The sequence below is a fragment of the Lissotriton vulgaris genome, chromosome 9, assembly GCF_964263255.1.
Source record: "Lissotriton vulgaris chromosome 9, aLisVul1.2, whole genome shotgun sequence".
NCBI lineage: Eukaryota > Metazoa > Chordata > Amphibia > Caudata > Salamandridae > Lissotriton > Lissotriton vulgaris.
This window is the reverse complement of record NC_141697.1, coordinates 415,170,963-416,264,321: the sequence shown is the minus strand read 5'-3', so window position 1 is coordinate 416,264,321 and position 1,093,359 is coordinate 415,170,963. Positions and strand designations below refer to the sequence as shown.

The window sequence follows — 1,093,359 nt, the reverse complement described above, 5'->3', positions numbered from 1 at the left end:
CTGACTTGTCTGGTCATTGCGAGGGCGGAGTCCAGGATGAAGCCCAGGTTTCTTGCGTGGTCCGTTGGCTTGGGGGTGGTGCCCAGGGCAGGGGGCCGCGAGGAGTCGTCCCAGTCGGAGGGGGATGATCCCAGGATGAGGACTTCCGTCTTGTCTGAGTTCAGCTTCAGGCGGCTGTTCTTGATCCATTCGGCGACGTCCTTCATTTTCTCGTCTATGCAGGCTCTGGCGTTGGCCGGGTCGTTGGTGAGAGAGAGGATCAGCTGGGTGTCGTCGGCGTATGAGATGATGTTAAGGTTGTGTTGGCATGCGATGGTTGCGAGGGGGCTCATGTAGACGTTTAAGAGGGTGGGGCTGACCGAGGATCCTTGAGGTACGCCGCAGATGACTTCGGTGGCCGCCGATCGGAACAGTGGGAGGCGGACTCTCTGGGTTCTTCCGGCGAGGAACGAGGTGATCCACTCCAGTGCTTTCCCTTGGATTCCGATGTTGCTGAGGCGCTGTGTTAGGGTGCGGTGGCAGACTGTGTCGAATGCTGCAGAGAGGTCCAGGAGAATGAGGGCAGCTGTTTCCCCGTTGTCGAGTAGGGATCTGATGTTATCAGTGGCTGCGATGAGGGCGGTCTCGGTGTGTGGTTGGCTCGGAAGCCGGACTGTGAGGGGTCGAGGGATCCGTTCGTCTCGAGGAAAGCGGTGAGCTGTATGTTGACGGTTTTCTCAATGACTGGCAGGAAAAGGGAGGAGCGAGATGGAGCGGAAGTTCTCGAGGTCGGTGGGGTCCGCTGTCTGTTTCTTCAGGAGGACGCTGAGCTCGGCATGCTTCCAGCTCTCCGGGAAGGTGGTGGTGTTGAAGGAGATGTTGATGATGTTCTGGAGTTGGGGTGCGATGATGGAGCCAGCCTTGTTGAAGACGTGGTGGGGTCAGGGGTCGGTAGGGGATCCGGAGTGGATGGTGTTCATCGTGCGGGTGGTGTCTTCGGTGCTGACCGGGGTCCAGTTGCAGAGGGTGGTGGTCGGGGGCATTGTTTCGGTGGTTGGGTGCGGGGTTTGTGCGTCAAAGCTGTTGTGTATGTCCGCGATCTTGCGGTGGAAGAAGGAGGCGAGTCTGTCACAGAGGTCTTGCGAGGGTGTGATGTCGTTGTTTCCGGCGCTGGGGTTGGAGAGCTCTTTGACGATGCTGAAGAGTTCCTTGCTGTTCCGTCTCCTCACCCACGCACACAAAGCCCTACACAACCAAGGCCCAGGATACCTCAACGTCTACGCTCCCAAACGCCAGCTTTGATCGACCGGCCACGCCCTCGCCGCCATCCCCCGCATCCGAAGAGCCACCACAGGGGTGCGGTCCTTCTCCTACCTCGCCGCCAAGACTTGGAACTCCTTCCCGACCGACCTCCGCCTGACCCAGGACCACCTCGCCTTCAGGAAGCAACTCAAGACCTGGCTGTTCGAGCAGTAGCGGACCCCCCCCACCCCCCCCCTAGCGCCTTGAGACCCTCTGGGTGAGTAGTGCGCTATATAAATGCTTTGATTGATTGATTGAGTGGGTGTTGTTGTCCAGGCGTGTTTTGAATGATGTCCTTTTGGTGGTGCGGATCAGCTGGTGGTGTGAGCGGGTGGCGTTCTTGAGGACGGTCATGTTTTCTGTGGTCTGGTCGTGGCACCAGGCTTTTTCGAGGGTGCGGCAGTTTTTCTTGGATGTTTTGAGGTTTGTTGGTGAACCACAAGGCTTTTTTGCTGCCGTGTCTGCTGGGAGGGTTCTTCAGATGTGCGAGGTGGTCGGCGCAGTTGATGAGCCACTGTGTGAAGATGCGGGCTGCTTCGTTGGGGTCCGTCGTGTTGGTGGGAGGGTTCTGGCTGAGGGAGGTGGTGAGCTGGTCGGCGGTGATCTTGCTCCAGCTCCTGCGGGGAACCTGTTGCGGGTGGTGGTGGTGGGTCGTGGTTCTCTTGAAGCTGAAGTGGACGCAGCTGTGATCGGTCCAGTGAAGTCTAGTGGAGTGGCTGAAGGCGATGTGCTTGCTGGAGGAGAAGACTGGGTCAAGCTTGTGGCCGGGGTAGTGGGTGGGGGTGTTCACCAGTTGCTTGAGTCCGAGGTTGTCCAGCAGGGTAGTGGTGTTGCTGTCGTTGTTGTTCTCCAGATGGAAATTAAGGTCCCCTAGGAGGATGTAGTCAGAGGAGGCGAGGGCGTGCAGGCTGATGAAGTCTGCGATGGCTTCGCTGAATTGTGTGCGTGGTCCCGGGGGTCTGTAGATGAATGCCTCTGAGGGTGGTCTTGGGGTCGGTGTGTATCTGGAAGTGGAGGTGCTCGGCGGCGGTGACGGTGTAAATGCTGTATTTGTTGGAAGTCTGACCGAAGGCAACAAACAGCTTTTCAAAAGAAAATGTTTAGTTTAGTCAATATAAGTGTAAAGAGCTTTCTTCACGCCCATCTGGGTTTAGATATTCCTGATAGAGAGGAGGGCTGTTGACCAAAGTAGGTAAGTTCACCATAGGGATCATATGGATCAAATTTGCGTTTTCCTTCAAGACAACTTGTCTGTCTTACACCTGATGTAAAGCTCTATACCTGAAAACGCATGCAACATACTAATGTTTGCTCATTGATTTCACAGTCATAAAACCGTTACTGACGTGTAACTATTGGTTTGCAGCGTATTATACAATATATTCACAGGCATTGCACACTCATGCCATTTAGTGTTGGGCTTGTAACGTTAAAACGTATTGCTCTTTGAAGAAGTTCTTTGAGTTTTGAGGTGAATGGTGATCCCAACTTCTAAAACCCACAATTCACCAGGACACAAACTCCACTTTGAACGTTTTTTCCTCCTCCTACAGGTAATTGTAAAAGTGGTGATGTGAAGCACTGTAGTGTCTGTGAACTGGAATAATAGAGGAAACTTTGAATTGTTAAATGAATTTGTATCCGCGGATGTGGGTAAGGCGCATATAAATCTAAAGAATTACAAGCTACAGCCTGATTGTTACTGAAACGCAGTACCCACTCCCTAAAGCAGTGGCTTGGAAGCAGGAACCGAATGTCTTTGAAGAAGAGTTTGTCCAACATGACTTTGTTGATGCACCAGAATAGCCGCATAGTAATATTTAGTGGACGTTTGGGTAGTGGACAAAGTATCCACTTTGCAAGTGTCTGGTAAAGGGATTTAGGCTCTTTGTAAAAAAAAAAAAAAATACAAGTAGTTTTTGCCTGAGGCACAAATGGCAATATGTGCTTCACCTTATTGTAAAAGACATGAGTGCATTTTATTATTCACCCGGCTTTACCAGCCTTTGAGATTTGGGTGCTACGGTGGGACTGCATCATTGCACCTGATGGTGGTTTTGTCTTTGGATCTGGTACAGTCAACCTAGCTTATTAGAGTTATCTTAACATTAAAAATTTATAAGCCGCTGAAAAGATGAAGGCAAATGAATAGACCTATTTAACATGAAAAAAGATACGTCTTTTCGTAAGAAACTGGGATGGGTCCTTAGCACAGCCTGATTGTTATGTACTTGAATAAAATATTCTTCCACTGACTGCAAAGGCCAGTGGTGGTTACAAGAAATGCCACCTTCCATGACCGAAATGGTGGACACAAATCAAAGGTCTCAAACAGGTGGCTCATATGTTCGGTATGGACCGTGTTAAGGTTCCATGAAGTAATAGGGGGTAATGAAGGTATGGTCCTCTTTTGGCCTTCCATAAGATCCTTTTTGGCAGGGATCTTGAAAAAAGTTTGAAAACATTTATTTGGGAATTAAGCTGCAAGTGCTGCTGATTGTTGGTGTAACAGTGTTTTGTACTGTCGTGGTACAATACAGTTTTGTACAAAATTATTCCATTTGGTAGCATAACATGCTTGTGTGGCATGTTTCCTAACCTCCCTTAAGATTTGCATGCAGTTCTCCAGGAGCGGCAAATAACACATTTTTAGTATTTCAAGCGCCTAATTACAAGACCGTCGTGATTTGGAATGTGATGTAGCAACTGACCTATCTGGTGCATTAGCATGGCTGTGGATACAAGTACAGCTTCTCGTGAGGGTGAATTGATAGGTTAAGTACTGCTTGCCTTGCCAGGTTTGATCAATGAGTGTCACAGGTCTTAGGATGCAACGTGTATTAGAGGCATAGCAGCCTTTGCAACATCATCACTCTCTCTAGACCATGTTAGGTTTTGAATGTCACTGCATTGAGTGGGGCTCCAAGGAATGTTTGCGTTTTGTTGTGCACAGAGAAGATATATATATTTAATTACCATGAACCCTCACTTAGGGGAACCATCAGCTGCAATCAAGTGGGGGCATTGTTCTTGACTGCCCTTCTCCCCTTCATCAGACACTTGTCCATGTATGTGACTGCTGTAATATGTGCTGCCACAACCACCACGCATTTGGTGAAAACCCTTGGGGCTGTTATGACCAAGAAGGGTAGGACCTTGAATTGGTATTGTACTTCACTTACCTCAGACTGTAGGTACTGGCAGTGAGATGGTTGGATGGGGATTTGGAAACAGGCCTCATTGTGATAGCAGGCTGTCTTGTAGTCCCCTTGTTGACGAAGAGGTATGATGTCCTTGAGGATGGCCATGAAGTGAATGGATAAATTGTAGTAGTTGTTTTCTAAGACTAAGGAGGGACTGCAGAGTTTTATCGTCCTTTAGACTGAGTAAGTAGAGCATGCCCCCCTCCAATCCAAACCCCCACTGTAGGTATGATCATAATGGCACCCATTTGGATTAGCACTTTTACCACGTTTACTTAGTCCAACAGAAGCCTGTGATGCTCTGCAGTCATGCTATATGGGCATGGTCTTATATTGAATGGGCTATTGTAAAACACTAGGTAATAGACCTCTTAGATGAAGGAAAGGATCCACAGGTGTGGGGTTAAACTCTTCCACTGTGGCAATTTGAACCTCAGTAATCCCTGGACTGTTGTTGAAAGTTCTTATGGGATGACTGGTTAGTCGTCGTTTGGCGGCCAAGGAGCTTCTATCTTGGGCACCTCTGCTGTAATGCGCCTGTTTCTACAGAAACCTCCTCTTTGACATTGCCTCTTCATGAACTGCTGACCTTCCTGAAAGGACTGCTGGTGGGACTGATATAAGGAGGGAGGGGCAAGAGAGGCCATCTCGAAGCCCGTATGGGTTTGTGGCCTCGAAAACAAAGTTTTTATCTACTAGTGTTGCAGCACACCCATAGCTTTCAACAATTTGGTGTATTTATCTTCTCCAGCATCTTATCTACCTGGATTCTGTAGATGTTCACCTTTGGAGGGCAAACCAATAATGTACTGTTGCACCTCTGCCCAAAAACCAGAGACCCTAAGCCAAGCATAGTGCCCAAGTAGGATGCTGAGATCAATTTGCTTGGAGGCCATATCTACTGAATCTAATGCGCAGCTGATATCGATATCCAAGATGACTTTTCCTTCTCGTATAATCTCTTTAGCTATGTGCAGTAGATGTCAGTGAAGTGTTCTGATTCATTTTGTCCTACTGATGTCTTTTGTACCAGGCTAGTAACACCACAATTATTATTATGCCATAGTGTGACCGCTCCCAAGGTGACCCTTTTTGACTGTTGCATTGTTTTTTTTACTTTTTGCATGAAGGCGTCATCTCCTGTGCCCGGTGTGAGAGCTATCTTGCATACAGTGTGAACTACCAGGGTGTCTGGTGGGAAGTGGCAATGAATGAATGAATCGAAAGTTTTGTGGAGCCAATTAAATTTTTTAGGCAACCTAGGAGTGACTACCCTTGCAGTGGAAGTGTTGTTGACGTTTTCACTGGAGCATTAAGCACTGTCTTTAAATGGGAAGGAACAAAGTAGATCTCAGTGACCTTTGGACAGTTTCCCATGGAAAATGGACCTCTTCCTCCTCTCCTGCATGTCTCACTGTTCTTTATAGGGACCATGATATGCAGTGCTATGATCTTGTAAAGCCTTGAGAGGCAAAATTCTAGAGACATTTCATTCAGAAGATCCACCTATGCCATGTCAAGTATCCACCTGATCTTTAATGGGCCCGGTCTACTGATAAGATGGCTGTCAATCAGGATTATGTTTTTGGTCAGAATCTGTATGGGAGTTGTCCAATGTCAAATGCGCTTGCGGTGGAAGCAGGAATAGGTCAGCTTTCGTTTCTTGGGAAATAGGGCGGTCCTCCGAAATGGCTTTCTCAAATGTGAGGTTCTTTTTGTGTGGATGAGGCGACTAAGGAGACTGCACAAGTACATGACCACAGTTTGGGGTTCATAAAGGTGATATGCTGTCTGTTTGCCTGTTCACCCTTTTATTCAGAAGTAGCTAGGGTGCTCGGTGCCAGTTCCAGTACTAAATGGATCTTAGAACCCTCTCAGAATTGAGCTTCAAAGCCTCGACTTAATGGGATTTCCAGCATCAAACATCTTTCAGCACTAAACCGTTTCTATATTAGGTGGTGCTGTCTGAGCTTCTTTCAGTGTGGTTTGCTGTCCTCCTTATGGCACCTTGTTCTTTGATGGTTGCTGAAGCTCGTTCAAGGTCAAACCCCGGAGAAGAGGGTTCCTCATTAGGCCATGAAACTATACGTTTCCTAGGCTGTGGGTGATGCACCAAGCCATGTGTCGATATTTTAAACCCAAGGTGTAGACTTAGTTTACGGTTCGGATCTCATTTAGGGCCATGGAGAGTCATCTCCTGATTCAGTCATGAATAGAAACATCCATTAGGCTCCACTCCAGCATGGCTTTCTGGTTACTGGATTTGCCTCTCCTGTCATGGTCTGAGTGCACTTCTTCAACCTCTACAGCAGAGGGTGACTGTAGATTCTTGGCACTGCATCGTGGAGTAATACACCAACCTTTGATCACTAAACTTCCTGTTTACTGCAATTTTCTAAATTACAAAATGTATTTCCTACCTTTGACATAGCGTGCAGGGACCTACTAGCTCAGTTTTACCATACTCACCTGGCCCCATATAACATTCAAACTTTGAACTAGCAGTCCTGCCTAACCAATTACTAATTTAGTCACCCTATCAGTGCCCAGAGGTCCGTTTAGGACTTATACCTGTAAACCGGGACTTACCTATCCTCGTCACCTTACTACAAGTCCTGTGAATCAGAGGTAGTTAGAATAAATAGGCAATATTTAAACACATTTGCTTTCTTATAATAACCACAGACTCTGGGAATGTTTTAAAACCTTTATCTATGATAGATTTTCTGAGTCAAATGAAAAGGGCCACAATCTCGTGACCATAAATTTTACAAGCAAGAATTTAACCTGTAGAACATAAAGTTTGTAAGAAATCACAGTAAAATTTTTAGACATTGGTACCTGGGAAGGGTGAGAAAGGGAAATAGCACAAGGACATACCACATGGATTATATTTACCTAGAGTGATGCAATGACCAATCCTGGCCACGGACTGGGGCAAAAGGACCAGGACCAGGCTCCTGATTAATCAGGGGCCCACGGGACAAGACCGGTGCAGATCAGGACAGGTGACCTCAGCTAAGTGCAACGCCCGCGTCACACCCCTCTCTAGCACCTACAGGGTAATAAATAATTTCCACCAACACCCCGATTCTTCTGACCGAGTGCTCCGCTAGCACCTCTGCTCTCGATCGCCTATTGAGTGTGTTGGGTCAGTTACAGGTCAGCTATTCGGACAAGTCTGACACATTCTATATTTATTTATTTATTTAATTAGTTTAATATAGCGCTGGCTAGACCCGGAGGTACCAGAGCGCTTTACATAAGATTCCACAAAGTTAGAAAATTACATAAGTTACAAGAAAAACTTTTAAAGAACGTAAAAGACGAGACAAGTGGAGCTTAGGAGGGAAAGGGTGTAGAGTAAAGGGGTAGGATTGAAATAGGATTGGTTAGAAAGACGAGGAGAGGTCATCACACCATACTAAGATGAGATCATCTAAATTGACTTGAATTGGTCAAGTTCCCACCCACAATTTATTTTCTCACGTCTTTATTCCGCCTCCCAAAATTATTTCATTTTTGCATACAATGTTGAAATAAATTGTAAGTTTTCTTCCTTTTCACACGTCATGGGGTGAGGTTCTCAGGCACATCGCGGGTAAGATGCTTCTTGACTGAGGTTTAATGCCAATGTTTCAGCAATTTCAGAGTCGGAGTGCGCGTGCGCGGCATCGTCCAGGATGGAGGATGTGATAGTATTCAGGCCCAAAGTATGAGCTAGTAGCAAAGTCAAAAAGGAACATTAGAATACAAAAATAAATGAATGCACTGTAAACCACTTAACTCTACTCTATTCCCATTACTTTATTTCAACTTATGCATTAATAGTCAAGCAAAACGAACAAGCTTAATACAAACGGCAGCATAAGCATTAGCATGTGAGGTTTGAAGCGGCCATTTCTGGCACTAGTGTGCAGAACCAATGACTTCCCACCAAGCAAAAGGTGCTTTATGCCACATAGATGTGACAGACTACTGCGCAAAATGTTTCCCGCGTTTTCGGCGGCCATTTTAATGCATTCGAGCTACTGTTAGTAAAAGCACATAGGCGAGCTTCCCCTAGATACTAGAAATGTTGTGTAGTGCAAATATTAGTGAACAAAAAATGTTGGTTAATATATTACAGGTTATTTAGAGAGGGCTGAGTACACGCAAGTGTCGGTATATGTGAAACCTTGCTCCAACAATCCCCTCTTTGATTATATTATATATCATCACAAATTAAGGAACCAGATGCCAACTTCAACATTCTCCCAGTTCAATTTCTTCAATTACTTTGGGAGTTTTCTTTTCCTTTTTACTTTGATAAACTTTCATTCTCTTATATATGTCCGCCTTTAGCTCTTCCATTTGAATTTCCTCAAATTTTATTTTCTTCATTTTCTCACTCACAGTGTACCTTTCTCTATTTCTGCAGCATTTGCACCAAATCATTATCACCAATATTATTAGTGATTTTCCTATTATTGGCATCCGTACTTTACCTACAATACTTCTACCTAGATTAGATATCCAAGTACCAATAGAGGAGAGACAATCAATAAGTCTCTTCCATGCACTATCAACTTCCAGTGGTTTCAGTTCTTCTTTCAAATGAGTAATGTTCCTTACATACCTACCGATTTCAACACTTTTACCAGGTATATAAGTGCAACAATGTTGCGCTTTCAACATTCTACAGACTCCGAACTCTTTTGCCAATAATATGTCAAGAGCAAGTCGATTTTGTAAAACCATTGATCTGATCGCAACCAATTCGGTATTGATCAATAAAAATCCTCCAGCAGTGTCAGTTGATAAGCGATCCACCACTGTAGACAATTTGCAGATTCTTTAAGTATTCAGAACCATTCCCACTGAAGGTATCAATGCACTAAATATATCACCTACAATTTCTGCAAAACTAGCTCTTTTTATATCGTGTTAGTTCATTTCCGTGTTCATTGCTTCCAGTGATTCTTTTTACATGGTATACCTTTGGGAATACTATTCCAAAATGTCAACTCCCATACCAATGATCAGGCAGCTTAAAATTGGCTTTCTTCCCACAAATGTAATAGACTCCAGGAAATACTGGATCAGTTCCCCCCTTTAGTCCCCATCCCCCAATTAGGAGGACATTGTGTTCACATTCACTGGAACCAATGAATACATTGTTATACTCAGGTTTTCTTTCTATGGAGACAGATTTTCCCCTTCTTTTCAAAGTCCAAAGACATAGCAGCATGAGGTTTGCCAGTTGCCATAAATTCCTCTCTTTCAGCCCACTTGGGTATCTGGGGTTTCGGTTCAGTGGCCTTTCTATGGTAATCTTGTCTCCTCTTCTCCTCTAAATTCAGGAACATTTTCTCTTCATCGTGTAGTCTACATGTTAAATTGTCTTTGTGTGCATCAGCTATATCTATTGTTTCCATTGTTAGAAAATATTCACCCATGAATTGTGAGTCTTTACTACTAAGGACAGGATTCATTCTTCTACGGACAGGAATTTCAGGAAAAATAACATCTGTTAGAATAATAATACTGCAACCTTCCAGTTTTATAAAACAAACTAGTTAATGTGCTACAGGAAATTCCATAGGTCAGGGATAAATGATGGTAGGTAACACCTTCAGCTACAGAAATAGGTAATTTCATACAGCCATAACCATCACTAATCTGCATAGTCTCTACATAATGTACTAATAGACCAGCAAATACATTCATTTCAGTTTTGTTTCTATTTCTAAAGTGATGTAATTCTATCACATCTGGTGCTTCTAAGTCTACTCTATACGCCTGGAATCCGAAAAACACTGGCTGTTCCAGGACCAGGCAGTGGTGGGCAGACAGTTGTAAGGGGTACCCTTCCTCCATAAGCATCACAGACCTCCTAATCTATATGCCTCTTACGTCACGAGCACCATACTAGACTCCTGGGACCGCATTAATGTCTCTAGCCACCTAACCACTTTTCCTTCACCCCTCACGCCGTTATTTAACAACCCTGAGTTTCAGCCTGGCATGGTTCCTCATGCCTTTAGGACATGGCGCACTGCTCCCTGTAGATCGTTGGGTCACCTCTTTGACATGGAGGGCATAATCCTGTCTCACAGCTTAAAGAGGATTACGGCCTCACAGAACTAGAGCGTTTACCATACCTACAAGTCAGACACTGGGTGCTGCACCCCAACATCAAACAACAAGTACAGCGTCTCCTGACCCCATATGAAAAATGTCTTGTAACACGCACCTCTGTCAAGAGACTAATCTCTGATCTCTATAAAATGCTGTTATCCAACACCATGCACACCTATAACGCGGGCCGCTCTAGATGGATAAGAGACCTGGAGAGAACACTGACTCACAAAGAAAGGGATAGCATTTACCACAGGGCAAGACATTCAGCATACCCCATGGGACTCACGGAGACCCTTACCAACAGACCCTTATCAAGATTGCCACTTACTGGTACTACACGCCCAAACGCATTCATCGTTTTGACCCACGCCGGAGCGATCTTTGTTGGAGAGAGGTGGGCACCCTGGAGCATATATTGTGGAGCTGCACTTGTATACAGCCATATTGGACCCAAATCCTTGACGAAATTGACTCTAATTTCGAGACACAAAGCCCACGATTCCCCGCCTATGTCCTCTTGGGTTTGCCCAATCCACTGACATATCCTCTTAAATCAAGGAGGGGCCGATTGATTACTATCGCTATAGGTGCAGTGACACAGAATATCCTAATTCACTGGCGTTCCACCCAACTCCCAACATGTACGGGTTGGCTCCAACGGCTGTGGTAGGTGTTGGGTATGGAAAAACTCACTCTTACATTAGCAGGCAGAGGGTCTGAGTTCCCTGAGTTATGGTGGCCCTTCCTCACTATGCTGGTCTCAGAATTCCAGGAGCTCACATGCCCTAGGTATCTCCGACTCCGCCTTCCAGACACACAGATTCCGAGAGCTGATCCCAAGACCAGCCGTAAAACACGACGCTGAGCTTCATCTGGTCCCATTTCAGTTTTTCCCCCTTTACTCTCTTTTGTTGGTTCAGGTGGACGAGGGAAGGGAGGTGGGTCTTTTATGTTTTTTCTTAGTTATGTTTTGAAGAGCCCGCTCCATGCCTATACCTCCGGGTACTGGTACTTAATACAACCTTGTTGTCTCTTGGGCACTGATTCTGAGGAGTAGGGTGCTTTGTTTTTTCTTCTTGTCTAAAACCAATAAAAAGATTTAAACCTAAGTCTACTTTATCTTGTTTGTGGTGCGCTATCTTTCCGCGTATACTAGTGTCATTTTGCTTAGCAGCCATCAAGTACGGTATTGCTATTGTCAGTCCTAGCCATACTACAAGTACTATCAATACACTACATATGCATATCCTACAGCATGTCTTTATACAACTTATTTTCGAATTTCCAGTAACTCTTTTATCAGCAATTTTGATTAAGGAGGCTTAACCCCGCTTTAAGAATTTACGCAGAATACACCTGTGATGTATCTCAAGTTGGCCTCACTTCTTCAATATCTTGATCAGCAATTAATTCTTCATCACTGATTTCTATATTATCAAAATCTTCAATGATGACGTATGTCCATTCAGGGCCTTTGAATTTATTGTTCAGCTTTTTCAGGCGTGGACTTCTTCTTTGATTGCTTATAGACGGTTCAGTTGGACTGGTTACTTCGTCCACCTGTTCAGGTTCTTCATCTATCGTGACTAGGCGATATTTCAGTCTTTTTAATGAAACCAGACAATTTATCGCCTTTTCTGAGTCTTTTAGCTGGCACTGTGCTTTCTGATTCTTCAAGTGTTCTTTTGTTTTTTTTAAGTTGTGGCACAACTTGATTTTCGTCAACCTCAGGTTTCCTCTCTAACTCACCTACTCCAGGGCTTAATACAGTTGACTCTTCTGCCAGTATTGATCCTTCTATCCTAATCTGACCGGATTCAGGATATGACTGTTGGGCCTGGAATTATTTCTTCGTCCTGAATCCTTTTGACTAATCCTGTCTGGTCCTGCACAGGTCTTGCAGATTCTTGATTGTCTTCCGCCTGTGCGTTTTGACTAGTACCTATCTGTCCGTCCTCAGACAATGGAGTTCTGGTAGGGGTTTCGTTGGTCTGAGTATATTGCTTTCCTTATCTGGTCCGCCTCATGATTACCATTAGCTTGGATTACTGTGATCTGAGTACGTTCTTCTATACCTATCTCATCCTCACTATCAGTCTGACTATCTAAATATGTTTGGCTTCTTGTTCTCACTCTGATTTCTGGTATTTCAACCACTGGGATCCATTCATCCTGACTGGTGCTCAGTTGTTCTTCGTCAACTACTTCAGGATCAACTTCTTGAGACTCTTCAGCTGAACAAACTTCAGCCTCAACTTCGTCAGGTTCTGGTATCCATTTTGTGTGGCTTGCGTGAATCCAGTTGGGTATTCCCTTGCACTTTACAGCTGTGGTGGTGCCCAATATCACTTGTTCTGGCTTTCCCCACCTTGGTGCTAGGCAAGATTCCAGCGTGTGATTCTTTATCACTACCCAATCTCCAGAGTTCAAATCATGTGCTTGAGTTGAATTTCTGGCTTTTGCGTCTTCCCCAACCTGGTTTGAGATAAACCGCACTTGGTCAGCCAACTCTTTGCAGTACTCCAACACTAAATCAGCAGATATAGTTAACAGCTGATGTCCTGGCACACATGCTTGCCCCATTGCCCTTCCCATGAGTATCTCATGGGGACTCAAGCCTGTTTTCTTGTCTGGAATGCTTCTGAGTCCCATCAGGACAAGATGTAAAGCCTCAGGCCATTCTAATTGGGTAGATTCACACATCTTTCCTAATCTTGCTTTAATTGTGCCATTCAATTGTTCTACCACTCCAGAAGCCTCTGGGCGATATGCACAGTGCAGTTTTTGCTCAATTTTGAATGCTTCACAGATTAGACTGTAATTTCATTATTAAAGTGCCTTCCTCGGTCTGATTCAATCGTTACTGGAAAACCGAATCTAGGGATGAGTCCTCTTAAGACTAGTTTGGCTACAGTTATGCTATTGTTCCTGCGAGAAGGGTATGCTACCACCCATTTAGAAAATAGGCAGACTAGGACCAAAACATATTTTAATCCTCGAAAAGCAGGTAACTGAATGAAATCAATTTGTAATCTAATAAAAGGGCCTTCTGCTTTCCCCAGGGCACAGTACAGTTTTCTTACCAGGGTTTAATCGTTGACATGTAAGGCATTTCTGGCAAAGACTCTCTGCTATGTTCCTGAACTTCTGTCACCAAGTGGTTTCCTGGCGCTATTACTCATACCGGTGTGGAACCCTTCCTGGCTTTCCCTGTGAAGTGTCCACTCCTGGACACCCCCAGGGTGAAGCCAGGCATCCTAGCGCTGTTTGGGCCGGTGTGGAGGTTAATCAAGCTATTGCCCAGAGTTGCAGCGTGGGGCCCATGATTAGAATAGGCACCGAGGCGAGAATTGTCAGGTCCGAGGAAATTGAGCCCAAGACCCGCCAAGGCGGGAATTGAACCCTGGTCCCGGGCCAGAACTCTGCATCAGGGTCTGCCGCTCTAACCATTGAGCCACACTCCTCCACATCTTCAGGTCTGACCTGACACCCTATTTTCTGCCAGTCTTCTTTTTCTTTGGGCTCTGCCTCACCTTGTAAATCTCTCACCTCTTCCCATGTATTCACACCACTCAATAGCATAAGTTGGCAGCTGTTTCCACATGCTTCAATTTTCTTGTTTATTGCCATTTTATACTTGGCAAAATGTTGAGCCACTTGGTCAGCATATTGGTTACCGGCTGTCACTCTCTCAGTTCCAGATTGGTGAGCAGCACATTTGACCACGGCCAATTCTTTAGGTAATTTAATTGCTTCAAGTAATTCTTTTACATATTGTCCATTTTTGATGGGAGTTCCTGAAAAAGTCATGAACTCCCTTTGCATCCATAACTGGCCAATGTCATGCACAACCCCGTAACCATACCGTCCATCAGTGTAAATGGTTACTCTCCAATTTTGCACGCTTTTATTAAAGCAATCAATTTGGCTACTTGTGCATACTTGACTCCTAGTAAATAGGATTCTTCGACCATATTCAGTAGAGTGCATACAGCAAAACCAGTGCTTAGTCCTCCTTCCTCATGGCATATACATGAGCCATCTACAAATAACTCCTGTTCTGGGTCTTTTAAAGGTTCTTCCTTTGTCTGCACGAGGTTTAGTACTGAATTCAGTTAAGTCAATACAATCATTTTCGACTTCCTCTCTCACTTCCTCAAAGTGAGATGTGGGCAATAAGGCTGCAGGATTTAGAATAGTGCATCTCACTATTGTCACATTTTCTTAACCAAGGATAATTCTATCATATTTAGTCATCCAACTAGGTGTTAGGTGCCGAGTACGTGTTCTGGTTAGCAGAATCACGACTGAATGTGGAACATACACTGTTACAGGATGTCCCATGATAATGGATTCACTTTGCTCAAGACTCATGCATGTTGCAGCTACTGCTTTTAGACAACCTGGCAGTGCAGATGCTACTGTGTCAAATGTTGCAGAAAAATATGCCGCAGGTCGTCACATTAACCCGTGGGCCTGGGTTAAGACTGAAAGTGCACAATTGTCTCTCGTGTCACAAATTAGCGCAAACTCTTTTGAATAGTCAGGCATCTCTAATGCTGGAGCTTCACACAGACTGTTACTCAATTTTATGGTTTAAATCTTTTTATTATCCTTTTGAACAGAGAAACAAGACAAGGCCCTTCGCTCCGTAAAGGCGGCACATTGGAGACCACTCAGTCATGATATTTAGAGTTAGCAACGGTAATATGCATGGAGCGGACCCCCAGAACATCACAGAGACTAAACATAAAACAAAACACTTAGAAAAAAAACCCCAACCCTCCCTGTTCCCCCCTCCCTCACCCTCGTCCACCGTTAACCAGAAAAAAAAGGGAAAAGGCTTATGGGAAAAGGCAGGCCAATAATCCGCGCCTCGATTTGCGAGCATTTTTAGGAGCGGCACTTGGAATATGTGTGTCTGGGAGGCGCAGGAGTTGGGCAAAACCGGGGGCAAGTGAGTTCCCTGAATTCCGAGACTAGTAGGGTGAGAAAGGGTCGCCAAAGTTCCGGGAATTCAGTCCCTCTACCGGCCACTGTAAGTAAGTAAGCTTCTCCATGCCCAACACCGACCACAAGTGCTGGAGCCAGCCCGTGTGCGTCGGGAGTTGGGAAGAGCGCCAGTGGATCAGAATGTTTTGCCCTCCGCCCCATGCGCTATGGCAATCAGCCGACCTTTCCGTGATTTAAGAGGATATGTCAGCGGATTAGGCAACCCCAGGAGGATGTAAGCTGGGAAGCGTGGAAACTGTGTGTCGAAATGGAGATCCACCTCATCTAGGACTTAGGAGCAGTATGGTTTTACACAGTTGCAGCTCCAGAGGACATGCTCCAGGGTACCCAGCTCCCCGCAATCCCTCCAGCACAGCTTGCTCCGGCGCGGGTCAAAGCGATGTATGCATTTGGGCGTAAGGTACCAATAAGTGGCAATTTTAGTCACGGTCTCGATGAGGCCCATATTATGTGCTGAGTGTCTTGCTCTATAATAGATACTTTCCCGTTCTTTATGACTCAGTGTTCTCCCCAGGTCTCTTTCCCATCTAGAGTGGCCTGCATTATGTGTATATGTGGTGGTGTCAACGAGCATTTTATAAAGATCAGATATGATTTTATTGTCGGAGCTGCGCGTTACGAGCCATTTCTCGTATGGGGTCAAGATGCGCTGTGCCTGTGGTCTAACCGTTGGATGCAGTGCCCAGTGCCTGACTTGTAGATATGGGAAGCGCTTTTGTTCTGTGATACCAAAAAGTTCCTTGAGCTGTGGAAATGGGATTATGCCATCTAAGTCAAAGAGGTGACCCAGAGCCATACACGGAGAAGCACGCCACATCTTGGATGCAGAAGTGAGAGTGCCGGGTTGAAATTCGGGATTATCGTATATCGGGGTGAGGGAAAGGTGGTCAAGTGATTGGAGACATTTGTGCGATCCCAGGAGTCTAATATTGTGCTAGTGACAGATGATGCATATAGGTTCGGAGGTTGGTGCTGTTTACTGAGAAAGGGCACCCCCTGCAGAGGCCTACCTGCCACCGTCTGGTCCTCGAACAGCCAGTGCTTCTCATACTCCAGGCGGTGCCACTCCACCAGGTAACTGAGCTGGGCAGCGAGGAAGTATAACTGAAGGTCAGGGACCCCCACTACCCCCTTTTCTGGTGGGAGAGCCACATCTGGTGACGAAACTGCGGTTTGCGTCCATGCCATATAAAGCGTGACCTGTCTGCCTGAGTCTGTTGGATCTAGCCCTGAGGTACAAGATTTGAGGGAGGATGGTCATTTTGGTGGCTGCAATCCTGCCTAGCCATGAGATCGTGTGACGTTTCTACCTGTTTAATGCTCCACGTATACGAGTGGGGAGTTTTGAGTAATTGATCTCACTGGTGGCCTGTATAGTAGGAGCCAAGTGAACCCCCAGGTAGGGAATCTGGTCTGGGGCCCATACTACTGGGTGCTCCTCTCGGAGGCGGCGAGAGTGTCCGGTGAAAGTGAGATATCGAGGGCTAGGGATTTGTCCATATTTATCCGAAATCCCGACTCTAGTGCAAGCCGTGTAGTTCAATAAAAAGGGATCGTAGGGACGTAATCAGATTAGTAAGAGACGGTAAGATGTCATCTGCATAGAGGCTTACTGTGTGGATATCTCCCCCAAATTTAATCCCAGATATCAAGGAGTGTTGTCTAATTCTACGCACCAGGGGCTCCATATAGAGCGCGAAAAGGAGGGGTGACAGAGGACATCCCTGCTAAGTGCCTCTGTCAATAGGGAACTGCAAAGACGTGTGACAGTTAACCCGCACCGTCGCCTTGGGGAATCGATAACCGTTGAGGATCCGAGTCTGCATTTTTACACCGAGGCCGGCCGCCATCAGGGCCATCTCGAGTTAGGGCCAATGTAACCTATTGAATGCCTTTTCCGCATCGATGGCCAGGAGCATGTATTCTCCCTGGGTTCGAGATGCCCACTCAATAAGGTGTAGGATATGCTTGGTGTTGTCACTAATCTGCCTTTGCGGGATAAAACCCGCCTGGTCCGGTTCGATCAGCTGGGCCATGTAGGGGGCAAGGCAAGCCGCAATGAACTAGTGTAGAGTTTTATATCTACATTTAGAAGCAAGCTAGGCCTGTAAGCACTACAGACAGTCGCATCCTTCCCTGGTTTTGGGATGACAACAATCACTGCCTCTAGCATGTCTCCCAGGATAGCTCCCGACTGCTCAAAGGAGTTAAACAACTCGGTCAGAATGGGGGCCAGTTGACTGCAGAATGCCTTATTAAAGGTGGATGTGTAGTCATCCGGGCCAGGTGATTTGCCCAGTTTGAGCCGTGAGATTGCCGAGATAACCTCTTCCACCCGTATAGCCCTGTCTAGATAATCAGCTTGTGCTTGTGAAAGAGAGGGCATATTGGCTTTAGCTATGTATTCAGCACTAACTTGGGCGTCCCCAGCATAAAGGTCAGCGTAAAAGTCCCGAAACGTTTTGGCGATAGTTGCACCATTGCATACTAGTTCGCCCCGTGGTGTCTGAATAGTATGTACACCTTGCGTCTGTCTGGCTTCCCGTAGTTTGTTGGCCAGTAGCCGGCTCCATCTATCCCCCCCGGTATAGTAGGTATAGTACTCTGCTTTATCCTGGTCTATGGCATGAAGATGCTTGCGTTTTACACATAGCTGCTTCCAGACATGCGATGCACCAGTTCGCTGTTCAAGTTCCGCCCCTCTTTGGGTGAGTTCCGCCCGTTTGTGGCGCCTCTCCTTATTGTGAGCTGAGGATATGGCATTAAGCTCCCCTCAGATGGTTGCCTTCAATGCCCCCCATCGTGTGGCTAGAGATGTCGGGTGTGGCATTAATGGAGATGAAATCTGAAATGGCCTTCTGGATCTGGCCTGCAACAGACTGGTGGTGGAGCAGTGTGTCCCGGAGTCGCCAGTGTCTGACGGGTTGCACTGTGGGCGGCAATTGAAAGGTGGCCATGACTGGGGAATGGTCCGAGAGGGAGGCTGTCAGAATCTCGGTGTTTAGTGCGTGAGCCTGAAGGGAGGAGGAGCTGAGAAAGTAGTCTAACTGTGCGTATGTTTTGTGCGCCCCAGGGTAAAAGGTGTAACTACGAGTGCGTGGGTGAAAATGGCACCAAAGGTCCTGCAACCCCAGATCTTGGAGGTGAGCCCGCCCTGTATGTGTAGGTAGCCCAGTCTGGTGTGTTCTCGGACAGGAGCGGTCCAGGTCGTTGTCAAAAACCATATTTAAATCTCCCCTTGTCCGTCAATAGGTGCATATATAGAGCCTACGGTGAGTGTCACCCCACCCAGGGAGTACCGATGCGTGAGCAGTCGGCCGTTGATCTCCGCCTCCCCCTGGAGAACCCTGCCAGCAAAGGAGCGGGAGACCAGAATCGCTACCCTCGCCGATTTGGTCGTGTTAGAGGAGAACATCTGCATTGGTAAGGCCCTAGACTTTAATCTGTGGTGATCCTTAGCAAGTAGGTGCTTCTCCTGCAGGAGGCAAATGTTCTAAGTAATGGAGAACTGCCCTACATTTGATCGGGTTGTTTAGACCCCTCACGTTAAGCGTGAGGACTTTAAGTGTGTCACATGACATCAAAGGGCTGTAATTTGGTCAGGAAGCTATGTGCATTGTAGGTTGTGGCGAGGGGTGTATGGCCGTGTTGCCGTCTAAGAGTTCAGGGGTTAGGGAGATGCGAACATGCAACAAAGAAAGGTGTACGAGGGAACCCGTACCCAAAAGAAAACCCCCAAATATTAACAGTCCCTTGAAATGTCTTAACCAAAACAGAGTGTGAGGAAACAGGAACAAGGGGAAGGTACCAGGCGGGGTGTCCGCCAACAAGGAGGAAGGAAACCAGGAAAAAAATAAGTTCCAAAAAGAGTGTCCACCATCCTGGAATGACCAGGAGGTCGTCAAAGCGGGGTACATGGTGTAATCAGGAGGAGGGGTCCGGTTCCCCCTGCCGTCCACCATCAATCAGGGAACCAGTGTCTGGAGAATGTAGTTCCCATCAGTCACTCAGAAGGTTGACTTGTTCCTGCCAGGGCTTGAGTCGCAGAGTTTAGAGCATCCTGCTGGCTCTTTGCAATGCCAGTTTTGATTGGCTTCCGAATCCGTCGGCGTCTACCTTATCTCTGCTATCCCGATGGTGAAATGCTGAGCCCTGGGTTGGTGCCCCGGCTGTCCTCTTCCTCGTCGGGAACTTCTAGTCCCAGAAGTTGCAAGGTGACTAGGGCCAGATCCTGGTAGAGGACTGGGGTATGACCCTTGTAGGAAGTAGGATGAAGAGTTCTCGCTTTGGAGAGGATGGACTCCTTAGTTTTAAAGTCTTGTAGGCACACCAAGATATCTGCTGGGGGTGTTGGGCGCTCGTGGAGGGCCCACTCGATGAGCTCTGTCAAGAACAATATCCGTGCTGTTGGGTACCCCCAAAATATGTCTAAATAAGCCCGCAGTGAAGGCAAAGAGGTCTGTGGTGTTGTCCGATGCTTTCACCCCCTGGATCCTGATGTTGTGCCTGCGCGATCGATTGTCCAAATCCTCTAGATGTACCTGAGTTTCTAGGTGCTGATCTTGTAGTCGGATGATTTCCTGTTGCAGCATATTCATCTTGGTCGCTGTGGTATCACTCCTATCCTCCAAAGTGGCCACTCTCTCCCCCACGTTGTCGATATCCCTGCAGACCTCTTTAATCTCAGCCGTCAACTCAACCTTCACCCCCTGTATGTCCGATCTGAGCATGTTGAAGAGCGACTCCAAGAAGGCCTTAGTTATAGGTTCATCAGTAGGGCCAGAAGCTTGCTGAGAGGACGCCATATTGGGTGACACTATCGTCTGGTTGGAGGTTGGTGGAGCTCCACCAAAAATATCTGTCAAGGCCCTCTGTTTCCTTGTTCTGGATGAGGACATACTCATGCGGGCACCCCCAAGGGGTGTGAGGGATCTTCGCAAGGGAAGATAAGACTCCTCCGCTAGCAGCGTCAGTCCCCACCTTCTCTCTCCGAAGGTGCTGAGCTGAAGAAGGCCCCACGCGTGTTTAGGGGCTGCCTACCTCCACAGAGGGGCTTGCAGGGAATCGCCTAGCGTGAGATGTGAGGATTTGTCACCGCCCACAGGATCTTTGTACAGTTAGTTGCTGCAGGCATCTGCCCGGTACTGCGGAGCCCTACTTCAGGAGTGCGGATAATCAGTGGCGGTCACTGAGCTCGGCCCGGGCCCCCCTATGTACCCAAGCGCCGCTCGAGCCTTGCTGCACCGGATTAGTCTTAAAGAAGCACTCGCCGCTTTTCCAGTGACTACAGACTACTACAAGGAGCGAGGGCGGACTATTGCCGTTCCAGGCCAGTGGTGTGTGCCTTCTCCAAAGGGTTTGGGCTGGAGATTCAGGGTTGTTAGCTTTCACGTGGGAAGAATTGTCCGCTAAGTTAAATCTCCAGGTGCTCTTGCAGGTTCTCAGTAGTCCCCTACGCAGGAGTAATCTAGATCCAGGCACCTCATACGGCCGTCAACTATATCTGGCACCACGGGGTACTGTATTTATGGCCTCTACTCCCTCTGAGTTTTCAGCTTCAATAACGGCCAGCCGCCTGGCACACAATCAGGGCAGCGCCGCACCCCAACCTGGTCACACTGGTGTGTCGGTAGAGGTGCCAGAGTCTCCCCACCCGCCGGTGCTGCTGCGCTCCACTTCAGTGATTGCTCACCGTGCTCACTCAAGCAGCACGATGGCCCTCTCAGATGGAGCTCAGGGCGACCTGCTCCCCGACACCATGCCACACCACGAGCTGGCGTTGTCTACGCGGGCCGCCCAGGAGCCGCCGCTGTGCCAGTCCCCTGCCTGCTCTGCCACTGTTCACTAGCTGCCTCCTCCCCGCACCTGCACTGCGCCGCCGGTCCGCCACTCTCCGCTCGGGGAGGGGGAAGAGTTCCTTGGCTTCTATGTCGGGCTCAGCGGGTGGCCGCCCGTCTCCCGCGCCTCTCTAGTGCCTGCGAGGTCTCTGTCCCCCAGGGTAAAGGCTCAAGAAGGTCCTCAGGTCGGTGGTGCCGACTCCAGTATGGGGCTATACGGCCCGTGTGTCCTCCGGGTTCAGCGGCGCGGCCTCTGTGCCCGTGTCTGGCCTCGGCAACCCGTGGCACGGGCTGCCCCTAACTTCAGGCCGCTGCCGCAGCGTGGGCCACGCAGGCTGGGCCGTCCTCTTTCACTCCAACCTAGGCCGCTGTTGCTGAATGTCTGCGGCCACCCGCCACGGGTGTATGGGGTGCAGAGGACGGGGGGAAGTCTCCCGGGACTGCGGTAGGCTTGCCGGACTCCCCCAGAAGCTTTAAGGCGCTAATGTCGGTGGACGGCGAGAAGGAGCTCCGGAAAAAGCGTCCTACCTCGCCGCCATCTTGGCCAGGCCCCCTGTTACGCAATTTTAAAAAGTCAGTCATGCTTTCAGTGTCCCACTCGACTGGATTTGTTGCTCGTTTCTCTGTTATTTGGATCAATGGCTTTGCAAGCACTGCAAATCCCACAATCCACTGCCTGTAGTAACCTACAACTCCGAGAAACATTCTGATTTCTTTCTGAGTTTGGGTAAGTTTCATGTTTTGAATTATTTTGATTCTTTCAGATGTCACTCTCCTCACCCCTCTTTCTATCTGGTGTCCCAGATACTTTCCTGAGGTTGTACAGTATTGCAATTTCTCTGGGGATACTTTATGTCCACCTTTTGCTAAATGGTTCAGCAATGCAATAGAATCAATTACACAGTCATTTCTTGTTCTCAATGCCAACAATAGGTCATCGATATACTGCACCAGGACCGATTTTCCGGGCAGCACCAGTGATTCAAGGCACTTTTTCAGAATCTGATTGAAAATGGATGGACTTTCCGTGTACCCCTGAGGAACACGATTCCAAACGTAAACATGGTCATCAAATTTGCTATCTGGATGCAGCGGGATGGAAAAGAAAGCATGGCATAAATCAATTACAGTGAACCATCCTGCTCCCCATGGTATTTGATACAGAATCCCAGCCGGAATTGGTACTACTGGGCAACATAGGACGACAATTTTATTAATTTTACGGAGGTCTTGGACCACTCTGTACTTTTCGTTTGGTTTCTTTATGCCAATTATAGGTGAATTACAAGGACTGCTCATTATTTCTTCCAGAACACCTTGTTCAACCAAACACCCTATTTCTAGTGCAACTCCTGCTTTTATCCTGGGACTCATTTTGTACTGTTGAATATTTGGGTAAACTGCACACTCTTTCACTGTCACTTTTATGGGATCAACATCTGCCATTCGGCCTACCTCTTTCCCAGTAAAATCCCACACATCAGGATTTAACAAAGTTTTTAGTTCTCCTGGTAAATCTTCTATAGACATCAGAATTTCAACACCATTTGGTGTACAAAAGATTGTGCAGTTCATGTTGCACAGGAGATCCCTTCCTAGTAAGTTTACAGGGCTAGAATCGCGCACTACGAATTTGTGCATTTCTCGGAAGTTGCCAATATAAAGTTCCAATGGTTCTGTGACGGGGGTCCTAATTTGTTTATTAGAAATGCCCACTACTTGGATCGCTTCTCTCGAGAGGGGTAGGTTTGGGATGTCTGCTGTTCTCACTGTAGAACGGGTAGCACCAGTGTCCAACAAAAAACTAACATCATTTCCCTTCACTTTCCCTTCAATGTAAGGACCTGACTGATCTACCGGTAAGGATGCGCCAAGTACGCAATCCTCTTCCACCCTCTCAGGCACTGTCAAATTTCCTCAAATTCAAAAACTGTGTCCTGCAGAAGAAACTGTGGTGGTACCGTATTTTTCTTACCACTTCCCGCCCGAAATCCGGTATCCACACTGTATTTTGGTTGACTCACAAAATCTGGCATAGGGGCTTGAGGCAATTGATTCTGTATTACCTGTTGCAGCTGTCTCATTGACACCTCATTCTGCGTCTGCGGATTTAAATTTTGAGTTTGGACATTATTATTCTATATTAATTTACACTCTTTTATCCAATGCCCGAATTTTCCGCACCCATGACAAAAACATTTTCTTTACCTCTTCTTTACTCATTTTCCCTCTGGGTTTGCCCCCACTTCCTTCACCTTGGTCTTACCCTCTTTTCTGATTATTTGCTTTCTGACTTAATTGAAGTTCCTGTTGTTCTGCCATTTTAACTTGAGCCCACATTACATTTTCTTCTAATTTCTTTAGTTTATTATCAATTCCATCCTCGCAGTATTTTGCATACTTGAGAATTTCGTCAACAGGCTTCGCTTGCCAACACAGTTTATCCTCTTTAATCGTTTGGGAGAATTCAGGTTTTAGTCCAGGCACAAAACGATAAATAAAATGTGTCCTGTTCTTATTATCAATGTTTTCTAAACCACTGTACTGTTTAAATACTTGCAAGAGGCGTTTATAATATGCATCTTTTTTTTGGGTGGTTCTGTCGATTTTAGTCCAATCTATCTACTTTGGGGGTGGCTTAACAAAATGGCCGGCTAGACATGGTTTAGTCCAGCTCCTGCCCGAACGCTTGAAATCCTGCACTATCCTGGCACATTTGGCGCTAAATGTAGGTGCTCCTGAGGTGTGGAGCCCCCCCGGACCTGGTCCGCTGCGGTGTTGGTGTGAAATTCTTACCGGTGGAGGCTGGGGACTCGGCAGTCTGTTCCGTCCCTGATTGTACCTGCGGCCGGCTAATGGCGGCCACCTCACCATGCGGTCGATAGAAGCCTGGAGATCCTTCGCTGTGGCTGAATGCCCCTCTGGGGCCGGCGGGGTGCCAGGAGAGCCCGGACGCGGTGATCCCCTTGTGTGACGGTGCTGCGACGCAGCTGCTGGAGGGGCCGCCGCGGACCCCGGGGCATGCCACTAGGCCTGGAGGAGAGGCCTCGATACCTTCTCGCGCCCCCGGGCGCCGTATGAGCAGCTGGAGGTTTGGCCTGGGGGTGACAGTGTGCGGCATTTCTCCCTCTCCCCCCGGCTGGCGGGGAGAGGATTGGATTCATCCCTGGGGATCCGGTGACGAGCGGCGGCGAGGTGGATCGGGGGAGGGCTCAAGCCCCCTGGCTGCCCTTCGGTGGTGCGAGGCCCCGCGGAGGCACGGATACACAAGCCGCGATCCTCCGGAGGTCTGGGGTGCTGACGGCAGGCGGCGAGAGGCAGCTGACTGTAGGAGCACTGGAGCCCTGGCGGGGGTGCTGTGAGTGGGGCCGGTTGTGACGGAGAGGCCTCCTTGCTTGCTACAAGGATCGGAGGCATTGTGGACACTGCTGCTGGAGGAGTGGGTGCCGGGACTGGGCTTTCCCCCCCCCCTCCTGCGCCCTGGTCGAAGTCTGCTGGGATTGCGGGTGCTCCTGCGGTGGGAAGGACTGGCGGAGCCGCGAGGTGGTCCTGCAGTGTGGGCTGGAACTCCCCACCCCCCCAGCCCCCGTTTTTTGCCTGGTTGAGGGGGGGTGCAGATTGGTGGTGGTGGTGGCCGGCCGGCAAGCAGTGACCTTCTGGCTGGACGAGTAATGCTGGGGCCTCGCCCCCACCCTCCCGCCTAGCCCTTTGGCAGTGTGAGGGCCCGAGAAACCCTGCGGTGATCCCTGAGTGCCCGGCAAACATCAGCAACGTGACCGACCTGAAGCCTATCCTGCGGGTGCCCTGAGGCTAGACTGGCCGGACCCTGGGTTGCAGCGGTCGGGTCCACACTACGGCTTGAAGGGCGACAGCATCTGGTCCATAGATCCCCCCCCGGGTGGGGGCCCGGTTGATATCCCTTGATAACCACAATAATATGGGAAAGGACCGTCCGGCAATGAGGGGCGCGCAGGCAAACAAGATTGTCCCGTATACAGTCCCCGGTCCTACGGCGGTGGAGTACCCTGGCATGGATCGGAGAATGGAGGCCCATGCAGAAGCGGCGGCTCTGGACAAGGCAGACATCCTGGCGGCGATCCGCGACTCCAGGGTAGCGCTGGAAACTAAGATGGATGGAAAGGCCATGGAAATCAACCACTTACGCCTTGACCTTCGAAAGGAGGCAGACAGGGTCACCACCACGGAGGGAGATGTGACTCTGTTGCATACCGAGGTCCGGCAGATGAAGGAGACAATTGCAGCCCTCCAGGATCATAGAGCCCGACTAGAGGAGCGGGCCAAGGATGCATAGGGGCGCTCTAGGAGGAACAACCTCTGCTTTTTAGGTTTTCCGGAGCGCACAGAAGGGCCGGCGGTGGACCTGTTTCTGGAAGATTGGATCGGCAAGGTTTTCCCGGACCTGCGCCTTTCAAAACTGTTCGCAATTGAGAGGGCCCATAGGATCCTGCGACCGCCCCCGAAACCGGGGTCCCCGCCTAAGGCCATTATAGCCCGCTTTTTCAACTTTAGGGACCGTGACCTAATCCTACAACATATCTGCAGGACCGGCCCACCGAGGTTTGACAACCACGACATACATATCTTCCCGGACTACACTAGGAAGGTGCAGGACCTCCGGAATTACTTTCTACAGGTCAAGCGACGGCTGCGGTCTCAAAGTATCAAGTACAGCCTGATGGTTCCCTTCCCGGCTCAGAGTGCTCCATGGTGATAGGACGCATTTCTTCGATAACCCGTCGGCCGCTGAGGACTGGATGGACGCTCTAAGCCTGGCGGGCCAGGATCACACACAGGGATAGCAGGAACAGCGACGACTAAGTGCACGGCGGAGGAGCCGAAGACGCGGTGCGTAGAGACAACCCCAGGGAGAACACGCCATGGCAGACGGTGGTCGCATCACAGTGTGCCCGGATGGCACCCTCCAGACAGACCTGGTGGCGATCCCCTTCCAAAACCAATTCTTCCCCCCTTTGCTTGGTGCAGGAAACCCAATCGGCCTCGGGGGGGAGCAGCCAGTCCAGTCGTCGATTCTGCGCAGGAAAATTGACTGGTAACCGGGTGGTCCTAATGTAATGCGGAGGGTCCTGGACACTGAGTATCTTCCTGCCTTAACTTTGGGGGATAGCTGCAGCCTGGTGCATTAGCAATTGGGCTATTCTCCGGAGTCATAGGAATATCAGGTTGGGGGGACGGGGAGCGATACACCTGTATATCACAGTGACTGTATTATTGTGCCAATTTCATCGTATGTGGCCGATTGTAGTGTGCCGAGTTAGCCAGCTGGGCCTCGGCTGGGCAGGGCTGCACGGCACCAGTCAGTCGGCTGATGGTCCAACCACGAGGGGAAGAGGCTCTTTTAGACGGTTAAGCATTCTATTGTTGTGTTTAGCTTGTTAACTCATTACTTTCAAGTTGAAGGGTGGGGTCTGGGGGGGGGGGGTCGCTTTGGGGCGGAGTTAAGGGTCTCCCGATTGGTTCGAATTGGGGGATGTGGTGCTACTGCCTGTGGGTGGGTGATGTTAGGGTTCTTTGTTTTGGTTGGGGGGGGGGGGCTGCCGGGTCTATTTACACCTTTGTTTTGAAATGTCTGGTTGGTTTACCTGGTGGAGTGTCATGTGCGTGGCAATGTCCAAATGGATACCATATGGAAGGGTCATGTCGCATTGCGCAGGGGGTTCCGAGGGCCGTCAGATGGGGGGTACGAAGTGGGAAACAGCAATACCATGACAGGTGACGCATACAAACACAAATTGATAACATGGAATGTTAGAGGGCTCAATAATAGAATCAAGCGGATCAGGGTGGCCACCTATCTCCGCCGGTACGAGGTCAGTTTCGCTTTCCTTCAGGAGACGCACCTCTGGGGGACTGCCTTAAATATGTCCAGCGTAGATGGCGTGGATAGTACTTGCCACATCTTACTCTGGGTTTGCCAGGGGGGCCCTCATATGGGTGGCCCCGGGGGTTCCCTTTAAAGCTGTTAGCTCCAAGTTGGACCCAGAGGGCAGGTTCGTAATTGTGGTGGGTACTTTGGATGGCCGTCCTGTATGTTTGGTGAATGTGTACGCCCCGAATGTTGATGATGGAGAGTTCTTGGGTCGGATGTTGGGACAACTGGACATAGACCCTGAAAAGGAGCTCCTGGTAGCAGGCGACTTTAACTGTCCACTTGATGGAGATCTAGACAGGAGTCACTCAGTTAGATGTGAAGCCCAAAATGAGGGAAGCGCTAACCCAGATGCTCCATTGCTATGACCTGGTGGATGTCAGGAGGCATCGTAACACGGTTAGCCGGGTTTATTCGTGCTACACGCCTGCTGCCAACACCCACAGTGGACTGGATTATTTATTTCTCCAGGGCGGGGTCACTGACCGGGTGGAAGAGGTCCACTATTTGGCACGTTACCTGTCTGATCACTCTCCGCTCCTGATTATATACTTGGTGGGTGGACCGCGGCCCAAGATCCCGCTCTGGAGACTCAATATAGAGGCTTTTGGTGATCCCACGTATAAGGAGGCTCTTTTGAAAGGGCTTGAGACATATCTCGAAGTCAATTGGTGGTCCGCTAGTACACGGGCGGTTGAATGGGACGCCATGAAGATGGTTATGCAGGGAACTTGCCTGTCCACAGAGGTGGGGGTCAGACGGGTATTGGAAAGGGAACTGAAACAACACGAAGACCGTTTGGCGGAACTGGAGAGAGACTTCCCCACAGACAAGGAACATCGGCCAGAATGGACGACCACGCGGCAACACCTGGGGGACACCTGGGCCTCCCTTGGCAAATTTCTTCGGACAGCTAGTAGGAGGCGATGGTACACAGAGGGTGACAAGGCTGGGAGATTATTGGCTCGTTTGATTCGAGCCGAAACCCAACCCCACCCGATTCTTGCGCTGCAGAACGAAACGGGCCGGCTGGTGTATACCCAGCAGGCGATTAATGAGGTGTTCCGGTCCCATCTTGCTCGAACATACTCTGAAGCGCAGCCCCTAGCGGGAGCTGAGAATATGGAAATCTACCTGGAAGGAATACAACTGCCCAGCATAGATGTGGAGAGTCAGGAGGACTTGGGTGGACCGCTTCGGGAGGAAGAACTACGTGCTGCCATAACCCACTTGCAATCGGCTAAGTCCCCGGGGATGGACTGCCTCGCTGCTGAACTTTATAAAGAGTTCAAGGGCGTTTTGGTCCTGAAACTCCTTGAAGAGGCTATGGAAGCCTATGAACAGGGTCTGCTCCCGGAATCCATGCGGGCGGCAACTATCGTTATGATCCCCAAGCCGGGGAAGGACCCCCTCCTCCTAGGATCCTATAGACCCATTTCCATGTTAAACGTGGATTTGAAAATTATTAGCCAGGTGTTGGGCTCTAGACTCCTCCCCTATCTTCGTCACCTGGTCAATGATGACCAATCAGGATTTATTCCGGGCCGGAACACCCTGCGGAATATCCGTCGCTTCGCCCACGTGATGCAAACCCTGGAGGGTCAAGCCGGGCAAAACACGCTGGTTTTCCTAGATATCGAACAAGTGTTTGACTCGATCCGCTGGCCCTACCTCTGAAAGGTCCTCTTAAAACTGGGACGGGGGAAGGATTTGTACGATGGGTTCAGCTGCTGTATGCTAGACCGGTGGCTAGAGTACGCACGGGTAGACACGTCTCGGAGGAGATAATAATATCAAGAGGCACCCGACAGGGGTGCCCTCTTTCCCCCCTGCTCTTAGCCCTGGTGGTGGAGCCGTTGGCTTACCATCTCCGTGCGGTGCTTAAGGACCGGGGTATTCGAGTGGGGGCGGTGGAGCATGTGGTGTCCCTGTACGCGGACGACGCTTTGATCTACCTAGGCAGGCCGACACAATCACTGCCGATATTGTTGGCCGCACTGGCACGGTTTGCAGCCACCTCAGGCCTGGCGGTCAACAAGGCGAAATCCCAGTTGTATGCACTTGGAGAGCAGGTAGAATGGGTGGGGATCCAGCGCCCGGAGTTGGGACTTCCGTGGGTGGACGACACGCTCCGCTACCTGGGGATCTGGATTGGTCAAAACTCTGCCTCTTTCTTCCAACACAACATGGGACGGATAATCCAGGGTTTAAAGGGAAGGATCGCCTTCTGGAACACCCTTCCGCTTTCCCTGATGGGTAAGATTGTCCTGATTAAGATGTGATCCTCCCTCGCTGTCTATACACTATGCAGGGGTCCTTCTACGAGATACCGCATCGGGTTTTTCGGGAACTGGACTCTCTCCTAGTCCTTTTATTATGGAATGGGAAGAGATGAAGGGTGAGTCTAGAAGTCCTAAAACGCAGGTGGAGTGCGGTAGGTTTAGAGGTCCCTGATCTTGAGCTCTATTATTTTGCTTCACAACTGCAACATGCGATCGCGTGGCTGGATACGGACCCCTCTTGGGAACGGTCCTTACTGGAAGGGACTCTTGGAGATGGACAGTTGGGAGCGCTGCTCTGGCAGACTGGGAGGCAGCGGGGCCCCGCTCCTCTGCTGGCACGATTGACGGCCACGGTTTGGGATCAGGTGGTGCGACGCCTTATCCACAACCAGCCCTTTGCTCCTGACTTGGATCTCTGGCTGTTGCCACCCTTCGCCCGGATTGCGAGGGTCATGTCTATAGACAAGTGGATGGAGGGAGGGTGTCTAATGTTGGCGGATTTGTACCCAAACGACAAGTTTATCACCTATCAGGAGGCAGTCACTGCCTTTGACCTTGGTCCAGGGCAATTTCTTCACTACGCTAAAATAGCGGCGACTGCGCGGCAGCTTTGGCCCTCCTTCCCAGAGGCTCCGGCGCACACTCACACGCAGGTCACAATGTTAGCAATGGCGGGGGGTCGGAAGTTCATGACTCATCTATATCGAGCCTTGAGAGAGGATAGACAGCTGCGGCCCTTAGCGATAGAGGGTAAATTCCAGCAGGCGTGTCCACAGGAGAGTACTCCCCGTGAATGGGAAAAAATACATTAGTGTGCGGAAGGTGTCCGTAAGCAACAGATTCAAACAAATCCAATATAATATTATACATGTGACCTACCTCTCCCCTAAGCGCCTACACACCATAGACAATGCCAGGGATGCCCATTGCCCGAGATGCCCCGACCCTCAGGCGGACTTTGTCCACATGGTATGGACGTGCCCAGTCCTCCAATTGTATTGGTTATCGATACTGGAGGTCTTGGTGAAAGTGTCTTGGTGGGGTCATAGATTTGGACCCGTGTCCCTGCCTCTTAGGCTTAATTCCCCGGGACCCCAAACGGAAGGTGAGCAGATGGTTTTTAATACTCGGCCTGGTTACGGATCGTCGCCGCATTGCAATTCATTGGTTGTCCCCACAGGGTCCGACACTGCATAAATGGAAGGCTGGTCTCAGAGAATGGGCACTGGCGGAGGAGGAGCACATACGGGGCACAAGGAGAGATGGGAAGCTACCAGAGGTCCTCCAGGCCTGGGGGGTGATGTATCAGGAGCTGGTGGGACTGGATACCCCTTTGACCCCAACTGACTCAGACTTGGTAGACTCAGGACAAGATGTGGCGCAGCCTCAAGGCGATGCAACACAGGGTGACCCATTAAAGGGGACAAACAGCAGAAGCCTATGTTTACAGTATCTGACTTACTTTTTGACCATCAAGTAGGAAACCAGACCACACGGGGGGAGTTACAGACTCTGCAGCGGGAGGGGGGGATGGATGGGGAGAGTTGGGGGGGAAGGGTGGGGGATGGGGAATGAGGGGTGGAGGGAGTCTTCATTGAGTTCACTAAAATTTGGGCGACGGGTACCTACACAGTGACCACGTTAGGGACAGCTGGGAATTCCAGTGTCCTCATTCTTGCTCTGCAACTGACCGCTTGTTAGAATTGTTCAGAGGGGTTCTTCTTATGCCTGGAGCGATTACAAGGTGACTGTGTACCTAGTTGGATTTATTGCCCTGAAGATGAACACGGCCCAAAACTAATACATAAAGTTTTCATGAGAGGTCTCTGGGCCTTGTTACCAATGTTGATAGCTGTCACATTGAAACTAGTTTAAGCGCGGCCGGCCTGAAGTGGTTGGAGGCGGCATGCTGTGTTAATACGCATTTCGTTCTGTGTTATGGATTGAGGCCTGATGATTACTCTAAAGCGCTGCCGGCCATTCCTTGGTTGTAGGCACAGAGCTGTGTTCATGCTCACAATTGCAAATAAAGGTTTTGAAAATAAAAAATAAAAAATATATATATATATATATATATATATATATATATATATATATATATATATATTCTTTGGGGGAATTTTTCCCTTTAAGTAAGTTATCACCTGATTGTATTTCTTCATAACTTCCCCGGAAGTGGCTCCTGTCTTTGGATCGCTCAGGTATTCATCATTAGGCCAATCTACTTTGATTTTACACTCTGACCATAAATCAGCTTTAACAACTATGTCAAATAACCCATGTAAGTCTTTTAACAGCACTTTCAACACCTTCACAAACCTTTCAACTTGTCTGTACCATTCTACAGGTTTTTCTCTAACCTTTGGGAAATCATTAGTAAACGATAAAAAATCTTGTCAGGTCCAAAGGACATTTACATAACCTCCTCCTGGACACAACGTTTCGACTTTTTCCGCTTATTTTAATAAATACTCTGAAGACATTTTCTTTGCCTGTGCCTCTTCCTTTTTCTTTGTCCTTCTAACTTTCCATTTGTCTAGATCTCCCCATTTCTGCAACAACGACAACAATTTGTTTATCTGCAATTTTCGACCTGACACATTCATGTTTTCCAAATCTTTATCAGAAATTCAGCTCTATATGGTTTCTGCAATACCTTTGATTTGCCCATGTCAATTCCCATTTCTAAAGTCAAATTCATTAACTTCTCATGATATATCTTTGTATTACGAGTAATGCTTCTGTATATAAACAATAATTTGTCTTCATCAAATGAGTTCAGTCTGTCCAATCCCACATTTCCTGCTACCATTTCTCCAAATTCCACCCTCAATCTGAATTTGTCCGTTATCTTCAACTGTGATTTAGGCTTCTCTATGTTTTGAGTCTATCTATCTAATTCTTCTGGGCTCACTACAGTTGTTTCTTGTATAGGTAAATCCATTAATGAAATTACTGACTCGCATTCAGTTGCTTGATCATCAACTATTAGGGTTTCTTTTCTTGGCTGAACTATGGATGTAGTCTGAACAGGAGTTTGAGAATTTACTTGCTTATCTCCATATATGGGAACTACGGGACCTATTGTTACAGGGATTGTTAAAACTTCAGGACTTGTATTTAATTGAGACATTTTCTGAATTCACTATTCTGTTTATTTAAAGCTTCATTTTCTCTCTCTTGAAGTACCTTTTCTAATGAGGTTTCATGTATAACCTGCGGAACTAAAGGTGGTTGTAAAAATGGAGCACTACTAGGAGTAACTCTCTGAGTTTCTTCTTGGTAAGGTGGCGGATTTTTAATTAACAAATCATCTAAATAATCATCATCCAAGTCACCACTAGTCATTAAATTTCTTTTTTCCCTGTACTTTTATTTTCTGATGGTTCTTCTGTGGTAAAAACAGGATATAATCCTTCCACTAACATGGACTGTCTCCATTTTTTCATTTGCATATCTCTTATCTCTTTCGGAAATCTGGGATAAAACATACTCCAATTCCTGTCACTTCTGGACCTATCTCGCTCAAAAGCTTCTGTCTCCCACTCTTCTAGAGCTTCATATTGCGTTAATCTTGGTCTGGGATCTAATTTATTCATACGATTTCTTAAGGTATACACAATTCTACCATTGAAGGTGCCATGTTCTGGAAATGCCAAAATACTGTCTTCCTTAGTGTACTGTATCCAGTTTTCTAACCACACCCATGTGTGATAGCCCCTTTCTACCATCATGTATGATGCGGGCGTATTAGGTGGTGAAATAATAATCCCTTCTCTAGTTTTAATAAATTTGTCTTTTTTGAAATAATTCTTTATTCTTTTGAAAAGCAACGTCTTTCTCTTTTCTCCGTACATGATATAAGGTCTTCCTCTAATTGGTTGTTTTCTCGCAAATCCTAAATATTTTCTATCAGGACGGTTCCCTATAAATGCTGGATCTAAGTGCCACATATACTGCTATTTAAATTTGTACAAAAATGTAAATAATTAAATTTGTTTATTTTGAAGAAATATTTCTCCAATACCAGCGTGTGTCTTACTTTTATTGAACAATGAGGTTCAGACTTACAAGCAGCTGTGGCCAATGATTGCACGGCTTTCCTGTTACGTGAATCTCACTCTCTGCAATCACGCCACCTTTACAATTTTCTCACGGATACACACCCGCTGGTTCTACCAATCCCAGCGCGGCTCTCTGTGATGTCAGTGCAGCACCGCGACTAACTCCCTCCTTTAAAAGGTAATATGATAATTCAATTTCTTTTCAAAATTCAATTATACATTCCATTAATTGAGAACATAAAAACATTTGCTACTGTGCCTGATTGACAAAATTCAAAGAAAGTTTGTTTCGTTCACGAGTAAATCCTTTTCCGCCTACTCTACAAGTAAAACAACCTTCCGTTTACTCTTCACTTAAGCAAAAAAAGAACCTGCTACTCCTTCAGAATTACCCTTTCTAGGTGATATAAGACCAAAGTTTCACCAGCGAACTCCTTGCTACCAATCACTCTCGCATTTACTTAGGAAAAAATAAACCCTAACTAGTGCTTCAAGTTTTACCTAACTTTACGCACCTATTCCTCAAGGCAAGTAACCTCACTGCAGTGTGGCTTCTATTTTCCAACTGCTTTCTTTTATCCCGGGATACTCCAGACAACATTTAACAACACAAGCGGATATTGGTTAGTACATAAAAATCAACAAGCATTTGCAATGCAATAGGTCTCGCATTAGGAAAGTTTGAGCTATTGGTATTATAAATGACAATTTTGTTTTATTTATGTGTTGGTTTTGAAAATAGTAAAATTAATAGCTTTGTCATTTACAATGCCAATAGTTATAACTTTAACAAATGTGACACCTATAGCATTTGTAATGCAATATGTGTTCTATTTAAGTGACTTAGATGTATTGATATTACAAATAACAATGGCTTTTAATTTTTTTAAATAATTAATACTTCAATAAAAGTTATTGTAATTTATAATAGCAATAGCTTAAACTTTTGTAAATATCTTTTGTGAAGATTATGTTCAGTGTATTTTATTGTGACAAATCCAAGAACAGAAGTGAAATATTAACATCTTTTTGTGACATTTGTAATGAAGCTTGAAACGTTGTGAGAACATATTTGAACCAGTTGTTGTTGAATGGTTGCACAGATTGATGCTGTGGTGGCGACAACGAGTGATGCTGTAGCGACGAGTGATGCTGTAGCGCTCCGTGATGTTGTGGTGGCGACGAGTGATGCTGTAGCGCTCAGTGATGCTTTGGTAGCTCATAGTGATGTTATGGTGCCCCTGAGTGAGGCTGGGGACACTGATGTTCAAGAAAGACAGAGACCTCACCAAAATGGAAGATATATAAATATCGGGTTGCAAATCTTTGCAGACAAGATGGGACCCTGTTCTAATTCTATCATGCAGATGTATACAAATCACAATCAAAAACAGACAATTCCCAGGTGCCTTTCTAGACACCCTATCGGACTTTTCCCCCAAAAAATTAACCTAACTTGTGTCCTTTGAGGCCTAAACCACTCACTGGATAAACCAAAATGCCACAACCGAATACAATCACATCTGGACTAACCACCCTCAATCTCTTCTACATCATCTCTGACTGATTCACCTAACTAGACAAACAGAAGGGGTACTGTCCTCTGCAATCCAAAGCTACTGAACATCACAGAAATTGCTCCTATCCCAAGAAGTAACCATTTCCTCATCTTGATTTCCATAGTATTCTTACACAATCTGTAACCAATGCCTGTAACAAGCGACTACATACTCACATGGTCATGTGTCTTCCTAAAGATCAGCTCCATTAGAAATAATTTCAAAGGTTTATTATTTTTGTGTTTGGCCGACTTGTTTATAAATGTGTTATTAAAACAAATGTGATTTTACGTAAAGCATATGGATGGACCAGATAAACTCAAAAAAGTTATGTTACTCGATAAACACTACCTTCAACCAAGACAGCCCTCGATAACATCAAGACAAACAAAAAAAGGAAACCCAAAAAGCCATGGATAAATAAAGATAAATGCACAAATGTGTATCCTTCCACGATGATAGTACAAACACAACAGCCTATTGGAAAAAAAACGCTACAACTAAGACACAACAGGATGCACAAATCATACATCAATAAAGCAAAGAAGACTTACTAATCAAACGAAATTACAAGAGTCACATCCCTCAAAGAGCTACACAAGATTCTATCATGAATTAATAAAAAGTCAAAAAGAAATAACTCCTCAGTATCAGAGTTTCTACAACCAAACAGCCAATCATTTGATGTCTAAAGCCAAAGCACTAGAATGATACTTATTAAGCAAAAGAAAAGGCATAGTTTCAACAACTCTCACCAAGGGAGCTCAATTGAAAAACACACACCCATTTAGACCTTCTTCTAGGATTCTGTCCCTCACAGAGTCCTATGAGCTGGCGAGCTCCAGTGGTCTAGCCATGAAACCCTCACGCTTGCCCCTCCCAAGAATATTTTATCAACATCAGCAGCAATCCCAACATTGAACAACATAAATGAGTCCCCAGAAACAACCGATAGAAACGTCATCCTTCTCCCAGGTCCCAAAACATCTGGAGGAAAACTCCTTCCCATGTGACCACTAAAAAAGTTACTGGATGAGAAAAGGCACTGAATCTACCACAATCTTCACTTGGGACAAACTGGAAACTACAATGGCTAAAGAGAGAATGGCGATACAAAAGGGGATGATGGACGGAGCGTTTGAGCAAATCAAACACTCACCCCCAGTCAACTGATCTGGGTTTAATCCATCACCATTCTTTAGCTCACTCGGCCACCCCAGTTCAGACATGGCCATATGCAAATTAGTCTGACCCTGTGCCTCATGGGAACATTCCAGCCCGAACTGCCAAGCCATGTCTTCCCTGGACAAGAAACAAACATCCTGGGACCGGTTTCGGATTCATATTCCTCATCAGCCAGGCTATCTTGAACCCAGTGGCCAAGTGAGCAAGGGACTCACGTCTGAGCATACCCTGCCAACTTAGGGCGAACAAAGCGATACAAAAGGGGATGATGGACGAGTGTTTGAGCAAATCAAACACTCACCCCAGTCAACTGATCTGGGTTTAATACATCCCCATCCTTTAGCTCACTCAGCCACCCCAGTTCAGACATGGCCATATGCAAATCAGTCTGACCCTGTGCCTCATGGGAACAGTCCAGCCCGTACTGCCAAGCCATGTCTTCCCAGGACCAGTTTCGGATTCATAATCCTAATCAGCCAGGCTATCTTGAATCCAGTGGCCAAGTGAGCAAGGGACTCGCGTCTGAGCATACCCTGCCAATTTAGGGCGAACAAAGCGATACAAAAGGGGATGATGGACGGAGCGTTTGAGAAAATCAAACACTCACCCCCAGTCAACTGATCTGGGTTTAATCCATCACCATTCTTTAGCTCACTTACCACCCCAGTTCAGACATGGCCATATGCAAATCAGTCTGACCCTGTGCCTCATCGGAACAGTCCAGTCCAGTCCAGCCCTAACTGCCAAGCCATGTCTTCCCTGGACCAGAAACAAGCATCCTGGGACCGGTTTCGGATTCCTAATCAAATTCATAAATTTGGCAGGGTATGCTCAGACGGGAGTCCCTTGCTCACTTGGCCACTGGATTCAAGAAAGCCTGGCTGATGAGGATTATGAATCCGAAACCGGTCCCAGGATACTTGTTTCCGGTCCAGGGAAGACATGGCTTGGCAGTTCGGGCTGGACTGTTCCCATGAGGCACAGGGTCAGACTGATTTGCATATGGACATGTCTGAACTGGGGTGGCTGAGTGAGCTAAAGAATGGTGATGGATTAAACCCAGATCATTTGACGGGGGTGAGTGTTTGATTTGCTCAAACGCTCCGTCCATCATCCCCTTTTGTTTCGCTTTGTTCGCCCTAAGTTGGCAGGCTATGCTCAGACATGAGTCCCTTGCTCACTTGGCCACTGGATTCAAGATAGCCTGGCTGATGAGGATTATGAAACCCGAAACCGGTCCCAGGATACTTGTTTCCGGTCCAGGTAAGACATGGCTTGACAGTTCGGGCTGGACTGTTCCCATGAGGCACAGGGTCAGACTGATTTGCATATGGACATGTCTGAACTGGGGTGGCTGAGTGAGCTAAAGAATGGTGATGGATTAAACCCAAATCATTTGACTGGGGGTGAGTGTTTGATTTGCTCAAACGCTCCGTCCATCATCCCCTTTTGTTTCGCTAAAGAGAGAATGGCAGCATTCTTTCTCTTGGACCTATGAGAAACATTTTACACTGTTCGTCACAAAATCTTGCTCACTAGAAAAAATGATTATGGCTAAAAAAGGAAATACCCTGGGCTGCATTGATACCTGTTTTAAGCGCACGTCAGGTATCAAATCGAACCCACCATTCTGCCTCATAGCCACCATCCAACGGATGATAGAGGGTTTCCTAAAAATCACAGCTCAAAAACAGAAGACCTTAAATGTGAGGATTAAAAAAATCTGAAATCCACTAACAAAGTGGCCTAACGAAGACGAAATACCATCAAAAACGTCCTTAAAGGTAATTTAGAAATTATCAATCATTCTGCCAGCCCATGATTCCACATATCAACCACCTGAACAAAGCCACGTTCCACACCATGAGGACACTCCGGTGTATTTTCCCTTGTCTTGGATACTCACAGAACGTCCAGGAAACCACTTCACTCAGCATATCACGGCTGAGTTATGCCAACAAACTAGACAATGGGGCAGCAATATAACTTAAACAATTCGAAATGCAGCTGAAAGACAACTCTTCAGCTTAAAATTCAAAGCCTCATTTCACCAGCTATGAAGGTTCTGTGTTGGCTATCTGATGCCAGAAGATATATCTTCAAACTACTGTGTATAACGCGCAAAGCATTAAACGGAAAAGAACTGATATGTTTACAGATGAAACTTAAAACATACTCCCAGAAAAGAATGCTAAACTGTAGATTGACCCCTCAACTAAATGCTTTTCTATATAAGAAACAAAACTGACTGTGGTACATCCTTCTGCGTATAAAACTGCCAGACAATGGAATTCACTCCCAGCAAGAGATTAGACCTAGGGTAAATCACCTGAAGTTTAGAAGATGTTAAAAATGTGGATATTCCCAACTCGAACCTCGTATTATAAAACAGAGTAAAGATCTCACTGTCAATGGGAAGAGAGTACTTGGAGTAACACCAAGAAACTGAAAATCGCATACTCCAGACCGTGGCGTAAAAATTACGGTGTAATTACATTAAATCTAACAGATCATCAACAAATAATTCCAAGTTATATCCGGAAATGAGGATAAATGAAATTCCATCAACTTTCAGTATTCACATAATTTGAAGGCTACAGGGGCCATATTATCAAGACCGGTGATAAAAATTATCGCCGCTTTATCGCCAGGAAACTGCTGCTAAAGCGGCGAAAAGGGGCTTGATAATATACCCTAGAGAATTCCCATAGAAGCCCATGTTGTGGTGTTAACATGGGCATCCATGGGAATTATCAAGGGCATATTATCAAGCCCATTATCGCCGTTTTCGCAGCAGTTTCCTGCCGCTAAAACAGCGATAATTGTTATCTCCTGTCTTGATAATATGGCCCTAATTAACTCCTGCAAAACAGACTATAGTGCTTGTCATCCGCAAAGCGCTTCGACAGAGATAGTGAGCTCTATATAAATTCACAATCCAGCACCCCACCAGGTACAAAATGTAGAAGCAGAGCTGTCACGCTGTACAGTTCCATTGGTGGATAAGTGAGCCAATCCAGGTTCCTTTGCATGCTCTTAGCACAGTTTATCCCTTAATAAATTCAGGACCCCGTGTAGCAGAATGCCCTGGAGTGGATGAGAAACTTGTGCATGGACAGTGACAGCTCAGCAAACGTTGCCTGCAGCAGAGCAGGGTGGGGCAACACCACAATACAAAACGTTTTTCCAACACCTAAGAAAGCATGGGATTGAAACCCCGTTAAAACAATTAAAATTAACAAGGCAGGGCTTCTTTTGTCTTGCAGGCGTACGAGGAACAGGTGTGAATTGGCGATCGCCCAGGCAATTCTGTATGAAAACGGGCCTAGACCTTGACACTCCCAGCTCCAGCCGAGTCACTTCCAGCCCCTCGCCTAGGTGTCTCCAAGTGAACTGCAGTCTGCAGTTTTAATAAACACACTCACCCGACAAAAGCATAGCATACAGGGAATGCCGTGCATTGAACGATAAAGGTTATCGGAGCTGTATCCCTTCACCATCCTTTCACTCATGTAAAAAGGCGCAACTTGCATTGGAAGGACTGTTAAGGAGATGTCCTACGAAAGGAATTTTATTGCAATTCAAAGACACAACGTATTTCCTGAAAACGGTGACAGTGTAACATTATCTTAAATGCGTGTTCATACACAAATGCTGACTGTCACCATGCCAAAGTTTGTGTGATTTTGGAGCTTGACCTTTCCAAATGTTGCCATCTTTCGTAAAAAACTCTTTAAAAAGAGCACTCCGCAAGCAGCATTTCTTTTAGTAAAGACTTTCAATGAGCTGGTCTTTGCATGGGAGCCAAAAGGAGCAGGGGACTGAGCGAGTGGGAGGGAAGCCTGGCGACAGGGGGCTGGGAAGGTGATCCCTTTGAAGGCATTGCGCAGAGGGGGGCGGGGGAGAGCTCCTTTGAAATGCGGCTGGGGAGCAAATGGCAAGCTCGTGCACGACCACGTATACTTGCTAAAATCCGGCCGCCTTGTTCAGCTCCTGTTTTGGCCACTTTAGATCTACCATTTGCAACGAGCAAGCGCATTGGCAGAGGTCGACCTAAAAATCAATCAATAGTCTATATACAACTTAACTACCTATTTTTAACTAATCCCTAACCATACTACTGCTACTTAGAAAAGTATACCGATAGAGCGTGCAGGGACCAATTAGCTCAGTTTTACTATACTCACCTGGGCCCATATAACATTCACACTTTGAACTAGCAGTCCTGCCTAACCAATTACTAATTTAGTCACCCTATCAGTGCCCCGAGGTCCGTTTAGGACTTATACCTGTAAACCGGGACTTACCAATCCTCGTCACCTTACTATAAGTCCTGTGAATCAGAGGGAGTTAGAATAAACAGGCAATATTTAAACACATTTACTTTCTTATAATAACCACAGATTTGGGGGAAGTTTTAAAACCTTTATCTATGATAGATTTTCTGAGTCAAATGAAAAGGGCCACAATTTCGTGACCATAAATTTTACAAGTAAGAATATAACCTGTAGAACATAAAGTTTGTTGAGAAAGGGAAATAGCACAAGGACATACCACATGGATTATATTTACCTAGAGTGATGCCATGACCAATCCTGACCACAGGCTGGGGCAAAAAGACCAGGACTAGGCTCCTTACTAATCAGGGGCCCACGGGACAGTCCGGTGCAGATCAGGACAGGTAACCTCAGCTAAGTGCAACTCCAGCGTCACACCCCTCTCTAGCAAATTTGGTACCCCGACTGGGTAATCGATAATTTCCAACGACACCCCGATTTTTCGGATAGAGTGCTCCGCCAGCACATCTGCGCTCGATCGCCTATTGAGTGCGTTGGGTCAGTGACAGGTCAGCTATTTGAACAAGTCGGACAAATTCTCTATCTAAACCTACCTTAGTTATACCATTTAGAGGGCAATGTACCACCCCTAAATGTTGCAAATCTATGTGTTCCCCTTCAGTGATTGGTTGGAAAGACAAGGAGAGGTCATCACACCATACTAAAATGAGATCTAAATTGAATTGATCAAGTTCCCACCCACAATTTATTTTCTCATTTCTTTATTCCGCCCCCCCCCAACATTCTTTCATTTTTGCATACAATGTTCAAATAAATTGTAAGTCTTCTTCCTTTTCCCAGGTCATGGGGTGAGGTTCTCAGGCACATCGCGGGTAAGATGCTTCTTGGCCGAGGTTCAATGCCAATGCTTCAACAATGTCAGAGTGCGCGTGCACGGCATCGTCCAAGATGGAGGATGTGACAGTATTCAGGCCCAAAGTACAAGCTAGAAGCAAAGTCAAAAAGAAACATATTAGAATACAAAAATAAATGAATGCACTGTATACCACTTAACTCTACTCTATTCCCATTACTTTATTTTAACTTGGGAATTAATAGTTGAGCAAAACGAACAAGCTTAATACAAGCGGCAGCATTAGCCTTAGCATGTGAGGTTTGAAGCGGCCATTTCTGGCACTAGTGCGCAGAAGCATAGATTTCTCACCAAGTAACAGGTGCGTCATGGCACATAAATGTGACAGACGCATGCGCAGAAGGTTTCCCCCGTTTTCAGTGGCCATTTGAATGCATTTGAGCTACTCTTAGTAAAAGCACATAGGCGTGCTTCCCCTAGATACTAGAAATGTTGTGTACTGCAAATATTAGTGAACTAAACATGTTCGTTAATATATTACAAGCTATTTAGAGAGAGCTGAGTACAAGCAAGTTTCGGTATATGTGAAACTCTGCTCCATCACCTTCATTAACGCGAAAAGGTGTCCCAGGTGCCTGAAGTGGACAGTATTTAACGCCCTCGCTGGGGTTAGAACTCCTATGGGACCATCTTATGAATCTTTTTGCATTCCTTTGCAAGAAAAATAAGATTGTTCTGGATGCCTCCCATAGTTACAAATGGCTTCCAAGTGCACACTTAAAGAAAAGTACATGAAACTTGAATGGGCCCAATTCACTAGGTAGGGCGAACACCTGATGGAGTTGAATGTACCCTGATTGAGTCATTTCTGTGCCCCGAACTCATGCATAATCCTTTCAACTTTTGGAGCATTGGCCTAGTTAAACGTGCTTTTACATTTTGAAGCATTTTCTTTTCAGGTTTCAGGTTTTAACGTCTTTATTTAGAAGATTTCTTCATAAAAGACAACAGATAAAAATACATACAAATTTACAACATGAATATTACAAGTAAAAAATGGTTTATAAATAGCCATCAAGATACATTTATAACATTTGATTAAATGATATCACAAGACGTTTTCCATAGGGCATTAAAAAGAAGAAAAGGATTTACAAATCACAATACATACATTAAGACAATGAATTACTACACTAGTATATTCCCTCTTGTACAAATACCATCACAGTGGACTTAACTATCTTCCTGACAGATGTCTAACCCTGATGGTCCACGCCCATCCAATATATTTCGCCAAACCTATGGAGATCCATTCAACTGTATTATATCTCAGGGTTGACAGCGCTTCTTCCCACACCCGTGTGTTAATCCTTCTGCAGATGGGTTTTAGCCATTTCCGACGCAGCGCACAGTATGCTGGACAGGCAAAAAGAAAATGACCCATAGTTTCCTTATGCTCGCTACACCAAGGGCAGTGCAAAGGCGGTTTATTGTGCCATTTGTTAGTAAACTCCCTTATTGGCAAAGTGCCAACTCGAAATTGATGGTAGAGTTTCCGATCTGCACTTTTGGTGATCTTGTCCCAGTATATTTCTACGTGGGAAACTACTTTATGCAGCAAAAAGAAACCAGTCAAGTTTTGGTTTTGTGAGAGCAAAACCAAATCTTCTTTAACTGTGGCCCAAAACATAAGTTTAAATTCTTGTTTTGAAGGAAAGACCAGGTTGCCCGGATCTGACCACAGCATGTGAAGACCCATCCTATGGAGTGTTTCATTCACATTTTTAAACCAAGATAAATTCCCTGACCCTGGCATCGATATCACTTCCAGAATTTCATTTGCAAACATAGAAAGTTCTGGGGTGGACCAAATTCGTCTTCAAAGGGCTACCATCCTATATTGAGCCTGATTTTTGATTGATTGGCAGCCCATATCTAACATCAATGGGAGTGATGGAGTCGATAAAGGGAGACCGACCAAGCTACGGAGAAATGTATTCTGGATTTTATCTAGAGAGGCAAGATCTACATAGCCCCACAGATCCGAACCGTAGAGGATGGCAGAACTAATTTTGGCATTAAATATTTTTAGTGCTGGCAAGACTCTTTTGGTTTGGGAGCAACATTGTTCTTTGACTAGGCAACCCGATAAACGGGCACATTTTAAGTAAAGTGCCTCAATCTGCTCCTTCCAGCGCAATCTGTAGTCTATAACCCCTACTTGTTCCAGATTGGTACCATTCATAGTAACCTGACCCCTATGTGATCTATTTTTGGTCAACACCATGAATTTGGTCTTCGAAACATTAATTTCAAGATCATTTTTTGTACAAAACTCCACAAACTTATTTATTGCGGTCTGGAGACCCACCTGTGTTTTTGCCAGGATCAGAGTATCATCGGCAAAAATTAAAAGGGGGAATCTCGTGCCACCCAAAACTGGCGCATCTGTCGGGGTAGAAGAAAGGAATTGTAACACTTGATTAATGAAGAGCAGGAACAAGGTTGGTGCCAGGACACAGCTCTGTCTTACTCCACGGGTCACTGGGAAGGGGTCTGTCACCTGGCCCTGTCGTCCCCATCTAACTCTAGCAAAGTTAGACTCATGAAGCCTGATGGTAAGCTTGAGCAGTTCAGGTGGCATACCCATTCTCTTTAAAGCTTCCCATAATTTTTCTCTAGGAACCAGGTCGAACGCAGATTTAAGATCTACGAACGCTGCATAAATGGTACCTTCTCCTAGATGCACTGTCTTCTAATAGATCATGATAAATCTGAGCACTTGGTCGACAGTGCTAATACTAGCCCTAAAACCAGCTTGTAATGGAGATAGAATATTTTCCTCGCTTATCCAAGACTGGATTCTACCCAGCAGCATTCTGGCAATTACCTTCTGCAGGGCGTCAATAAGGCTTATAGGGCGATAGTTCCCCGCAAGGGTCTTATCACCTTTTTTAAATATAGTGAGAATTTTGGCCCCTTTCCAAGAGTCTGGAATACTAGCTACTCTAGCAATAGCATTGGCTAAAATAGTTATATAAGGGACCCAGTTTATTGTATCCAGCTTGAAGAGATCAGCCGGCACATATTCCATACCTGACGCTTTGCCATTTTGTATCTGTTTTAATGCAATCTCTGTTTCACTTTCTGTAAAAACTATATTCTCACTAGTAGCTATGGAAGTGGGAGATGGGTTTCTCTCCCCTATATTAATATTACCTTTCTCCTTGCCACAGAATTGGGCTGAAAAAGCGGGTTCCGCGAGCAGTAGGCAGAAAGGCAGAGATGAATCCACAAGCGTCAGCACTCGAAAACAGTGTCCAAACAGCAGCCAGGAGAGTGAATTGTTAACAGGCACTGGTGGGGAGGAGCATGCAGGGAGAGCGGCCCAGGTGCTGGCAATTGGGTCTGGCGGGCGCTCCTGGGACTTGGAGTCCTGCGCCCGCTCTCGCTCGCAGCCCCGCACACCAGAGTCACCCACAGAGACTTCCTCAGTTAATGGACGAGGTACTTGGCAGTCCGGACTCGCAAGTTCACGAATGAGCTCCCACACGAAGCGGGTTCCGCGAGCAGTAGGCAGAAAGGCAGAGATGAATCCACAAGCGTCAGCACTCGAAAACAGTGTCCCAACAGCAGCCAGGAGAGTGAATTTTTAACAGGCACTGGTGGGGAGGAGAATGCAGGGAGAGCGGCCCAGGTGCTGGCAATTGGGTCTGGCGGGCGCTCCTGGGACTTGGAGTCCTGCGCCCGCTCTCGCTCGCAGCCCCGCACACCAGAGTCACCCACAGAGACTTCCTCAGTTAATGGACGAGGTACTTGGCAGTCCGGCCTCGCAAGTTCACGAATGAGCTCCCCCGCGAAGCGGGTTCCGCGAGCAGTAGGCAGAAAGGCAGAGATGAATCCACAAGCGTCAGCACTCGAAAACAGTGTGCATTTTCTTTTAATTATTAAATAAATAATCCTCTTGCAGGTCAGGATGTCCAGAATCTGCCTGCTTCAAACCCACTTGGTTGTTGCGTGGTGTGTTTTTCTTTCGGGTCAGAAGACGTAGGTGCGTTTGGAATCTGCATGTATTTTAAACAAACAAGGGTTCAGTTCCTTTACCTATATATGCCTCACTCAAAATGGTACCACCAAGAGCCTTGTACACCTGCTACATTCGTTTTGGCAACTAGTCAGCAAATTAGCTGGGACGGATTAAACATTTACACATCTCTCTAAGGAGTCACGGACTTTCCCGAGTCTACAGACCCTGCCATTAGTGCTTCCACATTTCCCGTACTGCATTGTGACAAACCGAGCTAGTTCTGGTATTTTTTCAGGACACAGATTTTTCCTGTATGAATGTTGTCCACTTCGGATTCATGGCACATTTTCTTATCTTCTCCTTTGATAGATTATTTCCTGTGTGGTAACTATGACTATACGAAATTATTTTAATGTTTTTATAAACCATACATTTTCAAACAATTTGGACTCATGAGACGAGGAGAAAAGGGGATCTATTTTGATAGTTGTCGTGTTGTCTGTAAGTGCTTGTGTAGGCTTGAAGTGCAAAATGCACTGCTCTGAGCTCAAGGACCTTTATGAGCTGATGCTTTTCTTCTCCACAGTTCTTAACCACTTGGCTGCTAAGGCAATATTTTTCTTTTCATTGATTTTCCATTGAAATCAATGGAAAGTCCATGACGAGTTACCCTTGTCATTAGCGGCGAAGAGGCTAAATTGAAAGAGATGCTTGATGTATTCCTCTGCCCCTGAGTGATACATTTGTGACCACAGTTACTGCGTTTGGGAGCCATGGAAGCCTATGTCTACCTGTAGATTCTTTTCATTTTCCCACCGCTGTGGTGTCAGTTTTTGCAACTCCCCACATATTTATTGCTGTTGGGCTTCTCACTACCCCTGAACCTTCTAGCTAGCATTCTTCAAATGAGGTAGGATGCAGTGAAATACGGGTAGACATTGTACAGCATTGAGTTGTACCTACACCTGGAACAATAAAACTGATTTATGTTTTTTTCTAGGCATTTTAGGAGCATAAAGAAAATATACTCTCCTACATTTCAATGGTGTTTTATTTTGCTTTTTTCTTGGTTGTCTCTTTAAAAACATATCGAACTCTTGTTATGTATTTTCTTCTGTGACTCCCATTGACATTCCAACGTACTTGCACGATTCAGAGTAACGCTCATAATTGTCCCTCCTTAGGTTACTTAACACCAGTGACCATTTTCCTCTGCCACTTATTGTTGGAGGTATAGTACTTCCCCTCATATGATAAGACCCTCTGTTTGGGACACAGGCATTTGCCTTCTTCATTGCCCCTGAACTGTGACTTTGGGTTTTTGTTGTGGGTCTCGTGTCTTTTGTCCATGTGTGTACTTCTCTCTTTTTTTGGTTAATTTTGATGTTTGGTCAGTCCACACCTGTATACCATTAGGGTGGAGATGACCTCAGCATGCGCAGTTACAATTGCACAGCATGCCATTGAATGTAAATATTTTGATTTATTTTTCTTATTTCAAGTCTATTTTTAACCCTGAAGGTATACTACATACTATTGTGATCACTGTTTGGTACGGTTTACATATTATGCACCTTTTATCGGATCCAACCGTAAGTAGATTAGGAACTTGGTCCTGATGAATTGCCATGATCAGCATTTACATTAAATAGGAAAGAAACCTGTTGAACTTTTAATTATTACTTATTGAGCCAGTTTGGACCATTGTATCCATTTCTAGCTGTTCAATGTTTTTAACGATCTCAAGGGGACCCAGATATTAAATTGACTTTGGGCATCCCTTAGTTATTTTTAATCTCACATTAATCCAGTGTACTCACACTATCATACCCAACACTGCACCTCACTCTTCACAATGGCAAAACAAGATCTCTAGCAATGTGAGCGCCCATTCTTTACTCTTTAAAGCTGTGTGTTTTTCTTAGTCATGAACAGTTCAATTTCCTTGCTCACATCTAGGAGTCTTGTTTCTGATTCAGAATCACACCTCTCATACCCGAGCCATCTCTATCTTTTTGGCTGTCATTTCACCAGCTGCTTAAGGCCTATGTTGGGAATGTCCTTTGACGTTTCTGGGATAACATGTGTTTTTTCCTTTCAAATGAGTGTTTTCGCATCCACATTCTTGGGTGCTAGCAGATTCTCTAGAAGTGTTGGGTCAGTCCACATCTGCCTTTCATACTGGGCAATAATAACAAGACTGTTCGAAATTTTTTACATGGTGGCCGCAGATGCAGCAACTTTACTGAAGGCATTGAGTCAATCAATCAGGGAATTGTAAGCGCGCTACTCACCCGTGAGGGTCTCAATGCGCTGGGGGGAGGGGTCGCAGATCTGTTTAGCCGAAGAACCTGGTCTTGAGGGTCTTCCTGAAGGTGTTCAGGGAGGGGGCGCATCTGATGTCTCCCAGTAGCTCGTTGAGCTGCTTCCCTTTTGTATATGCAGAAGACTTCTCTATGCAGCTTCTGTAACACCCAAATCATTTTCTGCTGGCCAGTGAGGCACGTAGAAGAGGAATCAATCACCCTATGCTTCTCCATCCTGTCGCCAATAGAAGGAAGAGAGAAAGGTGTTACTGTAGCATGTTAGGCGTTTTCTCACATGTGATCAAGCAACATAATGGTATTACAAATTTCCTAGGTTTTTCCCGGAAGTCTTACTGAAAACAAAATCAGCTGCTGAGGTCAGTCACATTAGAGGTCACCTAGAAGAGATCATAAAAAGAGTCTGTTTCATCAGGGTTAGGATCCTTCTGGTGCTTTTTTTATTCAGGATAACTGTATTCCTCATTGTGAATTCATTGCTCTGATACCAGCAAGTTGCAGAGGATTCAAAGATAAAGAACTACGTGGCAGATCACAAAAACTCAACAGTGTCTTGACGAACTGACGATTTCCTTGGGACAACAAAGCCCTTAAAGTTGTCCTTTTAGTTTACATTTCCTGGGGGACTGATTTATCTCTTGATTCTAAATTCCATATCCCTATGTTTAGGGTTGGGTGGAGAGATTAGCTCTGCTGATGTAGCAAAGACTTGTTGCACTGTTTCGTCATTGCTATTATAGGGCATCCCCCATAAAAGGCACTATGGGAAAAGGAGGTAGAATGCATATTTCAGCATACATTTCCAGAAATTGCTCATGCTTTTTATCCACTGTTTTCTGGAGATGGCAACTCGTGTGCCGAACACATTAACCCTTTCGGTGCTCATGACGGAATGGTTCCGTCATGAGCACCTGTGCTCCGGTGCTCATGACGGAACCATTCCGTCAGGAGGACAAGGTACGAAATCTCTCTGCTGCAGACAGCAGAGGGATTTCTTTTTCTCCTCCAAAGCCTCGAGAGCTGGGGAAGAGCTTTGTCAGCTCCCGAGGCCCCCTGCCATTTCTGTGAACTGACGATCAGCGCGCACGTCGAGCTGACGTCGTCTCACAGAAACCCGACCTGAAATTATCCTTTAGGCTCATTTCAGTTTCACGTTCTACGTGCTCAGAGGGCTATCTCAGCCCCCTGAGCACGTAGAAAGAAGGGAGAGGTATTATTGGAAAGGGGAGAATCCCCCCTTTCCAATGGTACCCCCAATGGGTCCCTGCTTGGTTATCGCCCCAGGAGGGCAGTAGCCCCCATACCGCCCCCCCCACGGGTGGCCAGAAAGCCCACTTGACACCAGGGATTTTTTGGGGCATATATAATTAGGGTGGGGGCTGCCCAAAATGGGCACGCCAATTCCCCCACCCCGCCACCATTACAGCCTTTCTGCCCCACCCCACCCGCCCCGTCCACTTGATGCCAGGGATTTATTTGTTGCATGTGTTATTAGGGTGGGGGCTGCCCAATATGGGCACGCCAATCCCCCCACCTCTCCCCCACATGATTCCAGTGTCTCTGCCCCCCTGTGGGGCAGATGGGGGCACTAGCCCCCAATCTGCCCCCCCCCCCGGGCAGGCAGAAAGCCCACTAGTAACCAGGTGTTTATTTTATTATATAAATTTGGGGTTGGGGCTGCCCATTATGGGCACTTCAAAGCCCCCAACCCCCCTGCACAATAAGTCTGACACAAATTTCCTACCACCCAATGTTCCCCCAGGTCGCCAGATAAAAATGGTGGGTGGTAGGAAATTTGCGTCAGCCCAGTGATGCCGCCACTTTCCCACACAAAAATGTGTGAAAATGTTGTTTTTTTCCAGCAAAATTTCAGGTTTACAGCGGATTCTGGGTAACAAAAGGTTGGGGGATCCACGCAAGCTATACCTCCCTGGAATTCCCTGGGTGTCTAGTTTTCAGAAATGTGTGGGTTTGGTAGGTTTCCCTGAATGGCCACTGAGCACGGGCCAAAAACCCAGGTGGCCCCACTTGCAAAACCAGGTCGTTTTGTGATAGGCAATTGTGATGTTGCCTCAATACGTTTTGGGCCCTTTCTGTTGCGGGTACCTGGACCCCCTACACGAGTGAGGCACTATTTTTATCAGGTGACCCGGGGGAACGCTGGGCGGTAGGAAATGTGTGTCAGCCCGGTGATGCCACAACTTTCACACACAATGTGTGAAAAAAGGGATTTTTTTCAACTAAATCTGAAGTTTGCAGGGGATTCTGGGTAAGAAAATGTTGGAGGATCCAAGCAAGACATACCTCCCTAGAATTCCCCAGGTGTCTAGTCTTCAAAAATGTATAGGTTTGCTAGGTTTCCTTACGTGCCGGCAGAGCTAAGGTTAAAAAACTACAGCTAGGCACTTTGCAAAAAAAGGGTCATTTTCTCTGGGGAAATGTGTGTCCACCTGGAGTTTTAGGCCTACCCACACAAGTGAGGTACCATTTTTCTCGAAAGACTTTGGAGAACGCGGGGTGGGTGGATTTTTGTGGATCCACTCAGATTCCAGAACTTTCAACCACAGAAATGTGAGGAAAATTTGTTTTGTAGACAATTCTTTTGGTTTGCAAGGGATGCTGGGTAACATCCTAGATTCCCCTGGGTGTCTGGTTTTCAAAAATGTATAGGTTTGCTAGGTTTCCCTAGGTGCCGGCAGAGCTAGGGTTAAAAAACTATAGGTAGGCACTTTGCAAAAAAAGGGTCATTTTTAACTGTGAAAATGTGGTATGTCCACCTTGTGTTTTGGGCCATTTCCTGTCGCAGGCACTGTTTTTCTCAGAAGACTTTGGGGAATGCAGGGTGGGTGGATTTTTTTTGTGGATCCACTCAGATTCCAGAACTTTCCACCATAGAAATGTGAGGAAAATGTGTTTTGTTTGACAATTGTTTAGGTTTGCAAGGGAATCTGGGTAATAGAACCTGGTGAGAGCCAGTCAAGTCACCCCATCCTAGATTCCCCTGAGTGTCTAGTTTTTAAAAATGTATAGGTTTGCTAGGTTTCCCTAGGTGCAGGCAGAGCTAGGGTTCAAAAACTACAGCTAGGCACTATGCAAAAAAGGATCATTTTTCATTGTGAAAATGTGGTGTATCTTGAGCCGTTTCCTGCTGTGGGCACAAGGCCTACCCACACACGTGAGTAACCATTTTTATTGGGAGACTTAGGGTAACACAGAATTGTAGAACAACTGTTATTACCTATTAACTTTCGATGCCTTTCTGCCTTCCAAATGAAAGACAATGTGTAAAAATCAAGTCATTTTGAAAAATGACCTATAATTCTCATGCTAGTATGGGTACTCCCAATTTCGGAAATGTGCAAATATCTACTGTTTCTAAACTCTATATTTTGTTCCCATTTCAGAAATACACAGGTGTCTTTCATACCAATTTTTCCATGTACACTTTTCCCAAAATAGTTGCTATATTCCCGGTACATAATGAAAAACCATTGCAAGAAGCTGCTCAGTTATTGGCTCTGGGTTCATCTTGGTTCTTGGTGAACCTACAAGTCCTATATATCCCCACAACCAAAAAGGTCCAGCGAATGTAACGGTATATTGCTTTCAAACAGCTGTCATAATTAGAAGTTTCAGGTGAAAAGTTTGACACAAATAGCTGGTTTTTTTCCAACTAATTTTCAATTTTTCCTATATTTAACTGTTGGTTTTCTGACAAAAGTCTGCTTGTCCCTGAAAGCTGGGAAGATGGTGATTTCAGCCTCACAACCCATTTTTTGATACCATTTGGGGGGGGGGGGGAAACAGACGCTTTCATCTGGAGCTTTTATTCCCCCCATTCTTCCCTCTCCCCCGAAAAAAATTTGCTATATTATGGCTAATTTCTGACTCCCCTCCGAGGGAATCCCCAAATCCTGGTTACCTTTATAATCCCCATGATGATGGAAAAAAAGGACACAAATTTGGCGTAGCTACCTTATTTGGTCAAAAGATTACAGGGGCCTAAGCGCGAACTACCCCAAATAACCCAAAAAAGGCTTGGCACAGGGGGAGGGAGGCCTAGCAGCGGAGGGGTTAAGGTGCTATGGATAGTTATTTTTCGGTATCTGATTTTGCATGTTTCTCCAAAATAACTTACGGCAGAACCAAGACCTTTCAGGTATTATTTGTTTGAATAGATGTAGGCTAAGTGGTAGGAGTTACCTTTCCCAAATCCAGTTGTATTGCATGGTAATTGCATTGGCAAAACGCTCACTTTCCCTGACGAAGCTTTAAAGTGCTCCAAAATTGAAGGTTAGTGTTTAGCCCATTGTTATTGTTAGATATTGGGGGATTAGTCATGTGTTCTCAAGCAAACTATTAATTCCAGCCTCTTTGTGGTAAATTCAATTACTGGAAGTTAAATGTGATCATTAGTGTGGGTGAGTTCATGCAGATGGTATGTGTATTTTGTAGATGAGCTTGGGTATTTTTAGTTTGCACTGGTATCTATGAGGGAGCGTGTGAGACTGTAGATTCCGTGCAAGGTGAAGGAGATCCTTTAGGTGAGGACCAGCTTTGATCTTTTTTAAACACTGGCAAGTGCAGAAATCCCACACCGCTTCATGAATTCTTTAGGCAAGAGACTTCGTTTCTGCGAGGAACGAACAAAGCATACACAAGGAGATTCCCAAATCTATGTCCTGACTAAAATCTCCTGTGAACTGGAACGTATGTTCCTCAACTTAATCTGGAACAAAGGCAGACCCCGGGTTGCATTGTGGAAACTATACGCCCCCACCAGCCAAGGAGGACTGGCTGTCCCAAACTTGGAGTTATACTACTTAGCAGCCCAGTTACAATGGGTGATGAGGTGGTTACGTGGCAGGGGATTAGAAGATCCGGCAACCTTGCAACAGCCATGGACTGAATCTCAGATTTACCATCTGTTCCACCCTGTTGCTAAACTTCCTTGCCCGTCCCAGACACATCTGGAACTGGTGCATAAATGCTACAAGAGGAGCCTACACCTCACCCGTGCAGTAAACCCCTACACCCCGATACTGCCTCTCACAGGGACACCCAGAGGGAGGGTGCACACCTCCGAAGGGATTCTTATACACTGGCACACAGCAGGCATAGACACCCCGGGCAACCTCTATACAGACGGCTCTTTGCTCTCGTTTGAGGCACTAGCAGAAGACCATGCCTTACCGCCAGGACAATTTATTCTGCACACTTCTGTTACAAGATCTCTATTGGCAGCATGGGGGGGACATAACGACCGAACCGGCATTACACCTGCTGCTGCAGTACTTTCACGTAATGGGTGCGGGTTCACAGATAGTACACTGGTTGGTGGAAGCTCTACTTACACATACTCTGAAGCCCATGCTGAGTCTTCGTACACGATGGGACACGGATAGAGGGTGACTGTGGACAGAGAAGGAGTGGGGCGCTGTCCTTGCGGGCTCCACATTCATACTGAGAAGCTCAAAATTTAAACTTATACAAACATATATGATGCAGAGAGAATACATTTCGCCCGATAACATAAATAAGTATTTCAACACTGCCACTTCCGCATGCCCTCGATGTCAGCAGATAAACGCAAACCTTTTACACATGCTCTGGCCCTGCACCTCCCTTCAAATCTACTGCACTGACGAGCCCCTACCACACACGTGGGAGGTCTGTATACTAGGTCTATATGCCAGATCTAAAAAGAATAAAGTCACCTCACGGTTTAGAGACCTGGGAATGATAGTGGCGAAGCGACTTATCACAAAGAGGTGAAAACACAATGCCCCCTTGGAAATAGTCAACTGGGAAAAATCACTTACGGTATGGGCACAGGCAGAAAGTACAACACTACACAGGGAGGGAACTGTAGGACACCGCTAGTACCTGATAGCGCAACATGGGACACCATCCTTACGGCATTCACACATGGGAACAATAACGGTGGCGGCAGTGACCCCCCCTCCCGAAAGCAACTAATAAAAACACCTAAGCCGCAAGTCAATGGGCGCATGTCACCTAATATCTAAGCTGTGATCTATAATGTAATATGCTTATGGCCTGAACCCACTGCCGTGAACTTACCTGGGTCCCCAACCGACCACCTGATGCGACCGGCTCTTAACTGTATGCATGAGTCAAAGTGCCACGCTGGCGAGCTAACATAATATGCATGTACAAGATGTACATACTCAGGCCTGGATGCGATACGTTCTTGATGGCAGTTTGTTTAGCAAGTTACTAGTTTAGCGCATTAAAATATATATATTCTTATTAGCGTATCTCGCAGACTTATTAGTTTTCTACTGAGGTGATCATATATGCATCGCCCCCATGTGCTAAATTATTGTACATTCTACGTGACAATTGAATGCAACCATGTCCGGTGCAACTGCATATGTCACAGACTCTATCATTTGTAGCAAAGGAAAGAAGTGACACAGAACAAGAAAGAAGTAGTATACAACTGTTCATTTTCCTATTATGAATATATAGGCATATACCTGCATGTTCTGTAAATGTACTTATACTATGAACCTCAGCTGCATGTCCTCTTTAACAACTCTTGTCTGTAATGTATGTATACTGTTTTGAACGACCTCAGAATGTTAAAAACTTCAAAAAAATGCACTAAAGATATATAAAAAAAAAAAGCAAACACAAGCAGATGATGGACAGAGTGCTGAAACTTTTCAGACACTCAAATCCAGTCACAGATCTGGGTTGAATCCATCATTGTTCTATAGCTTCATTCACCACCCCAGTTCAGACCCAGCTATATGCAAATCAGTTTTAACCCTGTGCCTCATGGGAACATTCCAGCCCGAACTGCCAAGCCAAGTCTTCCGTGGACCGTAAACAAGCATCCTGGGACTAGTTTCGGAGTAACACCTCTTCAGCCAGGCTAGCTTGAATCTTGTGGCAAAGTGAGCAAGGGACCCACGTCCGGGCATACCCTGCAAACTTAGGGCTAACAAAGCAAACACAAGGAGATGATGGAGGGAGTGATGAAGTTCTTCAGAATATGAATGTTTGATTCGCTCTGCATTCCGTCCATCTGTGTGTCTTTTGCTTTCTCTCCCTAAGTGTGCCGGGTATGTCCAGATGTGGGTCGCGGTCGGACTGTACTACTGGATTCAAGCTAGCCTAGCTGATGAGGGCTGATGCCCCGAAACCGGTCCCAGGATGCTTGTTTCCAGTCCAGGGAGGGCCTGGCTTGGCAGTTTGGGCTGGTCTGTTCCCCTGAGGGACAGGGTCAAAACTGATTTGCATATGGCTGGGTCTAAACTGGGGTGACATGGTGAGCAAAAGAACTATGGATTTAACCCACATCTCTTTACTGGCGGTGAATGATTTCCTCTGCATTCCGTCCATCATCTGTGTGTCTTGCCTTCTGCGAGGGACATCACTACATAAAGGCTATGTCTGGACAGCAGCCAAGAAACGACATTTACATTCTCATACAAGTGGGCTCGCTTTATCAGTTAGAAAAGATGGCTCAAAGTTGCAGTACAAAGGAAACAATAGTATGGAGCACAGTAGAGAATTAACATCGAGATATTTAAAATGCGATCACCTGTGAACGAAAACAATACTAGAACAAAGAAGTATGAAAACGAGTTAGAGAACAGGCATGCCAACCAATTCACTGTGGTTTAAGATGCCATCATTTGAGTTTTAGTGGGTTTCCCTGTAGTGAACAGGGCGTGAGCACAGCTTTAGAGACTGGAATTGACTTAATTGAATGCACATAAGGAGGCTGGATAAGTGAACTGGATTAGAAACAGTTAAAGTCACAAAAGACGAAAGGCAGGAGGATGCAAGGACTAGGACAGGCGCGCTGGTATGATAGGGTGCAATTCTGATAGCATGGCGTGTCCCTGCAGTGAGCAAGACTTCAGCAAAATGTAGGTGTATAGAAAGTCATTCCTTTCTTTGAAGAGAATACAAATTTAGAACCGTTTAACTTTTTTAGTAGCTTAATTTCTTAGTATGTTATTGGAATAATTAAAAAAAATAACTCGATTTTGTAACACTGCGTGTTTAATCGCATTAATGAAAAATCGATTCTATTTTCCAATTAGGACAGTTCACCACACAGATAACTAATGCTAGCCTTCACATTGTCTTATAGGCTCTCTATTTATTGTCCTGACGAAGACCCCAACATGAGGCAAGAATAACCCTTAAGCGTACATGGGGGTCGAAACGTAGACTACGCCAACCTAACACACCATAGGACCTAAAGAAATGAGCATACCCAACCTATCTGTGATGTGATTTGGGAACATTTATAGTACCTTGATTGTAAAGGCGTATTTGATTTCAATGTGATGTTACAAATGTCACACCACCTTTACCCAGTCCCTCACAACTTCTGCACTTCCCTTCCCTTTCTCACTGAGAGCACTTTTAATGTAATGACTTCACAATTACATTGAACTAATGTTGTTGATTCATGAGACATTCCATGCTGAAAAATTTACAGGAGTAAACGATTGCAAGAATAAATGCAATTTGATTTTGAATATAGCATATTTCACTTTTCAATTTGTTCAGTTATATTTAGTGTAATGTATATGTGGTGTTTATCTGTATGGAGTAATACAGAATAACCTGTAAATTAATACATCTGTAACTCAGACCACTCTTTCTTTGTACTTACTCACTGACCCAGGTCCATGAGTTTCAAGGGCCAACCCCTTTATAACTCACATATTCTGAATACAGCATGCCTTGAAGAGACTGCTCAAGCGCTGCCTAGGCGAGACCTAAAAATTATACATACCTAGGTTAGCGACTATAATGAGCTCGAGTGAAGAAACAGCATGAGGGTGTAAAATCTGTGTATGCATTTATTTTCAAACAGTCGATGTGAATCACAGATGAAACTATACAGCATGAAACATATATATGATTCACTTGGCACAGTATATTCTATGATATAAACTTTATCTTTCATAAAACTCAACACTGATCACAGAATAAACATAGTTCCCTATGCTAAATACACATTACACGTCTGTAACGTCCTGGTGGTCTCAGGATCTTTAACAGACAATCACAATGAGGACACAACCACTTTAGTACGTATTGGTACTTTAATGAAGGTAAAAGAAATACAATAAGTCAACGAAAAAGAGTCACTGGAATCCTCCAGCCTTGATACGTTACCAACCCACAGCACGGATGGTCCTGACCGTCCTCTGCAAATACGCCGGTCCCGGCGTACCCCAACAGAGGGCAGAAAATACAATGGCCGAAAATGCCACTCAATATGCTGTGAGGCGCACGAGGAGTCTGTGGGTGAACAGAGGAGTAAGGGAGACACCCAGCTGGGGTCTCTACCTGTAGGGAGCAGCCGCTCGACCTCTTCCTCTGACTGCACCGGGACGCTGAGTCACCTCCTGGTGCTGCGTCACCGATGCCCAAAACAAATGCAGCGATGGGATCGAGAGCAGCCGCTCGATCAACCCTGGGGACCCCGCGGCTGTGACGCGGCAAACACCTCCCGGTGTGCGTTACAGAGGGTATTCCCTGAAACACGGGCCTGGCTGGGAGCTTCGGCTCACACCAACCGTTACCCGTTTGGATAGTTGTAACACCGCAATCACCTCCTGGTGTGCGTGTTAGCGTGAAATGCGGCAAGGTACTTTTAGGATCCACGGCGGCTGGGAGCCACAGCTCCAACCAGCGTATGTGCTACAGGGCTCTGACTCCGCCGAGTCAATGCGGCTGTAAACGAATGCCCGGTAGAGCTTCTGGGACTGAAACATGGCGAGCTTGGCAAGACACAGCCCAGGGAGTAACGACTCGACCTACCTCCGTTCTTGCAGGACGCTCCCGCTGCTTCCCTTCTCTCCGGAACGCTGCTAACAACGATGCAGGGATGTCGGTGGAAAACTCAATATCCGACAGCGTTCCTTTCCCAGGTTCCTCCTTTATGGGCGTGTTTTCCCTGAGTTATGCAACGGCTCTCCCGTTTGCATAACATCTCTCACGCTAAGCATCCTGGAAGTCGTAGTCCGTCTTCGCCGATCACGGCGTTTTCCCCCGCACGACGGGAATTCTTGACAGTACATCCTCCCTCCCTCAGCGTCTCCCCACGGGGCCAGCGCTGGAAGGAAAATGGCGATGAAACAACGAGACCAAGCGCGGAGCGTGTACCCCCTCAGCAGGTTCCCATGATTGCTCCTCAGGGCCATAGCCTTTCCACGCCACCAGGTACCACAGCTTGCCCCTACGCCACTTGGAAGCCAGTATGCCCGATACCTCGTACTCCACCTCCGACTCCACGCATACCGGCCTAGGTGTCTCAGACTTCTTGGAGGTCGCTGGCTTGAGCAGTGAAACGTGAAAAACTGGGTGAATACGCAATGACGGGGGTAAGCACACCTTCACGTTCACTGGACCCATACACTTGGTAATTCGATAGGGGCCCATGAACTTGGGATGGAATACACTGTTCTTTCGAAATCTCATGTTCCTTGTGGATATCCAAACGTAGTCTTCAGTTCGGTACAGTGGCCCCGGTCTCCTCTTCCTGTCAGCCGTTGCCTTGTACTTCTTTTTGGCCTCTATCAGGACAGCCCTCGAACGCAGCAAGATGTCCTTAATGTGTGCCACTCTGTCCGCTGTGGCGGGAATCTTGTACTCTTTGAGAGGATGGAGAAATGGCAAGAACCTAGGATGATGTCCATAGTTGCTGTAGAACGGAGATGACTGGGTGGAGCTGTGTGTGGCGTTGTTATATGCTATCTCCGCAACCCATAGCAAGTTGACCCATTCTTCCCTACCCTGATCCACAAAACAGCGCAGTTACTGCTTGAGCGTTTGGTTCAGGCGCTCCGTCTGGCCGTCCGTTTGAGGGTGGTAGCTGGTGGACAGGGCAGTCTTGACGTGCAGTGCCGTGCACCAGGTTTTCCAAAACTGAGCAGTAAACTGCGACCCTCGGTCTGACACAATCACCCCTGGCAAACCATGCAATCGTACCACATTCTTCAGGAGTAATGACGTTAATTCTCCAGCTGTAGGGACTCTTTTGCAAGGGATAAAGTGCCCCATCTTCGTCAAATAGTCCACCACCACCAGGATCGCCGTCATCCCTTGGTCTACCAGCAGACCTACCACGAAGTCTAGCAATATATTATCCCATGGTCTATCCGGGGTAGGAAGCGGATGGAGGAGCCCTTGGGTTCGGCTGTGATCGGCCTTCATGGTAGCACACGTAGGACATGCCTGTCCCCACCTCCGGACGTCCGCTCTCATGGCTGGCCACCAGAAATGCCGTCCCATGCTAGCCACCGTTTTTTCGAAGCCCAAATGACCTGCACAAGGAGAGTCATGGCACCAGACAAACGCTTGTTTCCTCAGTCTAGGCGTGGGTATCAGCAGGCACCTGCCTTTCAGGGGTATACCATCCCTCACCTGCCATTCCTTGTGACTGAGGAGCCACCTCCTCCATGCGAACGAACGGATCCCTCTCTGGATTCCCCTAAGGAAGGTATCCGGCTGAATAACCCCCAACACCATCTGAGGGGGAATGATGGAATGCTCGGCAACAGGCATCGGTTCCTTAACTGCAGACTGACGCGACAGGGCGTCCGCCTTCCGGTTTTCCGACCCAGGCCGATAAGTGATGTGGAAGTTGAACCCTGCGAAGAATATCATCCACCGCAACTGCCGGGGAGAAAGGTGTCGTGCTGCCGTCATGAACTGCAGGTTCCGATGGTCCGTGTACACCGAAACCACATGCCTGGCCCCCATTAACCAATGCCTCCACTCAGCGAAGGCGTCTTTGATCGCGAGAAGCTCCTTCTCCGCGATGTGATAGTTGCGTTCAGCGTCGTTAAGTTTGCGGGACATGTACGCTACAGGATGAAGCACCCCCGTGTCTTGATCACGTTGGGACAGGATTGCCCCCAGTGCCACATCCGACGTGTCCGCTTCCACCACGTAGGGGAGATCCGGATCAGGGTGAGCCAACACCGGTGCTTTACCAAAAGCGCTTTTCAGGGCTTCAAAGGCTTCCTGCGCTTCCGGGGACCAGACTAACTCCTTGGACTTCCTCAGTAGTTGTGTGATTGGGGCAACCAACCCCGAAAATCCATCTATAAACCGCCTGTAAAAATTGGCGAAGCCTATGAAGCTTTGAAAGTCTTTAACTCCTTGAGGCACCAGCCACTCTTTCACCGCCCTGATCTTGCGTTCCGCCATCTCTTGTCCGTCTGGACTCAGCATCACTCCGAGGAATTCCACAGATGTGACGTGGAAATCACACTTGCTGAGTTTGCAAAACAGCATATTCACCCTCAGCTTCTGGAGTACTGTCTTGACGTGGCTTTCGTGCTCCTCCTCATTGGCCAAATATATGAGAATGTCGTCGATATATACGACTACGTATATATGTAAATGTATGTAAATGTATAGGCATTTATATAGCGCACTACTTACCCGTAGGGTCCCAAGGCGCTTCGACCGCTGCGAAACCCTTCCTGGCTTCCCTGAGAGATGGTCCCTTAATGGGTATCTCCAGGGTGAGACCAGGCATCCCCAGCGGTCTGGTGGGGCCGTTAGTGAAGATGAGGCAAGCTAATGCCCAGAGTTGCCGAGTGTGATCGCTGATCAGAGTGGGCACCGAGGCGAGAGAATTATCGAGTCCGCTGACCCTGGTCCAGAAACCTGCCGCGCCGGGAATCGAACCCTGGTCCCGGGCCGTCCTCTGCTCTCGGGTCTGCCGCCTCTAACCAGTGAGCCACACTACTTCACATCCATCACATCTCTAAATACCTAATTCAGAAAGTACTGAAAGGCCGCCGGGGCGTTGCACAGGCCGAACGGCATGACGAGGTACTCAAAAAGGCCGAACCTGGTCTTAAAGGCGGTCTTCCACTCGTCTCCGTCCCTCATGCGCACAAGATGGTATGCCCCCTTCAGATCCAACTTTGTGTATATACGAGCCTTCTTTACCTGTTCCAGGAGAACACTGATGAGAGGCAAAGGGTAGCGATTCTTTATGGTTATCGCATTCAACTTATACACGAAAAACTTAGGGGTCTAGAAGCTAAACCAGAAGAGTGTTTGCTAATGTAAAACCTATGTCTAATTAGTACTATAGGAATACAAAGAGTAACAGACCAAATCGCCAATAAATGAAACACCTGTAACCGTGAGTCACCCCAGTTGTTTTGGATTCCCATCAAAGTCTTACAAGATCAATATTATCATTTGGTAATCCCTGGGGGGTATTGGTCTTTAAACGTCCCTCTAGCCCTCCCCTACTGTTTGTTTTGTCATGACCTTGAGCAGCGTGCAGCTGCGGGCTACATAGAGTGCTCACATTATTGAGAGCAATTCTATTCTATAAAATAAGAATAGCACCAATCTGTCATACACCTGCGCTTTCCGTACGGTGCTCTTCTAGCTCCGACCCACATAAACACCATGGAAGAACGCCATGGTCTAGCCTATGATGATGCCATGTACAACTCAATACTAGAGAACATGCCAAGTATTCTGGACACTATTCCCGCACCCACAGTCAACAAGACTGATGACTGGACTAAAGTCCTAGCTATGAAGAAATCACACTCCTGGACAGAGACCCACGGGATTATCATGGCGGAATACATGAGAGCAAGCTGTGCACCGCCGGGGCTGATAGTAACCAATGCCCCCCGTCTTTTTCTTAATGACAAGAAGTTTCTTGGTGACTGGTCTTTGATTGCCTGGCGCTGCACCCGTGATTGGCTTATTCTTATAATCAGTACAGCCAAACGGGCAGCAGACGCCATATTGGTAGAGATACAGGTCCTCGAAGGACAGATAAAAACTTCGGTCACTTCCAACTTCAAGAAAAATAAAGACGAGTCTGATAAAATCAATAAAGAATTTGCTGAGTCCATACTACAAACCAAACTTGAGAAATTCAAAAAAGACTTAGCCAAATTCAAATTAGAAACGGTGTACCCTTACACCAGCGACAACTACAAAGCTCCTGACTTCACCAAAAATGGGAGGAGATACGGATCCAATTACTCTGGATCCAGTTCAGACACTGGTAGCGACTCAGACACCACTAACCAGCCACCTAATGCTGGCCCAAATCGGGGTAGAGGGGGTGGAAGATACCAAAACCATAGGGGACAATACAATATGCCAAATCAGCCATGGTGGCCACCAGGACCCTGGGGTTTTCCTGGCACCTTCCAACCACCCATGGCCCCATTTCAAGGTTTCCCCAATTTCAATAGCCAGCCTTTTTTAGCGCGTGGCCCCAGACGGTCACGGGGCAAAAGAAGACCGACACAGGGACAACCTCAGGTCCAATGGGAGGACACAGCAGGTCCACATGCAGGGACCAGGAGCCACACAAGGAGGGGTGCCCAAGAATAACCAGTACTACTAGTGAGAGCCTGGTAGTCAATCTTAGCCAACGCACACTCACTGACTTGGAAGAAGCAGTCCTCAACAAAGGGCTAGGATTTGTAACCACAGACGAGGGAGACCCGTTTTTACTCCAAATCGAGCTAGCTCAGTTTTTTCGGAAACTTAGGCTCCACTACTTTTTCAAATCGAAAAACAGTGATGACACTCGCCTCGAACTTGACAACAACACAGGTCTCAGGAACAAGTCCACCTTCCTTCCTCCCACTCATGCCATACCCCCCCAGCTTCTCGCTTTTGAGATGGCCGTGAAAAATGATATTGATCAAATTCAATACTCGACCCGTTCAGGTTACAACAACTTATCAACAGCTGAAAGAAAAGCACTGAACACACTATGCCAAGATGACACCATAGTTGTGAAGCCCGCCGATAAAGGGGGTTCCATTGTGGTCCAGGATGTGGAATCATACAGAATGGAATGCTCCCGTCAACTGAGCATCCGCACAGCCTATCAGCCACTGACCAGCGACCCCACTCCAGGGCTGATGATTCAAATCAAGAATCTAGTGGAGGAAGCTTTGGCTGAAGGTTGGGTAACTAACCTAGAAGCACAGTTTTTACAGGCCAAAAATCCCACGATGCCGTACTTCTATACCCTGCCCAAAGTACACAAACCGCAAAGACCTCCACCTGGCAGACCGATCATTTCAGGGCAGGGGTCCTTACTAGAGCCTTTATCAGCATTTGCGGATCATTTCCTTAAACCTCTAGTGCACACCATGCCCACATATCTTAAGGACACCACTGATGTCCTGAGGGTAATTCCTGACATTGATTTTTGCCAAGAGACAGACTATCTTGTCTCGCTGGATATTGAGTCGCTATACACCTCTATCCCCCAGGATGCTACTCTAGACACCATCCGGACCATCCTGGAGGAATCACAGCCTGACTCCATCACTCCTGTACCCTTCATCATGGCTCTTGCTACCATAGCAATGAAGGAAAACTTTTTCATGTATGAAGACCAAATATATCATCAAATCTCAGGCACCAGCATGGGAAGTATTTTTGCCCCGTCCCTGGCGAACCTGTATGTTCACAAATTTGAACAAACCACTGTACTACATGTGAGCAACCCACATTTCGCGTCTATTATCTGGTGGAAGAGATACATAGACGATGTCTTGGTAGTGTGGAGAGGGTCTAAGGAATCTATATTACAATTCCATGAATGGCTTAACAATCAAAATGACTACCTCCTGTTTACTATTGAAATAAGCAAAGAACGGGTAGCCTTTCTGGATCTCTCTATCTACTGTACAGCGAACGGCCTACAGAGTGAACTCTACCGCAAACCAATGGCACGGAATTCACTCCTACTATATGAGAGTCAGCATCCCAAGTCCCTAAGGGACAATCTCCCATTTGGCCAGTTCCTACGTGTTCGGAGGAACTGCTCCACTGCAGAAAGCTTTGAACGACATGCAAGCGAACTGTCTAAACAACTTCAGTCAAGACATTACCCCAAAAGACTGGTGAATCGCTCACGCAAAAGAGCAGCTAATAACCACCGGGCTGCTCTACTTGAACCTAAACCTGCTAAACCACCGACTGAACGACTCACTCTTGTGAGCACATATAACACCAAGTCTAATAAGGTTCAGAAAGTCATCAAGAAACATTGGCGCATTTTAAACAGCGGGAAAGACAAACTCGAATTCCCTCTGTTCGCGTTCAAACGCTCAAAAAACTTGAGGGATCGTCTGGTACACACCCGTCCCAAAACCACTGCTAAGAGAGAAGTGGGCACCCTCTGGGACCTGCCGCCTGTTACAGGTCACCACCCCTGTGACAACTGCTCTGTCTGCCCACTCACCTCCAAGATCACGAGTGTGGACATCGGGACAGATCGACCTTGGGAGCTGAGACAATTTTCAAATTGCAACAGCAACAACCTGATTTATCTCCTCACCTGTGTCTGTAACGAACGATATGTTGGCATGACCACCAGAAAGGTTAGAGTGAGAATGCAGGAACATAAAAGCACTTTCCGTTGCAAAAAGGACATCTCTAAACTTACCAAACACTTCATTGAGCACAATCATAGTGAAAATGACTTCAAATGGCATGTTCTTGAAAAACCACACATCCCTGCCCATGTAAGCGATGTGTCTAACTTCCTGTTTCGGAAAGAGCAAAGATGGGTGTACAAATTGGGTACTGATCAACACGGACTGAATGACGACATCCCCTGGTTCAGTCTTTCATAAACTCCCCGTCAGGCAATCTTGACCAGCCACTGAATAATTACGGGGTCCTTTTGTATATCATTAGAACTACCCGTGTGTTGAGTATGACGTCATCGAGTAGTTCAAGCCTCAGTATGAGGTTACGTCGTTGTATCTCTTGCTGATTGGTTGGGAACTTCTTTCCTAACCATTCAAGTAAGAATGACGTACACTGTTCTGTGCCTCTCCCTGACTCAGTCACAGCTCGAGACAACGACGGACAGGTAAGACGATAGCTCCGCTAGCACTCCTGGCGGGCCACGTCTGACACTGATCTGAATAACACCTATAACCTTGTCAACGTAACATTTCTCGAGTCTTTTTGACTCACGGTGGGTGGGTGCGACGAGGTGCACTGACACGGGAGCGCTTCTTGGTGTATGACAGTATACTCTACGTTCAGAACATGTTTGACTTCATGTAGTGTGCACGAGAGTAGATCTATCCCTGATCCCTCCGTAATCATAATCATGAGGTCGGTTTCTGTTCCCGTAGAGCGGGGTCTCACATATCCTGAGCCAGGTCCAGGAAGAGGTGAGGTCCACTCCCCGGAAGCACTGGGTGAGTATCGTAGAATGACACAGTTCTTGACTTCTTGCACTGTTATCTTCAGACCAGAGTTGCTGGAAGTGTTTCACTTGTATGTTTGTCCCCCGACTACAGTAACCAAGTACCTGCTTCCGAAGAGGAGTACGCACAGAAGAAGGAACACTATATCCTTTTCTGGCTCTTTTCACTTGTGTGTTTTTTTGTATAATTTTTCACACTCATTTATACACTTATACAGGCAGTAGCACAACTCAGAACAGAGACCCTGAAGAAAGCCTGAGGTAACTCCCTCAGAGGCTGAAACATGTTGGTCTCCTCGCAGATATTTGTTATCAATGCGATAATTTTGCCAGTCTGTTCTTGTTTTTAATCAGGAAGGGGCCAACGCCTATTAAAAGTTTTTCTGTTATCCTATTTTAAATCACCACTCTTTCTTTTTGCACTGCACTTTTCCCACTGAATCAACAGCATTTGTGATACCTGTGTGATTGTGGTCGCTACCCCGAACCATCCGAGAGGGTATGCATGTGATCTCAATGGTCAGGAGACACAATACCCGCCAGGGATTACCAAATGATAATATTGATCTTGTAAGACTTTGATGGGAATCCAAAACAACTGGGGTGACTCACGGTTACAGGTGTTTCATTTATTGGCGATTTGGTCTGTTACTCTTTGTATTCCTATAGTACTAATTAGACATAGGTTTTACATTAGCAAACACTCTTCTGGTTTAGCTTCTAGACCCCTAAGTTTTTCGTGTATAAGTTAGTCCTTTGGGGGACAATACTTAGGCATTGGTCTTTAAACGTCCCTCTAGCCCTCCCCTACTGTTTGTTTTGTCATATCGCATTCAACTCCCTGAAGTCCACACAGGCTCTCAGCTCCCCGTTGGCCTTTGGGATGAAGAAGAGCGGCGAGGCGGCCGGGGATTTGGACGGACGGATGAAGCCCAGCTTTAGGAGCTTATCCAGGTACCCCCGGAGATGCACATTTTCTGGTTCCGTCAGGGCATACAGTCGGCCACTGGGAACGCTTGCCCCTGGCACCAGGTCGATCTGGCAGTCGAACAGTCTATGAGGAGGGAGCACCTCGGCCTTCACTTCATCAAACACGTCCTCAAAACTGTGATAAGCTCGAGGGAGTGCCACATCCTTTTCTGCCGCTGTAGCCACCGTCTGACTCCCGCTCTCTTCTGCGCAAGGGGGGTCCGGACGCATTCCACAGTGCTGCTTGCAATACGGTGACGTCATCTCAATGCTATGCGTTGGCCAGTCCACTGATGGGTTATGCTTCTGTAGCCAAGGCAGTCCCAATATGACACCGTATTGTGGTGCTCTGATGATGTTGAAATCAATCCGTTCCAGATGGCTCCTTCCGTACTTCACCGGAAGGACCCCCGTGTGCTGCCCGATGGGCCCCGTCACCAGTCGCCTCCCGTCTACTGCGTAGACATCTTCGGGTATGGCCTTGGGAAGAAGCACTAGCCCCAACCTACACGCCTCGTTGTAATCCATGAACATGCCTGTAGTCCCCGAATCCACCATGGCTATAACGGGTATCCACTGGTCGTGCACACCCACATGCACCGTGAGGAATAGGTGTCGTTGTCCTTTGGTGACAGAGTTAGATAGTGAAGGGATGTATGCGTGACTCCAAGATGCCCCTTCATTGGTCTGGGAGTCCTCTAGTTTTCCGCCGGGACATCCACCACGGCTGTTACCGACCGGTTGGCCCGATAACGTGAGGTTTTCGGTTTGGCAGGACACTCACGTACGTAGTGGCCTTTCTTGCCACAGAAACAGGCACAATCCCTGTTTACGGCGGGATTCTTTCTCCGTGGCAGTGAGACTCGCTCTTATCGCGCTGATGTCCATGGGTTCTCCCTTGGCTGCGGTTGAGGTTTCAGGACTTCCCACCGTCACGTAGGATGGAAGGGTTTTCCCTTTTCTCCGATGATCGCCTTTTCGTTCGCTTAGCCGATGTTCCAACCGCAACACCAGGTTGATAAGGCCTTCACATGTCTTGGGTTGAGGGTCGATTTGAGCCACGACATCCTTGAGCTCATCGCACAGCCCTTGGTGAAAGAGCGCCGTTTGTTTCGCGACAGGCCACTTGGTTTCTGCAACCAACCTACGGAACGCGTTGAGGTACTGCACCAGATTGTTAGATCCCTGTCTCAACTCTAATATTTCACGGTCCGCAGTGTACGGATCTGCCCTTCGGTCGAACACCTTCAGGAATTCTTCGCGAAACGCCCCCCAGTCGCATGGGATGGGGTCGTCCCTGCTCACCAGAGGTACGGCCCATTGCGTCGCTTTTCCAGCCAAATAGGAAATAAGGAATGCCACACGGGCTTGGCTTGTAGGGAACGCCTTAGGTTTGCACGATAAATGTAGCGCCACCTGCGTGAGGAACACCTGCACTGTGTTGGGATTCCCACTGTATCTCTCCGGTGTCGCCAAGGGTATGGAAACCGGCATTTCTACCACTACTGCTGGGTTTTGGTTCGTGTGGGAGGTGCTGGGCGTGAGCGGGTCGCTCTGTAGGGCATCCAGCCTGGCCCGTACATCGGCAGTTTCTTGCCTTGAGGCCGTCAACTCTATTTGCATGGTGGCTAAAGCGGCCAGTACGTCTTCCAGTGTTGCCATGTCTGTTATCGACCAGGAGACAGTTAATGTTGTAAGGTCGGATATTTTGTAACGTCCTGGTGGTCTCAGGATCTTTAACAGACAATCACAATGAGGACACAACCACTTTAGTACGTATTGGTACTTTAATGAAGGTAAAAGAAATACAATAAGTCAACGAAAAAGAGTCACTGGAATCCTCCAGCCTTGATAAGTTACCAACCCACAGCACGGATGGTCCTGACCGTCCTCTGCAAATACGCCGGTCCCGGCGTACGCCAACAGAGGGCAGAAAATACAATGGCTGAAAATGCCACTCGATATGCTGTGAGGGGCACGAGGAGTCTATGGGTGAACAGAGGAGTAAGGGAGACACCCAGCCGGGGTCTCTACCTGTAGGGAGCAGCCGCTCGACCTCTTCCTCTGACTGCACCGGGACGCTGAGTCACCTCCTGGTGCTGCGTCACCGATGCCCAAAACAAATGCAGCGATGGGATCGAGAGCAGCAGCTCGATCGACCCTGGGGACCCCGCGGCTGTGACGCGGTAAACACCTCCCGGTGTGCGTCACAGAGGGTATTCCGTGAAACACGGGCCTGGCTGGGAGCTTCGGCTCACACCAACCGTTACCCGTTTGGATAGTCGTAACACCGCAATCCCCTCCTGGTGTGCGTGTTAGCGTGAAATGCGGCAAGGTACTTTTAGGATCCACGGCGACTGGGAGCCACGGCTCCAACCAGCGTATGTGCTACAGGGCTCTGACTCCGCCGAGTCAATGCGGCTGTAAACGAATGCCCGGTAGAGCTTCTGGGACTGAAACAGGGCGAGCTTGGCAAGACACGGCCCAGGGAGTAACGACTCGACCTACCTCCGTTCTTGCAGGACGCTCCCGCTGCTTCCCTTCTCTCCGGAACGCTGCTAACAACGATGCGGGGATGTCGGTGGAAAACTCAATATCCGACAGCGTTCCTTTCCCAGGTTCCTCCTTTATAGGCGTGTTTTCCCGGAGTTATGCAACGGCTCTCCCGTTTGCATAACATCTCTCACGCTAAGCATCCTGGAAGTCGTAGTCCGTCTTCGCCGATCATGGCGTTTTCCACTGCACGACGGGAATTCTTGACAACGTCCAAGCCAATGTTTGTACAGAGTGGATGTTTAAGATATGAGGAATGGAAGTGGATGCAAATATGTTATAAACCAAGCAAAACACCCATACTTACGAGAAGGGCCAACCTTCATTTGTTCATACTTCATCGGTCCCGTAGCCATTGTGTGTGTGAGTGTATATATTTACGCACCACTATATTATGAACATTCCACAACAACGGGCAGCGTTACTTGGAGTAAGATGTGAGTCTGGGACCCTTGTGCCTGATCTAGTACTCCCCAGGGGGCAGCAGCACTCCTTCCAGGTAAGGGGCAGGGCAGTCTCCATACTGTCTGGTTAAGCTCCTAAACTCTTGTCCTCAAAAGATGTTCACTCATTACAACAGATCATTCAGTCATCAACAGACTCATGGACAGACTTATTGGGTAACGTCCACAAGATCAGGGATCAATGAACTTTGGATGGAATACTCATCAGGAACTAAGATAATGATGGTTTTTGCCATGAAGACTGCCTTAACAAAGTGGATGTAGCTATATATATATATATATATATATATATATATATATATATATATATATATATATATATATATATATATATATATATATATTATTCGGGGTCTTTCCTCACAGAAAGAAGTTGAGGCGCACACACTGCAGGTAAGGAAACATCCTTTTATTACACCATTTAGAACCACTCCATTGTCCTTGTCCTAATGCATTTCGGCCGCATCGGCCTTCTTCCGAGGGAGGAGGGAGGGGGAGCTTCTGACATCAATTGGCCTTCCGAACGCACGCAGGCTTAATGCTAACTTCAATGATTGCCCTCAGGTGGGTGTCCGGTTCAGACTAACGTGAAGAGCATGCTGGTCTTTGTAGTGCGTTCTCTGGCCTTACGATTTTGCCTCTCCAGTGAGTGATGTCGTAATTAATGATTTTTGATTGAGGTGATTCCTGTGTCCCCTTAAATCCTATTTTCGAGTCTTCTGAGGCCCATTCCAAGGTCCAGTCCCTGGTGGCTATATATATATACATACACATACAAACAATTTGCTTCGTAAGTGGGAGCCCGTGACCCTACAGGGCAGCCTCGGCAGAACACAGGAACGAAGCAGCCCGTGAATAAGCAAGCAGCATAATGACGGAATAGCCGAGGCACCGGAAGAGTTGCAGAGAGCATTTATTATGCCTTTGGGCGGGAACACATGATTAATTATCATATATATATATATTTTTTTTTCACTGAAAAAACCATAGGTTTCAGACATTTTATAGTCACTGACCATGTCATGAATGATGTAATATGCGACATCATCAACAGTGGATTGCTGGCGCGCAAGTTATACTTAGTACAACTAACTATAACAAAGGAATTTCAGTGGTTTTGTATGAGTGAAATGTCCAGTTAACTATAACACCCCTAAAACCTATGGTTTTTTCAGTGAATTTCTAAGGTTTTTTAAAAGCTAATTTCTAACTATAACACCCCTTAAATCTATGGTTTTTTCAGTGAATTTCAAAAGTTTTTTTAAATGCTAATTCCGAACTATAACATGTCTGAAACCTATTGTTTTTTCAGTGAATTTCAAAGGTTTTTTAAATGCTAATTCCTAACTTTAACATGTCGGAAATCTATCTTTTTGTCAGTGAATTTCAAAGGTTTTGTAAATGACAATTTTTAAATGTATTAATTGGTATATTTATTTTTTTGATACTGATTTACTACATTTTTTTAAACTATTTATTTTGAGATATTTAATTTTTTTAATTGCATTATATAATTACATTATACATTACATTACAAAATATACTTTCTCAGAATGAATTACTTTAGTTTAAATACTTTGGAAATAGGCGATAGACTTTTAAGTACAGTAGTTACAGTTGTTGCAATGGGCAACACAATTTCAAACACAATACAACATTGAGCTCAATAGGGATTTCTAGTTAAATGCAATTAGTTACTTTATTAATTACTTTTCTAAGCACAGTACTGGATCCTAGATTCAGTCCTGGGACATCTCCTGTAAACAGTTGAGTAAAAGCGTTTTGGTTACAGTAGTGATTTTTAAGGAATATTATTGTATTTTAAAAGTTGACACTTGGAAACTTTTTCACACCAATGTTATCCTATGGGAGGAAATTTACTTAGCAAGTAAGTAGTGTTATCATTACTTTTTCTTACTCAGTGGTAGATCCTGGATCCAGCACTGGTGCATCTCCTGTAAACAGTTGAAAGAATGCGTTTAAGTTATACAGGTGATTTTTAAGGAATATTTTTAGTTTGTGAAAATCAATACTTAGAAATTTTTCTGATGAAAACCAGACAATGGATTCCTATGGAAGGAAATACAACTTACTGGTAAGTACGGTTAGAATTACTTTTCAGGGTCAGTGCTGGACTAAAAGATGCAGCACTGGGTTCTCTCCTGATAACAGGTGAGTAAGTCGGAATTCGTAGTTCAGATGATTTTAGGTGAATATTTTAAAGTTCCAAAACTCCACACTTAGAAGAATTTCCAAGTGAAACCAGTCAATGTTAGCCTATGGAAGGAAATTCAAGTTACTGGTAAGTATGATAAGAATTACTTTTCAGGATCAGTACTGGGCTCAAAGATGCAACACTGAGGTCTCTCCTCATAACAGGTGAGTAAGTCGGAATTTGTAGCTCGGCTGATTTTAGATGACTATTTTAAAGTTCCAAAACTCCACACTTAGAAGACTTTCCAAGTGAAACCAGTCAATGTTAGCCTATGGAAGGAAATACAAGTTACTGATGAAAACCAGACAATGGATTCCTATGGAAGGAAATACAACTTACTGTTAAGTACGGTTAGAATTACTTTTCAGGGTCATTGCTGGACTAAAAGATGCAGCACTGGGTTCTCTCCTGATAACAGGTGAGTAAGTCGGAATTCGTAGTTCGGATAATTTTAAGTGAATATTTTAAAGTTCCAAAACTCCACACTTAAAAGAATTTCCAAGTGAAACCAGTCAATGTTAGCCTATGGAAGGAAATTCAAGTTACTGGTAAGTACGGTTAGAATTACTTTTCAGGATCAATACTGGGCTCAAAGATGCAGCACTGAGGTCTCTCCTGATAACAGATGAGTAAATTGGAATTCGGAGTTCGGCTGATTTTAGCGTAGTATTTGTAAGTTTCAAAAATCGACATTGAAACTTTTTCAGCAAAAAGCAGGCAATGATATCCTATGGAAGGAAATTCAAGTTACCGGTAAGTACGGTTAGAATTACTTTTCAGGATCAGTACTGGGCTCAAAGATGCAGCACTGACGTCTCTCCTGATAACAGTTGAGTAAATCAGAATTCGTAGTTCGGCTGGTTTTAGATGAATATTTGTAAGTTCCAAAACTCCACACTTAGAAGAATTTCCAAGTGAAACCAGTCAATGTTAGCATATGGAAGGAAATTCAAGTTACTGGTAAGTACGGTTAGAAATACTTTTCAGGATCAGTACTGGGCTCAAAGATGCAGCACTGACGCCTCTCCTGATAACAGGTGAGTAAATCGGAAATTCGTAGTTCAGCTGATTTTACTTCGGTCCAGTATATATAGAGCCACTTTCCTACACCATCCCCTCCCTTCACCACTGTGCAAACACGCCCTGTGGTACATCCAGTAAGCGTCACAGAGCTGCGCAGCAGAGAGATGCACATGTTTTTTATTTCCTTTCTCAGTCCTGTATTTGTGCACTTGTTAATATTGCCTACTTTTAAATGCCTTTTTTATCACCTTGATCATGTGAGTACAAATCACTGCCTTTGATAATGCCTAGTATATGTTTATAATACTTATAGTATAAAGAAGTAACCTAAGTGTTGTTTTTAAAAAAGGCTGTTTCACAGCCGAAACACGTCTCTCTCTCGCTGGGTCATGAAGGGTCTGGCTCATTAAAAAAACACAGGGGCGGATTCTCAATTAGGTCTCTGGGGCTGTGCCCCCGTGATAGTATTTCTTTCACATTGCTGTATAAATTTTAAATAGATCCATTTATTTAGAGATGCGGTTGTATCTCTAAACAAATCGATTTATTTAAGTATGGGCTGTCTGTCCCAGACTGCCTGCCCTACCTGCTCTGAAGCAGGAAACAGAAGCCAGGTAGTACATCAACTTTCTGAACTGTTATACACAACCTACTGTTCTAAAGCCCTTCATAATGAATGATTGCCTTTGTAGTCTATGGCAGTATCCGGTATAGACCAATGACGCTGTCAGCGTCATGTTTCGGGCGCTGGAGTCTCGTCCCTGTGTGAGAACAGCTATATATCATTCAGAGGCATTGATCCCATTCGTCACACGTAGGAGTGGTGCATTCATGTGTGTTGTGGTTCCATGTCCTCAGTAATTGTCAGTGTTTGAATGCAATTTTTCTGTTATGTTCTAAGACCCCTTGCCATCCTAACCTTCCTCACTGTGACAACCCAAGCCCTGGCTGCACCTCGCTGCCTCTGTTAAAAGTGTAGCTGCTGCATTTGTTCCCCGGCAAAATGGATCCTAAATATGAGCATACCAGGGTTCTTGTTTCCTTGTGAAGTTGATATAAATATCTGAGTCAAGCGTAAAGCGAGAGAAATGTGCTTACAGTAGACAGTTATCTGCTGTGTGACATTAAATCTGGCCCTGAGTACCGAGTTCTGCAGAGAAGTACATGCTGTGCCTCTTAAAGTCTCTCCAGTCCAGCTGAGCTTTTTTGGCTTATTTGATTTAACTGCATTGTAGTTCTAATGCGGTCTGCCGGCAGAGTGTCTTTAAATCAGCTGCATGCCTCACTGCAAGTATTACATCTCGGCCATGCTGCCTAGCCTCCAGACGAGAGAATGCAAAGCAGACTTTAACAATAAAAGGGTATTAATGGCACAGTTTTATGTTGATGAAATAATACTCTGAAAATAAAATCATTGTGTGTAGTTCTTTTAATTTGATTTACAAGATAAAGGTGGCCACTAGCGATCATAGTAGTCTGACCCATGGCCCTCCAGCCCCCATTACCCCAGTCTTGCACGTCAGTAATATGCCCTTAACAACATTAATGCCAAAAACGTGGATTGATGTATGTACTATGACTGTTAAAAAGATTAAGGCAATGCATGTCAGCTATTTAGTTCCTCCCTTATTTCAAGTTTTGCTTAATCTTGCTTCCCTCAGAGGTAGCTATTTAATCATGTTGTGTTCCTTTCTGTATTTTTTTCCAGGCATACTTAACTGTGCAGGTGTCTATGAGGGGCTTTGTTTGAGAGCTCTTTCTCTGAAGCTGAAGCAAAGTGCCTGTCAGTGGGTTGGTCCCTCTCAGAGCACACAGAATGTATTCCAGGGTTCAGAGATGGCAAAATATTTACAAGGCAAAAGTAAATAAATTGCTAAAATGTGAGTTCAGAGTATGTTTGGAAGTGGTGAATTGCAGGAGATGTAAGGAAATGCATTTGGAGAAGAGTGAAAAGTGGGTGCTGAAGAGGAAAGAGAGGTGGTTGAAGATATGACGATGGACGAGATGTGCAGAGAAAAAGGACATACATATCTAACATAAAGCGCACATAACTGAAAGCCAAAACTCCTTCCACAGGCCTTAATACTATTGAAATTTCCGAATTGAAACATTTTGGAGGTTAATTATTTACAATAAATCCCTGTTACTCATTTATGTGAAACAACTAACAACCATTGACAATGCCAATTATATTGACAGGTTTTAGGTGTAGGTCAGTTGTATTATATATCTGGATGCAATTACGTCTCAGAGAGAAACCAAAATACTGGTCAGGTAGCACACTATGGGAATCACTAACATTTATTTTACTTGTTCCCTTGTAGAGAATAAATACATGTTTCAGCCTGTCTTCAAATATTTCCATAAGACTGATTGCAATAAGCTGCTGTGGGTCCTCCCAAAAGTCTGGTTAGAGCATTTTCTTGCAAAGTTGATGCCACATGCCGAGCAAGACACTAGGCAAGCACACACTTTAAAAGACTGAAGTGGTTGCGTTGTACAAATTGCATATTACAGTAACTCTTACACATATGAATGCAGTAAAATATAGGGTAATTTTGTATGTGTTTAATATTTTTAAACTATACGTTCGCACTGATTTATAAGCCTTGGTTTATCACAAAATTAATTTGTTTTAAAATGAACCATTTGGCAATCTTTTTTTGAATTTCTTTCTCCGAAGGTGGATCCAGCCTGGACCCCAAATTTGGTTCATTAAGCTTGCCCATGTCGCTCATTACATAAAATTAATACCAAACTTTTACGCCTCACCACTTCCAAATGTCACCAGCCGCCATAGCGCTCTCCAGGCATTTACTTTTGAACCAATTTCACCAATTAAAATGAAATGGCTTACATTAAAGTTGTATTTCTTGTGGCAATCACTTCAGCCTCAGGAATTGGATAATTAGAGGCTTACTAATGCAAGATACCACAGCTGAGGATACTAGAGGGTTGTATTGCATTGAGAGCTAATCCTGGATTTCTGACTAAGGTTCTGTTGTGCCTGGCCCTTTTTGCAGGGTTATCCCCAAACTTTTAGCCTTCCTCCTGTATTTTTCTGACCTGTTTTTGTTGGCTTTAGGACTCTGGGCACTTTACCACTGCTATTACATGCTAATGTGCATGTGCTCTCTCCTTTAAACATGATATGATTGGTCTAAACTACACCTGTTTGGCATATTTAATTTACATGTTAGTCCCGTGTGCAGTGGTATCCCATATACCCAGGGCCTGTACATTAAATGCTACTAGTGTGCATGCAGTGCTGCTTGTGCCACCCACAGAAGTAGCCTTTCAAACCTGTCTCAGGCCTGCCACTCTAGAGTCTGCATGCCCAGTTTACTGCCACATTGACTTGGAATTTAAAGTTACTTGCCAAGCCCGAAACTCCTGTTTTACTACATGTAAGCCACCCCTAAGGTAGGCCCTAGGTAGCCCTGTAGGTAAAAGGTAGGACATGTGCCTTCATTGTGGGGCATGTCCTGGTACTGACAAACAGCCTATTTGGTTTCTCACTGGTGTGAGGCCTGCTCCTCACATAGGTTTGCATTGGGATATCCCTGATATGTTTTTCAGAGGTAATTTCTGATCTTAAAGGAGTAGCATTGCCATGTTATGAATAGTGGTGATACATCCTGCTTATTGGTTTAAGTTTATTTTTCATTACTATTGTAGAAATGCCACGTTTAGAAGGTAAGCATTCCGAAGTGCTTCTGACTCTGTGCTTTGCAGCCTGACTCAAAACACCTGCTAGGGTAGGGGGACAGCTGGGCTTGTGCCTACTTTCCAGACACCCATCACACAGGAAGGGTTGGTGTAACAGGGTTGCATCTGCATACTGAATGGTTTTCCTGGGCTGGGAGAAAGTGAGGTGGGGCGCACTTACATTTGTAAAGGCTTGGCCCTGCCCACACACAAAGGGCTCGTTTACTGATGTCTGGAGCCAGAGCTGTGATTGAACGGGTATGTTGTGCACTTCTAAAAGTTCTTTTTAAGTTGCCTCCACATCAAAAACATTTTAAGTATAAGTACAAGGGCTCTGACCCCATGATTTTAGACACTACGTGGGACTTGTAACCAGATGCTGCTTGTTCTACATACTGCACCAGAGGTTTGATGTGCTGCCAGGAAAAACTACCACTTGGACTTTGCTTTGTTGTGCTTACCTACTTGCTTTCTGGGCTACTACAGAGACTGTCACTCCCCTAAGAAAACCAGTGTGCTGGCCTGTTGCATGCCTGCCTATTCTTTCTGCCCCCAGGCATCTCCTTGGACAGATGGGCTGCCCCCCTCCTTTCTCAGTTGATCCCAGGAGAGAATTGCTTTTGAGCTAAAGAACACAGTGTATGCTTTCAACTTAGCGAGTAGTGAGTGCTTCACTTGGCCTTTAATCTGTCCTAAGGAGAAGCGGTAGAGAGCGCTCTTGGCAAGGGAAATCAGTGCATGTTGAGCGCTCTTGCTCATTTCAAACCAAGTTGTGGTGCTTTAGTCAAATAAGCTCAGGGTGAACTCTTTGCTTCCACTCAACAGGGCACGCTGAACGCTTAGTGCTACCTCCATGCTGGCTGGCCTCTGCATTCCCAGTGCGTGAGGGCTGGCTCAGGCACATGATTGCCGCCGAACCCGCAAGCAAAGGGAAGTCCTCTGAAGCCGCTGTACCTAAAGAGAGACGCATAACCTGGGAACCAGGAGCGGGCCAGCCACCCGAGAGTTGATAACCTGTTCCGACCTTAGGGCGCGTCGTGAGTGAGGTGAAAAAGAAGGATGCGGCCCTGTCTCCGGGGCTGTCGGCATCGCTGCAGGGGTCTTCCACTCTCACTAAGCGCCTGAAGGTACCGTAGAGAGGCGACAGGGGAAAAACCACCGTCCAGGGCTCATTTGCAAGTGGCCCTTAGTGTTGGCAGCTGCACCGGACGCTCGCGGGCAGTTGCCTGTGCTTATTTGTTGCTCACGGTAGCTGTGCAACTGGAATTCCCCATACCTTCAGGCACTACCGTGGAGGCCCCCAGGTGGGATCCCTGTCCCAAACAATCACCATAAAACCCAAAGTAGTCAAGCAAGGGTTACTCTGGCCTGCATTTCTGTATACTGAGGATAAGGCGGACAGAAGGTCCCTGTGCCCTACGTTTTGCTGGTGAATGGAATTATTGTCATGGGCTCTTCGGATTACCGTAATACGCCTATCGTGAGTGCAGGTGGGATGCACTTCTAGGCGTTATTGGGGAATAGTTCATAAACCCTGCTTGTATTACCCATTGTGATCAATGGAGGTTAATGTTGCATTTCATACTCTGACATTATGTTATAAGTTGTGTTTGCCTTGCATTGTCAGGATAACACGTATTACTTCAGGGCTGCATTTGTTTGCACAGTGATAGTGTTTTCATTACGTGCGCAATATAGAAGCTTATCTTATTGCGCTAACGGTGATGTAATGACAATTGCCTAGTTGCCAAAGTAATTATTTGTTCATGATGGTTTGGTCCATGTTTATATGCAATACAAAAAAATATTTCCATTTAATACTGTGTGGAGTCTTTTTGTGGTGTATTTATTGTGTTACTGGTGTGAGTGTGTTGCACAGGCACTTTACACATTGCCTCTGGTATAAGCCTGACTGCTCGTGCCAAGCTACCAAGGGGGTGAGCAGGGGTTATCTTGGGTGTGTAACTAACTGCCTTACCCTGAATAGAGTGGTGGGTTCTGTCTGGCTTAGATGTATACTCTAGCCACCCAGAAACCCCATTTCTAACAGGATCCTTATTTGTCTCATAGGGAACAGGAAATGTATCTTTCCTCTTTCATTCCCAATCCTACTTCTCATGACAATTTGTTACATACTATGGATGTTAAGGCTGTTTTGTGTTCGCTGTATTACTTTTAGTGGAGTGAACCAACACTTCTAAATGTTCCATACGAAGATGGATTAATTATAGCTATGGTTTGATATAGCCATGGTGCACTATCTGGCAAGATCTTGTGTAGAGCACCAGGAGGTGTAGAAACTTCTTGGATTGAGTGAAAAGGATTCATTTTTATGGAGCTCTGACATGCAGGAACCGGGGCAACTCCTCACACTTTTTTGAACCATTATAGAATTCATGGTTTGGGAATTTCTATTGAGGGTTTTGATCACAACGTTTTGGAATCAGTGATGCCTAAAGGATTCTTTTTTTGTTGATTCATGATTTCAGATTTTCATTTCACTAGTAAATATTTTTTTTTTTTTTTTTTTGAAAAACCTTTATTTGTAGAAAAAGTACACCGCTATTCAGCCATACATCCCAGGGGCCAGGCAGCATTGCAGTAGCAGATAGGTTCATGTACCAAAACAGTGCGCAGAAGCAGTCAGGTTTAATTTTCAAGAACTAACAACTTAAGAAGGAGAACCAAAGAATAGGAGGGCCCCGGAAGGCCTTCAAAGAGCGAAGTGCCTAGGCACGAGGAAAGGTTGGAGAGGAAGAGAGAGGAGAAGAAAGTGGCTGAGGACAGTACAAAAGTATTGAAGGGGCGCAGCGGGAGGGGGCCGGGGGCCGCACATCCAACTCAAATCAGAATATCAAGTGCAGCACAAAGTAATGGGGGGGTATCACAACAGGATGTTCCATCCGGAATTACGGGAAGGGTTGCTGTTTATGGGGAGGGCTGGACTTCCGGGTCCGGCTCCAGCGGGGGTTCGCACAAATCGCCCCGATATGAGTTCCAGGCACCCCACACTGATTTCCACATTTTAGGCTTGCCCCTGGCCACGTACACTGTTTTCTCCCGCAACATGCACCAGTCCATGTTGGTCTCCCAAAGGCTAAGGGAGGGGGGAGCGGACGCACCCCACTTCTGGGCAATGTCCCTCTTAGCCACCATGTTGCCTAAGGTGACCCATCGGGTCTGGGCCACATTGTAATCATTCGGACACCACACATTGAGGAGGCAACGTCGAGCTTCGGCCGGCAGGGCCACACCAGTCACCTCCTCCATCACCTCATGCACTCGCTTCCAGTACCGAGCCACACCAGGACACTCCCAGATAATGTGCAGGAAAGTAGCAAGCATACCACAACCCCGCCGACACAGGCCATCCGTGGAAAGCCCCATGTGGATGAGCCTGGGGCCAGTTACATACACTCTATGGAAGATTTTCAGCTGGACCAGACGGAACCGCGCCGATACGGCCACCTCTCTGGGGGAGGAGGCAGCCGACTGCCATTCCTCATCATCCATTTCAATGCCATCATTCACCCAGTGCATCCTCAGTCGTTCAAGCAAGTCCACCCTCACGTTGATCAGTTTCTTATAAGTCAGGGAAATGGCGCTGTCCGGCATGTAGCCGTCCAGCACCCTATCCTCCAGGGGCGACGATTCGGGAATGGTACCACCATCCGGTACGTGGGGGGAAAGAGCGTGTCTGAGTTGGGCGTGTCGGAAATATTCCGTCGATGCCAGCTGGTACTCGAGCTGCAGCTCGGCAAACGACTTAATCCTGCCCCGCGCAACCATATCTCCCACTTTAGATATTCAGATGGTATCCCACCGGTCAAAACCCTTGGTCTTCCACAGTTTCCCCAACACGTCCGAATCGTACAGGGGAGTGGCCAGAGTAACCTTATCTTTCCAGCCGAGGGTGTCGGTGACCGCACGCCACACGTGCACCGTTGTTCTAGTGGGGCCCGTCAATCTACGATCCAACGACCTGGAGTAAAGAGCTCGGTAATAGTTGCCGTCGTTAACCAGCCACCGATCCATGGCGTAGCCCGGACTGACCGCAGGGCCATAAAGGCCATGGTTAACCGCCGCAAGTTGGGATGCCCAGTAGTACCGCCGCATATCCGGCAGTGCAATACCACCGTCATAGCAGGGAATAGTCAATTTGAGCAGTGAGATTCTTGGCCGCCCATCCCACAGCAGCGTCCGCTGCAGGGACGCGATCTCACCGAAATATTTGGTCGGGATCGGGTCTTGAGAGTTCTGCAATGCGTAGAGGAAGCGGGGCAATGCCATCATTTTAAACAATGCGGCCCTGCCCATCAAAGAGATAGGCAGTTTCTTCCAGATCTCGACATCCCTCCGCAAACGCTCGAGCGGTGGCAGGAGATTACGCGTGTATCGGACGCGGGGATCGCGCGATATATAGATGCCCAGGTACCGGAAGCCCGGCTGGGCCACCTGGATCGAGCACCCACGGGGGAGGCGTGGAGTATCCCCACACAACGTATACAGTGAGGATTTAGACCAATTAATCACCAGTCCCGAATAAGATCCAAAGGTGCCCAGCAGGTCAAAGACCACGATGAGCGAGCGGCAAGGGGAGGTGAGATAAAGGAGGATGTCGTCCGCGTAAAGCGACACGCGGTCCTCAAAGCCAGGCGACCACGTGATCCCCGAAACATCAGGGTGCGTTCTAAGCCTTGCCGCTAGGGGCTCTAGCGCTAGCGCAAACAGGAGCGGCGAGAGCGGGCAGCCTTGTCTGGTGCCTCTGTGCAGCGTAAAGGAGGCCGAAAGCCTACCATTAACAGCCACATTAGCCAGCGGTGCCGAGTATAACAGTCGGACCCAACCAATATAGGAGGGCCCGAAGCCCAGTTTGGCTAATACTGCCCACAAGTAGTTCCACTCTAGGGAGTCGAAAGCCATAGTAGCGTCAAGCGAGGCTAGGACCGCCGGTTCGCTAAGCAAGTGGGCGCGTGCCATAACTGCGTGGAGCCTCCTCAAGTTAAGTGCAGTATTCCGGTGCGGTATGAACCCGGACTGGTCCGGATGTACCAGGTCCGTAATCACGCCCACCAGCCGGTTGGCCAGCAATTTCGCCAAGATCTTGGGTTCAGCGTTGAGCAGCGAAATGGGCCTGTAGGACCGGGGCAAGTTCCGCGGTTTCCCCTCCTTGTGAATCACCACAATAGTGGCAAGTCTCTGGTCGGGGGGGAGTTCCCCCTGCGCGCAGGCCTCGAGGAACATTTTGCGCAGCGGTGCGGCCAGCGCATCCGCCTTCAGTTTGTACAACTCAACCGGGATACCGTTGGGACCCGGTGCTTTGCCAGAACGCAGTGAGCGGATCGCCAAAGCGACCTCGTCGTCCGTCAGGTCGCGATCCATGTCCTCACGCTCAAGATCAGAGAGGCAGGGGAGGTCAATGTCATCCAGAAATGAGGCCGAGGCGGACTCCGGTAGGGGAGTCGCGGAGGTATAAACCCTTTCAAAATATTCAGCGAAGGACCCGGCTATGGCCGCCGGGTCCGTCAAGGTTAAACCATCTTCACCCACCAGCTCCGGGACCACCCGGGACGCCAATTCCCGCTTGTCCAACCAGGCCAGGAGCTTACCGGCCTTGTCGCCGGAATCGTATATTCTGCCCTGCTGTTCCCTGCTCAAGGCCTTCGCTGCGTCAGTGGCGGTGGCGCGGAGTTCAGACTGCTTAAGCGAGATGGCATGGATCAGGTCAGGGGACGGGCCCAGTGCCAGCCGGGCGTTCAAGTCTGCGAGATCGGTTTCCAGCCGCACCACGTCTTCGTCGCGGCGGCGGCGTGCCTCAGCAATCAGGGAGAAGGCCTCGCCACGAAGAACCGTCTTGAAGGCCTCCCAGAGGGAAACGGCAGAGGCAACGGAGCCAGTATTTTCAGCAAAGTACCGGTCCATAGTCTTGGCCAGGAGAGACCGGGTCTTCGGGTCGCGAAAGTACCAGGGGTTAATGGGGGCCACCCGCGAAGACGCAGGGACCTGAACACTAGTAAATATTTAATGGTAGGATAATAGTGCATTTTATTGAATATATTGTTGCTTTGGCCACACAGCTTTGGTATTCTTCACACATAATGACTGGAACGAGGACTCAGGCATATAATTAATGCCCATCTACTCAATGGTAATCTTAATCACCCTTAGGCCTTAACGTCTTTGTCACAATAATTACAGCCCACCCTTCCTCCCTCCCGAGAGCTGCTAGCCCCAGTTGGGGCTCCGTAGTTCGGAAGGATTATGGGTGGACTATGCCTTATAGCACTCCTTAGGTGGGCAGGCCTAAGTCATACCCACTCCAACGTCCTGATTTTGGTCTTATCATGAGGTGGGATTCACCTCACACATAATGACTGTGATAAGGACTTTAAAGTCTAAGGATAATGAAGGTTACCGGTAAGTAAACAGATCATTAGTACTTTGTGATGTACATTTCTTTGTCATGAATTACGTCACTAGTAATTTAGTTGTTGCCGCAATGAAGCCTTCTGTTCAAGTGTCCGAATAGTCCCACTTTAACCCTACTCCAGATGCAAGCATTTCTTTGCTACTGAGAGGACCATGGTTTCCCTTTGAAACCTTGTGGACTTTAAGGCACTTAAGAGTTTAATCTGGTGCCGCAGAGGAACTGGTGTGCAACAAAAAAAGCATTATGCCTATCGTCACTCGAGCTAAGATTAGACTCATCCGACCCTGGGCCATCCATGAGAGAGTAAAATGTATCACCACCTTCAAGTGTAACATCCAAGGCCCTGCCAATAACCAGCTCTGCATTGCCACCGACTGCTTGAGGAGGGCAAGGTTGAGCCCCATCAATGCTTGCAGATATACATGCCTCCTGAAGGTTAATATTTTCTGAGTAATAGCTTTGTATATTTAAAGCAGCCTGGCTAATAGGTTCTAAAGTGAGCGACTGCCCATTCCTGACGTCGAGCCGGTTCCCCCGGGGGTGTTCCAAAGCCCTCTCCTCAATTCGCTGTTCCCTCCCAACCAGGGATATGACCTGATCTGTTGATAAGGTTTCAGTTGATTGATATTGCAGAAGGATTATCTGCTCATTGCCAGATTCCAAACCTGTAGCTTGTTGCCTTTTGTACAACCCTCCAGAGGCTTCTGTTCCCTAAGTAGTTAATGTTTCCAATAAATTTGGTTCAAAAAGGGGGACCTTGATCCTTAACCGTCCCTTTAGCCTGAAAGAACTCGGTGATCACGGGCTGAGGGGCATTCAAGGGGGGTTGTAATTCATTGGGCAATTCAGTCCCTGATAACATTAGTTTCTTTGCTGCAACTCCTAAATGGTCCACTGTAGTTTTTTCTGTGCCCTCCCCCTCCCCCCTCACTCAGGTGATCTGGCAAATACTTAGCCAGGCAAGATTCGGAGCACCTTTCCCGCAGCACTACCAACTTGTTCCTGGGATGAGTCTGGTGGCCCCCTGATGCTCACGTCCCACTGGAGCCAGCATCCCCCTTATCACGAGCAGTTTTAGAGGATTTTGGTGCCATCGCAATAAACCTCCCAGACGAGAGGTTATTCCTTATGTTCTGCTCCCTGCAGCGATGACAGGCAATCCCACCGACGAAATCCACAAGATCTTTGCCGAAGCCTCTCTGCGTCATGACTGTAACAATTAGTACAATGACTTTAGCGAGCCCGCTTAGAGCTCTGTTAACAGTAAGCCACTGGATACTCCGCCTCCGCATTCTGTGCACAAGCGCCCCGCCTCCATGCAGACCGCATCCAGCCGGTGCCTTCGTGGAGTAGGGAGAGGAGCCAGCGAGTCACTCGAGTCCTCTCTCAATCGCCATCTTGCCACTAGAATGATTGACCAACTTGAGGATTCGGAGCCCTCTGGTACATTAAGCCGACATTAGTTGGGCAGCGAGACTGGAGGCCCTTCATTGAAATGATTTACGAATTCATGAAACTGAGGCGGAGACCCGAGCAGAAGGCAGGAGGGCAAGGCTTGCAGCTAAGCAACTTCGGGGAATTAATTTCTAGACTGTCTAATTTAAAGATTGGCACAAGCAGTGTATCTTTGGTGCGGTATTTTTTCGTCGGCTCTATTCAGCCTTATTTAGGAATGATTATGTGGAATGAGAATTTGCCTAGCTTTAGTGCTGGTAAGTTCCAATTCTATTAAGGACTCGGAGGCGAGGATTATGCCTTACTTTCTTCACTTTATTTTTACAGCAGCAAGAAAAAACGTATAAAACTACTTTTCCCATGAACACTTGGGAAAGAAAGAGGAAACTGAGCCATAAGTCCTTTGTTAGTCTCTGTACTCCGGCAGCACCCATCATGCCTTGCAGCTGCTTCCTCTTTCTTCGCGCGAAGCCCATGTTCCGGCAGTCTCACGCATCCTGTTTTGGACCATCATTCCCTGCCAAAAATCCTCCGATCGTCTTGAGAATAACAAGGTACGTAACATCCAATGCATACAGATCAACAGCATTTCAACACCTGGAATTCCGTGAACGGGTTACTTACATTCTGTACGGGGAGGGTCCACTTCGAGGAAGTCCTTGGGGGGGATAATCCTCGCCTCCGAGTCCTTAATAGAATTGGAACTTACCAGCACTAAAGCTAGGCAAATTCTCATTCTATGGCAGGACCGGAGGCTTCAGATTATGCCATTTCAAAGCTTATCGATGACTAGCCGAGCCACTTCTGTTACTGGCTTGAAATAGAACCTCTTAAACGTGGAGTCCGCGGACCAATCTGCGGCCCTCATCAGGTCCTCCAACCGAGCCCCTAGGGCAAAAGCTTTCGAGGCCATAGATCCCCTTGCTGAGTGAGCACCACATTTCTTTATATCAATCCCCACCTCCTGCATCACCCAACACACCCATCTGGCGATTGTTGGGGATGAAACAGCCTTGTACGGTTTCCGTAGGGCATTAAGAAGTTGTCTTTCACCCGGAGGGCGAGTGTCATCAGTCATTTCCTCATATGCACGGAGGCACTGCACTACACACAGCTTGGGGGAATCCGGGAAGGCCGGGTATGAAATAACCCTCGTAAGGGTCTTAGTTCTCCTGCTCACTGTAAAGAACACCCCTTCCGGGGAAAACACCCTGGCCGTAACATCAAGCGCTCGTACATTCGAGACCCGCCTGCAGGAAATCAGGCACAGTAGCATTGCTAACTTAGCCGTAAGCTCTTTTCGAGACAGAAACCTGTTCGGCTGCCAAGAGAGAAACAAATTCAGAACCCTGTTTACGGCCCACAGAACGGAATACCGCGGTTAAGGTGGCAGCGAGAGGCGAATCCCCCTCAAAAGCCTGAAAACCAACTTTGCGCTGCCCCCGGACTGTGAGCCGCGCTTCCTTCGGTGGCTCGCACTGCTATTCTTCTCGCCAGCGATGTCGCCCCCCTCCCTCCATTGTGGGCTCACTGAAGGGGTGGTAATGACGCCTGTTTTTTAAAAATGATATGGTAGCTGCTCCCCTATCCCCAGTACACGCTGTCCTGCCTGTCCTTGAGCTGGAGGCTGATCCGAGGGCGCCGCCGCGCAATGCGGACCGGCTGACATTGCAGAGGGACCTGACATGTGGCGATATCCTGGCTGCCCTTGCCGACTTGAGGGCAACATGGTGGCGAAACACCCGAGAGTTGGAGCGGAGGATTGAGGAAGCTACACCGGATATAGGGCGACCGCGGCCGACTGGCCCCCTGCTGCCTCTAACTACTCCTGCAGTGGATGCAATGTTGCAGCATGAGAGTACAGAGGAGCGACATGATTCTGGCTACAATGTTGGGTGTTTACTTGCCGATGAGGCTACAGTTACAAAGTCTCCCTCCACTCCGATAACTGGAACTTGGGTTCGCTTAACGACTTCCCAGTTGCTGACCCCCCTCGCTGCTTTTGCCTCCGTGGCCTCTTTTCTACATTGGTGGAGTGTGTGTCATCCTGCGATAGAAGGGGCGTTCGTCATTTTGGACACTGAACTTGCTGGTGACTGAGGACACTCATTTCCTCCTCCTTTGCGTCTTCTTTGTCGGTAGCGGCCATCTTGCTCCTTTGTTCTGCCTGAGGGGTGCTTTCAGCGGTGGCCATGCTTGGAGGGATTTCGACGTTCAGGCCAGGGCTGATGGTGTTCCTCTCGTTGGTTTTGCTTGATCGGCTGGCGGTGACCTGGACTGGAACGCTTTCTGATGTATTGGATGCGTTGTGTGTGATGCTTTTCCCCACTTAAGGTTGCAGTTGCTATGTTCTGCTGTTTACTCTTGTTGATGGGGTGGCGGTCCTGTGCGGGGTGGGGGGTCTGGGTGTAAACGATTCTGGCTCTCCTTTGGTGCTATGTCTTCCAAATTTATTGCTACATATGGCGTAGGAGAAATTTTAATGGCTGGAGAGTCCGGGAGGCCTGGTATTTGGTGGGCTCCTCCCCACATTGCCCATTTCATGGGCGTCATAGATTAGTCTATTCTTTTCTTACTCCCTATATTTTAAGTGTTATAATTCTTCCTCTTTCTTATTTCTTTTCTTTCTTCCTTGTTCTATATTTCGGGTTTATTGGGCGACAGACACACTGCTGGGGGGGGGGGGGGGGTAGGCCGTAGCCTCTGCATGCGTGTAGGGTGGGGGGTTGGGGGAGGGGTTTTTCGTTTTCTGATTTCAGTTTCTATGGTGCCTTTATTTTCTTCGTTTTTCGTCTCTTTTTCTTTATTCTTTCTTGGGTCCGTGTCGGGGACAGATGAGGGTGGGAGGCAGTGGGCACTGGGTTTTATGTTAGGTCTGATACTTCTGCTGTAGAAACTTTAAGCCGCCTTCCCGCCTGGGGGAACTAGATTTTTGGGTAATCGGATTACTCGATACAATTGTTGGTATTGTCACGTCTCGCCTGCACGAACTCCTTTTCCTAGTCTGCTGTTTATGTAAACTTAAAATGTCGGACTTTAATAGTTGCAACAAAATATAAAACAAACCTTCACTGTTCCTGGACACGGTATTATGATGATATACAGTGTAACTATAACATGTCTGCCTCACGTCATAATGTGCTACTGTGTCGCCGTATTGCATGCTTTGGTGCTTCAAGTATTTTCGTGGCCGGCCTGACGGTTGTGGGCCCGTATTTGTTCTCTTATTGATGCACAATAAAGGTTTCCAAAAATTTAAAAAAAAAAAAAAAAGCCTGCAAACCAAAGGGTGGTCTCCAATCGGGGAACCCTGCACCAGGTCATGCCCCGCCGAGATGGGCGAGCGGAAGGTAATGATCGACCGATAGGCTAAGCCATCCTCCATCAAGGAGGCCAGGAAGTTGAGGACATGGACTACATCGGCCCCCTCGGGAATGAAACCCCTTCGCACACACCAGCAACGCCATCTGTGCCACGCTGAACGGTATCTCCGGGTGGTGCTATCCGCCCAGGCCTTAGAGAGCAGGTCCTCTGCTTTTCCTGAAAGGCCTGGGAGAGACCAGCGATGCCGGAGATCCTCCATGCCATCAGTCTCAACGAGCCCTCCTGCACCAACCGGTGGGGATTCCCGTCCGTATTCAGGAGAATGTGAGGAAAGTGGGGGAGTAGGATTGGAAAATCCCAGGAAAGTTCCAGAAGAACCCGAAACCAAACTTGAGACCTCCACCATGGCGTGATCATCACCACCTGCGCCGATTGGCGGCGCAGCAACGCTGATACCCGCGTGATCATTGAAAATGGTGGAAACGCATAACCTTGCTCGCCCGACCAGTCCTGGAGGAACGCATCCGTCGCCTCTGCCGACGGGTCTGGGCGTCAACTGAAGTACCTCGGTAACTGGTGGTCCAGCCGGGAGGCGAACAGGTCCACTGAAAACGGACCCCAACGGTCCATCAGCTGGGAGAACACCAGCGGATCCAGCTTCCATACGCTGGCATCCAGGAGGTGCCGGGAGTGCCAGTCGGCCACCTCGTTCTGAAGGCCCGGCAAATACTCCGCCGTGACTGAAACCTGACGGTCCAGGCAGAAGTGCCAAAAATCCCTCGCGAGATCCGCCAGCATCTTGGACCTGGTGCCGCCCAGATGGTTGATGTAGCGGACCGCGGATACGTTGTCTATCCATAGGAGGACACACGACTGGACACGATCCTTGGTCCAACACTGGACCGCAAAGGAACCCGCCAGCAACTCCAAGCAGTTGATATGTAACGACTGCTCGAGGGGAGACCAGGCGCCGCCCGAGGAGAACTCTCCGCACCTGACTCCCCAACCCGAACGACTGGCGTCCGACTCTATCACGATGTCTGGGGCGGAGCCAAATATCGCACGACCATTCCAGGCCTCCATGTGCGTCAGCCACCAACGCATTTCGTCCCTCACTTCTTCCAACAGCGGAATCAGCTGAGAGTACGTCAGACCTTTCCTGAGATGATGCGCTTTCAAGCGTTGCATGGCTCGGTAGTGTAGTGGGCCGGGAAGATGGCCTGAATCGAGGACGACAACAGGCCCACCAACCTTGCCAGATGACGCAGCGATATCAGCGATTTCGCCAGGGTTTGGCGCAACTCGTGCTGAATTTTCAACATCTTCCTGGCTGGGAGACTCAACGAGGCTGAGACTGAGTCGATGCTGAACCTGAGAAAGGTTGCGCACTGAGTCGGAAGTAGGAGAGACTTCTTCTCGTTGATAACGAATCCCAGACCCTGCAACAGGTTCACCGCGAACTGCAGCTGGGATGCTAGGCGCTTCGGACACTGGTCCATGAAGAGCATATCGCCCAAGTACACTATCATTCTGACACCGCGCGCTCGCAAAGCCTCCACCGCCAGGCGCAACACCTTTGTGAAACACCACGGCGCTGAGGAGAGCCCGAAGGGCAGCGTGGTGAACTCGTAAACCTGCCCGTCCCACCTGAACTGGAGGAAACGACAGTGCGGAGGGAAGATAGGGACCGCCATATAGGCGTCTTTTAAGTCGAGCCTGGCCATCCAGTCGGACGGCCGAAGCACATCCCTCAGGAGATGAATTCCCTCCATCTTGAAGTGGCGGTAAACCAGCCACTCGTTATATTCCTTCAGATTGATAACCGGACGGCAGCCTCCGTCGACCTTGTCGACCCAAAAGATATTGCTGAGAGAGCCGTCCGGATGCTCGCATGCGCAACAAATCGCCCCTTTGTGAAGGAGGGCGGAAACCTCTTCGCGCACCAATTCTGCATCGCGCTGAGAGAACGTAATGGGACGCGGACGCTGGGGCTGCTGCGGACGGCCATGGAACTCCAGCTGGAAGCCCTGAACCGTCTGTAGTACCCAGGCGTCGTTGGTAAGGGAAACCCATGCTGGGAGAAACTGCGCCAGGCGCCCCCCTACCCGCAAACTCGCAGAGGGTAGCACACTCACCTCGTCCACCCTGTTGCTGACCTCGGTGTCCCCCACGGCCTCGGATACTCTGACCTCTCGTGTGGTAGAAATTTTTGAAGCGGGAGGTGTCCTGTTCATGCCCGCGACCGGAGCCTTGTCCTCTGTCCGAGGGGTTGCCTCGACCGAACAAGCGGCCCCTGCCTCGTCCGGCCCCTTCAAAAACCCGAGGGGAAAAAACTTTCTTAATATTGGACTGGGCCCTGTCCAAGGACGTGAACGTTGCCACAAATTTACCGAGCTCCTTAATAAAAGGATCTCCGAATAAACCACCGCCTTGTAGATGGAATCATCTACCGCCTGGTAGAAATCGTCATCCCAGGAGGCATAATTTAGAGGGTCCTCCTCCGTGTACTGGCCTGACTCCCTCTGCATACTGAGGTAAATTGGGCTCTACAGGAAGGGAGGTACAGCACAGCCGTTTTCAAACCCCCCAAGGGGCACACTGTGGGACTGGGGCAACCCAGAGGATATGGCGGCACAGAGGCACTAATATCGGGACTAGCACAGGGGACGCAGCAGCCCTCTATGTACTAGGGCACCACCCGGTCAAGCGTCCCCTTGCGCCACACCAGCGCTTATTGCGACCCCTTCGGGGTGTTCGCCACGAAATACAACCCACTCAGGGCGTCCACAATATGGGGAAACCTAAATTACGACCCTGCAGGGTGTCATTACGGCGTGGCCAGGGTCAGTGTGCAAACCTGCGCAAACGCGGTAAAAAACGCGTTTAAAACGCGAGTTCTAGAGCATCTACTGACAGAGAGAACACTACCCCCTTGCCGCACCAGAGGCACACCGCACTCTGCTGGGCAAAAAAATTGCGTTAGGATCGCTAAAGCGGAACCTGTAGGGGTGTAAAATCACCAGCGCTAAGCCACAATGTCAAACGCTACCCACAGACACCCCCAAAACACAGGAGAGAATGAAAAAAGCACTTAACTTGCTGCTGAGCAGCGAAGAAAGAGGAAGAGGAAGCAGCTGCAAGGCATGATGGGTGCTGCCGGAGTACAGAGACTAACAAAGGACTTATGGCTCAGTTTCCTGTTTCTTTCCCAAGTGTTCATGGGAAAAGTAGTTTTATACGTTTTTTCTTGCTGCTGTAAAAATAAAGTGAAGAAATTAAGGCATAATCTGAAGCCTCCGGTCCTGCCATAGAATTGTAAGATGGCAGGTGTTTTGGTATACTCGGTGTGATGGCTAAACTTCATATAGCTACAATTAACATCTGTGGCCTGAACATGTAGCTAAGAGAAGGAGGGTTACTGAAGACCTTAAAACTTTAAGGCTGGATATATACTGTGTTACAAGAAACTCATATCACTCGGGCGATAGGGGCTTGTTGGAAGCAATGGGGGTAAGCCTACTTAGTTGCACCACACAGGATACTAAGACTAAAGGGATGGCCATTCTTGTTAAAAGTAAGATCCCCACTTATGGCTCCAGGGCTACCGACAAAACATGGGAGGTGGGTGCTGGTGGAATGTCAGTACCAAACAGGGTCCTTTACTCTAGGCTCAATATATTCCCCAGTTGCAGATGATCCCCGCCTATTTAATTTTTTGTTAACATAGCTTCCACTTTGTCCGGGTCCGTATGTGCTTTGCGGGGGTTTCAATCTAAACGGTAGTATGAGAATGGTAGGAGATGGGTGAGGTAATTATACTGGGCGCAAACCACAATCTTATAGAGCCCTCAAGAGTCTGCAAGCGGAATTGGGCCTTGTCGATATGTGAACCAAATGAAAGGCTTCTAGTATTGGGTATACTTTTTACTTCAGTGCATCATTGATCTTCTGCAAAACTCTACTATTTGTTTGTGACACCAACATTGGTTAAAGGGAGCTAGCTAGAACTATTTCTGAGGCTAATGTCGGATCATAATCCCTTGGTGTTAGAGCTCTTGCTTGATGGCTTTACAAAGAATATTAGAAGGTAGTCCTTTGAAAAGAGGTTCTTGAGAGACCCAGAATACAACAGAGACAGAAAGGGATGGATTCCAGGCTTGTTTTAAATTATTAGAGGAAGTGACTCCTTAGGAACGGTCTGGGATACTTTTAAAGTTGAAGTCAGCTTCGACCTCTCGGAGGTGGCCTCTGACTTGTTGGACAGCCTGAAGATTTCACCGGAAAGGACCACAGATGACCAGTGAGACGAACACTGTAAACTTAACGAAAGGTGTCCGGATGACTCTGTGCCTGCCTGTTTTCTCCGCCAGATGGACTACGGCTGCGAACATTTGACACATGCAGATATTGGCCTATCCACCGAAGTATCGAACCCCTCGAAATTTGCGGACTGAGTAATCATCATGTACTGCACCTGAATTATGTAACAGTAGGAAAGGGATTAACGGGGCGCTAGAGCCTCCCCGCGTTCTTCTTTTAGTAGTATTGTTGGGCGACAGGCACTCTGCATTTAAAGGACCATGGGCAGTTTTAGGATCGGAGTGCAGGGGAGCAGGGTGGGGGGCAGTTGGCAGAAGTTGTCTTTCTTGGTTTGTTGTTTTAGGAGTTATCTCGACGGTGCAATCCACAAATGTGATGATAAAAATAGTGACCAACCTATTTGTCAATGGGAGTACAGTGTAACAAAGAAGTCAAAATCTTAAGTTGGAATGTTAACGGACTGGGGGATAAAATTAAGGGAAGTGTTGTGTTGCAATATATTAAGAGACCATGACCTGACATAGTGCTTCTCCAAGAAACCCCCCTCATAGGCAGCATGTGCAAAGCAATGCACAGATGGGGTGACTCAATGGTAGCGCATGTGGGCTTTACATCTAGTTCCGATTTCGATTCTATACTATCAGGTTTATTGGACAGACACCCTCCTCGGGAAACCCCTCAAACCGCACGCACCTTCTCCAGCTTTTTGGATGCTATGGGGCTAGTTGACGGGTGGAGGGCATACAATCCGGACAAAATTCAACATACTTTCCACTCCGGGGCGCACAACAGTCTCTCCCGCCTTGACTACATTGTCGTTTTAGCTCCACAAATAGCAGACATTCATGAGGTCCGACACATGGCCAGAGGTATTTCTGATCACTCCCCCCTATGGGTCCACATAGTTTTAGATCGCACACAAGTTGGACGTGTTGCCCCTATCAATCCCTGGTACCTAAAGAACCCAGAAATTCGGAAAGACCTAAATAAATCTATTGACGACTACTTCTTGGAGAACGAACACACAGTTGAATCCCCGCAAATTCTGTGGGAAGCCTTTAAAACAGTGGTCCAGGGACAGGCCCTTTCCCTAATTGCAGGAGCCAAAAAAGACAGGGTATAAGACATCTCTGACATAGAACAAGAGCTTTACCGTCCTGAGCAAGACGTCAACACAGATGCTACACCTGAAGCCCTTCACACACTCCGTCTGCGTCAGGACGAATACCGGGCACTGGTAACTGACCGTGCCAAATTATTGGGACAAGAAAGATTGGGCCGTACATATGACTGGGGTGAGAAAGCTGGCAAATTAATTGCCTTGTTAGATAAAAAGGAACAAGCAAGAAGGCTCGTGCAAGAACATAGAGACGCTGACGGGACGCATGTTACAGAACCGCCAAGATATTGCCAATCACTTTGCAGCGCATTTTCACACAGTATATGGCTTGGTTGCACCATACCCAGAGACAGAATTCTATGACCTTATCAAGGATTTTTCCCTTCCTACGCTCCCGGACGCTGACCAAACGTTTATGGATAGTGCTTTAACCACCGACGAAATAGCCACTGCAATAAGAGCGTTGCCCTCGGGAAAAGCTCTAGGCCCAAACGGTATCCCAATTGAACTTTACAAGCTTCGTCCGGATAAACTGGCTCCTCATCTAAAGTCCATGTTCGAAGATAGCCGCAAACAGGGATCACTGCTGTACGATCAGAGAATAGTTCACATTGTTACAATCCACAAACAAAAAAAGCCCATTTGCAGATGCAAAAATGGTTGATACATGTGGCCCCTAATCAGCAACTGGGAAACGCAGGAGAGCTTGTGGTAGCTGTGTCATCTGGGTTAGAATACTCCTCTGTACTTGGCCAAATAGCTGTAATAAAATCGTCTTTGAATGAAATCACGGCTAAAAAGGGGGCGTGGCTTGAGTGGGCTTTGCCGGCCAAGCGCATTTATCCATTTTAATCCTACTGGCATCACATCATATACTGCACTACGCTGCTGGAATCCGGTCCGGGGACCCACTCTGCACCTACCTGGCTGATCTCGGCGTCCCTGCGTGCTTCCTCGACTGGATTGCCCTCCTCTTGGCCGGCGCCAGGCCCCGGGGCTGCCGTTTGCCTGTGCCTCCACCGGGCCTGCGACTCCCGGCTGAAGACTCGGCTGTGGGGGCCGCTGCGAGACTGCATCAACGGACCCCGACGCCTGCGGTGAGCTGTTCCTTTGGCCGGGGGGGGGGTCGCTGGTTGGGGCTGGGGGCTGCCTGCCGTGAGGTCGGGCCGGGCGGCGCTGCGGCCCTGCGGGGGCCTAGTTCCCTCATCCCTGCCCCGCGTGGGTGCGGCGCTGCCGGGGCTTAGCTTTAGGGGCGGTGGGCCTTCCTTGAATCCCCCGCTGGTGGTGTCCCCCTCTTTTGGTGTTGGTTCCCGCGCTCGGGCAATTTGGGGCCAGCCCGTCACGGGAGTCCTGTTGCTTGAGGCGCCCTGCGGCGAGGCCTTGCCGGGGCCTGCAGCTCTCTTCTGTAGCCTAGATCCGTGCCCCGCTCCTGGGAGGGGACGGAGTCGCTGCCGCTGCTGGCTTGACGAGACGTCCCTGTTGGATACCCTGCCTGACGGGGGGCCTCACGACCTCGGTGGCGCCCTGGTGAACTGCGGCTGCCTCGCTTCTGATTGGCTCCTCGTGGCATTGGCCCCCCCCACCTCCCGCGCTGGTCGCTGCTGGGCCCAATCTAGTGGCTCGTCCACCTTAGTCTACTCCTGATCTCGCCGTCTGCGGGACCTCAACTGGTGAGCCCTCTTTGTTGGTGTCTGGACTAGGCCGGCTGCCGCTTCTTGCCGCCTCCTGCTCAGGCTTTGGGCCTCCCGCTGACTCTGTGGACTGTGCGGGTGCTGCCCCGGCCCCGCGGGGTCTCCGCTACTGCTCTGCCGGCTCTCTCTCCGGGGTCACCTGTGCGGGCCTCTGCTTGGTCGCCGCGGCGGCCCCAGCCTTCCTCTTCCTGGTTGCCGCTCACGTACCTGGCTTGTTGCTGGAGCCATTTACACATAGAGTACCTAGAGGTCAACAGAAGAACATGAAACTCTACTGCGGCAACAATAACTTACATTATATCACAGAAAGTGTGTGGAACAGAGATAAGGAGTGAAAATACAAATTATAAATTTAAGCACTCCACAGGCTGGAAAAAATTCCCATCAGATAGCCACTCTGTACCGCCCTTGTTTACATCATTTGGGTACTCCTTGCCCAGGAGATGGAAAAGAAAGAGGTCAATAAATGTTATTATGACCTATTGTGATGTAAAGAGTTATGTGTTAATGAGGGGGTGCAGAAGTAAATTTAACTCAAAGGTTCTGTGGCTACTGAAAAATAGCAGTGTCGAAGAAAAGAGTAATCGTGGTGAAGATAAAATTGGATACACTAGATGAAAATAAGTTTAATTGTGTCACCTAGTCTCCCAAGGTTAAAAAAGTGCAGATACAGATTTAACAAAATATCTGTAATGAATGGTCAACATGTTTCAGCATGTAAGTGGAATACTTCCAATGCTTTCGTCAGGACCAAAGAGGTGGAATAACTACTGCTTCATGAAATGTGAAAAAGTGACACCTCTATATTTAAGGTGTAGACATACAACCACATACTTTTACCGTATAATGTTTGGAACCACAGGAGTCGCAGGAGTGACATGTAAGACAAAACACACAGACCGTAAGTGACTAAATATATCACATACAGGTTAAAGATGTCATCAATATTGTATCACATCCATATAATTTTTATGTTTCAAAATGAGAATCATTTCGTAGACCACTCACCCATTTGTTGCGGTTATAGCGCTTCACCCCACCTGGCAAGCAGCTCAGGTAAATGAGGAGCACCGCTCTAAATTAAATTATCGAAAATACGTAGCATTATGACACGTGAGGCATTTAAAAACAGCGTGACCAAAAACAGCGTGACCAAATCACATTCGTAATTTATTAAACTCCAGTGCATGTAGACTTTGCAGTCTGTAGACTGTCCCACGCACTGGTTGATGGCTGCTGATCTAAGTAAGACAGCCTACAGCTCCCCACATGCTTTGTTACATGTAGTTTATATATGGATTCGTGGTCATGGCAACGTAAACATGAACCCAGGCTTGTAACACCTCGTTTGAGTTCAACATGCCATATTTAAAACACACAGGGGCAATGTAACCAAGCTCGTCGGAGCTTGCAATCATCCTGGACATCTTGTCACTGTTCATCCGCTACGCACTCGCTCAACAAACGAGTGAGCACCACCGCCAACGGCGGCGCCGCCCATCATCGCAAGCGCATCAACAACCAACACGGTCTGTTGGAACAAACACCATCTCCCGAAAACAGCAAACATTCTCGCCTGTCACCACTCGACGTACCTGTCCGTCGGTGTCTCCTCGCAGTCATCCAAACTGCATGGGGGGGCGCCGAAAGGACGTACCACGCCATTTTTAAAGAATCATGGGTATTGTAGTCACTGGCGTCATCACTCATGGGAATTGTAGTTTTTTCGGTTTTTGTATTTTGCGAAACGCTGATTTTACAAAAGACAACCCAGTTCGAGTCTCTCTTACAGAAGCAGACTGGTAATGCAACGCGAGCCAATAATTATTTTGATAAAATGAGAGTCCGAAATCGACGTGATATTTGTACTCGATATTCGGATTCATATGAAATTATTGTTGCTCATTGTTCCGATATATATGGAATAAATACCTAACGTGGGTATATAGAATGTATTGAAATATAGATATAAAGCCACAAGAGTGAGCAGTGTAGTCATTTTATTTGGCTTCATGGGTAATGTAGTTTATAATCCAGCACTAGTGTCTATTCCAATGGGGCCTTGCTCTTATGTCTGTCATCAAAAGATGTAAAAATCCAGACTATAGAGATTGCTTAATGTTATTATAATGGGCCCACTAGGTACATTTGTACCACGGAATCCCCAGGCCCCCTAAGTTCCTTTGTGCCTTGGAATCTCCAGGTAACGATGTTAGAAAGGAGTGCCCATTGACTATAGAGCAGATTTGTGTTCTGTAAGTGCGTATATGCGGTTATTTCTCTGATATTATTGTGAGTGACGACAGTTCACAACAACAACAGTTCACAATGACATCCACGGGATTGGCTCATTCAGCCCATCTTTATCACTGTTGAGCTTGTAAACCCATCTCTGTTCAATCTTGAACAGAAATTTCCCGATATCAGGACATGCCTCAGGTAGTAGTGGCTGTTCCAAGACCGTCCAGTGAAAATCTCGGGGTCCATGTCCTACCTTGAGAAAATGTGCAGTCAGACGAGTCGCTTGTTTGCGGCACCATATTGTGCTCTGATGTTCTTGTATTCGTGTTCTAATTTTCCTCGTCGTCATGCCCACATATGGTTTTTGGCATGGACATTTAATTAAGTAAATGAGATTGTCGCTATTGCAATTGGTGAATCTGTTTCGTACCCACGGCCTATTTGTACCAATGTCCACTTATGTTGATCTGCTTGTTTGTGAGCAAACTGAGCACGTCCCACATGGATGATGGCCTTGTACAGGTGGCAAATCCCAAAGCGTGCCTACCTGTCTGGGTTCTTTACTCTTTGGGCGTGTATGAACTAGCTGATCTTTTAAGCTCTGACCTCTTTTAAATGCAAACAATGGGGGAGGGATCTGTTCACCACAGGTATTTAGGATCGACCAGTGTTTGCGGATGATTTTTTGTACCTGATTGGACCTGGTGTTAAAGGTATTAACAAATGTCATCCAGTTTGTCTTTTCTTTAGGTGGATTGATTTCAAGTAGGGACTCCCTGTTATTGTTCGATGCCCTCTTTTTGGACTGTCGAATTATCTTTTTCGGATAGTTCTTGGCAAGTAAATGCTTCTCTAGCTGTTTCGAATGAATGTTGAATGTCTCCTTATTGGAGCAATTCCTCTGGATTCTAAGAAACTGTCCGAAAGGCAAGTTGTTCCTCAGCGCCTTCGGATGACAGCTCTCGTAGTTCAGAAGGGCATCCTAAGGTACTGTGTTGTTGGGGGTCCGTGTGACTCCAGGCCCGAAGTAGCGCTCCTCGCGGTCGACGCCGAACCTGTGGATTATCTTTGCCCCAGCGTTGTGTAGCTCCCGTGTGAGTTACCCTGTTGCTAAAGAACTGTGTTTCCAAGAAGAAGAATTGCTTGATACTAAAGACTTTTGTGCTACAGAAGAAACTACCTTTGAACTATCCTTTTTCCTTCCCGAACGTATTTATTCCGATTGTGTACAGTTTTGCCGTTATTTTGGTCTTGTGCTAAGCCTTATATAAAAATACTTATTTTTATAATACTACGGTGTCGTGTCCATTTGTAGTGTATTCACTGTATTACTGTATGTGGTCATAATTGCTTAACACACAGCCTCTAAGATAAGCCTGTTCTGCTCTGCCAAGCTACCAAGGGGGTGAGCAGGGGTTATCGAAGGGTGTGATCCCCTTGCCCTGACTAGAAAAGGAGTGTCCCTATTTGTCAGAAGTATATACCTCTGCCAACTAGAGACAGCCGGTTCTAACATTGGATGCAGCGGTGAGGATTTGGACCTTGCATTTATGACCCATGTACAGTGATTAGTGTGCGCTACGTAGTGAAAGCAGACCATAACGCAGTCACAATCTGATTCGGAAGGATCCTATTTTTGTTCTCCGCTTTCCTGAAACTTGATTTTCTGAACACTGCCAGTTTAACCATGAGTGACAACGGAGTCACTGCCCCTGCTATCGTTGTTGTGGAGGAGTTCGAGAGGAGTAAGCTAAAGAAATACAAGAAAGATGAGCTGAAACACTTTTGCAACCAGTTTGAAGTTCCTACCACCGGCCTCTCGAGAAAAGATGATTTTATAAAGCATTGCAGGCCTGGTGGGAGTCCAGAAATCCCTCTGATGTGGTGGTGGTACCCACAGAGGAAGGGGATGAGGAGGTGCCAGTGAATGGACCTGTGGCCTCTCCCGGAAGCAGTGTTTCCTCCAAAGGTCTTTCCCCTGAAGAAAGAGAAGAAAGGGCGAAAGAGCGAGCTTACAACATGGAGATGGCAAGGCTAAAGATAAATGGGCAGTTGGAGTTAGAAAATGCAAGAGGTAGAAGGGAAGCTGATTTAGAGATCAAAAAGTTGGAGTTTGAACGAGAGAAGTTAGCTTTGGAGCGTGAAGCCAGGTTGAGGGAACTGGATATCCAAGCTAAAAAGTTAGAATTGAATCCCTCTGGTGGCAGCATTCCATCCGAGCCTGCAGAAAGTAAGTTTTACTTCCCGAAAGATGTGATCAAAGATTACAATAAGAATGAAGATATTGGTCAATGGTTTAAAGCATATGAGTTAGCATTGTTGGCCCACCAGGTCCCTGAGAAGAATTGGGGAGCGGGGTTGTGGGGTCGCTTTGTGAATGAGGGAAGAGATACCTTGTTAGACATGCCTGTTGCAGATAGGATGTCGTATGCTCATATGAAAGATGCTTTAATGTTGCGATATGGCTTAACCCCCGAGCAGTACAGACAAGCTTTTAGAGAATGTAAGAAGTTGCCTGGTACGACGTGGGTTGAATATGTGTCTTATTTTTGCAGAGCCATGGATGGTTGGGTAAAGGGCAGCAAAGTGGAAAGTTATGAAGCTCTCTATGATTTGTTTGCGTGGGAGCACTTGTCTAATAACTGTTTTCCAGAGCTGCGCCAGCACCTGATTGATAGCAAGATATCTAACCCTAGAAAACTTGCTGAGGAGGCGGACCGCTGGGTCAGTACCAGGGTCCACAAGGGTCCAGTGGGAGACTCAGCCAAAGGTGGGCAGGGTCCCCAGCAGAAGAGTGGGGGGGACAAGGGTAAACAGAAGGAGTCTCAGAAAGGGCCCCAAAGTAATCCCCAAGGGAACCAAGGGAAGGGTTCCCAGCCTCCCCCTGAGAAGAAGTCAGGGGCCCCGACGGGTAAACCTGTTCATAGGGGCCCCCTAACCTGCTACGGTTGTGGGCAGGTGGGACACCGGTTTTATGACCCCCAGTGTCCCAAGAAGGATTCGAATGCACCACCGCGTGCACCCCCTCGTCAGTTGGCAAGTGTAGCCTTGGGAGGGGAGGAGATGGTTGTCCATGGTGGGAGAGGTCCCGCAGAAATGTCCCTGGTCAGTGGGTGACCATTAATGGCCAGAGAGTGGAAGCTCTCAGAGACACCGGAGCGAGTGTGACAGCTGTCAAGTGTCATTTGGTGTCCAGAGAGCAGGTGGTTCCCCACGCATTCTACCCCGTGATAGCTGCCGATAACTCCCAGAAAGAGTGTGAGGTGGCTCAGGTTTCCTTTGAATGGGGGGGAGTTTCAGGTACTCTTCAAGTTGCTGTGAGGCCCGCCATGCCTGTCGACTGTCTCCTGGGCAATGATTTGGAAGACTCCCCTTGGGCTAAGGTGGAGAGAGCGGCGCACTTGAAAATGTTGGGTGTGCCAGAGTGGGTGTGTGCAACCACTAGATCCATGACAGCGAGTAAGGGTGTTGATGGGGTCCCGGAGCCTGAAAGTACGGCCCAGGACCCAGCTGTGAAGAGAAGAGGCAGGAGGCGCGGGAAACCGGCCCCCGTTGTTCCCGTGGTCCAGAAGGAGGTAGACCCTGAGGGGGATGCCCTGGAGCCCACCGGGGAACAAATTGCCGAACTGGGAGATCTGCCCGAGCTGACCCACTGGCAGCAGGATGGTGGTCCCTCCAGGGAGGAATTCTGTGCGGAGCAGAAAGAGTGCCCTTCTCTTGTGGGCATGAGGCAGCAGGCCTCAGCCCAATCCTCAGGTGATCAGTCAGGGTCACATTTTGTGTACTGGGAGAACGACCTCCTGTATAGCGAGCCTAAGGCTGCTGAGCCTGGGTCAGCCCGTGTGCTGGTGGTACCCCAGCGCTTCAGAGCCTTCCTACTGGGTTTGGCTCATGACGTACCGTTAGCTGGACATCTGGGGCAGGACAAGACCTATGACAGGCTTGTCACCCATTTTTATTGGCCTCAGATGCGTAGGGATGTAGACGTCCATTGCAAGACTTGTCGCACTTGCCAGGCAAGTGGGAAAAGCGGAAGGAAGCAGAAGGCTCCCCTCCAACCTTTTCCGGTGGTCAGCACCCCCTTTGACCGGGTGGGTATTGACATTGTTGGGCCCCTGGACCCCAAGACAGCCCTGGGCAACAGGTTCATCCTGGTCTTGGTGGACCATGCCACAAGGTACCCGGAAGCCATCCCTCTCAGGACAGTGACGGCCCCCGTGGTGGGACGGGCACTGATGGGTGTTTTCTCCCGGATGGGGTTCCCCAGAGAGGTGGTGTCCGACCGAGGCACCAACTTCATTTCGAACTATATGAAGTCTCTGTGGAAGGAGTGTGGGGTAACCTACAAGTTCACCACTCCTTACCACCCTCAAGGAAACGGGCTGGTTGAGAGATTCAACCGGACCCTGAAAGGCATGATTATGGGTCTTGAAGAACCAATGAGGCGGAAATGGGACGTCCTCTTGCCATGCCTGTTGTTTGCTTACCGTGAGGTGCCGCAGAAGGCTCTAGGGTTCAGCCCCTTTGAGCTCTTATACGGTCACCCGGTAAGAGGACCTTTGAGTCTGGTCAAGGAAGGCTGGGAGCAATCTCCCAGGAAACCTCCCCAGGATGTATACAGCTACATGCTGGCCTTTCGGAACCAGACTCGGCGCTTCAGAGAACTTGCTCAGGCAAATCTGGAGGCCAGCCAGGAGGAGATGAAGCGATGGTACGACCGGAATGCCACTCTGGTAGAGCTTCAGCCTGGTCAGGAAGTGTGGGTCATGTCCCCTGTGGAACCTTGTGCGCTCAAGGACAGGTGGACTGGACCGTTTAAGGTTGTGGAGAAGAAGAGCGATGTCACCTACCTGGTGGACTTGAAATCTCCCAGGAACCCCTTGCGGGTCCTGCATGTCAACCGTTTGAAGCCCCACTTAGAAAGGTCCGAAGTGGGCATGCTCCTAGCTACAGATGATGGAACGGAGGAGGAGAGTGAGCCTCTTCCTGACCTCCTGTATGCTAAAGAGCAAGACGGGTCAGTGGATGGTGTGGTCCTCTCTGACACACTGACCCTTGAGCAGAAACAGGATTGTCGCCACCTGTTGGGACAATTCCCGGATCTGTTTTCCTTGGTTCCGGGTGTCACGCATTGGTGTGTCCATGACGTTGACACCGGAGACAGCCCTCCTGTGAAGCACAAGGCTTACAGGGTGACTGACAAGGTCCGAGCGTACATTAAGGAGGAGGTCTCCAAAATGTTCGCGTTAGGGGTGATTGAGTCCTCTAGCAGTCCTTGGGCCAGCCCAGTGGTCTTGGTCCCGAAGGCTGCAGCGCCTGGTGCTTCACCAGAACTCCGGTTCTGCGTGGATTACCGAGGACTCAATTCGGTCACGAAGACTGACGCGCACCCCATCCCCAGAGCTGATGAGCTCATCGATCGGTTGGGGGCTGCCCGGTACCTTAGCACGTTTGACTTAACGTCTGGGTACTGGCAGATCGCCTTGACTGATGGGGCAAAAGAGAGGTCAGCATTCTCCACACCAGATGGGCTATACCAGTTCCGGGTGATGCCCTTTGGGATGAAGAATGCCCCCGCCACCTTCCAGAGGTTGGTCAACCAGGTCTTGGCTGGACTGGAGGAATTCAGCGCCGCCTACCTGGACGACATCGCAGTGTTCAGCGCCAGCTGGGAGGAACACTTGCGTCACCTCCAGGAAGTGTTGTTGGCCCTGCGCGGAGCAGGCCTCACAATCAAGGCCAGTAAGTGCCAGATTGGGCAGGGTTCTGTGGTGTACTTGGGGCACCAAGTAGGGAGTGGTAAGGTGGCCCCCCTGCAACCCAAGATTGATACCATCCTGGCTTGGGCACCGCCCAAAACCCAAACACAGGTGAGAGCCTTCTTAGGACTCACGGGTTATTACAGGAGGTTTGTCAAGGATTACGGTAACATTGTGCACCCCTTGACTTCGCTGACTTCCAGGAAGCAGCCACGAAATGTGATCTGGACTGATGCCTGTCAAACGGCCTTTGACACCCTGAAAACTGCAATGTGCACAGCATCTATACTCCAAGCACCCGACTTTTCGAAAGAATTCATTGTTCAGACGGACGCTTCAGAGCATGGCGTGGGGGCTGTTCTAGCTCAGGTGAATGAAGAGGGCCGAGACTTGCCTGTAGCCTTCATCAGTAGGAGGTTACTTCCCAGGGAAACGAGGTGGAGTGCGATAGAGAGAGAAGCATTTGCTGTGGTCTGGGCGCTGAAGAAGCTAAGACCCTACCTGTTTGGGACTCACTTCCGGGTTCAGACAGACCACAGGCCCCTCAGATGGTTAATGCAAATGAGGGGTGAGAATCCAAAACTGTTGAGGTGGTCCATTGCTCTACAGGGGATGGAATTTACGGTGGAACACCGCCCTGGTACAGATCACGCCAATGCTGATGGTCTGTCCAGATTTTTCCGCCTTAGTGATGAGGACTCCCTAGGTTAAGGGTAGTTCTCCCCACATTTCAGCTGGAGGGGACACGTGTTAGACCTGACATCATTGGCTTGAGTCTCTCCTCCATTTTTTCTGTTTGCCTCTACGGTGTTACGATGTTTTGCTGGTATATGCTTTGGGCGCCGTGTCACTGCTGATCAGTGCCATAGCGCAAGTGCTCCCTCTGTTAAAATGATGTATCTATTGTATCCATGTTTGGCTTATTTGGTTTACTGTCAGTCCCTAGTCTAGTGCACCAGGAGTGCCAGGGCTTGTAAATACAAATGCCGCTCGTGGGCTTGCAGCACGTGTTGTGCCACCCACAGGAGCGGCCTTGTAAAAGAATGTCTACGGGTCAGTCATTGCGAGACCCACGTGCAGTCCTGCACTGTCACGTCGGCTGCGCAGGTATACCTACTTGCCAGCCCCTCCAACCTTCCCTTGGCTTCATGTTAGTCACCCCTATGGTAGGCCCATGGGCAGGGTGCATTGTAAGTGTAAGGTAGGACAAGCCTGACCCAGTTGGCATGTCCTGATAGTGAAGTGCCGCCATCTTAGGGCTTCACTATTGCGAGGTAGCCTGCTCTCCGTTGGATAGAATGGGCCGCCGGGATTATTAACGCTATAATCCTAGCTGGCCCGGGGAGTATGGTGCAATGTCGAGTTTGGTATCCCTGAACTCGGGGTTTAATTACGCATCCGTTGGTGGGGATGGTCTTTGGACTCTGTGTTCGAAAATAGCACTTTTAGAAAGTGTCTATTTTCTTGTCTAACCATATCTGGTCTCTGCTGGTCTTGCTTGTGTGTGACAGGAGCTGGGTGGCTCCAAGAGGTCTGGATGAGTCAGTGTGGGATGAGTGGGACATTACGTTGAGAGTAGGGGGAGAGTAGTTGTTGATAGCCTGCCTTGCCCGATACAATGCTGGCTCCACCTCCTGCCGAGCGACTGATGGCTCTGTACCTGCCATGGACGATCCTAGCCCACCTCCTGCCAGGAGGGCGATAGCTCTGCTCCTGCCAGTGTCAATGCTGGCTCCCCCTCCTGCGGGGCGTCTGAGGACCCGGCCCGGCTCAATGAATAGGCCAGGTGCTACTGCCTAGCTCCACCCACAGCAGACCCAGGGTGTTGGGAAACCCCCGGCCTAGACAAAGGGATCAAAGACGAAAAGGGGTATAAGAGGAGGACCCCTGAACTAGGAAATCAGATCACTTCTGACAAGGAACCCTGTAACCAAGGACAAGAAGCCTGTTGATCTAAAGGACTGCCTACCCCTTCTGCCAGTGTGCTGTTGTTGGGGGAATCCTGCAGTGCTTCTTTATTTTTGCCAAGGAACCAGGAGAGAGGAACTGTGTGTGTACTCTCACGCTTGCTAAGAAAATCTCCAAGGACTGGAAGAGTGCCAGTCTCCTGCCGAAGTCACAGGGCTAAAGGACTTCACCTGCTACAAAGTGCTATCTGCTGGAAGTGTGAATCCAGCATCTCCGAAAGAACCAGCAACCACGACGATCGGACGCTGGGCCCAACCGACGCCAGCAGCAACGCCAGTGAGTAGGAGTACGGCTCTAACTCCAGAGGACCTCGTGTCTGCCCCGCTGCTGATCGCATCAACCGTGTGCCCTTCGACGCCGTGAGCGCTGCTCACTCTGTGCAACCGCATCATCGACAACGTCTGCTGAGGCCTGATCGACACCGAAGACGCGACGCCGGATTGCTCGACGCCGCTGATCATCGTGTGCTTCATTTTCCTAAGGTACTGTGTTGTTGGGGGTCCGTGTGACTCCAGGCCCGACGTAGCGCTCCTCGCGGTCGACGCCGAACCTGTGGATTATCTTTGCCCCAGCGTTGTGTAGCTCCTGTGTGAGTTACCCTGTTGCTAAAGAACTGTGTTTCCAAGAAGAAGAATTGCTTGATACTAAAGACTTTTGTGCTACAGAAGAAACTACCTTTGAACTATCCTTTTTCCTTCCCGAACGTATTTATTCCGATTGTGTACAGTTTTGCCGTTATTTTGGTCTTGTGCTAAGCCTTATATAAAAATACTTATTTTTATAATACTACGGTGTCGTGTCCATTTGTAGTGTATTCACTGTATTACTGTATGTGGTCATAATTGCTTAACACACAGCCTCTAAGATAAGCCTGTTCTGCTCTGCCAAGCTACCAAGGGGGTGAGCAGGGGTTATCGAAGGGTGTGATCCCCTTGCCCTGACTAGAAAAGGAGTGTCCCTATTTGTCAGAAGTATATACCTCTGCCAACTAGAGACAGCCGGTTCTAACAGTAATTCAAAGTGGGGCACGTACTTAGCTGGGGTCATTAAACTTGCCCTTGGACCCTCCTTAAATTTTTTTTGTGTAATGATAATTGTTGCTGGAGCCCCCTGCACTATACTCCACGTTCTCGCCAGTGCTGGGGCCGCATCTACACAGCGTGGTCCCCCTTTCGCGGGGGTTGCTGGCGGCCGTCATTGTTGGAGTGTGGCTGCTCTGATTGCCGGTGGCCTGCTGGGTGGACTGTTTTCCTGGCTTCATGTTTGCATTTACCTCCTGACTATCGCGGCATTGCCCCTTGACGCAGGACCCTGATTCTGAGGGGTGTCGTCCGGCGGTGCACCCCGCTTCCCATCACTGGCTTGCTCACCTGGAATTTGGGGTGGTGCTGCCCCGGCTTGTCACGCTGCCCGCCCGGGCCACTCTGGACGCTCCTGGATGGCTCCAGCTTCCTCATCGCTGCCCCCGCGGGCGCCTCTGAAGCACCTCAGATCGGGGGACTAGCTGTTCCTGCTCCACTGTGCGCTCCCTCCTGCCGCTAGCTGTTTGTGGCTGTGGTGCTGTTGATCTCACTGCCTCTGTAGGGGTCGTCCCGGGCTGGCTGTAACGCTCCATTATGGGGAAGAGCGATTCCCAAACAGCAAAGATCGCCTTTGAGTTGCGCAGATCTTCCCGCTAGGACGTTGCTGGCGCAGAGGGTGACGAGTCTACAGGTTCCATGGAGGTCCCCCAGTCCTGGGACGACGATCTAAGGCCATCATGCTCGATGTCAAATCCAAGCTAATGGGGATCGCCGCTCAGCTCGATCAATTCTCGGACCGCCTGGATACGGTGAAGTCACGGGTGGACTCTCGTGACAATCGCCTTCTACATGTGGAACCCAGGTTCTCTGATTTGGAGGACGCTGCCACTCAGGACCGGCAGTAGTTGCTACAGCTGGACAAGATCCTTGCTGTTTTCCGTGACAAAAATGAGGACTTGGAGGCCCGCTCTTGGAGGTGCAACCTGCGTATCACTGGCCTACCGGAATCCACAAATATTTCCAAGATGGAGGACTTCGTTGAGCAATTGATCAGGGAGTTGTTTGGTGAGGTCCTGTCCACCGTTTTCATCGTCGAGCGGGCTCACCGCTCTCTGGGTCCCCGTCCTCGCCCTGGACTGCCCCCGCGTCCCATTATAGCCAAAATCTTGAACTACTGGGACCGGGACGCCATTCTCCGGGCGGCACGGGACAGGGGGGTCATCACCCATCAGGGCAATGCATTATCCTTTTATCCTGACTACACGCTTGCGGTGCAGGCCGCTCGGAGAGAGTTTCTCCCTGCCAAGCACCTTCTTCTCAAGCATGAGGTCACCTACTCACTGGCCTACCTGGCGAAGCTGAGGGTCCGCCAGGGGTCCAAAATGCTCGTCTTCCCGGATCCTAGAGAGGCCCTGGTGTTTGCAAAGAAACTGGACAAAGAGACCCGCTCTTCTCCCTCCAAGTCTCCATCTGATGGGGCTGGTCGCCTCAGCGATAATGACTGAATAGTGCATTTCTCACTGGTCGGTTGCTTGGGATCCTTGTTTATTATGTCTGACGATTGTTATGCTTGGCCACCCTGCTTTTTTGCAGGGGTGTACGCTTCGCCCTGCCATGCCCCAACAGGATGATTCCCGCTTTCCCTATCATTCCTCTGTTTCTTAGTTGTGGGTTCCTGGGTGAGTGGGGTGGTGTACTCAGCCTGTTTGGGGGGTTGGAGTCGGAGCGGGGTGGGTGGGGAAGGTACATTTGGGGTTGTTCTGCTGGGTTGGGCGGAGGGTGGTGGGGGGTTGTGGGAAAGTTGTTTCCTCTAATGAGGATGCGGCTTCAGGTCGCCGCGGTGTTACTGTACTACTGATTTTAAGTGCTTATCAATCGCTTCTATGCTGGGTTTAAGGTGGTCCTGGGTAGCTGCAGTTTTGCTTGTTGATGTTACTATCAGCTGTTGTTCTATTGACACTGTACTGTGCGTATCGCCATGGTTCTTCTTGTTTAAATTGCGGAGTCAAACTCTTCAGTGCCTCTTACCATATGTTGGCTTTGTTTGCTGTCTGTGGACTGAGGGTATACTTGTTGCTCCACTGACCCTTGTCCCCCTCCATCATGCTTCCTCCTCTCTGTTCTGTCACACACTCTGCTGATTCAAACTATCATGAAGATGGTCCATATAACCCTAATAATGGCCGTAGGAACTAGCGCCAACCTTTTTTAGGGTATCGCGGAGCGAAACGAGGGCGCCAACGAGTACGATTTCAGCCCCAATCGAGAGGCCATTATCAATCCCATCAACCTCATCAATATCCTGCGGAGCCCCAACAATATCTGGAGACCCGCAACAAACAATACCAAAGACAATGGCTATAATACCCATTTTTAACCTTTCTAATTATGTCCTCTCTGAGTCGGATGTATCTATTTTGACAAAAGGTCTCTCATTTGTACCCCACTCAAGTGTCAACTTATTCGAACTTTATCAGGATATACACTCCTTCTTCAGAAAGGTTAGATTACAGAGGTTTTTTGCAAACAAGGAAGAATTACAGCCAGACATAGGCATGAATAACATTGTATCTTTACCATCTACCTTTACCCCCTCCTTAGATCAGCTCGGTCCTGAGATGGCCATATTTGAAAAAGTTGTTATCAACAAATTAAAATCGGCTCTTCAATATGTACCTAAGCCCATATACAATATCTCGAAAGATGAGCATACAGCTCTCCAAAATTTAAAGAATAACAAATCAATCACAATCAAAAGCAGTGATAAGGGAGGGGGAATTGTCTTGATTGATTCCATCAATTATGAAGCAAATATGCTCACGATGTTGAATGACCCGATTTTCTATAAGAAAGTCACAAAAAACCCTACAGAGAGAGTAATTAAATCTATTCAAAAAATAACAACACAAGCCTTGAATAACAATATCATCACTAAAAAAGAGCATGAATTCTTGAATAAATCAGAAAGGAAGGTAGCCTGTATTTATGGGACGCCAAAAATGCATAAAAATGAAGAAAATCCGCCCTACCGTCCAATTGTTTCAACTATTGGTACCCCCACTGAAGCACTATCAAAATATCTAGATAATATCTTAAGGCCATACATCCAGTTCACCCCCTCCTATATAAAAGATACTGGGGCAATTATTTCTAAGGTTGAACATTTACCCTTTGATAATAGAAAAGATCTGCAAGTCACACTGGATGTCGAATCTCTCTATAGCAACATCCCCCAAAGAGGAGCTATAGAGGCTACTAGCTGGTTTATTGACACACATAAGATTCCATGCCATAAACCTTTCATTCTTAACTGTCTATCAGTTGTACTAGAGGAAAATGTGTTCCAATTTGGAGAACACATGTACCAACAAACAAAAGGCGTAAGCATGGGGGCAGCAATGGCCCCGTCCATAGCTAATATCTACATGGCTAGGTTTGAATACCACCACATACATAATGAGATGGCACCTTTCTATGAGTCTGTTTCCCATTGGTACCGGTTCATTGACGATATATTCTTTGTATGGACCAATGGGGAACAGACTCTTAAGGAATTCCTGGAATGGATTAATCTAGCAGATAGTAATCTACGCTTTACTGCACATTTTGACGCTACAAAAGTGGATTTCCTTGACATATACATCAAGAATGAATCCAAGAATCTAACGGTTGACTTATACACCAAGACAACAGCAAGAAACACATTACTCCACTTCAGCAGTTACCATCCGAGAAATCAAAAGGATGGTATACCTTTTTCGCAGTTTCTAAGAGTGCGGAGAAACTGCACAAGTATTAAAGACTATGATAATCAGGCTGAAAAAATGAAGTAGAAATTTCTTGCTCGCGGATACCCTAATCGCTTGATACGCGAAGCATATAAGCGAGCTCGATATTTTGACCGTGATGCACTTCTTAATTCAAACAAACAACAAAAAGAACAAAAGTTGGTATGTATAACAAAACATTCCCCTTTAAATGAGACAGTTAGGCAGATCATTAATTCGAATTGGCACTTATTAAATGTGGAACCAACACTACCTAAAATACCAAAACCTATGTTTGCGCATCGACGCAACAAAAATCTAAAGGACTTAGTGGTTAGATCACGCTTCAGCGGAACTACGAATAATGCCCCTTTTATACAAAAACCAGTAAATGGAGAAAATGCCACTAAGGGCACCTCCAGGTGTGGTTCATGTCAGTCTTGTGATGGCATAATAACAGGTGAGACATTTACGTTCAACAAAGTAGCAATACGAGCCCAAGAGCTATGGACGTGTAATACCACCAACATAGTTTATCTGCTACTATGTCCATGTAACCTAGGTTATGTTGGAGAAACTGCAAGGACTATGAAACTCCGCCTAACAGAGCATAGATCTGCAATTAAAACAAAAAAACTGACCGCGCCACTAGTGTCCCACTTTACTGATTTCCATCATTCCCCGTCACAGATCCGCTGGCGTATTTTAGAAAAGATCCATATGACCAGTAAAAACGGTGGAGATAAAATCAGGAAAAAAAGAGAGGTGTACTGGATCTTCACTCTGAATACATTTACCCATGGGTTAAATAATGACCTTCCATGGATAAATGCCATATTATGAAATAGAATCGAGAGATATCACTGTCTGCTAATTTTTAATTGAGTTAAATAATAAAATTAGGGAATAGACATATAGCCCTTCTGAAATCATGACCCCTACATTTTTGATATTAGTATTATGCAGTCATTCTTTCATTATTTCTTATTCTAATTTTTATTTTTTCCAAGTAATCAGTTTTTTTCATTAATATATTTAATAACTGGATTTAAATAAGAATCAGAAGAAATACTCCAAAAAAGAATTTAGGGACACCTCTATATAATATACTGGAAGACCGAATTCCCGCCATTTATGAAAAACCGGAACATTTAGCCATATAGAACCATGTCTCTTTAAGAAGCATGGACTCTCTCAATGGACCAATTATCTGCCTTAATATAAAGGCCAATAGGAAACTGCCAGACAAATTCCTTGCCGAATTATCAGATACCGCTGCAACGCCGCTATGTGCGGTCCGCTCTGAACAATACGAACACAGGTGAAATTAAATGTAGCCATAGACTAAATGCGCAAAGTTTTAAATAATGTGTAAGAGGTAACGCTAGTGCTACTGTGTCGTTTTAGATTGCAAGAACCGCTCAACTGCTGAAATTACCCGTAGCTATTACTGAAGCAGGTCTTGGAGTGCGAAAGACTAACTTGGTAAATAATGAAGTCAAGCTTATAAAGCAAAAACGATACATATCCTTCGACGACTGGCCAATAGATGCTTAATATTTCTAATAAATGGGCGACTTTAGCCAGTTGTATCGGTAGAAGATATATACTTAACACGGCTCGCAAACAAACGAAAATTAGGATTAAATGTAGCCATAGACTAAATGCGCAAAGCTTTAAACAATGGTTAAGAGGTAACGTTAGCGCTGCTGTATCGTTTTAGATTACAAGAACCGCGCAAACGCTGAAAATACCCGAAGCTATTACGGAAGTAGGCCTTGGACTGCGAAAGATTAATTTGGTAAATAAGAGAGTCGAACTCATGAAGTAAAGACGTTACATATCCTATGGCGCCTAGCCAATATATGCTTAATATTTCTTATAGATGGGCGATTGTAGCCAGTTATATCGGTAGAAGATATATTATGAACACGGCTTGCAAACAAACGAAAATTAGGAATATCCAGAAACATGCGGTAAGAAATATAATGCAAGTAACGTGAACCCAATAGAGTAAACACCATAGATCGTGAGGCATAGCTAATAAAGTTGTGAACTAATGAGATAACCCTGTAATAAATAGATAAGCGCTACTACATTTGCAAGAATAACAACAACATAGAACTTATTAGCGTAACTTATCAAATACGAACAGGTTGCTATTTGAAAGAAATGAAGGCTCTTTCTGAGGGAATTAAATATGCTTAATGCTTACTCCAACAATTCACTATGAAAAATAACATTACTGTTTAAGTAATTGGGTCCACTTTATCCATTCACAGTGACATTTTTATCCAACTTGATTAAAGTAATCCTGTTCTGTGATATGAAGCAGCCCACTGTATCTAGGTGACCATCCGAACTATTCAACTGAAAATCTCGTCAATCTGAGCGCCATTCTAGAATCAGGTAAGCACACTTACCAACATGCGGTGAATCACCTCATTTTGCTAAGTCTTAGACGCTAATCATAGACAAAATGTTTTTACTATGCAGACACGGCTTCTACCAATACTTATATTGACCTAGACGGCACATTGATATCTATCTCCCTCGCATCAATCCGGTTCTCTGTTTATAATAGGTAAGCTCCTCTTCACATTTAGAAATAAAAATGTCTAAATTAGGACAATACTAAAAATACCAATAAATGCAAGGAAAGTATGCTGTAATCTTACCTAGTTAGATTGGTTATGTATCGTTATGCCATATATAAACGATATATAAATGATACTTTCTATGTGGCATCACGAGGATTAGTTCAGAACAACGAGTGGTCAAGATGCAGTTAAAATCTTGAGGATTATCTTCCTTAATATAGTGAATTGAGGCCATACACTCACATTCTTTCTGTTACTTTCTATCTCAATTAGGTCACATATCTGTTTCCTCCTTTTATCTGTCCTTATTCTATTATAGTGAGGCGTTTGAATTATACATATAATGTTATCATGAGAATAAAATGAATAGTATGGAATTTTAAATAAAACAGGATATACTCAATAATTGTTAATGATGTTATAAGGCAAATATGTTGTATCGTATGCAGCTCATGGCAGCTCCGTCCAAGTATTAAGACATTTAAAAGCGGAATTATCATCCATGGAGATAACCAATATTTAGCACATGGTAGAAAAGTCATTGCACTAGTTGTTATGTACATAGCAATATAATATTGTAAAATTTTCCCTTTTTAAAAAAAATCTTTTACAGTGTGATGGTACAGTCCTGAGGAAGGCGCACATGTGTCGAAACGCGTAGACATAAAACAGGAAACCATCTAATCTTTTATACCAATGAATTACTTATATGATTGAAAATATGCATATGTTAAAATGTTATAAATCTTTTTATCCTTTGTGTATAATTATGTACCAATTTTATTGAATATCATGTTATTAAATTTGTATCTTTATATGTACATGCAATAGTGTATTATCATTTCTTTAATGTGTATTGAGCTACTTTACATGTGCTAGTTGGTTCAAAAATGTGCCTGGGTATTTTACTCACACTTACAAACTCTGCTTGTGCCACTTGTGGCAGTGCTGCTCACTCTGGTCCCTGCCTGCCCTCCACTTGTTGGTGCGCCCCCCTTCTCCTTCCCGGGTTGGGCCTACCTCCTTGCTTGGTCCTCTAGCTTCTGTCTCCTTCACATATGTGGGTGGGTCGCTCCCCGGAAATATTTTATCGGTCCCGGGCGTCTGTTCTGCCTCTCTCTGTGGCCCGTTGTTTGGGTGGGTGGTGAGCCTGTCTCTTCTGCTCCCTCATGGCTGAGGTAGTGTGCTGGTCCTGGAATATCCGGGGCTTAAATGATCACTGTAAAGCTCATTTAATCCTCTCCCAACTGCAGTGGCACAGGGTTGATATTTGTCTCTTGCAGGAGACGCGTCTGCTGCCCGGGACTACTTCTAGGCTGCGCTCCCGCTATTGGGGGGAGGCCTATTCCGCCACTTACAAATCCTATGCCTGAGGGGTTTCGGTTTTAGTGAGGCAGGGCCTTCCTTGGCAGACTATTCGGGTGATCCAGGATCCGGAGGGTAGATATGTGATACTTAATGGTGTGCTTTTTGCACAGCCAGTCACACTTGCAGCGGTTTATGGCCCCAATTGTGATGATGCTGCATTTTTTACACACGTTTGGCACCTCATCTCTTCATGTGGGCCCGCTGCTATCCTTTGGGGGGTGATTAAAATGTTGCTATTTCTGCATCCTTAGACAGATCTGGGTCCTCCTCATCCCACCCGCGTGCTACGGCGGCTCTCCTTTCCATCCTCTCTGACAACGCTCTTCACGATGCATGGCGTCACACATACCCCACGGCGAGGGAGGGCACCTGCTTTACTGGAGCCCGGGGTGGCTGGTCGCGCATTGATTTTTGGCTGGCCTCTCCGGACGCCTTGTCCTGGCTCGTAGACGCTGCCCACATGGCTCGGACTTTCTCTGATCATGCGCCGGTCCAGATCCGTATTCGCCCCCAGCACTCCCGTCGGTCCTTCACATGGCGCCTTCCTCCTAATGCCCTTCTCGATACCGTTTTCTGTGCGGACATTCAGACAGCGATTACCACCTATTTTGATCTTAACGTGGGCACCGTGGACTCTGCGTCCACCCTATGGGAGGGATTTAAACAAGTCATTCGGGGGAATGCATTTCTAAGCAGGCTGGGGCGCTTCGCTCTATCCGCGCCACTCTGGCGAGGCTTGAGGTTGAGATTCGTGACTTGGAGGCGGCCCAGGTGGCCTGCCCCAGTTCCGAGACTCTGGCCCTCCTAAGCACAAAGCATACTGAATTTTCGGAGGAGGCTGGCCGTGAACTGTCTTTTCTGGGCAGGGAGGGTGGGGCGCGCCGCTTTGGTGAGGGGGATCGCCCGGGCCGCACACTTGCCAATCTTCTTCGTCCTCAGCGTGCTGCTTCCTATGTTACGGCCCTGTGTGATGGTGGCTCTGGCAGAACCACTTCCCCGGCTGAAATTCAATCTCGCTTTCTTGACTACTACTCCCGACTCTACTCTGCTGGTCCTCCCCCACCGAATGTGGAGTTTGATCAGTATTTCGATTCTATTGCACTAGTCTGGCTTGAGGACTACCACCGCAAATTCCTTGACGAACCGTTCTCTAGGGAGAAGATACTGGCCGCCATCGGTGGACTCCCTGGGGATAAAGCCCCCGGACTTGACGGTCTCCCTGCCTCATTTTATAAAACATAGGCGGACATTTTGCTGCTATGTATAATGATTCTCTTGATAATGGCTCTTTCCCTTCTTCGTTTCGGGAGGCGTTGATAACTGTACTTCTGAAACCCGATAAACCGTCATAAAGTCGGGATTCGTACCGTCCCCTTTCCCTAAATAATATTGACAACAAAATTTTCGCCAAATTGAGCTTCCCGGTTGCTCTTATTGATGCCCACTATCGCCCTTCCCGACCAATCGGGGTTTATTCCTGGCAGAGCCACTTCGCACAACCTCCGCACCATTTTTTCAGCCCTGCATCAAATTAATCCAGAGTTACCGGCCGTCGCCGCCCTACTCGACGCTACAAAGGCGTTCAACGCGCTGGAGTGGCCCTTTTTGTTTTATGTCTTGCCGCGTATGGGCTTCAGTGACCTTTTTCTTTGCAAGGTGAAACTCCGACCCCATCCCCATCGCAGGAGGCACACGCCAGGGGTGTCCGTTGTTGCCCATGCTTTTTGCCGTGGCTATGGAACCCCTGGCCGCCCGATTGCTGCAGCACCACACCCATAGAGGTATAAGGGTTTTCTTCCCGCTCGCTGTTAGTATCTATGTATGCGGACGATGTCACGCTTTACGTCCGCCACCCTCAGGAGAACCTTAGCCCTTTGGTCCGGTAAATCGTTCGTTTCGGTGGTCTGAGCGGGATACAGGTGAACTGGAGCAAGTCGGTTCTGTTTCCCTTGACTGACGCTACTCTCCCCTTCACACCTGACTTTCCTTTTGTGTGGGCCTCTGGCTCCACGCGCTATTTGGGGATTTGGATTGGTAGGGACCTGGACGAGCTTTGGAGATCAAACTTTGGCTGTGCCGTTGACTGGCTGGAATCCAGGATTCCATCATGGAGCCGACTCCCGCTCTCCCTGGCAGGCCGGACGGCAATTGCTAAAATGGTCGTCCTCCTTAAATTCCTCTATCTGTTTCTAAACATTCCCACCCCTCTCACCTCCCATTTTTTCCGAAAACTACGCTCCTTAATAATTTCCTTGGTCTGGGCGGGCAAACAGCCGAGAGTTGCCTATAACATCCTCACTCTTCCCATGGCCGCTGGCGGGATGGGAGCACCTGACTTCCAACTTTACGCCTTGTGTGCTCAGGCTAGTTTTCTGCATTTTTGGATTCACCCCTCTCCCTACCAGCCGCATGTTGCGGTGGAGATAGATGTGGCATCTCCGTGGCCCCTCTCCACGGCCCTGTTTGTGCCGGCGGTGCGTCCCCGGTCTGAGATTGACATGGTAGCAACGCTGCGTTGGGCCTGGTCAGGCCTGTGCCGGTTCTCTGGAGCTCCCAAGCTCTCCACTAACTCTATGCCCATTGTAGATCACCCTGATTTCCCCTCACTCTAGGCGTCCAGCTTGTACGCCAGTGCGAGACGTCTAGGCCTCTTGACACTTGCAGATCTTTACCCAGGGAACACCTTTTACACTCTCCCTGACGATTCGGGGCTATCGGATACGCTTCTCTACTACCAGTTGCGTGCCACCTGTCAGAAGCTGCACTCTACCTATCCTCAGCCCCCTTCCACAATGCCAGCTCTGGATTTCATTTACACTTCCCAGTCCCCGCGTAAACTAGTCACCCACCTTTATGCGCTCACTTTGGTTTCGGCCCCCATTTCCTCGGGTGGCGTGGAGTACCGATCTTGGCACCGACGTGTCGCAGGGAGACTGGCTCTATTGTTGTACCCAGATCAAGAAGCTATCGCTGAATTATCGGCTCCTCTTAATTCATTTTAAATATTTGCACAGGCTGTACCGCACCCCGGTGCAGCTCCACCGGCTCGGATTTCTGGCGGGTGCTAACTGTACACGTTGCTCCTCCCCGGCGGCGGATTTTGCCCATCTTGCTTGGCTCTGCCCTAGGGTGTCGGATTTCTGGCAGTCGGTTTGTTCTGTAATCTCTGACATCACAGGTACGGTGGTGAGTCCGGGTCCCCTTCTTTGCCTCCTCGGCTTCGTCAAGCCCTGCTCTGATGCTTCCCGCCGCCTCATTGCGATGCTGCTGGTGCTGGCCAGGCGCCGGATGGCCATGTGTTGGGGCCGTCGCCCTGCTAACAGGGTTGAGAGTTGGTTGGAGGATACCTCCCGGTGTCCGACCCTCCTGTCGGAATTTTGGGATTTAATGCCTGCTAGGTCCCGGCCTGTAGACATCTGGGGCCCCCTGGTAGCCTATTTGCTCTCCCGTTCCCATTCTAGCAGTGCTGCCTTCCCGCGCTCCCCGCCGGCCCTAAGTCCGCGGTGGCCGCCGGTGTTGGTTAGCTACCTATCCCCCCCCCCCCCTTGCTCTGTCAAATTCATTCTCTTCGCCCTCTCCCCCCACTCCCAGTGGCTATGTGGCCCTCTGGCGTGCCCCCGGGAGCGGGGTTGGAGACACCCAACGGGGTGGAGGTGTGACAAGGTTTCGAACATGTCATTTACAGATGCCTGCAGGTTCCAACTGTTCCCATGATCGTGAATTGTACTGTCTGTCTGGTCTAACTTTGCATGGATAATGGCACTTGGATACTGCATATTGTACTGTGTCTATGCTGAATTTGTTTCAATAAAGATTTTAAAACTTTAAAAAAATCACGGCTAAAAAGACAGCTGTAAAATTTCTTGTTAGAAAACAAGAGTGTTATGAATATAATGAACAAGTGGGGCACATCTTGGCTTTCAGACCAAGGCAGAAAGTGGCTGCAGGCAATATTAACCAAATTATGAATGATCAAGGAGTAGTCGTTTCAGATCCGGATAGTGTACAGGAAGCCTTTCGTACTTACTACAGCACATTATATAAAGCACAGGGTTCTGCAGGATCGGAGGAACTAGAACAATTTCTTGAGCAAACAATCTTAGGCAAAGCAACTCAGGAGAATTGCAAAATATTGGGGGGGAGAATTTTTGGTAGATGAAATTCAACAGGCTCTGCAGAATCTCCCTTCAGAGAAGTCAGTAGGTACTGACCTGATACCCCATGAATTTTATAAAGTATTTTCATTCAAACTAATTGGAGAGTTACATGAGATATTTTCACGGGATAAGAAAGGAGAGAATTCCCCACATTTTTGGGCTACAGCGAATATAATAGTATTGTTAAAGAAAGGGAAGAATTCTAATAATTCTGACTCGTACAGGCCAATTACACCGATAAACCGAAATATTAAACTTTATTCTAAAGTTTTGGCTGATAGCTTGAGCAGTATTATTCACAAATTAGTCTCAGTAAAGCACCACGGATTTATTCTTGGAAGGGGGACTTCTGAACATGTTCATCGTGTAATTACACTTTTTAATGTCACGTATATGGCAGAAGAACCCATGGGGATAGCCCTGTTGGATGCGAAAAGGCATTAAACAGGGTTGCTTGGGATTTTCTCTGGAAGACCGTGGACTCTTTTGGACTTGGTGGATCTTTTATTCAAGCAATACAGGCGATGGACCACAAATCAGTAGCACATCTTCAGATCATGGGTAATGAATCAGGGCCAGTTCTGATTGAAAGAGGAACAGGGCAAAGGTGTCCCTGTTCCACTTTATTATTTGACCTGTATGTAGACCCCTTTGTTCGTAGGCTTGAAGCTACTATTGATATTATGCCAATTAGGATGCAGGGCTGGGATACAAAAATTCTAGCCTATCCAGATGCTATCGCAATAGGTACGAGAGACCCTGATAGAGCCATTTGGACATTTGAAGAGGTCATATAAGATTTTTGGACACTGTGGGGATATCTGCTAAATAGTAATAAAATGCAACTGCTAGTCAATAGTCATGTGGTAGCCCAGGACCATCGGGTGGTGGAACAGACGGCATATCTTGGGGACAATATTACTGCTAAGCTGGAGCAAATTGTAGAGATAAATTTGTCTCCGGTCATTGATAAAGCCAAAAATGATTTCTTAAGATAGGACAAACTGCATTTAGCAGTTATGGGGCGGTGCAACTTAGTTAAGATGTTGTTTCTCCCGAAAGTGCTGTATATCTTTTGAACCATACCTCTTGAATTTGAGAATTTCCATTTAGAGTAATAGACACACTGGTCTCTACGTTTATATGGTCCTATGAGAAAATCAGGAGGGCAAATAAGTTCTTGACTTTATCTAGGGAACGAGGAAGTTGGGCTCTACCTAAATTTAAGTTTTACTACTTAGTGGCTGCTTTGTAGTATAAGTGTCCACTTTTTCGATAACAAAGTATTGGAGTGTGGGACAGAGGATTTTGTTCCACCTATATTTGAGCTTCTGATTGGTAGGCCGCAAAGAGATGTTTGTTAAATATTTTTGAGCCAAATTACTATTAAAAAACATGGTTCAAGACTCTAATGGCTGCTTTTAAAAATTGGGCCAGATTGCGTATGAAATTGGGAATAAGGAGGTATAGTTGGTACACTCCTATTCATAGGAATAGCCAATTACCCAACATTTTCTCATGATGGGTGTTTACTAAATTGGGAGAGACTGGGGCTTGAGCGATTAGGTGATCTTTTTCAAGGGCTTTACTGGGCGTTATTTAATGAACTTTTGGCTAGATTCAATATAGGGATTTCTTACAGAAGAAGGTTGGGGGTTTGGTTGAATTTTCTAGGATATCCTTGTCGGATGTTTTAATAGGCGAGGACGATTGCTCAACTGTATAAATGTCTGAGTGAGGGGACCACATATAATCTTAAAAAACATAATCCAAATAGTAGGAGAGGCTTGACCGGGACTATCTCGGCTTTTTAGAATCCCTGAAATTAGGTTGTACAGTACTTCTAATCTACAATCCCAGCATTATAACACGATTTTTGATTTATATTTGACTCCTTCTAAAATAGCTAAATGGGAGGTGGGGGGAGTCGATGGGATACACTATCCTCACCTCGATGTCGGGAACTAACAGCTGATTTGGTCCACATGATTTGTTCTTGCCCTTGCCTAGATGCACTTAGATCAGATATTGCATTTTTTTTAGAGGGGTTGCTTAATGTAAATACTTCTCTGACCCCACAGAATATGCTGCTTGGGATATGTGATTCGGGATTGAGGACGGGGACTCAGTAAATATTTATAGCGATGACAGTTTGTTTCCTGTGCATAGCTTCAGCTTGGCTGGATCACCAACCCCTGTTACTCCAGCAATGGCAGGGGTGCTCTTTCTATATTTATAATCTCAAAACTGCACTTTAGGAGAGAAAGAAAGCAAACAAAAAGATAGGAAAATTTGGGGGCCCCTGTCGGATTGGATCCAGTCTCATAAATAAACTAATCTTGGGGTTGAATTTTTGGATGGATTTAAGGATTGATTTGATATTGTATTTCCTACTTTTTCATATAGCACAGACACTGTTGAATGTTGTTTGGCTTCATTATAGATCTAACACAATTTATTGTTAATTATTAACGTTTTCAATTGTAATCATGATTAATTTGGAATAGAGATGAATTTGTATTTATGCTTAATTGATGGATTTTTTGACAACTTTTGTAAATGTATATACCTGTCGCCTGTGGTGTGATTAAAGTAAAAGGGTCAAAAATTTCAACAAAATTAATTTAAAAAAAAAAGAAACATATGGCCTTATCTTTTGTATGGTCTTGATGTGATTATATGGTATCATGCATGCCAACCCTCCCGATTCAGGCGAGAGACTACCAATTTCAAGGTTATTCTCTCGCTTCCTGCATTAAAAAACCTGATTCCTCAGCAGGCTACAGCTGACAGGTACTGGTTTTGTGCGTCTTAGAGTATGCACAGCTAGTATTCTACTCCTGCAGGCACGTGCACAACATTTGTCATGCTCTCTCTGCCTGCCATAGCGCTTTCTCCGTGCTCCTTCCCAGTCACAGCTGCTGCCATTGAAAAGTGGCGGGCAGCAAGGATGGCAGGGAGGGTTAATAAAAGGACTTAACTGATGCTGCCGGCCACCACATGCCTTGGTGCTCCTCTGCTCTTCCGCTCCTAGCAGTTTCTTGGGACACCATCACAGACTTCCTATCCAATCCCCGCGCTGCTCCCATGCTATATATACCTAGCATGACAGCAGCACAGAGATTGTCCTGGTCAGGCTGGTTTGATGCTCGCTCAGACACATTGAGTCTATGCCGTTCTGAAACTGGGCTGTGGAACAGAGGTGCGTTGGAGAAACCTAACACATAGATGCCAATAGACCTGTCTGAAATTGCATTCCTATAAAATAAGTCAATGGGGAATTTTCATTCTCCAGATTTTTTGTTTTAAATCTCCCACGTCCCTATCCTAAAATGTTGGCATTTATGCTAACAGCGCATGTCTGTTTGGCCAGCCTAAGACTTGAGGCCAAACTGACTTGTGTACTTATAAATGCACTCCACTCCTCCTCCCTGCCATCAGGGTCGGACTGCGAATCCAGAGCAGCCCAGGCAATTTTGTCGGACCGGCCCCCACAACCTGGGATGCAAATGTGAAACACAGCTGCTTAACAAAATCAGCCCCCAGCACTGCTGCTTTTGTTACTTGGCGCCAGCATTGCTGCAAAACCAACTCCCAGTAACAAAACCAGCCCCCACAGCTCCAAAACTAGCCCCCACCCTTCCAGCCTCCCGGGCAAATGCCCGATGCCCTCTACTGCCAATCCAGCCCTGCCTGCCATGCCCCGGCCCCCCCCACACCCTGCCAAGCAGTTACTGAAAAAAAATGATAAGAAAATATAATTTTATATTTCAGCTGCTGGCTCTGAGCCAGTGTGGCGACGTGCGGTGCTCCTTCCTGACTGGCGTTGAGGAAAAACGTACATTTGCATTTCTCGTATGCCATCCTGCTGCAGCACACGTGCAAGTCCCATACATGCAGTGCTTTAATTGGGCCGGTACTGTCCGGTACAGAGTACCAGCGCTTTTTAGATCTCGCCTGAGCCAGCGCATGTGCTGCTCTTTCAAGACCTTTAGTAAGTGGGCTTTTAAAAGTCCTACCACTTGCTTTTGGTGGCCTCACGCTTGCGGTTACACGCACGTGCACGCGCGCAGCCGCCATCTGGATTTTTGTCATGGCTCATTAAACCTTACAGCACGCAAATCACTTTTATTTTAATGATTCGCCACTCCCTTGCTCTCTGCTCTCACTACCCCCTCCCTTTTCCCCCTCCCTCCCTCTCACTCCCCCCTCCCTTCTCCCCTTTCCTCCTCATCAGTAACTGTGCTGACACAGTTTGTGTGCCAGACCCCTGGAGATGTTGTCAACTGTACTAGAGTAAGGCCTGACTGCATTTTTCTTGCTGAGTTGTGGTCTTCTCCTCAACCGGACAGCCCGCTCTCTGCACCCAGAGCACCTCCACAAACACACTGAGCAAATCGCATTGGCAGACTGTTTTGGTTTTCTTTAAACAGCCGAGATACAAGCAGTGTTGGCCTGCGTCCCAGCGGGCACCTAGAGGAGCAGTGGGGGCGCAGACTCCAGAAGAGGCCAGGCAGGAGGAAGAGGCAGCGGCGGTGCCCAGCCTGCTCAACGTCTCCCACTCTGTTATGTTGTACATCCTTACCTTCCTCCTCCTTCGAGTCTTTATACACTCATGTTCATTTCCATCCTACTTCTCCTTCCACAAAACCTCCAGTGGTCCCGAGATGTGTTGCTAGGCAGCAGTATCCCATGGCAGAAGCTTAAGCACATACCAGCACAGGGGAGCCTCTTCTGTGAGAGCAAGAAGACCAATTTCTTAAACGTAAGTTCTGTCTTCTTTTTGCGCTGACTGGCCTGGCCGCCTTCCCTCCCCCCGCGCCTCATCTCCCACGCACTGCCTTCTCTCGCGTTGTTTGCTACATGCTCGCACCTGTGCTTGTTTACTCTGCTAGGATGGGCTCTGGGAACGCGTGCCGTAGTAACGGTGCTCGTGGTGTGGGGAAGACACCAAAGCAGTGGGCTGTGTTTCTGGCATTGGGAATGTTTGTGTGCACAAGTATTCTGTGGGAGGGTGAGTGCTTGTTTAAACAAAGGCGGTCAGTCAAGTTCAGTGCTCCACTCACAGATTTCGGTACATGAACCTAACGGCTCAGTAACCCGACACTCCTTGCAGAAGTCGTTGCATTGTGAAGAGCATAGAAACTAGTGTGTAGATTTACCTCAAACCACCAAAGGATTTGGTGGTTGAAGCCAGTTCTCGCCGTCTTGTCTCCCAGGTCTGGTTTAACCTTGTCCAGTCATTTAACTTGTCACTTGAGCCAAAATTCCTATGAGACTTTAAATGATAAAGACATATTTTGTGCACTTCATCATGCCCTCTAACTTTTACCTCCTGCACCCGCCCCTACCAATCTGCGGCCTTACATGGGTAGACCCGCCTCTACCAATCTGCGGCCTTACATCGGTAGTAAAACTAACTTTGAATATTTTATAAAACGTTGTGCAGATGTGTTAAACTAGGACGAAGCAGTTAAAAAAATTCATAAGTGGTTTCATATGTACCAGCAGCAGATTTATATTTAGGGACTTGAAGACGAGGCAGGGGTACTGACAGGCATTTGAGGGGAATGAAAAAGTAATCGCAATGTTCTGGTATCATATATTTAGAGGTTCTGTAATAATAATCAAGCACTGGCAAAGCCTGTACGTCCCACCTTTATAATGCAAGTGCCATGCTATTGGCTTTGCCACTGCCTGTTTATAGAGCATTGTTAAAAGAAAAAGAACAAGAAAACACATTTGAAAATACTGGAGTAACAACAAACACAAATCTCAAGATATCACAAAACTGAACATTGAATTGAATATTTTCAATGTTTTTAAACTTGTTTGTTTATTTTTTACATTTCATATAGTAAACTCTAGATAGCACATGATTCTACTTAAAAATTATACAAATGATTGTGCGTGTGTATGTAAGTAAAATGTAACTTATAAGTGACTGGATTGAAGCACCAAATGCTTTATCTGAGTGTGGTCTTTCATAAAGGAGATTCCGCTGCTGAAGTCATTTCATTTGGCGACGAGGTTAAAAAAAGCATAAACTTTATTTGCAAATACAAGAATCAAGCTGTCCTCCAGCTGCAAGCCCCACCCGAACCTTCCTGGCCAGGTGGCTACAACTCCTTACTACACAACCGGTTTGAGTCTTATTCTGCCGAAGAGATAGCGGGGTGCGCCCATCAACAAAAATGGCTTACAGCCATTACCTCGCTACCCCACCTCTCTACCCCGCCACATCATATGGGCAGGAGACAAACTAAAAGGGCAAAGCACAAACAACATGCCCTACCCCTTTCAATGCCTGCAAAGTTTACTCGTAGTTCACTTTTAGCCTGGGTGAGAAAAGCGCCTCTAAATTTATAATGAACCTGCTCGTGTTAACTGAGTATTGGGTTGTTGCAGAGGGGAGACTTTTTTGTTTTTAGGTTTTTATTTGGAGCAGAGCGAAAAATAAAAAATATTTACGAAACGAGCAACAAAGCACAGTTAATCACAAATCAAACAGAAAATCACAAATAAGACAAATATATCAAAAGTATATTATATTTTTCCTTTTTTTGAAAAATTACATCTGCAAATGAAATCAAAATACTTCTACAATAGCTTTTTAAACTTTCCTACACGATTCACCGTGAGGAGGTCCCTCACTGAGCTGAAAATATTCCCCAGATGCTTGGGGTCTACTAAACATGTCATATCTGCTCTCGAAAAAGAGGTATAATATTGATTTCGAGAGGCCCTCCTCCCTCATTTACAAAACATCAAGGGCTAGATGTAGGTAATTCCGATTTACCTACTCTTAAATACCGAATTTTACTGATTCGGTATTTAAGAGTAGGTAAATAGGAAGGAGGCAGTTGTAGGTAATTATTATTTTATAATTACCGAATCTGTAAGATTCGGTATTTACCGATTCGGTAAATACCGAATCGGTATTTCCCATTGATTCCTATGGGCCTTGAAGCCCATAGGAATCAATGGGAAATAACGATTCGGTATTTACCGAATCGGTAAATACCGAATCCTGCAAATGGGGAACGGGGTGTCACTTTGACACCCTGTAGCACCCCAATTCCAGGTTTGTGTGCCATGTGGCACATATACATGCCCTAAGGGCATGTCTGTGTGTCACATGGCACAGGTGTACATGCACAGATGTGCATGTACACCTGAATTCGTTATTTACCATGCAATAGTATTACATGGTAAATACCGAATTCTAAAGTGCCTGTGGCACACTTAAAAGTGCCACCTACATCTGCATTTACAGATTCGGTAATTTTACCGATTCGGTAAATACAGAATCGGTAAAAATACTGATTCTGTGAATGAATGCCCCCTACATAGGAAAAGGCATTTACCGGTCGGCAACGGCCGAACTCGGCCGTTACCGACCGGTAAATGCCTACCTACATCGGGCCCTAAATACATGATTGCAATGTCCAATAATACACAGGATTAGAGACAGTGCTTGATTTGTAAAAAAAAGAAAAATATGTTGGGGTCTCATTAGGAGGCCACTGCAGCTTGCAGCACACATTGCACCTTACAGGGCTGACAGTGACAACAACAACAAGCATTGGCATAGCCAATAGGTCTTGCCTTTGGGACCTTATAAGTGCTGAGCCATGCAACAGTTGATGTTGTTGCACCAAGGATATTGTGCTGCATAACTAAACACTTATAAGGTCCCAAAGGCGTGACCTATTGGCTATGCCAATGCTTGTTTATTTTAGGAGGAGAGTACTGGCACTTCTCAAGAGAAATGCTATACTTTTAATTGGAGAGTAGCAGCACTTCCCAGAAACAAGCAGGTACTCTGCTACAGAGTACCTGCACTTCTATTTTTCCATTTCAAGCACTGCATCCATGCCAATAGTAGAGTTAATCCTGATTCGACACTCAATAGAAGTAAATGGGATTAATACATTCTCCCGATTATGATTTTTAAATCTCCCACTTTACTCTTCTAAAATGTTGGCATGCAAACACTCTCGGGGTGGGGGCGATTCGGTAGCCACAGAAATCTCACTTTCTCCCTCTTAAATCTAGCACCACGTCTAAACAAATGAAAAGGGAATTAACTTACCCCGATTTTTGTCTAATCTACACAGAAAGAATCACGTTTTTGAGTCACTTAATACTCAGAAGCATTGTGTAAAGGATAGCCTACTTGTCACTAAAGTGTCTCTTGTATACTCAAAATGGGTTGACCTGTAATCGAAGTGCTCATGCGAGTACAATGAAAGAACGAAATATTTCCAAGTTTCGTAAAGTGAAGCGGTACAACAAAAGCTCATTTGACAAATAAACGAAAGATATTCACGTGATTTGTGAAAAAAACATGACTTTTATGTTTACAATTTTAAAAACTTGTCATTTAGTTAACTTTATGCACATTATCAATTATTTATTATGTTTTAATATAAATTAATAATAACGCTGACATATAATCGTAACTATTTCACTTGTCAAAATAAATCATTATTAATAAATAATTTGTTCCTAGAAGTAAGGTCGCGAAATGTAGTGTTTGTTACACGGTTAATGCAAAGATGGCAGCTACGTTAGCAGGAACGCTGAAGTCTTACGCAGATGTTATCGCGACTCGTTTCACAAAGTTACCGCGGAGTTAGAGCTCGTGCATGTGTTTCGGTAGTCATGGAGATGGGAATACAACATGGCGGCAAGATACATTCAGACGCAATGACACGATGAGGTGTGCACAGTGCTGAAGTCGGATCGACACTTACCGACTAAGAGCAAAGACCGCTCTGCCCCATGATGAACAGTAAGTACACTACAGATAACAAGCTTTGAGCTGAAGTATTCATTTATTTGAAGGTAACTCCGGGAGGCAGGGATATCTCACAATGAGAGTATTCGTGTAGAAATCCAGCTTAATTACAGGGTGTGCATCCATTGTTAGGACTGCGGCGGCAACAATAATAATATATGACAGTAAGCGCATTTGGAGTTATGTTCTCATCTAATCTTATTGTAAGAACTTCCAAAAAGGAAATGTATAGCATTAGGTGGAACGATGTTGTTTGCCCTTTGTATTATATTGGAGTGTGGACTATTTTATGGAACGTGGGGAAATGGGAGGGATGTCATCAGGCCACCCTAAAAAAAAACAGGAAATGTATTTCTTAAATAGTAATTGGATGCATGCTAAAAAGTTCATCTATCCGTCCTACATGGCACCTCTGAAAGCTGTCTTCCCCAGTCTCCATTATAAACATGCAGACAGTCACCTTCATAACAAAGTGGCTCGCTCCTTAAAGGGTTCCTCCACTAGAATGCTCACACAGTAGATAGACTGCGCTGTTGTGGGAATTGATAAGTATGGCAGTGTGGTGACCACTTCCAAAGTTTCCTTTTTAGGGGTGGCTAATGATTGTTTTTAATTCTGGAAGATCTCATGAAATATTACGAAAACACAATACGCATAGAGAAAGGGCTTTGGGTCAGTGTGATGTTGTGATGTCATGTTGCAGTATCAGACTACAGGAGGTAGCCCATAAACCCTAAAGATACTAGCGCGAACATCTGGAACATGCAACAGTGTCTCTAAGGGTGTTCATTAAAGGTCAGTTTCAGGCAGCACAACTAATTACTCGGAGCGGAAGGAGAAAAACCAGGGAGACAACATTTTTTGCCATAGAATGTACTTTAGTACATATGTTAGAAATGGGATCCCTGGCTGGCCAGGGCTTGCGCCAAAGTCAGTCAGAGACCACCACTCCTAAGTCAGGGCAAGGGAGTTACACGCCAAGATAACCCCTGCTCACCCGCTAGGTAATGTGGCGCGAGCAGCAAGGATTAACTTGGAGGCAATGTGAGTTAAGTATTTGCGCACACACCCCAGCAACAACACCCAAGGCCCACCACAAAGGAAACTCCACACAAGGTTATATATAAAAATAGCCTTTGTAGTATACCAAAACACATTAGATAAAACACACACTTTACAATGTGCCAACAGGCACGGGCAGAATTTACAGGGGATATGTACAAGACAGGGCCACATGGACCACTGTCAGGAATCAGCACTTTTAGAACTTAGCACTTGGTAGAATTAGCACTTAGAACATATCATATAAATCACTGTAGCACTAAATAGAACATAAAGCACACAACCAGTAATCACTGGTAACAGGTAAGTACCCCCTAGGCAACCCTAACCACCTTGGGAACAGGGCACGCAGGGAACCAGGACCTCACTAGCACCACCTGTACTAGCAAGAACAACCACCTAAGTATCACAATACATGTAGGGGTATAAGCACATTACACATGATGCATCACAACACATTCAGAGGTGTAGGGAAGGAAAACACATGATGCAGAACCTACATTCAGCGGTGTAAAAACAAGGCACATGACGCATAAAAACACATTCAGAGGTGCAGCAAAAGAACAATTGCGCCAAACTCACATAAGTCACCACCTGTGACAGTCCCTAGGCCAACTGGCCTCTCTAGGGCTAGGACGCCCTGTGTCCCAATGTCAGGGGCCTACACGTAGCAGCTGCCCACGAAGTGCTGGGCAGCTGTGAGGAGGATGTGGCCAACACTGTGGAGCCTCGCAGGCTCTGGCCAAAAGTACTGTCCCCTTGGAGCCTCGCTGGGCTCTACAACCATGCAATGCTCCTGAGCCTCTCTGGGGCTCTACAACAACAATGGGGCCCTGGAGCCGCTCTGAGCTCGTGAACAACTGCGGCGCCTTCTTGAGCCTCCCTGGGCTCTCAGAAATAGATGCGGCGCTTCGGAGCCTCTCGGGGCTCTGGAAACCAATAGGGCGCCTGGAGCCTCTCAGGCTCTGAAGAAATGCGGGCAGGGAGTCCTTCTCGGGGGACTCGATATCGCAAATGCCCTTCGCAACGTAGGAGCCCCGCTCGGGGGGCCCGAACACAAGGTATGCCCCTGAGCCTTGACTGGCTCTAAGCAAATATGGCGGCTGGAGCCTCTCAGGGCTCGTAAAGAACTCAAGCTGCCCCCGGGATCGGCGGAGCCTCTCAGGCTCTCTGCACCGTTGGAGCGGCCCGCTGTCAACCGGGGCCGCTCCTAGCACACAAGGAAACTGGTGGAGCCTCTCAGGTGCTACGGGTCTGCCTGGAGCTCTCCCCCTGCCCATCCACACTCACCGGGCTCGAGGGCGGAGGCTTTGACGTCACGCTGGCTCTCTGCGACGTCTCTCTGCTGGGCGGCGGCAGGCGCCGCTCTCCCTTTTCACCAGACTTCTCCTTTTCTCGGCAGCAGGCGGGGCTCCTCTTCCACCACGGAGCCCTGCCGGTGTCTTCCGCTGCTTCTCCTCTCTTCGCGCTGCGGCGCCAAGGGTGGGACTTCCGGTCCTTCTCCCGGGCGGTCGCGCTGCAATTGGCCGGCTGGCCAAACACTTCCGGGTCGCTGCGGGCAGCGCGGATGCCCTTCTCAGGCAACGCAGGCGGGGAATCAATTTACTGCGGGGTGGGCTCCCTCGAGGTAAATCAAAAAATAGCTGCAAGGTCCCTGGCAGGTTGGGCACCTGCCAGGGGACAAAATACTCGAAAATAAGCGAGGTGGGCACTCGCCAGGGCAACCACGAGCAGGGTGGGCACCTGCACAGCAATTGACGAGCTCCCAAGCGCTACAAGCCAAATAAAGCGCTAGAAGCAAATCAAAGCGCTCCCAAACGCTAGGGAGCAAGAACAGAGCTCCAGCAAAGTTCTGCAGGTGGGCAGGGGGGGCAAGGCTAGGCCCAGAACCAGCTCACTGGGTCTCCAGGCAGGGAGACAATCCAAGTGGCGGTCCTCCTGGCCCCAGCAACAGCAGCAGCCCCCTCAGGATCCTGGAACAGAACAGAACATTTTGTTAGGGGACACAGCCCCTTCTTATACTGTAAATTCCTTTGTCTGTAGGTGCAGGGTGGGGGGAGAAACCAGTCGCAGCTGGTTTTGGAGCACCCTTGATGGCTCAACCACCCCTTCTATTCACTATGGAGGCTAGGGTCATTAGACGCACCACAGGGGGTGGAGCCAGCATTGTGTGGGGAAAACCCAGCCCCATTCAGGAACCAGGTGCAGCCCCTCCCTCACATCAGCATGCTAATCTCTCCATTCACCACCAGGGCAGACCCACACAGACTTCCTGGAGCCAGGCTTGCTTGCCAGCTCCAGCCAATCAAGCTCCAGCACCCTCACTGCACACACACATATCAATGTCTAGAAGTGGCACTTCCGCACAAGACTCAATCATGCCACATACATCATTGCGAAGCATTCAATCACACGAGTTCGCACATACCAAACTCGAGCATGCACACCTCACGCATCAGGAACTACCAGGGACACGGACATTCCCCATGCATTCCTATGGGAGGGCAGGCCAACCTTACTCAACGCACTCAGAGTGCGCACGCACTTTCCACTGGGACACAGTGAAAGTACGCAGAAACCAAAAATCACTACCTCCAATTCACATTTAAAAAGCAAAAAGTTTAGGGGTGAACCTGCCAGAAGGCCCATGTCCAACAACATACATATATTTGTCATATTTAGCGTCATATATTGAAACATAGGAAAGGGTGACAATGTGTTACATTGAATGGCATGTAATCACTCGGCTACTGTGCACAAGTACTCGTGAAAAATTGTGACGGCTCAAGTGACACGTGAGGAAGTATGTACAGCGACAGGAAGAGGCCAACAAAAAACAAGTGAGAGTGAGATTTACATAGTTGGGATACCCAAACAATAAATGATAATACACACAAAAGGAGTCAAGATAGGTATCCTTGAGGGAATAGCTCTGAAACTTTTGCTGTAAAAGTCGGTGGCATTTCGGCCTGTAGAATTGTTTAGTGAGTTTACAACGGGGTGTGCCCTAAAAACTCTCTGACCTGGGTCAGTTAACGTAGGTACGTGTACAATGGTCAGGGTCTATCGATCAAAAGCAAGAATTTATCATAAAACCTTTGGCAATCGTAAATTATTCAGAAATTACTCCTGTGCAGTACAAAAAAACATTTATTTCAACATTTAGAGAAAAGTGTAATTCGTATTATTCAAGATAAGTACCACAAGCAAAATGACAGGCAAGAGACCAATTACTTCATTGGATCTAGTAAAGAACAGGACATAAGTCTCAATAAGTTCATGTGAAACAATGCTCTTGTGGATACGATTCTCAAGTGTTCGCTACATAGTATACACTTCAAATGCGCTCAAAAGTGACAAGGAAAAGAGACAGTTAGAGGGGATGGGTGTGGTTGGATACAGGTGGGGACTGGGTAAAGGGTGTTGTGACCTTATTACAATCTCAGTGGTTTATGATGCAACCTTTACAGACTAATTTAGTTCATTAGTTCCATTTCCTTCTTTAACATAGGATCAGTGTTAATCAATCGGTTGCTTCCTATGTTAGGAGGGTGAAATACAATCCGGTCTACGTTTCGACCCCCGGAATAAGGGTTGATTGAAGCCTCATGCTGGGGTCTTCTTCAGGACTTAGGGGTACAGGAGCGCCTAAGATAATTATAGACATGAATGTATCAAAAACTGGAGTATGAGGAGCATTAGTACTGCAACTAACTAAATAAAAACGGGGAGCTTCTTACTTATAGCAGGGCCGTCCAGTGGCCTATTGACGTTGGACCATCATCGGTTCCGAAGTAGTAATTGGTGACCTAAAGGTGTTTGAAAAGTGGAGGCATAGGTTTGAGTACTGAGTTAATTAAGTAATCCTATGAGCAACGGCTCGCAGAAATGACAAAGGGGACTTACTGGGGCATCCACGGCTTTCCAATCATCCTAATCATTGGATCATTTCCATTCCTTCGCTCGTCGAGATGCTTTTATTTCTGAAGATTAAAAGAAAAGGTTTCGTATAATGTAAACGAGTCCTATTCCAGTGTAAGGGGGTAATATGTATCAGTACGAATGACATAGATGTGTATTTTATTTCATACTAAAGTCTAGTGACAGCTATGAGACGGGACTGGAAATTAGTTAATTTGTCCAGTGTCTTCAAGTAAGTCTATGGTTAGATATTAAAAACAAGTCTGGCTCGTATATTAAAGCAAGCAGATTTTAATCAATAAGGTAGAGGATACTCGGGGATTATGGGATTCCTTATTGCCGCTTACCGTCAGGACTGCATCTGAGCGAGTACTGTCAACAGCGCTGCCAAGCCGCGAGTGAGCAAGCCGCGAGGTGCAGGCGCTGGATACTGTCTGGAGGCACGTCGTGATCCTCCAATCAGGTTGCGGCATTCGCATCCTGCGCAGGGAGTGTCTACAAAGTTTTGACGAAAACTAAGGTAATCCCTAAGCCCTAAGTAAGGGGATATCCGTCCTGATTTTTGAACCTAACAGGTTCTTGCTGATGGAGAATGTTGTTGAACTGAGGCAAAAGCCCCCTGGATGTCAACTCAAATTGGGCCACAAGCAAAGTTAAATATGACAATAACTGTATAAATCTTGCATTAGTAAGCTTAAAAACAGTAAAACATACTATCATACACATATAGAAAATGTTCTGTAAACAATCGCTGCATCCATTTACACTCTCGTGTGTTCAAAATGGAATCTAAATCCCCACCCCTGGGTCCCAGTGTGATTTTCTCGATAACCACCCATTTCAAGGATTCTGGTGTATGGTTCTTCGCTTGAAAATGGTCCACTAAGGGCGCCCCCATAGTCAGGCATCTTATTCTGCTACAATGCTGCAGGGCCTGTGCGCTCTGCATTGAAACAAAGACTATTACACACAATAACGTTACTATTGATCTGAGAGCACTCACCAATTGTAACAGTAACGGAGTAATATATGCCATTTTTTGTCCATGCGGCCTGATCTACATAGGTCAAACTAAGCAGAAGGTCAAAAACAGGATACTGCAGCATTGTAGCAGAATAAGATGCCTGACTATGGGGACTCAGTACAAAATGGATTGAATGAAACAGATGTAACCTTTTCCCAAATGGCCTTGATTAACTGTGACTAAAAATGCTGACACGTTTACTATGTCTCTTTCATGCTCCTTACATTCTAGCTATGTTTGAACGTCAGATACACCACTGTTTTGTCCAGTCGGACAATGAGCCTTTCAATGTTTACGGAACATTTTCTATATGTGTATGATAATATGTTTTACTGTTTTTAAGCTTACTAATGCAAGATTTATACAGTTATTGTCATATTTAACTTTGCTTGTGGCCCAATTTGACTTGACATCCAGGGGGCTTTTGCCTCAGTTCAACAACATTCTCCATTAGCAAGAACCTGTTAGGTTAAAAAATCAGGACGGATATCCCCTTACTTAGGGCTTAGGGATTACCTTAGTTTTCGTCAACTTTGTAGACACTCCCTGCGCCGGATGCGAATGCCGCAACCTGATTGGAGGACCACGACGTGCCTCCAGACAGTATCCAGCACCTGCACCTCGCGGCTTGCTCACTCGCGGCTTGGCAGCGCTGTTGACAGTACTCGCTCAGATGCAGTCCTGACAGTAAGCGGCAATAAGGAATCCCATACTCCCCGAGTATCCTCTACCTTATTGATTAAAATCTGCTTGCTTTGATATACGAGCCAGACTTGTTTTTAATATCTAACCATAGACTTACTTGAAGACACTGGACCAATTAACTAATTTCCAGTCCCGTCTCATAGATGTCACTAGACTTTAGTATGAACTAAAATACACATCTGTGTCATTCGTACTGATACATATTACCCCCTTACACTGGAATAGGACTCGTTTACATTATACGAAACCTTTTCTTTTAATCTTCAGAAATAAAAGCATCTCGACGAGCGAAGGAATGGAAATGATCCAATGATTAGGATGATTGGAAAGCCGCGGATGCCCCAGTAAGTCCCCTTTGTCATTTCTGTGAGCCGTTGCTCATAGGATTACTTATTTAACTCAGTACTCAAACCTATGCCTCCACTTTTCAAACACCTTTAGGTCACCAATTACTACTTCGGAACCGATGATGGTCCAACGTCAATAGGCCACTGGACGGCCCTGCTATAAGTAAGAAGCTCCCCGTTTTTATTTAGTTAGTTGCAGTACTAATGCTCCTCATACTCCAGTTTTTGATACATTCATGTCTATAATTATCTTTAGGCGCTCCTGTACCCCTAAGTCCTGAAGAAGACCCCAGCATGAGGCTTCAATCAACCCTTATTCCGGGGGTCGAAACGTAGACCGGATTGTATTTCACCCTCCTAACATAGGAAGCAACCGATTGATTAACACTGATCCTATGTTAAAGAAGGAAATGGAACTAATGAACTAAATTAGTCTGTAAAGGTTGCATCATAAACCACTGTGATTGTAATAAGGTCACAACACCCTTTACCCAGTCCCCACCTGTATCCAACCACACCCATCCCCTCTAACTGTCTCTTTTCCTTGTCACTTTTGAGCGCATTTGAAGTGTATACTATGTATCGAACACTTGAGAATCGTATCCACAAGAGCATTGTTTCACATGAACTTATTGAGACTTATGTCCTGTTCTTTACTAGATCCAATGAAGTAATTGGTCTCTTGCCTGTCATTTTGCTTGTGGTACTTATCTTGAATAATACAAATTACACTTTTCTCTAAATGTTGAAATAAATGTTTTTTTGTACTGCACAGGAGTAATTTCTGAATAATTTACGATTGCCAAAGGTTTTATGATAAATTCTTGCTTTTGATCGATAGACCCTGACCATTGTAGAATTGTTTAGGCTACCATCAGGATCAAGTTACTGTTATTTCTATGGCAGTGGTGGCGTACGCAACTGATAGCAAATCGCGATGGCCGAGGGTCCCGGAGAAGTCCGAGTTCCACCTGGGACGTCTCTGCTGGAAGGGACGGTGGGAAGTCCCAGGGGGTAGTCTAGAAAGGTTCAAGAATGATCGCTCTTAGTTGCGATAAGCCAGAAGCTGCTGAGCAGGTTACTTGAGAATGTGAAGTCAGCTGGAGGAACGACAATGCGCAGAAGAAGCAGGCATTATTCAGGCTCTGGTTTTTCTCCTTCCGCTCCCAGCAATTAATGGTGCTGCCTGAAAATGACCTTTAATTAACACCCTTAGAGACATTGTTGCATGTTAGTGATGTCATGTTGCAGCATGTAGTTTGGAATGCTTCATGTGAAGGCATCCAATACTAGATGTGGGAACGGTTGTCGAGAGCAACCGAAACAGTCGTCTACACTGCTCCTCAGGCCAGGGCGGCTGGTACCCTTTGAAAGTGGTGGGGCGAGTTAAGTGCCTCAGCACTTCCCAAAAAACAAAATATAACACACCCTCCCTGCAAAACCTCATGTAAAACACATCTCCCTCCAAAAGCCCAAAATAAAATACCCCCTCTCTCCAAAAGCTCAAAATAAAACTACCCCTCCATCCAAAAGTTTGAAAAACACAGCTAGAATGTCATTTTAAATAAATAACTTGAAAAGTTACTTACCCACAGTTGCACGTCCTCTTTGGTGTTCCACTTGCGAATCTGCTGTGGAAGTCGAGTTCCCCTAACCAATCCAGACAATGTTAATCATCATGAGAGCAGCTTCAGGATTGGATGGAACGGGCTGGCTAGGCACTCTTTCAGGCCCTCGAGGCCTGTGCTTGGTTTACACCCAGCCATCTAAGACACCTGTTTGGAGAGCTTTAAAGTGCGCTTGTCACTTTGGCAGGTGCAAGACAGTCGGCCAAAGTGAAATGCGCACTTTGGAGCATCCAACCAGTCAGCCACTGCCCCTGTTCAATGTTGCCAGTCGGCAGCAGAGGACATGCCAAGCATATCTCTGGGCTCGGGATCGGCTGGTTGCTGCAGTTTGCACATCGGAAAAATAAAATGGCAATTATATCTTTTTTTTTCTTTCATAGATCTTTTTATTCAACATATCAATCAAATAACACAAGTTACATAGGAGAATACTCAGGACCTCGTTCCAATATCTGTTGCTAGTATGAGTCCAGTTTCTCTGGGCGAAAAGTCCCATCACGTCCCGCCCATGTTACATATCATGTCTATTTTATGAAGTCAAACAATGGTGGCAACCCCCAAATTATAACAATAAAGAGACCCCCTAACCAACCCTCCTCCCTTTCTCCGGGGGTGGTAATGTCTGAAACCAACTGTTGGACCTTCGGATGCGCCCAAAAGGAGATGTGTCGCCAGGACAGTTCGAGACCACCCTCAGGACCTTTCCAGAACTGGAATAAATGCATGGCTCGTATGGAGGGTGGGCAGACCGCAGATGGCAAGCCACGAGACAGGTATCAATCAGGAGTTTGTTAAAGCGCGACTACTCACCCGTAAGGGTCTCAAGGCGCTAGGGGTGGGGGTAGTGGGGGGGGGGTGCAGGTTCCATTCCATCAAGGAGGGGGTCTGTCGAAGAGCCAGGTTTTGAGGTTTCTTGCGAAGATGGGGAGCGATGTCTGTCTGAGGTGGAGCGGAAGGGCGTTCCATGCTTTGGCCGCGAGGAAGGAGAAGGAGCGGCCTCCCGATCTGGTTTTTCTGGTGCAGGGGACCACGGCGTAGGAAAGCTGGGCTGGTTGTAGGGTCCTTTGGGGTGCCTGGAATTTGAGTCGGCTGTTCAGGTATGCTGGTCCGGTGCCGTGGAGGGCCTTGTGTGCGTGGGTGAGCATCTTAAGGGTGATTCTCGCCTCGACGGGGAGCCAGTGGAGTGTGCCCAGGTGCTGGGAGATGTGGCAGTGTTTTGGCAGGTTGAGGACCAGTCTTGCGGCGGCGTTCTGGATGTTCTGTAGCTTGCGGATGATGTTTTTGTTTATTCCGGCGTAGAGTCAGTTGCCGTAGTCGAGTCTGCTGGTGACCAGGGCGTGAGTGACTGTCTTTCGGTGTTCGAGGGGGATCCATTTGAAGGTCTTACGAAGGAGGCGGAGGGTGTGGAAGCAGGAAGATGAGACAGAGCTGATCTGGCGGTCCATTTTGAGCTCGGAGTCCAGGATGATTCCCAGGTTGCGTGCGTGGTCTGTGGGGGTTGGCGGGTTTCCGAGGGCGGTGGGCCACCAGGTGTCGCTCCAGGCGTCGGGGTTTGGGCCCATGATGAGTACTTCTGTTTTGTTGGTGTTTAGTTGTAGGCAGCTGTTTTTCATCCATTTGGCGACGGCTCCATGCCTTCTCAAAAGTTGCGTCTGGCGGTGTTGGGCTCGTTGGATAGGGAGAGGATGAGCTGGGTGTCGTCTGCATATGACACGATGTTGAGTCCGTAGGTTCTGACGATGGGGGCAAGTGGAGCCATGTAGACGTTGAAGAGCGTCGGGCTGAGGGAGGAGCCCTGGGGGACTCCACAGGTGGTAGGTGTGGGGTCCGAGAGGAAAGGGGGGAGTCTGACCCGCTGCGTCCTGCCGGAGAGGAAGGAGCAGATCCAGTCAAGGGCCTTGTCCTGGATTCCTGCATCGTAGAGTCTGCGTATTAGGGTGCGGTGGGAGACTGTGTCGAATGCCGCTGATAGGTCGAGGAGGATGAGGGCTACTGTTTCTCCTTTGTCCAGTAAGGTGCGGATGTCGTCTTTTGCGGCGAGGAGGGCGGTTTCCGTACTGTGTTTTTTTCTGAAGCCGGATTGGGAGGAGTCGAGGATGTTGTGTTCTTCAATGAATGTGGCGAGTTGTCTGTTGATGGCTTTCTCGATTACTTTAGCTGGGAACGGGAGCAGGTTACCAATGGGCCCCATTTGTACTCAAAGTTCTTGTACTCATCCCCAAAAGTATTGGCTAACCTTTCCATTGTGAGAAGTCTCCAGAGTGCCACAGCGATACAGCCGGGGTTTCCTTCTTTTTCCAGGCTGCTGCTATTGTTATTTTGGCCGCCCCTAAGCATGCCCACATTATTGCCTTATCCGCTTTTGTCTGGTGTTCTAGATCGGGATCCCTGATGCCCAGGAGAGCTCCCTCTATAGTTGTCGGAATGGGTTAGCCAAGTATGTCTTTATTGTGTGGAAAGATTTCCTCCCAGAAAGCACGAATACCCGGGCAGTCCCGCCATATGTGGCGAAAGTCCTCTTGCAGACCGCAACCCCGCCAATAGAGGCCGGAAGTGTCTGGGAATATTGTTTTGAGCTTAGTGGGGTACAGATACCAGTCAAAAAGCGTCTCCTAGTGGGCCTCCTTCAAGGCACTTGAGTGATTGTGCTTGGTTAGCTCTCCCCATATGTGTTTCCACTCCTCCTCCATAATATCCCTCCCTATCACGTGTTCCCAACAAGACATATATTGTGATTGTGGTTCGTCTACTATTGATAATAGCATGGCATACAGTGAAGAGATTGCCCCTTTCATAGTACCAGCTCTCCGTACCAGCTGTTCTATCTGTGTGCGTTCTCTAGTGGCGCCATCTCTCACTTGTGGCTGAGATACCCCGTGTTTAATTTGGAGGTAATGGAAATGTTCACTTTTTGGAACCTGGAATTCTCTTTAAGAGCTCTCAAACGTGAGCACATCAGGCAGCCCCCTTCTCGCCAACAATCAAAAGGGCCTTCCTATAGCGCTGGTGGGAAGTAAGAGGTGAAATGGATAGGAGTGTAGGGGGAGGGCAGGGACATCAATCCCTCTCTTTTCCTGACCTTGCTCCAGACTTTGAGAGTGGTTCGTGTCGGGGTGCTGAGATATGCATTTACTGGCCTATCTTTTTTAGGTTTCAAAAGAAGGTCCCATATTGATCTGCCCACTATCGCCCTGTCCGTGTGGAGCCAATGCTTATCAGACTCCCTCATGGACCATTCTACCATCACTCTTAGCCGTGCTGCTTGATAATAGAGTGAAAAATTAGGTAACGCCATCCCCCGTCCCTTTTGGAGCGTCGTAATATGTGAACAGGAAGTTTTGCTCTTCCTCCCTGCCAGATAAACTTAATGATAAGAGTGCGTAACTTAGGCAATATATCACGGTCTAAGTCAACTGGCAGCGCCTGAAAAAGGTAGAGGAATTTTGTTAGTACTGTCATTTTAACGGCGTTAATCCGCCCCAGCCAGGAGATATATAAGGGTTTCCAGCGCTTAAGCTTTTGCTGGAGTTGCGACATCAATGAGGGGAATTGGCCCTACATAGGCCTTCTACCTTTAGGGTGTGCTGGATGCCTACGTATAGAAGGGATCGTTTAGCCCATTGTATTGAGGTCTGACCTTGTAGACTTGTTGCCTCACCCTCAGGGAGTGTGAAATTTAGTATAGAGGATTTAGATAAATTGACTTTGAACCCTGCCACTGCTTCAAATTTCCCTAGTTCTTCCTGTACTGCCTGTAATGAGCGGCCCGGAGCAGTGAGCTTCAGCAATATATCATCTAAAAAGAATGACGCTTTGTTCTCTGTTCCACCAAAGCGTATTCCCTTAATCTCTGCATTAGCTCTAAATTGGACAGCCAGGGGTTCGATACTGAGGGCAAATAGAAGGGGAGAGAGCGGACTGCCCTGTCTCATGCCTCTGCAAATGGAAGTGATGGATATCCATTAACATGAACTCGGGAGAATGGGGTTTTATAGTTGGCCCTGACCATGTTAAGTAATCCCCAAAGCCGAACTTTTGCACAGTAAGGAAGATAAATGACCAATCCACCCAGACTTTTTCAATCAGATGTATTGTTCTCCGAATATTGTCATGCGTTTGCCTTCCTTTTATGAAGCCTGATTGATCAGGGTGGATTAGTGTGGGCATTAAGTCTTCTATCCTAGCGGCCAGAATTGCTGAGTAGAGTTTTGCATCTACATTCAGTAGCGTGATTGGCCTATCAGTGACAGAACTTTGGGGGCGTTTTCCCTGATTTAGGGATAACGGTGATCACTGCCTCAGCCATAGAGCTCAAACAGAGGAATTCTCAGCTATCGCGTTGAACAACCTGGTGAGGTGAGGGATAAGCTCCAATGCGTAAGTCTTATTAAAGTGCACCATCAGACCATTTGGCCCTGGGGCTTTATGAAGTTTTAGCTTCGCGATAGCTTTCCCTACTTCTTCGGCCGTAATTGGCCTGTTTAATCGGTCTTTCGCCACTGTTGGGATGCAGGGAAGATCCAAAGAATCTAGATAATGTTTCAAGACTTTATCTGGTGGTGTGCCCGTGTATAAGTCACCATAAAATCTACCAAAGATACAGGCTTTTGTTTCGTCTGAGTGGGTTACTAGACCATCTCCATCCTGTATTCCCCCTATATATTCACACTCCCTCTTTTCCCGCAGCTGTCTTGCTAAATGGGATCCCACCTTGTCTCCATGGGCATAGGATATCTGCCTAAGCTTCAGTAGTGTGTGTATGGCTCTGTTATTGTAAATCGCTTTAATTTTACACTTCAGTAGGCTAAGCTGCCATTGCAGTGCTCGAGATGGTGCTGCCTTGTGGGCTTTCTTCACTTTCTCTAGCTTCCCTTCGAGATCCATTCGTTCCTTAGCCCGTTGTTTGTTCAGGGCAGCATTAAGTTGGATACATTTACCCCGTAGGACCTCTTTGAACGCGGCCCAGTTATTCTGGGAGGAGGTGGCCTGTGGGTGATTTAGTTCAAAGTATTCAGAAATGGAGGCCCTTAATTCGTCCCGAAGGGTTCTGTCCCTAGTGATCGAGATCGGGAAGTACCATCTGGGCGTTCCCAACTTTTTGCTACTCCATGCTTGATTAATGGTCACTAGGCTGTGGTCCAAAATTGGAAGTACACATGCCGCCCATAGTGGGCCCAGCATGGATTGACTGATAAAAATATAGTCTATCCTGGAGCCGGATCGGTGTACATGTGAAAAGAAGGTGTAATCTTTGGTGGTGGGATAGAGTGTGCACCATGCATACCGTAGGCCCAGTGTCTGGAGTTTTTGTTTAAATTCCCTTGGTGAAATTGTTAATAGCCGCCCTATGAGAATGGGTACTGTCTAGTTCGGCATGCCAAGTCAGGTTAAAGCCTCCCAGGAGCACTAAGGGGCCTTCTGCGAATTCACTTATTAAGTACAAAAGGGAAGTCAAGAACAGCACTTGCCCAGTGTTGGGGAAGTAGGTAGAAATAAAAGTGCAGAGTCTTCCCTTCAACTTCCCCTTTACCATAATCACTCTATGTTCCTGATCTACCTTTACGGCTTCAGTTTGGAACTTTGCTTAGTATTGGAAGACGATCTATAAATTAACGGACGGAGCCATAGCTCCTCGGTCTTTTTTGAGGTGTGTTTCCTGCACCGCCACTGCCTCAAACTGGTGGTCATTGAGGTACTTCCATAGTTTTTGCTGTTTGAGCGGTGAGTTCAGACCTTTAACGTTCCATGATCCTATGGAAACCATTGAGAAAAAGGTCCCACGCAACTGTCTCTTCTAACCTCCCCCCTTTGTCTTTGCCCATCGTCTGGAGCCTCCCTCTCTGGATTCCCCTGTGTCCCGAGCGATTCAAGAAAACGTGCCCGCAATCCCCTTACGCACAAGACAGCCGACTGCCCTTTTTTACCACCTCCAGGTCCCCCTCCCCTAAAATAACACTCCCCAAAACATCCTTGAAACCCTTCACTGTCAAGCCAACGGGCTCTCAACGCGTCTCATCTTAATGAAGCATAGAATGGTACCGGGCGATACGGGCAGGGTCCGGACCTTGGACCACCACTTGCCATATGAATAGAGAATCAGTTGAGAATATCAAAAGCATTCATCTGATGTGCCAAAGTTTTCCCCATGGTTGAGCATGTGTACTCACGGCACCATTGTGTACCCTATGGCGAGCGCCCCGGGATAGTGCTGTCCCATCCTCAGGCCAGGCGTCGACTTACGCATGGAACGATTAACCCGACAGTGTCCTCATTTGTGCCTGGTTTTGCCTTTCGTGACCATGTGCAAGGGCCGTCCCTGTCTTCGTGTAACCCCAGGTTTGTCCCGGGCGTCCAAGCTGCCTTCATCCTCGCGGATCGGAAGACCCAGAATGTGAAGGCCCTCTGTTAAGTCTGAGATGTAATTAGGTTTATTACTAAGCTAGAAAGCGAGACCAAAGGGGAATCAATAGTGCACATTGTCTGCCCTGGAAAGAAAGAGGTCTTCTCCTTTTTTCGTGCAGCACTCAGGAACGTTTCTTTCGTCTTGAAGGAATGCATCTTAACAAGAACATCTCAGGTGTGTCTTTGGTCACCTTTCTGTGGAGTCCCTACCCTATGGACCCTGTAGATCTTAAGTTTCATCTGGTGTGGGCTCAGGATCTCAGCAAAGAGGCCCTCCACAAAGGTCTTCATGTCAGGCCCCGCCGCTCCTTCTTCCAGGTCTCGTATTCAAATGTTCTCTATTCGAGACCGGTTTTCTGAATCTTCCACCTTCAAGAGTACCTGGTGAAGTTGTGACTGGAGATCCTATTGCATAATCTGCACCTTGGAGGAGCGGGTGTCCAATTCTGGCGTCTGTTCTTCCACTTACAGTACCCTGGACCCTACGGCATCAACGTCCTGCTGTAGTAATGTGATGCGTTCGGTGAGGTCTGCCTTCAATTGGTCTATGGAGGACCGTAGGTCTTGCTTGATTTCTAGGCAACATTCTGTTTTAAAGTCTCTAAGGGAGGCCACTAGGTCTTCTCTGGTCAGTGCCATTGTGTGTGCCTGTCCCCCGACGTCGAGAGGTTGGTCTTTCTCTGTTGTCGGAAAATAGCTGGAGACCTTGTTTGCCGCTTTTTTAGGTGACATAAGGGCTGCAAGATGAGTCCTCTGCCGCTGTGCCGTGAGTCGCCCCTCTGATTGAGGTTCCGGTGAATGCTGTCGTGGAGTGCTGGCTATGTGTCGCACTGGAGTCTGGCTGTGATGGGGATCAGGCTGTGGGAGCCTTTTTAGGGTCAGGCACCCGGTGTGGTGTCTTGTCTGGCAGCTTGAGGTGCTGGGGTCTTATCTCTTAGCACCAAAGTAGAAGCATGACATGTTGAAGACTCTGCTGGCCTGTGGTGTGGATCAGGCTGTGGGAACCATTTTAAGGTCAGGCCCCTGGTTTGGTGTCATGCCGGACAGCTTGAGGTGCTGGGTCGTATCTCTTAGAGCCAGAGTAAAAGCATAACGTGCTGGAGACTGCTGGATGAGTTCCCTCAAACATTCTTCAGACGAGAGCCCCGGCCTGCCAGTACTGCTCAGAACTCCTCTCCCGATCGGGTGCCATGTTAAGGTCAGGCGTGGCCTCCCATGTACAATCTCAAGTCTGGCCCGGCTGTCACAGACCCAATGGAGCAGTCCACACAGCGGGATAGCTCCCCGGGCCAGCCTTCTTTCTCCTGGCCTCCACTGACTTTGAGCCCCTCTCACCTTTGAGGTGCTTTGTTGCTGCTGAACTGTCTATGTCTCCCGCTCGGCCGCGTCAGGATCCGTCAGTGCTTTACTGTCTCTGGGTGCAATTTTAGTGCGTTAAGGAGCCGCGACCGGCTCCTCCTTGCTCCCACGCTTAGTCGATGAAGCAGTGCATGACTCCACCACCTGTGTCCTGCATCTCGCTGGGATCGCGCTTGTTCATTTCGCCTCTGGCTTTATTGCGGCCGCGATCCTCGGCGCCATCTTGGATCTGCCTCTCGGCCTAAGTCGCGCGGCGGATTCCTCCCTCTACTGTTCCAGTTACATGAAATCGGAGTCTCCTGGCTATCCTTTACTCCACAACTCTTAGCGGCACAGGATAATGTGAGGTACAGTCCTCTATCTGTATATTTAGCGATGTGTGATGGTCTCGGGGCTCCGGAGCTGGTGTGGCTCACAACCACTCAGCCATCTTGCCTCGACCACTCAGCCATCTTGCCTCCAATTATATCTTTTAATTGCGATTTTATGTTTTCCTGCGCAGCTCGCAGCAGGCGGGAGGGGTGACGCTTTCCCGCCTCGTGAAGAAACTTCAGCTGGGGTTATTTTGGGAATAAACGGCAACATATTACAGGCACTGGTACATGTCTTCTTTACAACCGTGGCTACGAGCTGTAACCCCAGCCCACACCACACATGAATACTGCTTTTAGTTTATATATTTTTTAATTCTGTTAATTTAGTTTCAAACCGTACATAGGTATCCAGCATACATCGACCAAGGAGCACGATGATGGCTAAGATTCACAGATAAGAATATATAGAGATAGACATTGTCCTCAATAGTTTGCTGCATAGAGAATAAAGCAGGGGGAGAGGGAAACGGGGGACAAAAGGAGAAACAATCACTCAGTGGAGTCATGCTACAACCTCTACTATCAAGGTGGCTAAATAAGAAGGTCCATATCATGCAGTGAGATACAAAATATGACAATTATTGGACAGTTTAAGGTGGGCATTATTACACAGTACCTAATGGAGCTGAAGGCTCAGTCTCTGCATCGACTCGTCCATTCTCAGCTGCGTCTGCTCGGGAATTAAGGTACATTTCAAGGGGATGCCAGATAGCATTAGATCGGGAGCATATGGGTATGAGTTCCCAGAAGGCAGTTAGCTGTTCATGGCAGTACGCTGCAACTTTAAGCCAATCAGTTGCAAGCGGCATTGCACGTTGACCCCATCGCGTACCAACCCTGCGAGCAGGAGGTGGATTGCCGTCAATTTATGCATTTTGTTCAGCACCTCCTTGACATAGCCCAACAGTGCAACTCTAGGGGAGCGCTCGAGGGGGCGTACTGTGATGTCATCAATCATTGCAAATACTACAGCTCAATAATTAGAGATTCCCGGGCAGGCCTAAGCAAGGTGTTTGAAACCAGCAGTGGGTAAAGAGCAACATATACATCTCACGTCCGTACCCAGGCCCATCCTGAACAGTTTATCAGGAGCGTGGTAAAGTTGGTGGATGAATTTAAAATGAATAAGGCGCAGGCGATAGTTGGGGGAGAGTGTGCAAGCCTGTAGCGCTCCAGATCATCTGGGAGGGGGGGTGTTTTGTCTGCACCCCATGCGCTCCTGCTCATCAGAGTGCGTATGGGCATCGAGTTCTGCATGCCATCCTACAGTCATGTTATGAGCTTGTGGTGAGATATGGGGTAGACAGGGACGCCTCTGGCACTTGAAATGTAGACAGAGCACCTGAGAAGGAGGCATGGGTTGCAGTGTGTAGTTGGTAATACCCAAAAGTGTCAAGCAAGTTAATATCATCACCTTGTAGGGCTTGCTGCGGTGAGAGAAAGGTGCAATCAGGATAAATCGTGCCCATATATGTAAGGTGTAGTTTGCGCAGTCTAGAGCATGTGCCAGGGTCGAGCGTGATGGGGAAAGAAGATTGTCCAGTGAGCGGCACAGATGGAGTAAAGAAATGCTCAAAGTGGGTCCTGTGCCTGAGCTTGTTATGAAGGAAATTGAGGCCTTAACATAGGTACTGTCTAGAAGGCACAAATCCTTTGTGTCACAGAGACAAGCAGGCCCTTTGACCTAGATTAGCCCTCATTTCACAATAACGAGCAACAGAGAGGCTGTCCCCTTATCTGATCACTGTGTGCTCTGTGAACAGAAGACGGTCCATCCTAAATACGTAATCTCCATGTCCAACAGTGACTAACCTACGTCACAACAAATTCTTGGAAACAGACCAAGAACACATCTTCCTCTGACCAACATTACGTCAATCCAAGACACCTTTCCAGTATAAGTATACTTCCCTTTGCCCAAGCAAACCAGAGGAGACAGAGACTTCCAGGCCGACACTCTGCCCGAGGCGCTGCAACCTGCGTCATGCCACAGCTCCAGCTGGCAGAGGTCCATCACCCATCTGTGGGTGTCCAGCTCAAGATCAGGATGAAGTCCCACTAAGGTAAAGGGGTTAGACTAACTCCTAGGGGGATTCTTGGCTCTCTAAAGACCGACACACATGCTAGGTACACTTAGGTACATCTAGTTAGGCATCATAGGAGTATAGGCTTTATCTTAATGCATTCTGTATTTCATGTATTTGTTCATTACTATTGCAAAATGGTATAACTATACAAAGCCTTTTTATTTAACTGCACTGCTGGCCATAATTCTCTGCTACTGTCCAACAGTTGTCGCAGCACATATAACCAGTACTAGAAGAACAACTGTGCAATAAATTTTATTGTAAACACACCCAACTGTTTCTTCTATGTACTTCTCTGAGATGAGTGACTGAATGAAAAGTAGTATATTGTTTCCATGATCCTGAGGGATGTGGGTTTTATGTTATGTGGTTGCCAGAAGCTATTCCCTTCTTGTCTTCAAGAAGTTTCTAGGGGCCTCTGGGCTATCTGGTACACAGTAATTAAGTTTAATATACATAATAGGGGCATACAGACCTCAGTCCTATGCCAAGCCTATAGTGTATGTTATTTCAATGCGCAGAACCTATAAGGGATATAGGAACTACACTACATGGCGCCCAACCGTGATTGCGGCACTTATTTAAAAGTAGAATCTGAGTATTTCAGTCATGCTTATTCTCAGAGACCCCTACTCACAAAATGCCATAGACGTCTGGAGTGAGTAGGCAAACTTCCTATGTAGTGGCTGTTGGTTAAACACGCTTGAAGGAAAAAGTTCCTGAACAACTGTGCCTTTTTAAAACCTTATCTGAAAACCCTTTTTTAGGACATTTTGTTTTCACAACACAATGTCTGCCGAGGCAGCTGCTTCTGTCACTGGGACACAGGTCTCAAACGACGAAGAGGAAGCAAATGCAAAAAATTTTGCACCCAAAGTCAGGCATACACTCACACAAAAACACCTCAGACATGGTTTAACAGACCGAGGAGGTACAGTGATTATTATAGAGGCACACGAAGATTATCAAACAGATGAAAAAGTCCCAGCGGTCTACACTCCTTTTGAGGAGATTAAGATTCCGCTCACTAACCAGGACTACAATTTCTGGTTTAATGGCGCCCTACAACAAATAAATAAAACAAGGCTCAGTCCACTAATCAGGCCAGGAGCTACATGGCCGACATTAATCGGCTACCCACCACATACTGACATTGATAAAATGCCACAAGATGCACTGTTCTTACAACACAAAGAGTTGGTAAAACTATTAGAGCCATGACACAACTCGTCCTGAGGATACTTGGTGTCCAGCCCACAGTAGCTACAAATAATACAGCTCATACACAGATCGCCGCTACTAAAATCACTCCACAAAACTTAAATACAGTAATGGGTAAACTGCCCATGAAATCTGAACAGATTCCTTTCTGGGTAGCTCAGAAAAACACCCAGTTAGAAGCAGTATTTCTAAATACCACACCATTTGAAAGCATATAATGCTAACACTCTGCTTGCCCATGGGGATCACACCACAGTTAGAGGACTGCACCAATTGGGGTACAGTCTTTTTTTTTTTATTTTTTTTTTTAAAACCTTTATTGTATTATTCAAGAAAATACAAGCATGGGCCTACAACCGCGGGGGCTGGCCGCTAGATAGATTAAGACCACCGATATTACGGTACTACACAGCTCATCAGCCGACAACCTAGAGGTTCGGCGGAGATTCAGGACAAAACTGGTATAAGAATGCACAACTAAGTTTCAGAATGAGTCAAAGGTTTCGTTTTATATTATATGAGAGAAGATCAGGTGCCATACAATCAAATCAGACAATGCGGGGGACAGGGTAAGAAACAGGATAGACACATAATAACCACTATGATGGAGAATCGGCGCCAGAGTATACAGATCGATGCAAATGAACACACAATATACATTCCATGTTGCGCCAATTCTCGGAGCCCGCCCACCCGGAAATCGGATATCAGAAAAGCATGAGCACTAGATACAAGCATACGATAAAAGTCCGAATGATTCCTAGCTATACTGATCCTTAAGAAATAAAGGGAAGGAAAAGAAAGGCCATAGAAAATAAAAAAGGCAAAATAAAAAACCCCCGTCCAGCCCCCCACTCTGCACCCCTGCAGATGGCTACAGCCTAACCCCACTAGCAGCGTGCCTGTCGCCCCTAATAACTAAAACCCTAAAGGAAGGAAAAAGAATGGAGGAGGGCATAGACATTCGGGCTCCCAGCCCCTTTAGATCCCCGCCAGATACAGCCACACCCTATCAATAAAATAACACTTATGACAACACTATAGAAGAAAGCAGAGGGTACCGGAAAACACCGCCCAGCCTCTTAGAGCAAGCAGTTACAGGTCGAACACTTGTGAAAGCCATTTCAACCCTTCCCGACCTAGTCAATCCTAACCTTGGCCCTTCCGAACAAGAACACGGACCCCTCCCATCGAGACCCAAAGGCACACAAAGAGGTAATAAAGGAGAAGAGAGTCATCAAAAATCAATCCATGGGGACTCGCAGGCAGTAGGTCCACGGGAACTTTAGACACTGAAGACCTCTCCCTCCTGGATGAACAGTCCCAATGTATCCTGCACAGGAGTCGTAGAGTCACCAAGAAAGGAGAAAATGACCACAAAGTGAAAGGAAAGTCACAAACAAAAGTCTCCGGGAGGGGAACGCCTTTTGATATCTCCAGAGCCGGTAGTTGCGGAAGGTTCGGTGATACCATGACATCCTCGGTAACACCGTCTCCCAGGGCACCATCCGAAGGTTCCAATGCTTGTTTCCTCATGGGGCTCTCGCACGGAGTCAAAATGGCCACGGTTTGAATGGCTGCAGATTCCTGTTTCAACCGTAAGGCCGGGTCCGGGTCTACCAGGAGCATCCCAGATAAGCGTGAGTCCAATTTGCTCAATAAGATATCCACCTGTGATCGGAACGCCCAAATTTCCGCCAGTACTGACCGCAGCGATGGCTCATGCATCGTTTGATCCACGGTCTCATGCCCGATATCAATCCCAATCACCTCCCCGGGTGAATCCGGCATCCTCGGGGGGGGGGGGGGACAAACAGGATCGCGAACGTGCAGATGCGGAGGGTGACCGGTCTTTGTTCGCCGCCACGGTCCACACCGTTAAGGCCGCAGGCCAGAGGCCCCGAACCACGAACCCCGGCGGCCCCGATACCGGGTCCGCGGGACGGGAACCCCCACTCACAGCCAGCAATAAGCAGAATCACTCCTCCATCGATAATGAGCAATTGAAACGATCGCCGCCAAATTCGGGCTTAAACAAAGCCTCCACTCCGGTTGACCGGACCCAGCCTGGTTCTTCTGGCCGATGTTGTTGCACTGCAGCCCGGCTGTGAAAGTACTCGAGGCCCCGGCTTCACCGCTGGAGCAGGCCGCAAACTTCAACACGACAGAACTTCTTCCAACAAGCCGATAAAAGTTTCCGGATTTCACCATCGGAGTGCGGAACAGTTCATGCACACAGAGACCAGGCGTAAAGTCAGGATAATCTACAGGATATTGCGGCGGGTAACGGAGGTCGGCAGAGCCGGGAGCCTAAGCAGCCATCTTGTTTGCTGACGTAGCTCTTCCTCCTGGGGTACAGTCTTGACTGCCATATATACCAGAACTCATGGTATTCCTTCCTTAGCAGTAATTCCATATGTGTTACGACAGATACAGAACAAGTATGAAGCTGAACCAGCTCTGAGCTTAGGTATATAATTACTGGGTAATTATGACCAGGTATCAACAATAATACTAGCTAACATTAAAGGAGAAAAGGCTTCAGTGGCGATCCGCCAACACCTAAGAGAGGTCAGTCTTATAGACCAACCAAAAGACCTTCACAAAAAAATTAAAACGGCATGTGCAGAACTGAGAAGGAACAGTTTGGGTGGAAAAGCTTTTAAAAACCACAGCTAATGGGTAGTCCTGAGAACGACACTTCTAAGCAGACACCTACTTCTTATAAAAAAGAAGTGGGAAAATAATTTTTAAAAAAACAATTTTCAGAAAAGATTCTCAGTCCCAAGGTAGGTCTCCTCAACAGGAGCCCTCTGAAAAGAGGTATAACCTTTGGAATAAAGATAATATTAGGAAAACTGCAGTGCTTAATTTGTAAAAAAAAAAAAAAAGTGTACCGGGGCTTTCGACAGGAGGACACTAGAGCTTGCCCCTGGCAGCACTGCCAATGACAGCACAAACATACTACTAATCATCACACTCTTAAAAGTGTGACAATTCATACTATTACAGGCCCCCAAAGCTATAAGAATGGCTTTGGAGGCAAATACTACCAATTTAAATTTAAATAATGAACAGAAGTTGTGCTTGTACCTAAATTGGCAGACAGCACTACCATGTGGCAGACATTCATAAGCCCCGGCACAAATTAAGCACTGGAAACCTGACAGGTATCAGGATACTGATACACATTCCTCCAGATAAACAACACAGGGAGAGAAGGAAAGTCAGCACACAATGAAGAGCGCAAGCAGTCCAGGGACAAGCACGCTCAGGACTCTTCTTAAACAGAAAAAAGCCACACCTCAATTTAGAAAAATAAAAAAAATGTCTCAAAGTTAGACTTGCACAGAATCCTAAGGACTCAACTTCTGAACGGGGATTGGGCTCAGACAATGCTAAGGCAAAGCGGCAGAAGTAACAATAGCTCACCAGAACCTGAAGGAATTTCTGGACAGCAAAATTGAATGATTACATCACCATAGAAACACCAGACAAAGGGGTGAGCGTCCCACACAAGTTATATGAAATAACACTCCGCATGGAGGAGGACGAACACAGAAAAGTAAAAGGTCTCTTTGCGAAGACCCTATAGTCTGGTTTTGATATACTGTTAGCAGAATAAGATTAGCCATCAGCATTCGTCAGGGAGCGCCCAAAGGGAGAAAGTATATTTTTTCCTGAATTTTCCAACCATGTTTCTGTTCACCTTATACATACATATGCACAGGAGTGGGCAGTAGCCCAAGCTCCAGCAGTGTATAAAAGTCACGATGGTTGGGATGAGGACTCAACCCACCTTGTGATCCTGTTAATAGTTTGACCACATGCTCAAAGACAATATCCTATTAAGCAAGAAGCTAAAATACAGGTCAGTTAGATAATAGATCAACTTGAATCCAAGGGGATCGTTTGAAAATGCACTTCACAATGAACCATCCCTTGCATCACTTATCAAAACCTGATAATACATTTAGTCTGGTTTTCATTTACAGACACTTGAACACTTGCACAAAGACACATGCAATGTCCAACTTGCAGATAGTGCCGCATTAATGAATAACATTATGCGGGAGAAAATACAAATCAACATTTGTTATCTTAAATGGATGTTTCTGTCAGACTTTAGCACCTGAAAACAGGTACCTAACAGCATTTAGTATATTAGAGTCCCAGAGACAATGTTTTGTCATCTCCTCCGTGGGTATAAGAACAGCTCAGGGGTATTTTCTGAAAGAATTACTGAATTGCTAAAGCACTTTGATGAAGAAGTGTTGTCCTATATTCTGTGATATTTATCTAAACGGACAACCTTATGGGGAAACACTTAATAATAATAATAATAATAATCCACATTTGTAAAGCGCACAATCACCCGCAAGGGTCTCTAGGCGCTGGGGGCCGTCGGGAAGATTAAGCAAGCTATTGCCCAGAGTCACATGGTGCTGAGCTAATCTGCAGCCGGTGTCGGGGATCGAACCGTCCTCTGGGGGCTACAAATTTAATTTTGAGAAAATCAGAAATTGCCCACCTCAGTGTCCTATTTTTGGGATAAGAGTTTTAAAGTGAAGGCAAAAGCCTGGCAGCTAACTTTTTAGAAAAATGTGCGCTGCTCCAGCCTCCAAATACATTAAACAACTTCCAATCAGTTCTGGGATTCCAAGATTTTGACAGAACATACATTTTTGATTTCACAAAGAGAGTAAAACCTTTCTAAGACATTTTTCAAACATGACTTTTCAGTCAAACACTGGATATAAGAACGCACCAATATTCTTTGTTCACACCAGGAAGATATTATTGCTTCCAAATACAGACACAGACGTGTACACTAGCACCACTTGGTACTCAGCATCATTTTGGGTCAATTTGGGTACATTTATTTTAACTTTTAATAAAGGTGAAACTGTACCATTCACATATGATTCTCATCTGTACACAAACACTGAAATTAGTTTTAATTCAACAGAAAATAAATAAATTCTGACAACCATTCAGGCTGTAGCAAAAGAAAGAGCACTGGCTAAGGGGAAGAGGCATGATTGTTGTCACCCCAGTACATGGGCTAGCATTCCTAATGCCAAAGCCTTACATCCAGAATGGATACAAAGAGCTATATCTTTTGCTGCATCAGACTTTGAATGCAGACTTGATTCAAGTTCAAAAACACAGGCATTCCTGCAATATGAAAAAGAACACCATCTACCAAATGAAATCTTGCCTCTAGATCAGTATGAATTTTAAAAATCTACACTGATGGGTCTGCCCCACCAGCCGGTTTTGTTAAAGATCAGATGCTGGATGGCAAGTTCTGTCCTCATTGCACCAAAAAACGACCTCTAGGTAATAGCAAGGCTTGGTTGGCAGCTTTAAAAGCCCTGATACTTGCACTTGTAAACACGGATCGAGAATTCCCAACACTCATTGTGTTTGATTCCTTTTACTGTGTGCAATGATATAATAACATTTTACACCATTGGGAACAAAATGGGTTTAAAGATGAAACAAGGTGGCATAATTAAAATACAAAAATTATGGGAACAGGTAGTGGAGTTGAGAAACGACCTACCAAAAACTCATGTGATTAACACACTGAGTCATCAACATGATGGTGTGGACATTGAAAGGAATTCATTGGCTGTTGAAGCCACATGGGGGGGGGGGCTGTTCACACAGCTTCCATAGCTGCGCACACTCGTCCAACAACGAGAATAGATGGTTAGAATATGGTGGCTGTAATTGCTTCACGCAAAAGCAGCAAAGCAGTGCCTAAAATTTCCACTCAAATACTCCTACAAGTTAGATGCAAACAACATTCCATATGCTCAGATTCTTGGAGTGGGGGATAGAGTATTTTCAAAATATGGATAGTAGGCAGGAATTAATCATTTAAAGCACACAAGGGCTTGGGCTCCGCGCATTCAGGAGTAATAGCTACTATTTCTTCATTGCAACAGTGCTATTGGTGGCCTGGGATCAGAAGACAGACTATTGGCTTTGTCTTGAACTGCAACATCAGTAAACAAATGCCAGGCTACACCATCACAAGACCCGCGCAGGTCCCATTGCTAGACATCCTCAGACTGTCCACTTGATCGTGTCGTGTAAAGGACCACTGAGGCCCCTCACATTTTGAGGTGGTTTAAAAATATATCTTAGTGGTAGTAGTGGGTCCTTGCTCAAGTTTCCTATAAGTATGGCCTCAATACTTGGCTGACGCTCAAAACTGTTATAGAAAGATTAGCGAGTCCACAACAGGAGATACGCAATCAACGTTACACCCTGACTGTGGCCCCACACTTGGCTCTCGAGCCTACTGAGAGGCCATGGAAGGGATGGACGTAGTATTGCAGTACTCCTCTCCAACGCCATCCTGAGGGAATTAAGGTAGAGGAGAGGAAGGACTGGGGCATAGAGCAATCCTTAACAGCTAGGGTATTAGGCGGGGTATTAGTGGGGTCAAACACTTATATGGATTCAGGGGGAAATACACACTCAGCCAAGAAGCTCTCTAGGAGGTGTCACCTCATTTACAAATATGGGAATCTGATCATACATGTGAAGGCACAGTGGCGGATGAAAACCATTCTGTATCATTGATCGTTTGGCTGCTTTACAGGAACTAAAGGAAACAAAGAAACAAACAAAGATTCTGTCAAAGTGAAACAGGCCGCCACTGGAAAGTCGAGGTAATCACGCCAAGTCCTGTCTGAATCCAAAAGTCATGGATCTGGGCAGAGAGAGAAAAAGATCGCAGACACAAAAGAATTTGGGCCCTCATACAGAAATACATGTGCCACTCCTTAAAGTGAAAGGAACAAGAACTGAACTTTTGCCGCATCCTGCCGTGATAAAAACACCAGATTCATTTCAAATGAAAGAATCAACCAAAACCTATGTGGCCAATACTGAGCAGTAGGCCTCGTGAATTCCACAATAGTAGACGTCCCTCTCACTACTATTCCAGAAATTCAAACTGAAAGGCTCATCAGGTTTAAGCAATCAAATCCATGGAGTGGGGGACTATGCAACAATGCAATGGAACCAGTTCTCCTTGAACCAACCTTTCAAATTAAAAATAAAAATCAAGTCTACACTCCAGTTGCAATTTGGCCAAAAACAAATGTGTACACCAACGTTTTTTCAACAAAAGCATCTATTAATAAAAGCTTCTACGTTTTCTCAACAAAAACATCAAATAAAAAAGGCTTCAATGTTTTTCAACAGAAGCATCAATTAATAAAAGCTTCAACATTTTTCAACAAAAACATCAAATAATAAATGCTTCAACGTTTTTCAACAAAAACATCAAATAATAAATGTTTCAACGTTTTTCAACAACAGCATCAAATAATAAAAGCTTCAAAGTTTTTCAACAAAAACATCAAATAATAACTTCAACATCTGAACGTTTTTTCAGCAAAGACATCAACTATTAACTTCAACATTTCAAGGTTTTCAATAAAAACAGCAGAAATAACTTCAACTAAATACGATGCAATTTCAACAATTGAACTTACAGCTACTGCCTATTTCATTAACTGTGATACGTTTTCCATGGCTCCACGTGAACAGGAAGCGACAGCCAGCCCAAAAACAAACAACAAACATACAAGTACGAACTTTTGAACCTTTTCCTTTCCAAAAGATACAGACCTGGCTTCACCATGAGTAAAACTATGTGGTATTTCTGGGTTCATCTTTTTCTGTTCTGGCTTTGCTTAGAGCTAGCTTTTAGTATGACTCTTAGTGGACACTTTCTACAATAAAGGATCATCATAAAACTGAAGCCACGTCTATTTTCAATTCAAATGCAAAAGAGACTTATAAATGTATTCGACCTGAACAAACCTTTATTTTCGAAATGATGTACTTAATCATCCAGTTTTTAATTCTGATTAATGTATTTTGAACTTTCATTCATTTTCATTTATTTTTATCATGCATTCAGTGATGTAATTACCTTCAGTAAATTTTTCTGAAAATTGGGTTACGGATACAGTGTATAATATGCTGTCTGTTTTAAGAATAATTGCTACATTTTCAGATCATGAAATGTTAGATTTATTCATATTGCAACGCTTTATACCTGTTACCTTCTTTAAGGTTATCAACTCCTACAGAATTGAAATGCATCTAGTAATGTGGTTGTTTGAACACCAGTAGGAACGTTGCCAAACACCACCATACATACATCAGCAGGGGCAACATTAGATGCTATTTACAACACAACAGGACAGACCCAGTTAGGAAAATATGGGTGGTTTGGCCTTTTGACACAAATACCTGTCGCAGAAATGATTCCTGAACGTCACCAAGGGACTCAGTATACATAGGCCAGACCTACGTTATGTACAGATAACATCCAGAGGTAGTGAAATCCTACAGTGTAGGGAAGCTGTGCCTTTTTTAAAATAAAAGCCCCAACACTGACAGTAGTAAAAACGAAAGTTTCCTTTATAAAATTCAATGCTTAAGGCAATCTGAAAACCATGCTTGTGCAGCATCTTTTAATTTTTAATTTTACATCAGCTAAAGAAATATTTTTTTCCTTTTTGCAAAATGGCACTCTTAAATACAGACTGCCCCTTTTTCCTTTTTGATAAATTCGGTCTTTCACATACAAGCAGTGCGATACACCTTGGGAATACCTCGAACAGGAACTATGCCTCTCATGGTTTCTAATTTAAAAGACCAGTCTGACAAGACTGCAACTTACCTTTTCTTGCAATAGAGAATGTGCATCTGTCTGACACTTCCAAAGGAAAACGCCAGTGGCAATTACCACCATCCAGGGTCTGCTGAAGTCCCATGCTTCCGGAAGGTAAGGCAACCTGGATGCACTCAGTTCAAGCAAATAGTCTGTAGTGGTTATTGCATAGAATCAAATTCTTAACTCAGTATTCAATTGCGTGCAAAAGGCTGAAAGGTCCTGCAAACCTTTTGTCATGAAGTATAAAGATGAACCAGACATGTGTCTGGGTTACCTAATGCACAGCTCGAATCACTCCTGGGAGTGTAGATCAAAGATCTTGAGTAGTAATCAGATACGTTTTTAGCAATTTTGAGAGAAATTAAGCACAATGTTCAACCGTAGATGAAATGAAATAAAACATATAGTTCTTTTTCTTTTTCTTTTGATTATATTTCTTTTATGTAGAAACAAAGAGTTTATCCATGGATAATGTTCAAGTTCACAAAATCCAAGCTTAAGGTGCACAGTTCTTCAAATACAGTTTAGTAACAAATCCCAATGCATTTCGGGCTGTAACGATAGCCCTTCATCAGGAGAATCTAGAAAAATAATGTCACGGTTTAATATTGGGAATTTTTTGGCTGCAGATTATCTATCAACACCAGGCGAGGAAGGGGAACAAAAGATGGGGTGAAGTAAAACAAATCAGAGGACCAGAATGGGAGTAATTCCGAGAAGTAAATATTAAAGGTGAATTACGATGTGCCAGAGTGCAATACAAGGAGTGAAATAGCGATGGAACCAGGAGTGAATGAACCGTTTATATCTGAAACGAACGTGGAGAGTGTTGAGTGTGAAGTGCTCTAGAGTGATCGTCGGCAAGGATTCATAGGTGAAGTGAAAGTTCGGTGAGTGAGGTGACTGTAATATAGAAAAACAGAAACCAAATTTAGTGAATATGCAAATATAGGATTGCACGCAGAATTATGCGGATCACTTACGAAGCTGAGTGAATAACTCAAGCGATATGTGCCATCATGATAGTCACTAGAACCTAAATGGTCAAAAGAGTGTATTTCTATGAGTGACCACGCTTCTCAATAAAGTACGCGTGGAATCGACAACGTTCGTATATGTCTTACCGTGCTGGTTTTCATTAAGGTGTTTGGCGTGCCATAGTCATAAGTGCAACGAAGACTGTAAGAGAGTAAATAAACGGGTGGCTCTTAAAGAATGCAAGCCAAGAGTTGGATTATTTCTGTGCTAGCGTGCTTAATTTAAATCGGCTTACCAGTGTTATAGCGCGAAACGGCATGCCGGAGACCCGGTGGAAACCAAACAGGGAGCGTTAGAATCGTAGGAGCCGAGGGCTCATGTTTGTGGGTGGTAACTGCGAAATAGTGGAGATGAAGATAGGACTGAAGTCTGAAAAAGGGAAGAAAGTGTCAGCCATATTGGAAAGGGGAAATAATCAGTGAATTAAAGTGGGAAAGTAGGTAAAAACATAAAATGTGAGGATCCAGTTAACAACAGATAGGTATTTGATATTTAGGAAAAAGAAAGAAATTCAAGTATTGATTACAGCGTTTGGATCAGTATAAATTTTTATATACAGAACAGTAATTATTTACACAGAGAGTACATATTCAATATAATACACTGAGAATCCACAGTTTTAGAGAAAGCATGCTAATTCAAATTTGTTGTAAAGCCCTAGTGGGGTCAGTGTTTGCATAAACCAGATCCAGTATGTTTCGCGCTGGGATAAATATTTGTTTGTGTCTCTGTCCGGTCGTGGATCTATTATTTCAAGTACTCCACATTTCAATTGCGCTATATTGTGTTTCTTATTGCGCCAGTGTTCTGCTATTGGAGAGCTCGTAGTTTGAGTCCTAATGCGACTTTCATGTTAAGTGACCAAGGATGGAAACTCTGGTAAGCCAGAGCGTTATTGCGATCTGTCCTTTTGGTGAACAGTGAAGTGGTGATTTGCTTTTCTTGAAGGGTGATTAGTACATCCAGAAATGGAATACTCTTAGCTTCAATTTGAAAAGTAAACTGAATGCGTGGATGAATGTTATTCAGTTTAAGAATGTTGTTTTCAAGTAGGGCACGTGAACCTCGCCATATGATTAGAATGTCATCTATATAATGTTTGAATAATAATAATAGATGCTCAGACCATTCGATTTTTGACAAGATGTTTTCTGTTTCGAATTTCATCATGAAGATGTTTGTATAGCTGGGGGCTCCTGGAAATCCCATTGAAGTACCGTTAGATTATTCTTGGTTGCATCAATATCCCACTTGATGAAGAAATCTGGCTAAGCACAGTAGATGTTGTTTCCCTGTACACCTCTATCCCTCATTCAGAAGGTATAGAAGCCATTGAGTGGGCACTACTCAGAACTGATGACCTGACAGCTAAGAGTGTTCTTACTTGAAATCCTACAATTTTGCCTTTTTCACAGCTATTTCCAATGGAAAAATCTCTTTTTCTCACAATCTAACGGTACTTCAATGGGATTTCCAGGAGCCCCCAGCTATGCAAACATCTTCATGATGAAATTCGAAACAGAAAACATCTTGTCAAAAATCTAATGGTCTGAGCATCTATTATTATTCAAACGTTATATAGATGACATTCTAATCATATGGCGAGGTTCACGTGCCCTACTTGAAAACAACATTCTTAAACTGAATAACATTCATCCACGCATTCAGTTTACTTTTCAAATTGAAGCTAAGAGTATTCCATTTCTGGATGTACTAATCACCCTTCAAGAACAGCAAATCACCACTTCACTGTTCACCAAAAAGACAGATCGCAATAACGCTCTGGCTTACCAGAGTTTCCATCCTTGGTCACTCAAACGCCACCTGCCATGCAGCCAATTCTTACGTATCAAGCTGATACACTCTGATGAACGAACTGGCATGCAGACAATAGAGAAATTCAAAGAGAAATACAAGGAAAGAGGGTACCCACCCTCAATCATTCAACAAGCGGAAATCAGAGCCAACACCCTCAAAAGAGAAGAACTACTAACTAAATCCACAAAGGCTGATACTCCAAAAAGAGAAGTGTTTGTTTCCACTTATTCCACGCAATCAAAAATGCTTAAAACCATCATCACAGACAGATGGTCTTTATTGAGATCAGAACCAGATTTCAAAGACATGTTTCACGAAACACCAATGTTTGCTTACAAAAGAGCAAGTAATCTTAACCGCATCGCTGCTGCGGTGATTTTTGCACTGTGCTGCAAATTACCATTTTGCTGTTGTCATGACGAGCTCAGCTCGTCATCAGCACACGACACCCGTGGGTGATGACGAGCTGAGCTCGTCATCAGCATCGAAAGGGTTAAAGAAATTCTCAATAAGTCACCGACTCCTCACGTAACACACAGAGGAATTCTAACCTGTCTGAACTGTTCCAATTGTGGGAATATGATCAAAGGCAACACTATTAACCACCCAAGATCAGGAAAACCAATTCATCTCAAATTTAACGCAACTTGCAACAGTCATCACTTGGTGTATTTTATAAAATGTCCATGCGATCTATTTTACGTAGGCAAAACTGAAAGACCACTAAGAATTCGGATTACTGAACATAAAAGTCGCATTAGGACTCAAACTACGAGCTCTCAAATAGCAGAATACTGGTGCAATAAGAAACACAATATAGCGCAATTGAAATGTGGAGTACTTGAAATAATAGATCCACGACCGGACAGAGACACCAACAAATATTTATCCCAGCGCGAAACATACTGGATCTGGTTTATGCAAACACTGACCCCACTAGGGCTTAACAACAAATTTGAATTAGTATGCTTTCTCTAAAACTGTGGATTCTCAGTGTATTATATTGAATATGTACTCTGTGTGTAAATAATTACTGTTCTGTATATCAAAATTTATACTGATCCAAACGCTGTAATCAATACTTGAATGTCTTTCTTTTTCCTAAATATCAAATACCTATCTGTTGTTAACTGGATCCTCAAATTTTATGTTTTTACCTATTTTCTCACTTTAATTCACTGATTATTTCCCCTTTCTAATATGGCTGACACTTTCTTCCCTTTTTCAAACTTCCGTCCAATCTTCATCTCCACTATTTCGCAGTTACCACCCACAAACATGAGCCCTCGGCTCCTACGATTCTAACGCTCCCTGTTTGGTTTCCACCGGGTCTCCGGCATGCCGTTTCCCGCTATAACACTGGTAAGCCGATTTAAATTAAGCACGCTAGCACGGAAATAATCCAACTCTTGGCTTGCATTGTTTAGGAGCCATCCGTTTATTTACTCTCTTACAGTCTTCGTTGCACTTATGACTGTGGCACGCCAAACACCTTAATGAAAACCAGCACGGTAAGACATATACGAACGTTGTTGATTCCACGCGTACTTTATTGAGAAGCGTGGTCACTCATAGAAATTCACTCTTTTGACCATTTAGGTTCTAGTGACTATCGTGATGACACATATCGCTTGAGTTATTCACTCAGCTTCGTAAGTGATTCGCATAATTCTGCGTGCACCCTATATTTGCATATTCACCAAATTTGGTTTCTGTTTTTCTATATTACAGTCACCTCACTCACCGAACTTTCACTTCACCTATGAATCCTTGCCGATGATCACTCTAGAGCACTTCACACTCAACACTCTCCACGTTCGTTTCAGATATAAACAGTTCATCCACTCCTGGTTCCATCGCTATTTCACTCCTTGTATTGCACTCTGGCACATCGTAATTCACCTTTAATATTCATTTCTAGGAATTACTCCCATTCTGGTCCTCTGATTTGTTTTACTTCACCCCATCTTTTGTTCCCCTTCCTCGCCTCCTTGTTGGTGTTGATAGATAATCTGCAGTCAAAAAATTCCCAATATTAAAACGTGACATTATTTTTCTAGATTCCCCTGATGAAGGGCTATCGTTACACCCCGAAATGCATTGCGATTTGTTACTAAACTGTATTTGAAGAACTGTGCACCTTAAGCTTGGATTTTGTGAACTTGAACATTATCCATGGATACGCTCTTTGTTTCTACATAAAAGAAATATAATCAAAAGAAAAAGAAAAAGAACTATATGTTTTATTTCATTTCATCTACGGTTGAACATTGTGCTTAATTTCTCTCAAAATTGCTGAAAACCTATCTGATTACTACTCAAGATCTTTGATCTACACTCCCAGGAGTGATTCGAGCTGTGCATTAGATAACCCAGACACACGTCTGGTGCATCTTAGAAGTCCCATGCTTGGCTGTGTCCCAAGCGTATTCCCATCAAACCAAAGCATTCCTTGCAAATCAGGTGGGTGCCTTGTGCTTCATTTAGAAACACCAAGGTATGGATTGAGACCTCATCGACGAAAATGGCTGAAGGTGAGGTACGAGTAAATCCAGGCACACATGTACAATCTTCAGCACCGGCTGCCTCAGAACAAGCAACTGGCAGCACTGTCTTTCTGTGCTTCCACAACGACTATGCGAGGTATTAAAAAGGTCTGTTCACTGCAGCAAATGGCTACGAGAAATGTTGTGACTACCAACACTTTTTATCTCTCGTTCTTCAAAACATGTCCTGAAACACATTTTTTCTGTTATTGTTTCAACTTGGAGCCTTCCCTCTAAATTGACTTTTTTAAAGAAAGCATGGTCTTCTGAAAAAAGTATGAAAGAGTTTTCAATTTTATAAACAGAAACTTTTATAAGTAACTACTTACTCTAAAGAGTATATATATATTTTTTAATGACACTATAGATTTTTCCTGTCTCCACAGAGTCTATAGTAATTTTACATATTTTAACAGCTGCTATTTTTTTCAGCTCATAAAACTCTCATGCAACTACCTGCCAATTATATGCAAATGCCTATTTTAGTCACATAGTTTGCTTTTAATGGGTTATTAACTCTTGTCCATAGATTGGAGTGGGTGTTAAGAAGGAAATTGAGGCCTTAACATAGGTACTGTCTCAGAGGCACCAATCCTTTGTGTCACAGAGACAAGCAGGCCCTTTGACCTAGATTAGCCCTCATTTCACAATAACCAGCAACAGAGAGGCTGTTCCCTTATCTGATCACTGTGTGCTCTGTGCACAGAAGACGGTCCATCCTAAATACGTAATCTCCATGTCCAGCAGTGACTAACCTACATCACAACAAATTCTTGGAAACAGACCAAGAACACCTCTTCCTCTGACCAACATTACGTCAATCCAAGACACCTTTCCAGTATAAGTATACTTCCCTTTGCCCAAGCAAACCAGAGGAGACAGAGACTTCCAGGCCGACACTCTGCCCGAGGCGCTGCAACCTGCGTCATGCCACAGCTCCAGCTGGCAGAGGTCCATCACCCATCTGTGGGTGTCCAGCTCAAGATCAGGATGAAGTCCCACTAAGGTAAAGGGGTTAGACTAACTCCTAGGGGGATTCTTGGCTCTCTAAAGACCTACACACATGCTAGGTACACTTAGGTACACCTAGTTAGGCATCATAGGAGTATAGGCTTTATCTTAATGCATTCTGTAGTTCATGTATTTGTTCATTACTATTGCAAAATGGTATAACTATACAAAGCCTTTTTATTTAACTGCACTGCTGGCCATAATTCTCTGCTACTGTCCAACAGTTGTCGCAGCACATATAACCAGTACTAGAAGAACAACTGTGCAATAAATTTTATTGTAAACACACCCAACTGTTTCTTCTATGTACTTCTCTGAGATGAGTGGCTGAATGAAAAGTAGTATATTGTTTCCATGATCCTGAGGGATGTGGGTTTTATGTTATGTGGTTGTCAGAAGCTATTCCCTTCTTGTCTTCAAGAAGTTTCTAGTGGCCTCTGAGCTAGCTGGTACACAGTAATTAAGTTTAATATACATAATAGGGGCATACAGACCTCAGTCCTATGCCAAGCCTATTGTGTATGTTATTCCAAAGCGCAGAACCTGTAAGGGATATAGGAACTACACTACAAGCTCATTCCACGCCCATACTGTCCATGCCACGGTATCAATCTGCACTTGGGGTCCATAAATATCGCCATCTGGAGAGGGCAAGGTGCTGCATGATCAGATTCAGGGGATGAGTAGGGAAGAGCCAGTGATGGACAAAATTGACCTGAGCACTAATATAATTCAAGTCCATATCTGGGGCACCCGTGCCTCCTTGCTTAAAGGGATGTGTCATGATCTCCCAGGCAATGCGCCGCTGTCTAACTGCCCATGCCAAGGAAAGGAGGCGCGCTCCAAGCTGTCTGCAGAAGTTAAGTGACAAGGGGAGCTGTAAGATAATGAAGAGATAGAGGAATTGGCAGGATTATCATTTTTGTAATGGCTAAGCTTCAAAGTCAGGGACAAGGAGAGTCGCTTCCAGCCCTTAACTCTCTCATCTAGCCATGCAAATAGTTGAATACTGTTTTATCGTGCACTGTTACGTGACAAATGAAGAGAAATGGCAGTGAGTGACTTTCCCTGGTTCAGACCGTCAGCTGCAAACCTGTTGGAAATGCGGATCTTTCATCACATCCGACCTTACTGTGATCAGTTCTGCTTGCATGCGCTGATAACTGTTGGCCGAGCAGAGGTTCTTTCGCCGCTTGTCCCTCGCAATTTAAGATTCCATTTGCCCCATAATGCTTTGCGCATGACCTCCCACGTTAGTTACATGACTGTACATCCCGGCCATCTTGGACAAAAGGGGGTGGTTTTGTACCATCTTGGATTGGGCACGAAATACTGGAAAAATAGGAAGTCGAGGATTAGTACGGTTGCAATATACTTCGGAGCATCATCGCTTTGCATGCTACAGAAATAAACGTATTCCAAAGCATAGGGAAGTTACGCATGCACTGTTGTAATTCGGGATTACATTTCTCTTAATCTCTGGTGTTTCAAGTGTAACAATTTGGAAAAAAACACAAAACATTTTGGCATAATTTTCTTCAAATTACAATGCATGCACAAACCTTTTTCTTACCACCTCCTCAACCGTTCTTAGTGTCTCCGGGGGAACCAATAATAAAATGGCACCAATGGAAAGCTAATTTCCTCAATTACATTTCAACAATTGAGGATGACTCTTAGGATGATTTCTCTTTGAGGATGAAATGCAAGATTTAATGCTGGAGGGGGTAAGAATTTATGATCAAATGGAGAAAAAAACAAGATCTGCGGATGACACTGATGTGTTTGCCCATGCATTAGAAGATTTTGACAAATATTTTACGCCATCAGTATGTATTCATGTGGACAAATAAAAAATATTTCTAAGGCATCAAGGGGTTCAGGAATCCATAGATGATTTTGTTGCAGATTTAAAGAGATTGGCAATTCCTGAAAATTTGGAACCCTACATGATGACCTTATAAAAGATCAGATTGTGATGCATGCTAACGGCTGTGGCCAAATGGTGGAACAACTTTGAAGGAGGCCATTACCATTGCAAAAAAAGGTATAACTTTCTAAACGATGTGCCAAGGCAGCTTTAAAGAACACAAGCAAAAAGGATTCTGTGTGTGCTGTCAGGTCATCAAATTTATTGGTTAATGAATGCAAGAAATCTACAGGGACACCTTCAGGAAAAGAGGTCATAAAGTATTGAGATGAAAAGAGAAATTGTCAGACATTAAGTCATGTTCTAGATTTGGAAGTAAAAACGATCTAGCGTGGGGGCAGAGCTTGCCGGACTCCAAGATGGCGGCGAGTTGAAGCAGCTCCGCCGATAGTCCCCAAGCATCTGTCAAAATCCGTCTGCATCACTGGAAAATTGCCCTCCCCTATGGGGTTCTCGCAGTACTGACACCAAGGGCTGTCCGAGAAACCTGTTGATTCCATGATTAGAGGCTGCGAGCTGCTGTAAACATCGGAAGCGATTGCAGCAGCGTGACTGACATTGAGTTCTGCACGAGCGGTGAGGTGGAGTGGCACGCCTCTGTGTGCGCTCGCAGAGCCGGAGACTGGAGGTGGCGTGAAGCAGAGCAACAACTTGAGCCACGGAGCTGCTGAGGAGGAGGCGGAGTGAGGTGCAGTCGCCTGGCCTGGAAAGACTTCGAGGGACCGTGAGGGCCAAGCAGCGACCCGCATTGGAAGCAGACAGGACCGAGTGTGATTGTGGGAGCAGAGCCCCCCTGAGACGCCGTTGGATGGCACAATGAGTTGAGAGTACCAGCGTTAATATAAAATCAGCAAGCATATACTGGCGCACCGGAGCTCTGCTGGAGGGGAGAACTACGGAGCCCGTCGCATAAGCAGGCGCTAGGCTGAGCAACCGCAGGGCCTTATTGGCAGTTGGTGAAAGGAGGAAGCGGTGCAGTGGAATTGTGTAGACTGGCCCGTTCCTGAGTCGTCTGTCTGCGTAAATGGCGGTACGGTAATGGGGGCCTGTGAAAGCGAGCCCTGAGCCAGTTGGGGTGCGCTGGGAGAGCCATGCTCCTTGATTTAACAAGGACCCCCACAGGAGTGATGCTTAGACTGCTCATGTGAATAGTGAATTCTCTCTGCCTCTCTTCAGATTTGCGCATTGTGGGAGTCAAGTAGAACTCAATAGACATTTGTTGGTATATAGAGAGGCTTGGGGGTGTAGACTTGTGGTGCTTGCCCTGCAAACCACACCGTACTTGGAGGCCCTGGACCTGTGATCCCCCTGGAGCGTGGCCCGGGTGACATACTGACGTTCTACCGCTTCTGTTCATAGAGGATCGGAGATCACAGTAACGCAAATTAGTAGCAGGCCCTGGGGACGACTATATCTCATTACAAAGTGGCAATATGGGAAGACGGACAAGCTTCAGCCAAAACTACAATTTGAGCTCCGCAAAACTGACAGATCACGGGAGCATACCCCTACGGACCCTGAAGCCACATCGGATGACCAAGAAGGGTCAACAGATACAGATTTGAAGCAGATATTGTGCACCATGCAGTTAAAAGCCTCTCCAAAATAGACTGCAAAATAGATGCTTTGTCGTTCCGTATGGACAGGATGTCCAAACGTCTTGACAAACATGGCAACAGACTTAACGTGACAGAATGACGAATATCAGACGTGGAGGATATTGTGAGAGTGTACTCGGAGACGGATAAAGCGAGAGATAAGATCCTCCTAGCACTTCAATCCAAAGCAGAAGATCTCGAACCCAGGTTGAGACTGAACAACATCCACATATTGGGGGTAGCGGAGTTGTCTAACATCGGAAACATTGAACAACATGTGGAGAAGCTGCTCATTGTGGAGCGCGCCCACTGCACCCTGGCACCAGACCAGTGCCGGGGATGGCCCCACGACCCATTATAGTGAGAATGCTAAACTACAGGGACCACGCCGCCGCCTTGTGGAGGGCGCGTGAACTGGGTACACTGCGACACGAGGGTGCGAATATATCCTTATTTCCGGACTTTACGCTGCAAGTCCAGGAGGCAAAACGACTCTTCATTCCTACTAAAAAGCAACTCAGGGAGTTGAACCTGGAGTACAGCATGCAATACCCAGCCAAGTTCAGAGTTCGATCGGATGGGAAGGTATATTTTTTCACTGACCTCTAGGCAGCCCTGCACTTCTTAAAAGACAAAGAGCAAGCAACGAGACTGCAGTGTTCGCTTAACAGTTCTCGTCCAAACAAAAATGCCTCCTCAGACACTGAGGATGAACGAGCAGACTGAGGGGAGCCGGAATCCTGTTACACAACAGGCTGCATCGAGTTCAAAAGAAGCGTGTAATCCGTGTGGAGAATAGTCTTCACGCTCCAAGGAGACTGTTGGACTCAGTTGCAGCATGGATTAGTAGCTTTTACTTTTTGCGCCCATTGAATTTAACTCACAATATGAGACTTGTGGGGTTGCTGCATTGGGGAGAGATATACCAGAACCCGCTCCCCCATGTTAGACTATTGTTTCAGTGACATGTAGTATGGTACTGCATGGGGAGGGGGCGCAAATGCTAGGAACCGAGCTGCAGTGAGAATGTTTATGCACCATAGACAAGAGAAGTGATTTATCATGGCCTAGGAGTGTTGGTAACATCTGTCCTCAAGTGTAACACACTATTTCCCATGTTTAGTTGGGGTTCCTTACGTATAAAAAGGCCGAAGGGAGGGGATTTCTGAGGCCATGGAAGTTGTGGGTTCCCATGGCATGGGAGGGATGTTTTTCATTGCATGCAAAGTTTTAGTTAGACCAGACGATAAAATGAATCATAAATGTACCAGGCACACCGCACGCGCAGAGATCCGATTCTCACGTTCGACATGCAGACGTAATGACCCCTCACAGAAATAGGGTGCAATCCTTGCAGTTTATGACCTGGATTGTCCGGGGACTGAACAACATCAGGAAAGTGCTTAGGGTGGCAGCATACTTGAAAAGGCACTCAATAGATGTTGCGGTCTTGCAGGAGACACACCTAAAGGCAGAAAGTAGCGAGGCAGTGCAATGCAAACTGCAGGGCCAGTGCTATGCAGCTGATTACACCTCACATGCCAGGAGAGTACTGTGCTGGGCGGATAAGCGTGCTGGGGTATGCATGAAAGGAATTCTCAGGGACCTGCATGATAGTTTCGCAGCAGCCCTCTGCAGCAAAGGTGACCTCAGGTTCATGCTGGTTGGCATATACGGACCGAATCATGATGACCCTCATTTCTATATCACGCTGGAGGTGAAGCTTGTGCAATGGGCGGGGATCCCCCAAATTTGGGGAGGAGGCTTCTACTGTATCCTGGACCCGGACATTAATCGGTCCAAGGGTCAAGCTCGGCGTCAACCTCCAGCGGCGTTAGCTATAGCCAAAATTATGCACAGAGGTGGTCTTCTAGATATATGGAGACACAGACATCCCTTAGAGACAGGTTACACGAACTACTTCTCCGTTTATGACACACATACTCGCATTGATTTTTGGTTGCTGTCGGGGAAATTGAGCACCAGAGTGTTAGCCTGCACTCATCTTCCCAGAACATATTCTGACCATTTTCTGTCCAGCTCGCACTTCAATGTAACATGCCAAGAATCCCTGCATTCACTTGGCGATTCCCGCCATACTCTATATTAGACGTGGTCTTGAAAGCTTAGTTGACGAAGGTAATAGAAGAGTTCTTTACTAATAATTTAGGCTCTGTCCCAAAATTCGCCACGGTTTAGGAAACCTTTATGGTTTATATGAGGGGTTGGTAATTTCCACATACGCTGGGGTCCTACGCTCAATACGCAGCTGACTAGCGACCTTGGAAAAGGAAATTGAAAGTATGGAAGGGGCACAATCGGGTGCTGATGGGCAACATAATACTGCAGAACATAAACAAAAATGAGCGGAATTCCACGATACAGCAAACAACTAAATTAAACACATGGGAAAGCATGCCACTGCACGCTGTTATGGGGAGCGAGATAGACCAGGAGCCAGGCTGGCGGGGATCTTGAGACCCAAAAGAGACTTAGATAGAATGACAGCCATGACAGGAGGGATGCAATTTAGCCACTCCTGAGGAAATTGCAGCTCACTTCCGCTCCTATTACCAGACACTATACACATCACAAATACCACATGATAACGAGGCGCTCAATGAATACTTGCCATATATTAAAATGCCGTGGTTAGTTACGGAGCGCAGGAAATATTTGATGGCTCCTTTGGAGACAGATTAATTTTGAGATGTGCTGCAAAGTTTGGCAGTCAGTAAAGTACCGGGCTCAGATGGCCTGTCGGTAGTCTTCTATAAAGAGTTCCGGGAACTGTTGATTCCCCACGTTAAAATGCTTTTCAAGGAGATGGTTGAAGTTGGGATCATGCATCCCTCCTTACGAGAGGCAGTGATAGTAACGCTGCTGAAGGCAGGCAACCCACCCACTCATTGTTCCTCGTAAAGGCCATTATCCTAACTTAATGTGGATGCTAAAATCTACGCGGAAATTTTGGCAAATAGACTTGCGCCCTTATTACCAGGCATTATCCGCCCAGAGCAAGCGGGCTTTGTCCCTAGTCGGAACCTATCACAAAATTTGAGGACACTATTTGGCATGGTGCAGGGACTGAATCCAGAGGTCAGGGCTTCCGCTGTATTCCTCGATGCCGAGAAGGCCTTTGACTCTGTGGAATGAGGGTTCATGTTCGCTATCCTGCACAGGATCGGGGTCGGGGAAGTATTTTCACGCTCAATCTTGGTTTTATAAACAGGGCCTACTGCCTGAGTGAGAGTGGGGGATGCAGTTTCTGAAATGTTTACCATCATTCGAGGCACACGACAGGGATGCCCCCTGTCTCCCTTACTATATGCAATCGTAACTGAGCCGTTGGCATGCGCAATCCGTGAGTATCACTCTCACAGGGGGCTGCAGTTCCCAGGGTATACATTGAACATATCTGCGTATGCGAACGACACCCTACTGTATATTTGCAACCCAGAAGATAATCTGTCTCCTATACTACGAGAAGTGGTTCAGTTCGGTGGACATTCGGGGTTGCGGATCATCTGGGATAAGTCCATAATATTCCCTCTCACTCCTGCCACTGTGTCCCCTAACTCGGAGTTCCCGTTGCGGTGGACCACAGACTCAGTAAGATACCTGGGTATAAAAGTCCACACTGACCCAGCAGTGGTAATCCGAGACAATTATGGGATAGCTGCGCAGAGATTAACTGAAGATATAGATAGATGGATTAAGCTCCCACTATTGCTAATGGGAAGGGTGGCCATAGTGAAGATGGTGGTTCTACAGCGATTCATCTTTTTATTCCAAAACATGCCAATCCCATTACCATGCTCTCTGTTCAAGCAATTGCGCATGCAGCGCATTAGGTTGTCGTGAACTGGGAAGCAGCCTTGAATAAGCTGGAACTCTCTCACCTTGCACTATGAGCTGGGAGGGTTGTGGGCCCCAGACCTGGAGAAATATTACTGAGCATCGCAGAGCACATTTGCTCACTACTGGATACATGGTCCACAGGACATACCCTACTTGTACTTGGAAAGGAATGCGGCGGACCCACTCACCCTACCCCAGACATTATTTTACCCACCACCCAGGGGACAACAAATATTTGATTCATTGGCCACCACGTCGCTGGCGTGGCGGATGCTTTTACACATGCAGGCAGGAGCCTTGCTGTACTCACCGGAGAGGCCGGGGCAAGACGGGCGCTGTGGACTGTGGGCATTCAAAAGATGGGAGATTTTTTCACTGATGGGTGGTTAGTAGCTGGGAGGTGCTTCAAAAACCAGAAGTGCAGCCGTCAGGTTCGGCATTGTTTCACTTTTTTAGGGCTCAACACACTTGGCACGCCCTCTTGGGTGACAATATGATCGAACCACAAGCAAATGGCGCCCTCACCACTCATTAAAAATAGTGAACCCCTCAAGCTGATCACCAGGTGTTATTCCAGTATGCAGGAGTCCCGTCGCGCGGAAGTACTGAAGGTCAGACTGGAATGGCAGCGCGAATTGGGCACCCCACTGAGTGACAAAGAATGGCAGTATTGTTGTACCCGCACCAGGACCGTCTCTCTTAATAGAAGGCATAGGCTCATCCACAATAAATTCTTGCATAGGGCCTATTGCACTCCAGAGAGGCAGTATCGATACAGGCTCGCAGAGAACTCCCAATGCAACCGGTGTGGGTGTGATGAGGCGGGATTTTGGCAACTGGCCTGGCAGTGTCCTGGGATCCAGTCATTCTAGGGTGCTGTGTTTCACGAGCAGGGGGTCATTATAAGTGCGGACCTAGAGCCTGACCCTAAGATGGGATTGTTGGGCTGGGACCTAAATGTGGAGAAAGCGATATGCCCATTGGTAGTCATTGGCCTGGTATTGGCCAAACGCCGAGTGGCGAAACGGTGGATGGGCTGGTCCTGTACCGACCTTAAAAGAATGGCACGTGGACATGTTGTATAGAAACACACAAGCTGACATATTCAATTAATTGCTTCCTCCCACCAGTCGGCCCCCAAGAGTTGTTGGGGTCCCTACCAAACATATCTCCTCAGCAAAAACGCATGCGCTGAATCTGGTAACGTTGAAACTGCTGATATGGCTGAGTCGCAAGGGTAGAAGGCATAGACCGCTGCCGGACTAGTGCGGCGAAAGTGCTCCATAAATTCCGGGATGCAGCACGTGGCCGTGAGTATTCGGAATGCCTGCAATGGTATTGGTGTCAGCCTCACTTCAAAGAGTCAATTTTGGATTGTGGACATTATGAGTGTAATTCAAAAGTTCCAGGTGAAGATTCCATGAGCTCGGTTTTCTTATTATGTACGTTTTGCCATATAACTGATAGTAAGCGGTAACATGCACTGTTATGCCAGGTCACGATGTATATTGTTTTCTTTTTTTTTCACTCTGTGTTTTGTTGTTCACTAAAACTCAATAAATGTTTTTTTTTTAAAGAAAAGAGGATTTAACATACTTTAAGCGTTGTCCAGCACTGAAACAACATTGTTCCACAAGTGGCTTAATGGGACATTTTGCTAGAGGTGTCGTAAGAAATGAGTATCTGCATCTGTGAAGAGTGTGGTAAACACTCATTTGTCTGGTGGGGAGGATGAAGAAGCAGAATGTGTTCTTTGGATTGGTTATGATTAAGGCTTACAGTTTTCGATTTTAACTGATTTTTAAAGATAAATACAGACAGAAAACAATGCGTTTCCAGTCTGTATTTATTTTTAAAAGTGGAAAAATACAGAAAATTTTGCACCTTCTCAGTGATTTCTCCTTGTTGTTGTTCATAAAGACCCAGTCAATAGTCTTGCAGATTGAGAGCATATGTAGTTAAAAAACACATAAACTTCCCATAAATTATTCCATATCTTAACATATGTCTGTGGTATTATGCAAATATTTTCACTTTGCTTTAAAGTTTTATTATATTTGGCTGATGTGTCAAAATTGGACAGGCATCAAAGTATGAGTGCACATTTATTTTTTAAATATTTGTAGAAATATATACAAGTTACTACTTGATTTATTCATAAAATAAATATGGATAATTACAGATAAAATGGCACAAAAATAAATATGGATAAATACAGACGGAAACGTTTTAAAAATAAATACCATAAAAGCAGTAGCCATAATTATGATGTACTTAATGATGGTAAGAAAAAGCTGTCTTGCACTGTTCTATTACAGGAATTACACTTGAGATTGTGGCCGATTCAGGCTCACCTTTCACCATAGTATGGGAAGAAAGATTTGGGTGATGTTTTCACAGGGGATCCCATACCCATGGTGGGGTATTGTAAGCTAATTAAATGAAGGGAGGCAGAAGGCAAGCTATACGTGGCAGAAAAAGGTCAATCTGTGCTAGGGTGGATGGATAAGGGACATTTGGGAATCACGTTAAATCCAAACAATCCTGACCAAGTTTTAATTTCAGGTTGCCCCTCAATGTTTTCACAATTGTTATGTGAACAGTATCTTAACGTATTTTCAGGCATGGTGTGGGTTTTGAATGGATTTCATCATAAGATAATTTTAAAGGACAAGTGTACCCCAGTGTCACACAAGGTAATGAATCTTCCTTTCAGCATAAGGGAAGAAGTAAAACTTAAAATGGAGAGACCAGTAGCTAGTGATATTATTGAGAGCATTGAATCAAGTGACTCATTGGCCCTGTTGGTTATAGCACACAAGGCCAATGGAAAAGTAAGATTGTGCAACGATCTTCATGATTTGATCTTGAATATATTGGTAGACAAATTTCCCTTGCCAAAGATGGAGTCATTGTTTGCTATGACTAAATGAATCAAATGGTTCACCTCACTAGATCTAACAGCAGCATAGCATCAGATTCCCTTACCCTCAGACAGCAAACACCTCACAGCATTCATAACACCTTTGGGCTGCTTTCAGTTCAAACGCATGCCATTTGGGCTTACGTCGGCTGCAACTGTATTTCAAAGGTTAATGTATCAGTTGTTCAAGGAATTTAAGGGTGTAGTCCTTTTCCAGGACAATATATTAATCATAGGAAATGATAAACAAGAACATGAGCATAGCCTCAAAGAAGTGCCACGCATGCTTAGTGAGAAGTGTCTTGCAGCAAAGTTTAAAAAAATGCAGAATTGCTGTTAATTCTGAAACTTATCTGGGACTTGAAATCAATAAAAAAGGGATATTCACAAAAGACAAATGTTCGATGCTAATCGCAATGCTCTTTCTCCCACCTCCAAGGATGAAGTGAGATCTTTTTTAGGGTTATCTGAATTTTATAGAAAATTTAAGGAATTTTCTATCAAAACATTTAATTTGAGACAATTATTTAAAAAAACATGTGCCATTTGTTTGGGAAGAGGTCCATCAAATGTGTTTTAACAGCATTAAAGACGATATCTGTAGACGCACGCTGACACTTGCTGGGGGTCACAGGAGAGACCAGGTGGCCCACACATATGAAAATCTGGCTTATGGTAGCCTCGGGGGTAGCGATGCGAAAGATAGCAAGGTCATGGGGGGCACAGGATTCATAGAGGCTTACCAACTGGAAGCAGAACCTAGACTGATGCCGACAGGCAGAAAGAACTGTATATAAAAGTAGAGGTTGCCCCAAAAAATGGGAAATAATTTGGAACCCATGGGAGAAATATAGGACCTAGTTGGGTGGTGGGGCAGAAGCGACGGAACGCCAGAGAAACAATTGTAAGGCGTATTTAGTGCTACGACTGCAACCCTTGCCATGTGCACGCAATATTGTATCTCCTGTCCCTGATGTCGCCAAAATACATCTGATCGTTGCTATCTGAATGTAATGGTGGACCGATTAAATGTTTAATAAAAAGATTATTTTTGAAAAATAAAAAAAAGATGGTATCTGTAATGTCATTCCTATCCAGGGCTTTGACCCCAATGGTATCACCATCATTACTATGGATGCCAGTGTTAAATGCGTTGACGCAGTTTTGTCTTAAAGGAATGAGTACAATGTTAATCTACCATCTCATTTGCTTCTCACACTCTTACCCCTTTGGAAGAAAAACATGCATGTTTGTGTGGGGTATTAGCAAGTTTATGCAATATGTGTGGAGTTCCCAATTTGTTGTCAGAACAGACCACAAACCTCTTATAAAAAAAATTCTACTAGTGTGCATGAATCTCATTATGTCAAGATTGGCACGTATGTCTTTGCTTCTACTTGATTATACTTACCGGCTAGAGTATGTATCCCGAGTGAAGAATCAAGTTGCTGACTTTTTGAGCGGCGCATCACTGGGGACTAATTCTAATGCATTTGAGGACAGATGAAATAATTGCACTGTAGTTGTGTTGGACACATTGAATTGTGAGGGAATATCTAAGGAAGAATGCGTGGAAGTATATTGTCACACGTCACTCACCTTAACTCCAGGCAGTTCCGATGGGGTGTTGACTGGAGCCTATGTCCTCGGACAACTTAGCTCGGTAGCAGTTGCTGAATATTGCACTGGTGGAAGTTCCCAAAGGGAAGGGGGGTTGGGATAGAGAAAGAAGACATACAGCATTGGTCTGGACACGTCTTTTTGTTGGTGTGAGCAGGATCAGGTGCTCTTGGGAAGGTGCAGATATCAGGTACTCTGCACTGGGTTCAGGTATGGAGATCATGTTACTTCTGTGGAGGACAGTTACAATTAGTGCACTCACAGATGGATCAGTTTAAGGCAAAGGTCAACAATTGGCTGCTACCAAGGTTAGTTCTCTGAGGGCATTGGGTCCTGTTGTCACCCTATTGGAACTCCCTGGAGTTCAGGTGAGTGGTTTGTGACCGAAGGCCAAGTCACAAAAAGTAGAGCACTCTTTGGGTGACATGGAAAGTCAAGACCAGATATATACACAGAATCTAGCACAGGCTTTAGTTGCTGAGGAAACTTGGGACCTGACCTGAGTTCTGCGTAACCTACAGATAGAATTGCACAAACTTAGAGAAGAGAATACTGAGTTAAAGAGTGAACTATTAAGGTAAAAACCTAGGGTCAACCCATGAGGGAATCACACAACAAAGGACACTCATCCCGTAATGAATCTGCCCAGATATGGAGACACCTTTGGTAAGATCGCCTCCCAACCACGCACCAATTCAGATCCAACAACCCTTTTACAGGTGACCCTCACCAAACCTAGTCCAGTCCTCTTGACAGTGCCTGGGTGCTTTTATGGCGACAGTGCCAAATATACCGTATTTATAAGTGAATGTAAAACACACTTACTATGTAAACCCAAGGCCTTTCCCAACGATGAAGCAAAAGTTGCATTTGTAATCTCCTATTTGGGAGTGGTGGCAGCAAATTGGTCTATACCATTAATAGAGACTGATGTTCCCATCTTATGTAATGACCCTCCTTGAAGGCTGCCATGACCAGACTGTTTGCCAAACACATGTTTATTCAATCCAATGATAAGTTACTTAACTTGCGGCAGGACACAATAGATCTCTTGACCTATATTACCACCTTTACTCTGCTTATCACCAAGACCCATTGGTTTGGGAAGAAAAGAACATCACTGTGCTATTGAGGGTTGAAGGATGACTTGAAGGACACATTATCCCACATTGCAGTTCTCCGTGATGACTGCTCAGAGTGTATAGACCTGGTGCTCAAACTTGATCACCACCTAGGAGAAAAAACCTCGAGGAGAAATAAGGGTAATTGTAGTTAAGTATGGCAGCAAAGAGTCTGATAAAGGTTCCAATACTAAGCCCATGCAAATAAGTGACATCAAAGGGCCTCTCTATCTGCTGAAGAGGAAGAGTGATGGCACAAGTTAAAGTTATGCCTTAATTGTGGCAAAGCTTGACATTTTGCTGGAAAATGCACTGTTAAGCCGAAGACGACTAGTAAAACAGCACCCTGCCTTGAAGTTCCTGAAAAACAGGAAAACTAGAGTTCTCAACAGGAATGGAGATCGCTTGATTGAGAGAAACTGAACACCAGATCTCCCAGTTTCTGGCAAATAGCATAGTTAGAATTCTGCATCATCTCACTGTTTGAGTAACAGTCATCCTGAGCACACAATAGAGACATGTTCTTTCCTTGCTCGTAAACTCTGAACTTTTTTGATTTAGCCCTGGCTAACAAGTTAGGAATTCTCAGAGTGTTAAAGGACGAGCCAGAACCTGTACGCGGTGTTGACAGGTCAGAATTATCATCAGGTCTTAGCACATTTTGAACTACTCGACCTGAGTGTGTGACAATGGCCATACTGAGCAATTAGTTCCTGAACTGATCGATATACCCATTTGCGATGTCATCCTAGGGATGCGTTGGTTAGAGTGTTACAACCCCAAAATAGATTGGGTGCTCCAAACAGTAACACTAGACTCCCCTCCCCCACACCACCATAGCATAACAACACGCCATCAAGAGGCTGCGCCGGAGGTAATAGCTTTGTTACATTTCACTGCCACTCTAGTGAGTAAGACACCATCTCTAGCAGATACCTATTACACCTTTTAGGATGTTTTTGATCCTTTAAGGCTGCCCAGTTGCCACTGCATAGGTCCATTGACTATTGTATTGATCTTCTTCCGAGAGCCACATTACTGTGTAGTAGGGTGTATGCGCTCACTGAGCCGGAAACACCAAATCTCCACTAGTATCTGGATGAGTTATTTCAATAGGCTTTCATACTCCATTCCACCTAGCCCGTTTACTCCTGACTCTTTGTTGTCCCGAGGAAGAATGGGTAATTATCTGCCTACATAGACTACAGGGCAGTCAACAAGGCCAACATAAAGAACAGGTACCCACTTTCCCATATTCCAGTTTTACTGGACCACATGCAACACTCAACCATCTACACTGAACTGAATCTCCGCGGGGCCTGTCATCTGGTACGGGTCAAAGAAGGTGACGAGTGGAAAACGGCATTCCGAACAGAGTTTGGATTGTTCCAGTACACCATCATGTCCTTTGGCTTATGCAATGCCCCAGCGGCATTTCAGTACTTTATAAATTAAGTGCTTCAAGACTTTCTGGATGTATGCACTGTCATCTACATAGATGACATCTTAATTTACTCAAACAGTGAGACAGAGCATATCCACCATGTTCGTGCAATCCTCCACTGCTTGAGAGAGCCTGCCTTGGTCGCAAAAATAGAAAATGTACCTTTCATGCTCAATCTGTTGAATTTCTTGGGTATCTTCTAGCACCTGCTAATGTTACCAAGAATCCCATGAATGTGTACACCATTCTTGGTTGGCCAGAACTGACCAATGTAAAGGAAATCCGAGTGCTCAGGTACGTTAACTTAAACAGGGTGTTCATTCCAAACTTTTCTGACCAGTAGCAACCCATCACGCAACTCCTACGAATAGGTCAGCCCTTTGGTTGGAATGAAGCAGTCACCTATGCATTTCACACCCTAAAAACCAAATTTATCACTACACTGGTGTGACAACATCAAGATCCAGACCAGCCTATTTTTGAGGAAGCTGACACTTTTCAGGTAGCCATAAGTGGGATGTTATTGCAAAAATATCCAAAGAGAAGACAAGACATATTCATCCCATAGCATTTTACTCAAAAATATTACTCACAGCTGCAAAACATTATACATTGGCCCATAGAGAGCTATTGGCTATCAAGTAGTTTTTTGGGGGAGAGGAGACCTCATCTGATGGGCGCGAAACACACTGTCACTGTTTTTACTGACCACAAAAACCTGCAATTTTTTGGCTCCATCAAAGCACTTACATGACACCAATGCAGTGGTTAAACTTTTTCAGTGACTTTGATTTCCTACTCCCGTATCGCTCGGGACCAAAAGAACTACAATTGGAAATTCTTTTTAGATTAGGAGATACACCCACTAATGCCCAAGAGCCCGATCCACACAACATTATCCCATCCCCATCAAGTAAAATAGTGGATTAGAGCAAGACAGATGATTTCATGACCGAGGTACGAACAATAGCCAGTAAAGAAAACACCTATGAGTGGTTTAAAAATACTAAACAACAGTATTGAAAATGGCTTAGTATCTCATGACAGCCTGTTGTAAATACCCACTAAGTGTTTAGTACAACAAATACTTCAATGGAATCATGATTCCCCTTTAGTTGGGCCCCCGGGAGTACAGAAAAGTCTTGTTAATTGTAAAAAATAATTTTGGTGGGACACCATGTATCAAGATGTTTTGGACTATGTCTCAGCTTGCCCAGTCTGTGCCAGAAATAATCCCCAGCACAAAGCACCATCTGGTCTCTTACAACCACTCCGGATAGGATAGGCGTCTTTGCGCTGGTGTATGTGGAAGTGGTGCAGCCTACGTTACAAGAGCTATATTGAAGCAAACAGCCAGGTCTTCAGATCTTTCCTAAAATATAGTCGGTTTGACTGAAGTCTCATGGCTGTTGGCATTTTATTCCATAACTTTGCTGCACAGTCTGAAAAAGTTCTTCCACCCCATCTCACTCGCCTAATCCTATCAATCTGGAGAAGGGCCAGCTTACTGGATCTTAGGGCGAGAGCGGGGGTATAGGGTATGAAAATTTTTTGGATGTCTTTAGCTCCTACCCTGTAGAATGCTTTATGGACCAGGCATAATGCCTTGAATTCCACACTTTGCTGTACGGGAAGCCAGTGAAGTGCTCTAATTCCAGCAGAGGTTGATTGGCCTCTAGGTACATTTAGAAGCAGCCTCACAGCAGCATTCTGCAATGACTGCAGCCTACTCATCTGGGTTTTGTTAATCCCCAACAGCAAAGCATTGCTAATAATCAAGCTTAGAAAGTAGGAGAGCCACCACCACTGTCTTTTGTAATTCCTGCGCAATGAAAGGAAAAATCTTTCTCAAAGTTCTTAGGAAGAAGCAGGAAGAGGTAATACTATTTACCTGAGCAGAGAAGTTTAGCTGGTTAATAAAGATGACTCTGAGGTTTCTGACCTTGGGTACAGGGCTGGGGCATTCTCGGGCTCTCACTGGCCACCAGGAGTCATTCCACAGGGATCGCCACTGGCCAAACTCAATGACCTCCGTCTTATCTGTATTGATTTTTAGAAAGCTATGGTTCATCCAGGTCATGATCTTAGCCAGGCATGCATGAAACCTGACAGCTGTGTCTTCAGGCTGTTTAGCTATCGAGATTATAAATTGAGAATCATCTGCGTATGACACCAGGGCAAAACCATGCTTCCTGATAAGTCTGGCCAGGGGAATGACATAGATATTAAACATCGTTGGTGATAAGGTTGATCCCTGTGGAACCCCACAGGGCAGATGGAAACTATCTGACTGCATGCCCTCGCAGTACAGGCTCTGCTCCCTCCCCTCCAAAAATGATGAGAGGAGGGACAAAGCTGAGCCCTCGATCCCTACCTCCTGCAGCCGCTGCACTAATACCATGTGATTCCCGGTGTCGAAAGCTGCTGACAGGTCTAATAGTATGAGGACTACTTTGCCCCCTCTATCAACTATTCCTCGGATCTCCTCAGCTGCTACAATCAGAGCAGATTCTGTGGAGTGGTATGATCGAAAACCATGCTGAGTCGAGTCCAGCAGATTGTTGGTGTCAAGGTAGTCAGTCAGTACCTTATTCACTGACTTCTCCAAGATTTTAGCTGCTATAGGCAGACCAGCTATCGGGCGGTAGTACCTCCCACTCCGTGGCATATTGCGTAGATTTCATTTAAGATTTACCAGTAACCAATAAATAAACCACTATTCTTGTGATTTGTTTTTTTTTAATTAAAAAAAACAAACATTTTTATTGTTTTGCAGAAAGAGAAAACATATGGCAAGCATGTCAATATCAAGCAACATCCCCATGTCCCCCAGCACCCCACCCCTCCCACCTCCCTCCTGGTTTAGGATCGCATCGCCTTCATCCAAATGTTCAGCCAGTGAGGGCCTCCAAGTCTTTGTTAACGGCCCCGGACGCTCTCCCTCTCCATGGTATCTATACATCTGAATGTTCATGTCCCTTTAAAGTCCTCCATCTAGTCCATGATAGTGTCGCCACTTACCCCACACTCTACGGAACTTCTTAGGGCACCCTCTAGCTTTATATGTAACTCTTTCTGCCGCCATGTAAAGGTCCATGCGCTTTCTCCATTCCCCCATCTGTGGACTATCTGGTGCTCCCCATTTCCTGGCTATGTCCCTTTTGGCCACCACCAGTGCTAGCACCAGGAAAATTAGCAGTGGGTGGGCTAAATCCACATCATTGGTCATTCCCAAGAGTACGAGCTTCGGGTCAGCCGGGATGTCTGCCCCTAGCACCTCTCCCAACTCAGCAAGGACCTCTCCCCAGTATATTTGAATGTGTGGGCAGGACCAAATAGTGTGTAGGAAGTCTCCCCTCTTGTGCCCGCAACGTAGGCAGCTGGGATCAGCTATCCTCCCCATTCTATACAGTCGTACTCTATCGAAATAGGCCCTATGCAAGATCTTGAATTGGATCAGACGGAGACGCGACTTTATAGCCACCTCCCTGGGGTGCATCAGTACTGTACCCCAATCTACATCATCCATCTCCCCTACTTCCTGTTCCCAAGTGGTCCGTAATCTCTCCAGTTTGTTAGGTCTATTGTTCATAATAGTTTTGTAAGTGAGGGATACAGCCTTTTCGGGGATCCTTTCCTGCAACAGGCGGCCCTCCTAGGAAGCATATTCAGGGAGAGCCTCTAGTAGCGCCCCCTCCGCCTCCACGCATGCCTCAGTTGCACATATTTAAAGAACTGTGAGCGGTGGAGCCCAAAGTCTGCTTGCAGTGATGGGAAGGACTGCAGTGTCCCATGTTTGGTTACGTCCCCCAGGGTGGAGATGCCAATGGTGTCCCAGCCTCGAAACCCTTTCAACTTGCTGAGTTCTTTCAGCCAGGCACAGTCCCACAACGGTGTCTGTTCCGTCGGCCTATGTTCCCAATTAATGGCTTTCGTCGCCGTTTTCCATGCCCCCAGCGTGATTCTAGTAGCCGGCAATAGCCTGGCCTGTACCTTTCCTCCGTAAATATAGTGTAAACATGAATGTATACCCATAGTGTACCTTTCTAATGCGTAGGTGGGGTGTGATGCCGGTGCCTGTATTCATTCATTAATGGGGGCCAGGTGTTCCGCCCAATAGTAGGCTTCTAAATCTGGGAGCAAAATCCATCCATCGTATTGGTATCTCTGTAGGGTCGGCAATGCTGTTCTAGGGTGTTTTCCCAGCCAGAGGTACGACCGCAACTCTGCATGTATTTCCCGAAAGACCTTACTGTGCATGGGGAAGTATTCATTCTGAAATGCGTATAGAAATCTCTGGAGCTATACCATTTTAAACAAGAATCGTTAGGGAGAGCGATTTCCATCTGCTGGCGTCCGCCGTGAAATTGCGTATGACCCGGTTGATGTTTCGTTCGTCGTGATAAATATTCCTAAGTAGGTAAATCCTTCACCAGTTGTCTGCAGTCTCCCAGGCAGCTCGGGCTACCCTTCGCGCCCTGAGGGTCATAGAGTGTTGACTTGTGCCAATTTATTTGGTATCCCGATTGTGTGCCATAGCTGTCTAATTCGGCAAACAAAGCCGGTATTGTGGTCTCTGGTCGTGTAATATAAAGCATGACATCGTCTGCATATAGGGACAGTTTTTCTTCCTGTGCCTCTGCGTACCCTATCCGTAATCCCGTAATCCCTACGTTCTGTCTAACTGCTCATTCCATCACCTCAATTGATAGGGCGAACAGTAGTGGAGACAAGGGGCATCCCTGTCTGGTTCCCCGCTGTATAGGGAAAGCCCTCAACGTCGCTCCGTTAACCCTGACTCTGGCACTCGGGTTTATATATACTAGTCTAACTTTGCGTCTATACCTGGGTCCAAATCCCTTACGTTCCAACACTCCCTCTAAAAAGGGCCAGTGGACCGCGTCAAACGCCTTTTCTGCGTCTAGGGACAAGAACCAATGGGGCTCTGTCCTGTTTCCCACCTCCCTAAGCCAATTATGGGTCCTCTGTATGTTATACCTGGTCGCTCTTTCCGGGATGAACCCCGTTTGGTCAAGGTGGACTAGCCCCGGTATGACCCGTCCCAGTCGTAGCGCCAGAATTGTTGCGTAAAGTTTCGCCTCCACATTTAGGAGAGAAATGGGACGATAGGATGAGCACTCCCCTGCTGGCTTCCCCTGTTTGTAAATTGGGACAATCGTGGCCTGTCTGAGGTCGAGCAGGAACTGGCCCTCCTCTTTCATGTCCTGGGAGAGGCCCATCAAGTGACGTGTCAGGAGGTCCGTCATTTTTTTTAAGAACTCCGCTGGGAACCCGTTTGGCCCGGGGCCTTTCCTGCCCAAAGTTTGGTCAATGCGACCCGGACTTCCTCCCCGGTTATGTCTGCCTCCAGGTCTTCCCGATCAGCTCCCTCAAGTATCGGGAGATTAATATGTGCCATATATTGCAGCGCATCCTCCTTCGTCCCTAAGTCACGTGCTTGATAGAAGGTGGCATTGCAGTCCGCAAATGCGTCTGCTATCTGGGCATACGCACACGCCCAGTCACCACGGCCATTTCGTACCTTTTCCACCCACCTGTCGTCTCTCTCTTTCCTGCTAAGCCACGCCAGGAGTCTTCCCGATTTGTCCCCTACATCATATATATGATGTAAGGTCGCCAGTGCCTGTGACTTCGCCTCCACTGCTACGAGCTGTCTATACTGAGCTTGTAGGTCGGTGAGTTGTCTAAACTTCCCTGATTTTCTGGTAAGCAGAAGCTCACTTTCCAGCGCCAGGATCTGCGCTTCTAGCGCTTGTATTTCGGCCTGGACTTTTTTCCTATCTTCTGCCAATCTACAATGTGCCCTATCTCGTAGGACCACCTTAAGTGCCTCCCAGAGGACTACCCAGGAGTCCACTGAGTCCATATTATCCGCCAGGTACACTTTCACATCCGCTCGTAGTGCCTTCAAGATGTCTGGGTTCTGTAAGTCCCAAGCCGACAGCCTAAGTATTTTGGGCCCCTTCCTTACTTTCCTGCCTATCTTCAGGAGCAATGGTGCGTGGTCAGACACCCCCCGTGCACAGTACTCTGCGACATCAGATACCTGTAGTGTCTGCCGTGCCATGAAAATATAGTCCAGACGAGAGTACACCTTGTGTGCTCGCGAGAAGAAGGAGAATGCCCTGGCATCTGGATGGAGCCAACGCCACACATCTAGGAGACCAAATGCAGTCATGGATTTGGCCAGCGGCGTTACAGTCTGTCATCTGTCACGATCTCCTGTTCTGTCTGCCAAGGGGTTCATTACATCATTGAAGTCACCCCCAATAATTTGAGTCGTGTCGGATGTATTAAGGATTATATCTGAGACCCCCTTTAGCGTCCTGGCCTGTAGTTTGGGTGGTGCGTAGACCGAGACGAACGTGTATTCCTGTCTCCCCCATGTTCCACGAACCCCCATGTATGTGCCCTGTTGATCCGTCCATACTTGTGCCACCCTCATAGGTGGATGCTTTTTTATCAGGATTGCCACCCCTCTAGAGCCTGAGGTAAACCCCGCATGGGCTAGGACTCTGTATTGCCCCCTTGCGAGGAATGCACATTTAGTGCCCTGTAAGTGCGTCTCTTGGAGGAGTACTACGTCTACCCCGGATCTCTTCACATAGTTGTTGACCAGGCCACGTTTGATCTTACAGCCTAGGCCATTTACATTCCAGGTCAGCACCTTAATTCCTCCCCTTTCGGCTGTGTCTCGTTCTGGGCTACCCATAAGCGTACGTTCGAAATGTGATCCAGCGGCTCCTTACGCCCTGTGGTGGGATTTGCTGTGGTGCGCCAGTGTGTGCTTGATTTGACATGTTATAGAACAGTACCCCCCCCTCCCATCCCATTGTACGTGATGTGCCTGTCATGCCCTGAGCCTTTCCCCACCCTCCCTGTACCCCCCCCACCTCCCTCCCAACCCCCAACTCCCAGAAACTGAGAACACCCACAACTGCCCCCCCCCCCCTCCCCCCTCCCCACCACCCCTCCCCCATTCAGCTACAGCTTCCGCAGAACCAGGGCTACTGAGTAGAGGGTCTGTCGCCCAACCTTGGATCCCCCCCACCAAACTTACGAGTGCACCTTACGTAGCGGGCAAGTTTCCCTCCCCCACCCAGTCAACCTGCAAAGGTAAAGTGCATCTCACGGAAATGAGTAATAAACAATAAGTAAAGGGGTGTTTATAACTTGCGGGCCCCCTCCATGATGAGCTGCAGTTTCATATGTCAATCCTGTCCCTTCTTCGGGAATGAGAGTCCTGTGTCCCAGTGTCCAGCTCTTCTGTGATGCCGGTTGCCTCCTGTTCCATCTCGCGTATTGCTGTCACTAAGGGATGCAAGGATTGTTCAACCACCACCTCCTCTTCCGATGTTCGGCCACCAGTGTCGTCGTCTTCCTCCCCCCTTTTCTAAATCGTCGTCTTCCTCTGAGCCATTTTGCCCGGCCAGGCAGCTGAATCTGGACCCCGACGTCGCCGTTTTCCCTGCTGAGATTGTTGTAGTCAGTCTCCTCCGTCCCGACGTGCTAGGGCCGGGATATGCAGTGGTTTGCGTGCGTCTTCTGATCTGTGGTTTCTTGATTCTTTGGGTTTTAGGTGGGCTGCGTCTTAGATTGGCGGTTGCCATCTCGTCTCTGATCCTGCGACCTTCTTCCACTGCCCCCTGAAGAATGGGACGTTCTTCCAGCCACTGCCAGGCTTCTTCCGGGCGGTTAAAAAAGTGTGTCCTGCCCTCATAGATGACTTTAAGTTTCGCCGGAAAGAGCAGCATATATACGTTATGTTTAGAGCTCTCAATTTTGCTTTTATCGTGTCATAAGAACGCCTTTGTTTCTGCACCTCTTGGCTGTAGTCTGGGAAAATCATAATGTTCGTGTTTTCCAGCCGCAGTTCCCCTTTCCTTCTGGCTTCTCTTAATATGAGATCCCTGTCCGCAAATTTGAGGAAGCGTGCGATGATCGGTCTGGGCCGTGCTCCCTCTGGTGGTTTCACCAGCAGCGCCTTATGTGCCCTTTCAATGAGAAAACAGTTCGAAAAATTATCCTGTGGGAACGTCGTCTTCAACCAGGAGTAGAGATGGGCCGCCACGTTCCACCCCTCGATGCCTTCTCTAAAACCTACGAAGCGTAGGTTGTTGCGTCTCGCCCTGTTCGCTGCATCATCCACCTTCCATAGTAATTGCCGGTGCGACGCTTGGAGTTCTGCCATGTCCTTTCGGAGAGTGGTGATACAATCCTCTGCCTCGCCGATCCTCGTTTCCGCAGTCGTCACCCTCTCCGTCAGGTTCCGAAAATCCTGGTGCAGCAGAAGCACCTCCGAGCCTACCTCACCTATCTTGACCTCCAGAGCTGCCCTAGAGTCCTGTATGTCCGTCCTGGATGCTTGTATGTCTTCCAGCAGCATTGCGGTGTCAGAACGTGCGCCAGAGCCACCGGGAGCACCTCCTTCTGTGGACGTGCCGTGGCATAGTTATCCATGGTCTCCTGCCGGGCGGGTTTAACCACCGGATCTCTTTTCCCCATCTCGTCCGCCTTCGGGTGTACCCCTGTACTGAACTGGTCGCTCTCGTATCCCCCACCGACTGCTATCCTTCGTGGGGGGAGGACAGGGTGAGGGGTAGGCTTCCAGTTGGTGGGGTGGGTATGGCGTGGGTGATCCCCTCCGGCTGCACTGCACTGCCCCCCAGAAGTATTGGGGTCTTCGCGTCGCTCAAGCACTTTTCAGGGCTTACTTGCACTACTTGGCGCCACCGTTCCGTGACCTTCAGTGGCGTCGTTTCCCCGCCCTCACCAAGTGCCTCCTTAGGTGACTCCTCTGCATTCGGTGGTACAACGAAGGCCTGGCCCCACCGCTTGCGTCAGATGTGTTGTGCCCTCTACTTCAGGGCGCATGCAGCATGCCGGGTGACTTATAGTGCTGAGTTCGTACACCCCACTGTGGCGCAATCCAGACAATTACCGGCCTTGACCCCCTGGGGACGGATGCTTCGACTCGCTGTCGTGGGTTTACCTTCTGCCAGACGTATTTGGCCTAGTTGTTATCCCCAGCCGGGAATTCCTGTGTTAGGCTTAAGGCGTGGTGCACATGATAGCCTCCGCGCTGTCCCGGCTGCTGTCGATGTCTTACTGCCCCTGCCTTCACCGGTACTGCCGGTAATGCCTTCGGGTCCCGGAGCCCTGGCCCGCCTCACAAGTCCACCTTTCTTCTGTGTCTTTTCTGTTGGTCTTGGCTCCCAGAGCACCTCACCGCCCACGCCGCTGGTCTCCGCACGTCCACGCGGTTTCCGCCGGGTCCCCCGGACCTCCGCCGGCCCCCTTCTGTGTGTGTCAGCTAGTGCCGTGCCCATACCTGCAGTACGGCTTCTGCTCGGCCTAGCTGTCGATCTCTCGGGCAGGATTCAGGCGCTTCTCGGGGGGGGTCCGCCTCCGTCGTCCGAAATCCGCTTCCACAGGACTACTGTAGCGGGGCACAGCTCGTCTCCGGAGCGCTCCTCCTTCCCGCTTGCGTTCACCAGGATCAGACGCTGGCAGCCACAGGGTCCGATACCTGGGCACTATTCCTTCCCGGCCGCCATTTTGGTGAAGGAAGTCCGCTCGGCCATCCCGTCTAAGTCAATTTCCTCAGCTGTAGCGGCAGGAGTCGGAGTTTTCTCTGTCTCTGTGGACATCTCGTCTTTATCGGTCCTGCATCCACCGTTTTAGGGCATCAGGGTTGTCGTATTTTGTCGGATTTGCTGCAGCTCATCAGGAGCTTCTCCTAGGCACGTCTTACCCGGCCATGCTGTTGGCCACGCCCCCTATTCTTGTGATTGTTGATATGCTTTGGCGTATTTTATTCCTCTGACAGGCCTACCACTGGAAAGTGAATTCAGTAACATTTTCATCCAAAATGTAGTTAAACCACATGGGCTCCCGTCCAAAATCATCTCCGATTGTGGAGCCTAATTTACTTCAAAATTTTGAAAAACACTCTGTGCTACCCTTGAGGTGGAAGTGTCTCCCTCATCCGCGTATCATCCTCAAACAGATAGTCAGACAAGACATGTAAATCAATCCTTTGACCAGATCCTACATTGCCTCCTTTCTTCAATCAATACTCAATGGAATCTGGCACCCCCATTAGCAGAATTTGTGTACAATAATAGCGTTCACTCTGCCACAAAATGCACCCCATTTTATTTCTTGACAGGTTACCATCCTAGTGCCCTTCCCATTATCACCAATAGGTCTCTATTTCCTTCAGTTACCCAGCGACTACAACAGCTACACAGTATTCAAGACCACCCCAAACAATGTTTGGCCAAGACAAATGACATTATAAAGATACAAGCTAATTAACAGAGGGCACCAGCTTCCACTTACAAACCAGGTGATCATGTGTCGTTGTCCACATGTAATCTTAAATTGGACGGTCTATGTAAGCTCCTACCACGATTCATTGGCCCCTTCCCCATTGCAGGAATCCTTAATCCTGTCACAATTAAACTACAGTTACCGCCAGAATACACAATTCATCCAGTATTCCATGTTTACTTCATTAAATCCCATCATCCAGACAAACGTAATGTGAGATGTCCCCCTCCCTTCCGTTTGTTATGTGTTGTGTTCTTACGTTGCAAATCCAAATCTTGCCTTAACATTGATGTTATGTATTTTGTCTATGACTGTTTGGATTTGGATTAAGATTTACGGCACTGCTTTTTTTCCCTGGTGGCCGTGGTAGGACTGTGAGAACATTGTAGAAATTGCTTTAAACCTGCAGAGTTTTCCACTGTTAGGGAAAACATGTGTGCCTCATGTGAAAGAGCAGACTGCTTTGGCATACTTCCCTTTATCATCCTGAGGGGAACGGTGCTGTAGAACACTTTTTTAGAGTCATCATGGGCAGAATTCAATGGGTTAAAAGTAATTTTAAGAAATGGGAGAGTGAAGTTAAAAAAATCTTTTGTGGGCCTACTGTACATCACCTGCTGAAACGGAGTATACACCCTTCAAACTGTTGAGAGGGAGAGATCCTTGTCCTAAGAATAATCAAGCCTGGATGTAGAACCAAATTCTTCATAAGTGGTCCTTGGAGAAAGTTAAAGAGAATATCCTTAAGGCTTGAAATTCCTATAAAGTTCACCATGATTTCAAATATGGAGTGAAGTAGGTTAAACTTAACTCTGGTGATTGGGTGATGGTTAAAGATCCATGGAAAACAATCAAGGCCAACAGGAAGTTTGTGAGGCCATTTCAAGTTGTCGAATTATACACAATTCAGCCAAACTGACTGATGGGAATGTGTGACATTTTAGTAAATTGGCCAAGTGTAATGAAGGGACAAAAGGCAACATACAACAGGATTGGAAAAAAAGTAACACGAGTTGGCTGTTCCATGATTCGAAAGAAGTGAATGAAGATGATGTGAGAGAATTTGATGCTTTTGGAAATACAAGTCATGCTGTAAATATGAGTGATTCAAGTGACCTCGGGAATGCATAGTTCTGGCAATTTCAGGAGCAGCAGAGTTTGCGCATACCGGGATCAGAGGCTAATGCCTCTAAAAAGTCAAGGCGGAGTGGTTTCTTCCTAGATACCAACAGTACGCGAAAGAAGGGAATGTCACCAAGTCTGGTAGAAGGGTGTATAAGCCTCAAAGATTTGAAGATTTCTTAGTTGGGATGGTGGGACAGTTTTATGATTGGGTGCTGGGAGCCACTCCCTGTGCCTCCCTTCATGGTGGAATTGAATATAGTTGTTGCTCATTTTAGAATTTTATTGTATTGCACCCGATGTTACCTTATCCTTGCATTTCAATTATATCCTTTGAATGGACTGTCCATCAAGACCGGAGTTGTCCTTGGCACCCACAAAAAGTGGTCCTCATTTGTGGAATATTTTCTCTAAACACTGCTTCAGTGTTTTAAGTAGTATGAAAAGAAGGAGGGGGGGGCTCTCTAAAAGAGGCCTGGCCAAAAGAGCAAAACTGAATTATTTCTGAGAAGCATAGTCCATGTAAATAGGAATTTGGTTTAAAACATATGAAGTAAATTCCTGTGCCTGACCATTTTTGTGTACTTCGCAGTGAGTTTTCTGTTATTGCATCCAGACGGTCTTCCCAAGTTCACCGTTACAAGATAAGCAAATAATCATGAAAACTGTATCAATTAGGAAATCCATAATCATAGAGGGAGCAGTAATCAACTCTCTTTGTAACCCTTATGATGCAGTATCAAAATCCCAGCAGAATTTTTTTTCTCCAAAAAAGCCTCAGAATACCCATCATCTGAATATAGGACTAGGTGCTTGTGACTACGGTTAACATTATTATCACCATGGCATTATGGGGGAACTGAACTGAACCTGTGACCTTTTGTTGATGAACATAATCACATAGTGAGCACATTAGCCAAGAGGGCTGTCAGTCTAACTGTAAAGATCTCCGAAGCACATATTGACAGTTCACGTTTTTTAACTTCACGGAGATAAACAAAATAAGTTAATTGTTGCCAGTCCTTGCGCACATATTAGTTCACACTGGTGAACCATACCTGAATATTAGTGAGGCCACTACTTCTCAGGCTCCCTGCCCCTGCTCAATCTACCTAAATGAATGTGCCTATCGCAGGCCCACTCCAGCTATTTATATCAATGAGCTGGCCCCACGAGGGACTGGGAATGACACCTCCGCCTCCATTGGTGAAAAAGAGGTAACAGAGGCCCATCTGGATTTACAACTTTTGTTGTTTTCCAAGTAAAGCGGTGCTCAGACATAGGCTTTCCTAAAAACTTACCAAAAATACTGATCCTGACTCTCTCCAGCAGGGAGAAGACTCGTAAAAGAATATACCCCATCTACCCTAAGTAACTGAAGATCCCCAAAATTAAGAAAGACCTCAAACAAGCGACTAAACATTACTTTGACGAAAATGTAGCGTCGGTAGCCTCACCCTCAATTCTTTGGGAAGCCTACAAGACGGTCCTTCGGGGCCAAGCAATAGCATCCATCACAGGGTACAAAAAGTCACAGCAGCAAGAACTCTCTGAATTGGAATTATCATTACACACGGCGAATATGGCAGATCCCACAGCAAGCTCTACACACACTCTGCAATTACGCCAGCAGCAATATAAGGAGCATCTTAGACTACGGGTGGTCGACAGTATCTCGGCCACGGCACATAAAGTATATGATGTGGGCGACAAAGCAGGACAAGAAGGGGGAGGGGCAGGGGAGGTATACAACAATTACACACAAGGGGGGGAACCCTTCAGACACACCCACAGGAGATAGTGAGCACCTTGGCGGAGCACTTCGAAGCAGTTAACACCCCAGACAGAGAAGTTACGGAAAGTGCAGCACTGGACTCCCTTGCTCACATCGTGACTCGGACACTTCCACCAGATGCAGTCCAAGACCTAGACACCGACCTCACGGTCGAGGAAATACAACTAGCAATACATGCGATACAATCGGGAAAAGCCCTGGGTCCAAACGGGATCCCCATAGAATGGTATAAGCTCATGTCTGACACGCTTAGCTCTCCGCTGCTGGCAATGTATACGGAGAGCCTGTCGAAAGCGGTACTTCCATTGGATCAAAGAACCGCAACAATAGTAGCAATCGCAAAACCCAGTAAGCCGCCGAGGGATTGCTCGTCTTACCGCCCGATCTCTCTTCTTAATGCAGGAGCAAAAATCCTCGCAAAACTACTAGCTACTAGATCAATGGCCCATCTCCCGCTGCTGATACACCCAGACCAATCGGGCTTCCTAAAAGATGCAAAAAGCAAGACCCAAATATATACCTGCGAGACATCCAATAAAATACACACAACAACTCCCACACCAAAAGGAAGAGTGGTTGGAACTGGTAGGAAGCTTGGACAACACAACACAAGTAGTGCACACAATACAAGTAATACAGTAACATTAAATAATGGAGGTGATACTCCAGAGGCTTTACTAGTTCTCAAGTTACATATATACTTGGAGGAAGACCAAACACTGTATTGTGTTGTGAAATTTATTTATTTATTTTTCATTAATATAAAGCACAGTTTGGTTAGTTGTTCTCATCAGGGTCCATTCCATTGTTCGATGTGGAAGATTGCACCTCTTCAGATAAGATTATTGTGAAGTACGTGTTCTCGTTTTGTAGTGAATGAATAGATATCGTCAATGGTTTTACAGTATGTTTAATATGAAATGATACCATTAGGTGAGGGGTGAGCCAGAAGCTTTAGAGATTTTACCTCAGGTGCTAGTGAAAATGATTCACTCATCTTTTGGATCTCTTGTTACTTCTGTCAGAATTGGTGTTTGAATTTTGTAAATTGTTACTGAACAATTCGTATACTCACATTAGAGTGCTTCAGCAATTCGTAAAGTAATTAGCAGTAGTTCCTCTACTCTAGGGAGTGGTTTAGGTTTGTCCACTCGCCGAATAGCACCTAGGATACCCACAGTAATTAAAATCGAATGCGTATAAACTGGCAGTGCACCCAATTACAACTGATTTAAAAACCTTCCTTTCTCTAACTAGTGAAAATGTGAATTCAGCAGTCTTGAGTTTGGACAACTAACCTTTGTAGTTTATGATGATGCTGGCGTAGGATGATTAAGTTAATTGTTCCAGTTTTCAGCCTCACAAAGTTAAAGTGCAACCTGTTGTGCAGTTTCATTGGGTTGTTTTTCAGAGTGCTGATATCTGGAATTGTTAAGATCTTTAAGTACATTTCTGTAGCATTGCTGGATTGATGAAATACAACCCTTTAGTTATTCATCAACATTATCAGTGGTTCTATATAAATTGTAAAGCCACTGTGGATACTTAGGGGTACCACATATAATCAGGGACTGGTTACGTGATGAGTTGCCAATCCTGACTAGTTGTTTGCAGTTGGTGAGAAAAGATTTGAACCAGTGATGAAACTTTCCTTTAAATTTTAAGTGGTTTTCAAGGACGCAGTTAAGTCTTTTATTATATTTACTGTCAAATATCCTTTATAAATATACAAGGTTAGGTGTCTACTTTGCAAAAGACACACATATCATGGAAGGAATGCAGAACAAATCAAACATTCACCCCTGTCAAGAGATCTAGGTTAAATCCATCATTCTTTTGCTCACCATGCCTCCCCAGTTTGGACCCAGCCGTATGCAAATCAGTCTTGACCCAGCTCCTCAAGGGAACAGTCCACGTTGTCCCTGGACCAGAAACAAGGATCCTGGGACCGGTTTCGGGGTATCACCCCTAATCAGCCAGGCAGATTAATATTGCTGGGTTGTTAGAAGAAAAGATTTCTCATACTCTCTCAATGAGGACTACTAGTTCTCTTTTTGTTTTTCTAAGGTGATGGTGATTTTTTTTTAAATTACCTATCCGTCGGTGTCTCCCGACAGTCATCCGAGCTGTCTGGGGGGGCACCGGTTGTGTGACTCGCGTTGTGTTTTATGCGATTGTTTCTGAAGACTGAGTCACATGACCAACTACAATCACGTGATCACTCTGTTTGCCGGGAGTTGTAGTTCTGGGTGCGGAGTATTGTAGTTCTAGTGAATGACTAGCGCTAGTACCCAATTCGCATGAAATGTGATGTATAAAATGTATTGTGTATATAATACAATGACACCAACAAATATCCTTGGGAAACGCTGCATGTTCCGCACACTGATCAGTGTTTGATATGTATCGCAAGGACTGAGAAGTACGTTGGTTGTTAAAGGGACATCCATGGTATAGGCTCATTGAGTCCCGCTTTGTCGCTGTTCAATCTATATACCCATTTCTGTTCGATTTTGAACAGAAAGCGGCTGGCGTCTGGACAGGATTCTGGAATCGGTGGTTGTTCTAAAACTGTCCAATGGAAATCATTGGGGCTGTGTCCCTTTTCTAGGAAGTGTGCGGTTAGGCGAGTTGCTTGTTTGCGGCACCGCACTGTGCTTTTATGCTCTTGAATTCTCGTCCTAACCTTCCTAGTTGTCATGCCAACGTATCGAAGTTTGCACGTGCAAGTTATCAAGTAGATCAGGTTACTGCTATTGCAATTGGTGAACTTTGTCTGAGTCCATGGTCTATTTGTCCCTATATCTACACTCGTAGATTTGCAAGTCTGGGGACATACGGAGCATGCCCCACAGGGATGATGGCCTTGAACCGGTGGCAAGTCCCAAAGTGTGCCCACCTGTCTGGGTTCCTTATTACGTGGGCGTGTATGGACTAGCTGGTCCTTAAGGTTTTGGCCTCTTTTGAAGGCAAAAAGAGGTAGAGGGATATCATCGCCTCCAGTTTTCAAGATCGACCAATGTTTTTTCACAATCTTTTGGACTTGGTTGGATCTGGTTTTAAAAGTATTGACAAAGGTGATACGGTTAGTTTTTTCTTTAGGTGGATGTATCTCAAGCAGAGATTCCCTGTTGTTGTTTGATGCCCTCTTTTTGGATTGGCGAATGATTTTCTTTGGATAGTTTTTCACACTCAGTTGTTGTTCCAGATTTTGTGAATGACTCTTGAAATCTTCTTTGTTGGAGCAGTTCCTTTTGCACTCTCAGAAACTGGCCAAACGGTAAGTTGTCTCTTAAGGCACGAGGGTGACAACTATCATATCTTAAGAGTGCATTTTGAGCCATAGGCTTGCGGTAGAGTTCAGATTCCAGACCATTGGAAGTTGCATTGATTCTCAAGTCCAGAAAAGCCAGCGTTGTTCGACTGAATTCAATAGTGAATCTCAAGTATGTGTTTCTGGTGTTCAGCCATGCATGGAAGGAAATTAGATCTTCTTCTGTCCCCCGCCATACCACCAGAATATCATCTATATATCGCTTCCACACATGTAGCGATAATAGATAGGGGTTGGCAGGTGTGAGGACCTCCTGTTGTTCGAAGTTATGAACATACAGATTCGCTAGGCTCGGCGCGAAGACACTACCCATGCTAGTCCCAGATGTTTGCAGGTAGGTAGTGTCTTCGAAGCGAAAGTCGTTTTCCTTCATAGCGATTTCTGCAAGGTTCATGATGAACCGTGTTGGCGTAATGGACTGATGGTCACTTTGTTCTAGTAGACTCCCCACAACTTCCAGTGTTTCGGTTTGCGGAATTGAAGTGTAAAGTGACTCGACGTCAAACGATACAAGTATATCAGTGTTGGTATTGAATTGTATGTTTGGAAGGAGTCTTAGAACATCCTTGACCATAGGATTTAAAAAGTGGTCAACAAAGGTCGACAGTGGCTCTAGTATTGACCCAATACCTGAGATGATAGGCCTCCCTGGTGGAGGTCTCTGTGGTTTGTGGACCTTCGGTAGGCAGTAGAAATAAGGTATGGTGGGATGGCTTGTGAGGAGATATTGTCCTTCTTGTGGTGTGATCCAACCCTCAGTGGTCGCTTCTTCCACTAAGTTGCCTATTTTTACTTTTAGTCTTTCAGTTGGATCTTCAGCTAGGGGAAGGTAAGATCTGCGATCGCTCAATCGTCTCAGACATTCGTTTCTGTATGTCTCAGTGTCCAGAATCACAATAGCCCCGCCCTTATCGGCTGGCTTAATGATTATGTGTTCGTTGGATGCTAATGAGCGCAAAGCAGATTGTTCATCTCTTGAAAGATTCATGAAAGGTCTGTTTTCAGTTTGGTAGAGAAGCTTTATATCGTTCTCTACTGCTGTTTCAAAGGTTAAGACCTTTGGGGGCAATCCGACACTTGGTGGGTTGAATGCGGATGGCTTTTTTAGACCCGTGTTCTTATCCACTGTAGGTGATTCCATATTTCCTGGTTTCAAGAAAAAATAATGCAGTCTTATTTTTCTGAATAGTTTGGCTAATTCCACCTGTGCTACGAAAGGATCAACTTTCTGGGTGGCCACAAAGCCAAGGCCTTTGTTCAAGAGGCGTTCCTCATTAGGAGATAGAGTGTATGAGCTGAGGTTCATTACGAGATAGTCGAATTGCTCGTCCCTGCGGTTTCTTGTGGGACTTTCTTCCCGCTGCGAAGATCCATCGTGGATTGCGGCGTGGTGTTCCAGTGGACTTGAGGTGTTGTTCCTTGTCTCCTTCTGCCCCTGCCTCGTCTCGGGCCAAACCCTAAAAAAGGAAAAGCTCCGGGGCCTTGTTGCATTTGGGGGGGACCAAAGGGACCCATTTGTGGGGGGTAAGACGGACCAAACATCCAGGGATTGGCCGGCCACCATGGTTGGTAACTGTTGAAGTTTTGTGGATGTTGTCCACCCCTCCAGTTTCTGCGATTCCCACGCCCTCTAGGAGTGTTGTTTGTTGACCCATTGATTGAAGAGTCTGAGTCACTAGATGCTCCTTCTGAGCTAGATGTTCCATATGTTGAGCCACCTTTTTTACCACCTCGATTGAATGTGGGTGCTGTGTAAGACTCGCTTGTGTAAGGGTATACTCTTTCAGTTGAAAATCTGGCTAGGTCTTTTTTAAATTTTTCTAATTTTGTGAAAAGAATTGAATCTTTGAAATCTTTATTATTCTTGTCACTATCGTCCTGTCCTTTCTTAAAAAGGCTGCTTTTTAGTGTGGTTTTTATCTGGCCCTCAAGTACTTGGATTTCGATGAGTATCTTATCTGCTACTCTTTTTGCAGTTTTAATGATTAGGACCAGCCAGTCCCTTGTGCACCTCCAGGCAATCATCGACCAATCTTTTAGAAATTCCTTGTCATCAAGGAATAGTCGTGGTGCGTTATTAACAATGAGGCCAGAGGGTGCACAGTTGTCACGGAGGTATTGAGCCATGACAATTCCATGGACTGTGGTTCTGGAGTGTGATTTCTTAAGGACTAGGACTTTTGCCCATCCCTCATCATTACTCGTTATTTGGACTGGGACGTTCTCTAAAAGACTCGGGTTCTCGTCTAGGATGTTTTGAACCTCAGCATTCTCGAAAGCCAAGCCCCAGTTAGTGGCCATAGCTAACGTAATGGAGGAGAATCAGCAAAGACAAGAAAGTTCAAAAGAAGGGGGGGCAATGAAAGTCAGCCTCTCAATGAATTCAATGATATAGAAGACCAATGATGATCAACTACTGTTTAAAAGGGGCCCACAGCCTTAGCTGTACTGTTCACATACACAACAAGATTTTTGAAGAGGGCCCAAGGGCAAGTTTAACGACTACCCAGGTACATGCCCCAATAACAATGTCTAAACACCCAGTGGTACCTAGTAGTCAAGAGAGTCAGTTAATCGTCTGGAATCACAACGTAAGTGCAATACAAATAACACCCAAGGGAACACACCATGCACGTTTTTAAATATAGAATTGGCCAAGTCAGGGCTCAAGGACGTTTGGAAAAATTCCCATCAGAAGCCATACTGTACTGCCCTCTTTTGCATCATTTGGGATCTCCTCGCCCAGGAGACAAAACAAGACGGCCGGTCAGATGTTACCGTTGCCGAAATGGAGATGTGAGAGGAGAGTATCACATGATTTAGTGTAGACTGAAAAAAAGCAGTGGAAAGTGGAAAGGGTGAAAAGTGAGTGATTGTAAAATTAGGTGAACTGGGTAGAAAATAAAGAATTTATTAGTGTCTCCCAGTCCCTAAGGAAAATGACATACTCATGTTCTCCCATTTTGTTTGTCTTTGTTTTTCTCTGTGGATCCAATGCTTTGATGCGGTGCGGTAACAGTACTTGGTTGAGCACACAACCTGGTCTTTGCAGGGGATATCTTTTAATAATTATTTTTCACTAAAAGCAGTAGTTTTGAAATATCTGGTCCTGAGGAATGCATGAAAAATCTTTTTCACCAAATGCAGAAACATGTCGACCACTACTGAGTGCGGATATTATTTCTAAACCCGCATTTGCACTTGTCTTTTAACCTTAGGGACTGGGAGACACTAATAAATTCTTTATTTTCTACCCAGTTCACCTAATTTTACAATCACTCACTTTTCACCCTTTCACTTTACACTGCTTTTTTTCAGTCGCCACTAAATCATGTGATACTCTCCTCTCACATCTCCATTTCGGCAACGGTAACATCTGACCGGCCGTCTTGTTTTGTCTCCTGGGCGAGGAGATCCCAAATGATGCAAAAGAGGGCAGTACAGTATGGCTTCTGATGGGAATTTTTCCAAACGTCCTTGAGCCCTGACTTGGCCAATTCTATATTTAAAAACGTGCATGGTGTGTTCCCTTGGGTGTTATTTGTATTGCACTTACGTTGTGATTCCAGACGATTAACTGACTCTCTTGACTACTAGGTACCACTGGGTGTTTAGACATTGTTATTGGGGCATGTACCTGGGTAGTCGTTAAACTTGCCCTTGGCCCTCTTCAAAAATCTTGTTGTGTATGATATGACATGCCACCTTGAGTCCTTGTATCTCACTAGATGGGCAATATACTGAAAGGATTGCAATAAGACTTTTCATCAAGGCCCCCAAACAATTTAGAGTAAGGAAATATTTGAAACGTGTGATCTAGCTTCATGGTTTTGCATTGAGCTTACACTTTGCAGAAACCAGGACCCAACCCATGATTCACTAGTGGGCGGGCCGGAGTGAAGGAGATGACAGGCCTCCAGGATGGAGGCCTGTCATCTCCTTCACTCCGGCCCGCCCAAGATTCTGATCCAATCCCTGATGTTCCTACTCAGAAAGGAAGAATCCAGATCCCAAAATAGAGGTCCAGAGCACTGTAGGGTGAATCCTGCAAAGGAGACAAACTGAGGAAACACTTGACAATAGAGGGAGTTATCTAGCTGAGGTCCCTGTGGATAGATAGCAGCTCCGGCGCACATGGCAGCACCATAGGAATTTATAAATCACAGACCTATGACCCTGGCTATGCAGAGCAAAAGACATGTCGAAGACATCTACACTTTCAAGAGGAACATGACGTAAGGTTTCAGATCAGCCCCAGGGATTGCCTAAGGCCCACAGTATATATGAGATACCCAGAGATCGCCAAGGCTAATCGGGAGGGAATGCCTAAGGCCCACAGTATATATGAGATACCCAGAGACCGCCAAGGCTAATCGGGACTGGCACACACATCCCAGGGTCTGATGAGTACAAGGGCATTGATACACACAGGAACCTTCCCTAAGAATCTGACGCCCAAGCAGGAGGCCCTGAAAAGACTAGCACCATTACTGGGGGGTGGGGGGCACATGGATGATTAGTGAGATGACCAAGAGGGTCCTTAGTCTTTAATAATAGACCCCTAATGTTCCTATGAAGAAGGAAAAAGCACAGACCAAGAGAGATTTCGTAGGGACAGTTTGGCACAAACACTCTGTTTCTAGGAATTAATATACAGCATACTGGAGTCCGTAGCATGTAAACATTTTCAGAGAAGTGACTGACTTGGAAGTGATATTCAGTTCATCTCTAGTGAGTCTTGACTGCAACCCCTGAGATGGAGGCAAAGGGGGAAAACTGATCAGACAGTAAAGGACCTATTCCAAAAACCTGTTTTTTGTAAAGCACACAAAAAAAGAGAAACTAAGGAGGTAGATCTACCTACACCAAAACCCCAGTGACTTGTTTACCTGAAGCAGAAGTATCCATCCCAAAGAGGTTCATGGCCAACTTCTTTCAGGTATATGGGATGGTTTTTCTGCCCTGAAAAATGACCTTAAGAAATTATACATGTGAAATATAGACCACAATGACCAAGACTTCAAGTTCCACAGCAAAGTGGGTTAAAGCAGGAAGCTAGTAGAGACACACTGTAAAGTTAAATAATGGATAGATTTAAACAATGTATCTCGATTGATGTGAGGGATCCAAACAACCCGAGCAAGCTATTTCTGGACCTTCAAGCTGTCCAGCAAAACAAGGGAGACATACGCTTTCTGCAGGAATCTCACCTTCTTTCTCAAGAAACGTGGAGAATACCCTTCCAATTTTAGCCAGCCCAATATCTTTCCTCAGCAGTGATACAAATGAATGTTGTGGACGTTTAGAGTGTTGCAGGGATTCTGCACATATACAGAACTGTGTGCAGGAAACTAGGACCTCAGTGAATAGAGGGTTTACCGACCTACCACATTTGTACCCAAAATTCCAACCCAACTAGCAATAGAGTCTCATTCGTTCTCCGACTAACAGCGAAGCTACCAATGATTAGACAACCCAGAACACAAGACTACCGACCCTTCTCGGAGATCGCGGGAGCCAGACAACTCTTTCGCTCACACACTCACTCACTCATACTTGTCCAAAATTAGAGTAATTAGTGATGCGGTGTAGTTTAAAATGTTTATTTTAACAAACGCGCTCTATGGTACAGGACACATGTCAATATTAGCATAAAAATGCATAAGCACAATATAGTCAGCATTGTCACAATTCCATAGAATACAAACGGGGAAATCATTTTATAAAAACAGTGGAATAGGACTACAGTGCCTGACCACCCTCCACTGGTAAGAAGGAATTTATTATAAAAAGGAAGACCTCTGGGCTTTGTCAGCATACCCCATACCTCAAGGCCTAGATGAAAGCTTTACATCTGAGGACTAGCACAGCTCTTCTCTCTGGAAAGGTGTCTCCAAGTGTCAACCACATGTTTCGCTTGCAATATTAAAGTAAACGATTTTCAGTAGTGCAGCTGTGTGTGTCATGTTATGTCTAGGTGCGAGGGACTGACCAGAACAGAATAACAAGGGGCATTGTTGATTGACCTTGTACATCGTGTGCAGACTAAACCTCAGGGCACAGTAGAGAACGCGAAAGTCAGACAGTTCTCATGTGAAAGGGGCACAAACAGAGTCTTGCAAAATAAACGTGTGTAGTGTCGTGGGCAAAAGCAGCCTCATGGCAGCGAAGATCATGCTAACTTAGAAACATCGACAATAAACCCACCATCTATACTACAAGAGCTCTCCACACATAGACATTTCTCTGCAGGAAACAGTTTCTGGTAGAGGTAGGCGGTGTCTACTTCTGAATGGGCAGATGCAAGAGCAATTTCTTTTGCTGTAGTATATGCACTAATTCAAGGACAGAAAGCATTTATGAAACACATAATCTTGTATCTAAAGCAACAGAACTCTGAATGGTAAGTAGGAGGGGAGGCTGGAACCTAACCACGTATAGGGCACATCATTGAACTAGATACAGAAGAAGGAATACAGTAACGTTCTCCAAAAAATGGCTCATTTGAATAAAGGAAATGGGCTTTCTAGGAGTATGGGGAAAATAAGTGTCAGATATAAGTTACATTCACTACTCCACCCTCATAAATCCTACGCCAGAATAGACTTGTTTATTGTAGATCAGATATTGTCCCTTGTCTTGCGGGTGTGACTTGGAGAATGCTTTCCATGTCAGATGATGCTGCAGTGACCTTCCCTTTGAACTGACATGATAGGGTGTTGACAACGGTCCCTATGTGGCTCTAAAAGGACAGTATTCTTAGAGATATCGTAGCCAAAGAAACCATTCACTTACAAATAATAGTTTCTCCATTTTATTGATATGGGAGAAAGCAAACTTCCTTTGGTATCAAATGCTCTTAAGGCAGTGGTAAGGGGGACAGGCATTGCAGATCGGCTGATGGAAGAGAATTAGAGAAAAGACAATACTGACCCTCCTTAATGAACTTCAAACATTGGAATCCCAACATCAGAAAAGAACGGCCCAGAAAGTATGCCACAAAGTCTTGGCAATATCATGCAACAAAGTGATGCTGTTCCGTGATACTGGCTTTAAACTTGATGAGAAGACAGTGCAGGCCTCAAGGGAGTTGCAGAACCACCACCTGGGTTCCTCAGGCTTTGGAAGTCCATGGAAGGTCAGGAACAGCAGACCATTCAGCTCAGTTGTGGTGCCAGTAGATGCAGGTGAGTGACTCCTTCACTCCAAGGGAGATTACTTCAGGTGTCCGTGATGCCCACAGGCCTGGAGAAGAACCTGGATGAAGAACAGGTACAGATGACACAGAAGACTGGCGGGATGGCGAGACCAGGAGCAGCTGGATTGTTCCCAAAGCGAAGTCCGACGAAGTCCAACATGCCCAGATGGTAGAAGTAGAAGTGGTTTCAGATCCGAATCTTATCCCACAATTAATCTGAAGAGCCACCCACAGATAAGCCCTTAAGTACCCTATGGAAAGGGCTGGGGCGATTCAGGGATCCCTCCTAGAGGAGGGGCTAGACAGAGGGGAGGATACTCCCATGTCCTTTGTCCAGTTTTGCGTCCGAGCGGGAGCATACAGCTCTCTGAACTGGTTCCAACTAAAGTATTCAAGGAGGGCACCAAATGTGCCCTTCAAGAGGTTTCGAGGATGGGATAGCATTGGTGTCTCCACCCTGGGGGATGTAATGCGTGGGCCGGTCCTGAATTCCTTTGAGGACTTACAAAACGATTTCCATATGCAGAGAACCCAATTCTATAAATATCTCCAGTTCCGGCACGCCCTCTCCCCTAGTCTGGAGGGCTTGGGGTCACTGGCGGAGTTCAGTCCGATAGAAGCAAAGGTTTTCATGGGAGACATTTAGGACCATAAGATCTCTAAGATTTTCCAATCCCTGGTTACTCACTGCTTTCCCACACTGCAGAAGCTCAAGGAGGCCTGGGAGGAAAATGTTGGTTCACTTGATGAGCAGGACTGGATGGAGGCCCTGGCCTCTCTGTGGGGGGCGGCTATAGCCGTACGTTTGCGCCTCGTCCAGTTCAAATATCTTCAGCGGGTCTATTATACACAGGCTCGTTCGTGGAGGCTGGGACTGGTTGCCTCCCCTGTATGTCTCAGGTGCGAACGGCAGGAGGGGACCCTGATACATACAGTTTGGTACTGTCTTTCATTGTCTCTGTTCTGGAGAGGGTTTGTGACCTGCCTCTCAGAAGTGCTGGGTTGGGACCTGCCTCACTCGCCGAAGCTGATGTCATGGACGGGATAGGGGGTAATATCTATAAACGTCATCTTATGTTGCTTGGGTTTACTCTGGTGAAAAGAGCCATTGCTAGGGCATGGAAGGTGCCTGAACCACCCTCGGTGTCTGCATGGAAGAGGGATCTGGACTTCTGCATGGGTTTGGAACTCCCAATTTTTACTGCACGAGGGTGCACGCATAAACATTTCAAGGTTTGGAAGCGATGGGCGGACTACCGAGGCTTGTAGCTGGAGCCGGTCTCTGCAGCAGGGCCCCTCAATCCAGTTTAATTGTACCCTGCTGGTGCAAACTGAAGATTATTGTGTATTTGTATATTGCAGTGATATGTTGTGGTGAATATTCCATTCCTGTGTTGCTCCTAGGAGGCTGTTAGTGCGACGGAGGAGGACTGGGGTGGGGTCTTCATATGGTTTCTTTCATTTGTATTGCTCTTCTTTTTTCCTTGATCTTATCACGAAAAAGTAAAGTCATGATGCTATACGTTTATTGTGCAGACGTCTCTGGGTTACAGAGCCCTGCATTATATGTGCCTTTTGACAAATAACATTTGTTTAAAAAAAATATGCGCCCTTTAAAGCAGTCTGGTGGCGCTAGAAAGCGCCCCCACCTCAACCCAATACACTAAGTCCTGTTTGGGAGGTGGTCACACCTCCCTGTGACAGGAAACCTATTGTTCTACCGTCCCCCGCTGGAGCTCAGCTCAGCAGCAGGCAGGCAGAATTGTGTCTGTGATTGGCAGCAGCACTAGCTGGCTGTTAGACCCTGGAATGCAGGTACTGGTAATACCCTAGGGAGCCCCCCAGTACTTGAGATCCTACATCCAACACTAGAATCAGTGTTTGAGTAGGATTCCAACATGTCTGATACCAAAACAACGGCCCCACAACGCTAAGGATGCCTGGCCTTCACCCTGGGGGTGCCCAGGAGTGGACGCCTCACAGGGAAAGCCAGGACGGGTTCCACAGCGGTATTCGTACAAGCGCCTTGAGACCCTTGCGGGTGAGTAGTGCGCTATACAAGTATCAATTTACATTTTTTACCAGCTCACACAGGCTGCAATGGCAGGCCTGTAGTCATCACAGTTTGAGTGGTCTCCCATGGGGGGCATAACACATGCTGCAGCCCATGGGAGACCCCTGGTATACCAATGCCATGGGTACCTTAGTAGCATATACTAAGGACTTAGAAGGGTACACCAGTAGCCAATTGGGAAGGTACCAAAATGCTTATCATAGTCAAATTTAGGGAGAGAGCACAGTGACTAGGGTGCTGATTAGCAGGATCCCTGCAGGCGAGTCGGAAAAACAGAGCAACACCAGGAAAAAAGTGGGAGTAACCATGCTAGAAGGATCCTACCTTCCTACATCCCCTCTCCCTGCGTCCCTGCTTAGTGGGTAGTAAACCTCCCCCTCCCCAACCTGCAGAGTGCCTGTCGCCCAAACCTGTGCATCATGCAATAAGGGGGCGCCACCATCACTTGTGCCTCTAACTCTTGGCACTACACCTTGAACATTTTGCGAATATAATACATAAGGTGAGGGATATCACAGGAATAAAACTAGGGATCAGTGAAGTTAATATAGACCTTTTTCATGGGTGATCGCTTGGTGTCACTATTAAACCCAGTGAGCTCCTTGCAACCTTTGCTCAGAGGCTCTGGGGTTGGCATCTCAGTTGGAGACATGATGTGGGGACAAGCAATTTGCTGTTGAAGTACCTGCTCTACAAGCTTTTTGGGATATATTGGGGGGTGGGGGGGGGGTGGGGTGGAGGTAACTGCACCTGAAGTGTGCTAGTTTTGGACTCCACAGCACCTGCATGCAAATGATGACTGGAACACCAATCAATGCTGATGGGGCGTGGCCAGGTAGACAAGATCTCCCACATATCCGGGGGTGTCCCCCTTATTCCTAGTAACTGGAGAGAGGTACTCGCATCCTTAGAATTCATTTTGGGCTTAAAGATCCCGGAACACCAGAAACCATACTACTGGGGTGGAGGATGCCGGACTTTGTTTGGGAGAAACAGCAAGAGAGCCCGATCTCTAACCAACCTACTTCGACTATCTGCCAAACACCCCCTTTAGCTACACGGATGAAATCCCAGAATCCGCCCATGCGCGACTTTTATAGTCAAATATGATTCATTCCGGGAAAGGAAAAAATTTGTCTTGACTCGCAAGGCATGGACACTGCATTCCGCATCATATGATGTAGGACCCACCTCTTGAGTATTTTGCAACATATTACTATAGCAGGGCGTGGCCAGTGTGTCATGGACCATAGTGCAAGGATGAAAACGTGTCTCTTGACCGCTGTGCGAATTATAAAACACAGAAATAATCAGGCTTCAGAGGGCCCCTCATGTCTCTTGGTCCCGGTGCCACTACACCTGCTGCACCAATGAAAGCTTCACCTTTGGACCATAGAGAACTACTTGTCCGAGATTTGTACGGGCCTGCCACACCATGCCAAATTAGTTTCAGAAGTTAATGAATATCAGAGGACAATTCATACATTTTAAATCAGTTCCGATATTTCAACAGTAGTGGGTACGGTAAATATATGGGATGGAATGGTCCGTAGTGTTAGAGTCTGAGACCTGTTATTTCATTTTATTTCATAATAAGTTTGGTTAAAAATCCTTAATAAAACTGTAGTGAATCATAAAGACACCAGCACGACATGGAACTGTTTCTAATTCCTTAATTTGTGTAATTTAATCGAGCACAGCCATCAAAACGCCTCCAGGGATAAACTCCTCAAAGTTAAAACTGTTTTTTTTGTTCTTCCGTATTTGATATATTTGTTCAATGATAAAGGCTGAGTGGTTTGAAATAAGAAAGCACTCGTGCTGTTGGTAATGCACACACTTGTTTCCAATTGTCCCGATTGTAATAAAAACCATTAGACATTAAAAATCTGTCAGATTCGGAGCTTGCTTTTACCTATTACACCTAGGACATATTGCCACTATGGGTGTGTTTATCTAGTTGCAATATACTTTGCAAATTGACTCGCGTTGCCTATCTGACGTTAAGCTGCTTTAAAGCTTTTGAATGTGTCAAATCGTGTGTTGTTTATTGCACTGTATTTTATGAAAAAAAAAAAAGATTGACAGCCTAACACAGTCAAATTATCATTAAAATGAACTATCCATTTACTTTGACAATATACTCGTAAAGCCCGCGTTAAACTCTAGAGTTAAATTCACAACATAAGTTACGGACCAATCACAATTTTGGGGGCGCACAATGTATGGCATCTGACCCTTATAGGAAGATTATACTTAATGGAAACAAATCAGGGTCGGACTGAACTATAGGACAATCTGGAACTGCCAGAAGGGCTGGTCCGACAGGTATGTGTGTGTGTCGGCCGGTTTTGTGGCTGATATTACTACAAACATTGCCTGCAGCAAGGACAAATGCTTGCTGTTAGACCTGTCTGCTTCTGGGAAGACTCTAACCACCATGATTTATTTTTGTCCCCCTTAGCCTCCCAGACTTTCTATTTTTATTTTACATGTGTCCATCAGGAGTTTTTTTTATGCTGTCAGGGGGCTAGGTGTTCCTTGGCGATGACGCCATTTTTCCCTCATCACTTGTGAGGCCTAGTCACCCCCTTGAAACCTTAGGGATCTCCAGGGACCTAAAATGGTGTCCACCAACTGTCATAACGGACACTACTGGAGGATAGGTCCATAGGATAGCATTAAGGAACTTTCTGGAATCTACTAGAGACTTCTGCAGGTCTGAGGCCAACCTATATAAGGCCAGTGACCAGCAGCCATTTTGTGCTGACCCCAGAGTAGAGGAGTGAGGCAGTGGTGAGAGGAGGTGGACACACTGAGAGCAGCTAGTTTGTCACTGAGGCTGACAGTTACTTCAGAAGATTGTTCCCCCTTCAGCCTTTGACCGATCCCTCTACCAAGACATCAATTATTGACCAATGAATCGAGCTACGTGAGAAGAAAGACCCTTCTGGATCAACATTCCTGTAAAAACTGACAGGACCTGCTTCCTGAAACTCAGTCCCATATCCCCTGCCCAGCGCTGCACCTACCAGGGTGTCGAGTCATCTGTGGACCCCTTGAAGCGCCTTGAGGTGGTTGGGGAACTGCGGAGCCTGAAACACCTGGAGGAGCGAGTGCCCGATCAGGGAGGTACTTCCTCTGGAGCCGGGTGAGGAAAGCGACAGCGTGTGAGGAGCGGCGCTGTGTGGTCCGTCTGCGGGACCCCGGGGGCACCAAGCGCGTCAGGAGAAGCGAGGAAACGCTTTCGCGCATGCCCTGAGCGCGCCCGCTATCAAAAGCAGGAAGGGCCTAGGGTCGGGCAGGCCCAGGAGAGCAGCGGCGACGTGTGGAGTAGCGTCCTTCCTGACAGCGAGTGCGGAGGCGGGAGAGGGACGAGAGCGTCTGCGCATGTCCGGAGGATCAGCGCGACTGCCGGCTTAGCTGAGGAGGCGCCGGAAGATCTTCAAGAGCACCGCCTCGTCTTCATTACCCTTCCCTGCGTGTAAGCGATACCGGCGAAGCCAGCGCACGTGAGAAAGACTGACCGGCCAGCCCTAGCGTCCCAGTGGTAAACGGACCATCGGGCCGATCTACAACAAAGCCTCGGAGGCGGGCACCAAGTAAAGACCGGTGAACTGTGGCATTAGCCGCCAAGACAGTAAGGAGAGAGGGGGGTTAAGAAGGAAGAGAGCTAAAGCTTCCTTGGTGTAGCGCTAGGATCATAAGTCACAGCGCCTGACCAAGTGATCGGTTATCCTAGCAACGGTAAATCTTACACTGTGATAGAATAAGCGAGGGGGGGGGAAAAGAAAAAGAGTTACATAACCCCAACCTCATTTCTGTAGGCTCTGATAAGTGGCTATTAAGCTAGAAATTAGTAGGGAACTTAAATTAATGTCAGAAGAGCGCTGACAGGTCTGGTTAGAAGGGAGCTTCCTTCAGAAACTCCTAACAACTGTTGTGAGAAGCTATAAAACCAGTGGTATTCTTACAGATCCCCCTGTGTGTGTAAGCTAGCACAGAGTTAAGGTGCAGATAAAGAGATCAAGAACATTGTCTGGCAGGTTATAAACTAATCCGTGAATTGGTAAACTGTATTGATGAAATATTGCTGACATGATGTATTAATGTAAGTGATCCTGCATAGGGTGAAACTAATGGGTTTCCCATGAATTATCAAACGAGTTACTTTTATACCTTGCTGAACCCTTGTTAATTGAGGGTGGTTTACTGTCTTTTTCCACAGCTGGAAGAGTGAAAATTAACTTCCATGGTAAAAGTGTATATTCATTCCTACAAGCAATTGATGTTATAACCTGTATGATTTTAAATCCAAAGAGCCATATTATTTTTATAAAAGGTAACGTGTGTCTTTATTTTAGTGGTTCATCACTGTGTTACTGTGGGTAAGCTGTGTAAGTACTTAGCCAACGCCGGGAGTTAGCTGTAGACCACTACTGTGCCAAGCTACCATATGTAGGCTTGGGGAATCTAGGTCCAACATAATTGGTGTTTCAGCGGTGGGATAGCGGATCTGTACTTACACTTACTTATTAGTAACGCAGTGACAACCACGAGACCCCACCTGGAGTTTTCTCCCTGCGGCCTTCCTAATTTACATTTTTGGTTTTTCTAAATTGACTTCTGGCGGTGGGTGGAGGTTGACCTCAGGTCACTCTGTGGATTTCTCCTGTATAGCATTTTATACTTCAAACAAGAATGGAGATAAATGTGGAAGAGCTAGACAATTATACTGTGCCTCAATTGAAAGAATGGTGTCAGCAGCAGGGGGTGTTTTTCAAGAAAGGAGCCAGGAAAGTTGAGCTGCTTACCAGTATTCGGGCATGGGTAGAGGCTCATTCCGGGGAGGAGGTAGACCCTGAAGAGAGTGACAAGGACACTGTCCTGGAGACCACAACACTGTACCAGGCGGGAGGGGAGAACCTTGTAACAGGTCCTAGAACACCTTCTAGAGTGGGCAGTAGTGTGTCAGAGAGGGGCCTGACTGACGCCGAGTTAGAAGACAGGAGGGAGGAGAGGAGGATGAGAATAGAACTAGCCAGGATGGACATGGTGAGGGAGGAAAAGAGGTTGGAGCATGAGCGGACCATCAAGGAGATGGATTTGCAAGCCCTAAACTTACGTACCCCCAAACCAGAGAATGGTGGCAGCGATAACCAAACCAACACCCGAGAACCTAGACCGTACCTACCAAAAGACATTATGGCTTGTTATGTACCCAGCGACGACATTGCTAAATGGCTAGCCGCCTACGAGGTCTCGCTGAGGGCCCATGGGATTCTGGAAGTCCACTGGGGAGGTGGGTTATACAAATACATGCCCCCCACTGGCAGGGATACTTTGTTGGCCCTTGACCAGAGTGAACAGACCTACTATCCGGCTATGAAACTAGCACTGCTTAAGAAGTTTGGGTTGACCCCTGAGAAATATAGACAAAAGTTCCGGGGCAGCTACAAGCTGGGCACACAAAACTGGGTAGATTTCTTGGACTACTCCAGGAAGGCCCTGGAGGGTTGGGTAAGAGGCAGCGATGTAGGGGACTATGAGGGACTATATGACCTCATACTCAAGGAACACCTACTCGAGAAGTGTCTTCCTGAGCTAAGACAGCATCTGGTGGACAGCAAGCTGACCAGCCCCAGGAAGCTTGCTGAGGAGGCGGACATCTGGGTTAGTACCCGGGTGTCGACTAAGGGGACTGGAGGGAATTCCCAGAAGCAAGGACAGGGCGCCCCCCAGAAGAAAGAGGGAGGGGAAACTAAGAGGGAGTTCTCTAAAGGGCCACAAAATACTTCGCAAGGAAGGGGCAGAGGATTCATCCCCAAGAGTAACCCCCCTCGCAACCCTACCCCTGGCCAAAGCCAGCAGCCAAGGGTTGTTCATTGCTTTGAGTGTGGTGGTGTGGGACACTATAAAGGAGATGTGAGATGCCCAAAAAGACCACCCCCTCCCACTGGAGGAAAAGCCCCGGGAATCACTAGTGTAGTGCTCGGGGAGGAGATGCCTTTGGTTAATGGAGGGGAGCGGGCGGGTGTCACTTTAGTGTCCCTGGGAGATAAGGAGATGGTTCCCAAGACCCAGCTGCCCTCCAATACTATTAAGTATGAGCAGTGGGTCACCATCAATGGCCGTAGAGGGGAGGCTCTGAGAGACACAGGAGCCAGCATGACTATGGTAAGGAGTCAGCTGGTGTCTCCAGAGCAGGTCATCCCAGATGTACTCCATCCCGCCGTAATGGCTGACGGCAGATTGGGCCACTACCCGGTGGCTGAGGTTCCCTTTGAGTGGGGAGGGGTTGCAGGTCCACTTCGAGTTGCCGTAAGCCCTGCCGTGCCTGTTGACTGCCTGTTAGGGAATGATATGGAGCACAATGCTTGGAGGAGGGTGGAGTACCAGACTCACTCTGAGATGCTGGGACCCCCTGACTGGACTTGTGTCAGCACAAGGTCAGCAACTGCCCGAAGGGAAAAGTTGCTTACGCTGGAGCCTGGAACAATGGCCCAGCCGGCTGCCAGAGAGGAGAAGGACAAGAGGCCGGAGGACCCTGCCTCGACATCTCCGCCTCGTGAGACAGCTGGACCACCTGCGGAGGTGGATCTGGAGTCCACAGGGGAGAATGTTGCTTCCTTGGAGAACCTACCCATCCCTACAGAGTGGCATGTGGAGGGAGGTCCTTCCAGGGAAGAATTCTGTGCAGCTCAGAAAGAGTGTCCTACTCTCGAGGGGCTGCGGCAACAGGCCAACGCCCAGGCAGCAGGAAACATTGAAGGGAGCTACCGGATTTACTGGGAGGATGGACTCCTCTACAGTGAGCCCAAGGCACCTGGCCACGGTTCAGCCAGAGCCTTGGTGGTCCCTCAATGCTTTAGAGCCTTTCTACTGGAATTGGCTCATGAGATACCATTGGCAGGACATCTAGGACAGGACAAGACCTTTGCCCGGCTTGTCCCCCACTTCTATTGGCCTCGAATGAAAGTGGCGTCTGACACATACTGTCGGACGTGTGTGTCCTGCCAAGCTAGTGGGAAAACAGGAGTGAAGCTTAAAGCTCCCCTGGAACCACTACCTGTCGTTAGCACCCCCTTTGAGAGGGTGGGCATCGACATTGTTGGGCCATTGGATCCACCAACTTCAGCTGGCCACCGGTTCATACTGGTTTTGGTGGATCATGCCACACGGTACCCAGAGGCCATACCTCTGAGGACCATCACTGCACCTATGGTGGCAAGGGCCCTGATGGGGATCTTTACCCGAGTGGGTTTCCCCAAGGAGGTTGTGTCCGACAGGGGGACTAACTTCCTTTCAGCATACATGCGGGCTATGTGGAAGGAGTGTGGAGTTACCTATCGGTTTACCACTCCTTATCACCCACAAACCAATGGTCTTGTGGAAAGGTTTAACAAAACCTTGAAAGGTATGATCAGGAGTCTACCTGAGAGCCTGCGGAGGAAATGGGACATCCTCCTACCCTGTCTCTTGTTTTCTTACAGGGAAGTGCCACAAAAGGGAGTGGGCTTCAGCCCCTTCGAACTTTTGTACGGGCACCCTGTACGGGGACCTCTCAGCCTGGTGAAGGATGGATGGGAACGGACTCCCAGAAAACTTCCCCAGGACGTGGTGAGCTACATGCTGGCCTTCCGGAGCCAAATGGCTAAGTTGTGGAAGCAAGCTTCAGACAACTTGGAGGCCAGCCAAGCGGTGATGAAAGAGTGGTATGACCACAACGCTCACCCAGTGGAACTGGAGCCTGGACAGAAGGTGTGGGTGATGGAACCTGGAGAGCTAAATGCCCTCCAGGACCGTTGGACAGGCCCCTTTGAGGTGTTGGAAAAGAAGGGGAAGTCCACCTACTTGGTGGATCTTAAAGCCCCAAGGCAGCCCCACAGGGTGCTGCATGCCAATCGCCTCAAGCCACATCATGAGAGGCCCGCGGTTGTCTTGATGATGGTAACCGATGGAGCAGAGGAAGAAGAAAGCGAACCTCTCCCTGATCTTCTCTCGTCCCAAGAAAAGGATGGGTCGGTGGAGGGAGTTATTCTCTCGCCATCCCTAACTCCTGAACAGCAGGGTGATTGCCGCCAGATCCTGGGGCAATTTTCTTCTCTGTTCTCCCTTGTCCCAGGTAGGACCCACCTGTGTACCCATGACGTGGACACAGGAGACAGCCCACCTGTGAAGTCTAAAATCTACCGGCTGTCGGACAAGGTGAAGGCCAGCATCAAGGGTGAAGTCGCCAAGATGCTGGAACTGGGAGTGATTGAACCTTCTGGAAGCCCTTGGTCTAGCCCGGTGGTTTTGGTACCAAAGGCTGCCCCACCAGGCACCACACCTGAATTGAGATTCTGTGTGGACTACCGAGGCTTGAACTCAGTGACCAAAACTGATGCCCATCCTATCCCCCGGGCGGATGAGCTGATTGACCGGCTGGGAGCTGCTCAATACTTAAGTACCTTTGACCTAACTTCAGGGTACTGGCAGATTTCCCTTACAGAGGAGGCGAAGGAAAGGTCAGCCTTCTCTACACCTGAGGGACACTACCAATTTCGCGTGATGCCCTTTGGGCTCAAGAATGCCCCTGCCACTTTTCAGCGGCTGGTGAACAGGGTCCTTTCTGGAATGGAAGCTTTTTCTGCTGCATACCTGGACGACATTGCTGTCTTCAGTAGCAGCTGGGAGGACCATTTGCAGCATCTGCAAGCTGTTCTACATGCCCTGCAACAGGCTGGATTGACAATCAAGGCCAGCAAGTGTCAGATCGGACAGGGGTCGGTGGTGTACCTAGGTCACTTGGTGGGCAGAGGGACAGTGCAGCCCCTCCAGGCAAAGATTGAGGCTATCATCGCCTGGGAGCCCCCCAAGACTCAGACAGAGGTCCGAGCCTTCCTGGGCCTCACTGGATATTACCGTCGCTTCGTGAAGGGGTATGGCACTATCGTGGCCCCTCTCACTGAGCTTACTTCCAAGAAGCAACCCCGACGGGTAGTCTGGACGGAGGCTTGCCAGCGAGCCTTCCTGACCTTGAAACAAGCATTGTGTTCCGCTCCCATTCTCAAGGCCCCTGATTTTGCTAGAGAATTCATTGTCCAAACAGATGCGTCAGAACATGGCATTGGGGCAGTGTTATCGCAGCTAAATGATGAGGGCTTGGATCAACCCGTGGTCTTCCTGTCCAGGAGACTACTCCCCCGGGAAAGGAGGTGGAGTACAATTGAGAGAGAAGCCTTTGCGGTGGTTTGGGCTCTGAAGAAGCTACGTCCATACCTGTTTGGTTCGCACTTCCTAGTTCAGACTGACCACCGCCCCCTTCGTTGGCTGATGCAAATGAAGGGGGAGAATCCCAAGTTGCTAAGGTGGTCCATCTCCCTACAGGGAATGGACTTTAGGGTGGAACACCGACCTGGGGCAGACCATGCCAATGCAGACGGTCTATCCAGGTATTTCCGCCTTAGTGATGAGGACTCCCAAGGGGTTGGGTAGTTCTCCCCACTTTCAGCTGGGGGGGACGCGTATTAGACCTGTCTGCTTCTGGGAAGACTCTAACCACCATGATTTATTTTTGTCCCCCTTAGCCTCCCAGACTTTCTATTTTTATTTTACATGTGTCCATCAGGAGTTTTTTTTATGCTGTCAGGGGGCTAGGTGTTCCTTGGCGATGACGCCATTTTTCCCTCATCACTTGTGAGGCCTAGTCACCCCCTTGAAACCTTAGGGATCTCCAGGGACCTAAAATGGTGTCCACCAACTGTCATAACGGACACTACTGGAGGATAGGTCCATAGGATAGCATTAAGGAACTTTCTGGAATCTACTAGAGACTTCTGCAGGTCTGAGGCCAACCTATATAAGGCCAGTGACCAGCAGCCATTTTGTGCTGACCCCAGAGTAGAGGAGTGAGGCAGTGGTGAGAGGAGGTGGACACACTGAGAGCAGCTAGTTTGTCACTGAGGCTGACAGTTACTTCAGAAGATTGTTCCCCCTTCAGCCTTTGACCGATCCCTCTACCAAGACATCAATTATTGACCAATGAATCGAGCTACGTGAGAAGAAAGACCCTTCTGGATCAACATTCCTGTAAAAACTGACAGGACCTGCTTCCTGAAACTCAGTCCCATATCCCCTGCCCAGCGCTGCACCTACCAGGGTGTCGAGTCATCTGTGGACCCCTTGAAGCGCCTTGAGGTGGTTGGGGAACTGCGGAGCCTGAAACACCTGGAGGAGCGAGTGCCCGATCAGGGAGGTACTTCCTCTGGAGCCGGGTGAGGAAAGCGACAGCGTGTGAGGAGCGGCGCTGTGTGGTCCGTCTGCGGGACCCCGGGGGCACCAAGCGCGTCAGGAGAAGCGAGGAAACGCTTTCGCGCATGCCCTGAGCGCGCCCGCTATCAAAAGCAGGAAGGGCCTAGGGTCGGGCAGGCCCAGGAGAGCAGCGGCGACGTGTGGAGTAGCGTCCTTCCTGACAGCGAGTGCGGAGGCGGGAGAGGGACGAGAGCGTCTGCGCATGTCCGGAGGATCAGCGCGACTGCCGGCTTAGCTGAGGAGGCGCCGGAAGATCTTCAAGAGCACCGCCTCGTCTTCATTACCCTTCCCTGCGTGTAAGCGATACCGGCGAAGCCAGCGCACGTGAGAAAGACTGACCGGCCAGCCCTAGCGTCCCAGTGGTAAACGGACCATCGGGCCGATCTACAACAAAGCCTCGGAGGCGGGCACCAAGTAAAGACCGGTGAACTGTGGCATTAGCCGCCAAGACAGTAAGGAGAGAGGGGGGTTAAGAAGGAAGAGAGCTAAAGCTTCCTTGGTGTAGCGCTAGGATCATAAGTCACAGCGCCTGACCAAGTGATCGGTTATCCTAGCAACGGTAAATCTTACACTGTGATAGAATAAGCGAGGGGGGGGGAAAAGAAAAAGAGTTACATAACCCCAACCTCATTTCTGTAGGCTCTGATAAGTGGCTATTAAGCTAGAAATTAGTAGGGAACTTAAATTAATGTCAGAAGAGCGCTGACAGGTCTGGTTAGAAGGGAGCTTCCTTCAGAAACTCCTAACAACTGTTGTGAGAAGCTATAAAACCAGTGGTATTCTTACAGATCCCCCTGTGTGTGTAAGCTAGCACAGAGTTAAGGTGCAGATAAAGAGATCAAGAACATTGTCTGGCAGGTTATAAACTAATCCGTGAATTGGTAAACTGTATTGATGAAATATTGCTGACATGATGTATTAATGTAAGTGATCCTGCATAGGGTGAAACTAATGGGTTTCCCATGAATTATCAAACGAGTTACTTTTATACCTTGCTGAACCCTTGTTAATTGAGGGTGGTTTACTGTCTTTTTCCACAGCTGGAAGAGTGAAAATTAACTTCCATGGTAAAAGTGTATATTCATTCCTACAAGCAATTGATGTTATAACCTGTATGATTTTAAATCCAAAGAGCCATATTATTTTTATAAAAGGTAACGGTATTTTTGCAAACAGAGGTGTTGTGTCTTTATTTTAGTGGTTCATCACTGTGTTACTGTGGGTAAGCTGTGTAAGTACTTAGCCAACGCCGGGAGTTAGCTGTAGACCACTACTGTGCCAAGCTACCATATGTAGGCTTGGGGAATCTAGGTCCAACACTTGCATTCTCTCATACCTTTCAAAACACCTACACAGCGTCTTTCCAAGATGAACGCTGCCCTGATTCGTAAATGTGAGCCACATTTTTCAGCTATCTGATTCTTTAATCGGGGCCACTTTTATATTGATACCTGGGCATATTTTCTGTCCCACTCCGACCCTGAATCCACAGCTCCATCATTTATGCTGGCTAGTGAAATTTAATAGTACAGAAAATCCGAGAGTACAGGGAGTTTTAGAGGTACTACATTTAGCACTTCATTCTGAGTTGAGAGCTAAACCTGGTCCTGTAATTTAAATCCCGAAATAAGCTCAGGATTATGACATATCCCCTGTGTAATGTAGAATTACCAGATACATTGGTGTTGCCACTTTGATTTCCGTGGGTAATTCTCCAGTTCTTAATTTTCACGTGATAGAACCCATCAGGGTGGACATGGGAAATATGTCCCTTTAAACACTGTGGAATAATTCTGCATGTGAAATTGCAGGAAGCAGAATTACTTCATTACACTGAATTCCTGATTCGGCTGGTAATTGTAGTTCTTGGTGAAACAGAGAATTCCACTCAACTGGCTTTAGAAACAAGCATTGGCATAGCCAATAGGTCTCGCTTTTGGGACCTTATAAGTATTTAGTTATGCAGCACAATATCCTTGGTGCAACAACATCAACTGTTGCATGGCTAAACACTTATAAGGTCCCGAAAGCGAGACCTATTCGCTATGCCAATGCTTGTTCAGATTTGCCCAACAAATTGCTTAAGCTTGACCAGATAACATTTTCAAGGATAGTCAATACTATTTAGAATGGCCAGCACTAGTTAAAAGTACTTTTTTAAAGTTTTGTCTGAAATATCTGCAAACTAGATGCGTGTCAAGACTTCGTTGGCGGTTTCTTTAACTGGCTCGGTCTGTGACAATTTCACAATGCCCCCCCCTGCAAAGAATTGATTTCTTCACAACTGGGGGTAACTTTAGTTTTGGAGGGGGCTTATTACTCCCTTTGGCCTTCTTTGGGGGCGGTGAACTGGTGGCATCAATCTGAGTATTCTGACTGTCAGTGGATTAAATCTCCAAGTCGCCATTGAAAACACATGCATTCACGATTTCCACAGAGTTCCTGTCACCACCAGCCAGACACGGAAGTTGTGGAACACGGGGGGCTTGGGGGGGAAGGGGGGGGGGGGCAGCCGACTGAAGGGAGGTCCCCTTCCCCAGGCAGTTTGGGAGGGTCAGATGGGGGGGGGGGGGTTATTGCAGTCTCCCGGGCATTTTTTGATATTGGGCTGTTTTCCTACCAAATGGAGCCCAAGCATAAATGCTTGCGGCTCCTCCCCCTGGCCACCATTTTAGGTTTGGTGACCTGGTGGCCGAGAGGTAGTCTGAGAGAATTTTTCCCTCCCTCCCTCTTTTTGCGGTGCATGTGTGCGTATACGTGTACTTAGGGGTATTATTTTTGTCTTTTTTCCCTGTTTTCTGATTCTTAGGTTTTTCTGTCTTTTTCCTTCCTTTTGGGCGTTTTTGCTGGAACAGGTGGACATGGGGTCTTTTTTCTGTTATATTTGTCGCTTGGAACAGGTACTGTGCGGGGTTTAGTTGTTTTTTGTCAGGCTTGGCAAGTTTGTGGTTGGTTTTTACTTGGTTGGCACATTCGGCAGGGGGAATTGGGCATGATGACTGGTTGGGATGGTTGCATAGGTTGGGGGACCAAGAGGGGTTTGAGGGCAAACGGTGGAGTTTGTTTTATGGTTTGGAGGGTTTGATAAGTTGAAATGTTTATGCGGGGTGTTTGCATTGTTGGATTTGTAATGATGTAATGTTCGGGTGGGGGCGGGGTCAATGACGTTTTAGGGGTGGGGGTGGGGTGTGGAAATTAAGGTAGTTATTATTTAGTGAGGACTAGTTTTGTAAGGCGTTGGCTGAGGTTTTAATTTGTTAATGTGCATCTGTTTCAATAAAGCGGCCTTTTTCACACACATAAACTTGTCTGGTGGTCTGCTCCCCCCCTCAACCCTCCCTCCCAATGGTGCCTCCTTTCAAAGAGCTGATTTGCAGAGCGACTGTGTATATATTGTTCTGCATCCATTTAGCTGCCTGGTCTGCTACAGCTTCTTTCTCACCATACCCTAAGGAGGCTCTCGTGAAAACCCGAATTACTGCTCAGACCTCCCAGTTCCCCCATCGGTGTTCGCTCCATATCTCCGGGGGTTGTACTGGCCGATTGGGAGGTCCATATGGGGCTTGGAGCTGCTAACACCATATCGGACGTTCACGAGGGTTGTCGGGGGTCAGGGATGAGTGTAGCCGTGTCTCTCACTGAGGTAGGTGGGGCACAGGTAGCCCCCAGGGAGGTGAGAGGCACGTCTTCCTCCGGCGCGGAGGCCTGGGGCGCGGCAGTAATCTAAAGAGGTACAGCGGGATATATGTGTTTAGGCGCATACGGTGGGGGAGGTCGTTTATCTAACAAATCCTCTATCTCATCTTGTGCTTCATTTCGTGCCACATAACTTTTATCCACTTGCAACCTAAATTGTCTGTCTGCATACTCAATATTTTGCTCAGTCTTATTTTTATCATGAGCAATGGCTTTCTGAGTTACAGTCTGCCTTTGCTGTATCTTCAGGAGTTTTTCGGACCGTATGCGTCTCCGCTTTGCCTCTTTCTGCCTTTTATTAAGAGCATCAAAGATGGCCTGTCTGCTGCGTTTAGCAAACAGACGTCTTGCAGATAATGGATCTTTTTCTCATCAAAAGACGCTGTCTTTGGCCACTGTAGTTCTACATTATCTTTAGTGTATTTATTCCACAAAGTATTAAAAAGGAGGGGCCTGATTCTGTGCTTGCAATACATATGATGGCTGGGAGTTCCCTCCGGAGGGGCTGGTTGGCTCATCCAACCTCGTGCTCCCTCGGTCAATACAGCCAAAGCATAGTTTACTAAAGCACGGCATCGCCCCCTTTACCAAAATCGAGCTGAAAAGGAATCAAAGTTATTAGTTACAATACTCTCATATTCTTGGCCATGTCTGCACTCGAAATCACTCGCACACAAATAAAGTAACCACAGCACGAAAACAAATCTTCAATTTACGCCAACATAAATGACAAAAACAAAGGTATTGCAACCAAGAGGTGTAGCCCGTCGAACACACCTATGGAGAACCCTTTCCGAAAGATCCAAAGGAACCAAGTCAAAACAGTCTTATCCTTAGACTGCCTAGAGATAGCCACACAGGTTTCTCTAAACCACAGACCAACCTACGAGCCATCCGACAGCATTAATGGTTCACCTCCCGAACTATCCGGGCTAACCCCGCTTTCTCAAGCGCCGCTCCAGATTTGTCCGAGTGCTACCCAATCGCAACCGCCGGCGTTCCCGAGAGCAGTCCGGCCGGGTGAAAACCGCAAGTTATACCAAGGCGTCTGGTCTTAATCTCTAGTTGTTTCCAAAATCCAAAACAGGGGCGTCCGTACGTGCAGTTTCAGTACTGCCCCGTCTGACCCCATTTGTCGAGTTCTCAGTGACCAGAAGTCACCAAATGCCAAGTTCCAAATCCAAAATCCTAAAGATATCCAACACAAGACAAGACAATACACTCACCTGGTGCACTCAGGTCCGATTGTGCGTTCTTCACTGCCAATTCTTGTTAAACCAAAGTGGCTGGTTCTCGGGTTACACCCGAAGGACTCCGGCGTGGGGTCACTAGCAGCTGGGGTTCTCTCGATCGGGAGAGCGGAGCAGACCCCAAATTTTTCGGTCGATCCTTCCCCCGGATCAAGATCGCACTTTTCAATGTCCCGTTTCTATTCTGATTACAGAGGGACGACCCCAACGCGGAGTCCCGGCAGAGTCGCCAACTGAAGTACCGTAAAAATAAATTACAACCCACCTAGAGCCATACTTACAAATAGCCCAATACCAATTACCAATAATCAGTCAGTTGGCAGTGTAGAAGGTCCAATCGTTTATTATAACAAACAAACTCTGACAGAGGTGCTCCTTGCGACCTAACCCCACGAGGTCCGTCAAGAAGACTGCTGGCACATTGTCAGAATATCACATAGTCAAGTCAAGTCAAGTCAAAACCACTTTATTCGATTTAGTTAAAAATCATAAAAGCATTCTACAATCACATCACAGGAAGGGCAGTACAAATTCATAAGCAAATACAAAAAGCATCAATCAGTGATAATTTCATAAAAATACATGATATGAGGAAACAACAATAATAATTAATTTATATACATTATAAAAATATATCATAAAAAGAGTAAATACTCAATAAAATAGACATTTAAAATGAGAACAACATCCATTTCATTTATCTTCACAAAACACTAATATTTACATCTTTAAGTCTTTTCCTCCTGATCCTAACCGCAGCAACAAGGTAATTTGCCACGCTAAACATGGCCAACGTAGAATCCAATAGTTGGAGGTACAGGAGAGCAGGTTTTGCCTGATAAAAAGCTTTTTCCTTCAATAATGGTACAAGGTATTTCTGTCTGGGCTCAATAAAGAAATTACAAAATAGCATAAAGTGCATATTATTTTGTGTAGAAAAACTATCACAGTTGCAGACAGGGGCATCCTCCTTCTTAAACCAACCTTGACTATCACACAAAACTGTGTAAATCTGGTTAAACCGAAGTTTAACCAGGAGCCACCTATGAAAGGGGATAGTGACGATAGTAAGGTACGGTTGGATGGTAAGGTAATGGGCTCTGACCGTGGGCTTGAGTAGTTGGCGTTCTTCCCTCTCCACATTTTTCATTGTTATAAAATTGGCCTTCACCCAAGCTAAATCTGATTTCTTAAGACCCTGCGGGGTAAGAAAAATATCAGGACGACCCAGATCCAAAGAGCACTTTTGTATATGTGAAAGCCAAATAATGTTTTTATAATTGTCTAGTTTTAAACAGTCCGCCAGTATTTTATGATTTAGACCCAAGTTTTTATTGGTCCAAAGCCTTATCCATAACAAGATAGGAGCCATAAGAAGGGTGTCCGATATATAACCAAGCCCAACTTCCTGGTGGGCTGAAAACGTGGCTGTAGATTGGGGAAGCCCTAAGGTGGAACGCAGGAATTTATTTTCTTCCCTTTGAAGTGATTCACTATTTACATAGCCCCACAGACCCGAGCCGTACCTGGCTATTGCCACTGCTTTTGCCCTGTACAAGTTAAGTAAGGCACCTGTTGGCTTCCCGCCCAGTCTCCTAGCAAAACTTAGGATAGCAGTGGCTGAGCTTCTAACCGCTTTGGTTTTAGCTACAATTTGCGGAGCCCAACTCCCCTTGGTGTCAAAAATTACACCCAGGTATGTAAAAATTTTAACATTTGTGATCACGTCACCGTTGCAATAAAACTGTCTGGAGTTGTTTTTACCAACCCCAAAAGCCATGACGTGTGATTTGGAGTTGTTTATCACTAGGTCTAATGATAGCATAAAATCATTAAAAGCATTTAAAAGTTTTTGTAGACCTATGGGAGTCCGAGCTATTAAAGCGGCATCATCCGCGTACAGGAGAACCGGAATACGAGTTTCCCCTGCACGCGGAGTATCCAAGGTAGCAGATAAAAGAGTTTCCTCAAGTGAGTTTATATACAAGGTGAAGAGCATGGGCGCAAGAATGCAGCCCTGCCGCACTCCCCTGCTGGATTTGAACCAGGCGGTACGATTACCTTCTTGATCCATTCTGATTGCAGCTTTCAGATCTTTGTGTAATTCTGCCAAAAAATATACAAGGGGGGGATCAAGACCCAGCTTTAGCAACATGGTCCACAGCCGAGCTCTATTCACCAAATCGAAAGCTGTGGACAGGTCCATAAAAGCAACAAAAATTGACCCTTTTTTAACAGTTGTGTATTTCGAAATTAACAAATGAAGATTTAGGCATTGGTCCGCAGTCCCCCTCCCAGCACGGAACCCATATTGGGCATCTACTAGAATATTATTATCTGTGGACCAGGTGTTAATTCTAGCAAGCAGGACTTTGCCCAAAATCTTCATTGAAGAATCCAATAACGAAATTGGTCGAAAACACTTTGGGTCGCTTCTTAGGCCCTTTTTGAAAATAGGTACTATAATGGCACATGACCAAGTTTTTGGCAAACCCCCCTCATACACACAATTAAAAACATTAGCTAAAATCTCAGCCCACATCTCCGAGTTAAGTTTGTATAGGTCCGGGGGAACCCCATCCGGGCCCGGGGCTTTGTTTGCAGCTGAGCCTAAAATTGCCAGCTCTACTTCTGATTTGGTAAAATCTAAATTAATGGGAGAAGAAGGGGAGTAGGGTATTTTAAACACCTCAGCAATTTCATTGGAACCATATATAATGGAGAAATGATTAATCCAGTCTGCTTCAGATATGTTAATATCAAGATCCAAATTGTTTGTGTGAGAGAACAAAGGATTATTAATTATAGCCCAAAATTTGGAGCTATGTTTAAGGGTTATGGGGTCCATCAAAGAGTCCCAGGCTTCATCTTTGATGGCTTTTTTCCGAAGTTTGACTGCCAAAGCGTACTGTCTTCTTAGATCTGCCACCAATGTCCTGTCTCTAGGCGATTGTTTAAGTCCTTTCAGCAGAGCTGAGTGTGCCTGTGAGCAAGAGTGATCAAACCATCTACACACTGGGACAGAACCCCTCCCTGGTTTGACTCTAAGCTCTTTTTCCACTCTAGCACAGATAGCTTCAAAGGCACTCACAACTTCCCCTCCCCTCATCTCTCTATTCATACATTTCCCAAATTCGACTCTCATATCCTGCACAATACGACCATGAAAATCCTCTGGACAGACTTTACACCATTTGAGGCGTCTGCCTTGGTCCTTACTCCTCACGTCCCTTATAGAGGTAGCCCTTACTACTCCTTTATACAAACCAGAAAGAGCATCCAGAACCAATAACACAGGGTTGTGGTCACTAAATCCACTAACAATTGCGTTATAAAACAATACATAACGAAGGAGCCCTGGGGACATAAAAAAGTAGTCAATAATCGATTCACTGCCCCTTGCATTGTACGTGACCACACGGTTTGTTGTATCTGAGAACCCTGGTTCATATAGGTCATTTGATGAGAGCAAGTTTTCCATCGCCACACCCTTAGAACTGTGTTCAAAGTGTGGCGGTGAAGTGTAATCAGGACCGTTTTCATCAATAATCTGGCAATGGGACTCACACAAATGAACATTAAAATCACCCATCATTATACACTGGACAAAAGTGGTTTGTTTTGACATGTATTTAGTTAAAAAATCAGATAAACCATCTAAAACAAAATTTGGGGGTCCCCCCTGCATGGAGTTGTAACAATTTATTAGTACAATCTTATTCTTATCCGCCAAACAGATTTCCACCAGCTGAAAATAGTGAGAAGAACTAGGAATTTCTCTAACATTACCTGCAATTTTAACTGAGACAAGGAATAGCAAACCCCCTCTGTCCCTACCCGATGTGGAGCTCAGGGCATCAACAAAGAAAGAAATGTATCCTTCTACCCAGAAACCTTTATCTTTCGTCCAAGTTTCTTGTAATGCGACTATATCATGGTTCTTCACTGATTGTAACCAAATAGGGTCATCTTGTTTTGCCCGTAGGCCCGCGATGTTCCATGATACTAACCGTATGTGCCCTTCCCCTAACTGTAATGGGTCATTAATAACAGATTCGACTCTAACAACAGGTAGGGCCACATCAGTATTAACTGGGAGTTGGCAGGTCAGGTTATCCTGTTCGGGTACAGGTGCTAGTCATTCAATGTCTACTCTATCAGCTAATGCTGAAAACATGTTTGACAATGGTAGATCGTTAGAGGGTGTATTCCTTACAACATTTACTACACCATTAGCTTTAATTGGCTTAGTCATCCATACATTGGTAGGCATGGGTGAGATAAGATTGTCCTCTGCCCAAGTGTTATCAATAGACTGTAACATGATGTTCTCATTTGCAACTGGCCTATGAGGACGGGGATAAAAGAAACCCAGAGGCATCGCCCGAACCCCTTTACTTACAGGATCCAGAGGGGAGTCATCCCAGAAAAGTCGACTCGCGACATTCTTAGATTTAAAATTTACAATGACGCAGTCTCCAGATACCTCTTTCTTGCTTCTACCCACCCAGTTTACCCGTCTACTTGTTACAATATTGTCTGCGATGTTACTTTCTCCCGTGCAGTTGGCGTTACACCATTTTTTAACGTGCCTAAGCAGGGACTCATGTTGTTCTATCGCCCCGTCTTCAAGTTTAGGCACGTTAACCAAAATTGCGACAAAGGGTGTAGCATCCGGAGGTAAATTTATTGGAGGTACCCTTTTTTCCGGAGCCCCCCACTGGCCTCTAGGCCTTGTGGAGCAACTTGCACTGTGGCCAGCCTCTGTCGTGGGGATATATATTCCATTATCTACTTTCCCTTTTGGTGGCACAGGTTTGACAATAGGTAAAAGAGGGATATTAACTGGTCTAGTTATGGGTGGGTCACAAACTTTAGGGGCAGTGTTCTGTACAACTGAGGGACATGGAGCCAAAGGCATAGAGAATGCAGGGGCCCGAGTATTAAGAACATCATTGATACGATCACATTTTGCCATAAGGTTCTTAACACAGTCCTTCAGAGTTTCATTAATATCCGAGGCGATCTGGATTAAAGCAGTCTCAAGTCTCTCTGTAAACAGTTTTTCCAATAAGGCCATAATGACTTCCTCCGTCAGAAGGGCTGGCTGGGTAGAACCAGCCACAGTTAAAGCCGACCTTCCAGCACCCCCGGGGTTCATAGGGGAGTTAGGTATCACGATTTCAGGTATGGCCGGACATGGAAGAACTGTAGCAGGAAGTGACAAAGTGGGTCTACAAGCCTCAATAATGACCCGAGGCTCCAATGGTATACAATTTATGGTGGAGGAGTTCGAAGTATCAACAGTCCCAGGACTAGGAGCAAGGCCCAGTTCACGCTCGGACTCAGCAATCTGAGATGATAGTTCCCCCACCTTAGTAGTTAGATATGTGAGTATACTTGTAGTATACTTAGGCACCTTCGCTTTAGCTTCATCAGCCGCTGGTGTTGCCAATTTGCGCTTACCCATTGTGGAAGATGTTAAGGACGTGGCCCGTCCCGTCCCTGGTCGTCCTTGGACGGCCTTAGACGGCCCGCCCTCTGCCCGGGCTCCGCCCGGCGCCACCCGCGCGCGTCCCGCGACGCGGAGGGGTTGGCCCGCCTTTGTAGCGCCTCCGGGCGCGCTGTCTGCGGGGACCGGAAGTACACGCAAAGCCCGCTGGGAGCTGTAGTCTCCAGCCGCCGAGTTGGTGATGGCGGCGAGACCTACAGCGTTCCTGGACCCAGGGGCTGGAGCTGCGTGTGGCGAGATGTGCGTCCAGGTAGGGTTCTGCTGCTGCTGATGCGAAAGCCTCCCGCTCCACCGAGGGGCTGGCCCACCTTTGTAGCGCCTCCGGGCGCGCTGTCTGCGGGGACCGGAAGTACACGCAAAGCCCGCTGGGAGCTGTAGTCTCCAGCCGCCGAGTTGGTGATGGCGGCGAGACCTACAGCGTTCCTGGACCCAGGGGCTGGAGCTGCGTGTGGCGAGATGTGCGTCCAGGTAGGGTTCTGCTGCTGCTGATGCGAAAGCCTCCCGCTCCACCGAGGGGCTGGCCCGCCTTTGTAGCGCCTCCGGGCGCGCTGTCTGCGGGGACCGGAAGTACACGCAAAGCCCGCTGGGAGCTGTAGTCTCCAGCCGCCGAGTTGGTGATGGCGGCGAGACCTACAGCGTTCCTGGACCCAGGGGCTGGGGCTGCGTGTGGCGAGATGTGCGTCCAGGTAGGGTTCTGCTGCTGCTGATGCGAAAGCCTCCCGCTCCACCGAGGGGCTGGCCCGCCTTTGTAGCGCCTCCGGGCGCGCTGTCTGCGGGGACCGGAAGTACACGCAAAGCCCGCTGGGAGCTGTAGTCTCCAGCCGCCGAGTTGGTGATGGCGGCGAGACCTACAGCGTTCCTGGACCCAGGGGCTGGGGCTGCGTGTGGCGAGATGTGCGTCCAGGTAGGGTTCTGCTGCTGCTGATGCGAAAGCCTCACATATATACTGTTACATTTTAAAACCTTTACCCAAGATGGAAAAATACTAGTTGGTACAGGTTGGTGCAGGGGAAAGACCATATATGGGAAACAAAGCGTTCTTGGTTTAGCTCATCTCATTATAGCAAGGTCGTGAGGGTGACTCCCTTCTGCTAACTCCGAGAGAGTCCGCACGGCACCCCTCGGAATGTGCCTATCCAGCCTCCCCCCCTTTACCTACAACCTTGATAGGCCTAACGTGCAGAAAAAGCAGTTTGCAACAGTTGGGCTATTTCTCAGGGGAACGGCTTGGGCAGAATGCAAAGATAGATTTTACTAATGCGGTGAGCGAACGAAGCCACAAAATGGCGTTGGTCGAGTCAAGCGGTACTGTCTGTGATTTAGATACAAAAACGTGTAATATGGTGTATGCTAATTCCTAAATTATTACATTTCGTGTGTGTATTAATGTTTGCATCTCTTCGTTAGTCTTACTAGATGCATCACGCTAATTATTAAAAGCAACTATATATTTCGCTAGGCCCAAATTGAATTCTGCTTCCTCAGGGGGTGGTGGCTGTGGAGGCACTTCCGTGGGGATTATGTTGTCTCTATCCTTCTGCCTTTACATAGCGGTCAGACCACCATGTAAAGAAAGCCGGAAAGAGACTAAGGGGGCCCCTATCAGGGTCCCCATCCCCTGTGGGTCTCCTCTATGGGGCTAGGGGGCACATGTGGTGCCCCCCAAACATCCATGCACCATGTTCCAGGCACCTGGCACACAGTGCATGGATATTTAAAAACTTCCCTTTTTCTATTGCGGCTTGTGCTGCTGCCCTTTTTCCGGCCACAGCACATGCCACAATTGAAAAAGGCACAGCGGTCATATTGTAATTGGGCTGTCAGGACCGCTGACTCCTTGTCAAACGGTCCTGTGCCCAAAACGAAGGCGGTTGGACATCGTAATTAGGCCCTATATGCTTTGATTGAAATTATAGTAACTGCCTTGTAAGGCTGTGTGTGGGTACATTTTTAAAATGTTTGAATCATGGCTTGTTCAAAGTCTATGATCATTTTTTGGGGGTTGTAGTTATTTGATTTTTGTTGTATGTATTTTAAGAGGTCATAGTAAGTGCTGCTTTGTTTATTGGTATCAGGGCATATACAAAAGGTATATTTGTATTCTGATCTTCACCATGTATGATGTATATTTGAGTGAAAAGTTTGGGACACATTTTGAAGGTCCTATCCATCATCCAGCATCTGACACTGGCTACGTTTTAGTAAGTGATATTCTGTGTGGTATATTAGGATGTGTTTCCCATTATTTAGGTTTCATTTAAAAGGAAAGGTTTTTCATTATGTATCATTATTAAATGGTCAGGTATTTCTATGTCTTTATATCTTCTGGAGGCAGGAGGAGTATCACTGGTGACTTTTTTAGTTTGTTCAGTTAAACAATTAAAATGTGAAATACCTTGAGGTGGGCCTGTGGTGTGTTCAGGGAATTTAGACTATCTTTAGGGATTTTGGTTGTGGGTTCCTGGGAACTAGTTCTTGCCTTCATTATATCTTGTAATACCTCCTTACTTCTATTGCTGTCACATTTGGGGAGTGATAGTGCTCTCTTACATTAATTACAACATATTTTTTTTGTAGTTGCCCTACCATGGTACATTTCCATTTGATATTTTCTGTTATTGCACTTTCTTGGCCCATGTGATTTAATAACTGGTACCCTATCTGAGAGGTGATGTTCTTTGTTGACATTGTATCTGAAAGTAGTATAATGGTATAAGTATATACAATAATTTAATGTTTGTATGTTTGTTATATATATATATATATATATATATATATATATATATATATATATATATATATATATATATATATATATATTCAGCAACAACAAAGCTTTATTTCGAGATGTGTAATATCATAAAAGCACATTTACAATTAAAAACACAGTTCATTAAGAATACATTTAAAAGAATTTACATATAAAATACCTTTTATACTACAATAAATAATTAAAAATGCATTAAACTTTAACAGCTTTGTGGATATATGGATATATAAAAAGATATTTTTCTTATGCTTGATTCATCGAATAGCCTTCAGCCTAATCAGCCAAGCCCAACTTAAAAATGTGGCCACCCCACACACTAAGGTTGTGCCAGCATCAGCCTTAAGTATTCTGAGTGCAACAGAGTGGTCCCTGGTTCCAAACAACAGGCACACAGGTTTGAGCCATTTCTGTCTAGGTTTTGTATAGGCTGGGCATACAAAAAACACATGAGCAATATTTTCAATGACACCTTCACAGGTTGGACAGTCAGCGGGAGTTTGATGCGGTGGCTTCCACTTGCTAGTACGGTCGCGAAGAGGAAGAGTGCCCATCCTGAACTGAATAAAAAGAGATCTATCTCTAGGCTTCGTAATAAAATCTAGATAGGGCTCCAGGCGAGGCTTAGGCTTGTGCTGACGGAATACCTCAGTTAGCCTACCTTGATTTGGGTCCCTCTGCTCTGGATTATCGACCCATGTCCAATAAGCTCGCTTAGTTTCTGCCTTAGATAGCAATGCTCCAGACTCCCAAGCAGTTATAAGGCCTGTTGCCAGTAAAAGCTTCTTTATATTAGCTAACCAACTCATTTTATAAGCTCCTGAAGGTTCATGACCTCTTTTAGGCCATCGGCGTACCTTGAGAGCTCCGGGGTACACCATAGCCGGGCCCAGTATAGAAGAGGGCGCAGAGTAGCTAGGTCCTTGATGGAACGGCGACCCAGATCACTCAAGAGTGGCTTAGTTGGGGTACCCTTCGAGAGCGATACAAGCTCCCTAAAGAACTTGTTCTCTGCGATAACTAGGGCATCCACACATTCGAAGCCCCAAAGCTCTGTACCATAGAGGGAATAGCCTACAGCTTTTGCAGCATAAATGTCCAGGGCAGGAGCAATGGGCTTGGAGGTGGAGGTGGAGGCACGGTGTTCGCTCCCCAGTACTCCAACTACCCTCTTATGTTTTAGCGCCATTTTATCAATGTGTGGCTGCCATTTAAGTTTATCGGAAATTCTAATCCCCAAGTAGTCAAACTCTTTTACACATTCAAGAGACAAGGTAGATCTAGACGATCTACTCGGGTTAAAGTAAAGAAGCTTGGTTTTAGAAGTATTTATGGCAAGGCCCCTCAGCTTACAAAACAAACAGAAGCGGTCTAACAGCTTCTGCAATCCTGCAGGAGTTTTTGATACTAGCAATGTATCGTCCGCAAAGAGTAATGCGGGGACTTTATCACCCGCCAGGACCGGGGCGTCAGCATTGATTTCGAGCAGAAAGGAGACTACGCCATTCACAAATAGCGTGAAGAGTGTAGGGGCCAGTACACAACCCTGGCGTACCCCTCTGTTCACAGGGATTTTATCAGTTTTTTGCTCCTGTGATCCCCATCACACGGGCATAATTTCCGTCCTGCATACGAGCCAAGAGATTCAGAATGGGCGAAGGAATCCCCATCTCTTCCAGGACCAGCCATAGGCGGTCTCGTGGGACCAAGTCGAAGGCGGTCTTCAGGTCAATAAATGCCAGATAAAGACCGCCTTTGTGTAGGAGTATCAGCCTAAATGCCTGGTCTATCGTACTTGTGCAAGCCCTAAAGCCCGCCTGAAAGGGTGATATAATACTATTTTCATCCGCCCACAAGAGAATCTTCTCCAAGAGTACCCTGCCAACCAGTTTCTGCCCAGCATCTATAAGACTTATTGGGCGATAGTTGGCAGGGTCCCCCCTGGGGCCCTTCTTGTATATAGGGATCACTTTGGCCCCCTTCCAAGAGTTCGGGACTGGTGAGCCTTCCAACAAGGCATTCGTAAGAATTACAAAGTAGGAGGCCCAACCTTCGGTGTTAGCTTTAAAAAGGTCACCTGGTACACCATCCTGTCCCGGGGCCTTAGCGGGTACAATCTTGGTTAATACAGCCAGCACCTCTTTCTTGTCTACTCTAGTGAATGGAGCCTGGGCAGAATCAGTAGCTATGGCACCATGAAGGGACCCTGGAGTACCCGAATGCTCATCACCCCCGTACAGTTTCCTAAAATGCTCAAACCACTCCCTATCCGTTATATGATTGGGGACTTGATCCGGGTCGCAGCCATTGGATCTTCCGACTAAAGTCCAAAATAGCTCACCATTTTTAGATTTGCTCGCTGCTCTAAGGCTATCCCAATGTGATTCTTCCCACTCCCTCTTAGCTATTGTGATGGCTTGTCTATTATGTAGACTGGCCTGCCGAACAAGAACTGTATTACTAGATTTGATAGCAAGAATCAGACTATTTTTTTTCATTCTGCAATTTCTATCAAACCACTTCTGCACTGGCTTGACATTTGTCGGGCGCTTTTTACTGGGAACTGAAAACAGAATACTAATCTGATCTATAGTGTCAACGTAGATAGTTTCTGCCGCCACAGGCCCAGCCACGTCCTTACATGCTGCAGAAAGCCTTAAAGTCTGCTCACTAAGAATTTCTTCCAATGCACCCAATCTTTGCTTGTCCATAATAAACTTTGGCCACTTGAGAAACCTATTACAATTGGATGGTACAACTGTCTTAGTTAATAATCTCGAGCTAGTGGAGGGGGTGTACTCCTTCCTCTGCCACAGATCCACCATTGTGAGGGACAGGGGGTTATGGTCACTGTCTACTGATGGAATAATGACCATATCCTCCACTGACTTCCACGCCCTCCTGTCCACCATTATATAATCAATTCTACTTTCGCAGGAAACCCTGTTATATGTATTTGCCCCCCGAGCGTCGGAGATAGTGCGCCCATTTACAGCTCTCAGTCCTGATTCTATCATTAGGGCATTCAATTGAATGACAACCGGTGACCATCTCTTCACAGGCATAAGCGACAAAGACGGAATGCCCCATCTGGCATCTTCCTCATAAACTCCAAGGATGTCATCTTCTGCCAGAGGCTCGAACGAACAATTTAGGTCACCAGCAACCAGAACTAGGGAATCAGAAGGACACAACTGGAGCAAATCAGAGAGAACAGAAATGGTGGAAGCTTTTGCCCCCCCCTTGGATGCCTCTAGCGTATACATTAAAACATTCCCAGGAGGTAATACCATTCAGACCCTTGGTGGAAAGTCTTATAACATCTAGTGTTGAACACGTGTGATGAGTAATCTTAAGGGTGAGGTCTACCCTTACCCATGCCATAAGCCCTCCAGAGGGACGACCTCGACCAACCGAGATAGCAGGTACATGAAAACAAGAAAAACCTGGCTTATACAGGGGTTCAAGACACCAAGTTTCCTGAAATAAACACATATCATACCCATCAATAAAATCATTCCAATCCGGTAATAAGAGCTTGTTTCGCAGACCCGCCACATTCCATGAAACAAGTTTAAAATTATTGGTGGGATCATTACAGGAAATTGGAGCACGTGGAGATTGATATAAATCCTGACTAATGATATTAATAGCCCTCAGAGGTGCTGTAACAGGAATTAGTAACTCTGGGCCCGGAAACTGTGGTGGTACAGAAGGAAAGGGGGAGCACCTACCCAGGGGGGAAGAGGAACTAGTCGGTGCTCCTACTCTATCCTGGAGTCAGTCAACAGCCTCCAAACAGTTGAAACGATTTTGGGTGGGGATAGGGTCCAAGGATAAAAAAGGCCCTGGCCAACCCCCCTGGGGTGGCCCTCTCCCATTCCGCTGCACCACTGTCCAGCCATCTGCTAATGAAGTGAAATGACCTGGGGGATAGAAATAAGTCAGTGGAAGGCAGCGGATAGTCGCTCCTGGGCTGGGGTATCTCCAGTTACAAATATACTCGACAGATCTGGGGTCGTTAAAATTAATCAGAATGCAATCCCCCTTATATTTTTGGCCAGATGGCCAACCCATGGCACCCTTCGAACCATAAGTATTTTACACACAATGTGTAAGGGCAGTGGTCTGTTTATGTTTAACCAATGGACAACCCTGTTCCTCAATGTTGTAGGGGACTCCACCTCATGCTTACCCAATTCTGGAACCCCTGCTAGAATGACCACAAATGGACATACTTCCGGGGGTAGATTTATAATATTTTTCCCCTTGGGAATCTGGGCTAAGGGAACCCCTCCACCCTCACTGACCTGAGGTACATTATGCTGGCAAGGTTTACTTACATTGGCAGCTGCTAGATCCTTGTTAAGGGGTGCAACTGGAGCCTTATGGGCAACGTTCAATGCTACCGCGTCCTTCAGGACAACCGGAGCATTTGTTCCACTGGCTTTAACTAGTGATTGGGTAGCCATAGGAGTAGCATCCTTTAATAAGGAGTCAGCGATTCCCTTAAAGTCACGCTCAATTCTTTTTAGGTGATGTTCAATCTTACTCAATCTATCCTCAAGTGGACGTAGGAGAAGTCTAAGTGTATCGTATATAGCAGTTGGCTCGGGGTCCATCACCCCTACCCTGTCGCCTTGACTTAACCTCCTGCTTGCGGCCTGATGCACCAATCTAGTTGGTGTAGGATCAACTATGGATGGAACTAGGCTTGCTGAGTCACCCACAACGGGCTGCTCCAGTGTAGCTGGAATTACTCTAATATTTTTTGGGGCTTTCTTTTTATTTCCACCATTGTTAGTTGACAGCCCTTGCTTATACTTGGGAATTGCCCCTGGGTTTCTCTCACACAGTTGTCTAGTATTGTGTACCTTAACTACATTGAGCACGGTGTGCAACTTGTGGGGAGAAAGCAATAACGATTCAGAAACCGTGGACTGTTCTCCAGAGGAAACATGGGATGTATCACAAGATGGTAACTGTAAAGTGGGGAGTTCTATAATTGGTGATGCACCAATGCCACTATTAAGACCTTGATGGACAGGAGTCCGCGCATTCGCAATATTTCCCATTGAAGACCTTCTTGCATTGGCGAGGTCCTGGGAAACACGTCGCTCCATAATCGTGATCCCTCATCAATAACACAGTTCATCCTTGTTATAAACTGGTCCATGGTTCCTGTGAGGTTAGCAGTGCCCGCTCTCCCCTTGGCCTCCTTAGGGGGCATGAATATAAACCCGGCAAGCCTGTGGCAATAACAAAAAACAATGTACTCACAAGTCAAGGCCACATACGAGCTGAAAGGGGGGTGGCCCGTCCCGTCCTTGTCCTGTCTTGAACGGGCTTAAACGGGCCCGCCCTTGGCCCGGGCTTAGCCCGGCTTATCACGCGCTCGTCCCGCGGTGCGCGGGTCCCGTGGTGATTAAATACACCTGGTCTTCAGTGTGCTGGGCGTGTCTGGAGGCCCCACTGCCTTGTGGGCGCTGTAGTTTCCCCGCAGGCTTCGCCCTTGCGGGAAACGCAAGAGCTTGCCGAAATGTCTTGTGGGGGGGGTTATTTGCTCAGCCCCTGTACGCTTTTCCTGCCCACAAACCGCAAACCGACAACAGAGTTCTTCTATATATATAATTATGCAATCACTTCTATTTTGTATACTAATATGTACGTTATGTTAGGGTGTTCTATTGTAGACCAGGTATTTTCTTTTCTGTTGGTTGGAAAAATGTTAATCTGGTGGTAGTTTTTAGAGGTTGAGTTTGTTAGGTGGATTTTTACTTTCTATTTAGGTGAGTTGATAATTTTACAATAAATTATGTATATTTACTTTATTTTGTCATTTTGTTGGTTTGAGGCAGTTGTGTTTTTTTCTGGCAGTATATATATATATTCCCAACACTTGGTCACAAATCCACAAAGAACCAAGTTCAATAGAGCGCACTCTCAGCCATTTACAATGTCCAAAACGCCGAATTTATTTTGATGCTGCAGTCAAGTTAACAAACGCGTTTCGGCATTGCCGCCTTCGTCAGTGAACACTGACGAAGGCTGCAACGCCGAAACGCCGCGTTGACGAAGGCGGCAACGCGGAAACGCCGCGTTTGTTAACTTGACTGCAGCATCAAAATAAATACGGGGATTTGGACATCGTAAATGGCTGAGAGTGCGCTCTATTGAAATTGGTTCTTTGTGGACTTGTGACCAAGTGTTGGGAAACTATTCACGCACTCCACCGTGCATTGAGCGAGCACCCGCGACATTGTGGAGCAACGGCTGGTGGTTAGGAGTAGTGAAAAAAAAAAAATATATATATATCTATATCTATATCTATATATATATATATATATATATATATATATATATATATATATATATATATATATATATACCTCCAATTCAGCGAAGAAAGCTTTGATGGCCCCTAGCAGCGGCGGGCCGGGACGGGATCGCCACTCCCCCGTATCCAATCGACAGTCGTTCTCACTTACACACAAGAACGATATCCAGGCCACAGTTCCGTTCCAAAGTGTATTTATTTCAAGAACGCACTCCTTGAAATAAATACACTTTGGAACGGAACTGTAGCCTGGATATCGTTCTTGTGTGTAAGTGAGAACGACTGTCGATTGGATATATATATATATATATATATATGTATATCTCTCACAACTCTTCCCCGCTTGGAAAGAAATAGCCACACTCCCAACGGTGATAATTCACAATTTATTTAATAAATGGCACTGACAGTCCTGACGCGTTTCAGTCAATTATGACCTTTCTCAAAGGAGCGCCCAGGCATCATTTGAATCAGCACACACAAGTCGATTGCTTACTTTCATAATTTTTCGCCCTCTGGTGGACGCCCCTATTGGGCCATTTATAAAGCATGCTGGTACTTGTAGTGTGGTATCCAGTTCAATTCAACCCTCCAGTCGGTGATGCAGATAATTTTATTTAATAATGTTCCAGTCACCGTTGCTCCTTCGCATTACCTATTTTGAAAGCTGTAGGAGTCCAAACCGAAGTCAGTCTTCGGTGGCAACCACTGTCCTCATTCGTTTTCACAGGCACAACAAAAGGGTTCATTTCGGGCAGCAATGGTGCTCTTGGTTGGCTGTGTATTGCTTGCGGCAGAACCAAGCTGCTTTTACATCTCACAACTCTTCTCCGCTTGGAAAGAAATAGCTGCACTCCCAACGGTGATAATTCACAATTTATTTAATCAATGGTGCTGACAGTCCTGACACATTTCAGTCAACTATGACCTTTCTCAAAGAAGCGCCCGGGCATCATCTGAAACAGCAGACACAAGCCGATTGCTTACTTTCATAATGTTTTGCCCTCTGGTAGGACGCCCCTATTGGGCTACTTCTAAAGCATGCTGGTACTTGTAGTGTGGTATCCAGTTCAATTTAACCCTCCAGTGGATGAAGCCGATAATTCTATTTAATAATGTTCCAGTCACCGTTGCTCCTTCGCGTTACCTATTTTGAAGGCTGTAGGAGTCCAAACCGAAGCCAGTCTTCGGTGGCAACCACTGTCCACAATCGTTTTCACAGGCACAACAAAAGGGTTAATTTCCGACAGCAATGGCGCTCTTGGTTGGCGGTGCGTCACTGCGGTGGAACCAAGCCGCTTTTACATCTCACAACTCTTCTCCGCTTGGAAAGAAATAGCCACACTCCCAACGGTGATAATTCTCAATTCATTTAATCAATGGCGCTGACAGTCCTTACACGCTTCAGTCAATTATGACCTTTCCCAAAGGAGCGCCCAGGCATCATCTGAATTAGCACACACAAGTGGATTGCTTACATTCATAATTTTTCGCCCTCTGGTGGACGCCCCTATTGAGCCACTTCTAAAGCATGCTGGTACTTGTAGTGTGGTATCCTGTTCAATTCAACCCTTCAGTGGGTAATGCCGATAATTGTATTTAATAATGTTCCAGTCAACGTTGCTCCTTCGCATGACCTATTCGGAAGGTTGTAGGAGTCCAAAACGAAGCCAGTCTTCGGTGGCAACCACTGTCCTCAATCGTTTTTACGGGCACAACAAAAGGGTTAATTTCGGACAGCAATGGCGCTCTTGGTTGGCGGTGCGTCACTTGCGGCGGAACCAAGCCTCTTTTACATCTCACAACTCTTCTCCGCTTGGAAAGAAATAGCAGCACTCCCAACGGTGATAATTCACAATTTATTTAATCAATGGCGCTGACAGTCCTGACAGGCCTGATGCATTTCTGTCAACTATGACCTTTCTCAAAGGATATATATATATATATTTTAGTTTTGTCTTGTAGGAAGTCTATGTAAGGAGATAGGAGTTTGAGAGTATTTTATTCATTATTTATTATTTTATAGTTTTGAGTTTAATGCGAGTACATTTTAGTTTCATTTAAATTTTACTTACTTGGTTAGGTAGTTGTTGAGTTGAATATATATTTCATTTAATGGTTTGGTGGGAGAATCCGGCAGAGTTTCCTTGTGTTGCAGTGTTTGTCATTTTTAAAGTATTATGGGGCCGATAACGATGTCGGTCGGAAAGCATTCCAACGGACTCAGACTCGAAATGGTTTCCAACCGAATCGGATTTGGGGAGTCCAACCGACCGATTTCGATGCTTCTGAACACTGTTCAGTCGAACTTCCATTGACTTCAATAGAAAACTGTGTTCTGACCGACAACACAGGCTCCTATTGAAGAAAGGGGTGGCTGCGGAAAACCTTGCACCCTGTGGCGGGCACTCCATGGTGACTGCCACACCGTGCATGGTTGGAAAGAGGGGACCCGTGGATACCCTCACCGGCCCCAACCGGAGGCCTAAGGGTGAAGGGGGACTTGCAACAGTCCCCCGAAGTCAGATTCCGACAGCTGATCCGGAAAGGCTGTCCGAATCCGACATCGTAATCACTCGGTCGGAAACGTGATCCGTAGAGTTGTACGAGTCGGCTTCGACCAACTCTGTTTCTTCGATTGCTGGCTGGAACCAAGTCAAACAGACTGAACAGTTACCTACTATTGTAATCGGTCTGTCAGAAATGTTTCCAAGTTGGTTGGAAACAAGGCTTCTGACACAAATTCTAACAAACCGAATGCTATTTACTATTGTGCATCATAATTATGGTTACTGTTGAATAACTGTAAACAGATTTTTGTGTGCTGGACCAAATTTTGTCAAAATAACAAACCAAATGCTGTTCAGAGCCTTTCCGACCAACATTGTACTCAGCCCCTTAGTTGTTTAAATGAGTGTGCTTTCTATTTTGATGATGTCATTGTTTGCCTGATTTTAGTGGTTAGAGTTGTTTATACTTTTATTTTATTGGTTGATTTTAGTTTGAGTTTGAGCTTTTTTATTAGTTATGCCCTTCAATGGTAAACACTAAGTGTCTGATTACAATGGTGTTGGGACCGACACCGACGACATCTATATCACCAGTCAGACAGGCACATTGTGATGTGGTCAGTAAGACCGACTGACCGCTTCCGATGGGCTCAAGGCGCCAGTCGAGCATTCCCCACAATGGAGGTGGTGCCTTCTCGGGCAACTCCGTGGGGATTACTATCCACCTTTCCGCCAGCCATTTAACGTTGGTTCTTCTGACGTAAAAAGGCTGGTGCAAAGGATTTATTGGGGCCCCTGGCAGGGCCCCTGTAACACATGGCTCACCTGTGGTGCCCTACTCAACATCCCTGCATTGTGTGCGCCACAGGGTTCAGGGAAGTTTAAAAACAGGCCTTTTGGCTTTTGGGCTTTGGCTGCAGCCTTTTTCCAGAATACAGCACAAGCCTCACTGCAAAGAGGCATGTTTCTGACCGCCTCTACGGAGGTTGAATCCTAAATTGGGGGTCGGGACCCCTGACTATCTGTTGGCCGGTCCCTATACCATAACAAAGCCAGTTGGATGCTCGTCTGACCGGCATCATAATTGGTCCCTAACAAAGGTTTTTGTTTTAATGTATGATATACAGTTTTATAGTTTTGAACATAAATATATATATATATATATATATATATCAAACCCTGATGCCCCAGTCTATAGAGACGCACTCCACAAGGTAGCAGGTTTCAAACCTTTTATTTTCACGAAGCTGCGCATTACAACTGCTTCAATTAAAGTTCCGACGCGTTTCGCAGCTCACGCTGCTTCTTCCTGGGATGGCAGACAAAAATTACTGGTACCTGCAGCCATTATTAGTCCAACGCGCATGCACTCTCTGGTGAGTTGCATGCTGGTGGTTGCAGTATGCTGTTTCCCCCTTCAATGGAGTCCGTCATTTTTGCTTCGATATTTCTGCCTTGATTCTTTTTTCACAGCCCTCCAGTGGGCTACAGGCGTAATGTTCAGCTTCAAATTAACAGCTTCCTTGCGCCGCATTTAGGCTGTCAGATGGCAGCCCAGCAGTCCCGCTTCCATATTTCACGGCGGGTGGTTCATCTCCCGCGGATGAGGCGTTCCGCGTTAAACATCAAACCCTGATGCCCCAGTCTATAGAGACGCACTCCACAAGGTAGCAGGTTTCAAACCTTTTATTTTCACGAAGCTGCGCATTACAACTGCTTCAATTAAAGTTCCGACGCGTTTCGCAGCTCACGCTGCTTCTTCCTGGGATGGCAGACAAAAATGACTGGTACTCCATTGAAGGGGGAAACAGCATACTGCAACCACCAGCATGCAACTCACCAGAGAGTGCATGCGCGTTGGACTAATAATGGCTGCAGGTACCAGTCATTTTTGTCTGCCATCCCAGGAAGAAGCAGCGTGAGCTGCGAAACGCGTCGGAACTTTAATTGAAGCAGTTGTAATGCGCAGCTTCGTGAAAATAAAAGGTTTGAAACCTGCTACCTTGTGGAGTGCGTCTCTATAGACTGGGGCATCAGGGTTTGATGTTTAACGCGGAACGCCTCATCCGCGGGAGATGAACCACCCGCCGTGAAATATGGAAGCGGGACTGCTGGGCTGCCATCTGACAGCCTAAATGCGGCGCAAGGAAGCTGTTAATTTGAAGCTGAACATTACGCCTGTAGCCCACTGGAGGGCTGTGAAAAAAGAATCAAGGCAGAAATATCGAAGCAAAAATGACGGACTCCATTGAAGGGGGAAACAGCATACTGCAACCACCAGCATGCAACTCACCAGAGAGTGCATGCGCGTTGGACTAATAATGGCTGCAGGTACCAGTCATTTTTGTCTGCCATCCCAGGAAGAAGCAGCGTGAGCTGCGAAACGCGTCGGAACTTTAATTGAAGCAGTTGTAATGCGCAGCTTCGTGAAAATAAAAGGTTTGAAACCTGCTACCTTGTGGAGTGCGTCTCTATAGACTGGGGCATCAGGGTTTGATATATATATATATATATATATATATATATATATATATATATATATATATCCAGCTCAAGTCCCTGACTTGCCGATCCACGGCGATATTTCTTCTACTCGTCACTTGTTGTGTTACAGTGCAATGGTTTGTAATTTATTGACAAAACGATTTAATATGCATGAGGTGTGCCACTTTAACATGGCTGACAGATTGCCAGGAAGGTTAGATCCTTATGCCGATACACGGCGAGATACCATGAAATGCGAGATTATTCATGATTTGGATTTATTTAAATCAATTTTGTCAGTAATATGTTCGAAATTATTGAGAGCATATATTGGGGCTGAATGAAGCAGGAAAGCCTTTTTTTCATCATGCATTGATTCATAACGTGACGTATATTGTGAACAACTTCCAATATGGGGTATAGATTTCAGTCCCTTGTTTGTTTCGCCCTTTAATCACGAGTGTACGCTGTTAAAAACATGGCGCCCACCATCAATGTTTGTAACATTGAGGAAGGCGGAGCGCCGAAACGCGTCTGTTGCGAACTTAAAATAAAATAATCGAAAACGACCCCCGGAGTGCGTGGTTTCTTTGGCGAAAACTGGTGGAAACCGTGAGCTGTATATATATATATATATATATAAATATAAATATAAATATATATATATATATATATATATATATATGTATTTCTATTAATATGTAAGCTGTTGTTTAAATGTTTGTAGATAATGGTAATTTTGTTTTAGTTTGTATTAGTATGGTTTAAGGTATATAATTTTTTTGTGTTGTTTGGAAATGATTTTGTTGATCTTATTTATTTATATTTAATTTTAGAATGTGTGTAAACTGTTTTAGGTTTGTTTCCAGTAATTATTTTATGTATAAAGTTTATTTTAATTATATTTAATGAATATTTAAATATTTAGTCAATATTGTGTGTCTCAATATTTTTGACATAATATATATTTATTTAAGGGTAATATTTTTGTTTCCAACGTTTCCGTTTTTGATATAGGTTAAAATCGATATTTTTAACATTGATATTTGTGGTTTTACTAGTCAAGTATAGGAAGTCAAATATTTTGTTTTGGATATTTAATTTCTGATATTTTTGTGTTTTGATATTGTATGCATCGATATTATGTCAGTGATCAGGATATTGGGCCCAAAATGTCATCCATTATCTCCAACTTGGTATAAAGTCTCCCAGGTCATTTAAGGACAGAAGCTAGTACCCCTCTCAACCTTGGCACACATGCTCCTCCACATCCTTGGGGACCTGAAATAAAGGAAATTTGAATTCTGAAAACAAACAAATTCCATGGGATATGATGTAACAAACATACATTTACAGAATTCCCTGAGCCAGATTCCAGCTCTTGATCAATCGCCTCAATACCACTCTGTATAACATCTTGAAATATGAGTATTGGAAAGTCTACAGGAAAACTTTGGAACATGACCTACATAAGTGGTACGCAGTTAAATCATCAATTACTAGAGGTGTCCCTAGCGACACTGCTAATAAACATTTTATTGCCATGAATTTGGATCTTTGCACACGATTGTTGCAAGCTTTGATATCACCAGCGAGCACGAAGTCCCAGGATGATCCAGCTGAGATATTGACTGCTGAATCTCTAAAGCTAGCATTGGGGCTAAATGTGCCTTTAAACGTTATTTCCTCACTCTCAATTAGATAAAGAGAGCAATACCTCACTCTGCATGCTAGAGGACCAATTTAAATTAGACTTGGTTCCAGCCTACACTTCCAAAGGACCTCACAAAATCATGAATATGGGGCAATCAGCTGTGCCTGTTGAATATTGCTTCTTGTGCTATATCCTTCATAGGATTACTGCATGAACCAAAGTAGTTATGAGTAAGAAAACTAGTCTTGGGTAGATATCCAGGGTACCTGGTAAACTCCTTTAAGCCCAGAGGGATAGGCTGAAGAATCTCAAAATGTATGTCTTTAACCCCTTCGATGCTGATGACGGCTGGGAGCCGTCATGGCACACAGTGCTCGTGTGCTGATGACGGCTCCCAGCCGTCATGACCACGCCCGTGATCGGAATGTGCCGCGCGCAAGGGGTTAAGGTGCCAATTAGAAAATATCCTTTAGTATTGAGGAACATTCTAAACCAGATTCTGCAGGCAGAAACGGGGATCAAGTGAGTAGCAGATTAAAGAAAGCAAAAGGATGCAACATTTACTTCGCGGCTACTAATCCTAATATGAAAGTAAATTATGATAGTTACACAGAGCCATAATAGTGACCAAATGCAGAGATGACTTTCAGGATGGAGAGTGGCCAGTTTAGTCAGTTTAATCAGTTTTGCAGTTCTATCCACTGTTTCTAGTGAACCCTTGACCAGGGAGAGCTCTGCAAGTAATGACATCAAAATAAGTTGCATAGATGTGTCTGCTGTTAGAAGAGTTAGCTTAGTCATTCGACATTTAAACACTCCAGTTGAAGGTTTGAAGTCTTGCTGACGTGGGACAGGTGTCTAATTGACCACCAGATTATAAATCATTTGATCTAGAATATTGCATGTCTTGCTCAGAAAGCTGGAATATTTTTCTGATGGGAATGTGTGGCTGACTCAGTTTATAATTTTCTAGAAATGTGAGCCACCACTCCAGGGCACAGATTGGGGTATGCAACTTTCAGCATCCCATTAAAAGGACCTAGAGGTAGGCCGTTTTAGGAGCTTATGATTTGGGCCAGTCCGAAATTAGAGAAATTGCTTCAAGCCATCCAGACATCCAATGCTCAAATCCGATAACCAATTAATGGTTCTTATCATCTGTAACTGAAGGATTAAGCACGCTACTGGATCCCCAACATTGAATTCACTTGATGCGTGTCTCCACATACTTGAAAGCATGACTTGTGGCTGGTGACTCATACACCTCCTATGATCCAACCAGTGATTACAGGGCTGAAGAAAAAGAAATGAAGAAGACCAGTGGTAGGGAATTCTTTGGCTAACAGTGATATTTAGCATTTTTCACTGATAGGCCAACAACTAGCCCACTTAACATTAGCACAATGCCTGTGTAAATCAGATTTGTTAAGCCATCACAGTTTTAATGAGGGTCTCCATAGGAGTGTAATTGATTACATGGTGGTGTATATTTGTAATTGGAGTATTCGGTTCACCCAGAAAGTGACCATAACCATCTAACTTTCCAATGGCTACGTCAAGCCTTGCACAGAAAGCATTACCAATATATATGTTTCTAAGAATAGAAGACGGTTGAAGTGTAAATATTGAGTGCTTGAAACCACTCTAACACCAATAAATACTTTCATAGCTAATGTTCTGGGATCTGGAGAAGTAGCACTGCTAGACCCACGCCAAATCATGAAACTACATATGTTTGTTTTTGTCCACATTATATGCAACTTACTAAACCAGAGCTCTTTAATAAACCAAAAAAACCTGGACACCCCCTAAACTAGTTTGATTAGAATTGCAGATCCAGATGCTAAAAGGTATCATTACTTAGAGCCCTAAAAAGCAATTACAGAGGGGACATTGTATTACATTTTGTTGGCTATTAAGTCCTGCTATGTGTGAAGAGGGCTAATTGTACATGTGTTCTAGCAAAATCATATGAATGCAGTAAGTGTTAAGTATACACACATTTTGTTTGCAAATTGGTACAAGTCATTACACAAATAAAACCAGAGATGTTTATTACTGAGGACCACTGGTTTTCATATATTTTATCTCTGTACTTGAACATTATGACCGTGGTTTGCAGTGAATCTCATTGCATACCCTTATCTAGTAGGACTCTGCAAATTGACTCTTTTATTTTAAAAGAAACATTAAGGGTAATTAAAACATAAAACGGGCAAGCACCTGGCCCTGATAAAATACCAGCTCACTTGATTAAATCAAAGCTCATTTTATGGTGTAGCTACATCACATTTGTGAATAATACCATTCATTGGCCTGCCTCTTTACCTCCCTCGTGGCTTGGAGCAGAAATTGTTCCACTACAAAGAGATAATTAGATATATTCGAGCAAATTATTACCCAATTCACTTTGTAGACAACATACAGAAATGTTTTTCTCTGTTATATTTGCCAGATGTGAAACATAGGCAGAGAACAATGTCTTGTCGCATTGCCAAGCGGGCTTTAGGAAGAAAATTTGAATAATTGACCTGGTTTTCAGGTTTTTTCTCATTTTGGCAATGTATGTTCTACTCAAAAGAGAGCCTTTACATATGGTATTTGTGGCATTGTTGTCCGAATTTGACAGTTTTCAAAGACATCTAAACGGAATTCCATTAATGACTTGGGTATTTCACTGGGCTTTTTGAACATCCTGATATGACTCTAAGACCAGATGTTTGCTATGATCCTGTGAGGAATAGCAGGAGAAACTGCAAACTCTTTCCCTTTTAATAAAAGTATTCGGCAAGGTTGTTCTCTAGCTCTCCTTTTTTTTTTCTTTCGACATAGACGGATCCTTTCGCTATGGGCCATATGTTTTGACCGATAACGGCAGCCTAAGAAAAATCCAAATAGCATTTGACTTTTTCTGGGGCACAGGTACAAAATATAACCTGCTCTGCACCAAAAATGTATATCTCTCTTCCACAGGAAATTTGTAGAATCTCTTCCAAGGAAGCAAAAAGATTCCTCATGAAGAAGTTCTTACCTTAACATGAGGGGCGATTGCCAGCTCTATATCATCCCACATGCTACAGTATTGGTTATTAATCCTATTTATTATTATTGTATTTGCTCCCCTTATGTCATTATGTTTCATCGTCTAGCCCATTCTTCGTTATCCCAGGTTTATAAAGGATCTGTTTGTTTGCACTATTTGATTAATTACCTATTAGATTCCCCATTTGATTCATGTTGTGATTTGTTACCTTCCTTTCCCTCAAATTGTAAAGTGCTCTGATATCCTTCGGGATCAAGTTCGCTCTATATAAAACTTTATAAATAAATTCGGCTCCAGGCTGGAGGGCTGAACTGTGTACCTGTACCCCAGCAGTGAGTGAAACAATGTTTGAATTGTTTCATAGCCCTAGAAAAAATAGACAATCAGCCTCAGAAAAAACAATAAGTGCCTAAATCTTTTTTTCATTTTAGTTTAATTAAAACTTCTTTCTGAAGCATATGGTAGGCCTCAACAAGGAGACAGATACTGTTTGGATGTTTTCGTAAGCTAAGAAAAAACTAAATATTGGGTTGTTCCTTGCTGGGGCACAGAATTGTGGGTAAAAGCTCAATGTACCTTAGGTTTTCAACTGTAAATATTAGCACAGAAAGCATATCCTCGACAATAATATACCATTACAACCGACAGACACTTCCTGTAGCAGACATGTATAGTGTTTGTAGTTCATTCAAATGCCCAGAACCAACAATGAAGTCATGGTTTGCAGTGTTTTTCAGGGTGTACAAAACATTCATCACTTGATAACAAAATGTCTAATGAACAGAAATTGGGGAGTGAAACTTGTTTTTTTTAAGTGTATCCAAGAATCTGAGATGGGGTTGGAGGACGTTTGCACCATCCAAATTCTGAAAGAACCAAAATGCCAAGTGATTCTGAAGAAATGTTTGCAAAAAAGTTATGTTTTTGGACACTGATGTGCAGGAGAAGTCAGAAATCTAGAGGTATTCAAAATTAGAAGATGCCCTGTGTTCCACTTCTCCTAATTACAACGGTACCCACAAGTGTACTACCTACATTAAGACAGACCAAAAACATGCATCCATGAAAAAAGAAAGCTTGGAATTATGTTATTTTTTGGAATGTGGGTAGCTAAATTATTTGGGCCTAGGGTCACTGACACCTAGGAAATCTATCAATACCAGATACTCTTGTAAAATGGCAATGGAGAGAGTCCTGTGTGTCTGGTTTACATAGATGTCACTGCTTTTTCGTACCCAGAATGTCCTGTAAAAGTCAAACATTGGTTCAAAAACACAGAATTTCCTCACGTTTCTATGACAGAAAATCTGAAATTTCCGGTAGCACTAAAGTTCCCATAACCCAGCATTCGCACACTTCTACCAATAAAATAGGGCCTCACCTCTGTTGATGAGCCTATTTGAACAGTCAGAAATAGGCCAACTCCATGACCTTATGAAGTCAATATTGTGTCAATGTGATTTTTACCTCTGTTGTCCTAGTCCTTTCCCCTCCAATAAGCCTACCCACACATGCGGAATACCGTTTTTATCAGGATAAGTGTGGAAATATTGCATGGTTGTACATGTTCTTGAAGTTCTGGGTCTTCTGTAACAGAAAATTGAAGAATTTGTGATTTTTATTATCCATGCTTTGATTTTGCAGGGAATTTTGGGTCATACAGCATTTTGCCATTCACACAAACCAATTCACCTTGGATTCCTTTGGATCTCTCTTTTTCATAAATGTATGGGGTTGATAGGATTTCCTGCGAGGTTTCTGACCCAGGGCCCAAATACTGCAGGCATCCCTATGGAAGCTCCTACCATCAAAATTATCCCTACTGATTAGTGGTTGGATCCCTACTTAAACCCATTGAAACCCACTCGTGTGCAACATCCCCACACTCAGAAAACCCAGGAGAATGCAGATGTTTGTCAAGCGCTGGCAGGGTTATGTTTCTGTATGAGATGGACTGATAACTACAAAGTTTTAGAGAAAAAACACTGAAAATCTGGCAAAACTCATCTACAACGCAACCAATAAGGAAGAGGGAAGTTTGGCATCTAACAATAGAAGCCATAGGGTGAATAGCTATTGCAAATATATGGTTGTAATAGATTTCCTTACAGCGTGATACCTGTAACCAAAATCCAATACCAAAATCCAATACCCTAAATCAGCATTTTGCTTTCAGTTTCTTTCCAAATTTCCCAAATGCACTCCCCTGGTTTATTGCCGGTGGCATCCAGAACCCACAGAAAATACATAAGTGATACCCCCATATTCTGGAGACCTGGGGGAAAACTGATTTGGGTGATGCCTTGGTAGTGGTATGTTTCAGTGCAAGGAAAACTAGAAACATTACCATGTTTTGGAAAAACAAATTGAAACATTTTTTTACACAGCCTGTCTGGGAAACTGGGAAAGGGAGATTTGGGATGCACATCTATATCCCTCAAGTTGTACCGGAATAGAAAATATTTAGTTTTTATACATTCATTGTAGTCCTGACCTGTATATGTCTCGTTGTATGAGCGGTGCACCTTAAACAGTAACTCTGCCATAATTTAGTGATATATGTCAGAAAATACTTTTCGACTTTTGAAAGAGCCATAAAAGATTGCACATACATAATTTTATTTAAAAAAGAGAAAAACCAACAGGTCCACATACACAATAATTACACATTATAATCAGTAGTTAATATTTGCTACCAATCATAAAAGTAGTAAAAAGATAGTTTAAGAGACAGTATATAATTTCAGTTGTTTCTAAGGAGAGTAAATATTTGAATGCCAATTTATGGTTTCTAATCCCAACAGTAAGTAGAAGTGGACGAATAAACCATTTTCCTGACTGGTATAAAAACTGCAAAATAAAATAAAGTGCATAGTGCTTTGGCATGAGCGACTATCACAAGGGCAAACTGGAAGTGAAGCAAACCATGAGCCTTGGGTGGGGAGAGCAACTAGGTAATGGATTGTTTTTAACCGTAACCTAGTCAGAAGAAATTTCCGCCTTTCATTTAAATCAATTTGTAAATAAAGTGCTGGTTCTCTTTGTAGCTGAGAAAGAGACTCCGGATAATTAGTCGTATTACAAGTAATATCTGTCTGCTCATGACTTTGGTAAAAAGTTGATTTAATAGAGGCGGACAAAACATTCTTTAGGGTGTCAGGGTTTGTATAGAATTCTGTTACACCCATTTTAATGAAATTTATTTTGACATATCTAAACCATGGTATATCTAGGCTCTTATCCAGCTCCATACAATCAGTCAGTATTGTCCTACAAAGGGTGGCCTCAGGGTTTTTCCAAATTTTTAACCAAAGCAGCAGCGATTGTAATGCAGTGTTATCTTTCAGGTAACTCATTCTTACTTCATCATGGCAGAAAGCAACAGGGGAGCTCTGAGGCACTGATAGAAGTCTCCTTACAAACTCATTTTCAGTTATTTGCAGTGATTTAGAATTTGCATGTCCCAGCCCCAAAGGTTACCACCGAGAGACTTTTACTCTTATAGATGCATAAAATTTCCTTGGCCTTCCCTGACTCTGGCTAGTGATATATGTTTATATTTTCTGATTGATTGTGCCACCCACATAGGAATATCCACATATATTTGGTATTGCCAGACTTCAGATAGTCACAGCAACATTTCCTTGGTTAGCATTCCGGCACCATTGGCTGTCCATTTGAGAAATTCAACAATATACTAAGAAAATTCATTAAAATGCTAATACCTCTACGTTTTTCACTAAAGATAGAATGAGATCCAATGGGAAATGGAAATGGTCAGAATAATACCTCGGATAGTAATAGCGAAATGTAAAGATAAGAACTGTGTTATACTGTAATCATGTTAACTGTGTTATACTGTTTGGTTCATAAATGTTCAATGAATGGCATGTGACTTCCATATTTACTTGTAGATAAACATGCATGTCCGATTTGTCACTGGACTCTGTCACTATATGGAAATAACTAGAGTGAAATATGTTTAAAACTATGCACAACTGGTCAGTTTATTTAAAAAATAAATGAGATGTTAATTTCAGAATGGAGTAATACATGGGCCAAAATGTTCCAAAAGAATAATTTGTACAACTGCACAGAGACCCAAGAGGTACAAGTGTTTGAAGAACCTTATATTCATTTTTATAATAAAAAGAAAGGTCCATCACAGATGTGCACAAACACCCTTGCAGAAAGAGGATTCATAGGCTCCTGCACTTTTCCAATTCACCTTCTCTTGCAGATTGCCTGGTCTATGGTAATCCACAGTTGTAAGCTTATCGAGTACTTGTTAAATCTTCACTTGTAACAATTACTAAGTATTTTTGTGGGAAATTTTATTTCAGTCCTAAAAAAGTCAGAAATCTACTCACATTATGAAAACACATATAATGCACAGGTTTCCAACATTTTTTTTAAAAAGTGCTTACATGGACCCCATTATAAAGAAGGAGCACCATTCATATTGTATGATAATGTTTGTCAGCATGTTTGCACTTCTTATAACTTGTAAAGTTTGTTTCATTATGTACATAATCCATATTTGTTTACTGTTTATGTAAGCTTAGAGTTATCATATTAGGTGTACTAAGGGTTTAATCTAGCTTTAAATTAAGACAGTTTTAAGGGGACATTATTCAATATTTTTGTTAGAATCATTTAATTGGACTAACAATCACATTCATTTACTTCTAGGATATAGAGTAATATCTAAAATAGGTGAAGGAACATTTTCTGAAGTCATGAAGATTCAATGTCTCAAAGATGGAAACTACTATGCAAGCAAAAAGATGAAGCAGCACTTTGAAAGGTATGCAGTTTATTTATTTGTAAATTGGTAAGTCATAACATATAAATGCCTGAACATTCAGTATTTGTTGTAATAACTGTACACCTATTTTCTTTAATGCACTGGGTTCAACATGGCTTGCAGGCTCTTCAAATTGCTCCAACGTTATTAACACACCAACAATGAATTTTTAGAGCAAAATGAAATCATAACTACAGTCACACTGCCAGTTTTGTAATGTTCATGTGAATGTACACATTTACTGTGAAAATGAATTCACATGGAGGCCATTTACCCCACCATTAGTAGCTTTAACACTCTTCACATGACTCATTCTTCTGGACAACCGCAAGTCTAACAACCATCAACATACAATTGACGGTCACCCACTTCATATTGTCATCCTCATTCCCCGGTGCATAATCATGAATCGTTACATCTGGTTGAGCATTAAAGACTTCGACACACAATCTCCTCTGTAAGTGGAGGAAAACCACATCAAAGATTTAAAACAAGCTGTAAGCATTCTAAAAAATACCATCTAATTTTATAAATCCTCTTATTTTCACAATGTACCCTCTTCACTACACTCTCCCACATCTTGCTCATTCTCCTACCCTTCCCATAGTCTCCTTGAACTCTATACTTTCTCACTCACATCTCCTGCTGAATGCCTACACAAAGTCCAAAAGCTCAGAAAGACATTCCGGATGCTCCGAAAGACATTCAGCAGGATCCCCACAGAATCCAGAAAGACAGTCACCCACGTACTGATCACCAGCAGACTCGACTGCAGTAATGCTCTCTACGCCGGTGTCACCTAGAAACATCTCGAGAAACTACAGAACGTTCAAAACGCTGCAGCCAGACTGGTCCTATACATCCTCCACTACAGCCACAACACGCAACACCTCTGACAACTCCACTGGCTCCCAGTCAACAAGAGAATCACCTTCAAGCTCCTCACACATGCCTACAAAGCTCTCCATGACGAAAGGCCAGCATACCTAAACCACTGCCTCGCATTCCATGTACCCGCCAGACAACTTTGCCCAACTCACCCTAGCCTCCGTCCCCAGGATCCACAAGACCAGAACCGGAGGAAGTTCTTTCTCCTACCTCACCGCCAAGACTTGGAACACCCAGACCCTCCACCTCAGGCAATCAGCGTCGCTGACCCAATTCAAGAAGCACCTCTAGACCTGGCTCTTCGAATAATCCCGACCAAAAGGGACCAGCAGCCCCCCAACCCCCCAGTGCCTTGAGACCCTCATGGGTGAGTAGCCACGCTTTACAAGCCCCTGATTGATTGATTAAAAGTTTTTATCCTGTAATGCACATCTTCTGACCCCCCCACTAAGCCCCCAAATCAATTATCCCCTAGCTCTATCTTCTAAAATTATCCTGCCTGACTTCTTTGTTTAATCGTTGCTTAACCAGGGCACCCACCCATCCAGCTAAAGAATTTCTAGTACAAGTCCATATTTCAGTAGAAAGTAATAAGCATATTCTGTCGCATAGTTGTGCCTATTATCAGATGTTTTGAAATCTGGTCTCCAAGATGCATCTATGACATAATATCGTCGTCAAAAACATTATAGCAAAAATATTGGAGCCCTAAATATCCCCTTTAGATGCTTACAATATAAAGTACAAAAATATTGTCTACAAATTGTTGTGGTCTTGAATATGGATATTATATAGGTATGTTTCTATATTTAAAAGTATTTAAAGTTATAATAAAACAAATATATAAGTAAAAATATATACAATACTAAAACATTGAAAATAAATGTAATATTTAAAAAATATTACTACTTAAAAGTAAGTTTGAACTAATGCATTTATAATAAATAATTTTTTTAATTAAAATACTTATAACAATTTAATAGCACAAAGTATATATATTTATAATAAAAAATGAATACAAATTAAAATTATTCAATATAATTATTGGATCATTAGAATGTTAAAGTTTTTAAATAAAAGTCACAATGCTCAAAACCCGTAATTACAATAAAACTTTACTGTAAAATAAAATCACAAAATATACATATAGAAAATGTATATTTAATACCTAACCAAAATCCAAAAACAGTCATATAAAAAAGCTATACAAAACTATATGAAATATATATAACTTTCACAAAAAGGGAACATATTTACAATTCTACATCCAAATTAATAAACATAAAAATGTGAAATACTTATCAATCAAGTCAAGTCAAAGATAGCTTTATTCGATTTCAAATTTAAAATCATAAAAGCACATATAATATACAATAAGTACATTAGGTAATAATCAAGATCAGTTTAAAAATCTCAATTCATGGTTAATCTACATCTAATTACATTTTTTTAAAACATAGACACTAAATAAATGGACTTCTCATCTTCTAGCATTTGAGCTTTCATTAAAGCAGGTCTGCATTGCCTAAGGCCCCATCTCTTCAACAAGAAACCCAGGTATTTTTTCCTAGTCAACGAATAAAATTTACAAAACAAAATAGAGTGTATCGTCGACTGCTGAGATATATCGTCGCAGGGACAGGGGATTAGGTCCTTTGACCAGCTGTTAATTTCTGGAAAAGTGATTAATCTAAAGAAGCTACCAACCCTAAAATGCGCGAGGAGCATCCGCGTATAACTACTCTGGATAAGGGGCAGATACTGCTAGATGCCCTGGCCCTGCAGCATAAGATGATTCTCCTGAACGGAGACCTTTTTACTTTCTACTTGCCAACGTTTGTTTTCCAGAAAAAAGAGGCAACTTTAATTCAAGTTTTTTTTTAAAATTGTAGCTAAAGTAGTTGGAGAATCAAAATATTCAGGGTGGCCTATCTCTTTAAAAAAAAAACTTGATATATATAAACTAATCGATCTTAATTGCCCACTGAAGCCTTGAACAATCCGTCATTACGTCCCTGTTAAAACCAGTTTCTACTGAAGTCCAAATCTTGTGCTACAACAAGATAGGACTCACTTTTATAAGATCAGTGACATAAACCATGCCTAGCTCCTTATGGCATACAAATGTCGAGGTCGATTTAGGTACTGGTAATAAATATCGAAGAAAGGCATTTTCACATAGTTGTATATCCCGGGTATCTGCAATCCCCCATAGGCCAGCTCCATATATCGCAGTGGAAACACACTTTGAATTATAAATATCCCTCAAAATGTGGACTGGTTGTCCCCCCAGCTTGATTGCAAAATGACGTACTGCTCCAATAGCTCGGGAGAAGGCCAGTTTCCTCGTGTTAACAGCAGAAGACCATGTCCCATTTCTATTAAAATTTACTCCCAAATAAGAGAATGTATTAGTTAATTCTATCCTTGACTGCTCTAAAAAGATATTGCACTGAACCTTTCTCTTAGGTGAACAGCACATACTAAAAGTTTTTCTAACATTTATTTTTAGGCCTCTGTCGCCCATGTACTCTGCAAAAATAGTGAGTGCTCTCTGGAGGCCAACTTGGGTCCTTGCCATAATAACAGCGTCATCCCGTAAAGTAAGATCGGGGCAGGGCAACCATTAACATGGGGGAAATCCAGGTTATAACTAATAAGATGATTTGCCACGCTATTTATATAGAGAAAAAGAGCGCAAGTATGCATCCTTACCGCACCCCTTCTTTTATGGGGAAGGTTGCTGTACATTCGCCCTTACTCCCAAAACGAACTTTAGCGCCGGCCCCCCGATATAAATCTTTTATGAAATGAAGTATATTAATTTCAATGCCCAGTTTTAGCAAAGTATCCCATAGGATTTCATGGCTTTTATAAAAAAAAAAGAAAAAAAAAAAAAGGATTTCATGGCTTAAACAATCGAATGCCGAACTTAAATCAACAAAGGTTAGGAATAAATTTCATTTCCTTTTTTTGCTCCCACGTATTTACCTATGTTTATTGCCAAATTTAGCCCTTGTTCAGCTGTACCTAAACCCGCTTTAAACCCATATTGAAACTTTGAAAGGGCACCTGTATCTTCTGCCCATATGTGCAACCTGTTTAAAGTGATTCTTCCCGCCACCTTCATCAGGGAATCCAGTAGTGAAATTGGCCTATAACATTTCGGGTCGTTTTGGTCCCTCTTTTTAAAAATGGGGACCAAAATTGCCTCTTGCCAAGTACGTATGAATCCTGTTTTGTTGCTACTGTTTAAAACATTAGGCCATTTTTGTATGCATTACAGTGGGACATATAAAATTGTTCATGTTTTTTTCTTTTGCAGAAGTTGTCAACACCTCTTACACTGTGTTGGATTACTTCAATACCACACCATTTTACATCATCTATTGTGTGGTTATGTGCAATCCAGTGTTCCACTAAAAGAGTTGTTCTTTTCTTTGTTCTTATTGATGACTTATGCTCCGTAATTCTAGTCTTTATCTCTCGGGACGTCTCACCTATATAGCCTTTTTTACATGGGCAGACTATTAAGTAAATCAGATCTTTTGTTTTGCAGTTAATAAAGTTCTTGACTTTATGTGTAACTCCACTATACAGGACCAAATCACCCTTCATGACACTATTGCAATTTTTGCACATACTACATGCAAAGTTGCCTACTGGTAAAGGGGCATTATCTATGCTGTGTTGTTTTTGCACTGTTTCTTCCCTGTATGTATGTACCAATCTATTCCGGATGGTACTGTTGCGCCTAAATTGAACATAGGTCTAGGTAGTTCGACATTGTCATTGTCACACAGTAATCACCAATTTCTATTTATGATGTTTTTCACTTGCACAGTTAAAATTTGTCACAAAGATTAATTGCGCATTTCGTTCTGTTTTCTTTTCAGTTTTTGTGGCGAATAGGGATTCTCTATTGTAATACTTTGCTCTTTTTTATGCTTGTCTAATGAGTTTTCTCGGGTATCCTCTATTTTGTAATTTTCTTGTCAGCACATTAGCGTGTCGAATAAAATCTCTCATATTTGTACAATTACGACGTATTCTTAAATACTGCCCAAACGGAATATTATAATTTTAGCAACTAGGATGATTGCTCTTATAGTGGAGCATGGTGTTGCGGTCAGTAGACTTTGTGTAGAGTTCTACTGATTGTTTGCCTGCATCATGTTTAATCTTAATGTCCAGGAAGTCACAACTATCTTTAGCAATATTAGAGGTAAATTTTAAATTGATATTGCCAAGATTAAGCCAGTTTATAAATCCATTAAGATCTTGAGTTGTCCCTGTCCACATAAAAAAAGACATCATCGATGTACCGGGACCAACATGTGATGTTGTATTGAAAATATGTTTATTTTTAAAGGCTGCTACATACATACACAGCCCAGGCTGGGATCACACGAGTTATTTAGCCCATTATTGGTGTGATATTATCCACTAACTGTGATAAAGGTTGACTGTGGGCCTGATTTTGAATTTGGTGGTGTGGGAGCAGGCCGCCACACCTGCGCCCTGCTCCCACTTGAAAGACTCGCTCTGGTGGGCTGTCCGACATTAGTGTCTATTAGAAAGGCATCACAATAAGAGCGCCAAAGACCATTCCTGCAAGGCATGGACTGTGCAGTCCATGCTGTGCTGGAAAGTGGGTATATGCACACTGTGGGGCACACCATGTTCTCTTCTGCATGTATCCCTAGGCCCAGATGCAACAGGGAGTCCTGCAGGGCCCCCTTAGTTTCCTCACTACCAGCATTTGCATGGCATGAGCACTACCATGAGACCGTTGGCGATGAGGAAAATTTAATATGCTTGGCGGTTCCGCAGTAGCACCACCAAGCATATTGCGGCCTCAGACTGGTGGTTGCAGCTGTTCTATGGTGGTCCGACTGCTGTAGTTGTAATATCGTGGCCGGACCGCCGGTGCGGCAGTCCCTGACCTCCACAGCATCTTCAACATGGATTTGGAGGTCCAAACTCAAAATTAGGTATATCTTTCTTGCACTGTCAACAGAGGAATATCATTGGACAGAGCTGGAGTAAATTTTATTTTTCTTTAATAGCGCTTATATATCCTTTTGAAAATTAGGAAAATGATCTGCGGAAGTATCCGAGCCATATGCATTGTTGGCTTGCTATTGGTTCTTTAAATACATTTCTTAATGAGTATATTTGAAATGGACTCAAAGATTTCTCAAAATTCCTTTTCTTCTCCAAAACCCAGGTTGACCAGCTTGTACTCCTTTATGTGACAGTACAAATTGAGAAGTAGCTTTTTCGGATCTACACCCTCTTATTGGTTCTATTCGTATTTGAACCTAATGTTGATAGTGGTTGTCTGAATTAGTAAATGTTTTTCTTGTATTATATCTGCAACCAATGACCTTTGTAACCTTCAAGGTCAAATTTGAAAAAATCTCTGCGAGGGTATCTAAGAAATGATCAAAGTTACTAGTTGAATTTTCCAATAGATTTGAGATGGAAGAAAAGACTCTGTCTAAAGTATGAAGTCATTCAGAATATTGTAAGTAGGCCTCTGGTACACTATATAATACCTGAAAATCAATTTAAGGATTGACAAATAATGAAAAATTTCCTAGTAACCATGACGGAAAGTTTCCATTCAATTAAGGACGCGGAGGTGAGGATTATGCTTTAACTTTCTTTATTCCTATAGCCAGCAGTGTTCAACTCAAACCGCAACAAAAAACTAGCACTCCCAAGGTACTCTGGGCAGTTCATAATGTAGAATAGAATTCAGATATTGAAGCTGATTTCAAACTCGGTGTGCATCTGATCAAATTTATAGGTGTTTTTTGACAATTGATAGAAATTACCCAAGTGGGGTTTACTGCCATTCCTTCAGTATCCGTATGAGTGATAATTGTCAATATCTGGAACAGTAAAATCAGCAACAACCAAAAAAAATGCACTATTAGGGTCCTTTTGTATCCTTTGTGGACATAGTTTCATACAGCTTAAGACATCATTATTCTACATAATATGTCCATTTTGTTTGCTTGGCGATTCCAAATTGATTTTCTCTTCTGTGTTAGAGAAATACGTTGGAATAGATGGCAAGTATTTCAAACCCCCAAATGGCAGCTTTTAATTGCATGGGGTTTGATATATATATTTTTTCATGATCTCATGCTGATTTATTTTCCACATCTGTGTTTTTGGGTAGCCACTTTACCACACCAGCGAGCGATCCAAATAACTGGATTAAGTGAAAGACTGAATCAACTATTGTCTACTGTTCATGCCCACTGCTGGGTCCCGCAAACTGATCATGAAATCATCTTAGCCCAGACTCATCCAGAGCACCAACCACTCTGTGACACCTCTCATACAATAACTTTCACCATACTACCCTGGGGTTTGCACAGCCCTAAGTTAGAGCAGGAAGCCAGCTAATTGATAAAATACAAAATGTATCCATGGTGAACTACGTAAAGGAAAAAATATATTGATCAGTCTTATAGGCAATTAGATTAGAAAAGCGCCCAGAATGAATGAATGAATGAAAGAAAATTTATACCGCGCAACTAAAACCCGAAGGCATCAAGGCGCCCAGCAGGCGAATAAATTGCAAGTACGCAATCAAAAAACCTAGACAGAGTGGAAATTAACTGCGGGCTCTGTGAAACACTCACCACTCACTGTTACTCCTGACGGCTCATAGGCTTACAACTCATCTGTTGCCTTGCCACCTTCCATCCTTTCCATTGCTCCTTTGCCTGTGCTCCCTCAGACAATACCTTTTCCAGACTGTGATCTTGCTGACTTACAATGTATAATTTTTCCTCTATTGACTTCCACTGCTGCTGACCCCCAAGCAGAGCTCTGTAATTTCACAGTGTGGGACCACATGGCTTATATTAAAGCGTGACTGAGCACAGAGGCTCAAGTTGGGCTGTTGCTGGGGCTCATAGTTCAGTGGTATAGGCTTATGGTCTAACACAGTCTAACAAGGGTGCAGGCGCTTGCTCCCCACGCTTCCTCACGCTCCTTGTGTGGCATCTGCAGTGTCTTGCTTCTTATGCTCTCCTTGAACTGCGTCTGCAGGATCTCACTTCCAATCACAACCATGGTACTCACACAGGTTTAATGAAAAATCGATCCTATATACAACTATACTAAAAAATAGATATTGAACTCCAAAAAACACAATATTCTACCATGCATTATTCTGTTTCATGATGTTCGTGTCATAAAGGTATTTGTTGATGATATTTATTTCAGATGATATTTTTGTACACAATAAAAACACCTGCCCACAATGCTCAGACAAAATAGTTGGGTGTCAAATTTTCTGGCAATATTGACAATGTATTGAGTATAAATTCTGATCATTCTGCATGACACCAACTCACGACTATGAAAATGGCCCGATTTACCTCTTTCGATTCTGATTCTGAAACTTTGCCAACATGACAATAGTTACTGGCTTACATTGCCTTATTAGAGCAATATGTTATCTACCTACATTCTGTTTACATCAGACCCATTAGGTCATAACCAAACTTATATAGGCAACAAAGGGTTATCTATGGCCAGGCTTCTTGTCCTTCGATGGGTAGACCCATGATACCAGTTTTCTTACTTTAAGATCACCTTGAACTTGGGGAACCATTTAAACAATCAATGCATTCCGATCTACCAAAATACTCCGCCATCGTCCTTTTATTCAACAATAGTGTAGAATTAGGCCTTGCCATTTTGAAATGTAACAATCTGACATTCTTAAAAATAATCTGTGTGAAGTTGGTGCATGTGCCCCATCAGGAGTTCCTCATAATAGAAACTATGCGTTCTTTTGATAAGTCTCTCTCATTTCGTTATCATTCCTGACAAAGGGAATATGGATCTGGAGGTGTTTGCTGGATCAAGAAAGTAGTTCTCTTACACCTCTCATTGCAGTTGGTCTTCAATTCCGTCACGCCAGTAAGCTTGACCAATTCTGCAAGCCAAATAAAATATTCACTCTCTGCCGGAGAAATAATGTCTGATACGTTTTCTAACACGTCAATTTGCTGTAAAGGGAGCTGCTCTGGTATGTTTGAAGATATCAAGAAAGAAGCATAGACGTTTATATTCTATAAAATTTGGCACAGGCCAATTTATCTTCACTCAGCACTGGCTACATGCCAAACCTCCAAGTTATATGAAATATGGTTATTGACTTCTGTGCCTAAGAGTCCAACATTGCCAATAAGAGATAGGAATTGGACAACCCATATTTGACACAGATAATGTTAGCAAATAACTTAATGAGGTCCAACAGTTGGAATGGGGGACTTGGTGATTTTTATTTTCCTTGCTTTCTTTTCTCATACGTATTTATATATATATATATATATATATATACATATATATATATATATATATATATATATATATATATATATATATATATATATATATATATATATATATATATGATCAAGGCCTCACGTGGCGTCCGAAACGTGTCATATCAACATGTCTCTATAAATAAACTTTTCTTGGTGAAGCACACAACTTAGGAGTCTGTGTCCCTTTCGGTGGAAGGAGTTGCATCTGGGGCGGCGACAGCTCCAGGAACAGGGCATCAACTCACAAGGGTTTAACTGTGTTACCATAATTCAAGAATGAAATGCGCACCCACTGGGGATTATTGGCATACCGACTACAAACACCATGAGGCTGCTGGAGCGCAACGCCCACCAGGGCAGGTGTTTGAAATTTAAACTGTGCATCTGCAGTGCGAACTTTCATTTCTTCTATGCTGCCGCTGATGAAAGGATTTGTGTTCCTGAAACCTGTCTGGCTTTAATATGTGATGGCTGTAGCCTGGCAAGGTGACTGCTGATTAGAGCTTCCTCTGACCTTCCTCTATTGGTGCTTCCTGAGGTTTGGATATATATATATGTGGTGGTCCTTATCTTCTGTGGTCTCAACTGGAAAACAGAGAGATATATATATATATATATATATATATATATATATATATATATATATATATATATATATATATATATATATATATATATATATATATATATATATATATATATATATATATATATATATATATATATATATATATATATATATATATATATATATATATATATATATATATATATATATATATCCCCAACACAGTGAGGGAACCCTTTAGGAAACTGCCACACACAAACTCCATGAAGAACTCTTTATTTTACAAGAACCTGCCAGCAGGAATTCAAAGGCGACGGTCTTCAAGGTAAGTCAGCTGCCAAATGCATTTCGAGAGACGAACTCTCTTCTTCAGTGGCTTGTGCGTCATCTGCCAGAATTCACACCAATTACTTAAGCAGTCCCCGCCCTCAGGGCGTTAGCATCTGTGGCGTTTTTATGGGATCTGTAGTCCGTGTCAGGTGGGGATTTAATCCTGGCGAAATGGATCCAAATTTAAAACCAAGTGGAAGAAGGCACATCACGTTCGTTTCCCTGCCCTGCTTCCAGTTCATGCATAGAGTGTTCAAAAGGGCAGCTACTGCAAATGCCCTTAAGTACGTTCGCGTCCACTTGCCCCCTTGTAGTGAAGAGGGCTGGCTCTGTTACAACAGCGAGCAGTTTCCACGACCGGGCGGCCGTCTAAATCCAACACAGTGAGGGAACCCTTTAGGAAACTGACACACACGAACTCCATGAAGAACTCTTTATTTTACAAGAACCTGCCAGCAGGAATTCAAAGGCGATGGTCTTCAAGGTAAGTCAACTGCCAAATGCATTTCGAGAGACGAACTCTCTTCTTCAGTGGCTTGTGCGTCATCTGCCAGAATTCACACCAATTACTTAAGCAGTCCCCGCCCTCAGGGCGTTAGCATCTGTGGCGTTTTTATGGGATCTGTAGTCCGTGTCAGGTGGGGATTTAATCCTGGCGAAATGGATCCAATTTTAAAACCAAGTGGAAGAAGGCACATCACGTTCGTTTCCCTGCCCTGCTTCCAGTTCATGCATAGAGTGTTCAAGAAGAAACACAGTGCAAGACGGTAAAAACAGAGACTCTCTTCCAACCCACTGTGGCTTTATTATGAACATTTTCACGGCGCTGCAAGCCACTCACTGAAGAATAATTTTGGCACTACCTAGACCAGCAGGCTCAGCGCTGGCCAACGCCCACTGGGGCAGGTGTGTGCCTATTTAATGACTGTTGGAGGCTGCACGCAGTGATTAGTCTGTGCCTCTGAGGAAATGCGAGAGCGCATGAAACGCGTCAGGCACCTGAACTTTTGGGAAAAGAATTCCTTTGTTTGTTTTTCAGCTTCCTTGAAATTAAACGCAAGAAATACAACCTTCCTGTTTGTGGCTCTTCCTACAAGGGTAACCTTTTCGTGTTGGATTTATACCGGCTGTCCCGGTCGGGTGAAGAGCCCTACCAGAACTGAATGGACCAGTGCTGTACTCCACGTGAAACAGCATTTAAAGGGCAGGAAGGTCGTTTTCATGGAAGAAACACAGTGCAAGACGGTAAAAACAGAGACTCTCTTCCAACCCACTGTGGCTTTATTATGAACATTTTCACGGCGCTGCAAGCCACTCACTGAAGAATAATTTTGGCACTACCTAGACCAGCAGGCTCAGCGCTGGCCAACGCCCACTGGGGCAGGTGTGTGCATATTTAATGACTGTTGGAGGCTGCACGCAGTGATTAGTCTGTGCCTCTGAGGAAATGCGAGAGCGCATGAAACACGTCAGGCACGTGAACTTTTGGGAAAAGAATTCCTTTGTTTGTTTTGCAGCTTCCTTGAAATTAAACGCAAGAAATACAACCTTCCTGTTTGTGGCTCTTCCTACAAGGGTAACCTTTTCGTGTTGGATATATATATATATATATATATATATATATATATATATATATATATATATATATATATATATATATATATATATATATATTCACAGAAAAAACCATAGGTTATAGACCATATATAGTTAGGAATTTGCATTTACAAAACCTTGAAAATACACTGAAAAAACCATAGGTTATAGACCATATATAGTTAGGGATTAGCATTTAAAAAACCTTATTTTATTTGCACAAAACCATTGAAATTCCATATATAGTTAGTTGCACTAACTATATATCGCGGACCCGCAATCCACTGCTAATGATGTCACATATTACATCATTCATGACATGGTCAGTGACATCACTGATGACATCACTGATGACATCTCAAATGACATCACTGATGACATCACTGATGACATCTCAAATGACATCACTCATCACTAATGACATCACTGACATCTCATTTGACATTACTGATTACATCACTGATGATATCATTTATGTGATAATACATCTTCAGACTCTAATATAACCTTAGATACACTCAGTGTAAACAGGCACTCACAGACTGTCACACATCCATGGAGTTACGCACACACCTAGTCAGTCATGCAAAGAATCAATCACATCTCCATTTCCTCAACTATACAGTTATACACACCTTACTTATTCAAACATATACTAACACATATTTACTCTCTTATACAATCCTTGATACAAGTTCACAATGATTCATACAGCCACTCTCACATTCACTGGCTCTTATGTTCAGTTATTTATATATGTCAACTCTCACATGGAGTGTGTTTTACATATGTACTTACTTTGACATGTAGCACTGAGATATCCATTCACTCACCAATATACTCATGCACACAGTCAACTGTCCATACAGCTGTTTCTACATGCACTTTTGAACCCATACACCTAGGGAATCAACTGCTCACACATCTATGCACAGAGTTATACACCTCCCAGCCACCCACACACATACTCAGTCTCCCATACAAATACTTGGGCAACCATTCAATAACCCATATAGTTACTGATATAGCTACTGATTTAAACATGCAGCAGTTTACAGAACAACATAAATAATGACAGGGCTCGACAAATCCGAAAAATTGTACTAGTCCTGCTGGTCTAGTACCATGGAAAATCCCCTCGACCTGACTGCAACCCACTTGACCTCCGTCTCTGAAAACGGAGCAAAAGTGACAAGATAACAAGATTTAAAGGCATCTTTATTGCTCATTCCCTTCATGAGCAATAAAAATGCCTTTAAATCATGTTATCTTGTCACTTTTGCTCTGTTTTTAAAGACAGAGGACAAAAGTTAGTTTGACTTCCTACTCGCCAGAAAGGGCGAGTAGGACCTAAAAATAGCTCGTCCTTATCCATTCTCCCTCGCAAATGCGAGCGGGCGAGTGGATTTGTCGAGCCCTGAATGATTGCCAAATTAAGACACTTTAATCACTAACCCATGCACTCAGTGAGACACATTTAATCATTCTCTCATATAGTCAGTCATGCACCTACTAAATCCTTCATCCAGACACTTATACATCCACTCATTCTTCAATATGTAAGACATATTTTAAGTTTACAGAAACATACAGTCACTGGGTGTTGTCATCAGTGATGTCATCAGTGATGTCATTTGAGATGTCATCAGTGATGTCATCAGTGATGTCACTGACCATGTCATGAATGATGTAATATGTGACATCATTAGCAGTGGATTGCGGGTCCGCGATATATAGTTAGTGCAACTAACTATATATGGAATTTCAATGGTTTTGTGCAAATAAAATAAGGTTTTTTAAATGCTAATCCCTAACTATATATGGTCTATAACCTATGGTTTTTTCAGTGAATTTTCAAGGTTTTGTAAATGCAAATTCCTAACTATATATGGTCTATAACCTATGGTTTTTTCTGTGAATTTCATTGGTTTTTTAAAAGCTAATATCTATAGCTGTAAAATATATTCTTTATTAAGTGACGTATCACGTAGCCCGTGAGACGCCTCATGATGCATCGCATAACCGTGACGTATCGTCTCTGCAGCGCAAACCAAACCCAAAACGTAAGCGCGCCAGAACACGCTTAAAGATATATATATATTTTTTTAACCTTAATTAGACAAAATCCACACGTGCACATATCACAAACGTTCAAAAAACACAATATGTCGGACTCCCGTTACGCTGCCGGTTAACTGCCCGGTTAACGTACCAGGACGCACCTTTACCGCGAAAAATCGCAATTTTTTTTTTCTTTTGTCCCGCAAGGAACTTTAATAGCCCCCTCAACAATCCTAGGGGTTCAGGAGGGGTCTGCCTTACCCCTTTCATCCATTTACACCTTTTTTTTTTCCACCTCTTGTCTCTCGATCCCACAGAGAGACAAGATGGCGGCCGCTCCAGACTGTTTACAATGATAACAGCCAATCAGCTTCTCCTCAGACTCCCGTTACACTGCCGGTTAGCTTCCCGGTTAGCTGCCCGGTTAGCTGCCCGGTTCGCGTACCAAGACGCGTCTCTACGGCGAAAAAATCGGATTTTTTTTTTTTTGGCCCCGCGTGGCTTTATAATATCCCCCTCATCAATCCTAGGGGGTCAGAAGGGGTCTACCTTGCCCTCTTTCCTTCATTTCCCCCTTTGTTTTGGCCTCCTCTTGTCTCTCGATCCTACCGAGAGACAAGATGGCGGCCGCTCCGGACTGTTTAGAATGTTGACAGACACCGGACAGCCAATCAGCTTCGCATCGCAAAGTTCCGTTACGCGAAAAGTACGCGAACCGGAGCGCTGTTACAGATATATATCTTATTTTAAACGTTAATTTCTCAAAATCCACTGAAGCACATATATTGAGACCTAGCAAAGGCACATCGGGCTAACAGTCCCTACAATTTTGCCAAGTTTCGTGCAAATCCATTCAGCCGTTCGAGCTAAAAGTGAGGCCAACCGCCGTATGGAAAAATGAATGGGAAAAACGCGTTTTGGGACCCCCCTTTTTTCTCGGCCCCCCCCCCCCTTGACGACCCCCCCCCCAAATTTTCAGGGGCTGCTCAGAAACAAAATGTGCCATTTTCCTGAAAATTTCAGCCAATTCCGTCCACAAACGCCAAAGTTATTAGACATAGAATTTTCAAAAGTTCCATAGAGAAAAAATCCTAACTATATATACCTACTGGCTATCGCCAGTAGGTAATATATATATATATATATATATATATATATATATATATATATATAATATAATTGCTGAAAACCTATCTTTTCGCTCTCTAGCTGCCCCTTTCTCTCCGTCCTCCTATGACTCCCTCTCCACAGCGCGGGGACACGCCGGGAGGCGTCACCAGGCGCTTTACAAACCCCTTTAATAATAATAATAATAATAATTATATATATATGTGTATATATATATATATGTATATATATATATATATATATATATATAATGTATAAAATAATATTGTAACTTAATTCAAAAGTCACAATAAAAAACAACCACTGGGAGGTCTGGCTTGTATTTTAATTGCTAACTATACATTGGAAAATCCTGCTTTGGTGCAAATTAAACCAAACATGAATGCTTTTTGTATAGAATGCATGCAGGTGGTAAAACATTTAATGTGTGATTATACAATGAACTTTTGAGATGCAAAATGGTCCCTCATATGTTACAATTGCAAACTCTCTAAAGGATGCCAAAATGACGAGGTGTAAGAAAAAACTGATCTGAGAGGATTCAAAGCAGACTCTATGTACTCTTTTTAGAATTAGTGATGATGGGCCAGAAATACAAAGCATTTTTACCATCGCAAATACTCAGATTTTGAGTCTGTTTCAACAAAAATGCGTTTTACAATGAAGAAAGCCAATTTTAGGAGTGGCTAACTTTTTTCCGACTCCTAAAATGGGTTTAACTATAGTTAAGTTATTGCTAGGTGGAAGAGGAGTATTGTAGGTCCAGATAGTAATTCCTATCCATTTGTATTAATAGTTTAGAGCTGAAATAGTGGTCATGAACAATTGAAAATGTGCCAACCGCCAGTTTGGGGTGATATCTCCTTCAAAAAAAGATGGATCCCCCTGGAATCAAGGAGGCAGTGGATGGACCATTGCCAACTCTCAAACAAAGTTTAAAGAAAAAAGTAAACTTTTCTTTATAGGAGCTTTCCCTTTTCCTTTAAGGAAAGCAGGCTGCATTTTTTTTCCAAGTGAACTTTGATGAAATACAGACATGTTGGCCTGCTGACCCTTGCAGGCCACTATCCCTGTGATTGTGAGCAATCGGATAGAGCCTCATTTTGAAACCTAATCAATATTAATTATGTAGGTCGGATTGCAACTACTTCTGATACTGTTTTTTACAACCTGACCTAATTGTACATAGATCGGGTGCGTAAAATTATTTTACTGGTCAAAAATTGCTGCAAATATGTCGCGACCATTAGAAAGTACATGTGGCCTAGTACATCTAACAAACAGCTTTGATGTCAAGCCAGACATAAAATGATGCTTGCTTTATCCTGTCGGTCACTGCTAGCCGTATTCCGTCGTAAAGTTATAGACATGTATGTTCAGCAGTTCTTTTCTCTGAGATGTGAACGAAAATATGAACAAGTTGCACTGTAAGCTTAGCAAAATTCGTTCTAGTTAATAGGTAACTATCGCAAATTCCACATCCCCAAGTTCATCACAATAGAATGGATGGATTGCATAATCGGTTGTCTTTTTCTCCGTCCTTGTTATTCGCTGGCTTTCCGTTCACTTCATAAGAGATATGTAGAAAGTATAACTCTGCGGAATTTGTCCCCAATGGCAGGAGCTGTCGCTTCCTGTTTTTTGGTGGCTAGAAACCTTGTTTCCCATCTATGCGTTCACAAAGGATTGTCTCAAGAGGGAATCCATGTTATTGGGATACCTATACTGAACCGCTGCAATTGTGTATGTGTACGCACGCACATACATACATATATATTCACAGACATATATATATATATATATATATATATAAGAATCCACAATCCTGAGGTGCCAGCAACCACGCACAGACACGAACCAGGTACAGACCACAAGCGAGGATTTAAAGGTGAATAAAGTGCTTTATTCCATCGATGGGGACGGCAACATGACGCGTTTCGGCCGGGGAACCCGGACTTGATCACATGACAAACCCAGAGAATCATGTGGTTAAATACTGGTTACAATGACACAAGGCCCCTCCCATGATATAAACAACATAGAAGAAATACCATTTATCACAAACTCGGCTGATAAACAACAAATTGTGAGGTAATACAAAAAGAGTATTTTCTATTTAAATACTAATCAAATCAATTTGTCATCAATAAAGGGCAAGTGCCCAATTCTATGAATCGCCAGTGCAAACTTCGCATATGATAAAATGGCAAATAACGCTGTTATGGGGCCATAGAATAAAACCAGTAGAAAAAGTTAAAACCACATACTAAAACAGTGCAAAGAATAGTGCAAAAATATTATATCCAAACATTGGAAGAGAGCAATATAATATTCAGGCATATAGCCTATAGCAAGATGTTACAATAGTGAAAAAAGTGCAAAGTGCAAAAAGTGCAAATATGGCAAATTTATATATATATATATATATATATATATATATATATATATGTGTATATGTATGTATCTATACAATATTAGCCGTATTTACTCATGGTGTCTTGAGATTTTACTTTTGCTTCACTGTATGCAGTGTTTCCAAGTGCCAGTTTAATATCGGCAATAGTGTAGTTTCAGATCATGTTTGATCATATTTGTGTAGACATGTGTGTGTGTTTTCTGTAATTATAGCCAGTAAACGTGGTACAATCGTAGTAAATACGCACGTTCACGCTGCAGGAGAGTAACAGCAGGGTACACATGGTGCAACGTTCCAAGAGAGTCATACTTATCTTTATATGTAGATACCACTGGTATTAACCTTAGGTAGTGAAAGGCGCTTATAAAGGCATCTAATTGATGTGGTTTAATTAAACTTGAAATATAAATATAAGTATTTGGCGTATTGTATCTGCTGTTTAGATTTTGATAGAGGTTGCTGTCATCCATCCTTAAAGTAACAAGCATCTGCAAAGCCATTTAGTCTTGCACTGACTGTCAGCCTTTTGACTTTGTAAAACTTTATTTAGAAGGAGCTGCTTGGCACTTGTCAATCTAAAATATGAACATTGCCTAAAAGCAACCATATACATTTTAAACTCACAAAGAAAGCTTTGGCATAGCGGTTCCTGGTATTGTATGAACTAATTTGTGTGGATGCATTCTTTATGAAAGAGCAGAATTCCAACACTCAGAAAGAAGTTAGCTAAGGGCTCAAGTGTGCTGACCCATTGCTATCTTGGTCCTGTGGATGGAATTAAAATACAAATGGCAAAACGACAGACCAATGAACGAAGACAGCTGACTGGAAACCCTGTAAGTAAGTATATTAGAAATACCTTTAGTAAAATCAAAAGATTTTGCTCCTGGCAGATCTAAAAAGCACAAAGACTAAGAGAGTGGACTTTGGGCCAAATCTTTAAGCCATTGACTGTCGTGTTTTTTATGGTTTGATATTGCTTGTATGGGTCAAGGCTTTAGAATTTTGTGGCTGGTTAAATCTATCCGTTTGTGTCCCCATTAGGTTTTAGTGCTGGTTAGACTGTAGAGCATGCATGCAACTGAGAAACAGTTTGTGTTCTTTAATGTATTTGTTCATGCAACACCATTTTGAGTTCTTATTAATGACTGCTTAAGATAATGCTATCTTGATATTTTTAGGAAATGGTAGTACATTGTCCTCTTCCCCATTAGCTCGTACATACCCCTTCGGGGATGATTCAGGCGCTTTATAAACTAATTAAATAAATCCCCCTACTGGTAATTGTAATGTAACTGGTCAGAGTGAAAACCCTCCTATTGAGGAATCATCTAACTTAAATAATGATGTACCCTTCCGTCTTTGACCCTTTCTAACTTGTCTAAGTCACTTGAGAGTAATTCACCTCTACCAGATTCTAGACTTAATTCATTACAGACTGCTACTTCACAACAGCTTATACATGTTGACCCACAGAACAAAACTGTTAACATTGCAAAGCACTTTGAAAAATTAATCCAACATAGTTTCTTCACTTCTAATACTAGTTAAACAACATCAAGTCGAAGCGCAATCTTTACCTACACTGAAAACTCCTAACTCTAAATCGCTTTTTATTAATATAATCCTGGTGAGTTTAAGAGCCTCGCTATGCCCTCATCCAATGTTTAATTCTAAACCCAGAAGCTAATGGTTTTTTTATATTATTTCAGACACCTTATTAAAAAACACACATCTTGATTTGATGCCTATTTTCACATTAGAAAGTCCCTATGAAATTTTCTATCATAGTAATATACTGTAATTATTATTAACCTTTCCAGAGTTTAAATCTGTTACATTATCTAACCTCACAGGAGTGCAATCTACACAAGATTCCCTAACTCAGAAGGAAGTGACCAGGACTTTGTGAATTAATAATTTCTGGGTCAGAAAAATAGAGAATATGAGCTTTCACATTGGGGTATCTTGGCCAAACCTGTCTCCCGACCTAAAACCCTTTAGTATTCTTAGTCTTAATTGGATTCCAGTAGCTGTTCTAAAAAAGTCTCCCAGTGAATTACTGAAGTCTTCCAGATCATCCGGAGTCCCAAGTCCTAATTGGAGTCAGATGGTTACTTTAAAAATTCATCCCAGCAAATGGTGTGAAAAGATGAGCCTATTGTTTAGATGTATTTTCAACTCGGGGACCATCCCTTGATCGTAGAAAGGCTCAGCTTTGCAGCCTATTTATAAATGAGGCACAGTTTCTGAATCCAAGAGCTACCGTCTAATTGACTTGCTTGATTCCTACGGTAAATTATTTGCCAAATTAAGTTTGGTTCCTGAAAGAACATTACTAAAATTCTCTCAAACAGACTTTCGGCCAACAATTCCTAATATACAAGCAATACTCATGTGAGCAAATAAAGTGTTTGCAGGCAAGAGTAATAATCTCTTTATTTGTTTTATTGATTATTCCACTGGCTTTGACTGGAGGCTATTCCAATCAAGTTTTCCAAAGTTACATTCATTGGCATTGATCTGCCATTACTTTATTTGCTCATTGAGTTACATTCCTACACATCGGTTTACATAAAATTGTCTGTAGGCTACAATTTTACAGCGAAAATAAAAAATGGTGCATGACTTTAGGTTCGGATGTATCCTGGCTCCTCTGTTATTTTCATTATATATGGCTGTGCTTCCACGTTGCCTGGACCATTTGGTTGCTTTACCTCCAAGGGATAACAAAGGATAGCCCACCTATCATATGCTGATGACCTCATTATTTTATTATTTTTTCAATGGCATAATTGGGCCGTCTGAGAAAAATTAATAGATTGCACCATCATAATGTGAATGATAGTCCCCAAATTATTTTAGCCAGAACTAAAATAATGCCAATTGATACATGTAAACTTGTATTTTAAGTTGGCGATTAACTCTTTCACTAATGAACAGATTACTGAGTACCCAATCCTAGGTGTTATTATTGAGAATAAATTGTAATTTGATACCCAGACCTCTAAAGTAACTACAAAATATACAGATTTTAGCAACACTTAAGACATTAATGTGCAAATCTTGTGGTCGTGCATTATGTCAAAGTTTGAAGGCCATGAATGCAAAACTAACCCATTCATCAGTAAATGGCTAATTTGTTCTTCCTGGTAGAATTATTCCAATGTTAGATAAAACTTTTATTAGATATTTTAAACTATTTTTAATGTGAGATCCTCTACTCCACACTGTAGAATATGCCTTGAATTTGGATTGGTGTTTCTTTCATGCTTTGACACCATCCAGTTTACTAATTATATGATTAATTGTGATATGGGTGAGGAGAATTCACTGAGACTTACTATCCACAAGGAAAAATTGTGAAGGTTACTGATTCGAGGAGCATTAGAAAATACCTAATCAATTTTATTTCAACTTACCAACTGCCTACTTTGAAGATGCAATCAGTTTTGAAAATTGAAAAATCTTACTATCAAGATTTTATGGTGCTTTTCAATGGTACAAGAACTAAAATGATGTATATGAATCTTATGAGTGACAGTAACCCGGAAGCAAAGGTAAATTGTGAATTCTTGAGAATGGGAACATCTACTTCAGTCCTACAGTTTGATGGTGTCATTTGAAAAAACTTTGGGAGAACTTGTGGCATAGGCCATAAAGTGAAGAAACAATAGAACATATAAACAGCCTCTGTCATACTTTATTATATTTAAGAAGGGCGTATTTCTTTATTTTCCCGAAGTGTGATGTTGAAAAACATATGAAGCTGTTGAGCTCTTTTTTTAACGGTGAATCCGATCGATTTATTATGTATGCTGTAAAATGTTTTAGAACAGTTTATTTTCATTTGCAAACTACCAATAAATCAGATTAACAGATTTAACTGCGGTGTAACATTAAAGTCTTATGAAAGATATTGTTCAGATTTGAAATCAGGAAAGAGGCATTATGATTTCATTGTTGAAAGATGTATAGCACTTGAGTTTGCTAATATTTGTTTACATTCGTTTAACTTTTACTTGCATTTTTTAAAGATACTTTAATTAACTCTATTCTAGGCTGTATTGCCCTTTATAGATTTATTGCTTGAAACCATTTTTAGTACTCTTACTTTCTAAATTTGAGATTTATTATTAATGATTTTTAATGTATACAATAAAACCTTAAATATATACAAACATATTTTCAAGCAGTCATAAGGTTTTTCTTTCCTCCTAAAGTCTTTTCAAGAACCAATGGGCTCAGGGTTTCCGTCTTTCATTCTTGCTTTTCAGAGAAGTGCATTCTTCAATCAGTTATTGCATGCAGTCATTATAATTAGCTGTGTAGACATTGATTTGAATTTGAATTTAAAAACATTTATATAGCGCTCTGCTACCATGCGGTTTCTTGGCGCTTTAGGATTGCGAGGGGGATGGCAGGAGCGGAGGGGGATCAGACCTTGTAGGCTTGGGAAAATTGATGACTTGGAATCCTATGGCAGAAAGTCTCTTCTGGGACTTTCTTGCAAGTGTTTTGATATTAATATGTTAGTGTCACAATACAAGACAATTAGATTTTTTTGGGAGATCAAAATGTTTGCATTGGACACAGGTAAGCAAAAAAGGACCCTGAGTTGGTCAGTGCAAGCAACTAAGATGAGGCCATGTATGTGGTTTTTAGACAGTTTTTCATAGAATATTATCTTGAAGCACAGTGAAAAACATATTAAAAGCTGTCATTTGCAATGCCCCAGTGCAGGTTAAAGTCTTCTTGGAAAATGCTGGTCTCCGGGGTAAAGAATTGAGATATAATGTACTGCATATATTCCTTGAGGAATGTGTTACTTTCATCATGGAGGCGATAATTGTCATTTAGTCTGACTGATGAGGTGTTAGTGCAGAGATTACCTGCGATAAAAAGTTAAAGATGGGGAACTGGTCAGTATCTGTCAGTATGACGTTGTCTACAGCAGATTGTGTTCATATAAATAACTGCTAATCCTCTGCCATGACTGTCTTCACAAGCACATTGGATAATAGCGTAGTGAGGTGGGAAGAGGAGATAGAAAAATATTATGTAAACTGTCTTTGAAACAAGTTTCAGTAAGGGCAAATATGCCAATGTTGAACATGGTAATAATGTTGTGGATCTCTTCATGATGTTTCACTGTAGAGCAGCAGTAGTTCAGTAAACACAATGGGGTAGCTAGTAGTTCAACCAGTACTTGGATAAGATTGGAATGATCCACCTTTTTTGGATTTAGGATGCGTGAAATGTGGTCTGTTGTTAGTGATAGTGGCGATGGGGAGGATGGTTTGAGATTTGTTGAGTACAGGGCTCGGAGCCAACAGCTGTTGGTCATAACTTTCAACGAGTTCTTGAAATTCCTTTTTTTCGAGTCAGGGCTTTGCTCTTAAAGGACTACGGTCATGATTGTTTCTTGGTAACCGGCCATGACGAGTAGAATTTTTACAAGCAAGTAGTTAAGTTGAACTGGTGTATGCTGGCTGTCGAGTTTTTTATATGATACTGAATTGACAGTTTGAGTCATGAGGTCAATTCTTTCCACTACTTGGGTCAGAGTTTTCATAAGCACTGGAATGGGAGTAGTGTTTAAGTACCTGCAATAGTCAGTCAGTCCTTCCGGTTTACAGGTGAAGTCTGACTGTAGTATGCAGGGGACGATGTTATGGGTGGTCTTCTTGTTGAACCATTCATGTTTAGGAAGGGGGGGGGTGTAGCGATGTCTATAAATAAGGTTCGGGTTAGGGCTGTTTGGAAGAGAAAAGCCTAGTTCGGGAGAAGAATACTTAGCAAAATGTGCTGAATTTATTGAAAACATTGTGCCACAATACACAAAAAAAAGGCAAATAACACAAAAGATCATCCATGCGAAATACAGAGAATACGATAAGTTCTTGGGAGGCCAGAAAGCCAATACTCACAAGATGATCATGAGAAAATCATTACTTCCACTAAAATGACAATAAACGAAAAGAAAAAAAAACTTATCAAAACATAATTGAGAAGGGAAGAAAAATAAAGGCGAGATCCATTACAAAGAAGATTAATATACATGGCAAAGATGAATTACCATACAGAAGTTGACTGTGCTGAAACGTTGCTGCATGTGCTGGGATGCGGGAGGTCAGTACAAAAACATGGCGAAGAGCTGCTCCCGCCGACTCGTAAGTCAATCTACGTTTGGGGGACCTGTTTGAGTAGAAACATCCAGTGAAGCAAGGAGTGTTCGCTGCAAATGTGTGCGATAAACGCACCAGATGTCCCTGGGCCTGGAGGTTGGGGGTTGAAGTGTAGCGTATATCTCAGATTGTACGCTGAAGTAAGCTAGGCTTCGAAGCCAAGAAGCTTTGGTAGGACAAGACCTTGTCCCCCACAGGACAGCGATCTCGCGTTTGGCCAAGAGTAACGTTATCGCTGCAAAGCGCCTATAGCAAAGTTTGATGCAGTTAACCAGCCGCAGAAGACCCAGTTTCGGAGAGGGTAAAAGAGGAGTATCTATTATTTGTGCAAGTGTTGAAAAGACTTCTTGCCAATATGCGGAAATGTGGAGACAGGCCCAAGCCGTATGCATGAAATCGGCGTCTAATGCATTACATTTGGGGCAGTTTGTGGGTTTGGAAGAGTCAAACTTGGCCAATTGTCGAGGGGTTATGTAAATTCTATGGACAAATTTGAAATGAGGCAATTTATGTCTGTGGTTGGGGGATACTTTGTGAATTTGCTCTAGGCAATAGGGCCATTCTTTATCCGTCAATGGCTGTCCTAAGTCATCTTCCCACCGCTGTCGGGTCCCCCACTCACTCCCCACCCTAAGCACCAAGCATGCTTTATATATTTTTGTGACCAGGTGCGACCCAGTGTTGTCGGCGATGAGGAGGGTGAGCGGGGGGGAATTCCGTGTACGCGAGGGAAAGGTGGAAAACTTGGCTCGTAGTGTCCCCTGAAGCCACATTAAGGGAGTCCACGCCAGTCAGACAATTTACGTGCCTGCCCATTTGGGAATAGGGAGCCAAAGGTATTTAAGCCCAGTTTGGAGAGAGTGACTCGGACCCCCCTTTTCAGTGGTAAGTGGTAGAAACAAATTGTGGGTGAGCACCAGGGCAGGTGAATAAAGAGGACCGGAACCAAATAACAGTTTGCACCAATCCCAAAACGTAGTACCCAAGGGCTGAATATCCTGCGAGTCAAGGGGGATTCCCTTAGGGAGCAACGATGCAAGAGCAGTCGGGCAGCTAGTTCCTTTTACGGTTTCGTGTATGGTATGCGAGCATCTGGTTAAAACCATTGTTCCGCAATTGGGCCTGCGCCACCAAGAAGTATAGTTGACGGTCTAGAACTGCAAACACATCCTGTGCATATGGAAGTGTCCCAGGTGACCCGATGCCTACGGCCAGCCCATATCAACCTGATAAGGATGCCTTGTAGTCGAGCAAAAAAACCATTGGTGATAGGGGTGGGTATGGTGCGAAAAAAGTAAAGAAAAAGAGGTAGCACCTTCATTTTTATAAGTGCGATGCGACCAGCCATGGAGAGAGGTAGTTGTATCTATGCCTCCACCTGCGCATTGAGTTGGTCTACAGCAGGACCGTAGTGTAACTATATAACCCGGCCTTTGTCCCTGTGTAGATGTACTCCAAGGTATTTAGTGGTCTCCCTAGCTACCGGTAAGGGGTATTCCGTCTTGTCCACCAGAGCTGCGTCCGTAATGGGAAACAACACCGATTTCCCGCAGTTGATCTTCAGACCTGACATGGAGCCAAACCATTCGATTTCATCTATTAGCGGTTGCAGGTTATTTTTGGGGTGGTGGACGAAGAGCAGAACGTCATCTGCATACAAGGTCTTTAGTAACGGTCCGTTAGGGAATTGCAGGCTGCGAAACAAGTGTTTTTCTTGGAGATGTCGGACTAATGAGTCCATTGCTATAATACATATTAGCGGGGACAAAGGGCACCCTTGGTGTGTGCCACGTGTACTGGAGATGGTAGTGGACAAGGAGCCATTTACGCAAAGGCGGGCCGTGGGAGAGGAGTATAGCAGGGCGATGTGTCCCGAGGGACCACCAAGAGGAATTGGCTCCCTGTCCGAAGAGGGACCGGGCCTGGCAAGGAGCGGTCGGCGAAAGGCCCAGCTCGCGGCCCCCCAGCCCCCACTCACCGGATGATCTCGCAGGGCGGTTGTCCCCTCTCAAACAGGTGTCAGGTCCTGCCACGCTGCAAGCGGCAGGTGTCCTGCACCACTGCAAGTCGGCGGGGCCCAGCGGAGTCAGGTGACTCAAGCCTCAGGCTCACCCATAGACCATGTCTCTACAGGGCAACCGAGGTGGGCTGGGCCTCACAGCACATCCTCCACAGCGCCCCTCCCGATCCAAGGGAGGGCGATGTGGGTCCTGCACCTTGACCCCCGGCGCCATTGAAGTGCCCCGCAGCTTCTGGCCACTATTGGACGTAGTCTGATGGATGGTGGTGGGCTCAACACACCATTAAACACCGTGTGTGAGCATCGGCGGCCGGAGCTTCAACACTGTGCAGCCAAGCTTGTCGATGGCGTGGCCACGCCCCGGAGTTAAAGTTTTAGGGTAGAAGCAGTGTGAATCAGTTTGGATGGATGTAGAGAGAAGAGTAGTAGTTTGAAGGTACAAGGGTGAGTTGAGGGCTGGTAGGTGTGAATTAAATGGTGTGGGGAGAGAGTAGAGAGGAAATGGGAAATAATATTAGCCCATGAGGGTGATTTGGGGACTAGGAGGGGAAAGGTGGGGTGTAGACAAGCCAGGATGATCAGGTGGGGGTACAGGGTTGTTTGTATGAGAGACCAAAGACCGGGAGTTGTTTGCAGAGGTATGTGGAAATAAGGAGAGAGTATTATCACCAATCACATGCAACATGCCCATAGATACGTGTTTAAAGGTGACCAATGCACAAGTTATGCATGAGTGGTTGATAGATAAAACAGAGGGAGAGAGACAAGTGGGGCTAGTTCTATGACTTTCTAGGCTTGGGGGAATTAATCTAGGCAGGGCATAAGAATGAGAAGGCCTCAGAAAGAAGGAAAGAGAGATTGAAAGACTGAAAGAAACATACCAAGGTTGTCATCTTTCGGTTGGAACATGATCTTGCCATTGTTAAATACGCAGATTGAAAACTACCTCTGAAACTTATAGAAGGGGAAACCGGTTTCTTTCCAAGATACACTTTTTTAAAATAGAGGAGATTTTCAGAGCCTTGTCAAATGTATGCACCCATGGGGCTGTGCTGGACATGAAGATATTTTTAAAATATTTTTAAAATAAGGTCCTGGAATCGAGGATGTGGGGAACGATGGAAGAAACACAATGGTCGAAGTTTGAACTGAAGAGAGTGTAGGTTAAAGAATAAGAAAGGGCTAAGTGAGGCTGTAGAAAAGCTCTTACACCAAATCAGTGATGGAGGTCTGTTAAATGTTAGAATGAAAATTATCTCCTTCCCCAAATCAGTATTGCAGTATTGCAGGGAGTACTAGATGTAAGAGAGTGATATTAGGGTGAATCACAACAAAATGAAAACCGATTGTCGAGGCTTGTGGTGCCAAGAATCACAGTGGGACTAAAAGAAACCCTTGGTGGCTTTACAAATAAAAAATTAAGAGTAAGACATGTGACGAGTGTAGACTCCAAATGAGAGAGTGGTAACTAGTGCTGGGGGCAGGAGACATGCATCTTTAAATAAAAAACGTTTAGTTGAGCCGAAGAACAGAACCGTTTGATTAAACGTAAAAGGATTCAGAGACATCATTTTACAGCAAACTCTAGGTTGGTGGAGCCTTCTTTTTCTGAACTAGCAGAGCTCCACCTAATGTAGCATCCCCCCCTTCATTAAAGGGGTTTCACAACAGCGAATGAAATTGAAACAGGTAAATAACCTAGATAACACATTACATTTTATCAATTCATTTTTACTCGTAATCACTGTTGTTGGACCCGGCCCTTTGGGCAGGTTCACCCGTAGACTTTTTGCTTTTTCCTAGCCTGTTGCTGGAACCTGGTGTTGGTGATTCTAGGCCTCTGCGCACTTTTTCACTGTGGTACAGTGTAAAGTGCTGGAGCTCTCTGTATGAAGGGTGAGTGACCTGCCCTCCCATAGGAATGAATGGGGAATATGTATGCCCATGGTAGTTCCTGATGTGTGGGGAGTGCAGGGGCGAGTTTGGTATGAGCGAACTCGTGAGAATGAATGCTGCAAAATGGTATATGCGGCATGTTTGTGTCTAGTCTAGAAGTACTACTTTTGGAAGTTGGCATATTTGTGTAAGTTGGTGCTAGCGTGTGATTGGCTGGTGAGTCTGCCCAGGAGTGCCTGGGCCTGCTGGTGGATGGACTATCTGGTTTGAGTAGGACAGGGTCTGCAGGGTCTGCAAGGCCCCGGAGGAGGGGGTCTGAGTCAGCCGTAGATGAACGGCCCCATCTGCTGTCAGGGACGGGAGGAAAGAGCGTCTGGTGGTGCCGGGACGTGCCTGCCGCCCACCCTGCTGGCTCTCCATCCTGATGGCCCACTGGCACCTCTGGCCCTGAAGCTGTCAGGAAGACGAAAACCAGAAACATTCCAGTACTCAGGGCCCCTTGCACGAAAACTTCAAAGTACTTCAAAGGCATTTCTGTGTATAAGAAGGGGCTGTGTCTCCTTCCAAAACGTTCTTGTTTTCAACTTGAATCTGCCAGGGGCTGCTGCTGCTTGGGCTCGGGGGAATCCCTGGGCTCTGCCCAGCCCTGGGCACCTGATGGACCTTCCTGGACTCCTGGGGGACCCTCTGCCTTGCCTGGGCTGATGGGGGGGACTTTGCTTTACCCCCTGGGTGTCATGCCTGCCGAACCCGTACTGACGTGGTTGGCAATGACATGGTTGGCAAAAGCTCCGCTAATCATGGAAGAGCGCATGCGCAAGGACTAGCGCATGCGTGAGCAGACTATTTAGTCCTTCCTTGTTTTTGTTAGGACGCTTTGCGTTCGTTGCGGGATTTGAGCATTGCTTCCGGGGTTGTTGGCGTCCGGACCGCGTCGGGGATCGTTTGCTGTACTCAAGACGTCTTCCCGATTGCTTCCTTCGAGTTCAGAGCTAAGTGCTAGGGGTGCTTGTGATTTACAGTATCTGTGAGAAAGTTTACGTCCAGTGCAGGTTGCACTGAAAAGACTGTTTATTTTGGAGCTTTGTTAAACGGAGATGTATCCGTGTTAGTTATACCGGCAGGGGTGATTTATGTTATTGACAGGAGTGACTCACAAAGGGATTCAGCGCTCCAGGACGTTGTTTTTGTATGTTGTTCATAGACACAAAACAGGTACTCCTGATTCATTAAGGGGGCTTCTAAATGTACGGGAAGTTCTACAGTAAAACTAAAATATCTCTATTGTGTTTAGGGAATCATTAGTAGAGGACCAGCGGACTTCTTGTGGAGTAACAGGGAGACATTCTTCTTAAAGCACACTACAAACTTGGTACATTTGTATGCCTTATTCAATCTATACAGTCCCAATTAGTGAAGGCACTACGATCTAATATCTATTCCTTATCTATAGGAGTGTTCTTTTTACTGCATCTTACTATCGACTTCTTCTGTGAAGATAACAGAATCCAGTCACGTTTAGGTAGATGCCTTACACACAGTATCCAGGTAACCCATATAGATGTTTAATGAGATACACATAAGAATAGTTACTTAGATGTTTCCATTAATCAGTCCTCTTACTTACAGGAGAAGATACTGACGACCATAGAGGGGGTTTTCCTGTTCTCTACGCATCCTGGATTCCCGATTCCTGTGTCTCCCCGCCTTTCCTTGTTTTGTTTCCCTGCTTTCCCGGCATTGGCATCATCTCTGTTCACCAGTGTATATATATATATTGGTGTAGAGTGAACCAGTGTAGGGGAGTTGTGGATAAGCTTCATCTCCGTGGTGTTTCCGAGGCAACCAACATCAGGACACGACAGAACGCAAAGCCCTTTAACTACATTGCCGCCCAAACACCATGGAAGTGACGCTCACTGATTTAGCCAATATGATGGGAAACCTCCAGTTAGAAACCCAGGCATTGGCAACTAAACTGGATAGAATGGATAGGGACGGAGCCGGAGCAGCTTCTGGCACACAGGCACAAGTTATACAAGTGGTTACTCCCGCTCCCCCATTACCTCTTGCTCCCCCTGAACGTTTTTCTGGCGATCCTGCACGCTGTGCAGCTTTCATTAGTCAATGTCAACTACACTTTATGTGTAAACCCACGTGTTTCCCTACAGACCAATCCAAAGTAGCTTTCATGATCTCATATTTGGGGGGCTCAGCTTCCAATTGGGCAATCCCCTTAATAGAACGAGATGATCCTTTATTGTTGGATTACGACAGATTCAAAGGAGACCTACGAAAATTATTTGACAAACATACTTTCACTCATGCGGCGGATACAGAGCTGCTTCACTTGAAACAGGGGAACAGAGAATTGTCAGCTTACATAGCAACTTTCAATCGTCTAGTAGTAGAAGCTGGTTGGCCACAGGACAAACGTAGTGCTTTATTTTATAAAGGGTTACGTGATGAGTTAAAAGATGCTTTGGCACATGTGGTAGATCCCCCAGATACTTGCCCGGAATTGATAGATTTAGTGGTGAAATTAGACCACAGATTAGGGGAACGTAGAAAGGATAAAACAAAGTATGAATATAGCAAGACCCTCTATAGAGAAAGAAAGACAGAACCTGAATCTAGTGGGGTGCAGGCATCAGACGGAGTAGAACCAATGCAAATAGGGAGCGTGAAGGGTCCAATTAGTGAAGCAGAAAGACAAAGGAGACGAGATCATAAATTATGTCTGTACTGTGGTAAGGCAGGCCACTTTCTCCGTGAATGCCCTATTAAACCAAAACAGGGTAGGAGGTCGGAAAACTAGAAGACCCGAGGCCGAAAGAGACTGAGGCATCGGGTCATTCCGGATCTATAGTCTCCTCAAACAATCATATGCAGAGTCACTTCTTTGTGCCTTCTTTATTGCAGTGGCAACATTCTCAACAACAAATACCCATAATGATTGACTCCGGAGCCTCCGGTAATTTTATGGATCTAGAGTGGGCTCAAAAACATGACATTCCTATAACACAAAAGGATAGCATAGAAGAGGTGTGTACCATTGACGGGAGCACTCTCAAATCAGGGCCCATAACGCAATCTTCTGAACACATCCTAGTGACATTAGTTGGGGTGCATACAGAAAGCATGTTCTTTGATTTGATTTTGTCACCACAATTTCCTGTGGTTTTGGGCTTACCATGGTTAAGAGCTCACAACCCTGCAATAAACTGGCAAAAGGGTGTTATCGAGTTTGATTCCGAGTTATGTAAAGAACATATCAGACCTTCGGAATTACACACTGAAACGGGAGTAGGAGATGCAGACCACTCCCGAGCATACGAATCAGATGAGACTACTAAGAGTTGTACCGCTATCTCCAGTACAGAATTACCAGTTGACGAACCAGACACTTCTTTACCAGAGGTTTACCTTCCTTTTTCATCCATATTCGATGCCAAGGAGGCTACTAGTTTACCCCCCCATCAGGTATATGACTGCAGGATTGATTTGCAAGCAGGAGCACGTATACCCACTAGCAGAGTGTACGCCTTAACCGAGAAGGAGAATGTATATTTGAGAGAATATCTCGACAAGATGTTGGAACTAGGTTTCATAAGGGTATCCCGATCCCCTGCATCGTCAGCTCTTTTTTTTATACCGAAGAGAGAAGGGGGTCTGCGGTGTTGTATTGACTATCGTTCCCTCAATTCAGTCACCATTAAGAATCGCTATCCACTTCCTCTCATCGCCTCGTTGTTGGATCAAGTGAAGACGGCTAAATTCTTTACGAAGTTGGATCTACGAGGGGCCTACCACCTCGTAAGAGTAAGGGATGGAGATGAATGGAAAACGGCGTTTTGCACAAAATTCGGTTTATTCGAATATTTGGTCATGCCGTTTGGCCTATGCAATGCCCCCTCTGCATTCCAGTTTTTCATTAATGACATTTTGAGAGACATATTGGATCAATACGTTATAGCCTACATTGATGATTTGCTGATTTATTCTGGTACATTACAAGAACATATTCACCATGTTCAATCCGTTTTACAAAGATTGAGGGACAATAATCTGTTCTGCAAGATGGATAAATGTTTTTTCCATAGGTCACGGGTGGCCTTTCTGGGATATATCATCTCTGCTCAGGGATTGGAAATGGATCCACACAAGGTGCGTGCCGTAATGCAATGGACCGCCCCTACTTCCGTTAAGGAAGTGCAACAATTCATTGGCTTTGCCAATTTCTATAGACGCTTCATTTACCGTTTTTCAGATATAGTGACACCCATTACCAGGCTCCTAAAAAAGGGAATCCCTTTCATTTGGACGGTTGAAGCTGATACTGCGTTTCAGGAACTAAAGAAAGCCTTCACTAGCGCTCCTGTTTTGAGACATCCTGATCAGAGTAGTCCCTTTGTAGTAGAGGTGGATGCGTCACAAGTCGCTGTGGGAGGGGTGTTGTCACAAGTCCATCCTGAAACAGGGGAACTACATCCCGTAGCGTTCTACTCACACAAACTAACACCCCCTGAAGTGAATTATGCGATAGGGGAGAGAGAATTGCTGGCAATAAAGAAGGTACTAGAGGAATGGAGATCCTATCTCCTAGGAACTAAATACACGGTGACTATCATCACTGACCATAGAAATCTCCAATACCTTAAGACAACCAGAGCCCTATCTATGAGACAACTACGATGGACCCAGTTTTTCAATGGGTATGATTTTGAAATTCACTTTCGAGCTGGGCGAAAGAATGGGAAAGCAGATGCCCTGTCAAGGTTAGGGTTCGATCCGTTACCTTCAGGAGAGGATCCACCTTCCATTCTAGTTACCAAGAAAATCATAGGTGTAGTAAGCACGGAAGAGAGGTTTCTTAAGGAGATACAGGAGGCACAGCAAACCCCCCAAGCTCTGGAGTATCTGAAGAGTCAGGAAACCGTTTGGAAGGATGGTTTAGGATATGTGATGGGTGGTCTATATATACCAACTGTGCCATTGAGACACAATATTTTACAATGGTGTCATACACAGGGATTGGCGGGTCATCCAGGATGCAAGAGAACAGTGGAAATGGTGAAACGTTATTGTTGGTGGCCCAGTATGTCGCAAGATATACAAGATTTTGTGAAGACCTGTCATGTCTGTGCACAAAGTAAATCCTCTCACATCAAACCAGTAGGATTGTTAAATCCCATCCCGACCCCTCCAGGTCCATGGCATACAGTATCTATGGATTTCATAGTCGGATTACCTCGCACAAGTGCAGGGAACACTACAGTATTAGTTGTAGTAGATCATTTCACTAAAACTGCTCATTTCATTCCCTTAACTGGTTTGCCTACTTCATTGAAACTAGCTCAAATATTTTTAAGGCAGGTAGTTCGTTTGCATGGCATACCTTTTGTTTTGATCACGGATAGGGGTACCCAATTTGTCTCAAGATTTTGGAGACAATTATGTGGGCTATTACAAGTGGAAGTACGTTTGTCATCCAGCCATCACCCCCAAACAGATGGACAAACGGAGAGAGTGAACCAGAGTTTAGAACAGCTGATTAGATGTCAATGTCTTCAGTCTACAAAGGAGTGGGATGAAGTCATCTGGTTAGCGGAACTGGCATATAACAACAGTCATCACTTCCCCACTTTGTTTACTCCTTTTTATGGTTCACATGGGTTCCATCCTCGAGTATTACCTATACCCCTTTCCATTACATGTAACCATCCCTCCGTATCTGCCTTAGTACAACATTTGCAAATGGTACACAATGCTGTTATAGAGAATTTAGATAAAGCCAAGACTCAATACAAGAAGGGTGCGGATGCACATAGAACACCAGAACCTGTATATGCAGAGGGTGATAAAGTGTGGCTGTCGTCTAAATACATTGCCTTGAAAGGGGCTTGTAAATTTCAACCCAAATTCATTGGCCCTTTCGCAATCTCTAAAATCATTAATCCAGTAGCCATGAAGCTTGATCTCCCTGTGTCCATGAGAATTCATCCCGTATTCCATGTCTCGCTCCTTAAGCCTGTCACACCTGGTACACGTTTGCCAGTGGGTACACCACCTGTTGTGGTGGACTCGGAAGATGAATATGAAGTGGAGAGTATTGTGGACGCCCGGAGAAGTAGGGGTAGATTACAATATCTGATACATTGGAAAGGATATGGAATTGAAGAACGCAGTTGGGAGCCTGCAAGTCAAGTGCATGCCCCTAGACTGATACGTCTGTTTCATCGACGCCATCCTAATAAACCCAAACCTGTTGGGGGTGCTTTGGGAGGGGCGTACTGTCATGCCTGCCGAACCCGTACTGACGTGGTTGGCAATGACATGGTTGGCAAAAGCTCCGCTAATCACGGAAGAGCGCATGCGCAAGGACTAGCGCATGCGTGAGCAGACTATTTAGTCCTTCCTTGTTTTTGTTAGGACGCTTTGCGTTCGTTGCGGGATTTGAGCATTGCTTCCGGGGTTGTTGGCGTCCGGACCGCGTCGGGGATCGTTTGCTGTACTCAAGACGTCTTCCCGATTGCTTCCTTCGAGTTCAGAGCTAAGTGCTAGGGGTGCTTGTGATTTACAGTATCTGTGAGGAAGTTTACGTCCAGTGCAGGCTGCCCTGAAAAGACTGTTTATTTTGGAGCTTTGTTAAACGGAGATGTATCCGTGTTAGTTATACCGGCAGGGGTGATTTATGTTATTGACAGGAGTGACTCACAAAGGGATTCAGCGCTCCAGGACGTTGTTTTTGTATGTTGTTCATAGACACAAAACAGGTACTCCTGATTCATTAAGGGGGCTTCTAAATGTACGGGAAGTTCTACAGTAAAACTAAAATATCTCTATTGTGTTTAGGGAATCATTAGTAGAGGACCAGCGGACTTCTTGTGGAGTAACAGGGAGACATTCTTCTTAAAGCACACTACAAACTTGGTACATTTGTATGCCTTATTCAATCTATACAGTCCCAATTAGTGAAGGCACTACGATCTAATATCTATTCCTTATCTATAGGAGTGTTCTTTTTACTGCATCTTACTATCGACTTCTTCTGTGAAGATAACAGAATCCAGTCACGTTTAGGTAGATGCCTTACACACAGTATCCAGGTAACCCATATAGATGTTTAATGAGATACACATAAGAATAGTTACTTAGATGTTTCCATTAATCAGTCCTCTTACTTACAGGAGAAGATACTGAAGACCATAGAGGGGGTTTTCCTGTTCTCTACGCATCCTGGATTTCCGATTCCTGTGTCTCCCCGCCTTTCCTTGTTTTGTTTCCCTGCTTTCCCGGCATTGGCATCATCTCTGTTCACCAGTGTATATATATATTGGTGTAGAGTGAACCAGTGTAGGGGAGTTGTGGATAAGCTTCATCTCCGTGGTGTTTCCGAGGCAACCAACATCAGGACACGACACTGGGACTCTCTGGGACCTTTGTACAGCATGGTGTAGCTGCATTGCTGGAAGGACCTTGATACTTTGTGTTCTAGCGCCTTGGAAGCGCTTTGGTGCTTGCAGCCCTGGAAGAGCGCTTTATTTTGATGATAGCGCTGAGGAGCGCTTTGCCCGCCTGGCGAGTGCCCACCTCGCTTATTCTTAATTTTATTTAACTTCGGCTGCCCACGCCGTGATTGCCGCTGCCCGGGGGCCGGAAGATGCCCAGAAGTTGCCGTTAGTCCGCGGCGAAGATCGAGCCCGCCGCGCTCTGATTGGGTGAGAGAGCCGAGCCCCCTCACCAGAGCCGCGACGGGATTGGCCGGTGGATCGTCGCGTCATCGGCGAGGCCGCGCTGCCATTGGTTGGCGGCCTCGCGTCATGAGGGGCTCGTCGCAGGAGCCGCGACGTGATTGGCTGGGCCGCCCCTGAGGCCGAGGAAGAAAGGAGAAGGCGCAAGAGATGGCGGCCGTTCGCGGGGCTCCTCTCGGCTGAAGGAGCCCCGAGGAGATGAGGCGGCGGGTTAGCAGGGCTCCCGTGTGCCGAGGGAGCCCTGCAGAGGGAGAGAAGCTCGACCGCCCCCGCCGCAAGGCCTCCAAGCTGCAGGAAGAGCCCCGCAGACCAGCGTCCCCCACGGGCAGTCCGGTGAGTGGAGCTACCAGGTGGAGAGGGGGGCGCGAGAGCGAGGCACAGAGTAGGAGTCCCTGGCTATAGCGGGACTCCCACGCGAAGAGAGGACGCTGATGTTGGTGCCGGTCGAGGCACTGAGGAAGGGCGGCCCCGAATGGCAGTGGGTCGCCCCACCGTGGTTGTAGAGCCCGCGAGGGGCTCTTGAGGGCCTGCAGTTGTGCAGAAGTCCCTGTAAGGGGCTTGGGGGCCAGTCTTTGTGTTGAGCCCTGCAAGGCTCCAACGAGGGCGGCAGAAGAGAGGAGGGGCTCTGGGACACGTTGTCGGTGTCCGCCCCCCCCCCCTAGTGGCGCGAGAGCGCACCTGTTGCCAGTGCGAAGCCACGAGGGCTTCAAGGGCGGCCCCAGTTGGCAGTGGGTCGCCCCAACGGGGCACCATTGTTTTAAGAGCCTGTGTGGCTCCAACGTTTGGCTATTTGCAGCAGCAGAGCCTCTGTGGCTCCAACGTCAGGGGCATGTGCGATATGCCCAGAGCCTGTGTGGCTCCAGCAATGGCGCAATTGGCACCTAAGGGCCAGTGAGGGCCCTGGCGCAGTTTTTTGTACACAGTTGCCCAGCACTTTGTGGGCGGCTGCCACGTTTAGGCTTTTTGTACTTTGAGACTGGCACCCTGACACTGAGACTCAGGGCGTCTGAGCCCCAACAAGGCCGTTGGCCTAGGGACTGCCACAGGTGGTGGCTTATGTGAGTTTGTGCGCAATCATATGGTTATTGCACCTCTGAATGTGATCTCTTGCATCATATGTTATTCCTGCACCTCTGAAGGTTTTTAGGCCTCATGTGATCTTAGCGCTATGGTTTTACTCTGGCACCTCTGAATGTTTTTAGGCATCATGTGTCTTTCTTCCATGTGCTTTACTCTTGACACCTCTGAGTGTTTTATGCATTATGTGTCTTTCCTTTCATGCGCTGCACCTCTGAATGTTTAGTCATCGTGTGTCTTCTTGCGCTGCACCCCTGAATGTATTTTATTGCATCATGTGCTCTGTTCTTAAACACCGCTGAATGTGTAGGTTTATGCGTCAGGTGTTTCCCTTTACTACTCCTCTGAATGTATATTTATGCATCATGGGTAATGTGCTCTTTCCTAGACCCCTAAATGCTGTGTGATACTTAGGTGGTTGTCCTTTTTAGTACAGGTGGTCCTAGTGAGGTCCTGGTTCCCTGCGTGACATGCTCCTAAGGGGTGTAGGGTTGCGTAGTGGGTACTTACCTGTTCCCAGTAGTTACTGGATGTGATTTATAACTGTTACTTTGTGCTACAGTGATTTTTATATTCTTTTATTCTAATTTCTGACAAGTATTTCTATTTCGGAAAGTGTTGATTATGACAGTGGCCCATGTGGCCCAGTCTTGTAAATAATCCCAAGTGAATATTACCCTTGCCAGTTGGCACCATGTACATGTCTGATTTTATCTGATGTGTTTTTACAATACAAAAGTTATTTTTACAATAACCTTGTGTGGAGTCTCTTTTGTGGTGTGCCTAGTATGTTGTTGCTGTTGTGCGCTGACGCAAATGCTTTACACATTGCCTCCGAGTTTAGCCTTACTGCTTGTGCCAAGCTACCAAGGGGGTGAGCAGGGGTTATCTTGGCGTGTGACTTCCTTGCCCTGACTAGAATGGTGGTTTCTGCCTGGCTGTGGCGTCAGCCTTAGCCTACCAGAAATAGCCAGTTCTAACAACTGTTTACCCCAGTCAGAGAGACCCACATAATGAAATATTCCCCATTCCCCACCCCCGCATTGAAAGGCCATTCGCTACCTGTGTGATATTTCAGGAGAGTTGGTTCTATGAAAATTATTTCTCAGATTGCTCTTTAACAGTTCATTAATTACACCTTTTTTCTCTGTGTTTGTTAGTATTGAACACGTGAATAATTTACGGGAAGTGCAAGCCCTGAGGCGACTGAGTCCGCATCCAAATATTCTTCACCTCCAAGAAGTTATTTTGTAAGTGTGTTGTTTATTGTCTTTAGTGTTTTAAATATTTGAAAAAGCAATGTATTAGTCGGTTGAAAACTATAAAGAATTACGGCACCAGATTTTACTGTGTTGACATGGACAAGAGTAGCTTGTGATCAGAGGCGCAACTACAGCCAAATTTCGAGGGGGGCTAAGAAAACATTTCGGGGGGGGGCTAAACCTTTAATCAGTAGGCAGAGTGGAGCTGCTGGGGCTCTTAGAAGTGGTGAAACAACTGCAAGGTCTAATTAACATTCAAATGGTCTTTTAAAGACCTGTGAAACGTTCGGGTGCGGCTCTGTGTGTGCCTGGGATCTGTCTCATCCCGGTCTGCCACACACCAGGGGGGGGGGTCGGTGCTGAAACCCGGTGAGTCCAATGGGTGTTGCGCGCCTGCTTGTGATAATACTTGACTTTTATTGTTTTAGATTTGTTACCAACACATTTTTTGTACAGTTTGAGTCATACGTAAAATATATTCAAAGTAACTTCCATTGGGCCATAAATATGCTCGTTCAAAATGCAACAGAAGGCCAAAGTCTATTGCTAATTACAGTAAGTACATTGCAAGTGTTTGCAAGGACTTTCCTTGCACCTTGTGAAGCAAGACATCATTTTTGTGTTGCAAAACTTAGCCTTTAAGGCTATATCACTGACATCCTGCTATGTCTAGCAAAAGTCAAGTGCCATGGTTGCCTTCTGTGCACCTTTAGGAGAATAATGTTGAGTACCTGTTGCATGGCAGAGGTATTGGATGCTTGAGTGGCAACAATTGTGATATCAAGTTATTGGCATATCATGTTGTTGGTGTCAGGCTATTATATGTTTCAGACTGTGGATGAAATACAGACTTTAATATCTTTAAGTATGTTTGCTTTTACATCCCAACTGTCCTTTCTCCAGAAATTATACAGACATTCTTTTTGTAGTGGAGGTAATCAGGTCTCTTCATGACAGCATACCGTAGGATTTTAGCTTGAAGTCCAAGTTTAATTGTTATTTTTTTATTACATTTTTGTACATAATAGAAACGACAACAACCTTGCAGAGGCACGTATAATACACATTCAATGCTTATGTTCAAATGTGCAGCTATCGCAATGCACCATCTTCCGTTGCTAGAAAATGAATTTAAATGAGCAATGCATAACATAATTTATACAAAACCACTCAGTTCTATGATGTATGTCTACTTCAGACAGTTCCCTCCTGTTCCTGTTTACTGGTCAGGTAAGATCAAAGTGGTCCCCATACATCACAGGGTCTGACCTGTGGGACCTGTAGATCTGCAAAGTTTTCAGCCTGCACTTTGCTTGTGGCAGCATACTGGAGCCAATTTGCGATCTTAGGGAGGGGCCCTTCACCCAGGAACACAGCAGCCTTCTCTTCGACAGTATTGACACAAGTCTTCTTCTCGTCTTAGGGAGTAGCTTGACATATCTCAGTAGTACGACTAACGGTGTTCATTTAACTCTGATGCCCACATTTATTTGTGGTCCAACCTGCACACCAGGGTACTGCCATCATAGGTAGTTTAGCTTTCCTTGAATTCAGTATTCCTCTTTGCTAAAGAGGATCTGAGGTTTCTTGAATTTGGCTGATGGAAATGACAGTGTTGTCTTATAAAAACCATTATGGATGATGATACAGGCAAATTTAAATTCAATCATTTTGTTGACTGGGAACCAGTGGAGTTGTCGAAGGTATGTTGAGACATGGTCAAATATTTTTTAGACCAAAAAGGATATTGACCTCTGCATTTTTGATCTTCTGTAGATGGCCACTACTTTTTTAAAGTAATTAAATTTGGATAAATGCACAGCTAGTTCATAAAACTAAAGTTCTGATATTGACTCAATTTTTATGGTGCACCGGAAGGTGGCGTCGAGGGTCTAATGACGTCAAACAACATAACATGAGAAGTGAGACTAGAGGTTCTCTAGGGTCATCCCTCCACGGGCACACGGTTGGTTGTCTTCCCTCCAAAAGAAGACTTTCACTCCAATGTTTCAGTTATTCACTTTTTTTTATTTCATTAAATTTAGGTGATGTTGATCTTAAGCATAACTTAATGTCCTTCGTTCTGTGGTTCACATATACTTATTATTCAGACATTGTCATTGTGGAGCATCCAATGCATTTCGGGCATTATATGGCATGCCCTTCATCAGGGAAATCGACACTCCCGCCTCCCGACGTAGGATCTTTAAAAATCCAACTGCCTCTGCCTTGGTTTCGACTCTAAACGACTTAAAAAAGTAAAGACAGAGTGAGGTACTGGGTAAGCTAGTTGAAATAAAAAAAAGTGAATAACTGAAACATTGGAGTGAAAGTCTTCTTTTGGAGGGAAGACAACCAACTGTGTGCCCGTGGAGGGATGACCCTAGAGAACCTCTAGTCTCACTACTTTTTTAAGGCATTGAAGATTGCTGGCTCTGAAATGTGAGAATCAGGATACTACAACAGGAAGACAGGAACTGCTGATGTTCCCTATTACTGATTACACACCAAGATACTGAGCAGATGATTTAGGTAATGGTTGCTTTTAACAGCAGGAGAACAAAAGTGGTTGCTAAGTTGGGGATTTTATTCATTGTAACCCCTGAGAAGCCCAGACACCATTTTTTGGCACCCAAAAAATCAATTAATAAATATTAAAATGTATTACTTGTCCACACCATTCGTGTAGTAGCTTGGCTGTTCTCCAGTTCAGGTAATTACCCAAGGTGAAGACACAAGACTTCTCCCAATTAATTTTGGCTTCCCACAGTTTGTAATCCTAACCATAGGAATACAGTATAGTAAACATTTACATACACCAGCATAGGCCCAACGTTCATCCTTTCAAGTACAGTGAATAGGAACTCAAAATACTTCTCAGTATTTAATGTCTTAGATTCATCCAGTACATGAAATAGCCTCCTCAAGTCAATTAATCCGACAAGGGCAAAATCTTCTGAATTCTGGCAGCACAGATTTAGCTTTTAACCCTTGCATGCTAATGACGGCCCCCAGCCGCCATGCACTACGGCGCTCGTGTGCTGATGACGGCTGGGGGCCGTCATAAACCCGCCCACTTGCGATTTTGCCGCACAGGCGCAGAATCGCGGCCGCATGCAAGAGGTTAATATGGAACAGTAATGTTTACCATTCACTGCTTCCTTAACCAAAGCCAAAGTGGAGAGGATCTCTAGTTCTTCTTTGAACACTGTATAAACGTTTAGATGGAACCCAACCAGTATCTTGTTTTTCTTTTGGCTTAACTTGTTTCAGGTAAATAGGTACGTTAAGATCCCTTTTTATTTTAGCAATCTATTTGAGAGAGTCAGCTTCTTCCAAGTGCTTAATTGTTTGGGAAGGGGAATGTGACTCCTAAGAGTATATTTTCGTTTAGTGTTTTTTGAAAACTAGATTATTTTCCTTATATGTGCATGTCAGGAATGTGTTTCTGTTCTCTAATAAAGTTAGCTTCCTGTATGGTAACCGTTCCTAGTCCACCAAGTTAATACTCTCTTGCTCTTTTTTTACCCTCCCAACAATGTCTGTCTACATTTGGCAAAATCAGCCTCACACCCATGTACCCATTCACCTCACCGAATTGTAGGCGGCTTTGTAGATCCAAATAAAGTTCTCTTTTGCGAACTGTAATAGTGCACAAAAGAGAGCTTCATTGCAAAGCATTTCAAGTAACCCGTTCTTATGGGCTTTTTTAATTATGAATTAAATCTTTATTAAGGTAATCAACATTTATGCATGAAGTAGTGGTCATAGCAATATAATGTAACTACCAGGTAAGCTGCACAACATAATCTCATAATTGGAAAAACATTCAAGATTTATTTTATCCCTGTATGGAAAGGCATGGATTCGCTGTCTGGATTGTAGGGGTAAAAAAGTAGGTAGTGAAAGAAACAAAGAAAGACACATACAAGATGGCCACGTAAATAATAGGACTCAAAAACTTATTTTGCTGTTTCACAAATGTAATTGTTGTCCAGTAAAGTTGCGTGCCCCTCCAAGCCAGTCTCAGGCTTCCATTTCTTTTTTGAAGGTTTTTAAAGTTGTGTTAACAGCCAAATTAAACAGTTCATCAAGGATAACAATCTTCTAGACTATTTTCCATTAGTTTTCAGAGCAGTGTATAACACTAAATCTATGTTACAGTCTTTGAAGATGTACCAACATCCAGGGCCAAGAAGACGACTTCCTTCTGATCCTGTTAGCTTTACAACAGCATCTCATTATCACTTTAAAAAAAATATTTTTATTATGCGTTTTACAACAGAGTAATAACACAAAAACAAACTTTGCACCCCCATTGTGCCACGGTGGGCAGTAGAACACAAAAATACAGCATAACAGACTTGAATGTGGGATACTGGGGGACATAATGTCAAGTAAATCACGGCTATTCCAGCACCATGCGGCCCCTTCCTCATCCAATGACCAGAGGCCCTTCTGTCCAACCATGGAATGCAGTCAGTGGAATAGAAACAAGCAGTGGGTCTCATACAGCCCAGTGCACTCCTTCAAACTCTCCTGCACTGGCTCCATATCATCTCGTGATTTCAGGGACAACCCTGTGCCTGGTAGATAGGTTCCTCCACCTGCCTACATCCCTCCATATTGGAGCTCCACTCCAGCACCGTAAAGGGATCTTCCCTCCGCTATCTTCTCAATATGTCTCACTTCACCAGTGTGAGGGCCATGTTGCAGAGGGGCCAGTGTATACTGCCAAGAGTCACCTCCCCCAGATCCACAGAGATATCAAGCAGGGGAGAGCGTCAAGGTATTGCCGACAACCTGGGAAAGTCAACTCTGTATGCTTGACCAAAATCCTTGCCGTCTTGGGCAACCCCAAATGGTATGCAGGAGGGTACCCCATTGACCACACCCTCTGACAAAGGTCAAAGTCAGGGACTCCCATTGCTTTAGCTGGACCAGTCCGAATCCCACCTGGATGGCCACCTCCCCGGTATATTGACACGCAGCCCCCCGTTCGTCGTCCGCCGAGACCCGATTCCCATTTCTCCCTCATTGTCTGCAGGGTGGATTAATACTGTGCCAGGAGTGTAGCGGAGATCTGCGACATGTTATGTCTGTGTTGTGGGGAGGCAAATACCCTGTATTCCAAGAGGTTTTCCTCTTCTAGATCGTGGACGATGTCAATCCAGTGGTGAAGGATCACTCCCACCTGCATAAAGCTTACATATTTGCCCCATGCAGTTCCTAAAATGTCAACCATCCCTGCTCCCCTTTCAGGTCCCCAAACATCGAGATATCCAGTATGTCCCACTACAACTGTCCCTCCACCCCTCGTAATTCCGCGAGGGTACTGGACTCCCATACTGGTGTCTCCAGGATCAGCCTATCTGCCCTTTCCATCCTCCGCAGCGCCTACTTCTAGGCCTGGACTACACCTGCAGTGGGCTCTGGAAGGTATGCAACCCTAGATGGCTCAAATATGTTCCCAACATACCCTCTCGAATCTTTTGCCTGTCGAGCCGCCACTCCCTAAGCTCTCCCTGGTCCTCAAAGGACCAGTAATTGACCTCAAATAGTTGGGCTTCCCAATAATAGAGGCGCAAATCAGGGAGTGCAATTCCCCATCTATTGCTCGCCTGGTCAGGGTAGGAAGTATTACCTGGGGGCTGCCACCTTTCTAGAGCAGGAATCTCTCTTGGAACTCCCCTGACTTAAAGAAATAGCCTGGAACCTCAAATAGCACATTTTAGAGAGCAAAGAGAAACTTGGGTTGATAGATCTTTTTAAACAATGCTGCCCTCCCTAGCACTGAGATCAGCAAGGGTCACAATGTTCCACGTCCCTATGGAAGTCTGTCAGGATTCAGCTATTGAAGAGGTCCCTGTCGGTGGTCACAAATATACCCAGGTAGGCAACCTCGCTCTCTTCCCACATCAATGGGTCAAACTACTCTGATCAGAGCTGCCAGGGTCTAAGGGGAAATATTGATTTCCCACAATTAATTCTAATGCCCGAGGAGGAGCCAAAAATCCAGAGAATATCAAGAACCCTCGTAAGGAAGTTATCCGGATCAGCGCGGTAGAGCAAGATGTCATCAACATAGAGAGAGATGACGTCCTTCCGACCGCCATCCCAACGCAGTCCCTCAACAGCGCATCCCCCTGATCCAGTTTGCTAATGGTTCTATAGCCATCGCAAAGAGGAGAGATGACAAAGGGCAGCCCTGACGGGTACCACTGCCCAGTGCAAACTCTTCTGATAATGTCCAGTGGACTCTAACTATTGCTGTCGCCTACAATAGAAAAGACGTACCCACACCAGGTAGCGGTGTCCAAATGCTCACCCTCTCTAGGAGGTGCATGGAATTGGGCAATTCCAGGCAGTTAAAGGCTTTCTCAGCGTCACGCACCAAGACTACCACTGGCTATCTCACTTGGTGTCTGCGGGCCAGACATCCAAGGTTGATCTGCATAGGCCCTTAGGGCATAAAGCCTGACTGATCAGGTGCCACAAGGCGATTATTAACCTGCATTAGGCGGTTCACCTGGATCTTAGTCAATACCTTAGGTTCATTGTTAAGGAGGTATATTGGTCGGTATGAGGTGCATTCCGTCGGCGCCTTACTCAATTTATTAATAAGAACAATATTGGCCTGTTGGAGGTCTCAAGGTAATTCGCTCTGACTCCTGGAGGTACGGAACATGTCCCTCAATGGTTGTGCAACCTTTCTTTTAACACATTTAAAGAATTCTGGTAGGAAACTATTTGGTCCTTGCGATTTCCTGCTTTTAGGTTGGGACAGGGCTTCCACTAGTTCCCCTTCTGTGATATCCTTCTCCAAGGAGCATCTATATGACCTCTTTAGCCTCAGGACTAGAAGATCGGTCACAAATTTATACGTGTCCTTAACTGCCCCCTGAGAGAGGTGTGCGGCATAGAGATCCCGGTAATAGAGTGCAAAAGTTTGCGCTATGTTCTCATCCATGTCTACCAGTACTCCCTGGGACGTGCAGATCCCAGACATCCGCCTATGGCTTTTTTATTTTTGGCCAACAGTTTTCTAGCCTTGTACCCCTGTTCATAAATCCTACTCTGCTAGGCCTTGTATATTGTCCTGGCCTTGTGGTGCAGCAATTTCCTATATTTCTCTCCAAGTTGGAAAAGGGCATCCACCAGGTCCGGAACTGGGGCCTCCACATATGTCACCTCCCCTCGTTGTATCTGTTCCTCCAATTCCACTACCTGTGCCAGTTATTGTGTCTCTTCCCACAGGTCCCCATCATTACAGGACCTCATCTGCAGTCATAGGCGCAGCCACCGGAGGGGATGGCTCTTCCGTGTCTCCTCCAGAGATAACCGTATCAGTGCCTGACTGTCCAGAGTCTCTCTCCAATAGTTCCCAGTGGTTTTGCCAGGGCGTTGGAGAATCTCCCTGCAGTGCTGCCACAACACTTTCCCTTTCCTTTTGCGCTTCGACCTTGGTGGGAGCTGCCTGTATTGGCGGGGCGGAGAGCACCTCTGCCCCTATATTTACCATCCAGAGGAGCAATCTGCATCCAGAGCTGCAGGGAGTGGGTGAACCTGTTGTTCCAGTCAGTTGCACATTTCCCTTGCTGTGTGGGATCCAGATTAGGTCAAAATACGGAGGCGAGCTGGGAATAGCAGGGCATACCTGAGGTTGAGATGGTGCAGGTGCCGCTTCATGGCTAAATAGGTTTCTCACTGGTGCTGCACCACAGTCGTGTAGTCTGGATAAATGTTGACCAGTTGGTTGTCAATCGTTCAGATCTCATGTGAGCCTGCACGCTGAAGGATGTTGTCTCTGCCTCTAAAGTTCAATAAGCGGGCAACAATTGGTCTAGGATGGACTTCCGATACCGGGGGTTTACCAGGTACCCGGTGCACCCATTCTACTGTAAACATAGTCAAGATATTTCCCTCCAATACTGTGGACGCCAACTACTGTTCCACAAACAATTCAGCACATTGCCCTTCCGCACACTCATGCAACCCCACCAGGTGAATGTTGTTGCGCCGAGAGCGACCCTCCACATCCTCTAGCTTAGCTGTGAGAAATTCTACATCCTTCTGCAGATTGCGCAGTTGAGGATCATGATCCATTGCCGTTGGGTGTAGATGTATCAGTTGTGTCTGCCAGCTTTTTATGATCTGCCCTTAGTGAACCCAAATCCACCACCACTGCTTCAATCTTCTGCTCCTGGGTGTCCCAAATAGCTGCAGAAGGGTGGAAGTATTGGCCTCCAAGTCCATGTCTGCGCCCCTCTTTGCAGGGCCGGCAGCAGAGGTCTGGCCCCCATCCCGGCCGGGGCTGCCCCGTTTGTTGCGGACCACCGTGATAGTAGATGGGGTAAGCTCCTCTAACACGGCTGCCTGTCTATTTTCCGGTCCCAAGATAGCCCTCAAAGCCTTCGGAGGGTAGTGGGGCAGGGCGGGATGCCACTGCTCAGGATTGTGAAGCAAAGAGTCCTCGGCTGCCGGGGGGGGGGGCGCCTTCACAACAGCAAGAAACCCGCCACCCTTGCCCCGGGGCGCCTCCAAAAGTCAGGCCTCAGTCCAGCAGATGGGCACTATGGAGGCCGTCTCTTGCCCCACAGAGTTAAGGTCAGCGCACACCCTCTCACTGCCCATCATATTATCAGAAGGCCCAAATCCTCAGGGATCTGAGAGCACCAATAGAATGCCACTTGGGCACAACTCAAAAAGGTGCTGTTGGGCGGCTGCCACATACCCGCGCCACCTTGGTTTCTGTCCCCAACCAGTGTCGGCTCCAAGCACAGCGTGCCACCAAGAACCGTACACCAGCAGACCTACGGGGCAGGGAGCTGGGCTCTATGCATCTGACTCCATTGCTCTCTCATTCTGGGTAAACGAGTCTCCTATGTAAAAATTATTTGAAACTGCGTAAAATGAAATTTTCAAATAAATAATTTAACATGAAATTTAGGAATTATGTGAATTTTATCAGCTAAATTAAAATGATGCCCATTCTTAGTTTCATTTGCCATTGTCAAGGCCATGCTTGGCGTCTTGCTCCCTAACACATCATCTTTCAACCACAAGGACACACTACTGTTTTGGCAGACGTTCGTGGTTTTGAGAAAAGGGGTAAGGACTAGTGTGAAATGAATGACAAGAGCTGTACCCCTGAAGGATCATTTCTCAGTGTACCCTGGTAGCTTCATGAGAGCAGAAATCAAGTTCACGTTTGCCAAGTTTCCTTACTTATGTTTGCAGAGTATTCAAAGTGGTGATTACCTTCTTAAGGTACGATTTTCACAGATATAAGTACAAATAAGCCTATATTTGTAGATATTTATTGGCATTTTGTAGTTTGTATTAATTCGGGTTTCTTTTGTGGGATGTGTGGCATTTTGTGTGACTATAATGTCAATTATACCTAGTTTAATGTGGAATCAGCCGGTCTTAAAATATATATTTTCTTTCTGTTTTAGTGATAGAAAAACGGGAGGTCTTGCTCTAATATGTGAACTTATGGATATGAATATTTATGAGCTGATACGAGGTAGGTATAATTTGGGCTTGTAGATATTGTCAATCAGTGTCCCAATAACAGCTACTTATGTGTTATGGTTCATGCAGTTGTAATATGTTGATGTTTAACTAAATTGAATTTTTTTTTAAGCATAATTGTTTTTTTTATAAGCAGTCTTATACCAAAGATTTGGTTATATATCTGTATAATAATTACATTGATAAAAGTACACTTTCTTTACTGTTACTCTAGAATTTGCTCCACCCAAACATTAAATGGCAATTTTCTAACCTTGCTTCCCATTCTGAATTTCTCTAGAGTGCACTTTGCAAAAAGTGCCTTTTAGGGCGTCTTAGACCATTTGTGCTTCACAATAACACTATTACCACTGTTGTCTTTCCAACGGTTGTATGTTACAATACCGATTACATTCATTTAGACCTGCAAAAATATTGAGTCCACTATTTCAACTCCTGCTATACCGTCAAGGTAAGTGTTTATAGGGTATTAGAAATTGACCATTCCTAATTCACTTGTGCTTACCTTGACAACAATTTTGTGGACTCATTATTTTTGTAGGTCGATTCTTTGCTCATGATATACTGACACCCACTCCCTCTCTGCTCCGGCCCTGATTATAAGTGATGCATTTCAATGTACCGAATCCCCCGCTCGAAATCACTGTTACTGCTGATCCAGGTAATTTCAGAAGGTCCGTGGGGTGGGGGGGGGGATGAGAGATGGGGAGGCAAGTGGGGGAAGTGAAAAAAGTGGGAACTGTACTTCGCCTGCTGACTCGTGCATGCTTTCCCCCACTATTCTACAATGAGACTTTGCCTGCCTGCAACATGTAACATATCTGGGTGGAATATGACACGTTATTTCGCATGCCATTATTTCGTATGCCATTACTACGCGGTTATTACTTAGCAATAACCGTTAGTACGCATGTTTTTAGTTTGCATATAATTACATTGAAAGTGGTAATGTATGCGAATTAAAATCTTGCCTAGGTATGCGGAATAACGTGACATATTAAAAACAGACATGTAACCCCTTTTTTAAAATGTTTGAAACACAACACTAGAATAAATAATAAATCGAAATACACTAGCCTAGACATCTAAAACTCTAAAACACTACCAAAACACTCAAACATTACACTACACTACTAAAACACCACTACATTACCCTAAACCCTAAATCACTATCCCCTGCTCGACCCCCCGACACTACCCAAAACCGTAAAACACTACCCTACACTACACTAACACCACAACACTATCCTAAACCCTAAAACACTACCCCCAGCACGACACTGCTCCTAGCCCCAGTCCTTTCCCTACTCCCGAACACTACCCTGCACGACACCACACCACTACCCTAAACCCCAAAACACTACCCACAACACAACCCTACCCCTAGTCCCAGTTCTGTCCCTACTCTCAAAAACTACCCTGCACGACCCCCCGACACTACCCAAAACCCTAAACACTACCCTACATTACACTAACACCACAACAGTACCCTAAACCCTAAAACAGTACCCCCAGCACGACACTGCGCCTAGCCCCAGTCCTTACCCTACTCCTAAACACTACCCTGAAATGCACCTGACACTACCCTAAACCCTAAAACACTACCCTACACTACACTAACATCTCAACACTACCCTAAACTCTACAACACTACCCCCAGCACGACCCTGCCCCTAGCTCCAGTCCTGTCCCTACTCCCAAACACTACCCTACACGACACCACCCTAAAACAGTACCCTTCACTACACTAACATCAGAACACTACCCTAAACCCTACAACACTACCCCCAGCACGACCTCCAAGAGCGGCGCCCGACGCATGCGTTGTACAACACATGCGATGTAACAGCACCCGTACTAAAGCCTACGCGTTGTTACATCGCATGCGTACTAACGCTTGCGTAGTAATGGTACGCGAACAAATGTCCGTGTACGAATGGATGCTTCCCCAAAAAACTGTTGGACAACAGCTTTTTAGTAGGAATAAACCGGTACAGCAGGTCAAATATAAAGCATTTCCTGGTTGGAGTACAGGCTCATTTCGGCCAATTGGCAGCATGTCCTGCGTCCATTTCCAGCATCCAGCTCTGGCTGGTATGGATGTCGTGTGTGTAATATAGCAATCTATTACTCGTCTGTGTGTTGTGAACCCGGTGTGTGCGCCCCCAACTGCAGGTCTGCGTACATCTGTGTCAGGCAATATTTACTTATGTGCACATTTCACAAGTGGTATTAGCCCAGGTGCAAACTGCCTTCCTTATACTAGTTGCACACAACATTTTGATAAATAGTCCAAAATGTTGAATTGTGCACACTGGTACGTGTGTGAACATTCCAGGTTGTACAAATTAGAACATCTATGCACGTCCTAAGGTGTGCAAATTGAAATTTCACACTATTTTGACAGCAAATTTCTTACCAGGTTTTACCTGCCAAAAACCTGTGATCAAATAGCACGAGATAGGCAATTCGGCCATGAACAAATAACACATGTGCAAATAGAGAATTGGCAAATACAACCTAGAATGTGCATTTGCACCTAAAACAGAATTAGCATGATTGTTGTAATAAGGACCTACTACTTTTTCTACTTCTATTGAAATTATGAGTATGCCCTCAATCCCTTTATGGTCCTCATTATAAGTAGCCTATTATTTGGTGAGTGGATACAAGTGGGCCAGATTATCTGTTCCCGTGCAGTATGCCCACACCAAATAACAGTCATTACAAATTTTTGATCCTGGCATGATTAATAACATGCTAACCTGGGAATACCAAGCCTCTTTCCACATGTCATACCTAATTCCAGGCCCAATAATTGACTCCTTACCGCAGCCATTTACCACCTATTTTGAACGGATGGCAGATGACACCAGGGAGACGTACTGTGGGTTGTGGCCTGGGAGGCAGGGATTGGGTTCAGAGGGAGTACGGGAAACAACGTTTAGATCGCATGATAGATTGCATGCCATTACAACGCAGTGATTACAACGACCTTGTTGTAGCATCGCGAACCATTACATCGCAAGTTGTTACAATGACTTGCGATAGTTGTCACAAGGTGTTGGATTTACAATTCAACACCTTCCCATTTGTTGCACAAACTGAAGTAGGAATAGTAAATAATACTATTCCTAAGTCCAGTGCGCCCCCTACAGCAAGTCGTTGTAACAACTTGCGATGTAATGCTTTGCGATGTAACAATGCGGTCGTTGTAACAACCACGTTATAATGCCATGCGATCTATCACATTCGTAGTAAAGAAAGATTTTCAGGGAGTACACCACAGGGAATGGCCAGTGTTGAGTGAGGGGTTCGTGATCTCGCCAACATTAGCACAGAAAGTGGGGTGGGCCGAACCTGCAGCCACTTACCAGAGGCATCCTTGTTTTTTTTAATGTGCAGACTAGCACCCAAAAAAATCGGCTAGGTGTTTCCAGACCTTAAATTACCAGGCCAGGAACCACCAGGACACTTGTAGTTGCAGAAGCAGTACGGCCCTTGGGGATCCGCTTTGGCCAATTCCTAGTGAAGCCGGACCTCTCAAACCTCTCCCTCTTTTCTGGACATACAACATTCCTTTTATTTCTTCCGAGTTGTTTCAATCTGTAAATTCAGTTCTCCTCCTCTATCTACCACTTTAATCTATTTTGGACCATTGTTTTTTGATAGCAGCTATTTGTGTAGTGTTTCTTCAGTTTCATTGAAAGGAAGGTTCCTCCTGGCACAGTAGGGGTGCCCGAGCCAACAACCTGGAGCCGAGGGGGCCCAGGAAACAGCGTCGGCGCCCCGTTAGTCCTTCGGGCGGTCGGGGGGCCTGAACCGACCGGGGGTGTGCCTCATCGCTCCGCCCTGACAGGGGGGGCGGGAGTAAACCGTAGTAAAGTACTAACGTATTGCACCGTCAAGAGCATCGACTTACCGTGCAAGATGGCTAATTAGGCATGCGGTTTTTTGTGTAAATATTGTTTTTGTTTTTTAATATATGTGTTACATTTTTAGTAGTTATCAATTTTATTTTAATTACATTTTTCATGTTTTACTTCCGTAGTGGGTTATGGGGTTTATAGAGGAATAGGGTGGGATGTAATTTAATTACACTAATGTATTAATGATTATTTTTTATGTAGTAGTATTTATTTAATTTAGATTTTATAGTGTTAATTGTGGGAAGTAATTTATTAATAACTGGTTCTTAATTAATATTAATTAATTAATTGGTAATTAATTAAGGTAATTGTGTTTATTTTTTAGGAGCGAGTTTTGGGGTGTATAGGGGTATAGGGTGGGAATTATTTAATTATCATAAATTAATGATTTTCTTTTAAATGTATTAATATTTATTTAATTTGGATTTTAGAGTGCTAATTGTAGGAAGTAATGTATCATTAAATACATTTATTTTCATTAATTATTAATTAATGCTAATTAACACATTACAATTTAAATATGGTAATTGTGTAATTAATTTTAGATGTGAGTTTTCGGGTTTATAGAGGTAAAGGGTGGGAAGTAATTTATTTTTAATTAATTATTAAGTAGTTGTCAATTGATATTAATTTATTATTTTAAAATAATTATGGAAATTAATTTTTAGGTGTGAGTTGTGGGGTTTATAGGGGTAGAGGGAGGAAAGTAATTTATGTTAAAATAATTAATAATTAGTTAATCATTAACATTAATTAATAAATTGATCATTAATTAGGGTAATTGTTTATTATTTTTGTTTGTGAGTTTTGGGTTTATAGGTGTAACATTTGGGAAGTAAACTAATTTTCATCTATTTTCATTTGTTTTGTAATTAATAATATTTCTTTAATTGATAGTTAATTATGTTAATTATGGGGTATATTTTTTAATTTAGATGTGTGCTGTGAATTTTGTGGTGTTATAGGGTAGGAAATAAAAAAGATTACATTCATGTAATAATGTTTTTGTTTATAAATAATGTTTAAGTAAAAATAGTTATTTGTTTGTAAATTATTTTAAAATGTATTTATTATCATATTTCTAGATATTTGTCATATCTGTTTAACATTATATTATGTTTCTATTTTTTGATTTTTTAAATATTTTTATATATTTTTCATTTTATATATATTTCAATATTTTGTGTTGATGAAATTTTGTTTCTTTGTAATTTTGAACTGACTGTAGTGGGAATATTAATTGTTACCGCTCTGCTATCCAACACTTTTCCTGCTGTTGCACTCACTGGAGTGGGAATAATAATTGTAACCCCTCCGCTATCCAACACTTTCCCTAATGTGGCACTCACTGGAGTGGGAATAGTAATTTTTACCCCTCCGCTATCCAAGACTTTCCCTACAGTTGTACTCACTGGAATGGGATTAGTAATTTCTACCCCTCCGCTATCCAGCACTTTCCCTACTGCTGCACTCACCGGAGTGGGAATAGTCATTTTTATCCCTCCGCTCTCCAACACTTTACCTACTGTTGTACTTACTTCAGTGGAAAATGTAAGTTTAAAGACTTTTAAATAGTTTAATGTATTAATTTCTAATATAATATTTTATTTTTTAATTAGATTTTATGTTATTGGTATATATATATATATATATATATATATATATATATATATATATATATATATATATATATATATATATATATATATATATATATATATATATATATATATATATATATATATATATATATATATATATATATATATATATATTACCTACTGGCGGTCGCCAGTAGGTATATATAGTTAGGATTTTTTCCCTATGGCATTTTGGAAAATTCTATGTCTAATAACTTTGGCGTTTGTGGACGGAATCGGCTGAAATTTTCAGGAAAATGGCACATTTTGTTTCTGAGCAGCTCCTGGAAATTTGGGGGGGGGTCGTCAAGGGGGGGCCGAGAAAAAAGGGGGGTCCCAAAACGCGTTTTTCCCATGTTAATTTCCATAGGGCGGTTGGACTCACTTTTAGCCCGAACGGCTGAATGGATTTTCACGAAACTTGGCAAAATTGTAGGGACTGTTAGCCCGATGTGCCTTTGCTAGGTCTCAATATATGTGCTCCAGTAGTTTTTGAGAAATTAACGTTCAAAACAAGATATATATCTGTAACAGCGCTCCGGGCAGCGATCCGGTCCGCTTACTTTTCGCGAAACGGAACTTTGCGCGCAGAAAGCTGATTGGCTCTCCGGTGTCTGTCAACATTCTAAACAGTCTGGAGCGGCCGCCATCTTCTCTCTCGGTAGGATCGAGAGAGAAGAAGAGGTGAAAAACGAAGGGGGAATTTAATGAAAGGGGGCAAGGTATACCCCTCTTGACCCCTAGGATTGTTGTTGGGGTTATTAAAGGGTCCCGTGGGGAAAATAAAAAAAAATGATTTTTCACGGTAGAAGCGCTTCACGGGCCGCGAACTGGGCCGCAAACTGGTGGCGAAACGGGAATTCGCCATTTTGTGCTTCGTTTTAATTGTTTAGAGACAAAAATTATCGCCGCACATTGGCCACAATGCATGAATATCGCTGAAAAGTCAGCGATATTCATGCATTATCCAGCAAATGCTCTTAGCCATGTTATCCACCTTCCATTGGATAACAGAAAGCTGATTGGCTCTCCGGTGTCTGTCAACATTCTAAACAGTCCGGAGCGGCCGCCATCTTATCTCTCGGTAGGATCGAGAGAGAAGAAGAGGTGAAAAACGAAGGGGGAATTTATTGAAAGGGGGCAAGGTATACCCCTCTTGACCCCCTAGGAATGTTGTTGGGGTTATTAAAGGGTCCCGTGGGGAAAATAAAAAAAAAAAGATTTTTCACGGTAGAAGCGCTTCACGGGCCGCGAACTGGGCCGCAAACTGGTGGCGAAACGGGAATTCGCCATTTTGTGCTTCGTTTTAATTGTTTAGAGACAAAAATTATCGCCGCACATCGGCCACAATGCATGAATATCGCTGAAAAGTCAGCGATATTCATGCATTATCCAGCAAATGCTCTTAGCCATGTTATCCACCTTCCATTGGATAACATGGCTAAAAACTGCTCTGTGCGTGAGCTTTTTTTTTTTTTTTTGCTGCGTGACGTTTGTTAACGTTCGATTCGATGGAAATCAGGAAGTGTTGACCACCATTTTGTCACTGCGAGTAAATATTTTGTTATAAATGAATCCTTATTGATAAACATTGTCTGCGCCATCTTGCGTTTTTGTCCAATGCCACAATTTTGTCGTGCACGGCAGCCATTTTAGATGCCTTGACCAGGGCCACTCTCTGCACGCCGCCGATCCTCAGCATGGCTCCCCACCCTCGCAAGCATCTCCCCCACGCACTGGTCACCCCCGCTCTTTCTCTCATGCATGGGCCATATACTTCCCCCCATCTGCGCTGCTCTTCTCTGAGAATCACACCCTGTGCCCGCCCGACACCTCCCTTTCACCCTATTCACTACCGCACCCTCTGACACTCCTCTTCCTCTGTGTCCGATTGTCCAGGCCGGACCTAGGCTATCACCTAGCCCTGCGGATGTAGTTTATGGCCCCAGCTGTAGAGTATCCAGACATGCCAACCTTCCCGATTCAGGCGTGAGACTACTGATTTCAGTGCTAGTCTCCCGCCTCCCGATTCCTGCAAGCAAAAACCCGGGGGCATATTACCAACAACTAGCGATAATTTTTGTCTCTAACTTGTTTAGAGACAAAAATTATCGCCGCACATCGGCGAATTTTATCGCACATAAACCTCGCTATTAGCAAGGTTTATCGCAAATGCGATAAAAAACGGCCGCAATGCATGAATATCGTTGAAAAGTCCGCGATATTCATGCATTATCCAGCAAATGCTCTTAGCCATGTTATCCACTTCCCATTGGATAACATGGCTAAAACTGCTCAGGGCAGGTGTTAGGTTTTGGAGATATTCGCGCTTAGCGCGAATATCTCCAAAAGTTGGTAATAGGAGATAGCGATGGTTAGGGACTGTTTCCAGTCGCTAAAATCTTGGCACGCCCACTTTGCATGTCATTAGTGATAAATATCACTGATATGCAAAGCGGGGCCCAAGATGGTCGCTATCTCCTTTTAGCTGTCACTAACTGGTGTTAGCGACAGCTTGGTAATAGGGAGATAATTTTATCTCTTTTTTTTTTGGCTTTTAAAGCCAAAAAAGCGGAAATAACCCCCCTTGATAATATGCCCCATGATTTCTCGGGGGTTTCAGCTGACAGGGCTTGGTATTGTGTTATGTGCTAATTCTTCCAGGAAACGTCAGAGGGTCGATGCAGGGGTTCTAGAAGGGGTGATAAACCATTTAAGCCTCATGAACAAGCGCATGGTCTTTTAAAGATTTATGAAGTACTCGGGGCGGCGGTGTGTGTGTGCCCTCTTTCAGGAGCGGGCGGGGGGGGGCACTGCCAGCAACTTGCCAGGCCAGGCAGTGTTCAACACGTGCATCACCCTTTCTCTGCCTGCTATTGCGCTCCATGCTTCGGAAAGGTAAGAAAAAGAACGTGCATTTGAGTTTGAAATGTCCGATCTTGTAGCAGTACACTTGCAAAGCCCACACATGACAATAATCCGATTCAAGGCCCCATTCACCCGATTTTTTAAACATATATAGCACTCCAACAAAGTTAGATTTTAAAACTTTATTAACATTTAACTATAATGAACGGAACAAAAACTGTAAAAACATTTTTCACCCAAAAAAGCAACAATGGTCAGAAGCTGTCTTTTGTGCGAATAGTCCCAAGGCAGCACAACGTGCAGAGTTCTGGACGGCACCCAGGTGATATCGCCTGGGTGCCGCACTGGTTTTGGTATCCTACAATGCTGCTCCGAAAATTGGCGTGGGGCGTCCCGGGTGGTGCGGGGGGAGGCCTCGTCAGTAGCGGTCTGTTGTGCGAATAGTCCCAAGGCAGCAGAACGCGCTGAGATGTTGATGGCACCCAGGTGATGTCCAGTAAACTGCCGCACTGGTTTTGGTATCCTACAATGCTGCTCCGAAAATTTGCGTGCGGCGGCCCGGGGGGGGGGGGGGGGGCGTGGGGGAGGCGGCGTGAACGGGCCTCCCCAGGTGGCGGCCATCCAGCTGAGTTGCGCCCGCTATTGCGGCTACAGCGTCTCGCTCACCATGTTGTTGAGTTGCTCCCACTCTTGCAGTGCAGCGATAGGCGCCTGCCACATGACTCTTAAAATGGCGGACGGCTCTTCGGTTTTGGGCCTGGTCCACTGAAATGGCCCTGGGACACCTTGGAACTCAGACGCTTGCCTGCTAGGGCTTGGGCTCCATTCTCGAAAAGCGTCCCCTCAGCCGTGAAGATTCTACAAAAGTCTTGGGGGCCCCCGACTCCTGCAGGCTTCCGGTGGGGAGCGGCTGCCATGATTGCTCGCGGAATGACCACGACGGAGCCACGAGATGGTGGTGCTCTCATGCTGACGCCAGCTTCAGTCTGAATGATCCAGAAACAAGGTGGGGCTTTCATCGTTTGGGAAAAAAAAAAATTCTAAACCAATGAAAAGTGTTATTTTTAGGTCATATGACCAAGGCTTCCATCTTTAGGAAACCAAAAGTAAAATGATCCAATGAAAAGTTTTATAAACAAGTCACATGACCTGTTATGCGGCATAGGGCTACAAAAAGCGTAGAAAATCCGTTGGCACGTGAGGCGGCGTCAGTAGCGGACCGATGTGCGAATAGGCCGAAGGCAGCACAACGCGCTGAGATCCGGATGGCACCGAGGTGGTGTCAAGCAAATTGCCGCACTGGTGTGGCCATCCTACAATGCTGCGCCGAAAGACGGCGTGTCCAGCTGAGTTCCGGTTACTCTTGCGGTACAGTGAGTCGAACGTGCCGAGATCCGGATGGCACCGAGGTGGTGTCCAGCAAGTTGCCGCACTGGTGTGGCCATCCTACAATGCTGCGCCGAAAGTCGGCGTGGGGTGCCCCGTTGGCTTATGAGGTGATGTCAGTAGTGGACCGATGTGTGAATAAGTCGGAACCAGCACAAGGCGCCAAGATCCGAATGGCAAGTCCTGGATGTTGAGTGCCTCAGTTGAGATTTCTGAGCAGTGTTTGTAAGACTGTCTGAAGCTTATGTGCACCTGCTGCAGCTTCACTATTGCCCTGGTGTGGCCAAAGGTCGCACATGACATAGGCGGCCGGCTCCCGAGGTCCGGCGGAACTTTTTTCCTTTTCCTTTCTGCTTCTTTTCCTACAATCTGTTTCATCTGAAGACACGACCAGGTCCCTGAATGTGTGCAGGGGGACGCTATTGATTGAATGAAAATGGCGGCTTGACACAAAGCTGACTCAAGCGTTGCTGTTGATGCTATACAGACAAAAATTGGTTTTCAGTTTGTACATTCTTCAGGATTTTTTTTTCTATCCAAGTCTGATTGACAGTTTGTAGAAAAATGGCTTCAGATTTTCCACATACTACTCTTCAACATTCTTCCTAAATGTAACAATGTGAAACTCACTAGGAGAATGGCTGTTTCTGTTTCCTTTCAAAATGCTGCCAACAATATTTTCTGAATGGAAGACACCATCTTGTAGCATAAAGGGCCGAAAGGGGTTCTGGTCTGGCCGATGGTTGGTGGAGACATTTTGACTATATCTTGGACCTGCCCGGCCTCGCACAAAATGGCGCCGGTATAAATGGGACTCGTAACTCCTTGCCCGCAAATGTATATCTAGAAAATGTTATTGTAAGTGGCCCTGTCGTATTTTAATTACAAAATGTACGTCCACCGATTCCGCAACTGTTAGACACCTTTGTTCTTGCAACCTAATGGCCCGCTCGTTACGTTCCTCTACAGTGTAAATGTCTCCTCATCATATACGATTTCAGTTTGCTCCGTGGCCGGCCCACGTGGTTATAGGCCCGTATTTGTATACTGATATTTTCACAATAAAGGTTTTTAAAACAAAACACGGTAGTAGTATTTACATTGGTAACGTTTTTACTTTTAGTCACTGTTTTCGAATCAGTAAAAGGCAAGTGAAATAAAGCAGTCCAATTACATGACGGATAAAAGGTATAATATGTAGGAACGCAGTAAAGATAAATGGTCAAGGGCAGTTGTGTTTTTCATTTCTGCAACATAAAGTGATCGATAAGAATCTGATAATCAGGCGTATCGGCGACTAAGACAGCAGGCCGAGTCTCTTTTACTCAACGGCTCCGTCATGGAACGAAGAAACGCCCTTTTTCTCGAAAAAGGAATATATTTTACTTGCAGGACAGTTGTAAATTTTCCGGGAAAGTACATTAGCCTGGAATATTATAACATATATGTTTTAAAAAAAATAAGGTTCGAAAACAATAAAAAGCGTAATTTTTAGGTCATATGACCAAGCTTTTCATCATTAAAATAACAAAAGCAAAATGAACCAATGAAAAGTTTTATTAACAAGTCACATGACCTGTTATGCTTACGTTACGCGCTGCGCGCCGCGCCTCGGATCACTTCCGGGTGCGCTAACGCGGCGTGTCATATAACGCATTACGCGACAACGTAGGTCAAGAATATAGTCAAAATGTCTCCACCAACCAGCGTTCGGAACACAACCCCTTTCAGCAGTCCAAAAAGTTCTGTTAAATGACAACAGAGGGGACAGGCAAGAAGAACCATCAGTCAAAGAGGGGAGGGCAAGTTCTTCTCTTCCGGGTCATGTTGGGGCGCTACCGGAACTGATCGAATTGGTAGTCTAAAGTGTTTCTGGATGTTTCAGACTAAAGCTGGCGTCAGCATGAGAGCACTACCATCTCGTAGCTCCGTCGTGGCCATTCCACGAGCAATCATGGCAGCCGCTCCCCACCAGAAGCCTGCTGGAGTCGGAGGCCCCCAAGACTTTTGTAGAATCTTCACGGCTGAGGGGACGCTTTCGAGAATGGGACCCAAGCCCTATCAGGGAAGCGTCCGAGTTCAAAGGTGTCCCAGGGCCATTTTAGTGGACCAGGTCCAAAACCGAAGAGCCGGCCGCCATTTTGAGAGTCCTGTGGCAGCCGCCTATCGCTGCACCGCAAGAGCGGGAGCAACTCAACTACATGATGAGCGAGACGCTGTAGTCGCAAGAGCGGGCGGTAAACAGCAGAATGGCGGAAGAGGCACAGTGTAGCAAAAGCGGGCGGAATGGTAACTGAAACGGTAAAGGGGCGCCCCACTACAGCGTGTCTTCAGGTCAAACGGATTGTGGGACAAGGTCCAGAATAGAAGAGTCATCAAAAGGCAAAAAGTTCCGCCGGACCCCGGGAGCCGGCCGCCTATGTCGGGGGCGATCTCAGGCTACACCGGTGCTATAAGACTTGGGGAGGGTGTCGGAGCCAAGCGTCTTCTCCGAGTCCATGGCCATCACACCGCCCCTCAGGGGCCTCCGTCAAGCTGTTTAGGAAGGTAACATATCACATTGTTTTCTAATGCAGTCAGGTCCACAAACGACACTCACTTACTTTGAGAATAGTGAAGCTGCAGTAGGTGGAAATAAGCTTCAGACAGTGTTACAAGCACTGCTCAGAACTCTTAACTATGGCACCCAACATCCAGAACTTATGCCATTTGAGAATGGTAGTGACATTGAAGCAACTCAGGGACCAAAACCATTAACGTACTTTCACGTATGAAAAACTTACTTGGGGGGGGGGGCAGGAGCGAAGCGCCCCCTCCCAGTCCGCGCCACCACACCGTATGTTGAAAATCTGAAGCCATCGTTCTACAAAGTCAACCAACCTTGGATTGAAAAATCTAGAAAAATGTACAAACTGAAAACCAGTTTTGGTCTGCATAGCATCAGTAGCAACGCTTGCTATCAGAGTGCATGAGTTTCATGCTCGATCGATTGAGCTAGCCGGATCGGGCAATAAAAAGTATAAAATAGTTATGTAAATAGTTATTTAATAAAATGTTTTACCCTGTTTCTTTGCTGGTGTGTTGTCTATATTTTTAATATTTGCATAGGGTTTGTCGTTATTTTGGGCGGGGTGGGTGACGGAGTCGAGCTGTCTTGCAGCCCTCATGGTGTGGAGCTCAGTTCATCTCACTATTTTCGTATTTCTCATGAAGGGTTGTTCCTAATATTTCTATTTTAGCGAGGTCAAAAAGAGATCCAATTAGTGGCCTACTGATTTTGCTCGATTACTTTTATTTTTTTACACGATTTTTCACTATCTGCAAAGACTAAACAGAGTATTGCGACTTTGTGCTTGTTTGTAAATAGAGAATGATCCAAAGAGAACCAATTCTAAAACAGTAAATGCTTGGATAACAATCAATCAAATGGAGAGACAAGCAGGCACGACGGATTACAACGGGGGCAAAGGCCTGCGTTAACTACCGTTCACTATCTGCAAAGAGAGAGTACTACTAAGAGAAAAGAGGGGAGGGGGGGGGGCAGCGTTCAAAGCACATCAGCGTGCATAAATACGAAAATGTTTTTATCTATCACGTACTTGACATTTTAAAGCTTTTCATATTTGCTAATAAAAAACCAATGAAATTCACAGAAAAAACCATAGGTTATAGTGGATATATAGTTAGGAATTTGCATTTACAAAACCTTGAAAATTCAATGAAAAAACCATTGGTTTTAGGCCATATATAGTTAGGGATTTGCATTTACAAAACCTTTTTTTACTCGCATAAAACCATTGAAATTCCATATATAGTTATAAGCGCTAACTATATATCGTGCACCCGCAATCCACTGCTGATGATGTCACATATTACATCATTCATGACATGGTTAGTGACATCACTGATGACATCACTGATGACTTCTCAAATGACATCACTGATGACATCACTGAAAACATCTCATTTGACATGACTGATAACATCACTGATGATATCATTCATGTGATAATACCATGAACCTCTTCAGACTCTAATATAACCTTAGATACAATCAGTGTAAACAGACAGTCACAGACTGTCACTCATCCATGGAGTTACTCACACACCTAGTCAGTTATGCCAAAAATCAATCACACCTCCATTTTCTCAACTATACAGTTATACACACCTTACTTATTCAAACATATACTAACACATATTTACTTTACTCTCTTATACAATCCCTGATACAAGTTCACAATGATCCATACAGCCACTCACACATTCACTGGCTCTTATGCACAGTTATTTATAGATGTCAACTCTCACATGTACTGTGTTTTACATATGTACTTACTTTGACATGTAGCACTGAGATATCCATTCATTCACCAATACACTCATGCACACAGTCAACCGCCCATACAGCTGTTTCCACATGCACTTTTGAACCCATACATCTAGTGAATCAACTGCTCACACATCTATGCACAGAGTCATACACCTCCCAGCCACCCACACACACACTCAGTCTCCCATACAAATACTTGGGCAACCAATCAATAACCCATATAGTTACTCATATAGCTACTGATCAACACATGCAGCAGTTTACAGAACAACAGACATAATGATGCACAAATTAAGACAGTTTAGTCACTAACCCATGCACTGAGTGAGACACATTTAATCACTCACTCATACAGTCAGACATGCACCTACTAAATCCTTCATCCAGACACTTATACATCCACTCATTCTTCAATATGTAAGACATATTTTTACTTTACAGAAACATACAGTCACTGGATGTTGTCATCAGTGATGTCATCAGTGATGTCATTTGAGATGTCATCAGTGATGTCATCAGTGATGTCACTAACCATGTCATGAATGATGTAATATGTGACATCATCAGCAGTGGATTGCGGGTGCGCGATATATAGTTAGCGCTTATAACTATATATGGAATTTCAATGGTTTTATGCGAGTAAAAAAAGGTTTTGTAAATGCAAATCCCAAACTATATATGGCCTAAAACCAATGGTTTTTTCATTGAATTTTCAAGGTTTTGTAAATGCAAATTCCTAACTATATATCCACTATAACCTATGGTTTTTTCTGTGAAAATATATATATATATATATATATATATATATATATATATATATATATATATATATATATATTCACTGAGAATACCCATTGGTTTTAGGGGTGTTATAGTTAGCTGAACACTCTTACAAAACCATTGAAATTCCTCCATTATAGTTAGTTGTACTAACTATAACTCGCGCGCCCGCAATCTACTGCTGATGATGTCACATATTACATCATTCATGACATGGTCAGTGACATCACTGATGATATCACTGATGACATCTCAAATGACATCACTGATGACATCATCCAGTGAATGTGGTTTGGTTCGATATTTAAATAAGTATTATATATATCAATCTGCATTGAAGACTGAGTGGATATAAAAGTGTTTGGATGGAGGATTTAGTAGCAGTGTGATTGACTGTCTAACTGACTAATTTAAAGTGTCTCACTAAATATATGGGATAGTGATTAAACTGTGAATATCTGTATCCCTCTATCTCTTGTTGTGTAAACTACAACATAAGTTGCTTACTAGCTATGTGAAAGTCTATATTAGTTATTAATTAGTTAAGTGAGTATTTGTATGGAATAGTGAATGTGTGTGTGATTGGGTGGGAGGTGTGTGAATGTCAAAAGATGTGTAAATAGTTGATTTAGTCGGTATATGAGGTTAAGACTGTATGTGGAAACAGTTGTTTGGGTGAGTGAATCTCTTTATGAGTGTGGTGATGAGTAAATATATTTCTCAATGCTACATGTCCAACAAAGTAGAAATATAAAAGGCAGTGTATGTGACCGTTGTTGTATATAAATAAGTATACATAAGAAAACTATTATAAGTAAACTTGTAATAGTGATTTTATAACACACTAAGGGGCCAATTCCGATGTCAGACGGACTCAGGTCCGTCCGACATCGGTTAGGACCTGCAACCGACCGACCTGCTGTGGTCGGTTACGGCCCTGCTAGTACGTATGGTTCACAATGCAAGCATGCATTCCGAGCGGAATGCATGCCTCCATTGAGAAAAGCAGGGGTGCAGTTCATCCCTGCACCCTGTGGCCGGCACCCCAAGGTGCCTGCCACCGGGTGCAAGGATCCACAGAGGGGCACCATAGGTGCCCCCAGGCTGCCATTCGGCGGCCTTGCACCCCCCAAAGACAGTTTCTGACTGCCTTTTCATGCTGGACAGACCCCTGGCATTGCGTTCTGTGACTACCACTTGCTTATTGGGCCGTTTCTCGCATTCCCTTTGGGAGACTGTTGCGCATGTGCTCCCACAAGTCCTGGAGGAGGCACTGGCTGTGCTCACCCAAGCTGTCACGGATGGAGCAAAATTCACCATACGGTGTGGCCTAGATACAACCAATTCATTAGGCAGATCGATTTCAAGAATGGTGGACTTGAGGCGCCATGCCTGGCTTTGTACAACTGGCTTCTCGGGTGATATCCAAGCCAATTTGATGGACATGGCTTTTGACGGAACCTACCTGTTTGGGGAAAAGGCAGACTCCGCTCTGGTCAGGTTCAAGGATTTTAGAGCTACGGCCAATCCTTGGGCCTCTCCCTGTGGCCAGTGTTCCTTTCGTGGCAACGGAATGGTTACCAGTCACGTCAGCCATATCCAACCACCGTCCTGTTTCATCTCTTTTAAATGAATGCCATTGTTGAGTTATGGGTTGTTGGCATGCTCTTGCATGTTTACAAGTTGGGCATACCTGTTAGATTGTTACCCAGACTTCCAAAGCCACAGTGCAGGCTCAGATCCGATTAGTGTTCTCTCTTCAAAAACAACAAAGCACTTCTGAAGTTAACTTTGTGAACAATTGTTTAAAAATTAGTACCGTGTTCGAGGGGTATTTGAAGAGGCTCATCCGGCAGGAGTTTAGCTCCCGTGGCCACTTTTCTAATCCTTTCAATCGTGTATTTTCCCGAGGTAAAAAAAACCATATGGCGTAAGAAAGACACCATACTATGTAAAACTGTTGCTGAAAAAATATCTGTGCAGGTTCAAATATCCAGAAAGAAGAAAAGAATATAGACCAATGAAAATACCTGTGAGGTAATACCCAATGCAATGAGTGCTAAGGTTTGTCAGATTTTCAAAACAGCAAGAGACAATTCAAATGATCTCTATTCAGATCCATTAAATGTAAAATATATCTTATGAATATTAGTTACTGAATTCTTAAATGCCCAGCTTGATTTGCCCTTTGAGTATCATCAGTGAGTACTCTTTCTCTGTCTGTTAGGCCCCTCCTTCTTTACCGTGCTACCTAAAGAGGTTTTAGAGCTAAACAGGGTTTTTTGTGTCCTCTCACCTGGCACTAGCTAGCCTAACAAAGTGGTAACTGCGGTATAAATGTAATTGCTTGCGCTGCAGACGCTGTCATTTTGCGTCTTTTGAAGAAAATTCAGCGGGACCATCTTCATGATGTCACTTGAACATTTTTCTGTCTTACAGTTCGAAGACATCCATTACCTGAAACTAGGATTAAAAACTACATGTTCCAGTTATGCAAATCTCTTGATCACATACACAGGTAACATTTGATTTTCACATTTCAAAACTTTAACGTATTTAAAGAATTCTTTTTAAGTCTGGCTTCCAGTGGAAGTGAGGAATGCATATGATGTTGCATTTCCAGAAGTTATGTAACGTGCAAAATATATTTTATAATCCTTTAAAAAAAAAGAGTTGTTCATGAATTCACATGTTTATATTTTACAGAAATGGTATATTTCACCGTGATGTGAAGCCAGAAAATATTTTAGTTAAGGTGAGTACAATTTAAGCAGTCTTGGAGATTAAAATGTGTAAACATAAGAATGATTCAGCATATTTGTTTCCAATTCCAAATGTACAAGAAGATTACTTTTGTAATTGGCCATTACATCACGTTTTTTTAAAAATATTCTCAGTAAAAGAAAGTGCAGCACTTTGGGAAATCCAAAATAGCTAACATGCGTTTAATGCGCAAATAGCGAGTATGCAGGCAAAAGAGTGCGCGACAATTGTCGTTTTAACTGACCAGAACTTCTGCCCTCAAGCAGTTGACGCATATAATGCTAAAAGCTGTTCATTCTGAGCACATTGGTATACAGTTTAAGTAAATGGAAGCAAGAGAATATGCTCAATAGTGTTACTTAAAAGAAAGTAAATAATGAGCAGTGGGAAGAATCTTTACATGAGAAAGAGTGTGAAAAGTCCTTGAAGACTAGATACTGAAGATTCAAACAAGCGCTAACTCCGCAACCTTCTCAAAAAACGCTTTATAATGCCAGTCCTCAAAAGGAGGCCATGCTTACTACACAGTGCAGAAAATGAGCAATTGTACAAACACTATAAAATGTCTTCGGTGCATCAATACATGAAACTTAGTAGGCCACCCCAATGTACTCTTCAGATCTTTATGAAAATGACATTCAAATTCATTGATAACATGAATCAGTACATGTTAAGGCATGCAAACAGGGTGAAGGAGTTAAGGCACGGAATCAAGTACATTTATAGTCGCATTTCATTTAGTCAGCTTGTTCATTTTTAATTGGTATTATTATCCACACCAATGCTTAACATAGAAAGATCAGTTAATTGCTGTTTACTGGTTTCTGCACAGGCAGCTCAGAATTCCAAAAATGATTGTAGGGAGATTAGGTAGACACATGTGGAATGCTTTTATAAGATTCAACATTACTAGTAACTTATTCCATAATTGTAGGATATGAGGGACAGTAATTTAGGAATAATAGTTGGCAAAGAAAGCACGCAGAGACAGCACTCGGATCTGACTGTGACCAATACTAACTGTATTGCTGCCCATCTTTCTTGTCTGTGTGGTACATGTGTCGTTTTTGGCTGTGGCTCACTTATGGATTTCCATTCTCCATGTGCAGAGGACGACTGGCAGTTCACGCCTATGGACTTTTTAGCCAACAGCAAGTCAAAGCCCATACATTTACTGTTAGACTTATCTACCTTGGGATGGGGTATAAAGCCCAAGCGTCATACACTATGGCTGGAAGGGACATTTCTAGTGTTTAGTGCCAGAATAATTGCATGGTGAGGCATATCCAAACCATGTGGACGTCTTCTATACCAAATCTGGGGCACAAATGTGGTGCCGTAGGTAGCCTACTATTCTTTTGTTTTGGTGTTAAGTAAGTGTGGTGCAGAAAGTTAAACTGCAATAGCCTGAACTTCACATTCCTTGATCTTGACAGTTTGCACCAGAGCTGGATCACCATCCAGCCTGGAAATTCACTGTCGAAATCAAGTTCCCACTTTGCCCTAAGTCTTCTCCAAGTTCAACTGATTTTTCCCTGAAAGATCTATATAAAGTTGTTACCAGTCTTTTGCAGCACCTCAGAATGCGAAGTGTGTGTGGTACCGCGTTGGTCTAAAGTTCTTGGTGTGCAACGCCTTATGTATGGTGGTTTAGCTGTTCTTAATAATGATGCATGAGTAAGAAGTTGCTTCACCAGTACACTACCCTCTGTCGTGATTTCAAAGACTGTGCAGAGCCCTCTAGTGCTGATACCTGTATAAGACCTGCACCAGACCACAAAATGCAAGTATGCTGTTACCATAGCACACTCCTTAAATAACTCATGCTGCTGCATATTTTACTGCTGGATCTTTCCCTTTACTTCAAATCATTCCCAGTTCTTATTCAGTCTATTAACCCGGTTCTTTGTTCCAGTAAGTCTAAAGGCTATTTATCCCAAATGATGTTCCTTATTGGAGATGCTATGATCAGTATTGCCTGCAGTGGTGCTCAAATCTTTCAAAAGTTACAATCAGACCGCTTCCATCTGGGTCATGTTGGTTATCCAGTCATCAAACTCCCGCATCAAGAGGTGCTGAAAAATGTTGGATGGGGGACTACTGTGGATGGAAAACTCCTGTTTGTCCTTGGGCACGTTTTTTTGTGTTCCTTTGGAACTCTCCAGTCCATCTCTCAGCTACTCTCTGAAGTTACTGGGCATGCCTCCTTCACTTTTAGTAGTATTCCTTTAAAAACATCTGAGAACTTGGCTTTTTTCGTCTTTGAGTCCTTTATTTCTTGACTGCTCTGCTCTTGTTGACCTATCTGTCCTGCTACAGTGCTTTGGCACCTGCAGGTTTTAGTGTGATCTATAAATTGTTATCATATACCATATCATATCATAGTATTTTTTGACATGGCAATCAGGCTCCAACCCTCAGATCCCACTACATTTCTGATCCTCTGACTCTCTTTAGTGCCACACAAGCTGGTATGGGCCGGGATGCCCGCCACCCCTCTCAACACCAATTCCCCATGGGAGGAGACAGACACAGATTTGAACTTTTGGAAGGTGGGGGGGCCTCACGACCCCCCCCGGCCGTATTTATTAAAATATGAAACAAATTTAAAACTTTAAATAAAACGTTTCATGGATCATGTACAAATTCAACTTTAATTACATCTTGATGAAGACAGGTTTTCCAGGCTAACCTTAACAAATCTCTAATACAAAGGTTTCCTAGCCGAGTCTAGCATCCTGATAAATACATTACATTCTTGAATTTGTACAACCTAACATTAAGGGCCAACGGCAAGGTCTTAACCGGTGTCAGATCCCTATCACCAACTTCCCGCCCTCACGGTGTGAGTGGCGCATGCGCAGAGGACTTTACCCTTGCAGCCAACTGTAACTTCCCTTGTCGTGGGGGCCCCTTTTCACTCGACGCCATCTTAAGGTCGTCTGAGTTTGTGTGCGAGGTATCCGTAAGAAGGACAGCGTGGACTCTCCCCTTCCCCACACTCTCTTCCGCCGGAGCGGATATCCAGCCCCCGGGAAATTCGTGGGAGGGGCATATAGCCGACTCCCCCTGGGAGGGGCCTATGGCCGTCTTCCCCTGGGCGACCCATCCGTAGTGGGTTCCGCCCCCCGTGGGAGAGGCCAAAGTCCGCCTCCCCCCGGGCGCTCCCATCCATAATGGGTGGCGCCCCCCCCTAGGGACCGTGAAATCACTGCTCACCGATCATGACCTTACCGCCCGACCAAGTATAAATAAGACAATTGTTTTACCTACTAAGGAAAGAAAAAACTATGCCTAAATGTGCAACAGTTTAATAATTCACCGACTTCACTTTGCTACAAAGGGAGAAAGGTCCTAAAGCAAAACACAGACTATTGAATCCATTCCTTTACATCTCTAAAAATGAAAAAATTTTCTATAAGCAAGTGTTCAATTACATGCATACCTCGTCAAATACATTCTCGATGCAAGAAATGACTGTCATACATTTTTATTACATCGAATAACACCAACGATATTTCTTTTATTTCACAACTCTGCAACAAGGGGCTGGTGGGTGGGTCAAAAAAGTGCAGCTTGTTCCCTTGAGGGCTCAGGAGCGACGAGTGGTGCAGCCTTCAGAGCACAGGAACAAGAGGAAGCTTCGTCGGATTCCCGCACTATTTATCCAGCTGCGGGAGGGCGGGCCCCGCCTCCAGCACACCCATCAGTGCACGGACTTCCGGGCAGGTGTTTAGGACAACCCCTCTTGAGCGGGAGGAGCGTGTTCCGGCCACGCCGCTTTGGGCATACCAGCCGGGACACGCCCCCCGCCCACAATGGTTTCCCGGGGGATCGGGGCACCCATCCATACGTTCGGGGGGACCGAGTGGTCTCCCCTTTCCATAGTTGGGGCTAAGTTGCTTGATGCTAGATTGCCAAGAGGTCTTTGACTTATTTAGGTGTGTACAGCAGTACTCCTCTGTACTCGCTCCTTTGGATGTACCACTTTTCAATCAGTTTCTACCTTGCCCACTCAAGATCGCCATGAGCTCGGCTTAGACTGTTCCAGGCACCATTTTGGGGTTTCTTTGGGGAGACTGGGTGTTGTTTTTTAGCCTGGAAAGGCAGGATTTATCCCAAAATTGCCAGTGCTGTGTAACCCTCTCTGGCTCTCTTTTGCCTTCTCCAGTACTTGCAGTCGGATATTCCTCCTCGAATCGGTAGCTCTTCCCCCTGCACTATCCTTTTGATGTATACACACTTAGAAGACGTTACATGTTTAAAGTCTGGTGGAGAGAAGTACATTAGCAAAAGATTTGCAAAATTAGACAATTGCCACAGAAATCCATTTAACTTGCCTTGCGGCGAATAAATGTTGGGCAAATCCTCCTATTGCATTGTGGAACATTAACTTATAAATCTGCCTTCACTCCCTAGGTTTTTTCACTATATTCCCCAAAGATGTGAATCCAATGGCAGCCGAACGGTTGTTCCTGCACTTTCTAGTGCAAAGCATCAACTTTGTTCAAAGTGACAAGCCAAAAACAAGTTTTATTTCGGTTCATTGACTTATAAAACTTTACACATGATTACATTCACTGCTAAATTGATTGTTAATGTAAGTCTTGTTGAAGATGTGTTATTGTTCTTTTTTTATCAATTGTTTTATTCTGCTTTTATGGCTTGCTCTGAAATAAAACTATTTGATTCTTGCCATCCCTCACATATGGTTCAGAGATGATGGCAACCCGGGACTCCACAGCGCTAAACCTCGCCCAATCTCGCCTCTTCAAAAACCTTTTTTCAATCCCGCGCTATATTTCGCAATCTCAAATACGTTTGGAATACGGTCTCACAAATCAGCTCCCGGCAAGACAAGGAGCCCTCGTCAAATACTACTGGCGAATGAGGAATGCAGAAGATCACTCCCTGGCTCATCTGTGCTGGCTGGAAGTAGAAAAACAGGCAGGACTTCCCAAGTCTATATATAAGTCCCTCAGGCAAGCGCTTCAATCATTAGCACTGGAAGAATCCTGGCTTGCACCCATGACTTACACCGCTTTTAAACTGCGAACTAACAACGCAATCAAACAAGCGTCACTATTAATGGACAAAGCTGCAGTGGCAGGCAAAAGCCACGCCTGGATTGTTCTGCCATCATACATCCACATGAAGCCCCATCCATATTTGCAAGACTGCTTCAGGGACCATTACAAAAGGAAATTAAGTTTGTTAAGGTTGGGCTGCTTTGCGAGTATAGATCTCACTCCCAAATGGCTACAGTTGTGGTCAACTTCCGACTGCCGCCTTTGTAACAACGGCGCAGAGTCATTACTGCATCTAATATGTATATGCCCCGCACTTCAGAAACTAAGCAACACTATAAAATTCCTGGAGCATGCTGCTCAAGAGCTGGGAAACAAGGCAGCAACCAAAGAGAAGTCAGGATAACAGGCATGGACACAGTCGGCCATAGATTCACTTTTATTTTCCCAACGGACTCTCTTGTCTCCATCCCATAGCACTTCATTTTATGTCATAAAAGTGTACCCTGATCCAACCCACTTTGCTTTCCCAAGTTTTACTTTCCCCCTTACACCACTTTTTGAAAAGTCTGCGTAATTTCATGTTACAAAAGTGTCCCTTGATCCTAATCATAACACCTTTCTAAATTTAAATTTTTACCTTAGACCACCTTCCTGAAAAGCTTGTGCAATTTTATATTCTCTTTGCTTTTTTTTTATTCTTTTTGTTTTATCTTGACCTGAAGTTGATTTTGTGTTGTTTTAAAGATGTAAACATTGATCAAATGGTGGTAAGCTCCACCCTTTTATGATTTTTATTATAAATCAAATAAAAGTTTTACTCTCTATTTGAATTTGATTACATTCACAGTCAAGAACATACTATTCATAAAAAATAAATATATTCTTTAATAGCATGGTTACTACCATTTGTGCAAACCATGTTATTGGCGGGCACAAAATACAATCTACTTTGATTCCATGCACCGTTTTGATTTTCTCCCACACCCATCCTTCCATTTGCATAACTTTCCTAGGGAATAGTCATTGTGAATATATTTCTCCGATTCAAAGACTCTGGTTATCAAGTAGCCATCACCTTAAGCCACAATTGGAACGCGTTGCTCTTTGTGCGCCCTCCAAGTTTCCAGGTTACAGTAGGTGTAAAGTTCTTGTGAAACTTTATATCCATGAAACACTACCCACGTCTTAACAGGTGAAACACATGAGGCATATTTAAAGTGACAAGACCATACACAGTACATTTAACTACAATATCTATTGAAAAAGCACTGAAACTCATCCTCTATCCGAGTGTAATATATACGTGAATGTCACTCTGACACATCCTAATTGCTTGATCGCCTGGCCACATTTTGTGCATCCAGAATGCGCATGTTGCATTTTATGAATTTTTCCGTCACACTTGTGTCTCACTTTTGCCACTGGTATTACGTGTCCATAGCATTGGGTCAAGTTCTACGTCTACACACAACTTGAGCACAGAGTCTGTTTGTTCCTAGGACATGTATTATAAGCATTATATTCTTTAAGCACCCTCTAACATTTCATTTGTTTGCTACTTTATTAAATGTAAAGAAAGCAGGTTATTTTGCCTTTTTATAGGTGTATGTAATCTGCTCTGAAATAATTTCTTGTGCTTGTTTGACGTGAACACAGTCTGCATCCTACATTCTACTTTTTCATACATTCATGTCAATAGTGATGTCATGTTACAATATATGATCTCATCAGTGATGTTGTCAATGATGTCATGAGCAGTGCATGGCATGGTTGTCAGTTGTGAGTTGCGCCGTTAATCATAACTATCCAGTTTCCGTTTTTTTGATAATGGCTCAAAGCGGGTAGTGGCTGGAATTGTGGCCAATATTACTGATCCTTGAGGGTTTCTAACTCTGCGCCTGTTCGAGTGGATGGCTTTGGTAAGAGGTGGCGATAGAAAAAGCCTAAGTGTGGGGCGTGCAAGGTAGGTTGATGGGTTGATATATATTCCAAGTGCAACAGCTGGAAGCGAACACAGTTGGGGTCTTTCAAGTTGAGAACCTTGTACTGGTGCAAGAAAAATGCAGGCTGTCAATTTGACCATGCGGACAAGATCCTTATGGCCCGTAGGGTGAGTTGTGTTGGTACATCGGCCAAAACTTCGAGGGGGAACTGTGTGGTTCTCAATTTGAAAGACCCTAACTGTGTCCGCTTCCAGCTGTTGCACATGGAATATATATCAACCCATCAAACTAAATTGCTTTGTCTTGGAAGGCACCGCGACCCGATGGGGTCCCTATCGACATGTTTGAGGCATAACCCCGCTTTTTGAGTCCCTTACTAACTTATGTACGGAGAGCTAAAATAAAAGAGGGCCCCATTGATTTCTGGAGGGAATCAATTATAGTGCCGATTTTCAAGCCCAGCTTGCTACCGCCCTATTTCGCTATCAGATTTCTCTGTCAAAATCTTAGGGCATGTCATTTTGGGCAAAATGGATGATTGGGCTGATATGGGTCCCGGCCTGGCCTAGGCACTGTCAAACAGGCACTTAATTTATCTTTAATCCTTGTGAAATATGTCAAAGCCAGGAGAGGTGCCATACATCTGGCATTTATGGACCTCTCCTGTGCTTTTTACGTAGTTGACTGGGGAAATTATGGTAGTTGAAGGATTAATCTTGTATTGACACCCTTCTATTGGACCTTCGGAGGCGCCTTCACTGGTACATAACCACGAAAGTCCATTACACACAAAACGGTGAATATATCCATTCGATAAATCTCACAAGAGAGATAAGGAAAGGCTGTGTTTCGGCACCTTTTCTATTCTTATTTTATTTCAACGCCCGAGTGCGGTTTAGTCTCCCATGTAAAAGATGCTCCTGAAATAGGTCCTCCCCCAGTCCCTGTACTTTTATATGCAGATGATGCAGTTCTTATTGCTTGTACTGCTAATGGGTTACATGTTCTTTTAGATGTTTTTAATGATTTTATGGGGAACTTAAATTTGAAGGTCAATCACCAAAATCTTTTTATACAGACCTGTGGCCCAAAAATACTAGATCTAAAAGTTTTTTTAGTGGGACTACTCCCAACGCCAAGTTATCCAAAGGTTTTATTTTTCCAATCTATTTTATTGATTTTGTATTTTTACAACATACAGAATATATATGCAGGCACTACTTGCATTCCAGCTGTTACATGAGGTATGGTACATGTACATTTGTATGGTCTTATTGAATTCCCAAGGCTGTATAAAAGCTTTTTAAACATGACTTTTAGGTGCAGTTGCAATTCGTGCCCGATAGGTAGGCGAGGGAAGAAAGGGGGCAAGAAGTCCCCTCATTTGCGTATTAGCTTACCTTTCTGATTGTCCTCTGGAGTATATACCTTATTACCTCTGCACGCCTGTACATGCTCTAACATACAGATAAAGTGGTTGTACTGGTACCCATAAACAGTTAGGCGACAGTAATAGATTAACAAGAGAGCAACAAAAAAAAAGGATTTGCGTAAACTGACAGCAAAAAAAAGGGGAAAGGGGAGAAAACTAAACATGTGTAACAATTGCTCAGCCCTCAACCCCTCCCTGTTTCCCTGTGTAGTGTTGTATGTTACTCTTACTGCTGGTAGCTACTAGCTACCACCCCATTTATAAAGTGTGTGGTTGTACACTGATACAGTCAGCGCCTACTTGCCAGTAAAAGGGTGTCATGGTGTATACACTATCTCAGTTTGCATGTATGCTAGCTACCTACAGCCTGTGCATCAGAGGAGTCCCCGGTCGCCGTGTCTGTGTGTCGTTGTAAATCAGTGTAGAGAAAATCCCAGTATGTTGCAATTGGAACCTTACACAGTCCCAGGGTTTCTTCGCGTCTGATGGTGAGGTTTTCTGCCTTTGCCCACGCGAGCATGGAGTTCCACCAGGCCTGTATATGGGGCAGTCTGGGGCTTTCCACCTTTTAGTTATCAGTCTCTTGGCTACTATCATTCCCAAGTCTAAAAATCTGGATGTGACCTTCGTGTTGGGTGTCCTACGGAACTTGTGTAATAAATAGGTGGGCCAATCAAAAGGCAGCTCCTGACCAGTACAAGTGTGCAATATTGCGGCCACTTCACTCCAGTATGTTCCCATCCGGGTGCAGCTCCAGAGCATGTGTATTAAGTCAGCCCCATTCTCAGCGCAGCTTGGCCATTTCGCATCTCCTCGACTGAACTATTGATTCATTTTCGCAGGTGTGAGATATGCCCTATGAACTATGTAAAGCTGTATCTGCCGGAGGTGCATATTCCTGGGAATGCGTGTTGGGCTCTCAAGCACACGGGCCCATTCCATGTCAGTAAACTGGTGACCCAGGTCCCGCTCCCACTTGAGACGGAGTGTATCGAGGCTAAACGCTGCATGAATTCTGAGTGAGGCAGCGAACCAGCGCATTAGATGCCTGCCCTGTCCCATGACGTGTAAGTACCGCATGGTGAGATGCGTCCGTGGCTCTGTAGTGACATAACCCCATTTGGCTGTGAGTAAGGCTACCATCGAGCGATGGACGAGGAATTGCTCTTGTAGAAGCCCCTCTTCTTCTACTAGCGTTGTATATGGTGTGAGCGCCCCCTCGTGGTATATGTCTCCAAGTCTGGATGAAGTTCCCTCTAAGGGTATCGCCGGCGCATAGGGAATCACATTTCATATTATGTATAGACTCCTGCGAAAGCATTTATAGGTCACAGCCAGCAGAAAGGGTTCCGGCGATCTCAGTCTTGCGCCTGGATGGATTAGTCCAACTATTTGCTCCAGTGGGTAGGGCTGCTGGTAGGTGCAGTATCTGCACAGTGATGACCTGACAGCCACCACGCGATCCACTGCAGCTGAGATGCTAGGTAGTAAAGCTCGAAATAAGGAGCCGCCAGCCCACCGTGGTCCGTCGGTAAGTACAGCTTTTTCAGTGCCACTCTATGTCTTGCGTTGCTCCAGATGAAATCCCGGATCTGTTTCTCTAAGGTGGTGAAGAAGAAGGCTGGTATGCATATTGGCAAATTTGTAAAGTAGTATAAAAGCCGCAGGAGGATCACCATTTTAGTGAGTGCTATCCTACCCGTTACAGCCAGTGGCAGCGTGCTCCAAAACCACATCTGCGATTTAATGGACGTCATCGCCCTCCCCAGGTTCCCATCAAAGAGATCATCTGACTGGCGGTAAATCTGGATTCCCAGGTAGCAGAAAGTATCCGACTTCCATTGCATCCATATGTCACTCATGGTAAGACCCGGGTCCGAAGCCCCTCCTTGAATGGATTTGTCTATATTCACTTTTCGCCCAGAGATTACAGCAAAATCTTCCAGCAATTGAGCCATTTGGGCAGGGACTCGGTTAATATCTCTGATTTAAATGAGGAGATCATCCGGATAAAGTGACACCTGATGAGTGGCATCCCATCTCCTAGTCAGATGTGCAGCGCCTCCGCCAGCGGCTCCATTGCGAGCGCAAACAGGAGTGGGGACAAAGAGCACCCCTGCTGTGTACCTCTCTGTAGTCGAAGGGAATCCGATTTGTACAGACGGGCCCACTTTGACTCCGACTGCGGGGTCAGTATAGAGTAGGCATGTTATTTTAATAAAGATTGGGCCTAGATCAAATTTCTCAACTACTACAAACAGGTAGTTCCACTCTAGGGAATTGAAGGCCTTTTCCAGGTCCAATACAAGGCAACCCGCCCTTGGCCATTCCCCTGCCGCATATTTTGCCACCCTAAAGAAACACCGCAGGTTGAGTAAAGTACTGCGGGCTGGCAGAAAGCTATTTTGGTCTGTATGGACCAATGTTGGGACTGCTTGTGCCAATCTGTCTGCTAACACCTTTGCAAGTATCTTATAATCAGTGTTGAGTAGAGCCAAGGGCCTATAGGAGCCCATCTCCAGCGGATATTTGCCGGGCTTCCACAAGGACATAGAGGGAGGTAGATGCTGGGTCTCTAATGCAGTAGTGAACACAGTGTTAAGATGCTGCACAAGTGAGACGAGGTATGCCTTCTAGTACTCTTCCGGTAGCCCATCTGGCCCTGGGGTCTTCCTGGAACCTAGGGATCTTATGGCATCTCTTATCTCTTCCAGCGAGATCTGTTCATTCAACGTCTCCCTGTGTTCCCCTGCCACTGTGGGTAGATGTAAACTGCCAAGAAACCCCACCAGGTCACATTCATCACAGCGTCTACGGGACTGATACAGGCGTGCATAATACTGTGTCAGGGCCTCGTGTATTTCACGCTGCGTAACTAACATCCGCCCCCTCGTTGCCCGTAGCATCCCGATTGGGATGTGAGCATGTTCTTGCAGGATCAGCCAGGCTAGCAATTTGCCTGCTCTTTCTGCTGCAGTGTGTGCGTGGGATGTGTGCGCAGTGTAATTGTGGCAACAAAGCTGCTCCTTGTGGTCTGCATGCTCTGAGCATAGCGTTTCTAGGCGTCACAAGTCTCTACCTGCTCCCTCTCCTTCACGTTCTTATCATAATAGCTGGGTTTCGATTTTGAGCACCGAGTTAAAATCCCCTCCCACCAGCCAGAAGATCCCACTCCATTGAGCTACCACCTCAGAAATGTTTTCGGGAAAGGAGGCCTGGTCTGTCTTAGGGGCATAGAGGGAGTAGAGCAATATCTCTTGGCCGTTCAAGTGTCCCTTCACAAAAGTGTACCTGCCCTCTGCGTCACTTATGTCCTCTTCGCAGACAAATGAGATTCCTGCTGTGAGCCATATCAATGTGCCCCGTGCATGTGCTGAATATGTGGTGCCGAATACCTGGCCCCTCCACCTCCTACGCAAGCGTTCCAGCTCAACCTGTGACATGTGCTTTTCCTGAAGTAATGCTATATCTGCCGTGTGTCTTTGTAAGTACAAGAATATAGAATATCTGCGTGTAGGTGTGTGCATGCCCCATATATTCCACGCGGCCACTTTGACCTGTGTCATGTCTGATTACTGAACTGTTCTGGTTGGTTTGGGGCCAGCTGTGTAACATCACATACGTAATGCATGTGGGGATTCCAGGCTGACCATGGTGAACTAGAACTTGAAACATGAACCTTAACCATGTTAACGATTAGGGCGAACTCCGTGGTGAGGCTCCTCCAAACTACTAGATTGTACTTTAGTCAGTGATCAGTATTATATCCAATCTTCACAAGAAAGTCACTACTTGCGTGTGCAGCCTTCTTCACTGCTCATAGTGTTTTTACATATGATGTCATCTGCGGTCTGTGGAGTAACTTCCGGCATCTGCACCCGGTCAAGGTCCTCAGGTCTAGGGGTAGACAAACCGCTGGCAGTGGCAGACCCAGAGAAGCTTACGCCTCGGCCCTCACGATACATCTGAGTCCCCAATGTGGCAGCTACCTCAAAAGGCATCTCAGCGCTTCACCTGGCTTTGTTCTGAGTTTGGTGCTGCAGTCATTGTGGACGCGCTTCCCATTTTCCTCTGCTTCCCTCGACGGAGGGTCCTCCTACTGCTGGGCATATTTGACTCCGCACTTGAGGGGCGAGGCCCCGACCACAGTTCTGATTCTTCCAGCCAGTCCCACGTCTCTGCAGGTGAATCGAAGAAACTAGCCACACCTTTAGTCACCACCCTTAGCCTGGCAGGGAACAGCAGGGAGTAAGGGAGTTCCAGTTTGCGCAGCTGGCGCTTCACAGCAGCGTAGGTGCTTCTCTGTCTCTGCACCTGTGCCGTATAGTCTGGGAATATCATGACCGTACTCCCACTGACCTTGATTTCTGGGATCCTGAGTTTTGCGCAAAGACAGCATCTCTGTCTCTGTAGTTTAAGAGTTTGAAGAGGAATGGCCTCGGGCGGGGCCCCAGGAGGGGGCTTGTGAGCTGGTACACAGTGCGCCCTCTCTACTACAAAGTGTGATGACAGTGTCCATGGGGGCAGGATGTCTTTAAGCCCGCGTTCCAAATAGAGTTCTGGGGTTCGGCCCTCTTCTCCCGCTGGAAGACCCACCACCCGGACATTGTTGTGGCGAGAGCTCCCTGCTGCATCTTGAATTCTGTCCTCCAATGCGTGCGTGCGATCTTTGATGTCTTGCAAGGCTGCGACATGACTTTGGGTGACGGGTTTCAGCTCCGAAAGGGAATGATCATGCGATTGGACTTTCTCCGCTAGCTTATGGTGGTCAGCCTGTAAGAGAGTAAAGTCTGAGATAACCTTATTGATCCTAGATTTAGGAGATGATCTTGTCTGGTCTAACGTGGTGCTATTTTTTCAACCGCAGCCAGTACCGAGTCCAGTTTAGCTGCAAGCATTGCGCTCGAAGTGTCGCTGGCTGCAACACCTCCCGCGTGCGTTGACTCCTGAATGCCAGCCCGCGCAGCACTTTGCTGCATGTTAGTATGGAGGTTGCCCATGGCTAGTTTTATGGCAGAAAGCATTGACCCCTGTCGTGAAGCGGCTGTGCGACAATGTACTCCGCGCTGCTTTATAGGCGTGAGGTTCCCCTACTGTCTGAGTGCATGCCGGTAGGGCCAGCGCTTAAGTTCACTAGTGTTACGTGTCGCTGACAATGCCTCACTTAGAGCACGGCACGGCCGGAGTCACACCGCCAGGTCAATTTTTAACGATGCGACCCCGCCGTAAAGGATATAGTGGTTGTCACTCTCAATGCAGCATGAAGTATTGCGTTCAGTCGCTTGGTGAAAAAGTCTCTGCTGGGAGGGCAGTGTTGGTGATCTGGTCAAATCAGTATCTGGGCTTGTTTAACTTCACCTTGGCTATATGCTTGCCAGATGGCTGACTGTTAGTCCAGTGCGGGGTTCACCGCAGTTCCGCCACGAGGCTCCACCAGATCATATACTATGGTCTGTTGTGCTCTGGATTTCCTCCTGGTGCTTACCACGTACCAGGTGTATGCTCCCACGGTGGGTGACTCTGTAGGTTCTGCCACTAGTCCACACTATTGCAACTGACTTCTTCCACTGTGATGTATTGAGTGACATGGTCTCCCCTGCTCAGTGGCTGTCGTTGGGAGTCAGAGGGCTGCATCATCGTGTTTGCTGGGGGCCATGCTTGTGGGGTCCGCGGTCGTCTCCGTGTGGGCTGCTTGTGTGTGCCCATAGTATCACCTGCGCTGTCCAGGAATCCCTACCCAAAGGGGCTGTGGTCCTCAGGTGGTTTCCCTGGTGTGTACTACCCCAGGTTCTCAGCGACGGCAGAGGCGCTCATAGTTCCACTGCTATGGTTCATTGGGGGCTTCCGGCATCGACCGTCACTTTCTCACGGGTCTCAGTCGCTTCCGCTTCTCTCAATATGTACCCGCGCATCAAGCCCCTTGCCTTTACTGTCCAGCTGGTCAGGCGGCGAGACGCAGTGCACTCCCTGCCCCGCGCCACCGATTAGCACGGCTATTTGCCGGAGTGCGTGTTCTGTGCCTGTGGAGAGTTCCTCCGGATTGCCTGCTGGGGCAGTCACATGTCTGCAGGCCTGTGCTCGCGGCAGGGAGCTCACATGCGGGTGAGGTCTTCCTGATCCATCCAAACGTGGTTGGCGCTTTACGGATATACGGATCTTGGGGCACAGCTGCCTCACAGTGCGAGCTCAGGTGGCGGCAAGTCATGTACCTCTGTGTTCGGTGCTCCTGGTATGGCCACCAGCCCCTGCAGCTCTGTTATGTCTCAGGTGTTTTCCTGTGGTCTCTGATCTGGCGTAAGGCTGCCGGAGGTTCACTGGTGTGTCAGTCAGCCCACGGGTGGTCGTATGGCATGGCACGGAACCTCGTCTCACCGTGCCTGTACTCGTAGTTGTTCTGTGCAGTCACAGGTTCAGTGGCTAGGCCCTCCGGGAACCGGGTGTAGGTCTCAAAGGTCTCCAGGCCTCTGCCTCTGGTGTGTCAGTGGCAGCATCTATTGAATGCCCTACTCCTGGGGATTGGTGGGTGTTTTCGGCCGTGAAATCACCTCAGCTCGTCCTGGCAGTCGCTACATTCCTGCGGACGCTACCCAGCAAGGCAGGCTGCATGCTTCTTCTGTGGTGTTACACAGCCAGGGTCTCCCACACTGGGCTTCTAGGGAGGCCCGGGGCGCAAGTCTCTGCGAATCTCCGAGTCGGTTCCTCTGGGCAGGGCACCGTCAATCACGATTTGGCGGCCACGTCTCAGAGTGCTGGTGCTCTCGACGGGTACAGCTGTATCTCGCCTGAGCGCCCAATGCCACCTCGGCTCCCACAGGTTCTCAACTGCAGTCGCTGCATTCTCGCGCTCGCCACTCGGCAGTGTAGACCGCAAATCTTTAATCGCCGATATTGCGGGATGCATCTGTTCTCATGCCAGCCGAGGGGCCTCAGTAGCGACCGCAGTCTGGCGCCAGTGAATTTCCACCTTTCTCTTGTGGGGAATGGATCGAATTTAGGGCATAGATCAGGAGAACTGAGGGATTCGTAGCGGAGCTCCAGCAGTTCGCGTCTGCCATGATGGCTCTCTGGCGATGCCCCCGTCAAGGTATCCAATTTTAATTATCTAAGCATATTGTTTGATGCAAATCTGAACTGGGATACACTTATTACTCATAGAACCCAAAAGATGGTAGCATCATGTGAATCAGTTTGTAGGTTTTCAAAAAAGTTAGGCCACCAGCCACTTAGAGAAATGTTCCTGTTATACAGGAGTAAATGCCTTTCAGCTGGTACATATGTAGCGGGTGTATGGGGATACGCAGATCTGGGTAACCTCCAGACAGTAAAAAAATAAATCCTCTGCAGACTCCTGGCTGTTCCCAAAAACACTCCAAGTTTCATTTCACATAATGAACTTGGCCTTGGGTACTTGGAGGATCAAGTAAGATTGGCCCCTCTATTATTCTGGCTGAAATTATGGGTTACCCAGAGACCAGTTTTTCAAGTAAAGTGCTGAAGGGGCCCCGTGGAGCTGACGCCCCGACACCCACACCGCAGGTCTAGTGTTACGCCACTGCTTGATCTATAAATGTACGTTTTCATACCGGACAAAAGACATAAGATATCTTACATTTGTGACTTCTAAGAGGTCTGGTTCGTAAACTGAAAGTTGAGATTTACGTTTTATCAATGCATTTGTAAGCGATTGTATCAATGCATTTGGAAGCTGAAACAAAAATATTAATAGAATCAAGAATTACTGAATTTTCGGAATTCTGGAAAATCTCTCTGTTGGTGAAGTTTCAACTTTAGTAAATGGTGAGAAAATAAGTTTCCAAGTGGATGATTAAGGAAGAGGCTACTATAAATGTTTGAAACACCCACACAATCAGAACAATATGAAAAATTATAAATATTTGTAAAAACATTTGCTACCTAAAATGTGCATGTAATTTTGATGGAAGATGGATGAAAAAAAGAGCTGTAGTCTGGAATATAGCAGAAGGAATATCGAGTGGTTACAATATTACCACTAAATTATTGAAAACCAAGATATCCAAGAGATAGGGGAAATAATAGATATACTATTTTTAAATTCACACGTGCGTACCTTGACTACATATCTTCAAGGTAGGTAGATGTGGAGTTAGGTATGGAAAATCTATACATACTTTCCTGTCGATATTTGGCCATGATATTATGATCACTCACTATTTCTTCCATGATTTTCTAGACCCACACCTGAAAAAAGACAGATGCTGCATATTTAGTAAAAATTTGTGTCAAAGTAGGTATTAGGATTCTTAACCCTTCGTTTGTTCTTGTAAATGAAAACAGAAAAGGCCAACTTGACTTCAGGGAGGACTTCAAGTGTAATGGAACTGCCAAGAATAGAAAGGAGTAGTGTTTTTTGGGCTCAGCCTTGTATGTCAGTGGGAATTTTAGCAATGGAAGTAGTCCGAAAAGGCATAAACAATTCTTTGTGCCTTCATCAGAATCATCATTTTCCAAATTACAAATGCCAGACCAAATATCTAATATATATTTAACAAATAACAAAGTCGTACTTTGATTGCACTACCAAATAAAGTAAGCTTCCATGCATACTGTTTCTGTATCCCACTCGATCGTTTTAAGGCTGTGTTTTAAGAAACTTGACAAAATTGTAAAACAAAATACTTTCTAAGCCTGAAGCATGCTTGTCCTAAACAAAAATATATACAGCCAGTCAAAAAATAAAAGAGAGGATTAAAGTATTAAAACGGAACATTAAATAAAAAAATACAATAAATAAAATAATATTTAGTAGCAAGGACTATGTAAAATGGAATTAAGCAGTAATTCAACATAAGCAAGTGATGCAATATGAGACATTTGGGACAAACTAAAGGACAATTTGAAAAGGTGAATTTTGAAGGGGTGCCGGAATATTAAGAAATTGGGTATGAAATATACGTCCCAGTTTTAGTTTGGAGAATGGAATTTTTTTACTGCTTTAACAGGGTGACATAAGTGGTTTTATCCTCAGGAGTATACTGACGTCGCCAGCGGCGTTCAGCCTGCCGAAGGGCCAGTTTATCCTTTTTCAATTCTTCCGAGAACCATCGCTGAGCATCGTGAGGGCCCTTAGTTTTGATTATTTTCAAGGGAGCGACCTTGTCGCTGGCTGATTCCAACCAGCTAGCTATACTGGACGCTTGGTCAAGGATGGAAGCCTGTTTCTTAGGAGTAGAGGAGATCAGAAGCCCATGAAATTCGTCCTGGTCAGCCTGCTTCCAGTTTCGGGCTAGAAGATTATTAACAGGAATCGGTGGAGCACAGGGAGTCTGAGTAATAGTAAAAGAGATGAAAGAATGATCAGACCAAGGACAAGGGGAGATTATGGGAGAAGTAATTGCGGTGTTGGCAGTCCAAACTTGATCCAGGATGTGCCCCTTAATGTGAGTAGCTTTATTAATATGTTGGGACAAATTCAAGCCAGTTAGGAGGTCAGAGAATTCAACCGACAAGTTGCTTTCGCATGGGTCTGAAGGCCAGTAATTAAAGTCGCCAATGATAATGACCCTGGCATGATTAATGACGAGTTGGGAGATCAATTCTCCAAAAAGCTGGGGAAATAGAGGCATATGGTCAGGGGGACGGTAAAGGAGAGCACAAATAAAAGAAAACTTTGGGGAGGAGAACTTCAGGATGAGACTATCAACTTGAGGGAGACAAACCCTTTCCAAGATGGTAAATTTATGCTTTTGATGGATGATGGCTGCGACTCCGCCGCCTGTTTTACGCTGAGTTCGATTGGATTGAAGTATATAATATCCAGTTGGTATTGCGGCTAAGATGTCAGGTGCTGAGTCGTCTGTTAACCAGGTTTCTGATAAAAGGAGAATGTCGATGGTATTGGCGTCAAGTAGTTAGAAGATCTCCAGTTGATGTTTCACCATCGAGCGTGTATTTAAGTAGGTGATAGTCAAAGGGTTGATTTGGGAGATCTTAGATCAACTCAATCGCTGATTGATTTCAATATTGTAACACAACAGCAGCTCACTAACATTAATGCAAATAATCTGTTACACCTTCCCATGTGAGGTCCTGTTTTGATCCTAAAGGATTTTTTTAATGCACATTGCTTGAAGCATAAACAGATGTCTCTGCAAATTGTCTGTAATAGACTCACATATCATCCTCATTAAAAATAAATTAAAGGAAAACGTATTTAAATCAACCAGGGCAAGATTCTCTGCAGAACAGAACTGGGCCTATCAGGGGCCCCCTGAAAGGCTGTGTTCCTGGGCCACAGCCCACTTTGCCCATGGCTCAAAAAACGTCTCTGCACAATCTTTGGCACCTTTCCTGTTGTTTGAAGCAGTGTACTAGATCGTAAAAGTGCCCCAAACACCGAAAACGCTCCCCTCCCTGGGCATTCACCTCTTTGAGGGGAATACCACCAGATCTCACAGCTCATCTGCTGCCAAAGCTAGAATTGCTCTTACAATGTAAAAAGCTCCCACGCCATAAACCCTGCCATATCAGGTCCTCATCACTATGCACAAGGAAGATATTGCAAGCCCTTCCTTACTCTCCTTGGCAAACAAAGTGCGGGTGTTGGAGCGCACAGGACACAGTCTCTATGGATCCGTAATCCTTTATTTTTTGACTGGCTGTATATATTTTTGTTTAGGACAAGCATGCTTCAGGCTTAGAAAGTATTTTGTTTTACAATTTTGTCAAGTTTCTTAAAACACAGCCTTGAAACGATCGAGTGGGATACAGAAACAGTATGCATGGAAGCTTACTTTATTTGGTACTGCAATCAAAGTACGACTTTGTTATGTGTTAAATATATATTAGATATTTGGTCTGGCATTTGTAATTTGGAAAATGATGATTCTGATGAAGGCACAAAGAATTGTTTATGCCTTCTCGGACTACTTCCGTTGCTACAATTCCCACTGACATACAAGGCTGAGCCCAAAAAACACTACTTCTTTCTATTCTTGGCAGTTCCATTACACTTGAAGTCCTCCCTGAAGTCAAGTTGGCCTTTTCTGTTTTCATTTACAAGAACAAACGAAGGGTTAAGAATCCTAACACCTACTTTGACACAGATTTTTACTAAATATGCAGCATCTGTCTTTTTTCAGGTGTGGGTCTAGAAAATCATGGAAGGAATAGTGAGTGATCATAATATCATGGCCAAATATCGACAGGAAAGTATGTATAGATTTTCCATACCTAACTCGACGTACCTTGAAGATATGTAGTCAAGGAACGTACGTGTGAATTTAACAATAGTATATCTATTTGCGCCCCTATCTCTTGGATATCTTGGTTTTCAATATTTTAGTGGTAATATTAGTAGTAATAATCTTTATTCGGCAAATTTGATCACCATAAAAGAATACATATACATAATACATTTTCAATTCTCCCGCTAAAACTATAAAATGATACGGCGTATAAAAGAAAAGTCCTGGGTTAAGGAATGCACCACAGTCACTAGTTTACTACAAGCGGTTACAAGCATCAGACCGTTGGTAACCTAGAATGCAATTTCAGTAACCGGGAGCGCGTCACCCATGCACTGCCCAGAAATTTTGCCAACCCGCATATCATGATGGTGGAAGATGAATCTGTAGAAAGTACACGTAATGCCTGACTATGACACCTCAACCCCAGCTCCCTACATACAGGTTTCAACCAGATTTTCCGGGCCACTTTGTAGGCGGGGCAGGCAAAGAATAGGTGAGCCACAGTCTCCTTTGGTGCTGCGCAGCCTGGGCACGAACGCAATGGGGCACCGGAGTTGAACCACCTTGTCGTGAAGTCATACACCGGGAGCGTCCCATACCTCAATTTTAGATATAGCGCTCTATCTAGGGGTTTGGTTATCAGGTCGAGGAAGGGTTCCAGTTTTTTCACCCATTTAATTTGTCCTAATTTAATCCTAATACCTACTTTGACACAAATTTTTACTAAATATGCAGCATCTGTCTTTTTTCAGGTGTGGGTCTAGAAAATCATGGAAGAAATAGTGAGTGATCATAATATCATGGCCAAATATCGACAGGAAAGTATGTATAGATTTTCCATACCTAACTCCACATCTACCTACCTTGAAGATATGTAGTCAAGGTACGCACGTGTGAATTTAAAAATAGTATATCTATTATTTCCCCTATCTCTTGGATATCTTGATTTTCAATAATTTAGTGGTAATATTGTAACCACTCGATATTCCTTCTGCTATATTCCAGACTACTGCCCTTTTTTTCATCCATCTTCCATCAAAATACATGCACGTTTTAGGTAGCAAATGTTTTTACAAATATTTATAATTTTTCATATTGTACTGATTGTGTGGGTGTTTCAAACATTTATAATAGCCTCTTCCTTAATCATCCACTTGGAAACTTATTTTCTCACCATTTACTAAAGTTGAAACTTCACCAACAGAGAGATTTTCCAGAATTCCGAAAATTCAGTAATTCTTGATTCTATTAATATTTTTGTTTTGTTTCCAAATGCATTGATACAATTGCTTACAAATGCATTGATAAAACATAAATCTCAACTTTCAGTTTACGAACCAGACCTCTTGGAAGTCACAAATGTAAGATATCTTATGTCTTTTGTCTGGTATGAAAAACGTACATTTATAGATCAAGCAGTGGCGTAACAATAGACCTGCAGTGTGTGTGTGTGGTTGTCGGGGCGTCAGCTCCACGGGGCCCCTTCAGCACTGCTCACTGGTGGTCCGTGAGTGGTCCTCAGCGTGGGGGCCCCCTTCGTGAACAGGGCCGGACTGGGAACCACACCCGACCCTGGCAAAGTGCTCGGTCGGCCCCAATCGGGGGGGATTGGAGGTGCCGCCAAGCTCTTTGCCGGGGCCGGTTTTCGGCCGATTTTGTTACAGGGCTGATAACGGCCCTGTAACAAAAATAGCCCCCAGGGGCCCAAAACCAACCCCCACCCGTGCGGCGCACTGGGGGATTGCCTGGTGCCCGCTATGGCCAGTCCGGCCCTGTTCGTGAACTTTGCAGGGGGGCCCCCTCAAGTTTCGTTACGCCACTGCTTGGCATGTAAACAGGAGCTCTGCACGGCAATAACCGTAGCCCCTCCGGAAGGGGGGGAGGTGATACTAGACCAAGTGCCTTAGGTTACCTACCACCTTTTGCCAATATTAAAAAGGTAATTTGAATTGCAAACATTTACGAGCATCCCAGTGTCTCCTTGAGCGTGCAGGTCTCATTTGAGAGCACCAGATCGATATGAGAAACTTTCGGAGTGCACGATCCAATAAGCTAATCCTCTCACAAACTGGTGCAATTGTCTCCCGCAGAACCTACCGGGCCTATATTTCGTTTTCATTAACTCCCGGCAGGCAGCCGCAGGGCCCCAAGATGGCAGGATTATGATCTCATCCCAGATGCCACCCGACGACCTCTGCTTCGGTCGGACAGACTCACCTGAGGTGGAGGCCTGGCCTGCAGCTTAAGTGGCAGGCAAGCTCGAGCGAGCAGCAATCCAGCAGAAGACAGGGCAATGCTAGCCAGGCAGGGACTAGTAAGAATTAAATTATGGCCGGCGCCGCACCGTCCTTTTCAGTTAGTCTCTAGCTGGGTCCTTGGACGCCTCACCGACACCTCAATTGTCACATAACACGCGCACTTTTAATTGCGCAATGCGCATGCCTGAAAATAGTCACCAACACCCCCCATTCCACCATTTAATTAATGAAGAGGTTGTGGTGTGTGCACACCGGCATGTAATTACTGAAGAGGCCCTGCACACGGTTAATTAATGAAGAGAAGAGGCTTGTGCCTCCGCTGGGTGAGGGGCCCCTGGAGTGCAGGGGCCCCTCGCAACACAGGTGCTACAGGGGCCTTTGTTACGCCCCTGAATATATCTACTTTGCCATTAATTTGGAACTGCAGTCTCGCTGCATTGAGCATTACAGTCCTTGTACCTTTTTTTTTACTGGAAGAAACTTATGTCGAGCTTCATGTACTGCTATTGTGTGATATGGATACCTAGCTAGTTTTGCCCCTTCATAGCAGAGTTTGTTCATGTCACTTGCCAAAGTTAATTGCGAAGTGTATTCGTCACGGCGGGGGACCAGGCATGGTTTGCAGGCTAATGTGTGATTATGAGTCCTCTTGACCACAAACACTGGGGGGCAGTTTCTCTCTTCCAAATATGGAAATCAGCATTTTTTGGGTGTGAAGTCCATCCCCCTCCTCATTACTGTCGATACTCGTAATTTGCATTTTGCATCTAGGGAATCTCTCTTCCAAGTCGTAATTTTTCTGTTTAATTTGTTCACCTGCCATTTTTTCTGTGCCTTGGTCATCTCCTTCAAGGTATCTTTCGATTCCGATATACAGTGTTCAGCAGCTGCTAAGTATTGTTCATGCCCTTCCAGCTTCTCATGCATGGAGTTCAGTGTTTGTGTTAAGGCATCTATTTTGTAATCAATTTTCATGACAATGTAAATAAATAAATAAATAAATACATTTTCAAAAATAAGCTTTCATTACCAGTGGAGTCTGTGGGTAGATCAGCTGTCATACTTGTGTCAAGTTTGCAAAGTTTATTATGGGCATGAGTCCTTTTCCATTTCGAAGGCCAGTTTGTCTTGTTTTGGTTCACCTGTTCTCTTTTCTAGTTCTCGTCTGCAATTCTCTATGTCATCAGACTGATGTTGGAGGGAAATTCTGAGAAAGAAAAACCAAGACACAGTTGGCAAATATAGGTTTACCTAAATACTGTAGGGGAGATCAGTCACCCCTGTGGTGATGCAATCTGATGTCCGAAGTACTGCACGCAGACAGAAACATTTATAGGTAGAAACCACAAAGTAAGTACAAGGTTGCATGACATGTTGACCTTTAGTGATTTTCGTGATGACAAATAGAAACCCACCATGTGGGTGTAGGTTATTGGAATTTAAGCTCTTGCTCCTTATGTGATAACTTTCCTCCTTATTCTTTTGTTTGACCTGCCCCGGGAGCTTTTCGTCTTTGCATACTTTCAGATTGGGTACCTTGTATCCTATTTTGCTGACGTGTGGGGAGCACTATACCAAGTACTCTGGTGTGTGAACAAATGGGGTGTGAGAGAAGGAGGCCTGAAGAGTTAGCAACCTCAGATAGTCAAAAACCTGGAGAGACCTGGGACACAGGTGTGTGAAGAAGAGGAACTGCTACCAAAGGCCTCCATCTCACCTTGAATGTGGACTTGATATGGGCTAAGTTTTGCGTTAGCAGTTCCATCTCTAGGAAGTGCCATCGTCTATTAAATCTGAGAGTGGGGAGTTCTCTCTTTTTCCAAAATAAATGTATTAGCTGTCTCACCGGCCCTACCATTTGTAGTACCATATCCCACTTATGTGAGGTCTTACTCTGTAGCTAGTCTAATTACAGAATAGTGAGCCTTGGGGCCACTGGGATGGAGATGCTTGTGGTACCTTTGATTTGTCCCAAGGCATCCTTCTAAAACATCTGGATGACTGTGCAAGACCACTAGCTGTGAATGAGAGTACCCCTGTGTCTGCTGCATCTCCAGCATGCCTACATGACAGAAGGAACAATTCAGTGAAGACACAAAGTTGTCATGTACTACTGACACATTATCTTCTATGCTGACTCCATCTGGGGGTTGCTTCAATAGGACTTAGGAGTGTCAACTCATAGGCCCACCCCCAAGTTACCTGTGTTTGGTCCCTCAGATCTATTTCCAAGTACTGCTGGTGGGACCACCTCTTACCTGTTTTGCTAACCTGGGATGTCCTATAAATGTTAGAAATTAGGTCCCCGGAGCACGTTTGTTTGCAGACCAGCTTTTCAAAATGAGTCGTACTATATTTGTTTGCAAAGGGCCGACCAGTTGGTCTCCCTCCACATCCCTAGCTTTTGGGCCAATTAAAATATAGGCTATGCTATAAGTGTGTACAGCTGCATGGGGGATGGATAGGTTGAGAGACTGCTGATGTTTAATCCGTTTTTGTGCACTTCCATAATGGTAAATGACCTGCAAAGTTTGAAGGTGTTCACCAAGCTCTTCATGGTCATACCGCTGAGTGCGGCCACCTTCCCACGTTTTTCTTACATTTACAACTGCTTGCAATGCACCATATTGACAGTTTATCCACATTTGTTAGTTCAATCTGCCAGAATTAAGGATTTCAGCCCATGGATAAGTTTTTGTGTTTATGAAAATTTCACATCTTTATGCTAAGACTTGTGAACTTGGCCCAATGTTACCAATTTATATTATTGTCACCTGCATTTAATTTTTTTGTTGTTTTCTGACTAAGCACAGTCAGTGAAGAGTGTAACATGTTCGTAGAAATCCAATACTACTCATTAAAGATAAACTATTTTTATAGTATGTCTTTCTGGAATATTTGTGTGTGCTTCTTCATAAAAATTAGATGGAAATCGGATTTGGTATAATAGGAAAATCAAGCCAGTCTCCTTTCGGTAGTTGTCAGTAATTCAATTTGAATAAGAAATAAGAAACATTAGAACTGATTTAGAGTTTGATGGATGTATTACTCCATCACAAATATGCCACTTGTCTCGTTGGCCTTATTACAAGTGCAATATGTTTCAGCTTCATAAGTCTTTATTTCGGTAAAATTAACCATAAAAGACATCACAAAATAAAACTCACAATTTAAAACACACAATGCATCATTAAAACCAATATAATACATGATTTACATGATACATAGAGCTTCACTGACTGTTCAATATTAAAAGTGATATAGGTAATAATAATAACAATAGACTGTCAGACTAGCTGGTGCTGCGCATATATTTCACTCTAATTAACCAGGACCAGCCTAAGAATTTGGCTACAGATATGGCCACCGGGAGTGTTGTTACCGTCCCTAACAACCTTAAGCTTCCCCTGCCCTTCTCGTCTTAAGCTTCTGACAAATCGGTTTTAGCCATTTTTTCCGTGGGCTAACATAGCAGGGCATACAAAAAAGAAGTGGCTCACAGTTTCCTTCTGTGCTTGACACCATGGACATGAATCCCCTGTACCCCCCCTCCATTTGTATGTAAACGATCTCAAGGGTAACGTTCCTGCTCTAAATTGATGGAAGAGTTTCCTGTCACTGCTTTTTGTTATGGCATCCCAGTAGTTCTCCAAGCTTGTATCCACTTTATGGCTCAAAAATCTGCCAGAGAGGGTTATTTTTTTTTTTTTTTTTTTTTTTGGTGAACCTTTATTTGCAGCAACCACAGGTACAGGTATGGGCCTACAACCACCACGGCCGGCCGCTAGACAAATTCGAAACTTTTCGAGTGAGTGATATAGGTAAAGCAATACGAAGGCAAGGATAATATTACAACAGCACCTGAGTTGGAAGTAGGCACGATAGTGTGGAATCAGAACGTAAGAGGTTCATTTTCAAATAGGGAGAAAAAAGGAAGGAAAAAGACAGACAAACAAAGAAAGGAGACGTACAGTCGCGTCCAGTCTCGTGGCAGAAGACAAATCAGGATATTTGAATCAGCAGCAACACAGGGGGGGGTACCAGGAGATAAATTATATAGAACAGAAGCAGTAGAAGCACGATCCCATCATTAACGGGCCCAAACCCCACCCCTCAACCTCAAACACCCCACAAGGACATGGATGACGACGACATGAAAAGAAAAGAGAGACTAAAACCCGAAATATAGAAAGATAGGGAAAAGGAAGGAAAATAAAAGAGGTAAATAGGCAGGAGGAGGGCCCTCATCGCGCCGCTCAGCTCCGCTCCGCATCCCACATCTCATGAAGTCCCATGAAGGCATTGACACCATAAGAACAGCGAATCCCAAACACTAAAGCAATGAAATTCCTCTGGCTGAAAATCTCGGACACTGCCAACACCTCGGGATCTTTGGTGCTGCTGTTGCCTGCTTCCCCTGTAGCCTGCTCCCGCTGTTGCCGCAACTGCTGGCCGGACCCGCTTCGCGGGTCCCGCTGCGCGGCTAGCAGTGGTCGACACTACAGAATCCTTCACCAGGGACTTTGGCGCTCCCACTGACCGGCAGGGCTGCGAGCTTCCAGCGGGGGACTCCAAGGACCAGGAGTCCCCGCGCGCCCGTCACCACCTGGGCTGCTCTCCCTGCCGGCTCCACCCCCATTTCACCTCTTCAAAGCTGCGCCTGTAAGCCCAGAAAGCGGATTCCTCTGGCTGAAAATCTCGGACACTGCCAACACCTCGGGATCTTTGGTGCTGCTGTTGCCTGCTTCCCCTGTAGCCTGCTCCCGCTGTTGCCGCAACTGCTGGCCGGACCCGCTTCGCGGGTCCCGCTCCGCGGCTAGCAGTGCTCGACACTACAGAATCCTTCACCAGGGACTTGGGCGCTCCCACTGACCGGCAGGGCTGCGAGCTTCCAGCGGGGGACTCCAAGGACCAGGAGTCCCCGCGCGCCCGTCACCACCTGGGCTGCTCTCCCTGCCGGCTCCACCCCCATTTCACCTCTTCAAAGCTGCGCCTGTAAGCCCAGAAAGCGGATTCCTCTGGCTGAAAATCTCGGACACTGCCAACACCTCGGGATCTTTGGTGCTGCTGTTGCCTGCTTCCCCTGTAGCCTGCTCCCGCTGTTGCCGCAACTGCTGGCCGGACCCGCTTCGCGGGTCCCGCTGCGCGGCTAGCAGTGCTCGACACTACAGAATCCTTCACCAGGGACTTGGGCGCTCCCACTGACCGGCAGGGCTGCGAGCTTCCAGCGGGGGACTCCAAGGACCAGGAGTCCCGCGCGCCCGTCACCACCTGGGCTGCTCTCCCTGCCGGCTCCACCCCCATTTCACCTCTTCAAAGCTGCGCCTGTAAGCCCAGAAAGCGGATTCCTCTGGCTGAAAATCTCGGACACTGCCAACACCTCAGGATCTTTGGTGCTGCTGTTGCCTGCTTCCCCTGTAGCCTGCTCCCGCTGTTGCCGCAACTGCTGGCCGGACCCGCTTCGCGGGTCCCGCTGCGCGGCTAGCAGTGGTCGACACTACAGAATCCTTCACCAGGGACTTGGGCGCTCCCACTGACCGGCAGGGCTGCGAGCTTCCAGCGGGGGACTCCAAGGACCAGGAGTCCCCGCGCGCCCGTCACCACCTGGGCTGCTCTCCCTGCCGGCTCCACCCCCATTTCACCTCTTCAAAGCTGCGCCTGTAAGCCCAGAAAGCGGATTCCTCTGGCTGAAAATCTCGGACACTGCCAACACCTCGGGATCTTTGGTGCTGCTGTTGCCTGCTTCCCCTGTAGCCTGCTCCCGCTGTTGCCGCAACTGCTGGCCGGACCCGCTTCGCGGGTCCCGCTGCGCGGCTAGCAGTGCTCGACACTACAGAATCCTTCACCAGGGACTTGGGCGCTCCCACTGACCGGCAGGGCTGCGAGCTTCCAGCGGGGGACTCCAAGGACCAGGAGTCCCCGCGCGCCCGTCACCACCTGGGCTGCTCTCCCTGCCGGCTCCAACCCCATTTCACCTCTTCAAAGCTGCGCCTGTAAGCCCAGAAAGCGGATTCCTCTGGCTGAAAATCTCGGACACTGCCAACACCTCGGGATCTTTGGTGCTGCTGTTGCCTGCTTCCCCTGTAGCCTGCTCCCGCTGTTGCCGCAACTGCTGGCCGGACCCGCTTCGCGGGTCCCGCTGCGCGGCTAGCAGTGCTCGACACTACAGAATCCTTCACCAGGGACTTGGGCGCTCCCACTGACCGGCAGGGCTGCGAGCTTCCAGCGGGGGACTCCAAGGACCAGGAGTCCCCGCGCGCCCGTCACCACCTGGGCTGCTCTCCCTGCCGGCTCCACCCCCTTATTCACCAAACCTATAGGCATAAAAGAGTAACAACATCCCCGCTGCGCGGGAGCGCGCGGGAGGGCGCCGGGAGAAGCCCGGGACAAGGGCGGGACCGTTTGAGGCCGTTCGAGGACTAAGAGGACTGGCCTGGCCCACCCCCCTTGGTTCTTCTCATCGCCATCGTGTCTGGACCTTGAGTTTAGTGAGTACTACATAGAAATCATAACTGTTATACATTATGTGTACTCGGGGGAGCCGCAGTAAGACTGCACTGGGATTAACTAAGCCAAAAGGTACCTTGGACAATTTCCTTGTGAAAACAAACCTGGCAATAGATGCAGAAATCACAAAAATGCAGAAGAGGGTTTCAATCGAGTTAGATGCGGCACGCAGACTTTCCCAAACTTTTGCCAACTCTAAAAAATCTTCCCTGGGAAACATCGCGTCCGCTGCATCACCCCAGCAGGCTGCACGCCCCCCTCCTCTGTTGATTCTCGCCGACGTTCATCACTCCCCCCCTTTTTCTTCACCACCATTAGACTCTTCCCTCATCTTCTCACCCATGACCGTCCAACCTAGTGAGGGTGAACCACCAACTGAACAGGAAAACTTTACCACCTTGCCGGTCATAACTGCCCCTTCCTTCTCTGTAGCAAAAAGTACAAACCCAGGTTGCCATGTTTTGAAGAAGAAAAACAATGCAAAATCTGCCTATGCTCGTAAGAAAGCCAAAGTGGCTAGGCAGCAGTTTTTCAATCATAGAAGAACTCTACCCAAAGTAGGGGACTTCAAACAAACATCACCGCCAGCTACCCAGCCAACAGGGGGTGATAGTAATTTCACTCTTTCTACCCCCCTAATGCCCTTGTTGTAGAGAACCCTACTATCCCTGAAGATAACCTAACACTGGGAGGTCTAAATGAGACAGGGAGGGATACGGATAAATTAGGTGATGATGAAGATTTCCTTCAAACAGTCTGGGTCACGCTAAAACAACTATTGACACCGTTCGAACTCAGACTGTCACGTATAGAGAATCACCTACTTGAAATGGATAAAACATTAGTATCCCTGGCCACACTTAGCCTAAAACAGCTGGAAGCAATACATCCCCATATTAACGAGGGTCTACCCCTGGTTAGAAATGTCGGTATTCAACCTGCTCCAGACTCTAAGACTGGCACTAAAGTAGCTACAGCGTCTAAGGAGGTCCCTCCCGCCCCTTTGATTTTGCCTGCACCCTTACCCCCTCCATTATCCAAACCTACACCAATTCCCAAACCTAGGACACTTGTAAACGTCGCTGCCAACCTTCCAAAAATCGAGGAAAAACCTCCTAAAAAACACGTCCAGCCTAAACCTTCTTCTAGATCCGACCAGAAGGCGAGCAACTCTATCACTCCTCTTTTAGAGCGCTTACCAAATTCACATCCGAACCATCAGAACTTTCGTGGAGGCTATATTGATCTCCCCCCTGAGGCTGGGCCCTACGTGGTTATCTTGGCCGGGGTACCTCCGCTTGCCCCTGACATTGTTGAAACCCAGTGGTCCTTAAAAAATAAAGTGATCCACTGGTTAAATACCAATAGGCAGATCTCTCACACCAACAGGAGCAGGGTCCTTATGGTCAGGAGAGTCCCTTGGGTGGGCCGTACTTACAAATCGATACCAGGAGATTGTATTGTGGTGTCATTTGCAGACCCTCACACAGCCCACCTTATTACCACATGGGATCCATATGTGACCGAACAAACCATTGTCACCAAACCCCTTACCTTTTTCTACCCTCCTAAACAGGTAGCAGAGCATCCTGGGGCTTGGACTACGGTCCACAACCATAGATGGAAGGGTCAAGGACAGGGATGGCAACCCACCAACAACTGGTGGGAAGGTGCACCCACTATGAATAGGTTCGCATGCCTAGACCAGGTGGATTGACTGGAAACTGACGACCAACCACCACGATCAAGTGACCAAAATCAAGCAATGATTGCCAGTAATAGCAATACATTGCCACATATTGCTAGCAACTCGACCCATTCGATGGTGATTCCACCCTCCCTCGCCCACCACCCGCTCCCTGTGCGAGTTATACAACATCTAGACAGGGTACATCCCCAAGACCAGGTAGATGCTATGGAGTGTGTGGGCCATATACACCAGGTAGCCAGGGAACTGAAACACTCACTATTATCCTGGAATGTAGCGGGTCTGGGCAATAAGATCATGCATACACCCTGGCTGGAGACCGTCCAGAAGCATGACATACTTTGCCTGCAAGAAACTTGGCTTGCTGAGGAAAGGCATATCATGGGGTATCGAACATTCCATTCACCCGCTGCTCCCTCCACCCAGGGTCGTAACAAAGGGGGCCTGTGTATATACATTTCGAATATAGGGGATATAAAGGTGTACAATTTCCACTCTGACCAATACTTTCAAATCCTTTCTTTTAAATGGGGCACCACACAAAAGGTCATACTGGTGAACTTTTATAACAACATGCCAGTAAATGAAATGGAATTCATCTTGAATAAAATGTCGAACCATATCCATAAAGTGAGAGATCAAAACACGGGAGACCACACAGTTTTTTGGGTAGGAGACTTTAATTGTGCCGTCTGCCCACTTTCTGAGTTAGGTTTGTGCGGCCTTGCAGATCGAGAGGAGGACGGCCCTTTTCACTTCTCACACACCAAGCTGGGGTCTCTCCTTAACAGTATTGTGTTTACTTTTGACCTCACCTTCATTAACCAGGCATGCTCTCCCCCAGTTCCCTTTGCCCCAACATATAATGGAAGAGGCTGTGAAACCACAATCGACTTTGCACTGATGTCCCCCACCACACCTAATTTTATAACCTTCTGGGAGATAGGGGATGATCCAATGAGTGACCATTACCCTATTACCTTTGGGGTTAGGCTCCCACAGGAGAAAGCAAAGGAATCTAGCGGCCCACTCTATCCACTGGAGGTCACTTTAACGAAGTTAAACGGCTATGTGCTCAAGTGGGAGAAACTGAACCCCACAATTTTCCTCCACAACCTAATATCATCTTGCTTTGCAGACATATCTGTTTGTTTAGAGGAAGATATTGAGCCTAAGGCGATTATGGCAGCGTTCGCTAATATCCAGGAGCACATAAAAAGCCTTTTAACCAAGAGTCACAAAAAGAATGGGAAACGTGCTACCGGGTGGTTTGACTCTAGGTGCACAGCTGCCTTAAAGAACTTGAAGAAAGTTCTAAACGCCATCCCGAAAAACAGGGTCCAAATCTCTGAGGCCAGACGTGAGTACAAGAGAGAAATTAACCTCAGGAAAGCAACCATGAAAAGGGAGGCCTGGGAAGCTCTGGGAGAAGCGGCCAGGAATAAGGATACTAACCTTTTCTGGAAAGTGATAAGATCAGTTTACAACACTAAAGATACTGAGAACTGTATAGATGTAGCAATTACAGCAGAGCTCTGGGTTGAACATTATGGTAAACTCTACACCAACAGTCAGGGGGACAACACGAATAAACAAAAGGCACTCTTACCCTTGAACAAATTCATGCAGGTCTATCAGTCAAGTGATCCCCCAGCTTCCCCTTATCCAATCGACTTGGTCTTTACCACTCTAGAAGTGGAAAATGCAATCAGGGAAAGCCCTTCAGGGAAAGCCCCAGGTCCGGACCACACACCAGTTGATGTCTACAAAACAAATTTGGAACTTTGGACTCCACTCTTAACAAATGTTTTGAACATGGGAAATAAATGTGGCTTAATTAACACCTGGTCAGAGGCCATTGTGGTCCCCATCTTTAAAAAGGGAAATAGGGACGACCCGGCGTGCTATCGCCCTATATCCTTATTAGATGGCCTCATGAAAATTGCGGGAAGGATCATCCTTAAGAGGATTCAGTATTGGGAGACAGAAAACAAGATTATTTCGGAATTCCAATATGGTTTCCGAAAGGGCCTGGGCACTCAGGAACAATGTTTAAACCTGTCCCTATTGATGTCCAAATATACTGAGGCCAAAAAAGGGGAGCTGTTTGTTACCTTTGTTGACCTTAGCTCAGCATTTGATTGTGTGGATCATCTGCAGCTTTGGTCAACATTGGAGCTTATTGGGGTGGATCCTACCATCATTGTATTTATTAAAGAACTGTATAGAGAGGCTGGTGCCAGAGTGAGGTTCGGGACCCAGGGACAATGTACACAGAAATTTCCCATAAATAGAGGGGTTAGGCAAGGATGTATACTTGCGCCCCTTCTATTTAGTTTTTACATCAACTCTGTTGTAGACCACCTAACAAACTTCCAAAATGACTATCCAGCTGTCAATGGTAGGCCTGTACCCATCCTACTATATGCCGACGACGCGGCTATTATGTCTAGGACCATGGTGGGGTTGCAGCGAGCGGTAAGAGAATTTTCATCCTACATGGGGAAAAGAAATTTGAAAGTGAACATCTCAAAAACTTTCTCCATGCCGTGCACCCAAAAGAGTAAAAGGCCACAATGCTCGATATACCTTGACGACCAAAGAATTGAGAGCACAGATACTTTTTGTTATCTAGGTGTTGTCTTTGGGAGAAAAGGAGCCTGGAAGCATGCAGTATCGGCTAGGAGGCTTGCCTTTACGCGTGCTATTGGGGCCCTGAGAACTTTTGCAGCGAAAATTGGGGGTAAACCGACCGCTGAGATGAGACAGATTTACCAAGCAAAGTGTGTAGCGACAGTTACTTATGGAGCAGGCCTATGGGGGTTTGAAGACGTGTCCTCACTCCAAATTTGTGAGAACCTCTTTATCCGTTACTTATTGGGTGTGAGTAAAACTACTTCAACTTTTTTCACTCACATTGAGACTGGCCTCAAATACCTTAGCGACTCCATAAAGCTGTCCCCGTGTTTGCTCTGGCATAAAATCTGGACTACCAAGGAATGCCAACTTAATAGAGAACTCATCACAGATTGTATGAACCTGGACGCCGCATCCAAAATAAAATGGATGCGACATGTCCGGTTGATGTTCTCCAAGATTGGCTGTCCTGAATACTATGACGACCCAGAGTCCTTAGAAAATCTGTCTAGGTCGTCCCTCAGAAAACTTCTAATCACACATCTGGAAGGTATTAGATGGGATGCTGAGAAACTCAAAAATACCACCTTGAGCTACCAAAGAATCACTCCCACCGAAGGTTTGCAACTGTATCTCAGGACCGAAACTGCACCTTATCCCCGTATGCTACTCACCAGACTCCGCATGGGCACTTTTTTCCGTATGGTCACTCTTCCAAAACAAAATGATTGGAGTTCCCCGAACCTAATCTGCCCATGCGATGATCACTCATCATAAAGTAACATTCATATTATGTTCTTTTGCAAACTGTATTCTGCCCCAAGGAAATTGTACCTATTACCTCTCCTCAAACACTGGGGCATAAGAACATGTAAAAACGCTTATTTTAAGTTACTTTTGTTAGATGAGGTGTATGTCATCTTTGTCGTTTCTCGCTTTTTAATGTCAGTGATGACATTTAGAAATTCTATGATGTAACTCTTACATGTTTAAATCTTTGTACATGCTTCTACCCGAGGCCGATTCCTGAAACTTCACCACTGACTTTTGTTCTTATCATGTGAAAATGGTTTTATCGATTCTTATAAAAGTTTCGTTGGGGATAATTTTTAAAATCTGCTGTATAAAATGTATTTGTATGCTTTTATGATTTTATCAAACAAATCGAATAAAGCTAATTTTGAATTTGAATTTGAATTTGCAATGAAATGTCACCCAAAAACACCCACTAAATCATTCGTCAGTGATGAAAACATGTAGAATGGAGGCCACTTCATCCCTGACCTTGTCTGGCAGTAGTCCCACCGGAAGGTCTCTCATTAGCCAATACGACACAAAGTCCCAAGGGTCCGAGCAGAATGAAGGGGCCTAGACGTGCAGAGCCATGAAACAGTGCAATAATACGAATCCATACAAACATAGACAGTGAAAAGCAAGGAGCAGCAACTCCGGTTTCACAAACATCGCAAGGCTGGCAATAAAGAACAGCTTCCAGGAGAGAAGAGACAAACAGCCCGGCCACCGCCTCGATACATCCCGGCCAGGCCAAGGAGTAGGACAACACTCTGTCCCCATCCACCAGCAAAGCGAATGTCCCAAGGATGCAGACAAACGAGCCTTCAGAACAGTCCGCACAGGCACAGGGGCCCGATTACCAGACGACCCAAGGTGCACATGAGGGTCCGGAACCTCTTCCATGGGGACAGCCGGAAGTGCAGCGACCGACTCCTGGGACAGATCCACAACCCCCATAGATGATGAAACGACAATAGCGTCCAGCCTTGTACCTAAATCACAAACAAGGCGGCCAATGTTTTCGTGCAGATCTGTTAGGGCAGCCAACACGTCCCATGGCGTAAACTCCGTCACGCAGTCCGGCCCCATCTCTGGAACAAGCACCCGACCTGGATGCAAACAGTGAAGAAGGGCACCAGCCGCCATTTTGAACCAGGCGATCACGCCCTCCGTCACCACAGTCAGGGACCAGGCCGCACCTTGGAGGCAACGCAGGAGTTTCTCCAGGGCAGACGAACTGTGGGGCAGGGTCCCGAAAGGAGAGCCACCAAAAGGCTATGGTCCCGCCGGGCCCCGGGGCTGCCCGCCAATGTCAGGGGCGATCCTTGGCTATACCCGGGCAGCTCCAATTGGGGAGGGGGAGCGGAAGGCAAAGGCCCCCTCCGACTCCACGCCACAACACGACCCCCACAGGTCCCCGTCAAGCGGCTCAGGATGTTACCGCGGGCAGCGGTCTTTCAGGTCATCGGCCCCCAAAGGCGAGTTCCTGGCCGCCATCAATGGCCGTCGGCGACGCTTCTGTTGCCGGAGGTCCCGCCCAGTCAACGCCCCGGCCTCAGCATCGTGCAGGCCGCGAAATGGCCAGGGACAATTCTCAGGATCGGCGGCACGGAGGAGCTCCAGACGCAGATGGTAGGTGTTCTGTTCCTTTCTTTCATCGAAATATGCCATCATGAGTCAGGATATATAGCAGGATAGTCGCGTTGAGCAAAAGGGCTCACGGAGCCGAGCGGCTATGCGGCCATTTCGGATGCCCGCTTGGCTCCACCTCCCCAGAGAGGGTTATTGAGCCATGTTCCATGATCAGTCTGTTTCTATAAGCGGCCCAGAACTGGTCCTTGAGATCCTTCTTTCCAGGAAACACACTGATCCTGGGGTCGGACCATAGCTGAATAAGGCCCATATCTGCCAGAGTAGTTCTAACCGCTTTGAACCAAGGGAGATTACCACTACCCACTATTCGTCTGAGGTCTTCTATACCCTCAGCAAAGGAAGCCAATTCAGGGGTGACCCAGATTCTCCTCCATAATAGGATTATTTTCAGTTTGGCTATTTCCTCTATTGGATAACAACCCAAGTCCAGCCTAAGAGGAAGCATGGGGGTCGATTGCGGGAGACCCACCAAGTTACGTAAAAATTTATTTTGAATTTTCTCAAGTTGGGACAAATTAGCGTAACCCCATAGATCCGCTCCATAGATAATTGCCGATCTAATCTTAATGTTGTAAATTTTGAGTGCTGGGCTCACTCTTTTAGTTAACGAAGATCTCTGCTCCTTGACCAGTGTCCCACTCAGCTGTGAAAATTTTAGTGACAGTGCGTCTAGTTGAGCAGACCATCTTAATCTATGGTCCAAAACCACCCCCAGGTAAGTCATCTCATATACCTGTTCTAAATTAACACCATTGAGATTAACTTGTCCCAATCTTGGTCTATTTTTTGTAAAAACCATAAACTTGGTTTTGCTTGTATTTACTTGTAAGTCGTTGGCATCACAAAATTCCACGAATTTACTAAGTGCCGATTGTAGCCCCTTTTGGGTTTTTGAAAGTAGAAGCGTATCATCCAGAAAAAATTAAAAGCGGAACCTTCATACCTCCCAAACTAGGTGCGTCTGTAGGGGTGTCCGAAAAATAATCAACAACTCTATTGATAAAGAGAAGAAAAAGGGTGGGGGCAAGGACACATCATTGACGGACTCCTCGGGTCACTGGAAACTTTTTTGTGACTTGGCCCTGCATGCCCCAACGAACCTGTGCATAATTCCTCTCGTGGAGTCTTACAATTAGATCCAACAGATCCATAGGCAGACCCATTTGTGCCAAAGCCTCCCACAGTTTGGTTCGTGGTACCAAGTCGAAGGCGGACTTAAGGTCCACAAAGGCTGCATAAATCACACCTTCATTTAAGACCACCACCTTCCAATAGATTAATAAGAATCGTAGGATCTGATCTATTGTACTTACGCAAGGCCTAAAGCCAGCCTGCAGTGGTGATAGAATAGACTTTTCGTCCATCCACGCTATGATCTTAAATAGCACCATCCGAGAGATGATTTTTTGGATGGCGTCTATAAGACTGATTGGACGATAATTTATGGGTAGGGAGCGATCCCCCTTTTTGAAAATTGGAATGATTTCCGCCCCCTGCCAAGAGTCTGGTATCGGGGCACCACCTGCCACAGCATTGGCAATCTTCAATATGTATGGGACCCAGGCTGCCTGATCTGATTTAAATAGATCAGAGGGAATGCAATCTATGCCGGGAGCTTTCCCACCTTTAGTCTGGTTTAAGGCCAACTCCACATCTAAGCGGTCAAAGAAGGGGTCATGACTCGGGGTTCTTGGGGATGCTTCCGTAAGCTTGCAATAGAGACTACTAGTGGGCCAGGATTGCTAAATTGCGCCCCAAAATGTGCAACCCATCCATCTTCAGCTACATGGTTGGAGGGAAGTTGAGATTCATAAGAATTCCCCCACTTGAGAACATACCAGAACCTCGATTGATTGGAGGATAGGCTCGCCTCATGGAGATCCTGCCAATGTTTGTCGTCCCAGGCCGACTTGGCCTCTTTCTGGCAACTTTTATATTCTTGCCTGAGTTTTCGTATACCGACACTATCTCGCGATTTAAGTGCAGCGAGTAATTTATTATGGGCTTTGCGACAGGATTGGTTGTACCATTTACCCCCTCCCAAGGGTGTTCGGGTTTTTTCCCCAGGTTTGTTTGTTTTTATAAAAAAACGATTTCAAAAAGAGGAAGAGGTTATCGTGTAACCCGCAAATTTCGGCTGTCTCAGTCGTTGACTCCATAGCGTTCAGTTCCTCCACCACTTTTCGTGAGATCAAACTTAAAGTTTCGGGTTCCTCAACCACTCTACTCCACTGTACCCTTCTGGGGTTGTTCTCCAGAAACACGTCTGCTGTGGCACAATTGTGAAGGGCTCCCAAGCGGCAATTACTGTCTAGAGCTAGCCTAAGAACTAGGGGATTATGGTCACTCTCTGGGCGATCCTCCACCATCTTATCGACCAGAGAGGACCAGTGTTCCACTTTGATAAGAAAGTAGTCAATCCTACTCGTCCTATTACCGTTATCAAAGGTGTGCTTCCCTTGTTTATCAGACGCAGTTCGCCCATTTACGGCTCTCAATCCCCGTTCAAGGCAGAATCCCAGCCAATGAAGGGCTGCTTCTGTCCCTTTCTTAATAGGAGGTAATTCTAAGGGCGGGATCTTCCAAAGTTTGTCCTCTTCTGCCTGGAAGTCCAACTCTCTAGCCGAAAAAGGCTCAAAGGTGCAATTAAAGTCACCTGCCAAAATAACAAAGCATTCCCTTTCAATTTGATTAAATATTAGCTCCAGGCATTGAATATACCAATTGGGCTACGACCACCTGGGATGCCCCTGGCGTAAACATTTATAATTACTATCGTATAAGGGCAATATGATATAATTGTAATATGGCACACTGAATATTCACCACCTTTGTGACGCAGTAACCTGTCTATCAGACTCTGAATCCGGCCCATGGTTCTCCTTCTCTATCATTAATATTAGTACATGTTTGTGAAGTATTCTTTGTCCTTATATTGGAAATATTCAGTACATTAATATAATACCAATGCACACAAATATCCCATGTGTAGCCAGTTGATTTTCTGGAGTAATTTAGCTCCCAGTCAGTGGGTGAGTGGACACAAAATGGTAGGGGGTGTATTCACAAACTGGATTTTGTAGTATGTAAATTAGTACTACTTACTGCAAAAGTCATTCCACATACCTATGGGTGGAAATCTCCACCTCTCCTGCCATTCTTTGAGGAGATGTCCACACATGAGGAGTTCACTACTCAGGGCTCAATTCCGATTCCTGTCAAAACACGTTTACACAGGTATTGGAATTACAAGTTGTGTGATAATTATTGAGCGCTCAGTGTCCCCCTGATAAATTCCAACAGGTCAAATCTGATTTTGAATGGTTTTTTTTATAATCAACTTTATTAGAGTTACAACAACAAGGTAAATTCATTGGTTGCAGTTCAATAATCATTGGGGAGATCGTGATAGGATTTGATTGCTGACAGGAAGAGGGGCGGACCATCAGGGTTTAGCATGGCAGTCCATATACTAATCACAGTGATACCTGGAGTAAGAAGACGGCAGATCATCATGGTGGCATCATATTAAACCATTTACCCCACACTTTGCTGAATAAGTCAGGACATCCCCGGGCCTCGAATAGGGCCTCCTCCTGGATCCCACACCAATCCACTCCCCTCCTCCATCTCCGCACCGTAGGCCCCTTGGCCTGGGACCAGTGCGCTGCTATGTCTCTCTTGGCCACCGCCACAGCTGTCCCCAAAGGGCGCTTATACACCCATGTCCCATCCAGGCCATCAAACACCCCCAACAACATACGTATGGGATCATGGGGAACCTCCCATCCCAGGGCCTGCGTAAGCTCACGTTCCACCCCCCTCTAGAACGGCACCAGCGCCGGACAGCACCATACCATGCGATAGAAATCGGCGGGGGCGAAGGCACATCGTGGGCATGCTGGAGAGGGCTTCAGCCGGGCCCGAAAGAGACATGCAGGGGTGAGGTATGCCGTGTGAAGGTAGTACAGTTGGACCAGGCGTAACTTGGAGGACGTGGTCAGGGTTTTGGGCGCCATGAGGGCGTCCCGCCAATCCGCCTCTTCTAGGGGGCCCAGCCAACCCTCCCATTGAGCACGAAGCTGGTCTAGAGAAGCAGGACCATTTTTTACCAGGGACCGGTATATGCGTGACATCCCCCCCCCCCACCGGTTCCATATCATCACCGGCTGAACTCAGGAAGGGAGACAGGAGGTGAAACATGCGTGAGGAGGGCATGTCTGAGTTGCAGGTATCTGTAGAGCTGTGAGAGAGGAAGGGCGTGGCGTTGCTGCAGTTCAGCAAAGGAGCAGATGTGGTCTCCCACCCAAACGTCTCTGAGCACTGAAACCCCGAGAGGTCCCATCGCCGAAACCCCTGCAGGGACGAAACCTCCTGCATCCAGGACCCATGCCAAAGTGGCATCTGTCGAGTGAGTTTTCGGTCCCACCCCACGTGGCGTAGGGCCGTGCGCCAAGCCAGAAACACCGTCCTGGTGACCGGAGCCATAGGCTGCGGCACTGGGCTACCATATAAAAATGCCTGGACCTGCAGGAAGTCCAACATAGTTAGTTCCACACGATAGGTAGGGTCGGACCAGCCGCCCGCATACCAGTCGTGGATGATGATCAGTTTTGTGGCCAGGTAGTAGAGGTGGAGATTGGTCACCCCCATACCCCCGTCGAAGGGGGGGATATGACAGTGTGCCAGGGATAAGCGTGATCTCCCCCCACCCCAGAGAAACCTGGGAGGACGCCATCGAGCTCGCGAAACCAACTACCCGGGAGATGGATAGTAATGTTCTGCAATATGTAAAGGAAACGGGGGAGGACCATCATTTTGAAGAGCGTGCTTCTGCCCAGGGGGTTAAGGGGGAGGGTCTGCCACCTCTTGAGATCCGCCTTCATCCTGTCGACCAAAGGTGCAACATTCAAGGCCCACTCAAGCTCCGGTAGAAGAGCTACTCAGACGGCAAGGTATTTGACTGAATGTCTCCTAAGGGGGATATCCGACTGCCAGTCAAAGTATTCCCTGGAGGGATGCAGTGGGACCAAAGTGGACTTTGCCGCATTGAGGCGTAGCCCAGAGACCCGCTCGAAAGTGGAAAGAACCTCCAGACACCGGGGGCCAGAACTATTCGGGTCCGCCAGGTATAGCAGAACGTCGTCTGCATATAGGGCTATCTTATCCACCTGGCTCGAGTCCCAGGCCCAGGCCCACCCCGGATAAGTGGATCCTGCCGGATGGTCGCCGCCAGGGGCTCCATTGCTAATGCGAACAAGAGGGGTGAAAGGGGACACCCCTGACGCGTGCCCCTCCGGATCGGGAAGGCCTCAGAAAGCTCTCCATTAATGAGTACATGGGCTCTGGGATTAGTTTAGAGAACTTAGATCAGATTGTGGAACGAGGGACCAAAACCCATCCTGTCCATCACATCCTGCAGATAATCCCAATTCACCGTGTCGAAGGCCTTCTCGAAGTCTATAAAAAGCAGTGCTAGGTACGGAGTTTCCCGATCACTGTGGGCCAGAGCCAGGTGGAGGCGGCGGATGCAGTGGCGAGTGCCTCTAGCAGGCATGAACCCACACTGGTCAGGGTGGACCAGGTCATGCAGGAGGGGCCGAAGTCTCTGAGCCAAGACAGTGGCGAAGAGCTTGATCTCCGTGTTGATTAGTGAGATCGGGGGTAGCCTGCACAGCTCAAGGAGGGCGGTTGCGTCTTCGGAATAATCACTATCGTGGCCACGTCCGATTCGGGTGGGAATGTGCCTGTCTCCGCCACATGACAGAAGAGGTCCAGCAAGTGGGGGGCCAGGACATCCCGAAAGGCCGCATAGTACTCCTGAGGGTATCCATCCGGACCGGGCGTTCTGCCGGGGTGTAAGAGCGAGATGGCGTCTTGGATTTACTCCAAGGTGAAGGGACGGTCCAGAGCGTCGGCGGTCTCCTGAGGAAGACAAGGCAATCGGGTATCAGTCCCGTCCAGCCAAGCAGCCAAAGGAGCACCCCGGGAACGAGCAGTATAAAGGGTCGCGTAAAAGGTAGCAAAAGTATGCGCGGTGGCCACGGACGTCACTTGGAGGGTCCCGGTGTCCGAACGGATGTCAGGAACCATTCAGTCAGTTCTCTATACTACACAGGACATTCCCGCACCAAGAAGACATCCAGAGTTTTGGTGAAACCAAGGATGGTGAACTTCTGGGTTAATGTGAATTAGCGGGGGAATTCAAGATGGTCGCCGCCATTGCCGTGGTGACAAATCGGCGACGTTCTAGTCTCTCGCTATCTTGTAGAGCGAGTGCGCTGAGAACTGCGCACTTCAAAATAGACTTTACCGTGAGTGGCCGTAATTCAAGGTGCTCACAGAACTTTGTGTTTTGGTGTTTCCTGAGAGAACAATTCATAGTTTCATTTCTGAATATCTTCGTCCAGAGCCGAAGCTGGTTCTAAGCAGTGAGAACCCAGTCAGTGAGCGATTCTTGTTTCTTCGACGTTGGACTGAAGAGAAGTCCGTCGAGAGCAGGTTGCGCTTGACAGCAGTTCAAGCAAGAGTCGAAGGAGTTTGTGAGAGAGATCTTCTGAACTTTTCCTGAGGAGAATTACCTTCGATTCTCAGTTCCATCTCTTCAGTGTGGACAAGGCTGCAAACATCAGAGGATAGTAAGCTGTCATCCACCGGAGGACCAAGTAAGACTTTTCCAATTGCCTGGAAACAATTCCAGTTCCCCTGAGCTCCCCCGTTGCGCTACCCTATCTCTTTCCTTCCTCTCTTTCCTCCCTGGTTCCTTTTTGCGCGCTTCTATCAAGAGCACAAGACTGTCTCCAAAGACCATATGGCTAACTTCGCACCTTTGAGAACAGACTCCCATTTACAGCAACGTTATCATTGAAGAAGGTAGGCGAGAGAGTACCAAGGGGGTGGTGTCAGGGGACCTTTCCTCTAGTTCTGTCACTAACGGGGTGTTCTCCCTTTTTCAGTAATCTCCACTACTTCATGGTAACCAATCGCAACCACATACAGAGAGGGGCAAGGCTCTAAAGGCAACTGGTAGGATAAACTGGATTTGTGTATTGTATTCCCTGGAAGAGTAGTTGGAGTTGCTGCATTGTTTTTTTTTTTCTCTCTTCCTTCTGTGCATTAGGAACCCCAGAGTAGTCCTGACCACCAGTAGAATATAGAAGGACTAGTGGGTGCCAGTTGTCGTTGGAGTGTCTCTCTTGTCTGTCCACTTCCCATTTCCCTGTCACTGGTGCCGTGGCTCATGAAGCGGCGTCACCGGGGATAGGGCATTGGGAGCCAGCATCAGTTCTGCCTCTGCGAAGAATCTGGGACCTGACAGTTTGAAGTGCCCAAGTGGTTCACTCGCCCAGGCAGAATGGTTGAGGAGTTTAGTTTAAAGTCCCTTGGGGAAATGTTAGCAGGGATTCAGAGAGAGATAGGAGCGGTAAGGGAGGAAAATAAAAATTTGAAACAAGAATTAGTGGTTTCTCGTCAGGAAGCCTTGCTGTTGTCCCGGAAGGTCGATGGGTTGGCAATGAGTAATCCGGCAGGGCCCTCCCCAAGTTCTAGCAAGAGTACCACAGAGTCTGATACCAGAACGGTAGCGCAGGTTATCCATTCAGTTTCTCCCTTAATTCCGTTAGCAGCTCCGGAGCGATTTCATGGGGACCCCCAAAAGGCCCAGTTGTTTCTGACCCAATGTTCGTTACATTTTATGTGTCGTCCTACCCTTTTTCCTGATGCCCAGTCTAGAGTGGCGTTTGTCTTGTCATATCTGGGGGGGGACGCGGCAAATTGGGCTATGCCTCTGGTAACACGAGATGCTCCTTTCCTACATGATTTTGATCAATTTAAAACTGAGTTTCTCCGCATATTTGACAGAAGGAGGATATCTCAGGCTACTGATAATGAATTGCTCGAGCTCAGACAAGGGTCAGGAGATTTGATTACATACCTGGCACAGTTTAACAAACTCATAGTAGAAACTCAATGGCCTGAGGAGAAGAGAGCAGCTTTATTTTACCGAGGACTTCGGGATGAACTGAAGGATTCCCTAGCTCAGATACCTAACCGGCCAACTGAACTCTCGGCTTTGGTGGATTTAGTGTTGGAGCTAGATTTTCGCAGTGTGGAAAGGAAAGGTGAAAATAAAAGGGATTTCCGAGTAAGTGTTCCACGATTTGACAGAATGAAGACAGAAGGGTCTAAGAGTGTCAGTGCTCAGTCGGATGTCGAACCCATGCAGATTGGAGCAGTACGTGGACCCTTGAGTAAGGAAGAGAAAGAACAGAGAAGATTGAAGAGGTTGTGTTTGTATTGTGGAATGCCGGGGCATTTTGTGAAAGAATGCACAAAGCGACCTAAGATTCCGATGAAGGGAAACGCCATGAACCATCAGTAGAAGGGGTCGCTCTGATGGCGGAAACTGAGAAGACGACCCCAGAAGGTCATTCCCTTTCGAATACGTTGCAGACTCAGATGCCTCATCTTATTTTGCAGTTGACTCTGAAGTTTCGAGATCAAGAAATTTCAAGTGTGGCGGTCATGTTAGACTCAGGAGCTACGGGTAACTTTTGTGACATCAAGTACGCAGAGCGAATGGGTATTCAGTCCATCAGAAAGATCAAGAGTGAACCTGTGAGAGCGGTGGATGGAACCAACCTGTCTTCTGGCCCAATCACTTGCCACACCGAACCGGTGGAGCTTTACCAAGCGGATGGTCATCATGAGCAGATGCAATTCAATCTGATTGACGCGCCGCAGTTTCAGCTGATTTTAGGTTTACCATGGTTGACTCTGCACAACCCAACTATTGATTGGGAAAATCGAACTGTGAAGATGCAATCAGATTTCTGTCAAGAGCATTGTTATCGTCAGGATCCACCGAAGCTCAGTCCGACCCCATCGCAATTACTTTCGCATGGGGGGCAGTCGGTTAGTGTAATCACGTCTGTGGAGATTCCAGCGGAATATCAAGAATTCAAGGAAGTTTTTAATGAGAGGGAAGCAGAAGTGTTACCTCTGCATCGCTCTTATGATTGTACCATCGATTTGGAACCTGGAGCAGTGCTTCCTTGTAGCAGAATTTACGCTCTCACGGAAAAAGAGAACCAATATTTGAAAGACTATTTGGATCGCTATCTGGCAAACGGTTTCATTAGACCTTCCCAATCCCCGGTGTCCTCGCCGTTGTTTTTCATTCCTAAGAAGGAAGAGGGAACGTTAAGGACCTGTATTGATTATCGAGCATTAAACCGAGCCACCATCAAGAATCGGTATCCTTTGCCTCTAATTTCGGTCTTGTTGGATCAGATCAAAGATGCTCAGATCTTTACTAAATTGGACCTGCGCGGGGCCTACCATTTGGTGCGGATGAAGGAGGGACACGAATGGAAGACCGCATTTCGAACGAAGTTTGGTTTGTTCGAATATTGCGTGATGCCCTTCGGCCTTTGCAATGCCCCTGCTGTGTTCCAGCATTTTATTAACAATGTCATGGGAGATCTGATAGACAAGATTGCAGTAATTTACCTAGATGACATCTTAATTTTCTCTAGAGACCCTCAAGAACATCCAGAACATGTGAGGACGGTGCTGCATCGTTTACAATCTCATCATCTCTTTGTAAAATTGGAAAAATGCGTATTCAGTTCCAATAGAGTGGAGTTTCTAGGATTTGTGCTATCTCCACAGGGAGTGATGATGGATCCGGGAAAAGTGCGAGCTGTAGAGGATTGGCCGTCGCCCAAGGATGTGAAGGAGATTCAGAGGTTTCTAGGCTTTGCTAATTTTTACCGTCGATTCATCTCCGGTTTTTCACAATTGATTGTTCCCATTACTCGGCTTCTTAAGAAAGGGGTGAAATTCCTGTGGTCCAGTGAGGCCGAGAATGCCTTCGTTACCCTGAAGAAGAGTTTTACGTCCGCCCCACTCTTACGTCATGCTGATCCAGCTGAACCTTTCTTTGTGGAAGCAGACGCTTCAGATCAGGCGATTGGAGGGGTCCTGTCGCAGAGACATCCAGATACTGGGCAATTGCATCCTGTGGCTTTTCGATCACGAAAATTGAATGCAGCAGAGATCAATTACACAATTGCTGAAAAAGAGCTGTTGGCAGTAAAGGATGCCTTCGAAGACTGGAGGCATTATCTTTTGGGAGCTCGACATAAAGTCACTGTGTTCACGGATCACAAGAACCTGCAATTCTTGAAAACGGCAAAGACTCTAACTCCTCGGCAGCTACGCTGGTCTCTCTATTTTTCTGACTTTGATTTTGTTATTACTTATCGGCCAGGTAGCAAGAATGGGAAGGCAGATGCCTTGTCGCGAATTGATACTGTGGAAACGCAGCATTTGGTGGAAATTCAACCAATCATTCCAGAGACTCAAGTTATCTGCACAATCACCTTGGATGGATTCCAAGAAGAAGTCAGGAAAAATTTGTCTGCAGAAGAAATCAAGGCTTGGGTAGCTCAAGACCCAGAACGCAAGTGTCATCAACAATTGCCATATCATAGAGAAGCGCTGTACCTTCCAACCCTGTCTTTGCAAGAAAAGGCCTTGAGGATGTGTCATGATCAACCATTAGCTGGACATAAAGGCATCATGAAAACTCTAGATCTGGTTCAGCGTTATTTTTGGTGGCCTGAGTTGTCTGCCTCTGTCAAGCAGTATGTCTTGTCTTGTGATCTATGTGCCCGAAGCAAAGCTACCCGACAGGTTCCACAGGGCATGTTGCAACCCCTACCTACACTTGCTTCAAACAAGGGTTCCCTGTATACACAAATAAACCATACCCCTAGGTCAGGGAGAATGCACAATTGAGAAAACAACCTAGGCGGAAGTCTTAAAATGCCTACACAATGGTTACAGGACAAAAAAACGGTAGAGAAAAGGGGGGGGGGGGAGAGAACCGAGGGGCAGTTACCAATAAAAAATTATAATACTTATTTATATACTAAATAAATTTTATTTTTAAACAAACAGTGTAAAAATGCATATATTTCAATACAAGGTAAAAATGCAATTCATAAACAGGAGAACGTAATAAAAGACACATAAATTTCTATTACAGATTTCTTTTACAAATTCCAAAAAAGTGGTGTGTCAAGTTGAATGTCAACGCGTTTCGGCGTCCAGCGCCTTTGTCAAGACAGAAAACACTCCCTATAGCTGTAAAACAGCTCGGAAACGACTTGCGATGCTGGTGGTTTCCTTACGGTTCGTTTAAAATAATGAAAGGAATCTATTGTCTATTTAATTTTCATATATTATTCGTCATTGATCTATTTTTTCTTTGTTTTGATCCAACTTTTTGATTTGGTACTCAGTTACTCAATAAACCTGATGTATTAAAGCCATGTGACTCCGCCTCCACGGTAATGTAGCGATTTAAAAAGGGTTAAAAAATGGCGTCTCTCAGTTGCACCTAAAATAATTAGTTTCCTGTATTCGAGTGGCCACGGATAAATGCTCCTCGAGTTGTTAAGTGTTTAACACAATGGCAGCATTGCTCTGCTCACGGTCAAAAAATGGCCAATACTCATACTCATTCCTGAGACCCGTTTGATAGAGACTACCGCCTCCACGCGCTACAATCAGCAAAAACATTAAGCTCGAAGACTCTCCGCCTGAGCATTCGCCAGCTACGGGGCGAAGCTTCAAAAAGCAAAGCGAGGACTTTTCAGCCCGCCCAGCGTTTGTCAACTTCAAAGACTACGCCTCGGAAGCATTTCTGCTCGCGAGTATTGGCCATTTTTTGACCGTGAGCAGAGCAATGCTGCCATTGTGTTAAACACTTAACAACTCGAGGAGCATTTATCCGTGGCCACTCGAATACAGGAAACTAATTATTTTAGGTGCAACTGAGAGACGCCATTTTTTAACCCTTTTTAAATCGCTACATTACCGTGGAGGCGGAGTCACATGGCTTTAATACATCAGGTTTATTGAGTAACTGAGTACCAAATCAAAAAGTTGGATCAAAACAAAGAAAAAATAGATCAATGACGAATAATATATGAAAATTAAATAGACAATAGATTCCTTTCATTATTTTAAACGAACCGTAAGGAAACCACCAGCATCGCAAGTCGTTTCCGAGCTGTTTTACAGCTATAGGGAGTGTTTTCTGTCTTGACAAAGGCGCTGGACGCCGAAACGCGTTGACATTCAACTTGACACACCACTTTTTTGGAATTTGTAAAAGAAATCTGTAATAGAAATTTATGTGTCTTTTATTACGTTCTCCTGTTTATGAATTGCATTTTTACCTTGTATTGAAATATATGCATTTTTACACTGTTTGTTTAAAAATAAAATTTATTTAGTATATAAATAAGTATTATAATTTTTTATTGGTAACTGCCCCTCGGTTCTCTCCCCCCCCCCCCTTTTCTCTACCGTTTTTTTGTCCTGTAACCATTGTGTAGGCATTTTAAGACTTCCGCCTAGGTTGTTTTCTCAATTGTGCAACCCCTACCTACTCCTACCTGTCCGTGGCAAACTGTATCCATGGATCTTATTGTAGATCTGCCCCTTAGCAACGGGTTTAACACCATTTTGGTCTTTGTGGATACCTTTTCCAAGATGTGTCATTTTGTCCCCCTGCCTGGACTCCCATCTGCAAAAGAGTTAGCGAGATTGTTTGGGGAGTATGTAGTGAAGTTACATGGAGTTCCCAAGATAGTGGTTTCTGATCGGGGGGCTCAATTCGTTTCCCACTTTTGGAAGGCTTTTCTTCATGGTTTAGGGGTGGAACCGAGATATTCTACCAGTTATCACCCCGAGACAGACGGTCAAACTGAACGTCAAAATCAGGAGCTTGAACAATATTTAAGACTGTTCCTTATGGATCAGGGAGGAGAGTGGGCTGATCAACTATGGATGGCTGAGTTCGCATGTAATAACGCGAAAAGTGCATCCACAGGCTATTCTCCTTTCTATGTCAATTATGGTAGGCATCCTAACCCTTTTTGTGTTCGGGAGGATTTGGGGGTGCCAGCTGCAGAAGAGTTGTTAAAAGACATGTCTTCCCTTCACAAGTCTGCCGAAGAGAACTTAATTCAGGCTAAAGAGAAGTACAAACAATATGCAGATAGACACCGCAAACCCGCTCCAGAGTATCAGGCAGGTGACAGAGTGTGGTTATCCACCAAACATTTACGTCTTAAGGGGAATAGGAAGTTTCAGCCTCGCTTTGTGGGTCCATACCTAGTTGAAGAGGTCCTAGGTCCGGTCACGGTGAAATTAAAACTTCCTCCTACCATGAGGATCCACCCCGTTTTCCATGTGTCCTTGTTAAAAAAGACTTCCCCTCTGGTTAGAATAGAGAAGCCTCCTCCTCCACTTCTTGTTCGGGGACATTCTGAATATGAGGTCAAGGGTATCCTGGACTCCAAGATCCGTTCCAATCAGTTGTTTTACCTAATTGATTGGAAAGGATATGGTCCGGAGGATCGCTCCTGGGAAAAAGCTGAAGACGTTCATGCTTCTCAGTTAGTCAAACGCTTTCACTCTCAATTCCCATCCAAGCCAGGACCAATGTCTCGGTCTTTGAGAGGGGGTACTGTCAGGAACCATTCAGTCAGTTCTCTATACTACACAGGACATTCCCGCACCAAGAAGACATCCAGAGTTTTGGTGAAACCAAGGATGGTGAACTTCTTGGTTAATGTGAATTAGCGGGGGAATTCAAGATGGTCGCCGCCATTGCTGTGGTGACAAATCGGCGACGTTCTAGTCTCTCGCTATCTTGTAGAGCGAGCGCGCTGAGAACTGCGCACTTCAAAATAGACTTTACCGTGAGTGGCCGTAATTCAAGGTGCTCACAGAACTTTGTGTTTTGGTGTTTCCTGAGAGAACAATTCATAGTTTCATTTCTGAATATCTTCGTCCAGAGCCGAAGCTGGTTCTAAGCAGTGAGAACCCAGTCAGTGAGCGATTCTTGTTTCTTCGACGTTGGACTGAAGAGAAGTCCGTCGAGAGCAGGTTGCGCTTGACAGCAGTTCAAGCAAGAGTCGAAGGAGTTTGTGAGAGAGATCTTCTGAACTTTTCCTGAGGAGAATTACCTTCGATTCTCAGTTCCATCTCTTCAGTGTGGACAAGGCTGCAAACATCAGAGGATAGTAAGCTGTCATCCACCGGAGGACCAAGTAAGACTTTTCCAATTGCCTGGAAACAATTCCAGTTCCCCTGAGCTCCCCCGTTGCGCTACCCTATCTCTTTCCTTCCTCTCTTTCCTCCCTGGTTCCTTTTTGCGCGCTTCTATCAAGAGCACAAGACTGTCTCCAAAGACCATATGGCTAACTTCGCACCTTTGAGAACAGACTCCCATTTACAGCAACGTTATCATTGAAGAAGGTAGGCGAGAGAGTACCAAGGGGGTGGTGTCAGGGGACCTTTCCTCTAGTTCTGTCACTAACGGGGTGTTCTCCCTTTTTCAGTAATCTCCACTACTTCATGGTAACCAATCGCAACCACATACAGAGAGGGGCAAGGCTCTAAAGGCAACTGGTAGGATAAACTGGATTTGTGTATTGTATTCCCTGGAAGAGTAGTTGGAGTTGCTGCATTGTTTTTTTTTTCTCTCTTCCTTCTGTGCATTAGGAACTCCAGAGTAGTCCTGACCACCAGTAGAATATAGAAGGACTAGTGGGTGCCAGTTGTCGTTGGAGTGTCTCTCTTGTCTGTCCACTTCCCCTTTCCCTGTCACTGGTGCCGTGGCTCATGAAGCGGCGTCACCGGGGATAGGGCATTGGGAGCCAGCATCAGTTCTGCCTCTGCGAAGAATCTGGGACCTGACAACGGACCTCAGGGATAATACGGTTGACTTTCGGGTGAATGTATGACATTGTTCTGCATTCTGTCCATCAACTGTGGTTTTTGCATTTGTCACCCCGAGTGGGATGGGTATGCTCAGACGTGAGTCCCATGCACTCCACACCACTGAATTCAAGCAAGCCGGGCTGAAGACGACTGGAATGCCAGAAACCGGTCCTCGGAAGCTTGTTTCCGGTCCAGGGAAGGCATGGCTTGGCAGTTCGGGCTGGACTGTTCCCATGAGGCACAGGGTCAGACTGATTTGCATGTCTGAACTGGGGTGGTGTGGAGTGCAAAAAAACGATGGATTTAGGCCCAGATCTCTGTACTGGGGTGAATGTATGACATTGTTCTGCATTCCGTCCATCAACTGTGGTTTTTGCATTTGACTTTGGGACAGGACACAAGGTTGTGGAGAAGCTTACTGTTCTTGTCTCCCCATCCATAAACGCGAGCCACCGACGAGCGCCAGAGCATCTTAGCTGATTCCAACGAGAAACGGCGGATCTCTTTGCGAACTGCTGCTAGTTGCCGGGAGGAATTCCCCTGACCGAGGGAATTTAGCAGCTTCCAACTGCGCCGCCCGGGATTCCAGCTGCGCAAGCTGGCTCGTCTGCTCTGATCGTTTCGCGTGGACCAACCCTCTGGCCACTCCTCGGACAACGGCCATGCCAGCCTCCCACAGCGTCCCCGGCGAGGGAACCATGCCTGCATTGGTGGAAAAATAGTGACGCAGCTCCTGATCAAGTGACTCCACTAACTTCGAGTCCTGCAAAAGTCAGGCGTTCAGTCGCCAAATCGCCCGTGGACCCGACGGAGGAAAACCTAACCGGAGGGAGCAGGGAGAGTGATCCGAGATCCCCCTGGGTGGTATCTCGGCTCCAGAAACCAGCTGGCAGTCTGTGGCCGGCAGCAGGAGAAGGTCAATTCGGGAGTGGGTATGGTGGGCTGCCGACGTATGGATGTACTGTTCTCCACGGGGGTTCCAAACCCGCCACACGTCGCAGAGACCCAGGGCCGAGGACCAGCTTGAGAGGAGCTTAGCGGAGGTGACGGCATCAGGAGAAGGTCAATTCGGGAGTGGGTATGGTGGGCTGCCGACATATGGGTGTACTGTTCTCCACGGGGGTTCCAAACCCGCCACGCGTCGCAGAGACCCAGGGCCGAGGACCAGCTTGAGAGGAGCTTAGCGGAGGTGACACGGGCCTCGGACGGGGTCCCCCACGTATCGCGCAGTCGCAACCACCGTAATCCCCTGCGGGAGGGAGGAGACCACTTGTGTAAGATGGGGAAGTGTCGGAGGCAGGAGTGCTGGGGGAATGTAAAGACTTAGGAGGCTCAAGAGGTGTCCCTCTATGGTGCCCGAGACTACCACATAGAGGCCTTGTATATCTGTCTCGGCTTTAGCCAGGGTAAAGGGAAGGCCTTTCCTGAGTAAAAAGCCACCCCCGGGATCCCCGTTGTGTACCTAGGAGGTGTGTCTCCTGGAGGAAGAGGATATCCGGTGCATGACGGTGAGCAGCGCGGAGGACAGCCGTAAGTTTGATGCAATCTAGGAGGCCATTAACATTCCAGGAGAGGATGCGGATAGGCCGAGTGAGAGGGGGCTATCTCACCGGGAAAAGCCCGGACGGGTTCCCAAAGGCAAGCGCGGAGATACCCCTTCGGGGGTCGATTCAGGCGCTATATAAGAAACATAATAATAATAATAATAATCGGAGGAAATGGAATGTGGAGGGACGGATAGGTACATGGGACCCCACCCAGCCGGAGAAGGGTGCCCACCCAAATGCAGGTTCAGGAAAGGGGACATGGAAATTGGTGATCAGCTAGTCAGCTGTGAAAACCAGGGAATGAGGAAGCACGACTGCCAATTGCCGCCCCCGATGGCGGCTCGTAGGCGGCCAAAAATAACAAACTGGTGGAAGATGTGACCTGTGTGTCAGCTGTGGACCTATCTGCGAGACATAGCATACAAGAACTGCAACCAGTGGCCCGTATGCGGCTAAACAAAACAAACTGTAGAGGAACAAAGGTCCCCCGTCCCTCCCATCCCCCCCAACGCCCCCACCCTACACTTCGGAAGTGGAAGCATCTGTCGCCCCAAAACCCCAACAACTAACTACCCCACCAAGAGGTGAGTCGCTATTCTAAAACGATTAGCAATTAGCAACAGTCATGGCTAAGGTGGACCCCCCTCCATGTATAAGGATGCATGCCCACAGTAGCAAAACATGGAGTGAATATCAAAGAAAAAACACAGTATGGTACAGATTCAAGATGGCTATGAAAAGGTAATTCCTGGCTGGATCATCCTGAGAAGCCAGGGAAAGGCCCTGTCCGTGGGGCCGGGGACGGCCCGACACTTCAGGCCCCGAAGGGCGTAGTGGAGGTAGGCAGCCTGCAGAACGGGTCACACCGCCTCCTCCCCACCGGAGCCACAGATCACGGGGCTTCCAGACAGGTCTGAGTCCGACATGGCCCTCCATCGAGTGACGTCTGAACATTGGACGCTACCCAGGTCGATAATTGAAGACACCAGGACGGGGAAAGCAGCCCTCTGGCTCGGGGTCCGAATCGGGGAGTTTCGGGACCGTCTTGTGGATCCAGTTCGGTGCCGCTGCGCCCTGGGCTTCTCTTGGCCGGGCCGGGTCGCAGTTTTCCGGACAGGGGAGGGGGCCGTACGAGGTAGGAGGGGCCGCTCCTCCGTTAGCCAGGTCCATGCCGCCTGCGGGTTGTCAAAGAAGAAGGTCTTGTCCTGGAAAAACACCTTAAGGTGAGCCGGGAAAAGGAGTCAATAGCGGAGGCCCATGGCCCTGAGTTTCTGTTTGACCTCGTCATAAGACCGGCGCTGAGTTTGCACTTCTCTAGAGTAATCCGGGATGACCATAATTTTGGAGTTTTGGAAGTGCAGGTTGTTTCTCCGGGCCCTGTTTTCCGCATCCTCGGCTCTTCGATGTAGCTCCGTGGTCTGTGTCGGTAGGCGGGCCACCTGGGATTTGAGAGTGCCCACGTCCTCCTCCACCGTGGAAAGACGAGACTCTGCCTCTGTAATGCGGGCCGTTGCATTGCGAAGGTCCTGCCGAATCAGTGCCACATCGACCCTCACCTGCCCGATCCTGGTTTCCACTGAGGCCTGTGAGGCACTGATTGCCTGTAGGATTGTGGAGAGGTCGCCCCAGGCGCGACCGAAGACCCGACCTTCTGGATCGCGATCAGGCCTGGTATATTGGTCCATTGTTGTTTGGGTGGAGGAGGTGGTGGCCTGAGTAGCGCGGTTTCTGCCCATGATTTCGAAGAGGCAGGCGAAGACACGTGACAGGAGGAGAGGGGGGGGACGCACTGGCGCCTCTGTCGCAGCCTACCGCCACCCGATGTGGTCGATCCTCCGCCCACTCCCCCGCGGTGAAGAGGGGCGGCCGCTTTCCAGGACGCACGACCCCTCGTGGCGATGGCGGCCCTCGGGGCGATCTCAGTGGGCTCACAGCCCCAGGGCCTCCCACAGGCTTCAACCGCTAGGCCCTGGGCCTCCAAGGGAAAGTAAGGGGGGCCAGGCACACCCGTGCGCCACCCGACACAGCAGCCGATCTGCCTCACCCCCAATCGTAGCACCCCTCCCGGCCTACAGCTGCTAGATGAGGAAGGACCTCTCAGACCGCGAGGTCAGGGCGGGCCAGGAAGCCTGCCGGGCCCCCAGAAACAGGCACTCCACCTCTCCAGCCCCGAGGCAGGCAAGGGAGATGGCCCACGTCGCCACGGGCCCCGCCGCCAGCAGACGAATGCCTCAGCCACAGTATGCAGGACAATCCTGGGCATGGCGCCCCCTATCGTCGCAGGTCTCCAGACGCCCACCTCTTCTGCACCCCCAAGGCAGCGAGGGAATGTAAGGAATCACTGCAGGCCAAGAAAGTGGGGGGGGAGAGAGCGCTCCAGCAGGGCATACACTGAGGCCCAATGGGGGGCCCACGCAGGTCTCACAACAAAGTCAGGCCCCAAGGCGGCCCAGCCAGCCCGCCAGCACCGCAGCATACAGTCCCGCCGGTGGCTGCGGCCTCAGTCACACCAGCCCGCATCACCGCGGCCCAACACGGCCGCCGAACGGCCCAGGGAAGCGGAGGCCCACTCGCACCTCCTCACCTCAGCCAGCTGTAGCTCCGGACGTCTCCGGCTCCAGGCCCCTCCGCAGCCGCTCCGTCGGCCGCGCCCCCCGGGGCTTGCGACCACTGCTGTGCCCCAAGGCGGCAAGGCTCTGGCTCGTCTTCCCGGGCCAGCCCAGGCCCCAACGCGGCTCGGCGGCCAGGGAATGCCGCACCCGGCCACAATCTCCACTTCTCAGTGCAGAGCCGGCCCAACCTTCTCCGCAGGCTCGGGGGCAGCTATGGCAGGCAACACGTCCAGGCCACCGCCGAAAGGCCTCAGGGGGGGCTGAGCGGGTGACACCAGCCCGGGCTCCCGGCCCGAGATCAGGCCAAGGGAGCTGCCATTTTGAAGGATGATGAAGGCCACCCAGAGCAGAGGGCCGGCAAGGACGACTCAGGCCTCAGGCAAGACAATAAAAAAGGAAGGAAGCAATGCAGGAGGGATGCGGGATGTTTCTCCGAAGCTCCGGGGCATCGATGGACTGAGAAAGTGGGCCGATGCGAGGCGGATGACAGAGGGGTCCAGAGCACTCTTAGAGTGCGACCGCCATCTTGACGCCTCAAGCCACCCTGATTTTGAATGTTATGTCTCTTTTCCCTGTTGAAAACTCAAATAAGAGGCATTTACCATATGTGCTAAATTCCTCTCTCTGGGGTAATGGCATTTACCCCATGTGGTCAGTTCCACAGCCTATTCCGACAAACTTATAATGAGGGCCTCAGTCGTAAAAGTGGTACGGACAAGGGGATTGGGAAATACTCACTACAAAATAGGAGGGCTATAGGTAGAAACATAATACAAACACCCAACATTTTTTATGATTTTGTTAAGTAGCGTAACAAAACTTACGGGGGCCCCCCTGCAAAGTGCCTGGAGGGGACCCCTTCCGGATTTACTTGTGCACTTACTGCACTCAGTGGACCCCCTGGAGCTCCGGCCCCCACCTGCACTGCGGGGGTTGCAGGGGCCCACCCGCGTAGCTAGAGGGGGGCGGTCCGCCCCAGGCGGCACGTTTATTGAGGCGGCCGCGGTCGCACGGGCCGGCCCGGCACTCACACTGTCACTGACTGGAGCGGAGGCCGAGCCGAGGCCCGTTGCGGCCGCGGTGGCCCCTGTGACTGTGGCGGCGCTTCGCGCTTGAAATAAAATTGCAGCCTGGAATTAAATCGGTTCGACCGACGTCACCGACCGTTGTTGGGGGCCCCGCCACCTCCCAGCCTCGAGTGCGCACACACTACACGAGTCCTCTCAGGGCCGTCAGTCAGCGTGCGCGGTGCGCACGGGCGCAACCAATGATGGCCCTGTAAGGACCGTTGGGCCAGCCCTCGCCGCACCGTAGCCAGCCAGTGTGACGGCGCGTTACGCGCTGCGCTCATCGCCCCTCCCGTCGTCCTGCTGTCGGAGACGGAGTGCGTGGAGAACTGACCACCATCATTCAAGTGTTGTGCGTCGTGCCTGGCCCTGCTGCAGCCAGCCTGTTGCTTTTTAACTGTCTGTGGCTGCGGGCGCCGGGCGGCAGTGGCAGGCACCTATAAAATAAATTCAGCAGGTGAGAGAGAGAAGAATGAAGGTGAGAGAAGAAGAATGAAATGAAATAAAGAACCGTCCGTCCCACCGTCCGGTCCGTCCACCTGAATGATTACAATGATTGTAATCATTCAGGTGGACAGACAATGATTGCACCGCAGCACCAGATAGATTCCTTCATGATGAATCTGTCTGCACATTCAATGCTCTGCCGACTGCCGGAGGGAGTTCATAGTCTCAGACTGACCAGAGGGCCTGCAGCCGACGCTGAAGTTAACAGACTATCTCTGTGCTGTATATCATTTGCACCGAAATAGCGATGGGACAGGCAGCTAAGGCGCTCTTTCAGTAGGAGGGTGGACGGTCACTGTAGTTCAATTCCCATGAGTGTCCAGAGCCTGCCATGCTGCTCTATTTTGGCCTCCTGCAACTGACTCTCTTATATGCTATGCGTGCACATGTGCTAGCCGCTGCTGACATGCACCACACCAGTATTTAAAATGTGCATGCAGCCTCTCGCTAGAGGGCATATGGAAGCACGGCTCTCTTCTGCCCACGGTGGTGTTACTGCCCTGCCTCGCCTCACGCTCCTGGAAGTGATCCCATTCCCATAGGGCTCTTCACACTGTCATCGCTGCAGGGTTTCAGACAGCCATTCAGAGTCTTCACATTGGCTGCATCATCAGTGGAGCAGTGTCGTTGTCGCCCTTTGTGGTCATTCATGGGAGCTCTCGTGGCTCTTTGCACACCAGGGGGCTCCTGCAGCTGCGGTGGCGCATCTCTTCACCTTGCGGGGCTAAGATATACCCCTCGCTTGCGCTTCACGGATGGCGCAGCTCCTTCCTCTCCACACCATGACGACCTAGGCTTCAGTTGTCCCACATGGCGACGATGACCGGTGGAGTCAGGGCTGGCAACTTTCTCCCCTATCCTTTATGTGTTTGGGGTAGAGCGTATCACATTCATTTGCCTATTTTATAAAATATCCATCCCAATTACGACAGTCTATGTAAATGCACAGAAAAAATAGCGTATATATCAACTTATAATACGTCCACTCCAATAACATTCACACTGTGAGTGAAAAAAATGAAGAAGATAAAAATAGGTTTGCATGCTATTCACACTTTTATTCTTTCTTTGCGTGCAACCTATCCAATTAAAAAGATAAGGCTGGCTGCTAAACATGCATACCATTACCATGATGAACCAATGTATGCATGTTTAGCAGCCAGCCTTAGCTTTTTTAATTGGATAGGTTGCACGCAAAGAAAGAATAAAAGTGTGAATAGCTTGCAAACCTATTGATTTTTATCTTCACTTTTTGAATAATGTTTTTCACGTTCTGCACCCTTTTTACTGCACCTTTGGTTTGTTGGACACTTTTTCATTTGACTTAATGACCGCCAATGATGATAACAGGGCTTATCTGGTGAGTACCTATCAGGTATCCCGATGGTGGTTCTCCCGTGAGGGGTCATTTCGCCTTCGCTCATTTTTTTCACTCACAGTGTGAATGTTATTGGGCGTATTAGAAGTTGATATATACGCCATTTTTTCTGTGCATTTACATAGACTGTCGTAATTGGGATGGATATTTTATAAAATAGGCAAATGTAAACATAGTACGAAGATCACCCGACTGGAAGAGCATCCCAGGGCTGTTTATTGGCCGGCGGGATGGACTATGACATGTTTTCAGAGCAGAGAGGAAAGCAAGAAAAAGAGCAGACTTGCATTTAATGGGCTGCATAGGTAACTTTAAGAGTGACTTGTTTACAAAATGGTGGAGAAACACATATTTTGCGCACCTCTTTCTCTGGCTCTTTAGTGACTCTGATGTTGTTGGATGCTGTCTTTTTTGGAAGTCTACGGTGGGATGGGTGGGTACTTTTGGTTCATGTGTCATAGCTATCGCCCTTGGCTCTTTTATCCATTTGCTCTGATGCCCGGTATGGATGTTAAATATCCGTGGTGGCTGAGCCACTGAAACATGACCTCAGGACATATGAATTTCCAAGAACAATGACAATGACGTTACTAGGGGATTAACATATAGATGCACTGAGCAGGCAGCTTAGTTTTAGTTTTTTATTTATTTACAAAGAGGCTAGCCTAGAGCTGCAGTGCCAGGTGCGTTAAGTTGTATGAAAATTCAACATAGTGTTTTCATTTACTTTCCTATACATCATTTTGAGTATTTGTTGTAATTTTGATGTGTAGTAAGAGGGGTTGCAAACTGAAACAATATTTTTTATATTATTACAAGACCTAAGAATAAAGTCATATTAACCTTATGTGTTCTTTGTGCTGAGGGTGCTCTGAAGGAGAGATGCACTATTACAAGCTGGTTTTGTGTCCCAAGAGCACACGTCTTATTATTCCCAGGGAGTTGGTTGCTGCTGCTTATAAGTAATGACAGGGCGCGACCCCTGGTTGTTACCTTTGGGCCAACAGAGTGGGCTGTGTATCCAGTCTGTGTTGGCAAGGTGGAGCTGACTGACCCCTTTGTGCTGTGTTTAGTTCTAAGGGCACACAGTGAGTCAGTCCCTGTGATAAAAATTAATTTGCTGTTTTTGAAATATAAAGAAACACAGGCTTCGACACTGTTAAGTTGGTTTTGGGTCCCCAGAGCACATCACGTTTATGCAGGTCCCCACTGCTTTAATGGGGGGACTATGAGGTACGGTCATTTAATGCCAGCTGTAGATGATGGATCCCTTGAACAGTGTCATGTATGTGCATGTCTGCTTTGTGCTGAGGGGTAATTGTTCACACAGCTTTCTGATGGACGTCACATGTGGTTTTTCTGAGTCCCCAGATAGATCATGCAGTCTGTGTGTTCTCTTTTGTAATGACAGCCACCGTTGTATTCAACTGTCTAGCCTTTGACCTTGTCATGTATGTGCATGTAACTTGCATGCTCGAGGTAACTGTTAGCTACGTGTCTCTCCTCGAGACTCGGACATCTTTCAAGTGCTCACCGACCTTTTTCACCAGCCCCCCCGCCCCCAGGGGGCGGCAATCTGAGGGGTAGCCCCGGGCGCCACAAGCTCTAGCTAAGCCCCTGCAGGGTCCTTTGTTACTCCACTGTGTGTGTTTATATATATCCTAGGGCATACTTATATTTAGGACCATGTTTTCATAGGAAATGTATTTTTTGGTTTGCTAATGACTTCAGTACCATTTGACGAATCCTCACAAAACTTTACCAAAAAAGTTCATTCATCTCCGCTTTTTCCAGAAAAGTTTTGGGGTGATCTGCACCAGGAAAAAGCAGGGTTCCCATAACGCATTCTCCTTATTCGTTAGGAAAATTGAACAGCGATACCTCAAAAACAGCTGAACTGAATCAGTCCCCTCCTTGTAAATGTATTAAAGAATATATAGGGAGGCATGGAATAGATACCCTGACTCACTAAGCCTAGGGGGTGGGGGTTATACGGATCTGCAGCTCCCAGAAAAGAGAGTATAAGTTATAGTTACTTTAGGGCATGAGTTATAGTTACTTGAGATAACTAGAATTGGTGAATTTCTGTGGTTTTGTTAGCTTAAAGCTGTATGTTTTAATTGACATTCTCGCCTAACTATAACGTCCATGTGAACTTTTGTAAAAAAAATACAAAAAAGATGACAAACACACATATAAACATAGATATACACACACACACATATATATATATAAACACATGTATATAACTTTAGAGTTAAAATTAATACATTTAAAATGTAATATTTTAACATCATACAAATGAATGTATTTAATAAAAACAATTTAAAATTAGTTCTGATTAACTAAACACATCAATAAATATATTAAATATGAATTAAGTATTGAAATGCTATATTGTGGGTGATAATTTTAATCCCTTGGCTGCGGCGTGAATTTCGCAGCGGAGCGGGGGTTAGGGGCAGGCGTGGCGCTTCGGCGCTCGTGGCGGAACCATGCCGTTATGAGCCACGGGCGGCGTGTGCTCATGACGGCTTGGTTATGTCACAGACCCGCCCGCACAGGCGGGGAACTATTTGCGCGTGGGCTGAGCGGCTGCAGCATGACGGAACCACGCCGTCATGAGCAGAAGCCGCCCGTGGCTCATGACGGCGTCGTTCCGTCATAAGCAGGCAAGGGGTTAAAAATATTACTTATAAACTAAATTAATATATTTTCATTATTTATATACTTAGTAAACTCTTACTTTGCTGAGTTAATGTGCTAAAACATTTTATTTTATTAGTTCTAAGTTAATCATTTAAAATGAATTTACAATGTTATTTTACATTAAAATATTGTCAATATTTTTATAAAACAAATAATAAAATGGATCATGTTTCCTATACTTTACCATTGAGAGATCTCTACTCCATTGATGGTTATTATAACACCCCCCATTGGTGGAAATCTACGACTATGTTGGAGATTTGGTTTCAGGGTGGAGACATGAAAAGGTGAATAGCAGAAAAGAGTTGCCTAACACCTAGATGCAAGATTAAGTTATCATGTGAGTAAATCTGCTCATGTAAATTTACTATTGCCAATAGTGCCCCAGACGTTCCCTTCTTAATTCCCTTTCTGTAAGGAATGTGTCCTATTAGTGCGCTGCAGTTTCTTTGTCTCCAGTGGCAGCCCGACTCATTTTGATGAATTGAACACCTTTTTAGGTCGAGCTCTCTCGACCTATTGTCGCTGAGTTGCTCCTCAAGGGAGATAGACTGGTGCACGAGCGCCGATTGCACATCGTGGACGCGCTTGCCCAGCCCTCCGGAGCCGTGCACATCTTTTGCTCCACATTCCACATTCACAGTGGCAGCCTCTCACAATCACGCACGCACACAGCCACACGGAAGCAAACACACACACGCGCACACACATGTTGACACACACACACGCTGACTGACACACACACACAGCCACCCCCCACTCTGCCCCCCACCCACTGACCTGGCTCTTTCCGCGTGTCCCTCTCCCTCTGCAGCGGGTCAGTGTAGGCAGCCTCGGAGATCGGCGTGTCTTCTCCGGCGATCCGATGTGCACCCTCACGGCGACGTGCGCTCCCACTGCTTTCGTGCCCGGCTTGTGGTAAACCTGCTTGTGTTCACGCGTGCACTGCTCTGCCCTGGCTGCAGAGCTGCACGAGCGAGCACGTGGTTTTATTGTTGCTGTTTATTGACACGAGCTGTAACCTAAGCTTCTTATGTTCAGCTGAGCGCGTGTGCAGCGCCCAGAAGCCCCGCCGGCCGGCACACAACCTTGACACAAGGCCCTGGTCGCATATTGTTTGCGCGGTAAATTGAACCGCAAACTTCGTTTGCGACAGCTTAGGACCGAGTCACGAAACAAGGCGAAAATGAGTGAACAGGCAGTAAACGGAAGGGATAGGCGTGTGCGTGACACTTTTCCACATGCAAACATTAAATATTTTTTTCTCCAAGTTAGACCGTGCAGGACTGTAAACAGTCTGTGCACGGAGGACGGGTCTCTCAGGTTTCCGACTTTCCGGACATGGAGGAGCGGGGCGGGCCTGCAGGTGGCCCGGCTCCATCCATTGCGGGGTGAGCTCGGCTGGGCGGGTCCCGCGCTGGTGTGGCGGGCCCGGCCTGATCCCTCATCGCTCCCAGCAGCCTCCTGCGCACACGCTGAGGCTCCGAACGGGTGCATCGGAGCCGGTCGGACCTGGGAGCTTCCAGCAGGTAGTGAGAGCCGGTGTGCCTGGGGAGGAGGGCGGGGCCACGGGAGGCTCCAGGGAGCAGTGGCGGAGGGGCAGCAGAAACCTCCAGATTCCTGCAGCACTTATTTGTGTTATTTATCACTGCAGTATAGCGCCTGAAAGTGTGTGTGAGTGTTGTGGCTAGCGCAGTCTCAGTGCTTGGACTCCAGCAGCCCTCCGCCTCCATCCTTCTGACTGGACGTTTCCTCCTGGTGCACATATCTTGCACTGTACATCTATGTATTGTATTGCAATTGTTATATAGTGCTTACTATCCTTATGTGGGGTTCCGAAGCACTTGCTAACATGAGTAGCACGCTACACCGTCTGTGGTGGGTGATTGGAAGGGTCGTGTCTTTCTTGTGATCCCTTGTGGGAAGTGTTTCCTTATCGTGCGTGAAGGCCACCGAGGTTCGGTTGTCATGTTGTGGGACACAGCATTTAGCACAGTGTGAGATGAAAAAGTGTGAGACTGGTGCACCAGTTCTAGAAACCTGGCAGCCTTGAGCAGCTCTGCAAGTCCCTTTATGGCAGAACTCTTTAAACTGTGCTTTCAAAGAATGCCTTGTAGTAATGGGTAATCAGGCTGTACCTAGTGAAAACATTTTAATAAGTCCAGTAAAAGGACACATTCCCATTAGTGAAGGAAACAAAAGTGTGAATGGCCGACTGCATCCCAATTATGACTCTTATTTTACTAAAGATGTATGGGGGCTCGTTTTCTTTGCTCGCATTAGGTCTGATGGCACCCTTATTGCAGAGAGGCTGCAGCGTGTGGGAGATCCTTTCTTTAGGTCGAGCCTGAGGCATGCATTAGTGGAGTACGAAATAGAAGCCCTTCCCACTCTCCGCCCATGTTTGTAATTGGCTTGCGTCATTGTCCTTCGTAAACGCTGGCTTCCAATTCATTATTAGGCTTATTAGTCCCTCCTTGGTACCGCCTTGTCTGTATTTGTAACCTCCCATAACAACAGGACCTTTTAGTGGAGTTGTTACCTGGTCTGCTTTATAAGTTGGTGAGCACTATTTTATTTAATGCTCTTCCCCTATTGCACCCACTACCTCGCAGCATGCTGCCCGCTTTTATTTTAATGTTTACTAAAGGCGGTCCACTTTAACTATAGCAGTCATGTTTCTTTCCTTCTTTCGTTTAGCAGCGCAGTCCGCATTTATCGGGCACACGTATTTATTTAAGCAGTGCAGTCTGCATTTAGCGACTGCGCTTATTTATTTATCTTAGCAGCGCGGTCCCTATTTAGCGTCCGCACTTATTTATTTAATTTGTTTACTGACACCCATGCAGCGCTTACACATTCATAGAAGCTGCACCCCTTTCTTTACACAAACTGCTTCTAAAGAAAGGTATGTGGCCTACATGAAAGGGAAAGAGCGGCTGACCTAGGGCAAGAACCTCAACACCCCCGAAGAGAGGAAGCACAGGTAGCCCACAGCACCTAGTATATCCTGGCGGGCACTCAGTCTGGACAAACCAGGCCCGACCAGGCAGGCCTCCAAGAACAAATGCGCAGGTGTGTACAGGGACAGGCAACAAAGGGCTAAGGAGCCAGAAGGGCCCCAGAGGAATAAAGAGACAGGAGCCGCTGCAATACACCAACTTGACCGGAATCATAAAGGCGGCCACGGACAAGAGACACAAGAAAGGGCAGAGATCCCTGACGGGTCCGATGAAACATAGAGAGCCGCAACCCAGACCAAAACACCGGCCCGGGACCCAACCACCACCGGGCTAAGGACTCAGGAGCCAGAGAAGGCGAGAGCACCACCCTGAGAGAGACATCGGGAAGGGCAGCATCAGAAGGCAGATGACGGAAGATGGAAGAGAAGGGGCACCATGGCCAAGACCTCACTCCCGAAGGGACTGGAAGGATCCCCGCATAAAACGTGGGGAGACCAAAGGCACGCTGCATGAGCCTGTGTCACCAGAGGCACACCTACGAGTAATAGCTCCGTGGGGCTAAGGGCCCGACCCTAAAGAGGATGCAGCAGTGGCGCTACGAGAGGCATCTGCCCTCCCAAGAATATACCATATGGCATGGCCAGCATGTGATAGCAGGACAAAACCAAAGTGGAAGAGACAGAGACAAGAACCACAATGCACTGTGACACAACGAGGCGAAGCCGGCTGCAAAACATGCGACAATGCACAATGAATACAGAAGAAGAAACAGACACCCAGATCCGGACAAACCGGACTGATAACTCACATGCAAACAGCTTACATGGAGCGCAAAGACATCCCGTCTGGGGAATGTGCGCAGCACAAGGCAAAGCAAGGCACAAAGTCAGGCGAGCACAAGTAAAATGTGACAAAGGATGCATAAACATCACAGGCAGGAATCAAACCCATGCCCCGTGAGAAACCCACACCGCAGTAGGACACAGTGGCAGGTGATAGGGAGATAACCCAAGGGTGCATTTAAATTCCGAACGCAGAGTACCCAGGTATTGATGTACAAATGAGTATGACAGGATGTCTAGTGGTCTCGCAGCAACACGAACTGGGAACCCCAGCCCCGAGGATGACGGCACCAGCTGCAATGTCACACGTGAAGGAGAAGGGTCCGTGAGAGGACAAGGAGCCAAGCCAGCATACCACATTCCACAGCAGGAGAGCCGAGGACCCAGGCGCCCAACCCCTGCCCCAAGCAGCCCAGCTGCCTGCGGCGGGACCACAAGACGCCCACCGCGAGGATTAATAAGCAGTGCCTCATGCAGGGTCATCATATGGAAAGCGCAACACATCACTGGGATGCATAAAGCGGAGTTCCCAGCACATAAGACGCGTAGCCGAGACTCGAACCAGGATCATCGGAAACAGCAGCCACTCGCGAGAACACATAAGGTGCAACAACAGAGGACTGTGAAAAAACCACACAGATGCACAGTTAAACATCTCAGAGGAACGGGGAGAGGATCGAACGTTCCCCGCATCGCACATTCCTCATAGTCACTCCTAGGGACATGCAAGCTTCCTGCATGGGAGCAGCAGGAGTGCATCGTACAAGTACTGCGTACAAGCCAACACCGCAATCCATCCTTCAAGAGGAGAAAAACTAAAACGCACCTGATCGCTCAAGGGTAGGTAGCGTAGACGGAAATGTCACAAACCCAGCACCGCCGCATCCCAGACGCTCAGCGTGGGGCGGCGGTGCAAATGCAAATAATATACCGGGCAAAGTGGAGAGGCAGCCGCCCCCATCGCTCAGCGCGGGAGCGGCGCCAAACAAAACCGCCGCCCCCTCCAATTAAAAAAGAAAGAAACACTCACTTCATAATCCAAAAACTCACATCAAGTGAAAGTCATAAGGAGGAGGGGAGCGGCGGCTGTCATACAAACGAGGACGCTAAAGCAGACCCCGGAAAATTATAATAAAATAAAGATACATCACCGAGACCGAACAAACGAACCTTGGACACTGTAGATGGGTGTTCTGCAGGAAAACAGAGAAAAAAACCAGGATGTTTCCTGTGTTGGTCCCGCCCTTATAGGTCAGGTGACAGTCAGGCGGTCATATTGGGTGAAGAACTTTTTAATTTATGGGTAAATGATGTGTCTGGAACATGGGGTGCTCATTAGTAACTGTGACGAGGAAGACGGATGAGGATGGTAATGACTCAGTTACTTACCGGTAATGTTAATTACTTCGAGTCCAATGCAGGGCAGTAACCTGTTTGGCTGTTCCTAACATGTGTAGGATCAGAAGCCAATCAGAAAGTTTAATGCCTTTGAGAGTTTGGAGTCAGATCCCTAGGATAGTTACCTACGATATGTTCGGGATGGGGAACCCCACTGTGTCTTTGATGTGGCTCAGCACCTCCTTCCAAAAAAGAGTTAACATTGGGCAGGACCACCAGATGTGAATGTAAGAGCCTATGTCAGAAACACAACGCCAGCACAAGGGTGAGGAGGTAGGGAACATCTTATGGAGTCAGGCTGGTGTATAATACCAGCAGGTCATCACTTTATAAGCCGTCTCCCGCTGAGAAATGCTTTTGTATGTCTTATGAATGTCCTGCACAGCTGTTTCCATTGCTCTGGAAGGATATCATCTGAGGTGTCAGAGAGCATTGTCGTTGATAAGGATGAAGGGGTAGCGAGTTGGAGTGTTGTAGGAGTTGTTATGTGGGTCTGATCAACCCCCTGGAGTCGCGAAAGGCACGTACCAATGTCCCGAAGGAGATAAGCTGGCATGTGGCCCCAGAGCAAAATGATTCAACAGGGGCGACCTCCTTGAGTCTACCGGGTGGGTGGAACAATGTGAACTCTCTCCATCTCAAGGTGCACCAAAGAGTATCCAGATGAGCACCACATTTTAAGTTTGAGAGGAACCCTCAAGCTCAATGTCCTCCCAAATTGTTGCCAATAAAAAGTAAAAGGACAGGAAAACTGACAGGGTGAAAGGCAGAATGGTGGAGGCGAAATGTCTGCACTGGTGGTCAGGCACTTACCTGATAACAAAGGGTTTTCTTCAGTTAGCAAAATGCACTTTCAGCAGCCTAATAAGTTCATCAGGCTAATGTTGTCCATTCTGGTTTTTCTCAAGCATGACGTAGAGCTAAAGAAAAAATAATACATTTTTGAAGATTTTATTTTATTGTAGTGAAATTTGTATTTTTAGTTTAACAATTACATTTGTTCATATTTTTAAAACATCTGTACAGAACATGTATGTTAATTGAAGAGCTACCAAGTCACTATATAGTAACACAATTTTGTGAATCAAATAGTGATGCAGACTAATTCATTGCTAGCTGGCCGGTGGAAACTTTACTAGCTCTCTTGGTAACTGAGTTTTTTTCATTGACTCTAAAATCAAGATTAGTTTGGCTAACCTTTATTGTTAGATTAATTAAAATCAATAAAATATAAAATACAGTGATGAAAAAAATCATTAAAACAGTAAAAAAGTTCTTCTTGACATATGGCGGCGGAGAGGTCTCAAAGTTCATAAGTCAGTGTCTCCGCAAAAAAATGGTATCCTATTTTGTGCAAATAAGCAAGAAGCGGCTTAACATGTATAAGATGATTCAGAAAAGGGGGTGGTGATGAACAGAGTGTCTGAATTAAGCAGACCACTCTTACCCAGTCCAAAGATCAGGGCTTGATCCATCACCGTTTTTTAGCTCACTGCACCATCCCAGCTCAGAACTTGGCTAAATGCAAATTAGTCTGACCCTGGCCCAGTGCATCATGGGAACAGGGCAGACCAAACTGCCAAGCCAATTCTTATACTGGAAAGGAAACAAGCTACCGGGGACCGGTTTCTGGCATTTCAGCCATCTTCGGCCCGGCTTGCTTGAATCCTGATGGCGCAATGAGCTAGGGACTCACATCTGAGTATACCCTTCCACGCTTATGGTGGACAAAAATGATTCAGAAAAGGGGGTGGTGATGAACAGAGTGTCTGAATTAAGCAGACCACTCCTACCCAGTCCAAAGATCAGGGCTTGATCCTTCACCGTTTTTTAGCTCACTGCACCATCCCAGCTCAGAACTTGGCTATATGCAAATTAGTCTGACCCTGGCCCAGTGCATCATGGGAACAGGGCAGACCAAACTACCAAGCCAATACTTATACTGGGAAGGAAACAAGCTACCGGGGACCGGTTTCTGGCATTTCAGCCGTCTTCGGCCCGGCTTGCTTGAATCCTGATGGTGCAATGAGCTAGGGACTCACATCTGAGTATACCCTTCCACGCTTATGGTGGACAAAAATGATTCAGAAAAGGGGGTGGTGATGAACAGAGTGTCTGAATTAAGCAGACCACTCTTACCCAGTCCAAAGATCAGGGCTTGATCCATCACCGTTTTTGGACTGGGTAAGAGTGGTCTGCTTAATTCAGACACTGTGTTCATCACCACCCCCTTTTCTGAATCGTTTTTGGCCACTATAGGTGTGGCAGGGTATACTCAGACATGAGTCCCTTTCTCACTGCACCATCAGGATTCAAGCAAGCCGGGCCGAAGACGGCTGAAATGCCAGAAACCGGTCCCCAGTAGCTTGTCTCCTTTCTGGTGAAGAATTGGCTTGGTAGTTTAGTCTGCCCTGTTCCCATGATGCACTGGGCCAGGGACAGACTGATTTGCATATAGCCAGGTTCTGAGCTGGGATGGTGCAGTGAGATAAATAACGGTGATGGATCAAGCCCTGATCTTTGGACTGGGTAAGAGTGGTCTGCTTAATTCAGACACTCTGTTCATCACCACCCCCTTTTCTGTAACATGTATAAGAAGTTTGGCGATTAGCTCTGCCTAAGACATGAACAGTTCATGTTGTCCGGATGGAGAAAGTGCTTTGTGCAAGGAAGGAACCTATGCAAGTGATGACTGAGGTACAGCGAGTAAGCTGGAGATTCAGGCCCAGTTGTATGAGGGAGGTACTTTACCCCTATCCCTGGTGAAAACCAGAGATCACGGCTGAGTAAGCTGAGCAGGCTGGCAGAGTGCGTTCTTTGAGGCCTAGTCATCTCCACATAGATATTTTACTACTGTTATTGCTTGTCTGAAGGAGCGCACCCTGGCATGGCTCCAAAAGGTTCTGAGCCAGTGGTGGCACAGATTTAAAGTGGACCTGCAAAGGCAGAAAGTGTGAATAGTAGCTTCTTTTGTTTGGCTACACAACCTGAGGGAAGCTACTCCTGTTACCCTTAGCCAGGGTTCTGCATGCGCATTGGTAGGGAGGATACCAAGGCGATTTTTTAAAAAGGTTCCCTTGAATCTGCTTCTGAAGGCTTCACCCAAATATGATTGTGGCTTTAGCAGTATGTAACTATTTAGTGCCATCCATGTGTGAGTGCCGTTCTCAAGAGAAGCCTTGTCCTCTAAGGATGAGATTAGTTTTGACATTTTGCTGGTTGTCCTTCAAAACGACTCAAAGGGGGCATTGCTGACCAAAGCTGAGCTACTGTGAGCTGATCAGTGGCATCTTTTAGATATCTTCCGGCTGCTGGATGCGGTTTATTGATTTCCAGCCAGATGTTGTGATTTATGGTGTTCCTTTTCCGGACTGGATCCCTGAGCACATTATGGTGAATGCTGCGCTTCTAGCTATCATTTGTTTGGCTAGACCAAGTTCTAGACTCATCTGGGCGGCCAAGGTATATCTGGGTAGATGGAATATTTCACAAGAAAGATTTAGAGGAGGGTCCTGGGGAAAAGTATATAGACCTGCAAAGGATTATATCACCAATTCTATACTTAAATACAACATACAAAATCCTTGGGTCTTTCGTGCAAGAGTGAATGGACATAGACACTGACAAAATCACACAGACCTATCTGTGGGATGATCCCTTTCAGGATGTAAACCCTCGCCCACCAAAGGTGGCATGCTTCATCATCTGGGATTCTCCTCATGGTGAAAAAACTTAGTTCCACCAAGAGCTACAACCCCCTCTCTGAGAGGGAGGAGCTCAGGGATGATGTATTATCCATTCTACAAAGGGTATTCTAAATCCACCAGTTGAGAGAGAGTGGGTTTGGGGGAGGGTGCAGCACAACAAAAAGTAACATGTAGGAAGTGATGTTAAAACTAACTAGTGAGAGCAAATGAGTGCTTTATTTATGTGTTCCCACTGTCAGGATTTAAAACAGTGTATGGATATAAACCGCATGTGTCAGACGAAATATAAGGTCAGCTGTGTTGACCCGCAAGGTGTCAGGGCTTTCACCAGGACCTAAGAAGATGCTGCTGCAAAAGAAAACATGTGAACAGTTAACAAAATATATAAAGTGATACTGAAAGACGGAACCACTTGTGTTTCCGGTTTCAGTTCAAAGAGTGATGATCCTTCCCAGGTGGACATCGGCACGGCTGTTCGATGTCGCCTCAACGTCGTTTATGAAGCTGTGTGCGGCGCTGGTCATTTCTGTGGAAGATCCACAAGACCAATTAGGGGAAGGTTGTGAGGAGATGACCCCCATGGAGCAGCCAGTGGCCCCTTCTTGATTTGACAGCTGGATTGCAGAACAAGCTGAAGAGAGCAGGCTGGATTTGTCCCCGGCTTCCTCCCTTTTGTCACCTCCGTGCCTTGCCCCAGAAGCCAGTTCCACTTTGGCAGAGGTCTTGAGGAGAGTGGCTGTTATCTTGCATCTTACTCTCTCTACTGTGGAGAAGACTATAGACCCTCTTATTGAGGTTCTACATCCCAGTCAATTGGGGGTTGAGCCGCTCCCTTTTTGTGAGGCCCTTACTGACAATTTGTTAGGGGCATGGTCAAAACCTGAGTCAGGTTTGCCAGTGGGCCGCATCATTGCCCACGCATACCGTCCTGCCGGGGGTGACCCCGCTTGGCTGGTTTGGAAGCCGACTCACCACAGCTTCATGGTCCAGGCCATTGCAGTGTTCCCTGAGATGGGGTACCTCCCTCATTTCTGCTGCGGTTCACAATCCGCTCAGCGGATAACCAAATCCTCGGGCGAGAAGAAGGACCTCTACTCTCCCCTAGGGTACCACCAGGTCTGACTGTAACCAGATACTGGCTAGCTACCTGCGGGGAGAGACGAGACAGCTCAGGAACACCATAGAGAAGGGATGTCAAGGTAATCTCAGGAAAGAAGAATATTTCAGGAATACAGGGTATCAACGTGGCGGCTCTTAAAAAGACAAACAAAATAGATTAATTCTATCTGTACACCTGTCTATTCCTAAGCCTAACACCCTTGAGAACTATACCACCCCTCTGTTGTGTGTTCCCCAGACTCACCGTACATAAATAGCGTGCTTTCTTGATGGCCGGAAGAAGACTCCAATCCGGAAAATCCACTAACTCTGTGCAGTAGACATCCACCAACAAAAGGAACATCAATGTTTAAATTAACAGTACTTCGAAAGCCTCCCAGGATTCAGCATTCCAGTAGTCCGATATACAAAATGTTAAATCAAAAAAAAAATTGTTCCACCAAAGGAAAGAACAATGTCCCAGAGCTGCTAAAAAAAATACAACAGAAGGTGCTAAATAAGAAGAAGGAATAAGGAAAACACCAGGCTCGAAAAATGAAGTAACCGCTGCAAGAAGGCGGCAACGTAGAAACGAAGCTCACAACAAAAAAATATTGCGCGTGCAGCACTAATGAAACATGAGTCGGACTAATTAAGTCTCTAACAACTCACGGCCAAAAAGAATAATACAATTGAAGAAAGTGCAAAAACGCGCTAACAGCGCCTAAAACAAAAAGGATAGAAAATAAGGAATTCCAAACAAACACCTCGATGGAATTCCGAAAGTGCCACAAACCAAGAAAAGGGAAATGTTCCCAGCACAGTGAATACAGGAACAAACGATGTGTGCTGGCGTCAGGAAATTGCAAGAAGGCGAGGTCCACAGTAAGTAGGTTGCCAAGCACCTGTGCTTGGGAGCAAGCTTCCTTAAATGACCAAAGGGTCACATGACGGGGTTTGCGAGGGCACACAACAGTTCTCTAATCTAGTGCATTCTGGGAGTTGTAGTGCTCATGTGGAGAAGTGTGGCTCAGGGATTAGAGCGGCAGACCCTGAGGCAGCGGTCTGGTCCGGACCAGGGTTCAATCCCCGTCGCGGCAGGGTCTTGGGCTCAATGTCTTCGGACCCGATAATTCTCACCTCGGTGCCTACTCTAATCATGGGTTCCACTCTGCAACTCTTGGCAATAGCTTGCTTAATCTCCACACCGGCCCTAACAACGCTAGGATGCCTGGCTTCACCTTGAGGGTGCCCAAGAGTGGACACCTCACAGGAACAGGCCAGGAAGGGTTCCACAGCGGTATTCGTACAGCGCTTAGAGACCCCTGGGTGATAGGAGCTATACAAATCCAAATTACATTTACATTGACATTTACATGTCTCAGCCTGCACACCCTAATGAATATCAGTTCTCCCCTATAAAGGCCATTCCTACGGGTCTAGGTTTGGAGGGATGAAGTACATGAAACCTTTTTTTAGTGACGGCGCATGAACGTTTTTGTAGCTAGTTCCCACGTTCTATCCTCAGGGCCGTATCCCAACCAATCCACTAGATACTGTTGACTCCCCTTGTGTCTTCGTGAGTCAACTATGTGCTCCACTTCATATTCTTCCTCACCGTTAACGATAAGAGGAGGTGCAGGACATGAAGGAGATTCATACGTTTTGAGCAGGGAGATATGAAAGACTGGGGGTAGATCTAATTTCACTGATACTGGATTAACAAGTTTCAGTATACTATAAGGACCAATGTATCCAGGTTGCAGCTTTCTAGGACCTGGTAATCTCAAGTTTTTGGTGGCCTACCAGACTTGATCACCTTTCTTATATTCGGGAGCAGGTCGTCTATGAACATCTGCCCGTTTTTTCATTCTTTATTTAGCTTCCTTTAGCTCTTGTTTGATGTGGTTCCATATTTTCATGAGTTGAGTATGGTATTCTGAAACAGCAGGGATTTGTGAGACAGAAGGAGGTAAGTAAAGAGGCAGAAATCTAGGGTGATACCCATAAGAAAGAAAAAAGGAGACACTTTCGAGGAGGAATGAGTTGAATTGTTGTAAGCAAATTCTGCTAATGGGAGTGCTTGCACCCAATCCCCTGTGACCGTGCTTAGGAGGCATCTAAGAAACTGCTCCAAGGTCTGGTTAGTTCTCTCAGTTTGCCCGTCCGTCTGAGGGTGATATTCAGAGGAGAGGCAATGATCCATGCCTTACATGCACCCTGCCAAAACTTTGATACAAATTGGGGGTCTCTATCCGACACTATTGCAGATGGCAAACCATGAAGTCGTATGATGTGTGTTATGAACACCTCTATGAGTTCTTTAGCAGGGGGTAGTTTAATAGGAATTAAATGTGCCATTTTCGAAAGTATGTCTACCACAACTAAAATAGTAGTGAAACCTCTTGATATAGGTAAGTCGGTCATAAAGTCCATACTTATGGTAGACCAAGGGGTGTGTGGGATGGGCAAAGGTTGCAACAGACCAGCGGGCGCACAATGACGAGACTTTTGTCTTGCACATGTAGGGCAGGCCTTGACAAAGTCGTATATATCTTGCTTCATACCCTTCCACCAAAACCATCTCTTGCACGTTTGTAATGGTTTTTCACCTCCTGGATGTCCCGCTAAGAGAAGAGTATGACACCACTCAATGATAATGACCTGTAGATCTTTAGAAGGGATATATAAGAGATTGTCATGATAATAGAGACTGTTTTCTATGGTGTATAAGAGATCCGCTAACCATTCCTTAGGGGCAACAGCTTTGGAAGCCATAAGTAATTTTTCAAAAAATGTTTCGGATTCAGATATTGTGGTTTCTCCCAGTGCCACTATCTTGTCAGCCAGAATTATGGGTAATGGAGTGTCCACTATGAATTTATCTTCTTTCCCTAACCTCGATAACACATCAGCTCTCCCGTGCTGTGCTCTAGGTCGATAAGTGATAACAAAATCATATTCACAAAAAAGGAAACCCATCTCATCTGCCTGGGAGTGAGAGCCTTAGCTGATTTGAAGAACTGAAGATTCCTATGATCCGAATAAATGTTAATAAGATGAGGGGATCCTAAGAGATAATGTTCCCACTCTTGGAATGCTAATTTGATGGCTAAAAGTGCTCGTTCTCCAATGGTATAATTCTGCTCAGCAGTGGAAAGGGTTTTTGAAAAATAAGCCACTGGATGGAGGGTTCCTGTTTTGATGTCTCGTTGTGATAACACCCCATCAACAGTATATTGGGATTTATCTGCTTCAACATATTAGGGTTGGGTTTCATTGGCATGTCTTATGATAGGGGCCGAAATTAACTTGTTTTTTAATTCCTGAAAGGCTTGTTCTGCTGATTCATCCCATTCAAATGTTACCCCCTTTTCAATAATCTGTTTATAGGAGTAATGAGGTCTGAAAAATGGTCTATGAATCTTCTATAAAAATTGGCGAACCGTAAGAACGATTGCACCTCCGTCACTGACGTAGGACTCGACCATTTAGTTATGGCAGATACTTTGGCAGGATCCATGAGAATACCCTCTGGGAAGATTACAAATCCCAGGAATTCTACCTTCTGAGTATGAAAAACGCACTTATCCAATTTGGCAAAAAGGTGATTTGCCTATAGCCGCTGGAGTACTAATTTAACATGAGTGACATGTTCTTGCTTATTCTGTGAATACACTAAGATATCGTCTATGTAGACAATAACAAATACATCGAGATATTCTCTGAATATCTAATTAATGAAGAATTGAAATGCTGCCGGAGCATTCCCCACGCTGCTCCCAGCCCAGAATCTGGTATCGTAGCGCTATCGTGCTAGACAGCTCTTTGACCTTAAATCAATATCGCATTGCTCATGTAATAACTTGTGCCTGATCCCTGAATCGATTTTATCGTAGCGCTATACTGTGAGACTGCGCATTAATTAATTTACTGTTGTGCATTGCTGCCTTTGCCTGCTTACCTATTTGTGCCTGATTGTGCCAGTGCCACTGCCCATTTCATTGCCATTATCATACTTGTGCCCCAATCTCGTCCTGCTTGGCTTTTGGCTTGCTGCCATTTTGTTGTTTGTTGTTGTGCCTATCAGCCCGGCTCTCCACCCCGCTCCCGCCTCCCAGCTGCTCCTCCCTCGCTCCGCCCCCCTCCACTATCCACTTATGACAGATGCTTTTGCACGCAGCGTTCACGCGCAGCGGTCGCGCCCCATGCGCGCCGAAGGCGCGCCAAATGTAAGCCCGTCCGCGCCTGGACCGCGCCCAGCGCCAGACCCCCTGGCCCCCGCAAAACCCACTCCACCCGCATAACGTACAACGCCGCAACCCTCTCAGCACTTAATCCCGGCCGACTCCCAAACTGCAACCAAGCCGCCCCAGGAAAAACCCATGGACCCTTCACCTGCCACTCTTGCAAGTTCGACTGCATCAGGATCCACACCAAATCCACAGACTCCACACAGAACTCCAACACTAACCACCTGAAGTGCATCCTGATCAACACCCGCTCGGTCCACAGACACGCAATTGAACTTTGGAACCTACTCGACACCACATTGCCGGACGTCGCCTTTCTTACGGAAACCTGGATGAACACCTCATCAACGCCCGACATCGCCATAGCCATCCCGGAAGGCTACAAGATCATCCGAAAGGACCGCATCAATCAAACTGGAGGAGGCATCGCCATCGTCCACAAGAACACTATCCGCATCACGACCAGTTCCGATGACAACCTCACATCCGCCGAGCACCTTCACTTCCAGATTCACACCGACCCTAAGACCACACTCAGAGGCACCCTCATCTATAGACCACCTGGACCTCGCACACAATTCAGCGAAGACATCACTGACTTCATCAGCCCTCACGCCCTCCCCTCAGAGGACTACATTCTACTGGGAGACCTCAACTTCCACCTGGAAAAGAACAACGACAGCAACACCACCACCCTTCTGGACAACCTCGCCAATCTTGGACTCAAACAACTTGTTAACACTCCCACCCACAATGCCGGGCACACGCTCGACCCAATCTTCACCTCCAGCAAGCACATCTCCTTTAATCACACCACAGCTCTCCATTGGACGGACCACAGCTGCGTTCACTTCTTCTACAATAAGACTACGACCCACAACCACACACAACCAATTTCCCGGAGAAACTGTAACAAAATTACCACCGACCAGCTCTTCACATCGCTTCACCAAAACCCTCCTGCAAAATCTTCGGACCCAAATCAAGCAGCCACCAACCTCACACAATGGATCACCCACAGCGCTGACGAATTAGCACCCTTGAAAAACCATCACATCAAGCAAGGCAGCAAAAAAGCCCCCTGGTTCAATGATGACCTCAAGAAATCCAAGAAGATCTGTCGCACCCTCGAAAAAGCCTGGCGAAAAAACCCAACCACTGGCAACCTGGCCACCTTCAAGAACGCCACCCGCAAACACCACCAACTTATCCGATCCACCAAGAAATCAGCATTCAAGGATCGACTCGACAACAACGCCCACAACAGCAAGGAACTATTCAACATCGTCAAAGAGTTTACCAACCCCACCGCCGGCACCAACGACATCACTCCCTCCCAAGACCTCTGCGACCCACTAGCCTCTTCTTCTACAACAAAATCGCTGACATACATAACAGCTTTGGAGACCAGTCCACCGCACCCACCTCCGAACTAAAACCCCCCTCCAACAACCTTTACACCTGGAACCCAATCACCACTGAAGACACCATCCGCCTGATGAACAGCATCCACTCAGGTTCACCAACTGACCCATGTCCCCACCATATTTTCAACAAAGCAAACTCCATTATCGCACCCCATCTCCGAGACGTCATCAACTGCTCCCTCAACTCCGCTACCTTCCCGGAAAGCTGGAAACATGCCGAACTCTGCGCCCTCCTGAAGAAGCCCACAGCGGACCCCACTGAACTCAAGAACTACCGCCCTATTTCGCTCCTCCCTTTCCCTGCCAAAGTCATTGAGAAAGCCATCAACAGTCAACTCGCCGCCTTCCTCGAATCCAACAAATCCCTCGACCCCTCACAGTCCGGCTTCCGAGCCAAACACAGCACCGAGACCGCCCTCATCGCAGCAACAGACGACATTCGAACTCTACTGGACAACGGAGAAACAGCTGCCCTCATCCTACTTGACCTCTACGCAGCCTTCGACACAGTCTGTCATAGCACCCTTATACAATGCCTCAGCAACGTCGGAATTCAAGGAAAAGCATTGGACTGGATCATCTCGTTCCTCGCCGGAAGAACCCAGAGAGTCCGCCTCCCCCCTTTTAAATCAGAGGCCACTGAAGTCATCTGCGGCGTACCACAAGGATCTTCACTCAGTCCCACCCTCTTCAACGTATACATGAGTCCCCTCGCATCCATCGCACGCCAACACAACCTCAACATTATCTCCTACGCAGACGACACCCAGCTGATCCTCTCCCTCACCAAAGACCCTAATACCGCCAAAACCAACCTACACGAAGGGATGAAAGAAGTAGCCGAGTGGATGAAGAACAGCCGTTTAAAACTGAACTCGGACAAAACGGTAGTCCTCATCTTAGGATCATCCCCCTCCGCCTGGGACGACTCATGGTGGCCACCGGCCCTGGGAACCGCACCCATTCCTACGGACCACGCACGTAACCTGGGCTTCATCCTGGACTCCTCCCCCACGATGACCAGACAAGTCAACACCGTCTCATCTTCATGCTTCAACATCCTACGTATGCTCAAAAAAATCTTCCGTTGGATCCCCACCGAAACAAGAAAGACGGTCACCCATGCAATGGTCACAAGCCGACTGGACTACGGAAACACCCTTTACGCCGGAACCACAGCCAAATTACAGAAAAAACTCCAACGCATCCAAAACGCCTCAGCCAGACTCATTCTAGACATTCCCCACCAAGCGCACATTTCTGGTCACCTGAAAGACCTCCACTGGCTCCCCGTCAACAAGAGAATAACGTTCCGTCTCCTCACCCACGCACACAAAGCCCTCTACGACCTAGGACCCGAATACCTCAATACGCGCCTGTCCTTTTACATCCCCAGCCGCCAACTACGATCGTCCAATCAAGCCCTCGCCGCAATCCCACGCATCCAAATATCCACCATGGGGGGAAGATCCTTCTCCTACTTAGCGGCCAAGACCTGGAACTTTCTCCCCACCCACCTCCGCCTTACACAGAACCACCTCTCCTTCAGAAAACAACTAAAAACTTGGATATTCGATAAGTAAAGCTCCCCCCTCCTACAAGCGCCTTGAGACCCTCTGGGTGAGTAGTGCGCTATACAAATTCGAACTTGACTTGACACAATACTCGTAAGCCCGAATTTTGTGCGAAAGGCCGTCTTCCACTCGTCCTCCTCTCTAACACAAATCAGATGATAAGCCCCCCGCAGATCAAGTTTGGTTACAAATCTTGGCTTTACGGACCTGATCCAAAAGACTGGAGATGAGAGGGAAGTGGTATTTATTTTTAATAGTCACCTTATTCAATGCTCTATAATCTAGACATGCTCTCAAACCCCCTTCACGTTTAGGTTTTAAAAAAAGAGGGGATGAAACAGGAGAGGTCGAATGGCGAATTGATTTCTTCTTTAACATATCCTGGAGATGCTCGTAGAGGTATCTTGGGTTCAGTTAGCGCATACACACTACTGACTGGTAAGTCTGCTCCCGGTATGATATCAATTCTACAATAACATTTTCTATTGGGGTGGTAGCATCACAGCCTTGACCCCATCAAAAACGTCTGCATATTCCTGATATTCTGAGGGCAGGGTAGAAGGGTCAGCATCTGCGAGAGCACAAATAATATAGGCAATTTATCGTGATAACAATGTAACATGCAATATGGAGAACGAAGGGTAACCCTTCTGGTAACCCAATCAATATGGGGGTTATGCGTCTGTAACCAGGGTACCCCCAGGATGGCGCCAACATTTGGTGTGTCAATTAGATCAAATTGGATCTTGTCGGAATGTCCATTATCGCAGATCATGACAAGAACAGGACTTTGGTAGGTTATAGGGCCAGATGATAACATTTTTTAGTGAGAGGCCAGACACCACCACGGGGACGAACTCGCACAGCCCGGAGGGGGTGGTACAGAAACCAATATACTCCAGGATTTCGGCAAATGAGGAACAATTATTACGAATGGTAGATGAAATAGATACTCTACCAGGTATCATGGCCGACAATCCCTCGTTGGAAGTAGTTCCTATTTTCAATCTATCCAAACATGAGTTGAGTAGACAGGAATTAGAACTCCTAAGCTATGGATTGTCCTTTGTTCCTACGAGCCGAAATGATCATTTTATCACCCAAATGGAAATCCATAGATTTTTCAGGACTCTTCGGCTTAGATACTATTTCAACAAAACCCCTACACAAAATCTGCCCTATAATGTCACAGGCCTTCGATGTCCTTCTACATTCTATCCGAGTAACAATCTTATGCCTAAAGAACTACTGACCTTTGAAAATGTAGTTCTTATCGAACTGGATCAGTTATTCAAAGGGAAAAGAAAATACGTGAAATATAACTTCACTAGAGAGCAACATTTAATACTTGATGCTCTTGCTAAACATGACGATATTTACATTAAACCTGCCGATAAGGGAGGAAGTATAATAGTGCAGGATAGACTTGACTATGACACGGAGGCTTTGTCACAACTGAATAATACCCTATACTATACCAAACTGAGGGGTGACCCCACTGAAAGAATAAGAACAGAAATATTGACTATCAGTAAAGAGGGTCTTGATGGTATGTGGTTAAGCCAAAAAGAATTTGACTATCTGAATAAAAAAGACTTCACGATTCCTGCATTTTATACACTCCCAAAGATCCATAAGAGTGCAGAACACCCCCCTGGGAGACCTATTGTGGCGGGGTGTGGATCTATATTGCAACCCCTGGCAGAGTATGTGGATTATTTAATAAAACCCTTTGTGGCGCTGACCAAATCTTATACTAAGGATAGCATTAGTGTGATCAATGCGTTGGAAGGGGAAGCTTTTGACTCTAACAGTAACATCCTAGTGACAATGGATATTGAGAGTTTATACTCCAATATCCCACAAAACGAAGCCCTACATATCATCGACAAAGTATTGCAGAATCAAGCTCGCCCCATGCAAGTTCCGGTGGAATTTGTGATCAAGTGTGCTAAGATAGCACTGGAACGGAATTACTTTATATTTAATGGAGATTTCTATGGTCAACGTAAAGGGGTGGCTATGGGGGCGATTTTCGCCCCTGATATAGCAAATCTATACGTAGCAGATTTTGAGGAGAAAGTTATTTTCAATAACAACCCTTTTGACAAACAGGTTAAAAAATACCTGAGATATATAGACGATGTCTGTTTAATTTGGGAAGGCCCAGAAGATCATCTCTTATCTTTCCATGCATGGCTCAATGAGCAAAATCCTAACTTACGTTTTACAATTGAGTACAGTAATCAATCCATAAATTTCTTGGATCTGAATATCAAGCATGACAATGGTTCCTTGGTAGTGGACCTATATACGAAGCCCACAGCACGCAACACCTTGCTGAAATACTCGAGCCATCACCCGAGAAATCTAAGAGATAACCTCCCTTTTGGACAATTCTTGCGAATCAAACGCAATTGTACCAAAAGGGAGGATTATTTCAGGGAGGCTAAGATTCTCCAACAGAAATTGAGTGCTAGACAATATCCATATAGGCTAGTTAAACGAGCACTCAAACGTGCGTGGTATTATGACCGCACGGCATTACTGGAGGAAAACAAGAGGAAGGAAGAAACTGAGAACACCATTGCCTGTATAACTACTTTTGGCACAGAGTCCAATCAGATCAAAAAAATTATTTCAAAAAATTGGCATCTGATACAAAAAGTTGAGCCCCAACTAAATCTCCCCAGGTTTGCGTTCAAGCGAGCAAGAAACCTTCGGGACCATTTGGTAAAAACCTATAGGGAACCCAAACCTGTCACTCTACACAACCAATGGGGGCTTCCACCTATTGTAGGACATTATCCGTGTGGACAATGTGCTGCATGTGACACTACTACACCAACTAAAATCTGTGTACTGAATGGAAAACAAATTGTATTCAAACATCATTCGAATTGCCTCACAAAGAATGTCGTCTATTGCATAGAATGCCCATGCAAACTGTTGTACATAGGCAAAACTACCCAAGAAGTGAGGAAAAGAATAATCCAACATCAGTCCCGCATCAGGTGTAAAGCACTAACAGCCCCATTAGTGGAACATTACATACAACAATCCCATGGTCCTAAAGATATGAAATGGTATGTAATAGAGGTGGTCAAAGGTTCTAAAAGAAGGACCAATGTGGATCGTCTACTTACATTAAAAGAGAACAGATGGATTTGGACCAGAAAGACAGTGGGGTATGGTTTAAACCAATGTGTGGAGTGGCATAATTTGGCAACCCTATAAGGATGTAATGCTTGATTATCTGACCTTATTCTATGCAATCTATAGGAATAGTGAGATTTTAGCGAGCTGTGGGTATTCTTTGACTGGTCCTGGTTGTGATATTCACGCTTTCCGTCATTAATTTTAATTTTAATTTTTGTTATTGCTTTTGAGGACCTAAAGCCTTGTATTATTGTATTAGCGTTCAACTAAGTGTGTTATTTGGTGGTTATCGCACTGTATAGGGTGATCGAATCCCTTTTAATATGGGTATTTTAATATATTACACTCCTTTCTAAGATGGCCGCCACGCGCGGTGAATCGAACGCTACCATGTGCGCATGCGCATAGACTCGAGAGTGTGTATTGACGCTCACGAGCGATGCTTACAGACGCCGACGGAGACTTGATTGATACGGTCGCGTCTGTGGAGCTTTCCAAGTAAGTCCCTTGCCCAGAGAGAATCACGGACATGATAGTTGGCTTCCTAATAGATGATCGTTTAAGTGACTCGATATTTTACGTTTGTTCCCCCCCGCAGTTTATATGGTTGGCAGGCTATTTAAAAGCCGAGGTGTGCCCCGGTGCACGTGATTATAAAAAAGACATAAAAGAGTGTCAAGTGGAATCACGGTGGAGGTAAGCTCCGTACTATGTGTATTGTACTATACGATTGCCTATGGGTCAGGACTACATACTGAATCTGTGCAATGTTTACCTAGGAGTGGTGTCAATTACCCTGAGAAGTAGTAGTGGATTGAGGCTTTGGAAGACATCTTGTCTAGTGAGTATAGAGAAACCTGGCATGAGGTGTTAAGGAGTGAAGGGTTGTATATATGTATATATATTTAGTAAGGTTTGTGGACACACTGGGTGTGGTGATGGTATTTTAATGTAAGCAGACGATCAAATATTGGACATAAGTAGCTGGATCCTTTATACTGACTGTGTATATATTGTATATGTTTTTGTAGATTCCATGTGCAACGTTTAGTCCTGAGGATGGTCTCGGTGAAAAGCATACAATAGAGACTGAAACGTCGACGCATATACACCGTTTGGTTCATAATTATCCAAACAAGGATTTGTATATTTTATATTGATGGATTAGCTGACTGCATGTACAGGAGCACCCTATGTATATATCTGTATATTACATACTGTACCAACGGTGTACCACACTACAGGAAATGTACAGGAAATTGTAGTGTTGTTTGTGTTGCCTATCACTTGTACTTCTAGAATCTTGTGAAAAAATTTAAAGGATCATTTTCTAAACAATATAAAAAATTTGGGAGATACCATGTTTCTTATGTTTTCTTTTGAAGTAAAGTACTTGTATAAGACTTAATAGAAAATTATTGAGATATTGGAAATAATTCCTCAAGGAGCCTTCTTCTATTTAACAGATGATAACTCAGCGCCATCCACCGCTCTAACCTTTTCAGGTTGTGCTTTAGGAACAAGATCTATTACCAAGGTTTTAGCCAAGGTGATATCCCAAAAATTGTCTGGCACCCCTGAGTCCAACATTATAGACAAAGCTGTTCTATGCTGGGATCGTAACAAAAATACCACAGAGATTGTCAAATGTTTAGGCACTAAGGATGAGGTATTTGCCAGGAATTGAGAGACCTGTGAAGCATCATGGTGGAACCGATCTCGGAGCTCTCCAAGACTAGCAGTTTTCCGCTTGAGCAGCCGACCACATCTTGACAGCAGGAATTTTGGGTACCATCTTTGATTTGGCGGTGCAATCTCTGCCGTAAAATCCCCCTTTGCCGCAATAAAGACAAAGGTCAAGACGTCTACGCTTCTCACGTTCCTCCTTAGAGAGCGGTCCTCTGACTCCACCTATTTGCATAGGCTCCACATTATCTTTTACCTCTCTTTTTTCACTCCTGGCAAAAAAAAGGTAAGGACACTCCCCTTTTGTTCGCTCTCACTTCCGTTCACTTAACCGATGATCTAGTTTGACGAGTAAGTCAATGAAAGATGAGCAGTCTTCTAAAGGGTCAACTATTTGTGATAATATATCCTTCAACTCATCTCGCAACCCCCTGTAAAACAGGGAAGTTCTTTTTTCTTCTGGCCATTGCGTTTCTGCCGTCAGTCTATTAAATGTGGTGATGTACGATACTAAGTCTTTTGACCCCTGTTTCAGTCCTAAAAGCTCGTTATCGCTCGCCTGCATGTATGAATGATGTGCGAACAAGCTTCTCGTGCTCTCTTTAAAACGCGTTAAGTCATACAGGATGGGATCGTCGTTTTCAACTGGGGGGGACAACCCACAGTGCAGCATTGCTGTTCAAATAAGATATAATGAAGGCTACTTTAGCAGCGTCATCAGGAAAGGAGGCTGATCTACACAAAAACTGTAAATGGCACTGGTTCATAAAAACAGCGTACTTACTGATGTCCCCGTTAAATCTTTCAGGCATAGCTAATGGTGTTTGTTGGGGAGTAACAACTGTGACATTAACAGGAGATGAAGCTACGCCAAAAGAAGGAGGGACAGTAGAAGGGGAAGGTACGTGGAAATGGGCGGGTTGTATTAGGTTTTCTTTTGTTTAACTGCACTATCTGTGACTCTAGCTTCTTATTGTGTTTGTTTTCTCATCAATTCTGAGGTCAGTCTCAAATTATCGCTTTTCACTATTCTAAGTTCATTCTGTAGGCTCGTTACTACTGCCACTAGATCGTTCATTGATAGATCTGGGGTCTCTGCAGGCATGGCCCCACCCATTAATGAGTCGAATGCGTCCCCTTTGTCCATCTTCGCTCGGGGGATTTTTAAGAACGTGGGCTTGGCAATCTGCTGCGCTTCACAATCCGCTCAGCGGATAACCAAATCCTCAGGAGCGAAGAATTACCTTTACTCTCCCCTAGAGTACCACCAGGTCTGACTTTAACCAGATACTGGCTAGCTACCTGCAGGGAGAGACGAGACAGCTCAGGACCACCATGGAGAAGGGACGTCAAGGTAATCTCAGGAAAGAAGAATATTTCAGGAATACAGGGAATCAACCTGGCGGCCTCTAAAAAGGCAAACAAAATGGATTAATACTATCTGTATACCTGTCTATTACTAAGCCTAACACCCTTGAGAACTATACCACCCCTCTGTTGTGTGTTCCCCAGACTCACTGTACATAAATAGCGTGCTTTCTTGATGGCCGGAAGAAGACTCCAATCTGGTAAATCCACTAACTCAGTGCAGTAGACATCCACTAATAAAAAGGGGCATCAATGTTCAAATTAACAGTACTTCGAAGGCTTCCCAGGATTCAGCATTCCAGTAGTCCGATATGAAAAACGTTAAATTAAAAAAAAAAAAGTTCAGCCGAAGGAAAGAACAATGTCCCAGAGCTGCTAAAAAAAATACAACAGAAGGCGCTGAATAAGAAGAAGGAATAAGGGAAACACCAGGCTCCAAAAATTAAGTAACCGCTGCAAGAAGGCGGCAACGTAGAAACGAAGCTCACAACAAAAAAATTGTGCATGTGCAGCACTAATGAAACATGAGTCGAACTAATTAAGTCTCTACCGACTCACAATAAAAAATAATAAAACAATTGAAGGAAGCGCAAAAGGAAAGAAAATAAGGAATTCCAAACAAGCACCTCAATGGAATTCCGAAAGTGCCACAAACCAAGAAAAGGGAAATGTTCCCAGCACGGCGAAGACAGGAACAAACGATGTGTGCTGGCGTCAGGAAATTGCAAGAAGGCAAAGTCCACAGGATGTAGGTTGCCAATTACCTGTGCTTGGAAGCAAGCTTCCTTAAATGATAAAGATAAAGAATACATGGAACAGGATTCTCATGGGAAGCAGATTTTTTCCTCGACAATTGCGGCGTTACGCTTCACTAATACGGTCTCCGTCCTCAGATGTTTTCTCCATACAAATGGGAGTCCTTGAGTCCATTTTTCCCCTTGTTCCCTGAGGCTATTAGGGGTGAGTTACGTCAGTTGGTTTTCGATGGCCTTCAAGCAGCCAAACTGCTCATCAAATGTGGAATGGATTCCACTGACTCCATTGCGATGAGATGCTTGGCTCCGGACGTCTGGATTTTCGGAAGCTGTCCAGTCGGTCTTGATTGACAAGCCACTTGATGGGTCTCATCTTTTTGGAGCTCAGGTGGCTGCGGCCCTATGCAAGTTTCAGGCTAGTCGGGGAGGGTCAGACCCTTAGCCTGTCTCCTCCTTCCTTTTTTTAAATTTGTGTGGATAGGGGACCCCTTTTTGTACAGACTTTCCTCCATTGTACCTGGGTTGACTCCGTCTGTATGATTTTTGCTCCACCAATTCTCTTGATGGTGTTATGGCTTGTTCTGCTGATCTTTGCAAACCCGCTTTGTTGCGGGAGCTGAGCGCTTGCAGTATGGCCTTTCAGGTCTTTTGCTTCTTTTTTCATACAGCCACGTTGGGAACCCTTAAGTTGGGTAAAGGTTTATTTCCTGCCTACCCTGTTGTTGTGCTTATGGTGTTGAAGTATTAAGCACTAGTTCTTTCTTATTGAGAGAGTCTCTAGATGGTCTTTGTAGCTGCATAGCTGTTTTGTTCTTTTATTTTACTCTGATGAGGAGCTTAGTTTCAAGAGTTCATACCATTTTTGGTACACACCTTACTCTATGTGGAGTATTGGTTGGCTATTGTATAGCTTGTATGTGTACCACTTACGTAGTGTACTTGCTTGGTTTTGGATTGGCCCTTCTTGGACTATATTATATGCCCTTTATGGGCCATTATGGTGGGCTCAAAGACATTATTTTTTTTCGATGCTACCTTTCACTCTTGTCTGTTTTTTTTCTTAACCAGGGTATTTTGTGCAGTTTGTTTTCTTTGCTTGAAGCGGACTGCATATGTATTATGAGTGTTTCGATTTTGAACAACCATGATTGTTTTCTTGGAATACAAAGGTTTATAGATCTCTCCTTTCTTGGAAGGCATAGGTAATTTCTTTGTTCAATCTTGGAACACGGTGGTGTAAGCTCAATGCCTTAGACTGTCTGAGAGGGAGTGTCTGAAATGATTAAGGCTGTTTTCAGTCATGTGCTACATAGTGGGAGATCTTTTTAGAATAAGAAGGTCTTCTTCTTACTCTCCTACAATGTTTCTGCATAGGTTTTTCTGTCGAAGGCAAGATATTGTTGGTCTTTTTGAAGTATGTATCTAATTCTCTTTTTGGTACTTAACAGTCATGGAGAATTCATGGGTGGTACTTCTTGAAGAAGGGTAAATGAAATATATATATATTCATTTATATATATATATAAGTACCGGTGGAGTAACAATACCATTTTCTTTTGGGTCACAAGTGTGATCGCATGTGTTTACTGCTGACAACTGTTCAGTTTTACAGGAGGCATTATCTTAATGCCAGGTTATCTGTGGTGGTACATGTGACCTGAGGTGGTTTGTTGTTTGGTACTGTACCTTTTTCAGTAATATTATAAAGTATTTTGAACTGGTTTTTCAATTTTGTTTTGCCATTATGTATACAGTAAATACACAGCTGTGTGCACATGTTTGGTTTAAGGAAAAAAAGAGAAAACCTCCCCTCGTTTCCCTTTTCTGACTCGAGGTGTCATTGACTCGAGGTTATGTTAAAACTGCGAGCCACGGCTCTTAATGCCATGCGGGGACAAACTTATGTAGATCTTTGTGGTCCGACAGGGGACATTGGCCGACTAAATTTCTTGAGTTGTCGGGCCACTTGGAAATACTTGGCACATATTTATTTATATATATATAGCTACATGGGCCCGTATGTATACATCTTTGTGGCAAGATTTTATACATCTGGCACACTGATGGAAGCCTATACCAGATTCTAAGCTGATTTGATGTACGATGTAACCTTCGGGTGGAAATTTGGTCAAGGAAATGTTCTTTATGCCAGGGAGGTATTATTCTTCTCCTTTCAAGGTGGGAGGATTATGTCTTCAGTTTTGTACTGAGGTTCATTCATTTTAGTATAATAGAAATGAGTCATGTGAGTCCTTCTTTGTGGATATTATCAGGCAGTGGCGTAACAAAACATGAAGGGCTCCCCAGCAAGATATTCTGAAGGGCTCCCCCTCACAATGTTCTGCTCCCCTCTCCTTCAGAAAATCATTATTTCTGTGATATTCATGGCGGTATGAAGCACTATATATAAACCAAGTTAACATTATGAGATTAATTTACAAAGCAGGAGGCTGAAAGCATGTCCTTCGCTTTAGAAAGATATGAAGGCCAAAAAAATGGTTCTCTAATCAACAATGGTGATAAATTGGCGAATGTGGATTTCTTAGCCCATAACGTATGCTATTGGACCATATTTATATTCACCGGCATGTATGTTCAGGAGAGTGTCAAACACAAGATTATTGTATGCTCTACAAGCATTTTACTTTGTTTTTAGGAATACAGGTAAGCAAAATTAAACTATAGTATACTTCATTTAAAAAGAATAAGGTTATTTTGTTATTTTAAGCATGAGGCAACTTTAGTGGCAACATATCACTTGAATGTCATTTGATTCCTTTCTGAGCCTAGTCATCTTTTATAATTCCACCTCTCCACTTATTGGTCAATACAGTCTAAAAGAATATGGATAATGTCTTAAATGTCATTACAACACACTGTGCCACACTTTTTGTCCTACAAGCGTGCACATACACAATGGGTATCACAATCATACAAACAAGGAGCTTCAGAGAGAGGAAGTCAAGGAAGAAAAGAGAAAGCTGCAGAAGTATACTCACAAATATGTGAGCCTAGTATCTCTTATTAATCGAAAGGTGTGAGGATAACAGTATGTAAGCTAGACATGTTTATGAACTAGTGTGGGCTCTGTGTGTGACATGGTTAGATGGTACCAAGGTATCTCAAGGGACCAAATGCACAGTGTTTTTGCCACTGTTGGCAAAGATGCATTTTTCCACCTCCATCATTGCCCCTCATGATATCAGAGAAAAATGGAAGCAAAACTGATGCAAAACTTTCACATCTGAGCTTCTGAAGACAAACATCCAGACACTTTTTATGACCCTGTCTCCTATGTGCTGTCAGCTGACCTCATCCAAACAATTTAACACCACAGCATTTTTAATCTTTTTTATGAAATGCTCAAACGAAAGAGATTGGTTTGTGGATGCAACTGTGTGACTGGCACGAGGCATACATATAAATAAACATTCTGTACAGTCACATCCACCATTTACAGTCAATTCCATCAGGCAGAGTCACCTCCCATTAAGCACAGTGACAGTAAACTGGCACACTCATTTATTCAGCAACCCTCCAAACGCCAATCAGATTAGCCAAGGAATGAATGCAAGGGAAAAGAGTGGAGGGGGAAACAAATATTAACAGTCAAGGGAACATAATGAAATATGTATTGCTATGCATGAGTTAGAATCATAGTTAGACCAAAGGCACTCATAAAGAGGAGGCAGCTGTAAGAGAGGTGGAGACAGCTAGGATAGAGTGACTGTCATTGACAAGAAACAATACTGGAGGAGAGAAGCAGCCAGAAAATACGAGTGGTCAAATAGCGAGAGACAGCAGGCCATAATGGATGTATAAATAGAAAGAGAGACTGAAAGAGGATGCAAGGTGATACAGTCAAGGAAAGAGAAAGAAAAGGAGATTGAGAAGAACAGTCCATAACAAAAAGTGGGTTGAGAGAGTTAGTGAATAATGGAGGAACACTCTTGAAGAATGTGTATGAGAGAGAGTAAGAGAAAGAGTTAGAAATAAAGAGCAAGAAAGACTCCTGAGAACGTCAGGACAGTTGGCACAGAGATCTCGCTTCTGGAGACCCTGTACAACCTCCCATCCGAACTTTATGGCACTTACCTGAGATCTTGGGCCATTACAAATGTGGCCACTGCAAAGCATGCAGCCTGACTATTGAGACAAGCCAGCTGAGCTACAAACACACTGTTGAATTCAAAGCACACACGAATTGCAACACTACTGACGTGGTTTATGCCATCATTTTCCCTTGTAATCTGATGGATACAGGACAAACTCACCAGAAAGTGAAGGTTTGCATCTTACAACACTGTAGCAGGGTTAGATGTGGGACCGTTGGGGTACCTCTAGTTGAGCATTTCGAGCAATAAATTCATCGACCTGAGTGTCTGAAATGGGTGATCCTTGAGAAGATCACAATGGGCATCAGGGGTGGGGACATTAACTCAGTGTTCAACATTCGGGAGTGCAAATGGATGCATTCCATGTATACGGTCCGTGATGGGTTGAATGAACTTGATGCATTAACAATGAACAAATTGAATATGACATGCACATGTTTACTACATTGAAAACACCAGGATACGTTTACAATTGTTCATATGTGGCAAGCTCTGTATAACCATTATGCCTTAACAAGGAATTAACTAATTGTGATACACACATGTCTACTTCGTTTACGTTGTTTGAATGTGGCCGCTCTGCTTAACCATTATGCCTCAACATTGTATGAACCTGATTTGATACACGCATCTACTTCATTGTTGACACCAGGATACATTTGCACCTGTTCCGATGTGTTCACATTGTACAATCAAGATTATAAGATACAATGTCCGACCATCTCGGAAACATTAGCACACATTACCAACTATCTTACTGGAGTCTTTTGGTTTTAAGGCTCAGCGATATTTTGTAGACTCACCCCCGCTTAAGGTGGATTAGCAAGAATGAATAGGATTAAGATGTGCACATGTATTGTATCCCATGAAACTGTACCTTTCATCCAGGTGAGATTATGACTGTATTGTATCATCGAATGTGTACCTCCTGCATAAATATTGATGAATCCTGGTCCATCCAAGATATTGTGTCACACATTATATGATTATTATGGAGGATAACATCGAAGGATATGACTCTATTGTCCTCACTAATACTACCCATTGAATTTATACTTATCATACGGGGATGGGATTGCGCCCACCGCTTGGCCATTAACACAGACATTCTTTGTGCGTTATTCATACGTTTTCTATATGGAAACGTCATGCATCACGCTGACAACCGCTACGTCAGGCGGGTTAGGTCAGCATCCAGCGGCGGATCACCTTACATGCTCCCTCACACGCGTGCAGTGGAGGGGGGGGACTCTGTTAGGGCGTTGAATCACACGGTAAAGAGGATCAACAACAAGATAGAGAAATTGTTCCGAACACCTCAATTGCAGAGTATTCCACCTGGATGCATCTGGGGGGATCATTTCTACTTGCAGGATGGGGTCCACCTGACTGAGGCAGGCAATGAGTTACTAACAAAGAATATTTTGGCATGGTTGGAGGGTTTTGCGAGGTAGGTATGACGTTTCAGAATAGGAGATTTGGGGGGGGGGCCAGATAGTCGGTCAACTATGCTAGCCTGTGGCGGTACGGTCATGATTGGTGAGCAGCAATTTAAGGTCCTTAGGGGGCGTCACCATTCTCAAATGGGGTCAAGCAGGGGGAGGGGCCAATGGTGTCGCCTAGAACTTCAAGGGCAGGATAACCACTTGGTTGGAAGGTTGCGGGGGAGGGAGTCACACTTTCCTTGGGCTGTAGCCACCCCGCACGTACACTGTGACGTCCTCAAACGTCGCAGAGTGAAAGGGCCCTCCTTTTGGTTTAATGGAGTTCACGGAGCGTACGGGGTAATCAGGAGAGGGACGTACTCTCCCGGTAACCGGGCCCTGTCGCGCATGCGCATTTATACGTGAGGGCGTGGCTGGATAATAAGGATCTGACACCGGTTAGCGACCTTGCCGTAGGCCCAAAAATGCTAGGATGCAAAATTCATACGTAGGATGTTAGATTCGGTCAGGAAACACGCTGTATTAGACATTTGTTAAGGTTAGCCCTTTCATACCTGTCTACATTGCTGTAAATCTAATGTCAGAATTTTGCATATCGATGATTGTGTAAATAATGTTTTATTTCAACAATTTTTAATTTGTTTTCATATTTTGATAAATACGGCCGGGGGGTCGTGAGACCCCCTGCCTTCCAAAGAAACTCCTCGCATGGCTATTTACTGTAAGGGTTGATGTGGTGGTGCACCGGACAGGGAGGGGGTGGTCGGTAGTCCCAGACCATAAAGTAAGTGGGGGCCGCTCGGCCCCCTCGCACGTATGGCTGGGCCCGGCTTCCCCCCTCCCCCGTACCCTCGGAGGTGGGGCGTGCCCCCCCTTTTTGCCGCGTCCTGATGACGCGGCCGGGGGCACCCCACCAACGATTGGTTCAGGCTCACTGTTGACCCGGAAGCAGTAGAAGTGCTTTCGGGTCAAGGGGAGGGGCCAGGGGAGGCAGGCCAGCGTGAGCTGGCCAGCCCCCCAGTTGTAAAAGGGGATAAAATGCCTGGAGAGCACGGGGGCGCCCTTTTGCCCCCACGCTCTCCACGCCCGATACGCGCCCATCAGCGAGGGGCAGAATAATTTGCCCACCCACCAGCCCTTGGAGCAGGGTTTCAATCGATGCATTGATCGTATTACCGTTAATAGTGCTAGGACATTGTGAATATTGTTTGGTCTGTATTTTTCCTTAGGTCTTTTCTTCCCTTTTGCAGGCGGTAGTATTGGAATGTGAACAATGGGTGTACTTGTTTTTTCCTTAGGCCTTTTTTCCCTGTTCACAGGTGACATTGTCGTATTTATTGTAATCCTTGGTCAGGCGGTAAGGTCATGATCTGTGAGCAGCAATTTAAGGTCCTTAGGGAGCGTCACCATTCTCGAATGGGGTCGCCCAGGGGGAGGGGCCAATGGTCTCTCCTAGAACTTCAGGGGCAGGATATACGCTTGGTTGGAAGGTTGCGGGGGAGGGAGTCATGCTTTCCTTGGGCTGTAGTCACCCCGCACGTACACTGTGACGTCCTCAAACGGCGCAGAGTGAAAGGGCCCTCCTTTTGGTTTAATGGAGTTCACGGATCGTACGGGGTAACCAGGAGAGGGACGTACTCTCCCGGTAACCGGGCCCTGTCGCGCACTCATACGTAAGGGCGTAGCTGGATAATAAGGATCTGACACCGGTTAGCGACCTTGCCATAGGCCCAAAAATGCTAGGATGCAAAATTCATACGTAGGAAGTTAGATTCGGTCAGGAAACAGGCTGTATTAGACATTTGTTAAGGTTAGCCCTTTCATACCTGTCTACATTGCTGTCAATTTTATGTCATAATTTTGCATATCAATGATTGTGTAAATAATGTTTTATTTCAACAATTTTTAATTTGTTTTCATATTTTAATAAATACGGCCGGGGGGTCGTGAGACCCCCTGCCTTCCAAAGAAACTCCTCGCACGCATGGCTATTTACTGTAAGGGTTGATGTGGTGGTGCACAGGACAGGGAGGGGGTGGTCGGTAGTCCCAGACCATATGAATTTTCGAGTACCTGTGATTCTTTCTATTGTCCATCTACAAGACTACAAATACCGAGTAAGTGTGCTGTCGCGTCTCAGGCCCCAATGGGACCTTTTATCATCTCACGCCCAAGGGTGGCACATTTGTTGATATATTTTCACTTTTTTTAATAATTTACAGTGCGTATTTAATACCCCAACTCACAACGCCCTTGCATCCTCGACACTGGAGCCTACAGGCCCAACCTTTTCGATTGGATCCACCAGATTTCTTCTAGGTGTTGCAAAGGGTAACATACACTGCTATTCTCTGAATAATTAAATGTCACCATGTCTTCAGCACCTGAAATAATATGGCCAAGATGTTTTCAACCATCCCTAGATGTCTCCACACGTCCTGATTAATACCCTACTTTAAGGATCTAACTTCCCTTCATACAAGATTGGGGTTGAAATGTCAACGGTCTCATTTGTTACCACGTATAGACAACAGCAATTAATTTACTGTGGCACTGTATTACTATCTGGTCCTATACAGATTTAGCCCTTAATATGGCTGGACAGGCCATTATTATTCTATGATGTAAATATTAAACACTGCCTTTCCCTTTCTGACAAACCTTTACCAGAGCACTCCCTTTTTCTTCTTTTTCTTTCCCTCTGGAGCACCTGAGCATGAATATGTAAATACATTTGCTAAACAAAACATGGTTATGATTATGTTTAAATATAATTAAATGTGTAATTGAACTACTACAGGTGATTTTTTTAATGATTAGTATATTTCCACTGTGTGACCACCTCGTTTTGTACTCTCCCTGGGTTACGCCTACAAAATACCCTGGCTAAAGAAAGTCTGACAGCTCCGCGAATAGATGCAGACCTAAAACAATCAGATATAATCTTGGAGATGTCAAAAGTGGAGCTAAAAAATGAGCTGAGAGACAGATGCAGGGTTGCGAGGGGGGCTATAGAGGAGAGGAAGCTGGCTGTAATTAAGTTGTTGCCTTCTGATATTGCCATCCTCTACAGGGGGATATTCTGTGGACTATTGCAGCACACCTAGGAGGAGAAATCATCCCTGCTCATGGAGCCTGCCATCTAGCCGCTGGGGGAGCCGCCTCCGCTCACTGCTGCTGCTCCTGAGGACTGCAATCCCAGAACCCCTTGCTGGACTCACACTGGACTCATATAAGCGCTATTTAAGTGTGCTGCTGTCTCGCTGCGTGGGGCCTTCTTGCTTTTTGATACTGCCATCCACTGCAGGGGAAGTTCAGTAGAACTCTGAAGCACTCCCAGGAGGAAAAATCATCCCAGCTTATGGACCCTGCCATCTAGCCGCTTGAGGGGCCGCTGCCTTTCACTGCCGCTGGGGACCACAGTCCTTGGACTTCCTTGACTCACACCAGACTCCTATCAGAGTACCTCTATTTAAGTGCACTGCTGTCCCGCTTCTTGGGGCCTTGTTGCTTTCTGCTACTGCGATCCACTGCAGGGGAACGTTCAGTGGACCTTTACAGAATGTCCAGGAGGAGAAAGCATCCCTGCTCATGGAACTTGCCATCTAGCCACTGGGGGACCCACCGTCGCTCACTGCTGCTGCCGCTGCTGGACTGACACCGGACTCCTATTAGACCAGCGCTATTTAAGTGCGCTACTGTCCCACTGTGCGGGATGCATGTGGGCTGCGCCCAGGCCAAGGGCAGGCCCTTCTATGCCAATCAGAGCCCGGAGGAGGCTAGGCTGGGCCTCCTCTCTTGGATTTTGGTTTTGTTACTTTTATGCAAGCTACTGCTATTAAGTATCCACACTGTTGTCCTGTGCCGTATGTCAGTTTTAGGCTATTTATTTGTATATATGTTGTGTTGATTGAATTGCATCTTTTTTCGACATGTATTGATTTGGCGATAGTGGGCTAAGTGGTGGGGGCTGATTGTTTTGGTGTATTTTGTTTTTCACCCTAGTAGTGCACGACCTTTACCCAGGCTCACTCATGGGGAGACGCAAGGCAGCAGAATAAGCCCATGGCACAGCTAAACACCCCCAAAACTGTCCCAAGTCAGACAATTGTACTCTCAAAGAGATAGACCTCTTAATTGATGAGGTCGAATCACTTATTGGCGCAGATTCACCCCTGCCCATATTTATTGAGCCCAGGGTTATTAAAAATAGAAACGGCGTGCACTAATCCAGGATCTGTTGCCCAAAAAAGACCTCTGAGAAAGCATCTCATAATGCAATATTAATATCCAAGCAAAGGAAAAAAGCCAACTCAATCTCAACCCATTTCAAAGGGCAACCCTGTAGAACTCGCAGCCCCAAAGTGTCACTTGCTGCAGATACTTCTGCTACACAGCCCTCACTTGACGCACCTAGCCAATTGATCTGCTCCCCCTCTATCCCCTGTAGCAATTGGTATTTGCTTCTTGCCAAGGAGCCTTGTTCTCTGATACATCTAGAGAAGGACAGAAGGTCTGCATCTCCATCATTTACACCAAGGGAAGATATAGTTCAATTCTCTCAGTACATCAAAGACCTCAGGGGAGAGATTGGGGACCTTAAAGCACTGGTGCTACATCTCTCAACCACACTTAATCAACTATGCAAGGACTTTGTGCACCCTGCAGTTAGAAATACTTGCACTTCACACCTTTTAAAAGAGCAGCCCCTGCTTTCGAACTCAATCTCCAATAAGAATAAGAATACAACGTCTCTCAATGTGCCTGTTCGCACGTCTCTTCCTCAAGAAGCACCTCCAAGAATGGGGAAACTCGATCACATTAAGAAGCAGAGGTTTGCTGGATCTCTTAGTTACTTCCAGTCTTACAACTATTTTAGTAACCATCCTTATGGGAAACTTAAATTGCCGAAGTATTCTCCACCTTCTGAGCAGCATTTAAGTAGACCTGTGAGGCCCCAGTCTCTAACTTCAGCTGTTCCAATTTTCTGACCAATGTTCCTAAACTTGCATTTCCCATACAAACGAAAGCGATGACACACTAATTAATAAGAGCATCAATTGGTTGTGCAAAGTGAGGGGTTGTTGTTCTCTCATTCGAGAGGCTATTCTTGGAGCTAAATGTTTCTTACAAACTGGCACAGTGTTTGACTGTATTGAGCTGATTTATGATAAGAGGGTCTTAGTTGACAACCTTGTGGCCTTTGATGTACGAACCTCGCATCTATTTGATACTAAAATCTGACTTAAATACAGGCACCCTGATTACAGAACACATGGCGATTTGTGTGTTGTTCAGTCCCAAATTTGTGATGGATCTAACATTTGGGACACTGACTAACAATCATCGAGCTTCCCCCGATCAACTTTTTTCCCCTCTGCATGTGTGGAGCATGCAGATTCTGCTTCTTCAATTACTTTAAGCATTGCACCTGAAAATCAGGCTGCAGGTGTCTCTATAGGCATATCTGACACCATGGATAAACCAGCCCTTACAAACCCCTCCTTTTCCCCTACCAGTACTCAGCCTAAACATACTTTGTCTATTGTTTCCTGGAACGTGGCTGGTCTTTGCTCCAAGGCCTCACTTTCGGATTGATTAATTGATGCATATGATATTTGCTTATTTCAAGAAATGTGGTGCACAGAACCTCTTTTTAAACCTGGGTATTTAAATTATTTTAATGCTGAAATATGCAGTCATGCTGGTCGCCCCTCAGGAAGACTGATGATCTGGATTAGACCAGGCATAGTTCAAAATCTTCATGAATTTTGCATCAATAGTCTTAATATTATGGCCATTTGTTTAGAGGCCGATAACACCAATAGCATTGACATTTATTAAGGTTTATGATAGAGGGCTTGGGGGGCTTAAAATCCAAAACAGCCTCCATCCTGGAAGATCAATTAGGAAATGATTATGGTCATCCGCCCTCACATAATATCTTTGGTTTTTAATACAACCTTCAAGCCCTTGGACACTGAAGATATCATCCTAGTGAGAGAAGAAGATGAGGCATGGGGCATTCCATGCTTAGAATTGTCACCTGTAAAAAAACAGACCGAGGCATCCCTTCAGCTTAAGGCTCTTTTGTTGGAGCTAGGGATTAGGGCAGTTAATTGTAGGTCCCTCTCCAATAGGAATGGGGCCAACACATACAGCAACTTGTCGCACTCCAGTTGCACAAACTATATGCCTCTGGATTTGAGACTGTGTGTGTTTTTAGGGACATGTGTATTCTTGAGAGATTGGAGTGATCATAATCCCCTCGGTCTTACTATGGAATGCTTTTGCTCTAAACAGATTCCTAATTCATCACTCCTGATCACCACTAAAGATGTATATTTTACAAACGACTTGCAGTGTATTAAATGGAAGCAGGTTATCGTTTCTCCTGATATTTTGGCTGCCATTAGTAAGTACCTATCATCTTTCCAAGACAAGATGTCCATTGGTTTATCTAGAGTAGGGGCTCCTGGATCAATTACTGATTCACATAACACTTTTTTAGGAAAAATGTCCTTTTTTCTTATTCCTGCACCTTCACTTTGTAAACCTTCCCTTTGTAAACCTTCCCTTTGCAGCAAAAAGCTGGTTCAACAAAGAAAGTGGGCAATCCTGTTCACTACTGGTTAAGGTAATGAACGCCAAAGACACCCAGCAGACCCATTTTTCTAGGAAACTCTATAAAACAACTCAGGCAAAAAGAGGGTAGGATGAGGAGAGATGGCAAGACCTTCAAACTGCTTACTCCTCTAAGGACTCTGCTAGATTCTGGTCCGTAGGTAAATGTAGTAGAGATGGGCAAACACCACCTCTCCATAATTATATCACCCCAGCTGTTTGGGTTGATCAGTTTTCACAATTCTATTATGAGGGCTCCTCCTCTAAGGAAGTGGGTACTGAATTAAACATTCTAATGACTCCATGTCCTGTTGCCCAATTTGGAAACCTATCCGACTCAGCAAATGTTGCTAAAGCCTTAGATGCTGTTACCAGAGGCAGAGCACCAGGACCTGACAGCATTCCCGCAGATATATTCTTACAGGACGAATAAAGTTGACAGAGTAGCTACTTTTTCTAATGACATTTCGAGTGGCACCCTATTCCAGATTTTTGTAAGGGGGTTGAATTAATACCTATCTACAAAAACAGATCAGCGGTTGCCCTGGAGCTATCGGCAAATCAGTTTAATTGATTCTGTAAAACAAAATCCTTGCCCAACTTGGTTTGTTCAAAATCCAGGATTGGATAAATGATAATAACATTCTTATCCCCTTCCTAGTGGGTTTTCACAAGAAGATCAGTACCATCGATCACATTTTTTGTTTCTTTCTGCTATACTAGAGGGTAGTCGAAACTGGTAAAATCAGAATGTTGCCTTCATCGACCTCAAATCGGCATTTGATTTAGTTCCCCCAAGATGCAACGGTCAGTCCTCTCTGACTTTTATATGCTGCCATAGTTGCTTTCTTTAGTTATTCGTTTGCATCAAGGCAACTTCACACAAGTTTGCTGGTGTGGACAGGGTTAACTTACCACCGAAAGGCAAGGGTGTTCGTTAAGACTGTGTTTTGGCCCCCACTCTATTTTCCTTGTTTTTAAACAGCATTGATCAATTTCTGTCTTGTTCTCCGACTGATGCCCCTACGCTAGCTAGAACGAAAACCCCCATACTGTTGTTTCCTGATCAATCAATCAATCAATCACAGAATTTGTAAAGCGCACTGTGAGAAGTTGGCCCGATATGCAGCGTTCGCTATTCTAGCGACCACTATGTATCGTTCCAAACGACCATTATGGTGATTGGTTGTAAGTCAACCTTAGACCAGCTATCCTAGTAGCGTGGATACGAGCAGTCTTCGGGCTAAACTCTAGAGGGCGTGTTAAGCCAGCTGTAATCTTATCTTAAGTGTATGCAACACTTAACCTTAGCGCACTGTTGCTGTATAGCGGAACCCGCTAAAAAATGTAAACACTCTTAAGTACGTTTTCAAATGAATTTTAGTATTTTTACAAATGAATGTTTTCAATGCAATTTGCATATAATCACAACACAATTTAGTTATTTGTTCAACACAAAAACTGTTTTCATCATAACATTTCAAAACTTAAATGTCAGTTTCTTGAAAATTTTAACTTTTCTTCTGTATATGCCCAATGCATTTCGAGCTCTATGGAGCTCTTCGTCGGGGGCCTGTAAAAATGGAATATAAAATACAATCACTCGAAATCTTCTGACACATATAGATTCAATACAATGAGGCACTCGAATGGTTTAGAGAAAACGGTAACCCGAAGGTGCATAAGAATCTTTTAGATCCCCCCCATGCGCCCCATCGTGACCGGGTGTGGCACTGTTTTTGAACCACTCGGTCAGTATATTGACACATTTTTGCAACCATTCGTCCAACAATGGCCATCTTCTACTAAGGACACCAATGATTTCCTTTTGACATTGAAAAATGTCACCATGACCAGTCCTACATTATTATGTACAATTGACGTCAAGTCGTTGTACACTTCCATTCCCCACCAGGCTGGACTGGAAGCCGTGGAATGGGCTTTGCTACAACAAACCCCGGTAAGAGCCAACAAAGTTTTCATTTTAGAACTTTTACACTTCTGTTTATACCATAGTTATTTTCAATGGTCATCTAAGTTCTTTCTCCAACAACATGGAACATCCATGGGATTTGCCGGGGCTCCGGCATATGCCAATACTTTTATGGCTAAATTTGAGGCAGATCACATTTACAATAATAAACTATGGAATGATCATACAACCCTGTATAGGAGGTTTATTGACGACATTTTCCTGATGTGGTCAGGAAGCAGACAAAGTTTGGAATTGGAGATTGAAAGGTTAAATCATTGTTCAGAGCATATTGAATTTACCTACGCCATCAGTGAAAAAGAATTACCTTTCCTGGATGTTCTAGTTAACATCCAAGAGCTACAAATTCATACTACCATATACAGAAAACAGACGGATGTTAACAATTCACTACTGTATCAAAGTTTCCATTCTCAAAATCTCAAAGATAATCTACCGGTATCTCAATACATGAGAATTAAGAGGATCTGTTCTCAGGAGGATGAATATAAAAAGAATCTGGACTTGCAACACCAACGCTATAAAGACAGAGGCTATCCCGAGGAGGTGTTGAAGAAAGCTAGAGATAGAATTGAAACTTACAGCAGAGAAAATTTGCTGATTCAAAAACCCCAAAAACTTCAGGACAGACAAGTGTTTGTATCCAAATTTTCAACTACATCACAGAAGCTGAAAACTATAATATATAAACATTGGGATCTCTTAAAAAATGAAGTGGATTTCAACGGGATATTTAACAACAAGCCCATCTTTGCCTACAAACGATCTAAAAATTTAAAGGAACTGTTAATGACCCCTACCAGGGCGATAGAAGAAACTAACAGAGGCATGAAGAAATGTCAAAATTGTGTACATTGCTCGAATGTGATTGTAGGCAAATCGTTACATCATCCACAAACTGGCAGAGAGATAAAGTTACATTACAATGGAGACTGCAATTCTAAAAACCTGATTTATTACATCAAATGTCCTTGTGGAAAAATTTACACAGGCAAAACAGAAAGAAAACTGAAAACGAGGATTTCAGAACACAAAAGCACTATTAGAAACAAGAATACAAAAAGTAACTTAGCTAAACATTGGAATGACAACAATCACAGCATAGCCCAGATTAGGTTTTCCATTCTGGAGGTAGTTAAAACACACGAGGGGGTTGATCTCACCAGATCCCTCCTCCAGAGAGAAATTCATTGGATCAAATTTTTAGCTTCACAAGAACCAAAGGGTCTTAATGAAAAAGTCGATTTATCATGTTTCTTATGACTCCCCTTTACTCTGTTCCTGTGTCGAGTATGATGTCTGTAATTTCATTGCATTAGGACGACAGAGTATGTTATATTCCACCTCTGGTAACTACCACTGCATGGCTTTGTGCTTTCGTTTGATTTTGCTTCACATTTCCAAATCTTTTTCACAATCACCTTTTGGTCTTTATTTTGCTATTCCAAGATGGCGCTGGTTAGCGACTTTAGTTTTAGATCCACTAGTCCGTTTTTTTTGTGTTGATTGATAGCCCTTCGCGTATAGAACCGAGTGAGGCGAGTTACCTCGCATCCACTGTTCCCAAAGCGTTACGGTTGTGAGCGGGATAGAGAGTTGGTTCGTTTTGGACTTCGAGTTTGAATAAGAAGGTGAGCGTGTTGCGCGAAGTAGCGGTTTCTATATCTTTATATCAGGGTAACTTATCCTGGCTGACAGGCTATGGTTTCTTTGTTATTTTCAGGCAGAAAAGCGAACTATTGGGTACACGATACTGTTGCTTGAATACTGGTTCATTTGTGTTCAAGGTAAGGAAGTTTTCAGTTCAGTGTGTTTATTTTTGGGTTCTGACATACCCCGTAAATAAGGTCAGTTAGATTGGCTTGCGTGTGTGTTTTGTTTTTTCAGAAGGATTAAGCTCTTGAGGAGCGCGACTGTAGTAAGTTTTTTTCGGTATTGTACTCTCACATGCACTAAGGTGTTGGTGAAGGTTTCATTTTGCAGTAATGTTACCGTTTTCTCTAAACCATTCGAGTGCCTCATTGTATTGAATCTATATGTGTCAGAAGATTTCGAGTGATTGTATTTTATATTCCATTTTTACAGGCCCCCGACGAAGAGCTCCATAGAGCTCGAAATGCATTGGGCATATACAGAAGAAAAGTTAAAATTTTCAAGAAACTGACATTTAAGTTTTGAAATGTTATGATGAAAACAGTTTTTGTGTTGAACAAATAACTAAATTGTGTTGTGATTATATGCAAATTGCATTGAAAACATTCATTTGTAAAAATACTAAAATTAATTTGAAAACGTACCTAAGAGTGTTTACATTTTTTAGCGGGTTCCGCTATACAGCAACAGTGCGCTAAGGTTAAGTGTTGCATACACTTAAGATAAGGTTGTTCGAATGTTAGGCACGTTTTAGGGCAGACGTGCTACCTCAGCTGCACGCTTTATGTTTAAACTTAATAAATAGCAAAAAAAAATAAAAATAAGAGATAAGAAGGTAAAACATTGAGTGCTCCTCTCATCACAAAATAAGCCAGCTGTAATACCATCACATACCCCTTGAACACCAAGTGAAAGGACACCACACAAGTGTTATGAAAATACACGGTATATTTATTAGAATCACAACAGCCCTGTACTCTTTATGAGGACAGGGTACTAAGCACAGAACCAAAGCTCTTAGAAAATACTTCAAGTGCACAATTTAAACAAGTGCCCGAGGGCACGGAAAGTTTAGTGGTCTCGGGCGGACCCGATAAGGCAAGTCGGAAGCGAGGGACTCGGGACCCTAGAGTAAGGAGGCTATGCAGGCACCGAAATGCCGAAGTTACCTAGCCACGAGGGCTGCGGCTGCACAAGTCTTACAGGCGTCGGGGGTCTTCGCTGACGAGCCAGGAGTCGGAAGAAAAGGAGTTGCTGGCCGGTGACCAGTGATGAATAGTTCGTAGAGATCCAAGCCTGGATCAGTGATCGTTGATACCTGAAAGCAGAGGGGACCAAGTTCGTACTACTAGCCAGTAGTCAGAGGGTACCAGGAAGGCACCGGATGGCCGTCACCTCGACTAGGTGAGTGGGCGACGCTAGGCTCTGCAGTCTCACGGACCAGGAGGCGTTGTCGGCGACCAGGATGGAGGTGCGAGCTGTCCCACGAAGGTTGATGCTGTCGGCGTCGCTGGGCCCAGGATTGGGGCAACAAGCCTTGGCAGATCTCAGGGCCACGTGGTGGGCCTAAGATGGCGTCTTGAGTGGACCAGGAGGGTCCGGGGTGCTCCTCTCGAAAAAGGGAGCAAGGGCCGGTCTGGAGCAACCAGACCAGCAGCGTTGGTTGTCGGATGTCGTCAAAGAAGGGCACAAGCCAGCGGCTAGTGACCAGACAACGTGCTGAGCAGCGAGCAGAAGGGCCCCACGCAGATCGTGGAGATGCTGGGAGACTGCACTTCGGTGCTGGAGCTACTCAGGGTCGGGGCTTCTCGGACCCCAGAGCACTCACCAGAGAATTGCTTCGATGGTCGTGCTGGTTAAGAAAGCGTGCAGGTTTTGATGATGGCCGGTCCCTCGAGGTCTCGTCGCACCCACAGATCTCAGCTGAGCTGACGACGTGGGTAGAGGTCAGAGGTGCCAGGGAAGCTGGTTCTCGTCGAGCTGCGCCGTCGGATCCTTGAGGAAGGACTTGCAGCAAACCGCAGAGTTCTTAGATGGTGCCTGCGGATGCAGGGTGACTACTCCTTAGCCACAAGGGAGAAATCTTGAGAAGAGTCTCGAAGTCCTTTCGTGGAAAGTATTCTTGATTCAAAGATGATCTAATTTGGAAGGGTCCCCGCTCCGGCCTTTATCCTAAAGAAAGGGGCAGTTACATGACTAGGTCCTGCCCTAAGGGTGGGACCAGGAAGGGGGGTAGTTACACCCCTCTCCCCCTGCTGGACTTTCCCCAGGTCAGGGGCTGCGCGCCCCTGGAACTGGTTCTAGCCGGCAGATGCGTAGTGAGCACCGGGGTGCCACTCCGCAGTCACCTTCTAGCAAAGCCCTACCTACCCAGAATACACAAACTCTGTCTGGGACGGTGCGAACACCGCCCTTGACAGGAAACCCTTTGTCCAAGCTCTCCTCGCTGGAAGGACTCCCAGCAGCAGGAGGTCAGACTTGTGTCTGTGGTGGCAGCGTCCATTTTGTGGAGCTGAGGCTTCAGTTAACTTTAACCGGGGTTCACAGTTACGTACATGTCGTGTCCCTCTAGAAGGGCGGAATGCTAACCTTGTCGCCAGTATTGGTGAGGGGGCAGCATCCCGATTCGTATGACACCTTACTCGACATGTCTTGATAACGCGATACCGAAGTTACCGATATGATACGCGTTACCATGGAACAGCCATTGGGTCTTGGTTCCGCAAGCTGCAACCGGGCTCGGCTCGTGCCAGAGCCCAATTCACACGGTTCCATGCACTCTGCCTTCAGGATTGTCAAGGCCTGCCATAGGAGTGACTGAGAGGAACTCGGGTGTCCATTTTAAGGTTAGGTATAGGGATACTACACCTACAGCAACGGGCGAATACGCCACGTGGCCCCAGCTGTCGTGCAGCCAGTTGTGTCAGATTTAGATGGCCATCCAGGGGTGGCATAATACATGCTTCAGCCCCTGGTAGGCCCTGGGTACACCGATGCCCTGAGTTACAGGGTCTGACAGGGTGGCCCAGTTCCAATTGGGTAATGCACCTAAGGTACACATATCAATTTAGCGAGAGAACAGCTAGGCTGTGGGTCTGATTGGCAGGCCCACAGCCCGAGAAAGTCGTAAACCAGTGAAACAAAAGCAAAAAGTCCGGGTGATCATAGGATTGCAGACCCTACTCTCCTACACGCACTACGTACCCACGAGGGTTTCAAGGCGCTGAAGGGTGGGGGTGGAGGGGGTGGGGTGGGGTTGCTGCCACAGGTCGAAGAGCCGCGTCTTAAGGAGTCTCCTGAAGGTGAGAAGGTCTTGGCTCTGTCGTAGGTTAGTTGGGAGGGTGTTCCAGGTCTTGGCGGCGAGGTAGGAGAAGGATCTGCCACCGGAGGTCTTTTGCTGGATGCGGGGGACGACGGCGAGGGCGAGGCTGGTGGAGCGGAGCTGGCAGGTGGGGGTGTAGAAGCTGAGTCTGTTGTTCTGGTAGGCTGGTCCGGCGTTGTTGAGTGCCTTGTGTGCGTGGGTGAGGAGCTTGAAGGTGATCCTCTTGCCCATGGGAAGCCAGTGGAGGTCTCTCAGGTGGTGGAAGATGTGGCTGTGGCAGGGTACGTCGAGGATCAGATGGGCGGAGGCGTTTTGGATTCGTTGGAGGCGTCGTAGGTCTTTTGCTGGGATGCCTGTGTAGAGTGCGTTGCCGTAGTCTAGTCTGCTGCTGACGAGGGCCTGGGTCACTGTTCTTGTTTCTGTCGGGATCCATTTGTAGATTCTATGGAGCATGCAGAGGTGTTGTAGCAGGAGGAGGAGACTGCGTTGACCTGTTTGGACATGGAGAGGGAGGAGTCGAGGACGAAACCTAGGTTGCGTGCATGGTCGGTTGGTGTTGGTGGGGTTCCTAGTGGGGTGTGCCACCAGGAGTCGTCCCAGACGGAGGGGGTGGGTCAGAGGATGAGGACCTCTGACTTGTCGGAGTTCAATTTCAGATGGCTGATTCTCATCCATTCGGCGATGGATTTTAATCCCTCGTGAAGGTTGGTTTTGGCGGTGCGAGGGTCTTTGGTGAGGGCGAGGATGATCTGGGTGTCCTCGGCGTAGGAGAGAATGTTGAGGTTGTGTTGGCGGGCCACTTGTGCGAGGGGGGGCCATGTATATGTTGAACAGCGTCAGACTGAGGGAGGAGCCTTGGGGGACGCCGCAGATGATGTCGGTGTCTTCGGAGCGAAAGGGTGGGAGGCGCGCTCTCTGGGTCCTGCCGGAGAGAAATGAGATGATCCAGTCCTGGGCTTTTCCTTGTATTCCGGCTTCGTAGAGGCGTGTTTTCAGGGTGCGGTGACAGACCGTGTCGAAGGCGGCGGAGAGGTCCAGGAGGATGAGGGCTGAAATTTCGCCGTTGTCCATTTGGCGTCTGATGTTGTCTGTGGCGGCGAGAAGGGCGGTCTCGGTACTGTGGTTGCGTCTGAAGCCGGACTGGGAATGGTCCAGGATGGAGTTGTCCTCGAGGTGGCGGGTTAGCTGAGCATTGACTATCTTCTCGATGACCTTCGCCGGGAAGGGGAGCAAGGAGATCGGTCGGAAGTTTTTAGGTCGTTGGGGTCTGCTTTGGGGTTCTTAAGGAAGGCGTGTATTTCGGCGTGCTTCCAGCTCTCCGGGAATGTTGCTGTTTCGAAGGAGATGTTTATGACCTTTCGTAGTTGGGGGGCGATGGTAGAGTCGGCTTTGTTGTAGACGAGGTGGGGGCATGGGTCTGACGGAGATCCTGAGTGGATGGAGTTCATGATCCTGCTTGTCTCTGTGCCGTTTACGCTGGTCCATGCGGTTAAGCGATTAACACAGGTGGAGTTTTCGGGGGTGGGGTCTGTCGTGGGTGTGTTGCTGAAGCTGTCGTGGATGTTGGCGATCTTCTGGTAGAAAAAGGTGGACAAGGCGTTGCAGAGTTCTTGGGATGGTAGGATGTCGTTGACATTGGCGCTGGGGTTGGAGAGTTCTTTCAGAAGAGCTCTTTGCTGTCGTGTGCGTTGTTGTCCAGGGGTTCTGTGAAGTGGGCTCGTTTGGCTAGTCTGATTAGTTGGTGGTGCTTGTGGGTGGCGACCTTGTGGGCTGTAAGGCTGTCGGTTGTGCATTCCAGGAGCCATTTCTTTTTTAGTTTCTGGCAGTTTCGTTTGGAGATAAGGAGTTCGTCTGTGAACCAGGTGGCTTTTTTTCTGTCTTGGTTTCAGTGGGTCTCTTGAGGGGTGCGAGGGTGTTGGCGCAGTCGTTGATCCATCGTTTGAGGTTGAGTGCGGCGGTGTCTGTGTCGGTGGGTGGGTTCTGGGCGAGGGTGCTGGTCAGCTGGTCTTCGGTGACTTTACTCCAGCGTCGGCAGGGTGGTAGTTGGGTGCGGTGGTGCTCGGTGTGTTTCTTGAATGTGAAGTGGATGCAGTGGTGGTCTGTCCAGTGGAGTTCGGTGGTGTGGTTGAAGGTGACGTGGGCGATTGCGGAGAAGAAAGGGTCAATCGTGTGGCCGGTGGTGTGGGTGGGTGTGGTGACGAGTTGTCTGAGGCCGAGGTTGGAGAGGTTGTCGATCAGGGTAGCAGTGTTGGCGTCGTTGTTGTTCTCCAGGTGGAAGTTTAGGTCTCCGAGGAGGAAGTTGTCCATTGAGGAGAGTGCGTGGGTGCTGGTGAGGTCCGCGATGGAGTCGCTGAAGGGTGCTCGTGGACCGGGGGGTCTGTAGATGAGCGTTCCTCTGAGAGTGGTGTTGGGGTCGGTGTGGATTCGGAAATGCAGGTGTTTGGCGGTCTTGAGGGTGTCGTCCGTGTGGGTGTGGACTTTGAGGGTGGATTTGTGGGAGATGGCTATTCCTCCTCCGATTCCGTTGGTGCAATCTCTTCTGGTGATTTTTATTTATTTATTATTTTTTTTTTGGTGTAAGATTTTTATTGAAATTTGCCATCAGTACAACATCAGTACATCATGTCTCAGGAAAATGCTACGCAGTCAATCACTGTTTCGTACTGTTACACAGCTATTTAGCCGACAACCTTCCGGTCCGGCAGCAAATGTTTGGCATGATGCAAAGTGCAATGAGGATACAATGACTGGATACGTGAAATCTTACTTTTATGTTATTTTTTGCTATAAATTAACAAGAACAGAAAAAATAGACTCTTTCTTAATGTATAGTCACAGTGAAACATCACAGTCAAGTTCGATGTCAGTTGCCGATTCCAGGTTCCCAGGTTGATACCCTTCCCTCTCCGAGCACCAAACGAAATAAAGTCCCCATCAGACCAATCCTATCCCTCCACCCACCTCTATACAGTTCCCTCTATCTCATTCATCCATCTCCTCTTCATCTTCTGAGCTGTCGCCCTCGTCTTCCGGCAGTGGCTCACATAAATCCCCCCTATATCTGTTCCATGCTTCCCATACCTTGGTCCACTTGTTGGGGTTAGCTCTCAGTTTATACACTGTGCGTTCGGTCAACATCAGTTTATCCATCGTCCTACACCACAGTTCTAGAGTAGGTGTTTCTGCCACCCCCCACCTCTGTGCAGTGTCACGTTTGGCCACCATAGTCCCAATCGTGACCCACTGTTGTTGCCGGAGTGTCAAATCATTCCCATCCCAAATATTCAGCAAGCACATTCGTGGTTCTGGTGTTAAGGAAGTATCAAGGGTCTGGGAAATGGTTCGCATGACTTGCTGCCAGTAACTCAATATGGCCGGACATTCCCACAGTGTATGCAGTAGTGTTCCCTCCTCCCCACACCCCCTAAGACAATATGGGGTTTCCGCCCTGTGCATTTTATGAAGAGAGGTCCTGGTGTAGTACACTCTATGCAGTATTTTTAGTTGTATGAGCCTAAACCGGGCCGAAACCCCTGCCTCCCTTGGTGACGCTAGTGCAGCATTCCAATCCGTCTCGTCCATGGCACCTAATTCAGTTTCCCATTTCTCTTTCAATCGTTGTAAGGGGTCTGAGAGGTTGTTTAGTAACTTGCGATATGTAAGCGAGGTAGCGCGTGTTTGCATGAAGTCTGTGAGAAGTCGGTCTTTTAAGGGTGAGGACTCTGGGACAGATGACCCTGGCTCAAGTACTGCCATTAGTGTGTGTCTTATTTTTATGTATCTGTAGGTTTCAGTGGGGCCTAGTGCATATTGTTGCTGCAGTTGCGGGAAAGGGATCACCCCTGCAGTGGTCCATAGGTCCCCCACCGTTGAGATTCCAATATTATCCCATTGGGTAAAACCTTTACTGGACCTAAGACAGCCTAATTGTTTAATGTCCCATAGTGAAGTAAGCTTGGTAATGACTCCCTTCCATTTGAGCCGTGTGAGCGCCCTATACCATATTGTTACTGTGTGTTTGGTTGGACCGAGCAATCGCTGTAGGAGGCTTGGATTGTACAGTGGGGCCAGTAAACTATGTGTTCCTAATTGCGCCCTATCTGCTAGATATGCCGGGTCGTCATGCGGGGCGTGGATCCATTGATTAATTACTTTGAGCTGTGACGCCCAATAATAAATTTGCATGTTTGGCAAGGCTATCCCTCCGTCATACCACCCACGATTGAGCTTAACATGTGCTATCCTGGGCGGACGTTCTCCCGACAACAGATCGGTCACTACTGCCGTCACTTTTCGGAAGTATGAAGGCGAGATCATATCTGGGGTATTCTCCAGTACATATAAGAGGCGCGGGAGTGCCATCATCTTAAATAATGTTGCGCGCCCCAGCAGCGTGAGAGGCAAGGCTTTCCAGTGACGGACATCTGCCTTCAGGCGAGTGAGCGGGGGTGCCTGTTTCTGATCGTAAAATACACCCGCGTCACCGGTTACGTGTATGCCCAGATATTTAAAGGACGTATCGGCCACTACCAACGGGCAATGTTCGGGGAGGAGCGGCGCAGGACTTTTCAGTAGGTAAAGGACTGACTTTGTCCAATTGATCGTATATCCAGAGGTCAAACCATGCTTATCACAAAGTGCTAACAGTATTGGGACACTCGCCTCTGGGTTAGATAGATAAACCAGCATGTCATCAGCATATAAGGATACTCTATCTTCCCAGGCGTCACCCCACGTTATTCCTTTCAGCAGTGGCGTGGTCCTAATAACAGTAGCAAGCGGTTCCAACACCAGTGCAAATAGTAGAGGGGATAACGGACAACCCTGACGCGTCCCTCTTGCCAGAGGGATCGCTCGGGAGATGTGGCCATTGGCTGCTATATGAGCAACCGGGTCCGTGTACAGGAGCTTAATCCAGGAGAGAAATTTAGGGCCAAAACCCATCCGGGCCAGGACTGCGAATAAATATTGCCACTCTACCATATCAAAAGCCATTCTGGCATCTAGTGACAGAATGGCCGCTGGCTCCTTTAGCAAATGGGCGCGTGCCAATGCTCCATGCACACGCCGGAGGTTTAACGCCGTGCTTCTATGGGGCATGAAGCCTGACTGATCTGGGTGGATCAGGTGTTTTAAGTGCGGGGTCAGTCTATTCGCAATCAGTTTCGCCAGAATTTTTGCTTCTGCGTTGAGAAGCGAGATTGGGCGATACGATGCACAGTCTGTGGGCGGTTTGCCCGGCTTCGGGATGGTCACTATAGTCGCCAGTCGTTGATCCAAGGGCAGAACCCCTGTTTCTCAACATTCTACGAACATGGCCAAGAGCGGCGAGCTCAGGGTGTCTGACATTGCCTGGAACCACTCAATCGGTTAGGGCCCAGCGCCTTACCCGTGTGTAGCGCACCAATTGCCATTCGAAGCTCCTCCTCCGTGAGGTCTGCCTCCAATTCAGACAGCGCCTCTGGCGATAGCGTCTCAACCTCTACATCTTGAAGTGCCATCACTGCCGCTTCAACCGTGACCACCTCTCTTGGAGTGTAGACTGCTTGGAAGTGGCCTGCTAAGATGTCTATGATCTCAGAGGGGCGCGTATGATATGTCCCCTCCGGATCCTGTAATTGTAGAATGTGTCTACTGCCTTCACTATTTTTATCCAACCAGGCCAGCAATTTGTTGGCTTTATCACCTATATCATAGACCCTATGCACCTATTTTCTAGTGTCCTCCGTCTGAGAAGATCGTCATGTTGCTGTTGGCAGAGGTGGAGTGAGTGGCGTGTGTCCTCCGATGGAAGTGCCATATGGGCCGCATTAGCCTGTTCTAGTTTCAACTCTAGTGCTAGTAGTTCCTGTTTCTGTGTGCGTTTATGGTTCGTGATCGTCGCAATCGCCTGCCCTCTCAACACAGTTTTGTATGCTTCCCACAGGGTCGTCGGGGAAGACACTGAGCCGGCATTTTCAATAAAGTAGTGTTTAGTTGCTTTCTTTAAGGCTTTGCGGACAGGAGGAATTTTGAGATAGCCAGGGTAGATTGAATAAATTCTCTTACGCGCTGTCGCTGTGCAGGACATGGTTATGGTCAAGGGGGAATGATCTGATATACCCCGGGGTCTTATCTGTACATCATTGATCGTGAGTCGGCCACCCCCCAGTGTAAGAAAATAATCAATACGGGACAGGCAATCGTGTGTGGCCGAATAGTAAGAGTACTGCCGATCATCGGGGTGTAGGTGCCGCCATATGTCAACCAATCCCTGTGCCTCCATGAATTCACTGAATCTGGTCGGGCCTGTGGAGTTCGTTCGATTTGGGAACCTATCCTGCGTGCCATGAGCCAGTGCATTAAAGTCTCCTCCCACCACTAGGTCTCCGTCCGGGAGTTCTAGAAGGAACTTTCCCAGGTCCGGAAGGGCCGATGAATGTAGTGCTGGCGGGATATACACAGACACCACATTAATGGAGACGCCTTCCCACTGCCCACAGACTGCAGCAAAGCGGCCATGGCCATCTGTCTTAGTAGCCTGTTGTATGAATCATGACGCCTTCTTCACTAAGATGCCTGTCCCTCGGGACCCCGAAGTGAAATCTGAATGTGTGACCATGCGGTATCCTCGCCTATCTAAGGCCCTGCTAGCTGCACCCACTAAATGCGACTCTTGGAGAAGGACCAGGTCGCAATTTAACCTTCTGATACTCTGGAGAACCAACCCTCTCTTCACCTTGTCCCCCAAACCCCTGACATTCCACGACATTATCTGTAGCGGTGGCACAGGCCCCACCTCGGGACCATCCGTAACGTTACTGGGCTGTGGTGGTCCTGCCATCGCGAGATCGCAAATACAAACAAAAACCCATAGGGCGAGGCAGTAGTGTGTTCGATGGAAACCCATCCCCCCATGTGCCTCCAGCCACATGCTGGAACGAGTTCAGTGTCGTCAGATCAGTACCGGTACGCCCGGTGTGTGAAATTCGGCATAATGTGACTATAATGATTGTCATTGTAAACAGTAGAGCCAAACAATACAAACTAACAAACCTTAGAAACCCCCCAATTCCCCGAACTCCCACCCGCCCTGCTTCCCTGCCACACGGACTCAGAACTGCCCGCCACCCCAATTTAGCAGAGTGCTTAAACCCACCCAGATAAAAACACACAGTTACTTGCTCGTTGGGGGTGAGGAATACTCCGGAAACAGCGACCCCTCATACCCTCTGCAGAGGCCCTCAGCCCAGTGTCCATGGCAGTCCCGGCGGTAGTCCCATATCAAGAATGTCTCATATCTGCCGGGTTGTCATATATCCACCTCCTGGTCTGCATCAACATTGTCTCTCATCGACGAGCTTCTGTCGTTGTCTAGGTCTTCCTCCCGGACGTCGTCACGATCCTTCGATTGTTGGCCATTTTTAGTTCGTCCCGGGCGGCGAGATTGAGAGGCAGGACGCCAGCCATCCAGCCAGTCTTGGGCAGTTTCTGGGTTATCAAAAAACCATGTCCTGTTCTCCGCCACCACCCGCAGTTTAGCCGGAAAGATCATGGAGTATTGAATTTCTCGTTTCCTGAGTTCCTTCTTGACGCCCAGAAACGTTTTTCGCCGTCTGGCCACCTCCGCCGTGTAGTCCGGGAAGAATGCCAATGTGGAGTTCTGAATCTTCACAGGTGGGGAAACCCGCGCTGCTTGGAGGATGGCATCCCGATCACGAAAATTAAACAGTCTCGCCAGGATCGGTCTGGGGGATACCCCTGGTTTAGGCTGGCCGCCGGGACTCTGTGTGCCCTTTCGACTGAGAAGAATGCTGATAGTCCTTTGGGTTGAAGGTGCGATTTGATGAGGTCCTCCACGTAAAGATCCGTTGCTCTTGTACCTTCCGATTCCGGAACTCCGAGAATTCGCATATTATTTCTTCTGGAGCGCCCTTCCTGGTCGTCCAGCTTGTCTTTTAGGAGTTTGTTCTCTGCGACGACCGCCTCCATAGCCGTCTGGAGTTCTGACACGTCCTCCACCAGCGATTTCGTGACCAGCTCAAGCGACCCCACTTTCTCGGCCATTTTGTGGAGATCTGCCCGAATGAGAGTTATTTCGGTCGAGATGGAGCCCACTGTCGCCTGGACCTGCGTGAGTGCTCTCATGACATCATCCAGGGTCGCCTTCTTCGTCCCCATGTTGTCCGCCGTTTTCGCGTAGGTGTGCCGTCCATCCGCCGGAGGGGATGTGGTTTTATCATTAGTGTACCGTTCGATACGTGTTTGGGTCGTGCTGCCTTTAGAGCCCTTTCCCGCCATAATGTCCTCTTAGTTGTAGCTCAGGCCCTCGGAACGAAGGGAACAGGAGGAAAGGGAGCGGCCACCAATATGATGCGGCCTGTAGTCCGATCAAGGGAAGAGCCCCAGTGTGGATGGGGGTTATCGCCACAGTATTCTTGTCGTACCGGACGTTCCGCTCTTTCCGGTCGTACACTATCGTCTCGGTATCTCAGGGTTACTGCTGCAAAAGCAGCCACCGGATAGTCCCTCCGCCCCTCCGGCAGTGTACAGCTCCTGTTCTGGCTCACGTCGTTTCCCAGGACAAAGACCCTGCCCGCTGGTCGTTTCGCGGGATTCTTCCCCAGTCCCGACCACTTCCGGTCCTTTGTTGCCGAGCAGGTCGCACTTCCGGTCGGCTTCACTCGTCACTGGTTTCCCCGGATTCAGGCCTGTGTTTCGATCACACCGACACTCGACGGTAACTCCGCCGTCCGGCCTCCGATTTTCATCCGGGTGCTCGCCGCCAGTCCCGCCCGGTCCCGGGCGTTCTGTGCCTCCGTCTGAGGTCTGATTCAGCCACGGATTATAGTACGGATAGTCTGAGAGGCCGCTTCCCTGCCGGAGCTAGTCCTCTATGCTGCCGCCATGTTCGGCCGCTAGCCACGCCCCCCCCTCTTCTGGTGATTTTGTAGCCATCCGGGATGGCTATAGTGATGTCAGGTGCAGAGGAGTTGTTCCACCAGGTTTCGGTCAGGAAGGCTACGTCTGAGGCCGTGGTGTCGAGCTGGTCCCAGAGCTCGATGGCGTGTTTGCGTGCGGAGCGGGTCTTGAGGAGTTTGCAGTGGAGGGGGTTGGTTCTGGTCTGTGCGGGTTTCGTCGTTCTGTCGCAGGGGAAGTTGCAGGGGCGGCAGGATAAGGGTCCGTTGGTGTTCCTAGGTGAAGCTTGGAAGCAAGCTGTGTTGTGGCCACGATTGAGAGCGTTGAGTTCGTTGGCTGTGTAGTGGCGCCTGGTGATGCAGGGGTACCGAGGACCAGGGGGGGTGGCGCTGGGCGCGATCCAGGCGTGGACGGGCGCAGTCAGGCTTGCCTTTGGCGCCCCTCCGTTGCACCAGCGACCGCCATTAAGAAGGGAGGAGGGAGGGAGGAGCAGCTGGGAGGCGGGAGGGAGCGACGAATGGGGGCGCGAGTGGGCGGGCTGCAGGGAGGCAGCGGCAGCGGCAGTGATGCGGCGTGGAGTGAGCCGGCAAGGGGAGCGCATGAGGGGCAAAAGTAGGTAGAAAGGCACAAAAGGAAACGAAAGGCGAAAAACGGCACAATGAGTCAGATCCCAGCAAAAAGGTCACGATAAAGTCACAGTAGAGGCACAATGCACGAGTCTAGCGACGCTTACCAGAAGCCCATTAGACACCAGGGATGAGGCGCAGGCTGATCCTGCGGGTGGAGGTGGGCCTCGAGCACGCGAGAAGCAGCGTGGGCGGGGGTCAAGGGCAGGACACAGCAAAGGTGGTGCCGCGGTCGTGGGGGAGCAAGCTCCTGACCAAAGGCAGGTCAGAGGTCACTGGATTACAATCTGTTGATCTCAAAAACACCAAGCGGGCTGCAGCGTGCCCTATATCGCTTGGAGGAGTTCTACATAGTTCTTGGTCTAGAACTCAATGCCACAAAGACGAAGTATATGTCGTTCAACCAACATAGATCTTATAAGGGAAGAATATTGCTAGGCGAAAAAAGTATATGTCGTTCAACCAACATAGATCTTATAAGGGAAGAATAATGCTAGGGGAAAAGCTGCTTGAGAGGGCAGAAGTTTTTAATGATCTTGGCGTCACCTTGTCCTCGACCATGTCCTGAAAGCTGCAAGTGGATGCCATGGCTCGCAAGAATAGACAGATTACTAAGGCTAGTCAAGTCATAAAATTTGTATAGCGCACTACATACCCAGAGGGTTTCAAGGCGCTTAGGAAGGGGAGGAGGATTATTTGTCAAATATCCACGTTTTAAGCTGCTTTCTGAACGCTAGGTGGTTCTGGGTGAGGCGAAGGTAAGCGGGGAGTGAGTTCCATGTTTTAGCAGCCAGATATGAAAAGGATCTGCCTCCCATGGTGGTCTTGTTGATGCGAGGTACAGTGGCGAAGGCTTGGCTGGAAGAACGTAGTTGGCGGGAGGGGGTGTAGAAGGACAGTCGAGAGTTGAGGCAATCTGGTCCGATGTCGTAGAGTGATTTGTGTGCGTGGGTAAGCAGTCGGAAAGTGATCCTCTTATTGACGGGTAGCCAGTGGAGGTCTTTAAGGTGACCAGAGATGTGTTCGTTGCGTGGGATGTCTAATATGAGCCTGGCTGAGGCGTTTTGGATTCGTTGGAGTTTCTTCTGGAGTTTAGCGGTGGTACCTGCGTAGAGGGTGTTTCCGTAGTCCAGTCGGCTTGTGACCAGAGCGTGGGTGACTGTTTTCCTTGTTTCGGCGGGGATCCAGCGAAATGTTTTTCTGAGCATGCGAAGAATGTTGAAGCAGGAAGAGGATACGGCGCTGACTTGTTTGTTCATTGAGAGTGAAGAATCCAGGATGACGCCAAGGTTCCGTGCGTGGCCTGTCGGGATGGGTGCTTTTCCGAGGGCTTCCGGCCACCAGGAGTCGTCCCAAGCAGAGGGGGATGTACCTAGGATGAGGACTTCTGTTTTGTCTGAGTTCAGTTTCAGACGGCTTTGTTTCATCCATTCTGCGACTTCTTTCATTCCTTCGTGTAGGTTAGTTTTGGCGGTGCTGGGGTCCTTGGTGAGAGAAAGGATCAGTTGAGTGTCATCCGCGTAAGAGATGATGTTGAGGTTGTGTTGGCGGGCGATGGCCGCGAGGGGGCTCATGTATACGTTGAAGAGGGTGGGACTGAGTGAGGATCCTTGAGGTACGCCGCAGATGACTTCAGAGGCCTCGGACTTGAATGGAGGAAGGCGGACTCTCTGGGTTCTTCCGGTGAGGAACGAGGTGATCCATTCAAGTGCTTTTCCTTGGATTCCGAGGTTATTGAGGCGTTGTAAAAGGGTGCTGTGGCAGACTGTGTCGAATGCTGCAGAGAGGTCGAGGAGGATGAGGGCGACTGTGTCTCCATTGTCCAGTAGAGTTCGAATGTCGTCTGTTGCTGCGATGAGGGCGGTCTCAGTGCTGTGTTTTGCTCGGAAGCCAGATTGTGAGGGGTCGAGGGATTTGTTGGCTTCGAGGAAGGCGGCGAGCTGGTTGTTGACGGCTTTCTCGATGACTTTGGCCGGGAATGGAAGAAGCGAGATGGGGCGGTAATTTTTGAGTTCGGTGGGGTCCGCTGTTGGTTTTTTCAGAAGGGCGGTGAGTTCAGCGTGTTTCCAGACTTCTGGGAAGGTAGCGGAGTTGAAGGAGCAGTTGATGACGTCTCGGAGGTGCGGTGCTATGACGGAGTCTGCTTTGTTGAAGATGTGGTGAGGGCATGGGTCTGTGGGGGATCCAGAGTGGATGGAGTTCATCAGGCGGGTGGTTTCCTCAGTGGAGATTGGGTTCCAGGCGTTAAGGGTGTTTACGGGGGGGAGATGGTCAGCAGATGGTGGGGTGGGTTGGTTTCCGGGTTGGTTGTCAAAGCTGTTGTGGATGTCTGCAATCTTGTTGTGGAAGAAAGAGGCTAGGGAGTCGCAGAGGGTTTGAGAGGGGGTGATGTCGTTGGAGTTGGCTGAGGGGTTGGAAAATTCTTTGACGATGTTGAAAAGTTCCTTGCTGTTGTGGGCGTTGTTGTCAAGTCGATCCTTGAATGCTGTTTTCTTGGCTTTTCGGATCAGTTGGTGGTGAGTGCGGGTGGCGCTTTTGAAGGCGTCCTTGGTGCTGGTGGTTGGGTCTTTTTTCCAGGCCTTTTCAAGGGAGCGGCAGAGTTTCTTGGATTTCTTAAGATCATCATTGAACCATGCGGCCTTCTTGTTGCCAGGTTTGCTTTGACGTTTTTTCAGTGGTGCTAAGGTGTCGGCGGTGTTGGATAACCATAGGGTGAGGTTGGCGGCGGCTTCGTTGGCGTTAGAAGAGAGGGCTGGGGAGTTTCGAAGGAGCGATGCAGAGATTTGGTCCGTGGTGATTTTGTTCCAGTTTCTTTGCAGGGTAGGTTGGGAGTGGTTGATGGGTTTCGGCTTGTTGTAGGTGAAGTGAACGCAGCTGTGGTCGGTCCATAGGAGATCCGTAGTGTGGCTGAAGGAGACATGATTGCTGGAAGTGAAGATGGGGTCGAGTGTGTGACCTGCGATGTGGGTGGGGGAAGTGACTAGTTGTTTAAGTCCGAGGTTGGCGAGGTTGTCCACGAGGGTGGCGGTGTTGTGGTCGTTTATCTTTTCAAGGTGAAAGTTGAGGTCTCCCAGAAGAATATAGTCTTTGGAGGGAAGCGCGTGTGGAGAGATGAAGTCTGTGATGTCTTCACTGAATTTTGCGCGGGGTCCTGGTGGTCTGTAGAGGAGAGTGCCTCTGAGTGTGGTGTTGGGGTCGATGTGGATCTGGAAGTGAAGGTGTTCGGAGTTGGCGAGGTTGGTGTCAGAGCTGGTTGAGATGCGGATAGATTTCTTATGGACGATAGCGATTCCTCCTCCTGTGTGGCTGGTACGGTCTTTGCGAGTAATCTTATAGTCTTCAGGGATGGCAATGGTGATGTCTGGTGCGGAGGAAGCATTCATCCATGTTTCCGTAAGGAAGGCGACGTCTGGAGAGAAGGTGTCTAGTAGGTTCCATAGGTCAATGGCGTGCCTGTGCACCGATCGGGTGTTGAGAAGGATGCATTGTAGGTGGTTGGGGTCGGGGATCTGTGGTGTAGTCGTAGCGGAGATCTTGTCGGTGCCGCAAAATTTGCAGGAGTAGCAGGAGAAAGGTCCATGGGTGTGTCCAGGAGCGGCTTGGACGCAGTTGGGGGCGCGGCCGGGGTTAAGGGCTAGGAGGGTGGCGGCATCGTAGGTAATGCGGGGGGGCTGGGCAGCGCGAGGGGCAGGGGGACTGGCGCTGGGCGCGGTCCAGGCGCGGACGGGCGTAGACGGGCTTACCTTTGGCACACCTTCGGCGCGACTGGGGCGCGGTCGCTGCGCGTGAACGCTGCGCGCGGGAACTCCTGTCATATATGGATGGTGGAGGGGGAGGGGCGAGGGCGGCTCAGCTGGGAGGCGGGGCGGGCTCCAGGGATCACAACAACAACAAAATGGAGGCGGAGGGGGGAGCACAGCGTCGCGCTAGTCAGAGCGCGCAAATATAGTGAAAGCGGCACTAATAATTAATTAAATAAGCAAATGAACAACTCGGCAGGCAGGCACACAGCAGGCAAATGCAGTTGAGCAGTAATCAGGGCTAAAGCGGTACAATGATACCGAGTACAGTAAAAGCGGCACTGATAATTAATTAAATAAGCAAATGAACAACTCGGCAGGCAGGCACACAGCAGGCAAATGCAGTTGAGCAGTAATCAGGGCTAAAGCGGTACAATGATACCGAGTACAGTAAAAACGGCACTGATAATTAATTAAATAAGCAAATTAACAACTCGGCAGGCAGGCACACAGCAGGCAAATGCAGTTGAGCAAAAACTATAGTGAAGGAAAACAGCCGCTGCTTTTCTAAACCAGTTGGCCCAACTCTTAACATTTATGACCCTTAAGAATTGGGTTGGCTCTATAAGGCTCTTAACTTTGGGGATTTTCTGACCTTTGGGGATTTTCCAACATCTCCTCTCTTACCCTCTCGGAGAACAAGTTTCGGAGAAGTGTGACCCTACTCTCCCTCAGCACTCCTCTGACACCCTTGATGCTTTATTTAGGTAGGACGACTTTTGCCAACAATGTCAGAATATGTCCAGTATTATACTGGAGAAGAATTTGGTCTACACCTCAACTAGCTCATTATGCTTTGGCTTTGAGGGACGTTATAGATGCTGATCGATTCCACAAAACCAAGTGGGTACAGCAAATTATAAAAATTACTCTTTGAAACTGGTATGAAGGGTCTGTGGGATAATACAATGAGCAAACCTACCCCCTCAACAGAAACATTAAAGGACTACTGGCTATGGATTTGTCATTGTGAAGCTCTCCTAGCGTAAAGCACATCACTGACAAGAAGGTTTCTAGATTTTAAATGTTATTCTATATTGGAATCTTACTGGGACATTATTACTGTGCTACGTGGCAGAAAGCTCTACTTTCAATTCAGGGTTGGTACTTTGCCTTTGTAATTCTTCACCAGCAAATGGGTCACGGGTGAAAATGTTATCTGCACTGGATGTAATGTTTTAACTGTAACTGTGGCTCATGTTTTGTTTTCTTGCTCTGACTACACAAGTCCTCACTGAAAGGGGATCTAACCCCTGTGCAGGCTATTGGGGACCAGAAGCTGCATTATTGCACTCAGAATCTTAAGATCTGACACTCTGCATTGCTTGCAATTTCTGTCACCCAGGGACTCATTATGATGCCAGTTGGAAAAGCTGTCCAACCGGCATGATAGCTGAAAAAATCAAACAGCCATGGACTATCCGATGGCCTCATTACAATACATGCACTAAAAAACTCCGACAGCGGCAGTTGGAAAGAAATCAATTCCGACCGATGAGGTTGGAAAGCTGTCAGCTCCGACCAATTGGGTAGGAAAGCCAGTGATTTCATATATGGCAGGAGTGGTGGGGTCCGTGACTGCATTGGATTTCATAGTAATGGAGTAGGTAGAGCAGCGGCAGAACTTGTAAGGCAGGATCCATGGCGTCCCAGGACATGGAGTTTTTTGTGCCGCCTGGCCCTCTGTTTCCGCCAATTCTGATGAACTGGTTTAACCAGCTCAGTCGGATGGCCTGATAGGTGCATTGTAATAGGGTGGGCAGTGGAGTGGCTTTCCGCCCGGCTGTCTGTCTCCATTGGCCCCTTCCGACTACGGTGCAGTTGTAATTTCCCGTCGGAGTCGGAAGGACCAAGTCGGTCGGAAAACTGCCTATCAGTGCCCATTGTAATATGGCGGTACGGGAGGACAGCTTCCGACTCAACTTCACCGGTCTTTATCCGATTCCAACGGGACCGCGGAGGCCCTTCCAACTGTCATAGTAAAGAGGCCCCAAGTTTCTAGGGCGGATGAGGGTCCTTAGATCTAGAACCCTAACTGCCAGGCCGTCAATTGACCCTCCTGTTTCCTTGGATTAGCTCCAGAGTTTTTTTCTGAAGTCGTCCTTGATTGGCATTTAAAAGACTTGCTCAAAAGATTTACCTGAGGTAAAGAAATTTACAATAATATAACACTTGCTTTTGTGGTCTATGTATGGACTTTGTATTCATTTTTATATATTCAAGCACACATATTAGTTCTAACTTTAATCAAGGTATTATGTAAATAGGTTTTGATTATCACCGTAGAGCATTATTTGGGGACACAGTGTAGGAGAGTAGGGTCTGCTTCCTATGGTCACACCCACTTTTTGCTTTTGCTTCACAGGTTTTTGACTTAGATGTGGCTGTGGACCTGCTAATCAGACCCACAGCCCAGATGCACTCTCTCTAAATTTACTATGTACTCTAGGTACATCCACAATTGGGAATTGGTCCACCTTGTCAGCCCCTGTAGAAGTGTACCATAGGTACTCAGGGCATAGGTGTAACCAAGGCCTACCAGGGGCTGCAGCATGTATTATGCCACCCCTGGATGGCCACTCAAATAGACACAACTGGCTGATCACTCAGCTGGGACAAGGTTGTGTAACCACCCCTTGCTTAGATGTAGTATTCCTATACCTACTTACATATAGACACATAGTAACCTATAAGTCACTCCTATGGCAGGCCTTAACAATCCTGGAGGCAAAGGGATTGGCTATGTGTGAGATGGTGCTCTAGCATGAGCTGAGCCTGTCTACAGCTTTCGAAACCATGTCCTTATAGCTGTTCTATGATATTGCCATACCATATACTCTTAAGTGCATTATGAACCTCGTGGTTTAATGCTAACTTTGGTTTGACTTTATCCAAACATGTTGTGTAAGGTGTCATACGCTTTGGAATACTACCCCCTCACCAATTCTGGCGACGGGGGTAGCATTCCACCCTTCTAGAGGGAGAAGACATGTTAGTTCTGACTATCCCGGTTAAAGTTAACCAGAGCCCCAGCATCACAAAATGGATGCTACTGCCACAGACACAAGTCTGACCTCCTGCTGCTGGGAGTCCTTCCAGTCACGGAGGTTTGGACAATAGGTTTCCTGCTTGGGGAGGTGCAAGCACCACCCCAGACCGGAGGATGTGTATTGGGACAGGGAAGGCTGAATAGATTGAGACACTGCCTGGAGCACACTAGGTGCTTCATGCATACCCCAGTTCAAACCGGTTGCTGGGGCACTCCAGCCCCAGCTCTGGCGCGAAACTGGACAAAGGAAAGGGGGTGTAACCACCCCCTTCCTGGTCCCACCCATAGGAGGGACCTAGTGAGCAAACCAGCTCCCTTTAGTTGTATAAAGGTAGCAGCTGACCCAGGAGACTTTAGATTAATCCTGGAATCGACTTGAGACAAAACGCTGGACCCTTCGACATTCACCTGAGCTGAAGACTGAAGAATCTCCCTTGTGGCCAAGGAGTGACCACCCTGGGCAACCAGGCACCATCCAGCAACTTGATGGCTTGCTTTGTCCCCATTCCCGCTGGAACCCGAGCACAGAGCCTGACAAGACCTCGACTCCCGGACCTCTCTGACCCCACTGCATGACTCCAGCACAGCTGAGCCCCGTGGAAGGCGTCGGAACCCATGGAACCAGGCAACTTGGAAAGCCTTCAACTTGCTAACAGTGCAGCTCCTGAGGCCTCCTCGAAGCTGTGCACTGGGGACTGAGACACCCCGACACCGAGCTCCACCTGCACCGAAGACCAGCCCTCCACACTCCACGAGATCTGCGTGGGGCCCTTCTGCTTGTGTTCTGCTCGACGCGTTGTCCGGTTGCTGGCCCGTTGGCTAGTAGCCCTGTGGCGACGATCCTCTTGAAAATCCATCGCTGGTCTGGTTGCTCCAGGCTGGCCCTTGCTTCCCTGCAAAGGTGAAGTACCTCAGACCCTCCTGGTCGGCACCAGAAGCCTTTTGTGTATCCTGCATGGGTTGCCTTTGCTTAGGCTTGTTGGCTCCGATCTTGAAGCCGACCCCTCCATCTGTGAGAACCTTCGTGGGACAGCTCCTCTCCAGCACCTGGTCGTCCTCGACGCCTCCTAGTCCGCGTGGCTGCAACAACAAGCTTTACGACAGCACCTGATTGCTCCTCGACGACGTCTGGATCCTTCCTGTTCCACCCGGTCACTGGCTAGTGACCCAGACTCTGTCCCCTCTGCTTTCAGGTCCTCTTCAACTCTGATCCACCCTTGGATCCACCCGGACATCTTCCTGCTGGTCGCCTGCAGCATCTTCTTCCAAGGCTCCATAGGAAACAACTAGAAAACCCGACACACTTTGACACCTATGCACCCGCAGCACTTCGGTGCTCCTGTAGGGATTGACTATCCTAGTGTCTAGTTTTGTTAGTTGTGTTTCCTAGTTAGACCGGAAGTGTCCAAAAACTTCATTACTTACCTTTTTAAGGTCCTATTGACTGTCTATTGACTCTCGCGTGAGTGTACTGACACTGCACACGCCGCCTGTGGGCCTCCTACTCCTACCCTAAGGGTCAGATAGTGTAGCCCCAGCGATTCCATAGGCCCTAGGCCTCTTCCTTTCCCAAGTCGTGGTTCTTATACCACTTACTTACTATATGGTTTTACGCGCCCCTAGGGCCTAACTGTAAATTGTGCTATTTACAGTATTTCTAAGTGTAACTTGTTATGTGCTTTTGCCTCTGACCTCATAAAGAGTTCGGAGGAATGTGTGAGTGAATAAATACATACATATTTTATATATATCCTCTGTGGTGTCCTTTCATTTGATATTCAAGGGGTTGCATATAACAGCTGGCTTTACACGCCCTCAAGAGTCTTTTAGCCTAAGACTGGTCTGTCCACGCTACCTCTAGGACAGCTGGTCTGACTTTACAACCATCACCATAAGGGTTGTTTGGACTGGTGCAAGGTGTTCACTAGAATAGTGAACATCATATACCAGGCCAACTTCTCACACACAGGTTATGCTCAGACTAGGTATTTATACTATTTATTCAGTTTATTTTCTGTGATACTCTTACTGTTATTCAAGCATAGTTAGTATGTATGTATTTTGTCTTATGTTTTGAATACTTTTATTATTTTTATATGTAGAATGTCATCTTGCAAAATGCTTTCATGACAAGTATTGTTGAAATAAAGCATATTGAATTGTTGTTGTAACTTTAATATGATACCCTTAGAACAGGGCTTGCAAACCTAACTTTCGATCCTCGCTGATAGGCATAATTGCTTTCTTCTAATAAGATTCAGATTAAACATAGTACATCGTCCGATTGCTTTCTCAAAGATAAGAACAGGACAAATGCCCGAGAGACCTGCCCCTGTGACAAGAAAGCACAGACCACCTGTTTTTTTTGTCCATATTATAGTACCCAAAGAGCCAGCTATTTCAATCCCCATATAGTAGCTTACACACAGCATAAGCCAGCACTATTTGATTTACAGACACTTGGGAGCAGTACTACAGGCGCCACAGTGGTTAGCCTTATTCTTTAGGCATCAAAACAGAGGATTTGCTCCTTAACTTTTATCTTGAGTGAAGATATAAGTTGATTTAGTATGTTTGGGGGATATCAGTAATTACGGCTAACATGGCGGACTCCTCCCCCCCCCTCAGTTTCCCCCGTACGCTCTATTAACTCCATTAAAGGGGGCCCTTGCATCTCTGCCCCGTTTACTGGCGTCATTGTGCATGTGCAGGGTGGCCAACCAGCCTAGAGAACGTGTGACTCCCCCCTCCTCCACACCCATCTAGCCAACAGGCTGTATCTGCCCCTGGAGTTCTAGGAGAGACCACTTGTCCCTCTCCTTGGGCGACCCCATTCATGAATGGCGCCGCCCTCTAAGGACCTTAAATTTACTGCTCACCAATCATGACCTTACCGCCACAGGCCAGCGTAGGTGGCTGACTATCTGCCCCCCCGCCATCCTACACTGAAAGGTCATGCCCTGTCCTTAAAATTCACAACTATACTACAGGCAATTACATTCATAATACCTCTTGTTGACTCGTTTGTGCGGTTATTCTTAACCTAACACCCACTCAAGAGGTTTGCAACAGGGTGTGCCTGTCTTTAAAATGTCCTCATAAAATCTCTGCGTGTCATTCACTATATGTCTACAGTCCCTCTACTCAAGCTATGCTTGTGCAGCCCCGTGTGTGGATGCAGAGAGGGAAGAGTCCAGTTAAATTAAATCAAGATAAGGAAAAAATGTGTGGAAGATGGGAAGGTACCTCACGGGAGCAACCACCAGGGAACTACTGACAGGTTCTCGTCAGTGTGTTCCACTTCTCATCATTGGCTCCTTCCCATCATAAATAAACAAAATGAAAAGTATTGTTTATTTATGATGGGAAGGAGCCAATGATGAGAAGTGGACATTTTAAAGACAGGCACACCCTGTTGCAAACTCCTTGAGTGGGTGTTAGGTTAAGAATAACCGCACAAACGAGTCAACAAGAGGTATTATGAATGTAATTGCCTGTAGTATAGTAGGACCAGGTCTTTGTGTATAAAAATGATGTGAGTGGAGGGTACCTGGGTCTGAAAATTTCCCTCTGTGTTCCTTTTGTGTATGAACTTAAAATTCACAAACCAAGCCATTATATTTTGTGGTCCGACTTTCAGGCCCCCCCTACAAACTCACTGCAAGGTCATCCCTGTCCCTATCCACCACTAACTAGGCAAGAAGATTCTCCGTGAAGGTTTCATCCCCTGATGTGGACAAATGGACGCCGTCTTTAAAGAAGCACGACTCCCCAACGATGCACCCCTGGTCTATAGTCTGTAAATGTCAAGTCCTAGCTACCCTCACCAGTTTGTTACTAGGTATTTGTTTCTAGTGGCCCAATGGCCTCACAGACTCCCTTCCTCCCCATTGGAATCTCTGGAATGTCTGAGCCAGGGTGTAACCCGGGCACAGACATGTCAATCCATCCTTCTACCCAGGTACACCCAGTCCTTCCCCACCCCCTCCCAAGTGCGGGATAGAGATGCTAGGGCTGTCTGACTCAGGGAAAGTAGACATGCTGCCATGGGGCCACTAGATGGGCTCAATCGATGGCATCATGCTGTGCCCGATAAGCCACGGCACCCCAGACACTGCCACTCATTGTTGGTGCAATTGGAAGGCTACCCAGGGAACCACGGGCACCAAGATCTCCCAGAAGCACATCATGAAGTCCGTGAACCACCTACACCTGACTACTATGCTGTGGGAAATGCTCTGTGTATGCCTACCTCCCTACTACGGAATATCCCCACCACGCAGTGTCTGCTACGATGGCACCTGGGAGCATAGGCGCCTTAAAGGCAGAGTACTGCTTCCCGAAATGGGGTGTTGAGGTGTTGCATACACCCATTACCCCTGGCTTTGGTCAAGGTGGCAAGGCACACACCTGTGAAGCAGCGTACTGCTACATTACTACGGCTGGCACCACCAATTGGTAATATACCTATACACAATTAATATAGTGCTGGCACCTCTTGAGCTCTCCCATAAGCATATCATGTACACTGTGAACTATCTGCCCCTGACTTCTATGTTCCTGTGATAAGCTCTGTGCAAGCCTATCATCCTACTACCTAGCATCCCCAACACTGTAGTGTCCCCTATCAAAGGGGCCCGCAAGCACAGGCGCTGTAATGGCAGATCACCGTTCCATGACAAGGGTGTTGATGTGTCGCATCCGCCCGAGTTCTAGTTGAGCTAGCCAGGTGTACACCTGTAAGGCAGCGTACTGCTAACTTACCACAAATGGCAACCCCCAATGGTTGACACTTTTTTACACTTCATTTATAGTGCATTGGCCGCACTGTCTCCTGCTGGTACCGACTGAGCCCTTGAATTGATCGCCCATCACACGTGATGCCGTAGCTTGCCACTCACGTCTCAGATCTACTGGTCCCCTTGGTTGTCCACATCTTGCAGCCCTAGCATTGAGGAGCACTTCCCAGGCATCAGGCGTGGATCCAGTCACACATAAATGAAAATCAAACATCAATGATTAGTGCCTTTTGCATTTAGATGACCAAACACAATTCGCAAGTCAGCGCTACTTCGTGAGACTGTTTCCTCCCCCCCTTTTCACACCCACCCTCAGCTTAGGGTGCCTAGATACTGTCCGCACCTAATGGTTCGCAGGTACTGTCTGACATAGGCATCCAAAGGCCCCAAATCCAGCCCCAGGGGGAGTTGGTCCCATGTGACAACACAGGAATAGCTGACAGGCACCAGGGTGTAGAGATACCGCATGACAAACCCCAGGCATATAATGCCTCCTTGTACATGCACAGGGGTGCGCCGGTACTGTGTGACGCCACACGGATGCATAAAAACTGCGTGATATTACACCCAAATCCAGTCTGTCTGACAACATAAGCACCCAAATGTGCACCAGCCCCAGGTGGAGTTAGTTCAATGCGCCACAACACAGGAATAACCTGCTTAATTGTACAGGCCCAAGGACGTCAGTAATGTGTGACCCCACACGTATATCACATAATGTAAGTGTACAGGCACAAGAGTGCAGAGATACAGCGTGACAAACCCCGGCAACTAATGCCCCATTGTACCGGACATCCATGGTACAAGTGCACAGGCACATGGATGCAGAGGTACTGTGTGATACAATACATTATTGTGCACCATGCGCAGGGATACCCTTGAAGGTGAGACAACAAGGCCTGAGATGTACTGTTTGGCGCCATAAGTGTTGAAAGTATACTTGAGGGACCCTCCCCGAGGCCCGTGCCAAGTAGGCCTGACCTCAAAACCATGCAAATAACTTACATAAATCCTTTAGTAAGTAATTTCACCCAATGTGGAATCCTGGAGCCTACCTTAGAGGTAACATATGGAAAGAAAAGAAGGTTTGGGCCAACATGGCAATTTACCAATTTTGTGCACAGACCCTACAGTGATAGGTCTGATATATTTACATGGCTACCCCTGCGGGTGGCACAACCGGTGGTGCAAACCCACTAGCAGCATTTAGCTTACCGGCCATGACACACACCCATGTAGCTGCAAGAGAGTTATCAGTAAATCCGCAAAGTCTACCATAAGACACTTAGCCACCACCACAATTTCCACAGAGCAATTAACAATTCAAAACTGCCAGGACTGCACCTTTTTGCTTCTTGAAACTTTTGAAAAGCGATGAATGGAACATCTGCCCTCAACAATCACTTTTTCAGTTTGACTGAATCAAAAAACTTTATTCATATTAATTTTCATCAGAGAAAGTAATCTGTTTAGGCTCCCCAGAGTGGGTTGTCTTTTTTTGTCTTTTTCTTTTTGTTTTAGGATGTGAGGTTGAAGTGGTGTATGAATGTGGAAATCAGTGCAATTGAGATGTGAATCAGACAGTGTGTGACATGTGTGAGTCTGTTGACGAATGAGAGAGTGTAACGTTTATTATTATTATTATTTTTTCAAGCGGATGTCCAAGGGCAATTTTGAGGATTTGAAGGAGTTTTGTAATATAATTAAGTATTTTTTTTTAAAAACTGATGAAAATGAATATGAATAAAGTTTTTTGATTCATTCAAACTGAAAATCTGGTTGTTGAGGGCAGATGTTTAATTCATCGCTTTTCAAAAGTTTCAAGAAACAAAAAGGTGCAGTACTAGCAGTCTTGAATTGCTAACTGCTATAGTGGCGTGGCCTTGCTGCGCATAAGCCAAACCCTGTGTTGTTAACACAATTTCCACAGAGGGCATATGCATTAATGTGGTCACTGCAACCATAAAACAATAGATGCTGTGCATCAGGACTTGTCATTTAAGGTACCTCAACCATACCACAGGTACACAACCTGTATTGAGGTGAAGTGACCGTTCACGCCCTGACAAAACCATCTATATCATAATTGCGTATACGATTCTGCAATGCAGTATAAAATGTAATTTCATTCTGTTCAGAGTTTGCCGCACTATTATCTCTTTCTATAATTTGTTACATAATTTGTGCGTCAGGACTTGTCATTTGAGGTAGCTCAACCATATAGGTACATGACCTGTATTGAGTTGAAGTGTCCGTTCAGGCCCTGACAAACCATCTATATCATAATTGCATACACAATTCTGCAATGCAATTATAAAATGTCAATATATCCTATTCCGAATTTCCCGCAACATTATTCTTTATCCATAATTTGTTACCATACGATAGCTTGTTTTATCTTAGTGGGGGACAGTTATCGTAAGACAAATATACCTTAAATAGGCACCCGAAAAATTCAAGGCATTAGATGGTGTAGTACCTTGTACAGTTCTTCTAAAGTCTTTCCTGCGGTGGTGAAAACCCAAACACACATGTATGCCACCAGTGACCCTCAACAGTACGTGAAGCACGTCAGAGGTTAGCCTTTGGACTATAAGGGGTTTCAGAAAGGACTTTCTAGTATCCGTATGCCCCCTTAATATATACACAGGTCGCCACCTTCTAGACCTTTCATTGTTTTTTTTTTTTTTACTTTTTATTCGTGACTGTAACAAGTATTACATGGTACATTTATTCATTTTACATTGTATCAGTCTTTTCCTTTTTCTTTAACTTAACTTTGGCGTATTAGTTGTCATATCCAATTTTTCATCATATCTTACATTTTTCCAAGTATTGTTCTAGTGCATCAGTTATCATTAGCATTCAAGTGGTAGTATCGCCTGTATATGAACTGTCCCTCAACTCCCTCCCTCCCCCACCCCGTCTCCCGGCTATTTCTCCGCACACTTGTATTTTGGATACAGTAGCTTTTAGCTTTTCCAGAGAGTATTACAGTCATCAGGCCTGGTTAACCATTACATTTGTCTAAATACCCGTGTTTGTAGGCAATCCGTATATCTGGCATACAATCGACAGGTACATCACTGTGTCATTTCTAGGTCTACGTCTTCTAGTTCCATCAGCATTTGTTCCCATTCTTGCGCAACAGGATATTTACGTAGGCCCTTCTCTTCCTCCCTACGCAGCGCAGCGGTTTCCGCTTTTCCCCATTTCAGCAGGTCTGATCGCCATAATTCTGCATTTGGGGATCTGGGCGATTTCCACCTCAAGTGATCACTCTAATTGCCAACAAGAGGGCTAAATCCTGAAATTTCAGTTGTGCCTTACAATTCTTAGGTCTCTTCCTGTGTCCTATCAGGCAGGGTAGTGCCCCCGCAGGGATCTGCAGGGCTGTTATAGTGTACAGTATGTTTCTGATCGTCCCCCAGTAGTTGCGTATTCTCGGGCATGTCCACAACATGTGGAGGATGTTTGCTTCGTCTCCCTGACATCTAGGGCAAGTGTGATGGGTGGCAGGGAACATCCTGTGGAGCCTTTGGGGGGTGAGATATGCCCTATGTAGAACCATGGCTTGTATAAATTTGAATTTAACATTTCTGGACACCCTCCTATGATGACCCAGGATGATCTTCCATTCCCCTTCCTCTGTTATGGCCACCCCTGTATCCGTAGCCCAAGTCTCCCTGAGTGCGGTGAGGGGCAAAGCGCATGTTCTCTAATGCCCACATAGGGCCACTTTACTAGATGTCCGCCCGTCCCCATATAATGGAGGAGAAGAACCAATTTGTGCTGATCATGCTTTGTGCGTTGTGGGGCCCAGGTGCGTCTGACATAGTGGGTCACCGAGGCGTGCAGGAGGTACAAGCGTTGTGGGGCACCTGTGTATTGTGCGAAGGAGGCATGATCAAGTAGAGTGTCGTCCCCAAACAGGCCCCCCACTCTGTCCACCCCGGCCGTCAACCAGGGTTGTAATCTGCGTCGTGTCAGGTTCCCATGTGGCGTTGGAAGTCCTAGGAGGGGGATGTTATCTGCGTAGGGAGTGGTTCCTACTGTGTACGACAGCGCCTTTTGCCAGCACTTCAAAGCTACATGCAGTAGGGGGTGGCAGTCTCTGGGGATCTTAGCAGCGGGCAATAAAAGGGAGTGAAGATCTCCGCGTGTCAGTTTGTCTGCCGTGAGAGCAATCTCATGTAAATTCCTGCCCGCCACCCACCGCGAAAGCCATTGGAGTTGGCTTGCGTAGTAGTAGCTTCGTAGGTCTGGTAACCCCAGACCTCCCTGTCTGGTGTTCAGTTGTAATTTCTTGAGGCTTATTCGCCGCCTTCCTGACCCCCATATGAGATTTATTAATAGTGTGTTTAGTGTGGCAAAAATATGTTGTGGGAGTAGTACTGGTAAGTTTACGAAGTAATACAGAATCCGAGGAAGTAGGACCATCTTTGATATCGCCACCCGGCCCATTACAGAGAGGGGCAGGGATGTCCAGAAGTTCACACTGCCCCGAAGGCCATTGATTGCTTTCCGTATATTACCCTCAATCTGGTCCTCCGGACTCCGAAATACATTAATACCGAGGTATTTAAACGTGATTGGTGCTATCTGGATCTCGTGAGTTCCAAATTGTATATGGGTAGGTCGCTGCGCGTCTCGGAAAAAGAAGCCCAGGGACTCTCTCGGGTTTATGGCCAGGCCAGATATTTTCTCAAACCGGTCAAAGATGGCCGCTAGTTGTGAGTGGTCATCCTGCAAACTACGGAGGAACACCAGTATATCGTCGGCGTATATGGAGAGCAAGTTATGAATGTCCCCAACTAATATTCCCAACTCCGCTGCCCTATTTCGGAGTGCAATCGCTAGGGGTTCTAATGTAAGTACAAACAACAATGGCGACAGCCGGCATCCCTGTCGGGTGCCCCTGTGAACATCGTAGCTGTCCGAGGTGTACCTGCCCGTGCGTGCCCTAGCCGTTGGGTTTGTGTATAGTAGACAAATCCATTTAATCAGGGCATCCGGGAAGCCGAAACGGCTTAGAACTTCAAACATAAAGTCCCAGGCCAGGGAATCAAACGCCTGCCTGAGATCTAGGGCTATGCAGCCAGCATGCGGCAGGTCTTGTGGAGTGGTCGTCATGAGGGCATGGAGTCTTCGCGTATTCTGAGAAGTGCTCTTCTCTGGGAGGAAGCCACATTGGTCAGTGTGGATCAGGCCGGGGAGATGGGCTTGTATTCGTAAAGCGATGACTTTACTGAGGATTTTATACTCCGAGGAGAGCATGGAGAGGGGTCTATCGTTGTCCACATCCAGGGTGTCTCTGCCGGGTTTCGGGATGAATATTACCAATGCCTGCATAGTCGTGACTGGTAGATGGCCGGCTTCATAAGCAGTTTTATAAAAAAATTCCAACACAGGTGCCAGTGTCTCGGAGTAGACTTGGTAAAACTCCCCAGGCAATCCATCTATACCCGGAGTCTTGCCCCGATTAAGTGTGTGGATAGCTATTTTTATTTCCTGTTGCGTTATGGGTCCGGCTAGGGCAGTCTGAGTCTCTGGGGTCAGGGCTGGAATTGTCAATTCTCCTAAGAAGTCAGTCACGTCATCTCTAGTAGTTTCAGGGGGAGGAGCATAGAGTTCCTCTAGATGGGACTTGAACACATTGTTGATTTCTAGTTGTGTGTTAACTTGTCTGCCTGTTGCATCCCGGACGCTTGTAATTACCGGGGCTTCAGGGGCATCTCGGATCAGCCGGGCTAGCAATGCGCCGGATCTATCCGCTTCCACCTGCTGTCGTCTCAGGTATTCCCCATAATCAATAACCCTTAAGGTCTCTAGTATTTCTGCATGTTCAATGTTACATAGTTGTAGGTCGCCTTTGCGCGCTGAGTCCAGTCCCACCTCAGTCTCAAGCTCCTTCAGGCGGTTCTCCACTTCACAGAGTTTTCCATGAATTTCTTGTCTGGCTTCTACCAATCTACCAATCGCAGCCCCCCGTATCACAGCCTTCATTGCATCCCACACTACCAAGTTCGAGGACGTGGAGTCCCAGTTTTCCCTGAAATAATTGGTTAATGTGTCGGCAAGGTGTGAGTGGAACGGGCCGTCGTCAAGCAGGGAGGGGTTGAGTCTCCAGGTTGGGACTGGTGAGGGTATCCTACCCCAATGCAGGTCTAGTGTTTGCGGTTTATGGTCCGAAAAGATTTTGGCAAGATAGTCTGAGGACGTGCACTTAGTCATTATGGAGGTGGTGCAGATGAATCTATCTAGTCGGGTATGCAGGTTATGCAATGGGGAGTAGTATGAGTATTCTTTGTGTGCTGGGTGTAGCGAGCGCCATACATCCGTCATGCCCCATCCCTGGAGCCATGTCCTAAAGGAGTCAGACAGTTTGTGTACCCCTGTCGCCTGGAGAGGAGGGTGTGATCTGTCTAGGTCCACATCGAGTATCATGTCTCAGTAACCCCCCAGGATCCAGGGAATGTCTACCCAGTCTGCCAAGGCCCGTCCGATGGTTGTGAGGAATCTGTCCTGATCGAAGTTCGGGGCGTAGACACTACCCAAAACCACCATTATACCATCTAGTGTGCCCTTCACCAGTATGTACCGCTCTTGTTCGTCCACCCTCTTTTCCAGTTCCACAAAAGGGGTACCATATCTCACCCATATCGTGGCCCCCCTGGAGAAAGCAGAGTATGTAGTGGATAAGATGGTACCTCTCCACTTTTTCCGTAATGTGTATGCTTCGGACTGTGGTAGGTGGGATTGCTGTAAGAACACTGTGTGCTTGCTGTCGAATCAAAAAGGCATGTACTCTATGTCTCTTCTGTACCGCTCCTAACCCTCTCACATTCCAGGTAACCAGCCTGTATTTTCCTTTCGCATCAGCCATAGCCATATTCAGGTATTGCCATGAGTATTATTTTACATTTCAGTGTGTACAGCTTCAATACTAGCCAGGAGACGATTCCCTCCCCTTCCCAACCACTAACTCTGCAGGCGCAGCCTCGGAACCTTGCTGTGCCGAACATTGAACTGTAAAACATAACCAAACAATCTGTGTTGCATACGCTTCTGGGGGGTAGGCTAAGCTTGGGCCGTGTCCAAAGAGCCATACTTGTCTGTGCCGCCAGCTCAACAGCGCCGCCGGGAGAGGAACATACAATCGTCTATTTCTGGTAGCCGTGTTTTTGGAGGGGGGGCCCTTGTGTCCTGCTTATACAATGCTATATTCCTGTGTGGTACAGGAGTGCGGGGAGCATGAGGTCTTCGTGTCAGGGACAATAGTTAGAGAGCTCGCCTTGGTCACTACAAGAGTCAACATATCACTATATAATCCCAATCCTGTACCCAGTCTATGGGTCCCCCTCACCCACCATGGTTTGGCTGTACCTTCAGGTTATACTAAAGAAAGGATACCAGTTTGACTTGGGGTTCCACGTCCCATCCATGTTAGGAGTCATTCTTGGGCATTGTCCAGAAGGTCATCCGCCGCTCTGGGTGTTACAGTTGGAAATAACACCATACTGTTTTCCGAGTCCGAATGTACCGTGCTGTCGTCAGTGTCCGTGGTTATTGTTTCATGTTCCTCCCTGAAGGAGCCCAACATTGCTATAGCATCTTCCTGTCCTTGTTTCTGTTGTTGGGCAGTAGGTTTTCGCCATTTCGGTTCTGCGCTACGTGCGCCTGATTTGTCCTCCGCATGATTCAATCCGTCCTTGGATCCGCTGGCCGTTGAGTCTTGGGTCGGGTCCTGGTTCTCCTCAATGTCCATCACTTCCAGCCACTCTTCCAAGTCCGTGGGACTTTCAAAGAAGTGAGTTTTATTGTCGTGGATCACCTTGAGACGCGCAGTGAACAAAAGGGCATAGCGGAGTTTGGCTCTCTGGAGTCTCTTTTTCACCTCATAGTAGGAGGACCTCTGTTTCTGCACCAGGTTGGTATTATCCGGGTATAGTAAGATACGTTTGTTTTCGTACTCCATGATGGATTTCATCCGGGCCTGTCTAAGCAGCGTGTCCCTATCTCTGTAGTTGAGGATCTTTACAATCAGTGGCCGTGGTGGCTGTCCTGGTCTCGGTCGGCCAGTGGGTATCCTGTGTGCTCTCTCCACACAGAAGAACGGCGATAATCCCTCAGCAGCTACGTTATCTCAGAACCACTGCTCCATGAATTACGTCGTGTGGGGCCCTTCACTGCGTTCCGGAAGTCCAATGACGCGTATATTATGGCGTCGATTGTGGCCTTCTGCGTCCTCCACACGTTCCGTAAGAGTTTTCACCTGGTGTTGGATTTGGCGGATTGACGCAGTGTGTTCCGCCACCGTCGGGGTGAGATCCGTCAGCGTCATCCCTTGGTCTTTGACTTTGTCCGCCAGTTTGTTGTGGTCGGCTTTAAGCAGTTAGAGATTAGTGGTAAGAGTGCCCAGTTGCGTCTCCATCGTCCAGCCCGAACTGCCAAGCCATGTCTTCCCTGGACCGGAAACAAGCTTCCGAGCTGGACTGTTCCCATGAGGCACAGGGTCAGACTGATTTGCATATAGCCATGTCTGAACTGGGGTGGCAGAGTGGGCTAAAGAACGGTGATGGATTAAACCCAGATCTTTTGACTGGGTGTGAGTGTTTGATTGATTCAGGTGCTCCATCCATCACCACCCCCTTTTGTACCGCTTTTGGCCACCATAAGTGTGGCAGGGTATGCTCAGACGTGAGTCCCTTGCACACTTTGCCACTGGATTCAAGCAAGCCGGGCTGAAGACGGCTGGAATGCCAGAAACCGGTCCTCGGAAGCTTGTTTCCTGTCCAGGGAAGACATGGCTTGGCAGTTCGGGCTGGACTGTTCCCATGAGGCACAGGGTCAGACTGATTTGCATATAGCCATGTCTGAACTGGGGTGGCAGAGTGGGCTAAAGAACGGTGATGGATTAAGCCCAGATCTTTTGACTGGGTGTGAGTGTTTGATTGATTCAGATGCTCCGTCCATCACCACCCCCTTTTGTACCACACATAGTTTCTCGGCTACTTCAGATCTCTGAACAAGTCGAATTAAACGTGCTGGGTTGACTGCCAGCTGCACTCCCTGCATATCCACCATGTGGTCCCAATCTGACACTCCTCGCTCCCTCCCATCCTACCCTGCTCAGCCCAAGCCATCAGCCACTGCAGCTGTAGGAAAATTGGAAGGCTCACAAATGACGGACTACCCCAGTATGTCTTCACTGCTGTAAGCAAACCTGCTGCTGCCTACATTACATCACTCCCATGGCGCAAGCCAGCACCGCTCCGGGTTCCAAGCAGCCTCAAATTCAAAAAACTGAAGCCCCCTCGGAGCAGCACCCGATGAGACAATGACTCCTGCCGTACAACCACACCCCGAAAAAACTGCACAGAATGCACAAACCCAGACAACCGCACACAAAATGCCCCCCAGAGAGCATCCCAATAGACACGTGTGCTCACACGTTCAAGCTCCGACCCATGTGTCAAATAGGGCACCCTCCCCGCCCATTCCATTCACACCCAAACAGCAAGTACATGACCCGAAAGACACTGGAGTGCTACACATGCGCACACGGGCACACCTCCTCGTTGAAGGCACAGAGGCTCGATCCCCCCAAGTTCAAAAGAATACCAGCCCTGCCACAAGGCCCCTTCCCTGGCGTAGGCCAGCACTCGCTTTTGGTTTCAAAGCCGTCTCTGGGTTCCTAATATTGAGGCCGTGTCAGAGCAGCACCTGATGGCACAATGACAAATGACTCTTGGTGTGTAGCCACTGAGGCTGCATCGGAGCAGCACCCAATGACCCTGCATGCACAACACCAGATGCAAATGCCTCTCAAAGACCACTCCTATATGCAAGTGTGCTCACAAGTCACTCCTCACATTCAGGCTCCGACCTCCGTCCCAAACAAGGCACCTTTCCCTTCGTATTCTCCACCCCCCCATGCCCACCCAAATAGTGAGGACATAACGCGAAAGGTACTAGTGCGCCCCACATGAGCCCCCGGTAAGTTACAGTCGGACACAATTCCTATGTGTAAGCACGGGGCAACCACGCTCCACCTGGGATCAAAACAGGCGAGGACCCGCACGGCCCCGGGACCCCCGCAAACTCGACCAGCATATCATGCCCGGTGCGAGCCGGCACCACAGAACCCACAACCCAACACGCGCCATGCTAATTACAACAGATGCGTGGCGAAACAGCAATACCTGACCCCACAACCACACACATTTGGCCCGCAGCTACATGCACCCCCCAACGTGCCTCGCTAATATGCCACCAATGCGCGCGAAACGGTAACACTCACTGCCCCTGCTCGCTGATGGAGTACATGCAAAATAGCGCAAACTCCCCACAGAGATCTCAGAGTACTTTACCATTGCACCAGTCGCATTACAGAGGCACATATTTAATTTATCGCTTTTAATATGAAAATCGCTCGATGTTTGCGCCTCACCGGACTCGAACCTGGGTCCCCAGCTTCAGAGTCGGCCACCCTAGCCGGTAAACTAACCTCAGAGTCGTCATGCAAAATTGAAAAGGGCAAAGGAATCATACGCTACGGTGGTCCCCCAAACTGCTCCCACACATACCGATCACCTGCACTTGCAATGTCGTGACCACTGTGCACCACCAGGAACCGCCACGAAGACCGCCGATCCGTCGCTGCCAACTGAGGGGCCCCACTGTTGCGCGCAGCACCGCCCGGGAACGATGACAAACCCAACAAATTACAGACCTGATGCCCCTCCTTCTGGGCAGTGAAACAAATTGCGGGCCTCCGATGGCCTGGGTGTTATCTGGGGGGGGGGGGGAGCGAGAGTCACTGATGAAAACCTGCAAAAGTAAAGCACACAGGGTGTTGTAAAACCTCAATTTGAGACCGCCCAACTTTTTGGAAAACTGTTTCCCAGATGATGCGATCGCCGAACCGAGCTCCAACACCTGGAAAATAAACAGAAAAAGAATTACATCCTCCTATAGGCTGGAGGGGCAGGCCGTGGAGCGCGGAGTCAAAGAGGCAAACTCCTGCGCCCCCTGGTCTTTTAACCCCTCACTCGCCAGGCCGGTTCTAACCGGCCTGGCCTTTGCTCCACAGTGACCCGGAAGTGATTCAATTACTTCCGGGTCACTAGGAGACCTGGGGTCCAATCAATGTTGAGGCGGCCTGCTGCGTCATGGTGACGTGACGAGGTGCGCCCCACCACAGAGAGCAGGTGGGGGCCGATGTGCAAGCCATACTTGTGGCGGGGCAGATGCCGGCCCCGCCTTTCTCTACTCCGCGCTGACGCATGATTGGATGTGGACTGTCTAGCTTTTGTGACTTCATTGTTTCCCAAGGGTTATGGGAAATGAAGTTTGTTTTGGTATTAACTGACATGGCTGATGAGCAATAAAAATGAAAAAAGGAAGCATACTATGAGGCTTTTAAGTTTAGCAGCATCAAGTACTTAACTGGAATCAGGAACTTAACATTTTTGGGATGATTACATTACAAGGCAACTCAGATCACTATCCCTTTTGCATAAGAATAGTTGCCTTCTCAGGCTTTCTGATACCATTATATTTTCAGGCCCAAGAGCTCCCTTTCCTGGATGTACACCATCTTCATGCTATGATATCTCCAGTGTCTGCCCACCTATCTCCTCTTAATTTAATTATTGAGGCCCCTGACGTTCGATGTCAGAACTCAAACTGTCCTTCCCATTGTTAACATTATAAGAGCAACAGCTTGATATCTTGGTGGCCTCCACCACATATCAGCCCAGTATACAAATCTCAATCCCACCCTATCAACCCAATGGGCAATGCATCGGATGCCCACCATATGCTCACGAAGACACAATCTTCTGTACATCCAAGATTTACCTCTCTGCTGAATGAAAAGTAGAATATGAAAGCCTCCCACTAACAAACCCAGCGTTAAAAAGCCCCTTCCTCACTTGAACTGGCAAAGCACAATTAAAGTTACAGGTTGCAAAAGGAGCAAGCAGGAAGAATGCTCACTACCCCCACATAACTGACCAGAGCGCATAAGTCCAGAGTTGTGGATCACAGAACCTGTTCAATCCAGCTCTGCTTTCTGTGGATCAATGTACCTTAAACCAATGTACCTTAAACCTCCACCACATACAGCACAATTCAGATTAGAGACTGATACATCAACCCTTGCATCAAGCTTGAAGCACATAGTCATGCCGAACGACTAGGCACTGCCAGCAATCCGGAACAACACAGTAGTCCCATCTGCAGCAAGAGCATTCGGAGCATCACCAGATTCAGTCATCGATAACCCTGTGTTGGGAGTTTTGTGCACATTGCTCTTGCTACGGTTTAATCCCAGAAATTCACCACAAGAGTTGACCTGATGCTAAATGCCTGTCCTTAATGTTAACACATTTTATAAATAAAGCTCACAGCTTTTTATTCTTACTGGTTTTCACACATAAATACAAGATGAAAACAATCATTTTACACGCTCTAATTTTATTTTAAAGTGAGAAATACAGATGTTCTTGTGCGTGTCTTTCCATGCGGTCAGTCAGGACCACCAGGATGATAGCTAGGACTGTTGGCAGGGTAGGTAGTTTTTATTTTTTTAAAAGGTTGATGTGATTTATTAATAAAGCTGACATAGTTACAGAGGTTTGCATGCTGGTGGCAAATTCAAGTATTTTCAGGTTACTACGTTGTTTTATTGTTTAACTACTTAGTATTTTTTTTTGTTGAAAATTCTTTTTATTAAAAATGCTCATGAGACCATTCAGTACAAAATAATATCTATACAGCACATTGGGAGATAACACAAATGTTAATAGGAAAATAAGCGTTGGGGAGCAAAAAGGACAATCCGCAATTCCCATCTCCCTTACCCCTCCATCACTGCCCCAGATTCTCTGTACTTCCACCAGGGCCCCCGCACTTTCTTCCATTTTTTAATACACCCTCTACTTTTGTATACAGTTTCTTCGGCCTTTCGGCACCGGTCAAGGTCCCTCTCCCATTCCTCCCACTGCGGCGGTATCTGCACCCTCAAGCAACATTTCGTTACGCCACTCCCGCTGCCAGGGCCAGCCATATTTCAACATATCTAGACCAATTAATGTCCCCTTTAGTCATCAATAAAAGCCACTTAGGTTCCATCGGAACCGTCTCCCCCACCTCTCTAGACATGGTGCCAGTGACCTTCTTCCAGAAAGGAATGATCTCCGGACACTCCCATCGTATATGAAAGAAAGTGCCCTCCTGTTGACAGCCCCTTACGCATGGCGCCGATTAGCTCCTGCCCCATGCATAAAGTTGCGTTCGGGGATAGTAGGTACGGTGAAGGATTTTTAGCTGCACAAATCTGAACCTCGAAAGAATTGCAATCTCCTCCTGCCAGTCCTCATCGTTGATGCTGTCAAGATCCTTAGCCCAAGCTGCTCTAAGAGTGGTCAGGGGGGTCAGGTATGTTATTTATTAATTACGATAAATCGGAGATATGGATTTCTTCATAATGGGGTCTAGTAACAACCTAGCCACTTAGTGTTGAAATGTGAGTGCACATTTATCATTTAAATAAATCTGGAAGATACAGCTTAAGAATTTTTAAATTGACATAGATAAATATAAAACAAGATGAGAAAGAATATAAATAGGTAAATACTGATGACAATGTAAAAAAAAGAAATACCATGAAGTAGGTAGTCCTACTTATAGTTATAATGCACCAATATCAGGTCAAAACATTGTTTGAGCACAATACTCACAATTTTCACCTCTCAGCTTCTAATTAGGTGTAGACCACATTGAAGCCCCAGCACAAATGCTGGTTGCACCGGGATGTTTTCGGCTACACCTACTACCTTATTCTTATTTTTGTTCCTATGCTAATATGTATTGCATCTCATGCATTCTAGAATAGAGTATTGTGTATGTCATGTAGAATCTAAGTTAGTTAGTGGAGTGCGACATTGAAAAGAAGACTGGTTTACAAGCTGGACATGTAACATGAGCTCTTGACAATAAATGAGTACTTCACTGTATATTGTGTACTGTACTCAACAAATTGGCGACGATCTGTCACGAGGTGAACCCATGAAAGATTCTCCTTGGAAGATTTTCCTCTCTGCATACTTTCAAGGGAAGACTTTTTATCTAATTGAGCACGTCTTACATCTTTTATTCGTAAACTTCAAGGCAAGTCACCGTACTGTTATGCGTCTGACTGATTGAAGCATTGTTTACTTGCCGGAAGAAGTATTCATAAGGAAAATAATCTACTGAACTGCTTTCATGCGGACTTTTGCTTAACTCGGTTGCGTTCAGTACTTCTAACTTACTTGATTTGAATCTGATTTTCTTGTTGAGTTAATTTTACTGCAAGAAATAGCCTTTTACCATTACGACAAAGTTATTTACCTTCAATCGTAACGTCGTCAGTTCAGCGGCCATCATTCCTCGCTCTTTGTACTGCGTGGACGGCACCGGAGAACCTGGAACCATCTCCCGAGCTCCGTGAGTGCTCCAGCCTTGGAACTTCTATCTGGGACCTTTGAACGCCTAGTGAATTTCTTATGCAGTGCGCATCGTGCGTCCTTTAAGGTCATCAACGTGACCTGTGTGCGTACGTGCCTCCATTTTTTTCTATCAATTTTTCATTACAAATACGGAGGCTACTGAGTACATTCACCGCATTATTGACAATATCTGAATATAAATGTAAGGTTATTTTTGTTCCTTATTGTTGCTACCAGTTCTACGGACTTAATACATTGATGTTATTTTGCCAGTCCTAAGGATTTTAAAGTATTGGAATCCTTTTGCGGATTAATATAGGCATCTTGTACTTTGCCTGATGATTATCCTGATTATCATCAATTGCTACAAGGAAGTACTGCTCATGGTTCATTCTTACAAGTTCAATACTTTCTGCTAATATTCAGTGTTTCTACAAGGATTATCTACTGCTACATAGAATAAGTATTGGTATTACTTATTCTACAATTTCAATAATTTCAACTACAGTATTTTTTTTTTCTTTTCTCTTCCTTATCTTCTTTATTATTTTGCGACACTTTACAATGGCAACCCAAAATCTTTCAATTCAAAATCCACATGCTTTCTGGGTTTCTGGTTCAGAACCTCCACTCAAATGGAGTGAGTGGAAACACTATTTTTTAAATTACATTGCAGCGGTTAATGAGTCTGAAAAAATGAGTGCCGCACAGAAGAAACGCTTTTTACTACATCCCTTAGGCCCTTATGGTTTGAAAGTCTACAATCAAATGTCTAAAATGCCTGTTGTTGGTTATACTAACATTTTTCTTGCAGCCTTAAAGGACCTTGATAGTTATTTTGCCCCTAATGTGTGTATTGGCATTATATGTTACAAATTCTTTCAGCGTAAACAACTTGAAGGTGAAACTGTCGACCAGTGTGTAGCTAAACTGAAGAAACTTGCCCTTGATTGTAAATTTGGAAATCTATTAGCGGTTTTAATTAGAGATCAAGTAGTCATGCATTCCAACAATCAAACTGTCAAAGATCGCTTATGGGTGAATGGCGACTCTCCTCTAGTTGATATCATATGTATCGCACGTAAAGGGGAAATGTCGGGCAGGTGTGCTAAAGAGTTAAAAGATGAATGTAAAAATTCAAATATTGTTGCCAAGGTCTTCAACAAATCAATTCAAAAGCCACCGCACAGACCATCATCTAAAACTAAATCTTCAACTATGGGTAAATTCAAATGTTACCGGTACGACAGGAAGGAGCATTTGGCTCATAGTAAGTTGTGTCCCGCCCTTAAACAGAAATGTACAAATTGTGGAATTATGGGACATTATGCAAAGGTATGTAAAAGGAATAAGGTTGGTGTTAAATGCGTAATTTAGGATAGTGTTTTGGATGAAAGTTATGACAGGAATTTGGATGATGATAATACTGACAGGAATTTAGCTGAGAGATGAATTCTCAACATTGATGATAATACTATTATGAACAAACCAGAATGTTTGTTAAATATAGGTGGTGTAGAGAGAAAAATGTTCGCAGACTCTGGTTCACCATATACAATCGTCAATGAGCATTTATGAAATAGTAAATTCGTAAGCAGAGTTGGTGATACCTTACTTGAATCTGATATTTATCCTAAAGGATATTCTGGTGAAATGATCGATATGTTGGGGTACCAATGGCTTACTTTCAGGTTCAAGGGAAGAAGCACTTGTGGCAAGTTATACATTGCAAAAAAAGGGCCACCTGTTTTAGGTTTGTTAGACCAAGGTAAACTTCACATTGTACTAGATCCTAACAGCGAAGATCAAGTTAAAGTAATAGATGATGGTACAGTCACGGCTAGTAATATGTCCACCTTGTTTCCTGAAGTTTTCAGCAAAGTGTTAGGCAATCTTAAAAATTTTGAGCACTGCATTGTTCTGAAGAAGGGTGCCACTCCTAAAGTTCATAAGTGTAGGAATATACCTATAATACTGAAAGAGGAAGTAACTGCTTAACCTAATAAATTGGTTGCCACAGATGTAATAGAGCCTATCTACGGCTCAGAGTGGATTTCTCCATTAGTGGTAGCAAGACGTAGCAATGGAAAAATCCGTTAATGTGTGGATTTGCGCCATCTCAATGATGATATAGTAATTGATTGATTCCCATTGCCCAAGATCAATGAAATGATCAGTAGTCTTAAGGGTGCTAACGTTTTTTCTACAGTCGATTTGTCATCGGCTTATCACCAAATTTCCTGAACACCAGAATCAAGCAAACTAACAGCTTTCATTACTCCCATAGGTTGTTTTCAATTCAAGAGGATGCCATTTGGACTAGCTTCCACTGCTGCAATTTTTCAAATACTAATGTTTCATTTATTTAATAAAACTGCTGGTACCAGTTTTTTTCAAGATGATATTCAATCAATCAATCAAAGACATTTATAGAGCGCACTACTTACCCGTAGGGTCTCAAGGCGCTGGGGGGAGGGGGGTGCCGCTACTGCTCGAACAGTCAGGTCTTCAGCTTCTTCCTGAAGGAGAGGTGGTCTTGGGTCAGGCGCAGGTTGGTCGGGAGGGAGTTCCAGGTCTTGGCGGCCAGATAGGAGAAGGACCTTCCTCCTGTTGTCGCTCTTCGGATGCGGGGGACGGCGGCGAGGGCGTGGTTGGCTGATCGGAGGTGGCGTTTGGGAGCGTAGAAGTTGATTCGGGTGTTGAGGTAGCTCGGGCCTTGGTCGTGTAGGGCTTTGTGTGCGTGGGTGAGGAGGCGGAAGGTGATTCTTTTGTTGACAGGGAGCCAATGCAGGTCTCTCAGATGTCCGGAGATGTGGCTGGTTCGTGGGATGTCGAGGATGAGTCTGGCTGAGGCGTTCTGGATCCGCTGGAGTCTCTTCTGGACCTTGGCGGTGGTACCGGCGTAGAGGGCGTTGCCGTAGTCCAGTCGACTGGTGACGAGGGCCTGGGTGACGGTCTTCCTGGTCTCGGTGGGGATCCACCAGAAGATCTTCCGTAGCATGCGTAGGATGTTGAAGCACGCCGAGGAGACGTTGTTGACTTGCCTGGTCATGGAGAGGGAGGAGTCCAGGATGAAGCCCAGGTTGCGTGCGTGGTCCGTCGGTTTGGGTGCGGTGCCCAGGGCGGGAGGCCACCAGGAGTCGTCCCAGGCGGAGGGCGAAGAGCCCAGGATGAGGACCTCCGTCTTGTCTGAGTTCAGTTTCAGGCGGCTGGTCGTCATCCACTCGGCTACCTCTTTCATCCCTTCGTGCAGGTTGGCTCTGGCGGCGGCAGGGTCGTTGGTCAGGGAGAGTATCAGCTGGGTGTCGTCAGCGTAGGAGATTATGTTGAGGTTGTGTTGGCGTGCGATGGCCACGAGGGGGCTCATGTAGACGTTGAAGAGGGTGGGGCTCAGCGAGGATCCTTGAGGGACGCCGCAGATGACTTCGGTGGCCTCTGACTTGTACGGTGGTAGGCGGACTCTCTGTGTTCTTCCGTCGAGGAAGGAGATGATCCATCCCAGAGCCTTCTCCTGGATTCCGACGTTTCTGAGGCGCTGTACTAGGGTGCGGTGGCAGACAGTGTCGAATGCCGCGGAGAGGTCTAGGAGGATGAGGGCCGCTGTTTCTCCGTTGTCCATCAGGGCTCGGATGTCATCGGTGGCGGCGATGAGGGCGGTCTCGGTGCTGTGGTTGGCTCGGAAGCCAGACTGTGAGGGGTCGAGGGATCCATTCGTCTCAAGGAAGGCTGCCAGCTGCTTGTTGACGGTCTTCTCGATGACTTTGGCTGGAAACGGGAGGAGCGAGATGGGGCGGTAATTCTTGAGTTCGGTGGGGTCCGCTGTGGGTTTCTTGAGTAGAGCGCTGAGTTCGGCGTGCTTCCAGCTCTCAGGGAAGGTGGCGGTGTCGAAGGATGTGTTGATGATGTCTCGCAGGTGGGGTGCGATGACAGCGTCGGCCTTGTTGAAGACGTGGTGAGGGCAGGGGTCGGTCGGAGATCCGGAGTGGACGGAGTTCATCGTGCGGACGGTGTCTTCGGTGCTGATCGGAGTCCAGGCGCGGAGGGTGGTGGTGGGGGGTGGTGGTTCGGTCGTGGTGTGCGTTGGTTGGTTGTTGAAGCTGTTGTGTATGTCCGCGATCTTGTTGTGGAAGTATGAGGCGAGGGAGTTGCAGAGGTCTTCCGATGGGGTGATGTCGTTGTTTCCTGCGCTGGGGTTGGAAAGCTCTTTTACGATGTTGAAGAGTTCCTTGCAGTTGTGTGCGTTGTTGTCCAGCCGGTCCTTGAAGGCAGTTTTCTTGGCGGCGCGGATCATTCGGTGGTGCTTCCGGGTGGCAAGCTTGAAGGTGGTCCTGTTGTCCGGTGTTGGTTCCCTTCTCCAGACTTTCTCGAGGGCTCGGCAGTTCTTCTTGGAGCTCTTGAGTTCGTCGGTGAACCATGGGGCTTTCTTGCTGCCGGGTCTGCTGGGCGGGGTCCTTAGCGGGGCGAGCTCGTCCGCGCAGTCGCCGATCCACTTCGTGAGGTTGTCGGCGGCCTGGTTGGGGTTCGCTGAGCTGGCAGGAGGGTGCTGGTTCAGGGAGGTGGTGAGCTGGTCGGCTGTGATCTTGTTCCAGCTTCTGCGGGCAGCCTGTTGCTGGTGGTGGTGGGTCGTCGTTCTTTTGAAGGTGAAGTGGACGCAGCTGTGGTCCGTCCATTGGAGCTCTGTGGCGTGGCTGAAGGTGATGTCTGTGCTGGATGAGAAGACTGCGTCGAGTGTGTGTCCGGCGAGGTGGGTGGGGGTGGACACCAGCTGCTTGAGTCCAAGATTGGCGAGGTTGTCGAGCAGGGTGCTGGTGTTGCGGTCGTTGTTGTTCTCCAGGTGGAAGTTGAGGTCCCCCAGGAGGATGTAGTCAGCGGAGGGGAGGGCATGCGGGCTGATGAAGTCGGCGATGTCCGCGCTGAATTGGGTGCGTGGTCCCGGAGGTCGGTAGATCAGGGTGCCTCTGAGGGTGGTCTTCGGGTCGGAGTGGATCTGGAAATGCAGGTGTTCGGCGGTGGTAAGGGTGTTGTCGGTGCTGGTCATGATACGGATGGTGTTCCTGTGGATGATGGCGATGCCTCCTCCCATCTGGTTGGCGGTGCGATCTCTCCGGGTGATCTTGTAGCCCTCTGGGATGGCGATGGCGATATCGGGAGCTGAAGAGGCGTTCATCCAGGTCTCTGTGAGGAAGGCAACGTCAGGGGCTGTGATGTCGAGGAGGTTCCAGAGTTCGATGGCGTGTCTGTGGACGGAGCGGGTGTTGAGCAGGATGCACTTGAGGTGGGTGCTGCTGGTGTACGACTTGGCGGGTGCTGGTGCGTGGCAGGTCCGGATGCAGGTGAACTTGCAGGCGTGGCAGCTGAAGGGTCCGTGGGTGCATCGTGGTGTGGCTTGGTAGCATCCTGGGAGTCGACCGGCGTTGAGTGCGCTGAGGGTGGCGGCGGTGCACGTCAGGCGGGTCGGCCGGGGTCTTCGAGGGCCAGGGGTCCTGGCACTGGGCGCGGTCCAGGCGCGGTCGGGCTTAGACGGGCTTACCTTTGGCGCGCCTTCGGCGCACAATCGGCGCGCCCGCTGCGCGTGACCGCTGCGCGTTCGCACGGTCGCCATATATGGCGAAGTGCGCGGGTGGGCGGAGCAGCTGGGAGGCGGGAGCCGGGAGGGTACAGAAAGAAAAAGGGGCGGGGTCAGTGGTGGTGGCGGGAAGCGGGAGCGGGGAGGGATGAGACGGCGGCTGAAAACTAAGGCAAAACAGGCAGAAATGGGGGGACAAAAGTACTAATTAAACGACAAAAACTAATCAGAAACACAATACTGGCAGATACAGTGACACAGGGCAAGAAGCGAGCACAGACCACGCCGCTCGATGTCAGGGGGCGTGGTCACGTGGCGGAGCCGGGGCAGCGAGGCAGAAGGCGGGGAGGCACTGCAGCAGCTGGTTATCTTCGGTGAAAACAAATCTAGTCATCATGCTATACTAAATAAGGTAATGAGCACCTTGAGAGAGAATGGTCTCACAGTGGAATTATCTAAATGCAAATTTGCTGCAAAAAAGTCTCATATCTGGGACATGAAATTAGTTTTGAAGGTGTGAGACCAAAAACAACCTTGGTCAATGCCATTAAAAAAGCACCCACTCCCTTCAATAAAGATGAGTTGAGATCTTTCTTAGGATTAGTGGAATATTGCTCAAAATGTATTCCTCATTTTGCTACAAAATGTTTTAATATGAGGAAATTGTTGAAAAATTTGAATGTTCCAAGGAATGTCACGATGAATTTGTGTTTCTCACTACGGTTATTGATAAAGTTCAAGCATTAGAAGGTTTTGATCCTAATCCTAACAGTTATATAACCACTGATGCTAGCGGTAAAGGACTGGGGGCTGTATTGTCACAAAAGATGCAGCTAGTAAAGAAGTCATTATCTCTTTTGCGTCTAGAGCCTTAACCCCCACTGAGACAATGTATCCAGCCATTGAAAGGGAGGCCTTAGCCTGTGCATGGTCCCTTAATCATGTTAGAGCCTTTGTGTGGGGAAAACCAGTCACAATATTTCATGATCACAAGCTTCTTGTTAAATTATTAACAATGGAAGGTACAGTTAATGCTTCTCCTAGGATTGCCAGGTTATCCGTTCGAATGCAGGATTTTATCCACAAAGTGGTGTACTTACCTGGTAAAGATAAAGTATTAGCAGACTGTTTATCAAGGTTACCTCTTAAGTTGGATGAGTGTGAAGACAACATGTGTGACAATTTTCAAGTGGCATTTGTCCATGATGATGGTGGTTGTGCTGTAAGTAAGGAAGACTAGGCACTTGAGTGTGCTAAGGATGAATTGCTCAAATCAGTTTTGGAATGCATCCGTGATAATTGGCTGGTAAATCTAAACTCAGTGAAAAATTAAGACCTTTTTGGGAAGTAAGATCTGAACTTAGTATTGAGAGTGATACAGTTCTCAGGGGTGAGAGAATTATACCTTCCTCTGGTTTACGAAAATCTATCATTCAATTGTGCCATGAAGGCCATTTCTTGAAATGAATTTATGAGGTGGTGAGATGCACACCATATCATCACGTCTTGTCCCCGTTAACCATTTATCCTTTTCCAGCGTGCATACTTGTCCGCGCTTCGCCTTATTGCGCTGCAATATCACAAACCACAAAGGGGAAACAGCTCTGGTTCCACCAAGTAGCACAGCCAAAAAGACTATGCCTCCAATGAATGAAATCCACTTTTTTCTTCTTCACTTTTTATCCATGCTTATCTTATTTATTCTTTTATTTTTCAACTTGTAATTCAATTCGTTTTATCCATATCCACTGTATGACATCGCAGTTCACAAAAATTCAGGAGCACAAATGGGTTTCCACATGTCAAGATTTATTAAAACACCCAATGCATTTCGGGAAAGCATTCCCTTGTAAGGGGCATCTAAAAAGGTAAATAAATACATTTAATTTTATCCATCATCATTTGCAAAACAATACGCTTCCTGTAATTTCTACTTATATAGTACATGACTTCAAAGAACGATATCCCTCTATTCTGCACGAGACTATTATTGTCCATAAGTCATGGGAAAACATATTTCAATAACATCTAACCAGTAGACGGCATTCTTCCACCAGAGAAAATTACTAAATTATACCCGTCCCTGCTCTGACATGCTAACTATTAACAACCATTGAATATAAATAGGGCTCCCAGTTTTCCGTTTTTACTGATGTTTACAGATAAATACAGACAGAAAACTATTTTTTTCCTGTCTGTATTTATTTTTAAATACAGAAAAATACGGAAAATATGTCTTCTTTGGATTTTTTTTCTACTGTCAATCATGAGTGCCAGGTCAGCTGGTGTACAGATTGAGAGGTAGGTGAGATGAAAAAAGACAATAGATTTCCTAATTAAGCTGAATTAAGTGCAGATCTACAGTTATTGATGCTATTCTACAATGCAAGTGTTTTCAGATAACGCTAGTGAACTGTATACTGCTGAAACCTTTTGGACATTCAAATGTGAGTATACACTTATCAGTCAAATAAATGTGGAAAAATATCCATGGCAGCTTCATTTATACAGAAAACACAACATAAAAATGGATAAATACAGACAAAATGTGCAAAAAATAAATATGGATAAATACAGACGGAAATGTAGAAAAAATAAATACCATAAAACCGGGAGCCCTAAATGTAAACCGGTTTTCCCCAGTCCATCCCACCATTATTACTAATGATTGTAGTCACCAATTCATGAACATTAAAGCTATTCCCAAAGCGTGATTTTACTTAACATGGCATCTGGTTTATAAAAATGATCACATCTTTAAAACGGCATGACGGTTTCTATTGTATCCTGTTCCTATGGTCCAGCGTGACGAAGCACGCATATCTCGTAAGGCAACAAACTGATTTTCAAAACAAAACTGCCTGTTTTTAGGAGGGTGGGAGCATATAAAACCATAGGAACAGGATACAATAGAAACCGTCATGCCGTTTTAAAGATGTGATCATTTTTAGAAACCAGATGTCATGGTAAGTGAAATCAGTTTTTAGACAGGAGGCTATTTATTCGATAGGTTTTGTTTTATATTATAAGAACGGGGATGTGTTGTGTTCTTACTTTTGTTCTTATGCTAATATGTATTGCATCTAATTTAGGGGAGGGGAGTGGGGATGTAGTAATAAGTCATGAGCGAGACTGGCTGCTCATATGCCCTCAATGATAGTCATTGTTCAGCACTTTCAGAGCACTGGACTACTGACCTTGTTTGTGCAACACAAAATGATAATTGATTGTCCCGATTGTCTCTTCCTCACTCCATCTGATTCAATTTTTATTCACTAAAACCCGTCTGATTTCGAATACCAGTTTTCTTTGCTTGGCAATGTAATTGTTACTTAAATGGAAATATATTTATTTATTTGGAGTACCAGATAAGGTAACACAGTGGTGCCTCCCGAATACATGCTCACATCTACAAATCCTTGTTTCCAACTGTGAAGCGTCCCTGAATTTGGGATACCTTTCAGAAAATGTTAAAGTGCACATCCAGTGTAGATAAAAAAAACAGTTGTCATCGCTAAGAGTCACCAACAGTAGGCATTCCAAAATGTTCCTTTGTTTGACGTCTGTGGGGTTTGAGATCAGGTGTGCCATCATCCATTGGATCACCTCTAAGTTCTGGCACGTTAGCGCTTGGTGATGAAAAATACAAGCCTTTTCAAACTCCTGTTGTCCATGTTAAATGTACATTAATTCAAAATCATGTTTTTTACAGCAAGATGTTCTGAAACTAGGAGACTTTGGGTCTTGCAGGAGCGTATATTCCAAGCAGCCTTACACAGAGTATATTTCAACACGCTGGTACCGAGCGCCTGAGTGCCTTCTCACAGATGGATACTACAGCTACAAAATGGACATGTGGAGTGTTGGTTGTGTCTTCTTCGAGATTGCAAGGTATGGTAGTGGAACGGCACTCACATTTTTGTTTATGTTTATCATTTGTATAGGCTGGCTGGTTTTAGAATTATTCATATGTAATTCAACGTGCCTAAAATTATGTAAATTCACAGTTAGCAGCACAACACTATGGGTCTACTGAGCTTTTACAGTTATGACTGGGGTGCCAGGTGCAGACTGCAATCTAGACAGGGGCACAACTAGACTTTAGGGGTGTGTGGGGGGCTAAGAATTTGAATCTAGGGGCAGAGCCAGCATCAAAGTTGAAGTCACAATTACACTCAGGGTCTGCCTCAAGTAATAAATGTTTGATTTTAATACTCATTGGAATGTAGAACATTAAGCTTCTGTTTAGGGGACAATTATTAGCAAACTGTGCTATGTGAACTACTGAGGGTAGTTGAATAGGTCTTAAAAAATCTTTTCAAGATATTTGTAATAACTCCACTGATACATCGGTAATTTCACGATACTTTCTCAGTGCAAAACCTCATCTACCTCTATTTTAGCGCTGAAAAGGTGTTGGGCCCTTGACGCCATGTCAGGAGACTTTACATAAACATGAAAAATCAAAATATAATTATTATTTAAGCCAATGAAGAGAGTTGATGAGTATTTTAAAGGGTTGAATTTCCTTAGTTAAAAGTGAAGTTTTTTCTGACCCTTTATTCATTAGTCAAATATCAATCAGGTTACAGAATTTGGAAATTAGGAAAAATAAAATGAATACAGAACTGTTGGAACTGGGGTCACCAGCTCCCCGAGGGTAGCATGGCACGAGCGGGCAGGCATCCGAAAGCTTATGTGTAAAGCGACCATCCAGCACACGCATCCACTGAGACAGTAAAATGGGCACGCAATGAGTGACACCACTCCAGTTAGTTTGTTTAAAAATTAGATAACTTTTATATAGAGCAGAGTCAGGGTAATCAAGAATTCACAGTATTGTTAGCTTATTAGCTTTCCTTTAAAATACATGTGTGACAACACTTGGAAATAAATACTAGATGAATAAATATTAAATATTAAATAATAATTAACTACAGGCCTGACCTTGGCCTTGCTTCTTATCAGCACCTGTAAGGATTACATTACAAAAGCAACCAAATGACATTGCATCATATTAGTTCTGCAGGTATTTTACCCACTTCTCACCCACTTCTCACCCAGCAAGGGTGAACATTTCCTTAAACCCTTTCAGGAAAAATAACCAGGCACTTAGCCAAGAGTAAGCGGCTCATTTGGCAAGAACCAACATTTCAATAGTACATTTCAGTGTTCCAATCAGGAAAGAAATAACGTTACGCTATACAGCAGTAAACATGTGTATAGGTAACTGTAGGCTCTCAGTAAATGCAGCACTAAGTGGGAGAAAACATTTCATTAAGAATAGCCATCCCCTTGTGCAGGTATAACTCACTCCTTAATCAGGAATAACCATTTTAGGAATCACTCCTAGTATGAATAAGCATTTCATAGATTAAGGCTACACATTTCATAAGCTTTAATACATTTCTGAAGGCCAGAATAAAACATTTCACTGGGAATCAGGCAGGGATAGTAACATTCCCTTACTCAGGAGCCAACAGGGCATTAAGCTGACTGGTTCAGCAGAGGCGGTCATTCCCTTGACCACATTAACCATTTACCCCAGGGGATATCTGTGGGCTTTCATAAACAGGTCAGTAACTTTTTTTTTTTTTGTAAGACCTTTATTCGTAGCAAAAGATTGATACACAGCCAGGAGCCTACAACCCTGGGGCCGGCTGCGTTAGTATGAAGGTGCGTTGCAAAGGTGATATTACACAGCCTTAAAGCCGACAACAACTGTCCGGCGGCGTAAAGCACATAAATTAGGTCTTGTTTTTCATAAATTTTGTTGGTGTATTAGAACATACACAGAAATAAACAGTAAATAACCCTAACAACGAGACCTTCACAGTTCAGTAGTCCACATCAGAAAGTACAGCGCAAACATAGCGTTTCATCCTCCTGGAACACATCGCCAGCCACCCCCCCCCAGCTTTAGAAGTCTCGACTCTTAGAACAGACACCCAACATTGTCAGTCCGTGTCACTCTCCATTGAGTTCAAATAGTCTGTTAGATATAACCAAAAGTCCTTTGGCCTGGAGCGCATTGGTAGGCTCTCCTCGTATGTTAGGAGTTTGTCCCTACAGCTGGACATATCTCGTATCCATCTGATCGTGGTGGGTACCTGTGTAGTGTACCAGCATTGTGATACTTGCCGCTTGGCTAATAGTAATGCGACCGCACAGAATTTACGTTTAGATGATTTGAGCTGCGGTATAATGCCCAACAAGCAAAGTCGGATTGTGCAGTCCACCGCAACTCCCACCATGGCAGATATTTTTGTGATAACCTCTGCCCAGTAGTCCTGAATCCTAGGGCAATACCAGGCTAGATGGATAAAATCAGCCCCCTCCGCACTGCATCTGTTGTCATCCTGCATGCCGTATCTACGCATGCGTGCCGGGGTGTAGTATGCCTGATGTAGATATTTGTAGTGTATGATTTTGAGATTACCATTAGGGGTAAGAATTTGTGTTAGTGCACATGTCTGCTCCCATTCCTTCTCTGTCAAGGGGTCCTCTAAAACCAAGTCCCATCTAGCCTTGGCCCTCTCCGTGGATTGTGGTATCTCAGCTTGTGCAGTGGTGTACATTCATGATGTCAAGTGCGATAGGTCCTGGGTCGTAATAATGAGTTGTAATGTGTCTAGGCTTGCCGGTTCTTCAGGAAAGGTAGGGTATAGTTCCATCATGGCTCTCTTCAGCCTATAATGCGTGAAGTAAAACATCTGTGATTTGTTGTGTATGTACTGGAGGTCCGCAATGTCTACGAATCTGCCCTCACCAAATACGTCTCCCATCTGTGCAATGCCCACCTGCTGTAACAACGACATCCCCACCTTCTCGCGCGTGACTGACAGTGCAGAGTGATCATGTAGTGGCATGTTTTGTGCATAAAGAGGGGTTTTATGCGCCAACCGACCAAGTTTGTGCCATGCATTGACGGTAGTGTCAATTGTATTGATGTCATGATCGTGCAGTGGTGGACGTTTGTATGAGAGGATGGCAGCAAGAGGGACAGGTTTCGCATCGCCTTCTTCAATCGCTGTGTGAGTCAGATAGGGCACTAAGTGATACCAATAAGCTGCATATTGTGCCTGTGCACACAAATAGTACAGTTTAAAATCTGGCACTTCAAACCCTCCCCTGGCATAAGGGAGTGTCAATGTCTGGAGGTCAATCCGCGCTTGTTTGCCTGCCCAAATGAGCTGTAGCACCAATGACTTAATGCGACGGAACACTTCTCCTGGGGGGGTAATGGGGATGTTATTGAAAAGATACAGCAGCCTAGGAAGTACATTCATCTTCACTATTGCGATACGGTCTGCTAGAGACAGCGGTAGCTGTATCCAGCGCTTTACTTTATCCTCCAGTTTGGAGATCGTTGTGCCATAGTTTGTGCGAATTACTATTTCTGGATCTCTGTGGAATAGTACTCCCAAGTACCGCACCGGGTCAGTCTGCCACTCCAAGAGAATACAACAAAAAAATAATCAACTCAAAAAAAGAATTTATCAGAGAAGAGTTGGACAGTGCCAAGAACAGACCACGAAAACTCTTTGAGATTTTAAAACAACAGTCAAATAAACTTGCCAAAACGGTTTTAGAGAATACTAAAACTCCCATAAGCTGCGAGGAATTCTCCTCATTCTTCACGAAAAAATCCAAATTGCTTGAAGATGACCTCACAATTGCAGCAACTAACCTTAAGGCACTGCCTCCATCCATTAACGAGTCCAATTTCTCACCAGAGAGCCTCCAAACTAAAAATAAAGCAAAATGGGTCACATTTGAACTATACGACCAGGAAAAGATAGCAAGAACGCTGGCAGAACTTAGACCGAACAACCACTTTCAAGACCCATTACCAGGAAAGTGTGTAAGAGACATCAGCCACACTCTAGTTCCGATCTGGACCGAGATAATAAACGCCTCACTTGGACAAGGAACCCTCCCTGACTGTCTAAAAACTGGGCAGGTGATGCCCATCCTCAAAAAACCGACAGCTGTTGCTACAGATCCAAACAACTATCGACCAGTGACCAACATCCCGCTACTGGCTAAACTCATTGAGAAATGCGTGCAGGGCCAACAAAGTCAACACATCGCTAAATTCTCGCTACTGGACGATTGCCAATCAGGTTTCAGAACAGGGCACAGTACCAAAACTGCGATCTTACACATTGTTGATGACGCCCTTCAAGCACTGGACCGAAATCAATCTTGCCTACTGATCCTCCTTGACCTATCATCAGCATTTGATACGGTAAAGCACGAAGTGCTTTTGACCAGACTACAAGACAGGATGGGTTTGTCTGGAAACGTGCTGAAATGGTTCAATTCTTTCCTACAGAACAGGACTCAGCGATTCCTGGTTAACCAAGCAATCTCTTCCCCGAGCCCCAACACAATAGGGGTCCCACAAGGCTCTTCGCTGTCCCCAGATCTATTCAACTTATATGTAGAACCTCTCACGGAGATCCTTCAAAAATCACAGGTATCATATCATATGTATGCGGACGACACGCAATTATACATAAAGATCGCCTCCCTTGAGGACATTGACCTAATGAATAAGACACTCAAGAGTACTTTGCGATGGTTAACAATGAACCACCTGAAACTAAACACCCAGAAAACTGAATTCCTGCTAATCTCAACGACTAGAAACCAATCTGAAGTTATAGAGTGGACTAAATTGGTGACAGCACTAAACTGCACCCCGACCCTAGTTGACTCAGCCAAATCACTAGGAATTACACTAGATAAGAACCTCGACATGAAAAACCATATTAACTCAATGGCCAAGAGCGCCCGCTTCCACCTGAACTATTTAAGAAAATTGAAACCCTTTATCACTGAGGCAGATCTAAAACTGGCTATCCAATCACTAGTCATCTCGAGGATCGAATACGGCTGCACCACATTAGCGGGCCTACCAAAAACGTCCACAGCACCACTGAAAGCCTGCCTCAACGCAGCGGCGAGACTCATTACGGGAACGAAGAAATTCGATCACATATCTCCTCACCTGAAAGCACTAAACTGGCTACCATACGAGGCCAGAATTCAAATGAAGATGGCCTGTATTACGCACAAAGCGGTTCACTACAACACACCTAGATATTTAGCTAAGAAACTTAAGATCTCAGGAGGTAACAGAACAACTAGAAGCGCAAAAGACTTGCTATTACGTCCAGCCTTTTTCCACAAGAAAAAGACCTACAACCGAGCATTCTCTGGAGCTGCCCCCAGAATATGGAACTCACTCCCTCCAAACATCAGGAAGATTCAAAATACAGTAACATTCAAACGAGAACTGAAGAGCCACTTGATGAGTAGATACCCTACTTAGAGAAACCCAAGGATCACTGGGATGATCAAGTACGCTAACTGAGGGCCCCCCTCTCCATGAAAATGGGAAAATCATTATCGAACAATGATCTGATGCCGTGCCCAAGCCAAGGCTTGACACATCACTACTACCTCTTATATGTGTGAACTTTTTAACTATATCTCACAGTCATACTTTATAACTTCTACCTCACTTGATTTATTTATCCCTATATGTGGTACCGTAACTATATGTCACAGTCATTATATATACCTTCTACCTCACTTGATTTATCTATACTTATTATCCTTGATATGCACTCGATCGCCTTCTAACCCTACCTCAACGAGCATGGTTTGTTACCATGACACTAGCCAAGCCTTGCTCGCCACATAATGCTAATTGCGCAGCCATTATGAATATATTTATATTTAATCTCGTCCATTCAGTATATTGCCTACCTCACTACTCTCTTGTTGTTTTTATTGTTTTTATTATCTTTATATGTAATTCCTCCCTTGTTAAGCGCTCTGATACCCACGGGTCTTGTCCGCGCTATATAAAACACTATAAATAAATAAATAAATAAATAAGTATTCTGTATCAAAGGGAGTAGTGGTGTCTGTAAGGGGGATAATGTAGGACTTTGACCAATTTATTTGTAGCCCCGAGTGTCCGCCGAATTTGATGTATTCCCTCAAAAGTTGGTTTAGGTGCTCGGCCGGGTCGCGAACGTAGAGCACCATATCATCCACGTACAATGAAATGTGTAACGGCCTAGCGGGAAATTGCAGGGCAGATGATTTATAGTTCTGTCGAATAATGCAGGCTAGGGGTTCCAATGCCAGGGCGAAAATTAGGGGAGAGAGTGGGCAACCTTGTCTGGTACCGCATTCCACTGCAAAGCTGTGGGATAAGTACCCATTTACTCGTACTCTGGCTCGTGGATTAGTGTAGATTAAGGACACCCATTGGACAAACCTCTTGGGGAAGCCCATACGGTGTAGAACCGCAATCAGGTAACTCCATTCAATAGAATCGAACGCCTTTGCAGCGTCCAATAGTACCCCAACAGCCTTCGTGTTGGGTTGGAGATAGTGGGATAAGGCGAACAGTGTCCGGGTATTATGGGACGTTGACCGTGTTGGGACAAATCCTGCCTGGTCAGGTAACACCAAGTTGGTCATCAGTGGTGTCAGTCTCATCGACATGATTTTCGCTAGAATTTTGGAGTCGACATTTATCACTGATAGCGGCCTATAGGAGTCACATTGGGTCGGGTCCTTGGAAGGTTTCAAAAGAGCTATTACCGCTTCTCGGAGCGTTGGGGGAAGTACACCCTGGTCAAACGCGGCCCCATACATCTCCGTCAAACGGGGAGCCAGTATATCCACGTAGTGTTTATAGAATTCGTTCGTGTACCCATCCGGACCCGGCGCCTTACCATTCGGCAATGATTTTATCACATCCGTGACTTCCTCAACTGTGATGGGTGCTGCCAAGTATTCCCTCTGGTTGTCTGACAGCCATGCTATGGCCACCTCCCTGAAGTAGGTGTTAATAGCATCTGTAGAGGCTATTGGTTGCGACGTGTATAGTGCACTATAGGAGTTGACAAAGCTTTGCAGTATGTCAGCTGTTTGTGTCTGTATGGTACCATTCTCCGATTTAATACCAAGTACCTCATTGTGTCTTCTACCCTCACATATTTTTGCAGCCAACAGCCCACCCGGTCTGCCACCCTCCCCAAAAGATCCAGCTGAATGTTTTTTGTCCAGATATTTTATTTCGTCATCAACTAGACTCTGGTGTTCCGTGTGTAGTGTGCGTAGTTTGCCCAGAATAGTGACATCGTGGGTAGCTTCGTATTCCCTCTCCATATCCCTCATTTGTGTGTCGCATTTTTTAATCTGTTGTTGTATGTCGCGAAGTATGCCTATAGTAGTGCTCATACACACCCCACGAACCGTTGCCTTAAAGGCTTCCCACAGTAGACATGGGTCATCAACCACCGGTTCATTCAGAAGAAAATAGTCTTTGATCGCTGTGTGGATGGTATCCGCATAGAGTATGTCTGTGAGAGCACGTGAGTTCAACCTCCACTGATAGGGAGGTGGGATGTGATCTGGCATGGTAAGCTTTAATAAAACCGGATTGTGGTCCGACAGTGTTCTAGGAAGGACGCTAACGTCCATGTCCAGTATGATATCATCAGTGCCTAGCCAGTAGTCTAAACGTGACCAACTATTATGGAACAGGTCAGTAACTTGAATAAACATTCCCACTTTAGTTGTTAAACAACATTCTATCAGGTAAGTATAAAACCTTGCATTAGATGTAAAGCATTTAATTAGGCACTAAATACCATCACATTACCTGATGCCTGAATACGAAGTGCATTCCCCCTATTAATCAGGCCTAACATTTCATTGTATCACTGTAGGCACTCAGGAACTCCTACCTTGAACAGGAGTAAAACAATTCATGGAAAATCTCATTAACAGTAATAAACTTTCCCTTCATCAGGGCTAACCAGGTAATGAGGCTGGGATAACCAAGACATCCAGCACAGGTGAGCAATTCATCTAATTCCCACTAAGCCATACATAAGGCTACAGTGACCGGTACTCAGCTGTACCCCAGGCAGGGGTTAATTGGGGCCAACAGTCCCAGTCACTAGTCTTCCCCAGGGGAGGGGCGAACTCAGGGCCCTCAGCCCTCCTCCCCGGGGGTTACCTTGTTTCTTCGGCCACCCGGGCCCTTGCGGTGAACTCCGGCTGGCAGGGAGGGCTCCGGCCCTCTGGCAGGCTCTACTCGGCCTACCTGTGGATTTCAGGCCCTCTGGGGTCCTGCGCTGACAGGACGGGGGCTCTCGTTCTCTCACGGAGCTCTCTGGCAGTGTGGGGGCTCTCCGGCTCCTCCTGAGCTCTTAGGCAGGTCTTCTTCCTGGTCCCGGGCCGGGGACCAATCAGCAGGCTTCTGTGTGGGGGTGCGCCGTGGCTGCCAAATCGCAGCACGGCCCGCGGGGCGTCCCAGCTCCTCTCCCTGTGATTGCTGCCACGGCGAGCGCGGCCCGTTACGCGGCCAAGCGCCCCCGTCACGTGGTGAGGGAGGTGGTGGCGTCGGGCCTAACGCGGCCTCCTACAACACTACGGCGGCCCTCTCTTCACATCGAGGGCCGCCACGACAAGGCAGGCAACAGCGGGATGACCCCCCCAGTTGAGCCGGGCCCGCGGTGGTGAATAGCGCACCGGGTAACAGCGCTTCTGCTTCACTCTTCTCCCGGTCCGGCAAGGCCCACGGCGACATGGCGGCGGTCCTCTCCTGGCGTAGGGGGGCCGCCGGGGGGCAAATTATTACAGTGTTGACGCCTCCGCAGGGCAACGCCGGTGAGTCTCCGGGTTGCGGCGGTGAGTAGGGCTCGTCAGTGTCTCCAGGGAGGTAGCCCTGCGGGGCACAGGCACAGCGCTAGGCAGTCAGCATAGACAGCGCTTCGTGGGCAACCTTGGTACAGAGGGTCACAGCGCATCTCTGGGGCACACATTAGAGCAGCGCCTGGCAATTCCAGCGCCGGGTCAGTGTCAACAATAGCTCTTCTCAGGCTCAGCGCTTCAGGTCATCAAAGTCTCCAGAACCTCAGCGCTTCGCAAGGGGCACAGTAGATAAGCGCTTGTGGGTCAATACAACGCTTAGGCAGTTTCTTTAATAGCGCTCCACCAGTAGTTTATTTAAGGCGGAGGCAGGGAGCGACACAGCACCACTACCTGGTTGATTTCTTAATAGTCCTGTGGTGATTTGGTTTCTTCTTGGCGCATCTGTTTCTTGCACCCTTGTAGATTTCAGTCTCTTGGTTCCTTAAAAAGGGGAAGGGGGTTGAGTTGATGGCTGTATCCAATCTCCTCAGCCTGTCTCCTCCAGTGGCCCCTGGGTTCCCCTTCCGCCGGGCCAGATCAGGGGGGCAAGTTCAGGATCCCTCAATACTTGATAGGCAGCACCTAGGCCCTGTCTCCACCAGTGTCTTAGGTCCCTGTCTAGGCCCCACTGCCTAAACTCCTGCGTAGGTTCTTCCCCAGGTCCGTGCTCCCTCAGTCTGACTGGAAAGTTTCCCTCCCTTGCCTTATATAGTGCCAGTTGACAGTTGGCAGTGGCAGTTGGTGTCACCTCCCCTGTTCCAGAAGGTTCCAGGAGGTTCTACCATTCTGGCTATGGGCAGGCTGGCAGGCTAGTATAGATACATTGTTTGAGGGTTCTAGCCAGCTCCTGGACTACTAGAATGCACCCACTGCAGTAGCAGTGGTCAGTGGCAGCCATGTTAGGGGAAGAAAGCACCCGCACCTTAACATTAGTTTAACATTACACAGGGCTTTCTCCATTACACAAGGCCTATACCATTTTATTACAATGGGGGACATCCTAAATTAAAGGAATAAAAAGCGAAAAATTCTGGGGAAAGGGTCAAGTCCTACAAGAACATATTATACTCTGCATATCAAGCTTCTCATGTAGAAAAGAAAATGTGGCGCAAAATGTCAGTCAAAACTTTTAAAGGGTTTCTAAGAAAAGAGTGAGTCTTGCAAGGTTAATTAATAAATATTAAATGGCGCAAATCTCCCATAAAGAGAAATAAATGCATAAGACAAATAAATCTTTTCAAAACTAATTAATTAGTCAAAGCATGAGCTTAAAAGTTTTAGCATCTAAAATCTAAACCTGTTCTATCCAGCTCCACTCTCTGCCCTGGTCTGATCAAATTTGAGAGGCTGCTCCTGAAAAGGCTCCTCCTTCACAGACCACGGAGGAATGTGATCTGCCTTGCCACAAATATGACGTGCAAGGACCCTGAAAAATATGAGCAATGGCCCCCCCTTCCCTCTGTCTCTCCACGGACGCAATCTCCACCCAGTCTGCACCCGCGACGATCACGTACCTAACCCATATGATGTCTGGCCTCATTTGCTCCCTCTCAACAGCTCACACGTCCCCCTAAAGCCTAACACGCCTCCAAAGAGGTAATTATTTATACTCTACTTCTTGGCAGACTACTATAATATGTTATGTTATGTAATGTCTCTTTTATAGCGCACGGCTACCCCGAGGGGTGTCCCGGCGCTTTGGCAAAGAGACCTGAGGCAGAAGAACACAACACAGCTACTCGCAGAGGTCAAGAAGAATGAAACGGAAAAAAGCCAAGTCTTCAGCTCCTTTCTGAAAGAAAGGAGACTGTTGGCTTTCCTAAGGGCAACAGGGAGCTCATTCCAGCAACGTGCAGCCAGATAACGGAAGGATCGACCTCCGATCCGGGCAAATCTAATAGGAGGTACCTCAGCTTTGGCCAGCAAGGCCGATCGCAGGGTCCTCGTGGGCGCAAAAAAAGCCATGCGCTTCCTGATGTAAATCGGGCCAATAGAGTGAAGGGCCTTAAACGCCAGGGTCAGGATCTTAAATGTGATTCTTTTAGAGATAGGCAACCAGTGCAATCTCTTGAGCAATTCAGAAGCATTTGCTCTGCGTGGAAGGCCAAAGATGACTCTTGCCGCTGAGTTCTGCACAATTTGCAGGCGAGCCAGCAAATATTTAGGTAGCCCTAAGTAAAGGGCATTGGCATAATCCAGTCGCGATCCTATTAGCGCCTGAACGACAATTTTTTTGTGTTGCATGGACAGCAGCGGAAGAAACTTTCGGAGCATCTTCAAAATTCCGAAACATTTCCCAGCCAGCCCGATGATCTGGGGTCTGAAAGAGAGGCCGTCATCACACAGCACCCCAAGGTTTTTAGCTTGGGTGGAGACCTTATCAGGAGGAAACATGTCCTGAGGCCACCAAGTTTTCCAGCAGGGATCAGGTGGACATCCGAAAAAAAGCAGCTCCGACTTATCGGAGTTGCATTTCAGGCTATGCCGCTGAAACCAGGCGAAGACCGCACTCAGGCAGTCTTTGATCCTGTCACCATCAAAAGCCTCTCCCTTCCTGCATGTAAACAGGAGCTGGGTGTCATCAGCGCATGATATGATCTGGGCACCGAAGGCCTCCGCCACCGCCGCCAGAGGGGCCATGTAGATATTAAAGAGGGTGGGGCTCAGGATAGACCCTTGCGGAACCCCCACCTCTAGCGACGGCATTTCAGCGGAGAAAGGAGGTGCCCAGATCACCTGTCGACAGCCAGACAAAAAAGATTGAAACCTGTCCAACACCGTCCCACGAATCCCGATCTCCCAGAGTCTGAAAAGGAGACCGTCGTGGGGGACCGCGTCGAAGGCTGCTGACAAGTCAAGCATAACTAAGATAGCCTTTCCCCCGCGATCAAGAGTTTCTCTGATGGCATCAGTGATCTCAAGAAGGGCTGTCTCCGTGCTATAATTAGCCCGGAAGCCCGATTGAGAATCATGGAGAATGTTATTGCTCTCGATAATGTTGGTAATCGAATGCTGCACATGTTTCTCAATCACCTTCGCCAGAGCAGGAAGAAGGGAGATCGGCCTGTAGTTAGCGTGCACAAGGGGATCTAAAGTGGGCTTTTTGAGTAGCGGAAAGATCAAAGCATGTTTCCACGCCAAAGGAACCACTCCCGTACTCAGGGAGGGATTAAGCATAGGATTAAGCAAGATGTTAACTGCTGTCGCTACTTTACCCAGGCATTTCGCTGGACAGGGATCCAGTGGTGAGCCAGAATGAAGCCGGCACAAAAGATCGAGAGAGGTGGCACAAGACAAAGGCGGATAAACCGATAATACGGGGCACTTCTCTTCCGATGGTGTGGGGAAGGAAATCGGTTTACCGACCGATGGAAAGCGGTCCACATCCGGGAAAGAGTCCTGGATAGCCTTGATTTTATGTACAAAGAAATCCCCAAGTTGGCTAATCCAAACTTCAGAATGAGAGTGAGATGGCGAACAAGAGGCAGGGGAAGCAAACTCCTTTACTATTCTAAAGAGTTCTTTACTGATGTTTTCCGCTTCATCAATTCTGCGCTCTAGATAAACTTTTTTCCCCTCAGAAATGTGCTTGTGGTAAAGCCTGATTGCATCCCGATATTTTAGTTTATTATCTGGCTCATATTTGCGCCGCCAAACTCTTTCGGCCTTTTTGCAGTCTTGACGCATTTTCCTTAAAAAAGGGGTAAACCAGGGGGCAGAGACATGACTAGTCACAGATTTAGCTGGCTTAGCTGGGGCTAGCTCATCAAATCTGGCTGTCAGCCACTTTTGAACCAAGTCTAGATTTTCTTTCAAGTCATCCGTAAGCATACAAGGGTGTTTGTGGAGGGCATCAGCTAGCATTTCTGCCGTAACTGAATAAAATGATCTTGTTTGTCGTTTCGAGTCTTTCTGCACTCTGTGGCCAGTCATAGCCAAGAAAGGAATACTAAAGTTAATTAAAAAATGATCAGACCATAGCACTGGAAGCGGCATAGACACAGCAATCTGCCTGGTAGAAAAAATGTGATCAATTGTACGGCCTTTGTTGTGGGTTGGGCTATCAATGTACGAAACTAGCCCTAGCAGCGAGGTAATATCGTGCAACTTAATTGTGTCAGGGTCCTCTACAATGTCCATATGAAGGTTCAAATCCCCCAACATAATACAATGCTCTGATCTCAAGCAGGGCACAGAAAGCGCCGCCTGCAAATCGTCAAAGAAAGATCCAATAGGCCCAGGAGTTCTATAAATAAGGAGCCCAGTGCACGTCTGACGCGGCGATAGGCCAAGTGTAAAACCTAAGGCTTCACACCCTGTGATGTTATCAACAGGAAACGTCGTGCACATTAGACCTTTATTCACAATCAGAGCCACACCACCTCCCCTGCCCCCAACTCTATCCTTTCTAAAAATGGTATAGTTCGGAGGTAAGGCACTAGCCAAATCCGGGCCAGAGCTCTCCCCAAGCCAAGTCTCCGTTAAAAATAGGCAGGATATTTTAGAGTCAGACAATAAATTCCAGATGTCCGTGGAATGTCTGCAGAGGGATCTAGTATTGAGGAGAGCACATTGACAGTATACAATGGAAGGATCAAACGCGGTCCCCTTCGAAACACCTGGCCGCCAAACGCATGTCGGGCAGCCTTTCTTAAGGAGGCGGCCTCCAGGAAAAACATACTGGCAGATAGGGGAATGTTTACGCAGAGCAGACAGCTCAGCGGAGCTGTAAGCAACCATCCGAATCTAAAATTTACAATCAACAAGAGACCCTAACAAAAAACTCCGCCAGAGTCCTACCTCGTCCGCCTCCGAGACGCTGATGAGCGCAGACGGGCAGGACTCTACCACGACTCAGGCGCAGGGAAGGTGTGTCACCGCTGCGCGTCAGGAGGCGAGCATTAAACAGCCTGCTCTCAGCGTGGCCGGACGTAGGGACGCCCCAAGATGGCGTCCGCTACTCCCTGCCCAACCCAAGATGTCTCTCCCCACCACAAACCTCCACAGGACCGGACCCGCAAAACTGCGGTGCGATTTCCACAAATTATGATGCAGGTAAGGGACTGGACAGCGTTACTAAAAACAAGGGATAAGAAAAATAAATTAAAATTATATAGAAAAACTGACTGTTTTAAAAATGATGCAGAGCTGCGCACTAAGCGCACAAAACCAACAGCGAGGCGCCGCTGCGACTCTCACCCGCAGGATGCCTTTGCCAGACTGCCTCCTCCGTCAGCTCGCCCTAAATAGCCTGCTCTCAGCGTGGCCGGACGCAGGGACGCTCCAAGATGGCGTCCGCTACTCCCTGCCCAACCCAAGATGTCTCTCCCCACCACAAACCTCCCCAGGACCGGACCCGCAAAACTGCGGTGCGATTTCCACAAATTATGATGCAGGTAAGGGACTGGACAGCGTTACTAAAAACAAGGGATAAGAAAAATAAATTACAATTATATGGAAAAACGGACTGTTTTAAAAATGATGCAGAGCTGCGCACTAAGCGCACGAAACCAACAGCGAGGCGCCGCTGCGACTCACCCGCAGGATGCCTTTGTTTCAAATTCTGAAAAACTCGCACTGTGATTGGTTACCATAGATTACATGAGGGTATCACCATTCTGTTCTCATTGGAAATTCGAAACCATACCGGTTTTAACAAAAGAAGCGTTAATGATTAATACAATTATATGTTTTAGCAACATTTATTAGGAAAAATGTTTCAGTCTCTTTCCTCCTTCCTGTCACATTGCACGCACGACAGGCACATTCCAAAAACACTGATACATTGGCACATTGGCAGATAACAAGAATGTACAATTCACAGCCTTGCTGGATTTCACATGCAACCATTTTATCTTAGGCCCAAAAACAAAACAAACACAAAAATAGTATTAATTTACAAAATAAATCCCATTATGTTTTTCCACCCTTTAGATTACAAGAAAAAGAGCTGGGAAGAGAGAACACATTCCATGATTATCTTCAAAGCTAAAAAGGCCACTGAAATCAGGTTTCTCTACACTGCAAAAACACATGTTAATTCAGCGCAAGCATTTCAGACTGACTAGGCCTCATTTCATGTCTTTCACTTTGCCATGTGTTTTCACTTGCACCAAAATGTGCGTGTCAATTTAAATACAGTCTGTCTGAAGCACAAAAATACAACAATGGTTAATCTTGATGAAATCTAGCTCTATCAACCTCCCTCAGCCACCCTTCCCAGATGTTTTTGAAGATTAGTGGCCGGTGGTGTAGTTTATGTATATTTTTTTAATGATTTACTATTCATACACAATCAACATCAATACCTTTAGAGTATTTGTAAGATGGGATGTTAGGACACAAGATTGTAAAGATGCTTCTCAAGCCAGGTAGTCTTGTAGTAATTCTTTATTCAGCAAATACCCTGACACAGTATCTGAACTATAAGCAGACTGTCCTGACAGACTGTAGCTGATAACCTACATCTATTACATCAACCCCAAGGTTCCACCTTAGAACCTACTGACCTCACAGTGCAATGGGGACATTGCTGTATGGTGCCTCGCAGGATACTAACAGCAAAACATACTCATATATGTGACATCATCACAACAAAGATAACTTTGAGGATGTGGCATTATGTCCAGAGTTGCTGACTTTGGAACTGGGAAACTAAGGGGTCGATTACGATCGCGGACGGATGACCCCAGAGCAGGAGGGAACCTCCGCATGACATGCGGAGTTCCCTCCTGTGCAATTAGGATGTGACCGCCACCCTGGCGGTCACATCCTCTATTTTTAACATTGCCGCGGGTGCAGCTTCAAGCTGCACCCGCGGCAATGTTAAAAAGGCACGCATTGCATTTGCATGCAGAAAGAGGCAGGCACCGCACGGTGCCTGCCGCTTTCTGCATGCAAATGCAGGGGGGTACCATAGGTACCCCCCATGTGCACCCCCACCCCCCCTTCACCTAGGGGGCCCGCAACGGGCCCCCGCAGTGAAGTTCCGTATGCTTTTCCACGGCGGAAAACCCGCCGCGGAAAAGCATACTTTACTGGCCATCCTAATATGGTGGACGGTGTCTGGAAGACACCGTCACCATATTAGAGCTTTTCCGCCGCGGTTGTAATCCGACCGCGGCGGAAAAGCTGCGGACGGAAACCAGGACCCACCAGCCATCCTAATATGGTGGTGGGTCTTTGGTCAGTCCGCTGCGGATTTTCCGCATCCTCAAGGCCGGCGGTGGCTTCCGCCGGCCCCGAGGATGCGGAAAATCCGCTATCATAATGACCCCCTAGGTTTGAGTTTTGGCGTCCGCTCAATATCCTGTGATTTTGGACAAATCACTTCATTTCCCTGTGCCTTAAAAAAAATGAATGTGACCATGTGCTATTGCTCATGTAAAGAGCTCCAATACCTTAATGTTGAGTTTGCGCTATATAAAACTGGAAAAAACAAACTGTCTGTCGTGGACAAGGTGCATTGTGTCCAGGCCCAACAGCACACATAATTCACAAAGTGTACACCTTGGTACTACATGGTAACCCTAAGTTCCAGTTATCATCAAATACTCTTGAATTTGATGTGCTTAGGATTCCAAAAACCTTGAATTCAGCCCTTGTTTGGAAAGATAGTGAACGTAAAACAATACAAAAGGTGAGTATACATGGTTCACCCAGAGTAAAGAATAGATGCCCAAACTTGCAACTTAACCATGAATACTTGCAGTTGCAGAATATAATAGTAGTAGTAGCTGTGAAAATATCTGTTATTGCGCATGAAGAGTAACTCATCTAAAATGTAACCCTTTTTGTTAATGTATGTTTTATGGATGTCATAGTGAGTGTACTTGGTGGGGGCGTGGCTTGGACGCCGATCGGGATGGCGGCGTGAGCTCGCAGCTCCGCGCGGAATCCCGCTAATTCTCCTGTCTTTGGCACCCTGGGCGACCCGAGGTCGACGCTCCTGCCCTCTGGAGGGTGAGGGGACAGTCGGGCACAGACGGAAAGTTGCTGGGGGACTGCTGGCCCCGAGGAGACCGAGTTGGGCGACGGCAGAGGTGTTGCCGAGAGTGAGAAGAAAATGGCGCCGATGAGGACGGGCGGCCCCGGACATCAACTTTGAGCCGAGTTGTCGCCGGCTGGCGGGAGGCCCTACAGTCGCTAGATCGAGACATTGGGGACAGAGGCGCCAGTTCCTGAGGTCGGGGAACAGTGAATCGCCCCGCCCGGACCTTGTGGTCCCTCGCTGGCCGCCATCTCTGACTCCTTCTTTCCCCCCTCAGGCTTCCGAGGGGACCGGCGGAACAGTGCCCGCCACGCTGGCCATTGGTCCTGAGGGCATTGGTGGCGGCGCTTGACCCTGTTCAGCGTCAGGTAGTTCGCGCCGGACTACGAGCGCAGAAGCTGGTCGGCTTGCTGGCCTGTGACGCAGTACCCTGAGATGGCGGCGGCCGGAGGGCTGGTGGCTGAAGAGCGCGCTGAGGGGGACCTGGCGACATCGTCCCGGATGGGCGAGACTACGCCGCCGGAGTTGGATCAGGAGCAGCGGCTGCACCGACGTCTAGACGCCATACTCGATGCGATCACCTCGACCAAGGAGGCGCTGCACCAGGACATTGCACAAGTGGCCACGGGACTGGGGCTACTGCGAGCTGAACATGCGAAGCTGGCAGATTGGGTCAAGGACCATGATCAGCTGCTGTTGGACCTGAAGCCGTCGGTGGTGACCGCAGAACACAGGATCACGGATATATTAGCCCGGTTGGACTCGCTGGAACGACGGGCGGAGGATGCAGAAGGCCGCAACAGGCGAAACAACGTGCGGGTCGTAGGCCTGCCGGAACGAATTGAGGGGGAAGATGCGGTGGCCTATATGGAGAACTGGTTTCGCACAGTGGTGGCACCGGAGGGGCTTACTCCTTTCTTTACTCTGGAGCGAGCCCACAGGGTGCCTGCTCGCCCACCAGGGCTTGGCCGCCACCCCGACCGATGGTGGTGCGGCTCCTCCATTATAAGGACCGGGATCTCCTCATCCAGCGGGCTAGGATGTCGGGTCCGTATGAGGTTGAAAACAGCAAGGTCACGATCTTCCCGGACTACACTCAGGCGGTCCAGAAGAACAGGGCATCGTTCCTAGCGGTGAAGAAGGAGCTCCGGGAGGAAGGCATCCAATATTCCTTGATCTACCCGGCCACGCTGCGGATCATACTGGACGAAACTACGCACTTTTTCCAGACCCCAGACGAAGTTTGGCAATGGCTGGAGTCGTATAGAGCGGGGACGGACAGGTCACATAAAAGTAGGCGAGATCAGCCTAAGCAACCCCGGATTAGACAATCGCAGCGCATCAGGTCCCGCAACAGGCGCCAGCGGGAGAAACGGGAGGCTCAAATGGCTGCGGAAAAGAGAGATGCGCTCGCAGCGACGGCGGCCATCACGGGGTCGCAACAGAACAGTGACCGGGTGGAAACGGATTCGGGCGGAGAAGGCAGCAGAACGGGAGAAGACCTCTCAGAGGCGGAAAGCTCGAAGGGGCCAGTGGTGACCCCCCAGACCTCTGATGGAATATTTTGCGGTTGAGACTGTGTTGGGACTTGCTCGAGACCTAATGGTAGGGCGGTATCCTGTTGGAGATGAGTGGGTTGCCGGGGGGGGGCTGAGCGCGCAGTAGGGGATGAGGGCGCGGGGCGCGGGCTCCGCTAGCTGGGATCGGCGATAACTCACCCCCCTTGGGCCCTTAAGGCCTGCTTTGGTGGAGACCACAGGGTAGGAATATGGGTAGTTGGTTCGAGGTTTGGATTGGGGCTGACATTGGGTTGGTAGGCTCTGTCCTGGGGAGTGGGGTTTGGGGTGTTTTTTTGTTCAGGGTGTGTTTTGGGGGGGGCAACTGCTTTGAGAGGGATGTGAACTTTTGTTCTTTGGATCGGACTGCTCGATGTTGGTATGGGGACATTACCTAACCTGAAATGCCTGACGTGGAATGTCCGGGGGCTGTGAACTATGGTTAAACGCCACAAAGTACACGCATACCTGGTGCGAAGAGGGGTACAGATTGCTATGCTGCAAGAAACCCATCTGACTAAAAAAGAGTGCGCAGCGTTGCAAAAAAGATGGCGGGGCCAGGTGTTTGGCACCACTTACTCGGCATATGCCAGGGGGGTGCTGATTTGGGTGAGAGCGGGGATACCGTTCCAGGTGCTGAATCAAGTGGTGGACCCTGATGGTAGGTTTGTTGCAGTGGAGGGGAGGTTGTATGGAAGGGATGTGGTTCTCTGCTGTGTGTATGCGCCAAATACTGATCAGGCTCGATATTTTGATGGCCTCTCTGGGTCCTTGGCTTCTTTCCTGGCGGCCCCGATAGTGTTAGGGGGGGACTTCAACTCGATTACGGATGTGGCTCTGGATAGGTCCCACCCCCCCCTGGTAGACTCCCCGGTGCGCAAATTGGCCATGCACAGGAAGGATTGGCAGGACAGATGGGGGTTGCTGGATGTATGGCGGGAGCAGCACAGGGACACCAGGGATTATTCCTTTTACTCTGCTCTCCACGCTCTGCATGTGAGGATAGATTCGGTGCTCTGTAGTGGGTCCCTAGCCCCATTGATCTCTCATACGGAGTACTTGGCCAGAACTATTTCAGATCATAACCCCCTATTGGTACACATCCAGTGGCAGCGGGAGCGCTCGGCGATACCAACATGGCGGCTTCGGCCGGAGACGCTAGAGGACTCAGTATTCAATGACGCTGTCCAGCAGGGTATCAGCCGTTATTTTGAGGAGAATGAGGGCACGGCCACGAGTCGGTCCACTGAATGGGATGCAATGAAAGTGGTGGTGAGAGGAGTGTGTCTGGGTAGGTTTTCGAATGCTCGCACGACTGTGTTGAATGCACTTATGAAAGCGGACGAGACCTTGAGAGATTTGGAGCGCCGCAGGCCGGCCAGCCCGGACTTACAGACCCAGTTGTTGGAAGCGAAGGAAGTGGTCGCCACCGAGACGGAACGGTTGAGGTGTTACGACTACAGGCAGTACACCATTAGAGCGCACGCAGAACGGGACAAGGTGGGCACACTCTTGGCCAGACTTGCTAACCCGGAACTTAGGGGTTGCCCGATCCTTAGCATTAGCAACGCACAGGGGGAGATGGTGTATTCCCAGGCAGCGGTGTTGGAGTGCTTTCGGGTGTACTATCAGGAATTGTATCAGAGTCAGTTGGGAGTGGAGGTACAGGACATAGCGGAGTACCTAGGGGCGAGGCAGCTTCCGGTCCTAGATGAAGAGGACGCGAAGGAGTTGGGTGGCCCGATCACGCTCACCGAAATACGGGTGGCTATTAAACATATGGCTCGTAGTAAAACGCCCGGGGTGGACGGGTTACCAATAGAATTCTATCAGCAGTATGTCGACAGTTTGGCCCCCAGGCTCCTGGTGGTGTACACGGAAGCCTTTGAGTCAGGAAGCTTGCCTGGGTCTATGCGCGAGGCCTTGATTGTCCCGCTCCTGAAGCCTGGCAGGGATGCAACGGACGTGAGGTCCTATCGCCCGCTGTCCATGTTGGCGGTGGATTACAAGATCCTGAGCCGGATATTGGCCACCAGATTGGCACCACACATGACGGGCCTGGTGCACAGGGATCAGGCTGGGTTTATCCCCACGAGGAGCACGGCGCTGAATATTCGCCGCCTGGTGGGGATAATGGACGCCATCTTGGATGGGGACGGGGCCCAAGCGGTCCTGTCCGTGGACATCGAGAAGGCCTTTGACAGCTTGGAATGGACCTTCCTGGATGGAGTGCTGGAGAGGTTTGGCATGGGCGAGGGGTTCTGCCGCTGGACGAAGGTATTATATACCTCGGCGACAGCGCAGGTACGTTTGGGTGGACTGGTGTCTGCGTCATACCCGGTGGGTAGGGGCACGAGACAGGGGTGCTCCCTTTCCCCCTTACTGTTTGCACTGGCGATGGAACCCTTGGCGGTCCATGCGAGGTCGGGTGACCAGTATGCGGGAATAACCAGCGGCGGGCAGCAACATCACATATCGCTGTATGCGGACGACCTACTTCTGTATCTCGATGATACGGCGCGGGCCCTGGAAGGAGCGATGGACCTGCTGTCGGAGTTTGTCCGACTGTCGGGACTTAAGGTCAACTGGGCGAAGACCTGTGTGTTCCCGCTGAGAGCGGAGTCGCCCAGCCCTGCTCGTGACTTGGGGGTGCTCTGGGAGCCATCTTGCTTTACCTATCTGGGAGTCCGCATCTACCACGCGACCGCGGACCTATTGGAGGGCAACATCGGTCGGTGCGTTCGGGCGCTGAGGGGCAGCATGGCCTTCTGGTCGACCCTCCCGCTGACAGTTCTAGGTAGGATAGCTCTTTTAAAAATGGTGGCGCTCCCCCGCTTCCTGTATTACTTCCGGACGTTGCCTCTATGGATTCCTCAGGGGATCTTTAGAGATCTGAGGACAATGATTATTGGGTTCCTATGGGGGCATGGCCGCCGTAGAGTGGCGCTGAGCACGCTGCTTCGCCCCAAGGTCGAGGGGGGCATGGCTGTACCCGACTTTGAGCTATATTATTTAGCGGCGCAATTGCAGGTCCTCATGCAGAACGTGGCCAGGGTGTTTAGGGGGCCAGAGGCGGACCGAGAGCAGGGGATACAACGCCATGTGTTGTCCTACATCGTCATGCAGCAGAGACTTGAGTTGCGGGGCCTTACTATGGAGGAACGGACACTCAGGCTGTGTTGGCAGAGGAGCCTTAGGAGAGCAAAGGCGACACGGCCTTATGCGCCGGAGATCCCGATCGGTATGCTGACGGCCTTGCCGCACGGGGGTGACTGGTCCCCATTGCTGGATTGGGAGGAGGCGGGCCTGCAGGTGGTAGGAGACCTATACATTGATGGGGCCCTGGTACCCTTTGAGGTGCTTCGGGAACAGTTCGGGCTGCCTGATGGGGGGTTTCTCCTACACGCGGCGGTGGTGGCGGCTATACAGAAGCACTGGAAAGGGGGGCTCATGGAAACGACCACGACTATGGCGTGCCAGTATGTGGTGATGGCAGCGGGCACGTTCAAGGCTGTGACATGCCTCCATAATAGGATGCTGAACGAGGGACTGGAACCGCTCCAGGGGCTCAAGGCTAAATGGGAGGAAAGTGTGGGCAGACCCATTCCAGACACGGCGTGGAGTCACATCTTGCGGCGCACGTGGAAGGGCACGAGAAATGCGCGCTTCCAGCAAGTGCATTTCTATGTGCTCCATAGGGCCTACCTGACCCCCGAAAAAATACGGCGGTATTTCCAGATACAGGACGCCCGGTGCCCGCGGTGTTCGTCTCTAGGAGCGGACATGGATCATTTGCTCTGGGGGTGCTCGCATTTGGAGGCCTACTGGGCAGAGGTGGGGGACCTCTTAAACGATGTGACCGACAGGGAGGTGGACTTTGATATGGCGGCGTGCTTGCTGCTCTGGTTCCCGCACACCAAACACACCAAGGTGACGAGCAAATTTATTGATCTGGGTCTGATACTGGCGCAAAGAGAAATAACATGGCATTGGAAGTCCAAGGGCGGGCCGTCACTGCGGAGATGGAAGAATGAATTGCTGCGGTGGTCTGAATGCGAGAGTGTGCTCCGGATGAAGCAGGCTGTCAAGCTTGGTAATGAGAAGGCTTTGGATGCAGCGCGTGCGTGGGAGTTGGTGGTGCAGGCTTTGCGTGATTCTTTGGTGGAGGATGAGGACTGAGGGAATGGGACCAGCGGACACTGCGGGGCAAACGAACACAGAGTTGTCATTGACACTGTAGTGGATCCATCCAACACATCAGCACGAAGCACACACCATTAGCAGTTGCCGGGGTGGGGTCGTAGGGGGGTTGTTCAGTGGGAGTTTGGGGTGGGTCGGCAGCCGAGAAGCTGGTTGTCTGCAAGGGTGACTTCGAGTTAAGCTGGCCAGTTAGGCACCGCGCGGGGCTAGAAATGGTGGGGGGGAGCGGCCTGACATGTTAGGCTCTACAGTGCTCGGGGTGGGCCCTGGAACGGACAGTAGCATTGATCACACAAGCGGAATGGCTGACGAAGGTATTGTTGAGGGTGGGGGGGGGTAAAATGCAGATACGTAAAACGATCTTTCGACCATGGTCCCTATGGGACGCTCACCGTGATGTTTTCCTACTGAGTAGAGTATTATGCCGCCCGGCCTCCGGGATACGGGCTGAATGGCTGTGTATGTTATACGCTTTACTGTTGATCGGGGGGATGCCACGAGTGGACTGGTTGACTATTTGTATTCTGTGGTTTCTAATTCTGCAATAAAAACAAATTAAAAAAAAAAAAAAATAGTGAGTGTACTTCAGTAGGACCATGCACTAGTAGAAAATCTGTCCCTTGCATGCAGGAGAACCCCCATTTAGAGTGGTCCAGCTTCAGGTTGGTATCAAAGTAAGTAGTGTCTTCACTCTTATACTCTATTAACGTGTTTCCCCTAATGTCCCCCTGCACCACTGCAGTGCTCCAAGCTCTTAGGGGGTCATTAGGATGACGGGCGGATTGCCCCAGACAGGCTGGCGGTAGCCACCGCCGGCCCGGCGGGGGCAATCCGCACACTATCCTCAGCTAAATGCACCCCCGCCATATTAGTATGGCAGGGGTGACTGCGGCGGATGGAAAGACCATCCGCCGCTTTTCCGCCTCGGTCGTCTTGCGACCGGACGGAAAAGGTCTAACATGGTGGCGGTGTCTATTTGACACCGCCAGCCATATTAGGATGGCCCAGGATAGATGCCTTTCCTTGGCGGCGATGCCGCCACGGAAAGACATGCAGTCTTCACTTCGGGGGCCCCCTGCGGGCCCCCAGAGGGAAGGAGAGGTGGGGGGTGCACAGGGGGGATACCGATGGTACCCCCCTGCATTTGCATTAACAAAGCGGCAGGCACCGCGCGGTGCCTGCCGCTTTATTAATGCAAATGCATTCGTGCATGTTTAGCATTGTGGCGGGCGGTGCTGAGAGCCCCGCCCGCCACAATGCTAAACATGAAGGATGCGCCCACCACAGTGGCGGGCGCATCCCAATGCCCCCCACGGGACCCCCGCCCTTATGGCGGGCGTGCCCAAAGACCGAGTAGATGGCGGGCGGCGCCCGTCGCCATCCTAATGACCCCCTTAGTCTTTTACTGGCAGGAGATATCACTGAGCTTTTTAAGCCATTATGTCTATTAGGTATGCTTCAGGCCTCATGGAAGAAAGATGCATTTACCACTCAACTGAACAAAATTCGATCTGGGTGAATCTGATGTAAAAACAAAATTATCTCTGGGTAAAACTTCTACCAGCCTTAGGAAACACTTTAGAAAACTGGTAGCTAAACAACTATGCCTTGTCCTGGAAGAAGGCAAACTGTTGGATGACTGGCAGATGGGCTTTTGCCATCAGAGAGACGCAAAGCTGGCACTTGTCTCTATGACAGATGACATCAGCTTCAAACTAGATCTAGATGATGCAAGTAGATTGATGCTTCTGGATCTCTCTACTGATTTGGTACATCAAAAGGTGCTGCTAAGAAAACGTTCAGACTCTGGGTTCAAAGGTATGGTGTGTAATTGTTTTAGATACTTCTTCTTTGATGAGGCTCTCTCAACTAATACTCTTGATTAAGTTTTGGTTGCCATGTGACTTAATTAATTTAGGTGTGCTGCAAGGCTCCTCCTTGTCGCTGTTGCAATTTAATCTATGTTCAACCACTGCTGTGCCTTATCCACTCATTTGGATGCCTAGTATTTTTATATATAGATGACACACATATCCTGGTCCAGTAGAACCGAAAAGTACTGGATCTCTGAGCCAACTTGCATGATTGCCTGTACGATGTCCAGAAATTGATGGACCCCATCTTCCTAAACCTTGACACCGACAGCCAGAGCTCTTACTTTTCTGAAGAGAAATTTCGTTGGAACAACTGTTCAAAGGGGGGGGCCTTACGACCCCCCCGCCCGTATTTATTAAAATATGAAACAAAATTTAAAACTTTAAATTAAAACGTTTCATGAATCATGTACAAATTCATCTTCAATTACATCTTGATGAAGACAGGTTTTTCAGGCTAACCTTAACAAATCTCTAATACAAAGGTTTCCTGGCCGAGATTAGCATCCTGATAAATGCATTACATTTGAATTTGTACAACCTAACATTAAGGGCCAACGGCAAGGTCTTAACCGGTGTCAGATCCCTATCACCAACTTCCCGCCCTCACGGTGCGAGTGGCGCATGCGCAGAGGTCTTTACCCTCGCCGCCAATTGTAACTTCCCTTGTCGTGGGGGCTCCCTTTCACTCGACGCCATCTTAAGGTCAGCTGAGTTCGTGTGCGAGGTATCCGTAAGAAGGACAGCGTGGACTCCCCCCCCTTCCCCACACTCTCTTCCGCCGGAGCGGATATTTGGCCCCCGGGAAATTCTTGGGAGGGGCATATAGCCGTCTCCCCCTGGGAGGGGCCTATGGCCGTCTCCGCCTGGGCGACCCATCCGTAGTGGGTTCCGCCCCCCGTGGGAGTGGCCAATGGCCACCTCCCCCCGGGCGCTCCCATCCATAATGGGTGGCGCCCCCCCTAGGGACCTTGAAATCACTGCTCACCGATCATGACCCTACCGCCCGACCAAAAATAAATACGACAATTGTCTTACCTACTAAGGAAAGAAAACTATGACTAATGTTGCAACAGCTTGATAAATTCGCCGACCTCAACATTGCTACAAAGGGAAAAAGGTCCTAAGCAAAGCACAATCTTTATTGAATCCATTACTTTACATTCTACAAAGGAAAAAATGGCCTACAAGCAAGAATTTAATTACATACATACCCTCGTCATACATTTGCATGTTTTATTACATCAAATAACCCCATTCGATATTTCTTTATTTCACAAACTCTGCAACAAGGGGCTGGTGGGTGGGTCAAAAAGTGCAGCTTGTTCCCTTGAGGGCTCACGAGCGACGAGTGGTGCAGCCTTCAGAGCGCCGGAACAAGAGGAAGCTTCGTTGGATTCCCGCACCTTTTATCCAGGTGCGAGGGGGCGGGGCCCCGCCTCAAGCACGCCCATCAGTGCACGGACTTCCGGGCGGGTGTTTAGGACAACCTCTTTTGGGCGGGAGGAGCGTGTTCCGGCCACGCCGCTTCGGGCATACCAGCCGGGACACGCCCCCCGCCCACAATGGTTTCCCGGGGGATCGGGGCACCCATCCATACGTTCGGGGAGACCGAGTGGTCTCCCCTTTCCATATGGGCCGGGATGCCCGCCACCCCTCCCAACACCAATTCCCCATGGGAGGAGACAGACACAGATTTGAACTTTTGGAAGGCGGGGGGGCCTTACGACCCCCCCGCCCGTATTTATTAAAATATGAAACAAAATTTAAAACTTTAAATTAAAACGTTTCATGAATCATGTACAAATTCAACTTCAATTACATCTTGATGAAGACAGGTTTTTCAGGCTAACCTTAACAAATCTCTAATACAAAGGTTTCCTAGCCGAGTCTAGCATCCTGATAAATGCATTACATTTGAATTTGTACAACCTAACATTAAAGGCCAACGGCAAGGTCTTAACCGGTGTCAGATCCCTATCACCAACTTCCCGCCCTCACGGTGTGAGTGGCGCATGCGCAGAGGACTTTACCCTCGCCGCCAATTGTAACTTCCCTTGTCGTGGGGGCCCCCTTTCACTCGACGCCATCTTAAGGTCGTCTGAGTTCGTGTGCGAGGTATCCGTAAGAAGGACAGTGTGGACTCCCCCCCCCCCCCCCCCTTCCCCACACTCTCTTCTGCCGGAGCGGATATCCGGCCCCCGGGAAATTCTTGGGAGGGGCATATAGCCGTCTCCCCCTTGGAGGGGCATATGGCCGTCTCCCCCTGGGCGACCCATCCGTAGTGGGTGCCCCCCCGTGGGAGGGGCCAATGGCCGCCTCCCCCCGGGCGCTCCCATCCATAATGGGTGGCACCCCCGCTAGGGACCTTGAAATCACTGCTCACCGATCATGACCTTACCGCCACAGGCCAGATAGTTGACCTACTATCTGGCCCCCCCACAACTCCTATAGGTCATGTCTCCTCAAGGCCACTAGCCCAGCTACGATGTCTCCTATCAGTAAGTCATTACCAGTCCTGGACAGGTGCACCAAATCATTCGAATAACAGTGATCGCCCCTGATACACCCATGAGAAATGCTTTGGAGATGAGCAGAGCGAACTAGTTTCTCAATTTTATTGTTGACCCTCTTTACCGAGTGGTTCAACGCTGTCATAGACAAACCTCCCCGCCATATCCTCCTGGGAATCATGTGGGACCAGGCAATCGTACATCCCGGGAGCCTTTTGGCTAACCAGCTAACTACAGACAGTATGTGCTCAACTAACCCCCGTCTTCCCAGTCTCACCAAGTCATTGCCCCCCACGTGCACTATGACTACAGATGGCGGTGACCTGTGCCGCCCTAATAGTTCCTCCACAAAACTTTGCAATCGGTCAATACAGAGGCCGCCCTTCCCATGGAAGGTCACTCTGAACCCATATTCCTCAGATGTGTGGATCGCATCACCTGCCTTGAATATGTCCCCGGCACGCCTCACGTATGAATGGCCCACGACCAAGACCACTTGATCTCTATTCCGTGATCCTTTCCCGCTGGTCAGCTGATGCTGGGCCGATCCCAATTTTCGCCCCGCGTCACAGGCTCGCGAAACTGTAATCCAAACAAAAGACAACAAGCGTGAGTGCATTTCATCAGTCTTTTACAACATGTGCAGTCGCACATATCTCTTGAAACAATTCGAGGACCAACGGCCTAATTGTTTCACCTTGTCTGCTTGCAGACCCCGAGCTGTAGCTTCTGTAGCGGCCCCTATTCTAAATAAATGGGTCTCAAAATCACACGGGTTCAAGCCCTCTGCTGCAATCGTAATAGCCAGCACCCTCTGAAATTGAAATCTTGTCAAAGGGGTGCCGTCCATATGCCTAAGCAGCCCCCCCCCCCCCCCCATGTTGTTGACCTTTGTTTCAGGTAGGCCTCCACAAGCCTCACTGGACAATCGGGATTTCCCAGAGCGCGCTGCAACACCACACTATTCCCCAGGGCCTCCTGGTCCGTTTTTGACCTGGCTATCGAAATCAGCAGAGAATCCCCCTTTACTTGGATGTGATCCCTGCGTAGACCTCCTTCCACATCTTTCTTATTCCCTGCCACAAGCTCACTCACCCGCAGGGCCCCATAGAATGCCAATGTGAAAGCTGCTCGGAATAGTATTACCTCGCTGGGCGAGGAGCATGTCTCGTCTAGTTTCGCCAGTAAGGTGGTCAATTTATCAAACCCAATCGGGTGCCTGTTATCCTGTCTGCGACCCTCCAGGCGCCGCCAGCCGCGGAGAGCCTTCCTGACTAAGAAGGAGTTTGTCGGGTCCCTTATCCCGTGCAGCTGTGCCATAAAGGATATGGCGGCCTTATATCTATTGGCGGTTGCCGCCGACCGGCCTTCTTTATGAAGTGCCACCAAAAATTGGAACAAGGACTCCTCCTGCCCCCATCTATGCTCCCCTACCTGCCCCAGAAAGGCGCAGTAGGAACGGAACGCCCCTTCATAAGCTTTCCTCGTCCTGGGCGCTAAACTGGCTGCCACGAGGTTTTGTAGTCCGGGGCACCGATCTGCCATAGTGCTTCGGGGAAAGGTGCCGCCACTAGCTCCGCTGAGGGTAGACAATCCCTGAAAGCCTGCATTTTGGAACGAGAGAACGCATCAGCTGCATTATTTAGTACACCCGGCACATGTTTTGCCCTTAACTGTACGTTCAATCGCATGCATCGCAATACAATCTCTTTCAACAGTCGCAAGATCCATTTGCAGCGTGCTGCCTGCTGGTTAATGCACTCAACCACTGTCATGTTATCTGACCAAAACACCACCGAGCGGTCCCTGAAATCTTCCGGCCATGCCACCAGAGCCACCCAGATGGGGAATAGTTCCAGGAAACCAATGTTACTCGTCAGGCCGCTTGTTCGCCACCACGCCGGCCATTCTTGTGCCGACCACCAGTTTCCGAAGATCGCACCAAACCCCACGCTGCCCGCCGAGTCAGTCCATAAGCCGAGTTCCACCGACGAGGCTGGGGGTTTGCTCCATACTACTCGGCCGTTGAAGTCCGCCAGGAATGCCAGCCAAATGAGCATGTCCTGGCGAACCTCTGCCGACAGTATTGTGCGGTGGTGCCCTTCCCTAAGACCCACCATGGACTGCGCAATGGATCGAGAGAAAGGGCGAGCCATCGGTATCACTCTCAATGCAAAGTTAAGCTGACCCACTGTCTGTTGTAACTGGTGCAGGGTCACCTTCTCCATCCGGAGACACTGTAACAGGGAAGCCCTAAACTTGGCAACCTTCTCCGTCGGCAAACGGAAGCACCCCTCCTCCGAGTCTAGTTCTATACCCAGAAACTCGAGGGAGGTAGTCGGCCCTACCGTCTTACCCGGCGCCAACGGAACCCCGAAACCCCGCATGAGCACGCAGAAGTCCTGCAATGCCCGTGCGCAGTCCTGAGAGCCCGCTGGGCCAAGAAAGAGGAAATCGTCAAGATAATGCATCACATGTTTGTGCCCTGTGGCCTTCGTGAATACCCATTCCAAAAACGAACTAAACATTTCAAAATAGGCACACAAAATTGAACAACCCATTGGCATGCACATATCCATGTAGTATTTTCCCTGAAACGTGAAACCCAGCAGGCGCTGGTCTTGAGGATGTACTGGGAGCAACCTGAATGCAGATTCAATGTCTGATTTAGCTAACAATGCACCGGGGCCCAGGCGATTCAACAGTACTACTGCGTCATTGAACGATGCATACTTTACTGAGCATACCTCGGGATCAATCGCCTCATTTACTGAAGCCCCCCTCGGGGCCGATAGATTGTGAATTAGTCTATACTCCCCCGGGTCCTTCTTCGGAACCACTCCTAATGGGGAACACACAAAATCAGCCACTGGTAGGTCGCCAAATGGTCCTGCCACTCTCCCCAAACTAACCTCTTTTGCTATCTTTTTGGCGGCAACTGTTGGGTTGTGTTGCATGGACAAGTGGGTTTTACAGGAAGTGTTCCCACGAAAATTACCCACCAGGATCCTGAAGCCATATGAGAAGCCATCCCTCAGAGTCCCGGCGGACGCATGATCAGGGTATCCATTTAGCCAAGGGGTCAAAGCCAAAATATCTACGGGCGAAGATGTTTGCTTCCGAGGCATCGTATCAATCCTGCTTGGGCCCCCCCTTCCCTCCTGTGCCATTGGCCTTAGATTGGCAACTGGTTTCCTGGTGTGAGGTGTTTCCACAGCCCGAGCTCGCGTGCCGGAACCTACACGTTCCTTGGGGCCTGTTACGTGTGCCTTTATTGAAGCCCCAACACACCCCTCGCCTGCTTCCGCTCCCGCCCGATCTAGGCTGGGACTCCCCCCCGGGGTTCGCACGAAAGGGCTGTGACTGCCTCTGAGGGAGTACCCCGGAGCCGTTCGTGCTCGACCCTGAACCACTCGCTGATCCTGGCAAGAGCTGTGCATGCCATGATACTGTATCCAGACAATCCCATGTCAAGGCCTCGTTAAACTCCTTCGCTTTTCTAAAAGCCATATCATAGCCTTTCCATTCATCACCTCCGTACTTCGCATTGAAGTTCGTGATCCTGCTCTGATAACATGCCAAGTCACTCAACACATCTGGTGTACGTTCTGCGATAATCGCCACAAAGATAGAAAAGGCCCTGATCCAGTTAATCATTGTCTCATCGACCCTGAACTCCGCCATCTTGGCCCGCCATACACTGGGGTGCCATAAATCCTTCTGGGTCGTTGCATACTCTAACTCTCGGTGATCAGTCAACAGTGAAAACATGTTTATGTACTTGTTGGCCCACACCATCTCTTTCGTAACCATGGGAACATGTTGAGCCAAACTTTCCCGCCTTGAGGGTACCGAGCCCTCCCCCACCATTGGTAACGATCTCTTACCGGCTTCAGCCGCGCTTCCCGCTGCGTCCGTTGCTTTCTCCTGGTTGCCAGCCGTGACCACCTTCACCACCTGCGGGGAAATAGAAGGCATATTCGCTGTCCCGGCATCCCTTGCCTGTCGCAACTGCTCAATAATTATTCTAGCCTCTTCGGCCGGGTCTCCCCTTTAGCCACGGTAACACTGCCGCTAACTGAAGCGCTAATTCCGGGGGCATCTGGTCATCCCCCAATGGTGTGATAACCACGGGGATAGGCAACTCCCCATCCGGTCCCGGTACCGGGCTGGCCGCTGGCGCTACTGGAATTGGTGGAGTCTCTACCGGAACTGGGGCCTCACTTGGACCCGTTTTCCCCTTCCTCTTCTTACCCTTATCCCCTGGCGTGACGTTCGGCAAAGCCGGTCCTATGACCCTCTTAGGTCGTCCCGAGGGGGCATTCTGGTCCTCCACCTGTTTCCTGAGGGCCGCCAAACCGCGGTCTAGCCGGTCTACTTTACCGAATTTTCAGTCCATCACCGTCACTTGGTTCACCAACGTGCGCAGCATCCTTTCCATCTCGGAGCGCTTTCCGGACTTCTTGCCAGGCATCTCTGCGTTCGATCCGCACGACCTGTCTCACGGAAGCGACTCGATTTCCAGCTTCGCCTTGATGACTGAAAGAGAAAAACAAAGATTACAAGTTCTCAAAAAGTGCAGCTTGTTCCCTTGAGGGCTCACGAGCGACGAGTGGTGCAGCCTTCAGAGCGCCGGAACAAGAGGAAGCTTCGTTGGATTCCCGCACCTTTTATCCAGGTGCGAGGGGGCGGGCCCCGCCTCAAGCACACCCATCAGTGCACGGACTTCCGAGCGGGTGTTTAGGACAACCTCTTTTGGGGAAGGTGGAGCGTGTTCCGGCCACGCCGCTTCAGGCATACCAGCCGGGACACGCCCCCCGGCCACAATGGTTTCCCGGGGGATCGGGGCACCCATCCATACGTTCGGGGGGACCGAGTGGTCTACCCTTTCCAGACGGGCGTTTTCAATAAAAGGTATTATTTATTGAACAGTCTTCCTTCCCATGCAAGAGAAATGAATTGCCACAATTGCAAGACTTGTTATTATAAAAAGTGCGTACAGTAAAAGGAGGATTGCGAAATAATACTGTAAAAGCATTGATATGGTTTCTTAGCCATACAATAGTTAAAATGAATAAAATATATACATTCATATATACATTTAGCTAACGTAATCAACTGGTGCTTCTAACTACGCCTACCCCAGTGTACCTGACCTAAGCCTAATACTTGGGAGGGAGTAAGTAAGTAGCAGTTTAAGTTAAGTTGGTTTTGCCAAGGTTTGCTTCAAGAATTCTCTCTAAGGGTTTAGTCATCACCATACGTCTGGAATAGAATGTTGGAGGTCTTGTATCTCCTTTCAGGACTCGATATCCCAGTCACTCGCAAGAGTAGGCTGGAAACGCCGGAGCTGGATTTTCTCGGCAGGAGAAAAGACAGCGTCTTTCTCAGCGCGTCAAGGAGGAGGAGGGGCAGCGTCTGTGGGCTGCTTGCATCTGCTGGGCTCTGCAAGGGACAGCTGTTCTGCTCCTGTATTCTCTATCACCACCGTTGTATTCGCGCCTGCTTAAGGCAACGTTGGTAATATTTATACCTGAAAGGTGCCTTGTTTGACGTAAGTTTTTGGACATAAGACGTCAATAAAGATGTCACTAGGAAGTGATCGTCCTTTCAGTGCTCATTAGAGTTCTATTACTAATCAAAACATAGCAAGCGGGGCTTTCCCAGGTTGCTGGGTTTTATCTTGTTGAAGAACTCGGAGTGTAATCTAGGAATCTAAGATAGTGGCTTCTGCTGTGTCATGTACTGTAATGAGCTGCAGAGGCGAATTTCTGAAATATGGCTGAAATATGGCTCTGATCATTTATGCCATTATAGGGGTATGAATAGATTATAGCCATATAGGGGCATAAGGTCACAGTATTGATCGGGGTCCTAGATCAGAACACGACACCCACTACACGAATTTATGCCCATCAAATTACTAAAAACTAAAGCAATAAGATGCATGTGTAACATTACCCACCCCAAAATACATATTTGCATTTGAAATGGCGTATTTGAAAATACATGAAAATACATGAAAATATAGATACTGTACGTCTTTAAGCATAGAAATCATTCAAAAATTATAGCATATGTAATCAGTGAACGATTTTGCGAAAAAGTTACACATGAAATATCTCTTTATACAGAAAAGAAGGGCGAAATTATTTCATCACATATAAATGCAATTGCTGTAACATGTGCTAGAGGCTGATGTAAAGTTATTATGTCTCTAGATTTACCTAAAAATAGAAGTTCTGTTCTTTATGAATAGTTCTACTTTAAGCAAAGGTTTTCGTGCCAGAAAAAAGGTAAATATTTTGAAAAAAATTTCAAACCAAAAAAAAAAGCTTTTCATGGTGAACGGGGGAATTGAATTCCAACGCTTTTCAATAGTTTTTGTTGATCAAAACTTAAGGCCGAATTCAGAGTTCATGGGAACGCTGTGTGTCGGAATGCTTTTCAAAAATTATTGTTTCTGTTCAAGGGAGAACATCATATCAGACAGGCTCTCAAAGAATTGGTCTACAAAATCAGGTGACAGTTCGACCAAGTTGGATAATGCTGTAACTTGGCAGGTGTGAGAATGATTGCTATCATCGGTGTCTGGATCAGCAATGCTCACAGAAGGTCGTACCTGGGTGATGTTGCTTTTATTTCTTGCTCCACTGTTACCACCTAGTCGTAGCACAGGAGTCTCAACGAATGCCGTCATCAGGATTGGTAGCCGCTGGGGACAACACAATGCGTGAGCCGTTACAGGACTTAGCAAAGTATGGATATCCATTGGTACTGCTGATGGAAGTGCAGGACAGGTGTCCAACACGCATTCATCTCCGTATAGCATACATCGAAGCACAGGTAAGATGCAGGTCTGCCATATAGGTCTGAATGAAAGAAACCAGGTCATGTTCAGATCTCTCAGCCTGGCCAATCCAAGGACTCTAGTTATTCGGTCCCGGTAGCGTATTTCTAGGATCATTTCTTCCATCCCTGCCGGAGTCATGTCTGTATTTTGGCTTGCCATATCGGAGCAGGAGGGTCAAAAAAAAAATGCCTGCTACAAGACCCAAAATCAGGGGTATGCCGCCAAAGACTGAATGGACAAAATTGGGAATGATTCCCAGAATTACTTTGAATGGTGTTAACAGTCCCGAAAAAATGGTCTTAAATACGCCTGGGATGCCAATGGCATTTGACATATTTAGAATTTCGCTAAGCATTTCTGTGAAATGCACAGGGCAATTTGTTGATAAAAAGTCATGAATCTCCGATGCTGTCCTTGCAACTTGGAGGTCAAACGTCTCTTTTGATGACGTGATGCGCATTGTTGTCTGCAAAAGCACAGACTTCATTCTGCTTAAAGTATCAATTCGTATAGAAGAGACATTCAAACGAGGCCATATGGGAGTCTCGGAGTCTCCAGGGCCGTTTGGAAATAATGCTTGCATACAGCATTTGACCATGGAAGTTACTTGTACGAGATATGCTTTCCCTGGCAAAAGGCCACAACAGCTGTGATCCGTTATTAGAATGTAACTCCCGTTAGAGAGCTGCTTAAAGAAAGGCTCTATCTGCGTTGCAGGTGTGACATGTTGGTGGCATGAAAGGTTGTTCGAATTTCCTTTACAGGCCCCGTGTAAACTAATACCCTGGCACAAAAGTATACCGCTTAGTGAATGTTTGCAGTTTTCACCACTAAGAAATAAATTTTTGTTGCTGTCACTATAGCATGTGTGTGTATATGGTAATTTCCATGCTGACTTAATGTACCCTTTACCCAAACGTTCATACTGGCCAGTCGGTATATATTCAAGGCTGTTTTTAAATCGGAAAGTTGTTATCGGAATCGTGATAATCCTGTGTATTATCCATTCAATGACAGGACTTTCTGACATTGTCAATGGTAATCTCACAAGTTTTTTGATGCTCAGGATTGTATAGTCTGCTCCTTTCTGTGCCAAGCTGATTTGTTTATCAGTAAGGTTAAAGATGGAAAACAATGACGTTGTGTTGATTAAACGCCCTGGCACATAGCCTGAACGAAGATTTTGCAGCGTCCAGCCTAACTGTACAATAGAACGCAATTGTGACTGGCCATGCTGTAACATTAGCAAGTCTTTGACTATTATATCTATGGCAGATGATACAATACTGTCCAGTGAATATATTCTGGAGGACAGAGTCATTAACCCATTGTCCACAACAGAAAGTGATTTTTCCAAATTAATACGATCAATTTCTTGTATTTTTTCAGCTGTTGCAATTTGTGTTACTTTCCAAGCCTAGTTGTAAGCCGCATATATACTGGTCGCTATGAAACGTTTTTGACGCTGTTTGCGTGGTCCCAGATTGAAATTCCGCAAATCAGCACCATCTTTAAGTAAAGATAAATGTTGCTTAATTTCTGCCAGTGTGGATGATTCTAGTCATTCAAGGCAGAGTTTCCCTACACTGTATGTTGTTACTATCCCTGGATGTTGTCTCTGGGAGTATCTAGGGTCTGGTCTGGTCACTGTTAACCCCTGTGTTTTATTCAGGAATCTATCTTGACAGTTATTCGTGTCAGTAGGCCAGATTAACCACTTTTTCCAATCAGGATGTGTTCTGTTTAGATGTAAAATGTTTGATACGTCTATTTCAATATCTGTAGTTGCATTATCAGGTATTGGTTTCGGAATAGACGGTTTGTTAAGGTCTTTAATCTTAGCTAGGCCAAGACAGGATGTTTGGTGAATTGTGTCATTTAAGAACATTATTTGTTCTGGGATCATGCAGGCTCGAAATAATGCTTCTAGGCCTTGTACCTGTCAATCTTTTGTACCCCAGATGGTTTTTGTTTCAATGTTATTTTTCCAAAAATCAAAACCAAATGTCATAATTTTTTCATAAAATGCTTTTGAATATATCAATTTAGTATTTGTCAACATTGTTTTCAATCCTGTTTTATCCAACAGTTTATAATAAAACGTTTCTGCATCACTTGTGTTAAACCCTGAGAAGTACTGGAATTTCTCATAGAATGTTTTAGAACTGCTTTTAGGTGGAGTAGCACAATGTTCCCATTGGTTATATTTAAAAACATTTCTAGGTTGTGCAGATTTATGTAAATAATGGTCACCGTAATGTGAGAAGCAGTACATCTGTTCATAATTAGACGAACCTTGTAAATAATCATGTTCTGTAAATCTCGCTGACAACACTAAATCAGTCATCATATTATTAATACTTTCAAAATCCCAATCATCAGAAAATGTACTTGGTTTTACAAAGTCACTTAAGGAAACCTTGAACTGGTGAGGATATTTCAGGATTTCGACCGGACCATATATTTCATAGTCAGTTTTGTCCCATACTACCCCCCCCGGGTATTGGAATGGCTGTGACATTTACTGTTGATTGTTCTCTTTTCTTCACGTGGGATGATTTGTGTGGTTTTAGGACTAAGTTGATGTTCTGATTTGCTGTGTCCATTGAACTGTAATAAACTTTCCTAAAATTAAAACTAAAATTAGGCATAGTAGGAGTATAAGTACCCCTGAGATTATCCAATGCTCAATCAATGGTGCATCCAGATATACTTCTTTGATTTGATGAAAGAGTTCTGTTGCTTTTTCTTTAAAAGTCTTTGTTTCTGGCATCACTTCAGGGTTGCTTAGATCTTCAGAAAAGTTATCAAAATTGATGAAGTAGCCAGAGGCAGTTCTGTCAATTGTTGGAATTGTTTTCTCCATTTGTCTTTCGGTAGCACATTCTGATGCCACATCATTGTAGACTGGTGTTTCTTGACGAACTGATTCAATCTGTGTTTCAAGAGGCACGAGTTCCATGGCATTATTGCGTAGTCCCTCTTTGTGCACTGCAGGTTTATCAAATGTGATTAGTCTTTCAGTTTGAACCTCTTGGATTGTTGCAAATTTGGGTATTCTGTTGTTTCTCTGGAGTCCACTGGGCCTACTGTTGATTATAGGCCACATGCTTGTGGTTTTACCAGGTCGATTGATACAACTCTGTTCTCCTTTTTACCAGCAAGGGGCGGTAGTACTACTGATCTTGTTCCGTTGATTGCCAAGACAGGTACTGCTTTTCTGTAAGAAGGCCCAAATTCCTTCTTCACCGCTATTTTTTCTCTGACTAGATCCCCAATCTTTGGAATCCAGACAGGTCTTGCTGTGGCTGGTGGTGCCTCTTCAGTGGTAGTTGGCTGTTGCTTTAACTTTATGTTGCTTATGGATTTTCTTGTTTCATTCAAGTCCTGTAAAACAGCCAAACGATCTTTGATGTCAAAGTCTTTATTCTTATCTTCTACCACTGATACCTGACTATCTAAGTCCTGAATGTGCATTCTAGTTCCGAACAATAGTTCGTATGGGCTGAAACCTTTTAGAGAATTTCTTGGCAAATTGTTTAGACTAAGTTGGACACTTATTAAATATTTGACCCACCCATCACCCGAACCTAATACCTTCGCTGTTATAGATTGCTTTATGTCCCGGTTTTTTCATTCCACTATACTGTTCCCATCGGGGTGTGATGGACAAGAGTATCGCACCCCAACGCCCATACTGGCCATGGCCTCCTTATAAGCTCGAGAGCTGAAAGCAGGACCCTGGTCAGAATGGAACATGGCAATTGCGTATGTGCAGATAAAGACTCGCAGATCTTTTATAACAGTTTTGGCGTCAGCCGAGCGCTGGGGCCACATTTTTTAAGTGAATATAGTCTTAAATGATATACAATGGGACGCATTTCTCTTGTTTGATTATGCCTATAGATCGCCTTATGCTTTCTATTAGGGTTCCTGACACTACACTGGCCGGTTCTCCACTGCGATCTCTGTTGCAGTCTTCACAATTTTTTGCAAAATAATGATTATCTACGCTCATTCCCGCCCACCAGTACTCTGATCGTAATTCTTTCAGAGATTCCCTGATTGTTTGGTGTCTCAGACCCAACCCCATATGTGCTTCCTGTAATAGGAAGCTTCTCCTGTTCATGTTTGGAATTACCCTATCCCCCACTTCAGGGATTCGAGGAAAAGGAACAGAGTTTGCATCAATTACGTATGCATAATTGAGTGGAAAGTTCACGGGTAGTGCTGCACAGTCGCCTTTTAAGGACGTTTTTACTGCCAGCATGGTTTCCCCGTCTATGTATTTTTCTGAACGCTTTTTTGTGGCTACGGAAGCCGGTTTAGTTGCTTCCGCTGTGGCTGTTTTAGCCAATGAAATCCCTGCAACGTGAACGCCATCACGTTGATGACTCAGAGTGTGTATCACGTGAGTCTTTTGTAGTTCTTTCTATAAAAGAACTACCTGTTTCCAAAGCATTTTATGCTTGATTGTGGCACCTGTGTCATCTTTGTAATCATTTTGAATCCAGCTCTGTAACTTATATTTGTATATTGTAAGAGTTGACGCAAAAATGCGAATCACACACGATTAGTGTCTGGAATTCACGTTCTGCATTTTCAAGCGCCATCTTTAAAGATCTAATTTCAGCTCTCTGAGCCGAACAGTTTCTAACTGATTCAGTTTTTGTTATTTTCGGTCTGAATTTACCGCGCAGCCAGTGACCTTTAACAATCGCGCAGGCTGCATCGTAGGATTTGTTTTCTACGTTGTAATGCTGCACAAATCAATGAGTATTGTTGGAGAGGCAGAATTTCGATTGGCAGAGGATATTCTTGTTCATATTTGAAATGATTCAGTTTTTCGAATTGCGGAGCAAAATACTATTTCACGTCGTCCGCAGCAAGAGAATTTTCCCACTGTATCCATTTCGGATCCAGTGACACTGTAGGCAGGTTTACTGGGCTGAATAGCGCCTCGAAGGCGGATTCTGCTGTGAGGACATTGATCCTTTTGCCGTGTGCTAGTTCTCGTTCATTAGTTATTGCAGTTAGTACTGCTTTCACAGTATTTTCTGTGAGACTGAATGTTTTTTCTGCTTGTGTGTACAAGTAAGATTTGTAAGCTATTGGTACCTTTTCTCCCTCATTAGAGGTCAGGTACGTGAATCCGCATCTTCCTGGGATGACTCGGATTACAAGGTTGCGTGTATTGTCACGTGTATCTAATTTTGTTTTTGCTAACATGTCTGTTTGCAGTGATCTCAAAATTTCTGTGTGTTTTTGAGTCCAGTTGATTGGTTTAAAATCAGGTTTAATTAGTTCGTAGAGAGGTTTAACCCTCTCCGCATAATTTAGAATGTACGTTCTTCCGAAATTCAGGAAGCGTAGAATTGATTGTAAGTTCTTCAGCGTTTTTGGTGCTTGGAGTACAGAGCACTTCTCTAAGAAGTTGTCCGCTAGGCTTTTCCCTTCACTTGGTAATTCGTATCCTAAAAATAATACTGTCAGATGGGCAATTCGGGACTTTTTAAAGTTGAATTTGTAACCCTCTGCTGCGAACCCAAGTATTATGGTGTTCACTCTTTTCAAGTGAGTCTCCATGTCGTCGTCTGTAAGATAGATATCATCCACATAAGATAATGCCTCATCATCATATATTTGTAGTAACTCTGTTACTCTGGCTGAGAATAGTCCTGGGCTGTTCTTGAATCCCTGTGGGAGCCTACAGAAATTATTCTGAGACCCCATTACTGAGAAAGCGGTCAAGTATCTGCTTTCTGGTGCAATATTTTGACAAAAAAAAACATTAGATATGTCTAATGCCGTTTTATATTTTTTCCGAACTATGTTATTTATTAGTGCAGCACTATGCGAATTTTGTACTGCAAATGTTTTGCAACATGAGTTAAGGTGTCTGTAGTCCAAAACTAGACTATATGAATCGTCCGGTTTGGAGACAGGAAACAAAGGATTGATCATTTGAGAGGTGCATGTTTCAATCACCCCCTGGTATTCAAGTTGATCTAAAATCTCCCTGACTTGTTTTTTAGCTTCTTGCTTAATGGGATACTGCCTTTGTGCAGTCGGTTGACTTTTTAATTGGATTTTGTGAGGAGGAGAGTCCTCATCCCATCCTACATGATTTTTATATAGTGCTGGTGCCTGGGCTACTGCCCATTTCCTTGCATATATATATTTAGTGTGAATCGGAATGTGATTCGAGAAGGCAGGCATAATCATTTCTTCGCCACGAGGGCACTCCCTGACAAACTCCGGGGGCCAATCTTTTTCAGCTAACAGGATGTCATAGCCTTTTGAGAGTTTATCCCAAAACAGACCCCTTATTTTCCTAGTCTTATCTCCCTCTATACGCAGTGTTATTTCGTATATCTTATGAGGTTCGCTAACTCTGGTGTCGGCAGTTTCTACTTGAATGTATTAATTCGTGTCCTCTGTCTCCAGATGACTCATCAGGATCTTGCGAGCTATGGTGATTTCTGCTGCACTGTCTATCATTGTCTGTGCCCACTCCCCGTTTTCAGCTGTGTCCTCGGTATTCTCGGCATGTTCGATTACTCTAATACTGGCTACCTTCTTTCTTGGAAATTGAGATATTTTACTTTGAGCAGGTTCCTTGTCTTTGGACTTGGTGTGCTCTCCTGGGTCTGACCGTCCTCTTCTTTCCGATTTCTGCGAAAAAGATCGAGAGGGACATGTATCAATACTTTGATATCTATCAGGCTTCTTCAAGTTATCCCTATTTCTAAGGTTATATCTTTTCTCAGAGGGCTCCCTCTGGGGAGACTGGTGTTCTCGAGTCGGAGTTCTTTCCCTCCGTCGAGGAGACCTTCCTCTGGACTGGAAAACTTTTTCCTTGGGAGTGGATTGTTTATTTCCATCCCAGCTCTTTTTAGGAGTGTTTGAATTATTTTTAATAAATAATATTTCAGGATTTTCGAGTAGTTGGGGTTTTACTGGTTTCCCACCCAAGCTGTCTCTACCTAATTCTTCATAACATTTTTCTATAATTCTGGCAAGCTCAATTGGTTGATCTGTTATATCTGTTTCCTTCAATTTCTGGCGGATCGCCACAGATGCTGCTTCTCCTTTTATATTGGCTAGTAATATAGCCGAGACCTGCTTGAAGTCTTTCAGTAATTTCATACCAAGAGCTAAAGCAGGTTCTGGACCGTATTCATTCTGAATCTGTTTTAGCACATCTGGTATTACCGCCATGGACGGAGCACCATGTGTTTTTGTGTAAATGGAAGCAAAGACTGTACCCCAAGTGTCACAGTCCTCCACGTGTGGTGCGACCCCCATTGGAAGGCAGATGGTCAGAATTCTGTGTTTCTCAATAGGGGTAGTATTCGGAAATACTGCCTCTATTTGAGTAATTTTCTGCGCTAACCAGAAAGGAATTTGTTCCCGTTTTATGGGTGTTTTACCAAGACATGATTGTATGTTCTGTGGTGTAATTTTATTTGTGTTCCCCTGATGAGGGGTCAGCTGTGGAACATTAACAGCTGTTTGGACTGTTGCAGTGCGCATTACATATTGGACTAATTGTCTATGTATTTTAATTAAGGTTTTTATCTGTGTTAACAGCTCTTCTTTCGACATGTTTGCAATGTCCGGGTGTGGTGTGTAGCTGGCTAGAACCGGCCACGTTGCTCCTGGTCTACCTAGTGGACCGAGCGTCGTAATATGATCATTATGTTTTAGGGCGCCTTTAAACCAGAGCAGGTGCTCTTGGTATTTTAATGGGATTTCAATCTCCTCGAAAGGAGCGTACTCTTCCAGTGGATCCCCTATTTTGTAATAGTGGAACTCATTTGTTGCAGGGTTTGCCGCTGGAAATTTTATCCATAAATAGAATACCTCTGTCTGCCGATATTCATGTGCCTCTATCACGAAGACGACTGTGCCACCTTGTGTGGTCAGTCCATTTTCTATAAGTTTTAACGTTATAGTTTTTCTCATGTTGACCGGGATGATTATCGCACCCGGTTCATTAATTGCATCTGGAGCCTGCTGAGTCGCATTTACTGCGGCATCAACGGTTCCATTGTTTTCTTCTTCTGACATTGTATGAAATGCAGCTTTTTGCAGAGTAGGTCTCCAAGGAGACAAAGATTAGGTGCACAATATTTTGGAACACTGTATCCTTCAACGTTGAATAAACCAGAAGCTTTACATAGGAGTCTCTTCCTACTAAGTTCGGGCGGATTTTAACCTTTCACCAACTCCAGACGTCTATTGGAGTATTTACGGGAGAAAGGGTCTGTGTGAAAAATGCACGACTGAGTTACTCTAACGTCTTGCGTTAGTTTTATCGCCTTACCAAACGTTGGGCGCCATGTAGTGTAGTTCCTATTTTCCCTATAGGCCCTGCGCATTGGAATAACATAAACAGCAGTTTAGACGTAGAAGTGCGGTCTTCCAGGTCTCTACTGACTATGCTAAACTTAATTGGGTTTGTTACCAACTAGCTCAGAGGTCACTGGAAACTTTCTTGACTGAATAGGAAGTGATCAGCTCCCCTGGCTCAGACAAGAAGGGATTCAGTTTTCCAACAACCGCATAAACATGACAACTTTGCTCCTTTAGAATAAGAGTCAATCTCTAGAGTCGTGTGAAACAATAGACAGTTATTGTACTCAGTCAGTTGTGCAGATTACTTTCACCAAGATGCAGAGAATAGAGAGACAGGCGTTTTCAATAAAAGGTATTATTTATTGAATAGTCTTCCTTCTCATGCAAGAGAAATGAGTTGCCACAATTGCAAGACTTGTTATTATAAAAAGTGCGTACAGTAAAAGGAGGATTGCGAAATAATACTGTAAAAGCTTTGATATGGTTTCTTAGCCATACAATGGTTAAAATGAATAAAATATATACATTCATATATACATTTAGCTAACGTACTCAACTGGTGCTTCTAACTACGCCTACCCCAGTGTACCTGACCTAAGCCTAATACTTGGGAGGGAGTAAGTAAGTAGCAGTTTAAGTTAAGTTGGTTTTGCCAAGGTTTGCTTCAAGAATTCTCTCTAAGGGTTTAGTCATCACCATACGTCTGGAATAGAATGTTGGAGGTCTTGTATCTCCTTTCAGGACTCGATATCCCAGTCACTCGCAAGAGTCGGCTGGAAACGCCGGAGCTGGATTTTCTCGGCAGGAGAAAAGACAGCGTCTTTCTCAGCGCGTCAAGGAGGAGGAGGGGCAGCGTCCGTGGGCTGCTTGCATCTGCTGGGCTCTGCAAGGGACAGCTGTTCTGCTCCTGTATTCTCTATCACCACCGTTGTATTCGCGCCTGCTTAAGGCAACATTGGTAATATTTATACCTGAAAGGTGCCTTGTTTGACGTAAGTTTTTGGACATAAGACGTCAATAAAGATGTCACAAGGAAGTGATCGTCCTTTCAGTGCTCATTAGAGTTCTATTACTAATCAAAACATAGCAAGCGGGGCTTTCCCAGGTTGCTGGGTTTTATCTTGTTGAAGAACTCGGAGTGTAATCTAGGAATCTAAGATAGTGGCTTCTGCTGTGTCATGTACTGTAATGAGCTGCAGAGGCGAGTTTCTGAAATATGGCTGAAATATGGCTCTGATCGTTTATGCCATTATAGGGGTATGAATGAATTATAGCCGTATAGGGGCATAAGGTCACAGTATTGATCGGGGTCCTAGATTAGAACACAACAATTTTTTACATCGATATTTTTGAGTCAATATTATTGTACTTACCTTTTTAAGCATAGGGAGTCAATATTTTTGTTATCAATATTTTCACATCGATATTTTTTTCATGGATCCCTCTTTGGTCGGGATCTTTTCTTTTCGCCGATGTGCAGTCTGAGGGGTGGAGGGCTATATGTGTAGAGAGTAATATGAGTATAGGTGGGAAAGAGTAAGTGCAGAATAAAAATAGTTATAGGGATCCCACAGGATTCCTTTCTTGACTGGGTTCCTATGCTATAGTAAAAATAAAGGACTTTAGAGTTGTGGCTAGAGAGGGGGAATTTCAGCCTCTCGAGGTCCAATTAGTGTATGTGCAGTGAAGGGGGTCAACATGTGTCATGCCAATTATAGTCCAAGGGATCTTGGCATTTCGTCAGGACCTAGGGATCCTCGTCTACTCAAGTAGGGATGGTATCAGCGTATGTCTGTGAAGTGCTGTTCCCTATAGTTTGGACTCGTGATGTAGTCTAACATAAGCAGATATACAATATACCTACTGGATTTACCTAAAGGAAGGGGGCTAATTGCCCCAGTCATGATGTCCAAGGCCCTTGCGTATTAGCGAAAAAGGAGCTGCATACTAGAGCTCCTGGGGGTGCGGGACCTAAACTGCGACCGTCTGTCACTACATCACGAGTCCAAACTATAGGGCATGGCACATACCCCTGTTCTTGCCATTCATACATAGGGGCGAATATGCTGGACCTGCAAATCCCCAGCCCCTCTCCTTGTGATTCATACTCATTTTGTCAACCTCAGAAGTATGAAAGGCTGAGTTGCTCAACGAAATTCGAACCTGTGACTGTGACACTAAACATAGATCTCTAGAGCGCGTACATTAGCCCACTGGGTTACCATATCTGCATATTGTGGTCTCTGTGCTTTAACCTTAACTTCCATCATTTTTATATAACCAATCAATTATGATCAGTTTTATGCAGCACTTTCTGTAGCAAATGTTGCCATTTTTACTTCTAAAATAACACATTTCCATAAACTCCAATATACCTGTTTTTTTCAGTTTCAGGAGCACAGGTTGAGATGTCCATCCTGTAATTCAGACTCATTTTGGTAGGTGACAGACTGCGGCAGTTGGCAAAAAACTAGCATATCCATTAAACTGTATACAAACACATACATCATCTGCACTAATTTGATGCCAGAATTCACCATTTTATACCTTGCGTTATGAACGCTGTCAAAGCACTATGTACATAAAATAAACTTCCGCTAACATTTTTGTATTTTTTTTTTTTACTTAGTAAAGCAAACTTGTTACTTGCTTTTTAGGTCTCGCCTGAAATTAGCATCCGAAGGATGCGTCCAGGCTGGAGACTTATAGCTAGCTGACTCGGGGGAATGAAGGACAAGAAAGTGCCACGCGCTTCTCTTTTGGATTTCACTGCGTGCACGCGCACCCACATTCACGCATGCACACAGCCACACGCATACACAGCCACACGCATACACAGGCACACACACACACCCCCGTCGCCGCCGCACCTACACACACACTAGCGCACCTACACGCACACACAGAGACCCCCCCACACACACACCATCGCACCTACACTCACGCACGCACGCAAACATACAAAGACCCCCCTCCCCCCGCTGCCGCCACCGCCATCGCACACATACACACACACACACACAAGCGCACCCCCCTCCCCCCTAGAATTAAGCCCCACTTACCGCCATTCGGGACTTCTGTTGCCGGGGCTCTCCCTCGGGCATGGGACTCCGTGGGCGCGTGCGCGGGACTTCCGAAGACGGAAGTCCTGCCCAAAGGAACTTTTGAGATCAACTGTAGCCTGACCTCAACTAACTGAACTAATTTTCACTCACAAGTTTCGTTTTCGTAACTTGGTTAAAGGCTTCCAGTCACAGCTACTGTTTGAGGGATGTTGTTTATTGCGTGATCATGCTGGTCAGATATAGCGCGCGACAATTGTATCTTTTAGGCCATTCATAAATGTTCATGCGTGCCATTCCTTCTGGACTGACCTAGAAATCAGGCTGCAGCTTTAAGTGGGAGGAGAGGAAGGAGGCAGTGCGCAGCGCCCCCCCCTCCGCAGGCTCTTTAATCCGAGCGAGACCCAACCCTCTGCTGGCTGTACATTTCGCGAGACTTGCTTGGCGCCGTGACCCCATGTGAGAGCAGCTCCTAGTAAACACTCCCTGCAGCTCAGCCATGGCTTCCCGGTTGTAAGAGGCGGCGAAGCGGGCTGGCATCCCTTTGCTTCCCGCCCTGCAGATTTCTTTGGACGATCATCGACGGCCATGCCCGGCCTCTGCAAGGCGTTCGTCTGATTGCAGCCCGAGAGCGAGTGGCACCGTTTGTCGCACATACAAAGGGAGGAGGACGTTTTGAATTCTGGATTCACAAAAGGCAACAAAAACTGGAATATTGGCAGGATGTGGATACAGGTCCGAACCATTGATGGCAAAGAGACGCATACTATAGACGATTTGTCCCGTCTCACCAAGATCGAGAGTCTGAGGCTTAAGATCCAGGAGACCTTCAACGTAAACCCGGACCTGCAGAGGCTCTTCTACCGTGGGAAGCAGGTAAACAATGCCCGCCGACGCAAAAAGATGTTTTTCATTCAGGATCTCGGAAGCACCTCCTTTTTAACACTACCGTCCCTGGCATGGCGAGGGTGGTAGTCCACATAAATGCCCACCGCAGACATACGTTCGTATGTGTGGTATTGTTTGGGTGCGATTACATGCAGCCCTCGCATGTACATCCGACATGCTAACATCGCGTGCGTCGACCAGGGGTGGTGCCATGTGTGCTTGGAGTGTTTTTTCCTGTCCGCGGCTGAATCCAGAAAAGCGAGAGTTGGGTAGAGCTTAGAATTCAGCACTACGAAACGGTGTTGTGGGGCCGAGTTCGCCTCTAGTATAAAGTTGTTTCTGTCTTTCGGGTGAAAACTTGGGATCGGGGACATGACTTCCTGATGAATGCACGACATCTCCACGAGATGCGGTGCCCATGGCGATGACCTTTGGCCTGGTTTATAGGCCAGAGTAAAACGTACTCTTTTGCGGTACGCTGACGTTCACCAAGTCTACTTAATATACACATTTCCCTGCCAAACATGGGTTGTTTCTCTCATATATCCAGACTAAATGGCCGGTTTCCTAGAGTGTCCAGTCCTGGTCTTCCACGGTTGCCCCAACCATGGATGCGAATACAGAAAACGGCATTTTTCTTGTGACACCCCGCCTGTTAACACTGTGAGAGCGCGAATGGTTGCCCACACAGTAAGTCTATACCACCGCCTCCATTACGTGCAGCCTCCGGCCATACCTTGAGAGAGACGCCACGCGATCCTGTCTAACGACCCTGGCATTATGTGGGAGTATTTTGGGAACGGGACCCACGATTTTCGCACTCTGGACGTTCCCAACGACGTGCTAGCAGTGGCACGTGAAGCCGCAAAAAGCGCGTTCTAGCATCAAAGAACGGTCAGGTGGCGCGAGATGCCGACGTTAAAAGACCGGTGGGCGGGGTCATAACGATTTCTGGGTTACCTGCTAATTAGAAGCCCTTGAGCAGGGTTTATACGTGTTGTGTATAGCCTAATGTGTCCTATTCTGGATACCGTAGTTTTCCATGTGTGTCCCTCATGAGCTCTTCACAGTACGGTAAATGTCAATGTTTTCAATTGGGCAACTGTCCGGTCTTCTCAACTTCTTTTTGAGGAACACTTTTCAAAGAAGGGGCATGGCGCCCAGGTGCTCATGCAATCATGCGCTCTAAACTCCCTCTTTAATTTGGAGGGCATTTTTCCTGCAGGACGTGACAGGCTCACTGTCATACGGAAATAAAAGTAAAACGATGCAAGTGAAGTTCGTATTTTAAGTTTATTGCAGGAACATGCAGGTTCCTACGGTGCTACGCCATCGTCCTATGCTTTCCGCCAGCCACTGGCCAACAGTGGCATTCGGAAGCCACAGAGTGAGTGAGCAGTCCCGGGCCACATCTCAAATAACAACATGTTCACAACATGCATTGTAAGTACAGTTAAAGCATAACAATTCTCGAGCACATGCATGTTCAGTAAGTGTGGGAAAATAAAGCATAGACTAATACAATGTACTTATCATTACTTCTGCTTTTCCCCTTATAAATAAAAAAACCTTAAACTGAAACTACTACTAGAGAACAAAATCTCTAAACTTCAGTGGTACGACAACATTGTGTGACTGCCTAGATACTGAATGCATTTTATCATGTGAAGTACCTGTAACCATTGTGTCACATGGAATACTCGCACTGTTTCTCCACCAGCTGAAGAACGTGAACTAAGCCTTGCATGAATATGGATGTCAATAATAATGCCGTTCGGTTATGCTAATTGTTTTTGTCCTGAAGGATTACATGGGCGGGTTTGCCACAGCAAGATTAAGATGCATTTACTTTGCCACAAGGGGTGCAGGAGTCTCTCAGCCTTAATAGCCAAGCTGTTTCTGGACTGCTAGTCATGTAGATCTAACTCCCGATGTCTCAGGCTACAAGCTTGTTTTTCTCTCCGAGGATTCGTACTTTCTCTCCCCCCTTCCCTCTTCCTCTTCATCCGCTTTCTTCCTCCCTCCACTTTCTTCCCTCCTTCGTGGTACTTTCCATGGGTGTCTCTCCCGATCTCCGCCTCTTGCTTCTTCCCTCTCTGGCTCTTTCCTTCCTTCCCTCCGCTCCCTGCAGTGCCCCATCCCCCCCCTCTCAGCCTTTCCTATCCTCGTTCAAGCATCCTGGAGCCTCGGAGTGCGAGTGATAAGATGTCCTGTCTGAGCGCGGCCGAAAGCACGAGTGGGAGCGCGGCCTCCAGGCCTCTGGGGGTGGGGGCAGGACCACAGGCTCTGTAGCACAGCCAGAGACAGGCATTGTATCCTAGATAGAGACCGGCACTGTACCCTGGATAGAGACAGGCACTGCACCAGAGCCAGAGACAGGCACTGTACCACAGCCAGGCACTGTACCCCAGCCAGAGACTGGCACTTTACCACAGCTAGAGACATATTTACAACAAGGGGTGGTGAGGGACAGAGTCTCTGAATTAAACAGAATATTCTCACCCAGTCAAGAGATCAGGGCTAGATCCAACACCGTTTTTTAGCTCACTGCACCATCCCAGTTTCAGAACCTGACTGTATGCAAATTAGTCTGTTCCTGTCCCAGTGCATGATGGGAACAGGGCAAACCAAACTACAAAAGCCAATTCTTACACTGGGAAGGAAACAAGCTACCGGGGACCGGTTTCTGGCATTTCAGCCTCTTCGGCCCGGCTTGCTTGAATCCTGATGGTGCAATGAGCAAGGGACTCACATCTGAGTATACCCTTCCACGCTTAGGGTGGACAAAAATATTTACAACAAGGGGTGGTGAGGGACAGAGTCTCTGAATTAAACAGAATACTCTCACCCAGTCAAGAGATCAGGGCTAGATCCAACACCGTTTTTTAGCTCACTGCACCATCCCAGTTTCAGAACCTGACTGTATGCAAATTAGTCTGTTCCTGTCCCAGTGCATGATGGGAACAGGGCAAACCAAACTACAAAAGCCAATTCTTACACTGGGAAGGAAACAAGCTACCGGGGACCGGTTTCTGGCATTTCAGCCTCTTCGGCCCGGCTTGCTTGAATCCTGATGGTGCAATGAGCAAGGGACTCACATCTGAGTATACCCTTCCACGCTTAGGGTGGACAAAAATATTTACAACAAGGGGTGGTGAGGGACAGAGTCTCTGAATTAAACAGAATACTCTCACCCAGTCAAGAGATCAGGGCTAGATCCAACACCGTTTTTTAGCTCACTGCACCATCCCAGTTTCAGAACCTGACTGTATGCAAATTAGTCTGTTCCTGTCCCAGTGCATGATGGGAACAGGGCAAACCAAACTACAAAAGCCAATTCTTACACTGGGAAGGAAACAAGCTACCGGGGACCGGTTTCTGGCATTTCAGCCTCTTCGGCCCGGCTTGCTTGAATCCTGATGGTGCAATGAGCAAGGGACTCACATCTGAGTATACCCTTCCACGCTTAGGGTGGACAAAAATATTTACAACAAGGGGTGGTGAGGGACAGAGTCTCTGAATTAAACAGAATACTCTCACCCAGTCAAGAGATCAGGGCTAGATCCAACACCGTTTTTTAGCTCACTGCACCATCCCAGTTTCAGAACCTGACTGTATGCAAATTAGTCTGTTCCTGTCCCAGTGCATGATGGGAACAGGGCAAACCAAACTACAAAAGCCAATTCTTACACTGGGAAGGAAACAAGCTACCGGGGACCGGTTTCTGGCATTTCAGCCTCTTCGGCCCGGCTTGCTTGAATCCTGATGGTGCAATGAGCAAGGGACTCACATCTGAGTATACCCTTCCACGCTTAGGGTGGACAAAAATATTTACAACAAGGGGTGGTGAGGGACAGAGTCTCTGAATTAAACAGAATACTCTCACCCAGTCAAGAGATCAGGGCTAGATCCAACACCGTTTTTTAGCTCACTGCACCATCCCAGTTTCAGAACCTGACTGTATGCAAATTAGTCTGTTCCTGTCCCAGTGCATGATGGGAACAGGGCAAACCAAACTACAAAAGCCAATTCTTACACTGGGAAGGAAACAAGCTACCGGGGACCGGTTTCTGGCATTTCAGCCTCTTCGGCCCGGCTTGCTTGAATCCTGATGGTGCAATGAGCAAGGGACTCACATCTGAGTATACCCTTCCACGCTTAGGGTGGACAAAAATATTTACAACAAGGGGTGGTGAGGGACAGAGTCTCTGAATTAAACAGAATACTCTCACCCAGTCAAGAGATCAGGGCTAGATCCAACACCGTTTTTTAGCTCACTGCACCATCCCAGTTTCAGAACCTGACTGTATGCAAATTAGTCTGTTCCTGTCCCAGTGCATGATGGGAACAGGGCAAACCAAACTACAAAAGCCAATTCTTACACTGGGAAGGAAACAAGCTACCGGGGACCGGTTTCTGGCATTTCAGCCTCTTCGGCCCGGCTTGCTTGAATCCTGATGGTGCAATGAGCAAGGGACTCACATCTGAGTATACCCTTCCACGCTTAGGGTGGACAAAAATATTTACAACAAGGGGTGGTGAGGGACAGAGTCTCTGAATTAAACAGAATACTCTCACCCAGTCAAGAGATCAGGGCTAGATCCAACACCGTTTTTTATCTCACTGCACCATCCCAGTTTCAGAACCTGACTGTATGCAAATTAGTCTGTTCCTGTCCCAGTGCATGATGGTGAGATAAATAACGGTGATGGATCAAGCCCTGATCTTTGGACTGGGTAAGAGTGGTCTGCTCAATTCAGACACTCTGTTCATCACCACCCCCTTTTGTAAATCGATTTTGGCCACTATAGGTGTGGCAGGGTATGCTCAGACATGAGTCCCTTTCTCACTGCTCCATCAGGATTCAAGCAAGCCGGGCCGAAGAGGCTGAAATGCCAGAAACCGGTCCCCGGTAGCTTGTCTCCTTTCTGGTAAAGAATTGGCTTGGTAGTTTAGTCTGCCCTGTTCCCATGATGCACTGGGCCAGGGACAGACTGATTTGCATATAGCCAGATTCTGAGCTGGGATGGGGCAGTGAGATAAATAACGGTGATGGATCAAGCCCTGATCTTTGGACTGGGTAAGAGTGGTCTGCTCAATTCAGACACTCTGTTCATCACCACCCCCTTTTGTAAATCGACAGCTAGAGACAGGCACTGTACCACAGCCAGAGACAGGCACTGTACCAGAGACAGGCACTGCACCACAGCCAGACACATGCACTTTACCACAGCTAGAGACTGGCACTTAACCACAGCTAGAGAAAGGCACTGTACCCTAGATAGAGACCTATCCCTCACTCCTTTTAGGTCTCGCTGGTACTGCATCCGAAGGATGCGTCCAGCTGGAGACTTATAGCTGCCCGTCCCGTATTTGCAATGCAATAGGTCTCACTTTTGCGAGAGTTTAAGCTATTAGCATTGTAAATGACAATGCCTTTTATTTATGTTTAAAAGCAAAAACATAAATAAAAGGCATTGCCATTTACAATGCCAATAGCTCTAACTTTAATAATGCGAGACCTATTGCATTGCAAATGCTTGTTTAGTAATGTGATGAGTGTTTATATGCCTTGCTTTGGTTGTACTCAGAGCGAGCATGCAGGGCACCCCTCCTGTTGTCTTTAATCATTCCTGTTCTTTCTTGCATATGGTTACCATGCAAGGAGAGTGCTCAGGCCAAGAGTGGAGCGGCAAGAGGCACAGGAAGCAGTGACAACATAAACGCAGGTTCACCCAGCTTTGAGCGGGCTTGAGGAATAATTCACAAGAGGCGATTGCCAGCCTGGCAATCCAGGCCACGGAGGCTGTTGGAGGAAGGGTGGGGCTAAAGCTATTATAGCCCAATGGCTGTTGTGCCCGTGAATCTAGAAATTGTATATTTTTAGGTCTCACCTACGATAGAGCATTCTCTACTTGTTGACAGTTTGTTATTTTGATTGGGCTTGGATCCCGTCCATTACATACCATTGTTTGGCGTTATGGTCACTCATTTGCTGGCTTTTTATTTGATGGCTTGTGGATTTTAATTTTGCGCCACGGGTTTGTCCCTTACCTGGAGTTTGAACGCATTACTTTGTCCTTTTTTGGTGCTACTTTTTTGTTTTTAGGTAAGCACTCTACAATAGTGTGTGAGTTTTTTCAGCTGTCTCCCTCATCTGCTTCTTTTCCCCATCATCTCTGTGATGCTTTTTTGCTGCCAACGCGTCTAAGAGTTGCTCTGTCTCACCATGTGCTTCTGTGCTCCCTATCTCTGTGTTGCTCTGTTTTGCTGTGTGCTTCTCTGCCCTCCACCCGATCTCTATGTTGCTCTGTCTCGCAGTGTGCTTCTGTGCCACCTGCCTCCCCACAGTGTTCTCGTTGCTCTGTTGTGTGCGTCTGGGATGCTGTGCAGCATGACTAAAACCCTTTGGCAAAAACAGTAGATGCCAACGGTGAGGTTTAAAGAATCATCTATTGGTGAAGCAAGGGTGCCATGAGGCATTAAGGAAAATGGGCCTTATACACCTCAGGTCAACAATGAAGGACAGCCATAATTAGAGTGTAGTGCTGTGACACTTGACAACCCTGCCACACAAATAGACATGACCGAAGCCACTGTGACAATAGTCGAGCGGGATCACAATCATCCGGAAGAGGGGGAATGAATAGGTCGCCAACGTTGAAAAGCCAGGGAGCAGAAGGAGGAGTTGAATCATGATTTCGCGCTGTCAGCAACAATGCTGTCAACTAAAAGACTCTACTAAATGGGCACGCCTGGACACTGGCCTGGGGAGCTCGGAGGAGGGCAGGGATGTCACCTGCTCCGGAGGATACTCCACCCCAGCGCGCAAGTACACTGTTAAAGGGATGGGCTAAGCACTCTGCTGTGTTGGGGAGGCGGGTGGTTGAATGTCCGTTAAGCAGGGAGGCAGGGAGGGGTGAGGTGGGGAGGATTTGTTTAGAAGTTGTTGAAGTTCCACCAGTAAGGTCTAACTACATAACAGAATACATGGATGGTCTAGGCCAAGCGATGGGCGGGTACACCCCGAGAATGAGATTCAATGTACAATATCAAAGATATAAGACAGGCAATGGAGGACACACAAACACAGGCAACTAGGGAGGGGCTGCTGAACTCCCGAGTGGTACCTCTTTGACTCATGACATGGAATGTGAGAGGGCTGGGAGATAAGATAAAGAGGGGGTTGGTGATAAATGCGGTGAGAAGGCAGGGTCTGGCTTTGGTGCTCCTCCAGGAGACACACCTCACCGGGAGAGCGACAAAGGCCCTTGACAGGAAAGGCTACAAAATGGCGGTACATTCTGAGTTTACCACGGGATCTAGTGGCACGGGTATATTGGTGAAAAAGTCAGCACAATTCATCACACTAAGCACTAAGATAGACGCACAGGGCTGCTTCACAGCACTCCAGGGACAGTGGGAGGGGAGATTCTTGAATGTGGTATCAGTATATGTACCCCCGGCCCTACACTTGGTCACACTTCCAGCGTTAGGTGAATTTCTATTGGACCTACCTGAGGGAGACATCATAATTGGAGGGGACTTTAACGCAGCAGTAGATTCCCTTATGGATAGGTTCCCGGTCGTGCCCCAAACGGGGGGTCCCTCACAGATTCAGAGATTCTTGACTGCAATGGGACTAATTGACATATGGCGATACTCGCACCCTGCCGCGAGGCAGTACACCTACCACTCTACGGTACACAATAGCCTGTCACGAATTGATCACTTCTTAGCGCTAGGTGATGGACTACAGCATGTAGATACTATTGATATACACCCTAGAGGGATATCAGATCACTCGCCGGTCACACACACATTATCCACGCAGGAGAAAACACGTAGGAGAGTATACCCAATACATGCATCATTTCTCAAGGTTCCCAAGATACGCAAGACGCTTAAAACAACGACATCACACTACTTTGCAGAAAACATCGAGTCAGTACAGTCATCTGCTCTCCTGTGGGAGGCGTACAAGACGGTGTTAAGAGGTCAGGCTATAACCTCCATAGCGGGTCATAAGAGAGAGCGACAACGTGAACTGTCCGAGTTAGAGCTGGCACTACATACCGCCACTGTGGCGCATGAGGCGGCCCCTACACCGGGTACGTCCCTGGCCCTGCTCCTAAAACAACAGCTAAATAGGGAACACGTGAAGCAGCAGGCGGTGTCCCAGATAACAGACACGACCCACAGAATCTACGACGTAGGGGACAAGGCGGGGAAAACGTTGGCCTGGCTAGACAAGAGGGGAGGTAGCGCCAGGGGAATACAGCGCATTTGTGACAAACAAGGGACGGTGCATACGAGTCCGAAGAGATAGTGAAGACCCTAGCTGAGTATTTTGAGGGGGTATACACACCAGAAACTGTAGTGTCGGCGGAGTTGGCACGCATAGTGCTGGGACACGTTCCACTTCAGACACTCACGCCGGAAGCGGCAACGGAACTAGAGGCGGACATCACAGTGGATGAAATCCAAAGGGCGATCCATGATATTAAGCCGCGAAATGCGTCAGGACCGAATAGTATACCGATAGAGTGGTATCAGGCCACGGCGGAAAGACTTAGTGGTCCCCTATTGGCTATGTATACAGATAGTCTGGAAAGGGCCAAACTTCCGTTTGATCAACGGATGGTGACCATCGTTGCAATCCCCAAACCTGGGAAAGAGCCTGAAGAGTGTATGTCGTATCGCCCCATCTCCCTTCTCAATGCTGAGGTTAAAATCTTAGCTAAACTACTTGCCACCCGACTAATGGCCTATCTACCACAACTCATACACCCAGATCAGTCAGGCTTTATGCCACATAGGAACACCACCCTCAACCTACGAAGGGTACACAGCGTGCTTGCTAGAGCGGACAGATTATCAGAAAAAGCGGTCACACTGGCGCTTGACGCTAAGATGGCATTCGCCATTGTGGAGTGGCAGTACCTATTCGAAGTCCTGGTGCATATGGGTATTGGCCCTAAATTCGTGGCCTGGGTCCGTCTATTATACACTGAACCTGTAGCACAGGTGGTAGCAAATGGCCATATTTCTCGAACATTCAGGCTAGGGCGAGGAACCCGTCAAGGCTGCCCCCTGTCGCCATTGCTTTTTGCGATCGCACTGGAACCATTGGCGACCCAGATACGCTCCACCCCACTACTGAAGGGGATCACCTGGACGGAGGGATGGGAATACCGCCTGTCGCTGTACGCGGATGACATGCTGGTGTACCTGACAGGTCCGGAGCGGAGTATACCGGCATTACTGACGCTGTGCGACGAGCAGGGGAAGATATCAGGGTACACTTTGAACTGGAACAAATCAGAAATATATGTGTTGCACGGCCCCACCCCCACACTGTTTGAAAACTGTCCTCTTAAAGTGGCGGGATCCTCTTTCCGATACCTTGGTATACATGTCACGAACGATCCAGCTGAGTTCTTTCACAAGAACCTAATACTGCCGTTTGATAGCCTGAAACAGGACGTTAAATTCTGGGTGGCGCTGCCGCTGACAATGTTAGGCAGAGCGGCACTTTATAAGATGATTTCCTTGCCCCGGTTTTTGTATATTCTAGAAAATACACCATACCCGACCGACACAAGATACTTTGGGAGGGTGTCAGCGTTGCTGTCCGGCCTCATGTGGAACAACCGCCCGGCACGAATATCGCAGGCCAAATTGCACAGGGGGTGGTATGATGGAGGGATTGTGTTGCCGAATCTGCAACTCTATTACTGGGCTGCCCAACTAAAACCCATTAACCAATGGCTACATGCGCCTCAGGAAGACCCTGCCTACAGGGCAGACAGAGAGCAACTAGGAACCAATAATATACTGATACCTCTCTATGACCAAAGAAAAGTGCGCTCACTCATGGGGCCCACAAAGCTTACTGCATCGTTATGGCATACGGCACAAGCAAAACTGGGATGTAAGGGGAAACTCACAAAACTTACCCCACTGTGGGACACAAGGGCCCTAGGAAGCCTGAGGCGTAGCAAGGGGTTCACGTTATGGGACAACATTGGTCTGTCCACAGTCGGAGATCTGTGGGACAAAGACACGGTGATCCTCTTCGATCAGCTGCGGCAGCAGTACGAGCTAGGGCCCACGGAACAGTTTAGATATATACAAGTGCGACACGCTCTGCTGTCAGCCATTCCTAGTGGCACGAAAGTCCCGGAGTCATCCCCCTTGGAAGGCCGCCTCCTCACGGACTATATGCAGGAACGGGCGACGTCACTCACGTATCGCAAACTGATAAATATCCTAGCAGATCCCACGACAAAACTAAAAGCCAAATGGGTGGAGGATGTAGGGGAACTAGACGAGTCTGAATGGAACGAGGCGCTAGCATCGCCTAAGGAGGTGGGCATATCAGCGAAGTTTCGACTCGTACAGCTTAAAATCCTACATAGGGTGTACTACACAAGGAAGATGCTCCACACGATACAGAAGATACAGCATCCATATTGTCTTCGGGGGTGCGGTGAAGAGGGGACATTGTTTCACACTATATGGGAATGCCCTCGCATTCAGGAGTTCTGGAGGTAAATCATGCGTACTATATCGCAAACACTAGGGATGTCCCTAATTTCCGACCCACGGAAATGCCTGCTCAACGTATGGGGGCCCAACGATCTCTCCAAACACGGGCAACAATGGTCTACAATAGGTATGGTGATCGCTAAACGTGACAGCACAGAATTGGGGAGTGGCAAATACCCCAAAACTAATACAGTGGAGCACAAACATGGACAGGGTCATGATAATAGAACGGACGGTATACACTGCTAGAGCATGCCCACGCAAGTGGAACAAGATATGGACCCCATGGAATGTATTTAGGGGAGATATATGTGACCCACTGGAAGAGGAAGACACATTGACATCAGACGAAGAGGGTGAAGATGACTAGAGAGAGAGATGGGGGAGGGTGAAGTAAGGACCTAAACACATGCCTAGACACATAAGTGGGAAGAGGAGGAAGATGGGAGGACTACTTTGTGCCACTTGATTGTCGTGGGGAATTACCCTACAATGGAAGAGAACAGAAACAACAAATTAAATGGTCTTGGATCTGCGTACATAAAACAGACATATGGCATTTAGAGCCGGATTAGAGGTGACACACCCGTTTCACGTAGAATTGATGACCGAATATGGTAACTTCATGTTCATACTGTTTATTGTTATAAAATATAAAATTAGACCTGCACGAATTTGCAATCTGATAGTGAACCACCTGCACACGCGAAAGTATGACGCTGCTGCACCTACGGGTTGGCGGCTAATGGGCTGTGTAATTATTAACATAAAACATACAAGAGGTATGATTGCGGCCGGCCCCAGAGGTTGTAGGCCAGAAGCTGTGTATCGTGTGCAAATGTACAATAAAGGTCTTACAAAAAAAAAAAAAAAAATTACAGATTCGGTAATATTCCTTATTACCGATTCGGTAATCGTGCATGTGTGCACATGTGGTGCACGGGCTTGTATGCTTGCCACATGGCACTTTAAAAAAAGCAAATAATTGCTTTTTTAAAGGTATTCGGTTTTTACCACCAACTCTTAGTTGGTGGTAAATATCGAATCCTTATAAAAGTTGGTGTTAAATACCGAATCCTTATGGCAAAAATGCACTCACTTAAGTGCTACCTACATAGGTTTTAAGGATACGGTAATTTACTGATTCCTTGAAATAAGGATTCAGTATTTTACCGATTCCTTAAAATAAGGAATCTGTAAATTACCGAATCCTTATTTACAGCCTCCTACATTGGAAAGGGCTAAATACCGGTCGGTAACGGGAAATTCACAGATTTTCGGCCGCTACCGACCGGTATTTAGCTACCAACATCTGGCCCATAAAGTCAAAATAAGAGTATAAATACAGGATTATTTAGGTGTGCAAACCTGATCCCCACACGTATATATTTATAACTGCTGATAATGAGCCAGGGACAAGTTCTACATCCAGATCCCAGTTTTCTCAGATTATCAGTCTGACTCCTGAGTCTCAAGAATTTCATATTTTAACAATTCCTTTAAAATGCAGAGACATACTGGCCAGGGCAAGGGCAGACAGGAGCAACAAGACTTACCGCTTGACGATACTGCATTTGTTATCAAACTGCTAAAGTGCCACCCATCCCCTTCCCCAGAAGAGAGTTTACCTTACCTTCTACACCCTACACAAACAGGTTTAGCTCACACTTCCATAAAGGTGCATCTTGCTGCCATTTACGATTTCCGAAGGTCATCCAACACACCATCCATATGGTCTAGCAGGCTTGTTAAGCAATTCGTATAGGGGTCGTTCAGTACATTTCCCACAGTAAGAGCTCCTCCTCCAACATGACAGCTCAACACAGTGCTTGCACAACTAATGTAACATCCTTTAGATCCTATCCTTAAAGCAATCAATACAAAGTTTATATCCTGGAAGGTAGCTCTCCTCCTTGCTCTCACATCTGCAAGGAGGGTCAGTGAAATTCAAGCTTTTACTACCCAGGAACCATTCCTGCAATTTTATGGTTATTCTACGCACATACCCTAAGTTTATTCCTAAAGTCCCCTTGGACTTCCCCCTAAATGAGCCAGTAATACTTAAATAATTTTTTCCAAATCCTCAGACATCGGCCTAACGTGCACTTCACTCTTTCGATGTTAAACAGTGCTTGAATTTTTTTATTTGAGCAGAACTAAATCTTTTCGCAAATCCAACCAACTCTTTGTAGCCTATAGCGCACCAATAAAAGGTTACCCTATCATGAAGCAAAGCATTTCTAGATGGATATTTAGCTCCATTCTCTTCTGTCATCAAAAGGCAGGCCAACCTTTGAACTTTAAGGTCTGTGCTCATTCCACCAGAGCCATGTCCACCTTGTTGTTTGTGGGTGTGTCGTTGCCAGATATCTGCATAGCAGCAACCTAGAAGAGTGCACACACATTCACGCAACATTACTGTTTGGATTTTGAAGTCCCACAAGATACTGCAATAGGACAAGGAGTCCTAAGGCATCTTTTTCAATAAAGGTGAGCCATTTCTTTCTTCCCGCCATCCATTTTCTTCTTATGCGTATTTTGCATACTGTTTATATGTGCATTTGTAATATCTTTTGCATGCAAGAAATGTTGTATGTAAACAAAATGTGCTTATTACTGCTCTTTACTCTGATTCAAGCATGTGAATCTATGAAAATTCCAATCCTTGGGTAAGAAAATAAATTACTTACCTGTAACTGTAGTTCTCCTGTCTTGGAATATTTTATAGATTCACATGCTACTCACTGACCTCCCCTGAAATGCTCACCATTATTCATCTCAGTACAGTACTGCGTATATGCACTAGTGTGTGGAAAATCTGAGGGACAAGAGCTTCTCTCAGGAAAGTCAGGAAAGTTCTAGAGAGCACTGGCGGCTCGTGCATAGGGGCGAAGGGGGCGTTGCCCCACTAGACTCGGGACGAGTCTCGAACACAAATCAATAATGAAAAATGATTCTACCTGTTGTTGTTTTTTACTCGGAAGGGAGTCGGGACGAGGTCACAGCCGGTCAGAGACACCTCCTGCGCATGTGCTGGCCGGGGCGAGGACTATTGCTCGCCCTCGAAGCACATGCGACAGGAGTGATGTCATCCTGAAGGGAGTGGCCAGATTAATGGCAAAATTAATGGTTTCTATTTGGGGCGCCTATGCTTCGCCCCTGGCATCTCCAGCAGCGCGCCACTGAAATTAATGCAAAGGGGCAGGGCAGTGGGTAGCAAAAACCTGAGCACTCCCTCGCCTTCCCGCTAGTCCCAGACCTCCTGATTGGACAGCGGGAGGTGAGGGATTGGGCTGCAGATTGCAGAAGAGCACGCCGACCGCCGCGAGCGCCCAAGGCAGTGTGAAGGAGACAGGCGGGCTGCGAGCGTGAGAGCGCGGGACGGTGACGTTCACAAAATTGTGATGCAGGCGTGACCAACAGTGCCTGTGTGTGTCGCTCTACTCTGTTCTCAGGCCCAGCAGCACAGCAACATTTCCAGCGCCGGGCCGCAGGATTCGGCCAAGATCAAGGCGGTGACCGAGCCTACGTACCTGGGTCCCATGTGTATGGGGCAGGCCGGCTTTTGCTGCTCCTGGAGACCCCCGCTAAGCGCTAGCAACACCCCTGCCTGAGCCTCCTCCTGGTCATCTTGTTAAGGCCCGCCACCTTCATGAGAGCACCTGGCCAACGTGAAAGTGCGACACTGGTACCTGCCGTGGGATTGCCTTGAAGGGCTAGGCTCGTGACGATGCAGAACTAGAGCGGGCACACAAAAGTAAGTTACTTTTTTAAAATGTATTTAAATTAAAACTCCCCACGTGCGACACCCCTCCCCGCACGACATCCTTCCCCGCGTGACCTCCCACCCGTGAGTTATGCCGGCCGCCACTGCTTGAGAGGTGTCAACTGATTGGTTAAGCGAAAAACAGGAAAGAGTTTTCCCGAATAAACCCAGAAAGGACTGGGAAAAAGTGTGACAAAAAAGGGGGGGTTCCTTTCTGTGATTATTTCATTATCATTATTCGATAAATCAGACCAATAGAGCAAGACACCTGTTATGAGACAGATTTAAATTAAAGTATCCTCAATAACACATATACCTTCAGACCATAGATTGTATCAAAAATGTCACATTTATTAAAAAAGAAGAAAAAAGCATTTATATTAAAGGATTCAAACAATTTCACATAAGCATTATCATATCATAGAAATACATGCATATTCTCTTTCTTCCAAATGTTACAATATAAAAACATATAGAGACATGTAAAAAAGCCAGTGTTGTCGACGCGTTTCGGTGCTTAGTTGGGTAGAACACCTTCTTCAGGACTATGATTAAAAACTTCATAAATTCTTAAAGCATTTTCAATTTGCTATGCCAGTCTTGATCCTGGAGTGGAATGTTCCTTAATTTGTATATTCACCTCAGCAAACCCTCATTCCTTTACTGATCAACTGAGATAGTGTGATTAAGACAAGCCACAGCATATTATTAATACTATACATTACATCTACAAAATAGATTTCTGTCCCCAAGTATGAGGGCGCTAAAAAAACTACGCTCACGGACAATCTACATGAGGCGAATGGGGACGGACGCAGCTGTAAGAAAATCTGTAGACAAGTCACTAAAACCAGGACAAATATCAAGCACTCCTGCTATTAGTGAATACTTCTCTACCCTCTCCAAGAAAAAGTTTCTTTCCCCAAACTCTAATGATGATCAAAATAAGTTGGTTGAACCTGATCCGTTACATCTTTCTGACCAGAAATCCAACAAACAAGGTCAAATAACAATAGAGAGTAATTTGGCAAATTACTCTCCTTCGGAAGAATGTCAAAAATCTTGTCTCGTTGTGTCTCAAATAACAACTATAACACCTATAAAAAATCAGGACAACAACTTATTTTTCGACGTATCCGCAAATCATAACTCAAAGACCGAAGAAGAAAATAAAGAAATATTGCTAAGTCAAAGACATCCCCAAACCAGTTCGCCAGAAAAATCACCTAACCTTTTTTCTAATCTGACCAATCTATCAGACCCAAATTTTATAAACCTAAACTCTGGAAATACTGCCTCTCCCATATCAAAAGCACTCTTCTCACTGCAAGAAATTCTGGATTCAGTACTAACACATCTTGGACACATTTTAGCTAACTCAGACGATACTTTAGACGTACAAATAGGAATACTTAAATTCCTGGTTGAAGAAAAAAAGAAAAAAGATCTAACTAAAGTTTCATCAAAACAAACCGGAGAAGTCGAATCACAACAAACAGATGAATTTCATAAAAATGGAAGTGCCACCCCAAAACAACAGGAAGCAAGCACACAAACGAACGACGTACTAATAATCAACAATAAAACTAACGGATCAAAAAACAAAGAAAAATCTCCTATCACATATTCACTTAAAAAACTGTTCAAAGAAGAACTGGAAATCAAAGCTGTGAACAATACCAAACACTATCCGATTTTTTCGAATAAAGTATCCGATAACAATCGCGATCAGATTATCGGAAAAAATAAAACTGAGCTATCAGGAGTTACTGCTGGACAGGATTTCAACCAAAGAGAACAGTCTGAAAAAAGTAATACTAGGGAAAAAGTAAAGGGGAAGAAGAAGAGAAAACCTATGAGGAGAATACAGAGGAAAAAAGGGAATAGGCTCAAATTCCAAAAATGTAATCCTGTAAATCTGGTGAACACTCCAGTAATTCAAAAAACATCATCAGAAAAACCTTTAAATCCTGAAGCAGATGAATTTTGTCCTCCGATAGAAAATAGACCTACATCGCAAAATAACATGGACATAAAAGAACCATATGACAATAATTTCCAATCATGGGAAATAAATCCATCCAAACACATAACTATTGAAGAGCTATTTCCTTCAGATAAGGAGCCGTTTAATCGCGGTAAAATCATCAATCTATTACAAGAAATTCCATCCTTGAATTCTCTGACCAGCAAAGAAATTGACTTAGTTCTGTTTCCAATAAAAGAAAATAACAAACTAGTACAGGTATCCTTTTATTCACCGGTTTTGCCTGGAATAATAATCAGAGAGAAGGAAATTCTTCACAAAAATGGCTATGACGTAATCTCGGTGGAAGATTTTAAAACCAACAACTCAAATAATGGTATATTAGGACAAACCCACAGAAGAAAAGAAAACAACAGTTCTAATTGGGGAGACCTAGCATCAAGTACTATGAGGAAAGATCTACTTAAAATACAAGTAATTCAAGGAGAGAGGTCAGTCTGGTCTCGGAATTCCACCTTTAGCAACACTGAGAACTCAATAAAATCATGGGCATGGTTATCAGAAACCTTAAACAGCAAAAAAATGGTAAATTCACAACAACGCGAAGTTTAGCAAAGGTCTGACGCTATTGTCCTGGAACCTGGCAGGGAAATCTGATATAAAAATGAAACATGCAATTAAAAATTCCCCTGATATCATCGCCCTCCAGGAAACATGGTTAATCAATACCTTTACTCTAAGAGGATACTATGTATACGAAACATTGGCAAGAAGATCAAGAAGGGGACACGCCAAGGGTGGTCTGGCAATATTATTAAAAGAAGAACACTCTTGGTCACAGGAAATAATTAACACAAACACAGACAATCTACAATGTTTAAAAGTATCACTTAGAACCCATGCCTCAGCCAAACTAGAAAAAATATTACTTTTCAATATTTACGCACCTCCCAGCAGTAATAATAATGATTTGCTGTTTGACCGCCTAATGGAAATTATCACTCATATAATTGATGATCAATCTCACTTGCCATACCTCATAATGGGGGACTTGAATGCTAAAATTTCTAACTGCGAGATAAAGAAATGGGCTCGTCTCCTCAAAGAGGAATCTCTGGAATCATCACTCCCTGAATTCCCAAAAGGAACTAAATCGGATAAGAGGGGACGCGCACTACTAGCTTTTCTCTCTGGCATTAATGGGATTATATTAAACGGTAACATCAATGGTGATATACCAGCAACATACACACGGCAAGGAAATGGATCTCCTTCAACTATTGATTACTTTATATGCGGGATCGAAGGAAAAGAACAAATGAGTCAACTTTCGATAATATTCACTGCAGAAAGTGATCACGCTCTTTTAAACCTTTCAACCCACTGGATTGCACCGTCCTCTTTTTATAACCAGCCACTATTTCTTACAGAAAAAACGGAAGTAAACACAACTAGGCGTCGCATTTACTGGGGGACAGAAAATCTGGAATATCTGCGGCAACTAATTACTGAAACCAATATATTGACCAACATATATTCAGATGACCCTGTAAAGAACTTTGAACATCTAACGAATAATCTCAAAAAAGCTCTGCAAAGTAAGCTAGAATACCACAGACCAGCAAAAAGAAAATGGAAAAACAAGAATAAAAACTGGAATCAACCAGTCGTAAAACAAATCAACAGACTGATACGCGCCCAGTATCTGGAATTCTCGTCAGTAAACAAAAAGGAAATCAATAGATTAAAGAATCAAATACGACGAGAAAAAACTAAACAGAAAAAACTGAAGCAGGACTTTAATTGGACTGAAATCCAGCTAGCAGCTAAACATAATAATCAACGTAAATATTGGTCACTGATCGCAACAATGACAGGATCCAAAAAAAAGCTGGAGGCTACACCTGTATCAGAAGAAAACTGGGACATATACCTACGTGAGCTATACAAACAGAATCAATATATTAAAAATGAAGAAGTGGGAGGAGAAAACGTGGAAACTAAAGATATTAAGATCAATAAAACGTCGGCAGTGTCAGTCTCTATGAATATCAGGAAGGCAAGGAGCACAGGTGCATCTGGCCCCGATCAGATACCTGTCAAGGTCTACCAAATTGACCATAAAGAGTGGGGAACGGTGCTCTCGCCGCTATTTAACTATGTATTCGACCGTGGTCAAATGCCAAATTCCTGGAAAGGAAGTATCATAATCCCGATTTTCAAAAAAGGAAAAAGAAACACACCGGGAAATTATAGGCAAATTGCCCTCATGGACGCTGCTGGGAAGATTTTTGCAGCAGAAATCCTGGATAGGCTGAAAAATTGGGCTTTCTCATTAGGTCTAATTCCTAAATTTCAGTCCGGATTTCGCCCACACCATTCTGTCACTGACAATGTAGCAATCTTCCAAACTATTTTAGATAAGTACGCAACAGGGAAAAAACAAACTATCTACGCAGCGTTCATTGATTACTCGACAGCCTTCGATCGAGTGGATAGACCGACCCTGTGGTCAAAATTGAGAATAATGGGGATCCCGGAGCAGCTATTACATCTGATAGTGAATCTACACAGTGACACCTGGTGCCGCGTCCAAATGGGAAGTGACAAGGGCCTATCGAAGGTAATACGAACATCAAATGGCCTGAAACAAGGGTGCCTCTTGGCTCCAATTTTATTCTCACTGTATTTAAGTGACCTACCTTCCCAACTGCAGCAAGGGATATGTACTCCTCCTAAGATTGCCACTGAATATATCCATTCCCTGATGTATGCAGACGATATAGTCATGTTTGACCTAACACCTTTCGGACTACAAAATCTTTTAGATATTTTATATAAGTACTCAAGGAAAAATTACCTAATCCCAAATACGAACAAAACAAAAGTGGTTGCCTTTTCAAATCAGAAGAAAAGGGTACGGTACGAATGGAAGCTGGGAGGTGAGAAACTAGAACAAGTAAAGGAGTATACATATCTGGGTAGAATTTTCTCACAAAACATGAGCAACATCAATCAAATCAACCACCTGAAAAGGAAAAGTGATCTGCATGCTGGGGCCTTGTCACGCTTATATTCGGCCACTGGACATAGACATTTCTCTGCACTCATTCAAGTCTATCGAGCTAAAATCACACCGGTCCTGTCCTATGCATCGGAATATATTCCTCTAAATCAATGGTCATATATGGATTTAACAGAAGGAAGAATATTGAAAAAACTACTGAAGATTTCAACATCTACCCCAGTACAGGCATTGAGACTGGAATGTACCATCACGAGCGCATATGCTACAGCTATAGCGAGCATCATAAGGTGGGCCCATAATCTTCTTCTTTCAAAAGAAGGTACTTTAAGAAGATTGCTAAAAGTAGAGACATTCGAGAGTAGCTCTACTCATATTACCTTTACTAAAAATATGCGAGAGGCTCTACAGCTTGCAAAAGTCAATGTGGAAATTTTGTCTACGTGGTCACCAGCTCAACTCAAACTTTTTCTAAAAAACTTCACTCCCAAACTGAGCTACGAGATTGATCACTCTCATTGTAATAGTCTATCGTCATATAAATTTTATGTAGCCTCGCAGGAATACAAACAACGTCAGCCTTACCTAGAGTATACTCTTCAACATGGCGCAAGGCGTGCAATTATGATGTTGCGCCTTGGAACACTTCCTGTACAAACCTTTACTTCCTCTTGGAGGCCCGACAGCTCTGCCCTTTGTACCCCTTGTCAAGGAGGCAACCAAAATTTGGAACACTTATTTTTTATATGCCCTAATGCAGAAATTGTAAATGCAAGGTCAACATGTCTTAAGCCCATCTACCGGTCCTGCAGGATCACTAGCTCACAAGACTTTTTATCACTATGTAAAAGCCCCCCTAATGAATTCGTTTGTTACAGAATTTTTAAGTTTTTGAAAATCTCATTGAAAATGTATTAATATGGAATGTATAAATGTATATTTTATTTGTGGTCCTCGTAAGAGTACCGTAACAAAAATAAAAAACTTTGAACTTTGAACTTTGAACTCAGCTTGACCATCTAGAGGATTTGATGGTAATGTGCAGATTATGTAGTACTAGATGGAGACTTCTCCAAGCGCCTGCAGTTTGTCAAGGTCGCCTCGAGATATTCATGAACCTTCTTACAAGTTGTTAGAGTTAATTCCAATTGCTTGCTTCTTTGATAGGAATTTAGGCGGGCTTCTCACCTGGATTGATTTCTTTCTGAGCCGTCCGCCTGGTCTCCCCGGTCTCTGGAGACACAGAAAGGAACCCCCCCTTTTTTGTCAACTGATTGGTTGCCTTTTAAGTTTAGGCCTTTTTTAAATAGGGAATAGGATATGTTACTAACCCGAAAGGCCCAAGGTCACTATGTTTTATGTCTATTAGTACATTACTTTTTTAAGGTACCAGGGACTCCCATCTCAACGACTGGAATGATTTAAGCATGCAAATCTATTCAAGCTTGTGAATCTATGAAAGATTCTAATACTGTAGAGCTACAGTTACAGGTATGTAACTTATTTTCTTCTCTTTCCTCTTTCTCTCAGACCTATATCTTGTAATCACTTCCCTATCTTATATCTAATTCCTTTGTACTTTGATTCTACTTCTGTCTTTCCTTTTTCTTCTCCTTTCACACTTTCTCCTCTCTATTTCATCCTTATTGTCTAACTATCCTATCCTCTCTTCTCTAATACCCTCACCCTACTTCCCCGTCCTTCAAAAGTAAAAACAGTGCCCTGTCCCACCCAAACTCTGTATTTAGGTCAATCAGAGCGAGTAGCCTACAAGCTTTTTACAGCTGATACATGGCAAGCTGGTCCCCTCTTCCACCTCTGAGCCCTGGTGCCACGGCAGTGTCTGCACCACTCTGGCCCTATCAAAGTATAAAGCTATCAGAGGTGATCAGTATGACATTGATTAGGATTACACAATAGTTCTGTACGAAATAAACCTACAACAATGCCCCTTGGAAAGGCATCTGATTCTTGAATGTTGAAAATTGAATTACATTAAGGCCTCAATTAAGAGTCTCTCGTAATTGGTTAGTTATTTATTGCATCTGATAAATAATGATAGATAGGTGGTTGATGCACTAAACTAAACTATGGCAATTGTGGGTTTTGTACATAAATTGGTGAATAACGTAGATTCCGCTGCTTACTGCAGAGGGAGCAGCAAAAGCAAGAAAAGAGTACTGGTGGTTAGGGATAATTATAAATGATGGAGTTAGTACCTGTTCCAAGGCACAGCGATAAGCCTTCCCCTTGACAATTCAACTGACGTATGAAGTCCTGGTGCCACAAAGGAACAGGTTGCAAAATTTCTCAAATCCACCACCTCATTATTATTAATGGGGCTGATTATGATGGCGGACGGACTTCAGTCCGTCCGCCATCGTCTCGGGAGTGCTACCGCCTGCCTACGAGGTGACTGTCCCACAAATGGTATTACAATACAGCCACCACCATGGCCGCAAGTGCCATACTTAATATTGCAGCAATGTTATAAATGCAATTTTTACATTTCCCAACACTCCGTGCAGTGCCTGCCACAAGGTTGCAGGAAACATAAGGGGGCACCATATGTGCCCCCAACCAGAAAACCAACGTGCCCGGATGAAAAGGGCCAGCTACGGCCCCCCAAAGTCCATCCCCCCCCATGGAAAGTCTTGCGAGGATGGACGATCATAATCCCAACGGTGGTGCCTGGTAGGCACTGCTGCCATTCATGGTAATACGAGGGCCTCCACAGCACCGGAGGGCTCAAGGAGCCCGTCATATGTGTTGTGGTCGGAAACATTATAATATGGCGGTGGAAAATGGCCTCACGATGGCGGTGAACCCACCACCGACAGGCTGTGGGTGGCTGGTTCACAGCCATTGTTATCAGCCCCTTTGTTGTAAAACCAGAGGTTAGCATTATACATGTCATCGTTTGAAATGCCACTCCTCTGCAACATGCAACTTCAAAGAACTTTTAAACCTCAATATTTAGAAAAGAATTAGAATCCCTGTACAATTTATTGAACAAGGTAACGCCCCAGCATCGTCAACTTATGTATGCTGCTTCTTTAAGAGATAAGTACTCTTTCTAATGGATACTTATAACCACAGATTCCTGACCTTTGGCATACCCACAAGATCCAGATTGAATCCGAAAGATTTTTCAACATAGCACCTGCGCGGCGGTAAGTGGCTTTTTTGAGGCTCTGTGTCAAACTTGCTCTGCCCTGAAAGGGATGACTGAAGCCTAATATATGCTCCACCACAGTGTGCTGACTTCAGTTCTTTTCCTTCCATGCCTTCATATGTGGATCGGGAGATAGATTCCTACTTTTTTTTACCCTTTGACAAAACAATTCCTATAAAAAGTCTCTTGCAGTGTGCAAGGGAGAATGTGCCCGCCGAAAACTACAGGTTTTAAACTTTGTAGGGCCTATCGTAAATAGATGTCTGTGACCGATCCAGACAAACTGTGTCTCTGGTGTGTGGGTTTGGGTCACCACTCCTAGTCTTGTGGGGAGTGTGCCCTGGTGCACCTGAAGGCAATCCTGGAGCACAGATCCAAGCAAGCTATAAGTCACTGAACACCACAGGAAGTCACGTAGGGGGACACTCCCCCTTGAAGTTGAGGATGTGGACCCGTTCCTGCTCTCGGGGTGGCTCCCTCAACAGGTGTCCCTCACAATCTAAGGCTTCAGATAAGTCAAAATCCCTAAAAAGTCATAAGAAGTTCAAGCGGGCCTCGTCCCAGCTTCACCACTCTCCTTCTAATAAGTTGTGAGGATGTCAAGGTACCCCCCTGAATGTCCTAGTTCCCCCACTGAAGAGTAGATTCCACTGCTGATACTGATGCACCCTGAATTTCTCAACCCTCACCAATGCCTCAACAGGTTGATGCATTTAAGAAAGCCATGCTTCAAATTTGTGGCTCTCTGCTGGCTCTCTCCCTGGCATGCGTTTGGGCCCCACGGTTCCATAGAGCCTCTAGTCAGGTGCCTTTGCCTACAAGCCACCCTCCAGTGCTCCAACAGCTTTTTGGGTCAGACTCTGATCAGAGTCAACCAACCTTTTGTGATGATGTTGATGATGAGGATACGTTTTCCCCCATATTATGGTGATGACAATTCTTATTTGGATCTTCATGATATAACACCCTACCCCTGAGGTGTGGCTTGGCGAGCCAAGATGTCGGTCGCACGCTAAGAGTGCTCCGGACCCTTCTAAGATCTGTCTTCTTCTTCACACTCCTCTAGTGCCATCCCCTCAACTGATAAACAATAATCAAAAAATCTAGCTGACCGTTTGGTAGGCTGCCTTCTATTTATGCAGACTCAGACCAAATTATGTGTAAGTTGATTTGTTCATTTAATTAACCACTTTTCAAAATCTCCTTCCCTTTTGTGTACCTTTAAAATGACAGAAATTCAATACACTTGACAAATCACATAACATGACAAAACATTTAAAAACATTTCACAATACCATATATCACAAAAACGAATGACAAAACAACAACATTATTCATGGTATGTCCAGTCAAAGAAAAGCAACCGGTAACCTTCACAAAAAACGTGTACAAACTCAGGTTAACAATCAACAGGGGTAAAGAAACATTTTCAAAAAAACAGCAACGTTTTTCGCTATTTCTGTGTGTCCTTTTGCTGACACTACTTTACTGTGTGTAAACGTCCCCTGGTGGAAAAAGGATGCCAACACGTTTCGAGTCACGGACAATTTCAAGAGACTCTCTTCAGGGCTATGACTGGGTTCTGTACGACAAAAGCATATATAAACACGCATTACAAATGCAATAGGTCTCGCCTTTCATTAAGTTAAAGCCATTTGCTTTGCTATGCAATACCATTAGCAAAGCAAATGGCTTTAACTTAATCAAAGGCGAGACCTATTGCATTTTCAAAGCTTGTTCTCTTTGTTTCCCCTGTGGACTGTTGTCTCTTGTGGTCCTTAATTTTACAGTCTTCGGTCTTTACTTAAGAATTGTGTCTGGTTTGTCACCTTCATTCGTCAAACTCCCATTTTTTTGCAAAACCTTCTGCTTGCTTCCTTTACCTCCATCGCGGTCATAGAAGCACAAGTCTCCTGGCCCAAGAGCCGATTTCAGCTCGTATGGTACTTGCCTATCGAGATTTCCCAATGTCTCACATTTGCAATTACAATGCCTTTTATTTATCTGTTTTCAACATCAACACATACATTGAGCTATTGGCATAGTATATGACAATGCCTTTTATTTATGTGTTGGCTTTAAAACAGATAAATAAAAGGCATAATTACAATGCCAATAGCTCAAACTTTTGCAAAAGCGAGACCTATTGCATTGCACTCTAGAACATTGAGTACAAGAGTATCGGGGCACACATATTGTAGACAAAATATTGAGACCAAATCTAGAAAGGTAAGTGCATATAAGGTAGTACAGATTTGCCATTCTCCACATGGATGTACCTTTAAGGTATAGATAAGTATATATCGTCAAACTGCATATATGTGGCTTTATGTCTAGAAAATCTAAACATATTTACCTTTCGATATTCTGTGTACGATATATTCCATAATGGATATTTATGAGCCACGCCCATCGAGGGCAGCAGTGGTGCACGCCTCCGTCACTTGCATGACAAGTACAGCGAGGGGCGATAGTTGAAGCCCTCTCTATGTGCATGAGAACTCATGATGAGGCAGAGCAGTAGTGCACATATTAATTGTGTACATAGCACATGTATCACGGGCAGGCACTGCATTCTTCCTGTGTGTTCGTAGCAAGCATCTGTTTTATATTTACTTGGAGTTTTGATTGAATGTGAACCTGGCCGCCGGGGGGGGGGGGGGGGGGGGGGTGGGGGGGGATAGGGGAGTTGGATATGAGGAGGGAGAAATATGAAGGTAGTAGCACATTCAGAAAGTATTATACACAGGATTCTGTCGAAAACAAAAGGCCAGGAAAATATATGTCACATTTTGATGAAATGAAGTGAATGTTTACATATTTATTTTGCAGAAGTATATTATGAGCGGAAAAAAAGAGCGACGCTAATCTGCCATTATGAAGTCATCTTGAGGACATAGGGAGAGTGGAGTCGGCTGATCTATGTGTGCACATAGCGAGCATACCGTGTGCAGATACTGCACGTCCTCGTGTGTGTGCACTGCCAATGTACCGCGTGCAGACACTGCACGGACTGTGTGTGTGCGTGCATATGCACTGCCAATATACCATCTCCAGACATTGCACTGCCAATATACCACTTTCAGACACTGCATGGCCTCTGTGTGTGTGCACTGCCAATATACCACGTGCAGACACTGCACGGCCTATGTGTATGTGCACTGCCAATATACATGTCTAGACACTGCACCTCCTCTGTGTGTGTGCACTGCCAACTGCCAATATACCGTCTCCACACAGTGCACGGCCTGTGTGTGTGCACTGCCAAAATACCACGTGCAGACACTGCATGGCTGTTGTGTATGTGCACTGCCAATATACCACGTGCAGACACTGCACGGCCTCTGTGTATATGCACTGCCAATATACTGTGTCCTCGACACTGCAAATCCTCTGTGTGTGTGCACAGCTAATATACCACATGCAGACACTGCTCAGCCTCTGTGTGTGTGCACTGCCAATATACTGTTTTTGGACACTACACCTCATACATGTCTAGACACTGCACCTCCTCTGTGTGTGCGCACTGCCACGTGCAGACACTGCACGGCCTCTGTGTGTATTCACTGCCAATATACCATATCCAGACACTGCACAGCCTCTGTGTGTGTGCACTGCCAATATACCACCTGCCGACACTGCATGGCCTCTGTGTGCGCGCACTGCCAATGTACCACATGCAGACACTGCACAGCATCTCTGTGTGTCTACTGGCAATATATTGTGTGCAGACACTGCACAGCCTCTGTGTGTGTGCACTCCCAATATACCGTGTGCAGACACTGAATGTCCTCTCTGTGTGTGCACTGTCAATATACTGTGTCGAGACACTGCACGTTCTAGTGTGTGGGCACTGCCAATACACCACATGCAGACACTGCACGTTCTTTGTGTGTGCACTGCCAATATACCGTGTCCAGACATTGCATGTCCTAGTGTGTTTGCACTGCCAATGTACTGTGTGCAGACACTGCACAGCCTCGGTGTGTGTGCACTGCCAATATACCATGTGCAAACACTGCACCGCCTCGGTGTGTGTGCACTGCCAATAAACCGCCTGCAGACACTGCACGACCTCGGTGTGTGTGCACTGCCAATATACCACGTGCAGACACTACACGGCCTCAGTGTCTGTGCACTGCCACTATACCACGTGCAGACACTGCAAGTCCTATGTGTGTGTGCGTTGGCAATATCCAATGTGCAGACAATGCACGGCCTCTTTATGTGAGTACCTCTAATATATTGTGTGCAGACAATTCACGTCCTTCGTGTGTGTGCACTGCCAATACCCAAAATACTGTGTGCAGACACTGCACAGCCTCTGTATGTGTGTGTTGCTAATTGCTAGTATGTTGCGGGAAAACAGTGCATGCGGGAGTGTGTGTGTGTAGCTAATTCACTTCGGGCAGACACTGTTTTAGGTGTGAGTGTGTATAGATAGTCCATCACAGCATACACGTCTTCTGGCGTGCCTATGCATAGCTAGTAGCGGTTTAAGTGGTGTACGTCCTCCCCAACACGGGCAGTAAATAGTAACATATATTGAAGCCGGCCTGACCAGGCTCTAAATGTATGTCCTGAACTTTCACCTTTAAAAAAGGATCTCTCTCTACACAAACTGCAAAGAATCCTGAAAGTAATTCAAGTCAGCGCAGACCTCAGGGTGCCTACATCAGTTCGCACTCTGCATGGGTCACGTACGTAGAGAGAGAGCTCCGGAGTTGAACTTGAAAGTGGTCATGTGTTTCACATTGCCAGTCACTGTAATAAAGGTATTCACACTACCTGCTCATCCAGTCCTTGCCTTCTTTGCAGAATCCAAAGAATGATATACAGATGTGCCTACTATGATCACGGCCTCATGGGAAAGTGTGTAAAGTCACAGCTGTTAAAATATTGACAGAGACAAAAAAAGCACGAGCATGCAGCGTGCCTGTCTGTGTGCATGTATGCATTATTAGGGTTGTCAGATACACTGCACTGCTTTAAGGGGAGGCCCAGAGGACGGCCTGTGCTGGACGCCGGGATGCACCACTGAGCACCCACCCCATGGAGCTTTGACCGGCAGCTCCAGCTTTGCTCTCTATAGGGGCAGATGCACAGTCCCAGGGCACAGCACGGGGACCGTGGAGAACAAAGCACAGTGAAAAGTTCAGCAGTGTCCGGTGAAATAATATCGCGGCACTGCGAAAAGCTGAGTAGTGTCCAGTGGTATCTAAACAATCTAAAAAAGATACACATATAGGGAATGGTGTCTTTATTGTCTGAGCCCCAACTTTTCAGTGGGAAAGCAAAACATACCGATGAACGAAGGAGTTTTTAATTGGCGAAAAACTCAAGGTTCAAAAAAGCTTAGCAGTATTGGGTGCTATGTGGGCATCGCACATAATAAGGTAAAGACAAAAAGTGCTTAGAGGCTAACATAATAAGGTAATGACAAAAAGTGCTTAGCAGCTAACATGATAAGGTAAAGACAAAAAGTGCTTAGCGGCTAATTAAGAGCCACTGTCTCCCACCGCAAGTAAAAGATCCAATCCCGGTGGGCAGGGCAAAAAGCGGACAGGGTGGCAACCAGGAGGGATTAAAATGCCTCCGGTGCAATCATTACCCTGTGTTTTGCTTCATCCATGACGCAGAACAACGCGCACCAATCAAAATTGCAGGCGGGGCAGCGACAAGACTTCTGGAATCGTATCGAATGTGCCAAGGATGCAGTCAGCTAAACCGGCCTTAAAGGCACTGCACTGGCTCCCGGTGTGGGAAAGGGTCAAATTTAAGGCTCTTTGCACAGCACATAAAATTCTTCAGGGGAGGGGACCTCCTATCCTGAGGAACATAGCTGTGCCTTATAAAGCAAATAGAGCGTTGCGCTCTGACCAGAAACATCTGCTCCAAATTCCCAGAGTGAAAAGGGTCCGTACCGGTGGGAGAAGATTTTCGGTCAATACAGCCATCTTGTGGAACGCGCTTCCATTGAAGTTGCGCTCAGAGACATGTACTCTTCGGTTTTGCAAACTCCTTAAAACTCATCTGTTTCCTGCTTGGTGGTACTGAACTGGCCTTTTGTTAACTGTTGGCGTCTGGATAAGCGCTGGGATGCCCGAGGGTAACTGTGCGCTATATAAAACTTCAAATAAATAAATAAATAAGATGCGCTTGCATGGCGAGAGCAGCGCATACGCTGCTCACGCCAGGCGAGACCTAAAAACTGTGTTTAGCTATGGCTGCACAATCTAATTTTCCTTACTTGCGCTAACCAAAAAGGGGGGGGGGGTTAAAAAACTCCATACCTTGTAGAGAACTTGAGTCTCCCTTCCAAGTTGTTGGAATTAAATTGAAATGAATTTTCTGAGGGAAAAAAATGATATTTTTAAAGACTACTGAACTTTGTGTCTCTAAAAGTTTTTTGTGAAGGTTACAGGTTGCTTTTCTTTAACTGGACATACTATGAATAATGTTGTTGTTTTGTCATTTGTTTTTTGATATATTGTATCGTGAAATGTTTTGAAACATTTTGTCATGTTATGTGATTTGTCAAGTGTATCAAATTTCTGTCATTGTAAAGGTACACAAACGTGAATGAGATTTTGAAAAGTGGTTAATTAAATTAACAGATCAACTTACTCATAATTTGGTCTGAGTCTGCATAACTAGAAGGCAGCCTACCAAACGGTCAGCTAGATTGTTTACTTATTGGAGCTATCTAGCTGAGTGTAGCAAGGCCCACCTCTAGTTGATTTAAAATCCCCTCAACTGGGGCATCTCCATTCCCAAGGCGCCCGCCCTCGTGGCAGACCAGAGGCTAACAACCGCCTGGGGGATTTAGAAAAGCAGACCGCGGCGAACTCTGAGACAGCCAGACTCGAATCAAGATGGCAGCAGCCGGGCCTACCCCCCTGAGGCTGGATCTGTGAATCTGCCATGGGCCGTCGCTCCTTTGCCCGGGGCGCCACAGACCCTGCCTATCGGGCAGTAGAGACGTGAGAGCTCCCCCACGCTGCTGCCCCACAATGACCCCAGGAGGCAGACAGGGCCGCGTGGGCATGCGAGGTGAGGGAGGGAACCTGGGAGAAATGGCGGGACTCCCGTACTGCTCCCACACTCGCTGTGGAAGTAACGTGGACCCCTGAAGATCCGAGAAGAGCAGCCACGGGTGATCCCCTGGCCCACGCACTGTGAGATACCCAGACGGACCTGTGCTGGGCGAGTGGCTGGGCCCTGTGGCGGGGAATCATCCAGGGGCCAGGATCTGGCGATAGCCACTAGATACTGTACCCTGCTTCCCCTGGACCTGCTGTAGACTGCGGTCTGACCTGCGGGGAGTGACATTGCCCTACGTCTAGCCCTGGTCGCCGGGGGTCTCTTGACATCCAGTGGGGGGCCAGCAGCAAAGGTGTCCTGGTGAGGCCAACAGTGCCACGAAAAGCGAGGAGGAGACTTATGAGAAGCTTCCCGCTGCAGTGTTTCCAGAAAGGGTGGCATTCCCTAGATGTTGAGCTGTACCCGGCGTGATCTACTCCGCGGATGGGTGCAGGTATGCCCTGAGGCCTTGAGGTGGATGCCACCCTCCCCCTGGACACTGCCTCCTCCCGACCCTCTGCCCGCAGAGGGCGAACTGATGAACTGCGGCTGTGGCGTAGTTGAGAGGCCTGGTCGTGCTGTTCGTTCCCTGTTCGACTGCAGGCCTGACCACGGCTCTCGGCCTGTGATCGGAAGGACACCTGCGGGCCACGACGCATGGCCAGACTGATCCTTGTGGGAGGCGACATGTGAGACAGTTGGAGACCCTCGCTGGGCCCTGTGGCAGCGAGACCTGACTCCATCCGGACCTGGCAGAGGGAGCAGGGGCAATTCAACCCACGACCAGCGGGAGCTCTCGTCCGCCTGTCGGGGTTCTCCTCTCTCCTGCCTCACGCCCCCAACGTGCAAAGTCCCGCAAAGGGGGAGTACCTCAGTTCAAAATCACACCAGGCCCACTGCTACCTGCATTGATGGGAGGGGGGGACATTAAAGGACACGGCAACCAAAAAGAGACCTCTCCAGGATTGAGCCATTGCTTAGAAGAAAGAGGCCACATCAGCCCCCCCCAGAGGCGGCGGAAGATGGCGACATCTGGCACACCCCAACCCGTAGCCGACCATCCATAACTGAAGGCTCAACGCAGTTGAGGTTAGCACTATTTACCCATTAGAAGATACCATCTGGGGCAATCTATTACACTCCCTACCTTCTATCCTCCCCCTCACCCTTCCAAGGAGGAGGAGCGGCTTCACCGCCTAGACCCTAAGAGGGCGGTGAGTTTCTACCTCGCTAGGACTAAAGACTACGACGTACGATGTACAAGTTCGATAAACAATGCCCCTTGTTATTCGGTTTTGGTCAGTCCCTCGTACCTAGACATAACATGACACACAGCTGCACTACTGAAAGTTGTATCCTTTAATATGGCAGCGAAGCATGTTGTTCACACACTTGGAGAGAGACCTTTCCTGAGAGAAGAGCTGTGCTTGTCCTGAGCAGTTAACCTTTCATCTAGGCCTTGAGGTATGGGGTCTGCTGACAAAGCCCAGAGGTGTTCTTTTTTATATTAAACTATATCTTATCACGGGGAGGGTGGTTAGGCATTGTATCCCTTTTCCACTGTCTTTATAAAATGATATCCCTGTTTGTATTCTATGGAATTGTGAGTATGCCGACGATGAACAAGTTACTTACCTTTGGTAACGCTTTTTCTGGTAGATACAGTATCTGCCTGTGGATTCCTCACCTTGTGAATATCCCCTGCGCAGCAGCCAATCGGAAACTTTTGTAGCTCTCCACGCCGGCAAGGTCATGGACGACCTCACAGAGGGCACGACTCTGCTGGCGACCCCGCTGACGTCACTGGATCCATAATCGACGTGATGACGTCAGTTCCGCCCTTTTTTCCGTGCCCCCGAGGCACACGGACGGACCGACATAAACAGTAATAGTATACATAGTACACGGTATTCAAAATAACACACACAGTGTGAAATCAATGCAATATGCATGAACATATAAATACATCCAATACATTTTTTTTTGCAAATATACACTTAGCAGGTATAGAAGAGTGGACAACGGGGAGGCTGGTGGGTCAGTGAGGAATCCACAGGCAGATACTATATCTACCAGAAAAAGCGCTTGTGCACCGCTTTTCCTTTTTTACAGCCAGCAAATCCAACAAAAAGCTGGTAGTCTTTAGTCCTATCGAGGTAGAAACTCACCGCCCTCTTAGGGTCTAGGCGGTGAAGCCGCTCCTCCTCCTTGGAAGGGTGAGGGGGAGGATAGAAGGTAGGGAGGGTAATGGATTGCCCCAGATGGAAGGGAGTTACCGCCTTAGGCAGAAAAGCAGCCCTGGTCCTAAGTACTATTCTCTCAGCATGAATGGTCAGGAATGGGGGTTTCGAACTAAGAGCTTGAAGCTCACTTACCCTCCTTGCCGAGGTAATTGCTACAAGAAAAACAGTCTTAAAAGACAGAAGTCTCATGGGACACTTGTGTAAAGGTTCAAAAGGTGAACCCATCAAATAAGTTAAGACAAGATTCAAATCCCATTGTGGCACAATAAATGGAGTTGGAGGGAATTTGTTGGTAAGACCTTTTATAAAACGTAACACAATAGGTGACTTAAATAAAGACGGCTGGTCCGGCAAACAAAGGAATGCCGACAAGGCCGTTAAATAACCTTTTACAGTCACCACAGCAAAACCCTGCTGGGCTAAAGAAAGAGCAAACTGAAGTATGTTGGACAAACGAGCTCTCAATGGGTCAATAGATTTTTCTCCACACCAGGAAACAAATTTGGACCACCTATAGGAATAAATTGACTTGGTGGAAAGACGCCTGGCCGAAAGATTTACGTCCACCACATCTGGCGGGAGTGAAAAAGAATTTGGGTTGCCTCGTTCAATCTCCATGCATGAAGGTGTAAGGTCTGGAGGTGGGGGTGAAGAACCTGCCCCTCCATCTGAGAGAGGAGATCTGCCCTGCGAGGGAGACGGAGCGGCGGGCACGAGGAGAGGTCGAGAAGATCTGTGTACCACACCCTTCTTGGCCAATCCGGGGCGACCAATATAACTTGGGCCCGGTCTTGGCGAATCTTCCTCAGAACGTGAGGAATCAAGGGTATGGGTGGATACGTGTAAAGGAGTTTCGAGCTCCAACTCAACTGAAACGCACCCCCCAAAGCTCCCTGCGACGGATACTGGAGACTGCAGAATAACAGGCAGTGAGCATTCTCGTGAGTGGCGAACAGGCCCACCGGAGGAGTTCCCCACGTCCGGAAAATGTGACAAGCCACCTCTGGGTGAAGTCTCCACTCGTGATCGGCTGAGAACTGCCGACTGAGACTGTCTGCGCGAACGTTCAGAACTCCGGCCAGATGATTTGCCATCAGACAAATCTGGTGGTCCTGAACCCAGGACCAGAGACGCAGAGCTTCTCTGCAGAGAAGATGCGACCCCACTCCTCCCTGCTTGTTGACATACCACATAGCGGTCGTGTTGTCCGTCAGGACCTGAACTGTCTGACCGCGAAGGGAAGGGAGGAAGGCCTTGAGTGCCAAACGAATCGCCCTCAATTCCAGAAGGTTGATGTGAAGCAACCTTTCCTCTGGAGACCAAAGACCCTTGATCTCCAGATCCCCAGATGAGCACCCCACCCTAGAGTGGAGGCGTCCGTTATCACTGTGGCAACCGATGGAGGCAGATGAAAGGGCTTTTCTTGAGACAGATTGCCCTCCACGCTCCACCAAGACAGATCCGCTGCAGTGTCTCTGGAGATCCTCACAGACTCCCTGAGATATCCGTTGTGCTGAAACCACTGCCGGCAGAGACACCACTGGAGCGCCCTCATGTGCCAGCATGCATGGTTTACCAGCAGAATGCAGGAAGCAAACAGACCGAGGAGGCGAAGGACCTTCAGGACTAGAACGACTGCTCCATTGTAAAACAAAGGAATCATTTCCTGAATGTCGAGAATCCTTTGAGGTGGTGCTCGACAAACAATAGTGTCCAGTACCGCCCCTATAAACAGGTTGCGCTGTGAGGGCACCAGGTGAGACTTGGATACATTTATTGAAAAACCCAACCTGTACAACAACTGAGTTGTCTCTTGCAGATGATGGAGCACCTTCTCTGGGGACTCTGCTTTGATCAGCCAGTCGTCCAGATAGGGGAATACAGGAATCCCGCCCTCCTGAGATGGGCTGCCACCATTGCCATCACCTTGGTAAAAACTCGAGGTGCAGTAGTAATTCCAAACGGAAGGACCGCAAACTGATAATGTTGCGACCCCACCGTGAAACGGAGATACTTCCTGTGCGACTCCTGGATTGGGATATGAAAATACGCGTCCTGCAAGTCGAGCGACACCATCCAGTCTTCTTCCAGCAGCGCCTGAAGAACCTGCGCAAGGGTAAGCATCTTGAACTTCTCGTTTCAGATAAAGATTCAAGATCTTGAGATCCAGGATTGAGCGAAGCCTGCCATCCTTCTTGGGAATCAGGAAATACCGGGTGTAGCAGCCCTGACCCCTTTCCTGCTCTGGAACCACCTCTATCGCGCAAGGTCAGAACTTCCTCCTGTAGGAGACGGAGATGTTCCTCTGAGCAAGCCCCTTGACAAGGAGGGTAATTTGGAGAGAATTCCCTGAAGGGAAGAGCATACCCATTTGCCACAAGATTGAGAACCCATTGGTCTGTAGTGACTGATTCCCAATCCCACAGAAAATGGGTAAGCCGACCCCCCACAGGTCCAACATGACTGGGAATGGGGATTCTAGGGCTGCTTTGCTGGGGCGATAGGGGGAGAGGTAGAACAAGAGGAGGAGGCGGGTTGACGACCTCGTGGACGACCTCTGTTTCTTCCTCTAAGATTTATACAGCGTATTTTGTTGCTGCTGCTGCTGCTGTTGACGAGGCTGCCCTTGTGAGCGAAAGGAGGACTTCCCAAATCCTCTGAATCTACGAAAGGAACCTCTGGATTGAGTCTGTAAGCCAAGTGATCTCGATGTGGCCTTACTATCCTTAAATCTTTCAAGTGCGGCATCAGCCTTCTTACCAAACAGACCTGTACCATCAAATGGTAAGTCCAACAAAGTAGCCTGCACATCATGAGAAAAGTCTGAAGACTTCAACCAAGCTCCCCTTCTCGTAGCCACTGCAGAGCCCATAATTCTAGCCACTGAGTCAGCCGTATCCAGGCCACTTTGAATGACCTGGCGCGCAGCAGCTTGGGTATCATCCAAAACCTCCTGAAAGTTCTTCCGGTCTTCATCAGACAGTTTTGGGAGCAACTGTTTAGAGGAATCCATCAGGGCATGGATATACCTTCCCATCAAGCAAGTTGCATTTGTAGATTTCAATGCCATGCTCGCGGATGAAAACACCTTCTTAGCAGACTTGTCAATCCGTTTTGACTCCCTGTCTGTTGGAACCTGAGGGAAAGCCCCTGAAGACTTCTTCGAGCAAGCCGCCTGAACTACAAGTCTCTCAGGCGAAGGATGAGCTGACAAAAATTCTGGATCCTCAAGTGCCACCCTATATCTCTGTACTATTTAAAAGAACAAGGGAACCCACTCGGTAAGCAAGGACCAAGGGTATTAGTATAAATGAGCAACAACGGTCCTTGGCAAAAGGGAGATACACTCTTGAATAATGATAGGCCACAATCTGTGCTATAATGAACAGGAAGTCCAGCCGGACCTCAAAATTTAATCGATAATGTGATGAGTAGAATATCAGTACAACATATAAGCAGTGGGACACAATCATGTATCCAGCAAGGCTAGACAAACAATTTACAATACACACAGGTAGGACATTTCTCAGGCAATTTAAAAAGGGGGGAGCTGCTAGAATTAAGATAGAATCAATTAGCTTCGCTCATGTAGAAAAAACGCAATTTTAGCACATAATAGTGAACTGGTGTTTAGACTACATCAACTGTCGACGGCGTTTCGATCCAGTAAGAATCAAGGATCATCATCAGGACAACCAATGTATTGCCTGAATGTACAAGCCTGTAATTACAAGGGGGAACAAAAGGGACACATAGGACATTGATTAGCAAGCTGACCTCTACCAGGAACACGAAGCAGTAGGGTATCCATGCCATGCTTAAAGTGATACCTGCCATCCGTGCAGGTAAGTGCCAATTGGACAGTGCCTGGCGTACAATGCGCACGTGCATAAAAAAGGTGAGTTGGGCTAGGGCCAGTCATACCTTTGTGATTGTGTCAGACAAGTGTCAGTCATACCCGTGTACACCGCAACGAGAACCTGGGGACAAGGCAAGCTGGGGCAAGGCCAGGGGCATGCATTTACCTTAGATGACAATGCGAGGAGGCAACCGACGTGCCTTGAGAATTTGCTGAGGGTTATTATAAGAGCGTGGAGGTGCCGGGCTCAGGAGCCTAAGGAAGGGATACCAAGGTTTAAAAATTAATCAAACGGAGGGTCGGTAACCCGGTACTGGGGAGTGAGGGAGGGAACTCTTACCTCGGTGTTGCGGGATTCATTGGCAGCGGTGGCCGCTACGGTGATTATGAAGAGACGATTGGAGCAGGGATCATTGTGGAAATTATAAGTGATTAGGGAGGTGAAGGGCAGGTAATGAGATTAATTTAAGGGGGCAGGAAGCGTAGTTATACATGCTATTCTCGCGTTAGATTCTTTTTCTTTAGGACAAAGGAGGACCTCCCTTGGGCAGTACCATGCCCGTTTGACAGCTCTTCTGACCAACCTATTTGGGTAACCCCTATTTTTGAGCTTTTTAGATAAGACTGTGGCCTCCTTGAAATAATCCTCTTTGGCAATGCAATTTCGTCTGATGCGGAGAAATTGGGAGTAGGGCAAAGAATCCCTAAGGGCTCTTGGGTGATTGCTATTATAGCATAACAACTTATTCCTTTCAGTGGGTTTACGGTATAGTCTTGTGTGTAGTGACCCATCAAGTTGGTAGATGGTGAGGTCAAGAAAAGGAACAGACTTGGTGTCAACTGTACTAGTAAATGTGAGTCCGCAACAATTGTTATTGAGCCAATGGATGAATTGGTTCAAACTGTCACCATCGTTATTCCAAATTAAAAAAATGTTGTCGATGTAACGTCTCCAGATGGAGATGGCAGACGAGAATGGATTAGATGGCGTAAGAATGGTGTCAGTCTCAATTTTATCCATGAAGAGTATTGCCAGATTGGGGGCAAAAATAGCCCCCATAGATGTACCCTTCACCTGTTGAAAGTACTGCTGGTCAAAGGAAAAGAAGTTTTTAGTCAGACAGATTTCCAACAATTGGAGGATGAAGACAGAAGGAACACGATGGGGTCTAGGTCTGGTTTCATGGATGCCACGTATGACCAGAAGGGAGGCAGTTTGGGGGATATTTGTGTACAAGGACTCAACGTCCATTGTACACAATAACTAGTCACCCACAGAGAAGGGTGTGTCTTCAATCAGGTTCACCATGGCAATTCTATCCCTGACGTAGCACTGGGTAGCGGGTACAAAGTCTTTAATAAAGAAATTAACGTACTTACCCAAGGGCTCAAGAATTGAACCGCAACCCGATACAATCGGTCGTCCCGGTGGGTTGGAGACGCACTTGTGCACCTTGGGTAGGGTGTAGATTACGGGCATTCTCGGTGATTTAATGTTCAAAAATTGGAACTCTTTCTGGTTAATAATTCCTAATTCGAGAGCCTCTGTAGTGACTTTCGAGATAAGGATCTGTAAGTCCTTAGTGGGATTAGTTGGGAGCCTCATGTAGTGGTCGGTGTTAGCTAATTGTCTAAGGATTTCTGCAGTGTATGCATCTCTATTTTGCGGGACAATACCACCACCTTTGTCCGCACTTTTGATGATTAGTGTGTCCATTTTTTTCAATGATTGGATGACTTTCTTTTCTTCTAATGGCAAGTTGTATGGAATTAATTTTTTAGTTTCCTTCATGGTATTCAGATCTTTCGTAACCATCTTTTCAAAGGTAATAACCTCTGGTGGTACCATCCCTGCAGTGGGAGAGAAGGTGGACGGTGGTCTAAAGGGGGTGTTTGAAACAACCAAAGGTGTGGGGTTCATTTGAAAGAAAGCATCCAGGCGAACCTTCCGGAAAAACCTAAGGATTTCTGTCTGGAGCTCCAAAAAGTCAGTGCGTATGGTAGGCACAAAGGAAAGGCCCTTGCTAAGGAGAGAAGATTCAACACTAGATAGATTGTGTGTGGATAGGTTAAAGATGGGGATGGTCTGTGTGTTCATCGTGTTAGTACCTACCACTGGTAGAACTTCTGCCTGGTTTGGCGTTCCCCGGGGGGATTGTGCCAACGGGGGACTCGTTTGGCTTTCCCTCTGGTTGGTGGGTTGGATTGGCCTCTGTCTAAAAAATTATTCCTGCTTGGAACAGGGTTCCTATTTGAGGGGCCTGAGTTATCACTGGAGTCAGAGTTGTCAGATTGGTCGACAGAGGAGTCAGAAAAACCGATCAAGGTTTGGCGGTGGTTAAACCGACCCCAAGGCCTGGAGGTGCGTGGATTGGAATAGGCACGATTCGTATAAAAATCTTTCTGGAGGTAGGGGTATGCAGTGTCAATATGAAAGGACTTAATATCCTTTTTGACCTTATTTGTTTTTTTATTTTGTTCGTTTCTGTAGAAATCGTCCACTGTTTTCTGCACCTGATCAAGTAGCTTTTTGGCATCAGGGACTAGATTAGTTTTGTTGATCTTTTTCTCAATGTCATCAATCTCAGCTATTAGGGCAGAAAGTGTTTCAGTAGCTATTTCAATACCTAAAACCAACCAATGCCTTGAGCATGTGGTGCCAATATGGCTGAAGCTGGTAACGTATTTAGGGTTATCGGTAAAAATACTGGGAGTATTCCGTACTATAAGACCAACTGGTATAATTTCTGCTTTTAGATACTGTCTTAACATAAGGGTCATTGATTCTAGGCGTACATGCTTTTTCTTTAATTTCTCTAATTGGTCGGGCAGAGTGGATGGTACATTGGATGGGGTACTGTTGGTGGTATCAGAGAACAGAGAGGGGCCTTCGCAAATCTTTTTGATGTATTCAAGTGAGTACACTGGGGCAGGGACAGACATGCTATGTGTTATTAAAGGTAGAGGAAAGGGAGAGGTGTCCGTGACAAAACAACACAAGGGGGTATAGAAAGGGTCCACTACAAAGGGAAGTAGATAGGGAACTAACCCTTGCAATCTGGCGATTGCCCAACATACTATTTAAAAGAACAAGGGAACCCACTCTGTAAGCAAGGACCTAGGGTATAAATGAGCAACAACGGTCCTTGGCAAAAGGGAGATACACTCTTGAATAATTATAGGCCACAATCTGCGCTATAATTAACAGGAAGTCCAGCCGGACCTCAAAATTTAATCGATAATGTGATGAGTAGAATATCAGGACAACATGTAAATGTAAATGTAAATGTATGTATTGGCATTTATATAGCGCACTACTTACCCGTAGGGTCCCAAGGCGCTTCGACCGCTGCGAAACCCTTCCTGGCTTCCCTGAGAGATGGTCCCTTAATGGGTATCTCCAGGGTGAGACCAGGCGGTCTGGTGGGGCCGTTAGTGAAGATGAGGCAAGTTAATGCCCAGAGTTGCCGAGTGTGATCGCTGATCAGAGTGGGCACCGAGGCGAGAGGATTATCGAGTCCGCTGACCCTGGTCCAGAAACCTGCCGCGCCGGGAATCGAACCCTGGTCCCGGGCCGTCCTCTGCTCTCGGGTCTGCCGCCTCTAACCAGTGAGCCACACTACTTCACATATAAGCAGTGGGACACAATCCTGTATCCAGCAAGGCTAGACAAACAATTTACAATACACACAGGTAGGACATTTCTCAGGCAATTTAAAAAGGGGGGAGCAGCTAGAATTAAGATAGAATCAATTAGCTTCGCTCATGTAGAAAAAACGCAATTTTAGCACATAATAGTGAACTGGTGTTTAGACTACATCAACTGTTGACGGCGTTTCGATCCAGTAAGAATCAAGGATCATCATCAGGACAACCAATGTATTGCCTGAATGTACAAGCCTGTAATTACAAGGGGGAACAAAAGGGACACATAGGACATTGATTAGCAAGCTGACCTCTACCAGGAACACAAAGCAGTAGGGTATCCATGCCATGCTTAAAGTGATACCTGCCATCCGTGCAGGTAAGTGCCAATTGGACAGTGCCTGGCGTACAATGCGCACGTGCATAAAAAAGGTGAGTTGGGCTAGGGCCAGTCATACCTTTGTGATTGTGTCAGACAAGTGTCAGTCATACCCGTGTACACCGCAACGAGAACCTGGGGACAAGGCAAGCTGGGGCAAGGCCAGGGGCATGCATTTACCTTAGATGACAATGCGAGGAGGCAACTGACGTGCCTCGAGAATTTGCTGAGGGTTATTATAAGAGCGTGGAGGTGCCGGGCTCAGGAGCCTAAGGAAGGGATACCAAGGTTTAAAAATTAATCAAACGGAGGGTCGGTAACCCGGTACTGGGGAGTGAGGGAGGGAACTCTTACCTCGGTGTTGCGGTATTCATTGGCAGCGGTGGCCGCTACGGTGATTATGAAGAGACGATTGGAGCAGGGATCATTGTGGAAATTATAAGTGATTAAGGAGGTGAAGGGCCGGTAATGAGATTAATTTAAGGGGGCAGGAAGCGTAGTTATACATGCTATTCTAGCGTTAGATTCTTTTTCTTTAGGACAAAGGAGGACCTCCCTTGGGCAGTACCATGCCCGTTTGACAGCTCTTCTGACCAACCTATTTGGGTAACCCCTATTTTTGAGCTTTTTAGATAAGACTGTGGCCTCCTTGAAATAATCCTCTTTGGCAATGCAATTTCGTCTGATGCGGAGAAATTGGGAGTAGGGCAAAGAATCCCTAAGGGCTCTTGGGTGATTGCTATTATAGCATAACAACTTATTCCTTTCAGTGGGTTTACGGTATAGTCTTGTGTGTAGTGACCCAACAAGTTGGTAGATGGTAAGGTCAAGAAAAGGAACAGACTTGGTGTCAACTGTACTAGTAAATGTGAGTCCGCAACAATTGTTATTGAGCCAATGGATGAATTGGTTCAAACTGTCACCATCGTTATTCCAAATTAAAAAAATGTTGTCGATGTAACGTCTCCAGATGGAGATGGCAGACGAGAATGGATTAGATGGCGTAAGAATGGTGTCAGTCTCAATTTTATCCATGAAGAGTATTGCCAGATTGGGGGCAAAAATAGCCCCCATAGATGTACCCTTCACCTGTTGAAAGTACTGCTGGTCAAAGGAAAAGAAGTTTTTAGTCAGACAGATTTCCAACAATTGGAGGATGAAGACAGAAGGAACCCGATGGGGTCTAGGTCTGGTTTCATGGATGTCACGTATGACCAGAAGGGTGGCAGTTTGGGGGATATTTTTGTACAAGGACTCAACGTCCATTGTACACAATAACTAGTCACCCACAGAGAAGGGTGTGTCTTCAATCAGGTTCACCATGGCAATTCTATCCCTGACGTAGCACTGGGTAGCGGGTACAAAGTCTTTAATAAAGAAATTAATGTACTTACCCAAGGGCTCAAGAATTGAACCGCAACCCGATACAATCGGTCGTCCCGGTGGGTTGGAGACGCACTTGTGCACCTTGGGTAGGGTGTAGATTACGGGCATTCTCGGTGATTTAATGTTCAAAAATTGGAACTCTTTCTGGTTAATAATTCCTAATTCGAGAGCCTCTGTAGTGACTTTCGAGATAAGGATCTGTAAGTCCTTAGTGGGATTAGTTGGGAGCCTCATGTAGTGGTCGGTGTTAGCTAATTGTCTAAGGATTTCTGCAGTGTATGCATCTCTATTTTGCAGGACAATACCACCACCTTTGTCCGCACTTTTGATGATTAGTGTGTCCATTTTTTTCAATGATTGGATGGCTTTCTTTTCTTCTAATGGCAAGTTGTATGGAATGAATTTTTTAGTTTCCTTCATGGTATTCAGATCTTTCGTAACCATCTTTTCAAAGGTAATAACCTCTGGTGGTACCATCCCTGCAGTGGGAGAGAAGGTGGACGGTGGTCTAAAGGGGGTGTTTGAAACAACCAAAGGTGTGGGGTTCATTTGAAAGAAAGCATCCAGGCAAACCTTCCGGAAAAACCTAAGGATTTCTGTCTGGAGCTCCAAAAAGTCAGTGCCAGTCATACCTGTGTAAACCGCAACGAGAACCTGGGGACAAGGCAAGCTGGGGCAAGGCCAGGGGCATGCATTTACCTTAGGAGACAATGCGAGGAGGCAACCGACATGCCTCGAGAATTTGCTGAGGGTTATTATAAGAGCGTGGAGGTGCCGGGCTCAGGAGCCTAAGGAAGGGATACCAAGGTTTAAAAATTAATCAAACGAAGGGTCGGTAACCCGGTACTGGGGAGTGAGGGAGGGAACTCTTACCTCGGTGTTGCGGGATTCGTTGGCAGCGGTGGCCGCTACGGTGATTATGAAGAGACGATTGGAGCAGGGATCACTGTGGAAATTATAAATGATTAGGGTGGTGAAGGGCCGGTAATGAGATTAATTTAAGGGGGCAGGAAGCCGCTTACCCAAATTGTCGGATGGTCCCGGATTGAAGGGGATGAATTAAGGGGATAATTCCGCGTGGCGGTGGAAGCCTGCAATGAGGCACCTGTAATAGTGAACAGTTGCGGGTTAGAGGTTAGAGGACCGCTTATCTGTAAAGGAATTCGCGGTGGACGGTTGAACTAGGGGTTCAAGCCACGCTTACCTTGAGTTCACAGTGGAACTCCCGCAGTCGTCTGGGGGGCCCAATCGCGCCGGTCAGACGCTGAGTGCTGGGCGTGCTGCATGAAATAAGCAACCAGCCATATTGGGAAGGGCTGTTAACTGGCGTATGACATAATACGGCGGCCATTTTAGGAGGGGCAGAGGGTTCCGGGTATGGCGGCCATGTTGAAGGGGGTTAGAAAACGGCGTAGTGGAGAAGGTGCAATGCTAAGTGCGAACACACAAGTGGTGATAATGTGAGTGAAACGTGCCAATTGCAATAAGGGTATTTGCTGCTGGCCATGCAAGTGACATTAAAAAGGCAATTCTTTATAATAAAAACATTAACACTTGGGGCCCCATTAGGATGGCGGGCGGATTGCCTCCGCCAGGGTAGCGGTGGCCACCGCCACCCTGGCGGAGGCAATCCGCCCGCCATCCTTCCCTGCATTCCCCCCCGCCATATTACGATGGCGGAGGAGACCGCAGCGGTCGGAAACACCGCCCGCCTGTTTTCCGCCCCGGTCGCCTAGCGGCCGGGGCGGAAAGCCTGTAACATGGTGGCGGTGTCTTGTAGACACCGCCCGCCATATTACTATGTGCATTACACAGTGCATTTCCGTGGCGGCAATGCCGCCACGGAAAGGCATGCGGAGACTCCCTGCGGGGGCCCCTTGCGGGCCCCCTGGGAGTCCGTGGCTTGGGGGGTGCACATGGGGGGTACCTATGGTACCCCCCCGCATGTCAGAGTGCAACATGGCAGGCACCGCGCGGTGCCTGTCGTGTTGCGCGTTGCCAAGCAAAACGTGCACTTTTACCATTGCGGCGGGCGGAGATTCCTGCTCCGCCCGCCGCAATGGTAGACATACAGGATGCACCCGCCTGTGTGGCGGGCGCATCCTAATACATATGTCGGGACCCCCGCACTGTTAGCGGGCGGTCCTCTTCTCCGTTAGGGTGGCGGGCGGGCAAAGCCCGCCCGCCATCCTAATGGACCCCTAAGGATTCAGCTTAGGCAGGTAAAAGGTAACAGAGCGCGGAGGTACATATTCAGAGAAGTGAGGTCCAATCCTCATTACGATTCAGTCCATTCCTTATACTGTCTATAAGTAGAATCATTTTCAATTCCTCTCTGTTCATTAGGAGTCCAATATCTCCTCCACGCGGCGGTAGCTTCACAGATTTCAGAACAGTCCAAGAGTGTATCTCCCTTTTGCCAAGGACCGTTGTTGCTCATTTTTAGCCTATATCTCTGTGCCACAGTCCTGGAGACTGCAAGTGCAGACAAAGGCTTCTTCCAAACCTCCAACACTAGCTCCAGAATTGCCTCATTAAATGGTAACAAAGGTTCAGTCACAGACGACGGAGAATGCAACACTTCAGTCAATAAATTGGACTTAAACTCGATGGAAGGAAGATTAATGTCCAATAATTCAGCAGCCTTTCTCACAACTGTATGATACGGAGTTACCTCCTTCGAAGGAGCATCTGATCCCGGAGAAAAATCCCACTCAGGGGAAACATCAAGACCACTTGCATCTTTTAATTCTGCAAAATAGTCCTCAGAATCAGGAAGTTCACCTTCCTCCATTTCCTGCCGATAGCGTGCCTCTTCCACAGCTCTTTGGGCCTCCCTCATGGAGCGGATCCTCTGGACTGCAGTCGATGGATCCACAACCGACTCCATCGGATTCGGGACCGGCATGGAACGCGGATCCGACAGCGCCATTTGCGCCGAACGAGGGCGAACAGACGGCGCCGGAGATTCTCGGTACGGCGCCGGAGATTCTCGGTACGGCGCCGGAGCCCTCGGCGCCGGAATATTCCAGGACGGCGTCGCTGGAAGAAAGGGGCATAAATGGAGCCTGGGCATATGCCTGAGGAACACCCACATTGTAGGCAAAAGGACCCGTGGGGCCCGCAGGCGCACCAGAGGGGTACTTGGCCCTTGCGAAGACACCATACATAGCGTTAAGATAGTGTGATGGGTCTTGACCTGGAGCTGGGAAAGGAGAATAATTTCCCAGCGCCGCCTCTGAAGCCAGTGTACCTGGAGTCGGGCCCGTCGGCGCCGACAAAGGAACCTCTTCAGGCTGCTCCTGATCTTCTTGCTCTGGCTCGGCTTCACCCGGATCCGAAGAATGGACCGAATCCGAAGGAGCCAACGTCGGTGATCGAGAGACTTCGACTTCAGGAGCCACTTCCTTCTCTGGCGATTCTGAATTTGAATGAGAAGGATCGACCTCACCTCCGGGACGTCGAGGAGAAGATGACTTCGGCGCCGGTTCCTTATCAGAGTGACGCCTCGAAGAGTGCTTCTTTCTCTTATGTCTCTTCGACTTCGAATGTCCCGACTCCGACTTCGAACCCGATCTGGATTGGGAACGAGACCTCAACCTCGACCTCGATCTTCTTTTACTCGCCTTCTTATTCTTCTTCATCTTGGCTATAAACAACTTCGCCTCCCTTTCCTTCAATGCCTTAGAGGTCATCTTCCAGCAACACGCACATCCATCGACGTCGTGATCGGAAGATAAGCACAATACGCAATCCTCGTGCGGGTCAGTGATGGACATCTGCTTACCGCACTCCCTGCAGTGCTTGAAACCAGATTTTCTCCCAGACATCTTCAAAAGGAAACGAGAAGAACAGACAAGAACTACTATAATAACAATGTTTCTACGGAGAGTCCCAAGAAACTGTTGGCTTCAACGGTGCAGAAAAAAGGGAACTGACGTCATCACGCCGACGAGGCCCTATTATGGATCCAGTGACGTCAGCGGGGTGGTGAGCGGAGTCGTACCCTCTGTGACGTCGTCCATTACCTCGCCGGCGTGGAGAGCTACAAAAGTTTCCGATTGGCTGCTGCGCAGGGGATATTCACTAGGTGAGGAATCCACTGGCAGATGTATCTATCAGAAATTGTTTTTATGCATTTTGATGCTTGTAATGGCATGTGTACTGTACCATAGAGCATGTTAGTTAAAATAAACATTTTAAACTACACCGTGACTCTGAATACTCTTATTGTGGACACGTAAGAGTGAGTGAGCGAAAGAGTTGTCTTGCTCCAGCGCAGGGGTCTCCAACCAGTCGATCGCGAGCCACCGGTAGCTCGCCGAGACCCTGTGAGTAGCTCGCAGAGTGCTGCTCAATTTGGTAGCCCATTAGTTTTATTTGGGCTTTTTAGGCTTATTTCCGTGTCTTTTGCCCGCTTTCACCCAATGCAGCTGCTCCAATTAGATTGTACTTAATTAGCTGGGGTGGGGCGGGCCGAAGAGGATGACATTCCTCTCCTGCAGTCTCGTGACTGGGCGACAGAATCTCGTGATGACTGTTACGGCTTTACGCCGGCACGCGCCCCCTGCCTTTTCCTTACTGGCACCGCACTGTCCATTGTGCGAGTGTGGAAGTCAAGCAGGCGTGGCAGGGGGGAGCAATGTGGAGCTGTTTGCAGGCCAAAAGAACTGCCGGGACCCGCGGGTAAAACCTTCCACACCAGATTAGCAGCAGGTAAGCCACAACACTCTTAGTTAGGTCATCCAGGAGGGTCAGCTGAAGCGGAGGAGGGGACTTTGCAGCTGGTTTTGCACCCCTTCCCCCCCTACACACACACACCCTCCTCCCCCTTTGCGCAGGCCGGGCTCGGGCACTATCAGCTCTGAGACCACAGCAACGGCGGGACAGAGCCAGAGAGGGACGGGGGAACCAGAGTGAGACTGGAGCAAAGCAGGTCAGGATCAGGTCTAGAGATCCGTAGTCCACTCTGGACATATTCCGAGCCTAAACCCGCACTGAGTTAATGTTAAGGCGGGACAAGCACTTGTTTACACAGCCGAACCGGAAACACAGCGGCATGCAAGGCATACAAGGCGATGAGAAGGGGAGACTTCTCCAGCGCCAATCCAATAACAAGTGTATTCCCAGCTCTGACCTCTCCACAGTGAGGCCTTGACTGTCCCATGGTGTTGTGTGGCCACTCAGGATGTTATGTATGGTTGTTTTGTGGTCTGTTTGTGTGACGATTTTATTGGTTGCTGGTCTGTGCCAATGCTTGTCTGTGGGCTTTTGGCTATTTGTGTGCCGATTTTATTGGCTGGTGGGCTGCTTTTTATTGTTAATGTTTGTGATAGTACCAAACATTGCCTGCTGCCAGCACAAATAGCCAGGTAGTCTTCCATACCTTGAAAAACACCATCCTCCAGCATGTCTAAGTTTTACTTATTTTGCAAATGTGGCCCACTTTTTTTAGCTATTTGATTTGCTTGCCCTATATTTAATAACATAACAGGTTTAGTTGCAAAGCGCACAATTACCCGAAGGTGTCCTGGGGCAGAATAACAGATGTTTATTGTTACCCAAGTCAATGCTATTTATTATATCGACCTTAAATGGATGAAAGGATGAGTGGACCTGCTGGGATTTAAACCTGTGACCATGAGGTCAAGCACAGGCCCCTGCAGTGGCTGCTTTAGTGCAGTGAGCCACCAGACCCTGCTTATGGGGCTGCTTTTAATTTGGTGCCAGAGCCTCTTTTCTGTCCCATTCTGACAAGCATCGGCCTCCGCTTGCACGGCTTGTGCTTTTGTTGTGTCACTGTTGTGGCTTGCGCTTTAGCTTTTTGTCTCACTGTGCTGCAGAAGGAAGTGCACATGTAAAAAGGAAAAAAAGTTGTTTCTTTCACTGTTATTGTATTGAAACCACAGTATGGGGCCCATGTGCTCTGAACATTAGGCTTAACGGCAATTAAACTGGGCGGGAGAGGTCGCTCGGAAAAATGCGCGAGTTGCTTGGGGTTTAGTAGCTCACAACGATTTTCACTGACCAGAAGTAGCTCTCACTACACAAAAGGTTGGAGACCCCTGCTCCAGCGACTCCTGAGATAGTCAGGAGTGTTATGTTCTGGGTTATCTAATCAATGGTAGCTTCACTGTTAGTCGGAGAACAAATGAGACACTATTGCAAGTCGTTATTTGGGATTGGGGGCATTGAGGTGATAAGTTGGTACACCACTATCCACCGAGGTCCTTTGTTTCCTGCGCATAATTCTGTATATGTGCAGAATCCCTGCAACAGACCCATAAAGCCCTCCTGGGCCCTAGCCCCCTCTCCAGCACGTTTGTGATTCCTCTGTCCCTTACAACCCTCACAGAGCGAAAGACCTGAGTGGGTTGACAAAGTGACGTATGCGCCCCCGCCTCAACACCCTGCTGAGACGTGAGGTCCCCTAGCACAGCGAACCAGATCATCGTCTCTGAAGCCTAAACGCCCAGGGATGGACGTGACTGGGTCACCCCATGGACGAGACCAACCAGCCATGGGGCAGGAGAGTGTACTAAACCTTCATCAACTCATACTTAAATGGAGCAATATGTAGTTAATAGCCCTGGTCATGGAGAGCTAGCACTCCCTACGACAACACACTTGGATGGAGACCTGGCCATTATCCTGCAGTCCATCAAGACCTGCCCAGAGTCGATGGAGGCAAATATCGGGGAGGTGAGAGTAAACATGGCCTTCATCCGGCAAGATCTCTGTAACGCAACCACCCACATCGCCGAAAATGAGTCCTGCATCGCTGAGGTTGAAGATGACATCTCCACCTTGAAGACGCAAGTGAATTAGCTCCTATCCCACACGGCTGACCTCCATAGGCGAGCCGAAGATGCTGAAAACAGATCGTGGTGCAATAATCTGTGTCTGGTGGGCCTTCCAGTGGGGACAGAAACTCTGCAAATGAACACATTAATTGACAACTGGATTAAATCATGGATGCCCCTGCATGACCAGTCAATGTGGTTTGTAGTAAAGAGAGCCCACTGGGCACTCGCGCCCAAACTGCTGCTGGGAGCCCCGCAGTGGCCAATAATAGCGAGGATCCTGAATTTTAAGGACCGCAACGCTTTTCTCCAAGAAGCCCGCTCCCAATCTGAGTTGTTCCAGAACGGTGCCAAGATTATGGTCTTCCCCAACTACACAAGGAAAGTGCAGGCCCTAAGGAGCCAGAAACCAGAAAGGAGATCATACACCCAGGTCAAGCAGAAACTGCGGGCCCTCAACCTGCAGTACAGACTCCTCTTCCCGGCTCTCCTCAAGGTAATGTTCCGGAATAGGACATACTTCTTCGACACGCTGGAGACAGCATGGACCTGGGTGACAGAAGAGCACCTGGCCCTTCCACTGACGGGCATCCCACCATCCGAACTCTGGAGGGGAGAGCGGGCGGGAGCAGGGGTGAACAGCCTTGCGAGGCGCACTGTCTCCTGCAGAAGGCGCTACACCAGCAGCACGAATTCTACCTCACTGGCGGTATCCCCTCCAGAATGGAACAGATCGTCAAGATCACAAGAACAGGCGAGACTCTGGGGGAGCACCCAGGGACCCGTCCCAACACCTGAACTGTGCTCCATGGACCCCACTGGGCCAAGCTCTGAGGACACTGATTTATCACGCAGCCCGCATATCTGAACTTAAGTATTACTTGCATTAATGACTTACAGTGGAGGAATGTGAATCCTTAATTGTAGAGGGGTCTAACACACTGACTTACACCACACTAACGTAGCTACTCACTGTACACTCTTAGTCTCTGTTTAGTGGGGGACAGATGCTTCAATTGGGGAAATATGGGAGGGGAATGCGATTTGAGACAGGGAATGTTCTTTTTGCTTTTGCTTTGGTTTATGTTCATCTGTTTCTCTGTGACACTGTGTACAATATATATGATCCTTCACCATGCAGTCTGAACAATACCACGGGGCGCCCTCAGCCGCCCATTGGGCCTACCCCTTGGGAGCAGCTGAGCAACCCAGACCTCTGGCCACATATGTCACAACCCCAACATAATGTCACAACCCTATAGCGTGAGTGAGCCACTTTGAATCCTCTCATGGAACTTTAACGGAATCTTAGACAAAATTAAACGGACTGCTATCTTAAAATACACACAGAGCGTTCACCCAGATGTCCTGTTACTGCAGGAGACCCACCTGCAGGGTAATTACTGCCCCTTTCTGGCGCATCAGGAATTCAACAGGGTATGGCACTCAGGGTTCACTAGAGGGGCTCACGGTATGACGATCCTGTTGAGGCGCTCCCTCCCCTTCAAACCGTCCAGCATAGCAAGCGACCCTCATGGCTGTTTTGTCACTCTCGCAGGCACCCTCGGGGATACACCGATAAATCTGATGTCTATATATGCTCCACCTGCAAACCTAGGCTCCACCCTCCACGCAGCGGTAGAGGCGATATCCTCCCTCCCCCAAGGCTTGACGGTGATTGGCGGAGACTTCAATGCTGTCCCCGAACCAGACAAAGATGCCACGGGCCCACCATCCTCCCATAGGAAAACAAGGGCTAGATGTCTCGAAGATTGGTCCTCCAAGCTGTGCTTCTGCGACCTCTGGCTAACGTGGCACCCCAGAACACTACACTATACTCATACTCCGGCTGCCCACCATACACATTCTCACATTGATCTCATCTTCATGCCTGCCCCAGACTGTAGGTCAGTGACAGAGATCCACATCTTGGCACAAGGTGTGTCAGACCACTCCCCTCTCCTTCTGCAAATAGGGGGCCCCTTGAGCGCTCTACGTACAGTATGGAGGATAAATGCATGGTTCCTCCAAGACCAAGGATTTAAGCAAGTGATTGAGGGAGAACTAAAGCACTACTTCCAAACTAACAAGGGCACAGTCCAACTCCAGGGTACACTCTGGGAGGCGAGGAAGGCCACAATCCGTGGATATGCCAAAGGGTTTCTCAAGCACAGATGTCAGGTCCAGGACCGTCATCTCTCCCAACTTAAGGCCAGACCCTCTGTTGGAAAAGACGGCTGCTCTGGCGAATGTAGAGGCAGATCGCGGACAACTTCACTTAGTGCAGGAAGAAATATGGACTATCTCTCTTGAATCTGCTAAAATAATCTGGCGGTCGTCACCGGCCCGGATGTATGGTTGGGAGCCAAAAACTGCCTTGCCACTCATCCTCTCGCCAACCAGATAGTTCCAGGGATTCGGAACACTCAAGGCAGGTCCTCCGCGCCCCCCTCTGACAATGCACAGACCTTCGCAAACTATTATGCAGGGCTTTACACAGTAGACCGCCTGTGTATGTCAACCGCCAGCTACCTCTTCCTTCAAAACCTCCCCCTCTCGCAACTCCCTGAGAGGGACGCAAAGGCCCTGGATGAGCCCATTACCCCCCAGGAAATCGGAGAAGTAATCTCAGAACTGGCTTCCAGCAAAACCCCTGGGCCAGATGGGCTCCTGGAGGAATACTATGCGGCGTTCAGGGAAACCCTGATCCACAGCTCGTCATCGTGTTCGACGAGGTGCTGGAGAGTGGCACCTTTTCCCCCACTGACACAGCCACTATTGTGGTGATATTCAAAATGGACCTCCCTCCAGACTCATTCTCCAACTACTGCCTAATTTCGCTGATTAACACTGAGATTAAAATCTATGCTACGGTCCTAGCCTCCCGGTTGAAACGGGTGATACACACCCTCGTACACCCTGATCAATGCGGATTCAAGCCCTCTCGCAGCATGTGGCTCTGCATGAGACGCCTCCACGTGGCCCTTGCTCACCGCCTTCTTCCCACTCCATACTTAGCCTTAGTGTTACTTGACTTTGAAAAGGTGTTTGAAACGGTCGACTGGAGCTACTTGGGGAATGTGCTGGAGAGAATGTGCCTTAGCCCCCACTATCGTAAATTGGTGGGGGTCCTGTACTCCAACCCGGCAGCCAGGGTCCTTGTAAACAGGGCACTATCAAACGTCTTTCCTATCAGAAGATAACCCCTCTCCCCTCTGCTATTCCCCCTATTGATAGAGCCTTTGACCTGTGTCATATGTGCAGATAAGCAGATACGAGAGTGGTGCTGGCACGCCTCCCACGAAGAGCGGATTGCCCTGTATGCAGACGATGTCCTGCTCTTTTTGGCCAATCCGACCCAATGTGGACCGAGGTGCCTCCAGATCCTCCGGTCATTCGGGGAGGCATCCGGCCTGCATCTCAACCCAGTCAAGTCTAATCTAGTGCCCCTGCATGTCTCACATGTGTGTGTGTGGACTGCCAAACAAGCATTACCTTGCGGAGCATTTCCTGGAATGGTGGGTGGAGGGCTACACTGATGGCCCCCAGGACACTGGCTATATCGGCCAGGCTCTGACTTATTCAAATCTATTATTTCCATTGCACATATCTTAACCCAGTGAGGCTACATAAAGCGGGCTTCATCCCATCCCCAAAATGCCCACGCTGTGAGATAGAACCAGCAGACATTTTCCATATGGCCTTGTCTCGCATCACCCTGTCCAAATATTGGAGGTCGATCGTAACACAACTGTGTAGCATAATGGGCTAGGAGATTCCCATCAGTCCCCTTGCCCTTCTCTTCGGGGTGATGGACGGGTTGGATTGCTCCTGCACAGACAAGCTACTCCTGGGAACAGCTGCACTGGTGGCCAAAAAAGACATTGCAGCAGCATGAAAAGACTCAGCAGCTCCCTCTCACACAAAATGGTGCAAGGGTCTGGACTGGTGTGCCATTCAAGAAAAAGCTGTACATGAAGCAGGACGCTGACCAGCCAAACACAGGTGTGAAGAAGCAGCCCTTACCTCCCCGGGGCGACGTCCAAGTGTGGGCTCCCTGACCTCCGAGACCGGTCATGCAGCGTCCCTATCAACCAGGACTCCTCCTCTCTCTTTTCCCCTACAGGAACCGGCTACAACAGCAGAGCGCCAAAGACCGGAAGCGAACTCCCTTGACCCCGGAAGTGAGGCGACATTCGAAGGACCGGAAATGACCGCCTTTGACCCCGGAAGTACTTACCCAGATACCTGCCCGGAACACAGACAATCCGGCGGCAAAGAAGGAGAGGCGTTCCAAGCAGCGGACTCGTGGCAGGAGGCAGCAGCAAGCGAAGAACCAGTACCAGTTAGCGGAGCGGAGCGGAAGAGCCGAGACGAGGACGAGGAGGAGGAAGTCTAGTCCGAAGATTGGTGGCGACCACAGGAGGTGGCTGGAGAGCGGCCGCAACTCGCAGGAGAGTTGCGGCGGGGCACGTGAGTACACTTTAACCTTTCTCCGTGTTTCCCTTGTAGTTAGTTGTAATATAGTGTATATAGGACCGCACGATCACTGAATCACTGTTTATTATATATATTCCTATCACTGACACTGTATAAAAGACCTGAGCACCATTCCCCCACATGCAACACCCTCTTCCCGTTCCATCTCTTGCCTTCCCTTTCCCAACCTGCCCTACCGTCCCTTCCTCACGTTCATTTTCAACTCCTTCACTCCCCGGTGTAGGTGGCAGTACTCAGAAGTCCTTTTCGCCCAGGACTAATCGCCCTGTACTTTTCTCTCCCCTGTATACCTCCGAGGAACACCGGTGCCTCTCCCTGGACAAGACGACCTCGGCCCAGCAGAGGACCTCATCCAGACGACCCCATCTCACCAGACCCTCATCCCGGCGATCCCCGCCCTGCATATCCACCCGGAACTCACCAACCAGCACTTGTTCTTCAAGGACACTTTTTCTGTACTCTTAATAAAACCTTGCTGATCATAGCGCACTTCATCCGGCCTCCCCGCCTGTTATTCCGGTCCGCCCATACCCCTGCTCCACAGTTGGTTTCAGAAGTGTTATCTCCCGGAAGCATGGAGGCCGCAGTCAAACAGCTGGCGGAAAGCCAGGAACACCTAGGGAAAATGATGGAACGATTCTTCAAGACGGCTGAAGACGATCGTGGACAGCTGCATGATGTCCTGAAGGGCCAGGGCACCGCGCAGGATCAGGCCCTTGAGAAACTTACCACCGTCATGGGGCAGCAAAGACCAATGGCCTCTCTACCTTCCGTAGTCTTACAAAAATATGTGTCGGGTGAAGATCCTGATTACTTTTTCACGAATTTCGAGCGCCTAGCCCAGGCCGCCGCCTGGCTGGCCGACCGATGGGGCCACTACCTAGGTCCTCTTTTGACGGGGGAGCTGCATGCAGCCTACCAGCAGGCCAACATACAGGGACAAACCCCTTACAACGACATAAAGGCCTGCATCCTGGAGCGTCTAGGGATTGATGACGAAACGTACAGGGTTCGTCTGCGTCAGGCACGGGAAGGGCCCCAGGAAACTCCCCGGGCTTTGTCGTTCCGTATTCAGGACTTGGCCAATCGATGGTTGAAGCCCGCCATGGCCACCAAGGAAGACATTCTATCAAAGATTTACCTGGAGCAGTACTTATCGTCCTTGCATCCGGCCACCCAGAAATGGGTGGGCCAACACGCTCGCCTGACACTCGACAGTGCAGTGGAAATTGCCAGCGCCTATAGCAGAGCACAGGAATCCCAGCGAACCAAGGAGGAGCATCCTCCCCGCATACCACATGGCAGCCATCTCCGGCCCCAAAGGCCCCCTCCCGTGGCCAGGAAACCTGATCCTGTTCCCTTTTTACCCTACCCTGTCATGTCTCGGCCAACCCAGCCCGGTCCTCAATGCTACCATTGCGGTGGATATGGGCACATAGCTCGCATATGCCCACAGAAGGAGGAACCCATGGACATAGGACTGGCCAAGAACTATGTTTGTCTCACTACTGAAGCAACCTCTCCTCCGTTCCGCTGCCCCGTAAGGATTGATGGCCACCGAATGATGGCGCTCGCCGACATGGGGTGTCGGCATAGCGTTAAACGACCTCAGGAATTGCCACATCCTGTCGGACCAGTGACCATTACCGTGGCCATCAAATGTATCCACGGTGATACTAGGAGTTACCCAACAGCAAGAGTGCGTGTGCAACACCCCACAGACGAAGGAAGCCTGCTAACGGTTGGTCTGGTACCCAATCTACCAGAACAAGCTATCCTAGGTAGCGACTACAGTGGTCTTCCCCACCTCCTTCAGGACACTACAGACTCACTGAAGAGATGGTGGGCGGAAGCCCCATTTTCCCATGTCTCTCCTTCATTGGACTCGCCTTCCAAACCGCTCAAGTCTAAAAACCAAAAGAAGAAAGAAAAAAGGGACTTTACCGTAGTTTACCCCGCTCAGGTGAACACCCGTCCATGGGAAACTGATAGGGAATTCCGCACGGCACAGCAAGAAGACCCTGTGTTACAAGACGCCTGGGGCCGTGCCCTGGACAATGAGGACCCACTGCAAGTAGGTCCTTACTTCTTCATAAAGAACGGACTCCTGTACAGGAAGGGAGGGCCCCAGCAATCCCCCTAGTTGGTTATCCCTGGACTGTTTCGTGACAAAGTACTTTTTCTGGCCCACAGCCACTTACTGGGAGGGCTTTTCAGTGACGAAAAGACGGGACAAACGATACTGGAGAAATGTTATTGGCCTGGTGTGTATGGGCAAATTAAACGATATTGCCGGGAAAGCCCGGTGTGCCAGAAAAACAGCCAATATCGTCCCCCAAGGGTTCCTCTCCAACCCCTCCCTCTCATTGATGTCCCCTTTACCAGAGTAGGGATGGACCTTATAGGCCCCATGCTACCCTCTAGGAGTGGGTGTAGGTATGCTCTTGTGTTGGTAGACTATGCCACCCGCTTCCCGGAAGCAGTACCCCTGCGACAACCCACCACCCAGAACGTAGCAAAAGCCCTCATCTCCATCTTCTCTCGGGTGGGTTCTCCCCGCGAGATCTTGACCGCTCGAGGGACGCCCTTTGTCTCATCCCTCATGCGCCAAGTATGTTCCAATCTGGGTATCAAGCAAATAAGAACCTCGGCTTACCACCCCCAGACTGACGGGTTGGTAGAGCGCTACAACGCTATCTTAAAAACCACCCTTAAGAAGCTTTAAGGCCTTGAGAGCAAAAGGTGGGAAGAGATGCTTCCCCTTGCCCTTTTTGCCATCCGGTGTAAGGTCCAAAGCAGTACCGGTTACTCACCATACGAGCTGTTGTATGGGCGAGCACCCCGGACCCTGTTAGACATGGCTCGGTAGGCCTGGGAAACCGAACCAGCTCGAACCAGGCCTCTACCCGAATATGTAGATAATTTCAAGACCCACTTAGGAGAGATAAGAGAGATCGTGAGGCAGAACTTGGTAGCCACCCTAATCACGCAGAAACATCAGTACGACAAAGGAACCAAGGCCCGTTCCTTTGTCCCTGGAGACCTCGTATTGTTACTCCTGCCATCTTCTGACCATAAGCTGCTAGGGCAGTGGCAGGGACCGTTCCCCATCCTAAGACAAGTGACTCCTGTCACCTACGAGGTCGAAACAGACGCCACCCGAGGGGTCACCCAAATCTACCATGTGAACCTCCTGAAAAAGTGGGAGGTACCCCGTCCTGTCCTGTCCGGTATTCAAACCCTTCCTTTTGATGGTTGCCTTGACCCAGACCTGCCTGAAAGAAACAAACAGGACCTAAGACGGTCCTTGTCCTCTTCGCAAGCGGTGTTTTCGTCCATACCAGGACACACCACCGTAGTGGAACACGCCATCCACACGGAACCCGGAAAAACAGTGAGACAACGACCCTACCGAATCCCTGAAGCACGCAGAGCCATCATTAAAGAAGAGACGAACCAGATGCTGAGAATGGGCATCATAGAAACCTCCAGCAGCAGCTGGAACTCGCCCATCATCCTAGTTTCTAAGCCCGATGGCTCTACTAGATTCTGTATCGATTTCAGAGAGGTGAATAAGATCTCTGCTTTCGACTCCTATCCCCTACCCCGCGTAGACGAGATGGTGAAGCGCATAGGCAAGGCCAAGTATATAAGCACCCTTGACCCATGCAAGGGTTATTGGCAGATCCCCTTAAAAGAAGAAGACAAACAGAAGACTGCGTTCTCAACCCCAGAGGGCTTGTTTCAATTTAAGGTAATGCCCTTCGGGCTGCACGGAGCCCCGGCTACATTTCAGAGGGCCATGAACCTAGTGTTACAACCCCATTCACAATACGCCGGGGCTTACCTAGACGACATCGTCATATGTAGTGACAGTTGGGAACAACATCTACACCATTTGCAGTCCGTTATATCCTCCCTTGGGAAACATGGCTTCACCATCAACCCCTCCAAGACCACGTTAGCGGCACGGAGTGTGAGATATCTGGAATACCTGTTGGGAGAAGGGGTCATCCGTCCTCAGGACAACAAGATCAAGGCCATCCAAGCCATACCCTTCCCACAAACCCGGAAAGACCTCCGGGCCTTCCTCGGTTTGCTGGGCTATAATAGGAGATTTATCCCCAACTTTTCCCAAAACGCGGCCCCATTGACCGATTTGTTGAGAAAAACCACAAAAACAGAAGAGAAGCTACAACATCCCTCTCCTCTGCTGTTATACGCATTTAACCTGCTCAAGCAATCCCTCGTTTCTGAACCTGTATTAATCAGTCCCGATTATACACAGCCATTCATCCTACAGAGTGACGCGTCCGACCAGGGTTTGGGGGCTGTCCTGTCACAGAAGGATCCGAAAGGGGTCGAAAAACCGATCCTATACCTCAGTAGGAAACTCTTCCCACGAGAAATGAACTATGCAGTCGTCGAAAAAGAGGCACTGGCTATTAAATGGGCAGTAGAAAGCCTTTGGTATTACCTGGAGGGACGTGAGTTTCTCTTGTACACTGATCACGCCCCGCTAGAATGGATGTCCCGCAACAGGGGCCACAACGACCGAGTACTCCGGTGGTTTCTCTCTCTGCAACCCTTTCGGTTTAAAACATTACACCGGAAGGGGCTGGAACAGGGTAATGCGGATTACCTCTCCCGTTATCTGCCTCCATCAACCCCTACAAGAAAGACTGCTAGGGAAAGGGGATGTGAAGAAGCAGTCCTTACCTCCCCGGGGCGACGTCCAAGTGTGGGCTCCCTGACCTCCGAGACCGGCCATGCAGCGTCCCTATCAACCAGGACTCCTCCTCTCTCTTTTCCCCTACAGGAACCGGCTGCAACAGCAGAGCGCCAAAGACCGGAAGCGAACTCCCTTGACCCCGGAAGTGAGGCGACATTCGAAGGACCGGAAATGACCGCCTTTGACCCCGGAAGTACTTACCCAGATACCTGCCCGGAACACAGAAAAACCGGCGGCAAGGAAGGAGAGGCGTTCCAAGCAGCGGACTCGTGGCAGGAGGCAGCAACAAGCGAAGAACCAGTACCAGTGAGCGGAGCGGAGAGGAAGAGCCGAGACGAGGACGAGGAGGAGGAAGTCTGGTCCGAAGATTGGTGGCGACTTCAGGAGGTGGCTGGAGAGCGGCCGCAACTCGCAGGAGAGTTGCGGCGGGGCACGTGAGTACACTTTAACCTTTCTCCGTGTTTCCCTTGTAGTTAGTTGTAATATAGTGTATATAGGACCGCACAATCACTGAATCACTGTTTATTATATATATTCCTATCACTGACACTGTATAAAAGACCTGAGCACCATTCCCCCACACGCAACACCCTCTTCCCGTTCCATCTCTTGCCTTTCCTTTCCCAACTTTCCCTACCGTCCCTTCCTCATGTTCATTTTCAACTCCTTCACTCCCCGGTGTAGGTGGCAGTACTCAGAAGTCCTTTTCGCCCAGGACTAATCGCCCTGTACTTTTCTCTCCCCTGTATACCTCCGAGGAACACCGGTCCCTCTTCCTGGACAAGACGACCTCGGCCCAGGAGAGGACCTCATCCAGACGACCCCACCTCACCAGACCCTCATCCTGACGATCCCCGCCCTGCATATCCACCCGGAACTCACCAACCAGCACTTGTTCTTCTAGGACACTTTTTCTGTACCCTTAATAAAACCTCGCTGATCATAGCGCACTTCATCCGGCCTCCCCACCTGTTATTCCGGTCCGCCCATACCCCTGCATCACAACAGGTGAATATGGGGCAAGTGGTTAAGTCTCTCAGACTGATCAATCATGTACTGGGGTGGAAGGGGGTACTGGGGAACAAATCAGCTCTTATACGGGCCTGCTCTGACAGGGGATGGTTATGTGATTATGCTGACACGACCCTTATGGCACAGTGACACTATGTTCAGTTTGTCGATTATAAAACTTCAATAAAATTGTTTATAAAAAACTCCCACCCCCTGAGAGCATGATAGTTCAGGCATCTACTAATTGGGTTAATCCCAGTTTTTTCTCTACGATCCCCAAGACAGCGAGACAAAAATAATTGAGGCATTCGGAAAGGATTTTCTCATCAACTAGACCCAGGTTCTATTGGCCTTGAATGAAGATTGAATGTTAGCATACCTGCAGGACTCTTATTTCCATGTTTCCACTCTGCAGGCCCACAGGCATGACCTGCGGTTCATAGTGGGCCATGAGTTTTCTTAGTTTTCCATGCTCCCTTCCTGCCTCACCAGTGCCCCTTGGGTGTGGATGAAGGTGATGGCTGTGGTTGCTGCATACTTTTGGAGGTTGGGGGTGTACCCTACCTAACGAGTGGCTTTTGAAAGTGAGCTCTATAAGAAATGGAGTATTAGTTGTGTGAGTTGTGTTGCCTGCACAAGTAATGGGTCCATATTTGTACTCCACTGGGAACCAAACACCCCATCACCTTGCCTCTCTGCAGGGTAGCGAGGGAGAGCACTCCAAGGTCTACTGAAGGGAGGTGGTGGGGGCTAGTAATCACAAGTCACAATTACACAATAATAACACTCAATAAATTATTGTCCAGTATGTGCTTTTTCTTTTGAAAAAGGAAAAAGTATATTTATTTCACACACATACTACTCAATACAATGCAGCTATAAACAAATATACATAAGTTGATGGAAATACTTCTTGACATTGCATAATCACCCACCCCTCCCAAAGGGGATCTAGATCAACAAATCACATACCAAAACATTCACTTGTATTAAAATGCAATGATTCAATCTAACTTTGAACGAATGCATTTAATATTTGCAATAAAGCATGGATACTTGTGAAAATAGATGAAAACATTCACAAGAAAACATGTCTATGCACGTCTGAGTGAGTTGTGTACTCAGCATAACTTTTAGCATGGATCATGCAATTAAAACATATCCCCAAAAGGGCATTACCTTTATAATCACAACAATACAATTAAAGACCTTCACCACTAGAGGGTCTCGCTGCAGTATGCACTCTGTTAGAAACGGGTAGGTGGTGCAGGGCGGGCGGGCCAAACTCCGGAGGAAAGGTGTAAAGCATCCACGCAGCACACACAGGCGACTCACCAGTAACACTACAAAAAGAGACTCCACACCAGGTTGCATGAAAAATGACTTGTATATTTACCAAACACAGTAGAATGCAAAACACAGGTGCGAATCTTCTGTGCCAGCCGGCAACGGGTAACTATACACAGGGGACTATTTACAAGGCAGGGCCAATCTGGCCGCTGCCAAAACCATCACAAGGTACAATAGGGTAAAGCTAAGTGCAAAGAATAAATGTAATGTCCCTCAGCTTTAGGACACATTGCATCAGACCTGAAAGGAAAACATGCTTGCAGGCCTGGAGGCCTCACCTTAGACATAAAGACGTTGCCAGGCCTTGGGGGAAAAGCATTAACATGGAATGCAAAACCACCAGTAGTCAGCCTTAGGGGAAAAACATTATCATTAACATAGAGCATTAGGCCGGAACATCTGCAATGAAAACGTCATGGCATCACAATAGGCAACATAACATACAGTAGGCACCGCCATGAGCCCGAACACGCCAGCCTTCATCAGTAGGCAGGAAAACAGTAGGCATAAAGCAGCAGGAATGAAAATTCATTATGCATCAGAACCCATAAGGCCTAGAACATTAGGCATAAAACCATGAGTAGGGGCCACAACCTCATTAGCATAAAGGCATTAGGACAGGCATGAACATTCGCATAAGGCATAAAATCAACAGCATTAATGAAGGTATGAGCCCACCCTAGGCATATAACATATTGTGCATCATATCAGCAGCAACATAAGTACATGGGGCATCTCCTTAGGCATAATCCTATTCAGGTGGGGCACGAACCATAAACCTAAATCACCCAGGGCCTGCACATGTGAGCCTAGGGCCATAATATGGGCAGAATCCTCCTGCATAACATTGAGTACGACCAAATTAGCAGGGCCCCACCCCATAGGGAAAAGCATTAGGCAATAATCAGCAGTAGGGTAGAAATATCATGCCACCAACATTACGAATTAGTCTTTTGGTGCCACTGCGCCTGGGGAGCCCCCTCCTTCCAGGGACTCTAAAAGGAAAGTTGCCCAAACGGTGCAACTGCCCACTGTCCGGTGGGGCAGTTGTGGAAAGCTACAGTCAGCACGGGTCCTCAACAGAATACCCTTGCCACTGTACCTCGCATCAACAAGACCACCATGGGAGGTAGATCCTTCTCCTACCTGGCAGCTAAAATCTGGAACTCTCTTCCCACTTACCTTCGCCTTACCCAGAACCACCTAGCATTCAGAAAGCAACTTAAAACGTGGATATTTGACAAGTAACTCCCCACCCCTTCTTAAGCGCCTTGAGACCCTCTGGGTATGTAGTGCGCTATATAAATTCTTTGACTTGACTTGACTTGACTTGGCCCCGGGGGCGGGCACCGGCTATGTGCCCCGACACACCCCCCAACCACGGGATGACTGAGCCCCACTCCGGGACTCTCATCAAGTATGCCCAAAGTTGCAATATGACGGGGCACTGGTGCACAACACTTGGAAGGCGGCCCCCTCCTTTACTCCCAAATCGGCCCCTGCAGCACTAGCCGTCCAGGCCCACTCACCGGCAGTCCGGGGCCTCTTCTTCTGCTGCTCCGGGGCTCTGCGCGGCACACGGGGCTCCCCTCAGCTCCTGGGAGCCCGCCACAGCAACGCTTCTCCTGGCTTCACTTGGGCCCCTCCTGAGACCCAGGACTTTGGGCAAGGAGCCTGCAAGGTACAGTTGGGCACAGGGGCCAGCACACAGGCCCATGTGGTGGTACCTCCTGGCAGAGGATCCTCACTCCTTCAGGTCCGTGTTCAGACTGAGCACATGGCTGCACAGCCCCCCTATTTATACGGCTCTCACCCCACCTACCAGACAGTGCCGGAAGCTTCTAGAACCATCTGGGGAAACTGGTCCTAACTGGTCTAGGAGGAGGTGTCCAGCACCCTGTCTGCCAGGTTTCCCTCCAAAAGCTGGGGTTGCTGGGAAACAACTAGACTGGCAACCCAGCTTCGGCAGACAGGCACAAGCCCACATCAATGGCATCCATTTTAAAAGTAACCCTTCTGCAAAGGTGTAAATAACTCTGCGCACGCCATTGCGCAGCATGTATCACTGCATCTCGCAACACACAGGGCCTATACATTCACCTACCATTTAACATTTGCATTTGAGAAACATCCACGAGACATGTTGATTCCCACAAAGCGAAAAAATTCAGGGAAAAAGGGCCAAGTCCAACACACTCCTACACGTATACAATGAATACTCACTTTAAACATAGCCCCTAAAGGGCAGCACCTTTATGACATTAGGCATGGCTTCTAAAGTGCATCACATTTATAATCACAACATGTTTAATGACAACCTTTCACCCCTAGAGGGTGTTTGCACAACATGAGAACTTATATTGAGGCTACAAAGAATGCAGTCATACACTTTGTCCCTAGAGGATGCAGCTCTCCCAGCTGTAAAGCAAAAGCTCCAGTCTTGGGAGTGCTTGAAAATACTTAAAAACTCTTGAGGGATTATCTTTTCAGAGTCCCACCTAATTTAGGGTGGAGATCCTGGTAATCCTTTTAGGGGAGGCTGCGCTGCTTCTGCTGCACCTCGATGCGCTAAACTCAGCATTGGGTGCTGCTGTCAGTACACAACTATCAATGCGGCACACATTATTGTTCAGCAGTCAAGCTTTGCAAATGGTTTCAATGAACTGCAGTTCTTATAAGAGTCACTAGATGCCAGTATAAACACATACCTCCAGACTTCGGGAACAGAGGTTCTAGTCGTATCATTTTGATTGCTGATGGGCAAGTTCTAATTATCCGTGTTTCCCCTTTCGTGAGCCACCTCATCCGGACAATAGCACAGTTTTTCAGAAGAATGGTACCCTTGCCCTACACACTCAAGGTGACACAGTTTTATTTTCACTGTTGCACTCAGCTTTGCCGGAATACTGCTGATATTTTACATTAGGACTCTCTTGTAAAGTAGTGAAACATGCTGGTGTTAACATGTTTTTCTACATTCAGTCCTGTGTTCGTAACAGTCAGTCTGGCCTTTAAATCACCATCGTTTCTCAAGCTTACCCCGTAACAAATTGTTTTTTTTTTTTTTTGAAAATTTCTTTATTTGCAAGTTAGGTCACTGCATATAGTAGAAACATTTGTTCAGTAGTTCTCCGCTTTGTGACATATATTTCAACAATCATTATAATCATGCACTTTTTCCGTTTTCTGTTCCAATAACATCCCAGCTCACCCTCATTCCCCCCCTGCGCCCCCCCCCCCGCACTTGGCATTCCACATTACAGTAATACTCTGGCTTTGCGTCAATATGTACATTTCAATCCGTATCCAGTAGGGGCACCGGTCCCCGGTTACAGCATATATGTAGACCATATCATTCCCAGTGTGTCTGCTTCTCGGCTCTTGTGCACGTTTGGACATGGGCGTAGCACCCCCCTGTGAGAGATAATAGACATAGACCTCTTGGTCTTGTACGCCCTGCTCGAATGCTATGAGTAGGGCGTTCCACTCCAGTGAGATGGGATTTTTCCTGAGGCCTCTGCGCTCTTCCCTGCCTAATTCCTGACCCTCGGCCTTGCCCCACCTGGCCACCTCCCCGCTCCAGGTTCCTATGTCTGGCGGCCTTGCCGATTTCCATCTCATCGCCACTGACCTCTTCGCTATCAGCAATGCCATATCATTTTGATTCTCGAATGTAGGCAGTGGGGATTTACATGCATCTGTTGGTGTACAGAAACAACAAGCTGCCTGGATTGCATTTGGCATTTTTATGTAATTTCATTCCCTTCGCTGTGAACTGATGCTGCATTTGCCATTGTTATGTAAGGTCTCTGTTAGAAGACTGATGAATGAGCACTACAGTGCATACTATTCAAGAGCAGAGTGCCATTACTCACAATCAGGTAAATCAGTGGTCCTATCAGTGGGCCTATGTTGTGCCCCATTCCATGTGTTGGGTGTGGTGGGCAGAAGCAAAATGTGAACAAAACCACAGTAGACGAATAATGGAAGAACAGGGCTGACAGAAAGCCCCTGAAAGTATGTAAATTACATATATATATGTTTTATTAAAAAGTTGTACGTAACACCCGACATAAAACATTCCTGGTAGTAACAAAGTAAATACAGCAGTTTTCCTTATCCATGAGAGGTGTCCAGTGCACTGTCATATCCAGATTTAACCTGTTTGTCGCAGCACGAATTTCGCAGCGGCATGGGGGGGTGAGCGCAGCGCTGCTGTGCTCGTGACGGAACCATTTTTTTTTTAAAGTAATTTTTATTGTAAACACACTTTACACAGGCCAATAGTTGCACATATTCAGTATCACTCACAGTGCCTCAGTCCGGTACATCAACATCTCATTTACACAGCCTGCAGGCCCTCATCCCGGGGGCCGGGCGGCAACAGTGGTCCCGCACCCACATGCCTGGTTGTTCTTCCTCAGGAGTATGGTCTCGGATTTGTGTGTGTGTCTACTTTACCGTCCTCACCTAAAGAAACCCTGAACTCCCCCCCCCAACTCTCCCCCCAATCCTAAAATCTAACCCCCCCCCCTGCTCCCCCCCCCCCAACCCACCATCTGCACAGGAGCCTTCCGATGTGTACCTCTAACCTTGGGCTTCAGGCTTTCCCTTCTACCGGTTCTCTTATCTCCAGATTATTGTAATGTGCTGTCCCCGGCCACGTCTAGGTCCTCCCCGTTATCCTCCATTCCACTATCTCTGAGGCCTTGAACCATTACCTCCCAGGCCGTCGCTTGTTCTAGCGCCCTCTCATTAGCAGTTCTACGCGCCATCTGATATCTATGCGTGCTATCGCAGGCCGCCCACTTCAGAAATTCGTTGTACCACCTCCTATGCGTCGGGCTCGTCCTTGCCTTCCAGTTTCTAGTTATCTCACGCTTGGCTATCATCAATCCCATATCTATGAACTTGCTTGAGAGCTTGTTTTTGGGGGTATGTGGGAACCAATGCAGGATGCATGCCGCTGCATCAAAGTCAACAGTCCGGTCCGTCACCTCGTTCATGGATTCGCCCACGGTCCGCCAATAGTCCGATAGGGCCGGGCATGACCAGAGCATATGCACCAGCTCGGCTCCCTCTGCCGCGCAGCGGGGGCACTTCGCATCAGTCGCGCCAAAGTACCGCAGGATTCTCCCAGGGGTCATGTACGCCCTGTGTAGTATGTAATAATGGATAATTTGAAATCGAGCGTTCCTTGTGCTATTACGCGCCCTTCGCACTAGTTGTGCCCACGTCGTGTCCGGGATGGGCTTGCCCAGGTCAGTCTCCCACTTGAGTTTCAGCGCATCGAGGGGCGGCAGGTGTTCGCGGAGCATTCTGTTATATAAGCAAGACACCGCTTTCACCGTTCCCGCCGCCATCATGGTGTATTGGCACGCCATGGCCGTCTCCGGCTCCGCCAGTCCCAGTCCCCAGTGTTTCTGCATTGCTCTTGTTACAGCTGCATGAAGGAGATAGCCCCCGCGTGGGAGATCAAATCGTTCCTGGAGGGCCGAGTACGGGAGGAGCTCCCCGTTTTCGAAAAGATCCCCTACCACCTGTATTCCTTCCTCCTCCCACTGCTGCAGGCAGGACCAATCGCCTCCATGGGGCAGTGCAGTCAACATGCCTAGTGGCATCTCCGGGGCGTAGGGGTGCTTAATCCCTGCTCGCTTCTGTGCTCGGTTCCAGCAGCGCCGAAATGTATCCTGTTCAAGGGATAAGTCCCGGGCGGCAAGTTGCTGTCCTAGAGCGATGTAGGCTAGTATGTGTCGTGGCGTACCCAGCAGTCGCCTATCCTCCGGGCCCCGGTAAACCCGAGCTACCTCTTGCGTAAAGATCTGCAACAGGGCAGCTAGATAATAGAGCTCATAATCTGGGAACGCCAAGCCGCCCTCATCTTTCGGGCGGGTGAGTGTCGCCAGCGCCACTCTACATCTGCCCGTCCCCCATAGGAAGGTAGTGAGCTGGGATCTAAGTCGGCGGAAGAAGGAGCTGGAGATCCAGACCGGGAGCGTTCGAAAGTAATACAGCAGCCGTGGGAGGGCCACCATTTTTAACAGTGCTATCTACCAGCTATGGACAGCGGAAGCGTGGCCCAGAATGCCATGCTACCCTTCAGCCCCCTGACGCATCTCTCCACATTGCCCTCGAACTAAGCCGTCGCTGTGTGGTAGACGTATACTCCTAGATAATGGAGACAAGTCGGCTCCCAATGAAGTAGCGGTCTGTGTTCCGGGCGGGCCGCGTCCTCCTTCAATGGAAAGAGGCACGTTTTCGTCCAATTAACCCTTAGTCCCGAGAGGTCGCCAAAACGTCCCAGCAACTCCTCCGCACCGTCGAGCTCTGTTGCGTCGTTGTCAAGGAACAACAGGAGATCATCGGCGTACAACGAAATAAACTGTCGCCCATCACTAGCTTGCACGCATGCGAAGTACCGCCCCCTGCGGGCTTCCACAGCCAACGGTTCAATCGCCAAAGCGAACAGTAATGGGGATAGGGAGCACCCCTGCCGGGTGCCCCTCTCCACTGGGTACTGTTGGGACACCAGGGATCCAACCCGCACTCTCGCCACCGCCGCTGTGTAAAGCACTTTTGTCCACCGGATATAGTCTACTCCCAGCCCGAAGCGCTCCATGACTGCATATAGATAATCCCACTCTAGGCTATCAAACGCTTTTTCTATATCGACCGAGAGGGCAAGTGGAGTTCCACTCCCCTCCCGCAGTTCTTCCATGAGTCGTATAAGCCTTCTAATATTTAACGTCGTGTTCCGGGTAGGGATAAAGCCGTTCTGGTCCTCGTGGATCAGAGTGGTCATGTGCGGTAGGAGTCTCGATGCTAGTATAGAGCTTAAGATTTTATAGTCAGCTGTGAGCATCGAGAGCGGCCTATAGGAGGCTGGACTACTGCCTTCTCTGCCAGGCTTCAGTAGCGGGATGACTATTGCTTCCCGCATCGATGGGGGGAGTCGACCCGTGGTTCTCGCTTCTTTGTACACAGCCAAAAGCCGCGGCGCTAAGGCGTCTATATATTTGCCGTAAAATTCAATGGGCAGACCATCTATACCCGGCGTCTTATTGCGGGCCATGGACTTAATAGCTTTTCTGATTTCCCCTAAGTCGATGTCCCTCCCCAAATCCTTCGCCTGCTCGTCTTCTAGGCACGGTAGGGTGAGGTCTTCCAGGAAAGCCTCTGCCTCCTTTTCTCGGTCACCCGGGGTGCTACTATAAAGTTTCTCGTAGTATCTCTGAAAGCCGCCCACTATGGCCGACTGGGTGTAGGACAGATTTCCCCCCTCCCCGGCAATTTGCAAGATAGGGGAGCAGCGTTTCGTGGGGTTAGAAAGCCACGCCAACAAAGTGCCCGATCGGTCGCCTTCTACATGAGATCGCAGCGCGTATGCCCGATGATCATAAGCCCGTAGCCTTTCTACTTCAACCGCCACCGCTTCCCTGGCAGAGCTAACCGTTCCCTGCAGCTCCGGCCGGCCTGGTCGGTCCCTCTCCGCTACCCTCAGTTTGGCGTCTGCCCTCTCTAGGTCGGTCAACAGCACCCGCCTCGTGCCTACGAACTGTGTGATGCACTGCCCTCTCATTACCACTTTGAAGGCGTCCCATTCCACTGCCCTAGAGCTCGTGGAACCCTCGTTATTAGCAAAGTATTGTGTCAACCCCTCCTCCAGTGCCGCCCCGAGTATCGGGTCTTCTAAAGTCTCCGGCCGGAGCCTCCAGGTTGGCACCCTAGGCTTTTCCGTCATCCAGTCTAAGTGAATCAAAAGCGGATTGTGGTCCGAGATCGTTCTCGTCAGGTATTCCGACCAGGCAACCTGCGTCAACACTTCTCGTGTGCACAATACCGCGTCCAGTCGAACGTGGAGTTCATGTATCCCGGAGTAAAATGAGTAGTCCCGGTCTGTTGAGTGCTGCGCCCTCCATGCATCAGTTAACCCCCAGCTCTCTTGCCAGTCCTGTCCACCCTTGGCTACGCGGTGCACCGGGGAATCTCTCAGGGGCGGGTGGGACCTATCTAGTTGCACATCCGCCACGGAGTTAAAGTCCCCTCCCATGAGTATCGGACCCACCAGGAAGTGCGCCAGTGTTCCCGATAAGCTCGCATAAAAGGTTAATTGGTCTATATTCGGGGCATATACACTGCATAAAACAATAGCTTTACCCCGCAATCTGCCCTCCACTACTACAAACCTAACCTCTGGATCTATCAGCTGTCTAGTCATTTGAAAAGGCGTCCCCGCCCTCACCCAGATCAGAGCGCCCCTTGCGTAGGCCGAGTAAGAGGTGTGGAAAACCTGCCCCCGCCATCTCCTCTGTAGTGCCACCCCTTCCCGCTTCGTAATATGTGTCTCCTGTAAGAGCGCTATGTGAATCCCTCTCCTCTGTAGGTAGGCATGCACTTTATGTCTGCGCTGCATCGTGTGTAGGCCCCTCACGTTCCAGGTCATGCATTTCAAAACATTCGAGTTAGCCATTGTCCCATAAGTCACGGTTCTTCCCCCCCTCCCTATACACATTCCTGCGGATGATGGTCCCTCCCCGTCCCCAAACAGAACCTCCCAACTGTACAGCCCCTAAGAAAATCAAGGTCTGTGTCTGCAAAACCCCCCCATCACCAAACCCCAACTGTGGTGTTCCCCCTCCCCCCAGAACAGGCCCCAATATCGAGATACCAGACCCCATCCAAACTCCCTTAACTCAGAACCCCCAAGTATTTAGGTCACGGCCGTAGCCGCAACCGCCTTAAGGGCGTGCGGAGCGGGGCTTCGCCCAAGAGGGGGCTGCATGACCCAGGCCCGCTGCCATCCCCCCACTACTGAGAACAGCGCATAGCCAGTCACCCAGCGCCCACGCCTGGAGCCAACTCTCCCGCTAATCGGGTGAACCCCCTCAAGGCCCATTCCCTTTACCCAACAGGCTCAAGTCAGATGTTCAGGATTTCTTCTGCTGTTTGCGGTGTCACCACCGGGTCCTTGGCATCGTGGATCCCCGACAGGTCCGACTCCGAGCCCGAGGCCGATACATGCGTCTCTGTGTCCGTGCCTCGTTTGGATTGAGGGCCTCCCCCTTTTCCAATGGTGACCACTGCTTGCAGCGCGGCCTTGCGCTCAGCCTCCGTTTGCGAAGCGGTCGGTCTCCCGGCGCCGCGACGTCGCTTGCGCAGTCTCTGCGATTTGCGCGGCCCCTCCGGCGCTCTTTCCCGCTCCCTTTCCCGCTCCTCTCGAACCTTGGCGCCATCCGTGCCCGCTTTGTAGGATTCCCACCAGTCCCAAGCGTCTGCAGCCAGGTTGAAAAACATTGTTTTGTCGTCCACCACAATTCAAAGTCTGGCAGGTAACAGCAAGGAGTATTGGATGCCCTCTGTGCGTAGCTCCTTCTTGATCGTCAGAAAGGAAGCCCGCTGCTTCTGCGTTTCGAACGTGAAATCCGGGAACAGCGTAACTCTACTGTTCGCGATTTGGAACGGGCCATCGTCCCGGGCCCTTTGTAGAAGCAGGTCCCTGTCTCTGTAGTGCAGCAGTTTAGCCACAATGGGTCTTGGTGGCAGGCCAGGTTTGGGCGGTCCGGATGGGACCCGATGTGCTCTCTCCAGGGTAAAGAAGGGCGACAGGCCCTCAGGTGCCACCACAGTTCTCAGCCAATTGTCGCAGTAGGCCACCAGGTCCGTCCCCCCTTCGCTCTCCGGCACACCTACGATTCGCACGTTGCTGCGGCGGCTTCTGTTTTCCTCGTCCTCTGCACGGCGCTCTAATATCTGAATCCGGTCAAGAGCCTCCGTGAGTTTTCCCTCAAGAGTTTTGTGGGCAGGAGCCAGGACTTTCATGGCCCCCTCAGTCTCTGTTACTCTGTCTTTCAATTTGTCGTGGTCGGCACGGAGCAGGCCGAGCCCCGACGCCACCTGCGCAATGTCATTATGCAGCGCTTCTCTCGTTGCTGTTATGGCTTCCAGGATTCGATCTTGTAGCCTCTTCAGGTCCGAAGGCTCCCCCACGTCTCCTTCCGCCGTTCCCGAGGCCGCCGCTTCCTCTTGCTTGCCTCTTGGCTTCCCCATAGTGGCCTGCGTGTGTTCTCGGGGCTCAGTCCAGCACTCGCCCTTCTCACTGCCTCTGCAGCGTAGTGCGAACTCTCGCAAAGCAAGGCCACCCACCCTGTGCAGGCGTCCAGCGTTTGCAGTTAGCGTCGCTGGGTAGGGGACAGACACGAGGGGATATGTGCGTAGTGCCCCGGGCCGTGGGTGGTGGGGCTCCGATGTCCTAGCGCCGCCGAGACCAGGTTCACTCCCAGCGGCCGTCCGCCACTATCCGGGGCCGAGGCTCACTAGCCCTCGTGGCGGGAGCCGGCTAGGGCCCCCAGCAGGCAGTCCCAGTCACCCCCTGGCGTGCTCGCCTCCGCCGTGACCAATCCAGATTGCTCCTAATCGTTCGCCGCTCTCTCCCGTGTCGCTCTACCCCCCCTGTGGGCTGCTCAGTGCTATGGCTTACCGCGTAGGTCAGGGGGGGGAGGGGGGAGCGTTCAGGATCCCTCCGGTGCGCCGGGCCCCAGCCGCGCCAGTCTGGTCACAGGGTGTCCGCAGCGCACAGCGCTCTCCCCGCAGCCTTCCCGGGCAGATCACTCTCGGCCGCCTCGCTGCTCCTCGGAGCTTCCAGGAGAGAACTCCCCAGGGCCCCCGGGGGGGAAGGGGCGGCTCTCCACCGGTTCCGATCCTCGGCGGGTGTCGGCTGCACCCCCAGGCGTCAGCACTCGGTCCAAGCAGCCGTACGTCACGAGTCCGTCGCTGCGGCCGCCATGTTGGGTAGTCTTCCGGCTCGGCTCTGGCGTCTCCACGGTTTGGCGGAGGCCGGTCCTCTCAACGGCCCCCTGACCGCTCCGCTATCGCCCCACCAATGCCCGGCTCGATGCTTTCCAGGCGCAGCGCTGGGCTCCCTGCAGCAGGAGACAGGATTAGTGCGGGGAATAGGCGCGGAGCTCCGGGCTCACGCCGCCATCACCCTCGGCGTGCAAGCCACGCCCCACTCGTGACGGAACCATGCCATCATGAGTCACGGGCGGCGTGCGCTCAGAACAGAGTGGTTCCGTCGCAGCCCCGCCCGCTCATTAATTCGCCCGCACAGGCGCGGAATCAATGCCGCGTGGGCGAAGCGGCAGCCGCAAGACGGAACCACGCCGTCATGAGCACACACCGCCCGGGGCTCTTGACGGCGTGGTTCCGTCATGAGCACGCAAGGGGTTAAAGACACCTCTTGATCAAGAATATGGTCTCAAAGCAGAGACTCATCTAGCCATATAACAGCTCTTTTTTTGCAGGTTTATATGGCACAAATTCGACTCCTCCACCACCACAAAAAAGTAATGTAATGGGGAGCCACTGCCAATGGGCATTTGGTCAAGGGACCCGTGGGTCAAAAAAGCTTGGGAACCACTGTCCTAGTTTCTTGGTTTTAAGGGGCAGTCGAGGCCCAGAGCAGCCTTACAGCAGAGCTCCACGCGCTGTGGGATAGTAAAAGTTCAAAGGCCGTTTCTCAGGGTGAGGAAAAGTTCAAATGCCATATCTCAGGGCCCATTGGTGCGATTTATACGGTCATGGTCTCATTTTGCTCCTGGTGGCGAACCTTAGCCACCTGGAGCACTTTCCATAGACCTCCTGGCCTCAAAAGGTGACAAACTTTGGAGGGGCTGATTTCCCTGGCTCCTTGCACGAGCCTTTCTCATTATTTTTATTCTGGGCTTCTCTTCTTTGCGCAGATGTCCAATATTTCCCTAGTTGGACCTCGGCGGGTTCAAGGGGACCATCTTCCCTGGTCCTTGGGAGTGCCCCACTGGTCCTGGGGTCAATCAGAGTCAGAGTGCTTAGGCCAGATAGCAGTCAGGGCGTTCCTCCTTCCAATTGTCCATGTTGGCTGCCTCCAGTTCCAGTGTCCAGCAGAAAAGCACACCCAAGAGAGAGCTCTCTCCCCTGCACAGGACATTTTAAGTGAGGGCGGGAGTGTCCAACATGGATGCCTAATGTGTTGTGCCACATCACCTCTTCGCCCCTGTCCTAGCTTCCCTGCACAGTCTTCTGGGATATTTCAAAATGGTATCACCCAGGAGTCACTCGCCACATCTGCTTTGGCAGTGTCAGCTCCACCCCTCGCTGACATCACTGCCGGGGCCTTCCCCAGCAAAACTTCAAAAGAGCCTCCCTCCTGGTTTGACTCCAGAGGTCTGGGCTCCCACCTTTGTTTAGTGGGCTTGGACATGCCCTCTTCCTGGCACTGGGTAACAGCTGGCTGATGGATGCAGAGCAGTCGTACCCCTTTCCTTCTCAGGTGCTGACTTACTCACCGTTAATTGCTCCCTTTGTGTGGGACGAACTTTCAGCTAGATTCATCATTGTCCCGTTTTGCGAGTCCTTAATAGCGATTATTAAGGAATCGCTATTAAGGACTTGCAAAACGGTATTCATGTAGGAATCGCTAAATAAATTGCAATTCCTACACATTCCTTATTTGCGATTAGCAAATTGCTAATCGCAAATAAGGAATAACTCCCCATTCATTCCTATGGGCCTAAAGGCCCATAGGAATGAATGGGGAGTTATTAAATGTAAATGTAAATTGATACTTGCATAGCGCACTACTCACCCGCAAGGGTCTCAAGGCGCTTGTACGAATACCGCTGTGGAACCCATCCTGGCTTTTCCTGTGAGGCGGCCACTCCTGGGCACCCCCAAGGTGGAGGCCAGGCATCCTTAGCGTTGTGGGGGCCGTTGTGGAGATTAAGCAAGCTATTGCCCAGAGTTGCAGAGTGGGACTCCATGGTTGGAATTGGCACCGAGGCGAGAATTATCAGGTCCATGAAATTTTGAGCGCAAGACCCGCCGAGGCGGGGAATTGAACCCTGGTCCCGGGCTAGACCTCTGCATCAGGGTCTGCCACTCTAATCATTGAGCCACACTTCTCCACCTTTATTTGCGATTAGCAATTTGCTAATCGTAAATAAGGATGCGATTTCAAGGGTGTCAGGGGTGTCCAAAGGACACCCTATAGCACCCCATAAATGTAAATTTAGACTTATGTTGCGCACACACATGTCCAAAGGACATGTGTGTGTGTAACGTACAACTGAGAAAAATGCACAAAAGTGCATTTTTCTCAGTTTTCGCTATTTACCACGAAGTCAGACTTCGCGGTAAATAGCTGCAAAAAATAGCGAAATCGCAATTTTTTAATGGTTTATGAATAGCATTTAAGGAATCTCAAATTGAGATTCCTCAAATGCGATCGCAATTTGAAAAATCACACTTTTTTGCGATTTTTCAAATTGCGAGTTCATGACCCATTGATGAATTCCAAATGCTATTTTTGCGGGCGCAAACGGCCGAATTTAGTGATTCGCACCGTTTGCGCCCGCAAAAATGCTTGATGAATCTAGCTGTTTGTTCCTGCAGCTGGAGAGAAAAGTAATTAAACCAGTCCAGCCGGGTGACAAAAGGCCTGGGCTCTGATCCTGAGCTGAGTCAGAGAAATAGGACATACCTGGATGACCCATATGCTGTACAGATATGTCTTTGGACTTAGCAGAATTGTTCTTTTCACACATATTATGGTGTCTGTAGACCAAGGGGAAGTGGAGCTGCACTCTAAGGCAGCCTTCCCCATGAATGCATAATGGAGTGTCACTGCAGACTGACACTGACTTTCCCTATATGTGTACATCAACATTATAAGGCCTCTCCCAGGTCAATGCCCAACGCTGCAGAGTCCCTTCTGCACCAGGCTACCTGTGTGCAGTTCCTTGGCTGTGCACGACTGGAGTCTCCCATGCGCAGCCCTCACGCATTTGCACATGCATATGCACCTATGTTCAAGTGTAATTAGCTCAGTGCCTTTTACCCTTGCTGAGCCACAGCAGCCTTATCTTAAAAGGCAGGCACTGGTGGTAAACATGCGCTGTCTATTTCCCTTGAATTTACTGTGGGTGAGTCACAGGTTGTAAAAAGGTCACATAGCAGTTGTTCAAAAAGCACAAACTCTGGGTGTATTTGATGGGCCAAACCCATATCTGTACCCGCCGCCGCAAGCTCTTATGTTATGGAGAAGAATCAGCCACTACACATGGGTATTCTTCGGCTAGTCAGAGGTAACAAGAGGCAGGGGTTCTGACTAGACACCCTACTTGCTAGTTGTCCTCTACTGCAGATACCTTACGCTGGCCATCAGCTGCTAAGACAACTATGTTACCCGGCCATGAGGCTACCTTTCCCTACAATGAACCTAGACTGTACTATGAACCTTCCTGGTTCTAGGTTGGATGTATCTAGAGCACTCACTGCCTACATGAACAGAGCAGAACTAGGCCCACCCCTGCCCTGGGTCATGCACACTACACCCACCCCTTTCTTGAACAAGGGTTCAGTGCCTCTACATTGGATAAGGTGTAGAACCCATCCCTTTTGGTCCCTGCTGGTCCCCCATTTTGGAATTACACCACCCAGTACCAGCTTTTTTCTGCGTCTCTACATCCTGAAAATGCAGTCTTCTTTGAGCCTCACCCTCAGCATGAATGCTGGAGTTTTTGGCTGCCACCACTCTTTTGGGATGGCGGTCTTACCTTTAGAAAGAACAGCCCTCTCTTAAGTCTTGGTTCCTCTCCCCTGCGGAGCCGCACCCTTGGCCCCTCTCCCCAGCGGAGACGCACCCTTGGCTCGGCTCTTAGGCTCTGGCCTATGACTCACCACCACACTGGCAGTGTTGTGGGAGGAACACTGAGGGTGCCAAGTCAGACAGCGCTGCAGCACACACCTCCCTATGTAGCTTCACCCAGACACCACCTCAGGAACCTAGATCTCCACCTCGAGAACAGGGCCTGTGCACCCTTCCATAAGAACTCTAAACCCTACTCTTCTGGGAGCCTCAAGCCCTACATTCCCCAAGAATTAACGCTGTCCCTCAGGGTTACTTAGGAGAGCCTATGGGTCTTTGAGTCAGCTTCACCCCGACCTACTGTCTTCAGGCAACTCCTTGGCCTACCAGCAGCTCCACTGGACACCACCTAGTGACCCTAAAGATCCCTTCCTTGGAACTTTACAGGTGACCCTGTAGGCACATGATGTCACCTTCCACCTTAGGATACGTGCCCTATACCTGGTACATCAACTGTGCACCTTTCAGAAGTCCGCCAGGCAAAGTCCTCTGAAGCAGACCCACCCTCTGCACTTCGCTGAGGGCTACACCCACCAGCTATGCCACCTCAAAGAGCCCCTAGGATGCAACCAAAGGCTGGTATACCAGGCAGGAGTCCGCTAAGGCAAAGCCTCTGCAACCTGTCCCACTTTGACAGCTCAGAGCGCAATCCCTAACAGACGTGGTTTCCTGCCCGCTCCTTTGCCTTCGTGTCTGACCCCACAGCACCTACCAGATTGGCCACTCAGCCAGGCACTGTCCCAGCCACCACCGCAGGTTAAAAACCAAAACAGAACACTCTGGGATGAAATCCGTTCACTTCCTTGGGCAGTCACCTACCCTACCCTAACGTCAGAGTCCACTACTAACCATCATCCTGTAATCTGGGAAGCCCACCACCCCTACTCAGATCTCCTAAGGGTCAGCCCTCGAGGGAGCCTAGGGGCTACCGCTACACCTCCTATCTCGGGAACCACCCTCCTTCGGGGCTACCCACCATCATTGGCAACCCCTAGGTAGCTCAACCTCCCCACCAGATTACCTATGGGTATGGTGGAAACCACAACTTTCTCGCCCCCCACCACCACTGTGGGAATATTCTCAGGGTCCCTCACTGTGGGAAATTTCCATGGGGTTCACAACCCCCTAAGGGTGGCACTACTTGTGGAAAAACCTCCCACCTCACCCTCCCAGTGGTATTGACCTATTCTAATAATGGGAAAATCTCTGTGGAGAGAATGACTAGTTTGGGCCTCCCTCTCTGGAAACCTTCCCTGCCCTTGACAGGTGCAGCAATTTCCTGGAGCCACCTAATCCCCTCCTACACCCCAGGAAGTAAGGTCCACCCTTTAACCCAAAATCTGTGGTGTAGCTGTCAGTTGCTGTCCCTAAACCTCTAGTGAAGAAACCCTCCTCATGCAGGCCTAGTGTGTGTGTAGCATTAGGGTTCAAAGGGTACACAATGGCGTAGAGCAACTTTATGGAAACTTTCTTTGAGAGCCCCACCCAGCCATCACATCCGTTGTAAATGTAAAACAATCATAACAGCACAGTTAAAGCATTAAACCATGATATCTTCACATGACATATATATGTGTAGAGCACCCCTTTTCCAAACCTTCAGTTCACATAACCAGTCCTTTGAACACTTCTAAGAGCCTTGCACTCCAATATTTGCTCATAAATGCATAGGAAATGTGTGGCAAAACTGGACTTATCAAAGGCCATAAATGCGCATCGGAACGGAATGGGATACTGTGTTTACGGCCGCTGAACGCCAATGCAAGAAAATGGTTGTTATTTGTGTAGGCCACACAACTAATGACTCATTTTCTAACAGGCTCGTCACAGTCAGTCATAGACCACCTCCAGACACTGGAGAACCTCCTGGCATCATTTGGGTTCACACTCAACATACGAAATACACAACTGACTTCTTTACAGAGGCTCCTTTTCATCTGAGCTATCTTGGATACTGTGCAAATCAGGCCTTCAATGAGTCCAGGACATTCGGGCTATGATCCTGATGTTTCTGCCTCGGTCCTAGATCTCTGGGTGATTTTGAGGCTCTTCAACCTATTGGTTTTGTAAACGAGGGGAGGCCCTTGCAGGCAATCAGTCCAGTAGCCAGTACTGTAGATTGTATAAGAAAGTTTATTCAGTTACAAGTAAGATGGTAAGAATGTTGCCCCACTGGGAACAGCATTCTGCTGCTCAGCCCCACTCATTCCAACTGACCACATATCCAAACCATGCGCTCATGAAAATTCTATCACATCACATTATCACAGGCTTAGCAGCAAGAAACTAGGAGATAGCAGGATATGACATATCTCCTTCCTTCAGGAAACAAAAGAAATTACAGGAAGCTAAGTGGAAGAAAATGCATATTCCACACTTCATGTAAATAGAAGCAACCCATCCCTAAATTACGAAGAAAGATCACATTGCATAAATTATTCCATTCCTTAGGTTGTAAAATAAAATCATGTTGATCACATTCATGAATCATTACACTCCTTGAATTGTAAAGTAAAATCACCTCCTTGGATTGTAAAGGAAGATCACACACATAAAGATCACTTACTGTATATCTTCTGCTCCCGCAGGAGAACACCAGATATATACAAATATTGCAGAACACAACTTGTACATATATTCACATTGCACCTCGTCGGACAAAGGAACCAACACATCCTCGCTTATGCACGCACTGCAGGACAAAGGAAGCTACGCACTCCTCCTCCTGCATAACTTGCAGGACAGAGGACCCCTCACATTCCCACTACTTTTCACACTGTAGGACAAAGGAAACCTCATGTTCCCACTACTGCAAATGAAAGGTATCTCCAACCATAGACATTTCTTCTAACAGGAAATTGTCACTCAGGGTATCTCCTAACTCAACCCATCCCCACTCACAGGGAATCATGCAATGCGTATCTTCCAACCCACTAGCCACACACGGTCACAAAATAAGACCTAACCCAAACACACCCCTACACATAAAGAAATTTCATCGTACATCTCAAATATAATACTCCATACTGCAAATAAACCAAAAAACACATGCCCTCACCCGAAGGTGAAACCACACCCTCTTACTGCCCGCATTAATCACTCACCACAGCAGACAACAGCCCTTAAGCATGCAACGGCAGTCAGCGGCCCAAAAGACTATGGAACCGGGACGTCTGCTGCAAAACATGGCCGGACGATAATACAACAACAGCGGCCATCTATTCTGGGGCGGCGTCGGTCTAATGGAGCGCAGTGCCCATCCGTCAGATTTTCACCGCAGACGTCCTGACTGACAAGCAACGCGGCTGTGGAGCACCCCCGAGGCGGTGGCCTGGTGGAAACTTTATATATACGCGGAGCGCAGATGGTAGCTGCTCCGACGTTGTTTAGGATTCGGTCTGGTGTTCGCGGGCCGCTCCCGAATTTTCCGCTGACGCTGATTCGGAGCTAAGATGACCGCTGCAGGAGACCGTTCCTTGGGGATCTGCCTTCACTGTCTCCGCGAATCAGATAGTGGTCGCATCGAGCTGGACTCGCCGTTGACCGACTCCCAGTCCCCATCTGCGATGGAAACGCCAGAGTGCCGCCTGAAAGTAATGGAGACTGCCATCCTGGCTGCTGAGGTACAGCAAGAGGGGGAGTGTGTACAGTCAAGTGGCGCTGCGGTATGGGAGAAAAGGGCTATGCTGTCCTGCGGTGACATCCTTGCTGCTATTGGTGACTTTCGATCTGCCTGGGAATATGGTTCCCGTGAGCTGGGGACGAAGCTGGATGGTGTCACGCTCATGTTGGGGCACTTACGGTCGGACGACCCCCTGGTGCACGAGGAGCTGTCCCAATCTGTCTCTGACGGGGGTGCCGTGGCCGCCCTTGTATGCGGAGGGGCGCGGGTGATATTAGACTATGCACTGAATTGTGGACAGCTGTCCGTGGACTTGGACTATTCTGATGGTTACCTTTCACAGCAGATGATGGCGGCTTCGTGCTCTGTACCGCTACCGACGTCCTATGCTTTGCCACAGCACCGGCTGGCTCCTGTGCCTGCTTCTCCCGTCATTATCCTCGCATCCCTGATGTGGATTACGTGTTCTGGGACTGCTTTGGGGAAGATGGCCGTATGTGCTGATGACTCTGATGGTGGCCAGCGACGTCCATCTTGTATGCTCATGTGGCTCACCGGCCTTGCTTGGAAACTTTGTTTCCTTATATCGGCTGATGAGGGAATCAATCGTCAGACATGCCTCCGGGGACTTGCAAGGACTGGCCAAGGATAAGTTGTATTCTTAATGTTGACATTTAGGTGGCTGGCGGGGGTGAGGGGCGCGCATTATTCGGATACGCTTATTTGTGCAGTATGTTGATAATTCTCCCCATTACTGCTTGATTTGATCGATTACTGTTGTGGATTATGTGTCTTGGGGAGGAGTGTATTCTGAGGGAGGGAGGGGCCGGGAGCCCGTACGGATGGCCCTCCCCCAGTTTCATATAAAAAAAAAATGTTCTTTCCCTTTTCTGTGACTAAATTTCGGGTACTCTTCATGGGCGACAGGCATGCTGCTAGTGGGGGGGTAGGCCGTAGCCTCCGCAGGGATGCAGGGAGGGGGTTCTGTTTTGTTCTTTTTCAGTTTCTATGGGCCTCCCTTTTTTTGTTTCTTCCCGTCTCCTTCTCTTTGTCTTCCTCTCTTTTCTTTCCTTTTTTGGGTCAGCATGACGGTTAGACATTGCGCCTTTTGCCGTATTTGCTTTTTGTGCCCCCTTTTTTGTAATTATTACTACGGTAGCCTCACGTTCATGGGGTGGGCGATGACTAGTGCGAAATGTGAATATGTGCTCTTTCATCCTGATAAGTATACTTCAGCACTGATACCTTGATTATGATTACCCGTTCTGTTGATATTCTGTTGCGTGCATTGCCCACTCTATGTCCTCGGTTGATTGTACTGCATCTGATCCTTTTTATTTTATAACATTAAAAATGAACCTTATCCAATCCTGTAACTCAATGGTCACGTCAAACTGGAGTGCTATTTTGGAAAAACTTTTGTATTTCGTACTGGGGGGACTGCTGAGTTGCTTTAATACTGACGGATGTGCTATAAATTGCTTTCGAGGCCGGCCAGGGGGGTTGTAGGCCCGTATATGTATGCTATTGATGCACAGTAAAGGTTTTTCAAAAACTTAAAAAAAAAAGAGTATATGGTATAGCGTTATCATGGAAGCAGCTAAAGGACTTGGTTCCGAAAGCTGCAGACAGGCTCAGCTCATGCTAGAGCACCATCTCACATAATTCCAAGCACTCTGCCTTCAGGATTGATAAGGCCTGCCATAGGAGTGACTGATAGGAGGATATGTGTCCATTTTAGGGTTAGATATAGGGATACCATATCTAAAGCAAAGGGTGCTTACACCACCTTGCCCCAGCTGATTGATCAGCCAGTTGTGTCAGATTTGGATGGCCAGCTAGGGGCATATTATATGCTGCAGCCCCTGGTAGGCCCTGGGTGCACCTATGCCCTGGGTACCTAAGGTACACTGTACAGGGGCTGATAAGGTGACTCAGTATCCAATTAGATATGTACCTAGAGTACATGGAATCCATTTTACAGAGAGAGCAGTGGGCCTGGGGTCCTGAATAGCAGGGCCCCAGGTCAACTAAGTCGAAAAACCAGCAAAACACCAGGCAAAAAGTTGGGGGCAACCATAGTCAGATATCCACCTTCCTACAGCGATAACAAAATCTAGGCACATAATAGAACCTCAGGTCCTTCATGCCTCAGAGCCCTTCGCATTGTTTGACGAGACAGATGACTCTTTAGACTTCCAGTACATTCACCCCAAACGTTTTGTTCCTGTTCCACCTGAATAGGAAACCCTGGATCAAACCAACTTTTTGGTACCTTTTAGGGCAGTGTCAACCAAGCATCTCCTTTGTCTATCGCTAGTTGAATCACATCATGCATCACCCAATGCTCTACTGTGTGTGCAGCCCAACCCCCCTATAACTTAAGGACACAATCCACCAAGGATAAGATAGCTTTTGAGGCTTTCTAAAGTTATGTCCCTGTCAGAAAGATATGTCAAGCAACTATGTGGGATACTCCAAACACATTTTGCCAACATTGTGCTCCCAAGACTTTCTGTTGGAGCAATACTAGATTAGACCGAGAGGTTCTGAGAAACGTCTTTGCCTGTACCTAAGCTGCACCGTGATGCCTTCTTTCTCCTCTATTTTTATTCTCAGTTACTGTGGAATCAATCTACATGTGAGAATAGGAAAAAGCCGTCATTTAATAGTAAGGATAGGTTACCCTTATGGTGATATCATGATTATGTCACAGGCTCTTTCTGATTATCGGCACCCTCTTGTGCCATTGGTCAGAACTCACACTCCGACTGGCTCCACTTCCAAATTGAAGGAAACTGACACAGCTACCCATAAGCATATAGATGGGGGTGAGATGCCTATGATTTATGCATGCATATGCAATGCAGGGGGATCCAGTTTGCACCTTTGGGAAATTCAAACAGTGAGAAATCTGCAGTTACAGTATCCACTAGATGGAGCATTACCAGAGGTAAGTACCTTCTTCTTCCCCTTCGCTTTGTTACCAACTGGCCAACAAAGCATTGCTCAGCGAACCGAGAGCTCATTCCACGAGAGGAGCGCAGCAAATATTGCTGCCTATATTGTAAAGCAGCTACTTGGAAGCAAGATGGCTAAAATTGACAGGCTGGTCTCAAATACCTCTGTGGTTAAAGTTTCCTTAGCTGGTATGTGACAAATATTTATTCTGTCGCTGTTTAGACCTAAAGACATTGGGCTGTTTTGTGGGTAAGCGTACTATTCTATTTTACATTTATTATTAACAGTGAAGATCCTACATTGCAGAACTTTTAATCTAGTTCATCATTGAAGGACTTTATGTGCAGGTCATGATCATGAACAACCTCCTGATTCTCGCCCTACTTCTCAACAGCATAGTGTGAAATTAGTGGTCTAGAGGCATGCTAGCAGTGGATAGACTATATGTCAGAGTTTGGTGCCTACCAAAAGTATCCAACATAGGACTTTCTCACATGCGAATAACGTTTTTTTTATCTGCAGTTTTGCATTCTCAAATGGTATGCTATCTCAGAAAGTCTCCTATATATTCCTACATCCTGGCATTAAAAACTGACCTCGACTTAAAACCTCTGACTGTTGCCTCTGCTTTTCTTCCCAATCACTCTCTCCTTCCTTTTCAACCTCTTCATTCTTGCTGTCTGAGCACAGTCTACCATATGTTTGCCTTAATCTATGTTACTGTATTTCTACAAATTGCCCACTCTTCATTTAAAAAATCAGAACCTTCTTCTTTGAACGTAATTTCCTAACAATATGTAATCTCCCCTAGCAAGTTGTCACATGACGGGTTAGACCCGGAAAGAAACACTGCCATTTTTACATACACACATTTCTTAATTTTCCTTCTTTTCTACACAATGTGTGACTTTTGAAACACGCTTGCGTGACAGTTAGTATTGGTTTATCTGAAGCTATATTGCTTTCTTTTGACAGTGCAATATTGTTTTCTCTGAAACTATATTGCTTACATTTCCACTTCGTTGCCATACCTTTAACAATAAAACCAAGGCCTAAACGTCCATGTTGTTGTTTGTTGATTGTCTGTAGGGCGACACAGCTATCACAAGAGGATAAACAATGTAAGCCTGACTGAGGCCTTGGCATGAGAGCATAGATGCTGTTATTATATACACACACGCATTTCCGTGTTGAAACCAGAGGCGCACTCTACTCTCTCTGTGAGGTTGCTATTTGTTGGAGTCTTAGCCCGGCTGATTCCTGTTTTCCCCCTGTGAGGAGGAATGTCCAATTTGTGACCAAAACTTGGAACTGAACACATTCACCCACCGTTAATGGGGAGTTAGATCATCCAGTGATGGATTTTTGCAGATCACCCGTCCTAGGTATCTAGGTTAGGGGGCGCATAGTTGGAGTACAGTATACACAGTACTTACATGCCAGCATATATACACTGCTTTAGCACCATGGTGGAATTGATTATCCCTTTTTACTGTTCTCATAGTGCTAATCACTTTCATCTGCTTCTGTCTGTTAATCATTGCAGCACATATAGTTTACACAAGAATCACAATGGTTCAATAAATATTGAAACACCTATTTGTGTATTTCTTGTGTATCCTTCTGGGTATGCACAAGTGACTGCGAAAAGGTTCTAGATCTGTTACCACGATTTCTTGGGGATACAGGGTTGTCATGTCCTATGGTTGTCCCATCCATTTGTTACCTTCTCAGATTTAGGGGTATTTATGTTGGAAGTGTGAGCTAGCAGGACAATAGGCCAACATATCCTGAGGGGGTGCATAGAATCAGTCTGGCACCATCCCAACATTTATGTTGTCCAACAGATGCACAGTTCCTACTGAGAAAGTAGAAGCCATATGACAAAATCTGTATATCTCACAGGTCATCTGCATAAACTCGCATATTCCCAAAAAGCCCCACTAATGATCACAGCTGGATCCTATTAGTTTAATCTCCCAAAAATAAAATGGAGGAAACATATGGAATTGGTACCTTTAGAGCACAAGAGTAATGACAACAATAACCAATAGACTAGCCACTAACCTGGGTTTGAAGAGCAGCTTGCTGCCCGGCGTAAAGCCCTTCAATGCCCCATCAGGCGTAGCAAGTGCTATATAAATGCAATTACAGTACAGCACTATAAAACCTTGGATATTAAACAGTAGATTCTGATCCCACCACTAGATAGGGGGATAACCACAGATTGGTATTGCAAAAGTTTACAGACTAAGAGTTACATCAAGGTGACATTATACTTTCACCTCTCCACACACTTCCTGTGGTTGTTTTCACTGTTATCATCAGCTTTTGACTGTACTGCAGAAAGGTCTTTAATTCAGGAAGTTCCTAAAAATTCAAAATTTGAATGCCGTAGACATATTTCTGGCTGCTACTGATGATCAAACAAATTTTGCTATATGGATAATCTCTTTGTGGGCAAACCATTGTTCGTATGAAAATCATCCGTTTCATTTAGAGTTTGGTGTAAACCCTATTTATCAACTTTACGGTTCCTTTACCGCATTTAGAGGTAAAGTTTCCATCGGTGGAACCTCTGCTGGCTCTAGCAGCAGAAACCCTTTACTTGATGGCCCATCCACCACTGGATTACCAGATCACAGTGGTAGTCAAAATGCCTTGTTCATTGTGTGACCATAGTCACTAGCTTTCTCTGGTATAAATTGTCACGCAAAGCATGGCGTTCCCTGCCATGGAAGGTAATCAATGGTCCTAATGTGCTTGGATTAACCTCCAAGTGTTTTAGGCCTTTGTATTTTTGTTTTTCTGCTTTAGGAGACTAGCATTCCAAATGAGACAAACATAACAAATAAGAAAACAATAAACTGTGATTGATTTATTATACTCATGCAATCTAGAACTTGAGTTTATAATTTTCTCCTGATTTTGCAAACTTGAGGTCAATGCTACATTGAGTTGTTGATATTCAAAAGATCTTTACCCTGCGCACGATCGAGAGCTTTTTACAATACATTTCCTTTTGGGGTGAAGCCAGTAAGATGCCTAAGACTTTTCTCGGAGATAGAATGTGGCACCTAAGGTATGCTACAATACCTGCCAGTTCTCAAAGAAATTGGAAGGTTAATGTCACTTGGTTCAGAATTTTAACCTATAGTAAATGTGACCTCTTTTTCCTTGTCCTTGGGCTTTTCATAAAGGAGTGGTGAAGTATAGTTCACTCCATTGTAGTTCATTACTGACTGTTCTGAGTAGACCATAAACAGAAAAATGCTTGCAAGAGCAAGATATCTTTGTGTGGAATTTCAACATCGAGTACTCCTGTACTCCTTATTTTGTCAGAACACATTAGTTTGATGAACTCAGATTATTTCTTGCTGAATGCTTAGTTTTTTGTTCAAAGTAACATTAACTGCCACTCTGCAAAGCAACCATTTATAAATGCACCCCTTGTTTTGAAAAGCTACACATTTCTGAATATTATGTCCATTGATAAAGAGTCTTTATTATTTTACAGTCTTCGCCCTCTTTTTCCTGGATCTAATGAACTAGACCAAATTTCCAAAATCCATGATGTCTTGGGCACACCAACTGAGGTCACGCTTAAAAAGTTCAAACAGTAAGTATTTATTCTGTTCATTTTAATTTAAATCAGAAGTTAGCACTTGTATTGGATTCCTTAATACTCATATCAACATTGTCTAATTATTGTCTAATCAAATCCATCATGACACATCGGAACACTTTATCACAATTATTGCTTCATATACCTTTGATAAGGGTAAGCCATCCAAATAACACTTGGGAAAGTGTCTGTATTACTTTGTAGCATTATCTGCCTCAATTCTTCAATATCCATCTTGAACACCTGGTGGATTTCAGCTTTCTTTCATGTCTGTCTTATCACATTGCTTTTATACCAAAGTAGATTGTCATACTGAGGCATGGTATTATGCTTAGGTCAGTTATTTAAGTGCCTTATAGCTATAGAAAAATATATGAGTAGAATTAGTTTCTAGACTAATGTTAAAATATTGAGCTAGAGGGGTGATAGGTGAGATATGTGTGGGGGTGAGATAGAATCTGAGTAAAGTAGATGCATGAGATGTACTATGCAGTGAAGAGGCTGTTTTTCTTTTGAGCTTGTTTGATCTACTATGCTTGTTGGGTATGATGGGTGCAAGCGAGTCAGCGCAGCTCTTGATCCAGTTGTTGATGTCCTTGTCGAGGTTGTCTGTGTGGCTAGGCTGATCAGTGCTGAAGGCTCTGAGCCAGTCTGTATCTGTGATTTTGCCCCAGCTATGGATTGGAATGCTGAACCTGGTAGGGGTGTTGACTTGAGGTGTGTTGATTTGGTAGTGGATGATGGATTGATTGGTCCATGTGAGCTGTGCGGTGGAGTTGTATTTGATTTTGTAGCTTGGGGTGAAGATGGGGTCCAAATGTTTGACTCACAATAAAAGATCAAAATTGAAGTGCACGCATGTTAAAAAGATGACTGTAAATCATCAAAAAATGTCTTAAAGTTTTCTGCACAAGGTATAATGAAAGCTGAGAAGAACCTAGATGGACAAGAGGTTTATAGCTGACACATCCCTACTAAAGCAATTGGCCGTAGTATCTGAGCTGTCTAATCATGGGCACCAGGGCTGGCTTTAGCGCTAGTGTCACCCAGTGCGACAATCTTTTTTTAGCGATGACCCCTTCAGATTCCCTCACTATCACCGGCAAAAGGGCCCCTCATCTCTTCATAACCCCTCTCTCACATACATTTCATTTGATCTAAAGCGCTGGTAAAGGCTGGCTTAACTAATCCACTCAGCTATCCACTTTAAATACAGACCTGTTCTTTGCACCAGGCATAATAACCCTCGGCGCTACTTTATGATGAGTCAGAACTGCTAGTAGGCAAACTCCGATCTCTCCCTCTCTAGCAGGAACATTAATCACAAGAGTTGTCTTCACATTTTTATTGCTGCCTGAAATGTGGAAGCAGGAGGAACTCTTCATCAGCTGCTTTAAAATCATAAATTATCGCTAAACACAGCGCCACCCCCCCCCCTGAGTTCAAGTGCACCCCCCTCCAGGTCTGCGGCTGTACAGGTCGCACTGCCCTAAAGCTGACCGTGACCGGCACAGAGCAACAATTTGAAGAAAAAAATCTTTGTAAGTCTGAAAAAAGAAAAATAAATCAATACTAACCTTGCTTGTTAATTGGACACTGCATTAAACTGGAACTAAAGCAGAAATGTGTGGATTCAGGCACATTCATGGGTGACCGGGTGAATGGTTCTAAGGATACACTCCGAGTACTGGAGGGATGTTATGTTATGAATACACAAAACAAATTGACAACAGAAATATAAATTTAGTATAAAAAGGAGATCATGAGTCTTGAGTGTTGATGCAGAACTTTTCTTTAGTTTATATTTCCAAAGATGCGCAGCCAACGTGTTTCACCTTAAAAAAGGCTTCATCAGGGCCAAAGAACTAAGCTCTGTTAACGCTAGAAAAATTCTAGGTGCACCTTAATCTGTATCGGCGTTATAGAAGGCACATGTAGTTCTAAATTAGTTATAAGCCATTGGTTATGGGATTGTAATGTTTAACTCCTGATTTGACCAACAGCGGCGTAAGTCCAAATGCGTCGTCCAAATGCGTCATATAGTTCACATCGTCCGGCATTTAAGGTGGACAAGTTAACAGTATCAAGATACTGCTAACTTGTCCGCCTTAAACGCTGGATGCTATGGGAGATAGGACACAACTCGTCACACCGTACACAGTCGGAATCAGGAACCACTGGTATGTGAACTATATGACGCATTTGGACTTCTGCCGCCCTCGGTCAATATCTTTTGCCTTAAAACTTATTTTGAACTGCATGTGCCTTCTATCATGTCGATACAGATTAAAGATTAAGAAATCTCTTAAATGCTGGCAGCTAAACAATGAAAAGTGTTTAACCAGGTTGTGCAAGCTAAATTCCATCCATGGTGGTAGCCAAGTTCTTGATAGGAGACCATTCAAGGTGCGACCAATTATCAGGGCAATCATCTTCCTATCAAATTAATCCATATATAGTGAGCTTCCTCTGTAGATGTCTGTAGCACATCACCATGGCAACTGAATCAACAAATAGCTGCAACAGCATCTACTTCTGGATCATCTGATGTCAGTCTACAGAAGAGCGGGATTTAAGAGAACAGAGCCTCCAGCGTATTGTTTTTATGGATTTGTTTAGCTTTTTAATTTATAGATGGTTTTCTTCCTGCTAGGTTTCTATTTTTATGTGCGGATAGGTCATTGGGTGGGTTGATTTTCAGCTAGGGAACAAATTAACCTTACAGAGGTATCCAGGCATATTTACAGGATTTTACTAGTACACATTTAAGACTGTTTAAACATTACATGATGCAGATGTTACGTACTATGAAAATCTTCAAAATTTTGCCCTTGTCACACTGCAATCAACAAGGAAAAGTATAGACTTGACTGGGTATCTTGGCTCCAGCGGTTTGCTCCATAAAGTCTAGGACAGTAAGTGAATCATCTGATTCAATGCAATACTGGTAAGATACCCTCCTCATATTAATACCAGATAATGCGCCCAAATTATGCTCTCGAAAAACACCAGCACTTAATATGTTAATAAGAAAGCATATGGAGGAAAAAAGTTCAAAATGACATAGTAGATATTGTTTTTATCAAAGTGTTAAGAATGAATAATTAAAAAAAAGTCTAACTTCATTTACAAGACAAAAAAATAAGCTATTATTTTCTAATACTGGAATACTCACAATACCAGCCAATGCTTCAGAATTATGCTCTGGAAAAATGTCAGTTCATTAATTTATTTGCTTAGGGCAATGCCTTTTATTTATCCATTTTACAACGCATAAATAAAAGGCATTGTAATTTACAATGGCAATAGCTCAAACTCTCGTGAATGTGAGACCTATTGAATTGTAAATGCTTGTTTCTTTATGGCTCTAATTTGCTGGTGATAGTGTCTAAGTACAGCCTTGTAGGTAGTTCTATCAGTGGTATTGGGGCTGGCTTTCCATTTCCTTTCTAGCTGTTTGCATTGTCGTTTGGTGTCCTGGAGGTCTTCTGAGTACCAGCTGGCTTGCTAGTTTGATCTACTATGCTTGTTGGGTATGATGAGTGCAAGCAAGTCAGCGCAGCTCTTGATCCAGTTGTTGATGTCCTCGTCGAGGTTGTCTGTGTGGCTAGGCTGATCAGTGCTGAAGGCACTGAGCTAGTCTGCATCTGTGATTTTACCCCAGCTATGGATTGGAGTGCTGAACCTGGTAGTGGTGTTGACTTGAGGTGTGTTGATTTGGTAGTGGATGATGGATTGATTGGTCCATGTGAGCTGTGCGATGGAGTTGTATTTGATTTTGTAGCTTGTGCTGAAGATGTGGTAGAAATGTTTGACTGGCAGTGTGGTTTGGTTCTGTGATGAGCTGGGTGGGTCCGATGTTGTTCAAGCTTTCATGGAGTGTTGTAGAGCAGGGTTCGTTTCAGCCTTCCAGGTGAAAGTTGAGGTCACCGAAGTGAATGCAGGCTCTGGAGTTGATGGTGAACGGAGCAACAAAGTCGATGGTGAGGTTGGTAACTGTGGCTCGTAGTCTGGGTGATTGGTAGGCAAGGGTTCTGTTCAGAGTGAATTTTTTGAGATTTGCAGCTTGAAGTATTGGTGTTCCATGAATGGGGTGGCGTTCTGTGTGAATGTTGTGCATTTGATGGATTCCTAGTACTTGATAGCGAGTCTTCCTCCTAGCTTGTGAAGGCAGTCCTGCTGAGCTATTGTGTAGCCCCCTGGGATTGCTGCAGCGATATTGGGAGCCAATTAGGGTTGAGGCAGGTCTCTATGATGAAGAGGATGTTGGGTGAGTCACTTCTCTGAAGGTCCAATATTTCGGTTGTATGTTTGATGAGTGATTATGTGTTTAAAAGCAAGCATGCAAGTGGGTATTGACATACCATGAAAGATCACTCCCTTCTGCCCTCCATCCCACCCGTGGTATAAAGTTTGAGTACTCACCAGCTTCCAGAAAAGGACAAGCCTGAATCGAGCCTGGATGACATGGAGCATCGCCGCATCTCTCTCTGGCTGCGAACTGCTGCCTACTTGTTGAACTGCACCTCTTTGTCTTCGCTCGACCACAGGATACCCCCTCCCGGAACCGCTGGAGCACCGAAAAGAACGACGTTGACACCAGACACAAGTTGCCCCGCAAGCAAGACCACCGGAAGAATACAGCTGGATCGCGGAGTAAACTCCCAACGGGGGACGCATTCGAATCCGCTTCGCCTGGACCAAAAATGGTGGCCCAGCCAGGACAGATTGCCGGATATCCACAGCCGTAAGCACCCAGGAGGCACCCCGAAGTAGGCACAGAGGTAACGAGCCTACCCACAAGCGCAGGGACTGACTCCTACCCCTGGCCTCTCGTTGTGCCGAAACATTCACTCTCCCCATGCCGCCTGTCTCAGCAATGGCGGCCAAACCAACCCAGCCGGCTGGGAATCTCTTGCAGCGAAGCACTCGGGGGGGAAGCCTGAAGCAAGCGCGGGGTGAACAATGCACTGGCACGAGCCCGGACACTGCCTCCCACCTGTGGCCTGTCACTGAGAAGGATACAGCCGAAACTGGAGCGCCTGGCTTAATCTCCCCGGCCCGCCTGCCCTCAAAATGGCAGCTAAACCAAGACAGCTCGCCAGGACACTCCAAGCTGTATTCACACAAGGGGCACTCTGAGGAAAGCACAGGGCGCAGCGCCCGGTTACAAGACCTCAGACTGTCTCCTGCCCCTGGCATCTCTCTGAGGTGCCCAATTTCAGATCTGGAACGCCTTGTTCAATCCTCCTGCTCTGCCTGATTTCAAAATGGCAGCCTAATCAAGACAGCTCGCCGAGCAACTCCGGGTGACAATCACTCGGGGGGACCCTGAAGTGAACGCAAGGGAGCAACGCTTCAACACAAACCCTGAGACGGCCTCCTTCCCCTGGCCCCCAGCGGTGATGTTCACATGCAAAAACGGAGCGCCGTTTCGCTCTCCACATTGCGCCTGACATCAAAATGGAGGAGCAGCCAGGACAGACCGACCCAAAATCCCATGCCCCAACCAATATGGGGTCATCCTGAAGGTGATTCGCACCATGACTCTAACTGGCGGACTACCAGGACGGCACGCTGGATGCTCAACCCAAACCTCAGGTGCATCCAGAAGTAGGCACAGGTGAGCCACTCCGTGTCACTAGACCTGGAGATTACCTCTTGCCCTGGGCCCCTCTCCTAGGTGCTTTCTTGGTGAACTGGATCTCTTCATTTTCCCAATGCTCTCTCCTCCTGTCCACAATTTGGTTACATAGCTATCACCATACTCAGTGACTACTCCCCATCTGCGGAGAGACCGCAGCCCCACGCCATAGCTACCACTAGACCCAGTTACTACACCCCCCTTGGAGATTCCTCAGCCCCACTGACGAACCGCTGTCTTGGGGGGTAAGCGCACCTCGACCCCAAACCGCACTGGTCATCACCAACAACCCACTCCCCTGCAGACTCTAAGCGGTCCCAAGCTCCCCTATTTCCTATCTCCCCCTGACCCCCTTGATCGCGTCTCACTTCCCGCCACTACAGATAGAGAGACCGGTCACCCCTAACAGCCCGCCGGGAAGCACTCCCGCCCCATCCACTAGGTTACTAGAAGAACCCACCTCAAAAGTACCCATCCTCCCAGACACCACAACTAATATGCCTTCACCCACGACAACCACCTCCAACCCCCTCTCATCACCCTACTTAAGACGGCAAACCCCAAACTCCTTCTCAATGTCCCTCCTCTCCAATCTAGCACATAAATCAAAAAAATCCCTTAAACACAAACTGATCAGACAGTTCTCTGAATCCCTCTTTGCTGACATTTATCCCTGTTCCGCGAAAGGTCAAGTAAAAATGGACCTCATCTTCCACACAGCTAGACCCGGCTTTTGGATCTCCACCCTGAGAGCAAAATGCCAAATCACCAAAACCAACAATACGACCCATAGCTGTAAACTCTCATTCTACGCCCCAAACCACCTGCCACTGCACCACCTCGGTGACCATCTACTCCAACCGCACCGTCCTGATCCAAGCCAACAACGACAATCTTGAGGCCTTTGATCTCCTCTTCCCTTCTATACATACCAACACCATCCACGCATCACCCCCCTTCCCTTCGTGCCCCATCCAACCGGGCAACCAGTCCCCCATGCCCATTTCGCCCCACGCATCCACAAGCACCTACACTCAACCCCAAACCTTCGCTTCTTCATGCAGCTCCAAGGACATGGCCCGCCCCCTGATATAGGCCATCCACCAGAACTACCCCCTATGTTTAACATCCCCCAATCAGCTCCTGGCGACCGCAATACATCCCTCATGGCCCCCAACCTCGACCCTCCTCCAAGACTAAATGACCTCCACATCCTGACCCTCTGCATCATACGACCCACTTCAGTACCCTATCCGAAAATGTAATAAACACCAAAAGACGGTACATCTCCAGCAACGCCCTAAGCGGCCGAAGTGACCCCATTCAGAAGCACTCAAGACTAAGCGGATTGCTGCCTCTCCAGTATCGAAAGTCAAGTCGCCTTTATAATACAGAGACTGAATCTCATCCTATCCAACCTCTCGATGCTTCACAACCCCCCTAAACACCCACTCCACTCCCAACGCTCTCCACCCCACACTCACTAGGCCTACAAAGCCCCTAGCCAGGCACCCTGCCCCTCCGCGCACAGTGCCATGAGACCAAGTAGAACCACGGAAGACATGTTCCCGGAGGAAGCACTCGAGCTGGCCTCCTCATACACCACCCCTCGCATTGTGCAATCTACAATCCAGGTAATCACCGGCTTCAGAAGTGAGCAACCCCTCCCGAAAACCCCTAGACCCCCAGCCTTCCTCATCAACATCCCTATTGAACCTAAAGAAGAAAGATCCAACACAAACTGCATGCTTATAAACTGCAGATCTGCCACGAAACATGCCATAGAGCTGGCAGAAACCATACTCAATCATGACATAGACATAGCCTTCATCACCGAGACCTGGCTAAACGACTCCTTTTCTGGATATGCTTGTACCCCCGGCTTCTCTATCATCAACGAAGATAGGAAAGACCAAAAAGGCGGAGGCTTGGCAATTATCCACAACAACAACGTATCGGTTTCAGAAATCGATACCGTCAACCACAACTCCTTTGAATGCCTAACTGCCAACATCAGTACCGCCAACAACAGTACTGCACTGCCACCTCCTGTACCATCCCCCTGGCAACACCGCCACGTTCACGGAGCACCTGTCAGACCTAATTGCCCACTGCTACCTCCGAAACACCAACAACCTCATTTTAGGCGACCTCAACCTCCACTGGAATGATGAGAATAGTGCTCTAGTACAAGTCCTGAACGATCTATTACACTCCAACAAGCTTACCCAGCACTGCTCAAAGGAAACCCACAACAAAGGGGCAACGCCATTATTGCCCAACAGGACGCAATCACTAAAGACCACATCCTTCCAGTCGACTGGTCGGATCATCACTTAATCCTATTCTACCTATCTCAACCAATCATGTGCGCCCCTCCATCAGAGACCCCCCTACGTGGTTTAGGAACCTATTGCAGGTCAACACTACTGACTTAGAAGAAAGAATATCCTCCCTCATGCCCATCTCCCCGGACGGCCTCTCAACTGCAGAACTCGCAGCACATTACAACACAACAATGTCCTCCATCTTAGACCAACTTGCTTCCTTGAAACTGAAAAAAACCAGGAGCATCCCCTCCAGAACCTTGTTCAACAAGGACATCACCGAGGAAAGAAGGCAACTCAGAGCCTCAGAACGGCTCTGGAGAAAGAACCCCTCCTCCAGCCATTGTGAAGAGCTCAAATCAGCAAGAAGAAAGTACAAAAAACATATCAACAACGAAAAAACCAACTTCTTCTGTACCGCGCTGGACAAGGCAAAAAACAGACCAAGAGAACTCTTTGACATCATCAAAAAACAAACGTCCAAGCCATCTAATACCGATGTCCAGCCCTCTAAAGCCTTATGCGCCAACTTCGCCAACTTCTTTAACGAAAAAATCGCCAAGATTAAACTTTCCCTTGACATCAACCCACATCCTCCTGGCAACAACTACACCACAGCAATCAAATCCACCTCTAGCAGGTGACCCGCAATTACCTGGTCCTCCTTCGACCACGTCCCGGAAGCTGAGATCCTCAACTTAATCTCCTCATCCAAGCCCTCATCCCATAACTTGGACCCCATACCCTCCCAAATGGCCAAAGATCTGAAACTCACCCTTACTCCACTCTGGTGCGAAATCATAAACAGCTCCCTAAAAACGGGCACCATACCTGATTGCCTCAAGGCCGGACAAGTCACACCTCTCTTGAAGAAACCAGGCCTATACACTAACGACCTGAATAACTTCAGACCGGTCTCCAATCTTCCCTTCTTGGCCAAAATTCTGGAACAATGCGTTCTCCAGCAACTGAACAAACATATTGACACTAACAACCTACTAGACCAGCACCAATCAGGTTTTAGAAAAGGTTGTTGTAGCACCGAAACCGCAATCCTTAACATTGTGGACGACATCCGCAACTCCCTTGATTCAGACCACTTCTGTCTGCTCATCCTCCTTGACTTGTCAGCAGCCTTCGACACGCTAGATCATAGTCTTCTCATCAAGGCTCTCAAAGAGCGGGTAGGTGCAGATGAACGGGTTCTTCAATGGTTGTCCTCCTTCCTCCAGAATCGCTCCCAGAGAGTCAAAATCAAATCCTATACATCTGACCTTCTGCGTGTGAACAGAGGCGTCCCCCAAGGATCCGTTCCCTCCTCTCAACTGTTCAACATATACTTGGTACCACTCACCACCATTCTGAATAAAGCCAACATCCCCTTCCATCTATACGCAGATGACACCCAGATATACCTGGAATCCTCCTCCCTCAAAGACATTCTAAGACTCAACAATACTCTCAAAGAAGTCCAAGAGTGGCTATCATCAAACCACCTTAAACTCAATCAAGGAAAAACCGAGATCCTCCTCATCTCCAACAAGAAGAAAACCCGCAAATGACGGATTGGCTGAAAGCCAGTGATGCACTCAACGGGAATCTCACCCTGACAAACTCGGTAAAATCACTGGGAATCACCCTTGACCACAAATTATCCATGACTAACCACATCAAGAACTCCGCTAAGAGCGCCTTCCTCAATCTGAAGCTACTCAAAAAAATCAAGCCCTACATTCCACCCTCGGACCTCAAACAAGTCACCCAATCTCTGGTGTTATCTAGACTGGACTACAGGAACGCAATCCTCTCCGGTACACCTCTCTCCCACCTAGCACCCCTAAAAACCACCCTCAATGCAGCAGCCAGAATGGTCTCCGGAGTAAAGAAATTTGACCACATATCTCTCGCACTCAGAGATCTAAAATGGCTCCCAGTGGAAATGCGGGCCAGCTTCAGAACGGGCCGCCTGACACACAAAGCCTTGCACACAGGGAAACCAGAATACCTAGCTTCTAAACTCAAGAAAGCCCCCAGGCTAGAAGTCTCAGAAGCTCCAACTCCCTCCTTCTCATCCCCCTGAAAACACGCAAACAAAAAAACGCAGCACGTTCTTTTGCAGGCAAGGCTCCAAACATCTGGAACGCCATCCCTGTGGACATCAGAACTACCCCCTCATTTCTAAAGTTCAAAAGCCACCTAAAAGCCCTTTACCTCAACTGTGCCTTCCCAAACCCAATTACGTGACTCAAAAGCTCTAACCTGACAGTCATCGGACCTCACGCACCCTCAACCTACCTCATCCCCTCTCACCATCCTATCGCATGGGGTCTCCACCACTAGGAGAATTTCTTAGGATAAAACTTTGCCGCGACCCTGACCACTCTACCTCAACGACGAATTCCGATACCTTGATCCCTATTCCTCAGCCTCGCACCTCAGCCCTCAACTCATGTGTACTCTCCGAACACTTATGTTTGCTTGTATTATGCTCTTTTACTCTGTATTTGAATTCTCCACATCCTGTTGTGAAGCACTCCGATACCCTCAGGTCTGGCCAGCGCTATAGAAAACTCCCCCAAAAAATAAATAAATAAATACTTGTTTTCTTTGGATTGTGGTGTAGGGTAGGAGTATAGGCATTTTTGGTGCTTGGGTGGTGTGTGTGTTGAGAGGGGGTGTTGAGGGTGTTTTTAGTATTTAATTGAGGGGTATGGGTGGGTGGCTGCTGGAGAAGTGGCAGTGGTTACAGGTAAGAGCTTCTGCCATGGTGTGAGGTACAGCGCCGCAGCAGTTGGAGGAAAGATATCTGGGGTCTAGTGACCTAAGGTGTGATGCAGAGTATTGCTGGGCAGTGATCTGACCAGGGTTCCTGGCACCGGGCATGGTCAAGGCACAGACAGGCTTGCGTTTGATGTGCCTTCAGAGTGCCAGCGGCACGCCAACTGCGCACATCTATGTTGCAGCTGTCATTTAGTAGGTCCTGGGAAAGGGTAGGAGTCCAGGGTGCTATGATGTAATTTCCTGTGCTGATGGGTGGTGAGATGAGTAAGGTACTTAACTACGCAACGTTAGATAGTATTTGCAAGGCTAGATGATTGAGATGAGAGCTTGCATAATTAAATGTGGATATTGGAACTGCATGAAACAAGTACCATAGAACAGTGGCGGTGCATCCATTGGGGCGCTCGGGCGTTGCTCCACCTGGCCACATGGCCCCAAGCCGTACCGCACGCAATAGCTAACTAGTACTCTCGTCGCGAGTCATGATTCGCTCCGCTCAGGCAGGTATTGATTCAATCCATCGACCCTGAAGGTGGGTGGGGGCAGGCTGGCTGCAGCAGCAAGGAGGGTGACTGACAGTAGCGCTTACTAAAGAGCTGCTGCAATAGTGCGCATGCTCAATTTTATGCTGGCTATTTTTATGACCAGCCGGACATGCGCACTACAGCCACCTCCTAAGGACCAGGAGAGCGAGAGGGGAGTCGGGACCGAGAGGCCAAGGGTTGCCTCATGCACCAACACCCGGTCTCTAATGGGTGGAGCGTCTCCGTGCCCTAGCTAGTCCTGGCGTTGCTAATGCAGCTAATGCTTGCTGCACAGTGGTAAGTGCTAATGTTAAGCACGTGTTCTATTCAATGTATTCAGGTGGACTGCAGCGGGTGGCATATGTTTGTCAGTAGTGCAGTTATGAGCACAGTGACAACCACCTAGGCAACACAACTGGACTCCGAAGGGTGTATGAACGCTGTTCTGTCTTATGGGATCTTTTAATAGTGAATGTAAGATTCATTGCTGTTTTATGACATCTGTTTAGGTTTCTTGCATGGTCAAAGGCATCTACACATGACATATATAGCCAGACGGGCAGCAGGGCACAAACATAACTTTAGGGCCTGTAATGCAGATGGTAAAATTAGCAGAATCCTGACAGCATTTTAAAGACAGGCACGCTGCCTGCTGCTTTGCATTACACAAAATAAATATGTTAATAATAGTAACAGCAATGAACTTTGTTGAGATTAGCAGAAAGCATACCACTCTTCAAAGCCCCAGATTTCTGCTACTGCTCCTAGGCTGGAACAGGCCATTTTGAGGAGGGTTTGCATCTTAAAATCGCTGATGCTCCTGAAGGCATCTGGAGGTGGTCTATCTCCAGACAGGTGAGTCTGGATCTTCTGTATCCCATGGTCTCGTTAAATGTCTTTACAGTTTCAGTGCTATTGCTGTATACGTGGCCAACTCATTTATTATCAGGATGTGATTTCACGGACACTGCAACACTCAGAAACAACTTAAAAAGCATTGAGAAAGTTGGAAGCTTGGCACTTGTGGTGTACATAGCGCACAGCTGCCACTTGTTGGGGCCTCACAGCACTCTTGCCATATGAGTTTTATTTTCTGAATGCCTAGAAGAACTGAATTTTTAGTCCATTTATTACAGAAATAGTGCTGAAAATCGCACCAAAAAGATGGCAATTTGTAAAAAAATTCTTCGTGCAGGAGAATCCCCAGAACCCCCCTTATTGCCATCAGGCTCGCTCGCAGCACTCGCCCGCATACGTTGATTTAGTATGCATACGCCCACCAGTTCCAAATCCCACCAGCCGCCCCTGCAATACAAGCATTCACTCAAGGTGCAATAAAAAAAAATCCCTTGTACAAGGCTTTGTGAGGTAAGTTTCTTTGAGCCTGCTTGCAGGTTTCTGACCCATAGACTGGTGAATGGTGATGACCTGGGATCCATCATAGTAAGGATTCTGTCTCATTGATATAATAGCACAATTTTGTGTGCATGTACTGAGAAAGGTAACATTCAGCATGATAATTTGGTATTGAAAAAGAAAGATTAGGGGGTGTACTCAAATAAGCTGATAGGCATTCAAAAAAGGGTAGTTAAGGAGAAGAAAGTAAGTAAATATGTTGTGTCGAGTCCAGTGAGGATGTCAATGCAGTCATGAGTCCTGGTGTTGCAACCAAGGGAAACAAATGCCAGCCCACATGCGGGCGCTATCACAACTGTGTCAAATGGGAGAGGTGGAATAATGGCACAACTAGCCTGTCAGTGGATTATAATGTATTACCATGTGGCAAAGTTGGGGAAGCATTGATGTACTTCTGATCTTTCGGAGGATTAAAGTGGAACTGTGTCACAGCGAATAGACTCTTACTGATTTTTGTTCACTAACCTTCAGTTCCAGTCGAAATGGATTATTGTGCTGGGCTCACACTGCTGTTGCAGCCGAACACCCTACTTACCCAATTGAGCAGATCTGTGATATTTACATGCTATCTTGGTTGACGTAGATGAAGGATGGTTTGTTTGTTGCTGCCGCATAGAAGTTTGTACTATTTAGGGTTGTGTGATACTGCCTGTGCATCCCGGGCAGCATGGGTCATGGTGAACATCTGACACCTCTAGAAAAAATAGACTGAAATACATCTGCCAATACAAAGACCATGTCTCCAGCCCTTGAGTTTTTTGTAACACATTTTGAAAAGGGTGTCTACAATTGTGCATGCTGAAAGATATGTACCATTGGAATGTCTGTGATGACGCAAGCTTTGGTGACTAAGGCTGGGGCACATGATTGAAAGTTTAGACTGCTGTGACATAGAATGGAGTGTTGATCGTATTATTTTTAATCATATGCCTGCTTATGTTAGCAAAAATACTGCATCTTAGAGCACGTCGTTAAAATAAACATTTTAAACTTTTCCGTGTCTCTACTTACTCATGTTGTGGACTGGTATGAGAATAAAAACGAAAGAGTGTTTTTGATTCCCACCATTCCTGAGAGTACCCTAAGTCGCTTGTTCTGGGGTGTCTAATCATTGGTAGCTTCGCTATAGGACGGAGAGCTAATGAGACCCTGATGCTAGTCGGTTAAGGGTTCTAGGTACTGAGGTGAGTTTTTTGGTACACCACACTTCACTGAGGTCCTGAGTCTCTGTGCACAGTTCTGTGTATGAGCAGAATCCCTGCAACAGGGCACTGCAAATTCAGTCATTATCATCTGGCTTTGGGATATACAAGTAATCTTTCGGTGTCCATTAGGAGCATTCATGGGGTTGTGGGGTTGGTTCATGAATGGGGCTTCCATATCATCGGCCTCTGTGTCTGGACTTCAAGTTTTCTGGAGACTAAAGCCTACTCTGGGCTAACTAGGAGTTTGGTGTGTGGGCCAAGTGCGTATGTAAGCTTAGATGCCAACAAACAATATTCCTTGGGTTGATAAAATGGTCCTTCCCTAACAATAATGTTTGTCTTATTCGCCATAAAGAGCTGACCACACTTCACAAACTATATCTATGGTGTAAAGTCGTAGTGGTGGGGGACTCAGCTGATTTTTGATACCCTTCTTTTGAGAGTGGGATCTGGTCCCACATTTGGGACCGTTCTCTCCTCCTCTGGTTTCTGTGTATGGGCACGTGTACAGTTCATTATTTAGGGATGACCACTTGACTAGGCTTTCTTCAATCTGTTTGGAGGAACTCTAATGCTGCCTATAGATCCTCCTAGTGAATTCCACTGACAAAAATCAAGAACGCTCTTTTTTTTGCGGTAGCAGGTAGATGGAACAATATAAGAATTTGAGCATATTTGGTCATATGAGTCACTTTTGCAGCATAGCAGTGCTTAATTTGAACCAGTGGTTTATGGTGCTCAGCACAGGCATTTTATTGTCAACACCAACACTTATTACAGCCTGCCACTTCGTGGCCGTGTTAGTCTAATTTAGAGATGAGCAAAACAACGGTTGTTTATTAATTCAATATACATTAAAAATTAATAATACCTGCTGCCCAAGCCATTCTTAGGGATTTGGTGGCCTGAAATAGTCTGAATTGTCACACTTGTAGGAGTGTGATGGTTAGTAGCATCTTTGGCAGCGCTGGAAGAGGCAATGGGCGGTGCAAGCTGCAGCAAAACACTCGTGACGAGGGCTCTGGCACTCTTTATTGTTTTTTTTTAACCTTTTCCATGCTGATGACTGAACCGCTCCGTCATCAGCCGCGGTGGCCCTGTGTTGATGACTGAGCGGTTCCGTCATGGCCCACCCGCCGACCTGCGCAGCACGGATTCCGCGCCTGCGCTGGGCGTTCTATTGATTGGGTGGGGCCATGATGTAACCGCTCCGTCATCAGCACAGCTCAACCGCGGCTGGTGACGGAGCGGTTCCGTCACCAGCATGGACCCGCCGCGTGGCCGCCCGCCCCCTTAGCGCTGCGGCGGAATAGCCGCCACAGCAAAGGGGTTAATTATTTTTTTATACAAATTAAGCACTGCGGCATAGTTATGTTTTGTTGACTTATGTGTTGTTGTTTTGTTTACATACAGATCAAGAGCAATGAGTTTTGATTTTCCTTTCAAGAAAGGGACAGGCATAGCTCGAATTTTACCCAGTGCTTCTCCTGAGAGCCTCTCGCTCTTGTATGCGCTTATACAGTATGACCCCGATGAGAGAATCAGTTCCAAACAAGCGCTGCAGCATTCGTACTTCAAAGAACTGAGGTAAGACTTGGACCAAGTCACATACTGGTTTCAGGAGCAATAAATATGTATGTCTGTTATGAGACTGTATTTTGCATTTTATATCATTATGTTTGTTTCATACATTACCATATTCTTTATTGGTCTGGACGAACTAGAGTTTCTTATAAGGAAAAGTGTTTAAAGACACATACATTTAAAGGTGCAGTTCTTTTGATTCCGATATTTCATGAACGTTTTCTAGCGTAGAGTATGTATTACCTTATAAATAGTTAGTGGCAAGTCTCTTAAAAAATCAAAGTTCATAAGAAAACTTCTAAAACACACTGCCAACAATTTCTTTGCATCAAAATGCTGCAGTACGTGGAAGACTCTGGGTTCCATTTTGGATACCCAGGGCTAACTAGAGGAACATCAGGAGAGGATGTAGAGGAAACCCCCTGAGACAGATTTGTTTATTGCTCATTCCTGTAAGCTGGTTAAGACACACTGGAAGAAAGGAGAGCCAGACTCTTGGTACACTATTAAAGGGTACTCTTTAATTCAGAGAGGAATCATTGGGGAGGGTCCTGAGCACAAGATAATCATAAAGAGTAGGGCTAAGGCCCTGGCCTAACCTTTTGATCACATATCACTGTGGCTGACATCAAGTTGTGAACCTCTAGTCACTCCCATGGCCTGTGTTGTGGAATTATCAGAATTTGAGCCTCTCTTGCTGTGACAGACTGTTTTCTAGAGGAAGAGAGAATAGAGGAGAGGGCACATGAAAAGAAAACAGACACTAAATATAAACTTCAAATACTCCAAATCACATTTGGCGTCTGGAAATGGACTATAAGAAGAGGAGCTTGAGACCCCAAAAATTGTCAACTGTCAAGCACCCGGACTGGGTGTGTGTGGAGGAGACGCTCTGCAAGACTTCTACCTGTAACCAGGATGGGGGCCAAGACCTGCTAGTCTCACAGCTGGGTGAGGGGACATCACCCAGGAAATCCAAGACCACCTGCCCTTTGAGCCTAAAGCACCTTTGCCTGCCTGCTTGCCAAGACCAGTATGCCCTGTGAGGAAGAGGAGAGCATTGGGGGAAGCAAGGTCCAGTGGAGGCTTCCTCGCGAGTGGATCCGCATAGCACAGTGTGAGGAGATGGCTGCTGCACCGATCGGATCATTTTCCGTGTTCAAGGACAAGTTGGTGACCCCTATATGTCAGCGGAGAGCTACTGAGAAGTGAGCCGTGCCCGTTGCTGTACCGAACGGGTCATCGTTCATGTTCAGTCCCAAGTCAGCGACCCTGTGTGCCCGGTGGACTGCCGTTAAGATTGCTGCTGTGCCCATCAGGTATCAAGTCGGGGACCCCGTATGCCAGGTACTGCTGCTGTGGAGATTGCTATTGTGCTGATCGTGCCATTGCCCAAATGTGTGGTATTAAGTCGGTGACACTATGCCAGATGGGGCCACAGTTAAGTTTCCTACTGTACAGATCGGCCATAGCCTGTGTGCAGAGGAGGAATTGTGACCCCCATATGCTGGTGTAGGCCAACTGGACACAGCAAGAAGTGTGGTCTGGTCAAGACTGTCAATAGAGGAAGTAGGCTGCCATGGTGACCCGAACGGACCCAAGTCGTGACTGTGGACCAGCAATAGGATCGTCACCTCTCCTCTTCTCATCATGGGGCAGGAACATGAGGAACTTACCAAGCATCGGAGAAGCATTGAGAACTTCTCCACTGCTGCAGGACCACATGTGAGAAACTCAAGGACATCTGACCACCGGGGGGGCGTGGCTAGCAGCCGACAGGTGTGGCCGCTGCCTGAGCGAGCTCCCGTCTTTCCGTCACTAGTTTTACCGTATCCTGTGCCCTCCGTGACAATTCATCACCCCCAGCTTTGCGGTCCTATTCCTGGACCCCCTACAAGTGCTCTGTGATCTTTGTTTGCAGCCCGCGGAGGTCACGGCCACCCACTCTGAGCACCCGGGTGGAAAGGGCACGGTGGCGCTCGGCAATTGCAACCATTGTTGGCAATCTTAATAAGGCGGCGGAGGCCGATTCGGACGCATACTGGGATTGCACTGCGGAAGAGTTCAGTGGAGAGGTCCTCCGACGCGACCGGCCACACTGCGGATGCGTCTGTGCGAGCCGCAGTGAGTCGCATCCAGTGCAAGTCCCTGTTGCCCCTCAGCGCTATGCAACGCCCCGGCTGCTGGGCCTACTGGAAAGGAGGCGTGGCAAGGCCCGGTCGCTATAGCGAGGAAGCGGCGCAGCTAGATCGCAGCAAGGAGCAACCGGCGAGTGGGGTGCTGGGGGCTATTTGAGACCGGTCCTGGTGTGGGTTAATAACCTGAGTCATTGTGAAGGCCCCCCCTTCCCCGGAGACTGACTGAAGTCGCCGTTTTATCTGCGGCGCATTGGGAGCTGAGACCAGGGTGTGTGCCCGGCCGTGCACGCCAAATCACTGGAAAGCAGTGAACCTTGCTGCTCACGAAGGTGAGCTCCATGTCGGATTACTTACGTCGCATATCTACAGTGGGGACAGAGCTAAGTTTAGCCACATTGAGAGAGGGGAGCTTTCCGGCCCACCCCCTGAGCCCACAGAGGTACTGCCCATTGAACCCCCAGCATTACAAAGTGTGGCCCCAGGACAGACAGACCCCTAACAACTGTGGGAGACACTTAAGCCACCCCCGGCAACATCGACTGCGTGGTAGCATTAGATCCAGGGTCCAAGCTTGGACATACTGAAAGGGTTTAGAAGAGGGGTGGGGCCTACAGCAAGAGTACATCGAGTAGACGACAGGGGGAAGAATATATACTTCACTCTGGGCAGAGGCTGACCACACTCCGACATGGCGACGGGAGGTAAAGGCCTTCGGAGCAACCCGCAGAAACAGTTTGTGAAGTTTGCGCGGTCCAAGTCCGGAGAAAAGGGTGACCCCCCCCTAAAATCGGACAAGGGTGGTGGCGCGATGACACCCACCCAAGACCATGAACCCACCCTACACGACGTCATGGAGGCTATCAATGGGGTGCGTACATCAGTTGATTCAGTTAACATCGAGGTCTCACTCATCAGGGCTGACTTCCACAAGATGGACGAAAAGGTTAAGGAACTCTAAATTTTCACAAGCGCCCTGCAGACGGACACATCGAAATTGCAATCCCAAATGCTTGAGATGCAAAAGAAGCAGGAGAGGATGACGCAGCAACTTGATGACTACGAAGGCCGGGCCCGCCGAAATAACATCCGTCTTTTGGGGATTCCGGAAAAAACAGAGGGGCCTACTGCGGACCTCTATGTGGAAGACCTTATCACGAAACACCTCAAACCCAAGAATCTATCGAGCTATTTTTCTATTGAAAGAGCCCACAGCGTACCAGGAGATAGGCCGAAACCGGGGGCACCCCCAAGGCCCATCATTGCACGAGTCTTTAATTACAGAGACAGAGACATCATCCTACAGACGGCACGCTCCAATCCTCCCCTGAAAATTGACAACTAAGAAGTTGCCTTCTTTCCTGACTTCACCGCTAAGGTTCAGGCTCAACGGCGCAGCTACCAGGTAGTAAAAAAGGAATTGAGAGCCAGGGAGGTCAAGTACACAATGCTTTTTCCCGCTCGGTTGAGAGTCGAGTCCTGGTTTTTTGACTCCCCAGAGGTGGTCTGGGAGTGGATGGAAGGCTGGAGCACGGTTGGGGGTAAGAGGAGAGATCGACTGGACAGATCGGGCCGGCGTCAAGATGTCCGAATAGAGAATGATCGCGACGGTCCAGTAGAAAAGAACAGTCGGCTAGAGGAGCAGGAATGATGGACATGGACGATGAGTGTAACAAGCCCAACAGTGGCGAGATGCGCAAGTAGCGGGACCCGGGGGAAGGGGGAGTAATATTCATTATTCTGATATTGAAAGACAAGCTGTCTCTAAGGTTCAGACTAACTATGTTTGATTTTCAACTGTATAATCAAGAGGAACTATATTAAATCACGATGGAGGGCAAAGTTTCCAGTTATTGTGATGTGAATGGACGGGAGGGGGGATCACTCTACTCCGAGTAGTTTCAGAATTCTAGGGGGGAGAGAAGCACTCTGCCAAGTTCGGGGGTGGGTAGTTTTGAATCCACGGGCAGGGGGGCAGGGGTGCAGGGAGCGGGGAGGAGATGGAGGGGGAAGGGAAGGGAGTTGTTCCAAGGGCAATTTGTTTATTTACATACAGCTTGCGTCTAAAAATATTGTCAGTGTTTTGGACAGGAGAAACCTTATCACAAGGCGAAGAATGGTGAGATATACACGATGTAACGTGAATATGTTGAATGGCGGACAACAAAAGTGGTTAGAGCGGCTATGTGTTCTCTCTTATGCAGCTATGATCCGACTATGGAAAGGGAAAGTGTCACACAACCATGGGGCAGGATAATAAAAGATCCCTGACTGTAATGTCCTGGAACATCAATGGGATGGGAGTCAAGATAAAGAGGGGGATGGTTCAGCAATATCTTAAGATGCACTCGCCTGATGTGGTCCTCCTGCAGGAAATGCATTTGGTGGATCAAAAATCCAACAGCTAGATTCATCAAAGTCCCGTTTTGCGAGTCAGTAATAGCGATTTTTAAGGAATCCCTATTACAGACTCGCAAAGCGGGATTTATGTACAAATCGCAATTTATTTAGCGATTCCTACAGCTTCCTTATTTGCGATTAGCTATTTGCTAATCGCAAATAAGGAATAACTCCCATACGAATGAATGGGAAGACATATCAATGTGCGAATCGCTATTAGCGATTCGCATTTTGAAATTGCGATTTCAAGGGTGCAGGGGTGTCCAAAGGACACCCTGTCGCACCCCTGAAATGACATTGGACGATGGTGATACACACACACATGTCCCAAGGACATGTGTGTGTATAACATACAACTTAGAAAAATGCACTTAAGTGCATTTCTCTAAATTTCCGCTATTTACCACGAGGTGTGACTTTGCGGTAAATAGCGGCCCAAAATTGCGAATTCGCATTTTTTTAAGGTATCATGAATTGCATTTAAGGAATCTCAAATTGAGATTCCTTAAATGCAATTGCTCGCAAATTTGCGAATTCTATTATAGCGATTTTTTCATTTGGGATGATGAATCCCAAATGCAAAAATTCTCAGAATCTGGCCCTTTGCGAGCCAATTTTCGTTTCATGAATCTGGCCAATAGTCCCTTACTAGGTGGGGTTATAAACTCCTGATACATGCCGACTACACTACAGGTTCAAGAGGTACAACAGTTTTAGTGAAAAAGACAACGCCCTTAATTGTTCACAATTTGTGGGCTGATACACGGGGGTAGGTTCGCGGGTGTTGAGGCCCAGTGGGACGGAAGGGGTATAAATGTGATATCTGTATACCTACCGCCCGCTATGGGCAAAACAGCACTGGAAGACCTGGGTATTAAGCTGACGGGACTTCAGGAGGGCACACTGATCATGGGGGGAGATTACAATATAACTCTAGACGACACCGTGTTTCGCCACCCAGCCAGGTCAAAAGAAACAGCCAATGACCTCATGGCCGAATTTGCGCGGGCGTTCGGTCTGGCAGACGTAGGTCACATACTTCACCCAACCGATAAATTGTTTAGTTTCTTTTCCGGCGCTCACCGGAGCCTCTTGCGCATTGATTAATTTCTCACACAAATGTCAGAGATAGGTAACTTTGCCCATTATAGGGTTCTACAAAGAGAGATCTCGGATCATTCCCCAGTTTTGACGGAGTATACACTCTGGGAACATCAGCCTCGCCTCACTATAGTTATTAACCCATGGCTCCTACACATCCCAGATATACGGGACAAACTCCGCACCCACCCAGAAAATTATTTTACTAAAAATGTGGGCTCAGTCACCTCCACACAAACACTTTGGGAAGCATTTAAGGTAGTGCTCAAGGGCCTAGCCCTGTCGTTAAAGACGGGCAATATCGCGAAAAAACATGAACTCCTGACTAAAGTAGAATCCAACTTTCTCGAACTGGAACGCAAACATTCACGAGACCCCTCGCCTGCCTTAAGCCATCGTCTCCTCCTGAAACAAGACGAATACAAGATAAAAACCAGGGAACAGATGGTGGCTAAGCGCCGCTCAACTCAACATTGGGTATACGAGCTTGGGGACAGGGCAGATAAGATGCTGGCATGGCTAGAGAGACGGGAGCAGGGCTCCAGATGGGGGCACAAACTGACGACACCGGCGGGTGACACCGTGGTACACCCAAGGATTGTGGCGGAAAAATTTGCTGACTACTACGAACAGGTGTACTCCCCCTCTACGCACTACACAGCGGAGGACTCTCGCCAGCTCCTCCAGCATCGATGTGCCTAGCCTCTCAGAGGTGGATAGAGACGCCTTGGAGTAAGAGTTAACGAATGAAGAAATAGGTAGGGCCCTGGGTCAGCTGAAATCAGGAAAGGTGATGGGGCCAAACAGCATCCCAGTGGAATTCTTGAAAGCCACCGCCTCCCTAACTATACCGCATTTAAGAACATTAAGAAGACAACGGATGTTTAAGGCAGTGTTCCGGCCTGGCACGAAGCCGAACTGGTCCGTATGAACCAAAGAAGGGATCGTTGAGATCAGGCAAGACGCCAGGAGTTTGGCAAGGATTTTTGCTCCACGTTGATTAATGAAATAGGCCTATAGGATCTGCAGCGGTCAGCGGGTTTCCCCGGTCTTACAAATAACCACAATAGAGGCCAACCATTGGCCCTCCGTTAGAACTCCTTTTTCGTAACTTTTATTGCACATTTCACGTAAGTGGGGCGCAACATGCAGGCCATAATTTTTAGGAATTCCATTGGGATCCCATTGGGCCCCATCGCCTTCCCCGACTGTACACTGTTTATTGCTAGGCGGATTTCATCGTCTGAAAGATCCTCCTCCAGTATATTCCTATCTTCTTTGGACATGGAAGGCATACCGATATCTGCTAGCAATTGGCGGGAGTCTTCTGCCGTAGCAGTGGTAGAGGAGGTGTACACCCTCTCCAGATAATCAGCCAATGCATCCGCGATGACTTGCAGGTCTGAGAGATGTTCCGTATCACTAAGTAGTAATTTGGGTACCCAGCGCTCTTCCTGTTCTGTCTTTTCCAACCACGCCTGCATCTTGCCAGCTCTATCCCCCAGTTTGTAAAGCCTATGACGTGTGTCAAGCAATCAGGCCCTTACCTTCTCTCCAGCTAGGGTTTTTTATTCTAATTGTTTAATGGATAGTTGGTGGGCAATAATTTCGCTCGGTGATTGTACGTGTTCTGTTTCGAGCTGGTGTAGTTTGCTCTCAAACTGTTCTAATTGCGCCTGTTGTTTTTTATTATACTCCACTTTGAACACCAGTGCGTGCCCCATCAGGACTGTTTTAAAGTCCTCCCATATTATTTGTGCTGATTGTGCTGGTTATTAGACCGTCCCTTATGTCTGGAATTTTGAGTAACCAGGATTTAATGACTATTGTGTTACTTTGGTTATAGTATGTAAGCTCCACCCACACCGGAGAATGGTCAGAAATGCTTCGTGGTAGAAAAAGTGGGTTCTGAAAATTGCCAATATCTGCTACGTGTGTCAAGAAATAATCTATGCAAGGTAGACTTTTGTGGGCATTTGAATAATAGTGGGTTTGACCTGGATGGAGCTATCGCCAGATGTCAGTAAGTCCCATGGCCTTTGTAAACTCTGTCATATGCTTGATGGGGCGAACCTGGGGGTGTATTGGTTGTCTATCTATATGGTCGTCAAGGGTCATATTGAAATCTCCACCCAGAATAAGGGTTCCAACCGGGAGATCTATCATCATTTTCCCTAGGTCTGTGAGCGCCACCTTACCTAGAGCTGGCGGAAGGTATGGTGATATTACATTAAGCACCTTCCCCTGCCAACTTGCCTCCAGTACAGCAAATCTACCCTGGGGGTTTGCCCATGTTCGTATCAGGGTGAGTGCTAGATTTCTTTTGATTAAGATTCCAGTTCCCCTAGATCCCGAAGTGTAACCTGCATGAACCAGGAGTTTATAGCCCCACCGCGTCAGGGTTTTACACTTTTTCTCCACCAGATGTGTTTCCTGTAGCAGGACCAGATCTGGGCCTGTCTTTTAAGATATTGTAATACAATGCCCCGTTTTATTTTATCCCCCATTCCGTGAACATTCCAGTTCAGGATGTGTCTACGAGTCTACCTGCAATGTGTCCAGTAGATAGGTGTCATGGGAGCTCAGGTACAAATCATAGGGAGCAGAGACTTCAATAATCGCTATATCTTTCCTGACTCTAAACAGTGAATGACAGGCAATCAAACAGGTTTTGTATAACAACGTGATCTTATCCCCTTCACCTGTGGAGATGTTACGTGTGACTGTTTCCAGTGTGTCAAACCTTGTGACTTGAATACATGAACAAAACATACACCCCTCCTTCCCTTCCATAATTCCCCCCTCCTGCCCCCCCTGCCAGTGGATTTCAAACTAGCCACCCCAATAAGGCAGAGTGCCTGTCGCACTTCCCACCATTTGAAGGTGCCTGGTCTACAGCCCTTAACCCCCACCTAATGCTAACTGTTGCAGTAAATGAATTGCATTGTGTGGATTGACCTTAGTCCCATCCTGTATTCATAGCCCATTATGCATTCATAGCAATCCTCCCAGCCCAGGGAGTGTACACCTAGGTGTACTAAGCATAGCTACTCTATCGACGGCTACCCTGTAATGTCCTAAAGGTACTACACAGCCCCATCAGAGTCACTTAGCTGTGGCTTGCGTTGTTCACGCTATACTCAGGAACTGTGACGCTTCAACTTCGAGCTGTCTAGTCTGTTTCTTTGTTGGCTGAGTCATCCCGCAGCCCATCGCTGTGGTCTGTTCTATTATTCCGTGGTCCCTTATGTCACTCCTTTTGAGGTTTCTCTACTCGACACCAGCCCTCCAGCCAGTCCCATGCTTTGCCATCTGCCTCTACTCTGAGTTTAGTTGGAAAGATCACGGAGTACTTCACTCCGTTTTCTCTCAACGCTTTCTTGACCGCCAGAAAGCTGCGTCTTTGATTTTGGACTCTCGTGGTAAAGTCTGGAAAAAAGGACACCACAATATCCTCAAGTTTGACTGGTGGATTAGAACGCTCCGCTTGAAGTATGACATCGCGATCTCTGAAGTTAAAGACTCTGGCTGTTATTGGTCAATGGGTAGCATCCAGCTTGGGCCTTCCCCCTGGAACTCGGTGAGCCTGTTCAATACAAAAGTAGTTTGAAAGTCTATTAGGTTGCAGATATTTTAAAATTAAGTCCTCTACAAAGAGATCCACTGCAGGGCCTTCTGCTCATTCTGGACCTCCCAAGATGCACACATTATTTCTTCGCGCCCTTCTTTCATATTCGTCAAGTGGTGCTTCCATTCTGGTCTGCTTGTCTTGCAGTTGCGTCACTTGTTGCTTGATCAGGGAGGTATCCTTATTTAGATCTTTTGTGTTGTATTCCACTTACTTAACTCTTGTATTCATTTTGCAGAGGTCTGCCCTTATGAGGTAGACCTCAATATTCACCGAGTCGAGACGGGATTGCAGAGATGTGCGAACCCCAGTGATTGCTGCCTAATATCTTGAAGCATTGGGTCTCTTTGCGCCTGGGGGGGTTGCGGCTTCTCTTGGACCTTTGTGTGAGCGGCGTCTTAGTCATCTCCGGTAGTGTTCTACGCAAATTTTGCCAGTTTATTGTGCATAGCCGCTTTATTCCCTCTTCCTCCTGCCATTGTTAGTAGTCACTGGATGGACAGGTGTTGGATGATATGGAAACAGACCCAGTAAACCCCGCTGCCTGCCCACGGGACACTATCGGCCTGTCCGGTTTCCCGGTACCTGCCCACTGAGTAGCGGGGAGATTAGGACACTCAGTCATACAAGCTGTGAAGCGAGTCTGCTTTGTCCGAATGTCCAACTCATTAGCGCTCCTTCTCCTTATTAGGGTGCTTAGTACAGCAGTTCACCCCAGGTGGAAATGTCTCAGAGGAGGGTAAAAGACAGTAACCCACCCCCACGTTGTGGTGTCGTCTGTTGATTAATCGCCGGTCTGGTGAGCCCCTGATAGGGGGAGATAGGTCAAAGCATGATAAACCGCTCCGTTCACACAGAGGGGGGAAGGGCGCTCCACCACCAGTGATGCACAGAGTCTGCCGCCTCTCTTCGGCCTACAGCTGTCAATCGTGCATCAGATCCGTATGAGCCACCTCAGGGGTGCACCCCCTCCTCAGGGCCTGCTGCCTTCCTCTGGCCTTTTTTCTTTCACCCAGCTGCATGCAGCTATTGAATTTTTCTTTGACCCCACATGGGGTCCAGCAGTCTATGCAGGCACGCACCGTAGTATGGGTCTAGAATGCCACGCTTGCCCCTCGCTTGCAGTCAATTATTGCCCGCTAGGCCCTACCGCCTGGATCCTCCGTAAGATATTTGTGTTCTTGAGTCCAATGTTTACTGGAAAAGTCAGAATTTATTAAGTTATAGAATGGTTTAACACGTCCTGTGTAATCTGGAATGGAAGTACTGACAAAATTTAGAAAGCCCAATATGGATTGTAATCTCTTCAGCCTAGTTGGAGGTTGAAGTAGCGCACACTTCACTAAGAAGTATGTTGCAAAGCTTTTCCCTTCACTTGATATTTCATATTCTAGAAAAAGGACATTGAAATGGGCGACTTTTGATTTTTTTAAAATTCAGTAGCCCATGTGCGCAAACCCCCAAATTATGCGATCTAATCTTGTCAAGAGTTCTAAAAGGTCATCATCCGTCAAGTAGATGTCATTAACATCGGACAATGCCTAGTCATCAAAATGTTTGTAGTAGTTCTGGTTAGTCTGGTTGAAAACAGCCCAGGGCTATTCTTATACCCATAGGGAAATCAAAAGAATTGCCTCCGAGGGACAAGTGCTCTGAGTGAGGTCAGATATCTGCTTACACGTGCTATATTGGCAGAAAAACTTATTTGAGATATCAAGTGTTGTTTTGTATTTCTTCCGCACTATGTTGTTCAATAGTGTGGCACTATGTGCATTTTGTACTGCAAATGTATGAGTATCTGTGATTAAGTGTCTATAGTCTAATACTAGACTGTATGAAAGCTCAGGTTTCATTACAGGAAACAAGGGATTATTCATTGATGAGGTGCAACGTTCTATTATACCTTGGTATTCAAGTTGTTTGAGGATTTCCCTAACTTGTTTTTTAGCTTCATGCTTGATTGGGTGTTGTCTTTGAGGTTGTTTGGTTCTCCTCAGTGATATTTCATGGTAAGGGGAACCGTCATACCACCCCACACATGGTTGTGGTATAGCGCAGGAGCTAGCGCTAATGCCCACTCCTTGATCTATGAGTGTTTAACTGATTCCAAAACAAGGTTGGCAAAAGCAGGTAAAATTACTGTTTCCCCATTTTGGCACTCCATTATGAAATCAGGTCGCCAATCCTTTTCAGTCCAAAGAATATCGTAACTCTGTTTTAAGTTCTCCCAAAAGAGAACATCAATGTTTCTGGGTACGTTCCCCTCCAATTGGAGTTGTATTTCGTATAAATGATGTGGAACACTTACCCTAGAATCCTATGTCTCCACTGTTCAGATAGAGCTACTCCCACCAGACAATCCATCAGGTTCTGGCAAACTGTTGTGACTTCTGCGGCGAAGTCCAGCATTGTCACTGCCCAATCCCGGCTCAGAAGCAGAGTCCTCAATATCTGGGGCATGCCTGACCTTAAGTCTGGCTACCTTCTTTTTGAATTTAGGCTTGGAAGGCTTTGGTTTACCTTCCGTTTTAGTGATGTAGTCAGATGAGCGATGTGAGTCCTTCTTTGGTTTCACATGCTCCTCCAATCTGCGCACTGACCGTCCACTTCTCTCCAAACATTTTTCAGATGTCACCTGACAGGAACGAGATGAATATGTATTAGTACCCCAATACCTGACATGCGGTCTAAAATTATAATGGTTTCGCATGTTATAGCGTTTTTCAGTGGCTTCTTGTTGAGGAGACCCACCCTGTGATTTTATTTTGTCTTTGTTTTTCTTATTCTCCCACTTCTTCTTCGTAGAAGAGTTGGGTGCTTGCTTAGAGTTATTGTTTTCAGAAATACTCTTTAATTGTGGTTTACCATACTTGGCACCCAAATTATCTCTATTCAGTGTAGTATAGGTTTCTTCAATAATTTTAGGTAATTCCCACCCCTGTTGTGCAGTAGCCAATTGCCGTATGCGCTGGCATATAGTCCACGCTGCTGCTTCCCCCTTTATTTTACTCAGTATAATGATGGACACTGCAGTAAAATTGCACATTAGTTTAATCCCCAAGTCCAGGGCAGGTGCTGCCTCATACTCATTCTGGATCTGTTTTAGCACTAGGCAAACAACCAATGAATAGGTACCATTTGTTCTTTTACATACTGCAGAAAAGACTGTACCCCGATTTGTGCAGTCTTCTACAGGGGGAGCCATCCCCATTGACAAGCAAATAGTTAGTATTCTGTGTTTTTCCTGCGAGCCCGTATGGGTAATAGTGCCTCAAGCTGACTTTTTTTTGTGCAACCCAGAACGGAATCTTCTCCCGTCTGATGGAAATTTTATCCATGATTGCATTTAGCATGTGTGGGCTGATGACCGGCGTAGCAAATTGTGGTTGAACACCTTGAGCAGTCAGCGCAGGTTTTGAGTGTTAGAGTTTGCATAATGAACTGTGTGAGAAATCTGTATATTGTTACTAAATCGTTGTATAGTGTCCACACCTTTGCTGCAGATAAATTATCAATGTTAGGATGTCGTGTGTATATGGCTAAGACTGGCCATGTTGCTACCTCGTTGCTAAGGTCACCGAGTCTAACGTTTTATGTTTTGTGTGGTAGAGCACAATTAAACCAATTTATATGCTCTTATTATGTGAGTGGCATTTCTATTTCTGTATATGGTGTATACTTTTTGAGAGAAGTTGGCCTGATATATGATGCTCACTAATTCTAGTGATCACCTTGTATCAGTCCAAACAAACCTTATGGTGATTGGTTGTAAGTCAACCTTATAGACCAGCTATCCTACCACATATAACCCCTTGAATACCAAATGAAAGGACACCACACAGGTAGTTATGAAAATAAACAAGATATTTATTGACTAACAAACACCTCTGAACTCTTTATGAGATCAGAGGGCTAAGCACATGACAAGACTCTTAAGAAAAATACGTTAAGTTGCACAAGTTACAATGTTGCCCTAGGGGCGCAACAAACCATATACTAACAAGTGGTATAAGGAAGTCGATAGAAGGAATGGAGCTGTCCAGAGGCTGTAGGATCGCTGGGACTACACTATCCTAACTTTAGGTAAGTAATAGGAGGCCCACGGAACGCGTGTGCAGAGTGTGAACTCACATGCGAGATGCGTAACAACGTCTATGGACAGTACAGTTCAAGAAAAAGGTGAGTACGGACAATCCTGACTAGTTAGGACTAAAATGACTGTGAAACTGGACACTAGGAGAGTCAATCTACCCTTGAGCACCGAAATGCTCTTGTTACCTCGCCCACGGGCTGCCGGTGCATAGGTGCGAAGTCGTGTCGGGTTTCTGCGTTGAAGTCTATGGAGCCTGAAAGAAAAGATGCTGCAGGCGACCAGGAGGAAGTTGTCCGGTGTGATCCAAGGGTGGATCAGAGATGCTGAAGAGCTGAAAGCAGAGGGGACAATGTTCGAAGTCACTAGCCAGTGACTGGAGTGGAACCAGGAAGGAACCAGATTCTGTTGTCGCGGTCAGGTGAAGAGTGGACGCTTGACTCTGCAGCCACGTGGACCAGGAGGTGTCTTCGACGACCAGGATGGAGGCACGAGCTGTCCCACGCAGGCTCTCGCTGTCGGCGGTGTTGGTTCCGGATTCGGCGTCAACAGGCCTTGGCAAAGGCAACCCACGCGGTGAGTGGAAAAGGCGTCTGGTGCGGACCAGGAGGGTCCGGGGTGCTTCTCCTTTGCAGGGAAGCAAGGGCCAATCTGGAGCAACCAGACCAGCAGTGTTGATGTCGTGGATCGTCATCTAGGAGGCCACTAGCCAGCCGGCAAGTGACCAGACAACGCGTCGAGCAGCAAACAGGCAGAAGGGCCCCATGCAGATCTCGTGGATGCGGAGGGCTGGTCTTCGGTGCAGGAGCTGCTTGGGGCTGGGGTTTCTCAATCCCCAAACCACTTCGTCGAGGTTACCTCAGAAGTCGTGCTGGAAACGAAGTGCAGTTTCTCCAAGAAGGCCGGTCCCACGTGTCTCGTCGCACCCACGGATCTCAGCTGTGCTGCAGATGTGAGTTGAGGTCGGAGAGGTCTGGGAATCCGGGTCTCGTCGGGCTCTGAAGTCTGGATCCCCGAGGGAAAACGACAAAGTGAAGCCGCTGGACGCTTGATGGTGGCTGCTTGTGCAGGGTGGACACTCCTTGCCCACAAGGGAGATTTCTTCAGTCTTCTGTGTAGAAAGTCGAAGTCCAGAGTTCCTTCTTGTAGAGTTTCAGTTCAGGATTAATCTGATTTGGAATGGGACCAGCTCCTACCTTTATCCTGCTAAAGGGGGCTGTACTATGACTAGGTCCTTCCTATGGGTGTGACCAGGAAGGGGGGTGGTTACACCCCCTATCCTTTGTCAGGTCTTGCGCCAGAGCTGGGGCTGGAGTGCCCCAGCAACTGGTTTGAACCGGTGTATGCAAAGGGCACCTTGTGTGCCCCAAGCATGTCTCATTCCTTTCAGCCCTGTCCTACCTAATACATAAAATCCTGTCTGGGATGGTGCTAGCACCTCCCAAGGCAGGAAACCCTTTGTCCAAGCCTCACCAGCTGGAAGGACTCCCAGCAGCAGGAGGTCAGACTTGTGTCTGTGGTGGCAGCATCCATTCTGTGATGCTGAGGCTCGAGTTAACTTTAACCGGGGTTTACAGTTAGGTACATGTCGTGTCCCTCTAGAAGGGTGGAATGCTACCCCCGTCGCCAGAATTGGCGAGGGGGTAGTATTCCAATTCGTATGACACCTTACTCGACATGTTTTGATAATGCTATGCCACAGTTAGAAATAACCGCGAGGTTATAATGCACTTAAGAGTATATGGTATAGCGTTATCATGGAAACAGCTAAAGGACTTGGTTCCGAAAGCTGTAGACAGGCTCAGCTCATGCCAGAGCACTATCTCACATAATTCCAAGCACTCTGCCTCCAGGATTGTTAAGGCCTTCCATAGGAGTGACTTATAGGAGTATATGTGTCCATTTTAGGTTTAGATATAGGTATACTACATCTAAAGCATAGGGTGATTACACCACCTTGCCCCAGCTGATTGACCAGCCAGTTGTGTCAGATTTGGATGGCCAGCCAGGGGTGGCATAATACATGCTGCAGCCCTTGGTAGGCTTTGGGTTCACTTATGCCCTGGGTACCTATGGTACACTGTACAAGGACTTACAAGAGTGACCCAATACCAATCGGTAAATGCACCTAAAGTACATGGATGTCAATTTAGAGAGAGAACAGCTAGGCTGTGGGTCTGATTAGCAGGCCCACAGCCAGGGAAAGTCGTAAACCAGTGAAGAAAAAAGCAAAAATCTGGGGTGACCATAGGATTGCAGACCCTACTCTCCTACATAACCCCCCCCCCCCCCTCCAAACTTATGGACATTAAACTAACCTTGACCAGGTGAGTCGTCTTGTTCTAAGTGGAAATATCTGGAGAGACCATCTGTATTGCCATGGCCAGTCCCTGGTCTGTGCTCCACTGTAAAGTCCATCCCCTGTAGGGAAATGGACCACCTAGGAAGTTTGGGGTTTTCACCCTTCATCTGATTTAGCCACAAGAGGGGCTTATGGTCTGTCTGAATCTTGAAGTGAGTTCCAAACAAGTATGGCCTCAACTTCTTCAGGGCCAAACCACAGCAAAGGCCTCCCTCTCAATAGCTGACCAGCGTTTCTCTCTAGGGGTCAGCCTTCTACTTACAAAAGCAATGGGCTGGTCATGACCATCAATATTCAGTTGAAATAGAACAGCTCCCACACCCAACTCAGAAGCATCTGTTTGGACAATGAAAGGTTTGGAGTAGTCTGGACTCTTGAGAATAGGTGTAGTGCACATGGCCTGCTTTAGGTCATCAAATGCCTTCTGACAGCTAACTGTCCACTGCACTTTCTTTGCCATGTTCTTACTTGTCAGGTCATTAAGAGGGGTCACAATTGTCCCATAATTTCTGACAAATTTCCTGTAGTAACCAGACAGGCCCAAGAAAGCTCTGACCTGTGTCTGGGTGGTTGGAGGAGCCCAGTCCTTTATGGGCTGTATCTTGCTCTCCAATGGTTGAACCTGGCCTCCACCTACAAGGTGGCCTAGGTATACAACTTGACTCTGCCCTATCTGGCACTTGGTAGCCTTGATAGTGAGGACTGCCTTTTGCAGGGCCTCCAAAACGTTTCTCAGATGGATCAGGTGATCTTCCCAGGTGGAACTAAAAACAGCAATATCATCTAGATATGCAGCACAAAAGTCATCCAACCCAGTGAGAACTTGGTTCACCAACCTTTGAAAAGTGGCAGGTGCATTTTTCACACCAAAGGGCATCACCACAAACTGGTAATGACCTCCTGGGGTAGAAAATGCTGTTTTGGCCTTGGCATCCTCAGCTAGCCTGATTTGCCAATAACCAGCTATCAGGTCAAATGTACTCAAGAATTTGGCAGAAGCCAATTTATCAATGAGTGCATCTGCTCTTGGTATTGGATGGGCATCTGTCTTGTGATAGCATTGAGACCCCTGTAGTCTACACAACACCTCATCTCTCTCTTACCATCCTGGGTGTGAGGTTTTGGCACTATAACTACAGGACTAGCCCAAGGGCTCCTCGAGGGTTCAATGACTCCCAATTCCAACATCTTTTGTACTTCTTTCGTTATGCAGTCCCTGACGTGGTCAGGTTACCTGTAGATTTTAGTCTTTATAGGCAGACTGTCACCAGTGTCCACCTCATGGGTGCACCAGTTTGTCTGACTGGGTGTCAGCGAGAACATTTGTCTAAAGGACTGAAGAACTTGTTTGCAATCCTTTTGCTGAGGTTCAGAGAGGCTGTCAGAAAAGACTGCACCATCTACTGACCCATCATCAGGGTTGTGAGTGAGCAGGTCTGGGAGAGGGTCACTCTCTTCCTCCTGTCCCTCATCTGTGGCCATGAGCAAGCCTGTGTCCTCCCTGACAGCAAATGCATTGAGCATGTTCACATGAAGTACTATGTGAGGGCTCCTGGGAGTTCCAAGGTCCACCAGGTAGGTGGCCTTTCTCTTTTGTTCAATGATGGTATGGGGTCCAGACCATTTGTCTTGGAGAGCTGTTGGGTCCACTGGCTGGTAAACAGTAAGGACAGCCTTTTGGTCATGCCAAGCTTTTTGCAGTTCTTGGCTGGCCTCAAGGTTTTTAGATGCCTTCTCCATGTACTCTGCCACCCTGGAGCGGAGACCAAGTACATAGTCCACTATGTCAAGCTTGGGCTTTTTGAGAGGTAACTCCCATCCTTCCTTCACAAGACATAGGGGTCCTCTTACAGGATGCCCAAATAGAAGCTCAAAAGGGCCGTAGCCAACCCCCTTCTGTGGGACCTCTCTGTAAGCAAACAGAAGGCAAGGTAAAAGGATGTCCCATCTTCGCCTAAGCTTTTCTGGTAACCCTTTTATCATCCCTTTTAGGGTCTTGTTGAATCTCTCCACAAGCCCATTGCACTGTGGATGATAGGGGTGGTGAATTTGTAATTGACACCACACTCCTTCCACATTGCAGTCAAGTATCCTGACATAAAGTTTGCACCTCTGTCAGAGACAACCTCCTAAGGAAACCCCCCTCTGGAGAAAACTCCGGGTAGGTCCCTGGCCACAACAGGAGCTGTAGTGGTCCTAAGGGGAATAGCTTCTGAATACCTGGTGGCATGATCCACTACCACCAGTATAAATCTGTGCCCAGATGCTGTTAGGGGGTCCATTGGTCCAACAATGTCAATCCCCACTCTTTCAAATGGCACCCCCACCACAGGTAGTGGTATAAGGGGGGCCTTTGTGGTACCACCTGATTTGCCACTGGCTTAGCAGGTGACACATGAGCGACAAAACTCTTTTGTGTCTTCAGACATATGAGGCCAGTGAAAGTGTGGTACAAGTCTTTCCCAAGTCTTGTTCTGGCCTAAGTGACCTGCAAGGGGAATCTCATGGGCTAAGGTAAGAAGGAAACCTCTCAGAAACAAGGGGATAACCAGCCTCCTGGTAGCACCAGGCTTGGGGTCTCTTGCCTCAGAGTATAGGAGTCTATCATCCCAGTACATCTTGTGGGTACCTGTAGCATTCCCTGCAGCCTCAGCAGCAGCCTGCTGTCTGAGGGGTTCAAGAGAGGAACAGTCTAACTGTGCCTGCCTCAAGTCTGCCCTGGAAGGTCCCCCTGTCCCAAGAAACTCAACCTGTTCAGGTTCAAGCTCTTCTAAAACAGTTCCTTCTGGGGTCTTTGGGTCAGCCTCCTGAGAGGGCTGATCCTCACCTTGAGGCAGGGGGAAAGGCACTGCCTTAACCCTACTGCTCTTACTCTTGGGAAGTGTCTGGTCCATTGTTCCAGGATCCAGCACTTGTTCAGCTGGGCATTTCTTGGCCTGTGACCTGTTCACAGCAAGGACATGTGCTGACAACCCTAACATTTCCACATGAGTCCTATACTCCACATCTGACCATAAGGAGGATTCCAAATCATTGCCCAACAGACAGTCCACTGGGAGGTCTGAACTAGCTACAACCCTTTTGAGGCCAGTTACCCCTCCCCAGGAGAAATTAACAACTGCCATACTGTGATTGGTAGTGACATTGCTAGCATTGGTCACTAGGTAGTCTGAACCTAGTATTACCTGTTCAGAGTCCACAAAGTTAGGTGCACCATAGTGACACTGGCACAAGTGTCGCTGTAGGCCTGAGCCATTTTTCCATTGATCAAAGGCGTTTGCCTGTATTTGCCCAGAGTACTGGGACTTATAGTAGGGGTCATATCCTTGTCCCCAGTACAAACAAGAACAGCCTGAGTGGGTATTCTGACTAATTCAGAATCCACCTCAGTTCCCAGGGTTAACCCAACTATAGCCTTGTGGGGTGCACTGCCACTACTAACTGTACTAGGGGGTGCAGGTGCCTTAGGGGCAGTAGTGGTAGGAGCTGTGCCTTTCTTGGTGTACTCACTAAGCCAGTGAGTCTTACTTTTACAGTATTGGCACCATGGTTTTCTCTGACCATCATTCTTCTTCTTTTGGGAATTCTGGGACCCACCCTCCTTAGATTGTTGGGGCCCTGTTGAAGACTTCTCGTCATTTTGTTGCTTATTCTAATTACCCTTCTGGTCTGCCTTCTTCTGGCCACCACCCTGGTTCTGGTTCTGGTGCTTGACCCTTGTCCTGACCCATCTGTCTGCCTTCTTTCCCAATTCTAGGGGAGAGGTCAGATCTGAGTCAATCAAGTGCTGATGCAACAACTGGTTCTGACAATTATTTAATATTTGCTCTCTCATATTTAGATTATACAATCCTGTGTAATCAGTAACTTTACTTCCCAGTAACCAGCCTTCCAAAGCCTTAGTGGCACAATCAACAAAGTCAGTCCAATCCTGAGCCTGTGTTTTCTGGGTGTCTCTGAACATTAACCTGTACTGTTCAGTTGTTAAGCGAAACCCATCAATCAGTGCAGTTTTCAGGACTTGGTAATCATTAGCATCCTCATCTCTAACAGTGAGGAGCTTATCTCTACCTTTACCTTCAAAGGAGAGCCACAAGATAGCTGCCCACTGACTCTGGGGTACCTGCTGTACTTTGCAGGCTCTCTCCAAAGCAGTCATCCATTTGTGGATGTCATCCCCTACCTTAAAGGGGGGCACTATTTTACTCAGGTTTCTGTTATGAAAACTCCTGTCTTTATCTCTAGGGATAATGCTGCCACCAGTGGGTTCTAACCCACTCAATTTCTGCTCTCTGGCAAAGGCAAGTTTCCCTTTGGCAAGGGCAAGTTCTTCCCTCTCAATCCTCAGATTCACTTCCCTCATCTTAGCTTCATGCTCTCTTCTCTGAGGGGATGTCATCCCTCTCTGAGAAGATGCCTGAGAGACATGGGTGTGAAAAGATCTGTTAGAGCCTCTGGAGCGAGACCTAACTTGTCTATTCCCAAGGTTAGGCCTGCTTGAGGATGGGCCTGGGGCTCCCCCAGTTCCATTCTCATGTAGGCTTAAGTTGGCCCTGGTAAGTCTGCTGACTCCATCCTGACCATTGTCTCCCTCTCCATCAGATGATTCTCCATCCTCCTCCTCCACCTCTTCTGTCTCGGGGAAGTTAGATTCATCTTCTACTGGGTGTATGCTTCCATCTGCTGGATTAGAGGGGCCTGTATTAGAAGCCCTTCTGGCATCATATGTCTCTAAGAGACCTAACAGAAAAGGAAGGGTAGGGTTAGAACCCTGTTTCAGTTGCCTGGAGGTACACAATTGTCTGATCTCCTGGAAGCTGAGTGCTGCATATCTGGAAAGGGGATTGGTGTCAGTACAACGCGTTGTATTACAACGCGTTCCGTTACAACGCAGATTTTACAACGCGGGATCCATTACAACGGATGTCATTACAATGCATGGCATTACATCGCAAATGCTATTACAACGCATGGCATTACATCGTAAGTATAGGTAAGTATACCTTCTTAAAAAAATGTTATTTAGTTTATTGTAATTAATTTATTTAAAATAATTTAATTAAAAGACATTTTAAAATTGTCATTAAATAAATTTAATTAAATAATATTTATTTAATAAATAATAACTATTTAATAAATGTAATTTTATTAAAAATAGTAATTAATTTAATTTAATAAAAAAAGTAATTAGTTTAAAGTACATATTTTTTATAATGAAATGAAATTAAATTAATAATAATTATTTATTTAATTTAATTAATTTAATTTAAAAATGTAATTAGTGGGGGGCGTGGCTTAGCGGGCGATCATGGCGGACGTGGCTTGCTAGAGCTCCCGCCGGCCCGACACTTATCCTGGCATTATCCTGGTCCCTGAACCCTACGGAGTGTACCGCGACCAAGGAGACCCGAGCGGACGTCGCTGGGAGCAGTCCGGTGCCCGACACGAAGCGCGGAGACCATCTGGCGCGAAGAGGCGAGTGGGTGAAGCGGGCGGCCTGGTGCCCGTCGGACAGGCCGGGGCCTCAATTTTGGCGTGCCCGGGCCGGACCCGGGGCAGACGGCGCCGCTCCCGGACGGCGGTCCGGGGCTACCCACTACCAGCGGCCCATCGAGGAGTGCCCTATCTCTCCCCACATTGCCAGCGGTGGGGGCCCGTGCCTCTCTGGGAGCCTTGGTGGTGCTGCGGCCTTCCTGACCTCGGCGGAGCCGGGGCCTCGAGTTTGGCGGCCCCCGCACATCGTGGACCCTTTGATCCTGGGACCCTCCGCTGTTGGCGCCTGCAGCGCCCTACATCCTTTGGCGCATTCTGCTGCTGGTGGGCACGGCGCTCTCCCCTGCGGCCAGCCGCGGTGCCAGGCCATCGGTGCGCGCTGCACCCTCCGCCCTCGTGGACTGAGGCGAGTCGGGCGGGGGCGGCCAGTGCCCGAGACGAGCCGGGGGTGCCGGTGAGACCAGTGTGGACCGGGCGCCGGCCCGCAGTGGGGACCGCCGAACTGTGCAGGAGCAGGTGCAGGTCATTGTGCCCCTACGTACATTGGGGCTCGCTGGTTCCACTGGCATAGATCGGAGGAGTCGGACACCTGGGGAGAGGCTTCCATGCGCTGGGATCTGGCGGGGCTGCACGACCTGAGTCCCTCCCCGTGACCGACGGCTCGGCGACGGCGAGATCCTGAGTGGACTGGTGTGCTTTGTCCGCCCCGGCTGGGGCCTGATTGGGGGACCCTCGAGCGGTGCGACCCCCCTACAGGTGCGTGCTACCGGTAGATCGCCTTTGCCGCCGCCGCCATGACCAGGGGCACGGCCGCCACAAAGACTGGGCCAATCGACAAATTTACCGGCCCCGGTGGTAGTGCTGGAGCGGCTGGTGGGGGCCAGAGTGCTGGACCGGACAACGCGGCGCTGCTGACGGCCATTAACCAGTCCCGTGATATGTTGGATGCGAAAATTGGAGCGGTGGGAGCCGACGTGATGCTGCTGCGCCAGGACCTCCGCAACGCAGTCGCTCGCATAACGGAGACGGAAACCAGGGTCACGACAGTGGAGGGTGATGTTGGCGTCCTTAAGAAGAAGATTGCCGACATGGAACAAACTCAACGAGGCCTGGCACTGCGGGTGGAAGATGCCGAGGGGCGGGCGCGACGGAACAACCTGCGCTTTGTTGGCTTTCCGGAGGACTGTGAGAAGGGGCCCATGGATGTCTTCCTGTCTCGGTGGCTGGAGAGCTGGCTGCCCCCGGACGCCCTGTCGAGCTGCTTTGTGGTGGAGCGCGCGCATCGCACCTTGACGCAGAAACCGCCGGTTGGGGAGCGACCTCGCCCGATCATCGCAAGGCTCCTTAACTTTCACGACAGGGATGTTATTCTCAGGGAAGCGCGGCTCAAGGACACGCTGCTCTATGACAACCACAAGATTATGATATTCCCTGATTACACCAAACTGGTTCACCAGCAGAGGCATTCCTTTCTGGAGGCAAAGGCCAAGTTGCGAGGTCTCAAGATCCAGTATTCGCTGCTATACCCGGCTCGCCTCCGGGTGGTCTTCAACTCAAAGACTCTCTTCTTCGATACACCAGAGGCCGTCTTCAATTGGACTGATGAAACTGTCAGGATTCGCCCGCACGTCCAGCCGGGGTTGCACTCCGGGTCGCCCCGTGGCTCCTCGCCGGACCGGAGCGACCCGCCTGCCAAAGGGAAACGCCATCGCAAATCCCGCTCCCGACGGAGGTCCCTGTCCCGGGATCCCTTGCTGGGGGACACACAACCTGACACAGAATAGCCTGGCGAAGACTCAGGATTGTCGCAGGCCGGGGCTACCTACTGGCGGCCTCTCGTCGATGTCCCTACCCCGTGGCTGCTGAACTCTGGCCGATGGAGCAGCCGTTGACTGGTGCAGTATTGACTCCTTTCCTGGTGGGGGTGTGGACGCTTACGGTCTGACACCCCTTGGTTTGTGGTGCCTTACTACTGATGTTGCTGTTTCCCTGGAGTGGGTTCGGGGTGCACTTTATGGGCTGCCTCCTCCGGATGGGGTTGGGGGGTGGTTCTGGGAGTGTGCCTGGTTGGTTTTAAGGGGGGTCTAGTTGGGATCCATTGGTATGACTGGCTTTAGACGCTGTGTTTTGGGTCTGAAGTACCGTATACCGCGACAGATGCTTCATTGTTTATTGAGGTATTGGGGTGGGGGAGGGGGGTTCTGGGGTGTTTGGTTGTTGGGGGGTCGGGTTGGGACTAGTGGGGTGGCGGGGGTTGGGAATGTGTTCTGTGGGATGCACGTGTTTCGTATGCTGTCGGCGGCTGGTGGGCTGGGAGTTTGGGTTGGGTTGCGGGGATTGTGGACACGGACCCATTGGGACTATGGCTGACGCCCCACGACTTGTGCCATCTACTGCTCTCATGCGTGTACTGAGTTGGAATGTCCGGGGGCTCCTGGACAAGATCAAACGGGGGGCTGTGCTCCGCTGGGCAAAAAGGGACCTGGCTGACGTGCTCCTCCTCCAGGAAACGCACATGCTGGGCACGAAGGCTCTGAGCCTACAGAGGTTTGGCTTCCACCAGGTGTTTCATGCAGGGTTTGCCAGGGGCTCGAGGGGGGTGGCCATCCTGATTCATAAACGACTAGCTTATACCCATGAGCGTCAGTGGCTCGATCCGCAGGGCCGGTTTGTGTTTGTGCAAGGGAAGATTGGTGTGGAGCCCGTAATCCTTGGTAGTGTGTATGCCCCTCCCCCGCTGCAGTGGGCCCTTGCGGAGCGACTGTTTACCCTGTGGGCCGAACTTCCCCGTTCTCTGGCGGTAATTGGTGGCGACTGGAACGATGTGTTGGATGTGGCTCTGGACAGGCAGAGGAGGCAGGGGGTCGCGGCTGCGGCCTCGCCTACGAAGCTGAGTGCAATGATTGATGGCCTTGGATGGGTGGATGTGTGGAGACACCTTCATGCAGAGAGACGAGAATACACCTATGTGTCTGCTGTGCATGGCTCCCTTTCCCGCTTAGACTGTGTATTTGTACCGGGGACTTTCCTTGATAGAGTAAAGGGGGCGGCGATCCGGCCTCGCGGGCTGTCCGACCACTCCCCTGTGGCAGTTCAAATTGACCTTTGCAAGGCGCGCCAACCATTCAGGTGGCGGATGTCTACATGGCACCTGCAGCAACCGGGCTATTCTCGGCATCTGCGCAGTGCGATCGCCCACTATTGGCGGGACAATCTGACGGATGAGGTTGATGCAGTGACAGTGTGGGAAGCCATGAAACCCGCCATGAGGGCTGTCGATATTGCCTGGTGCGCTTCTGCTCGCCGGACCCGACAAGAAAGTATTGCCACTGCGGCGGAGAGTGTGGAAAGGCGGGAGGCACGACACAGGGAGGCGGCCGATGATATGACGCTGCGGCTGCTGTTACAAGCACAACAGTCTTACTCCTCGGTCTTGTTGGATGAGGCCCGCCAGGCGTGGCTGGCTACGCGTAGCAGGGTGTACCAGTGGGGCGACAAGTCCTGCACCATGCTCCACCGGTTGTGTCAGCAGACTTTCCAGCCGATCACTTTACCGGGGCTGGTTGACGGCGCGGGGGTGGCGATAACAGACCCTTCGATCCTTGCTGCGAGCTTCGCGCGCTACTACGAGCGTCAGTATGCCCCCCGTGAGAGCCTCTCCCCCGATGGCATTGAGGCTTACCTCGCGGCGGTTCGCCCGCAAGCGGTACCTGACGAGGTCCGCGATGCCTTGGATCTCCCCCTGACGGCTGAGGAGTTGGGGGACGCGCTGGGTCAACTCAATACGGGTAAAGCACCTGGGCCTAGTGGGTTCCCCAGTGAATTTTACCGGAAATTCCACCTGCAGCTTGGGCCGCATTACAGGCGGGCACGGGAACTGGCTCGGGAGCGGGGCAGCCTCCCCCCGGACTGGCGTCACGCCGAGATTGTGGTGTTTCAAAAGCCGGGCAGGCCTCCCGAGCGCCACGAGTCCTACCGACCCATCTCCCTTATTAATTTTGAAGCCAAACTCCTGGCCAAGGCGCTTGCGAATCGCCTGCTTCCCCACATATCGGCCCTTGTCCACCCGGATCAGGCGGGATTCATGCCGCACCGGGCGACGCGACACAACATTCGGCGGGCGCAGGCGGCGATTGACGCGATCGGGACGACTGGGGACCAGGCGGCGCTGTTGTTGGCTGACATAGATAGTGCCTTTGACTCGGTCAGCTGGGCCTACCTCCTTACCCTCCTGCCACTACTGAACCTGGGTCCGGTTTTCGTCTCCTATGTAAAGCTACTCTATACCGATATCACCGCTTCTGTGCGCGTCTCTGGGGCGATTTCCGCGCGATTCCCCGTGGCCAGGGGCACTCGTCAGGGGTGCCCCCTCTCCCCGTACCTCTTCGCGCTGGCCATGGAACCTATGGCCGCCCGAGTGCGCCAGGACGCGCTCTATCGGGGCTTTGTGTGGGGGTCGGGCCACTCGGACCGCATTGCCCTATATGCGGACGACGTGCTCTTCTTCATGACCGATTTACACCGTACAGGACCTCGTGTTCTCGACATAATGCGGGAGTTCGGCCAGGCGTCGGGGCTCTTTCTTAACCCTCGCAAGTCAACCCTGTGGATTCTGGGGGGTGCCTCGGTGAGTTGCCAGTGGGCTGCGTCTCTTCGGGTGGCGGTCGACAGCATGAAGTACCTGGGCGTTCACCTCTCGGCCTCGCCTGCAGTGGCATGGGATCGTAACATCCAGCCGGTGTGGGACAGGGTCCAGGTTGACGTAAAGACCTGGACGCGTATGCCCCTCAATATCTATGGCCGGTCGGCTATTTTCAAAATGGTGGCCCTGCCTCGGCTCCTCTACCAACTACAGAATCACCCGTATAAAATAGACCCGCAGTGGTTCCGTGGTGTCAACTCGGTGCTGGGCAGGTTTCTGTGGGCCGGGGGTGCCTCTAGGGTGGCGCTGCGTACCTGCTTCCTCTCTACCTACTGTGGCGGCTTGGCGTCCGCGGACCTGCTATCGTATTACCAGGCCTCCCACCTTCTAGTGCTCAACGAGTGGTGGTATGGGGATCGTAGCGATCCGGCCTATGCACTGGAACACTCCTTGATGGGCGGTGCCACTCTCCACACTCTGCTGTACTCGGCCAGGCGGAGGAGGGCCTTGCCAAGGGTCACCCAGGTGGTCTTCGCGATCTGGCGGCAGGCTCTGCGCCGCATGGGGTGGTGGGGCAGGCTGACGGCCGAGACGCCGCTGTGGCATAACGGTCTACTACCAGAGCTGGCCTCCTTGTCCGGGTTCGGCGGCTGGGACGCGATCGGGATTTCGTCCCTCGGTAATGTTCTCAACGGAACCACACTTAAGTCCTTTCAGGACCTTAGCTCCGAGTATAATTTGTCCAGGTCCCAATTCTTTCGATATCTTCAGTTCCGACATGCCCTTGGCCCCAGCCTAGTGGGGTTGGAACAGCTCCCCAACTTTAGTCCTATTGAGGCTAAATTGTTTATGGGCGACCTGGGCGACAAGAAAGTCTCTCAGATATACCGCTCCCTGGTCGTCAACTGCTCCCCCTCCCTTTCGACTTTGAAGGCCTCCTGGGAGAATGATGTTGGCCCCTTGGATGATGACGATTGGCGGGAGGCCCTCGAATCCCCTCGGAGTGCAGCTATAGCCGTCCGTCTTCGGTTCATTCAATTTAAATACCTCCATAGGGCCTATTATACTAGGGAGCGGCTGTGGCGTGCGGGCCTCATAGCTGCCCCTGAATGTCTGAGGTGTGGTGCTGAGAGGGGGACACTTTTCCATACCGTGTGGTCCTGTGAGAGGCTGACCCGATTCTGGGCGGGTGTGTGGGACTGCCTGTCGGAAGTGCTGGGGTGGGATGTTCCCCGTACCCCTAGGCTGGGTCTCCTTCATATTCTGGAAAATGTTGGGGGTAACATTTACAAGCGCCACCTACTGCTGTTGGGACTAGTAGTGGCTAAGCGTGACCTGGCCCAAGCGTGGAAGTGCGAACGTGCCCCCCCCCTGAGTGCGTGGAAGGCAGGTTTAGACTATCTGATGGGTTTAGAATTACCCGTGTTTGAGGCCAGGGGGTGCCCCCGGAAACACTATAAGATCTGGAAGCGGTGGGCAGACTACAGGGGTCTGGACCTCGATCCCCCAGCTGACATTGATGATGTGCTGGCCCTTGATGTGGACCCCGGGCCCTAGGCTATTAGCCAACTCTGACATTGCTTCCGTCTCCTGTTGCTGACTAGCGATCACGTGCACTGGGTTAGGGTGGGATAAGGGGTGGGTAGTCGGAAGGGGTGTTGGGGGATGCTGTTGGGGATGGGTGGGCTGGGGGGTTTAGGGGCGTGCCCCTTTTGTTTCCATAAAACTCTGAGTTCGCTACCATGCTTTTCTCTGTCTGTGTTGCTGACAGTCTCCTCCTGACTGTGGAGGGCTGTCCTGAATCTTGATTGAACTCTTAATAAACACGGTTTTGAAGAAAAAAAAATGTAATTAGTGTAAAATAATTAATTTAATTTATTAAATATATTTTAATCAATTTTAAAATGGTAAATATAATTTAATTATCCCTAAACACAAACCCTGCCCTAAAACCTAAAAACACCCCTGTACCCCAAAACCCAAACCCTGCCCTAAAACCTAAAAACACCCCTGTACCCCAAAACCCAAACCCTGCCCTAAAACCTAAAAACACCCCTGTACCCCAAAACCCAAACCCTGCCCTAAAACCTAAAAACACCCCTGTACCCCAAAACCCAAACCCTGCCCTAAAACCTAAAAACACCCCTGTACCCCAAAACCCAAACCCTGCCCTAAAACCTAAAAACACCCCTGTACCCCAAAACCCAAACCCTACCCTAAAACCTAAAAACACCCCTGTACCCCGAAACCCAAACCCTGCCCTAAAACCTAAAAACACCCCTGTACCCCAAAACCCAAACCCTGCCCTAAAACCTAAAAACACCCCTGTACCCCAAAACCCAAACCCTGCCCTAAAACCTAAAAACACCCCTGTACCCCAAAACCCAAACCCTGCCCTAAAACCTAAAAACACCCCTGTACCCCAAAACCCAAACCCTGCCCTAAAACCTAAAAACACCCCTGTACCCCAAAACCCACACCGTGCCCTAAAACCTAAAAACACCCCTGTACCCCAAAACCCAAACCCTGCCCTAAAACCTAAAAATACCCAAACACCCCAAAACATATACATCAGTACCCCAAAACATATACTCCTATACTCATACTTATTTAAAAAATTACTTAAATTAATATATTTAATTTATAATATTTAAAAACGAAATAAATATTTTTTTATAATTAATAATAATTAAATCAATTATAAAATATTAAATAAAATTAAAAAAAAAATTAAATACTTACCAATACTTACGATGTAATAGTATGCGTTGTAATAGCATCTGCTATGTAATGCCATGCGTTGTAATGGCATGCATTGTAATGGTATTTGCGATGTAATAGCTGCGTTGTAACAGCATTACGTTGTAATAGATGCGTTGTAAGAGTAACACACCCTGGAAAGGACCTGTGGAGGGTCACTAACCACAAGGGGAGTCACTGTGTTCTCTCCTGTGGTAGACATGCTTTCTAGTGAGGTGTAAGTGGTGCACTTACCTACACTATGGGTTTTCCTACTGATCCCTTGCTAAGAGTTGTAGTCAGGGTGTGCTACTCCCTTTCTACTACAACAGCTGGTGCAGTAGAACTCAGAGTATTTCTAAGCTTTGTTATATGTACCTATGGTACCTTATGTGATCTTTCAAATGATATCTCAAGATTATATTTGGTAAAAACAACAGCAAGCTCAAATCCCAACTGCTGCACACCAATGTGAGAAGTTGGCCTGATATATGATGCTCACTAATTCTAGTGATCACCTTGTATCACTTCAAACAACCGTTATGGTGATTGGTTGTAAGTCAACCTTATAGACCAGCTATCCTAATGGTAGCATGGACAAAGCAGTCTTAGGCTAAACTCTTTTGGCATGTGAAGCCAGCTGTTTTACCACATATAACCCCTTGAATACCAAATGAAAGGACACCACACAGGTAGTTATGAAAATAAACAAGATATTTATTAACTAGCAAACACCTCTGAACTCTTTATGCGATCAGAGGGCTAAGCACATAACAAGACTCTTAAGAAAAATACGTTAAGTTTCACAAGTTACAATGTTGCCCTAGGGGCGCAACAAACCATATACTAAACAAGTGGTATAAGGAAGTCGATAGAAGTAATGGAGCTGTCCAGAGGCTGTAGGATCGCTGGGACTACACTACCCTAACTTTAGGTAAGTAATAGGAGGCCCACGGAACGCGTGTGAAGAGTGTGAACTCACACGCGAGATGCGTAACAACGTCTATGGACGGTACAGTTCAAGAAAAAGGTGAGTACGGACAATCCTGACTAGTTAGGACTAAAACGACTGTGAAACTGGACACTAGGAGAGTCAATCTACCCTTGAGCACCGAAATGCTCTTGTTACCTCACCCATGGGCTGCGGGTGCATAGGTGCAAAGTCGTGTCGGGTTTCTGCGTTGAAGTCTATGAAGCCTGAAAGAAAAGATGCTGCAGGCGACCAGGAGGAAGATGTCCGGTGTGATCCAAGGGTGGATCAGAGATGCTGAAGAGCTGAAAGCAGAGGGGACAATGTTCGAAGTCACTAGCCAGTGACTGGAGTGGAACCAGGAAGGAACCAGATGCTGTTGTCGCGGTCTGGTGAAGAGTGGACGCTTGACTCTGCAGCCATGTGGACCAGGAGGTGTCTTCGATGACCAGGATGGAGGCACGAGCTGTCCCACGCAGGCTCTCGCTGTTGGCGGTGTTGGTTCCGGATTCGGCGTCAACAGGCCTTGGCAAAGGCAACACACACGGTGAGTGGAAAAGGCGTGTGGTGCGGACCAGGAGGGTCCGGGGTGCTCCTCCTTTGCAGGGAAGCAATGGCCAGTCTGGAGCAACCAGACCAGCAGTGTTGATGTCGTGGATCGTCGTCTAGGAGGCCACTAGCCAGCCGGCAAGTGACCAGACAACGCGTCGAGCAGCAAACAGGCAGAAGGGCCCCACGCAGATCTCGTGGATGCTGGAGGGCTGGTCTTCGGTGCAGGAGCTGCTCAGGGCTGGGGATTCTCAATCCCCAAATCACTTCGTCGAGGTTACCTCAGAAGTCGTGCTGGAAGCGAAGTGCAGTTTCTCCAAGATGGCCAGTCCCACGTGTCTCGTCGCACCAACGGATCTCAGCTATGCTGCAGATGTGAGTTGAGGTCGGAGAGGTCTGGGAATCCGGGTCTCGTCGGGCTCTGAAGTCTGGATCCTCGAGGGAAGACGACAAAGTGAAGCCGCTGGATGCTTGATGGTGCCTGCTTGTGCAGTGTGGACACTCCTTGCCCACAGGGAGATTTCTTCAGTCTTCTGTGTAGAAAGTCGAAGTCCAGAGTTTCTTCTTGTAGAGTTTCAATTCAGGGTTAATCTGATTTGGAATGGGACCAGCTCCTACCTTTATCCTGCTAAAGGGGGCTGTACTATGACTAGGTCCCTCCTATGGGTGGGACCAGGAAGGGGGGTGGTTACACCCCCTATCCTTTGTCCGGTCTCATGCCAGAGCTGGGGCTGGAGTGCCCCAGCAACTGGTTTGAACCGGTGTATGCACAGGGCACCTTGTGTGCCCCAGGCATGTCTCATTCCTTTCAGCCCTGTCCTACCTAGTACACAAAATCCTGTCTGGGGTGGTGCTAGCACCTCCCAAGGCAGGAAACCCTTTGTCCAAGCCTCCCCCGCTGAAAGGACTCCCAGCAGCAGGAGGTCAGACTTGTGTCTGTGTTGGCAGCATCCATTTTGTGATGCTGAGGCTCGAGTTAACTTTACCCGGGGTTCACAGGTAGGTACATGTCGTGTCCCTTTAGAAGGGTGGAATGCTACCCCCGTCGCCAGAATTGGCGAGGGGGTAGTATTCCAATTCGTATGATACCTTACTCGACGTGTTTTGATAATGCTATGCCAAAGTTAGCAATAACCGCGAGGTTATAATGCACTTAAGAGTATATGGTATGGCGTTATCATGGAAACAGCTAAAGGACTTGGTTCCGAAAGCTGTAGACAGGCTCAGCTCATGCCAGAGCACTATCTCACATAATTCCATAACTCTGCCTCCAGGATTGTTAAGGCATGCCATAGGAGTGACTTATAGGAGTATATGTGTCCATTTTAGGTTTAGATATAGGTATACTATATCTAAAGCAAAGGGTGATTACACCACCTTGCCCCAGCTGATTGACCAGCCAGTTGTGTCAGATTTGGATGGCCAGCCAGGGGTGGCATAATACATGCTGCAGCCCTTGGTAGGCTCCGGGTTCACTTATGCCCTGGGTACCTATGGTACATTGTACAAGGACTTACAAGAGTGACCCAATACCAATTGGTAAATGCACATAAAGTACATGGATGTCAATTTAGAGAGAGAACAGCAAGGCTGTGGGTCTGATTAGCAGGCCCACAGCCAGGGAAAGTCGTAAACCAGTGAAGCAAAAAGCAAAAATCTGGGGTGACCATAGGATTGCAGACCCTACTCTCCTACACTTTTCTGGTATCTCACCCTCTTTGTAAATTTGAAATTCCCATGTGGTGTTATCTGCAGCCGGGAATGTAACCCAAGATTAGAATATCTCTGTCCTATGTGCTTCGTGTGCCTCCACCACGAATGTGACGTCTCCACCCGCATGTGCGAGACCATGTTGTAGTAATTTCTGAGTAATTGCATGTCTGCAGTTCTCAGCAGTGTTAAGTCCTCTATCTTCAGGCATTATTCAAATGAATTACAGAGAAGGTAACAGAGTGGGAAATGGATCCTTTGAAGATTTCAAGCTTGAACAATCTACAGCCAATACATAGGACTTACCTACTCAGGTGAGGAGGATAATCCCTTTCACCATGGACGTCTGCGTTTAGAACGATAGAACTACTCAGGTGATCCATTAAATAAGAACCAATTCTAGAAACGTTGGTGGTGCCATGTCGTATAGTTCCACTTTCCAGTCAAAACTGTTAATTTGTTGAGCAACATAAACTTTAGGATGGTGCCAGAATGATTCCGAGCACCCCGCAGATTATGTTGATCTAAAGGCCAGATAGCTCACAGTGCCAACATGAGCACCTCTAAACCTAGACAGGCAGGAGAAGTGTGGCTCAAGTGGTTGGAGCGGCAGACCCTGATGCAGAGGTCTGGCCCGCACCAGGGTTCAATTCCCCGCCTCGGCGAGTCTTGGGCTCAAATTTCCCCGGACCATGACAATTCTCGCCTCGGTGCCTATTCCAATCATGGAGTCCCACTCTGTAACTCTGGGCAATAGCTTGATTAAGCTCCACAACGGCCCCTCGCAGCGGGATGCCTGGCTTTCACCTTGGGGATGCCCAGTAATGGGTTATCTCGCAGGGGAATACCAGGACGGGTTCCCTAAGCAAGCGCTGGGACGCTTTCGGGCAGCCATGCGCTCTACAAATCAAATTTCATTTCATTCATTCATTTCATTTCATTCATTTCATTTTCATTTCATTCATTTTGGCAATCACAGAACATGACAACGCTGATCCCTTCTAGGAATCGTGGTAACAGATTTATAACCCTTTCGCTCAGTCACTTGTGCTCTCTTTCTCTCAGAGAAATATAAAAGGAATACACAGAAGGGAGTTTTTCGAAATGTATTGAACCATCGTGATTCTTGTATAGAATATACGTGCTACAATGATCGATAGATAGAAGCAGATAAGAGTAATTAGCAGTTAGGACTGTGAACAGAATGAACAGCTCTACCATCTTGCTAAACAATGTATATATGCGAGCATATAAAACAATATATATATATATATATATATATATACACACCACAGCCGTCTCAAAATTGGCTGCAACAAACCTCCGTTTATTTCACTCGGGTCTTTGGCAAGTAGTACTCAACGCGTTTCAGGAACACTCCCTTGTTCACGAATGCCTGATTACGCATTGCTTTCTTTTTTATAACCACGTGATAACAATGTTACAAAGTGAAGAAAGACTATCACTGAAGTAAATCGATATGTATACACATAATGTACATCTTAGTAACATTTTCAAGCAAGTTCTTTTTAAATCGCATATTTACATTTCCAAATGCTGCTTTTCTGAGTAATAATTCTTACTGCAACTCAAATTATGCAATTTCAATTAAAGGCACTGTGTGATACATATTACTTCTTATCAAGGTCAATAAAACTCATTATAGAACTCCTTTTTCTACTGTTGATATCCCAATTAAAGGTAGCCACACCTGAAAAACCGAATATGCTGTGTATGTCCTGACGTGCACTTGCGGCCTTAATTATATAGGCAGTACAAAACAGCAAGTGCACGTCAGGATTCTACAGCATATCAGAGCTATTTTACACAGTGACCAGGCATATCCAGTGGCTCGCCACTTTGAGAGCACCCATAACAAAGACCTTAATTGCCTCTCATACTATGTAGTGGCTTCTGTCCCCAAGCCTAGAAGAGGAGGCAACGGCGAGCTCAAATTGATGCGGCTAGAGTCGAGTTTGATCCTCGAATACGACAGTAAATGGCCTAATGGCCTCAATAATACCGAGGATCTACGCCACTTTCTTTAAATGCTCCCTCTAATATCTATATCGGATTAAGAAAATTTGTCATCCTAAACAGCATCCCATTGGCTCCCTAGATAGGTCAGGTTCCCTGTGATCTAGGGAGTTGACCCATTCTGAGACATTGCACCTATAAAATATTATGTTCGTATATACTGATGTAAGTGGCTGGTCAAGTTCCTTGTCCGCCACTTCTATGCACATTTCATCATGTTCTGCTTCTTCACTGTATATAGTATTCACTTTTATACTTACATATTCATGAGTTTTAGATGTGAGATTTTTTTAGCACTCATTTTACACAGGGTGTCTTTTATCTAATCTTTTTATATGATGATGTATTTATACTGGTATTAAATGTTTTTATGCATGTTTTTAATAAGACAGATAGGAAGATATCAATTCTCCTTTAACGTCTAAATCAGCATTTATGCATTATATACACAGACTAATATCATCATGCACTCACAGCACTTTTTCCTCTTCCCTCTAACTGCATTTTTGCACAGAATACAAGTTACTCCATGAATTGCAGACTGTGATTCAATGAAAATTTGTTATTTGCACTTTCACCACTTTTTTCCCGCTCCCCCATTGTTTACAGGTCGCTAATTTGCACATATGACAATATTTGCACAGGGATTCATCCCAAAATAACTGAATAAGAACTTTTACAAATGTAAATGCTTCTTTAAAAAGAAATGTCTTTTCATTTTCAAAAGTTATTTTCTGTAAATGTAACTCGTGTAGTACATGCAATGTAGCTTGTCATTTATATCGTAGAGTCTTTTCTCTACCTTTATGATCATGTGACCTGATTGTAAAGTGGCGGGGAGGCGGGCTTCACTGCATTATAAAAACAAAAAGAATTCATTGAACCAGTGCATGTGAACAAGGGCTTTGTAAGCCCGAAACGCGTCTTGCCCTTGCATTTTCCAACCTTTTGCATTAAACATCTGTGAATCCTGATTGTGGTCCATCTCCTACTTGCCTCGTGGGTTCTGAATCGCACTAGGACCTGAAGTGGCGTTCTTGGGAGTTTGCGCAGATATATATATATATATATATATATATATATATATATATATATATACATATATATATATATATATATATATATATATATATATATATATATATATATATATATATAATATATATATATATATATATATATATATATATATATATATATACACACCACAGCCGTCTCAAAATTGGCTGCAAAAAACCTCCGTTTATTTCACTCGGGTCTTTGACAAGTAGCACTCAACGCATTTCAGGAACACTCCCTTGTTCACGAGTGCCTGATTACGCATTGCTTTCTTTTTTATAACCACGTGATAACAATGTTACAAAGTGAAGAAAGACTATCACTGAAGTAAATCGATATGTATACACTTAATGTACATCTTAGTAACATTTTCAAGCAAGTTCTTTTTAAATCGCGTATTTACATTTCCAAATGCTGCTTTTCTGAGTAATAATTCTTACTGCAACTCAAATTATGCAATTTCAATTAAAGGCACAGTGTGATACATTTTACTTCTTATCAAGGCAGCGTTTGTGCTAAGATTACATAACATAGGTTTCATTCCCTTGTGGGTGATTCAACGTCTCCTTGAAAAATGGATAGCTAAGGTTTCACTCCCATGTGGGAAATAAAACATTCAACTCATTAACTCATAAGTGCATGAGAAATTATGGAGTTTTCTAACGTGTTCAGCACTTGTAATGCCCAAGAGGGCTGGAGCATAAATTTGACATGGCATTCAGATATTCTACTAAAAATGTTTTTTCTTCTTCAGCTTGCTAAAGTCACATCTAAAAAAAAAAAATAATAAAATATGTGTCACCTCAAAAGAAAACAACTACATACATCAATAAAACACAAAACTTAAACTCACAATAAGCTTGCGGCTAAAAGACTATTACGCACATTGTGTGGATAAGTGCTATTACAGTATTCAAATGAAACAGTCTCAAATGTATATCATCCTTGGTGTACAGCTAGCTCCTCATCAAGATTATGGCCTAATGAGGTCATTGTCTTGTACTGGATAATGAGCTTAGACTCTAGTCTACGTAGTTCTTTTAGCCTATCACCACCTCTCACATCAGCTCTAATGAAATCCAGTACCACAAAGCTCAATAGATTGGTATTTTGTTCATGGTGGCTTTGGAAATGACGCAAGGAAAGAAGAGGATTCCCTTGAGACAAACTAAGTGGAGGTTTAGAATACTAAACCTTACAGTGTCAAAGGTACATACAACAACAACATATGAAAGTTAAAAATTCATTTATTTTGAATAAATTAAAACACACAATAGGGCAAACTAATCTAGATCCCTAAGAATAAAACACAATAAAACAATTCACTCAATAATGACCCGCACTATTGAGAACAGACAGAATGGGTACAACATAAAAATTGTTGGTTACAACTTGTACATTTCTGCTCCGTGGTTAAGCAACCAGAGTTGTACTGCTACGACATCGGCATATCAAATCTGGTGTTGGAGACTTGAATTGTACGGTAAGTAGCGCCTATAGATTTCAGCGACAATCGTCAGCATCCCAGATCAAAGGGACATTTTTCTATATGTTAACAATGTCGTTTGAGTCCCTCTTTACCTTCTTTAATCAGCACTTGACTCTCAGTGGCAGTGCTGGTCTAGCATTCCAAGTCTTCTTGGGGTGGGAGTGAGACCCAGGGACGTGAACACTGGTTCACAACTCAAAATACATGCATCAGCAGCAATAAATGATTGTCCAAAGATCAGGCCCTGCAGCCAACACATGCTGGGAAAGGCTGTGCACAGCGAGGTTGGCTGAATGGAAACAGTTGGATATTGGTCCAATTTAGAATATCGTTAAAAAAACTGAAATGTACTTAAACAAACAAAGGTGAAAGTGACATTATAGTTAGGTTAATTTCTAAGGCTTTAACTTGTGTTTAAAAAAACCTGAAATTCACTGAAAGGTTAAAGTGACGTTATGGTAGGGTATTGGAATGAGACATAAGCTAATGTTAAAAACTACTGAAATACACCAGTTATGATTTAGTCAGCTAACTAAAACCTTCACCCTCATCATGCACTGTTTATGACCTCACATATTACATCACTTTCGACATGTTAAAATTTACAAAAAAAGTTAATTAGGGAGCTTGTGGAGTGAGCATTTGTAAAAGGATGGGTGCAGGGCCTGGCAAGTACCAAACCCTTCTACACACTGAGTTAGTATATAAGGCTGCTGATAAGTTGAGGAGTTATGAGTGCTGCTGTCTTCTTTCTACCCACCTTAGGTTTGTAGGTTGTCTCAGATGGGGGCCAGGGAGAGTTCAGTCTCTCTCCTTGGACGGAAACCTGAATTTCTGAAGCAATGTACCTGGGAACTATATGTGTTTGTGTATCTGTTTTTTATAATGAGTATTAATTTAAAGAGAAATACGGGTTGTGAGAGCAGGGACAAGAGTTGGGGGTTGGGAATGCAATAATATGCAGGAGTTCAACCTCAAGCAAAGTGAGATTGGTTCTCACCCTTAATGGTTGAGGGGGGAGAGAAGCTGTGGACATCCAAGCAACTAAATAGTTGAAATTCTACAATTGGGATGAGTGTGATATGGCTTCAAGGGGTTTAGGTTACTTGTTGAATAAGATGGGTTTAGGTTTGAAGGGTAGAGACAGGGTTATTCAAATGGGAGTGTGGGAACAGTGACTGAGTACTGGGCAGTGAGGAATGTGGCTGGAGTATGAGGTGCAGAATGCTGAGTGCTAACCTTGTATTTTGCGTGGGAGTGCATGGTTGTTAGTTACGTCTGCTATTTCAATCAGAAATGGGAAATGCTGCATGTTGGTTTTGGGTACATCATTGTGTTATGGGTATCAGACGGTGCAGTTGACGTCATAGTACAGTTATAAAGTAATATGACAATTAGTGGCATCTTCTGGATGTAGAAAATCAATTAGTAGTGGCAATCAGTTATCCCACAAAAGGGTGAGATGTATGGAGTTGAAGCTAACAAACGTTTCTACCTAGACATAGTATTGAAGCAAATGAGGGAAAGAATAGCCTGCTTCAGTAGTGGTCCTTGTAAGCAATACTTGGAGCAGAGTTGAGGAAGTCGAGGGAAGACTAGGATACCACAATAGTGGTCCTTGGATGCCAGTAAAATATTTCCAGATTTACCACTCCCTCGAGAAAGCTGAAGATTTTCTATTACGACTCAACTTAAAAATCAGATCATAAATGTTTTCTAGGAATCCTTCATAATAACGAAGGGCTGCATTTATATATAAATGGTATACCATACTACATTCATAAGCATGACTATTGCAGCTTAACAGCAGTCCTTTATTTTGTTGAACTCCTTTTTGCACTCTTACCCTGATTATTTCTCTCCAATAATTTTACTCGAAACATAGTTTCTTCTGTGAATTTTGCATTTTTAAAAAAAATTTCCTCTTGTTCTTGATGACCAATGGTTGCGAAATATTGTATCAGAGTGTAGCATATGTTATATTGCAAAATTTCTAAATGCGTAATGTATAGGTTTAAAGTACTCTCAATTGCAAGTACATGAAGACCTTGGATGAATATGTATGTATGCAATGATTGAATCTGGCCAGAAGTGAGAAAGTGTGGGCCATTCCACCATAGTTTTGAACTGCTGCCAAAAACATAGGAAATCCACTTCACATAATATTTTGCTGTTGACTTAATCAGGATTGTATAATCCATTCCGCAAATTTAGGCAAGGTTTTATTGCATAAAGATCTGCACTAGGTAAAAAATCAAGCTACCCCATTTTACAATATCTATGGTTTGTAAGTAACAAGAAACGAGCAGATGCATTTTGCCCCACTTTTCAAATGTCTAAGTTGGCATTTATTTTTTGAGTAGTTGCAAAAATAGTGCAAACTCCATTTGCACCATTTTTGCGTCGGAGTTAACTGTAACTGATATTGCTCCTGGGCTTTCATATATTCTGGGTGATAAGGGAGTAGAGCAGCAATGCTTATGTGGTCTACAGTATTTAATGAACAGTCTATATATATTACTGTTTTCACATATTAAAATAATTTCATGATTTGTTCTCTTTTAGAGCATTAGAGAAACAGGTTTTTCCAATGCACAGAAAAATTGGAGCTGTGGAAAACTCTGGAACTGCTGGATCAATGAACTATCTCATGCGTATTGCAAGGCAAAGTCGAAGGCAGGTAAAGTTTCGCCAAAAAGGGCCTGAAGCAAGACTTTCCTTATGTCTCCCCATTATATTTAGATACTTTGGATGAGGATTGGAGCTTCTTTGTGGGGCTCACTTACTGCAAAATATTTTGCTGCATGCATATTGTTTATAGAAGCACGCGTAATAACGTCAAGGAAAAAGGTTAACACAAGCTTGACAGATGTTATGAAATCAAACTACAAATATATTTTAAAAACCTAAATCAAAAATGCAACAGTGTCATGTTTTCTATCAGTTAAATGGATCATGAGGCTCTGCAAAGGGTAAAGTTATATATCTACTTGTTCACACAAGATATGGGTGCAAATGGCCTTTTTTCAAAAAAGCATCAGAACAGGCCAGGGCATAGAAAGGAGGGGCCATAAGCCCTTATGCACCCAAGTAACATATGAGCCCTAGCCCGTTGTTAGATAGTAAAAAGATTTTCAAGGTGGAAAGCGATGTGCCTATCACACCCCATGGCCTTGGTGTTATCACTCACTGGCTCTGCTATTAATAGTAAGCCTACGCCCTTGGGCAAGTCGCAATGTACAGCCCCCTCACCTTACTCCTCCCCCTTGTTCCTTTGGTTTCCTTTTGGCAAGAAAAATCCAACATTCAACACAACACAACCACCACTAATCTGGGCAAGGTCTATTCACCATGAATCCCACAGGTCAGGTGGCGTGTTGAAAAGCGCTGAGGGCCCAAGTAACATATGAACGTGCACTATATAACATTAAGTAACTCAGTTGTTGGAGTTGCGCAGACCCCTTCATATGGCAAAGGCACCATTAAAACAAAGTTCTGATCACATTGTACCACTGTCGTCTTCAGTCGGACTGTCTGGTGGTCTGATAGAGCATGCATGTTATTTTCATTTAGTCTATTACAAGATAGAACAACCATGAGAGTTTGAATTCTTAGAACATGAAACTTTACTAAAAAAGCAAAAGTTCATTACACCCCACGATTATGTCCACATTTCCTGCGCGTCGTCCACCAATGTAACTCGCACTTTCTTATGGACAAAGCTGTAGTTTTCTTGTCTGGAACACACTTCACGTCTTCATCGCCCAGTAGGAGCAAAATACACTAAGATATGGCAGTACTCCACGGTACCAGTAATGGGGCTGGGAACACTTATTTGTGTCTACACATTTTAATCAAAATATAGTTTGAAAACTGATAAGCCTATACTTACAAATGTCGTAAACAATTTTATGTGACAAGACTACAGTGCTTGAAAGAAATAGAATTAAAACTATCTTACGCTTTTACTAACTTTGACAATCTATGAATGGTCGAACAGTGTCTAGAGATGGCTTGCAAGATATGTGCTTTTTATATGTATTCTTTAGATGTAGATATTTTCAGATTCTAAATTATGGGGAACTCTTGCCTTCAAGTAGTGGGACTAGAAACTGCTTTCATAGCTATTTAATGTAGTGTAAGTCTACAATATGTGCTACCATTGATGCAGAGTCCTTCCAAATCTTCCTAGCATGCAAGCAGAGCAAGGGTGCACTGATCCCAAAAGAGATGTTCAGTTTCATCACCATGAGGTAAATATAGAGTCTCTGCCATTGAGTGGAGTCATCCTTCCTTCTGGTGAGGTACCGGGGCATGACCTTAATGAATTCTCCCCTCTCATGTGTTGGTCACCATCACTGGCCCTATAGAAGTGGTGTGAATAATCTACTGGAAAGTAACGCACCAGGTCTCAAGACCTTGTCCCCTGCGTACCTAACTTCACACTTTTTTTTATCCATCCAATCCATGTCACATAGCCACGCAGCCACAGTTGGAGGTTCCCTCGCTCCTCATGCACGCGCAATGCTCCTTTTAGCTACCACCCCTGCCAACGCTAGCCATAACTTGGACCACTTCGGCCACGTGATCTCGCCTGTGACACCTAGGATATGTCATCGGGGATCTAGCAGGACATTTATTTATTTATAAACAGTTTTCTATAGTGCGAACTAGACCCTTAGGTATCAGAGCGCTTAACATCACATGGCATAGGTTAAAAACAGCAATGTATATAACAAGCAATAAGTTTGTAAACATTAGTTAATAATACTTCCATACCTAGTCTATAGTTAGATAATATAAAGAAAACGATAAAAGACAGACCGCTACATGATTACAAGACACAAATAAAACTGTTCTGAGGTAGTAGCTGAATGTTTTCTCCCGTCCCCTGGTTTGTCTCTTGCCTTCCGCCGGAGTCCTCTTACTGTGGGTCATTTTCTATATATTTCCTAAGTTGTTATCTAATAAACCCTCACTGTTGAGTTTCAGGTGGCGAATTGCCTACCTATGGGAGGAACTTGCTCATGAGAAAGATCTTAGTTTCCTTCTTAAATGTTGCAGTGTTCGAAATTTTTCTGATGTTCGCAGGAAGAGCATTCCAGATTCTGGGGGCTGCACCAGAGAACGCTCTCTCATAGGTGTTTTTCTTCCTGAAGATAGGAGGTCTCAGCAGCAGAAAATTGGCACTCCGGGCATGTCTATTTCCTCCTGAAATTTCTATTTTCTGGGCAAGATATCTAGGTTTGTTGTGATGAATCGCTTTATGGGTTATACATGCCATTTGTAGCTGTAATCTAGCTTCATAGGGGAGCCAGTTTAAAGCTTTCAGGTGAGGGGAGATGTGGTCAAATTTCCTCGATCCTGTAATAAGTCTTGCCGCTGCATTGAGGCATGCTTTTAGGGGAGCTGTAGAAGTTTTTGGAAGACTTGCTAGCGTTGTGCACCCATATTCAATTCTTGAGATAACCCGTGATTGCACAGCCAGTTTTAGGCCATTCTCCGATAAAAATGACATCATTTTTCTTAAGTAGTTCAGATGAAAGCGTGCGTTTTTTGCCATTACTTTAATGTGGGTTTTCATATCAAGGTGTTCATCCAGTGTGATTCCGAGAGATTTCGCTGAGTCAACTAGAGTAAGGGTGCAGTTTAACGCTGTGATCATTTTGGACCATTCCTTCACTTCTGCTTGATTCTTTTGTGGTGTGATGAGTAAGAATTCTGTTTTATTTGCGTGTAGCTTGAGATGGTTGCTAGTTAGCCATTTTAACGTCATTTTGAGGGCCTCATTCATAGTGGTTGTGTCTTCCAGTGATGCAATCTTGATGTAAAGTTGAGTGTCGTCTGCATACATATGCTAAGATATTTTGGAATTTCGCAGGATTTCTGTAAGGGGTTCGGTGTATAAGTTAAACAGTGAAGGAGATAGAGTAGATCCTTGGGTTACTCCAATTGTGTTTGGGCATGAAGGAGAATGACATTGGTTTACTAGGAATCTCTGAGTTATATTCTGTAAGAATGATTTGAACCATTCCAGTTCAGTGCCAGAAATTCCCATTCTGTCGTGAAGTCTGTTTAGAGGTTTTTCGTGGTTAACTGTATCAAACGCTGAGGACAGGTCTAGGAGGATGAGTAGACAAGATGGGTTGTGATCTATTCCTTGAAGTGCAACATCGACAATGTGAAGGATTGTTGTTTCCGTGCTGTGGCCTGTTCTGAATCCCGCTTGGCAGTCATCCAATAGAGAGAAGTTGTCGATATGTCGGCTTAACTAATTCTGTACACATCTCTCTATTAATTTGGCAAGAAGAGGGATGTTGGTCGCTGAGTGATAGTTATTTGGATCTGCCCGGTCTGCTGTGGGTTTTTTTGATGATCGGGACTGCTTGTCCTGGCTTTAGGCATTCTGGGAGAAACCCCTGGGAAAGTGAGGCGTTTATGATTTCAGTCCATATTGGAATCATAGTATGGCTGATTTCTTTCAGGCATTTTGAGGGTAGCGGGTCGTTATAGTGATTGTTGGGTTTAGTGTCAGCAAGCGTTTTAGCAATCTCAATCTGGTTTAATAATTTGAAAGTGTCCTAGTGTGCCTTGTTTTTTGTCGCAATATTCGCATAGTTCGATGCAGATTGTGATGATGGTGTATTGTAGTCAGGGTTGTCTGCAGCAATCCTAAGTTCTTTTTCCAGTTCGTTGGCTTTGTTATTGAAAAAGGTGGAGAATTCTTCGCAACTTAGTTGTGTTTTATTGACTTCTTGGGCAGATTTTGCCAGCTTATTTCATTGTTGTTTTATAATCTCAAACAGTTTCCGTGGTCTGTTTTTGGCGTTATCCAGTTCAGTCCTGATAAATTCCTTTTTCGAGTTGATGATCTTTTTATTATATTCCTTTCTGATTTTTCTGAGGGATTTCAGCTCAGGGGATGATTAGTGTTGACTCCATTTTCTGTCCGCACGTCTCAATTTTCGCCTATCTTCATTCAATATTCCATTAAACCATGGGTTTTTAATCTTTTCCGTAACTCTTTTTAATTTGAGTGGTATGGTGGACTATTTTCGATATTGTGGTAGTGTAACGGTTCGTTAGCTCATTCACATTCTGCGTGTTGTCAGGTAGGATTATGTCTCTTTTGCAGCTTTTCATTAGAAGATCCATATTGGAGTCTCTGGTTTCTCGTATCCATCTTTTCATTTTGCTAGATTGAGTGTTTTTTATCTTCTCCCGTGACGGTATTAGGAAGGTTATGGCGTGGTGATCTGACTAGTCGCATGGTTCTATTGAGAGGATTGAGATGTCAGTATTCTTCGAGATAATCCAGTCTAATGTTACTCCTTTCGAGTGTGTAGGTTGTAGACATGCTTGGGATAATTTTAGCTCAGTTATAAAGTCTTTAAAGGCGTTGACCTGTTTGTCATTGTTGTCGTTCCAGTGTAGATTAAAATCACCTAAAAAAAAAAATATATTTTTTGTATTCAAATCATTTTTATTTGAAAAATAGAAAGAAAACAAGACAATACAATAAGGTGCAAAAAATACATTAAAGCCAGTAAAAGCAATTCACCAAATACAAGGTTCTGATTATGATGAAAACATGGCAATAGAATCAATAAAATAGCAATCCAAAAGAAAGAAAGAAAAGAAAAAGGAACGTTAACAAATGTGGTGATCTATACATTTACGTATACATATACAGTTGCATAGTCATCCTTTATCTCTGGGAATCAAGGAGCGCGCAGACGGAAGTGTTTTTAGTTTCAGAAAATCGTAGAAGTCTATTGGTGTGAGGGCGTGTGTGGCTTGAAGTGAGGAGAACAGTAGAGGTTCAATACCCTTGAAGAGATCGCTTACCATGTTGATACCTTTCGCGGACCAGTGTTTCCACTGAAGGGGTACCCCGTTGATTTTCAGTAAAGGGTTATACCAAAGGGCTATGGAAGTGGACTTTTTAAGCTTTAGGCCTTTATGGTTTGACTAGTCGAGTTTCAGGAGTGCCCTTCTTGTGTTTAGCAGGATATACTTTGAATGGGGTAGGTGCGCAAGGTCCATGGTGAGTAGGGTCGGGAGTGGAATAGTACCCACTATAGCTTTTTCGATATCCATCCATAGTGGGGTATAATCTGATTCTTTGCTTAGCCACTGGGCGCCCTGTTTGCATTGTGATTCAGAAAAGGGGGTGGTGATGGACCGAGTATCTGAATTAAGCAGAACACTCGTACCCAGTCAACAGATCAGGGCTTGATCCATCACCGTTTTTTAGCTCACTGCACCATCCCAGCTCAGAACCTAGCTACATGCAAATTAGTCTGTCCCTGGCCCAGTGCATCATGGGAACAGGGCAGACCAAACTACCAAGCCAATTCTTTTACTGGGAAGGAAACAAGCTTCCGGGGACCGGTTTCTGGCATTACAGCCGTCTTCGGCCCGGCTTGCTTGAATCCTGATGGTGCAATGAGCAAGGGACTCATGTCTGAGCATACCCTTCCACGCTTATGGTGGACAAAACGATTCAGAAAAGGAGGTGGTGATGCACAGAGTATCTGAATTAAGCAGAACACTCGTACCCAGTCAACAGATCAGGGCTTGATCCATCACCGTTTTTTAGCTCACTGCACCATCCCAGCTCAGAACCTGGCTACATGCAAATTAGTCTGTCCCACCCCCCTTTTCTGAATCGTTTTGTCCACTACAAGCGTGGAAGTGTATGCTCAGATGTGAGTCCCTTGCTCACTGCACCTTCAGGATTCAAGCAAGCCGGGCCGAAGACGGCTGTAATGCCAGAAACCGGTCCCCGGAAGCTTGTTTCCTTTCCAGTAAAAGAATTGGCTTGGTAGTTTGGTCTGCCCTGTTCCCATGATGCACTGGGCCAGGGACAGACTAATTTGCATGTAGCCAGGTTCTGAGCTGGGATGGTGCAGTGAGCTAAAAAACGGTGATGGATCAAGCCCTGATCTGCTGACTGGGTACGAGTATTCTGCTTAATTCAGATGCTCTGTCCATCACCACCCCCCTTTTCTGAATCTGTTTGCATAGTAACGCTGTTTGATAGTGTCGGAAGTTTGGGAGACCCAGGCCGACTTTTTCTTTAGCTAGCTGTAGCTTTTTCAATGATATCCTGGGCTTCTTCCCTTGCCACAGAAACGTACCAAATAGCTTCTCTACTTTATGTATAAAATCGTCAAAGAAGGTCATTGGTAGCATACTTGCCAAGTAATTTACCAGAGGTGTTACCATCATCTTCAGGGTTTCAGCCCTACCCCACCAGGATAAGTATTTAGGCGACCAACCTTTTAGCAGTTTGTTTATTTTAGTCAGAGCTATGTTCTCATTAATTCGTGCTGTGGAGATTAGGTCGCTATCAAAGTCTAAGCCCAAATATTTAAAGCAGCCTGGCTGCCACGTTAATCCCGAGTCTCCTATGATATCTTTGTTCCCTAGGTTATTGAGTAATTTAACTTCTGTCTTGTCTTTGCTTAATTTATAACCGAATACCTTTGAGAACTCATCGATAATGGTGAGGAGGGCCGGTATAGCCTCATCCGCCTTCTCTGAGACAACCAGTACGTCATCCGCATATGCCGTTAGTTTTATAATACAGTCGTTGAAAGGGATTCCTGGTATATTTTTGTTGTGTCTAATATGGTAAAGGAATGGTTCGATAGCCAACAAGAATAGTGACGGAAAAAGGGGGCATCCCTGCCTCGTGCCTTGGTGTAGACTAAAAGGTGACGAGAACGGTCCTCCTGCTCTGACTCTCGCTACAGGGCAGAAATAGAGGGACATGATCATCTTTATAAGTGATGATCCCAGATTAAATTTATTTAATACAGCTTCCAAGTATGCCCAATCTACTTTATCAAATGCTTTTTCAGCATCTAATGTTATCGCTGCTGAAGGAGTGGATAGGAGCTTCTCTTTTTCTACTATATGTGCTAGAGTCCTGGTGTTGTCGCTGGACAACCTGTTCCTCAGAAACCCCGCTTGTGATGGGTGTATGAGTTTTGGTAGTATTTTCTGGAGGCGAGCCGCTAAGATGGAGGCGAAGAGCTTACAGTCAAGATTAATGCGAGAGATGGGCCTATAGTTCTTGGGTAGTGTGGGGTATTTTCTTTCTTCGGGAGGACCGCAATGGTAGCTTCTGATAGTGTACCTTTTGTTTCTCCTGTCTCACTTATCTCTTTGAACATGTGGAGGAGTGGTTGTGTGACCACCGGGGAGAAGCATTTATAAAATCTTGCAGAGAAACCATCCGGTCAGGGGGCTTTTCCGCACTTTAATGATTTGATGGCGTTCTGAACTTCCAGGGACGTAATTGGACTGTTTACGTCTGCTTGTTCTTCCAGGGAGAGAGACGGGAGTTTGCATTTACCCAGGTAGTCATTGATCTTGTGGCCTTCTACGTCTGTGTTCTTGGCATAGAGTTTTTCATAAAAATCTTTAAAAAGATCTGCTATTTTTGTCGGGTCAGAATGAGCTACACCAAGGTTGTCAACTATGGAGTTTATCGTGTTTTTCTGTATTTTGAATTTAAGGTATGCTGCCAGGCTTTTACCTGCTTTGTTCGATTCACATAACTTGAACCTTTTCCTCCTATCTAGCCACACACCAGCCCTTTCACTCATGATTTTATTGTATTCGTACTTTTTGTTGGCCAACTTATTTAGTGAATCCTCTTTCCTGTCTTGCAAGTGTTTGGCTTCGAGAATTGATATTTCATTTTCTAGTTCCTCTAATTTCCTGTTATGGTTTTTATTCACGGCTGACTTAATCTTAATGATGACCCCTCTTATTGAGCTTTTTAATGCCTCCCACCTAGTCGGGTCAGAGGTGTCGCCCGTGGCATTGTAAACCAGATATTCTTTGATGGCGGTTTCAATGGTTGCCCAGTGTTGCTCATGCTCAAGAACCTCATCATTAAGGCGCCATGCGGAATAGCGGGTGGATGGTTTTATATCCGAGATGGTGAGTGTGATGCAGGAGTGGTAGGACACGAGCCTCGGCTCTATTGATGTTTCTTCAATTCTGGGTGTAGCGTTCTGTGTGATAAACAAGTAATCAATTCGTGAGAATGAGTCGTGGGGGAAGAGTAGAACGAGTAATCCCTCCCGTCTGGGTTTTGCAGGCGCAATGAGTCGACTAAGTGGAATCGTTCACAGAGGTTTTTGAAGGCCCTGTGTGACCTATTGCTACGCAAGGGGCATCGGGAGTCTCTGTCCAGGGTCGGGTCTACGGGGAAGTTAAAGTCTCCTGCAAGAATGTGCACTGCCGAGTCCGGGATATTATCAATTTGTTTCGTTAGATCCTACCAGAATTTCAAGTCACATGTGTTTGGGGCATAGACGTTTGTGATATAGAATTCTGTGTCATCTTTTAGTAGTTTGGTTGTAACCCATCTCCCTTTGGTGTCAGTCATGGAGGAGAGGAGATCAATGTTGGATTTTTTGGATATCAGAATTACTACCCCGTTCTTTTTCCCCACCGCTTCTGAACCTGTGACTTCCGTAAAGAATTTATTTCTAAGCGTATTGAATTGTTTAGCATCTAGCTTGGATTCCTGAAGCAGTGTGATGTCCTCTTTCTGTCTACGTTGATAGTCTAGGATGTGTTGACGTTTGACTGGTTTATTAAGGCCTTTGACATTGAGGGAAACTACCTTCAGCTTTCCTACCTGAGTCACCCCAAGAGGTGTATTAACCGTGGGCATAGGCATAATCATGTTTTAAAATGATACATTGCTAGAGGATCAGTGTTGTTGAGTAGAACCCTGTGCATGGTAACCCACTTCTGAGCCGGTCTTTGAGAGAGTACTAGAGAACCATTGGGAACCTGCAGTACAATTATGACCTCCATAGCGCAATTAGGTACTAAGAAGGGAGCTGTACTGGGTTTGAATATGACATCCAGAGTTATGTGCTTTCTGACCAAGATGAGGATTTCACATATAGTAAAATAACCTTCTTCTGTTTCAGTGTGCTGATAGTGCGCATAGTTTGACGATGATATGCAACCACCAAACAATATTAGGACAGCAATCAAAAGAAAATAAAACACCCCACATATACCCTGCCTCATCCCCTTATCCCCCACCCGCCCCTCCCCAAAAGTATGCAATAGGCATGGTGACTTGAGAAAAATAACAGCATTTTCCACCCATGGCTAACACTACACTTTATAAGTGTTGGAACTGGGTCGCCAAGCTGACCTTTAACAATTATAACAATGGATGTGACCGTGCATTACAGCTTTTGGGCAACTGGAAGCTGAAACAGTGACCATTCCAGGTCTAATACAATAACAAGTTAACGTAATACACAAGGCGCATATTAAGCGCTGCAGATAGTAGGGAGGGTGTCAACCTTCCTGACAGTTCTTATATGCGGTGTGCCAGTGCCAGCAACGCCACAAATCTGATGTTCATTCAACAATTTCAACATTTTCAAAATTTTCGCCATTTCTAGTCTATACCTTAATCGTGAAGGAGCGTGAAGCAAAGGAATAATACTTGTTAGCCTACAACTAGTCAGGGAACTTAGGCGAACTGTGTCGTTAAGTATTGTCTTTATGAATAACATGGCTACAACATGCTGACAACATGATGGCAATCTTGCTATGCTGGCTGGTAACAAGCTAATAACAAGGTGTCAGTAGGATATTAGCAAGGCACCAGTAGTATCATTTAAATAGCAGCATCGCTGTATGTGAGTATACACAAAGAGATCTCACGGGTGGCCATCAAAATACTAACATCACATATTAATGTCACATATTAACATCACATTATTAGTGTCTCAGTATTCTAGGCACAGGTATTTTCAGATAGGTAAGTAAGTCAAAGCAAAGCCAGGCAAAAGGATACTCAATTTAGATCGGGTGCCGAAGCAGAGGTAGAAGCAGTCTCGGTGTTTGGCCCGTTGGTGTCTATGTCTTATACGTCCTGACCGCCCAATAACCTTTTGAGTTTTAGTGGATCCGTGAATATCTGTGGAGATCCTTGTATTGTCACTCTGTACTTTGCTGGCCCAACGAATCCGTATTGGTATCCCTTTGATTGAAGCTGTGGACGGAGAGCAAGGAATGCCTTTCGAACTTCGACCGTTTCCTTGCTGTAGTCCTGCGAGATGTAGATTTTTGTATTTTTCCATAGTATGTGATAGCTTTTCCGAATAAATGCAAGTATCTCCTCCACGTGTTGGTATCTTAATGGTTTGCAGACGATGGGTCTGGGGCCTTTTTGGTTTTTGGTGATCCTACCCGGTACTCGATGGGCCCTGTCGAACTCAAGCGGCTGGTGGAAGGTGATGTTGGTGGCCTGTGCGAACCACAACTCCAAAAACTGCACACAAGAGCTGTGAGACTCTTCAGATCTCCCTGGTATTCCGAAAATGCAGAGGTTTCCCTTCCGATTTCTATCCTCCAACTCAGACAGTCTCTTTGTAGTTTGATCTGAGGCTATGGACAGGCCTTTGAGAGCCCCGCAGGTTGTGGTTTGAACATCCTCCAGTCGGCTTATCCTTGAATCCGTCTCGGTAAGTCTTGCATTGGTGTCCCGTATGTCCTGCCTGATGGCTACGACCTCTTCCTTAGTTGACTTTGCTAGGTCCCTTACCTCATCCAATCTGCTCAATATGATATCTATGGCATCACCCTTTTCCTGTCTGCCTTTAACTGGGCTCAGTTGTTCAGCCTTGAGCCTCTTTATGTTCTTTGTATGTTCCTTATCCCCCATAGTGATGCTTCGTATGATGTAGGGGTTGTGTACTCGTTAATGGTTAGGCCCTGGGCAGCAATGGCATGCAAGTCGTGCAGGTCTGGAGATGGTGCCGGTCGTGATAGTGGATAGTGGATATTGTTCATGCGTAATTTGGCCAGGAGCAAGGATCGCTTCTCGTTAGTGCGTCGAAGCGATAGATGAAATGCCCCGCAGTTTTACAGGCAGTGAAGCAGAACCAAGCAAGTGTGTAGATGGCGCGTGGGTGGCTTTGTAACTGCGATTGCTGGCCCTTGATTATCACTCCTCAATTGCCCCAGGAGGTGCTTTGTCGCATTAGACTTCCATCGCTCTCTGACCCTTATACCTTCTCTGTCTGATCGTTGCTCCACGTACCTCGCGCTTTTCAGGTTCTCAGGCACAGCAGATTTTGTTTTCTATGTGAGTCCGTTCTAACCTCAGTGTTTTGAGCACTATAGCCCTTGTTCTCCATGTGGACATGCTCTGTTATTGTGGTGGAGCAGTACTAGGGCATGCGCTGGCCATAGGAGCATAAGCAGATTATTATTATTATCCAGTGCTCAGTTTACATTTGTCAGTTTGTTGTTTGGGCAAAGCGGAGAGCGCGCGCCCGCCATTTTAGTAGACCAGCTCACCGTGTGTGTAGTTGAGTGAACCACAGGGTCGACAAAAATAGCACTGCATCCTCATTAAAAGCGTTCAGGTGCTTGGTGCTTGGCTTGGCTTCTTAAATAACGCTCAGCTTTGTTGTCGATCTGCTGTTCGCCTCATATTGCCCGCATCTCTTTGATAATTACTTGCGTCCACCATTTTGTGTGCGCTCCATGTCGATCGTGGAGACGGGACCTAATACCGGTGCATAGCGCTTAGGGTGGACAAACTGTACTCACTCAGGTGCCCAGAAGCGTCGTAGGTGAGTCCGGTGAGTCCGGTGCGAGACTCGATGCGAATGCAGGCTGCTCCACTGTCTCGACAAGCGCCTCTGGTTATCTGCTCTTTTCCGATGTCGGACACAGTTCGGTCAGGGGTTCCGCATGTTGGATGACTTCTGGTTCGACTACGAACCTGCGAGACCACTCTGTGTGTTCCCCTTGGTTTCCGAAGCACAGATCTGCTGCTAGTGCCGACTTTGGTCCAGTGTAAGGTGTTCCAATGTCGTGATATAAGGCATGTAGGTTGCAAATCTGTTTGTTAGCCGATCTTATATGGAGCCCTAGGTATTCGCATGATTCGAGAGGGTCTGATTGAAGTTAGCCAATTTCTAAGTTTGATCTGTGGATACAGGCAATACCACCTCCAGTCTTTTTTTGTCTGTCAAGTCTCATTATGTTATAGTGCGGGGGCACCAGCAGGTCCAAGACTGGGGACGAGGATTCAGATAGCCATGTTTCGGTAAGGATTGTTATGTCTATTTCCTGATTGATAATGATATCGGCTATGTCAGAAGCATGTTTCGCTGTAGATTGGCAGTTGAGCAATAGGCATTTTAATGATTTTTCTGCTCTAGCTGTGATCCTGTTTGACGGATCGGTGGTTAGTTGGATTTGTTGTAAGTTGTTGAGATTGGGTTTCCTTTCATTCCTCGTGGATGTTCTGTTTGCGTCTATCGGTACTCTTTTGATTTCCTGAAACCTAGTGCGGTCCGTTGGCTCATACTCCCTGAGTAGTGCTAATATTTCTACTTCTGTTAAAGTATTTTTATTCCTCTCCGGTCTGTTTTGTCTGTTTGACAATGGCATCGCTCTCTTCTTGTTTTTATCTTTAGTTGTATTTAATAGCTCTTTGATGCGTTCTACTTCAGTGTCAGTGTTTTCAGTAATATCACTTACTTTTTCTATTCCTTTCAAGGTGTTTAATAATTCCTGCGACAGGTTACTGATTTGTGTTTGGATCTCAATAATTTTTCTCATGAACTTGGGTGACGTAGTGTGATTATTCATCCATATATTTCTTTTTTCTTCACGTTTTCTGTTCCTGAATTTCCGTTGTGACCCATGTATCATTGTCTTCCTATTACTTTCCTTAGGTCGGTTTTCTCCTCTAACCTACGGTACAAAAGTGGGTGGTGATGGACGGAGCATCTGAATCAATCAAACACTCACACCCAGTCAAAAGATCTGGGTTTAATCCATCACCGTTCTTTGGCCCACTCTGCCACCCCAGTTCAGACATGGCTATATGCAAATCAGTCTGACCCTGTGCCTCATGGGAACAGACCAGCCCGAACTGCCAAGCCATGTCTTCCCTGGACCGGAAACAAGCTTCCAAGGACCGGTTTCTGGCATTCCAGCTGTCTTTAGCCCGGCTTGCTTGAATCCAGTGGCAAAGTGAGCAAGGGACTCTCGTCTGAGCATACCCTGCCACACTTATGGCGGCCAAAAGCGGTACAAAAGGGGGTGGTGATGGACGGAGCATCTGAATCAATCAAACACTCACACCCAGTCAAAAGATCTGGGTTTAATCCATCACCGTTCTTTAGCCCACTCTGCCACCCCAGTTCAGACATGGCTATATGCAAATCAGTCTGACCCTGTGCCTCATGGGAACAGTCCAGCCCGAACTGCCAAGCCAAGTCTTCCCTGGACCGGAAACAAGCTTCCGAGGACCGGTTTCTGGCATTCCAGCCGTCTTCAGCCCGGCTTGCTTGAATCCAGTGGCAAAGTGAGCAAGGGACTCACGTCTGAGCATACCCTGCCACACTTATGGCGGCCAAAAGCTATCCCCTCAAAAGCAGAAGGGGAGTCGGCTGGAAGAGGATTTAAAAGTGTAAAGTTACTACTAGTAACCTTTCACCCTTAGGGCTCAATTCCGGTGCGGCTTGGAAGGTCTCCTAAAAGCATTTGCTCCTTCCGAATCGGATTGGGAACGTGTCTTTCCAACCAAATTGGTAAGGTTTCTGATCGACTGAGTATGATGTGAGCTAGGCGTTAGGAATATCCCAATCCGAACCCAACGGCACTCGGAATGACCGAGCCTTACGGAGCAGAATCGTACATGTACGGGCCGCGTTTTAGAACCACTGATTACGTTGCTGGATTCGGACAGCATTTCCAAATTGTGCCGGCCGACTCGAATCGGCAGTCGGAATCATACTTTGGAGTCCTGTAGCGGAGCCCTCTGCACTCGCAGCCTTCCCAATCGTACCCATGCGTCCCCCCTTACCAGTCATGCACAGTGTGACAGGTACTGGGGGGTGCTCACCACAGTGTGCCCGATTTTCCCCAGCCACCCATTTCTTCAGTGGGAGCCTATGCATTCGGTCGGAACATAGGCTCCCATTTAAGTCAATAGGAGTCCAACCAAATCGTATCTGGAAGTATCCGGATGCCTCGGAATCGGTCAGTCGGACTCTCCTGATCCGACTTGGTTGGTAACCATTCCCAAACCGATTCGGTCGGAAAGATTTACAAACCCCTTTGGAATCGGGCCCTTAGTCAGAAGTCTACTCTATGGAGCGGAGATTTCGATTTGGTACAGTTTAGGAAAAAATTATAAAGTTTAATACATTTTTTTTAAAATGTCAATATTTCTATGTAAAATATAAATGTAAATTAACTTTACATTATTTTTTGTTAACCTAGAACTAAAAAATGACACGATTCAACACAGTACCTCAGCAAATTAAAAGTTTAATAAATAATTTCAAAAAGTAAAATTAATTAAATAAGTTATTCATATTTATGATTATTTTAAATAATTTAAACAAAATTCCACCTTCACTACCAATTTTATGTTTAATTATTACTTAGTAAATATTATTTAAGCTTATTTGTTTAATTTATTGACATTATTTTTTATTAAAAGAGTAAAAGGTGCATTTAATTATATTTCAACAAAAACCTTTTATTTAGTCAAAAGAATACATTGAATATAACTTTTACCACTTAAAAGAATATATATATATATATATATATATGTATATATATATATATATATGTGCGTGTGTTTATACTTTTTCTGCTGCCCATTTACCAAGTTTTTCAACACTTTCTACTTAAACATATAGCTAAATGTGCCGAGATCTCCTCACATGTGGCGCAGAGAACACTGCATAGAAAAGGTAGGAGATGTGGAGAAAGAAAGAGGTGTCTGCATGTAGGTTTGTGAACAGCATTTTGTAATATGCAAGTAGTTCTATTTAGTCTACTAAACTTACTACAAAGCGATGTTTGTGAATAGGCCACACAGAGTGGCCTCCTCATCAAAATCAGATCAGATCAAATCAGGTGTTTGTTAAGAGCGACTACTCACCCGTAAGGGTTTCAAGGCGCTGGTGGGTGTGATGGGCGTTCGCATGTTCCAGTCCATCAAGGAGGGGGTCCTCATAGTATGTTAAATCTTATCAAACATCCAAAAGCAATCAATGCGTTACTAAACATTGCTTCCTGAAGTGAGGGATTCTGAAACTGTCCCCCTAGATAGTTATATTTCTGAACAGTTTCCAATTTTACTCTGCCCAGGTAGCAGCCACTGTCCACGATTGCATTGAAATGCACATTAACATGATGTTTTTTCTGAAATGCCAGCAGTATAGTTCAGAGACTTTTGAAATGGGAAACAGGGAGATAAAGCTGAAACCTAGCTATAATATATTTCAGTTTTGCTCCCCATTGTTAAATGTTCATCGTTCAGTAGTTATATCAGAGGTTCCATAAAAACAGGGAGGACTTTTGTGTGACCATTATCTTTCCATTTTATCATTCATTTGTTTTTCAGCAGTACTCCATAGTCGGGATTAATATGTAACCTGCCTGAAAGCCATGTCAATAACATACTATACGTGCCTCTGTAGGATTACCTGTGTATGCTGGTGGTGTTTTCAAAAAGTGGAAGTAGGAAAAAGAACGGAGCGCAATCTACCTTTTCAATTCACACAAAGTTTCGAAAAATATGGGAATAACAACTGAATGAATGCACAGTAAATTGGATCGGTTTATGCATAGGAGCATTAGGATATAAGGGAATTGTAAGGCTGTGCAACTTAGCAAATGTTATTAAATATGACCTTAATTACATAAAGAGGGTGTTCACAATTTTACAATCTGGCTATTTAAGGATTTTTGCGTGGACTTGTTAGGAAAAAACCTAAAGGAGAAGTACAGTTGTAGAGTTAAATTTACTTAACAATTTAGGGATAATTCATACAAATGCTATTTTAAAAGCAACTGTTGCCGCTATCTGTAATTGTATAGATGTTACAATACATATTAAAAGATGTCAACATATATTACAGAGGAGAATAGGAGTTTGCAGAGTAGTGAATTTAAAAGGATGCAAGCTACAAATGTATCTCTAACACAATATTATACCAAGGTTGGAAATCTGTGAAGCATAGAATCTCTGAAGTTATATATATATATATATATATATATATATATGTATATATATATATTCAGCTCAGCCTCGGAAATGTAATATCCAAAGAACCGCACTCGTGGAAACCAAAAGATTGCAGTGCTCACACCAAAAGTTTAATCACACTTGTTGACAGACGCGTTTCAGCAATACGCCTTCCTCAGTGTCAGTTACACTGTGAGGACCTGCCTGGGATATAGCATCAACACAATCATCAACATGGTAGATGGACTACCTCAGTCTAACGGGCGCGCCATCTTGGAACATGTTAATACAGTTCACAGTAAGGTGCATATTACCCAAGGGGAAACAAATTAAATCAAGCACGGCTTGATTTAATTTGTTTCCCCTTGGGTAATATGCACCTTACTGTGAACTGTATTAACTGTTTAACATGTGTAACTGACACTGAGGAAGGCGTATTGCTGAAACGCGTCTGTCAACAAGTGTGATTAAACTTTTGGTGTGAGCACTGCAATCTTTTGGTTTCCACGAGTGCGGTTCTTTGGATATTACATTTCCGAGGCTGAGCTGAATACTATTGCGGGTACCCATTACCGCAAACTGCACCCGCCCGCGAGTGCCCTGACTTTTCAGTGGGACAGGGAGCGCTATATATATATATATATATATATATATATATATATATATATATATATATATATATATATATATATATATATATATATATATATATATATATATATATATATATATATATATATATATATATATATATATATATATATATATATATATATATATATATATATATATATATATATATATATATATATATATATATATATATATATATATATATATATATATATATATATATATATATATATATATATATATATATATATATATATATATATATATATATATATATATATATATATATATATATATATATATATATATATATATATATATATATATATATAAAGTTCCTGGCGCAATCTCCATTTTTTGAAACACCAGAGTCGAAGCCCAAATACAATTTAGGTGCTCAGGTTTATTTGGCGGAAAAACAACCCCTACGCGACCTCAAAACGCGTAGGGGTTGTTTTTCCGCCAAATAAACCTGAGCACTTAAATTGTATTTGGGCTTCGACTCTGGTGTTTCAAAAAATGGAGATTGCGCCAGGAACTTAATATATCTAAGGTTTGGCGACACTGTCGAACGCCCGCTGTAAAAGCGGCAGGAGCACGCCATCTGTGTGTTTTTGGAGATATATGTGTATATATATATATATATATATATTACAATACATTTAAAATCTTAACTTAAAATCTTAGCTGTCGTTGTTTGAGTAAATATAAAAGGGTGCGAGAACTGAACGAACGTTATCGATGCTAGCTTTGTCTGACTCTTGGGTTGGCCTGGACAAAAGGAAGAGTAATTATATTAGAAAAATGGGAAATTAACTTTAAAGGATTCATGAATTTGAAATGTGCCATGTCAGAGGGAGAAAACAAGGAGAATGCAAGGCAATGCCAACCTTTCTCTAACAAAACAAAGACAAAGTATAGAATGTAAGCTCTTCGTGATGGGCATGTTGAAAAGTGCACAGGGTTAATTCTAGCCTGCCTTCGGGTTAGAAAATGTCTTTGGATACATATATTTCAACTTAACATTAGTTCTTATCCATTGTTGATAAATATAGGTATACTTTAACATAAAATTACATTTCACTCCTCTGAAGTTCTCACTGTACTAAGACATTGGGATGCTGGTAGTTATAAGTGTTAAGGAGACTGTACCTTTACCAAGTTATGAACATGAGTGTTGATGTACATGAATAGTAGATGGGTAAAGGGTAAAGAATTTAGTTCATAAAAATAACTTTGCTTAAACACAGAGCTGAGACGTGCTAGATTGTGACACTGCAAAATTAAAAGTTGCTAAGAGGATAAAAGATAAAGAGAGTTATTTTCTAGTAGTAAACCAAAGCTTTGTGTGTGCATTGACGGGAAAGAGTGAACACTTTCCACCTTTTAGTAAGATTTAAACTCTTTGAAAACAATCTATGTCAATTAATCATTGAGACCTAATTCAATCAGTTGCTTGGACGTGGCTCCTCTTTTTAAGCTGCACATATAGTGTGGCAGTCTAGATGGAGTTTTAATTTTTGGGTGTTTTTGGCTTTTACATCTGCCAGTGGTGTGAAAGGAATTCCAGATGCTCAGGGCACATTTTTAAGGTCCAGGACTATTGTGGTTGTGCCTTCTTGTTCCAGTGAACACAATAAACATGAACATGAGTTTATTTGTTTTGCCCACTGGAATGAGTAGACCCAACCACTGCAGCACAAACCTTTTTGGCTGCCAGTTTACAGTCCCACAAGATGTGTCTTTGATCTATGAAAGAGCATTGCTTGTCACTAAAGCAAGATGTGTACTCATATGTATATTTTGTTGAAACTTTAATATATGATTTATTATTACAGAAACCTTTACTATTAAGGTGAGTGCTCTAAGGCGATGCGGCAAGCCGTGAGCTCATCTGCCATCACTGAGAGTGGTTCCAGCACAAAACATGTACAAATGTTTACAACATGTAAAAATGTGAAGATATTTATAATGTTACTGATTATGTGCGAATACATACAGAAACATGAAAGCAAGACTGGTAATTCCTTTCCAATTAAAATGTACACAAAAAAGGCAACTTACAAAAAGGTTTTCCAAAACATTTCTGCTACTTTTAATATAATTTCTCAGAGGCAACATTTCATAAAACATGTTTGATGTATGCCTTGAATAAGTGGGCTGAATTGCTGTCAATATTTCCTGTTCTGTAGGTATTATTGGTCACACTTACCACCTGCTCTAGGTAGGTCAAAAATTCCAGCTTGGGGCTGCTGCGGGTTAAGGGACTGGAGGGAGGGTGGTGAAGAGGGTAGGAATGATGGTGGTGGGTGCCACTGCTGATGGTTCAGCAGAGAGTTGGAAAATGGGTGCAAGCTCTAGTGCAGCCTGTGCCGATAGCGATTTTTACCGGCTGATAAAATGGGGTCCATTGTTCTCGTTCTGGGTAAATCCAGGTGCAGGAACAAGGGCCTGCTCATGATTGTGCATAATTCCGTGGAGGAGTTCTGCTCCACTAAACACATATTAGGAGCATATACAGATTTACAGAAAGTGGCATAGTCGGAATCTTGTTGGAATTTAGACCCGATATAACACATTTCCTGACATGCTGAAATAAGCTATTATTAGTGCGTTTAAATAATGAAAATGCTGCCATAATTTGTCACCACCCTGCATGGCACTAAAAGAAAAAAGTGGATTTCTTTAATGGCAAGTACACTTTGGAAGTATCACATCCCTTGGACAAGTATATATTTTATAAAGTTCCACACCCATGATCGGATATTAATGTATTCAAGTGCTTTGGAAGGATGATTCCCTGGGTCATCTAATATGCCTGTTCATACCTACTTGCATTAAAACAGTAGCATTCGCCTCAGGTTCTAGCAGCTTCATGCTCCTTCAAGTTTCCACATGTCGTTAAGGAATGAGATATTTCTCCATCAGAGAAGTTGCAAAAGGTTAACCTTGCCACCTCAATCATTCCAGGTGTTTGTGGCTCACCTTTTGCACTGGTTCTTTCTTAAATGCTCCGTATTCTCCTGCCTATAGATCCCTTTCCGTATTTAAAAAAATCAATTAACTGTGATAGAGAAGAAGTTGTTTAGTGCCTCATTTGACGGCAAGAAAGTCATGGTCAATTCAGGAAACTGCTCAGCTTCAAGATGGCGTCCACTGTGAGATCCTGCATTCAGAAGATATGAGTTACAACAGTCATGTCCCTTGCAAAAGCTAAGATCTAGACTCAAACCCATGTACTCTCTTCAGGCTGGAGTGCATTAGCGAGGAACAGAGAGTTACTATGTTTTTGATTCTTTGGAGAACACAGCTGGAGGTTGGTGATTGGAGAGATTCAGTTGAGCGCCTAGAAAGATTGATTTTCCATAAAACTGTTCCTACCGTAGATGGCGTATGTACTGCTTGTTGGTTATTTGATAGAAGAAACTTGTGTGAAACTCCAGCTCCTGGTACAGAAGATGCAACTCTCACCATTCCTTTTTGAGACGCCTGAAGTCACACCACCATTCACGTGTTTGCTCTTAGGGTGCTTGCTTTTCTAGGACCAGCTCTGACTCACTCCAGCATTGTTGAAGACTTAATCATTTTATGCCATACGTCTATTATATTAATAATAAAAAAAGATAGTCCTGAATAGTCCAACGATGTTTTATTCCGGCTAGTCAGCCAGTCTTCTTCACTTATGATAAACATGAAATATGCCCTTAATTGAGCTCGGATTTCCAGCAGCACTGGGCATAAAAAGTACGAATCTGATCCTTAATAGAAAAAACTTTGTGTTTTTGACAGTGACGTTACGGATCAGATAACTAGGTTTATTTTCATAGCGGAGTACCTGAGCTCAGACCAGTATGGCTCCCTCAATTGCCATTTCCTTTATTTCTGGAGGGAAAGTCAGTTCTAAAGAAGCTGGGTATTAAATTATGAACTGCACAATAAAACAAGACATTTCTTTAATTTTCACGGACAGAGGACTTGCAATGACTTTTGTCATATCTTTGATGATATACATAGTGATGTCATATCAGATTTATCAATAATGTAATTTTATTTGTGAGTTAATGAACTATGAATTGGCAGTAGTCGATTTGCATAGTTACTCTAAAGTGGTGCATTTTGGGACCTTTTAGGTTAGCAATATAATGTTAGCCTATCTTCAAAAGAATATTTCGCATTGGATTTGTATGTGTTTTTTTATTAACAATGGACGCACTTCTTTTGTTAGAGCAGATATTATAATCCTCTAAGCTAAAGTCTACCATTAGAAATTAAAATTGTACTTCCCATGGAAACGTAGACTGCAGCCTTTCCAGCTTACCTTGCGTAATGCATGTGTATGTTGCGCACCTTTCAGCAGCTGTATTGGTACATTTTGTGTACCACTCAAATACGATTACAATTTTATCTAATTTAGCCTTATTATATAATACTAATTTATTCAGTCATAACGTCCGTCCCATCTTTTTCAAATCCTTCTTAGTAAGCTTTTCAAAGAAAATTAAGCAGGCGATTGAACTTGAGCCTATTACCCTATCGCCATGCTAAAATAGAGCTCATAAAATCCTATCCAGAATCAGCACCAACTGCATGGCAGCAGTGGTACACAAGCTAGTTTATCCTCAGTGATTATCTATAGCCAATACACACTTTCTAGCGGATGCAATGAATTTCTCCTAACAATCTAGTTTTGTGGCTGCTGTCACTTTATTAGACTCAGGGAAGGCATTTGACCTTGTGACTTGGACCTTTTGGATTGTTGTAACTTTGCTTCCTGAGTTTATTCTCTCTCTACCACTTTCTCTCTGTTGCCACTCAGAAGAAAATATAATTATCAATAATCATCTCTCTGGGGCTATTGAACTTGCCAGAGATATCGAGCAGGGCTGCCCAGTGTCCCCCATGTTGTTTGCTTTTTTCATAGAGCCAATTGTAACATAGATTCTAAAATCCCAAAATAGTGCAGCCTGTTAAGGAAATAAGGCTCTTGAACAGAGGTCTGTACTCTGAGGCTTGAAAAGAGATTTGTTGCCACTTGGAAGTAAAGCCAAGGGAATATTATTTTGATGGAAATGCCTATTGATAACGTGGTTGAGGTGTAGTGCTTCAGAAGCATTGATTCAAGCATTTCGGGCACTTTTCAATTGTGTCGTAGAGGTTGAAATACAATCAAGGTTTTAGATGGCTTGGGACACTTTCATGAAAATATAGGTGTGCGCTAAGGAGGACAAAACAAGAGTAAATATACACTGTTGTATTGAGAAATACAGGCATATGAGCTAGGTTGATGGGCCAAGAATTCTTTTGTTACTATTTATGTATATGTTCGTAAATTGTATAAGCGGGCTAACATTTTAGTATATTTGCCTTCTGTTTCTCAATATTGGCTCCCATCAGCCATTGGCAAAGAGGATAATTGTTTAACTGATCTCATTACAGGTTGCAAGTTTTAACAAATCCAGATCTTTGCTTAAGTAAGGCAACTCTGTATAAAACGTATGTTTCCAAGTTTGTGGTCACTTTTGAAAGATATTTAGACCTAAATTGAAAACTGTGTGTGAAGAAATATTGATTGTAAACAAATCTTTATTTTAAAGCAAAACCTGAATCCAGTGAAAGAGGCTGTACTAAGACACAACGTTCCTATTTTCCCATTGGAGCAGCCAAAAGTGAATAACAATGGAGTAAAAAAGTTCACATCATACCCCCCTGTTAAATATCAATCGGTTTTTCCAACGCCTGCGCCAATTGGAACACTTCCCGTACTGCAAACCATGAAATATTTAGAGACGAGGAACAAGGTATTAGGCTTTTACTTTACTCTCTAAATTTAATATTTTTCTTGCATGAATCTGAACATGTGTAATTTCTTTAACAGTCTGATATCCTGCAGGACACGCAGCCTTCCCTACAAAAATTCTATTTGCCTTCCCTACCGAGGAAAGAGGGTCGATTCTAAGCTGAATGATAACAAAAATATCATTACCAAATAAATATGGACAACTGAGAAACGTGCTGACTCAACCACTAGAATGAAGCAACTCCGTCTTCCATGGTATCACACCAAATCTATGAACATAAGAAAATTGTGGGAGCGGTTACCAATACAAAGTGCAAGTTGAAACTTTGCAGAGTTCGTAAATGTGATTCGAGGAAAAAATATCTGCTTGAAAGTCGCGCACATATACAATGTACCTACAGACTCACTGCAAAAAATGATTAATGCCTAGCTGCATGAAATATGAGGATTAGGTCCTTCTGCTCTACATGTCCACTTCCTTAAAATATAGCTCACTCTCTTTTGAATTTTTAAATCTTGGAAGTGGCATAATGGGGAAGTATGAATATATGCAAGCTAGATGATGAGAAGGGAATAGGTGGGATGATGGTTGGATTTCTGGCCTTTTTCAGCTAAATTTAACATTTGCTTTGAATTTGTGAGAATAATATATATTGTGGTGCTTCAGACTGAAAAAGTCCAAGCAACAGCTTGACACCAAATCTACATAATATTCTTTAAGACATAAAGAAAGACTCCTTAATTTTGAAGCACATAAAAATGCACTTTACATGAAGCTCTTGAACATTTTGTTTTTAAAAATCGGTGTTTTTTTAAACTACCAATTGTGTTTTCTACTGTGGCATTTTGTACAATAATTTCAATTAAACAATTTTGTATTTTTTTGTTTTGTATTGAATATCAAAATAAGTGGATAATGGTATCTCATATTATGTTATTTATGACTTGAGTTTGTTTAATTTGACATTGCTCAAAGTATGTTTGTGAGAAATTTTAAATATAGAATTTTCAAGAATCCATAAAACTTTTTCTGTACCATTATTCATAATGTTGTAACCAAAACTGGATCTGTTGCTTTTAGAATTTCCCATCATGACCTATGCTTTGATTTGATATGTTTCCTGTTAGCTGTTGCTCCAAAGCTACTACTTCATGCCGTTTGATTGGGTACCACTCTTCTTGAAAGGCACAGTTCACACTGATCACAAGTAAATAATGTCAGATGTGATGGTCAGAATGTCGTACTTCATATTTAAGATCCAGGTATATGGTTGTTGCAGAAATTGAATACGTAGAACACTGACAAAGTGGGACAGTTTGTCTTTACTGCAAGCCTTCATTTATACTGACATGCTGTATGTCATTGAACCTTATTGACAACATTCACAGTGAATTATTATGTTATGTTCTGTTATGTTTACAGGGCAGTATACATCCATGTTTTCTTTTAGGCTGCATCACAAATACTTGTATTCGTTCTGTAATTGTACATACATCAGAAATTGTTTTTTTTTATCTGACATATTCTTGAAATATGCTTATTTGCAATTTGCTTGTGTGAAAAAATAAATGTGAAAATGTTTCCAATCCTCCTGTATGTAAACTTTCTAACGTTTGGAATTATTGCCAACGTAGGACAGGAATGTTTAATATATCAGCTCAAAAAGCAAAATTCAGTGCAATGAAGAAGAAGCTGCTTCTTTTCGGTTACTGACTTGAGGGCCAGCTCTGCAGACTTGTGACAGTTGCCACTGTGGTTCCAAGTAGGTGATATTGTTCTTTCGCCCCCTTCCGCCTACATTCTGTAAGCATCTCACCCTTCAGTACACCCTTTTCTAATGACAGACATATGCCCTGTTTTGATTTTGTCAGGGACTGCACCATTCTATTTCTGGTACATTGGATATTTTTCCAGTATCATGTTCCTGTGAGAATCTTATGCATGGACTATCCCACAAATGCATGGATTAAATAAATTGGGTAATTTGGTAAAGGGTGATTTATCCTCGTACCCTCTACACTGCGGTAGCTTGCACTACCTGTGGTGCTGCCATCCCGATAGCCGGTAGGCCACTGTCTGAAGAATTGTCTCTAGTCCTGTAGAGGATACTTAGAAGAGGTGGACAAGGTGCCTCCAGCTCCATGATGAAACACCTGACATCTCACATGGGTAGGAAGAACTGGAAAAAATGCAGCAGTGGACTAATGGTGCCTCCCGAAACCCTCATAAACGTCTTCAAATAATAAGCAGAAGAAGTTATTACATATCTAACTGAAGACAACAAACAAAAGTGGGAGGATCTTAAAACAAGGTGGTAAAATGGCCCAGAGAGGGAATTTGTAGAGTTATTATTCTTATTAGGCTGTAAGGTTCTTGGACGTGCTTCGGAAATGGCACAATAAAGAGAGTATGTAATATACCAGCTTCTGCTATTGCCATTAAAGAGTCTTTTTTTGCTGTACATCTTATTGAGAAGTTACATCTTCCAGGTAGAGTGAAGGCATCACGTACATAAGAAGTCTCCAGGGTTAACAGATTTTGCAGATCTAAAATGCTGAAGTGTTCTTCTTTAAGAACTGCTGTGGCAGTTTGAAATTTATTGGCAGCAGTTTTAAGAACAGTGCAATTCTGCCTAGTGTCCGCAAAAAAATTAAAACATTTCTTTTTCAGCAAGACATGAGGGAATTGGATGTACTTCATGTATATGGCCTCTCATTGTATTGCATGTTATTGTGTATTGTACAATTTTCTTCAACACATTTGTTAAAAAAATACACAAATTTAAGGTTAGCATGAGCAAAGAGATATGCAGATCTCACAAAATGTTATCTAGATGTCCTGGATCTTCTTCATAGTGTCTTTTCAAGGTCTTTTTTGGTGCTCTATTTCCTTAGGAGCTGCAGAGGCATCGGGTATCCTTGCTTGGTTATTCGAGCGCTGCAGTACCCAGAAAAATTACAACTCTTCCACGTAGTCCTTTCTGGAACCCTGAATGCACACTAGGCAGGAGTATGTCAAGTCTTCTACAAGCCTCTCTAAAAAAATCTGTATCAGATCAGTCCTTCGGTTAGGTGCTTCCAACTTTTGTCTACTGTAAGAAAAAAAATACAGTGTCCATTTCCTTACCTTCCGAGGTGTTAAGGATGAGGAGAAATTGAACATATTGCTGAACATATTGATAAAAAATACGCAAAGCCTGAGCTCAATGGCAGAACCTAAAATACAAATAGTCTGATAAAGTGTTTGGAGGTAACTGAAAATCCTATAACCTTTAAAGGAAAAGCTAGAGCTTTGGCAGTGCACAGCGCAAGGACCTTAGGAATCCAAACATCAAAATCCTCAACATCCTCACCTCAATATATTATTTATTCCAAACTACGAAGAAAAAACTTCAGCTTCTGAGTTCCTCTGATGTTGACCTAATAGCAGCCAGGCTATGCAAGTCCTTTCAGAAACAAGCATTCAGCTCACGTGCAAGAAGAGCATGAGCTATCACTGGTGGAGGGGAAGGCATAACATTATATGGCTAACATTTTAGAAGTCATTCCACTTTTGTGGATGGTAAAAATACTTATGTTCCTCTAACTTGGGGGCATCATGAGGTCAACAATTCAGCAATTAAATAGGAAGCCAGCATCTGGGAAGGATGTCTGGCAGATCTTCCTTATGTTTGTTTTTAATTTTGAGAGCAAACTAGAAGGCAAATCAGCCAATTGGATTTATGGAAGTGTCAATCTGGATATAAGAAGTGGAGGCAATCTACATGAAAGGTATACCTGTTTGAAAATATTTCCAAGGACCCATGCCTGAAACTCATCAAATAAACATAATGCGCTCTCTAGAATTCAGGATTCTACTTTTGAAGTATTGTTTTAGCTTTTTGTGGACTTTACAAACATCCACTGGAATGTTAAACGAAGCACTGGGTGCAGGGCTCTTTATTGTATTAAAATGTTTATAGAATGCTGGTCCTGTCACTAAGCATTTGAAGCGCTGTACAAAACAGCACGTACATAAATGTGCAGAAAGCATATGCAGAATTACAACTGGAAAGAGGTGCAGCACATAACAAAATATCAATTAGATATATTCAGTGAAGAGTTGTCGTGTAGTTCCTACAAACCTATATAGGATCTGCGCGTTTAGACAACATATACTGTAGGATTGGAGTCAGTCTGATTCTGGACACCGCTACCGAATATGTTAGCCTGTGTACCAGCTAGCTCATAGTGCCACTAGAAATTCCTCTTACCAAGGAGAGAATAGTTCTAGGCAACCATCGAACATGACAACCCTGATCCCTCAGAATCATGGAAACAGTGCCACTTTTTGCTCAGTCACTCGTGCTCACTTCATCTCAGAGAGATACACAGAATAAACGGTGGGGATGTTTCTCAATAAGCAATTATTGAACCAGCGTCATTCTAGTGTAAAATAGGTGTGCTGAAACAACCATTAGACAGTAACAGATATAAATGATAATAAGAACTATCAGAGTAAAAGGATGGTAGATTCCTACCATTGTGCAAAAATAATGAATACAGGTAAGTATAAAAAATACATGACCATAAAATGCGTACTCCTACGATGGGTCCCTAACTGGATTTACCTAAATGTACCTAGCATGTATGTTGGTGTAAAGCCAAGAATCCCTCTAGGATAAAGTGAATCCCATTACCTGAAGTGAGAGACTGTGGGACCCCATCTTGATCTTGAGATGGACACCCCACAAGGGATGTCAGACCACTGCGAGCTGGAGTGTCTGCGTGCAGGAGCCTCAGTGTCTCCCATCAGTATGTCAGCATCTACGTCCTTTTCTCGTCTGACTACCTTAGCAAGTGATGGTGTATATATATATATATATATATATCCAATTTGATACCCCCTGGGATATACCTCACTGTGTCATGTCGGACTGGGATGATGGAAGGATTGACCCATATACATAATTATTATGCAGGAGATGGTAGGCCTGCTGTCTTGCTGTGATTCCAAGAATCCTCATGCATAATGAATGAGGCTTAAGCTTTTCGGAGAAAACCCCATGTCATCTCTGGACATTTCTGTAACTAGGTAAAAGGTGAGTACTAAGAACCGTTATGTAGTGTAATGGTGGGGAGAATGTAGGTGAAGGGTTAGGTGAATACCTGCGCCTATATTAGGGTAACTATATAGAACATAACAGAGTTTCACCTTATGCATAAATAGCAGTCGGTCATGAAGAAAGCTTTTAGAAGCGCAATATTACCGAACATGTATCCTAATGACATAGTTTTTAGTTTCTCACAGAAAAACAACAGAGACATGGCCAGCTGGACAGAGGTGGGCAAAATACTACAAAAAGTTGGGCTGTTTGATTTCGCGGCTGGGGTTTATAACTTTCAGCCATCCTGAGGCAAGCAGCTGACTTTATGTTGTACTTATAGTTCTGAGACTACCAGCAAGATAAAATATGGCGATATGGCATGAATCCTTATGAAACATTTAACATTGCCTTTCCATGCAGTTTCCAGGTTAATAGCAGGAGCCAAGATATTTGATCTTGCTAGTTCAGTGTTTCTCCTCTTTACCCTGAATCCCACTGGATCCATACATTTATTTAAAACATGACTCTAGGGTCATCCAAAAAATATTTGTTCCCCCTGTCCATGTGAGGTAATAAAAAAGGTTTAGGCAGCTGATTCCATATTATAGGGTGTCATATTGTTTGGAAGTCTGGTAAATCCCAATCATGCCCAAAACAGGACCTATTTTAACTGTTTTCACTATTCAACCCGTTACCATCATCATCATCATCAGCATTTGTAGAGCACCTGGTTACACCACCGTGTGTATCCCCGCGCTGAGCAGAAACTCAGAAATGACATGAGATAAGTAGGAGAGCCCTAGATGTAATGTTTCAAGGTCTCTTAAGGTTTATAGGTGGGGAAAAGCCAAGTTTTCAGCCTTTTCCTAAAGGCAGCTTCACTTGCTCTTTTCTCAAATCCATTGGTAATGAATTCCAATGTTTTGCTTTCAGGTATTTGAAGGATCAGCCTCCTGGCCTGGCCTTCCCAAATCTGGGTACTATTACCAATGACTTTCCTTCAGATCTTAAGCTTCTATTAGGGGTGTGGGGTGAATTCATGTCTTGTAAATAACTTGGGCCTTTATTTGCTAGGATACGATGGCAGAAGTACATTGTCTTGAACAGGATCCTCTTGCCCAAAGGCAACCAATGCAATTTGGCCAGGGCCTTTGTGTTGTGTAGGTAGATTCATCACTAGCCGGGCAGCAGCGTTTTGGACTGATTGCAGCTTCATCTGCCTTTTCTTTGCTACACCTAGGTATAAAACATTGCCATAGTCAATCTGAGAGGTGACCACTGCATGTATTATAGTTTTTCTGGCTGGAACCGGTAGTAGGTCAATGACTTTCCATAGGGTTTTCAGCGTTCCGAAACATTTGCCTGTTATTTTCCAGATTTGATTTTCATATGTCAGGTTGGGGTCAAGCCAAACTCCAAGGTTCTTGGCTTTGGTTTTAGGAATTGGGAGCTGGCCAAGTGCTTCCGGCCACCAAGCTGAAGTCCAGATAGAAGGCGCTCTTCCCATTACCATCACTTCAGTCGTACTGCCATTAAGTTTTAATCCATGCTGTTACTTCCTCCATACAATGGGAGAATTGATGCGCATTATGTTCTGGGCTTTGCGATAGTGTGACGATAAGCTGAGTATCGTCAGCGTAAATTACAATACACACTTTGTGGCTTTCTACTATATTAGCAAGGGATACCATATATAGGTTGCACAATGTGGGGCTCAGTATTGACCCCTGGGGAACTCCTTGTAATAGGGGAGATCTCTTGCAAGTTAAAGTGTCTTATGTAACCTGGAAACCCCTTTCCGCCACAAAGGATTTCATCCAGCTCAGAGTTGTACCCCTGATTCCACAAGATTCTAATCTCTGTAGTAGGAGGCCATGGGAGACTGTATCAAATGCTGCACTGAGGTCCAACAGGATCAGTGCAGCTGTGTGTCCTTCGTTCACCCGTTGTCTTAGAGTTTCTGTGGCCAGGAGCAAGGCGGTTTCAGTTGAATGTGCGTCATGGAAACCTGATTGTGAGTAGTGTAGTAGGTCATTACTATCAATGTGTTTTGTGAGCTGTGTTTTAACTATTTTTTCAGCGATTTTAGCAAAGAAAGGTAGGAGCGAGATGGGGCGTAAATTATCTAGTACCTCATAATCTATTTGTGTTTTTTTCCTTAATTGGCGGACCATAGCTTGCTTCCATTCATAGGGAACTTCTCCCAATTGGAATCAGTGATATTAGGGAGATTGATGTGATACCTTTGGGCCCGATTACCTTGATAATAGAATCAAAGAACTCAGTTTAACTTCCCCATGGCACTTTGCCAGTAAAGTCGATTCACAGTTTATTTGTTCTTATAGCCACATGGGCAAACAATGCATTTAGAATAACAAATGGTCGTATTCCAAGTCAGGGTAGGAAAGGCCTCCATTTTCATAAGCAATATAACAGTGCTTAACTTAATCCTGGGGAGAGCCTTTAAGGATACATTGGAAGCATCACTATTTATTTCAGTGCTATTCTGCCTGTCGAAGAAAGCAGGACCATTGTCCAGAATACAGCTATGTCATCAACTAAATTCTGAATGACATGAAGTACCAAGTATTTAAAAAATATATATATGTTATTAGATTTTCAGTGGTACACATCAAAAAGAATAAGTGTTGTACAGGATATTAAACTTATAGTCACAAAGCACCTAAAAGAACCTTGAAAAAAGTGATTGCAATCACCAATGAAGGCCCCCCCACCTCCCAGTTCTAGAACAACCGCCATCTGACATATTTGCCATACAACAGGAAAGTCTACCAACCATGACCACCATACATGTCGTCATGCAACCACATTCTGCTTATATTCCCTCGTGCCTCTGACTCTCATGTGCCCTTGCCAATTTCAAGGAGTAGTTTCAGAGCCATCCACCCCAAACCGTATGAAACTTTAGGGGGCAGCTTCCGCTGCTGTATGTAACTTTTTCTGCCACCATATACATTTCCATGCACCTTTTCCACTCCTGGAGTGTCGGGCTCTCACTGGCCCCCCAGTACCGAGCTATGTCTCTCTTAGCCACCTCCACTCCTGAGCTACCGAATATCAGTTTAGCCCTCAGCAAATCAAAGACATTAGGAATACCCAGAAGGATGAATTTGGGGTCTAGGGCAACAGTTTCTGTGAGTATTGTACTAAGCTCCTCAGTCACCACCACCCAATACGCATGGATTGCTAGGCAGCTCCAGTTAGTATGAAAGAAGGAGCTGTCCCTTTTGTGACACCTCAAACAGTGTGGAAACAGTGCTTTAATCATAACATGTAATTTTTGTCTGTTATAGTAAACTCTATGTATGGCTTTGAATTGGATTAGGCGTACTCTAGTTTTTATTGCAACTTCACATTGTTGCATCAAGGCTGTTTCCCAATCTATATCTTCTAGGGCCCCTACATCATCCAGACATCTCCCTCGCAGTTTATGTAGGGGGTCAAGCATATTATTATTTAGGGTTTTATAGGTGAGGGAGATTGCACCCTTTCCCAGCTCCTCCATTAGCGGACTCCCTTCCAGCGGGACAAACTCTGGTATTCCATCCTTGGGCAACCCTTCTGCCTGCCAGGCATGTCACAGCGGAATGTACTTTAAGAATTGATTATGGTTCATCTTGCACTCGTGATGTAGTGAGGCAAATGGCATCAAGTCTTCTTCTACTAGCAAGTCATCCACCTTGGTAATCCCAAAGAGGTCCCAAGCCCTGAATCCCCTAAGATTCCATTTCTCTAGGAGTCGTGTGCCCTCTCAGAGGTGTGTTTCTCTATAGGGTTTGTCGTGCCATCCGATGCACTTTGTTGCACTGAACTCGGTCTTTATGGGTACTTGGGTGGCCGATAGAAGCCGGTGTGACCCCTTTCCCCATATAGATAATGTAAACAGGACTCTGTTTCCCATTGTGCTCTCTTAAGCCCAAAAGTGCTGTGTTCTCTCGAAGCAAACAACCAGCCATTTACATTAATATGATGGCCTGCCCGGTAATAGGCCTCTAGGTCCAGGAGGGCCAGTCCCTAGTTATAGGGATTACACTGTAGCGTTTTCTTGGCAATTCTGGAATGATTTCCATCCCACAGAAAGGTACGCATGTCGCCTTCCAGCTTAGCAAAAACCTCTGAGGGGAGAGGACAATATGTGTTCTGCATGACATGTAACAATTTAGGGAGTAAAATCATTTTTAACATGGCTGTGTAACCCATTAGCATGAGGGTAAGCCCTCTCCAGTGCTCCATTTCTTCTCGGCAGACCTTCGCCACTCGCCTCGCATTCCGCTCGAAGCAGAGGTTTTTCTGCACCATCATGAAAATGACTAGGTATTTAAAGCTGTCCTCTGCTCGGGTCAGATGATGGGGGATTAGGGACATATCCACTATGCCTTTCTGGAGGTTGAGTACTGACTTTCCCCAGTAAACTCAATAGCCGAAGTAGCTGCAATACTCCTTGAACAAGCAGAAAATCAGAGGGAGCGGTGTGGATGGCAGCGTTAAATGAAGGAGGATGTCATCAGCATAGAGTGAGATTATTTCCCCATTCCTGCCCCCTCATAAGTCGTAAACGTTGGACCGCAGGGTGATCTTGTATGACACAAGCCAGTGATTCCAATGTGTGTGCGAACAGGAGGGGAGACAGAGGACATCCCTGCCTCGTACCCCTAGAGATAGGGAAATTAGAGGACATCTGTCCATTAACTCAAACTCAGCCCTCGGCTCCTGATATAGTAGCCGCATCGACTTACAATATTTGGCACCAAAACCAAACTTCACCATAGTTTGATCTAGGAGCGGGCAATGCACCGCATCGAATGCCTTTTCTGTGTCTAGCGGAAGGCAATACGATTCACAGTGCTCTCTGGGCTTGCCCTCCTTGTGGATTACCATTATGACTGCCCTCCGGAGATCTGGCGGCAGACAACCCTTTCGTACAGCCTCTAGGAACATGTTTAATAAATGAGGACGAAGCAGCCCCACATATTGCTTGAAGAATTCTGCGGGGAGACCATTGGTTCTGGTGTTTTATTGGACCTGATCTTTTCTGTGGCGGCATGGACCTCACCCAACGCTATTTCTGCTTCAAGCGCCACGCAGCCCTCCATGTCTAGCATGGGGTATCAACAGTTGTCAGTTGTCAAGTAGCGCGCAGTCCTCGGTGCACCGTGGAGAGGTTGGGCTGTATAGAATTCTTCATAATAGTGGGCAAGCAGCGGTATTGTAGCTTTCACCTTTAGACCCCACCACCCTCAACACCCATCTAACGTCTGCTTCTCTCCTGCCCAGTTAAGGTAGTAGCTTGCGTCTTTATCACCTGTGTTGTACAATCTATGTAGTGAAGCCTGAATTTGTGTCCATGCCCCATTCTGCGCCAACTCACAGTATTTGGCTCTCAATAGTTCCAACTGTGGAAGCCTAGAGGATTCTAACTCTGGACCCAGGTCTCCCTCAAGTACGAGGAGATTGTGTTCAAGTTGTTTCAGGGCTCCCATCTCCCTCCTCCTCTTCTGGGCTATTGGGTTTTGAGCGCTACCCCATAATACTGCCTTATATGCTTCCCAAAGTGTCACCAGGTCCTTAACTGAGCCTTCATTTTCCTGGAAATATAGTTCTGAGACTACTTGTATCTCTGTGGCCACCTCCCGGTCTCTTAAGTTTTATGCGTTGATCTTCGAGACCATGTCACCCCTCGTGACCTGTCCCCCCAGTTTCACCAGTAAGGGGGAATGATCAGAGAGTCCCCGAGTAGGTATTCTGCCTCATGTATAGCACCCACCTCTTCTGCCGGGATGAAGATTTAGTCTAGTCATAAAAACACTATGTGGGCCCCAAAAAGTACAAATATCTCCTCTCAGTGGGGTGCACACTGCACCATAGGTTCGAAAAGCCAAGGGCTGATGCAAAGCGTGACAATAGGGTTGTCGGGATAGGCGCCCCTGGTATCCTGGGGCAATCTGGTGGCATATTTATCATCTGTTTTTTAGTCGCAAACGCTGCGATTCGCCAAAAAGCAGCATTTGCGACAAAAAATTCGGAAAATGCGATGTATGAGTAAAATCGCATCGCAAAATTAAGGAATTTGCGATTCCTTAATTTTGCATCACCATTTAATGAATCGCAAATTGCGATTCCTTAAATGCTATGTATGAAGCACCCAAGTTGTGCGATTTCACATTAAGAAATCGCAAATTACCACCAACTTGAAGTTGGTGGTAATTTGCAATTTCTTTCACAAATGCCTTTTTTTGGCATTTGTAAAGGTGCAATGTGGCGCACATACATGCCCTTAGGGCATGTATGTCCGCCATATACGCACACATGTACATTTCAGGGGTGCATCAGGGTGTTCTTATGACACCCTTGCACCCTTGAAATTATTCTCAATTTGCGATTCTCAAATTGCGAATCACAAATTGAGAATAACTTCCCATTCATTCCTATGGGCCTCCTGGCCCATAGAAATGAATAGGAAAGTGTTCCTTAATAGCGATTCGCAATTTGCTAATCGTAATTAAGGAATATTAAGAAATCGCTAAAAAATAGCGATTATTTACATACATCCCTTTTTGCAATTCTCAAATAGCAATTTCTAAAAAATCGCTATTTGAGAATCGCAAATGAGGATGTTGATACATATGGCCCCTAGTTCTAGTCCAATGACCTCAATAAAGTCACCTCCCATAATATGTACAGAGGAGTTTGCCTCTAACAGTATTTTAGAAAGTTTCGACATTTTGGGGGCCTAAGGCCTGGGTGGTGCGTAGACACCAAGGGGCCGATTCAGATCTCGCTCAGAAGGCCTTCTTGCGGCATCCGCCAGTAGTGAGTCCAAGTTGTATGCGTAAATTCCATGCGACTCGTACAGCTGTACGAACGAGCAAGTACGACACAAAAATTGCCTCGTGCTCCAATCGGCTCGTACCCGTGAGGTTCCGTGACAATTTTAAGTGGTGTTTTCGCCTCGCCCGAATATGGTCGAGTCTGGTATCTATGAACCGCAAATGACGAGTTTAGTGGGTGTACGCGCTTTCGCTGTGCTAGCCTAAACCGTTCGTCTGTTTCGTGGGTTTCTTCATCTGAACCCACGGGTTCCATTTTAGATACGGCATCCATTTTGTTTCTTGCCCTCAAGTAGCCAGCGAACGGACACTGTCCGCTTCGTGACCCTGGGATTCCCAAACTCTTGCGGGAGACACGTATTCCTTTGAGGGTGTCTTTATGACGAGGGGGATGACACTGTAAGGCAGATGGCCCCGCTCGAGGCTCATCTTGCCGTGCCAGTCTATTATCTCAGTTGTGCATTCATTAGGCACGTCTCCTTTGATCCCTGCAATCGTGTTTCCTGATACCACCCCCTTTACACTCCTTTCGATCTGTTCGCTATCCTCGTCTTCCTTTGCACCTGTTTCTGACTCTTCCTTGATTCGTTTACAGCCGAACGGAATGCACTAATGGTGGGAAGATGTACTTTTACAGTTGGGAACCGGCAAATGCTACTGTAATTATGTTCCGGACCCTGAATACATGAAAGCGACCCCCTATGAAATTTACTGTGGGAACTGGGTTGTAACCTTTTGTTTGCCATGTTATCTTATGACGAGAAACTGTATAAAAAGGAGCGATCCACAGATACAATTTGAAGCAGTCTCCTTGAACATACATGTTATGTACTTCTCGTGACTTCTGTGTTCCCTGCAGTAAATAAACCTCGAATCTTTGACGCCGAAGGAAGTGTCCCGTGTCTCTGTCATTTGTACGCCGGAACAGGTAACTCACGAAGGTTTCAGGTGTTATCCCTGGCACCGCTGGGTCTTAGAAAAACCCAGTCCTTCAGTTGGCGCCCAACGTGGGGCTGCATCAGCGGTACCGGTCCAAAGCCCGACGATCGTGAGGAACTTCGTGTGAAATCTCCGAGGGAAGGTGCACCCCGCTTCATCGATCCTGTTGTTGAAACAAGTGGCCCAAAGACTTTTCCCGCGAAGATCCCCGCCTCCTGACGGCTGCGACTGACTGCTGCCCTGACTGTAGACCTGTTTTGGCGCCTGGCGTAGACCTTGGTACAGCGAGACGATTGACGGGCCTTCCTGGTGACGCCATTGTTCTTTGAGTTAAGTATTTGTGGGTCGCTCCCAAAATCCTTAGTTGTTGTGGGTGCTTAGTTGTTGCATGGTTCCATTGCATTTGTGGTTCTTTGTATTTTGCTCTTAGTTGTTCTATTTGACGTCTGCAGTCGCCAAAAACCGAGGGTTTTGCACTTTTGTGGGGACATTGTAATCCAATAACCCTTGACGTTTGTGAAACTCGGTTAGTGTGCACGATGCCTGGCCGTAGTACTTTGTTCAGTTGCTTTAGAGGTTGTGGTGCGGATTCCCGATTGGAGGACTCGTGTCCGATACCTCCAGTTGGAACTCCAATTTACGAATTATATAGTCGACATGGTATGGGTCCTATCACATTCAATGATTATTGGGTTCGTTACACTAAAAATGACGATGTCCTTAGTTGGCCACCTCATGGTAGTTTTGAGACCCCGATATTAGATAATCTTGAAGCTAAATTGTTTCAAAAGAAAGCAAGGCCGGCCATGTTTGATTCCTTTCGGTTATGGCGTAAAGAAGCCAAGCAGAAAGAAATCAAGCAGCTTAAACGTAATAAGAGAGAAGGTATCGTTACAACGATGGGAAATGCAGAGCAGTTTCAGTGAAACAAAGAAGAGAAGGAAAAGGAAATTTTTGATAGATTGCAACGTATGACAGTGGATAAATGTTATCCCGCTTTACCGACGGGTACGGAAAAGAAGGGAGAGGAAGCAGTAGAGGACCCTTTGTTGTCCTATCTACTGAAGTCGCCACCTCCGTATGCACAGGATACCACAGCTCCCGTGGTTCCTCCTGTTCCTCAACCTGCTGTTCCGGCAGCTGTTAATCAGCCTGTCGTTGGTCCTGCCATTGCGAATCCTCTTGTTCCTATTCCTCTACCTGCTCCTGTTCCTACTGCTCCACCGTCTATACCTTCTCAAGCTGTTGTTTCCGCTACTTCTGCTCTTGTGGCTACTCCTACTGCTCCTGCTGCTCCTGTCTTTAGCCCTCATGTTGTTGCTCCTGTACTTTACTCCTCTTCTCCGTCTGTTCGGCGACGCATTCCTAACACTGTTGCTAATCTTTATTCTCCTTTTGGACCGCTTCTTGGGTCTGATGATTCTGATGCTCCCCAACGACGGAGTCAGCTTCCTGGTGGTAGGGAACATGATACACTAATCAAAATGGCGCGTAATTGGATTAGGTACCCCCTTAAAAATCCTCCGCGCACAATTGTTGAGACCTTCTCTCAATTCAATGTGCCAACACAGAGATTTGTGTTTGACGAAATGTGCAAATTCTTACGTGAAGCGATATCCAATGATGAGGTAAACGAAGTACCGGTTGACGTAACTGAACTTCAGCTTCAGTTTGCGAGTGGTATACTTGTGGGTAGCAATGTTCGACGTGCTCTTGAGTATCTTCTATCTTTTCATCCCACTGTGATACCCCGAGCATTGTTTAAAGACGAAACTGAGGAGTGGATGGCGACGCCTGGTCAGTATCCCATGCGTGAAGTTCCACCAGTGTGGATGCCAGGTGACGCGCAGGCTAATCCTATTATTCTGCCACATTTCCAGAGAGTGTGGATACACCTCCCATGGAAACGATCGGAAGTTTTGCAGGTTAAGCAGACTTTGCCCGACCCTCGCAAAAATCTGGCAGGGTACTATAAAGAATTGTCTCAGCTAGTGGATGCTACGATAATGAATCTTGCCGACATCGATATGTTGTTCGGCAATGTCGTACCGCAACCGGTATGGGCGAAAATACGTCATGAGGATCATGCAGCTGAATTAGGTGGTGATTGGGCTGCGCTTACAGCGGCTGATGTACGTCAGGTTGGTGGGGCTAAGCCTGAACAGCTCATTACCGATCTTCCCCAGAGAATAATTACCCTTATGAAAACGCTTATGCCAGCTATGAAAGTCAACTGGGACAAATTGTCTGCTTGTAAGCAAAAGAAGGACAAGAGTGTCTCCGATTTCTTTACGAGATTTGAGGAGGCATTCATCGATCACAGTGGTCAAGATATGGGCACTGAGGGAGGCCAGAGGTTGTTTGTGGATAAATTTGTGTCGAATCTGTTGCCTGACCTAAGCAACAAATTGAAAAATTCAGAGAGTGCGTGGGCTGTTTCTACTTCTGCCCAGATATTGGCTACGGCTCAATATTATGAAAATAGAGAGAAAGAGGAAAACGATCGTGCAGATAAAAAGACGAAAGAACTCAAAACGAAAGTTTTGTTGCAACAAGCGTATCCTCCGCGCTCGAATCAAAATGATTCACAGCAGCGGAATAGATCGCAATCACAGCCCGCTAGGTCACAGTCGCGAAATGACTCTTCTTCGCAGAGATCTATGCTTGGGTACAATCAGTGTGCCTATTGTAGAGGTGAGGGTCATTTGAAATTTGATTGTCCGGTTTTGCGCGATCGAAATAATGGAAATTCATCTAGAGGAGGTCGTAGTGGTCCTCAACAGGCTTCACGAGGTAGAGGTTGTGGGGTTACTCAGAATCAAAATGAGCGTTCTAATAATTCCTCTGATTCCAGCAATTGTTTTGATCAGCGTGGTTCATCGTCAGGCAGATCTTCACAGTACAATGTGGACGATTATTACGTCGATCAGGGTACTGACGTCGGTAATTACTAGGACAGCCATAGACAAGGAGAGGGAGTAGTATCAGTTCCGGTTGATCAGAGAGGGCCTTACGTCGCAGTTGCCACCTCGGGCGTAGTTGAGCATTTTCTGTTGGACACTGGTGCAGCGAAAAGTTCCATCATGCATTCGAAACTCCCTGGCGCACCTTTGTCTGGCTTAACAAATGTTTCCGTTGGTTTCTCCGGCGCACCTGTTAGCAATCCGGTTTCTCGCCCACTGCCCCTTACAATTGGGCCTCGTGAGCTGAAAGCTCCTTTGATTTTGACTACTGGTTGTGGTGAAAATCTTTTGGGTCTGGATTTGCTGAAACGTTTGTATGCGACTTTGTATTGTTCTCCTGCGGGAGTAAAGCTTACATTGGGTGAGAGAGTAATCTCTCCTATGTACTTGTCCATTGATAAGCTCCCACCGGAATTGAGTTCTCTTCCTGCATCTTTGTGGGCAACAGGTCCCAATGACGTGGGCCTGCTTGACATCTCCCCTTATGTTGTCCAATTGAAATCGAATGTGCGATTACCACGTATTCCCCAGTATCGTATCTCCCTTGATGGTGAGCGAGCGTTGTTAGCGATCATCTATGACTTAATCGAGAAAGATGTTATCGAGGAGACTCGGGGAAACGTGTGTAATAGTCCTGTGCTACCCATTCTGAAACGCACTGATCCATCTAAGCCTCCTGTTTATCGTTTTGTCATTGATTTACGGGAGGTGAACAAAATTGTGGTTCCTCAGTTCCCTGTGGTGCCTGACATTACGGCTTTACTGACTCTGATTCCAGCATCTGCGTCCTGGTTCTCAGTGATCGATCTGAAGAATGCTTTCTTTAGCATTCCGATTGCTGAGGAGAGCAGGGACCTTTTCGGTTTCTCTTTAGGTGGCCGCAGCTTTAGGTTTAAACGCGCTCCTCAGGGCTATTGTGAGAGTCCATCGATATACAGCCAAGCCCTGAAGAGCCAACTTGATGCGTTTGTGTTACCGGCTGGTGCGGCCTTGATCCAATATGTTGATGACTTATTGGTGGCTGCGGACACACGAGACATTTGCAAAACTGCTACGGTGTCTTTGTTGCAACATCTCTGTGACTTACATCACAAGGTGTCACCTTCTAAACTGCAATATTGTTGCCAAGAAGTAACCTATCTAGGTCACTTATTGTCAAAGGAGGGAAGAAGGTTGACCCCAGAGAGAATTGCAGCGATCGCTCGGATGACTGTGCCAACAACTCAGAGAGATGTGCGTGCCTTTCTAGGTATCACGTCATACTGCAGGCAATGGATTCCAAATTTTTCATTGCTAGCGAAACCATTGGTAGCTCTTACGTGCAAGGATGTTTCAACTCCTTTGCCATGGACGGAAGAGTGTCAGACAAGTTTTTCTGAACTGCGTGATGCGTTGTGTTCGGCCCCTGTGTTAGGTACTCCTGACTACAGTAAGCCGTTTACACTATACGTTCACGAGAGGGAAGGTTGTGCGTTGAGTGTTTTGACGCAACAATTTGGCGGTAAGCAGCGTCCATGTGCATATTTTTCCTCGACCTTGGACCCAGTAGCTAGAGCATTGCCGAGCTGTTTAAGAGCGACAGCGGCAGCTGCGGTGTCCATCCGACAATCTGCAGGATTGGTCATGGATAATATGCTTACGGTGATGGTTCCGCATGCAGTTGACACTCTCTTGAATCGTACGAAAACCCAACACTTGACGAGCGCAAGGTTGTCTGGTTATGAGTTGACGCTTTTGGCAAGTCACATTCAAATAAAGCGCTGCAATGTCCTAAACCCGGCGACTTTGTTGCCAATCAATATGGAATCAGACGAGGTACCACCCCACGATTGTTATTTGCGAACTGAGGAAGAAACGAAGGGTCGTGTTGACCTAAAAAACACTCCATTGGAAGACCCCGATGGTACTTTGTATGTGGATGGTTCGTGTTTTAAGTTGCCGAATGGTGATGTGACGACTGCGTATGCTGTGGTAACGTTGAGTACGGTTGTGGAAACTGCAAGACTGAATCAGAATTCTGCACAGGCGGCAGAATTAATTGCGTTGACGAGAGCGTGTGTTTTGTCGAAAGGAAAGCGGGTGAATGTGTTTACCGACAATCAGTATGCTTTTGGCGTCGCCCATAGCTTTGGAGGATTGTGGAGAGAGAGAGGTTTTATGACATTGCATGGTACGAAAATCCAGCATGGACAGCTTGTAAATGATCTTTTAGACGCACTTACATTGCCCAAGCAGGTGGCGATTATTAAATGTAGTGCACACCGTAAGGTGACGGACGATGTTGGTCGTGGCAATGCGTTTGCTGATGAGATTGCTAAGGAGACTGCGAGAAATCTTACAACTAGAATGTATGTGACGAGTTCGGTAAGGTGGCCTGCAGAAACTGGTATGTGTGAGGACACTATTGAAAGTGTGAAAGAGATTCAGAATGAGGCCACCGAAACTGAAAAGACCAAGTTGAAGGAGAGCACAGGAAAGTTGGATACGAATGGCTGCTGGATTGATTTGTCGGAGAATCAAAGGTGGATGTTGCCGGATGCATATGTGCTAGCTGTTGTGACCATGGCACACGGTTTGGCACATATTAGTGCGAAAGGTATTTGTAAGTTGTTGTCTCCCTTATGGAAGAATGATGGTATCGCTAAGTGTGCTGAGAGATTGGTCAAGAATTGTATGATATGTATGATGTACAATCCTGGCAAGGGCACTCCTACACCCCCTGGCCACTTTGCTCCTTCTACATGTCCCTTTGAGGTAATTCAGTTGGACTTCATCCATATGGAGCGATGTAATAACCTAAAATACGTTTTAGTTGTGGTTTGCGCATTCTCCCGATGGATCGAAGCTTACCCTCTCAAAGACAATACTGCCTTGTCCACAGCGAAAGTCCTTCTGAAGGAATACTTTTCTCGGTATGGAATGCCACGGATTGTATGGTCTGATAACGGAAGTGAGTTTGTGGGGAGTGTGATGAAGAGTGTGTGTAAGGGCTTTGGAATTACACAAAAATTCCATAGCGCCAACCATCCCCAGTCAGCAGGTTTGGTTGAGGGGTACAATGGTACTCTAAAACTAAAACTCGCAAAGATTCAGGCTACGACTGGTCTCTCGTGGCCTGACGCTTTGCCCCTAGCTCTTCTGTCAACTAGGGCGACTGTACACTCTCGAGTAGGGCTCAGCCCATATGAGATTGCGTTCGGCCGTCCTGCAAATATTTGGGGGGTTCCTAGACCCAATGCATTCACGAATCTTGAATATCCAATGATGATTGATTACCTTCATGATCTGACTGCTAAACTGAGGTTAATTCATCAACAGGTCTTTGAAGCACTGCCGGCGCAGACGGAGGGTCCAGGCCACCAGCTCCAACCCGGAGACTGGGTGGTTACCAGGAATTTTGGCAGAAAGCGAAACCTTGAGCCGAGGTTCATTGGACCCTTCCAAGTGCTCCTCGCCACGAGAACTGCTGTTCGTTTGGAGGGCCGCAAGCATTGGGTGCACGCCACCCACACCAAAAAGGTACCGATACCTTTACCAGCGGACTCGTGGGTGAGGACAGGCATCGCCTCATCTGAAACCGAAGCTTTGCCGAACTTTGTGCCGTTCAGTGACGCTCAGCCTGTGAGAGATACTCCAATGCAGCCAGACAACGCTGTTGAACATTTGTCATTGGAGAATTCAAGATCTGAACTATCGTCTGACCGACAGGACTCTGTTTCATCATCCAACCAATTGTTTGAAGAGCAGACTCGTCCTGGAAGAAGCAGATATTTTCTTCGTTCCAATACTAGAGACTAATAACATTATTTTTGCTTTTCCTTTTGAAATCCACGTTACCCCATTATAACTCTGAACATTTTCGAACAACTGTGGTTTCTGTTTGAATTTTGAGTTCTTTTCCACATATGTGTGTTTGTTTCCACAGCTAGGAGATTTTGTATATATTGTTTAATTAAAGGAACCTTACATCCGGGTGGACCGTAGGGCCGTGCGGGTACTTCCTTCTGTTTAGTAGGTCCTGACACTAGGTCGGAGACCGTCGATTCCTAGGAACTCCTGGGGATTGACTATTGCTACACAGAACGAAGTGCGTCAAGAACGTTGCGGACGGTTTTAGAGGATGGCATTCTCAAAGTTGTTGGAAGTGGAGAAGACTCAAGCGCAACGATTCGAATTGCATAGGGTTGTACGTACCAAATGCTTTATGTTTCAGGTGTTCCTACTGTTCCTAACTGTTTCCTCGTTACTGGTGGGTGGAGTGTATTATGCGATACAATCACTATTGCCTTCTGCTTCACCTACCCCTTCCTCTGAACTAAAACCTACTTCCATTGTTTCTCCTCATTCTTTTCACATCTTACCGCAACACGAGCAGGTTAGACGTGCGGAATTTATGAACAATTCCTTCGTTCAGCTCCTTCATCAGCATCAGTTGGTGATGAACACTACCAACTGTTGGGTGTGTGGGTTAATGCCACATACCACCGATAGGGGAATTCCGTACTTGGTCCTTCCTTACAGTTCCCAGGGTTCAGCTCGAGCATTTCAAACAATGTTTCGTAGCGCACTAGATTCCTACCCCCATCGAGAGCCACGCACTGCAGATCATGGTCCTGGCCCGTACCACAAGCCTTTGGCAAGAGCGATTGCCGATTTAGATAGGGATATCTTTGACGCATCGCTTATCCCAGAGGAAGAGGTGTGAGCATACAGAGATCTGAGTGAGGCTGAGTATAGTATGTCAGTGGGTGATCGGCAGCTTAAAAGCTCGTCTCCGATCTGGATCGTACCCCACCTCGGTAATTTCTGTCTGAAAGCTCTTGGCCGAAGCCCGCGAGCTCAGCTCGGGAGGAGTGCCTGTACCGAAACGTATGTTTTGCCAACGGCTTCTTCCCCGGTTCTTTGGACTACCAAGGGTACTTACTTTGTTTGTTATGACCGCGCATATACATGGTTGCCTCGTGACTTCTCAGGCACATGTTATATTGCGAATCTGTTGCTGCCGACCTTTACTGTTGGGTCGGATTATCACAAGACCAGAGTTGTGAGAGGCGTAATTAGCGAAGAGGACACTGCCGGTCAAGAAGCAGGAGACTTCTTTAAGGGTTTCTTGCCGTTTTGGGGACCTATGATCAATAGTAGGAACCTGAGACAGTTGACTCGAGTGGTGGAATCGACTGCTAATATCACTGCAAGCGCCCTTGGCACCATTACAGCAGAGCTTCAGGCTGACAGGCTTATGGCGTTACAAAATCGTATGGTTTTAGACGTTGTTCTTGCAGACAGAGGTGGAGTATGTAAAGTGATCCATTCGAGTTGCTGCATTTTCATTCCTGACAACGCTCCAACTGTCTATCAAGCCATCTCGAAGTTGCATAAGATCTCAGAGTCCATACACGTGGACGTAGGTGATTGGACGCTATTAGGATGGTTTTGGGGCCTGATGTCGACGTGGGGTTGGAAAATTCTGATGATCATCGGGGTTGTTGTAGCATTTCTGTTCACATGTTGTCTTTGTGTACAGTGTGGTCCTGCCTTATGTGGCCTTTGTGCTACTACGTGTATAAGACGGCCACCTGTTACCAAGGAAGCATTGATGGATAGGATAATGTTGCAGCAACATCTGGATGGTCTGATGAATATCGAGATCGATTCCGATTACGACTAGTTCTTGCCTACATGAGGGCAAAAGGAGCGTCTGAGGTTCCGTGACAATTGTAAGTGGTGTTTTCGCCTCGCCCGAGTCTGGTATCTATGAACCGCAAATGACGAGTTTAGTGGGTGTACGCGTTTTCGCTGTGCTAGCCTAAACCGTTCGTCAGTTTCGTGGGTTTCTTCATCTGAACCCACGGGTTCCATTTTAGATACGGCATCCATTTTGTTTCTTGCCCTCAAGTAGCCAGCGAACGGACACTGTCCGCTTCGTGACCCTGGGATTCCCAAACTCTTGCGGGAGACACGTGTTCCTTTGAGGGTGTCTTTATGACGAGGGGGATGACACTGTAAGGCAGATGGCCCCGCTCGAGGCTCATCTTGCCGTGCCGGTCTATTGTCTCAGTTGTGCATTCATTAGGCACGTCTCCTTTGATCCCTGCAATCGTGTTTCCTGATACCACCCCCTTTACTCTCCTTTCGATCTGTTCGCTATCCTCGTCTTCCTTTGCACCTGTTTCCGACTCTTCCTTGATTCGTTTACAGCCGAACGGAATGCACTAATGGTGGGAAGATGTACTTTTACAGTTGGGAACCGGCAAATGCTACTGTAATTATGTTCCGGACCCTGAATACATGAAAGCGACCCCCTATGAAATTTACTGTGGGAACTGGGTTGTAACCTTTTGTTTGCCATGTTATCTTATGACGAGAAACTGTATAAAAAGGAGCGATCCACAGATACAATTTGAAGCAGTCTCCTTGAACATACATGTTATGTACTTCTCGTGACTTCTGTGTTCCCTGCAGTAAATAAACCTCGAATCTTTGACGCCGAAGGAAGTGTCCCGTGTCTCTGTCATTTGTACGCCGGAACAGGTAACCCACGAAGGTTTCAGGTGTTATCCCTGGCACCGCTGGGTCTTAGAAAAACCCAATCCTTCACCCATCATCGATGCCTCCCGAGCGACTCAAATGTGTCCGACGTGTACGGCTAAATGCATTTGATTTCCGGCCGGTCAAGTACGGTTCGAGTCGGAGCCTCCAGCTTGAAAAAGCTCCGGAAGCGTACTTTGGGGGTCCGCGCCCGACCCCGTTCACCCGGGACCCTACGACTCGGACTGGGCAGGGACCTAGGGTCCCCCTCACCCATGCATATACGTTGTGGGGGGCACAAACACGCATACACAACATGGGGCGCACATCTCCAAGACGTACGCTTTTCACAATGTAAACCTGCCGTACAACATGCTCCCAATGACTACAATGGGGCTCCGAGCGACCCGAGTCCATTAGCGCTGTAGCGCATCGTACTCTGTCACTCGAAGCCCCAGAGCACGAGTCAGTCGGAAAGCTCTACGGGACAGAGTCGGGTGTAGAGCTTTCTGAGCGAGATCGGAATCGGCCCCTATGTAGGGTAACATTTGTCCGTCCCCAGATTCCTTGTACCCCCACATATCTGCCGGAAGGGTCTATCCATCTATTTTCCACCTAGAAGGGAGGGTTTTTCCTTACTAGGATGGCCACCTCCAGGACCCGGTGATATAGTCCAGTTATGCCAGAACAGTTAGGCACCTCGCCCCAGGAATCTACATTGTGTCCCGTGTAGGAGGGTCTCCTGCAGGAGTACCACGCCTGGCTGCAGCCTTTTAATATACTGACCTTCAAGTCCCCTTTTAACTTTGTCCCCTAATCCTTTTGTGTTCTAGGAAAGAACCAAGCATGCATTAGTGTCAAATATTGGGGTGTGCGCCATGGGACAAACTGCAGGGCAGTGTTGTGTTAGGGAAGGTGTGTCGGCCATAATTCTAGGAACTTAGCAACATGGTGCTAGTGCTCTCATGCTGGACCTTTAAACGGCTGACGTGTCTGGACCCAATCCCCCTGAACCAAAAACACCAGAACCCCAACCTACAACCCTCTCCTCCCCCGCATCCACGCACAAGGACCCCTGTGAGTGTATACCCCCATAACTTAACGAGAAATGACTCAACAGCTTAGATTGAGAGATCTGGAGCCCACCACCTCCACCCACTAACTTTGCCCCAAAAGCAGTTTAAACACTGTCTGAATCTCCTGTTCCAGTAAACAGAGATTCTGCAATTAGGAAGAGAAAAAAAAAGAGGTACCTCCTGTCCAGTTGCATCAATCCGTCCTTGGGGAGGTGTGGAACTGGCGTTCTCGCTAAGTCCCAGCTCCGGATATTTTACCACACCATCCTCTATGGCGCCGCCATTAGTCCTGAGGCCACGTCCTCCAAAGGGGCCACCTCTAGTCCACCCTCAAGAGTGTCAATATCCACCGCAAGAGGGTGAGGGGTGTCCAATCCTTTCTCCCGCTCATTCCCTGTATCCCCCTGGGTCGTGTCCCCTTCCTGTTCACTGGGTCTGCTCTTTTTTGTGTCTGTGGACTGGGTCGAGTCTGATGAGACATCTTGGCGCCCAGTGGATCTCAACCCTCGCCAAAATTTAACATTCCCCCTTTGTGACTGGCACTAACCCCTCCGTCTTGGCTGATGTATGTCTTTCGGATGAGCACCCTCCTCCATGTAGGGGTGCGAAGTCAGCGTACCTCCTCATGCCAGCCGGGGACGCTCGCCTCCTATGGGGATTGAAAAAAGAAGGACTTCCCGTGGAACAGTACTTTAAAATTGGTGGGAAAGAGTAACATATATTAAAGTTTAAGACCCCTTAGCCTGGCTTTTACAGAGTCAAAAGTGTGCTGCTGTTTCTAAACCTCCCTGAAATATTCGAGGAATATAAGTATTTTAGAGCTTGCAAGATGCGCATCACCCAGTTTACGCACTTTGGTAAGGATCATATTGCGATCCTGAAAGTTCAGAAAACCCCAGTTATGGGGCCCTTTCTATGATAAAACATGAGGAGAACTTGTCTTGTGGGAGGAGGCTTCTTAGCTAGTTTTCTAGGAATCGTGACATATCTGGGCCCTCCACTTCCACCTGATGTATAGATTGTTCCTCATGGTGCCATTCCCATCGTCTTCTAGCCTCCAAACCACACCTTTAGCAATAACCGGGGCCTCTGAGACCTCCTTGCGAAGGTCAGAGACCGTATCTTCAAGTTGGGAGATCCTATTTTCTGCTGTTTAGACCCTATCTGCCACATTGCAGAGATTTTGGTGCAGGAGTGACACTTCCAGGTGTACCTCACCAACCTTCCTCTCCTGGGTCTCCTGGGATGACTGGATCGCTAAGAAAAGGGAGACATTTTCAAGTATTCGTTGTCGAGTGACCTCCGGTGGGGGAGTCCCCACCTTTGTGTATCAATCCATTGTCTCCTTAACTCTGAACATTTTCGAACAACTGTGGTTTCTGTTTGAATTTTGAGTTCTTTTCCACATATGTGTGTTTGTTTCCACAGCTAGGAGATTTTGTATATATTGTTTAATTAAAGGAACCTTACATCCGGGTGGACCGTAGGGCCGTGCGGGTACTTCCTTCTGTTTAGTAGGTCCTGACACTAGGTCGGAGACCGTCGATTCCTAGGAACTCCTGGGGATTGACTATTGCTACACAGAACGAAGTGCGTCAAGAACGTTGCGGACGGTTTTAGAGGATGGCATTCTCAAAGTTGTTGGAAGTGGAGAAGACTCAAGCGCAACGATTCGAATTGCATAGGGTTGTACGTACCAAATGCTTTATGTTTCAGGTGTTCCTACTGTTCCTAACTGTTTCCTCGTTACTGGTGGGTGGAGTGTATTATGCGATACAATCACTATTGCCTTCTGCTTCACCTACCCCTTCCTCTGAACTAAAACCTACTTCCATTGTTTCTCCTCATTCTTTTCACATCTTACCGCAACACGAGCAGGTTAGACGTGCGGAATTTATGAACAATTCCTTCGTTCAGCTCCTTCATCAGCATCAGTTGGTGATGAACACTACCAACTGTTGGGTGTGTGGGTTAATGCCACATACCACCGATAGGGGAATTCCGTACTTGGTCCTTCCTTACAGTTCCCAGGGTTCAGCTCGAGCATTTCAAACAATGTTTCGTAGCGCACTAGATTCCTACCCCCATCGAGAGCCACGCACTGCAGATCATGGTCCTGGCCCGTACCACAAGCCTTTGGCAAGAGCGATTGCCGATTTAGATAGGGATATCTTTGACGCATCACTTATCCCAGAGGAAGAGGTGTGAGCATACAGAGATCTGAGTGAGGCTGAGTATAGTATGTCAGTGGGTGATCGGCAGCTTAAAAGCTCGTCTGCGATCTGGATCGTACCCCACCTCGGTAATTTCTGTCTGAAAGCTCTTGGCCGAAGCCCGCGAGCTCAGCTCGGGAGGAGTGCCTGTACCGAAACGTATGTTTTGCCAACGGCTTCTTCCCCGGTTCTTTGGACTACCAAGGGTACTTACTTTGTTTGTTATGACCGCGCATATACATGGTTGCCTCGTGACTTCTCAGGCACATGTTATATTGCGAATCTGTTGCCGCCGACCTTTACTGTTGGGTCGGATTATCACAAGACCAGAGTTGTGAGAGGCGTAATTAGCGAAGAGGACACTGCCGGTCAAGAAGCAGGAGACTTCTTTAAGGGTTTCTTGCCGTTTTGGGGACCTATGATCAATAGTAGGAACCTGAGACAGTTGACTCGAGTGGTGGAATCGACTGCTAATATCACTGCAAGCGCCCTTGGCACCATTACAGCAGAGCTTCAGGCTGACAGGCTTATGACGTTACAAAATCGTATGGTTTTAGACGTTGTTCTTGCAGACAGAGGTGGAGTATGTAAAGTGATCCATTCGAGTTGCTGCATTTTCATTCCTGACAACGCTCCAACTGTCTATCAAGCCATCTCGAAGTTGCATAAGATCTCAGAGTCCATACACGTGGACGTAGGTGATTGGACGCTATTAGGATGGTTTTGGGGCCTGATGTCGACGTGGGGTTGGAAAATTCTGATGATCATCGGGGTTGTTGTAGCATTTCTGTTCACATGTTGTCTTTGTGTACAGTGTGGTCCTGCCTTATGTGGCCTTTGTGCTACTACGTGTATAAGACGGCCACCTGTTACCAAGGAAGCATTGATGGATAGGATAATGTTGCAGCAACATCTGGATGGTCTGATGAATATCGAGATCGATTCCGATTACGACTAGTTCTTGCCTACATGAGGGCAAAAGGAGCGTCTGAGGTTCCGTGACAATTGTAAGTGGTGTTTTCGCCTCGCCCGAGTCTGGTATCTATGAACCGCAAATGACGAGTTTAGTGGGTGTACGCGTTTTCGCTGTGCTAGCCTAAACCGTTCGTCTGTTTCGTGGGTTTCTTCATCTGAACCCACGGGTTCCATTTTAGATACGGCATCCATTTTGTTTCTTGCCCTCAAGTAGCCAGCGAACGGACACTGTCCACTTCGTGACCCTGGGATTCCCAAACTCTTGCGGGAGACACGTGTTCCTTTGAGGGTGTCTTTATGACGAGGGGGATGACACTGTAAGGCAGATGGCCCCGCTCGAGGCTCATCTTGCCGTGCCGGTCTATTGTCTCAGTTGTGCATTCATTAGGCACGTCTCCTTTGATCCCTGCAATCGTGTTTCCTGATACCACCCCCTTTACACTCCTTTCGATCTGTTCGCTATCCTCGTCTTCCTTTGCACCTGTTTCCGACTCTTCCTTGATTCGTTTACAGCCGAACGGAATGCACTAATGGTGGGAAGATGTACTTTTACAGTTGGGAACCGGCAAATGCTACTGTAATTATGTTCCGGACCCTGAATACATGAAAGCGACCCCCTATGAAATTTACTGTGGGAACTGGGTTGTAACCTTTTGTTTGCCATGTTATCTTATGACGAGAAACTGTATAAAAAGGAGCGATCCACAGATACAATTTGAAGCAGTCTCCTTGAACATACATGTTATGTACTTCTCGTGACTTCTGTGTTCCCTGCAGTAAATAAACCTTGAATCTTTGACGCCGAAGGAAGTGTCCCGTGTCTCTGTCATTTGTACGCCGGAACAGGTAACCCACGAAGGTTTCAGGTGTTATCCCTGGCACCGCTGGGTCTTAGAAAAACCCAATCCTTCACCCATCATCGATGCCTCCCGAGCGACTCAAATGTGTCCGACGTGTACGGCTAAATGCATTTGATTTCCGGCCGGTCAAGTACGGTTCGAGTCGGAGCCTCCAGCTTGAAAAAGCTCCGGAAGCGTACTTTGGGGGTCCGCGCCCGACCCCGTTCACCCGGGACCCTACGACTCGGACTGGGCAGGGACCTAGGGTCCCCCTCACCCATGCATATACGTTGTGGGGGGAACAAACACGCATACACAACATGGGGCGCACATCTCCAAGACGTACGCTTTTCACAATGTAAACCTGCCGTACAACATGCTCCCAATGACTACAATGGGGCTCCGAGCGACCCGAGTCCATCAGCGCTGTAGCGCATCGTACTCTGTCACTCGAAGCCCCAGAGCACGAGTCAGTCGGAAAGCTCTACGGGACAGAGTCGGGTGTAGAGCTTTCTGAGCGAGATCGGAATCGGCCCCTATGTAGGGTAACATTTGTCCGTCCCCAGATTCCTTGTACCCCCACATATCTGCCGGAAGGGTCTATCCATCTATTTTCCACCTAGAAGGGAGGGTTTTTCCTTACTAGGATGGCCACCTCCAGGACCCGGTGATATAGTCCAGTTATGCCAGAACAGTTAGGCACCTCGCCCCAGGAATCTACATTGTGTCCCGTGTAGGAGGGTCTCCTGCAGGAGTACCACGCCTGGCTGCAGCCTTTTAATATACTGACCTTCAAGTCCCCTTTTAACTTTGTCCCCTAATCCTTTTGTGTTCTAGGAAAGAACCAAGCATGCATTAGTGTCAAATATTGGGGTGTGCGCCATGGGACAAACTGCAGGGCAGTGTTGTGTTAGGGAAGGTGTGTCGGCCATAATTCTAGGAACTTAGCAACATGGTGCTAGTGCTCTCATGCTGGACCTTTAAATGGCTGACGTGTCTGGACCCAATCCCCCTGAACCAAAAACACCAGAACCCCAACCTACAACCCTCTCCTCCCCCGCATCCACGCACAAGGACCCCTGTGAGTGTATGCCCCCATAACTTAACGAGAAACGACTCAACAGCTTAGATTGAGAGATCTGGAGCCCACCACCTCCACCCACTAACTTTGCCCCAAAAGCAGTTTAAACACTGTCTGAATCTCCTGTTCCAGTAAACAGAGATTCTGCAATTAGGAAGAGAAAAAAAAGAGGTACCTCCTGTCCAGTTGCATCAATCCGTCCTTGGGAAGGTGTGGAACTGGCGTTCTCGCTAAGTCCCAGCTCCGGATATTTTACCACACCATCCTCTATGGCGCCGCCATTAGTCCTGAGGCCACGTCCTCCAAAGGGGCCACCTCTAGTCCACCCTCAAGAGTGTCAATATCCACCGCAAGAGGGTGAGGGGTGTCCAATCCTTTCTCCCGCTCATTCCCTGTATCCCCCTGGGTCGTGTCCCCTTCCTGTTCACTGGGTCTGCTCTTTTTTGTGTCTGTGGACTGGGTCGAGTCTGATGAGACATCTTGGCGCCCAGTGGATCTCAACCCTCGCCAAAATTTAACATTCCCCCTTTGTGACTGGCACTAACCCCTCCATCTTGGCTGATGTATGTCTTTCGGATGAGCACCCTCCTCCATGTAGGGGTGCGAAGTCAGCGTACCTCCTCATGCCAGCCGGGGACGCTCGCCTCCTATGGGGATTGAAAAAAGAAGGACTTCCCGTGGAACAGTACTTTAAAATTGGTGGGAAAGAGTAACATATATTAAAGTTTAAGACCCCTTAGCCTGGCTTTTACAGAGTCAAAAGTGTGCTGCTGTTTCTAAACCTCCCTGAAATATTCGAGGAATATAAGTATTTTAGAGCTTGCAAGATGCGCATCACCCAGTTTACGCACTTTGGTAAGGATCATATTGCGATCCTGAAAGTTCAGAAAACCCCAGTTATGGGGCCCTTTCTATGATAAAACATGAGGAGAACTTGTCTTGTGGGAGGAGGCTTCTTAGCTAGTTTTCTAGGAATCGTGACATATCTGGGCCCTCCACTTCCACCTGATGTATAGATTGTTCCTCATGGTGCCATTCCCATCGTCTTCTAGCCTCCAAACCACACCTTTAGCAATAACCGGGGCCTCTGAGACCTCCTTGCGAAGGTCCGAGACCGTATCTTCAAGTTGGGAGATCCTATTTTCTGCTGTTTAGACCCTATCTGCCACATTGCAGAGATTTTGGTGCAGGAGTGACACTTCCAGGTGTACCTCACCAACCTTCCTCTCCTGGGTCTCCTGGGATGACTGGATCGCTAAGAAAAGGGAGACATTTTCAAGTATTCGTTGTCGAGTGCCCTCCGGTGGGGGAGTCCCCACCTTTGTGTATCAATCCATTGTCTCCTAGCGCTGAGTTTTAGGTTACTTGTCTTTAGCCATCTCCCCAAAAACAGTGTACCACTCAGTGTCATTCATAACACTAGGGTTTGTGCGTAGGTGCGTAGGAGCTTAGTCAGAGACTTGGAGTATTTCTTCAGGCTCTTTCTCCACACGGTGGTGAGGATTCAGCAGGATTAATTGGGGGCCGAAGCGGATTCAGCAGGATTAACTGGAGACCGAAGCGGAGCTCTCTCAAGAAGTGCCCGACTCCAACGCCAGGCACACTTCTGAATTGCCAAGTATTTTAAGGCTTAGTATTTCCAGACTTGATAAGAGAGTCCATTCCTTATAGATGACTATGGTACTGCCGAATCTTCACTATGAAATATCTATCCTTAATGCTGTTTCATACTAATAATCCTTATAGTAATTGGATTAGATAATTTTGGTAATTTAAATTGACAGTCAATCCCAAAATACATTATGGACCGTTTAATGATGTTTGCATTTCTCGTCCCACTCTTTGAATTACTTTCTATTTTCATGCCAGATATTGGTGTCCTTTTATGTTTAATGAAAAGTTGAAAAAAATTCTCTCAAACACTAAAGTCGTAGGTTACAGAATCAACTCTTTGAGCCACATAAAAGGCCATCAACGGAGAATGGGAGCTAAGGAGCCAACTGGATAAATCAGCCACAAAAAAGAGAAAAACTGATTCAGAACCGCAGATCACGTGAGATGCAAGAAACAATGCCAGTCAAAAGTGATCCATACCTGACGAAGTCATGTCTGAAGCACTGAGCAATTCAGTAGCAAAAGCAGTCACCATCATCAAGAGCACATTATCATCCACCTCCTGAAGAATGGTCATTTTGCTATTCCATTGTAGATAGAAGTGATATCGATGTGACCAGAGGAAGTGCTTAGGTTCATAATGTTGTAAACCGTCTTATTACATCCTTGGCAATCTTTTATTGCATGGTCCTTGCCTACTAATGTTCAGTATGTACCAAAGTTAACCTCTGAGTCTCGAGATTTTTCGCTATTAAATGCAGTTTTAGATTGCAGGGTGGTCAACAATCCCACCTTTCCCAGCTCACATATGGTCAAGGGACCATAAAGACCCTCTCAACTCCTGGTTCATTAGCTCGGCCCGCTAAAATTCTGTTTATCTCTCATATGGCGGACCTAGTGAAAAAGACTTTGGAACCCCTTCCACCACCCCTCTTCCGCCAGAAGTCATCAATAGAAGTGCATGTGTACTGATTTTTAGCTGTTTTTAATCATGCCCTATACATTCAAATACAGTAGTTTTTGTTTCAGGGCAGGTGAAGAAACACTGCATCCTACATGCTGGTATTTCTTTTTTACATGAGCAAAGTAATGTTTTTTTCATTGGGGGGGAAAAATGCCAAGTCTAGAAAAAATCCCAAAGCTCACAGGTTGCTGTAGATTCTCCAACAACATCAATCTTTTATGCATGAAATGCGCTGTTGCTCCAAAACAAATGTGTTTTAAAATTAGCTTCACTAGACGACTAGGAATACAAAACTGTGCTTTGGCACTAATGCCTTTCTTAGTCGGACATGACCCTCAACTATTCATATTCATATTCATATTCAAATTTGTATTAGTTCAGCTGTTCGATTTACGATTAACACATAAAAACATTTACTATATATCAATGCAGTTAAAAACCTATAAAACGGTAATCATAAGCCTAAAAACTTATACCTCACCTATTAAAGTGCAAGTGTTATACAGTTCAAGGATCCGTGATTTACGTTTCATCTAAAATACTTCTACTATAAATAGGTTTTGTGAAATTTGCTGATGCAATATTGAAATCCAAGATGGAAATTAAAGTCCATTGACCTGAAATTGCTATTTCTTAGCAAGTTATATTTATTGAGAATTAAACAAAATTGCATTTTTTATATGTACTGCAAGTTAGCTCATCACTAACGACTCAAATTCAAATTAAGTTTTATTTCGATATAAGTTTTTCATATCATAAAAGCATACATTTAAAATACATATAAACACAATACAATACACATATAACTGTAAGTCACAAGAAACCATTGCTATTTCAATTTGGATGAAGTAAAAAGGGGAGATATTAGTCATGTTCATACATAAAGAATACAATAAATGCTTTAAAAAATTTTAAGATTATACGGTTGTCCGAACCCTATGAATTAAAACAATTTGTGGAATATGTACAATCATTGTATTTTTACATCGAGTTTCTGAATTTCACCATTATTTCAAAAATTTGATTAGAGTATAAATTAATTTCGGGGTTTCCATCCTTTGTAGTTTAAAAAACGCCTCTCTGAAAGAACGGAGACCCCACTCCTTAAGAATCGGTCTATGCAAAATTTTTCTGGGAACATAGTAAAATTTACAGAATAAAGTGCAGTGCAAATTTGATTGGGGGGCAACATCGTCACAGGGACAAGGCAACATTTTTCTCGACCAATCATTACAAGATGGAAATGTGATCAATCGAAAAAAGGAACCCATTCTAAATCTAGATAGAAGCATTCTAGCATAGCAATTGGTGTCACTAATAAGATATAATTGAGGACCCCGTTCAGGAGTTATGTGTTGGTTGGCTAGGACAGACTTTTTTAATTTCTCGGTGTTCCATCTTTTGTTCTCTAGGTGGTCCATAACCATTTTGCGTAACCCTTTCCTTGAAATTGATTCCATGGTTGTGGGATGTTTAAAAAACTCCGGATGACCAATATCACTCATTATTTTTTCTACTGCAGTCAACCATGTAATACGCTTTACACCGTCCAGTTGTAGACAGTCAGATATGGTGTTGCGATTAAACGTTGTTTCAGGGGTCAACCAGAGCTTATGCCATAGGAGGATGGGTTCCGTCATTATAAGGTCCGATATATATGAAAGGCCAAGTTCTATATGGATGAAATAATTAGGAGTCAATTTTGGGACCCCTAGGAGGTACCGGAGGAAACGATTCTCAGTTTGTTGTATGCAAAGTGCGGAATCGATCCCCCAAATCCCTGAGCCATAAATGGCCGTAGTCACACATTTGGCCTTAAAAATGACAATCAGCTCCTTGACAGGTCTGCCACCAATTTTAATTGCAAAGTTCTGCAATGCTCCAATGGCCTTGGAAAAGGCTAGATTTCTAGTTAAAATAGTATTTTTCCAAGTGGATTTCCTATAAAAACAAATGCCAAGGTACGGGAATTGGTCAGTTATCTCTATTTTTTTATTCTCTATGAAAATAGGGCAGGGTATTTTCTTAGTTCCCTGACGGCAGGACATAGAGAAGGTTTTTGTAATGTTGACCTTCAGTCCCTTTTTCCTCATAAAAAGAGTGAACTTAGAGACTGCCCTTTGAAGGCCCTGGCTGGTCCGAGATAAGATTGCGGCATCATCCGCATATAAAAGGATGGGAACAGGGCGGCCTTGTACTACGGGGTAGTCATAGCAAAAGTTGTTTAGGTGGTCACCAATTTTGTTTATATAGAGGGAGAAAAGTAGGGGTGCCAAGATACACCCCTGCCTTACTCCCCTTCTGATCGAAAAAAATCTTGATGAACACTCTCCCTGCTGTCCAAAGCGAACCCTCGCTCCAGCATCTTTGTATAGCTCTCTAATAAAATTTAAAATTGGGGGGTCCAGACCAAGACTTTCTAGGGCAGCCCACAGTTGTTTGTGTTCAACACAATCAAAAGCTGAACTTAAATCTATAAAAGTAATAAAAAGGTTCCCTTTTTTTGCTACGGTGTATTTTGAAATTAAAAGGTGTAAATTGAGACTCTGCTCAACCGTCCCCATACCTTGCCGAAAACCATACTGGAAGATCGAGAGGATATTAGCTTCCTCAATCCAATTTTACATTTGTTTTAGTATAATATACCCCGCTACCTTCATTAAGGCGTCAATAAGAGAAATTGGACGGTAGCAGGACAGATCATGCCTGTCCCCTTTTTTAAAAATGGGGACCACTATAGCTTCTGACACTGTTTGTATTAAACCATGGGTATTAGCACAATTCATCACTAAGGCTAACAGTGGTGCCCAGAAGTCTGATTAAGCTTTAAAAACGTCTATTGGTATTAAGTCCTGGCCCTCTGCCTTACCGGATGGGCTTTCTCTGATGGCCAAACTCACCTCTTCACATGAAAAAACAATATCCAACGGGAGATTTTTAGTGGAGGATCCAGAATTTACAAATGGTAAAATACTACCCTCAGAAAGAGTACAGTCTGGCTCTGGACAGTCATACAGATTTTTAAAATGAGCAACCCAAGTGTCCCCCATTGATAGCAATATCTAACATTTCCGGTTGATTGCCTCGTAAAAAGGTGGCCTTTACTGCCTTCCAGAAGGCCGTGGCGTCTTTATTTTTTGAAGCGTAAATTAAGGCTTCAAGAGCCTAGTATTATTAAAGGGTCTTCTGATGGGGATAGACAGATGTTAATCTCCGCTCGTCTTTTAGATAAAAAGTTTTAAAAAAATGTTTCAGGGATCACTTTGTCCCATTTGATGGTGTAACCATTTGTCCTTCCCATGGAGATATGTGGTTGATAGTTAATAATGTTTGGCCTAGTTTGTGACCTCTCTATCTGCTTTCTTAAATTAAACGTTAAAGGGTAATGGTCTCCATAAACACCGTCCAAGGTATTCCATGAGGAAAGCAGGGAGGCATGTGATTTAGAAAAAAGGGTAAAGTCAATCACAGTGTTTGAACCTCTTCAATGGAAGGTAGTTTGAAAGGGTATGGGCGGTGAGCATAGTTCATTTACATAATCCAAATTAAAATAAAAAAGAAAACTTTAAACTGTCCCCTATTTTTTAATGGGTAAAATGATTCAAGCTATCATCCATTGAGAAATCTAAGCCAGAAAGTTCCTTTGGCCCATATTGGCAGGTGTTACAATTAAAGTCACCCAACCAGGCGAGCATACACTCCTTAGAAGTGGATTCTTTTAATGTGACAACAGCATGGGATAAATCATTTAATGTTTGGTTCAGAACTTTGGAGGGTAGATTATTATAAAAATGTACTAAGATAAGATTGAGGAAGTTTCCCCAACCAATAACAACTATCTGGTAACAATCTTTGGGAATGTGTGTCAGCATAGTTAGTCCGCTGTTAATACTAATATATATTGCTAAACCGCCCTTGTTTCTGCCGTGGTTAGTCAACGGGGCCGGGGCGTGGAAGGTCTGGTACCCTAGTAGGTGCACTGGGTTTGAAGCCCAGGTTTCTTGAAAACATAGGATTGAATGGCTATTCACCAGGTCTAACCACGATTGCAAAGCAGTTTTTGACGCGAGACGGCTACGTTCAAACTGAGTATGGGATGTAGAGTGTAAGTAGGTGTGGGTATAGAGGTGGTAAGCAAGACCCCTATTTTTTCCTGACCCATGGGAGCACATTTTTCAGTCAAGGATACAATATCAACAGGTTCTACATTTTCACCAATACCCTCCATATCAATTTCCGGGTGGTTTATAGGGGAACTTAAGCACTTTCCAATATCCGAATTAGTACGGATAGACAACACTGAAGTAACATCGTGCAACAAACCCCCCGCCCCGGCCACTCATCATATGCTTCAGTAGGGGGAAAAAAGGTCTCTATGTCATGCAAGTTCAATGGACAAACAGTGTCATTGCGAATCCCATTCCGCTCAACTAAAGGTACACAGCATTCCTCCCCCAGATCAGTTTCTAGGTCAGTAAAACTACTTGTTAATGCAGGGGTAGCAAAAGGAGGAGCAGTTTTATTTACTACATCTAATGTAACAAAGACACTCATGCGATCTTGGGTGGCCTCTATATCGGAAAGTGGCAGGTCGAGTCATTCATTTGAGTCAAGCCCAGAGAGAGGTTCGTATAAGTTATGTAGCGGGATGTTCCAATACTCGTTGGGATTAATAGGGTGGCAAAAATTATTAGTTGGAGGAAAATATTTAAGGGGACGTTGACGTGAAGGAAAAGGGGAAAAGTTATTTGTATAATTAGCAGAAAAAGAAGAGTGTGAAGCACGGTGGGCTAAGTTTAAAGGGTTAACATTTCGACAGGTTGGTGGGTGGTTAGGGGGTATTAACAAAGCTTCAGGGTAAAAATAACTCAAGTTACGAGTTGAAACTCCCCCCTCACTTCTTCCTGGAAACCAATCGCTAATGTGCATAACCACTCTATGGTCCCTGAAATTTACTATCACGACATCCCCCTCAATATCTTTGGGTCTAGGGCCCACCCATTTAAATCGTCTGACAGAGATTATATCTCCTTTTAGATGTGGAGGAAGGGTCTGTTATTTCGCAACCAGAAAATGACTTTATTTTTAAGATTAGCGTTGTATTCAGTATTTCTAGTAGGAATAAATGGGACTCCACTTAGAATGATCACATAGTTGGCTGACTCTGGGGGTAGTTCCACTATGTTCCTACGATTTGAATTTACTCTCTGAGTTTTTATTGTCCCCGGCTTCGTAGTTGGGAAGTTGGTGGGTGGGGGCAGTTTTTTAGGAGCTGGCGTAACCTTTCCTTTATGTATCTCATGTACAACCGTCGTTTTAATAGAGTTTGGGCGAGCAGTTTTTCTTTTAAGTATTGGGTTTTCTTTCTGTGGTCCACTTGTTTTCGATATTATAGGGGTTGGCTGATTATTTATTAGGGAAGGTTCCTTAGGTTTGATAGGGTTGGAATTAGCACTAAGGCAGGAAGCTGCCAGGATGCAATCAATTTTTTCCCCTAGCCTTTTGACTCTCTCTATGAGTGGGAGCAAAAGAGATTTTAGGAGACGTTCAAACATCTCCATTGTCTCTTTAGATGACAGAGTTTGTTCTCCTAAAATTGGTGTTATTTGGGTCCCTATTAGTGCATCCTTTTCTGGTTGACCAGGTGGTTTATCCATGGGGTCAGCCAGAGGAGGGATGACGCGTGAAATATTTCCCCTTTTTTAACCCCACCTTTTCTCCTTCTTTTCTTTGGCGGAGAGCGATGTGCCATCGGGTGTTTCTTGGAGTTGTCTTTAGACACACTAACAGTGACTGGTGGGAGTGTCTCTGTAGGAGCATCAGTGCCAGTTGGTTGGTTGGGAGAAATTGACTGAAGTTGGGAGACAAGATCCAAGACAACGGGAGAGTTTAAGTCTATTAGACAGTTGGAATTAACAGGAGGGCCATTTGGAGTACCGTCATTAGTAAAATCGATGGGGATTGGAGATGTAATGTGATCTTGAAAAATAAGTGGAATGTTGTCAGTGCTAAATAACTCAGGATCTGCTCCCGGGATAGTTGAGTTATCAGGTTGTAAAGGTGTAGGTACCTTCTGGGGCAAAATCAACGGTTTCTTTTTAAGTAAATCAATGGAGAAGCGGCGCTCCGCACGTTTCTCCGCTAGCATAAGTTCTTTGTCTATTTCTTTGGTTGCCCTTGCAAAATATTTGTTTAAGGGACCAAGTATAGAAACCCCAACAGTAGAAGGTAGGGAGTTAGATATGTCTGTAGACATCCTGAGCACTCGGGGAAAGCAATGGGGGACTCCGTAATCAATAGTCTAGGATCTAAGAGACGTGTCCAGAGTCAATAAGAAAGTGCTACAGCCATGTAGCTACAATGCACCATGTGTCTAATAACACCAATATCACACCACCCCGACTTACTACAAGCTACAAACAGCTGGAGAAATAACACCAAAAAGTAAACGTTAGGGGATGGGCCCAGCCTAGCCTCCTGCAGCCCCTGACGGCCACAGACGGCCTTCCCTCTGCCCGGGCTCAGCCCGGCGACCGCCCGCGCGTGTCCCGCGTCACGGGTGATAGGGCGTTCTTTTTATGCGCCTCCGTGCGCCGACTGCAGGTTTGCGGCGTCGGCCGCAAAGGCTCTTGGGGATTGTAGTCCCCCCCTCTCGGCGGCCGTGACGCTAGTTTCAATGGCATCGCTGGCGGCGGAGGGGGACCGGGGCCGATGCCAGGAGCCCGCTAAAGTCAACCAAGGAGCCGTTGATGTCACCAACAAAAGGAAATCCGCCACGTAAGTTCAGTCACGACTCTTTTTAGCTTCTTTGTGAGGCCGGGTAGTGCCAAACATTTGAGATGCAACTGATATTCATTGCTCACAATCATAAATATATATTGCTCACAACCATACATATCTTAAATTGAATGAGTCTGAACAATTTATTGTTCAAGATGGATCTATAATCTTAGGTGCAGATTTACAAGCCCTGTACGCCACATTTGCTTTAGTGACACAGCGGCGGCGCAAAGCCAGTGCCATGCTGTGAGGTATTTACAACGTGATGCATCTGGGAGATGCATCACGTTGTAAAGACCTGCGCCACATGGGGGCGTTCTGGCACACGGGGGTGGGGGGTGTTCCAGCGCAGGAGCGCCTCTGAAATGTGGCTGAGTGAATTCTACAAGATTTCACTCAGTCACATGCTACGTCAAAACCCTGCGCCTGCTTAAGGATTGACGCAGCATGTTTGGCATAGGGGCACCCCGAGCCTTGCTGGAGCTGCGTCGCGCTTGTGACGCAACACCAGCAATGCGCCGCCGTTCTGCCAGGGGAGCCACATTGTAAATGCGGCGCATCAGTGGTGGCGCACGGGTGGTTTGACGTGTCGCAACTGTTCTGGCGCATCCCTGCTGGTTAGCAGAGATGCGCCAGAGGTTGTAAATCAGCCCCTTACTGTTTACTTTTCTGCCTTTCGTATAGCAGTGTAACCTCTCTGCCTAGTTAGGCAAATTCCAACTTCCCGGGCCTTATAGGTCTTGCTTTTTTCTTCTACATTTTACCTGAAACCAGTTATTACCCGTTTGTTTTTGCAGTTAAACATTAGCAGGGACAGTTTCCACAACCGTTTTTCATCCTTTGTGGTGATCCAGTTGGACCCTGTGTGGGGAGATGCCCACTTTTCGCGCCATCACTGGAACATGATGTGCCTCACTTTTCACGTCAGTTCTTAAATTTCTACCTTTTTGCGGGAGCTGTGAAGCATACAAAATTAGCTTTTTAAAAGAACTCGGGCATCATTTATCATAACAGATTATGATTTATAGTTGTGAGAAAGATGGATTCCCCCCCTTCCACTGGGACATTTTGGTGAGGCCCGTCAATGGTGCATTTTAATTCTTACTGGGCTAGCAACACAACTTAAGTAAAATAGGAAACAGGTACTATTTTACATGAGACGTGTAGTTTCTTCCCAAAAAATACTTACAAAAAGTATGGTGCACTTAAACACTTCAGTCAGTAGCAGTGATCAGAAACTTGTAGTATTTCAGAAACAAAAGCACAAAACAGAAATATTTTTAAATGCACTTAGAAATAGTCTTGTGTTTAACAGTTTGATCTCTTTTAAAGGAGGCAAAGACAGGGCATTAAATTATATGACTGGCAACCATATAATTAAGGTATTCCCTATTGTGATTTACCCTCTCAAATTTCCAGAGACACTACCCGTTTCATCATTATCCATCATGGGGTAAGTTACCACCTTCCCAGTATTTTATCACTGGTATGTATTTTAATGTCTTGTTTGGAAAAGTATTTTTTCTACTTGCTGACTTTAAAGTTAAAACAGCACATACATGAAAATATCCCTTCAAAAGTGCTTTAGAGTTTTCTATACTATTCCAAAGAAATCATTAAACAAAACATAAGTGAAGCGCCAGATTGGAAATACATGCAAATAACTGTATTCATGATATTCAGTCACCAGCTCGGGTAGTTCAGGAATCTCATAAATGGAAGAAATGGTTGCCATTTTTCTCTATCAGCTGGTATCGTATAGATTAAAGTCTGACTCAAACAAACCTGCCCCTTGCTAACATTGAGAGTTCCCTATCGTTGTGAGCTTCTTATGAAAGCATGGAATGTGTTGCAGCAGAAAAGGGTTTTCAGCTCTGCTCTCATGTAAGTGAGGCAATAGACACAGAGAACAGACTGCAGGCACACATGAATTAAAAAAAATAAAAAACACAAATGGACATTATACTGCTTCTGAATTGGCTTATAGGCTCCTTTGGGTGGGCCTAACCCCCCCCGAGTCTCCCTCTAGAACCGGACCTGATTCTGAGCCTCATTTCCTAAACTTCAGACATCTTCAGAATATATGCAGTAGCGTTCCTTTCCTCTCCCACACCCTCAACAAAATCTGTTTTAGTCCCTATTTCGTCTTTGATTCCTAACAGATGTATGGTACCAGTATAGTGCCGTTTTAGGCAATGCTTCCTCCCTTTAGTAAGTCTAGCTGATGTGTGTTTACTGCCCCATATGTCATCCCAGGCCCTACTATCTCGTTTTTTTTCTAATACCCTCTCCCATCTCCTTTGACACTGAAATAACTCTTTCTGCACCCCCTGCAGAAGAAATCTATACATATCAGAGACCAATCGAAAGGTCCTTTCTTCGGTGAGGATCCATTTTTCTAAGCCTGTCAGTGGCCAACATGCCCCCTGCTTGACTGTCAGGTGAAGAGCTCACTGATGACCTAGAAGTAACTGAACCTTTCCAATTCACGGCGGCCCATTTCCTGTTTGAGTTGTTCAAATTGCGATACATATTGCATTTTAATGAACTCTCCTTTTCCAAAAGTATAAATCCATTGTACAGTTTTGCTGATGTCAATCCCAGTTTGATGCAATGAACTTGCATGAGGAAGGGAGCCACCCGCCGCCCTTATGAGGTTTCCTGCAAGCATGTGGTCTGCATAGAACCATTGCTTCTCTATTTTATTGCAGCACCACTCCAGTTACCCTAGCTGCAGTGCTGTAAAATCACAACAGATGTTTGGCACCCCTATTTCTACCCACTTTGGTGGCTGTATTAGCTAATATCATAACACCCTGTGACTTTTACCTCCAGATAAATGTTTGCTCTGTGGAGGGCTTCAAGTATATGACTAGGAATTAGAATCGGAAATGTCTGAAATACATGAAGAATTCCTTGTAAGACGATCATTTTAAATGCTATTTGGCATAACAATGGAGGAGGCCCTTTATACCATGTCTGTAGGTCCTTAACAGTGGCACTCAAATGTTACAGGTAATTAAGTTGCATTATCTGCAATAACTTAGCTGCCAATTCAATATTTAAATAAGTTATATACTCCGCCACCAATCTCAATTGGTATTGGTCCCTTAGAGCTTTTACTCCTTCACCAGGAACTGATAAATTGAGTCTAAATATTGAGTCTGAACCAAGCTTCCTCATTGTAAGCCTGCAGTTCTACTACCAAAGGTAGAAAAGAAACCTCTGGTGTGGAGATAACAAGCATACATTGTCAATTTGAATTAATCTTGCCCAATCTTGACTGCTGCATTCTCACAGTTCTTCCTGATTCTATTGACCAGAGGGTCCATTGCAAGGACAAAGAAGAAGGGGAACAAGGTAAACTCCTGTTGAATATCCCCCATGACTGCAGCAAATGGAGACTTCCAACCATCAGTCAGAGTCCCCTGCACCACCAGGGGTTTTTGCTGTTGAGTCGAATATCCGAGGCTACCGCTGGTCTCCAATTACTACTGGCTACTCTCCGGTTGCTCACAGTGCAGGGGATAAATCCTCCCAAGGGGCATGATTTGGAGCTTGAGGAAGATGGCGGCTTGTGCCTGCAGCTCCTCTCAGGACGACAAGTTTTCTCGGAAAAAGCCATGCATTAAATGCACCTGTAAGGCTATAATAGATTGGGCGACTACCACTTGCTGTAAGGCCTCAATCCATTGCATCAAACCCAACACTCCAACAGCTGAAGGCGCTCTCATGCATTAAGCCCTCACCGAACAAGCCATGCGGTGCTGAACCGCGGGGGTCCCGACGGAACAAGATCAGAACTGCGATAGCAGGTACCAGACAGATTTGATGTCAAACAAGTAAGGTTCCCGTGGTCAATTATCTAAATACGCCTGGTTTTGGAACTATCGGTCCTGCCTGACCGCCTGCCTCACCCTGACATGGTGGATGCTCGTGTTTTCTAGAAAGTCGCCGCTCACTATAACCCATTTGATGTGATACAAACGCATGGCGCAGCCATTTGCAGACTACTGACAGCATTGATATCAAATACGGCAGAAGCTGAAGGAACTCTGCCGCATCAATCTTCAACGAGAGTGCGAAGCTGCACTGAACCTCTGGGTTACCGACGATCAGCACTACAGAACACAGTCAGCATTGACGGCAAACAAGTACGGTTCCCAACAGTCATAGGATTTTCAGAAAAGCAACTGAAAAATAGTCTAATTACGCCAGAATTGGTCCTGCCTGACCACCTGCCTGACCCTAACATGGCAGACGCTCTAACCTTCTAGAAAGCAGCCGCTCACTGTATTCACTTGTAGAGATACAATCACATACAATCAGGGGAATATCTGAAAGCCAACACGAACTCTGCACACCTTAAAGTAATATAATGCCTGGCCTTGAAAAAAGGTATTAACAGTGTTATTATACGTTGTACCCTGCAGGATCCCTAACATGGCGGCTGCTCGTGGGGTCCCTAACATGGCTGCTGTTCGTGGAGTAGAAAATGGCAGCCTTTCACAAAGGTCAGAAAGTTAATGCAACTTAAGAGATATGCTTAAGAGATAGGCCATCTATTAAATTCTGAGTTCCTACATGACTAATGCAAGCTACCAATCAAAGCTTTAAGACAGGTGTATGACAGGTTTGTGTTTGGTTTGGTGACAGACGGTCCATCTTTTAACCAACTCTACAAAGCTGGCTCTATCAAACCAGCAAATGTAGCAGCTCAGGCGACTGCAGAGGAGTCTAACCAGACCTTTTACTAAAATACAAGTATACCTCTTGTAAACACTGTAATAAGTGACTAAACACTGAAATATATAAGCATATTCGCAACTACAATGCTCATATGTTTTCAAATGATGACCTCTGTCTGTCGCCTCCTGTAGGGTGTATATTCTTGCAAACTGCTCTGATCTGCATGCCAGCATAGGTCTCATCGTTGTAAATAAGGCATTCCTAAGCATTACAACAAAGAGAAATGAAATGAAATGAAATAGGCTTTTGTATAGCGCATGGCTACCCGGAGGCATCCCAGCGCTGCAGCGGAAACTAGAGGGGGGAGCCCCTTATGGGAAGAGCCAGGTACAGGAAGATCCTGCCCAACTTCTAGGTCTAGCCTCACATCCATCTGTCAAAAGGTTAACTCTGCCCCTATTAAAGCCTGAAATAAGTATTCCTATTATTTTAAAATGGGGGCTAAAGACAAAAAAACAAGTCTGAAAAGAATCAAAGCTGATCCACCGAACCCTGACTCGCCAACTAAGGGCAAACAAGACCTCAATTCTACCATGGAAACTATACTAATAAAAACTTGCAGATGTCCCAAACCAACGAATGAAAACTCAGATGTAATGCAGAATGAGATCTTTGTAATCCATCAAGACATTAGAGAGACCAACTCAAGAATTGCAGAAGCAGAAAGTAGGATCAGTCACCCGTAGGACTCAGATACTAAAATGACTAGACCTATTCAATCACTCAATAGTACCTCGATCTCTCTAACTAAATAGCTTTCGGACTTGGAAGACAGGAATAGACGTGGAAATGTATGAATATTTGGATTACCGGAAGGGTAAGAAGATTCAGCGAGGTCATGCATCTCCTTTTTGGAGAAATGGTTTACACAAGCTACAAATCTGGTATTCAGTAAACCCCTGGAAATTGACAGGGCTCACAGAGTTATATTTACTGATCACATCGCTCTGTAAACATTTATGGACGAAAAAGAAGAGTCGTGATGGACACCTCAATTCAAAGTTCAACAAGTTCAAGGGCATAACTAACCATCAACGTACAGTAACTTAGAGTTTGAAAGTCAACACGATCAACATGATCTGAACTAGTCATCAGCGCTGGTATAGAGCAATATATAGGTCTCAATCTCATTATACAATTGTGGAAATCTTTTGGTTATAGTTTGACAGTCTTGTTAGTCCTGTTTAGCTAAAATGATAGCATTGTGATATTCCCATGCCACCTGACATACATGTCATCCTTGCATTTTGGAGCCAGTTTCGATTCATTGCTGTTGCTTTCCTTGCTCCACGCTTCCCTAACAGGAAAATCATACTGGACACTTGCTTAATTGGCCAATAGAAATTGTGGTCTTGGTAGTTAAACTGTTCGACTGATATAGTTTGCAGCTTAATCATTTATGGCATAGTGAACCACAGGAATATAAGAATGTAGCTTGTGTAGCAATACTTTACTCTCTAGGTTGGCATCAAGTTTCAAGAATGATGTTGAATAAGCCTTAATTTTACATTGTAATTAGAGATAAAAAGAATTGTTTATACTTGTCTTCCTGGGAAGATAGTTTCCTCCTCCTTTCATCATGACTGTTCATTACTTAGGAGGGTGGCTAGGCGGTGTATGGGAGAGGGCTAGGGTTCTTCTTCTATTTTACCCGCTTTTTCTGCTTAATTTCTTGGTTTCCTTTACTATTATTGTCTCTTTAGTCATTTACAGTTTAATAATATCAAGAAGATGCTTCCTTTAAGGAAACCACGCCATTGCCAATACACCAGAAGATCTCTATTGATCTGTAGGTGTAGTGTAGTTCCTATTTTCCCTATAGGCCCTGCGCATTGGAATAACATAAACAGTAGTATAGACGTAGAAGTGCGGTCTTCCAGGTCTCCACTGACTATGCTAAACTTAATTGGGTTTGTTACCAACTAGCTCAGAGGTCACTGGAAACTTTCTTGACTGAATAGGAAGTGATCAGCTTCCCTGGTACAGACAAGAAGGGATTCAGTTTTCCAACAACCACATAAACATGACAACTTTGCTCCTTAGAATAAGAGTCAATCTCTAGAGTCGTGTGAAACAATAGACAGTTATTTTACTCAGTCAGTTGTGCAGATTACTTTCACCAAGATGCAGAGAATAGAGAGACGGGCGTTTTCAATGAAAGGTATTATTTATTGAACAGTCTTTCTTCTCATGCAAGAGAAATGAATTGCCACAATTGCAAGACTAGTTATTATAAAAAGTGTGTACAGTAAAATGAGGATTGCGAAATAATACTGTAAAAGCATTGATATGGTTTCTTAGCCATACAATGGTTAAAATGAATAAAATATATACATTCATATATACATTAGGCTAACGTACTCAACTGGTGCTTCTAACTACGCCTACCCCTGTGTACCTGACCTAAGCCTAATACTTGGGAGGGAGTAAGTAAGTAGCAGTTTTAGTTAAGTTGGTTTTGCCAAGGTTTGCTTCAAGAATTCTCTCTAAGGGTTTAGTCAACACCATACCTCTGGAATAGAATGTTGGAGGTCTTGTATCTCCTTCCAGGACTCGATATCCCAGTCACTCGCAAGAGTAGGCTGGAAACGCCGGAGCTGGATTTTCTCGGCAAGAGAAAAGACAGCGTCTCTCTCAGCGCGTCAAGGAGGAGGAGGGGCAGCGTCCGTGGGCAGCTTGCATCTGCTGGGCTCTGCAAGGGACAGCTGTTCTGCTCCTGTATTCACCACACCATCGCTATCATCGATGTCGTCGCGGCAGCGTTTGCTTAAGGCAACGTTGGTAATATTTATACCTGAAAGGTGCCTTGTTTGACGTAAGTTTTTGGACATAAGACGTCAATAAAGATGTCACTAGGAAGTGATCGTCTCTCAGTGCTCATTAGAGTTCTATTACTAATCAAAACATAGCAAGCGGGGCTTTCCCAGGTTGCTGAGTTTTATCTTGTTGAAGAACTCGGAGTGTAATCTAGGAATCTGACAATAGTGGCTTCTGCTGTGTCATCTGCTCTAATGAGCTGCAGAGGAAGAGATTCTGAAATGTGGCTCTGATCGTGTTAGGCCAGAGACGAGTTTCTGAAATATCGCTCTTGATTGTTAATGCCATTATAGGGGTATGAATGGATTATAGCCGTATAGGGGCATAAGGTCACAGTATTGATCGGGGTCCTGGATTAGAACACGACACCCACCCCACGAATTTATGTCCATCAAATTACTAAAAACTAAAGCAATAAGATGCATGTGTAACATTGCCCACCCCAAAATACATATCTGCATTTGAAATGGCGTATTTGAAATACATGGAAATATTGGTACTGTACGTCTTTAAGCATAGAAATCATTCAAAATTATAGCATATGTAATCAGTGAACGATTTTGCGAAAAAATTACACATGAAATATCTCTTTATACAGAAAAGAAGGGCGAGATAATTTCATCACATAGAAATGCAATTGCTGTAACATGTGCTAGAGGCTGAGGTAAAGTTATTATGTCTCTAGAAGTACCTAAAAATAGAAGTTCTGTTCTTTATGAATAGGTCTACTTTAAGCAAAGAATTTTGTGCCAGAAAAAAGGTAAATATTTTGAAAAATGTTCAATTCACAAAAAAATTTTCTTGGTGAACGGGGGAATAGAGTTCCAACGCTTTTCAATAGTTTTTGTTGATCAAAACTGAAGGCCGAATCCAGAGTTCATGGGAACGCTGTGTGTCGGAATGCTTTTCAAAAATTATTGTTTCTGTTCAGGGGAGAACATCATATCAGACGGGATCTCAAAAAATTGGTCTACAAAATCAGGTGACAGTTCGACCAAGTTCAATAACGCTGTAACTTGGCAGGTGTGAAAATGATTGCTATCATCAAAGTCTGGATCAGCAATGCTCACAGAAGGTCGTACCTGGGTGATGTTGCTTTTATTTCTCGCTCCACTGTCACCATCTAGTCGTAGCACAGGAGTCTCAACGAATGCCGTCATCAGGATTGGTAGCCGCTGGGGACAACACAATGCGTGAGCCGTTACAGGACTTAGCAAAGTATCGATATCCATTGGTACTGCTGATGGGAGTGCAAGACAGGTGTCTAACACGCATTCATCTCCGCATAGCATACATCGAAGCACAGGTAAGATGCAGGTCTGCCATATATGTCTGAATGAAAGAAACCAGGTCATGTTCAGATCTCTCAGCCTGGCCAATCCAAGGACTCTAGTTATTCGGCCCCGGTAGCGTATTGCTAGGATCGTTTCTTCTATCCTTGCTGGAGTCATGTCTGTATTTTGGCTTGCCATATCTGGGCAGGAGGGTCAAAAATAAAATGCCTGCTACAAGTCCCAAAATCAGGGGTATGCCGCCAAAGACTGAATGGACAAAATTAGGAATGATTCCTAGAATTGCTTTGAATGGTGTTAACAGTCCCGAAAAAATGGTCTTAAATACGCCTGGGATGCCTATGGCACTCGACATATTAAGAATTTGGCTAAGCATTTCTGTGAAATGCACGGGGCAATTTGTTGATAAAAGGTCATGAATCTCTGATGTTGTCCTTGCAACTTGGAGATCATATGTCTCTTTTGATGACGTGATGGCACTGTTGTCTGCAAAAGCACAGACTTCATTCTGCTTAAAGTATCAATTTGTATGGAAGAGACATTTAAACGAGGCCATATGGGAGTCTCGGAGTCTCCAGGGCCGTTTGGAAACAATGCTTGCATACAGCATTTGACCATGGAAGTTACTTGTACGAGATATGCTTTCCCTGGCAAAAGGCCACAACAGCTGTGATCCGTTATTAGAATGTAACTCCCGTTCGAGAGTTGCTTAAAGAAAGGCTCTATCTGCGTTGCAGGTGTGACATGTTGGTGGCATGAAAGGTTGTTTGAATTTCCTTCACAGGCTCCGTGTAAATTAATACCTTGGCACAAAAGTATACCGCTTAGTGAATGTTTGCAGTTTTCACCACCAAGAAATACATTTTTGTTGCTGTCACTATAGCATGTGTGTGTGTATGGTAATTTCCATGCTGACTTAATGTACCCTTTACCCAAACATTCATACTGGCCAGTCGGTATGTATTCAAGGCAATTTTTAAATCGGAAAGTAGTTATCGGAATTGTGATAATCCCGTGTATTATCCATTCAATGACAGGACTTTCTGACATTGTCAAAGGTAATCTCTCAAGTTTTTCGATGCTCAGGATTGTATAGTCTGCTCCTTTCTGTGCCAAGCTGATTTGTTTATCAGTAAGGTTAAAGATGGAAAACAATGGTGTTGTGTTGATTAAACGCCATGGCACATAGCCTGAACGAAGATTTTGCAGCGTCCAGCCTAACTGTACAATAGAACGCAATTGTGACTGGCCATGCTGTAACATTAGCAAGTCTTTGTCTATTATATCTATGGCAGATGATACAATACTGTCCAGTGAATATATTCTGGAGGACAGAGTCATTAACCCATTGTCCACAACAGAAAGTGATTTTTCCAAATTAATACGATCAATGTCTCGTATTTTTTCTGCTGTTTCAATTTGTGTGACTTTCCAAGCCTCTTTGTAAGCCGCATATATACTGGTCACTATGAAACGTTTTTGACGCTGTTTGCGTGGTCCCAGAATGAAATCGCACACATCAGCACCATCTTTAAGTAAAGATAAGTGTTGCTTAATTTCTGCCAGTGTGGTTGATTCTAGCCATTCGAGGCACAGTTTCCCTATTCTGTATGTTACTATCCCTGGATGTTGTCTCTGGGAGTATCTAGGGTCTGGTCTGGTCATTGTTAACCCCTGTGTTTTGTTCAGGAATCTATCTTGACAGTTATTCGTGTCAATAGGCCAGATTAACCACTTTTTCCAATCAGGATGTGTTCTGTTTAGATGTAAAATTTTAGATACGTCTATTTCAATATCTGTGGTTACATTATCAGGCATTTGCTTTGGAATAGACGGTTTGTTAAGGTCTTTGATCTTAGGTAGGCCAAGACAGGTTGTTTGGTGAATTGTGTCATTTAAAAACATTATTTGCTCTGGGATCATGCAGGCTCGAAATAATTCTTCTAGGCCTTGTACCTGCCAATCTTTTGTACCCCAGATGGTTTTCGTTTCAATATTATTTCTCCAGAAATCAAAACCAAATGTCATAATTTTTTCATAAAATGTTTCTGAATATATCAATTTAGTATTTGTCAGCATTGTTTTCAACCCTGTTTTATCCAACAGTTTATAATAAAACGTTTCTGCATCACTGGTGTTAAACCCCGAGAAGTACTGAAATTTCTCATAGAATGTTTCAGAACTGCTTTTAGGTGGAGTAGCACAATGTTCCCATTGGTTATATTTAAAAACGTTTCTAGGTTGTGCAGATTTATGCAAGTAATGATCTCCGTAATGTGAGAAGCAGTACATCTGTTCATAACTAGACGAACCTTGTAAATATTCATGTTCTGTAAATCTTTCTGACAACACTAAATCAGACATCATATTATTAATACTTTCAACATCCCAATCATCAGAAAATGTACTTGGTTTTACAAAGTCACTTAAGGAAACCTTGAACCGGTGAGGATATTTAAGGAATTCAACCGGACCATATATTTCATAGTCCCCGCCGGGTATTGGAATGGCTGTGACATTTACTGTTGGCAGTTCTCTTTTTTTCACGTGGGATGATCTGTGTGGTTTCAGGACTAAGTTGATGTTCTGACTTGCTGTGTCCATTGAACTGTATTTTCCCTCAATGAATTTTCCCAAACAAAGTACCATGATGAGCCAAAGCAGGAGGAAAAATACACCTAGTCCAAACCAGAACTCTAACCATGGAGAAATAAGGTAAATTTCCTTGAGTTGATGAAAGAGTTCTGTTGCTTTTTCTTTAAAAGTCTTTGTTTCTGGCATCACTTCAGGGTCGTTTTGATCTTCAGAAAAGTTGTCGAAGTTGATGAAGTGGCCAGAGGCAGTTCTGTCAATTGTTGGAATTGTTCTCTCAATTTGTCTTTCGGTAGCACATTCTGATGCCACGTCATTGTAGACTGGTGTTTCATGACGAACTGTTTCAATCTGTGTTTCAAGAGGCACGAGTTCCATGGCATTATTGCGTAGTCCCTCTCTGTGCACTGCAGGTTTATCAAATGTGATTAGTCTTTCAGTTTGAACCTCTTGAATTGTTGCAAGTTTGGGTATTCTGTTGTTTCTCTGGAGTCCACTGGGCCTACTGTTGATTATAGGCCACATGCTTGTGGTTTTACCAGGTCGATTGATACAACTCTGTTCTCCTTTTTACCAGCAAGGGGCGGTAGTACTACTGATCTTGTTCCCTTGATTGCCAAGACAGGTACTGCTTTTCTGTAAGAAGGCCCAAATTCCTTATTCACCGCTATTTTTTCTCTGACTAGATCCCCAATCTTTGGAATCCAGACAGGCCTTGCTGGGGCTGGTGGTGCCTCGTCAGTGGTAGCTGGCTGTTTCTTTAACTTTATGTTGCTTAAGGATTTTCTTGTTTCATTCAAGTCCTGTAAAACAGCCAAACGATCTTTGATGTCAAAGTCTTTATTCTTATCTTCTACCACTGATACCTGACTATCTAAGTCCTGAATGTACATTCTAGTTCCGAACAATAGTTCGTATGGGCTGAAACCTTTTAGAGAATTTCTTGGCAAATTGTTAAGACTGAGCTGGACACATATTAAATGTTTAACCCACCCATCACCCGAGCCTAATACCTTCGCTGTTATAGATTGCTTTATGTCCCGGTTTTTTCTTTCCACTACACTGTTCCCTTCGGGGTGTGATGGACAAGAGTATCGCAAGCCAATGCCCATGCTGGCCATGGCCTCCTTATAAGCTCGAGAACTGAAAGCAGGACCCTGGTCAGAATGGAACATGGCAATTGCGTATGTGCCGATAAAGACTCGCAGATCTTTTATAACCGTTTTGGCGTCAGCCGAGCGCTGGGGCCACATTTTTTAAGTGAGTTTTAGTCTTAAATGATATACAATGGGACGCATTTCTCTTGTTTGATTATGCGTATAGATCGCCTTATGCTTTCTATTAGGGTTCCTGACATAACGCTGGCCAGTTCTCCACTGCGATCTCTGTTGCAGTCTTCACAATTTTTTGCAAAATAATGAAAATCTTTGCTCATTCCCGGCCACCAGTACTCTGATTGTAATTCTTTCAGAGAGTCCCTGATTGTTTGGTGTCTCAGACCCAACCCCATATGTGCTTCCTGTGTGAGGAAACCTCTCCGGTTCGTGTTTGGAATTACCCTATCCCCCACTCCAGGGATTCGAGCAAAAGGAACGGAGTTTGCATCAATTACGTATGCATAATTGAGTGGATAGTTCACGGGTAGTGCTGCACAGTCGCCTTTTACGGACGTTTTTACTGCCAGCATGGTTTTCCCGTCTATGTAGTTTTCTGAACGCTTTTTTGTGGCTACGGAAGCCGGTTTAGTTGCTTCTGCTATGGCTGTATTAGCCAATGAATTCCCTGCAACGTGAACGCCATCACGTTGATGACTCAGAGTGTGTATCACGTGAGTCTTTTGTAGTTCTTTCAGTAAAAGAACTACCTGTTTCCAAAGCATTTTATGCTTGATTGTGGTACCTGTGTCATCTTTGTAATCATTTTGAATCCAGGTCTGCAACTTATTATTGTAAGAGTTGATGCAAAAATGCGAATCGCACACGATTAGTGTCGGGAATTCACGTTCTGCATTTTCAAGCGCCATCTTTAAAGATCTGATTTCAGCTCTCTGAGCCGAACAGTTTCTCACTGATTCAGTTTTTGTTATTTTCGGTCTGAATTTACCGCACAGCCAGCAACCTTTAACAATCGCGCAGGCTGCATCGTAGGATTTGTTCTCTACGTTGAAATGCTGTACAAATCTATCTGTATAGATTATACAGGAGTATTGTTGGAGAGGCAGAATTTCGATTGGCAGAGGATATTCTTGTTCATATTTTAAATCATTCAGTCTTTCGAGTTGCGGGGCGAAATAGTATTTCACATCTTCCGCTCCAAGAGAATTTACACACTGTATCCATTTCGGATCCAGTGACACTGTAGGCAGGTTTACTGGGCTGAATAGCGCCTCGAAGGCAGATTCCGCTGTGAGGATATTGATCCTTTTGCCATGTGCTAGTTCTCGTTCATTCGCTAATGCAGTTTCTACTGCTTTCACAGTATTTTCTGTGAGACTGAATGTTTTTTCTGCTTGTGTGTACAAGTGTGATTTGTAAGCTATTGGTACCTTTTCTCCCTCATTAGAGGTCAGGTACGTGAATCCGCATCTTCCTGGGATGACTCGGATTACAAGATTGCGTGTGTTGTCACGTGTATCTAATTTTGTTTTTGCTAACATGTCTGTTTGCAGTGATCTCAACATTTCTGTGTGTTTTTGAGTCCAAGTGATTGGTTTAAAATCAGGTTTAATTATTTCATAGAGAGGTTTAACCCTCTCCGCATAATTTAGGATTTAAGTTCTTCCGAAATTCAGGAAGCCTAGAATCGATTGTAAGTTCTTCAGCGTTTTTGGTGCTTGGAGCACAGCGCACTTCTCTAAGAAGTTGTCCGCTAGGCTTTTTCCTTCACTTGATAATTCGTATCCTAAAAATAATACTGTCAGATGGGCAATTCGGGACTTTTTGAAGTTGAATTTGTAACCCTCTGCTGCGAACCCAAGTATTATGGTGTTCACTCTTTTCAAGTGAGTCTCCAAGTCGTCGTCTGTGAGATAGATGTCATCGACATAAGATAATGCCTCATCATCATATATTTGTAGTAACTCTGTTACTCTTGCTGAAAATAGTCCTGGGCTGTTCTTGAATCCCTGTGGGAGCCTACAGAAATTTTTCTGAGACCCCATTACTGAGAAAGCGGTCAAGTATCTGCTTTCTGGTGCAATATTTTGACAAAAGAAACCATTTGATATGTCTAATGTCGTTTTATATTTTTTCCGAACTATGTTATTCATTAGTGCAGCACTATGCGAATTTTGTACTGCAAATGTTTTGCAACATGAGTTAAGGTGTCTGTAGTCCAAAACTAGACAATATGAATTGTCTGGTTTGGAGACAGGAAACAAAGGATTGTTCATTTGAAAGGTGCATGTTTCAATCACCCCCTGGTATTCAAGTTGATCTAAAATCTCCCTGACTTGTTTTTTAGCTTCTTGCTTAATGGGATACTGCCTTTGTGCAGTTGGTTGACTTTTTAACTGGATTTTGTGAGGAGGAGAGTCCTCATCCCATCCTACATGATTTTTATATAGTGCTGGTGCCTGGGCTACTGCCCATTTCCTTGCATATATATATTTAGTGTGAATCGGAATGTGATTCGAGAAGGCAGGCATAATCATTTCTTCGCCACGAGGGCACTCCCTGACAAACTCTGGGGGCCAATCTTTTTCAGCTAACAGAATGTCATAGCCTTTTGAGAGTTTATCCCAAAATAGACCCCTTATTTTCCTAGTCTTATCACCCTCTATACGCAGTGTTATTTTGTATATCTTATGGGGCTCGCTAACTCTGGTGTCGGCAGTTTCTACTTGAATTTATTCATTCGTGTCCACTGTCTCCAGATGACTCATCAGGATCTTGCGAGCTATGGCGATTTCTGCTGCGCTGTCTAGCATTGTCTGTGCCCACTCCCTGTTTTTCAACTGTGTCCTCAGTATTCTATCTATCAGGCTTCTTCAAATTATCCCTATTTCTAAGGTTATATCTTTTCTCAGAGGGCTCCCTCTGGGGAGACTGGTGTTCTCGAGTCGGAGTTCTTTCTCTCCGTCGAGGAGACCTTCCTCTGGACTGGAAAACTTTTTCCTTGAGAGTGGATTGTTTATTTCCATCCCAGCTCTTTTTAGGAGTGTTTGAATTATTTTTAATAAATAATTTTTCAGGATTTTCGAGCAGTTGGGATTTTACTGGTTTTCCACCCAAGCTGTCTCTACCTAGTTCTTCATAACATTTTTCTATAATTCTGGCAAGCTCAATTGGTTGATCTGTTATATCTGTTTCCTTCAATTTCTGCCGGATCGCCTTATCCTCCATTGCCAATTGAACTAACTCTCTATATGCCTTTGTTAATTCTCTTATTTTAACTAAGAGTTCTTCACTTGAATTTTATCAATGTCTGGATGTGGTGTGTGGCTGGCTAGAACCGGCCATGTTGCTCCTGGTCTACCTAGTGGACCGAGCCTGGTAATATGATCATTATGTTTTAGGGCACCTTTAAACCAGAGCAGATGCTCTTGGAATTTTAATGGGATTTCAATCTCCTCGAAAGGAGCGTACTCTTCCGGTGGATCCCCTATTTTGTAATAGTGGAACTTGTGTGTTGCAGTGTTTGCCGCTGGAAATTTTATCCAAGAATAGAATACCTCTGTCTGCCGATATTCGTGTGCCTCTATCACGAAGATGACTGTGCCACCTTGTGTGGTCAGTCCATTTTCTATAAGTTTTGACATTATAGATTTCTTATGTTGACCTGGATGATTATCGCACCCGGTTCATTAACACCGTCTGGACCCTGCTCAGTCGCAGCGGTTCCGTTTTCAGTGTCTGACATTTTATTGTCAGGAAAGTTTTGCAGAGCAGGTCTCCAAGGAGACAAAGATTAGGTGCACAATATTTTGGAACACTGTATCCTTCAACGTTGAATAAACCAGAGCTTTACATAGGAATCTCTTCCTACTAAGTTCGGGCGGATTTTAACCTTTCACCCACTCCAGACGTCTATTGGAGTATTTACGGTAGAAAGGGGTCTGTGTGAAAAATGCACGACTGAGTTACTCTAACGTCTTGCATTAGTTTTATCTCGTTACAAACATTGGGCGCCATGTAATGTAGTTCCTATTTTCCCTATAGGCCCTGCGCATTGGAATAACATAAACAGTAGTATAGACGTAGAAGTGCGGTCTTCCAGGTCTCCACTGACTATGCTAAACTTAATTGGGTTTGTTACCAACTAGCTCAGAGGTCACTGGAAACTTTCTTGACTGAATAGGAAGTGATCAGCTTCCCTGGTACAGACAAGAAGGGATTCAGTTTTCCAACAACCGCATAAACATGACAACTTTGCTCCTTAGAATAAGAGTCAATCTCTAGAGTCGTGTGAAACAATAGACAGTTATTTTACTCAGTCAGTTGTGCAGATTACTTTCACCAAGATGCAGAGAATAGAGAGACGGGCGTTTTCAATAAAAGGTATTATTTATTGAACAGTCTTTCTTCTCATGCAAGAGAAATGAATTGCCACAATTGCAAGACTAGTTATTATAAAAAGTGCGTACAGTAAAATGTGGATTGCGAAATAATACTGTAAAAGCATTGATATGGTTTCTTAGCCATACAATGGTTAAAATGAATAAAATATATACATTCATATATACATTAGGCTAACGTACTCAACTGGTGCTTCTAACTACGCCTATCCCAGTGTACCTGACCTAAGCCTAATACTTGGGAGGGAGTAAGTAAGTAGCAGTTTTAGTTAAGTTGGTTTTGCCAAGGTTTGCTTCAAGAATTCTCTCTAAGGGCTTAGTCAACACCATACCTCTGGAATAGAATGTTGGAGGTCTTGTATCTCCTTCCAGGACTCGATATCCCAGTCACTCGCAAGAGTAGGCTGGAAACGCCGGAGCTGGATTTTCTCTGCAAGAAAAAAGACAGCGTCTCTCTCAGCGCGTCAAGGAGGAGGAGGGGCAGCGTCCGTGGGCAGCTTGCATCTGCTGGGCTCTGCAAGGGACAGCTGTTCTGCTCCTGTATTCACCACACCATCGCTATCATCGATGTCGTCGCTGCAGCGTTTGCTTAAGGCAACGTTGGTAATATTTATACCTGAAAGGTGCCTTGTTTGACGTAAGTTTTTGGACATAAGACGTCAATAAAGATGTCACTAGGAAGTGATCGTCTCTCAGTGCTCATTAGAGTTCTATCACTAATCAAAACATAGCAAGCGGGGCTTTCCCAGGTTGCTGAGTTTTATCTTGTTGAAGAACTCGGAGTGTAATCTAGGAATCTAAGATAGTGGCTTCTGCTGTGTCATCTGCTCTAATGAGCTGCAGAGGAAGAGATTCTGAAATGTGGCTCTGATCGTGTTAGGCCAGAGACGAGTTTCTGAAATATCGCTCTTGATCGTTTATGCCATTATAGGGGTATGAATGGATTATAGCCGTATAGGGGCATAAGGTCACAGTATTGATCGGGGTCCTGGATTAGAACACGACATAGGGCTATCCCCAAGAGATATTTATATGTAGAAAAACACCCACAATGGATGTACACATACTGTTCAATCTTACGTTGCCACATATAATCATCCCTGATGTCCCGACCCAACAAAATATTAAAATAATATTCCTGAATGTAAAAGGCATCCATCACCCAGTCAAGAGAATGAAGATACTTGATTAAATATATAAACGGAAAAGTTATATTATTCTCTTACAAGAATCAAAGATTGATTCCAAACAATTCAACTCACTTGGAAAGCGAACATCAACCTAGTTACAAGCACAGCAGATTCGCTAGGTAGATCGGTCATTTCGAAATTGAGTAAACACAACACAGAATTTTACATCACAAACATACATGCACCCATCAAAGATGACCCCGGTTTCTGGGAAGATCTCACAAAGCAACTGAAGACAATCCCTGACTCAGCCATGCACATAATTGCGAGAGACTTTAATCTACCTCTAGATCTAGCTCTGTATAGGAACTCACACTGTAATTTCTGAGCCAATAAATCACACAAAATTCCTCGAAACATGTGCGAGCAATTTAACTTGATTGACACCAGGAGATCACAGAATCCCACAGAGAGAGATTATACTTTCTACTCTTTCCCCCGTAACTCACACTCATGCATTGATTACCTTCTCATAACTGGCAACACCATAAATAGGATAGGTCAAACCAGCATTGAGCCAAGATTAATATTGGATCATCCATGCATTGCACTATCCATCTCTGACCAGACTCCTTTTTAAAAAATAGCCCCTTTGGAGATTTAATGATGAAGTTATCTCATCGGAAGCAAATAGGCAAATCATAGAAGACCCAATTAACAATTTTCTTAATGAAAATAAATTAGGTGACACTTCTGACCTCACACAATGGGAGGCACTAAAAAGTACACTGAGAGGAGAGATCCTCAAAATAAGATCTGCCATGAATATAGAAACTAACACCAACCTCATTAGACTAGAAAAAGAAATTACAGAGCTTGAGAAAAAACATATCTCCACCAGAGATGGTCAACTCCTAAACGAAATAGTGAGAAAGAAATAAAAGTATAATGAAATTGTAAGTGCTAGAGCAGGGGTATTGGTTAATAAACAAAAATGTATCAGACTGTGAATCAAATAAAGCTGGAAAGTCGCCAACCTCATACTTGAAATTTAAACTCCAGAAAAACACAATAAGTCCATTATTAGATTCTAACTGCACTGCACACACCAACCCAAACAAAATAGCGGATATATTCAAAGAATTTTATCAAAACTTATATGAAAAAAATCTAGAACTAAATACCTCTAAATGACAAAGCTATTTGGATTCTTGTAAACTGCGCTCTCCTTCCGAATAAGATAGAATTTCAATCAATGGACCATTAACCTCAGAGGAAATAGTTGACACAATTAAAAATCTAAAAACGTGGAAAGCTCCTGGACCAGATGGCTACAATGCCAAATTCTTTAAAACTTTCGCTACTTTTCTAATTCCTCCTCTTCTGAACCTCATTTTACTGACACAGGCCATGTAACGGGGACACCAGCAGAAGCAATCATCACAGTAATTCCCAAAGATGGGAAAGAGGCTTTACAGCGTAAAAATTATAGACCAATTTTGCGGATAAATTTAGACTGTGAGATATATGCAATGATCCTTGTTACCTGGCTACAAAAACATATTTCTAAACTCATACACTTGTCACAAATAAGCTTTTTAGGAAATAGACTCTCCAGCGGCAATACCCGTATCCTGTATCATGCGTTAGAAAAGGCCAAATTAGTAGAATCCCCCACAGTACCTATCACATTGGACGCTGTTAAAGCATTTGACAAAGTTGATTGGACATATGTAAGAGCAACACTTGAGAAATGTAATCTTGGCAAACATCTAATATGCATGATTATTGGCCCTATATCACAAACCGACAGCTAGAGTAAGAGCTGGCGGACGATTTCCTCACCTTTCAACCTAAAACAAGGCACCAGACAGTGCTGCCCACTCTCTCCCTCCCTGATCCTATTAGCTATAGAACCCTTTTTACACCGACTAAGGGAAAATAAAGATATCGCAGGTCTTCGGTTCAATAATTGTACAATCAAGATTTCCGTATATGCAGAGGACGTATTGGTTATCTCGTAACATGCTAACTTCGCTATCCCTGCCTTACTGTTCTCAATACAAGAATTCTCCAATGCCTCTGGATATACGCTCAACAAAGATAAAACAGAGGTTGAACTACTCAACAACATAGGTAGCAAAGAAATCATTGGAAACTTGGGCTTGGCATGGCAACTAAAATGCATCAAATACCTCATATTAGAATTTACAAAAGATCTTATCACTACCCTACAAACTAACAAAAATACCTTAGTCAAAAAAATCCACGCAATCCTAGAGGGGTGGTCATCTAAATTTTTATCATGGTAGGGTAGGGTTGAAACATTAAAAATGATGATTACTCCACTAGTCAACTGCCTAATCTGCATGCTACCTGTGACCCTATCTAACAAATTTATTACGAAATTAGACAAACTTTTCAACTTTTTTCTTTGGCAAGGGAAGAAACCTGGAATCTCCCTTAAAAACTCCATCTAGCTAAAGAGAAAGGCCTCTCCAATTTCAGAAATTGCCAAATGGCATACCTCTTCAAACAATGTTTCAATGGGTTCCTCAGTGACCCAGATCATCTTCCGGTTTGGGTTACTATAGAGAAATCACTCATAAACAACATACCCCTTACAGCATTTTTAACAATGAACATCTCACATCTCCCTCACACTAAGTACATCATCCAGAATACGAGATGAGCACTACTACGCCTAGACTACCAAACTGACGAAAAAATCAGTAGGTCAAATCTATCCTCTATATGGTACAACCCAAGCCTAAAAATAGATGGTGAAAACATTAAGGGCCATATGTAGGTAAATGGCATTTACCGATTCGTAAATACCGAATTTTACCGATTCGGTATTTACGAATCGGTAAATGCTATGCTTGAGGCCCATAGGAACCAATGGCATTTACCGAATCGGTAAATACCGATTCGGTAAAATTACTGATTTTACAAGGGGGACAGGGTGTCACTTTGACACCCTGTTGCACCCCGGATTCAGGCTTGTGTGCCATGTGACACACATACATGCCCTTAGGGCATGTATGTGTGCCACATGGCACAGGTGTACATGCACGGATGTGCATGTACACAGGAATTCGTTATTTACCATCAAATAGAATTTGATGGTAAATAACAAATTATTTAGGGCCTGTGGCACTGTTTTCAGTGCCACCTACATCCCATATTACCGAATCTGTAAATTTACCGAATCAGTAATTTACAAAATCAGTAAAATTACTGATTCGGTAAATTTACAGATTCTGAAATATTTTGGCCCCCTACATCTGAAACTCCAAATACTGGTCAGTAACGGCCGAAATCGGCCGTTACCGACCGGTATTTGGCCTCCTACATATGGCCCATACTGGCATAAATGGTGGTATAATGGTATATACCTTGTCAAAGACCTATATATGAAACAACCTCCCACATCCCTTCTCCAACCTTCAAACATGCTTTAATCTCGACACCATGGACTTTTACAATTTCTTGAAACTGAAAGCCCAATTAACGTCACACCCAATGTTGCCTATAAATTCGACAATCCACTATTGGGTCACCTATAAAAATCGGGACACGTTGTGTCCAAAATCTAAAAGTTGCTACAACCAAAGCAGCGCAAATCTCTTTCTCGTAACGAACTAAAATAGAAATCAGAACCAAATACCAGGAATATTTATTTTGACTGGACAAAGATACATAAAACCCCCTTCTCTAACAAGATCTTACCTCTATTCTCCCAAACAAAATTCATGATAATCAATAGAACATATTGGCTCTGTTGAGAATTTTTAAACTCAATCTAAGTCAAAGCCAGACCTGCTGGAATTGCAAATGACACGAAGGGGACCTAGCACATAGGTTATTCCACTGCCCTACTTAACAAACCGACGTGGACAATGTTTTTAGCTGTACAAAAAACACTTTTAGTATCGAGCCTCCCAGATAATACTCCTACATCCTCTTGGACTTTCGAGACCCCCAAATCCAAAAACAAAATGACGCTTCCTTCTGGACTTAATGCTTACACTTGCATGTAAACTAATTCTTAATAATTATAATACCTCCAAAGCAGTTTCCTTTAAGATTAGGCAAGAATGGCTTTCCTTCCTTAGAGGCGCTGATAATATTGCCCTACAAGTCTTACCTGGCGATACCTCCACAGGAAACTATTCTTCTTTAAATATGAGACCCCGTGAATACACGGAATAAGGACACACCTTGGGAGAACATTATAAAAGTCTCACTAGATAAATGATACTTAGTCAATGCTGTCAGCTTTCCCTTAAGGGGCACACTACACTGTTGCACGTGGTTTCCTTCTCTGTTCCACCACCTGGAGTTTATGTCAAACCGGACATGCTATACACTCCCTAGTAGAGGGTTTCAAACTAAGGTTTTAAGATGGAAAAAACAATGCAATAGGAATGGAATATGTTAAGTTTGCAAATTTGGACATCACATAGAATATATTCATGTATATGATTTGTTTAACTTGTTTACTACAGTGTTCAACACAATGCCATGACGTAATCTTTTTCAGCTGTACTCCTAGGTCGGACATATATCAACATTTATCATCGTCTCCACTTTGTACTTTAAATTTCTCCCTCTTAGCATGTCTGCATAATGGAACCTTCCTTTCCTCCTTGTATTTTGTGTTTGTTTTTTGTTATTTACTACTGGCTTTTCTTTAGCTGTTTTTACTTGTGTTCAATTTTTGAAAATTTCAAAAAAAAGGTTTGAACAAAAAAATAAATCCTCCCAGGGTGCAATGATCTAGTTGAAACACCTGAGTCCTAGTGAGAAGAACTCTATTCTTCTTGCTCTTACTCTAGCACTGTCCATGAGGCCCGCCTGTCATCCTATGTTATTATATTAGCCAGTTCCTTTGGGCCAGCCACCATCCCTTTGTTCAAAGGCCTGGACCATTCCTATGTAGGGCTACTTGCGCCCTCCGCAAATCATTCACCCTCCTCTCAAAGCGGCCTCTCCAGGGAGCTCCCACCCTTGACCTTGTTCTTGCCAGCCAGTGTTGCTGCTCATTGTCAACTGGTTCCCCAGGGGCCTGTCTGCTGTTATCTGCTGTACCCTACTTACGCAAACGGCGTCAGCGGCACTCTGTGGATGTCTCACACCGTGCTCCCTCGCAGTCTGGCAAGCAGCCCGACCAGCTGGTTCGGGTGTTCTCACTCAGCTCCATGTTCAGGCAGGTTCCGGAGTTCCTTCCTACACCGGCCTCGGGTGCCGCAAATTTACCGCCAGCTTCATCTACCTGTCTTTAGGATTCCCACTCTCTGGCTCACAAGCACGTCTAGCATTTTGATGCGGGCCCAACTGTCAGCTTGTTCTGTCTCAATGCAGACTGGACTCTATCCCTGTTGCGCAACGTTCTCCCCTTCCTAGATTGGGGCAGTCTGCGGGATCCCTGTGCTCACAGGGGCTGCATGGAGGGATCAGGGCCACCACAAGGACCCTGATTGGATCAGGATTGCAGGTGTTGTTGTGGAGGCAGCAGGAGCTCCTCTTAGGAGCGGCCATCTTCTCTTATAGAGTGGCCATGCCCCTCACAGCAGAAATGCATCTTATATATAAACACAGCAAAATAACTAGGTATGGGTATCCTCACTCCTTCGGGAGTCCAATTGTATCCATGAAAAGTAACTGTAATAAGAGAATTGTATATTCAGTTTTTAGGAGGAGACATCCATTGTTTTGCACATTTTATTGACATTTTATGAATTCTTCTTCTTCTTGCATCCAACTTCTTATTGAATTCACCCATACAGGATGCACCTTTGCTTGGTCAGAGAAGCACAAAGAACCTTAAAGCAGCTAAAGTTAGACTTTATACAAGTTCCTGTCTTACGCCATCTCGATTCCCAGGAGGCCTATTCTATGGAAACCGATGTACCAGACAAGCTCTAGGTGTCATTCTGTCCCAGGAGGACCTTGAGACCAGCTGTTCGCATTCAGTGGCCTACTATTCTAATTCTTTTACCCCTGCAGGGTAAAATTACACTGCCGTTGATAAGAAACTCCTTATAGAAAAGGTCTCATTCCTAGTGCAAGACTTTGTTCATCTTCTCTTTCCTTATCCAAGTATGCGACTTTGTACTTTTTCCCCTGGCTGTCCTGGTGCAAGAGTTTTCCCTTTTCTCCTACCCTATCCTCGTGCTCGACCATGTCCTTATTCTCCTACTCTGCCCAAGTTTGACATTTTGTCCTTATTCGCCAGTCTCATTCTGGTCCAAGATTTTAGCCACTGATTTGTCTGGGTCACGGACAGTGCTGCTCTGATCCCTCTGCCTCTTATTCAACAATGAGGGCTTTCTCGACTTTCCTCTTGGATAATTAATATGCTGTGGGTATGGGTCGGATCATCCTGGTGGATTTAGTGGGATCGCTAGAGGAGGGGATGATCAGCTCTATTTGCCCTAGCCCTTCCTTGGGCAAGGGTCTTAGAGCCACCAGTCGCAATATTACTAAACAGTCAGAGGTCCGCAGCCACTATCAGTGTCAATGACACAACCTTAACAGACATATTAAAAAAAAATCATCATCCAAGTATATTCTATTTCACATAGTCAAAAATAAGGGGAATAGAAAGAAGACGAAAAATAAGAAGAGATGGGAATTACAAAATGAGCATGGGAAGCAGATCACATACTATAATGTATATAAAACGCCATCTAATATTTCCAAGGCTCATGTATGCATCTATGAAAATAATACATACTTGGGTCTATATACAATGATCCATGGAGTACATACCATTTAGATTCCATATTATTAAGTCATTTGTCAGTTCCTTGATTCTAGATTCCACCATTAGAAAATCCAAATATTCAACTGAAGATCCATTATGGTTCTAGGCAGTCTGCCCTTGTGATTGACACCTAATGGCATAAAGTATAGATGGTGTAAAAAATTCAAATGAAGATGCAAAGAAAAGGCAGGACGTTTATACAAGAAACATAAATTAAGATGAAAAGAGAAACTCAAAAGTTAATGATATGTAATATTCACAGCGTAAGAACCCAGCTGTAAGAATGAGCCCAATAAACATCTGCCTCACAGCGGGATTATTCTTGCCATTAAGTAGCTATGCGTGTTTCTAATGAGTATGCACATTAAGGACCTGGCCACACCACAGCATTGCTTTCTCAACATAATGCAGTGGATCACCACTCCACATCCAGAACATGCTGAAACTTGCAATCATACCACAGCCTGCAGTGTTGTGTCTGAATACACTGGATTTATCCCACTGCCACATCCTATCCGTTTTTACACGGCTGACAGACCCCAATCAAGGGCTGGGTTTGGGTTTTGAGGTACAGGGGTATTTTTAGGTTTCAGGGCTGGGTTTGGTTTATGGGGTACAGGGGTATTTTTAGGGTTCAAGGCTGGGTTTGGGTTATGGGGTACAGGGGTATTTTTAGGGTTCAGGGCTGGGTTTGGGTTTTACAGTAACCGGATTTTAAATATTTTTATACACCTACACTATTTAAAAAAAATATTTAAATATGTTTACAAATATATTATTTAAAAATGTATTTAATATTTCAATTCAATTTCAAGAATCTTTATTCGGTGATTAAAAAACACCATAAAAGCACACATACATATACATAGATAAAAAAGCATTAAATATTAATCAAGATCCTTGTACATAAATAATACAATAAAAGTAGCAACATACAGAGCCGTGAATTTAAAACAGAGAGTCCCAAGTCTTTCATTCCTCTCCCCTCGTCATCCTTAGTCGGACCGCTACCTTGATAAAATTCATGACACAGCACAAGGTTAGCGGGTCAGAAGCTTTTTGCAAATAGACTAATGCATCCCTGGCGTGTTCCAGTTGGGCTTTTTTTAAGATGTTTACTAGGAATCTGCGCCTGGGCATGGAAAAATAGGGGCAAAGTAAGATAAAATGAAGGGAATCCTGCGGAGACCGGTTGTCGCAGCCGCAGGGTCCCTTCTGCTCAATTGACGTAGTGAAACCTGCTGGTGAAGCCAACATAAAAGGAAGTAAGTTCAGTCTAAAACGGCACATAGGAAATCTATCCTGTGTATTATGCACAAGATACAGATAGGGCTCCATACCCTCCACACTCTTCACCAGATTATGAGCCCTCACAGACTTTTTCTCTCCTTCAGCCTCAGCACGGCATTGGGTTTTCCGCTCTAGGAAAATTTCCCCTACTGGTTTCTTGTGCTGTGCTGAGATGGTTGTGGGGTTCCTGAAGAGGTTTCCAAACCCTAGATCCTCAAGAGTGTTACTCACATATTTAAGCCAGGGGATGCGCATGCAATGAGTCCTACCTAAGCAGTCCAATAAAATTTCTCTGCTTAAGTGTGCATCTGGATTTACCCAGATTTTTAGCCACGCTACAATTGGCCTAAGTTTTAACAAATCGACCAGGTATGGCCTCCCTAGCTCCCTGTGAGCTATGAATCCAGCAGTACTGGGTGGTGCCCTCAGGATAGATTTCAGGTGTCTGTTTTCTTCCTGTTCAATTCTAGCGGTGTTCACAAAGCCCCAAACTTCTGCCCCATAGCTTACTTTGGAGCATGTTATGGAGCCGTACAGGTTCATCACCTGTTCCGGACTCCATCTGCCCAGCCTCCTGCCATTAGAGGCAATCATTTTATTACAGCGTTCTGCCACCAAGGAGTTAAACTGAAGAGCACCATCAAAGGTTACTCCGAGATAGGAGAACGTTTTAACCTCCTCTAAACAATGGGTGCCTATTGTGTGAGAGAATTTAGAGGAAGGTTTTTTGCCTGCCAGGAGCACGTATGATTTACCTAGGTTGACAGATAAGTCCAGGTTACTCATGAACTTGACGAACCCATCTATCAGAATTTGTAGGCTTCGGGGTGTGCGTGCAAGCAAGACCGCGTCGTCTGCATAAAGCAGGACCGGGATGTGCCGCGTCCCAACCCTTGGGGAATCTGCCTTTAAGCCCAAAAGAAACTGCTCCAGATTATTAATGTAAAGGGAGAACAAAAAAGGGGCAAGAATACAACCTTGTCTGACTCCACTTTTACATGGAAAGGAGTCAGACAATCCACCCTCCCTGTTAAATCTAACCTTAGCCGTAGTGTCACTATGCAGCTCTCTTAATATGGTGATTAAACCACTCTCGATCCCCATGCCTGCCATCATGTCCCACAACTTCCCTCTGTTGACTTGATCGAATGCTGCTGCCAGGTCCATGAATCCCATATAAATGGGTTCATCACTGGCCAGAGTATATTTGGCAGTCAGCATATATAGGTTCAGGCATTGGTCACTGGTGGACCTCCCTGACCTGAACCCATATTGAGTGTCCGAGAAGATGTTGTTCTCTTCGGTCCACTCGGACAATCTGTTCAGAATTGCCCTTCCCAAAAGTTTAGCCGAGACGTCAATAAGAGAAATGGGCCGATAACACTTAGGGTCGTCCTTGTTGCCCTTTTTAAAGATTGGCACAATGATCGCTTTAGACCATGATGGAGGGAGACCGCAGGTGATAGCAGTATTTAAGACCCTAGTCATCAGGGGGGCCCATAGATCTATATTACTTAGGAAAAGGTCAGGGGGAATTCCATCCGGACCCGGGGCTTTGTTCTTAGTTAGACTCTCCATCCCTGCCGTGATCTCCTTAAGAGTAAATACTACCGGGGGAGCCTGACTTGGGGTTACTGATTGCACTACATGGGTATCCGGTTCATGATTATACAAACTCCTAAAGTGGGTAACCCACTGCTCCGGGAGGATGTTAGCCCCTATCTCCGGAGAATCATTTTCTTGAAAGGTCGGTTTATTGATGATTCTCCAGAACCCCGCTAGGTCCCTTCTTTCCCCTGCCTCTCTCAGATCTGCCCAAGCTTCTGCCTGCAGGGTGAGTTTCCTCCTTTTGGTCTCTTTTTTATATTTTTCTCTGCATGCCCTAATTTTTTGTGGATCCCGTGGTTTTGACTTAAGAGAGCATTTCAATTCCCTCAGTGCCTTAGAACAATCTTTATCAAACCACCGGGGATTGACCAGGTTACGTGTGGGCACACTGGACCTTAGTAGTCCGTCGATTAGGTTAGCAATATAGTCGAACGCTTCTAGTAACCTTGGTCCCTGGACTTCCAGATCCAAACAGTCATTTATGGCCAGCAAACCCTTATCGCTCTAGTTTTTATAAAACTTTACCCCATCTATTTTGGGACCATTTCAGTCTCCTGCCTTGATCGGTGACCCTCTCCTCAATTAAACGATGGACATTGGATCCAATACCCGCCCTATATACGAGCATTAAGACAAGCGGGTTATGGCCACTGAAGCTGTTCCAGTCTATCCCTACACTGATTACTTTGTTAACCAGGGATCTCGAAACCAGAATATAATCTATGATAGATGAGCAGCCCCTGCCCTTAAAGTTGGTGGGAGTGTACCATCCGCCTGTGGGTCTATCATATTAATGGTGTGCTCTAGGTCGTACTTGAGCCGAAGCAACCTAAGAGCCGACCCAGTAGGAGAGTGAGAAAAATGCGGCCCCTCCACAATTGGGCATTGTGCCCAATCTGTATTTGCTTTGACCAGTGCCGGGCAGAGGTGACAATTAAAGTCCCCCACCACAAGCAGCCCGTGAGACGGGCCCTTATTCTGAGATGTAATTTCTTGTCCTAACCATTGGTCGAGTTCAGTTAATACCGGGGTATGGTTATTTGCTATCTCGGTATTATAGATGTTAAAAACAGAGAATCGTAACCCCTTTCCATGGAACCGAACTGCCTGGATCCCATGTGAGAACCAGTCTGGGAATGACCAGGTGCCTGGGAGGTCTAGATCTACATAGAGGGACAAACCGCCCATTGCTCTCCCTGAGCTGGATTTTCGGGCGGGAACAAAAAAGCACTTGTACCCCTGCAGATGGTAGTTATTCTCCACAGCCCATGTCTCCTGTACACATATGATATGAAATTTTCTAATGAAGTCAACCCATTCCTTGTTGTTAAATGTGCCCGCTATGCCTGCTACATTCCATGAGATGAGTCTCACACCCTCTCTACTCCATTCAGCACCCCCCTGGGCCCTTGGTCTTATTTCCCGCATTGACCTTTGCATTACCTGCCCATGTCCCCCTCCTGTACTATCTTTGACTATTGCCTTAGGTACAACACACTTTGGTTCCCCCACACCAACCGCCAAGGTTTGCTGAGCCTTAAAACTTTGCTCCTCCAACATTTCTACCAGGACGCCCTTTTCTGTACAACCCTGGGGGGCATTATCTGTTTGTCAATCAACCCCCTCTAGGCCATTCAGGCAATTGAACCGGTTATAGATATAAAAGGGTTGTTCTGGTCGGCCAAATATCGGCCTAGGGTTAAAGGCCTGGTGTCTCCCCCTCCTACCAACCCTCTCCCAGCTGTCATGAGTTTGGGGTTGCTGAAATGGGACTGGGGTAATGGGAAAAAAGAACGACACATGGAGGGTTTGGATGGTAGATTCCCTAGATCTATTTTTCCCTTGACATATATAGGACACAGTTCCTGTATCCCTAAAACTCTCCAGTATGCAGTCCCCTTTAATGGATTTTTGTGTTCTCCCCACCCATGGTACCCTTCTTACCATTATGATTTCATTATTGAAATGTGTCGGGAGGGGTCTGTTTATGTTTAACCACTTGATTACCCTACTTTTCAGGGCACAAAAATCCTCCGTTTCACCTTCCTCGAGTGGGGGGACACCCGCCATGACTACAGTGAAAGCGTTAGTCTCTGGGGGTAAATTAGGTCTACGTGGTCTCAGGGTGAGCTTCATTAGAGGGGTCGGGGTGGTATTATCTACCGGCTGTGCCGGAGGTACTGGCCCTGGCGGAGGGTTGGGCATGTTGGCATTAAGGGGCTTAGATGATGCAGGCTTTGGTCTTAAGGGTTGTTGTGAGGGCGCCACATTCGCGGCTTGTGGGGGGACTGAGTTGACAACACTATTTGCCGACTGTTGAGGGGCTACAGTAGGGGGAGTGGAATCTGGTTGCCTTCCCTGTCGACCAGCTGGAGTTTTCAGACTACCTAGTGTGGCCTCCAGAATGGTTAGTCTGATCTCAATCTTTTTAATACTCTCGCTGATCGGTAATAACAGAGACCTTAGCAAAAATTCTACGTTTCCAAGCGGGACAACAGACAAGGGAATATTAGCAATACCAGCTCCTGTATCTTTTATCATAACAGGAGCTGGATCCTCATGAGCAATGGGTTTAGGATGTAAATCAGCCATTGGTTTCTCTACTACTGTGGGGGGTTTTAGAAACTTCCCAAAGTCCGAATGGGGAACCTTGGGTTTGCTCCTTCCTTGAGCTCCCTTCGATTTCCTCCTGCGTTTATTTGGAGGAGGTCCAAAAGCTACTTGTATGTTGATTGGCTTAGATTTAGACTTCCTAGTCTTGGGGGCTGGGGGGGGTTGGGACACTAAATCAATAGTCACCCTAGTAGGGCTAGGACTAATAGCTGGAGCTATACTCATGACTGCACCTGGTGAAATGTTAGTGCAATCCCTCAGCAGTAGTGGGACATCATCAATTCGGGACAGCTCCTCCCTGGGTGTAATGAGTTGGTCTCCAAGGGGGGTATTTTTCATGTTGTCTATTGAGCGTCTCCGTTCTGCCCTTAACCTGGACAGGTTACACTCTTTGTCCCCCTCCCCCACTGCCCGGGAGAAATAATTCTCTAGAGTCCTATTTTTAACTCCTCCCGGCTTTAATGGGGTACTCTCCCTTGCCGGGGACGGCATGGTGTTCGTGATGAGTTATACTCGGCGGGGGGCTCTACCAAATAAATGAGACCAGGGGTCGAATGCACGGACCAAGAGGGTAGGCCCTGCCCGGCCTACTCCGGCCTATGACGGCCTTAGACGGTCCCGCCCTTGTCCCGGGCTTCTCCCGGCCCGCTCCCGCGAAGCGGAAGCCCTGTAAACTATTATACACTATACTACCTCGTGATAGGTTGATAGGCGGGGGGCGTGGCCAGCGGGGAGAGCAGCCCAGGTGTAACCAATTGGGCGCGCAGGGACTCCTGGATGCTGGAGTCCCTGGCAAGAAGCTCGCAGCCCCGCCGACTCACTTGCCTGCACCGCGTTCCTCAGCCAAAGTCCCAACACTCAGTCCCAGTTCAGGAAGGACACGAGCGCTACGGGACCCGCGAAGCGGGTCCGGCGAGGCGCTGGCTGACTCCTCAGCGACAAACAGGGTACAGCAATCCACAGGCTTCCTGGGAGCAAGGGTCCACTCCACACGACTCCCAAAAGGATCCCAGGTAACAGCGAGACAGGTCCGGTTTTGCTTCGTTGGCGGGGGCGTGGCCAGCGGGGAGAGCAGCCCAGGTGTAACCAATTGGGCGCGCAGGGACTCCTGGATGCTGGAGTCCCTGGCAAGAAGCTCGCAGCCCCGCCGACTCAGGTTTTCAGGTTTTCAGGTTTTAAAGTCTTTATTTCGATTATTAGCAATCATAAAAGACATATTAAAATACAAAAGAATATAACTAGATCATTTAAAATATCCAAAGAAAATCAATACATTTAAAAATTATTTAGACACTCACAAAAATACATAAGTGAACAAACAAGAGTACTTTTCTTTAACAGGTAAATAAAAACGAGATTAAATTTCATTTGATGGAATAAAGAGACCTGAATATTTTATATAGAATTAAGGAAAGTAAAGAAGAATAATACATTAAAAAGGTTTAGGATTACAGTTCTAAATTGCGAATAATAAATGCAAAAAATGAGACATAGTCGTACGGTGGTTTAACAATTACATGCTCAAACTAGACAGATTATGGCAAATTGCAGAACAACCTTTGTACTTGGCGCTAAGGCGTACGATTTTTTAGCCTAAGGAGCCAAGCCCAGCCCAGGTACTTTGCCAAAGCTACCACAAAGAGCTCTGAGGTGTTGGTCCTGAGCACCTGTATGGCTTCCATCGCTGTTTTGAATGGTAGGTTTTGGAACAAGGGTTTTAGCCATTTTTTCCGAGGTACTCCGTACCTAGGACAGGCAAAAAGGAAGTGGCCTTCTGATTCAATATGACCTGGACAGCAAGTACAATAAGGTGATATCCCTGTGGACCATTTGTTCAGGAGGATGTTTAATGGCAAAGCGCCCACTCTAAACTGATGATACAGTTTCTTATCCAGCTGTCGGGATATAACATCCCAGTATGGCTCTCTCAGTAGGTCAATTTTGAATGTTAAAAACCTGCCTGTGAGGTCATTTTTGTTAGACAACAGCACTCTTTTTAGTCGGATGGTGGCCCAGTATAGAGATTTAAATTCATCTTTGGGTGGGAAAGAATTAGATTGTGGGGATGACCAGAGATGTTCCAAGCCCATGTCTTTCAAAATTGTTTTTACAGCAATGAGCCATGGTATTTTCCCTGAACCCTTGATGGACCTAACTTCCGACAATTCTTTCGCAAAAAGGAATAGGTCTGGGGATGTCCATATTCGTCTCCACAATGCCACTAACCTAAATCTTGCCATTTCATTAATGGGGGGGGAACCAAGATCCAGACAGAGGGGGAGCAAGGGTGTAGACTGTGGAAGGCCCACTAGGTTTCGAAGGAATCTACATTGAGTTTTATACAGATTAGACAAGTCCATATGACCCCATAGATCTGCGCCATATAAGATGGCTGTAGAGATTTTAACATCATAGATCTTAAGGGCCGGCAGGACCCGTTTAGTGATTGATTCCTTCTGCTCTTTAACGAGACAACCAGTCAACCTGGCAAGTTTGAGTTGTTGCATATTGATCTGATCCCTCCATCTTAAGCGGCTATCTAGGGTGACCCCTAGATAGGTCATAGTATCAACCTGCTCAAGGTACACTCCATTCATCTTCACTGAGCTCCGAACTGAGTGGTTTTTTGTGAAGACCATAAATTTTGTTTTCCCCACATTGACTACCAAGTTGTTGATGGCACAGAATTCCTCAAAGCGGTCCAGAGCCCGCTGTAGTCCGCTGCGTGTTTTCGAGAGGATTAGAGTGTCATCTGCGAAGATGAGTAGCGGAAACCTCATCCCTGCCAGCATTGGGGCATCAGTGGGGGTATCCAAGAAAAATTTAACGACTTGATTGATAAAAAGGAGGAACAGGGTAGGGGCCAGGACACACCCCTGGCGAACACCTCGGGTTACGGGGAATGTTTCTGTGACTTGTCCCTGACCCCCCCACCTCACCCTCGCAAAGTTGTCCTCATGGAGTTTTATAATAAGGTCCAATAATTCGGGAGGGCATCCCAAGGTTTTCAGCACACCCCATAACCTGTCCCTAGGCACCAGATCAAAGGCGGACTTCAGATCGATGAATGCAGCATAGATGTTACCACCACCTAACCAAGCCTCCTTCCAATAGATCAGGCAGAATCTAAAAACCTGATCTATGGTGCTCATTCCCGATCTGAAGCCCACCTGCATGGGGGACAGAATATTCTCCATTTCTATCCAACCTTGGACCCTTCCCAAAACCATACGCGCCACTATCTTTTGAATCGAATTGATTAAGCTGATAGGGCGGTAGTTTGCTGGAAGGGATTTATCGCCCTTTTTATAGACTGGAACTATTTCTGCCCCTTTCCAAGATTTCGGGACTGTAGCTCCAAGTGCCAAAGTATTAGCTATTCTAGTGATATACGGGAGCCACAAAGTGGGATTGGATTTAAAAAGATCAGCCGGGATTAGGTCCATACCGGGGGCTTTACCTCGGAGAGTAAGTGCCAATGCCAACTCAACCTCAGCAACCGTAAAGGTGAGTTTTCCGCTTTCTGGGGTCTGCATGAGTCGATTGTCTAAAGGATTTGTAGTCTCATTGTCCCCAGCTCTAAATTGGGCCGAGTAGAATGATACCCAATCCTCAAGTGGCACATTATTTCCCGGGGTACAGGAGTCAATGTTTTTACCCCATTTAACCAGATCCCAAAACCTTTTCTGGTTATTAGAGGATGATGCCTCTAAAAGGTCTGACCAGAACTCATCCTCCCACTCCCGTTTGGCTTTACTAAGGGTTTTTTTGTAATGGAGTCTAGCAGCTCTCACTTTAACCATGTCCCGAGATTTAGTGGCAGAGATGAGAGCTGTATGTGCCTCTCTACAGTCCTTGTTGTACCATTTTTGGGGCAAAGGATTAGTTTTAGTAGCAGCCTTCCCACATGGTTTGGATAGCATTGTTTTTAACCTGCCAAAACACTTAATATGAACACCCATCACACTATTTACAGCTCCAGTGTCCACCCCCGACATATCAATTTGCAACATTTCATTAAGTGCATTTCCCACTACATCGTTGATATTATTTAGTAAGCACTCGTCTTCCATAACCTGGGACCACTTCAGCCTCCTCCTATCATTGGTAAGTTGGACGTCCTCTGTATAGTTTGCAGATGGTTCCAACTGTCTACTTAAATCCGGTGTCTTTAACGATAGGGACAATGGGTTGTGATCACTTTCCGGGCGCTCTAAAACTGTCATGTCAATTAGCAGAGCCCAATGCTCCATGTCCAATAAAATATAGTCAATGCGGCTTTGCCTCTGGCCATTATCAAAAGTGCAATTTCCCTTCACATCAGAGGCAGAGCGGCCATTACATGCCCGGAACCCATTTTGTAAACAAAAGGCCATCCAGGACACTGCAGCCTCTGTAGCTTTGGCCATCTTCTCCACTTGCAAGTCTGGAATGCCCCATACAGAGTCATCTGCCATAGTCCATGTATCTCCCATATCTAGCACTGGTTCTATAGTACAATTTAAATCGCCAGCAAGGATGGTAGTGATACCTCCGTCCATTTTCGTTATCATATGATCAACAAGGTTCAACAGGGGTGGGCTTCGACCGCCAGGAAGGCCTCTAGCATAGATGTTAATAATATTCATGACTTGCTTGTTCCCTTTTTTTAAAATAATGGACAACAGATCCTGATTCTCCACCGGGAATTCCGTTGGGTAGAAGCCCAGAGATTGTTTCACCCAGATTAGCAAGCCGCCTGCGGCCCGCCCTTTACCTCCTTTGGTTGCAGGTTTGAAAAAGTTGATATAGCCCAGCTTATGGACAGGTTCCGTTGCCCATGTTTCCTGCAACAGGATAATATCGTAATTTTCCATAAAATTTAACCAATCTGCAGACGCAAGGCGCGCCTTGATACCCGCTATGTTCCAGGACAAAATTTTCAGATGGTCGTTCAAATTGCCTGTCAGCAGAGAGTGTAGGGGCCGTACAGATCCATGAGCAGCCCCTATATCATCATTAACCACTAGATGCTTATCACAGTCCACCGGGGCAATGATTTTCTCCTTAATCAGGGACCCCTGGGCAGTTTTATGTGGTCTAAGGCTGTTTGGCAGATATGTTCGGCCTCCTTCCCCATCAACTAGATTGGTTAATTGAATTGGGCATACCATGTTATAATCACTGGGCACTTGGACTATCACACTACCAGTCGAAGACTCACTAATGGAATCGCTGAGTCAATCTATAGCTTCCAAGCCAGAAAGGGGGCCAAAATGATTAAAAAGAAAGGGGCGCTGGCAATCAATCGGGGTCAATACCATGGGATGTCTCACAGCAGGACCTTTATGAAACAAAGGATAGGATTGAAAGGGTATATGCCTGTGTGGGTAAAAGTAGGATAAATCTAATGTTTGTACATCCCCCTGCCTTGCAAATCTGGGTACTCGTTTAATAGCATCTACCACCCATGAGTCTTTGAATGATATAAGGATACAGTCTCCTTCTAAATCTTTTGCCTCAGGCCCCACCCAATCTACTCTCCTCACATACAATATCTCCGTAGGAGTGGAGGGGGGTAGCGGGCGATTTTTATTCAGCCAAAAGGTGACTTTGTTACGAAGGTCACCATAAGATTCCCTTGACCCTTGTTTTAGTGGTGCTACGCCTGTCAAGATGATAGTGTGTAAGGCCGCTTCAGGTGGAAGATCAACACTGGGAATGTTTGGCCTTTTACGCCCCCCCTCCCTACGACTGGTGGAAGCAGTATTTTGGGTTCTTGAAGTGCTTGGGGATGGACGATTTAAATTAGGTTGTGTTAGAGGACCCATATGTTGACGCCCAACCATATTTTGTTTAGCCTCTGTTTTCGTTTGAGGCTTTAGTACCTGGGTCTGAGAGCTAGCTCCTGATTTAGAAGAGGTGGTAGAAGAAATGGTGTTAGTTTTTTGACCCCCTTTAGCTATTTGACCCCCTTTAGCTATGGTGTTATTCATTCCTGTCGTTTTATTGGGGAAATTTTTGCCATTTTCCATATTCTTACTGGTAACCTTACTGGTAGCCTTACTGGGTGCCATACTTGATGCTAGTGTATTAACAATACCCTTGTTATTTGAACCACACAATGCTTGTAACATTGTATGGTTTGATTGAATCAGACCCTCCATACTGTCGATTTTAGAGGTCATGAGCCTAGTCCGCTCCAGGACTGGTAGAAGTAGTGTTTTAAACATGGCCTCCATTTTTGCCAGCAAAACCTCATCGCTATTGAGGCACATTGGGCATGTAGTTGAAGAACCCAAAGCCAAAAGTGAGGGGCATAGCATATTGTTGGACACCAAGGGTTTGAGCAGATTTGGTTGGGGCTCAGGCCCCTGGGACCATTCCCCATGAACTGTATTAACTTCACTGGGTTTCAGATTTCTTTCCCCTGACATTCTAGAATCCCGTTTTCTCTTTTTAGTGTTGGGGGCAGAGTTGAATATAGGTGGATTAGCCTTTGCAACTGGATTAGAGATATTGGATTGATTAAGGAGAGGAGTTCCGGATAACTGGCTAAGATCCTGCTCCTCGCTAATTGCAGAATCATTATCCTCCATCCCAATCTCCTGCGTATCTTTGGAATCGTTAATACTGATCCTTTCTTCCGTTATTTTGTCCCTTGTGGTCGGGCTACCCCCAATATTTTCTATATGAACTAATGCGTCCGTAGAGATGGTATGGACACAATTGAAGGCAGCATGGGGTACAGAGGGTGCCGGGGAGATAGATGTAGCTAAAGCCCCCAGTGAGGATCGTTTTCCACTAATCAGGTCTATTGACAGCCTTTTCTCAACCATGGCAATTTCCTTTTCTAAGATACCAGTGGCCCGTGTGATAAAAGCGTCCAAGGGACCAGAAACAACACCATTGGATGTATTGATTTGAACAGTACGTTCCTTCCCTGATCTTAAAGGCATTTTAGATAGTCTTCTAGACGTCCAGGGGGAGTGGGCCTAGGCCGGACTCTGCCGTACTCGAACGGCCTCAAACGGCCCGCTCTTAGCCCGGTCTTTGCCCCGGGCTGCGTCCCGCGCTGCGGGAGTGGCGTCACAATATATAGGAGGGCGTGAGGGGCGGGGGGCGTGGCAGCAGGGAGAGCGGACCGGAAGGTCAAAGATGGTCTTGCAGGGACTCCTGGATACTGGAGTCCCCTGCACGCTCGCAGCCCCGCTGTCCCCACTCACCCGTTGCCCTGCTCTCAGTCCGTCAGCAAATGCCCCAGTGCCTAACGAGGCGAAGCGGCACCCGCGGAGCGGGTGCCGCGAGCAGTGGGTTTGAAGTCCAGAAAATACCGCTGCAGTTCAGGTACAGCAAAGTGCCTCCGTGCTTTTGACCGTGTCCCACAGGTGAAGAGGTGAAGGGAGCCTTTAAAGACCACAGAGGGGCGGGGGGCGTGGCAGCAGGGAGAGCGGACCGGAAGGTCAAAGATGGTCTTGCAGGGACTCCTGGATACTGGAGTCCCCTGCACGCTCGCAGCCCCGCTGTCCCCACTCACCCGTTGCCCTGCTCTCAGTCCGTCAGCAAATGCCCCAGTGCCTAACGAGGCGAGCAGTGGGTTTGAAGTCCAGAAAATACCGCTGCAGTTCAGGTACAGCAAAGTGCCTCCGTGCTTTTGACCGTGTCCCACAGGTGAAGAGGTGAAGGGAGCCTTTAAAGACCACAGAGGGGCGGGGGGCGTGGCAGCAGGGAGAGCGGACCGGAAGGTCAAAGATGGTCTTGCAGGGACTCCTGGATACTGGAGTCCCCTGCACGCTCGCAGCCCCGCTGTCCCCACTCACCCGTTGCCCTGCTCTCAGTCCGTCAGCAAATGCCCCAGTGCCTAACGAGGCGAAGCGGCACCCGCGGAGCGGGTGCGGCGAGCAGTGGGTTTGAAGTCCAGAAAATACCGCTGCAGTTCAGGTACAGCAAAGTGCCTCCGTGCTTTTGACCGTGTCCCACAGGTGAAGAGGTGAAGGGAGCCTTTAAAGACCACAGAGGGGCGGGGGGCGTGGCAGCAGGGAGAGCGGACCGGAAGGTCAAAGATGGTCTTGCAGGGACTCCTGGATACTGGAGTCCCCTGCACGCTCGCAGCCCCGCTGTCCCCACTCACCCGTTGCCCTGCTCTCAGTCCGTCAGCAAATGCCCCAGTGCCTAACGAGGCGAAGCGGCACCCGCGAAGCGGGTGCGGCGAGCAGTGGGTTTGAAGTCCAGAAAATACCGCTGCAGTTCAGGTACAGCAAAGTGCCTCCGTGCTTTTGACCGTGTCCCACAGGTGAAGAGGTGAAGGGAGCCTTTAAAGACCACAGAGGGGCGGGGGCGTGGCAGCAGGGAGAGCGGACCGGAAGGTCAAAGATGGTCTTGCAGGGACTCCTGGATACTGGAGTCCCCTGCACGCTCACAGCCCCGCTGTCCCCACTCACCCGTTGCCCTGCTCTCAGTCCGTCAGCAAATGCCCCAGTGCCTAACGAGGCGAAGCGGCACCCGCGGAGCGGGTGCGGCGAGCAGTGGGTTTGAAGTCCAGAAAATACCGCTGCAGTTCAGGTACAGCAAAGTGCCTCCGTGCTTTTGACCGTGTCCCACAGGTGAAGAGGTGAAGGGAGCCTTTAAAGACCACAGAGGGGCGGGGGGCGTGGCAGCAGGGAGAGCGGACCGGAAGGTCAAAGATGGTCTTGCAGGGACTCCTGGATACTGGAGTCCCCTGCACGCTCGCAGCCCCGCTGTCCCCACTCACCCGTTGCCCTGCTCTCAGTCCGTCAGCAAATGCCCCAGTGCCTAACGGGGCGAAGCGGCACCCGCGGAGCGGGTGCGGCGAGCAGTGGGTTTGAAGTCCAGAAAATACCGCTGCAGTTCAGGTACAGCAAAGTGCCTCTGTGCTTTTGACCGTGTCCCACAGGTGAAGAGGTGAAGGGAGCCTTTAAAGACCACAGAGGGGCGGGGGGCGTGGCAGCAGGGAGAGCGGACCGGAAGGTCAAAGATGGTCTTGCAGGGACTCCTGGATACTGGAGTCCCCTGCACGCTCGCAGCCCCGCTGTCCCCACTCACCCGTTGCCCTGCTCTCAGTCCGTCAGCAAATGCCCCAGTGCCTAACGAGGCGAAGCGGCACCCGCGGAGCGGGTGCGGCGAGCAGTGGGTTTGAAGTCCAGAAAATACCGCTGCAGTTCAGGTACAGCAAAGTGCCTCCGTGCTTTTGACCGTGTCCCACAGGTGAAGAGGTGAAGGGAGCCTTTAAAGACCACAGAGGGGCGGGGGGCGTGGCAGCAGGGAGAGCGGACCGGAAGGTCAAAGATGGTCTTGCAGGGACTCCTGGATACTGGAGTCCCCTGCACGCTCGCAGCCCCGCTGTCCCCACTCACCCGTTGCCCTGCTCTCAGTCCGTCAGCAAATGCCCCAGTGCCTAACGAGGCGAAGCGGCACCCGCGGAGCGGGTGCGGCGAGCAGTGGGTTTGTAGTCCAGAAAATACCGCTGCAGTTCAGGTACAGCAAAGTGCCTCCGTGCTTTTGACCGTGTCCCACAGGTGAAGAGGTGAAAGGAGCCTTTAAAGACCACAGAGGGGCGGGGGGCGTGGCAGCAGGGAGAGCGGACCGGAAGGTCAAAGATGGTCTTGCAGGGACTCCTGGATACTGGAGTCCCCTGCACGCTCGCAGCCCCGCTGTCCCCACTCACCCGTTGCCCTGCTCTCAGTCCGTCAGCAAATGCCCCAGTGCCTAACGATGCGAAGCGGCACCCGCGGAGCGGGTGCGGCGAGCAGTGGGTTTGAAGTCCAGAAAATACCGCTGCAGTTCAGGTACAGCAAAGTGCCTCCGTGCTTTTGACCGTCTCCCACAGGTGAAGAGGTGAAGGGAGCCTTTAAAGACCACAGAGGGGCGGGGGCGTGGCAGCAGGGAGAGCGGACCGGAAGGTCAAAGATGGTCTTGCAGGGACTCCTGGATACTGGAGTCCCCTGCACGCTCGCAGCCCCGCTGTCCCCACTCACCCGTTGCCCTGCTCTCAGTCCGTCAGCAAATGCCCCAGTGCCTAACGAGGCGAAGCGGCACCCGCGGAGCGGGTGCGGCGAGCAGTGGGTTTGAAGTCCAGAAAATACCGCTGCAGTTCAGGTACAGCAAAGTGCCTCCGTGCTTTTGACCGTGTCCCACAGGTGAAGAGGTGAAGGGAGCCTTTAAAGACCACAGAGGGGCGGGGGCGTGGCAGCAGGGAGAGCGGACCGGAAGGTCAAAGATGGTCTTGCAGGGACTCCTGGATACTGGAGTCCCCTGCACGCTCGCAGCCCCGCTGTCCCCACTCACCCGTTGCCCTGCTCTCAGTCCGTCAGCAAATGCCCCAGTGCCTAACGAGGCGAAGCGGCACCCGCGGAGCGGGTGCGGCGAGCAGTGGGTTTGAAGTCCAGAAAATACCGCTGCAGTTCAGGTACAGCAAAGTGCCTCCGTGCTTTTGACCGTGTCCCCGCCGACTCACTTGCCTGCACCGCGTTCCTCAGCCAAAGTCCCAACACTCAGTCCCAGTTCAGAAAGGACACGAGCGCTGCGGGACCCGCGAAGCGGGTCCGGCGAGGCGCTGGCTGACTCCTCAGCGACAAACAGGGTACAGCAATCCACAGGCTTCCTGGGAGCAAGGGTCCACTCCACACGACTCCCAAAAGGTGTATTTAATAAATAAAATTAAGTCAATATATATTAATTAAATTTGTTAAAAAATAATATACTTACCTAGACTTACGTTGTAATGGCATGCGTTGTAATAGCATCTGCTATGTAATGTCATGCGTTGTAAAGGCTTACGTTGTAAAGGATCCTGCGTTGTAAAAATTGCGTTGTAATGGTGTGCGTTGTAATAGTTTGCGATGTAACGTCATACATCCGTCCGGAAGGCCTAAGGAAGGGTAAGGTTGCTATACCATTGGGCCTTGGGATGCCAAATGTTGCAGGGCACTGGGGAGAGCAACAGAGGAGTTGACGGGGTAGTCGCAAAGCAAACATGGCACCTGCTGCCCAGCCACAGCCAGAGGAGCCTACGAGGTCAGGCATCAGTAGCAAGGGAAACCTAGAAGTTGCTGCGCTCAATCCACAGTCTAGTCAAACACTGAGTGACGACACTCCTCAATGACATTCCTCGACTCAACACTCTTCATGACCAAGCAAGTGAACGCCATCTCATCCTCCTGTTTCAACACCCTCCGCATGCTCCAAAAGATCTACAGGTAGATCCCCACCGATACAAGAAGAACGGTCACCCAGGCCCTTGTCAGCAGCAGGCTGGACTACGGAAACGCCCTCTATGCAGGAGCCCCGGCCAAACTGCTGAAACAACTGCAACGCATACAGAACGCCTCCGCACGCCCGATCCTTGACATCCCTCGCCACAGCCGCACCCACCCCACGCGAGAGGCCTGTACTGGCTTCCCGACAACAAGAGGATCACATTTAAGCTCCGAATCCACACACACAAGGCACGCCACAACACCGGACCAACATACCTCAACAGACGACTCACCTTCTACACCCCAAACCGCCAGCTCCGCTCCGCCGCCCTCGCCACCCGCATCCGAAGAACGACCTCCGGTGGCAGATCGTTCTATCTAGCCGCCAAGTCCTGGAACGCCCTGCCCTCCCCATCCTCCTACGGCAGACCTTCTGACCTTCAGGAGGCTACTCAAGACCTTGCTGTTCGAGCAGTAGCATCCCCCCCCCAACAGCACCTTGAGACCTTTACGGGTGAGAGAAGCACGCTCTATAAATGCCTTGATTGATTGATTGATTGATTGACTGAATTGTGATTTACAGGTCTTATCAATGATTTATGATGTGATTAATAAACTTCAGCCTGCTATAGCCAACTAGAGTCTGTGTGCTCACGGACAGAGGATGGTTTGGTTGGTGGACAGTTGAGGCCAAGTGGCACGATTGGGCAGGTTTGGAGGCAGGCAGAGATGGGAGAAGTGCTCTGAATTTTTAGGGGGCCAATGATAGCCTGGCAGCCCCTGTATATTACAATATGGGCTAAAAAACAATAGACTGGAATGCGCCTCTGAGTAATTACCAGTAGCAAAGATCACAACACAATTGATTTTACATTCCAAAAGGTCTCATACCGAGACGTGTTCACAAATAAAGTGTAGTCTGTAGCTGTATGTGATATAAGATAAGTCCTTGCAATGACCGATACATGTACGCTATCACTCTGGAATCCATAAAAAGCACTTGTCTTTATATCCTAAAAAGACGCAGCATGCTGCCATCTTAAGCGGCTTACAATAATATGTCCCTATATGTAATATCCATATTAATGCTCTATTCTAACCATTAGTGCCCAGCTAAGGAGCCCCAAGATGACAAACTTTAAAAAAAATGTATTTTTTAATTTGTTTTTATAATTTTAAAACAACAACACAAAATAACATTGCACTTGTATTAGATATCAATAATATGATCATTGCAGCCTTTTACTGTACATGAACACTGAGTATTTATACCTATGGGGTTTTGCCCCCTCTTCCCATCACAATTCCTGGGGACATCCTCTACTTTTGTAGGTCACTCTTTCTGCCGCAATATATTGGTCCATTCCCCTCTTCCATTCATGTAGAGTCGGCACATCCTGCGTTCCCCATTGTCTTGCTTTATCTCTTTTGGCGACCACAAGACCTAGGGTGCTAAATAATAACTAGGGTCTTCGGACATCTACCTCACTATGTATTCCAAGAAGGATAAATGTTGGTTCTTGGGAAAGAGTGACCTGTTACACCTCATTGAGTTCCTGTATGATTCCCTCTCAATAGATACGTATGGCGGGACAACTCCATACCGTGTAATAGAAATCCCCTTTCTCATGTTGGCATCTCAAACATCCTGGGTTATCTGCCCTCCCTATTCTATGGAGTCTGTCCCTGTCATAATATGCCTGTTGGAGGTTCTTATATTGGATTACCCACAATCCTGCCCTTATTGCCACCTCTCTGGGATGCATTAGGGCGGCCTCCCTGTTCATATCATCCATTATTTCTACCTCTTCCTCCCATTTTCCCAGTAATTTACCTAGTTTCTCAGGCAAGTTGTTGTTTATCGTTCTGTATGTAAGTGAAACCGCTTTGAGCGTGAGTAGTTCTTGTAGCAACTGACATTCTAAGGGGGCATATTTCGGGAGGGTGTCTCCTGTCAGGCTCTCTGCCAACCATGCATATCTTAGTTGCGCATACCTGAGAAATTGGGACTTGTGAATCTGAAAGTCAGTGCAAAGGTCAGTGAATGTTTTGAGGGAGCCCTGTTTCACACTATCCCCGACCGTTGAGATTCTCGGGGTATCCCACGAGCCAAATCCCCTCAGTTGACTTATCTCTTTAGCCAGTTCCCTTCCCAGAGCGGAGTTGCTTTAGGGATCTTGCGTTCCCAGCATAGTGCTTTGGATGCTCTTTCCCAGGCCCGAAGGGCAGTGTGCGTGGACGGAAGAAACCTATGTGTTCCTTTCCCCCATAGATGTAGTGGAGAAATGTGTGAGGTACCAGCGTTTCCCATTCTAGTCTGTACATGAGATGGTCTCCTGTCACGTGTATCCAGTCATTGATGGGCGTTAGGTGCTCTGCCCAATAATACACTTCAATGTCCAGTACCGCCACCCCCATTGTATGGGTATCTTTGCTATGTGCATAGCGTAATCCGTGGGTGCTTCCCCAGCCACAACAATGTGCGTAATTCGGTGTCTGTCTCCCAGAATATAGTATGTGGGAGGGGGTGATATGTATTCTGCAGTGCATAGAGAAATAGAGGTAGGGTAATCATTTTAGACATTGCAGATCGGCCAATATTTGTGAGCGGTAAAGTTTTCCATCTGTCCACCTGCTCTTTGAACTGGCTTAGTATTCGCTGTACATTGCGTTCATGGGACAGTCCCTCATCAGTTGTAAGGAATATACCCAGGTATTTCAATCCTTTCTCTACCACCTGTAGGTCTCTTAGCAGGAGCGGCCAGCTTTTTATAGGTTCGGGCTAGGGGCCAGTGACTTATGCCAATTTATCTTGTAGCCTCAGTGTCGTCCATAGCCTTCTATAGTTTCGTCAGGTTCCTTTATATACAGTAGGATGTCATCCGCATATAGGTATATTTTCTCCTCATATGTGTCTTTCTGTGTGATCCTAAAACCCCAGATCCCTAGATGGTGCTAATGTCTCTATCGTTAGTGCAAACAGCAATGGGGACAGCGGGCAGCCCTGTCTGGTCCTGCTTCCAATAGGGAAGTACTGTGACGTTCTACTATTTACCCTTACTGTCGCTCTAGGAGAGCTGTATAGTGGTGTCAACCACTTTCTGAACTTTGGGTCAAAACCAAACTTGGCCAGGGTGGCTTCCAAGAAGGGCCAGTGAACCGCGGTGAACGCTTTCTCCGTGTCAACGGACAAGAAAATGTGGGGTGTGTAAAAATCTTTGGTCTGCCTTAACCAATTATGGGTTCTGCGAAAATTTCAGCAGGTTGCCCTACCATGCATAAAACCTGATTGGTCACAGTGTACCAGTGTTGTTATGGCCTCCCGTAACCTTGTGGCCAGGATGGTCGCGAGGACCTTCACCTCACATTCAGAAGAGATATTGGATGGTAGGACTCGCAGCAATCCTTCTGTTTGCCCTCCTTTTGGATTGTGGCCATGCGTAAGTCTGTCCGGAGCACTCCTTCATTGTATGCATTGAGAAAGAGGTTCAACAGATGGGGGCTGAGGAGATCTGCACACTTTTTATTAAATTTGGCTGGCAGGCCGTTTGGACCAGGGGTCTTACACAGGTGAAGTTTGGAAATTGCTGCCTTCACTTCTTCCATTGTAAGGTCGGCATCCAATGCCTGTGCATCCGTCTCATCCAGGATGGGGGTTTGTGCTTCAGTCAAGTAATCCTCTATCTTTGGGGTGTCACTAATGGATTAGGCCCTATAGAAGCCTATGAAATATGTTGCTAACCTCACCGCTTTCAGTTCGTCCGTGGACTGTGTCAGGCATTGGGCATCTATTATTGACAGGACCCATCTATTCTCAATTTCATTTTTGCTTAGCCGGGCTAGTAGCTTTCCCGCCTTATCTCCAACATCATACAGACAGTGGAGGTTGGCAACATGTTGATTCCTTAGTGCATCTTGCGCCAGGTCTTTGTATTCCTCTCTTATAGTTTCTAGCTGTCGAGTGGTTTGCGGGTCTTTTCCTCCAACATTTGGTTCTGTTGTTCCAAATCCACCATCTGTTCAGTGTCTTTTTTCTTTGACCATCCTAAACAATTTTGTGCCCTGTCTCTCAGCACTGTTTTATACACAGTGTTGTCCAAGATCTGACTATGCCCTCATTTTCTTTAAAGAAGATCTCTGTGTCTGCCCTTATTGCCTTGTCACAGTCTCCTTTCTGCAAAACCCAGTCTGCAGGTCTCCATCGGGGTTGAGTTATCCTGGCCCTGCCTCCTATTCGTGTCCATAGTGGCGAGTGGTCTGATAAACCCCAGGCTAGGTATTTGGCCTTGCCTTTCTCTCCTAATTCTCCCGCCGGGATGAAAATGTAGTCTAGATGGGAGTAGACTCTATGTGCTCCAGAAAAGTATGAGTAGTAATGGGTGTTTGGGTTTTGTTTCCTCCACACATCAATCAGACCCATTGTGCCTACAAATCATGTCAGTGGGGTGTTAGTGGCTAAGCGGCCTTGATTTCCTGTACAGTCTCTGGACATTTCCATTATATCATTAAAGTCACCTCCCATCACATGAATGGAGTTCGGTGTTTCTAGCAGGATTTCTGTTATTTTAGATAGTGTGCATGCCTGTATCCTTGGTGGTGCGTACACACAGATCAGGGTCAATTTTACTGTACCCCACATGACCAACACCCCTTGCATACGTACTATTGGAATACACCCACAAATGTGATATCTCAAAGGGAAGTGTCTTTTTTATCATGATCACCACTCCTCGTGATTCACTTGTATACCCTGCGTGGGCCAGGACCTTGTATGCCCCTCTCCCTAACAACCCACATCTAGTTCCTTGTAGGTGTGTCTCCTGGAGCATCACCATGTCTGGGTGTAGTCTCTTAATGCAGCGAAATCAGCCCTCTCTGAATCCTGTCTCCCAGGCCGTTCATGTTCCACATTAGGCATGTGAGAGACATTTCATCTAATGGGGTCCCCCTGTGTTGAGGGTGTGTGTCATGTACCTAGGTTTCCCTTACAGGCCACAGTGCCATTGCCCATCGAGTCCGGTGCGATTTATCTGCATCTGAGCTTGCAGAACAATGTTTTCAAATCCCTGCCAATCAAATCCCCACCCCACCCCCCAGCCTTTCTCACATCACTCATCCTTCACAACATTTGATTACTGTGCGTAAGAGGAGAAGGAAGTGTTGGTCACCCCTCTCAAACTATTGGAACGTTATGCTATAAATTCAAATGCCTACTTCATGCAAACTAATTAAATAAAAGGGAAAAGAAAAAAGAAGAAGATCAGCAACTGTGATAGTTCAGCCTTCTGAGATCCTTCTCCAGTGTGATCTCACGTTATTCAATTTTTGGTGTTATGTCCAAGATGACAAATTTAACTTGTGTCCCAGGGTGTCGTACACCAAATTAAATTAACAAGATCGAGCCATAGCCATACGTCGAACCCAAAGCACATACTAGTACTTGCTAGTGAGACATAGCGCGCCGCCAAATTAAGCAGCTTGCAACAGTGTATCCCCATGTGTTTCCTCCATATGCCTTCCTTTTCGATGTGAAGGAGACCCCTTACCAGTGCAACATGCCACCATCTTAAGCATCTTGCAACAATGTATCTCCATGTATCACATCCAAAACGAAGCCACAGTCTATCCATATGTATCTGGCTAATGAGCCTTTTCAATGTTACACTACTTACTAGTTCTTGTGAGGTTTCCATGGGGTCACTACTGACAATTTCATACACACCACAAAACATAAATCCTCCACCCCAGAATTGTAAGCAATTTAAATGACAATTCAAACAGCAGCATGTCTTTACCTTAATTCGTATCTCGAACCGCACACCCAGCGGCACTCACTTCACTTAAGTCTCTGCCAGAGAGAAAAACAACCAGCCCACCAGGGATGGGCATTCTTAAGTAGTCGCTTATCCGTTAAATTCCTCGTACCTGTGACCACTTGGAAAATGTATCTGCCTGAGTATGGTTAACAGGCTGGCCATATTCAAGGGATAATTTGTAACCTATACGGGTATCTCAGTGCTGATTCAGGAATATCATGATGGCATTTTATCGAAAAACCAACTTCACGCATCTACTTACATGATATTTTATATTTAATCAAGTACCAGCCGGTATATAAATGCTCTGCTTCTATGGGAGTTAAAATGAAAACATTTTGTAACGCCCACCCTTTTTTTTTCCATCCCATGATGTATCTGCACAAATCTTGACATGTTGAAACTTAACTATTTTCGCTATTTGATTGGAAAGATGTGTGCAGTTTTGTCAAACAACACCAAAGTTATCAAAGTTATAAGCTAAGCAAAATTGCCTTTTCAACCACGACTAGAGTTGCCATTGCGGACTCTTAAATATATATATATAAACGCCAAAGTATGTCAGAAGCAATTTAAGCAGTCACGTAATTGTGTGGGTATAACTCGTAGTCACCATGGCAACAAACCAATGCCAATTAGGGATGACAATTATGACTCATGTGAAATTTCGAACATGTATAAAAAGCGTTACTTTGTCTGGTCAGATGTTAGTGAGCAAGGCGGAGGTTGCCGCCGAAACGCGTCTGAGCAGAAGTTGATGTAAAATAAACACCCTTGAACTAAGATACACGGAGTCAGCGCCTTCTTGGATGGTGAAGTTTGGTTTGGTGTCAATACTGAGGGCTGGAGTCCTGGAGCCCTACGCTGACCCTCCTCGTTCTGGCTGCACTGTGTCGTAAGGACAAACCTGTGGTAGACTTTTGGAGAAAAGAGACACACAGTGCCCCCCAAGGATCGAAATGCGAAGAGCCCCGAGGAACCTGTGAAAACATCTGAGACTGGCATTCTTGAGATCGACGATCGCTGGAGGGCAGTCGGTGATTTCTGGTAAGCCGTGACTCGGTGCGATTAACGGGAGCGGGCGCAAGGGAGTGATCCAATGGGAGAGTGAGCCCTATTGTGGTGAAGTTCTGAAACCACACGGGCAGTGTATCTGTGCAAGTGCATTTTTTACTAAATCTATCAACATGGCTGCTGAGTGGGAAAAGGAAAGAGAGGAGGCTGCACTGGACATATTTACTGATACAGACACGGGGAAAGGCAATAAGACCAAACAAAATGCTCAAACCCAACCCAAAGAAAAAGATGAAACCAAAATACTGCTAAATGAGTTGGAGAAACTTCGTAAGAAAGAAGCAGCGAAGTGGTGGGAAGTCAAATCGCTATCCAGGTATCTGGATGTGAGTAGAATACCCAGGGGTCTAAGAATATTAGTAGCACCAACCTATGAAGACCCCGACCCTGAAATGCTGCAAATGTGGGCAGAAAACAGTGCTAAATCGTCAGAAAATATGTTGAAAATACTGATAAAATTTGCAGCAAGCGACAGGGCTAAAATGATCACACGGATTGAGGAAATATTGAAGGAACTAGATTCCAAAGAAAACAAAGATGAAATTGCAGAAAAGATGAAAGAAATCCAAACAAGATTAATCAAACATGAGGCGGAAATCAAAGAAAGAAAAGCGATCAAATTTCAGAGGGACAGGAATGACTATCTCAATGGAAGAATATATACTTTTGCGAAAAAATTCGACCAGATAAGAAAGCAACCCCTACAGAAAACGCAAAATGACCAAACAGGGGCCGCTGAACAAAGTGAGAATGAAATCAGTTCCGAGTATGACACAGACAATGAAAACAATCAAGGTGCAGAAATGCTTGGTCCAGCACCAACTCCAGCACAGGAATTAGCTTTTTTACGCCTGCAACACCTCAGAACACTGCGCCCAAGAAATACACTAAACCATGGAGCAGGACCAGGCACGAACAGTCAGACTCAAAAGCAAAAACAAAAAGCAGGAGAAGAAAAGACAGGAGATGGGGGACAACAAGCACAAAAGGAAGAAAAACAAAAACAAAAACAAAAATACAGATACAACAGGCGCCGATGATTAACACACAAAAAGATAATACAGTCATAAACCTAACTAACATGGAGCTAACCAAAGAGGAATTGGAAATTCTATCACTAGGCCCGACCTACTGTAGTGACACAAACTTTGACTACACGCAAACAAGGATTGATTTATTTCTATATGTAAGAAAACTTAAACTGCAAAAATATTTCCACAATGTAAAAGCGAGCACCACGGATGCATCAGTGAGCAAGGACACAACCGAAATGCTTAATGTTGAACATATGGAAGCACTACAAAATCTAATTGACCTGGAAATGGAGAATGAAAGTGCAGATGAGGAAATCACACCGAGTGGAGCAGCCCTGAGGTCAGATATAAACATCTGGCAAACAGTGAAAACAGGCTTTAAACCGAAATCAATATTTGTGCCAGCAATGCCTAAAGATGGTCTGGATCTTTTTGCGGAATATGTAACAAAAGATTTGAAAGAACTCTCCATTCTGAGCACCAAACAGAGATACAAACAGAATGAGGATCACAACAGGAAATGCAAGGCACTGATGGAAAAAATCAAAGCCAGGCCGGACATCGTAGTAAGATGGTCCGACAAAGGAGGCAACATTGTGCTCTGGCCGTTGGAGATGTATAACACAGAGGCACTTGGTCAGTTACAAGACAGAGAGTGTTATACAAGGATAAGCCCAACCCACTTGGTAGGTATCCAAGAAAGATACCATAACGAACTGTACAAATGGAGGGGTAAGGGCTTGCTAAGCAAAAGTGAATTTGAATTTCTTAAAACAGATTATCCGGTGACGGCACAACTGTATTTAATCCCCAAGATACGCAAGAACGACAAAGTGCCACCTGGGAGACCGATAATCTCAACAATAGGAAGCCTTTTCGAAAACACAAGTGTGTTCATTGACCACTTTCTCCAACCTGAAGTCAGGAAACTGCCGGCATACATAAAGGACACAGGAGACTTCCTGAAAAAGGTATGATGTCAGGTGGAAAGAGAACTATGTATTCTTGACATTAGATGTCCAAGGTCTTTATACCAGCATTAGGCATAAGGATGGTCTTAATGCCATAAAACATTTTTTGGGAAAAAGACCGATCGACCAGTATGAACATACCAAAATGCTTCTGGAGATGACTGAGTGGTGCCTCACAAATAACACCTTTATTTTTGATAAACTGTTTTATAAACAAATCCAAGGTTCAGCAATGGGCACTTGCTTCTCCCCCAGCTATGCGAATCTGCATATGGGCTGGTGGGAGGAGCGGGTGCTGATGACCCAACACCAGGAGACAATGGAAAAGAATGTCATTGTTTATAAACGTTTTATTGACGATATTTTTATTTTGTGGGAGGGCAATGTGGAAAGTGCAAACAGCTTCACAGACCAGTTAAATGAAAATTCACTAAATTTAAAATTTACTTGTAATGCCAGCAGGGAGAGCATTCAATTTCTGGATGTGGAGCTATTTGTAGAAGATGATAAAATACAAACACGCACGCACCGCAAGCCCACTGCGGGCAATACAATCCTCCACGCCAACAGTTTTCACCCCACACCACTGAAACAATCCATCCCGTATGCAGAATGTCTCAGGATGACTCGCAACTGCAGCACAAACGAGGGGTTATCACAAGCCAAAAATAATCTCTTCACGAGATTAACACAAAGAGGATACTCTGAAAAAACATGCAAGGCTGCAGAGGCAAAGTGTAGTTCCAAAACCCGCCATGAATTACTATTTCCAAAAGAACCGGAGTCTGGGGCCTCCGCACCAGAAAGACAACCACCCAGGTTAATCACAGGTTTCAATCGCCACCAAGCCAACCTTCGTAAAATACTCAGAAGGCATTGGCCGCTGGTCAGAAATGACACAACCATAGGAAACTTAGTGGGTGAAAGACCACTAGTGTCTTTCAGGAAAGCGAAATCCATGCGGCAGCAATTAGTCTGTAATGCCCCAGCTATACCTAAGCAAAAAGTCTGGTTCCAGTCACAAAAAGGCTTTAGGAAATGCACAAAATGTAAAGCCTGCATCCATGTCAAAAATACTACCAGCATTACAGTACCCTTTCGCAAGCAACCCTACCACTTGAGGGATCACTACACATGCAAAACAGACCATGCTGTATACATGCTGACATGTGTATGTGGCAAAATATATGTAGGGTCGACCATTCACCCAGTGCATGTTAGGGTATTGCAACACCTAAGGGCAATTACAAACAAGGACCCAGCTTACCCTGTAGCGAGGCACATCCACGAAGTACATGGTGGAGATGCCAAAGGTCTAACTTACTGTGTCTTAGACAATGTCCCAAAAAATGTTAGGGGTGGCAATCGCAAAGTTGCATTGCGCCGCCTGGAATCCAGATACATTATTTTGCTGAATTCCAAGATTCCCGCAGGGCTGAATGCCGACGAAGCCCTAAGTGTGCATATCTAGAGCAGCTTACCTCTTCTTTCCCAAGTACCCTGTAACATCGCATTCCAGTTTACGCGATAAATTTTAATTAATCACACTTTCTGTCACATGGTCACACAGCACCCTGAGTAGATGTTAAACACCTCAAAGGTTTTATTGGCACACCTTGTATTCTATATGTGAGAAGTAACCTTCCCATGTAGGAGAGTAAATGCGCACTTGCGCGGGATCGCACCTCTCCATTTGGTTCGATATTGACGATATAGGCAAATTGTCTTTGGAGGCTCACCCTGACAAACAGTGGTTTAACTTACCGGCTGCACGAGGACGAGTGGTACAACTGCAACATGTTCTGCCTCTGCCGCCAGGCCAGCAAACCGATTTCCGATGAAACTGAGCCCATTTGTGTGAACCGTGGTCCGTGAAACCAATCACGGACAGTGGTTTAACACACCTCCCATCTGATACGCCCGATCCTCTATGACGCAGGTTAACATGCAGGGTGTCACGTATCACGGGGGTTTCTTCTTCCAATGATTAAAACTTGCAAATTAATAATGTATGTAAAATACAAGGTTCAGAAACGCAATGAATATGTATATGAACATGATGTAAATGTTTAATTAATACATGCCAAGTAACGTGACATATAGAATGTACTATAAACGCCAAAGTATGTCAGAAGCAATTTAAGCAGTCACGTAATTGTGTGGGTGTAACTCGTAGTCACCATGGCAACAAACCAATGCCAATTAGGGATGACAATTATGACTCATGTGAAATTTTGAACATGTATAAAAAGCGTTACTTTGTCTGGTCAGATGTTAGTGAGCAAGGCGGAGGTTGCCGCTGAAACGCGTCTGAGCAGAAGTTGATGTAAAATAAACACCCTTGAACTAAGATACACGGAGTCAGCGCCTTCTTGGATGGTGAAGTTTGGTTTGGTGTCAATATATATATATATATATATATTCATCACAAATGTTCCCGTAGCAGAGGGAACTGCATTCGTTGGTGCCCGCGTGTGGAGACCGGGAGCGTGTCTCCTTTGTAATTCAAGAACAAAGGCAAAAACGCGGCACTCTTCTTAACACAGTAGATTTATTTTAGGTCTCAAGCAAAAACTCCTACGCGTTTCGAACAAACGTTCTTGGTCACGGCAGTGTTCTACACTGCCTTGACCAAGAACGTTTGTTCGAAACGCGTAGGACAAACGTTCTTGGTCACGGCAGTGTTCTACACTGCCGTGACCGAGAACGTTTGTTCGAAACGCGTAGGAGTTTTTGCTTGAGACCTAAAATAAATCTACTGTGTTAAGAAGAGTGCCGCGTTTTTGCCTTTGTTCTTGAATATATATATATATATATATATATATATAATTATTTGGTTTTTTTTTTACACTGACGAAGCCTGCAGAGGCGAAACGCGTCTGTAAGGGGTGAGGGGGGTTTGGTGTTAATAAATTTGTAAAACGGATACCAGCGTGCCAGCCAATCTTTTTTCTGAAACCTACACTGGGATACAGAAACGTGCAGGAATATATATATATATATATATATATATATATATATATATATATATATATATATATATATATATATATATATATATATATAGATATATATATTCCTGCACGTTTCTGTATCCCAATATATATTTATATATTTTTATATATATATATATATATATATATATATATATATATATATATATATATATATATAGTTCAACAAATGTGTCCCTCCTTCAGGTCAGGAACACTCACGGAGCACTCAATGGGTTTGTGAAATCCTTTATTACACCCAGCTTGACGCGTTTCGTCTGTCCTGACTTCCTCAGATGCTGTCCGGTGGCTAAGGAAATGCATGATTTTACAGTTCGTTTAAAAGCATTGTATGGGCTCCTCCTACCCAGTGTTCAGCAAGGAGGGACTACATTAGAGATGCATCCTCTCCTGATTACTTGCCGCCATCTTTGAGTGTGTGTCCCTTTGTTTTTCATTACCATAGTGATGTTTGTAGCAATGTTTGTTATTTTAAGTAAACTTCCATTTCTTGATGGGAAAAGAGACATGCCTCGTTGATCGCGCTGTGCCACTGGGCGGTTGATTATGGAGCCCCTCTGTTTGCTTTTCAACCCATTTCATCTGCCGCTTCAGGATGTCCTGCATCTGAGAATGCCGATTTGAGTAGAGAGAGAGCAAGGACAACACTGTGCTAGTCCTATGCTTAAAGACTTTGCTGTAGAAATGGCAAAAGACTTTGTTCTTTTCTATCTCTGCGTGGATGGCACTGTGCTAATCCAATGCTTAAAGACTTTGATAGAAAAACAAACATTTGAGGTGAGCAGATCTAGAGTGTCGCTGGTATTGAGAGTGCTCTAACAGGAGCTGCTTTCAACTTAAACTTGAGAACTACCCAGAGTTCTCTCCTTCTTTTGTGCATAATTTATGCATCACTCTATGCCTGAAAGGGTTTTTGTTTTGACTAATACTGGGTGCTCCCTTGTGTCCGGACAAAGCTATACCTCTCTGAAGAGCTCTAATTTGAGCGAAACACTGTGTCTGGGGTTGCTTTAATTCATTTCAGGTTGGCTTGAGTTGGTATTTTACCATTTCAAAGCTGTAATACTGTGCCTGGAGTGATAAATGGCTTTTATCATTTTACAGCTCGGCAAGGACAACACTGTGCTAGTCCTATGCTTAAAGACTTTGCTGTAGAAATGGCAAAAACTTTGTCCTTTTCTATCTCGGCGTGGATGGCTCTGTGCTAAACCAATGCTTTAAGACTTTGATAGAAAAACAGACATTTGAGGTGAGCAGATCTAGAGTGTCGCTGGTGTTGAGAGTGCTCTATATGTCCATCAGTTGCACTCTTGTAGTTCTAATTTAAACTTATATTTAGAAATTTTCTTAACGTTGTGCGACTCCCTCCTGCAGTGTTTTGTCTCGAAACACTGTCTATTTAATTCAACATAGTTGAGGGCAGAAGTACTACACTCTATTTTGAGGTGTGCACATTTACACTTGGACCTAAGGTGGTCCTATTCTTCAGTTCATCATTGTTCAACAAGAATCCATGAAAAAAAGTTTGTTCTGAAGCATCTTCCAATGCAATATTTTATTCAATGTTTTTTCCTCATTAAACTCATGTTTTCAAATATTTGCAGATTTCATTATTTAAAGCATTTCACATCAACCCAATGCATTTCGGGTACAAACGGACCCTTCCTCGGGGATCTCTATGGAAAAACAAAAAAACACAATTTTGAGCCCAAAGCTATGTTCAAAAATTGAATACAAACTAAATATTTACATGGTTCAACACACTACACTGTTTAAACCCAACATTTTAAAGATTTGTGTAGCATACGAATATACGCAAAGCAAAGTGATTACCCATCGATGATTTCAAAACTCTTGGTTGTAAGTTAGTGCACATTGCGTATGATCAGTAAGAAAATTTTTATAGTCTCACTGTAGCAATAAATGATGACAATCCCAGCCTGACTCGATCATTCTGACAAATGAAATACATCACAATAGTCTAAAGAACCTGTCTTTCAAGCATTTTAAGGTCGGAACGACTCGCGTTCCGTGTCAGTTACTTACAGAAATGCTCACTCGCAGACCGCTTCTGGTTTCCACCAATGCCGGTATAGCTAAGATGGCGTGAATGGCTCTTAGCTCTTTTTTACATGCTCATTGGTTGGTTATGCGGTCACATGACCGCAATAGTTCAAAACATATGAGTATACAAACGAAAACTAATGGAAAAGACTAAACTGAGTTATAGTGTACCCATATCACGCAAACGAAAAAACATTAATCCATTATTTAAAATAGCTTGAAACACCTTTAAGAAATTGCTGCAAATAAACATTATATGACAGGTAACTATTATCACGGTGATGACGTGTCGGCCATATTGAAATGGGATGTAACCAAGGTACACAATACATATTATCATGATGGTTAACATGTTGATCGTCTTGTAATAAGATGTGGCCACAGTTCAACAAAGTCAACCGGGGTCAATAAAGGACAAGCAAATGACTTCCTGCTGATTTTATAAAAAACATGCTAATCCTAGTCTGTCATTAAGCCCATCTGGCTGGAGACTCCCCATCTTTCTTATCCAGAAATACTCCGCTCTTAATCTAATTTTATGTGTGTCCATGTCAGGGCGTGTTTCGATCACCTCCAGTATAGTAAAGCGTAACTGAGAAATGTTATGTCCTGTTTCTGCCCAGTGTGCTGCCACTGTGGATTTCAGATTTTTTAGCCGAATGTTGCTCTTATGCTCTGTTATTCTTATCTTAATTTTCCGTTCTGTTTGCCCAACGTATAATTTACCACAAGGGCATTTAATACCATAAATCACACCTTCGGTGTCGCAAGTGCTTGAATGTCGTAATGGAATTAGTTGCCCAGTTCTAGGATGTGTGAAGGACGACCCTGTCATCACATTATTACAATGCGTACAGCTCTCGCACTTTCGCATTCCTTTGTGGATTGTCTTGCTCTGATTCATTTCTTTCTTCTTCAGCAATTCTTTTAAATTTTTACATCTATTGTAGGCAAATGTTATGCGTTCTGCGAACAAAGGTTGAAGATCAGGTTCTTGAATAATGATGGGCCAATGTTTTCTCATGATATTGGTGATTTGAGGTGACTGCATAGAATGTTTTAGAACACACGTGCCTAAAACCTATGTTTTTTTTCAGTGAATATATATATATATATATATATATATATATATATATATATATATATATATATATATATATATATATATATATATATATATATATATATATATATTTTAAAACAAACCCTTTCAGGCATAGAGTGACACATACATTATGCAAAAAAGGAGAGAAATTTGGGTAATTCTCAAGTTAAGTGGAAAGCAGCTCCTGTTAGAGCACTCTCAACTAGGTGAGGGCAGAAGTACTACACTCTATTTTGAGGTGTGCACATTTACACTTGGACCTAAGGTGGTCCTATTCTTCAGTTCATCATTGTTCAACAAGAATCCATGAAAAAAAGTTTGTTCTGAAGCATCTTCCAATGCAATATTTTATTCAATGTTTTTTCCTCATTAAACTCATGTTTTCAAATATTTGCAGATTTCATTATTTAAAGCATTTCACATCAACCCAATGCATTTCGGGTACAAACGGACCCTTCCTCGGGGGTCTCTATGGAAAAACAAAAAAACACAATTTTGAGCCCAAAGCTATGTTCAAAAATGTTTACAAACTAAATAATTACATGGTTCAACACACTACACTGTTTAAACCCAACATTTTAAAGATTTGTGTAGCATACAAATATACGCAAAGCAAACGTGATTACCCATCGATGATTTCAAAACTCTTGGTTGTAAGTTAGTGCGCATTGCGTATGATCAGTAAGAAAATGTTTATAGTCTCACTGTAGCAATAAATGATGACAATCCCAGCCTGACTCGATCATTCTGACAAATGAAATACATCACGATAGTCTAAAGAACCTGTCTTTCAAGCATTTTAAGGTCGGAACGACTCGCTCAGCATGCCCGCCATGACGAGTTTCGCCTGTATCCGCAGGCTTGATCACATATATATATTGACTAACAATAGTTAAAGGTCAGGTATGATTCAGCAAAATACAAACAGAAAAAGCCTTGAAAATCCTCAGTTATGGTGTACAATGCACACCATAACTCATGCTCCCACATTGCTTTAAGGACATTATTTTTACTTGCCAGCAGATGGCCCCTCCTCAGGCTGCATTTTTGTTAAATCCTAAATTTGTCATTATAAAAACACATGACAACAAACAAAAAAACAAAAACAGTAGCAACTGAGCAAAGCAGAGTACACACACTGCAGGGCCAAACAGAGCCACATTAATTGCCAGATTACAGCAAGAAGATACTGTAGAGGAAACAACAAACCATTTTAACGTCATGATTATCATCATGGCATAAACATCCATAAACATCCATTCCTAAACCTCCCGGCCCAACTTTGCTCTTCACCACCAAACTCATCTCTCCCTACCTGAGGAGCCGCCCTCCTCTCCTCCACTCCTCTGACCCAAAATCTTTTGACATAGCATCCCTCTAACTTCTGAACCAACTGGAAGGTTGTCATCAGCTCCAACTTATCACATTTGTATTTCTTCAGCCACAGCCTATTCTGAAACATCTAAACCAGAGCTCCTCCGAAGGAGCCCTAACCCCCATCCAAGTGTTAGCGACTCCCTTCTCGCAATTACAAGTGCCGGCCGCATAAACCGGATTGCCTCTTGGGCATCACTAAAAGACCCAGCAGGAACATCTGAGGCGTGAGCTCACAAGTCAGGGCAGTGGCCCGGTTCAATCTCCCAAAAGTCTCTCACCCGCCTGTAACCCCAAGCTAGATGCTTACAATCTGCCCCCACCCCACCTCACATGCAGGACACATTGAGTAATGCTCAGCATTAATTATGTTCAAGCTCACTAGTGTCACATAAGAGCGATGCATAAAGTTAAAGTGAATTAACCTGAACTGGGCGGTACTGTCTTAAATAATTCACACGTCAAAGACTAATCCACATCTGAGATAGGGCCCCCAGTACTAACTCCCAAACATTCCGCACCCTCAGCATCCGCCAAATTGTATCAGCCTGCAGCACCTTATAAATCAAAGACATTTGGTGCAACCATGTCCCCAGGGTGAATATCATCCCAAGCATAGCTGAGACAGACGGGGCGGCGGTATGATGGCCAAAGCCCCCTCACTGTGTCTAACAGGGCCGTACTGGCCATTGCGTGCACCGGGCGTTTCCCCGGTGTGCCACCAGGGTTGGTGACAGTTTTGGGCCCCTGGTGGCCTTTTTGTTACCAGGGCCGGCAATATCATCCGCCCTGTAACAAAATCAGCCAAAACCGGCCCTAGCAAACAGCTTGGTTGCGCACCCCCCAACCACCCCACCAATCAGCTTGCCAGGGCCGGGGTCAAATCCCACTCCGGCCCTGGTGTCAGATACACCAGCATAATGAAGGAAATGCCCCAGGCCTAGTGCAAACCGATCTTGCGCTTCTTTAAATGAGATAAAAATCTCAGTAGGTTACAGATGCCCCACTAATTTACAGCGACCCTGACACCAAGAATGGAAAGACATGGTATCTTCCTTCTTGCAATCCGGAGCCAAAATCCATATCGATAGCTCTCTATAAAAGGGAGCCCTCCGAATCACCATCATCACCATCTGTGCCACACTGCTGCCATCGGTTGCAACACATAGGGGACATCCCGTGACCCCCCGGAACCTGCCATCAGACATACAGGGAGCTCGTTCCCCTCCTCCCAGTTATCTTCCTCATCCATCCATTTTGCCAGGTGCTGCTTGTGAAAAGCATAATAATATTATTCCAAAGTTGAAACCCCAAGTCCCTCATCCTCATACCCCGAACATCAGAGCCAAACGCCCTACTCTAGTCCGTTTCCCCCAGATAAGCGAGAAGGGAATTCAAATGTTGGAACACCCCCTCGCGCAAGGGGCATAGGGAATTTTGGATGCCATACAAGCATTGAGGCAAAAACACCATTTTGGAAACCACAACTCTTCTCATCAATGATAAAGGCAAACTGTTCCAAAACCGGACCGACTTTCGCAGGGAGTCGATAACCCGCTCAATGCTATATTGTAGCTATTTCTTGAGGCATATGCTCCACCATCGTATCAAGGTCACAAAACTCTTCTGTGTCTCCCATCTCAACCCCAAAGCTGGCAACTGATCCCTGGGCACCCAAGTCAGGGCTGCCAGCGGAAACATCAGAGACTTTCATGTGTTAATTCAGAGGCAGGACACTTTGCCAAATTTCCAGAGCAGCTCCAGCAAAGCTGCTACCAAAATACTAGACTCACTGAGATAAACCGTCCTTGTGAAGTGATATGAAATGCAGTGAATGTCTACTTCATCCCCCCTTTCACTCAAAACCATGCAGACCTTTACCACCAAGGACTTTACAGTCAATGCAAAAAGCAAGGGTGACAGAGGGCCCCCCTGTTGATTGTTCAGTATGCCATCATGCACATCTATGATAGCCCACACTCACCCACGTTCCAGGGCCAGTGTAAAACAATTAAATACATATGAAACTGTGGCCCAAACCCATGGCTCTCATAACTTTCAAAAGGTACCCCCATAACCACCATGTCAAACGCCTTTCCAATGTCAATGGAGGCCAACACCAAGTCCTCATTTCTACCCTTGATCTCATGCATGACATGTGCTAGGCGCCTTAAATTCATCATTGTACTATGACCAGGGATGATTCTGCACTGATTCACATTCACAAGGCCTGACACAACTGGTCCCAGGTGACAGGCTATTAGTTTGCAGATTATTTTAATAACCGGGTTTATCATCTTAAGAGGCCAGTACGATGCAGGATCAGAAGCGTCCTCCCTCCTGGCGTCTGCAGCATACAGATAAGGCCCTCACACATACTAGGAGGAAGCACCCCTTTCTCCTTAGCTTCCAGGAAACCTTCCAATAATGGTTGCATCAACGCTGCTGTTAAGCCCAGATAATACTCCACTGGGAAGCCATCCTAACCCGGTAATTTGTTCCTCAAGAGCATCTGCACGGCATCCCTGACCAAAATAAATTCTGCGTCCAATTCCTCAGTGGCCACTGCACCCAGCCAGGGTAGCTCCAGCGCGGCCAAAAAGACACAAACCTTAGCCACAGAGCTATTTGTGCCCCCCGTACACCCTCTCAAGGTGCAGCTGAAAGGCTGCCACAACCTCTACCCTTGAGGAAGCAGTCCTCCTCGTCTGGCTCTACCAAATGTATCATAGGGGGTGGGTCTCCCTCCCTCCGAAGTAGTCAAGCGAGCATCCTGCTGGAGTTTTCTGGCTCAGCTAGGTAGGGAATGATATCATATGCATACATAAGACAATATACTCCCACTTATGTTCCCAGTGTTGTCCATGCACCATGGCGTCCCTGCAAATCCAGCTCGCTCTTGGTTCTTTGTCTATTGCAAAGAGGATTGGGGACAGAGGGCAGGGCTGCTTCATCCCCCTCTCCAGGGCCAAACCTGCTGAGATCTTGTTGTTGACCCTGACACTGCTGTGCAATGGGAGTACAGTAGTCAAACCCAAGCCCGGAAGGACAGGTCGAAGCCTACCCGCTCCAGTAGGGCTATGAGGTAGGACGATTTCAACAAATAAAACACTCTGGCGGTTTCCAATGCCAGAAGCGTTACAGGTTCCCAGACATGGTCCTCAAAGACCAGACAGACAAAAAGGCATCTGAGGTTATGTCTGGTGGACCTACAGGACATAAAGCTTGATTAGTCCGGGGCCTCAATAGTGTGAATCACCACCGGCAGTAGGCAATTAGCCAGGACCTTAGCTAAAACCTTTGTCTCAATGTTGAGGAGAGAGATCGGCCTGAACCTGGAACATAGTTCCAGGGGCTTACCCTTTGTGTGGCTGACACTGTTGCATGATGTTTGGAGCACAGGGCCTTGATTTTATTTGTCTTCAAGTTCAACACCATGTACCAGTGTCAGCCATCTTGCCAGTAAATTTCCCCTCAGTGTCAGGTAAGCATGGTTTCAGGTGGGTCTGTTGGACTGTGTGGGAGGAGAAGTGTTTGCTGTCACTACAACTCCCATCAGGCATGTGCCCACTCCCACCTTCCCTGCAATCCCAAACAGCCTACCTCTGACTCAGCTTTCCTGAGAGTGTGTGTAAGTATGCTGGCAAGATGGCTTACACGGGTGACTGGTTTCAGAGTTGATCACAAATCCTGTCATGGCCTTGTAGTACAAACACGAGTCCCCAGTGTCAGCCTTCTTGACAGTATTTTTCCACTCATCATCTGGGGCAGCATCGTCCCAGGTGTGTTGTTTGAGTGGGTGGGAAGAGTGTGTGTAGAACAGAGCCTTCTGGGAGATGTAGTCAGGGCTGACACTCCTTCTCTCACCCAGTCCAAACAGCTCACCAGGAACTGTGCTTACCTGACAGTGAGTGGAAATGTACTGACAACATGGCTGACACTGATGCCTGTTGTTTGACTTGACTGCAACACCCAACATGGGCTTCTTCTCCAGACTCTAGTCCCCCATGTCAGCCATCTTGGTAGCGAATCCAGATATCTAGGAGGGGCACTGGAGTTAAGCTGAAGGCAGAGGCCCACGCTGGTGTAATTCTGGGGCTTGCCTAATCAACCACGTTGTGGCACAGGCAGACACGCGAAAACCGTGGATTAACTTACACATCCTGAAAGACAGATAAATCACCAAATACATCCCAGCCATTCTGTGGGGAAAAAACCTATTGCCTGTGCCACACAGCAGAATGCCACATGGGCCGTGCAGAGGGAAAGCAGGCCAAACTACAATCCTCAGCATGGAAGAACTCTTCCAATGGTGCCGAAGGCACTGATCCACAAAGGGAAGAAGATAACCCGGCCTCAACTGCCCCACAGGACACAGATATAAAACCACTTCTCCTTACTTTGCGCCAAAACCTCACATCCATCGAGTACAAAATGGATGCCATGAATATGCGCATGGACTTCATTATACAAGAGCTGGAAAAACACAATGGGCGTATAGCTGAAGTGAAGCAGCGCATATCCACTCTGAAGACAACTCCTCCACGAGCTGTGAAAGACTACAAGGTATGGAGAAATTACTGAAAATCATACCTGTCAAGACTGAGGACCTGGAGGCGCGTTCACGCAGAAATAATGTGCGCATAGTGGAGGTCCCAGAATCCACCGCCACGGGCCGCATTGAGGACTACGTGGAACAAATGCTTAAGGGACTCTTCGGGGCAGAGGCATACTCCAAGGTTTTGGTGGTGGAGAGGGCTCACCAATCACTTGCGGCCAGGCTGCCACAAGGTGTGCCGCCTCGCTCCTTCTGGCACGTTTACTCAACTATAAAGATCGAGACACAGTGCTGAGGTTAGCCAGAGAAAAACAAGAATTGATTCACAAAGGAAATAGACTTTCGATATACCCAGACTTCACCATGGCGGTCCAGGAAGCACGCAAAAAGTTTCTCCTGGTCAAGAGGAAACTCCAACAAGCCATCATATAGTATTCTATGCTCTTGCTTGCAAGACTGCGAGTCCTATACCATAGAAAGACATACATCTTCAATCACCCGTAACAAACTCAGGACTTCCTAGAAACTGCAGAGAGGCTGTCGCCCACGCCACGAGATGGGGATCCAAACTCCAAGCGACCTTCACCGGCTCCTGAAGAGGATTAAAGATAGATTGCGTAAGGTTAAAGATCGCCTATAAAACTGGTAAGACTACACATCTTGTTATACTACACTTCAGTAGAGAATATGTACTGGCCTGCACGGATGCGGCCACGTACAAACCATGATGGAACCTGTGCAGGCGCCACCGCTGGACCTGGTGAGCCTGCCATTTAACAATGACTTCCCGGGTCCCTCGCATATGCGAGATACGCTGATTGTCTCTCTAGCACACTTCTCCAACAGTAATCCCCCTGAATAATGCTCTGTATTGCTCAAATGTCATTTTCTGTTGCTGTATTGCTGTTAATGACCTTTCAAACATTGGTTATCTGTAAGATCCACCCGTTACATACTTCTCTACTATCACTGTGGAGGGTATGCTCTGAGTGGTACCAGCATCTACATTTGAAATGTCTTTTGAATTTGACAAATAGCAGGAAGGTTGGGTGGGGCACTATTCACCTGCTGCTTTGGGCCGTAGGTGTGGGTGGGGGGTGGGAAGGGGTTGTTATAGTTGTACACAGCAGCATTGCATGGAACAAACCTGAATTTCTACAGCTGCAAATGTACATAAAACACTTTATAGAGTTTCAACAAGACAGTTCTCACAAACACCTTCTTCCCCAGGGACAACAAAGAGATCATGGTAAGCCGGGTCCAGATAAAGTCCCCATTGCTACCTTATTGACATGGAACGCGTGAGGGCTCCGGGATCCCCGCAAGAGCAGACAGGTCTTAGGTTATCTGGACAGGCACCATGTCCAGTTGGCAATTTAACAAGAGACGCACCTGGATCCCAAAGCGCCACCCATATTTGGGAGCAAATGGGCGGTACACAGCTGCTTCTCCTCCTACTCAACGCACGCTAGAGGCACAGCAATCCTTATTAGTGCCAAATAGGGGCCATGCAAGATTCACAAGGCAGCTTTTGTGTGATATGGGGCAGATTGGCAGGGCACACAGTGACACTGGTATGCTGCTACGCACCCAACACTGACAACGCCAGTTATTCGGACAAGTTATGGGGCCGTATTTTGGAAATAGGATCCACCTTCATTATATGGGGAGGGGATTTTAATATAGTAATGGACCCACTCATCGACCGTTCGCAAGCTCTCTCGCCCTCACGCCTGCAAGCTACTAAACATCTCTCAGGCATCATGACTGACTAACAACTTTTTGAGCCACCAGCCGGGTCTGGTGGCTCAGTGGACTAATGCGTCCACTTCAGGGGCCTGTGTTCGACCTCATGGTCACAGGTTCAAACCCCGGCGGGTCCACTCAGCCTTTCATCCATCTGAGGTAGATAAAATGAGTACCATTGAGTTGGGTAACAATAAACATCTGTTATTCAGCGCCAAGAAACCGCTGGGTGAACGTGCGCTTTACAAATACACATGTTATGTTATGACGCTTGGAGGTCCCTAAATCCAACACAGCTGGAAGGCACCTTTTTCTCCAGTGTACATTCCAGCTGGTCCCATTTAGACTACTGGCTGCTCTCGAAAGGAATGAACACATTGCTCAGTGAGGTGTTGCATCTGGCACGCACCCTCTCGGACCATTACCCGGTGCACATGAAGCTGTCACCACCAGGCAACGAATCCCCATACTGATCCTGGAGGCTCCAGCCCACAGCCCTGCTGGACAGCACCTTCAGCGAAGAGATACACCAGGAAATTATTGAATTCTTAACTCATAAAAAAGATAGCTTTTCAACACTCGCTTGTGTATGGGAGAGCTTCAAGGTACCTATACGGGGGTCATGTATATCCAATAGCGAAGGGATCCTGCACTCCATTAGAGGAACTCTACTCAGATTGGAAAACAAGTTGAGGAGCAGTTGGCCTCCTTCCCGCCCGCAACAAAAGGCAAAGCTTAAAGAGCCGCCATAATGGGCTTGTGCTCGGGCAAGGCCCCAGGGCTCGATGGGCTGCCTGCGGACTTTTATAAATGTTACATCGATCAGCTAGCCCCCTTCCTTAAGCAGGTCTTTGAAGAAGCTAGGGAAGTTAGGAATCCCCCCATGACCATGCGGCAAGCCATGATCATGTCTTTGCTTCAGCCGGGTAAGGAAGCCAATAAATGTGAGGCATATAGACCCCTGTCACTGATTAATTGTGACAACAAGATCCTAGCTAAAGGTATCGCAAATAGGCTGACCCTGTTGATGGAGGGACTGGCCAACCCTGACTAGGTGGGCTTCATGCCAGGCAGTGCCACCTCTCATAATTTGCATACCTCATTTGCACTACTGCACAACATTGAACCGGAGATCTCTGCGGTTAGAATTTTTTTAGATGCCACAAAAGCCTTTGATTCCCTAGAATGGAACTATATGTTCACAATATTGGGCATAATGGGTCTGCCCCTAGCCCCCAGCCCTTCCTGGCATGGATAAGGCTACTCTTCTCCCAGCATGAGGCCATTGTTCAGGTTAATAGTCTGTACTCCACTCCCATTATGAGAGGCACATGTCAGGGGTGCACCTCTGTCCCCGCTGCTTTGTGCTCTGGCCGTTGAGCCACCTGCTGCCAAAATACGGCAACACCACAGCGAGTATGCCATACAATACCCTTCTCAAACAGATCCTGATATCATTATATGCAGACGACATCACCTTCTACCAAACATTAGTCTCAACCCGATCCTTCGAGTGTTTATCAGGTTTGGTAATCTATAAGGCTCAACTGGGCTCTGTGCTTTGCTGCTGCCGCCCTTGTTCTGCTCTGCTTTCCTCTGTGGCTGGCTCCGGCGCTGGTGCTGGTGCTCTCTGCTCTCCCGGGATCTCCTGGTCTCTTTGCCGTCGAGCCGCCGTGAAGCCGCTGCCGCCCTTGCTTCTGCTCTGTTTTTCACTGCGGCTGGCTCCGGCTGGCTCCGGCGCTGGTGCTGGTGCTCTCTGAAGCACCCGGGAGATCTCCTGATCTCTCCAATGTGTAGCTGCCTGTGCCCGCCCCTGCTCCACGTACCGCCGTCTGCAGCTGCACTGGGAAGTTGCCTGTGCTGGCGGTCGCCCCGTGAGTGCTTGCCTGCCTTTGCCGAGCGCGTCCGCAGTGAGGCCGAGGCGGGCGGGTAGGCAAAAGGAGGCGAGGCGGGGGAGGCAGGAGAGGCGTGACTCGACAGCCTGAGGCCAAGGCGGGCCTCGATCCCCGGGAGCAGCCTGAGGCGTGCTTGAGCCTGAGGTAGTTTGTGTGCTTGTGGACCATAGCACAGCCCCTAGCTGCCAAGCTGCCCTCATTGCTCTCTCCGCTACCATTGGATTTCCACCGTAAGTTCTGGACCAGAGAGCACACAGAACAGCAAATCTGCAGCCTGCAAACCACTGCCATAACAACACGACCTGCAGCAGCAGCAGCTTTGGTAGGGTTGGAGTGGAGGGGGAGCTGGAGCTCTACCCCCAGTCTGGATTCAGCACTAAGCATCTGCCTGGAGTAGGAGCAGGAGCAGGGAGCAGGGGCAGGTGCGTCCACGATTACCGTGACTGTGGGGGACTGTAGGTCTGCAGGAGCCAGCATGGTTCACCCCCGACTATGCTCATGATCTAGTTTACGAAGATTGAAACTAACCAAAGCACGCAAAAAGCAAAAGCATCTGCCACACCTTTGTCTTTGCCTTCATTCCAACAGAGGCTGATGTCATAAATTAGTCCTAACACTACTGCCTCCTCCTACCAGCAGTAACGATCAGTAATCATCAGCGACCCAACAACAAATAGCAAAGCACTCATCAAACCGTGTCCCAGACGGATGTGGAGTTGTAGGTAGGGACGCCCTGCTGTGGACTAGGATTCCTAGAGTTCACTGAAGAATCTGCACGTAGAATTCTGCAGAGGATAACAGTCCTACAGTCCCTCCAGCAGCTTTCTTTCAAGTCAACGCCTGCAGAAGCAGCCTGGAAGGATACGGCTCGCGGCTCCGGGCAATTTTGTGTAGCTGCCCTCACCGCAGTACAGCGGCAGTACACAGTAAACTTCGACTGGTCAGAGCCAGAATCAAAATCAAAATAGACAGCAGCTTACCAAAGCCCACTAAACCCCAAAATAACCATTGCACCGGCCTCTCCAGACTAAGGAGTATGAGATGAGGGCGGGTCTGCGGGATGCTCAAATCGGCAACCAGAGTAAGCAATGTCAGCAGCAACTCAAAAAACGCAACCAAGCGGACAGGAAGCTGAAATCGCTGGATTGCATAGAGGGAGAGGCACAGGTCAAGACCAGATCTGTCACGCAGGCGGAGGGCACTATAATTGAAATAACAGTAGATACAAGGAGTCCCAGCGACACAACGCCAAAGTCTAAAACACCAAACCACTGTTTTTTTCAGCCGAAAATCGACACCAAGTTAGTTTCCTAAAAAATGCAGGTGATATCCTGCTTTCACGCCCCATGGTACCCGTGGGCCTTCAGACACCACTTCTCCCCTGCCAAGAGGACAAAGGGAAGATGGAAGGGAACGATGGGCCTATAGCTCAAGGAGGAGGGGGGATAGAACAAGGATATCTTCATACGATCTAGCATCCGCTGCATCCGCAGCAGGCCGGCATCTTAAAACCCCAGAGACGACCCCCAGAGACCAAGCTTAACGAACTGCACCCAGAGGCATCACAACATTTTCCTCAAGCTGGGAAGGCAACGTACAAGCTCAACAACGCAAGGGAAAAATGGATCAGAAACACGGCTGCTTCAGGTAATTGTAATCCCGCATATACCCACAACATCCCTGTGGCCACATTGTCCAGGCCCCCTATCCGACACAAAAATAATGGAGGCAACTGTTTTATTACTAGAGCCACGGACTATCTATTAGCCAGAAAATACTACAGCCACCCTCAGGCTGGGAACCAAGGTTGACACTTTAGAGGTCAACTGGGAAAGTACCCCTGAGGTATTAATGGCAAAAGGGGGGGTCAATATCTGAAAACCTTGAGGACGAGCCGGACACAGGAAATAAAGCATGCTTCTCACCCTCACATCCTCAATGCAAGCCAGCGCAGTTCCAATCACGTTTACTACTGGATGATTCAGAAGAACTAGACCAATATTCACACTTAGATACGGAGGAGTGGTAAGCACTCCTGGCAGCTTACTGGGGTGTCATGCACAGGAGCGAACCAGTAGAAAACTGATGGATGCAAGGAGACAGAGGAGGGGTCACTTGCACTGCCAACTTGCACAAAAAGTGAAACTAGAGTACACCATGGAAAAACACGAAAAACAGATAATGGTGACAAAACCGGGAACGAGGCTAGCAACCTTAAAGGGGAAGGGCAGGAAACTGCCCAAGGGGATGCATGGGCAAGTCTGTTCAAAACCGTGCAGCTCCTGGTCAAAGCCTTGCAATTCCAGACCGACAAAATGGACTTGCAAATATCCTTACTGAACACCCTGGCAGTATATGTGATATCGATCAACGGCAAATTGGGAAACTTAAATACAATGCTGGAAAGTACTCAGGACCCTACCCTAGCCAACCTCCGCACCTGCGGATGCAGCCCAATTGTGGACAAACTGGCAACCCTTCCAGCAATGCTGACAGACTTATGCGCACAAGTGAAAAAGGCATCAAATAACAAAAATATGCAGCCTTCAAATCAGCAAACACTGCCTGCGCATGGTAATGTCGTATCAACTGGCCATCTTGGGCCAGTCAATGAGGAGCAAATACCAATTCTAATTGAACAACCAGATGGGAACACCAACAGCGACATCAGTAAGCAAACAACAGCATTGTCACCCAGCCACAACAATACGCTAGAACAAACAGAGGTAGCTAAAGGGGAAACAAAACTAAATGCAAAATTAAAAAACGCGCACAAAAACGGAAAGGCTTGAATACAAAACAAAGCCTCTCCAGGACTGGTTTTCAGCGACTCTTTGGGACGTCATTAGCACAAGAAGGAACACCGCCACCGCCCAATGGGACAATGCAACAGAATAGCCCTTCACCAGAAGCAATCAACAGCATCACAATCATGTCTAGCTGTGCCCACGCTCTAACGAGCCGAACGCAAGAAACAAGTGTACCTGAGAACGCACAACAGATTGCGGGAGCTGACCCCCTCCAATTGTGTCCGGTGGGAAATCCCACCGTACACAACATCAGAATCAGAATTGACGGAGAAAAAGGGAAGGGAAAATGAACCCCAGAGACCAACCAGGATCCCAGACATGTCGACATCTTAAAGGATTCAATTACAAATGACGCACTTATTAGTGACCACTTAGCCAAAAGGGAGGTAGAGCTGCCACCGAACAGTCAAGCCTCGCCTTTAGGCAGTCCAGATCCACAAACATTAACTAAAAACTCTACGACAACTCAAATACACAACCGAATCAGCCCCGGGCCAAGGAACCCTAGGCCACACAGAAGTGACTCAAACAGCACCGGTATGCATACAAAACGAGGCCAGTCGGTCCATCTCAAAAAACCATAATGACGTCTCAACCTGGGCAGGGAGGGGGGGGAACAAACGCAAAATATGGTTCAAGCCCGAATACACTTCTAAAGGAAGGCACGACATGCTGATCTGAGGCAACATACTGCGCCTATTATCTCACATAACTTCATTGGCAGACATAACAACGACAGACCTGGTCTCAATAGAATTCATGAACTGCGGGGACTTTAAAGCAGGCGAAAAAACAAGAGCAACATGGTCCTCTTCGACAATAGCACATACAATTCTTAAAGAAAGTGACACTCTAAAATCCTGGTGGATAACTATCACCCCGTACTTTAAACCAGGATACCCAGATCTGTTAATCCCAGAACCCCTGAGGGCCCTTGAGACGGTCGCAGGCAGACCAATTACATCAGGGCACTGTAATGGCAACAAGAGGTAAAAATCTGAGGAACTAAAAAGCCGCAATGACCTCTTCACATCACAAGTCTGGGACGAAGAAACAAGATGGTCCGCGAGAACCATAAATAATACAAGAGATTGACAAGATGCTCACTCATCGACCACAGCAACACATTAGGGACAGTACACATTTGTTCCTGGAATGTGAATGGGCTAGCCAACAAACTAGTGGACTTGGACTTTGTCTCATATGTCAGGGCCTTCGATATAGTGGCACTACAAGAAACGTGGGTGACAGACCTGCCTCACCTTCAAGAATTTCTACGCTTCTTCGTAAATGCTATCAGGGGAGCAAAATTTGGTCATCTGCAAGGAGGCTTGGTCACATATGTTGCCAATTCATTTGCCCATTCTGCCTGCATCTTCGGCTACCCAACACAGACATCTCTAGCAGTCATTGTCTCCTTCTCATCACCATCATCATCAAATAAAAAAGATTCTAATATCACGTTGCTAAATATGTACATTCAACCAAAAAATAAATCAAACTAATCAAGGAAATGTGCAACTTGGTGGAAACATGTATAAGTGAGGGACCCACAACTGACTTAACTGGGGACCTAAATCACAATTTAATGGGATCTTCTGTGGACGAAGAAGTGCTTGTGCAAAACGCAACTTGGAACATCCCGCAGCAAGGGAAACCTCACGTGTGCAGACAAACCAAAATAGGACAAACGACCGTGGAGGTTCTGGAACATCTTCATCTAAGAGCATTAAACGGTAGATCTCCAAGAGACAACCCCCCTGTGATGACATACAGCTCTGCAAAAACAAGTTTGATTCTGGACTATACTTTCGTCACTCTCTTGGTCTCTTCCAAAAAATTACATCGTTTGAGCTGGGTAACAAAGGAGACAGTGATCACCGGCCTCAAGAAATAGCACTAAGAACAGTCATTCCAACATTTGAACGCTGCCGGGAGCCCCAAGGATCAACTGTAACTATCAACTTAAGAAGAATTAAATTTAAGATAGCCGCAGGTAGCTAGATGCTGACAACTGCAAAACAACACTACGCTGCGAGGGTCGGAGAGGGTGAAGGGGAGAAATGGAGAAACGTCCTACAAGCAATGGAAGCACATACGACTAAGATCCAACCACCAAAACTCCAGCGATTCAGTGGCACCAAACCAATATCTTATAGTGCTAAGAAAGAAATTAAGCTTGCAAAAAAAGGACCCAACAATTATTGAGTCACCTTCGACACAAGCCCAGTAATGAACCACACTTACAAGAACTGCGGAAACAGAGGGCAGTCCTCAAAAAATTAAAAAGGGATGCAAATAGAGCTATGGAGGAGGATTTATGGGCTAAACTGCATGACGATGTCAAGCATAACAACAGCACCAGAATTTGGGGCACCATAAACCAGTTAATTTACCATAATCATGATGGCTTCTCTACAAACATCACAGAAGAAGTCTGGGTAAAATATCTTGGGTCTCACTTTCAACAAGGCACTGAACGTAGCAAGAAGCCCCAAGCCTGTCAAATTGAACCTGACTTTCAAACGACACTCGAGGTCAGGGTCAAACTTAATTGCGTCGACCCTTGGAAATCAGGATCAGATCAACCAAGTAATGGCCAACAAATTATTCAAATTGATGCTTTCAAAAGGCAGATAGGAAAGGGGAGAAGAGATGGTGCTCCTGGCCCAAATGGAATTCCACCAGTACGTTATAAACAGGTGGCTACCTTCTGGGCAGAAGCACTAGAAAAACTTTTCAGAGAAATCAATTGCTGAACATCCTGCCCAGCTCATGGAAAAGGATCAATCATTTTCCCTGTCCATAAATCTGGAGAAAAGCTGGAACCTCAAAATTATCGTTTAGTTGCTTTACTAGACAACGAAGCAAAATACTTTGTTGGCTTGTTATTGGAGGACCTTCAGGCTTGGGTGAAGGAAAAATCTGTAATACCTCTCCAACAGACGGGCTTCACAAAATCAGTAGGGACAATAACCAACATATTAAGCATAGCAATGCTTATGGACAAGGCAGCAGCATCTCAATTGACACTTTACCTCTGCTTTATTCAATTCAATTCAATTCAAATAGTGCTTTATTCGAGTAATTACTCATAAAAGCAAGACATACACAAATTATTAACAATATTAAAATGGTATTACATTTACAATCAAGTACATTTACAGAGCACTATTAGATCGATAAAATATATTCAATTAAAAAGATTCTCACAGTATTTGTTAAATGATTAAAAAGAGATTTGATTAACACATTATTATAAAAACCATTGATAGTTTAAAAAGCGATAGTGTCAATTTCATGGGAACAGGAATTGCATACAGAGAATAGTCAATTTAACTAGCAGTCTCTGTATAATTACCAAATTCATTATTAGTCTGAATAAAAAACACTAAAAACAAATTCATAGAGGCGGATTTTACAGACAGAGAATAGTCAATTAACTAGCAGTCTCTGCAATAGTATCTGATAGTAATAGTAATTTCATTACAGAGAATAGTCAATTGCATGATTGCCAATTCATTATTAGTCTCAAAATCAATAGAAACAGGTTCATAAAGGCAGATTTAACAGACAGAGAATAGTTAATTAACTAGCAGTCTCTGCCTGATCGCCCATGCCCAACCAATATATTTTTCTGTAGCTATTAATATCCATGTAAGTGGGCTTGAACATATAATTCGCAGGGCAACAGAACTACAAGAGGTCCCAAGGTTCCTGCACATAGGTGCTAACCAGGCGCGCCTTGGGACACGATATACTTTACAGGAGAACAAGAAATGACCAAGAGTTTCCTTCCCCATTCCACAGGCAGGGCAGGTGTCACACCCCCCTGAGCCCCATTTGGCTGTCAATGATCTTAAGGGTAGGGCTCCAGCTCTCAGTTGAAATAGGAGCTTCCTGTCACCCGGCTTTGAGATAATATCCCAGTACGTCTCCAGAGCCGGGTACAGTTTTACCTCAAGGAAACCCGCAGACATGGACCCGATACTAGAGTTACTCAAACTCCTGCTGGCAACATGTTCCCAATACATATTTTTTAAATCAGACTTAGAAGGAAATAATGCACCTGCTGGATCAAGCCATATAGGACTTAACCCAAGCTCAAACAGTATTGTCTTTAGTGAATTGAGCCAGCTAATTTTATGAAAGCAGTCCGCCTTTATGACATCAATAAAACCTTCGGCATAATGCGCAAGCTCGGGAGTAGTCCAGAGTCTTCGCCAATATAAGATTGGGCGTAGTCTGGCTAGGTCCTTGATTTGATTCCTACCAAGCTCATATCTTAGAGGCAGGAGTGGAGTACTTTTCGGGGTGCCAGTGAGTAGCCTTAAAAATGTGTTCTCCGACCCTTGTAGGGAGTTCAAGTTTTCAAAGTCCCACATCTCCGCACCGTAAAGAGCGGACCCAATAGCCTTTGCTTCGTAAACCAGCAACGCTGGCTTAACAGGTTTGGTCAAAGACTTCCTATGTTCCGAATTAATGGCACCCGATAATTGCTTATGTCGCAGGGAGGCAATATTTATGTGCTGACTCCACCTGTTATTATCTGCAATAAGAATACCCAGGTATGTAAATGAATTTACCACCTCAAGAGGACGCCCACTCATGACAATTTTAGACTTAAAGCTGCGGTGTGGCTTAAAAGTAATGAGTTTAGTTTTAGTGGCGTTCACCTCCAAACCATGTTCCCCACAGAAATTCTCAAAAATGGACAAGGCACGCTGCAAACCACTAGGGGTTTTGGACAGAATAAGCGCATCATCCGCAAACATTAGTATAGGGATTTTTAATCCTGAGAGAGAGGGAGCATCTACTGAAGCTGTTACCATGCGGGGGACAACACCATTTATATACAAAGTGAACAAGGTTGGCGCCATTGAACACCCTTGTCGAACCCCTCTTTCTACAGGAAATTCATCTGTGACCATATCATGGCCACCCCACTGTATTTTAGCAAAAGTAAGCTCGTGCAAACGCATTACCAAGGTCAATAATTCCTCAGAGACCCCAGACTCTGTAAAACTTGCCACAATTTGGCCCGTGGCACCAGGTTGAAGGCAGCCCTCAGATCGACAAATGTCGCATAAAGGCTGCCTCCTCCCAGCACCACAGTCTTCCATTGAAGCAGTTGGAAGCGGAATACTTGGTCCACCGTGCTTGTTGCCCTTCGAAATCCTGCTTGGTAGGGTGATAGGATGTTATTATCCTCTGCCCAATCAAAGGAACCTGTTTACAACCACACGGCCAACTATTTTTTGTACAGTGTCAATAAGGCTTATTGGCCTATAATTACCCGGCTGTCCATCGTCTCCCTTTTTAAACACTGGGATAATAACTGCTCCTCTACAAGAAGCTGGAACCTCAGCACCCTTGGCAATGAAATTGATAAGTAAATAGATATATTTACACCACCGCTCTTTGTCATTTAAAAAAATGTCTGCAGGGACGCCATCCGAACCAGGAGCACGTCCTCTATTCACAGCATTTATAGCAATCATAATTTCTTTATCAGTAAAAAGATTACCTTTAGCGAACAACATAATAATACTGTCTTCACCTGTAATCTGGGTTTTAAGAGCATACTGTGAGCTAAAAAATGATACCCAAGCCTCCTGAGGTACATTGTTATTAGGGGGTTCCTCTACTCTCTCACTACCCCATTTAACAATATTCCAGAACGTTCTGGAATCCTTTCTGTCGCTAGCTTTTTTCAGTTTACACCAATGTAGCTCATTTCAGGCTTTTTTAGCTTTTAATATGCAGGCTTTATAACTCTTTCTGGCTAGGCGGGTAGTTTCGGCCACCCTCTTTTTGATGGCCTGGCCCAGAGCCAGTCGTGCAGCCCTACATTCGGCATTATACCATTTAGCATCTTTACTAACTCTAGCCCCATTACGCCTAGCAGGTTTCAGAAAGTGTTTTTTGATGTTAGCAAAAAGGGTGTCATGGATATTAACCACTTCCCCCAGGCCAGAGGGAGAAACACTAATGGTTTCAAAGGCTACTATAGCTTTGCCAGTTTCATAATTGATATTATCAATAGCCTGTTGATTGGTCACTACACTAGCCCATTTAAGCCTACGCATAATATTTTCTGGGATGACCAAAGATGGAGCAAGAGCATTCAGGCAGGTTGAATTTGTCTCAGCGGACCACCATTTGTGCTCTACACATAGGGGGTTGTGATCACTCTCTGGTCTCATGACAACCTCTATATCACAGACAGATGACCACAACAATAAACTGCAAATAACATAATCTATCCTGCTTTTGTGTCTTCCGTTGTCAAAGGTCATAGAGCCGTTTTTGCCCAATGCTGTTCGTCCGTTCAGAGCTCTCAGACCTTTTTCGAAGCACATGGCATTCAGATCTATAATGTCCTCGGTCCAACGTGTGACTGGCTTCAAATCTAACGCAGGAATACCCCATTGGGAGTCCTCTTCTGCTCCAAGGGAGGCCTCGCACATGACCAAAGGCTCAAAAGTCCGATTAAGGTCGCCTGCTATTACTACTTTGTTATCGGGGGAAAATGTATCAAGGAAGTTACCCAAGGCAGTTAGGACGTCAGATCGACCACCTTTTGCACTCCTAGCATATATGTTGTATATATCAAGCGTCCCCAATACATCACTGGTTATCCTTATCAGCTGGATGTCATTATGACTAGTCTCCACGTTTTTAATGGTAAGTTTAAGGGTCTGACGAACCCAAATTGTGAGACCCCCCATTGGTCTCGCTTTTGGACCCTTTATAGCTGGCACAAAAAATTTTGAATAACCTAGCAGAAAAACAGGTTCACATGCCCAGGTCTCTTGGAATATGCATACGTCGTATAAACTGATAAAGCTCAGCCAGTCCCCACAATCTAGTTTAGAACACAATCCAGCCAAATTCCAGGGGCCTCATTTATGAAGGCGTTGCGCTGCCGGTGCGTCACTTTCAACATGGGAAAAAGTGACGCACCGGTGGCGCAAGGTCTTCATAAATAAGGCCCCAGGAGATTAGGTTCCCCACCCCAGTCGAACAATCAATTTGCGCTTCAGGAGTTAAAATAAAAGAACAAGGCACTCCTGCTACTGATGCTGCTGAGCTTGTCTGAGCTACAATGCTTGGAGCATCGGGTTGGGCAGCCTCATTACCACTATGGGCAGGTAGGGTGCATAAACTCTGATTCGTTATCGCTGATGTTAATAAACTTTTACCCCCAGGGAGTCAATCACAATCACTCAGATTGGAAAGGGCTGAGAACCTATTCTCAAGATTTAGTCCCCACTCAGTGGGTTTAGCAGCACTCCCTCCCTTGGCTGAAACCACATTCCATTTTGTCCTTAATGTACACCGATTAGGACCCCTCCCACTCCGATAGTAAAAAAAGTCTAAGGTAAGTGGGATGATGTCGGTGGATCTTCGCTGAGGCGGTAGAAGGTTGGGTAATATGTTGGTTAGTACCTCAGGATCTGAGAAATTCAGGACAACACAGTCGCCCCTAAATCTTTTCGGACTGCTTCCAATCCACTCCACCCTCCTGGCCATAACTAGTTACTCTGCCAGCTGTTGCTTACCCCAGGGAGTTATTACCATATTATTAGTTAGCCAGTGTAAGGCCTTGGACAACAATGATGAGGTAGTTTCGTCCTGTCCAGGAGCCAGTGTAGGAACATTAGCCAAATCAAGGACTAGAGGAGAAGCCTCAACTATAAGCTCAACCGAGCCTTTCACGGGTTCCGGAGCTATAGGTACAACTGGAGGAACTACCATCCCTTGCTCACCATCCACTACAACTGCTTGGGCAGCCGGAGGATGATTAGGCAATGTTACTGCTCCTCCTCCACCCTCGGATCTAGCGGTTCCCTTCTTTAACTCAACCCTGTTTACAACTTCTGCAGGCAATTTTTCTACTTCATCCAATGTTTTGCTCAAAAGGCCCCCTAGTCGGTTAACCTCATTAGTGAGTTTTTCTATCCTGCCTACCAAAGGCTTTACAATTCCCTTAATCTTGGTATCTATTAAGCCCAACAACTTTTTAAATTGCTCATTGGTTAGAGACATACAGACTTCGTCAATTGATCCTTCTTCCTCCACCACAGTGATACTAGGTGGAGAGGCAGGCTTTTTTCGACTTGAACGGAGCCCTCCACGCTTGGGCTGGCCCTTTCTAACTCCTCTAGTAGTGTGCGGCGCAGGCACTGGGGTAGGGGCTTTTTCCTCATGTGGGTGTTGGTCATCATCATCTTCACTGTCACTAACTTCCAGTACACAGTTAGTCTGGTCCAAAGTAACATTGTCATCTGGATCATGTATTACAGCAGGGCAATTACTGTTAACTGGGTCGGGGAATTGAGCTGGGTCAGGTATCGGCAAAGTGGATGTAGGTGATTTAGGAGATACACCCAACCCAAGTGAGGATCTCCTCTCATTATTAATTTTAGCAACTACCTGTACTAGGTAGTTGTCCATGGTATTCTTTGCCGGGGATAGCTTTTTACTAGACATAGTACCCCTAATACAATACCCTCCCAGAAACACTGTGTAGATACAAAAAGCAACGTGCACCACTAAACCTCAGAACAACCTAGCCACAAATCCTACACAGTCAATGGCAGATAGTTTCCTGGTTCGTTCTCAAGCAATGGGAAAGTCTCACCTTAGAGTCACGGACAGAGTAACTGGCCCAGTCCAGTCTCTATCTGTCTCGGACTGTCTTAGACTGTCCGCCCTTAGTCCGGCGTGTCCCGCGCGCGTCCTCGCGGAACGAGGGACCTGCCGGAGCTTTATGCGCCTCCTGGCGCGCTGGTTGTTCGCGTCGTCGCTGGCCCCCTAGGGATGCTGGGGGATGTAGTCCGGCCGGCGGAGCCAAGCCCGGCCGGTCGGTTTCTGCTGGGGGTTGGCGGAGCAAAGCCCGGCCGCTGTGCAGAAAGGTGAGGTGCCTCAGCAAGACTTCCGTTTAGGCAGCAGGGGTAGAACAAACAAAGACCTCTGCTTTATTGATTACAAGGCCTCTTTTGATCATGTTAACCGCACCAGACTTTGGTCTAAATTAGATCACTGGGGACTTCCTCAGCCCCTACTCAACCTGATCATAAATTTACATACGGACACGTGGCTACAGGTAAAGTTTGGTAATGGAAACTTTCTATCGAAACGCATTCCAACGGACAAAGGCCTGAAACAAGGTTGTGTTTTGGCACCCACTCTCTTTAATCTGTATACAGCCGATTTAGTTCTGTTGCTAATCGGCTGCAACTACCATGCCCCAAAACTTGGAGACATGGCACTCCCCTATCTCCTCTACGCCGATGATATAGTCCTGATTAGCAAAAAAAAATAAGGTTGGGTTACAACATCTCCTAAATACAACACGGGACTATTCACAAGCAAATGAATTAACGATCAACCCAGGCAAAACAAGAACAATGGTTATCGGGAACAAAAGGCAAAAACTGCAGCCTGTTTTTCGGGAGAGACCAGATTAGAAGGTACAACAGAGTACAAATATCTCGGCGTGAAATTGGATTCCGGCGACCACTTCCTGGCGCAGAAGAACAGTATAAGGCAAAAAGGTTTAATAATAGCAACTTCCCTAAAGACCTTAAATTCTAAATTATCTGGACCATCTATCCTGCCACTCGCAGAGGTGGTCCGTGCAAAATTCCTTCCAACAATCACCTATGGCAGTGAGGTACAGAAAGGCAAGTACACGGCAACACTTGACGCTACTGTTACAACCGCATACAGGGTCATTTTTGGGCTGCCAAAATATACCTCACCTGCACAAAATAGACTTGAATTCGGTGTTCTGAAACAAACAATCGCCAGACAAGGGGCATTTGTCACTGCACGGGATAAAGTGCGGAAAAACACCCGAGGAACGTTGAACGAACAGATGTGGAAAGAACTACAAACGCACACTTCACTGCCAGCTGCAAAATATCTTTACAGCAGCTTAGAAAAACTGGGGCTGAACCAACTCTGGGAAACACCGACAACCACAATAATGTAAAAAAAAATAGCGTGGAAGACGGTAAAACTACTGTCATGGCTGGAAGACAAGGCTGCACTTTCACAGAGAGCCCATGGATGGATAACTTTGAATACATACACAAAACCGGGTGCTCAAGCCTACTTTAATCTTGGTTACGGCAAAAATATAAAAATTGCATTCATGAAATATAGACTCGGTCTGCTCCCCTGCACCCAGCATCTACCACCTTGGCTAGGGAATAAAGCAGGCTCAGTGTGCTGATTATGTGGAACAGCTCAGGAAGATCTGCTGCATTTACTATGCTCCTGTAAAGAACTCGTCAAAGAACGAAAGAAACTACTGAAACAACTGTTTAACCAACGAGGGATTCGAACAAGGAGGCAAGCCCTGTTGGCATGCTTCGCACCTAGCGATCTGCAACTGAACTGCAGAGCAGTACATTTTCTGAGACTGTGCGAAATAAAATGTACTTACTTACTATAAGGCTCAACTGGGGTAAATCACAGATCTTCCCGCTCACACCCAACACTGCTAAATTTTCCCTGGAATTCCCACTGAGCTGGTGTAAAACCGAAATAAAGTATTTAGGCATGATAATAACTAGAGACAAAGAGGAAGTACTCCCTGGAAATGAAGGCACTGCAGTCAAAAATGTCAAACCCTGGGTGGACCGGGGGGTCACACTGCCACTTTCACTAGTTGGCAGGGTGGCACTAATGAAGATGGTTATACTATTCAAACTCTTAAACCTATTCACTAACATACCTTACAACCCAGGACGTCCCTTCTTCCATACTCTCTGATCGTTACTTATCAGGCTGGCATGTTAAGCAGCCCAGAGTCAAATGGCAGACTATGAAGCAACCATTCTCTAGTGAGGGGTTCGAGACTCCGGACATGGAACTATATTACCTTAGCACCCAAGCCCACTATGCGATATACTGGCTCCACCCGCTGCCTTTTATGCCACAGGTGGCCATCGAACAGAGATAAATGGCGCTCACGCCCCCAAACTCCTTCTTGGGAACTCGGACTCCTGGGGGGTGGCCCCCCACACGGTAACTTGTACTTACCATGCATGGAAGTGCCTAGCTAGAATAGTGGGTAAACCGGTGCTGTACTCTCCGCTTGTGCGACTTCCGCACCTCCCGCAACCACCGGTCACTCATGATGCTGTATGTCGGGAGATGCTCCGTAAAAGAAGTCTCCATATCTGGGGTGATCGGTACCAGGAGGGCACGTTCAAAGATCGACAGGAGCTCTTGACCGGGGATAATGCCACTCCGCTGGAGGCATTCCTATATATAAGACTGAAACATGAAATCAGGGCTAATATCCCGGATTTCCCTCAGGAACCCCCCATGCTAGATACACTGCACACCTTGTTAAAAATGATAGGGCCAGCACACACTGTGCCCAGTATATACCAAACTGTGCTGCTGGAAAAGCCACATTTGACACATGGGGCCGGGGAGGCATTAGATCATGACCCGGAGATGCCACTGATGGACAAGCAATGGATATGTTGCTGCACACAGACAGAAGACATCACAGCGAGCAGCCGCTTGCGAATCATAAATCTTTAGGTTCTTGCATAGAACCTAATACACACCTATGCGGTTATGCAAGTATAAGTTGTGAAAGGATGATCACTGCGAAAAGTGCCGACAAGAGGGAGCAGGTTTCCCACATCTCACATGGCAATGCTACGAAGTTCATGGGTTCTGGCAGGAGGTGATTGATGCACTGACCAAAATTATCAGCACGCCTCTCCTGGTGACCCCATTGCTTGTGCTCCTGGGCCACACTGATGAAATACAGAAAACACATAGAAAGTTTGCAGCAATGGGACTATTATTGGCCAAACGCAGGGTGGTGTGCAGGTGGGGCAGAGGGCGGGCCCCCAAGTTCAAGGACCGGCTAACAGACTTCATATATTGTAAGGATCAGTTAACGACCTTTGTGGATCCCCTGCCTGCCTCATCTCGCCCCAGGGAAATCTGGGAACCCCTAGTGGAATATCTACAGGATCATTCAGACTTAATTTGTGTGTTTAGCTGGCAGACTGGGTTTGATTCGTGCCCTGCGGCCCTTGGGGGTGGAGTGAAGACCACAATATGTGTGATTACATTATCAACAAGACTCAGCTCATGAAATAGGACGGGGTATTGATCTATACACCATGCTTCACCTGTACGTAGCGGGGCCCCATGTTCACTTAAAATACGGCATGTAAATGTGTGTTTGAGAACTGATGTAGACTTTACAAGATAACATGACATCTAGCTGTACATTTGTCCATCATGTGTAACGTACATTTGTGTGTTATATGTTGCCATGCATTGCATGTACGTGAGATGGAAAAGTTTTGGTTTTCCTCAGTGTAATTCCCCAAGTGCAACAAATGTGACTAGATGTAGGCCCTGTGCTCACTGAACAAGGAACAGAGCACCACCTTTGAGAGCTGTGGTGTTAGGACCCAGGGCCAAGGTGGGCAGTGCCCTCTCAGGTTCTCGCGATGTGATGGAATCATCTTGGAGAGAACTCCTTTCTGTCGTCCATCTCAAGGAATGCAGCGGGAAGCAGAAGGGAGTGTCACTATGAATGCATCACTTCCACCCTCTGCTGCTGCAAATGCCAGGTTATTTAGTTTGGTTCGTCCTTGGCCTCTTCCCTTCAGTAAAGCAACACAAAAGCAGACCGGGCACACAATGGGACAGCGTGGTTCACCCGTCCACCCAGTTTTCAGTTTTCCATATCATACTGGGAAACCTACTGCCAACTCTACCTCTAATCAGCAGAGGAGAACCACCAGTCAGACTTCCCCGAGCAAAAGTGAGGGCAATGTGCAGCAATCCTGATTTGCATAGCGGATGTGGGCTTATGATTTATCAGCACTGGGCTATAGCTCCTGGTCACACAAATTGCAGCTCCTCAGACAGTCTGGTGTTAGAAGGGCAAGACCATGGGATGTGGACAAGGGTACAGTGAGTTGGAACCACCCCATATAGATGAAGGTGGTTCCACCAGTGTGGGCAATGCTGAATTAAAGACTGACAAAATCTTCGTTTTTTAATGTTCTGTTGTGTGGTTACATGGGCACCAGGTACACACACTTCCATTTTGTATGCTCACGTTTAAAGTGGAGATCTCTTTAAGCAATTACTTTTAACACACATTTACTTGTGTGGCCTCATGAGTTAAAATATTCAGAAATGGTTTTGCTCTCAGGTACATTTCTTCGTGGGCATATTATCAGGCCTTAGAACAAACTGTACAAGGACTAAGACACTGAGCAAAATGTCATTGTTTGTTGTTGTCTGTTCGGTGACAGCTCTGGATGGATAGAATCAACAATGACAACAGGACCAGGACTCAGGCATGGAACGAATCAGTGTCGTTTATTATATAAACAACACTGTGCCTCTGTTTAAGCAGGGGGTCATCTCAATGGATTATCAAAGGTCCCCCTATGCCTGAGTTCTAGCCCAGCTAAATTCCAACAACATCCTGAAGAGAATGGCAGCCTCTCCTATACCAAGGATTGCTGCCAGATGACACGCCCACAGGAAAATGGGGAGATTAGCCACACTTATTCTGGCAGACTTCACACTGTATGCTTTACAGGATAGGCAGCTCTAGGTAGGAGTGCAATTATATGCGTGCATATAATCTAATGCAAAGGCACATGGTTACATTATTCATTCTGTTAATCATTGCAGCACAAGTATTTTACACAAGAGTACAATTGCTTCAATACATTTTTGCAATGCCAAAAAAACTGCCCTCTATCTGCATGGTTGCCCCCACTTTTTGCTGAACTGCTGATGTACTTTGACTGAGTGTGTCCTGGGCTCCTGCCAATCAGGTCTCCGTGGCCTATGTTTTTTCCCCTAAAACTGCATTAAAGACGAACCAAATTGACACTCCCTGGCCACAGGTCAGCCCCTGGTAAATGGTAACCCAGGTAACCAGGGCACTGTGACCAGGGAAGGCCTCTAAGGGCTGCATTATTGTGCCAACCTTAGAGGTCCTGTACCTTTAGACTCACACACTGCCTTTGCAGGCTGCTTGTTTTGGTGCAGAACAAAGTGCCGAGTCCCTGTGTGCCATGCCTACAACCCACTGCCCTCGCATAGATCAGTCAACCCTCTAGCTGGGTGCACCATACCAGTGGTGAGGGCACAGGAGCATGAGCTCTGTACCCCTTTAGTGTCTAAGTCCATTCTTAGAAAATTTAAGTACAGAGCTGCTATTAAGAGCATATGGTGCTGAGAGTTTGTCATTACGAACTCCACAGTACCATAATGGCTGCATTGAAAACTGAGAAGTTTGGTATCAAACTTCTCAGCACATTAAACCGACACTGATGCAAGTGTGGGATATGATGAAAAATGCACCCAGAGGGCACCTTAGAGATGTCCCCTGAAAAATGACCTACCACTAGTGTCTAGGATGAGTGGCTGCTTTCAGCTGCCACCACCAGACAGATTTCTGGGCCCCTGGGTTGAAAGCCTGCTGCTCTCGGGGGCCTGGAACAATGCACATCCTTGGACAAGGTACTAAGCCTCCACCCCCAGGATGGGAAGGGTCCACGAAGGGGAAGCTTCTAAGCGGCAGCCTTCACCTAAGGGTCGCCTGCCAAACGTGGAAAGGGTAGTCCGAGGAAGAATCCTTGAGAGACATCACCCCCAGGAAGTGACAATCTGCCCCTGATATCCTTCATTGTGTGCCATGACCCGCAAAATTGCAAAGATGAAACGTTCAATAACACTGGTAGCAAGTCACTTAAAAAAAAGGACTTGTGAGTAAATGTACCTTGATACAGCATTATAGTTAGACAGAACAAGGTTATCACACAACTCGTAGTACACGGTACAGATTCAATGGCAGTCCATTGTCTACAAAACTATCTCCATTTGCCAGCACAATCAACAATCATTGTTAGCAAACCAAATCCTCATGGCCCATTTTGGCAGATAAAATTGTTTGGAGTTGTGTGATAACAGACAAGGTACACCTCAATGTGGAACATAGGTTTATTCTGCAGATACAACCTGACGCATCAACACAAACTAAGGCCACATGACACATGAACAAAATGAACACACATTTAAAAAAAAAACATTTGGTCAGAAGGTAGTGTGCCATGGATTTCCGCAACAGTTCAGTGTTGTAATATGTCACAGCCTGATTGGTTTGGTGAGGACACAATTCTGCTGTTGACATAGCAAAGGACCCTGATAGGGAGAAACATAGAACAGAATCAGTAAATCAGGAATAATTTTGCTTAATTTTGCAAACTATGTCAGCTAAAGCACAAAAACAACAGTGTGAATGCAAGCTAGTATTGAGGGTAGCATTGTGCATGTCAACCGGTAAATTATTTTTAACCAACTAGGGGCCAGATGTAGGTAACACATTTTTACCGACTCTAAAATACCGATTTTTACCGAATCGGTATTTTAGAAAAGGGAAACGAGATGTAGGTCAAAAACCGGTAAAAAATACCGAATCGGTAAAATTCGGTAACCCCGTCTCGGTATTTACCAAATCGGTATTTCCCGATACGGCAAAGACCGAATCAGTAACTCACATGCAATCCTATGGGCCCGGAGGCCCATAGGAATGCATTGAATCTACCGACTCAGTATTTTTTCCGATTCTGTAATTTTACCGAATCGGAAATATTACTGAGTCGGTATATTTACCGAGCCGGCAATCTACCGATTCGGTATTTTTTCCGGATTTGGTCGACCTACATCTCATAGTCGGTAACGGCCGAAAATACCGATTTTCGGCCGTTTCCGACCGGTATTAGGCTACCTACATCTGGCCCTCAGTATAAACCTCATAAAAATTAACATACACTCACCAGCATACATACACATTGTACAACAGCAACACACAAATAAACATTTTGTGGTTGTCACCTCCTCTCATTAAATACTTACATTCAGGTGAAAAAGTTGTGGATAAGTTATTGTTGCAAATCCCCACCATCATCCTCATCATCACTGGCATCATGTCCCAAGTCTGGATCCTCCCTGCTGGCGGCTGCTGGTCTCCTTCATCAAGCAATCAATCAATCAATCATAGCATTTGTAAAGCGCACTACATACCCGTGAGGGTCTCAAGGCGCTGGGGGGGGGGGAGTGAAACTACTGTTCGAAGAGCCAGGTCTTGAGGAGTCTTCTGAAAGTCAGCAGGTTCTGGGTCTGCCGTAGGAGAAGTATGGCTCACTGGTTAGAAGCGCCAGACCCTGATGCAGAGGTCAGGCCCGGGACCAGGGTTCAATTCCCGACGCGGCAGGGTCTTGGGCTCAATGTCCGCGGACTCGATAATTCTCGCCTCGGTGCCTACTCTAATCATGGGTCCCACTCTGCAACTCTGGGCAATAGCTTGCTTAATCTCCACAACGGCCCCAACAGCACTGGGATGCCTGGCTTCACCTTGGGGGTGCCCAGGAAGGGGCATCTCACAGGGAAAGCCAGGAAGGGTTCCACAGCGGTATATAGCGCAAGGATGCCCTGAGATGGGGCGGCATTGCGCTTTACATGTATACACACACACACAGGTGGATGGGGAGGGTGTTCCAGGTCTTGGCGGCAAGGTCCGAGAAGGATCTGCTGCCAGAGGTTGCTCTTCGGATGCCGGGGACAGTGGTGAGGGCGTGGTCGGCAGAGCTGGCGGGTGTGGTTGTAGAAGCTGAGTCGGCTGTTGAGGTACGCTGGTCCGGTGTTTTGGAGTGCTTTGTGTGCGTGGGTGAGGAACTTGAAGGTTATCCTCTTGTTGACGGGGAGCCAGTGCAGATCTCTCAGGTGGGGTGTGATGTGGCTGCGGTGAAGGATGTCGAGGATCAGGCGTATGGAGGCATTCTGGATGCATTGGAGCCGTTTCAGGAGTTTGGCTGAGGCTCCTGCATAGAGGGCGTTTCTGTAGGCGATGACCTTCATTCCTTCGTGGAGGTTGGTTTTGGCGGTGTGGGGGTCCTTGGTGAGAGAGAGGATCAGTTGGGTGTCATCAGCGTAAGAGATGATGTTGAGGTTGTGCAGTCGGGTGACGTGGGCGAGTGGTGCCATGTAGATGTTGAACAGCATTGGGCTGAGGGATGAGTCCTGGGCGTACGCCGCAGATGATCTCGGTGGCTTCGGAGTGGAAGGGGAGGAGGCGGACACTCTGTGTTCTGCTGAGAGGAAGGAGGTGGTCCAGTCCGGGGCCTTCTCCTGGATCCCGGCGCCGTGGAGGCGTGTTCGTAGTGTGTGGTGGCAGACCGTGTCAAAGGCGGCTGACAGGTCCAGGAGGATGGGGGCCACGGTTTCTCCGTTGTTTAGCAGGGTCCTTATGTCATCGGTGGCGGTGATGAGGGCCGTTTCGGTGCTGTGGTTGCTGCGGAACCCAGACTGGGATGGGTCCAGGATGCTGTTCTCCTCATGGAAGCTGGTCAGTGGTTTGTTGACAGCCTTCTTGATGACCTTCGCCGGGAACAGGAGCAGAGAAATGGGTTGTAAGTTCTTGAGGTCCTTCGGGTCCGCCTTGGGTTTCTTGAGTACGGCGTTGATCTCAGCGTGCTTCCAGCTCTTCGGGAAGGTTGCTGTCTCGAAGGAGATGATGATGGCTTTCCGGAGATGGGGTGCAATGTGGTGCTGGCTTTGTTGAAGATGTGGTGTGGGCATGGGTCCGACCGGAACCTGGAGTGGACGGTGTTCATGATCTTGATGGTGTTGTCGTCGTTGATGTTGGTCCAGGAGAGCAGGCGGTTGGTGCGGGTGGTTGTCGTGTGGGCGGAGGTCTCTGGTTGCCGGGGCGGTCACGGCATCGAAGATGTTGTGGATGTCTGCGCTCTTACGGTGGAAGAAGGTGGCCAGTGAGTCGCACAGGCCCTGCGAAGGTGTGATGTCGTTGGTGTTGGAGCTGGGGTTGGGGCTGGAGAGTTCCTTTACGATGTTGAAGAGCTCTTTGCTGTTGTGTGCGTTGTTGTGTAGGCTGCCTTTGAAGGAGGCCCTTTTGGCGGATCTGATGAGGTGATGGTGTCTACGGGTGGTGTTCTTGTGGGCTGTGTAGCTTTCTGGTGTTCATTCATGGATCCAGTCCTTCTCTAGCTTTCGGCAGGTTTGCTTGGAGGCCTGGAGGGCTTCAGTGAAGCAGCTGGCTTTCTTTCTGGTGTGGCTGTTGGAGGGTTTCTTCAGTGGGGCGAGGGTGTTGGCGCAGTCGTCGATCCACTGTATGAGGTTGCGGGCGGCGCGTCGAGGTCGGTCGGGTCTTTGGGTGGGCTCTGGGCGAGGGTGGTGGTTAGCTGGTCTTCGGTGACTTTGCTCCAGCAGTGGCGAGGCATCTGTTGGGTGCGGTGGTGCGTGGTGGGTTTCCGGAAGATGAAGTGGATGCAATAGTGGTCGGTCCAGTGGAGTTCGGTGGTGTGGTTGAAGGAGACGTGGGAGCTTGCAGAGAAGATGGGGTCGAGGGTTTGGCCAGCAGAGTGGGTGGGTGTAGTGACGAGTTGTCTGAGTCCGAGGTTGGCGATCAGGGTGGTGGAGTTGGTGTTGTTGTTGTTCTCAAGGTGGAAGTTCAGGTCCCTGAGGAGGATGTAGTCTGTGGAGGCGAAGGCGTGTGTGCTAATGAAGTCGGCGATGGAGACACTGAACTGTGGTCGGGGCCCGGGGGGTCTGTATACGAGGGTTCCTCTGAGGGTGGTATTGGGGTCGGTGTGGATCTCGAAGTGTAGATGTTCGGCGGTGCTGAAGGTGTTGTCGATGTTTGTCGAGACTTTGAGAGTGTTCCTGTGGATGATGGCGATTCCCCCTCCTACTCCGTTGGTGCGGTCCCTGCAGGTGATCTTGTAGCCTTCCGTGATGGCTATAGCGATGTCGGGTGCCAAGTAGGGGTTCAGCCAGGTCTCTGTCAGGAAAGCGACATCTGGGGTGTTGGAGTCGAGTAGGTCCCAGAGTTCCCCGGCGTGTTTGCGGGCAGAGCAGGTGTTGAGAAGGATGCATCTGAGGTAGTTGGGTTCTTTGGTAGGTGGGTTGGCGAGCCAGAAGCTGGTAAAGCTGCAGTACTGGCAGGAGAAGGGTCCTTGGGTGCGCCTTGGGGTGGCCAGACAGCAGGTGGGTGCTCGTCCAACATTAAGGCATGGAGGGTGCTGGAGTCGTAGCAGAGGCGGGCGTCATGGCGTTCGCGGGGGGGGCTCAGACGGGCTTGCCTTAGGCGCATCTTCGGGGCGCCCGCTGCGCAAGGCCGCCAGAAGAATGGGAGGTGGGAGGGAATAGCAGCTGGGATGGGGAGCGGGCTAATGGGTGAGCTGGGGTCAGGGCTGCAGAGGAAGCAGTGGCAGGAAAGCGGGAGTGAGGAACGGCGAAAAAGGAAACAGAAGGCAAAAATGCAAATGACAAAAGAGGCACAAAGGGAGGAGAAGAAAAGCAATAAACGATCACAGAAGCAGAAACAGAAACAAATTTAGGCAAACCTACGGAGGCGGGCCTCAAACTCCAGGCAGCCGGGGGCAGCTGGACACAGAGCACGGTGTTGTAATCTAAGTAATTGCTAAGATATCTTTAATGGCACATTCCGCTCACCCCTCCAGATTTTCACCTGTTGGTATGTTCCCCTGGAGGCAGCCTTGGAATGTTGGAATTCACATGACAGTTCGGAGAGTTGGGTGACATAATAAAGACTTGTTCTTACCGTCTTCTGCGTTAAGAGTCTTCTTTTCAACACTGGCGACGAGGGTGGGATCCTGGTGCAGGGGGCCTGGATGTCACCTCCCCTTTCAGTGCTCTCTCCATCCTGTGAACATGTGCTGTGGTGTTCGTTCTTAGGGGGCCCTCATGTCACCCAACTCTGAGCTCCTGTTTTGCTCGTCTTAAATTTCTGCATGGGGGTGGTGTTATTATGTCCTCCATATGTTAAGATGTGGTGTTCATCCCATTTTACCCCATGCCTTCTCTGTCCCTCCAGTCCCTGGAGTTCCCTGGTGTTGGTTATAGCCTTCCCGTAGCGGGTGCCTGCTGGTGAAGTGTTTTCATCTGTGTATCTCCACCGGGGGGTTCACATGCATTCTTTCCAGCCTTCCTTTCTTATCCCCTTTCTTCCCCCCACTTTCTATCCCTCCTTCTCTTTTCTTTTTTTTTCCTATCTGTTCGAAGGGAGATTGTGTTGTAATCTAAGTAATTGCTAAGATATCTTTAATGGCACATTCCGCTCACCCCTCCAGATTTTCACCTGTTGGTATGTTCCCCTGGAGGCAGCCTTGGAATGTTGGAATTCACATGACAGTTCGGAGAGTTGGGTGACATAATAAAGACTTGTTCTTACCGTCTTCTGCGTTAAGAGTCTTCTTTTCAACACACGGGCACAGGCAGGTGGAGCTGCGCGGCGTGGGGAGCGACTGACCTGCCTAGACAAACAGGGTCAAGGGTCGCTCCCTTCACCGCGCAGCGGCTGCCATAAGAAGGGGAGGTGGAAGGGAGGAGTAGCTCGGAGGGGGGAGCGGGCCAATGGGTGAGCGAGGGGGCGGGCCGCAGGGGATGCAGCAGCGCTAAAACAGGAGTGAGGAACGGCCAAAAAGGAAGCAGAAAGCAAAAAGGCAAATGGCAAAAGGGGCACAAAGGGAGGGGAAGAAAAGCAAAAAACAATCACAGAAGCAGAAACAGAAACAAATCCAGAATACAGTGCAATTTAGTCAAACAGTAGTACAGTAACAGTAGAGGCAAGCCTACGGAGGGGGGCCTCGAACTCCAGGCAGCCGAAGGGGCAGCTGGACACAGAGCATGGACGGGCACAGGCAGGTGGAGCTGAGTGGCGTGGGGAGAGACCTGCCTGGAACAGGGTCAAGGGTCATCCAGTATTAGTGGAATTAACTTCCGGATTACAAGGTTGCGGAACATGCATGATGGTTTGATTATCTTGCACACCTTGAAGAGGTCATATTGTAGTGCTCCGCCTGTGCTATCCACACACCAGAACCTTGTTTTCAGTAGACCAAATGCCCACTCTACAACTCACCAGCTATGACCATGTGCCTCTTTGAACCGCACTTCTGCAGGGGTGACTGGGTTGGGCAGAGATGTCAGCAACTAGGGAAAGTTTGGGTATCCAGAGTCACCGACATAGAACACATGTCCACCAAATCCACCAAACACACCACCTGGACATTGATGGAGTGGAAGTGCTTACTGTTTCTATACACATGTTCATTGGTCTGTGGTGGTACTAACGCAACATGGGTTCCATCAATTGCACCAATGACGTGGGGTATATGTCCCAAGTCATAGAATTCACCCTTGATGTTAGAAAAGTCACCTGGTGTTGGTAACTTGGTGTACTGTTCTAGCTGATGGAGCAATGCCTCCAACACATCACACAAGACATGGCTGGGCATCACTTGTGACATTTCACCAGATGTTGCCACAGTATACTGGAAGGAACCAGTGGCAAAGAAATGTAAGGCAACCATTACCTTCACCTTGGGGGTTAGTGCAGTTGGATTTGTGCGACCAGGCATCAAATGTGGTGTCAACTTCTCAGCCAACTGTTCAATTATTGGCCTGGTGATACAGTATTTTTGTATTGGGTCATGTTCTTCCATGGTCTACAGGTCTTTGAAGGGCATGTAGACTGGCTGTCGTCTGCGATACCTATGTGTAGTGTGTAAACGCAATTGTTGTTAGTTACAAATATACAAAATAACATGCATTAAGACAAACAGAACATGAAACATGAGGACAAATATACTATAGAACATTTGTAATACATGTTTAAATGAATATGGTTGAACTTAGATACATACCACAGCATTAAGACCTTTGCCAGATCTGTTACCACGGTATGGTCACACAGCAATTTGAGTGCCATAGTGACAGATTCACTAGTGTCTGTCACTGTTCATGTTAATCAAGCATCACATACTAAACAACTGCCAACCAAATAAGCTGGGATATTGGTTTGTGAGAACCATTATATGGGTTAAATGTACCCACATAAGGATCAAGAAATGACAGATATGGGGGGAGGAGCCAAGCAGGCATTCGAAATGGCCGCATAGTCGCTCGGCTCCTTTCGCCCCACACTTCTATCCTGCCGAATATCCTGACCCACGGAGGCATACTTTGATAAAGGAAAGAAAACGAGCACCTACCGTTTGCTTCCGGAGCTCCTGCGTGCCGCCGATCCTGGGAATTCTCCCCGACTGCTCTGCGGCCCATGCGATGGTGAGACCGGGGTGTTGATTAGGCGGGGCCTTCGGCCGCAGCTGCAGCACCAACGGCCGTTGATGGCGGCGGGGAGCCTGCCGGTGGGGACCGATGATATGAAGGACCGCTGCCAGCGGTGAAGACCCGACCCGCTTGTCGGGGACCCTTGAGGGGCAGTGTGGTGGCGCAGGATCGAAGGGGGCGCTTGACTTCTGCCCCCTCCCCAAATTTTGTTGCTCGGGCATAGCCAAAGATTGCCCCCGACATAGGCGGGCGACTCCCGGGGCCCTGCGGGACTTTAGCCTTTTGGTGGCTCTCCTTTCTGGACCCTGCCCCACAGTTCGTTTGCCCTGGGGACGCATCCCGCGGTGCCCTCACAGTAAGACCTGGTCCCTGAATATGGTGAAGAGGGACACGGCCGACTGGCTTAAGATGGCGGCTGGTGCCCCTCTCTGCGGTTCATGTCCAGGTTGGGCGGCTGTTGCAAGGATGGGGCCGGGATGCCCGCAACGCACGACGGAGTTCACACCCTGGGACGTGTTGGCTGCCCTAAAAGTTTTGCACGAGACTATTGATTGCCATGTCCGAGACCTGGGTGCAAGGATGGACGCCATTGCTGTTTCGTCATCTATGGCGGCCACGGTCCTATCCCAGGGGTCGACCGATGGACTTGCTGCTGTGTCCATAGAGGAGGTTTTGGATCCTCGGGGGCACCTTGGGTCACTTGAAGACCGGGCTCCCATGCCCGCGCGGACTGTCTAGGTTGCTCGTATGGAGGTATCCTTGGGACACATGTCCGGCTGGCGGCTGGGGGTGGAGCGCTGTTTTCCTCCTTGGACTGGCCTGGTTGTGTTGCGGTGGTGGCCAGAATATTTGACTCTCCTCTCCTGGATGATGTTATTATTTGCCAGCTTTGGGAGGTTCATGGGACCGGCGTTGTTGTTGCCTGATCTTTGCTATCTATATTTGGACAGATTTGGATTACTATGCTCTTTTATGGCTTCACCCCGTCCGGGCTTATCGATACAGTTTGGACCCTCAGGACTGTGCTTTACATTGATTAACGAGAGGACTTCGGGCGGTACTACTGCCAGACAGGATCAGGGATGAGGTGACTTACAATCGATCTGCTTTATTGCTGACAGACGGTACAGTGGGTATCTTCGATCGATATTTCATTGTTTTTGTGCTCGGGATTTGCTATTTTTCCTTATGGTATTGTTTCCTTTTTGGGATTTCCGAAGTGTAGGGGTGAAGGGCGGGGCCGGGCGGCGCGATGAGGGCCCTCCTCCGCTTATTTTCTCTTTTTTTTTCTTCCTTTTCCCTATCTTTCTATATTTCGGGTTCTATTAGGGCGACAGGCACGCGGCTGGGGGGTAGGCCATGACCTTCTGCGGGTGTGCAGGGTGGGGGGTTGCGGGATGAGTGTTAGATTAGTATTTCTTTCTATGGCCCTTTAGTCTTTCTTCCTTTTTAGTGGCGCCGTCGCCCAGGTTCCTTGCGGTGTGTTTGGAGTTGAGGGGCGGGGTTTAGACTTGTTATACGATGGGGTTGAGCTTCCACTTCTCCTGTTATGTATATCTTATCCCCTGATGCCCCCCCGTATTGCTACTGTTCCTGATATCCTGATTCGCACACTATCGCGGGACTGGCTGCGACTGTGCGGCACTTCTCCTTAGTTCTTTATTTAAAAATGAACCTTTTAAATCCTGATTCAAGCTGTTGTGTCCGCTCACAAACTATGTACCGTTATTTTATTATCCTGGGCTCCGAACTGTCACAACTGTGCGTATTGCTTGCAATGTTTTGGTTTTGTCTAGCGGCCGGCCGTGATGGTTGTAGGCCCATACCTGTAATCATATGTGCTACGAATAAAGGTTCACAAAAAAAAAAAAAAAATGACAGATATGTGGAACATCATATACATACATCGTCCAACTCTGAAAATTATGCACAGTACTGTCACAGGGTAGACACTGTCATTTTGTCAGGTCTAAACCACACACACAATTACAAACACAAACCATTAACTATGTAGGAGTTGAATATATGACGCCGTCATACACTTGAGTCTAGGACACAAATGTACACTAGTAAATCACTCAACAAACACAATCTGATGTGGCTGCATAATGTCACGGTCTAGTCATTCAAAGAGAAATACTTTAACCATGAATTACACACAAAACATTTATAGTCAGACGTTCGCGATTGCCCACTGGGTCACAGTACCCAAATGCAGTGAATATGTATAGAATGGACTTGTACATCCCCATAAAGTCATTGGCACTCTGAGCAAGCCTAGGAGGGTATATGGAAAACGTATGAATCATGTTGGTATTAACCACAAATTCAGTGTGTCAGGTGCCACCTCAAGGTTAGCTCCTCATGGGAATGTGAGCTATTCATTTGAAGGTCCATTTCCTCTTGAGAAACCTGCCTCCACGCATATCATCCTAAAAAATAAAACCATTACAAATTATTGAAAGGATGCGGTAGCCGCATCCGAACCGATTCTGACACAACCATAGGCTACAAGTTGTTACGGTGACAGGAGCGGTGAGTTTGCAAATGACGTGGTAGCCACATCCGAACCGATTCTGATACAGCCATTGGCTGCAGGTTATTATGGTGACCGGCGCGGGTGAGTTTTCAAAGGACGCGGTAGCCACATCTGAACGGATTATGACACAGCCATTGGCTGCAAGTTGTTATGGTGACAGACGCGGGTGAATTTTCAAATGACGCCGTAGACGCATCCGAACCGATTCTGACACAGCCATTGGTGACAGACGAGCATTTTGGCTTGTGTCCTCATCACGTGGAAACCGAATCGATAACCTCCCATCACTAATGTATCAAAGTCACCTGCGGTCCGATGATGAATTTTTGAACATCACAGTAGTCTGCAAGCAATTTAATGCATTGCAAGCCTATCACTTTGGACACATGGAATTGAAACTAATTCTACTGTTTGGATATAAGTCTGTCCGTTCCCTTGAGACTTTACTTGCCTACACTACCTGTATCATTCCTGCACAGCCCAATCTCTCTGCTGTCGTGTCCTCATCCTCTGGGAGCTACTACAGCACGTACCCTGGTCAGGGCCCCAGCATTCACAGAAGAGGTGAACCAGGCCCTTCTGGACACCCCATTGCCAGTGTACAGCCAGCTGTATGGAAAACCAGAGGAGCAGGTGAGTGATGATCACACTGCATCATTGAACATGTGCGATTAGTATGCACTACTAGCATTAGGAATCTCATTGGCAAGCATGTGAACACGCTTTTTTTAAATTCAATTAGTGTAGATAACTGTTCTAGGCAGGTACACTGCTGTAGAAGTGTGTGTACTGGGATAAACATCTTATCACTGTTTGCATGGGACGGAGTCATAATTGAATAGAGGACAAGTGCACATAATTCCACTTTCCTATCACTTAGACATTGTTGCCAATCTGACCATGACCTATGTGTACAAGTGTTTGACTCAGAAACATGTTGAATGTGAACTAAGGGTCTGTCACCATTTCTTCCTTCCAGGTCAACTCCCAAGAGAAGGCCAAGCTGTGGAGGACCATCACCCGGAAGGTGCGCTCCGTGGGGTTGGAAACTCGGCGTGTCCGTCATTGCCGCAAGAGGTGGCAGGATCTTCATGGCTGGACCAAGAAGATTGCTGAAGACCAGCTGGGCTGTCACTTCCAGGCAAGAGGGGCAGATGCCGTACCCTGACCCTCCACATGCTCTGCATCCTAGCAGTGGTCTTCCCTGGCCGGGATGCGAAGTTGAAAGCCACACAGCAGCATCCAGGGGGTGAGTATGTGCCTTGTCGCACAACTTTCTTTAAACATGCATGTTTTAGTTTGTTAGTCTGCTGCCCGTTTTACAGGTCGGAAGTCAGCCAAAAACACTGTTCATTTTTAAAAGATGCATATGCACAAAGATTATTAGATGCCTGATTATGCTCCTTTCATCATAGACATTGGAGGAAGTTATGTTCAGGGTAGTGACAGTAGTGCCATGCTCATGTGATAAGCACAAATTTCAAAAACATGTGCATGAAGATAAGGTTCAGGAGTCATGCGATTGCTCAACATATGTCAGCAGATTGACTAATGCATGAACTGTTCTCAGTGTGGCCACAACAAATCTGTGAAGAAGGTTTTGTTTGGAGCACTCAAGTGTGACATGCCCATGCTAGAAATCTCAGCAGCAGGTGACATCAATGTTTAGGCCTTGGTTAGTTTTGCTTGGTCAGTGTGCCAATGTCAGAGTAATACAATGTATCCGATGGGCCAATTACAGGTATGCTAGCTCTGGTCACCTGTCACACTGGCCTTTCACATGATTGTGTGGAAGATAACAGTCTCCATCAAAAGAGTGAGTCCATGTGTCTGATGATGTCACAGTGACAACACATGACAATCACTGACAAACACAGCTAATCACTGATTGAAACATGGATGAAATTGTAAGATATGATGTGAGATACACATTCACAATGGTTGACATGTGTGTAAATGCTTTTGACTATTCATACTTGAGTGTTTTGTAAACCATGTGCATGATGCGTCACTGTCAGATTGAGAGAAGTTAAATGTGCATCATTTTTGAGAAAGTTAACAAAATGAGATGGAAAATGAGAGTAATGAAAGCTGTACAAAGTATGCAATATGTGTAGTCGAAGTGAGGGACATTCAGACTTGGCCCATACAAATGGGGACTTGTGCAGTCTAGACAGGATTGGTACACAGTATTGACTGGACTCGTGAAGAATAGAGATTCAGTACTAATAGTCGGTACAGACAATGCACCCAGACGGGCCAATGGCATGGGTTTCCACCTGAAGCAGTGTGAAGATGAAGTCATCTGCCTTGTAAGTGTGTTGACTATTGTTCACATCTGAAAATGGTGAGCTATTTACAATGTGCACAACATTCTGAATCATCTTCATGACACTGTGCATAGATCACACAAGACAGTGTGCCATATGCCTTTCACCTTAGCTATGCCTAATACCTTGGTGTCTTTCCGCAATTAGTGTCAGATGTGTGACCTGACAGTAGTGTAACTACGGTACTGGACAAATGAGCGCAATCACTGTTATCTGTGTGACATGACTCATGCAATGAGTACGCAAGCCTAAACTGTAACGAGGAAGTCATTTGACCTGTAACATTTGATGACTAGGGATTGCAGAATGGATACCATGTATCCATTCAATTGTGCAACTCCTATTTCCATTGTGAGCTATAGACTCCCTTGCAGTAAATGGGTTAGGTATATCAGGGCACAAGACCGTCAGGAGCAAAAGACGATACATCCCCTGCTACATAGTGAAGTAGCTAACATTGTGGTTGTGGCATTGATGTTGATACTCCCAATGTTGCAGATAACATCATGTGTGAGGGAGCAATGGTTAACTGGCAGACTAACAAGTGCCATATAATGAACAATATTAAACTGTAAAAGCACAAGTCCAAATGATGTATTTCTTTGATCTGTGAAGATTTGTGATGTTACCTATGTATCAAGTACATATGGATGACCTATGTGATTCATTTTCATTCTTGTTCATAGCATCAGCACCAGCCAACGGAGGAGAGTGCCACAAATGAAGGGGGAGCAGTTCCCCAGTCTGGGTCCAGTGCTTACTCAGAGGAAGAGGGACCCAGTAGCGTGGAGGGTGAGGAGAGTCACACTGAGGGCAGGTCAGAGACAACATCTGCCGGATCTGAGGCCAACTTCAGCTCCAGTGATGACTCCCTTGTGGTGGTGGAGGAGACAGGAACTGAATCCTCAACATTGGAATGGACCACCACTACCATCTCCACACTCCCAGCTGCTCCCAGCCCAGTGTCTGTGGCCACTCCCCTAGAAGGGGACCCGTCTTCTTCACGCCAGGCACCTGATCCACTGCCCCGGTCACCCTGCTGCCCTGAGTGTGTAGGCCATTGACATCCTCAGGCAGATCTCTGTGGGGCAGACATCAGTGCTGAATGTCCTCCAGGTGCATACCAACCATTTGGCACAAATGGTATAATTCCTGGAGGGCATTCACGCGGACATGTCTGCCCTACACAGATCCAATGCAGCTCTGGCCTCCAAACTGATGGCAGCGGTGTCCCAGCTCCAGGAATCCCTCCCCCCTCCTGCCTCTTCTCCATCCACACTCCCAACTACGCTCCTTGACCCAAGAACATGCAAACACACACTTGCACACACCTTATCAGCCACACGCAGCACACAAACACACAGACACAAAGAGAAACCCACACACGCACACTCAGGAGAAAGACAGCACACCCACCCCCACAGGCACACCAGCAGATGACAAACATGCATCCACAGACACTCTTCAGACCTCAGAACCCTCTGTCTCCACATCCCCTACCTGTGCCTCTCCTGTTCACCCTCTGCCCAGACACTCTACCTCTGTGACCCTGGCCTCTTCTCCTACTGACACCTCTATACCCCCTCCCAAGAAGAAGAGGCAATCCACCCCCAACCGTGGCATCTAAACCTACCGCCCACCACTACCCTGAGAAAAAAAAGCAACCACCCCCCAAATATCCACCTGATCTCCCAAGCCCAAACCCCTCCACCCATACTTGCCCAGCCCAGTACCTCCAGCACCCAAAAAAAACCTCACAAAAAGTCAGAGTCCCTTCTTAACCCTGGCCACACCATAGACTATTACACCATTTCCCCCTCATTCAAGTGCTCACACTACAGCTGCACCCCCCCCTCAGTCTGAGCCTACCACTGCAATGGTCCCAACGCCCCCTCAATCTGACCCAACCACTGCAGTGGACCCAGCCACCCCTCCTGATCCCATCTCTCCCAAAACCCAACCCAGTCCCCCCAAGTTTTGTCCCTTTGGTGCCTGGCATGCCCCTTAGATGCCCCTCCCAGGGAAGGTGTACCTTTGTCAGATAAGTGCAGGCAAGCTGTGTGGGCTAATACATTTGTGGCCCACAAAGCCATTGACTGAAATTGGACTGGCCATCGGCCTTTTTTTCTTAAACATTGAAATGACATGTTTGCTGAATAAAGCATTTTCTATTTATTTTTTCAAATTTCTGTGTCCTCCAAATGGATTTCTGCTTAACTGGTATTCATGTGTATTATGTGGTGTAAGTATGTAATGATGTAGGTATAGTGTGGCTTGCATATGGTCCATGGGGTACAAGTACTTGATCAGTATGTATCCTATACTTTTTTCACTGACACCGGGCTGAGGAGGGGAGCAGGCACACGCACTTTCCTTCACCTGCTGCTGGGGCCCTGACGCTGCTCGTTCCCCCTGCCGCCGTAGTTTCCAGCCCCACGGCCGCAGTTGGGGGGAACTACAGCTCCCAGCAAGCCTTGGGAGAACTTCCGGTCCCGCCCACACAGCCACAGGAACAGCGCGCCCGAAGGCGCTCAAATTGAGGAAGCTCCCTCCGCGTCGCGGACGCGCGCGGACGCCGGGCGAAGCCAGGGCAAAGGGCGGGCCCTCTGTGGCCCTCAGAGGCACGAGGAGGACGGGACGGGCCACTTCTCTTGGCTTCAACGCTAAAGAAGGTATAGTACTGCATACCACCCACAAGACTATTTACGGACTTCTAGGCTTCCCCTTCACTGTCACAATTTTTTTGAATATACGTTATTAACAGTGATACATAAGGGGGCATACAAACTTTCTATACTACAGCCAGAGTATGGAAAAGCTTATTCTGAGCTATGCATCACCTACCACTATCTGTGAAATGGATATTGATGATCGTCGTCAACTGCTATCCCCGTCACACACCCCTGTTAATCTGCCAAACTTGTCCTATTGGGAGGAACTAAATGCACTGTGCGGGACTAACTTTATTCCAGTAACATCCCCCTCCCCCATAAAAGGCCTTAGCATTAACACTCCCCCTGACAGACCATGTGAACTTTCCGTACTACCCAATAAGGATAACATCGAGGCAACTGCTCTATCGCTGGGCCAAAGTGTGAAAAGGAAACATGAAGGGGCAATTGATTACGAACTCCAACCTAAAATACAAAAACGCTGTATTGATCCCCCATCGCCTGTTATAAACTCCATCACACCCAGGGGGGTCAGTGAATATTTGGATGTTAAAGTACCATCGCTTCAATTGCAACTACTGCCCCAGCTCGAACAGTTGTTAAATTCTGTAATAGCACCCCTGCTAGAACAAATTTCTGCTTTAGGTGATAGGCTGACAAGTATAGAGTCCGCCATGAAAGCCAACTCTTTACCTGTTATAAAGATGACAACACCCAATTGCTCTATTCCACGAACTGTACCTGAAGTGCCTTTGTTAATTGACACAAAAAAAAGTTTCAGCTCCAAGCAAGTTACCTCCAACTGCTATTAAAACCGCGCACAAACCTTTGGTTAATACAAAAAAGGTCCGGATTGATAGACAGCCTCCTAAGAGTCAACCCCCACCGGTCACTAAAGTTGCCCCCAATCCTTTGTTAACAAATTACTCTGCTATTAGAGCAGAGCCTAACAGAACTGCACATATAGACCTACCTCCAGAAGCTGCCCCCTTTGTGCTAGTTCTTTCGGGAGTTCCAGCTCCCGCTCACAGGAAACCCGAGAGATATCAGGACCTATTATACAAGGTCATTTTCTGGCTAGCTAAAAATAGACCCCTGCCACCAAATATGGATGGTGGTATCCTGAGTGTTAGAAGGGTGGGCTGGTTAGGGTCACTACCGAAGGGCATTCCGGGGGACCTAATCCTTGTTAAATTTAGGAATAGGAACATCGTCCCCTACCTACGATCCTCACAGCCCCACGAAGGTGACGGTCCCATCTCCATTTGGGATTTGTATGATTTTTATCCGTGTACCCCACACATCCCCTTATTAAGATCTACAGCAGTATACAATTGTTTGCTAGAAAGGGGTGATATTAGATCACCAGCCCCCCATAGACACGACATACCCTATTAATACTGCAATGGTTGAATAGCTGTTATTAAGGGTCTAGTTTATATTTTAACCCAGTCAGTAATGTGGTTTCATGTAGTATGTTCTTAGACTAGGTATAGGCTCCTATAGATTGGGCATATGTCTCTTTTTAACTTGTATTATATGTAATTACGAAGTGCCAATAGCTAAGTGTCAAATCTGTTAACCTATTTTTCCCGGGAAGCATTCCTGAATAGACCATTTATATCTGTATTAACATTGACACAAACGTCTTTCTATGCGATTTAATTGTTTTTTTAAACAAGATTCTTGAAGGAATTTTTTAATTGTTTGTATAAATCTGTACATATTAGTTGTGTGTTTTGTGTATGTATTTTATATGCCTGTCTTTTATGAAGAAGAACTTCGAAATAAAGACGTTAAAAACTGAAAACTGTATCCTATATTGTTATGGCTACTTTGGTTAGATGTCAATGTCAACATTTGTTTTGTCTATGACTGTGACATGCAGTCACAATTTTTTTCTTTCAGAAACCATAGTTCAATATGGTTCATGCTCTCAGATGTCAACATAGTGCAATTGTTGCAAAGTACAACAGTTTGTGTCAAACATGCTGTATATGTTTGTAATGTGCAGTAAGACCACTGTCTCATAAATGCACCTGGATAGATATGGAGTTTGAAAACATGGGAGTGAGTTTGGACACAACCATGTGCACAAAGTAATGGCACAAATTTTACCCGTGACTTCATTGGGATAGACAAAGTCAAGTCCTGTTCGTATTTTCTGTGTGTACAACATTTGTCTGTGCTTGGTGATTAGAAGAACCCTCAGGCCCCCTCATTTGACACAGCTGAAGGTATATCTATTCAGCAAGACTATGCACAGCAACAATCCCCTTCTTGGGGCAGGTCATGCAAACAGGCTGACCCTCAGCTGTTGGTACTAGAAGTGGTGTAGAGTTTGTTAGTTCAAGGTGAATGCTGTGTGCCAGTCCTGGCTCACACTGCCCATGTTCAGCTGCACAGGGCCTCACAAATGCTAATGACTACAGAGCCCAGCAACAGAGCACTGGCTTTAGTGTGCTGTCACTGTTACAAAGCTACAGGTGTTGACAGTGCATTGTATGGGCTATACATGCACCCCTACTCTGAATGCATGGTGGACTTTGCCTGATTCATGCTTGGTTTGAAGCTACCTGAACTTGATCTGGCAGCACATGCAGTGATCGACACCCCGCTGGCTGGTACAAGAGATACTCCGAGTGATTCTGCACACTGCCACGTTGTCCATTAATGTGCTGGAAAGCCAAACACAGTCTCGATGATGCATATGAGCTTTTAATTGGACACAGGTGACCTCTATATCTCATGGGCCACCTTGACAGTGCATTGTATGGGCTATACATGCACCCCTACTCTGAGTTGCATGGTGGATTTTTCCTGATTCATGCTTGGTTTGAAGCTACCTGATCTTGATCTGGCAGCACATGCAGTGATAGACACCCCCCGCTGGCTAGTACAAGAGATACTCAGAGTGCCACATTGTCCATTAATGTGCTGGAAAGCCACCCGCACAGTCTCGATGATGCATATGAGCTTTTAATTGGACACAGCTGACCTCTATATCTCTTGGGCTACCTTGAGTGATTGGAGACACACACAAACCATGTGGCAATTTCTTCACTGTGCATTAGTAATAGACAACAGTGCCCTGCTGGCTGGCCTGAGTGAACAGTGGTGGTTGAATGCCACAGTTCCCCCAGGGGCGTGTCGACCTGGCCTGGCAAAGCATTGTGTGCCCCAAGATAGTAGAGTCCTTTATGTATTTGAGTGCATTGTGCGTGCTATCTGACCTGTGTGCATGTTAGTGATTGTATGTAAGGGATCAATCTGTCCTAGTCCTGCTGTGGATCTGTGCTGGGTCCCTCTCCATGTTCTTCTTCCTGACACATCCAGCATCCCTTTCTGGTTGTGTCTCCCTATGATGACCTGTTCTGACACTGGTGTACTCATCATGACACAGGATGTGGGACTGTATGATTTGTCTGATGGGGGAGTGGTGGTCCAAGTTGGCCTGATGTAGTCAATTTGTTGTTTTTGTCATGTACTGATCTGTCAACAGTTTGTGCATTGTGTAAAGTAAGGTACGAGATGGTAAATTACTAAATAAGCTTGGTTTAGGTTATCCATCTTATTGGGTGGATGTATCGTCTTGTACTTGGTAGATCAGCTAATGATTTTGACTTCACTCTTCTGTGTGAGTTATACATGTATTTTCTTTGACAGCTATCCTGAGTACACCATGTACTTCTTCTTGTGTGTTTATAAAATGGCAAGGTAATATAGATGAATGATGTCACTTCCTGCAATGAGACTTCCTATGACATGCGATGTAATGGTCTTTGTATGTGTTTCAGAGCTTAGGATTTAGCCTATGTCACAGATGGATGTAGGTGCGGGCATAGTGCCAGTGAAAAAGTCTCTATGGACATACTTTTGGGAGATGATTGGAGTTCTGTTGTCATGCTAAGTTTCGCTGTGTGTTGTGGTGGACTCATGGAATAACTTTGTGATACATACATAAATGTGACTATGGGCATTCCTGTTCCAACGTCAAATGTGTGTTTCTCCTAGTATTTAGCAGACTGACTGTACCTACCTGATGATGACATTCCCTGATTTGACATGCAGCACATGCTAGGGAACCAGTGTCGGATTGAGATCCCAATGATGCTTAGGCACTCTGCGAGTCACTGGTACACATTCCGTAACCATCCCTTTCATTGTAGCCTCTGTGCATTTACCTGACAAGGGAAATGCACACTGCTGCTGATGAAGGGGGTGTGGGGTAGGTTAGACTGGCAAAATGTGCATTGCCTCCCTGCAAGGCCCCGACATACAATGCAACCTCCCTGCACCTTCCACGACCTGAAAGTGATGGGCAGGTAGGGGAGTTAACACTGATTCTGGCAAGACACGCGAGGCAGTGTGCCAAGGTGAGCATGTCCCAAAGGCTGCCCCCCAGCCTCAATTTACAGCACAGCTGTTGAGCGGATACCATATTGGCACCACATTGCAATGGCCTGGTGGTGACTGTGGAAGTAAGTCAATCTGGTTGTGTGGTTTATAAAGGCCTGAAAACAGTGTCCCACAGGTGACCCTGGTGCACCGGCCCATTGGCAAATGCACAATTGTCCTCATTCCCAGTCCAAGACCATACAGAACACTTTCTGAAGAAACTCATCGCCCATAGGGCTCTATTGGCTTTAGCCCCCCCCGTTGTGTGTGTAAGACAGCTTCCCCACACACAGACAGTTCTTGAGCTGCTGTGAGTGGCTGGTGTGTTGTCTTTGCACATCAGCACATAAGTATTTCATATATTTTTAATGGACCATTTAGTAGGTGATGTGTCTTTGTTGGTTTTTGAACAGTCCCTAGTGCACCAGCATCTCCACTCTGCCCATTCCGTATAGTTAGCACTTACAATTGCTGCCACAGCGTGATAATTTATTTTCTTGCCAAGTAACCTTAGACTTTGTTTTTTGCTGTTTTCTACAGCTTGTACTCCACCCAGAGGTATTGAGCCACTTTGTATGAGCACAAGATACATTAGTGAGGGACACATTGCCCCCGAACCCCATATTGACTCTACATTGCTGGTGGCATTTACCCCAAACCCAATATTGATTCTACATTGCTGTGGGTTTTTGCTCCCACCTTCCATCTTGTCTGGATTGCAGTGGGTATTTGCCCCCAAACCTCATATTGACTCTACATTGTTGGGGGTATTTGCCCCCAGCCCCCATATTGACTCTACATGGCTGTGCGTATTTATCACCAACTTGTCTCTGGATTACTGTGAGTCTTTGCCCCCCAAACCCCCACCTTGTCTCTGGGTTGCTGTCGGTGTTTGCCCCTAACCCCTATATTGACTCTACATTGCTGTGGGTATTTGCCCCTCTCTCCCCAACTTCTCTCTGGATTGCTGTGGGCATTAGCCCCCAAACCCCCTATTGACTCTACATTGCTGTGGGTATTTGCCCCCCAACCCCCCAATTGTCTCAGGATTTCTGTGTGTATTTGCCCCCAACTTGTCTCTGGATTGCTGCGGGTATTTGTCCTAAAACCCCATATTGACTCTACATTGCTGTGTGTATTTGCACCCCAACTTGTCTTTACATTGCTGTGGGTATTTGCCCCCCATCTCTAAAATTGACTACATTGCTGGTAGTATTCTCACCCCCCATTTGTCTGTAGTTGCGTCCCTGATTTCTCTTGTATTGTTTTTTGTGGGTTAGTAGCGTGATTGTGTAGAGGTAGGTGTCTAATTTACTGTCTGCGACTAACGTGTTGGTTGCGGATGTAGTATTCATCGTAGATCTAGAGGATAGGGATGACGTGCTTGATGGGACACATGGCTGCACAGTCTCGATCACAGGAATTGTGTTGTGATGCGATTCAGAGCTGAAATACTCCCTTTCCGGATGCTCTGATGTGTTGGTTGTGACGACAGATCTGGCGCATAGAAATTACGCATCGTACTTGTAAAGTCAGATTTGGCCTGTGAAATGCTTCCGAACGACTCCATTCTGCGTTTCCGGAGGCTTCCTGTTAAGGCTATCCAGTCGGATTTGGAGTGACCAAGTTGTTCGGTAAGTAATGGGTTTTGGGCATTGTAATGGGTCGTTTGGGAAAACTGTATCCCAGAACGAGTCGTTCGGAAGGTCCGACTCCGGACGGCTATGGGAGGCCTTCCTAATGAGATCGTAATTGGGCCCTTAGTAGTAAATTTGGTAAGAATCAGGGGGAGTGGTGGGCAGATGGAAATTATCGATTGGAGGGGTTTATGAGTTTAAGGATTGGCAGGCTACCACAAACACACACCCAGAAAAGAGTAAGCCATTTCTATTCACAAACTACACTTCTAAAGCCCTAAAGGTGACAAAATAGTACTAAATGTACTCCAGCCCAGCTTTGAAGTAAGTCAAGCACCATACATGGCTAATTACAGGCACTGCAACACAGTTTGAGAGAAAAGTTTGTGTGTGTGTGTGTACACATGAAATCCAAAGCGGTGTGAAAGGTTTGACGGCGCACTCCAATTTGGTACTAGCGGTGGGGATAGACCAGTTCCCCTAATATTTGTACATCCACTTTATGAAAAAAGGCTGCTGCGCACCAGTCTCCGATAGATTTCACAGATTTATTTCCACGTAGTAAACACCAATGCATTTCAACTCATATGAGTCTTGCTTACGGTTAGTGAGTCCTTTGTCAGTTTCCTCTCTATATGCATGTTAGCCTGTCCTGCCTATTATTGGGCATTCTATACACATGTATTCTCTCACTGACATGCAATATTATCAAAAAATAATTTTACATACAATTATTTACATTAGAAGTGTACAGTTGGCAATGATTGTAATGCTGCTCTAGGTTGTTTCTCGTTACACGTTTTAATGTTTGTCCATAATTGTCTGTTTGTTTGTATGTGGGTTTTTATGGTGCTTTAAAATTAAGGTGTTTATTTAAATGCCATGGCTTTGGTGCCATTCACCTTTTTTATATGTCCGTGTCCAGCCCCGTTTCCGCATTTGAGGCTGAGGGCCTCTTTATTAGCAGTTTAAAAAAATTCCTCTTGTGTCTGTCTGTCATTTATTTTTATTTTTTTGAACCTTTATTTGTAGTACATGCAGTTACAAGTATGGGCCTACAACCATCCCGGCCGGCTGCTAAACAGAATTGAAGTAAAGCAAGCATTATGCATAGTTAAAGCAGTACGGCCCCCGGGGGAAGAGATAACAGTACGCAACTTGTAATCATACACTACAGCTGAAAATCAGGATTCGAGAGGTTCATTTTTCAAATAAGAAACTAAGAAAGTGTTGCACAATCGTACACAGTCCCGCAATATTGTGCAAATCAGGATATCAGCAAACAATAGTGATACGAAGGAGTCATCGGGGGGGGGGCAAGATATACAAAGCAGGAGAAAGGTGGGCACAGCCCCATCGGGTAGCAAGCCTAACCCCCGCCCCTCAACACCAAACATACCGCAAAGAGCATGAGCGACGACGACACTAAAAAAGGGAAAGAAAGACTAAAGGGCCATAGAAACAAATATCAAGCAAACACCCATCCCGCGACCCCCACCCTGCACACCCGCAGAAGGCCATGGCCTACCCCCCCAGCAGCGTGCCTGTCGCCCTAATAGAGACCCGAAATATAGAAAGATAGAAGAGGAAAGCGAAGAAAGTAAGCGGAGGAGGGCCCTCATCGTGTCGCCCGGCCCCGCCCTTCACCCCTACACCACGGAAATCCCAGAATGGAAGCAATACTGTACTGGAGAATAACAAACCCCAAGTAAGACACGATATAATATCGATCGAACATACCCACTGCACCGTCCAACAATAATAGCACCAATAGACATGACCCACATCATCCCTGACCCTGTCTGGCAGTAGCACCGCCAGAAGTCCTCTCGTAGATCAATTTAGAGCACAATCCTGATGGTCCAAACAGTACAAGTGGGTCCGCCTGGGACGCAACCATGGAAGAGTACAATAATCCAAGCCCACCAAAGTGTAAACAGCCAAGAACAGATAAGATCAACGCCGGTCCCGGAAGACTCCCAAAGCTCACCACCAACAACGCCATCCAGGAGATGAAAGTCACACAGTCCAGCCACCGCTGCGACACGACCATGCCAGTCCGAAAGGAAAAACAGCGCTCCACCCCCAGCTGCCAGCCATGCAAATGTCCTAAGGAGACATCCAGATAAGCAATCGAGTCGACCAGCACGGGCACGGGAGCCCGGTCCTGAGGCGGCTCCCAGTGCCTCCGTGGAGCCGAAACTTCCTCCATTGGGTCAGCAGCAAGTTCACTGGCAGTCCCATGGAATCGGGGCGTGGCCGCCAAGGACGGCGAAACCGCAATGGCGTCCATTCTTCCGCCCAAGTCTCGGGCATGGCAAAGCATAGTCTCGTGCAAAACTGCTGGAGCGGCTATCACTTCTCGGGAAATGAACTCCTTTGTGTGCTGCGAGCATCCCGGCCCCATCCGTAAATCAGCCGTCCGATCTGGACTCGGGTCATAGAAGAGTGCACCAGCCGCCATCTTGATCCAGCCGGCCCCGTCCCTCTTCACCACCCTCAGGGACTAGGCCTCACCACAAGGGCGCCACGGAAAGCGTCTCCAGGGCAAACAAACTGTGGGAGAGGCCCCAGAAAGGAGAGCCACCAAAAGGCTAGGGTTCCAGCAGGGCCCCGGGAGCCGCCCGCCTATATTGGGGGCAGACCTTGGTTATGCCCGGGCAACAATTTTGGGGAGGGGGGGGCAAGAGTCAAGCGCCCCCTCCGGTCCAATGTCTCCCCACTGCTCCTCAAGGGTCGCCGACAAGCGGACCGGGTCTTCACCGCCAGAAGCGGTCTTTCACGTCAACGGCACCCATCTCATCGCCATCAACGGGCGTTGACGCTGCGGCCGGAGGCCCCGCCGAGTCAACGCCCCGGTCTCATCACCGCTTAGGCCGCGGAGCAGACGGGGACAATTCACAGGATCCGCTGCACACCGGAGCTCCGGGAACACACGGTAGGTGTTCGTATTCCTTCTCCTATCAGAGTATGCCTTCTCAGCTCAGGATAGACGCCAGGATAGACGTGTGGGGCGAAAGGGCTCACGGAGCCGAGCGACTATGCGGCCATTTCGAATGCCTGCTTGGCTCCTCCTTGTCTGTCATTTATTGAAGTGTGACTACTAATGACTAAGTGCCCATCTGTTTGTTAGGTGGCAGGGGACTGATGTTATATTCCACTGTCTAAGAGGAATTTATTAGCCTTGCTAAAGATACTTGCCTTGATGATGTATGTTCTTAGAGCCAAAACTATTGCTGTTGATTCTGCTTGCTATATGTTTGATGTTCATCTTAAGTCAACTAATTTTAAGCACCTGTTTTGTGCTGGTTTTCCTCTGTGTATTTATAGGCCTCTGTTTCTGTGCCGCCTGAGTGCCTTATTATTACACGCTTTTGTCCTCTCTTCAATGTTCTTGTATCAGTCACTTTAACTAACATTTTGCCACCATATTGAATATGTTGGATAAGTGCAACTTTACTTAGGTTTTTATGGTGGTTGACTGATAACACATTTAGGGCCAGATCTAGGTAAATCTAAATTTCTGACTCTTAAATACCGACTCATACCGAATCGGCAATCAAGAATCGGAAAACCTGATGTAGCAAAAAACATTTTACCGATTCGGTATCATTCGGAATATCCAATCGGTATTTACCGAATCGGTATTTACCGATTCAGAAAATCCCAATTCGGTAAATCACATTCATTCCTATGGACCAACTGGCCCATAGAAATGAATGGGATTTACCGAATCTGCACATTCCGGATCGGTAAATACCAATTCAGTAAATACTGATTCGGTAAATACCGATTCGGCAGTTTGAAAATCAACATGTGACCCTGCCAACCAATCAGGGACACCCTACACACCCCACAACCAAGGCCCAGAGCATCCAACCAATCAGAATGAAGCACCCCTCCCCAGTACCTGGGAGTGGCCACACCCATGCAGGTGCACAGCAACTGAAATAACAACTGAGCTGAGGTGAGAGGAGCTGACTATCCAGAGCCAAGCTGTTCAACCGAATGGAGTCTCAGGAAGGGCAAAAGGATGGTGGAGATCGCAAAAGAAAGATCAAGTTCAGCCCAGCAGAACTGCAGGTGGTTGTAGAAGAAATTGTGAGCCACTACAACCACATTTTTGTAAAACAGTCTCTGCATGTTGCAGAGTCTGTGAAGAGAAACATATGGCTTGGCATACAGGGCAAAGTCAATGCCATTGGTGTGACGCACAGGGAGATCGACGACATTAAAAAACGATGGTATGACCTGCGCATCGTTACAATAAAGAAGATTGCTGCCCAAAAAAAGGATGCTGGTGTGACAGGAGGTGGTAGGGGCAAAGCAACAAAACTGACTGAGATGGAGGAGCTTGTAGAATCAACCCTGGAGCCTGAATGCATCCATGGGATTGGAGACCTGGACAGTACTGCAAGAGCAACTAAGAAACAAGGTAAGATGCATGGACCCTAATCCACAACCATTACCCTGAACTCGTACCCCACTGTGTATATTCATTACACTGCAGAACAGCTCATACTTGGGGCCAGCAACGCATCATGGTAGACGTAGTCATGATTACATACATGCAATGCATACACCACAAGACTCAGCAAGGCATGCCACACACATCTCCAAACACACAATGTACACTGGGCAAAGGTGTGTAAACAATTTATTTAAGAACTACACACAGGTGAACAACACCATTGACCCTATGTCCATATGTTTCCACAGGAGAATCATCACGCAGTACAGCACCAGCAAGGGAGGAGAGGGCACCAGCAACTAACAGAAAAGAAAAAGAGAAACAAAGCACAGGTCATAGCACTGTACAAGGAGGCAACAACAAAACCCAGGAAGCCTCAACACCAGAGCGAGCCTCAACACCTGTCCCGCTATCACCTCTTTTGTTGGATCACCTGAATTGGAAAGCACACCGCTTACACCAAAACCAACATCCAGGTCGTCCATGCAGGGAAGGGCTAGTAGGCATGGTGTGCCCCCTCAGAGGATCCTGCAAACCTCAGATGAGGAGGATGAGGATGTTGAAAACCAATCAATTACACCTGTGGCTGACAAGGCCAGACCACAGATTTCAGCAGGCACTGCGCGGACTAGTGTCCTTGGCAGGAGGGCACGTGAGGGAGGTGATGGGCAGGAAGGTGGGAGCGTATTCTGTGGCCTGGAGGCCACAATGGTCAAAGTACAGTGCATGCAGGCCAAGGCACTGTTGGCCGTGCATAGGCAGGTGCGCAGCATGAACAATGAAATGTCACACATTGACAAGGGAATAGGCCACATTGCTTGTAGTCTTGAGTCAATTTCCAAGGGGATGTCAGACATCTCTACATACATGGGTGTACTGTCTGATAAGTTGGACAGGGACCAACTAGAGCGTCGCAGGAGGCGGCAGTATATGCGGCAGCAGTCCAAGGCACTATACAGATTTGCTACAGCTACATCACTACTGTGCCGCCGCTCAATATCCATGCAGGATGCTATTGTGCACTGCTGCACAGACTCGACACGGGGCATGGGAAGAGTGACCTCTGCGATGGAGCAGATGCTCACCACTCAAACAGGCACTGCTAGTGACACGGGTGTGGAGGAGACAGAGGGGTCCACCAGCAGGAGTGGCTCCAGCACACCTGTACCAGAGGTGCGCAGGAGCGTCAGGGACAGCAATGCTGAGTCAGGCCCCAGCCAAGATATGGAAACCCTGTCACGTAAATCCCGCAATGTAGTGCGTAGGCGTAAGCATTGAACATTGCCTAAAATTCACAGGACTGCTCACAGTCACGGCAACTGAGCACACGCAGTCATGGACATGGTCATTAATGGACAATGGCTTTTCTATTTTAATCCTGATGTAGTGAATATTAAACTACACTTGTCAAACACTATACCTGTCTGTGTGTCATACATTACCTAGAAATATCGACGTGTAATCTCTGTCCATCTCAATCTTCCATCTGTTGCTGCTGCTCCTGTTGCTTGGGGGTCTACATGTTCTTGGTCATCATCAATGTCCTTGTGATGTGTCACCTCCACCTCTGTGCCTTCTTTGGTGGCAAGATTGTGCAACATGGCACAGGTCACTATCATCTTGCAACACAGGATGGGGGTGTACTGTCGTGCTCCTCCACTCTTGTGGAGGCAGCGGAACCTGCTCTTGAGGAGTCCAAATGTGCGCTCCACTACGTTGCGAGTTGACCTGTGGGCCACAATATAACGCCTTTTGCCTCTGTTAGTTGGATTGAGGTACGGTGTGAGTACAAAGGAACGCAGGGCATATACACTATCGCCTAGGAGGGAATGAGAGGTTCATGAGTTACATACACATGACACAAACATCTGCCATTCATATCAGGGTGTGTTACACTTATTTACCTAGCAGATATCCATCACCAAAATCTCCAGCAACAAGAACGTGTGTATATTCCGCTGTTCTGGAAAATCTAGGAGTCGTGCGTGCTCCCTGGAAATTTGGCCACTATGTCTGTGATGATGTTGCCAGCATTGCATATCACCTGCACATTGATGGAGTGCGTCGACTTACGATTTCTGTAGATGTGTTCAGTGGCTGCAGGTGGGCATAGTGGAATGTGGGTGCCATCTATGCAGCCTATCACATGCGGGAAGTTTGCCAGTTCATAGAAGTCAGTTTTAGTTTTTGCAAGTTCTGCAGGTGTGTCAGGGAACTGGATGTAATGTTCCATTCTCTGCGTCATGGCATCCACGAACTTCCTGAAAAAACGAGACAGGCAGCTCTGGGATACACCACCAACTGCAGCAATCACACTCTGGGAGCTCCCAGAGGCAAGCAGGTGTAGGCTACACAGCACCTGCACATGGGGTGGGATGGTGTGGGCCTTGGGTGTTGGGTGATCCAGGTATGGGTGGAGGTCCCTAATTAGGTCCAGGATGGTTCTGTGGTGTAGCCTGTACCTCTGCAGTATCTCAGGCTCAGTCAGTTGGAATAGGGTGATCCTCTGTCTGTAGACCTGCTCCTCCCTTAGCCAGACCCTCTCTCCTGCTGCCTGTAGCCTTTGCCGCCTCGCAATCACATAGAATGCCGCCATTCTTGCAACACTGTTGCATTTTGGGCCCTTTTTTTTATAGCCTGCACCTGGTTACAACCTGCTTTCAGTCCATGGTAAATACCGACTCTTAAATACCGAATTTCATGGAATTCAGAATTTTTAACCTTTCCTATATCTCGATGGGCCTTTTTTTCTGTTTCTTAATTACCGAATCGGTAAATAAGAACTCGGTAAATAAGGAATCAGTAAATACCGAATCGGATTTTTACCGATTCATATTTTCCGATTCGGTACATTTTTGACACCTACATCTCATTTTCCAAATACCGGTCGGTAACGGCCGAAATTACCGATTTTCGGCCGTTACCGACCGGTATTTGGCGACCTACATCGGGCCCTTAATGCCATGGGAGGATTTTAGGCTAAGTTGCCAATTGCTTATGTTGGTAGCATTGTATCTTTTAAAGAAGTTGTGTCTACTGTCTATACTCAGTAGTATTGTGGTAATTGCACCTTTGATCCAAAGGACTATGGAGGATATTTACAAAGAAGTGGCGGAGTTAGCCGTCATGGCCTAACGCCTCACTCTGCCACTTCAGAAACGCAAGGCTGCACCATATTTAAAAGGATATGGTGCAGCCTTGCGTTTCACCCTGCGTTGGCGCTACACTTAGCAGTGTAGTACCAATGCAGGCACCCTTGCACCAAGTGCAAGTGTGTCTGTGTGCAGGTGACGATTGTTTATGTACAGGAAGGTCCCCCTTCCTGCACTTAAACAATCTTGAAATGTCATTTTCTCACTTCTATGTGTGCTGCTTAATGCAAAGGGGGCCTTATTTACAAGGCATCGTTGAGCCACGTTAAGTGGCTTAACGCTGCCTTGTATATAAGGCAAAGCCCCTATCACAACGGAAACTTCAGAAAAAGTGACGTTTCCGTGGTGATAGGGGCTTGTAAATATGCTCCTATGTGTCTTATATTTAGAAGAGTAATCTTGTAGCACTACTTACTGTATCCATAAATAGTTTTGGAGAGCTGTGCTGCACCTTTTGTGGCAACATAAACGTGATCAGGATGATAAGGCGGATCTGTCATTGGCTTCTAAAAGGAATATTGGCTGTGTAGAATTGGGAAGCTTGTGCAGGGGTCTGGAGAGTGCTGGATTGTTTTCTGACTTTTTGCGAACAAAGCTCAGTAGTTTTACTTAGAACTTAATGGTGGGAAAAATTGTTGTGAGAACCCCGGATGTTATACTGTTGTATATAAATCTCGGACCCTAGTGTAATTTTCCCGATTCACCCCCATATATAGGTATAAATCACCCTATCCTTAGATAGGCATAGAAATCTTAACCGTATTTAGAATTAGCCGATGCAGTCCAAATACCGCATGGCTACTTCCACTAGTTCCGAGAATCCTCAACGATTTCTTGGAAAAACCCGCTTTCAGCAGTCAGGGACTTCCCCTTGCTTGAGTGTTGATTTATCCAAGAACTCATGGAGTTTTCAAAGAACTGAGTTTTTGATGACGTTATTATGTCCAACCTTATGCCAAACTCAGCACCTATTAGGTATAAATATGCCCACATTTGCCCAGGCAAACACACAGTGGTTTGGAGCAGTTCGACTAACTACTTGCCCGACGCCCTGCTGCAGCAAGTGCTGAAGGAAGCCAACCCTCCAGCTGACACACTGAGATAGACGCTGTCTTTTCTCCTGCCGAGAAATCCAGCTCCAGTGTTTCCAGGCTACCCTTGCGGGTTGCTGGGAAATCAAGTCCTGAGAGAGAGATACAAGACATCCTTCATTCTAAACCAAGGTACGGAGCTGATTAGACCCTTAGAGAATTCTTGGAATAGATTCTTGGCAAAAAGAATACTAAACTTAAGATACACCTCACTTACTTCTTCCCTCGTACTAGACCTAGGTGAGGTACACCGGGGTAGGCGTATTTTAAAAGCACCAGTTGAGTACTTTTAGTCTTAATTTATTAATGTATGTAATTTATGGTATTTTATATGGCTTAGAAACCAGATCATGCTTTTACAGTATTACTTTATAATGCTCTTCATACTGTACGCTTTGTACTTTATAACCAGTATTACGATTATAACAGTTCACTTCTTATGCTTGCGAAAGAAGACTGTTCAATAAATACTTTTTATTGAAAACCCCCGTCTCTCTATTTCTCAGCACCTCTGGTGAAACGAAGCATGCACGATTGACTGAGTGAAATAACTATCTATAAATTCTGCGACTCTAGAGATTGATTTCTTATTCTTGGGAAACAAAGTTGTCATGTTTATGCGGTTGTCAGAAACTAATCCCTTCTTGTGAATTCGAGAAAGTTTCTAGTGACCTCTGAGCTAGCTGGCACTCACAATTAAGTCTAATATGTTCAATAGAGACCTAGTCGACCTCAGTCCTACGTCTAAACTATAGTATATGTTATTCCAATGCGCAGAGCCTATTGGGAATATAGGAACTACACTACAATACTCCTCACTGTAACATAGCTGAAGTTTTGAGTACCTTCTATCCTGGCAGTGATTAATGCCTTCTCCTCTTTTGTCATGAACCCCTGAACACAAATAACTGTATTGTGGGAAAGGTATGTTTCTTCACCCAGGGCAATAGTAAACTATAGACGTCTGTCCTAGCCATAAAGAAGGTAAATCCCACTTGCACATTTTTATCATACATTCATCACAGGTTATTATGCAATGAACCTTAGACACTTAAGCCAATATTGGTTTTATGTGGAGTTATTCATTACCATCCCTTGTGGAAATTCTAGGAAATATCAGCAACACCATCTGATGCATCATAATAACAGACATGATACAAATTATACTTGCTATTCTACAAAATAAAAAGGAAGACAATATATTTGACATTAACTAAAATAAAAACCATTGCAATGTAACTGGACCGTCTTCTAGTTAGGTGTTAATAACATTACCCCAAGGCATGGAAGACAGTAGTAAGTAACACATATTTACACACATCTATACCCACCTTGGAAATTGCAGGTGTACAGTATGTCAGTCTGAGGCCTATTGTTTTAGATCTTTCAGATCTCATAAGAGAGGTGCTCTACTGAAATGTCCATCTAAATCTTAGGCTTGGGGTGTACATTCAGGTGAACTAAAAGATGCAAATGTCCGCTCCAGAATTCATCTTCTTTTCGCATTGGTCTACCATTTCATACAGCCTTCAAGATCTCTCTGATTTCAAAAGCAAGAGCTTATAAAGAAGACCAAACCTCTCCTCCTGGTTAAATTGAACACATACAGGCATCCTATTGGCTTATATACAATTACAGTTATCTTAACTTTAGATGTGAGCAAATTGGATCACTGACAGAACATCGACAGTCAAAATATTGAGAAGACAAAATATCGAGGTAAAAATATCGACTGCAAGAATATCGACTTCCTATCTTCAAACAGGTAAGTACAAAAATATCGACTCCAAAATATCGAGTGTAAAAAATATAGACTGTCAAAATATCGAATTTTTTAAATGTCTTAAAAGTAAATTAAAAGTAATATAATAATAAATTAAATTAATGTAAACATATTTAAAGTACTTGAATAAACGAACATTTGAGAAATAATTAATGTAACTGAAAAATATATATTTTTAATACATATATATATATACATACATATTATTTACAAAACATATACAATATTTTTAACGTAGGATAGGAAATGGGTTACATTTATTGTAACGACTCCAGTGAGTTCAACAGTAGAGAAAGCATTGGATAGCATAGGGGTAAAAATTACTATTCCCACTCCAGCGAGTGCAACAGTAGGGAAAGCGTTGGATAGCGTAGGGGTAAAAATTACTATTCACACTCCAGAGAGTGCAACAGTAGGGAAAGCGTTGGATAGCGTAGGGGTAAAAATTACTATTCCCACTCCAGAGAGTGCAACTGTAGGGAAAGCGTTGTATAGCGTAGGGGTAAAAATTACTATTCCCACTCCAGAGAGTGCAACAGTAGGGAAAGCGTTGGATAGCGTAGGGGTAAAAATTACTATTCCTACTCCAAAGAGTGCAACAGTAGGGAAAACGTTGGATAGCGTAGGGATAAAAATTACTATTCCCACTCCAGTGAGTGCGACAGTAGGGAAAGTGTTGGATAGCGTAGGGGTTAAAATTACTATTCCAACTCAAGTGAGTGCAACAGTAGGGAAAGCGTTGGATAGCGTAGGGGTAAAAATTATTATTCCCACTCCAGCGAGTGCAACAGTAGGGAAAACATTGGATAGCGTAGGGGTAAAAATTACTATTACCACTCCAGAGAGTGCAACAGTATGAAAAGTGTTGGATAGCGTAGGGGTAAAAATTACTATTCCCACTTCAGTGAGTGCAACAGTAGGGAAAGCATTGGATAGCGTAGGGGTTTAAATTACTATTCCAACTCCAGTGAGTGTAACAGTAGGGTAAGCTTTGGATTGTGTAGGGGTAAAAATTACTATTCCAACTCCAGAGAGTGCAACAGTAAGGAAAACATTGGATAGCGTAGGGGTTTCAATTACTATTACAACTCCAGCGAGTGCAACAGTAGGGAAAGCGTTGGATAGCGTAAGGGTAAAAATTACTATTCACACTCCAGAGAGTGCAACAGTAGGGAAAGCATTGGATAGCGTAGGGGTAAAAATTACTATTCCCACTCCAGAGAGTGCAACAGTAGGGAAAGCGTTGGATAGCGTAGGGGTAAAAATTACTATTCCTACTCCAAAGAGTGCAACAGTAGGGAAAACGTTGGATAGCGTAGGGGTAAAAATTACTATTCCCACTCCAGTGTTTGCAACAGTAGGGAAAGCGTTGAATAGCATAGGGGTTAAAATTACTATTCCAACTGCAGTGGGTGCAACAGTAGGGAAAGCGTTGGATAGCGTAGGGGTAAAAATGATTATTCCCACTCCAGCGAGTGCAAAAGTAGGGAAAACATTGGATAGCGTAGGGGTAAAAATTACTATTCCCACTCCAGCGAGTGCAACAGTAGGGAAAGCGTTGGATAGCATAGGGGTAAAAATTACTATTCACACTCCAGAGAGTGCAACAGTAGGGAAAGCGTTGGATAGCGTAGGGGTAAAAATTACTATTCCAACTCCAGTGAGTGCACCAGTAGAGAAAGCTTTGGATAGCGTAGGGGTAAAAATTATTATTCCCACTCCAGCGAGTGCAACAGTAGGGAAAACATTGGATAGCGCAGGGGTAAAAATTACTATTACCACTACAGAGAGTGCAACAGTATGAAAAGCGTTGGATAGCAAAGGGGTAAAAATTACTATTCCCACTCCAGTGAGTGCAACAGTAGGGAAAGCATTGGATAGCGTAGGGGTAAAAATTACTATTACCACTACAGAGAGTGCAACAGTATGAAAAGCGTTGGATAGCATAGGGGTAAAAATTACTATTCCCACTCCAGTGAGTGCAACATTAGGGAAAGCATTGGATAGCGTAGGGGTTTAAATTACTATTCCAACTCCAGTGAGTGTAACAGTAGGGTAAGCGTTGGTTAGCGTAGGGGTAAATATTACTATTCCAACTCCAGAGAGTGCAACAGTAGGGAAAACATTGGATAGCGTAGGGGTTTCAATTACTATTCCAACTCCAGTGAGTGAAACAGTAGGGTAAGCGTTGGATAGCGTAGGGGTTAAAATTACTATTCCAACTCCAGAGAGTGCAACAGTAGGGAAAACATTGGATAGCGTAGGGGTTTCAATTACTATTCCAACTCCAGTGAGTGAAACAGTAGGGTAAGCGTTGGATAGCGTAGGGGTACAATTTACTATTCCCACTCCAGAGAGTGCAACAGTAGGGAAAGCATCGGATAGCGTAGGGGTTTAAATTACTATTCCAACTTCAGTGAGTGCAACAGTAGGGTAAGCGTTGGATAGCGTAGGGTTAAATTTACTATTCCCACTCCAGAGAGTGCAACAGTAGGGAAAGCGTTGGATAGCGTAGGGGTAAAAATAACTATTCCCACTCCAGTGAGTGCAACAGTAGGGAAAGCGTTGGATAGTGTAGGGGTAAAAATTACTATTCCATCTCCAGTGAGTGTAACAGTAGGGAAAGCGTTGGATAGCGTAGGGGTAAAATTACTATTCCAAGTACAGTAAGTGCAATAGTAGGGCAAGTAAATACTTCTTATTTAAATATATATAATATAAATAGTAACACCAATTCCAAATTAATTAAAATATTTTACAATTGTGTAAAATATATTAAATAATCAATTTAAAATAAAAATAAAAATTATTTAATATTAAAAATTACATACTAATACTAATTATTTACCTATTAATAATCAATAATTAAGAATTTTAACATATTTTGAAAAATTAACTCAATAAATTTTTTATTCAAAAATGTAAAGACTTACAATTAAATTACTTCACAAGCTATTCCCCTAAAAAAAACACACAACCCACTACAGAAATTAATTTAATAAATATAACATAATTATCAATTAATCAATTACAATAAATTACACATTATATTTACATTAATTGCCAATTAATAATTAATTAACAGTTAATTCTAAATAAATACCCAAAAATTAAATTACATATTTAATTAATTATAATAAAATTACTTCCCACCCTATTCCCCTATAAACCCACAACCCGCTACAGAAAATAAATTACTAAAAATAAAATATTTATCAATTAATCAATTAAAATTAATTGGCATTTATATTTTAATTATTAACCAATTAATAATAATTTACCAATTAATTCTAAATAAATACCAATAAATAAAATAACATATTTAATTAATTATAATTAAATTACTTCCCACCCTATCGCCCTATAAACCCACAACCCGCTACAGAATTATATTACACAAAAATTAAGTATTAATATTAACTTACCTTAAATTCGATATTTTTGTTGTCTATATTCGGTCTAGTCGATATTATGTCCATGCTATATTTTTGATTCGATATTTTTGCTATTCTAGTCGATATTAATTTTTTTAACTCGATATTTTTGGAGTCTATATTATTTCTAGTCGATATTATGTCTATTCTATATTTTTAACTCGATATTATGTCTAGTCGGAATTAAAAACTCGATATTTTGACTAGTTACCGAGCAAATTAGCTTAAGGATATATCAGATTCAGATCACAGTTCAGCACAAACAAGAAAAGATGACCTATCATTACCTTCTCTCTTCTGATATTTAGACTAAGTTGGACTACTTGATCAATAAGAGTTTGTGGAACTGTGGCAGACCTAGCCTCAGTACCTCAACACTTAATGCTACCATGATATTGAGGTCTGGGATTGCCACACTTGCAGTTATAATATTTAGCACTCTGGCTGATTTTGCTCACATCATCGTTGTCAACTTGTACTCATAAGTCAGTTTTGGTTAGAATATAAAACACCTGCAGTGCTTGTAAGGTGACTAAGAATTCCTTTGCTGTGACACTGAGAGAGACAGAAGGCTATAATTCAATGATCCACTTCACCACCCTTGTGTGGCATAGCGTACACACACAACTTGGATTTGTACTCCATTTCATTAGGAGGCACAAGTGGGGAGTAATAGAAGACTCTTTATTGCTGACCATCTCTTATACTGTATAGCATGGCATGAAGCTAGAATTAACAGTAAAAGAGATTTACTGAGTAATGGGCAATTAAAATCTAGGGGTATCTGTGCGCTGAGAGTGCCAATTCTCTGTCGAAAAGCCTGGTCTTGAGTTTCTTTCTGAAGCCTGTCAGGGAGGGTGCTGTTCAGAGTTGGAGGTCATTCCAGATCTCGGCAGCGATGTAGGAGAAGGAGTGTCTTCCGCTGAGGCTGCGACGAATTGGGGGTGTGCGAGGGCGAGAGCAGGTGTCTTGTGGTTAGGTGGAAATTGCGATTCTCCTATTAACATGCGTAGAGAATCTAGATTTCATTAAAGACACGGAGGCTACATTATGAAATGACTTTTAATTGCAGTGAGTCCTAATACAAAGGCTCCAAAAGAACACTGAGATAAACTAAGAGACATAACATAGCAACCATCTGCCTCTTATAAATCAGGCGAAGAGAAGATCCAGTAGAAAGGAGAAAATTCGAAATGAAATCCAAAGGAGAGCTGAAGAAGGCAACCAGCCAATGAGAAATCCGGCAACGTAGCTCAGGTAGAAGGATTATCTGTAAAGAAAGAAGGCAATGAAAAATGTGTCCAAAGGGACAAAGTAATCACAAAAACATGGCAAGAGAAGCAAATTGAACAATATTAAATAACATGTCAATGCAAATGTATTAGAAAAAACATGTCAATTAGAAAAACATGAACAATCAGGTTATAAGTGAGAATAATAATGAGACACCAAATACCAAACAGGGAATGGGATGGACGGGATAATGTGAGCTTCTGTGTCTTTAATGAAATCTAGATTCTCTAGGCTTGTTAATAGGAGAATTGCAATTTCATTAAAAGAACGGAGGCTACATTATGCATGTTGGTAGCCTTGTAGAACTACATTAGACATGTGTTCAATTGGTTTACAATAGTGTCTTGCGAAGGTACTAGCATTAGACCAGTCGGCAGCTTTAAGAATATAATCCAACTTACCTCCGGACGAAAGTGACTTACTCGCCATAGCACCTCTGAGAGAATGAGCTTGAAACTTGTTTATATCGATACCTGCTAGAGACATAGCGGATTTAACCCATCTAGCAATTGAAGTGGAGGAAATGGCCTTATGAGGCTTAACGAAGGAAATGAGCTGATTCTTATCAATAGGTCGCAGGTTAGACATTGTCTGATCATAAGCTTTCATACATTCAACTACACAAAGTTTCGGACAAGGGTCGAAACGAGGATAAAAGATTGAGTCAGACATGGTCTTGGTTCTTCTGTAAACCTCAAATTTGACTCCAAACAAAATATAGGACCTGTTAGAGATCTCCAGAGCTTTAACGTCAGAAACTCTACGACAAGAGATAAGGCAAAGAAGAGTGGCGAGTTTAATAGAGAGAAATTTTCTATTCAAAAGAAAATTATCGGGCCAAGAAGTGAAAAGATCTAGAATCAAATTCACATCCCTGAGTGTATCATATTTCGGCTTCGGGGGTCTTTTGAGACGAATACTCTTCATGACCCTACAAACAATGACGTTTTTACCGACCGTCTTGCCATTAACAAAAACATGACCCGCAGAGATAGCGGATCTATAACAATTGATCGATCTATAACTCAAACCTTTGTCAAAAAGTTCAGCCAGAAAGTTCACTACATCAACGATAGGTGCCTGTGTGGGATCCAAATCCCTCTCCAGGCACCAATGAAACCAAGATTTCCATATATTATTGTATCTGTAGTGAGTTCCCGGCGCCCATGACTCTCTGAGGAGAGTAGAAGCTGATGTCGAAAGTCCTGTGACTTCATTGAATATCCTGACACTCTCCAAGCAAGAAGGTTCAAATTCCGGGATAGGGTCATGAGGTGAGGATCTCCGTTTACGTCTGTAAGGAGATCTTCTAGAGAAGGTATCAGAAAGGGAAGCTCGTAAGTTAGCCCTAGAACTGTGGGGAACCATGCTTGTGATGGCCAGAAGGGAGCTATCAGGACTAGAGAGCATCGGTCTTGCCTCACTTTCTTCAAGACTCTCTGGATCATTGCAAATGGTGGAAAGGCATATGCATTGATCCCTGACCAGGGTTGTAGGAATTCGTTCACTGCTCGAGCACCGGGATCTGGCATCCAGCTGAAGTAACGCTCTAGTTGAGAGGTGAGACGGCTCGCAAAGGGGTCTATTTCGAAGGGACCCCAGCAAAAATTCAACGAGTCGAAGACAGCGACATTGAGTTTCCAGTCGCTGAAATCCAAAAGGAATCTGGAATTCCAATCGGCAGAAATGTTCGATTTCCCTGGGTAGTATTCCGCTTTGAGGCCAATTTTGTGATCTAAGCAGAACATTCAGAGTCTCTTGGCCAGGTTGGAAAGGTCGGCAGATTTTGTACCTCCAAACCGATTGATGTAGGCCACTGCGCAAATTCAGTCGATGGTTGATATAAGATGGTCCTTGATTGCATAGATCTTTGTAGGCGTGCATGAGGATCTTGAACTGGCATCTCTTCTCTCATTTCTAAGCTTTCAACTCATAATGTAGAGCCAGGTGTACAAAACATTTTTAGGGATCACAAACCTGGCAATTTGCTACAATTGTGGCGAACGCTAAAAGTTTTTTCCCTATGTATTAAACCCATTTTAGTAGTTGTTAAAATATTGCAAACTGCTAAAATGGGTTTAGAAATGGCTCAACAAGTGCTATTGCAAAGGGCGTGTTGTGGATGTCCCTCAAATGACTCTCAAATGTGGAGATATCATGGAATGACATACTTTCTGCAATGTAGATGGGGAGCTTTTCGTTATGAAATTGCGTCATCACTGATAGAGAGAACCTGCTCCTTTGGGACTGACCAATGTGTGGTTTTTGGACTGCATCACTCCATAGTGAATCCCGTTTATTCCATCAAAACCTATTTATTGCTCTGGAAGTGCTGGCAAGAGCATTCGATGACACAAGTTGCTGAGGAGGAATGGTTGGATCTCTTCAACCTGTATGATCGAGGCCTTTGAAAAACTCGACTCAAATTCCACTATTAAGAGATACTGCACTATTGACAGTGGTCCATGAATAGACTTAGGTGTGCCAACCTCAGTACTGAATAGAACATTCCCTCTTAGAGATATGTTTTTTGTTTTGGATACTGTTGTGTTTAGAATTGCTCTGTTGGACTTATATGATATGGGACATTGTTATGTGTTAGTTCCTCAGAATGCTTACTTGAACTATGCCCTGCACAAGTATGAAAATGTACATTGATATTTTTCAAGTATGCACTTTTTAAAGGCAATCACTTTTTGTATATAAAAGAATATTAAATGGAAAATATAAATATGACTTTATTGTAAAATAACACGTGAGAAATCTATTTATAGTGCAAACATAGCCTGGAGCAACAGCACTGTATAACCCATAAGAATATAATCTGAATTGAAGAAGGGTTTGCAGGTCCTGATGAATACAAGAATGATGTTCCAGTTCCTGGCGATGTATATGTAGAAGTCCTTCTACTGTTTACTTTTAATTTTTACATTTTGTCTCCAGTGTTGCTGTGCCCTGGCTGCGTGTTTTTGGAAGCTACATTAGAAGGTATGCTTCTTCAAATTCGCGCGAGCGCGTGATTCAAGATGGCTGCCACGTGAGAGTCTCCGCACGTTTTTGGCCCTTTTTACATCATTGAACGACGATTTTCAGGCAGGAAGTTTTACTTAAGGAGGTCACTGCAATAATATACATATATCCTCACCTGTGGAGCGTTTTTTCAGCTTTCTGCACAACGGAAGTGGGTTTCTTCGTCCTTTGGTTCCTGCTTCCAGCACAGCTCTAAGGTGCAGCCAGGAAGTCAGTCAAGGGGGCTGGGTGATTTGTCAGGAAAGGGCCTGGCTTGGGCCTAGCCACCCCCCCCCCATCCCATTTTAGCTGCTGCACCAGTCATTTTTTTGGACTCTTTCCACAGCTTTTGCTAATCTTTTACAATCTTTTCCTGCTGAAATTATAATTTTGGTTCTTTTTACTTCATAATGGAAAATAAAAGTGCTATTAATAATAAAAGAAGACAACAAGTTTCCCCTCCTCCTGCTAAATTTATTTATTTATTTATTTATTTACTTATTTATTTGATTTATATAGCGCATTATAACCCAGGGGTCTCTAAGCGCTTTGTCAGGGTCCGCTAAGAGATTCAGAAGGATACAGCTGGTCACAGATTAAAGGCAGCCCCACGCTTGCAGCACAGTTTTTAGTTTCTTCCGGAAAGGCAGCAGCTTAGTTTCTTTCCGCATTTCCAGTGGCAATTTATTCCAGAGAGCTGGGAGTATGTGTGAGAAAGCACGACCTCCCACAGTAGCCAGTCTATAATGTGGTTGAACAAGGAGGGTAGCTTCTGCAGATCTTAGCGACCTCCCCGGCCTGTAGAGAGTCAGGCGTGATTTCATGTAGCTTGGTGCCCTACCATAAAGGGCTTTATGGACAATACATAGCCCCTTGAACATTAGCCTCTGCTTGACTGGCAGCAAATGTAGTTCACGCAAGAGGGGGGATGCATGAGTGTTCCTCGGCTTTTTAAAGATGAGTCTGGCAGCGTCGTTCATGACAACCTGCATTTTATTTAGAAGTCTTTGCGGTAGTCCTATATACAACGAGTTGCCATAATCCAGCCTGGCTAAAATCATAGCAGAGACCGCACTCCTCAAGGTGGAAAAGGACAACAACAAGGAGACTTTCCTGAGTTGTCGGAGGAGGCCAACGCAGGTGCCCACTACAGCCGTAACTTGTTTTTTCATGGACAGTTTACCGTCCACATGGATGCCCAGGCTTTTGATCACTGCCGCCGGTTCCGGGGGCATACCCAGCTCCCTAGGCCAAAATTGATCATTCCATGGGTTGCCAGTGATGGTAATTGGCAACACCTCGGTCTTATCCAGGTTAATCTTTAGGGAGTTCCTGGACATCCAGTTAGCTGTGCTTCTCAAAATATTTTGCAATCTAGCGAAGGCATCCTGGCTATCATCCAGTTGGATGATGATTTGAGTGTTGTCCGCATAGTTATACACCTGGCAGTCCATTTGGTTGAGCATTAGAATCAGAGGCTGTAGATATACATTGAACAAAAGGGGTGACAGAGCAGACCCTTGCGGCACTCCGCAGGTGATCGATGTTGCGGTGGAAATCAGGTCACCAAGTTGCACTCTCTGCATCCTCCCTTGAAGAAAGGATGTGAACCATGCAAGTGCTGTGCCCTGAATGCCGAACTCCCTCATCCGCGACAATAGTTGTTCATGACACACGGTATCAAATGCCGCGGAGAGGTCCAACAGCACCAGGGCACCCAGAGTTTTCTTGTCTGCTCTGTTCCTCAGTTCATCTACAATCGACAGCATGACAAGCTCCGTGCTGTGATTCGCACGAAAACCTGCCTGATTCGGCTTTAACAGCATGTTACTTTCCAGGTGTTTCGACAGAGTGGTGAGAACGTGTTGCTCCAGCACTTTCGCCAGGAACGGCAGCTGGGAGATTGGTCTGAAATTCTTCAGACATTTCACGTCCGCCCCCGTTTTTTTTAGCAGGGGGATCAGCCGGGCTTCCTTAAAGGAGGCAGGCACTTGTCCTACCTGTAAAGATACATTTAGGAGGCTCAGCACATCTTCCTCTATGCCAGGGAGTGCTAGTTTAAACACTTCAGGTGGGCACGGTTCAGACCTGGAGCCCGACTTGACCCGCCCCATGAGAGAAGACAACCTCTCCTTTGTAATCAAGGGTAAGGTAGTTAATGGGGTTATCACTGGCATTCTAACTGGCATGACCTGCAGCGGGCAGTCAATCTTGGGGGTCGCCGTGATTTCAGTAACAAGGTCAATAATTTTAATAAATTTAAAGTAGTAGAGTCGTCGGAGCCCTCATTATCTTTAATATTAGAGGAAATTCAGGCTCTTCGAGTCAGTACAGATACTATTCCTTCTGAAATCAAAAATGTGCGTAAAGAAATGGCTAGCCAGTCAATGAAAATTTCGGATAACTCCATTAAAATACAGGATAATAAGATCAAACTTGACACTTTTTCCCCACTTGTTGCCAAAATTTCACCTATGAGTTTAGCATTATTGGACTTGGAAAATCATAACAGACAATATAATTTATGCATAATTAATTTGCCGGAGGCTGTTGAGGGAAATAACTGCAGATTATATTTGGAGAACGTATTGCCTAGTCTTTTGCAAATTAAATTTTCTGAAAAATTTGAGATTGATAAGGCTCAAAGGATTCCCTCTCACAGGAACCCTATGCACACCAAACCACGACAAATGATTTTTAAAGTTCTCCGACACCACCATTCAGTGCTAATCAGAAAAGCAGCTAGAGAAATACCTTCACTGATGGTAAATGGAAACACAATTTTCATTCATCAAGACTTTGCCAAGGAAACTGTTTCCATTCACAAAGAATTCACTGCTATTCGTCCTCAATTGCGGAGTTTAGGCTACAAATATGGTCTTTTTGATCCGACAACGATGCACATTTGGAAGGATAACTTTTCTAAATCTTTTCATCGTCCAGAAAATGTGAGAATATTTTGGGATCAGCAGACGCAGCACTCAATGGATACCAATGACTCTACGTGACTTTTACCAGTTATGTATTTTCTGACTCAATTCTGATTTTTCTTTAGAAAGGGCTCCAGTGGTTCTGGTCATGCTTCTAAAGCGTGTGCACGTTTCACATTTATGTGTTTTGTTTGTCATTTTGTCCTTACTTTTTCCTTTATCCTTTCCTTTTTTCTCATCTTCGGAGCCACCTTTTTCTCATTCTCTTGATCTACCATTACTTTCCTCTTCTTGATTTCTTTTTCTTCTTTCCTCTGTTATGGCTAATTTACTCAATCTTAAAGTAGTTTCATTAAATGTCAAAGGTTTACGCCATCCAATTAAACGTACAAAAATTCTTCATTATCTCAATAGTTGCAAAGCGGATGTTTGTTTTATACAAGAGACTCATATCGATGATACAATTTTAGATTATATGAAGAAGAAATGGGCAGATGCTATTGTCTCTTCTCCTGCGAATGGTAAGAAAAATGGTGTAGCCATTTTATTTGCAAAAAAATTGCATTGTCAAATTTTAAGTAAAACTTCTGATAAGGATGGTAGATACGCTATCGTTAAAATTAAAGTTCATGACACATGTCTATTTTTATTGAATGTTTATGGTCCTATAGCAATTTTGTGGACTAATCTTACTACAGAGGTTCTAAAGATTGGTAATGCCCCTTTGATTGTTGGAGGAGACTTTAATGGTATTTTTGACACTTTATTGGATAGATTATCTATGACTAAGTTTCACCCTTCCAAAGTTTATTTTGCTTTCACGTCATTTATTCAAGTCACCAAGTTAGCTGATATTTGGAGGTTACATTTTCCTACGGAAAAACCTTTTACGTTTTTCCCAAATCCTCACAAATCCCATTCTAGAATTGATTGCTTCTTGGTTTCCAGGCAACTCATCAGTTCAATAACTACTCCTACTATTGGTAACATTGATATATCAGATCATGCTATGATTTCTTTGGTTTTGAATTTGGACTAAAATTTTATTAAACAAATTAAACAATCTAGATGGAGAATGAACACTGGTATAATTTTAAATGAATATAATAAACCTAAACTGTTATTGGCCATTCAAGAATATTTTATACTCAACCCTGAAGGTTCTACATCTATGATCACTAGATGTGATGATTTTAAAGCTTATATTAGGGGTGTAACTATATCTATTATGGCCCATGAAAATCAAAGCTTTCACGCAAAAACTAAATTATTACAGACACAGATTGCAAAATTTGAGCGACTTTTTATTACATCCAACAATCCTAAATATAAATTTAAGTTACAAAAATTACGATATGAATTTAATTTTCTCCCTAGTAAAAGAGCTGGGGTCCAAATTCCGAATGCTAAGGCCAGATTTAGTTTTAATGCTAACAAATCTGGAAAACTATTAGCTAATTATTTGCGTATAAAAAAAGATAAAACTCATATCACCTCCATTCATAGTCCCAATGATAACATTGCTCTTTCTCACAATGTCATTGTTAATGAATTTTTGAATTGCTATTCTGCATTATATAATAAACCCGATTTTCAGGATGATTCTTTAATTGATTCCTTCTTAACCACATGTAAGTTGCCCAAGATTTCACAAACAGATAAAAATGGGTTAGATGCTCCTATTACAAAAGACGAAATACTACCAGCTATAAAATCCCTTAAAAATAATAAATCTCCTGGTCCTGATGGGATTCCAGCGGGATTCTACAAAGAATTTCAGTCACACCTATTGCCTTTTTTATATGAACTTTTTACGTTTTTTGGCTCCATAGGTACTACCTCTGGATCATTTATAGAAGCTTTAATTATAGTACTTCCAAAACCAGATAAAGATCCCACTCTTGTGTCTAATTATCGTCCTATTTCTTTAATTATTCAAGATTGCAAATTATATGCTAAAATACTTGCTTCTAGACTAGCCCCCATATTAGATTCTATTATACATCCTGACCAATCTGGATTTGTGAAGAATAGGTACTCTACTAATAATACTAGAACTCCATTCCAGACCTTGAGATCGGAATACGGCCTGCACCGCACTCAGTACCTGATATATGCGCAACTGCATCATGCATGGAGAGCGGAGAAGGAGCTCGCCTCTCCACTGCCAGAGTATGCCCCGCTTGAGGGTCGTTTACTGTAGGAGCAAATCCCTTGCAAAGTACTTTCCCTGACTTATAAAAACTCTGATCAATAATATGCCTGATGGACTAGTGAAGCTTATGGAGACATGGGAACAAAACTTAGGGGAGATGGATACCGTGGACTGGGAGACAGCCCTGATGCATCCAAGGGAGGTCGCAATTAAGTCCCGTCTCCGGTTCATCCAATATAAAATCCTGCATAGAGTATATTACGACACACTTCGGCTGCACTGTATGGGGTGTTCTAGTGACACTAACTGCCTGAGGTGTGGTTGGGTGCAGGGGGATTTTTATCATATTATCTGGATGTGCCCTATAATTCAGAAATTCTGGGCAAAGATTCTGAGGGAATTAAGTGAGGTGCTGGAGGTGGTTCTCCCGGTGGACCCCAAACTGGTGCTGCTGGGCATAACTAATGATGTGGACTTGAATCGTCCTCTCCTGATTTTTGTAGCACTGGCTTTAGTGGTGGCTAAGAAGGACGTGGCCCGGGCGTGGGTTGCTCCCATGCCTCATCAGATAGACGAGTGGAGAAGGGGCATGGATATGTATATGGCGGCGGAGAGGGTCACATACAAAGCGAGGGGTTGCCCCAAGAAATTTTTTAGAGTATGGTGGAAGTGGAGACAATACCATGGAATGGAAGGGGGACTGTGAATCGAAGAGGAAGGGGTACTTGGTTCATCAGGTTGCATGAGGGGCAGCTTCTGAACAATTCTTGCACTTTACAGAGTTGTGGGGCACTATTATGTAGCTTTGTTGTGACACTATTGGGTGTGTGGGTTTGGCGGGGGGAGGGAGGAGGGAGGAGGATGGAGGGGAGACGGGGTATGGGAGACGGTTATATGTGACTTGCCTGTTATGTTTATGCACTTTACAAAAGCAAATAAAAATATAAATAAACAATAATAATACTAGAACTCTTTTGCATATTATTGAACAAAGCTCTACCCTTTCCTTACCCTCTGGAATTTTAGCTTTGGATGCTGAAAAGGTGTTTGATAAAATTCATCTGCAATTTTCTTTTTCTGCATTATCATCATTTCATTTTGGAGATACTTTTATACGCATGATTTCAGCTTTATATTTTGCCCCGACGGCCTGTTTATTTATTAATGGCCAAGTGTCAAATCAATTTTCGCTTTTTAGAGGTACAAGACAGGGATGTCCTCTTTCTCCTCTGGTATTTTTGATTGGTATTGAACCTTTTCTTATTTCTATAAGAAATTGTGATAATATTAAAGGGATCAATATTAAGGATGTTATTGTAAAATCTCTTGCTTATGTGGATTTTTTTATTTTTTGAAAACATATTTTATTGAAGATTTATCATCATACTACGTCACATGCAACACCTCATCATAATTTACTAAATATGTCTTCTTTTACACCCCAACATTTCTTTATGCCCCCCCCCCACTCCCCCTGGCTGGTGCGGGCATGTAACTTCCAAATCTCAATAACACATGTTACTCAGTTAGCAGTGGTACATTCTCTACTTGTTGTAAGGTCTAAGCATTACACTGAAATTCTATGCGCCCTATCCCTCATCATCTTGTTGGAGGTCTATCAAGGCCTGAACTAAGGCCTCCCACGCCCTTGCTTGATCTAAGGCCCTCTCCTGATTCGCTCGTTGGGCTTGTTGCATCTGGGCCGTACTCTCACTCCTTGCCCATTTCAAAAGTTCCGCCCACCAGCGCCTATGTGATGGTCCCTCCCTCGACTTCCAATGCAAGGTGATTTCTCTCTTCGCTAAAATAAGCCCCAGATCTATAAATTTGCTTGTTATCTTCGTCTTGGGTGTGTGGGGGAACCAGAGCAGCACACACGTGGCCATATCATAAGACAATTCCCTGCCCGTAACTTCATTCAAAAGTGTACCCACTTCCGTCCAATAACTCCCAAGGCTCGGACAGTCCCACAGCATATGCTCCAGTTCCGCCCCTTCTGTCAAGCATCTGGGGCATGCAGCATTTTGCACCTGGAAGTGCCTCTGAATTCTTCCCGGAGTCAAATAGGCTTGGTGCACTATGTAAAGCTTAATAAATTGAAGCCGTGCGTTTCGAGTGCCTTTCCAGGCCCTTTTGAGGATTTGTCCCCCATGTAGTATCTGGCAGTGGTCGACCTGTGCTTGTTTCCCACTTCGATTTTAGAGCAGTTAAAGGCGGTAACCCCTCGTGCAGCATCCGCGACTGGAGTCACGTGACCGCTTTAATGGTCCCCGCTGCCATCACCACATATTGGCATGCCATTGTAGTCTGAGGTTCTATTAGCCCCTTCTTCCAATGTTTCCTAATTGCGCTTGTTACCGCCGCATGAATCAAGAAGTCCCCTTTTGGGAGGTCATATCTTTCCTGTAGGGCCTGAAAAGACAACAGTTTGCCCTCTTCATACAGGTCCCCCACCATCTGGACTCCTAGGTGCTCCCATTCTTTGAGAACAGCCCAGTCACCCCCATGTGGAAGTGCCATCAGCATTCCCAGTGGGATCTCAGGAGCATATGGGTGCAAGACTCCCGCTTTACGTTGGCTACGGTTCCAACATGACCTCAAAGTGCCTTCTTCCAGCGATAGGTCTCTGGAGAGAAGTGCTTGTTGTAGGCCTATATAGGCAAGGATATGTCTTTGAATCCCTGTGCCTCTCCCTTGTTCAGGGCCCCGAAACTCAGCGGCCACCGCCTGCGTAAGAACCTGCAGCTGTACTGCTAGATAGTAAAGTTCAAAATCCGGAACTGCTAGACCCCCCTCCAGTCTCGGCCGCATAAGTGTTCCCAATGCTATTCGCTTCCTACCAGTACCCCATAAAAAAACAACAACCATTGATCTCAATTCTTTAAACAACGATGTTGGGACCCAAATGGGTAGTGTCCTAAAGTTATAGAGCAGCCTCGGTAACGCCACCATTTTAAGTAACGCTATCCTCCCCATTACTGACAACGGAAGCGTGGACCAAATTGCCATGCACCCCTTCAAGGCCCTCACTCAGCGTCCTATGTTACCATCTAGGATGTCGGTAGCAGCATGGTAGATCCGAACCCCAAGATACTTGAGGCACTTCGGCTCCCATTTTATCCCCTGGGGGAGAGCTGGAACCATCTTGCTTGGTCGTACCGGATATAAGCATGTCTTACGTCAATTCACCTTGAGTCCCGATAAGTTTCCAAATCTCGTTAGCAGCGTGATTGCTCCTTGCAGTGCCCCCTCCGTGTCTTCCAGATATAAGATTAAATCATCTGCATACAACAACATGCGTTGCGGCAGTGCACTATACCTCAGTCCGTCATAGCGTAGTCCCGCTTATGTGGATGATGTGCTTCTATTTGTAAGTGATCCTTTAGTTTCATTCCCATCTTTAATGGATATTATAAAAAATTTGTCTGACGTTTCTGGTTATACTTTAAATACCAACAAAACAGATTTTTTTCCCTTAGATGTCTATTGCACTCCTGATATGCTTCCCATGCGTGAAATTATTTGACAAAAAAATAAGTTAAAATATCTTGGAATCTTATTTTCTTCTTCTATTAAATCAACAATAAATTTAAATTGTGATTTTATTTTAAATTATATTAAAAACAAGACGTCTAAATGGGCGTCATTACATCTTACATGGTGGGGCAGAATGGATTCCATAAAAATAAATATTGCTCCCAAAATCTTTTAAACTCTTGCTATGATCCCTACTCAATTTCCATTAAAGTTTTATAAAGATATTGATACATTTTTGTAAAAGTTTTTATGGAGCAACAAATCTCTTATTAGTTATAAAAAATTAAAAGTGCCTAAGCGTAATGCTGGTTTTGGTATCCCAGATTTTTTCCTTTCTCGTAAAGCTTTTATTTTAAAACAACGTTCATTATGGTGTAATCACTCTTCTTTAAATAATCCTCCTGCGTAGTTCTGTATTGAGAGGTCAATAGTATATCTTGACTTCATACAGGTTCCCAAGGATAGGACCCTATATATGAAGATGAGATTAGGGACCCTGCCACTTAATAATGTGACAGCATCATGGAAGGGGCCTAATTCAGTGCCTGCACCTTGCCCATGTTGTGCACACTCCACTGAGTCCATTGCCACTTTTTTCTGGCATGCCCGGCTTACGGGAGGGCCAGAGCTAAGTGGCTCTAACCAGTATGTAAAATGTTGGGCCTTACGGATTACTGTGCTGCATTACGCATCCTGAAAACTGACATATCCTCCTTGACATTAATATGTGGAGTAGCTAAATTTCTGGGTTGCGCCTGGTTGTTGCGAAGAAAGTACCAGGAAAGAATGCAATAGGTTTCAGCACTTGATGGACTCTTGGGTGAAAGACCTGTAACACGAATGTCAACCAACATTAATGATGTAAAAGCTGCTATTCTATTCCTTTCTTTTTTAAATATATGTTTATTATTTTTCAACAATTTTATTTAACCCCCACCCCCAAGCACTGTATGAAAAAAAAACAATAAAGGAAGATATGCAAACATAACGGAAAAAAAAAACATACTACAACATTCGAGAATACCAAAGCTTTCTTATACATTTGCCCCAGGCCTGAAGTGACAAGGGATTAATAAATAAAACACAAACAAAAACAAAAACAAAAACTCAGCTACCTAAGCCCTTTCCTTCCACTTAGTGAGTGGACTCCATATCCGTTGCCCTAGCGCTCTTCCTTTTTTCCCTTTCCGGGAATAGATCGCCTTTTCCAAATTATAGGAGCTTAGTAGCCTAGCTATCCATTGGTGCTCTGTAGGTGGTAACTGGTCGCGCCACGCTGAAGCAATACAAATTCGGAGCACTGCCATGGCTACAAAAAGGAAATACTCATACTGGCGATCGCATGGGTCCTGCCCTACCCCTAATAGAAGAATATCTGGTGTTAACTTAACGTCTATTCTTAAAGACCTTTTTCAAGAATGTTTCGATAGTTCCAAAAAAAGGTTGTAGGTTAGGGCAGGTAGCGAATATGTGTAATATATCTCCTTCTGTGCTATCGCAGCATAGATATGTGATCCTTTGTGTACCCCCCAGTGTGCAATTCTTGCAGGTGTGTAATATAACATATATATAGTTTTAAAATGCTGAGCTTGTAGGGCTGCAGAACAAAGAACATTCGGACTTAATTGTAGTGATTTCTGGAATACCTCTTGTTCTATTCCTATCTTATTTCTCCATTTGTTTTCACATTTTTCTAGATCATCGTCTCTATTTACAATAAACTCCGCATACAACCTTTTATTGTACACCCCTGTTCCCCCTCAATAATCCCCAAAATTGTGTTAGCTTCAAAGCCTCTTGAACCCCCTTTTTTGCTGGACAAAAAACTTCTAACTTGTAAGTACTTAAAGAAGTTCCTTGAGCTAATGCCAAATGTACCTTGTATTTCCGAAAATTGCCGAATTCCTCCTGACCCTATCATATCGCCCATTTTCAACATTCCCAACCTTCCCCACTCCAAAAAGGTTGTGTCTGCGAAAATCTCCTGGGGAAGCGCGGGGTTCTGGTATAACCTAGTGTAGCCATTAAATCTCCCTGACCCAAAACTTCCACTGTTTTAAACCTAGTCCTCTTAAAGTAGCTGGGTTCCGTATACTTCAGAAATACATTCTCTACATCATCGCCTAGCACCAATCCATAGATAGAAACTGACCCGGATTGCCTCCCTGATTCCGCCTCTGCCCCTCCTATAAGGCCCGCCATTTGCTGTAGGGTCGCTGCCCAGTAGTATAACCTCAGATCCGGCAATGACCAACCTCCTTTATTCCTAGGAAGTGACATGTATCTCAGCGCTCTTCTTGTTTTACCATGAGCCCAAATGAAACGATTTATTATTTGCTCTATTGTACAAAACCAGCTAGTGTTAAACAAAAGGGGGATTGACCTAAATAAGTATAAACATTTTGGTAACAGGGTAATTTTAGGGGCGTGGCCAGGCGCCGACTGAAATGGCCGCCTAACTCCGAGCTCCCGCCGGGACCGTGACTGTCCCCTGAAATCCGGCCACTATACCCTCGCTGGGGCGTACTGCCAAAGACGCCCCAGCTTCCTCAGGCATGTGCCGACAGCATCGCCTTTGAAGCGGATCCGCGGGACCCCCCAGGAAAGCAGCGCCGCGGCCGGAGCTCCAGCGGACCGGCCCTGTGAGGGTGTGGAACCCGAGCGCCGCTAGCCGCCAAAATCGAGGCCCAGGACTGCGGCCTGTGCGGAGAGCCGGGCCGGCAGCGGGGCCGGTGCAGGTGGCGCTTTGAAGTAAAGTAAAGTGAGTGCGGTGCCGAGACAGCGGCCCATCTGGAGGGGGGGCCACACGCAAAACGGCGCAGAGGGTTCCACGCAACTGAAGGGTCCAAAGGAAGGGCCGGGACCCGGCCAACCGCCAATATCAAGGCCCAGGACTGCGGCCTAGATAACGAGTGGGGCTGACGTGTGGCGGCGCCGGCGCGGGTGGAACCTGCACAGTGAGTCTGGGCACTGAGATCGTCTGACTGGAAGGGGGCACAGCGCCTAACACGAGGACAGGAAGCTGGCAGTAGCCTGGGATTCGGGGACGGGCTGAGACTCAACGCTACTCCCCCGAGGTGGCCATCGGGCTAATTACAGGCCGCGCGCGACTGTGCCCTAGGGTTGTCCGGTCCCCACAGACTGTGAGCGGGGTGGCGAGACCCCCTGCTGACACACGGACTTTAACTGAGGGCCAACTGAACCCAGACGGATCTCCTGGTGGAGAGAGGCGGAGGAGGCCGCAATCAGAGGAGGACGAGGGCCCGAAACGCCGGTGAGTGCTGCTGCTCGCCGGAGTACGGACATCTTAAGTAACTGAGTGCCTTGCCCGCGTGAATCAGACACCAAGCGAAGCGGGACAACAGTGGTTAGGCCAGAGCCCGGAATTACGCCAGTGAAAGGGTGAGGCAAGGTAGTCGCTGGCCAACGTACGGACCGAACCCTGAGCCAGCACAGGCCCGCGGAAGGTACTATCCCAGACAGGAGACGCGGACGCCTAATGCCAAAAGGCCCTGCTCCGTCATGCGACCTAAAGGGGGAATGGTGACCCAAACCAACAAGCTGGACCAATATGCAGTGACAAGAACGCAACAGCAGTCCGCCGGGGCGGCAAAGGACAGTAAAGACCAGGCGGAACCGTCCCTGACTTCCATTATGACCGCAATCCAGACCCTGGGCGCTAACCTCAAGACAAAAATAGATAAGATCTCCATCGAGGTAAATTTGCTGTGCGAGGACTTGGGGAAAACCACAGAGCGGTCCAAGACTAACGAAGGGAACATAAAGACTCTACAGGCCTCTGAAAAACGGCTGAAGGACAGGGTAAACGAGCTCGTTCACCAACAACGACAAATGGGGATGAAGCTCGAGGATCAGGAAGGGAGGGCCCGAAGGAGCAACATCCGCGTGGTAGGTGTACCGGAAGGACTGGAGGGGGACAGCACGGAGCTGTTTCTGAAAGACCTAATCCTCCGCCACCTAAAGCCCAAGAGACTATCAAACATCTTCACCATCGAACGGGCCCACCGAGCTCCGATCCCCAAGCCTAAACCAGGGGCCCCACCGAGAACAATCATCGCTAAAGTCCTTAACTATAGGGACCGCGACGCGATCCTCCAGGTCGCCAGACAACAGGGAGACCTGCAGTACGAGGGGGCTACGGTCCGCTTCTTCCCGGACTTCACGTTGCAGGTCCAGCAAGAACGGCGCTCCTTCCAAGGGGTTAAGGCGACGCTTCGTGAACGAGGATTAAAATGCATGATGTTCTTCCCAGCTAAGCTAAAAATAATTTCTGGAGGTAAATCACTCTTCTTCACTTCGCCGGTGGCTGTTCAGGAATGGTTGGATGCCACGGAGCCGGAGGCGCAGGCAGGTGGAGACATCGACAACTGGAGGGAGCCCGGGGTTTCCTCCCCTGGTTCGGAGACTGGGCGCATGGAAGGCGACGAACAGAGCCAGCGATCTTGGCGTTCCAGGTCGAACAGTCCCCGTTGGGACTCGCCACGGGACAACTCAGCGAGATGAGGACACAGACACTTGATGCAGTGATTCTTCGAATTGTAACGTATACCATAGACATTGCACTGTTGGGGCTGATGTAAGTGAGTAATTGTGTGTCTGACCTGAAACTCTAAGACTTCATACTGAATGTTTACATTTTTTCAGTCCTGAGGAAATAACGCACTGGGGCAGCGCGGGAAGGGCGGCCATGGAGGGGGCCGGCTTACGTTTTTCCCGCAAGACGTTCCTCGGAGAGGGCTCGCCTCTCTCCGGGGTAGGGTTGGGTGACAGGCGCTCTGCTAATTGGGGTGGTGGGTAGTTTGGAACCCACAGAGTAGGGAGCAGGGTGGGGGGCACTGTTTCACGGGGAAGGGAAGGTACAATGTATGAAGGTGGGGGGAAGGGAATTGAAGACTCCACAAATGCGGTGATGATCAATGTTTGCATTCAGCAGGAATGTTGGGGGGGTAGCTGGGAGGGCAGGGAAGTTGGGAAGGTTTTACGGTCAAGTGCACTTAGCAATGTCAGAATCGACCCGAGCACCATAATGCATGTACAAGTCATCTCACATAGCAACGGTTATGGCTAGGAGGTGGGAAAAAAGGCTCAAAGTTCTGAGCTGGAACGTCAACGGGCTAGGAGACAGACTCAAACGCACCATAGTCCTGCAATTCATTAAAAGGTACCAGCCGAACGCAGTCCTACTACAAGAAACGCACCTCATGGGGAACACATGTCAGGCCCTCAACAGATGGGGGTATACCCTTGCAGTCCACTCAGGCTTCACCTCAGGCTCCAGGGGTGTGGGGATCCTGTTGCACCACTCATTGCCCCTTCACATAGATCACACGGAGTCAGACCCTCAGGGCCGCTTTGGAATAGTGTCCGGCAGATGGTAGGGATATCGTCTGAACCTCCTCTCGGTCAGCATGCCCACCTGACATCCAAAGTCAAGCATACACAGATCTGGGCAAACTGCTACTCTCCCTCCCTGATGGGCAGTTGGTAATGGGAGGAGATTACAATGCGGTAGTGTCAGGCACCCTGGACAGGCACTCTCCCAGAGACATAACACAAGGGCAGAAATGGCAGGCGGACTTCCTAGAAGCCTTTGGGCTCACAGACGTATGGCAACTGCTACATCCAATTGATACTCACTTCACCTTCTTTTCCGGGCCGCATCGCTCATTCTCCCGCCTCGACTACATCCTCACTATACTACAACATGACACAATGATACAAGAAGCAAAACATCTTACCCGCGGCATATCTGACCACTCGGCGGTCTTTACACATATAATATTCGGGACTCGGCGTGAGGGCTGCATTACACCAATAAGCGCCTGGCACCTACACAATGAGGAGACTAGGAAGAAACTAATTAAGGCAATCACTCAATACTTTGACACTAACATAGGGTCGGTGAACTCCCCAGTTACCCTATGGGAGGCGTTTAAAACAGTGATCAGGGGGGAGGTGCTATCGGTCATTGCAGTAAAGCGAAAAGATAAAGAACACCAGGTAGCCGCCATGGAAACAGATCTTGCGAAGCTGGAGAGGGAAGTGCGGGACACTGGGGCGCCGGACGTACAACATAGACTACAGCTCAAAACAGCAGAATATAAGGAGCTAGTTACGCAGGAAGCTCAAGCAGTAGCCAGACACAAGATGGGGAAACTATATGATCAGGGCGACAAAGCTGGGAAGCTTATAGCATGGCTCGATAAAAAACAACAGGCTAGTAGAGTAGTACCAGAAATCCGAACCGACACAGGGACTGTTATAACCGAACCCCGGGAGATAGTGGCTGAATTTGCACGACATTACAAAAAGGTTTACAGCAGGGAGTCGGACTGTCCAAAGGAGGACTCTGTAGCCCTCCTGGCGGACAGCCGAATGCCTTGCCTGTAGGAAGAAGACCGAGGGGCCCTCGAGAGCCTGCTCGAAGTCACTGAGCTGCAACGTGCAATCACTGACCTCCGCCCAGGCAAAGCCTTAGGACCCAACGGCCTCCCAATAGAGCTCTACAAACTGAAGCCGGATGCACTTAGTAGACACCTGAAACACATGTTCGATAGAAGCAAAGAGGCAGGAAGGTTGCCATGAGACCAACGCATAGCCACTATTGTGGCAATACCTAAAGAGGGGAAACCTAAAGAGTCTTGTGCCTCATACAGGCCAATCTCGCTGCTCAACGCGGAGCCAAAAATCCTGGCCAAAACACTGGCAAATCGACTCCAGTCGGTCCTCCCTACCTTGGTCCACCCGGATCAATCAGGGTTCATGCCTCACCGCAACACCGCACTCAACATACGATGCCTTCACGGGGTGCTCGGGCAACGACACAGGTTGCGAGAAGATGTGGTGGTGGTCTCTCTCGATGCCACTATGGCATTCGACACCTTAGAGTGGCCCTACATGATCGCGGTACTTCGTAAACTGGGCTTTGGGCCTAATTTTATATCATGGATCCGTCTCCTCTACACTGAGCCGCTGGTCCAGGTAGTAGTGAATGGTAAAGCTTCCGAGATCTTCACCCTAGAGAAGGGGACTAGACAGGGATGCCCTCTCTCACCTCTCTTATTTGCACTCTCCCTTGAACCGCTCGCGGCCTGGATAAGGCAAGATGTCTATCTTAAAGGAATAGCCTGGACAGAAGGATGGGAGGACAAGATCTCCCTATACGCCAATGACATCCTACTGTACCTCACCAGGCCGCGTAGATCTATAATAGCGGCGCTCGACATCTTCACGAGCTTTGGCCGAAACTCTGGATTTCGGATAAACTGGAGCAAATCCCACTTGTATGTACTCCACGGGGCCCCTCCGAGGCTCCCTGACAAATGTCCCATAACAGTGGCGGAAGACGGCTTTCGATACCTAGGAGTCTTTGTCTCCACAGACAAGACTCTGCTGCACGAGAGAAATCTACTGCCGCCTTTACGACGGCTCCAGCGAGACGCTAAATCCTGGCAGCAACTCCCATTATCATTGCTGGGCCGTGCGGCCCTCTTCAAGATGATGGCGTTGCCAAGATTTCTCTATGCATTGCAGAACTACCCTGACCTAGTACCCAAATCGTACTTTGCAGCAGTTGAAGTGGCACAACGTGACCTCCTATGGGCAGGGGCGCCTAGAATCGCACTGCGTAAACTCACATTGGGGTGGTATGACGGTGGAATCGCCCTCCCCGACATCCGCACACCTCGCGGCGATTAACCAAGGAACATATAGTGACGGGAACAAACCCGGGTACGGGATGGATAGATGGCTGTTACCTGGGGGTAACTACAAGATTGCACTCTACTCTAAGCCAGGTAAACTAAAACTTACGGGCCCGACACAACAGATATGGCACATTGCTCAGCGGGAATTGGGGTGGTCGGATGTCCTTACAATTTCAACTCCACTCTGGGCCTCCGAAAAGCTTGGCAACTTGGGGCACACCAAGGAGTTCCGTAACTGGGACCTGTTAGGAATCTCACAAATAAGAGACGTCTGGGGCCCTAAAGGAATCCACACCTTCACCCACCTACGGGAAACATACGACCTAGCCCATACCGAACACTTCCGATGCATACAAGTGCGGCACTCCCTACAGGCGAACATTCCACCAGATACGACACTGCCACAGACCTCTCCACTAGAGGACAGATTATTGGACAGACTCATCCCAGAGCACGCCATCTCCCTTACTTACAAAAAATGGATAAATAATCCCCCCGACACGCTCCTTTCCCTAAAAGAGAAATGGGTCACTGACGGATTAGAGATAGATGAGGAGGAATGGATGTTGGCTCTTGCCTCCCCTAGGGAGGTGGCGATATCGGCCAGATTGCGATTAGTCCAACTAAAAATCCTTCACAGAGTGTATATCTCCTGTACAAGCGATGGGGAGGGGAGGAGACGGGCTCTGTAGGCGGGAATGTGGAGGGACAGGGACCTTTTTTCACATATTATGGGACTGTCCGATAGTGCAAAAATATTGGAGAAGAGTGGTGCGGTGTATGCGGGAGGTTTGGGAAGTCGAGATTCGTCTTGAGGCTGAAAGATGTCTCCTGAACATTTGGGAACCCACGGACCTATCTCCGAAAGGGAGAATCTGGGTGACACTTGGGCAGATGATAGAAAGAGGAACATTGCTAGACTGTGGGGAGCCTCTAATCCACTGAAACTGATGGACTGGCAAAGCGACATGGATTGGTGCATGCTGCAAGAAAAGACTGTATATATAGCAAGAGGGTGTCCCCGCAAATGGGGAGAAGTATGGACAAGATGGAACGACTTCAGGGGCAACATATGTGAGCCTCCTCCTGTCCCACAGTTCGGCCCAGAAGACATAGACTAAACTGTTTCCCAAACGGCTATAATCGTAGAAATGTATACATTTTAGATGCATTATTGGTGCTGAAGCGGAGTCGAGATTAATGTAATTCACTGACTGTGATTGTTTCTTTTTTTACCAGACATAATTTTTGAACACTTCCAAAAAACAGTTTAATATTATAAAATATAAAATCGGACCTACATGAATCCGCATCCTGAACGACAACCCAAACACGCACATTGATATACAACGCCGCCGTACCCCCGGGATGTCGGCACATGGACTGTGTGATTTGGTTATGATTGCAAACATAATAACATGCTGCTGTCGGCCCCAGGGTTGTAGGCGAAAAGCTGTGTAATTCCTAATGGTACAATAAAGGTCTTCAAAAAAACAAAAAAACAAAAAAAAAAACAGGGTCATTTTAACGAAGTTGACCCTTCCTACTAATGACATATGAAGATTATGAACCCTGTCCAGGTCTTTCTTCGCCTTGTTAATTACGGGACTTATATTTATCTCTACCAGTTTATCAAGGTCCGCCATTATAGTCACTCCCAAATACACCCCAGCCTAAACCACCCTTGAATCAGAGCATATTGCCTGCGTGTTTTTAATAATTTGAGTTTTTGCTTTATTCAGGGCATATCCTGCAACTTGCCCGAACTGCTCTGCTTCCTCCTCTATAGCCCTAATGGCCTCAGTGGGCGATGGTGTAATAATCGCCACATCATCTACATAGGCTAGCACCTTACACGTACCCCTTTTGGTTATCAGGGGGGGAATCCGGTTATTTTGCTCCAATTTGTGGATCAGCGGGTCAATGTACATTGCAAACAGCAATGGTGAACATGGACATCTCTGCCGAGTGCCGTGCGTGATCTCAAAGGGAGCTGTGCGGCCAGCATTCACCCTGATACATGCTGTAGGAGCGACATACAATGTCCGGATGGCTTTAATAAAACCCTCCCCGCATCCTCCTCGTCTTAACACTGCCCACAGGAAATCCCAGGAAACTCAATCAAATGCCTTTTCGGCAACCAGAAGCAAAACTGCCATTGGGTTTCCTGGGACCTCTTGTGCATCAAACAATGTAATCACCCTCCTAATGTGTTGTGTGGTGCCCCTCTGTGGAATAAACCTGTGTTGATTAGTGCTTACCAATGTGTCTATGATCCTAAAAAACCTTGCTGCCAATGCTTTTGAGAAAATCTTCACATCCGAATTTATCAGAGTGATTGGCCGGTAGGAACCCGGGTCAGTAGGTGGTTTCCCTTTTTAAGAATGACTATAATGTCTGCCCCCGCCCAACTTGCTGGAATGGAGTCCCCTAACTGCACTTCTTTAATTGTCCTGACTAAATCAGTTTTTAGTGTCTTGAAAAATACCTTCTAAAACTCTCCCGGGATCTGGTCCGGTCCGGCCGCTTTAACTGAGCGTAGGGTGAGCATGGCAGCCATGATCTCCCCCTCCTCTAGAGGCCCCTCCAATGACTCCCTTTCTACATCTAATAAGATATTGCTGGGTAAATCCTGTAAGTATCTATACATTTCTACAGGGTCCCTATCCTGCTCCTCTTTATACAGTTTACAATAGAACTGACGAAAGACCTCCTGAATATCCTCTGTGTCTGACACCAGGTTTCCCATAGGATCCTTTATCTCTTTAATTTCCCCCAGTGCTACCTTCTGCCTTGTCCGTATAGCTAGTGTGTGACCCACCCTCTCGCTATATTCGGAGCATTTTTCCTTTTGTGTTGTGGTGATTCTTTCCTCTGCTTCTGCTTTTGCTAATGCAACCTCAATCAAACTCTGCTCAATATGAGCTCCCGTTATTGTAGCCTGTGCCAACCTATGCTCTGCTTTTAATAGAGCTGTATTTAGTTGTTCTATTCTTGTTCGCTCTTTTTTTTGTTTAGACAAGCTAAAACTGAGTGTCTCCTCACGCACCCCCACCTTAAAGTCGTCCCATGCATTCCCTGATGCCGTGCTACCCCAGTTAATTTCCCAGAAAGCTTCTATCCATGTGTGCATGTGTTCAACATACTCCGTGTCCATCAAAAGCCCCCTCTCAAATGTCCATCTCGTCTCCTGTCTGCATATTCCCCTCCCCTTAAGTGTAATTATCAGTGGGTTGGGGTCAGAAACAAGTCGTGGCAATCTTTCTACCTGCAAGCTAGACAGTAAGGAGCTTGAAACAAAAAAGTAATCTAGCCTGACACACCGTTTGTGCGGGGCCGAGTAATAGGTGAATCCTGGATCATCTGGATTTAGCTTACCCCACACATCCAACAGTGCATTGTTGCTGGCCATACTCAAGATTGCTTTGCAAACTTTCTTTTTCCGGCCTTGATAGCGCCCTCTAGCATCCATACCAAGACCAGCTGCGCCATTAATATTAAAATCTCCTGCTAAATAGCCCTTGGGGCCCATGTGGCCAACTCTAAATCTAAAAAGACAAATATTTCTGGATCGTCTTCAGTGGACCCATATATTGAAGCCAAAGTGACCCAGTCTCCCCCTATCAAACTATTCCTTATTGCTTATATGCACAGTGTTTTCTCATTACTTACTGTATATAACTTTTACTTTTAACATGTATATATTGTAGTTTTTAATGGGTCAGAACCTATTTTATATTAGATGTTTTTTAAATGACAAATGTTAATATGGATATAAAATTGATCCTTTTTGCTATGCTTTTATGATAAATTGTTTATCGAATGAAGCTTATCTACTACTACTACTATATCTATTCCCTTTACCTACTCTGGTGTCCATGTCTAATAACACCTAATCTTTCCAAAAATCTGTTATTAATAAATCCACTAAAATGTTATATAATGATCTTGATTTATTTTCTCTTGTTCCCATGAATAATACTGATGAATACCTCTTTGGTATAGTAGCATTATCAAATTGAATAGAAATATTAGTTTCTGGTTTTCATGGATAAAAGCTGGTATTTTCTATCTTAAGGATGTTTATTTCAATAATACCTTTATTTCTTTTGAATCGTTGCAGACAAAATGTGGTTTATGTAAGTCTGATTGTATTAAATACCAATATTTATGTAATTCAATCTTAGATTCCTTTCCCAATGATATTCCTTCTAATGTTAAAGCTCATTTGCCAATATATATTCAAACAATCTCTATTTCATATCATGGGGTTTTTATTCTATATATAAATGTGTATGGTACTTTAGGTAGCAATTTCGAAATGATTTAACATTTTTGGAATACCGAACTTTCACTTTCTTTATCTATTGATACATGGAGGGATATTTGGCTTAATCGTATATGTGGTTGGCTGCCTGTTTCAATTTACCAAACAATTCTTATATCCTATGCAATCATTTATGGACACCATCATAATTATATATGGCAAAACCTCTTCCCTCTGCAGACTGCTGGCATTGTAAATTACATACAGGTACATTGCAACATATGCTTTTTGATTGCCCTTTAGTACGTAAATTTTGGTCAGAAGTCTGGGACGTTATAAAAAAGATTTTTAACCTACACATTGACGTCTCTTATCAATTAATATGTAAATCTATTAATATTTCACTGAATTTACAAGATTTGGATTGCAAACTTTTCAATTTCCTGATCTCAGGAGCAATAAAATCCGTTACTTTTTGTTGGAAAGATATATCTACATTACCCGTTCATGCTTGGTGGTCATGGGTTATTTTTACCAGAAGAGGTGCTCAATTATCCATGAATGGGACTACTCATAACTCAATTTCTTATCAGTCTTGTTGGTCACCAGTAGATGTATATTTATCCTCTTAAAGTTGTATTTATTACTTTATTTGTGATTATTAATCCAAAAAAGTGTATTCTTACTGTATATTATAGTAGCTCTCTGTATGTATGATGATTAATTGTTATATTTATCCCCTCCTTCCTTCCCTTCCATTCCCTCCTTTTTGTTCCATATATATGTATTTTATCTAATTATCTATTGTACTTTTTTATTATTGATGACTGATTTATACTTTGGAGGAGACTTAGAGGTTCATTAGGGTGAGGGTGACATTGTTAGATTTCTGTAGGCGCTTGAAGAGGCGTGCTGCAGCACGTATGGGTATTATTGTTCATTTACATAATAATGATCATGTTTCTAGTAAGCATTTGAATATCATGCAGATTGTATTTATTTGAATGAAGAAAGCCTTCTTTTCAAGATGACATCTGTGCGCAGCAGATAGTCCATATCCGGTGCTGAAAACAATGTACTTCATACATTGCTATAGAAATACTCCCTACAGGGGGGAATATTATACCTTGCAGCCAATAGCATGACAATGCAAAAGGGCACTGACTACTTGCCCACTCAATGTGCTTTATTTACAGACAGATAAACTTGTCAAGACAGACCTAACACATTGTTCTCTAAAGGGCACATAAATCTGAGAAAGGGGGAGTCCCAAGCCACTTCTGAGAAGAAGGGAGATGGATACCAGGAGAAGAATCCCTTTAAACCCTCTTAGATGGGGTTTTACTTTGACTGTAAGTGGCCTGACATAAGAGAGGAGACCCTACTTATTCTAAGAAGCCACCCAGTGGAACTATTTGGGGGAACTAAGTCCTCTTTCCTTCACTGGCTTTGAATTTAATGTTATCATGAAACCCAATATTGATAGAAAGCTACCTAGCGTTGGCTGTTGTTTGGTGTCTTCCAGAGCCTTGATAGACCTAAATGTCCGCCTGGACTTCACAGACGTGTGGCCCTCTTGACATGTGGTTGCTTCCTATTGCTACCTCTTACCATACTCAAATTCTTTGGAGGTAGCACACTACCTGAGCCCCCATATAGTTTACGACAAAGGTAGCGCCATCTCAGATGGTCCAATATAAAGATTTCATTGAGTATATCATAAGGGATATAGAATAATATTATAGCCTCAACTGTACTCCCTAGTTTCTTTGCAGGCCTTTTGGGATGCTTTTAAAGCTTTAATGCATGGCTCTTCCATGGCATATTTGTTAGGGAAACTGAAACGGTAAAGGGAATCGAAGAGTTTGTTGTCTAGGGAATTGAAGAAGCTAGAATTAAGTCATAAACGAATGGGCTCTCCAAAAGTCTTGCGTAACAGAGAAGATTAGGGCTCAGATGAAAGAGAGCACATTGACCAGGTCAGAGAAATGCGTTGTGAAGTCCCATCAGTCCTTTTTTGAGGCGTGCAAGAACCCAGTAAGACAGGTGATCTACTCTATTAAATGTCGATCATGCTATAACCTGATCAGAAATATCCAGGCTCCAGACTCCACTCTCACCACAGAGCCCTAGGTTGTCAATGCTCCTGTCTAGTCTTTTAAAAATATTTATACCCTAAACCTGAGGAGTTCTACCTGATGTTATAAAAAATATTTTGATTGCATTGTTATTCGGATTGTTTCCATTTAAGAATTTGTAGCTCTGGATGTCCCTAAAATGGCTGAAGAAATAGTACATGCCATTTAGTGTTTATGTCAGGGCTATGCATTGGGGCCAAAAAATATCCTTATTGATTTTTATTATTAGTTCTCTGGTCTACTTGCAACAAAGATGGAAGTAATGTTTGCCACGACCATCTCTTCTGGTGCTTTACTCCTTATGATGTATGTTTTTACTGTTGTGCTTTTCCCAAAACCATGTAAAGAGCTGTGTGGGCCTTTCCAACCAATATCCCAATATTGCTGTTAAATGTTGACATAAAATGTTTTGCTAAATACCAGGTTATCAGTCATAAAACTGAACGTGGATAGACCAAGATCCCCATTCTGGAAGAGAAGAGAGACTTTTTCAATATAGGAGGAATGGGGTTCACTCTCCCTAGTCAAACTCTCACTCACAAAAACGATTCCGTTCCTAGTTTATTTGTTCTGAGGTAAAGAATCAACCTCTATTAAAGCACCCTACTGGCACAAGAAGAAAACAAATAATGTTTCTGTGTTAGAAACCTAAAAAGCTAGGACCATTATATCTTTACCCCCTTGTAAATAATCTTTTTAACCATACGCAAATATCCACAAATAAAGTTTGAGGCATTTTTACCTATATCAACACCCGTGCAGGAAAAATATTCAAAGTGCTCCCTGAAACACAATCAAGCCCATCCTGGTTTTTAGCGATCAGGATGAGACCTGATGATGAAGCATGCCGCTATTAGAGTGGATGAGGGTCTAACAAAGAATTGTTTGTTTTTTCGTATGCTAGTAGGGTGTTTAAATAGAGGTTGATTCTTTACCTCAGAACAAATATTAGGTATGGGATACTTTTTGCGAGTGTGATTACCAGGTTGGATCTGCTAATACTGGAACATTATGACCAAACTGGCTTTCTGAGAACGACACTCAAACAATAAAAGGCCTAGACCTATTCTTACCATCTCTGCATCTTCAGATTTTACGGGTGATTGTTGACTGTGAATGCTGAAACAGCCTTTGTGGAGTTAATTCAGACTTCATGTATGCTGCACTACTTGCGTTTGGTGTTGGGAGCCATTCCTGAAGATGATCCGTCTACTCCACAGCCATCCAAAGGCCACTGTGTTCACTAATGGCCATATTTCCCATCTGTTCCCACTCCACTGGGGAACCAAATAGATGGTTGCTTTGGGGATTGAAACCCTTGTCATGATTGCGCGATTGAGAAACAATATTAAAGGGATCATAACTGAATTTATAGCATAAAATGTTACCTTTAGAGGATGGTGTCCTGTTATACTTGAACGACCCTGACACCCCAATTCCAGTGATGATGTGCCTTATTCAGCAACGTTGTTGCCTTTTGACTTTAATGTGAACTATAACAATTGCAAATTCATGTCACCTAATGTACAGCAAATCAGTCATTATCAGGGATGGACTGTTCAGGCTTTAGAAATCCCATATTAGGTTTCTGGTGATTATTGCCACTACCACTGCAGCAACTTGAAAAACTTAGCCTGGATGGATATTCTGGGAATTGAGGATGAACCGAAATGTTGGGATATTACACCCATCCCTCTGTCTGAATATATCAATGATCTCAAGATGAATGAAAATTATTCCTAACTAACGAATAGGAAAGTTTGAATTCTGTTAAGGACATGGAGGTGCGGACTATGCTTTTCTTGCTTTACGTTTGTATTATAGCAGCCATTTATTTAACAAAACTTTTTCCCAATAGTATGCACAAAAAAACAACAACTCCCATGAGTCCTTGGGAATAACTCCACAAACTGCCCAATCATCGCAGATAACATTTCCAACAATGAGCTAATCAGGCTCGGCCAGGTCTTCCATAGTCCTTCCTTTGTATTAGGTCAGCCTCTTTCGTAGCGGGAACCCGCTTCATAACTTTTCTCACTGGTCCTATTTAGCGGTCTCCGATCCTATTAACAAAGAGGGTCATAAAAATGGATGTCCACGAAAGCACATAAATTGCGTCCTAACAACTTCAACTTAACTCATGAATACCAGTAAAGAGGCCAATTGAAACAGTCATGATATAACTTCACATAAAATCAAAAAACTCTATAACTACCTACCAGTACTAGGGCGGGCTCCATAAAGAGAAAACATCTCGCTGGGTGAGATAATCATCACCTCCGTGTCCTTCATAGAAGTTACACTTTCCTATATGTTAGGAATACATTTCATTCAATTTCAGGATGCAAGGCTTATGTTGGTTCAAAACTTGCTCACCACCAAATGATCCATATCCAGCACTGGCTTAAAGTAGAACCTTTTGAAAGTAGAGTCAGAGGACCAATCTGCTGCAGTGATGATGTCCTTGAGGTGTGCTCCCAGGGACAAAGTATTAGAGGTCATAGCTTCTCTAGCTGAATGGGCTCCAAAAGCTGTTAAATCAATACCAACTTCCGGCATCACCCAACTGACCCACCTAGCACTAGTTAGCAAAGAGACTGCCTTATGCCGTTTTCACAATGCACTAAGTAGTTGTCGGATTCTGCAGACATCTTTTCATACGTCTTTAAGCATAGTACCATACATAACTTTGGGGAATCCTGAAACGCAGGATAAGAGACAGTTCTGGTATTGGACTTCATAAGTGACACTCAAGACAGAGAAATCATTCTGCCTGTGATATCCATGGAATAACGTCCAACACTTGTCATAACAACATGGCCAATTTAGCGGAAAGGTTCCGCACTAAGAACCTATTGGGTTGCCAAGACAAGAACAGGTTCAGTACCTGCTTAACATCACACAACACCAAATAACATGGTAAGGGAGGGAGAGACATCCAAATTCAACACACAAAAGAATATTCCCCCACAGGAGATTCATCTACGGAGGTATGGCTCGCCGAGATAGCTGAACGGAAGCTATTGATGAAACGGTAAGCCAAACCATCAGTTGCCAAGTGTGCTAAGAAATTGAGGATCTGGACAATGTCGGTGATCACAGGATCCACACCCCTTCACAGGCACCAATGGTTCCATCTGGTCGAAGCTGGCCTACACTGTTTAACTGTACTATCTGCCCATGCTCTTGACTAGTGGGCCTCAGTCTGTTTTAAAAGTCCCAGGACCAACCAACGTCCCCTGTAATCCGCCATGCCATCAGCGTGAGCTAGCCTTCTAACACCAGTTGGTGCGGCAGGCGATCCGGATTGAGAAGAAGTTGAGGAAACAGGAGGAGCGGGATTGAAGAATTCCAGGAAAGTTCCAAAAGAACCAGAAACTAAATGTGAGATCTCCATGTTGGTGTAATCATCACCTTGTCCTCTCTCCGTCTCTGGGCCGAGGCCCGGGTGATTATTACTAGTGAGGAAATGTATATCCCTGCACCAGAGCCTAGTCTTGCATGAAGGCATCCGTCCGCAACACTTGTGCTTCCGGCCTCCAGCTAAGGAACCTAGGAAGTTGGTGATCCAGCTACAATGTGAATAGGTCCACTGAAAATAGAGCCCAGCATTCCTGGAGGGCAGCAAACACCTCTGGATGAAGCTTCCACAAGCTCTAGTGTGAGAGCTGATGCAAATGCCAATCTGCCACCACGTTTACAAGACCCGACTGGTACTCCACTGTCGCTGAGACCTGATGGTTCAGGCAGTTTTGCCAAAAATGTATGTCCAGGTTGAAGAGGAGCTTGAAACTCATGTCCCCCAGATGATTGATGTATTGGACTGCTGAGTAGGCATGGGCGGAAAATCCGTTCCGCTCGCGGATTTTGCGGATTTTCGGGAAATCCGCAATCCGCGAGATTTGCGAATTTCCTGAAAAATCCGCAAATCCGCGAGCAGCGGATTTTGCTCGCACTGCTCGCACTGTTCGCGTGAGTTCGCGCCCCGCGAATAAGTGCGAAATTGCAGAAATACGATTTTAGCAAAACTGAAAGTAACTACTTACCAGGTTCAAAAGTTCAGGCTCATCATTAGTAGCCATTTCCTGTAGTGCTTCCTGAGGGGCCCCTCCAGAGTTCAGTTGCCAGTTGCAACTATTATGTGACCCTGCTCTGAACCTCAGAATAGTTACACATATGCCACAAAGGTCCTGAATTACAGCTAAGGGAGACAAGCAGGAGCCAGGCTGGAAGTTAAAATCCATTAATCAGCCCCTAATTCATTATTGTCAGTTGGGGCAGGGCAGGTGTTGTAACTAATTTTGCAACAATGAAAGCACTTAGCAAGTGCAAAAGATCACTAATCAGGGCGCACTAAGGAAGCAGGTGCCAGCTAAAAAAATATTCTGTGACACATTAATCAGCCCCAAATTAATTCAGGTCACTTGAGGCAGGGAAGGTGTGCTTTGCTTTGCCAAAAATAATGTACACTGGACAACCAGAGGGTGTGGTGATGAAACAGAGGGTGGCATGGGTGGGCCAGAGGGTGGCATGAGTAGTCAGAGAGTGGCAGTGGTGACAGAGAGTGGCAGTGATGAAGAAGAGTGTCCCAAACAGGTTGGACACGTAGAAACAACAAGTTCGCAAAACTTGCGACCCGACAGGTAAGTTCGCAAATTGCGAAATTGTAAAAACCCTCGCGAACTGGCAGAAACACGGGCGAACACAAAAAAAAAAAAAAATCCGCAAATTCGCGGGAATTCGCGGATTTTGCGGATTGCGAGTTTGCAAATCCGCAAATTCGCGGATTGCCAATCCGCAAAATCCGCTCATGCTTACTGCTGAGACAGTGTCCATTTTGAGGAGAACACAAGACTGAATCCTATCCTTTGTCCGACACCAGACTGCGAATCACCTTGCGAGAAGCTCTAAGCAGTTTATATGCAGGGTTTGCTCCTGTGGGGACCAAGAATCTCCTGCCTGACCTGCTGGCATCGGACTCGATGACGAGTTCTGGGACCGAACCAAAAATCGCTCCCCATTCCAGGCTTCCATGTGCAAAAGCCACCACAAGATTTCTTCCTTCGCCTCTTCCAAGAGGCATACTGCCTGTGAGAATAAGAGAACCTGGCACAAATTAGAGGCCTTGAGTCTTTGAAGAGACCTATAATGTAGGCGTCCAGGAAAAATGGCCTGGATGGAGGAAGAGAGAAGTCCGACAAGGTGGGCAATTTGATGTAATGACGTGGGGGGCCTTCGCCAGAGTCCTTTTCAATTTGTGTCTGATCTTCACGATCCTCCGAGATGGAAGGCTCAGGATGGATGTGGTTGAATCAATGACAAACTCCAAGGAGGTCACTCTCTGGGAAGGGACCAAAAGGGACTTTGTGTCATTGACCACGAATCCCAAGACCTCCAGAAGGTCTATCGTCATTTGTAGTTGAAGCGACGACTGTTGCTGGCTCTGAGCCATAAGAAGCTTATCAATCTAGATAGATAATGAGGTGCATCCCATGCGCCTGCAGGTGTTCCACCAATGGTTTGAGAATCTTGGTGAAACACCAAGAGGCTGAGGAAAGTACGAACGGAAGGCGGGCAAACTCAAACTCCTGATAGCGCCAAACAAACTGAAGAAACCTCTGGTGAGGAGAGAAGATGGAGATTGCCAGATAGGCGTCCATGAGGTTCAAACGGACCATCCAGTCACCCACACGCAACACATCCCACAGGAGGTGGATGCCCTCCATCTTGAAAGCGTGGTAAACCAGCCATTCGTTGAACTTTTGCAGATTGATAACAGGATGTCGACCTCCATCGGTTTTGTCAACCAGACATAGGTTGCTGAGAAACACATGGGGGTGGATGACCGTTGGACTAATTGCGCCTTTATCCAAGAGTGATTGAAGCTCTGCATCCATAAGCGCAGCTTCCTGAGAAGAGAATTAGATCAGTTGAGGGCCAGTGGATTGGAACGCAGTGCCATAGAATTCTATTTGGAACCCATGCACTGTTTGCAGGACCCACACATCTGTTCTTAGTGCCCCTACCACCGGCGGCCCCATGGAAAACCCGGGTGGAGAAAACCCTGTTGATAGATGTTTGAGCTTTGTTTAATGAGGTGAACGTGATGACAGATTTTCAGAGCTCTTTAATAAAAAGCACCTCAAATAACCATCCTTGGGTCACTGGCCATGCCTCTGAGGTGGGAAGGTTCCCACGCTTTGGGTCCACCTTTATCAAAAGGGAGCAATGTTGCTACTAGCGATAGCCAGTAGGTTGTTATAGTTAGGACCAAAGTTTCCATAGGAAAGGCTTTTTTTGTTTTGTCAATAACTTTGGTACTGCTTGAAAAACCTTCAGGAAATTTTCCACAAACATCCCCTTTTAGGTTCAGCAACTGTGCTGAATTTTCAGGGTGATCAGTCAAGTAGGGGGCTAGAAAAAAAGGGGTCCAGAAACGCGTTTTTTCCCATGATATGCCACTGAGGATTTTTAATTTGTTTAACACTACTACAGCCCGAACCACTTAACAGAATTACACCAAATTTTGCAGAAAGCTATATGTTGTTGTAAATCCATTCAGTAGTTACAGAGATATTTAAGTTTAAAAAATATAGATATCTGTGAATATGAGTCCTTGCAATGGACTTGTGGATCCTACCGAAATTCGATTTGCCTCCAACACTTCAACCAAGAAGTGTTGGCAGCCATCTTGGGACTCAACTTCAAACCTAGTCCAACAAAAAGGTAAAAGGTGGAAATGAAGGAATACCCTGACCCCCCAGATATGTTGGGAGGTCCCCACTGGGATCCCGCAATGCATTACAAAGAATTAATTCTTTGCAATTTAAAAGGGTGGATCAGCGGATTCACTGTAAAATTGAAAAAAATGGGTGGGACGTAGCCCCGGGTGGGCTAAGTTCCAGGGTCATATGAAAAAAAAAAGGGGGTGCATGGAGTCCCACTCCTAGGGAGCAATCAAACCCGGGGACCACCACTTTCTCAGGGTTTTTTATTTAAATTATGCTGGGGGTGCCCACACGTACCCTCGGGCCCTAGGGACCACCACCTCCCCGGGGCTTGTTTAACTAATAAATGGGGGTCCTCTCGGACCACCCCCAGCTCTAGGGAAGGCCACCTCCCTGGGCTTTACAAGTAAAAATGTGGGGCCAGGTGGATCACCCCAGCCCCTGCCACCTCTCCAGGGCTTTAACTTTTAATAATGTGGGGCCATGCAGATCCCCCAGCCCCAGGGACTGCCACCTACCCTAGGCTTTTTGTTTAAAGAATGCGGGGAGGCCGCATGACCCCCCTCCCCGCAGCACTGGGGTCTGCCACCTCCTTTAAATTTGATTAATGTAAGGGGGCCACCTGGGACCGCCACATCCCCAGGGCTATTGACAAATTAAAGACGGAGGGGTCCACATAGGGCTTTTTGTTTAAAGAATGCAGGAAGGCCACAGGCCCCTCCGCTTCCCCGGGGACCATTATCTACCTCCCTGGGGGAAATTTAAAGAAAGGAGGGGGTACATTGTCCCCATCCTAGAGCCATAGATGGCCCTGGGGACCGCCATCCCCCAGGGCCGGCTCTTACTATGTCTTGGGGTGCCCACATCCAGGACATAGCTGTTTGCTATGTCTCGGCGGGAGCTTTACATCTTCCGCCAAGCCATCGCAAATGCTGATCCACTTTCAGTAAACAAGAGCATAAAAAAATGCTTTCGCTTGCTGAAAGCAGAGCAGAGTTGCTTTTTGACAGAAGGAGTTGCATGTTCAGCAGCTCCAATTCTGGCTCCCTCAGGACGCAGAAGCCTTGTCTCTCCCCAAGGTGGGACCAGGCCACCCACAACAGAGGCCTGGCCTCAGGAGATGGGGTCACTGGGGTCAAAATTGTCCACAAGGCCCCCTCCCATTATTATTATCTTTTTAAATTTAAAAAAAGAGGCTGGACCCTGGGCATGGGGTCCCCAGGCCAAAATCGGCTTGGTAGGGAGGCCACTTGGCCCCCTTCCTTTTTTTTTAAAGGCTGGGGGCTGGAGGTTGGGGTCTCTGAGGCTAGAATTGGCATGATAAGAGGGCCACACTGCCTGCCTCCCCATTGAAAAAAGGGCAGGACCTGGTGGATGGGGTTCCTGGGGCCCAAAAAAGGGAAGTAAGGGAAAGTAAAAAAAAAAAAAAACTGGCCAGTTGCTGGAGGCCCACCATCTTTCTCCAGTACTCTACAAACATGCCTCCTGGTGCACTACTGGTTGGGGGATGAAAAAAGAACAATTGATGGACAGAATGCAGAACAGTGTCATACATTCACCCCAGTCCAGAGATCTGGGCCTCAATTCATTGTTTTTTTGCTCACCATGCCATTCCAGTTTGGATCCAGCCATATGCAAATCAGTCTTGACCCTGTGCCCAATGGGAACAGTCCAGCCCGAACTGCCAGGCCAGGTCCTCCCTCGACTGGAAACAAGCATCCTAGGACGGGTTTCGGCCTTTCAGCCTTCATCAGCCAAGATAGCTTGACTCCAGTGGCATGGAGAGCACAGGACTCACGTCTGAGCATACCCGTCCCACTCGGGGTGACCAACGCAAAGTCCCCTTGGCTCCAGAGAGTCCTTTGGAGCCAACTACCCCTCCTGTTATCTCTAATAAGTTCCACAGAGCGTGATTGCTGTGAGGTCTTCGGAGGCCAAGCCCCCTTTCACCACCATTCTGAAAATGCAGCTCCTGGTGCAATACTGGCTGGGGGATGAAGTTCTCCCAGATACTTAGTTGCCAAGAAACCGTCCTGTTACCTCCAGTAAGTCCCTTACAGCAGAATTCCTGAGAGCTGGTCGGAGGCCTTGCCCCCTTACTCCACCACACTGCAAACACGTCTACCAGTTAATAAACCATAGAAATTCAGTTAAAAAACCAAAGGTTACTGGTACATTACATTTAGGCAATAGATTTTGAAAAACCTTAAACATTTACTGAAAAAACATAAAGGTTACAGGGACGTTACAGTTAGGCTCAGGTTTCCCGCATACAAAACCAGTGACATTCAGCAGTTATAGGTACCTGGGCTAACTATAACTTATGCCCCCACATTACATTGCTTGTGACCTCACATATTACATTACTAATGACGCAGATGATTCCAAACATAACATTACCTATCACATCCCCAGTTAAATCACTGATTATAAAACTTTAGTTGCTCAAGCACACTGCTTCCCAGATTCCACTGAGGTCAGTCTTTGGCTGTGTTTGGCAGGTCCCACTGGCGTCTGGGATGTTGTCTCACCCCTTGAAGATGACTGGATCTACAGAAGTTAATTGACATCTCCATGGTTTTAAGAGCACCACACTCAACTCACGGTACAGGCTCTCAGTTCCTGTTCACCTTTGTGTTCAATAGTCTCCTTGCTCAGTAATCCAGACTGACACAACCATTGAGGCTAGTGATATTGTACCTCCAAAGGTTTATTGAGTGTTCAGCTCTAATCCTTTCTTCAGTTGTCAGCTTCCCAGAGCGACAGATGGCTCACCCTGCCATTTCTTTTGATATACTACAAGTAGCAAATTGTCTGGATCATGTCAAACAGTGAAGAGGGTCACTTACCCAAGTGCTTGAAACTCTATACTTTAAAGCGTGGCACCATTCAAAAGTTAATATCTTGTTATGCACCTTTCTCTGCCTGTTTTATCAGATAAGCAACATTTTGAGCATGAGGAGAGGAATCCTATAGCTCACCATTTATCTTTGATGACCAGGATACATCAGGACAGCTCCATATCAACTAAGATATGGTCTTGATGCTGTTATTCTCTGCACTGGTGTACCGTAGACTGCCTTGCATCGGTTGTATGTTCTTACAACGATCTCCGTTGTAACGCATGCCTTTACCACGCATGCGTTACAACGGAATGGTAGTTCCACGCTAATCCTTCTCCACGTATTTTTCTGTGGTGACGTCATACGTCGTAAAGAGGAAGCGGTTTCTTTTTCCGTTTCCTCTTATACGACGCCGATTGCCAGCCCATTTTGACTTGAGGTTAGTTTTAGGTTTTTTTGTGGGGGAGATTCCCCCCCTAACCCCCCCCCTTTTTTAATAGTACCCTTTACCACACATGCCTTTACTACGTAACTCGTAGTAAAGGCATGCGTGGTAAAGGCTTTCGTTGTAACCACGCATGCGGTGTAATGCATGCGTGGTTAAGGTTTTCGTGGAAACGGCCTCGTTGTAGTGGCCGTTTCCCCCTTGCATCACAAACATACCCTTGCATCATCGTGCAAGAGTGCGCGTGTTATGTCTAGCATAGGTTCTGTACTGGAAGGGTATCTTTCCATTAAGAAATGCTACATTTAGACATAGATCGAAACTGATCTCACACACACTTAATACAGATTACAGTTATTCTTCCACCATGCACTGTGCCTCCGCATATGGCCCGAAGTTAGACCCTGATTGATGAACATATAGCACATACTTTGACTGGTGCAAAACATTGATGCAATGATTTGTCTGTAGCACATAGTTGTGCAGATCAGTAAAGGACTGTGAAGACTGCCCTTCCAAGCAAATGTTAAAATTCGCATGGACAGACTAAAACAATTAAATTATCAATTCAATCTACATTGTATATATATTTATGCAGGTGCACTTACTCCCAGCTCAAGCACTTTTTTTTTCTTACTGTGCACAGTGCACAAGTGAAATTAACTAATGTAACGCAATATATCGTTATGGGCGTATACTTTTAGATTCTTGTGTGCATTTGAACCATTCGTATTTTGATTGATATTCTTTGAGGAATAATTAGATTTGTGTTTACCTCTCCTTATTATTTACATTTACCATATTAATTGTAACAGACCCACTATTTGTTCCTTATACTGGAGTGAACCAGGTTCTGAGGAACACAGGGTTACTCCGTATGCAGTAATGAGTTTTGATAGAAAGTGCTCACAAGTGGTTTCCCTGTGTCTCTTTTGTGTTAAAGTGGTATTTCCGGGGGGGCGTGGCCAAGATGGCGGGCTGAGAGGTCGCACTTGCCGAGAGCTCCCGGGCCCCTGAAACTCTGCACCGCTCGCAGCCGCTGATTCCCCCCCGGATCGAGCGGTGACTGAGCCTGGTGACCCCCGTGGTGGTGTGGAGCGATCGTTGAGCCCTGGGTGCCCCGCCAGGGGTGCGATTCCGACCGAGATAGCCTGGGGCGGAGCCCGCTGGTCGGCTTGTGTGCAGCCCGGAGGCCGCGAGACCTTCAGGCTTGGGGTCTCGACGGTGTGATCTGCCGACTGTGAGTGGCCTGCCGGAGTGCCTGCACCGCGGTGTTCGAGTGGGTGCCGAGGAGGACTTCGCCGGCGGAGCGGAGCCGAACGGAGGAGGGCGACGGAAGCTGAGCCGGCCTCCGACTACTACGCAAGTCCGGGGCTCGAGAACGCTCGCCTCGCGCGGCCGCTCCGGCCTTACCCTGGTCGTGGCGGAGTGGTGTCGCGCCTCCGGAGCATTTATTCATCCAGACGAGCCGGCCCCGGCTGCCTTCGCCCCACGAGCCTGCCCTCCGGCTGTGTTTATCGCCACTGGACTCGCGACGGAGGTAGGCCTCATTCCCTGGGCGTTGGCCCATTGACTGTAACGGGCGGCCATTTTGGGAACCTCGGACCGGCCGCCGGCCTTGATCAGGGCCTCTGTGTGGCGGTGCTTCCTGGCTGGCGAATAGCTGCCCTGACCCTGGTGGCCTCTTCGCTGCACGACGGCCATCGGTGGCTCCCGCGCCGCCGGGATGTCGAATGCCAGGGGTCAAAGGAGAGGCGATCGGACTTTGCCGGACATGTTGGGACGCGGTGCCCTACGCAGCGGAGGGAGCCAAGCCGCCCCGAACTCCCCGGCCCCTTCTAGAGGCGCTGACGGCGGGGAGCCCCCGGTGACACGATCGTTCCTGGAGTCGCTGTTTAGCTCCTTAAGGGAGGATTTTCAGACTTTGAAGCAGGAGGTGGCCGGGGAGGTCCGTGAGGTACGGAGAGAGGTGGACTCCCTGGGGGAGCGAGTCAACACTGTGGAGGAAGCTGGTCATTCCAGGGACGAAGACATCGCCCACCTGCAGCAGGAGGTCCTGCGGCTGCGGGAGCAACAGATTGAGCTGCAGGCCCACGCCGAAGACCTCGAAAACCGGTCCAGGCGGAACAACATCAGGGTCCGGGTCGTCCCGTCCGGCCAAGAGGGTGAAGACGTGACCGCCTACCTAGAGGCCCTCTTCCGTGCAATTTTGGGGGAGTCAGAGGATTTTCAAGTCTGCATCGACAGGGCGCACCGGGTGGGCCGCCCTCGCAGAGCCACGGCGCCCCCCCCGGACATTTTGGCTTTCCTCCCGGACTTCCCCCTGAAGGAGCGGATCCTCCGCGAGGCGCGGCGGCAGCAGCCTTTCCGCTTCAGAGACCACCCGGTAGCCCTCTATCAGGACTTATCTATGGTCACACTGCTGAAGAGAAAATCCTTTAAAATCGCTACGGACTTCCTCCGGGAGCAGGGAACGCAGTACTCTTGGGGGCACCCCTTCCGCCTGATTTTCCGATGGAACGGAACATTGCACCAGCTCCGGTCCCTCCAGGATGTCTGCGCGGTATTGGGCATCACGGCATCGGATACAGACACCCCGGCGCCGCGCCGCAGACGAAGCACTCGAGATGGTTGGCAGCAAGCTGGGGAGAGGCGCTGCCCGCCACCGGAGCGGCCTGACTCGCCCACGATTCGGGCGGACATGTCGAGCGCCATCCAGGAGGCCTCCAGAGCAACAGCGATCAGTGAAGTGGCCTTGACGGCCTGAACTTACTCCTGGGTTCTGGGGGTGGGGAGGGACGGGAAGGCGAGCGCAGGTGGTGGTGGCTGGACGTCCACTAGATTGACTTTCCACGGCCTTGTCCGATAAGGACCGGACTGGGACAATGACTTCTTTGAATGACTTGAAAAGCGGGGAGTGGGAATGGGAATTGCAGGGGGGTGTTTTGAGTTTGGGGGTTTGCAGGGGGGCTGGGAGTTGGGAGCGGTATGGGGTAGGGTGTGTGAAGTTCCAGGGGAAGGGGGGGGTCCACTTAGTTTGGGGGTTTTGGGGTTTGGGGACTGTACTGTGCCGTAGGGATGTCTGCGTTTGCTGTGCGCTGAGGTTTCGTGAGGTGGCCTCTATGTTCGCCTGCTGGGCTTTGCCCACCTTCATGTGCGTTTCAAGGGTTCCCCTCCTTGATGGCTCTTTAAGTTGTTACTCTGAATGTGAAAGGGCTGAATAACCCGGTTAAAAGGCGGGCAGTACTGTCTCTGTTAGAGAACTCTCAGGCTGACATCTGCCTACTACAGGAGACCCATCTGCTGGCCAAAGATTGTCCCAGAATGCGTACCCCCAAGTTCCCCACGCAGCTTTTTTCCTCCAGCGCTTCTAAAACGGCAGGGGTGGCACTTCTGTTCTCCAGGGGGTTCAGGGGGGAAATCTTACAAAAGGTAGCGGAACAGAAAGGGAGGCTCTTAGCATACAGGATTAGGGTGGGGGGCTTGGTGATGACTGTAGGCTCTATCTACGGCCCCAATGACCATCAAGATCAATTTTTGCACAGGGCACTGGAAGACGTGGCGTCCACCTCTGATAGGCACATAGTGTTAGGGGGAGATTTGAATCTGGTCTTCGACGCTGCTCTGGACAGGTCTGTGCAACGGCGCCACCAGTTGGGAGAGCTTTCGGGCTCGGTTCGCACCCGACTTGAGGAGCTGGACTTGCATGACATGTGGCGCCGCCTCCACCCTGCGACCCGCGCGTACTCCTATTTCTCACACGCACACAAGTCCTACGCGCGACTGGACCATCTACTTGTGACTGGCCCGATGCTCGCTCTGGCCTCGAATGCCGACATAGGGGTCCTCTCTCTTTCCGACCATGCGCCGGTGGAGGGTACCTTCAATTTACCCCCGGTGGCTCGACCGAGAGGGGTCTGGCGACTCCGGGACACACTATTGCACAGACGGTCGACGGTGCAACAGATTCGCGCGGCCATTGCGGACTTCCAGCGCGTAAACGATAATGACGACACCTCCCGCGCGACGCAATGGGCCGCCCTGAAGGCTGTGCTCCGGGGCGAATTTATCGCTATCTCCTCGGCGGAGAACAAGGATCGCCAGCTCAAAAGGGATGAGCTTACCCGGCAGGTGCGGGAGCTGGAGCAGGTCCATCATAGAACGGGAGCCCCCAGAGTCTGGAGACAACTGAAAGCCGCCAGGAAACTCTTGTCTGCCCTTGACATGGACCGGGCTGAGTACGCGATGCTTCGTCTGAAGCACAAGTATTACACCGGTGGCGACAGGTGTGGACGGCTCTTGGCCAACAAGCTTAGGGTGCAACACCAACAGCACCGGGTGAAGGAGCTGGTTACCCCTGCCGGAGGTTTAGTCACGGAAGACGAGCAAATTGCGGACGTTTTCCGTAGTTTTTACGCTGACCTCTACACTGGCGAGGCCCCCTCCGCCCGGGCGGAGGCGGACTATCTGGAGTCGGTGCCGCTCCCGTCGTTGACGCCGGATCAGGCCCAGTATCTGGAGCGGGAGATCCGTATCGAGGAGGTGGTCACGGCGATCTCCCGGCTTAAACCGGGCAAGGCCCCGGGCCCGGATGGCTTCATCCCTCTTTTTTATAAGACCTTCTGTCAGGAGCTGGCGCCTCTGTTGACCCGCCTCTTCAACACATTCTCCCCGAATTTCTCCAGGCCACGGTCTCCGTGATCCCGAAGCCGGGCAAGGACCGGACTGCCTGTGGACCCTACCGTCCTATCTCGCTACTGAACGCGGACCTGAAAGTGTTCACTAGCATACTGGCGGCACGTTTGGCACTTCATCTCCCGGGCATGGTCGACTTGGATCAAGCCGGCTTCGTGCCAGGCAGGCAGACGGTGGACAACACAAAGAGGGTGACTCATATTCTGGAGAAGGCCTCCAGGATCCCCGGGGAAAGAATGCTCCTCTCCATAGACGCGGAGAAGGCTTTTGACAGAGTGCACTGGCCCTACCTAGAGAAGGTCCTGGGCAAGTTCGGGATAGGCGAGAAGTTCCGGCACCTGATCTTCAACTGCTACCGGTTTCCGTCCGCGGTGGTCCGAGTGAACGGGGGCAGCTCCCGACCCTTTCCTATAGAACGGGGTACGCGGCAGGGATGTCCACTGTCCCCTTTGCTCTTTGCTCTTTATATGGAGCTGTTTGCTCAAAGGGTTCGACAGAACACCGATATCATCGGGGTCAAGATGGGAGAGTTTCACCACGCGATTAGCCTCTATGCGGATGACGTCATTTTGACGCTCGATGACCCACGGAGGTCGCTGCCGGCTTGTATCGCGGAATCGGATCTCTTCGCCGCGGTGGCGGGCTTTAAGGTGAACCTCGGGAAATCTGCTGCCCTCGATATTTCGCTAACCGGCGCCACCAGGGCGGAATTGCAGAGGCTTTTCCCTTTGAGCTGGTCCGGGGACCGGATTCCGTATCTGGGGATCCTTTTGGCACCCTCCCTCCCAGCGATGGTCACGGCCAATTACGCAGCTTTGAGTACGAAAATCAGAGAGGAACTGGCTCGGTGGGATAAGGGCACGTTATCGCTGCTGGGTAGGGTGGCCGCAGTGAAGATGACCCTTCTACCTCAGGTACTATACCTGTTTAGGGCGCTGCCGCTGCAGCCCCCCACAGGGTGGCTCGCAGAGACTCAATCGGCCATTGCACGTTTTGTGTGGCAGGGCCGTAGACCACGGATCAAAAGGAACATTGCTACGTTGGCGCCTGAATCTGGAGGGCTAGGGATACCAGATTTACGGAAATATTTCCAGGCCGCCCAACTGCGCTATCTGGTGGAGTGGAGCCGGTGGGAGTCAGACAAACACTGGCTGTTTCAGGACCAGGCGGTAGCAGGCAGAACGCTACAGGAGGTGCCGTTCTTGAGACGGGCTCATCGACCCCCTAACCTTTACGCCTCTTTTGTGACGCGTGTCCCACTTCGGGTGTGGGACTCTGTGGCCACTAGGCATGAACTCACTACCTTCCCCTCTCCCTTCACGCCGCTAATTGGCAATCCGGACTTTGGTCCGGGAACGGAGCCTGGCGCTTACGACTGCTGGCAGGCGGCCCGCTGTTGTACTTTGTACCACCTGTACGGCCCAGAGGGTGTCATCCCCTTCCAGGACTTACGGCGGGATTATGGCCTCCCTGAAACGGAGCGCATGCGGTATATGCAGGCGCGCCACTGGGCGCTACAGTCCCACGTGCGCGAAAAGGCGGACCGGGAGATCACGGTGTACGAGCGCTGGCTAGTCACTCGCACGTCGGACGCTAAGCTTATCTCCGATTTGCACAAGATGCTGCAGCCCCCCCCCTTTCACATTCACAACCCGGGTCGGGAGCGCTGGGAACGGGAGCTCGGACGAGTGTTGAGTCATACAGAATGGGACCACATCTCCTACCGCTCACGCCACTCTGCCTATCACACGGGGCTCACGGAGACCTTCACCAAAATTTCGACCTATTGGTATCGCACTCCTGAGAAATTACATGAGATGGATAGGTCAATACCAGGGACGTGCTGGCGTAACTGTGGCCAAACTGGCACGCTTACACATATTTTGTGGGATTGTCCCCTTTTGGCTTCCTACTGGGAGGAGGTCCTTAGCGAGGTTGACAAATGTTTCGAGATAGAGCTGCCACGGTTCCCTGCCTACGTCCTATTGGGATTGCCGAATGGGTTGATGTACCCCCTCAGGTCTAAAAGGGGTAGACAGATTGCGATAGCTCTTGGGTCAGCGGTGCAAAACATTCTCATACACTGGCGCTCCACCACGCTCCCCACCGTTGTCGGCTGGCTGCATAGATTGTGGCATGTTCTTGGCATGGAAAAAATGTCCTTAGTGGCAGTGGGGGATGTAGATGCTTTTGAGGAGCTGTGGGCGCCTTTCCATAGTCTGTTGTGTTCTGAGTTCAGGGAGATCACCTGCCCTAGGTATCTCAGGCTGTTACGGCTGACACCGCCGCCGGATCCGCCTGTTTGATTGGTCGGAGTCGGCGTCTAGTAGCAGAGTCAACCGGAGGGTCGCTACGAGGGGAGAGCAGATGGTCATTGGCACAGTACAGGGGGTGGGTTGGGGTGCAGGAGTTGGGGGGTTTGTTGGTTGGGTAGGATATGGAGCAGGGTTGTTTCCCCGCCCTTTTTCCCTTTTTCCTTTTTCCCTTCCCCCCCTTCCCTCTCCCCCTCCCCCCCCCCCCTTTTTTTGTCTTTAACCACAGGCGCGCAAGCTGTGTTTCCATGCTGGATGGTGCCCACTGAGGAGACAGAAATGCTTTGATGTATCTAATGTACCGTACGCATTGATTGTGGGGCACCTGTGGTTTTTCTTTTTCATGTCCTTGTTGTTTCCTTCCTTACCCTGCTTCAATAAAATACTTTAAACCTAAAGTGGTATTTCCTATGCCTCATTTAAATCCTTACAGCTTTTGTAAATGTTTTGTGTGCACGGCCAGTCTCTGAAAAAAAAATCTTACCTTTCCGTGGAGGCTATATAAAGAAATTAATATAAGGTCCTTCTACATCTGTATTTTTGGAAACCAAGCCCATTCAAATCAGCAAAGGCTTACAAGAGAAATTAAGTAAAATTGAAAAGCTTGAAAACTAATTAGTTAGAACTCAGTTACATAGGAGTTTACTTACAACAGACTGCATTGTTAGTAAAAGATCCCAAAGTCTGATTGATATATCTGCCTGTGGATTCCTCACCTTATGAATTACCCCCATGCGCAACCTTCCATTGATATTTTTCTCTTCAGATCTCCTACGTCGACAAGGACGTCACAATGGTACTACTCCACACGGGACTTCATGTGACGTCAACTGAGCCATAAGAAAACCTCGTTGGCATGCTGAAGTCAGTTCCCTTCTTTCCGCGCTGTCGATATACAACGGTTTTTTCCAGGGCTCACCATTTCTGAGAGTTTCTTTGCTGCAAGTCATAGTGTCTTTGTAGCAGCGACTATGGCTACTCAGAGAAAATCTGGTTTCAAGCCATGCACCATGAGGGTCAAATGTCTATCACTGACCCTCATGATGACAGTTTGTGGTATCTTTTGTTGGTCCACAATGTTGAACAGTGTTCATCTTGCAGGTGCATGAATCCCAAACCGCTGAAGGAGAGGAAGACCAAATTGTTTATGGCCAAAGCCAAGAAACAAAAAAGGGGTCGAAGAAGATCGAGTTCCTGCTCCAAGTCGCCAACTCTGCATACTTCGAGGTCGTCGACGAACACAAGAAGAAGCAAAGCCATGGGTCTCGGCATTGTTCATCGAAGGATGCAACACCTATGTTGGTGTCCCCTGGTTTACAGGTGTCATCGGAAGGAAGAAATCTCTCCAACTTCTACTGAGGTGACTCTGGCCCCGTTTCTGGCTCCAAGAGAAGTGACGCCTACACAGTTGCTTCGCCGACCACTCTACCTCAGCTCCAGGGTCTCAGGCGCCACAGCCGGAGCTTATTGTGCTGCCTTCTCATGTGGCCTCAGAGCCTATATCCTGCCTTCCCGACTTCGGGTACGGATCCTTCGCATTTTTAAATGCAATGTTCGGTTTGTTCATCAGGGTGGCAAACCCTACTGGTGCGACTGTTGGCCACATGGGTCTGATCACAAATTCCCTGGGAGGCTTGCCACCTCATTTCCTTCAGGCACCCATTGTGCCTTTTATGCCGATGGCTTCAGGGAATTGTCCTCTCCCAACGCCGAGATATTCAACGCCTTTAGGGGCTAGTGCCACTGGATGAAAATTCCCTGGTACTGTCTGGTTCTGAACCAGCGGCAACTTGACCTTGGCTGGCCCTCTACTACTGTTCCAGTAAATCTCCCTTCGATGCCGATCCCGAAGTCACCGGCACTGCATCTGGTGCCACCAATGCCTATTCCGAGGATGAGATCTCAGAGAGAGGCACGGAGATTGATAGAAGAGGAAGAATATCAAGAGGAGCAGGAAGAGGCTGAGGAAGGAGATATTGTTGATCCTGATCAGGATTTTGAAGGTCTGCAGGAGGCTGGTGGTTTGGATACCTCTCCTAAATGGGAGTACTGAAAGGTCTCCCAAGGCAGGAGGTAATGAGATCTGCTGGAATTGCCTCTTCCCACAGCAGAATTAAAGTCTAACATCTTGACTGAGGTGCTCCATTCTCCTTCCTCTATCTCGGAGACTTTGCTCCCTTTTAACGAGACTTTGATTGAGCCCATCCTTAATGTATGGCAGGAGCATATGACTTCTCCAGCGGTGTCCAAGTCTGTGGTAAGGAAGTATAAGGTGCCTCCGATGGATCTTGCTTTCCTGTCCACTCTTCCATCACCAGAATGTTTGGCCATCCAGGCTTCATGCTCTTCGAATCAGTCTGCAGGGTCATTTCCATCTATATCTGCAGATAGGGAATCAAAAAGTATGGAGCAATCTGAAAAAAAGTATTTTCATCAGACAGTATGGCTATTAAATCAACAAATGTTATGTGCCTTTTGGGATGTTACATCCACGCCCATATGGATTCTGCCAAAGAGGAGCTTCCGAAACTGCCGGAGGAGGTTCAGGGACATTTTTCAGAGCTGTAAACAGATGCCCAGGCTGTGGCCTGTCAGGTCATACAGTCTGGTCTAGACACTGCTGATTCGGTAGACAGGCAGATGAGATCATCTGTGGCTACCAGGAGGCACACTTGGTTACGGGGTACAGGGTTCCTTTTGACGTCCAAGCCACCTTGATAGATTTGTCATTCGGTGGTTCTCGCCTGTTTGGGGCAAAAGCGGACTCATCACTGCAATGCTTTAAAGACAGTAGAGCCATGGCAAGGTCTTTGGGTCTCCAGTCTCAGTCCAGGGGCTTTGGATATCGCAAGTTTCATGGATATGGGAGGAGCTTGTCCTTTCGTGCCAGGCAGTAGCCGCAGCAGCAGCAGCAGGCAAATCCCCTGTACAGATCTTGCAGGGGAAGGGGCAGAGGTTGTCTGTGGGGTGCATCACGCCAGTCTCCTCCTTCTCTCTTTCTCCTCTTCTGTCACTCCAGCTGGTACAGCAGAGAAGCAGCTCTAGCTCCTCCATCCTAGAGCATGATTGTCCCGTGGAAGGACAGGTGTCCCATTTTCTACAACATTGGAGGTCTGTTAATACAGATCTCTGTGTGTTGGACCTCCTAGAGAATGGGTACGCCCTACCATTCCCGGAGGTTCGCCCTTCTTTTCCTCCCTACCAGGGCTCATGTTCAGAGGAGCACCTTCTGCTTCTCCAGCAGGAGGTTCAGTCATGATTGCAAAAAAGATGCGATCAAGATATTTTTGTAGCAGGAAAGGGGTCAAGGATGCTACTCTGGGTACTTTCTGATTCCCAAAAAGGACTGTCGCTTGTAGTTGATCCTAGACCTCATGGTTTTGAATTTTTACCTCAAACAGGAGAAATTCAAGATGTTGACCCTGTCTCGGGTCCTTTTTGCCCTGCAAAAGGAAGACTAGATGGTGTTGATCCATTTACAGAATGCCTATTTTCAAATACCCATCCTGAAGTCGCATCGGAAGTATCTTTGTTTTACAGTGGGTGTCTCAACACTACCAGTTTGCAGTTCTTCCGTTCGGCCTTACTTCCGCCCAAGTCACATTGATCACTCCGGATTGGCCGAGAAGGATGTGGTACAGAGACTTCCTTTACCTCTCATCGTACCCTCAGCTCCGACTCCCTCTCAGCCCAGAACTCCTCTCACAGTCGCATGTTCTACACCCCCACCTTCAGAGCCTGCACCTGCATGCCTAGAGATTGAACCAGCAACCTGACCTCTTTCTCTCTCCCACCGGATGAGGTGGATGTTATTTTATCGTCCAGGAGACATTCACCAAATCTGTCTATTCTGGTAGGTGGGCCAATGTTTGTTAAATGGTGTGGAGAGAGATTGATTGATCCTTTACAGTCCCATTTGTCTGATATTCTGAGTTTATCTCTTTCCCTAGCACAGCAGGATTGTGCAGTACAGTGGTGGCTGGTGAACTTTCAAATAGGTGAGGCGTAAATGCCAATACTGGATGGTACCAAGTTACCATAATAAGGAAGCCCAAAGTCCCTGGGATTAGTTCGCCCCTTCCCCAAGAAAGGTTAGTAAAAAACGTGGATGTCAACCACTGCATTAATGACATATTCTTAAATTATCAAAAACCCCAATGGTTCAGCAAGTCGATATGAGGAGGAACTGTTGAAATATACTAAAAGGTCAGCCAGCAAGAGCAGAAACTATGTAATTCAGACAGCTGTAATTTAATTGCAAGGAGAGGACAGTGCTTTTATCACAGCATTTTTATATGCCTATGCTTCGACAGTCGTGACTCACTGATATTTGACAATACACAAAGAGAAGAGACGAGGAATACTACAAACTGCATCCGGAACATGACCTGTACAGACAGGACCATAGTGTTAACCTAATTTACAAAATATTGAAGCAGACTGGCATAGTAAAGCCACCTTGAGCCCAAATGCAAGCAAGAATATGTGGCCTCCCTGCCCAGAAATGGGGTAAAGAGGATCCATTACGTGACAGGGTGCTGGTGCAACTGCACTTGTTGTACTATTGGTAGCTATACTCATTTAACCTCAAGTGCTAGCAGCTCCTTTGTTTCACAAATTTGTTTGCATTCTGGTTTGTGTGGTAGTGATAGTGGTAGAAATAAACAGGATTATCATCCGAACCAAAAATTCTAGTCGCTTGGATTCATAAAAACCAGAAAGCTCTATTAATTCTCCAGTCAGAATATTTCACCAATGTAGAAGATAGTGTTTTTCAAAGACCTTTATTTACACAGCCTGGATTATTTCGCTAGTTTTACTGACAGGTGAAATTGCAGGCTACCGTCCTCGCTATCCACTGGGCACAAGACCTCCCACCCCAGGAGCTTTCGTACGGTATGTGCTACTGCATATAAACATATACAATCCCAAGCACGCATTCAATGACAATCGTACTGACTTACATACACAGTCACGGCACGCAGACAAACAAACAAGGACACCCATACTCATACAAAGTAAAACTGCAACACAAATAAGATACCTGAGGCAGACCTCTTCACCACGAGCTGGCATGCTTTTCCAGCAGGGCCCACGTTTTCTGAGTGGCATTACTCTGGCAAGCAGCTCATCAGAGCTAGGTCGAAGAGCTTCTACGCAATCAGAAGCTGGGATAGGGTTAAAGATAAACTCCTTTTCTCTATTCCGACTTCTGATAGGATAAAAGGGCGCATGATGGACAAGCCATGAAGCTCCATTATCTGACATGCTGCACTGCGTGACCCTAGTACAGCATGTCAGATATGTATTATAATTGTGTGAGGCCGGGCTGTAACAGCCCTGCCTGACACATGCACAATACAATTAGTGAAGCCCTCTTCTGCTGCCAAGTGGACATTACAGCTTTTATGTGCAAAAAAACGATCTGAGATCGTTTGTTCTCACGTAAAAGCTGTATGCCACACCTGAAACAATTATCTGCTGACAGAGGCAGTGGGTCGACGCCCTGGCATTCCTATGGAGGAGCCGCTAATGGTGCATTAGATACTGTTAAAGGCTACTTGTCTGCCATGTCAGCTTTTCTCTGTTTACCAGATCAACCCTCATTGTTTAAATCTCCCATAGTTATTAGATTCATTAAGGGTCTCACAAATAGGTTCCCTGCCACTCCTTTTACCATGCCTCAGTGGGATTTGAATTTGGTTCTCACTTTCTTGATGATGGGTTCACCTTTTCAACCATTTCATAGTTGTCCCTTTAGGGTCCTAGCGTTTAAAACAATATTCGTAGTTACAATCACTTCTGCCAGGAGGGTGAGTAGTTGCAAGCTCTTAGCTCCAAACCTCCATTCACATCATTCTATTCGGATACGACTGTTCTTAGGATAAGAGCTGCTTTCCTGCCTAAGGTAGTCACACCTTTCCACCTAGGGCATTCCATCACTTTACCCACTTTCTACCCTCCCCTCAACCTTCTAAGGAGGAGAGACTTCATCGCCTGGACCCCAAAAGGGCTGTCAGCTTCTACCTTGACAAGACCAAGGACTTCAGTTTGGATTACCAACTCTTCATCAGATATGTGGGCAAGATGAAAGACACGGTAGTCTACAAGAGAACGCTGTCCAGGTGGATCATCCTGTGTAACAGGATCTGCTACGCCTTGGCCAAGAAGGAGACTGCTGGAGGCATTCAAGCTCCTTCTACCAGAGCTAACTCTTCTTCGACTTTAGCTAGAGGTGTCCCTGTGGTAGACCCTTGCAAGGCGGCAATTTGCAAAGCACTATTGCTTGGATTCAGAGGTGAGGAGGGGCAGCCATTTTGCAAGTTCTTTGCTGCAGTCTTTTTTGGTATAGGGGGCAGGTACCCCCCGCCAGGAGTGAGACTACTTGGGGATGCAATACATCAGGTGAGGAATCCACAGGCAGATGTAGCCATCAGAAGAACAAGTTATTTACCTTCGGTAACGCTTTTTCTGGTGGATACAGTATCTGCCTATGGATTCCTCACTGACCCACCTGCCTCCACTTTGCCTGTCTGCTTATACAGAAAAATAATCTGTGTTTTTTTAATTGATTTATTTTTGGAATCATGTGATGTTTAGCAATAGGAAATGTCTGTTTGTATACTGTGTATACTTGTGAAAATGTTGTCAGGTCACCTGTTTGCCTTGAAGGCACGGAAAAAATGGGTGGAACTAATGTCAACATGCTGATGAAGTCTTCTTATGGCTCTGGTGATGTCACGTGGAGTCGTGTGCGGAACCGTTCCATTATGATGTTCTTGTTGACATGGGAGAGCTGAGGAGAAAAGTTTCAGTGGAATACTGTGCATGGGGGTATTTCATAAGGTGAGGAATCATATGGTGAGGAATTCACAGGCAGATACTGTATCCGCCAGAAAAAGCGTTACTGGAGGTAAGTAACAGGGAAACGTTTAGCTACATAGCAAATTACTGCTCCAGGCACTGGATGGTGCTTGGTATTGACAATGCACTGGAGTATGTTAAAAAACTGAGTAAGGAGATTGCTGACTTAAAAAAGAATTATTAGATGACTTTACCCCCAGATGCATCAAGCATCCATTTTGCGATTCCTTATTAGCGAAAAATAAGGAATCGCTAATAAGGAATAGCAACATGCTATGCAAGAAAAAATCACTTTAAAAATAGCGATTTCTTAAAATTCCTTAATTGCGACTCACAAATTGCGAGTCGCAATTAACCCCATGGCTGCTAGGCGTTTTCCCGTCCTGCGCTGGGGATTATTGTTCTACATTATTTTATGACGAGCTGGCCTTGTCATCCGCGCACGGCAGGTAAGCGCCATGACGAGCCCAGCTCGTCATTAGCCTCGAAGGGGTTAAGGAATACCTCCCCATTCATTCCTATGGGCCTAGAGGCCCATAGGAATGAATGGGAAGACATTCTCAATTTGCGAATTGCAATTAGCGAATCGCAAAATGAGAATGCGATTTCAAGTGTGCAGGGGTGTCCAAAGGACACCCTGTTGCACCCCTGAAATTGATCTGTGCACATATGTTGCGCACACACATGCCCTCATGAAACGTTGAAAAATGCACTTTAGTAAATGCACTTTTTGCAAATTACCATGAAGTTGAACTTCATGGTAATTTGCTAGCCCTCTTAGCGAAATCGCTATTTTTTAAACTTTAATGCATTGCATTTAAGGAATCTCAATTTGCGATTCCTTAAATGCAAGTAATCGCAATTTAGCGAATTCTTAATTTGCGATTTTTGCATTTGGGATGATGCATCCCAAATGCAAAAATACTGGTCGCAAAGGGGCAGATTCTGAGAATCTGCCCCTTTGCGAGCCGTTTTTAGCTTCATTCATCTGGGCCAAAGTTTTGACTAATGCCAAGGAAGCATTCGACAAATTAGAGAAGACTGAGCAGGACTTCAGAGTATACACCTAAGAAATAAATGGACAAACTACCTAAAGACATCGAAAAGAAGATCTGTAACATTTTCAGACTCCTTTATATCCAGTGGCTCTGACATTGACAACAAGCAGCCGGACACAAATGCATCCAACTACCAATCAAACCATCAATACACTGATTTACAATAAAGTTCTCCTTTTTTAGAAGAAGCAGGAGAAAATCCAATATGGGCAGGGCCCGGAACAGAGGACAAGGCAGAGGGAGAGATGGGAGATTTCCCAAGCAGGAGGTGCAAGGGCAGAGAGAAACAAAACGTCAGTACTGCATATGGAAGAAGCCACAAATAGTGCAGCTGTCAACAATCTCATCATCAGTCTCTCTAAATACAATCTTAGCGCAACTGAGATGCAAATATTAGCTATGGGGCTCTTCGTTGTTCCCACTAATGTCCCTAACAAATCCAACATAACAATGGAACGCCATCAATTCTCTAGAAAACTCACATTAAAGCATTACTTCAACAAACTCCGATGTGAAGCAAATTAGTATGCCACAGGAGAAAGGCCCCACTCCTCCCTCACCCAACCATTGCACAGGATATTCCAGAAAGTCTTTGCCTTTGAGCAAGTGGTCTTAGGAGATGTTCTCACACTGCTGACCAAACAAGCATTTGCAATGCAGTAGATCTCGCATTACTGAAAGCTTGAGCTATTGGCGTTGCATTATTATTTGCAACACCAATAGGTTAAACTTTCAGTAATGCAAGACCTATTGCATTGCAAATGCTTGTTTAATCTTGATCTTACATCTCGGATCCCATGACATTCTTCAACAGCAGGCCAGTGGCCTGTAGAAAAGTAGCCTAAACGATCCCCCTACAGATAACAACATGGATAGATGCTGCATTTGCATGTGACGATAGGGGAGGAGGGTGTGCGAGACAGGAGTCAAGAACTAGCTATAGCTGGCCTACCAAAAGAATCAATTGGTTATGTCTGCTGGGAATGAACCAAGCACTGTAAGGCGGGACAGATGCTCAATATTAACCAACCAGGGAAAAGGAATTTTAAAAAAGCAAGCCAACTAACGACCAAAAGCTGTGGCCATGTCCAAAGTCCCTGCTGTCCATTATCAACCTAAAAATAGTACATTAAGTTCAAAGCCAAGAAGATGAAATGCAGGCCTTAGACTCAATCAGGAACAATACCCCATACTTATTAAACCAGATGACAAAGGGGAAGCCATGGTCATACAGGACATCAATGACTATGGAAAGGAGATATTACTCCAACTAGTTGTAAAGGAACACTACGCCAAACTAAGGGCCTGATTAGGATGGCGGATGGACTTCGTCAGTCGGATGGGGACAGCACGACTATAAGGCAGCGGTCCACATATCAAATTACAATGTGGCCGCCACCACAGCAGCTCCAAAAGGCATTGTTTCCGTTGCAGCAATGGATAAAAGACAGGTTTTGCTTTTCCCTGCACTACCTGCCACATGGTGCAGGGAAATGTAGTGGGCACCACAGGTGCCCCCCCAAACCCAAAACCACAGTGCCCGGTAGAAAGAGATGCTCGCTACGGGCCTCAAAAGTCCATCCCCGCCAGCCTTTCCATGGTGGGTGAACCGCTACGGAAAGGCTGGTGGGGATGGACCATCGTAATCCCTGCGGCGGTGCCTGGTAAGTACTGCCGCTATTTTAGGGATAGGGAGGCCCTACGCCGCACCGGCGGCCTCTAGGAGCCCTTCGGATGCGCCTAGGTCGGAGTTTCCGACCGCCAAAGTACCACCCATCATAATAATATGGCAGGCGGAAAATGGCATCACGATGGCGGTGAACCCGCCACCGACAGCCAGTCAGTGCTGAAGTCACGGTCATTGTAATCAGCCCCTAAGTAACAATTCCACCCTGGAATTAAGTCATTCAGTCAGAACCATCACTGACACAGAACTCGAATGCTCTTTCCTAAACAATCAAATCCCACGGATACAGATAATCTGTACTTTGCTCAAAATACACAAACAGCTGGCAATCCGCCAGGGCTTCCAATAATATTAAGATGTGGTTTAATTCTTGAATCCCCTTTGCAAATACATAGATGTATTCCTAAAACCATTCGTAGAAAAAACCAGAGCCCATGTAAGAGGGACTATTGATATTATTGTGCTCATACATGTATACCCACACTTTTAATCCAGATGACCAACTACTGGGTACCTTGGATGTAACATCATTGTATACAATATCAGACAGTTTGAAGTACTCGATATGAATAAGTCTATACTTGACACCAGAGAGAGGCTTAGGTATGTACTAACAGAATTCATTATAAAAACTATATGAAATGCCATTACCTAGAACTTCTTAATTTTTCAGAATGACTACTATTTTCAATCTAAGGGAGTGGCTGTGGGAGATGGAATTGCTCCAGACTTGGCAAAATCTATATATGGACAATGATGAATACAAGTTTCTCTCTCACAAGTCCAGCCCCTTTGCTCACAATATAACATCATGGAAAAGGAACACAGACGATGTCTTGATAACATGGGCAGGTGACATCACATTGTTAGAAACATTCTTGCCTTGGTAGAACAGTAGATCAGATGACATTCCGTTTACAATGACGTAGAGCAGTGAATAAACTAACTTTCTGAATATTTCCATTAAGGTCCTGGACAATAAGCTATATACCAAATGATATCGCAAATCCACTGAAAGAAAAAAATCTTCAAGTCACCATCTAAGAAGCCCGAGTGACGATCTGCCCTAGGGCCAATTTTTAAGAATTCGTGGGACCTGTGCCCTTAGGTCAGATTATTTTAAAGAATTGAATATCTTCATTGACAAAATGTGGGATAGAGGTTATCCCCAACAGATTGCTCAGGTGGGCTAGAAAAAGAGTTTGGTATTGTCCAAGGGATGAACTGCTAGAAGCTAGAGAACTTGATAATGGTAGCACTAGCAGGCTGGTATGTCTTACTACATTTTGCACCCAGAGCAATGAAATAAAAAGCGTCATCAGCAGGCACTGGGTCCTAGTAAAAGACGAGTTGGAACAGCACAGAAACCATTATTTGCTTTTAGGAGAGGCAGAAACAGAGACAGAGTAAATTGAAACACTTCTTGTTGCGATAAAGGGGAATCCACTCAGATACCCCATTGGGTGATTAGCTGCGCTTTATAAATCCTGATTGTTTAATTGATTGACCATATGAAACACACATGAGTGAGCTCTCCTGGCAGTCATGAGTCTATGCAGACCCCAGCGAATTTAAAGAACATATTAAATGCGCTTTAGTTAACGTATGTTCATTGATAGCCCATGCAGCGAAATACGTATGTGATAGGAGGAATACATGCTAGACTGCTTTTTTGTGACGGAAACTTGACTAAGTGAAGATTGTGCAGTAAAAATCTTGTTTTTCTACAGACCACCAGCTTCTGCCAAAAATATTTTAAGTTCACTTGAAGAGTCAATATCAGCAGCTTACCTTGAGACTAACTTTGTAGTCGTGCTAGATGATTTAAATATTCACTATGATAATATGACGGATATTAATACCTTACAGTGTCATGGAACAAAATACTATAAACAGATTTAAACAAAAAAAAACGGTATTTGTATTAATTTTTACTGACATTTTTTGTTTCAATTATGATTATTACGATTGAATTGATACCCCAGGGTAAATATCGCCCATTCAGGGCACGATAACATATTAAGCTACGCCGCACATGACCTATTTACATTTGCACAGTGCGCGGTATATGGCCCATTCAGGGTACAATTGTTTATTTAATGGGCAGTGGTGAGCAATCTTGCTTGTGGATACACTGTACAATATTATATAGAATGTGTTATGAATAGATGTTTCACACCCATCCAGGGCGTGACAACATATGAAGCCACGCTCCATATGAACTATGGAATTCTTTTCTCAATAGCACAGTGATAGGGGCCCATCTAGGGAGCAATCATTAATTTAATGGGTAGTGGCGAGCAATCTTGCTTGGGGATGGAGTGCGCGATACAAATGAATTATGGGTAGATGCTTCACTATCTGTATCTCACAGATTCGTAGGTTACACCATGGCGATCATAAGCAATATTAATGTGTTAAATTATGTTTTGGTAACATCGATTCCATCAAATATTGTTGAATGACACCATGCCAAGATGGCGACTATAAGCATCACTATGTATGCACAAGAGTCGGTTGTTTAATATTAAGCATTATTTATGTTAAATACTGCTCGTTTCCGGCGCGCCTGATTACATTGAGAAAGGCGACTGCCGAAACGCGTCTGTGTTGCTGATTCTGCCGAGTTCTAAATACATTTCCAAGAACTCACCCCTTTGAGTGCATTCCCTTGTTTTGAAGAGACGAAGTTAGGGAGCTGATGTATATATGACATACACAAAAAACATAAAAATACAAACAATTCAATAACAAAAATATATTAATTTACACAATAAATTAAAGATTTTAAAAGTAAAACCCCAAGAAACACATTTACTAAAACTACTAGAAAGATTAAGAAAAGCATTGGACTGCGGAGGAATTAAATTTAGTATTCCCACTCTAGTTTGTAGAACAGTAGGGAAAGCATTAGACTTCGGAGGGATTAACATTATTATTCCCATTTTAGTCTATATAACAATAGGGAAAGTGTTAGACTTTGGAGGGGTAAGATTTACTTTTCCCTCTCCAGTCTGTGTTACAGTAGAGAAAGTGTTGGATTTCTGAGGGGTAAGATTTACTATTCCCACTTCAGTCTGTGCTACAGTAGGGAAAGCGCCAGACTTCGAAGGGGTAAGGCTTACAAATCCCACTCCAGTCTGTATGCGAGTAGGAAAAGCGCCAGACTTTGAAGGGGTAAGGCTTACTATTCACAGGCAGGTTCACTTGAGGTTCCGTGGCAATTGTAAGTGGTGTTTTCGACTCGCACGAATATGGTCGAGTCTGGTATCTACGAACCGCAAATGACGAGTTTAGTAAGTGTGCGCAGTTTCGCTGTGCTAACTTAAACCGTTTGTTTGTTACGTGGGTTTTTCATCTGTACCCACGGGTTCCATCTTAGATACGGCATCCATTTTGTCTCTTGCCCTCAAGTAGCCAGCGAACGGACGTTGTCCGCTTCGCGACCCTTGGATTCCCAAGATATCTGCGGAAGACACATGTCCTTTGAAAGTGTCTTTATGACGAGGGGGATGATACTGTAAGGCAGATGGCCCCGCTCGAGGCTCATCTTGCCGTGCCGGTTTATTGTCTCAGCCGTGCATCTCATTAGGCACGTCCCTTTGATGCCTGTAGCTCGTGTTTCCCGATACCTCCCCTTTTACACCCTTTCCAATCTCCCCACTGTCTCCATCTTCCTCCACACCTGTTCTTGTTCCTTCTTCGATCTGTTTTACTGCTGATTGGAATGTACTAATGGTGGGAAGATGGGTTTTTACAGTTGGGAACCGCCAAATGTTTCCGCACTTATATTCCGGACCTTGAATGTATCAAAGTGACCAAAGCGATCCCTCTCGGGGATAATTGTGGGAACCAAGTCGTAAACCTTTGTGTACTATGTAAACCTATGGGAGAATCGTGTATAAAAGGAGCGATCCACAGAACCAATTTGAAGCAGTCTCCCCGAACTACACTCGTTGTACTTCCTGTGACTTCTGTGTTTCCCTGCAGTAAATAAACCTTGAATCTTTGACGCCGAAGGAAGTGTCCCGTGTCTCTGTCATTCGTACGCCGGAGCAGGTTACCCACGAAGGTTTCAGGTGTTGTCCCCTGGCACCGCTGGGTCTTAAAGAACCCAGTCCTTCAGTTGGCGCCCAATGTGGGGCTGCATCAGTGGTACCGGTCCAAGCCCGACGATCGTGAGGAACTTCGTGTGAAATCTCCGAGGGAAGGTGCACTCCGCTTCATCGATCCTGTTGTCGAAACAAGTGGCCCGAAGACTTTTCCCGCGAAGATTCCCGCCTCCTGACGGCTGCGACGGACTGCTGCCCTGACTGTAGACCTGTTTTGGCGCCTGGCGTAGACCTTGGTATAGCGAGACGATTGACGGGCCTTCCTGGTGACGCCATCGATCTTTGAGTTAAGTATTTGTGGGTCGCTCCCAGAGTTCTTGGTTGTGGTTGCTTAGTTGTTGCATGGTTCCATTGCATTTGTAGTTCTTGGTACTTTGTTGTGATATTTGACGTCTGCAGTCGCCAAAAACCGAGGGTTTTTGCTCTTTGCTGGGACTTGGTAAATCCCGTAACCCTTGACGTTTGTGAAACTCGGCTAGTGTGCAAGATGCCTGGTCGCAGTACTTTGTTTAGTTGTTTCAGACGTTGTGGTACGGATTCCCGACTGGAGGACTCGTGTCCGATACCTCCGGTTGGAACTCCAAATTATGAGCTGTACAGCAAACACGGGCTAGGCCCCATTACTTTTAATGATTACTGGATCCGTTACACTAAGAAAGATGGTGCCCTTAGTTGGCCACCTCATGGTAGTTTTGAGACAACGATCTTAGATAATCTTGAGACTAAATTGTTTGAGAGAAAGTCAAGGCCGGCCATGTTTGATGCCTTTCGGTTGTGGCGTAAAGAAGCCCGACAGAAAGAGATCAGACAGACTAAACGTAATCAGAGAGATGGTGTTGCCACCATTGTAAAGAAAGCAGAGCAGTTTCAGCGTGATAAGGAGGTTAAGGAAAAGGAAGTGTTTGACAGGCTACAGCGTATGTCCATAGATAAGTGCTATCCTGCTTTGCCAACGGAGTCGGATAAGAAGGACGAATCAGTTGAGGATCCTCTAATGTCTTATCTTATGAAGTCACCACCTCCGTATGTACAGGGTACCGCAGCTCCTGTGGTTCCCCCTGTACCTGTTCCTCAACCTGTTCCTCAACCTGCACCCGTCCTTCCGACTGTTCCCGCTCCTTTGCCTATTGCTATTCCTACTGCTCCTTCGCTTCCACATCCTCCTGCTCCCGCTACTGCTCCTGCTCTACTTACTCCTGTTGCTTCTTCTGTTTCTACCTCTTCTCTTGTTAGTCCCTTGTGCTATACTTCTCCGTCTACTCGTAGTCGTACTTCTCCTGTTGCGGCTAGTTTTTTCCATTCTCTCGGACCTGTTTTTGGGTCCGCTGGTTCAGATGGTCCTCAGAGACGTAGTCAGCTTCCCGGTAACAGGGAGCGTGCTTCGCTATACAATATGGCGATGGGTTGGATGACGCACCCTCTTAGAAATCCTCCACGTGTTGTACTTGATACGTTTTGCCAATTCAATGAACCGACACAAAGATACGTGTTTGAAGAAATGTGCAAGGTACTGCGTGATCAGATATCGGCCGATGCACCTGACGAGGTGTTGACCGCTTTGTCTGATCTACAGCTTCAGTTCTCGAATGGACTGATAGTGGATACTAATGTTCGACGTGCTGTTGAACGGTTGTTATCTTTCCGTCCCGCTCCTATACCTCAAGCTTTGTTTGTTGAGGACGTTGAGAGGCAGTTAGATGCGTCCGGTCAATTTCCTATGCGGGAAGTTCCACCAGTGTGGATGCCAGGTAATCCTGCAGCTCAACCTCCGATCTTGCCGTTCTTTCAGAGAGTATGGATACATCTCCCATGGAAACGATCAGAAGTTTTACAGGTGAAGCAATCTTTGCCTGACCCTCGCAAAAATCCTGCAGGGTATTATAAAGAATTATCGCAGCTTGTAGACGCTACGGTGATGAATCTTGCCGATATCGATATGCTGTTCGGCAATATCGTACCGCAACCGGTATGGGCTAAGATTCGGCACGAAGATCACGCAAACGAATTAGGTGGCGATTGGGCTACTCTTACTGCGGCCGATACGCGACAAGTTGGCGGGGCTAAGCCTGAACAACTCATTACTGCTCTCCCTCAAAGAATAATTACCCTAATGAAAACACTTATGCCAGCTATGAGGGTGAACTGGGACAAATTGTCAGCTTGTAAACAGAAAAAGGACGAGAGTGTCTCTGATTTCTTTACGAGATTTGAGGAGGCATTCATCGATCACAGTGGTCAGGATATGAGCACTGAGGGTGGTCAACGGTTGTTCGTGGACAAATTTGTCTCTAACTTATTGCCCGATTTGAGCAATAAATTGAAAAATTCTGAGAGTGCGTGGGCCGTTTCTACCTCGGCTCAAATATTGGCTACGGCACAGTATTATGAGAACAGAGAAAAAGAGGAGAACGACCGCGCTGATAAGAAGACGAAAGAACTTAAAACTAAAGTGTTGTTACAGCAGGCCTATCCTCCGCGCACGAATCAGAATACTTCGCAGCAAAATAGACCGCAGTCGCAATCAAATAGGTCACAACCTCGAAATGACTCCTCTTCCCAAAGATCTTCGTTAGGGTACAATCAATGTGCCTATTGTAGACAAGAGGGTCATTTAAAATTTAACTGTCCCGTTTTAAACGATCGTAACAGTGGTAACTCATCTAGAGGAGGTTGTGGTGGTTCTCAGCAGGCACCACGTGGTAGAGGTCGTGGTGTTCAAAATGACCGTTCAGATAACTCATCAAATTCCGATAATTGTTTTGATCAACGTGGATTGTCGCAAGGACGATCTGCGCAGTACAATGTAGACGATTATTACGTCGATCAGGGAACTGACGACAGCAATTACTAGGACAGCCATAGACAAGGAGAGGGAGTGGTATCAGTTCCGGTTGATCAGAGAGGGCCTTACGTCGCAGTTGCTACATCGGGCGTCGTTGAGCCTTTTCTGTTGGACACTGGTGCAGCGAAAAGTTCCATAATGCATTTGAAACTCCCTGGCGCACCTTTGTCTGGCTTAACAAATGTTTCCGTTGGATTCTCTGGCGCCCCCGTTAGCAATCCAGTTTCACGCCCTTTGCCCCTTACAATTGGGCCTCGTGAGCTTCAAGCTCCGTTGATTTTGACTACGGGTTGTGGTGAAAATCTTTTGGGCCTGGATTTGCTAAAACGTTTGTATGCAACTCTGTATTGTTCTCCTGCGGGTGTAAAGCTTACTTTAGGAGAGAGGGTTGTCTCTCCTATGTACTTGTCTCTCGATAAGCTTCCACCGGAATTGAGTTCTCTTCCTGCATCTTTGTGGGCAACAGGTCCCAATGATGTGGGCCTGCTTGACATCTCCCCTTATGTTGTTCAGTTGAAATCTAATGTGCGGTTGCCACGTATTCCCCAGTATCGTATCTCTCTTGATGGTGAACGAGCATTGTTAGCGATCATTTATGATTTGATCGAGAAAGACGTTATTGAAGAAACACGGGGAAACGTGTGCAACAGCCCTGTACTGCCCATTCTAAAACGTACTGATCCTTCGAAACCACCTGTTTATCGTTTTGTTATCGATTTACGGGAGGTAAATAAAATTGTGATTCCTCAGTTTCCTGTTGTGCCTGACATCACGGCGCTACTGACTCTGATTCCAGCTTCTGCATCATGGTTTTCGGTGATCGATTTGAAGAATGCGTTCTTCAGCATTCCCATTGCAGAAGAGAGCAGAGACCTTTTCGATTTCTCTCTTGGTGGACGCAGCTTCCGGTTTAAACGCGCTCCTCAGGGCTACTGTGAGAGTCCATCGATTTACAGTCAAGCCTTGAAGGGTCAACTGGATGCGTTTTCGTGGCCGGCTGGTGCGGCCTTAATCCAATATGTCGATGACTTATTGGTAGCCGCAGATACTCAGGACATTTGCAAAATTGCTACGGTGTCGTTGCTGCAACATCTCTGTGACTTACATCACAAGGTGTCACCTTCTAAACTCCAATATTGTTGTCAAGAAGTAACCTATCTAGGTCACTTATTGTCAAAGGAGGGAAGACGGTTGACCCCAGAGAGAATTGCAGCAATTGCGCGAATGGCTGTGCCAACAACCCAAAGAGATGTGCGTGCCTTTCTAGGTATCACGTCGTATTGCAGGCAATGGATTCCAAATTTTTCATTGCTAGCGAAACCATTGGTAGCTCTTACGTGCAAGGATGTTTCAACTCCTTTACCATGGACGGAAGAATGTCAGAAAAGTTTTTCTGAATTACGTGACTCATTGTGTTCGGCTCCTGTGTTAGGTACCCCTGACTACAGCAAGCCGTTTACACTATATGTTCACGAGAGGGAAGGTTGTGCTTTGAGCGTCTTAACGCAACCTTTTGGTGGTAAGCAACATCCATGTGCATATTTTTCCTCGACCTTGGACCCGGTAGCTAGAGCATTGCCGAGTTGTTTGAGAGCAACAGCGGCAGCTGCGCTGTCCATCCGACAATCAGCAGGATTGGTCATGGATAATATGCTTACGGTGATGGTTCCGCATGCAGTCGATACTCTTTTGAATCGTACGAAAACTCAGCACTTGACGAGTGCGAGGTTGTCTGGGTACGAGTTGACGCTGTTGGCAAGCCACATTCAGATAAAACGTTGTAATGTTCTGAACCCGGCAACTTTGTTACCCATTAGCACAGAGTCAGATGAAATAGCAGCCCATGACTGCTATCTGAGAACTGAAGAGGAAACAAAAGGTCGAGTGGACCTTAAAAACACTCCTTTGGAAAATCCAGACGGAACGTTGTATGTGGATGGTTCATGTTTTAAATTGCCGAATGGTGATGTGACTACTGCGTATGCTGTTGTGACTTTGAATACTGTTGTGGAAACTGCGAGATTGAATCAGAACTCTGCCCAGGCTGCAGAGCTGATCGCTCTAACTAGAGCGTGTGTGTTAGCGAAAGGGAAACGTTTAAATGTGTTTACCGACAGCCAATACGCTTTTGGCGTCGCCCATAGCTTTGGACGGTTGTGGAGAGAGAGAGGTTTTATGACATCGCATGGTACGAAGATTCAGCATGGACAACTTGTGAATGATCTTTTGGATGCACTTACGTTGCCTAAGCAGGTAGCGATTGTTAAATGTAGTGCGCATCGTAAGGTGACGGATGATGTTGGTCGTGGTAATGCCTTTGCGGATGAGATTGCTAAGGAGACTGCACGGAATCTTAGCACTAGAATGTATGTGATGAGTTCGGTTAGGTGGCCTACCGAATCGAGTATGCGTGAGGACACTATCGAGAGTGTGAAAGCAATTCAGAATGAGGCCACCGAGACTGAAAAGACGAAGTGGAAAGAAAGTACGGGAAAGTTGGATGTGAATGGTTGTTGGGTTGATCTGTCGGAACACAAGAGATGGATGCTACCGGATGCGTATGTGTTGGCTGTTGTGACAATGGCGCATGGGTTAGCACATATTAGCGTGAAAGGTATTTGTAAGTTGCTGTCCCCTGTGTGGAAGAATGATGGTATCACGAAATGTGCTGAACGATTGGTTAAGAACTGTATGGTATGTATGTTGTACAATCCTGGTAAGGGAACCCCAACTCCTCCTGGTAGTTTTGCTCCCCCTTCATGTCCCTTTGAGGTGATCCAATTAGACTTCATCCATATGGAGCGATGCAATAACCTGAAATACGTTTTAGTTGTGGTTTGCGCGTTCTCCCGATGGATTGAAGCCTATCCCCTCAAAGACAACACTGCTTTGTCTACTGCGAAAAATCCTACTGAAGGAATACTTTCCTCGGTATGGAATGCCTCGGATTGTATGATCGGATAACGGAAGTGAGTTTGTGGGGAGTGTGATGAAGAGTGTGTGTAAGGGCCTTGGAATTAATCAAAAATTCCATAGCGCCAATCATCCCCAGTCAGCTGGTTTGGTTGAAGGGTATAATGGCACCCTTAAATAGAAACTAGCGAAGATTCAGGCTACGACTGGTCTTTCGTGGCCTGATGCTTTACCCTTAGCTTTGTTATCAACTAGGGCAACCGTACACTCCCGAGTAGGGCTTAGCCCCTATGAAATAGTGTTCGGTCGTCCTGCGAATGTGTGGGGGGTCCCTAGACCGGGTGTGTTCTCCAGTCTCGAATACCCAATGTTGATTGACTATCTTCATGATCTGACTGCTAAACTGAGGTTAATTCACCAACAGGTTTACGAAGCATTGCCGACGCAGACGGAGGGTCCAGGCCACCAGCTCCAGCCCGGAGACTGGGTGGTCACCAGAAATTTTGCCCGCAAGAAGAACTTGGAACCCCGGTTTACTGGACCCTACCAGGTCCTCCTTGCCACGAGAACTGCCGTTCGTTTAGAGGGCCGGAAAAATTGGGTGCATGCCACCCATACGAAGAAAGTTCCTATTCCTTTGCCGGCAGACTCGTGGGTGAGGAGGGGCATTGCTTCATCTGAATCCGAAGGATTGCCGGCGTTTGTACCTTTCAGTGACGCACAACCTGTCGGAGAATCCTCAGTGCAGCAGAAAGACACTGTTGAACATTTGTCATCAAAAGACTCGAGACCAGAACATTCGGCTGATCAACAGGACTCTGTTCCCTCATCGGATCCTTTGTTTGATGAACATACACGTCCTGGGAAAACTCGATACTTTTTGCGTTCCAGCACTAAGGACAAATAAAATTATCCCGTTCTGCCCCTTGATAATTGCATTATCCCGTTTTCCACGATCAGTCCGAACACCCGTATTATTGTAATTATTTTTGTATATATATATATTGAGTTTCGTTCCATATGTGTTTTTGCTTCCACAGCTGAGAGACATTTTTTTTTGCATATACATTGTGAATAAAGGCCGTAGGGCCGCGCGTGTACTTCCTTCTGGTTAGCAGGTCTTGACGCTAGGTTAAAGACCGTCGGTTCCTGGGAACTCCTAAGGATTGACTACTGCTACACAGAACGAAGTGCGTCAAGAAACGTTGCGGACGGTCATAGGGGATGGCGTTTTCGAAGCTGATGGACTTGGAAGAAGCTCAGGCGCAAAGGTTCAAGTTACAACAACTTACTCGTACCAAATGTTTTATGTTTCAAATATTCGTACTGCTTCTGATTGTTTCTGCACTATTGGCGGGTGGGGTGTATTACACGATGTCTTACTTCTTACCTTCTGCTATACCTACTCCTACTTCTGACCCTACACTTACCTCCACTACATCTCCTCATTCCTTTCATATCTTACCCGAACACGAGCAGGCTAGACGTGCAGAATTCCGCAATAATTCCTTTATTCAGCTCCTTCACCAGCACCAGTTAGTGGTAAATACTACTAATTGTTGGGTGTGTGGACTAATGCCGCATACCACGGATAAGGGAATTCCATATCTGGTCTTACCGTATAGTTCCCAGGGTTCAGCTCGAGCATTCCAAACAATGTTTCGAAGCGCACTAGATTCTCACCCCAGTCGAGAGCCACGTTCTCCCTACCTTGGCCTTGGCTCGTACTATAAGCCTTTGTCCATAGCGATAGAAGATTTAGATAGAGATATCTATGAGCCGTCGCTCATCCCAGAGGAAGAGGTACAAGCCTATAGGGTCTTGAGTAAGGTCGAGTATAGTGCGCTCACAAGTGATAAACAGCTTAAAAGCTCGCCTCCGATATGGGTCGTACCCCACATCGGTAATTTTTGTCTAATGGGTCGTGGCCGAAGATCGAAAGCCCGACTTGGAGAGAGTGCTTGCACCGAGAATTACATTCTGCCTATGGTCTCGTCCCCTGTGTTTCTGGCTGCCAAGGGTACGTACTTTGTCTGCCATGATCGTGCGTATGCATGGTTGCCCTCCGACTTTGTGGGCGCATGCTTTATCGCAAATTTTTTGCCTCCGACGTTCACTGTAGATGCAGATTATCACAAGACAAGAGTTGTGAGAGGCGTAATTAGCGAAGAGGATACTGCCGGTCAAGAGGCAGGAGACTTTTTCAAGGGTTTCCTCCCGTTTTGGGGGCCTATGGTTAATAGTAGGAACCTGAGACAGTTGACTCGAGTGGTAGAATCGACAGCTAATATTACTGCCAGTGCCCTTGGTAATATCACCACAGAACTTCAGGCGGATAGACTTATGACGTTACAAAACCGTATGGTTTTAGACGTGATCTTAGCAGATCGAGGTGGGGTATGTAAGGTGATCCATTCGAGCTGCTGTATTTTCATTCCGGATAACGCTCCGACTGTCTATCAAGCCATCTCAAAGTTGCATAAAATCTCTGAATCCATACACGTGGATGTAGGGGATTGGACGCTACTTGGGTGGTTTTGGGGCCTGATGTCGACTTGGGGTTGGAAGATTCTGATGATTATCGGAGTTGTTGTGGCGTTCCTGTTCACGTGTTGCCTTTGTGTGCAGTGTGGTCCTGCCTTATGTGGCCTCTGTGCTACAACGTGTATAAGACAGCCACCTGTTACCAAGGGGACTCGGTTGGACAGAGCTATGTTACAGCAACATCTGGATGGTCTGATGAATATCGAGTATGATTCCGACTAGTGCTTGCCTACATGAGGGCAAAAGGAGTGCCTGAGGTTCCGTGGCAATTGTAAGTGGTGTTTTCGACTCGCACGAATATGGTCAAGTCTGGTATCTACGAACCGCAAATGACGAGTTTAGTAAGTGTGCGCAGTTTCGCTGTGCTAACTTAAACCGTTCGTTTGTTACGTGGGTTTTTCATCTGTACCCACGGGTTCCATCTTAGATACGGCATCCATTTTGTCTCTTGCCCTCAAGTAGCCAGCGAACGGACGTTGTCCGCTTCGCGACCCTGGGATTCCCAAGATATCTGCGGAAGACACATGTCCTTTGAAAGTGTCTTTATGACGAGGGGGATGATACTGTAAGGCAGATGGCCCCGCTCGAGGCTCATCTTGCCGTGCCGGTTTATTGTCTCAGCCGTGCATCTCATTAGGCACGTCCCTTTGATGCCTGTAACTCGTGTTTCCCGATACCTCCCCTTTTACACCCTTTCCAATCTCCCCACTGTCTCCATCTTCCTCCACACCTGTTCTTGTTCCTTCTTCGATCTGTTTTACTGCTGATTGGAATGTACTAATGGTGGGAAGATGGGTTTTTACAGTTGGGAACCGCCAAATGTTTCCGCACTTATATTCCGGACCTTGAATGTATCAAAGTGACCAAAGCGATCCCTCTCGGGGATAATTGTGGGAACCAAGTCGTAAACCTTTGTGTACTATGTAAACCTATGGGAGAATCGTGTATAAAAGGAGCGATCCACAGAACCAATTTGAAGCAGTCTCCCCGAACTACACTCGTTGTACTTCCTGTGACTTCTGTGTTTCCCTGCAGTAAATAAACCTTGAATCTTTGACGCCGAAGGAAGTGTCCCGTGTCTCTGTCATTCGTACGCCGGAGCAGGTTACCCACGAAGGTTTCAGGTGTTGTCCCCTGGCACCGATGGGTCTTAAAGAACCCAGTCCTTCACACTGATAGAATATTGATGATAAAAACATAGATGGCAAAAATATCGAAAAAAAATATAGATAGTAAAAATATCGACTCCCTATACTTAAACAAGTAGAAAAATATTGAATCAAAAATATCGAAGTTAAAAATATAGATGTAAAAAATATCGATTTGAAAATATAAATAAAATAAAATATATATTAAAACTATTAAATCTTAATATGATCTTTAACAAAATAAATTAAATGTAATGTACTTAACTAAATATAAAAATTAAACTTAATTTAAAAAATATAAACACAGAAACATAATAATGTATACATAGACATACATTTACTTTAAAATAATTTATTAACCATCTTTCTTTAATTTTTTTAACTTTTAAATTAGAGAAAAATGAAAAATATATACATAAATAATTTAAAATTAAAAAAACATTCTATAATTGATTAAACATTAAACTGATAAAAAAGTACATTTTGCAACACAATAAATACAACAGTAGGGAAAATGCTGGACAGTGAAACAATTCAATTTACTATTCTAACTGCAATGAGTGCACCAGTAGGGAAAGTGTTGGATAGTGGAGGGGTACAAACTTACTATTCCCACTCTAAAGAGTGCAACAGTAAGGAAAGTGTTGGATAGCGGATGGGTACAATTTATTATTCCCACTCAATTAACTGCAAAAGTAGGGTAAATGTTGAATAGTAGAAGAATTAAATTTACTATTCCAACTCCAGTGATTGCCACAGTAGGGGAAATGTTGGATAGCGGAGGGGTAAAAATTACTATTCCCACTCCAGTAAGTGCAACAGTAGGGAAATTATTGGATAGCGGAGGGATAAAAATTACTATTCCCACACAAGTGAGTTCAACAGTAGGAAAAGTGCTGGATAGCGAAGGGGTAAAAATGACTATTCCCACTCCAGTTAGTGCAACAGTATAGAAAGTATTGGATAGCAGAGGGGTAAAAATGACTATTCCCACTTGAGTTAGTGCAATAGTAGGGAAAGTATTGGATAGCAGAGGAGTAAAAATTACTATTCCCGCTCAAGTTAGTGCAACGGTGGGAAAAGTACTGGATAACAGAAGGGTAAAAATTACTATTCCCACTCCAGTTAGTACAACAGTAGGGAAAGTACTGGAAAATGGAGGGGTAAAAATTACTATTTCCATTCCAGCGAGTGCAACAGTAGGGAAAGTGCTGGATAGCGAAGGGGTGAAAATTACCATTTCCACTCCAGTGAGTGCAACAGTAGGGAAAGTATTGGATGGCAGAGGGATAAAAATGACTATTCCCACTCCATTTAGTGCAACAGTGCAGAAACTACTGGATAGCGGAGGGGTAACAATTACTATCCCCACTCCAATGAGTGCAACAGTAGGGAAAGTGATGGATAGAGAAGGGGTAAAAATTACTATTCCCACTCCAGTGAGTGCAACAGTAGGGAAAGTACTGGATAGCGGAGGAGTAAAAATTACTTTTCCCACCCCAGTGAGTGCAACAGTAGGGAAAATATTGGATAGCAGAAAAACAAAAATTACTAATAACATTCAAACAATTAAAACAATTAAATAATCTTTAAAAAAACGGTATTTTAAAAATAAACAATTACATATATTAAACATATAAAAAGAACACATATTATAATGTTAATTACATATAACAAAAACCTACAAATATGATATAAAAAAGTACATTTATAAACAATATTTATTTAAAAGGAACAAATATTCACAAACAAATTATTTAGAACATAAATATATTTATTTTATTTCCTACCCTACAACACTACACCAATAAAAAAGACATCAACATGTTTATTGAAATGTTTTACATAATTAATAATGAATTTAATATATATTATTAATAAACAAAATAATAAATATTCATTAAGTACACATTCTTTAACACTATAATATCCACAACACATACCTAAAATAATTATACGATTACGATGATTAATTACTAATTAATTAATTTAAATTTATTAACAAATAATTAATATTCATCAATAAAAAATAAATTACTTCCCACCGTTCCCACCATTTACACCTGTAAACACCACAACACACACCTAAAATTAATTACACAATTGCCATAATTAATTACTAATTAATTAATTGAAATTAATTAACAACTAATTATTAAACAATTATTATTAAATTAATTTACACATTTAACACTATAACATCACAATTAAACACATATTAATAAATACAAATAATTCAATAAATTGTATTAAATTACCTCCCACCCTATTACCCTATAATCCCACAACACGCTACGGAACTAAAAATGTAAATTTCAAATAAAAAAATGAATAACTACTATAAAAAAATCAATAAAATGTATATAATTAAATTACTTCCCACTATATTCCCCTATAAACCCACACCTGCTACGGAACTAAAGAGGCAAAAATCAATAAAAAAAATGAATAACTACTAGATAAATTCACAAAAATGTATATTATTAAATTACTTCCCACCCGATTCCACTATAAACCCACAACCCACTAGGGAAAGAAAAACGCAAAATCCAATAAAAAAATGTATTAACTACTAAAATTTTAACACATATTATAAAAATACAAACGATTCTTATACAAAAAAAATCACACACATATAAATTATATACTAAAACACATAACATTAACAAACTAAAATTATATTTTTAACAACTGTATTTTTACAAAAGATATTAAACACTTCGTTATTTTTTACATCAATTTTACTTCCCTAAAATCGATATTCTTGACCACGAGGAATTTACTGTCTATTCCTGACCCACGATATTTTTACCATGATATTTGTGCAATTTGATATTTTTACCTCAAAATTCTTTCTCTGCACACACAGACCAGTCTCTGCTACATAGGAAAAATGTTGGACTTCAGAAGTGTAACATTGACTATTCCCACTTCGGTCTATGTAACAGTAGGGAAAGGGTTGGCCTTTGGAGAGGAAAGAATTACTACTCCCACTCCAGTCTGTGCAACAATAGGGAAAGCTGAGACTTCGGAGTGGCGAAGATTTACTATTCCAACTCCACATTATGCAACAGTAGAGAAAACGCTGGACTTTGGAGGGGTTACATTTACAATTCCCACTCTAGTCTGTAACAAGTAATAGGACAATATTCCTCCTCTGCACCTCAGATGGATGAGTTTCATTCCAACTTTCATTTCTTTTAATTACTTTATTTGACCAATTGGATCAGTGGTTGGCACATATATTCCACATATAGTGATATTAACTAATGTTAGACAATATATCTTAATGGGTGCATACATTGTGATTATTGTGTGTGTTCGAATTCTTATTATCTTGATTGACATTCCTGACAGATGATGAGCTTTGTGCTTAATTCTAAAGCTTACTTAAACTTACCCCTCTCAATTTCAACAGAACCACCATTTGTTCATTGTCTTGTTTATTCACAGCAAAATTTGAGCCTGCATCTGCAGAGAAATCTATTAGAATTAAATCATGGAGAACCTCTCAAAAGTGCTTGTGTTTTTAGGGTTTTCTGTACAACAAGTACAGTTATTAGTGTCTCGTGGAAAGAGCAGACCTTCCTTTCTGAGGAACCCAGGTTGGAATTGACGCTTTGATCATTTTGGCGTAACCTTGGTTACAGCTATTCTGATTTGTATTATAAAGAAGAGAGATCCCATAAGGATGTATACCCTAACATGTCAAATACACACAGGCTAAGAAGGGAAACCTTTGTGTTACTTTTGTGGACCTAAGCTCCGCCTTCGATTGTGTTGATCATGAAAAATTATGGACGATACTTAGCGACATTGGCATAGACAGACAAATCCTCTTATTTATTAAAGAATGGTATAGGGGGCAGGTGCTAGAGTACGGTATGGCAGGAAGGGTGAGTGCTCAGAGAAGTTTGATATAAGGAGGGGTGTGAGACAGGGGTGCATTCTAGCACCCCTCCTCTTTACTCTGTATATTAATTCTATTGGTAAACATCTCAGCGAATTTCGGAAACACTACGGTGGAGTTCCACGCCTTCACGTAGCACCTGAGTGCCGTGCTGCTGCCCCTCCCACACACGAGGTCTGTGATGGCGGAAGGCGTTTGCTGCTCGCTACTGCTGTTTCAACGGCCCCTGTTTCCGTGTACCTGAGTCTCCTGAGGTCGGGGAGCGACGAAGCATTCCCATGTGTAGATTTCTCTGCTCTGCGTGCTCCTGCCGAGGCCGAGGCTGCCTCAGAATCTGATACATTGGCAGCGGTGGACAGGCATCTGATTGCGTTCCCTTTGGGCATTCAGCTGGCTAATTGAATGTGAAACTTCGATACTGGCTATGAACGAGGCGAGTGGAGCAAAAAAAAAAAACCAGGATCGCCACATTGTACACGGGTCGGCCGAAATTTCTCTGAATTTTTGGAGGTGCTTGGTCAGTCAGGCTGCGTGAGGACTGGAAAAGGACACTGGTATTTGGAACGTTCGCTAAAAAGAAGTGGAAGGAGCAAAGCCATTCTGGAGTGAGCAGGCAACTGTAAGTCCTGTAAACAAAAACTATATCAGCTTTTTTTTGAGGTACTGAGAGGGCAAATCGTTATTATTTTCAAAAACTGAGAGAGAGACTTGTGACTGGCGACAAGTGGTGACTTTTTGTGAGTTCTCTGAATCTCTGAATCTGAAGGGGATTTTTTTTTAAGGAAAAAAAAGAGAAACTTTACGAACATTTGAACATTTGCATTTGAATTGTTGGCGTCATGGGAAAATTACTAAACGCTCGCACTAAAGCTAAGCAACGCCGACAGCAGGCAAAAGAGGCAGCGGATAAGCTAACAGATAGAGGTAACGTCAAGGAGGATTATTCGGTGCATTCGTCGGAATGTTCAGAGGTGGAGGATTTATTGACAGAGAATCTTTTTCATTTGAGCATGGGGGACAAAGTTGTTGAGCCTTTTCTTGAACATAGATCCGATACTCTTGAGCCCCCTCAGCTTCCTCCTCCACCACCCCCACCGTCTAAAGAATTCCCTTTGTTCATAAAAAAAACTCTTCCTCTCCTGTCAAATAATGTGTTCTCTCTAAACTCCTTAAATTTGGTGATAAATCAGAATCAACCTGTCACCACAAATGATCTGAGTTTATCTGTAAGCACCTCTATAAGCTCTGTTCCACTTGCTCCATCTGCTGACCCTGCTACATCCACTTCTACATCCGATTTAAAGCAAATAGTAATCAATTCTACGGACTCTGCGGATCCTAAAAAAGAAGATTTAAGGAGCACAGCATTACAGCCTTCAGTAATATCTGATAGGGGACCTGTCGGGCGGTGGCAGATCCCCTTGGCCCTCTGTTAGAGATGGATACGGAGACAGAAGGTGAAATGAAGATGTCCGTGAAGGATATGCTAAATCTAATTTTAGATGAATTGAGAGAGATAGAGGTCGCAAAATGTTGAATTGACCGCAATTCATCAGAGACTGGATAAAATGGACAAAATTGAAGAGCTAGTCTCCACTTTTCCAGCCCGCTTAGTTGAGGCAGAGGAAAGGATCTCTTCTTTAGATGATCAAATGGTCGTGGTGAAGAAAGAGACTAAATATGTATCCAAAACAACCAGGGCCCTTGAGAACAAATTGGATGATTTGGAGAACTATAACAGAAGATCCAATTTACGTATAATGGGGGTCCCTGAAGGAATTGAAGGGTCAGATATGCTTTCATGGGTATCCACGTTTCTTCAACAGGGCGTGATACCGGAATACAAAGGTGATTTAACTATCACCAGAGCTCATCGAGTTCCTGCTCACCCCTCTTCGAACTCCACTCTTCCGCGAACTATCCTTCTAAATTTTCCAGATGTCAGGGTCAAGGAGCAAATTCTGTCCAGGGCGATTCGACAGAGGCAGTTTCAGTGAATGCTACGGTGAAATGTTGAATCTTCTCCGATATGTCTGCAGTAGCGGCTAGACGTAGGAAAGAATTTGTTAAGATTTTTCACCTATTTAAAGCCCATGGGGCCCAAGCAATGATTGCTCAGCAATCAAAACTCAGAGTGCTGTTTCAAGGTAAATTCTATATGCTATCTGACGTCGAGGAAGCACAGGAGTTGCTACATGGAATCCAAAATGGCTAGTTTGGACATAAGACTGAGCTCCTGGAAAAATTCCATGGGACATTTTGTATTTTTCACAAATGCCTTTCCTTATTTTATGTCTGATTATGTTCTCAAGTGTGGGGGGGGGGGAGTGGGGCACGGTTTGGGGGCTGAAGGGGTGTAATATCAAGACACCTCAATATTCAAGGGTGAGGTTCCTGTGGCGAGCGTGGGTAGAGGGAGGTAGAGCTAGGAGGGTGCCACAGGCGGAAAAGGGGGGGGTGGGCTGGGTAAATGTAGTTCTTGGCAAAATTCTCTACTTCTTTATCACTGTTTTGTTATTTGCTGAAGATAAAAGTGGTATTTGTGGTGGATCTAGAATAGGGTTTAGATTGTTTAAAGAAGGTATGGAAAGGGAAGAGGGAGAAATTGCATTATTGAATTTAAGTAAATGCTTTAAGTACTGTTAAAATCGGTCTGAAAATTATTTCTTTTAACGTGAACGGCCTAAACAATAAGAAGAAAATGTGGGCGATGGAGAAATGGATTTTGACTGAAAATCCTGCAGTTATACTTTTACAAGAAACTCATATTCCTTTCGCAAAAGCTGATAATTTTTCTATGTTTAAAGGGTGGGCCTCGTACCGGGGTTTTTCTTTTTTTTCTGAGTCACAGAGGGGAGTTGCACTTTTCCTTAATAGGAGAATGGAGGTGGAGATTATTCAAACAGATGCGGGAAGTCAGAGTCGATGGTGTTGGGCCACGTGCAAATTAAAGAATAGACCGTCGCCCATCACATTTGTAAGCTTTTATGCCCCTGTGAATGATTATCCTGCGATATATGAGGAAATGTTTCAGTCCCTATTGATGGTTGGCAGGGATATTGTGATTGGAGGTGATTTTAATATTCTTATCGATCTGAATTTAGACTCTACTACAGGTGGTAAAAAGCAGTTGAAACCTAAATCATTCAAGACAATTTCGAATAATGTAAGGACTTTAGATCTTGTCGACCCTTGGCCTTTTATAAATCCTCACAAAAGAGATTATACTTGTTGGTCGGAAAGGTATAAGTCATTTTCTCATATTGATATCTTTCTTGTCTCTTCAAAACTTAAAAGTCGATATCAACGGATTTTGCCTAATGGCTTTTCGGACCATGCGATGTTAGTAGATGAATTTGTGATGGATGAAAGTACGAATGTCGTAAAACGTTGGGTCTTCAACAAATCTTACTTGTCTGATGTAACATGGGTGACCTCACTTAAAAATTAGATAAATGACTTTATTGAACGAAATATGGGGACAGCCCCTATTCATTTGGTGTGGGACTCACTGAAGGCGTTTATTCGGGGGATTGTCATTGGAAGGGACGCAAGGAAATCAGCCACCTTTAGGGATAAAAAGAATCTATTGCAGCAAAATATTCAGGTTCTAGTAGAACAAAAGTACCACAATCCCTCTGTTAAGTTACAGAATCAATTAAATCCTGCGAAATGGGAGCTGAGCACATATTTTTTCGAAAGAAGTGAGGACATTTTTTGCAGACAAGCTCAAAAAATATACGAACATAGCAACTTTACGGGCAAATTCTTGGCGTGGCAGGTCAAAGAACAAGCCGCAGCAAATGTAATTCATTCTCTTAAATCTCCAATCAGTAATCTGGATACCTCATTAATGTTGTCCCATTACGAGAATATCTATACTTCACATCACACTACGGATCAACGTAGATTAAACAATTTTTTAGATAAATATCATCTGCCCACTCTTTCTCATCTGGATCAAGAAGCAATGGCAAATTTGTTCTCGGGGGATGAATTAGAGTTGGTAGTTAAAAGTCTCCCACGGGGGGCGTGGCCAAGATGGCGGCGTGAGCGGTCGCACTCTCTGCGAGCTCCCGTAAACCCAAACCCCTGAACCACCACTATCTGCAGATCTCCCCCCAAAATGGCTGGGGATCTGTATCGGAGGTTGAGGGGGCATCCAGCAACACTGACCAAGGTGCTGATAGCTTTCGAGGCCACTGCGGAGGAGCCCCGGGGGTGAGGCCGGAGGCAGAGGCGGCACAGCAAAACGGCCAAATACAGAGGCCGCGAGGGGCGAATCGGCCCGGAGACGTCCTGAAGTGGGGCAGCCCGACCGGAGGTGAAGAGCGGAACCCTCTTGAGACTCCAGCGCCGACCGGTGGTGAAGGAGCGCCCGGTGCCCGGAGGCGGAGGACTCGGACCGAGGACACCGGCGCGGGCTGCTACACGAGGCCGGGGAAGCGGCCTATCAGTGGGCCCCTAACTACACAAACTTTTCCCGGCCTGCCGCTGCTCGACGTCAGGGAGGGGAAACGCCGGACTATTCGCCCACCCCATCTGAGAACCCAAGAGCAGAGCACCAAGAGGTCAACGGTGAGAAGTGGCGGCACTGCGGTGGGTCTGTGCTTCAGCCAAAAGGCTTACATCGAGGCCTGGGGCGGTGCGGAGGGCCCCGCAGAGCGACCGTGTCCTGCCGCTACGCATGGTGGCGTGCGATCGGCAGAGGGCGAGGAACGGCTGCACCAGCACGGACCCCCGTGCTGGTGCCGCGCACGAGGCCGAGTACGAGGCCTACTGGCGGAGCGGCCCCAGCCACGGAACGCGGCTGGAAGGCGAGGAGGCCTACAAAGAACGGATAGGCCTCGGTGCCATACCAGTGCACCGTCGAGTAGATGCGTCGGGCCCGGATTGACTGCATGGGCCAGACCCGACCCTGCCGGAATCGGCCTAGAGACCCCTGATCACCGAGGCAGTGCATCCGAGGGTGCATGGTGCCCCAACATTACTGGCGGACAACACCTACTGGTCGGTGGACATGGCGACGCCTCCCATGCAAGCCTGAGGCCTGGGTGTCACGCATTACGATCATCACAGATGGTGGCGCACCGACCCACTAAGCCAGGACACCTAGGGTCTGTGGACGACGGGAGCGACCTGGAGATTACTGCGGCTGAGAAGGGGAACGCTCGAGTCGGATCCGCCCTCCAGTAGTGGGCGCTTGAAGCACCAGGCGCCCGGATCAAAGACGAACACGGCAAGTGCTGAGAGGGCGACAGTGTGTTCATTGGGGGCCTCTTCCCACGACTGCCCTGGGGGTTGGCGCCATCTGCCTCCTTGCGCCTGAGGACCAGGAGCGCACAGGTATCCAGAAGCGGAGGTGAGCAGACCACTGGGGCACCTGGGCGTATTGCTGCGGATCTGGGCACTGCGAGTGGCCGACTCACCGGACAGGTGGAGGCCCCGGAACTGTATTTGCTTAGAGTGGATGACCAACTGAGTAGCAAGCCACTTGGTGTGCATCCCCCGCTTGAAGTATGGCTGGCAACAGAGGGAGCAAGAAAGGAGAACGGACATTACCAGAAATGCTGAGTAGAGGCCCCGCGAAACAAGATAAGGGACAGCACTCACCGGGCCCCTCAAGCGGCTCCCAGGGGGCTGTGGGGGGGAACCTCCAGTAACTAGATCTTTCTTGGAGTCCCTCTTCAGCTCTCTTAGGAAAGATTTCCACGCACTGAAGCAAGAAGTGGCTGGAGAGGTTAGGGAGGTGCGGCGAGAGGTCGATAGCCTGGGCAGAGAGGGTGAACACTGTGGAGGAAGCTGGACACACTCGAGACGAGGAGATTACGCAGCTGCAACAGGAGGTGCTGCGATTAAGGGATCAACAACTTGACCTCCAAGCGCACAATGAAGACCTCGAGAACCGGTCCCGTCGCAACAACATCCGGGTCCGGGGAATTCCATCTAGGGAAGAGGGTGAGGACGTTGCTGGGTATCTAAGAGACCTCTTCAGGGAGATACTAGGGGAGCCGGATGACTTCCCTATCAGAATTGACAGAGCGCATAGAGTGGGCCCGACACGTCGGGCCTCGGCGCCACCCCCTAATATCTTGGCCTTCCTGCCAGACTATCCCTTGAAGGAGCGGATCCTTTGTGAGGCATGACAGCGGCAGTCCCTGCGTTTCCGGGGGCACCAGGTCGCTCTCTTTCAGGATCTATCGGTGATCACACTCCAGAAGCGTAAAGCATTCAAAATAGCAACGGACTTCCTGAGAGACCACAATACGCAGTACTCTTGGGGCCATCCCTTCCGCCTCATCTTTAGGTGGAACGGGACTCTGCATCAGCTTCGCTCCCTCCAGGACACCTGCGGAGCGCTAGGAATCACGGCGACGGATGACGCTGCACCCACCCCTTGCCGACGATGCATTACCAGAGACGGCTGGCAAACGATCCCTGCACGGCGATCCTCTACATCTTCCGCACAACCGGACTCACCCACTATCCGAGCGGAAATGGCCAACGCGGTCCAGGAAGTGGCCAGAGATACAGCATCTGGTGATATTGCTCTGACGGCCTGAGTGAACTCCGGGGGGAGATCGACACAGCTTACTCAACAATGCAGGTTTGGGGGTCCGGGGGAGGGGGGGCGGTGGGTGGGTGTGTAGTGGCTGGACGTCCACTTAAGTAACTTTCCACAGACTTGTCCACTGAGGAATGGACTGGGACAATGGGGTTCTGGAAACAGTTGGTGGGATGGGATGGAGGGGAGGGGGGGTTGTTGGGGTAGTTTTGGGTTTGAAATGGGGAGAGAGGGTTGGAGGGGGGGCGGGGAGTTTTGGGTAGGGGTTGGGGAGTTGGCAGGGAAGGGGGGGTCTTCCAGTGTACTATGCAGGTCCTAGCAGCTTCAGCGGCACTCATATACCTTGGTATCAAACAAGGGGAATAAAAGTGGACGATTTTTAGTGGGGTCCAATGTACTCGTCCTGAGAAGTAGTGAACAAAGAGGTTGTACAGAGTTCCCCAGTGGGAGCCAATGAATTGGCTCAAGCTAGCTTTTCTCTCACTAATTATGAAAAGGCAAGTGCATGATGTGAACCCTTTTCGGAATTTAAGGATACCTCACACAGGTTACCGGTTGGACGACTACTGTCATCCCATCCGATGGCCGTCCAGCGTCATCATTGGTATCCTGCTCCTACGGCAGGCTGGCGGTGCAATGCCCGTCGGGCAGCATGGGGGGCTGCACTTTGGCGGAGTTCTTTTATTCCGAGCCAACGGGTGTGTGCGTGTGAGGGGCCTAAAAAAGTGCAATAGTGAGCGTGAGTGTCAGTAGAGTCCATTAAAAATTATTTTAATAGTCTGGCTCACTGCTTTATTAAAAGGAAGTAAAGGGGTATTAAGGAGTGATGGGCAATGTGATCAATCCTTATTCAACCCTTAGTGTGAGTTCGGTCGACATGTTTCTTGCCATAAGGGCAATTCATCAGGACCTTCAGTGCTCATATAATTGCTTGGAATCCTCTTAAGTGAGAGGACTCGGATATACGACCTGTACAGTGTCGCACAGTGATTGTATCCTTTGATGGACCTCCTGGGAACCGTTAATCCCGTTTGTAGGTCTCACAAGCTGTCCAGGTGGGGCCAGCAACAAGTGAGGGATTCCTCAAGAGTCGCTGGTAGCAGGCATCTAGGCACCTACCCCTCCCACGTCAACGCCAAAAGCAGGACAGCCAGGACTCCTATACCTTGCCTCGCCCGGGCGGGGAAACTACGCCTTCGCTTACACCTTCTCTTATGCCTCCCGGCACTTTTAAGGTGGTGACCCTTAATGTAAGGGGCCTCAACAATCCGGTCAAAAGGCGGGCAGTATTGTCTCTCCTGGAGAGCACTCAAGCTGACGTATGTCTCCTTTAAGAGACACACCTGCTTTCACGAGACACACACAGGCTGCGCTCGCATACATTCCCTACACAGTTTTTCTCTTCTAGCACCACTAAGACGGCGGGGGTGGCAATCCAGGTGGCCAGACACTTTAAAGGGGAAATCCTTCACAAGCACGCAGAACATAAAGGTCGGCTGTTAGCATACCGGTTTAGGATTGGAGGTATCGCTTTTACAGTTGGGTCCCTGTATAGCCCCAATGAACAGCAAGAACGCTTCCTGCAGTCAGCGTTTGTAGACGTTACTGCTTCACAGGATAGACATGTTATCATTGGGGGAGACTTTAATATGTTTTTTGACTCGGCCATGGATAGATCCGCGCAACGCTCCACGCAGGTCGGTGAGTTCTCGGCCAGGTGTAAGGCGCAGCTGTCGGAAGTAGACCTACACGACCTCTGGCAACACATGCATCCCAATGACAGGGGATATTCGTACTACTCCCATGCCCACAAGACGTACGCGAGGCTAGACCATCTTCTGGTCACAACTCCGGTGCGGGCCTAGGTCTCTACTTCGGACTTGGGAGTCCTGTCCTTATCGACCATGCCCCGGTCTCCGCCATTTTGTGTTTACCGCCGGTGGCTGGTCCTCCCAGAACATGACGCCTCCACGACACCTTGCTACACAGGAAGGCAGTGGTGGACCGCATAGAGGGAGCGATCCGGAAGTACCTGTCCCACAACGATAACCTTGACACCACCTTAGCAACGCAGTGGGCAGCCTTGAAGGCAGTCCTTAGGAGGGAATTTTTGGCAATCTCCTCTGCGGAAAATAAAGAACGACAGGCCAAGAGGGATGAACTCACCCAGCGGGTCCGCGAGCTCGAACAGGTGCACCGCAGGACAGGGTTCCCCAGAGTATGGAAGCAGCTTAAGGAGGCGAGGAAACTCCTGGCGGCTCTAGATTTGGACCGCGCGGAGTACCCTGCACTACGCCTGCGCCACACATACTACACAGGTGGGGATGGCTGTGGCAGACTGCTGGCCAATAGGCTCCGGGTGGCGCATCAGAGTCAGCTAGTGATAGAGATCTCTGACCCCACGGGTGCGGTGGTGACGGAAGACGCCCATATAGCTGAAACGTTCCGCAGATTTTATGCCGATCTATATGCCGGAGACCCGCCGGATGAAATTGCGACGTCCACATACTTGGACTCGGTCATCCTGCCCTCCCTGGACCCCTTGCAGGCGGAGCAACTAGATAAGGAAATCCGAATAGAGGAAGTAATTTCCGCCATCGCCAGGCTCAAGCATGGCAAGGCACCGGGACCGGATGGGTATACTTCGCTTTTTTATAAAACGTTCTGCACCACACTAGCCCGATTCTCACCCGCCTTTTTAACTCATTCGCTGCTCCGGGGGCCATTCCACCTGACCTCCTGCGGGCCTCACTCACGGTTATCTTGAAACCCGGGAAAGACCGGAAGCACTGCGGCTCTTACAGTACGATATCCCTCTTGAATGTGGATTTAAAACTATACACTTGGATCCTTGCGGCCCGATTAGCCCCCCACCTACCCGGTCTTATAGATCCGGACCAGGAGGGATTTGTTCCAGGGAGGCAGACGGTGGACAACACCTAAAGGATTGTTCACCTCTTCTAGAAGGCCTCTCGGATTCCGGGAGAGAGAATGATGCTGGCGGTGGATGCTGAGAAGGCGTTCGACCGAGTGCACTGGCCTTATCTCGAACAGGTCTTGATGAAGGCGGGCATGGGGGACAAGTTCCGCTCCATGATCCTTAATTGCTACAGATTACCGACTGCGGTGGTGCGAGTGAATGGTTATAGTTCGAGCAGCTTCAACATCGAGAGAGGTACTGGGCAGGGATGCCCGCTCTCGCCACTGCTCTTCGCCCTCTATATGGAACCATTCACCCAACGGGTGCGTAACAATCCGGCGGCGACGGGGTGCGGTTCGGGGGCTTTACGCACACCATAAGCCTCTATGCGGACGACGTCATACTATCGCTAGACGAGCCCCGGACGGCCCTGCCGGCTTGCATCGAGGAGCTGGAATCCTTTAGTGCAGTCGCAGGTTTTAAAATGAATATGGGGAAATCTGTGGCTCTGGATATCTCCCTTACGCCGGCCACTAGAGCTCACCTACAAGGCCAATTCCCCATGCTCTGGTCGTCGGAGTTGGTGCCTTACCTGGGAATCCAGCTGGCCCCTACCTTGCCAGCCATGGTGACGACTAACTACACCGCACTGGGCAAGAAGATCCGAAGGAACTGGGGCGATGGAATCGCGGCACTCTTTCCTGGTTAGGCAGAATAGCTGCCGTCAAAATGACGGTCCTACCCCAGGTTCTTTACCTGTTCCGGGCCTTGCCGCTCCAGCCACCGGTCGGGTGGATCCCACAGCTCCAGGCAGACCTCTCGCGCTTTATCCGGCAAGGCAAGAAGCCCAGAATGCGCAGGGCTCTCTCCATGTTAGCCCCAGAGGCAGGAGGGCTAGGAATACCGGATCTTCGTAAGTACTTCCAAGCAGCACAGTTACGCTATCTGGTAGAATGGAGCAGGTGGGAGTCAGATAAACACTGGCTCTTCCAGGATCAGGTAGTGGCAGGCCGACCCCTGCAGGAAGTCCCGTTTCTACGCCGGCCTCATCGGCCCGCGGATCTGTATGCTTCCTTTGTCACCAGAGTACCCCTGCGGGTCTGGGACGCCACCAACCTCGCACATAATCTCACCACGTTCCCGTCACCACTTACACCGCCGGTGGACAACCCGGACTTTACTCCGGGGATGGAAAAGGGGGCCTTTACCCACTGACGAGAGGCCGGGTGTCGAGCCCTGTGCCATATGTATGGCTCAGAAGGAGTCATCCCCTTCCCGCACTTTCGACAGGAATTTTCATTCCCGGAATCTGAAAGACTCTGCTATATGCAGGCTCGTCACTGGGCACTACACCCACAGGTACGGGAGTCGGCCGATAGACAACTCCTCCCTTACCAGAAATGGCTTCTGACACGTACATCAGACTCGAAATTGATCACAGATCTCTATAGGCTACTGCAACCACTTTCTTCACTCCTCTATAACCCAGGAAGAGAATGCTGGGAACGGGAGCTAGGCAGGACACTGAGCCACAAGGAATGGGAGCAGATATCCTATAGGGCAAGACACTCGGCATATCACATGGGCCTCACTGACACGCTGACTAAAGTCTCTACCTATTGGTACTATACTGGGAGCGGGTCCACGAAATGGACCGTAGCAAGGAAGACAACTGTTGGAGAGGGTGCGGACACTGACACAAATTGTATGGGACTGTCCGCTTCTAGAGCCCTACTGGAAGGAAGTGTTAGACGAAATTGACTCCCATTTTAGCACAGAACTGCCACGCTTCCCCGCATATACCCTGTTAGGGCTCCCAAATGGGTTGATGTACCCCCTCAGATCACGTAGGGGCAGACAGATGGCTATCGCACTGGGTTCAGCAGTTCAGAACATTTTATTACACTGGCGCACTACCACGATACCCTCTATCACAGGCTGGCTACATAGATTATGGCATGTACTGGGCATGGAGAAATTGTCACTCACAGTAGCGGGGGACATAGAGCAATTTAACAATCTTTGGCAACCATTCCACTCTCTATTGCTCACAGAATTCAATGAACTCACATGTCCCAAATACCTCCGTCTCTTGCGGCTCACGACCCCTGCAGCACCAACCTCCTGAATGGATAGGGTATCCATTTCTCTCGCTAAGGGCGACCTAGGTCGATGGCTCGGAAATGACCTGTGCACTGGACGACGGGTGGGCCAGGGCGGTGGAATTGGGGTTTTGGGAGTTGGGGTTGGGGGGGAGTTTGAGACGGAAAAGTACTTTAACACTGCAACAATGCATATCCTTCAATGCCGTAGCGGACTGGCCCACGATCGAACTGTCCTTTGGAGATATACTGCTATGGGCGCGGCCTGTCCGCACTGGCCTAATGCCTCATACCTTCTTATGTTTGTCCATGTATATTGCACCAAATAAACTACTTTAAACTAAAAGTCTCCCACACGGTAAGGCCTGTGGTCCAGATGGATTTCCCACAGAATTTTTTGTTGAATTTTTTTAGCTCCCTCTCTGAACTTCTGCTTCTATTATCAAATTCTATGTTGGAGGGTGGCCCAATTCCAGCATGCTTCTACGATGGAACTGTGGTCAGTTTTTTGAAAAAAGGAAAGGAAGCTAATGACCCAAACTCCTATAGGCCCATAACACTATTGAATTAGGATTATAAAATGATCACAAAATTGCTCTTTATACGTTTCAATCATGTATCTTCGCAACTGATCCATACAGATCAGAATGGTTTTATTGCAGGTCGCCAACTTATTACTAATACACACTATCCGATTGAGGCTTTAGATTATTTTGAAACACGTAAGGTGCCGGCTTTAGTTTTCCTTTTAGATGCAGAAAAGGCTTTTGATTTGGTGGTCGGGGATACACTTTTTTTTATTCTACAATATTTTGGTATTCCCTCACAAATTATTACCTTAGTTAAATATCTGTATCAAGGTGCAAAAGCTCATATTCTTGTTGATAAATCTATGGTGGGTTCGATTTCAGTACAAAGAGGGACAAGGCAGGGTTGCCCACTGTCCCCTGTCCTTTTTGCATTTTTTATTGAGCCTTTAGCGGTTGCAATCAGGAAGTGCACGGATATTCTACCACCTTTGGTTTTTATGGATAAGATCAAATTATATGCGGACGATATAATGTTACTTTTGAAACCTGAGATGCATTCGCAAATACAGGCTTTTTCTGTTTTTGCAGAATTTGAAGCGTTGGGGGGGTATCGAATTAATAAAAAGAAAACTGAGATTTTAATTTGCGGTAGTATAAATCCTGAATTGCACCCTGATATTCAGAGCTGTATTAACAATAGACCAAAAAGGTATCTGGGCGTCTATTTTTCGTCATCAGTTCGCGATTTGTATTTCTTGATTTTTGAACCCTTAATACAAAGAGTTTGGGATATGTTTTCACGATGGAATGTATTGCTTTTATCTATTTTAGGCTGGGTGGCATTAATTAAAATGTCAGTACTCCCTTTATTTAATTTTTTGTTCTCCACTATTCCTTGCTCCTTACCAGGCTCCTTTTTTTCAAAAGTCGAGTCCTTGTTCTCAGCCTTTGTATGGGCAAAAAATACACCTCGAATAGCTATTAACACTCTATGTGAAGATAAAGTACAAGGAGGTCTTGGCCTACCAAACCCTAAAGACTACTACTATGCATATTTTGCACATTATCTTTCAAGATTTAAACACTTAATACCTAGTGAGGCATTGTTCATAAGTTTTTTCATTGATTTAATTTGTAAAGAGGCAGAAAATCCCTCTCCACTTTCGATATTTAAATCACCCAAATTAGTTAGAAATAAGGTTTTGAACTGGTTTTTCAAAAAACGTGATGCTATGCTGAAAAGGTACTCACTCTCCCTCCTGAACTTAATAACTCCATTAAGCGAAGCCGTTTTAGGTTTCGGGATTAAAATGGGGCCAGAAATTATACAAAATTGGGCCAGATCAGGGTTCATAACACTATCGAATTTTGTGGAAAATGCAGCTTGGTTGACCCCTAATGAGATGGCTTCCTTAATCGGTGGAAACTTTCTTCTTATGGGTTTATATAATTCACTGTATAAGGCTCTGGCTCAAACTGACCTAACGCAGAAAAGTCAACCCTCACACTTAACAAATGATCTTTTCTGGTCCTCACTTTTCAAGAAACCCGGAAAATGGAGAAGAAGCTTAGCGCAGAGTAGAGAGGAAGATGTGAGCACCAAAGCAATTAAAAAATGGAAGAAGTATGAAAGTCTTAAACTTACTGATAATACTTGGAAAATCTTAAATACATTTAATTTTACTGTACTGAGAGGTGCCAATTGGAGACAAATGCTTTTTTTCAGTAAATGGCTTTTATACTATACTCCCGCAGCCATCGCCAAAATGTTTAGTAACACGTCTTCTACCTTTTTTTAGATGTACTCAACCGGACCTGGCTAATTGGTCCCATATAATAGCTTTCTGTCCTAAAATTAAGGCATTTTGGGATGAAATATTCTCTTTGCTTTCTCTTTATTTACATTGTACGATTACTAGCTACGAAAAGCTAATTATATTTGGATTTGATCCAGAGCTTAATCTGGTTGAGCCACTGGCAAAACTTTTGTATATCATAGTAGCAGTGGCTAGATCAGTGATTCTTAAGTATTGGAAGACAGATACAGTTCCATCCGTAGATGAGTGGTATCAAAAAATTAAGAGAGTCAGGAAAAGTGAATTTATATTTGCACAAAGGATTGGGGGATTGCGTAAATTTGCAAAAATTTGGGAAACCTATTTTGATTAAAGTTCGATGCATGTTGTCGGAATTCAAATATTTATGTTTCTGCATGCCCTCTGGGGATTGTATTATATTGCTTGTTTTTTTCAGCTTACCATTATGTATCTTGGATATATTGTAATGAATGTAATGAATGAAATGTCAAGAACTCAATAAAAAAAATAAAAAAAAACAAAAAAACATTTCAGCGAATTTCAGTACGACTACCCAACTGTAAAGGGCACCCCGGACAATGCCGCAATAATGTCCCGGACCAGGATTGGCCTACAAAGGAAAGTAGCTAAATTCGCTGATTATATGAGTGGTAGAGGGCTAAAAGTTCATGTTTCCAAAACGTACTCCATGTCCTGTGGAACTGGGTCAAAGAGGACTCAGTGCCCAATGTTTCTGGATGGGAATAAGATAGTGAATACCGATAGATTTTCCTATCTAGGAATTAATTTTGATAGGAAGGGTACTTGGCAGGCAGCTGTGACTACAAGGAAACTAGCCTTCTCCAGGGCCACAGGAGCTCTGACAAACTTCGCGGAAAAACTGGGTGGAAGACCGGTTGCACAACTTTTACAAATTTATAAATCAAATTGTGTTTCCACCGGTACTTACGGGGCAGGTATTTGGGGGATTGAACAAGCGGAACAGATTCAATTCCGCGAGAATCACTTTATTCGATATTTATTAGCAGCCCCCAAATCCATAGCTACCTATATCTCTCATAGTGAAGTGGGCCTACCATATATCTCTGATATTATTAAGATCGCCCCTTTACTATTGTGGCATAAAGTATGGGTAACACCCGAGACAAGTCTAAATAGAGATGTCATCACAGACTGCCTTAAGCTAGATGGAGCGGTCAATATAAAATGGTTCAATTATGTAAAACAAATGCTAAATGCGATTGGGCACCCGGAATTCTTCGCAAATCCCGTAAGCATGGAAGTTGTGTCTAGAAACTCATTGAAAAGGATAGTCTTTGAGCATTTAGATAATAAGAGGGGGCTCCTGGAAAAGGTCAAATGCACAGTTGCAGATAACCAGCTAATTACTATTAACGAGGGGGTCCAACCTTACCTGTTACTAGAGAAGTTGTTATACTCGTATGCGGTTGACCCGTTTCTGAACTGACACTTTTTACAGATTGATAACTTTCCCAGAACGCATTGATTGGTTTAGGGAAAGGGTAATTTGTCCATGTGATGATATTTCATACCAATCAAATATTCACTGTGTATTGTTTTGCAAGTTTTACCTGATACAAAGGAAGAGATTTTTGAAACCCATATTAAAGGCCTGGGGGCTACGTACCTGTAGAGTGGCATTCCTCAAGCTAAAACAGCTAGAGAATGAATATGTTATTAAGGCAGTATCCTCCTTTTTAAAACTTATTAGATTTCGGAACACTATATAATGTATATGGCCATTGAACTTTTCTATATTAGAAAGTGACCTGAAAGATTGTTCATAGTGTATACAGAAACTGTAAATATTCCAAATCGAATATGTATATACACATGTCCTATCATTCCTACTCTTGATATTGGTTACACAAAATGAATCGAGTGTAGTGATTTCCTTGATAACTTTTGGTCCTGTATGAATTGTATCATAGTATTCCTTTTTATATTGCTAATTTTTAAATGTATAGATCTTTTTAACATTGTTTTTTAAATGTATGCTTTTATGATTTTGCTATTTAAAATCGAATAAAGCTTAATTGAATAATTGAATACCCTAACATGCATGTGATGTATTGTTGACTGGTGTTAGCAATTGCTTCACCTATAAGGCTTCTTAAAACTTTCATTATTTAATCTTGAGTACTGATCTTATAAGTACAAGAAACCCTCTAGCATTCCCTAATGTTGATAGTTGCTTTTGCACCTGCTTGCAACCACTATCCGATAAAAATGCTTGCGCTTTGCTTTTTCAATAAGCAATTTGCTTAAAACAACCAGACAGTGGATCGTCATCTGGTTCTTCAGTGGCTTTTTGACTTCACTGAGATGGGTCAGGGGAGTTAGTGGACAAAGGGTGCGTGATAGCCCTTTAGCAACCCCAGTAGTCTTTGTCAAATGACATCAAATTGCACATGTATACTAAATGGTGACAAAAATAGTTGATTTTCATATATAACAATTTGAATCACATCAAAGTGTGTGTTTCTTACTATTAGATCCGATTTTGGAACTGGGGAACCAGGTTCAAGTCTTTGCTTCAGCACAACATCCTTTCGGGCGAGTCACTTAGGGGCATATTTACAAGGAAGTAATGGAGCGCGGCTTTAGCCTCCTTTGCTTAACGCTGCACTCCGCCACTTCTGAAATGCAGGATTGCACCGTATTTACAAGGATACTCTGGCACTAATTTAGCCGCCTAGTGCCAACGCAGACACCCTTGCACCGTGGTGCAAGGGTTCCTGCGTTGCAGGGAAAGTTTGTTTATGTTCTGGAAGGTGTCCCTTCCTGCACATAAACAATCTGAAATGGTGTTTTGTAACTTCTATATGTGCTGCTTAATGCAGCTCACATCAAAGTTGTAAAACATCATTTTTAATGATTGTTTATGTGCTGAAAGCGACACCTTCGTGCACATTAACAATCAATGGCATTTTGCTGTTTCCATTTGTGGAAACAGCAAAAACGGAGAGAAATTGAACATTTCTCCTCGTTGCTCCAAGGTAAGACCAGGTTTACACTGGTATTAATTTTGGCGCTGCCCCATATATACGCCACCCTTGGAAATATGGGGCAGCGTCAAAATCAACGGGTGTTGTGGTGGAACGCCCACCACAACACCCGTTGCCTGCCCCTTTCACGCTAAGTCTAGCGTGAAAGGGTGCCTTATTTACAAGGCAGCGTTAAGGATAAGTGGCTTAACACTGCCTTGTAAATAAGGCACAGCGCCTATCACCTCCACAAAGTCAGAAAAAGTGATGCTGTAGTGACGATAGGGACTTGTAAATATGCCCTTAAATATCTTCATGCCTAAAAGACATGAATGGCTCCAATGTCTTCCGGTCAAGTTCGAGCTATATAAAAACTGCATAATAAATCAATGTCTAAATTATACTTGAGCATGCTGATTTTTGAAAGAGGTATTAGTTGCTCCTAACATGCTCGTCATCTACTGATAAAAATTTTTTTTTTTTCTAAGAGACAGGGGTACCGAAAGCAAGCCACACGATTCCCACTTATTTGCAGGCCAGGTGAACGCTGTGTCTCACCCCCGCGGAACAATACTGCCGAATCTGAGAAGCAAGAAAGACCCATATCAGTGCGACCAACCTACGAGTCATCTGATTATGGCGGACCACACCTGCCCTCGCCCAAACGAAGATACACTCAAAAGCTGCCGCGCGATGAGGAGGTAATATGGCCTCTGAACCTCCAATAATAACTGCTTTCATGATTTGTAGAAACTGTGTAGTCCAGTGTATGCCAAATAAGCTATGTCTCTGCCAGAGCCTCTGTGACAAAATACAACGGTTTCATAACATGAGGAAAAAAACTTTAATTTAGTTTATTAATTGCATGTTCTTACATAGGCCACATGGATGCTTCTAAGTGTGGAGGAGTCACCAGAATTGAAAGCATGGTGGGCACGGCCAACAGGTCTGGCTTTAAGGTGTTTATGCACAGATAGTAGTGGATAGTTTTATAATTATATGCACAATAAGATTAACACGATAAAAGAAAATTAGCATGTAATTGAAATAAAGACATTATGTTGATGGAAGTTTAGCTTATGCTAAAATTAGCTACTGTAGGAACTGGATTTCAAAATGATTGGTGCTGTCTGTATCCATCTTTTCAGCATGCAATTCTTTTGTCCCAGCCTCAACATGTGCATAGACTATTAATATACAAACCACTTTGTAAACACTGCTTTGAGATGTAAAATCACTTTCATAAGAGTTTTGTAGCACACAGTTTTATTAAGAGGGAATGTTCCCAAGGCATCGCCTATTGACACTACCGTGATTTCTCCTGAGAACAGGACCTTGTGTATAATGAAACAGCATTTGTACCAACTATTGAGGTTTTTGAAGGGCGCTAGGGATGGGAACTGCATTATGCGAATCTGCGGGATATGCATGAATATTGTAATATCAGAAACTGTATTATTCTACCTTTAACCAGATTGGTCCAAACAGTGGGGTGCTTATATACAAATGTATTTAATGTATAATTCTAATTTTATTTTTCATTTTAAATGAGCCCTTCCGGAAGGGTTTTTGGCTCACTCTCCCCTGGTGGCGTTCTGACCGCTGACTTATGACCTTTTTTTTAACTGAACTTTATTTTGTTCTGTTATTTTTTTATTTGCACTTAATCGGAGCTACCTGCTATCTCTTGATTTAAAATTACTAAACCACCATGGCTTTATTTGAATGTTTGTCTTACGCACTTTACTGTATACATTGTACATAGCACTGAAATATGTGAATCCGGTCCAATTGAGAAGCTGGGCGATTTTAATCTTCACTGCTGTAAGGGAAACTGTTATGTTTTGGATAGTCTAGGACCGATTGATCTAGAGAATACACATTTTGAGCACTCACCACAGGGATCCTATCTAGAGGAACTGCTGGCAGAAAATGATCTGACTTACCCAAATCATAATGAGGGGGAAGCACCCACATTTAAAGGCAAGAGTCCTGGATCAACCATTGACTACATTTTTGTTAGCTCGACAGTGGCCAATAGAGTATGTGGATATAGTGTTTCATGGTCTACCTTTAGTGATCATAACCCTGTCACACTGACTTTGATAGACAACTTAAGGAAAAAGTAATAAAACAGTGGGTAATCTGGATATAAGGCTCACAGATCAAGCTTGTCGTTTAAAATGGTGCAGGGTGGTGCCTCGTGACTTCCATGACAACTTAATAGCTAAGGTTGGTCATGAAATGTCCATTTGTTCGACAGAAGGCAAGATAGATAAGGAGGTTTTGGTGGCCTATGCCAAAATCTGTGCCCAAATTGACAGGGATCTTAAATTGCCATGTAAGAGCCATGAGAGGGCCGGGGAGAGATGGTTTGACCACAATTGTTCTATAGCCCATCGGAAATTATTGGCAGCACTGAAATCTACCCCTCCGGATAAATTAGCCATAGCCGGGCTAAGGCGCACATATAAGATGGCCCTAAGGAACAGGAAGAGGGAAATCGGGGAGGAGGCCTGGAATGAGCTCTTATCTATTGATGTTGTCAGAAATAGCGCCAAATTTTGGGCGGTGGTCAATGGGCCCTTCTTCCAAGAAATGCACAACAGCGAACTTGACTGTGGTATTCAGGAACAGGGTTGGCATAGTTATTTTAAACAAGTTTATGGGGGGGAAGACACCTGTGTCAACCTGGACCTTAACATCGAACAATACAACTTATCCCTTACTGAGTCAGAGGTATCGGAGGCAATAACTCAAATGACAAGCAATAAGGCCCCTGGACTGGACGGAGTGCCGGCAGACCTTTTTAAATCTAACATTAAGACATGGTCAAGGATATTGTATAATGTCTTTGTCAATGCCTGTCAATTGGGTCTGCCTAACACATGGGCAAAGTCCGCTATAGTCCCAGTTTTTAAAAAAGGTAACAGAGAGGATCCTAGCTGCTACCGCCCGATATCCCTTATTGATTCTTCAGTTAAGGTCTTAGGAAGAGTAGTATTAAGTCAACTAACTGGCTGGCTCGAGTAGACGGGAACACTTTCTGTTATGCAGTATGGCTTCAGAAATGGGATGGGCACAATAGACCAATGTCTTAATCTGCAAGTATTGATTGAGAAATATACAGTTGCCAAGAAGGGTGCACTTTTTCTGGCCTTTATGGACCTGTCCTCAGCCTTTGACCGAGTGAACTGGTCCAAACTGTGGACTATACTCCTGACTTTAGGAGTTGATAAAAACATTGTCCATTTCCTAGCGGACTTGCATAGGGATTTAACTGCTAATGTGAGGTATGATAAACTGGGCAATTGTACTGAAGGAATATCTATGTCAATGGTGTTAGGCAGGGGTGTATTTTGGCGCCCCTGCTCGTCACACTTTACATTAACAATTTGGATTCCACTTTATGTGCCTCATGTAAAGATATCCCTAGTGCTGGGAAACGTATGATCCCGGCACTCCTTTATGCGGACAATGCCGCTCTCTTAGCTAGAACTGCGGTAGGACTCCAATTACTTTTAAATTCCTTTGCGGCATTCATGAGATCATTAGATCTGAGTGTTAATTTCTCTAAATCTCATGTAATGGCCTGCTGGGAAACGTATGATCCCGGCACTCCTTTATGTGGACGATGCCGCTCTCTTAGCTAGAACTGCGGTAGGACTCCAATTACTTTTAAATTCCTTTGCGGCATTCATGAGATCTTTAGATCTGAGTGTTAATTTCTCTAAATCTCATGTAATGGCCATTGGTCAGAGAACCGCAAGGGTCAAAACTCTTCATTGTGAAGGGAATATTCTAACTCGGATCTCGACATTTCCATATTTAGGAGTTCTATTTTATGACCAGGGATCCTGGGGATCTCAAATTCGAGCTAAAAAAACTGTTTTGATTAGAGCTACATCGGCTGTTTTAGGTTTTGCTCGCGAATTGGGAGCCAGGCCTATGAAGGCCCTTCTTCAAATATACAGAGCCAAATCTGTTTCCCTTGCAATGTATGGGGCAGATTTATGGGGCATCAAGAATGTGAGGATCGTACAAATGGTCGAAGACAGGTTCCTCAGGAATATTTTATCTGTCCCGCAATCAACAGCCAATCACATTGTCCATCAGGAATGTGGAAATGGATTTGTTGAAGACTCAATTGCTGTGGCACCTTGGTTAAAATGGATTGCGACTTGGCTGAACCCTGACCTAGTGCTAAACCATGACATTCTGAAAGATTGTACGGCACTTGATCATGGGCAGTGCATTCCTTGGCTTAAATATGTCCAAAGTCTACCGGAAAAGTTGGGTAGGCCTGAATTATATAACTCACCAGAGAAATTATCGAAGGGAGATATAAAATGGATGAAAGAAACTTATCTGCAAATAGCCTTTATGGGTAGAGAAGAAAGGGAGTTGGAAAAGGCGACAGTCAGGGCTCACCTACTACGAAAAACTACCCTGTCCATGGAACCATATCTGGACATTGTCACTAATCCTAATCACCGTTTTTTATTGATCAGATTTAGATTAGATCAATTTAATTTTCTCCTTGGTGATTCCCCAGCTTGGAAGAGGGTTGAAGACCTCGGAGTTTGTACTTGTGACAATTTCTCTGACCAGGACATAATGCACTTTATGTTTTTTGTGAACACCTCACTTGTATACGGAAGCGCTTTATTCTCTCGATTTTAGGTAACAAGGGTTTTGTGCAAGTCAAGCCAGCATTACTATATTTGCAGATTCTTACAAATGTATGGGAAATCTTTAACATTGCTAACTTCCTATCTGCAGCTGTTAGAATCATAAGGAGAATAAGTTAAGCTCAAGTTATGTATGTTTTAGCTCATTGTCGTGTCCAGATGTAATTTACCCAAACTGCATTTTCCGGTTGTTTTTATGTATGTAAATATTCGTATAATTTTTAACTAATTTTTTAATATGTACAATTGTGGTTTTATATCTCTTTTTGACATTATATGTCTTTTTAGTATGCTTTTATGGTTTGCACATAAACCGAATAAAGTAAATTTGACTGACTGACTGACTGACTGACTGAGAAGCAACAAAATCCTTAGGAGATTCATATCACTCCCAGTCTGTTAGTAAAGCTTACAATTTGACAGTAGTAGAAAAAGTGCCATCAATAGCATTTCTAAATGTTGCTTCCAAACAATAGCACATTAATGGAAGATTTTGCCAAATCACACCACTGTCAACCGATGGGTGATTTTGCTTGGTTTGCATGTACAGTGCAGGGTCTTTTTCTTTAATATCAATAATGTAATTTTGCAAAGGAATGTAGATATGCAGATACAATGTAGAGAGGGATTATGCCTTTGTATAAGATATCTGCATACTCACCGTCCTTTAAAACTCACCCTATATTGCTTGGGCATAACAAAAAGCACCTCCACCCTATGTGTACAAAAAAGTCAAATTTAAGCCTATTTGTTAAAAAATAACTCCCATTTGCTAGAGAGGGGCGAGAAAGAACAGGAGGAAGCAGTCTCTGCTATTTACTGGAAAATCTCTTAAGTGATGAGCTACTCTAGAGGGAGGCAAAACAAGTGATGTTAAAAGGAGATGTAGGAAGAAAGAGGTGTCAGCTGAGAGGAAGGAATGAATTGGTATTGAGGCAATCTTGGGTCAGACATCTTGATCTGCAAAGGCCATATGAAGGCTCTGAAAAAATATTTCAAAAGCCAGCTGTAGTGGGAGAAATGTTTCAATCAGTTTACTTGGTGGCAGTGTCTGATCATGTGGTTTAATCAGTTCTTTCAACAAACCAAAATTTGTTTAAGCGTATTGCTTATTCATTCCATAAAGCATTTCGCCATCGAACCTCTGTATTATAAGGTATTGTCAACACTAGTGAAGTGATTCGAAATACATGCAGTCTTATCACAATTGATAGCAGTTGGCTCTATTGTAGAAAAGTTTGTGATTCATTTTCATATCTTTTGTCCGAGAAATGTTTTCTATTACCTTCTTCTGTATAGTATTTTATATGTTGCAAAGTATAGATTAATATTTTAGTGGCTCCCATGCGGTACAATGAGTTTTTTTTACTTTGTTTTGTTAACATTTTGTGTGACCCTCTGTTTCATTCTCTATCTAATACCATTATGCTTTGTGTGACAAATTGATAGATTGTGTCCCATATGAAAAAATCTGTCTTGGACAATTCAATTTTCTAATACTTTTTTTTTCTTGAAAGAAGCAGCTTAGTGTTAATACTTCTATCCAGCTTCTGCACCCTCTACAATTGATTTCTGGATATATTTTAAAATGTCTGTTAATATTGAGAAAGTTGATGTAAAAGTGAACAATGATACATCCATATACAAGAACGAAATCACATGTATTCTGATGAATTTGCCCGCTCTCCCCACCATAGGATTCTCCAGTCCACCAGACGAACAAGTTGGTGGGTCCCCCTCCGAACAGCAAGCAGTTAGACCCAGACACCAGAGACCAACAGGCCATCAGGCCCAGTCAAAACCAAAGGGAATGATGGACGGAGTGTTGAATATTGCAAACACTCACCCCTAGTCTACTGATCTGGTTTTAATCCATCATCATTCTTTAGCTCACTCCGCCACCACAGTTCAGACATGGCCATATGCAAATCAGTCTGACTCTGTGCCTCATGGGAACAGTTCAGCCCGAACTGCCAAGCCATGTCTTCCCTGGACCAGAAACAAGCATCCTGGGACCGGTTTCGGGTTCATAAGGCAGTCACAGAACACAAAGGCTCCCAAAAGTTCTCCCCCCTGTCTATCACATCCATCGCATTCGTCGTGCCCAGAGCAAACCCAACCAAAAAGAACAGCACATAGCTCAGAGCAAAGGAGACAACCTAAACAGTAGGTGGCTTGAGCTAAGGAGTGAGAGAGAAAGAGCTTGCACCCAGGAAGCACAGTGAGAAAGTAGAGAAGGGCCACTCCCCCCGCCATCTGAGGAGAGCTAGGGTAGGCCCAGGGCATTGTTTGGGGAAGAAAAGGAGATAGAATTAGATTAGAGGGTTCTGGCAGGGATTCAAACTCACTGAGTGGAGCAGCGATGAAGAAGTACTCTGCTCCACCCTAACACACGCTAAGGACAAACTGACCCCGAATGAGATAGTGGTCCGAGAGGAAGGCGAGATCTTTGTGTGGCCATTCTGCCACCTGCTAGTCTGCTGGACTGAGGGAAAGGGCTGTATGACAGACCTTGGCTGGAAGACGGATCCCTCGAACCAGAGGGCATGGACATGGCCATAGCGGACGACCGCAAAAGATAAAGAAGGGCTAAGGACAAAGTTACTGCCAATGCTGTATGGAGCAGGGAAGTCGATCTCGTGTTTTGAGAAGAACACTGTTGGAATATACCTAGCGATAGGCAATATAAAAAGTCTACTAAGTAGTCTTATCGGAGAGCACACTAACAAGGTGTTTACCAGAGCTCACATTCCATCAATTACGTTGACATAAAGGCACCCAATATGGACGGCCTGAGGGAGATGTTCCCTGACCGCCCTGATGTAGGAGAGTTAATGGCGGAGATTCTAGCAGACTTTCTGGATAGGATGAGGGAACAATGGGACACGAGACAGGACAGCTGTGGACTGACACGGGCCCGCAAGTCACAATATATTATAACATTCTAAAAAAGTGTCTTCCCACCGAGATACAAAGCAGATTGGACAGAGTGGTTAGGTTAAACATTAAATGCTGGAGAGAGATTGCATTATCTCAAAAGGATGCAAGAGAAGGATATGGAAAAGTAGGAGCAAGGCCAGAGAGACACTGTAAAATTGATCTATCACAAATTGACAAAGATCGCACTCAAGGGGCCTGTGTTGCCCGTGAGCGTGCAAATGGCACCAGTCTTAAAGGGAGCTCCGCTGCAATACAACAGAGGGTTTCATCCTAGCTATAGCAGCAGAGGCCGGGGAGGCTGGCAGCAACCAAACCCTAGGAAATGCTACTCCCTCTACAGGATGGACTACCAGGCAGACAGATGCCAATTAAAAGCATACCATGAACAAAGATCCATGAGCCAGGGCCAACCACCACAAAACCCCACAAACGTTCATCTACAAAACCATGCCAAGGGACCTCAAATACACTTTACATTCAGCCACAGGGAAATCAGTCACTGCATCACTGCAACTGGGATCAGGTATTTGGATGAACATGTGGCAACAGCAACCACAGATAGCCAACTCAGCCCAACAGGGACTGGGACCACAGCCCCGGCAGGTAGGAGTGATTATCTGGGGAGGCAATGCCCTCACACAAACACAAAATCCAAATGCACAGTACGGTAAAGCCTCCAAAATAAATATCACCCATTCACCTGCATTCCCAATTAACTGTACCAAAACCTGAAACAATTACTAATTAGAAAATATTAGGAATCAAAAATCTGTACTTTCATCGTGAGATTCAGGGCTACTGTGTGTGTTCTGTTATCAGGATTCCTCACTAAACTTCACCTTTAAGGGTATCTGCGGGAGCCTACGCCCAACTCAGCTGCTGATCCCCCAGGGCGGGTTTGGTTGGCCAGACCCCTTGGAGAGGACAGTCTGACAAGAAGGCAGGGTAGCTTCAGACCCAGTTCTAAAATAAAAACAGACTCCAAGTTACCTGAGTCCAAAGTCAAATGAGACAGGTTTCAATTACTTGATGGAAGGGTCCCCATTCTCTGGCATTTGGCCAGGGACACATTTTTCATTTATGGTGTGTAGCCCCAACTGCGCCTCCAAAACCTAGAAGCCTCTGCCCAACTGGAGGCCCCGTTCTAGTCCTAAAACACAGCTGTCCTCAAGTCTCGGAAACCCGGTTCCTCCCTTGCAGGGGATAGTGGAGATCCCATAACCTCCACAGCACACACATGTGAACCAATAAGTTACGAAGCACCTGAATGGCATCAAGTCAGTTGGGAGGCCCGCCTGTGGTCTCAGATTTGTGGCGTAATCCCAGTCCTGTCATAATCCCTCTGCAAAATGAGGCAAAGAGCTCTTGGCCTGGGTCCCAGGCTCCCCACGGTCTCACAATCATGTTTGTGTTTTCATCTTCTTCAGTATTCTTCACGTCTCCAAAGTCTAATCGTTAAGCCATACCTCTCCAAAACAGCTACCAAAGCTTGCACACTAGAAAGGAGTCCTTAGCCACAAGTCAGGAACCACAGCTACATATGCACTGAAGAGACGTGGTCTAAGGAAGAAGGGGATGCCTGGAAGAGTGGGGAATCTGCAAGATCCATCATAGTTCCAGGCAAGAACAGAACGCCAAATGAGCTCATCCCCATATCAGGCCTAGTAATCGATCAACGCACCGGACCTACATGCACCATCTAGAACAAGCATTTGCAATGCAATAGGTCTTGCATTAGGAAAGTTTGAGCTATTGATATTGTAAATGACACATTTTTTATTTATGTGTTGGTTTTGAAAATAGCGAAATTAATAGCTTTGTCATTTACAATGCCAATAGTTTTAACTTTCGCAAATGTGACACCTATAGCATTTGTAATGCAATATGTGTTGTATTTACGTGACTTAGATGTATTGATATTACAAATAACAACGGTTTTACTTTTTTTAATACTTAAATAAAAGTTACTGTAATTTATAACGGCAATAACTTAAACTTTTGTGAAGATTATGTTCAGTTTGAACTGGTAGAGTACACGAGGGAGGAGGGAGGGGACATGAGGGAGGGTGCGTGGGTTGGTAAAACAATTGACAGTATGAGCTGAAAGTTAAAAGTTGTGCATGGGGTTGTGCACTGTTGTATAATGGTGCACGGAGAGGTGCACTGTTGTGTGCACAGGGATATCCTGCTATATCCCATATCTGTGCTAAATCTGTACTTGCTGCTGCTGAGAGTGCCCCGTTCAGAGTCGACGAAGCCATGATCCGGGGTGGTGGCGCCCCCACTGCAAAAAGGAAGCAGTGGGGGCGAAAGTTTGCATCGTTGGGGAAAAGAGGGGTGGCTTTGAGGGGGCGGGGCGTGGGGGAGGGGGGTCGTCAGGGTCCCGGTGAGGGGGGAGAGCCGGGAACAGCTGGGAAGTGCTGCAGCTCTATATAACAAGTTCTATCATTGTGAACAACAGGAGACGGTGACTGCGGGATAGGAGAAGAACAAGCTGCTGTGGGGGTTCGGAAAAGAAATAAATTGCTTTGCGAATGTGAAAAATGAAAATAAAAGCGCTTAAAGTGAATGCTAGCTAAGCATGGCTTCTGCTTATTGTAACATTTATTAACAAAACCAAAAGCACAAAGAGCAGCTAAAGTATAGTGAGCAGCTGTCCCAATTAAGGAGAAAAACAAATTAGTCTATTTTACATTTTTATCCTCATAAAACATACCTTGTTGGTTTTCATAAAACCGGCACAACTGTAATGAACACTCTTGGGGCAAATGATGAGCTGCACCAACCTCACGGCTTTAAGGGTACTCCCCAAATTTTTCTACATTTTTTTTAAATCACATCAATAACAAATATAAAAGTTAAATACCGATCAGTGTCTCACTTTGAGAAGGGTTGAAGCTTCTTGCTTAGTTACGCTGTTAATGTCTAGATGCGTATGCGGCTTTAATGTATTTAAATCCCGAATCCCTAGATGTACTTTAAAAACACCTAATGAAGGTTTCCAGCAAACTAACAGTGTCGGCTGGTGACATTTGAAATTGGCGGAGCGTAAAATTGGCGGTGGAGAAAAGTCCATACAGGAACAAACACCAGAGGCTATTAGAATGTTAGAGAAAAGTTGTCCTGTGATTTCATAATATGCGCCACACGAGATAACAGTCCTGCAGACTTCCCACACACTCACACATGGAAAAGACAGCACATAAAGCAGGGGTACAAGCTTAACAGTCTGTTAAGCCTCCACAGGCTGCCGGGTCTCTAAGGATGGCTGCAGCCCGTTCTGGCACTCCGGAGATTTCTAATTTAAAACCTCTTTTTTTTTAATTATTTTTTGGAAAAACCTTTATTGCAGCATTCAAGAAAAACAAAGATGGGCCTACAACCGCAGGGGCTGGCCGCTAAATAGTAGCAAACCTTGACGTTTCAGAAGACAACACAGCTCTTCAGCCGACATCCCTGAGGTCCGGCAGCGATTCAGGATGGATATTGTATCTGGACGCATTGATAAGTCACAGGATATAATAAAGGTCTTTATTTTTATAATATTTAAATGATCGGATCAGGTGCCATACAATCTAAACAACAGGGTACGGGACAGGCCAAGGAAACAGGATATGCGTGGGAAAACAGTCATTTGTGGGTCTCTGGCGTTGATACCTATATATCATTGTGAACAATAGAACAGTATACCTCATTGTGACCGCCAGCTCTCAAGGCCCGCCCACCCAACAATACGAATAACATAAGAAGCATGGACACTAATTTCGAGCACAATGAAATCAGAATAAAACACAGACCATACCGATCCTAAAGGAAATATGGAAAGGGAGAAAAAGGCCATAGAAAACAAAAAAGGACAAGCATTGGAAATGCAATAGGTCTCGCAGCATTAGAGTTAGTGCTTTTAGAATTGTTTATGGGTTTTTTTGTAAATCTTTAGCATTTTTGTTTCCTGTAGCCAATGCTAAAGAATTACAAATAAAAAAAGCCATAAACAATTCTAAAAGCTCTAACTCAAATGCTCCGAGACCTATTGCACTGTGTGAGGGTGAGGGGTTGAGGGTGAGTGAGGGTGAGGGTGAGTGAGGGTGAGTGAGGGTGGGTGAGGGTGAGTGAGGGGTTGAGGGTGAGTGAGAGTGAGGGTGAGTGAGGGTGAGTGAGAGTGAGTGAGAGTGAGGGTGAGTGAGGGTGAGTGAGGGTGAGTGAGAGTGAGGGTGAGTGAGGGTGAGTGAGGGTGAGTGAGAGTGAGGGTGAGTGAGAGTGAGGGTGAGTGAGAGTGAGGGTGAGTGAGAGTGAGGGTGAGTGAGAGTGAGGGTGAGTGAGAGTGAGTGAGGGTGAGTGAGAGTGAGGGTGAGTGAGAGTGAGTGAGGGTGAGTGTGAGTTAGGGTGAGGGGTTGAGGGTGAGTGAGGGTGAGTGAGGGTGAGTGAGGGTGAGTGAGGGTGAGTGTGGGTGAGGGTGGGTGAGGGTGAGTGAGGGTGAGGGGTTGAGGGTGAGTGAGAGGTTGAGGGTGAGTGAGGGTGAGGCATTGAGGGTGAGTGAGGGTGAGTGTGGGTGAGGGTGAGTGAGGGTTGAGGGTGAGTGAGGGTGAGTGAGGGTGAGTGAGGGTGAGTGAGAGTGAGAGTGAGTGAGGGTGAGGGTGAGTGAGGGTGAGTGAGGGTGAGGGTGAGGGTGAGGGTGGGTGAGGGTGAGGGTGAGTGAGGGTGAGTGAGGGTGAGGGTGAGTGAGGGTGAGTGAGGGTGAGGGTGAGTGAGGGTGAGGGGTTGATGTTGAGGGGTTGAGGGTGAGTGAGGGTGAGTGAGGGGTTGAGGGTGAGTGAGGGTGAGGGTGAGTTAGGGTGAGGGGTTGAGGGTGAGTGAGGGTGAGGGGTTGAGGGTGAGTGAGAGTGAGGGTGAGTGAGGGTGAGTGAGGGTGAGTGAGGGTGAGTGAGGGTGAGGGGTTGAGGGTGAGTGAGGGTGAGGGTGAGTGAGGGGTTGAGGGTGAGGGGTTGAGGGTGAGTGAGGGTGAGGGGTTGAGGGTGAGTGAGGGTGAGGGGGAGTGAGGAGTGAGAGTGAGGGTGAGTGAGGGGTTGAGGGTACAATGGCTGGCATAAATTTGTACAGGCCTAATGTAAGGAAGTTGAAAACCGTCAGGCAGCCTTGAGTGATTGGTTCGCACACTGCACTCCTCAGTACAAAGTAATAATGTCCCTGGGCCTCTCTCGAGAAGGGAGGGTGTGGCACTGGGGACAAGGCACTCCCACTGGGGGAGGGGTAAATGTGTTACAAGATAGACCACAGTGCAGACAATGACTTTTACAGATGATGAGCCTCAGTTCCCAGGTAGAGCACGTTCTATCACGACTGAAAATGGTGAAAAGGACTACATTTCCTTTGCTCACTTTCTACTTTTGAATGTGTATGCATTCTAAAGGGTAAACAGTCAAAATATCGAGTTTTTAATTTCGACCTACACTAATATCGAGTTGCTAATATCGATGGGACAGAATATCGATGTCCAGAATATCGATGGCCAGAATATCGACCCTAAGGTAAGTAATATCGAAATTACTAATATCGATAGCATATATATCGAAATTACTAATATCGATAGCATATATATCGATGTAAGTAATTTCGATTTACTAATATGTGTTAGAAATATAAGTTAAGTATTTAAATTAATTGTTATAATATGTGTTTAATATGTTTTTATAATTTAAAAATATATAAGAGTAAATAATATGTTTTACTACCACAGCGGGTTGTGGGTTTATAGGGGAATAGGGTGGGAAGTAATTTATTTGTAATTAAATAATTATTTTTCAATGATTAATTTATTTAGCAATTAAATATTAATTGGAAATTATTTATTTTAATTGATTAATTGATCAATTAATTGATAATTTATGTATATTTTTAACTAAATTATGTTTTACTACCACAGCGGGTTGTGGGTTTATAGGGGAATAGGGTGGGAAGTAATTTATTTGTAATTAAATAATTATTTTTCAATGATTAATTTATTTTGCAATTAAATATTAATTGGCAATTATTTATTTTAATTGATTAATTGATTAATTAATTGATAATTTATGTATATTTTTAACTAAATTATGTTTTACTACCACAGCGGGTTGTGGGTTTATAGGGGAATAGGGTGGGAAGTAATTTATTTGTAATTAAATAATTATTTTTCAATGATTAGTTTATTTTGCAATTAAATATTAATTGGCAATGATTTATTTTAATTGATTAATTGATTAATTAATTGATAATTTATGTGTATTTTTAACTAAATTATATGTTTTACTACTGGAGCGGGTTGTGGGTTTATAGGGGAATAGGGTGGGAAGTAATTTATTTGTAATATTAATTAATTTTGGGTAAAGGGGTATTTTTAGGGTTCAGGGTCAGTTTTCAGTTTTTGGGTAAAGGGGTTTTTTTAGGGTTCAGGGTCAGTTTTCAGTTCTTTGGTAAAGGGGTATTTTTAGGGTTCAGGGTCAGTTTTCAGTTCTTTGCTAAAGGGGTATTTTTAGGGTTCAGGGTCAGTTTTCAATTTATGGGTAAAGGGGTATTTTTAGGGTTCAGGGTCAGTTTTCAGTTTTTGGGTAAAGGGGTATTTTTTGAGTTCAGGGTCAGTTTTCAGTTCTTTGGTAAAGGGGTATTTTTAGGGTTCAGGGTCAGTTTTCAGTTTTTGGGTAAAGGGGTATTTTTAGGGTTCAGGGTCAGTTTTCAGTTCTTTGGTAAAGGGGTATTTTTAGGGTTCAGGGTCAGTTTTCAGTTTATGGGTAAAGGGGTATTTTTAGGGTTCAGGGTCAGTTTTCAGTTTTTGGGTAAAGGGGTATTTTTTGAGTTCAGGGTCAGTTTTCAGTTCTTTGGTAAAGGGGTATTTTTAGGGTTCAGGGTCAGTTTTCAGTTTTTGAGTAAAGGGGTATTTTTAGGGTTCAGGGTCAGTTTTCAGTTCTTTGGTAAAGGGGTATTTTTAGGGTTCAGGGTCAGTTTTCAGTTTATGGGTAAAGGGGTATTTTTAGGGTTCAGGGTCAGTTTTCAGTTTTTGGGTAAAGGGGTATTTTTTGAGTTCAGGGTCAGTTTTCAGTTCTTTGGTAAAGGGGTATTTTTAGGGTTCAGGGTCAGTTTTCAGTTTTTGGGTAAAGGGGTATTTTTAGGGTTCAGGGTCAGTTTTCAGTTTTTGGGTAAAGGGGTATTTTTTGGGTTCAGGGTCAGTTTTCAGTTTATGGGTGAAGGGGTATTTTTAGGGTTCAGGGTCAGTTTTAGGTTTTTGGGTAAAGGGGTATTTTTAGTGTTCAGGGTCAGTTTTCCCTACTGTTGCACCCACTGGAGTGGGAATTGTAATTATTGTTAAGTAATTATATATTATATATTATTATTATTTTTTTTAATTAAATATGTATTATTATTTTTTTTAACAATTATTACATATATTTAAATATGTTTAAGTAATTATTATGTATTATTTACAGTTTTTTTATGTTATTTTAAATAAAAAAAAAATCGATATATTTAACAACGATATTTTTTACATCGATATAAATTTTTCGATATTTTGGTACTTACCATGTTGTACATAGGGCGTCGATATTTTTGCTATCGATATAATTACGCCGATATTTGTGTAGGTCGAAATTCTGTCTGTCGAAATTCTGTCATAGATCCATTCTAAAGAGCACTTTCATTACTTTCTGCTTGTTCGTGCCATCAAGCAGGGGTGGAGACCGTATTAAGTGTAATGTCTAACCGGCAGCAATGCATTAAAACACGTTTATCCTGAGAAGCTTGCCGTCTTTATCATTTGTGTTTTGGAAAGCGGATTTGACACTGCATAACGTTGAAGGAGCTCCCATTTCCCATTGAAGGATAGCTGCAACCTGTCATATCCTTCATCTTTTTGCCTGTCAGCTGCCGGTTTCATTCAGCTGCCACTCCTGTTTAATATGGTAGCAAGTTTTATATGTTGTGTTTGCTGGCGGCTTTTCTGACTAGATGGCTATGGAAGAAAAGCACACGGACTTCAGGTCTATGATCAGTCTGTCAGTAACCCTTTCCTTGGAGTTGTGATGTAAGGGTTCAGGAAACTCACCTCAGTGAAATGCTACAGCTGTGTCTCTTGGAAGAGCATTGTATGCAAAAAGCATTGACAAAGCCAGTAGATCTCGCCCTTGGGAGAGCTTTTGGCATTGGCCTCAGGTGGGGGGTGGCAGACAGTGAAGGCGGGGTGCATAACCGGATAATTTGAAGGAGCACTATGAAGAGGCCAATGCTGGCCGCTTAATAGCGCTTTTTAGATTGAGATTACAGAGATTGGGGCAGGTGAGCGGAAGGAGGACGAAAAAAAGTACAAGAGAGGGAAATGAGACCATGGGAAGGAGAGGAAACGGTAAGAGAGGAGAAGAAGAGAAAGACTAAGGGTGATGATGTAAAGGGAAAAATCGAGAGAGAGTGGAACAGTGTATCAAAGAAAACAAAATTATGAGGTAACGAAAGCATTAGAGTGTGGCATGGGAACAAAGCAATAAATAAAAATTCTAACAGCAACATCATGAAAATACACTGATACACGGCGGGTTGGATGCGAGAGAAGAAACGGACGATATAGAGCTGGCGAGAGAAAAGGCAACAGTGAAGGAGAAAAACACAAGAGGCAGGAGAGAAAGAAAACAAGACGGACGGACGGAAGAGAGGGGAGGGGGGAGGAGAAATGCGACACGGCGGGAAGGGGAGGGGGCGGAGCGGGTTAAATTAAACAAAGAAAACAAAATTATGAGGTAACGAAAGCATTAGAGTGGGGCATGGGAACAAAGCAATCAATAATAAAAAATTCTAACAGCAACATCATGAAAATACACTGATACACGGCGGGTTGGATGCGAGAGAAGAAACGGACGATATAGAGCTGGCGAGAGAAAAGGCAACAGTGAAGGAGAAAAACACAAGAGGCAGGAGAGAAAGAAAACAAGACGGACGGACGGAAGAGAGGGGAGGGGGAGGAGAAATGCGACACGGCGGGAAGGGGAGGGGGCGGAGCGGGTGAGCTGCGCGAGGGACGCAAACCGCGTGGAGTCTTACCGGGGGAGGGGGGGGGGCTTGGAGGAGGGAGACAATCAGAGCAGATCGCCGGGGTTATTCTTGGCGGCTCTTAGGGAGGTCCGGTTATTTTGTGTGCCGATGAGAATCTAGGCGCAGTTGTGCATGCACAAGGCTATTCCTGAGGATGAAGGAAAGGGTTAGCCTTAGTGTTTGAAAAGACGAGTGATGTGACCGTAACGGCGGTGTTACGCGGAAGGAAGTTAGACGGCGTTAGACGGAAGGAAGAGAGGGGAGGGGGAGGAGAAATGCGACACGGCGGGAAGGGGAGGGGGCGCAGCGGGTAAACAAAGACGGACGTGCACGCGCACGCGCTTTTAAGGTCAATGCGCATGCGCATAAGCTCAATGCGCATGCGCATTGACCTTAAAAGTCACGGGCACTGCAAGGAATCGCCACGATTCCTTGCAGTGTGGATAAAGAGTGGATAAGTCGCAATACTCTCGCTTGCTCGATGCGCATGCGCATCGACAGGCGAGACCTAAAAAATAAATGTGCTCCATTTTAGCCATGAGCACAGTCGCTTGCGATTGAAACGCCCAAAGTTCTGCCATTATTGTTTCCAGCGTTGGCCCAGACGCCGTTCGATCCACTATGCCACGTTCGGTGGCAGTCGCACTCGAATCCCCGAGTGAATCAGGCATTTTCGGGGGGACGAGCAGGATACTAAGGGGGCAAATGTGGACAGCGACCCGTAGTCATCCACAGCCCGGAGAGCCCGGTGCAGCACCGCAGTCCAGGGTCCCGACCCGCCGAAGCACGGCAGGAATCTATACCGGGTACAGGGATCCCCCCACACAATCAGTAGCAGTAGGTCACTCCTCTCACAACGCTGGGCACGGAAATCAATAGCCATCAAATTTGGGCGTAGACAAAGTCTCCATGTCGGTAGACCGGACCCTGCCAGGGTCTCTCAGCCGATGTTGTTGAACTGCAACCCGGCCTTACAGTTACTCGAGGCCCCGGCTTCACCGCTGGAACAGGCCACGATCTTTAACTCGATGTAAGTTCGTGAAATCAAATGATAAAAGCTTGGGGATTTCACCACCGGAGTGAGGAACACTTCATCCAGGTAGAGGCTGGGTGTAAGATCAGGATATCGTACAGGATCTCGTGGTGGATTACGGAGGTCGGCGGAGCCGGGAACCTAAGCAGCCATCTTGGTTGACGTCGTAGCTCCTCCTCCTTAAAACCTCTTTTAAATGCAGGCCATGTTTTCAAATCTGTCTGACTCTTGCACAAGCTTGCCTGAACACCTTCACACTTTCACTGAGGTGAAAACCTATACACAATAAAACAAAGACGATAAAATAAAAACAAACTGCAAACATAAAAGAGGGGCAAACGTGATTTCGAGTCAGGGTGCTCAAGTGTTGGTGCAAGTGTTGCATAAGGGACGCTGCTTCTAATTGGACAATTAAGGTTCTTCATTCCCACCCCGTAACCTCACGCAAATCAGCCAAATATGCATTCCAAGTGCCTGTTTCATGTCTCTGCCACTGAACTTAGAATAAAGGCAAACTACAATGAAAAGTGCTAGCATTACATTGTGGTTTGTTGTGCCAGTCTAAGCTTTACACATAGAGTTCCCATATCAATTTCGAACTGCTTCTAACAATTGATGTCATTGTTTTACAGGCATCCGCCCCCACACCTGTTCAATCTCGCGCTTCAGCAGCAACAGTAACTAGGCGCCAACCATCACAACGGCCCTGTTAATAACAGACTCAGAATAATAAAATAAATATAAAAAACTTACCTTGGCTTCCCGCGCTGACTCCCGACTCGAGTCCCGAGGCTGCAGACTCCCGCCGTCCTGGATTTTGAATGCCACCGCTGCGTCTGACATGGAGTGGGCTCTTGTCACTGAAGGCAGCAGGCAGCCTCCCTCCCCTCCATGGCAGCCGCCGCTGATTGGTTCGGCCGGCTGCCCTAACCGCGTCATTTCTCCTAGTCTGCATCCTGCAGAACGAAGAGTGGGAGGTGGCTTGGGGGAGCGGCTTTCCCACTGTTGCTAATACTGTCTGTTTGGACAGCCTCTCAGGCTGTCCAAACAGTCAGTATTAACAACAGTGGGCAAGCCACTCCACCAAGCCACTCCCCCCTGCCCTGAGGCTCGAGTAACCAGGAAGTTCTGCTGACTGCTTTCTCGCCGTGCGAGAAGGGCAGGCAGAAACAAATGGTAGTTATAAATAAATAACTACCATTTGTTTCTGCCTTCTTCTCGCACGGCAAGAAAGCAGGGGGGGCGGCGGCCAAACGCCCCCATGGAAGAACCGCCACTGTAAACTAACAAGCGTAAACATATGGAACTTGTTAGGTGTTGCCTGATGTGTGCCAATTGCATACAGGATTACACAAGTACAGTGAGGCAATAGCTGGGAGTTAATTAAACCAACTAACTCTTTACGGAGGGAAAGGTAAGCATATAGCCCGCGGACACCGTTGATCCCAAAATCACTGCGGTGAACTTAAGAAATGCAAATGAAAGGCATGGCATGGGGCGGGAAGGGCAGCAAAGCAGTTTCAGACAGAAGGGAAGTTATGGTAAGCGAGAGCCCGAGGGCTGGTGCAGAGTCATGATGAGAGCCGCCATTGCCCCTGCTTTTGAAGTGAAAGCGGGCATGGCATGTTGAGAGCGTGAATGGGAGAACCTACTCATAAAGCAAAGCGGTTTCGCAAGAAACTAGTGGTGTGTGTGAATGCTGGAAGCGTGCACTGACAACTGGTGGTGATGGCATGTTGTGTGGGTGCCTGTTGGAAACGTGCACTGATGGCTGGGGGTGTGTATGCCTGGTCGAAGCGTGCACTGACGGTTGGTGGTGTGTGCCTAGTGAAAGTGTGCACTGATGGCTAGTGGTGTGTGCGTATGGCGGAAGCGTGCACTGATGGCTGTTGGTGTGTATGCCTGGTGAAAGTGTGCACTGACGGATAGTGGTGTGTATGCCTGGTGAAAGTGTGCACTGACAGTTGGTGATGTGTGTGCCTGGTGAAAGCATGCACTGACGGCTGGTGGTATGTGTGCCTGGTGGAAGCGTGCATTAATGGCTAGTGGTGTTTGTGCATTATAGAAGCATGCACTAACTGGAGATGATAGCTTGTGGTGTGTGTCTAGAGGAAGCATGCAGTAATGGCTAGTGGTGTGTGTGCCTGGTGGAAGCGTGCACTGATGGCTTGTGATGTGTGTGTGTTTGTTGGAAACGTGCACTGATGAATGGTGCTGTGTATGCCTGGTGGAAGTGTACACTGATGGTTGGTGGTGTGTGCCTGGTGAAAGTGTGCACTGATGGCTAGTGGTGTGTGTATGGTGGAAGCGTGCACTGATGGCTGTTGGTGTGTATGCCTGGTGAAAGTGTGCACCGACGGATGGTGGTGTGTATGCCTGGTGATGTGTGTGCCTAATGGAAGTATGCACTGACGGCTGGTGGTGTGTATGCCTAGTAAAAGTGTGCACTGACGGTTTTTGGTGTGTGCCTGGTGGAAGCGTGCACTGACAACTGCTGGTGTGTGTGTGTGTCTGGTGAAAGTGTGCACTAACAGCTCGTGGTATGTGTGCCTGGTGTAAGCGTGCACTGACGGCTAGTGGTATGTGTGCATGGTGGAAGCATGCACTGACTGGTGATAATGGCTTGTGGTATGTGTGTCTAGAGGAAGCGTGCACTAATGGCTAGTGGTGTGTGTGCCTAGTGTAAGCATGCATTGCAACTGGCGGTGTGTATGCCTGGTGAAAGTGTGCAGTGACGGATAGTGGTGTGTACCTGGTGAAAGTGTGCACTGACGTCTGGAGGAGTGTGCCTGCTGAAAACGTGCACTAACAACTGGTGATGTGTGGATGGCATTGATTTGGCTAGTAAAATAAACAAAGCTGTGAGAGCAATTTTAATCTCCATTCAAGATACATAATGGAAAGTTATATACGTTTTGCGTAAATGTGACTGAAAAAAAAATAATCATCTAGTGTACTGTGTAAAGTTTAAATGTTGTACAAATATTGTGTAAGCAAAACAATACAAAAACTCCTTTACGTTGTATACAACATACAAATAAAGTATTTTTGAAAAGAAAAACCTTACATTGGCTAAAATCCCTAACATAATGCTAACAGGGGGAAATACTAAGATGAGCCCAACATAGTGCTGTTTCAATTTTACTACGAACACATTACTGTTTAAGTTACTATATATTTCTAAATAAAAATACAACCTTTGTATGTTAGGAGTTAAGGGTGAAATAACTCGGCTCACAGAGGAAATAATGACGTGTCTGGATGTCTCTGTGTGGCTTGGGCTCTGCTGGCGCCTGGGGCATGTTTACTGCTTTCACGTGCAAATGCAAATCCATTAATAAAGCAGGATGGCTCTGTCTGGCTTCAGGCTCATTGGCGACTCTCGTCTCTTTGAAGGGCTAGTTAAACAAGGGAGATGTTGGCAATCAAGGTCCTAGAGACATTTGAAACTAGTAGTTAGGCGCTTCTTCGTGGCAGAACCACTGTCCATATACCGTATCTATCCCCAGGTTCTGCATTTGACTGGGTCTCCCCATTGTTATTATTTATTTTTTAAGTTTCTGTTGTTGCTGCCTTCCTATTGGGGTTTACATACACCTTTATGAGGACAAGGGGTTTGTGTATATGCTTGGCCCAACCGTCCATTCATATAGGAAGAGTGAGGATAGTCACTACTGCACACTTGTTACATGTATCCTGACATAACGCTAAGGGAACTTACTAATAGACTAAACATAGTTAACTATGCACATGCGCATTGTGACTTACTCTTGCTACTTCAAACATGCATTTATATGCTAGTATAAATCGGCCCATTTGAATGTAATGTGTGAGATAGAGCTAGTTGTAAATGATCGCCTGTAGCCATTTTCATTCATGAAATAGCAAATTAAATGTGAATATATTGAACCGTCGAATAAAGCCTCTGCAAGCAATGTTCTGAATTCACATGGTGGTGTGACGCGATGGAGCATATCGCACTTCACCTTTCACTATTCTGCTGGGATGGTAGAATAAACGGCGGCCTCTGTGCCCATTTGTCATCAGCTTATGTCTGCCTTTTTAGGGCTCGCCTGCTGATGCGCTTGCGCATAGCTGGCAAAGCTCTATAGTGGTTTATCCAGAGTTTAACCACTGGCGATTCCATGCAGTGCATGTGCTTTTTAGGTCATTGCGCAAGCGCAAGCCCTAAAAAGCGCGTGCACAATGCCACCAGCTGCCTGCCTGCCTGCCTCGCATTACCACATCAAAGGCAGCCCAGCCTCCCTCCCACAAGCTTCTCAGCGTGCGCTCTGCATTTCTTCTCCCAGCGCCGGCCGTACTTTCAGTTTCACGGCCGCCAGGCCGTGTCTCCTTTTATGCTCCCATCGAAAATATCCAAACGTTAACATGAATAGAGAGTTTGAAATGTCCAAGTCTACTCACAAGGGCTTCACCAGTTCGCCCCCAAGAGTCTTGATTTAGTCGAATTTAGTAACATTTATTTTTTTAGTTTCAGCGCATTTTCACGCGCGCATTCGCATCCCTTGTTTTCCTTTCATTGTGCCTGTGCTTGGCAATGTTAGCAGCAGACCGTGAACTGCTCGCACCCACCCTCTTGTCTTATTCCAGAGCTCCAAGCAGAATAGGACAGCGAATGCCTCTTAATGTCTTTTACATCAAAGGCTGACGGGAGTTCTGACAGTCCGCATGTCCCTCTTGTTCTATTTCTTATTTCACCCGGCCGTCTCTCCAGGGCAGAAGACGCTGCCTCAGAGCCCTGCCAGGGCTGCAGCTGCTCGGGATGGTGTGCCCGTGCAGACTCAATCCACCATACCCCGAGCTCTGGCTTTTCAAGCTACTTTGCAGGAGGAACTCGCTTTTTGGTCTCCCTCTCCCCATCTCACCCTCTGCCTAATCTCCTCTCTCTCCCTCCCCTCACTCCCCTCCATCCTTCGCTCTCGTCCTCCCCCTCTCTTCTTCCCCTCCCTCTCTCCCTCTACCCTCTCTCCTTTTCCCTCTCTCCCTTTCCCTCACTTCCCTCTCTCCCTTTCCCTCTCTTCCCTCTCCTCTCTCCCCGTCTCCGTCTCTCACTCCTCTCTCCCCCTCTCTCTCTCCTCTCCCCCATCTCTCCTCTCTCCCTCTCTTTACCCTCTCCCTCTCCCTGCTCTCCTTTTTCTCCCTCTCCCCATCTCTCCCTCTGCCTGCTCTCCTCTCTCTCTCCCTCTCTCCCTCCCCTCTCTCTCCCCTCCGTCCTTCGCTCTCATCCTCCCCCTCTCTTCTTCCCCTCCCTCTCTCCCTCTACCCTCTCTCCTTTTCCCTCTCTCCGTTTCCCTCACTTCCCTCTCCCTCTCTACCTTTCCCTCTCTTCCCTCTCCTCTCTCCCGGTCTCCGTCTCTCTCTCCTCTCTCCCCCTCTCTCTCTCCTCTCTCCCCCTCTCTCTCCTCTTTCCATCTCTTTACCCTCTCCTCTCCTTGCTCTCCTTTTTCTCCCTCTCCCCATCTCCCCCTCTGCCTGCTCTCCTCTCTCTCTCCCTCTCTCCCTCCCCTCTCTCTCCCCTCCATCCTTTTGCTCTCGTCCTCCTCCTCTCTTCTTCCCCTCCCTCTCTCCCTCTACCCTCTCTCCTTTTCCCTCTCTCCCTTTCCCTCACTTCCCTCTCTCCTTTTCCCTCGCTTCTCTCTCCTCTCTCCCCGTCTCCGTCTCTCTCTCTCCTCCTCTCTCTCCCCCTCTCTCTCTCCCCCTTTCGCTCTCCTCTATCCCCCTCTCTTTCCTCTCTCCATCTCTTTACCCTCTCCCTCTACCTGCTCTCCTTTTGTTCCCTCTCCCCATCTCCCACTCAGCACCACCACGGCATCACTCAGCACCACCACAGCATCACTCAGCACCACCACAGCATCGCTCAGCGCCACCGCAGCATCACTCAGCACCACCACAGCATCACTCAGCACCACCACAGCATCACTCAGCGCAACCACCGCATCACTCAGCGCAACCACAGCATCACTCAGCGTAACCACAGCATTACTCAGCGCAACCACAGCATCACTCAGCGCAACCACAGCATCACTCAGCGCAACAACAGCATCACTCTGCGAAACCACAGCATCACTCAGCACCACCACAGCATCACGGGTTCAAATATGTTCTTTCAATGTTTCAAGCTGTTTTCAAGCTTTCTAGCTTTATTATAAATCACAAAAAGATTAAAATATTTCACTTCTGTTCTTGGATTTTTGTCACAATAAAAAACACTTAACATAATCTTCCCAAAAGTTATTTACAAAAGTTTAAGCTATTGCAATTACAAATTAAATACATTATTTAAGTATTAATTATTTAAAAAAATTAAAAGCAATTGTTATTTGTGATATCAATACATCTAAGTCCCGTAAATATAAAACATGTTGCATTACAAATGCTATAGGTGTCACATTTGCGAAAGTTATAACTATTGGCATTGTAAATGACAAAGCTATTAATTTAGCAATTTAAAAAAATAGCACCTAAATAATAAAATGTTCATTTATAAGACCAATAGCTCAAACTTTCCTAATGCGAGCCCTATTGCATTTCCAATGCTTGTTTTTGTTTACATTGTGAGCACAATGGGAACTATAGTCCTCCTAACATCATGTACACGTGCATTCTACCTCTGAATGTGCAGACAGAGTGGGGTTCTGTGAATAAGCTTTGTGAATATTGCTAAGATACTGTTCTTTGTTCAGTATTATTCTCCACAATATCACACTTTGGCAGTAACTTTGAAAAAGGGAATCAAAATAGTGGTACTTTTAGCCTTTGTTTCCTTTATACAACACTGCATTCTCTGTTTCAAATGTAGCTGCTTCCATTATACTGACGCATTAAATAAACCACTCCGTTCAAAAAGAGGCGTGGGCAGGCAGATCTTTCCGCCACAATGTGCACTGGGAACTTGAACCAAAGTTAATGCACGCACTTCCACGAAAGGCAGGTTTTAAGCTAACTTTATCTAATCAATGCTCAGAAACTAACTTTGACATTTGAGCTGTTTAGTTGGCGAATGTATTTTACCACCGGAAGACACTGAAGAAGGAAGAAGGTGCTTGGTGTAAAAACATGTCTGGTAAGTGCGGTTTTTCAGAAAAATAAATACTCTTCAAGGAGCTGGAATGCGGGAGTTGACAAGCAAATGTGGAACATATTTGTAACAGACTCCCCAAAAGGAAACAGCCACAGATTTACTTTTGGACGCGGGTTGTGTTTTGTCATGTGTCTTGTGCGTTTTTTAAAATGTAAAGTTTATCGCTTCTAGGCATGTAGAACCATTGCGTGCCTGCAATTTGTAGGGATTTGCGGCGGGATGAGTTTGATTTTTAATTCAGCTTACTGATTAGAAGGGGGAAAGACATGTGCTATGATTTGAATTAATTAAAACCTGGTGCCCGTAGCTCAGGGTGTGTCACGCAAAGATATATTGCAGTCATTTTCTAATAAAAAACGGCATAACATATTCCCAGGTTCCAGCGCTCTTCTCTTTATAAGGCTATTTTCCCCAGTAGAAATGCACACAGTAGCTGTCTCTGAGCTATACATGCTTTTCAAGCTGTAAGCAAATAAAACTCATTAACTAGTTTAGGCATGCCAATTCAAACATGTTTTTTTGCATGTTCGATGTAATTAAAAATGTTAAATAGTGCATTTTGATTTAGAAAAGGAGACAATCGTGTGAGCAGGAACTCTATGGCGTTGCTAACAAACGTCCGTATTATCCCAGCTGCTCTAAAGTGAAAGCGCTTATTGCGCTCTCAGTTTAAGCAAAGTATGTCGCTGTGCTTAAGTAGAAAAATCGGAATAAATGAAGTTAGAGCAGAAGAGAAACGGAGCTGCATAGAAAGAAAAGCACACGGTACCGTGAACCAACAAGCATTGGCCGCGCGGCCGGGCATAGAGAAAATGTCTATAAATGTAGGAAATATGAGGCAGGGTAAGGGTCGAAATGAAGTTAAATCTTTCATAAAATAAAGAATGCAAGAAAAGACATGGAAGACTGGACGAAAGACATATTAAAGTAGTGACTGAACGGTGGTCCGAAGACGTGAAAGAAAAGACAAGAGAGTGAAATTAAGACACCTGGTAGGAAAAATAATCATAAAAGAAAAACAACATGAATGCAGCAAAACTTTAAAAAAAATCAAGAACTAAAAATCAAAGGAATAAAATGTGAGTGAAGTAATGGAAATATATGAACGACCGACAACTGCGGGGAAAAAAAATATCTCAAAGAGAAGGCGAGCGTGAAGGTAGTGAAAAGAACAAGCTCTCGACATTGATGTGGGGGGGGGGGTGGGCGGGTGAGCGGCAGCCTTTGAAGTCTGATGCCGAGGCTCAGACAGATGGTGGTGTGTGAGCGGCTTCCTTTCAAGTTTGATGGGGGGGGGGGCAAATGTCGAGCGCGTGCCCATCGCACATGCACTGGCCATAATCCGCAATCCAAAGCCCTCTTGGTAGGATTTTCCGGTGGCCCTCTTTATCTCTCACCAGCAATGCGCAAGCGCATTGGCAGGCGAGACCTAAAAAGCGCCCAAGCTGCGACGCGGTGAGGGAGGTTGTGAGGGGCTGCTATAGGCATGACCCAGGGGCCTGTGGACGCACCCTCTTCGCCGAGGTTTGTTGGCTGGCGGATCGGGGGTTTTTGAGCTGTGGAGGGGTACCTCCTGCTTTTCCCCCTCTTCGCTGTGAAACGCCGCCACGGTGAAGTGTTGCAAGGTGTGCCACTGGGGCCTGCCCGAATGTTGGCAGTAACAAAGATCGCACAACTACTGAGCTGAGCTGGTGGCTGCTGCCGATACCGGACCCACTGGAAAGTTAAGGTCTGCCTGAGCTTTTTTCCCCAGAGGCCCCTCAGTGACAGGAGCCGTGGGTGAGCCTGAGGATTCGGTCCATGGACCACGCCGGGCCAACTCGCTACATGCTTCTTCCCTAGTGGCCCCCTCCCTGCTACAGGTCTGCCTGACTCCTTGCCTGCTCGCTTGCATTCTTGTACAGCAAAACGCTGAGACGGGCCTGAACTGCAATGAAGAAGGGGTATTGAGCAGAATTGCCCCAGTATCTGCCCTCTGCTGCACCTCACAAAATACATAACGTGCACCATATCGATCTGCTGCTAGCCCATGCTGGAGGAATTGGGTGTGCCCTGATGAGAAAGTCACGGGGCGCATAGGCTCTTGCCACAGTTTCACACCTGAACCAGGGGACTGATTTCCTCGGTGCGCCACCGCTCGAATTGCTGTCCAAGACTTTTGAGTGGCCCTGTACAGGCGCTCCTACTACTTGCTGCTAACAGAACTGATACATTGGGGTTTGCCAGCTGCTTTGGGACAATATCAATCATATTAAGTTACCTGAATTGCGCAGCTGTAGACGGACAGGGCTTATTGCCAGTCTAACACAGTGAGCTTTGGGGACTCATAGCTCAGCCCACTGGGAACAGCTCGCCGAGACCCGGCCTAAACAATACTGGGTACCCCTTGATGCCTTAAAGAAACCTGTCAAGTCTACAACCAGTAAATAGCTGAGAGTGCTGCACCAGCACCACGCAACAGAGAGGGGGCTCTGTCAACAAGCACTGATGCATTAATGGCGTAATTGCGATCAGGCTTCAAGGCGCCGGATGGAAGATTCGAGACACTTAATAAACAGCTGGACATGATGGGTGAGTGCATTGATCGGCATGAACACAAACTGGACACCTTGGAGCTAGGGTGTCGGACTCAGAGGACGGTGTGGCTCAAGCAGCAAAAAAGCTGGACATACTCAATAACCAAATAAAAACTGTGGCCATGAAAAATTAGGTCTTAGAAGCAAGGCGCAGACATAATATCCTGCACATTTTGGGCATTCCCGAATCCACAAATACTGGAGGCATGGACCAATTGGTGGAACGACTACTGACAGAACTGACTGGCGTGGACTCTTTCATGGTCACATTTGTCGTTGAACGGGCCCATCACTAGCTCGGGCCGTGTCCTAATCCTGCCTGCCCTCTGAGGCTGCTTATTGCAAGACTTACATTTCAGGGACTGAGACACCGCCCTGACGCTGGCAAGGGGAAAAGGCCTGTTGAACTGGCTGGGATCTGTATTATCCATGTTTCCAGATTTTTCTGTACTAATCCAGGAGGCCCGACGCAAGTACTTGGGAGATATGTATATTCCCATGCATGAGTATGAAGGTATCGCCAAGCGTCCACACAGCCTATCCCCCCCACCATGTCGCCTAGTTTAGTGGGCTTGTCCGCTACCTGTCCACCCCCTGGTCTGTAACGATCCATCCGACCATTCATAACATCGTTCCAATCACCCCCAAAATCACCGCTATTGCCTCAGGAATTTCCGCCCACACCGCAAACAACTTTTCCACTAGCGACCACTGCAGCGGGGGCGAGGCATACACACTTCCCAGCACCAGGGGCTCCTCACCAAGTATCCCTTTAATAAATATGTACCGGCCTTGCGGGTCGACCCACTGCTTCGAGTGGACGTAGGACAACCTGCGATACACCAGAATGGCCACCCCCCTGGACTCCCTAGCAGACCCAGCATGATAAACCTGTTGGTATCCGTAGTGCTGTAAGCTAAGTGTTTTGTTGCCTAGTAAATGTGTTTCTTGCAGTAGTAGGATATCCGCACTTTCCCTTTTCCCCAACCGCAAAACTGCCCCTCTCTTCACCTTATCAAGTACTCCCCGCACATTCCCACTAAGAATCCGCATGGACGCCCTGGGAATCTTCGGCCTGGTTCCATCAACTGCCATATAAGGGCATGCATGTCAAGAGCCCAATAGACGGGCCTAGAGGACGTACACACACCAAGTGTTGAGACCTCATATTTATCGTGCAGATAAGACCAGGCCCCCCCTCACCCCTCAACTCCCCCCCCCCCCAAAAACACTGAAGTACCTGTCGCGGTCTGGGCAACCCCCGATCCCAAACGCAAGACCTGAGACCGTCCATACCACTGAATCCCCAATAAACTACCCATTTACCCAACTCTCCCCCCCAACAGGCCTGAAGTCCAGGGAAGTGGTCCGCCCCTTAACTACCCCCCTACCCAATCCCCCAGTGCCCCATATCCTCACATTCACTTGTCATTTAGTTGTTCTCGGCCCTGTGGCCACTCTGGCAAAGTGTCCCTTACACTTACACCCACAGGGGTATATGCACATCAATGTTCCATCTCTCGCTGGGTGAATGTTCAAGGATCTGTGATCGGATGCTCCGGCGCCCCCGGAGATGAACGCCTCCTGGATCTGGACCTCCAATTCCCTCTACTCCATGAACCCCGGGCGTTCTGCGCCTGTGATCCGCTTAAGGAGGAGTCTGAGTCATGGCCTTGTGGCGTATGTGCCCTCACCTTCACCGTTTCATCAGTCCAATGGAACACTTCCTCCGGGGTGTCAAAGAAGTGGGCACGAGATTGAAACGCCACCCGGAGGCGGGCCGGATAAAGCAAGGCATAGGGGAGCTTAAGATCACGAAGGCACGCCTTGGCCGCAGTAAACAACTGCCTCTGCTGCTGGACAAGCCTGGTATAATCTGGAAATATCAGGATTCTTTGATTCTCACACATGATAGAGTCCTTCGCCCTTGCCTCTCGTAGAATAGTATCGCGATCATGATAATTCAATAGCTTGGCTATCACAGGCCTGGGGCGGCCCCCCACTGGCGGCTTTTGTACCAGAGCCCAATGGGCCCGCTCAATCACAAAGCATCGTGATAGGGATTCAGGAGGGAGGAAACTCTCCAGCCACTGGGTCAGGAAGCGCTCCATGTTGCCCTTTTCGCAGCCCTCCGGGAGTCCCACAAATCTAAGGTTGTTTCGCCGGGCCTGTCCTTCCGCATCTTCCACTCTAAGGGCCAGCCCCTTCTGGACGCTCTCCATGTCGGTCACTTTGCGCTTAAGGGTCGCCACATCATCTTCCACCCCCGAAATCCTTGTTTCAGCTTCCGTGATGTGAGCCACAGCGTTCCGTAGGTCTTGACGCAGTAAAGTGACATCCGCACCCACGGCACCTATTTTCGCGGCAAGCATATCCCTTGACTGGGTTATCTCCGCCATCAACGCCGAGTTATCAGGTCCCTGGCTGTGCCGGCCCCCAGTGGCTCCAGCTCCACCACTCGGCCCGTGTACTTGTCAATGGACCCCTGCTTCATGGACCCTCCTCCACTCCCGCCTCTGGTCATTGTCTTCGGCGGCCGGGGACACACTCCACCAGGATCAGCCACCTGTATACCTCGGTTTCGCCTCCTATATCGCCGGTGAGCACTGTGTATTAGGACCCAGGGCGCCTCCCCAGTCCGGTTGCCTTATCGCTCCCCCAAGGTCCTGGAAATTGTGCGTCCGAGCTGCGCACTGGCCACACTCTGCAGGAATGTCCCTCACCAGGCCTTGCGCTGGCGGGCAACTGACCACTGCCACTCTTTCGTGCTCAGAGGGAGCACTCACACTACAGCTGCCCACACCAAGGCCGATCTGCCTCCGAATCACCTGCTGGCTTATACCGGTGCATGAGCTGTCCACTCGGATATCGCGTGGCGCGGGTCTTCAGTGGCACCACCAGTCACTGGGCCTCTCCACGCATTAGCTCTTGCACCACGGGCCAAAAGGAAAGGTTCGCCGCCACTTGGCGAGCCCTAGGAACTACTCTGAAGGCACTGGCTATTTCACCAATGAGGCCCTGGTCTTGGGTATGCAGGGAACCCACGCCAAAACCAGCCCTCCTCAGGACCTCCGACCACCTCTGGCAAGCCCCACTACTGGTCGTGCACACCCCCGTGGCACCCCCCGAAGGCCGACCTGCCCCCGATCACCTGTTGATGTTGTCCGCCGTCAGGGCGCGCCTCTTCGGATGGCGCCAAACTCCAACTCCCGGCTGTGCCCCGGTCACTAGGCCTCGCTATGGGAAGGCTCCAAACCCACTCGCCCGGATTGCGCGCTGCTCCTTCCAGCAGTGTCCCACCTGCAGCCGGGTCACCACAGCAGGGGGCCTCCGATGATCCCAGGAGCGTTTCGGCCTTCCAGCACCTTCCCGCGGCACTCCGCCATGCGCTGCAGGCCCACGCGTTCTCACGGCCGGGGAGAGCGAAACTTGAGGCCTCGGCTGCACTTGCCCAGACCAAGTCGCAATTCGTTTCCCCGCACCTCACGTCGACCGGGGCCCCCAGAGCTCCGCGAGCAGCACCGGAGCACAGCTGCTCAGTTCAGGGCACCGCACCGTCCTCTAGGGCAGCGGGATCAGGAGGGGAGACAGGATAATAGGCGGATAAGTGGCAGGCTGGACGGAGCTCTTCTAAGCCACGTCTGCCATTACGGCCCGCTAAGCCACGCTCCCCGTCTCTTTGAGTTTTATCTTTGAACATCTGTCAAACTGCTACATGTGTTTCCATCTATACTTTCACCAGGCACTACTGAACTGACTCTTAGATCCACAAGGCCATGATGCCTACTGGTCCTGTAGCACTTCCTGGTGTAAATCCACTCTTCAAACTAACTACCAAGTCACTTGCAGTTCACCTCAGTTACTGTTAGTCTCATTTCCACATCAGATTATGATAACTGGTGGCGCTTATATATGGCTCTTTGGCATCATGTTTGGGGCAAGAAGCTTTTCTGGATCCAGTCTTGTGCCCGAGAGGATTCTAAAAGTGAGGAATCAGCAAGTAGAAAGAGTATCTACCAGAAAGACTTTACCAAAGGTGAGAAACGTATTCTTCTTAAACATAGATTCTGTTAAGCAATCCACTAACCTAATGGTGCCTTCTGAACGTGTCTCTTGATAATATGACCAATTATGTAGCAGACATAAACCCACATGCACATCCCACACATGTCTGTGTCTATGCTCTGAGGGTCTCATGAACCCTATAATTTTAAGGACCTTACTTACCTAACGATTCCCACACCTGAGAACCCATGGCTAGGAAATTACCTGCCAATATTGCTTTGTAAGTATTACTTATGTCCCCAAGGGATTTAAATCCCACTCTGAACACAATATGATTCCTCTTCTCCAAGATGATCTACAATTGTAGTTGGTGCTGACACCAAGGCTTGTTATAGAAGGGCTCCAGGAAATCTTCAGCATCAAGCAAAAGTAACCTCAAACCACTCTTAGTGACCAAAGGGATGCATCAGAATTCTCCAAACCAGTGTCACCAACACCACATCTGGTTCCTGTCTCCTGATATGTTTATTAAACAACAGAAATACTTCCCTTCCAAATACTGAAGGATCTGTCTGTTGCATCCACTTCGTGATCCAGAACATCAGAAGCTGCTTGTTGAGGTATGATTAAAAATATTCCTCTTGCTTAAAACTACACTCAGTCTTCTGAGTACCCTGTAATCGCTACCAGCCTGAAATACTGATGATTCCAATTCCTTGTGATTTTGGCCGTCCCAGGATGTTAAACCACTGTCATACAAGAAATTCCAGCTGCCTCTTGGGCAGAAATTCTGACTTGGTGTCAGTAGATCAACCATCATTTCTACCTCCACCAGAAGAAGTGTATGGCACTAGGCAGAGACAATAGAGTGGTTCAGGTAAATTATTATTAACCAGACTCTTTTTGTCCCTAGGTCCTCATCACAGGATGGATGAGAGCCAGAAATGCAAAACCGTGGTATAGCACACCTGTCCTTTCAATGAGAAATACAGTGTGGCCCATATATTGTTCTTGTTTTTAACCACACGGTGACCACATTTCTGTGAGCACTACTCGGGTTTGACTATTAGCAGGCACATTAGGATGCTCTCTACATCGCTTATCCTTGGTCTTTGTACTGGTGTAATACTTTGTTCATATTGTTTATGATTATCTTACATTGACGTTCTTCTCACAGCGTGTTTCTTGTTTTACTACTAGTGCCCCTGAAGAAGAGATATCATCCCGAAATGCTTTGGGATTAACTAAGAAGACTTGAATATCATTGTTTATGACAAACACTGAAATTCTTTTTGTTTTTACTTGATTCATCAAAATGTAAGATGCACAAAAGTGATTGTGGTTTCTTTGTATGTTTGTGGGTGATGGGCGTGCACTGCAAAGTCTATGTGTACAATTTAAGGTGTGTTTTGTGCTCCTTAGGGTTACTTCCCGCTCAGGAGTATATAGCAATAAATGAGGACAGCACTGACACTGAATGTGCAAGTGTCTCCTAGGGCACTGGTGAATTGGTGCTGAAAAAACAGCAAATGCATAGTCAATAAAGTTTTTCAATAAAGTTTTTCAATAAAGTTTTCTGCACTTTGAATCTTCACAAGTATTTTATTCATACTCATAGAACTTATTCAATGTAATTGCATGATCACGTTCATTGATTATCCATCAAGGATCATATATATCCAACTTTCTTATTTTTCATAAGTCATAAAAACATTCCTTCCAATGCATTTCGGCCATGGAGCCTTCATCGGGGAAGTCTGTGAAACAAAAAATGTATCTATCACTCCTTTATACAACACAGGAAAATATACCAATAGAATATGCAACACAGCTTTTATCTGATATAGCAACACAGTCCTCTCATTCAGTGTCAGTGCTGTCCTCATTCTTTGTATATTTACCATTTTGCAATATTCATGACATTTTTTCAACAATGAAATGAGAATGAATTGCATCACTGAGTGATTTGATTTCTTTGACAAATAGTTCACATTAACCATATCATTAAATTTGACATTTACATTGCACTTAAGAATTATACTTAAACTTTTGCTGTGCGTCTGGTATACCAGTGGATTTCCACTAGCTGTTGCTCATTGTTTCGGGCTGGCCGCCCACCCACCAGGCAGCACGCGACCTTTGGTTCAACTTTGACACACTTTCGTGGCTCACATTATACAAACAGGGTGTGCACTAACTACACCACTTGCTCCATATATTAGAACCATCAGGTACACGTCATTTAGTTCTAGGTGCCACATCTAGTCGCCTGCCATACAAATGTTCCTCAGAAGTAAATGCTTTCCATACTAATGCCTTAAACCTCTCCTAGGTTTAGCAATAAACCCTTTGTTCTTCTTTTAGACCAGGAATAGGTTTCTGAAGAGCACTGAAGTATGCAGACTTCACAAATTGCTCCTTTTATCAGCGAGTCTGCTACTTTTTCATCTATTATCCTTATCTGACTTGACACAACACTAAGGTCTTTGTCTTATCAGAGTCCTTTAAAAAAGTATCATCACCCAACCTTCCCTTGTCAGTTTTTACCACATGTGTATGAACAGTTTTACACTGCCTTCCCACCATATTTGTTACAGCAAAATCTTATTACTCCCACCTTTGACTCCTCTAGTGATTCTGCCAGTCTGTCTGTAATTCTCTCTGGGAGAATAAGCCTCTACCCAATCTGCCCCTCAATTAAAAAAAAGTTACCACTCTCTTCTGATCCTGTCACTGACCTCCTCTACGAGAGGCCTTGTACCTCTGAGGCCCTTAATTATATCCCCTTTACCATGGCGCTGTGAAATATTTTTTTGTTAAAATCCTTAATGGGATATTGAACCATATTTAGGTCTGTGAAGGTGCTTAGGAATTTGCCTCATTCTTTTACAAATGTACCCCAGAACAACCACCAGTCTTCTACTTACCACACCTCAAAAACTGCTAATTTGTTTAACTTTGGGTTGGCCAACAAAAGATTTGAATGGCGTCTGTTCATAGAAATTTCTCAGCTGGTACTGACCAGCATGCAAATTTACCAAACAACAAAAGACAACTCCCCACGGTTACAATATTATTTTGTGGATTAGAAAATGTAGGTTCATTGCCACTCATCTTTTGGCCACTAATAGTGCTATCGCTATGAATTTCCTATTAGATGACTGTATGTTGTTGACTAGTCCAAGCAGGCACATCTGAGGGGTGCAAGCCACTAGGTCTGCCATCATATCTCTCAGGGCCTGTACTAGGCTCACCCAGTATTCCTACACCAGGCCAAAGCTCCAAGCCATGTGTAAAAAGTCTGCTTCGCCCGACCCATATTTGGTGCAGCATGCATTCACCTGCAATCCATAACAAAACAACCTGATTAGTGTGTAATACAATTGTCGTAAGTATTTGAAATGGAGGATACACAAGTTGCAGTTCGTGTTAGTATCCCTGTCATTGTGCAGCAAAAGTTCCAGTCTTCCAATGACAGTGGAGGATCTAGAGAGTTACTCCAGCAAGTCATTGCCAGAGGTTCTTGTATTGGTTTGTCCCTTTGTGCTGTATTGTATAGCCTACTGACCAGGTGTCTGCGAGATGGGTTAGTGAGGAGTGTCTGCAGGGCGTTAAATACAGGAATTTCTTCTGGAAATGTAGGGAACAACACCCTAATGGCAGTTCAGAGACAATGATATGAAAATGTGAAAATTGTTTTAGTGTGATATATGAATAATAAATCTGTCTGCGCAATAAACCGCCCCCCTCCGAGTATACATCTTCCATTGTTTCCAACTCCACCTGCCTAAAGAGGTACAGTGCACTTGCCTCTTATATTCACGATAGGGCCGGGTGATGGCCTACCTCTGGGCAGGGGCATATAACAGGAGTTTGTGGACTTTTTCTCCCAGTGCTCTCCAAGCTGGGGTTGTACATTGGATAATGTGTATCTCAGAGTGGGGGGCATTCGTACACTTTTGTGTTAGTATATATTGAAGTGGTATCGGGTGTGCATTCTCTGCCTCAATCGCCAGGTCAGGTATAGATGTCTGTGGGTAATTCCAGTAGTGTGCATATTGTGCTTGGCACAAACATATTATAAATACATATTGGGTGCTCCAAACTCTCCCTGTTCTTAGGGTAGTGTCATATCATCCCACTTAATGTGCGACTGTTTGACCACCCAGGCTAGTATGATCAAGTGCGCTTTGAAAAATGATTTCGGCAGCACGATGGGTATGTTACTAAATATGTATAAGATCATTTTCATAGTCGTCACTGTATCAGCTTGTTAGAGTGGCACATCTGGGTCTCCATGTAGCAACATCCCTAGGTATTTCACTGAGTCTGTGCTCCATTCCAGTGGATAGTCAAAAGCGTGTGGCACTGTGGACCGTGTGGTGTCAAGATCACAGATTTTGACCAACTTATGCCTAGACCTGGAGATCCTTCAAATCTAATGTATTACCTGAGTAACATCCCTAGGTTTTTGGGGTGTTCTGGACATATAGGACAATGTTGTCAGAATATAGAGATTTGCTAATCAGTCTTTGGTAATATCTCAACGCTGCCCCTGCATGTTGTTGGCAAATTTTACATGCAAGCGACTTCAAGACCAGGCAAAACAGGATTGAGGACAGCAGGCATCTCTACCTAGTACCATGTCGTATGCGCAGTATTTCTGTGGTGTCTCCATTAACCCGCACTCGGGCTGCCAGGGCAGTATACAGCAGGCGCACTCACCTTAAGTAGGCTTCCAGTATACCCATGTGTGCTAAAGTTGTAAACATATAGGCCATTCTATGGAGTCAAAGCCCATGGCTGCATCTAACAGCACAACTGCTGCTTCGAGATCTGTATTCAACTGGTAAAGGAGCGCGAAAATGGTCCATAAGTTATGCGCTGTTGATCGTTTGGGCAGAATACCAAGTTGGTCTGGTAGGACCAGGTTCGGTAACAGGGGTTGCAGTCTGGTAGCCAGAATCCATGCCAAAATGTTGTTGTCTATCTTAATGAGCAAAAGAGGATGTTATGACTCACATCTTTCTGGCTGTTTATCCAGTTTTAGTAATGCCACAATAAGAGCCTCACAAAGAATCAGCGTTTACGTCTGCTTCATATAAGCTTCAGTGTACATCTCTAAGAGGTGAAGTGCTAAAAGATCAGAGACTTTATTATTGAAACCACTTGATCCTGAAGCTTTCCCGTTTGGCAAGGAGCAGATGGCCTCAACCACCTCCTCCCCCTCTATGGGCTGCATTAATTATTCTCGTTGGCCCCAGGATAGCCACACTACGGCGATGTCGTCCAGGTATTCATTAATGTCGGCTTCCGCTGGAGATACCCTTGAAGCATATACATTTTCATTAAATTCTGAAAATGCCTTCTAGACCCAATGTGTATCATAATGCTCCCTTCTGTCCTCTCCAGTCACCTTTGGCACTGACCTAAGTGCACCCACGGGTCTTAACTTGGCGGTCAGGATCCGTCTTGGTCTTCCTCCCTCCCCAAAATTTCTTGCTACTTATCGCCTGGACATATAACACATTTTCCTCTCTGCCATATCATTGCATTATGTGACATGGTCTCTTATCTCAGCCAGATTTTCTGCAGTCTGTTCTCTCTCCAGCTCCTTCAGTTTTTGCTCTTTCTTTTTGAGTTGCCCCCGTATATCTTTAAGTATGCCCAAATGTGTTCTAATGCAGATACTTCTTATTGTAGCTACAAAGGCCTCCCACGGTGTGCCTGCCTCAGTCACTAATCCCTTATTAATATCAAAGTATCCAACAATGGCCTGTCTTATGGTCTCCTTGTACACTGGGTCTAGTATCGCTGTGGCATTGAACCTCCAGAGGTACTGTGTTGGCTTCTAAGTCGGGATCACTATATCTAGATGCCACACACTCGTCATCCACATGCTCGCTTGTACGGACGCCAGCCAGTAATCCAGCCGGGACCACAAAGCATGCACCTAATATGTGAAAGTGCCCTCTCGGCTTGTCAGGTGTCTGAGCTTCCACAGATCCACCATGCCAACCTCTTCTATATCTTCTCGTATTGACTTATCGTATAAAGAGTCCAGAGGTGTGTTAAGGTCCCGCCCCAGATTATGACCAATGTGGGGTAGAGCCGTAATATATTCCTGATATTATTAAAGAACTCAGGGTTGTCTGTATTTGGGCCATAGGTGTTTACCAATGTTACTTGAGATCCTGAGAGTGCTCCTTGTAGGATAGGCTATCTGCCTTGTTCATCTGTTATAGTGTGTTTAACAGTGAAATAAACCCCTTCTTGATCAGTGTGAGCACCCCCCTAGAGTATGATGAAAATAACGAAGCAAGTCGGACCCCGGCCAAACAAACTCCAACTGCGCTCTTTGATCCCCTTGTTAGGCGAGTTTCCTGGAGCAGTGCAATTTGTATATGATGTATGTCTAGGAAGGCTAATACTTGACGTGTCTTTCAGGGGTTATTGAGTCCACAGACATTCCATGTTATGAGGGATGTGGTGTCCAGCAACTTAGGTCTGTTCTCCTCTGTCATGTGGGCAGGCTAGGAATCTATATATTTGTTTTGTAGCAATGCTTGCGTCATCCGTAGCATGTTGTAAAAAAGTGAGGCAGCAACAACCAAATACTATTACCCCACTCCCTCCCACTTTAGCATCCCAATTATGCTAAGGAATACCCAACGTACAAATCATAAAAACATTGACATCATTATTCTACGGCGGCATAGTGTTACCAACGTCATACTAACAATGAAACTCAGTGGGGGTATACCCTCTCGGGGTTGCCAAAGTCCCAGTTACCCTCCAATTAAAAAGAGGTGGCCATGAGACTCTTTCGTTTCTGGTGTGTAGCATGTTTCCCTGAAAAGAGTGGTTGAGTACTTATGTCAAGGGACGATGTAGTTTATAGTCTTGAAGATATCTTCCCCTCTTCCCATTTTGGTCTAGATCTCTCGCTTGTCACACTGCTCTATATAGATAGTAAGGGAATTCAGTTCTTATTCACTCACCACACCTCTGTGGCCCTCAGGCAGTTCATCTGTTCTTTCCAGGTACCTGATAACCAGAGAGATAAGTGGGGGGTATCAAGAAATGTCCCCCTCGCCCTTCACGTCTCTGTGTTCATTCCTCATCTGTGTTTTCACATTGGGTCCGTTGGTCTCTTTTCCGGGTTGGTACTTTGCTAGCATACTCCACCGCTACTTTGGGCGTTGAGAAGATTTCATTTTACCTTGATGCGCAGCCTGGCTGGGTATGCCATTGCATATGGAATTTCCACTGGTTGCAATTTCTTTTTCACTGGTAGGTATTCCTTTTGCGCAGGCTGAACAGTAGCAGTGAAGTCTGACTAGAACAACAGCACATTTCCCTGATATGTAATGCTACATCGTTTGTGTGCCAGTCGGAGGACTGTGTCTCTGTAATTTAAGAGCTTAGCAATTATCGGCTTCAGAGTAGCTCCCAGGATATGTCATGCCGCCATGGATCAGTGGGCCCGTTCCTCCACTAACAAATGTGATAGGTTATCTGAGCCGAACACTTTTGTCAATATGCGCTCCACGTATTCCTCCATTTTGCCTGTGTTTGTCAATGCCGGGACCCCTGTAATGTGTACATTCCATCTGGAGCACGCCTCCAGGGGTTCATCCTCTGTTTGTATTACCATATTGAGGTATTTGGTATTGACAGATTGCATGCTATCTTTCGTGGCAGATATTCTGTGTTCAGCTTCCATCAAGCGTGTTGCATGGTTATCTAAATTAGTGGCAAGTTGATCTATGCAAAAATTAAGATGGTCTATTTTGCCATCTATGGATTGCAAGCGTTGTTGCATCACCAACAATGTACTTTCAAGCATTAAACTGCCGGAGGCTGTAGTCTTCCGCACCTTGCTCATTCATCATTTCTGGCAATACTCTCGCTATTTTCCAGCTTTCAAATGTAAGTTTAGGTTGTGCTTTGTTTGTTTTCCCCATTGGTGCCATGAAGTCCGTGTTGCACAATAATATCCACTGTGTGTTAACTGCCTTTGCTGGTTCATGTCTGATGTGGTCTGCCACATGTTGTGGGCTCTCTCTATTACTTTGCACTCACTTGGGCCTCTGCTCAGGTGTTGAGTTCATCCCATATATTGTAGGTCATTGGCACTCTTTATTGCTCGTTTTGTGTGTCTACCTACAAGGGGTGAGGGCAATTCTGACTTCAGCCACTGCCACAGGGTGGCTGTACGCACCACAGCCTCGCCTGCCCCACCTTAGCAGTAATTGAATCTGGTTTTCAGGGGCTACAGACCAGCAAGGCTCTCTTCACCCAGCGCTTACACCTGCAAATGCAGTCTCCCTGTGCTGTAACTGCATGCATTGATCTGGTGGGCCTGGGAGTGTTTCTACAGCTCTACCCGTGCTCTCTGGCCCATCCCCACTCAGTTGTCACTTCAGCAGTCAGTCACAAGCCATCTAGCGCTGCGTATATAAGCAGAAGCGAGGCGTGGGTCGCTCCCCAACACTTCTGCGACCGTTATCAAATTTGTTTAGCCAGCTCAACTTGTCGTCCCATTAAGTGCCACTGTGGTGGTTTGTGTGAGCCCGGCACAGGGCACAGGGCGTGCAGACTAGCGGACGCATGAAATAAATACCACGCTGATACTGGATCTAGGTGCAGGCTTCCTATAATCGGGCACGCTCCCCTTTCTTTTATTGGTGCACGCTCCGCCTGTCGGCGTGAGCGCATGGGTGCGACATATCCGGCCTCTGCCCGGGTAGTCCACTAGACCGCTCACTCATTACATCCCATCCCAACTTAGTCTCTTTTTCTTTTGCTGAGAGCCCGCCGTCTCCCTACATGGCATGCACAGTCCTTCAGGCGGGAGCTGGGTCTTGGGTTCTCTCTCAGTCTGTATCTGGGGTGGTCACCCCTAACAACGATTCGGGGTTCTGGTGGCCCAGATGCTGTTGTCGTCGCCTTACGGGTCCTTGGTGCAGGCGGTTCTGCTTCCTGGCACATTTCGTCATGTACCGCGGGGCTCATTGGCTGCAAAGCGTTCACGGGAAGATCTTCATGCTCTGTTCCGCTGTTCTCTCCGGTGTCTTGTGCTCTTTCGGGTTTTTATGCTGGGGGAGGATTCAGGCACCCTCTTAAGCTAGGAGATGTTTTGTGTCACCTTCTCTCCTCCTGTCATGAAGCTCCAAACGCTTTGCGGAGGCAGACTGTAGCTAGTCCCAATCTCCTGCCGACTGGTGTCGCAGCGGTTAAGCTCCTAAACCAGCCGAGAGGGGAAAGGGGAAGTGGATAGAGAGAAGAGACACTCCCGTTGCTGAACGCCCAGATCAAGGTCTGGAATCTTCTAATTGTTTCTTCCGACCATCTTGGCATGGATGTCTAATGCACAAAGAAGGGGAAAGAAGAAAACACACCTATCAAGAAACTCTAACTACAATTCTATAATTAGCACTTGTCCTACCAGCTAGTGAGGGAGTCTGCGCCTCTCTTCTGTATTTATGTTGGATTGGAAGCCCTGTCTGCAAAAGGAAGTCCTTATTACTACTGAGCTAACTGGCAGAGCATTCTTGAGGGATTAACTAAGTTTTACCTTGATTACCTGTGAGCTTCTCTTTACTGCAGTGTATAAATCTCTGTCTTCAAGTAGACTTTCATCCAGAACTATAGTACAAGAGTCTGAAGTAACAGCAACCTCCACAAGCGCGCAAAAAGGATAGGGGAAGGAACAGAGGGAAGGATGCGCAAGCTGGGAGGGTACGAGAATTAGGCAAGCTGACAGCTCCTCAGCGCACAACTGTAGCCTTACTGTAGGTCTGTGGTAGAAGTGGCTCAGAGTCTGTGACGGCTTACTCCGGGGCTCTCTCCTGAAGAAGTTCTGACTGACTCGACACCAATTTCGTCATTGGCTCTTGAGGCTGAAGTAGTCGTCTGGAAACTCCTTGTAGAATACACACTCGGTAGTTCAAAGGTGTGTAGTAACCAAAACTGAGAACTAGGAACCGCGGAAGTCTTAGGCAGAATTACGACTTCCCAGCAAGGAGAAGTGGCAATTCTCTAACATGAGTTACTCACTGGGAATAGACGTTCGCTTCCTTATTTTAGTGACTGAAGGAACGAACATAAAATTATTCCTCCCGCTAAGACTATTTAGCGGAGGAACGAACTCAAGCTGGCTTCTCAGGAAAAACGTTTGTTGAAGTGCGCAGCAAACAGCGCTCGCGCTCCCCACGAAACACTCTGTGGCATAGAATGGCAACCGATTCCTTTACTGTCCATACTGGCGGCCATCTTAGGAGAAGTTGTATAACTAGTTACAGTAATACCACACATTCACTGTACTAGGCTTAATGCTCAATCGTGGCCGCTTGCAATCTACCTGACTCACTATGGATGCCACAACATGACTCCTGACACCTCCCTTCTGTACTGTTATCATGGTCCCTTTCCCACCGACCACCGTCCATTGGCCTCGTTCATACCTGGTTCGGAATTTTCCTCCTAGTCTCCTGTTCTTCATTATCATGGTGTCCCCTCTTCGCACCTCCCTGGGCGCAGTTTTGCTACTTTTTCCGTTCAAGGGCATCTTCCTCACTGTATGAAGGCGGTGTACACCCTGGCCAGATAGGGAGGGTGTCCGGGCGGGCCCCATTGAACAACAGGGACCATGGCGTACAGTGGGTGGTGCTGTGGGGGGGCTTCTATACTCTTGGAGGAACAGCTGAATGTGTTGCTCGGGTCTGTTATCTCTACCACAGCAATCCGCAGTGCCTTGTTGAGGGTTCTCATGAACCTCTCAACCTCTCTGTTGGCTTGTGGCCATTGCGGGATGATTTGGTGATGTTGTATTCTGTGATGCTGCAAGAAGTCATGGAATTTGTTTCCTTGGAATGGAGGCCCATTATTGCTCTTGATCTCCTCCGGGCATCTGAACACTGCAAAGTTCTTCTCGAGTACGGGGGCAACCTGGGAAAAGGTGGTGGAGCTAACGACCTCCACCGGAGGGTATTTGGAGTAGCTGTTGATTATGACAGTGGTCGTCCGGCCATCAGGGAAACTCTCAAAATCGATGCTCACCTTCTCCCATGGGGCCTTGCCGTGCTCTTCCTTCTGGACGGGTGCTGGTCTTTCCGAGGCGCTGGTTAGCTGGCAAGCTGTGCATCTTCCTAAAGCTTCCTCCACCTGAGCCTCGAGCCCCGGAAACCACACCTTTTCACTCATCCGGGCTTTCATCTTCTCCACCCCCTGATGTCCCCTTGGAGCCAGTTGGGTTGCTTGATGTTGTAGGGTTGCTGGTATGACGATTCGGGACCCTCTTTGCTGAATCCGACCTTGGGTTACACTTACCTCATTCCTGATCCTCCACATCTGCATGAGGCATTCTCTCTCAGGTACGGCCCAATTGTTGGCAGATTGCAATAACTGATGCCAGTGGCCTCCTTGGACGGCTGCGCGCACTTTGGTGCTCACGGGATCCCCTTCACCAGCTGTGGCAATGTCACACCACAGACGGTTAACTAACCTCGAAGCCGGATACAGCAGGAGCGATGACTGAAGCTAAGTAACCTTTTCCCCGTTTCTGGCACCACCTGCGATTATATAATTATCACACTCCACAGACTATACCAAAGCAGGGGAAGGGATAAAAGGGGATAAACAAAACAATAAAGTTGTTGCAGCAAGAACACTCAACAGCATGCACCATGGAGTTGTAGTCTTCACCTTTACCTTTGCACGCGCCAGGACATTCTTCTGAGTAGCCGAGCGCGATATAAATTTATTTAACATAACATAACATTACAATCACCCATGTTTCCTGCAGATAAGACACAACACAACATACATGAATGGAGCCCTAACCCTCCCTCACGCATATATAATGATTATAACATATATGCCAAACTTACAGGTGTTAGCTGCCACAATCGCTCCAAGGAAAAACAGGCACAAAAGGTAAAAATAAAATAAATAAATATTGCTTCTCTAAGAATCTGAGATCAAGCATGAAATGGCGGCCCAACCCTCCTGGGTAAGAAAAATAAATGAACCAAGGGTTAATGTACTTATCTCCTAGTTGAAGTTCTGCAGTGGCATATGTGCCAGAGTATATCCACACAACGAATTTCTCAGAAATGCCTGCTGTTAAGAATGTGTCAGCAAACAAGTACTGATCCTGACCAGAAATGTCCCGTAAGGCAACTGCACCTTCGAGCCTCTCAAAGGCTCACAAATAGTTCGGCAATGAAAATAAATGCTTCACGCTCCGGCGCGTTGGTTGCCAGCATGCCATGATCCTCGGGGAGCGACTACAGTCGAGTACGCTCCAGCGTGGGTATGCTTCTGCCCTCGGGAGCTTCTAACCGAAACTCGGCAAATGTCAAGAAAACAACCGGTATGGCTGTTTTCGTTCCTAATGAATAAACAAACAAACAAAAAACGGAAGTTGACGCAGTCGCCCTCGTTAAAACTTCTGTTCCTTAGCAACGTTAGATTGAACCTCAGGTGACAAGCACCAGGAAGTGGAAGGGAGGTGTTTAGATAGGGAAAGGAAATAGAGGTTGGACATGACACACTATCGGTTTTCTGTTGAATTGTTGCACCACCACATTCCACATGCATACTGCCTATTGCCTAATTGTGACGGGCAACTTCCTCCAGTGTCAGGCTTTTGGCCACGTAATGGTCGAGATCATGTTCAGTTGGGCTTCTCCTTGATCATCCTAGGGTGCCGGGTGTCTCGATAGGAAGTCGGCGGGGTTTTTGGTGCCTGGTCGGTAGGTCACTTCCATCTCGTACTGCTGCAGTCCGTTGGCCCACCGCACGATCCTTGGGGTGGGTGTGGTGCTGACCCTCTGGAGAGCGGTACCAAAGGGTTGGTGGTCTGTGATGACCCTGAATGGCTGGCCACAGACATATGAATGAAAATGACGGCACGCCCACCGGGTGGCCCGGGCTTCCCTCTCGATTTGGGCATAGCGCCTCTTGGTGAGTGAGAGCGCCTTGCTGGCATATGCCAGGCCTGCCCATCTTCCTGGGTCCTGCTTCTGGGTTAGCATTGCCCCAAGGCCTATGGGGCTGCCGTCAACTAGTATTTCCGTCTGCTTGGCAGGGTCGAAATACACTAGGGTGGTATGGTCAAGGAGTGAGGCCCTGATTTTCTGGAATGCTGTTCCTTCCAGGATCCGCCATTTCCACATTGCGTCTGCCCTGGTGAGGTTTCGGAGTGGCTCTGCGGTGGTGGCCAGGTCGGGAATGAATTGGCCACAGTATGTGGCCATCCCGAGGAAACTCCGTACATCGGACACTGTCACAGGAGCTGGGGCAACCTTGATCGCTTGGGGCTGTTGCTGGTTCACTTGGATGCCCTCCTGATTGAACAGGTAAACGAAAAACTCAATCTGTTTCTGGAAAAAGAGGCACTTCTCCCTGTTCAGGGTGACTCCATGGTCTTGAAGCCATTTTAGCGTAGTCCTTAGATGGCGGTAGTGCTTATCTGCGGTTTCAGAGTGGATGAGGATATCATCACTCACGTTCAACACTCCTGGCAGGCCTGATAGGATCTCCTTCACTGTGTCCTGGAATACCTTGGCTGCCAAGGATATCTTGAAGCTGAGACATTTATAACTCCTTAGCCCCAGGTAGGTACTGAACGTGGTGATGTAGCGGCTCTCTTTGCCTAGGACCAGCTGATGATACCCTACGTTCAGGTCTAATTTTGAAAAACAACTGGACCCGTTGACGCCGGCTATGATGTCATCCATCGTTGGTGTGATGTGGCTTTTGCGCCGGATAACCTTATTGGGGAGGCGCATCTCTATGCACAGCCGGATTTTTCCCGGCTATCAGGGTTTCTCAGCTATCACCATGGGGGATACCCACAGAGCAGGTCTAGTGACCTTCTCAGTGACTCCTTGGTCTTCTAGCTTTTGTAGTTCTTGCTCCACTAGCGGTCTGAGGTGAAACAGAATCCTCCTGTGTCGTAGCGCCATAGGTGGGATTGACGGATCAATGTGCAGCTTGACTGGGGCCTTCTTGATCCGTCCCAGGCCTTGGAACAAGTTGGTGAATTGGTCGAGTAGTTCCTTGGTTTGGTTCGCCTGCACACTCCTTGCAAACATTACCAGACCGAGATCCTCCACTGCGTGGTTGCTCAGTAAGGTGTTGACCTCTTAGTTGATGACATGAATGTCGGTTGTGATCACATGATCCTCTGATCGTATCAGCACTGTCATCTTGCCGCGGAGTGGCAGGGGTGAATCGCTGCCGTATGCAAATATCTTTGTTTTGGATGGTTTAAGTTCCGGTTTGGGCCTCAGTTGGTTAAATTGCTGGATCCCCATGACATTTACTGACGCGCCTGTGTCGATCACCGTGCTCACTTCTGACCCGGCGATCTATGCTGTGCACGTGGGCTGTGGCCTTCTCTGTTTCTTTAATGCCTGTGTGAACGACACCAGGTACGTGTCGCCTTCGGTGGATGAATCGTCTGCTGGGTGGGCGGCTCGCTCATTCTTTCTCCCGCCTTGGGAGGATGTGAGGTACATGCTCGACAGCTGTCGTACGAGCTTTCGCATGGGCCTGGTTCCCTTTCCATCTTTGTGCGGGCCCTTTTGTCTACACACGGATGCAAAATGGTTTGGGATGCCGCAGTTAGTGCACATCTTCCCTTGGGCGGGACATGCATGAGGTGGATGTTCTTCATGCCCCCAGTACCCGCACTGGCCCCTCTGGGTCTGGGGCGGGTGATCCAGCGGCCTGCTCCGCTTGTCTTGTGTCGTGACGGCATCGGTCCGCTCCTTTTTGATGGCCGCAATCTTTTCAGTTGTGCGCGTCAGCGCCAGGTCCATTTCATCTGCCCGCGCTGCTGACAGGTTGTGCATCCTGGCCATGACCAGTATGTAATTTAGGGGTATGTTCGGCTGCCTTAGTATGAGCACACATGGCACCTTGCTGCGCACCCCTGATGAGCTGGGCTTGAATCTCTTCTGTAACCCTTTTGTCGACAAGATGCGTGCTTGCTAGCTCCCTCAGTCTTGTGTGGAAAACATTGATGAATTCACCTTCCTTTTGTCTGGCCCGCCGCAACTTGAATCTCTCATAGTCTGGATTCAGTTGCAGGCCAAAGTGCACGTTGAGCGCTGCCACCGCTGTGTCATAGTCGGCTGGGCCACCTGTGTTCAGGAGGTGTTTGAATAGCAGGTAGACCTCCTCTCTTGTGTAGTGGAGTAGGAGCGACCACCTGACTGCCCCATCTGTTTCCCTGGGGGCTATAAAGTAATTTTCCAACTGACCCAGCCACGTTTTCCACCGTGGGGACACTATTGTAGGGTCAGCCGCCTCGCTGAACGGGGGCACATGTTGTGTGATGATGCAGACTGGTGCCGGGTTCTTATCGGGGCTGTCTCCCATGCTCTTTGTGTACCGTGAGTGGCAATGCCAAATTCTGTTCTGCGTAGTGTGGGAGCTGTGCTGTTACACCCCTCCCCTTGTGTTTATCTCCCGGTCTTGCTACTGCTGCTGTGTTGGGGTGTGGTAGGCCTAGCTTTATGTTTGTTTTATTTATTTTTCCTTGCTTCTTAGGTCGTGTTGTGTCCTTGCCCCTTGTTTTGTCCCTTTATTTTACCTCTCTTGTCCCCCCTTCCTTCACTCTCCTTGAATAACTGTCTTGTGCCTCAGTGTGTTGGACGTCACGTGTTCAGGGCCGGGTCGCCTTGGGTGTTGCTGACTCACTGCCCGGCAGGCCTTGTGGGCGGTGTCTTGTCTGGTCATGTGGGCAGGATGGCACGTAGGTGAAAAAGGGAAAAAAGACAGAGCACGTGCCTCACTGTGGGAGCGAGAGCCGCGTCTGGGGCTGCTGCCGTTATTGTTGTCGCCCCCACCTTCTGCTGGACTGGGCAGGGCGGCGTGCATGTTTCCTGACGATACGAAGCTACCGGTGTCAGGGCCGCTCGTCTGTGCTTTGTGAACTTGCAGATCGGTGCACGGTGGGCACAGCAGCATGAGGTCGGCTCTCTTGTCGCCAGTCTGAGCCTGGGGTGAGCGGGGCACAGGGCACACAGACTAGCGGGTGCATCAAATAAGTAGACACTATGCAGATGCTGGGTCTAGGTGCAGACTGCCCATACTCGGGCATGCCCCCTTTCTTTTATTGGTGCGTGCTCCATCTCTCAGCGTCAGCACGTGGGTGCGACATATCCGGCCTCTGCCGGGGTAGTTCACTAGACCGTTCACTCATAACATCATGCACTTCTCACTGCCGTACTGGAAATATTTCTCACAACACAGTCTACATCGCAGCCAGTGCATGGTCCTCTCTGCACCACTGTTGCTTTGTCTGTCGACCTCAGCACCGACCGGGCCATTCAGACCGTTCTCCTCATGCCTACCTTTCCCCCTTCAGTTATTGGCAGCTGCTAGTCCCACTTCGTCTGCTGCACACTCATCGACATTTGACCTACCAGGGCTCCTCTGTCACGGGCATCATCTGGGGGGGTGAGACTGGGCCTCTCCACTTTCGCACAGTCGTCTTTGTTCCATGTATTGGATCTGCTGCGTTATCCTCTGGTTGATTGCGCAGACCAGTCTCCCAGTTCTTCGAGTCACACATTCTACTTTCTGTGCCTTCAACTGGTTTGGAGAAGTCCTTAAGATTCTTCTCTCGGGTATCGTCCTCTCCACCCCTTGGAACAATTATAACGTTGTGACGCAATCATATTTGGAATGGCCCAATCGTACAGTCTAATGACATTGCGGTGTCCGCTTTTCCCTGGGGTTTCTCAGGTGTAATTTTTACCGTAGTCCCTGTCTCATCTGTTTACTACAGCTTACCGATCGCTCTTGCCCTTCGGTAGTGACCTGATTACAGGATTTTGGGAGGATAGTTGCTCATGGCTTGCAGAGCTGCACAAGGGTGCAAGATATAGCCTCGGGCTCTCTTGCGCCCCCCTCTCATTGCCTTTGTTAGTCTCCTTGGAGAACTTGTCTATAAATGTTGTCATTTTTGGACCAATATCTGGAGTACGAGATAGCTTCCCATCCAGAATGGCCAGTGGCAGTCCACCTTCATGTCGTTGCTCGATTCTTTGTCATAGGGCTTGCCTGAACCTGAATGCACATACTGTAAGACCTAGTAACTTCAGAACTGCAACCCATTATAATGACACTAGTGGTAGATGTCATCTGGATTTATCATACCTTCCTGCTGTATCTTGGTAGCTTAATAGCATTTGCCTGACATTGTTGCCTTGTCGCCTGAGACTTTCTCTTTTCAATTAATCTCACTTTCAATTATAGGGCCCCAAGGATACTTCTTTTTATACCCGAGTATGTCTCGCCAGCAGAGATGTCATCTTCCGTGTACCAATCGGAGTTTGAGGGATCCCCGTCTTTCACTGCAGCATTAGCATTAAGGTTGTTCTTAGCAAGTGCCTCCACATAGTAATCCCCAAAGTCATAGGAAGGCATATTTGAGCCCGCCTTGTAGGGCTTAAAAGATTTTCTTCATTTTTCAAATACTTCTGCATGTATTGTGAAATCACATTTGCACTTCTAGGAGCGGAAGACGCATCCCACTTGAAATGACTGGAAATTTAGGGGCTTTCATAGTCTCTGTCTCCCCACGAGGGGTGGCAGCAGGTCCGTTTAACTATTAATTTCAGGTTCGTACTCCGCTGTTTCACAGGTGCTGGCATTGACTGCTGCACTGACCTCTCTACCCATTTATTAATGGTCAGAATGAGACCCTCTGCAGAGTATAGGTGTTATACTTATCTTCAATGAATTCCTCTTGCACAATGGTAACTTTCTTTTGTCGGTTTTTCATAGAAAGGCAATGACAAGATATATTTATAGATGCCCACTACTGATTGCCTCAACTCCTTCTATTTCCCGAGTTATTCCCCAACTTTATTTATTGAGGTTGTTTTACAGGCCTGATCTAATACCGTGGTATTGTACATGGAGGACCTGTTAGGACATGATTACTCTGGCTCAGCAGAACTGCCAGATGATACAGCAACCCCTCAGGATGGTAAGTCTCCCCTCCTCTGAGTGTGGGTCATGTAGGAAAATAGGACTGGATAATAGCTGCTTCTTTGAGAGTCCTGAATGGTCACCTGCCTCTGTTGTGTGCTGCATTGACAGCAATACCGTACATGATAACGGGTGCTCGCACAAGCATACTTCAATTTTCACCTCATTTCATGGTGTCTTATCTCTTCACATTCCTATTTCTTTGCTCCCTAGGTGTGTAATGATGGCTTCACAGCAGAGCATGACTACAAAGAAATAGGGGCTTGATTATGAGTTTGGCAGTCCTCCCACAGGCCGCCACAACCGTGCCCCGAAGGAGTGAGGAAACAGAAATGTTATGTGGTCAGTGTGTCCCCCCCTCGCACCCTATCCATGTACCTATGACCCATGCATGTCCATGTTATCATGTAATTCCCTTCCTGTGCCTGTAATAATAATGTCCCTGCATTTCCGTCTAATGTTAGCATGTCAGTTGTTGGGCCCTCCATGAATGAAACGTTAATTCTACACTGAGGCCTACGTTTCCAATGCATTTACATGGCACACGTTTAAATGTCGAGAAGCACACATTTTTGTGGCCCAGCCGAGCCAGGCCCTGAATTCAGGCTCCGAGCCTCTTCTGTCTCTGAAAGCTGCAGTTTAGGTATGCATCCCTGACCTCTCCCTTACTCCCTGCTCAGCTGAGAGGTGCCCGGCCTGGCCTGCCTGCCAAGACGGTATTTTGCCTACAGTTATCTGCTCAGCCTCCGCGAAAACACATTCCAGTCTAGTGAAAGAGGTAAACATTTTCCGCCTGTAGAGCATGGGGCCTAGCCTTCCTGCCTCCATGCAAGAGATTTACTGAACCCGTTGCCATAGTAGGCCCATGGCCCCACGCAATGCACGAAGAAATATATGCACACACTAGAATTTAGTGATGAACAGCCTTTACTTGAGAGACCTTTACTTCAGACAATACATCCTCCAAACATAAGATATCAGATGTGCCAAAGGTGCAGGTCGTTCTGACATCCCAGACTCCAGACTCCTCTACTAGTGCTAAAGTCAGCCCCCCAGCTCACCCCAGTTACACGTCAATTGCACGTCATGACCAGTTGCGCGCACATGTAGGGTAAAGGTTTCTGCTGACCCTGCAGACCTCCTCTATGCATCCACCCACCTATGACACACCTATGACTCATCAAGTGAACACCCACGTGTACGCCTCCTTACACGCCTTCTTTCGTGCCCATGTGTTCTTATCTCTCTCTTTTCACTTGCTCCACCTGGAGTGTTCCGCCTACTATATTCATTGAAATTGTATGGTTTTACTATATATAATGTGTGATGTTAATAAAGCGTCAGATATCCCTTCCTGAACCTTAGTGGTGATGGAACCCTATTCTCCCCTAGCTCGAGCCATTGAAATAAAGCCCTTTTGACTCGGACACCACGGACTCTGCCTCTCATTTTATGAGCTATCCTTATTCTTTGTTAATGTATAGAAATTAAGTCTGGGTAATTTTATTTACCACATAATTCTGGCGCCCGAACATGGACTAGTCCCCTTCCCCACGCGCCGGCGATGTAAGCGCAGCCCCTGACCCCTTCTATAGCCGTGACGGACTACTTGTGCACATCCGCGGGATTTCCTGCTATCTCCCTCAGGCCCACGGAGACTGCGACGAGGCATCCACACGAGGCAGTGAGGATTGCGGACCATCCCGACCAGAGCCCAAGCCGAGAGAGCAAGGTCCGAGGTATCCCGAGGCCCACCTGTTCCGAGGCGCATGCGCAGCAAGAAGCCGTAGCAGTCCAGTCCAGTATCGAGTTTCCGAGGCCTTCAGTTTTGCTTCCCGGTGAGTACCGTTGTTGGGAACGCATATAGACGGGTTCATTTATTTGAGCCCGGTCCCGACGGGTCTGGGTACACAGATCCGGTACAGACGTGTCCATCTAGGTGGATGCGGTAAAGACGTGTCTCTTTATGAGACCGGTATGACTGTACTGTTCTAGCAGTGCATCCAGTAAATGAGGTTTATTTTAGGATTCTTAGGATTGTGTTTTTCTATGTACTAGTTAGTATCTGTTTCTAATGGTATGAATGATCGTATACAGTCTATTATTGTGCTTATTGTGTTTTCGTTCAAGCTAGTTCAAACATGCCGCTGTTTTCGAAATTACGTCAGATAGGGACCAGGAAAGGGATACTCGAAGAGGCAGTTCCCGTCCCGCCTAGGGACACTCCTGGACACTTTATGTACAACAAGCATGGCTTAGATGCCATACTGTACTTAGATTTATGGGTAGATTACACGAAGGATCTGGAAGAGAAATATAGATGGCCTGTCTCAAGGACATGGGATGCTGACTGCATCATGAGAGTAGAGGAAGCACTGTGGAAAAAGAAAGCTAGACAATCACAGAAAGATGCCATAGAATTATGGCGTAAAGAAGCGCATAGAAGAACAGAGAAAGAAGTTCACAAAGCAGAGAGAAGTAGAGAAGCATCAGAAAAAGCCAAAGAAAAAGAGCTAAAAGAAGAAGGTGAACTGGTTAAGGCAGAACAATTAGAGAGAAAAAGAAATGCCCTTATTGAAGGCATGTATCCCCTTCTCGCCGAGGGCATACCTAGAGTGACCCCGGAAGTACCCAGTAACTTGCCGCCACCACTGATCCCGACTAAACTCCGTAGTCATAAACAGACCGCAGCGGACATTTTTCTTTCCTCCTATTTAGACGACGCTGCTCCAGAGTATGTAAATGAAGATTGCCCTCCTCCCAACCCTAACAATTCTGCCAGTCCTACTAATGCTCCTGCCACCGTCCCTACCAATCCTTTTCACCCGCAACCACCTGTAGTACAAGATCAACCCGCGTTACCAGCGGCAGCGCTGGCAGTAAAGGTCGATTCAAGCCAAAGCGACTCAAGTCTAGGAGCAGCGGGAGGGGGCCCCTCCACCCCACCACCAATGAAACGAACACTACGAGATTTAGCACTACAACACATGCCAAAACCAGTGACATTAGCAACCCTTAGACAGTCCCTCACTGATTGTATATATGATCCAGTACCAGGTGAGGGCACAATGCTCATATACTCAATACGTTTAAGACGCGTTGCAGACTATTTGATTACTTTACCAGACATGAGAGACCACTTAGACAAAATATACCACTTCATTAGAACGGGGGAGGGATCAGAAAGTATCCATGAGGCCATGCCACATAGAAAAGTGGAGCTTCAACGCATGCTCTTACAGTTTTTGGTTAATTGTTTGATCAGGGAACGAGACCAGCCAGATAAAGAAGTAACTAAAGGTATGATAACTTGGAGTGACAACATAGCTGCTGGTAAACATGATAAACAGAATAGTGTAGAAACCATGTACAGGAAAATCCGTAAAGAAATTATTGAGATACACAAGAAAGAACAGGCCGAGAAAGAGGACGACGAAGTCTCAGAGGACGATGATACAGTAACAGAGGAAATAACAAATAAAATACATTACGTAGGTAGGGCAAGACCGTTTGACAGACCCGTACGCCTAGATTACAATAAACGTTCCCTCTCTCCAATACCAGAAAGATATTCTCTTGAACATCTATTCCAAGCTACTGAGCAAGCACTGAAAAAACGAGTAGGTGGTAGTGAACTTAGTACTATGCATGAACAGGAACTAGCCCGGTCAGCAGTTCAATGGGCTTGTAATTCCAACATATATAAAGATGACGTAGTAGCGCAAACATTTTTGAGTCTTCCTCCGGAAGAACAGCGTTTAGCTGGTATTTACATGATTCAACATCTCATCACCTTGTATGAGAGTCAGCATTCTGATCCAGGTCCCTTGTTTAAAATACTGGACGACTTACTCCTGGAAAGATGGAGAGGCCTAGGTACTGAATTAATTAATGAGCGCCTCGAGGGGAACATAGCGCCTGGTATCGTTTTTACAACGCAAGGCATCTCCTTGCATATTGCGCTGCTTTAAAAGTGTTTTTGTTTACTTTAGATGCTCTGATTGCAATCCCTGTTTGGTTTCCGCCTGTCCATTTTGGGTTTGGTCACTCGTGGACCGTGTCTCCTCCCCGCTCCCCGCCTCCCAGCAGCCCCTCCCACCCACAAGCAAAGCAGCCCGACCCTGCCCACACCCCTCTGTGACCACCTGGACTAGCTCCATTGTGGTCGCTCCCAGCCACGATCTCCAGGCTGATTGCTGCACTCCTCCTGCTCCGCTTGCTGCTTCTGACGACTGCCTGCCCCAGCTGCTGCTCCTAACACCCTCTGCCTACCTGGGTGATCGCGCTCCGACGCATCCTGCACTCCCTGAGCGCCTCGAGGGGAACATAGCGCCTGGTATCGTTTTTACAACGCAAGGCATCTCCTTGCATATTGCGCTGCTTTAAAAGTGTTTTTGTTTACATTAGACGCTCTGATTGCAATCCCTGTTTGGTTTCCGCCCGTCCATTTTGGGTTTGGTCACTCGTGGACCGTGTCTCCTCCCCGCTCCCCGCCTCCCAGCAGCCCCTCCCACCCACAAGCAAAGCAGCCCGACCCTGCCCACACCCCTCTGTGACCACCTGGACAAGCTCCATTGTGGTCGCTCCCAGCCACGATCTCCAGGCTGATTGCTGCACTCCTCCTGCTCCGCTTGCTGCTTCTGACGACTGCCTGCCCCAGCTGCTGCTCCTAACACCCTCTGCCTACCTGGGTGATCGCGCTCCGACGCAGCCTGCACTCCCTGAGCGCCTCGAGGGGAACATAGCGCCTGGTATCGTTTTTACAACGCAAGGCATCTCCTTGCATATTGCGCTGCTTTAAAAGTGTTTTTGTTTACTTTAGACGCTCTGATTGCAATCCCTGTTTGGTTTCCGCCCGTCCATTTTGGGTTTGGTCACTCGTGGACCGTGTCTCCTCCCCGCTCCCCGCCTCCCAGCAGCCCCTCCCACGCTCCGCCCCCTCCACTATCTATATATGAGAGAGGATTTCACGTGCAGCGTGTACGCGCAGCGACTGCGCCCAACCCGCGCCGAAGGTGCGCCAAAGGTAAGCCCGTCTACGCCCGTCCGCGCCTGGACCGCGCCCAGCGCCAGACCCCCTGGCCCTCGCATTGCCCAGCCCTCCCGCATTACCTACGATGCCACCACCCTCCTAGCCCTTAACCCCGGCCGCTCCCCCAACTGCGTCCAAGCCGCTCCTGGACACACCCATGGACCTTTCTCATGCTACTCCTGCAAATTTATCGGCACCGACAACAACTCCGCTACGACCACACCACAGATTCCCCACCCCAACCACCTACAATGCATCTTGCTCAACACCCGATCGGTCCACAGGCACGCCATTGACCTATGGAATCTACTAGACACCATCTCTCCGGACGTCGCCTTCCTTACAGAAACATGGATGAACGCCTCCTCCGCCCCAGACATCACCATTGCCATCCCAGAAGATTATAAGATCATACGCAAGGACCGTACCGGCCACACAGGAGGAGGAATCGCTATCGTCCATAAGAAATCCATCCACATCTCAACCAGCTCTGACGTCAATCTCACCAACTCTGAACACCTTCACTTCCAGATCCACATCGACCCCAAGACCACACTCAGAGGCACCCTCCTTTACAGGCCACCAGGACCCCGCGCACAATTTAGTGAGGACATCACGGACTTCATCACTCCACACGCGCTCCCCTCCAAAGATTACATCCTTCTGGGAGACCTCAATTTTCACCTTGAAAAGAACAACGACCGCAACTCCACCACCCTTTTGGACAACCTCGCCAACCTCGGACTTAAACAACTGGTCACTACCCCCACCCACATCGCAGGTCACACCCTCGACCCTATCTTCACCTCCAGCAATCATGTCTCCTCCAGCCACACTACGGCTCTCCTCTGGACTGACCACAGCTGCGTTCACTATACCTACAACAAGCCCAAACCCAACAACCACCCCCTACCAACTCTGCAAAGAAACTGGAACAAAATCACCATCGACCAGATCTCCTCATCGCTTCTTCTAAACCCCCCAGCCCACTCCTCAAACCCCGACCAAGCCGCCACCAACCTCACCCTCTGGTTATCCAACAGCGCCGACATCCTAGCACCACTGAAAAAACGACAAAGCAAACTTGGCAGCAAGAAGGCCTCATGGTTCAACGATGATCTTAAGAAATCCAAGAAACTCTGCCGCTCCCTTGAGAAGGCCTGGAAAAAAGACCCAACCACCAGCACCAAGGACGCCTTCAAAAACGCCACCCGCATACACCACCAACTGATCCGAAAGGCCAAGAAAACCGCCTTCAAAGACCGACTAGATAACAACGCCCACAACAGCAAGGAACTTTTCAACATCGTCAAGGAATTTACCAATCCCTCGGCCAACTCTAACGACATCACCCCCTCTCAAGCCCTCTGCGACTCCCTTGCTTCATTCTTCCACAACAAAATTGCAGACATCCACAACAGCTTCGACAAACAACCCGGAGACCAACCCACCCAACCATTTGATGGACCTTCACCCCCCTCGAACATCCTTAATGACTGGAACCCAATCTCCACTGAGGACACCATTCGCCTGATGAACTCCATCCACTCAGGATCCCCCACAGATCCATGCCCTCACCACATCTTCAACAAAGCAGACTCCATCATAGCACCGCACCTCCGAGACGTCATCAACTGCTCCTTCAACTCCGCCACCTTCCCGGAAAGCTGGAAACACGCTGAACTCAGCGCCCTTCTGAAAAAACCCACAGCGGACCCCACCGAACTAAAAAATTACCGCCCCATCTCGCTCCTTCCATTCCCGGCCAAAGTCATCGAAAAAGCTGTCAACAACCAGCTCGCCGCCTTCCTCGAAGCCAACAAATCCCTCGACTCCTCACAGTCCGGCTTCCGAGCGAAACACAGCACTGAGACCGCCCTCATCGCAGCAACAGACGACATTCGAACTCTACTGGACAATGGAGACACAGTCGCCCTCATCCTCCTCGACCTCTCCGCAGCCTTCGACACAGTCTGCCACAGCACCCTTCTACAGCGCCTCAGAAACATCGGAATCCAAGGAAAAGCACTAGAATGGATCACCTCGTTCCTCACCGGAAGAACCCAGAGAGTCCGCCTTCCACCATTCAAGTCAGAGGCCACTGAAGTCATCTGCGGCGTACCACAAGGATCTTCACTCAGCCCCACCCTCTTCAACGTGTACATGAGCCCCCTCGCGGTCATCGCACGCCAACACAACCTCAACATCATCTCCTACGCGGATGACACTCAACTGATCCTATCACTCACCAATGACCCTAGCACCGCCAAAACTAACCTACACGAAGGAATGAAAGAAGTAGCCGAATGGATGAAACACAGCCGTCTGAAACTGAACTCAGATAAATATGTGAAGTAACAACCTAGGCAATCAACAGTTTTTAAATATCTTCTTGGTGAAGGATAATAAACAAATAACTGCAACTAGCTAAAAGACATCATATTTTATTCATTAATTAAAACAGAAAACATTTCATTCATTTGACACAAAATTAAAAATCATACAGTATTGTATTACAGGTGAAAACACTTTAAAAAAGTAAACAATGAACAGTAATTTCTTAATCTAGATAAGATGAGTGGCGAAATAATTTGACTCAAATGTCTTTTAGCTAGTTGCAGTTATTTGTTTATTATCCTTCACCAAGAAGATATTTAAAAACTGTTGATTGCCTAGGTTGTTACTTCACATATATATTGTTTTCCCTGACCTAGGAATCATATGATTTACACTCTCAGGGGGTTCTTGTTAAATATACACAACTGAACTCAGATAAAACAGAAGTCCTCATCTTAGGTACCTCCCCCTCCGCATGGGACGACTCTTGGTGGCCGGAAGCCCTTGGAAAAGCACCCATCCCGACAGACCACGCACGGAACCTGGGCGTCATCCTGGATTCCTCACTTTCAATGAACAGACAAGTCAACGCCGTCTCCTCATCCTGCTTCAACATTCTTCGCATGCTCAATAAAACATTTCGTTGGATCCCCACCGAAACCAGGAAAACGGTCACCCACGCTCTGGTCACGAGCCAACTGGACTATGGAAACACCCTCTACGCCGGTACTACCGCTAAACTCCAGAAAAAACTCCAACGAATCCAAAATGCCTCAGCCCGGCTCATATTAGACATCCCGCGTAAAGAACATATCTCTGGTCACCTGAAAAACCTCCACTGGCTTCCTGTCAATAAGAGGATCACTTTCCGGCTCCTGACCCACGCACACAAAGCACTCTACGAAATCGGACCAGAATGCCTCAACACACGACTGTCCTTCTACACCCCCTCCCGCCAGCTACGATCATCCAACCAAGCCCTTGCCACTGTACCTCGCATCAACAAAACCACCATGGGAGGTAGATCCTTCTCCTACCTGGCAGCTAAAACCTGGAACTCACTTCCCACTTACCTTCGCCTTACCCAGAACCACCTAGCATTCAGAAAGCAACTTAAAACGTGGATATTCGACAAATAATTCCCCACCCCCCCTCAAGCGCCTTGAGACCCTCTGGGTATGTAGTGCGCTTTACAAATTCTCTGACTTGACTTGACTTGACTTGAATTCTAGATCAACGACATAAGTACTTGACTTTTCTGACCCCGCACTTCGTTCCTGCCCCACATCGAGAAAGAAAGACCTTTTACATAGACAGACAGAACCCCCTACGAGAGGTTCATCCCGTTAGAACTGGAGCAGGCGTGCTTCAACGAGTATTCGTTTACACACCCTTGACAAAAATGCAATTATTGGAAATGAAAAAATTACTGCCCTGTCATGATAAAGACCCAGCAGGGTTCCACCGTGAATTAAAAGACATGCTCCGCATGGGGGAGTATACATACGCTGATATCATTAAAATGTTGAAAGTACTGTTGCCAGCAGGTATTTACGAAAAACTTAAAGAAAAAGAGTGGGAGGTGGGAGAGAAAAGATTAACTGGACAGAATTAGAAGACGAAGATAACACACGAGCCCCTGGTACTGGTCTCGGGGATAGAGCTAAAGAATTACCCGAGCTCTTGATACAGGTTTTGCCAAGATTATTGACTACTAAAAAGGAAGATTGGGATGCTATTTCAGCCTGCAAACAGAAACAAGATGAAGACACTAGTGATTTTTATTCTAGATTCGAAAAATGTTTTATTATTAATAGTGGCCTGAAGACAAGTAGTGAATCGTACCCACATTTTTTTGTGACCAAATTGGTAGAGAATTCCTTACCCCAGATCAAGAATAGAGTACTGAAGGTTGAGAGTACCTGGCAAGCAAATAGCCCTTCCCAAATGTTGCAAATGTTACAGTATCACCAGAACCGAATTAGAGAAGAACAGGAACACGAAAAGAGACGCATGAAAGATACGAAAATGAAAGTACTAGTTGCTCAATCAGTTCCTGCCGACGGCCAGAAAAAGGGCACGGCACCTGTCAAAGGGAACTGTAACTACTGTAAACAGCCAGGTCACTATATAAATTAATGTGCTGTCCTGAAACACAATATAGCTACAGGCAAGACAAAAGAAAGACTGCGTCCTCCTAGACAGGATAACATCCCGCAAAACACGCAACCGCCACAGAATCCGCAACAGACAGTAGCTGTACCACAACCCATTGCTGCCACACAACATGTCACACAACAAATGTATCAGTATGCACAGTCAGACTACCCAGATTATCAACAGTACTCATGAAACAGCCTAGAGAGGGAGGTTGGCTTGCCCCTTATTGAGGTTCCTGTAGATCAAGAGGGTCCCTATGTACATAGTCGTGTATTGGGAAAAGACAGAAAGTTTCTGATTGATACAGGGGCGAGCAGAACTACCATCAGTCATGACGAGGTTCCAGGGGCACCCCTCTCAGGCTCACAGAATGTTTCCCTGGGATTTTCAGGAAAGCCTATTGTTAACGAAGTGTCAAAGCCAGTTTCCCTAGGAGTTGGTCCATTGTCCCGCACTACAGACTTGTTGCTTACGAAATTATGTCCAGAAAACTTGCTTGGTATAAAAACATTGAAAGAACTAGGAGCAGTGATTTGTTGTTCTCCGGAAGGAGTGAGATTGTTTTTACGTGATTTTAAAGGACATTATGTGTTGAGAGATTTTGACCCCAGACTTCAGAATGTACCACAGCATTTATGGGCGCAAGGTCCGACTGATGTAGGTTACATGCACATTACACCATACCGTGTCACACTCAAGCAAGGAGTTGTACTGCCACGAATCCGACAATACAAGTTACCACCTGATGCTGTAGTTGCATTACTGAAAATTGTTGACGAACTTATTGCACAGGGAGTGGTTGTAGAAACTGACTCCAATGTATGTAATTCTCCTATCATTCCGATTCTTAAACGAACTGACCCAAATGCACCACCGGTCTACAGACTAGTGATTGACCTCCGAGAATTGAACAAATGCATAATACCGCAGTACCCAGTGGTCCCAGACATTTCTTCACTATTGATTGCCATTGATTCTGAAGCGACGTTCTTTACTGTAATTGGTCTCAAGAACGCCTTCTTTAGTGTCCCCATCCATCCGGAGAGCCAATATCTCTTCGGATTCTGTTTAAATGGCCGAAGCTTCAAATTTACGAGAGCTCCTCAAGGGTTCACAGAAAGTCCTAGTATTTACAGTCAAGCATTGAAAAGACAACTAGGGAGTATTCACATGCCTACTGATACTGCACTGCTCCAATACGTTGATGATCTTTTGATCACAGCACGGACAGAACGTGACTGCGAACGTGCATCACTGACAGTCTTATACTTCCTGGCAGAAAAGGGGCACAAAGTGTCCCCTTCAAAGCTACAATTCTGTGCCCAGCAATTGGTATACCTTGGACACTTGCTGTCCAAGAGGGGTAGACAGTTGACACCTGACCGCATTCAGTTAATTGCACATCTTCCACAGCCCAAGACACAAAAGGAGGTACGGGCCTTTATTGGCCTCACTTCTTACTGCAGACAATGGATTCCTCAGTACGCATATCTAGCCAAACCACTCATACAGTTGAAAACACAGGAGGCAGCGACTTCGACGGTCCTCCCTTGGACTCAGGAACATACACTTGCATTTGATGAATTGAAGAAAGCCCTATGTCAAGCACCAGTTTTAGCGACACCATGTTACAGCAAACCTTTTACACTTTTTGTCACTGAACGCGATGGCACAGCATTATCTGTCCTTACACAAGATCAGGCAGGAAAGCACAAGCCTTGTGCTTACTTTTCTAGTACATTGGATCTAGTGGCCCAGGCTCTGCCTGCGTGCCTCAAATCAGTTGCAGCAACAGCTCTAGCAATCAGACAAAGCGATTCCATAGTGTTAGGACATCCCCAGACAGTACAGGTTCCACACTCAGTGGAAGTTCTCTTGAACAGGACACAGACACAGCACCTGACTATAGCAAGACTGACAGGATATGAACTGACATTGTTCCAGCCACACATAGAGATCAGACGTTGCAATATCCTGAACCCTGCTACACTTTTACCCTCGAGCACAGCAGACCCTACACCACATGACTGTGTGGAAGTAATTAACACAGTGACGAAGCCAAGACAAGCCTTGACAGACATCGCATTACCCGACCCAGACCTGACACTTTATGTGGATGGTTCATGCATGAGAACAAGCACAGGAGAGTTAGTGGCCGCATATGCAGTGACCACTGATACTGAAGTCATAGAAACACAACGAATCGACACCCTGTCAGCCCAAGCAGCAGAGCTCATCGCTCTGACCCAAGCCTGCATACGAGCCAAGAACCTGAAAGTAAACATATACACAGATTCACAGTACGCATTCGGAGTCGTCCACAACTTTGGAGCCCTTTGGCAAGAGAGAGGTTTTCTGACCTCCCATGGAGCCAAAATACAGCATGGTCCCCTCATTCAAGCTCTGTTAGATGCAATACACTTGCCTACAGCCATAGCCATCATGAAGTGCAAAGCACATACTAAATTCACAGATACTATTTCCTAGGGTAACGACCTGGCAGATCGAACAGCTAAACTTACAGCTCAGACTCAAACAGACATTCCAGTTGACACGACAAAGACTGAAGTATCATCACTGACAAATTGCATGACAGTCAGAGATCTCTCACAAGATGTACTCGACATACAGACACATGCCACGCCAGACGAAATCAAGAAATGGACTGAACAAGGAGGGGTCCAGACAGATCAGGGATGGATGACAAAGGGCAAAGCCACATGGTTTCTCCCCGACTCCATGGTTCAAGTTATCATAAATACAGCACATAGTCCAGCACACTTAGGAGAAAAAGCCATGTTAGACAGTATACAGAACATCTGGTTCAACAAGCATTTACGTGCAGCAGCAAAACAGAAAGTGCGTACCTGCATGATCTGTTGTCAGTTCAATCCAGGCAAAGGCATTCCCGTGAACAAGGTGGATTTCATCCTCCTGACCACCCTTTTGAAGTCCTCCAGATGGATTATATTCAGATGGACAGATGTCGTGGTTTCAAGTACAAAAATTACAAAAAACAATTTGATGGACAGAATGTAGATCAATGTCTTACATTCACCCCAGTACAAGGATCTGGGCCTAAATCCATCGTTTTTTGCACTCCACACCACCCTGGGTTAGATAATGGCTTTATGCAAATCAGCTCTGACCCTGTGCCCCATGGGAACAGTCCAGTCTGAACTACACAGCCATATCTTTCCCAGACCGGAATCAAGCATCCGAGGACCGGACCGGTTTCGAGGTAACACCTCTCATCAGCCCGGCTAGCTTGATTCCAGTGGTGTGGAGGCTCTGGGACCCACGTCTGAGCTACCCCAGTACACTCAGGGAGAAAATTACAAAAAACAATTTGATGGACAGAATGTAGATCAATGTCTTACATTCACCCCAGTACAAGGATCTGGGCCTAAATCCATCGTTTTTTGCACTCCACACCACCCTGGGTTAGATAATGGCTTTATGCAAATCAGCTCTGACCCTGTGCCCCATGGGAACAGTCCAGTCTGAACTACACAGCCATATCTTTCCCAGACCGGAATCAAGCATCCGAGGACCGGACCGGTTTCGAGGTAACACCTCTCATCAGCCCGGCTAGCTTGATTCCAGTGGTGTGGAGGCTCTGGGACCCACGTCTGAGCTACCCCAGTACACTCAGGGAGAAAATTACAAAAAACAATTTGATGGACAGAATGTAGATCAATGTCTTACATTCACCCCAGTACAAGGATCTGGGCCTAAATCCATCGTTTTTTGCACTCCACACCACCCTGGGTTAGATAATGGCTTTATGCAAATCAGCTCTGACCCTGTGCCCCATGGGAACAGTCCAGTCTGAACTACACAGCCATATCTTTCCCAGACCGGAATCAAGCATCCGAGGACCGGACCGGTTTCGAGGTAACACCTCTCATCAGCCCGGCTAGCTTGATTCCAGTGGTGTGGAGGCTCTGGGACCCACGTCTGAGCTACCCCAGTACACTCAGGGAGAAAATTACAAAAAACAATTTGATGGACAGAATGTAGATCAATGTCTTACATTCACCCCAGTACAAGGATCTGGGCCTAAATCCATCGTTTTTTGCACTCCACACCACCCTGGGTTAGATAATGGCTTTATGCAAATCAGCTCTGACCCTGTGCCCCATGGGAACAGTCCAGTCTGAACTACACAGCCATATCTTTCCCAGACCGGAATCAAGCATCCGAGGACCGGACCGGTTTCGAGGTAACACCTCTCATCAGCCCGGCTAGCTTGATTCCAGTGGTGTGGAGGCTCTGGGACCCACGTCTGAGCTACCCCAGTACACTCAGGGAGAAAATTACAAAAAACAATTTGATGGACAGAATGTAGATCAATGTCTTACATTCACCCCAGTACAAGGATCTGGGCCTAAATCCATCGTTGTTTGCACTCCACACCACCCTGGGTTAGATAATGGCTTTATGCAAATCAGCTCTGACCCTGTGCCCCATGGGAACAGTCCAGTCTGAACTACACAGCCATATCTTTCCCAGACCGGAATCAAGCATCCGAGGACCGGACCGGTTTCGAGGTAACACCTCTCATCAGCCCGGCTAGCTTGATTCCAGTGGTGTGGAGGCTCTGGGACCCACGTCTGAGCTACCCCAGTACACTCAGGGAGAAAATTACAAAAAACAATTTGATGGACAGAATGTAGATCAATGTCTTACATTCACCCCAGTACAAGGATCTGGGCCTAAATCCATCGTTTTTTGCACTCCACACCACCCTGGGTTAGATAATGGCTTTATTCAAATCAGCTCTGACCCTGTGCCCCATGGGAACAGTCCAGTCTGAACTACACAGCCATATCTTTCCCAGACCGGAATCAAGCATCCGAGGACCGGACCGGTTTCGAGGTAAGACCTCTCATCAGCCCGGCTAGCTTGATTCCAGTGGTGTGGAGGCTCTGGGACCCACGTCTGAGCTACCCCAGTACACTCAGGGAGAAAATTACAAAAAACAATTTGATGGACAGAATGTAGATCAATGTCTTACATTCACCCCAGTACAAGGATCTGGGCCTAAATCCATCGTTTTTTGCACTCCACGCCACCCTGGGTTAGATAATGGCTTTATGCAAATCAGCTCTGACCCTGTGCCCCATGGGAACAGTCCAGTCTGAACTACACAGCCATATCTTTCCCAGACCGGAATCAAGCATCCGAGGACCGGACCGGTTTCGAGGTAACACCTCTCATCAGCCCGGCTAGCTTGATTCCAGTGGTGTGGAGGCTCTGGGACCCACGTCTGAGCTACCCCAGTACACTCAGGGAGAAAATTACAAAAAACAATTTGATGGACAGAATGTAGATCAATGTCTTACATTCACCCCAGTACAAGGATCTGGGCCTAAATCCATCGTTTTTTGCACTCCACACCACCCTGGGTTAGATAATGGCTTTATGCAAATCAGCTCTGACCCTGTGCCCCATGGGAACAGTCCAGTCTGAACTACACAGCCATATCTTTCCCAGACCGGAATCAAGCATCCGAGGACCGGACCGGTTTCCAGGTAACACCTCTCATCAGCCCGGCTAGCTTGATTCCAGTGGTGTGGAGGCTCTGGGACCCACGTCTGAGCTACCCCAGTACACTCAGGGAGAAAATTACAAAAAACAATTTGATGGACAGAATGTAGATCAATGTCTTACATTCACCCCAGTACAAGGATCTGGGCCTAAATCCATCGTTGTTTGCACTCCACACCACCCTGGGTTAGATAATGGCTTTATGCAAATCAGCTCTGACCCTGTGCCCCATGGGAACAGTCCAGTCTGAACTACACAGCCATATCTTTCCCAGACCGGAATCAAGCATCCGAGGACCGGACCGGTTTCGAGGTAACACCTCTCATCAGCCCGGCTAGCTTGATTCCAGTGGTGTGGAGGCTCTGGGACCCACGTCTGAGCTACCCCAGTACACTCAGGGAGAAAATTACAAAAAACAATTTGATGGACAGAATGTAGATCAATGTCTTACATTCACCCCAGTACAAGGATCTGGGCCTAAATCCATCGTTTTTTGCACTCCACACCACCCTGGGTTAGATAATGGCTTTATTCAAATCAGCTCTGACCCTGTGCCCCATGGGAACAGTCCAGTCTGAACTACACAGCCATATCTTTCCCAGACCGGAATCAAGCATCCGAGGACCGGACCGGTTTCGAGGTAAGACCTCTCATCAGCCCGGCTAGCTTGATTCCAGTGGTGTGGAGGCTCTGGGACCCACGTCTGAGCTACCCCAGTACACTCAGGGAGAAAATTACAAAAAACAATTTGATGGACAGAATGTAGATCAATGTCTTACATTCACCCCAGTACAAGGATCTGGGCCTAAATCCATCGTTTTTTGCACTCCACGCCACCCTGGGTTAGATAATGGCTTTATGCAAATCAGCTCTGACCCTGTGCCCCATGGGAACAGTCCAGTCTGAACTACACAGCCATATCTTTCCCAGACCGGAATCAAGCATCCGAGGACCGGACCGGTTTCGAGGTAACACCTCTCATCAGCCCGGCTAGCTTGATTCCAGTGGTGTGGAGGCTCTGGGACCCACGTCTGAGCTACCCCAGTACACTCAGGGAGAAAATTACAAAAAACAATTTGATGGACAGAATGTAGATCAATGTCTTACATTCACCCCAGTACAAGGATCTGGGCCTAAATCCATCGTTTTTTGCACTCCACACCACCCTGGGTTAGATAATGGCTTTATGCAAATCAGCTCTGACCCTGTGCCCCATGGGAACAGTCCAGTCTGAACTACACAGCCATATCTTTCCCAGACCGGAATCAAGCATCCGAGGACCGGACCGGTTTCCAGGTAACACCTCTCATAAGCCCGGCTAGCTTGATTCCAGTGGTGTGGAGGCTCTGGGACCCACGTCTGAGCTACCCCAGTACACTCAGGGAGAAAATTACAAAAAACAATTTGATGGACAGAATGTAGATCAATGTCTTACATTCACCCCAGTACAAGGATCTGGGCCTAAATCCATCGTTTTTTGCACTCCACACCACCCTGGGTTAGATAATGGCTTTATGCAAATCAGCTCTGACCCTGTGCCCCATGGGAACAGTCCAGTCTGAACTACACAGCCATATCTTTCCCAGACCGGAATCAAGCATCCGAGGACCGGACCGGTTTCGAGGTAACACCTCTCATCAGCCCGGCTAGCTTGATTCCAGTGGTGTGGAGGCTCTGGGACCCACGTCTGAGCTACCCCAGTACACTCAGGGAGAAAATTACAAAAAACAATTTGATGGACAGAATGTAGATCAATGTCTTACATTCACCCCAGTACAAGGATCTGGGCCTAAATCCATCGTTTTTTGCACTCCACACCACCCTGGGTTAGATAATGGCTTTATGCAAATCAGCTCTGACCCTGTGCTCCATGGGAACAGTCCAGTCTGAACTACACAGCCATATCTTTCCCAGACCGGAATCAAGCATCCGAGGACCGGACCCGTTTCGAGGTAACACCTCTCATCAGCCCGGCTAGCTTGATTCCAGTGGTGTGGAGGCTCTGGGACCCACGTCTGAGCTACCCCAGTACACTCAGGGAGAAAATTACAAAAAACAATTTGATGGACAGAATGTAGATCAATGTCTTACATTCACCCCAGTACAAGGATCTGGGCCTAAATCCATCGTTTTTTGCACTCCACACCACCCTGGGTTAGATAATGGCTTTATGCAAATCAGCTCTGACCCTGTGCCCCATGGGAACAGTCCAGTCTGAACTACACAGCCATATCTTTCCCAGACCGGAATCAAGCATCCGAGGACCGGACCGGTTTCGAGGTAACACCTCTCATCAGCCCGGCTAGCTTGATTCCAGTGGTGTGGAGGCTCTGGGACCCACGTCTGAGCTACCCCAGTACACTCAGGGAGAAAATTACAAAAAACAATTTGATGGACAGAATGTAGATCAATGTCTTACATTCACCCCAGTACAAGGATCTGGGCCTAAATCCATCGTTTTTTGCACTCCACGCCACCCTGGGTTAGATAATGGCTTTATGCAAATCAGCTCTGACCCTGTGCCCCATGGGAACAGTCCAGTCTGAACTACACAGCCATATCTTTCCCAGACCGGAATCAAGCATCCGAGGACCGGACCGGTTTCGAGGTAACACCTCTCATCAGCCCGGCTAGCTTGATTCCAGTGGTGTGGAGGCTCTGGGACCCACGTCTGAGCTACCCCAGTACACTCAGGGAGAAAATTACAAAAAACAATTTGATGGACAGAATGTAGATCAATGTCTTACATTCACCCCAGTACAAGGATCTGGGCCTAAATCCATCGTTTTTTGCACTCCACGCCACCCTGGGTTAGATAATGGCTTTATGCAAATCAGCTCTGACCCTGTGCCCCATGGGAACAGTCCAGTCTGAACTACACAGCCATATCTTTCCCAGACCGGAATCAAGCATTCGAGGACCGGACCGGTTTCGAGGTAACACCTCTCATCAGCCCGGCTAGCTTGATTCCAGTGGTGTGGAGGCTCTGGGACCCACGTCTGAGCTACCCCAGTACACTCAGGGAGAAAATTACAAAAAACAATTTGATGGACAGAATGTAGATCAATGTCTTACATTCACCCCAGTACAAGGATCTGGGCCTAAATCCATCGTTTTTTGCACTCCACGCCACCCTGGGTTAGATAATGGCTTTATGCAAATCAGCTCTGACCCTGTGCCTCATGGGAACAGTCCAGTCTGAACTACACAGCCATATCTTTCCCAGACCGGAATCAAGCATCCGAGGACCGGACCGGTTTCGAGGTAACACCTCTCATCAGCCCGGCTAGCTTGATTCCAGTGGTGTGGAGGCTCTGGGACCCACGTCTGAGCTACCCCAGTACACTCAGGGAGAAAATTACAAAAAACAATTTGATGGACAGAATGTAGATCAATGTCTTACATTCACCCCAGTACAAGGATCTGGGCCTAAATCCATCGTTTTTTGCACTCCACACCACCCTGGGTTAGATAATGGCTTTATGCAAATCAGCTCTGACCCTGTGCCCCATGGGAACAGTCCAGTCTGAACTACACAGCCATATCTTTCCCAGACCGGAATCAAGCATCCGAGGACCGGACCGGTTTCGAGGTAACACCTCTCATCAGCCCGGCTAGCTTGATTCCAGTGGTGTGGAGGCTCTGGGACCCACGTCTGAGCTACCCCAGTACACTCAGGGAGAAAATTACAAAAAACAATTTGATGGACAGAATGTAGATCAATGTCTTACATTCACCCCAGTACAAGGATCTGGGCCTAAATCCATCGTTTTTTGCACTCCACGCCACCCTGGGTTAGATAATGGCTTTATGCAAATCAGCTCTGACCCTGTGCCCCATGGGAACAGTCCAGTCTGAACTACACAGCCATATCTTTCCCAGACCGGAATCAAGCATCCGAGGACCGGACCGGTTTCGAGGTAACACCTCTCATCAGCCCGGTTAGCTTGATTCCAGTGGTGTGGAGGCTCTGGGACCCACGTCTGAGCTACCCCAGTACACTCAGGGAGAAAATTACAAAAAACAATTTGATGGACAGAATGTAGATCAATGTCTTACATTCACCCCAGTACAAGGATCTGGGCCTAAATCCATCGTTTTTTGCACTCCACGCCACCCTGGGTTAGATAATGGCTTTATGCAAATCAGCTCTGACCCTGTGCCCCATGGGAACAGTCCAGTCTGAACTACACAGCCATATCTTTCCCAGACCGGAATCAAGCATCTGAGGACCGGACCGGTTTCGAGGTAACACCTCTCATCAGCCCGGCTAGCTTGATTCCAGTGGTGTGGAGGCTCTGGGACCCACGTCTGAGCTACCCCAGTACACTCAGGGAGAAAATTACAAAAAACAATTTGATGGACAGAATGTAGATCAATGTCTTACATTCACCCCAGTACAAGGATCTGGGCCTAAATCCATCGTTTTTTGCACTCCACGCCACCCTGGGTTAGATAATGGCTTTATGCAAATCAGCTCTGTCCCTGTGCCCCATGGGAACAGTCCAGTCTGAACTACACAGCCATATCTTTCCCAGACCGGAATCAAGCATCCGAGGACCGGACCGGTTTCGAGGTAACACCTCTCATCAGCCCGGCTAGCTTGATTCCAGTGGTGTGGAGGCTCTGGGACCCACGTCTGAGCTACCCCAGTACACTCAGGGAGAAAATTACAAAAAACTATTTGATGGACAGAATGTAGATCAATGTCTTACATTCACCCCAGTACAAGGATCTGGGCCTAAATCCATCGTTTTTTGCACTCCACACCACCCTGGGTTAGATAATGGCTTTATGCAAATCAGCTCTGACCCTGTGCCCCATGGGAACAGTCCAGTCTGAACTACACAGCCATATCTTTCCCAGACCGGAATCAAGCATCCGAGGACCGGACCGGTTTCGAGGTAACACCTCTCATCAGCCCGGCTAGCTTGATTCCAGTGGTGTGGAGGCTCTGGGACCCACGTCTGAGCTACCCCAGTACACTCAGGGCTAAAATTACAAAAAACAATTTGATGGACAGAATGTAGATCAATGTCTTACATTCACCCCAGTACAAGGATCTGGGCCTAAATCCATCGTTTTTTGCACTCCACACCACCCTGGGTTAGATAATGGCTTTATGCAAATCAGCTCTGACCCTGTGCCCCATGGGAACAGTCCAGTCTGAACTACACAGCCATATCTTTCCCAGACCGGAATCAAGCATCCGAGGACCGGACCGGTTTCGAGGTAACACCTCTCATCAGCCCGGTTAGCTTGATTCCAGTGGTGTGGAGGCTCTGGGACCCACGTCTGAGCTACCCCAGTACACTCAGGGAGAAAATTACAAAAAACAATTTGATGGACAGAATGTAGATCAATGTCTTACATTCACCCCAGTACAAGGATCTGGGCCTAAATCCATCGTTTTTTGCACTCCACACCACCCTGGGTTAGATAATGGCTTTATGCAAATCAGCTCTGACCCTGTGCCCCATGGGAACAGTCCAGTCTGAACTACACAGCCATATCTTTCCCAGACCGGAATCAAGCATCCGAGGACCGGACCGGTTTCGAGGTAACACCTCTCATCAGCCCGGCTAGCTTGATTCCAGTGGTGTGGAGGCTCTGGGACCCACGTCTGAGCTACCCCAGTACACTCAGGGAGAAAATCACAAAAAACAATTTGATGGACAGAATGTAGATCAATGTCTTACATTCACCCCAGTACAAGGATCTGGGCCTAAATCCATCGTCTTTTGCACTCCACACCACCCTGGGTTAGATAATGGCTTTATGCAAATCAGCTCTGACCCTGTGTCCCATGGGAACAGTCCAGTCTGAACTACACAGCCATATCTTTCCCAGACCGGAATCAAGCATCCGAGGACCGGACCGGTTTCGAGGTAACACCTCTCATCAGCCCGGCTAGCTTGATTCCAGTGGTGTGGAGGCTCTGGGACCCACGTCTGAGCTACCCCAGTACACTCAGGGAGAAAATTACAAAAAACAATTTGATGGACAGAATGTAGATCAATGTCTTACATTCACCCCAGTACAAGGATCTGGGCCTAAATCCATCGTTTTTTGCACTCCACACCACCCTGGGTTAGATAATGGCTTTATGCAAATCAGCTCTGACCCTGTGCCCCATGGGAACAGTCCAGTCTGAACTACACAGCCATATCTTTCCCAGACCGGAATCAAGCATCCGAGGACCGGACCGGTTTCGAGGTAACACCTCTCATCAGCCCGGCTAGCTTGATTCCAGTGGTGTGGAGGCTCTGGGACCCACGTCTGAGCTACCCCAGTACACTCAGGGAGAAAATTACAAAAAACAATTTGATGGACAGAATGTAGATCAATGTCTTACATTCACCCCAGTACAAGGATCTGGGCCTGAATCCATCGTTTTTTGCACTCCACACCACCCTGGGTTAGATAATGGCTTTATGCAAATCAGCTCTGACCCTGTGCCCCATGGGAACAGTCCAGTCTGAACTACACAGCCATATCTTTCCCAGACCGGAATCAAGCATCCGAGGACCGGACCGGTTTCGAGGTAACACCTCTCATCAGCCCGGCTAGCTTGATTCCAGTGGTGTGGAGGCTCTGGGACCCACGTCTGAGCTACCCCAGTACACTCAGGGAGAAAATTACAAAAAACAATTTGATGGACAGAATGTAGATCAACGTCTTACATTCACCCCAGTACAAGGATCTGGGCCTAAATCCATCGTTTTTTGCACTCCACACCACCCTGGGTTAGATAATGGCTTTATGCAAATCAGCTCTGACCCTGTGCCCCATGGGAACAGTCCAGTCTGAACTACACAGCCATATCTTTCCCAGACCGGAATCAAGCATCCGAGGACCAGACCGGTTTCGAGGTAACACCTCTCATCAGCCCGGCTAGCTTGATTCCAGTGGTGTGGAGGCTCTGGGACCCACGTCTGAGCTACCCCAGTACACTCAGGGAGAAAATTACAAAAAACAATTTGATGGACAGAATGTAGATCAATGTCTTACATTCACCCCAGTACAAGGATCTGGGCCTAAATCCATCGTTTTTTGCACTCCACACCACCCTGGGTTAGATAATGGCTTTATGCAAATCAGCTCTGACCCTGTGCCCCATGGGAACAGTCCAGTCTGAACTACACAGCCATATCTTTCCCAGACCGGAATCAAGCATCCGAGGACCGGACCGGTTTCGAGGTAACACCTCTCATCAGCCCGGCTAGCTTGATTCCAGTGGTGTGGAGGCTCTGGGACCCACGTCTGAGCTACCCCAGTACACTCAGGGAGAAAATTACAAAAAACAATTTGATGGACAGAATGTAGATCAATGTCTTACATTCACCCCAGTACAAGGATCTGGGCCTAAATCCATCGTTTTTTGCACTCCACACCACCCTGGGTTAGATAATGGCTTTATGCAAATCAGCTCTGACCCTGTGCCCCATGGGAACAGTCCAGTCTGAACTACACAGCCATATCTTTCCCAGACCGGAATCAAGCATCCGAGGACCGGACCGGTTTCGAGGTAACACCTCTCATCAGCCCGGCTAGCTTGATTCCAGTGGTGTGGAGGCTCTGGGACCCACGTCTGAGCTACCCCAGTACACTCAGGGAGAAAATTACAAAAAACAATTTGATGGACAGAATGTAGATCAATGTCTTACATTCACCCCAGTACAAGGATCTGGGCCTAAATCCATCGTTTTTTGCACTCCACACCACCCTGGGTTAGATAATGGCTTTATGCAAGTACGTCCTCGTAGTTGTATGTGCCCTATCCAGATGGACAGAAGCGTACCCAGTCCCAGATTACACTGCTGTGACCACTGCCAAGCAGTTGGTCCGTGAATTCTTCCCGCGATACGGCTTGCCCCGTGTCGTGTACTCAGATAATGGACAGCCATTCTCTTCTGAATTGATGAAACAAGTATCTCTCCAGTTAGGGTACCAGTGGAAATTCCATTGCGTACGACACCCAGAGGCAGCTGGTCTCGTAGAGAGACACAATCAGACTCTCAAAACCAAACTAGCGAAGGTCTGTGCAGAAAAAGGCGTGGATTGGATGGTAGCCCTGCCGGTTGCCCTCTTTTACATGCGTATGGTAGCTCATTCCAGAACCGGACTATCCCCGTACGAGGTGGTTTTTGGTAGACCGCCGAATATGTGGGGTACGCCTATGCCACGTAAAATCACAGATGTTGACAGTACTATGCTGACAAATTACCTGGCTTCCTTGATGTCTGCACTACTTTCTTGTCGTTCACAGGTCGCAGCTGCCTTCCCGAACAACACCCAGGTGAAGAATCACGCAATTGTTCCTGGAGACCTGGTGTATGTTCGCAACTTCGACCGTTCAAGCCCTCTGGAGCCCCGCTGGCGTGCTCCTAAATTGGTGTTGCTAACAACGAGGACTGCCGTCAAGGTCGAGGGGCGTAAAGGATGGCTCCACGCCCATCATGTGAAGCGTTTCCATGGACCTGGTTCGGTAAAGGACTCTGAGAACTGTCCGGAGAATATAGACTCTAAACTCCCTTTGCTAGAAAAGACTCCGCAACAAAATTATAGACAAAAACTACGGTCTAGTAAGTCAGACAGCGTTTAATTGTTTAAGTCCCCCTCGGGTGAAGCGGTTAGACAGGTTCCTGACATGTATAAGATCGTAGACCCAAATAGCCAGAGAGATAGACAGAAAAATATGAAAGAAAAATACTGCAAATCCTTACGCAGTAGATGCATAGTAACTCTGATCATTATGTTTTTTCTAAGTATATCGATTATATGTATAAGCTGGACGCTACATGTTTTCTTTCCTCCTCTTGGTTCACATACACATTCTCCTTTCAATGACACTGTAGAGCACACATTCAGTGACCTGCCACCCCATGAATTGTCATATCGACTAGCACTGCGCAACAACACTTTTATTCGTATGTTACACCATACTCACCAGACCAGCAATGTCACGAATTGCTGGGTATGCGGCCGACTCCCACCTTATCAGAAAATGAAGGGAGTTCTGCCCCTCTTTCCTTATCCGTTTTCGCACAATGGTTCGTGCGGAGCATGGTTTGCTTTAATGTCATCACTAGACAGTAAGTCCACAGTTTCCCAGGGCGATTGGATATGGGGAGACCTGAATACAGTTATGAATAAGGCATGTTTTCCAGACGAAGATGGTCTTCCCCAAAGGAAAGGGACCGATCTAGAAAATGAAGTGTATGAACAAGGAAATGCTTCCCTTAACTTTATGATTTTTAACGTCCTGTCCGAGACCAATACAGGTTCACCGTTTATAACAGTCTTACCAGTAAAAGGTGAATTATGCGTTAGAAAGAATGGTTCAGTGCACCTAGGACACAGTGATTGTAATACTGTGGTCGAATTCAATGATAAAGGAAAGTCTACTTTCAAAGCTTCCCGCCATTCCTATTTTATTTGTGGTCAGACAGCTTATGTACGTCTGCCCTTAGACTGGGGTGGAACGTGTTATATTGCGTTCCTACTGCCACCTGTATTTCTAGCCCCATCCCATTATCACCGAGATTCCCAACTCGTACATGTAAGACACAAGAGGGAGATCGAATCCCCAATTGTCGATCAGACTGAGACAACATGGGAGCAATATACAGATTTCAATAAAGGATTCTTTTTCTTCGTAGGTCCCGTCCAAAACAGTAAATTAATACGCAAATGAACTAGAACTTTGGAAGCAGTAGTGAATGAGACTACTTCTGCCTTAGGAAACTTAACCGAAGAGCAGTCTGCTATGAGACTTGTTGTTCTTCAGAACCGCCTTGTTCTTGACGTCATCCTGGCCGATAGGGGCGGAGCTTGTAGAGTGATCGGCTCCAGTTGTTGTGTGTTTATTCCTAATAACGCTTCAAATCTTAAAAGGAGAAACCCTTAATCGAAAAGGGAAGGGGTTTTCTTAGAACAGACAAAAAAAACAGGTTCCCTTTTCGTGTAGTCTAGAGAGAGAGACGTTCGTCTCAGGAGGTTGTTTTTAAAAGGGGTTTTGTGGTGAGCCAAAACACGTATAAAAGCTGTTCAGAGATCAACAAATTTACAGTCAATTAAAAATCCATTTAGTACACAACATTTTGCCTCTCTTAGATTATAACATAAATTAATAAGGATGTAAACACTGTTATTTATCAAAAGCAATTCTTTATTGTTCTCTATTCATACTACATTATTCAGAATAAACTCAAAAGTTAAAAAGTTGTGTAAAAAAACAGTTACTGTTGCATTGTTATGCTCCACAGACATGAAACAATTTTTACAGTTAAAAAGTGGTAATCCTTTTCAAGAAACACATTTGTCAAATAAAACAACAACTTTATCAATTTTATTCACAACACAAATAGTCGACGCGGCGTTTCGGTGATTATATGTCTTCACCTTCTTCAGGACAGTGTGTTAGTTAAAAATTCTAAAAAAGTTAAAACACAGAGTAAAACAAATTACTGTACTTGGTCTGTGGTAGAACAGAGTTTACCTTTAAACTATACAGTCTTTACATCATATCTCACATGTTTACACCAGCAGTTAAATTTCAAGCATTTTAAGCGGTCTCAATGCCACCCCTGCTATGCTAAACAATTAACAAAAAGTACAGGCCTGAGTGTTATTTGTAAATCCCACAACTTTGGTTTGGTCACACCTTTATTATTTATATCCCTTCGTGCCTCTTATTTTAGGGCGGTAAGTTAAATGTTCAATTATAACTCATTGGTCATCTTTGTTGTCTCGATGGCCTCATTTCTCCCTATTTCTAAGGTATTGGGTGTGTATTTGATTCATACATACCTCTAGTTAATCTGTTATTTGGTCAGTCGCTTTTAGAAGAAATTGGCGAGTTGTGACCTTGTCGGATATCTCGACTTCTGTGAGAACAGTTAGATTAAACGGGTCATTAGATCACCTCTGACTGTTTTATATATTATTTTCAGATTTATCTTACTTTCAATTTCTTATTACCTTGCTTTAGAGGAATTTCCTCATATGAAACATGGTTTTGGACCGCCTACTTCAATAATTTTTGTCGAGGGCGTGTCTATCAAAAAATGTTTTTTTAAATTTTAGTAGTTACTTAAATCAATTGTTTAATATTATCCTGTGGTTGTTCAAAACTTATAAAGTGGAATAGAATTTTCAGTACCTGCAATTTTTCCCAGAGAAGTCTGTGTCCCTGGAGGGTATAAATTTTCATCACCCGATTTATGGTTTAGGTGTTTGTTCTTAAGGAGCTAGGAAACACCAAAAGATATATATTTTTTTTTTTTTACCACGGGGCTACTGACATCATTCAATAATCTCTCTCTAATTTTTGCTGCCTCCTATGACATTTGTGCTAAGAGTACCTGAGATGCTTCAGAGAAGGATCTTATGCAGAGGTCGGTTTCCTTGTCCTCGCCCGGTATTTATAAGGGTGGTAGTTCTAACCCTTTGGGAAACTGAAAAAAATGCATATGGAAGCTTAATTTTGGGGGGGGGTCTAGTGATATCTAATTTTGATCTCACACAAACGACTTGGATACATTACCGTAGGTTTTCTTTTTTAGGAGCTCGTATTTGTTTTGGTAGTGGAGCTTATCACAGAAGCGGGGGTTAATTCTTGCTTTGTCTGAAACATGAACAGACAAAACGACTATTTTAGATTTATAGTATTTACTCAAAGTTAGTTTAATCACTGGAACTCCGGGTATGCTCTACTCTAGTGTTTGGGTAGGGTTGTACTTACTTGAATTCTTCCTCCTCGCGTTTTCCGGGCGTACACCTCTGCCGACTTGCAGGTAGTGGTTACTGGCTGCTAGTTACTCTCAGGTTTTTATAGGTCTGTTGATTGGTTAATCTTGCTTAACCACTCGCACCTGGGGTTTCATTCGAGAGGGTGCTTGATTCGGAGGTTAAATATGGCGGCCATCTTGGCACTGTAAACCACTCATTGGGCATACCTACAGTTTATTTCATCCTTGTTTGCTCCAGTGTGTACGCATTCTTTTTCTTTATATTACGTTCCTCAAATGCAGTTTTATTATACCAGAAGGAGTTTGTATTCCTTCGTGCTTTCTGAATTCCCCGATAAATGTTCGCCGGGATTCGCGTTGTTTGCGCATGCGTGGCGGACATCTTGGAATGTGTTAACACTCCTTGTTGCTTATAGGGTTGTTAATTTACAAACTTTCGATTTCCTATATGTTCGCCGGGGTCCGCGCTATGTGCGCATGCGTGGCGGACATCTTGGAGTGTGTTGACACTCCGCCCGTATTGCTTATAGGATTTTATTCTACAGACTTTAGATTTCCTTATCCTAACATATATTCATATGTTTCTATTTGTATGTCTTTGTATGTCTAAACATAGAGCAGACCCCGGCGAACATATAGGAAATCGAAAGTTTGTAAATTAACAACCCTATAAGCAACAAGTAGTGTTAACACATTCCAAGATGTCCGCCACGCATGCGCAAACAGCGCGAATCCCGGCGAACATTTATCGGGGAATTCAGAAAGCACGAAGGAATACAAGCTCCTTCTGGTATAATAAAACTGCATTTGAGGAACGTAATATAAAGAAAAAGAATGCGTACACACTGGAGCAAACAAGGATGAAATAAACTGTAGGTATGCCCAATGAGTGGTTTACAGTGCCAAGATGGCCGCCATATTTAACCTCCGAATCAAGCACCCTCTCGAATGAAACCCCAGTTGCGAGTGGTTAAGCAAGATTAACCAATCAACAGACCTATAAAAACCTGAGAGTAACTAGCAGCCAGTAACCACTACCTGCAAGTCGGCAGAGGTGTACGCCCGGAAAACGCGAGGAGGAAGAATTCAAGTAAGTACAACCCTACCCAAACTCTAGAGTAGAGCATACCCGGAGTTCCAGTGATTAAACTAACTTTGAGTAAATACTATAAATCTAAAATAGTCGTTTTGTCTGTTCATGTTTCAGACAAAGCAAGAATTAACCCCCGCTTCTGTGATAAGCTCCACTACCAAAACAAATACGAGCTCCTAAAAAAGAAAACCTAAGGTAATGTATCCAAGTCGTTTGTGTGAGATCAAAATTAGATATCACTAGACCCCCCCCAAAATTAAGCTTCCATATGCATTTTTTTCAGTTTCCCAAAGGGTTAGAACTACCACCCTTATAAATACCGGGCGAGGACAAGGAAACCGACCTCTGCATAAGATCCTTCTCTGAAGCATCTCAGGTACTCTTAGCACAAATGTCATAGGAGGCAGCAAAAATTAGAGAGAGATTATTGAATGATGTCAGTAGCACCGTGGTAAAAAAAATGTATCTTTTGGTGTTTCCTAGCTCCTTAAGAACAAACACCTAAACCATAAATCGGGTGATGAAAATTGATACCCTCCAGGGACACAGACTTCTCTGGGAAAAATTGCAGGTACTGAAAATTCTATTCCACTTTATAAGTTTTGAACAACCACAGGATAATATGAAACAATTGATTTAAGTAACTACTAAAATTAAAAAAAAATTTTTTTTGATAGACACGCCCTCGACAAAAATTATTGAAGTAGGCGGTCCAAAACCATGTTTCATATGAGGAAATTCCTCTAAAGCAAGGTAATAAGAAATTGAAAGTAAGATAAATCTGAAAATAATATATAAAACAGTGAGAGGTGATCTAATGACCCGTTTAATCTAACTGTTCTCACAGAAGTCGAGATATCCGACAAGGTCACAACTCGCCAATTTCTTCTAAAAGCGACTGACCAAATAACAGATTAACTAGAGGTATGTATGAATCAAATACACACCCAATACCTTAGAAATAGGGAGAAATGAGGCCATCGAGACAACAAAGATGACCAATGAGTTATAATTGAACATTTAACTTACCGCCCTAAAATAAGAGGCACGAAGGGATATAAATAATAAGGTGTGACCAAACCAAAGTTGTGGGATTTACAAATAACACTCAGGCCTGTACTTTTTGTTAATTGTTTAGCATAGCAGGGGTGGCATTGAGACCGCTTAAAATGCTTGAAATTTAACTGCTGGTGTAAACATGTGAGATATGATGTAAAGACTGTATAGTTTAAAGGTAAACTCTGTTCTACCACAGACCAAGTACAGTAATTTGTTTTTCTCTGTGTTTTAACTTTTTTAGAATTTTTAACTAACACACTGTCCTGAAGAAGGTGAAGACATATAATCACCGAAACGCCGCGTCGACTATTTGTGTTGTGAATAAAATTGATAAAGTTGTTGTTTTATTTGACAAATGTGTTTCTTGAAAAGGATTACCACTTTTTAACTGTAAAAATTGTTTCATGTCTGTGGAGCATAACAATGCAACAGTAACTGTTTTTTTAAACAACTTTTTAACTTTTGAGTTTATTCTGAATAATGTAGTATGAATAGAGAACAATAAAGAATTACTTTTGATAAATAACAGTGTTTACATCATTATTAATTTATGTTATAATCTAAGAGAGGCAAAATGTTGTGTACTAAATGGATTTTTAATTGACTGTAAATTTGTTGATCTCTGAACAGCTTTTATACGTGTTTTGGCTCACCACAAAACCCCTTTTAAAAACAACCTCCTGAGACGAACGTCTCTCTCTCTAGACTACACGAAAAGGGAACCTGTCTTTTTTTGTCTATTCCTAATAACGCACCATCAGTGTATACAGCGATAACAAGGCTCCATAAGATAGCTCACCAGATACACCAGAATCCAGGCACCTGGACTTGGTCCGGTTGGCTCTGGAGTGTGATATCAGCCTGGGGATGGAAAGTACTGTCATTCCTAGGAATAATACTGCTCATAGTATTCAGTTGCTGTCTCTGTCTGCAAAGTGGCCCAGCGATTTGCGGCTTGTGTGCCACTGCTTGTATTCCCCGTCCACGTTCTCGTTCCCGTGCACGAATGAAAAAAGATGAGCAAATGATGCTCTATGAACAAATAGATGGTCTCATGAAAATAGATGTATCCTAAAGGGCGCAGTAGGGGACAAGGAGGGAATGAGGAAACAGAAATTTTATGTGGTCAGTGTGTCCCCCCCCTCGCACCCTATCCATGTACCTATGACCCATGCATGTCCATGTTATCATGTAATTCCCTTCCTGTGCCTGTAATAATAATGTCCCTGCATTTCCATCTAATGTTAGCATGTCAGTTGTTGGGCCCTCCATGAATGAAACGTTAATTCTACACTGAGGCCTACGTTTCCAATGCATTTACATGGCACACGTTTAAATGTCGAGAAGCACACATTTTTGTGGCCCAGCCGAGCCAGGCCCTGAATTCAGGCTCCGAGCCTCTTCTGTCTCTGAAAGCTGCAGTTTAGGTATGCATCCCTGACCTCTCCCTTACTCCCTGCTCAGCTGAGAGGTGCCCGGCCTGGCCTGCCTGCCAAGACGGTATTTTGCCTACAGTTATCTGCTCAGCCTCCGCGAAAACACATTCCAGTCTAGTGAAAGAGGTAAACATTTTCCGCTTGTAGAGCATGGAGCCTAGCCTTCCTGCCTCCATGCAAGAGATTTACTGAACCCGTTGCCATAGTAGGCCCATGGCCCCACGCAATGCACGAAGAAATATATGCACACACTAGCATTTAGTGATGAACAGCCTTTACTCGAGAGACCTTTACTTCAGACAATACATCCTCCAAACATAAGATATCAGATGTGCCAAAGGTGCAGGTCGTTCTGACATCCCAGACTCCAGACTCCTCTACTAGTGCTAAAGTCAGCCCCCCAGCTCACCCCAGTTACACGTCAATTGCACGTCATGACCAGTTGCGCGCACATGTAGGGTAAAGGTTTCTGCTGACCCTGCAGACCTCCTCTATGCATCCACCCACCTATGACACACCTATGACTCATCAAGTGAACACCCACGTGTACGCCTCCTTACACGCCTTCTTTCACGCCCATGTGTTCTTATCTCTCTCTTTTCACTTGCTCCGCCTGGAGTGTTCCGCCTACTATATTCATTGAAATTGTATGGTTTTACTATATATAATGTGTGATGTTAATAAAGCGTCAGATATCCCTTCCTGAACCTTAGTGGTGATGGAACCCGATTCTCCCCTGGCTCGAGCCATTGAAATAAAGCCCTTTTGACTCGGACACCACGGACTCTGCCTCTCATTTTATGAGCTATCCTTATTCTTTGTTAATGTATAGAAATTAAGTCCGGGTAATTTTATTTACCACAGGAGGACCACCAAAGCCTTTCCACACCGCCTGCCCAATTACGATAGTTATCCTTGGAAGACAAGCGGTGTCAAGGAAGTGCCTTTCTAAAGGCTCATATGAGAGGTTTACACAGACCCTGCTGTGACAACGCCGCACCACTTTCCTGCATAGGTCAGCATTCAAATCAGAGTAATATTATGCGTTCTGAGCAATGGCTGTAGCCGATACACAGTAGGTTCTGTGGACGCAGGGCACAGGCTGTGAGTGCAAGCCATACATTGTCGATTGCATATGCTGCTCACTGCATAATGCTATGTGCTGGATGACAGAAGGAAGTCAACTTTAATCATAATTTCTCCTTGGCAGAAGTGGGTGAGGTTTCGCTAAGTAGTGATGTCATTGTTGAGTCTCAAATGGTAGTTTCTACCACTATCTTGGGATTTCTTAGAGACTCTGGACTCCTTAACCTAACTGAGGAGTGTCTTAAAAGGAAAATATAGAAAGGAGGAAGGGGAAAGAAATTAATGGAATCATTGAGAAGAAGTCCGGCAGAAGGACTTCAAGTCCTTACGTGCATTGCAGGCTGCAACATTGGTCTCTGCTCTGAGTAGGTACACGTTCAGAGTATGTACAAATTCCTTCAGCTGCAGATTTATATAATCTCATGTTGGCTGGCTGGCAACAATCAGATGAGTGAAAAGATTGACTCAAAGGAGTGGAATGTGCCCATTATTCCTCAGGACATTGAGAAACTCAAAGGGCAGGGGTCAAGGCAAAAGCTGAGTAGAAACACTGAGAAGTAAAGGATGGCACATCAGACTGCACATATAATAGTGATGCATTGTAGGTGGAAAACAAGAGACAAATGGACAAAATTAGGTGACTTGGGTGACCACAGGAGTCCAACCTGTACCTACTGGGCCTTCTGGAGGGAATTGAGAAGGTACTCGTGAGTGTTTCCTGGAGGATATCTCATCCAAACTATTCTCTTATCTCAAGACTCTGAAAACTCTGACAGTAATCAAGGTAGAATTGAACTGTCATGCAATGTCAAACCCCATCTTCCCTATCTCACACCATCATGATCCACTTATAAAAGTACTGGAACACAGTTTCCTTGGCTTGGAATTGTTCACAACCATGTTCCTCAATACTTGGCTGTGGAAATCACCTGAGCCCCCAGCTTTAGGAGCCTAGACACAATCCCTCCTCTCATGGGCCCAGGCAGAAAGTGTAGCACTGCATAGGGAAGACAACGTAGGGCTGCACAAATACCCCATTGCCACCAATTGGGACACCGCCCTGACTGACTGTAAGGCTGCGATACAACACAACACTGAGGCTCCAGATGACCCACTGGAAGGTAGGAATGGAATAGCGGATGGCCACAACCCTACTTCATCATATGATTCATAAGGAACATCTAGCCTTCCCCTGTTCACACTGTTCTAGGACTTAAAACTTGTTTGTTGACTAGTGTAACCATGTGCTCTCCTGACTGAATATGATGAGTTGTGGTACAGCGGGTGTATGGGCTCAGGTTTCTTCTCTTTAATTGTTGCATTATTCGAAAATTTGAATCGGTTGTCTAATGCTTGATTGTGGAAGTGTTCAATCTAGCTGACACTTTCATGCTGATGTATGGCTTATTTCTCTCAGTACTGCCCTATTATGTCAAGCATTATTTTCAACCCTGCATGGCCCCGCGCTTTCTGTGCGTTACACTGCATATGTAACTAGAATATGTCTTGATGTCTGAACAATTTGTTATCACTCTGGTAAAACCAATCAACAGAGTCAAACAACAGCATCAAAAAATAACAGGGACACAGTTAAATTGCTACTGGAGAGGAGGAAGCAGGGGGAAGTCATGTATAACTGGAAATAACGTTGGCCTATTCGGACTACTGTATTGAAATCTAAACGTTGCTCAAGACTTTTGCTGGATTAAAATTCAAACTGAGAGAAAAAGGAGTTTCTAATATGACTAGGCTGGGCATCGGCGAAGACCGTCCGCTGCTTTTCCGCCGCGGTCGCCTTCCGACCGTGGCAGAAAAGCTCTAATATGATGGCGGTGTCTATCAGACACCGCCAGCCATATTAGGATGAGCTTCAGGACATGCCTTTTCCGTGGCGGCAGGCATAGGGTCTTTTCTTTGGGGGCCCGTTGCGGGCCCCCAGGGTGAAGGGGGGTGTGGGGGGTGCACATAGGGTGTACCTATGGTACCCCCCTGCATTTGCATGCACAATGCGGCAGGCACCGCGCGGTGCCTTCCGCTTTGTGCATGCAAATGCACAGCATGCATATTTAACTTTGCGGCGGGTGCTGCTTATGTTAAATATGCGGGATGTGACCACCAGGGTGGTGGGCACCTCCTAATTCCACCAGAGGGACCGCCGCTGCCCCTGCGGACAGTCCCTCCGCCTCGGGGGTGGCGGACGGACGCAGGTCCGTCCGCCATCCTAATAGGCGCTTAAATGACATTTAAAGAAAGGAAAAGGTGAGTGAAAGTCATTTTTATTTCTTCCTGAGGGGTCCAATACAATGTAGCTTTGTTATACAAGGCAGCAGCAAGAAAGACTGGGCTAACATTATTCTGCTTGAATTTGTTGTTTAGGGATGTCACTAAAATACTGTTTCTTCTTCCTTTTGCTTTTTTCAGTTTTGTGGTGTTTAGTCTAAAGATGCAGGGTTAAGAAGCATGTTTTGAGTCTTATTTAATAATTTTAAAACATGTAGAGAATCAGGAAATATCAAAATCATATTTGATATTTTGGCTATGTTTGATTCTTTCACTGATAGGTAAAATGGCCAATTTCATATGAATCCTTCACAGTATGTACCATCACATTTACTCACAGACAGAAAATGGGTGAAACCCTTTGATACATCAGCCCCTTTTCTAGCAAGTCAGTGTTGATAGTAGGTGAATTGCCAAACACCCCAAGCTTTAAACATTTAAAGCATATTGTAGTGACATGTATATGTGAAAAGAGTGCTGTCACCAAGCATCTGGGATGGTGGTGAAAACATGACACCAGGGGCCAGATGTAGGTGGCCCAATACCGGTCGGTAACGGCCGAAATTACCGGATTTCAGCCGTTACCGACCGGTATTGGGCATTTCGGATGTAGGTGGCCTAAATTGCAAATTCCTTAATTTACAGATTCTGTATTTTAAGGAATCTGTAAAAAAACGATTCCTTAAAATACTGAATCGGTAAATTACCGAATTTGCAATGTAGGGAGCACTCAAATGAGTGCTTTTCCCATTTTAGGATTCGTTACTTACCACCAACTATAAGTTGGTGGTAAATAAGGAATACCTTTGAAAATGCAAATTTGTGCATTTTCAACTGTGCCATGTGGCAGACATACATGCCCTTAGGGCATGTATGTGTGCCACATCTGCACATAATTACAATTCAGGGGTGCAGCAGGGTGCCAAAGTGACACCCTTGAATGTTTCCCCCATTTTACCGAATCGGTATTTACCGATTCGGTAATTGCTATTCTTTCCTATGGGCCTCCAGGCCCATAGGAATGAATGGCAATTACCGAATCGGTAAATACCGATTCGGTAAATACCCAATCTTACCGATTCGGTAATTTTTACCGAAAATGTATGTACATCCCATTTACCTATTCTTAAATACCGAATCTGTAAAATTCTGTATTTAAGAATAGGTAAATTGGGATTACCTACATCTGGCCCCAGATGTTTGGAAAATATGGATCACAGTTTCACTTGGAATGTTGCTGCAAAAAGCTCTTACCAAGTTCAACAAAGATTGGAGTGATATTGTTGTATTTGCAGTAATTCAGCTTCGTATATGAAAAAGTTGTGCCATGAACTGTTAAAATCGATACCTGAACTGAAGTGCTTCCCTGTAACAGATCCTTGCCACTTGCTAGATGGTATGCTGAAAGCAGCTTCATAATTTTCAGAGTTAATGAAGAAAACTATTGAATTTATAGTCCATTCAGGTGCACTCTTTCATTATGCATGAGAACTAAAAGGCAAATATTTCTCATTTTGTGCTTTTTGTGGCATCAAAGAAAATCATCCCAACTGTGTCATTTAGCCTACGGTTCTCAGCCCTAGAGGCTGTTAACGCTATATTATTTATCTGGCAAACTTTTGAAGAATCTTTGCTTATTGATGATGCCAAAGGCAAGCAATGTGGTTATCTTTGTTCACATATTGATAGTGATGTAAAAAAAATTACACTCTACTGCATCTTTAGATTTTTACAGGAAAACATGACTGCTGTAGTGAACCTAATAAAACAAAGTCTGAAAACACCTTTTTCTACCAAGTCTTCAGTGTAATTGGTGTAGATGTAAAACATCTCCTTGAGAGTGAACTAGGAGACACTTTTAGTTTCGGCACTGCAAGATATTCCATGTTAGAATGCTTGCCACTTGGTAAGTAAAGAAATATTGAGGAGCAAATCAGGAAATGTAATTTTACAGCTCATGGGAAATGGCTTGCAATGATGCATAGAAATGTCCCTTCACCAACAATTGCATTTGAAGTCAATGACACCTCACTGAGGTACTCTGCACAAGTTCTAGAACCCTTCCGTAAAGGGGAATTTTCTTCGGGCTTTAAAAAGTACTGCTTCATTTTTGACCGCGTCAATAACTGAGGGTATATGCGTCCAGTTCAAAGCATATGTTGCAGGACCTGACCCAGAGAATCACAATCTTCAAGTGCACTAGTATTGGCATGGAAAGCTATGTCAGTGGCCAAAGTTAGCAAATTGTGCACTGGCTGTTTTGGCGTTACCTGTCTCAAGTGCCACTGTTGAGAGGGCCTTTTCACAGATAAATGTTTACTTGGGAAGGAAAGACTGAGCATGCATGACCAAAGACTCACTAAAGAAGTATTGGATGATGTACTGCAATAAGTTTGATTTGTAAAAATGTATTTGGACCTCATATATCTTGTACACACACTGTCTATACACATGCACTATCAGTGCAGAAAGCAAGCAATAATAAAAGGAAAAACATTCCATAAACACCGGAAAAACACTGTTTCTTGATTTTTTAATGGTGCGAAAATGAGTAACCACTGATAAACAAGGTTTTTTTTAAGTATAGAAAACACTGAAGAACCCCACCAGAATTGACCAAAAATAGAAACTGAAAACAGGAATGCCTAAATATGACCAAATGCTACTAAATCTATTACACATTAATGATAAGGGAAAGAAGTTATTGCTGGATTACTCAGTGAGTGGTATACTTATATTGGGATCATGAATGTGGGAAGCAGGAAGATTCAATTTTTAATTCACAATATATTAGAGCTAGTTAATGGCATGATTCTGGTGTGTACATATTGAAACAGTGGGTGAAAAATGTCCATGCTGAAGTATATTGAGGCATAAGCAATTCTGGTGTTACAAGGAGCACTGCTACTTGGGTAATAACACTGGAGCAGAATTAAACAGCAGATATGCTCCTCATCTGAGTTAATGTTGTGATGATGCAGCTCAAGTCCCAAACTTGAGTTGAACTTCATGGATTAGGTGGAGCGAGTAATGGAGTTGCTTTTCTGTCTTACGGAGACCCAAAAGGCTGAATCAGGTTTCAGCTCATGTGTAGAGTCAAAAGGAATGGGAAGGGAAAATAGTGGTGACTGGGAAGGAAAATTTGGTAGAAATCAACCACATTATCAAATAATAAAGTCTGAGGCGGATGTTGATTATACTAAAAAGTGTTGGTAGGAAATATTGGGACACTGATATATGTAGGTTGGCAGTTATTTTGTAGAATGTCCAGGGGATAGGGTGTTGTAAAAGGAAAGAGAATGAGGTTGTACCACTGATGGGAAACTGGAGAAACAAAAAGGAAGGTGCCAGCTTCAAAGCATTTGGAACAACTATATTATATGTCTTGTTGTCCTTTTCTTACTTGCAGTCCTTGGTTTGCAGTCTATAGCGACACCTATCTATTTTTTAGCCACTTTATCTTGCTACAGCAGTACGAAGTAAACCAGGTGAAAGTGTATCCTGATATAACACCAACCGGTATAGCAGGACTTTTTGGTTCAGAATGTCAGCATCTATGAGGACCTACCTTAGTGAGTTTACCATGAAATGCACAGCGTGAGAACCTAGCACTGGGTCTTTAAAGAACAGTTGGCTGGATGGGAATATAGGCTTGAAGTTGCGATATTACCAGCTCCTGTAGAATAAATGATAATTGAAAGGTGAAATTAATTACTAGATGATCATTAGGGATCAAATTGTGTTCTTTTTTCGTTTAATAGTAACTTTAATGTGTTTCACACATTAGCAGTGATGAATGTTTCAAAGTTTGAGGAGAGGTGAACAGATCAACAATATTCCCCTTGCACCACAGATACAGTGTTGGGGCATCAAATTCCCTGGTGCACCTCATCAGTGAAATACTCGGGTGTTGGGGTCAGCTGAGATAAAAGCGAAGTATTGTTCGAGAACTATGGACTGACCATGGCCAAGATAGAAGATCTGGTAGAGAGGTGGAGTCACCTGCATCTTTAATGGGACAGATAGCCCAGATGAAAATGGTAATCCTACCCCAGTTACTGTATTTGTTTTATGGAGCCCCATGAGCGCTCTTGCATGAGTGGGTAGGCAGACGCAAATCCACTGGGACAATCTCACACTGGCTTTGAGCCTGGTGGACTGGCAGCTGCAGATTTTGAACTTTATTACCTGTGCACCCATGCACATTTTGTGCATTTCTGGACACATCCCCCACTTTATATGGCCCATATAGTGATCGAGAGTGACAATGCGCTGCCCCACAGGTTGATATCACTGCTCGGTAGATGGGCCACATGCGGGTGCACAGAGATCAATAGAGCGGCCTGTGTTCAAAAGGCCTGGGACACCCTCCGCTGTAGGTTAAAACACCATACTCTATGACACACTGCCCATCTGACCCAACTTACGCAAGAACCACAGGCCCTTAGAAAACTAAGATGGTGGGGGTTACATAAAATTGGGGATGTTTATCCCGACAGGAGCTTTGTTGACTATGACTCAATTGCCTCTGCCACAGATGCACAGATGCTAAACCGGTTCCCTTACCTTTGACTAAAAGCAATCTGCAAATCAAATAACCCTGATTTCCACAGGCACTCCCGCCATGTGGGGCAGTGTAATGGCTCTTGTCATGCGCATCCATTGAACATCTACTGACTACAATACATGCAGTCATGCAAACTGAGTTGAGATCCATTGAGTTAGGGTTGCCTGGGAGAAGCAGGTCTCAAGGAGGCATCACTGACAAGATGTGGACTTATTGCTTCACCCACACTGGTCACCTTTCCCCGAATGGTAGGCTAAGTCTCATACATTTCAAACTCCTGCACCACCTGTATCACACACCATTTGGCCTCTCTTGTCTCCATCAGTGACCTGACTCTGGCTGCCTGCTCTGTGGGGCCTGGGATGCGGACTTCAGGCATCTAGCTTTGCTGTGTCTGGCCATACATGACTTCTGAGCTGAAGCATTTAAGAGCCTCACAAAGATAATGCAACTGCCACTTGAGCAAAATCTGCAGATATCACTCCTGGGTTACACGGTTACACGGCTGACGATGCTCGTCGTTCGTTACTATTCCACTACTGTTGCTCGGAGATGGGTGGCATTCACCTGGGGAAGGGACAAGACCCCTGTGAGAAGTTGGCCTGATATGCAGTGCTCACTATTCTAGTGATCACTATGTATCAGTCCAAACAACCCTTATTGATGATTGGTTGTAAGTCAACCGATAGACCAGCTATCCTAGTAGCATGGACAAGAGCAGTCTTTAGGCTAGACTCTAGAGGGCGTGTTAAGCCGGCTGTTATACCATCACATATACCCCTAGAACACCAAGTGAAAGGACACCACACAAGTGTTATGAAAATAAACAGTGTATTTATTTAGATCACAACAGCCCTGTACTCTTTATGAGGACAGGGTACTAAGCACACAACAAAACTCTTACGAAAATACTTTAAGTTGCACAATTTACACAAATGCCCGAGGGGTACGAAAAACCATATACTACAAAAGTGGAATGCGAAATTACTAGCAGGTAAGTACTGGACTAATAGGCTTTGGAATCGCTAGGACTTGACTACTGAACCTTCAGATTACTAGCAGGAGGCCTAGGGGACTCGGGTGCAGAGTGTGCACTCTCACGCGGGATGCGGGACAAAGTCTATGGTTGCTAGGAATGACAAAGTTAAGGATATCGGACGAATCCGACTAGTTAGGCTGAAAACGAAAAAGGATCTGGACCCTTGGATAGTGAGGCTATGCTGGGGCACCGAAATGCCGAAGTTACCTAGCCCAGGGGCTGCGGCTGCAAGGTCTGAAAAGACGTCGGGAATCCTCGTTGCAGTCTATGGAGCCTGAAAGAAGAAGTTGCTGGCAGGCGACCAGTGAAGATTGTTCGGTGGATCCAAGCCTGGATCGAAGATGGAAGACACCTGTAAGCAGAGGGGACCAAGTTCTGAATCACTAGCCAGTGATTAGATGGGCACCAGGATGGCACCGGATGGAGTCACCTCGACCAGGTGAGTGGGCGACACTGGGCTCTGCAGTCTCACGGACCAGGAGGCGTTGTCGGTGACCAGGATGGAGGTGCGAGCTGTCCCACGATGGTTGCTGCTGTTGACGTCGCTGGACCCAGGATTGAGGCAACAAGTCTTGGCAAATTCAAGCCCACGCGGTGGACTCAAAATGGCGTCTGGAGTGGACCAGGAGGGTCCGGGGTGCTCCTCTTTTGGAAGCGAGCTAGGGTCAGTCTGGAGCAACCAGACCAGTGGTGTTGATGTCGTCGGTCATCGTCGGGAAGGCCACAAGCCAGCGGGCTAGTAGCCAGACAACGCGGTGAGCAGCAAACAGGCAGAAGGTCCCCACGCAGATCTCGTGGAGGCTGGGAGGCTGAACTTCGGTGCTGGAGCTGCTCAGGGTTGGGGCTTCTCGGACCCCAAAGCACCCACTCGAGGATCCCTCGGCGGTCGTGCTGGGCAAGAGTCATGCAGTCTTGAAGATGGCCGGTCCCTCGAGGTCTCGTCGCACCCACGGATCTCAGCTGAGCTGACGATGTGGGTAGAGGTCAGAGGTGCCAGGGAAGCCGGTTCTCGTCACGCTGGTCAGTCGGATTCCGGAGGAAGGACGTGCAGCAAACCGCAGTGTTCTTGGATGGTGCCTGCGGATGCAGGGTGACTACTCCTTAGTCACAAGGGAGAAATCTTGAGAAGAAGTCGAGAGTGCCTTTCGTAGAAAGTAGTTTCAGGATTCAAAGATGATCTAATTTGGAAGGGGGCCCGCTCCTATCTTTATACTAAGAAAAGGGGCTGGCACGCGACTAGGTCCTGCCCATGGGTGGGACCAGGAAGGGGGGTGGTTACACCCCTCTCCCATGCTGGACTTTCCCCAGCTCAGGGGCTGGTGTGCCCCTGGAACTGATTCTAGCCGGCAGATGCATAGTGAGCACCGGGGTGCCACTTGCAGTCACCTTCCTCTAAAGCCCTGCCTACCCAGGATACACAAAACCCTGTCTGGGATGGTGCTAGCACCGCCCCTGACAGGAAACCCTTTGTCCAAGCTCCCCTCGCTGGAAGGACTCCCAGCTGCAGGGGGTCAGATTTGTGTCTGTGGTGGCAGCATCCATTTTGTGATGCTGAGGCTTGAGTTAACTTTAACCGGGGTTCACAGTTACATACATGTCGTGTCCCTCTAGAAGGGTGGAATGCTAACCCCGTCGCCAGAATTGGCGAGGGGTTAGTATTCCAATTCGTATGACACCTTACTCGACATGTTTTGATAAAGCGATACCAGAGTTGGCATTTAACCGCGAGGATTATAATGCACTTAAGAGTATATGGTAATCGTTATCATGGAACAGCTATTAGGACTTGGTTCCGCAAGCTGCAAACGGGCTCAGCTCATGCCAGAGCACCATCTCACACGATTCCAAGCACTCTGCCTTCAGGATTGTCAAGGCCTGCCATAGGAGTGACTGATAGGAATCTGTGTGTCCATTTTAGGGTTAGATATAGGTATACTATATCTAAAGCAAAGGGTGATTACACCACCTTGCCCCAGCTGTCGTGCAGCCAGTTGTGTCAGATTTAGACAGCCAGCCAGGGGTGGCATAATACATGCTGCAGCCCCTGGTAGGCCCTGGTTACACCTATGCCCTGAGTTACAGGGTCTGATAAGGTGGCCCAGTACCAATTGGTTATGTACCTAAGGTACAGGGAATCCATTTTACAGAGAGAGCAGTAGGCCTGGGGCCCTGAATAGCTGGGTCCCAGGTCAACTAAGTCGGAAAACCAGCAAAACACCAGGCAAAAAGTTGGGGGCAACCATAGTCAGGTATCCACCCTCCTACACAACCCCCCCCCCCTCCAAACGAAAGGAGATAAGGCTGTCCTTGACCAGGTAAGCCTATATTGCCTGAGTGGCCATATGAGGTGGTATCTGCACTGGCATGGTTACCCCCTATATCATGGTCCACTAAGCAACCCCTCACCCTAAGGGTATCTGAGTGTCTCCGCCATAGGGAATCACTACCTGTGGTGTGTTTTGGCAAAGTAAAAGGCTGGTGTGGGAATGGAGTACTGAAGTGAGACTCCACTACTGTTGGGCTCAACTTCCTCCAATCACTATCCACCATATGGGCCTTTCTTTCCAGTACTGAGTTGCTATGAGCTCTCAGGGTCAACCTCTGGCTACCTAAATCTGGAGGCTGAGTCCCTCTGTTTGGCTTACTGGAGGGACAGGTCAGGTTTGGGGTTTTTAGGCCCCATGTTTGGCTGTGCCCAACAGAATCCAGCTGTGGGAGGTCCCTAACTACTTTTAAGGGGGATCCCTCAGGAGTCTGTTTTATTTTCACTTGGCTAGATCTACTAGCTTCAGTGATCCTAATCTGCTGATTGGGAAGTTCTTTTGGACAGGGGGCCCTTTGGGGTCCACCACTGGCCTCCCTGACCTTTACAGCCCTGGGCTGATTGAGGCAGGGTAGAGAGGTGCATGCTACCTGCTCCAGACTGGGTCCCACCTGGGAAGGGTCCCCTGCCATCAGGGGCTCTGTCAGGCTAGGCCTGACTACCTCTGGGGCAGTTCCTCCACCAGGGGTAGAGTCAGTTCCCTGAGGAGGCTGGCTCTCACCTAGTGTCTGGGAGGGGGAAGACTTTTCTTCCTCCTCAATGCTCTCAGTTTGGGTGGAGTGATCCATTGTTTCAGGCTTCACAACCCCACTATCTGTCTGAGTAGAGGCTGAGACCATTTCAACCTTGCCAACCTTTTCAGGAGGGCACTCAGTCTGTGTGTGGGCTGTGACTGTCACAGCCCTCCTATCCTATTCTGGAAAGTCTGTCTGAGCCTGGGCGGTGGTTACCAATGCCCTTCCAACCTTTTCAGGGAGGACTGGTGCTTGGACTGGGGCTGTAGCTATTACTGCCACACTAACCTTTCTGGGTAGGCCTATCATCCTGGAGTGGGTTTCTTGCTCCACCTCAGCCCATGCTAAGAGTTCCAGGTCATTCCCCAGTAAGCAATCTACAGGTAGGTTGTCTGTCACTGCCACTCTCATGGGCCCTGTGACATTACCTCAGCTGAGCTCGACTACTGCCATGGGATGCCTTCTTTTCACTCCATGAACGTCTGTCACCTGATAAATGAAACCAGGGGTCAGTTGTGCAGAGGGGACCAGATGGTCAATCACCATGGTGATGCTGGCCCCTGTGTCTCTGTATGCCTCAACTTTCTGACCATTGATAAAGGGCTCTTGTCTATACTTCCCCAAAATGTGGGTACCAGTAGTGAAGTTGGCAAACCCCATGCCAGTCTCACAGACAAGAGTTGTGTCAGGGGATCTGGCTAGGCCATAATCCACCTGGTTTCCCAAAGTAATGCCCACCACATTCTTGGGGGCACTCCCACCACCTGGGGGATTACCACTAGTGGTAACAGGAGGTCTGGGAGTATTACCTGGGGGTATGTTCTCCTTATTGTTGTTGGCCTTTGGGCAACTGCTGTCACTTTTATAATGGCCTACCTGTTTGCAGGTATGACAATAAGGTTTCTTTTGGGTTTTGGGAGACGTTTGGGACCCACCCTTTTCAGAGGAATTTTGGGGCCCTGTGGTTTGATCAGAAGATTTATTCCCACCCTTCTCTTGAGGCTTGGTTGATTCCATCTTTTGGTCACCACCCTGGTTCTTAGGCCTGACCCTGGTTCTGACCCATTTGTCTGCCCTCTTACCCAATTCTTGTGGAGAGGTCAGATCAGAGTCTACCAGGTGCTGGTGTAATAACTGGTTCTGACAATTACTTAAGATTTGCTCTCTCATAATTAGATTGTACAATCCTTTGAAATCAGTAACCTTACTTCCCAGTAGCCAGCCTTCAAAAGCCATAGTGGCACAATCAACAAAGTCAGCCCAATCCTGAGACTGAGTTTTCTGGGTGTCTCTGAACATCAACCTGTACTGTTCAGTGGTTAAACCAAACCCATCAACCAGTGTATTCTTCAGGACTTGGTAATTGTTAGCATCCTCAACTCTAGTAGTGAGGAGCTTATCTCTACCTTTGCCTTCAAAGGAGAGCCACAAGATAGCTGCCCACTGACTCTGGGGGACACACTGTACAGTGCAAGCCCTCTCCAAAGCAGTTATCCATTTGTGGATATCATCCCCTTGTTTAAAGGGGGGCACTATCTTACTCAGGTGTCTAGTGTCTAAACTCCTGTCTTTTTCTCTTGGGAGAATGCTGCCACCAGTGAGATCTAACCCACTTAACTTTTGCTCTCTAGCAAAGGCAAGCCTCTCTTTGGCCAGGGCAAGTTCTTCCCTTTCAATCCTCAGATTGGCTTCCCTCATCTTAGCTTCATGCTCCCTTCTCTTAGGGGATGACATCCCTCTATGAGAAGAGGTCTGAGAGCCATTGGTTCGAATGGATCTGTTAGAGCCTCTGGATAGAGACCTAACTCGTCCTTTCCCAATGTTAAGTCTGCCTGAGAGTGGCCCTGGGGGTCCCCCAAATCCATTCTCATGCCTACTTAAGTTGGTCCTAGTGAGTCTACTGACTTCTACCTGACCTTTGTCTGCCTCATCCTCTGATAACTCCTCTTCCTCCTCCTCCTCCTCAGCATCATCTGCTGCTTGGAGGGGGTGGTCAGGGTTAGTAAAGGGTCCCTCTAAGGAGGGCAGATTCCCATCTGGATGAGAAGGATCTGTGTTGGCAGACCTCCTGGCATCATAAGTCTCTAAGAGACCAATCAGAAAAGGAATGGTAGGGTTAGAACCCTGTTTTAGCTTCCTGGATGTAGAGATTTGTCTCATCTCCTGGAAGCTAAGAGCAGCATATCTGGAAGGGACCTGTGGAGGGTCCACAACCACAAGAGGGGTCTCTGAAGACTCTCCGTGGTTAGACATGCTTCTAGTGTGGTGTAAGTGATGCACCTACCTACACTATTTGTTTGCCTACTGATCCCTTGCTAAGAGTTGTAGTCAAGGTGTGCTAAGCCTTGTTGAACTACAACAGCTGGTTCAGTAGAACTCAGAGTATTCTAAGCTAAGTTATATGTACCTTAAATACTTATGTGATCTTTCACAATGATATTCTTAGGATACGTGTGGTAAAACAACAGCAAGCTCAAATCCCAACCGCTGCTCACCAATGTGAGAAGTTGGCCTGATATGCAGTGCTCACTATTCTAGTGATCACTATGTATCAGTCCAAACAACCCTTATTGATGATTGGTTGTAAGTCAACCGATAGACCAGCTATCCTAGTAGCGTGGACAAGAGCAGTCTTTAGGCTAGACTCTAGAGGGCGTGTTAAGCCGGCTGTTATACCATCACATATACCCCTTGAACACCAAGTGAAAGGACACCACACAAGTGTTATGAAAATAAACAGTGTATTTATTTAGATCACAACAGCCCTGTACTCTTTATGAGGACAGGGTACTAAGCACACAACAAAACTCTTACGAAAATACTTTAAGTTGCACAATTTACACAAATGCCCGAGGGGCACGAAAAACCATATACTACAAAAGTGGAATGCGAAATTACTAGCAGGTAAGTACTGGACTAATAGGCTTTGGAATCGCTAGGACTTGACTACTGAACCTTCAGATTACTAGCAGGAGGCCTAGGGGACTCGGGTGCAGAGTGTGCACTCTCACGCGGGATGCGGGACAAAGTCTATGGTTGCTAGGAATGACAAAGTTAAGGATATCGGACAAATCCGACTAGTTAGGCTGAAAACGAAAAAGGATCTGGACCCTTGGATAGTGAGGCTATGCTGGGGCACCGAAATGCCGAAGTTACCTAGCCCAGGGGCTGCGGCTGCATAGGTCTGAAAAGATGTCGGGAATCCTCGTTGCAGTCTATGGAGCCTGAAAGAAGAAGTTGCAGGCAGGCGACCAGTGAAGATTGTTCGGTGGATCCAAGCCTGGATCGAAGATGGAAGACACCTGTAAGCAGAGGGGACCAAGTTCTGAATCACTAGCCAGTGATTAGATGGGCACCAGGATGGCACCGGATGGAGTCACCTCGACCAGGTGAGTGGGCGACGCTGGGCTCTGCAGTCTCACGGACCAGGAGGCGTTGTCGGCGACCAGGATGGAGGTGCGAGCTGTCCCACAATGGTTGCTGCTGTCGACGTCGCTGGACCCAGGATTGGGGCAACAAGTCTTGGCAAAATCAAGCCTACGCGGTGGACTCAAAATGGCGTCTGTAGTTGACCAGGAGGGTCCGGGGTGCTCCTCTTTTGGAAGGGAGCTAGGGCCAGTCTGGAGCAACCAGACCAGCGGTGTTGATGTCGTCGGTCGTCGTTGGGAAGGCCACAAGCCAGCGGGCTAGTAGCCAGACAACGCGGTGAGCAGCAAACAGGCAGAAGGGCCCCACACAGATCTCGTGGAGGCTGGGAGGCTGAACTTCAGTGCTGGAGCTGCTCAGGGTTGGGGCTTCTCGGACCCCAAAGCACCCACTCGAGGATCCCTCGGCGGTCGTGCTGGGCAAGAGTCGTGCAGTCTTGAAGATGGCCGGTCCCTCGAGGTCTCGTCGCACCCACGGATCTCAGCTGAGCTGACGATGTGGGTAGAGGTCAGAGGTGCCAGGGAAGCCGGTTCTCGTCGTGCTGGTCAGTCGGATTCCGGAGGAAGGACGTGCAGCAAACCGCAGTGTTCTTGGATGGTGCCTGCGGATGCAGGGTGACTACTCCTTAGTCACAAGGGAGAAATCTTGAGAAGAAGTCGAGAGTTCCTTTCGTAGAAAGTAGTTTCAGGATTCAAAGATGATCTAATTTGGAAGGGGGCCCGCTCCTATCTTTATACTAAGAAAAGGGTCTGGCACGCGACTAGGTCCTGCCCATGGGTGGGACCAGGAAGGGGGGTGGTTACACCCCTCTCCCATGCCGGACTTTCCCCAGCTCAGGGGCTGGTGTGCCCCTGGAACTGGTTCTAGCCTGCAGATGCATAGTGAGCACCGGGGTGCCACTTGCAGTCACCTTCCTCTAAAGCCCTGCCTACCCAGGATACACAAAACCCTGTCTGGGATGGTGCTAGCACCACCCCTGACAGGAAACCCTTTGTCCAAGCTCCCCTCGCTGGAAGGACTCCCAGCTGCAGTGGGTCAGACTTGTGTCTGTGGTGGCAGCATCCATTTTGTGATGCTGAGGCTTGAGTTAACTTTAACAGGGGTTCACAGTTACATACATGTCGTGTCCCTCTAGAAGGGTGGAATGCTAACCCCGTCACCAGAATTGGCGAGGGGTTAGTATTCCAATTTGTATGACACCTTACTCGACATGTTTTGATAAAGCGATACTAGAGTTGGCATTTAACCGCGAGGATTATAATGCACTTAAGAGTATATGGTATGCGTTATCATGGAACAGCTATTAGGACTTGGTTCCGGAAGCTGCAACCGGGCTCAGCTCATGCCAGAGCACCATCTCACACGATTCCAAGCACTCTGCCTTCAGGATTGTCAAGGCCTGCCATAGGAGTGACTGATAGGAATCTGTGTGTCCATTTTAGGGTTAGATATAGGTATACTATATCTAAAGCAAAGGGTGATTACACCACCTTTCCCCAGCTGTCGTGCAGCCAGTTGTGTCAGATATAGACGGCCAGCCAGGGGTGGCATAATACATGCTACAGCCCCTGGTAGGCCCTGGGTACACCTATGCCCTGAGTTACAGGGTCTGATAAGGTGGCCCAGTACCAATTGGTTTTGTACCTAAGGTACAGGGAATCCATTTTACAGAGAGAGCAGTAGGCCTGGGGCCCTGAATAGCAGGGTCCCAGGTCAACTAAGTCGGAAAACCAGGCAAAAAGTTGGGGGCAACCATAGTCAGGTATCCACCCTCCTACAACCCCCACAGCTAGAAAATCGCTGCTTGATATGGGAAACTGTCAGGAACAAATGGAGATATTTTACTCCACTCAGCCACACACCAACAGACCCAAAAACATCTAGGACCCCGCTCTCCTATCTGCATACTACTAATGATCTATCGGACTGAGCTGTGCCAGAGGCCTGGCCAATAGGCATAGCAGAGGAAAAGGTGGGCCGTCATGGTGTTTCCTCCCTCTGCATGGACTGTGCTAGGCCCCTGTCTGCGGCCGCTGCAGGGCGAGGACACCAAGGCTGCTCCAAAAGGAACAGATATGTTTCATATCTCTTGGGACTCAGAATGTACTTTCCAAAATACAACTGTGTCCTATTGTGTTGCCCTGAACACTCTAAGATTTGGCAATGATATTACAATTATGCTATACCTGCACCTGTGTGTTCCCAGTCATCACAAACCCTGTATTGTTGTGTTGTTACTTTACAAACTGATTTTTTTTTAAGTTCAAAGAGCAATGTCCACATTAAATATTACTAAGCTTGTCTATTTACTCACTAACAGATGACTCTACTGGTCTCTTCAATAACACCAAGCAGCAGGCCTGAAACCAGTGATGCTGAGATCAATAAACGTACAAACACAGGTTCAAGAATATATTTTGAACACAGGTAGGATTTTGTGCTGCGTGTGTTTTGGACTGATCTATGTGATTATTTATTTTTGGAGTTTTGTTTAGCACTGACAGGCCGCTTTACATCTCAAAGTCAACTAAATCCAAAAGCTGCAGATAGGAGGGATAGCCCTAGTATTCCTCTAGGGTTAATAGAGATGTCTGTTATGGATGGATCCTTTTGGATGGTGGGGCCCAGTCCCTGGAACATTGTCGGGAAGAGGCCTTTGTTCTCTATTTATAAAGTCATTGGTATGGTACAGGTAGATCAAACAATGTAGGTCTTTAGCTCCTACATGAATTTGCGGGAATTAAGCTGATTTTGTAATGATAGATTGAGGCTTTTCTAAAGGCAGGGATTCAGGAATTTAGGGGATGTCCCTCCATTCTTTGTTCACCTGAGCTTGCTTTTGGCAAAGGCTTGACGTGGTTTGAAATCTCAAATTCCTTCTAGTGGGTAGCGTGAGGCTAGGTGTTATAAGCAGAGAGGAACTTTAAAATGGAGGGCTTTATGGGTGGTGTGTAGTAACGTAAAAGGGATCATTTGCTGTACTGGAAGTACAGTGTTGTTCAGGCAACTGGAATAATTTAGTAAGGGTAGATCTTTTTGATGGGTATAGGAATGGGTCTGTGTGTGGTAGGTGTAATGGCAGATTGAGTGGATGATGGTGTTGTTTGGGAGGCACTAGGTGTTGGGAAGAGTGATGTTTGTTGTGGTTGTGTGTGTTGGTTGGAGGGTGAGTGTGTTGTGCTTTGTTTAACGGTGGTGATGCTTGTTTGTTTGTTTTGTGTGTGGTAGTGGCTTTGGGGGGGTGTTTGGGTGAACGTGTTGTTCGTTTTTTGTTTGAAGTTTTCGGTTGAGAGAGGGTGTATTTTGGGTGTGTGCCTAATAACTTGTGTTGTTAAAACCACGCTGTAACCATTATGCGTTGTAATGGTTGCGTGGTAAAGGAGGTTTCCCTTGCTGAGGTATGTGTGGTTCCTTGTGTGTGGGGCTGGTATCTGTGGTGGTGGAGCTTTGTTTTGGTTCCTGAGGTGGGATGTAGACTGTTTGCATGGTGCTGGTGTCTGTGGTGGTGGTGCTGGTTTGTGATGATAGTTGGGTCGGCGTAGAGTCAGCGAGTCTGGTGCTGGGGTCTGTGGTGTTGTTTTGTGGTATTTGTTTGTGTTTTGTGTTTCTGCTTGTGTGTGTTCTGATGTGTTCTGGGGTTGTGGTGATTTTGGTGGAGGAGTTTTCAGGGAAAAGGTGGTTGTATTATGGGTGTCAGGAGTGGAAGGGTGCAGAGAGAGTGGGTCAGTTGATGGTGGGTGGGGGGCATTTCTGTCTGAGGGGGCAGTGCTGCACTCCAAAACTCTCTGTATGGTATGGAGTGTATGCCATCCAACAAAGCAGCTAACTTGCTGATTTATTGGCTTATTCCCTGGATGGCACACAACAGTACTGTCTGACCTACAAAGTGGCTTTGCAACAGACCCACAGCCACCTCATAAAGCACTGCTGGGTGAACAGAGGCAGGAGCTGAGGTGCCTGATGTGAAGGAGGCTCTTTGGGGGTTGGTCTACAGTGGGGGAAGTAGGAGGGAGGGAGTTGATGGATCTGGTGGTGGTAGGCAAGGTTTTAAGTCCTCCAGATGATATTGTGTCCAGCATTACTTGGGGCTCGACTAATGGGGAGGCCTTGGTATCAGATAATGTGTTGGTCCCCTGTCCAGCTCCGTCACCCTCTGTGCCGCAGGGTCATTCATTGTTAATGTTAGTGTTGCCACCTTCTGACTCCCAGCAGGCATCCTGTCGACCAGCTTCTTGGGCAAATGCTGCTTCTCTTGCCCTGGAGGTTATTTAAATGAGATAGAAAAGTGAATAATGTATATTTTTGCTGTTTTATTTTACTTAATATGTACAATTAAAAATACTTAGCAGATGTCTGTGACTCGCTTTGTGACAAGTGTAATTGTGATGCTGTTTGTCATTTTGCAGGAGCATTTTGTTTTATGACTGTTGCATGTCAAACATATTTTCATCATGCAAGGGAGTGTTATGGCCTCAGCCAATACAATGAGTGTTTACAAATATTGTGTCCAATACATAAAAATAAATTCAAAGCTAGGACCTCAAAGCTCAGAAGACATCAAAAGCAAGAAATATTTTGTAACAGGATAAACATCATAATAATCACATTCACCTAAAATCTAGTTTCACTAGTGTAGGGCATAGCAATCCATGGGCTAATACTACATTTTAATGTACATCGTATCAGTCCTTTTTGTTAGGAGGGTGTATAATTTTAGTCTCATGGAATGTGTATTGGGACAACACATTCTCCAGTAAGGGTTGGGTGTGGAGAGGAGTGGATTATACTGTCAGGATTGCTGGGGTACAGCTGATTCATAGTCCACTTTCATTTCAAAGGGCCCTGATGCAGGCTTACCCTGAATCAGACACCAGGAGTCCCTTCATTATTGTGTTCAGGGCCGGACTGGCCATAGCGGGTACCGGGCATTTTCCCAGTCGGCCAGAAGAGTGGGGACCGTTTTTTAAGTGGTGGTGGGTGGTTTTATTACTGGGGGCCGGTTTTGGCCCCTGTAACAAAAGCAGCAGCAGTAATTCTCACTGGCGCCCCCACCACCAGGCCCCCCCCCACGTGATCCCGTCCAACTGAATTGCCAGGGCCACTTTGTATAAATTTGTTCTAAATGCTACCTTAAATATAATTAGAAATTGGGTGAATACGTTGAAGGGGGTAAGAACCTACTTCAAATATTATCGACACATATCTGTGCAGACATTGTATGCATATTGCAGTGTGCACTGCCAGCATTGTAGACGCATAAAATATTTATTAATTAGCCTCGTGCGCCAGATCGCTACATACCGCCTTAAAACCTGTTGAATTATACTAATTAGCATATCACCGTAGCGCAAGTCGCCCATAGCGCGCTGCAACGCTCTTGTTATTTGTGCTGCCTTTATTCCACTTTGTGCCTGATTGTGTCATTATCATAACATTTTACAATTATTGTGCCCCAACCCTGCATCGCTTTTGGCTGACTGCCATTTTGGTTTGATTGTTGTTGTTTTGCCTTCCCTCCCGGGCTCTCCACCCCGCCTCCCGCCTCCCAGCTGCTCCTCCCTCCCACAGATCGTCAGGCTCCGCTCTTCCGCTAGTCCCCTGTGACCGTCCTGATTCCTCAGACACGGTCGCTCCTCTTCACGCTGCTCCCTGACCTGATTCCAGACGGGTATCGTTACTGCAAGTCCACTGCCTGCATTGTAGACGCATAAAATATTTATTAATTAGCTTCGTGCGCCAGATCGCTACATACCGCCTTAAAACCTGTTGAATTATACTAATTAGCATATCACCGTGGCGCAATTCGCCCATAGCGCTGCAACGCTCTTGTTATTTGTGCTGCCTTTATTTCACTTTGTGCCTGATTGTGTCATTATCATAGCGTTTTGCAATTATTGTGCCCCAACCCTGCATCGCTTTTGGCTGACTGCCATTTTGGTTTGATTGTTGTTTTGCCTTCCCTCCCCGGCTCTCCACCCCGCCTCCCGCCTCCCAGCTGCTCCTCCCTCCCACAGATTGTCAGGCTCCGCTCTTGCGCTAGTCCCCTGTGACCGTCCTGATTCCTCAGACACGGTTGCTCCTCCTCACGCTGCTCCCTGACCTGATTCTAGACGGGTATCGTTACTGCAAGTCCACTGCCTGCATTGTAGACGCATAAAATATTTATTAATTAGCCTCGTGCGCCAGATCGCTACATACCGCCTTAAAACCTGTTGAATTATACTAATTAGCATATCACCGTAGCGCGAGTCGCCCATAGCGCGCTGCAACGCTCTCGGTATTTGTGCTGCCTTTATTTCACTTTGTGCCTGATTGTGTCATTATCATAGCGTTTTACAATTATTGTGCCCCAACCCTGCATCGCTTTTGGCTGACTGCCATTTTGGTTTGATTGTTGTTGTTTTGCCTTCCCTCCCCGGCTCTCCACCCCGCCACCCGCCTCCCAGCTGCTCCTCCCTCCCACAGATCGTCAGGCTCCGCTCTTCCGCTAGTCCCCTGTGACCGTCCTGATTCCTCAGACACGGTCGCTCCTCCTCACGCTGCTCCCTGACCTGATTCCAGACGGGAATCGTTACTGCAAGTCCTCTGCCTGCATTGTAGACGCATAAAATATTTATTAATTAGCCTCATGCGCCAGATCGCTACATACCGCCTTAAAACCTGTTGAATTATACTAATTAGCATATCACCGTAGCGCGAGTCGCCCATAGCGCGCTGCAACGCTCTTGTTATTTGTGCTGCCTTTATTTCACTTTGTGCCTGATTGTGTCATTATCATAGCGTTTTTCAATTATTGTGCCCCAAACCTGCATTGCTTTTGGCTGACTGCCATTTTGGTTTGATTGTTGTTGTTTTGCCTTCCCTCCCCGGCTCTCCACCCCGACTCCCGCCTCCCAGCTGCTCCTCCCTCGACCCTCCCCTTCCACTATCCACATATGACAGATGCCTCCGCGTGCAGCGTTCACGCGCAGCGGTCGTGCCCCAGTCGCGCCGAAGGTGCGCCAAAGGTAAGCCCGTCTACGCCCGTCCGCGCCTGGACCGCGCCCAGTGCCAGACCCCCTGGCTCCCGCAAACCGCACTCCTCCCGCATAACGTATGACGCTGCCACCCTCCTAGCCCTTAACCCCGGACGCACACCACAATGCTTCGAAGCTGCCCCAGGACGTACCCACGGTCCCTTCGTCTGCCACTCCTGCAAGTTCGCCTGCATCGAGACCCACACCAAATCCTCTTCCTCCAAACACAGCTCCGACTCTAACCACCTGAAGTGCATCCTGCTGAACACCCGCTCGGTCCACAGACACGCCACTGAACTCTGGGACTTACTCGACACTGCGTCACCGGACATCGCCTTCCTTACAGAAACCTGGATGAACGCCTCATCAGCACCCGACATCGCCATAGCCATCCCAGGCGCTTACAAGATCATCCGAAAAGACCGCACCAACCAAACAGGAGGAGGCATCGTCCATAAGAACACCATCAAAATCACGACTAGCTCCGACGATAACCTTGCAACTGCCGAACACCTCCACTTCCAGATCCACACCAACCCCAGGACCACACTTAGAGGCACCCTCATCTACAGACCACCAGGAACCCGTAAACAATTCAGCGAAGACATCACTGACTTCATCAGCCCACATGCCCTCCCCTCCGAGAACTACATCCTACTGGGAGACTTCAACTTCCACCTAGAAAAGAAAAACGACAGCAACACCACCACCCTTCTGGACAACTTGGCCAATCTCGGACTCAAACAACTTGTTGACACCCCCACCCATGTAGCCGGACATACGCTCGACACTGTCTTCACCTCCTGCAAACACATCTCCGTCGATCATACCACAGCTCTCCACTGGACGGACCACAGCTGTGTTCACTTCAGCTACAAAACTACCACGATTCACAACCCCCCACAACCTATTCCTCGAAGAAACTGAAACAAAATCACCACCGACCAACTCCTCACATCGCTCAACCAAAACCCTCTCGTCCTCTCATCGGACCCAAACGAAGCCGCCACCAAACTCAAACAATGGATCACTCACAGCGCTGACGAATTAGCACCCTTGAAAAACCACCAGACCAAACAAGGTAGCAAAAAGGCCCCCTGGTTCAACGATGACCTTAGGAAATCCAAGAAACTATGCCGTACTCTCGAAAAAACATGGAGAAAAAACCCAACCACTGACAACCTGACCACCTTCAAGGCTGCCTCCCGCAAACACCACCAATTGATCCGATCCACCAAGAAATCAGCATTCAAGGATCGACTCGACAACAACGCCCATAACAGCAAGGAACTTTTCAACATCGTCAAAGAATTTACCAACCCCACCGCAGCCTCAAACGACATTACTCCCTCTCAAGACCTCTGCGACTCGTTATCCTCTTTCTTCTACAACAAAATCATCGACATACATAACAGCTTTAAGAACATTTCCAAAGAACAGTCCACTCCACCCACCTCCGAACCCGAACCGCTCTCTAACAACCTTAGCACCTGGAACCCAATCACCACTGAAGACACCATCCGCCTAATGAACTCCATCCATTCAGGTTCGCCAACCGACCCCTGCCCGCAACACATCTTCAACAAAGCAGACCTCATCATCGCACCCCATCTCCGTGATGTCATCAGCTGCTCATTCAACACCGCTACCTTCACAGAAAGCTGGAAACACGCCGAACTCAGCGCCCTCCTGAAGAAACCCACAGCAGACCCCTCTGAACTCAAGAACTACCGCCCCATTTCCCTCCTCCCATTCCCTGCCAAAGTCATTGAGAAAGCCGTCAATAGCCAGCTCGCCGCCTTCCTTGAATCCAACAACTCCCTCGACTCTTCACAGTCCGGCTTTTGAGCCAAACACAGCACTGAAACCGCCCTCATTGCAGCGACAGACGACATCCGAACACTACTGGACAATGGAGAAACAGTTGCCCTCATCCTACTCGACCTCTCCGCCGCCTTCGACACAGTCTGTCATAGCACCCTCATACAACGCCTCAGCAACGTCGGAATACAAGGAAAAGCCTTGGACTGGATCATCTCGTTCCTCGCCGGGAGAACCCAGAGAGTCCGACTCCCTCCATTCATATCAAAGGCCACCGAAGTCATCTGCGGAGTACCACAAGGATCATCACTCAGTCCCACCCTCTTCAACGTTTACATGAGTCCCCTCGCATCCATCGCGCGACAACACAACCTCAACATCATCTCCTACGCTGACGACACCCAGCTGATCCTCTCCCTAACCAAAGACCCTAACACCGCCAAAACCAATCTTCATGAAGGCATGAAAGAAGTAGCCGAATGGATGAAAAACAGCCACCTAAAACTTAACTCAGACAAAACGGAAGTTCTCATCCTAGGATCTTCCCCCTCTGCCTGGGACAACTCATGGCGGCCATCGGCACTGGGCACAGCACCCACACCCACAGACCACGCACGCAACCTAGGCTTCATACTAGACTCCTCCCTCTCGATGACCAGACAAGTTAACGCCGTCTCATCCTCTTGCTTCAACGTACTTCGTATGCTCAAAAAAATCTTCCGTTGGATTCCCACCGAAACAAGAAAGATGGTCACCCACGCACTGGTCACTAGCCGACTGGACTATGGAAACACCCTCTACGCAGGAACCACAGCCAAATTACAGAAAAAAATCCAACGCATCCAAAATGCATCAGCCAGACTCATATTGGACATCCCTCGCCAAGCTCACATTACCGGCCACCTGAAAGACCTCCACTGGCTTCCCGTCAACAAGAGAATAACGTTCCGTCTCCTCACCCACGCACACAAGGCCCTCTACAAACTAGGACCCGAATGCCTCAACACACGACTGTCCTTCTACACACCCACCCGCCAACTTAGATCCTCCAATCAAGCGCTCACCGCAGTTCCGCACATCCACAGACCCACCATGGGAGGAAGATCCTTCTCCTACATGGCGGCCAAGACCTGGAATTCTATCCCCACTCACCTCCGTCTCACACAGAACCACATTTCCTTCAGAAAGGAACTTAAAACCTGGCTATTCGATAAATAATGCACCCCCTCCCACAAGCGCCTTGAGACCCTCTGGGTGAGTAGTGCGCTATACAAATTCCTGAACTTGAACTTACAGGAGACGTATTTAACAGAGATTGAGGTACACAAAGTACACAAGAAATGGGGAGGACAGCTGTACTCTGCCACTTATTCCAGCTGTGAATGAGGTCTCATGACCTGGGTGGCCCAACTAGTTCCCTTACAGGTTTGTGGCAGTTTGTTTTTACCACAAACTTTATTGATTTTCCAAAAGACATATCATTTAGGATCATTGACATTACCGCAATCATGTCAGACAGGAACATACACAGTAATAATAATTTCTTACATGCTATTCCCGTCTTTGAGTATGCCACTGGTGTAAGACAAGGCAGCGAACATCGTATTTCTCAAAAGTATTTGGTGATAACCAATATTCAAATTTAACAGTCCCCATCCCCCATAACTTGACATTCATCCATTTCTTGTTGCAGCTCATTGGGTAGCAAGTAGATCGGTTAGCGAACATACCATGTTGTTGTTTAGCAGTTAACAGGAACTGTCTCGGGCAATGTGGCTCCACAGTCAGACCCCATGCTTATTCAGCCTTTGGTGACATGCAGCCATTTCTGCCCATTTCAGGTTTGTGGTTTTAAGGCAGGCATTGAGGGGAGATACCATATCTTGCATGGCCTCCTAGATTGCGTGGAGGTATGCCTGCTTAACGTCTATTCCCTGAAGGTTGATGATAGTGGTTTCTATCTGGAGTTGGGAATTGCTCCAGTATGTCGGAACAGGTGCTGTTATATCATCAAGGTAACTCGGGTCTCTGCTAGTATGCATAGCATGTAATGAGTATGAGACACCTACAGACTTTACAGCAACAGTGGTTACCAGAATTATCTGATACGGTCCACGCCACTGAAGCTCTAAACACGACTTGCGAATATGCTTCAGCACCATGACCCAGTCGCCAGGACTTTGGTCATCGCACTGTTTCTGATGAGGCGGTGCAGTAGCCTCTCCCCCCTGGTGAGACACAGAACGCACCACGTCAGCCAGTCCTTTGCAGCAATAAAAAGTCATGTAATCTGCAATATTCACAATCACATTCTCAGGCACAGCTGGCTGTCTTATTGCCCTCCAGATGATGATTTCATGGGACGACAATCCTGTCCTGTCTTGAATACTTCGCAGACTCATCAACACAAGAGGTAAAGCATCAGGCCACTTCAAAGATGTTAATGCACACACCTTCTTCAATGTGGATTTCAATGTGCCATTGACTTGCTCCACAATTCCCAAAATCTTTGGATGATCACTGCAATGTAGTCTCTGGTCAACTTCCAATGCTACACTAACATCTTAAGGACCTCATTGTTAAAATGTGTTCCCTAGTCTGACTCTAGAGTAGTCGGGAAACCGAAAAACGGTATTATCTCCCACACCTATAGCTTGACCACTGTGAGACTGTAATTCCTCTGAGTCGGGTAAGCTTCCACCCACTGTGAAAGGATGCTCACAGTCACTAGGACATATCTCATGTGTTACAAACAGGCATCCCTATAAAGTCCATTTGCCTTCTTTTGAAGTGACTTCCTGATCTCCTTATATGACTGGTGTTTTCCTGCCTGCATTTTGTTGGGACACCACACATCTGTGACACAAACTTTCAGCCATCAATCTAAATCTTGGGTTAAACCACGTTTGTCTAAAGAAGCGCTCCATCACGTCTCTTCCTACATGTGCAGGACCATGATAGTGTCTTGCCATAGGTGGTAACAAGCTGTCTGGCAACACTGGCCTTCCCTCAGTTGAAACCCAAGCTTCATCCTCATCTCTTCTGACACAACCTGCTCTGATCCAACCTTGCTATTCTGCCTCTGGCACTTTTTTCTGCACTCTCTTAACTTCCTCCCAAATATCAAAAGCAGACAACAACAAATTGCAATTTGTGACATCTGAACTTTCATTGATGTGTTCCCCATTAAAGGTGCAAAAATGTAATGCTCAGTACTGGGCCGTCTCATCTACATATTTGTTCCCCATTGTCAAGTAGCCTGTACCTGTACTCACTTAACCAATGCAATGTGGGCAGGCAATTGTAAGGATTGGTGACCTGAAGAGGTCATGAATCCACGTTGGGACCACAACTACCCAAAGTCGTGAACAGCACCAAAGCTGTACTGACTATCAGTCAAAATTCTCACGCTCAGTTGGTCTGAAGCACAGCATTCTCTAGTAAGAGCAATCAGTTTGACTACTTGTGCTGAAAACACTCCTTCAAGCAAGGTGGCTTCAACCATGCCTGCAACAGTACAGACGCGTAGGCAGCTTTTAAATTTCCATCATGGTCACGTAAACTGGAGTCATAAACAAACAGAAAATGATCTGATTTGGGTAGTGACATGCCTTGTATGGCAGGTCTGGGCTTTGTGCAAGTTCAGTAACATCTAGGCAGTCATGATCAGCTTCATCACCCACTGTTTCAAATCCAGGAAGTGGGTAGCAAATTAGCAGGATTTAGAATAGTACACTTACTAATGGTGACATTATTGGCACCCAGGATTGTTTGCTGAGACCTAGTAAGCCAACAATTGGTGATGGGCTGTGTCAGAGTACAGGTTAGCAGCACCTCAACTGAGTGGGGTACAAAGACAGTCAAAGGGTGACCCATAGCTATGCTCTTGCAATGTTCTAGGCTTCTGAAAGTAGAAGCAACAGCTTTAAGGCAACCCAATGTGGCGGCTATGGGAACAAGTGTGGCAGAAAAATGAGCCTCTGGCCTGTGAGCATTGGTATGAATTTTGGTAAACACTGAGAGAGCCCTCACTGTAAAACAAAGCAAAACATTTAATATAGTCTGGCATTCCCAGGGCTAGAGCATGGCAGAGACATTCTAACAGCTCTGAAAAGGCACACATGCAGCTGTCATCCCATGGTACCAGATCTGACACATCTTTGTGTGTCAACCTCTGAAGTGAGATTTGGCAATTGGGGAAAAGACCTCCCTCTGGGTAGTGGGCTGATTAATTTTCAGAATCGCCATGATTTTCTCTTGGGACAAATTTCTTGCTCCTTTCTCAATGCGGTGTCCTAGATACAGGAGTTCTTTGTGGCAGAACTGCAGTTTGGTCAGGGACACTTTATGTCCATTCTTAGCTAAGTGGTTCAGCAAGGCAATAGTGTCAAGTTTGCAGGCCTTTTTGGAATTCAACACCACCAATAGGTCATTGATGTATTGGACTAGGACTGAATGATGGTGCGTCACTAAAGTCTATTGATTCTTTTTGAGTATCTGATTAAAGATCAAGGGACTCTCCGTATACCCTCATGGGACCCAGCACCATGCCGAGACACAATGCGAAATGGAAAACAAAGAAGAACTGGCTATCCTCATGCAATGGTATAGAGAAAAAGGCTCGGCACAAATCAATGACAGAGAACCACTCTGCCTCACATGAAATCTGAAACAATATCACAGCAGGATTCAGTACCACAGGACAACAAGGAACCACTATTGAATTTACCTGTTCAAAGTGCTGTACTAAGCAGTACTTGCCATTGGGTATTTGCAAACCCATGATGGGCGAGTTACATGGACTCCCCATAATCCCTTTCAAAATGCCTTGTTTAATCATTGTGCCAGTCCCAGGTGTAATCCCAAAAATGGTTTCAGTGATCAAGTTGTATTGCGGGATTCTTGGAAACTCAGCATTATGCTTTACAGTGATGCAGACTGGTTCAACATCTTTGATAAGTCTGTTATCTTTACCAGAGAAGTCCCAGACTTCAGGTAACACTGTGTCTCTCAACTACAAGTGCAAATCATCTTTTGTCAACAAGGGGTACATTCCAAAGTCTGATATCTGTTGGGCAAGTTTGAAGACAATGTCCTCATCATCAGTGTGGAACTCAATGCCATTTGGGGTACAGTAAATGGAACTTTTTAGTTTACATAAAATGTCTTGTTCAAGTAAATTGAAAGGACTGGAAACACCTGCCACAAAGCAATGTCGATCCTTAAAAGAGAGCCACTGCTTCTGAAATGGGGCTCGTTATTTGTTTATTTGCAACTCCTACAACTTGGATTCTTTCTCCAGAGAGTGATAGGTTAGGATCATCTGCTGTTCTCACAGTAGGTTGGGTAGCACCAGTGTCGGTGAGGAATGAGACAGGATTCCTATTTATCTCACTATTCATATAGGAATCACTTTGGTCTACCTCAAGGGTTGCGCTAAGTACGCAATCCTCCTCCCCTCTCAGTCCCTGTCATTGTGATAGGTTTGAGTTGAAAACATCCATCTGCATCATAGAATATTGTTGGGACATGTTCTGATTTACAAAAGAGTTCACATTGGGAACCTGATTTGCATTCTATCTCTGGACATTTGCTACATTGGCATTTTATTGTGCATTGGGGCTTGTGGAACTTGCATCGCTTGAGCTTGCAGTACATTGGAATTTTGAACTATTTGTCTCTGTACCTGCTGTGGTTGAACCATGTTATTTCCCTGAGACTGCATACATCCACTATTCTAAACCTGATTTCCATTAACGGTGTTCCCAATATTAAATCGACATTTGCGCTTCCAATGCCCCAACTTGCCGCAGACGTGGCAAGGGTTGATTTTCTTTAAAGTCAGCACATCAACACCTGGTCTCGGATCAATCGGACCACCTTGTCCTCTACCCTGCAGTGGAAGCCCTTTGTGTTGGAAACCAATAACACCTTGCATGGTAGGGAAATGTTGATATCCTCCCTGCACGGGACTTGGATTATCAATAAATAGTTGATTCTGACCTCTCTGTGCTGCCTTCATTTGGGCAATCATCAGCTTTTATTTTAACTTTTTGTGCTTCATTTCCAATTTATCATACAGTGCTGCTGAATCATTGAACTAACCTTAGGTCTCAACGCATGCACAACTCTGTAAACAAAATGTCCCTTCTCCTTTGCTGAGATATTCTCTGTCACACTGAACTGCTTGAACGCCTGCAACACTCTTTCATAGTAAGCATGAATTGATTCTTTGGATTCTTGGGTTGTGTTATCAATTTTTACCCAATCAATCTCTTTAGGAAATATTTTGGATTTCAAATGGGTAATCATCTGATGATATTTCTTCAATAATATTAATTCCAGCCCCCTGATATGCCTCGGTAAACAAATTGTAGTCCAGAGATTTTCATTTTTTGATTTGCTTTTTTGGATCATTAGATACATAATTTAGCTAGGATAGAGATTGCTGATCCAGGCCGAATTTTTCTGGACAACATTTAAAAAAATGGTGGATGTGTTGCAGTGATGATGTAATAATTCAGGAACTATGAGACCTGTATACTTCATGTTGGTGTCAGAACATAGGTTTTGGGGTCAAGTAGTCATATAAAGACAGAAAATAACTCCTGACAACAGCCCTTCCATCATTTTCCAAAATGCCAGCTATAATAGAGAAAGAAGAGACATACACAGAAATGAAAAAAATTATAATGCGTTTAAGCCTTTTATGTATACACCAAACAATGTTTATGATCTGAATATAAAAACAATGTTTAACACTCTTGTTATAGACACATTTTCATAGTTCACTTCATTTATTTGTTTCAGCAATCGCTCGTAGTACATTTGCAGAATGGTGAACATTTGAGAAGAGCATTTCAACAGGGACATCTTTTTGTAGCACAGGTTTTGCAAGTACATGTATGTGTAAGATCTGTGGGTTTAGAAATTTTGTAAGTTTTAGCACCCCATCAATATCTTCCCAACCAAATTCACATGGATCCAAAACATCTACACATCTTCTGATCAAGTAGAATGCTCTTTTAATGTGTCCACACACAGAATGTGACGTATGATGTTGCTGGAATGTCACTTAGCGGGACTGATCTCTTGGACACACTGTACTGAAGATCATCAAATGTGTGACAGTCAGAACTCATTTTCCACACATACACAGGTATTTTTGTACCTCTTTAAAATCCCATTCTTCTTCTCTCTCAGCAAATACTTTTAGAAATGTCACAGGTTCAGCAGTTAAAGCTCCAAACTTTGGGGCCGATTAGGATGGTGGTGAATCCGCATCCTCCGGGCCGGTGGAAGCCTCATTCAGCCTGGAGGTTGCGGTTCACCGCCGGGGCCACAGAAAACACCCACCGCCAGATTAATATGGCAGTGGGATTGTGGTGGGACCAGCGGTTGACGGCAGGTCCATCCGCCGCTGATCTGCAGGGTGTGGAGGACTATTTGGTGGCGGTGTCTGCAAGACACTGTCAGCCAAATTACGATGTGCATTGCAACATGCTTTTCCACAGCGGCTTTTCCTCCGTGGAAAACCATGTGGTCTTTGGGGTTTGGGGGCTCGTTGCGGGCCCCCAGGGTGTCAGGGGTTGGGGTGTGCACATGGGGGGTATCTATGGTACCTCCCAGCATTTACATGCACAAAGCGGCAGGCACCGCGCAGTGCCTACCGCTTTGTGCATGTAAAAGTAAAACATGCATTTTTAACCTTGCTGCTTCAAGCAGCACCCGCCGCAAGGTTAAAGATACAGGATGTGACCGCCAGGGTGGCGGTCACATCCTAATTGCACCAGAGGGACCGCCGCTACCCCTGTGGACGGTCCCTTCACCTCGGGGTGGCGGACGGACGCAGGTCCGTCCGCCATCCTAATAGGCCCCTATGTTCCAATTTAGCTCATAGTGTCATCACACGTAAGAATATCTGCCTTGATAAGAACAGTGGGCATCTCTGGGTCAAGTTTCTTGTACAGAATATGAAGCGGAATTAAGTCTTTTTGCACCTGTTCCATAACAGATCCATAACTCTGACAATCCTTGACTTATGAACATTGCAACAAATCTCAGTAGCACAATATTTACTTCTGTGTCAGTCAGTCAAAGATCTTTATTCGACCAATATTCTGGTCATAAAAGCACACCGAATAAATAAAACATTCACAGTTAATAACAAAATAAGATGAACAAAACAACAGATACTCTCAGTAAAATATAGGTTTTAAAAAAAAAGCTAAAATCAGAATAAAGAATCCTTTAAATTTCATAAAATGTCCTAAGTTTCAAAGCAAAACAAAATGCCAGTGCTGCACTGTTGTTTATCTATTTTTGAAGGACAATGGATAAGACAGTTGTCCTAAGAAAACCACTATTTCCGTTTAGACTCAATCATTGGAAATCTTTCTTTTATTTTTATTTTTCCCTATGAATTATTCTTTTTGCTTATTTACACCATTATGTACAAACATACACAGATGTAATTTCTAAAAGTGAATTTTTAGGACAAGGAAAGGAAGGAAAAATTAGGAAAAATTACCATTCATACTCTAAGACCTAATTTATATACACTACATTTACACTGTGTACAAGTTGCACACGTAAACCTCTGATTCTCAAACTGTCATCAAAACCTCTCAACATACATTCATTCAACAGTAGAAGAACAGAAAACACAAATACCAAAAAAAACAGAAAAACCACACCTAGGAATGTTACTTTTATATTGACCTATTTATGGTGCGGTACTACTATTTCTTAACTTTAGCATGTTCCCAAGTATTAAATGCCCCATAGTTGTGTAGGTCTAGGAGGCGGTTTAATTTTGTACAATGTCCTCCTCATGTTCTCAAGGATTCTTAAATTGAATGTTCCATAACGTGGAAATTACAATTCACCATCTTTCTCGGTGATCTTATGCCATTGCTCCAACCAAAGACGTATGAAAACGCTCATCTGTCAACATAATGCGGCATGTGTGCATTCAGATGTTGTTTTTTTCTCCCTTTCTAACGGGCAGAGTCACATTTCCCCTTACTATATTTTGTATGGCTTGTAGGAATGCATTTTTGTTCAGTTTAGTACAATGCACACAAATGATTATCCGTTGTAACCAGGAATTTAATTTCTCCCACAATTCTCTTGTTGTTCGCTGATCACAGCCAATACCAGTGTGTTATCTATGACGTACACAAACAATACCACAGCGGCTTTACACCAACCGACCTATATCAGTAGCTCACCCTCTTTTACAATTTTCTTGTCAAGCACGTTTTTTAAGCATATTCGCACAAACCCCTTCCAGCAATTTCAATAACTAAGTCCGTCTGCTACACTAATGAAATTGCGATTTTCCTATTACCATGAGTATAGAATCTGGATTTTATTAAAGACACGGAGGTTGACATTATGCATATTCTTTTAATGCAGTCTCTAAGCAGCCGCATACATCACAATAGTCAAGTCAAGTCAAGTCAGAGAATTTGTATAGCGCACTACATACCCAGAGGGTTTCAAGGCGCTTAGGAAGGGGGGAGGATTACTTGTCAAGGCGCTTAGGAAGGGGGGAGGATTACTTGTCAAATATCCAAGTTTTAAGTTGCTTTCTGAATGCTAGGTGGTTCTGGGTAAGGCGAAGGTAAGCGGGGAGTGAGTTCCATGTTCTAGCAGCCAGGTATGAAAAGGATCTGCCTCCCATGGTGGTCTTGTTGATGCGAGGTACAGTGGCGAGGGCTTGGCTGGAAGAACGTAGTTGGCGGGAGGGGGTGTAGAAGGACAGTCGTGAGTTGAGGCATTCTGGACCGATGTCGTAGAGTGATTTGTGTGCGTGGGTAAGCAGTCTGAAAGTGATCCTCTTATTGACGGGTAGCCAGTGGAGGTCTTTAAGGTGACCAGAGATGTGTTCGTTGCGTGGGATGTCTAATATGAGTCTGGCTGAGGCGTTTTGGATTCGTTGGAGTTTCTTCTGGAGTTTTGCGGTAGTACCTGCGTAGAGGGTGTTTCCATAGTCCAGACGGCTCGTGACCAGAGCGTGGGTTACTGTTTTCCTTGTGTCGGAGGGGATCCAGCGAAAAGTTTTTTTGAGCATGCGAAGAATGTTGAAGCAGGAAGAGGATACGGCGCTGACTTGTCTGTTCATTGAAAGTGAAGAGTCCAGGATGACGCCTAGGTTCCGTGCGTGGTCTGTCGGGATGGGTGCTTTTCCGAGGGCTTCCGGCCACCAGGAGTCGTCCCATGCAGATGGGGATGTACCTAGGATGAGGACTTCTGTTTTGTCTGAGTTCAGTTTCAGGCGGCTTAGTTTCATCCATTCGGCAACTTCTTTCATTCCTTCGTGTAGGTTAGTTTTGGCGGTGCTGGGGTCATTGGTGAGAGAAAGGATCAGTTGCGTGTCATCCGCGTAGGAGATGATGTTGAGGTTGTGTTGGCGTGCGATGGCCGCAAGGGGGCTCATGTATACGTTGAAGAGGGTGGGGCTGAGTGAGGATCCTTGTGGTACGCCGCAGATGACTTCAGAGGCCTCTGACGTGAATGGTGGAAGACTGACTCTCTGGGTTCTTCCGGTGAGGAACGAGGTGATCCATTCAAGTGCTTTTCCTTGGATTCCGATGTTTCTGAGGCGTTGTAAAAGGGTGCTGTGGCAGACTGTGTCGAATGCTGCAGAGAGGTCAAGGAGGATGAGGGCGACAGTGTCACCATTGTCCAGTAGAGTTCGAATGTCGTCTGTAGCTGCGATGAGGGCGGTCTCAGTGCTGTGTTTTGCTCGGAATCCGGATTGTGAGGGGTCGAGGGATTTGTTGGCTTCGAGGAAGGCGGCGAGCTGGTTGTTGACAGCTTTCTCGATGACTTTGGCCGGGAATGGAAGAAGTGAGATGGGGCGGTAATTTTTGAGTTCGGTGGGGTCCGCTGTGGGTTTTTTCAGAAGGGCGGTGAGTTCAGCGTGTTTCCAGTCTTCCGGGAAGGTGGCGGAGTTGAAGGAGCAGTTGATGACGTCTCGGAGGTGCGGTGCTATGACGGAGTCTGCTTTGTTGAAGATGTGGTGAGGACATGGGTCTGTGGGAGATCCTGAGTGGATGGAGTTCATCAGGCGGATGGTGTCCTCAGTGGAGATTGGGTTCCAGTCGTTAAGGGTGTTCGCGGGGGGAGGATGATCAGCAATTGGTAGGGTGGGTTGGTTTCCGGGTTGGTTGTCAAAGCTGTTATGTATGTCTGCAATCTTGTTGTGGAAAAATGAGGCTAGGGAGTCGCAGAGGGTTTGAGAGGGGGTGATGTCGTTGGAGTTGGCCGAGGGATTGGAAAATTCCTTGACGATGTTGAAAAGTTCCTTGCTGTTGTGAGCGTTGTTGTCAAGTCAATCCTTGAATGCTGTTTTCTTGGCTTTTCGGATTAGTTGGTGGTGAATGCGGGTGGCGTTTTTGAAGGCGTCCTTGGTGCTGGTGGTTGGGTCTTTTTTCCATGTCTTTTCAAGGGTGCGGCAGAGTTTCTTGGACTTCTTAAGATCATCGTTGAACCATGAGGCCTTCTTGCTGCCAGGTTTGTTTTGACATTTTTTCAGTGGCGCTAGGGTGTCAGCGGTTTTGGATAGCCAAATGGTGAGGTTGGCGGCGGCTTCGTTAGTGTTGGAGGAGAGGGCTGGGGTGTTTTGAAGGAGTGAAGCGGAGATTTGGTCCGTGGTGATTTTGTTCCAGTTTCTTTGCAGGGTAGGTTGGAGGTGGATGCTGGGTTTTGGTTTGTTGTAGGTGAAGTGAACGCAGCTGTGGTCAGTCCAGAGGAGGTCTGTGGTGTGGCTGAAGGAGACGTGGTTGCTGGAAGTGAAGATGGGGTCGAGTGTGTGACCTGCGATGTGGGTGGAGGTGGTGACAAGTTGTTTAAGTCCTAGGTTGGCGAGGTTGTCCAAAAGGGTGGCGGTGTTGCGGTCGTTGTTCTTTTCAAGGTGAAAGTTGAGGTCTCCCAGAAGGATGTAGTCTTTGGAGGGGAGCGCGTGTGGGGTGATGAAGTCTGTGATGTCTTCACTGAATTTTGCGCGAGGTCCTAGTGGCCTGTAGAGGAGAGTGCCTCGGAGTGTGGTTTTGGGGTCGATGTGGATCTGGAAGTGAAGGTGTTCGGAGTTGGCGAGGTTGGCGTCCGAGTTGGTTGATATGCGGATTGATTTCTTATGGACGATAGCGATTCCTCCTCCTGTGTGGCTGGTACGGTCTTTTCGAGTGATCTTATAGTCTTCAGGGATGGCTATGGTGATGTCTGGTGCGGAGGAAGCGTTCATCCATGTTTCCGTAAGGAAGGCGACGTCTGGAGAGATGGTGTCTAGTAGGTTCCATAGGTCAATGGCGTGCCTGTGGACCGATCGGGTGTTAAGAAGGATGCATTGTAGGTGGTTGGGGTCGGGAGTCTGTGGTGTGGTCGTAGTGGTGATGTTGTCTGTGCCGCAGAATTTGCAGGAGTAGCAGGAGAAAGGTCCATGGGTTTGTCCAGGGGCGGCTTGGACGCAGTTAGGGGCGCGACCGGAGTTAAGGGCTAGGAGGGATGCGGCATCGTAGGTAATGCGGGGGGGCTGGGCGGCGCGAGGGGCAGGGGGTCTGGCGCTGGGCGCGGTCCAGGCGCGGACGGGCGTAGACGGGCTTACCTTTGGCGCACCTTCGGCGCGATTGGGGCGCGGTCGCTGCGCGTGAACGCTGCGCGTTTGGGCTGCTGTCATATATGGATGGTGGGAAGGGGGAGGGGCGAGGGCGTCTCAGCTGGGAGGCGGGGCGGGCTCAGGGAGTGAGCAAACAACAACACCGGAGCCAAAATGGAGGGGGGAGCAGAGCAGGGCGCCGGGGCAAGTCGCGTTATTAATGCAAGTTCAGGCAGAAAATCAACAAATGCACAAATACGATTGCTACACTTAGAGCACTAAAGCAGCCAAAAGCAGAGCAGCGCTGATCACCAATACCGCGTTGTGGCAGGGAGGCAGACCAGGGAGCGACCACTCGGGCAGGAGCGACGAGGAGTCACAGCGCTTCGTGGTCTGGGGGGCGCTGAAGTAGGTAGTGGGAGGGCGTCTCAGCTGGGAGGCGGGGCGGGCTCAGGGAGTGAGCAAACAACAACACCGGAGCCAAAATGGAGGGGGGAGCAGAGCAGGGCGCCGGGGCAAGTCGCGTTATTAATGCAAGTTCAGGCAGAAAATCAACAAATGCACAAATACGATTGCTACACTTAGAGCACTAAAGCAGCCAAAAGCAGAGCAGCGCTGATCACCAATACCGCGTTGTGGCAGGGAGGCAGACCAGGGAGCGACCACTCGGGCAGGAGCGACGAGGAGTCACAGCTCTTCGTGGTCTGGGGTGCGCTGAAGTAGGTAGTGGGAGGGCGTCTCAGCTGGGAGGCGGGGCGGGCTCAGGGAGTGAGCAAACAACAACACCGGAGCCAAAATGGAGGGGGGAGCAGAGCAGGGCGCCGGGGCAAGTCGCGTTATTAATGCAAGTTCAGGCAGAAAATCAACAAATGCACAAATACGATTGCTACACTTAGAGCACTAAAGCAGCCAAAAGCAGAGCAGCACTGATCACCAATACCGCGTTGTGGCAGGGAGGCAGACCAGGGAGCGACCACTCGGGCAGGAGCGATGAGGAGTCACAGCGCTTCGTGGTCTGGGGGGCGCTGAAGTAGGTAGTGGGAGGGCATCTCAGCTGGGAGGCGGGGCGGGCTCAGGGAGTGAGCAAACAACAACACCGGAGCCAAAATGGAGGGGGGAGCAGAGCAGGGCGCCGGGGCAAGTCGCGTTATTAATGCAAGTTCAGGCAGAAAATCAACAAATGCACAAATACGATTGCTACACTTAGAGCACTAAAGCAGCCAAAAGCAGAGCAGCGCTGATCACCAATACCGCGTTGTGGCAGGGAGGCAGACCAGGGAGCGACCACTCGGGCAGGAGCGACGAGGAGTCACAGCGCTTCGTGGTCTGGGGGGCGCTGAAGTAGGTAGTGGGAGGGCGTCTCAGCTGGGAGGCGGGGCGGGCTCAGGGAGTGAGCAAACAACAACACCGGAGCCAAAATGGAGGGGGGAGCAGAGCAGGGCGCCGGGGCAAGTCGCGTTATTAATGAAAGTTCAGGCAGAAAATCAACAAATGCACAAATACGATTGCTACACTTAGAGCACTAAAGCAGCCAAAAGCAGAGCAGCGCTGATCACCAATACCGCGTTGTGGCAGGGAGGCAGACCAGGGAGCGACCACTCGGGCAGGAGCGACGAGGAGTCACAGCGCTTCGTGGTCTGGGGGGCGCTGAAGTAGGTAGTGGGAGGGCGTCTCAGCTGGGAGGCGGGGCGGGCTCAGGGAGTGAGCAAACAACAACACCGGAGCCAAAATGGAGGGGGGAGCAGAGCAGGGCGCCGGGGCAAGTCGCGTTATTAATGCAAGTTCAGGCAGAAAATCAACAAATGCACAAATACGATTGCTACACTTAGAGCACTAAAGCAGCCAAAAGCAGAGCAGCGCTGATCACCAATACCGCGTTGTGGCAGGGAGGCAGACCAGGGAGCGACCACTCAAAGAACATTGAGAATAGATAAAGGGCATGAGCCAACATCAATCTGCCTCTTTTCAATGTGGAAATACAGAGAAGAATATGAAATACAGAAGAAACTTCAAAATATCCAAAGAACTTCAGAAGATCCTCAGGTGAAAACTGCGAAGATAGAAGAAATGAAGAAGGATCCAACCATCTCGTAGTTATGAAGGGTTATCTAAAAGGAGAGAAAAGTAGATCTTGGAGGAAATCCAAAGTAATAAAACAATAAAAATTAGCATCACTGAAAAATACGAATTTTTATGCTAGAACTGTAAACAAGATGGCAAATAAATATTACAAATTACTATGCTAGAACTGTAAACAGAAGAGCAAATAAATACAATAGAACATATCCCAGTGAGGGATGGGTGGGATAATGTCAGCCTCCGTGTCTTTAATGAAATCCAGATTCTCTAGTCATGGTAATAGGAGAATCACAATTTCATTACAAGAACGGAGGCTACATTACGCATGTTTGTAGCTTTGTAAGACTACATTAGACATATGTTCGATAGGCTTGATGTAATGTCGAGCAAAGGTGCTAGCATTCGACCAATCAGCAGCTTTAAGGACTGTCCACCAGACCAGAGGGATTTGCTGGCCATAGCACCTCTAAGAGCATGAGCCTGATATTTACGTAAATCAATGCCTGCTAATCTCATAGCAGTTTTAACCCATCTACCAATGGAGGTAGAGGATATAGCTTTATGTGGTTTAACAAAGGAAATAAGTAATTGTTTGACATCGGGTGGTCGAAAAACAGACATTCTGTGATCGTACTTTCTCAAACAATCAACCACACAAAGTTTAGGGCAGGAGTCAAAGCGAGGGTAGAAAATTGAGCCGGACATAGCCTTAGTTCTTCTATAATTTAATAATAAATAATAAATTACTAATCCCACTCCAATAAGTGCAACAGTAAGGACAGTGTTGGATAGCTGAGAGGTAAATATCACTATTACCACTCCAGTGAGTGTAGCAGTAGGGAAAGTGTTGGATAGCGGTAAGGTAAAAATTACTATACACACTCCAATGAGTGCAACAGTAGGGTAAGTGTTGGGTAGCAGAGGGGAACAAGGAACTATTCCCACTCCAGTCAGTGCAACAGTAGGGAAAGTGTTGGATAGCGGAGAGGTAAAAATTACTACTCCCGCTCCAGTGGCGGTGGCGGTATGCAACTGCTGGGAGGTGCACTCTTCTCATCTCTCTCTCTCCTGCCCTTTCTTTTTCTTCTTGGGCCCTCTCCACTGACGCCTTACGCTCCCATGCTTGCACCTTGCCTTAGAGTGTGTTCACCACTAGGGCCTGTCTTTTTCATTGTGAACTTTCCTTGGCTGGCAGCCTTGAGCTTCTTGGGGTTCTTGGTGGAGCCACAGACTCTTCTCCCCCTCCAAAATGATGAGCATTTCACAGGGGGCATGTGACTCTGTTTAGGCCAGTCTCTTTTTGTGGTGCTAAGAGGACGTGTCCTTTCATTATTCCCAGCCACTCTTGTTGTGGGTACTGCCCCTACGTCCTCCGCAGACACTGACAGCCTTCTCTTCCCTAGGGGCCTTTTATTCTGTACTCTGTTCACTCTAGACGGGTGCAGTAACCACCTATGGCCGTTGGGTGGCACCACATTACCATCTATAGGCCCTACAGCTATTCTTACCCACCGCCTGCAAACTTATAGTTGAGGCTGCCCTCCGGGACATCAATGCTGGCGATACAGGCTCCATTGGTGCTTTCACTCACGCCGCTGATCGCCTCTGCCACTTGCCTCAAGGTCTCTTCTTGCCCTTGAAACCCACGGTAACAAAACTGACAAATAAACTTAACTTTAAAAAGTTAAACACACATATATATAAAAATTATTATATATTCACTGTAAAACAATTAATAAATTATTCATTTAAATGCAATTTATAATATTAAAAATATATAAAAATGTAACAAATAAATATATATATACATATACCAATAACATAACATTCATGTTAAAAAACATTCTACTATTAATTAAAACATTAAACTATTTAAAAATATTTCAACTTAAATTTCCCACTCCAATCAAAGCAACAGTAGGGAAAGTGTTGGATAGCGGAGGGATAAAAATGACTATTCCCACTCCAATAAGTGCAACAGTATAGGAAAGTGTTGGATAGCGGAGAGGTAAATATTATCATTCCCACTCCTGTGAGTGTAACAGTAGGGAAAGTGTTGAATAGCGGAGTGGTAAAAATTACTGTTCCCACTCCAATGAGTGCAACAGTAGGGAAAGTTTTGGATAGCGGAGGGGTTAAAATTACTAATCCTACTCCAGTAAGTGTAACAGTAGGGAAAATGTTGGATAGCAGAGGGGTAAAAATTACTATTCCCACTCCAATGAGGGCAGCAGTAGGGAAAGTGTTTGATAGCGGAGGGGTAAAAATTACTCTTCCCACTCCAGTGAGTGTAACAGTAGGAAAAGTGTTGGATTGCAGAGGGATAAAAATGACAATTCCCACTACAGTCAATTCAAAATTAAACACAAACCAAATATCAACAACAAAAAATATTTGAAAATCAAAATAAATTTAAAAATATATAAAAATATGTTACAAATTAAAATACAGATCGATGTAATATTATACATTTTAGAAATATAAAAACATATTATGATGTTAAATACATAATAGAAATACCTACAAATATTACAATAAATAAAAAATAAAAATATTTTTTAAACAAATAAATATTTTTAGATAGAAATTATTTATAAACAAAAACATTATTACATACATTTATTTTATTTACATCCTACCCTATAACACCACTCAATTCACAACCGACATCTAAATTAAAAATAAAATGTACTCCCATAATTAACATAATTATCAATTAAATAAATATTATTAATTAAAAAACAGATTAAACACATAAAAATTAACTTCCCACCCTTTACCCCTATACATCCCCAAACCCACACCTTAAATTAGCTACACAATTCACACATTTAATTTTCAATTAATTAATTAATAATAAACTAATTATTAATTAATTAAAAATAAATTACTTCCCACCCTTTACCCCTATTAACCCCACAACCCACACCTAAAATTAATTACACAATGTCAACATTTAATTTTCAATTAATTAATATTAATTAGCAACTAATTATTAATAAATTAAAAATACATTACTTCCCACAATTAACACTATAAAATCTCAATTAAATAAACATTCATAAATTTAAAAAAATCATTAATTCATTATAATTAAATTACTTCCCACCGTATTCCCCTATAAACCCACAACCTGCTACGAAGCTAAAAAATGCTAAATTTAATTCAAAATGAATTGCTAACCACTAAAAATGTAACACATATATTACAAAATATAAACAATACATCCACATACATTTAAAATATATACTTAAATACATAACACTAAATAATAAAATCGATATAAACAAATATGGGGGATATTATCAAGGACTGCCGATAACTATCGCCATCGCAAGCTATTGTCAGTTTTGTTAATGCCGCCTAACCCTGAAATCTATTATATTTGCGCCGTATTATCAAGCAGACGCTACATGGCGATAGAGCCAGGGTTAGGCGGTTAAAAGTCCCGTAAACATTATCGCAATAGTGATAGGGAAACCAGCGTTAGAGGGCGTGAACTAGCAATCGGCCCATTAGCACCAGAAATGTCCCTACTACCCTCCCAGCGACAACTGCTTGAGATCATTCCCCACAGTGTGCCTGCCCCCTTCACTGCCAGTAAACTATCACGGTGTCTGAAATGCTTTACGCATGACATTATAAGTGTTTAGCCATGCAACAGTTGATGTTGCACCAAGGATATTGTGCTGCATATTTAAATACTTATAAGGTTCCAAAGGCGAGACCTATAAGCTATGCCAATGCTTGTTATAGAGAGAAATCAAGCTGTTTGTACTTAAACCAAAAAAAGTAATGTGAAACATAGTTCAGAGTTTTTTAGAGCAGGGATTTGACTGCGACAACATGAGTTGTTTACCACTGGTATTCTGGGCCAAACTGAATTCCAAGCACTCGCCTTTGAAACTTTACTTAATGATAATGAGGCGTTACAGTCCGAAAGATTCCTCAAAGAGGTGGTTTAGGCTAGAAACTCAGAAGAACGTATAACAGCCTCTATGGCCTGTTAGTAAGAGATTATCCAGTCAGTGCTCTCCTATTTGAAGAACAAGAACTTCCATACAAACATAAATCATACAAATAACATGAAGATCAACAACAACAAAAAAAAGACTTGTCAAGCTCCCTATGTAACAATGTTTCTGTGCCTTTCTTGAAATATCCATTGGCCAGATCCAGAAAGTTGTGCTCAAACAATGTTTCTGAATACGAGGTGATGACCAGGACCATCAGCTCACTTAAAATATAGGGGTTCTAAAAAATCCTGGTGTTACTAAACAAGTGTGTGTAACAAATGAGCAAATAGCTTTAAGAGTGGAGCTGGGAGGTGGAAAAGGTGGTATTCCAAGACATTTTTTGTGAAAATATGGCTCAATAGTGATTATATTGCAATATTCTTCTTTTTTTTTTTTTTTAAACCTTTATTGCAGCATTCAAGAAATACAAGGATGGGCCTACAACCGTAGGGGCCGGTCGCTAAATAGTAGCAAACCTTGACGTTTCAGGAGACAACACAGCTCTTCAGCCGACACCCCTGAGGTCCGGCAGCGATTCAGGATAGATATTGTATCTGGATGCATTGATAAGTCACAGGATGTAATAAAGTTCTTCATTTTTATAATATTTAAATGATCAGAGCAGGTGCCATACAATCTAAACAACAGGGTATGGGACAGGCCAGGGAAACAGGATATGCGTGGGAAAACAGTCATTTGTGGGTCTCTGGTGTTAATACCTATATATCATTGTGAACAATAGAACAGTATACCTTATTGTGACCGCCAGCTCTCAAGGCCCGCCCACCCAACAGTACGAGTAACATAAGAAGCATGGACACTAATTTCGAGCACAATGAAATCAGAATAAAACACAGACCATACCGATCCCAAAGGAAATATGGGAAAGGAGAAAAAGGCCATAGGAAACAAAAAAGGAAAAATAAACCCCCCCCCCTTCCAACTCCCCAACCTGCACCCCTGCCGATGGCTAGAGCCTAACCCCACTAGCAGCGTGCCTGTCGCCCTACTAACCTAAACCCCTAAAAGAAGGGAAAAGAAGAAGAATGGAGGAGGGCCTGATCATACGGTGTACCCGGCCCCTTGGCTCCCCCGCCAAAACACAGACACCCCCTACAGCCAAAGATGGATGTGAAGCAACTTGTACAAAAATCAAGAGGGGGCACCGTGATACACCACCCAGCTTCCAGTATTAGACAGTACTAATTTGAGCTTCCATAACCAGTGTTCCAAGCCATCCCAGTTCAGTTGATTCAACCTTGACCCTTTCAAATCATCACACGAGCCCTCCCCAGCGAAACCCCCGAGGACACAAATAAGTCATAGTCGAGAGGGACAGTATAGAAAGGCAGTCCATCACCCCATGTGGCTAGTGACTCCAAGAGGTCTGCACGCGAAGAAAATTCCCCTCTCCAAATTGGACTGTCCCGATAGTTCTTGCCCCGGAATCGTAGAACGTCTAGAAAAGGGGGATACAACCACAAGGTGGGGGGAGAGTTCACAACACAGTTTCCCGGGGTGGGAACGCCATTCGAGACCACAGAAGTCGATGATGATGAAAAGCACTGCGATACACTCGTGGTCCCGAGGACATCGTCTTCCTGGCCGCCATCCGTTGAATCCGATAGTGAAATCCACTCTCGATCCCACACGGGGTCCTCGCACGAAGTCAAAATGGCCGCAGCTTGAGGGGTTGTTGTTTGCTGATACGACCGTAGGGCAGGGTCCGGCACGTCGAACAGGATCCCAGTCAGACTGACATCCATTTTAGCCATGAGCACAGTCGCTTGCGAGTGAAACGCCCAAAGTTCTGCCATTATTGTTTCCAGCGTTGGCCCAGACGCCGTTCGATCCACTATGCCACGGTCGGTGGCAGTTACAATCGAATCCCAGAGTGAATCAGGCATTTTCGGGGGGGGACGAGCAGGATACTAAGGGGGCAAGCGTGGACAGCAACCCGTAGTTATCCACAGCCTGGAGAGCCCGGCGCAGCACCGCAGTCCAGGGTCCCGACCCGCTGAACCCCGGCAGGAATCTATACTGGGTCCGCGGTACAGGGATCCCCCCACACAATCAGTAGCAGCAGGTCACTTCTCTCACAACGCTGGGCACGTAAAACAATAGCCATCAAATTCGGGCTTAGACAAAGTCTCCATGTCGGTAGACCGGACCCTGCCAGGGTCTCTCAGCCGATGTTGTTGAACTGCAACCCATCAAGAAGGAACAAGGGGAACCCATTAAATCGCTCGGGACCATGGGTAGCAAGTATTTATCAAAACAACAAGTGGTCCTGAGCTTACAAGAATGTGGAAAACAATTGTATATAGATCACAATGGAATTCTATATAGTTCAGGATTCCTTGACCAGCCGGCCAGGGAATGTTTATTAGTTCGATAAGTTTATAATCTCAGAATACAACATATAACCCAAGACATAAGGGTTACATTAGGGCACAGTCCTGTGCCATACAAAAGGGGGAGAGGTGAGAAAGTGAAGGTAAGTGAAGAAAATTATCAGGCAAACAGAGTGAGCTTGCAGGTCACTGAAATAGGTTTGTATTGACAGTGTATCCTGGAGTTATTCATACAAACAATGGTATCAGGGAGTTACATGTATGAATTACTCTACGGTCGACGTTTCGATCCCCAGCTCAGTTACAACGGGATCATCATCAGGACAAGAAAAATAGTTTTGCCTGAACAAAAGTCATTTACAACACCTGTTTTTGAGAAAAAAGGGGGGAAGAAAACAGAGATATATATATATACAGTCATTATTCGTATTGTCAGTGCTTACATTGTAGCTACAGTCTTTGCATTCGGAATCACAGTGTTCGGTGTTGCCGTGAGGCGTGAGTATTCTGTGCAAGGCCTCCAATACTCATGCAATTTTTGATGGTAAAATTCCTTAATTTGTGAAACGCCACACATAATTATGTGGGGTAGTGGTGGTGAGTACTCAGTGGACTGGGACAAGTGAGAGTGGTTTTTAGGAAATAAAGATAAGCCGTGAAGATTGTGAGGCTTGTGGTAGTGAAACAATTGTGGTGTTTTAGGGGGCATAATGGGGCCAGTGCTGTCAGGTGGGGGCGTGTGGCACCTGTTGGCGAAGCGGACCTACCAAGTTGGTGGGTTGAAGTGGGATTATCTTCAACTGGGAGGTCCGTTTTGTGTCATCAACGCGATTCGTTCTGTTGGAAATAGAAGGTATTAAAAGCCGTCCTTTCCAGAAGGGGAGTGGGGACATAAAGCCGGATTTGGCCTATTTACCTTCATAGATGAACCGTTCCTTTTGGGTGCGGTCGATCGGGAGTTCTGTGCAGGCGCCGGGATTAATGTGGAGTCACGCCCGATCTGTAATAGATATTGATATGACTACATGTACTTTTTTCGTCAAGGAGCGCTTTTTCTGTGTGGCCAAGGTGGGGGAGTTAAATTACCGTTTGTCTTGCAAGGGAATATACCACCGAAATAACGCGTCTTGTGACTGGTCAGCCAGAGACTGTGGTCCTTATGAGTTACCTGGCTGTAGAAATACATAGTAAAATTAATTGAGGCATTCTACTGATCTCAGAGGATTAGTAAAATGTTGGCCGGACAGTATTACCATAGTTAAGTTGGAGGTCTCAGTGGTTTGCAGAAGTTCGTGTTAGATAAAGAGATAGTCTGGCTGGTTGGCGCACAATTATATGGCTAACCTCTGTGGAGAAAGGAATAAAGGTTTTTTAAAACAAGGTAAGGTGATCAGGGGGCCACCAAAAGTCGAGCGCTATATTACCGGGTACTTCTGGGCAGGATCGCCTTCCTCCAGCGGTTTGAAATAAGCGCTGAGTGTAGCGGTGCGGCCAGACGAATAACTGGTCCGCTGTGGGACAAGATAACAAGTATTAAAAGGTACGAGTGCAAGATTTTAGCTTTCTGCTCTACTTAGAGGCAGCGGTTCGGCGATCTTACCGGGTTGGAGTGTTCAATTCTCCACAGGCGCCGGTCAGTGGAGCTGCTCTCGATGGGACGCTTCCGTGTATGGAAACACTTCCCTGGTTATTGGTTGGGGCGGGGGTCACGTGATTAGGGAGGGATGGGACTCGCACGGTCTCATTGGTTGACCGCGGGTCATGTGATAGGGGGAAGCCAGGATCCAAAATGGCTTCGTTGTTCAAGGCGAGCGGGCATTTTAAGCTGGGAAGAACCCATGTGGGGTTAGGAATTTGTATGGAATATGAAAGCGACAAATAAATAGTTGCTTAAATTCGGGGGAGTGGAATTACCAGAAATAACTGTGGGGGTGTGAGATTAAGGTAATTGAAGTGCCAAAAAAGTGCTCATAATGTGAACAACATCATTTTGGTGAATAATTATAAGGAAAAATTAATAATTTGAGGAAACTTTAAAATTACATTGAGTTTAACACAATATGATTAAAAAACTGCTCTGCAAATTTCTGCCAAAAGTCCTTTCTGAATGGCGGCGGTTCTGGGCCAAAGTTTATAGTTGAAGACAATTTACAAGCTTACAGCAGGGTTGTCCAATCCTCACTTCTGTTGAGCCCTGTGTGGATGGTATCAAATTGAATAATTGTCTTTAGTTCCTCTCGGTTGAGGAGTTGAGCCAGGTTGCCCCCTCTTTTTGGAAGTTTCACTGTTTTTAACACCGTCCACTTGATATCATCCGCAGTATGTTTCAGTTCTGCATAGTGTTCAACGAGGGGTGCATTTGGAGTTCCACAACGTATTCGGCTTCTGTGCTGGCCGATGCGAGTCTTTATTTTCTGGGTTGTTTGGCCAACGTACATTTTTGGACAAGGGCACAGGATGGCATAAATGACATTGTGGCTATTGCAGTTGGTGAAGCTTTTCATTGTCAATGTCACATTGTTATGGCTAAAATTTCGTGCCTCAATAGTGGATTCACACATTGTGCAACAGCCACACTTAACGTGCCTCATGATAGGAGGAAGGCCCCAGTTGGTTTCAATTGTGGTAGATGGGGTGGGAGCTGGTAATGCTGCTCTTACTAGATGGTCTCTTAGGTTTTTACTTTTCTTGAATGCAAATAGCGGCCTCTCTAGATGTATTGGGCCTGCATTTAGAGTGGGCCAATGCTTGAGAATGGACTTCCGGATTTTATTGGAGACAGGGGAAAAGGTGGTTACACATGCTATACGTTCAGTTTTTTCCTTTAGTGTTGGTGTCAAAAGGGCTTCTCGGGGGCAGTACCAGGCCCTTTTAGTAGCTGTTTTAACCAGTCTCCTCGGGTAGCCGCGTGCTTTCAATTTGCTCGACAGCACCTCTGCTTCCCTGAAGTAATCTGCTTTAACTGAGCAATTTCTCCTGATTCGCAGGAACTGGGAGTAGGGTAGGGAGTCTTTTAGTGCCCTAGGGTGGTTGCTGTTGTAGCTCAAAAGTGTGTTGCGTTCCGTAGGCTTACGGAAAAGACGTGTCAATAGTTCATTGTCATGATGGAAAATGGTCAAATCTAGGAAAGCTATCTGGTTTTTATCATGGGTCAGAGTGAAACTCAGGCCGGCACAGTTGTTGTTCAGCCAGTGATTAAAGGAATGCAGTGTGGGTATGTCGTGGTTCCATATAAGGAAGATATTGTCTATATAGCGACGCCATAAGCAAATCCCTGTATAGAAGGGATTGCTTTGTGTTAAGATGTTGCCGGTCTCTAAGGCATCCATGAATAGAATTGCCAGGTTGGGGGCAAAAATAGCCCCCATGGAAGTCCTCTTTACTTGTTGGTAGTAAGTATTATCGAACAGGAAATAGTTCCTAGTGAGGCAAAGTTCAAGGAGCTGTAGGATGAAGATGGTGGGGACCCTGTGAGGACGTGGTCATGAATCTAAGGTTTTTTGGATGACCAGTAGAGCCGCTGTCTGTGGTATATTTGTGTACAACGACTCAACGTCCATTGTGCACAGGGTATGAATTGTTGGGTCAAAAGGGTGATGTTCCACCAAGTTGATCATCTGCATACTGTCCCTCAAGTAACAGATAGTAGATGGTACAAATTCTTTAATGAAAAAATCAACATAAGAGCCCAAGGGCTCTAAGATTGAACCACAGGCAGATACTATGGGTCTACCTGGGGGGCTGTTGATGCTCTTATGAACTTTTGGGAGGGTATAGATAACTGGCTGGCGCGGGCTTTTTACATTCAGGAATAGGTGTTCTTTCTTACTCAGAAAGCCCTGGGAGACTGCATCCGTGGTGATCTTTAGTATTGTCTCTTGTATACTTTTGGTAGGGTTACCTGGTAGCCTCTGATAGTGCTCTGTGTTCCCTAGCTGCCGTAAGATCTCCAGTTTGTAGGAGTCGGCATCTTGGAGGACAATTCCTCCGCCCTTGTCGGCACTTTTGATGACAAGAAGAGAATTGTTCTTTAATGATTTAATGGCGTCTTTTTCTGCCCTTGATATATTATAGGGGACATATAGTTTTTTCTTTTCGATAGCACACAGGTCTTTATGTACCAATTTTTCAAAGGTTCTGACCTCTGAAGGGATCATGCTAGCGGAATCTTCCGACAGCTCTGATCCAGGTGAAGGGGGCAGCAATCAAAGACGTGGTGGGGGAGCCCAAACTAATTTTTTATCGAGGGGCCAACCCAATACTCCGCAAAGAGGCAGGGTCAAGAAACCGCAAAGATGGGTCAACCCCCCGGGGGAACGCAAGACCAGGAACAATTTTTATCAGTGGTAAGCCATACCGGCACCACGAATTCCTCACGCTCCCCCACGAGTACATCGGAACTAATACCAATTTTCAATCTATCCAGCCATCTATTGCAGGACCCTGAGATAGCCTTACTAAAGAAAGGCCTTTCCTTTGTACCTACCATTCGTCCTGATTTTATGGAGTTACAAACTGAACTTCTCAGGTTTTTCAGACTAATCCGTCTGAAAGCCTTTTTCCAACTACATCCTCCCCCCGCAACCAATGCTAATACCCCATTCCGACCACCCTCCACATTCCTTCCATCTGCTAGCATGATCCCTTCAGAGGTCAGAACCTTTGAAAATTTGGTACATAAAGACCTGTGTGCTATCGAAAAGAAAAAACTATATGTCCCCTATAATATATCAAGGGCAGAAAAAGACGCCATTAAATCATTAAAGAACAATTCTCTTCTTGTCATCAAAAGTGCCGACAAGGGCGGAGGAATTGTCCTCCAAGATGCCGACTCCTACAAACTGGAGATCTTACGGCAGCTAGGGAACACAGAGCACTATCAGAGGCTACCAGGTAACCCTACCAAAAGTATACAAGAGACAATACTAAAGATCACCACGGATGCAGTCTCCCAGGACTTTCTGAGTAAGAAAGAACACCTATTCCTGAATGTAAAAAGCCCGCGCCAGCCAGTTATCTATACCCTCCCAAAAGTTCATAAGAGCATCAACAGCCCCCCAGGTAGACCCATAGTATCTGCCTGTGGTTCAATCTTAGATCCCTTGGGCTCTTATGTTGATTTTTTCATTAAAGAATGTGTACCATCTACTATCTGTTACGTGAGGGACAGTATGCAGATGATCAACTTGGTGGAACATCACCCTTTTGACCCAACAATTCATACCCTGTGCACAATGGACGTTGAGTCGTTGTACACAAATATACCACAGACAGCGGCTCTACTGGTCATCCAAAAAACCTTAGATTCACGACCACGTCCTCACAGGGTCCCCACCATCTTCATCCTACAGCTCCTTGAACTTTGCCTCACTAGGAACTATTTCCTGTTCGATAATACTTACTACCAACAAGTAAAGGGGACTTCCATGGGGGCTATTTTTGTCCCCAACCTGGCAATTCTATTCATGGATGCCTTAGAGACTGGCAACATCTTAACACAAAGCAATCCCTTCTATACAGGGATTTGCTTATGGCGTCGCTATATAGACAATATCTTCCTTATATGGAACCACGACATACCCACACTGCATTCCTTTAATCACTGGCTGAACAACAACTGTGCCGGCCTGAGTTTCACTCTGACCCATGATAAAAACCAGATAGCTTTCCTAGATTTGACCATTTTCCATCATGACAATGAACTATTGACACGTCTTTTCCGTAAGCCTACGGAACGCAACACACTTTTGAGCTACAACAGCAACCACCCTAGGGCACTAAAAGACTCCCTACCCTACTCCCAGTTCCTGCGAATCAGGAGAAATTGCTCAGTTAAAGCAGATTACTTCAGGGAAGCAGAGGTGCTGTCGAGCAAATTGAAAGCACGCGGCTACCCGAGGAGACTGGTTAAAACAGCTACTAAAAGGGCCTGGTACTGCCCCCGAGAAGCCCTTTTGACACCAAAACTAAAGGAAAAAACTGAACGTATAGCATGTGTAACCACCTTTTCCCCTGTCTCCAATAAAATCCGGCAGTCCATTCTCAAGCATTGGCCCACTCTAAATGCAGGCCCAATACATCTAGAGAGGCCGCTATTTGCATTCAAGAAAAGTAAAAACCTAAGAGACCATCTAGTAAGAGCAGCATTACCAGCTCCCACCCCATCTACCACAATTGAAACCAACTGGGGCCTTCCTCCTATCCTGGGGCACGTTAAGTGTGGCTGTTGCACAATGTGTGAATCCACTATTGAGGCACGAAATTTTAGCCATAACAATGTGACATTGACAATGAAAAGCTTCACCAACTGCAATAGCCACAATGTCATTTATGCCATCCTGTGCCCTTGTCCAAAAATGTACGTTGGCCAAACAACCCAGAAAATAAAGACTCGCATCGGCCAGCACAGAAGCCGAATACGTTGTGGAACTCCAAATGCACCCCTCGTTGAACACTATGCAGAACTGAAACATACTGCGGATGATATCAAGTGGACGGTGTTAAAAACAGTGAAACTTCCAAAAAGAGGGGGCTACCTGGCTCAACTCCTCAACCGAGAGGAACTAAAGACAATTATTCAATTTGATACCATCCACACAGGGCTCAACAGAAGTGAGGATTGGACAACCCTGCTGTAAGCTTGTACATTGTCTTCAACTATAAACTTTGGCCCAGAACCGCCGCCATTCAGAAAGGACTTTTGGCAGAAATTTGCAGAGCAGTTTTTTAATCATATTGTGTTAAACTCAATGTAATTTTAAAGTTTCCTCAAATTATTAATTTTTCCTTATAATTATTCACCAAAATGATGTTGTTCACATTATGAGCACTTTTTTGGCACTTCAATTACCTTAATCTCACACCCCCACAGTTATTTCTGGTAATTCCACTCCCCCGAATTTAAGCAACTATTTATTTGTCGCTTTCATATTCCATACAAATTCCTAACCCCACATGGGTTCTTCCCAGCTTAAAATGCCCGCTCGCCTTGAACAACGAAGCCGTTTTGGATCCTGGCTTCCCCCTATCACATGACCCGCGGTCAACCAATGAGACCGTGCGAGTCCCATCCCTCCCTAATCACGTGACCCCCGCCCCAACCAATAACCAGGGAAGTGATTCCATACACGGAAGCGTCCCATCGAGAGCAGCTCCACTGACCGGCGCCTGTGGAGAATTGAACACTCCAACCCGGTAAGATCGCCGAACCGCTGCCTCTAAGTAGAGCAGAAAGCTAAAATCTTGCACTCGTACCTTTTAATACTTGTTATCTTGTCCCACAGCGGACCAGTTATTCGTCTGGCCGCACCGCTACACTCAGCGCTTATTTCAAACCACTGGAGGAATGCGATCCTGCCCAGAAGTACCCGGTAATATAGCGCTCGACTTTTGGTGGCCCCCTGATCACCTTACCTTGTTTTAAAAAACCTTTATTCCTTTCTCCACAGAGGTTAGCCATATAATTGTGCGCCAACCAGCCAGACTATCTCTTTATCTAACACGAACTTCTGCAAACCACTGAGACCTCCAACTTAACTATGGTAATACTGTCCGGCCAACATTTTACTAATCCTCTGAGATCAGTAGAATGCCTCAATTAATTTTACTATGTATTTCTACAGCCAGGTAACTCATAAGGACCACAGTCTCTGGCTGACCAGTCACAAGACGCGTTATTTCGGTGGTATATTCCCTTGCAAGACAAACGGTAATTTAACTCCCCCACCTTGGCCACACAGAAAAAGCGCTCCTAGACGAAAAAAGTACATGTAGTCATATCAATATCTATTACAGATCGGGCGTGACTCCACATTAATCCCGGCGCCTGCACAGAACTCCCGATCGACCACACCCAAAAGGAACGGTTCACCTATGAAGGTAAATAAGCCAAATCCGGCTTTATGTCCCCACTCCCCTTCTGGAAAGGACGGCTTTTAATACCTTCTATTTCCAACAGAACGAATCGCGTTGATGACACAAAACGGACCTCCCAGTTGAAGATAATCCCACTTCAACCCACCAACTTGGTAGGTCCGCTTCGCCAACAGGTGCCACACGCCCCCACCTGACAGCACTGGCCCCATTATGCCCCCTAAAACACCATAATTGTTTCACTACCACAAGCCTCACAATCTTCACGGCTTATCTTTATTTCCTAAAAACCACTCTCACTTGTCCCAGTCCACTGAGTACTCACCACCACTACCCCACATAATTATGTGTGGCGTTTCACAAATTAAGGAATGTTACCATCAAAAATTGCATGAGTATTAGAGGCCTTGCACAGAATACTCACGCCTCACGGCAACACCGAACACTGCGATTCCGAATGCAAAGACTGTAGCTACAATGTGAGCACTGACAATACGAATAATGACTGTATATATATCTCTGTTTTCTTCCCCCCTTTTTTCTCAAAAACAGGTGTTGTAAATGACTTTTGTTCAGGCAAAACTATTTTTCTTGTCCTGATGATGATCCCGTTGTAACTGAGCTGGGGATCGAAACGTCGACCGTAGAGTAATTCATACATGTAACTCCCTGATACTATTGTTTGTATGAATAACTCCAGGATACACTGTCAATACAAACCTATTTCAGTGACCTGCAAGCTCACTCTGTTTGCCTGATAATTTTCTTCACTTACCTTCACTTTCTCACCTCTCCCCCTTTTGTATGGCACAGGACTGTGCCCTAATGTAACCCTTATGTCTTGGGTTATATGTTGTATTCTGAGATTATAAACTTATCGAACTAATAAACATTCCCTGGCCGGCTGGTCAAGGAATCCTGAACTATATAGAATTCCATTGTGATCTATATACAATTGTTTTCCACATTCTTGTAAGCTCAGGACCACTTGTTGTTTTGTTGAACTGCAACCCGGCCTTACAGTTACTCGAGACCCCGGCTTCACCGCTGGAACAGGCCACGATCTTTAACTCGATGTAAGTTCGTGAAATCAAATGATAAAAGCTTGGGGATTTCACCACCGGAGTGAGGAACACTTCATCCAGGTAGAGGCTGGGTGTAAGATCAGGATATTGTACAGGATCTCGTGGCGAAATACGGAGATCGGCGGAGCCGGGAACCTAAGCAGCCATCTTGGTTGACTTCGTAGCTCCTCCTATTGCAATATTCTTGAACATATGAATAGATTGTGACAACTCTAGCTAAAAAGGAGATACATAAAAATGAACATTAACAACGTATTTTTTAATATTTGCAAACTTTAAAACAAAGGTATATGTTACAATGATGCCTTTCAAGTGCCTCATTCATTAATTCTCCTAGGATTCGATCTCAAGAGTGACAAAAGTTTGCTGTTGGAAAACAAATAGAGAGAGCAAGGGATAATGTCACTTGGGAAGTGACAAGAGATATCTCCTATTCCCCTGGTAGGAATATTTATGCAAACAAAAAGAAGGAGTATCCCCAGCGTCAGGTTTTTTGAAGGAAAAAACTTTCGGAGGGTGAGTTGTTTGGCACAAGAAAAGGAAAAAGTCAACCTTTTTGATAGGAAACCCCTCACTCACCACCTAGTGGTGACTTGCTTCATCATCGGGGTCCACCCTGGTGACCTAGCGTCACCAGGATGTGCTTCGACACCTGGATTACAGTGGAGCAGGTGTGACTGTTTGTGCAAAAAGAGGTGTTAAAAATTGTCCTGGTAATCTTAAAAACAATCTTTATTACAAAGTAATCAGAACAATGTTTAAAAAGTTATTGGCGAGATGTACCTTGGTGAGTTACGGCCAAGGTATCTCTATATGTGTGTGGATGGCTTGGTCACAAAAAAGACTTGTTTTAAGTCCTTTGATTACTTCAACGGGCAGGGGGTAGGGTTTTATAATCACCGCACCTAGTTAGTTGGCGGGAAATAAAGCGGCCATTCACCTACTCCTCTCCTCCTCTGCTCGGCTGAGAAGTCTTTTTTGTAACCAGATATTGCTCTTAATTCTATAGAGCTCATCAACCGCTGGTAATTTTTCCAGTTGGTACACAGGGGATAGGTGAGGGTGTGCCTTTTAGGGGGCACACACCCCCCATCCACCTGTTTTTGGTCCTGAAGAATACCGGGCTACTGCCCTAAAGGTAGAAACATGTTGACCAAGCCATCCACACACATATAGAGATACCTTGGCCGTAACTCACCAAGGTACATCTCGCCAATAACTTTTTAAACATTGTTCTGATTACTTTGTAATAAAGATTGTTTTTAAGATTACCAGGACAATTTTTAACACCTCTTTTTGCACAAACAGCCACACCTGCTCCACTGTAATCCAGGTGTCGAAGCACATCCTGGTGACGCTAGGTCACCAGGGTGGACCCCGATGATGAAGCAAGTCACCACTAGGTGGTGAGTGAGGGGTTTCCTATCAAAAAGGTTGACTTTTTCCTTTTCTTGTGCCAAACAACTCACCCTCCGAAAGTTTTTTCCTTCAAAAAACCTGACGCTGGGGATACTCCTTCTTTTTGTTTGCATAAAAGTTTGCTGTTCACAAAATGTAAACGTAAATACACATGACAAGTAAATGTGCAGTTGTTTGTTAAAAGTTGTTCTCTCTACTTTTCTAAATTACCACTGAGCTGTCAATACTGGGGCACACAACTAAGGCTGCAAGTGAAGAAAAACAAGCGCAGCCGCGAATGCAGCTGCAGCGTCCCACGAGTGGTGTGCGAGCGCTGGCGAGCTGCTGCGGGTAACAGCAAGCCATAGGCCAGAAGTCAGTTCGGAGCGATTCCAAGAGGTCTTTTTTCCTAGTGCAGCACAGCGCATGCGCGCTGCCTAGGCAAGACCTAAAAAGAAGTGGGGGGGGACTAACCTAGTTTATCAGCAAGAAAAAAGAAAGTGGCATGACGGCGAGTGACATCACGGCACATGACATCACAGCGTGTGACACCATGGTGCCCGACATCACGGTGTGTGACATCGCGGCATGTGACATCACAGGAAGTGGCATTAAAAGAAGTGACATCAGATCTTGAGCCCTCATATATATGTTTAGCAGGTCTATCATGAGTACATTGGAGCACATTTCGAGTATACACGCAAACCCTCCTGATTGAGGCAGAAGATTCACACATTTGTAAGCTATGCATAAAACAATGTTGCCCTTTGTCAGCGCAAACTTCCTCTACCCACAGTGCTTTACAAGAAAAAATTGTGGTACTTAAATTATTTCAACGCCTCCTCAAGGATAGTAGGCACTATATAAATTACATTTATTTTGAGTAAATACAGGGAAAGACCAATGCATCTGACATTCTTACAGTGCATGCATATCTTGTAAACAGAGACTGAACAAAGTGAAAAGCTAAAACTCTTAAGTATGTGTGAAGTGCAAACAAGGTGTGAGCCTTTGTTTTCCCTCCACTTTGCATCTAGGTGTGAGGCTCCTGACTGCTCCCAGCCAGGAGACTCGAACAAAAGGAGCCTGATCACCTATCAAATTGGGCCTTTGTTATGGGCCCGCCAGGAGTCTGAAACAAGAAAGCCCCGTCCCCGCCTGCACATTGTTGTAATCGAAAGCAGACAACAACGTGCAGGCGCTGCAGAATGTGACCCGGTGTTTGCAAATAACACCTGGACGAATTCAGCATATTTTTTAGTGGGGCCGAACTTCTTGGCAGGGTGAACTGCGTCCACCCTGTGAAAATAGTGTACCCCCGACTCGAGCCCTGTATTGAGGTACCTTGTGTCTATAATGGATTTCTGGAATGTCGGCCTGTAAAAGGTATGACTTCATTCACCAGCGTGCGTGCATAACGAAATTTGCATCTAATGCATAAATAAATCAAACATCTTATTTTACATTTTCAAAAGCATAATGTCACTTCATCCCGTGCTCTGCGCTGTGCAGGGGAGTGTGGTGGGGATCTTGAGTCTCCCTCGCCATTGCTCTCTCTCTGGCGGTGAAGGGGTTCCTCTCAATGGAGGGCCCCGGGGGAAGCGAAGATGCAGTCTAGTCTTCCCCCGGGGTCTTTCGCGTGGGGAAGGGCCAGGCTGGGGTGGGGGGCGTGGTTGGGGGTGGGTATAAGAATGCAGGGAGAGGAAGGCGACTTCCTCTTCCTGCATTCTGGCATTGCTGGGTGGGATAGTTTTTCTGTGGGGAGAAGTTTTTTAGGTCAGGGCCTTTTGGTGATTGGAAGCGGCAACGGTTTGTCTTCGGCCGGCTGTTCGCGTTAGGCAGGTACCGGGCATTGTTGTGGGCCATCTGATCATTGGCCGGGTTTTGCTGGCAGCGGTATTTCATTTGCGAGGTATGGCGGGGGATGCGGAGGCGGTGCGGGAGGCCTTACGGGTGTTGGGGAGGGCCGGGAGGTCGGACCTGTTGCGACCGGGCATACTGGAGCAGGCCTGGGTGGGCTTTACACGCCCTACGCGGGCGGCTGCTGCGGGGGTTAGCACTGCGGTGCTTGCCTGCCAGTAGGATACGGCTCCGGCAGGCAAGACGGTGTCGGGCCGGGCGCGGGGCGCGGGCGCGAAAGGAGCACAGCGCGGAGGTTGGCGTAAGAGCCTGCCTCCGCGCTCGAAGTCGGCAGGGAGTGTGGGCCCGGTGGGGGGGTCCAGGATCAGTTTTTTGAGGCGGCTGATGTGTACGAGGTGCAGGGCATCACGGGGGGGGCGCATGTCGCCCCCTCTGGAACTGGTATGGATGTAGGCACGAGTGGGGGTTCGGGGGGCATACAGGGAGCATGGCTCCTGGGCTGCCTGCTGGTGGGCCTGGGCTGGGCGACCTGGGAGGCGTGGGGCAAAAGGGACCTGTGGTGGAGGCTCTGGAAAGGGAGGGGGTAGCGAGGGTGAGGAGGCAGCGTGTGAAGTGCTGGGGGGAGGGGTCTGCAGAGTGTGGGGCCCTGGACTTGTCTGTAGGTTCCAGGACCAGCACCCCGGTACTGCGGGGATTTGGTGGGGCGACCACTGGGCAGTTGGCATTGGAGATGAGGCCTGGGGGGACTGGGGGCCCTGGGGAGGTTCTGCCTTGGAGGTCTATGCAGGGGGTGGGGCACAGGGGCTACTGCCCTCCGTTGCTGGGCAGGTGGGATGCCATGGACGTGGAGTCCAAGATCAGGGAGCAGAGGCTGCTGGTTCAGGACGCGGATGCCAGGTGGTTGGAATTAGAGGACAGGAGGGCAGGGGCTGCCTGGGGGGGTGACCTGGAGGGCCCGCCTACGCCCACGTCGGAAGAGGAATTTTGGGCAGAACAGGAGGAGGCTGAGAGGAGGGGTAGGGCTCGGGTGGGGCCCAAAGGGGGGTGTGTGTGACAGGCAGGGGCATTTAGGGACGGCCAGGATGGCAGCGAGGCCCAGCAATGCTAGAGCTTGCCCGGGTTGGAGCGGCCTGGGGGTAAAGGGGGATCCCAGCTGGCGGAGGTCAGCAGAGGGGTGGATGGTTCGGCGGAGTCCAAGATGGCTCCTGGACCCCGCCATGAAGCAGTAGGGGAGTCGGCGGCGGCTTTCCCTCCATCGCGGGACCGGGCCTCAGTGCGTGTTGTGGAGAAGGAGTCAGGGACCGGTGTGCCAGTTCAGAAGGGTGTAAATCGTGCGGTACGTGAGGTGGAGTGGAAGCCGGTGGAGGATGAATGGGAGCTGGAGTTGGATTATGGAGCTGAGAGTGAGGAGCTGGAAGAAGGTGAAGTACGAGATGACACGGACAGGACGGCTGACGGGGCGATGGGCAACAGTGGTTTTGGTGTCTTGCAGGTCCCTAAGAAGAAGACCAGGAAGACAAAGGGGTCTGTAGTGAAGCCCAGCAGCACGGACCGTCGGCCGGGACCGTCGCAAGCCACACTGACAGGTTAGGGTGCTTGGTGGGCTGCGTGGGAGGAGGGCCAGAAAGGTGGCAGAAAGAAGGCGTGCAGGTCTGTTGGCGTGGGGGAGGGGTCCGTGCGGGATGACTGGACTAAAGGGGCTAAGTTGGGGGCACTTGCATTGACAGGTAAGCAGGTAGTGACTGCAGGGGTGCAGACGGACAAGCCGGGGTTAGAGGACCAGTCAAAAGGGAAGGAGGACAAGGAAGAGAAAGGGGGGGACAAGCACCAGAAGAAGCTGCTGTATATGGGCTTGGCCATGCCTTTGGGCTCTCACTTGTCGGAGAAGATTAATAGTAGGATTTGGGAACACGAATATGTTGATGTTTTCAAGCTGTTACACAGGGAGGTGCAGGCCAAGGAGGGCTCCAAGGAGGAGGAGTGGGAATTGACTAGGAGGCCATGGTCCCTGTCAATACGGAAAATTGGACGTCGACGTTTTTGATATACGCCAGCATCTATTGCGAGAAGCATGTGCATAGGGCTATCCCCCTTTTCAATTAGATGGACATTATCATGAAGGCACAGTTACAGTTTGGAGGCTTTGCATGGCTGAGCTATGACGAACAATTTAGGGCGCGGGTTAGTGTGAATCCTGACAAGCCATGGGGGAAGATTGATCAGGAGCTTTGGATGCAGTGGAGGGCGTTGACGCACTCGTCCGCCTCGCCGCACACGGCTAGTGGTCTGCCGGTACCTTATGGGTCTTTTCCAGTGCGACCGGCCCAATCTTGGGGCGGGAGGGGTGGTTACCCCTGCAGGACACGCTGCCCCTGGGGCTAAACCAGGCACTGCCACGACCGGTGCCTGCTGGAGTTACAGCAAGGGTTATTGCTCCCGATACCCTTGTAAGTTCAGCATGAGTGCTCCAAGTGTGGCGGCCGTCACGCGGTCACTCAATGTCTCACCCTGGCCACGCCTTCGGAGCGGTGGCGAAACTCCAATGCAAAAGGTAGGGGACAGCCTGGCGCGAAGGGCGCCTACTCTCCGGTTAGGGTGGAGGCAATGGCCCACTGGCTAGCATGTTACCCTGACAGGGAGGCTGCGTTAACATTGCAGTGGGGGTTTACGGAGGGTTTTAGAGTGGACTACCAAGGACCGAGAGTACGTAGATGGGCAGATAACCTTAGGTCAGCAAAAGAATTGCTGGAGGTAGTGGCGGCTAAACTACAGAAAGAAGTGTCAGAAGGCAGAGTGGCGGGCCCCTTTGTGGAATGGCCTTTGGAGCACCTGATCGTTTCACCGTTGGGTGTGGTGCCTAAGAAGGAGGAAGGGGAGTTTAGGATGATACATCACCTGTCCTGGCCGGAAGGCCTGCCCGTTAACGATTTCATAGCGGACGACGTAGACTCCTGAGTCCTTTATGCGTCGGTGGATGATGCTATTCGCCTGGTGCGAAGGAGCGGGCGGGGGGCGGACATGGCTAAGTGTGATATCAAATCAGCCTTCTGCCGATTCATCCGGCGGATTTTTCTTTGTTGGGCATGCAGTTTGCAGGGGCTATCTAGGTGGACAAGTTCTTGCCCATGGGGTGTGCCATATCCTGTGCACTTTTTGAGGAATTCAGTACATTTTTGCAGTGGGCTTTTACTCAGATTAGCGGGCACCGGGCTGTGACTCACTACTTGGACGATTTCCTTTTCATTGGAAGAGAGCAGTCAGGGGATTGTGGCAGGGCCCTGTCACATTTCCAGGACATGGCGCAGAGTTTTGGGGTCCCTTTGGCGCCTGAGAAGATGGCTGGGCCTAGCTCTTGCTTGACGTTCTTGGGGATCGAGCTGGACTCCATTTTGTGGAGAGCTTGCCTTCACCAGGCGAAGGTCTCTGAGATCCAGGCATGTCTGCTATGGGTCATTGGAGAAAAAAGGATTGCGCGCGGTACAACAGCTCTTGGGGTTCTTGAACTTTGCATGCCGTGTGGTGAGAGCAGGGAGGACTTTTTGCAGGAGACTCGGCATGGCCATGTCGGGGGAAGTGTTACCACATCACAGAGTCCGGATCTCCATGGGGCTGTGGGCTGACCTGCGGATTTGGTGGACTTTTCTTTCTGACTTCAATGGTGTGTCTCTGGATTTTGTGGAGGAAAGGATGGTGTGGAAGATTCAGATTTTTTCAGATGTAGCGGGAGCGGCAGGTTTTGGCCTTTTCTGTAACGGCAAGTGGTGTGCGGAAGAGTGGCCGGCACACTGGTTACAGCAAGGGCGGAGCATTGCTTTCTTGGAATTTTTTTCTCTGTTGGTGGCACTGGAAGTGTGGGGTGCGGAGTTTCAGAACAGGTCAGTGTTGTTTTATGTGGACAACATGACGGTGGTCGAGTTGGTCAATCGACAGAGGGCAAGAGACTTGAGAGTGTTGCGGATGTTGAGGGGGTTTCTGCTGCGTTGAATGTGATCTTTCGAGCCAAGCCTGTCCCTGGGGTGAATAACGACATTGCGGATGCTTTGTCTCGTTCGCAGTGGCAGCGTTTCCGGAGGTTGGCACCTGGAGCTGACCAGCACAAGACCAGACTGCCGGCCGGCGTCTGGGCCTTGGGAAAGTGAGAGTTTTAGGACTGGTGGAGAGCTCTGTGGCGGAATCACCAAGAAAGACGTACAGGCTGGCATGGGATGAGTTTGTTTCTTTTATGGGGTGGCATCTGGAGGCTGATGGGGGAGTTCGCTCGGTGATTGAGCAGGGAGTCTTGCAGTTTGTTTTGCACTGTATGGAAAAAGGTTTGTCGGCTGCAACAATTTCAGGAAAATTGGCGGGATTGTCTTTCTATGCTAGTCTGTTTTTTGGCTTTGACCCCACAAAAGATGTAGTCATTGGTAGGATGCCGCGGGGTTGGGGCAGAGAGAATAAAGGAGGAGGGGTGTTGAGGGAGGCGGTGACATTTGAGTTGCTGGCTCGCATTGTTGATGTGTTACCATTATGTTGTTACAATGGGTCTGAGGTTCGGCTGTTCAGGTTGTGCATGGTGTGGATGTTTTTTGGAGCCTTTAGGGTTTCGGCATTGTTGGGAACAAGGTCTGGTGGTGGTAGGCGGTTTGAAGAAGTTCGTGTGGAGGCAGGACGGCTGGGTATTTGGTTGAGCCAGTCTAAAACGGATCAGTTGGGGAGAGGAAAGTGGGTTTGGCTGTGTGAGAGCGGCTGGGACGGGGTGTGCCCGGTGACTGAGTGGAGGTCGTTTGTGGAGCAGGTGCGGTTGCCGGACGGTGAGATATTTTGCCACGAGTCTGGAGCCAGGGTCACGGCGGTGCAGCTGTTGGCAGTCTTGCGTAAGGCAGTGAGCAGGTTGGGGTGGAATAATGTGGGGGTTTGGGACACACTCCTTTAGAATAGGGGCGGCAACTGCAGCAGCGCGTTTGGGGTGGTCTTGGGATAGGATACGCTGGATTGATAGATGGAAGTCACGATGTTGTGAGTGGTATGTTAGGAAATAGGTTGTTGGATTGAGGGTTGGTTCGGTAAGAAGTTGGAGCGTCATTATTACCAGGATGTGTATTAATACCTTTTTCTTTCGTAGGTTGCGTGGGCGGACCGGGGGCCAAGACGGTCACATGGATCGTGGGGCATTCCTTTGTGCACTGGGCATCGAGATATGCAGAGCAGCAGGTGTACGGCCGTAACCTGGGACTCAATGCACTCCAACATGAGGTGCACTGGTGGGGAAAAGGGGGGATGCGATGGGGGGCACTTTTGCCCTGGCTCGCGAAGATGGTCCCACAGAGGGGATGCCCAGACTTGTTGATCATCCACCTGGGGGAAAATAACTTGATCCAGCTGTCGGGTTTGGCGCTCTTACAGTTGATGCAGCGGGATCTGGAGGTTAGGAAGCTAAGGTTATCTGGGGCTTGCATTGCTTGGACTGAATTCATCCCCAGGAGAGTTTGGAGGGGTGCGAATAAGCATGGGGCAGTGGAGAAAGCCCGGAGGAAATTGAACAGGGCGATGAGGGTTTTCTGGTTGGCGGTATTTGGGAGGGGTGGGGGAGTCACTAGAGGGCGCACCCACCTCTCGTGGGGGGGAGGAGTGAATGATGGAAGGGGCGACTGGTGGCAGGAGAGTAGTGCCAGGATGCGAAGAGAGATTGGAGGTAAGGTTGAAGAACGGAAGGTGGAATGAAAGGAGAGTATAAGGATGGAGTTTTGGAGTTGGGGGGGAGATTTAGTTGTTTGTTGATTATTGTTGTGGTTTATGTTGTGCAGCCTGGTCCTAATACATGGCCTTTTACACTTAACAACAGTGTGCCCTGTTTATTGCGTGATGGAGGGCCCCGGGGGAAGCGAAGACGCAGTCTAGTCTTCACCCAGGGTCTTTCGCGCGGGGAAGGGCCAGGCTGGGGTGGGGGGCGTGGTTGGGGGGTGGGTATAAGAATGCAGGGGGAGGAAGGTGACTTCCTCTTCCTGCATTCTGGCATTGCTGGGTGGGATAGTTTTTCTGTGGCCACCCACCCACCCTACAGTTTTTAGGGTTTGGGGGTAGGTTTGGCGGAGCGTGCCAGTTTAGGACGGGCTGCGGGGTTTGGCGGTATTTGGGAGGGTTGGGGGAGTCACTAGCGGGTGCACCCACCTCTTGTGGGGGGAGGAGTGAATGATGGAAGGGGTGACTGGTGGCAGGAGAGTAGTGCCAGGATGCGAAGAGAGATTGGAGCTAAGGTTGAAGAACGGAAGGTGGAATGAAAGGAGAGTATGAGGATGAAGTTTTGGAGTTGGGGGGAAACTTATTTGTTTGTTGATTATTGTTGTGGTTTATGTTGTGCAGCCTAGTCATAATAAATGGCCTTTTACATTTAACAACAGTGTGGCCTGATCATTGCGCGATGCTGGGCTCGCGCGCCGGGCACGTGCATGACCGATGAAAGGAGCTGTAATGCACTGTGCGAAGTGGCATTCTTCAACCAACCCCCACCCTGACAATTGTGCCGCATTTGATGGAATCTGTCACAGCCTTTGGTACTGGAGAACGAGGGGGCTCTGTAGCACTGTCTTTCAGCAGCGCCTTCAGAGTGTATGTGGTGAGTGGTGAATGGGATGAGAGGGCATGGGCCTGAGAGATTAGGGGTATCAGCTCCTCTTTTCTTATACTTTTTTCCACTAATAGCGTTAACATATTTTGGGGCTCTGCCCTTATATTTTTTGTTTCTACTTACTTAAACCTCAAATAGTTTTCAGGCGTTCATGTCAAAATCACCACTTTTAACCTAAAACGACTCTCAGAGAGTTCATAAAGGGTGCCAGCCCTAAGATGGTGAGCGGGCATTGATAGAGTCTATTTCTGTCTCACTATCAGTTTAATGCCTTGCTTCAGTGCTTTGAATCTACAGGAAGCGTGGCACAGGGTAGAGTGAGAACACCCTTTTCACTTCCTCTAAAACCTTCATTGCTTGACTGTTTCCTGGGAATGGGACAAAGCTGGCATAAACGCTCTGCTTGCTCAGCAGCTGCTACCAGGTGTGTGTGTACGTGCGTGTGTGTGTGTGTGCACACGCGTGAGTGTGTGCGCGCATGCCTCTGAAAGATGCACAGAGCAACTCAGGGGGATATTCTCAAGCACTGGCGATACCCATTGCCAACGCCAGTTAGCTCCAGGATTGTGCCACTGTGTCAATGTACAGGTAAGGAGAAGGTGGGACGTGCAGCGCAGGAGGGCCGTGGGGCAAGGCAGTCAGGCCTATCACACGTAGATGATGCCCCCACAATGGCGTCTCTTCTGCTATGGCGGAAGAGTGTTGCCCCACTGCCTCAAGCAGTGCAGAAGAGGAACAATCATCACCTGATGATAACAAACTGATGTAATCATGCTAGGTATCCTCAGGTTTAGGACTGCTCCAAACACGGAGCAGGGCATGGGTGGATTGGCATGCTCACTCAAGTGCGCAATTACTGTTTGTTAGTCCCACTCAGGCCGCCCAAAGCAGTCATGCGCACTTCCCTGTTCGCAATGCAGGCTGCATTACAGCCTGCATGTAGAACATGCCCCCCCCCACTTCTCTATGGCGGACGGTGTGCGCACATGCACAGCAGGTGTACCACTCGTGTGCCAAAGGCACATATGTATTTGCGACGCATGCAATCACATTACATTAAATTCCAATGCATACTAATACTAGGCACATTGCAACAGTAGAGTAGGTGTTGCATAGTGTAGACATAAATATAACTATTTCCACTTCAGTGAGTGCAACACAAAAATAACCTTAGCACCCCACACCCAACAGTTAACCCTGAAATACCTTTTTGATCCCCCAAAACACACACAAAAATCTAAAATTCACCCAAAACACAACCCAATTTTCATAATTTATCCAAAAAAAGCACAGTTTTCATATTTATCCCCAAAACACACTCCAAATTTCAAATTTAACCCCAGATCACACCACAAATTTCATATTTAACCCCAAAGCACATACCAAATTTCAGATCCAACATTATTATTATTATTATTTATATTTGTAGAGCGCAACAGCTACCCAACAAAGGGTTTCCCGGCGCTTTCTGATTCGGTGATTTTCTATTACTGGACATAATTTAGGTGTTAAACAGCCAGGTCTTTAAGGCTTTTCTAAACTTCATGTAGCTGGTCTTGTTTCGTATAGAGAGTGGCATTGAATTCCACAGATTAGGTCCAAGAAAAGCAAAAGATTTGCCACCCATACCTGACAATTTGGTCTTGGGAATCACAAAACGCTTAGCTGTGGCAGCTGTCAATGGCTGTCATAAGCCATTTCTGAACTGCTGCAGACAGATTGTGAACAGATGACTCAGAACAGGGTGTGTGTGTATTAAGGAAGGTATTTAGAGCATCCACATCTAGTTTCTTCCACTTTCTAATAAACTGTGTTTGCATAGGTGTGCCTTCCTTTCTGGACATAGTGACTTGGAGAATTTTATTAAAAGATGATCTGACCAGCTAATAGGTAGGGCAGGAGAGGTGGTGATTTCTTTTATGTTCGAGAAAATCGGGTCAAGAAAATGTCCTGCACTATGCGTTGGTCCAGTATTCCTCAGGGTTAAGTTGAGGGACGCCAGATCGGCTATAAACTCTGTGGCTTTTAAACAGTTAGGGTTTTCTAAATGTAAGTTCATGTCACCAATAGTAGAAAAATTGGATGACTTCATGATTAAAGGGCCAATGAATTCAGGGAGGGTTGTCACCCAGGTTGACGCCGTCCCTGGTGGACGATATAAAAGTGCACCAGATAGTGTATAATTGGGGGTGAGAGCAAGCTTAAATGTGGCTGCTTCACAGTTGGGGTAGGGTGGTTTAGTGAACTCGCAGGTAAATTCCTTTCTTAAAAATGATGGCGATCCCTCCTCCTAACTGATTTTTTCGGTCTAATCTTACTATGGCATACTGATCTGGTAGAGCTTCAGCAATTTCCTGCCCTGAGCTTTCCTGGAGCCATGTTTCTGTTAGGAACAAGGCGTCCGGTTCTTCATCTATCAGTAGATTGAAAATCATCCGAAACCCATACACACAAAATACTTTAAATTACCCCATTACTGACCTCACAATGTATTGTACTCAAATGCGATGTAAAGGCACCTGCGTTGATAGAGTTGCGTAGTTAATGATGTACTGCCTGCGTTGTACTGGACGTCTCCATGCCAAAGGCAAACCATAGGCTGGCCCATCTGCGTCCGTCTGCCCCTGGATCGTGCTCAGCACCAAGGATCTTTCCTCTTGAACACTTCACCGCTATGATGCCAGCACCCTCCGGGCCATCAACCCTGGATGCCAGCTCGCCTGCCAGGCCCAAACTCTGCTCCGGACCAGACATCACCATCACTGACGGCTGCAGTATCACCCACAAGGAGCACCACAACCGTCAAGGAGGAGGAATTCCCCCTACAGAGGCTCACTCCAACTGATCACGCACTCTAATAACCCTAGGGTGACCATGGACCACCTAAACTCCCAGATCCGGACCAAGCACAAGCACATTCTCTGTGGCTCTCTCATGTGCCTGCCCACCGGGACATGGCCCCCCATTCTCCAATACCATTGCAGACATGATTGCACCATAGGGTCTACCGTCCACCGACGACATCCTACTCAGTGTTCTCAAGTTCCACATGGACAACCCCAGTGACAAGGACACCACTCACTCCTGTGGAAGGTCACCTACATCAGACGCAAGCAGCAAGTCACTGCAACAAGCCACATAGCAGGACACACGGTCGAGCATGTCACCTACACCAGCGGGGACTCCAACTACAGCCACAACACCGGACTGCCCTGGACAAGACCATCATTGAATTCATCACATCTTTATCTTGCCCACCAATGCCAATGATGGTTTGCCCGACCATCTGAGGCCGGCCAAACCATCATGTGCAATGAAATCTCTCTCCAACCCAGCAACACAGCTGGGCTGGACAGAGCAGGCACAGACTCACAGTCTGTCCGGAGCACAAATTGAGGGCACACAGGCCAATCCTGAAGCTGCTCTCATGCATGAGAGCAGCTTCAGGATTGTCCGCAGGCCATTCTGGGAGCATGTGCCTTCTTGATAAGGTGAAGAGGAGTACGACACGGCCGGTTGAAGGTACGTTTTTTCATTTATTTTGATCCCCTCCCCCGTGATCCCTCGTGCCCCTCCTCCCTTCCTCATCCGGCCTCCCGTCCCCCCACTCCTCCAGCATACCGGCTGCTCCTGCTGTTGAGGAGTATGAATATGCTGCTTCCATGTAATGTATTATACAGGAAGCCTGCTATATACAATCCTTACCCCTGTTTACCACACCTTGATCTTTTGGTGGTGAGAGTGTCAGAGTGACCTTGTTCCCTGCTAAGCGTAGTGGAAATTGCAGTATTTGTGTATGCATTTCAGCATATTAACTGCAGCATGAGCACTCTCCCACATTGTACACTCTGCTCCCCTTCCTGTTTAAGCAAAGCGTTTCCTGTGATGCATGCACTGGTGCATACTTGTGGAGCATACTCACTGAACTGAGATTCTTTCTTTTGTCAGTGTTAAAAGGATTCCAGGAGCCAGACATATGCATCAGTTTAGGATTATTCATTCCAGATGGAGGTGTGCATTGTCCTGCATTGCAGGACTGCTGCCTCCCTCTCTTGCGAACTAGCAGCAGTAATCTCACCGCAGCCAAGTGTTCTGATGGCTGAGCAAGTAGCATAGTAGGAATCTCAAACCAGCAGATGGAAAATTCCCTGCAAATATGATAAATCATGTGCATGAGTTAGGCATTTAGGTTAATGTGCTATATTGAATACTTCTTTGTCTAGGGAGCAGTACCGAGATCTCTTGTTCTTGAACTTACAATGTTCTAATGGAGCTCCTGTACAGTCATACCATAGTTTAATGACCATTTCCTGTTATCATTGTACCATGTTACCTAGGCCTTGTTGTCAAGGTTCACCATAACAATGATTTATTCAATAATATTTCAAAATGTCTTGTAGGTAATGAATATAATCATTTTTAATTACACTACAAGTCCTCTGTTTTTAAGTTTCTATTAATAAAGTTTTGAAAACAGATTACTGCTTACTTTTATTGTTATTAGCTCCTTTAGTCATTGAGCGTTTATGTATAGCTAAGTTCTAAAACATTTACCAGCTGTAATTGCCGAACAAAATGTAATAACTTGGTTTATACATGGTGATATTGGACCACAAATGTATCTACCTCAATGATGTGATAAAAAGGAACTTTGGGACAGAGTTCTTCTCTTCCTTGCATTAGAGTGAGGGTTTGAATAACTCCACTTAATACTTTTTAGAAATCACAATTAAAATTAAATAACTGAAGTCTAAGTTAAAGAAAGATCATTTCTAGACCGACTACCTCACACTGAGAAGGAGTGTGCTAGACTTCTTCCAGTTCGGTTCTTATTGTCCCATTCTTATGCTTATCATGAGCTAATTAGTATTAGGACTATATACATAGATCCATTAAGCTCCTAATCCCGTCTCCATCTTTACACTTGCCACCGTGCATAAAGAAATGTTCATCTATCTATTTTGTTGTCTATTATTAGTGTGTAACATAGTCAATGTTTCATACATTAAGGGGGTGATTCCGATTCGGGAAACGTATCCGTACGACGATTCGTATTCGTAGCCGTTTCCGTACGAATCGTACAAATCCGTCCAAATTGCGTAGTACGATCCGTAGGTAGAAAATCCATCCTAATCCGTGAGAACCGTACGAAAAACAAGGGTCGATCCGTATGACATAGACCCTCACATAGAACCGTACAAATCATAAACATGCCGTACAACCCGCCAAGTACGAACCGGACCGGGGACTGAGTACGCGATTCTTACATAAAACGTTGCGTATAGGCAAATCGTACGAAGAACCACACAATAACATACGCACCGTACCCCTGAATTCAGGAGATGTACGCACGGGGTGTACGCACCGTACACCTACGGCCTTGGGGGGTACGAACCGTACCCCTACGCACCATACACCAACATACATGGGGTGTACGCAAGGGGACATACACACCGTACCCCTGAAATCCAGTGGTGTACACACCCTACACCGACGCACCGTACCCCTGCAATCATGGGGTGTACGCACCGTACCCGGGGGGGTCCGTTCGGTACGTATTACGAGGCAAAATCTGCTTTTCTGGACGTTTTCAGCTAATGTAAAAAAAGAGTCGTACGGAGTGATGTCGATGCGAATCGTACTTGCTGGGTCATACAATACTGCTTCAATCCGTATGGACATCGCGTAACGCGTGTTCCGAGTGCGATCCGTAGAGATTATTGAGTCCTACGGTCCTTGGTACGATTCGTACGGAGAACTGCATTGGGTGCGCATCGTACTACATCGTACGTACAGGGACGGTTCGGCATACAATTCGTACGGGAAAAACGATCCGTACGGCGATTCGGACTGGATTTTACTAAATCGGAATCGCCCCTCTATGTGTACATGCCATCCCTCAATCTAACTGTCAGGGAATTGCCCAACTTACATTATTCTTTGCTTTCTGGATTTGTACATGATAGGGTTAGACATTCACATACGAGAAGAAAAATGGTGAAACAGGATTTACTTATTTACCTGCAGAAACAGGAGTTAATTACTATTCAGGCTTCATTTGCTCCATTTCCATTCTTATGCTCTCACTGAGTTTCTGGTGGAGCTGTATCCTCCAAAGTGCTACAGCTTTGCCAGGCTACAGTTAGCCGGTCCATGTTTATCAATGTTTTACAGAATGCACCAAGTCACCTCGCTGCGCAAAGTGACAGGGAGAGGGCAATAAAGTGCCATATTTAACATTATATGGCGTATTCCTGCTTTCTCACTGCGCTGGTGCACAAACTGCTGCCTAGCGCCAAAGCAGGCACCCTTTCAACATGGTGCAAGGGTGCCTGTGTTGCATGCAGGATTGTTTATGTGCATGAAGGCACAGGATCACAAACTCACTCCAACAGAGGCCTGCAGGGCTCATGCAGGTCCAGTTGGAGGTGCAGTGCAGCAGGTCAGCTGGGCAGTTGCAGGTCCCTTTAACTCAGAACAGGTCAGCCTTACTGCACAAAAACAATCCTCAGAGGCATTTTTCTCTTTCTAAGTCTTCTGCCGAATGTAGCAAATTTAGGAACCGGCAGCAATGAGGAGATATAGAGATATTTCTCCTCATTGTGCCTCTGGTGGGGAGGTGTACAATTCTGATGCATTCCTGGGTCTACCAGTGTTTTTAAATCGGAAAGGTGTCAGATTGCATGGGTGGACCGCTGTCCTTAGTTTTACTAGATGTTTGTCTGCATCCGGTAAAACTGCTGGAACCTCTTTGCAGGGGCTGTTGGTTGGTGCAAGGACAGCCCCTATCGAACCCTTGCAACACCACAAGGGAGACGGCTACTCTCCACCACCAGAATTGTAGTAGTTTAACCTGGTTAGTACATCCTCCCCTCCCCTCTCCCTTCCCCCAACCTCTTCTCTGGAAGCATAAAATGGGCTGGTATTCGGTCTGACGTACACGTATGCAGACATTTTCTGACCTCGTTAAACTGGGTCACCATGGTATAACCCATCATTTTAATACCAGGGTTTAGTTGTAGTAACAGTTGCATACATTTTAAATACTGCCCGCCCCCCAATAACCTTTTTTCTAAATCTGAATTACTCATAATAAAACCCTAAGTTTTTATCGTATTAGAGCTCCCATAATGTGTTTCCATAGTTCTACTTCAATGTTTTCAAAGCATTTTATTGAAAAGTGCACCCAAACAGCGATTACACTTTTACATCAGCTGTGTGCTTTACCTCTATGTTTGCCTCAATGTTTTCTTCATTTTTCCTCTAGCTATATTGATGACAATTTGAATTTTCTGTTTTTGTCAGGTGATGGACTGTTTGATAAAGCCAACAGCAAGTATGTATACCGGTTATTTAATCTATTTATTTGTATGCTACGTAAAGGGGAGTCCTTACAGACCCAATATATTGGTTTGAAAGGTCCAGCAGTATAGTGACATGTATTGGCCCTGAAAATCTGTTTTATGATTCCTATACAGAAAAAAATATGTTTGAGATGACTATTCCCATCACTCAAGCCCCCCCAAATAACCTGTAAGATCTATAGATCAATTCGAAATGGTCCAACGAATTCATAATAATGAATAATAATGAAAACTAATTTTGAATATAAGTAATGTGCTAAATGAAAGTGGACCACAACTCAATCCATAAATCTGTGCGACAATTGTAAATTCGATTAATGCATTACTGCCTTACTATTGGCACTTAGGAAGAGTGGGTAAAACTATTACACTTTAACCAGCCTATGTAAAATGATTGCTTTGCCTTTTCCTTTAAAAAGGCTCCAAATTTTTACAGTTTTACGATATTAAAAATCTAGACTTGAACTGTTTTGTGTGAATTAATACAGAGATTGTGTTACAAATGGGCAAAACATCCCTTGCTTAATATTTGTAAAGCATAAAGGTGTTAATTTTAAAATGTTTTTCTGACATACGTTTCACTTTCGACTGGCAAAGTTGTGATTAATATGTGAGGCAGGTACACATAACTCACAAAGAAATATTGAAAGTGTGAGAAGTTGGGTTATTGGGCGATGGGGTATGAAACTCTGCTCAACCATAATTCCTGTCAGGGTGAACCACAAAAAGTCACTAAATGAACCTTTTGTGCTTTACCCTCTCTTACTTTCCACGAAAGGAGTCTGAGTTAACTTAGAGGCAATGTGTAAGGTATTTATGCAGCACACAAACAGCAACAAAGAGAAATCATAACACAAGAAAAGTCCCACACTACTTTAGAAAATAAGGAGAACATTTTATAAATCATTTGACACCAAACCAACAGAATTCTAATTAGCAGAACCAGAGATACACAATTTTAAAGAATGAGGTATATTGCCTAAAGGCACAAAGCGCCTTTTACGGTTATCTGGTCGTGCAAGACCAGGAGCAAGTCACAAGTTTAGGCCGTCAGCAATGGAGTGCGGGTCAGATACAGGGACCAGATTAGTCCCACTGAAAAAGTTATCTTCTCAAAGTACGGCATGAAGTTCCCAGTTCCTGGTGGAGGAAGGCGTGAGGAGAGTGTTACAGATGGTCCTCGCTGTAGTGCGAACATCCTGTTGGGCGTCGCGAACAGTCGTTGCTGGACCTTTGCATTGGCAGTTCCTGTGAGCTGTCGTCGCTGTAGCATTAAGTGCAGATCTCACATTCCCAGTCGTCGCTGGTGGTCACTTAGCACAAAGAGTCGGTTCTACCAAAGCTTTGCATTGGCAGTCGACAAAAGCAGCAACAACTTGACTTTGTAAATATCTTTTTATTGCAGAAAACATGTTGTACAAGCAAATCATATATACCATTCCAACCGATGTTCGTTATAAATACGATTCTCCTTTGCATGTGTCACACAGCCTATTAGCTCACAATTCGGAGGTCGAGCGGCGTAATAATGGAGACAGTCATGAGCTGGAGAAGACAGTATGGCTCAGTAACAACCAGGTGTCCGGAAGATAGTAGGGCTGCTTTTCGGTCCTCTCATCCCCCCCAATTCTGAAAGTCCTTAACAGATCAGCTAATCCCTCCCCTCCACCCCGACCAACAACCCCCCACCCGCCCATCTCTCCCAACCCCCCTCTCTTAGTCCTACCCCCCCGGCCGTCTCCCCGCCCCCCACCCCCTCAGGCGTGCCAGAGTACCACCAGTGCGAGTTTGCAACCATCCCGGCTAATCCAGACCCGAAACAGACCATCAGGATTAATCTGACTGCCAGTCAACACGTAGGAATTAGGGAAACAAGGGAGGGAGGCTAGGCCACCGTCTCCCCAGGCGGCTGCTCCGCCGGAGCAGGGCTATGCTCAGGGGTATCATCATCATCCAGGTCCAAAGGTGTGAGGTCTAAGACCAACTTCTCCCACGCTCTGGCCCCCTCCAGAGCTGTGTCGGTGCCTGCTCGAAGCGCAGCCTGCAAACGGAGCTCCCCCTCACACCGGGCCCATTTTTTAAGCTCAGCCTTCCATCTCTCTACAGTTGGGCCCCTACTCGCCTTCCATTGGGATGTTATGGCACGTTTTGCTAAAAGTAGCCCCAGGTCCAGAAACTTGCTAGTAACTTTGTTCTTTGATGTGTGTGGGAACCAATGTAGGATGCAGTGCGCCATGGTGAATTGCAAGTCTCTCTGTAACCTCCCTTAGGCTATCTACTACCTCTTGCAAAAAGGAACTTAACTCTGGACAGGACCAGAACATATGCTGGAAATCAGCCAAGTCCGCCGGGCATCGAGGGCAGGCCGCCGGATGAGTCGGGAAATAGTTATGCAGTTTGTCAGGGGTCAGATAGGCCCTATGCAGGACATAGAAGTGCACCAGCTGAAACCTAGCATTGCGCGTCCCGTTCCGGGCCTGTGCCACTATGGTAGACCACGTCTCCTCAGGGATCTCCGTCATCAGGTCAGCCTCCCATTTCGCCTTCAGGGACAGCAGTGGGGTGGCAGCCTCCGAAACCATACGCCTATATAGGCACGTAACGGCCTTGACCGACCCCGCCATCATTACTATGTATTGGCAGCCCAGAGACAGTGTTGGTTCCGTCATGCCCGCTTTCCAATGCTTGCGGATCGCCGTCGTCAGTGCCGCATGAAGGAGGAAGTCCCCCCCGCCAATTCAAAGCGGTCCCGCAAGGGGTCAAAAGGCAGCAGCACTCCATTCTCATAAAGGTCTCCCATGGACGTCAGCCCCTGCAGTTCCCAGCGTTCCAGTCGGTGCCACGAGCCCCCATGCGGGAGCGCTCCGCACAGCCTGAGCGGGATCTCAGGTGCGTACGGGACTGCAATACGGCCCCTCCGGAGATATCTATTCCAACACTTCCGGGCCGTCGCAAATTCCTGGGTGAGGTGGAAATCTCCCATCGGGAGTCCCAGAACAATCCGGGATAACACCTGAACCGGTCCCGCCGGCTCGCCTAATCCGCCCTCCCCTCCCCTGGCTCTCGCGACCCACTGTGTAAGCCATTGCAGCTGGGCCGCCAGGTAGTAGAGCTCGTAGTCTGGCACCGCTAGTCCTCCTTCCGCTCTAGGACGAAGAAGTGTATTGTGTGCCACCCTGCGCCTGCCCGTTCCCCATAGAAAGCCAATCACCATCGACTTCAATCGCCGGAAGTAGCTCACCGGGATCCAGATCGGGAGTGTCCTGAAAAAGTAGAGCAGTCGCGGCAGGGTCACCATCTTAAGGAGCGCCACCCTTCCCATTAGTGATAATGGGAGCGTACCTTAGAAGTCGAAGTTCGCCTTCGTGAGCCTGATCGCCGACCTGATATTACCCTCGAGGATGTCTGCCTTATCATGGAAGATCGAGGTGCCTAGGTAGCGAAGACTCCTCTCTTCCCACGTCACCCCGTCCGTGGATTGCGGGCACATTCTACGTGGGCGGGCCGGAAACAGGTAGGACTTCGTGCAGTTCACCCGGAGGCTGGACACCCTGCTTAGTGCCTGTAGGAGGGATTTAGCCCCCCTCAGAGAGGCAGCTGAGTCCGCCAAGAACATCAGCAGGTCATCAGCATATAGTGCAATGTGGTGTACTTGCCCGTAGACATCCAACCCCCGATACGCCCGTCCCAGCCGGGCCCGCGCCGCAAGAGGTTCGACCGCTATGGCAAACAACAGGGGGGAGAGAGGGCACCCCTGGCGGGTACCCCTACCCACCGCACACATCTCAGAGATGACCCCTCCCATTCGGACCCTCGCCGTTGCGTGCCGGTATAGCAGTGTCGTCCAATCCACGAAGCCCTCGTCTAGCCCCATTGTGCGCATGACATGGAAAAGGTAAGGCCATTCCAGGCTGTCAAAGGCCTTCTCCATGTCAACTGCGAACACCACCGCCTCATCTCCGTCATAGGTGTCAGCCTCCAAGACATGCAGGAGCCGTCGTATATTAAGCGTTGTGTTGCGGGACGGGATAAAGCCGGATTGGTCCAAGTGGATCAACGCGGACATATGGGGGAGCAAGCGCAACGCCAAGATTTTACTCAAGATGTTATAGTCTAGATTGAGCATGAACAAAGGACGATATGCTGCCCTGTCCCATGGCTGCTTGGCCGGTTTTAATAATGGGACGATAAGCGCTTCGCCAGTGGTCATCCGAAGGCTGCCCAGCTGTCTCGCCTCATTGTAGAGCCATGTCAGTCGGGGCGCCAGGAGGTCGACGTAGGTGAGATTTAACTCCGTAGGGAGCCCATCAGAGCCCGGTGTCTTGTTCCTCGCCATACTCTTGATGGCCACTCTCACCTCCCTCTCCTCAATTTTGCTCCTGAGCAGCTTCGCGTCTTCCTCCACCAGCTCCGGCAAATCTAGTCCCTCCAGGAATCCCTGGAATTCGTCCACTGACGGTAGGACGCGGCTACGGTAAAGCTCCGTATAGTAGTCGTATAATATTTTATTTATCCCCAGCTGGTCAAATCGCGCCACTCCCGAGTGATCTCTGAGTTCAAGGATGACCGAGCTCCGACGTGCCGGGTTGGCCAGCCAGGCCAACAGAGCTCCCTATTTATCACGCTCCGAGTGCGCGCGTGTGAGATAGGCTTTGTAGTCAAAGCACCGGAGACGCTCCACCGTCGCCGCCACCAGTTCCCGCGCCTCAAGTAGGGCCTCATGAGTGTCCGGCCGCTCAGGCCTCGCTCTCTCCAGCACCCGTAGTTTCTCGTCCTCCCGTGTAATGTCTTCCAGCAAGGTCTTCCGAACCCCCGACGCCGTCGCAATGCATTGTCCCCGCACTACCGATTTAAAGGTGTCCCATTCAATCGCGGCTGAACCCGCGGTGCCCGCGTTGACCTGAAAGTACGCCTCGATGTTCGAGGCTATTGTGGAACGTAAGAGCTGATCTTCCAGTGCCTCTGGGCGCAGCTTCCAGGCAGGGATTCGCGGGCGCCGCTGCAACCAGCGCAGGTGCACAAGTAGCGGGTTGTGATCGGAGACCGTGCGCATGAGATACATACTGTGGCACAACTCTGCGTGCACGTCTTGGGAGCACAGGAAGGCATCAATACGGACGTGTAGGTCATGAAGGGCGGAAAAAAACGAGTAGTCCCTATCCGACGGATGGTTAGCTCTCCACGAGTCGACCAGATCCCATTGGCATTGCCAGGCAGAACGCACAAGCGCCAGTTTGCTAGCCTGTGCATTCGGCAGAGGGGAGTGCGATCTGTCCAGTGCAGTGTCAGTCACGCTATTAAAGTTCCCTCCAAGGAGCAAGGGTTCCACTAAAAACTGGGCCAGCTTGTTGGACAGTAAGGAGAAAAAGGCAGGTTGGTTTACATTCGGGGCATACAGACAACCCAGTGTCAGGTCCCTCCCATCCAGTTTGCCTCGCACCACGACATACCTCCCCTCTGGGTCAATTAGTTGCTGAGTGCATTGGAACGGCACCCCCGCCCTTATCCAAATGGCCACCCCCCTAGCATATGCAGAATAACCAGTGTGGTAGACCTGCCCCCGCCATCTTCGTTGCAGCGCCTTCCCCTCCTTAGCTAATATGTGTGTTTCCTGGAGGAAGGCGAAGTGAATGCCTCGTCTAACTAGATAGGAGTGGATCTTGTGACGCCTATGCATAGTGTGCATCCCTCTTACATTCCACGTGAGACTTTTGTAGCCTAAGTCGGGTCCCATTGCAGATCCCATCGAGCTTCATCCACTCTCTCAGCGACCCCCCCGGCACGCCCAGGTCCCACCCCCAGCCCTCCCCCAACCGACCAAACAAACTCCCCCAACTCCCACTCCCCAGGACAGACAGCCAACGTGGAATCCCCATCCAAACACTAGCAAATTAAGTGTATCTCAACAAAAGCGGGCTAGGGTGGCCAGTACGCCGACCCAAGCAGGTCCAAAGCTCCCCGCCCCCACCCCTCTCCCTCGGAACCGTCAGGAGGACCCCCACAGCTCACCCCCCCCCACAGCCTGGAGACAGGTCCTAGGAGGCATCTACATCTCACCTCTCAGCGCCCAGAGGCAGTCTCAACTCATAGCCCAGTACCTTACATACGTGTCCAGAGTACACCAGTCCATGTCAGCCAAGGATTCCATCCGCTGTTTGGGGAGTCACCACCGGTAGGTCCGCCTCCAAAAGATTGTGCACACTACTGGAGCTGGGACTGAGTGCACTATTCTTTGACTGTTCCGATGCACTACTGGAGGGACTGGCGTCCCCCTGGCTGATGGCCACTACTGCCAGCACCGCCTTAGCTCATTCCTGTTGCCATCCCGACGGGGAGCAAGACATCCGCGTCGGTGTCGTTTCAGCAGAGCGTCTCCCAGGCGAGGACATCGGGGGGGCATCCACGCCGGACTCCCCCCTAGTGTCAAGCCAGCTCCAAGCCTCCTATGGCGTGAGAAAGAAGTGTGTGTGCTCTCCAGCGACGACCCTCAGCCGGGCCGGGAACAACATGGCATAGGGCAGCTGCAACGGCCTCCGTTTCCGATTGACCGCCATGAAAGAGGCCCGTTGCCTTTGTACGTCTCTGGTGAAGTCCGGGAAAACCATGACCTTGCTGTTGTCAATTCGTAAGCCCGGCAGGTCCCTGGCCCTCTGGAGAATGTGGTTGCGATCTCGGAAGTGCAGGAGGCGCATCACAATCGGTCGCGGCGGGGCTCCTGGTTTGGGCGGGCGCGCCGGGACTCTGTGGGCGCGTTCCAGGGCGAAAAACGGGGAAAGCCCCTCCGGAGCCACCGCTGCCCTCAGCCAGCTCTCCAAGTAGGAGACCGCATCATGGCCTTCCGCTTTTTCCGGGACACCCACTAGGCGGAGGTTGTTGCGCCTGGAGCGCCCTTCGCTGTCCTCGGCCCTGAGTTCCAGCACCCGAACTTTCTGCGCCACCCCCGCCAACGATGCTCTCAGAGTAGCCACTTTCCCAGGTAGGTCCTTCAAGGTTGTCTCCGAGGTCGTGACTCGCTCCTTCAGCTTCCTGTGGTCGTCCTTCAGGAGGGACAGGTCTGATCCGATGGTGTCCATCCACGTTTCAAGGGCTTCCCGCGACGCTACTATCGCTTGCATAATATCACCCAAGGACGGATCTCGTGGACGGGTCGAGCTCCCGGGGCCAGGTGCCGGCACGTCTTCCTCCATGGGATGCCCCGGGTCATCCAGTTTCAGAGCTTCAAAGCCCTTCTTTCTGCCGCCTCTCACCATTCTGTCGTGTGGTAAGGCTTGCGTGCCTCTCCTGAGGCCCCCAGGGACTTAAAGCACCACCGGTCGTTACCCCTGCTTCGCTGTAGGCGCCCGGCTCCCCGCACCACCGCTCCCCTCACCAGGCGGGGCACCAGGTGATCAGCAAATTCAGAGAGCGGGCGTCGTTCCTTCAGGGAGAGGGGGCGCCCGGGTCTCCGCTCCAGACGTAGGGCGAGTCCCCCCCCCCCGGGGAATCGCAGGTTTTCCGGAGCCTCCAAGCGCTAACCCCCAGTCAGCTTCTAGTACGCGGGTGCCCAATGGTTCGCCGCCCCTGGCCAGGTAGAGTTCCCGCTTCCCAGTCAGCCCGGGAGCATCTCCTAATCACACGGCAGGTTCTGCAGCCTCCGTGTGTTCCACCGCCTCATTCAGCTCTCCGCCGGCCAGTAGGGAATTCGGGTGTCGCACTCCCCAGGGCCAGGGGCACCGGGGTCCCCCCCTCCGCAGGAGGGCAGGCCCAACTTGCAGGAATGAGTCGGGGTCTCCGCAGCCGGCAAAGACAGGGCAGCCTCAGTCACGCGGGCGGCCCCATCTTGGGGTCAGGCAGCTCGACGTTTTGTCGCCCTCAGTGCGCTCCAATTCCGCAATGCCAGGCGGTGCCCCTTACTTCCCTCAGCGTTGGGGGGACCTCCACCGGATTGTGGGCGATTCCTTCCGCTCTCCCGCTCTCCCCGCCGCCGGTAGTTCCGCGCCGTCAGGCAGCGCAGGCAGGGACAGCAGCCGCCATTTTGGGCGCCCGCCACTCCGGCAGCTCCGCTCCACGTTACAAGATCTTTTTGGGCAGTTGCAGGGCTTCCCGGGGCACCAAGTTCATCCCCTGTGCTCCCTAGCCCCTCTCACGTATGCATGGGGGTCCGGGGTCCGAGCCGGGGGTCAGGATACTTGCCAGAGAGAGGCGGGCACGGTGGAGCTCCGGAGTCCCGCTTCCTACTACATCGGCGCTTAAGCCACGCCCCTCTGCAAACTGGCCTATTCATGATCATGAAAAGCCCAAAACGTCAGGATTTCTCCTTTTCTTCGAGGGAGGAGCTAAACTGATGCCAGCCAAGGGTCCAGGGCCTAGGGAGGCACCTCTTGGGGATCCGGAACTCACTCCAGAAGAGGCCAACAGGGCATGATGGGGTATACCATGATGACCCAGTTTAAAAGTGCCAGTTGGAGGTCCAGTGCAGCAGGTCAGCTGGGCAGTTGCAGGTCTCTGTAGCTCAGAATAGGAGGTCAGCCACATGGACCTTGAAGTCACTTAGCCTTGGATGAATAAATCAGGTCTAGTCTTTCTTCTCAGAAAGCAGGCCAGGCCTTCAGCAGCATAGTAGTCGTCTGGCAGAAGGGCAGTACTTCTTCTATAGTATCCACAGGTCCAGGAGTGTACTGAAAAGTGGATCTGAGAGTTGTATTTTTAAACCTGGTGCCAGATTTGAAGTGAAAGAAACGTTTAGAGTCTCTCCTCTACCCCCGATGGTCCTGGAATTTCCTGCCTCCCTGTCCAGGCTCTACAGTGTATGGGCCGATTGTGCGCCAGTGTTGGTGGAAAGGACAAGAATACGCTGTATCGTAATAAATATAGCGCATTGCTGCCCTTTCCATGTAACGAAGTGCAGCAAGGTGACTTGCTGCACAGCGTTACTTACTTTTTAATAAATAAGCTCCTCAACCTCTGACTCACAGAACAAGCAACTATTTCATGCAAATATTTGCCTTTTTACTTGTGCCAAACAGCTGAAAAGTTGATTACATGTTTGTTTCTTTTTACAGCCTTCATTCCGGATATGCACCTAACTTCTATTTTCCTTGTCCTTGTGGAATCATGAAATGTATTTTGAGACCCAACAACTGGCTGGAAGACACAGCAGGAGCACGTCACCCAAGATGTGATTCCATCGGCACATCCGCATGGGCCTGGAGTGGTGGTTCCACTGTTGTGTCACCAGTGCAGGCAGGAGTGTGCTACTGCCTTGCACAGTGTGTTGGATTACAAACATTTATTTATGGCCCGAGGATCTATCTCTAAGTCAGATTTTCCTTTTCTGGAGCACTAATCATTATTTAGCTTTTAATTTTATAACATTAAACTGTAACTTTTATGAAGTACATTTATTTTGACAGTTTCATATTGACGGTGATAATAAGCAAACCACAAGAAAGTATACTTTTGGGACACTGTGGTAATAAATATGTGACTATTTACTACTTGATTCATTTACGCTTTGGTGATTGAAAGGCATAAAGCCATAGACATTGCTGTAAGGAATCACAAAAAGCTGTTTTTCAGTATGAACCATTTCCTGTCAGCCTCCCCTCGTACCTTCTCCATTTATTGCTGAAAAAGTTCTCCTGCTGATGCTCATGGAAATTAGTCAAAATCAGTCAACCTCATTTCTGTGAAAATAGTGGCATAGTCTTCACTGGTCATTTCGCCTGCTATTCTGATTTGTTTGAGAGCTTGATTTTGCTTTGTATTATGACCACTACATCTTAACCCGTTTAGCACGGCGCAAAATCTGCCTCGCTGCAGGCGTTCTATTGCGCAGGCAGGGCCGCGACGGCCAACGGACGTGTGCAGCACTACCGAGGTAGTGCTCACGACGGCTGACGGGCGCAGCGAAGGGGTTAAATCTGATTCATGTAACAATTAATCATCCATTCCGTTTACTTTCATGTTCGTATTATTATGGATGCCTAAAAACAGAGAGGAATTTACTTGTGGCTCCAGGCCGAAGCCCTGTGGACCCACGTTTCACATTCACGGCTTCTCAAAAACTTCTGCGGTCATTTAGAAGTGACGAAACGGGAGCTCTGTCGTACATTGCCGGAGATCCCACCCCTGATAAACTCACAGTTCCCCGCTTCATTTAGAGGTGAGGGAGCTGATGAGTTTCCGGCAGTCGAGAACCAAAGGGCTCCACCCTCACTAGAGCTGAGGGGTCACAGTAACGGTCGCCCTCCCTCTCTAATTTTACCTCCCTGGGATTGAGGCATGATGGTTCCAAGAAGAACAAGCATTTGCAATGCAATAGGTCTCGCATTTGCAAATATTTGAGCTATTGGCATTGCAAATGACAAACCTTTTATTTATGTGTTGGTTTTGAAGACAGAAAAATGGCTCACCCCACCCCTATCAGACAGACCTAACAGGGACATCCTGTTTATGTAATGAACCAGGATGAAAGCGCCAAAACCAAGGAGGCGACAAACCTGAGAAGTGCACTCTGACATAGGCACGAGCTCTGGGACCAGGATCATAAGGCACTGGAGCGGTGTGAGCTGGGATTGTACCCAGAAGGCCTACCACTGAGGAAGTCAGGAGAGTTGCCACCTTATGCTGATACTTCTCATAGATAAAGTACCGGCGGTTTGTTTATTTTTTGCTGCTTAAGTTCAGCCACGCTCTGGGAAGTGAAAAAGTAGTGGCGTAAAAGTGTCAGTTTTTTGTTGTAATAACATAATAATTATCTGCTATCCTAAAGCGCCTGGAACCCATACAAGCCGGTCTCAAATCACGTAGAGCTGTTTTCCTTATGTTTACTTGTTAGGTATATGTTTCAGAGAGGGATAGATAGATGGCCGGCCTCCTCTGCTGGCTCCAATATCTGTATCAACCTGGACCTAAAAACACAGGCCAGGGCAGTTAAAAACAAGCGGAACAGGAGTAAAAGCTGGTCTGACCCTATTTTGGCATCGCGCTTTCAGTTTGAGTGAAAGCGCGATGCAAAAAATAAACATGCACCGCCATTAACAAAGCCCCTGACTGAGTTTATTTTTTGCATCACGCTTTCAGTTTGAGTGAAAGCGCGATTCAAAAAATAAACACCCGCCGCCATTAACAAAGCCCCTGTCCCTGCTGCGCACGTCGTGCATCCTTTGCAAGCAGAAAAGCACGCAAGTGGTGCGCGCTCGCGCGCCACAGCACGACATTTGTTTTGCATTATCGGCCACGATAATGTAAAACAGATGTTGGCCGTGCGGTTAACAGACACCTATAGGCCGTGGGCGGGGCAAATACGGTACATGCTCCCGCATTTGCCCAATTGCATGCTGTCTTTGTTAGAAAGACGCACGCAACGCCCAATAGCCTGTAAAGAAAACAAAACCACACGCATAGGCGTGTGGTCAGCTTTCCAAAGACCTTTTTTTCTGCAGGCGCGAGCCCTAAAAATTTGAAAATGTTCCTGGTGGGCGGGGTGAAAAATCCCTGCCTGTCAGGGAAATTTGTCTTTTGCATTTCAGCAACAAACCCCCACTTGTTGCTGAAAAGCAAAAGAAAATTAATCACCCCAGAGGACATGCAGGTGTTGCGGGCGGAAAAAATATGGCTGGTCGAATCAGCCCTCAAATCTAATCATTTGTATCCTGCTTCCTTAAGAACATGTACCAGGTGACCCAAGATCTTTTTCCATATGATATATTTGCACTCTTTCCTTCAGGCACTCTGGAGCTGACCTGTAGACGGATTTGCACACTAAAGACTTAAAGTGAATTCTCTCATTACAATTCAGCCATTGAAGCTCTCAACATGGGAATGCTTAGTTTCTGCGAGCTATGTCCTTTTCCTGGGTTTTCCTGACATTTGCTTAGAAGTTTCTGCATATAAGGCTGACGTCATCTAATTTCCAGCTAACTATAGCTATCTTCCTGTATGGTATCATTACATACACTGGGTTTCCTTTTGCGGGTTTTGTAACCTGTCTAACTATACATTACCAACAATCAAAACAACAACAGAATAGACCTAATTAAAAGTATCGCAATGAATTAAAACATCAAGACTACATAAAAATGCCCTCCCAAGCAGGAACAATAAGATGGCATTTGAAGTCTGGTCGATGCCCATCAGGACGTGACCACATGGAATACTGACTCTAATGAGGGCCTCACTTTCGATCTCTGACTATGCACCTGTAATCTCTAACAAGCATTGGAAATGCAATAGGTCTCGCATTAGGAAAGTTTGAGCTATTGGTATTGTAAATGACACTTTTTTTATTTATGTGTTGGTTTTGAAAGTAGCAAAATTAATAGCTTTGTCAGTTACAATGTCAATAGTTTTAACTTTTGCAAATGTGACACCTATAGCATTTGTAATGCAATGTGTGTTGTATTTACGTGACTTAGATGTCTTGATATTACAAATAACAATGGCTTTTAATTTTGTAAATAATTAATACTTAAATAAAAGTTATTGTAATTTATAATGGCAATAGCTTAAACGTTTGTAAATAACTTTTGTGAAGATTATGTTCAGTGTATTTTATTGTGATGAAAATCCAAGAACATTGCATTTGCACCTACACACACACAGAGCCACACACATATAGATGTGGTGGTGGTGGATCTGGGGGATATGGTGGTGGTGGATGTGGTGGTGGTGGTAATGGTGGATGTGGTGGTGATGGTGGTGGATGTGGGGTGGATGTGGTAGTGGATGTGGTGGTGGTGGTGGAGGTGGTGGATGTGGTGGTGATGTGGTGGATGTGGTGGATGTGGTGAAAGTGGTGGTGGATGTGGTGGTGGATGTGGTGGTGGAAGTGATAGTGGTGGGTGTGGTGGATGCGGTGGTGGATGAGATGGCGGATGAGATGGCAGATGAGATGGCAGATGAGGTGGTGGATGTGCTGGTGGATGTGGTGGTGGTGGATGCGGTGGTGGATGTGGTGGTGGTGGTGGATGTGGTGGTGGTGGAAGTGGTGGTGGATGTGGTGGTGGATGTGGTGGTGGTGGATGTGGTGGTGGTGGATGTGGTGGTGGATGTGGTGGTGGATGTGATGGTGGATGTGATGGTGGATGTGGTGGTGGATGTGGTGGTGATGGTGGATGTGGTGGATGTGGTGGATGTGGTGGTGGTGGATGCGGTGGATGTGGTGGATGCGGTGGTGGTGGTGGATGCGGTGGTGGTGGATGGGGTGGTGGTTGTAGTGGATGTGATGGTGGGTGCGGTGGTGGTGGTGGATGCGGTGGTGGTGGATGTGGTGGTGGTGGATGCAGTGGTGGATGAGGTGGTGGATGAGGTGGTGGATGAGGTGGTGGATGTGGTGGTGGATATGGTGGTGGATGTGGTGGTGGTGGATGCGGTGGTGGTGGATGTGGTGGAAGTGGTGGATGTAGTGGTGGATGTGGTGGTGGATGTGGTGGTGGATGTGGTGGTGGTGGTGGATGCGGTGGATGTGGTGGTGGTGGTGTATGTGGTGGTGGTGGATGTGGTGGTGGATGTGGTGGTGGATGTGGTGGTGGATGTGGCGGTGGTGGATGTGGTGGTGGTGGATGTGGTGGTGGATGTGGTGGATGTGGTGGATGTGGTGGATGTGGTGGTGGATGTGGTGGATGTGGTGGATGTGGTGGTGGTGGATGTGGTGGTGGTGGATGTGGTGGTGGTGGATGTGGTGGTGGATGCGGTGGTGGATGTGGCGGTGGATGTCATGGTGGATGTGGATGTGATGGTGGATGTGGTGGTGGTGGATGCGGTGGTGAAGTGGTGGTGGATGTGGTGGTGGTGGATGTGGTGGTGGATGTGATGGTGGATGTGGTGGTGATGGTGGATGTGGTGGTGGATGCGGTGGATGTGGTGGTGGTGGATGCGGTGGTGGTGGTGGATGCGGTGGTGGTGGATGGGGTGGTGGTTGTAGTGGATGTGGTGGTGGGTGTAGTGGATGTGGTGGTGGGTGTGGTGGTGGTGGTGGATGTGGTGGTGGTGGTGGTGGATGCGGTGGTGGATGAGGTGGTGGATGAGGTGGTGGTGGTGGATGTGGTGGTGGTGGTGGATGTGGTGGTGGTGGATGTGGTGGTGGATGTGGCGGTGTTGGATGTGGTGGTGGTGGATGTGGCAGTGGTGGATGTGGCAGTGGTGGATGTGGTGGTGGTGAATGTGGTGGTGGATGCGGTGGTGGATGTGGCGGTGGATGTAATGGTGGATGTGGATGTGATGGTGGATGTGGTGGTGGTGGATGTGGTGGTGAAGTGGTGGTGGATGTGGTGGTGGTGGATGTGGTGGTGGATGTGATGGTGGATGTGGTGGTGATGGTGGATGTGGTGGTGGATGTGGTGGTGGATGCGGTGGATGTGGGGGTGGTGGATGTGGTGGATGTGGTGGATGCGGTGGTGGTGGTGGATGTGGTGGTGGTGGATGGGGTGGTGGTTGTAGTGGATGTGGTGGTGGGTGTAGTGGATGTGGTGGTGAGTGTGGTGGTGGTGGTGGATGTGGTGGTGGTGGATGAGGTGGTGGATGAGGTGGTGGATGAGGTGGTGGATGTTATGGTGGATGTCATGGTGGATGTCATGGTGGATGTTATGGTGGATGTGGAGGTGATGGTGGATGTGATGGTGGATGTGGTGGTGGATGTGATGGTGGATGTGATGGTGGATGTGGTGTTGATGGTGGATGTGGTGTTGATGGTGGATGTGGTGGTGGATGCGGTGGATGTGGTGATGGTGGATGCGGTGGTGGTGGTGGTGGATGGGGTGGTGGTGGTGGTGGATGTAGTGGTGGTGGGTGTGGTGGTGGTGGTGGTGGATACGGTGGTGGTGGATGAGGTGGATGTGGTGGTGGATGTCATGGTGGATGTCATGGTGGATGTGGAGGTGATGGTGGATGTGGTGGTGGTGGTGGATGTGATGGTGGATGTGTTGTTGATGGTGGATGTGGTGGTGGATGCAGTGGATGCGATGGTGGTGGATGCGGTGGATGTGGTGATGGTGGATGCGGTGGTGGTGGATGGGGTGGTGGTTGGGGTGGATGTGGTGGTGGATGTAGTGGTGGTGGGTGTGGTGGTCCTGTGGGTTCCATAAGGGTTTGTGACAGAGAAAAGATGATCTTATTTCAATAACATACACGGCCCTTCAACCTGATTGTTGCCCTGGTAACGGACGCCGCTGAAACGCTGCTGAAGGAGCGGTGGTGCTGTAATAGGCAGAATCCTGGTGAGGAATCCCAGGGGCAGACAGAGGATGGAGAAGGACAGCGGGTGGGGATAGATCCGGGGCAAGGGGTGAAGGGGTGGCATATCTAACATTACATCCCAAGCATTGTTGTACATTACTGTGCCAGAGTTCAGCAAGAAACGAGATGTTATTTAAAAAAAAAGTTACCCTTACCGTGCGTATGCATATAATGTAGGTGTATCGATGTTTATTCAGAAGTTCAAGTTTGCCGGCATGATAGACTAATACATTTACAGATGTTAGTATCGTGCGTATATAGGCTAATGGTCAGGAACATTAACTTAGGACTCTGTGTCAAAGAACAGTCACCGCCATTGTGAAATGGTGTAAAACGATACAGCATAGCGCTGCATTATAGCTCTTTCAAGTTCATTACATGGAACATTTGTATAATAAACACAATTGAGTAATAAATACAATAAAGGGTGTGGGTGGTAATTGTTCCAGACAAGCATGAGAAAGGCTAAATAATGATGCCGCAGCACAATGGAGTGAGCATAGGAAGAGGCCAATGGAACAAAAACAAGCTTTGCTCGGACTAAAAAGGAAATGCTAACAGGAAATAAACAAAACATAACAGTAAATAAACTAAACCAAACACTGAGTTGAGTATCCAGGTAACGTAAGAGGAACTGCACTAGCTATAGATGAGGAGCAGAAGGGTGAAAGTAAAGATCGCAAGGATAGTAAGGAAGGACAGGGTATTGGTAATGGTGCAGCAGACAAGAGAGACCAAGAAGCTCATCTCAGTGGGTGGCTGAGCGCCGTGAAAGCAACAGGTCTGAGCGGAGGGCAGTGCCTCTTTCTGCTTCACTCGAAGCACACAGGCAAAGGAGGGGATGGGGGGGCAATGCTGCGTTTGTTCTCAGAGGGTAGGGGAAGGGCCCCAAACGTGAAGCGGGAGGGGGAATACCCAGAAATACTAGTAACGTACATGAAATTAAGTGTTCTAAAATAAAGAGTGTGCAGTGCACTCTGATGTACATACAGCACTGTAAATTATATCATGCATTGCACGTTAGGTTGTACAGGGCTGTGAAAGTCCACCCATCCAACGTGAAGAGATACGGAGCCCTGCTACAGTGTGGTGGCAAAGTGGGAAATAAAAAGCAACCGACAACAAGGGAGGAGTTGCACATCGCCGAGCAGAAGTAAAGACCCGTGTGTTAAAGGGCGGTGCTCTGTTGTGCAAGCAGCTCCAACATAGTGAATATGACGAGCCGCATAAAAAAAACAAGCGCAGCACTCTCTCCCAGGACGCCAGACGAAGGGCCGAGTTCAAGTCTAAATAAATAAAACATTTCACAAAGGCACACACACGAGAGATGAGTCATGGGGTACTTACAATTTTCAGCCTGATAGTCTGGCACAAACTGCTCGTCATTGTCAGGTACCTGAGCTGAAGAGAGAGAGAGAGAGAAACAAAACGGAGGTCATTGCTGTGGGGAGGGGGGAGGAGAAATGCGACACAGCCGAAACTGAAAGCACGGCCGGCCGGCCGTGAAAGCCTTTGATCCGGCAGGGTGTGGAGCGGCACCAAGCCGTGAGGGGAGAGAGAGTGGGGAGAGGGCGGAGCAGGAAGAGCTGCTCTTGGCAGGCTGGGGAACAGATGCTGCTGGGGAACTGATGACGGGAGGTGCCCTGAAGAAATGCGACACAGCAGGCAGGGGAGGGGGCGGAGCGGGGGTGTGGGAGGAGTGCGGCTGAGGGAAAAGACATGCAAGGCAGGCGGCTGGGGGCATGTGCACGCGCTTTTAATGTCAATGCGCATGTGCATTGAGCTTGAATTTCACGGGCACTGCAAGGAATCGCCATCGATTCCTTGCAAGTTGGTTAAAGTCTGTTTAAGCCCCCATAGTCTCGCAAGCTCAATGCGCATGCGCATTGACAGGCGAGACCTAAAAAGGGCATAATGCAAAGACGGAACATTAGGCAGGTGTGCCTAGCAATGTGGTTCAAACACATCTGAAAATAGCAGCTCCTCAGTAATAGCGGAGGAGCATCGCCCCACTGCTCACAGCCACCAAATGAAACATAACATGATAATTAAACAACGCTATTATCATTTTATTTTTCACTGACTGAGCAGTCAGCCGAGTCTAGGGTGGGGTGGGGCCATCCTCTATTGGGTAAAGGGAGAAGGGGTGGTGGGCACTGTAAGTGTGCATGTCGGTTTGACTGGCCGTCTTAGAGTGGCTAAACGAACATACGTACTTCGATTTCTCTAACCCAGCTGTGTTGTACAGCCAGGTGGAAAAAATGCAAAGGCTCCCTGTCCCTGAGTGAGCGTTACACCAGTCCACTCAAACAAATCTCAGTGCTTCTCTCATGCTAGGTAAAAGCATGAGAACAGCGTCTGGATTAGGTGGCAAGACCAATCCACTTGTGGAAGAACCTTGGAGGAGCACCAATGTGAAGGCCAGCAGTGGGAGCAGCAGGTTAGTGCTTTCACCACCAATTTCATTGGCAGCAGTTGCCACTGGGTTCGGGTGTTCTCTGCTAACACCTCACTCAAACCCAGCAAAGAAATTTGAGCTCTTCAGACCTCCTTTTTTCAGTTGTTCCAGCTTACCAAGTTGCAATAAAGTGTCCTAACCTGCCAGAGTATTGGCATACTGCCCGATCAGATAGAGAGCGCTACCCTACCTGGAACTACGGTGCAGTTCAATTCTTGTTGCTTCATATGGTACTGACTTGCAGAGACTTAACATCATTCAACACACTAGAGTCGCGATGCACCCAAATTGTCCTTGCAGCCTGGAAACCAGGCCCAGATTTGCATCAAGTTTGTGTTATTTCTTTAACGCAAACCAGAAGCAAAGTGTTTTGTTGAAATTTACAATGCAATGCACATCACAATTTGCATTGAATTGTAACCAAAAGTAGCGCAAAGCTGCGCGGTTCAGTGACTAAATATCGAGGGACATAATATAGAATGCCCAAAATATCGACTCCAAAATATCGAAGTACAGAATATAGAATCCCTATCTACAAACAGGTAAGTACAAAAATATTGAGTACAAAATATCTATAGTTAAAATATAGTTAACTAAAATATCAAATTTTTTAAATGTATTAAAAATATAAAAGTAATTAAATATTAAGCACGATTAACGAAAACATACTTAAATAATGTAAAAAAGCTTAACATGTAAAAATAACAAATGTAATGTAAAAAAACATAATTTTTTTAACATATATTTACTTAATAATATTATAAAATAATGAATAATCTTAATTATACATTATTTAAAACATTATAAAAATATTTTTGCATATATATATATAAATAAACCTATTATATAAATATAAAAATAAATAATATATCATAATTAAAATATTTAAAGTAATACTTTTTATATTAAGTAATAATTTACACAACATTAAATATAACAAAATGAAAAATATTACATAGCTAAGGAAATAAAATTAGTATTCACACTCCAACAAATGCAAAAATAGAGAATTTGTTGGATAAGTGAGAGGGTAAAAATTACTATTCCCACTCCAGTGTGTGCAACAAATAAACTAACGACCCCACAGCTGACTAAATGTTGAGCAACTCAATCTTAAAGTCCCAAAAGTATCAAGACCTGCTGAGGTTAGATCCCACTGGATATCCAGAGATAAAACTTCAAAAAAGTGTGGAGGCAGCACCAGGGATGGAGTCACAGATCAGCCAATGTATTCTATTTCAATATTCTTTATAAATTCAAATAGGACAACAGCCAACGCGTTTCGTTCCTGTTATGGGAACTTCATCAGGGCGAATAGATTTATTGATGGAGCCAAATATCAGATGATATAAAAGTCAAAGCCGACGGGAACAAGTGAAATCCAATTTCTAGGGTGCGTCTACGTAGAGTTACTCCAGGTCAATCAACTCAATATTCCTATAAGAATATGAGTGGAATTAGTTCCACATCAAAAGATCCAAAGAATTTTCCACTGGTATGTATGGTACGACCAACTAGAGACCACACTTCAATGTAGCGAGTCAGTACGATAATAGCAACCCTGTATGTCCCAAATTTGAACAATATCAAGGAGGGTTTCCAAAAAACATCACCAACTAAAGACCACACTTCTTTAAAGCAATAGATTGATATATACCGGGCCAGGCAGAACAATAATAGCACCCCTGTATATCACCAAATTTGGAACATATCAAGGTGGGTTTCCAGAAAGAGTGTGTACTTCAAATTGCGGTTACAAATTTACCCTTGCACCGGGCACTGGAAAGTTATTGGAAATCAGTGTAGACGCACCCTACAAATTGGATTTCACTTGTTCCTGTCGGATTTGACTTTTATATCATCTGATATTTGGCTCCAGTGTGTGCAACAGTAGGGAAAGCATTGGATAGAGGGAGGGTTAAAATAATTACTATTCCCACTCCAGAGAGTGCAACAGTAGGGAAAGTAAAGATTTAATATTAAAATAAGAATAAATTAATTATCAATACCAATAAAAAATGTATTAAAATTATTTACCAATCACTAAAAATGAATTACCAATTAATATTTAATTAACAATAAATAGAAATAAAAATAAATATTTACTTAATTACAATTAGATTACTTCCCACCCTATTCCCCTATAAACCCACAACCCGCTCCAAATAATAAATTAATAAAATTAACATAATTATCAATTAATCAATAAATAAAAATTAATTACCAAATTAATTCTTAATTAACAATACATTAATTATCAATAAATAGAAATAAAAATAAATATTTACTTAATTACAATTAAATTAACTTCCCACCCTATTCCCCTCTAAACCCACAACCCACTCCAAATAAGGCTTTAATACAATTAACATAATTATCAATTATTCAATTAATAAAATCTTAATTATCAATTAATAAAAACTAATTACCAATTAATAACTAATTATCAATCAATTAATTATCAATACATATAAATGAATAAAATGTTTTACTTTATTACAATTCAATTACTTAGCATCCTTTTCCACTATAAACCCACAACCCGCTACAGAACTAAAACGCAAAATTACATTACAAATATTTATTAATTCATTAAAATGAATATTTAATTTACTATAATTAAATTACTTCCCACCCTATTCCCCTATAAACCCACAACCAGCTACGGAATTAAATTACGCAAAAATTAAATACCATAACATTCATTACTTTACAAAAATTAAACATACATAACAAAAATAATATATAATTTTAACACATATATTACCATTCATAACACAAAAAAATTGATATTATGGAAAACGATATTTTAAATTCGATATTATGAAATTCGATATTTCCTACCTCAATTTCGATATTCTGACCAACTATATTTTGATAATTCGATATTCTGTCCTCTCTATATTTTGGATTCGATGTTCTGACCTGTCGATATTTCAAATTCAATATTTTGGGCGTTTACCAAGCTGTGCAAAGCGCTCACTTCCATCACTTTGAGTTAAGGGGGTGTTCCAGGGGTGATGCCTGGGTGTTCCTGTGCAACCACCCATGGGTTTTTACAGAAATCTCTATCTCAAAAGAATCGTAGACTTGGCTGTACGCTAAAATTCTATGCCTCCCCAGGCATGCATAACAAGGAGATTTGTGTTCCTCCTTGTTTTTCCCTCTTTGCATGTGTGCTGCATTCTACAGCACACATACAAAGAGATACATGCCTTAAATCATAGTTTTTTACAGGAGGGTCCCCTTCCAGTACAAAAACTATGCTTACCACAAAACAGACACCCTTGAACTATGGCACAAGTGTATTTGCGTTGGCACATGGCAGCCTAAAGTGCACCAGCACAGGAAAGAAGCAGAGCAGCGCCACATCTTAGTAGATATAGCACTGTTCTACTCTCTCCTTCAACACAGCACAGCAAAATTACTTGCTACGTTGCCTGATTTATGAGTAAATTTGGGCCCGATCTAAGTCCCAAATGTTAGAAGAGTGCACAATCTTAGTATAATAGGACTTTTTAAAAGCTATGGTTGAGTTTTACAATTACAATTACAATTAAATCACACCAGGCCCTCTGAAATATCGGTCAATGATTGCATCCTGTACTCAAACATCAGGCCTGATTCATTTCTGTATAAGAGATCCTTGTTTCAACAAGATCTTCAAATTCTCACCCCACAGGGACCAGTTAATTTTAGAATTTTTTACAGCAAAGTAAATAAGATTAGACTTTTCCAAGTTAATCCTTTAGAAATTTGCCTTGGGCTATCGTTTGAGAAAAAAGGCCCTGTTGCAGTCCCACTGGAGTCTTACGAAAGACCAGTACATCATTGTCTTAGAATAGTGGCGAGGCATGTGCTCCCCCCTCCCCCCTCCCCCCCACGCGTAGACATCTGACAATGAATTTCTGGCCCCTGAAGCTGTTGAGAAGTTTACAAATGCACAATACAGTGGCCATCAGTGCCATGTTTCACACAACCAGGCATTAGTACGAGGGCTGCTGCATTGTGGATATCACAACCTGAAAGGCTATCTGAACATTGAGTGTGATTGCGTTGTCTTCCACTCAGTCCAAAAGATGTTTCTAAAAAACTCTGAAGAAAACCTTTGTTCCAGGGGAGGGGGCAATCATTACTAATATACAATAGTTTAAAGATACATCCATAGCCTCCTTTCTTGGATCACTGTATGATTATTGCTCCCTTCCATATCTTTGGAAGTTTTGGTGCACCTCCGGAGTAGCATAAAAACAATGCGGCAAGCACCAGCACCCACCAGTCAACCCTTTTGTTAGATTTCCTCAAGTAATCTTAGGATGATCACAAAGAACTCAATATTGTCCGCACTAGGACTTGGGTAATTTATGTCCATCTTTTCTTCCATGAGACAACCTGTGTCCCTTTCCTACAGGCACCTCCTCAGATTTTGCCAGATTAAACACCACAATTGGTGTCATGGGCGTAGTTTTTGAATTCAACATCAAACCCCTAGTGTTACATATATATTGAAAATAGAGGACAAGCAAAAACTGTGTTCTACTCCCAAACAAGACAGGTATGTGGTCAATGCCAGTTGGCAGGGCCAATGTGAGAAGAATTGATCAATATATATTATCTGATGTGGACAGTAGCTGCTCCCTGAAACCTAGGTGAGCTAATTCGTTGCCAGGTGCCAGTCATCAAAGATTAGTTCAAGTTTTTTACTTCCTTATATTTTGGCACAGTCATGCTTCTGCACCAATTAGGGGACAATGGTCTGTATGTAGTGGGCCCTGGGGGGGACATTTCCGACCTGTGGTGAAAGGGAGGCGGACCAGCAGACTCCCGGGGCACTCTCACGCCCTCAGGAGCACACACCCCACCGAGCGCCGTGAGGGCTCAGAAAACCCAAGACCCAGACTACAATTCCCAGGTGCCCCAGTGGCAGAGGCGCACCTGGGACGTGACTGCCTGCGCCAGGAGGCGCCTACAAACAGCGGAGCACCGACAGCTCCGTGGGGGGACATTTCCGACCTGTGGTGAAAGGGAGGCGGACCAGCAGACTCCCGGGGCACTCTCACGCCCTCAGGAGCACACACCCCACCGAGCGCCGTGAGGGCTCAGAAAACCCAAGACCCAGACTACAATTCTCAGGTGCCCCGGTGGCAGAGGCGCACCTGGGACGTGACTGCCTGCGCCAGGAGGCGCCTACAAACAGCGGAGCACTGACAGCTCCGTGGGGGGACATTTCCGACCTGTGGTGAAAGGGAGGCGGACCAGCAGACTCCCGGGGCACTCTCACGCCCTCAGGAGCACACACCCCACCGAGCGCCGTGAGGGCTCAGAAAACCCAAGACCCAGACTACAATTCCTAGGTGCCCCGGTGGCAGAGGCGCACCTGGGACGTGACTGCCTGCGCCAGGAGGCGCCTACAAACAGCGGAGCACCGACAGCTCCGTGGGGGGACATTTCCGACCTGTGGTGAAAGGGAGGCGGACCAGCAGACTCCCGGGGCACTCTCACGCCCTCAGGAGCACACACCCCACCGAGCGCCGTGAGGGCTCAGAAAACCCAAGACCCAGACTACAATTCCCAGGTGCCCCGGTGGCAGAGGCGCACCTGGGACGTGACTGCCTGCGCCAGGAGGCGCCTACAAACAGCGGAGCACCGACAGCTCCGTGGGGGGACATTTCCGACCTGTGGTGAAAGGGAGGCGGACCAGCAGACTCCCGGGGCACTCTCACGCCCTCAGGAGCACACACCCCACCGAGCGCCGTGAGGGCTCAGAAAACCCAAGACCCAGACTACAATTCCCAGGTGCCCCGGTGGCAGAGGCGCACCTGGGACGTGACTGCCTGTGCCAGGAGGCGCCTACAAACAGCGGAGCACCGACAGCTCCGTGGGGGGACATTTCCGACCTGTGGTGAAAGGGAGGCGGACCAGCAGACTCCCGGGGCACTCTCACGCCCTCAGGAGCACACACCCCACCGAGCGCCGTGAGGGCTCAGAAAACCCAAGACTACAATTCCCAGGTGCCCCGGTGGCAGAGGCGCACCTGGGACGTGACTGCCTGCGCCAGGAGGCGCCTACAAACAGCGGAGCACCGACAGCTCCATGGGGGGACATTTCCGACCTGTGGTGAAAGGGAGGCGGACCAGCAGACTCCCGGGGCACTCTCACGCCCTCAGGAGCACACACCCCACCGAGCGCCGTGAGGGCTCAGAAAACCCAAGACCCAGACTACAATTCCCAGGTGCCCCGGTGGCAGAGGCGCACCTGGGACGTGACTGCCTGCGCCAGGAGGCGCCTACAAACAGCGGAGCACCGACAGCTCCGTGGGGGGACATTTCCGACCTGTGGTGAAAGGGAGGCGGACCAGCAGACTCCCGGGGCACTCTCACGCCCTCAGGAGCACACACCCCACCGAGCGCCGTGAGGGCTCAGAAAACCCAAGACCCAGACTACAATTCCCAGGTGCCCCGGTGGCAGAGGCGCACCTGGGACGTGACTGCCTGCGCCAGGAGGCGCCTACAAACAGCGGAGCACCGACAGCTCCGTGGGGGGACATTTCCGACCTGTGGTGAAAGGGAGGCGGACCAGCAGACTCCCGGGGCACTCTCACGCCCTCAGGAGCACACACCCCACCGAGCGCCGTGAGGGCTCAGAAAACCCAAGACCCAGACTACAATTCCCAGGTGCCCCGGTGGCAGAGGCGCACCTGGGACGTGACTGCCTGCGCCAGGAGGCGCCTACAAACAGCGGAGCACCGACAGCTCCGTGGGGGGACATTTCCGACCTGTGGTGAAAGGGAGGCGGACCAGCAGACTCCCGGGGCACTCTCACGCCCTCAGGAGCACACACCCCACCGAGCGCCGTGAGGGCTCAGAAAACCCAAGACCCAGACTACAATTCCCAGGTGTCCCGGTGGCAGAGGCGCACCTGGGACGTGACTGCCTGCGCCAGGAGGCGCCTACAAACAGCGGAGCACCGACAGCTCCGTGGGGGGACATTTCCGACCTGTGGTGAAAGGGAGGCGGACCAGCAGACTCCCGGGGCACTCTCACGCCCTCAGGAGCACACACCCCACCGAGCGCCGTGAGGGCTCAGAAAACCCAAGACCCAGACTACAATTCCCAGGTGCCCCGGTGGCAGAGGCGCACCTGGGACGTGACTGCCTGCGCCAGGAGGCGCCTACAAACAGCGGAACACCTCCTGTCCCCGCGGGACGCGCGCGGGACCGCCGGGCTAAACCCGGGCAAAGGGCGGGCCCTCTGTGGCCCTCAGAGGACCTGAGGAGGACGGGGCGGGCCACCCCACTTGGTCCCAACATAAGAGGTACAGAGACATATAACCGTATACATATTTATGTTCAATCGTCCAGTTTCGTTATCGGGCCCTACATAGTCCTCCCATGATGTCTTTTTGGGAAGAGCTTAATGCCGTGTGCGGCACTAACTATGTCCCTGATATTTTAACCCCCCCCAGAGTGGGCAAAGACACTGATCTCATTACCTGGACCACTCAAGCTGTTCCTGTATCCCCTGATTTAATCCTGTTCAACAACGAGGAAACTCCTTTAAATGCCAATCTAATGTGTTGTAGCTCCTCATCCCTCCCTGCCAACCCAATTGTTTTAACGCCACATAAAGCAGGGTCTACATTAAATAACCCTGTTTCCTCCCTTCAATCGACCCTATTGGCCGAATTTGAGCGATTGTTGAACGCTGCTCTGTTACCCCTGGTCACTAAAATTAAGGAGTTGGGAGACAGGTTGTCCAGTGTGGAACAAATAGTAAAAATGACTCACCCACCAACTGTAAATTCGGCTGTCTCCCCACTTTCCACGCTCTGTATAAACCCGGACAAGCCAATTCCTACTGAACTCAGAAAAGCACGAACAATTGACCCTGCCCTGAGTATACCCTTCCCAAGGGGCCATAATAACACTCCCAACCATAATAGTGCTCCTTTTAAAGCCTCTAGATATCCTCAGCCAAGAAGACATAGAATTAATTTACCCCCTGAAGCTGCCCCCTACGTGTCCGTTCTTTCCGGGGTGCCTGAACTTGGTCAGGGTAATCATGAAACAAGCGAGGACCTGCTAAATAAGACCATCTTTTGGCTTAACAACAACAGACCGCTGCCGCCTGCCCTAGATGGCGGTATTGTGAGCGTCAGGAGGGTGGGGTGGTTAGGCAGATTGCCTAAAGACATTTCGGGAGACCTGATATTGATCAGATTTAAACACAGGAACATTGTCCCCTTTTTAAGACTTTCTCAACCAAAACCCGGAGATGGCCCTATTTCTACTTGGGACTTGTTTGATTTTTACCCGGGCCCCAGAGTAATGAACAATAACACTTGGTGAAAGGGGACTCTGGCCACCATGTGTTTATTCCAATATGCTTTTAACAATTGTATATATGCATCTTGTCGTACATGCTATGTCATTTTTCCTTCTAATTAACTTTTAATCACTCTAAAGATTGGCTCTCCAGATCTTGTACTTTAGACCGATAGCGGAGAAAACAATCAGTCCTGTTCTTAACTATCGTCTCTTGTTCATTGCTCTTTTTAACAGTCCCCGTACTAATGTTTTTAACTTGTTACCGAGTACTGGATGACTTTTTAAATTGTAATCTCTCTTGTTTTTAATGTTTTATAAATCTGTATAATAATGTATGCTTATATGATATTTCTCTGAATATCGAATAAAGCTTATTTTGAACCTTTTGAACCTAGTGGGCCCTCTGGTATTGGGGTATGAGAAACATCACATTTTGCACCTACATGCAGCAGAACACTGTTTTGCTGTGGGTGGAAGAAGAGGGCACTGGCATAGGCTTGTGCAGATTGATGTTGCCTCACTGTGATCGGCTACTTTCCTTCAGATGACAAAATAGCCATTTCCAAATGGAGGGAGTGACGTGTAATGAAAGTGGATGTATTTTAAAAGAAAGAGGCAGCATTTATATCTGTATAAAAATAATAATTGCAATAATTGTAATATTTTATTTCAAGTTTAAAATACTTTTGTTTTTTACATTTACCTATACTTCACTTTAGGGAGACTCTACAGTCGGGACAGAGATATCCCTATAGTAAAGGGAAAAGTTACAAAAAAATCCTAAACTTGAAAACAATTAGCATTAAATATTATTGTAAATTAAATGAATAGATTTATTTCAAATGAAGAACAAAAAATGCTGCAGTATTAATACTCTATTTTACATATAAAATTAATTTATTTTAAATATGATAAATTAAAATTATTTTCCTGAGGTTTAAATAAAAAAACTAAACTAAAAAAGATATTCTTTATTAAGTATTGATAAATATTAAGAATTATGTATGCAATTTTTTTTTATCTATTTAATTTTCTTTGCACATGGTGCATACAACCACAAATAACAATTACAGATAGCCACAGCTTCTGAACCATCATAATAGATACATGCTGAATTTTAATTTTACATTTACAGCATTGATACATTTCAGTGCATAACAGATTTTTCCTGTTCAAACAAAATATAAAGCACAGCGTTGAATTTTTCCTCTGCATAGTTATAGTAATTTAGAAAAACCTAGGGCTACTCATGCAGTAATACAAAAAGTGTATGGGGAATACACAATCAGAAAAATAGGCAACAAAATGTGTGTAGACAAAAAGAAGGAGGATAAGGGGAAATACATTCAAAGATGATGTTCTTTTATGTTATGCTTATATACATTTTTCAGGATATTTTATTCTTTTTTCCATGTGTTATTAATATAAAAAAACAATGACATATTATACATACAATGTGCATTGGGCAAATCGCTCCTACCTTTTCATTCATCTTACATTCGCATCAATATCCACACCACACATACACACAAAAATAGTTGGCTTGATCTAATATGACCCAAAAAACAATATGTTCAGTACACATGATGTCTATAAAGCACATTAGTTAAATATTGGTACAGTCTTATTAGTATCAATAAAATCTTGTAGTGGCTAATTAAGATAATCCTTGTAATATCTTCTACGTGTGTTTCAGCACAGGAGCGCCTTCTTATGGAAAGCCACTAATTACTGCTGTATATGACCTGTAATTAAATGTGTCTAGTTAAATGACATGAACACAATTACTTAAAAATGAAAACTGAGGTGAATCACGATTTGACACTACTACTGTGGCTACCCAATTACTAAGTTTCAAGCTGTCCAGCCATGTTGGAGTTTCCTGCTCCTACACGTCGCAACGTAGACGCAGTCATCCATGTGCGCGGTCCTGCAATAGTGCTCACTGATCAAGCGGACCAGCTCCACTGGACTTTGGCTCATCACTACGCTCCTTTCTATCGACTTGCCGGTCTCAGCCTGATGTTACCGCAATTTTACTCAGGCATGTAATGCAATGTCCTGATGATGATCCCGCAATTGTTCAAAAGGTATCGAAACGTCTTTGACTCTCTGTACACCGTAGACACTACTGTACCTGTCATTAATCATGTGTAAGGGTGGTTCCATGTATTGATGTTTGTCTTTTTTAATGTACGGTATACAAGCATTTGTTCTGCCTAAGCATTTGTTTATGTTTTTTGTTTTATGTTAAGTTGGATGCAGGACTGTGTCCCACTTTATTTTGTGTAAATACTTTCAATATTAGACCAATCCTGTCCAGCTTGACAGCTTAAAATATATTACTGATTCTGAATCTATACACATCTTCCCTAGCTTCTATCGTCCTTTTTTAGGGACCAATGTGTCTAAACTTGATAATACCCAAGGTCCCCAACCAATCTAATTGGGTCCCCTTGTTGTTTATAACATATCCAATTACTAAAACACAAGGGTGCCCAGCAATTATTAGAGCGTGCCCAAGAAATACCAGTGGTGATGTTTGAAAATTAAATCTATCTGTGCCTGCAAAGGAAAACAACAGAGATATCGAAATGAGTCAAACAAAAAATGTAAAATGTGAGAGGAGCATGATCCTTCACCTTTAAAAATGGAGATCTTACTCTATATTTTGAGAATTCTTTATTTCCACCAAAACGATTTTATTCTTGAACTCCAGAGAAACTTTTTAATGAATCTCCTGCCCACACTAGGACAGTGCATAATTTATAAAATAATGAGTGCTGGTGCCCAAACCTCTGCTCCAACATTGATAATATAGATCGGAGCACCAAATAGCAAGGCTGTGCAGTGTTAAATTCAGGCCTCTTTAATCCACTACCAGACTACCAGCTGCCCCATTATCTCACTCTTGCCGGTCCCTGCTTCTCTCTTTTTTCCAGTTTTTCTGTTTTTCTCTTCCTCATTTCCTTTCGTGTAATTTTCTGCCTCTACTTTGCAGTCTGTTGAAGGGAAAAACAAAGTGCCTGCCCCCAGAAATGAAAACCGGTGGGCCCCACCGGCAACCACCAGCTCAAATTAAGCACTGTATCAAGGTAATCAATAATTTATTTTAGGTCTTGAATATAGTGTGCGATTTTGGATTAAGCAAATTCTGGACAGCATAGTGACACCTTGGAAGGGAGACCATTTTTGCCACAGCCACCCGACCCATGGACAAAGAGAAAGGGAAATTCAGAACCTTAGTGATGTCTCAAGTCCCCCCAGGACCCTCTCCTTGTTTTGTTGCACTGCTTCTTGGGGGTATCCATTACCAAGATGCCCAAGTAACAAACCTTATCTACTTCTCACCATAGTCCCAAATTGAGCAGCCCCTCCATTGGACTATTAGCCAACAGCCGCAGTGGAATCAGAAGATTCTTCAGCTTATCTTATTCATTTTCATACCAGAGACCTCCCCAAACCTCTCTATACACATTAAAAGCTGGGTAATAGAATTCCTAGGAAGATGCAAATAGAACAGTGCGTCAAATGCGTAATAGAAGGCCATAGGCATAGCATCCTAACCTTGATCCCTCATTCTTCCAACTGGATCACCAAGAGCTCGAGGGCCAGCGCAAATAACTGGAGAGGGAGGGCATCCAAGATGCATAGAATTAATTAAACATTATTTAATTATCTTTTAATAAAAAAAATGACATTCATTTTTTATTGAAAAAGTGAAAATATTTTAAAATTAAATGATAATTTGTTTTCTTTTTAAATACTTTTTTTTCAAAGTTATATTTATTGAATTTTCACAGTCCACAAGTAAAGATAACATTGTGACTTGGTCCCACGCAGGGGAACAGAAAGCCTCAGCAAAAGTATAACAGCTGAACAACGTGCATTGATCAACATAAACCAGCTCCTCTTCTAATGAAGTAAGCCAAATGGTGGATACAGCTTCTAAACGACCTGGAGCTTTTGCAAAATAGCAAAACATGCAGGTAGATCAACTGAAGACGTAACTTCCTTCTGTGACGATAGCTTCCCCAAATTGCTCAGCTGGAGTATTGTACATGAAATAGACAAAAAGTGTAGCC

General features: G+C 46.3%; 1 protein-coding gene across 1 annotated transcript; it reads left to right on the top strand.

Annotated features, from left to right (window-relative positions):
* Positions 1 to 126,022: 126,022 nt before the first annotated feature.
* MOK (MOK protein kinase) lies at positions 126,023 to 668,747 on the top strand. The gene is made up of 12 exons (XM_086937829.1): positions 126,023 to 126,156; positions 246,036 to 246,150; positions 283,596 to 283,685; positions 293,156 to 293,226; positions 310,610 to 310,688; positions 310,877 to 310,925; positions 459,080 to 459,258; positions 589,672 to 589,773; positions 605,090 to 605,263; positions 644,230 to 644,344; positions 666,958 to 667,161; positions 667,239 to 668,747. The coding sequence occupies exons 1-12, from the start codon at positions 126,147 to 126,149 to the stop codon at positions 667,317 to 667,319; spliced, it is 1,269 nt and encodes a 422-aa protein (XP_086793955.1). The 5' UTR covers positions 126,023 to 126,146; the 3' UTR covers positions 667,320 to 668,747.
* The last annotated feature ends 424,612 nt before the right edge of the window (positions 668,748 to 1,093,359 follow it).

What these genes read in the sequence shown, in the direction of transcription:
- MOK (XM_086937829.1), top strand. An exon ending in ATGAAGCAGCACTTTGAAAG is followed by an intron (nt 246,151 to 283,595) that starts GTATGCAGTTTA and finishes TGTGTTTGTTAG; the next exon opens with TATTGAACACGTGAATAATT. An exon ending in TCTCTTGATCACATACACAG is followed by an intron (nt 310,689 to 310,876) that starts GTAACATTTGAT and finishes TATATTTTACAG; the next exon opens with AAATGGTATATTTCACCGTG.